At 40.9% G+C, this 1,070,306-nt stretch overlaps 6 protein-coding genes across 25 annotated transcripts; 2 read left to right on the top strand and 4 right to left on the bottom strand.

Annotated features, from left to right (window-relative positions):
- Positions 1–3,492: 3,492 nt before the first annotated feature.
- On the bottom strand, positions 3,493–11,462 carry LOC149315767 (GEL complex subunit OPTI-like). The gene is made up of 4 exons (XM_089514054.1): positions 11,215–11,462; positions 8,677–8,780; positions 5,530–5,659; positions 3,493–4,055 (listed from the first exon to the last, which is right to left on the bottom strand). The coding sequence occupies exons 1-4, from the start codon at positions 11,389–11,391 to the stop codon at positions 4,014–4,016; spliced, it is 453 nt and encodes a 150-aa protein (XP_089370180.1). The 5' UTR covers positions 11,392–11,462; the 3' UTR covers positions 3,493–4,013.
- A 247-nt stretch (positions 11,463–11,709) lies between these two features.
- On the top strand, positions 11,710–67,863 carry LOC149315766 (myosin regulatory light polypeptide 9). Of its 2 annotated transcripts, none has more exons than XM_089514052.1 (4): positions 11,710–11,793; positions 53,079–53,282; positions 60,908–61,069; positions 66,308–67,863. In XM_089514052.1, the coding sequence occupies exons 2-4, from the start codon at positions 53,099–53,101 to the stop codon at positions 66,484–66,486; spliced, it is 525 nt and encodes a 174-aa protein (XP_089370178.1). In that variant the 5' UTR covers positions 11,710–11,793; positions 53,079–53,098; the 3' UTR covers positions 66,487–67,863. The 2 variants fall into 2 exon arrangements, with proteins under 2 accessions (XP_089370178.1, XP_089370177.1); XM_089514051.1 differs by lacking the exon at positions 11,710–11,793 and adding an exon at positions 31,098–31,224.
- Positions 67,864–88,414: 20,551 nt separating this feature from the next.
- Positions 88,415–130,544, top strand: TGIF2 (TGFB induced factor homeobox 2). Of its 3 annotated transcripts, none has more exons than XM_089514050.1 (3): positions 88,415–88,434; positions 101,369–101,607; positions 126,707–130,544. In XM_089514050.1, the coding sequence occupies exons 2-3, from the start codon at positions 101,404–101,406 to the stop codon at positions 127,292–127,294; spliced, it is 792 nt and encodes a 263-aa protein (XP_089370176.1). In that variant the 5' UTR covers positions 88,415–88,434; positions 101,369–101,403; the 3' UTR covers positions 127,295–130,544. The 3 variants fall into 3 exon arrangements, with proteins under 3 accessions (XP_089370176.1, XP_089370174.1, XP_089370175.1); XM_089514048.1 differs by lacking the exon at positions 88,415–88,434 and adding an exon at positions 97,307–97,388; XM_089514049.1 differs by lacking the exon at positions 88,415–88,434 and adding an exon at positions 99,651–99,723.
- Positions 130,545–138,050: 7,506 nt separating this feature from the next.
- Positions 138,051–631,040, bottom strand: LOC149315764 (disks large-associated protein 4-like). Of its 8 annotated transcripts, none has more exons than XM_089514039.1 (15): positions 630,708–631,040; positions 519,271–519,456; positions 357,946–358,069; positions 340,311–340,420; positions 293,495–294,538; positions 258,389–258,606; positions 248,345–248,459; positions 241,634–241,684; positions 239,231–239,474; positions 150,254–150,615; positions 146,795–146,886; positions 145,894–146,303; positions 144,858–144,949; positions 142,069–142,221; positions 138,051–140,208 (listed from the first exon to the last, which is right to left on the bottom strand). In XM_089514039.1, exons 5-15 carry the CDS (start codon positions 294,446–294,448, stop codon positions 139,990–139,992), a joined length of 2,910 nt encoding a protein of 969 aa, XP_089370165.1. In that variant the 5' UTR covers positions 294,449–294,538; positions 340,311–340,420; positions 357,946–358,069; positions 519,271–519,456; positions 630,708–631,040; the 3' UTR covers positions 138,051–139,989. The 8 variants fall into 8 exon arrangements, with proteins under 8 accessions (XP_089370165.1, XP_089370166.1, XP_089370169.1 ...); XM_089514040.1 differs by having other exon boundaries at positions 340,327–340,420; XM_089514043.1 differs by lacking the exon at positions 241,634–241,684.
- A 152,365-nt stretch (positions 631,041–783,405) lies between these two features.
- Positions 783,406–801,032, bottom strand: LOC149315763 (protein AAR2 homolog). 3 transcript variants are annotated; one of them, XM_089514035.1, is made up of 4 exons: positions 800,975–801,032; positions 794,843–795,641; positions 791,856–792,085; positions 783,406–787,805 (listed from the first exon to the last, which is right to left on the bottom strand). In XM_089514035.1, the coding sequence occupies exons 2-4, from the start codon at positions 795,597–795,599 to the stop codon at positions 787,638–787,640; spliced, it is 1,155 nt and encodes a 384-aa protein (XP_089370161.1). In that variant the 5' UTR covers positions 795,600–795,641; positions 800,975–801,032; the 3' UTR covers positions 783,406–787,637. The 3 variants fall into 3 exon arrangements, with proteins under 3 accessions (XP_089370161.1, XP_089370163.1, XP_089370164.1); XM_089514037.1 differs by lacking the exon at positions 800,975–801,032 and adding an exon at positions 800,583–800,769; XM_089514038.1 differs by lacking the exon at positions 800,975–801,032 and adding an exon at positions 800,403–800,424.
- A 3,386-nt stretch (positions 801,033–804,418) lies between these two features.
- Positions 804,419–1,063,986, bottom strand: LOC149315762 (uncharacterized). Of its 8 annotated transcripts, XM_089514029.1 has the most exons (27): positions 1,063,254–1,063,985; positions 1,029,768–1,029,824; positions 915,247–915,346; positions 885,462–885,662; positions 874,347–874,511; positions 866,939–867,043; positions 866,797–866,839; positions 864,483–864,558; positions 861,026–861,244; positions 859,339–859,426; positions 855,937–856,089; positions 854,585–854,682; positions 844,619–844,794; positions 841,324–841,469; positions 838,108–838,143; positions 834,954–835,145; positions 828,983–829,081; positions 820,720–823,647; positions 820,011–820,118; positions 818,410–818,796; positions 817,352–817,438; positions 816,802–816,879; positions 813,870–813,923; positions 811,229–811,324; positions 810,531–810,611; positions 809,952–810,068; positions 804,419–807,671 (listed from the first exon to the last, which is right to left on the bottom strand). In XM_089514029.1, the coding sequence occupies exons 4-27, from the start codon at positions 885,645–885,647 to the stop codon at positions 807,663–807,665; spliced, it is 5,727 nt and encodes a 1,908-aa protein (XP_089370155.1). In that variant the 5' UTR covers positions 885,648–885,662; positions 915,247–915,346; positions 1,029,768–1,029,824; positions 1,063,254–1,063,985; the 3' UTR covers positions 804,419–807,662. The 8 variants fall into 8 exon arrangements, with proteins under 8 accessions (XP_089370155.1, XP_089370158.1, XP_089370153.1 ...); XM_089514032.1 differs by lacking the exon at positions 915,247–915,346 and having other exon boundaries at positions 834,954–835,112; positions 1,063,254–1,063,986; XM_089514027.1 differs by lacking the exon at positions 915,247–915,346.
- Positions 1,063,987–1,070,306: the final 6,320 nt, after the last annotated feature.

The raw sequence follows: 1,070,306 nt of genomic DNA, 5'->3' as shown, positions 1-1,070,306 counted from the left end.
CAATATTAACTTGCTAATCCTATGCTTTAATTTTAGCATGTAGCAGGCATTCTAGCAAATTAAGTAATGTGAGTAGAAAATTATCAGTATTTTAATGAGTTAATTAACTACTTATATCCAAATTCTGGCTTAAACTATCATGCCTCTGCTTAGTTTTTGTTTTGTTTTAAAATATAATTAAAGAAATATCATTAGTATTGATGATTTTTTAAAAGAAAAGATTCAAGTTTTGAAAAAAAACTAGTTTTTAAAAAAGCAGTTAGGTATTTTTATCCACTCTGCTTTAAAAGAATTTGGAGTGAACATACAGCAGCTCAAGGATTTGCACTTTATGCTGGATGGGAGAAACTTTTGAAACTCAAGTTAACAGGTTAGTTTTAGCTAACAAGATAGGCTTGAACTTCTGCAGTGTATAGCTGAAAAGAAATCTGTCATTATGTGCAAGGACTGATAATCAATCTAACTTATTTTTCCAGTGGTTTAGCAGTATGAGTGTTGGACTACAACTCTGGAGACCAGGATTTGATTCCCAGCTTTGCTAAAAAACCCTTAAGCAAGTCATACTCTTTTAGCATCAAGAAAAGGCAATGGCAAATCTCATTTGAAGTGTTATCACAATGGGCTCCAAAATTCAAACACTAAATACATAAAAGTTCTAAAGACATGGGTGGTTGTGAAGCCAGAATACCTGTACATGGAGCTTTGAGCAGAGGAAGTATACTTTTGATACAGAATGTTTATGCAGTAACAATATACTGCAGAAGCCAGGTATGAGGAAATGTTTTTGCAATGGCAATCACACCACACTACAGTGGGATCTTGGTATCTGCGGAAATTCGTTCTGGACCCCCTCCTCCCCGCATATACCAAAAGCCATGGATGGTGAAGTCCTGTAGTCCTTAATGGCGGTGCGGCCATGTGCATGCATTGCCTTTGGGGACAATACGGGCTTGTTATCCACGGATGCTCAAATCCACAGGTGGTAAGTCCACGGATACCAAGGTCCCACTGTATAAAAGACCACAAACTTACTGTACAATAGTGAATTAGCTCAAGCAACACATTTTTTTCTTGCTACAACTTTGTAGAAGACAACTGTCTTATAGAATAATTTCTGTGCTGGTAAAGATGAGACAGTTAGTAGGACAAAATGAATCATGCATCCAAAGACGATCTGTTTCAGCTCATTGTATGTGTGAACTCAGCACATATCAGGCACTGGTTTAACACAATACCAAAACAAAACAAAAAAAACCTCCTTGGCATTGGGAGAAGATAGTTCACTAAATATGGGCAAGATTCACGTACACTAATATTGCTGGGAAAGTTATAGTCAGACCTGCCACTTCTCAAGCTGAAGACTGCCAAGTTATCATGGTGATCATGACAGGTGTCACTTAGTGAAACAGCATTTATTTTATTCAGCATCACACTCATGAACAGGACACTAATATTCCAATATAGGAAGTGACATTGAGCAATATCTATGTTCCAATGTCCCTGAAAACCTCTGACCTGGAAACTGTGGCTACTAACCCAGTTGCAATACTAGTTGCAATAGCTCTTTGATGGAGGAGAGGGGTCCTTCACACACCTTTGTTCAATCCAAAACCAGGACTTGTCTCAATTAAGGCCATGTACTCGCCATGAGAAATAATTGCTTTGATATAATTACATGCATGTTGCAGGGGGGTGTTTCCACCAATGTATCTGCTCGCCAGCTGCAGCACTCTGCCTTTAACCCATATTAAACACTATTCCAGAAAGTCCCCCAGCACTCTAGAGTTGCCCTTGCAGCGACACAGGAAGAATGGACGTTCATTCAAGAGGGTTAGGATCCAAATAATTATCTCTAGAAGTATTGCCTCTGCAATTATAGAACACACCAAGGTTAGGGATTCTTGAAGCTGGAAAGTAACAAAGTCAATGCTAGCAAACTGATCTATGGTCAGATCTTGTACACAAGTATTAAGGGATGACAGCAACAGATCATTTAATGCCACTTTTTGAAGTAAGATAATACCACTACAAATTAATGAACACCTCATACCATCTTAACCATGTGACATTAGAGAGCTTTCATGTATAAAATATGTTGCATGTGGTGTGTGACTGAAGCCTTAAGTAAAGAAAATCAAATTTAAATTAAGCCCGGTAGAGATAAAACTTCTTATGGAAATAAAGGACAGTTCCCAAATGAAGAGGGCAATATAAAAGCTTAAGCTACATCCCAGAAGGTTTTTTTTAAAGGTAGACATTTTAGTCTCTTGCAACATAAAAAAATAGGTGGGGGGGGGGGAATGTGGCACTGCTTTAAAAACTAACTGGTTTTTATTTTAGCATGAGCTTTTGTGGATATAAACCCACTTCTTCAGATACAGTATAAAGTGATATTAAAGCTTCAGGTTATAAAGCATATACATACAAATATACAGTTGTGAGACAGAAGGCAAGAGGATCATGAAAGATGCAAATCATGTTGCTTGCCCTAAATTTTCAAAGCACTGGGCAAGGTGATACAGGTCTTCAGATCTTTACAGTGGTCAGTCTTGATGTATGAAAGCAATAAATCTGCATACCAAAAGTCAGTTTCCTTGGGTTCAAAACTGTCTAATAAGATTTCTTTTATTATATGTGCACCTGTTTCACTTCGCCTAGCCCTCTGATATATTCTATCCCATTCCCACAATTGTATAAATATGCTTTATACCTTGAAACTTTAATACCACCACAATAAGAGGAGAAAATGGTGTTCAAGAGATTATACAGAAAGCTATCTTGTGAATTCCAGTATTTTGTGTTAAGAGAAAAGCAAGAGAATTAAGAATTCATCTAGTGTGTTAATACTCAAGTCCAGTTCTCCCCATAAGGCAGTCTTAGCATAAAGCCCCTCTTTCTGCCTCTTTCATGTTACGATTAAAATTTAAAAAAACAGATCTATTTCAAGAAGAGGCCATTCCTAATTATATCCATGTAGACAGGAATGCATATATAAAATTTTATTTAGACATCATCTATATTTAAGATTCATCAGTATCCTAAACTAACATACAGTCCATGTCATTATTACCTTTGATATCTTTAATAATCACAAAAATCAAAACTGAAAGTGTAGGTCAGTTTACTCTCACTCTGAAAGAGCTGTAGAAGACAATAGCTGCCTTAATTACTCTATGCTGTGTTTCAACTTCAGAAACGTATTAAGATCCCCAAGTAACTGAGTTCTGAAATACATTTTGAATTATTTTGTGCATTTAAGCTACTGAACTCTGAGGTAGGCACTGAATTAGTTGGCTATTAAGGTGTTCCTAAATCACTATGACTTTTCTGCAAATTCAACAGTCAAGCCAGGTAAGCCTAGCATTTCTCAATAAGGAGTCAAAATCCCAAGAGTTTAGGAAACAATTTGATTATGCTTGTAATACTGTACACAACACAAATCTGAGAAATTCTCAAGGAACCCGTTAAAACATTAATACTTAGTACAATCAATTAAATCAGACCAAATCTTTAATTTTCTTAAAGCAAACTAAGACAACCATCAAACCTAAGCTATATAATCAATTTTGATTTTGTTTTATCCTCCCGCCAAAGGTCTCATCATGTTACAGTTTTAAAACTGCATGTCTAGCAAATGGAAGACAAGTCACAATTTAAATACAGCTCATTCAGAGAGGACAGTGTAATGGGCCCAAATTAATTAACATGGCCATCCTTTTAGGATATTAAGATTTGTTGTCACCATACTGGATGAAGTCAGAGAGAGGAGTGAATAGTTGAACAGTCTTGTACTGTCTGCAAGATATTGTGATGGCTTTTTCTGAGTTCTGGAAAATCAACAATTTTTGAAATAATCAAGACAGATTCAACTTCTCTTCTCAGAAGGCATGTGGCTTGTCCCATATCCTTGGACCCCGAGTACAGAAGCCAGCTTATTTTACCTCCCCCCACTCCAAAGGCTGCATCTTAAAGTGTTCTTCATTCTATTAAGACAATTGATTTGGCAGACTCTGTCAATCATAATGAATGGCAGTGTAAAAGATTATCCAGACAACCTGAAAGGAAACACAAAAGAAAAGACATCAGTAAGACACTTAATGCCTAGATACATCAGCTACCAAATCCTAACAGAATGATTTTGTTTTCCTTTTGTTGATGATACAGGTTTTCCTAGCTTGTGTTATTTGCTTTATTGATATATTTTGCCGTCATGACCACACTCTGATGTTACTTGGCCACATGGGTCTTGGTTTTCATCTATGAAATGTTGGAGGATATGGACCATAGAATCATACAGTTAGAACAGAGCACAAGGGCCATCAAGTCCAACCCCCTGCCATGTAGGAAAATAAAATCAAAGCACCCCCAATAGATGGCCATCCATCCTCTATTTAAAAACCTCCAAAGAAGGAGACTCCATCACATTCTGAGGGATTGTGCTCTTACTGTCAGGAATTTCCTCCTAAAGGTTAGGTGGAATCTCTGCAGTTTGCATCCCTTGTTTTGGGTCCTAGTCTCTGGAACAGCAGAAAACAAGCTTGCTCCCTCCTCAATATGACATCCCTTCAAATATTTAAACAGGGCTATCATATCACCTCTTAACCTTCTCTTCTCCAGGCTAAACATACCCAGCTCCCTAAGGTGTTCCTCATAGGGCATGGTTTCCAGACCCTTAACCATTTTAGTCACCCTCCTTTGGATACACTCCAGTTTTTCAACATCTTTTTTGAATTGTGGTGCCCAGAACTAGACACACTATTCCAGGTGGGGCCTGATCAGAGCAGAATAGAGTGGCACTATTACTTCCCTTGATCTAGACACTATACTTTTATTAATGCAGCCTAAAATTGCACTGGCCGTTTTAGCTGCTGCATCACACTGTTGACTCATGTTCAACTTATGGTCTACATGGACTCCTAGATCTCTTTCACATGTAGTTTCATTCAGCCAGGTGTCCCCCATCCTATATCTGTGCATTTAATTTTTCCACCCTAAGTGTGGAATCCACTTAGTTTCAGTTTCAATCATCTTATCATAGGATTGTTTGGGTTAGTTTGTATTTTGCATTCAAATCAGACAGTAAAACCTTCTTGCCCACATTTGAATTGCAGGTGAAGAGTGGCATTTTGAAATCAATTCTGTTACCAATAGAAACCAATAGAAACAAAATGTCAGGAAGAATAGGCTGACTTTTCTATGTTTGGGCAGGTTCTGGTTTTGGGGTGGTGACCGTGTAAGTAGAGGAACAGTCAGTATCAGGTGCTACATGAAATCTCTCTCTCTGTCACACACAATCCCATCAGCAAGACATTGTCCAGCGCATTAAATATTTTACTGTTCAATCAGGGAGAAAGAACCTCGGAGGTGGCAGCAGAAACTACAAGACTCACTTTGGGGCCATGTATTTACCACCCCTCCATGATTTTCCAGAATTTTTTTTAAAGTTTCTTGGAGTGATGATCTATCTCTTGTTTTACAGTGAGTCTATATGTATGTGGACAGCACTCTAAAAACAACTAGAATAATTACCAAAAACAGTGCAAAAGATGTCACGAATCCTTCCTTTGTTAGCTCCCATGTTCCACCATATTCTTCTTCATCTATCTGCTGAAAGCTACTAAAATAGAGATACAGTACTCCGGCATTTATAAGACAGAATCTGTGAGGGGTAAGGAAGAAATAGAATCAGAAATTATCATTTATTCATTTATCCTGACTTGTGAGGGTGGTGGGATGGAAAGAAAGCACTCCCCCAAACATCTTAAGACTCAGGCAGACTCACATGTCGGCCAAAAGCTCATCTGTCAGTCAAGAGCACCCATAGTTTTCTTATGGACCTTTCACTGAAATTAATGGGAGATACTGAACTACTCTTGTGCAACTCCCACTCACTGCAATGGGAAATCTTTAGGAGAGCTTACCAGTGGAGTGAGGCCTGTGCATCAGACTTGTTCTTCTTATTTTGCCAATCCAAACTTATTAAAGTGCACCCTTACTTTAGGCGGGGCTCCCGTTCTGGACTCCCCCGCGTAAAGCAAATTCCGTCTATGCTCGAGCCCCATTTAAATGAATGGGGCTCATGCACGCCATGGCCACGCACCCTACTGTTCCCTATGGGACGTGCCGCCTCTTATCCCCACGCGGCTTTCAGCATATGCTGAAAGCCCCATAAAGTGCGCCTGTGTATGACGTGGACGCACTGTAACAAGGCAACTGTTTTTACAATTCTTAGTGGCAGAGAGGCCTCTGAACACACCATACCTTTGGATAATTACTACTGAATAAGGCATGGAGATTTTTTAAAAAAAAATATGGATCTAAACACCAACAAATAAAATTACACCCTTTCTATTCCATCCTTCTTCATTTAAACCAAATGTAATCCCACAGAGTGGATTTTTGATGGTTGTTTTTTGTTCTTTTTGCCACATATAATCTGTGTATATGTGTGCACTTATGTCCACAGTACAAATGCAAAATTTACTACTAGCAGTCTTTCCCAAATAGAATAGAAGTAGTTACTATGCTTTTTTAAAACCTTCACAGAGTTTCTGAAACACGTGGCTTATTAAAAAATAATTGCATCTGGCTGTTCTGCTCTGGAGCTGCTAATGAAACAGATGAATTTTCCAGGAACTACTTAATGTTACCTTTACATGAGCTTCATGTTGATCCTGCTATCCATTCTGAGCAAGGAGTGGGAAACATGTGACTCTCCAGATGTTGTTGCACTGCAATTCCAATTACTCTTCACTATCTGTCAAGCTGTCTAAGGCTAATGGGATCTGCAGTCCAACAGCAGCTGAAGAATCACATATTCCTTGTCATTGCTTCACCTATTTCATCACATTGATTTCACAGTTAAGAATCTGGGCTGACTATGCACCTTGAGTGTAAGTATGGGCTGATGGGAAGCAGGTTCTTTCATCTTCACACTTTTTATTTAAAGACCAAAGCTTGAAAAAAAATCTTTCAAATGCTAAGCACATTAGCATTAGACTTCATTGGATATTCACTTATAGTGCAGTAAAACTACACCTTATTTTGACAAGTAAAACATTATTTTTTTTTTATTTTGAATCTTTAGCCAACAACAACAAAAAAAGCCAACTCTTCCCCACCCCATCCTAAAAAAAAATAACACTTGGGGAATATAAAACTAACATTACTCGCTTTTTCCCAAACTCCAACATGCTAGCACTGGAAGTGTTAAAACATAATGTAAAAAAAGTAATGTGTTCTTTCCTAGAAACTCACCATGGACTAGTACCAATTCACAAGCTACCACTGAGTAGCAATTCTCTAGGTAATGTCAGTATTTGTTAACACACTATTTTCACTTCTGCACAATGTCCTGATGTTAACTGTGTTAATGTCACAAACTGACAAGTGACTCTACTAACAGGGCTACAGCCAGCACCAACTGGAGATCTGTTTTCCTGCTCTTCACAAAAAACAAACAAACAAAGTCTTATGGTTAAATCATCTGGATGTTTGGGATGTACAAGCGCTTTTCATAGGCACTCTTCCAGTTGCCTTGGGGACATGGCGTACAGATGATGCATGCCGCCAAGACCCTCAAAGCCGGCTTCATGCCACCCAGCTGCCCACACATGAGCTGGCTTCTGGGTACTCCAGCAGCGCAGCATTTAAATACTGCAGGAAACAGCCACAGTAGTGTGGGGAAATCTGGCTTTTTGCCAGCTCAAAAAAGGAGCGGCAATTTGTCACTTCTTTTTGGGCCGGCAAAAAGGCAGATTGGGGCCTTGCTATGCTGTTGCCACGGCCCCAAGCCACTGGTCTTTTTTGCCCCATAGTCCTTTATTCAATAATAGTTCCATAATCTTATCAGGAATACCAAAAATAGCATCCATATTTAGATAACAGTATAAAACAAAATCCATAATTTTTCTTACCAGCCATCTGCAGAAGTGAAATATCTCAAGTTCCTAGGCAATGACTTTTATAGATCTGAATATCTAGTGATTTTTAATGCAGATTCACTTTGCATGATCTAATACATCCACTTTTTGTTTTAAACTGAAAAGCTTTATTCTGCTCTAAAAGTTTCAGAGTATTTGTAAGTGTATCTGTTTTAAAAACAGCTTTAAAAAAAGCTGTCAAGACGGATCTCTTCCGGCAGGCCTTTCCTGAATAAAGTGCCCGGCCACAGAATGACTGCCCCCACATCATGGATTAGCCCACCGCTCCGTCCTTGTTATATTTTTATTGTGTTTTTTAACTGTGTTTTTAATAGATATTTTAATTGTACATGTTTAATCCTGTTTTAAGGGGGGGGGGGAAATTTGGGACATAATTTTGTAAATGTGGATTTTAATATGTTGTGAGCCGCTTTGATTGTCTTGTAACAGAAAAGCGGGATATAAATAAATAAAATAAATAATAAATATCTGTCTGTGTCTGTCTTACTTCCAGCTCCCTTTTGTTCCCTCTATACAATAAGCAATAAATTATTATCTGTCTTTCCCACAAATTGTACTTCTGGAGCACTGTAAACTCACAATCTGGGAGCTGCTGATACACTTTATACTGCAAATCACATCAGAAATTAATTTCAAATTTGGGAGACACACCCAACTTATCTCAACTGTTTCAAATTCCACCTACACCAATTTTTCAGTGTTTAACAGAAAAGGAGAAGAAATAAAAACTTACATTGCTATGCCCACAAATCCCTTCAATGGGACAATGCCCCAGATCACTCCCAAAATAACAGCAATGATCTGCCGGAACCAGTAAATCACATCTAGAAATTCGTCCTGCAGAAAGGAGGCAAAACCAAAGTTAATTAATTACTTTGTAGTTTCCAAATGCATGTGTTTTAATATTTGTGTCCAAAGCACCTTCAAAAAAATCTTTACAGCCGATACTGAGACAGTCCACCTCAATCCGTCTCTCTGAAATTCACAGCCAAGGGAGCACTTCAATGTTGATATCTAGGCCTAAAACTAATCACGATATCACACTGGCTTTCATACTTAAACACCTGGGCTGATAAAGCAGGCTGATTTTTCCCAGCCTTGACTGCAACTGTCTGACAGATACTACTATAGAGTTTAATCTGGAACACATTAGGCTTGATAAACATAGGTTCTTAGGGGAACACCCTCCACAGTATTCTAGGTGTGTCTTAACTCTGATCACATAGGCAGCTGTGCAATGGGAAGAAAAACAAGCATTTGTATTGCAAACCACACACACAATACTTTCATATCTGTTTGAAAACAAATTGTACAACAAAACCCTCCTCCCATCAAGCGCACACACATTTACTTACAATTATAGACAGGGAACAAGGATCCATTTGCAATGAAAAGATGGAGGTAAGTTGCACCTTTTACCATAGGATAGTTAACTCAAGTTTTAAAGACAAATCCTTCAGACCCCAGACAAGCATCTAGCCCATGCTAATCAGTGGGGTTCGTTCCATATTCTGTGGGGAGGAGCAAAAGGCAAGCTCTATTCCCATGAACACAAATGGCATTACAAAACCAGAAAGTCTGTAGGATCAAAAGAGTGTCTTTATGTTACAATCTCTCATATACCCACTACTGTAACTCAATATAAACAAACCAAATCCCATTTCAGTCTAGTCTTCCACATTAAGGCAGTTCTGAAGCACTACTAAGAGCGCTGTTAAACTGTCAAGATGCCCAAATCAGCAAAGTACAAAGTACGTTAAATACAATGACATTGTAAAATTGTGTCCTCATATACAATAGCAAAATCAAGGTTTGTTTTTGGGATTTATATCTTCTTCTCAAAATATTTTCAAGTCATGGATGGCTGAGCCTGTGGATAAATTATGCTTGGCTTTGGGCTCTGGCGATTTTAAAACTCACATCTGGCCATAAGAACAGTATGAATGGCCAATGCTTAGCTAAGTTATGTGACCAAGTGTCCTCCTTTTTGGGGAGGGAGGGAGGAACATATTATATTCTGCTTGTTTATCAGTACCGCTGTAATATTTTAAAACCTCTCTGAATGTGGTTCATTCCCACTTGTCTTTTCTTAAAAGAAAGCCCTACTGTGTTCCTCCAATCTTGCTCTCAAATATTCCAGTAAAGCATTGAAGCGTTCATTGAAGACCCTTCAACAAGACCAAACTACCACCAGAACCAAGATCCAGTCTTCTCAGTTCCATAGATTTAAATCCCACTATTAGCAAAGGCAGAACTCCCCTCCCTCAGAAAGCACAGTCCTGAAGGACAGCAGTCAGTCTGCCTCATGCCCTGCCACACGGTTCATTTCACTCCAAGGGCCCTCTGAAACTAGGGCTTGATTTCCAAGGGCCACATCCCCTCCAGCTGCAAGGCAAGGCTACCTTATTAGTCCTGAGCAAGCAGACCAGGCCTACCAAAACTAATGCAACCGCTTCTTTGGCTCAGTTAGTATCAGGGGAGCTAAAAGATCCCTCTGCCTGCTCAGTTAGTCTGCATTATGAGGAAATCAAGACAGTAAAAGGGTTCCCATACTTTGGATCAAACCCTGACCTGGATGGAGGCTGCAGTCCAACAAAGGCAGACAAATGCATTATATGAGGACTTTGAGCTTCTATTTTCTGTCGGGAGGAATCCCCAAAGGCCCTCCATTTTGAGCCTGACTAAGAAGCAGGTTTTCATATTCCTAGCAGTGTTTTGGGCACGTCCTCCATTTCCCTGGAATGTCCTCCATTTAGAGCCTAAGTAAGAAAGAAGTGTTTGCGTTTCATGGGCCTCCATTTCAACCTCCAGTCCGGGAGGGATTCCCAGAGGGCCCTCCATTTTGAGCAGGGCTGAGGAGCATGCATTGTCATACTTCTAGGAGTGTGTTGCTTATTTCTGGCCATGCTGTTGCTGCGGCTGCTATCATCATCATCATCATCATCATCATCTAACTGTCCAGGCCATGAGCCCGCATCCCCCTTGAGAGGCACGGCCGGTTCCAAAGGACTAAATCCTTCCGAAGGCATGCCATCGAAACATAATAAAATGCCTAGAATAGTAAAAATTATCATTTTTTGGAATGATAATAATAATAATAATAATAATAGGAATAAAGCTGCAGATCAGCTGCAAAGGGATGAGGCCGGTGGAAGACAGCCCTATAAGCAACTCACACAGGTTTATAATATCACTTATAATAGACAATTAACATAAAGATATGAAACGCTCCCTTTCCCTGGAAGGCCCTCCATTTCCTCCTCTGGCTCACCTTCTCCTCCCAGGAGGCGTCGCTCCGCAGCGCTTTGCTCCACAGCGAGCCCCGCGAGGAGCCTCCCCCGCCGCCGCCGCCGCCGCCGCCTCCTCCGCCGTTGGCCACCAGGTGATGATGGTGATGATGGTGGTGCGAGTGCGGCGTCGGGTCCTCCTTCCGCCGGCCGCCGCTCATCGTCCCCAGAACCAGGCCCCGCAGCCAACAGCCCAGCGCGCCCCGCCGACGTCACTCACGATGACGTCACCCACCACGGACGCCTCCGCCAATCGCGTCCCGGCTCCGGTCACGTGCGCCATGGCCGCGCGACGACGACGCCGACGCCGACGACGACGAAAGGCAGGGTCGCTCACCAACGGCGTCGCCTTTTTTGGGTTTGTTTTGATTGTCCCCACAGCGGCCCCTGGAGGCCCCGAGGGCGCGCTGCAGCCGTTGAGAGCCATCCGTGAGACCATGTTGTTGTCAGCCGCCTTTTGAGTCGACCCTCCCTAGCAGAGGACATCGTTTCCCAGGACATTTCAGGAATTGCAGGATATCCTCCATTTTGGGCACAGAAAGGAGAACAAGGCGGCCCAAAATGTAGGACGTCAATAAAAACACCATTTTATATACACTATATATATATATATATATATACACACACACACATTATATGTATACATATAATATGCATTATGTATCATATATACTAATTATATATAATGATATCTATTATATCTAAATTATATATATATATATATATATATTATATAAACTTATAATAATATATATTATGTAAATGTATGGTTCTTACATAATTTATAATATCACATCTATATATATATATATATATATATATATGCATCCTATCTACTCACAGTTGATCTACTTTTTAATTGCTTTTAAAAATATTTTAACCTGAATGTTGTAAGTTATTTCAATCAGATTTTATTAGGTTAAAAAACAGTTACTTAAAACACGCAGAACGGCATACAAACACAGTAGCACTTAAACATCATAGAGGCATATGTAGCAAAATAACAGAATCATCAAAACAAAAAGAACAAGAAGACGCACAACCAAAGAACGACTCCAGAAGCACCGCTTCCTGAACTCCAACAAAGCCATAGTCTGTCGGAAAAGCCCACCGTTCCCACCTTACCTCAGGTTAAGGGAAATTTCTCTAGCATTAGTCACTAACCTCAAACATACCTTTAGACTAATATCGTTTTAAAACACTGGATACTTTCTCCATTCCTTAACCTCATGGTGCTAAATTATACATCTTATTTACCATCCTTAACCTTATATTGGGTAAAGTATTCATATAATGGTTTCCAGATCTCACCATATTTCTCCCATCTCGCCCTCCTAAAAGGTTAGTGAGCTTATCCATCTGCACCAGCTCTGTTCAGTTAGTTATCAATTGAAGGGCAGTCTGCTACTTCCCATTTGTTACCAAAAACAATCCTGGCGCTCGTAGTTACATAAAACAAAAGTTTTCCATGCTTATCTTCCACTTCTTCATTACACGCATGCTTAGTAAATAGAGTTTGGGATTCATCTGAATTCTAACTGGGATAATTTCAATGATGGCCCCATGGATGGCTTTCCAAAATGTCTTGGCCATGCACAGTTCCACCAAATATGGCAGAATGGACCCACTTCTTGGTTGCATTTCCAGCATTCGTTCAAAATGCCTTTATATATTCTTGCTAATTTAGCTGGAGTCAGGTACCGCCTGAGTTGCATCTTGAAGAAATTTCCCCTCAGTTCATTACATAATGTATATTTCAGCCTACATTTCCAGGACCTCTCCCATTGATCTAAAGAGATGTTTTCCTTTACGTCCTGGAACCATTTGACCATTTGCTCTTTAATCACCTCTTCTTCCATTTCAAGTCCTAATCAACATTTATAAAATAAGGCAATCTTATGGGATTATCTGAAACCAAAATCTCTTCAAATTTAGGATTCCCTGCTTTAATTCCTTTCAATTTATTATTTGCCAAGAATCTTTCTTTAAGCTGCTGATAAAGCAACCAACCACAGATAGCCCTCTTTTACCAGTGAATCCAATTGCTTAAATTCCAATTTCTTATTTATCATGTTCTTGTTAGATCAACATGTGTGACCCACCTTTCATGTGCTATCTTTTCCCCTCTATGAAAAGCCTTGTGAATCAAGGTCCACTCAGGGAACCCTGGACACAATCTTGGTTTATATTTTTGCCAAACAAACATCAGTGATTTTCTGACAAAATGATTTAGGAAGTCCTTATGCACTTTATCATAGAATCATAGAGATGGAAGAGACCGCAAGGGCCATCCAGTCCAACCCCCTGCCATGCAGGAAATCCAGATCAAGCATCCCCGACAGATGGCCATCCAGCCTCCGTTTGAAGACCTCCAAGGAGGGAGACTCCACTACACTCCGAGGAAGGAGTGTGTTCCACTGTCGAACAGCCCTTACTGTCAGGAGGTTCCTCCTAATGTTGAGGTGGAATTTTTTTCTTGGAGCTTGCATCCACTGCTCTGGGTCCTAGTCTCTGGAGCAGCAGAAAACAAGCTTGCTCCCTCCTCAATATGACATCCCTTCAAATATTTAAACAGGGCTATCATATCACCTCTTAACCTTCTTTTCTCCAGGCTAAACATCCCCAGCTCCATAAGTCGTTCCTCATAGGGCATGGTTTCCAGACCCTGCATCATTTTAGTCGCCCTCCTTTGGACATGCTCCAGTTTCTCAATGTCCTTTTTCAATTGTGGTGCCCAGAACTGGACACTATATTCAAGGTGGGGCCTGACTAGAGCAGAATAGAGTGGCACTATTGCTTGCCTTGATCTAGACACTATACCTCTATTGATGCAGCCTAAAATCACATTGGTCTTGTTAGTTGCCGCATCGCACTGTTGACTCATGTTCAACTTGTGGTCTACTTGGACTCCTAGATCCCTTTCACATGTTGTCTCATTCAGCCAGGTGTCCCCCATCCTATATCTGTGCATTTTATTTTTCTGCCCTAGGTGCAGTACCTTACATTTCTCCGTGTTGAAGTTCATTTTGTTAGCTGTGGCCCAGCTTTCTAGTCTATTCAGGTCATTTTGAATTTTGATCCTGTCCTCTGGAGTATTAGCTATTCCTCCTAATTTGGTGTCATCTGCAAATTTGATAAGTATTCCCCCAATTTTTTCCTCCAAGTCATTGATAAAGATGTTGAATAGCACTGGGCCCAGGACAGAGCCCTGTGGAACACCACTGGTTACTTCTCTCCAGGATGAAAAGGAGCCATTGCTGAGCACCCTTTGGGTTCAGCCAGTCAACCAATTACCAATCCACGTAACAGTTGCCTTGTCTAGCCCACATTTTATAAGCTTGTTTGCAAGAATGTCATGGGGAACTTTGTCAAAGGCCTTACTGAAATCAAGATATATTATATCCACAGCATTCCCTTCATCTACCAAGCTGGTAACTTTATCAAAGAATGAGATAAGATTTGTCTGGCATGACTTCTTTCTCTGAAACCCGTGTTGACTTTTTGTGATTATGGCATTGCTTTCTAGATGTTCACATACTCTCTTTTTAATGATCTGCTCCAGAATCTTTCCTGGTATTGATGTCAGACTAACTGGACGATAATTGTTTGGATCCTCTTTCTTCCCCTTTTTGAAGATGGGGACAACGTTTGCCCTCCTCCAGTCGGCTGGGACTTCTCCTGTTCTCCAGGAGTTTTCAAAGATTATTGCCAATGGCTCCGATATTACATTTGCCAATTCTTTTAATACCCTTGGATGTAGTTCATCTGGTCCTGGAGACTTAAATTCATTTAGGTTAAACAGGTATTCCTGTACTATCTCTTTACTTATTTTGTGTTGAAATTCCCCTATTCTGTCCTCTGCTCCTTTATCCTCAGGTTGAGCACCCTTTTCCTTTTCTGAGAAGACTGAGGCAAAGAAGGTGTTGAGTAATTCTGCCTTTTCTCTGTCTTCTGTTAGCATTTTGCCATCTTCTCCATGCAGTGGTCCTACCGTTTCCTTCTTCTTCCTTTTGCTGTGGACATATCCAAAAAAAACCTTTTTGTTGTTCTTAACCTCTCTAGCAAGCCTGAGTTCATTCTGTGCTTTAGCTTTTCTGACCTTATCTCTACACATGCTACCTATTTGTTTGAATTCCTCTTTGGTGATTTCCCCATTTTTCCATTTCTTATACATGTTCCGTTTAAAATTTAGCTCGGTTGAAAGTTCCTTAGTCATCCATCCTGGGTTCTTTCAACACCTCCCATTTTTCTTTCTCACTGGAACTGTTTTAATTTGTGCCTTCAGTATCTCCCATTTGAGAAACTCCCATCCATCCTGAACTCCCTTCTCTTTTAATATTCCTGACCATGGGATCACCATTTCTCTAAGGCGGGTTACAAACCGCCATATAGTACGTGACAAGCGCGTACTAGGGTTAAGAAGGGTCGGTGCTTCTGCACCCCCCTAACCCTAGTACACGCTCTGCGTGCACAAAATGGTAGCGGCTGTTCCACACGGCCGCCGCCATCTTGACGTAGCGGATGCACTGCGTCCGCACGTCGCACCCCAGAAATGACACCGCGAGCGCGCAACTAGCGCCTCATGGCGTCTCTTCTGGGGCCTGAGAAGGAGCGCGATTTCCACACTCCTTCTCTGCAGCGTCCTGGAGCCGCGTGGTTTAAAGGCTGCGGCTCCCAGACGCTGCAAGCGGAGGCGGAGCCTGACTGCCGCTTCTCGGCGGTCTGTAACCTGCCTAAGTTTACTGAAATCAGCTCTCCTAAAGTCTAGAATGTGTGTCTGACTATGCCTGGCTTTTCCTTTCCATTGTATAACAAACTCCAGGAGAACATGGTCACTTCCACCTAAGGATCCCACCACTTGCTCTTCATTAACCAAGTCATCCTTATTGGTTAGGATCAGATCTAAAATAGCTGACCCCCTTGTTGCCTCTTCCACCTTTTGGACAATGAAATTGTCTTCGAGGCAAGTGAGGAATTTACTAGACCTTGAGGATTTCGCTGAGTTTGACTTCCAACAAATATCAGGATAGTTGAAGTCACCCATCACTACTACATCTCTCCTTTCTGAGCGTGTGGTCATCTGTTCTAGAAAGGCATCATCCAATTCCTCCGTCTGACTTGGGGGTCTGTAGTAGACTCCCACAATAGCATCCTTGTTTCCCTGCCCTTTAATTTTTATCCAGATGCTCTCCACCTGGCTACCAGGATTGATGTCCTGGATCTCTTCACTGGTGTAAATGTCCCTGACATATAGGGCTATTCCTCCTCCTTTCCTGTTTGGCCTGTTTCTCTTAAAAAGGTTATATCCTTCTATTTCTACATTCCAATTATGAGACTCATCCCACCAGGTTTTAGTGAGGCCAATTATATCATATTTGCTTTGTTGTACTAGGATTTCGAGTTCATCTTGCTTATTTCCCATGCTCTGTGCATTAGTGTAGAGACATTTAACACCATGTGTTCCCTTTACTTGCTGCCTGTGCAAACATTTTTGCCTCCAACTGTTGGGTCCTTGCACTGTTTGCCTTGTTCCCTCTATGACAGTTTGACTATTTTTTCCAGCCTTTTTGTCTTCCAGAATACTGTGTCCCTCCCCTACATATCTCAGTTTAAAGCCCTCCTGATCAAATTTTTGAGACTATTGGCAAAGACGTTTTTGCCAACTGGTGTGAGATGCAACCCATCCCTTGCCAGAAGTCCCTCCTCATGGAACCGCAGCCCATGATCCAAGAATCCAAATCGTTCTTGGCGGCATCATCTGCGGAGCCAGTTGTTTACATCCGCTATTTTCTTCTCCCTTCCTGGACCATGCCCTTCAACTGAGAGAAGAGAGGAGATGACAACCTGTGCATCCACCTCTTTCAGCTTCCTACCCAAAGCCTCATAATCCCTTATGATATTCTGAAGGCTATGCCTTGCAGTATCATTGGTTCCCACATGAACCAAAAGAAAGGGGTACCGGTAATGGTCAGTAGGCTTGACAAGTCTTGCCAGCCTCTCTGTCACATCATGGATCTTTGCCCCAGGGAGACAGCACACCTCCAGAGACATCTTGTCAGGCCCACAAACCACTGGTTCAGTGCCTCTCAGCAAAGAGTCCCCAACGACCACCACTCGCCTCCTCCGAGGCTTAGCAGCGGCTGTTCCCTTTGGTGGAGCTCTCTGGGTCCCCTGCTCTGTCCCTGAGGTCTGTCCCTGCTGCTGTTCGTCTTCATCCTTGATAGTAGAGAGAGATTGAAATCGATTCTGTAGCTGTAAGCTTACAGAATGTTCCCTGGTTTCCCTACTTCTGTATGTGACATTCCTCCAACTATCTACTTCTGTTGTGTGTGAAGTGACCTCCTCCTCCTCAGCAACTTCCTCTGTGTTTCCTGTCCAGGACCATCTGGTCCGTTCTGGTCAGGAAAACCTCTTGCTCCCTATGATGCTGAAGTGTAGCGACCTGGGCCTCCAGCTGCTGTACTTTCTCTTCTAAGAGGGCTACCAGCTTGCACTTGGGGCAGGTAAAGTTCCCCATATCCCTAGGCAAGAAGACAAACATCCCACAAGTGTTGCAGGTGACTGCAGCAGGGCCTTCAGTGTCCATATTGAGAAGTCTTAAGGAGGCTCTGAAACAAAACTGTGGGTTTCCCCTGCTAAACACCAGTGTAAAGACCCCCTGATGGCTTGGCCTTTGTCCCCAAACTCTGTCCTCCTTTGGACACACTCCAATTTCTCTCATACAGGAGGTATTCATGCCAGCCAAAACATAAATCTACACTTTCCAGGTTGAATGATGCTTTTGGGGAAGCATTGGGTATTGTTTAATTTATGATTATTTTGTATTATGCATTTTATCTCTTTTATTGTAACCTGTCTCAATCCACAGGGAGAGGTGGGCTAAAAATTATTATTATTATTATTATTATTATTATTATTATTATCATTTTTATATACACACACATACATACACACTTTGTCCCTCCACATTTGCGGGTTTGACTTTTGCTGGTTTGATTATTCACGGATTTTATTAATATGTTCTCTCTAGGAATATCTAGGTCCTCCAGTGCAACTCTATGGTCAACTTTACTAAAAGTCGCACTGAAGGACCTAGAGATTCCTAGAGAGAACACTATACTAGGCATTTGTAGCTCCTCCAGTGCAGTTCTTGTTTGTCTTTCTGGCAGTCCATGCTATCATCAGCACTCTTCTCTAGCACCACATCTCAGATGAGCTGATTTTCTTCCTGTCTGCTTTCTTCTTTATCCAGCTCTCACATCCATACATGGTGATGGGCAACAGAATGCCTTGGATGATCTTCACTTTGGTGTTCAGAGTCATATCTTTACTTGTTAAGATCTTGTCTAATTATTTCATGGCTGCCCTTTCCATTCCCAGTCTTCTTATTTCTTGATTGTAGTGTCCGTTCTGATCAATATTTGATCCATGGTATGGGAACTATTTTACTATCTTGATTTCCTCATTGTCTGAGCTGAATTTATATATGGTAGGTCCTTGATGGTCATTATCTACAATCATACTTGTGGTCAATGGGTTTCTGTACAGTAGTGACATAGGCTGCTGCCGCACTGAAGAATTAATGCAGTTTGACCCTGTATTAACTGCCATGGCTCAATGCTATGGAATTCTGGGATTTGCTGTTTTATGAGATATTCAGCCTTCTCTGTCAGAGAGCTCTGATGCCCCAACAAACTACAGGATTCCATAGGATGAAGCCATGTTAAAGCAGTATGAAACTGAAATAGTTTCAATATGTGATAGCTGTAAGTATATTTTAAGAGAGTCAGTATTGCATTTTAATATGTAGGTCCCAGAAATTGGATTCTAATTTTCCCCATCTGCTAGGTCAATCACATTAATCTATAACTCCCTATTTGAAAGAGTGTTTTAATCCCAACTTTCACTTCCTTGAGCACAGAACAATATTCACAACCCACAACAAGCCTGCAAAGCCGGTTTAGTGTGATAAAGGGCCCATACAGACAGACCAAAATAAAGCTGCTTTGGGTCACTTTGGAGGTATGCTGTTTATATAATGCATGCATCCTAAGAGGCCAGAAGCTGCACCAAAGCTGCGCTCAAGTCCTTACTGGAGCCTCTTAGGATGCATGCATCATTTAAACATCATAACTCCAAAGTGACCCAAAGCAGCTTTATTTTGGCCTGTCTGTACGGGCTCATAGTGATTTTATTTGGATCATGCTTCAATTTTACAGGGCTTATGTTCAGATGCTTCCCACATTTAAGCCTGACTGATTGCTCCTCAGTGGACTATACTCTTTTGTGAAGGGGGGGGGGATAAACGTGGCCTTCCAGAGACTGCTGGACTGAAGCTCCCAGAATTGTACTGGCTACTAGGTTACAAAGAACTGCAGTCCAGCACATCTGGAGGCCATTATAACTCCCACTCCTGCCTTTGTCAAACATGGCTGGCACTGAGAGACCTGTAGGTAGAAAAGAGTGGAGAGGGGGAGAAAATGGAACAGAATTTGAATAATTTGAGAAATGCTAACTTATCAGTTCACTGTATGATTGTGGGAGCTGTACTCCAAAACATCTAGCGAGCCAAAATACCCAAACCTCTGGCCTAGTCGTATGCACACTTACCTAGAAGTAATCACCAATTAATACTGTAGGAGAGGAGTAGGAATTGTACATTTTGTATTGGACTTATTATTATTATTATTATTATTATTATTATTATTTCTAAAGCGCTGTAATTATACACAGCGCTGTACAAAGTCAGTAAAATTAAGGGATATATAAAAGCCTGCCCGAGGCGTACACTCTAAAAGTAATAACAATTAGATAGAGGAATAGATAAAATTACAGTGTAGGAAAGAAAAGACAAATTAAAAAAACATCAGATATAAAAGCAAATCACATCAAACATTATCAGACAGCCAGATGACAATCACTTATTTTACAAAGCCATCATATCCACATTTGCCTTTTTAAAAATATGTAACCATGTTTGGGATTAACAATTTAAGGGGTTTATATTATCTTAAATTATATTCTGTGGGTGATTTACCAAAAGAAAACATAATAAGCTAAGATCCATAATATTATTTTTAAAAAGCAGCACAAACTAGTCAGCAGGGTTAAAAACATTTTATCTTAAAAGCCAAAGAAAATAGGAATGTCTTCATTTGGCACTAAAACATGCATATCTGCAGTTCTGCATTTGCAATACTGCAAATTTCCAGTATTTTGTCCTTCAAAGAGAAAAGGCTTTGTATTCTGTCCAATATGCTGTCCTTCAAAGTAACAAAGGCCAATTACATACAAAAACATAAACGGTGAATCTGGCAGAAAGACATTTGGAAACACCTGTATTATACTGGTACATTGTTGCAGATCCTGTACAGTTTCCTACTAAATGAATATACACTCAACCTAGGTTTGTTAGTGATATAAAATGACCTTAAGACTATTGCTCCAATTTGGGCATATTTATGGTCCACTATAGATATACCTTGAGTAATGAAGGAGATGTGTTCCTCGGCATTAGTTGTTTAACAGAAAATTTGGTACCAAAGGCATAAATAACATGGAAAAATACAGATAAGTTTCTATATCACAAGAACAGTAGTTCAACATGTTCCAGCAAACTTTCCCCCCCAAAATATGCTCACGTGAAATGAAATAATCAGGTCATGTAAGGCTTGTATAAGTAAACAAAAAGAGTCTGAACCTTCTATAGATCATATGAAAGCTTTTTCCACACGGCATTTTCTTTCTCAAGTCTCTACTTTTCTTATGATTTCCATGTTAGTGGCCAAACTTACAAGGCTAGTGTGGCAGGCATATCTACTTGCTTCTTTTCTCTGTCTTCTTGTTCTGCCATACTCAATTTGGATTGTGGAGGGAGCTGCTGTTTACCTTGCAGGTTGTAGGGAGGAACACACAGCAACAGCAAAGGTTGGCTAGAGTACAATCCCATTCTTTCCCAACCCAAGCATTATTGCATTTTTTTTTATTACAGACATCCTGTTGTGTTTCTCTGACCATTCTTGACCATCCTTCCAATGCTGATGGTGCTAAAAAAAGGAGCTTCTTTGTCAGAAGCTTTGTTAACTGAGGTATGCCTGTAGTTACAGCAAGTACTGATATGTTTGGAAACAGGTATTAACATTGTATGGATCAAAAGCTGAAACTGGCCAATTCAATCTTCTCTGTCCAGGAAATTGGACATCAATGAAGGTTGAAAGATGCATTCTGCTGTATATGTATTTTACATTTATATTTGAAACCAGGGCCAGCTCTGCCATTATGCAGAAAGAGGTAACTACCTCAGGTGGCAGGTGCTTGGAGCAATATCATGCATCTAATAAAATGAGCTGAGATCCATGGAAACCTATGTGAAACAGGAACACTCAGTTTTCATGGCACCACAAGTTTCTTTTCTTTACCTCTCCAATTGCCCTTTCTGAACCCTGTGACCACTCTCCTCTCTTGGGACATTATCACATGGGAGGAATGTCTCTCAATTTCGAAAGAAAAGCAAGTGGGGCCAGTTCAGAAATGAATGCAATTACGTGAATGGTTATTACACCACAGAAGAACACAGCACCAATTCCAAAATGAAAGTGCGAATGCAAAATAAATTATCATATGAGTATGTACCCATCATAGTTTGGAATTCAAATTAATATCTCTGCCAAATGTGCAGTGAGGACAGAATCAGATCATGACCTTTTTACACTTCCAGCGGGGCTTGCTTCCGGTTTTGCCATGTTTCACATTATTTGTTCATTTGTTTGCCTTTATTTCACATTATTTAGGCAATGCACCAGTTCAAAACCAGTCCAAAATAACCGTCTACTTGGTTTCAGCATTGGACTATGAGTCTAGAAGGCAGGGATCGAATCCCACTGGATGACCTGGTGCAAATCACATTCTCTCAGCCTCCTCAGAAAATGGCAGTGGCAGACCCCATCTGAATAAACCTGCCAAGAAAACCCTGTGACAGGGTTGCCCTAGGGCCACCTTAAGTTGGAAACGACTTGAAGACAAATAACAAAATTGGACAAGTCACCCTCTCTCAGCCTCGGGGGTGGCCATGGCAAACCTCCCCTGACTAAATCTTCCCAGAGAACCAGGAGGGTTGGAGAGGGAAGAAGGGCTTGTCACCAGGAAGGGACCCCGTGAAACCCCGGGACCCAAATCCGGCCAGGCTCCTCCTCGCATCCCAAAGGCTCAGTATCCCAAAACCTGGGGGGTGAGATCCCAAGCTCTGCCCCGCTGGAGTTCCTGTGATGCAATTAGCCATATATGGTATGCCTAGCAATGACGTCAGAGGGAATCCCTTTCTCACTGTCCCCCCTCCCCCACCTTTCAAGTGCCTCTGGACAGAATGATGGAGGTAGTAGGAGGCATGTTCAGCATTTTGTGCTACCTCCAAAAAGAGCCCCCCCCCCCCCCCCGGGCAGCACAGGAGTACTTATCTCCTGTGTACTTCATTTTCCGGCCCCTTTGCTCCTAGAGGGAGCAGCCAGAGAGCACAGGAGAGAAAATTGCAGCCAGCAAAGGAGCTTGGGAATTGTAGTGTGATTTGAAAGCAATCCAAGAGCGACCGAGACATGTGTTCCATACCTGGCAAATTTGAATTGAACACAACTTTGGAGTGGAACAGGATTTGTAAATTCTATATTTCCCCGAATTTACTCATCTCTCGGATGCTCCAGGATTGGGTGTGAATTGACTAAGGATTGCCTTCGATTACGTGTGATAACCTCTGCAGCAAAAACGTGAAACCCCATGATTACACCCAGGATGACACTGCATTAACCTTCCAATTTCCCCCGTGTGATAACGTTCTTGGAGAACAAAGCTATGTATGCCATATAACCTCTTCCTATTGCACTAACAAAATTGTTGTACTTTGCTATATGACCAACACAGCTACCCTGGATATGTTTCCTTATCTTATTGGCATTGCTGAAGTAAAATTCAACAGCAAGTCCAGTCATATACCCTCCAGCTGTGCCAATTTAGCAGGAACAGTCCCAATTATTCCTCTGTTATCCCACTTTTTCAGATGCATTTGAAATGTCCCAGATTCTCCCACTTCCCCTCCTTGTCCTCAGTTTATTTCAGTTGCTGCCAACGGAGTGCATAAGTAGTTTGCATTCAACTAAATCAGTACAGGGGAAATGAGAGGAAGGGATGGTATCTTGCTCTTCTCAATAGGCTCAGGCAAAAAGCAAATTGCTGCAGCCTTGCCTGGCTTGTGTGTTTAAAAATTTTTGCCATCTTGTTCACACTCTGATGTTGCTTGGCCATACCTTGTCTCAGTTTTTACCTCTGAATTTCTGGAGGGTATGCAGTCAATTTCTGCACTTGGAATAGAGAGGGTGTCATCTTGTTTCAGGTAGCAAAATCTCTTGGCCCTCTTTGCAATTATTAAGTTTTGTTCTTTGTCATTCTTATATGGCTTCAAATCGTTTATGACTTATGGTGACCCTAGTCCTATCATGGGTTTTTTTCGGCAAGATTTCTTCAAAGGGAGTTTACCATTGCTTTTCTTTGAGTCTGAGAGAGTGTGACTTGCCCACGGTCACTCAGTGGTTTTCCATAGCTGAGCAGGGATTTAAATCCTGAGCACCAGAGTTGTAGTCCAACACTCTAGGGTGGGAATAATGTGAAAGTTGCAGCCTAGATGATGTTGGACTGGAGCTCCCAGTAGCCTTCAAAACTAACTGTGCTGACTAGCACTTCTGGGAGTTCCCAACTAATTACATCTCAAGAGCCACATGATTCCCACCTCTGCATTAATCCCTGAAATCTATTGGTCTTTTTAATGAATGTAACCGGATCTTCTTTTGATAAGAGTAAATAGAGCTTTTTTTAACAGAGCTCTTTCATTATGTTCCTTTGCCACAAGATGGCAGAAAGGTATCAGGACAAATGTCTTATGTTATTACTGTATATACTCATGTATAAGTCTAGAAATTTTTGTCAAAAATTGATCCCACAAACCTGGGTTGAGTTATCCATGAGTCAATGTACATACTGTACTTTAAATCTTATCAAAAAAGGAATCCCTTTCTCTGAGTTAAAACGGCACTGGGAAATTTACAATATTTACTTGACCCACTGCTCTCCCAGTGGAAATATCATTTCTAAAACCTGCACTGTGTTTCAGCCTCCCTCTGTGGTGAAACATAAAAATGATGAAACTCATAACCATATCTGCAAAGAGTCAAAGCCAAAACTTCCTGTGGGTTTAGTTAAACAAAAAGCAAAAATAAAAAAGATCTGGGGCATGGAATGGGTTCTCCACATGGTAAAAAACAAAACAAAACAATCCCAAAACATAAACCTGAAATACTTTGAAGAGGAAAAAAGTAATAAAGATTTCAAAAGGAAAAAGAGAGGAATTACCCTTAATGGCAATTTAGATAGGAGTCATACAAAACATCCCTATGGGAAAGAGATATTTTCTCATTGTATTTAAAAACTGATACCTGGTGAATTCTGTACTTAATAATGGAATTTATTACTAGTAAACCCCTAAGCATGGTTATTCAGAAATGATCAGGTCATGTAAATAGTTTAATGGAATTTACCCTCTTGTACAGCCTTCTCCAATCTGGTACCATCCAGATGTGGTAGAAGACCACTCCCAATATCCCTATCCAGCAAGCTAAGTACCAAGGTGGATGGGGATCATAGATTTTGTAATCTGGTCTGTTTGCAGGGCCCTGTGTGAGTGAAGGCTACCTTAGTTAGTGTGTTTAAGAGTATAGCCTGGCAGTGCAATGGGATTTAGGTCTATTCAGAAATAACCTCCCAGTGAGTTCAAAGGGGGTTGCATGTACTGTGTGCAGGCATAGGAAAAAAGCCTAACAGCAGAATTGGTTCATATATATCTACTCTGAATTATGTGCACCTAGGTTCAGTGGGGCTTATATCCAAGTAACAGATGTAGGATTACAGTCTAAGGCAGTGATTGCGAACCTTTTACAGTTCACGTGCCGGGGGTGGGGCTTTTACCCTCAGGATGGGGGCTGGGGGCAGAGCTTCCACCCAAGGGGGAGGGGCTTCTGCCCTCCAGGAGGTGGGGCTTCTGCCCCCTTTTCAGAGGGAGGGAGCCTCTGGCTCCTCCCCCCGGCATTTGCCGGCCCCGAGGGTCCCTTTTGGGCCTGTCAGAGGCCGGCAAACGGGCCGTGGAGGATGGCGCGCTGTCCTCCACAGTTTGCTGGCCCCTGAGGGTCCCTTTGGGGGCTGTCAGAGGACAGCAAATGGGTCTCCTCTGTGGCCCTTCCAACCCCAGATCTCTCTCTCTGGAGGGAGGTCTAGGGCTGGAAGGGCTGCAACGGAGCCCAGGACCTGGCATGCCACCGTCCTGGGCTCCTCCGCAGCCCTTCCATCCCTAGATCTCTCTCTCCAGAGGGAGGTCTGGGGATGGAAGGACCGTGACGGTCCTGGGCTCCTCCGCGGCCCTTCCAGCCCCAGATCTCTCTCTCCAGAGGGAGGTCTGGGGCTGGAAGGGCCGTGACGGAGCCCAGGACCCGACACACTGCTGTCCTGGGCTCCTCCACGGCCCTTCCAGCCCAAAATATCTCTCTCCGGAGGGAGGTCTGGGGCTGGAAGGGCCGTGACGGAGCCCAGGATGTGGCACACACCGCCATCCTGGACTCCTCCGCGGCCCTTCCTGCCCCAGATCTCTCTCTCCGGAGGGCGCTCTGACAGAGGAAGGGCCATGAGGGAGCCCAGGACCTGGCACGCCGCCATCCTGGGCTGTTCCATAGCCATTCCTTTCCCGGAGCTCTCTCTCCGGAGGGAGCTCTGATGGAGGAAGGGCCGTGAGGGAGCCCAGGACCTGGCACGCCGCCACTGCTCCTCCTCTGGGACCTTTCCCTGCCGCCAGCTGTCTTTCTGGAGACAGTTGGAGGCTGGAAAAGGTCTCTGGGGAGGAGCAACTGGCATGCTCCGGTTGCTCCCCCTCCCCCCGACCTTTTCCCAGCCTCCAGTTGTCTCCAATAGGCAACTGAAGGCTGGGAAAAGGCTGGCAGGAGCCAGACGCACACCCCTCTGGCTCCTTTTCTCCAGTGCCATTTTCTTGCTTCCTGCTGTCTCCGAGAGACAGCGGGAGGCCCAAAAATGGCAGGGAGGAGGAGGAATGGGCATGCATGTGCCTGTTTCTACTTCCCCAAGGGCCCGTGCCCGGCGAAATGGCCCGGAGTGCCATTTCCGGCATGTGTGGCATAGGTTCGCCATCACGGGCCTAAGGGGTCATTCCCACTTGGGGTATAAACCGCTTCTTGATCCAGCTCCACTCCACTTTGTAAGCGGTTCCCAAAAGGTCCCTCGTTCTCACTATGAAAAGGGACCTTTTGAGGAATCACTTTTTTTGCTGGCAATGTGTGTCATTCCCATTAGATGGAGCTGGGGGAAGGCGGCTCTCTTTCTTTCTTTCTTTCTTTCCTTCCCTCTCCTCCCTCTCTTCTCCCTCTCCTTCTTTTCCTTCCTTCCTTCCTGCTTACTTTCGCTCTTTCCTTCCTACTAGTGCTATTTTACCGGTGCGGCCGCAGTGCTGCATGCCCTGCCAGCTTTGGAGAAGCGGCAGCAGCAGCGCCACAAGTCCTGCCAGTTCCAGAGCAGCGGAGGTGGTGCAGCAGCAGTGCCAGAAGCCCGGCTAGAGCACCAGACATGCAGTGGTGGCATGACAGCAGCACTGCAAGCCCCACCAGCACCGAGCAAGCGGCGGTGGCTTTCAATGGGAGCTTGGCTTGGGCTGCATCCGCACTGCAGAAGAGGGAGCAAGGCAAGTCTGGGGGATCTGGGAGGAGGAGGAGGAGGAGGAGGGCGAGAGACATTATTTTTGAATAAAAGAATCAAAAATTGATCTATTGTTAAAGCAAGTAGTTGCTTTAGTAATATATTGATTTTTTGATTATTTCTATTGCCAAAGAAAGAAAGAAAGAAAAAAGAATAGATTCTGATCTGGTGTTCCCATTTATTGGGAACGCTTCAGAATTGATTCTTCCCAAAAAATCCCACTTCCAATGTAATGTCAAGAAACCCCGGGTTATTTGGGTTTGCCCCGTTTCTTTCCTCCTGGAATCAATCCAATGAGGATCGGTAGCAGTTTCAAATGAGAACGAAGGACGTTTGCCCCAAATCCCGCTTTGGAGCAAACTGCAGTGGGAATGTTCCCTAAATGTACTTGCTGGGATGGCACAGTGCTTTGCTTCAGAGTTAGAACAGTTGCCCCATTAAGATGGGCAGTACCATTTTCTTCAGTCCAAAGAAAGTAATCCAAATAATCCAAGAGACAAATATACTAATGGCAGAATCCTAGGCATGTTTATCCAGAAGCAACCCCATACAATATGGAGCTTTCTCCCACAAAATGTGCATAGGGCTATATGCTCAAAAAATAAGACCCACTGAGTTCAGTTGAACTTACACTGAGGTTAAGGTTGCCATAATTCTCTACTAAAAACCGGGACAAAATGTAGGACAAAATTTAGACCAAAATATAGGACAATTGTAGGATAAAATTTAGCCCAAAACGTAGGACATTTAAGGCCCTCCACTTTTCTTAAATGTCCTACATTTTGGGCTAAATTTTATCCTACAATTGTCCTATATTTTGGTCTAAATTTTGTCCCAGTTTTTAGTAGAGAATTATGGCAACCCTAACAGGTATGTACCTATTGGTCCAAAATACACTGCAGAAATAACTCCATTTGAGACCGCTTTAACTGCCCTGGTTCAATGCTAGGGAATCCTGTGAATTGTAGTTTATTGTGGCACCAGAGCTCTTTAACAGAGAAGGCTAAATGCCTCACAGAACTACACTTCCCAGAATTCCCTAGGATTGAGCCAGGGCAGTTAAAACGGTCTCTATCTGGATTATAAACAATGCACTCAAAATGAATTTTATATATTTTATTAATCCTCCCTCTTTATTGTTGTTGTGTGCCTTCAAGTAATTTGCAACTTTTAGTGACCCTAAAGTGAACCTATACTGGGGTTTTCTTGGCATGTTTCTTCAGAGAGATTTTGCCATTGCCATCCTCTGATGCTGACTTGCCCCAGATCCCCCCCCCCAATTGGGTTTACATAACAAGCTAGGATTTGAACCCTGGTCTCTAGTCATAGTCCAACCCTCAACTACTACACCACACTGCCTCCTGTCTCCAGGCTCAGTGCTGAATCCAGCTGTACTCGCAGACTGTAATCCTGTGTTTTCAGGGTCTCTTTGGATTCAGTACTGATCCCAGAGACCCAAGTCTTAGTAGTGATCAGGAAGTGTACCAACTGCACCTGTTCCTGGAAAAGTTGGGTCTGTTATGGGAACAGCACAGATATTAATTTATTAATTAATACTAAGTATAAAAGCAGCACAAAAATCTTCACGTATGAACTTATTTTTAGTTCTACAATGTCCATCAGACTAGCGGCCTGATTCCCATGTATTTTTACTCCATTGCTGAAATACGGAAACTATTGATATCAGCAATATTGGGAACTTCGAGAAATGAATGGGGAAAAGGAAGAAGCAAGACACACCTTTTCACTTTAACACAATGAGGGATCTGGAGCATTTGCTCTAGATGAATCTATCTGGCCCTGTGCTTGCATGAAGAAATGAATTTTTTTAAAAAAGAGCTCTTGCCAAACAGTATAAAATCTGTAGCCTGACATGATTTGTTTTGTGTCTGAGTTTCTGATTAAATGCTCTGTTTGCCCAGACTCGGGGGCTTAAAGAGAAGAAGTTTGCAATTCCACCCACCATTAGTATGCATCCTCCACCCACCCCACCTCTGTTAGCCAGGAAGGAATGCAGCCCTTCTGCTGAAAAATGATCCCACCTACTGCAAATGAACCCACCTACTGTCCAAGCTCTAATAAACTGTGAGAGGATGAGCCAATCCAGGCAAACACTGCAGAAAGCGAGAAAGCATATCCTCCAACATTTCACAGGTATAAAGGAACATCAGAGTATGGCCTTGGCCTATATGGCAAAAATTATTAACGAAGAATACACAAGTGAGGAGAGGCTTGCAGCAGTTTGCTTTGCCTGAGCCTATTGAGAAGGACAAGATTATGCCCCTTATCCCCCTCCCCAGTGGTGGTTTAAGTGTCTGGAGATCAGGGTTCGATTCCCACTCAGCCATGAAATCCACTGGGTCACCTATCCAATGGGTTTGATGGCTGACCTGGGAATTGAGCTCTGATCTCCAGAGCCATCATCCAACACTCAAACCACTATGTCACACTGACTCTCATATGATGTAGTATTCCAGTGTTATTAGCTATATACTTCAGCTGACAGACTGAGAGAAAATGGCTTGCTTTTGCTCAATATATTGAGATTTAAACAGTGTAGATGCCCCCAAATATTAATGGACATCACAGTCCACTACTCCCACAGTATCACTTTCTGCCAGGAGGAGGTACAGAGAAGAACACCCCTTGCTCCTGTTTAAAAAACAAAAACTTGGGCATGCCTATAGCTTTTATGAGAGCCAGTTTGGTGTAGTGGTTCAAACATTTACTATGAGTCTGGAGACCAGGATTCAAATTTTGATTCAGCCATGCATACCCACTAGGTGACCATGAGTGAAAGTCACACTCTCTCAGCCTCAGAGAAGGGCAAGGACAAACCCACTCTGAAGAAACTTGCAAAAAAATGTGGTAGGGTCACAACATAACCTTGCAGCAGGTTAGAATGAATGAACATTGCTTTGGCTCGGAGATCAGCTTGTCTGGGGAGAGCCAATGTTTCAGATGTCTGAAACTGATTATAATGAGGAAATCAGTAAGTAATGGCCATGGCACCCCCCCCCCCCCCGAAGAAACCTGCCAAGAAAACCCCACAATAGGGTTGCCTTAGGGTTGCTGTAAGTCTCAAACAACTTGTAGCACCTTTGAGACTCGCTGAAAGAGGTTGGCAGCATGAGCTTGTGTAGACTTCAGTCTACTTCCTCAGATGCCTTTGCTTCCACTCTACCAAATGCATCTGAGGAAGTAGACTGAAGTCTAGGAAAGGTCATGCTGCCAACTTCTTTCATTCAGCTAGTCTCAAAGGTGCTACAAGATCTCTCTACAAACAATAAGAGGTGTGAAGTTGAAGGCTTTCATGGCCAGCATCCATAGTTTTTTGTGGGGTTTTCAGGCTCTGTGGCCATGTTCTGGAAGAGTTTATTCCTGATGTTTTGCCAGAATCTTCTCTAGCTGGCATCTTCACAGTAGTGAGACATCAGGAATAAACACTTCCAGAACATGGCCACAGAGCCTGAAAACCCCACAAAAAACAAGAAGAGGTGTGAAGTTGAAGGCTTTCATGGCTGGCATCCATACTTTTTTGTGGGTTTTTCAGGCAATGAGGCCGTGACTCTTCTAGAACATGGCCTCATAGCCTGAAAAACTCACAAAAAGCTTTAATAAGAGGCGTTTTCATTCTGTGTTAGGGAAAAGAAGGGAAGTTTCAGATCCCCAAAGAAAGAAAAAGAACAAATGCCAACCATGCCAGTGCCCTCTCTGTCTTCCCTCCCACCCATCCCCAGCTGCTGCTTTTTCCCAATTTGTTGCCATGCCATTGTGCCAACTCCTGAGCCTCCTGTGGGCCCTCTGCCTGGCCTGTACCCTTATAAAGGAAGCTGCCTGCTCCATCCTTTCCAGGGCTTCCCCAGTGTTGGGCTCCCAGCCCTTCCCTGGACCCCATTGCGTCTATATAAGGCAGCATGCTTGCTTCCCCGCCTCTGGTGCTGATCCTGCTGCATCCCAACTCCAGCGTCGCACAGCTGGGCTGCTGCCACCCGCATTCTTTCGCCTTGTATGGCCAAAGCCTTTGGGGTGGGAGGGGAGGCTGGGGAGGGGAAAAACCTCTTCTCCATTGGCTGTCTTCCCAAAGTAAGAGGGATTAAACTACAGCTAAGGGTTTTTTTCCTTTTCTCTCTGCTGCGAGAATCCGAAATCTGCCTTTCCTCCTCTCCCAGGGCTTCTTTTGCCTTTTCTCTCTAAGACAGGTAAGAGAACTTGCTTGGCTTTCCCATCCACAAAACCCCAATGCCAGGGGGCACAGGGGGAGGATGGCTACATGGGGCATACGAAAACAAATGACAGCACTTGCCCATAGGGAAGCCATACTTACCCCCAGAGAATCACTGCAGAATACTTGTCCATAGGAAAACCTTGAATACTTGCCCTATGTTTCCCTATGGGCAAGCATTCTCCAATGATTCCCTATGGGCAAGTATTCTCCTATGTTTCCCTATGGGCCAGTATTCCCCAAGGATTCTCTAGGGGCAGGTATGGTTTCCCTATGGGCAAGTACTGTCATTTGTTTTAGTATGTCCTATTGTCAGGTGTTATTGTTGTTCAGGGCGATCAGAAGTTCTCCTTTTCCAGTACATGTCCTCCATTTGAGCCAACTGTCCAGGAGGAAATTCAAAATGTTTTCCATTTGGAGCAAGACTAAGAAACATTAATTAGTGTTTTCCACTTTTTTTTAATCCCTCTATATTTTCCCTGAATGTCCAACATTCTACTGTGCCTTGTCCTCTTTTGTGGTTATGACATCTGGTCAGCCTGTTGTTGTTTAGTGTCCTCGAGTCTACTCTTACTCATGGTGACTCTGTGCATGAGACATCTCCAAGACCCCCTATCCTTCATTGCTCTGCTCTCTTGTTGTTGGTTTGTGCCTCCAAGTCATTTCAGGTTTATGGTGACCCTAAGGGTGAACCTATCATGGGGGTTTCTTGACAGGTTTCTTCAGAGGGGAGTTGCCATTGCCATCCTCTGAGGATGAGAGAGTGTGCCTTGCCCAAACCAGTGTATTTCATAGCAGAGCCAGGCTTCGAACCCTGGTCTCCAGAGTCATAGTCCAATGCTCAAACCACTACGCCAAGCCGGCCCATGCTCTCCATGATTGAGTCTATCCCCCTGGTGTGTGGTCTTCTCTCTTTCTACTATCTACTACTTTCTAGTACTGTATTAATGTCTTTTCTAATGAATTGTGTCTTCTCATGATGTGGTCAAAGTACGACAACCTCGGTTTGACCAACTTGGCTTCCAGATCAGGTTTGATCTATTTGAGGGCCCGTTTGGTTGTCTTTTTGGTTGTCCATGGTATCCTCAGCCATCTTCTCCAGCACCACATCTCAAATGAATTTATTTTCTTCTTATTCTCTTTTTTTCACTGTACTGTCCAGCTCTCACATCCATACATGGCGATGGGGAACACCATGGCTTGGACAATTCTACCTTTAGTGCTCAGATGTATAGCTTTACACTTTAGAATCTTGTCTAGTTCTTTCATAGCTGCCCTTCCCATTCATACTCTTCTTCTGATTTCTTGACTTCCCTTTCTGATCAATGTTTGATCCAAGGTACAGGAACTCTTTAACTATTTTGTTAAATTCATCATCTACATTGAATTTATATAAACTGTCTACTTATGTAAACATGGGCATTATACCACACCTGATCACTTTAATGGGGTCACACTGCATTCCTTAAATCCCAGGTAACTACCCCACATTGATTTTGCTAGGACAAATTAACAGGGTTCCTACATTACATTATTTATCGGTTTCATTAGTCCTTAACATATATTTGGCACATAGAAAAAGTGTCTCATATGAAGTTATACCCTTTGTCCAACTAATTTAAAGGTTGTTTTACAGCTGGTTTTGTTAGACTGCACATCCCATCGCCCCATCCATTCACCATACAATGCTGTGTCTCATGGGAATTTTGGCCCCAAAAATTGGAAAGGCATACCCTGATGTACAGAATAGGCAATCTGTTACTCATCATCTGTTGGATTACAGTTCTTGTGATCACTGCAAGCCATGGGTTGTGTGGGCTGGGGCTTGATGGTCCAGTCCAAAAGATCTGGTGAATGTCAAGCTGCTTATCCATCTACTACTAATGCCTTGCTGGCTGAGGTGGTCTTTAAATCCAGAACTTCAATGGGAATCAGAAAGATGGGGGAAGGGTTCATATCTGCATTTGTGGCCTGACTGCAGTAGATTGTTTAAAGGACCTTTTGAAGAAACACTGCTAACAGTTTTAGTAATAGTACTGCATAGTTCCAGCCCTGGAAAATGATACTATAGCAGGATCTTTTCAAATGACATAGTTAGAGGTCTACAGTTCCACTTTAACTGCCATGGCTGTCTCTTATGGAATATTGGGGCTTGTAGTTTAGGGAGGCACTGGAGCTCTCTGGCCAGAATTCTAAATTTCAAAGCTGAAAATCCCAAGATTCTGTGGGTTGGAAGTAAGGTCTAATCTGCACCACAGAATTAATGCAGCTTAACACCATTTTAACTGCCATAGCTCAATGCATCTGGGAATTGTAGTTTGTTATGGCATGAGAGTCATAACAGACGAAGGCTAAATGTCTCACCAGACTACAAATGTAGAATCGGTGTATGAGATAAAGTGATATCAAACTGGAGTATTTCTGCTGCATGGGTGCAGCCGGTGTCAATTAGAGTGGAATTATTGTGCTATAACTGTAGTGTGAAAAGGCCCTCAGCTAAAACTTGTGCATAGCGTTGAGAGTGGAGGCTTTTCAAACTAACCATCCAATACACTAATGCAGGAAAGCCTGAGATAGAACAGATGACTGTCCAGCCTGTTCTTGAAGATGTCCAGTCAGGAAGCTGACTGCCCCTCGCCCCTAATATTAACTTTTGTCATCAAACTACTCCTACTATTAATTCCTGCAGTAAGGACAAAATGAAGTGTCATAAAGGAAGAGATCTTTTTATAACATAATTAATCCAGTCCAGACATCTGTGAATTTTAGTAAAGGAGTCTTGGGACTTCATGGTTACAGTCCCATGTATACATAGAATTTGAAGACTTACTTTTAAGAAGGATAAATATAAAGACATAATGTTATATGTTATATGTGTGATATTATTATTATCGAACTGCTTAACATTGGAAGTGAGTTCAGATGAGGTCAGTGAGATTTAATTCTTAGTAGTGATAAATAGGATTGCACTGGCAGTCCCTCTACATTCAGACATGCAAAATACTTCAGATTTCTTGATCCACATAGCTTTTAGGATAAGTGATAGGTTTCAAAGGCTGTATCCAGAAGCATCTGCTCTGTCTGATTAAATGCTAGCAGTTGTTGTTGTGTGCCTTCATATCGTTTCTGACTTATGGCAACCCTAAGGCAAACCTATCATGGATTTTCTGGGGCTGAGAGGGTGTGACTCACCCAAGGTCACCCACTGGGTTTTCATAGCCAAGTGGAGAATCGAACAATGGCCAAGCAGAGAATCAAACTGTAAGCATTTAATCTCCAGAGCCGAAGTCTAACACTCAAATCACTACACCACGTTGACTCTCAGTGTTAATGGTATGAAGAAAAATTATTGCAAAGAATTTGTGCTTCCTAGTATTGAAGGTGGGATTGTGATTTTCCTAAGATGGCTTCTTGAATCTGCCACTTGGGCTATCAGGCCCTTTTTTGCTTGCAGGCATCAGTCATACTGAACGCTGAACCCCATTAGTCTCAAACTGGTGTAAGAATTGTCAGTATCATTGAACTATATCTCCCAGAGTTCTTCACCACTGGCTGTGCTGACTGGGCACGTCTCACAATTCCCATTAATCCCAAGGGAAACTGGATCAACTGTACATTTCTTTATTTGTGAAAGGAATTCTCCACATGCTCAAAAATGCCATCTTTAGTAGTATTTGACATGTTCCAAAGTTGAGAAAGGCCCTGGGAAAAACTGAGCTGAGCTACTTCAGAGATACCTATTGGCTACTTTCTGCCATGAATTCAAAGCTTTGAAAAGGTACTTCCTGCACTACAGTTCCCCAAATAGTCCAGGCAACATGGTTAGTGTGAGCTGTAGTTCCCAAAAGTCATTTTTCCAAACTTTATTGGTATTGTACTGCATTGGTTTATTGATACCTCACCCTGATGCTCAAACTCAATACAGTTTTTTTAAAAAAACCCAAAAATAAACGAAAAATGCATATAGCATACAAAAACATGTTTACAATGCTATTAAAGTTTCTGTGGTTTTAAAAAACAATCTAAAATATATCCATGAGAAAGAAAAACATAAGAAAATAGTACAGCACATTAAGAAAAGCCCTTTTCTTGAAAAACAAGCAGGTCCCCTTCCCCAAAAGACCTCAGGTGGGACCTCCCAAAACTGCATGCCACAGCACTGTGGGGAGAAAAGCAACATGACAAATTAATTGTGACAGATCTTTGCCTTACTGGGAAATATTTATCTATCCTCAGTGATCAAAATGGGTGTGTATTTATGTATGAAGGGGAGTGGGAAGGAAGAAATAAATGGGATCTAGAAAATAGGCAACAGACTTGGAATATTTCCATTAGGAATCCATGATTTTTCACCAAGCATGGAACATGTTCCTTACATATTTATTGTTGTTCCATATATGACACTGTGAAAGAGTGTAAACCTGGTGCAGTGTGGTAGAGTTGGTGCAATCTGATGATCAGAATGTCTTTGGGACATCCCTCCCCCCCCCCCCCCCCCGTGCCAAGGTCTACAATTCTAAATGATGTGAGCCACAAATCATAGTTGTAATCCAAGAACTGAGGGGGTGGGGTCAGCTTGGAGAAAGGTGCTTTAGGACTGTACCACTCAAAGTGGAGGTTCCAGGACTAGTGCTGGTCAATGAATAATTGGCTGCTGGTCCACAGAAAGTTTCCAGGAAATAAAAAAAATAGTTGTAACCAATGGGCATAAATATGGCACCAGTCCATGTTTTGAGTGTCGGATTATGACTCTGGAGACAGGGTTCAATTTCCTGCTTGGCCGTGAAACCCACTAGGTGACCTTGGGTAAGACCTTGGGTAAGTCACATGCTCTTAGTCTCAGGAGAAAGCAATGGCAAACCTCTGAACAAATCTTGCCAAGAATACCTCATGATAGATTCACTTTAGGGCCACAATAAATTGGAAACAGGGGTGGGACTAGGATTGTCACATGTTAACAGCCTTCAAGTTGACTTTGACTCATGGCAACCCTATGAGTGAGATGACTCCAACCTACCTGTCTTCAACTGTTCTGCTCAGATCTTGTAGCTCCATGACCTGCTTGACTGAATCTATTGATTTAATCTTATAATAAGATTGAATCTTATTATTTATATTTTGAACATTGTGTAGCCAGAGTAGAGTGGGAACCTAACTCACACAAATCTCATTGAAATGAACTAGGCTTATTTAGCAGTATTTAATGGACTGCACTCTAATGTGTGCATACTTTGATGAACTATTGAAAACTGAACCAGCCTTGACTCATTAAACTATGGTCTAAAACACACTGCAGAAATAATCCAGTCTGAGACTGCTTTAACTGCCTTGGCTCAATGCTAGGGAATTCTGAGAACTGTTGTTTTATGAGACATTTAGCCTTCTCGGTCAGAGAGCTCTGGTGCCACAATAAACTACAGTTCCCAGGATTCCCTAGCACTGAGCTAGGGCAGTTAAAGTAGTCTCAAACTGGATTATTTCTGCAGTTTGTTTTGGACCAATGCTGAGCTGCTTTTCTCAAACAGTGCAGAGTGGAAGGAACAACAACCATTTAAGGAATTATAGGGAAAGCATGAACTGTCAGTTGAAAGCAAAGAAAAGGACTGGGACTGCCCTGACTGCCGGAATTCTAGTCCTTAACTCACCCATTTTAGACGGCAAGGAATACTTTCCACCACAAAAATTTATCAGCTTCCCTAAGTGAGATACCATATGCTATATCCTAGAGCTTTAACAAGGTATCTTTTGGAATACAGTTTCTAGAATCCCCACCCACAGTGGCTAGATTCCAGGAATTGTAATCCAAAAGTACCTTGGCCAAGCTGTGTGGTGTCCTCATTGCTGTCTCCTCATTTTTAATAATAATAATAATACTTTATTCTTATATACCGCTATTCCTTTTTCAAGATCATAGCGGTGTACACGTTAAAAAACAGTATAAAAACAGCAAAAACAGCATTAAAACATCAAATAGCAATCTAAAAACAGATAATAAAACATCAACTCATAGGGGGGAAAGCTTGACGGAAAAGGAAAGTTTTTAGCATCCTCTTAAATCCATCAAGGGATGAGGCTGTGCGGAGCTCGTCGGGCAGGGTATTCCATAATCTGGGGGCTGAGATTGAAAATGCCCTCTGTGTTGCACTATAATGAGCACTTGGAATAGACAAAAGATGTTTCCCACCCGATCTGAGAGTGTGGGGCGGATTGTACGGATAGAAGTCACATAAATTCTGCATGCATCCATCACATAGGCATGTACAGATTGCTCAAAAGGATTGGCTTTATTTGGAGCCATGGCCTTCACAAACTGGCCATAGTTTCATGTAAGTGAACAGTCTTGGCTGTTAGTAAGTAGGTCTAGTTCCCACAAAAGCACACAGTGCATCACTTGATTGCTTATCACACTAGCATTGAGAAGATGGCACATTGTGTATGAAAATGCAGAGGCACAAGATCATGCCCACTAGTCTTCACTCCCAGCCTCTCCCACTTAAAATCTCAACTTCTGAATGGATGCATACAGCTGCTGTATGCATGCACGTTCTCTCTGTGCCATTGGTACTCTGTCCTTTTGCAAGGCATTGATCTACATTCCTGCATCTCACATACATGGACGATCTGCCTGAAAGAGCCAGATCAGAGGATACAACTTCCCAGACAGGTACTCATGCACATAGAGAAGTGAGACCATGCTATTGCTCCCACCCGCCAGGGCCCTTGCCCAACCTCCAACTTCTCTGGATGCCCATACAGGGCTGTAACATTCAAATATGCCCTGTTGGCATAAACTCCAGTGTGTGTTGGCTAATTTCAAGCAACTGTTTTCCCAGATAAAATCCTATAATTTATTTTTGACCCATGTTCATTAGATTTAATGCATGAAGGTCATGTTGAAAACTACAGTATGTTGAAAGCTATGAAGGCAATGTTGGGGATCAGTTTTAGGGAAAGGTATCATCTTGAAAAGAAGCTTTTAAAAGTTGCTTTTTATTAGAGCACTTGCAATCTCTGGACAGCATCCAAAATCTACAAAACAGTTATACCTTTACTAGGCCAACCAAAACGCTCAACATACTCTACATGCAGCTGAGGAAGTAAGCTCGGGTCTACAAAAGCTCATGCTACCAACTTCTTTCTTTCAGTTTGTCTCAAAAGGTGCTACAAGATCCCTTTGCATACTGATTTCCAAGACTAATACAACTATGTCTTTTCATATACATGTTGAAAGCTTTCAAAGCTCCACAAGCAAAGATGCTGAAAATCATATAGGGGGGGAAATGATAATGTTAGTCGTAGTCATGCATTTTGTCAAGATGTTGTGGTTGTTGTCCTCAGTTCAGATGGTATAAGGACAACTTATTGTACTTTGTTATATGGCCACACGGCTACCCCAGGTATGTTTTTTAGACAGCATGTACATTGGCCTTGCTGCCTGGGGATTCTGGACGTTGTAGTCCAAAGTTCTGTAGTCTCTTCCTGTATCACATTTTGAATCAGTAAAAACAGATCCATTGCAGTGCTAGAGAGGGTGAGCAGACAGTATGGACATGCCCTGGTGACACCTGAGACGTCTTCCAACCCAAAGCATCTGGAACAAAATTAAAAATTAGTAGCTCAAAAAGGTAGGAGAGAGATGGAGTGAATGGTGTACAATGGTTAGTGAAGAGGAAACAGAGGGAAACTAAAGTTCCAGATCTTTTTCAGAGCATCTACCAGCTTGCCCACCAAATTGACAGGCTCTCCTTACCTTAGTGGTGAATGAAGTGATAACGAGACTTTCAAAGTTCATTGTTCTGCAAAGGCAGAAAATGAGAAAAACAAACACAAATTGCTCAGTATTTCTACCCTTTTCTGTAAATGAGTTCCTACATTATCTTAGCTTTTAAAATAACATTTCTTTGCAATCTTCGTTTACATTTCTAATGAAAAGACAAAGGTCGCCCTCTGGTTATGTGATGAACTTTCCTTAAAAATTGTGTCATACAGTTCTGAAGTAAATTGACCCCTGAGTTTAACAGTGCTTTCTCCCAGGTAACCATGCTTTGTATTTCAGTCGTGTTGCCAAATGTATTGCTGCACCACACAGCCATACATGGGCATAATGAGCATTTGCACATCAACAATTATATCACTATTCAGATCCTCTCATTCCAGTTAGCAAGAATAAATAGCTCGGCTTCACAAAATGATTCCCTCTGCCACCAACCTCTTTGAATCATCAAGATGGCTGGCTAGAACAAAAGAGTAGAACTGGTTCAAGGAGGGCAGACACAGCACCAATGAGTGACAGCAGCTGCCCCCTTTTGATTTTGCAAGTCTACCCTGTTTGTAAAGCCTTTGATCCCTTGTGTTGAATTAATCATTATGCTCTTGCCCTGCTGATACATACAAAACCATATTCTCAGTGTCTCTCTGTAGACTAACATCTTTGGCTAATGCAATTTACTGTATTTTTTTAAGCTGAACTACAAAAACAGATCCTATTCCTAACATCCCAGTCCTATGACTTCACTTTAGTGATGTCTGTACAAATCAACAGTAGCTTTCAACACCACTGCAAAATCAGCATCTAACCTGGCAAGAGGAGCTGAATTTAAGCTAAAGCCTGGACAATGAGTTCCTGCCTTCTCCCCATGCAAAGACTTTTCAGTGCCAACACAAGACACTTTTGCTGCTGAAACAGATCCTGGATGCCGATATTAATTTTTTTTAAAGCTTGCAGTTTTGTGTAGAGATTATAATTTACCTTCATCCATGCCACAACCCACATGAAGTCACCTGAAAGGTCCTTTATCCTGATATATACCCCAAAGGCATCAGATACCATCCAATCTTGAAAGCTAAGCAGAGTCAGCCCTGGTTATTACTTGAATGGGAGATCACCAACAAATACCAAGTGCTGTAGGCTGTATGTCAGAGGAGGGGACTGGCAACACCACTACTTGAGTTTGTCTTGCCTAAGAAAACTCCAAGAAATTAATGGGTTTACCATAAATCGACAGGTGACTTGAAGGCACACACATATGTACACACACACACTAGAGCCAGTCCTTGTACCTTTGGAGTGGGGACATGGGGTAATAATTGCTGTCTTGTGGAAAGGTATTGAAACTACTGATACATACACCATGGATGCTGCATGTGTGGTCTTCCAGAAGGTACTGAATGGAGATTGCATCATCTATCAATATTGGCTATGCAGGGTGGGGTGGACTGGAGTTATGGTCCAATTAGACCCTTGGAACATTTATTTTTTGCACTACATCTCCCAGAATCCTCCATCCATCATGACCACTGGCCATGTTGATATGGAGAATTTAGAAATTTTTATCCAAAAAAGTGACTTTTGCAAGTTTTGGGACCAACATAATCTGGAGGGGCATACATTCACCAGCCATATAGTGTATTAAATTCTGTCACATTAGGGCTCCAGCACCTGGTCATATGTATCACTTTTCTGGTGCATTAGCCCATAGGATTAGCATTTTATAGAATTTCATAAATGGGCCATTTTCCTAGTTAAGTGAGCAGCTTTGGAAGTTGGAACAGGATCATTTTACATGCATGCAAGTGCATCATGTGATTTTTAGTCACTCTAGCCTTGAAAAGATACCATGTTGTACAGAATCAGTGCATGTGAAAGTGCAGGAAAGCAAGATCATACTCATCTTCATTCCCAGTCTTCACCTCTTCTGATCTGAACGTCTGAAATGGAGTCAACATGGGGATACACTATAAGCATGCAAGCTTTATCCATGCCAGCTGTGCTCTTCTTTTCTGCAGGATACACATTTCATTTACAGTATATTACAGTTCTTGTTCAAATGTGCACATCAGAGATGCACATAAGCTCTAGTCAAAAGAGGCAGATCAGATGATACAGATTTCTTGTTTGGTCCTGATGCATGGAGAGATATGAGATCATGCCTGTTAGTCATGGAATCATAGAACAGGAAGGGCCATCATGGCCGTAAGTCCAACTCACTGCTCAATGCAGGATTTCCAGCCAAAACAATCTCAACAGGTAGCTATTCAGCTTACTTTTGAAGACTTCCGGGACACCCCACCACCTTTCTAGGCATTTGGTTCCATTGCCAAACAGTTCTTTCTGTCAAGAACTTCTTTCTAACGTTCAATCAAAATCTACAGTCGGTCCTTCTTATACACGGATTTTTTATATGCGGATTCAAGTATACACAGTTTGAAAATGTTCAAAAAAAGTATAAATTTCAAATATCAAATCTCGATTTTCCATTTTTTATAAGGGACACCATTTTTCTATGTCATTATATTTAATGGTACTTGAGCATACACAGATTTTGTTATACACAGGGGATCTTGTAACCAAACCCCAGCGTATAACAAGGGTCCACTGTACTGTCCAGTAACTGCATCTGTTATATCTTGTCCTACCCTTGGGTAGCAGATAACTGGCCTGCCCACTTCTCTTCATAACAGCTCTTGAGCTATTTGAAGAATGCAGTCATGTCACCCCTCAGTCCTCTCTTTTCACCAAGCTGAACATGCCCAGCTCCTTCAGCCTTTCCTCATGTTTTGTTGTCTCCATTCATCAGCATACTCGCCCTGCCTCCAGCTTCCCCCACATGCCCTCGCAAATTCAAATATCCTCTTTGAGTATAAGAAGAAGTATACAGTTTCAAGTGGTTGCTTCCCCAGTTAAAATCCTGTAATCTACTGTGTGATCTGTGACATGTACGATGGATTTCATACAGGAAGGCAAAGTATAAACATTGCAGAATGCTGGAAAAGAGACAACCACGTGCTAACTGTCCCAAATGCATTTGCATGGTTTTGGGGAGAGGTTGCATTTAGAAAGAGAGTTTGGGAAAATCCTCTTTTTGATTGAAAAACCCAGAATTTCTCCAGCTAGCAGGGCCTGTAACCATGCTGACTGAGGTATGCTGGGAGTTGTAATCCAAGAAGCTTTGTGCTGCAAGTAATTAGATGAAACAGGAGAAACCTGCCTGTTATAGTTCATCTCTGATGTTTTCTCACTCAAAAGATTTTCTGCTGTTTAGAATTTTAAACTTGTTGCTTGTTTCTAATATCTCTTAAATCATTAGTATTGTGTACGGCCTTGAGGGGCTATTGAGTAAAAAGTGACATAAAATATTTTAATAAATTAAATGAACATATAAAATGTGTGATGGTTGATTCACTGGTGCAAGTCATCAGATAATTCTGCAGTTGTTCATTTTTTAAGGGTGCCTGTGTGAGCCAGCCTACGGAAGTAAATTTCAGGACCAAAACACACTGCAGAAAAAATCTAATTTGAGACTGCTTTAACTACCCTTTCTCACTGCTAGCGAATTCTGTGAATTGTAGTTTTGTGAGACATTTAGCCTTCTCTGTCAGAGAGCTTTGATGCCACAATAAACCACACTGGCTATGCTAGCTGAGACTGCTATCTAGCAATATTCTGGAGAGTCAAAAGTTCCCCACTCCTGACCTAACTCACCATTTACATCAGCCTCTCCTGGGTTGCTGGGGGAGGTCTTTCCCAGGCCTAACTGTACATATGAGGAAATTAACCTGAGACCTTTGGCTTGCAAAGCATGTCTTCATCCACTGAGATGTGACCCTTCTCTTATGTTTTGCACAGTGAAGGGCCCATGGTGAATCATTGGCATATCCAGTTAAAAGGATTAGATAGCAGGTAATATGCAACATACATATATGGGAATTTGGTAATTGCTGTCACTAAAAAAGGACAGTAGAAGGCTAGAGAGGCACATAATCTGTTCTACTATAAACCAGCTTACTGTGTTCATGTCAGGGCTTTGAAAAGTTAATTTTTTGAATGACAGTTCCCTGAATCCCCTAGGCATCACAGCCAATACAGCCAATTTAAAACATCCCTTTAAAATTGTCTCTATTAAGATTTTCCACAGGCAATTACTGGTGCCCCCCCCCCCCCCAATTCTTAAAAAGCAGTGATAGAACAACTAGAATAATGGTAAGTAGAACTAGACACAGCTATAACTTGAAATTCATAGATACCAAACATAAAAGGTTGTTACTTCTGAGTTATGGCAACTCTAAGATGAACCTATTATGGAGGGTTTTTGGCAAAATTTTATCAAAGGGTCTTAGCCTTTGTGTTTCTCTGGGACTTAGAGAGCATGACTTGCCAAAGGTTACCCAATTGGTCTCCATGACCAAGAAGAGATTCAAATCCTGGTCTCCAGAGTTGTAGTCCAGTGCTCAAATCACTACACCTCACAGGCTTTCAAAATAATGTGCCATTAAAACCCCACTATGGTCATATAATGAGAACTTTCAAGCACTAAAAACAATTCAGAGTGGATCTTCCATTTCTTTCATCATAGCATGATGTAGTTTTTTTTAAAGGCAAATACCTGATAAATGTTTGTAGTCATTTTAAAGTTTTAAAAATTGTTTTTGCTTTTGCCTTTTTACTTCTGGGAACTATATACTGAACAGGGGTTTGTATTTCCCTAATAAAGTAAGGAATAAGTAAACCCAGTTTTAACGTGCTTATTAACTTAATTATTTTCACTAAATATGTATATACGTACATATACTTAGTGAGTTCACACACACAAGTATACATATTTGTGGACTACTACTTGACCTTGAAAAAGTAACTGGCCATGCTGGCTGGGGGATTTTGGGAACTATAGTCTAAAAAGTAACTTTTCCCCATACTCTGAACTCACAGGAATGTGAAGATAAATTGGCATTAGCCTCCCATCCATATACATCAGGTGGGGGCAATTGTGGGAGGCTAGTGGGCCACATTAGCTCACCAAGAGACCATGGAGGGCCATCTTGTACTCCCTAAAACTATCCCCCCCCCCAATGTAGAGGACATTTTCATCATGTTTTTAGATCTAGGGACATATTGGGTCCAGGAAGGTGGTTTTTTTTAAAAAAAAAAACAAAACAAAAAACAGGAAATGATTAGAAGTCAGATTCAATTTTTTTAATGGTCCAGTGGGGGGGGGGGGGGAGAGAAAATGTCCACTATTCCCTAGAGGACATTTTGCAGTGAGTTTTTTATTCAAGGGGAGCCTAGAGGGCTGTACATGGCTCACATCCCACACTGTCTGCCCCTATAAAACATCATTACCATGAAGAAAGATAAATAATGAATGTGCATCCTCATTATCACTTGGTACAACAGGAGGATATTAAAGTCCCACTTGCAGTTTGTTTGTTTTTGAATCTTTGAAGAAAGTCTGACTAAATGGGAAATATGCAGGAATACCACAGGTACCCTAAAGACACCAGACTCAGTCTCATCTTGGAAGCTAAGCAGGGTCAGCCCTGGTTAGTATTTGGATGAGAGACAATCAATTAATACCAGGAGCTTTAAGTGATACTTCCGAGGAAGAAACTGGCAAAACCATCTCTGAGTATCCCTTGCCTAAGAAAACCCTATGAAATTCATGGGCTTGCCATACGTCAACAAGTGACTTGAAGGTGCATGTACACAGATCATAGACACTGCACAGTAGATGGTTCCCTGGGGTGATGATGAAGTCAAGGTAGCAATGTAGGAAGGAATGCAGGAAGGAATGCAAAAATGAAGCACATCTTCAAACAGATGTGCTCATGCTCCCTCTGTTTGCACAGGAGAATGATGGCTGTGATAATATCTGCATATTTGCAGGTGTGCTCTGCGTACAGTTGATCTAAGTCTGTGTATACATAACAGCTTCCCCCAATGTATTGTCTTGCTGGACTACAATCCTCACCATCCTTGCATAAACTGGGGGTGATGAGATCTGTAGCCAAACAGAGCTTAAAAGTGATGCATTAGAAGCAATGACATTACACTTTCTGAGGAAATGAAGCAACGAGGGGTTTACAGTGTAGTGCAGAGATTTCCAAACTTTTGTTCTATTTGGACTTCAACTCCCAGAAGCCCCAGCCACCATGGCCAATGTCCAGGAATCTTGGGAGGTGGTCCAAAACACCTAGAGGATCAAGTTTGGGAACCACTGGTGTTGTGGTTTGAGTGTTGGATGAGGATAATCAGAGACCAGGGTTCAAAACTCCACTCTGCCATGGACATCCCCCAAATGATCCTGACTAAGTCTCTTAGCCTAAGATGAAGACAATGGCAAACCTCTCCTGAATAAATAATGTCAAGAAAACTGTATGTAAGTAGGAGGTGGAGGGATGCAGTGGCTTAGTGGTTAAGACGCCGACTCTGTTGATTGCAAGGTTGACAGATCAGCAGTTTGAGGCCCAAGTGCCATGTGACAGAGTGAGTTCCCATCAGTAGTCCCAGTTTCTGCCAACCTAGCAGCTCAAAAGCATGTGAATGCAAGTAGATAAACAGATACAACTTTGATGGAAAGGTAAAAGCATTCTGTGCAGTCATGCTAGCCACATGATCATGGCATCGTCAACACTAGCTCCATTGTCTTAGTAAAAGAGATGAGCACCATCCCTTATAGGTGGACGTGACTAGACAAACTTGTCAAGGGGGAAACCTTTACCTTTATCTTTTTAAGTAGGAGTTGACTTGAAAACACAACAACACGTTTCTTGTGCGCTGTACTGTCTATGAGTAACACATCACTTTTTAAAAAAGGATGCTAGTATTTGCTAGATTTTGCAAGAAGGTTTTTGAGATCTGACTCCACACAACTAGAGATCCCTCGACCCTCCCAAGAAAGCTGATATAATGATGAAACTCCTGCTTCAATGTGTGTTTCTGAAAGCTGAGCCTGTTCTTCAAAAGCTACTGCAAGGATGCAGAGCTCTGAAGCGCAGCATACAAGGAGTTGGAATTTGAGCATCATGTATTGGCTCTTGGCTTCAGCCAGTTGTAACTTTATTTGCGATAAGGCTAATGGAAAGGGGGGCAGTTGGTGACAAATATAATGTTGGGCAAAGTCCCACTGGAGGCAGGAGGACAAAGAAGCTTTTATCCTTTTTGTAGTGGGAGGTGTATTTCAGCCTTGAACTAACCATCCCCATCCCTGTCCCCCTCCCATATTCCTGGGGCTGGCAGAAGAGGCCTTCTTATCTAGCTTGCATTAACAAGCCAGCCTTTGAGCTCTCCAATTGTTGTCCAGTTACAGGTTTTTCCTCCCCCTCCTCTTGCTAAGCAGCAGTTCAGTCCTCCTCCAGCAGTGTAACTGCTGGGCATACTCTTATCAAAAAGCAAAGAGGACTGGTGACACCCAATAGAAGGGATATAGAGTGTTGCAAAAGACATTTTTACAAGGCCAACACATTTCAGCCTAGTAATATAGAATGGTCTTCTTCAGGGATGATAAAAAAAAAATGAAATAATAAGGACTATAGGTAAAGAACAACCATTATAACAGGAGACAAGTTACAATTTGCAAGATTAGTTTTGAGCTGCCCTGGGTCTCTTTCCGGTAGAAAGGCGGCATAGAAATGAAATAAATAAATAAAAATACAATACATATATTTTACATCAAGATGCATGTAAAATGTCTCAATTTTAAAAACACCTATTAACCCAAATAAACTTATACATGTACAAATATCAGTTTTGTGTACATATATCTTGGATCACGATGTCTCCGTTTTCAAAATGCCTATTAAATACCAAAAAATACTTACAGCACAACTTTAAAATCACCTGCAAGGAGCCCAAAAAAGTACTTCCAGATCTTATTATATTGGTATTATAAATTGTAACTTGTCTCCCATTATAATTGTTGTTTGTGCATAGTCCCCGTTTTTCCCTTTTATCTTCTATCAGCCCACAAAGAACACCATTATCTATTACCAGGCCAAAACACATTGGGTTAATTGCAAGAATAAAATCATCTGCTTCAACACCATGAGACTTTATCTCTTCTCTACATCACATACTCCTATCCGCTACATTGTGTATGTGTTAGAGAACAAGGAATCGGGCGATTATAGTTCTTATGCTGTCCAGTGAAATTTCCAGAAGGAAAATCTCTGGCAAAGAAAAAGACAGTGCACTGAAAGAAAACTAACAGCTGTCTTGAGAGTTAAAATGGGGATCATTGAAGCCTGAATGGGGATCATTGAAGCCTGAAAAGGAGAGAAAACACTTTTAAATTGTCATAAAATGGCACGTGAAAATTTTAAGGTAGAAGGGTGAGTATGTCACGTTCAAATAGAATCTACATTACTATTATATCAGTTCAACCCCACTTTAATTGGCTTTCTCCTGTGATTTAGCGAGGTAGTTAGAGTTCCCTGTGAGATAGCTGTAGCACAGTTGTTTGGGAGAGTGCAACTACAGTTCCCAGGATTCCATAGGATAGAACCCTGACATTTAAAGTGGTATCAAACTGCTGTAACTGTATAGTGTAGATACACTACAGTAACGTAACAAGGGGAGCAAAATTATTGTACTGGTATATTGAGTAATGTTGTTGTATGCCTACAAGTCATTTCTGACTTATGGTCGTAATCCAGTATGCAAACCACTACACCGCACTGGCTCTCAGTGAGTAATGGTTTCTTGCCATTGTTAAATTTTACTTTTAGAGGGCATTTAAGAGGTCTCGTGTAAAAAAAGTGCTACCGTTTTCATATCAGTCCTGTGGCTCTCCCACTGACAAAAATAATAACTAATCAACAAGCGATAAAGTCATGTAAGAACTTACCACATAAACACTAGAATGAGTAATAGTAAATTATTTTTAAAAAACAAACTAAAATAGTAAGAATAAATTACTTTTAAAAGTAAACTTTCTGGGTTCTGGAGGCTTCACAACCTGAAGGGTTTGGGTTCCCATTCTAATTTAAAATGGTTAAACACAAAGTAACAGGGGAAAAAATGGGAGGATGAATGGAAAGAAGCCTAAACAGGGGCAGAATGCTGGACCATTCAGGTATATATACTTAGGACAGGGGTCGGCAACCTCCAGCCCGCGGGCCGGATGCGGCCCGCAGAGGCCTTTTGGCCGGCCCCTGCTTGCCACCGCCACCGCCGCTGATTCCGGCTCCCGGGCGCTGCCATTTTTTTCAAAATGGCGGCGAAGTCTCACGCGACCTTCCCTGAGGTCGCGCGAGACTTCGCCGCCATTTTGGAAAAAATGGCAGCGTGAAGTCTTGCGCAACCACAAAAAAGGTAGCGCGAGACTTCGCTGAGGCCCGCTGCGGCCGCCGGAGCCCTCAAACAGGGCTCCGACGGCGGCAGCAGGCCTCCCAGAGGCCCGTTGCCGTCGCTGAGGCCCTCCAGGAAGGCTCTGGCGGCGGCAGTGGGCCTCCCAGAGGCCCGTTGCCTTCGCTGGGGTCCTCCTGGAGGGCTCCAGCGGCGGCAGCGGCCCTCTGGGAGGCCCATTGCCTTCGCTGGGGCCCTCCAGGAGGGCTCCAGCAGCGGTAGCAGGCCTCCCAGAGGCCTATTGCCTTTGCTGGGGTCCTCCTGGAGGGGCCCAGCGGCAGCAGTGGGCCTCTGGGAGGCATGTTGCCTTCGCTGGGGCCCTCCAGGAGGGCTCTTACGGTGGCAGCAGGCCTCCCAGAGGCCCATTGCCTTCACTGGGGTCCTCCAAGAGGGCTCCGGCGGCAACAGCGGGCCTCTGGAAGGCCCGTTGCCGTCGCCGGGGCCCTCTAAGAAGGCTCCGGCAGCGGCAGCGGCCCTCTGGGAAGCCCGTTGCCTTCTCTGGGGCCCTTGAGGAGGGCTCCTGCGGCGGCAGCGGGCCTCCCAGAGGCCTGTTGCCTTCACTGGGGCCCTCCAGGAGGGCCCCAGCGGTGGCAGCAGACCTCTGGGAGGCCTGTTGCCTTTGCTGGGGCCCTCCAGGAGGGCTCCTGCGGTGGCAGCGGGCCTCTGGCTTCAGGGGCCGGCAAAGAGGGGGAGGCCTCCAGCACTGGCGGCCCCCGCTGGTTCTTTCCTGGCCTCTGACAGGGCCTGGGGCCCCGTCAGGGGCCGGCAAAGAGGAGGAGGCCTGGCCCCCGGGGGGTGGAAGCTCCGCCCCTGGGTGTGGAAGCTCCGCCCCTGGGTGGAAGCTCCGCCCCGGCACGCGGCCCCGCTCCCGGAGGGTGGAAGCTCCACACACACCCGGCTTCGGGACCCCAGTTGTCTGAGGGACAGCAACCCGGCCCCCGGCTCAAAAAGGTTGCCTACTCCTGACTTAGGATGTGGCAAAAGACAAATATATGTATGCAAAAGATAAATGAAAAATGAAGACTGTTAATATACCCTGCACACCCTGTGTTGCATTTGGGGTCTTCATATTTTCATATCTGGAGACAGTATGTTTGTGAGAGGGCAGAATGACCTTTGGAACACCAAGTGGATTTCCCAAGAGTAAGGAGCCCAGACCCAGGCAATGCTGCAGTCAAAGCTAAATGGGTGTGCTGATCGCTCCTTTCTCCCCCAGCCCTCTGCATATCCTCTTACACTGAGAGACAAAGGAGGTCTCATTGGGCTGAACCAGTAACCCTAAAGTTAAAGACATCAACCAATCTGGAATCCCGTCGTCAAATCCCATCGTCAATTCCTGGGAAGGGGATCAGGTCTTTGTTACAGTGCAAGATAGCACACCCCTTGAGTTTAGGATCCCTGGTATAAATATCAGTTCCAAACCTAGCCCCCTGGTGTGCACAGAGAGATTTTTCCACTCCCTGCGTCTCCCTCAAACCTTAGTGAGCCGCTTTGGCTTTCCATGGTCTCTTCTTCTGGACAGGTAACTATCACCCCTCTGTACCCCTAAAACTCCACTATCCAATCTCCATACTTCCATTTTTGTTAGCTCTGAATTCTGTGTCTGTCTGAATTACTATTGTTTGTTTGGTTGCACTCTTGTGTACTTCTAAATAAAACCTTAATTTATTCACTCAAAACCTTGAGTTCTTTCACTTTAGCACCAAGAGACACAGGTGAAAATGTGCCTCAAGTTATCCAGCTTCTCAAACTTCCTTGAGCTAAACAAATCCTCCAACTTTTAAGAGAAGTTGACATAGTTGGTGGGGACCCTCCAGACCCCCCACCACCACCACCATTCTTTTGGTGAAAAGACACAAATATTTGCTCAGTCATCTTTCAGGCTGTAACTGAACTTTCAAAACAGCACTCTTAAGGGAAATACAAATGAGGGCCAGACAGTAATGGCTTTCTCTATCTGGCTTATAAAAATGATGAAACTGAGTCAGTTGTCTTCTGGGGCGGGTGGGGCTGGGATTGAGATTGAGAGGGGGACACTCCACCAACATTAGAATATGTTTTTTGGTCATGCTCTTAGGTATTCAATACACAAAAGTTCACTGCTTTCTGCCCACCTCCAAATAAGCAACCCTTACTTCAAGCCTGGCCCTACAATTAGGCTTCGGAGAAAATAATATGGTAAATATAATGAATATTAAATATAATTTATTGTTGAAATTAGCTCTTCCACACTATTATTAAAAATATAAAAACCTAGCTATCTGTTCCATGTGGCCACGTTACTCATCATAGCAGGAAGGACCATACCTTCCAACTGTTCCAATTTGGTAGAAACAAGTGTTGATTAATCTGTTGTCTCACTTTTTCAGCTGCTTTTAATATGTCCCAGTTTCTCATCCTCCCACTTTCCTCAGTTTGCTTAATTTGCTGCAAACTCAGTTCAAAGTGGGAATGTAGTTTGCATTCATTTAACTCACCAGAGGAGAGGAAGGGCCAGAATCTTGCCATTCCTAGTAGGCTCAGGCAAAACCAAACTGCTGCACCCTGCCCTAGCTTGTGTGTTCTTGCCCTTTTGAATAATCTTTGCTATTTTGACTATATTCTGATGCTGCTTCACCTCAGTTGTCCTGGTTTTCACCTGTAAAATGATGGCAGGTATGGCAGATTGTGAACTGTGTATCCACTTGTCAACCCTGCTGTGCAGGCCCTAAATGTGCCAATAGGCAACATTAAGGCCTTTCTTCTCACTCCTTATAATTCATTACTGTTGTATTAGATTTGGGCAGGATGACCCTTTAAATATCTCTGTTGAAAAGGGGATGTGGACACCTTGATAGACAGAATCTTGTACATCTTCCTCTTCCCTTGACGAGCTGGGAACCTCAAACTCATCCCCTTAACAATTCTTCTTAGAAAGTTGTAGTTCAAGGAAAGCACACAGATCTTGCCCAGATGGACAAAGAGCATGAGGGGGAGGAAGATGGAATGTTTGGAATCTGCTAGGAACAGATAACTAATTTCCTGCTTTTCCTCCAGTAGGCGCAGATCTTGTGGTCATTTGTGAGCCTTTCTTTGTGCAAATAAAATCAAAGAAAGTTGGTTAACTAACTGTGGGTTGTTCATTCATAGGGAAGGCTCTTGGAGTGGGAATAGTTAATAAGGTTGCCAACTCCTTTTTTTCTTCTACTAGTCTGTGCTTTTAACAGTTGCTTGGCAGATATCATTGAGCAGAAACGTTGTGTGTCTTTACCACCTCTTGCTATTCCACCTGTTGACTTTACTAGTTTACCTTCCTCCATATCAAGACTTATTTACGAAAAGATTAGTGATGGGGGAGGCAGGATACGACAAATTCTTGGAAGTCTCATATGGAAGATCCCCCCCCCCCCACCGCCAAAGCTTGGAAATATTACTTTTTTGGACAATAAATTCTAAATTCACCAAGTCCATCATGCATTTGGAGAGAGTACAGGGGTGAGGAAGACACTGCCATAGTAAATTCATTAGTCTTTAAGATGCCATAATGCTCTCCACAGAGGTGGGATTGTTAGAGAAATCTTTTTTATAGCTGATGTTTCAACATTCCATGGCTGCTGTAGGATATATAGGATGACCTCAGAATATAAAGCTTATTGACATAAATGGGAGAAAGAGAGAGCGACAGAGATCTAGTCCTAGAGCAAACCAAGCTTGAGCTCTCCCTAGAAGCCAAGAAGAGTAAATTGAGGCTGTTGTACTTTGGTTGTATCATGAGAAGACATGAGTCACTATATAAAAAAGGAATGCATGACAAGGTAGAGGGCAGTAGAAAGAGAAAGATTAATAATAGATTATTAGATTCAATTAAGGAAGCCACAGGCCTGAGTCTGCAAAACCTGAGCAGGGCTGTTGAAGATAGGATAACTTAGAATTCTCTCATTCAGAGGGTCACTATTGGTCGAGGTTGACTTGAAGGCAGTTAACAACCACACACACACACACCTTTAAAGCCCTCTTACCTTCCACATTCCCAAGCATGTCAAAACTTTTTCATCTTTTTCTCTGACTACTGCCTGCATTTTCACCCTTAATTTGTATCCGCTTGTGAGACTTGTTTTCCCTTTCTTGCAAGGAAATCCAACTATATGTCCCCTACTGACTAAAGTATTTTTAAAGTATTTTTAACGATTAATATTTTAAAAATATATACACACTTTTGTGTGCATTTTATTTTCTCTTAAATATAGCACAACCCTTGTAAATATACTGATTTCAAATGCAAAGTTTGCTTTGTCTTGCAAGCAGTCCGGGGAGTATGAAATTCATACTTCTCTAACAAAAAGCTCAAATTGAATTTTGTCTGTTTCTACCCCAGTCCAAAGAAAGCTTCAAAAATAATTTTTTGGACTAAAACTCCCACAATCCTCCAGCCAGCATGGCTAATGGAACCTATGGTCTGTTGTGCTGGCTGTATATTGAGTATATAATTGGGCCTGTTGTGTTGGGTATATTTTGGTAATCCAAAAATAAAAGTCACTTTCCCAAGCTCTGCTCCAAAAGAAATTGTAGATAGGATTACAACCTAGGTTGCACACACCTGGAAAGTAGAAATTCAGAACTCTGTAAAAGCATGAGGTGAGGGAATTGTTGGGAACAGGACTTCTAGTTGCCCCAAAAGTCTGATCTGCTTGGACTTTTGCTATAGCAATCCAACTGTTGTTTTTAACCCCCAGGTCAACCCAAATCTGCCAAGATGTCCAGCAAGCGAGCCAAGGCGAAGACCACCAAGAAGCGTCCTCAGCGTGCCACCTCCAATGTCTTTGCCATGTTTGACCAGTCACAGATCCAGGAATTCAAGGAGGCTTTCAATATGATAGACCAAAATCGTGATGGGTTCATTGACAAAGAAGATTTGCATGACATGCTGGCATCTCTTGGTAACAAAGCAACATTGCGTTACATGCCATTTCAGCCCAAGGTGGTATAGCATGGTGCCTAATAGCTATTGCTTGCCAGTGGGGTGTGCAGGAGAGTGGGGCAGAGACCCTAGCAACAAGATGCCCCCTTCCCTCATACTCCACCAGGGAGGCAAGAGCCATGTTGGGATGGGAAGAGTGTAGCAGAAACTTGTATTTTAGAAGGTTATGGAGGGCAGTTACCTTTATCCTGCTTGCCAGAGATTTACAATACCTTATTCTGCTCCACAATTAGGATGAAATTTACAAGGGCCCCATCCTAGATCCAACCTAGTAACCATACTGCTCTGATCTTTTATTATTATTATTATTATTATTATTAACCTTTATTTATGAAGCGCTGTAAATTTACACAGCGCTGTACATGCAATCTTTTTAGTTAGATGGTTCCCTGCCCTCGGGCTTACAATCTAAAAAGACATGACACAGAAGGAGAAGGGAGTGGTGGCGGGAAAGGGTAAGAGGTCCAGCAGTTCCTCTCTACCTCCAAGGCCTGGACCAAGGCAGATGGACTGGAGGGAGGGCTTGGCTTCAAAATGGAAGGTTAATCTTCATCCAGGGAAAATACATACTCTCAAGTAGGATAATACATATACAGTACATAGCAATACAGGAAATGGTTCGATAAACAGGCAACAAAAGAACATCAGATAGTAAGCGACAATTATGCAATGCCTGGGAAGGCTTCTCTGAACAGGATGGTTTTCAACTCCGTTTTGAAGCTAGTTAAAGAAGTGATGGCTCTTGCTTGTGGGGGAAGAAGGTTCCAGGAGTGAGGGGCAGCAAGTGAAAAGGGGCGAATCCAGGATGGGGCAGAGGAAATCCTGGGCTGAGACAGGAACCCTTGACTACCAGAACGGAGGGCCCGAGTGGGAAGGTGAGGAGAGAGAAGGTCTGATAAGTAAGGAGGGGCCAGTCCATGGAGGGCTTTGAATGTCGACAGCAGGAGCTTATACTGAATGCGGAAAGGGAGAGGGAGCCAGTGAAGGGATGCCAACACAGGAGAGATGTGGTCAGAGCGGTGGGTGGAAGTGATAATGCGTGCAGCTGAATGCTGGACAGAGATTAAAGGACGGAGGTGAGAAAGAGGAAGCCCAGCCAGGAGGACGTTACAGTAATCCAGTCGTGAGATCACTAGGGCATGGACCAGGATCTTGGCAGTAGAGGCGGAGAGATATGGTCGGATTTTGGCAATATTGTACAAAAAGAATCTACAAGCCTTGGCTGTGGTCTGGATCTGAGGGATACACGACAGAGAAGAGTCAAAGATAAAATCAAGACTGCGGGCTTGCTGGACTGGTTGAATAGAAATGTTGTCCACAGAGACAGAAAAGGAGTGTTGAAGGGTGGGCTTAGGAGGAAAGACAAGAAGCTCCGTCTTGGACATGTTGAGCTTCAAATGCCGATGGCGCATCCACTACGAGACAGCTGTAAGGCAAGACGAGACTTGCTGTTCAAGCCTTGGAGAAAGGTCAGGGGCAGAAAGATACAGCTGGGTGTCATCGGCATACAGATGGTAGGAAAAACCAAAAGAGCTGATGAGTTTTCCTAAGGACAGTGTGTAGAGAGAAAACAGAAGGGGACCCAGAACAGAGCCCTGGGGAACTCCAACAGATAAGGGAACAGGAGAAGAAGTCTGACCCCCTGCAACTACTGTAAAAGATCAGCCAGACAAGTAAGATCTAAACCAGTCGAGAACAGAGTCTGAGAACCCAAGGTCAGAGAGTATGTCAATTAGGAGACAGTGATCAACAGTGTCGAAGGCTGCAGACAAATCGAGAAGGATGAGAACAGAGTAAAGGCCATTAGCCTTGGCTTGTAAAAGGTCATTCAAGATCTTAGTGAGAGCTGTCTCTGTAGAATGCCTTGGGCGGAAACCAGACTGAAAGGGATCAAGGATGGAGTTGGTTTCAAGAAACTTAAGACAGTGCGAATAAACAACCCGTTCCAAAACCTTAGAAACAAAGGGGAGAAGAGAAATTGGACGATAGCTAGACAAAGAGGAGGGGTCAAGAGAAGGTTTTTTCAGAATTGGGGAAATGAGAGCATGTTTGAAGTCCGACGGGAAGGAGCCTGCAGAGAGAGAGATTGAGGATATGGAGAAGCGAGGGCAGAAAGGAGGGAGCTATAGAGATTAGAAGAGGAGTAGGAATTGGATCAAGAGGACAGGTTGCAGGTTTGGAAGAGTTCAGAAGTGTAGAGAGTTCATCCAAAGAGGCAGGAGGAAAGACAGAAAATTTGTTAGGCGAAGGCGATAGAAGATAAAGAGCAGAAGAAGAATCAGGAGGAACTATCTCAGAGCGAATAGTGGTAATCTTAGAGATGAAATAGTTAGCAAAGTCATTAGGAGAGAATGATGAAGAGACAGGAGGAGAGGGAGGTTTAAGCAACGAGTTGAAGATGGAGAACAAATGCTGTGGGCGCCTCTCATTGGCGGAGATCAATGATTTGTAATAATTCTGTTTTGCCATAGAGAGGGGGCGTGAGAAGGAAGAAAGAACAAATTTGAAATGGATAAAATCAGCCCACTCTTTGGACTTTCTCCAAAGACGTTTGGCCGCTCTAGAGCAGGACCGGGGGTAAGCCAGGGCTGAGGTCTAGTCTTAGAGGAAGAAGTGCGTACAGAGACAGGGGCAAAATAGTCGAGAGTTGAGGAAAGAGTGGAGTTAAATAAAGACATTGCTGAATCAGCAGAATCCCCAAGATTTAGGGAAGAGAGAGATGAATCCAGTGTCAGACCAAGATGGTTAGAGTCAACAGATTGAAGATCACGAAAATGGCGTTCAATAGTATGGCGAGGAGGAGGAGTATAAATGAGAGCAAAGGAGATTATATGATGATCAGATAGTGGAAAGTCAAGTGCCAGGTAGTCAGAAATGGCACAGTTTGCAGCAAGAACTAGGTCAAGACAGTGACCAAGAGAATGAGTTGAAGAGTTGGAGTGTGGTTGGAGGCCAAAAGAAGCTAGCAGAGAGTTAAAGCGAGATGTTGTAGGGTTATTGGAATCGTCAACATGGATATTAAAGTCACCTAGGATCAAGGTGGGGACTGAGTCTGAAAGAAAGAATCTCTCATGATACAAAGTAGGCTGTAACTATAAAAATGAATGAATTAGAATTATTCCCATTCCTGCAGAAAGGGATGGAGAACATGTGGCCTCACATATGTAGTGGGATTGTAACTCCCAATAGTGCCTAGCCAGCAAAGCTAGTGGTGAGGGGATACTGGCAGCTGGAGATTGACAGCATCAGCATCTGTTGTCTTGTGCGATTTCCAAAGTGTGACAGCCACAGTTTAGCCATCTTCACTTCTAGGGAGAATTCTGGCTTGATTTGCTCTAAGATCCATTCATTTTTTTTTTTTTTAGCAGCACATGGTAACTACAGAACTCTTCTCCAGCACATTTCAAATGAGTTAATTTTCCCTTTTCACCATCCAGCTTTCATACTAGTACACAGAAACTGGAAGTACTATGGTCTGGATGATTCTGACTTTGTTTTTTAATGATATGTCTGTACACCTGAGGACTTTATGGAGATCCTTCATGTACTTCCATTCTAATTGTGAGGATTTTACAAACAAAACTCCATCAGTGATATCTTTATTGGCCAACACAATATACTTGTTGCAAGCTTTTGAAGCTTCATGGACTTCTTCATCAGGCAAGATGTTACAAAGCAAACAGGAGGGGAAAAATCAATTGGAGATGTTGGTCAGATGGCTGTATGTTGTTTCAGTCCTTAGTAAAGATGTTATGATGGGGAGGATATTTTTTGCAGGCAGGCTGGGCATGCAGCAATAGGGAGATTTTTCAAAGTTCAGGAAATTTAAAGTCCACTTGCAACTCAACAAGGAGCCCTCTTTGAAAACCCTGTGATAAGTTTGCTTTAGGATCACAACAGCAGAAACAACAAAGGACAGTATAGTTGTGGGGTAAAACATAGCAAAGGATGTATTAAAAGAGCAGCATTTGTACAGATGACCACAAGAGGGCAATTTGTGGTTTTACACTTGTGGACAGGCATATGGAATCTGTTTTCTCCTGGTTTAAAGCTGAGCTACTTGAGACAAGTAATCCAATCAGAAATGGGGATCCTGCAGACAAACACACAGTCATGCTGAGCAGACTGGGATTTCCTCTGTTTATTTGCAAGTCATAGTTATTTGGCAATTTCTCCCCCTTGCTTCCCTTCCAGCCTGCCATTCCTGATTCACTACTTTGCAGATTTCTGACTAATCCTGTTGATTTCCTAAGCCATATCTCCAGGAATTAGTTTTATGGGCAATTTATGGGGAAGGCCTCTAGCAAGAGGAGCATTCACCTTTGTTTGAGAGAAGAAGCTACCATTTTATTGCCTTTGCTTAGCTGGACTATAGTATAATGGAGATTATCAAGGGGGGGGGGGAGTTGGAAGTAAAAGGCATAGTCCCAGCATAATTACACAGTTAAGTCCTGGGAATGGTTTGGTTGCAGGAGCATTCCTGGATCTTCATGGGAGAAGTCCTGGATGAACACGATGTGTCTGAAAATCTGGTGCAAATATGCTGGGAGTATGCCTTTTATTCCTGGCTTTTCTTCCCCGTCTGATAATCTCCCATGTTTATATCCAAGATTTCTGTTACTGTTCTCTTGTAGAAAGAAAGGAGCAAGCCTCACAATGCTTGTGTGTTTGTATCTGTGCACACGCTTACATGCCTTCAAAGTCACCTGTCAACTTGTGAATTTCACAGGGTTTTCTTAGACAAGAAATACTCAGAGGTGTTTTTGACAGTTCCTTCCTCTGAAATACAGCCCACAACACCTGATATTCTTTAGTGATCTCCCATCCAAGTTACTAGCCAGGGCTGAACCATCTTTGTTTCCATGATCAGATAGGATCTGGTGCCTTTAACATATGTAGGACCCCATTGCAAGGATACAGCCATGCTAACTGACCTGAGCTGCTGATAAAGCTTTTGGTCATTTCCCCCCGCCCTTTGGATTATTTCTGGTGACGAAATTTATCCAAATAAAGAAATAAATGTTATCCAATAGTTTTATCCTGTAACCAAAGGCTAACCTATACTGCATTCCAGTAGCCACTTTTTTATTTTATTTTTTATTTTAATTTGTATTCTGTTCTACAGCTGGAGAAGCTTTCACAGTGACTTACTTCAGGGTAACAAGTCATAATACACAAGGCATAATACAAATGAAAAATAGGATGGAGAGGCAAAAGGAAAAGAAGGAAACCTAGGAATTAGTTCTTAATATTTGGGTGCATCCACACTGCACCATTATAGCCATTTGATAGTACTTTTATCTGCCATGGCTCCATTTTACAGGACTATGGGATTTGAAGTATTGTGAGGTGTTCCAAATTCCCAACTAGCAAGCTGTAGTCCAGGCCTCTGAACAACAGGAGTAAAATTCAGGTCCTTCACCAATTATAAATCCCAGGATTCCATTGGATGGAGCCATAGCAGTTGAAGTGGTATTGAGGTGATATAACTGTGTAGTGTGAATAGACCCATCATGAAGTCTGGTGGGATGAATGTTGGATGACAAGGAGGGGAAAGGCAAAGCCCAGTAGAGGTAGCTTTTCAAGAGCATTTCTTTCATTCTCTTGTTCTATATTTTGGCAGAATGGCTTAGCTGCAAATTGTAAGCCACTTTGAGTACCAGTTTTAGGGGGAAAGAATAATATAATAAATAAAGGTGGTGGTGGTGGTGGTGATGATGATGATGATGATAAATATGGGAAGCAGCAGCATGTAAATCCCATCAAATAGAACGGGACTTACTTTTTCAGTATATGTATAGGGTTGTGCTGTTATGGCTTTGTGTAGGAAGGACAAATAATTAATAAAAACTTGATGTGAAGCCTCAGTCTCTGTTCCAGAGATACCATATGTTTGTAGCATCAGCTTGTGCTACACTCAGAGCATCAATGAATCTAAGCTGGAATTATGCATTATTGGAGAGGATACAAGGCAAATCTGGGGATATGCACATGATCTAAGGGATCAATTTTAATAGGATTTTTGGATTTTATATGTATTCTCAGTGTGAGCTGTCATATTCAGATAAAGATGCTGCCTGCAGTAAGGCACACAGTGTTGGTTATTACCTTTAAAGCCCTGCATGGTTTGGATCCAGGTTACTTACAGGATCACCTCCTCCCATATAATCTGCCTCATACACTCAGGTCCTCTGGTGCACATACATTCCAGTCAGCAAGGACTAGGTTAGCAACTCTCAACCAGAGGATGTTTTCTTCACCGCCCCTAGACTGTGGAATGACCTGCAGGAAGAGATCCTGTCCAAATTGAAAAGAGCATTAAAGACCAGTCTCTTCCAGCAGGCTTATCCAGATTATTTTTAAATTCTGAATTTTAAATTCTGAATTTCAAAAGTGCAGTTTTAATATGTGTACATCTTGTTCTTTTAAACTGATATGTGTTTTAAGTGATGGGTTTTTAACTGATGTTTTCAGTTAATTGTCAATCCATGGGGAGAAGTGGGTAAGGAATAAATATTATTAGCAGTACTACTACTAGTAGTGGTACATTTATACTCTCCAATACATATCTCTTGAGGAGAAAAATGAACTTTTCATATGGTTCAAGATATATGTATGAATATGTGGTTTATGTTTAAAAGATATGTTTAATGCTAGAAATAATCTCACTTCCAACTCTGTACATAATACAGATTAGTTAATGGTTGGAAACATCTGAGCATATGCTCCTGCTTCGTAAACTAAGAATATAGCAGTGGGTCAGTGGCAAATCTAATACGTTTTACTTGTTTTATTTTATATCCTACCTTTTTCTTAATATGGAACCCAACATGATTTATGACAAATAAAAACAAGGTACATTTAAAATTTTATTGTATCTGAGTTTTAAAAAACAAACACAAATTCTGTTAAAAGCACCAGGTTAACTGTTTAAAACCCATTTAAACATAATAAAGAGGATAAAAGCTCAGCACACCCCATTCAAAGAAGTGTCTGCTACATGGGTGAAGAACTAAAGCCTGCCAGTGGAAAGAGGGCACAGAGAGAGCCAACTTAAACTGTTGTGGGAGGAAGTTCCAAAGCCTGGGAGCAGCCACTGAGTTCAGAACACCTCGCCATACTACAAATCCTATGATTTTGTAAGATGGAGCCACTCTCATGTCCTCACCAAACATTCCTGTGATGTTTTGGGACCAAGAGAAAGCCCTCCCACAAAGATCTTAAAACTTAGTTTCATATAGGGAGATACTATCTTTCAGATAGCCTGGGCTCAAGCCATATAGGACTTTAAAGTTAAGAACCAGTACTTTGAATTCTGTCCAGAAACAGACTCATGGCCTGTTAAGCTTTTTCAACAAGGGTGTAACAGGTTATATATCTCCTGCTGCCAGCACGGGATTTTGAACCTGCTGAAGTTTTTGAGCACTTTCCAAAGGCAGTCTTGCATAGAGTGTATTAGAATTCCCTACTACCACCAAAATGATATAATGCACTAAAGCTCTAGCAGTGGTCTTAAGGTTGAGCCTTCAAGAACCAAGGGCATGGAAACCAAGTGCTAACCGCCCACCCATCTACATTTTTCAGGGAAGAATCCCACTGATGAGTACTTGGAAGGCATGATGAGTGAAGCTCCTGGACCCATCAATTTCACCATGTTCCTCACCATGTTTGGAGAGAAGCTGAATGGCACTGATCCAGAAGATGTCATCCGCAATGCTTTTGCCTGTTTTGATGAGGAGGCCACAGGTATGCAGATCATCTCTCCACTGCACACTTTGGGAAATGCTAACTTTTTGGACTGTAACAATAGCAATAGCAAGTACATTTCTATACCACTTATCAGTGCACTTAAGCACTCCCTAAGCGGTTTACAAAGTGTAAGCTAAGCTAATTGGCTGTACCTTCCAAAATCCCCCAACTGGCATGGCCAATGGAGGATACTGTTCAAAAAAGTAAAATTTCCTAATTTATGTTCCAATACAATACAAGGTTCTCAGTTAATATGTCTTTGAAGAATGCATCTGACTAGCACACTATCTTTGGAAAATGAGTTATTTATTCCTATTACAGGTATACCTCACTTAACATTTACAAAGTAGATATGTGTCTGGACATACTTCTTTAACAGAACATTTGGTACCAGAGGTAGAAAGGCATGGAAAGAATAGGTTCCTGCACCACACATAGAAACTACACTTCAACATGTTTCAGCAAACTTTTTATTCCAAACAATATCCATGTGTGAAATGAAACAACCAGGTCAAGTAAGCCTTGCATAAGTAAACAAAAACCTTTTGAACTCTCTAGAGACCACTTGAAAGCTTCTTCCAAAATGATACCTGGGATGTCTTTTTCTGTCACCAGTAACACTTTTATTCCATTTTGGTGGCTAAAAGTACAGATCTTTGCCTTTTTAACATGCTGGGGCTAGTGGTGAGCCACACTTATCTGCTCTTTTTCTGTTTTCCTGTTCACATATGCTCAGTAAGGGATCCTGAAGGCAACCATTTACCTTGCCTGTTGTAGTCAGCCATACAGAATTACAGTAGGATAGGGTGGATTTGAATCCTGCTTTTTCCAGGTCAAGCTTTATTGCATTGTTCACTGCACACATGCTGCAGCAGCCCAATACTAGAAAATCTTTTTCTCCAGCACTCCTTCACCATTTTCCCACTGCTGATACTACTAAAAGACTTCCAGTTAAACAGAGGACAAGGTGGAAAGGTAGAGGCATAAAAAGACTTTGTAAAAAGGAGCTTCTTTGTCAAAGGCTTCGTTAACTTAGGAATACCTGCATTTTTATTTGCCCCATTGACAGTTACCATTAAGCCAAAAGCACACTAAAAATAAAATAATAAGACAAATTGATGGATATTAATCAAAACATTGAAAGTCCAATATACCTTGTATTTACAATAACCGTAAAAATAAAGCATAACAGCCGAAGCAAACAATAACAAACAAGTGAAACATAAAAGCTAATTACATTACTTAATCAAGTGATAATGGATGACAAATAGGATGTAAGAGAAATCTAGCACCCAACCTAGGCCACCTAACCTCGATTTAGGCAGTCTAAATTCAAAGCTATAAGAGAAATGCAAATTTACCATTGAAGTGTAGAGATCTGAATTCTTGGATGGTTTCAATGAAAAGGTCACAAAAATATTTTTAAGCTTCTTTGTTTTTTAAATTTCCAAAAATGCTTAAAAATAATCCATAAAAGTTTAGAAAACCCAAGGTGATAAAATCAAGGCCTATCATGGGGAGTTGGGGCAGCAAAAATGAAGAGAAAAATTCAAGAGAAACTATTTCTCCCCTTAGAAGATGAGCTATCCAGGTGCGTTTTTAAAAAGGTTGCAGGCCAGCAGGTCAAGCAGCTAAAATTATCAGAGCAGAGCAGAAAGTGATAACCAGTGACCCGTTCTATCATCTTTTTTTCCCCAAGCAAAGATATATTAAACCCTTTGCATCTAGTAAGATGCCCAAAGCTTCTGTTTCTTCCAGTTGAGTGAATCATCTCTCCAATTAAAACTAGTTCTATATTGAGTAATTATTGGATCATAACTTTAGCAAACTTCTTGTTTGATCTCCCCCTTTTAATTGTAAAATACCTTCCAGATTTCCATTATCAAAACTTCAATGCCATCTCTTGGCACCCAGAGGTTTTCCCTGGTTCACCAAGTCAGAGACCATAAATCTGTCATCCAGCTTTTAATTGAAGCAGGGAACATGAGATGTTTTTATTCTTGGAAAAAAGACTAAAATAAATTTTGAATAAACATATTCCCCTCCCACAATGAAAGTTTAAATTTTAACATTGATGTGTGAAAAAAGCCATAAAGTAATAAAGGAAATGTGAAAAACATCTTTTCACACAAAACATTTTAAAAATAATTTGTTAATGGCTATGCTTCTGTATTATTTCATAGCTGGACAGCTGGGAGATAAACTCTCATTTTCAAAGATTATGTTACTGGGGGATGTTCTGGGTACTATGTTATTTTCAAACTTTTATTAATTCCAGCCCAAGGGAGTAAAACATTCTTATTCTATCTCTCATCTCAAGGATGCATCCTGGCTTCCAATTTTCAGTACAGCTGTAAAGTTATATCATGGCATTCATGAACCAAAAGTGTGTTGTTTTTTCTTCACAAGAGGTCCAGGCTTTGGCAGGCCTCTTCCTTGTTCACAGTACTCCAAAATATAAAATGGAGGGTGCTGTTCTACTTGTGTTCTTCTAGTGGCTTCCCCTAAGCAGCTATGGGATGAACATAATGTTGATCCATCATGGTCCTTCTTATGGTCTTTGAAAATGGGTCCAAGTAGCACTTGGGCAAAACTCTTTTAGCTTTAGCTCTGTCTGTTTGTGTCCTCTCTTGCAAGTTTCTCTCTTGAGAAACTAGTTAATGTTCAAGTAGCATAAAGCTCTGTCATGATACTTAGCCAGAGGTCCAATCATCTTGGCAAGGGTACTGTTGAGCTTACTTTTTGGTTATGGGAGTAGAGCTGTGCCTCAACTGTTTGGCAGCCATTCTACAGCCAAGAAGCAATCATTACATAAGGAGGTATTGGATTATCTCCTTCTCAAGTGTCCAAGCAACTGTGTAAATTACCAAGAGAATTCCTACTACAGAGCAGGGATCTTTTCTTTTGGGTTTTAGATTTCTTTATATGGAACTATGGATGTTATTGGTACTATGTTGCTGGGGGGGGGGGGGAAATCTGCTGGGACACAGTTGACCACCCCTGATATAAACAAAAGAACAATACAAAGTGAAGGTAGTCTTGTTGCTCCACCACCCCATAGCCTCAAGGATAAATAAATAAATATTTTTTTAAAATCCCAAAACCATACTGTAGTACAGTAATACCTTTCTCAGGCCAGCTCAAATATCACAAAATACTGAATGAGTCTTCAAGTTTTCCAGAACACTTGATCAGGCCAGGTGGGAAACACAGGAAAAATGGAGGAGTGGCTGATGTTCAAGGCTTCATTAATTACAGTCTTCAGACGGAACATGAGAAAATATTAGGCAGGCATTCAAGTTAGAATCTGCCAGATAGTGAGAAATTATCAGGTTGATCCTAGGATATTCCCAAAGTGAGGAGGGGGGAAAGAGGAGAAGGAGGAGGGAGGGGAAAAATTAATTGGTTGAATCCTCTCCCTTCTTCCCCCAGCAACATGAAATCTAGATGCTACTCACAGTAATGCATTCCTTTAAAAATAGAGAAGCAAGTTAATTGGAAGGGAGGAAGTGAATTATATGAGATCACTGGTTTTGCAAGTAGGTTAAATATAAAAAAGCAAACTAACTACATTTTAGGCAGCACATACATTAGTAAGAAGAAGCTTCAGTGCTGGGTCAATAAACAGAGCACAGTTCAAGTTGGAGTCAGTTCAGAGCAAGAGAGGGATCTACTTTTTGGGAGTACATCTCCAGAATCCATTTGGCTAGCTTGGCCATTGACTGTTCTGGTTGTGGGATTCTGAGAAGGTGTAAGTCAAAAAAGGAAGTTTTTTAGGTTCTGAACAAATTAATGCTCTTGATCCAAGAGCACAGATGAAGACCTAAGATAGAAGTAACAGCTCTCAAGTGAGAAGAAAGTCACTGACTACCCTGTAGCCTGGGGTAGAGTATCTTTGGACAGAATCATAGAATAATAGAGTTGGAAGAGACCACTAGGGCCATCCAGTCCAACCCCCTGCCATGCAGAAAATCCAAATCAAAGCATCCCCTACAGATGGCCATCTAGCCTCTGTTTAAAGACCTCCAAAGAGGGAGATTCCACCACACTCCGAGGGAGTGTGTTCCACTGTCGGACAGCCCTTACTGTCAGGAAGTTCTTCCTAATGTTGAGGTGGAATCTCAGTTCCAATTATTTCTGGTTATTGGCTATGCTGGCCGGGGTGCTAGAAGTTAGAGTCCCACAATATCATTAAGGCCAGTAGTTCCTCACATCTGTTCTAGATGGTAAAGAAACTACTTCATTCTAAAATCAGCTCATACTTACCACTCTTTTTAATGAGAAGATTATTTCAGAGCTAATATCCAACTGTCCTGTACAGACTTCTGATTGTTACCAAACATGTCTAAGAGACCAGGCATAAGAAAAGAGATTTACATATATTTCATTAAGGCACCTTGTAAATTAATGCATTTTTGGCAAGTCCTGACTAAAAATTTACTACTGAAATCTTAAGTGTATAAGCTTCCTTAGACATTTGTGTATTGTATTTGTTTGTTTTTTTGTATGCATACCTTGCACAGTATTTTTGCTCATTGCTGATAAACAAAGAATGCAAACAAAAGTTAGACTGTGAAGATTAGGTTTCTAGCTTTGTTACTAAAATATTTATTGGATCCAAATGATAAAGCTTTATGATTCCACACTTTTAATTCAGATAGTCTAGATATTATCCAGAGCACTTTGCCAGCCTATAGCATTTTCAGTTTCTTTTCACTTGGCCATCCAAACAAGACATCACCAAGGAGTGGAAGCTAACAGTTTCCCAGTAGCCTTTCTAGTAATTCTGATAAAGTTAAACTGATGTGTTTTTTTAAAAAAAATCCAGAGGTGATTGGAGTTCTTTTCCATACAGCTTTGGTCCTGTGTAGAAAATGTGTCTTCTAAACTGGACAAGGGGCAAAAGCCAGTTAGAAACAGACCTTGGGAAAAATTGTCTCTTTTTTGAATCCCATTTCTAGAACCCCCCCTCCCCTACCACCATCCATACTGGTTGGGAGATTCAGGGAGCTGTAGTCCAAAGATATCACTTTCCAAGTTCTGGCAAGAAATTCTCCGTAGCACCTAAAAAGTGCCCCACCTTAGGTTCCACCTGACTTTATGAAACCTCAGTTCACTTTATGTTACAATGCACTATCCCTGAAAATGAATGTTCACCAATCATAACTAAAGCATATTTTAGAGCTAGTTTCTCTTCTTCTTTTCCCTTTTCTCTGCCCCTTGTCTCTCATACAGGGTTCATTCATGAAGACCATCTGCGTGAACTCCTCACCACCATGGGTGACCGGTTCACAGATGAAGAAGTTGATGAGATGTACCGAGAAGCCCCCATTGATAAGAAAGGCAACTTCAACTATGTGGAATTCACCCGTATCTTGAAGCATGGCGCAAAGGACAAAGATGATGAAAACTAAGATTCCAACTTCTTGGTCACCCTTGTTTTAGGTCCTAGTCCCCTTGCACCTCTTTGAAGATACCCTACAGGTCATGTATCAGAAAACCATTGTCAAGTATCAGAATGGTCTAATCTGAAGGGATATGCTTTTAAACATTGCAGCCAAGCTAGCCCTGATCTAAATGAAGAATAAGCTTGTTGCACATTCACCCATGTTGCACATGGATCAGTGCTGATCTTTTATTAAGTTACTCCTCAGTTCTGTTGATACAGAGTAAGGTACAAGTAACTCACCTTTCCAAATAATATTTGCAAACATGATTGCAGTGGGAGGTAGAAACTATCTGTCACTGTCATCAGACCACCCAACACTACAACTGTTTCATACAACTACACAGAAATGGATCTAAGGGCTGGGGTTGCTATAGAGATAGCCATTTGAGACTTTACCTAGAAGACTGATGCCTCTATTGTTGCCAATATATATAACTTATACAGCACTTCTAAACTTGCAACGTGACGTATGATTGGTATTGTTTTTACTACCAGTACCACCACCATCATAAGCCTCTGAGGTAAGACACTGTTCTTCCCATTTTATGGATGGAATGCTGAGGGAGATTGAAAGCCTGGGGCCACATATTAATTCTACAGAAGTGAAAATTAGGACTACAAGATCCAATATCAAAATCTTAATATGCTCTGGGTGACACTGGCCTTCACCTTCTCTGCATATACTGAACCCACTCAAATATTGTGGGGCCATCAGTCCAACCTTGGTGCCTTGGTATTATCCAGCTTGGCTGAGATGGCCAGCTCTGTTTTGCACTTGCTTCTCTCTCTCTCTTACACTTACACACACACACACCACACATACACAAACACCACTGTACTGATAAAACAGATTCTCTTCATTTTCCCTATAATCTCCATCTCATCCTAAATTCATATTGCCCATATGTATTATATTTTGACTAGAGAGTTAGCCAGAAATTAGACCATGGGTCCATGATATTCAAAGTCCTCTCTCACCTTTCTACTTGGGCCCTAAACACAGTGACTTTATTTCTTTTTGGCTACCTGAAAAAAAAGGTTAAGCAACAAATACACCTATCTAATTTACATTGATTCTAAGAGGAAACAAATGGCTTATTGGGGGGAGTTTATTTCATTATTTTCCTTCGAGTTTTGTTGTTGTTGTTGTTAAAGTACAAATTTTGGAATATTCAGATATCCTTTTAGAACTTTTCCTACTGGTATCCCAACTTGTGAAATAAAATGTAGCCACAGCCTATGCAGTTCCTTGTTGACAATCAGATCAAAGATTGTGTGATGAAGAGGAAAAAGTTGAAGTTACACATAAAGAGTATAATAAAAAATATGTTCTTGTTCTGTATGTAGATTCCTTCATTACTATGTGGTACCTAACTATATATTTGGGTGGTGTGCAAATTGAAAATAAAATACGGAGCAACATGGAAGCATGAAAGCTAATGTAATGAAACATCTCCCTGTGGAATGGAATGAGATGTCCTTTGGCTCTTTCATGTTGTCGATGTTTAACATGCATGAAGTGAATGCTTTATACTAGCCTTCCTCAATCTCAGATGTGATGGACTACAAGCTGTAACCCAAATGTAGCAAACTGGTTTTGTGACTATTGCTGGACTGCAATTCCCATTAGTCCATATCAGTGGTTGGGGACTAAAACTACAGTACAATAACATGTAAAGTATTACAGTTGCCCACCTCTTTTATAATCCAGCATATCAGGAAGGTATCAGGTTAGGGAAGGCTGCTACTAAAAAATTAGAGGTTAAAGACATTATATGGCTGGGTGTCTGATCTTGGAAATTAAGCAGAGTCAGTCTTGGTTAGTACTTTGATGGGAGATGGCCAGTGAATACCAGGTGCTGTAGGCTATCTTTCAGAGGAAGGGAGTTCTTGTAACACTTTTGAGACTAACTGAAATAAATTGGCAGCATGAGTTTTCATAGACTACAAAAGCTCATGCTGCCAAGTCATTTATTTCAGTTAGTCTCAAAGGTGCTACAAGATCTCCACGTACTGATTCTACAGACTGACATGGCTACATCTTTGAATTCAGAGGAAGGAACTGGAAAAACCACCTCTAAATATTCTTTGCCTAAGAAATTCATGGGGTTTTCATTAAGTAAGCAGGCAACTTGAAGGTACATATGCATGCAGTCACATCTGCATGATCACTGAATGCTAGAAATATCACACATGCTGAAGACTTGCTGAAATGAGTAGGATTAAGAGGCCAATCCACTCATGTCAGAAATAAATGGGATTCGAATTAGGTAAAAATCACTCTGAGGTATGTAGACATAACACTGTCAATTAACTGTCACATACCCTTAGTTTGGTGGTTTATTTCTAGACACATCTTGTTTTTTCTTAACTCTGCAATGGTCAATAGAACTTGGAAAGGTTACTTTTTAATAATATAGTTTCCAGAATCCTCAAGCAAATAGCTGAGGGATTGTATATACTGTACTGTGGTTCAAACAACTTTCATATTTGAATGTTGTTCTCCAGGATCAGAATGTACATCTACTATGTTGTGTGAAACTGGAAAATTCTCTATCTGCCTCCAGTCAATAAGTAATTTTGAACAGGAAGTGTATTTTCCATTGAAAAAAGGTCAAAAGACCTGGGACAATACACTGTCTACCCACTTAAACTTCTCAGTAGAACCGAAACCTGTGCTAACATGCTTCATGTTTATTGTGATCCCTGTGTATGGAATTCATGGCAAGCGATTTCTATTGTATATCCTTTGCTCATTCCAATAGAATCATCAGCTAAAAAAAGGTAGAAACTTAAACTGGTTGACTTAATAAACCCACCTGGATTCAATGGGATTTACTCTCGGGAGGTATGCATAAAATCACAGCTTTACTGTGGAACTCTGTGAGTGTCTCCCAAGGCTCCATGGCCAATTGGGGAAGTGAACCCAGGTCTTCCTGACCATAAGCCCCCTGAAAGGTATACATATGAAGGCTTAATCTAGGGACAGGAATTGTACAACTCTCCCATTGATTACATCATGATGTAGTACTTTGTGTGTTAGACTATAACTCTGTAGACCAGAATTTGATACCCAACTGGGCCATGAAATCTACTGGGTGACCTCAGGCAGGTCAAACACTCACAGCCTCAGGGGAAGACAATGGCAAACGTCATCTGAACAAATCTTGCCAAGAAATCTACTATGTCAAGATGCATTGAAGTATGTCAGAATATGACATTATCCCTGCCAAGGCTAGCCCTCATCTAGCTATAATTGGCTAGACAAGGGCTGATTAAGGGAGGAAGTCAAATACAGTGGGCCCCTGGTATCTGCTGGGATTGGGTTCCAGGATCCCTGTGTGGATATCAGAATCATGGATGCTCAAGTTGTATTACATATAGTGCCTTAGTAAAATGGTGTCCTTATAAAAAATGACAAAATCAAAGTATGCTTTTTGGATTTTTTTTTGGGGGGGAGGGTATTTTCAGAATCTGGATGCAGAGGACTGCCTGTATAAAGTTGCCACATTTTCTCCATTTCTGGTCTTCTTCCTGTCCCTTTAAAAACAAGTTGATTATAGGAAATTAAATCAAATCTTCCCCTATCACTTTATCTTATCAGGAAAAGCTTAACCTGTTTAATACTGCCATCTCTTATGCTGATTTTCAAGACATAAGAACAAGGTAAAGGCTGGGAAGTAGCAATTCCAAAAACATATGGATGGATTACAGATTAGAGAAAAGGATTGGGTATGGCAGACCATCTGTGATTTAAGAAAAGCAAGAACTTATTGGAATTACTTTTTCATTGGAACTCCAGAATCCCCTACCCACATGGGCAGTGACCATGGGATCTGGAGGATTCTGAAAGTTACAGTCCAAAGAAAGTAGCATTGTCAAACACAGAGAAAGATTGGTGTTCATAAAATACATAAGGCATCTGAAGTAGTGACATACAAAGGAAGGTAATTGCAAGCAAGGGGAGCTTTATGTTAGATGGCATAAAGAGGGAAGAGGAAGAAGGTTGCTGTTCTCATGGTGAGAGCAGGCCTGTAGGTAGGCTGGGACAACTGGGGCACCACCCCGGGAGCCCCAGGCAAAGGGGGCTCCAAATGGCGCTGTGCCAAGATGGCGCCCACGGCACGCGGAAGGACTCGGAAGCGTGTGAACGCTCCGCCCTATCAAGCCCTACTTTCTGCCCCAGAGCCCCTAAAGGCCTAGCTATGGGCCAGGCTGAGAGCTAGTGTGGTGTGGTAGTGAGTGTTGGGCTGGGAGGTGGAGATCCAGGTTGTGGTCTCCACTGAGCCCTGAAACTCAATGGTTGAACTTTTGAGCTCATAATTCTTTCTTTCATTCTGTCCTGCCTCATAGAGGTTTTGTCAGAATGAAGTGAAGAGGAAAACCATTTTCGCTGCACAGAAAACCTTGTAGGAAAGTGACATACCAAATAAATTAATAAATAGTAATGATAGGGAAATAGTCCTGGTTTAATCACTGGGTAACAGGCAGAAAGTAAGTGTGTGTGTATGTGCCTGTTTATTTTTGTGCATATGCTTTCAAGTCAGTTTATGGCAACTCCATGAATTTCATAAGGTTTTCTTAGGCAAGGAATACTTAGAGGTAGTTTTGCCAGTTCCTTCCTCTGAAATGTAGCCTACAACACCTGGTATTTGTGGGTGGTATCCCATCCAAGTACTAACCAGAGCTGCCCCTGCATTGCTTCCAAGATCAGACAGGATCTGTATTTAGACCAGAAAATCAAGCACACTTTTTCCTTCCCCTTCATTCTGCAAGACTTCATGCTGTACTTGTTGAATTTAGGACTGTAATGCAGCTGCATTAAGACAGAATACCTTTATCAGGGAAACATAATCCCATCCCCACACCCTATCCTGCTGGGAATAGTTTTCTTGAGCAAATCCAATTTACAAGTTTGCTCAAGAGATCCTGAGGAATTATAGTGGGGAGAATATTGTCCTTCCAGTGGGTCTTACTTTTCTTATTCCAAATTAATTACAGACATAACAAAGACTCTAACTTTGGCGGGATACAGACCGCCCAAAAGGGCGGTCTCCCGCCGCCCTCATTTGTTGCATGAGGGAGCCGCCGCGGGCAAGCCGCGCGGCCCCCTCACGCAACAAAAAGAAGCCGCAAAAAGCGGCTTGCCCAATGGCGCACTTGTGGCGTCATGAAGGCTCTGAGATGTGCGGACACTAGGCATCCGTCACGTCAAAATGGTGGCGCCCATGTGTATAGAGTGCTGCCATTTTTGCTCCCTCGTTATGTGTGAGGGGCAAGGCGCGTCAGGAAGTGCTGCCCTTCACACATAATGACGGCGCCCGATAGGGCTCGTCTATACAGTGCCGTTGTTACCTTTATAAAAAGCTCATTTTTACAAAGTCGTTGTATGCCAACTCATCCTCCCCTTTCCCCTCTGTCCTCTGTCTAGCTGGATTTCTTTTTGGCAGCATTAGCACTGGGAGATTGGTGAGGGAGGGCTCGAGAAACATACACTTTAGTGCCAGGTTGCTGTAGTGTATCTGCAGTAAAATGTGAGCTGGGAAAGAATGAGATCCTGCTCTAGTCAATCCTACTGTAACTATGTGTGTCTGCCTACAACTGGCAAGATGAACAGCTGCTGCATTCAGAGTCCCATGCTGAGCAAGCACAAACAACAAAACAGAGAGAAAAGGGGAGACAAGAAGTCTTCCTCACTAGCTATCCACAATACTTTAAAAACAAAAACAAAGGTCTGTGACATAGGTCACCAAGATGGATAAGAAAAGTAGAGGCTGGTGAAACAAAAAGTCATCCCTGGATGCATCTTGGAAGAAGATTTAAGTGGTATCAAATCAAGAAGGTTCAAACTGTTTTTGTTTACTTTTACAATGCTTACATGAATTGGATGTTTAATTTCACACCTGCAGATTGTTTGCTTTGGTGGGAAAAGTGTCCTGAAACATGTCACAAGGCTATATTTTATTTTACTTTTATTTACGGTATTTATACCCCACCCTTCAGCCCTAAAGGCTCTCAGAATGGCTTACAATTATTATTATTTTTAACTAGATGGTACCCTGCCCCTCAGGCTTACATTCTAAAAGACACGCCACAAAAGGGTAAGGGAATGGTGGTGGGGAAGGGGATTAGGTCCAGCAGTTCTTCTCTCCCTCTGAGGCCTGGACCAAGGCAGATTGGAGGGAGGGCTCTGCTTCTTAATCTAGGCCAGGCCTGATGGAGATGGGCCTGCATCTTTCCCTCCATGGCCGGAGGGCACCAGATGGACCGGAGGGAGGGCTCTGCTTCTTAGAAAGCACTTAGAAAGCAGAGGTCCAAGTAGCAGTAGAACCAGCAGCTTCTTGTTCTTGCTGTTCTGTATTACTTCTCATCTGTGTGTAGCAAGACTACAGCTGGATGATGTAGTACCGCATTCTTGTGTTCTTATGTTGAAGCAAACATGATTCCGTGCAAATAGGAACATATCAAAGTGTGCAACTTGGAATCAACAGATGGGGAGCCCTAAACTGTCTGGATCACCACCACACTGCTCCTATTCCACTCCTGTCTAGCTATACAGCCACACATAATAATAATAACAACAATATTATTATTTATATTTTTCCGCCTCTCCCAGATGAATCGCGGCGGGATTACAACCCAACAATAACAATAAGATACAAGAATAAAACATATAATTTTCAAGCATTAAAGCAGTTAAAAACTGTACAGTCAAATAATTATAAGATACAATATTCTGATCCTGAATAGAAGAGTGAATGATGTCTTTACAGAAGATTGGGTGGATAGGCTTGCTGGAAGAGATCTGTCTTAACTGCCCTCTTGAAACCCTCCAAGTAGGTAATGACGGATCTCTTCCGGGAGGTTGAGCCATAGTTTAGGAGCCAGTGGATTCAGTACCCAAACACAAATCAGACTGTGGCCAGATGAACAAAGCAATGAGAGCGAGATCCAACAAATTTCAAACCAAGGCAAGTAAATGCAGACAGAACTCTGATTTTCTCCTTTTGGATTATGAACATTACAGTGCTGTGGGTAGCTTGGGAGCATAGAATTACATCTTTTAAGAATTTATGTTACTGTGAAGCAAAAATATCTACGGTAGTTTCGGCAACTAAAACATGTGTCCATGTATAAGAGACAGAAAAAGAGAGAGATCAAGGCAATAATAATAAAATGTGTGTAAGATTTTAAAATTAATTTTAACCCAGAATTTTATGTTTTTTAATGGTCTGCTAATGGATGCTTTTGGATTGTAGAAATTAAAAAAAGTGGTGTGAAACCAAAGAACTTGGTGAGCTGATATTAAATGCTAACACTAGCATTTTAAATTTCAAATGGAGTTTAACATTTCATTTTATTAATGCATCCGTCAATATTTGACTTTCTTTTAAAGCACTGCAGTTGTTAAAACTTTTCCATATTCCAAAATTTGACTCGCCAGTATCTCCACGAAACTCCACAGAGCAACCAGATCTTATCCTGGGTGCAGTAGGCATTCTGGATTCATTCTCCTTCCATAGGAAATTCCTTTGCAATTTAAGACTGCAAATAAACAATTAACATGCAGTAATCTTGGTCAAGTCATTTGTCCCTGATTTCAATCAGTCTGAAATCTGAGCAGTTGATTTGTTCGGAGAAGCTGTGGCTGAATCAAAATGTAAATGCCCTTCAGGGTTTCATGTGAAATTTAACAAAAGAAGCTATCAGCACACCATTTACTGTGGAGCATGTCATGTGATGTTCACAAAAGGAATGCAAAGCCTATGGTTCTTCAGAGAGATAAGTTTCAAGTGGGCGTATGCAGGGAAAAGACTGAAGCATTTTCAAGCGTTAATTGGAAGGAACTCATCCTGCTTCTTGCCAGAAACAATGGCCATCCTTGTTTTGGGATTTTGGGTGCTGTAGTCCAAAAGGTAACAGAGTTATCCTGGTGCTACAAGACTGAAATTTGCATCTGTGTTCTTAAACAGGTAAAATGGGAGAAAAAAGGGGGGGAACCATCACTTGGCTGTACATAGCTGTTGCTGCTGGGCAAAGTTACTTTGTCTTTTTAAACCTCTCATAGAATTATGATAGAGGCTGTACCTCTTGCTGCATCTCCTCATCATTGCTCCAAATGTTTATGCCTGTAGCATGGGAATAACTGTTTGAGTATGTATTTGATTAAATCTGCTCAAGTCCACACATGGCTTTCACTCTGTCACCAAGTGAACTTTTCTGCTTAGATAGGTGTCTAGGAATGGACTATGAGGGGCTTTTAATACTGTTTGGTGTATGGACTGTATTATAATCTTTTGTCTTTTTAATAGGTTTAATAATTTGTTTCAAAGGGGTTTTAATCCACAGATAGATTACTTGATTTTTAACAATAACTTCTTGTACAGTTTAACTTGTGTATGTTCTTTTTTAAAAATCGGTATTTTGATTTTTTTTAAGACACTTTCAGTCTGATTTGGGGGCAAAAGAGGGATTTAAGTAAAATAATAACCACCATCATGATGATGCCACATGATCCAATGATACCACACTGATTTTGTGAGAAATTTAGGCTTCTCTGTCAGGGGGAGCTCTGGGGCCACAAAAAAATTGTAAATCTTAGAATCCCACTGCATGGAGCCGTAGCAGTTAAAGTGGTGTGAAACTGGATTATTTCTGCAGTGTGGTTTCAGCCCCTGATGATGGTGGTAGACTGTGATTATGATGATTCAAAGATACCATTTCCAAACTTTGCTATAAATCTGAGGAAGTAGGCTCAAGTCTACAAAAGCTCATACTACCAACTTTTATCTTTCAGTTAGTCTCAAAGGTGCTACAAGATCCCTTTGCACACTGATTCTCCAGACTAGCAAGGCTATGTTTTTGAATTCTGCTATAAATCTGTTAGTCTTGTAATGTGCCACAAAACTCTCTTTGTTATTGTGGGGAAAATTTTATGGGGCTTAGCCTGAGCTGGAGTCATGTTCTTAAGAGGATTTAAAGTGTCTTAAGAAAGGTATTACTTCCCATTGTGAGGTACAGATTTTGTGATGTTCCTATCTCTGGTCAAACAAGTTCTGCACAGTAGTATGGTGGTGAGTTTTGAATTGGAGGCACTGATCAGTCCCTAGAGCCATGCCCCCAAGGAGAGCCCAAAAATTCAGGAAGATCTGTATCAACAAACCAGTTCTAGCAGTTTTTGTTTCCAAGAGATGTTTTGTAAAGCGAATGAATCCTAATAGCTTTTTCAAGCAATGTATCTGAGGAAGTAGACTGAAGTCTAGGAAAACTCTTGCTGCTAATTTCTTTCTTTCAGTTAGTCTCAAAGGTGCTACAAGATTTCTCTAGGTACTGATTCTCCAGGCTAACATGGCTATATCTTTGCTTCTTCAAGACTAAGTCAATCTCAAATGCTTGACATTGCAACACTATTTTTGGCAAAATCCAGCCCCTCCCAATGATTTTTACAGCTAACATCACAGGGTCTGTGGGGCACTGAGAAGGATGGAAGATGACTTCATTCTTCCTGCTGATCAGATCATTCCACCTTAGCCTCCCACCTTCCTCCTTTTTCTTCACCTTACTTCAGTTGTCAACTGAGTTCAAAGTGCACAAGTACTTTGCACTCAAGTGGCTCAGCAGGAGGGAGAGGAAAGGATGAGCAGAATCTTTCCCTTCCCAGTAGGCTCAGGCAAAGCCAAACTGCTGCAGCCTATGCTAGCTTATGTGCTCTTCCTCCTTATTAACTTTTGCAACCCTGACCTCACTGTGCTACGTCTTGGCCACATGTGGTCCACTTTTCAAATGTGAAATGATGAAGGCTTTCAGTATAAATGCTTGCTAACACTAATGCAAAGTTTCTACTCATGACATTCATTTCTATAGAGTATTTTTATTTTATTTCAAGGATTTATATCCTGCCTTTCTCCTACAATTAGATTCAAGGTGGGTAGCATAACTTTGTATGTTACCCGCTTTGAATCCCCTTGTGGGAGAAAAATGCGATAGAAATACTTGAAATAAAATAAAAATATTCTATAGAAATAAATACCTTGAGTAGAACTTCATGTGACATTAGTGTTAGCAAGCATTGATATTGACGGCTTCTGATTCTTAATGGCTGAAGGCAACTTGATGGTCTATAACAGGAACACATTTATGAAGTAATTTTACATCCACCAGGGCTCACAAAGGCATGCAAATAAAATGACAGAATAAAAAGAGGAAAAATACAAAACAAAAGCATGTTTGAAAGCCCAAAGCATGATGAACCATATATGATGCTTCAAGGTTTTTGGGGACAAGACTGACTCAAGATATTTTGCTTCCTGTGCTCAAGGACAAGATTGCATTGCTATGTAAGAAATGCTGTACCTCATATACAGAAGTAAAATAGACCAAAAGTTGGATTTAAGTTGAATACTGGTGATGGGGCAGTGTCTGTCACCACACCTGAGGGCAACAGCCTTGCTTAGGGGGCCCAGAGAAGGTTGTGTGGCATATACATCCCCATCTGCCTACAGGGGATGAACAGTCAGACAGTTGACCAACCAGGAAGCTGCCCTGTCTATTATCTGAAAATGCCTTTCCTTGTTTTTGTTGTTATGTGCCTTCACATTGAAGTTGGACCTGTATCAATCCTATATCAACCTAGAGTTTTATTTACACATTTTATTCAGAGGTTTGCCGTCACCTTTGTCTTAGGCTGAGAGAATGTTATTTGTCCAAAGTCATCTAGTAGGTTTCTTGGCCTGAGTGGGACTTCAGAACCCTAGTCTCCCAGAGCCCTAGTCCAATGTCACACTGATCTATTAAATAACAATGATGTTGCTTTTGTTCTTATTGTGTGCCTTCAAGTCATTTCCAACTTATGGCGACCTTAAGGCAAAACTATAATGGGGTTTCCTTGGCAAGATTTATTCAGAGAAGGTTTGGTATTGTCTTGCCCTGAGGCTGAGAGCATGCGACTTCCCCAAGGTCACCCAGTGAGTTTCATGGCTAAGCAGGAAATGCAACCCTGGTCTCCAGAGTTATACTCCTAACAATCAAACCATATGCCATGTTGGCTCCCATCTAATAAATAACAATACCAGCAATTAACATAATATATCATCTACATAATAGCTCTGTCTTAAGCATGGCTTATTCAGAAACATTCTGTTAGAACAGTTCCATTATATCATGACTAAAAACAACTTGTGGGCCTATTGTCCATGGAGCTGTCTAATCCTATTTTAAAGACATGTTAAACAGTGGGCATTAACACATCCTGGGGCACTGGATTTTGCATGTTTTCTGTAATGGCTTTCTCCCAAGCCCATCACTCTGGAAGGCACACTTACTAGCTTTTGGAGTAGCTGCTTCCAAACTGTGGAACTTCCTACCAAGGGAGACTTGGCTGGCCACTTTCCTGTAGTCATTCTACAGGTAAAAGACTTTTTTATTCAGGTGGCTTTTGGCACCTAACTGGCTGGTGAGAACAGGGGCTTTTAACAGGGGAGTGCTGTATATTTTTAATTGGTATACTTTTAAATTTGCTTTAATTCCACTTTTTGATATTTCAATTTGTTTAATTGTGCTTTAATATCATGGTTTTCTGTTTGTATCACTATCTTTTGAGTTAGTCTCATTGTGGCTTTCTCAAAGTATAGCTTTGGGACAAAGCTGGAGTATAAAATCAGTCAGTAACATTTGAAATTGTGTGTTTTTAAGGATGCGGTTTGCTCCTGGTTTAGATTAATATTTAGCAGGAATGACTCTTAAATACACTTTAAGACTGCCACAGGAACGTCATCTAAAACATACCCCCAACTGACCAGATTTAGTAATAGTCCGAATTAATTATCTGTTGTCCCACTTTTTCAGTGGGACAACAGTGCTTTTAAACAGTCCAAATTTCTCTTTCTTCTTAACTCTTTTCCCTTTTGTCTTCAATTGCTAAAAGCTAAGTTCAGCTCCAGTGGTTCCGTTCTTACCTCTCGGGCAGATTCCAGATGGTGCAGTTGGGGGACACTTGCTCCTCTAAGAGGGAACTGACATCTGGTGTCCCTCAGGGAGCTATTTTCCCCCCCACTTTGTTTAAAATTTACATGAAACCGCTGGGAGAGATCATCCGGCGACACGGGGCGCGGTGTTATCAATATGCTGATGACACCCAAATATGTTTCTATGTGTCCCCGACTGATGCAGTGACTAAGGATGGCATCTCTCCTCTGAATGCCTGCCTGGAGTCGGTAATGGGCTGGATGAGGGAAAACAAACTCAGTTTGAATCCAGAGAAAACGGAAGTATTGGTGATAGGTTCCCCAGGCCCGGGGAAGGAAATTTGTCTACCAGTCCTGTATGGGGTCACACTTCCCCTGAAGGATGAAGTTCACAGTTTAGGAGTACTTCTGGACTCGTCCCTGCAATTGACATCTCAGGTAGATGCGATGGTCAGAAGTGCTTCCTATCAACTTCGGTTGATACGCCAACTGCGACCCTACCTGAGCCAAAGGGACCTTGAAACGGTGGTACATGCTCTGGTAACCTCTCGCTTGGATTTCTGTAATGCGTTCTACATGGGGCAACCCTTGTACCAAGCCCTGAAGCTTCAGTTAGTACAAAATATAGCAGCCAGATTGGTCACCAGTGCATCCAGGTTTGACCATATAACACCTATTCTGAAAGATCTGCACTGGCTGCCTATTCGCTTCCGAATACAAGGTGTTGGTTATTACCTATAAAGCCCTACATGGCTTGGGCCCGAGTTACTTGAGGGACCACATCTCCCCATATAATCCGCCCCGCACACTCAGAACAACCTGGAAGAACTTGCTGGAAATTCCACCTTCTAAATATGTTATTACTTCCCAGATGGCCTTCTCAGTAGTGGCCCCACAAATCTGGAATAGTCTTCCCGACGAGCTCCGTCTTATCACCCCCCTGGAAACATTTAAAAAGAGGCTTAAAACCTTCCTCTTCTGTCAAGCCTTCCCCCCTGGAAAATGAAGTCATGTACTCTGATCCCATTGACTCTCTACCTCACCCTATTGATTGATTGAATGATTGTTTTTAGATTTGTATATTGTATTTAGTGCTCTTGGTTTTATCTATTTTATGATGTGTTTTGTAATTGGTTTTAAACTCTATGTAAACCACTTTGATCTTTTAGAAAAGCAGTATATAAATAAAATTTATTATTATTATTAAAAGTACTCAACTGAACAGGGAAGAACCTAGAAGGCGTAGAATGGTTCAGGCACAAGCATACTGCTGCAGCTTCTCCTAATTTTTGTACACTTCCTCATTAATAACTTTTGACTTCATGACCAAACTCTGATGTTGCTTGGCCACATGTGCCCAAGTCTTCATTGTGGAGAATATGCTAAAATAGTATCTCTGTGGCAAGTGATTCCTATCCGTATTGTAAAGTATACATCAACTTTTCCCAACCTGGTGCCATCTAGATTTGTTGCACCTTAGACATCATAGCAGTTCTGGCTGAAAGATGTGTTATATTCTAATGCATTGGGTGCCACCAGGCTGAGAAAGACAGGTGTATCACCTCCATCACATAATGAGCATGGCCTGCTGGCACAGGGAACATGGAATAGGCTTCCAGAAACCACTAGTATACCTAACATGGAATTAGGCTAGTGAGATTTCTGCAACAAATGTGACAGATACTCTGGACCTTCTTCTTGGGCCACTTTTTCACCTTTGGCTTCCAATATGCATGATACCATTTCCAAAACTGTCAGTTTGCTCCAAATCAGCTTTGGCCCCATGTCTATACACTATACTTGTATTTCCCTACCCCACCTCTTTAACTATTTCCCTTTAAAATCTCTGAATATGCCACATGTATGCTTCTGGTGTCTTCCAAATGGGTGGTTGAATTACACAATTCCCATCATCCTGGTTAGGGTCCTGGGATCTGAGGGGGTAATTGGAGTTGTACCCTGGCACATCTGGAGGTTGAATTGTAGCTTTTCTCCAAGGCCTGAACTAAATCATTCCCAACCCATTACCACTGTACTCTTGCCCTTCTCTCTGCAGAGTCACTCATTAACTGGCTAGCCTACTATCTTCCTCTCTTGCCCTCCCACATGCTCTCAGCCCCCACAGCTCAGAAAGCAAACAAATGTCAGGGGATGATTATTTACCAGTTTGATTGGAGACAAAGAAAAAGAAAAAGGCAAACATAAGATGGCAGTGCTGGAAATAGAGAATCCTGAGCCATACCCCCACATTGATCTGTGACGTGAAACACCAGGAAATCAGTGTTTTTGTCCCAAAAGATTTTCTCTAGCTTGCCAAAAAGAACCAGCTCTTTGATGAAAACAACTATATTTCCTGAACTTTGGGACTAGAACTCCCAGAAGCTGCTAGTCAGTGGCCATCCATTCTATCTAGTTACTGCTAATTAAAGATTCAAAATTAAAACATAGAGCTATTACAGTGTGGAATTAGCTGCAATGTAATTGTGGTGGAATGACTGTTAAGAACTAGATTAATGCAGTACTGTGGGCCCTTGGTATCTGCTGGGGTTCGATTCCACAACCCCCAGTGGATAACAAAATCCGTGGAGGCTCAAGGCCCCATTATATACAGTGGTGTAGTAATATAGTGTCCCTTACATAAAATGGCAAAATCAAGGTTTGACTTTTGCAAATATACATGTATGTATGCATTCAAGCAATAGATTGTTGATTCTCTGGATGCAGGCTGTGGATACAGAGGGCTGACTGTATTCAGTGTCAGAGTGGTATTCATCTGTCTCTGCATAAAAAGGTATAAAGGAATCCTTTATTATCTTGGAGACAGAAAAAGAAATTTCTAGCATAAGCTTTTATGGACACCAGTCCACTTCATCAGTTGCATGTGATGAAAGCTTATTCTCGACTTTTTTCTCATTTAATCTTAAAAGTGCCAGCATTCCTTTATATCTTTTTATAAGGAAACAGACTACAAGCATTAATAGCCCATTTCCTTGAAACACATATATATTGAGGATTGAAAATACCTTTTACAGTGTTTCCTCTAGTTTGTCGGTGAAGATTCTACAGGAGTTTGTAAACACTTCCTCCCATAGTTGTTTTGGAAATTTGTTTCACTGCTGATCCAAGATACAGTCTAGGAAATAATAATAATAGGAAATGGGTTGGAATTTCTTTTATAACTGTTTGTTTTGCTCCAAACAATCTAGCAGCCTAGCAAGGGTGTTACAAAAGGAATAATGTTTCCTTTTGTACCTTTTTTTTGTATTTTGTTTTATTAATGTGATATCTGATTAATATACAAACCTATAGAGCCTTAATGAAAAATAATAATAAGAAAATAAAGAAAATAAGCAGAAGACTAGGAATGGGAAGGGCAGCCATGAAGGAACTAGGCAGCATCGTAAAGTTTAAAAATATACAGCTGAGCAGTAAAGTTAGTGTCATCCAAATTATTTTATTCCCCATCACTATGTACAGATGTGAGAGCTGGACAGTAAAAAGAAACTTGACAGAAAGAAAATACATTTATTTGAGATGTGGTGCAGAAGAGTGCCATGGTATGGACCATCAAAAAGAGAAGATACAATGCAGAAGATACCATGGACCATCAAAAAGTCAAACAAATGGGGCCTAGAACACATAATTATACAGAAGCAAAGTGCTGTGCAGGATTCCCCCCCCCCCCCTTGTTTGGACAGATGAAAGGCCTTCCCTCTATTCCAACTGCCACTACCCTGGCCTTGAAGGGAGAGAAGAAGCAGCAGTATCTGCTGGACTTGATCCCCTTTCCCACTGCCATTGCCTTTTTCTTTTTTGTCACATCTTTTTTTAGATTGTAAGCCTGAGGCAGGGAACTGTCACATTAACAATTTGCAAGCCACCTTGAGAGTCTTTGTGGCAGAACAGCAGGGTATAAATATTCTAAACGAATGAATAAATGGATGAATCAAACATGAACTCTTCTTGGAAGGAAATATGACAAAATTGAGGCTTTCCTACTTTGGCCAGCACAAAAGATTAGAAAAGATTTTACTGCTAGGAAAGGTACAGGGAAGCAGAAAGAGAGGAAGACCACATGCCAAATGGATAGACTCAATCAGAGAGGCCATGGGAATGAATTTACAGGACCTAAGTAGAGTAGTTGAGGATAAAGAGGAATGGAGATGTCTCATTCACAGAGTTGCCATGATTTGAGGCCTACTCAAGGGCTGTTAACAAACAACAAAGGGTCTTAACTACCGGTATAGTATTGTCTAATGCAGTGTTGCCAATTTCCGGGAAATCCCCGGAATCTGGGGAATTCAGTTACTTTCTTTCCTGGGATTTTGCCTGAATAATAATAATAATAATAATAATAATAATAATAATAATAAATATTGGGGAATTCCGGGGATTTGGGATTTTGGTAAAACATTCCGGGGATATATTTTCGAGCCTTAAGTTGTTGGCAACACTGGTCTAATGTCAGGTTTGACTTATTGTGATCCTATGAATAAGAAACCTCCAAAGGACCCCATTATTAATAGGTCTGCTCAAGTCTTGCTGACTCAGGACTGTGGCTGAGTATGATGTCTGATCTAGCAAGGCCAGTTGTGTTGGTTGCAACTCTCCTTGGTCTTTGGTAGTTTATTTTTTTTCTTGTTATGCTTTTGTTGAAGATTAGACTTTGGATATAGTGCATCTGTACATCTGTATTATTTTAATTGTTGGAAGCCGCTTTGATTGTTTCTTACAAATAAGCGGGATATAAATAAAAGTTTTATTATTTATTTATTCAAAGCCATGGTTCTGATACTGAATGAGCTATGAGTTATTCTCAGAATAAATACTGGGACAAGATCAGAACAACTGTTTAATTCCAGACAAATATACCCTAGTTCTGTGGTGGTGAACCTATGCCATGTGTGCCCTCTCCACGCAAACCCATTTCTCAGGGCACGCAGAGTGATGGGAGGGCAGGGGAAGAGTATGCGCCTGATTCTCTTCTTCTGCCTGCCCTCCTAGGCCTTCAGCTGTGTCCGGGGAAGTTCTGCCCCCGGATGGCAGAAGTCCCACCCCCAGAAGTCCCGTTCTCCCTCCTTCCCCCTGGCACCTGGTAACACCCAGTATGGGAATGTCTTTGAGTTTGGGTACTTGGTCTCTAAAAGGTTCATCATCACTGCCTTAGTTCCACAAGGAACTAGTGGGGAAGTAGACTGAAGTCTACGAAACTCATGCTGCCAACTTATTTCTTTTAGTTAGTTTCAGAGGTGCTACAAGATCTCTCTACATACTGATTCTATAGACTAACACAGCTGTGTCTTTGAATTCTAGTTCCACAGGCATGTCTTTGCCATTATTAAGTCTAGGTTGGTAAGTAGGAGTAAGAAATCCTTGCTGATTTATTGCAGAGCACTAAGAGATATACCAATGGATGCAGATCTAGCTTCTGTCCACTCCTAGTCTAGCAAGCTGTTGTAAACCAGTTTGGGTGTGTGTGTCATGTGCTGCATGGATTTTAGTGACGAGGACTAAGTTTATTTTTATTGTTGTTGTATGCCTTCAAGTAGTTTCTAATTTATGGTACTTCCAAGGCAGTTTTCATGGAGTTTTCTTGGCAGAATTTGTTCAGATGAGGTTTGCTTTTGCCTTCCTCTGAAGCTGAGAGAATGTGACTTTCCCAAGGTCACCCAGTGGGTTTCCTTGGCTGAGCAGGGATTTGACCCATGGTATCTAGATTCACAATCCAACATTCAAACCACTACAGCATGCTGACTCCCTGGACCTTTGATATTATTTTTTCCATGTATACAGAAGCCTCTTTGGTTGTCTGATGAATGTGTTTGCAATAAACAAGCTGTTGGCTTTACCAAATACCATCAGTTGCTCCACTGCTTCATGTCTTGATCCTAGGCCAAATTCTTCTATAATGTTTGGTTCTGTTCTGTTTCCTACTTTTGCATTCCAGTCACCTATGATTACCAACATGCCCTGTTTTGGTATGTGATCATTTCCTAGCTGGTAAATCAGGTGCAGCTGGCACCATACATTCTGAGCCAGAGAGTGCACTTGTCCAGTGACAAAGATGGATCCAGATGTTGTCCCAAGCTATGCACCTGCTTTTTTGGAAGAGTGGAAACCCATCCAAGACAGGTTGTTCATCCAATTTCCAGACCTGAGAGTCACCAAGGCACAGAAACTCTATCCTAGCAGAATTCAAGTTCATTTTATTGGGTATAATCCAATGCATCACAGCACTGATCCAGCACTTGCACAACCCTTGCTGGCTCCAATGACAAGGAAAAATAGAGTTGAATGTCATCTGTGTACTGATGACACCCAACTCCAAAATGCCTAGTGACCTCACCCAATGGCTTCGTAAGCCCTCCACATTTGCAATTTTGACTTTTGTGGATCTGAGTAAAAGATTTGATTGATATGTTCTACTTAGGTCCTCCAGTATGATTCTGTCAGAAGCTGACCATAGAGTCATGCTGGAAGGCCTACAGATTCCTAGAGAAAACATTTCTCTCGGCATTTTAAGTCATCCAGTGCACTTCTGCGGTCAGCCTCCAGTGGGTGTTGACCATAGAGTTGTTCTGGAGGACCTAGAGATTTCTAGAGAGGTATTATCTCAGGTGTAAAAAAAACTATTTGCAGTATCCCCACTTTCAAAGAGGTCCAGAGCCCCTAACTCCAGTAAATATGGGGGGAGCCACTGTAGATATTGAAAAACATGGGGAGTGAGATAGCCATAGCTTAATAGCCATAAGACTGAACAGTGCTACTTGCTGGAACAAGCCCTGTGTCAAGACAGTGCCTCCTTACCATGATCAGTGCTAGGAAAAGCTGCTAAGAGACCCAGGAAAATCAATAGGATAGCACACTTCATGTATTTCTCCCACAGTAATTTTAAAGGGCATTATAACAGATACTTTTTAAGTTGAAGGTTTATTTGATGTTCTCCTATCAATCCTAAAGCCTCCCAATGGAAAAGTAACAAAACAAATTATTCAATAAAGTCCTTTGTTAATACTGCAACAAGTAATGGTAACAAACTGCATGAGTGATGGTAATCAATTACAATACTTCCAAGCTGAGGAGAAGGGTTGTCACGCTGACGTAGTTGTGTTTCAAGTTTAGCTGTTGGCTTACCTTCCTCCATCAATGGTGGACTGATCTGGTTAGTTCAGATCAATTTGTAACTTTCGGTATCCTTTTCTTAGAGCTGCCTCATTTTTTACTTTCTATTTATTTATGTATTATTTTTTTCCATTTGTTTGTATTTAAGGGAGGGGCCATAGTCTCCCTCCATCTTTCCCTGACTCAATAAGGACAAAACAGCTGTTTTTAAAATTAAAAACCAAACCAAAACCAATAGAGGTGGGCAATTCTCTGTGTGTCAATGCACCTAGAATAGTGGCCTATATCAGAATAGGCTCCTAGTGAACACTGCAAGGCACATTTACTTGCAAGCATGGACAAGGCTGCACAGTAGCAGTCCATTTCCCTAAAACCTTGGCTGAGGAGTGCTGCCACAGCTACATTTCTAATTAGTATCTTTTATTACTGCCGGAGGCTCTTGAATCTCTTTAGGTCACTTGTTGATGAAAAGGTTGAAGTGCCCATGCTTTGCTTCACCTTTGCTAGGCATTGTTCACACCATTCAGTTCTGTTCTCCCTACTAAAGCGATGGGAGGGGTGTGAGGAGGGTCTCTTTCTCTCTCTTCCTTCTCTAGATCTCCCAGCTTTCAAACCTTTGGTAGCTTCTAGCTAATTGTGCCCAGTCCTCCCACTAGTCTTAACCGGATTCATCAATCCGCACAATGGAGATAATTAAGTCACACACCCCAGGAAGCAAAATTCAGAATCTAATCCTGTTCCCATGACAGTCAGTGGCTTTTAACAGAAGGAGCTGCAAGTCAAGAGGAATGGTCAGGATTTGTGGATGATGTTTTAAAATGGTGTCCACCCCTGTCAAGGAAAAAAACTGTAAAAGGGGCTCAATTCTGCTTAGAAGCTCTCTCCAGAAAGATTTTTTGTTGTTATGTGCTTTCAAGTTGACTAATAGCAATCCTATGAAAGGGATTTCTTGGAAAGGTTTTTCAGAGGCTTGCTGTCATCTTCCTTTGAGGCTGAGTGTAACTTACTGAAGGTCACCCAGTGGGTTCCATTGCTGGGTGAGGCTTTGAACCCGGGTCTCCCAGGGCCCTAGTCCAAAGTTCAAGCCATTATACCATGCTGGTTCCCCTATAAAAATTCAGTAGCTCAATAAACAGACTGCTATCAATAGCAATATTATGAAGGACTTAGGGAGCTGGGTATATTTAGCCCATAGAAGAGAAGGTTGAGGTGATAAAATAGCCCTGTTTAAATTATTAGAAGAGGTGTTATATTGAGAATGGGATAAGCTAGAGAATAGGACCTGACACAGTGGAGTCAAACTACAGGAAAAGAGATTCCACTTCAACATCATTCATGTGGTGAGCCCCAATCATAAAATTATTTTTGTCTCGGTTCTTATGTGTTTACCAATGGTCTTAGGCTAGGATTGCCATAACTGTCTACCTCCAAACCGGGACAAATGTAGGACAAAATTTAGCCCCAAATGTAGGACATATTTTGTAAATGGAGGACATGAACAACTAAACAAAAAAATTTAATAAATTCAAAAAGCATTAATATAAACACATGCTTCTTAGGCATGCTCAAAAGGAGGACATTTTGACATTCTTCCTGGATAGAAGTTTGGGATGTAGCTTTGTGTGGTGGACTAGGACTCTGGAGACCAGGGTTTGATTCCCTGCCTATGGGTGACCTCAAGCAAGTCACACTCTCTCAGCCTCCTCAGCGGAAGGCCATGGCAAACCTCCTCTGAACAAATCTTGCCAAGCAAACCCCAGGATAGGTTTGCTTAAACGTCTCCACAAGGAAAACAACTTGAAGGTAAACAATAACAAAGAATAACTGAGTACTGAACCTTTAAGTGCAGTGGAGGGTTCAGCATGGTGTAGTGGCCTTGGACAATGGGAGACCAGGGTTAAAATCCCAGCTCTGCCATGGAAACCCACTGAGTGACTTTGGGCAGCAAGTCTCACTCTCTCAGCCTCTCAGGGTAAGGTAAAGGCAACCCCCCCTGAAGAAAGTTGCCAAGGAAACTCTATAGGGTTGCCATAACTTGGAAAGGAGCTGAAGGCACACAACAACAACAACAGCAGCAGAGGAGGAAGAAGGGGGGAGGAGAAAAAAGAAGAAGGAGAAAGAAGAAAAGGAAAAATAAGATAAAAGTAAGAGGAGGTGGAGGAAGAGGGGAAGAAGAAGAGGAGGAGGAGGAGAAAGAACAAGAGGAAGAAGGGAAGAAAAAGATGAAAAGGGGGAGAAGAAAAAGTAGAAGAGGAGAAAAAAGAAGAGGAGGAGGAGGAGGAGGAAGAAGAAGATGAGGAAGAGGGGAAGAAAAGGAGGAGGAGGAGAAAGAAGAAGAGTAAAAGAAAAAGAAGACTAGGGGAAATAAGAAGGGCCCAGATAGCCCCAACCTTCCCCTAGCCCAGACCCCCCCCCCCCCGAAGCAGCAGAGAGGTCTAAAAGGCCTCTCGCCTCTGCCGTGCCAAAATGTGGCAAGCGGCGGTGGAGGCCCCAATTCCCCCCCAAAAAACCAGAGAGGTCTAAAAGGCCTCTCTCTCCCCCCCACTGCTGTTCCAAAAGCGCAGCAAGTGGCGGAGGAGGCCTCTGAACCCCCCGACCCGAAGCAGTGGAGAAGCCTAGAAGGCCTTTTGCCGCTGCACCAAAAGTGCGGCAAATGGCGGTGGAGGTGGCCCCAACCTTCCCTGACGCCCCACAGCCCTGCGCAGCCCAGGCCTACCTGGAGCTCCTCCTCCTCTGGGACTGGGACACTGCCCCTTGTGGGCAGTTGGAGATGCTGCAGCTCCTCTTGTGGCCAAGCCTAGAGGAGGAGGAGGAGCTGTGGGCTTGCGGTGAGTGGCGGAGGCGCATGAGTGGCCGCCGGGGGCCCAGGGCCCGGGACAAAAAGCCAAAACTGGGCCGGGACAATCCCAGGGGCCCCAAACCCGGGACTGTCGTGGCTAAAACCGGGATATGGCAAGCATATCTTAGGCGACCCCTGTGAAAGGGTCATTTGACTCCCAAAGGGGTTGCAACCCACAGGTTGAGAACCGCTGTTTTAGGGGAACACACTCCATTGCATGCCCCCCTAAATAATCAAATGTTGCCCCCAAAATGTCTCAAGGGAATGGGGCATTTGTGCCACATATCTGGGAGTGCCTGGGCCGTTTTTAGTGACTTCCTGTTTTAGAGGAAGGCCTCTCCCGGACCTAAAATGCCTCAAAAGACCCCAAAACATAGTGAAAATGCTTCTCAGACTCTAAAGGCCATTACATAGCCATAACAATGTGTGCGAGTGTGCGAGTGGGCATCACATGCAGCACATATGGTGGACTTGCTCACTCTTGCATAAATGCATCTTTAAAGGAAAAAGTAATTCATTATGCATTCCATGTTACCTGTGAAAAATATTACTCTTTGGTAATGTGCAACTTCTTGCTTGTTTTCAAACATCACTTAAAATGCCCCCTCATAGTACTCAGAAGTAACGAGTTAATGTTACTCACTGAACCAAAGGTATAATTATGTTAGTAGTCCTTGCATTATTTTTCAAAGTAGGTTGTTTTTTTCTTGTTACTCCACCTTTTCCACAGAACACAATAAATGTTATGTGGTAGGGACTGATGTTAATTTCACATTTTCCCCTATTTTATTTAAAAATAAAGAACTATAAGAATGAAAACAAGATGAACCAGATTATATTACACTACAGCTGTTTCCATGCTACAGAAATAGTCCATTTTGACACCACTTTAACTGCCATGGCTCAGTGCTATGGAATTCTGGGAACTGTAGTTTTGGGAGACATTTAGCCTGCTCTGTCAGAGAGCTCTGGTGTCACAGCAAACTACAGTTCCCAGGACTACAGGTCTTTAAAATAGTCTAGTGATTCCCAGCCTTTGATCAACTCCCAAAAGCCCCAGCCAGATTGGCCAAGAGTCAGGAATGCTAGGAGCTGAAGTCCAAAAAGTTTCGGGGATCAAAGTTTGGTAACCCAAACCATATGTAAGGCCTTTATAGGTCACTGAATTCTACTCATTTTATCTCTTCTTAAACTGTAGTAATTATTTTTATATTTCCATTTTTACATATAATTTAGCACATGCAAATTTTATGTGAACCATTATCCTCTTTTGTGGATCATTTATTTCTCCTTTCCTTCCTTCCTTCCTTTGTGCCAACCACTTGTGGACACCCTACCTGGGCTTTTAAAAAGCCATTCTGTTGGCTCATCTATGCAAAGTTTTGTGCATGTGCACACTCACATTTCAACACTCTTGCTTGATATCTGGTGATGGGAACACCAGCTTATAGCTACATTCATGGACCTGTAGACCTCTAATGACTGGATATTGTGATTTCTGAATCTCTCACTACTGGTATTTTTGCTTTCAATTTCTACTTTAATTTTGACAAAGAGCTCTACACAGCACTCCTTATGAACAGTGTTCATGTCACGTGGTGAAGTAGCCTCCTCCCTTCCCATGCTCATCACATTAGTTAATCTTGAAGGTTCAGCAGGACCCTTTTGCTACAAGAAACTACAGTCAGCCCTCCATATCCATGGATTTCTTATCCATGGATTCAACCATTCACGGATTGAAAATATATACATTTCAAAAAGCAAACCTTGATTTTGCCATTTTATTTAAGGGCAACCATTTCCCTACATCATTAGATTTAATGGGACTTGAGTATCCATGGAGAAGGGGTCCTCAAATCAAACCCTGGCAGATACCAAGGGTCCACTGTACAAAGGCCTCCCTTTAAGTATTTTCAAAAGTTGGATCTTTTCTTCAATAGTACATTTATTGTAGGTATGTGAAGATAGAAGAGAAATAACAGCTTATTTGCAGTGCTGGCTGCGCTTTGTGTTGTGTCTTTTTAGATTGTAAGCCTGAGGGCAGGGAACCATCCAATTAAAAAGATTGTATGTACAGCGCTGCGTAAATTTACAGCGTTTTATAAATAAAGGTTAATAATAATAATAATAATAATAATAATAATTCTTATTATGTAGCTTTTAATGGTACAGGGCATCTCTCCATAATAAAAGTGCAGTTAGCCTTCATATTTTAAAAAGGGCTAAGTCTAGATCTGATTCAAAATACAATATGCTGTTTTTGACTTAGTTTCTCACAGAACCAGCCTTTGTTGCTTAAAATATGTTGCATCCTGCATTCAGGACCACTGAGAGCTGGCATCAGCACACAACAAGATGTATGGTTAGCCCCTACCCCCAACTGGTCAATGAATTTTTACTGCTTTATTAAAACACATTTTGAAGTTCAATTTAACATAGAATCGTAGAGTTGGAAGAGACCACAAGGGCTATCCAGTCTAACCCCCCCACCATGCAGGAACATACAATCAAAGCACCCTAACAGATGGCCATCCAGCCTCTGTTTAAAAACCTCCAAAGAAGGTTTTTAATAGAGTGATAAAGGCCCAGGACAGATGGCCCTGAACCAGTGTGCTGCCAGTGATACTACGATTAGGAACTATGCACCAACTGCACAGTCCCTAACCCTTGCATAGGATGGTGGCAGCATCGTAGTGGCGTCCCATCCACACAGGCACTGCCTTCTTGACATAAGGGTATATACGCTGTATGTTGCGTACATCACCAGCGTGCCAACTCATGACGTGTGCTGGGCACCGTAAAAAGAACCTGTTTTTTCCAGGTTCTTTTTATTCCGGAGGGATGCCACATGGCTTGGCAGCTGTGATGTCTCTCCGGAGGGAAACAGGCCGCATCCAGTCTGACCATTTTTAGGGGTATGTACTGGGCCAAACATTGAAAATAGATCAAAAAAGAATTTATGAGAAAATAAATGAGTAGCAATAGGCAGATTTAGCAACAGGCACTATAGTTGTTCTGTGGTAGGTCCGGTGATTTATTATGCAATGAATTGCTCCTTCCTTCACCCACTGTCCAAGTGCCCCAGAGACCTGTTGCCTCTAGAGTCCAGATCCCAAGGATGGTGCCCCCCTGCCTCCTTGTGCATGCCAGAAGTTTGCCTGACAGGTCACAATACTTCCAAGATTTGACTTGACAATGCCTGGGTTAGTGACTGCATTCAGACTGAGGGAATCACAAGTGGAGCTGATTTCACTGCAGCATAGCCTAACCTAATAATGCAAAGCCCACACAGATGATGATTATGTGTGTATATTGAGAAGGGAAGAGAAATAAATACTTTGTATTGAACTTTTAAGGAGAGTAGGATAAAGATGTTATTTTTTTTTTTAAAGGGACTTACTTCCAGGTTGCAAACAAATACATGTAACAAAACCCTAAAGTGTACAGTAAGTACTATTGCTAAAGGAAAAATAGATTTGAACAGAAGCGGAGTTTTAGGGCAGAAAAATCATGGGTGTGTTCGTTAATGCTTCTTTGCCCCAAATTTGTTCTAATAATTGTTTTCTTCTACAGTTTTCCAAATATGGTTTGGGAATACTAGGAATTGGGTAGAATGGTTTGGGGACAATTTGGAGTGAAGTGATGGACAGGGAAAATATAGCGTTTATCACACTGAGGTTGTTGGAGCTAAGATCAGGGGTGAGTGCGGGTCGAACGATGTGAATTGACATTATAACGTGACTGTTTTATCACACCTGGTTGCCCATCCGTTGCCCTTCCGAATCGAGGGGGAATCGAATCCAAGGAAGTCACATGATTCGGATTCAGGCAAAGCGGAGTGAGTGCAAATTGTATTTCCACACCGGTGCATACCATGGGGGATTCAGCGATTCGAATTGGGACCCTTGCGTATGCTCAGTGAGGCTCTGGACGCATCCTGAACCTTTGTACTTCTGGGGTGAAGAAGGGAGCCTGGCTCCACTTTCACGGGAATGACAGCTTCCCCTTTCTTTCTCCCTTCTAGTTTCCCATCCCTGGCAGCCAAATTCAAAGGGTCCTCCGTGTCAGAGCCCCCATCCATTTCATCTACATCTACATCTATCCTCTTGTCATTCTCCTCATCTATTCCATCTACATCTCTCCTTCCCTTTGTAGCAGTTGCCTTCTCTTAGGTTGCATCCACACTGGGGAGATAATCAGGTTTGACTTCACTTTAACTGTACTGGCTCAGTGCTATGGAATTCTGGGAACTGCAGTGTCCTGAGACATTGAGCCTTCTCTGCCAGAGAGCTCTGGAAACTAATAACTTAAATTATTATTAATTTTAATATTATTTTTTAAAATTATTATTATTATTTTAAAATAATAAATTATTATTATCATTATTATTATTACTGTGGGAGTTGGAATTTGTTGTGTGGTCCTTGGCTCAAGGCTATGGAATTCTGGGAGTGCCATCTCTGCCTCCAGCCTCCTTTTTCTTTCTCTTCAGATCTGTCATCTGGATCTCCATCCCTAGCCTCACGTGAAGGATAGGGAATGTAAATGCTCTCTGCTTCATCCAAGTGTATCACCCACCGGCAAAATATTGTTGTTGTTATTATTATTATTATTATGCAGTGAAATTTATTAACAACAACAACAACAATAATAAATTTCTTTCACTGCAAAAATAACCAGTGTAGAAACTGCAGTTCTACTTGGAAGAAAATCCTGCCTCCACCTTGGCCCCACTTTGGAGGACGTCCTGCCCCCACCCCCACCCCCAAAGAGTCCTTTAGAAACTTTACTAACCCCATTCTCTCTCTCTTTGGCCCCTCTTTTCCCTTTCTCTCTCCCCCTCCAATCTCTCCCCTCCTCGCCTGCATGTCTCCTGTCCACGTTAAAACGTGAAGGCATTCATTCAGGGGGGAGCACCGGAAACAAATGGGGCAAAACTGCAGCACGGCATCATGGGAAATTTGCAACCCAGGGGCTTTGTGGTGCTGTTCCAGAGCACAGGCAAACTGGCATTCCACACCAGACCAATCAGCAGTGAATTCGAACCGAGCCTCAATGCGAATCCCGTCAATACACTTATTTAGCGAACTCGCCAAAATGAGGAGCCAGTAAGGATTCAGTTTGGAAGCCCTGCAGAAGCACAACACAAACAGCTATTGAAAGGAACCAGGTGTGAAAATACACAGCGTTAAACGTCAATTTGCATCGTCCGACCCGCACTCACCCCTGATCTTAGCTCCAATAACCTCAGTGTGATAAACACCTATGTTTTCTTTACCTCAAAGGAAGGCAAAGGTTTGTGATAGGTTTGACTTAGGGTTGCTATAAGTGACTTTTGAAGGCACACACAACAACAAAACATTGTTAGGCTGATAAGGTTTTGACCAAGAGCAATAATGCAGATGATAGAGCAATAGGTGTAGACTAAGAATAAATTTGCAGGTCCTTTTCTTCTCTTCCTAGCTTTTTATTTTTACAGACATGTTGTGTGTGTGTGGTAATATGTACCTTATTACCTTCTCGAGGAATTGTAGCAAGTTCTTGCTGTCTGATTTCATACATAGACTCCATGGCCTTACATGGAATAAGATGTGCTCAGGCCTCATAAATTCCAATAGAGTTTAAGGCTTGGGCCCAAGTTTATTTAGTAAGGCAATCCCAGTGAAATTTGGAGGGCTTGCTTCTCAATAAACATGCTGGGGAGCACTATCACTTTATACTGGATTGCAGCTATGTTGGGACAAGGTTTGTAAGGTATCCACTCCTTTTAAAAACAACCTTTTTGTGAATCAACATTGCATAGTGTTTATGAAAATCATTTTTAAAAAAATCCCTCGTATCTTTTAAGAACATTCCAGAGGTGTTGCTTCTGTAGGATCACCACTCTCTTGACCAGACCATACTTTACCTCTGCTAAAATGTCTCAGTGAAAGGAAAATCTGGGTTTAACAGTATAAACCTATGCATATCTATTCAGAAGGGAGGATTGGGAGACCTAGCCTGGTTAGTCTGGAATATCAGTTTGTATATTGATACTCAGAAGTCTTATTTTTGGTGAGGTTTGTTTTTACTTATGGAGACGCTGTGACTAAGAGGCTTCCAAGGTTGCAACTACACTGCAGAAAGAATATACAACTTTGACTGTCATGGCTCCATCCTATGGAATCCTGGGAGTTGTAGCTTGTGGTGCCACCAGAGCTCTCTGACAGATAAGGCTAAGGCTGCATCTGCACTGCAGAAATATTCCAGTTTGACACCACTTTAACTGCCATGGCTTAATGCTATGGAATTCTGCTCTCCTTCCTGGAAGTTCAACACAAAGTATTTAGCCTTGTGATTTAGCCTTCTCTATCAGAGAGCTCTGTTGTCACAGCAAACTACAGTTCCCAGAATTCCATAGCACTGAACCATAGCAGTTAAAGAGATATCAAACTAGATTATTTCTGCAGATGCAACTCTTATTAGTCGCATGTATGCAATACATGGTTAAAATCTTCCTTTACTCAAGAAAGCATGCTCCCAGGTAAGCATGGAGAGGACTGTTGCCTGATAGAATAACACAACATCTTTGTTTACAAGATGAGGAAATAAGGGAGCACCAAGTTTTCAAAAGTACCGCTTGCAATAAAAAAAGAAAGCGCCAATCCATTGGTTGTGGTGATTTTTTTTCTTCTCCTGCAGTGTGATCAGATGTCCTAACTACAAGGCATCTCAAAATGTAGGACCCTCAAGAAAAATGGAGGCCATGGCCAAATAAAAGCTCAATACACTCAAATAAGATAGAAATCCATGCTTCTTCGTTGTGCTTAAAATGGAGGACATTTGGGAATTCCTCCTGGACAGAAGGTTGAAATGGGGGACATGTCCTGAAGGGTCACCCTTTTCTGACCCCCTGCTTTATCACAGTCTTGGAACAACAATAAACCTAACCACTCCTTCTGCGGGTGCATTTGCACGCCTTCAAGTCGTTTCTGACCTATGGTGATCCTAGGTTGAACCTAGGCAAGATGGGTTCAGAGCTTTGCTGTTGCTTTCCCTTGAGGCTGAGAGAATGTGACTAGTGGGGGATATCTATATATCTTTATGTATTTATCTAGTCATATTCAGCCTCAAGGGAAGTAGAGGGCAAACCTCTGAACCAATCTTGCCTAGGCTTCATTTAGAGTCGCCATAAGTCAAAAAAAGTATGTATATATTTTCCCCTGAAGGAAAAAAAATAATGGAAGTTTTCTCCACCTCCCAACTGGTACTTTTCCTGACAAACCTAGGCAAGACTGGTTCAGAGGAGGTTTGTCCTTGCCTTCTCTTGAGGCTGAGAGAATGTGACTTGCCCCACTGGGGCCTCAAGGAAAGGCAATAGAGTTTATCACACGGGAGGAATTTCTCTTAATTTTGAATAAAAAGAAAGTGGGGCCAGAACGCATTCATGTGAATTCACTAGTTCAGCGAATTTATGTGAATTCGAATTGCATTTGAACTGACTTCCTATTGCCCGAAAATAGCTTGCCATTGTCCAAAATTGTGTGTGAGCACCTCTCACACAATAATGTGCAATCCCATCATTGTGTTCGGACTGACTTCCCATTGCCTGAAATTGCGTGTGGTAGTCTATCACGCAATAACGTTAAACCCCATGATTGCGTTCGGATTGCCATTGGATTATACTTCCAATTTCCCTTGTCTGATAACGCCCAAGAAACAAACCTCCTCTAGAGCTGGGAGAGAAACAAAGCAAAATTCCTCACTCTTTTCCTGAAAAAGCATCAGTTGAGAGACAGATAAAACTTTCAATGAACTTTTTTTCTTCTTCAGATAGAATGTGTATAGATACCACCTGAAGAAAGAAAAGTTCATTGGACATTTTCATTATATATAAAAAAAGTTTATTAACTTTTAATGATTTTTTTTTCTTCAGAGAATACACACACACACCTGAAGAGAGAAAAGTTTCATTGGAAGTTAATCTGTCTATCTATCTATTGTTCCTACCTGAAGAAAAGGAACTTTCATTGTAATATATATATATATATATATATATATATATATATAATTCCCCCCCCCCCCAAAAAAAAAAAGAAAATTAAAAACCAACTTTCATTGGAAGTATATCTATATATATTCGCCCCTGAAGGAAAAAAAACTCATTTGAAAGATATATATATATGTGTGTGTGTGTGTGTGTACACACATACACACACACACATATATTTCCCCCTGAAAGGGAAGAAAAACCTTTCATGGGAAGTGTGTGTGTGTGTTTGTATACAGTGTGCAGTTAAAATATTAACTACTGTGTTTTTGCTGCACACTAAATGTTGGGGCATTTTTTGTCCTCTGTATTCTGTGTCTTTTGTTTTAAATGTTGTATGCTTTTTGAGCAGCTCCTTTTGCCCTGGCCTTTGGCTAGGACCAGAAACGTTAACTTGACTCTCTCTCTCTCTCTCTCTCTCTCTAAATATATCAATACACAATTCCTCCCTGAAGCAAAAAAAGCTCTTCTTGACATGTTTCAAGGGAGGCCCAAGACAAACTTTCAATGGAAGTTTTCTCCGCCTCCAACGGACGCATTTTCAGGGGAAGCCTAGCGAGGAGTTTTGTTTGGCTCCCTCCTTCCTCCTGGGACCCCATTCCTTTCTTCCTTCCGAGGGACCGGAGGGGGGTGGCGGCGGCGGTGGCGGCGGCGGAGCCCTCTCCCTCTCCCTCTCCCCTCGGGGGGCCTGCCCTGAGTGTCCGGGGGGGGCTCTGACGTCGAGGCCCCCTTTCTTCCCAGGCTGCAGCCGCGCGAGCTGTCAGGGCGCCCGGGGCAGGAGCGGGCTGCCAGGCAGACAGAGCCAGAGAGCCCTCCTTCCTCTCCAGACAAAGCCGGAGGGAGACCCTGGCCTCGCCCCCGGGGCCCGGCCGGCGCCCAGAGAGGGCTTGCCACCATGAAACCCACCAGGAAAAGTAAGCCTCGCCTCCAGAAGTTAGGCTGGGAAGCCAGAGAGGCTTTGCCTCTCCTCCTTGGTCACAGTTTGCTTGGAAGTTGGGCAAAGTTGGGGGGGGGGAGCCCCTCAAAGGCGGTGGAGTTTAGGAGACCCAAGGGCCCTCCTTTTCCCGGACCCGTCCTCCATTCCCCCCAACTTTGCTGCCCAGGAGGGGAGTCCCCTCAGACCTCCTCCATTTTGCGCAGGAGTCTTTGACGCGGCCAGAAGAGCCTCGGGAGGAACTTTTTCTGGGTTTCCCCTCCCGCCTTTTGGGCTGCCTCTCCTCGGAAGTGAGGACCCCTGGGCACTCACCCCTGGGCCCCTTTTTACGAGGTGGGGGTCGAGGATGGAAAACCTCGTGGCGGGGAAGGAGTTGCCAGGGAGGCCGGAGAAGCCTCGACTTTGCCCAAAATCTAAGGAAAAAAGCAAATGTCAGTCTTTTTTTGGAGGAAAAGCAGGGAATGCCTCCCCAGCCCTAACTTTGCCCAAAGTCTCCGGGGGAGAGGAGGGGGGACGAAGGCCAGGCTTTTCCTTCCCCCCAAAAGACTTAAAGTTGGGGTCAGGAGACTTTGGGCAAAGTTGAGGCGCCTTTTTGCCTCCTTCAGGCAACTCTGGAGGAGCCAAGGAGGAGGAGGAGGAGGCTCTTTTGTCTGGTGTCTTTTGTTTGGACCAAACTGGAGCCCAACTTTGTTCTCTCTTATGCTTGTCCTCTTCCTCCTTCCTCAGGTGGAGCCTATATATATATATATATATATATATATTTGCGCCCCTCTCTCTTTTCTCTCTTGCTCCCAAAATGGCACCTTGTCCCACTTTCCCCTCTTGGGCAAAACAAAGCCCCCCTCCTTCCCTTCCCTTGGGCACTCTTCTTCTTTCCTGCCCCCCCCCCAACAACTCCGCCTCACTCTGTTTTGGATGTGGGTTTTCCAACAAACCCTGTTGTAAAATGACAGTTTTTGGGGAGGAAGAGGAGGATGTGTTTGGAGTAAAACCAGGGAAACGCGTGCGATGGAAGGGAGGGAGGGAGGGAGGGAGGGAGGGAGGGGAGAAAGCAGGGCAAGTAGTTCCTGTTTCTTTTGGAACAAAGAGAACTCTGTCTCGGCATCTGTCACTCAGAGCGAAACTTTGTGTGTGTGTGTGTGTGTGTGTAAGTGTGTCTCTGTTTCACTTTTGGATTTCCTGGGAAAACCCCCTTTTTGGTTCGCCTTGGGGCCCTCAGATCCCTCTGCCCTGATCCCCCCAAAGGTTTTGGAGGGGGAGAATTTGGGGGTGAAAAGGACCTTGTAACAGGCAGACAACATGGAGTCTGGGTTTGTTTTGTGCGGAGAGGAGGGGGAGTTGAACTCAGGTTAGCTTCGACTTTGCTTTGGAACCCCCCCCACCCCCCCAAGAAATATCTGGGTGTAGGGGTCCCTTTTCCTTCTTCCCCACCGAGGAGGAAAACTCTGGGTGCCTTTTAATCTGGAGAAAACAACCCAGAGACCGCTCTGTTGCTTTTCTGAGCAAGTAGCAAACTTCTTGACATGTGGCTGGCTTTCCTCCCTGGGACTCAGAACCAGGGAAGGGAAACATGTAATCTTAGGAAGCAAAAATGTAACCTTTAAAAACCCAGCCCACTTCTTGCTCTCCCTCTCCCGGTCTTTCTTTTCCGCCTCAGCCGCTTTCTTTTTCCAGGCCATGCTCTCTTTGTGGAGGAATGGCCTCCGCGTTTTGCCGCTTGTTGCTGGGGTTTTTTAAAACTCCCTCTCGCTCCTTTCTGAGGCTTTTTATTCCTTTTTTGGGGTGCTGGTGGGCCTTGTTTTGTTTCCTTTCATCTACCCCCCCCTTTTTTTGGGGCGCAAGGGGGGAATGGGCAGTTTGGAGAAAACATTCACCCCTATAAACACAAAACCCAGCAGCAACGTGTACTTCTTCTAACTCTTCCTTTGCATTGTTTCCTCTCTCTCTCTCTCTCTTTCTGGAGTTGTTGGTGTTTTTGTGTCCCTGGGGCTGGATTGTGGTGTTCCCATCCTGTGCAGCTGGCGGTTTGGGTAAGCGGAGGAAGCGGCAACAACAACAACAACAGTAGCAGCAACAAAAAGGGATAAAGCAAGCAAGCCCCTCCTCCATCCCTCATGAGTTACAGACTTGAAACAGAAGAGAAAGAAGAGAATCCCTCCCTCCCTCCCTCCCTCTTGGAGCCTTGTGTTGCCTTGCAAGAGTAGGAAGAGTAGGAAGGGGGATCCATTTGCTTTCCTTGAAAATTAGGCACAAAGTCTTGCCATTTTCTCTGGGAAGGAGACGAGTTGGCATTTCCATGGACTTGAATTTGCCTGGTGCGTATGTGTGGCTCTGTGTGTGTTTGTTGGGGGAGGATGCAAGATAGACGTGTTGATCTTTGAATGCCTTCCTCCAAACAAACCGACCGCATGTCTGGGAAGGAGCAGCCAGCTAGCCTTAAGCGAACTGAAAGTCGCCTGTCCTATAAACCAGCCCCCTCCTTTCAAATAAATCTCTTTTTCCTCTGTCTCCCCTTCTGTCTCTTCCTTCCCAGCTCTCATTTATTTTTGAAGTTTTGTGTCGATGGGAGAAATGGCTGTAAATGGAGTTCGCTCCCTTTGCACCAAGGAGGGAAATGACCAAGCTGGCGTTTTGAAAAAGAATTTGAGCCCCAGGAAACTTGATCTCTGTTTTTTAAAAAACATTTGCTGTGTTTAAAAAGAATTCATAGAATGCCAGAAGTTTTTTTTTTTTGGGGGGGAGAGGTTGGTTTGGTTCCCCCCCCCCCAAAACATTTTATGTGTTTAAATGAATGGATTTTAATTGTATTTAAAATTGTATTAGTACGTTTTTTATTCATAATTGTCTGTGAGGCGCTGTAGGTTCCACTTTGGGAGAAAAGAGGCATGCAAAATAAATAATGTTTGGATTTATGTAATTCAGAATAATAACAATTAGCAGTTAATAACAGTTTTAGGAGCATGTCAGAAAAGGAGGAAAAAGTGCAAAGATAATTTCAGAATCTGGAGGAAGAAAAATCCATAAAAAGACAGTCTTCAGAATCTGATAAAATAGTTGGATGTGCCTGGAGTTTGGGCTAAAAAGAGGTGCCACATTTTTTGGTGGGAGTGGGAAGTTTCTAAAACATGCTTTCATAAATTTCTTTACAATGAAGGTAGCTGAAGTTCAGCTCTTGTGGTAAAACTTGGTAACTTGTTTTCTCTCATGCTAGCCTGTTAAATAGAACACATGTTGCTCTTTGTTTGGTCTTGCAGTGTAGAAAGTGAGCTGAAACATAGGGCTGAACTCTAGTATGTACCAGAGTAGACCCTTTGAATTAGCTGTTGAATGGTGAGTCCACACATTGATCCAATGCATGTACATAGGGCCCTCCACATTCACTGGGTTTAGGGGCACAGGACCCCAGTGAAGTGGAAAAAATAAATTTGAAAAACCTGTTTTTTTAAACCTGAGAAAAAACCTCTCTAGGAATCTCTAGGTCCTCCAGTACAACTCTGGAGGTTGACCATAAAATGTTGCTGGAGGACCTGCAAATGCCTAGAGAAGTGTTTAGGAATCTGTGGGTTCTCCAGCATGGTCAACTTCTGGCAGAGTTATGCTGGAGGACCTAGATTCCTAGAAAGAACATATTAATCAAATCTGAATAAAAGTTAGGGCTCACAACAGAATTCAGGCCATAGTTCCCTGAGAGTTTAGAACAGTTGTCTAGCTCTTGGATTGAGTCAGCCCATGGAAATTTTACATCACGTTTTATTGACATGCAGGGGTCGCCATAAGTCAGGAACGACTTGAAGGCACACAGGAACAACAAATAGTGTTCACAGAATAAGACTGAATTCTTATACTGTATTATCTTTTTTCCTTCTTGCTGTATATCCTTACAGAGGTTGGTTGCAGGTGATTTGTCTTGAAGTGCCCACAGTTCTACACCCACCGTATTCATTTTGTATTATCTTCCAGGCTTGAATCAGGAAAAGTCTGCCAACAGCTCCACCATGTCAGATAGTGACTTTGGAGAAGATGATGGGAACCTATGTCAGGATCCATTGCAGTCTGGGAAGAGGAAACGAAGGGGCAATCTTCCAAAGGAGTCAGTGAAGATTCTCCGGGAGTGGCTGTATGAGCACAGGTTCAATGCTTATCCCTCTGAGCAAGAGAAGCTAAGCCTTTCTGGACAAACAAGCCTCTCAGTTCTTCAAGTAAGAACCACTATATAGTTCTTTTCCTGCAAGATGGCCTGTGATGATGGATTGTTTACCAGATCTGCTGTTCAGTTTTAGAAGTCACTTGTTGTTGTGTATCTTCAAGTCATTTCCAACTTATGATGACTCTTAAGGCAAATCCATCACAGGGTTTTCCTGACAAGATTTAATCAGAGAGGATTTGCCTTTACCTTCCTCTGAGGTTGACAGACATAGAGAGAGAGAGAGAGTGATTTACTCAAGGTCACCCAATGGGTTTCCATGGCTGAGCATGGACTCAAACCTTGGTTTCCAGAGTCCCAGTCCAACACTCAAACCAGTACACCAGGCAGGCTCTCAGTACCCTTGCCCCAAAGAAGATAAAAGTAATGTAGACCATGTATGGAAGTTAGACATCCAGGGAACATCCTTGGATGTTCCCTGGATGTGAGTTCTGTGGCCTCCAGCTAGTAGTGGATATTGCCTCACATGACTTCTGTTAACTCTTTTACCTTTTGCTCAGTTAAAATTAATCCCCTGTTGCTCTCCTTCAGCGCCAGAATGTGTTCGCTCTCACCAACTGAGACACAGACTGCATGTCCTGTGACTCCTCACAATTGGCTATGTTGTTGAGAATTGCTGTCCAGCTATATCTTGAAGGCCACAGATTGCCCACCTTGGTGTAGGACTACCAGATTTTTCTCCTGCTTTATAAGGGATAAGCATGTTTTGTTTTATGCTGGAACTGAATGCAAATAACTACTTTTTTGGTATGTTCCAAGGGAGAAAGGTCATAGTATTTCTTATTCTGTTGCTCTTGAAACATTCTGAAATCTGTTTTGTACTCATCTGTAGTGACCTCAGAATAATCCCTCATATACACCATTTTAAGACCAGTAAAAACTGTAGACTTCACAGATATTTTTATGCATCTCCCCTTTGTGTTTTATTTCTGTTCCATCCTCTTTTTGTTTCTGACCCAAAGAAGAGACTTTAAGAAATTTGAAAAGCCTGCTTATCTTCTTAGGGCACTTTGTGCCTTCAAATTATCTGTTGACGTATGGCAACCTCATGAATTTTACAGCGTTTTCTTAGGCGACCACTCAGAATTGGTTTACTTGTTCCTAATAAAGATCACAGCTGTATGTGTAGCAGACACTCCTCATCACCTTTCACTTGCTAACATTGGAACTGGATGGCTCTATTTCATATAGAGTAAAGAGATTCTTAAGAAGTTTTTGCAGAAAAACAAATTAAGTATCCATTTGGTGTTGTGATGCAGCTTGGTGTCAAATATGCTTGTAGAGGCCAGCTGAAGTAAAAGAGTTTAATTAGAATTAGCATAGAGATCCCGTGAACTCGTTTAGAACCAGTGCTGGAGGGAATGTATGGCCCTATAAAACAAAGTGCAGTGAATATAATGAATAATTTATGTGTCAAGATCTAGTATAGAGCTGTACTTTTCCTATGGGTCTGATTTTTGTAGGGCATGTAATCTCAAGTACATGTAATATGCAAGAAATATCTGTTGGAATAAGCAAGGTTTAACTTGGAGGTGATGAATTTGGAAATGAGGCCAAAATGCCCAAGACTTGGTGCCGAAGCAGATGGCCCAGTAAGCTTCTAGCCGGCTTGGGGGCATGGCGTTTATGCCATGCCATGCCATCAAGTCTCCTGGACACTGCACTGGGCATGCCAGTTGGCTTCTGGGCGACTTGGGGGTATGGTGTTCAGATGCCACTTTCCCCAGAGCTGGCAATAGTACAATAACCAGTAACAGCATTAACAGAACAAGTCATGTATACAGTGGGCTGTTGCCGTTAGCATCTGGCAGTCCATGGATTTGACTGCTTGTGGTTCACCACATTCCATATTATTCACTGGCAGTGAATTCAACGTTGTCACAGTTGAATAATATGGAGCATGACTGTCTTGTGTTTTTTGCCATCTGCAGGGCCCTGGAGCTGAATCTTTACAGATAAGAAGGGTCAGCTATAATGTTATTCTTACAACATTGCTTTGAGCGTGATATTTTGCTGTTTTGTATTTTTACATTTTTTTAAAAAAACTTGAATTAGTAATGCTAGCAAGTTACACACCTTTTTTTTTGAGAGGAAAGTGATCTGGCCTCTTCCTTTCATGATTGTTGTGGGGATAAAATATAGAAAGGTTCCATATACATCATCTTTTTTACTTCACTGGAAGAAAGGCAGGATATAAAAGTAAAAAGTTAATTCAAATGATGGCACGGACTGTGAGTATTGAACAGTTGACGCATGTAATTCTTCATTATAGAGGATATTTCATGCATGCTCTAGGAAGTAGTGGGCATGATGGAGTCGAAGATCTCTAAATGCAAGCTGAGTGATTAGGTCCTCTTCTGGACTCACAGGGCAGAAGGTTCGTGGGGTTAAGATGTAGAAAATGATCTGGCTATATTTGGGGAATCAGCAACTTTAGATTGTGTTTGTCTTAGAAGTCATCAAAGCTTTTTAGGATGGTCTTGGTACAGTGGGTTAGGGAGAGTAATATCTGAACAGATGAAAGTTTGCGGTTGGCAGTATTTCTCAAGAAATATTGCTAAGATAAGGTATTTTAATCCTATTTTAGTAGATATCTATGCACAGTGTGCTGTACTGGGGTGGTTTAAATCCCATTACTTCCTGGGATGAAAATATGGTGCGTTACAGACCGCCATAAGGGACGTCCTCAGGACATCCTAAGTTTAAAAAGGGGCGTAACTTCTTGACGTCCCCAAGCCTAATACGTCCTGAGGATGTACAAGATGGCGGCGCCCCATCTACATGGGGGCTACCATGATGGCATCACGAATGCACTGAGGCGCCGCGCAAGAGCGCTTAGTGCGCCCTTTCGTAGGTGCAGGAAGGAGCTCCGAAACGGAGGCCAGATCAGGGCCTGAGTGGCCAGAGCAGCAGCCGCTGAGGCCCCGATCCGCCGCTTTCCAGGCCGCGGGGAAGCGGCAAAAGGCCACTTCCTCAAGGCCTGGAAAGGGGTGTCCTTGGGGCTTCAAACCCCAAGGACACCCCGCGGCAGCAGAGAGGAGGAGAAAGGGGCCGCTTGACCCCTTTCTCCTCTGCGTCGCTGGGCGCAGCCATCTAAAGGCTGCGCCAGCGACGCAACACCAGGAAGGAGCTCCATTTCAGAGCTCCTTCCTGTACCCTCGCGTGACGGCACTTAGAGCACCCTTTCGTGGGTGCAGGAAAGAGCTCCGAAACGGAGCTCCTTCCTGGTCTTGCATCGCTGGTGCAGCCTTTAGATCGCTGCGCCCAGCAACACAGAGGAGAAAGGGGCCAAGCGGCCCCTTTCTCCTCCTCCCTGCCACCGCGGGGTGTCCTTGGGGCTTGAAGCCCCAAGGACACCCCTTTCCAGGCCTCGGGGAAGTGGCCTTTTGCCGCTTCCCCGCGGCCTGGAAAGCGGCGGATCGGGGCTTCAGTGACTGCTGCTCAGACCACTGAGGCCCCGATCCGGCAGGGAAAGGGGCGGGTGCAGGCCGCCGCTTTTCGGCGGTCTGTAATGCACCTATATTAATAGAACAGTAAGGTTGCCACACTGAAAACCAGTGTGTTATGGTGGTTAAGAATCTCGAGGTCAGGGCTCAAATCCCCCCCCCCTTGAGCAGATTACACGCTCTTAGGGCACGAACAGACAGGCCCAAAAAAAAGCTGCTTCAGGTCATTTTGGAGGTATGCTGTTTAAATGACACACACATCTTAAGAGGCCAGAAGCTGCACCTAAGCTGTGCTCCAGTCCTTAGGATTGAAGCATGGCTTTGGCATGGCTTCCAGCCTCTTAGGACACATGCATTATTTAAACATCATACCTCCAAAGTGACTTGAAGCAGCTTTATTTTGGCCTATCTGTTCGGGCCTTAGTCTTGGCGGAAGGCAATGGTAAATTCCCTGTGAATACAACTTGTCAAGAAATGCCTGTGATACATTATTATTATTATTATTATTATTAACCTTTATTTATGAAATGCTGTAAATTTACACAGCGCTGTACATACAATCTTTTTAGTTAGACGATTCACCATGATACAGGCACACAACAGCAGGGGTGCCCAAATATATTTAAATTCCACTTTAAGATGGTCAGGGCTGGCCCTGCCATTAGGTGCAGCTGTATTTATTATTAGTTAAATCAATATCTTGCCTTTCATCTAAAAAGTTCAAGGCAGGGTGTGTAGCTCTCTTTTCCCAGTTAGTCCTCAAAACAGCCTTGTTAAGTAGGCCGATCCAGGGGATTATGAATACCATGAAAGTCACCCAGAGAGTTTTCATGGCTTGAAATTTGGATTTCCCATGTCTCAGTTCAGCACTATTAACTAAACGACAGTGCCTTGCTGAGATGCTGTGGTTTTGTTGACTGAGCAGTGGCAAGATGTTGGAGGCAAGAAGAATGGATGTGTGTGTGCCATACAGTGTGCCTTGCATCCCCTTAGCGAGCTTGCTGCCCAGAGAGACAGTGAAGTACAGTGGGGCCTCCACATACACGGACTTTTTTTAAGCGGCTTTGAGCGTACGCGCTCAAGCCGTGCGGGGCGGAAGGGGCGGCGCATCCCATTCAGTTGAATGGGTGTGCGTGCTTGTTGTGCCGCGCATGCGCCCATTGCGCCCTGCACACCTCCGCGCCGCCGTGCACAAGCCCCATTGTTTACAATGGGGCTCGAGCATAGGCGGAAATCGCCATACGCGGCGGGATCCGGAACGGATCCCCCGCGTATGGCGAAGTTCCACTGTATGCTGTCCTGTTGCAAATGTTAAAATAAAATAACTGCAGCCCATGTGGGTTTTATGTGTTTAGTGTATGTATGTGTTTATACACTCATTGTTGACATTCGTCTGAGGAAGCAAAATGTCTTGAGCTAACCTGGAGCCCATATGCTCTATAGAATGATAGTGCTGTTATTCCATTTTAAATGCTTTGGTGCCATCCTGTGAATCCTGGGAGTTGCAGTTTAGAGAGGGACATAAGAATTCCAGTGTGCTCCAGTCCAGTGTCCTCACCGAACAATAAGTCATTAAAGTGGAATGGCAGCACTATAGTTTGTTTAGGTTGATATTTGGCATGTCTCTTTAGAGTGATAGGATAAGGCCTCCCCAGACCTTAGTTTTAGAAATGAAGAAAAACAAAACAAACTCCCCCAGGCCATGCTCCCTATATTTCTTCATCCTAAATTTTTCTCTGTGAATTTGTGGTTGTACCAGGGGAGGGGGAAGGAAGGAAGGAAATTTAAAAATTAAGGGAGATAGATTGTCAGATCTAACCCAGATGTAAGTAATTGTAGCAGAAATGCAGTGACACCCACTCAACACCTGATCTGAATTTAGCCACTTCCATTTCCATAGCACATAGTACAGCTGTGTGTTTGTGTTTGCCCTGGCATTTTTTTAGCTGTTGTAGTTTTAACTTTGGGCAGCTGTTTGTTTGACTTCAGTGTGTACAAAACCTAGCCTCTCTAAAATTAAATTCCTTCTACAGTCGGCCCTTCTTATACACGGATTTTTTATACACGGATTCAAGCATACACGGTTTGAAAATGTTCCAAAAAAGTATAAATTTACCTTGATGTTCCATTTTTATTAGGGACACCATTTTGCTATGTCATTATATTTAATGGGACTTGAGCATACACGGATTTTGTTATACACTGGGGATCTTGGAACCAAACCCCAGCGTATAACAAGGGTCCACTGTAATGTTTTTCTAAGCACCTGAGCATTTGAAAGATGGACTAAAATCTTCAGAAATAACTAAATGTCATATTGTGATGGTTTTAGTCAAGTAAAATATGAGATGTGCTCAGAAACATTTAATTTCTTTAGGGACAACAGCTCCTTAGATTTCCCAGCCAGTGGCCAGGCTGGCTGTGGAATTTCTGAAGAGTCTTCCTTATTTGTGCTGTCTGCCTACTGTGTGTACATCTATAAATTCTCAGAACAAGGATTGGAGATTTTGAAAAATGCAGCATTTTGTCTGTCAGCATTAAATTATTTGCAAGTCACCAAGCACTAGAATATTTTTATTTGTTCTGGTATCTTTGGATTTAGGATCTCAGCACAACATGGGTGAAAACTGGCCCGTTCCAATACTTACTATATTTTACTTGGATTTGGAATCTAATACTGCTGTTTAATGTTTTCTTCCCAAATCACTCTTATACTCCAGAAAGGTAGTTGGGACGTGGAGTGGGAGGGTGAGGGTGAGCAGTCTTTAAGTATTGTGAGAGGCCATGCTACTTCAGCATTATAATTGGACAGCATGTTAAAAGGCATATGCCAAGGGGTAGGGACCAGGATTCCTGTGACTTCTGTGACAAAAAGTCTTGGTTGGATGGGTGATTCATCTTGCAAATGCCCTAAGAGGTCTCTGATCTTGAGTCATTTTTCCTTGCAAAGTTAAAATTGCTCAGGCTGGTCCTGGTAATTTGCCAATGTAAAAATTAGATTGTTGTTGTTCTTTGCAGCAAAAGCTGCATTTTCCCACCTGAGAAACCAATTAGTCATTTGGCACTTCCTATCTTAATACTGTTCTGTAAACCCATACCACATTCCAGTGGATTACAGAACTTGATCTGAGTTAAGTTAAATATCCAAATTATGATGGTGAAAAGCCGTCAAGTAAATGCAGGGCTGTACATCTACAAAATAAAACTGTAGACGTATGTCCATTTAGATCACATACCAAAAGCTTAATGACCAAATATATTTGGTTCCCCCCCCCCCCCCCCCAGAGATACATTGGCGAACAGCTTTGTAACATGTCTGAACTAAGTTGGACAACTTAAGTTCAGACTACTAGGAAATGGAGTAGTGTTTCTACTGCCTCTTGCAAAAATTTTCTTCATTGTACCTTGCTTTATCTTTTTATTTTATTGGCATTGGTTTATTAAGAGTTAGGTCATGGTCTTTTGAGTCTATCTTCCCTTCTGGATCTGTGTATCTTAAAACAACTCTCTGGGAGTGACCAGCTAGATTCTTTTCAAAAAACATAAGACTAGTGTTTGGAAAGTTGATCATGGTAGCTCAGAGTTGCAGTCCTTTGTTAACTGCCATAAAGTTGACTTTGACATGGTTACCCCATGAATGAGAGACATTCAAGGGTAATTTCCCCATGTCCTGCATAACATTTTGGCTGAATCATACCAAAGGTGCGCCTAGTCCAGTACCATCTTTTCCATGAGAGCCAGTGTGGTGTAGTGGCTCTGGACTATGACTCTGGAGACCAGGGTTCTAATCCCGGCTTGGCCGTGTACTGGGTGACTTTGGGCAAATTACACACTGAGCCTTACTGGATGGCAGTGGCAAAGGCAAATTTCCTCTGAAGAAACATGTGGAGAAAACCCCATGATAGGTTTACCTTAGGGTCCCCATAAGTTGGAAAAAACAACAGCAGCTTCTTTTCCACAGTGGCAAACCAGATGGTTCCAAGAAAACCCATGCAGAAATGTAAAATTTCCAGATATTTTGAAGCCTTGGTTGGGTGTGTGTGTAAAAAGAAGAATATACATTTTCTGAAAAATTGAAAGAAAAAAAAAGCAGTATTAGCACCCTTTACTGATTGAAAGTAATCTTGTTACTTTAGGAAAATGCATTATGTAATTTGGGTTGGCATTAAAAACACCATGTCTGATTTATTAAAGGTACAGTTTATTTGAGAAATAAATAGAAATTGAATTTTCTCTTCAAAATATTGTTATAAATTCAGTTTGCAAGGTTCTGAACTGTAAGGAATCTCTTTGCTTTTGCCAGTTTATGAGGAGTTAGGCAGAATACTCTTCATTAAAAATGGAATCCATTGCTGTTAGTAAAACAAAGAATTTTGTTTAATCTTCTCTAATTCTCTATAGTGTTAAACAGTAGACATAAAGTACTTCTTACTATAAAAAGAACTGGGAAAAGGAAACCAAGGGAGGAATTGGTCTTTACACAATTGTTAGTAAGAATGGGGGGGGGGGGGGAGAAGGAGAAATATATGAATACACTTTTAAAAAATATTTTATTCATCATTCTGAAAAAAAAGCAATTCATAATCAGTTTTTTCAGTTTTTCTGGTCAAAAAAAGGCTTTGGACAAAAAGGAGTAAGCGTTTGTTTTCCTCCCTGGGTCTTCTCATCTCCAAACCTTCCTTTCTGTACTCTGGCCTCTCTTTCAGAGCAAAAGTGAGCAGAACACATCCCTCTCTATTGTCAAACTGCAGATTCTGTCAGCCCTAGCAAGCAGAGACCTAGTGTTGAAATGAAGCGATATCTGAGTGTTCTTGCTTTTCCCACCCCATCTCAGAACATACAGGACTTATGCAGTCTCAGTGTCAGCTGTTATTATGTAGCTGGGCAATAGTAGTGCACAGAACCATATCATGAAAGCAGCCCTTAATCATGTTGATTGTCCTCATAACCCAGAGATGAGAAACCTGTGGCACTTCATGTATTCTTGTACTCCAGCTCTCATAAGCCCCAGACAGCATGGCCAGGGATTGGGTATTATGGAAGTTAAAGTCCAATAGTGTCTTGAGGTGAATGCAGGTTTCTTTTTCCTTGTGTAATTCTCATTATGCCCATGAAGCAGGCATTCATCTTGCTGTAAGCAGATGAAGGAAGTTTTACACCATGTCTTAGAGCTTTACTACTCAGTGTGATAGTTTGGACCCATTGCTGTCAATGACTTTCCAGGGCACAAATATAGTACCACTCCCTGGCAGAATAGGGGAAAAAATGCTCGCTGTGCCAGAGAAGCAGTGTTTTAGACCATGTTTTAGTCTTTTAGAGAGTGTTACTCATTTCAGTTAAGCGTTGCTGTATTCAACTAGCCTGCTAGGCAGCAGGCTTTCTGAAGTGCACAGTTTATTTAAAAGGGAAACAGACTTGATTCCAGAAACTGGAAATTTCCTTCTGATGAAAAATTCCTTGGCTGTTTAGGTTAATAAACAAATGCTTCACTAATTCACACGATCAATGTCTATTTGGAATATCTTAAGTTCACAGACCGATGACCATGATTAGTTCTGCTGGGAGTGGGGGCAGAGCCTAGAACAATTGCCTTTTAAGACTGTGCTTTTAAATTATGATTTTAAATTAGCCAAGATTCTTCAACAAAATTTTAACTGTTATAAATACCTTCTGTACAATGAGTTCTTTTCTGGAAGTGCCAGCTCTCTGTGATCTTTTGGCAGTGCAACATTTAAAGGTTTGAGGGCCTGTCAGATCTAACTTGGATGGAATCGATTGTAGCAGAAATTGATGCAGTGACACCCAGTTAGCACCTGATCTGAATTTAGTCATTTCCATAGAGCTACACAGTTGTAGCAGTTGAATACCCCTTTAAATGCTGTGGACTCATCTTACAGAATCTCTACTGCAGTGGTCTCAGACTTCATCCTTGGATGTTTTGGACTTCAGCTACAGTGGTCCATGACCAGTGGCCATTTTGGCTGTAGTTTCTGGAAAATAGAGTCCAAAATGTCTGGGGAGATAAAGATTGAGAACCACTGGTCTAATGCATAACCTGTACTAGAATTTTTTTGACTAAAGTTCTGAGTATCTCATGGAAATACAAATTTCAGTTTTCATTAAGACAGAACCATGACAATTAAAGGGGTATCAAAGTACTATAATTATGTTGTCTGGATACACTTCTGAGGCCTTTTTACACTACACAGTTCTAGAACCATTATGATTCAACTTCTGTGGAATGCTGAGCTTTTTGGCTAAAAATTCTGCAGATCCCAGGAATCCAGGATTCTGAAGATCCTAGGATTATTATCATGGGATGTTGCCATGGTAATAAAAGTGGAATCACAGCACTGTAATTATGTAGTGTGAAAGTTCAGGTATAATTTTCTTTGTCATCCTTTTAAAATCTTTGTGAGAAAGACACATGTGGCAGAGAAGACCATGATAAGAGTAAATTTAATGTGTTGGCTTGATCTCCATGGATCCCTCCCAGATAGTTTGGGATTAGGCAGAAGTTTGAGGTTGCAGGTTGCAATGCTCACCCCTGACATTGAAGAGACTGGGCTGAACACTTTTTAATTGAGACCATTTGTGTTCCTGAAACCTCAGGAAGAGTAGGCAGGTAACTTTGCTGAGGAGCTTTAAGTCTCAAATAAATAATAGAAGAATGGAAGAAGACTGTTAAGAGGATAAGGCTCAATGTGGTCAAACATCATGGCATTTACATACAGACTTTATTACTGGTGCGAAAGTGAATGAGGATTGAAAGGTACAAGTCAAAGGCTTACAAGGGACAAGGTGGGTTTCAAGTTGGAAGAGCCATAGGGAGCCATGTATATTAATACATGTGTTTCTGCATAGTATTTCCATTATCTCAGCTAGTATGAGGCTATGGCCTGTTACAAATGGGCACCCTAGGATGGACTCAGTCTGTGCTAGGGTTAGAAAGGGGCGTCTCTTCCAGACGCCCCTAACCCTAGCACGGACTGAGTCTGTTACAAATGGCGGCGGCCGTTCCACACAGCCGCCGCCATTTTGACGTAACGGACGCTCTGCGCCTGCATGTCGCGCGGCGGAAGTGACGCCGCGAGTGTGTGACTAGCACCTCGCGGCATCTCTTCCGGGCTGCAAGAAGGAGCGTGATTTTCGTGCTCCTTTTTTGCTGCGTCCAGGAACTGCGCTGTTTGGCTGCTGCGGTTCCCGGACGCAGCAACTGGCAGTGGCAGCAGACCGCCGCAATCCGGCGGTCTGTAACACGCCTATATATCTTTTGTCTATCTTATGTAGAGGCTCCAACAAATTTTGCCACTCCTTAAACCCTTTAAACTTTAATTCTCAAAATCTGAGCATTTGAGTGTTCATGTACAAGATGACTGAGCTATCCTAAGTGTTGTTGTCTCTTCCCCTGCCAGCCAGTTTTTTAAAAATGCTCGCGAGGCTGCTTGTAACTTGGTTGGCTTTGCAATTTCACTGATTTCAAAGAGGCTTCCAGGTAACCATGCTGAAGAGCTGATTGTTGAGATTGGAAGTGCATGTTGTGATCTGTGTCTGTTTAGATAAACAAACAACCTCTGTCCATACAGAGTGCTAGTTTGTCTTCAAATTCTTGATAAACCTTAACTGTTTGGTGTGTCCAATGTTGAATCAAAAACATTTGAGGAAGGACAGAAGAGGAGGGGGAAAAAATCTGAATAACGTTGTGATTGAGTGACTTGTAGTATTTAGATTGTTTGAATGCTGCTGCCTAGTTTTGTGAAAAGCACAGAGTGCTTTTTAAAAGCGACTGCTCATGATCATTTTTTTTTGTCTTCCTTCCCTCTCTCCTTCTCTATAATAGTTAACTCTTCCCATATAGGTGAGAGTCACTTGGGTGCCTGACTCAGTGAATAGCCAGTAGCTTTTCTTATGGAGCTCTGAGTTTCCTTTGATAATTCCCATCTCTGTACTGACTACGTCAGGCCTCTTAGCTGGGATCTGACTGTACAAGAATGCTTGGTCTGTTCTGCTTGGCTTGTTATGAGCACAAATACTCTGATAACAAGTTACAGCTCCTGCTTGTAGGCAGGGAAGGAGGTGGCCTGCTGGAGACCATCTTAGATAATCAAGGTCATTTCTTGGATTTCTAAAAAGCAACATAATACCACAGTTTTTGTCTGCAGCAGGCCTTTTGGGTGTAAATGGAGCTAAAGCTAACATTAGCTGTGAAAATTCAGGCCAACATTAACTGGTGCTGTAGGGTAGTTGTTTTATGTACTGCAGAAGAATTTGTATACCAGTTGGTATAATAACTTGTAGTGATTTATAACCTTGAGAAGGCAGTCTATTTAATGTCAGTACTAAGAATTAACTCTTTCCCACTTGTGAAAGGATATTTGCATTCCAGCCTGAAAGACTCCTTCACCGTTTGTCTTTTAGCATTGTGACTGTAGTAGAGTTGGGCTGCAGCAGATTACCTTAGCCATGGTGTTTTCTGTTTCAACAATGGCCTGAGTTTGTCACTTGGGCACTACCCACCAGCCCAAAATTAGATTTTGAGTGGTGAACACTGTCTTAGCATAGTACCTTCACTGGGGATTGGTGCTACTGGTACATTTTCCCATCATCTGTTTGTCAGGAGTGGTATGCCCCTTGTTGGTCACTGGACTATTCCTTGTTCAAGCATGATCAGTTTACCAGCAGGAATGGAGAAATGGGGTGGAAATTGTGCGGCTCTCCAGATCTTGTCATATTGCAGCTCCTGGCATTGAAAATGCTGGCTGGAATGAATGGCTGTTAAACATCTGGATGGTTGTGAAGTTCCTTCTCTAATTGGGCAGTTGAAATGAAGGAGGATGGGGTAACCACGGGAGTGTATTCTTATCTTTTATTGAGAAGATATCTCTAGGTGAAGGTTTGGACCACTCTGAGTAGAAATATTGCCTCCAACATTTTGTGTTTTTGCACCTGACTCTTGAGGTTCTAGTGAAAAATATTATTAATTAATTATTATTATTAACCTTTATTTATGAAGCGCTGAAAATTTACACAGCGCTGTACATGCAATCTTTTTAGTTAGACGGTTCCCTGCCCTCGGGCTTACAATCTAAAAAGACATGACACAGAAGGAGAAGGGAGTGGTGGAGGGAAAGGGTAAGAGGTCCAGCAGTTCCTCACTACTTCCAAGGCCTGGACCAAGGCAGATGGACTGGAGGGAGGGCTTGGCTTCATAATGGATGGTTAATCATTTCCCAGGGAAAATACATACTCTCAAGGGCTCACCCCATTCTTGATGGGCTAACTTTCATTCTTTTGATTAATTGTCTAAGGCTGTTGGAGAAATTCTTAAAAATAAAGTTTGGGTGAGACCTAGCATGGCATAGTGGTTTGAATGTTGGAATATGTCACTGGCTGCTTGGCCATAAAACCTCTGGGTGTCCTTGGGCAAGTCACATATTCTGAGCCTTTGGGGAAGACAATGGCAAACCTCCTGTGAACAAATCTTGCCAAGAAAATCCTATAATAGGTTTGCCTTAGGGCCTCCATAAGTCAGAAACGACTTGAAGGCACACAGCACACATACAACAAACATTATCTTGCAAGACTAATAATACACAGTCTTACAGTTTATCCCCAAACAGTCCCAATCTTAACTTACAAATCAAGGCTGAAGACAAACTCTAAAGAACAACCAATGTTCCCGAGTAGACCCATTGAAATTAGTGGGACATAAATTATTCATAGTAAAGGCTTACTGATTTAAGTGGGTCTACAATCTCATTAGGCCAATAACTGGATGCAGTCTTCTGTCTGGTAGAATAGATCTTATTTGTTCATTTTGCAAAATTTGAACTTAAATGTTTGTTATCTGTTCATGTGAAACACTTGTGCAGTAAACAGAAATTCAGACTGATACTTTCTTTATAGCAGTAGTAATAATAATAATAATAATAATAATAATATGTTTTATTTATATACCGCTCTTCTGAGACGATCAAAGCGGTTCACAAAATCATTTAAAAATTTCACATCATAAAAAGCAACCATCACAACATATCCATCAGTAAAAATCAATAAAAACCGAACATCAAGTAAAACAAACATGGAATCTATCAATTGCAATTAGTCATTTGAATCGGGGGGGGGGGCAGTCTCTATAAGGAGTCCGAAGGAAATGCTAATCGGTAGAGGTGGGTCTTTAAAGCCTTTTTGAAGGCATCCAATGTAGAGGTCATACGAAGCTCTTCTGGAAGTTTATTCCAGTACATTGGTGCAGCCGATGAAAATGCTCTCTGGTGAGTTGCTGCTAGTATCACCTTAGGGTGTACTAATAAATTTTTCCCTGATGTTCTGAGAGTGCGGGGTGGACTATATGGGGAGAGGCGTTCCCTGAAGTAACTTGGACCCAAGCCATACAGGGCTTTATAGGTGATAACCAACAATTTGTATTGAGCATCATAGACACCTGCATTTGCTGAATTCCTGTCTCATGCATAACGGTCAGACATAGGATTGCTTCCAGGGGGGAAAAACACTGTGCAGCTCTTGTTAAGTAAGGGTAGGCAAACCTTAAGAGTTGCATAGAGCCTTTCAGGGGAAGGAATTATCAGCATCCATATTTCATGAAGAGCTGACTTTAGGAGATTGTCTTGACGCTTTTTCAGTAGGTGTTAGTGAAGCAGGCACTTAACTTTTGGATCTAAAAAGGAGGGACACTTTGAGAGACATCAGTAATAAATATTGATGATATGAGCATTGGGAAATACCAGAGTTTAGTGTTAGAGGTACATACACGGGATTCCTTGTTTAAATCAAAAGCCCTTAATGAGTTTAGTACTCATTGTTGTAAGGATCTTTGTTTGTGAGGTGCTTCAAAAAACTTTCAGTGATGGGCTGGGGAATAAAAATAATAATCTTTAAGAATTTAAATATGAATAGTACACTTTGGTTATGCCTTTCCTCCCAGTTTTACCTAATACGCAGTTAACTTTTGGAATTCTGTGCCACAAGATATGGTAGTGGCTATCAATTATAATAGCTAAATTAAGTTTCTTTGTTCAGAAGCAACATGCTGTATATACTCATGTATAAGTCTATCCATTTTAGTTAAAAAATTGACCCAAAAAACCTGAGTCAACTTATCCACAGAGGACTTTAAAAAGGAACCATTCTCTGGTGAAAGGCAAGAGTGTCCTGGAAGCACTGACCTCCCCCTACTCTCTCATCCATCCAGCCTTTAGTGTGAGCAAAAACAGTTATGCCAGCTGGAATTTTGTAAGTTCTTTGGCATTGTTTTTCTTTGCTTCATCCATTAGATCTTTTATTACATGTCCCTAGGTTTTACCCTCAACTTATCCGCAGTTCATATCAAAATCCATAATTTTGACCCCAAACTTGCACTTGACATAATAATTGAGTATGTAAGGTAGCTCTGCAACTCACATGTTGGGGATAGTGATATGTTTGCACTTTAGCTTCCCAGACGCAAAAGTTTGGACTTTAAAAACAAAACAAAACACCCAATTATATTATTCTTCCTGTAATTTGGATTCATGTGTGTCTCTTTCTGGCTCTGGTTCTCTTGTCTTGCTTTGTCAAGATGAATGCTACTAATGAAGATGGGACTGAATATCATGCAGTTTATACCAGCTTTTGCCACCACTTCACCAACAAAACTTACTGGTCTTTTGAGGCTCTAAAAGATGCTGGAATTTTGAAGGTGGCTTGCTGAACGTAGTTAATTCAGTTATCCCTGTTAATCTTTCCCAGACCAGTATTCTCAGTTGCTCATAGTGGGGTGGGGATGATGTGAGTTGTCATTCTCCATAGTAGGACATTTCGCTTTATGGTGATTGAACTAGAGTATCATACATTTGTAAGTAAACATGGCTAGTGATATCAGCATCAAGAAGCACACTTTTGTCAAATAAAAACTAGGCAATTAGGTTACATATCCTGCTCAGAAAGTTTTTCATTCTTTAAAACATTATATTGGTAAGTAAACAAACAAGCTTGTATATTAATATCACTGAAATCTTATATGTCCAGTGCTGATGAATGTTAACAAGGATAGCATGGCACCTGGCTTGCATATTCTGCTAGTTATACAAGTTCTGATTGTGGTGGAAGAATGTGAGTACTGTTTGCCTTTAAGTTTTTAATGCTTTTTTGGTTTTTTAAATGGTTTTTAAGTTGTTGTAAGCCATCCTAAGCATGGGGTAGAAGGGCAAGGTAGATATATTTGCATGAATACATAGAAATAAATAAAATTAATAATAAGCCTCTGCCTATAGCAGTGATTCCCAAGCCCTGTCTTGGATTTCAGCTCCCAGAATCCTAGATTATTGGCCAAGATGGCTGTGTCTTGTGGGAGCTGAAGTCCAAAACAACTGGAGCACCAGAGTTTATGAATCACTAGCCTATAGCTAGTCTTGTTTGTGTATTGTATATATGTACTGCTAACTGTACTGTACATAATCTCTGTACAGTCACTCCTCCTTTCTTGCAGACTTGAGGTCCACAGTCTTGAATATTCATAGAGGGACCACGTCCATTATTTTCAGTGGGGTGTGCTCCTGCAGCATACATCTTGTGCACGCCCGCGGGCACATGCCTTATTCAAGCCTATAAGACTTGACTATAGGTGAGCCTCTATTTTTGCGATGGAGTCTGGAATGGATCTTCCATGAAAATGGAGGGCAGACTTTATATACCCTGTGGGATAATTACTGTGCTCATACCATACTGTAAAATAGTATACCCATATATATCAAGATGGGAATCATATAGGCCTTGATACATTGTTGGATTATAGGTCTTAGCAGGCACAGCTTGTATAACCAATGGGGAGGAATGCTTGGGAGTTCGAGTCTGTCAGCATCCGAGGGCCATATTTTCCATATCCTAGCCATATATAGTGCCAAGCAGAGATTGGATAGTTCCAGCCCCAGAGTTTTTCCCATCCATCCTGAAGGTACCTCTGCTTATTGCCTCCAGTCAATTAAAATTTAAACACCCTGTGTTTTGCAGGCAGGAAAACAATTGCATGGAACTGAGGTATGTTCTTGGTTGGGAAATGACAAAATTCATAACACACCTAGGCTCTGCCTATTTTGTCCTTGGTTCTCTTCAATGCTGTTTGCTACCCCCATGGCTGAAATGAACTTCTGGGATTCTTCCCAAATTGAACGCAGTCCCTGAGCTAGCATATGATGTGTATATATCATGTCTTGATGTGTGCAAACATCAGGATTTCCTGCATGGAAGGGCGTTGGGCTTGATGACCCTTGTGGTCTCTTCACATGATTCTATGAAACCTCTACCTTACTTGTTTTAAAAGATGCAGAGATGGGGATTGCATTTGGTTACTGGGTTAGAAGATAAGATAATCCATCAGCAAGGGTCAGCAGATTTCGATAGGCTTTGCTAACCCCCATAATTTGTCATTGCCATGATCCTGTTGTCGAACTACTCTCTTCAGAGGAGAGGAGGGCAGGGTCTTCTAATGTTGTACAGAACTTGAGCTATACAACAGCTTTCCAAGTGTCTCCAAGGCTCAGAAAAATGTAAGGGAGTGCACCTGCCATTCATTCATGATTCTCAAGGTAGCTTGGCATCATGGAGAATCTACATGCTTCAGATATGGAAGGAGAGTAGGTTCTTGCCTTGCTCCTGGGCATTCTCTCGAACAAAAGATAGAACTTTTCAGTGTTAATCTAGTTGATAGGATATGGGACATTTAGCAGATACTAGTTGGATATCCCTTATCCGAAATGCTTAGGTCTAGAAATGTTTTGGATTTTGAAATATTTGCATGCGTGTGCGCGTGTGTGTGCGTGCACACGCACACACACACACTGAGGTATCTTGGAGATGGGACCCAAGTCTAAACATGAAATTCATATGTTTCATAGACATCTTATACCTACAGCCTGAAGGTAATTTTATACACAACATTTTAAATTATTTGGCACATGAAACAAAGTTTGTGGGGACAATTTTGCTACCCATGTGGACAATTTTGGATTTCCAGATAAGGGATGCACAACATAGAATCATACAGTTGGATTCCAAGGGCCACCCAGTCCAATCTCCTGCCATGCAGGAAGACATAATGAAAGCACTCCCCAACAGATGGCCATTCAGCCCTTTTTAAAAACCTCCAAAGAAGGAAATTCCACCAGGCAGTGGGTTCCACTGTTGAACAGCTCTTATTGCGTTTTAGCTTTTGTGATTTTCTCCCTAGGTGAGGTGGCTATTTGTTTGAATTCTTTGGTGATTTCCCCGCTTTTTCCATTTCTTGTATCTGTCTCTTTGTACATCTATACATGTGGGAAACCTAGAAACAACCTTCTTAAATCTACACGTTAGCAGCTTATCTCAATTTATGTTTTTTTAAAAATGGAAACCCATCCATTAAAAATGCAGGATATAAATGAATATAATAATAATATAATAACCCTTAAATATATTTTAAGAAGAATTATACACTTGTGAAAGGTGATTTGCATTGTGGTTGTAAAAACATAGTTTGGGGGTGAGGAACTTACTGAATTTGTGGTAACATATCCTCAGGAGATATTTGAAAGAGATATCAATCAATGTGATATGTATTTCCATAATGATTTTATTTGAAGTGTGCATTCATTTCAGTATGTTGCTAGAAACCCTCTGATAAGTAATAAAACAAACTGTACAAATGGCAGCTGTGTTTCCATGCATCTTGTAATTAGATCCTTTTAGTGTTGCACTACAATTCCTGTGGACTTGTTTGGCAGTGGACCCGTATCTTTGGGGTTGTTCCCACTAGGTGAAACCCCGCGTTCTGAATCGAATCCAAGGAGTGGCGTTCCTATTAGGATCCGATTTAAACCTAGAACGGTTCTAGAGCAACCCGCAATCGTCCCCATTACAAATTGAATCGTAGAGCGGGATAGAAATTTAAATCGAGCTTTCCTCATTTAACGCGTGTTAAAAAAACACTAGGGTCCAACCTACGTTTTTCCATTGATTCGAGTTAGGAACCGGAGTATTTAAATAGGAACGACAGCCTTTGAATCGTGTTAGATGGATGGGAGGAGTGGGCTGCGATGGGGCTGGCCTTGGGGGAGTTGCCCTTTCTGTCCCCATCTGTCATGGCTGTCGCCATTTTTGCTTCCCTCACCCCTTTGTCCGCTGTGGTCTTTCAATAAGAGATAAGGATTATTTTTATTTTTTATTTTAATGGTTTACAGGCGCTTAATCTCTTCAGCGCTTTAAGCGCCTGAAGTCCCGGCTGTTCAAGCGCCTGCATCTGCCGGTGGATTGCAACCTCCCCTCTGTGTGGGGAGAGCCCATTTCTAACGGAGGAGAGGCAGGAAGGGAAGGCTCCTCTCCAAGAGGCATTCCCTGCCTCTGATCTCGCCCAGACAGGGAAGGGAAGGCTCCTCGCGAGGAGGCATCTGATCTCGCCCAGGCAAGGAAGGGCTCTGATCAATGGGGGCGGGGGGGATAGAGCCTTTCTCCCTCCCTTTCTCAAACGGAATCTGCCTTCTCCTCCAACCCTGGAAAGAGAATCTTTGGGAAGAGTGCTCCCTCCCTGCTTTTCCAGCAGCCTCCTTCATTGATCTCTGTGCTCTCTGAAGGGATTCTCCCTGGCTGTCTTTTGGGAGACATGAAGAGGGGATGCTGTCATGCAAAACCTATCCCATAGTTCCTCTGGAAAGAGCTTGGGTTTCTTAAATTCGCTTTGCCAGAAGCCTCCCCCATTGATCTCTGTGCTCTCTGAAGGGATTCTCCCTGGCTGTCTTTTGGGAGACATGAAGAGGGGACGCTGTCATGCAAAACCTATCCCATAGTTCCTCTGGAAAGAGCTTGGGTTTCTTAAATTCGCTTTGCCAGAAGCCTCCCCCATTGATCTCTGTGCTCTCTGAAGGGATTCTCCCTGGCTGTCTTTTGGGAGACATGAAGAGGGGATGCTGTCATGCAAAACCTATCCCATAGTTCCTCTGGAAAGAGCTTGGGTTTCCTAAATTCGCTTTCCTAAATTTGCTAAATTCACAAACAGTCAATGAAATGGAAACGATGCCAAAAGATAAATCGCTTCCAAATATTCTGGATTAACGTTACGTCATTCTGATGTACTATTGATTGACAGCTCCAAATAAGGTATGGAGGAGAAGAATCGCTTTATTTAAACACCGATTTCATGCCAAGTAGGAACGCTTGCAGGTAAAAACTTCGATTTAAATAACCAGATGGGAACGATGAACAAAGCGATTCGGATAGCGGGATAAGAACAGTGTTATTTTGAATCGATTTTATTAAAAACGTTGTTTTTTAAATCGTTTCAAATCTTAAGTGGGAACAACCCCTTTGTTAGCTGGCCATCTCTTTCAAGAAATGCAATTGTACACAATTGTCCTGTCCAGCCTTATAATTTTGTGCTCCTTATCATCCTCATTTAAACTCTAAACTGTTATTTGGAATGGTGCTGTTTAGGGTCATTTGTGCGACACTATTGTAAGGTAATAACACAGTTCATAAGATGATGGAGACAACTCTCTTGCCTTGGGAAACATCCTATATTCCAAGAGGGCTTGTTTCAGCTTTGAAGCATCTTTAGCGATAAGAGGAGCAGGTATGATGATTGCTAGCAGACTGAGGATGATAAGGATTGGGATAGCTTCTCCTAGCTTCCCCCAGCATCGAGCTCTAAAGATTTGTTTTTTGTACTTCGAATCACTTTGAAGGTATGCTGTTTAAATGATGCATGCATCCTAAGAGGCCGGAAGACGCGCCAAAGCCATGCTCCAGTCCTAAGGACTGGAGCGCAGCTTTGGCACGGCTTCTGGCCTCTAAAGATGTGTGTGTCATTTAAACAGCATACCTCCAAAGTGACCCGAAGCAGCTTTATTTTGGCCTGTCTGTTCAGGCTCTAACATACTCTGCTATACCCTGACAGGTCTGTATGCTTGGACCTGACTGGTTCAGGATTAGCATAAGCAAATATTGGTAACTGGAATCCTCTGTGGCAGTTACAAGTTACATTAAGTATTCACGGTCCCTGTGTAACTTCTACTTTTAGGGGTTACAGAAGGAAGCCCCTCAATCTCCACTCAGTAAGCAGCAGCAATTGAGGGGGGGTCTGTTCTCTTGACTCTGGAAGCAGCTGACTTAACATTCTGAGCCTTCCCTTGTCTGAGTGATCTCCAGCAGAAGGGGGAGTAGGGGACGGGGGCCTTGTTTCTGCCTGTGGCACCAGAGATCACCCGCAGATGTGAGTGGAATCACAGCAGCTGCTGCCTAGTATATGGGGCCTGGGAGGCCAGGCCAGGATTCATTGCAATTCTGTTGGTTATGCATAATGTATATACTTGACTATAAGTCGACCTCATGTATAAGTCAAGGGCAGGTTTTGGGGCCAAACTTAGGGATTTTTCTATGACCCGTAGTTAAGTAAGGGGTAAAATTTATCAGCATATAGCAAAGATCTAAAGGATGAGGCAAAGCAAAACAATGTCAAAGAACTTATAAAATTCCATCAGACATAACTCTTAAGACTGTATGGATGAGAAAGTAGAGGGGGTTAGTGTTTCACATATTATACCCTTGCTTTTCACCAGGAGATGGTTCCTTCTTTTAAATAAGAGTTAAGATTAACTATATAAAAAAAGAAGAAGCTGGTAGCATGTGCTTTCGTGGACTTGAGCCTACTTCCTCAGATGCATGTTTACATCTGTATTTATCTGAGAAAACAGACTCAAGTCTATGAAAACTCATGCTACCAGCTTCTTTTTGTTAGTATCAAGGGTGTTACAAGAGCACTTTGCATACTGTAGTGCATCCACGCCAAGCGTGCCATCTGTGGTTTGAACTTCTGCGGATGGCAAGCTCTGGCTTTCTGAATGGGTGCATGCAGCAATGCAAGCTGGAGCGCGCCCATTCAGAAGACTGGGACTTAAGGCCCCATGTTTTTTACTGTCTGCGGGGGGGGGGGTATTCCTCCGTGGATAGCAAGGGTGCACCGTATTTTCTTTTAAAGATGAGATGATTTGATTTTTTTATGTAGTAGTGAGTAAATTAAAATTAAAATGATTTAAAAATCTGAATTTGTTACTAATGTTGATTATTCAGTAAACACATTTATAGAATACTTTTTAAATCCCTTCTCCAAGCATAAGGGAGAAATAATTGAGGCTAAGGATCATACATCTGCAGTGTAATAGATTATGTGTCCTGGATACCCAGGAACTAGTGAATGAACTGGTAAATGAACTTTTTGAATTACTTTGTATCTCTTTAACAGCCAAACAAACAGAAATCTCTTTGTTACAGAGTTCTTCCTACATACTTAACCATATAGTCTGAAGGAAATGTAGACCTCCTAACCAAAAGGCTGGAAATATGCTGCAAAATCATGTAATTTAGAACAGCTAGTTAGTTTGTACATCTTGGGGGGAACATTTAGCTTATTTGAAAAGTAATTTTGAGTGCTGCTGTTGCAGGAGGAGTTGGGGATGATGTTACAGTATGAAATCAGAGAAAATATATATTTGTAAAAACATTGTAGGAAGGAAAGATTGTGGCATCGATCCAGCTGAATTATTAGTTGTGTTTAACAGTCCAATCCTGTATATGTCTGTTCAAATTTAGAAATATGTACTGTTGATTTCAGTGTGTCCTGCTCCTAGGTATATTGCTGTAGGATTCCTTCCTTCCATACATCCCTTATTTATATCTTTTCTCCTAGGCTGGGACTCATTGTGGCTTACACCCCCCAAAAAACAAACAAAAACCACCCAGGAATACTGCCAAAGTCTTGTTGAAAGTATTGGTGCTGATTTTAGTTGTATATTTCAATGGAGTTTTATTTAGCTGGATCATACTACTAGTCTAAACTAAAGTTTTTAAAGTCTGTGTGGCCTACTCCTCGTCGCACGTAGCTACATTTCCTGGAAACTTCATTTTCATCCTTGTGCAAGTATCTAATACATTACTTTGATTGTGTTTGCAGAAACCAGTTGCACAAACCGGAGCTTGGTTGCACAACTTGTTACAAGCTCGCTGGGTTAGGTGTTCCTTGTGCTATTTGTCCATTTGTTCCACTAGTTCTCACATAACTGCTGGTGGAACACTGCCACCTCTTGTACTTTTTCTGCTACTTTTTCTGGCTTAAAAGGTGTCTGTACACATTCATGTGCAGATTTTACAAGAGGTGTGTGTATGAACAGCCAAAGCAATTTTTTCCAACCATCCTTGGTGCAACATGCAAATCAGTTTTTCACCCAACATTACCTGATCTAATGAAGTCTTGGTGAGAAGTCTTGCAGCCCACGTTATTAAGACTATTACAAATTGCATACTTTGGAGGCTGTTATTATTATTATTATTATTGGTTTTTCCATTTCCTCTGTTCCCTTAGTAGCTTTTGGTTTTGTCGTTTCGTAACCCCCAGCTTTCTCATTACGTGTTCTGGGAAACTGGAAAATTTGTTTTACTACTCTGTGAGATTCTAGTTGGTCCTCATCAAAGGCATTGCTCTGCAAATATTTTTTGTCTTGAGCGAGTTGTCTCCTTGTTTTTCTGGATGAGAATGCTATGACAGAGGGAGTTAGGGAGAGAATGCTTTGCTACAGATAGAAGTTAATGAAACAGACTTTGGATAGACAGTGTATTTTTCAAAAAGCCTTTCTGGGTAGACAGGAAAAAAGTTGCCAGATTTTAAGACTGCAGTTTGGATGGAATTTAGAAGGGGTGTATACGTGTAAAAGATTGTGTTGGATTGTCTTTGCCTGTACAAAGGAAACATCATACATACCTTCTATTCACTCCTGGACAGATCTGGCAAGAGAAAAGGCATGCTAGGAATCTTGGAAAAAACCTTCCCTGTTTCACCCTGTGCTGGCTGGGCAGATCCCAGCTTGTCACACTTAGACATAGAAATTCAGGTGACAAGTGAATAACTGTATTTTCTTGGCCATTCAGACATTAAAGACAACAACAAACACCTTAAAACAAGTGGCAGGCATGCAAAATGGAGTGGAGAATGAAAGGCAGCTTTTCCCTTAAAAACCTTTTATGACAAAGGTACTACATACAAAATGTTTTATTCATATTTTGCAGTAGTTTTAGAATAAAACCAACAAAGAAATCAGTACTGTGAAAATCATTAGAACCATAATATGCAAACAGTTTAGAAAGCTATGGTAAAAACAAGTGTCTTATCGTCTCTTTTGAAAGTCATGCAAGTGGGGGCTGATCTTAACTCTGGAGCGAGTGCATTCCACAGTTTGGGAATGAGGCCAGAGAAAGCCCATTCCCACATGCCTGATAGATGGGCCTTTGGGCAGCAGGAAGACAAGTTCTCCTTCATGACAGGGCAGTCATGACAAGGTACACATTTGCTCTTTCAGGCAGTCATGTCCTGTTCCAGGAATGGGTGACTATTGGCCTCCTGATGCTTTTGTCCTGCAGTTGCCATCAGCTCTAGATGTGGGATGATGGGAGGTGCAGTCCACCAGTATCGAGAGGACTAGAGTTGTTCACCCTGTTCCTTGCCTGAAGCCTCTCTGGACACTTCTAAAGTAATTTTCTTTGTGTGTTTATCTTGCAAAGCTTCTCAAGCTGCTTTATCACACTGGGGGAAAACAGGATTTAAACAAGAGTTAAACGAGAGTTAAACAGAGAGTTAAATGCCTGATGTTTATCACACATTTCCTGTTTAACTATTGTTTAAATCCTGTTTGCCCCCAGTGTGATAAAGCAGTATAATGTAGTTGTTTTTGGTCCCATAATGGTAGCCACTGGCAGAGTTGAGAAAGCTTTGGACACATAGGCCTGTTACAGACTGCCAAAATAAAGCTGCTTCGGGTCTCTTTGGAGGTATGCTGTTTAAATGATGCATGCATCTGAAGAATCCGGAAGTTGCGCCAAAGCTGCACTCCAGTGCTTAGGAATGGAGTGTGGCTTTGGCGCAACCTTTGGACTCTTAGGACCCATGCATCATTTAAATAGCATACCTCCAAAGAGACCCGAAGCAGCTTTATTTTGGCAGTCTGTAACAGGCCATAGAGACATTATAGAGACCTTCCTGCTCTTGTTAATATTGAATCTGCTGTTGATAACTCCTGAGAATTAAGTTTTCATTGCAACTTTGTGAAACTGTTGCCCCCCCCTTTTTTTTTGGTGTTAAGTTTTTAGTGGCAGGAAAGTGGGAGGAAACAGAAGAGAATGGATAAGTGCAGAAGACCACTTACATTAAAAGTAAGAAACCACTTAGTAAATCTGTTTTTTTTTTTGGTATCATTCTGCCAAGGTTGATGGTAATGCTGTTTACACTTGGTCAGGAAATCCAAAAGTTCAGGAAATTAGTAATGGTAAGATTCCCCTCATCCTTCGTTAGGATGCTATAGACCAAGCAAGACCAATCAGCATGGTTAGTCCCATGCACGTTATGCTAAATTACCACGTCATCACTGTCAGTCCATGTTCACTCAGTGTTCATGGGTGAGGGGAAACATGAATAAACTCAACGTGAAATCTTAATATATATGGAGAAGTAAATGTATGTTTCTGTAGGGTGCAGATTTTGTAGGGTGTCCAACGTTTGGGCAGCTGCATGCCACAGGTTCTTCTTGCTTGTTCAGACGTGTCTTAACTAAGCCTCTTCAATTTTTTTTAATCCCTCAGATCTGTAATTGGTTCATTAATGCCAGGCGCAGGCTTCTACCTGACATGCTGCTAAAGGATGGCAAGGACCCAAACCAATTCACCATTTCTCGCCGAGGCACCAAAGCTGGTGACATAGCGCTGTCCCGCGGAGCTGCCACTGGGTCTGGACTCTTGATGGTGCCACCTCCTACCACTGCTGCTGCCTCCAAGGTGCTCTCCATGTCGGTCTGCCCCCCAATGATCTGCCATGCCAGGCAACCTGTGGCAGGTAACTTGAGCAGGATCACAAGTGAGAAGGAGCATCGGCCCACCTTCCAGCAGGTTGAGCTGGAATCTCACCCCAAACAACCACTGCTGAGCGCGACAGGGAGCACTCTGGCTCTTCTGGCCAGGGCAGATGCTGCCAGCCCCACAAGTGGACTTTTTAACACTCCACCTCCCACACCTCCTGAGCTCTTTGGAGAGGACTTCAGCAGTTTTCAGTTGCTCGTGGAAGTAGCCCTGCAAAGGGCTGCAGAGCTTGACTCGCAGAAGCTGAATGGGCAACTGCCTCCTTCACTGCAGAGAGAAGGTCCCACTCCAACTCTTTCCAGAAAAGCCAAGTAGCTTTGTTTTCCTCTTGGAGCCTTTGTTTCCTCTTGGAGACGCGCCTTTCTTTTCTTGCTTTCCAAGGTCTGTTTTCTGTTGGCCTCTGTGGATAATGGGGGTCTCTCCTGACCAACTGTTAACATTGCAATACGGTTTTTTTTTCACTGGGAACAGGACAAATTGATGCCTTTGTAGTTTTCATTTGGCTCTGTGCTGCTCATCTCTCAGAAATGAGCCACCGGACTTCCATTTAAAAAAAAGAAAATGCATCTCCCCATTGAAACCACATTGTCCTTTGGGTAAGCATCATCCTTTGATCTGGCCTCACAAAGGATGTTGTTTACCCTGAGGTGCCTGAATCGGTACATGAGAAGGCACTGCTCTTGACAGGCCCTAAAGGTCTAATGTGCTCTGAGAGAACATTGTTGCTGGTTGACGTCTTTATTACTGTAACTATATTTGTTGTGGCAGAATTGAGTTGAAGTTTTCTTCTCCTCCGCCCCTCCCTCCTACAATTTTCAAAGCCTGCTGACTGTAAATGGAAGAGAAACAGGAAAAGGGTCCAAAATATAATGGAAGAGGATGATCAAAGACAAGTACTGGCTTTTCTTCTCTTTTTGAGTAATCCAAGAAATAGAGGGGACATAATTTCACCCCTCTTAGAACTTTCTTATGTGTATCCTTTTGTGGAAGGGGAATTCATGGTTTGTGTGCCTGGGTGTGTGCGCGCCGCGTGTGTGTTAAGTTTTAGTTGTCCTTTTTCTCCCCCTCCCTTTTTTTTTTTTTTTTTACTATAGCCTTTCGTAACATACTTTTGGTCAAGTGTGAATCAGTGGCTGGTCCTTGGCTCACATCTACTGAAAATCCCCTGTATCAAACAGATTAACTGGAAATGTTATCGTTCTGGCATTCTTTTTTCCCTGGAGGAGGTGAGTGGGGCAGTTCACCACCACCATTCTGCAGATACTTGTGCCAGTAAAAAAACAAGACAAAGCATAAAAACCTATGGTGCTGTTGCGCAATTTATTACTGTTATTTTCTGTACTGGTGTAAATTTTTGCCTGGTTTTGGTGACTTTACCTATTCTTCCGCCTACCTTTCCTTGTATTTTTCCTTGAAATTCTGATCAGAAACCAGGGAGAGGACTTGGGCTGGTAGAATGCTAACCAAAATCAGCAAGGGGGCAGTTTGGAGGCGGTGGTGGGTATAAGAAACTAAACAAAGGAGTCTTGACTGTGAAGTTGCTTTAAACAACCATTTATTTTTTATTAGAATATTGTTGATTGTGAATGCTAAATCCCTGTGTCTCTGAAAATCTTGGAGTGGCTGTAAGGATGCGCTGACAAAACTACCTATACAAACAGGCATCTTGACTTTGTGTGTGTGTCCATGTGCATCCTTGCATTCATCATGCTGAATGTAGTTACTCCATTGCTGATGGAGCAAGGGTGCCCTCTCATGGCCAGAAAGGAAAGTCAAACAGAGCAGGGACTTCTGTGATGAACTGCAACCTCTCCTGTGAGCTACAGGCACATGAGATCTTGATATCCATGTGTCTGTAGCTTTAATTGAATTGTTTAGACTCAGCAGTATCCTGTCTTAGAATATGGGTATATGCCTTGGATTTAGGTGGAGAAAAGCTGGTTTTTTTTTGGGGGGGGGGGGAGGGGTTGCATCTTGATCAGTGAGGATGTGCATCTTTCATTGAGTCACTTCCACCTCCTTTTTACCCTCAGACCAGGAACTTGTGAAACATGGAGTAAGATGAACATCCATCTGTTTTTTTGTAATAGTGCTGTTTCACTGTAAATGTAAGTTAAATAGTGATATATTATATACACCTATATATCTATTTTGAGAAAACACTAATTTTAGAGGGTGTTAGCCTAATTATTATGTTGCATGAATAGTAAAGATAAAAGGCCAGCAGAATGCAACTTTTCAGACTTTTTTGGATCAGGAGTACAAACCTGATAGTGGAAGAGCCTTCATGAGGACAGCAAGCCGTATGTGCATATATGCATGTGTGTGTTGGAGAACTGGAACTGGAAGGATGGGACTGACTACTGGGATGGGAACCTCTAACCCTTCAGATATTTGTTCCCATCATGCTTCACCATTTGCCAAGGCAAATGGGAGTTAGGAGTTAAACAATACCTGGCGGGCCACAGGCTGCCTAACCCTGACCCACTACTTCTTCAACTATCTATTTTGAGTGCCTTCTCCCCCACCTCCCATAAATTTTGGACTTGGATTAAAGATTGGTGTAACCTGTAACTGCTGCCCAATGAATAGTCCATTCACCTCCCTATCTCCCCCCCCCCCAGTAGCCACTCCCATACTTCTAATTGGATGTAGTTTGCTGTACCTAGAGAACTGCCCCTTCACATTAAATCAAATGCCTTTTTAAGAAAAATCACCAAATGGTGCTTGTTTCTTCTTTAGAAATACTACCCTGCTGCCTTGGAAAGTATCCTTAGTTTATTATTAAAATGTGGGTAAATTTGATTTCCTTGTGTTTAAACACTGTGTCTCCAGTTGTTGTTCCCATCATTGGTTTATGGGAGGTGAAATCAAGTCTCCTTCTTGAACTTGTTTCAACTCTCTGCCTCCGATTTCTAGAATGTGTAGGCAAGGCATCAGCCTTACTCAGTCATTTTTTTTAAGTCGATACAATAAAATATGTGAGGGTGGAGCATAGTAACCCTGCCTTCCTCTGTCATAGTGTTGTGACTTTAGCAGACTCCAAATCAGATGGAGAGCCTTTGATAATAGAGGCCCTCTTTGAAAATTGCGATGGGTTAAGAAGATTAGTGTGCTCCTTGTCAGTTATTTACTGTACCTGCTTAGAGAAAGCCTGAATAGGACTTTAAGCCTGCTGGTTTCTGGTTATCTGGAATTTCCACTGAAATTGGTGGGACCTTCCTAAGCAGCAGCAAATGCCCATGTCTAGATATAGACTCAGTTTGCCTTTGTTTTTGACTACTTCCTCCTCACATTAAGCCCCTACTGAATACAGTGGGACACAAAGGGATAGCACCTCCACCGTCTGAAATTGTGCACAATAAAAGAAAGTTCCAGTTCCCACAATACCCTGCTCTTTCTGGTGTGTGCGGGGGGCAGACTGCTGTAACATGTTTGTCCTAATGATGGGGAATTCTTGTTTTAGATGGGAAATATAAAAAAAAATTGTTTTGCCTGAAGTTTATGAAGCAAAAACTACTGTAAATAACTTTTTGGAATTTTTTTAATCAATAAAGGTTTTTTTTAAAAATACATCATACCTAATGTAGTCACTGTGTGTTATTTTGCATATTGAGAGAAACCCCTGAATGAGTTGCAGTGAGATTCCTATCCCTGCCTCCTGAAATTTTCTGTGATCCTAGTAAGTTGAAACATCTTCATTGCAATGCATTAACGAGTACCTAGTAGCTTTATCAGCAGAAGAGGAATTCATTTTTGTCCAATAAACTACAGGTTGCACCCTTTTTAAAAAATAAAGAGGCACTACTCAGAGCCAGCATGGCATAGTGGTTTGAGCATTGGACTAGAGGCCAGCATTCAAATCCCATCTTGGCCAAGTCACACTCTCTCAGCCTCAGGGGATGGCAAACCCCTTTGAAGAAACTTAACAAGAAAATCCCACTATAGGGTCACTACAAGTCAGAATCAACTTGAAAGCACACAACAAAAACATGGGCAATTCTAGATCAACTTGAGGGCACACAATAACAACTGTTCACCAACATTTTAAAAAAGGGTTCTTTTGTTGGTTCTGTGCTAAACTGGTGGCCATGAAAATGCAAACCAAGCTTAGAGTGAAGCTTTTAATTTCTTCAGGCTAGTTGTTTGCTAAAGCTGTGGAGAATGTCATTGCTCCCATCCTAGTCCTCTGTGGGGGAGGCTTTGTCAGTGAATAAACAAATAATCCTGCAAGATAACAGTTAAAACTGCAATTGAATTCCACAAGTACTGGCTTCTAATTTATGGGGGATTATTCAAACTGTGGGAAGGATAGTCTTATTATTAATGACTACTAGTACTTGTTGCCTGTGTATTATCTCTGATACTGGGGAAAAGATGGCTCTCAAGATACAGTGTTTGCTGTTACAGTTCAAAGGTGTTTCTATGGACTTCCCATTGGTATCTGTAGATATACAGTGTTGGTTTATATGCACTCCTAGTGTACTCTTCATTTGCTGAGTTTCTGATGTTTCTCCCATTTTCTTCCAAGTAATGTCTACCTAGAACATGCAGTAAATTCTCAAATAGGTTTCCTGCACCTCCTCATTGCCTCTGCTGCTAGTGTTTCTACTAACATTCATTCTGATGCCCTCCGTGTCCACGGGGTAGCATTTACAACTGTGTTAGCTAAGGCTTTTCCTTACTGCCACCTCTGCTTCAAATGATTGGCAAAGCACAGTTCTCTCTAGTGACCCGTGGGCGGGGATATCATGACACAAATAGTGCCAAACTACTTGCTGCACCTCCAATTTTTAAAAGGGCACTTTGGTGTTGGGGGTGCCATAAGAAAGGGAGTAGGGCTTGCATAATAAAGCACCAGAGATACACTTTTGGAAGCGCTGCTCCATGCACCCTAGCCAAAATGCAGGCACTACTGTAGAAATAAGCAGTTGGCCATTTTGGGGCACTACATCACTTGAGATGAATGTGCTCAGATTATTAGATGCATTTAAAGTCTGTAATCCTGTTGGAGCATCAAACCAGCAAAACTGCAGGGATTACAATGTAATTTCCACTTGTTTGTACTATCTTTTGAAACTACCGTTAGCTCCCCCATTGCTCAAAACAGCATACAAACACAGCTCCCTCCCCATAAATGCTGGAAAGCCTCAGTTGCCCAAATATTCTGGGAGCAAGATCTTGGCTCATGTATTGATACGTGTTTTGGAAACTGCTGCCTTCAAACAAATTGGCTAGGAAACACTCTTTCTCATTGGCAGGAGGGAAATTACTGAAGGGCCCACTTCCACATACAGGGAAGAATATTGTCTGAAAGACTATTGTAGTTCAGTTGTGCCTTGAATGTTTCCATGCCCTTTGGTACAGCCCTTTCCTTGCAAGGTGTAGTCAACGCAAAGATTTCTGAGAGGGGCTTCTCTGTGGAGGCTACAATGGGCCCTAGTTCACATCTTTGAAAGGTAGCAGTGAGAACTGGATATGTTGGACACCCATAGTCCTTTTATAGCACAACCAATCGTCAATGAAGCCGAGTTGCAGTCCCAATAATATCCTGAGTCCTTAAACCAGAAGTGGGCAACTGTGGAAGGGTTACACTACTTCCTATGACACAATAAAAGGATGTACCAGCCAACCCTAAAAACAAACCCGCCATGGGTTTTGAGAGGCATTTTGGGCATATTGTTAACCCTTCCTGGCCCCGAAGAGGCCTGTTTTCAGCCCTAGAGAGCTTTTGGTGATTCTGAAAGGCCACAGATGTTAGGAAATGACATTTATGTGTCCACAAGATAGAGCTGTAGCGGAACCTATTACAGTTCCAGTGGCAGTTGACAGTTGACACTTGTATTATGGAATGTTGATGCTGTCAGTCCTGAGAGAGACCGTGTCAGTTATGACAGTTGGTGTTAAAGTAACTGCCTCTCTGTTTTGTTGTTATGGTTGTTTGGTTGGCAAAGTAATTTATTTATTAAAGTAACTTATTTATTAAAGCCCTTGTGTAGAGTGAAGGCTTGAAGTACTCTTGTCATTATTTCTCAAGCCGGGAGCCAAAGGCCGTTTGCAGTGGTGAAGGAATATTTTCCTTCTTGGCCTGAATACCTTTGCAGACATCTCTTCAGATTCCTTCTCCCTGGCATCCTGTCAACGTGGTTCACCTCTGTAGGTGGTCATGGTGGACACAGCGCGTCTTTCCACACACTAACAACAGAGGCCACAAAAACTGCCCTGAATGGATACAATTAGCCGTCAGTTTGTACTTTGCCTACTCTGCCTTAAACATTAGCATAAAATAAAGTTCTAGAATCTTTCAACTACCTTTGAACACCCCAAAATAAAATATCCATGGGGGGAGGGTTGCTAACACCAACTGTTAATTTCTTGCTTTTAATGACAGTGAGACATCCTAGAGTGGCCCTTTCACATTTGTCAGAGCAAACTGGTCCTGTGTGTTGGAGGTGTGTTTCACTGCAGTGCTAGAAAGAGAGCTTTTTTACATGACTGCTTGGACTGACATTCACTGAGGAAGCAAAGGAAAACACAGTATGCTGGTCTTGAAATGTTTGGAACAGAAACATTCATTTTTTGTTTTTAGGTTTCCCCCCTAATTTTTATGCCGGTTCCCACCTGTAGCAAAGTGCACTTTTATCCAGTGTATGAAGTGATGGCTATGAAGGATGCAAAGTTTTGCCCCTCTTCATTTGGCCATTAGGTGAGATGGGAGCCCTGTTGAGGAAGGGATAAATATTTCTTCACCCTCTAGCGCACTTCGAAACATCACTTTTCTGTTTGGCTGTGTTTTAGATGTAGAAAAGTGACAATGCATGGTCAACCTGGCACAGATACACATGTGCATACAGTCCACATAGCTGTATCAACTGTAGTCTCCTTCTTCACCAACCAAAATAACAAAGAATTAATTGTAGAGTCTATTTTAATCTAAGCATGCATCAAACTCCAATTTGACCAGTAGCTTGCAGCACTTATCGTGTACGAATAGATACATGCCTATATCCACAAGCACATTTTGCATATCTAGTACACCTACATACTCAAATGTACAGGCAGGGCAGCATTCTATGAGTACCCATAGCTATTAGTACTAATATCAGAAATGATATCTGAAATTCAATGAGAACTGTTTCTACAGTCCAACCGTAAAAACACACAGCATTAGAAAATTCTTCCTTATGAAAGGAAATTAAGGAAATGAGTTCAGGCCTTCCTAGGCATGGAGACCTGGAGTTCAGGTGTGCAGTTTCAAGGAAGGTCCTTCCCTACATCAATATCAAGAGTAATTCAACATGGCTTTCTGTATGGAATGAATGTAGGTTATGGAGGCAAGAGATCAAAAACAATGTCCTCCTTATGGTTGTTAATTCCCCCCCCCCCACAAGGATACTGACAAAAGAGCCTTTGAAAAATTAGCTTACTTGCTGTTCACCGCTATGATCTTTGGAATAGCGGTATATAAATAAAACAAATTATTATTATTATTCAGCCACCCCCTTTCTACACATTGCAACATACATCCTTTTTAGTAATTGTGTTACTGCAGCCTCATCTGCAGGAAAAGTGGTGAAACAGGTATTCTAGACTCTTAGGTCTCATCAGCCTCAACCAGCATGGCCAGTAGCCAAACAGGAGCTGTGGTCTAACAATGTTTGGAGAGGTGCAGGTTGTTCATTGCAGTGTATATGTTTTAACATTTGCGTTTTCCAATTTTCTCATCTCAACCATTTAAGCTTAGAAAAACAACTTCACTCCTGCCCTACACTAAAAAAATAAAAAATCAAAGCAAAATAGGTCTTCTGTTTGGAAATCAATTGCTTCTCTGTACACACAGCAGCCACATTATAAAAGCCTTATCAGAGCAGATAAACAAGCTGTCTCCATTCTATTCATTTCTGCAGCACACAATGAGAGAACCCAACTCTGCAATACTATAAAATTATGGAGCTTAGAAGGGAGTAGTTGCTGACCAAAACTATTCCCCTTCTCCAAACTATTAAGCAGAAATTGGTTAGAGAAATCAAACTACAAGTGTTTCACAGATTTCAAGAGGCAGGGGGAGAGATGCACCACACACAAGATCCAGAGAAAATCAGAACCACAAATTCAAGACTTACCTGAGGGAAAAAATGGAGTTGAGAGGTGTCAACAGCACACCCACAGACCCATTTCAAGATAATGTGCCATCCAGACAGTAGATTCAGACTAAACTGAAAGGAAGTATTCCCACCACAGTCTCTGCTGGATGCCTTTTCTTTGCATCCTGGCAGAGCATGAGTGGGAACATGTGATTCTCCTGGTGTTCTTGGACTGCAGGTCTCATAAGCCATAGCCAGCAAAGGCATTAACTGAAAAATGATGGAAGTTTCAGTGTAATACCTGAAGGGGTGTACTTTGCCAATCCCAATGCTAGAGTCAAAGACTTGTAAATTTTTTTGAGGGGGGCAGGTTAAAGAAACAAGAAACATACACTGCTGTGCAATTTCAGTGCATCAGTGCTATCTTATTAGACCACTCATTTCACCAAGATTATCATTGTTTTGAGTAAGAACAACAAGCCATACTTTACCATATCCAGAGAAAATGCCCCAAATATAGACAAATTTGCAACACATCTCCCTGGAATTAAAACAGTCATATCTTGAAATGATCTCAAAGCTAGAAAATGAAAAGGATTTGAACAAATAGTCATGTCCTAGAAGGCTGTATTTGTTAATCTTACTGTGTTGCAGTCAACGAAAAATTGCCAACCTTGTTAGATTGCCAAGCAGTCAATGAAGACAAGTTTATAAAATGCTCTGAACAAGTTGTTTGTTTTTTTTTTGTTTTTTTTTTATTAATGACCAAATCTGGTCATGCCCTCATGGGTGACAAAAACATTCCCTAAACTAAAACGCTTGGTTGGTTTAGAAACACAATCCCGCCCCACCCCGTTCACTTCATTTTTCTATATCTGGTTGCCTGCTTTAGAAACTGGAGTTCATAGAGTAAAGATCACAAACTGCAAGAGACAGAGGCATAAAGGTACCAAAAGGCACCATCTGTTTGCTTGTTTTACTGTAGTTTACAGTGGCAGCCAAGGTCACATTACAAAATGATGGGCCATGGGTCTAGGTCCAAGGCTTTCATTTTGTTTAAGAAACATTGTCACGAAGTTAACAATCATGGACTTAAACAGCTGTTTCTTATTGTTTCTTTCTGCCATAAAACTAAGAGAAATAGACTGAATCACTGTAGGGAAAATACCACCTTCTCCATGATTGGGGGGGAAAACAGGTTATCAAAGCACTATGTACATTTGTTTTTGAATCCACATAAGTATTAGATAAACAGAAATACAGAAGCATCTATGGAGCACAGTTTCACCAAACGGGATTTTCAGAGCCATTTCAGTGATGGCTCACTTTAGATTGTCAAGTAAAGAACACTGATGCCAGGAGAATAGTGTAACTTAAAAAGACAAAGAGAGGAACACAAGACACCATAGTTTTCCCTCAGAACTATTGCTAGAAGAGATGAAATCATTTAAATCACTGCAGTCTTCCTACTCCCATCACAGGGAACATCACACTGTTCTTGTGTGTTTTTTTGCCCTGAAATTCCCTGGAGGACACATGATCAATTTTAAGGATAGATGAAATAGATGATTTTAGGAAAAAAAGTTGATAAAAACAAGTCCCAAATGATTTAAGTATAGGCTGGAGATTATTTGAATCCCTATTACCCACCTGTAGAAGTCTTTAAACTCCACTTATTCCACACTTTAATATTCAGGGCCCAGAGGCACAATGGAAATGTAGCAGGTTTACAGCCCTTTGGATCTTTTTTTTTTTTTAATTTAAAGAAATATATTCTGTGCCTATTGGGCCACTCTGTTTGAGTCCCTAAGAGGCCAAAGAGATTCTGGTGTCTGGAAGGCAGTTGCTTTTATTCTTGTATAAAACATTTGTATTATGGTAACAATGGTGATTAACTATCATTCTGCAAGAAGAGGTAGGTCATTTGCTACCTTGTCTACCTGTTATATAAAACCAATTGGCACATGGATGCCATATTCTTAGACTCTGTGAAAAAACCTTTAATTAAGCTTTAATTGATCTGTATCACAGCCACTGAAATCTGCACACAGTTGTATCATTTCATACAAATGACATCCATGTAAAGAACTTTCAGTCCTTTCCTAAAACTCAGGAAGCAGTGACTTACCAACTATACAGTCAGCCCTCCTCATAGGCAGGCTTGCCTTTCGCAGCTTTGAGCTTACGTGGAAGGCAAGACCTATTAGAAGTAATGAGGCACGTACCCGTGCCGTGCGGCCCGCCATGTGCACATGCCTAATTATTTCCTCTCGGGCTTGAGCATATGCTATTTTCCCCATACACGGGGGGGTCTGGAACGGATCCCCTACATATGGGGAGGGTGGACTGTATTATATTTCAATGAAGAGAGGAAAATTAAGAAATTTTAAATAGTGGTCGTGTTTTATTGATGCTCAGTTGCTTTTAAAACTAGCCACCTGCTTTGGCTTTGCATGACAACCAATACTGATTTCCTAGCCATGGTGAGAGTGGCTGACCCTCTGAAATGTTTGCTCATGGTCCAACCCCCTTCACAATGCTCTTGTAGAACCTAATATCCTTACTATTCTTATTGTGACAGATTGACTGAAGACACTTTCTCCCCTACTTCACTCACTTTTTTCAGTGTATAAATAAAAAACTTTGTGAACACTCCTAACACATAAAGGGATGAATGTGATAAATATGTGTATCTTGTAGGTACACAATTGCAAGAGAGCTGCTCTTCTTTGTGTGTACAGATTGATGCTAACACTCCTTAGACACCATGCAACATGAAAAGCAGTTCTGAAGCAGGTGCAGTGAAAGATTATCTGGGCTGCAATCAGTAAACTAATTTAATTGGATTTACTTAGATTTTAGGATTTAATCTCATTGACAAAGTGAAAATATGCTGACAGTAAGCATCAACTGGGCCCATCAAGCAAGTATCCATCTAATTAACAGCACTGCTTTCCTTGGAAACGTGCGTAAAACAAGTCACATCAAAGTGTTTCAATTTTTTTAATACAAAGAACTGTGGAATTTAGCCATTTGTTTCAAAAGTCAATCAAGCACTTACTACCTTTAAAGACATTTGGGAAGGAAAGAAGGGGATGACAGGAATAAAATCAAGTTTTGATTTCAAGCCATATTATACGTGGCCAAGCTTTCACAGGTCACAAAGTTGCACATTATGTGGACAGGTGGAGAATCTAACACTCCCAGATTCACTGACATGATTTAGGTTGCAGCAATTCCTATTCTCTCCTTAAACTTCTAACATACCAGTATAATATTCCTTTGGGATTTTGTTCCCCTGAAGCCATCCACAGAACAGTTTCTGTCATCCTCCACAATAATAGAGCACAGCTCTGACAGAAATGCACATGGGGCAGCTTACAGTGTGGTGGATAGAGGAGATGGTTTAAACTGGTTATTTGACTCCTGGCTCCACAAAATGGGGGAAGTGAACTTTAATGATTGCTCCTCCAAATAATATGGGGCACAAGGGAGCACAGGGAGAAGAAAGGAATATGCAGGGTATACATTTTTGCACACACTTTTACACACATCTAGCTATAGTACATGTAAAAATATATGCTATACATACACCCACCCTCACTGAGGTGCTTTCGAAAAACACCACCTGAATGTGCATGAGTGAATAGGTATGTGTGTGTGTGTATGTGTTAAATATACAGATCCTACTAAGTGTATATGTGCATATGTACACATACATACAGGCAAGTAGGCAGGCAAACTGCCAGCCCTCCATCCAGCTATCCCCCCTTTTGTCAGTAGAAATGCCATTGCTTTTTACTGTAGAATGGACTATTATTACAAAACACTTTTGATACAGTTGTCTTTTTCCTTTTGTGTATAACACAGGACCTTGCACACAATAACCACACACATAAATCTGCTGCCAAGGGGTGGTAGTGGTGGTGGCAGAAAAAAAGAGAAAAGAAAAGGCTATGTGAGGCAACATAGGAATTTATCATGTAGTACCTCTGACTGGGCATCCTGTAAGGGAAATCCTTCTTTTGCAGCACCATTCACGGGTGTGTGCAGGCCACAACACTACCTTATTGCACATGTTTGCTTCCAGGCTCTGTTAACATACCACTCAGTTTACATCCCACAGATCTTGCCCTCCTTTTACATAATTAAACTACAAGCTATATAAACCCCAAAGCCCTGCTGCCTCCCGCAACCCACCCCAGGCCTCCCACTCCCAACCCATCTACAGGGAAAAATAATACATAATCAAACAAAAGGCTGCTCACTAGCAGAGTGCAACAACAGTACACGCTGAACAGGTGTTTTCTTCTGGAGCTCTGTGGAAGAGTTTACTTCTAACACAGTAAACAACGCCATGCAGAGAAAGATGACAAAGAAAGAAAGGTTAGGAACTATAGGACAGGAGAAAAACAAGGATTAGAAATACAAGAAGTCAAGGGAGAGGAAGAGACACAGAGAGAAAAAGACTGTGTTTGGAGAGGAGGACAGAAAGGATACAGTGAGGAGAAAAAAAGCGCAGCATGGCAAGTGCCCAAAGGCTCCCCCCCCATTCTTGTCCTTTTTATGTAAACAAGCTAATAATTCTCCTTAGATAGAATAAGTAAAAAGGTTGCAGTTCCAAGTCTAAAGGACTGTTTCCAAGAGTCTGTTCTGCCACACCACAGCCAGTGTGAAGGGTGGTGGTGGGATTAAAACCAAACCACGGAACCAGGAAGGGAATTTTCTTTCAAAATCTTCATTATTTAAAGCTGGAGAGAGAGGGGTAAAGAGAGAGAGAGAGACGGAGAGAAAGCCAAATTTTGAGCCCTTTGTAAGGTTGGCTCTGTGTGTCTTGACCAAATAAATCTCACTAAATTTAGTGAACCTTGTTTTCTTCCTTTTAATGATGTGAAAAAGAGTGAGTTTTCTTCCTCTTCCCCTTGCTCAAAGACGGGTCTGTGCCTCAGGAACGTAGATTTCAATGCTGTCCGCACTCTCAGTGGCAGAGTTCTGCCGGACTGAGGCTGCACGCTTGGCTGCCATGAGGCGCTTTCGGGCTTCCTGGCGCTGTTTATCCACCGAGTCAGAGCCCTTGTCCCGATTTAGCTGGGATTTAGGTTTGGCTGGCTTCTTTGGCACAGGAGGGGGTGGCTTCTTTTCTTCCTTTAGGGAACAACAAAGAAAATGTCAAGGAAGTGCATAAAGGTTCCCATTTTTCTTTCTAAACATTTACAACCACCTTTATATGTATCTGAGGAAGCAGACTGAAGTCTATGAAAGCTCATGCTGCCGATGTCTTTATTTCAGTTAGTCTCAAAAGTGCTACAAGATCTCTGTACATACCTTTGTTTACTATCAGAGATTTGTACCAAAAATTCATATGGCTATTCAGCATACCACCACTAGAGAGCTTTATTTATTTTTTTTAAAAAAATAAATGCTGCTGTAACAAATGAAATACTACAGCTGTTCGTTTTAAAGAAGCAGCTATTTAAACCGCTAAGACTCATAAATTTTGGTTCTCGCAATTTTGAGACATAGGAATTAGGCTGGGACTAATAAGCATCAATTTTCATAATTCATAAGAGTCAGCTTTGTATTTAACTCAGCATGACTGACAACTCTGGGAATATATCAAACTGCTTATTACTATAGTCTACTAACCTTGGCCCCATACAGACAGGCCAAAATAAAGCTGCTTCGCGTCACTTTGTTTAAATGATGCATGCTTCCTAAGAGTCAGGAAGCTGTGCCAAAGCTGTGCTCTGGTCTTTAGGACTGTATCGTGGCTTTTGTGTGGCTTCCGGACTCTTAGGATGCATGCATCATTTAAACAGCATATCTCCAAAGTGACTTGAAGCAACTTTATTTTGGCCTGTCTGTATGGGGCCCTTATTATCTTTTTTGTGCCAAATGAAGACATTATTTTCCTCAGGCTTTTAAATGTATAATGGTTTTAATACACTATATGTTACTACATTTGATTTTGAGTTTTGTTTTATTTTTAAAGCATGCTGGAAGCGCTGTAGCTAATACAGTAAAATTAATAAATAGAATACACACACACACACCATATAGATAGATAGATAGATAGATAGATAGATAGTATAATATATACAGTCGGCCCTTCTTATATACGGATTTCTTATACACGGATTCAAGCATACACGGTTTGAAAATGTTCAAAAAAAGTATAAATTTCAAATATCAAACCTTGATTTTCCATTTTTTATAAGGGACACCATTTTGCTATGTCATTATATTTAATGGGACTTGAGTATACATGGATTTTGTTATACACAGGGGATCTTGGAACCAAACCCCAGCGTATAACAAGGGTCCACTGTACTATAAATACTATAGTTAATATGTAAAATAAAAGTATGATTAAGTATACAGTCAGCCCTCCATTTTCGTGTGGGATCCATTCTGGACCCCCCCCCCCCACGAATACAGAAACTTGCACATATTCAAGCCCCATAGGCTTGAGTGGCTATGGGCATGTGCCTTGGGCGCATGCCCCATTTTAATCCCTTCTATTTGCTCCTTGAGAGAAAGCAAGGGTCGCAGATATGAAGTCGGTGCAAATGGAGGGGCAACTGTAGTTTCTTGGTATACAATTCTCACTGGGAAAAAGGGGACGTCATTGTGTGTGCCTTCAAGTCATTTCTGATTTATGCAACCTTAAAGCAAATCCCTCCTCATGTCGTTTTCTTTGCAGAATTTGTTCAGAGGGAGCTTACCCTTGCCTTCCTCTGAGGCTGAATGTCAAGCAGTGGGTTTCTATGGCTCAGTGAGGATTCAAATCCTGGTATCCCAGTGTCATAGTCTAACACTCAAACCACTACACCATGCCTTTTTACTTCCAAATAAAGACTTAGAACCAAAGCTGTGAGTTGCTTAACATGGACCAGACACATTGCATCTACATCCCTATTATGTTTAAAAATCAAAACAAAATATATATTCCTCCTGAACTTGTACCAAAGTAATCTGGTTGCTCAAAAAATGTTGCATACTCACTTTCTTTTCTGGTGTCTCTGTCAATTGCCAGCCATTAGCCTTTAAGTGGTACAATTCATCAAATTTCATGCTGATGTCTTCGATGGACAATTGTAAGAGATCCCAAAAACCAGCAAGGTCCTGTGCTGTGGGCCTGGGATTGGAATTAGGGTTCTGTAGAAAAGAGAACATGAATGAGAAAATCAACGTGTTGCCATTTCTACTAAATATAACTGCTGCAATTTAGAATTAACCTTAACAGATTTGTAGGTTACTTTTAGCCAGAAAATATATCTCTCATATCTTTTTACATGCATGTTCTGTGTATTCTGAATCCCTTTATGATTTTCATTTCATTCTCTTGGTTATTCTTTTTTAATATGCAAGACAGCAGATGGTCAAAGTGTGACTAAACTGAATGATACTGCATGGTCATATCTGGTTCTTAGAATAGTAATTCTGTGGTACCAACATGATGATACTATGACCGTCTACTTAAAGAAAATAGTGTATTTATTTACTATATGGGTCTCAACTTTTCCTCTTTGCAACATTATCTTTAGACAACGTACTTGCCCTGCCAAGTGACTAGGTAGCCCTGAGGAACATCCACTACTCTTCTCAAAATCTTCAGAAAAAGAACAGTTATGCATGAATAGCACTCTTTTTTGTTTACCTAGTTCCCCTCCCCCCACCCATAAGCACTCTTAAAACCAATAAAAAACCACAGGAAGTGGCCCACAGCCATCCCCAATATCACCTTTCTCCCTATGCAATGAAATGGAACAAAGACATGGCATTCAACAAAATCTACATAACAAAGATATGGTTGTGCATAGAGGATTCTCATACCAGATGTCATCAATCACCACATTTCTTCCACCTTTAATAAACTTATTGCATTGAAAAAAAACACCCATATTATCTGATTAGTTTGGGCACCCTTTTAGTCTATCAAAAGCACTTGCAATCTGAATTCCAAGTTGTTGTTTTTTTAAACTAAGAATCAGATTTGGAGATAGTCATAATCCTTGAAGGATCTTTAAGAGTATGGATGGGTTCAGATTACACAACAAACCAGAGAACTGCAGGAATTTACAATCAATGTACTAGTGTTTATTGCACTGTCCCAATACAGTCCCTCTTTTCACTGCTTTCTTTTCCAACTATGCAGTGAAACAAACCAGAAACACCCCCTAGATTCTTCTCTAGTTTGTTAGAAAACTGTGCTCACATTTTGATGACACAATATATCATGAAAGCTCTGTGGCTTATTTTGCTGCTGTGAACTGGAACAATTGGACAGTCTACACTAGCTTACCATTATAACCAATAAGCCAGACATCATCATGTAATGCAGTTCAATTAGGCAACAGGAGAGCAGAAGCATTACTGAAGAAGTTTATACACATACACACATATATCAATTTTAAGATTTCCCAGGCTAAATTCTGCCTTTCTATGTAGAATCAACATCTATCGACAATAGTGAAAATTCTGCCAACACATTCATAGAAGGGATGTGACACAACCATTAGCACATTAGGAAAGTCAAAAAGTCACATTTGATTTGTTGGCTTTATATCAGCAGTTCTTGACCTGTGATCCATGGACCCTCAGAAGCCTGCAATGTCTTCACAGGGGGTCCACAGCTGCCTTGACCAACTGGCTTTACAAGTGGAGGTGCAATCCCCACCTTCAGTGTTGCAACAGACAATAGCTATTCAGAGACAGGACTTCCACCTGGAATGGAGGAAGTGGAATTGGTAGGTTTTGCATGTGAGTGTGAGAGAGTGAGAAGAGAGGGAGGGAGCTGGGTGGGGAAGCTCCTGTGGTGTAGAGGGATGTGGCAGGGACCTGCTTGGTCCAGTATCCTCCCTGAGCAAAGGAGTGGAAAGCATGTCCCCCCCCCCCCCCCCAGATTCAGTGAAAGGGGCCAGCAGCCATTCACAAAGACATACACTGGGATGAGAAATGTGAAAAGGTGGTTGTTGTCAGGGGTTGGTGGTTGAGTAGATGATGGTGTGTGTGGCGAGGCAGTAGTTGTCTGAAGGCCATGAGACAGCAGTGGAGGGTCAGGTGGTGTGGAGGCCAGAATCCCCCTTCCTGCTCCCTTGCAAAGCCTTGCAGGCCACCACACCACCACTGCTGCTGCTTTCTCCTGGGGAAGAGAAAGAGTTTTGAGTGTGTGGAGGGTCCCCGCTGTGCTTGGAGAGGTACTATGGGTGGAGTGGAGAATGGCAGCAAGTGCTGGGGTTCTACTGGGGGAGGAAACAAAGTGAAAAAGTTTGTGGGGGTAGGGTGGGGGAGCTGGCTCACTAAGATTATGGGTGTGGGGGCTAGTGGAATAACACAGTGTATGGGGAGGGAGAACATAGATTTCTTGGAGAGAAGAGGACGGGTAGGGAATACTACTTCTGAAGGTGGAAGTTTTGGCCAGGGAGAGGTTGTTAATGTCTATGTGTGGCTGAAGGGCTGCTTTTCAAGGTTTCCTAAATGTCTCCATAAGGCAGAAGGTGGGCAATGCAGTATCTGATAGGTGGATTGTGGGGAAAGAGCCTTTAAAGGTGTGCTTGGAGAAAGTGGAAGACTCCTGCAAATCTGGGAGAAATGATGTTTCTTATACAGGCAGGGTTGTTAGTCTTGTGCACATGGAAGTCAATAACTCTGTTCCCCCAAAGTGGGGAATCATGAAAAACTGTCCCAAAAGAGACTTGTGCACATGGAAGCTGTATCTTGGGGACCAAGTGTAATTCTCTTGGTTTCTAACATAGCTGAAGGAAACAAATTATGGTGATTTCCACACTCACCAAGTTCTGGTCACAGAGGCCACGAAACTGCTGGAACTTCTGTGACATTAATAACTGTGCACTGCCCACTGCACTAAGGACTTTGCCTAAGACTGAAGAAGACAAAATATATATTTAAGATAGCAAGCAAGACAAGTATTTTTTTTTAAAAAAAAAGAATACAAGAAGATTGAAGGGGAAAGTCTCTCCTACTGTCCTTTTACATAGACTGATATTTTCTTTCTCCAGCCACAGCATTTTTTCATTTACAGCCATTAATAACAAGTCACTGAAAATCACCCATGGCTCTTTTGTCAGTGCATGTTTTGTTAGCTCTTGTTCTGCTGCCAAGAGCAATACCCTTTACAGCCGTCACCATCAGGAATGGCAGACAGCCACACCAGCAAAAGGTTTTTTGTTTGTTTGTTATAGAGTGCTAGTGAGGTCTACTGGGGATAAAGAGAAGGTTCATTTTCTATTATCCCAAAGTTTTTTCCACAATATTTGAAGCAATTATGCCAATATCAGGGAGTCCCACATTCTGAGCACAACTTTCCCTCACCAGCGGTTTTGCACCCAAGGACTTCCAACAAGCTGCCCTACACCTTTGCCTAAGATTGACTTAGTTCTCAGTTATATCAAATAGTGTGTGTTTTTTAAATGCCACACATATTCTAAAAATATATCCACATTTTTTAAAATAATGTGTCCCATAAAAGGAAACAGAAATCCCCCTGGAAGATCAAGGTACCAGAGCTTGTCCAGGATATTGCTGGAAACAATGGAGTAGCACATACATGTGAGGAAAGTCCAGCTTTATTACTGAATGAGTCTATGGTTGTCATTGATCCTAAAATCTCAACAAAAAGAAAGTGTGAACAGGCACATAAGCATTTCTAGTACTCCTTCTCTCAAAACCCCATAGAAAACAGAGATGGAAATGCTTGTCTCAATAATCAGCTTAATAACCCAGTGTTATACTCATACTGTGGACCAGGAAAAGGTCTGACTACTTCTGGCTTAAAATCTCCTTTTCATCAGTGCCATCAATACTAACCTTCTTCAGAGAGATTATTCTCTTTGGTCTCTTGGTCCATCTGATGACACCATCCTTCTAACCTTTCTGTCTCTGCCTGTAGCAGCTTCTGAAACCAGTACCCGTCCCTTCGGCATGCTCCGGGCTGTGTTGGTTCTGATGGAGTGTTAGTGGATGTTTCAAGCCAAGGGTCAGGAGGAGGAAGAGAGGAAGGCTCTAGAGCTGGGTCATTGCTATCTCCATAGGAGAGGTTTCTGTTGATCTGGGAGGGCATGGCTGTTTGCCTTGTACTGGCATCCAGGCTGTTGGAGTTGTTGCATGGGGGACAATCAGCAAGGCTTCTCTCAGATGATTTACAAGTAGAATTATTTGGTTCTTGAGAATCAGAATCTGTATCCTGTTTGGTGGACATGCTGCGAGAGTGGCTGTTGCTACAAAGCGAAAGAGGAGTAGGAGAGAATAATGAGAGGCAGCCCTTGCAGAGGGCTGGACTCCTTACATGTACACAAAGACAACATTATGCATTTGTTTATGACATCTGAAGATGAACCGCATTTTATTTCTGAACCCTCTCTGCACACAGATACACACATCACACATGCAGACAGACAAAATTATAAGGTTGCCTGCTTACTGCAATAGGCCATTCAAACAAAGGCTGGCACACATAGATAAATTACATTTCCAGTTCTATTTTTTTTTCATTTTTTCATTTCTTTTTAGGCCTCCAATAATTTGCTTACATTACTGAGTCAACTGTTTTTGGTAAGAGCACATGCTGTTGAGAAAGGGTCTACAACCCATGATTGCTCAGCAGCAATTTGAGACAGGAAAAAAAAAGAAAGAAAGAGGGAAACTAAACTACGAAATAGGAAATTGCTGCTGGATGGGGTTAAAAAAAAAGCCTGTGTCTTCCACTTACCGCCACTCGTCCTCTACCTGTACCCCGATGGACTGGAATTTGGTGGCTGATGGAGGGGGCTCCTCTTTTGCCACTGGCTGAAGGCAGTCAACCTTATTAACAAAAAGATACAAACAAAAAAAACAAAAACACAAAAACTTGCTGCTAGAATTCACATTAGAAGGGAAGAGGCAAGCATGCACACAAACGCACGCACACAAAGTAATCATGCAGACACCATACACCAAAAGGCAGCAAATTCTCTATCCTTTATACCGTAAAAACCCTGAAATTAGGCCAATAAATACAATAAGTCTGTGATGGCCACAAAACCTGAGGTGGGGGAAGAGAAAGAGGAGAAAAGAGCGGAAAAGATGGCACAGTAGCCAAGGTAGTGGATCGCTCCCATCCTTATCCCGTCCTTATTGTGCAATTGTGCAAAATAGTATCACACATGTCACACTTATTCCACCATTATCCTGTCAATGAGGTAGAATTGTCCTGTAACTTTTGAATAATGGAAACTTCCGTCAATGAAAAATGACAGGACAATTCTGCTTCACTGATGGGATAATGATGGGATAAGTATGACGTCTTTCACACGATTGCGGACAATTCCACTTCAGTCACAGGATAATGGCCAGATAAGCGCGACATCATCTCATAATTTTACAAAATACAGATGGGAAAAGGACCTCCCGTCCTTTTCCCCATGTGATAATCTTCTATGAGATGCACTTAACAATAGTCTCCCACCCGTCCACCACCCATTTTCTCTCAGCTGCAGCCTACAAAACATGGCTATTTCCTAGAAGAATTCTAGGAGAGCAGCAGACAATAATTCAGCTACCTTCCTATAGGTGGACATGTAGCAACAGGCCAGAGAACCTGGCCATTGCTTTGGAAATGGCTGGGTTCAGGGGCTGCAGTTGAGAAAAGATGGGTTTAGGGATTTTGATTTTGCACGTTTGCTGGGGAATGCCAACATTTGCAATGATGCAAAAAGTGAGGTATGATGGCAAAAGTAATATTTTTTATTGTCATCTTTCCTTCTGCCCAGGAATAGTGCACCCCACTCCTCTCCCAAATTAACAAGTTTTTTGCTTTGTTATTAGGAGGAAATTGTGTGGAGCCAGAACTAAAAACTGATTTAGACCTTTGTATCATAGTTTATAGCCCCACTTAAAATCTTTTGGTAAAGGGACAGAGAATGCACCCCAAGCTCCCAACAGGCAAAGCAATGTAAATAACTGTTGACAAGATGGGACAACTGACTCATAGGCAAACTGAGAAAGAGAGACAGAAAGAGTGCTTCCTCATTTAAAACAATCCACTGGCTTATTAGTCAATATGGAGGGAAAGCTTTTTTGGTGGAGACAGATTTAAACACATTAGACCTATTCTCTTTTAGCTATCTTCTTGTTCCAATTTACCACCTAGGAGCACAACACTGTATGCCCTTGTAACACATAAGGGACTAGACAGAGAGAGGAAGTTGAACAGATCTCAGAAGGAACACTAGTTGCAACTTAATTTTTCTCTTTTAAGGGAAAATGAGGACAAAGATAGTACATACTTTGAAGCTACCTGGTTTAATAGACAGACCAAGAAGCAGTGGGATGATTTAGAGGATTAAAAAGAAATGGTGGATCTGCTAGTTCCCTCCTTCCAAATTTAAGAGCTATTTAAGGGACCCTATATGTGGGATATAAGAAGATGGACAAGCTCACATTCAACAAATATTTTACAGATTTTAATCAACTCATAAAATGGAGAACAGGGGTATGCCCTATCATGTCAAAGATATTAAACAATAACTGCCCACGACAGTTAAAGAGTTGAGGGAAAATGCAGTTTCCCATATAACACAAAAGAAGTTGTGCTTCTGCAAATAAGCTTTCTAAGTTTCATCACTTGTTTTGCAATTTTGTGTTTTATTTTGTAATTATATTATTGTTCAGCAGTACTTTTTAAGGCTGAAGAATCAGGATGCATCTTACAAACTTATTTATGTTATAAACAAAACAAACTTGACAATTAAGGCACCTGGATATTTTATTTTTTTGCAACAAAAATATTGTGCACTTGATAACCTAGAAAGCAGCTTATACATCAGAAACTGAAGTTGGAAGGTTTGTGTTGCAAAGAAGAGAGATTTGTTGAAATTTTAGAATAGCTTGGCCCAAAGAGGTATCCTCTAGCTAGTCAGTCACTGGCTATGGTTAATGGGAGTTAGAGTGCAACACACATAGTAGATACCAGGATGGGCAATGGTATTCTAAAAGCTGAGGAAAAAAGCTGGGGCTTTTTGGCTTCACAAATAGGCAATTAAAAAGACTGTTCCTGCTCACTACTGAGGAGAAACCTATTTTTGCAAAGCAGGGAAAGTGACAGCAAAGTCTCCAGTAAAACTATAACTTCTTACAATTCTAGAAGTTTGATAGCAGAAAATGATTCAGAAGTCAGTCTTTTTTTCTGGACCAAGTACAGCAATCCATGAATTCTTGACAAGATGCCTGCTATTATCATTGGCTCACTTGTGAATCTACAGGGAACTCAGGGACTGAAGGATTATGATTTTGCTAGTCAAATCAAATACACAATTTTGAGAACTACAGTACATCACATAGTATTTGAATTGACATATTTAGGTGTTATTTGCATTTCTGCAGTTAGAGTATCTGCGAAAGCAATCTCTCAAAATAAATGGAATTTTACTGACTGAAAGGAAAAGGTTTTGCCATACCATACATGGTATATTAATTTATGGTCTATAATCTATGGCATGAGAAGCCACCTAACTCAGTATTTTTTTGCAAGACAAACTATTTTGTTTCTATACTAAGCTGGTCAGATTTCACAAAGGATATCTGATGATATGGTTGAATCCTATGCCTCTATTGAGTTTGAAAAATTATAATGGAAGTCTCATTCCACACCATTCCACATAACTGTTACACCAAGAAATAGAAATACAAAAGAAAGGATACTAGATTGATCACTGGAATAGCCACCCATAAACATTTCTCTCTTGTATGCTTTGAGAAGCTGACGTGTTTCCAAAGCTGCTGTTTGCTCTGGTGAAATGTGTGGTTCTCCAGATGTAGAATGCAACTCCCATCGTTTGGAAGCTGTAGTCCAAAAAATATTTGGAGGATCACATGTCCCCTACACATTTTAGAGGTACTTTCCTATGGAACAAATAAACAATTCTTCTACTTGTGAAATAAATTGGTGGTAATAAGTGGGTATGGAGGGTTCTACTAAAAAGATAAATGGGCTAAGTACAGCTCTATAAAATCTTTGTCGAATGGCCTGGTTCTTAAACTGTATCACATTTTTGCCTCAAGTGCTCCAAGTTTAATAGAATCAAACATCTTCAGTGGGCACAGATGCCAGAGAAGTTAAATAAGTAGCACATATAAACATGGTAATATTAAGAACATATTCTAGTGCTAATGAGAACAAACTATTCCATACTTGTATTCCTATAGATGACAGCTTCCTTTTAGGGATATTCTCCACCTTTGGCTCTTCGCTAGTCAGCGTCCCTTTGTCACTCTTCAATGCTGCATTTTTCAGAGGTAATTCAGGAGGCTCTCTGGGTGGAGTCACAACACTTCCTCTTGTCACGCTAGGTGGTCTAGTGCTGTCTAAGCTATCTGAAGAATTGCTCAGACCTGACTGGCTGTTGACATCACTTTTATGATCCTGGTTGTCCAAGTAGTTGTCCTGTGCCGATTCGGTGCTGCTCTGCACTGTGACAGAGATGAACGGCTTTGAGGTGGTCCGAGGTGGGACTGGTGGTGGTGTCTTTTTATAGCCCACTAGGCATGCCGAACCTGTGACAGTGGAGGCAAGGAAGGATGAAGGGAAAGAGGTGGAAGAGAAAAAGCAGCAAAGATCCAGTGAATAGAGAGAAAAAGCAAATCAATAACAATATTCAGAGTAGCTTAATGAACAGAGATGCTGGATGCACAAGTCTAGCCAGCAGTATGCACTGAGCAGCCCAAACCAAGCAAACTAATAGCCAGCACTATTCTGATGTGAAATTCAAGAGGAATGCCATAACACAGACTGGAAATGCATAGGAAAAAGTGAGGAAGATCCTGCCCCCTGAAAGCTATAGAGCAAGCTATGCTTGCTGCAAGACAAGAGAGACAGCGTGGAAGCCAGAAGTTTTGCTTTATATTTAAGGTCCCAACAAAGCCATCTCTTGGTGTTTGAATTCATCAGTTGACAAGTTTCAGTATCTTGATTAAGCTGGTACTTGAATCTAGAAAAGGGGAAAATGTCACAAAAGGATTCTGTCAGGCAACAGCAGTTTTCATTTTGTTGATAAACAATCTCTTTGTGAACTGAGGTTCCAGCTTTGTTAATGGCCACCCACATTTGGGAGCATGAGCATTCCACATCTTTCTTGATGTGGGACTCAGAGTAAACTCTATGAAGCATTACGGATGGATAGGCGTGTTAGTCAAGTTGAACATAAAGCATCTTGTGCTACCTTATTCAAGTGCAAGCTTTGGGGATCAGAGTCCACTTCATCAGATGCATCAGGCCGTATTTACCACTGAGGAAAGCTAGCATGTGATGAAGTGGTCCATGGAAGTTTGTAATAACACTCCTTCCCAAGGTGCTAAATAATGCACTTTTTCTTATAGTAGATAAGAAATGATCCCATAAACTAGACAGACTTACTGAGAATAATAACTACCACTGTTCACCAGGTTTCACAAGGATACTGAATCTAAGCAAACTCAAAAGTGAGACAAGAGCTCTACAATTAAATTTTTAAATAAAAACCTGTGTGTAATATAACAAGTGTTCACAAGGAAGGTACCAACAGTCTTTAAGGGAAACTGCAGAATAGTTGTATATACTCAATGTTGACATAGCATAGGCATAGGTAAAATGTGGCCCACGCCTCACATGTAGCTCCCACTACTGTTTTCATGCCCCCCGAGGTATTTTTTTCCACCAGTTTGGACCCAAAGTTTCTAACCTTCTCCATGCAGTTGTTAGGGAAGGAGACAGGAACATGCACAAGCACAAGATTTCCTTGGCTTGTTTCTGTATGAATATAACCTATAGATTAGTAATCTAGACTTAAAAGTCTAAGTAATTCATGTACAACTCTCGTATTCCAGCTTGAGAACATACCTAACAATGTTTATAAGACCTGACTGTGTGTGTACTCTGTTGTACACTCTATGCCTCAGTCCACACTATATTACTTGTTATGGTATGTACTGGAATCAAAAAGATTAGGAGAATTTTTCAGAAATGTGAAGGGGCTCTGTTCAATCACATTGGTTACATAAATTTAAAGTGCACATTATCCAGAATATTCATTTGCATTGCCAATTAGATAAGATAGAAGAGTAAGAAACTGCTGGAGAGATCTGAAGATTATCTAAGCCCTAGATGAGAGCTTAAAGGAAACCAATACTAGTTAGGAAGATAGCAGTTATTCTCTCTCAGATCTAGAGTGAGCACAGCCATCTACAGAATAATCTGTTTTAGGTACCAAGAGGAGAGGAGGTCACACATCGGCCACAAGACAAGCAGACCACATTCAGGAAGGTCTCCTTTCCTCTCTCTCTCTCTCTCTCTCATGCACACTCTAAAATGTATATGAAGTGAGGCCTCAAATGTAACCAATATTCCCATTCTATATGAGCAATAATGACAGCTAAATTAATATATTATTTTTTTCTTTAGCTTTCAAAATCTGTGGATGATCAACTCTCTCATTCTATATTTCTTCTGAACTTTAGACTTTTTCTTAAACTCAATTTGGACTACAAAAGACATCTAGGGGTAGCCATGTTGGCCATATAGAAAATCCAATAACATCCAAATGATACCTTTACTGAGCTAACCAAATTGCACAATTAAATGTTGCAGGTTTTCTAAGTCTCACTGGCGTCTTCATCAGGCAAACAGGAGAAAGATATTGAAGATGTTAGTCATAGACCTGCATTTTCTGTTTCTGGTCTTAGTTCAGATGGTAGGGAGGGCTATCTGCAGACTGGCACCTCCCCCTTTGGCCATGTGGTCACTGGTAGATTTTCAAATTCAAGGAAATTTAACGTCCATCTGAGGCTTCTGCCTCCAACAAAGGTAAAGCCATTTTTTCTAATATTGGCACTGATGGGCATACTTTACTGCTACACCAACTAAAGTTTTCCTGATGCAAAACATGAAGACATCTTGAGAAATTCAGTGTTCTCTACCTACATAGGAGCCTGTGGCTTCACAAAGGAAGGAGTTATGCTGGATTCTAAGGAAACATCTTTTTTTGAATTGCAAATGGACATTAAATTTACTTGAATTTGAAAATCAATTTTCTTACTTCTTCTTAGAACAAATACTGTGTAATTGATAAATGATTCTTTGTGGTAGGTCAAGCCTCCCAATGAACAGCTTGCAGTGTTACAAGAGAATACCAACCTCTAGCCCTAATGCGTAGTAAGGAAGTAGCCCATGCCACCCAGCCCGACCCCAAAATCTTCCAGTCCAGCTGGTTCCTGTGCTCTGACTTCAACTGTTTTGAGCCTGATGAAAGTATGAAAGAAGAGCTGCCTGTATTTGCTCAGGCTCCTGAATGTAATCAAGGATTGCAGTTGTTTGGAGCACAAGTAGTTTGCTTTAAGTAGGCGTCCTCCTAGGACTCCAGGAAACCAGGGTTTGAATCCTCACTTGGCCACAGAAACCCACTGGGTGACCTCGGACAAATTAGATTTTTTCAGCCTTTTTTCAGGGCAACCTCCTGCTGAACAACCATTGATAAGAAAACCCCATGATTAGTTTGCCTAAGAGTTACCATAAGTTGAAATGTTTGCCTTTGTGTTGCTATAAGTGGGAAACACAAAAACAACCTTGTAGCTGCTGCCCACACTGATTGTGTGGATGTCAGAGGTGAGGCAGCAGAGCCTCTCTCCTCTTAAGGATGTAATAAATGTGGGAAGGGCACATTTGAATATAATTTTAATTATTAACTCCATTATGAGTTTATTAAGTTGTATAAGAGTGTAATACGCAGTTTTAAACTGGAATTTGGGTGATGAAGCTTGTGAACATTTCAAATTGCATGCTACAAAAACAATCACTCCATCTAGCCCAGTACTGTCAACTCTGACTAGCAGTAACTCTCAGTTTCAAGCAATAATCATACCAAACTCTGTTACCAACATCCTTGACTTGGGAGAGGCTGGGATTAAATCTTAAAACGTTTTGCATGGAAAACAGCTATTCTTTTGCTTAAGATAAAATTGAAAAATACCTTCTAACTGTTAAGACTTAAGCAAACTATTACAGAACAGAGATACCACACTGGATCTTTAATACTCAGATCTCCTTCAATTGTACTTGGTATCATGCCAAGAGAAGCTATGTAACTCTCATTTCTTACTTTGTACCCTCTGAAAGTTTTGACAAATATAGTACTGGACAGATTTTAGAGAAATTCATTTTCTTTTAAGTCTACAGATGAAAGTTACTTCCTTTTGATGCTACTTGGATTTTTATCAGTTTTCCAGTATGCTATTTTTAGAAAACATAATTTCAGAAGTTAACTGTTTCTAGACACTCTTTGTTGCCTCCATTCTTGGCCTGTACCCAATAGCTTCCAGGCTGACTGTCAAGATGATTTGAATCTCTGCACCAATATGTTTAAAATGGTGCAAATTTTAAATGGCAGCAATTTCACATTAAAAATGCATCACAAGTACTAAGAACCAGCTTGCATGACTTCATACATTAAAAAAAAACCCTTTTTCCATATAACCCGGTGGGATTCCTATTTCATGAAGTATTTAAATCCCAGCAGAGGGGAAAAACCTAGCAGTTGTATTGTACTTTTTATCAGACAAATTTGTCTGCTGCAAAGCATAACAGTGGTTTTGAAGTAAGGGCTTTATTTCTAGTCAACATTTACCGATAAGCATTTATTTGTATAAAAATCTAACAACTCAGTTGGTCACAGTCTAAAAAGATAAATAAATCTACTTTTTATACTTAAGAATAAAAGAGTGTTATTGTTATTTTTAAAAAAGGACTACAACTATCTCAACCAAACCAACTCCTGACTGACCTGCATCACTCACTACTATAAAGTATCATGAAACTCCTTGAAACTGTATAATGGGAAATCCCCAAGTGAATTAAAAGTGAATACTTAAGACTTAAACCGGTGTAACCCCAAGGTGTAAGCACATGGGACTAAAATTATCATAAAACCAAATATTCCAGCTCCATTGGAGTGCAAATCATGATGCTAGTGAAGTTCACAACAATTAGTGTCTGCACTGTCAGCCTTTATACATTAAGGCCAGTATTCAAGAGTTTGATTCCATCAGCAGAAATGACACTGCCCTTACAGACACTTAGTATTAGACTATATGTATGGGGAGAGACTAGTTGTACAACACATTGCACAACCTTCCTGCACACAGTTTTCTTCTAAAACATTACTTTGTATTTAGGCCTTGACAAGAAGAATACAAAACAAATACAAGAAGATATACTTGTAAGGCAAGTTTCTCATGTTCTTTTTCTGGAGACAGAGGAATACCTTCCAAAGAAGCTTACAAGAAGATTGTATTGCTACTCTGCTATAAAGTGCAGAAAAGGAAGTATTTTCAATATTTCACATGCCTAGTATAGGTCACCAAAATGAGAAAAGATTCCAGATGGAACATATAGAAAGAACACTAACCAAAATAATGTGAAAAAAATTAAGAGCTAAGTCTATTTATAATAAAGAAGGTGGAGGCTTTACATTAGGGATGGGAATCATGTGGCCTTACAGATGTTGGACTGAAGTTCTCAGCAGTCTCTGCCAGCATAGCTAATGTGAGGAATACTAGAAACTGAAGTTTGACAACATCTGGAATGCCACAATTCCGAACCCAGCACTACACAAACAATAAATGGAGAAAACACAACTTATTTATTCTTTCTGTGTACCATGTGGAATGGTAATTTGAACATGGGCTGATTCCCTCATAATTGTTAACTGCAGCCAGTAACTTATCATTTTATCACATAACTGATTGAAAACTCCAACCATCCATTACACATTATAATACAAATACAAGCTGTTCTCTTTCCACATGTATAATGTACAAAGTCACCCTGATATGGTGTTCATACTGCTATATTTCATGAAGGGCCAATTAAAATAAAGAAAAGAAGGTAATCTGATTTAAAGGAGTCTGTAGGTTCAAGAACAAAATTGCTACAAGCAATTTTAGTTCAATTTAACACACATGAGGACATATATACGGTGATGTGAAATACGGGGAAAAGTTTCCCACAAACTATTTTGACACCAAAATAACTTTATTTGTTTCAAGTTGAAACTTGTAAGTTTTTAAAAAAGATGCTATGGAATTTCTTTCCAACTGAATTCTACAAAATAGTTCAATACAGGATTCATCACTGATATTTCCCAACTATAGCCCTTGCTTGTATTCTAGATTAATGTCAGACACATTAATTTAAAAGCACAACATGGAAAGTAATAAATTAACACCTCCCTATTTGCAATATTTGTATGTCTTACATATAATGTTCTCTTATTCCATCCTGAAAATTATATAGTGCGCCCACATCATATACAGCAAAGTGCCAGCAAAGCACCAGATGGCGTGATATACGCTGAAAGCTGCACTGGAAGGACTAATGGCACACACATCCTTTTTGCACGCCACTGCCATGCCACCGTGGGCACAAGCCCCATTAGTTTAAATGGGGTTTGAGCATACACGGTATTTCCCTTATGCGGGGGTGGGGGTGGGGGTCCGGAATGGATCCCCCATGTAAGGGAAGGGACGACTGTAGTGCTTGTTCCTCAAACATTAAACACAGGGACCCAGATTCTAAATTTTGCTCTACCACAAGGATGGAAAATATCCTCCCCATGTTATTAGATGGCAACTCTCAAACAGTGATAAACATCACTAGAAAAGCAATTAGCAGAATATTCACACAGTAATTCAAACAGTTGCTATGTCTCTTCTTGATGACTTAATTCATTTATTAAGGTTAAACTCCTTAAAAAAAACTTAATTGACAATAAACACCATCAAGATTTAGTTCTAACATTTTTGTTAAAATTTGTCCAGTAGCAGTGATAAATACTGGAGAAGAAATTTGATTCCTAATTATAAATTCTACTAGTGCATGCTAGGAAAATAACATCCAAGTACTTTTGAGAACTCAGGGGCTAAGCAGACCACCCCTTTGGAGCCGCGTCCCACTGCCCCTTTCCTTACTGGATCGGGGTGGTGGCAACCACATGCCGCAGCCCCCATCTGGTACTTTGCTGGTGCTAAAAAGAATGGCAAAGTGCAGCTCCTTTTAGTGCCGACAAAAAGGTGCCCTGGCCACCATGATAGTGGCTTTTCAGTGCTCCTTTGGTGTAGCGTGTCTAATGCTGCACCAAAGGAGTGCTGTGATGATGTTCAGCCCCATGAGGGTGACGAGATCCGATGCTGGCGTTTCTAGCCAGTCTGTTTTGCCCCAAAGTCATTTTAAAAGGTTCCAATATGGTTCATATGAATAATATGAATTGAATAATATGAATTGACCAGGGTTCAATTCCCAACTTGGCCATGGAAACCCACTGGGCAATCTTGAACAAGTCACATGCTCTCAGCCTCAGGGGAAGACAATGGCAAACCCCCTCTGAACAAATCTAGCCAAAAAAAATTCTCATTATAGCTTTGCCTTAGGGTTGCCACAAATTGGAAATGACTTGAAAGCACACAAAGAAAACAAGATGTTTTCATGGACTAGAGCCAATTTCATCAGATGAATGAAGCATTATCCTGCAAATTACAATATACAAGCAGACTTCTGTTTAAAAAAGTCTCTGACAAAGAAGATCCTTTTCATAAAGTACCCACCTAGCCCTCCTCTTTCCTCTTCATCGTTTTAGCAGCATCTACACTGAGAGGATGATGGAGGATAGATAAACACTTTCTGTGTCAGGTTTCAGCAGCATGACTGCAGTAAGTAATTTGAAAATGCTTGAGCTGGAAAACACAGCAGTTCTCCTCTAACTGATCCTATTGCTGGTGTGCCTGCTTACAATAGGCAATGTAAACAGTGGCTATGTCCAGAATCTCTATTGAGCATATCTGAACAGCAAAACAGAGGAAAATCAAATAACTTTAACTCGTCACCTATCTCCTGCAGATTAGAAAGCACAGATCTATAAATTTGGAAGTGGAAGTCATGAAAAAAGGAAGCTAATGAAAAGTCATCCCTAGGTGTATTTTGGAAGGAGAGTTCAAGTAGTCTCAAGAAAGTTCAAAATGTTTGTCTACTTATGCAAGGCTTACCTACCTGGTTGTTTCATTGCACATGTGCATATTGTTAATTGCTATCAAATTTTCTGTTAAAGATGAAATGGCCAGGAAAACATCTACTTCATTAATTGAGGAATACCTGTATTTTACTATACCTAATGGAGGGAAGGGGATCAATAATGATGCCAGAAGAAACTAAAATGCAGATAAACAGATCTATCTATATTAGGGAATTACACTCTTTTCACCAGAGATTTTTAGGAACTCTTTTGGAAGGGATGCACAAAACTGAGTTTAGATTTGATAGAAACATTTCTTCAGCAAAAGCTATTCAAGCAGAATAGAATTTTATTTATCTTTAAGAAGCACAGAAGCAACTGTAACATTCTAAATTTAGATGGAAGAGAGTTCATTGATTCTATTTCAGAGCAATCCCAACTTTTTATTGAAAGAAAGGCTCTCTCTGTTTACCCAACCTCAGAGCCTCTGAACATCCATAACCTTTACTAAGTCTGTCATAATCTTTAAAATATAGGATTGATTAAAAATCTCTCTAAAGATATTTCAACACCACTGATTATCTGCAATCTGCACCACATTTTAACACTTCTGAAGACAGCCACTGTTCTGAAGATTAGAGAAATGAAATGCAAAATTGGTGAAGTTTGCCTTTGTAAAGGCCAAAGCTGCAAATACTCCTTGTTTATAATGTTATAACATCAAAAGGAGGAAGATTAGTCAGTATGTGGTCAGTATATTTTCAGTTAAGGATGATAGCAGCACCAGAGGCTGAGATAATTAATAAGAGAAGGAAAGAAAATGGGACCCATATATAAGAAATACGGGGCAGCTCCGAAGATCTTGTGAACAGAGCTGTCCTCTGCTCCTTTCTGGAAAAGGCAGTTCTGGTGCCTGCTATCACATGGGAGGAGGAGATTCCTGTCAGTTCCCTCCTCTGAATCCTTCCACACTGCCCCACTGTCTACTGCAGATTTGGAGGCTGAAGTTGGAAAGTCAGTGAATATATGCTTTCACTGCCTTCAGCAAGGAAAGAGTCTTCCATGCACTGATGAATTTATTCAGCAAACAGAAAGACCCCAATGCCTCGTATTCAGTTTAATCCTGCCCTTCCTGCTGCAGCCTCCCCAGTTCATAATTCCCAATTTGAATGGGAGATTTAGAGAATTTCCAGCAGCAGCTGCTACTAGGAATACAAGACAACGTTTCTTGACATGATTTTATTCCATTGAATCATCAACATTAGCCCATTTTTGAAACAGGAGATCACTAAATATGGAAGTATCTAATCACAATCATTTTTAGATCAAATCTTATTAGTTTTTAGTACGAATAGCCTAGTTTATAATCAAAATAATATACAACCAAACATAAAGTAACAGAAGGAAGAAAAGGAGAAGAAGAAAAGAAAAACATACAACTAATACACAGTGAGGCTCTGAAACCCAATCCTGACTGTAATGAAAAGAAAAAAAGAGAAAAGTATATTATCCTACCACTACAGGACCAACTAAATAATCCTACTAAAATTACCAATAACTATAACGTCTGATTATTACATCATTAGACTTCTTAATGCTGAAAAAAATCCATAAATGGTTCTCAGTCTTTCAAAAAGTCTTCCACTGGCTTATTCTTTAAAACCCATGTTTAATTTGGCCATTTGGGCTAACCCAGAAAACGTAATGATCCATTCGTTGACTGTGATAATTTCTGAAGCTTCTTTCTTCCTCTGTCTCTGTCCTTACAGTCTACAGATTTTATCTTCCTCTGGAAGCTCCCGCAATAATTACATCAGCCTACAAAAAGGCACTGACCTACATTCTGTCTCCCTGTTGCTAGGGCCTGTATCAGGTTTCGGATAACTAACTTTTATTTCAGCTAGTACCTTGATTCCCTCACCCCCCCCCCCCCACATTCTTAAATGAAACAAAAACAAACACTAGTTTAAAAAATACATTTACAGTACTCTTTTTCTTCTTGCATAAAGTACAAGGTAGCCAGCATGGGTTTTCAGGTGGGTCCTATCCCACCTAGGATCTTATGCCTACTTAGTTTCAGCTCCAAAATTACATAATGTGCCCTTAAATTATGCCCTCCATTTCTATTTATTCAGTCATATCTCCCAAAACCTATACATACTTTGTAAGCCACCTTGATTCCCATTATTGTGAAAAAAATATGATATAAATGAGTAAAATTATCATCTAGCAGTTGCTTGATTCTGTCTATGGTGACTATGGGTGTGACATTGCTTGCATGAACACTTGTCCACATGAAATATTTCCAGCATCCAACTTGACAGAGGAAGCTGTTAAGCTAGGACTGTGGCACACCACAATTTCTTGTGAAATCTTGAATATTAAGTAGCTCATGGCTCAGAAATTTTGCTGAGCTAACCACAAACTCTAATAGTTCATTTCATTTAGCACAAGCAGTGACCTGGATGGATGGATGGATGGATGGATGGATATACACACACACACACACACACACACACACACACACACATATATACATACACACACACACACACACACACACACATATATATACACGACAACATTTTTTAAAAATGCATTGTTAGTGAATTAGTAGCTAAGATGCTAAAAATGCAGTGGGCCTTTCGTTATAGCTACAGAAAAATTTTGCTTCTGTTTTAGAAACTGTTTCTTTAATAACAAGTTCAAGTCACAACCACTACTAAGATCATACAAAGTAACTACCACTTCCCCCACTCTTTTAAAGGCTTGTATCACTGATTTTATTTCCCCTTTCCAACATCAGTTTTCAAACATACTGTTGCATACTAAGTTTATTCCAGAAAACAGCTTTCAGAACTCTAGCTCTCCAGAGAAATACCTGTCCAGAAACCAAGAAGCAGTTGTCAATTATATGTCTATGTAGACTGATTTTATCCTTTTCCTAAGTGCTAACTTAACAAAGATTCGGGCCCTACAGAGCTACACACAAATGTGTCCATCATGTAATATCTATTTTATCTTCTCTCCTTTCCTGTTCCCAAAAATAGTAAGGTGGAAGAAGGAAGAACAGAAACAGACAATGTTTTGAACTCTGGCAGCTACACAGCAAAAGCCAGTCACAGTGTTTACTACAATGTGTGTGTTCTCATAGACTGAATGCTAGTGAATGGATGCTTCTCGGTCTTCATCACTGCTTACACATCCCAATGTGATCCCTTTAATTCACAGCGCAATAAGCTGGCATTGTCCCAACCATGAGTCACCCTAGGCACAGAATGAAAGTAGCAGAAGCTTTGCTTGGATGACTGGACAGCAAAAACAAAGCTCCTGTAGGGACTGAGCTACTCAGCAGCTTTAATCACTCAATCAATGACCTCCTCTATTCAGCTCATTCAGGTGTCATCTAAGTTCAGCATTTCAAACAAGGCAGTGTGTATGCTCTGTATTCTCTCATAACATGTAATAAGACTAATCAGAAGTCAATACTTTGTACAGGACTGTGAAATCTGATTCAGATTTGCATATTTAACTAAGTTTGCTGGTTTTTCAGCCTTTGTTCTGACTTGTTTTACCAGTATCATAACTGTTTCCACCACTGCCATTTATGTAAAGCATTATAGGAATTTCTCTGCAGTGCCTGAAATAATTACAAAGGCATACTTTGCCTCGGCCAACAGAAGTTAAGAGCTATGCACAACACTTAAGATGCAATTTCCAGACTACTAACAAATACTGGTGAGTTCCCCAATCCCAATTCTTTGTATTTTAACCAAAAATTATCCAAGCAAATGTAATCTCAGAGCCATTGGCAATAATCTTTGAGGACTCCTGGAGAACAGGAGAAATCCCAGCAGACTGGAGGAGGGCAAATGTTGTCCCCATCTTCAAAAAGGGAAAAAAGAGGACCCTAACAATTATTGGCCAGTTAGTCTGACATCTATACCAGGAAAGATTCTAGAGCAGATCATTAAACAGAGAGTTTGTGAACATTTAGACGGGAGTTCCATAATCACAAAAAGTCAACATGGGTTTCACAAAAAGAAGTCATGCCAGACTAATCTGACCTCTTTTTTTCTTTTTTTGATAACATTGCCAGCTTAGTAGATGAAGAGAATGCCGTAGACATAGCATATCTTGATTTCAGCAAGACCTTTACATGTCCCCCATGGTATTCATGGTTTGCAAGAATATCATGGTGCCCCATGATATTAATGCAAACATGCTAGGAAAATGTGGGCTGGACAATACAACTGCTCGGTGGGTTTGTAATTGGTTGACTGGCTAACCAGCAACAGCTCCTCTACATCCTGGAGAGAAGTGACCAGTGGGGGGGGGGGGGCTACAGGGTTCTGTCCTTGGCCCTGTGCTATATTTAACATCTTTATCAATGACTGGGATGAAATAATAGGGTGCATGATTATCAAATTTGCAGATGACACAAAATTAGGAGCTAATACCCCAGAGGGCAGGATGAAAATTCAAAATGACCTAAATAGATTACAAAGCTGGGCCAAAGCTAACAAAATTAATTTCAGCACAGAGAAATGTAAGGTACGGAACTTAGGGGGGGAAATGAAGGGCACAGATATAGGATGGGGGACATGTAGCTTAACAAGACTACACGTGAAAAGGATCTAGGAGTCCTAGTTCAAGATATGAGGGAACAGAGGGCATGCTTATGAAATCTGCACATGACACCAAATTAGGAGGAGTGGCTAGGGTCAGGATCAAAATTCAAAAGGCACTACACATAGGCAGAAAAAAAAATGAAAGGCACATATATAGGATAAGCAATACATGGCTTGACAACAGTACAGGTGAAAAAGATCTAGGATTCCTACTAGACCACAAGTTGAACCTGAGTCAACAGTGTGATGCAGCGGCTAAAAAGCCAATGCAATTCTAGGTTGCATCAATAGACATATAGTGTCTAGATCGGGGAAGGCAACCTTTTTGAGCCAGGGGCCGGGTTGCTGTCCCTCAGACAACTGGGAGGCCGAAGCCAAAAAATAAATAATTAAATGATTTTAAAAAAAATTAAATATATAAATAAACCAGGACAAATGTAGGACAAAATTTTCAAATGGAGGACACTTTGCTTAAAAAATGGAGGACATGTGAAAAAATTTGCTGATTTTTTAAAAAATGTTAATATAAATACATGTTTCTGAGGCTTCTATAGACAATTGCCCCCCAAAGGCCCCGGCGGCAATTGGCGGCAGGACCGGGCTGGGGCCGGTCCCAAGGCCTCGCTGGGCCCTATCCGGCCCGCGGGCCGCAGGTTGCCTACCCCTGGTCTAGATGGAGGGAAGTAATAGTGCCACTCTATTCTGATTTAGTCAGACCTCTGCTTGGATACTGTGTCCAGTTCTGGGCACAACAATTCAAAAAGGATGTGAACAAGCTGGATCATGTTCAGAGAAGGGCAACTAAAAGTGTGAAAGGTTTGGAAACCATGCCCTGTGAGAAGAGACTTAGGGAGCTGGGTATGTTTAGGCTGGGGAAGAGACAGTTAAGAGGTGATATGATAGCCCTGTTTAAGTATTTGAAAGGATGTCATACTGAAGATGAAGCAAGGTTATTTTCTGCAGCTCCAGAGAATAGGAGCAATGGATTCAAACTACAGGAAAAGAGATTCCACCTCAACATTAGGAAGACTGTAAGAGCTGTTGAACAATCGAATATGCTGCCTTGGAGTATGGTGGAGTCTCCTTCTCTGTAGGTTTTTAAACAGAGGCTGGATGGCCATCTGTTTTGATTGTGTATTCCTGCATGGAAGGGGGCTGGACTGGATGGCCCTTGTGACATCTTCTAACTCTATTAGTCTATGATTATGTCTAAGCTCCAACATCCCAAAATCAAAGTGGGCAGCCACTCTTAAAATGCTGATCTTAAAAACCCAGTATCATGCCCCCCCCAATAGCCCACTTTCCTACAGATTCTTCATATAAAGATCTCGATCTTCACATAAATCCACATAAAGCTCCGGAGATGAAAAGTCAAATGAAAGGAATTAGCAGTCAACATTGTCTATTGGGTGTGAAAACAGACACACAGAGACTTTCTTGAACATCATCTAGGCTTATCATCCGTGTCATAATATATTCTTCACACCTGGCTTCCACATTTTAAAAACACATTTTTTTTGCAAGCATTAAAAGTAGTACTTTATACCTCAAAGAGAAAATAAATTCCACAATTCAGAAGAGCAAATACTACTTGCATAATAGACAATTTAAACTTTAGACCATAATGCAGAATTAATACTGGGGGAGAGGGGGAAAGCAGCATTATACATAAATAAACAAATAAATAAATATCCATTGTTATGCAAGCATCATATGGCACATGCAATGAGATGTTCCTTCTTCCAAAATCTGTCCAGGGCTATATCCACACTGCAGAAACAATCCAGTTTGACTCCACTTTAACTGCCATGGTTCAATGCTATGGAATTCTGGGAAATTTAGTCTTCTCTGTCAGACACCTTTGGTGCTACAACACAATATGAACCCCAGAATTCCATAGCACTGACCTTTGGCAGTTGAAGTGGTATCAAACTGGATTATTTCTGCAGTGTGGGTGCAGCCCTGGAGAGATGGTTACTTTTTGGAGCAGATTTGGGACACATACAGAGAAAAAGAGGAGCATGTTTAGCAGAGCTAATCTGTTGATGGAGGAACATTACTGCACACCGCCCATACTTTTAGAAAACTGTATCATTATATATTATGTTCCATAATTTAAAATGCCAAATTTCTAGGTTTTGCATCTAAGGATTTAGTGACATGGTCAGTGGACTCTGGAAATTTAAGCTGAGAAATGACAAATATAACTGAACAATAGTTCAAAGTTATGGGCATGTTAGTCTGTAGAATTAGTATGTACAGAGATCTTGTAGCACCTTTGAAACTAACTGAAAGAAAGAAGTTAACAGCATGAGCTTTCGCAGACTTCAGTCTACTACCTCAGATGCTTTTGGTGGAATGGAAGCCAGGGACAGACATATATATGCCATAGATATGTTAGAATGTAATAATTAATGAAAATAATTAAGCAAAGCACCAGACAAATGGCCAGATTTGACTCTTACACTTCTAGGTAAAAAATTGTTGTCATATGCCTTCAAGTCCACTCTGATTTGTGACTCCCTCCCAGGGTTTTCTTGGCAAGATTTATCCAGAGGTTTGCTATAGCCTTCTTCTAAGACTGAGAGAGGGCATCTTCTCCTTCAAGCTGGATGCCACGGGGAATGACCCCACCACAATAGGTTCATATACTTTGTGGAGGTTTTCTACCTGACCCTTTCACCACAGATGCAGTTTTATACCTTTATGCTAAAAATAATGAAAGGAGTGCTCACTGTGTGAATAAGTTTTATTCTAAGGCAAATGGAAGCATTAACATGTTTTTAACCAACAGATAACTAAGAGGTTGTCTTGTTCTGGAACTAGGTGTTGTTCCAGGCCACTCCAAGGGTTCTTTTGGTGCCCAGTACAAACATATGTTATGGCTAAAGCATATGCTTTATTTGAAAGTAAATTCAAATATGTAGCAGATGGTGCCCAGCAGAGAAGCATTCTAGCCCTTCCGCTGATAGCGTCCAGCATTCCTTCACAGTCAGTGGTAGAATTGGGCTCACAAACAAATTCTACCCAGACTTATCCTTTGGTCATATCACATCCCTATATACATACAGGGAGCCCTTGGGCTGGGGTGCACGTCCTTCAACAACGCCAAAGGAACATGGACTTGCAAGGCTTACGCAGAAACACACAGACACACTAATCAATAAGAAGATAGTCATCCCAACTATCTCTGAATGTGCAAGACACGTTATATCAACTCATGCAGTCCTTATCCTCAGTCTGAAGAGGTTTAGTCCTGTGCAACAGCTAATTGTACATTTTGTCCTTTTGCCACTTGCCCTACAGCTTTTCAAGCTCCAGCCCTGTAAGGGGAAAGTGGTAGTTTTGTAATAACCAAAACTAAATTACACAGAGGAAAGTGTAGTGCTTCCCAGACTCATTCTACACAGGTATGCAGAAATGCACTTCAGACTGAAATGCATATTTTCGACTCTAATATTAAAGGCTTTTGAAAAAGAAGGAAGCCATTAAAACTTTATATTGTGCTATATCCACAGTGATGCTTTGCCAAATTCTTCTACACAAGAGGAAGGGGTTCATGATTCTTAATTTCTCCTGTAGTTCCTCAAAATGCTGTTGTGGAGGATTGCACGACCTACCAGAGCCTTATCAGAGGCAGTGCTGAGAAAAGGGCAATTAACTTCTACTGGATTCCAGGGCTTTCCATGAAAGGAAGAATTTTTCTGTTCATAGTCAATGGATCCAATCCAAAGAACTGTCTAGAGTTGTGATGGAGAACCTATGGCACACATGCCAGAGATGGCATGTGATGTCATTTCCCCCAGCACACGGCAAGGAGGAGAATGAAGAGGTGTGCCTTTTCCTTCTCTTTCCCGACCCGCCCCGGCCTCCAGCTGCCTCCCAAATTCTCCCAAAGGTCTGAGGTAGATTTTCTTTATTTAATTATTTATTTGATGTCCTGCATTTCCCTCAAATTGGGACTCAAGGTGTCTTCCCACAAGAATATCAAATGTACAGACACAAACATGAAAAGTTATATTAAAATGCAAATGAATTAAAAGCAATTTAATAGCATGCCAGTAAAATGTACAGCAGTACTTATCCATTAAAAAGTCAACATTTAAAAGAATGAGCTACATGCATGGTGTTTTTTGTGCAATTCTGTTTATCCCAAAAATATTTTAACCACTTAAACTAAGAATGGTGCGGGGGGGGGGGGGGAGGGAGAGGCACATGTTCCCCTCCTCTTCCTTCTGTGCTTTCCCCAGCTTTCAGTTGCCTCCAGAGAAGCAGCTGAAGGCCTGGGAGCGTGGGGGGAAGATATCCTGTCCCAGAAGTCCCATCCCCAGAGGGCAGTTGTCCCACCCCCAGAGGGCAGAAGTCCCACCCAGTGCTAGAAGACCTTTTAGTTTGGGCACTCCACCCCTGAAAGTTTCACCATCACTGGTCTAGAGTAAACAAATAAAGATGATCCACTATAAATTGTAAGATTTCAGTAGAACTGTATCTTGAAATAGGAAACATGAGACTAGCTACACAATGAAAACACAAAAATTTCCTTTCACATCTAGCTTTTGAACACCTACTTGCTTTAGTCTAATGTCCACTGATACTATTTTTTGAAATGCAGAATATCTCATTTATGGCATTACTACAATTTTAACATAATGAGGAACACTTATAACTTTGCAAAGCCAAAGACCCATTCAAACAGGCACCAATCACCATTATGGTTCTTTCTGGGTCTTCATTTCTTATGGTTTGCTTAATCTCAAAAGAAAGCTACCACACATCACTGCTGTGAGTGTATACTTTTATGTTAACTACACTGCAAATTATAACAAAAGGCCATTATGTATAAATAAACCCTGTTAACAAAGACTGGGTATTTCTGGAAATATTTGTAAACAGAAATAAAACCTCTCAATATCATGTTGCGGTATCATCCTTACACCATCAGGTTTAATATATCTGCCCCTAGACTTTTGAAAAAGTGTTTCCCCTCTTCCCATGACACCTTGAATATGCCATTAATTTTTTTTCCTTGAAGGAATGTCAAAATTAATAAGACCTTTTATTTATAGAAGTTAGGCAACTAATCACACAGAACTCAATAGATCAAAGAAAACACATAAAACAGAAAATGCCGTAGAAGTAGTGCTAAAAGCAGATTTGTCCCCTGCAAGCTCCTCTGCAGACTGTGGTCCTGTTTTGGAGTCCAAATTCAAGTTGTTGTTCCTCTGAGCAGGAATATAAATAAAACTGCCATACTACCAGCAAGCAGCAGCCGGCCACCAGAGTCCCAAAGGATGTTCCAAGTAAGAGAGAAGCTGAATCAGCTTGTCTTTGTGTAACTGCAGTATTTCATGCATGCTAAGGTTTGAATGATGACCCATAAATATGTCCTGGGCAAAAGCGAAACAATGAAACTGTACTAGCTGTGGCTTAAACACATGAAAAAACAACAAAATTTCATGGAAGAGTGAAGAACGTTGTCTGGACGCAAAGACCTCCATTCTTTCATTTCTATCAGGGAGAAACAAGAGACTGATGAAACCAGCGAAAAGGGGAGTAGGTGAATCAGGGCTACACAGCAAGTGCCATGTTCAAATATGATTGTTCAGTTCAAAATTACTTTCTGACATTGATAGCCCCAATTAGGATCAAACCTACTGTACACAGGTGAGCTTAACTTTCCTGTTGCTGTTGTGAACTTTCAAGTCATTTTGGACTTATGGGGACCCTATTATGGGACTTTCCTGGCAAGTTTTTTTAGAGGAGGTTAGCTATTGCTATCCTCTTAGGGTGAGAGACTATGGCTTGCCCAAGGTCACCCAGTAGGTTTCCATGGCTGAGTGGGGATTTGAACTCTGGTTTCTAGAGTCTAAGCCCAATGCTCAAACCACTACACCATGCTGGTTCTCAAACATGCATATATTCACTTCAGAGCTTGGAAGTATTAGTTGCAAATAGCCAGCTAATTGCAATTATTTACTTTTGCTGTAACAAAGGCATAACTACACTACAATTGTAATATAGGAAGGTATATAAACAGTACGGCCATAGCTTCTAGCAATCCCATTTTAAAAAGTAAATAAAAGTAGCTTGTATTCACTTAAGAAATGGGAAAGGAGTTACTTTAGAAAATGAGGTACATTGAGAGGCCCTGTAACTTTAATATCTACCGTATTTACTTTTTGTCAAGTAATATTTCCTATTCTATTAATTTGTCTTGCTATAAATAAAATGCAGGTAGACATGAAAGGATCCTAAGTGAAGAATGTAAAGGAAACTAACATCCCCATTTGTCAGAGGAGACAGATTTTTAAGGTGCAAGACTGAGGGGAGAAATGGCTTTGTTAAAGACCAGTATTGCACCTGAAGTAAAATGTTCTTGCATGCTGCCCCCTCCTATTACTTTCACTGCTGCCATCTCCTAAAAAACAAGTCAGAGGGGGCAGAAGAAGCTATGTGTTAACCATAGGTCTATATTGTATATTATCCAGTAACCGATATTTGAGCCACATTTGCTCACATGATTAAGACTCTTGCACAAACCAAATAAAGCCTGACATTCCGCTTACCAGGAAAGTGATAAATTCTAACAGAGTATTTTTACCCCATCTCTCAAAATATGCATGACGATGTCTGTTGACAACAGTACTTCACAGCACAGAACAAACCAAAGCACAGAAGAGGTTGTTTGCCATACTGCCTACAGGGTTTAACCAAAAAAGAGAGCTGAGCTATGCCTATAGCATTATGTAAACAGCTATCTCTATCCTTACGTCTTCCAGTTTATCATAAACAAACCGTCCTTTATATCTACAGGAACACTAATACCTACATCAAGGTCAGAAAACAATACAAAGCCCCTTTCACAAGAATAAATGAGGGAAATTCTGTAGAACAAAACTTGGGTTCATTCAATAGTACAAAAACAAATGCCCCTGAGACATACGGAAATCAACCAAAACAATCATCTATTCCACTGAAAGCATGCTGTAAAGAACATAATGAACAGGATTCAGAGGACAATGTGGCAAGGACACAAAATTAATCTAGAAGACCCCAAGGGCCCCAAGTAATAGCTGTAGCAATACTCATTAAGGCTGGGAGATGCAACACAGACAACTCTACCAGGACTGCAATTATTTTCAAGAAAGGAACCACTTGTAAGTAAAATTTTATTTGGTCATTGACCAATGCAAAAATTGACAATATAACAATTACACAGTACAGTTATTAAAAATTGTCTATACAATTTCAGATACAATTTCAGATCAGCTGTAAACAATTCAGCTTTCGTCAGCAACCAGTTGGGGACATAATTTACATACCACTTCCTTCAATGCAGTCCAGGTTGTACAGGGTACAGGGCATCCCATACACCAAGGCTGGTAATGTGTGGCCCTCCAGATGTTGTTGCACAGCAACTTCCTTCATCTCTAGCCAACACAATCACTGATGAGTCATGATGGGCACTGCAGTCCAAGAACTTCTGGAGGGTCACAAGTGACCATATATTGCCAAGGAGGATATTAAACTAATGCATTCTATAACATAAGAAGCTGTTAAATTTAGTCTTTATTGGAAGATGCTGAAAACAACAATCTGACTGGGGAAAGCATTTACAGCCGCGGCCCCTAAACTATGGAACAACTTACCGGAAGAGATCCGTATTATTACCACCTTACAAGCCTTTAAGAAGGCACTTAAGATGGATCTCTTCTGGCGGGCCTATCCATCTGACCTTCTATAGCTGATCTCAAAGAACATTCCCACTTCTGACTTTGATAGCATGGAAAACAGTCAACGATTTGGTCATTTTAGTGATTGGTAGTAGTTTTGTTGTTTGTTCTATTGATTGTATTTTAGATAATACTGTATCTTGTATTTTATTGTTGATTTTATTTTCTGTTGTAATCCTGCCTCGAACTGCAGGGAGAGGTGGGAAATACAAACAAACAAACAAACAAACAAATAAATAAATAAATAAATAAAGTACAGAAGGCCAGAAAGGGAACTTTTTCTATTTCAAGAAATACAACTTTTCCTTGGGAGTTAGGCAGTTCAACCAAATTTAATTTCTGTTCAAGAGTGGAACATACATATACATTTAAATAAAAAGTAATTTATGATTAACATGTGAGCTTTCAATAGTTAAAGTACAAATGAAACACTGACCTACTACAGTTTGGCAACTGTAATACAGTCCTTCCAGGGAACAAATTTCTCTCTGCTTCAGACTTACAGACAATGAAGAAAAGAAAGAAACATTCTAGTACTATGGAATGTTTTGCAGCAATAGACTATCATTGTTTTGCAGGGAAATAGAGCATGTATTCAGCCATCTACTTCATCTCACCCACATAAATACATGGAAAGCATTGTATGAAGAGCAAGATCCAGTAAGAGGTTGATGAGGCACATGAGCCAGACAAACTGGAAGTGTTACATATAAAGCAGCAGACATCTGGATGGGAAATATGAGCATTAAAATTTGTCTACATTCACATCTTCCCACCACCTAGCATTTCATTCATTTAAAATCATTTACATCTGGTTGTCTATACCTAAGGAGGTTAAGATGACATCAGGCAAAGGTGTTTAAAAACATACATGAGAAAGGGGAAAAATAACAATGTTAGTCATAGGTGTCCATAGGCCCAATAAGGTATCACTGTTTTGTGGCTTTGGGATGTTATTGTACTTTGCTATATGACTAAAATAGCTACCCCTGGATATGTATTCTGGAAGACAGTACAGCAAATGGAAGAAGCTTCCCATCATTGTCATTGTTGCTGTGTGCCTTCAAGTCATTTCTTACTTATGGCAACCCTAAAGCAACTGTATCATGGGGTTTTCTTGGTAGAATTTGTTCAGAGGGGGTTTGCTCTTAACATCCTCTGAGGCTGAGAGATGATGGGACATGCCCAAGGTCACCCAGTTGGCTTCCATGGCCTAGTGGGGCTTAAACTTTGGTCTCCAGACTCCTAGTCCAAATCTGAGTAGATCCACTGAATCAAATATTTAAGTGTCGAATTACATTCAGCTTTACTCTTTACTCATTACAGATTTACTCTAGCTTTGACTTGGATTTAGATTATTGCAATGACAAGGTTAACATGCACATTCTTACGTAATATGAGAAAAACACTAGAAAAAGTTGTACCTTAACAATACCTAAAGGATTATAGCTATATCAATAGCCCAGAGGATAATAGACAAAACACATCTTTACAGCACAGTTTATGCCTTGCACTTGAGCGTGTACAAGATGTTAAGATAAGATTTTTAAAAATACACTTTAAGCCAAATCCTTTCTAGACATTCCAATGGGAAAGTTACTCAAACAATTTTAGTGTCACAACCCACAGCAGCGATTTCCACATCTGCACAGTGCCTAGCAGCTGTTTATCAAAATCTAACACTAAACAGGGAAAGACTGACAATTAAGGGAAGGCTAACAAATGTTTCTGCTGCCTGAGTCAATTAAGGGGATCTAGTTAAATAGGAAATTGGACTGAAAGGTCATTCCCTCATTTTAACATTATTAAGACATTTCTGTGCCTGCTTTATTCATGCCAAGGGTCTGTTGAGCCCTCCCCCTTCCTTTCTAGTAATGGCCTTTCATAATCATTACAAGTTTGGAGTCAACTCCTTGAGTTGCCAACCTATTAAATTTACTTTTTGTGAAACTACCTCTGAGCTGTTTTGCCACTGCTATCATTTAACCTTCAATATAAATTTTCATTTTTTCCCCAAAAAGAATTTCAAATGAAGTTAGCAGTGATATTATCTCGAACATTATCAGGCATTAAGAAAAACAAGAATTACTGAGTCACTTATGAAGATTTTATACAAGCCAGTACACAGCAAACACAAAAAGCTGAACAGTCTGAAGGTGTAAAAAAACTTGCAGCATACTATTTTTTTAATAGATGGCACACCTTATTCTTTCAGGTTCTTTGATTTTAGTCTTAAATAGGGAAACTCCCTCTGTTTTCATGCCATTAGGAAACTTCAGGTGAAATTTGTGACATTCAGGCATGGCTAAGTTCAACATCGTCTACCTTCATTAATAATTACAGAGTTCTAAAAAATCCCACAATGTAGTGACTGCTTTCATCAGTCTTCATCCCTTCTCCATTTTCTTTTTGTACTGTATAGACATCAGAGGATTTGCTCCAAATGAATTGCAGCTCCACACAAAGCTATGAGACTCCCTCTGTAGAAATATTCAAAACAAGCACAGAAGCTGTCACTAAATGAACCAACCTGCCAAACAGCAGGAAAAACAATAGAGGCAATAGACAGAAATAATAAGGAAAGGTCTGAGAGTTGACTTCCCACATGGAAAACAAGAAATTCAAAACATAGTACCACAAAAATCTTAGCTACTAAATTTAATCTCACCTAAACTGGGAATTTACTGGTCACACTCTGGATGAGAAACAATCAAGGAAAACATACAAAACATGTCCTGTGAACAGATACAGTCCCTATCTCCAAGGAGACCACCAGCAACATAATAATGAGACCCCTAGTGACCCACAACTGTGATGTGTCCTTTTTTCCTCCCTTCAAAAAAAATAGGTGGCTATTTGCCTCTTGCTCTTCCCTTATTCAAACTAGTTTTACCCCACTCTTCAACTGAAAAGACTCCTTTCATCCCACTCTTCTGCAAATGTCAGATATAAATATGAACTCTACACAAGACAACGTCTAAGAAATCTTTGCAGACTGGAGTAGAATTTCTAGCAGGGAAGTTCACATTGTCAAATGCAAATGGGAAGGATTCTCAGGAGGGAAAACACACACCAGAAACAGCTGCTGAACTGAATGTATACCTCATGTAGCATTTTTCAGAGGCAAGAAAAGTGCAGATTATCCAGTGCAACATGGATGTTTGTTTAGAGGTATCAAATTTAACTTGTCACAGGGAACAGTTTAACCAGTTTGTCTTTAGCCAGTGCACAGGTGGGAATTTACCTGTTACCCTTGAGGTGCCAATAATATTATGTATGACATGATATAATTACTAGTGGATGCTGTCACCAATTGCAATAGAAAAGTAAAATTTTGGGCATGGTTGTGATCTTATTTTAGCAGCATCTGTGAAATCCCATCCTGGCTAATTTTTTTTTGGTACAGTTCTTAGATCATGGTACTGGAGTTTGCTCATTTGATGTTTTTATTAACAGAATAATTTTAATAAATGATATACTTGTGAAGGCTAAACATTCTAAGGAAACAAATTTGACCTTTACAGTGTTCATACCCGTACAAAAACCTTCTACATTATACCAACTGCTTCCACTCAAGAATATATATATACATGTAGCATGGTGTAGTGCAGTGATGGCAAACGTTTTAGAGACTGAGTGCCCAAACTGCAACCCAAAACCCACTCAAATATTGCAACGTGCCATGTCTCTCTGACATAACAAACTGGTGAACTCTGTGCTGAGGTGATGCGTGTGTGCCCACAGAGAGGGCTCTGAGTGCCACTTCTGGCACTCGTGCCATAGGTTCGCCACCACTGGTATAGTGGTTTGAGCACTGGTCTACGATCTGGACATCAGGGTTTGATTCCTTACTCAGCCACGGAAAATTACTGGGTGACTTTGGGAAGTCACTCACTCTCAGCCTCACAGGAAGGCAAAGGTAAACTACCTCTCAATAAATTTTGCCAAGAAAATCCTGCGATAGGTTTACCTTAGGGTTGCCATAAGTCAGAAATGACTTGAAGGCACACAACAACAAATATAAAGAAAAATGCACACACACACACACACACACAAATCCAAATTAAAGAGAGACTACCACTGTCAATTTCTACAACATTAAAAGGCAGCTTATTAAATGTAAAAAAGAAATGCTTGTATGGAGACCAGAATGCTGTATACAAATATGTTAACATAAATATGTTAACAATCCATTTCCCCCCAAGAAACAAAACATTTTTTGGTATTTGTATATACTTAACACATGAAAAGAAGCAAGTGGGAAATGAATGAAGTCACATTTCTGTAACATTTGAATACCAGAAGAGAGTCTGAAACATGCATCTGAAAAAGTTTTCAGCAAATTGCCTCACTGAACATGTGCCTGCATGCTCACTGCATCATAAGCATGTACCTCTAGGAGTTTTCTTAGCAGACTCTCCCATATATTCACCTCAAGGCTGAAACATGATACTGTAACAAGACAATCTTGTCTGAAGTGCCTGAATGACAAAATGTTGACATAAACAGAAAATACATGTAACTGCCCCCCCCTTCCCAAAAGAGAGGAAATTATTAGTTTGGGGACTAGTGAAGGTTTAAATGGGTATTTGTTGTTATTGTGTGCCTTTAAGCCAATTCTAACCTATGGTGAACCTATCATGGGATTTTCGTGGCATGATTTTTCAGAGGGATTTTTGCCTTTCCTTCCTCTGTGGCTTAGAGAGAGGACTTGCTCTGTATCACACAGTGGGTTTCCGTGGCCATGGAGAGTTTGAACCCTGGATTAGTCATAGTCCAACACTCAAACTGCTACTTCATGCTAGCTCATTTAAATGGGTACTGTGTGTGTGTGTGTGTGTGTGTGTGTGTGTACACACAAAACCCCAAACATCCCCATTTCACTTGTGTCTCTCAAAGTGATATAAAAACAGTGACATCACGTGAACTGTCTTCTTTTCAATTCACAGCTACAACTACAGTTTATGCTAATCTTTTGGCCAGCCAAATGGCTGGTCCATTTCAAGAAATACAAACTGGGTTCCAGATGGCTGTTGCCTAGCAGCAGCCCACATACTTGGTTGCTTAGGGACCTGGTTCCTCACATTCTCATTTCGATAGCTGCCTCCTGGAACTACTGCTCCAGCCTACAAAGAAATCTCAGATTCTGATACAAACTCAGGCAACAATCTCTGTTAGAGCAATCCGCTGAGTAAAAATGGCAGCAAATTAAGGCTGAGAGGATTCCAGTTGTCCTTTGTGACCTGAAAATGAGTTGAAAGCTCTTGAAGGGTGTGTTCCATGTCATCGTATTAAAAAAAGAAAGAAAAGACAAAATAATAAAACAATGTTGTTCAATTATATTTACTCAAAGCAAGTTTTGAATGAACTGGACTTTTTATTTTTAACCAAAACAATGTGCTGCTTATCTGAAATAAGCTAAAACAGAAACATGTGTGTGGCTGAGCCTACGGATCACTTAGGACTACAACATGTTCAAGCTGTAGAAGTGTCAAGATTAGGAAACTCAGAAGAGTAATATCCCCAGGGTTGTTTGGCAGTAAGGTTTGTGAAGTTGCATCAGACTGATTTCCACTAACTCACATGACTAGACAACAGTGGAACTATTGATCCCAATGAAAGTACAACAGTGTTGGCAACAGTGCCTCCTATGCCTGGTGCTGGATAAAGCAGCAATAAATGCCATAATAACTTGCAGCCCTTTTTTCACACCCAAGCTCTTCTGCTTGAAGTATCCCTATCTCTTCTCTCCTACTGTTAACCATACTCCACAGTAGATTTCTGGAGAACAGTTAAACATGCAACAAACAAGCCTAGCCTTGATTCTCAGACAAAGAAGTGAACTTGTGAATGGAAAGAATATAGAATACACTTCCACCCACCAATTCCAGGGGGTGATGGTATAGTCAATCCTGCTTTTAACCTTCTATGTACCCTCTACATCAGTGGTCCCCAAACTCTTTAAGGGATTTTGGACGTCATCTCCCAGAATCCCAGACTATTGGCCAACATGGCTGAGGCTTCCGGGAGCTGATATCCAAAATCTCTTAAAGGACACAGTTCGGGGACCACTGCTCTACATATACAGTCGCCTCTCCAAGTCCGTGGACTTGAGATCTGCGGATTTGGAAATCTGCGGAGGGCAACCACTATTAACACCCCACATGCATGCACACCATTCAAGCCTAAACATCAATTTTCTGTGTCTATTCAAATATTTTGTCCTATTGTACTGCTCTAGAGTACCATAAAATTAGAATTCTGAAAGATCCTCAGGAAGAATAATAAAAGGAAACAATAATAACTTCATTTTAATAACATTATAATAACTTCACACAACTGTCATATTATTCATTTTAAAAGGCTTAAAATGCAATTATATATATAACCTGGAGATAGTCTCAATTCAAAGTAATTTGAGTAAATATGTATAGAATTGTGCTGTCAAATACTTCCGTTCTCCTCTAGATAATTAGCCTGCTTCCAGTCTCAGTTAGATGTAAAACTCACTTTCAGCGAAGTGTATAATAAGAGGTTTGGAAGAAAAGGTCTCTGTCTTGCAACAATTAGGAAAAGCAGACTAGGAAGTAATCTCATTGACATTGTTTGAATCACTGAAAGCTGTGATTCAACATATGCTCTCCTTCGATACATTATGAAAAAGTGGCAGTATGAAAGGAAACCTGAAAAAGGAAAATAGAAAAGGCCACCCTACTTCCTTCCTTCCTTATAGACATTTTAAAGAGCAGAAAAATAATAATTTCTAACCAACTAGAGAGATTCAAAGGAGGACTGTAAACACTGTAGACATTACACCTAGCCACTGTTAAATAGTTGACAGTCTACTTTTTAAACTGAGTTAGTTGGCTCTCTGCATCAACAGATTCTGCATCCACAAATTCAAGCATTCATAGTTTGTAAATATTCCTTCCCCAAATTTAAAAAAAAGCAAATCCCGATTTTGGCTTTTTAGATAAGGAACACCATTTAATTCTGCCATTGTATATAATGGGACATGAACACCCACACGTTTTGGTATCCATGAGGTGTGTGTGTCCTGGAACCAAACCAAAGCAGATACCAAGAGCTCACTGTATTCTTTTTGAATGGAACCAAATGACCATAATTTCATCAACTGCAGGACAAGTTTCCAATACCATAATAAATTCCCAAGGCTTGCATTTCTATTCCTATAAACAATTACAAAGGGCAAGCAGGAGCTGCTGTTGCCATGCATCCCTTACCTGATGTCAAGATTAAACCTGAAGTTCTTTGTAGCATGAGCTTTCATAGACTTGGTCTACTGCCTTAGTACCTGAAAACTGTATTTCCTATGTGAAGACTGAAGTGAAACATTCCATTTTATTGCCTCAGAATCTTTCCCTAGTCATTCTACTAGCTGTGCAGAAGAGACCCTGGTTACTGCAACCCAAGAAATCCATTTATGAGTGGATTACAACAAATATTGATGTTGCAAAATGTGAACCTGCTTTAAGTAGTTATGTTAAATAGAGACCGGGAATTGTGTTAAAGCAGAATGATCAAATTGAGTTGAAAACATTGCAGAACATAACTTTCTCCCCTACAGAAAAGGTGTGGGGACAGCTAGTCCTACTCTGCAGTTTACAAAGCTATCCCCCAAGAACAGGTGCCTATGACAATATTTGGTAGGCTGCCCAATCAGATCAGAACTTTGTCAGCTTCCACTCACTCTTCAGGTTTTATGTAATAATGAAAAACTGTACTTAACGTAAGATGAAACAAATAAGATCACTGTGGTGTTTGTAGGGTATTTGGGGGGTGGCAGGAGTATAAGGAGGTTTTTTGCTGTGGTTGTTGTTTTACTTTAGAAACAATTCCCTTTAATCCAAGATATTATTTCATTCTTAAATTCTAAATAATGAAAACAATATTTCAAATAGCTCTGCCAGAGAGACAGTATCCTAATAAGGTCCTTGAAAATGAAAACACATTAACAGCTAATCTTAGGTCACATTTGCTCTTTTTACAAACAGTGTGAAGTATACATAGAATGGATGAGTCCTGGATTACAGATAACTTCATATGTAGGAAGGCAGAGGTGGCCATGATTCATAAACAACCTTTTTTCCAGTTCCTTCCTCCCACTCTGGACAGAGAATTTTCACTTAAAAAAAATATCAAGTTCAGTATTAGGAATGTCTAGCTAAAGCAATATTTCACTCAGAATTCACCTCCTGTCTACCTTCTGTTCTCTTTCTATGCTGTCCCTGAGGCAGATTAAAGGCACACACAGCAATACTACACTGGTGAGGTATGTCAGGATCAAAATGCTGGACTTCCAGAAAAATCCAAGGGAGAAGACTTACAGAAGACTAGAATATCTCATGCATTAACAGCAAACATCAGTACTTGACAAGACAGTAAGAGGTTTGTGTCAAAATTTCCCTACTAAAAAAGAGACCCCCCTCCCCCCCAAAAAAAACCTAAGCATAATCACAGAAATGGGACCAGGTTCCCAAAATTAATTAATTAAGTTAGTCTTTATTTCTATACTGCCTTTCTCCCTAAAAGGGAACCAAGGTGGTTCACGAATAAAATTATTTAAAAACTTTAAAACAAAAATGTTTAAAAATTCAATTCAACTAGCTAAGATAAGTATAAATGTACATTAACATACAAAGTTTAAAAACATAACTAAAGTACACACTGCATATAAAAGTCTCCCTGACATTATTATATATTAAAAGGCTGCTCGAATAAAACTATCTTTGTTTCTTGGCAAAAGGAAAGCAGGGAGGGGGTTAGCCTAGCCTCCCATGGAAGGGCACTCCAGAGGGTGGGAGCAGCAACCAGGAAGGCTCTCTCTTGTGTCCTCACCAAGCAAGACTGTGATGGTGGGAGGACCAAAAGAAAGCATTTCTCCAAGGATCTTTGGATCCTTACAGGTTCATATAGGGGATATGGTCTTTCAGACATTTGATTAGTATCATAACATTAGTGAAAGCTTTTAAAACATCTCTTCCATGCCATTTTCCTTAAATAAAACAAGAAAAAGGCTAATGCAACCTTGAAAATTAGAACATTTTATTTATCATAAGCTTAATAAAAACCTTTAAATACTGATTATTACATTAACAGTTGTCATTAACAAACAGTAGTTGGCAGGTATACCTCCCATTTCATTTGTTAATGACCACTGTAAATATGCCCAAACCTCTCAATTAGTGAAGGTAATCCATGTTTGTACCTTTATATATCAATTCCCCTGCATCCCCCTCCCATCTAAGCAATACATATATCTGTTTGCTGGAGCAATACTCTGTGCTATGCATTTGATGAAGGAGGCTGGAATCCATGAAAACCTATGCCAAGATGTGAGAAGCGTTTTCATTATTTTTGCCATGGCAGATGAACATGGGTAGTCTGTACACATTATTCTTCCTATACAAGCAAAACAAAAGCAAAGTACCATACTTGCATGTTGGCCCCAGAAAGACCAACAGCAGGTAGGAGGCAGATAATTTAGATGAAGAAAATAGTACAAGGAAGCAGATTAAAACCATTCTTCACACTGTAGGCTCAATCTCTGCCCATGGCTGGTTTTGACTTAATATCACAGTAACACATAACCTGCTAGCTTGGGCTCTGTGCAGACGGGCCTTAAAGGCCAGTTTGGGGGCGGAGTCAGGGTGTTGCATATACATGACACATGCCATGGCTCCACCTCCAGAGTGACGTGAAGCCACATGCCACACCACGTGGCGTGCCATGTCACGCAGATAGCCACGGTGCACGGCTATCACACCCTTTCCAGGGCACAAAAAGGAGCCACTTTTTGCCACTCCTTTTCGTGCCCTGGAAAGGCCAGATTGGGATTGTGGCATGCAACTGCCATGGCCCTGATCTGGCTGTAAAAGGGGTGGTCTGCACAGCCCCTTGGTCTGTCAGATGAATGGACAAAACAAATACTGAGTACTTGTAGAAGTCCTGCCTTTGAACCCGAGAACCACATGAAGCAGCCCTTTCCACATTTGGCAAGATTACACAATCTGGAATGTAGTGTCTTGTGCACCAGACTAGAATAACAGGAAAGCAAAGTGATTCTCTCAAGTTACTGTCAAAGTAAATTGCTGTGAACCCATATGTTTAAGCCTATCACCTGCCTCAGTTACATTTGACTGTTACCAAGATATCTTCAAAATCAGCCAAGCCCATGTTTCTGTCCTCTCTACCTACAACATGCATACACTTGCTACTAATGAAGCAAGATGTGAAATTGCTGTGACATTTTGTTTCAGTGTAAAAGATTAGAAGCAAATGTATGGTCAGAGAGCACATCTCCCAGAACATCCTAGACAGATACTGAGAACTCAGTGGGATGGCTTATATGACCCATTACAGCTTTTTAAAAAATGCTATATGAATAATAGTAGGATTTAACAAGTTTTCCAGAAAAGTGAAACAAGTTCACTTTAATCACAGATAACCTCATGTTCTTTCTAGCACTGTGATAAATGGGCAGCAATAATCCATGGGGGGGGGGGGGGGAGTGATCCTCTTCTATAACTTACATTTCTTTCCTTGCTAGCTCATCTTTTACAATATGCAGCAAGTCAAGTCAGATTAATGTCAGTGACCTCACCACATTACATAGGTCTTGGCAGAGAGTCCTATTTATGTGAGTAAACATGACAGCTCTGAGATACTTCTACATAAGGACTACTGAAAGGAAGCAAATCGGAAGTGCTTTCACTGTCTCCTATGGCCTTTTATGAGTGAAAATGAAAACTTGGGAGAGCTCAGCAAGTCTCTGGTCTAACAGATACTGTGAGTTCATGAACCAATGTGTGTTAAAAGGGCTTCAATAAAATCAGCAAACACATTTAAAGGATTTTTGTGCTTCCTGCCACCATTAAACACACACACACACACACACACACACACACACATCCCACTTGAAAAACTGTATTTGTTTGTCCAGGCATGCAGTTCAGACATCTCCATCCCAGCCAAAACTGTAGAAGCCATAACTTCAGCAACAAACAGTACATCAGTCCAGCCTACTATATATAATTTTATTTAATTGTCCTTCAATTACTCAGGTCAAAAGTGAGCTGATGCCCAACTGCAGACTCAGATTCCTCCTGTACAGTTCTTTCAGTGACACCACAAGACTGTGACATCACAAATGGTTTCTGTGGCAACTGGCTGCTCCAGGCCTGAATCCATCAAACAGGAGGTGGCCAATTAGAGAGCAGCAGAACCAGCTCTATGGACACACACAGATCTTGCAACTGATGAGAATAGGAAAGCAAATTATAGAGGCTACAGATAGCCTAATGAGCTCAGCTTAATGGCTTTCAGCAATTTGTGCTATTTTTAGATTTGCCCAAGTGTGTCTTAGAGAAAAACCAAACAATATCCCATAAAGAAAATGGTCATGATTTTAAGTACTTGTGTGCCTATGGCGTATCCACATCCACACGTGTACACACAGGGAAAGTACATACTTGGCTGGGAGAGGAAAGGAAGGAAGACCTTTACTTTTCTATGCTGAATATAAACATTATGTATTTCAGATATTTTCTTTTTTTAAGAAAGAGATTTAAAAATCTTTTATTTACTTTGTACAGTGGGCCCTCCACATTTGATGGGGTTAACAGCACAGGGCCTCCGTGAAAGTGGAAAAACCACAAATAAGAAAAAACACTATTAAATGTATCCATAAGCCTAAAATATTCATTCAACATTTCTAATTGAGCTGGGTGGCAACACTTCTAGAAGTCCAAGCAGTGCTCCCTTGAACACAGAAAGCTGCCTGGGACTGGGCCCTCTTTCTAGCTCTATACAGAAACACAAGAAGCAGAGAAAAAGCCACAGCAGTAGAACAGCCTGTGAAGTACACAAAGCAAGATTTCTGTTCCAAAGGATATGGACTGGGCATTAGGTAGAAATAGCAAAATATTAAGACTGCCAAGTAAGGACAGGAATATGCTGTTGAGGAGAGATAAAGCTGACAAACCATTTGTGCGCCTGTAAACCAAGATTCTGAGACAGCCACATGGAAATATGGACAGTACACAAAGATCAGTTTTTGGGGCTATTCCTTTAACTCTTAATTTATTTTAATGCTGTTGTTCAAACTACCATGGGATCCATGGATCCATGGATATGTAGAGGCAGGTAGGCAATGTGATTGACAGGATGGTTCTTATTTTAATTTATTTGAGAAGGACAACTGTCATTGTTCAAAATCAACTGCAGAGTGACAGATTAAAAACAGTGACACAGCATCCATTAGTATCATCAACAAGCACTTCTGATACAATACTGAAAGCCTTTGTATCTCAGGGATATATTATAACCTACATTTTGAAATTTCTATGCACCCTAAGATACAGTTCACCCTTAAGAACCTGTAAAACACCTGCTCAAACAGAAAAAAAAACCTATGGAATTTGCTATTTCAAGAGGTAATGACTGCTGCCAAGTTATATACTGTAGTCTTAAAATGGGGGAAACAGGCAAATTACTGGTCATGATTACAATGATTCCTTGTCATGATGGATACATATTCCCTGCAGTACCAGAAGCAGTTCACTTCTGAATAACAGTTACTGGGAAGCATGAATGAGAGAACACTATTTCATAATGTCCTTCTTGTGGGCTTCCCATTGGTCATTGGTTGGCAGCTGTGAAAAACAGAATGGCACACTAAATAAAACTTGGTCTGATACACTGTAACTGTTCTTATTTTAAAGAAAAGGAAGAAAAAGGAAAATGCTCCTGCTGAGTTTCAGTAACTATCTGAAAACTATACCACACACAAGTAATTATTATGTCAAACCTAGAGGGGGTAGTAGTAACAACAAATCTACAGAATAGCCTTGAGCAGTGCTGGGGGAAAAAAAGACTTCACAGTGTGCTTGGGCTACAAAGGACATACAGTATACTGCTGCTAAAATTGTTCTCACAGATCAAATTTTAGAATAATTTGAAGCATAGGGGCTCTACAGACCACCCCTTCCTGGCTTGATCAGGGTCATGGAGTGGCTCCTTTTTGCGCCCTCCAAAGGGTGCCATAGCCATGGCAGCATGGCGCCTCTTCAGCACCGTGTCCTCTGGACACAGCGCCGGAGGTGCACCATGATTCCATGTGCTGTCTGGAGCAGCGTGCGGCATTATGGCAGCCTGGAGTTGAAGTCAGGATGTGCATCATCAGGAGGTTGTGCCCCGACTCCACCGACATAGGGTCATCATGTATGGACAATGCAGACCAATAGCCCCAGGTTGGGATTGACCAGTCCAGATGCTGATCTATCAGATACAGGCAAAATTCTGGCCCAAGGGAGCCTTAGTGTGGGGCAAAAAAAACAGCTGTTTGCCACAGAGTTTCTTGAAAATCCCATGTTGACAGCTGGCACACCAAATGGACCCACATGCCCCTTACCTGCTGCCACTGTTGTGTCTTCTCTTAAGGCCCCTGTTGCAGCCTGTGACATTGGATGGGGGAGCCTGGCCATGTGCAGGTAGCCAGGTGCTTGCTCTGTTTCCACCCTTACAGGTTGCAATAGGGGCCTCAGAGAAGACACTATAGTGACACCAGGTAAGGGATGCATGGCAACAACAGCTCCATGGTGTGGCAGAGAGTAAGCATGTAAACACTTGTCCATCACTGCACAAACCCAGGGACAAACTAGGTGAGAATCAAGGGCAAGATACCACTGGCCTTCCTATATTAGTCAAATAAGCGTTTTAGAGGTTAAACTGACATGCACTAGAGCATTCTGCTGTGTGACAGTGAGTAACTTTCTTAACTTATAAAACACAACAATTTAATTTCAATGACACCAAACTTAAATTAAAACCTTTTCAGGAAAGAAGTTATGGTTATAATAAATTCTTCAGTGATTAGTTATTCTACATACAAAACCTATTTGACAGTTACTGTACCCTATAACTTGAAGGTAACACCATAAGCCACAGAAAGTGATCAAGCTTAGAGGGGAGCAGTTAAGGGAGTGCATAAAAGTGACAGAGGAAAAGCTAAAAGAGAAATAATGCATCAGGCACAGTGTTAATTATCTTTTTAATGTTCCATCAAGTAATGGGGTGGAAGAAAGAACTGAAGAAATACAGAAACAGCCATCTTATTTTATGAGCTAGTCAGAGTCACTTAATCAAAGGCAGAGTAGACAGTAACAGAAAGAGCAGAAGAAAGCTGTCTCCATACCTGAGGTTTACAAAAATGAGTTAAAAGCTAACTGCTGATGTGAAGTGAGCTAGCCTAACAACACTAGCCCAGTTCTGTCTTTGGATTCAAGAATATCTCAAAGTTTGTGCTAATGAATTCTGAGAAACTGTTGAAGGCAGCAGCACCATCATTTCAGAAACAGGATTGTGAGAACTGCCAGGATAAAGCCTGTTCCAGACTGCCAAAATAAAGCTGCTTCGGGTCTCTTTGGAGATATGCTGTTTAAATGATGCATGCATCTTAAGAGTCCGGAAGTCGCGCAAAAGCTACACTCCATTCCTAAGCACTGGAGTGCAGCTTTGGCGCAGCTTCCGGATTCTTAGGATGCATGCATCATTTAAACAGCATATCTCCAAAGAGACCCGAAGCAGCTTTATTTTGGCAGTCTGTAACAGGCCATAGAAAAATACCATGAAATCTGGTATTTAAGAATTACATCAAAAGACAGCAGCATAGCCATAACATGTCCACAATGAATTAAAATAATTTTATAACACTTTATGTGATACAGGAATCATATTCACCCTATAGTTTTAACATGTGTGACTGAAATAGCTGCGGTAGAATTCAAAGACATAGTCATGTTAGTCTATATCAGTATGCAAAAGGGTATTGTAGCACCTTTGAGATTGAGAGTGGCATAAACCATCCTCTGTCTATCAGCCATGCCCTTCAGCACTCTACATTGGGCAAATAGACCAGTCTCTGCACCAGAGGATAAATGGATATAAATCAGGCATATGAATAAACAAAAACCAGTTACAGTACACTTCAATCTTCCTGGGTGTTCCATCTTGGACTTCAGAACAGCAGTCCTTGAATAATAATTAAAAACTACAAAGGAAGATTGGAAAGAGAAACAGCAGAATTGGAATATATCTAAAAACCCCACTCCACCAACAGTGGGTTGAACAGAGACAATGGTTTCCTGGCACACTACATGTACATAACACTAGTTAACTCTGCAAGCCTCGTGAGGACTTTGTTGGTCAGTTCATCTGCTTTCTGGTTCCCAGCCAGCATCACACTACATTCCAACAACAGCCACCCACAACATTCATATGGTTATCTAACCTCCTTACTCCTCTTGCCTTTGTCCCCCGAGACCACTGTTAGAACTGAACTTGTTACTGCATCACCATACCTACTAGTTTTGCATTTCTGTTGCTAGTCCCATAGTCTGCTTATAAAGGTTGTGCCTGGACACTTCAATCCATGCATCTGAGGAAGTAGACTGAAGTCTATGAAAGCTTATGCTACGAACTCTTTTGTTTCTCTCTGTTTCTCATCCATAGGGTCATCATGAAGTGAAAGTGACATGTTGGAAAATTATGAAGTGTTCTAGTAATACCAAATGCTGTTGTTGTAAGCACAATCTTTACTCACACTGCTGCAGAAGGAGGGAGTGTTTGTGGGGTGAGAAGAAAAAAGCTCACACAAAAATTATAGCTAAGTGGGGCATGACTCAGAAGCCTTAGAACATGGAAAACTACTTAAATATCAAGTAACCAGAACTGCTTAAAACAACAGTGTAAAGAAATGGTCATGGGATCAAAGAAAACACAGAGAACAGCCTCTTTTAATATTTGGGATTCTACATCTAGGCTGTATTCAATTCATAGTTGAGACAGGATTTATCATCACTATCTATCTTTATCACTAAGTAGTATTCGGGGTCCTTCTCAATTAGCTTAGGAGCTATTTGGTGGAGAGACAATCAACTTAGTTTATAATAATCAACAAACCAGAATGGCCAGTTCCAAAGCCACTAAGTCTCTGCCTCCCAGATCCAGAAAGCAGGTTCCTGAAATACACTTGTCCCTTCACATTTGCAACTTTGACTTTTGCAGGTTTGATTATTCACAGATTTTATTAATAGGTTTTCTCTAGGAATCTCTAGCTCCTCCAGCACAGCTCTGCAGTCAACTTTAACCAAAAGTTGCACTGAAGGAGCTAGCGATTCCTAGAGAGAACGCTCCACTAGGCCTTTGTCGCTCCTCCATCACAATTCTGTGGCCAATGTCTGGCAGATGTTGACCATAGAGTTGCACTGGAGGAGCTAGAGATTCCTAGAGAGGAGTTCTCGCAGGTAAAAACATAGTGTTTTTGTTATTTGAAGTTTTTCAACATTCACGGGGTCCTGTGCCCCTAAACCCAGCGAACATGGAGGGACAAGTGTGCAGCTGGATTAACTATAGAGCTGCAGATGGTCATAGGACATGGCAAGGAACGAAAACTAAAACCCTGTAGAAGAAATCGTCTAACAATTTGGCAACTGTATCTCAGTCTGATACAAATGGGAATGATGGTTTTTATAAAAAGAATACTTTGTAAATTGCTCAGATCCACAACAACAACAACAACAACAGTTCTTAAACCTAGTTCACTTCCTTGGGTCTTTCGGAGAACCTGCTGATCGCCACATGAAGACAAACAAGGGAAGAGCCTGGCTGCCCTTTTCACTTCCAGTTTCTGATAATGCTACAAGTGAAAAGATTCCTTTACTTCTTCTAAGGTAATGTGGCTTTGGATTGGAATACATAGTGCACCTCACTCCTTCTAAGGCAGCGGTCCCCAAACTGTGCCCTTTAAGGGATTTTGGACTTCAGCTCCCGAAATCCCAGACTGTTGGCCAACGTGGCTGAGGCTTATGGGAGCGGAAGTCCACAATCTCTTAAAGGGCACAGTTTGGGGACCGTCTTGAAACTCATAGTACACCTCACTGGTAAACTGTATTACAACCGAAGTCACAACGAATGAAGCCAACACAGCGGCCCCAAAGCAGCCAGAGCCTGAAAAAGGCAAAACAGGAGAGCATTTCAACAGTGGCTCAGGAAGAAGGCAGGCTTTTCTAAAGGCAAGGATGCTCATTCCCGCCTGTAAAGAACATCTCAGAGCCACCAGCGACCCAAAAACTTCATACCTACTCCCCCCCACAAAAAAGGCCTATTATTATTGTTGTTGTTGTTGTTGTTGTTGTTGTTTTAATTCTTTTAGCCAAGCCCCGTTTGGAAATCCACCAATGGCTCCAGCTGCGTTCACTGTCTGGCTGGGTTCCTGGGATGGAGACAGGGGCTACATCCGCACTGCAGAATTAAATCCGGGTTGACAGCGGTTCAACTGCCCTGGCTGCAGGCGATGGCATTCTGGGAATGGTCGTTGGTTGTGGCACACTGAACCGCTGTCAACCCGGTTAATTCTGCAGTGCGGATGCGGTGTAGGAAGCCACCATTGCAACACACCAGTGTTCCGCTCCACTCCCGCATCAGCCACCCTTTCCCTTCCTTTCCTTACCCGCCTGGGACTCAAGTCCATCCGAGCCTCTTCCCGGAGGAGGAGGAGGAGGCGGCGGCGGCGGCCTTCGCCGGGGCTGCTGGGGCGGGAGCAGGGCCAGGGCCAGGGCCAGGCAGGGCAGCGGCGGAGGGAAACTTTTCTGAGTCCTCTCGCAGCAGGAGCCCGACTGAGTCACCGCCGGCGCAGCAGCCGCCGCCTCCGCCCCGCAGGCAGCCCCGGGCCCTGGCTGGCAGGCAGGCAGGCTCCGCCACCTGCCCCCGGCGCCTCCCCTTCCCCTTCCCTTCCCCGGGGGAAGAAGAGGCCCACACTCCGCCCCGGCCCTGCCTCCCTCTCTCGCTCAGCAGCCCTTCAGCCGGGAGAGAGGAGGACGCCTCCGGAGGAAGCAAGAGACGCCCGCCTGCAGGCCTTCCTCTCCTCTCCTCTCCCTTCCCTTCCCTTCCTTCCTTTTTCTTTCTCTTCTTTCCTTTCTCGCTCTTTTCTTTTTCTTCCTTCTTCCCTCTTTCTTTCTTTCCCTCCCTCCCTTTTCCTCCTTTTTTCCTTCCTCCCTGTTTTTTCCTTCCTTCCTTCTCCCACTAGGCCTTTGTAGCTCCTTTTCCTTCCTTCCTCTTCCGTTTCTTTTCCTCCCTCCTTCTTTCCCTTCCCTTCTCTCCTTTTCCTTTCTCCCCCTTTTCTTCCCTTTTCCTTCCTTCCTTCCTTCTCCCTTTTCTTTTTCTTCCTTTCGTTTCTTTTCCTCCTCCTCTTCCTTCCCCAACAAAGGCCCTCAGGGCCACCGAGGAGCCGGAAGGCAGCCCCCTTTCCCCTCGCCCGGCGCCGGAGGGGGGGGCGCGTAAGGCTTGCCTCCTTGCTTTACGGCCTGCTGCAAATCCTTTCCAGGGAGCCCTTGGCATCTGCTGGGTCCCCCCCCCCGCTAACACACACACACTTAGAAAACAATCTGAAGGCTGCCCGAGTCCCATTCGATACAATGGCGCAGTCAAATGGTGTCCCTGATATCAAATGGCAAAATCAAGGTTTGCTTTCTGGAATTGATGATTATTTGGGTATATTTTCAAGTCATGGACAGTTGAGTCTGTGGAAAGGGAGGCCCAACTGTAACGTTTTCTTAACACGCCTTTCCCCTTCTGAGCTTGACAGAGAGGAAGGTCCAAAACACACTGCAGGGATAATCCAGTTTGAGAGCACTTTAACTGCCTGGCTCAGTGCTAGGGAATCCTGGGAACTGTAGTTTGTTGTGGCACCAGAGCGCTCTGACAGAGAAAGCTAAATGTCTCACAGAACTATGGCTCCCATAATTCCCTAACACTGAGCCAAGGCAGTTAAAGCAGACCCAAATGGGATTATTATGAGTTTTGGACTGAAGGCCTGTTCAGCAGGAAAGCCTCAAGTCTTCCACAGCCATGCTGTGTGTGACCCTTGGGCAAGACAGGCTCCCCAGTGTCCTCCCTCTATTTAGTCCAGTCGCCATTGGTACTCTCAGCTTGTGAAGACATATAGGGAGACCACATGGCTAGCTATGCCAACTTGCTTGGTGTATTCCTTAATTCAAGGACCTTACTGTGTTAGTCTGGAAAATCCGTCTGAAAAGGAATCTTGTGACACGTTTGCAACTAACTGAAAGAAAGAAGCTGGTAGACTTGGGCCTATTTCTTTAGACGCATGTTTTGGAATGGTCTGACCAATAGGGTTAGCATTAAAAAGTAGATAACTGAGTCAATCTATCCTGTGATATTGCAGGAAAAAATGCACATCTGATCACATGCAGGGAGACCAACCTTTCATTAACAGCAATAATTTGAGGTGCACCAATAGTTGAGTTCTTACATCCAAAAACCAATTGTTAGCCTGTTTCAGAACAACAAAACACACACACACACAAAGCACAAAGAGGGGGGAAGATCTTGTGACATTTAATATTAACCTATATATATATTGGGGGGATGACAATATTCCACTTCTTCAGATCTATGCAGTGCAACTTGGGTGCACAAACATTGATACAAGTGTGTGTGAAATGTAACAGATTCTACTCTGTGTGTGTGTATGTGTGTCCTATTTTATCCTGTGCAGATCCTGCTTTTCCTTTAAAATGTCCAGGATGCCTGTGTGGGCTTATCCTATTTCCATGCCATACTTTTGAGGAAGGTTAATGAGTGATTTGCTCAAGGTCGCCCACAGAGGACAATTTGACTAAAACTGAAGAAACACTTGGATTCCAGTTTCTTGAATCCAAGCCGACATTAACCTTACACCTTACCTAGTGAACTGAAGTTGGATGGGACAACCAGAACATGCTTAATGGTGTACAATACTGTTAAGAGTCCAAAGAAAGGTGAGATTTCAAAGCATTCAAGAAGACAAAACAGTGGTCACTTGCGGTTCTCAAGTAATCTTTGAGACCATTTTGGAAAGCAGTTTTACAGACAGCAGCACAGCAGCTACTTTCTTGTTTACAGCTCACACTAATGTATCATACAGAAGCCTAAAATCCAGGGAAATAGAAATGTCTGAAATGTTAAGCATGGTTTAGAAGCATGTATGTTTCTCACTGGGGAAATCTGATAATAGCTGCACTTTGTAAGGCACTTCTCTTTGGCGCTCTTCTATGTGATCACCAAGGCACCTTACTCTGTTGTGTTCTCTATGGGGCTGGGCCAAAGAGCTGTTTGGTACATGATTTTTGGATCGCTGACAGCTTTCAAAGGCTAAGGGAGGAATCCTATGAATACTGTCTTAAAGATGAAGACATCCTGAGTTCAAAGAGGCTTGCTTCTATCAAGTGTGTACTGTAAGAATGGGAATCCTGGGATTCCCTCAATGATGTTGGCTTACAACCCTTAGCAGCCCTAGGTTACACTGCCAGTATTGAGGAATGTTAGGAGTTGTAGCCCAGGAACATCTGGAGGGCCATATGATTCTCAGCCTTGGTGTACAGGATTGCAGCCAAAAGCCAAAGCTTAAGTAAATCCGAGGATTTATTTCCTACACTGGCTGCTTCCAAATGAGACTTTTATTGCACAATTGCCCTGAATTTTAGAGGGGAGCCAGACATTGTTGTCTTCCATTTCTAAATCTCCCATCACTTTTTATTTTTCCATCACTTCTTCCATCAGTTTTCTTTCCTCGGGAAAAACTCTTTAAGGGAGAGAAAGATAGAATACCTATCCTACTTTTTTAAAAACAACATTACAAGGAACATTGCAGCTGGAAGCATTCTAGGCCTCTCCAGGTCTGAAGTTGTTATGTAGGTTAAAAATGTGTTGTGCATTTTATTATAATCTATCATAGGTGTGAATCTGAAAGGCAGGGTGGAAATATTTATTGGCAAATGGGTCCAAAAGAATAGATAACGTATAATGTTTTGAAACAGACCACTGTTAATATGCAGTTTCCAAGCCTGGTGCTTTGGGCATGGTGGCCAGGGCTAATTGAAGTTATAATTAAAAATATCTGAATGGCATTACATTGAGATTAATGCACCTGTTTTACAAATCCAGTAAAAATTTCTAGGGTAAAGACAGAAATTATGTAGTCTTCCAGATGTTAATGGACTATAAATTCCAGCAGACCTTAACAGCATGGTAAGACATACTTGGAGCTGCAGTCCAACAGCATATGGCCATATAATTTCCACTTCATCAAAGGCTTAAATAAAGTTTACAGCCCCCAGTTTAACTTGAAGAGTTTAGCAATGAGTAAGCTTCCTGTGCAAGAATCTAAAAATAGGATGGAATGTGGCTTCTGTCATCCATCTGAGTTTGGTGGTATTCTTTGGAAAAGATATAGGAATTGCTTGAACTGCTTCACAAATTAGTTCTTGGTGCAACATGCAACTAGCTTATCTTCCAACCTGTAGGTTCTGCAGATGTCTACATAATATAAGAACATTTGTAGTACAGTAATATTTGGATGAGGGTTTGAGCACCAGACTATGACTCTAGGAGAACAGTGTTCAAATCCCTGCCCAGCCATGGAAATCCACTGGGTGAGCAAAGGCAGACCCATTCTGAACAAATCTTGCAAACAAAACCTGTAATGGGTTCATCTTAGGGTCACCATAAGTCAGGAATGACTTAAAGGCATGAGAACCAGTGTGGCGTAGTGGTTTGAGCACTGGATTATGACTCTGCAGACCAGGGTTCAAATCCCATCTTGGCCATGGTAACCCACTAGGTAACCCTGGGCAAGTCTACACTCTCTCAGCCTCAGAGGATGGCAGTGAGACCCCCTCCTGAAGAAATTTGCCAAGAAAACTTGACAGGGTTTGCCTTAAGTCAGAAAAGACTTGAAGGCACACCACCACAAGAAAGAGGTGAACTAAGAGGAAGTTTTTTGGTAAAGGTATTTAAAATTTATGCATGATCCTTAACAGTGTGTCTGCAATTAAAAATGTAAGGAACAACTGAAATAACCAGTTTGTGCACTTTCCTGCTTTCTAATTTTAATGATAAGAGATTTGCATTTGTCAAAATAATTACAATTCTCAAGTCTTGGATGGGAACACTTGGCTCTGAGATGCTGATGAACTATTATTTTAATCATTCCTGTTTGCTGGACTGGCTGGAAGGGAATGAGAACCACTGGAATCCACCAACATCTGGGAGGGCTGTAAGTTCTTTGGCTCTGCCTCAAGGCCTTTAAGAATATTTTGCCCATGAAGACTTGAGAACCTGGAGCTAGAAGTCTTAGCCATTAAGTTTTGTTTACCTGAAGAAATTAAATTCTGAGATATATTTTATAATAGTTTTAAAAGTTTAGGCTCAAATCTACTTAAAATAGTGGCTGTAAATTTACAGAGGTTTGCTGGATCTAGTATTTGAACATTATATATCATGATATTAACACACACAGAAAAGTACAATTTAATTGAGCTGTATAGGACAACGTGTTTCAACAGATTCTCAACACTTGAAAATGATTGATAAAAAGTATCTGAAAAGCAGCTTCTTTGCCAGCAAGGGTAATTTTGTATATTCTCCCTCTCTCTCAATAAAAAAAGATACACAGTTATTTTGGAATGCTTTGAGTGCATTTTCTCTGAATACATAGTGGGGAAGGACAGACATGTAGTAGCGGCCAAGCCTTATACTCTCACAGCAGAATAGTCACTCATATTCATGCAATAAAATATACACACGTAGGTTGCATCCACACTGAAGAAATAATCCAGTTTGGCACCGCTTTAACTGCCCTGGCTCAAGGCTATGGAATTCTGGGAGTTGGAGTTTGTTGTGGGCCCAGAGTGGAGCTGCTCTGGGTCCCACAACAAACTCCAACTCCCAGAATTCCATAGCCTTGAGCCAGGGCAGTTAAAGCGGTGCCAAACTGGGATATTTCTTCAGTGTGGATGCAGCCATGGTTTTTTCAACAAGATTAATCCCAATACTGGAAAAACTAACATGCTAACCTGTTCCAATGTAGTTGTCCTGATATCTTAGTTCACTTGTAACAGAAGGGCTTTAGTTAACAAAAGGCACATCTATTTCTCTTACAAATGTTTGCTGTATAATAACCATTTTAGCTCCATATTTCAACTATCTACAAGGACAGTGACAGGAATGTCAGCAAATAAAGTGCCTAGCTAACATGTTTTGGGAAAGAGGAAAGTCCAAAAGAAACACAAACAATGAAGCTGAGAATCAACAGTTCTGTACAAAAGATTATTATTTGCTATTTGATGTTTTTAATTAGTTGCCTGTTTTACTGAACCCTTTCCTGTATTGTTACGTATTATTTATATGTATTATGCTACTATTTCTTAGATTGTACACCATTGGCAGGCTTACTCATATCTATTTTATTGTTTGTATGTACAGTGTTGTGCAAATCTACAGCGCTATATAAATAAAGCATACTACTACTACTATTAATACTAATACAGTCACTGTTGTGAGATATGGGAGGTGGGAGCTAACTACAAAGCAAGCACAAAACAAATCATTCTGAAAACATGTGTATAGTGCAGGGGTAGGCAACCTTTTTGAGCCGGGGGCCGGGTTGCTGTCCCTCAGACAACTGGGGGGCCGAACTCAAAATGGCGCCTGGAATGGCGCGGAAGCTGCGGTGGGGGCGGCAATTGGCAGCAGGACCGGGCTGGGGCCGGTCCCAAGGCCTTGCCGGGCCGGATCCGGCCCATGGGCCGTAGGTTGCCGACCCCTGGTATAGTGCCTTTTTGAGTATGATACCTGTGAAGAAGTCAGTCTAGGAGCCACAGTCCTCTCTTACTTCAGCTAACAAATTGATACAAATTTGCTTTGTTGAAAGATCTTTACAGAAGTACATACTGAACCAATTCTAAAAGCATCCTATTTTCTATTGCTAAAAGCAATTCATTTCAGATATGGTTATTTTTTTCCCCAAGCATGTAAATTTAAGATCTCTATGTGCATATTAATTTGATGCATTTAAAATAAGAAACAGATAGTTGATCAGGAGAGAAAAGTAACATTCTCTAAAGCGACTCTTCCCCCCCCCCTCTCTCTCTCTCTGTGTCTATGTATTTATGTACTTCAAGTTGCCTGTCAACTTATGGCAACCTAGAAAGGTATAAAAACAGATGGTGTGCATGTGACAAAATTTCAAATATAACATTTTGCAAATGTGAACACATTTTTGGAGCCAGCCCTGGATAGAATGGGTGTCTACTCATTACTAACAAAAGTGAACCCTGTACCATTATCTCACAGAAACGTCCACTGTGATTGATGGCAAGCCAAGGGCCCAATAATTAATCTCATTCTGTTTGCTTCTAGACCTCACTGCTTTTGCCATTCACACACATTGTTAACACAGAATACAGGGAATTTATGCCACCACTGTTAATGTGTCACCTACCACAGAGCAAAATACTGAGCCAGGCTACAGAGAGTTGTTTTTAGAAAGCATACACTGTTTACAACCCTTTCATTGCCAATGGCCCTTAAGGGAGCCAGAGTGACCCCTGCTGTACAATGGTTATAAGCAAGAAGCTATTACAGAAGAATTAGTGAATCAGGAACATTTTCTAGCACTTGAATGTCTTGTAAGCATATTGACAAGAGTTTCAATAAATGCAATATAGTATATAATATCCACCACTAGCTGTGGTGCACCTCAATAATCTATGAAGGGATTTTATTATTTCTTTCAAACATTCATCTGATCTAGCTTTTGGGTGAAAGAAGAATCCACAACAGTAAAGGACTCTCTTTTACTTACTCTGCTGCACCTGCCTGTTTTTTTAAAAGCAGCAGTAGTTGTAGCACACAGTTCCTTTACAACAGAGGTGGGTAGAATTCATATTTGTGGGACGTGCATTGCTTTTTATTCCAGCATTTAAGTCCACCAACCAAAGCCAATGTTCAACCAAAGCCAAGTTCAACAAAATGGTACAGAAAAAGGCACAAGCAAAGCAATGGGTTTGGGGGGGGGGGGGGGGAGGTGAGGTCCCTTTATTTGTGACAGTCTTCCTCACCTGAACACTCTCTAACTCCCATTAACCCCCAGTCAGAATCCCATTGGCAATACACTGGAATATTCAAAATATGCTTCCACAAATACAAGTCTACATCTCAGTAGCTAAAAACCTAGAATTCTAGCACAAAACTTTAAAACTGGACAGCAGAACTGTATTTAGATCTGGTTAAATGCAGCCAGTTAATACTTATCTTTGCAAGATAAGAAAAATCGAAATTAAATGATAGATTTTTCTTAAAAGGTTTTTTTTCATGAAACTGCAAGCTTTGCCAGCACTCTCTTCTTTAGAGGTGGCCATCACTGTAAGTAAAATATGTTTGGCTATGGTTCTGGTAAGTAATAGGGATGTAGCCTTTTCAATGTATGATGTTTTGAAATCATTGGGATATAGGGATCTTGCTGCAAGCTCTCATAGATCTATTAGTATATCCCATTCTGCTTCATGCCTATCTCTGTTTAAATTCTAATGGCTTCAATGTAGATTGTTACCAGGTAATATAGGAGTTTAGTGTGCCATCTGGCAGGTGGTCTATACTATTTTGGCCTATAGGTTTTTGAAATCCTGATGAAGGGAGCCTAATTTTTTTTTAAGAACTGAAATTTGATTTGTTACCACATTTTGATTACAGGAAGCATCTCTCCTTTTAAAGAAATAACATGTTTAGCAACAGGCTCTAAATGCAAAAGCATACATTAACATTGTACACTGAAACCATTATATTTTACCACATAAGTTGCATTAAAGGCTTGCTTTTCTATATATAGAACAACTGTTGTTGTTGTTGTTGTATGCCTTCAAGTCATATTTGACTTATGGTGACCCTATCATGGAGTTCTCTTAGCAAAATTTGCTCAGAGGTTTGTCATTGCCTTCCCCTGAGGCTGAGAACATGTGACTTGCCTAAGGTCACCCAGTTGCTTTTATAGCCAAGCGGTGAATTGCACCTGGATTTCCAGAGCCACAGTCCAACACTCAAACCACTATACCCAGCTGGCTCTATAACACCCACAAATCCTGTCAAGAAAATGCAACATGGGACATGCAGTTATAGAAATAAAATATGTATGTGAGAGTCAGAATGACTAAGCATGAACAATTAAGAAATCACACAGGTGTAAAGGATGATATAATTTAGAAGTCTTGGGAACCAAGGACAAAATTAAGGAATGTACATTGGTAACACCTGAGACTTGTTACTTGTACAAGGTGATCAGATGATGTTCATGGGTTGGACTTGAGTATGGGATGAACAAAAGTCAACCAATCATTGTGAATGTACACACCCACTGGGTGGTAATTGTCTAGTGGGTGGTAACAAACATTTGCTATAATAATTGCCAGTTTTGCTAATGTAACTTGTGGGTAGTTGAGGAGTATTGGTAGAGTGTAGAGATATTGTGGATTGTTGGGCATATAGAGATAGTAACTGTATATAGTAGAATAAAGTAGATCTTTTATCTAAGACTACTGAGTTGTGTTGGTGTCTTGAGTGAAGATCCAAGAACCAGCAGAATCCTGATGGTGTTTGGAGACATCTGAAGAAGAAGAGTGAGAAGGCTTGGAGAAGATTGTCAGGGTCTTCAGCCTATTCTCAGAAAACTCTGCTGCTTTGGGAGAAAGCAATAACCACTGACCAAAGCTGGTCAGCTCAGCTTCATTAACAAGGTGGTGAGTTACAGCCTGAGGTGTAGAGCAACAACTCCCATCATCCCTGACAAATCCCACCCCCAGCCCCCAATTTAGTACATCTGTTTAATACCTTGTAAATACCTCAACCCTGGTATAAATTCATTTCACATATTTGGCATATGTATGACTCTGATTAAGAAGACGACTGTCAATTTTGATTTTTTGGAGAACAACATAGAATCATAGATTTGGAAGTGGCCTCATGGGCCACCAAGTCCAAGCAGGATTTCCTGCTAAAGCACCCCTACCATTGCACTACTCATATGACTTCAAAAGCTTTCTGGGTATTTAGGTTGGATTAAGTTTCCTTAGCACCATGGGAGCTGCAGTACTCCTACTCATAACAGCAGGTAATCCAGAAAGTCCTGGATCACATGGAGAAACCCCATGTTCAAATCCCTCTCACTGAAACAATTTTTAGTGAAAAACATTGATTGGTCAGAAAGTGTCATATGGGCCACTGGAATGCTGTCCAGGAACAGGGAAATGTTGTGTTAGTGTTCCTTTTTAGCTCCAGAGATCAGATGTGTAGAGAGAGCCAAATAGAAAAATAACATTTCACAGTCTTGAACACGTGTAGAGCAAAAGGGACCATACTGTATAAGAGATACTTACAAAGTCTCTATTAAGTTACAAACCAATCTCTCCTGCTTGTTACAAAAACCAGGGCATGCATGTTTACAGTATTTAAGATAGATATTCACTGCAATCTGTTGAACTTTCTAAGTTTGTCTTTTGTTTTTCAGTCCACTGCGTATATAGCAGAAAATGCTTGGTTTTATTTTCCCATATAGGCTAAGTAAATGTATTCTCTTGCTCTTCTCTTCATCATTATGAATAAATAAATTTTTAAAAAATCAACCCATCCTCCCTGACTTCTTTCAGTGTCTCTTCAGTGACATAAAGAGAACCGACAGGCTTAGCCTAGAGAGTGCCAGCAGGGTAATGAGTGTAACTGTGTTCTTGTCTCCTCTGCCTGCTACAAAGAAACAGCAGCAGGACAAACCAAGAGACTTTGACTGACATAGGTACAGCAATTCCTTCACAGCATGGACCACAGCGAGATGCCACAGATCAAAGCCCTTCACTGCTGCAATGCCTCAGAGGGAACACTTGAAAGCTAGCTTGAAGGAGGACAGAAGGGAATTTTCCTAAGGTCATTCCTCTTGATAATAGCCACTCAATTATTTAGAGATCATTACATAAAAATTAACAATCGCAGCAGTAGTATGAAATAGCAAGACAGTCTCTGCATCCTCGCCCCAAGACAACTTACTATGGCTGCTACAATATCTGCTCTGCCTAACTTGCTGAAAAGTTTTAAGTATATGAGTGGTTGCTTAACTCCAGTGGGTCACTGTGATAGGAGACACTGGCAGTTCTTTGTAGGTTGGTTGGGAATTTCCCTAGCATAGAGATGTGAAAGCCCAAGGATACAAGATGCACAGAAAAATGGTGTAGTGGGGAATATTATTGTATTCTTTTCCTTTTCTAAGACTTTTTCTTCTGAAATGAGGGGTAAAATTTGAATATGACGTATTTTATTTCATAATAATGGATAAACTGTTTATGATAAAGTGTTTATGTGTTGCTCCCTGGCTTTTAATATATATATATATATATATATATATATATATATATATATATATTGCTCCTTGGCTTTTACTCCTTAAAAATAATTTCTAAGCATACTTTGGACTAGTTCTTAGGAATGGAACTTTCATATACTGTATTAAAAAACACAAAGTATCTTTAGATTTTCATTCCAGGAAGGTAGTCTGGGATTCTGTTAACATATCCTTCCTGTAACACAGTGACAAAAGCTTTGGCATGACATAGCTGCTGACACTTCTAATTCTCCCATCTACTGTGGTATGTAAAAGAAACTGTTCTATATTGGGGAATACTCACACCAATATATGAGCCAACAGATGAAAGGGTTGAGAAGCTTGTCTCAGTCTAGGAAAACCATAAAGATGATAAAAACACAAGGTCAGAAACAGTGGTGTAAAGAAGTCAGGCCTTAAAGGATTGGGGCACCAGCATTTTTTGATTATCAGGGGCAAAGACTTCATCTGTCTTAGTTTTTGATGGACAATTAAGATCCACTAGCTTTACAAAAACAAATTAAAACTGGGTTGTTAATATGGATCTACAGAGCTGCCTGCATTTTTGGATGCTTTTTGGGTGTGGATTTTGGAAATCTCATTATGAATACTTGTATTTATCACTAGTCAATTTCCCCCCATTTCCTCCCAGCTTGTATTCTGAACATGAGGGCTTTCTGTATTTTTATGAAAATGTGGAAACTGAGTTCAGAATACATAATAACTCTCCAAGTTTTACTATAATGTTGGTTTCTTCTGTTTCCAATTTTGACCTTTGCCTTGTTTCTCATAAAATCTAAAAGGCGCTAGGTAGATTTAACTGGATTTCTTGGAGTCTATTACCATGCAGCAAAACTTATAATAAACATGAAAAGGTGAATTGAATTAGTAAAATTGAAATTACTGTCTCTATAAAATATTTTTTAAATATAATTTATTAGAATACAATAGATTTATGAGAAAATCTAATCATACAGAATACATTTTAGCTTTCTAAAATTAAAAAAGTGAATTTAAATTTGTAAATAAAGTAGTGCATATTTTCAATATTCTTCAAATTTCCTCCCAGCTCAAAAAAAAGAGAGACCTTTCTTCCATGCTTTAAAAAACTTGCAGAGATTTTTTGATTATCCAAAAATATTTCTTCAAGCTGGATAGCCTAGCTAGAAATATACATTGGAATTACTATATTTCTCCATTATAATTTAAAGAACATTTATGAAAGTTACTATAAACAACAACAACAACAACAACAACAACAATCTCAACCACTATGGCCCCATAGAGAAATGTACCAATCCTGATTTTTTCCCCCTTCCCATCCTAGGTTCCAGAGACAGGTAATTTGGAAGGCTCTTTTCCTTGAACAAAGAGAAGTTTGCCACCTCTATACCTAACAAACTAAGAAATGGTATGCTATAAATGGTTTTATTTCACACAAGGTTGAGACTAATGGGATTCTCAAAGAATGGTGTACATACCAGGAACTGGGTAAAACTACATTTTCTACTTTCACTGTAAACACTATGGTTATTTGCCGTGCATTTTACATTTTTCTTAAGAAATGTAAAAAGATTGTAATTTGGTAGTATTTTTGTATTTGTTATAACACAGACACAATTATACCAATTGTCATAGTATCAAATTTCATCACTATTGGTGTCCTTGTACAACATCAGCTTCACCTTTTGGAAATCTTCTTGGTTACAATTGCATAGACTTTGTAATTTCTGTATTAAAACACTGATTTTTTAAAATCAGCTTGATCAAAAGCAAATGATTTCATCAACTCAAATATTTTTCCTTCTATGTCATTTTAGTGTCTATAATATTATGTCCTTTCACCCCATGAGAGGCCACTGACAGATACCCAAAGCTGCAATTTAGAGGACTGTAGATTTATTTAATATGCTGCTCATCTGGGAGCAAGTACCCATCATTCATTAAAAATGCATGATTAATGGATCAGGCAAAATTCCCAGTCTCCTTGTTAACCAGCAAATTTACAAACACTGTTTAAGAACACATTTAAACAAAGTGAAATTAACCACACATAATGGTTCCCCCTTAAAATCTAATCACTGTCATATCAGTATCACCATTAGGCAGACAGCATTTGCAATACTCAAACAAAAATATGTTAGAATCAAAATTAGATCATCTGAATGTCATGCTTTGAAGAACCCTCTTTGATCAGTTTTCTTTCTGTACTGTAGAGGTGCAATCCTATTTTCACAGGAAAAAAATCCAGCAAGTGGGTGCATTTTTAAAGTCAAAAATTGCTCTGCTAGCAAGTTCATTGAATAGCTTCATGACCAAATGTAGATGCATATTACAGAAGGCCACCCACTGTCTTAATTTTTCATTCCTCCAGTGCACATACATAGCAATTTGCACTGCATTGAATCAAATTACACTGCTTCAGTCCATTTGGAGCTGGATTGGCGGGGGTGGGGATTTTAAGATACTATTAAGGATGCAAAAAACAGAAGGGGGAAATCAGTAGTAATATCTCTGTAGTTTGCTTCAAACATATGACCTCTGAGGACAGGAATGAGTGAACTGTTATTTCAAGACTTCTGTAGCACTGTTGTTATAGCCCCATAAATGCCTCCTTTTACAATATATAGTGGCCTGATGACCAGGAATCATCTGCACACACAGAATGTGAAAAAAAAAATAAGTGCATCTACAAATGCCTTTTAGTAGGTAATTCTTGGTATACAGGCTGTTGTATGACTACTGTATATGAAATGTGAACCATGAATATTACTTCACTTAGGGCTGGAATACATAGTGCCACACACTAAAGTAAGTCTGCAAAGATCTGATCTGGATGAAGACAATCACATGTGGGTGAGTTTTCCCATCTGATTGATATTTCAAAACAAATGGGTAGTTTAACAAGAGGGAAACACCCTTGGCACCAATTAGATTTTCTTTCATTATAGCTTCAATAGAGTGGAGAGGATTTTGAATTGAAAACTGGATGGGAGCATTTAAAGCTCCCACACCAGAGCATGATGGTTCTGACTTGGATCAGGGCCAGATGAGACGGGAGACAATGTATATGTATTCCTGAGGGCTCGAACAGACAGGCCAAAATAAAGCTGCTTTGGGTCACTATGGAGGTATGCTGTTTAAATGACACACACATCTTAAGAGGCCAGAAGCTGTGACAAAGCTGTGCTCTGGTCCTTAGGACTGGATCATGGCTTTGGCATGGGTTCTGGCTTCTTAGGAAACATGCATAATTTAAACAGCATCCCTCCAAAGTGATCTGAAGCAGCTTTATTTTGGCCTGTCTGTTGGGCCCAGAGTTAGCAAAGGCTCTGATAGTGAAGCTCTTTTTTACAAAGCCTTTCCCCACCCACCTAGTCCCTTAAAACTCCTCAGTCTATGTCCAGCTGGAGGTTTCTTTTAGCAGCAGCAGAATTGGGTGGATGGTAAAGAAGGGCTGGATAAACACACACTTCTGGTGTTGGGTTGCAGCAGCAAGTTTGCAGTAAACAATATGGTAAAGCTTGAGCTGGGAAAGAGCAAGATTCTACTCTAGCCAGTCCAATGGCTGGTGTGCGTACATGCCTTCATTAGGGAAGTTAAGCAGCAGTTACCTACAGAATCCCTAACTGAGCATGTACAAGACAGTGAAACAGAGAGAAAGGGGGAGAGTAGATAAACCTGCCTCATCACCTATCCCCAGCATGTTTAAAAAAAAAAGAGAGAGCATAGAATTTTATTTGGCTACTAAAATGGCAAGCATAAGAAAGTGGAGGCATTTGGACATGGGTGACTTTTTTTTTTTTTTTTGCAGAAGCCTTCTAGTGGTCTTTATAAGGTTCAAAATATTTTTGTTTATTTATGCAAGACTTATTGGTCCTGCTGGTTTCATTTCACAGGTGCAGATTGTGAGTTCTGAATAAAAGCCTTGCTAAAATATGTTGAACTGTCCTGCCCTTCTTTTATGTGCACTAGGAACCTATCCCTATTCTTTCCATCTTATTTCTGCATCTAGTACCAGATTTTCCATTAAAGTAGTAATGCCCAGAAATACATAAGACTTCATTAACTGAGGTACACCCATAATTCCCACAGCCTCCAGTTTAGTCCTCAGAGTGTCCAATGGAGTAGTCAAAGGAACCCTGGGCTATAATAATCAGAAGAAACTTCCCAAACTAGCAAAGCATACACCCAGTCAAATAGCTTGTATTTTTCAATTATACTCTTACACATGAAACAAAGAATGTTTGGGTGTGGGGAAAGGAAGAGACAGTAAAAGGAGATGAACAGATGCACTAGCAATCTGAGGACAGCTGCAAGTTCTTTCATGACTGAGTCAAGGAATTGCAATTTAGTCAGAGGCCTCTCCTAGTCATCTGCAACCCCAGGAGTTTCTTCAGGCTTAATTCTCACAGTCAACAAGGGTGGTGCAAACCCTGTGCCTAGTCTGTACCACATCAGACTCGAGGGTGGGGAACTCCTAATATTCAGTGTTCTGTTGGAGAAAGTAATCGAAAATGTTCAGGAGAAGGGAACTGATCTAACTCTGACATCATCTTTTCTATGCAAGGTTGGGTTGGGTGATTTTCTTTTTTGTTTTCTATGAAGAAGCATCAGTCATACAATGTCTCTCCAACACAGTCTGAAGTGATACTGCCCAACACAGGTGTAATACTTCTGTCAGCCTTGTAAAGTACAGACAGCATTGTAAAGTAGGGCCATCCTCTGAGGATGAGAGGAAGGGACAGTTGAACCAGGGATCATACAAACTATGTTCCTTGCTTGTCTCCCTACTTTGTCATCTGTAAGTATAAGATGAATCAAGTAAATAACAATGAGCTGGTCTTTTTTGACACCCCTCAATCTGCTGCCTTAGCATTTGATCCTGTTATAATCCATACAGTATTTAAAAACAAAAGTCTGTTTAGATAAATAGAGGAAACACTATCAATAGGCTTTCCCCTCAATCCTTGTCACTATAAACGTTTTGGACTTTAGTTCCCAGAATCACTGACCATTGCCCATGCTACCTGGGTTTGTGGGAGCTAAAGTCAAACCATTACCATTGCTACCACTGCTATAGACAAACATACTCCCAGTTACTTTCACTAGCAAAAAGGAAGAGTCCCTTACATCTTATGTGTCAGTCACCACAGTTATCTTTGGAGAAATAAGATTGTTAGTTCTGGTGTTGAAATAGGATTGGAAACACAACATCTAATACATATTTCCATTTCAACTGAACAACCAATATATTTTGCTTGAGAGGACAGGGTGGGTAAGATATCTTACCAAGAAGAAGACTCCATGGCTTCCTATTTTGGTATATGTTAGTGAGAAAGATTCTACAATGAAAACTAATACAGAATTACCAAGCTACAGTTGAAAGGCACAGCAAAGCAGGATGAAGCACTCTTTGAAATATAGTGTCTCTTTTGAGTGCCTCTAGTGTCAGCATGCAGGGTTCAATTCCCAGCTTGGCCATAAAGACCATGAAACCCATTGAGTGACCTTGGGCAAGTCACATGCTCTCAGCCTCAGGGGAAGGGAATGACAAACCTCCTCTGAACAGATCTTGCCATGAAAGCCCTATGAAAGGTCTGCCTTAGAGTTGCCACAAGTTGAACGCAGACAACAACAGAGTCCCTACCTTAGTCTCCACAAGATAGAACCTTCAAGATTGTTGGACTACAACTTCCACCCTCACAACCAGAATGGCCAGTGGCTGGGTATGAAAAGAGTTATAGTCTAACACATCTAGAGGATGCTGGGTTGAGGACGGTTGATGTAAATTAATAATATCTTGTGCAGATGATTGGTCTATTCAACACATGGAGTGAGCCTTTACCTTGAGAAATAGGTCTTATCAAGGTTTGGAAAAGTTATATGTTGACTAGGAACTTCTGGAAGTGATCTAAAAGAGCAACTTCTCCAAACACTGATTCTTCTCCCCTTCTAAGAGGCATGACACTATCTCACAATGCAATTTATGGTAGTATTATACTAGTGTCTTAAGAAGTTTATGTTACACCTTTTCCTGGATTTCTCAAACAACTGTCAGAGAAAAGCACCACTGGTTTTAGAGCTGTGAGACATGAAACATTAAAAGAAAAAATGGAACAACACACATCCAAATTAGAACTGCAAAGCATAAAAACAAGACTTATATCAGCTACCAGCATTATAAACTATCCCAAACTTCTGGATGCCACAAATCTGGTGTCCCAATTTAGTTTCAGAAATAGTAGAACACACCAATATACAGCCTTTTAAGTACTGGCCCTGTTCAAATACTAATTTAGCTTGACTCCACTTAGTTTACAAGGTTGGCAAAGCTTTCAGTTTAGCTCTAGAGCTCATTCTTTCTCTACTATCAGGTGCCTGAATCCCTTGCCAGGGGCTCCCCCCAGGTAGTTCACTCACTTTTAAAAAATCATTGTAGAGTTCTGAATGTTAAAAAAATTAAACACTGGCCTGTTACAGACTGCCAAAATAAAGCTGCTTGGGGTCTCTTTGGAGGTTTGCTGTTTAAATGATGCATGCACCCTAAGAATCCGGAAGCTGCACCAAAGCTGCCCTCCAGTGCTTAGGAATGGAGTGTGGCTTTGGCGCGACCTCCGGACTCTTAGGACCCATGCGTCATTTAAATAGCATACCTTCAAAGAGACCCCAAGCAGCTTTATTTTGGCAGTCTGTAACAGGCCACTATGTCAGTATAAGTAATACAACACAAACAGACCACATATTGGGACAATCAAGCTCTCAGCAGTCCAGATGTTATACTCCTATTTTATACACATTTCTTTTTCAATACCTGTAGCCCTGTGGGATACATTACCACCTACCCCAATTCTACAGGGAGAGGTTTCAACCTAGATCTCTGAATACATAAATCAGTTTGAGGACCAGGGGACAGAGTAAGATGCCCATCATTAAACACTCTCCCTCTGGTCAGTCTTTCAGAAATCTCCCATACAGCGTGCCATCAAAGAGCAAGTCCGCACATTTCAGAGCATCAAGGGTGCTTTCTAGAATTGTGGCCCTTGTTCTACCATCAAAAGCATCTGTTCATGAGAGCCCTCCCATCACAATGCTTAATAGCCAGTCCAGCCAGGCTCACCACCTGGCTTCTTCCTCTTTTCAGTGAGCTGTATCTTTGAAACCTTTGTCTATATTCATAGAACGCTCTGAAAGCGCAGCTGAATTCTGTAGCAGTTCTCCAATGAGTTTCTCATGAGACAAAGCTAGGCCAGGGATTACTAAGCAACAAAATATTCTAGCCAATTAAGGATTTGTATGTTTGAAGGAAGCAACACTCAAGGCATACTCTTCTCATAAACATGGGGGATCATTGCAACATCTTCAGTTATAGACGTCAGGAGGAACTACAGTGGGCCCTTGGTATCCACTGAGATTTGGGTCCAAGACCTCCTGTGGATACTAAAATCCGTGCATGGTCAAGTTCCATTAAATGCAATGGCATAGTAACATGTGTCCCTTATATAAAAAGGCAAAATCAAGGTTTGCCTTTTGGAATTTATATTTTTTGAAGTATTTTCAAACCATGGATGGTTGAATCTGTGGATAAAAAATGTGTGGATATGGAAGGGCGGCCATAGATCACATAAGCAAACCCTTAGGATGAGAAAAGCTGACTAGAAGGCAACAACAATAAGTGATTCTACTTTCCACCCAGAAGAATACAATACTAAATACACTTTATTCTTATACCCCACCTTTCTGCTGCAGCAATCAAGGCGGCTTACATGACAAGACTATATTGGAATAATACATACTCTCAATAAATAAATAAAGCATCTTTCCCCATACTAGTACTCTCTCAGTGTGTCAAAATACAACTTCCATTATTGCATAATGGCCAAGAATAAAAAGATAATGTTGTCCTCTAGAAGAGTACCAAGTTATGGAAGTATGGAATATATATTTTTAAAAGGGGTGTATTTTCTAGGAGGTTGGCTGTGTTACTCTGTCGCAGCAAAAACAGCAGAATCTTGGGGCACCCTAAAGACTAACTTTTGTTATGATATAAGCTTTCCTGGCACACAAGCCCCTTTATTTCCCTCACTGAGCAATCTGATGTTCCTTTATGCTACTACAAATATATGAAAGGAAAACAGTTTAATTTTAGAGTGATTTGTGCCCTCCAGAGAATTTTTTTCATGGAGAATATTGATCTGGCAGGGTGGAAAACATGTGCCTGTGACAGACAGAGGGAAGCAGAAAGCAGCCTTTCAAAACCAAATGCTAGGGTGTGCCAGGGCTGCAAATGTTTTGCTCCTATCCTACTCCAATTCTGCATGTGATCATAAATGTCACAGCACTTTAATTTTTTAATCTCCTTGACAGAGTTCTCAGCAACATGCTTCGAGGTGAAATCATATAAGTTTTTTGTGGGTTTTTTGGGGCTTTGTGGCCATGTTCTAGAAGAATTTATTCCTGACATTTTGCCTGCATCTGTGGCTGGCATCTCCAAAACATAGCCTGAAAAACCCACAAATAACTACAGGTGCCAGTCGTGAAAGCCATTGACTTCACACTGAAATCATATTCTTTTAAGGCAAAAGAAACTGTGGTCTGACAGGAAATGTTTCCAAGGTTTATATCTTTTCAGGCCACAATGTTATTTGTTCTGTTTGCTGAGGGTTCTTTAAGAAGAGGGGAACTCCCTAACAATTTCATTTCCAGTATTCAGTTCTACAAGGGGAAAAACAATCTACTTTGGTGTCACCTTTCCTACTATTTTGCTGCTTTAGATAAAGGTGTAAACTGAAATCACCCTTTAGAAAGCTTTAGATATTTGTTTAAACTGAAAAACAAACACCTAGCCATTAAAATCAACCTCTTTGCACCCTTGGAGGAGGCCTTTCCTCTTTCCATCAGCAGCTGTTTTCACCTTAATAGTTTCTGATCATCCCAACACAAGTTGTGGCAAGAAAATTTAAATGCCACTCGCCCACATAAGGAGGCACACCACTGACACTCCATAAAAACACTCAGAAGCAGTAAACTCGCACTTCAAGGAAGCCTAGTGGCCTAACCCCCAATCTGTGTCATTTCATTATCCAAGGGACACAAATATGTGTGACAGCACAACCAGAGGCAGACACCCATGCTTTGCGCTTGCAAGAGCAGAGCGTAAATATAGGCTACATGAGATCACATCCTGCCGGGATTGGGAATGCCAAGAGCAGCCTAAATATATCACCAGCCAAAGGGGCAACGGTTCTGGAGCCATGCATGGAAAGAGGGCAAGCCACTCCAGCTCAGGATTCAGCGCAAAGTGCCACTGGATCGGCCAGAAAAGGAAGAAAGAGAAACGGGTGGAAAACTAAGCCGCTTCCTCACTGCAGAAATAATCCAGTTTGATGCCATTTCAACTGCCATGGTTGCATGCTATGGATGTCTGGGAAGTGTAGTTTGATCCCAGGTTAGCTGCCATGGCTCCATTCTATGGAATTCTGGGAAATGTAGTTTGGGTGCCACAACAAACTACACTTCCCCAAAGCCCATAGCATGGAGCCATGGCAGCTAAACTGGGATCAAACCGGATAACTTCTGCAGTGTGGATGCAACCTAAGATTTTCCTCTGCCCACCCCAGCCACCCCCACCGACTCAGGGGCTATCCACACTGCAGAAATAATCCAGTTTGACACCGCTTTAACTGCCCTGGGCCCAGGCTAGGGGATTCTGGGAAGGGTAGTTTTTGTGAGCTTCTCTGTCAGAGAGCTCTGGAGCCTCCAGCATAAACCCGAAGCCTCAGCATTTACACACCATTGAGCCAGGGCAGTTCGAGCGGTGTCAACCCGGATTATTTCCGCCGTGCGGATCCAGCATCCGGAACGCAAGCCATAGCAAAAGGCTTTCTCTCTCTCTCTCTCTCTCTCTCTCCTCCCTCCCACCTCTTTCTTTGGCATTTTCAAGCAAAGCCAGCGATTTTTGGGGGGAGCCAGATGGGCAACAAGGGGAGCATTCAAAAGACGGCCCACAAACTCCAAAGGGAGAAAAGGGCTGGAAAGAGAAAGAGGGAAAGGAAACCAAACCAAACGGGGCTGGATATCTGAAGCAGCAGCAGCAGCAGCCCAGTCCCCCCCCCCCCGCTTCGATCCCGATCCAAACCCTGCATGCCAGAAGGAAAGCCAAGGCAAGGAAAACCCACCAAAATGACACTCACATTGCTGAAAGAGCTCCAGACACAAAGCCATGAGAGGCACCAAAAAGGGTGGAGGGGGAACCAAGAGAAAAGAGACAGAGAGAGGAAGAAGGGAAAGGGAGAGGGAAGGCAGCAGAGGAGAGGGAGAAGAAGGGCGAGAGACACCGGGGATCCACACCCTGAAGGTGCGGAGGAAACAACCAAGGGAGGGAGGAAGGAAGGAAGGAAGGGGAAAGAGAGGATGGTGGAGGAGGAGAAAGCAAGGAAGGAAAGAAGGAAGAAGAGAGGACGGTGGAGGAGAGAGAGGCCGGGCCGGGCCTGTGGCGATCCAGACCGTTAAAGGAAGCTTGGCTGCGGCCGAGGGACGATCTGGGGGAAAGAGACCGAGTGTGACCAAGCGCTGGGATCAAGGCGATCCTCTCCAGTTATGGACTTCCAAGGGGAGGAGCATCAGGGAGGAAAAAGCCTTAGGTTCGCCCCGCCCGCCTTCCTTGGATTGCATCCGCATTGGGGGAATATAATGCGGGTTGAGCCCGGTTCCGCTGCCATGGCATCCCTGCGATGGAATTCTGGGAATGGCCGCTTGTTGGGGGGCCAGAGGCCAGAATTCCATCGCAGGGATGCCATGGCAGCGGAACCGGGCTCAACCCGCATTAGTGCTCCAGTGCGGACGCAAGCCTGGAGCACCAAAGGAGGGAAGGGGAGCGCACCTCTTTTCCTCACCGTCGGCTCCGGAGGCTGGAAGGAGAAGAGGAGGATGAGGATGAAGATGATGATGGAGGAGGAGGAGGAGGAGGGCTTGTGGGGCGGCCAAACCAGTTCCAGCTAGTCTCCCGCACATGCTCACAAAGGCGCCGCCCGCCCAAAGCCTCCCTCGCTTGCAGCCGCCTAAGCTGGGCTTCTCCCTCTTGAGGGGCTCCCCTCCACCTTTTGAAGCCCCCGAAAGGGAGGAAAGGCTCTGGGGACGGCTTCTCAAGCTCTCACTTCCGAGGGAGGGAGGGAAGGAGCCCCCCCCCCCAAAAAGGGCTACTCAGTGTAAAAAATACAACAACAGAAACCCCTTCTCCATCTTGCCAGGCAGGAAGGCAGACGGTCCCCCAAACACACTGCAGAAATAATAATCCAGTTTGAGACCGCTTTAACTGCCCTGGCTCCAAAGCTAGGGAATCCTGGGAACTGTGGTTTTGTGAGGCGTTGAGCCTTCTCTGTCAGATAGAGCTTTGGTGCCACAACAAATTGCAGTTCCCAGAATTCCCTAGCAGTTAAAGTGGTCTCAAACTGGATTATTTCTGCGGTCTGTCTTGGTCCTGTGAGACATTGAGCCTTCTCTCTCTCAGAGAAAGCTCTAGGGCCATAGGAAGCTACTTCCCAGGAGTCCCTAGCTCTTGAGCCAGGACAGTTAAAGCGGTCTCAAACTGGTTTCTTTCTTTCTTTCTTTCTTTCTTTCTTTCTTTCTTTCTTTCCTTCTTTTTAATTCCTTAAACATAAATATAAATTTTATTAACGAAGTTAACCCACTCACCCCCCAACATATGACAACATCCCACTACAACAAATATCACAGACACTACCTAACATCAGCCTCACTAACAGAACCAAAAAACAAACACAAACCAACATAGGAGTTTATCTTTCTTTCTTTCAACACGTATAGGAGTTTATCACATGGGACAAATCCCATGCAGAAACTAAATTTAAACTGAAACTTAAATTTCAGACGATGTCTGGGGTTAACCTGAACAGAAAATTGAACCCCCCCCCCCTGCATTTGTGGGATGTTTTTCAGACATTGTTTGTGTGAAAGAGAAATAACGGGGAAATAACCCAAACGCAAAGTCTTCAAAACCAGCTCCTTTTTCCTTCCGCTAAATTCCAAAGGTACAAAGGAGTTTCCGATCAGATTGTTTTCAGGTTATTTCTCTTTCACGCCAACGCATCTGACAAACAACCCGGATATTAAAATCCCGTTTTATTTATTTATTTAATACCCCACCTTTCTCCCAAAGTGGACACAAGGCAGCTAACAACACATATAAAACACATTAAAATAACAATTAAAATGATAGAATTAAAATTTAAAAAAATATTTTAAAAATTAAAAATATAAAATTTAAAACATACTGCATTTCTGCACAGGATTTCACCAATTCACTTGCTGTGTGATAAACTCCATAAATACTTCCTAACCTCTTTGTACCTTCTGTTTTGTGTCACTCGCTTATTCATTCATTGGAATATACCATTATTATTTCCTCCTTTTTCTTAAATGGACTCTGTCATTTTTATGTGTGTATACCATCCTCAATTTATAGTTTCAATTTTCTTCAGTTCAGAGCTGCTGTGAAAGTTGGACCCTGCTCTTGATTCAAATGTTTTATAAGCGGGTCCCAGTCTTGACTAAATTTGTAATAAGTATTTTTTCCTCAAGGGTTGCATCAATTGATCAGATTGCACATAGGCATATCTTTCCCAAAGCCATTCCTGAATCGCTGGATTCTTCTTCCATTTTGCAGCATTCTTTTGTCGCATGCAGTTCTTTTTGGCTGTCCATGGTATCCTGAGCACTCTTCTCCAGCATTACATCTCAAAGGAATGGATTTTTCCTTGAAGGGACTACACTTTGCAGAGCCATGTCCTCCTTTGCGGGGAGGACAGCTGCTCATCCTCCCCCAAGGGCCATCCAGTCTGCTCCACTGGTCTCTTTAGAAGACACTCAAACCCAGAAAATTTGAAGAGATTATCACACGGGGGTTATCCTGTTCCTATCCTGTCCTTCCTAGTGAGTCTTGCCTTCTCATGATGAGGCCAAAGTACAACAGCCTCAATTTAATCATCTTGGCTTTCAGGGAGAGTTCAGGCTTCGTCTGTTCTAAGACCCATTTGTTTGTCTTTTGGGCTGTCCATGATATCCTCAGCACTCTTCTCTAGCATCACATGTCAAATTAACTGATTTTCTTCTTCTTGGCCTTCTTCATTTGTCTGCCTTCTCTCATCTGTACATGGTGATGGGCAATACAATGGCTTGAGTGATTCTAACTTTAGTGCTCAGTTGTACATCTTTACACAGTTTACTCACTTGCGTACCTTGTCTAGTTCTTTCATAGCTGCCCTTCCCATTTCTCGTCTTCTCATTTCTTGAGTGCAGTCGCCATTCTGATCAGTGTTTGATACTTGTGACTAACATTGTCATACGCCTCCCCCCGTATGATTTTTAACATCATGTGCCTGATGAAGAAGCCAGTGGCGCTTTAAAATGTATTTTGTGCCTTTTGCTTGACTTCATTGGGGATCCTTGTTTTGTGGAGTTTGAATATTATTGTACTTTGCTATATGGACAACGCTACCTCTGGATTTGCTTTCCAAGGCTGCTCTCACAAGGCTTCCAGATGTCATAACTGCAAAGGAGGACAAGGCCTCTCAAAAATGTAGGACATGCACGAAAAATGTAGGACATGACAAAATAAAAACTGCAAATACTTATGTAAATATAAATTCAGTTCATATAGTTTCACATGAAACATTTGTTTGTGGAGAAACTGGAGCATGTCCAAAGGAGAGCAACTAAAATGGAGAAGGGTCTGGAAACCATGCCCTATGAGGAACGACTTAGGGAGCTGGGGATGTTCAGCCTGGAGAAAAGAAGGTTAAGAGGTGATATGATAGCCCTGTTTAAATATTTGAAGGGATTTCATATTGAGGAGGGAGCTAGCTTGTTTTCTGCTGCTCCAGAGAACAGGATCCGGAGCAATGGATGCAAGCTACAGGATAAGAGATTCCACCTCAACATTAGGAAGAACTTCCTGACAGTAAGGGCTGTTCGACAGTGGAAGACTCTCCCTCGGAGTGTAGTGCAGTCTCCTTCCTTGGAGATCTTTAAACAGAGGCTGGATGGATATCTGTTGGGGATGCTTTGATTGAGATTTCCTACATGGCAGGGGGTTGGAATGGATGGCCCTTGCGGTCTCTTCCAACTCTATTATTCTATGATTCTATGATTATTTACAGCCACTGTATATACTCATGTATAAGTCTAGAAATTTTAGTAAAAAAATTGACTCCCAAACCCTGGATCAATGTAAGTACTGTACTTTAACTCGTCTACATATATAAAAAACAGTATTCCCTTCTCTGAATAGAGTGGTGAATGGCGAGAACTTAGTTCATCCCAAGAGCACCCAAAAGAAGCATCCTCTGTACTCTCATCTATCCTTCTAGCCTTTAGGGTAAGCAGAAACAGTTATGCCTGCCAGAATTTTATAAACATTTGGCATTGCTTTCCTTTGCTTTGTCCTTTACATCCCTTGTTACATGCATCTAGGTTTTATCCTCATCTACGGGTCATATCAAAACCCATAACTTTGGCCCCCAAACCTGCCCTCAACTTACATGAGGTCAACTTATAGTCGCATATGTACACTATATTCCATATAGTGTATTTTATTATGTACACAACCATAATTTTCAGAGGAACTTATTTTCATTAAAATGCATTGTTGGTTTGCAATATAGTTACAGAACTCTGAGTAAGATGAATGCTTAAAATTGTACTTTACCAGCAACAAACCCTTGACTGAATCTACATTTAAATTATATAGCAATAGCAATAGCAAGTGCATTTCTATACCGCTTATCAGTGTACTTAAGCACTCCCTAAGTGGTTTACAATGTGTAAGCTAATTGCCTCCAACAAGATGAGTACTCATTGTAGCAACTTTGGAAGGATGCAAGCCTGAGTCGGGCTTGAGTCCTTGGCTGGTCTAGAACTCACAAGCTTGTGGTTTGTGAGTGAGTGGCTGCAGTACAGACATTTAACCACTGCACCTTTCGTTTGTCCATTGTCCTGAAATTAAGGGGGAAGTAACCTCTTTCAGTATTTGCATTGTGCTTGTTGGGCTGTATCAGCACTGCAGAAATATTCTGAATTGGCATCCCTTTAACTGCCATGGCTCCAGATCCAATCCGAGAAGAAGACAAGGGAGACAGATGGTGGGGGAAAAAACGCCAGAAACCAACTCCTCAGGTTTCAGACATTTCCAAAAATCTATCATGATCCAGTAGACTTTTTTTTTTTTTTTCAGTGCCGAGGATAGCTTCATTGTGACTTTGAGGAGTGGGCTGCTAAAATTAGCACCCTTTTAACGGTACTCCTCCGGCCAGCCTCACCCTGTTGTCTGATGTCCTAATTTGTTTCACCTTGGAATGGGCTAAGGATGCATCTGTAGAAATAATGCAGTTCGAATGCTTTCACTGCCATGGCTCCAACCTACAGAATCCTAGGATTTGTAGTTCGGTAAATCACCAGCACTCTTTGACAGAAAAGGCTAAAGATCTTGTAAAACCACCAATCCCAGGATTCCCTAGGGTGGAGCTACAGAACTTAAAGTGGTGCTAAACTGTATTATTGCCACGGTGTAGATGCACCCTGAGGGAATGGTTTTACTATGACCATCTAAGGCACTGGGTTGGTCTCAAGACACACTCTTCTCCCCCACATATTTAGTGCTCTCTCTGGAAGTCCCACCATTTCCGCCCACGTTAGGTGGAGATAATATGAATCCTAGGCTGATACATCGACAGAGCTCCAGCTTAGGGCAGACTCTTCTCACAGTTCACCAGCTTAATGCGAAATCACATTTGTAGCCTATTTCTGGAACATATGTCTATATAACAGACAGGAAATAGCTGGATGCTTGCCAACTGTCTAAAATGTCTGAGCACTCAGTATGTAAAATGACAGGTAGTAGTAAGCATGTTAGAATAGACTAGGAAGATCTGGCTTCAAATTCCCACTCATTATCAAAGCTCAGCCAATTGCTCGCTGTCATCATTTACCTCCAGAATCAATCTAAGGATAAAATAGATGCAGAAACAATCATGTTGGACAATCGGAGCTCCTTGAAGAAAGAGATGGAAATGGAATGGATGAATAAAAGCTTTTAACCATGCTGAGGACTTGCTTTTACCCTCAGGACTGAAGGAATGGAGAAAGTAGTAATTCTAAAGCTGAATCATGGAATATTTGTCAACAGTAGGAAGTACTTTATCATACAACATATAGTTAACCTGTAGAATTCACTGCTGGAAAACTGCTGAGAACTGACATATTGGACAGCTTTAAAGGGGGACTGGACAAAATCATGGAGATTAGGGTCACTGACAGATAGTGTTGTAAGCAAATGCTGTTGCGCTCATATCCTTTCCATATGCAATTGATTTGCCACAGTGAACAAAAACAGAAATATAGGAGGAGAATGCAAGACTAGGCAGCACTTTGGTATTTTCAATGTGGCTCTTCTTAAATTCTTATATTTGGACATATCATGGAAAGGAATGATATGTCACATTGAAAAAGGTACATCAATGTACATTGTTTCCTTCCATGTAGGTTCCATTTAGACTATTCTTTTTGAATGAAAGTTTCTTAGCTTTTCACTGACACCTGCCCCCTTCTTCCAGTCTTGCTTCTGTAACTGTCACAGCAAGAAATTTAGAAAGAATAAAGGACACCTCCCCACAAGTTTATGTTTTGATTCATTTCCATGCTTGCATAATGCCTCACTTATGCATGGAATATACATAGATTCATACAATGGAACCAGTGGTTTCACCACCCAGAACAGATACAAGGAAAAATAAATGCTTCTAGATTCAATCTATCCTCAAATATGTCACACCAAAAATATGTGTAAGGTGTGTATGCATAAGACTCCATCCTTAATGTGAAAGCACAAACCTCATTATCTGGACAAAGCTAGGCGTTATTCTTCCTGTGCTTTTTACATCAAAAAGATCTTCAGAGGGAAAACCACATAAAAGAATAACATTAAATAATAATAGGGAAGTGAAAGAAACGTTTGTCATGATGGAAGAAGTTATATAGAAGGAGTATAATAAGTAGTAACCTTTCAGCTCTGAGCAGTGGGAGTGCAGGACAGGTTTCAAGTAAAGTACTTTACATGCAATTAAAATTGGGTGTAGTTTTTATATTATTTATTCATCATCTTCTATGCCATGTTTTAGGGTAAAGCCTTCCCAGAGTAACATACAAAAGCTAGTTGAAGATTAAAACAATGTTAAATTACAAATAAAAGAAATACAACCAGAAATACTAAAAAAAGCACGAATCTCAATGAAATACTGTCTGCTTTTTGAACAGGTGTATTTCTACTATATGTGCTCATAACCCAACACTTTCACTTTATCACAATATTCTTACTTCACCACTAGGTGAGGCCACACATGGTTATAAAGCAACTAAGGCGGGGTACACACCGCCAGAAAGAGATGCATCCCTGGAGCCTCTCTTTGCTCTGCAGGAGTGCTGCAGCAACCAAATTGCGTGGCTCTCCTGTGGAGCAACAAAGGAGCACCAGGAAGCAGCTCCTTTTTGTAGTGCACTTCCACCACCCCAAAGTGCCAGCTACGTCACGGGGACGTCACAGCTGCGTCGCCCTGTTTGGAGGCGGCGCAGCTGCAATGTCATCAGTATGTGCCGCGTCTGGTGGGCACGCTGCAGCTGCAGCTGCAGCGCCCTTGTCACATGTGAGGGCACCCGGGCGTGTGGGTGCTCTGCCCACCAGGCAGCCCTCACACGTGACGAGGGCACCGCAAAGGTCCGTCTGTTCTGGGCCTAAAATATCTAAAGGTTATAGTTACATTCATAAAGAAGTAACTTATTCATCAATAAGTTACACTTGTAATAGAATGCCACTTCTTTGTCAATACAGTACAGGTAGTCCCTTCTATGGTTTGGATTCCCTTTGTCAAGGTTGGGGATTGGCATTTGAAGAATTAAATTCTCAGAACATGTATATGCTATAAATTCAAGATGCTTTATTGCTGTCTGTGAACTGATGCCTGACATGTAGATTCAGTTATCAAGCAGGCTGACATGCAGAAGGCACTCAGGTAGCCAGGACCTAAATTGATCAGGTATCTTGAAGTTGGTCTCATAACATCCTATACAGCAGTACAGTTCTTTAAGTGAAGGTGAAATATGCTCACAGGAGATTGCTCCGGTCAGTAACCTAACCACATAGTTCTGTACTAGCTCCAGTTTCTGGTCTCAAGGGAAGTCCCACAGAGAATGCATGATTATAATTCAATATTGTGGTCACCAACATATGAAACACTGTGGTCAGGCTATCCTTACCAGGAATGTCTGTAGCTGTAATCCAACTAAACCTCCAGTGATAAAAATAGTTGAAGAACTACCTGCAGGATCTGAACTCAATTATTCTAGGGAATGTATCTCCACCTAGAATTATTAAACCACCTAATCCCTGTTCACAGGAACCATTCACCCATAAAGTTTCTGTCTTATCAGGATTCAACTGCCACTTATTGGTCTTTCAGTAGGCTTCTTGATACTGGTCTAGGACCTGCATGGTCTGCCTGATACAGATATGGAGGTTAATGTTATCAGCATACTGATGACATCTTGGCCCAAATCTTCTCTCTCAACAACTTTGTCTATTTGTTGAACATCACTGGTGTCATGATGATATGCTCTGGTGCTCATAATGGAAATGCCACTAGACTGATGTACAGCCACCCAATGTAACTCTCTGAAACCAGCCCTGCAAGGAGCAGAACCACTGCCATACAGTGCCTCCTACCCTACAGCACCTGTCCAGGAGAATACCATGTTCAATATTCTCAAAAGCCATTGAGAGATCAAGGTGAACCAACAGGATAGCACTTTCTTCATATCAATAAAACTCATCCACAGATAATTTGTTTCCCTCAAAAATGCCCAGAGCTAAAGCCTACACCACACTTCAAACAGTTGATCAAGAAATGAGGCTTGTGCTACTGGATGATAACTGTATCTCATTGAGTATATGATGGGCTTCTTTAGAGTTGATAAACTACTGGTTGTTTTTTTTAAAGATGATGGTCATCACTCCTCATAGAAAAAAGTATTTAACACACCTCAGACCTTATACAGTCAATATAACCACTACATTGGTTTTTTTAAACCAGCCAAGAGATTGAGAAGGCCATCAGAGCAGTTCTTGCCAAAGACAGGAGGAGGAGAGAAGGAGCTGGGCAGCCATTTTGAGTGGTGACTGTTTGAATTTTTTAAAAAACCTTGTTTCTGAGGGGGTGGAGCTTCTGTGAGTCACATCTGTGAGTCACTAGGGGGCGGAGCTAGCAGACTAGATCTATACAACTCCTCTCAGAGTTTTTTTTTCTTTTAACGAAAGAAATCTACAGAGGCTGCAGTTGAGAAGCAAACCTTGAGTCAGAACCTTACCCTTAAGTACAAGCTAGCAGTCAGGACATTCCTATAAAGTTATATCCCCAGTCGATTGAGCTCCCTGCCAGAGACTGGTGAAAAGGCCAGGTCATCAGGGGCCTCAATGTTGGTGGTTACCACAGTCCTGTTTCAGTGATTACTAAAGACTTAGCAGTATGGACACTGAGGGAACCACTGCAGTCACCTGCAACACTTGTGGAATGCTTGTCTTCTTGCCAACAGAAGTGGAGAACTTCACATGCACCAAGTGCAAGATGGTAGCACTTTTGGAGGAGAAAGTACAGCAGCTGGAGTCCAGAGTAGCTACACTTCAGCATATTAGGGAGCAGGAGGATTTCCTGGACACAATGGAACTAACGGTCTTGGATGAGTACCACGCAGAGGAAGTTGCTGGCGTGGAGGAGGTCACTTCACATACACAGGAGGCAGACAGCTGGAGGAATGTCACACAAAGAAGTAGGCCAAGAAGGGATTGTTCTGGGAGCTTGCAGCTAGAGAATCGATTCGAAGCTCTTTCCATTATCAAGGAGGACGAGGAAGAGCAGCATGGACAGACTTCAGGGACAGAGCAGGGGAGCCTGAGAGTCCCACTCGAGGGAACAGTTGCTGCTAAGCCTCGGAGGAGGTGTGTGGTCATAGTGGGGAACTCCTTGCTGAGGGGTACAGAAGCAGTGATTTGTAGGCCTGACAAGATGTCTCGAGAGGTGTGTTGTCTTCCAGGTGCAAAGATGCATGATGTGACAGAGAGGCTGACAAGACTGGTCAAGCCTACTGACCAATACCCCTTCCTTTTGGTCCAAGTGGGAACCAATGATACTGCAAACACAGCCTGCAGAACATCAAAAGGGATTACGAGGCGCTTGGTAGGAAGCTGAAAGGAATGGATGCACAGGTTGTCATCTTGTCTCTTCTGCCAGTTGAAGGGCACAGTCCAGGAAGGGAGAGGAAAATAGTGGATGTGAACAACTGGCTCCGCAGATGGTGCCGCCGAGAACGATTTGGATTCTTCGATCATGGGCTGCGGTTCCATGAGGAGGGACTTCTTGCAACAGACGGGTTGCATCTCACGCCAGTTGGAAGAAATGTTTTTGCCAACAGTCTCAAGAACTTGATCAGGAGAGCTTTAAACTGAGTTCCGAGGGGAAGGGAGACAATATTAAGGAAGGCGAAAGGGATGGCAAAAATAGTCAAACTGACACAGAGGAAACAAGGCAAACAGTGCAAGGACCCAACAGTGGGAGGCAAAAAAACTTGCACAGGCAGCAAGTAAAAGGGAACCATGGTCTGCGATGTCTCTACACTAATGCACAGAGCATGGGAAATAAGCAAGATGAACTCGAACTCCTAGTACAACAAAGCAAATATGATATAATAGGCATCACTGAAACCTGGTGGGATGAGTCTCATAATTGGAATGTAGAAATAGAGGGGTATAACCTTTTTAAGAGAAATAGGCCAAACAGGAAAGGAGGAGGAATAGCACTGTATGTCAGCGATATTTACACCAGTGAAGAGATCCAGGACATCAATCATGGAAGCCAGGTGGAGAGCATCTGGATAAAAATTAAAGGGGAGGAAAACAACAAGGATGTTATGGTGGGAGTCTACTACAGAGCCCCCAGTCAGACGGAGGAATTGGATGATGCCTTTCTAGAAGAGATGACCACACACTCAGAAAGGAGAGATGTAGTAGTGATGGGTGACTTCAACTATCTTGATATTTGCTGGAATTCAAACTCAGCCAAATCCTCAAGGTCTAGCAAATTCCTCACTTGCCTCGAGGACAATTTTATTCTCCAAAAGGTAGAAGAGCAACAAGGGGGTCAGCTATTTTAGATTTGATCCTAACCAACAAGGATGACTTGGTTAATGGGGTGCAAGTGATGGGATCATTAGGTGGAAGTGACCATGTTCTCCTGGAGTTTGTTATACAGTGGAAAGGAAAAGCCAGGCATAGTCAGACACACATTCTAGACTTTAGGAGAGCAGATTTCAGTAAACTTAGAGAAGTATTGAGGGTGATCCCGTGGTCAGAAATTCTAAAAGAGAAGGGAGTTCAGGATGGATGGGAGTTTCTCAAAAGGTAGATACTGAAGGCACGATTTCAAACAGTTCCAGTGAGAAAGAAAAATGGGAGGTGTCTCAAGAAACCAGGATGGATGACTAAGGAACTTTCAACTGAGCTAAGTTTGAAACAGAACATGTATAAGAAATGGAAAAGGAGAAATCACAAAAAAGGAATTCAAAGAAATAGCCAGCATGTGTAGGGGTAAAGTCAGAAAAGCTAAAGCGCAGAATGAACTCAGGCTTGCTAGAGAAGTTAAGAACAATAAAAAGGGCTTTTTTGGATATGTCTGCAGGAACAGGAAGAAGAAGGAAACGGTAGGGCCACTGCATGGAGAACATGGCACAATGCTAACAGGGGACAGAGAAAAGGCAGAATTACTCAACACCTTCTTTGCCTCAGTGTTCTCAGAAAAGGAAAACGGTGCTCAACCTGAGGAAAATGGAGCAGAGGACAGAATAGGGGAATTTCAGCACAGAATAAGTAAAGAAGTAGTACAGGAATACCTTGTTAATCTAAATGAATTTAAGTCTCCAGGACCAGAAGAACTACATCCAAGGGTATTAAAAGAACTGGCAAATGTAATATCAGAGCCATTGGCAATAATCTTTGAAAACTCCTGGAGAACAGGAGAAGTGCCAGCACACTGGAGGAGGGCAAATGTTGTCCCCATCTTCAAAAAGGGGAAAAATAATAATGGTTTATTTATATTTTCCTGCCTCTCCTGAATGGATTGAGGCGGGATTACAACCAGTTAAAAAATACATCAGAATAAAATACATTTAAAATACATTTAAATACATCGATAAAATAGTACAGTTAATATAGAACTAGGTCCATCGAGTGGTAATGCAACAATTTGTCCAGTGATATAATGATGATATTACAACAGGTCGGGTGAATAAGCTCACTGGAAGAGATCTGTCTTAAGTGCCCTCTTGTAAGAATCTAAAGAGGTAATAAGATGGATCTCTTCCGGGAGGTCATTCCATAGTTTTGGAGCGACTGCTGTAACAGCTCTTTGAGAAGTTGATATGAGCTTAGTTGGAACATGTTCTAATACGTTCTTCCCTGTTATTCTAAGAATGCGGGGCAGATTGTGTAGGGAGAGGCGTTCCTGCAAGTAACCCGGGCCCAAGCCATGTAGGGCTTTAAAGGTGATAATCAACACCTTGTATTGTGCCCAGAAGCTGATTGGGAGCCAGTGAAGAGATTTTAAAATAGGTGTTATGTGGTCAAACCTGGATGAACCAGTGACCAACCTGGCAGCCGCATTTTGGATCAACTGAAGCTTCCGAACTTGGTACAAGGGTAGCCTCATGTAGAGCGCATTACAGAAATCAAGACAAGAGATTACCAGTGCAAGTACTACTGCTTCCAGGTCCCTTTTGTCCAGGTAAGGGCGCAGTTGGTGTATCAACTGAAGTTGGTACCAAGCACTTCTGGCCGTCGCATCCACTTGAGATGTCAGCTGGAGAGACGGATCCAGAAGTACTCCCAAACTGTGAACTTCATCCTTTAGGGGGAGTGTGACCCCGTCCGGGATCGGTTGACAAATCTCTATCCCTGGGCTTGAGGAACCTATTGCAAGTACCTCCGTTTTCTCTGGATTCAACTTGAGTTTGTTTTCCTTCATCCAGCCCATTACTGACAAGGTAGGCATCCAGAGGAGAGATGCTGTTTTTAGTCACTGCAACAGTCGGAGACATAGAGAAATATATTTGGGTGTCATCAGCGTACTGATAACACCGCGCCCCATGTCTCTGGATGATCTCTCCCAGCAGCTTCATGTAAATGTTAAAAAGCATGGGGGACAGGATAGTGCCCTGAGGGATGCCAGATGTCAACTCTCTCTTACGAGAGCAGCTGTCCCCCAGCACCACTATCTGGAGTCTGCCCGAGAGGTAGGACCGGAGCCACTGGAGCGCAGTGTCCCCAATACCTAACTCTCTCAGGAGTTCCAGAAGGATACCATGGTCAATGGTATCGAAGGCCACTGAGATGTCCAAGAGCACCAACAGGGTCACACTTCCCTGTCGGTACCCAGATGGAGATCATCAACTAAAGCGACCATGGCTGTCTCAACTCCGTACCCCGCCCTGAAGCCAGTTTGAAATGTGTCTAGATAATCAGTTTCTTCCAAGACAACTTGGAGTTGAAGGTTAACCGCCCTCTCGATCACCTTGCCCAGGAATGGTAATAAAGAGACTGGTCTATAATTATTTCTTATCAGGGGATCTAGGGACGGTTTTTTCAAAAGCGGTTTGACTACCGCTTGTTTTAGTTGGTCTGGGAATTTACAATCCCTAAAGGATGCATTGATTATGGATAGTAATAGTACCTTTACAGCATCACCTCCCTGGACAGTCAGCCATGATGGGCAGGGATCGAGGGGGCATGTTGTCCTCCTTACAATTCCCAGTAGCTTGTCCACTTCATTAGTATTCACAAACTCAAAATGATCCAGTTTAACATGGTCCACAGGGTCACTGGACATCTCTCTTACTGTTTCTGTTTTAATGCTCGTGTCCAGATCAAACCTTATCTCAGAGATTTTATCTGCGAAAAAGTTGTTAAATGCATCACAGCAGGCTTTTGTTAGTTCCAAGAGTGGGTTCAGGGCGGGAGGCAATGCAGTTAGTTCTCTAACCACCCTGAACAGCTCAGACGCAATACGTACAGCATAGAAAGAATTCTTTGCTGTATCTATTGCCACGCCGTGGACTTCAGGTAGTTTCTATGGTGTGTCTTATCAGGTAAAAGTTGATGTCTCTGCCAGCGGCGCTCTAGCCGTTGTGCAGTCCGCTTCATTTTTCGAAGATCTTGTGTGTACCATGGTTTCTTATTTGAAGCGGGCTGGAAAGGGCGCTTAGGAGCAATAGTGTCAATAACCTTGGTAAGATCATCATTCCAGGTATCAACCAAGGCTTCGACAGAATCGCCGTCAGACCCAACCATAAGACCCTCTAGGGCTTCTTGGAATTTAACCGGTTCCATCAGCCTTTGAGGGCGGACCATTCTAATAGGTCCTCCACCCCCGAGGGGGAAATTAAGAGTTGCCTTCAGTCCCACTTTGACCAGGAAATGGTCCGACCATGACAGGGCATTAGTACAAATCACTTCTGCCCATGGGCATCCCTGATCCGTACTAAAGACCATATCGAGTGTATTACCGGCACAATGAGTTGGCCCCAAAACTAATTGGGACAGGCCCATGGCTATCATGGAAGCCATGAACTCCCAAGCCGTTCCTGTTAAATTTGATAAGCCAGCCTCAAAGGGGATGTTGAGGTTCCCCAGGACAAGTAACCTGGGAGACTCCAACACCAACTCCGAGACTAGCTGTGTCAGCTCGGTCAGGGAGTCACGGGGTGGACGATAGACCAACAGAATCCCTAAACTGTCTCTAGCCTTCAGGGTCAGGTAAATGCACTCGATGTGATCTGTTTTCCGGATGGGTTTCCTGGTCAGTGTGAGGATACTTTTATGGACAAAGGCAACTCCAAAAAAGAGGATCCCAACAATTATCGTCCAGTTAGTCTGACATCAGTACTAGGAAAGATTCTGGAACAGATAATTTTAAACAGAGAGTCTGTGAACATCTAGAAAGCAATGTCATAATCACAAAAAGTCAACATGGGTTTCAGAGAAAGAAGTCATGCCAGACAAATTTGATATCTTTCTTTGATAAAATTACCAGCTTGGTAGATGAAGGGAATGCTGTGGATATAGTATATCTTGATTTCAGTAAGGCCTTTGACAGGGTTTCCCATGACATTCTTGCAAACAAGCTTGTAAAATGTGGGTTAGACAAGGTAACTGTTACATGGATTTGTAATTGGTTGACTGGCCGAACCCAAAGGGTGCTCAACAATGGCTCCTTTTCATCCTGGAGAGAAGTGACCAGTGGGGTCCCACAGGGCTCTGTCCTGGGGCCAGTGTTATTCAACATCTTTATCAATGACTTGGATGAAAGAATTGGGGGCATACTCATCAAATTTGTACATGACACCAAATTAGGAGGAATAGCTAATACCCCAGAGGACAGGATCAACATTGAAAATGTCCTGAATAGACTAGAAAGCTGGGCCAAAGCTAACAAAATGAAATTCAACACGGAGAAATGTAAGGTACTGCACTTAGGTCCGGAAAATGAAATGCAGAGATATAGGATGGGGGACACCTGGCTGAACGAGACTACGTGTGAAAGGGATCTAGGAGTCCAAGTAGACCACAAATTGAACATGAGTCAACAGTGTGATGTGGCAGCTATAAAGGCCAATGCAATTTTAGGTTGCATCAATAAAAGGAAGTGTCTAGATCAAGAGAAATAATAGTGCCACCATATTGTGCTTTGGTCAGGCCCCACCTGGAATATTGTGTCCAGTTCTGGGCACCACAATTCAAAAAGGATGTTGAGAAACTGGAGCGTGTCCAAAGGAGGGTAACTAAAATGGTGAAGAGTCTGCAAACCATGCCCTATGATGAACGACTTAGGGAGCTGGGGATGTTTAGCCTGGAGAAAAGAAGGTTAAGAGGTGATATGATAGCCCTGTTTAAATATTTGAAGGGATGTCATATTGAGGAGGGAGCAAGCTTGTTTTCTGCTGCTCCAGAGAACAGGAACCGGAGCAAAGGATCCAAGCAGCAGGAAAAGAGATTCCACCTCAACATTAGGAGGAACTTCCTGACAGTAAGGGCTGTTCGACCGTGGAACAAACTCCCTCGGAGTGTAGTGGCGTCTGCTTCCTTGGAGGTCTTTAAACACAGGCTGGATGGCCATCTGTCGGGGATGCTTTGATTGAGAGTTCCTGCATGGCAGGGGGTTGGACTGGATGGCCCTAGTGGTCTCTTCCAACTCTACGATTCTATGATTCTATGATCTAAATTGCTACACATGATTGGCTGAGTTGCTACAAGCACCATGCCTACATGTCCTTGGGCCTCAAAAACTTAAACAGATGCCACAGATTTAAACCAGATGGTATATCAGTAATTTCAACAACATCTGCAACAAGCCTCAAGGTCATTACGAGATGAGTATATCTTCCTTCAACTTTTTGAACTCATTACAATGCAATTATTTGTGTTACAGCATCCCGTTGACAGTGGTAGATACTAATAAATTTAGAACCACATAAAATTGCTCATCAGGCTGACTACTTGAAGAGTGTAACTCAATTTGAAGCTCCCCACCTGCTTCTTGGTGCCTGAGGTTCACTGAGATGATTTTATAATATTGTTCTGACAATTAATATTCATGTACTTTTTGTGGCTTTAGAATAATAAAAGTAATGAATTGGCACAACCATCTTGCCAACCCTAGAAGCTAACTTTGTTCTATATGACTGCCGTGAAGCACCATCCTTTTGGCAGACATGCTGTGCACCCAATTGGCATGGCTCCTACTCACTGCTAATCACAGCCAAGTAAAATTCCTCATAATAAATGTTGTTATTGCTTGCTCTCAAATTGCCTTTGCCTTTTGGTGACTCTATGAAGTAGAGACCTTCATGAGCCATAGTCATCAACAGTCCTAATCACATCAGTATACAGAATATTATTCAGGAATAGGGGGACTGCCTGCTGTACTCTCAATTCCTACCAGTCAAACAATTTCCCTGTTACTCCTTACTTCCTATATGCTTGAAGAATTTGGGAGTAACCTACACTAACTTCCTATTGATTTAAAGCATCTGATTATAACTCAAACTAGATTCTTGTTAACTTAAAGCATTTGAGTATAACCTAGGTTAGCTAATTGCTCTAGACAGCATGGAAGGACTACAACCTCTGTGTGGTACAGGAATCTTGTCATGTTCAGTAAAGGAAAACAGAACAGTATTTGGTCTACCCAAATCTGTATTGGACAGTATAATATAGCAAGTACACCTACACAGAGATTCAGAGTTAATATGACAACCATGATTTAGAATGGGGATAAATAACCTGGTGCACTTCAGATGTTTTGGACTATGACTGCTACATTCCCCACCCTTTGGCTATGTTACTTGGAGTTAGGGACATGATAGTACAAAATATGTGGAAGGCACTGAGTTGCCTACCTATGAAATGATGTCTAGTGATTTTCAACAGGTGAATGGGGGTCTGCAAATGACAGGGTCTTAATTGCGAAACACAAGCAGTAGACTAATCAATGTCCTGCCTGTGGAGCAGAAATAAACTCTCAGAAACATGACAATGAGATGGTCTTTCCAGATGCTCGTGATAAAAATGAGGTGGACATGTGGCTTGGCAAGGCATCTTGTTCCTTGAGCTGGGTGAGGTAGGAAGCATAGAAGCACTGCTTGAACTACTTGCCCTTCAAAAGGGCTACTTTTAGAGTGGTGATTTATTTACGATCCATTGATTGGATGATTGCTCTGCAGAGATGTGCATAGCCTTGCTTCTAAGTGAAAGGAAATCTGAACAGGAAGAGAAACCACCTGGTACCTTCCGAGGCACTCCAATTTGTTCCTTGGACTCTCTCTAGATTCCATTTGCAAGACTGATATGCATTCATCAATCTCATCTGGTCTTAAAAAATTAAAATGCAAGATAATACAGCCTGGCAGGAATCTGCAAATCTCTTTTTAAGAGTAGAGTGAAGTTTAGCTAAAAAAACTAGGTGTACACTCTTCATGCATTTTATTTCAAGTTAAAAGGGGATTTTTTTTTTTGCTGTCATATGCAGTAAAAGAAAACAGAACAGTATTTGTAAGGTTGTACCAATGCTTCTTGGAGCTATTGGTTGTGCACAACTGGGAAATGTAAATAATTAAATAAAAGAACTATTGGTTCCTATATCCCCCAGTCAGCATGGCCAGGGACCAGGCTGGCTAAAGAATTGTAGGAGTAGTACCCTTAAAAACAATATTTCTCAAGTTCTATGGTTGGGTAAATACTCAGAACAGTTATGCTCTGCTTTGACAGATGGCAACAATTACTCTGAGTCACCATGTAATTCATACCAAGTGGGCAGTTTGCACCCTGTGAGCTGCATGCCACCATCCTGGCCTCTTTTTATAGATTTCACTGTGGCTTTAAACTTTTACATGGTATCTCACCCACACAGCTTCCTGGTACATTCCCCCGCATGTTCTTTGTATCAAGCTCTCTGTGCCACCTCTTTGAGGTAGTCAAGGTCACTGTCACTAGCTTTGCTGTTCTTGAGGCAGAATGTGTCTTATTTTGGTAGAAGTTTGGCAGCAAAGTTGGTTGGAGCCGTCTGAGATGCATGGTGGAACTACATGAAAGTAACATTTTGCAGCAGCAGCAAGAAAGATGTGCTGGAATGGGTATTGTCAGTGTGGACACATCAGAGCTGGGTCTTGAAGGAGGTACATTTTCCTGTGACTGACTGAGTCTATAATAATTTCCACATTAGAACAGGTTTAGAGCCAGGGGAATTTTAAAAAATCCAATCCTACTTTAAGTAGTGACCACAATATATAAAAAAAGGCTTTTCAACAGCTCCATTTCCTGCACAGGCATCCACATCAGAACTTTGAAAAATTACTTTTTTTGACTACAGTTCCCACAGTCCCCTAGTCAGTTTGAGTGCTAGCCATGGTGGCTAGATGGATTCTGAGATCTGTAGTCCAAGACAGTAAATTTTCCATGCTCTGATTTGTATTCAGTGGGCAAGCTGTGAAGCATGCTAGATTATTATAGGGCCCAGCACATTCAGTAGCAGTAGATGGAACTTCAGAATATGGCCAGGGCAATTAGTGAATCATGCCAGTTCTACCATATCAGCTCAAATGCAAGAGACTTCATCTGATTTTAGAAGATGGACGGATGGGACAATTTATGCAAGCTCTCAAGGGAATATACCTGAATCCCTGGAGAATGGCTACTGCCTATCAAAGCTGGCAGTAATGGCCTGGTGGACAAATGGTCTGACTCAGTAGAAGGCACCTTCCTGTATTTCTTAGAGGCACCAGGGAGGATCTTAGGAGCAGTGACAGCAACCTGATTATCCACCAATTGTTCTCTTGGCAGAAAATTAGCAGCAGTGGGTGGAGGTACTTTGAGGAGCCACAGGAAAGAGCTGTAAAAGTTGGTGCTTGGTGGGCTGTGGGTTCCATGCATTTCACCTATGACATACAGGTTGTATTTTCTTCTTCCACTCGTAGTATATGGGTGTTTATAATCACAGAAACAAAGTCTGAATATTTTTATGGAAACAGTAACAGATAATGGATGCTGCTTTTCCTAATGGATGTTACAGGAAATCTCATAATGGCTTTTGCCTTAAAAAGGTCCTGTTTCCTTTCATGCCAATGTGTAGCATAATGATTAGTTATATACATTTTTTAAAGAGCCAGCATGGCACAGTAATTTGAGTGCTGGACTGATTCTCAACTCGGACATGAAACCCACTGGGTGATTTTGGACAAGTCACACAGCCTCAGCCTCAGGGGAATGCAATGGCAATTTATTCTTGGAACAAATCTTGCCAAGAAAGCCCCATGGTAAGTTCACCTTATGGTCACCATATACTGCAAATAAGATAGAGGCGCACAGCAACAAGCAATGAACATCATTTAAGCTGTTTCTTGTGGTCTGTCTTGATGTCTGGTTCACATGTTTTGAACACAGCTAGCCAAAGATGATGGACATTTACATGTATTGAAGCTTCTTTTCTGAAAATAGACACTGGGGGTGTGATAGCATCCTGCACCACACTAGAAGCAACAAGCTATGTTGGGGGGGGGGGGGTAGAATAGATCCTGCAGGATGCACAGTTCTGTATCCCAACACAGGGGAAAAGCCAGGAAGATCAAGAGGAATGGTTAGTGGTAGCAGCTGCTGCTAGCCACTAGCATCTGTTATCAAAGGCAGTTTCCTCACTCTGTCTAATACAAGGCCCATGCCTGATTCTGAAACAGTAGTCATGAGATGCTCTTTCTATATCAGCTGTTTCTACTCCAGTGCAATATCCTAAAGTGTCTGAATGAGAATGTATATACATGCTGTGGATATAGGAACACTTCCTGAGAAACTGTGATGAATTATTGTACCCTTTCAGTGCCAAAATGTGGGAAAGCATCTAATGTACATTTAATAATGTAGGTGAGATGTGGATGAAATTCTTGTGAAAATTTTGGAAATGACTTGAAGGCACACAGCAGTAGCAGGAGCAACAACAATCAATCAACAAACTTACACAATACACAATACTTTGAATTCAAGTCTGTGTAGTAGTAGAAAGTCCTGAGACTCCATTTACTGGATTCGATTCTGTCCCCTTTACTTTTTTTTGTTGAGACTTAAATTGTACTGTATAGTTATTTGTACTGTTCCTATTGCTTTCTTCACTCTTTATCCTTTATTAAACAAATTCTTCTCAGTAAATATATTTGACTTTTGTCAGTATTTTTATTCCATTTCAAGATTTCATAAAAGTGTTCTTTGTGATTAGGTAAAATTAATTAAATACTATACACAGCTTATATAGTATTTGTAATGTTTATATAGAACTAGCAACTTTTCCGGACAGCACAATTATATGCAAGTCCCACTGAATTTTCTAGGACATAGAGTGTAGCGGCAGTATTTTTATGAATAATTTTTGTTTTAAAAATTCTATTTACACAAGACCTTTAAATTCCTTATTTCCATTTCTGTATTTTTTATCATGTGTGAATTCTAGGTTAGCCCTCTATACATGACATTAATGTATAGAGATCATAAATCTACGTATTTTATTTATTTTAAACAAGTTGGAAAGTACTACCATCTATGTACATATTTTGAATCTCACACGTGAAAAACTCAACCAGCGTACAGACTAACCATGTGTGCATACACATACACCGACTGCACCTGGAGTGAATATAAACTATGAATATCCTCATGTGTTGTAGACACAGACATCATGTTTTGCTGCTTCAGTAAAACACTGAATTGCTAAAAGGAACGCTTGCCTAACAGTATAGCAGGGGTTTTTAGAAAATCTATTTCGAAAGTTTGTTACTGTGTATATCCTCCCTCTTCCCATGTGCCCCTTTAAGCTGTTCTGGAAAATTGGGTACCCTCTGTAACATACTGGGGAGAAATGTTGCAGAGGGAGAAGGAGGAGGGGAAAATTCTGTTGTTTGAGCAAAAATCTATTTATCTGATGTAGTGCATACAGATGCATGAGCTATATTTCTGTGGTTTGAACTCTGAGGTGCTTACATTCATTTACTGGGAAAATGGAACCTTGTAAAGCACTGCTAAATAGATTTCAGCTACTTAAGTCTTCATATATAAGACTTGATGATATATAAAGAATCACAGGCCAGTGTATAAATTGCAGAGGACACAGAGACAAAATACAGAGAATATCATGAAAAAGACAATGAAACAGAGAGGTGAAAAATTGGGGGCAGGCAGTTAGATAAGTAAGAAATCAGTTATGGCTTCTGTCGTTAGATCTCCTTTGGTCCCAAAGCCATATTCAGCAGTGTAGAGCCAGCATGTTATCAGATATTGTTTTTAAAAATGGGCTTAAATCTCTGTGCAGAACATCTCCAAATTTGATAGATTTCTGCCATATCAGAAGCATGGGAGATATCGGCTTTTTAAAAAAGCAGATACAAATTATATGGGTAAGCCATGCGCCAGCATCACATGTTGGACGCAGTGTTTGAAATCCTGGAACCAATGACCTCCTTGTGCTCTGCAGGTTTAGTTCAGAGTGCATACCCTCCACCTCTCCTAATCTGGTAGACACAGTCCCAATTAATCTTTTCCCATCTTTTCAACTGCTTTTAAAAATGTTCCAGCTTCTCCTTCCACTTTCCCCTTCTGACCCTATCTTACTTCAATTGCTGCAAACTCAGAGCCCAAACAGACAGGACAAAATAAGGTTACTTCGGGTCACTTTGCAGGTTTAAATGAAGCATGTGTCCTAAGAGGCTGGAAGTTGCACCAAAGCCATGCTCCAGTCCTCAGGACTGGAATGCAGCTTTGGTGCAGCTTCTGGCCTCCTAAGATGTATGTGTCATTTAAACAGCATACCTCCAAACTGACCCAAAGCAGCTTTATTTTGGCCTGTCTGTTCAGGCCCTATGTTCAAAATGCAGAAGATATTTGCACTTTCTTAACTCAGTGGTGGGATAAAAGTGGAGTGGGTGGACTCTTGTCTTTCCCACTAGACTCAGGCAAACTCTGCAGTCTTTCCTAGATTGTATGCTCTTCACCATTAATAACTTCCACCATCTTGACACACTTTCATTTGTTCCTTGGCTACACGTGTCCCAGTTTTCATCTGTGAAATGTTAGAGGGTATAGTACATTTGATGTTGGCAATGAACGTTACTGAAAGATTAAACAACCTGAGTGCTTTTTTGGCAGAAAGGTGGGCTATAAATGTAATAAATAAATACATAATAAGAGGAACAACATCTAGTTTCCTTTGCAAGTACTTTCCAAGAGCTCTGAGATGATCTGAAGAAATGCCAAGCCAAGACATTTTCATTGCCCCAGACAGAACAACAAATGAGACTCCCCACCTTCAAGTAAGAGAGGCAGTGTGATGTAGTAGCATGAGTACTGGCCTAGAATTCTGGGAGACCAAGGTTCAAATCCTCACTCAGACAAGTGACATTCTCTGAGCCTTAGAATAATGCAATGGCAAACCTCTTCTCAATACATCTTGCCAAGAAAACTGTGATTGGGTTGCTATAAACTGGAGTAGACTTGAAGGCACACAACAACAACTTCCAAATAAAGTTGTTGTTGTGGACATAGTAACAAACCAAATTACTGTATTCTGGCATATAAGACTCTCCTCATCTCTGGAATGCAAAAATAACCAAGTACCTAACCGGATTTTGTTGTTCTTTTATGAACTGATACTTCAAATCTGCTATCTGAGGCTGTTACTTTCATCTGGCTAATCTAGGGTTGGACTACTAGGCTAGCAGAGGTCAATTCTCACCTCTGTACTCCCTCCCACCCTGTGGCAGCTGCACCATTACCCTGTGGCACATCAGAATTGATGTCATAACACTTTCAGTCATAATTTTTGAATGAAAACTATGCAGAGAGGGATTTGCTGGTGGTGGAGGAAAATCAAAAGATTTCTGCATGGTTTGAGTGGTTTTTTCAGATGGAAAATTACTCCCAAATCATGGTCAAAATTAAATATTTTTTGAGGGGGAAATGTTCAGGGGGCTCTCGAGGTCTGCAGGGGACCTATAGGGGCTGCAAAAGTGGAGTTTGGAAACCACAAGTGGTGTATGACGTTCACTTTCCAGGCCTAATGGTAGGTGTTAGTTCTGATATGAAATATGTATAATCAGAGGGTCCAAAAGTTACTTTTGCTGCTATAATTCGTAGAATTCCCCAAACAGCAAAGGTAGAGTACATGTTGGATGGGGGGAGGGTTCTGAAAGCTAGATTTTAAAAATCTAACAATTCCAAGTTCTGCTATACTGCCTGCCTGAAGAAGTAAAGCCCTCCCTTCAGCCACCATATTGGGGGAGAGAGGCAAGCTAGCTCCAACTGCCTACCTGAAAGAAGAAAAAGCCCTCCTTCCGACCAACATCTTGAGGGGGAGAGAGGCCTGGCCTGAAAGACTAAGAGCCCTCCTTCTGACCACCATCTTGAGGGGGAGAGAGTCCTGTTATGTTTTATTTTGACTATGTATTGTACTTCCTGTTGTACACCGCTTTGATCTAATTTGGAAAAGCGGTATATAAATAAACATTATTATTATTATTATTATTATTATTATGCTCTTTTACACACTGTGCTGGACACAGTATAATCTTCAGCCTTTCTTAGAAATTTCTCAAAATAAATGCTTTACATTTTACATACATTTTCTTCCCTTGAAGGCTGGGACTTTGGGCGGGGTCTGTCTATTTGTACACTTCCTCTTTTTAGCATGAACAGAATGACTTCCTGATTGATGTCAGTAGGATCCATCTATCCATTTTTATATTACATAGCAGCAGCATCACAAGGGTAATGTTGCAGACCATCTGAATAATATACAGTAAGCCAACTAGATGGCCAGAAGGCAGCAAAGGCAGATGACAGCGATCAGGAAGCACTGGAAATACTTTCATAGCAAAAACACAAAACCTGTGCCAAGGTGGCTGGTAAGAAATAGCTGATATATGAGCCAATATAAGGCAATATTTGTTGATATGAAAGGTCTGTGTAGCCCTCAAGGTTAGGGAGAACATTTTAAAACCATAACAAAACAAAAGCAAAATGGGCAAACACCTTTTGTGTAGGCTACATTCCTTTTGAGCTAATCTCAACATACTGAAGCCTTGCCACATGACTTTTGAATGTCAGAATAGACACATGCATGTAGTGCTGGCCAAATGCTAGCACTACATGCATATGTCTATTCTGGTATTCAAAAGTCATGTGCTATTGGATGTGTCATTACTCCTGCCTTCATCCAGTTCACTATTTATACAATTGCTATGCTGTGCATAGTGCAGCCTGCATGGTGTAGTGGTTTGAGTGTTGGACTAGAACACTGGAAGATCAGGGTTTGATTCTCAGTTCAGCCATGAAACATACTGGGTGACCGTGGGCAAGTCACAACCTCTCAGCCTCAGAGGAAGGCAAATCCTCTCTAAGCAAATTCAATGAAGAAAACCCTGTGATTGGTTTGCCATAAACCAGATGTGATTTGAAGGGACACAACAATAAATGCTGTGCACAAAATACTTTAGAATTTACATTCATTCATTGTTAAACAGCTTCATGAGCCAATCCATGACTCTTTCTATTTCAAAACATGGGAAAGCAGTCCTAAAAGTAGTTGCCAAGTTGATCTAGTAAATCCTCTATTGAACAGGGCAACAGCATGTACCTGATCTATGTGTGGTGGGAAGGATATATGCTAGTTTACTCTTTATAGCAGCTATAATCAGTTTACCAACATGAATGGCTACACTGTGTAAGAATCCTTTAATCTGGGGAAATGAGGTTGTGCATATGTCCACAGGAGCGACGCTTAAAGAGAATACAAGCATATACACTGGGCTCGCCAATGCCCAAAATCCAGACACCACACACACTGATCAGGGGCCATTTCACGTACAACCATATGTACACATCCCTAAGATAAACCTCTCGTCTTTGTATATACCAGTATAGACCATTTTAACCCATTCCCTTTTTCACTTGCTCCCATACAAGTGCCAGGGATAGAATTAAACAGCAACAAAAATTGCATTCATATACTCACAAATCACACATGCAAACTGTATAATCCACTGCCTACTTCAAGGGAAAGCTATTTCTGGGAAATGAAATCTAGGTCAAAAAGGAGGAGGAGAAGAAGAAACTCTTATAGGCAAAAATATTTTTTACTGCTGTGGAAAGTGATGTAGGGTCAGGACTGGTTGATACGATTAGTAACAGAGCCTCTCCATGGAGCAGTAGGTCATCACACGTAGTCACTGAACTGTGCTCTGACAGTGGCACATTACGTCTTGCTGACACAGTTAAATCATATAATCATAGAGATGGAAGAGACCACAAGGGCCATCCAGTCCAACCCCGTGCCATGCAGGAAATCCCATCATACCTGACAGATGGCCATCCAGCCTCTGCTTAAAGACCTCCAAAGGATCCCTTTCACATGTAGTCTCGTTCAGCCAGGTGTCCCCCATCATATATCGGTGCATTTCATTTTTCTGCCCTAAGTGCAGTACTTTACATTTCTCCGTGTTGAATTTCATTTTGTTAGTTTTGGCCCAGCTGATTGCAGCCTGAATAAGTGTCTTTGCAATGAATACACCACAAATTATATAGCCTACAGTTTGAATGCAGTAATTTAAAGCACGGTGGGCTCATAAAATGACAGCAGCAGTGCAGCATTACCTGTGTAGGAGGAAAATCATTCAGGTCGAACTATTTTTTTCTGGTCATGGGGGAACATCCAACTGTTGTGGGCATCATGCCATCTTGTCATGACATTCTCCATTTGAAGGACAAAAGTTGGCTTTTGAGTTTAGGCAGCCTTATTATTAGGCTGAGTGAATTGACTTCATTGGATGGCATATGCTCAGGGGCAGCCTCCTGGTTCTGCTTGAGCTCTCTAGCCATTCCCTTTTCTTGGAAGATAAGCTGTGTCTTCCACCCAGCCCATCTTACATCCCCTAAACCTGTTGGGCTTGGTGCGGGACCTATAACCAGTGTTTAAATGAGGTTCAGCTGCTGGTCCTGCAGGTACATATATATGGGATGCAGGTACCATATTGTCTTTTCCTCAGTAAAAAAAAATGCCTGGTCTGGCTCTGAATTTAGGACAACTAGACTGATATACGAATTAGATCTTTATCACACAGGGCTCCTGGGATGCAACAAGAATGGTCCCAAAGAAGCCAGGAAGGGAATGGAATGAGTGGGGGATGCATTTTACTGCACACAAGTCCCTCACTCATTCCGTTCCTTGCCCTTCTATTCCCAGTCTGTTCCAAAGAGGAGGAGATTTTTGAGAACTGTTTTGAACAGTTCTCAAAAAATCTCCTCCTCTGGAATGGATGGGGAATGGATGTGGAATGGAACGGAATGAGTGGGGGACTTGTGTGCGTGATAAAATACGTCCCCCACTCATCCCTCACTCATTCCTGGCCCCTTCCATTCCATTCTGGGAGCGGTCCATGCGATAATGTTCTTAGGCTGAAGGATCTTCAGATAGTGATCTGATTGACCCAAACAAGTACAAGTCCACGGGATTATCCTCAAAGTCTGAAGTAGGATGGGGCAAAGAGTGAACAGAAAATGTGCAATGAACAGCTTGAACCTTAAGCATATTTACTCAGAAGTCACTGGGGCCCACGGCCCTGTAAATAAATATGAAAGATTGATATTAGGTTAAACTTGTATGTTAACTTGAAAGTATGTCCCACTGAACACAATGGACATGATTCTGAAGTAAATATGATTAAAATTGGGTTGCAATTTGATAAATTGTTCAGAGTTGAGGTGGACAACTATACTGGGGGGCAGTTTGTGTCCCTGGAGGGTTATGCAGGGCCTGAACAGACAGGCCAAAATAAAGCTGCTTCAGTTCACTTTGCAGGTATGCTTTTTAAATGACATGTGCATCTTAAGAGGACAGAAGCTGCACCAAAGCTGCACTTCAGTCCTTAGGACTGGAGCATGGCTTCCAGCCTCTTAGGACACATGCATCATTTAAATGGCATACCTCCAAAGTGACCCGAAGCAGCTTTATTTTGGCCTGTCTGTTCAGGCCTGTAGTTAGATAATTTAAGATGCTCAGCTTCTCTCTGTTGAAGTTTTCTTTGGATCTAGGGTGAACAAAATGTATTTTGATTTTTGTCGGCCCCTAGACCGCCATAAAGATCACCTCCACTTCTGTCCTGTCCATGCATTTACTATGGCAGTAGCAAACATAGCATTTTTCCCTTTGTTTTTACTTTAAAACAAGCTGGGTATGCTGATAAGACATGCTGATAAGTTTATGAACAATTTATGAACAGTTTATGAATCCTATACACCTTGCTTCCAGTGAAAATAGCACTTCCACAACACTTTTGGAAATGTTACTGGCCTCAGAAACAGATGTGTCTTCAGCAGTTGCAGCCTTGGGGATTTGGCCCCAGAAGATTTGTGAGTGCATTTTACCCAATTCTAGACCCCCAAAGCTAGCCACCCTTCCTTTAGATAGTGACATTTATTCAAAATGTAATAAAGAGTCTTGTGGAACATTCAAGGCTAAAAAAAAAAGTCTCTTTCATGGATTGCATACCCACTTAACACCAGATGGGCAATGAATGTATTTAAAATGGAGTAAGTCATCTACTGCCCAGAGCTTGCAACCATTACAGTTTTGGACCATAAGTCCCATTGTCCATACTTGGGTGGGTGGAGTTTCTGGAACTTTAGCCCACACAGTTTTGCAAATTCCTCCCCAGCTAAATTTGGGGCTCTCGTTAGTCATTCTACTGAGTGGAACAATGGTCTCCCATCTCCTGAAGGCCTGCTCTGACAGAGCCAAAATTGACTTTAAAAACCGGACAGATTGAGGTTCCCCAAAACATCACAGCAGCACAGTCTTTTTCAACACATCACAGACAGGTTATTGAAAGAAATGCTTTAGTACTGATTTAAGATGGGCACTCCAAATTAAGTCATTGGAAAAACAGTCCTAATGATGCATAGGAATATGAAGTGAAGCCTGGATTGGACCCCTAGCTTGCTTTGGATGTGGGAAATGGGCCCCCCCTGTCTGTAAGGGGGGGACCCTATTCTTGTGAGTAAGAAGATTAAGGATGGAAAGAGAAATCTTGGCAGTGTATTAAACTTGGCCAGCTGTTTCTTGAATACTTAAAGACACAGGTCAGTGCTAGCTTAACTTCATGATAAAGTTTCATTATCATCCAAGAAATTGTGATAAAATCTTCTTAGAACTGTGCATTAGTAATTAGAATATTTCCCACATTGCTGTAAACCTTGTTATATCCAGGAAACCAATATTTGTAGAAAAGACAATGAAAGAAGACATTTAAATCACTAAACAGCAACAGTTACAATCCTGTTTAGGTTTCTTCTCCCTACAGCTACCAAAATTAAGCAGCATGGTGACAAGGGAAAGAGGGGGAGTGACAGGAGATGCAATAATGGACTTAGAGTCTACAAACAGCTTATGTTTTGCATACCCCTATATATCTGAAATATCATGATAAACAAGTTTAAAGCTGCAGTTGTAAAACCTAGCCCTAATGCATCTTTATTCAATACAGGGAGAGGCAGGATACAAATAATAATAATAATAATAATAATAATAATAATAATAATAATTATTTATTCTTAACTGAAAACTTTATCACATAAGGCAATAAAGCAAGACATTAGTGCATTTGGCCAGTACTTATCACAGGATGTTGTGTCTATTTAGTTGCTGCTGTGCATTTCTTTTGCTTTTGTAGCACACCTTTTCACAGATGGGGAAACCCATCAATAGGCCCCTCATACTGCTCCTATTCCATTAGTCCCTGAGTGTAATATATATCTTCTGCAGCAGTAACAATTTATAGCAGTCAAATGCTATTCCTAAGCAGGCCAAAGTTGTTTTTATCCTGTGCATTTTGTCTTTTTCATCATCATCATCATCATCATCATCATCATCATCATCATCATCATCATCATCTGCTGTGATTGTGCAATTACAGCAAAAATAAAAATAAAACTTCCAAAAGGAACAGAATAAAAACAATCTCGGCAAAAGGCATGCAAGCACTGAAAGGCATGGAAGGTGGGGTTATGGAATGAAAATTGCCAAAGCAGCACACTTGCGCAATTGCAGAAAAGTGTGATACTGAACATTTTCAAACTGGTATGTTCCCGTTTGCTTCACTAATACCAATGCTGGCATGATAAAGTCCTGAGTTTAGTGGAGATTACCCCCAGCAAGTGTGCACTGTGTTGCCATCTTAAAATACTTTGGTTGGATCATGATCTGCCACTTTCAACCTCTGTACTATAGATAAAAAGACAGAATACAGTATAATATAGATGAAGTATACTTCTAAACTGTGTATTTTAAAAGATGAATTTTAAATGTGGATTGTTTTAATATGCATACATCTTATTTGTCCTTTTAAATTGATGTGTGTGTTTAACTGGTGTCTCTTTAACTGATATTGTTTGTCTGTTAATTGTTGTTTTTCCCTGCCTCGATTCATAGGAGAAGCAAGTAAGAAATAAATATCATTAAATCAAATTATTATTCAATAGTTCTTAAGCAGGAGCACTGAAACCAGGTCCAATTGTGTCACTTCATATATAAAGAAAACATAGAGTACATCAAAAATACAGTGCCATTCAGTTATGGACAACCAGCACACCGTTCAGTTACAACATCTTTGAGGCAACACTGATCTAGAAATTTCAGTTGTGTTCAAAATTTAAAATGCTTAAATCTCTTTCCAAACAACGTTTACATAATTGCACATTCACATCTATGTACCATTTCCCACCCAGTCCCAAATGGTCTCACTTACTGTTGCTTGGAAGTGTTCGACTGCCACTGATGCTGTTGGCTGGAGGTGGTGAGAGGGACCGAACAGAGACAGTGTCCTCTTCTTGGGAGCAGCCTGCTTGGATGGCTCGGAGGTAGCTGTGGCTCCGGGAGCGAAAGTAGCTAGGAAGGGGCAGATCCAACACTTCCACAGCAGCTGATTCTGCTTCACTGTAGGTCGATTCACACATTCCCTCATATTGGTCATTTAGCTCTTCTTCTCTTGCCTGCAAGAACACAGCTCCTATTAAAAGGACATTCAGTTCCACATATCTCATAAAGGAGTTTGAATACACTGAATGTATTTTCCAACTTACTAATTTGGATGAAAAATGTAGCAGCCAAGCTGCCTTCCCCTACATCAGGCAGTTGTGCTCCTGCAAATGTTTATAGACTGCACTTGCCATCATCCATTGCAACTGGTACATTACTTTAGGCTGATGAGAGTTGTTGTTTTGTATAATGGCTAGAGAGCTAGATGTTCCCCATCCCTTTCTTGCAGAATCAGCTGGGTTTTTTTTTTTTGTTTTTTTTTTAATACTAGCCAGGGTTATCCTTGCTTCAAAACAGGGTCTATGCAATGTAAAGCCCAGAAAGTCACATAAACCATTAGCTTTGTACTGTCATACATGAGGTGCTTAACCATTAAAAAAAAATGACTTTTTGGACCACAGCTCTCAGACCACAAAAAGTGGTCATATTGGCTGGGGAATTCTGGGAGCTGCAGTCCAAAAAAAAAAAAAAAAAAAGAGAGAGAGAGAGAGAGAGAGAGAGAGAGAGAGAGAGAGAGAGAGGAAGTAATGTTTCCAAGCTTTAACAATATCCTTGGTTTTGAATTAGTTGGTTGACAGCAAATCCAGGAGGTTCATAAAGCTCCCAGTGTCTCACCATACCTTGCTGTTAGGCTATATTTAACTTAGTGGGTTATGTACTGGGCAGAGATGTCTGTGTGAAGGTGCCTTCAAATTGCCTGTTGACCTACGCTGACCTCATAAATTTCATAAGGTTTCCTTAGGCAAGGAATATTCAGAGGTGGTTTGGCCAGCTCCTTCCTCTGAAATATAGTCTAAAACACTTGGTATTCACTGGTGGTTTCCTATCCAAGTACTAACCAGTGCTGACCCCACTTAGCTTTCAAGATCAGAAGGGATCTTGTCCAACTTATGAATCAGTCTGTGATTATTACCAGAGCTCTTAATCTTCCATTGAAGATCCCTGATGATAAAATCTGATCAGTCCAATGTGGCTGATGTTTGTAACAGGGAATTACACATGTTATCTATTTCACTATTGGCACCTAACTCTAACCTTTCAAATTAAGCAGGGTGACATCTCAGGCACGTGCTAATGCTTTTCATCCTATTCCAGCTGGTCCTGCCTAATATTTTTTCTACAACCCTTCTGAATGTGGTCCTGTTTTATGTTAGTTAGAAAAAAGCTAATCAAGTCTGATGGTTTGTCACACAAATGTGTAATCATTATTCTCAAAAAGACGGCCTGTTATTAATTTTATAGCCTCATAAAATTGATTGCAGAGAATTAATTCATAGTATGTAATGGCAATTTAAACTAAAGCAATAAAGGGGCACTTGTTTTCTTAACCTTTCTTGAATTACTGCTAATCTTTCTTGGCTTTTTGACCTTCAAATGTGGTTCAGAGACCATTGACAATTCTCCCATTTGCACAGGTACCATTTAGATCACAGAAAGATCTAACCCTTGCTTGGGTTTTGATGCACCAACTGAAACACAGGAGGCAACGTCAGACATCATTAATCTCCCATGGTGTAATAACTGGAGCAACTTGGATATTTGCTAATTCACTCAGTTCACCCATTTTATCTCCTCTCTTTTCAATGAGTGACTAAGATATTTGAGGGTTGTAATTTTCAAAGAGCAATAGGCCTCACCTATGGTCAAGGTGATAGACATCTAGTACAGTCAGCCCTCCATATCCATGTATTCTTTGTCCATGGATTCAACCATCCACGATTTGAAATAAATATATATAGCAAACCTTGATTTTGTCATTTTATATAAGGGACACCATTTTATTATGCCACTGTATATAATGGGATTGAGTATCCATGGATATTGGTATCCATGGGGTGTTGGAAACAAACCCAGGCAGATACCGAGGACCCACTGTAAGTGCTTTAAAGTACTTGGGGGGAGCCAGAGCAGCTCAAAGGAACAGTACACATTTTATATGCAGAAGGTCCTAGGTACAATCAAGGCAAGACTGGGAAAGACTCTAGACTAAAATGATGGAAAGCTATTGCCAGCCAGTGCAGACAATGCTAAGAAACTGGCAGGTCTGATTCTGTATAAGGTAGATTTATATGTGTATATAAGGAGCAGTAGAAGATGGTCAGATGGACGGTACCTGCTCTCCTTGTGTAAATATCTGTGGAATAAATGAGGGTTGTCCAAATATCTGGAAGAAAGAGTTGTAGAAGATTAAAGCACCAGGGATGGGGATCTCATTACGTCAGCACAGAAGGACCCTCACACCCCCAAGCATCACAAAATGACAATGAGTATCATGTAAGAGATTGGGCTGATGGCATCCACAAGGAAGAGCCAAAAACCCCACAACTACTCATTGTATGGCTGACCAAACATGATGAGATCTAATTCCATAGGACCAAAACATCAAGCTTCTGAGGTAACATTTTAACAAAACTGAATCTAGCATGAGGCACTTAGGTAATTACAGGTTATAGCAAAAGCTTGCTCTCTAGCTGGTCCTCATGACAGTGAGTGATACAAAATTCAAGTGGAAACAGTATTCAGCAACAATTCAAGCAATGAAACAGAGTGGTATGTGACTCCACAGTACTAGTGATAACTCAGTCCTGAATGCTTACAAACATCTAGGAGGACCAAACAAGAATTCAGCATTAACACAATTTTTACACTGAGTATGGATGTGTTTGCATATCATATTGTTCTTTTTGCTATGTATATTCTAGTTGTCATCATGGCATCACTACATTTTTGTATGCTGGTTTTCATCTGCTAATACAGATGGAGTAGGTATTCAATCATATGGACAGTTTTGTTGGACTGTCACCATGCTTTCAAGTTTTAATCATGGCAACCACTCACCTGAGGCCAGTGCAAGCAAAACCCTCAATCAGGATAAATATATTAATTTTAAACATGTCTCCCCCAGCTTAGAGTTTTTTGTTTTAAGTAGCTTACTATTTAACAGACTTGTGGTTATCAACATATTTACCCTTTCCTTTCCTTTATTCAGAACTGCAGAGAATTAGCTTAATGCCTATTGAGAAGGATTATGCTAAGTGAAGCAGAATCTGTCTAGAAAAACATGTATTTCAGAATTCTCTATCAAATTTAAGTCTGACCCTATGGATATTTCTTCAGATGTAAGTGCCATCTGAGTTCAGTGGGACTTTTATTCTGCAGAAACTAGTCAATGTTTTATTATTGTGTTTTACACTTCAGTACACTGTATGCTACCCAGAGAGTTCTGGTTATTGTGCTGTTTAGCATATAAATAGATACATTTGTTGGATATCAGTTTGCAATAAAATTGCATCCTTATGTTACAGATCTGTACCAAAAAAAATGAGAACTTTCAAGACTGAGTACCAATAACACAGAAATGCAGCTCTCCACATGCTAATGACTTAGGAACCAAACAGACAGGCCAAAATAAAGCTGCTTTGGGTTACTTTAGAAGTATGCTGTTTAAATGACACACACATCTTAAGAGGCCAGAAGCTGTGCTCCAATCCTTAGGACTGGGGCGTGGCTTTGGCATGGTTTCCAGCCTCTTAGGATGCATGCATCATTAAAACAGCATATCTCCAAAGTGACCCGAAGCAGCTTTATTTTGGCCTGTCTGTTTGGGCCCTTAGATTCCAGATACGCTGATTCTTCTCTTCTTTTGATTTCCTTCAGAATAGGAGACCAATCTACGTATACATTTTAGACAGGCTAATTGCAATTTTAAAACCAACAACTGTGACCACCGGGTTCCACAAGATTCTTCTCTTGTCTTATCCTAAATAGTTTGAGGCTTTTCTTTCCTTGGAACCTTTTATCTAACCTGCAGTCCTCCCACTTTCTCCAGTTTCTCTATTATTAAGTGTTTTTAATATTATTGGTTTTTGATGTTGTTACTTATAAATCACTTCAAGCCCCTCCTTTGTGAACAAGAAGAAAATAACTTTTATTGACAGACAGAATTTATGATAGTATCTCTTTTGATAGTTGGTTCTCAAGGCTTGTTGTTACCACATGTACATCACTTCATTTGTTACAAATTGACTTTGTTCCAGTATGCTCAAGGACTTCAGTTACACTTCAAATAGTGTTTTAATTCTTTACACATGCCATCCACTAAGGCTCATTCATTAGGAGTATAAATCCTATGAAAATTTAGTTCTAGTCATATGTCACAATTCCACAAATTAAAGTGGATATGTGCTCCCCCCCTCAACTGGATCTCCACTTCTCAAAGAACGTAATACTTTAACTAATTTCACAGGAATTCTTTTCATCCTTATACAGGAGTCTGAAGCCCATTAAGGCTAATCTCTTATTTCCAACTGCACTCCTGGCAGTTTATGACACACTCTGCTCTCTTAATGGTTCCTCCTCCTTTTTATAGCTGATCATCAGGCAGGACCCCATCTTTTTGCCAGACTGTCTCCAATTGGCTGCTCTGAGCATTTCTTTGCCAGTGTCATTCCACATAAATCTACATATTCATTTTAGACAGGCTAATTGCCATTTTAAAATCAACAACTTTATAACATTTTAATTTAACTATTTTCATTTCTCAAACTGAGGCTGATACTAGATATCCGAGACAAAAATGATACTAAAGGGAGTGATACAAAATGCCCATGGATTCAGTGAGCACACAGAAGCTCTGTGAGGTAGATGGTCTCTTTCCCATCACCTGGAACTGTGCATCATCTTTTCTATTCCCCTGATAAACATAGATGCCTTAGGCTTGAATCCTACTGATCAGTCCCAACTAGAGTAGATTCACTGAATCAGTTATTGAATGAGTCAATTTAGGCTAAGTGATCCTAAAATGGGCTTTTGACTCCAGTGTTGTATCACATTTATAACAGAGGAATCATGTTATGGTCTAGGATAGTCCTCAATTAATACTGTTAAATAAATTGTAAACGTTATTATATGTGTAAATGCAGAGCTGGCTCAGGTTTTCAAGGGCCCCTTGGAAAAGTGCCTTTTAGTAGGATCTGCCTATTTTTACTGTCCATCTCTTACACTGGTGTGGCCCAGGAGGCTACAGTAGAAATGGCAGCAATTGGGTGTGATCATCAAATGTGAACTACCATTTAAATTTCCCACAACACTATGAACATCTGACATCACATTACTCTGAAATATTGTGGGAAATTTAAAAAAAGCAGCTGCTGTACCCACCTGCCAGATGTGTGCATGGGAGAGACAAGAGTCAATGTGGTGGGCATAGAGCATGTAAGGACCCTGATGTCCAGATAGCTACCAATAAATGATATTTTCTGGAATCTAGTAGAACACGCTAGACAGGAGGAAGGAGAATGCTTATGTTTAGGATCCAGTCCAAATGTCAATGAACAGTCTAAAAAGAATTGTAGACAGGAAACATTTGAGATCAGTGAAGAGAGACCAAACTAATGTCAAGTCTTTCCTCTGCCTTTGTACAAGAAAGACAGTCTATCAGTATTACTTTGAAATGGTGAATAAAAAGGAAGTTAAATTTTAAATAAGTTTAATGCACTTTGGAACATCCAGGACATAGATGATAGTTACTTGTCTTTGGACAAATATGAAACAAACTCAATCTGAAGGATCTCAAGGAGCCCCACAATGCAAATTTAATAAGGAAAAACTAAAATGAGGAACAGACAAATGAAAAAGCTAGAACCAGGGTGGGGAGCCATATATCATGGGACTGAATCTGGTCCTCCTGTGATCTCCATCTGATCCTCTAGGCTTTCCCAGACAGTTACCTCAGTTTTCTATGACACCATAATTTCCTCATTTCCCAGATTTTGTAAGATTTCTCCCTCATTCTAAAAGGGAGCAATGCCTTTCCTGGGACAGGAAGCTAGACTATGGTGGCATTTTTGGTCCCACTCTTTTGCCATTAGTGCTTCTCAGCAATGGAATGTGGTCCTTGAGAATTGTTCTGGAATTCATGGTTGAAATAGGTTCCCCATCCTTGATATAGGAAGAAAATAAAACCCTCTCAAATTCAAACATTGCTTCCATATTTGAATCTTGCCATGAAATTTTAGTTATTTTACTGTCAACCATAGCAGAGTAGAGACAATGTGGATCTTCCATTTCTATATATTTATTAATAACTTCTGGCCAATAATACATATTCTCATCATACAATGAAGGACAAGTTGATTTTTTTTTTAAAAAAAGGAGTTTGATTGCTGGAACATTTCTGAAACAACAGAGAGAGTCAATGACCACTATCTGGCTCAAGCCACTTTTAAAATATAGTTCTCTTTCATTTTGTTCAGGAGTCAGATTCTCATGTATTTGAGTACTGCAAGAACTATGCTGTTCTTGTTGTGTGCCTTCAAGGCATTTCCAACAAGAAAGTTGACAGCTCAGTATATCAGACCTTGGAAGTGGAGCTGTGATGTTTCTTATCTGAAATTCTTATTATGTGTCTTCAAGTTATTTCTGACTTAAAGACTTATGGGGACTGTAAGATGAACCTATCAAGGGGTTTTCTTGGTGAGATTTGTTCATGGAAGGTTTGCCTTTGTCTTTCTCTGAGGCTGAGAATGTGTGATTGCCTCAGGTCACCCAGTGGGTTTCCATGGGATTCGAATTTTGGTCTCCAGAGTCTAGTCCAACACTCAAGTAACTGCACCATGCTGACTCTCATTATGCTGTACTACCAGATCAGTGCCACTGATTATTTTGGAAGCACTAAAGGACAGTAGGAAAAAAAGACAGAGATTTTTGTGTGGGACCACAGAGCCCACGATGACCAGGAATAATGGGAGTGGTATCCAAACACAACTACCAGGAAATTCCATCAGTGGGTTACATTACATAAGTGTTGATTTATTATTCAGCAGTGGTTTGAGTGTTGGAATGCAGCTTTGGAGATGAGGGTTTGATTCTGTGCTTAGCCATGAAACCCAATGGGTGACCTTGGGGAGTCACATGCTCCCAGCCTCAGGGGAAGTCACATGTTCTCAGCCTTACAGGAAGGCAATGACAAACTTCCTCTGAACAAATCTTGCCCAAAACCCCCCATGATAGATTCACCTTAGGGTTGCCATAAGTCAGAAATGACTAGAAGGCACACAACAAGTTGATTTAATGGGTCTGTTCCAGCTGGGACTAGTAATCAAGGCTATATACTAACAGCAAATAGAGAAATAGGGTTGCCATGTCACCTGGCTGGTTTACCCAGATTATAGGCATGCCATTCAGTGCCTGTTCAAATCATCATCTAATCTAGATTTCAAGCCTTCACTTTAAAAAAGTAAGTCTCTAGTCCTTGTAACAGCTAAGATATGGAACAAAAAGTGTAGTCACTGTTCTGTCAAATCGTTCTACAAAAAAAAAAATTCTGCCTCTGACTTTTGGGTAAGACAGCAAGATGGTAGAGTGTAAGAAGCAAGGAAGGGGCACACTGTGAGGGTGTGAGTTGAGATGAAAGAAAGTAGGAGTGAAGAGTAAGCTGTGCTATGCAAGTGGGAGAATGCAAGAACCAAGGGAGTGGCACATTGCAATGGTATGAGTTGATGAATGGGAGGGAGGGGAAGGAGTGGCCAAGCAGATAGTTCTGGGAATTTTGCAAGCAGGATATGAGGTCAATACTTTTTATCACTGTTGGTCCCCAACAGCTGGTACTGAGAGGCCTCTGATCCTAGAGATTTTTTGTAACAGCAGAAGGACCTCCTTACCAATACTGTACAGATAACTCGCAATTCACTGTGCCCACCACATGGACAGGTGAGGGGACAAGCAGCCGGTACCCAGGTGGTTAGGATCTTGAATGAGCATTATTTGAGATATGTGAAAAAAGAAAAATACCTAGAATTGCCAGGTCACGACTATTCCAGACCCTGAGAGTTCAGGTCAAAAATCTGAGACCTAGGAATGATGTTTTGTGAGGTTACAGGAGGCTGACTCTGGTGATGTTACAAGGGGCAGCCCTGGTAAATGTCATTAAGCATGATACATTAAGCACCAACCACATTTGCACATAATATGACAGTGAAATAAAAAACACCAAGCCTAATTAATGAGAAATACACACATATAAACACACTATTTAACACAACACTTTGCCCTGAGATTCTTTCCCCTCACCAAGAGGATCAGAGAAAGACCCTGAGGACCAGAGTAAGCCCTGAGATTCTGGGCCAGGTCCTGGGATCTGGGAACATTATGCCCATCAAAATGTGTCCTAGAAAAACTAAACGTGAATGCACTCCTAGCTATATATCTCATTGTGATTGTCAGGGCTGTCCCAAGATATTATACTTCCTGAGGCCATGAACAAGATGGCATCCTTCCAGAACCAAACTAGACTAGAAGTTAACTTTTTTGTTGGACACTAATGATGGAAAAGTTTACTTCACCACTTCTGAAGGCAAGAGGCTAGTTTGAGGGGGTGCTGGACTGGACATGTGGCACACATAGCTTTGACTGCCAACAGACGGGATATGCTGGGGAGGGGGACCCAGTGTTGTCGCCAACACCTGCCATTTGAAGCAGTTGCTCACCTTGCCCTGAATAACCAAACTAATCCTGACAGTGATCTTTTGTAGCCATTTTCAAGGCTAGCCTGTTGAGTTCTGTGGAACTGCTCTGGCGTTTTTTGTGCTCAACTGTGACAGGAAGCAGAAGAAATTCAAATTACATGTTACTTCTATCCACTGGAGGTTTCACATTTGAATTCCAAATGCCTGAAAATGCAAAACCTTATTTGCATTTTCCTATGATCTTGTAAAAAACAGCCCCTTTCAGTTTGGGTGAGAATTGTCCCTCTTCCAGCCTCATCTCTCTCTCTCACCCTCCCTCCTTTAAGGGTGTAGCTGAGAAAGCTGCTGCCGCCTCTCACCTGATTGATGTCACTGGACTCATTAAGGTTATCTGGGATTTGGTTGTATTCTTCTTCCCAGCTTGGGAATTTTGGAGGCAAAACCATCTCAACAGAATCAAGGCGGTCCAGGCTTCTGTAGATCAAGAACAGAGAGTGATGATCATATACAAGAGGAGAGAGGTAATTAGTAATCATGAAACTTAGTGACACAATCATGAATTGGCACAGACCCATACTGCTGGTTCTAGGGTTGCTGGGTTTTTTGAGGGGAACGCTGGGTATGATAACTTCAGGGGGGTACACCTTTTCTTCACTTCTGCCCTGTTACTTATTTCCTTAGCTGTACAACTGCATAGCAGGCCTGTAACCAGGGTCCCATTCACACTACAGAATTATATAGTGCTTTCATTTCACTTTATCTGGCATGGTTCCATACTGTGGAATCCTGGGGTTTGTAGTTTGATGAGATGCTTAAGTACAGTTGGAGAATTCTACATGCCCTCTCTAAACTGCCAAGTTCAGGCCTCCATAGGATGCAACCATGGAAGTTAAAGAGGAATGACAGCGCTGTAATTCTGTAGTGTGAATACTGTATATACTCATGTATAAGTCTAGAAATTTAGGTTAAAAAATTGACCTAAAAAACCTGAGTCGACTTATCCATAGGTCAATGTAAGTACTGTACTTTAAGTCATATATACACATCAGCACAAATAATTATGCCTGCTGCTTTATCCTTTACATCCTTCATTACATGCCCCTAAGTTTTACCCTCGACTTATCCATGGGTCATATGAAAATCCAAAATTTTGGCCCCAAAACCTGCCCTCGACTTATACTTGAGGTCGACTTATAGTCGAGTATATACGGGCACCAGGGACTGGAGTTGGGAAGATGGACCATGGCCAACACAAATAATGAAAAGTAGGTGAGGTGCAGTACTTGTATGTATTAATAAGTTTCCACACCCTCCACCAGGAAATACATATGAATGAAGACAGAAGGCTGACTGGAAGCAAAGCCAGAATGGCATATGAGGCAAAGCTTAGAGAAATTTCCTTTTTGGAGTATAACTCCCAGAATCTGCTAGCTAACATGGCTAGTTGCCAGTGGGGATTTTGTAAGTATACTTTCTAGGCATTAAGTCCAATGGAATGCAATGAGAATTAATTCTGCATACAAATGAATTGAGCTACATGAAATGTCTGGATTTGTCTAAAACCACATGAAGTAGGTTTTTTTTAACTAAAAAGTCTTAACGTTTTGAAAAGAGATTATAAGCCTTAAAAAATACTTTGCCTGGACAAACCGCAACCCATGGCAGAGGTTCAGCATCTGGGGCTTTGCTGCATGACCATAGTTACTGCAATAACACATGTATGTTATCTTTCTCCTGGCTCAAGTACTAAAAGCATAATGTTATGTACCTGGGGAAAATATTTTACTTTCCAGGACAGTACATTGTATTGTTGTGTAGAATAATATTGTGCAAGCCTCACAGGCATCCAGTAGAGGTCATAGTTAGTAACAGGATGGTCATGTGTTCTCTTTTATAGAGAACAGTCATCTGCTTGGAGCCCTAGCCTAGCCTGTCCACATGCTTTTTAAAGCCAGAGAACCATAAATATGAAAAGAGGGACCTCGAAAGGCCTACCAACATTTATAATAGGACATCAGACTAAGCAGGTCAACTGGTCATAATCTTCTGAATCATGGAAAGATATATTATATTTAAATTAGATTAACTATTTCAAAATTTTCAGTTATACATGTAAGTTGGACCTTATCTCTTTCTGTTTTTTTGTATTGGAGATGAGAACTTAGCCGAATCAGCATGGTGTAGCAGTTTGAGAACTGGACTAGGACTTTAGAAGACCAGGATTTGAATCCCACTCAGCCGTGGGAACACACTCTGTCAGTCTCCCAAGAAGAAAATGACAAATCTCCTCAAAGTAAATCATGCTGAGAAAGCATTATGATAGGGTTTCCATAAGTCAGAGTCAACATGAAGGCACATAACAAGAAGTGAATAAGATGTGCTATAGTTTTCTACCTGCCACACATATATATATATTTAATATATATATATTTTAAGCCTTTTTAGATAAAAAAATTTAAGCCTTTTTAGATAATATCTATATATGCATTAAGAAATTTTGGGGTGGGCAATTTTCTGAGGTCTGTGGGCTGTGCATGTGCCACCACTTTCCTCTGACACCCATCCTTTTTTTAAACTAAGGAAGGGCCACTAACCTTCTAGAAAGCATAGGAAGGAGCTTTATTATGTTTTTGTTCATTGATCTATTTTTGGCCCAGGAAGGCTGTGTCAAAAATAGATCTGACCATTTTCAAGACTTCTACTTTGGAAAAAAAATCTCCATGGATGTAAAACAGGGCAGGGAGATTAAATGTGGCAAATTACTCACCATACCTCACAGAGTGTGCAAAGCATCCGGGGGGGGGGGGGGTGTCTGGGTGCCACATGTGGCCCACATAATACACCCCTGCACTATTTGTTGGAAATTAAGCACCAATTCTGTAGCAAGCAATTTGAAACATTTTGCAGGTGAAGAAGCGGAAAGGATAGGCAAATATCTTTCTCTTGGCATTTTCCACTCTTGCTTTGAATCAGTGGTTGAACAGTAAATCAACCCATATGTCAATCCCATTGATCCCATGGGTTTCTCTAGCTGGGATGACCAACAGGATTCAGGCTGGGGTATCCATAATCGCTGACTTAGTTGAAACCATTTTTGGAGCTACTTTATACTTAAGGAGATTATTGCACCCAGAAATCCCACCGGGATAGACGCTGGATTGAAAAGTCAAACATGGGTGTTACTGTACTCAGCTGAGTCCAGGTGAATGTAACCTGTATACAGCTAAGACCCCAGTGACCCTTATCAAATGGCTTTTCAAAAATGGCAGACTCTCATTTCTGAAAAGCTGCTGGATAAGTGCGGCCGAAGTCCGGGCTGCATATGGATTGCAATTGTATGGCTGTGTGCAATAACACTTGTGTTTGACTTTTCAATCCCATGTCTATCCAAGCAGGATTTTTGGGGTGTGATAATCTCCTAAATCTAGGGCTCCCACCCACCTATTCCATCTCAGAAAGGATTTCCTGAAACAATAAACATAGGTTTTTCACTTTTACTTTATCAAAAGCATCTAGAGTAGTTATTCCTGTATTATAGCTATAAATTTATAGCATTGGCCTATAAAAACCAAATATTCTTATACTATACTCTAGCATCTAGACAGATTTTAAGGAGACGAACAGCAGCAAGGCATCCTCTGAAGCAAGCATCTTCTGAAGCAAGGCTGTCCTTTCCCTTCTAATATACACAGGTAAAGTACTGTAGTATTCTCAATTAACCCCCCCCCCCCACCAAATTTGTGGGGATATACAACATAATGTAATTATACAATTATACATTATACAAATATACAACATAATGTAAATGTACAGCGCTTTATAAATAAAGGTTAATAATAATAATAATAATAATAATAATAATAATAATAATGGATAAAGTGATTTTATGGTGCCAGTGGAAGCCAAAGATAAATAGGAACTTCAAAGGAACAACAGTAAACCAGGACTGCAACAGAAGAGGAAACATCCCATTGTTTGAAATCTTGAAAATATTCATTTTTAAAGTATACAAGTTTCATGTCATTATGGCCCTCAGTTATCAGATGGAAACATATGTGCAAACCAGCTAGAAGAAGAAACTTGAAACAGCCACTGGTTGGCAGTAGAACTCCACATACAGCCATTGATCACTAACCAACAGCTTGCACTTGTCATGTTGAAGTATGAAGCTACAAGGAAGCTGTTGCTTTCTCAAGCTCATTGTGCTGAGTACATTTTGAAAAGACTCCCAACAGACTACATTTATAACAAATCTCACAGTCATGGCTGGAAAAAAGCTGATTGCTGAGCAAGTGTAGGCCTGCTTGAGTACATCACAGGAAGAGGCTACAGGTCAATGGCAGCTCAAATATTTTGCATACAGATGGCCCAAACTTCAGTTCCTAACACTTATAGAAACAGCTAAGAAAGACCATTGCTTGAAGCTTTGATGGGCTGCTGCCAGTCAGTGTAGCAGGCAGTTTGAAGCTATATGGACCAGAGTTGGTATAGGCAGTCAGAGCTTGGGAGTGTTACTTTTTTTTACAGTTACACTTCCAATTTCTAGCATGGTCATGATAACTAAGGAATTCTGAGGAATTCTAGTCATGTAAAATGTGGCCCAAACTCTGATGACAACTTCCTATGACTGTGGACCCAAATCCCTACACTAGTGCTAGGAAAATCAAGTCATTTCTCTCAGTCATGTTGCAGTTCAGCTTGATCTAGCTCAGAATTATGCCTCTCCTATTACCACCTGCTAGGGTCTGAATCTGACTAATTTGAGAAAGGCAAAATAGCTATTCTGGGCCTTACACAGAAGCCATTGCCTTTGCCCCATACCTTTGAAGCTAGTGCTAATGCAGGAGGGAAAAAAGGAGGTCTGTTGATGCATGATAAAAGGAATTCTAGATTCTGGGCACACAAGGAATGTGTCTCAGTTAATACTAACCACTTTTTTTTAAAAAAAATGTAAATATTTAAAATATATGTTACTGTTATGTGGATTTGTGATTGGTTGACTAGCCGAACCCAAAGGATGCTCACAAACAGCTCTGTTCATCATGGAGAGAAGTGATCAGTGGGGTGGCACAGGGTTTGTCCTGGGCCCAGTGCTATTCAACATTTTTATTAATGACTTGGATGATGGAATAGAGGTATGCTTATAAAAGTTGCTCATATCACAGAGGGCATGATCAGAATTCAAAATGACCTTAACAAATTAGAGAACTGGGCCAAAACTAACAAAATGAATTTCAGCAGGGAAAAAGGTAAGCTACTACACTTAGGCAGGTAAAAGAAGAAGAAAAGAAACACATAGATATAGGATAGGGTACACCTGAATTAACAACAGTACATGTGAAAAGGATTTAGGAGTAGACCTCAGGCTGAGCATGAGTCAACAATATGATGCAGCAGCTAAAAAAGCCAATGTGGTTCTAGGTTGTGTCAATAGCAGTATAGTGTCTAGACTGAGAGAGGTAATCTTCTTCTTGGCTTCACTTCACGAACAAAGATTCAGGAAGGACTCATCCGTGCTTTCTACAAGTGCATTGATGACGTTGGATGTATCCTTCAAGCCTGTGCAATGGATTTTTCTGGTGGAGCACAGTGTGCACAGAACTGGCCTCACTCTTTAAACCAGAGGTTCGACTGCTGAGGCCTTGACAAGCATGGACGGTGGCAGCGAGGTCCTCGGGTCATAGGTTTGATTAGAGTTTCCTTCTCTTAGATGGTTGACCTTACAGGGTTAGACAAGCACCATCTGCCCGGGTTTGGCATTAGAGTTTTTCTTCTCCTAGGATGGTTGCCATAAGGCTAGAGAGCCCATCCTGCCCTTTGGCACTCTTGGTCAGACCCTTCGGTTGTGACCTGTCTGGCATGGGAGGCTATTATACCACCGCCAGCATAGCTCACAACTTCATTAGGGCACGCAAGCCTCTCCCCCACACAGTCAGAGCATAGCTGGAGGGGAATAGGAGGCCAGAAGATGACAGTTAAGGAGGGAGGAGCCTCTTTCTTCAGGCTATCCCTGGTGGAGCTCGGCCTGCCTGATCACTCCCTCTCAGGCTGGAAGATGACAGTAATAATAGTAATAATAGAGAGGTAATAGTACCATTCTATTCTGCGTTAGTCAGACTTCACGTGGAATACTGTGTCCAGTTCCGGGTGTCACAATTCAAGGAGGATATTGACAAGATAGAATGGCTACGGAGGAGGATGACCAAAATGGTAAAAGTTCTGGAAACCTAGGGCCTGAACAGACAGGCCAAAATAAAACCACTTCAGGTCAATTTGGAAGTGTTCTGTTTAAATGATGCATGTGTCCTAAGAGTCTGGAAGCCGCGCCAAAGCCACGCTCCAGTCCTAAGGACTGAATGGCAGCTTTTGGCCTCTTAAGATGCGTGTGTCATTTAAACAGCATAGCTCCAAAGTGACCTGAAGCAGCTTTATTTTGGCCTGTCTGTTTGGGCCCCAAGTCTTATTATGAATGACTGAGGGAGCTGGATATATTTAGCTTGGAGAAGAAAAGGTTAAGAGGTGACATGAAAGGTGTGTTTAACTGTAAGAAAGCATGCCATATTGACACTGGAGCAAGCTTGTTTTGTTCTGCTCCAAAGACAAATTCATGGAACAGTGGATTTAAATTACAGGCAAAGAGATTTCACCTAAATATCATATACTTAAAGCATATGGAATTGTGATGGCTTATAGTTTTTAGCAATAATGTTCACTTCATCTAAACATTCGGAAGAATTTCTTGATAACAATAGCAGCTTCCTGATGGTAAGAGCCTTTCAACAGTGGGATACATTGCCTTGGAGAGTGGTGGAGTATCCCTCTTTGAAAGTTTTTAAACAGAGGCTGGATGGCCATCTGTTGCTTTGACTGTGTATTCCTGAATTGCAGAGGTTGGATTGGATTGCCCTCAGGGTATCTTTCAGCTCTATGATCTGATGATTCTATTTGTAAATTTTCTATGTAAATTATTTATATTATTTGAATATATGATGAAAACATTTTAGGTTTTAAATATAACTGTTGTTTCAACCCATGCCCCCACATGTTTGGTCCACTCTTGTTTTTAATGGAAGATAGCATATATTCTTTTTAATGGGAACTAGCCACTAGGAGAGGGTGAATTGTATCTGTTTATAGATGATCACAGGGAATAGGAGCATCAATGCCTTCTTGATGTGGAGATAGCAGGGTCTGAGACATTATTATCTTCCTTGAATCACAGATTCCAGTGCAGCTTCAATAGTACTCTGTTTCACAAGTTCTAATGCAGAGTTTTATCTGAAGTTAAACCTCAAAGACTACATAGTTTGAGACAAATGCTCACTGAAAATGAACACTCACTTAATACCTTCCCAGTCTAAAGTTTGTGATGGGTAAAGAAGTCTCAAGAAGCATGGTCTATAGCTCAGTTCAGTTGTTTTGCAGTGATTCAAGATGCCAACATGTCAATCACTAGCATCAGTCATAAGTGGGCATGTGCACATACAGATTTACATATGTAGGGAGCCTGCCTAGGAGATATGAACTATGTTTTACCATAATGGCTCATTGAAGGCTGACAATGAATGCACAGTACCCAAGAGATAAGGCCAATGGTATTGGTCAGTATCAAAGGCAGAAGACTACCCAGTACCATGCTGAAGAGAGACTATGCATTCAGTATTCAAGGACTTCGTATGATTGAACAGAGATTATAGTAATGAATTCGGTGTTTTCTGGAGCCTAAAGCAGATTAAACCAGAGGTTAGGTCCCACTGCTTACTAATAAGCATGTTTAAAATTGCAGCTTGATTTCACAATTTACATCAATGTGATCCTAACTCCCCGTACTGATTGCTACTGTGTTTTTTGTCTTTTCATGGATGTTTTAAAGGATTTTTAATTCTAGGTATTGTATGTTGTTATTATGTGCCTTCAAGTTGTTTCCAATTTATAGTTAACCTAAGGGTCAGGGTTTTCTTGACATGTTTCTTCAGAAGGGGTTTGCCATTGCTATCCTCTGAGGTTGAAAGAGTGTGACTTGCCCAAGTTCAACAAGTGAGCTTCATGGTATAGTTCATAATTTTACTAACTTTTTATATTTTTCTACATCTCTTTTTATAACTGTATACCGATTCATTTTGTAAGGTGCCTTGGTACTCAGGATTGGGGAAAAGATGGGAGATAAATGATATAAGAACAACAACAATATCAATAACAGTCTATAGTTTCACATGTATATGTTACAAACATAACTCCAGATTCCAAGACATCTGTAAACAAACATACATTAGGCGTTTCGCAGGAACAGAAAATCGGGCATCACTATGTGCACAGGGTGCTGTGTTAGTACTAGGATTATCCAGGCCTCAACACTGCTGTTCACATATTTTCTCACTGAATAATTTCTGGTCCTACTTTTACTCTGTTTGTGGCAGTTGCCTCAGGCAGCAGATACTGGGAGGTTTCTGCTGTCGCCCCCAGGCTCTGGAATGACCTGCCGGACGAGATCCGTCAATTAACATCTTTGGACAGCTTCAAAAAGGCTGTCAAGACAGATCTCTTCAGGCAGGCCTTCCCAGACTAAAATATCCCGGCCTCAGGATCTCAGGATCTCTCCCCTCCTCAGTAATGTCTTCAAAGCCCCCCCCCTTTTTTTCTTTAGAACTGTAGTTGCAGTGGTTTATCGGTTCATATTGTTTTGTTTAATTTATTGTTGTTTTAACTTGTTATTGTGGTTTTAATTTAGATATGCAGTTTAATAACTTTTTAAGGGGGGAGGGAATATATTGTTTTTATGCTGTATGTTATTTTAATGTTGTAAACCGCCCGGATTGGTTCACCACAGGGCGGTATATAAATAAAATTTATTATTATTATTATTATTATTATTATTAAAAGTGTTGGAGGCGATTGCTGTACACTTTATGGTTTGCCTTGTTCAAGGATGGTGAAGATGATCGAGACATAGTTTTACATTTGTAATCTTCCCTGTGTTTTCCATTTGTTTCTTCCATCTTTTGATCTTGCTAATGAAAATCCATCAATAGAGGGGAAGACATTGTTCTCTGCCATGTCTGTTTGGAAGCATCTTCACTTGGTATAGTGCTAAACAAATCCTACAATCATGCATGAATGAATGATCGTGGCATAGGCTTTTGACAAACCATCACCACCAGAACCCATTAATAGTAGTAGGTCTAAAATTCAGCTGACCATCATAGCCAGATTAAAATATTGCAGTGCCTAAAGTGAAGGATAACATAGCACCCTGCCTTCTTCCATATCAATCTTACATCAACATTGGAGATAGGACATGTTCTGCTGTGCCTCAGGGCAGAAGCCTAAGACAGCCTGCCTGGGACACACCCATCTCTTCTACCTAACATCTTGCTTCCCAGCATCTATGGTTTAAAATGGCTGCCTCATTCTGACTAATATTGGAGCCAGCTCAGCTGACCATGCCCTATTTTTAGGAACTCCCCCCAATCCATCAGTTTTGGGACCCTTTCACACTATACAATTATAACTCTATGATTCCACTTTAAGAGCCATTCCAACACCCTATGGAATCCCAGTATTTGCAGTCGAGAGAGGGTTATTTAAAATTCTCAGCTAGAGCGATCCACGGTCCCAGCAAACTACAAACTCCAGGATTTCATAGGTTGTAGCTATGGCAATTAAAGTGGGATCATAGTGTGATTATTGTGTGGTGCGAAAGGGCCCCTGGTGGGTATGAGCAGAATTACAAAGCAAAATGCACCATGCAATTTTGTACACATTGTTTATTTCTATGACTTGTTGGCTATAGATCTAAATGATTTAGTACTGGCATTCTGGAGGCCTGAACTGGGTTTCACACAATTACTATCTTCATAGGAAAGAAAAATACACCCTGGATGGCAAGCAGAGGGCGCTAGGTCTTGTTTTATGTTTAGTGTCTTTTTTACAAGTTGTAGGACAGGTGACTTTCTTTACTGACTATCACAGCCATCAATAACTCCCCTGAAGCCTTGGTTATTACATTTGTTCTGGACAATTCTTTTTTCGAAACCAAGGCTTCTCCCCCCCAAGAGCAGCAGAAGATTAGAGGAAAACAGGATAAAGGTTGGAAGCAATATGTAGGCGATGTTAGTGTTCTATTACTTTAATACGGAGAATAAAAGACTGAGTCATCTGCCAGTCCATTCCTTATAATGGAAAGCAAACAGTTAAGGACCAGTTTGGATGAAGGAAATATTTAAAATGGTGTTGATGAAATAAAATACTGGGAATATTAGGGAAAATATATTTTTTTTACAAGAAATATAATTTTTGCTCTAGTCTTCCTATAGACCACCATGGACCACCAGGAAAATGGCACTTATGGTGAAGATGTAGATATCTCTATAAGGCAAGGTGGAATTGAAGTTAGAAGCAAGTACCTGTGAGTGGTGCTCTGCTCACTCAGTGATTGTTGAGTGGCCTTGAGGTAACTCTGCCTCCGTGCTGCAGTTTTTGGAGATGGCTTCGGGCTGGTTTCAGAGTCTTCACTGTCATCATCCCCCATGGCTTTGATATAGCTCCCACTCCGCATACGCCGACATGGGATTTCATTGTCTTTCTCCCTTGTCAACGTATTATTCCAGTCTCCCTGAGGCACCTTCAAAAGTGAGAGAACATAGGAAGAAAATGCAGTTAAAAACAAAAATGGACATCAGAATGGAAAAAATTTAGAAACTGGAGGAATAACAGAAAAACAAGTTGCCTATGCAGAAGATGGAAAAGTTATTTTGGAAGACTATAAATAATAGAACCTGTAAGTGGCATGGCTACGGGCTACTTTCACCAACAGCCCAAAAGATATCTGAACAAAAAAGTATTTTTTTTCTGTGTTTAAATCACATAAAGACAAACATAAAAACAAAAAATGACAAAACTCCTAACATAAAATGGAAAAAACAAACAAAACAAAAATAGGAACTCCCTAACTCCTTACATGGAATGGAAGTGAAAAAAGAACAATAAAAGACAATCTATGTATAGAATTCAGAAAAATAAATCAAGATAATATCCATATGAAGTTACTACTGAAAGTTTTGTAACCTGTAAGGGTCTCAGTTCTCTGAACAATAGGAGGCAGGGACTTGTTTTTTGATACTGTATCAATAGTCTGGTACTTACAATAAGATATCTACCTATATAACAGATACATTATAGATGTCAATACAGTTAGCCCTCCGTATCCACAGATTTTTTTAATCTATGATTCAAGCACCCATGGTTTGAAAATATCCCAAAAACATAAATTTCCAAGAACAAAACTTTGATTTTTGCCATTTTATTTAAAGGACTCCATTTTACTAGGCCATTGTATCTAATGGGACTTGAGCATCCATGGATTTTGCTATCCACGGGGGATCCTGGAACCCAACCTCAGTAGATAACAAGGGCCCACTTTATAACAAATGAGTTTTCCTTTGTAACAATCACTATGCTGAATGAATGAAATGTATATAAATATACTGCAATCCTGAATTAAGTTGAAAAGTGTCTAAAATTTATTGTGTGAAAAGATAGATGTCTTACAGTATACTGGAAATCCTGAAATACCACCAAACATATGCAAATATAATACTTTCTTGAGATGTGCCAAGACCTTCAGGCAAATTATGGTGCCCCAACATTGTGAAAATTGATTTCCCACAGTGGTTTGAGTGTTGAACTATGACTCTGGAGACCAGTATTTGATTGCCAGCATGGCCATGAAACCCACTGGGTGTTCATGGGCAAGTCACATGCTCTCAGCTTCAGGGCAAGGCAATGGCAAACCTCATCTGAAACTTGCCAAGAAAACCCCAAACCACCACAAGTTGGAAATGAGTTGAAGGCACACAGCTCTCTTGCTCTCCCTCTGTAGCTAGCTAAAGCATAGAACAAATCAATCAACTAAGGCACGTTACAGACCGCCTGAAAGTGGTGGTCTGCTGCTGCTGCCATTAGCGGCGCCGAGGATCCCCAGCGGCCAAACCGCGAGTCTTCCCGGCGCCGCAAAAAAGAAGTCCCAAAACAGTGCTTCTTTTTGCGCCCCGGAAGTGGCGCTGCAAGTCTCTAGTCACGCACTAGCGGCGTCACTTCCGCCACATGACGTGCGGACACTCACAGTCTGCGATGTCAAGATGGCGGCGCCCATGTAGAATGGGTGCCGCCATTTTGTATGTCCTCAGGATGTACTTTACGCCCATTTGTAACGGGCCTAAGAGACAGGAGTGGAAGAACCACACTTGTTTCACTGACAGCAGAAGGGTAAGAAGGCCTCCTTTGGCAAAGAGTCCTAGATTTCAGAAGTGGCCTTCACCCACCATCTTGCATTTATCTCTGACAGTTGCAGGGCAGAGAGAAGCCCCAAGTAAGAAGAAAATAGTCCTTTACCAGAGGGGGGATGGGACATCCTTGTCCTGTCCTTTTCCTCTCCTTCCCTTAAGATCAGTACAAACCAGTGAAGCTGTTGTACTAAGGAAGTCATCATGAGGTCTTGGAACTGTCCTTGCTGAATGGTGTGGCCAGCAACACTCTGAGGACCAGTTGAAGTTTCTAAATATTTTTCAAAGGACACGTTACACCACTGGGATGAAACCAAGGCTAGATTTGGCACTTCCAGAAATGAGCACAGGAGTGAGGTTTTGTGCCTTAACTGTATACATGCACTCTTGATCACTACTGAAATCTGAGTAAGTTTTTTAAAGTTGAATCCATGAGTACGCTGAGACTGAATCTTGATTCCAAATTGATTGGTTGATTGATTTCATGTGCTTGGACTGTTGCCAGAGCTTATTTCCTATTTTACTTTCCTCCCACACTTATCTGTACCACTATGTTGTTCCTGAGTAAAATCAGCCTTCTTACATGAAATTTGGACAGTGCATAGAAAATAACCATAGGCTGCAAGACTACATTCATCTTCCTTGGTCCTAGTGGCAGTGCTAGCTGGGAGATTCTGAGAGTTGTAGCCATGTAACTCTTCTAAGATCCAGTCCTGCTGTGCCACAATCTAATTGTTTACCTATAGAATTTTGGAGATATAAGTGGGGAAGTACTTTGTTTCCTTCAGTTTTGACAAATTCACCCAGATTCATAATTTTTCACATTCAGGATTCAAAATATTAAAGAACTATCCACCCACCCAAACCAACCCCACTCCCAATCCAAATGTCACACAGATTTGTCTATCCCTCATGGAAAATGTGCATCATAGGATTGTGGATGTTGTACTATCTCCCAGCTGAGTTTGTGGACAGCAAAAAGGCTCTGGTGACAGATTACCCTAATAACATTCTTGTAACTTGTTCTCTTCAAATCACCACTGGGGTGATTGGTTCTGACCTTTTCCTAATGAAGGAGACACAAGCCTTCTGAAAGCACTTTCATGCAGGCTGCCCTGTAGTCACGTCTGACTGGAGATTAGTGCCCCCCTCCCTTTTTGTGCTTTTGGCTTGCCTTTGCTTCAACTTACTTCACATCAAGAAAAACAGCCTGCCTGGAGATGAAAGCAATTCTCAGTGTGGTAGTTTACACTGCTGCATGACCAGCCTCATGGGGGTAGGGGAAGAACTCAGCCAGCTATAGTCAGGAATTGGTGGAGCCCAAAAGTACTGTGAAGGAAATGGAGAAATTTCTTCTTTATTTCTTGCCTACTGTGATTATTAGACTAGGCTATGCTTCATCAGTTACATTTCTATTTTACATATATGCTTCATGTTTTGGAAATGTTCACCAAAATATGTACAGTGCCAGTGAAGCAAACTCCTTCTAGAAACACTTTATTTATTTATTTATTTATTTATTTATTTATTTATTTATTTAGTGACCCTAAGGCAGTGATGGTGAACCTTTACGAGGCCGAGTGACCAAACTGCAACCCAGACCCCACTTATTTATTGCAAAGTGCCATGTCCCTCTGGCTTTCTAGTAACGAACTCTGGCAAACTCTGTGCTGGGATGACGGCATGTGTGCTCACAGAGAGGGCTCTGAGTGCCAACTCTGGCACGCGTGCCATAGGTTCGCCATCACTGCCCTAGGGTGCATGATGCACACTCAAAGTGAATCACAAGTGGGCATTGGCAAGCTCCTTTTTGGAGGAAAGCCAGGGTACCAAGTATGCAAATTCATGAATATGGTAACAGAGGGCAAGAGGACACAGGCTCTTGCCCTCAAAGACCATACAATCTAAAATTCAACATTGGAAAAAGAACGAGGAAGGGAGAAGCCAGGATAACTAGAGTTGTGAAGTAGGCCATTATCACATGATGAAAACTTCCAGTCCAATCACTGCCAATCCAATGCCATCCCGAGCCCAATCATGCATATTCACGTTAATTTGCAAGAGATTATCACATGTAATTGCTGTCATTGCACAGTCATTCTGGAGTCAATCCTAAGTCAATCCAAAAATTGGTAAATTCGGTGAACTAGCAAATTCACAAAGCTTATTCCAAGGTGAATTCACAGCCAATCCGATGTGGTGTTGGTGTGTAATGCAAGTATGCATCGGGCCTAGTATCTCCACATATCCCATGGTGCACTGCATAGGCTGCGGCTCTCTCCCAAATGGGTGACAGCCAACCTTCACTTTGCTTGTCTTTCATTCAGTTTCTTCCTGAAGGGAAGATAAATGAAGGGAAGGTCAGCCATTTGGGAGAGAACTGTGGCCTATGGGGGGGGGGAGGTATGTGTGCATGCATATGTATGTATGCACAAAAGTGTGTGTGTGTGTGCGTGTGCTTCCATGTGCCTGTACATATATGCATGGAGAAGAAGAAACGCGAAGCAATCATTTACGTGAAGCTAGCATTCACAGGAAACAGGAAGTGGCCCCCTTCTTCACTCTGGAAGTGTACAGGTTCACGATGCGTTCAGAGCCCCACTGAGCATGTGCAAGGGTGCCAATTTGAATTGTCGAATCCGCATGGTATGTACTGGTGTGATAACTTATTTTGCGGCCACTCTATTTTGGCTTTGGAATGACCACAATTTCGCTCTTCATGTGTGATAATTAATCACATGAATTGGCTTACACTTTTGAATTGGGTCTACTTTCCCTTTTCTTTGGGATGGGGGTACTTTCCCCTCATGTGGTAATGGCCTACATCACATATGTTCGTTTGGGTGCTTCCAGAAGATTGGCTATTAGTACTATTAAGAGCTTGGAACATGACCTTTTGGGCATTACATCTCCCAGAATTCCCCAGTCACCATGGTTAGTGATCATGCTAGTTGCAGATTCTGCCAAGCTTGGGTGATTTCTATCAAAAGTCCCAGGATTGCAGGCTTCGTCATACTCAGTGTAAATATGCCTAGGATCTGGTTTTTATGCTCTCTTTTTTTGATTTACTCATTTAAGCTTTAATCCTATGTATTTTTTAACTAGGAGTAAGCCCCACTTCACACAGTATCACCTATTTCCAAGAAAACATGCATTGGATTGTGCTAGACAAAGCTTGAACAGGAATGTCCATCTTGTATTTCATGGCTGTTTTAAACACTGTTTTCTACCACTTCTGTGTAAGAAAATGCATTAATCCCAAGTAATAAATACACAGCTCACTACAGTCTGAAACAACAAAGGCATGTTAATCTGCACAGACCAAAATGTCATCTATATTGCTGTTCAAGGTATCAACCATCTGTACTATGTGATAAATTTGCCTTAATTCTAACCAAAACATCCTGCTGTTACTCTGGAAAAATTATTCAAATTACAATGTGCATATTTTTATTTGGCATATAACTATTTGGCATGAGTATTATGGTGGGAAACACAAGTTTATCATAAGGGGCACTTTTGACAGGAGGCTACAATTAGAGCCTGGCTCTCTGAAAAATCAAACAGTCTGAGAAACAGTATGCTACAGTGGTTAGAATGGTCCTATCCACCCTGCAGTACTCTAGATGTAATGGAGTACAACATCCGCCATCCACACAAATCATGGACAGGTTTGGGAAAGACGGATTTGTGCATTTGTCTAGGATAAGGGACTTTCGGTGAGCTGTGACACTTTCTCTCTCTCCTTAAAATCTCTTGGATGCTGAACCTTTTGCTTTGCTTCCCAGGGACAAAACATGGCAAGAATGGCCCCATCCTTGCTCTCTTTATGGAGGAAGGTAAAAACATTTTTGTGCTTTTTCAGACTGATGAAAGTTGGGCTTTTAAATGCTGTGCAATTCAGATTTTATGCTTTGTACATAGTTTTAAAATACATTTTAATACCTTTAAAGTTTAATGTTTTAAATATTATATATATATATATATATATATATATAATATTATAAATATATAATATAATATTTTTAAAATTACTTGTATTGTTTAAAAGTTGCATTGCTTTAAATTTATTAGTTACCTCAAGTCCCTAAATTGGGAGATAAGCAGAATAAAATAAAATAAAATAAAAAATTTTTTTGGGGGGGTTTGCTGCACCCCCCTCATTTTAAAGTATAGGTACTTAATAGAGTGCCCCTCAAGATAGCATTATTTAGCCAGATGTGGCTCCAGAAAGGCTGAAACATTTGGAGGGTGGTGATTTTTTTTCTTGGAGGGGGGCATCTGCCTTGGGTTCCTTTCTGGTGGCACAAAAATGAAAAAAAAATATTAGGAGCCCTGGTGGTGCAGTGCTTAAATGCTTGCACTGCAACTACTCACTCACAAACACAAGTTGCGAGTTCAATCTCAGCCAGCAGGCTCAAGCTCGACTCAGGCTTGCATCCTTCTGAAGTTGCTAAAATGAGTACCCAGATTGTTGGGGGCAATTAGCTTACACTTTGTAAACTGCTTAGAGAGTGCTTAAGTGCACTGATAAGCGGTGTAGAAATGTACTTAAACTGCTATTGACTGCAGTCGCGCAAAAGACTTTCACACGACGTTGCGCTGATCCTGTCATTGTCCCATCAGTGAATTGTCCTGTCCTTGCCTTTCATTTTGTATTAATGGAAGGACGAGCTCATGCAATTGCACTTTAATGACAGGATCAGCAGGAATGTATAAATGTCTTCCACACAATCTCTGTCATGGACGGAACAAGGATGGGTTTCGCTCCCATCCCTCATCTGATAATCTCCTATGTGTGTGTCCATGCACTGGTGTAGTCTCCAACTGTCTTCTGAGGCTAAAAGTTTCCTCCCCCCCCCCGGGTCATGGATTACTTGAGGAAAAATATTCAACAGACACTATTAATTTCTAAGTGTTCTGTCTGGTCTCAGATATTCCCCTAACTAACCACAGTTTCAGTGGGTAGGGTGAATGAGGAAGAGGAAGGAAAAAAAGAGCTGGAAAGAAGAAAGTGGAAGGAAAAGGCAGAGGTGTGATGCTGCCCTCGTCATATCAAGGCCAGACAAGTCTTTTAACAAAAATTGGATTAACTCTATGCAGGTGGAAAACTGCAAATGGTTCAGTTTGTTGAACCCTGCAGTAGAGCTGACAGAGAGTCAGGTGTAGAATTTCCCAAGAGATCCCCCCCCCCCAAAAAAAAAATAAATCTATTCTTGGTTTAGGCTAGTGAGGAAAATAACTCTTCTAAGCCTTCTGGCAGGTTTATATAGATGAGTTTTTAAACCATGAGTCCAACCAGGCTGCCAGAGGTCCTATTCTCTGTATACTGTACAAAATCCCAACAGCAATTGTGGGAAAGAAGGAGCTCTGTCTCTTTCTATACCAGCACACTCCCCTGCCACCTACCAATCCTAAATGCTCCCAAAGTGTATCATTCTGTAATGGGTGCAAACTCTAACTTTGTTGGAGGATATTTCATTATGATTTCCCCTTAAGCTCAAGGTGAACATAATCTAGTTTTATGAACATAACAGCAGATCATTTATGCTACTTAGACAGCCATCCTATTTCTTTTCCTATTCATCATGATCTTTTGTAAAGCTATAAAATACAATCCATTTTCAGCTTACAAGCAACATACTTAATCCTTTTGAAAAACATTCAGTTTGCAACTAATTTTCAGATTTCTATTCCTTGGCTGGGAGCAGATGGAGGGGAAAAGGTGGTTTAACTCCGGGGTTTCCCGATTCATAGGGAAAACCCACTTACCACTCCATTGCTTCCCACAACAGCCCGACAACTGATGCACAGTCTGCACTGCCCCCACCTACTGCAAGGCAAGACTCACCATAATGGAGCATTTGTGGCTACAGTCTGTTATTTCTCCCCACACTGTTGTAAACATATGTGCACATGAGCACAGAGATGCTCTGGCAACAGCTGCCAATTGCCTGCCATCCCACCCAGCCTAAGGACCATTGAATGCCACACACAACTGGCTACTCCATCACATGATCTATCAACTGCCTGTATGGTGCATTGGTGCACCTAGTGACACATTGGCACAGCATAATCATGGTGTCTCCCTGTACACACCCACTTTCTCCCTCATTACCCCATGGCCTCCTGTTGAACAGGCTAGTTTTATTTTTTAATGTATTCATTAAATCCATTGTATTGTTGGTAATCTGATGTGTTTGTTGTCATTTTGCTTCACAGGATGTGCAATGGTTAGGTGCTGTAGCTGACCACTCATACACTTATGAAATCGATTTACAGGCAGGTGACAAAAAAAAAAAAAAAATATGGCCAGTAATGGTGCCAGCAGCTTGCCCAGCCCCTCTCCTGTCTCCGCACCAGCAAGCAGTCTGCAATGCAACAGTTTGCTCTTTCCTGTCTTAACTGGAGCAACCAGGAATTTATTTTACTGTGGTGTCAGGCCTTGGAGTATGACTTGGGTCTGTTTTCCTCTCATTTCAGCCATGTGCATCATCTTAACAGGTGAGTTCTGAAACAGGGTGGGGCCATTTCTTTCTCCCTCTGCAGACAGCCCTTTTCATCTCTGGAGAAGTATATATATATGTGTGTGCGTGTGCGTGTGTGCGTGTGTATTGTTCTTTCCTTAATTGTTTCCCTAGGGTTTTGAATGATGTAGGGCAGTGGTTGTCTACCTGCAGTCCATCAGATGTTTTGGAGTTCAGCTCCCAGAATGCCTGACCATTGGCTAAGTTGGCTGGGTATTCTGGAAGTCCAAATCACCTGAATGGTTAAAGTGTTAGAATCACTGGTATAGTGTACTACTTAGCCATACTTTCAACCAAACAACATTTATACATGCATTATTTTACTTGGTTGATCTTTTATTTGTCAAAATTTGTTCATCCTGTTCTACACCACAAGATTGAGAGCTAGCATGATGAAATGGTTTGATGCGTTGGACTAGGATACTGGAGGACCAGGGTTTGAAACCCCACTTGGCCATGACCTTGGGCAAGTCACACTTTCTCAAACTCAGAGAGAGGTGAAAATAACCCCCTCTGACATACTCTTGCAAGAAAACCCCATGATAGGTTCGCCTTAGGGTTGCCAGAAATTGGAAACAACTTGAAGGCACACAAAAACAATAACAGTACAAGATTATGGGAAGATGTACTTAACAAGATCAGTTTAAAACAATTTAAAACCTTAAGAAATGCTAACAATTTATACTATATGAAAATAAAGCAATTTTAAACAGTTTTAAAACATATAACTATACTGTAATATCTTTAGAACTGTAAGATTTGACAAAAAGGCATGTTTTCACATGGTTTGAGATGTGAAGCTGCAGGGGGGGATTAGAAGCATTTCCCCCCAGAAAAGTTGAAAAATGGATTATGGGAAAGGTTTGTTTAAAATGATGAATAAAATATTTAAGAAAATTAGTTCTTACATATACTACCTCCACATTATTTCTAAAATCTATGTCGCACATAAATATTTGTGTAAGTGTATATACAATATCTCATATATTTTCAATTTCTTGTCTTGGTCTCCTTTTCTAATTTCTTTATGGGAATGAGTACTTTATGTCTGCTTGGCACTGTGGAAGAATAGAGGAAACAAAACTGTTTTCTTTCCTTCAGGGACGTAGCTAGGATTTTAGGAAGGGGGGGGGTCCAGACTAAGTGCCACCATTATAATGGGGCTTGAGTGCGGCGGCGCAGCAGCACACACCATTCATTTTTTTAATGGAAGGGGGGGGGTCCGGACCCCCAGAACCCCCTCTGGCTACGTCCCTGTTTCCTTGATTAATATTCATGTTTCTCCTATTTCTATTGTTTTTGTTTGCTCCTCACAAACTGGAAAAAGGTAGTTCTAACTGATGAGAAACTTGTAGATCTATTTCAACATGAAATAAAATTTCAAAAAGTAAATTCAATTTGTCATTATTTCTCTCAGTCTCAAAGAGCTACAAAATCCTTTTGTATGCCAAACCAAATTATATTGTGGCTAGAATCCTACTGGATAATCTTAACTAGAGTAGAACAAGTGAGTATTTGAATAGTGAGTCAACATGTAGATTCAAAGTGATTCAATAAGTCTACTAAATGATTCAATAGGTCTACTAAAGTCATGACTAAGTTAGGATTTAGAGCATTATGTGTTTTATTTTCCTAAAGTAACAAAAACCATATGGAACTTCCTGGGGTCACCATCAACAGGCAACTTGAAAGCACACTCACATGGATAAAGTAACCAAGTGACTTTCAATCTGTAATGGGTTTAAATATTGCATTTTAATTTTTTCAACAATTTAAATTCCCTCTCCCATTTAAAAAAAAATAACATTTTATCCCATGACTTTAAAATTTCCAGGATTTTTACATTTCTACAGTGGTACTAGGGTACCAGTTGGGCCTTTCCAGAACCACAGCGGATTATTGTTTTTCATGTGATTGACCACTCTTTACTGTCAGAGAAGATCTCACTGGGAAGATGAGTCTATGGGAATTTGGAATGCATTTCAACAAGAATGGATGCAAACTGTAGGAAAAGAGATTCCACTTCAACATTAGGAGGAACAGTAAGGGCTGTTTGACAGTGGAACAAACTCCCTCGGAGTGTACTGGATTCTCCTTCCTTAGAGGTCTTTAAGCAAAGGCTGGATGGCCATCTGTCGGGTATGCTTTGATTGGGATTTCCTGTATGGCACGGGGTTGGACTGGATGGCCCTTGTGGTCTCTTCCAACTCTACGATTCTATGATTCTATGATTTAACTGTGTCAGCAAGACATAATGTGCCACTGTCAGAGCACAGTTCAGTGGCTATGTGTGAAGACCTACTGCTCCATGGAGAGGCTCTGTTACTAATCGTATCAACCAGTTCTGACCCTACATCACTTTCCACAGCCGTAAAAATTATTTTTGCGATGCGAAATTTGAGGGGGTATCCTTCATGTACAAACAGAAAAGATACAAAATCAATTCAATAGAAAAGGCGAGAGACTTTTACAGAAGAGTTCTAGACAAAAGAAAGGCTGATCAGACAACATATAAAAGGAAAGACATGAATGGGAGAGTAGAGGAAAATAAGGAACTGGCGAGAATTACTCACGAAGAGAAAGCCCCTGCCGAAAAAGGGGGAGAGAATTTAGAAGAAGAAGAGATCGGTTAAAAAGGAGGAAAAAGAAAAGGAAGGAAGGAAAAATACATGAAGTTGAAGGTTGGATCGCTTAATGTCAGAGGGTTAAATAATGCTAATAAAAGGAAACAAATATTTCATTATTTGGAAAAAAGCAAGTGTGATGTTTTATGCGTACAAGAAACTAAAATTCAGGAAAAAGAAATAAAATATTTAAGAAATCCTAATTTAGGTTATATGTTTTGTTCCTCTGACAAAAGGAAAAGGAGAAGAGGGGCAGTTATTTATGTTAAAAAAAAATATGATGTTAAAGAATTATTTAAAGATAGCAAAGGCAGATATATAGCAATTCAAGTTACAGTATTAGACCAGAAAGTAGATATAGTTTGTGTGTATGCCCCGCTGGAAAAGAAGGATGTCTTCTTTAAAGCATTAAATCAGGATTTAAGAAAATATACAAGTGGTAAAGTACTACTCGCAGGGGACTTTAACGGCGTACTGAAGCCCATTAGGGACAGGAGCTCAAAAAAGAAAATTCTAAGAAACCAAGGGAAACTGCCAGGTAGCTATTTCGATTTAATGGAAGAACATGACCTAACAGATGTATGGTCACACTTATATGAAGGGAAAAACGGATTCACGTTTTTCTCAGAGGTACATCAGTCAACATCAAGAATTGATATGTTTATGAGCTCAAAAGAATTACTACCCAAAATAAGCTCAATGGAGGTAGCACCAAGGTATATCTCAGACCACAATATGATAGAAATTAATATAGAATTCAATAAGTGTCAAAGAAATCGAACTTGGAGACTAAACGAGGAGCTTATTAAAGATGAGGAATATGTAAAACAGCTGAAGAAAGAATTAAAGACTTTCTTAGAACTAAATGACACGCCAGAGGTTAAATATAAAACAATCTGGGACACCTGTAAAGCAGTCATGAGAGGACTATTGATAAAAAAGGCCGTTGAAATAAAAAGAACTAAAGAGAAAAAGGAAAAGGAGAACGAACAAGAATTAAAAAGATTAGAGCAGGAGATAAATTTACATCCAGAAAATAAAAAACTCAGAATTAAGTATGAAGCAGTAAAAATGAAAAAATATAAACAGGACATGGGGGAAGTTACTAAGAAAAGTATGTTTGCAAAACAAAACTACTTTGTACATGCAAATAAACCAAATCGCTGCCTTGCACGGAAATTAAAGGAAGAGAGAGAGAAGAAATACATTACTGAAATTGAATATAAAGGGAAAAAAATCACAAAACAAGGAGAAATTAAAAATGCGTTTAAAGATTATTATACAAACTTATTTAAAGAAAATGTAGATGTTCCATTTCCTATAGAAAAGAGCAAAAAATATTTAGAGAAGAACTGCACTAATAAAATTAACGAGAGACAAAAAGGAATATTAAGTAATCCTATTTCAGAAGAGGAAATTAAAGAAGCAATTCTACATCTAAAACCAGGGAAATCCCCGGGCCCGGATGGCTACACAGCCTTTTTCTATAAAACATTTAGCGCAGAACTAACTGAGATTCTGTGTAAGACATTTAATAGTATCATTATAGATGGGAAACCAATGTCTTGGAACACTGCGAATGTTGTACTGATCCCTAAAGAGGGGAAGGATAAGAAAAATATTGCCAATTATCGACCAATAGCATTGCTAAATCAAGATTATAAATTATATACCTCAATATTGGCAAATAGATTGAAAAAAATTTTAGCAGAAATAATCCACACTGATCAAAGTGGATTTCTTCCGAAAAGACAAATTAGATACAACGTGAGAACTGTCTTAAATGCTATCGAATATTACACACTTCATAATGAAAAAAAAGCAGCCTTTATATTCCTGGACGCCGAAAAGGCTTTTGACACTGTAAAGTGGGAATTTATGGTTGAAGTTTTGAAGAAGATGGAGGTTGGGAATTTTTTTTTGAATAATATAAAAGAAATATACTCTCAACAAAAAATACAAATAATTATAAATGATGAAAAAACTGAGGATATACAAATAAATAAAGGGACTAGACAAGGGTGCCCCTTATCCCCACTTCTCTTTATTACGGTTCTGGAAACATTAAATAATGCAATCAGAGCTAATAAGAAAATCAAGGGATTAAGAATCAAGGGACATGAACATAAACTTAGAGCCTATGCTGATGATATTTTCATCATTCTGGAAGAACCACTAAAATCTATAAACTGGGTATTGGAAGAATTAAATAAATTCGGGGAACTAGCGGGCTTTAAAATTAATAAAAATAAAACATATTTCTTAACAAAAAATCTAAAGGAGAAAGAAATAAATGAACTATCGTTAAGATCTGGCCTAAAACCGGAAAAGAAAATAAGATATTTGGGTATATGGTTGACTGATAGAAATATAAACCTATTTGAAAACAACTACAAACCTACATGGCAAAAAATTTCCAAAGATCTGCTAAAATGGAGAAATTTTGATTTGTCAATTACAGGAAGAATAGCTACCATAAAAATGATGGTATTGCCAAAGCTCATGTATTTGTTTTTAAACCTTCCTATAATTGTGAAGGAGAAGGTTTTCAAGGATTGGGAAAAGTCTCTTTTAAATTTCGTATGGAGAGGGAAAAGATCTAGAATTCACAAGAAGGTTCTAGTAAGACCAAAAACTTTAGGAGGCTGCGCACTGCCAGACCTCAAACTATATTATAGGGCCTGCTGTATGATGTGGATCCAAGATTGGATCAAGTTAGAAAAAAGGAATCTATTACATCTTGAAGCATGTAATTTGAGATTCGGGTGGCATGCCTATGTTTGGTATAATAAAGATAAAATAAATAAAGACTTTTATAATCATTCCATCAGAAAAGCTCTACATCAAACATGGATAAAGATTAAAGAGAAATTTTACTTAAAGATACCCAACTGGGTCTCTCCGCAAGAGGCTTTTTTGGGGAGATGGGAAGGAAACCCAAACTGGATAAGATACAAGGATTTAATTAAAACAGAGCACAATAATGGCACGAAGCTAAAATCAAGAGAGGACTTAAAAGAAGCTGGGAAAGATACCAGTTGGTTTGGGTATTTCCAGATCAGACAGAGATTTATGGAAGACTTACAAAAAGATGATTTTGAAAAGGAACAAAATGAGTTGGATAAAATCCTAGAAACACAAGACAAAGGCAAAATTGCTAAACTATACAATTTGTTTTTAAATAGAGAAATAGAACATGAGGTTATATCAACTCATATGATAGCATGGGCCACAGAAATAGGTCATGAAATACCCTTTGAGTATTGGGAAAATGTCTGGGAGAAAACCAATAAATTCACAGAGTCACAGGAACTTAAAGAAAATGTGCTGAAAGTTGCAAATAGGTGGTACTACACGCCAGCAAGGTTGGCAAAAATATATAGGCTGAAAAATGATAAATGCTGGAAATGCCAAAATGAGAAAGGGACCTATTTTCACATGTGGTGGGTTTGCCCAATAGTTAAAGGATATTGGTTAAAAATCCACAGAAATATTAAGAATATGCTGAATATGGACTTCCCCTTTGCTCCGGAACTGTACCTATTAAATATGACATCAATGCTAAATCCTGTAAACAAGAGTAAATATTGGAGGATATTCATAAACCTGGTTACTTGCGCAAGAATCATATTAGCTAAGAATTGGAAGTCATCTCATGCGCCCACTGTTGACGAATGGTATTTAAAGATTTTAGAAATTAAAGACCTGGATTGTGCTGCAGAATTATACAAAGAAAATCCTACAGGAATAAAGGATAGAGAAAGGGAATGGGACCCCATTCAGAGATATATACAAAACAAAAGGGATAAGGATCTATGAGGAACAGTATACATAGTAAGTAAAGGTAAAGAAAGGGAGGGAGATTATTTAAGATATAGGTTAGCTAAAAGGTTTATCATTAAGCAAAAGACTCCTTTATTTAAGATAAAATATGGATTAAGCATTGAAAAAAGAGAGGGATCTTTAACAGAAGGAAGGAAGAAATGAAGACTTTAGAAAAAACGACAGAAAATTTTCACAGAAGCTCCGATGAATGTATGAGGATGTGAATTTGATGTAACAACTGGAAAGCTGTTCTTTTTGATTTTTTTTCGTTTGTATGTTTATGAAAATAATAATAAAAAAAAAAAAATAAAAAAAAAAATTATTTTTGCTTATAAGAATTTCTCCTCCTCCTCCTTCTTTTTGACCTAGATTTCATTTCCCAGAAATAGCTTTCCCTTGGCTCTTGCGGTCTCTTCCAACTCTATGATTCTATGATTCTGTGATTCTAAGAACCATCTTAGTCCAGGAATGATTTTTGTTGTTATTGTTAACTTTAACTGCCCTTGAGTCAATCCTGACTCACAGCGACCCTGTTGATGAGACATTTTTAAGACTCCCTGTCCTCTTGAGTTGCTGGAAACTCATACCTGTGACCTCCTTAATAGAGTCCATCCATCTAGCATGCAGCTTTCCTCTCTTTCTACTTCCCTCCACCTTTCCTAGCATTATTGTTTTTTCCAGTGAGTCGTGCCTTCTCATGATGTGTCTGAAGTATGACAGCCTCAGTTTTGTCATCTTCTTTGTTGCTACTTAGCTGAGCATGGACCCTGCTAACCATCTCAGACTATTAGAAGCAGTCAGCAGTCTTAGGAAGAGGGAGGGAAGAACAAGACAAAAACAGAAATATGCATGCTGGGCAAAGCAACAAGAAGCAAAAGTAACTGGGTGCATTTTGCTACACTGTATGTCTACATCATAGGCCCCATTCCCACTGGCTTATAATGCAGATCAGGACGCAAACCATGGGTGCATCATTCCTATTTGAGCGCGCATTCGATCCGCATTGTTCCGATATCGTTCCCACTGGGATTCGAATCTGACTCCCATGTGATCGAATTATCCTGAAAAAACCTGAATGAGTGGTTGATAAAGCGGTTTAATTTAACAGTGCATTTTAGCGAGTTTTCCTGGGCCTCCCGAGTTTGATTCGGGGCAAATGAATGGGAACGAAAGGGTGTCCGATTCAGGAACTTGGGGATGGGAGGAGCAGTGCTCAAGGGGCTGGCCTGGGGGTGTCACCTGCTTGTTCTCTTTCCTGCATTACTGGCACCATTTTCTACCATTCGCATAGCCTTTCCCCCGGTGGATTGGGAAGCAGGGTAAGGCGATCATGCTACATTGAGCTCCAAACGCAGTAAACACATTACGCCCCCTGCAACCTTCGTCCTGCTCCACATTCATAGACCGACATGTGAGGAGACCCATTGAAGACCATTTTTAACTATTATTATTATTTTCTTTTTTTCCCTCTGCCTGAGCGCCTGAGCAGCAGATGGGCTTTGCATTACATGCCTGCTTGATTGCCCTCCAAACAGCCCAGGGAGCAATCGGGGAGGCAAAGGAATTTGGGGTGAATAGAGGCTCCTCTTCTCTCTTTCCCAGAGGGAGTCTGGAGAGACACAGAAGAGCCTGGACGCAAAGGGATTTGGGGCAAAGAGAGGCTCCTCTTCTCTCTTTCCCAGAGGGAGTCTGGGGAGACACAGAAGAGCCTGGATGCAAATGGATTTGGGGCAAAGAGAGGCTCCCTTCTCCCTTTCCCGGAGGGGAAAAGCGCCTAAGCGACTGATTGGCTGTGACGTCAAGCACTTAGGTGCTTGATTGACAGCTGCTATAAAAAAAAGAGGTTCCGGAAGGGCAATGGGAACGGGGAGCAAAATAACCCGCTTCAAATTACCACGGGGAATATACCAATGGGAACGAAAACAGGGGTAAAAAAACCCGGGTCTGTTTGCACCCGTTTTTAATGGGAACGATGGGTCAGATTTGATTACGACTCAGAAAAAAAACCCGTCAGAATCACAGCGAAATAAGCCGCTTTTTTTGTCCAGTGGGTATGGGGCCATAGTATCTTCAAAATAGCAAGAAACTGCATTCTTTTTATGGGTACTGCTGAAAACAATGCCTGGTCAAGCAATTATCTCAGTTGCTTGGGCACCAAGTCATCCTTGCCAGGATGGAAAACTGTAACAGAAACATCATAAGAATAATCAAAATTTTATTGCCTTTGTTTCCACTCAGCAGCAGGGTGGAGATGAGGGAGTCAGGTTTCATCTACACACACTTCCTAGACTTTAAAACTGCTTGGGATGCAATTGTTAAGAAAATCAGAAGAAGCAGAGAGAGAGGAGAAGTACTAGTAGAAGTAGTAGTTTAGGAATATGAACATCCCTGATAAAAGCAGGAATGATCTCAAATTATTTTGGCTTAGTGCAGGCAAGAGGTAGGAAACCTTTGGCCCTCAGGTTACACTGGATTACAACATCCTTTGTATTCACCTAGTATGGTCAACTGTAAATGATTTTGTGAGTTGCTCTTTACATCTGGAAGGCCAAAGGTCTCCCACCTCTGTGCAAAGGCTGGCTTGTGGTTCACCTCTAGTCTACACCTCATGGAATTGTAGTTCAAAGGTCTAAGGAAAATGCTTTCATGTTCCCTTCCCATCTCTGGAAGCCATTCAGGTCATCTATATGAAATGATAGGAACTTTAGCTATATGAGATGATATCTGATTCCACGTTAGTTTTGTGGGCATATCCTGTGAGGACAAGTATATTTGCTTACATGCTGGAAAATCTGAGCTTAAATACACCAAGCAAGTGTGTTTTTATGAACCACTATGTTATCTCCTGGAAATCTTTGTTCATGTTTTACAGATTTTATGCCTTAAAGTTCATGCCTGGCTGATAAACCACCTCTAACTGTTTTTAAACTTTTGAACAGATTTTTTTTTTAACTGTACCATGTTTTTTGAATCTTTGAAAACTGTTTCAAATCCTGCATAAGGAGAAAGGCGGGAAAATAAATAACTATATAAACCCATCTCATGATCTATAACAGCGGTCCCCAAACTGTGCCCTTTAAGAGATTTTGGACTTCAGCTCTCAGAAGCCTCAGCCATGTTGGCCAATAGTCTGGAATTCTGGGAGCTGAAGTCCAAAATCCCTTAAATAGTGCAGTTTGGGGACCACTGCACCATAGCTTCTTGGACCTTCTCTGTTAAAAATGTTTTTATTTTGCCACATGTACCAATATTTCTGTGTTATAAAGATACCTAATTTTGCTCCCACACAACTTTGCTTGCAAATTTCTTGATTCTGAAATCTACACTTCTCTCTTCAGTCATCAATGTATAGGTTTAGAAGAGAAAACCTGAAACCGTATCTTCTGACCTCTCCTTGACACAGGATCTACAATACAGGTTGAAAGTACAGCTTACCAGGCAAACAAGCCAGGTAGCCACAATGCAAATACCTCCACTAAAGAAGAGACCATTATCTCCTGAGATAATCTGTTCCACTTTCAAAAAGATATTAGAATGTTTCCCTGAAATCTGCTTCCCTTCAACTTCTCTGAATAAACCTTGCCAAGAAAACCCTTTAACAGTCAGTAAGTCAGAATCAACTTGAAGGCACACAATAACAGACGAAATAAACTCTACAGAAGAAGTACATTATTAAACAAGGACAGATTAAAGAATATGATGATCTCATGCTGACCAGTTCCTTGAAGGTCTCTCTTACAATATGTTATTTCACTCAATGAAGATCTATTACTCTTCCCTAATAAAAGTAAGCACAAGCAATTGAATGCTTTCTTAGGTCTTTTCGGTTTATTGCACTGTTCATCTCATTTTCTCACATTTACATACAAATATTCTGCAGGATAAAGAATGCTCCACTCACCATGGTAGTCATGCTATTGTTGGTTTATATTTACCCCAAGCTGGGGGAGATGGCTAATGCTGCCCTGCTTTATGATGAAGAAACAGGAGTACATCCTCAGCTGCAAGGAATTTTAAAGAAATGCAATGTTGGGAACTAGATGAACGTACTTTTCACATTGGGGGACCTTACATAATTAAACAACAGCAGCAGGGGCCCTAATTGAGTTGGGTCCCTGCTTCGTGGTGTACTTAACATAATGGTTAATGAAGCTCTGTTTTTAAGCAAGAAAATAGCTGTCTCACTGCAAAATATCCTGGTGAAAGTAAGGGAAGAATGGGGAATAAAAATAATCTGACAGATAGCTTTTTACATGGCCAGTTTTTCATGAAGACAGCATAGTTGAGTCTTATAATGGTGGTTCAACAATTAGAGGCAATAGCAAGAGGCAATCAAATTATGGGAAGACTTGGCGAATGGAAGTCACTTTTCTTATAAGGCAAGAGGGCTGCTGAGTAGCTAGCCATGGGACATCTTTGCCATTGATGCATCTCCTTCCAAACATCCTTGACATCACCTTTCAATGATTTTGCTGCTGGATCAAGTCCAGTATCCAGGAAAATCCTCTCCTCTCACTTTATCCCTGCATGAAACCAAACTATTCTATAATTGTATTACTTGTTTTTATCTATTTTTACGAGATGTTTTTAATAGTTTTATAGTCTGTAAACCGTTTTGATCTAGGGAAAAATGGTATACAAATAAAATCTATTATTATTATACATTATAAAAAACCCAACCACATTATAAATTGGTCAGTCATAGCAATAGAAGCAGATGCTGTCATAAAAAAAGCCTTGACTCTTTGGGCTGAATGCCTTTGGGTACACGAAAAGTCCTTTTCTTTTATGGAAGGACTATTTTACCAGACATGATAAGAAATCAGGCAATGGAGAGCTTACCTTCAGCATGCCTGAGATGAGCCATGAAGTAGCCACTTGCAAAAAGAAGACAGGTACAGGGTTTCTGTACCTTTAACAATTATGTTGAAAAAGAAATCCCAGCAGGTGCCTTTATTAGTCACACTGAAGAAAGATTCCAGGAGGTGATAAGCTAAATTGTACCTAGTAAAACTTCCTTTTCCTCTCCTTTTAGAGGAACCCTGTCTTCTTTTTCACAGGGCTACCCTAAAAGAAAGGCATTGAATTGAAAAGCTCACCATTTTCTTTAGGCTACAAAAATAATTTGTGGTATTGTTGGGAGACTAACTCATAGAGGCCTAATTTCTGCCAAAGCTGACTTCATTTTGGTGCCAAGTTAAAACATGGCTTTTTGTCAAAGCCTTGGAAGTTTCAGTTTTTATATTTACATGATGTTAATGCTTTTAATGTGTTATATAGATTAATGTTCTTAGAGTGTAAAATATCTTTTACTGCTTTTATATTCTAAATGGTTTAAATATATTTTATGGTACGCTTCCCTGGAATTTTTGGATATATGGTGGGATATCCTATAGCCAGGGTGGTCAATATGGAGGATTCAAAGAGACGTAGATCCAAAAAGTAGCTTTCCCAAGCTCTGCATATAGCTATTAAAAATGAGGATCTCCCCTCTGCACAGTAGCTACCCTAATTCAGCACTAGTATGGTTCAGTACACAAGGATTCCAACCTAGATTTTCACATTCTAAACACTCAGAGTCCTGGGCCCAGAAGAAACTTTCTTTCACACCTTAAATTTTTTTTTCAAGGTATCTTCACCCCAAATACAGACTCCTGCAAATGTTGGTAAACTCATACTTAAACTGAATGAAAGCAAAATCCTTGCTCATCCTTTTAACCTTGTAAGTTCTTCATGCAGACTGTCAGCAGCTGAATGTCTTTCTTCCCATAGAGGAATTAATCTTGGCCCAGACATTCCTATCAGAAGAAAAGGTCTATTTATTATAATCTCTCTATGTAAAGTTATTGATTCCAGCACCCTAATCAGATAACTGAACAACCAACCTAATTAATTATTAAAGCAAATAAAAACATTTGCTCGAGTTGTAATGAAAGCACACAGTTCTTTTGACAGGGGCTTTGCTGCTTTAGTTTATTGCAGCAAAACCACAGAGTATTAGAGTTCTTGAAGAGTTCTTTTGCATAATCTTTTATGGACTCCTGTTGATCAAGTGGAATGGAGTACATTAAAGTTTACACCAAATAAAATTAGTTTGTCTGTGAACACCACAAGACTCTTTATCATTTTTCAGAACAGTTGAACTCACATTATAGTTACAGGTTTTTTTAAATATGATTTTTTTTTTTTTCATTTCTAAGAAATAATAGTTATCTTTAGATACTTTTTAAAAATCTGAAGGTTGCAAGGTACTGGTTTGTGGTTCAAAACTGATGTCCTTCCATTCTATCATTTAGTGAGGCAATAAACATGTAATTATGTAGGTAATTAAAAAGTCAGGTATAGTGCAAAAGGTATAAAGTTGTTATTGATTAAGATACAGTCCAAGTGCAATGCTGCTTTATCTTTTCTGCTGAAAACAAGAAAGAAAATAGAAATTACTATGCAAATTGCTATTATTTGTAGCTACTTGTGTCCCCTCTCTCTGCCAGCACATTGTGGGATATATTGCTGCTGATTCAGTTACTTGGCAGAAGAGCCAGTATAGACACTTACTTCCTTCTGTCAACAGTTACCTGTGCAGTCAAAGGCACCCAAGGAGATAAAACAGTGTTTTTGATAATGTCTCACTTCAGCTTAATCTCAGCCTTGGAGTGCTCATAAATAAAACAAGTGCTGGTTGGGGAGTTCTCTTCAGCTCCCAGTGCTCACAGCTTTCTTTGGTCCCGTCAATGTGTATTTGTCCCCAAAGGTCAAGAAAAGGAAGGGGACTTCAAACCAGCACTTCTGCCTCACCCAAGCCCCACAGAGAAAACACTGCTGCCTGCTACTTGTATGAAATCTTCTGCACTTGTTTGACAGAGTAATAGCATCTGACACCTCTGGTTTGCACTAAAGCTTCCAAGCTTTTTTAAAAAAAGGTATTTGCTTCTCATATATCTCATTTAATGCTTGCATGTCAGGAGGGAGCTTGCTTCCCTTGAGCTGATGCAAAGAACTAGGAAGTGGATAAAGTCTGAGGTCCTTGTTGCTATATCTTGAGACAGTTCTCCTGCTGACAGATCCCCTGGGAAAAGGACACGCAGCCACAGCTCACTGATAAGATGCTTTGCATCCAGATAGTTCCAGGGTCAATCTTTGGCATCTCAAGTTAATGAATGGATGATCTGTCACAATCCAGATGTCATCCTTGACCCTGGCAACGTTGGGAAGTGTAATACCACAACATATAATGTTACATGTCTTACTTCTAATTGATGGCAGTGGAGGTAGCAATCCATACCCATGAAGTTTTTTTTTTTTTAAAAAAACTGCTTTTTTTAAAAGTCTGCATGCTTATCATTTCAGAAGGACTACATTTATCTTTAGTGGTAAAGCTATGGCTGGGCAAGAGCATCTCAGATTACAGAATTGATCTATTACCTCTGTGAGAGTCAGACTAGACATGACAGAACAACTATATGTTCCTAGTTTGGTTGCAAAACAAGGCGAAGTGTATATCAGATTCGTAAAACAGCAAGGGCAATGAGTCCATACTTATTCAGCAGTTTTAGAATACCAGCATTGGAAGGTGTTCCATTTGTATTTTATTTAACCTTCCTCTCTCTAAGCACTGCACAGGCCCCTTTCTGTGTTCTTCCAGATGTTGGGGAACTACAATTCTTTTCATCCTTGGCTAGGCTAGCTGGGGTTGAGAAGAACTGAAGTCTGACAATGGTTTGACAGTGATAGGTTATCAGCCATGCAGTGCGAACAACACCTTGTTAGGTAACAATGAAGGATTCTGGTTGGATTCATTCTAAATTGTTGTAAAAGTTTGAATAAATCCATACTTTTAAAAATTCTCTGCCTTTTTCTAGATCCTTGTAAAATTTTACAAAGAGGCAAGAAAGGATCCACTAAAAATCAAAATAGGTAGTGCCACAACTCACCCACTGGAGTTGGAGGAGTCAAACAGTGAGGAGGAGGCAGATTGCCAGGAATCTGAAGCTCCTGATAACAATTTTCACTTTGAAGAATGGGCGGGGGGGGGGGGGGAGAGGACTCCTCTCCATCCCTGAAGGGTGATGCTGACCCTGAAGATCAATTGCCATCATTCATCAAATGATAACAGAGCAAAGAAAGATTGTGAACCTCCTAAAGTTTAATAAGTAGGAAACGATGACCTAATTAGGCACCTGGAGTTTTGAAACAGCCGCCTATAATTCTCCCAGCTACTCTCTTGCAGCTTGTTGCTTTCAAACCTTCCTTGGCATTTGAGGTTTTTTTTTTTTTAAAACCTTGGACTGGTTATGATTTACTAACCTGCTTCATTTTTTGCCAGTTTTCTTTATCTGGATTACCAACTTGCTGAATGACCTCTTGACCAGCTGATGACCACTCTCTCACTTCTCCCTTTATCCTGCTGGATACTCTTCAACTGATCTGAGCTGAATTAACTGCTGAACAGTTCTTGTATTCTAACTATGTGATTCCTGGGTACTTGGATTACCATAGGACAGGTATTCCAACAGATCAGTGTGTGGCTATGATGTCTCTGAGTATATTCAGAGAGGGAGGGCATGCCCTTCAACATTTTACAGATGAACACTGGAACAAGTATGGCCAAGCAACATCAGAGGGTGATCACAATGGAAAAACTTATTAATAAGGAATAACATAAAGGCTAGGAGGTAGAATAGACAGGCAAAATAAAGCGATTTCCAAATGCTCTGAAGGCAGGGCATTTAGATGATGGATAGTAGTAGTAGTAGTAATAATAATAATAATAATAATTTATATTCCACTTAATCTCAAGGAATCCAAGCGGATTACAGCAGTAAAATAAGATACAATTAAAATAATGAAGCATAAAAAGATAATAAATGCTAAAAAGAGATTAAACCAAAAAAGAGGTTAAAAACAATGGTGTACAATAACAATTAAAATGAGATAAAATTTCAAGCAGAGACCGGGTAGAGTAAAAAGTAAAGATGGAGAATAAGGGGGGGGGGAGAGGGGAGGCAGGTCAACAAGGATGTTCTAATCCAGAAAGTCCTGCCAGAAGAGATCCGTCTTAATAGCCTTCTTAAAGGTTTCCAAGGTGGTAATCTGATGGATCTCTTTGCATGCCTCCAAAGAGGCTATAAACCAGATTCAACCTGTGCTCCAGGACTAAAAACTGGAAGAAAGAGAACAAAGGAGAGTTCTGTTTAGTGCTGAAGATATAGACCAACATGAGTGCGGGCTGCAGCAAAGCAAAAAATAAAAAAATAAAAATGAAAGTGTGCCAGATCCAATGGATTTAATTAAAACATACACAAACCAGACAGTCCAATGGGGGCATGGGATGAAGGGAAGTGAAGGGGGCATGTAAGGTGGCCTCTATGATTGTGCTTTGCCAATCATTTGCACAGAGATGTACTGTTGCTATGTACAGGTGGAGCATCACATGTGTGATTGTGTGGCCATTCAGTGTGACAGCCATCTAATGGGATGGCATCTGGGTGGACATGGGAGGCACTTCAGGGTTGTGAATAGTGTGTTTGTGTGACGGTGCTCATATATGGTGAGAAAGCAACAAAAAAGTACCCAGTAGTGCAGCTGGATGTCATGCCATGTGGTTGGAGCATGTACATTCAACCTGCCTTGGGAGTGGGCCATGTGGGCAGTGGGGTTTCAACTTGCTTTGGAAAAAAGCAAGATCAAGCTGCTTCTTCCTGCTTGTCTGTTCCAGGCCTAGGAGAGGTTGTAGCAATTTGCTTTTGTTTGAATCTACAGAGAAAGGCAAGATTCATAGAATCATAGCGTTAGAAGAGACCACAAGAGCCATCCAGTCCAACCTCCCTGCCATGCAGGAACTCTCAATCAAAGCATCCCCAACAGATGGCTCTCCGGCCTCTGTTTAAAGATCTCCAAAGAAGGAGACTCCACCACTCTCCAAGGGAGTGTGTTCCACTGTCAAACAGGTCTTACTGTCATGAAGTTCTTTCTAATGTTGAGGTGGAATCTCTTTTCTTCTAGTTTGAATCTGGGTCCTATTCTCTGGAGTAGCAGAAAACAAGCTTGGTCCTCCTCCCGACCACCATCTTGAGGGGAGAGAAGCAGGTAAGAAACAACAGGCCTCTGCCTGCCAAGAAGAAGAGCCCTCCTCCCGACCACCATTTTGAGGGGAGAGAAGCAGAGTCATGATGTGTTATGTATTGTTAATCTGATATTGGAAACCTCTTTGATCGTCCACGGAAAAGCGGTATACAAATAAAGCTTATTATTATTATCCTCCTCAATATGACATCCTTTCACATATTTAAACAGGGCTATCATATCACCTCTTAACCTTCTCTTCTCTAGGCTAAACATCCTGAGTTCCCTAAGTTGATCTTCATAAGGCATGGTTTCCAGACCCTTCACCAATTTGTTTGTTCTTCTCTGGACATGCTCCAGCTTGTCAATATCCTTTCTGAATTGTGGTGCCCAGAATTGAACACAGTATTCCAGGTGAGACCTGACCAAAGCAGATTCCCTCATTTCCTCGCTGCTGAGTTAATTAAGTGCAATTAAACTTAGGGCTAGTCTACACAATTATAATATTCCCCATTCCAGTCAAATAGAATGTGATCTGGCCACACATAATTTTCAGCAGTTCGGACTCTGTGTGTGTGTGTGTGTGTGTGTGTGTACTGAAAAACTCAAACTCCTCAGAAAAAGGCTTCATGGTTTTTCCTGTCCTGAAGTATCCACTGAAATCTGCAGAAATGTGCATTATCATATGTGTGGCCATCTGTCTACTTCATATGGATTTGAATTGTTGCGTGTTTTCAGCAGAGAGAAGGCGAATAGATGTGAATTTGTGCAGGAAAGTGAAGACAACTATTGATGCAAATGTGCGAAAATTGGCAATATTTTTTAGCCCTTAATTTGTAACAACTGAAGTAAGCCAAGGACAAAGGAGGAAAGTGGAAGAAGTAGAAAGAGACATTGTAAAAGTAGCTGAAAACAAGTGATGATAGAGGAGTAATCACATCTGTCCTTGCCAAACTGAGATAGTTAAAGGGTGTAGGAGTGTGGACATCTTTGTTAGGGCCCAGTGCCAACTGTAAGCAACCCCAGCTTCTTCCAAACTTAATACATTCTCCTAAACCTGAGAATAGCTGGATAATTTTTAAGTTCAGTTTCTTATGTCTACCATGAATTAAAGCAAATCATATATTTCTCAGTATATACTGTTTATGTGGTATTTTAGGATTATGATCCAGCTTCAAAAATAAATTGATAGTTTGCATATTTAAAATTGTTATTCTTTATGATGAAGGGAAGGTAGAAAAGGGTTATCAACCCAAAGAATATAGATATATTTCTGTAGAATTTTGAAAACCCTTATAGTAAAGTTCAAGTCCTGGCTCACAATTTTCAAACCTTTCAAGCCTGCAAACCTAAATGTCACTGACCTCTGGAATGGGGAGGCTGAGCACTGAGCCTTGAACTCTGAAATGCTTCTCATGTCCTTTCTAATTTTAATCAATAATCATGAAATGTATAACTGTGGCACTCCATTCCTCTTAGTGGTTTCAAGTTCAGGCCATGGAAGTCCCTTAGGATGCAAGGAGAAGTCATGGCAGGCACTGTGATACTTTCCCTGGTGCTCAGGTAGCATGTTTGTCTATACACATACCCACGTGCAAGGGGCACTAAGAACTAATCTAAAAACAGTGAAATGTAAGGAGAGATACAGAGACAAGGATACTATTCTGGATTTCTCTTTGTCATTGAAAGAGAAGACTAGGCATGTTAATGTATTGAAAGTGAAAATGTTCAGATATGGTAATGGTTGCAGAAGCCTAAATTGGCTACAGCTGGAGTTCAGAGCAGCAGCCGGATGCTCAAGGTCAACTGAGCTGGACTAAATGTAAATATGCTATGTCTTCAGTCTGAAGAGGGATTGGTGTCTATGGTGCATAGCAACTTGTATAGGAAGAGGCTGGGCTAAGTGGTCGCCTCATGGTAATTCTGTATATAAGCAAAACACTGTGCTGTAGGATTGTGGGAGTTTGAGATAGTGTCGGTTGGTAAGAGTTTTTGTATAGTGGTGATTAGCTCGTGTTATTTGAAACAAAGCAATAAAGCCCTCTTAGGAGTGAACTGCTGGAGAGTGATTCTTTGAGCCAGCAGCTGTTTCTCCAGGCATTGTTCCAAGCAAGCCGAAAGCTTGTGTTTGGAGCTTCACTCTGTTCCTGTGTTGGAGAGATAACCGATGTCTTCATCCATCAGCCACCAGACCAGAATCACTGGCAAGATTCATCACCCAAATATCAACAAGGCAATAGGGATGTGCTGCTATCCTCTGTGCATATTTTATCTTGGATCACAGCAGCACATCTTGGGAGGATTTCTGTTAATGGCAATATATTACTTTCAGATTCAGAGGCAGTGTGCTTCTAAAATATCAATTACTGGGGAATAACAGTGGGAAAGGGCTACTGTCCTTCTTTCTTGCTTATGGCTGCATTGGATTCTGTGCTAGGAGAATAGTGGTATTATAAACGAACAAACAAACAAACAAATGCCCACTGCATGAAATAGATACTGTACTAAACAGACCTTGAGTCTGATCCATCAAGGTTCTTTGAATGTTCTTAAATACATGCTCAACATTGTTGCCATAGGGCTTTAACAGCTGCTAAAGTTGCTAAATATGATCTCTATAAGAATTCCTAACAATAGGACTGTGAATAAAATTGAGGCCACAAAAACCACATTGTAATTTATAAAATACAGAATCCTAGGAGTGTGCCATTTCAGATTATAGTCAGAGGAATCATATTAAACCATTTTCTGTTTTTTTTAAATGCAAACCCTGTTCTTAATTACCTGTGCTGTTTTCTCCCTTTTATTATGAATACATATCTTTTCCAAACATAAATAAGCCCCATTGTTTCCAGGTCCCCACTTGGTGTAACTGGTAATTCTCCACAGCAAAACATTCCCCAACTGGGCTGAAAGCCATAGTATTTGCTCTGGCCATCTGCTGTGGTGCTCCTGCAAAGCACCAGAGAACAAGCTTGCATCAGTTTCTACTGCTTGCAAGCTGCCAGTGGTTCAGAACTGGATATGCAGATCTTATTGTGTTATTCAAACAAATATCACAGGTTAGTAAACAAGGACCCGTTGGTAAATGAGAAGCATATTTTACCTTTTAAGGGTCTTGCCAACTGATCTCTATAACAGGCCACTGTTAATGGAAGACTGAACATGTTGTTGTTTGCTCGTTAACTGCCCTCAAGTTGGCCCTGACTTATGGTGACCTGTGGATGAGACATCTCAAAACCTTCCTATCCTCCACTTCTCAGATTTAGTCTTGTAGATTCATGACTTCGACTTCCGTAATTGAGTCTAGCTATCTGGTATGTGGTCTTCTCCTCTTTCTACTCCCCCTCCCCTTTTAAAGCATCCTTGTCTTTTCAGTTGAGTCATGCCTTCTCATGATGTGGCCAAAGCACAACAGCCTCAGTTTGTTTAGACCATCTGTTTGTCTTTTTGGTTGTCTATGGTATCCTCAGCACTCTTTTCCAGGAACATACCTCAAATGAGTTGATTTTTTTTTCTTATGAATTACTGGATATGTAGTCAATGCTTCTGATGCAAATCATTTTAAAATTTGTTTCCTGTCTTTTCTTGTATTTTATATTCAATACCAGTAAACTAGATGCCAAGTACTGTATTTCTGTGGTGCGTTCTGGCCCAGCCCTATGGGGCGCTGTCATTACGTGTGAGGGGTGGCACTTCCTGACATGCCTTGCCCCTCGCACGTAACGAGAACGTCAAAATGGTGGCGCCGCATACAGATGGGCGCTGCCATTTTGACGTCGCCGGACGTGGCATGCGAGTGCGTTCCACGCGCCTTGCGGCGCCTCTTCCAGGGCGCAGGAAGAAGTGCCATTTGGAGCTGTTTGGCTGCTGCGGTTCCTGGACGCAGTAATTGGCAGTGGTGCGAGACCGCCCTGTGATGACTGGGTCCTTCAGTCATCTGGGAACTTCTTCTGAACCATAAGGGGTTAATCTGGGAGGGGGAACATGCTAATGAGAGATGACATCACATGCTAATGAGCTGTGGCATCATAGCTGATGTAAGGTCTAACTGACCAATCAGAGAGTAGGACCGTGAGATTCAAGAACTTTCTATGGGAAATCTTTAAAAGGCCCTTTGCGGCCATGCGCTCCTTTGTCTCTCCCTTGATCCTCTCCTGAGGGGGAACCAGATGATGTCTCTTGGAGTCTGGGGGACACAGACTCAGGAATGCAGGTAGAGTTGGCAAGGAGCCAGCTCCCTGATTCCAAGAACTCAAAAGGACTACAAATCCCATCTTCTGTGAGTAGTTAGGAACGTGTTAGCTAGTGCGTTTAGGCCTTTTGTTATTTTCAACAATGGCTTGTCTGGAATGAACTCTATAACTATGTCTTTGGACCTGCAAGGCAAGGAGGCTTTGCAGGAGTGATATAAATTCTTTCTATCCTATTCTATCCCTTTTAAAAATAAACTTCTTTCTTAAAAAGCATCTGCTGTCTCTCTGCTCCTATACACGTGCCTTGACTCGGCTATGATTGCTCTGGGTTAGCAAGAAAGGAAACTAGATCTCTCTCTCTATTCCTCACAAGTCCCAGTGTGTGTGGGGAAGGGGTAGCTGTGGAGCTACTATAAAAAAATAATTATAGTTCATTCACTGGGTGGTGGCAGCGAAAAGTTCTTTTTTTAAAAGGGATCCCCTGAGAGTAATAGTCACGCACAGGGCAGAAAATGGAAAATTAAACATTTAGAATGAACACTTTCTCCATCATTCATCATCACAAAAGCAAGGTACTGTATTAGTAATATATGCCAATGACAGGCTTTTACATTACACTGTTAATGTCATGTTTGCAGAGCTCATATAAACCACCCTGATTATTGTATCCTGAAGACAGACTCAGTATTTATATTTTTTTACAAGCGTATTGGTCTTTTCACGGAAGCTATAGCTTGTATACCTAACTAGAATTATTTCATACAATTATACAAGGGATGTATACACAGAATTATCAGTACAGTGTAATAGTGGTTTCTGTTGTCAAATGTTGCTGAAAGGAGTTTACCCATGCTATTTTAGTCTTCCTTAGCAACAAGAGTATTAAGCAGGATTGTAGCTCAATGGCAAAGCAGAATAGAGATAGAGTTGTCAGATTGTAAACTGGAGCAAGCTGTATAGAAGAGTGAGTCTCTGCAGATGTTGCTTGTCATGTAATCAAATAACAAGCAACACCATCTGAAACTAATCTTTTGTGCACCATCAAAGGTACAGGAGCCCTCTTCAGCTTTCAATCTAGTGGTAGATGAAAACTCAGTAAGTAAAGCTCTTGTTTTGTATGCATAAGGTACCAGGTTCAAGTGCTGTTGTTGTTTTTTCAGGTTAAAAATATATTATCCCTCACTAGGGGCTATGCTGGCTTGGGATGGAAACATCTTAAGGGTCTCAAGTGGCCACTCCTGCCTCAATATGCCTAATACAGGGCTGGCCTTGTCCACATGGAAAATTAGGAGTTGATCACATGGGAGGGATCCTGTGCAAAAATGAGAATTAAAGTGAAAAGAAGCAGATTTATTATCAGACAACATCTGGATTAACTCAACCTTGACAGAAAGTAGAAAAGACACGCAGAAGAACAATTGATTTTTAGACGACATCACTGTTAAGGTGCATTGACACAACAAAATCCTGAAAGTAAAAAGAATAATGTTTTGTCAACTTTCTAGCCGATTTAATGTTGAGTTAGCCCTGATGTGTCTGAAAATCAGTCACGCTTTTACATGTCTTCTTAGGTTTTTGGAAGTTTTAAATTCCATTTTAAATCCTATTTCTGCATGGGATGCCTCCCGTGTGATAAACTTCTTAGTTTAACTTTGCTAATTCCTAATTAAAACTTGTTGCTAACAATACTTTTTGTGGTAGTGAAATTTGAGCCAAAGTCATATTTCCAATTTCTATATATGATTGTGAAAGCTAGACAGTGAAGAAAACTCATAGGAAGAGAATGAACTCATGTAAAATGTCGTGCTTGAAGAGAGTTCTGTGAATACCATGGCCTGTCAAAATGACGAATAAATGGGACTGAGGGCAAATCAACCTTGAACTTCCCCTTGAAGCCAAGATAACTAAGCTGAGACTGTTGTACTACAGACATATCATGAAAAGACATGACTCTTTAGAAAGACAATGAGCGAAAAAAAAAAAAGCCTACCCATAGATGTTGTGATTTATTTTGTTTGGGGAAAAAAATATAGAGATGAAGTCTTATTTAACAGTTATCAAAACAATTTAATCATCGAAGGGAAAAAGTTAAATTTTTTCAAGAATATTCCAAAGAGAATTCTGAAGAAAAGGGAGGACTGCAAATTTATCACATCAGTACTAAGCAAAAATAAAATATTGTATAAATGGGAGAAATTAGAAGGCATATTAGTAAAATGGAACCAAAGATAGTATAAACTCAATACAATATTTAAAGCAAAAGACTTTTTGAAAAAAAATAAGAGATGACATTGAGAACCGGAAAAGGAAACATGAGAAAGAGAAGGACAAAAGCGATGATACACAGACAGGAAATGAAAGCCAAGAAGAATATTCAGAAGATCCTGAGAAACAGAATGAGTTAAACCTGGCGTAGAGGATGACTTACCAGAGGAACCACAGGATAATAAGAAAGAAGAAGAAGAAGAAATATTATCAGAAGAAGACCAACAAGTAAATTAATGTAAGGTAGAAAAAAAGACAAGAAAATGGGGGAAATGGGAGGGAAACAAGGAAATAAGATGAAACTGAAAAATACTATAAATTCAAGAGATAATTGGAATACTTACATTAATATGCTTTCATGGAATGTCAAGGGTTTGAACTCATCACCAAAAAGAAAAAAAAATCTTTCACTATTTAGCAAAATTTAAAAATGAAATAGTTTGACTTCAAGAAACACACATTAAACAGAAAGATATAAAATTACTTAAGAACAAAAAATTTGGCAAAGACTTCATTTCAGCACCGGTCCAAAAGAAAAAGGGAATAGTTATGTATATAAAAGAAGCACTACAACCAAAATAAATTTTCGATGACATAAGTTGACATTATTTGGGAGTTGAAGTGATGATTCAAAATAAAAAAACCTTTACTTTTGCGAATATATGCTCCACAAGAGAATAAAGGAGTCTTCTTCCAAAAAGTAGCAAATATAATCCAAGGCTTAGACTATCAGGCGATGATAGTGATGGGTGATTGGAATGGTGTAGTCTATCCAGATTTAGATAGGAAAACAACAGCCAATAAGAAAAAGAATAAAAATCAGGGCAAACTTTCCCAATCTTTTTTTTTTTTTAATTTATTGGAAAATTTTTCATTGATAGAAGTCTGGAGATTTCTGTATGGTAATGCAAGAGATTTAACTTTTTTTCCAGAAGTCCATAACTCATTCTCAAGGTTAGATTTTTTCTAGTTTCAAAATCAATTAGTACAGTAATTTAAAAAATTGACATTTTATCTGGATCTTTGTCTGACCATAATCGGGTAGTGTTACAGATTAAGGAAGAACATAGGAAAGACTGGAATTGGTGGCTAAATGAAAAACTACTGCAAAATCTTAAAATATTGGAAAAGGCAAAAAACCCTCTCTTTTTTTGTAAGAAAACAAACAAAGGTACGGATATTATCACAGTATGGGAAGCCTCCAAATCTGTGATGAGAGGATTTTTCATTCAACAAAATTGCCTGTTAAAAAGAAAGCAGAATGAAAGAACACAACAAATTATGAAGGACTTAAAGGAAAAAGAGGAAGATATACAGAAAAATCCTTTAAATAAGGAACTTTAGAAAGAAATCAAAATTTTGCAAACTCAATTATCTTCTTTATTAAAAGAGGAGTTAGAAATAAAATTGAAATATACTAAAGCATACTACTTTCAGCATGCGAATATGGTTGGCAAGTAAGCTGAGAGAAAATAAGCAGAAAAATTGGATAACCAAAATTCAAGAAGCTGGGAAAGCATACACCAAACAAAATAAGACTGTAAAAGCTTTCCAAAACTTTTATGAGAAACTATATAAAGAAACCTAACACTGATATGGAGAAGATGCAAGGATACTTAGGGAGAACTAATATGACAAAAATATGTAGAGAGCAGCAAGATTTGTTGAATGGCCCGATCTCTATTTCTGAAATTAGAGCAGCCATTCAGAAAAGCAAATTGGGAAAAACACCTGGACCGGATGGATTTACTACAATTTATTACAAAAAGTTGCAAGATGAACTATTGCAACCCTTGAAAGATGTCATGAATTCATTAAAACAAGAGAAATTTCCGAAAACCCAGAGTGATAATTACCTTAATTCCTAAAGAAGAAAAAAGACTTGAAGCAAGTTGAAAACTATAGGCCTTTAACTTTGCTTAATATGGATTACAAATTGTTTGCTAGTATTTTGGCCGAAAGTGTTATAAAAGTAATAACATACACAAAGATCATCAAGGTTTTGTTCCTAAAAAACAGCTAAAGGACAATATTAGACATATCTTAGATTTAACTGACTATCACGAACAACATAATGAAAAGAAACTAGCATTATTTTTCGTTGCTATTAGAGATTCTATGATTCTATGAAAAGCCTTTGATAATGTAGATTGGAATTTAATTTTTAAGATCTTAGAAAAAATGGAATTTGGTTCGAAATTTATAGACTGGGTTAAAACAATATATTCAAGTCAGAGCACCCAGATACTTATAAATGGTCAGAAAACAAAACAAAACATAACAAATATCTGCAGAGGGATCAGACAAGGGTGTCCTTTGTCTCCTATTCTCTTAATAATAGCATTTGAGACTCTACTACAAAATATAAGAGCAAACACAAAAATAACAGGAATAAAAAATTTAAAAACTGAGTACAAGATTAAAGCTTTCGCTGATGATTTGATGGTATCTTTATCTAATCTGATCCAAGATGGTTTAGAGTTGATGAACGAATTATAAAAATTTGGAAATCCATCTGGACTAAAAATAAACAAAGATAAAACATCAATTCTAACAAAAAATCTAAACTCAGTGGATGTACATTTATTGGAAGAAACAACCAGAATTAAAACAAAGAAAAAGATTAGGCATCTGGGGGTTATGATTTTGGATATGTTTATGTTATGTATGGTATTTGAATGTACATTTTTTACTGTGTATTTTAAATGCATTATAAAAATTAATTAAAAAAAAGAAGAAAAGACAATGATGCTTAGGAAGGCAGAAAGCAGTAGGAAAAGAGGAAAATCATCTTGCAAACTCATGGCCATGGTTTTCATCAAGGAAACCATGGTAGTGAGTTTTGCAAGAGCTGACCAAGGTGGCTTGGAGATCTCTCCTTCTTAGCGTTGCCATAAGCCAAAGTCAACTTGATGGCAGTTAAAACAACAGTCAGATGTAAGGGCATGTAGGGAAATCATCATGAATCATGATTTAATGATTCCCCACTCAGCTATGAAAACTCACTGGGTGACCTTGGGCAAGTCACATGCTCTCAGCCTCACAGGATGGCAATGGCAAACCTTCTCTGAACAAATCTTGCCAAGAAAACCCCACAATAGGTTCACCTTAAGGTCGCCACAAGTCGGAAATGATTTGAAAGCACACAACAACCATGAGCTCCATCCAGCAACTACTAGGCATAGTTATATTCCACTGAAACCAGTGGACCTCCAGTTAGTTGTGGCCTGTCTGACTCCACTGCTTTAAACAGGACATGCAGTTTGATTAGCTTGCAAATTCTTATTTTTATTTGCTGGGAATGCTCTCTATGTATTCAGCGCTATTGTCTTAATTCAGCAGTGGCTACCTGGACCATTGTATTCTTTTAAGAGCAAAGCACGGAAATGTAACTTTTGAACTATATCTCTTAGAACCTTCGGCTATCATCTTGGGACTTGTAGCCCCCAAAATAGTTTCCAAGCTCTCTTTAAGCAGTCAAAGTAGAAGATATCCCCATGGTAATCTTAATATGCAGGTCCCTGTTGTACAGTTTCCACCTAGTACTATACCACATTGGAGCGGGAGGGCTGGAATTAATGGATACACAAAATGAATTATTTATTTAGCTACAACCATGTTACTTTCTTGCAAAAAACAAAAAAGAAAAACATTCTCCTTGACCATATTTAATCAGAGTGCCCTTTATAAAACATTTATATACCTTAAAGCCCCAAGCATGGTACGCACCTGCAAGTACTGATAGGCTAAGTCTTGATGGCAGGACTTGGATTTCAGCAGCGCTCTGTCGATAGTAGCAGAAGCCTTTTGGCACATTTCCCGGGCATGGCTAAGTGTGAGTGTGGACCAGGAGCCTCTTTTGATGTAGTTGGACTCACTGCTGATGGGGATGTTGGTACAAGGAGTGACCTTCAGGTCATTATTGCTCTTGGAGGATTTCAGCATGTGTTCACTGATTGTGTTGTAAGCATGCATGAAGTACCTAGGCTGGCTGTGATCAGGCTGCCTGCCAAGGGTCATGAGGCCCATAGGGTTACGATAGTTGCAGGTGTCATTGTCCAGATTGTCATCTGAGCTCCACCAGCCCGATATGTTGGATCTGGTCCTGCGTTTAGTCTCAGTGGTTTTTGCCCGGTCCTTACTCTTGCTCCTGCGGTTCTGCTTGGAGTCCTCAGTGCCTTTCTTGCCATTCACACTACCTTTGGAGGCTCCCTCCAGGGACTGTGACTTAGCAAAAAGTTTTTGGACTGAGTGAACCAAGTGCCGGATCCTTCCGGGGCTCTCACTCCGCTGTTTGTTATCAGAGCTTCTCTGGAACTGAAGTGTGCTAAAGCCATCTCTATGGATGGGCAGTTGTTTCTCAAACTGGTCTAGCAAGTTGGCAGGGAGCCTGTTAATCTTGGTGGCTTGGGCATGGCTTGGGAAGGGATTCTCATCGGGTACCTCAAAGTGGGAGTTGTAATGGATCCGTGGAAATGTGCTGCTATTGGAAATCTGGTTGTTGAGTGGAAGGAGGCAGTCACTGTGGAGGGAATTTGGCGTGGGGAACCTAGGGTCCATTGTGTAGGAGTCAGTGGGACTGAGGAGATAAGGGTTCCTGTCTTGGGTGGCATAAAGAGAGTCTTGAGGTGAATCCAAGTTATCAGAGAGATGGCGGCTTCTGTTATCACCTAAGCCTTTCATAGCGTTATGGTTTTCTAGAGCATTGTTTCTGGAAGATGGCGCAGAGGATACATCAAGCTTTGGTCACTCTTCCTCCATTGGGAGATAATCCTGGAACCAAAAGACAGACAGTAATGGATAAATGCTTTCTCAGGATCTTTCCATGCAGCCATCCACAGAACACTACAAGTAAATAAAGTTGAGGCTATGCCATTTAGCTCCACAGTTGGCTAATACTATTAGTAATGACCCAAACCAAGTTAAGTATTACAGAAATTATGGGCTGGGCAAGAAACAAGAAAATCCAAAATAGATGTTATAGAAAGCTCCCATATATTTGTGACATTTGATTAGTTTCCATGGCTACAGCATTTGGCAATATTTTGGGAATTTGCTTTTCCCATGTCCTAATTTTTGTATAATTTCTTATGTAGAATTCTGGAGAATTCAAAGATTTGCATATTTTTGTGATGTTTTAATAGGTTCTAATAAAGGCATTATTTAACGTTGGGTTTTATCTTTGTTCATGTATGAGTATGGCTACCTTTGTTATTCAAAGACATATTATTTTGTATCATTTTAGAAAGGAATCTATAGCACTTTTAAGACCGAGAGAAAGATATTCGTAGCATAAGCTTTTGTAAAGCTGGTTGCATTTGATGATATACCATGAGTCTACAAAAGCGTATGCTACAAATTTCTTTCTCCCAGTTAGTCTCAAAGGTACTATCTGATACCTTTATTTTTTTAAATGGCATCCAAGTGTCTTACAAATGGGGATAGTAAATTCAAAATGCAACACAGGCTTAACCTGCTCTATTTTGGAAATCTGTTTCCTATCTGAATTGTAGTATATATCTACTTGACTTCACTGGCAAATCAGAAGGTCTTCCAGAATATTAAACTGACCTCCCTCCCTCCCTCCCTCCATGTTCCCAAAGGAATAAACCCCTAGTTGTTCTCATCTAACATTGACTCATCTTAATTATCTGGGAATCTGAAAATATTGTGCAGTTTCCTGGAGGGCAGATGAAGTCATGGTTTCAAATTAGTGGAAAAAAAAATCTATGAATTTTACATGGCTTTGGTTTACATACAGTACCTTTACAAGAGGAAGGGAGCTGTGGAGTTAGGCCAAATTATCATAAATTAATCTGTCCCATAGGAAAACTCAGTGGTCAGTATGAAGAGATAGTTTGGACTACAGGTGTAAGGAAAATGCAAGAAGGTCTTGAAAAGTCTGATTATTATGAATTATGTTGAAAGCATATAGATTTAAATCAAACTAAAATCAATCGAACTAAAGAAGCTAAAATCCAAGCGAGCTGTAAGGAAAACAGGTATGTATGGGTTGAGTATCTATTTGTTCTTGATACTGATAAGCAATATTGGCTATAGGTTTTCTAAGCCTGGATCTAGCCTTATATCATAATCTATTGAAGTATGAAAGGGCTGTGCCTTAATAACTGCTTGCAGGGGAAAAATAAATGAAAGGAAATGTTATTTTTTAAACTTGCATCCTTACAAAATCCAGCTTGCCAACTGCTTTGGCTTGGCTCCTTTTCCATTTCTCATCACGCTATTGTGCATCCGGCATTTCAGAGTTTAGAAGGAGGCAGCTGTAAGGTGCTCTCCAATTCATTGCGATTGCAGTGATAAGATGGTGAATGAGAACGTGCATAGAGATGAGGCAAGTGACTCCATGGAACAGGCAGTTGGGTCAGCATAGCAATGGGCCATGATTTCCCCCAGCAGCAAAGCTAATTGGACAGGCAGAAAGGTCAAGGACAAATCAGGAACATCAATCATGCTTTTGGGCTCTGGAACATCCATATGGATCTGCCCATAAATATGCATATAGGAGGGAAAGAACACAGAGTCCTCCACACACAATTCTACATTAGTAAGAGTGTTTGCAGCTATTCATGCTAAGATAATAGCCATCAAATCTTCCTTCCTGATTGCTGCAGGCAATTAGCTCCTACCCTAGAGCAAAGATATGCTTTCATCCTTGCAGAAATAACTGGGATAGCCAGGTGCATTACTGCATTTTCATGCCTGCTTTCTTTAGAAGTGTTATGTATTCAGCCACCATTATCAGAAGTAGGGGATGATCTTGATAGACCATCTGTCCACCTTGGCTAGCTTACAGGGTCACAGTTTTGGATGGCCTGATGTAGGACAAGACATATGTTTTCTGCACTTTTGTACACATCACCAGGGAAAGCCTATTCTTCACACAGTATTAGAAATAATTCCATCAGTCCCACTGCCTGATACAGGACCAGGATAGCCACATATACATTACCAAAGAGAAAAGGAGACATATTTTCATCATCTTTTCACATATAAACCAAATTTAAAAACTGAGTTCAAATGTAAAACTAATATATATCACAACAGTGTGAAAGACTATGGCCAGGTGACCCCTGAACTTACTTCCTGGGTTTGTTAGTCAGGCATTAAGTATTGATGGGTAACTATGGATGCTGGCCATGAAAGCCTTTGACTCCACATTGATGGATAACTTTTAGATTCTTCTTTATCTTTCTTGTGGTTCTTTATGTTTCAATTGGATTTAGACAGACAGCCATTTAAATAGAAGACACTTGCAAAGAGCAAACTCTCCTCTGATCAGACTTTGAATATAAAAATGTCTTATGTGAAATAGGAAACATGGCCACACTATGTAGGGTGCAACTAGGATGTTCTTTTCCTTCACAAGCTCCATTGAAATGAATGAGAGATGTGCAAAGGCACAGATTATCCAGAATGAATTCATTCTGACAAGGCTTGGAGACAAGAATAAATTGCACTCATATTCACTTCCTGTGATTTGTGGCATCATTTACAAAATATATCTTGTTCGACACTGGTCATGAAAAACTAAGCAAATCTGGTCCAAGCTACAATAAGCCAAGCTATTCCAAAGCTTGTGGCCAGATGGGCGTCTTACTCTTTCAGGAAGTATAACAGCCACATTTCTTTACAGCTTTTATTTGAAAGGCTGATCCTTTCAAACAGCCAGGGGGAATAGAGGCAGTACTCTTTTCTCCGGTTAGCTTCCCTCTGTGAGCTAGCATATCCTCCAGCTCCTCCTCCAATAATGATCATGGAGAATCTACACAAAGTCAACCTAGGCAATGAGGAAATCAAAATAGTAAAGCAGTTCTTATACCTTGGATCAAACATTGGTCAGAATGGGGACTGCAGTGAAAAATTCAGAAGAAAGACTGAGAATGGGGAGGGCAGCTATGAAAGAATTAAGATAAGATCCTAAAGAGCAAAGCTATACAACTGAGCATGAAAGTTAGAATTGTACTAGCCATGTTATTCCCCATCACTATGTAAGGATGTGAGAGCTAGACAGTGAAGAAAGTAGATAAGGAGACAATGGAGATTATTGCACCCTTAAAGTCCACTGGGAGAGGTGTGGGATCTAAAAGAAGAAAATATGTATTATCATACTTACCTGTCTTGGCTGTAAGCAGCCCATATCCACCTGAGGAAAATGGGGAAATCTCGTTCTTGAAAAAGCTGCTGCCCGGGAAGATATGAGCTGCCTATAGCCTGGACATGGGTAAGTATGATAATACCCATTTTCATCTTTTAGATCCTTGTCTTTCCTGGCAGGATTTAAGGGTGTAATAATCTTCATCATCTCATTTGAGATGTGGTGCTGGAGAAGAGTGCTAAGGATACCATGAACAGCCAAAAAGACAAGCTGGAAATCTCCCTGGAAGCCAAGATGACAAAACTAGGGCTGCTGTACTTTGGCCACAACATGAAAAAAGGATGTTGACAAACTGGAGTGTGTCCAGAGGAGGACAACCAAAATGGTGATTCTGGAAACAATACTCTATGAGGAGATACTTAGGGAGCTAGGTATGTTTAGCCTGGAGAAGAGACAGTTATGTATGAAATTGCTGAAGTAATTTGTTGATGTATTGTATTGCTTTGTACTGTGACATGTGTCACATAGCTTGCACAGTGTGAACCGTTTTGATTTGGAGGAAAAGCGGTATACAAATAAAAGTATTATTATTATTATTATTATTATTATTATTGTTAAGAGGTGATATGATAGCCCTGTTTAAATATTCGAAGGGGTGTCACATGAGGAGGGAGCAAGCTTGTTTTCTTCTGCTCCAGAGAACAGGACCCAGAACAATGGATGCAAGCTACAGGAAAAGAGATTCCACCTCAACATTAGGAGGAACTTCCTGACAGTAAGGGCTGTTCGACAGTGGAATGCACTCCCTCGGAGGGTGATAGAGTCTCCTTCCTTGGAGGTCTTTAAACAGAGGCTGTCAAAGATGCTTTGACTGTCAGTTCCTGAATGGCAAGGGGTTAGACTGGATGGCCCTTGGGGTCTCTTCCAATTCTATGAGAAGGCATGACTCACTTGAAAAGACAATAATGCTTGAAAAGGTGGAGGGCAGTAGAAATAGAGAAAGACCACACACCAGATGACTAGACTTGATGACAGAGGTCACAGACATGAATTTACAGGGCCTAAGCAGAGCAGTGGCAGATAGGGAGTCTTGGAGATGTCTCATCCATAGGGTTGCCAGAGTCGAGATTGACTCAAAGGTGGTTAAAAACAACAAAAAGTGTATGACTCTAATCTCCAGAGTCATAGTCAATGCTCAAACCAGTACACCATGCTGTCTCTCATTTGCTATATGCCAGGGCTGCACAAGATGTGGCCTGAGGGCTGGATGCGGCCCGCCAAAGGATTTCTGGAGACCCAGGGCCCCATTGTCAGGAAGAGGGGGATGTCCTGGCTCCCATAGTCCTCGCCCAATCGCACGGGGCTTTGGAACATGGGAGCAATGGACTCTTCCCTCAGAGTTTCCCTCTGCTTCCCATGGGAGCTTTTGCTGGGGGCAGGCTTACAGCTCCTCTCACCCCATTGGCCAGGAAGGCCCAGAGGGAAAAGCTTTCTGCAGGACAAGCAGCGGAGATAGCCGGGAGGGCAAAGAGAGAGAGTGAGAGAGCAGACAGCAAGAGAGCTAGAGATCATGAGAGAGCCTTGGCCCCTTCTTCTAGTGAGTGAGGGGGAGGACAGGAGAAAGAGAGGAGAACGCCTGACCACCGTGTTGTCCTTCTCCTCCTCTGCTGAGTCGTTCACTTTTGTGTGCCCTAGGGGTTTTGCCTTTGAGTGGCAAGGCTGCCCATCTGGCAAAACCCCAAGGCTGCTCAAAAGTGAACGACTCGGCAGAGGAGAAGGAGGACAACACGGTGGTCAAGCATCCTCCTCTCTTTCTCCCGTCCTCCCCCTCCTCCTCCTCACAAGGCTGCCCGCCCAGCAATGGGAGAACGAGACAAAACAGGATGGGGGAAAGAGACAAGGTCGCCTGCCTACCACGTTGTCCTCCTCCTCCTCTGCCAAGTCGTTCACCTTCAAGTGGCAAGGTTGCACACCTGGCAAAACCCCCAGGCCACTCAAAAGTGAATTACTCGGCAGAGGAGAAAGAGGACAACGTGGTGGGTGGGTGTCCTTGTCTCTTTCTTCCATCCTTCTCCTCCACTTCTAGAAGGAAAGAAAGGAGGAAGTAAAGAAGGGAGGAAAGAAAGAATCAAGAAAGCGAAGAAATGGAGAAGGAAAGAAAGTAGGGAGGGAGGGTAGGAGGAAGAAAAGAAAGAAAGAAGAAAGGGAGGGAGGGAAAGATGAAGAAAAGAAAGTAAAAGAAGGGAGGGAGGGATGAAGGAAGCAGGGAAAGGAAGAAAGGAGGAAGGGAGGAAAGAAAGAAAGAAGCAAGGGAATGAAGGAAGGAAGAAAAGGAGGGAGAGAGAGAGGAAAGAAGGAAGCAGGGAAAGAAAGAAAGAAAGAAAGAAAGAAAGAAAGAAAGGAGGGAGTCCCCCTGGTAGGGTGACTAGACTTTCCCTTCTTTTCCCAGACATGTTCCCCATCTTAGCCTTCCTGTCCAGGAGGAGGGATTTCACAATGTCCTCTATTTTTAGCAGGGCTAAGAAGTATGGATTTGCATTTTGCTTTCAGCTTTTATTTGGTTATGCCCCCCCCCCCCAATTTTTTTAATGTCCTACATTTCACCTAAATTTCTACATTTCACCTCAAATTGTTGGTGACCCGAACAACCTTAGCTAATCTTAATTTCGGCCCCTACCTCCTTCCAAGTTGGGCACCCCTGCTATATGCCATTATATAACTCTTCAGGTGATTGGTCACAGCACATCACATTTTGTTTGTTTCTGCTCTCTGTATGTGAAAACACGTAAATATAGATGTACAGCTCCATTCAAACAGTCAATAAATGTATGCATCTGGAAATTTGGTGTATAACTTGAGTACTGTACCTGCTTCTGAGCAGTGTAAAGACCTCTGCTGAGCTTATGCATGTAGAACTGTACACATGCGGACCAAATGCTGTGATCCTACATTCACTTCTATAAGATGTAGTGATGGCTGCTAACTTGGGCAGAATTAAAAGGTCTGAACATAATTCATGGAACATAAGGCTATCAATAGTTGCTAAAACTGCTGTTTATATATTACTTTCAGTATCAAGGCAGTGGATCTTATTATATCAGTTGTTCAGAAATCTAATAAAGTGGTGTTATTGCACTAAGGTCTTACTCATTAACTTCCCGGAGACATTCAGTTGGATACTGTGGAAACAGCATGGTAGACTGGATGGGCTTTTCATCTGATTCAGCAACAGTAGTGCTTTGCACTTTCTTAACTACCAAGAAAATCACCCCCCCCCTTTTTTTCCCCTTCAGCAGAGCAATGCTTCAAAATCTGAACAAGCACTTTCTGCACAGAGCAAACAAGAACATTGCAAGCTAAGCAAGCAGCCATGAAAGTGGGTCTAGTGAGGTAGCTGGCTAAGGGCCAACATGCTGCAAATTGGAGGATCTTTGGCATCTTATCCATTTTGGAGTCCGTGGCTCAGTAGGCAACGCTTGACCGACAGCTTAAACTCCTTGGGTGTCTGTCAAACTGAGCTGTGTTTCTGGGGGAAAGTGGGAGCCCCACTGAGAAGCAGCTGCCACTTCTGAACTGAGACTTCCCAAGGGCATACATTACATACAGTTGAGGAAAGGTTGAGAGAAGAAACCAAACCAAATCAAAATCCATAAAGAAAACATGCAGAAATTTGGATCACCATGGGGTGAAATCATCTTAAGCAGCAAACTGCACTGCTTAAGAGATGCTGTGTCAGGGAATTTAACAATATCATGATCTAATACACTAAAGGCTAAAGCTGTTGGCTATTCTCAGAGAGTCTCTTTCACAGAAAGTGTTTAAATGAAGAAGACTCATGGGAAATTCTAGGATCACATAAAGTATTCAGGAGCTTTTCTACAAGCAGGGACGGTGCCCATGCAGTGCCCATGCAGACTTATGATAAGTACAATAAGCATTTTTGGGGCTACAGATGGATTATGTAGCCATTGCTCATAGCATCTAAATAGTATAAGTGGCTTTTCTCCTCTTTTTTAAAAAATCAGTTCAGATCATATCATTGGAATGTGACTGACCAGTCACATTCCACTACCATTTTCTTCAAATTGAGTTTTTTTCTCTTTCTTTTTTTTTACAGGGGAAAGAGGAGAGAAGATGAGATATTGAGAGATGATTTTCAAAAAGAAATAATAGGCATAAATAATGTGGAATTTTTTGTGTGTTTTCATGTGCACACAGTCCGTATCTATATAGGAGTCAAGCAAAATAGCATTTTTGTACTACAGTTCCCAGAACCCCCCAGCAAATATGGCCGTTGAAAATTGTAATCCAAAAAGTAATATTGCCAATCCTGACCTCTTTCTGTGTTGCATTTTGTTGAATCTGGACCTGAAATAGTCAGACATCTTGTTTTAGTGACTACGTAGACAACAAATCTGTTGGTGAAAACACTTTTTTACAAAGCTATGATTGTTTGATGCTGTTCCCTAGCAGTGAAAGTTGAATACAGCTATTTCATAAAGTTTGCAGATCTCCTGGAGGTATCACCAAGCCAGTGCTGTTTGCTGGGTAGACAGAATGCTGAACTAGATAGACCATTAATATGATCAGCAGGAGCTTGCCTTATGTACAAGTATATTACAGAACTTAGGAGAACTTTACTGTATATCATTTCTCTCAGTTCAGTTGTTTCAGGAACAGCAAGTGTGGAACAAAAGTGCTTCTAGGACATGCCACTCTTAACTCTGCAGCGCTGGCAAAAAAGGGAAGAAACAAATGCAGGAAGGAAAGAACAGGGATTAAGCTTTTACTGCCATTTAGCAAGCTGAAGTGACTTGTTTTGTGTACTTCACACTGGTTTTTTCCATATATCCAAATTGGATCTTGTGCATCTCCTGCCTCCCCAGCAGTGCATGGCATGGTGGTGGGAGATATTTCAGATGTTACAGAGAACTACAGCAGCAGAAGAGCTGTTCTTACTTTTTCTCCATAACCTAAGAATCTGTATCTTCCTCTTCTTTTCCTGTTACATTTTCAAGGCTCCCATGCACAAGTACCCTGTTAGAAATCATGTCAGATCTCTTGAAGACAAGTAAAGATGCTGGGTGATCAGGATAAAATGTTTACCTATCTTAACATTCCTCTTTCATTTTGTGATGACAATGTGCACTGTCCCCTTTGAACAGGTGTGCCTGTGCACCAGGTATGATGTGATTACACAGAATACATATGCTATATCTGTGTGCCTTTGAAATGTTTGTATAGATAAGTCCTTTGTTCATATCCAGAGATCAGAATAAATACATTGATCTTAGTTATATTTTGTTGTTGTGTGCCTTCGAGTCATTTCCAACTTATGGTGACCTTAAAGTGACTCTATCACAAGGTTTGTGATAGATAGTAGTTCTGTTAAGGCTCAGACCATTTGGGATTGGATGGAAGCAAAGATTTAGCTTTCAGAAGAAAGAAATCTAACTAACTGTATAGATAATTCTATCTATCTATCTATCTATCTATCTGAATTGTTCTTGATGGGTATTGTTGGGATGGGTTAGGTTCAACAAAAAAGATTGGGGATAAAAATTAAAAACAAATACTTCTGTTTCCTATGCGAGTGATTTATTTTTAACCTGACTCATTCCCTTTCACTGGATGAGAAATTGAGTTATCAAAAATTCATATAGCTGTTTCCTTTTCTTCCAAGCTCTCTAGGATGCCACAGTACCTTTTGTGTTATCACTGCAATAGATGCATTATCATCTATTCATTCCCACCATCACAGATCCAAATGTAGTACCATTAGATGCATAACAAATTATTAAGATTAATATGCATTAGCCTTTCCATGATAGCATCTCTTCCAGATTTTAGAAGCTCAGAATGCTGCACATCCAACTCTTAGCCTTAATCACTAAAGTCAAAGCTGTGATGAGCCACTGCAAGCCTTTTTGGTTTTATTCAGAGGAACAAGCTCTAAAGCCTCCTCTCCTTTTCTGTATACGGGTAGTTGGGTCATCTTGGGTGGAGCATTGTGCCAGTGAATTCAAACAAATTGCTAGTCAAAGACATTTTGTTTCCTTACAAAATGGGAAAAAAGAAAGGGAAAAAAGGAGTAGGGTCAGGGAGGGGGAGAAAACTCTAACAGCACCTTGAAGGCTGGTTTATTTTAGCATGTGGTTCCCTGGATTTCAATCCATTTCTTTAGACACACTGATGGAACAGTACAATAACATCCAAAATCCACAAAACAGTGATACCTTTATCGTTATTGTACTTTTTTATGTTGCCAACATGGCTACCACAGAATATGTTGACTGATGGAATACATTATTAAGGAGCAGGTATTTAAGAAAAGATTACATAATTGTGGGGGCTGGGATCAGAATGTGATGGGACTGAAAGATGCAAATTGTGGTCCTGGTAATAAAACTTTAGAGAGCTGTGTAAGATGACACAAGTCTGTCAAGCAGCTTGATAGTGGGAAAGTCTTGAGTGTCTCAGGGTTGAATGGGAAAGCAATAAATTATGGCTTTTAGTCAGTCACTTATCTTGTGGTGGGGGATTTTGTGGGGAGAATTTGATAATCTATATGATGAAAGCACAGATAGTAATATATGTAGTGTGCAAAGAAACCATTGCCTCTATTCATACCCCTGCTAATGGGTTGGAATTCATTAATATATTCAAATTCAGCTGCTTCTCTTTCCAGTATTCCTTTCAAATTCTTTTTGTTCCAAAACACTGAAACAGAATTACCCACAGCTTCACTATATGGATGTAAAGTATTCACTGGTTTGCTCAGATATAATGAACAAATTCTACTCATTGTGCTTTGATCCTAAACTATGGCTTTTGTGCAATGCCCCTTCCTCTCTCTTTTACAAAATTTGTTGGAGAGCAAGAAATGTTTTACATAGGCTTTTCTGTCATTTGGAGGACCTGGGTGATAGGTGGACAGCTGTCAGATGTCTTCCCTTGCTGTTAGTGAGATTCAAGGGAGATGCTCACAAAGGGAGGGTGGCTATGTTGTGGTCCAAAAAATAATGTTTTCAACCTTTGTTATTGACACAGCAATGGGTGCAAAAGTGTGCAGTTACTAGGATTATATTGTGGGAACTGTCCACTCCTGGATAGTCTTGGTGTTGGGTAGTCAAGAACTTCCAGAGCTCCCCTCTTTCTTCAAGTTGTTTGCACATACACCAACTTGTCCTTTCTCTACCCTTTTGGCAGCCACCCCAGTAGGGCAAGAAGAGAAGCAGCCTTTCCACAAAACAGTCTTTCTCCCCGGAGACAGATTAAATTGTTTTCATTACATTTCAATTCCCTCTTGCAATCGTTGATGTATTCCAGAGCAGCACAAAGAGGAAAAGCCTTTTATTTCACTTTTTTTTTTAAAATTGGGAAGATGAAAAGCATAAAATTAATTTTCTTAAACCCATGATCCCTACAGCTTGCAAAATTCATCAAGGTCTGTAAGCAGTGGTTTAAGCCACATATTGGTTATTTCTGATAAAAAGTCTTTGTGTGTGTGCATACATATGTATCTTTTAAAATGTTCCATCTTATTGAATGCCAAATTCTCCCCTTGATGTCTGATGAAGAGAAATATGCTAGTTAAATCAGCCTACAGGACTAGGTTTCATCCTGCCTTCTAAATTTTGCCCCCTAGAGTGTGGTATCTGTCACTACCACATATTTAATTTGTGGTTCTTTAATCCCTTGCCCTGTGTTATAGTCTCATTTCCAGTCTTGTCCATCACTGCTAACACCCATTTCCATTTTTAAAAGGTTGTTGGAATTATGGGCTATAATACATTTTCTAAACACATTGTAATCATTTGTCAGCAAGCATACAAGAATAAAAGAAGGAGCAGGCAGAAAGAAAGAATTAAATGAAAGCTTTCATTGGAATTGAGCTTAGAATTAATTTAGGAACTGGTGTAACAGAAAGCTTCTTAACCAGAAACATCACCTCCCATGGCATCAACAAATACCAATGAAAAATTGCATCTGCCATGTTAATGCTTTTATTTTCTGAAATACTTTAAATACATTTTCTGACAAATATTGCTGATCTAGGAATGAGAGAGCAGGGTAGACACAGATGCAATATGAGGCATGGAGGTAGGTAAATATGGCAATGCAAACTATTATATTACATTTCACTACATTAATATGCTACTCTTCACACCAGCGGGGATCTCAAGGTAGTCCTTACAATTAATATTCACAATAGGATACAATATAAAAAGAAGTACATTGGTATTGGGAGGCAATCACATCTGGGGCCATGACAGTTCAGTAACAGCCCTGCTATTAGGCAGAATGAGGAAGCAATCTCAGGTTAATTCTTTTTTTTTTTTTTTTTTTTGGGGGGGAGGTCATTAAAAAGCATGAGACAAAATGGGATAGTGGTTTGAGTGTAGTCCTGGAACTTAAGGAGACCAGGGTTTGAAGCATTGCTTGGCTTTGGAAACCCTCTGGGTAACCCTGGGCAAGTCACAATCTAGGAATGAGAGGAAGGCAATGGCAAACCCCTTTGGAACAAAGAAAATTCCTATGATAGGTTCATCTTAGGGTCTCCATAAATTGGAAATGACTTTAATGGACACAACAAAAACAACATGAAAGGGCAGTAATGTTTTAGTGAATTAATTTATTATGATTACATTTTAACTGTTAGTGTAGAGCAGAGTGCACTCAAGGGGGAAGGTTTCCTGCCTCAGGTGCTTTTCCTATTGATTTGGATGGGTAAAAGACAGCTATGAAGGAACTGGATAAGATCCTCAACTGTAAAGACATATAATTAAATACCAAAGTGAGAGTCATTCATACCATTGTGTTTTCTATTTCTATGTATGGCACCAAAAGGTGGATAGTGAAGAAAACTGGTGGAAAGAAACTCAATGAAAATGTGGGGCTAGAGAAGAGTTGTACAGATATTGTGTATCTTGCTCCAGAACTAGGTCTAAGTCCCAGCCTCTACAAGGGTTCTTCCAGTGCCAGACACTTACAAATGTTACTGCTATAGATAAAATTTATTGGTAGTAAATGAAGCAGTTGATGCTACAAAGCAGATATGCATCCTAATCTTTTCACTGATGGTTTCCAGCACTCTTCAGAGGCCATGATAGAATTGGGCCCCTAAACAAATTCTACCCAGACCTAAACCTTTAGCTGACAATAAAACCATATCCTTAGTTTTTTTGTGGGTTTTAGGGGCTATGTAACTGTGTTCTGGAAGAATTCATTCCTGATGTTTCACCTGTATCTGTGGCTGGCATCTTCATAACATAGCCACATAGTCCAAAACCCCCACAAAAAACTATGGATTCCGACCATGAAAGCCTACATATAATGCATCTAGACTGGTGTGCACACCCCAAGATGAGTCAGATAGATCCTCAAAGGTTATTCAGAAGCAAATAAAGAAAATCTAAGAGTGCAAGTGTGACCCATCTCCCCACTATGAGAAGTGTACAATCAGGTTAGCAACTAAGAAAATTCTTCTCCCCCTTTTTTTCCTAGTCTTCAAATCTTTTCCTCAAACTGCAAAGCAAATGCAAAAGGTATCCAGCAAGATCACCAATAAAAGCCAACTCCACGCCACTGGGCAGTCATCAATGTTGCCATGATGCCAGCAAGAACTGCAAAATCCATATGCCTGGCAACAAGAACCCAACTCACTAGATACTTGACTTCCAAGAAGACAATAAATAGGTTCTAGACAAAACAAGCCTGAATTCCCACTAAAAACCAAAATGACTAAACTGAGGCTAACATACTGTGGATGTATCATACGACAGTATTACTTACTGGAAAGATAGGTCAGTAAAGTTGAAGGCTGCAGGAAAAGAGGTAGAACAAACCACAGATGAATTGATTCAAACATGGAAGCTATAACCTTGCGTTTGTAAGGCCTGAGCAGGGCTATAGATGACCAGAGCTCTTAGCGGTGTTTCTTTCATAGGGGCACCAGTGACTGAATACAACTCAATGGCATACAACAAAAATAAATATAGCCAGTGGTCTATGCTGTAAAAGTGCCAATGCCAGAGATAGCAGAGATGCATAATTATCTACTCTCATGTTTAGGATTGCAGATCCACAACTCCTGAACAAATTTTGAGTACGCTCTCCAGAACCTGCCAGTTTCTTAGAAAACACCTCATAAGGGAGATTACATATTGCTGAGTTGGAATTAATGTACAATTGTGAAAGGGGAATTTTATCTCAACAAACCCTGGGATATTACCTCTTTTTAGGTGTTCGTATACACTAATGGTGGCCTTATTCACCATCCTAGTTGGCCCTCCTTTTAATTTACCTGCCCTATTTGCCACTGGTGAAATGAGAGAGCCATCTGGCAATTCTGGGATATATGCAAAGGGCAGTCATTCTGGTAGAAGTGTTGGTATGATTCCTCTAGGTTGCACATAAAAACTGTGTGGGGCTCTGCAACTCACAGCATTTTTCACCACTGGCTGTGTTGACTTCGTCCGCTAGAGATTGCATATCAAAAACATCTGGTGGACTGCATGATTCCCACCTTTGCTCAGGATTTTTGGAGTCCAACGTTTTTATTTCTTACAAGTCCCTCAGAAATGATGCTATATACTAGCATAGTGTAATTGCAAGGGGACTTATGGGAAACAAAAAATGGTGGCTGGTAGCCTCCAGTGCAACACTGGTGTTGATGTAAACAAGTTTCAGGGAAAGAAGAACAATTTTTGAGTAACCTTAAGTATTACTCTCTATTCCTTTTTAAAGATACAGTTTTGGCTCTGATTTCTTGTTTTTAGAGCCACAACGACTTCATTTTTCTTACTCTCTGGGTACCAAACCATCCCATGCACTTGTCAATACACTCCAGCCTATGAAAGCTAATACCCCAGTATATTTGTTACTCTTTAAAGTGCTCCAAGATTGTTTGCTATTTTTGCTACAGTGAACCCTTTCCCGTCACCACTCCCTTCTCCTTCTGTGTCATGTCTTTTTAGATTGTAAGCCTGAGGGCAGGGAACCGTCTAACTAAAAAGATTGCATGTACAGCGCTGTGTAAATTTACAGCGCTTCATAAATAAAGGTTAATAATAATAACTAATAAGCTTCTTCATTTGTAATACAACATATTCTAAAATTCGCAAAAGAGCAATAACTTTATTGGCCAACCAACTGGTTGACCAAGAAAGGTATTGATCTTTTGAGGATTCTGGAATCTGATGTATTTTGCTGCATGGCCAGCACAACTTCCCTGAATATTTTTCACTGGAATTACTCATAGATCACATCCCTTCCCCCCCCCCCCCCCCCGCCAAGCTAAGCTGAGGTGATTTTTTTTGGACAGAGTTGTTGAAAACCACTGTGGGATCATTGCTAAAAGACACTGCCAAGGGCATGTTCAAAAGGATGAGGCACTGGCCAGAGGTTCAGTTTGTCTCTCAACACATCTCTGGTGTACTGCATAAAAGCAGCTCTTTAATTTGCAGTACAAGGAAAAAGCTTTAGAAGAGATGGTCCCTCTAGATGTGTAAAGTATAAGAGTGTGTTATGCAAAAAAGACTCTCAGGCTACTGTGCTTTATACACCTGGGAGCAAGTCTCATCTAACATCTTAGCACATCACCTATAGCAGGGAGTGGGCAATTTCATCCAGGGATCTCATTACCATTTTCACACTCCCAAACCCGCTGCTTAGGATCCCTCTATGAGGCTGGAAGTGATGAGAAGGAAACAAATAAAAATCCTTCTAGCTATTGGGGGAAAATACTCTGACTTTCTTGATCACACAAGGTGTGTACTGGGTTGTTTTAGAGGGGAACTTCACCCCTAAGGGATGCAATTATCTTCTTTCTTTGCAAATATTTTAGGGGGTGATGGAAGGCTCCAAGGGAGGCAAGATGGCATTGGCAGCCATACGTGCACTTGATGTCTAGAAAGTGACCATGTAGAAGAATATCTCATTCATGCCATCATACTCACTGTACTTCCTCCACTCCCTAGTGTAAAATCAATAAATGTCTCTAACGATCACTCTAACTGTGGCAAGCTGTGAGAAACAGAAGCAATGTGTATGTGTATTTGAGAATCTTGAAAGAAAAAGTGACACAACAGGATATATGGACAAATCCTAAAGCCAACAAAGCAAAGTGAATCAAGGTTGTATTCACAGATTGATGCACATGATTGGCATGATATTCCCTCACAACTCTCTCCAAATGAGCTGCTCTGATAATCTGAGAAATTAACTGTCTGATTCTAGGAGGCTATGCTGGGTTTTTGGGACTTGTAACTTTGGCAGCCTTTGCTCACTATGTCTCATTTTCCTTTCCTGGAACATAAACCAGCATTGGTATCTTTTTGCTCTTTGTTCCTCTTTTTCCACATCCAATTGTGGTTCACAATGTGAATGGTAGCAAGCATACAGCTCAATTTATTTTCCTAGTTTTCTACCCTTCCTGGGAATGAATGGGGGAAAAAGAGATGAGAAAATCAAGCCCTGGAGGCACAGTAGTTAAATGCCAGTACTGCTGGCACTCACTCACAAACCACAAGGTTGTGAGTTCAGTCCCAGCCAGGGGCTCAGCTTGTTGGGAGCAATTAGCTTACAGTTGTAAACTGCTTAGAGACTGCTTAGTGCAATATGAAGCCGTATATAAATGAAGCTGCTGCTGCTATTGCTATAACATGGATTACACCATGTGATATGTTGCTACATAAAAATTCTTGTTGCACATGGAGCTGGCTTTTCAATAATAGGTCTTAAAAGTGCTGAAAATGAAGAGGCAGTCATTATTTGCATCTCTCTTTCTCTCACTCTTGTACGGGAAAATGTGATGTGACAGAATAGCTCAGCCACTTTTATATAGCAGTCTAAGTTTGGACTAGGACTCCAGAAGACCAGGATTCAGATTCAAATCTTCCCTTAGCCATGAAAACCCACTGGTGACCTTAGGCAGGTCATACTCAGTCTTAAAGAAAGGCAATGGCAAACCCTCTCTGAAACAGCTTGAAAGCACACAAACACATACTGTACCTGAGTATCTGGCTCTTTAGATTGTTAGGTGTGGACAGCCTGGCATTTGCACATGGCTTCATTAGTCAGGGCAGGATACCCAAGTGATGTTTACGTTGGCCTTCCCTTTAATTTTTTTAAAGTTCCAGATTAGTAAATAGCCACTCACACTTTATAGTAGGAGGAAAAGGAAGAACTTTGTATAAAATGTCCATGTACAAATGTATATTTACAGATGCATACTTAGAAAGAATTACTACAACTTAACCAGAGATGCAATACATCTCACCATGGCAAAGAAAATGGTGATTAGGTCACCTTTATTGCAACCAGGTCACCCAGTTTGCAATCTAGGTACCATCTAACCCTGCTTTTGCTTCTGTTTTGGAACAGGCAGTCCTTCAAATATAGGATTTCAAATCTTTCAAATAGAGGATTAACTCTATAAAGTAGGACACATGGACAGTCAACATCCTAAACAATCTGGATGGAGATGTGGAATTTATATGACATGATAGATTCTGTGTTGGTTTGTAGTCTGAATAAGGGAACATCCACCTATTCTTAGTCTTGTTTGAGATTCTGCCCGGGGTGTGAACAATTAAAGGAGAGATCATTCTTTACCACATTCTTGTTTTACAAATACTTCTTACAGGAGGTTTCCTATCCCTTTAAGCCACACTCAAAAGAGTGAAAGTGGGAAGTTCAGAAATGGCCTAAAATATCTGTGCCATAAGAAAATTTCCCCAACCCCAAAGCTTTAATACATCTTGTCTTGCTTTAAGCAAAGCAGAGATCCATAGGTCATGCCATATACACCACTTGAGTTAAATCCTGCTTAGGGCAATCTGTCACATCTCATTCTGCATCTTCTCATATATCTACATGTTGCTACTTCATTTGAAAAAGGAACAATCACTCAGGCTATTTGCAAAGATCTGAGCTGCTAACTCAAGCAGAAATGTTTTCTGTGCAAAATAAGAAAAGAATCATTGGGCTGGTGTTATTCATGATCATCTTCTCTGACACCCCTAGTGGTATGGACAAAAGCATGTATGCATGCAGTGTAATGATAGGAAAGAACACGAGATGCAATATTTATAAAGGAGTGAAATGCATCAAACTTGGTAATTTTTAAAATTGTTGATATTATGTTTTAAAGCTGGTTTAACTAAACACATTAATAATATAATTAAATTTCATTATGATATTTAGAAATTAGTGGCTAAGGTCCTAGAACAGTGTTGCGTAGTATAAAATACTTCAAGTGGAGTTACATGTTAATTGTGCTAGACAACACTTTTGTTGAAAGGCAACATTGAGCACTGAACCAAGACACCAAATGTGAAATGAATTCACAACCAAATGTGCACACACAATGCACATCTGTATGTGCTATGGCACCATAGTGCCACTCCACTTTATTTGACTGCAGACATTCTGTTTTGGACAGAAATGTCTAACCATATTTTTAGGGAAACTTGTGTGTGCATTAAGACACCAACAGGATTCTTGTCCTTGCATTTCTGTCACTTTTCTTTAATTATGTTGGGAGCTAAGACAGTTAGGATTCAGTACAAATCAAATAACACACACACACACACACACACACACACACACACACACACACACACACACACAGAGTTTGATTGTGTTGTGCTTCCTGAAAGGAAGCAGGAGCTAGTTAAAACCCGCTTTTCTGGTCTAAGGAGTCTCTGAGCAGTACCGCAGTGGAGTAGGGGCTTCCAAAGAAAGATTCAGTTGAAAGATTTCATTTAATAGGAGTTATCGAAGGAGTCAAATCTATTTGGAGGATGGCACTAAGCACCTTGGATGGGTCTTTTAAAGTCTGGATTCAAACCCAGAGTGAATTAATTGCCCCACTGATGTGGAATCCACCAGCCACCTCTGTTCAGTTCAACAGGATTCACAGGGTTTTGCTGACAAAGAAGAGAATGAGGTGGTAGAACTCTGGATGGTACCAATTCAGATTCCAGAAATGGGTGGCTGTGGTATTTTGGAATGCTTCACTCCATTTTTAAAAAACGTGGATATGGTAAGCTGGCACATCAGAGAGAATTGTTCACGAATGCAATCTCCCTGATATGCTAATTTACTGCACACATTTAATTTAGGTTTGGGAGTATTCAAAAATTTCACACACTATCACCATCATCTTACTTTTAAGGCCCTTTCACATTGCACAATTATTGCACTTTTATTCCATTTCAGCTGTTATTGGTAACATCCTGTGGCATCTGAGGTTTGGAGTTTGATTAGGCACTAGAGCTCTCAGACTAAGAATACTTCCTTAAAATGCAAATCACAGGATTGTATAGCACAGAACTATAGGAGATAAAATGAAATTATAGCACTGTAGTTACATAGTGTGAAAGGGCCGAAAGGCCAAAGAGAAGAAGCAAAACACTACTTCCTTTGATCTTAGTCCTTGTTTAATTTGTTTTTTGGGTTTCTGTTAGTACCTGCATAAGTGCAAAACTGAGAGAATTTATATTTATATATATTTATAAATCTGTCTGTCTATCTATCTATTCTGCAGAGAGAGAGAGAGAGAGAGAGAGAGAGAGAGAGAGATTTATATATCTATATTTCTATAAATATGCAGTGGACATTTAACTTTAACTTTTGATAGATAATAATAATAATAATAATAATAATAATAATAATAATAATAATATGTTTATTTATTAACCGCTTTTCCCAAGATCAAAGCGGTGTACAAGTGTCAGTAAAGACAGTCAGTAAAAACAGTACCATAATTCACATATTAAAAATACACATTAAGATGAATTAAATCCAAAAGCATAGTTAAAAACATACAGTAATAATGTTAAAATCATGAATATCAATACATCAGAGTCAATAGGGGAAAGATAATCTTAGAAGGAATTGGGAGGGTAGGCTTGTAGGAAGAGGTGGGTTTTTAATGCCTTTTTAAAGGCTTCTACTGTTCCACTAAGGCGGATCCCTTCAGGTAAGGCATTCCACAGAGAAGGCGCTACTGCCGTAAAGGCCCTTTGTTGAGTAGTCACCAATCTCACCTTAGGGTGATTGAGTAACAGTTGTCCTGTAGTCCTGAGAGTGCGGGGAGGATTATGCAGGGAGAGGCGTTCCTTCAAGTAACCCAGGCCCAAGCCATTTAGGGCTTTAAAGGTGATAACCAACACTTTGTACTGGGACCGGAAACGAATTGGCAGCCAGTGTAAAGATTTTAAAACAGGTGTTATATGGTCGGACCTCGCTGTCCCTGTGATTAACCTGGCTGCTGCATTTTGAATCAATTGAAGTTTCCAAACCTGATACAAAGGTAGCCCCATGTAGAGGCATTGCAGAAATCCAAACGAGAGGTTACCAGTGCATGTACTACCTTTTCTAGGTCCCCTCGGTCCAGACAGGGACGTAGTTGGCGTATCAGCCGAAGCTGATACCAAGCACTCCTGGCCATCGCATCTACTTGAGATGATAAATGTAGGGATGGATCCAGGAGTACTCCCAAATTACGCACTTTGTCCTTTAGGGGAAGTTTAATCCCGTCAAGGACAGGATGGCAAATTTCCCTGCCCGGGCTAGGGGAACCTATCATGAGTACCTCTGTTTTCTCTGGATTCAATCTGAGTTTGTTTTTCCTCATCCAGCCCATTACTGCCCCCAGGCAGGCGTCGAGAGGAGAGATGCCATCCTTAGTCACTGTATCAGTCGGAGACATGGAGAGATAGATTTGGGTGTCATCAGCGTACTGATAACACCGTGCTCCATGGCTCCGGATGATCTCTCCCAGCGGCTTCATGTAAATGTTAAATAGCATGGGGCACAGAATGGCGCCCTGAGGGATGCCCGATGTAAGCTCTCTTTTACGAGAGCAGCTGTCCCCCAGCCTCACCATCTGGAACCTTCCTGAGAGATAGGACCGGAACCACTGGAGTGGAGTGCCCCCGATACCCAATTCTCTCAGGCGTTCCAGAAGGATACAGACATTGGAGTGAAACAGATGGGCAGAAGGGGTGCCTCTTCCAATGATGGATTGCAGCAAACACATGCTGTGGCCCCAATCTGCCTTGAAGCCAGCCAAAAAAGAAGTGGCAAAGATCCACTCCTTTGTCAGCTACCAAAAAACAATCTTTTCCTGTTCTGCCGCAGCCCCATGGCAGGTTCATAATGCTCCAGCAGCATGCAAATGTGTAAACACCGCACTGCTGGAGCGTCATGAAGACACCCACATCTGGGCAGCCAGGAGGCTACAAGACATCTTGGGGGCATGTGGCATCTAAGAACCATGCCCCCCAAGTTGCCGGGATGCCAGCTTTTAGACCCAGTCTGTTAGGGTCCTTTGTAATATATTAATAAAGAACCAAATAAAGAACACATTTTTGTTGACCACAAAAAGGGCAATCCTTCCTGTTTAAGAATTATTTTTAAGAAATTACAACTGAAGCACTTATGACGTACATCTGCCTACACATGTGATTTCAAATGCTCCTCAAATTATCCGAGAACACTTAATGTAGTGTTCAGCTGATGCTGTAGCTTGCTGCTAGGGTGTTGCATTAATGATGATTCAAAGAGTTCAGAATCTAATCACAGGGATAAAAATAGACAAATTCTACTTATAACAAAGCATCACACAATATGCCTTCCTCCAGTTTTTCTCTTACTCAGTATCTCCTTGTGTAGCTCCCTTAAACATCTGGGGTATTTTCCCTTGATTTCAACCTTGGAGACCTAGAAATTCTGAATAATTGGAGAAGGGCTCAGAGAAAGTCTTCTAGGTCTTCTTGAACCCTCTTTTATTCCAGGACTTGCCACTGATATTACTAGTGGATGATCTCCTTGGATTTCTTCTTTTTGGTGGCAAGCTCGGGTGCTGTGTGTGTATGGCTTGTTGATAAAACTGAAATAGTTAAAGATTTCCCATACCTTGGCTCAGTCATTGATCAGAACAAAGATGAAACCAGAAGAAGACTAGGCTTAGGAAGGGCAGCTATGAAAGAACTAGACAAGATCTTAAAGTGTAAAGATATAATACTGAACACTAAAGTTAGGATGGTCCAAGCCATCATATTTCCCATCATCATGTACAGATCTGACAGCTGGACAGCGGAGAAAGCTGATAGAAAGAAAATCAAGTAATTCGAGATGTGGTGCTGGAGAAGAGTGCTGAGGATACTGTGGATTGCCAACAAGGCAAACAAATGGGCCCTAGAAAAGACCAAATCTGTACTCTCCCTGGAAACCAAAATGACTAAAATGAGGCTGTCATAATTCAGACACATCATGAGAAAGCATGACTCTCTGTAAAAGATAATAGTCCTAGGAAAGGTGAAGGGTAGTAGAAAGAGAGAAAGACTACATACTAGATAGTTACATACTTTGTAGAGCCTGCAGTACCTGAGCAGAGAAGAACAGTTGAAGACAGGGGGCTTTGAGGTGTCTCATTCATGGGTTTGCCATGAGTCAACTCTAAGGCGATTATCAACAACAATGTGCTCTGTAGAGATTTGACCCCAATAGCTTGCTTGTTTGGGAATATGCCAGAGTCCAGGGAACTTGGAGGAGGCATGAAAATCTGGTCTTCATTACCAAAGAGAAAAACATTGGAAACAGAGTGAGGAGAAGTAGAAGGCCAAGGTGGTTGTAGGTACACTGGTACCCCGGGATACGAACGCGCCGCGATACGAAAATCCCGGGATACGAAAAAAAAAAAATTAATTAATTATTTCCGGGTTACGAAGGTTTCCCCGGCTTGCGAAAAAAAGCCGGCGCTGTTTTAAATGGAGCCGCGGCGGAGCCGCGGCTTTTCCCCATTAGCGCCTATGGGGATTCGGCTAACGAAAGTCCCCCGGGTTACGAAAATGGCGCCGGAACGAATTAATTTCGTAACCCGGGGGACGAGTGTATCACCACAAACCTCAGAGCTTCTAAGCCCCACTCTCAACATTTCTTGCATTGGGGCCAGAGCTCAGAATTAGGGATAATGAAATTAATATTAGCTTAAGCTGCTTCTCCTTATACAGTGAGTCCTTGGTATCCGCTGGGGTTAGGTTCCAGACCCCCCCCCCCCTAGTGTCGGGGACGTAGCCAGGATTTTGGGAAGGGGGGGTCAAGACTAAGTGCCACCATTTTGAGAGGCTAAGAGCCCCCCCAAGACACAAAAAGAGGGTCTAGCGTTTACCCTCGACACCTCGATGGCACCACTTTAACTTCCGTTATGGTTTCGTGCTATGGAATCTTGGGATCTGTAGTTTTGAGGACCTGTTGAGTCATCTGTCAGGTGCCACAACAAACTACAAATCCCAGCATTTCACAACATGGAGCCAAGGGCAGTTAAAGTGGCATCAAACTGGATTATTTTTTCAGTGCAGATGCAAACTGAGTCCTTCCTCTGAAGGTGTTTACATCAGATAAATTCAGCTCGATAAAGCAAAGTGCAGCTGCTCAAGTAATGAGCGGCAGCCACTCTGTTCATGCTCAGAGACACTCTGCTCATGCTTTGAGACACTGTATTCCAACTTCTGAGCTGAGCTAAGAACCCAGGCTGCATCCACACAACATTTCATTCCCACTTCCAAGAGGGATTTTTAATTTTAAGACACACACACACACTTTTTAATTCCAAGATCTATCTATCTATCTATCATAATTTTTAATTCTAAGCCATTATACATTCCTTTCTTTTTATAATAAACAACCCCCTTTAAGAGAATCCTATTTTGGGAGAAAGGCAGGGTATAAAATCAATCAATAAAAAATTATAGTGCAATAGTCCATCAGTGCATGGCTTGCATTATAAGACTTTATGCCTTTATACATTTAAAAACAATTAAAATCACAGTAGGCTCAGAGTGCTATAGAATAATGGAATCATAGAGTTGGAAGAGACCCCAAGGGCCATCCAGTCCAACCCCATTCTGCCATGCAGGAACTCCCAGTCAAAGCATCCTCAACAAATTATGTAATGGAGGTGTCCATCTACATTGTAGAAAGATATACTATAGATTAATGCTATGGAAAATCACCACCTTGAGTCCGTATATTGGGAGAAAGGCGGGATATAAGAAAATAACTACAACAACAACAATATCTGGATATTGTAGTTTTGTGAGACATTTAGTATTCTTTCTCAGAGAGTTCTGGTGGCACAACATACTACAAATCCCAGGATTTTCCATAGCATTAAAGTAGGGTTGGATTATTTCTGCAGTGTGCAGCCTTATTAGACTGCAGTTCCCAGCAGTCTGTGGTGCTGCTGGATGATGGGGCCTGCAGTCTAGCATTGCCTGGAGCAGGGCCATAGGACTCCACAGCCCCGATTCATCATCTTAGATTGATTCCATATATTAATTAATTAATCATAAAATCATAGAGTCGGAAGAGACCCCAAGAAGGGCCATCCAGTCCAACCCCATTCTGCCATGCAGGAACTCTCCATCAAAGCACCCCCATTGACATGCTGAAAAAGGGCCAGCTAACTGTATTTTATTCTATTTGTCTTTTAAAAAAGAGAAAAAACAAGGCTGGAAGGAAGCCTCTTGCTTTTTTGTATCACAGACCCTCCTCTTTTTTGTTGTTGCAAAAATCCAGAAATGACTGTTTTTGAAAACATGAGTCCATTCTCAGGAGAAATGTCCAGAATAGAGTCCGAGTCTCCTTTCTCTCGACTTCTGAAACCTAAATTATTCCAAAATCCAAAACTGACCCTGAGAGCATCTGGTCTGACCCCAACTCAAGGAAACTTGGGAATCCTGAAGGTTTAGATCAATTACTGAATTATTGAATTATACAAGGAATTGTGGTCTCAGGGTTTTGCTGAAGCTCAGTGTACAGAAGCACAACATTATTTTTAAAATATTGTGCATTAAATTACCTTCAGTCTATGTCTATGAGATGCATGTGAGACATACATGGATCCCATCTCCCAGTATATCCCATTAGACATACTGTATATAAATATACCAAACTCTGAAAAACTCCAAAATCCAAAATACATTTAGTCATCAGCATTTTGGGTAAGGGATATTATTATTATTATTATTATTATTATTATTATTATTTTACTATATTGTATATGGATATAACTGCTGAAAGGAAAGTTAGAAGTCACCTTTTTTTCTTTTATATTTCCTTTTAGAAGCTTCCTTCCTTCCTTCCTTCCTTCCTTCCTTCCTTCCTTCCTTTTTCTTTCTTTCTTCCTTTCTCCCCTTCCTCTTCCTCCCTTTCTTTTCCTTCTTTTCTTCAGTTCTCCCTCCCTCCCTCCCTCCTTCTTCCTTCCTTTTCCCCTTTCCTTCCCTTCTTCTTCCTACCAGTGTTGCCAAGAAGCCTCGAAGATAATTCCCCAAACGTTTGGCCAAAATTCACCAAATCCCCCCCCCCCCCCCCCCAATATCTCACCAAATACTTATTTCAACTCTGAAAATTACCATTAAAACCAATCACCAAAATCACACCAAAGGCTCTGAGAAGTACCCATTTTGGTGTGAAAGTCACAGGAAGAGACTTTTATTCTGGCAAAAGCACAAGGGAGGAGGGGGGAGGAGGAGGAGGAGTGGAAGCTGGACTCCGATGGAAACGAAAGGGAAAGAAATCACAGGGACCCACTCCCTCCCCCTCCCTCCCCCCCTCTCTCCCTCTCTCTCTGAGCCTGCAACTTTTGTTTTGTCTTTCCCCTTTTCCCTCTCTGAGTTCTCCATGGTTTTGATGGAGGGGAGGAGGGGGGAGCAAGAAGCTTGAACGCCCCCAGGGCCTGAAGGGCGGGTCCGGACCCCCAACCCCCCCCCCCTTGGCTACGTCCTTGCCGGTGTGGATAACAAAATCCGTGGATGCTCAAGTCCCATTAAATACAATGGCATAGTATAATAGTGTCTCTTATATAAAATGGAAAATCAAAGCTTGCTGTTTGGAATGTATACTTTTAAAAAAATATTTCCAAGCTATGGATGTTTAAATCCATGGATTAAAAAAAAATCAGTGGATAAAGAGGGCCGACTGTACTTATAATAATAATAATAAATAATAAAATTTATTTATATCCGGCCTCTCTACAAAAAGCAATCGGGGCGGCTTACAAAGTTAAAATGTACAGTCCAATATACACTTCTCATCAAAAAGCCAGGCTGGTGAAGTATTAGAAGACCTCTGCTGTTCTCCCTGCAGCCATCCACCACCTCCTCCTGCTAAATCATTGGAAAGTCTGTCAGGATTGTGCTTACAATCCACTAGCTGGCATGGCCCTTCCTCAGGGCTCAAACCTGGTGATGGTCTTGGCACTACAATGCACAATATATAAATTGAAATCAAGGAAGTTATCCAATCTGTGAAATAATTTACAGGTACTGGTTCTCTTTGCACTCCACCATCTCCTTTTCTCTCAGTTTTGTAGTCTGGTTTCCTCTCTGCCCTTCAGACAGACAGAAGGGCCCAGGAGAGCTCTTGCAGATGCTTAGATGCCATATTCTCAAATAAAAAACGAAATAATAAAAATGTCCTTTCATATCATCTGAAAGTAACACTTCTACTAAGAATGACATCATGCTAGGCTATAGTGTGTTTTACGGTCACACTCCATAGTTTAAGGGGAAAACGACAATTATTGCCATAAATAAGAATGGAAACAGCTCTCCTCTGGGCAAAGCATGCTGACCAAAGGTAGGTAGTGGTAGCATCTGGTCTTTTCCATTTCTCCATAAAAGATCCTGAGGAACAAGAAATGTATGGCAATGTGTATGACTGAGGTAAAAAGCAATTGATGTAAGTCTCGCCAAAGGTTTGTCTCCTTTGAGCTGTTTGCTTGTAGGAATAGAGATTGGGGAATTTACTTTTGGGGATTACTGCTCCAATCTATTAGCCATTCTGACTGGGGCTTTAGGCACCAGATCCCATCTGATCTTGGAAGATAAGCAGGATCAGGTTTGGTTAGTACTTGGATGGGAGAAAGCCAATGAATTCCAGTTGGTGTAGGCTATGTTTCAGAGAAAGAAACTGGAAAAAATGATATCTGAGTATTCTTTATCTAAGAAAATCCTATGAAAAATTAATGGGGTCACCATAAATCAACAGGTGACTTGAAGACACATACGCATACAGACCCCAACTAAATTTTACAACCTTTGTGTAGAAATTACCAGCTTCAATTTAAGGTTAGATACCACTATGGTATGAATTTCTTTGGGACTGTTTGATTGCTCAGCAGGTCTGAAGACCTACCATCAGATAGAATGAGGCAGCAGCAGGTTTGGGATGTAATAAAAGCCCTATATTTAATTTTCAGGGGGAATATGCCTTGTATAATATGCTGAACATTCTTTTTGTTGTTGTTTTAATTTAAAAAACTGGTTTCAGATTTTATGATGGTTTAGTTGCTTTTAAACTTTTGTATGTTGTTAATTTTTAACTATGCTTGTTTTAAATATTTTAAGTCTCCTTCAGTCCCAAAATGAGGAAAATGGCAGGATATAACTAACTAACTAAATAACTAAAACAATAGAAGGACAGGAAAGTGTTAGTAATTTAATTTATGACAGGATTTTTCAGCTATAGACAGTAAAAAGTAGTCGAGTGATACGAAGATGATTGAGAGTTACAGGGATCATACAGTTCTCCAACTCCAACAGCTCCATTGGCTGCAGTCTGTTTCCAGGTACAAGAGTTGGCTATCATTTTATAAAGCCCAATATGGCTTAGGTCCAGATTATCTGACAAAACATATCTCCCTCTATGAGGCTGTGTGGACACTGGGATCCTAAGGGGAGGACCTTCTTTTGGTCCAATCACCTTCGCAGGTTTGGCTGGTGGGGATATGAGTGAGGGCCTCCTTAAGTGCTGCCCCTATTGTCTGGAGCTTCATCCATTGGGATGTTAGAATGCCCCTCCTTGCTGTCTTTCCATTGGCAGGTGAACACATAGGAGATTATCGAATGCCCCCCCCCAAGGCAATTTACCTCTGCTGGGATACAGTTGCTTATGGGATGCAATCGGGAATTAAGGCATTAGCCATGCAATAATCTCCTTATTCAAAATATTCAGATAGGGTATTAGAACTGACTGTTTTCAAGGAAAGGGCTCTAGGAAGGTGCAAAAATGTTTACATTATACTGTTTTTATTTATATTACTGTAATACAGTACAGAGGGTATAGTCCTGGATTACCCATGGAAATGCAAAACCACAGATAATAGCAAACCTTATTGAAATGAGAACCTTCTGGCAGGAGCATATCATAGAATTGCACTGGAGGACCTAAAATGCCTAGAGGTAACATCTCTCTAGAAATTTCTAGGACCTCCAGTGCAATGTTATGGTCAGCTTCCAGTGGAAGCATATTACTGACTTGCACTGGAGGACCTACAAAATGCCTGGAGAGAACATAATTTTTCAGATGCTAGTAAGTGAAACCACAAATACCTGTTCTTTATATATGGGGTGGTAGTGGTGGTCATATTGGCCTGTTACAGACTGCCAAAATAAAGCTGCTTGGGGTCTCTTTGGAGGTATGCTATTTAAATGATGCATGGGTCCTGAGAGTCCGGAGGTCACTCCAAAGCCACACTCCATTCCTAAGCACTGGAGTGCAGCTTTGGTGCAGCTTCTGGATTCTTAGGATGCATGCATCATTTAAACAGCATCCCTCCAAAGAGACCCCAAGCAGCGTTATTTTGGCAGTCTGTAACAGGCCATTGTTTTGTCAATAATTTAACAATGACAGTTAAATTACATAATTTAATTTGGGATGTACTTTTTGTCTGTTTTAAACTTTTTAAAAATTATTTTAATTTGCATGCCACATTGAATTCCAGTGTGGGAAAAAGTTGGGGTGATAATGACGACGATTGCTGAGGAGGAGTCAAAGAAACCAGACCAGCAGGGACACTCAGTTTAAGCTTTCTGGCCTTATCTACATCTATATCTATATCTATATAGATATAAAGATTTATAGGCTCACAGAAATAGATTAAGTGCAGGAGTCTAGCTACACTTCTACTTCTTAAGGCAAGGTCAGTATAGCACACAACAGCCCTACAATCTCACTATGACAAGGCCTGTCACACAGCATGCTCTCCTCAATTGACTTTCCCAAAGAATGCCAATGTGTGTTTTTTCCATACAGGTGGGGACCAGAAAAGCCCCTGTTTCATGCCACCTGGCAGGGTGAAGTCCAGATGAGCAATCGTGGGTAGTGGGCTGTCTTCCTGAGTTCCAGACTTCTCTGGATAAGCTACAATTCCTGGAAGTTCTCTGGCTCATCATACTTGAAGCCCATGGACTGAGGGCTCTTGTCTTCTGCTATCTTCAGTGGTACTGGTGATGGAGGCTTCATGGTGTCCCCTGCAGGGCAGAGTTGAGGTTTCCTTCCTCTCTATTCCCAAATATACTTCTGGCAAGCAGAAAATGCCAGGGTCCCTGCCATTGCTCTCCTTAAATCTGGATGGAGTAGTTTAAACAATCTTCAGCCCAGTACAGCCCTCTTTCCCTCACTGCAGTGTTGTGGGCTCATGGACTCATGTTGTTGTTTTTTTTCCTGATATTTATGATGTTTTCCAAGAATTATTAATGATTATCCATGTTTTTAATAGTAAAATGCCAAAGGTAGTGTTTCTGGGTATATAACCAACATACAGATAAAAGAACATGTTTACTCAAAATCTTGGGTGGTAGTGAAGTATGCCAAAGTTGGCCTGCTGTGTAAACAGCCTGGAGCTGAAGGAGTTTTTATAGCCAAAGAAGTCTCTCAGAAAGTATATGCAGAAATCATGATTCGTTGGCAACAGAATTTATAGACATGGGGCAGCTATAAAAGCCATCTGAATTCCTCATCCTTGGCCAGATGTTCCTTGCACACTGTGACAAAGATATGCTGTTTTACCATGTTGGATAATAAGCCTCTATAATGGCATTAGCAATACTCTGAAATTTCTAATATGCTTGATAAATGCTGGCTAAGAACTAGAAGAGACAGAACATATTGCCTGTCATGTTGAAATGTATAATATGCTAAACCTAAGATAAAGCAATGTGTATCAAATGCTGAAGCTTACAATGAAATATACTTTACAATAATGAAAAATACCTTAGACCAGGTCTGAGCATATTCTAGAGCCCAGAAGGCCATAGGCCATCATGTTCATCTCCTCTAGACCTCCAGACCACCACATCACCTCTCTCAGCTGCTGTTTCGGTGGACTGGAAGTGAAATTTTCTTACTTTTGCTTGCTGTTTTGAGGCAAATTAAACCTGTTTTAGCTAAAGTTGTTCTTTTTTGGTGTATGAGGGGTGGAAATGATGGGCCAATGCTTAAAGAGATATTCTTAAGTTATGTGCTTAGTTAAGCTGTACTGCAGCCAGATAACTATGAAGGTAGAAGAAGAAGGAACTCTAAGTTGATACTGGTAAACTATTATAGGCAAGAAGCATCAATATTCTACAGAGAGGCTGACTATTTCAGCAGCAGCAGACTCCCCAGATTGCCAGGCAATACGAGTGATGTGTGACAATGTAATCAGTCACTGACTGTCCATGTTGGGCCACAGTGTTGGGACAAGAGTGGTTGTGTTGGGTTGTTTTCTGATGTTACTTGTGAAGCCACAAGAGAGATATTGTTGCCTCTGGTTGCATTATAACTGGTCTACCTTTAAGTGTCATGCATTCTTTTTTGGATGGGTGTGGAGTTCCATTTAGCAAGTCTTTTGTTGGTCTTCCAGTAACAACAAAAATCCACCAAACAGTGATGTCTTTATTGAGAAAACCAAAATGTACAACATACATGTTGCAAGCTTTCGAAGCTACACTGGCTTCTTCATCAGGCAAGGTGTTAAAAACCATACAGGGGGGGGGATTGAAGATGTTAGTCATAGGCCTACATTTTGCTGTCTTTGTTCTCAGTTCAGATGGTATGGAGGGGCATTTCTTGCAGGCTGGAACTGCCTCCTTCTGGCCATGATTTTCAAAGTCTGGAGAATTTAACATCCATGTGCCACACAAAAAAGATACTTCCTTTACAATCCAATACGTCTCCATCCTTTGTGAGGCCACAGGCTCCTTTGTCGGTGGAGGATAGTGAATCTCTCAAGAAGCCTTCAGGCTTTTGTATCAGGAAAACTGTAGGTGATGTTGCGGTAAACCGTATTGTCTGGTGGATTTTTGGTGTTACTGGATTTGTTACTGGATTTGCTAACATGGCTACCGCTGGATGTGTTTTGTTGGTCTTGTTACTCAGATCATCTTTGAACAAAAAGTCCCTGTAAATATTGAATACAATCAGGGGTAAACAGTGACAAACAGATAATGTAGTGTCAGGGTAAAGTTCAACATAACTGGACAGTTTTCATATCTCTATTGTGGATCATATAATCAATAAACAGGAACTATGTGGTATATAAATCATTATGAAAATTATAAATAAATTAAATAAACTGGTTGGGTGAGCTTTTCTCTCAGCTCAAAGCCCCATAGTTAAGTTTTTTTCTCTCTGGAGAGAGATTGTTCTCTCATCTCCAAGCAGCAGGAATATATAATCAGTCTGTCAACATAGCCTCCAACTCTGCAAGTAAAATTTTATGCAAATCTCTTATAGTGAAGTGGCTTATTAGCCTCTTCAAAAATAGGTCCAACCATGGAAATAATTTCATTTTTTGTTTTGCTATTTTTGCAGACTCATTAAACACAGGCACCTCAAATTATTGAACCACTGTACACTACTAGTACATGTAGATATAAGAGTCTACCCACTGCCATACAAATCTTTGTCCAAGATGTATTACTGGTGGTACAACTAATATAGTTTAATTTCACAGGGTTCAAATGGCACCTGTGCATTAACTGTATTCGACACAGATTTCTTGAGACCCTAAGTCCAATGTAATAGTCACACCAGATCACTTTCCAATGCCAGTCACATGCAATCTGCATTTCTATATAATAAAACTACCATTGTGCTATAAATCTTAGAAGTCAAATGCAGGATGGCATGCTCCAAATAGACTATGAGAGATTCAAGATCTGCTAAGTGATCCACCATATACAATACCATTTTGTAAAGTACATGAATTATTCAATGGATTTGTATGCAGCAGCTCTTAATGGGCTGTGGTGGGCTGTTCTAGATATTGAAGTTGAGCTTACCGTATATACTCGTGTACAAGTGGACCCCATGTATAAGCTGAGGGCAGGTTTTGGGGCCAAAATAATAGATTTTGATATGATACTGTGGATACGTTGAGGGTAAAACCTAGGGGCATGTAACAAAGGCTCTAATGGGGAAAACACCACTTCCCTCCCTCCTTCCCCTTCTCTGGACCTCTCCCAACCCTTTAATACCACTTTCCTAGTGTTGGAGGAGAGGGTTTTAACATCAGATTGAAAAGGGAAGGAAGTAGAGTTAAATGCGGTGTTTGGTGGGGAGAGAAGGTTTTAACAGATTGAGAAGGGAAAGAAGTGGAGTTAAATGGGGTGTTTGATAGGGGGAGAAGTTTCAGCATTAGATTGAGAAGGGAAGGAAGTGGAATTAAATAGGGTGTTTGGTGGGCAGGAGAGATCCACAGAAGGTGGAAGATGGGGAGAGAAGGTTTTAACATTGGATTGAGAAGGCTAACCACCTCTTTCAGACATCCTCCCTTCCTTGGCAGCTCTTTCAGAAATCAAGTGGGGCGTTGGGGCAGAGCTTCTTTTAGGACCTTTCTAAGCAGTATTACTGTACATTGACCCAGGATTTTAGGGTCAATTTTTTGGCATAAACTTTTCAACTGATAATTGAGTATATATGGCATATAAACACCTCTATGTCTGTACAGACACAAATCCTTACGAGTGTCCAATGAATGAATTGCATGAGACTGAGATTTGTTTCCACAGCAGTGATACACAATATTCAGCTTTGTGAATAAGAGTAGCAGTATTTGATGTTTAATAAACACATCTTGATGGAGACACAGTGCTGCTAACTGATTGACTTGATCTGTAGGATTCCTGTTATTCATAATCTTGGTTTGCAAAATTATGGGCCATAAGATTCTAGCTGTTCAACAGTTTTATCATGTTATATATTCTAAATAATCCTAGTTGTTTGCCAGGAAACTACAACAGTACTGTTAAGCAATAACAGCAATGTTGATGCCAACCAACAAAAGTTCTCAAATATCTTTAAAAAATGAACCACTAATTCCATCCATGCCAGAAGTCTTATATGATTTAATATACTGTTGTGTTTGATGTAGGTCTTTGGTTGTAATAGTGTGACCCAGAAAGCTTTTATTTTCTTCTGTAAATTTCTTCAAGATTTGTTTGTCTTAAATAGTCCAAGATATGATCCTTTACAGAGTGTTTATAAAAATGACTTTTTTCAAAAGTTTGTAAATGCCGTACTTATTGGTCCTGGACCAAAAACATTAGCTGTTTTTAACAATAGGAATTCTGTTGCTTGATTTCTCCTTCTTAATAACATTTACTAAAAGTTGTCAATTCTTGTTACAAAATTAACATGATTAGTTATGGTTTGGTCTTATTTATTTCCAAACACTTTAACTCACCATGTCTTGTTAGCAATTTTCTGCAATGTTTAATTAGCATGATTTTTTTTTAATGCAGTGATTCTCTCTCTATTCTCGGTGGAATACTTTACAACAAATGCTTGTTTCTTAGTGGATTGTGCTCTTTTAGTGCATGGTAGAAATCATGCAAACCTTCCAATTTTACTAGACCCCAACGTTTAGCATTTTTCACCAATAGTTATGCTGGCTAAATTGCTGAGATTTGCAGTCCAACAACTTCTGCAGGAGCATAGCTACCGGGGCGGGGGAGAGATGGGGGCAGTACCTCCCAAATAAGAATGAGACGCTGGAAATTGTTATTGAACTCACACTTGCTGTAGAGTTCAGAGACATGGTCAGGTTAGTCTGGGATATCAGTATGTGAAGGGATCTTGTAGCAATCTCAAAGGTGCTACAAAATACCTTTGCATACTCATACTTGTCGTGTATGCATTCCCTTGGTAACTTTGCCTGCCCATTTTCTTTGAACACTTACACTGTATGTCTAAATGCTCGACTTAAGTTTTAAATAACTGCAATGCTAGAAATTATAGATAATAATAATAAGATTTATTTATATACTGCCCAATCACTGGGAATCCGGGAGGTTTACAACAGAGGGGATAATAGACGGTTCCCTGCCCTCAGGCTTACAATCTAAAAGGCAGGACACAAAAGGAGAAGGGAATGATGGGGGGGAGGGGATCAGGTCCAGCATTCTTCTCTCCCTCTGAGGCCTGGACCAAGGCAGATGGACTGGGGGGAGGGCTCTTCTTCTTCCAGGCAGGCCTGGTGGAGCTAGCCTGCCTCTCTCTCCCTCAAGATGGTGGCTGAAGGGAGAGCTTGTCTTCTTCCAGGCAGGCCTGGTGGAGCTAGCCTGCCTCTCTCTCCCTCAAGATGGTGGCTGAAGGGAGAGCTTGTCTTCTTCCAGGCAGGCCTGGTGGAGCTGGCCTGCCTCTCTCTCCCAGAGAGAAACCGTATTACAGAAACATATAGAATGTGAGAAGGACGAATCAGGCAAAGCTAGATATAGTAAAACAAGAAATGCATAAACATCATAATACTAGAGGTGAGTGAGCTAAAGTGGACAGAAATTGAACACTTTGAGTCAGATAATTACACAGGGTTTTACTCAGAATATGAAAACATAAGTAGAAATGGGGGTGGCATTTATAGTGAAGAAGGAAGGCAAAAGCATTCAAAGGATATAATACAAATTATGTCAATAAGACTTCACATTAAATCCATCAGTATTAGCATAATCCAAGTTTATGCCTTAACCACAGGAGGAAAAGTAGAAGAAATAGAAAGATTCTATGCAGGAGCCCAAGTAGAAACTGATTACGTATCAAAACAGGACTTCTTGCTAACCATAGGAGAGTGGAGTGCAAAAAGAAAGAAAGAAAGAAAGAAAGAAAGAAAGAAAGAAGATTGGCAGGCTTTATTTGCCCAGGATCAAGAAACAAGGCCAGAAGCTAAAATGACTGAAATCTGTGAGGCCAACCATTTGTTTATTGCAAACACATTCTTCCAACAACCCAAGTAAAGATTGTATACATGGACCTCACCTAATGGCCTATGTAAAACTCTCCTGGGTCTCTCTTGCACTTGCTAGCAAATCTTCTGCATCTCCCCTGCACTTGCCAAGCAAAGAGATGAACTATCTTGAATTATTTCTTGACTCAAAATAACCCTATTAAGATGTTCAAATACTGCTTTAAAAAACTCTCTCTCTCTCTTTCTCTCTGTGTTTGTTGGGGAGAAAGAAAGAGAGAGAGGGAGAGAGAGTGTGTATGAAAGAGTGAAAGCACAAAAATATATGAAGCAGAGAGCCTTTCTAGTGGAAATTGTCAGCACAATGAAAATTCAGGTTCTATATTGCTGAAGGCAAACATATGGAGAATCTCTTCTGGTTATGGAGGTTCTCTGTGCAATGTAGATTTCTGATTTTCAAGGGTTGCACATCACATGGAGAGTCTGTACTAGTAGAAGAGTCTTTCCATCTCAAACATTTGTCCACAAGATGACAAAGCAATAAGCACAGGAACTCAAACAGCTCCAATTTAGCGTTCTTGTCCTCCTTGCTCATAAGCGGTTATAAAGTAGTATCTGAACTCCTGAATGTGACTAATGTCTTCAAAAGATTGTGTGTGTGTGTATGCATGCATATGTGTTGGAAAATCACATGTAACTTTATAAAGTCAGTTTTCCGTATCCACAGATTCAAGCATCCATGTCTTGAAAATATTCAAAAATATATAAATTCCAAAAAGCATTCCTTGATTTTGCCATTTTATATAAGGGTCATCATTTTACTATCCACTGTATTTAATGCAACTTGAATTCCCACAGATTTTGGTATTTGGTGTGTGTGTGTGTGTGTGTGTGTGTGTGCGTGCTGGAAGCGAACTGCAGAGGATATTAAGGGCCCACTGTGGTGACCTCATGAATTTCATATGAGTTTTTTTGGGCAAGGAATACTCAGAGGTGGGTTTTGCCAGTTTTTCCCTCTGAAATATAGCTTTCGCTAACTGGTCTTCATTGGCAGTCTATCCAAGTACTAACCAGGGCTGACTCTGCTTTGCTTCCAAGATCAGACAGGATTTGGTGCCTTTAGGGTATTTAGACTTCAAAAGATGGTGGAAATACAACTATTTTATTGGCATTATTGTCCAGCCATTTCTTCTCTTCCAGAAACATCAATGCATGAATCATATTTGAAAGAGTGGATTTATCATGTTCCTGGATAGATTTAAAAAGAGGAAACTTATGGAATCTCTTGAAAATAACTGTAACTAGCTATCATGATCTTGGATGCTGGCACTTTCTTGGTGTGTAGCACCTTTTCTCTTGCTACAGAAGGGATGGTGAAATCTACTGCTGCAATACTCATCTGGCTCTAAGGCCCAGCAGCTTTCCCCACCTATATGATAAATCCAAAGACTTTACTCCCCTGGGAGGGGAAAAAGGGGGAGCAGAATTCATGTGTCACTGAAAAGGACATCACTGTATTTTATTAGCTGGTTATTAGTTATATTTCACCACTCCTCCATTTAACTCAAGGTGGCTCTCCCCCTCCTAAAAATATCTCCACAACAACCCTCTATGGTAGGTTAACTGAAGAGTGAGTGATTGATCATGGGATCAATGAGTTATATGGATGAAGCAGTTGTGTCACTTGGGTTGGTGTCACCGCTTCCATTTCACACCATACAGAATCATTAGTAATACTTTTTTGCACTAATGTTACTCATAAATCGTACTTCCCATATACCACGGGATGTAATGTGCTGTACTGTGACATAAACAATTAGCAAAATTAAAATTATACTTCATATTACAATATCATAGGCACAATCTAAGTGTATTTACATATTCATAGTGAAAAATTTGGTTAAAATGTGATGCTCTTAAAGAAAATTTTGAAAGAATATTTTTTTCAAAAATTTCAATTTTTTTAAAACAAATTAATAATTAACAAATTTGAAATTTGAAATTAAGCCCAGAGGCATCAGTGGGTGGTGTGGGGGGTGCAGACCACATCAGGTGACACCCTAAGGGGGGGTTACACCACTGTTTCTCAAACATCTGCTTTCTTCACTGTTCAAGTTTCACAACCATACATAGAAACTGGAAACACTATGGCACAAACAATCCTGACTTTGGTAGTCAGTGATACAGGTTGAGTCTCCCTGGTTGCAAAAGAGGACCCTGGTTTTCTCTGTCCACTTTGCTTGGGTAAGAGCTTAAAATTTTAAAAAGTGTGAGCCATTTATTTTGGTCACTGGGAGGAGGAGGAGCTAGAAGACTCATTCTACAGCATTCATTTTTATTTTTATAATCAAAGAGGGTTTGGAGTACAGAGGAGAAGGTCACCTGGGCACGGTGTTGGAGGACATCTCTTTCAATTTTACACTTTACTTTTCACTACTCCCTTAAGAGGCTTGTGGAGACTTGCTCAGAGGAAGTGAGTCAGAGACTTGCCTCTGTAACTAGATAGTAGCCAGGAGCTCTGTACATAACTAGAGTCCCAGTTGGTTGAGCTTGCTAACAGAGTTTGGGGACAAAGGCCAGGCCCACAGGGGTTCTTTACACTAGTGTTTAACAGGGAAGCCCATAGTCTTATTCACTGCCTCCTTAAGACTTTTCAGTATGGACACTGAGGGACCTGATGCAGTCACCTGCAACACTTGTGGGATGTTTGTCTTCTTGCCCACAGATGCGGGGCACTTCACCTGCACTAAGTGCAAGTTGGTAGCCCTCTTAGAAGAGAAAGTACAGCAGCTGGAGGCCCAGGTAGCTACACTTCAGCATCATAGGAAGCAAGAGGTTTTCCTGACCAGAACGGACCAGATGGTCCTGAACAGGAAACACACAGAGGAAGTTGCTGGGGAGGAGGAGGTCACTTCACACACAACAGAAGTAGATAGTTGGAGGAATGTCACACACAGAAGTAGGGAAACCAGGGAACGTTCTGTGAGCTTGCAGCTGCAGAATCGACTTGAATCTCTCTATGTTATCAAGGATGATGAGGAATAGCAGCAGGGACAGACTTCGGGGACAGAGCAAGGGACCCAGAGAGCTCCCCAAAGGGAACAGCCACTGCAAAGCCTCAGAGGAGGCATGTGGTGGTTGTGGGGGACTCCTTGCGGAGAAGCACTGAACCAGTGGTTTGTGGGCCTGACAAGATGTCTCGGGAGGTGTGCTGTTTCCCTGGGGCAAAGATCCGTGATATGATAGAGAGGCTGACAAGACTTGTCAAGCCTACTGACAGTCACCCCTTTCTTTTGGTTCATGTAAGCCTTCAGAATATCATAAGGGATTATGAGGCTTTGGGTAGGAAGTTGAAAGAGATGGATGCACAGGTTGTCATCTCATCTCTTCTCCCAGTCGAAGGGCATGGTCCAGGAAGGGAGAGGAAAATAGCTGAGGTGAATAACTGGCTGCACAGGTGTGCTGCCAAGAACGATTTGGATTTTTGGATCATAGTCTGAGGTTCCATGAGGAGGGACTTCTGGCAAGGGCTGGGTTGCATCTCATGCCAGTTAATCAGGAGGGCTTTAAACTGAGTTATGTGGGGGAGGGAGACAGTACAGTGCACCTGCGTTACACACTCAAGCTGCGGGGAGCCCGTGGGGCACAAGGGGCGGTGTGTCCCATTCAAATGAATGGGGCGCGTGCCCGTGTTGCGTGTGTGCTGCTGCACCGCCGCGCCGCCATGTACACAAGCCCCATTCAAGTGAATGGGCTCCAGCATAGGCGGAATTCGCCTTAAACGGGGGGAGGGGGCGGAATGGACTGGATGGCCCTTGCAGTCTCTTCCAACTATATGATTCTATGATTATGTGGAAGTCCAAAATCCAAAATATTCCAAAACCCAAACCTTTGTCCATGGGTGGATGAGATAGTGATACCTTTGCTTTCTGATGGTTCACTGTATACAAACTTTATTTAATTCACAAAATTATTGAAAATATTGTATAAAATTACCTTCAGGCTATGTGTATAAGTTGTATATGAAACAAATGAATGTTGTGTTCAGATTTGGGTTCCTCTTCCAAGATATCTCATTTTGTACATATATGCAAATACAGGTATTTCAAAATCCACTCCCACCTCCCTTGAAATCCCAAACTCTCTTGGTCCCAAGCACTTTGTATAAAGGAGACTGAACATATGTATCATTATACTTCAGGATTTTATGTAGTTCCTTAATAGATCCCTATTGTTCACATGATTTCTTGACTACACTTTCCATTTGGATTTATAACAGAGCAAAAGTACAGAAATCATTGATTATTTTGATGTCTTTGTGATCTATTTAAGAAATCATATTGTTCATATAATTTCTTGACTACAGTTTCCATTTTGATTTATGACAAAGCATACCTAAAATCTTTAACTATTTTGATAACTTTGTCATCTACTTTAAAGTTATGTGAAATACAGTGGTCATAATTTTTGCTTCCTTATATTCAGCTGTAACTCTGCTTTTCGATTTTCTTCCTTGACTTTCAATAGCTGTTTGCTATTTTCTGATGGTAGTGCGCTGTCATCTTCATGTTCCTTCCTCCTGTTTTCATGTCTTTTGCCTTTGAGTTAATCCAGTTTTTCATATGGTAAATTAAACAGTTGGATTTATAAAAAGTATCCTCACATGGCCCCCAACCAATTGGAAACCATTCTATTTCTCCACAGTCTGTCCTTATGTCTGCCTCTTTCCAAAGTATAGATTACTCATCAGGATAATCAAATATTGTTGCAAACCCATTTCTTTTAAAGCCATCCATAATTTTCATGATTTACACAATCAAAGGGTTTGCTATAATCTATAAATCACAGACTGATTTTATTCTGAAACTGTTTGGTATGATCCATTATTCAACACACTGCAGTATTATCCCCAATGTCTCTTCCTTTTCTGAACTCAGCTTGGACATGTGGCATTTCTTGGTCCAAAATTTTGAGCATTACTTTGCTTGTATGGGACATTAATCCAATGATCTAATGATTACTTCTATCCTTGCTGTCCCTTTTCCTGAAGATCAGAATGTACACTGAGTGTTTCCAATTTGTGGGCCATTGTTCTTTTCCCCATATTTTTGGGGTAGATTTTAGCTAGAATTTTAATAGATTCCAAATACTATCCCTAAATGGCAAATCCTAGGATTCCATATGATAGAACCATGGCACTTAAAATGGATTCCTCCAATGAATTTCATGGCTGATTAGGGGCTTAAATCTGGATTTTCTAAGTCCTACTTCAATACTGACTACAACATTAGACTGAGCCATACCTATGTAAACAATACCAAAGGAAAGAATGAAGATAGGTGTCCTAAACATGTATGTAAGCATGGGAAACTACCAAGTGATTTTAAAAGAATGGTGCAAAAGTACAGTTGTTCTTATTCAGTTTTGCACCATTCTTTTTGAACCACCCTGTGCTTTATTAATTTTTTTTAACCATAAACCCTCCCAAAACAAAGTTACCTAGAGGGCACAGGAAATGTTTTAATAATAATAATAATAATAATAATAATAATAATAATAATAGGATAGCATTGGGGCCCACAAAATTGATCTTGGAACTGCATGTGGCCCACAGGGACATTCACTTTCCCTACCACTAATGCAGTAGACAAGTGCCTATGAGTTGCAGTAACCAGAACTCCTTGGTATGAATCACTAAAGGGGATCTTCACCTGCCCTTCACACTTTACATATTTACTGTAAGAAATGCTGATAAACATACCACTAGCACAACTGCTTTTTAAAGTGGGAAGCAGCTCTTAGTCAGGTCATATGCCGGTCATCTCAAGTAAGTGAAGCATAGCGAATGTTTTTGAATTCCGTTCCTCAATAAAATTTTCTCAGAGGGAGAGAAAAGAAAAGAAGGCCACTGTAATTTGTTTCTGTATCTGAATGTGATGCTTATCACCTGTGCCACATGCCATCAAACCCCTTTGTGCTACCACAGCTGGCTGCTGAAGGAAAATAAGTGCTTGCAACTATGTGACAAAGGCATTTGACTTCAGGTGTTGAGTAAGCTGCAGAAGTAGATGAACTCTTCAGGAAGAAAACCTATTTTAATGCAAATTTCGTTGGGAATAAAATAAAATCTGGTGGGAACAAAAACCATCAGAAGCTGCTCTATCTGTGTGATTGTCCCTAAATAGAACTATTCCCCTCCTCCCCTCACCAAAGTTATCCAAGAGATGTCATCTGTTCAGCAAAGAGAATGCTAACATGCTAAGTAGGTCAAATCAGAACACAGAGAGAAAACGAAACAGAGAAATGCTAAGCTAAAAGATGGCAAGATGGCAAACTATCAAGGAAGAACTATGTGAAACATTCATATTTTATATAGAAATCTGGGGAGGCTTTTATAAATAGGGGAACAGAGAGGATGCCTGAACAGTCCTACACATGACGTGCTCTTTTAAGGTGACATAGGTAATAAACTGACCCATGTTATTTATAAATCTGAGACTAGTCTATTCTTGTATGAGCAGCTAAAAAGGCCAATGCAATTTTAGACTGCATCAATAAAAGTATAGTGTCTAGATCAAGGGAAGTAATAGTCCCACTCTATTCTGCTCTGGTCAGGCCCCGCCTGGAATACTGTGTCCAGTTCTGGGGACCACAACTTAAAAAAGAAGAGGAAACAAGCTTGTTTTCTGCTGTTTCAGAGAACAGGACCCGGAACAATGGATGCAAGCTACAGGAAAAGAGATTCCACCTCAACATTAGGAGGAACTTCCAAACAGTAAGAGCTGTTCGACAAAGGAACACACTCCCTCAGAGTGTGGTGAAGTCTCCTTCTTTGGAGGTCTTTAAACAGAGGCTGGATGGTCATCTGTTGGGGATGCTTTGATTTAGATTTCCTGCATGGCAGGGGGTTGGACTGGATGGCCCTTATGGTTTTTTCCAACTCTATGATTCTATGGAGTTTATCACACAGGAGGAATTTCTCTTAATTTCGAATGAAAAGAAAGTGGGGCCAGAACACATTCACGTGAATTCGCTAGTTCAGCGAATTTACATGAATTTGAATTGCGTTCAAACTGACTTCCCATTGCCTGAAAATAGCTTGCCATTGCCCAAACTTGCATGTGATCACCTCTCATGCAATAATCTGAAACCCCGTGATTGCGTTTGGACTGACTTCCCATTGCCCGAAATTGTGTGTCTATCACACAATAACATTAAACCCCATGATTGCATTCGGATTGCTATTGGATTATACTTCCAATTTCTCTTGTCTGATAATGTCCTATATGATTCTATGAGCATAGACACAACTATGTGTGTGTGTAAGTGCCTTCCAGGTTGCCTGTTGACCTATGATGACCCTGTGAATTTCATAAGCCTTTCATAGGCAAAGAATACTCAGAGGTGGTTTTGCCAGTTCCTTCCTCTCAAATATAGTTTAGAGCACTGGGATTTGCTGGCAGCCTCTCATCCACTGCTTAGCTTTCAAGATCAGACAGGATCTGGTGCCTTAAGGTTGTTTAGCCCACTGTCCAGAATTAACTACCCACACAAAAGGAGAGACAGTCACAATGCAGCTAAGCTGGGAAACCTCTAGCCCAAGGATTTAAATGAAGTCTGCCCACTTAATTTTTCTGTTCCTTGGGTATTTCTAGGGAGTTTCTACCCCTTTGTAAACAAAACAGAAGTTTCAATTTTTTTTTTTAAAAAAAAAACACAACTCCCCAGAAACTCCCACCCAGTACTGAGGAGCTATAGTTCTAAAATATAACTTTCCCATGCCCTTGATATAAAGGCTGTCTGTAGAGGTGGTCAAGAGGAGTAACTGCACCCTCTGAGATCTCCCCCTCTGGGCTTGCTGATCAATTCATGCTGGTGAAGGCTCAGCATTTTCTTTGTAGGCAGACAGAACTAACAAACAGATTGTGAGATTAAAAACACTCTGTCTGCCTGCATTTGTCTCCGAAAGACAGTTCTTGTGCTAGCAAACTGTTCATAACAGCTGGTATGATTTTTCATCTTTTGCACTATCAGTATGTCCTTAGCAACATCATAAACCATTTTGTGGCAATTTGGTTTTCTTAGTTGGGATTGGCTTTATAAGTATCATCATGTTATAAGAGTCCAGGTTGCTTGATTACCTAGCACTGTGATATTTCTCCCATTTTTATGATGAAACTTTAAATCTAAAATAACAAAAGGGCTGGCTTGTGTGCATGTATTCATATTTGAGTGGTAATTTTTTTTTGTGGGTAGGGGTTACTATAAGTTGCTATGTTTTTTGGCAGATCTCCAAAAAGATCAGCTATCTGAAAGTTCCCAATTTCCACTGAGGGGAAGCCTAATTCTAGATATATCCCAAAGGGGTATATGCATTTTTATTCACTCATATTACTATGTACCCAAAGGAGTATACACATTTTTCTTCTCTCATACTACTGTAAACCTGTTAGCATCCTAGAAAAAATAAATGGTCACTACAAGCCTACAGCATTATTTATGTGGGTTTTTGGTTTAACATTCTTCCTTCTTTTGTCTCTTTCATCCTGTCATCCATAGACATATGGGTGCTGGAGAATGAACCAATGGTGCTGTTGGTTGAATGTGTCAGTGTGCTGTACAGCACATGTAAGGAACAGTTTGATCTCTGAATGTTGCTGAACTGCAACTCTCATTAGTTATAGCCAGCAGAGCCAGTAATGAATGATCATAGAAGTTGCTGTCTAGCAACATCTGGAGGACCACACATTCTCCAGCTCTCCTGGGAGCAGTGAGGAATATACAAATCAAATTACATACTTTATTGTTTTTTCTCTAGAAAGTCACTATGGGGTTCTTCAGCCCGCCTCGAAGGGGTGGGCTGGAGGTGTCCAGTTTTCCTCTGGAGGGACACCACAGCACTCAAACCACGTAGCTTCCCTCCAGACCAAAAAGAACCCGAAAAAACTGGTTCTTCTTGGCACGTGGGGACGTTGTCATCTGTGCACCATTGGCACACTGTGATGTGCCTATGACGCAAGCACAGTGCCCAGAGGTGCAGACGCAGCACCACGCTTGCCTCATGCACACACTCCCCATATGGAAGGCACTCCGTAAAGATGGCGTCATCTATACTTTCTAGGGTTCCCCAGATTTTTGTTGTCATGGAATATTTAGTGGCAATTCCCACCATCATCAGCAACATTTTACTCTCACCCCGAGATGCTTTGTTTTGTTTTTAAAAATCTGAATACATTGCATGAAAAAACCCAAAAATGCTTGTATGGGTTCCTTGGCTGTCCCTCCTCCCCATAGGATGACCTCCCTGACAGTACATTAAGATTTTTAGAACACTGTTCCTTTAAAAAAGAAGATAAGCCTAAATAAGTACAGATGAAACATGCAATCATAATAGCAACATAAAGCATAATAAAGCAAAACTCACAGCAGCCCAAGATTAAACCTACAGATTTTACAAGTGTGAGGTACAGGGATGGTGCTAGGTGGACCTCTTTGGGAAGGATGTTCCAGAACATGGATCTACCTACTGAAAAGACCTTGCCTGAGGTAGGGCCTGAACAGACAGGCCAAAATAAAGCTGTTTCAGATCACTTTGGAGGTATGTTGTTTAAATGACACACACATCTTAAGAAGCCAGAAGTTGCACCAAAGCTGCACTCCAATCCTTAGGACTGGAGTGTGGTTCTGGCGTGGCTTCCGGCCTCTTGGGATGCATACATCATTTAAACAGCATACCTTCAAAGTGACCTGCAGCAGCTTTACTTTGGCTCGTCTGTTTGGGCCTGTACTCACCTCCTTCTCTTCATATGGTGAAAGTACTTTGTGTGAGACCACTGAAGTTTCAGTGAATAATCTAGTGACCCTATTTTGGACCAACTGTGGTGCCTAAATCATTATTAAAGGCAGTCCCACGTATAATCCATTCCAATCATTTGAACATATGGTTAGCAGATAATGGGTAATTGTGGCCATTCAGGGAAGTTCACTTTCCCCCCCTGAGCTGCTCAGTAATGGATGGATTTGAACAGATGCAATATGTATATTATGTTTATATATGTTTTAAAATTGTTTTGCAAACTGATGCCCACTGAAAGTGGTGCTTGAAATCACAAACAAACAAACAAGTAGAGAAGGTGATGGAGCCAGTTAATTCAATTCAATTAAATGTAATACTACACTCCCTCCATCTGTTGACCATCCATCCGTAGAATAGCCATAAAATTCTTAAGTAATGATCAATTAAAACACAATAAATCAATTTCATTTTGATGAACACATAACACCCTTGCTGCAACAGCTTCACCAGCTGCCGGTCTGTTTCTGGGCACAATTCAAAATAGTGATTATGACCTATAAAGTCCTATACTGTTCACATTCAGGTTTGCTGAAAGAATTATTCTCCCATACAAACCTGCTCACATTTTGAGATCTTTTTGAGATTTAGAGCAGGATCCTTGGGGAAGCCCTTCTCTTTGTCCCACCCAGTTGAGATTGCTTCAACTACCCTGGCTCAGTGCTAGGGAATTTTGGGAATTGTAGTCTCTTTTGGCACCAGAGCTTTCTGACAGAGAAGGCTAAATGTCTCATAAAACTACAGTTCTCAGAATTTTGTAGTTTTGAGCCAGGGCAGTTAAAACGATCTCAAACTGGATTTTTTTTCTGCATTGTGTTTTGGATCATAGTTGTTATTCCTTCACTGGCAAGCCACGTAGAAAACTAATCATCTTAGTTTAAAATAAAGCTGCTCATTACTTTCCCAAAGATGCACGGTAGAGCCACTTGCTATGGAGATTAGTTCATCAGACCCCCTTGAAGGCCCTAATGAGGAGGAAGTCTTGGATGACAAAACCTGCAAGGATTCATCCCTCCCCCCCAGCTGATCAAACTAAACCAATGTAAATAAAGCAAAGATTTGCCTTGAGACATTTGTGTAAGTCTTCAGCCTGTCAGGCATTCAAATATTGTGTGATACATTCTTTGTCAAAAAGTAGGTCACTAATAGACAAGATGTTGCTATAGCAATTTTCATAATATTTTGTCATTATCTTCCCATTGCAATACATAAATTTTGGGCTACATGTGGGCTGTTATCCATCCTTTCAATATCAACTTCATCCTTGTTTTCTCATGGCCTCACTTTTAGTTGCTCTTTTATCGTGAATGCAAGAGCAAAATGTTGCAGTTTGCCTAGACTTCACCCCATTTCCCAGATGAACATTGGAAGTTGTCATGAGACCAGGACAAGTTACTGTCCCACAATACATCTGGAGATGTCAGTAGCTGGATCCAGGGATATGGGAAACAATACTGCCCAAAATAAGATTTCCAAGCTTTGCTTCTAGCACTAAACTACATTCTGTCTTTGCAATAGTTAGAAAGCAGTTTTAGATGGGATAACAGCAAATGCAGACCTGGGTCATACTATACCTCTCACGTCTCCCTGTTGTTTAGAGACAGGTCCAGCTGAGGGCAGTGCCCTCTTCTAGTTCCTCTCAGTTCCAGGCTTGGTCTTCATGAAGGTCTAGGATTTCAATGTGAACAAAAGAAAGTTTTAAAAGTTTATTCCTCTCTCCCTTTCATCATGAGAGTGAATTTATAATGTGTGTTTCATGTGCCGATTGAGCATTGTGATCAACTGGCATATCTCCAGAGAATTTAGGCTATCTCAGCTAATTTGTACATATTGCCGAAGGATTTCATTATATTTAATTATTTTTGAAATATTTATACCTCACATTTTTTCCCTAAAAGTTCAAGGTAGCCATCTGCAAAAACATTAAACAGAAAAATAAAACAAGTAGAAATGTTCTTTCAGTTGACAGTATATACTGTATGTTAACCATGGAAACACCAGTCGAAAATACCAATGCAACAGGAATCAAAATATCTGAACTATGCAAGAAAAAGAGACAAATTAAAATTATCAGGTTAAAATCAGATACTACATAACATTCTACAATGAAAGCTCTTTCCCAGCTTTCAAAAGCTTATCCATCAAGAAATGAGGCAAGTCTCTTTTGAAAGAGAGTTCTAGAGCCTTGAGTTAGGGCACCATTCCCTAGCAATGACCTTGTTGGGACTTGCAGTCCATTAGTATCTAGAAGGCCACATTATTCCCACTCCTGTTTTAGGACCAACCATCAAAGAGATCCTCTCCTTAGTCAAACTGAACACATCTGTTGGTTCAGACACACAAAAGAGCCTTGCTGCTGCTGCTGCTGCTGTGTGCCTTCAAGTCATTTCCAAGCAAGATTTGTTCAGAGAGGGGTTGCTTTTGCTTTCCTCTAAGGTTGAGTGTGTGTGACTGCCCCAAGGTTATCCAATGAGTTTGCATGGCTGAGCAGAGATTCAAACCACGGTTTCCAGAGTCATAGTCCAATGTTCAAACCACTTCCCCGTGTTGGTTCTCACAAGAGGACCTCCTAAAATGGATAGGATTGTAAGGAAGGAGTGAGCCATTTGTCCCTTGAGAGAATCTCCTCTCTGCTCTCTTTGTTCTTGTCTGGAGAACCATGCCCTCCCTTGCATGCTGAAGGAAACTTTCTTAAGAAGCATGTAGTTCTTTCTTAAGAACCACCTATATTCTGCTGTGTTTGCTTTGCTGGTGAGATTAAGCAATCTCTCCTATTTCCTGACTTTTCTAATGAATCTCAAGAAAGAAAATTCCAACAAGACCGGCATTCTGCAGGAACTTGCATATTTGAGGCTTTGGCTGGGTTGGGTAAAAACACACCTGGCCACAACCGAGGCCTGGGCATCTGAAATCAGAACTGGACCCTGAAGAAGCCTCAAAGTATGAGCCTCTGTATTCAGGGCAAATGTTACAATAGACAGGCCAAATAAAGCTGCTTTGGGTCATTTTAAAGGGCCACTGCGTGCAGAAGATGGCAAAATGCTAACAGGGGACAGAGAAAAGGCAGAATTACTCAACACCTTCTTTGCCTCAGTCTTCTCAGAAAAGGAAAAGGGTGCTCAATCTGAGGATAATGGAGCAGAGGACAGATTAGGGGAATTTCAGTACAGAATAAGTAAAGAGATAGTAGAGGAATACCTTGTTAATCTAAATGAATTTAAGTCTCCAGGACCAGATGAACTACATTCAAGGGTACTAAAAGAACTGGCAAATGTAATATTGGAGCCATTGGCAATCATATTTGAAAACTCCTGGAAAACAGGAGAAATCCCAGCAGACTGGAGGAGGGCAAATGTTGTTCCCATCTTCAAAAAGGGGAAAAAAGAGGATCCCAACCATTATTGTCCGGTTAGTCTGACATCTATACCAGGAAAGATTCTAGAGCAGATCATTAAAAAGAGAGTCTTTGAACATCTAGAAAGCAATGCCATAATCACAAAAAGTCAACATGGGTTTCAGAGAAACAAGTCATGCCAGACAAATCTAATCTCTTTCTTTGATAAAATTACCATCTTGGTAGATGAAGGGAATGCTGTGGATATAGTATATCTTGATTTCAGTAAGGCCTTTGACAAGGTTTCCCATGACATTCTTGCAAACAAGCTTGTAAAATGTGGGCTAGACAAAGTAACTGTTAAATGGATCTGTAATTGGTTGACTGGCCGAACCCAAAGGGTGCTCAACAATGGCTCTTTTTCAGCCTGGAGAGAAGTGACCAGTGGGGTCCCACAGGGCTCTGTCCTGGGGCCAGTGTTATTCAACATCTTTATCAATGACCTGGATGACAGAATTGGGAGCATACTTATCAAATTTGCAGATGACACCAAATTAGGAGGAATAGCTAATACCCCAGAAGACAGGATCAACATTTAAAATGACCTGAATAAACTAGAATGCTGGGCCAAAGCTAACAAAATGAAATTCAACATGGAGAAATGTAAGGTACTGTACTTAGGGAAGAAAAATAAAATGCACAGATATAGGATAGGGGACACCTGGTTGAATGAGACTCCATGTGAAAGGGATCTGGGAGTCCAAGTAGACCACAAGTTGAACATGAGTGAACAGTGTGATGTGGCAGCTAAAAAGGCCAATGCAATTTTAGGCTGCATCAATAAAAGTATAGTGTCTAGACCAAGAGAAGTAATAGTGCCACTCTATTCTGCTTTGGTCAGGCCCCACCTAGAATATTGTGTCCAGTTCTGGGCACCACAATTTTAAAAGGATGTGGAGAAACTGGAGCGTATCCAAGGGAGGGCGACTAAAATGGTGAAAGGTCTGGAAACCATGTCCTATGAGGAACGACTCAGGGAGCTGGGGAAGTTTAGCCTGGAGAAGAGAAGGTTAAGAGGTGATATGATAGCCCTGATTAGATATTTGAAAGGAAGTCATATTGAGGAGGGAGCAAGGTTGTTTTCTGCTGCTCCAGAGAACAGGACCCAGAACAATTGATGTAAGCTACAGGAAAAGAGATTCCACCTGAACATTAGGAAGAACTTCCTGACAGTAAGGGCTGTTCGACAGTGGAACACACTCCCTCAAAGTGTAGTGGAGTCTCCTTCCTTGGAGATCTTTAAGCAGAGGCTAGATGGCTATCTGTTGGGGATGCTTTGATTTGGATTTCCTGCATGGCAGGGGGTTGGACTGGATGGCCTGTGCGGTCTCTTCCAACTCTATGATTCTATGATCTTAAGAGGCCAGAAGCTGCGCCAAAGCCACGCTCCAAAGTGACTTGAAGCGGCTTTATTTTGGCCTTTCTGTACAGGACCAGTATTTATCAGAGGCTCTTTTGACAGGCTGGTGTTCTTTGTGTCTAGATGCACTGTCGACCTCTTTGGGAAAAAATTGCTGAAGAATTAATGACTGTATTGGACATCAAGTTGCAGGACATTTTTTTTTCTTTTGGCTTTTATGAAACTTTGTCTTCCATTTCTATGCACATTATTCCTTAAGGGAGAAAATGCCCTGCTGAGTTCAGCAGTATTTCTTCTGCTAAGTCACTGTACTTCTGCTTACATTAGAAAAAATCGATATTTTGCCATCTATTATAAGCTATCTTTAATTGCAGAAGTTAAAGGTTAAACACCTTCTCCAGTTATGTGATCCCACTTCAACTTCCCTGCCTCTACTAGCCATTTACTTTAGTAGAGTAAAATAGAGGAGGTCCAATCAGATTCTATTAAAACTGCTCAAGATTTCAATTGTTTCTTCCATTACAAATATAATATTTATTGGGTTTTATGAAAGATGCACAAAGAAAAATGGACATAACTGAATGAACCAAAACAAATACATCAACAAGATGCAAAAGTGATTCTGAACTTTATATGTACAGTAGACTATTTTCATGTCTTCTCAATATTCCACAAAACTGCCCAGAAATTCCCAGGAAAGCTGGAGATATTAGAACCAAAAGGGAGAACTGAAAAGGTTCTTGACATGACCTTCTGCCCTGTTTTTGAATGGTTCCTGATAGGAAGACTAGCTACATTCTAACAGAGCAGATTTGGAATAGTTGTCTGTTTCCCATACCATGATGGCTGATTCCTGAGATGCCAATGGGATCTCTTATTTTTATTTTTGCTAAACAGTAAGAGGTGATCCTTCCATTACAATCCATTTGGATGGAGATACTCTTTTGGACAAAAATAACAAAGTTTTATTGACATACATAAAAAGCAACACAAATGCTCTTAGTGCAGCAGGTACTATGATTCATGAGATTTCATGAGTGAATATGGAATATTCTTCCTTGTATAATTCAAGCAGAAGAAACTGTGCTGAATTTTGAATACGCCTTAAAACATATTTGTTTATGCAACCTTTCCTTGGAAAATTATAATTATCTCCCTGGTTCCATCTCGATATTAATTGCTGCTTTTAATTTCTTATTTTTAAAGAGTTTTAACATTATTTTCTACTGCCTTCTTATTCTGCATTATAGATGTTACATTTTATCATAAAAGATAATTTAATATTGCCTTTTATACTGTATTGTATATGATTTTATGGAACTAGCTTAGATATTTTATTGTTAAGTGATATAAAACATACTTATGTATATGCATATCCTTGTGTCAGGCTTCACCCTCTACTAATAATAAGTATATTTCTACATGGAAATTACTTCTATTTCATAATGTTGGCCTAAAGCTGTCTCTGTGTAGATGCACAACTAATGTAATGGCAATATCATTTGTTATTGAAATGTTATAATTCATCCTTGACATTGATCCTAGATACTTCTAGCAACCATTTGCAAGAGTGCCACTCTCTCTCTCTAAAGTGCCAAGCTTTTTTCAAAGAGCACGTCAGCATTCATTGCTAATGATGCCAAACCCCCCTAGCAACTGCATCATTATCTTTGGCCAATGCAATTGGCAACCTTTAATAACACTTTTGAAATTTGTCACTGCTGTCATTAGTTTCCATGGGTAACTGTACCATAGTACACTTTGCTTTTACTATTTACATCCATCAGCAGCATTTCTGGCACCCTTTAGTAATGTTATCACTCACCATCTATAAGCAACACAACCACTAGTTTTCATTAATGTTACCACTTTTGATTTTCAATATTAGTGACATTCATCATGCATGTTACCAATTTCCATTACTAAAGCTTTGCCCATACATCATTTCTGCTTCCAAACTTCCTTCAATACTTGGACTCACTAGCACCACATCTTTTTGAGGGTCAGCTAGACATATGACCAACATCCATCAAGACACCATTAACATCTATCTTGTGCTCCACCCACATCCATCACTGATACAGTGGGCATCCATCAATAGTACCACCACCATCTCTTACTAGCACAGTAAGAAGATCCTACCAGTGCCTCCAGCAAACTATCAGCATCAGTGGCATTCCATACGGACAAAGCTGGCAGGACTCAGCTACGCTTTTAGGAGTTTATCACAAGAAGGAAATTGTGAATATCCTGGGAAAATGCATAATTACGTGTAACAATTTCACATGATGTTGCACAAAACCTGCCATTAAAGTGGTCACAAAGAAGCATTCATGAACATCTTTTTTACTTTCAGGATTTTAGCAACAATGCATTTCTGATATCACTTTATTTGTGCAATTGCATGTGATCATCATGCACAATTACTCGCCATTTCCGCTTCATTTATGGGATGCTTTAAATGCTCTTTAATCTAATGCCAATATCAGCTCCAGTGTGATAAACTCCTTAGAGAGGAAGATCCTTAGGCTCTATGCTTCTACTCACCTTAATTTGAAATGTTCCACAGAGGAAGTGGAGGAAGAAGCCTATTGTTTGTGGCACTGCATTTGTCTTTGCATGCTTCAGTAGCTCAAATATAGCAGTGCTATAATTAACTTTAATTAATAATCATCAAGGCAGTGCTTACGAGCAATTGTGTCTGGGCTACGCTAACTGCCAAACAGCATCTTCACTTTCACTCCACTCCACAGTATCTCTCATTTCAGCACTGATTCATTCAATTTCTATTTGGATTCAGTTGGGATGAGAGGAAAATCAGGAACAGGAGTACAATATTGCAGATGTAAGACTAATCTTAGCTGAAAGAATTCACACCAATAAAATAAAATAGAATTCTGTGCACACCTTGGCTTCCTACATCTTGTTAGTGCTATGTGAATGCCTGATGAATATCACTGGTCCTGCCTAATGAAGAATTGTGTCGAGTAATCTATAATAACTCTTCATGCAGTGGATCAGGCTAACATAAAATCTTTTAAAAGAAAAATGTCTGACAAGTACAAGGCAGACACGGCTAAGGAAATCATTCCTTGATTGAAAGTAGTTATTTCCAGAAAAAACCAGCATCTTTAACATCCAGCAATGCTTGGTCCTCTCACTTTCAGCCCCTTTCCAGCACTTAAAACCTGCTCAGTTGGATTTTTCAGCCTCCCCAAATAGGTTTTGGGGTGCTTGGGAGCTGCACTGGGAAGGAGAGATTGCACCACTCTCATTTACACTGCTCTTTCATGACTGGAAATCCAGCAAGCATATAACCTTTATTAATCATTGCTTTCAAATATGAATTAAATGGTATTGATAAGGAAGAATCAAGTTGGAGGACAATCCACCTATAATGTGATTTTCTTTTTTCTACTGCCTTTCATTTTAACAGGCATATTGTTTTTTCCATTGAGTCATGTTGCCTCATGACATGTCTAGAGTATGATTACTTCAGATTAGTTGTTTTATGTGAACAATCACTTGTTTCTCAATCAGCCACAAGTGCCAGTAGTCAAGACAAAATAGACCCATAGCCACCCTTTAGGGAAACAGAATGTTCAAGTAGTTATACTAAATCAGCCTTTTCTCAACTAAGTAATGCAGAAAGTGATGGAATAAAGCTGAAGGTACTACAATACAGTTATATGGCAGCTAAAGAAAGTTAAATTCTTGATATCTCTCTCTTTAGGTATATGTCTTTCAGGTGTAGTTTTTTTTTAACTAATAGGAAAAGTATATGCTATTTTCTTGAAATTATTACAAATACTCCAGTAAAATAACTAGCATATAATGTTTGGACATATTTGATTTAAACCAAATGTCCTTAACTGGAATAGTTTTGGAATAACTGGCATAGTTTTTTTCTGGAACACGAATGTCACTGATAAAAATGTACTCATTTTTAATTATTTTTAATGAATTTTATATCCCACCTTTCTCCTATCCCAGGATTCAAGGTAGAATATAAATCAATAAACTACTGAAATCTGTGTCTGCTTACACATCTCTGGGTTGTGTGTGTGTGTGTTTTGAGGAAACAGTGCCCAGAACATTAAGATTACTGTGGGAAATGTCAACACAGTGGGCCATTCCCTTACGCAGGGGATCCATTTTGGAACACCCCCCGTACTTTCAGTGTAAGCTGAAAGCCGCATATGGCATGCTCACGTATGACATGGATGCACTGTATATAGAATCATGAAGAAACTGAAGAGGTGATCTTTTGAAAAACTGGGAAAAGTTATTTCTTGAACCACAAGAATCCCCCAGTTAGCATGCCTCCTGGCATGTTGGGAACTGATTTTCAGAAGAGTAACTTTTCTATGCTCTGTTGAAGATCTCTCAAAAGTGGTTCTCGTTACCCCTATGCTACCTTTTGTGGCATCCTAAATTCAACCTGTATGTTAGCAAGAACCTCAAATTGATTTTTTTGGACTTCTTTAAGTGACAGGTATTTGGAAATTAAATAGGCAAGTTATCGAGTGGGAGTGTCATGAAATTTTAATAGCCCAGGAGGAGATACATCTCAGTTGAGGAAGTAAAGTGGAAAACTAAAGTGTAGTTGAGGAATACTTTAGAGACTCCAGATTCTACTCTGCTTCAAAAGGTCATTTAAACCTTTCCCTTGTCTACATTGTCCTTAGAGGTGAAACAGAAGCAGGGCTCATTCTACAGAAACACTGCAAACAACTGACTTCCTCTTCTTCAATATTTCACAATTAGAAGCACTCTAAGTGGTGATGACAGAAAATAAACAGGAGAGGAAGGATCTAAACTATCCAGTCAAGACATTTTGGCCTTATACTCTAGTATGACTGAACGCCTAGTATTATTTTTTTAAAACTTAAAACTGAAGCACTGTGGGAAAGAAGCCAAAGAGTTACTCAACGGAAGTGCTGATACTAAATCCATACAAATGTACTGGGAACAGCAATAAAAGAATCCATGTACTCATGCTATGGCCTACTTTCCACTACAAACTGGAAAGCGGTTGCTTGGCTTTGCATTGTGTTGTTCATTGCCATCAAGTCAGTTTTGACTTAAGGCGTACCTATGAAGGAGAGCCGTCCAAGACATTCTGTCATCAGCAGCTTTAATCATATTCTGCAAACTGAGGGCTGTGACTTCCTTGATTGAATCTATCCACCTGTAATGTGGTCTTCCTCTTTTCCTGTTGCATTACAGTGGAGGATTTACAACCCTATATGTAAATTAAATGGCTTTAAAATGTTGCTTTTTTATTTTACTATAGTTCCCAGAGCCCCAAGCTAATATGGCACCTGTACTCCCAAAAATGCAATAGTTTGATGCTTTGGTTATTTATTTCTTATTGTCTTGACTATTTCTTTTTTTTAAATAATTTTTATTGAGGTTTCTTACATACATACAAATACAGTGTACAAATAAAGAAAAAGAATAAAAAAATAGTGTACAAATTGAGAAAAAAAACAAAGAAAAACTTTACATTATTTTGATCTTCCGTGGTATCTTTACGCTTACCACTGTTTTTTTAAACAATTTAAACAATTACTTATATCTTTCTGTACGCGGCACCAACCTTTGCCAAAAGTTCCTTATTTTGGTGTATCTAGCTTAGTTGCCATAATTTTGATACATTTTCCCATTTGTTTTCATGTTCTTGCACAGTTCTTTCTGCTGATAACATTGTCAGTCTGTCCATTACATAATAGTCATATACCCTTGTGATCCATTCATCCAAAGATGGTATTATCTTGGATCTCCAATTTTTGGCTAAATAGATGCGAGCAGCTGTTATCATATATAAGATTATACTTAACATACCTGGCGTCATTTTTATTTGTGTTGTGTCTAATATATTAAGCAGAAAAGTTTCAGGAAGGAGGGGGAATGTTATATTTAGCATCTCTTGCATCTTCTTATGTATCGCAATCCAGTATTTCTTTATTAGGTCACACTGCCACCATAAATGAAAATAGGTTCCAACTTTCTCCTTACACTTCCAGCATTTGTTATCATGGTGTGGTTTCATTTGAGATAATCTAGCTGGAGCTATGTACCACCTATGAAAAACCTTTAAATAATTTTCTTTTAAAGTGTTTCCCTTTGTAAATTTCTGATTAGTTTTCCAAAATTGCTCACACATTGTTAATAGTCTCTTGACTATTTCTTAGCCTAAATAAAATTGCTAGTCCCAAAAAGAGAAGACCATTAAATCAACACTTGTGTAGACTGAATCTACTCTAGTTGGGACTAACAATTAGATACAGAAAGCCTCAAAGGAAGTCAAAGTCAAAACCCCTTCTGAACAAATCTTGCTAAGAAAACCTCATGATAGGTATGACTTAGGGTTGGCATTTCCTTCCAGTAGTTTCTGACTTGATGGCATACAACAACAGTGTTGTTATTTTATGTATTTTATTTTTATATTACTCTGTTGATGATGAGTTGTTTTCATTTCATTTTAATTTACTGTTTATTCTTTCATGATTTCTCACATTTTTTTTAGTTTCTGCACTCCATCTATATATGGAAGTAATATTTTACAGAACTGCTATAAAGGATTATGATTGTGCAATAACATCTATCAACGTTTAAAGTTTAAAGACTTAAGCAATGTATATTTAAATACGAATAAGTCTATAAATGTTTAAATGCCTAAATGAGACCACATACCACCCCAAAAGGGTGGGCTGGAGGCATTCGTTTTAACTCTGGGGGGAGACACTGCAGCAGCCAAACCATGCGGTGTCCCTCCACAGTAAAAATAACCTGGAAAAACTGGGTCCTTTTTAAGGCACCTGGCACACGTCACGAGTGTACCATTGGTGCACTGGTGACGTAAGTGATGCACAGCGACTTCTGTATGCTGCAATTCACTTACTTCATCATGGTGGTGCCCATATGGATGGTACGCCACCATGATGCCATCGCCGTTACACGCTAGGGTTCAGGAGTGTGTGGTTACTGTGCGCTCCCAAACCTTAGTATCGGCAGCAGCACATCGCTTTTGGGCTGTGTTTTTGGCACTCATTCTTTGGCCTTAGGGCCAAAACAGACTGCCCTGAAGGGGTGGGTTCAAGCTGTCCCAGGAGAAAGCCAGACTGGGGCCGCAGCAATCACATGCCATGACCCTTTTTGCTGGCCCAGAAAGAAATAACAAATTGCTACTCCTTTTTGAGTGAGCAAAAAGCTGGATTTTTTGTTCTGGCTTTGCAGCACTCCTGCAGCATGCAGCGCATAAACACCATGTTGCTGGAGTGCCACAAAGCTGCCTGCCATGTGGTTGGGCTGGCAGCATGATGCCAGCTGGGGGCAGCATCAGAGCATGCAGCGCCTAAATGCCACATTCTGATGTGGCCCCCAAGCTGACGCAGAGAGGCCATCTATTTTGCCCCTGAATTTAACTATATAAATTACTTTAAGTACTTAAAATTCAATCTGTTCATAAATGTTATCATTATTGCATGGGGGCTTTTCTCTGTTCAAGAGCCAGAGAAGTATCCAGTGGAATGACACAGCTTGTCAGAGGCCTGCTACTAGTTTAGTTAGGACAGTTACAAAGGTCCAGTCCAGACTAAAGGTCCAGCCCATACCCAGGCAAGCTTTCCCCATCAGAGACGTCAAGGCTGATGGCCCTGTCAGAACTCTGTGACCATCATTTGCCTAGTCCTAGAGCAAGGATGTGGTATGGGTAGTTCTCCAGATGTTCTTGTACTACAAATCCCATCAACATCCTAGCATAACCAAATGGTGTGTGATGATGGGACTTAGTCCAGTGACATCTGGAGGGCCATACATTCTGGGGCTCTATCCCTGCAGATGGCTGGTGGATTTGGAAGACTATGACTAAAGGCAAGGTTGCTTTAAATAATGTAATTGTTTTGTTTGTGATGTGTTATGTTTGTCTCTATCAATAAAATTAAAATTAAAAAATAATAATAATGTAATCTTCCAGTGTGCAATTACTTAGAAGTATATGCCAGATCTGGTATCAGATTTAATATTTTGAATTCTTTTTGGAGTCTATGAACCCTGGTAGAGCTCAAAAATGAAGACCTATGGGGTGGCTGTCATTTATACAATTTTTCAGGTTTCTTGCGAGCCTGACTCAAAGTAAAAATCAGAGTCCCTGTTCACACAGTCAACCAACTATCCTAGAATGTATGGGATTGGAAGGGAAGAATTGCAGAGTGGCAGCAGGTGACACAGTGCCTTCTATGCATTCATCAGCTGCCCTCAAAGGGCCTGGGCGAAATCCTTGTGGACAATCACACTCTACCATCTTTACTGGGCCCCAGAATGAAATAAAGAGATTAGATGCATACATGGGTAGAATCAGGCCACTTTATTTAACGTCTTTAACTTGTAAACTGTTAAACTGTTTTGAACCCATGAAATGCAAAGGAGAAGCAACCTGGTGTGGGCTAGACTGAGGCAAGTGGTCCAGTGCTGATCTCCTCCCAACTGTCCTTGGTTCTGAGGTCCAGGAGCAATCCAATAAACTGGGTTGCCACCTGGCCAGCTTTGCTATGGAACACCAACCCAAGGAGTTCCCTCTCAAGCCCACAATTCATAGTGAGGTGTCAGCCTTAAGGGTTGTTTCCTTCCCACCCTATTCCTGTGACTTAATGGGGTGATTCCAAAAACCTTTCCTTTACCCAAACAGTGGTGTTCATCAAATACCTGTTCTTGCCCCACTACCTGCCAAATGATTTTTAACCAATATTTCTGAGTCACCCAGAAACAGAAAGGCAGGAAAAGAAACTGTGGAAAAGAGTAAAAAAATCCTTCCTGGCCCAAGTTAACAAGCAAAAGCCTACTCTACCCTGAAGGTGAGTCAAATGTCAATGATGAGAGGAAGATGTAGAGGACAGAAACACCTTAAATGCTCTCTGCCCCTGTCCCTATGTTGCAGCACAGAGCACCACAGTGACAGAGTCCAGATGTCTTCCCCCTGTGCCAGCAAAGATGACTCTTCTCTGGAGGTGTGTAAGCTGGGACCAAATTTTACCCATTCACTGTCTCTTTTTGATTATATGAACAGGACTTTAGTGACACGGAAGAATTCTGGTGTAAGGAGAAGTAACTCTGAAAAGACTGCCTTCCTGCCTTCCCCCTCAAAGGAATCACAATAGGAATGCAGCCCAAGCTGCAGAAAGGTCATTGTGGTGCCTGTCCTTGGCTCCCCCAGTGGGAGCCATTAGAGCAATAAAGTGTAGCACTATTTACTAAAGCTGCTATAAAGCAAATATTGTTCCCTCTTGAATGACTCCACTATTGATTATGAGACGGAAAAAGAATATAAAGCACAAACACAATTTCTCTGGTGTTCGGAGTTCTGAAAAAATTGGCCCTTGCTTCCTCTGGCATTTTGTGTCCCTGGGTTTGTATTGCACTGGAGACAGCTTTGTAGGTTCTGTATGGACAAAGCCAACAAAACTGAGATTCAGACCCATATTGGGCTATTTGATTCTGCCTGCAGCACATGGGAATACATACAGGAATTGCCTGTAAGAGAAATAAGTGGAGTCAAGTCCTGCTTAGCTAATCTGAAGCTATATTTATCATTTTCCCCGGGAAGAAGTTTTGCTTATCACTCAGTTAGAAAAGGACATCCCTCTAGTTCTTGGATCAGCAACCCCACCTTATAAGGGTTTCCGATAATAGGAAGGTTTGTTATCAAATTCAGCTAGACTCACTCACAATCCCTCTGAAGCCTTTCATACTCAACAAAGATTTACAGAGGAAACAGACTCAAATGGAATTATGTGTGGTGGAGGTGGAGAAAAGCTGTGTGTGTACTACTTCATACATTTAGCCTTTGTGTGTGCATGCTAAAAGCCTACATGAACCAGCTCTATCTGAAAGGAAAGGACAACATCCAGCTGGACCAAACCTTTATGTTCTTTGGTCTTCTTATCAACAGTTGCCCTTTCAAAAACCCCACCATATGAAAATCACTTGGTATCTGTTTTTCCAGCTATGAGCTTACTAAAGTGAAGCGACACTGTCCCCTAAACAATCAGCTTTTTTGGGCTATTAAGCAACAACCTATTGGGTATAGTCCTTGATTGTTATCCAAAACTGTGGAGCTTCCTCAAGTATCATTGCTTTGGGCTTGGCTCAGAGCCGCTATGCTCCTCCCAAATTGTGCAGATAAAGCAACAAAACTGCTTCTTCCATAGTCCAAAATAAAATATTGGTGAAACCTTTTGGGAATCTAGCTTGCCAAATGCTGAGAAAGAAAACCTGCTTTTGCTTCTAGTGGGGAGGAAACTGTCAATTTAAAATGCGCAGTATCCAAGCCAGTGCTTTCCAAAGAGCACAAAGGAGCTAGCTGCAGAACAAGCTGATCTGGGTATGGCAATGGACATGGATCCCTCACTGCATGAGGAAAACTAGAGCACACAGGGCAAATATCCGAGCACTGCAATTCCTTTCTTATGATTTTTTGCTTCTGAATTCTCAGGCATGTGCAGGCTGTCTTTGATTTCTGCAATGTACAGACAAGCACAGAGCTAAAGAGTGTTATATTTGTGGACTAGAGCCCCCAGAATCCCCAGCCATCATGGAGCCTGGCCATGCAGGCTGGGGGTGAGTGGGGTTTGTAATCCAGAAAAATAACTTTTCCAAGTTCTCTATAAATGCTTTTGCAAACAGGACCAAGATGACCAAAGTTCTACTTACATTTTAAATACAGCATATTGAAGCACTGATATTTGTATAACAAAATTTTAGCCCAAAATCCAATTGTTAGACCCAGCAGGAGTCAACATTCAAAGTTCCATCAATGCTACCAAATGCTTTTAAACAGTGATGATTAATGACTTCCATGCTGGTGGTATGGTGAATCCATTCTGGGTTTTCGTGTGACCTTCAAAGCAGTTATCCAATGTCCTGAATCTATTTTTGGGATAGAACCACAAGCTGCAACTGTTTTTAAATGAATACATAGAACATTTTAAAGTGTAAGCTTTTTTCTTTTTTGGGGGGCAGGGACAAATTGTCAAATGATCTTGGCCATGATGAAAGGCACTGCTGGACAACACATTACTATATCAAATTCAACATTTATTTGTGTGTGAGAGTGGCGTTAAGATTTCAGACACTCAATTTCAAAGACTCATAGCTTGGGTTGTAATGACTGATTGATAGTGTGCTAGATAGTTCCTTAACTCTTATAATTGTATGAGGTTGATTCTGTTATGGTGTTGTTTGGATGCTGTGTGATGTGTAGCAGTGATTTACATTGTATTGTAATTGTTTATATTGTGTTTGTATTGTATTTCTTTCCGTCCATCTAAACTGCTACAATTTTTCTCCAGTTGTCTGGGAAATCATCTCTCTTACAGCAATAGATGCTCTGCAGGTGTCTGTGTTTAACAAGATGAGTAATTCCCTTTCACTTCTTTAACCAGGCTCTTTTAATTAGTGTAACAATTGTCTTCTTTGAAGAGCTCATCTTTTACAGACAGATTTGCACTGTTTTTGCTAGGATGGAGGAAAGTGCCATGTGGATTTTGTTCTTTTCAGATATTTACTTTTTGAAGCATCAGGTAGCTAAATACCTGATTGAAACATATGGGACAGCCAATTTGACCTTCACTGGGGGGATTCAGTTTCTGAAATGTGAGAAGCAAAATTAACCTAAATCCTAGCTTTGCTGGCCATGTTTGGCTCTTCCAGAATCGTTTGTGCATTGGTTGCTGCATGTTTGAATATTTGTATAGTGTTAGAAGGTATCTGGTTCATTTTAGCCACAAGACTGATACAGTTATATGGCAACAATGGTCCCTCCAAGAAATTGACCTTTCAGGCTTGTTTCTAGAAATATTTGATAAACCCAATGCATTCTATGTTGCTTGCAGGGCCAGTCTACGTTATTTGGTTACTGGAAGGAAACTTGGCACAACCATCTCACCCACTGTCACACAAATATCATGTACAAAGATTGACCAAAGAGACAACTGAAAGCAACATCAAAAACTGGTAAAAAGTTAGGAGACTCTACAGACAGGTGGCATGTAGCCGCCCCTTTTAGCTCCAGATCATTGCCGTGGCAACTACACACTGTGGCAATGATCCACTCTCTGCAGGGAGCAAAAAAGCAGCTGTGAAAAGTGGCTTCTTCTTGCTCCCTGGAAGGGGTGTCATAGGTATGCTGGTGCGCCATGATGACACCCCTTCCATGCAGTGCCGTTTGGGCACTGAGCCCAAGGTACCTCATCATGGCACATGCTATGTGTACAGACGCATGCCAAGATGGTGCTTGTGCAGAGGAGTGAGGCTTCAAGTGTGCAAATGCTCAGCATTCACTGCGCATACAGGATGGCACAAAGTGCTGGTCTGTACTGGCCTTTAGTCTTCTTTATTGTACCTGGATGCAGCAAGGTATTTCAGAGGGCACAGGGTAGTCACTGTGGCACACACAGGTCTGTCCTTTAACACTTTGTACTACTTTGTATTTGCTGCCTGAGGCATACCTCAATGTGTTTCACTCTAGGGCCAGAGAAATTGATACTATAAATTGTCTATCAACTTGTTATGCTCTTCTGGTTACAGAGTCACTTCTTTGGTGTATCATCTAATTGGACCAAAATTAAAACTGAACAGTCCATGACTTCAGGAAACATACACACATGCACACTGGATTTCTGTATTTTTTGTTCTACAAGGCACACGTGGAACCAATTCTGATCAAAACTGATATTTATATTTAGGATAAAATGCCAACCATTTGCATGCAGTCTGGGAATTAATCGACAAATGTCACCTTCCCCACCAAAATCTCTGTGGTTTTGGCCCATTTTGCATGGAACTTGGCACAAAGCATATTTTATGGATTGGTCATGTTGTTAGTCAATCTTTTGCTTATTCAAATTAAAAGCAAAATAATCAGCAACAATTTGGGCAATGCCCGGTGGATTTTTTAAAATAGTAATGAGCATCTACATGGTGAGTTGCTTTGAGTGTTGGACTCTGGCACATTAAGGTTACAATCCCCGCTCAGCCATGGAAGTCTTTTGGGAGACCTTGGGCAAGATACACACTCTGTGCCTTAAAATAAGACAATGGCAAATCTGTTCTGAATAAATCTTGCCAAGGAAACCCTATGACAGGGTTGCCATAGGTGAGAGTAAGCTTGAAGGTACATAACAAGAACAAGGAATGAATATAAAAATAATCTTTCTGTATTTTCTTACTGATTATTTCAGCAAATAGGAAATTTGGCAGAGTGACTACTTAGACACATTTAACTCATATTCACAACAACACAGAATAACAGTATGTTTCAGTTTAAATTAGAATAGAGAACTTCTTGGTAGTAATGCTGGACATATATTTCTTGCTTGGATATTATCTAAATTGCAGGTGGAAGACTAATCCGCAGAAGCACCATTGTCAGATGAAAATGGATCTAGTCACAATAGATTCCCCTGCTGGCTGAAATTCAGTGGAGAGGTGCTAGCAATAGAAAGCACTCTTCTCAACTATAGACCGAAGACATCCTGCTGCTAATCTTTCTTGTGGTATTGCAAATGAAGGATAAAACTAGCAAATAGTGGGTACCCAGTCAGAACCAGAATTTCATGCTTTCTAAAAATCAGGCTACTGAATTATGCAAATTCCTACTCAATTCACCTACATGAAGAAACACAGTATCCTTCTAATTAAATTGTTTGTTTATCAGTATTTTACCTGTCAGTTCTATTTAATATCTTGATCTTGCTCAGGCAAAGGATGACCATGCTGTTCTTTATATTTTGGAACCAGTTTTCTCTTTAGATTGTTACTGAAACACAGAGAAATAGTGAGCTGTTCAAAGCCCAGCTACTCCTTTTTAATATTAGAATGGGGTCAACCAGTGAAACTGATGTTCAGTTCAGACCATGCTTCAGAAATAGTTTGGATACTTCAGCTGGTCCAGAATGTTGTGGACAGATGTTTGCTGTTGGTTATAGAGAGCATATGATACTCTTCTTATGGTACCTTTACTAGCTATTGGCCTATTTCCAGGCACTGTTCAGAGTGCAGTTTAAGTCTTATAGAACTTTGACATTATTATTTAAAAGATCACATTCTACTTTATGATTCTGCCTGGATTTTAAGATCATCTCAGGAGGCCCTCGCCTCAGTTCTGCACTGGGTAGGCAAGAAGAAGACATTTTCTTATTGGTTGCTGTCAGGCTCTAGAACTCCTGCTGAGGGAGACTAGTTGGGTAACCCTAGAATCCTCTCACAGGAATCAGTGGGACTTAGGTCATGGCAAATTAGTTCCATTAATTTTAATAGAGTCTAAGTCAACTTGCAGGGGGCAAACAACCAGGAAAATCTGGTTATTAATTTATTTCAAAGATTTATACCACGCCTTTCTCTGACAATGGAATTCAAGGCAAGTTGTTGTCAACATACCTTGCTTGTGGACCTCTCAAAAGCATTTGAGTAGCCATGGTGGAAAATGAGATATTAGGTTATAAACACTGATCTCAAACAGCCAGGCTCTTCCTTCCGATTTGGTGGTATCATATTATGGTACCTGAAATAACAGTGGGAGAAAAACAAAAAAACAACAACACTTAAAACAAATTTGAGATGGTTTGGACAATAGTTCTTTTTCAAGAGGACCATGTGACAAGGGTAGAGGAAGAGAAAGGAAGGGTTCTACCATCAGGATGTCTATTGTAGAAATCTTATTAAAGTCTTTTCCTACTTTTTTGTCATATTTCCCTTTGAAGAATGATTATATGTTTGGCTCAGAGTTTCAGAGAAGGTTTCTCCTCTGTTCTCCCCAATTTTGTTGCCAATGAGTCTGTTTGTTAGATATAACTGTAACTCCTTATGTCATGAATATAATTGTGTGGGTTCATGTAGGTTTGTATGAGGTTTCAATCCATAGGAACATAGGAAAATGGCCAATCTAGATCAGTAGACTTTACTACAGCTTCCCCCTGCATGATACCCATTAGATTCATTAGGAGCTACAACTCTCTTCATCCCAAGGCAGTATGGCCAACAGGATTACAAGCATTATAGTCCAACACAGCTGGAGAAGCTAGGTTATAGAAGTCAATGTCACCTGTGCTCTAATGTTTCAGAGAGAAGTCTTTCTCAGCCAGGAAATGCCAGGAATTGATTCCCTATCTGAAAATGTCAGCAATTGGACATGAGACCTTGAGAATGCAAAGCATACATGTGTTACTATCAGGCTTTGATCTTTCTCCATATATGGGGGCATCATGTACCATTTAAAAACCCTTGCATGGCTATACAGTTAAATAAAACATAGCTATATTATGCAAATGACCAAGAGTACTATAACCTTTTAAAATGTTATGTAGAGAGATCTTGTAACACCTTTGAGACTAACGGAAAGAAAGAAATTGGCAGCATGAGTTTTTGTAGACTTCAGCCTACTTCCTGAGATGTCTAAAAAAGCTCATGCTGCCAATTTCTTTTTTTCCAGTTTGTCTCAAAGGTGCTATAAGATTTCTCTATGTACTGATTCTACAGATTGACACAACTATATCTTTGAATTCTACCACTTTAAAATATTTGGATTTTACAAAATATTCTACTTTTGATATAAGATGTATTTTTTATTAGAGAACAGACGAGAGGATGGCTTCTGGGGGACTTGGCTGTAAAAAGGGTTAAAAAAAACACATCCAAATGGTGCTGTTTTCATCCTTTGCTCTGCATCCAGCCTGGAGGCAAACATCGGCAATGCTGCAATCTAAATCAGCTTGCAGAATTCAGGAGCAGATGGAGAGTGTAGCCCTCAGTGAGAGGCCAGACATGGTATAAATTCCCCCGGTCCTCTTCCAAGCAGCTGCTGATTCTAGCAGAGTCTCAGCGCCTATTCTTACATAATTTGTTTGTCTAGTTTTCCTCATGATGTGGATAACAGAGAAAATCATTGGTAAAGGGGCATGGCATGCCCAGAGTCTCACAACAGCTGGGTTGGGACCACCGCTTAGATCAATTACAGGCTCAGAAAAGAACTCCCAGGAAGAAAACCTAGTTTGAGTTAGCTCTAGATCAATCTAAAGACATTCAAGGCAAAAAACTGCTCTGAGAGCTACGAATCATTATATATTTGGTGCCAGATGGATGAAAAATACAGGGGTTCAGAGAAAATATATAGTAAGAATGGAATGAGAAAGAAAGCATGATTTTTCTTTTGCACATTGTAGGTAGGGTTGGCACATATTTATAATTCTGCTGTAGCTGGAACTTGGGAGATGTGGGTTCCAATCCACCCACTGAACTAGCTGCCATCATTCAGCCTAATCCATGTTACAGAGATGAAAAAAACAATTGTTTCAACTATGGGCCTGAACAGACAGGCCAAAATAAAGCTGCTTCAGGTCATTTTGGAGGTAGGCTGTTTAAATGACACATGTGTCCTAAGAGACCAGAAGCTGTGCCAAAGCCACGCTCCAGTCCTAAGATGTGTGTGTCATTTAAATAGCATACCTCCAAAGTGACCCGAAGCAGCTTTATTTTGGCCTGTCTGTTCAGGCTCTATATGTCCAGAGAAGAGGAGATACCATTTTTACATTTCATACAATAATAGTAAATTCTGTCATTTTCACATACTCCTTCATTAAAAAATAATAACCTTCACATTCTTTCCATCACAAATAGGAAGAAATGTACAGATTTTGGACAGTTCCTACAAGAAAAAAATGGAAGCAAAATTGTTCCCTATTTGCACTAAGTAAATTCAGCAAGTACAGACAGTTCCAGTATGGATTACACTGTTCCTGCCTGCTATGTAGCTGTTAGATAAGGAGAATCCAAGGGAGGAAAGTTTGAATACTAATTCAGCACTAATTTGGTTTAATATACAGAGATTCAGAAGCAATCTTTTAAGAGTTAGATACCCAAAGTCCTGGGCCTGAACAGATGAATCTGTCAGTTTTGGTTTCTCTCACATTCAGTTTTCAAAATGTCAAGTTTTTTTCCATCATGAATGTGAAGAAATTTACAAATTTGGTAAATTCATATTTTGAAAAACTGGAAATGAAATAATAATCCATCCCTTCTTCTGCATGAATACCTGTTTAGTTTTTACAAATGTAAGGGGAGAGGGAAACCATTCAAAATAACTCTGCTTCTCACATCAGCTAAAAGATTGAACATGGTTAGGCACTTCCCTAGGTTTTCTGGTTGCAAAAGTAAGCTTATGCACACACCAGTGAGAACTATGACAGCATCAGCTAAATACATGGAGGACAAAATCAAGGGCAAGAAATGCAATTCTAGGTCTTCCCCCAACACATTCACACAGATACATTTTTGACTTCCCCAGGAGACTGTGTATTCCACATGGGTTTCAAAAGAGAAAAAAGAAAGCATTTAAATCCAGTTCCTCTGTAAACTACAAAGAAAACACACAGTGTTTAGTACAGCCCTTAATGCACTCTTGGGCAAGATAAGACCTTGTATTAATAATAGATTGGTCCTTTGAAAAGTCATTTTATTTAGTGAGAACATTGTGATTAAATTCTTGTCACTCAATATGCAGTTATATTATCTAAATGTAACTTTAGATGAATCAGTCAGTGCTATAGTTTTAAACATCAGACAGATGATGTTTTTATGCACTCAATCAGAAATACATCTGTCTGGAAAATCCAAGTAAAAAGTTTGATCAATATCAAAGCACATGTGTTAAGAAATGGTTTCTATAAATCTATAGGAATCATGCCCTGTCTTGATGGCTTACCAGCTGAAAGAGAAATACCATTCCTGGTCTTGTCTTCACTTTTTTGGGCCTTTTTGAGGTATCGCAGAGCTCAAAACAGTGAAAAGAATTGTACCTTATGAAGGTCCCTCGAGACATTTAAAAAAAAGAATTTCAATAAAACAAATGGGGGAGGAGGGTATTAGTCAGTTCGGGGAGATTGAGCACTATACCTGCCAAATTGCTTATAGCTCACAGGCCACAGGATTCTTACTCTGCTCTAATGTGTATACATTTCTGATAGATAAATGATTTTAAATTCATTCCCCCCCCCCCCCCCAGATGTTAACAGGAAACATAAAATTGACCACAATAAACCCTTTTATTTGGTTACTATTACTCTTTTCAAGTCCAGGCAAGTTTTTATGGTTATTTGCTTTCAAACCATATCAAGAGCCATGATTGGTGGTCGAGATTAGTGGATCCTATTGGTACTGTGAATTTGCTTTTTTGGAGCTTCTGAGTTGGAAGAACCTTTGTGCTATGTTATTTTGCTCTATACATTCTAAGATTATATGCTGTCCTACTCCATATATTCCACACTGTATGCCATTCTGCGGAATATATTCTGTACCATGCAGAATGAGCATGCCATTTTATTCCAAGTGAAGCTATCTTTTGTCTAATACACATGCTTTTGTGAGTTAGAATTTCTCAGCAGCTTTGAAATCCTCAGCAAGAATTCAGATTTGAAAGTTACTTGCCATGGTGATGTTTCATTTTGTCAAACACAATTGTACATTTGGCTATTATGCTGCTTGTTGTTTTTAAATTCTCTCTTTAAGACTTTTGAATTCTGAAAGTAAGGCGGGTTACAGACCGCCATTAAAGTACGTGCGGAGTGCGTACTAGGGTTAGGAAGGGGTGGTGCTTCCGCACCCCCCTAACCCTTGTACGCGCTCTGTGCGCACAAAATGGCGGCGGCTGTTCCACACGGCCGCCGCCATGATGGCGTCACGAACGCGCCGCCATCGCTCCGTGCAAGGGCGCTTAACACGCCCTTTCTGCGGAGCAGGAAGGAGCTCCGACACGGAGCTCCTTCCTGATTTGCGTTGCTGGGCGCAGCTTTCAGATGGCTGCGCCCAGCTACGTAAGGGAGAAAGGGGCCAAGCGGCCCCTTTCTCCTTCTCCCTGCTGCCGCGGGGTGTCCTTGGGGCTTGAAGCCCCAAGGACACCCCTTTCCAGGCTGTGGGGAAGCGGCCTTTTGCCACTTCCCCGCGGCCCGGAAAGTGGCGGATTGAGGCCTCAGCGGCTGCTGTTCTGGCCACTGAGGCCCCGATACACTGGGGAAAGGCGCGCCGACAAGCCGTCCCAAAGGGGTGGTCTGTAATGCGCCTAAATTCCCAAGAGTCTGTATTGCTAAAATTTAGTCTCTGCTTCTTGGAATGTTTCAGTGGCCATTGACTGAAGCAGTAAAACTTACTCTACTGTGCTATGTGAACTAAATGAATTGGGTCATCGAAGTGTGGTACCAAGTACAGTAAGACTGGAATGGCCACACAACATTAATGGCTTCTTTCTCAAGTCTGTATTTAATAATCAAAATAATTCACTCCAATTACACTTTAATCTCTATAACCCCCTGGACATTCAGTTCATTTTGCCTCACTAGCCTGCTGTACATCCATAATTTGTCAAGTGAAAATGTAGCAACAGTAAGTAGCTAAGTAGTATTAACAATGAAATTAATAATAGTAATCTTGGCCCATGTGATTTCTTTGAAGTTCTTCCGTTGGTACAATTTCTCTTTGTAACTGAAAATGGAAACTGTAGTTTTTAGTTGAATTAGAATAATTTTTTCCAGAAAACTTTTCATTACTGAAGCTGCCTTCAGTACTAGGAAGAAGGAGGAAGAAGGAAAAGAGAAGGAGGGAGGGTGAAAAAGAAAAGGAGGAGACGGAGAGGGAAAAGAAGAGAGGAGGAGGAGGAGGAGGGGGGGGGGTTCAACCAAGATCTCTGGAACTCTTCACTGTGGTTTGCTCATCTTTGACTATTTCATGTCTATTTTCTTTGCTAGAATGCTGTAGTGAGCAACTACAGCAAATCTGAGAGCCTTTTTCTGTCTCTGGGTGCTTTTCCCTCTAGGTACTGCATGTATTGCCAAAAATACTCCCTGTGGTTGGAAGCAGACAAAAGTCCACTTCTGACACTAAAAAAACTGATATTTTTAAAGTGATAAACAGTGCCATTCTGACACCCATTTAAAAGGTAAATTGCTAATCCTGGAGGCTTTTGGAAGTGACAATTCACCTTCATTTTTGGCCAGAAAAAGAATGGTTCAGAGAATCCAAAGGAGTCAGGGGCCATGCAAGCAGCCTTGAGGCTGGGGCACATGTGGCTCCATGACAGCATTTTGCTTTCACTTGCTGTAGAATGTAGTTGGATAATAGATTGTAATTCAGTCTTGAAGTGAACACATAAATCACTGAGGGCATGAACAGACAGGCCAAAATAAAGCTGTTTCAGGTCACTTTGGAGGTATGCTGTTTAAATGCTGCATGCACGTTCTAAGAGGCCGGAAGCCGTGCTAAAGCCACACTCCAGTCCTAAGGACTAGAGCACAGCTTTCGCGCAGCTTCTGGTCTCTTAAGATGCGTGTGTCATTTAAACAGCATGCCTCCAAAGTGAGCCGAAGCAGCTTTATTTTGACCTGTCTGTTCAGGCCCTGAGTTACCACTATACCTTGTAATGCCTATATTGCTGCAACTGTTAGGGTGGCAAAATGAAGAGAATTTAAGAAATATTCATAACACTTCTCCAGTGAAGACTAATATGCTGATTTCATCTGAGTGAGAGGCTACTTCCTTTGTCAGAAATGGATGATAAATAGACAGATGAAGAGGAAGTCTTGTTCTACCTGCTGGAATCTGACAGCAATAGGGAAATGAGAAAAAGAAGAAGCCATGGTTGAGAGAAGGCTGATATGGGATAATAAGAAAGAATGAAGAAAAATTGGACTAAATACCCAGAAAGTAAGGCAAAGAAAATTACATAATCCTCTTTGACAGGAATGAATGATGAGGTCATTTCAAAACTAATTTATATCTAAACTAAGATGCAATTTGAGAACTGGGGTGGCATAGTGGAGAGAACTGGACACTAACTAAGGAGACTTGGGTATGGCCATGAAGTGTACTCAGTAACCTTGGGCCAGCCTTTCTTTCCCACAAGGTTATTATGAAGATAAATCAGTGTGATGTAGGGCCTGCCATCTCAAGATTGCAAGCCAGCTTCTTTGGAGGAAGATTAGGGGAAAAAGGAAGGCTTGATACTGCCAAAACTGAACATTTATGAGTATGTCCATACAGTTTCAGTAGGAGAAAATAAAATATAGGCCTAACTTTTGCAGTGAAATTAAGATAATTTGAGGCCCAAATCCAATGTGACACTCAAAGTAATATAAGCATTTCTGATCCACCTTTCTGCAACCATGTGTTGCATGGGGGCTGTAGGAGGTATATAGAAGGAGTGGTTGTTGTTGTTGTGTGACTTTAAGTCATTTCTGACTTAATGCAACCCTAAAGTGAACCTATCAAGGGGTTTTGTTTGCAAGTTTCTACAGAAGGTATTTGCCATTGCCATAGTCTGGTGCTAAGAGAATGTGACGTGCCCATGTTCACCCAGTGGGTTTACATGGCTGAGTAAGAATTCAAATCCTGTTCTTCAGAGTCATGGTCCAACACCTAAATTACTACACCATACTGGCTCTATAGAAGGGCTTGTGCCTTTCTCACTTGCAGTAATAGTCACTGCTTGTGTGGGCACAATGAGAGTGTTGGGTATAGCCTAAGTGTTTAATTTTGAATGTATCATGCCTGCCAAAATTAGAAAACAACAACAACAGATAATGAAGATGACAGTAGCATTTTCTAAAGCAGTGGACCATGGAGAGATGCTGGTTCATGAGCCACCTGGTTCCATTCTGCAGCAAGATTTGAAGAAGGAAAGTAAAGCTTCAGCCAGTGGGCACAAATAGCATATTGATCACTGGTACATTGGGAGGGGCGGAAAGCTTGCTGTCCTACCACATCAGATAGCTTATGAAATGCTGCCCCAAAGTAGCACATTTCCACTACTGTTCAGGGAGAAGCCTTTTGGCCACAGGGCTGGATTTCAGCCACAGGACAGTTGAATTACACTATTGTACAAGCTAATCCAAGTCTACCCAGAAATAAGTACTACTGAGTTGAATGGTGCTTCTTCCCAGGTAAGTAGGCACATAATTGCAGTCTTCCTATAATTCTTCTCCCAAATAAATCCTGCTGAGCTCAGTGCTCTTACTCCTAAACCAAGCTATGAAGCAAGAATGGGATAATTTTTGCCCCCTTTCCCTTTGGTGGCACAGTTCCAATGCATTCAGAGTGACATGGAAGTCATGTGATGTTTTAATTTCAGTTTAGCTTAAACTTTGTAGTTTTGTGAGATATTTAGCCTTCTCTGTCAGAGAGCTTTGGTGCCACAACAAACTACAAGTCCCAGAGTTTCATAGCACTGAGCCATAGTAGTTAAAGTAGAGTCAAATTGCATTACTTCTGCAGTTCAGATGAGGCCTAAGGCATGTTACTAGAAAGTAACTCACACAACAGTACATGCCAAAGCAGGAAGAGCAGAGTTAGGACGGGGGGGGGGGGGCATCCTTCACTATTTTATCCAGGCATTAGTTTTTTCCTTGTAGTATGAGAAAACAAATATCTCTATGCAGCTTTCCCCTATATTTTAGCATCCCAAAATGTGGAGGAACTATTCTGTGGACAAAAACACTGTTGTTTTTTTGAGGGGTGTGTGCAAATACAGTTTTCTAAATAGAAAACAGGAAATGTACTTTTTGCTTAGAAAACAGTCTATTTCTTGCAACTCTGCCTTCATGTTTAACTGTGCAGAATAATTCTTCTACAGCATTTGAATACCAGGAGAAAACTGCAAAAAAGTCTTGCATCCATCTTCCCAGACTATTATTGGTGGGATACAGACTGCCCCTTTGGGGCGGCCTGTACCCACCCCTTACCCCGATGGATCAGGGCCTCAGCGGCCACAGTGGCATCCCTGGAGGCCCCGATCTGCCGCTTTTCCAGGCCTCGGGGAAGCGGTGTTTTGCCGCTTCTCCGTGGCCTGGAAAGGAGTGTCCTTGGGGCTTCATGCCTCAAGGACACCCCAAAAGTGATGGGGAGAGAGCTCGGCCCCTTTCTCTTCCATATCGCTGGTGCAGCTGTGTAAAGGCTATGCCATTGTTACATGCAGCTAAAGGAGCACCGTTTCAGATAGGGTTGCCATTTGTCAGGACCTCCAAACTGGGACAAATGTAGGACAAAATTTTCAAATGTAGGACACTTTTTTTGTGTCCTACATTTGAATAGGAGCCATGCTGAGGGGAGGCTTTCCCTCCCAGCCTGGGCCCCTGCCCTTGGCGGGGGCGGAGCCCAAACGGGGAGGGAATCCTCCCCTCAGCCCGGGGGTGGGGGCAATCCCAGGGGTGGGGGAAAACTGGGGCGGGACCGTGCAGACCCGCCCCAAACCAGGAAAGTCCTGCCCCCAGGCGGGATATGGCAAGCCTAGTTTCGGAGCTCCTTTTGGCGCCACTGAAAGGGTGCCACAAGCACCCTGTAGCGGCGCCAGCACACTGTTTGGACATGGCACAGCCGTCACGTCAAAATGGCGATGCCCATCTGTACAGGGCACCGCCATTTTGACATACAGAGTATGTGCTACAGTTAGGGAGCGTCTGTAAAGAACGCTCTGAGGCAAACCTAGCACGTACTCAGTACGTGCTAAAAGGCCCAGCTGGACAGGGCCATTGTTACATAAAGGGTTTCTAATCTTTGAGAACTCCTGGAGAACTGGAAAAGTGCCAGCAGATTGGAGGTGAGCAAATGTTGTCCCCATCTTCAAAGAGGGAAAAAAAGAGGATCCCAACAATTATCGTCCAGTTAGTCTGACATCTATACCAGGAAATATTCTAGAGCAGATCATTAAACAGAGAGTCCATGAACATCTAGAAGGGAATTCCATAATCCCAAAAAGTCAACATGGGTTTCAGAGAAACAAGTCATGCCAGACAAATCTAATTTCTTTCTTTCTTTCTTTCTTTCTTTTTGTTGTTGATAAAATTACCAGCTTGTTAGATGAAGGGAATGCTGTGGATATAGTATATCTTGATTTCAGTAAGGCCTTTGACAGGGTTCCCCATGACATTCTTGCAAACAAGCTAGTGAAATGTGGGCTTGACAAAGTAATTGTTACATGGATTTGTAATTGGTTGACTCAGGGATGTAGCCAAGGGGGGGGGGGGGTTCTTGGGGTCTGGACCCCTCCCCCTTCCATTAGAAAAATGAATGGTGCGTGCTGCTGTGCTGCCGCAACCAAGCCCCAATATAATGGTGGTACTTAGTCTAGACCCCCCCCCCCTTCCTAAAATCCTGGCTACGTCCCTGGTTGACTGACCGGACCCAAAGGGTGCTCAACAATGGTTCCTTTTCATCCTGGAGAGAAGTGACCCAGTCTCACAGGGTTTTGTTTTGGGCCCAGTTCTATTCAACATCTTTATCATCCTGTTTGAATATTTGAAGGGATGTCATATTGAGGAGAGAGCAAGCTTGTTTTCTGCTGCTCTGGAGACTAGGACCCGGAACCATGGATGCAAGCTACAGGAAAAGAGATTAGGAGGGACTTCCTGACAGTAAGGGCTGTTTGACAGTGGAAGACACTCCCTTGGAGTGTAGTGGAATCTCCCTCCTTGGAGGTGACCTCCTGGATGGCCATCTGTCAGGGATGCTTTGACTGAGATTTCCTGCATGGCAGGGGGTTGGACTGGATGGCCCTTGTGGTCTCTTCCAGCTCTGTTATTCTATGATTCTAATTGTGAGGAAACCTGTTTTTGACCTAGGGAAAAATAATTACCAATATTCTTTCCATCTCTTAGTTCAGGGATACATGCAAACTTGTTTAAATAAAGTTCTTTGTTTTCTAAACTGTTGCTGAATTCTTAGTGTTGATGCTAATTGAATCATGGATTGGTTCCTGTACATAATTTGAGGAGAAGCACAGCACAGAGTTCTTGGCTGGTCATTTCTGCAGTTTAGTGCAATAATGAATGATCATTCCAGAGCCAGTTCTGAACTAGGAGGTCAATTTTCAATTTCCCAGGTGTGTTAAACCAGGCTCAAAGAAACCAGCTGTGAATAAATCTATGTCAACCTGATTACTCTTTAATTAATATTACAAGGAATGCTACATACATTCCTTCATCCCAATGGGCTAAAACTCAACTAGCATTGACTCCTTCCTTGGAACAGTGAGCAAAAGAAATATTAACCCATTCATAGCTAGATTATTTCTGGTCTTGCACTTTATAAGCAGAGGCTCAAATGTTGCTCAGAGACAATTTGAAGACATTTAAAGCAGCCTCTTTGAACCTAGTTAACTCATTACCTCTCCTTTTTTGCTCCAAAATGTAAATAGCTTGCTTTAAATCAGGAAGATGCTTTCAGAAAGTTTTGTATTAACCTACAGCTGGCAATATGGAAAGGCCCAAGCATTTAGATCCAATGTACCCTTACCTTAAACTGTTACTTTCAGACATCAGAATGTAGACATAAGGATGAAAACAAAACAAAATGCTCCCTTCCTGATACTATAGTGCTTATTCTTAGTGTATATTGTCACAGTACAGTATGAACATTAGTTAATGAGTTGCCTCTATACAGAATCAGTGGAAATTTATCCCATGGAACTCGTGGTCCTTATAAATAGGGAGACCGCACAGATGACAAGGAGCATTGTTTTTAGCCTCGCTTTGATTTTTACTATGCAAAATTTTCAAATACACTGAAATACTATAAAAACTACTCTGGAACAACATACAAATCAGGGATTTGTGCAGCAATATTTGTCCAAACATGTCTTCAGATTAACAGAAATGGATTAAGCATAAATTGTTATTGTAAAGAACTTTGTGGAAAATCTCCAGACTGCTAATAGATTTCAGTTACAACTTTACATGTGAAATAAAGGGAGAAAATTACTTTAAAGGAACACTGCTTTTGTTCATGAAAGCAGATTTACCCATTACAGTATATAGCTACTTTCCTTTTGGCTTGCTCACTGGCTGTTTTTTTTTAAATTGTTTATTACTGCTCTTGAATTCTATTCACATTTATAATAGTTCAACATTTTTTTAAAAAGTTCCCAACTCCCATGTACATATAATTAATCCAAGGGTGTAGGAAAGAAATACAGCTTCTTGGTACACCTCAGCCAACATTCATCTGTGCTTAACACATGGCGGAATGGTGCTTGCCACTGGTTCCCCTCCCTTTTTGAAATAACCCAATGGTTGTTTGCAGTGAGAGGCCTAGCATGAGCACACTTCCCCTCTAGACACATCACTCGTAGATGGACATGCAGTGAGAGCTTGTCTACCCCCTCCCCCCACTGCCCTAATGTATCCAATGTACTGAGATATTGCATATGCAGAACCTCCCTGTTCTCCCCACACCATTTCTCTCACTGGCTTACTTTTAATCTTTCCTGAGCTCTGATTCTGCCAGAGAGGAAATAGAAGCAAATATTACATTAGGAGCAAAGTTGGCGGGGGGGCAGTATGGAATAGGATCTGCCCTGTTGAGGCTGGAGTTCTGTCTCCAGCCTTGGAAGGGGAGATCCAATGTCATGACAGGAACCATAGGAATGCATTATAAATCGAGTAATGTACCCTCTGCAGTATAGTAGCTTAAATCCATTTGTTAGTTTTGGATAGAAGAGACCCACTGAATCAAAGAATCATCATCATCATCATCATCATCATCATCATCATCATCATCATCATCATCATCATCGGCTTCCCTAGGGTTTTTGTCACCCAGTGCAGTCACTCCTGGTGTCACCTTCCTGCCCCTTTATTGGCCTCCTCCCATCTCACACCATACAGAATCTTTAGTCATGTTTTTTGTACTAATGTTACTCATTCATTCTAATTCCTGCATATCACTGACTGCCATGGTAAGAGTTGTGATAACAACTAGCAAAATTAAAGTTACACCTTTTTTACACCTAAAATCACAATTTAGGTACAGCCTAAATGCATCTACATAGACACAGTTTTATGTGGTTGATGTGAAAATTTGGTAAAAGGAGGCGTTTTTAAAGAAAATGTAAAAAGAATATTTTTAATTTTTTTTTAAAAAAAATAAATTTAAATTTAATTTTTTAAAAAAAAAAACACCTAGGACCTCTCCTTTCTCCTTCCACTGAGCCTCACCCCACTCACCCCAACTCTTCAGTGTTTTAATGGGACACAGGCAAACACCACAACCTGTTTCTGCCAAAAGGCACTGCCACTAATCATCATCATCACTGTTGTCATCACTGTATTGATTTAGCACATCAGTGTTGACTTGCCAAAGTCCCATTGATTCTCAGGGTCAAACCCTTTATGATGGTCATAGACCACATCTGCATTTACAAATAAACAAGTGCAAACTGAAGATACAGAAACATGCCATGAAATATAAACACAGTAACAAAACATAACAGTTTTCAATGGAAACACCAGCTGCTGTCTAGTAGTACAGGTGTGATTATTAACAAGGTTTAAACAGCCAGTCTCCAGTAGACCATGCTAAAAGTCTAAAAATTCCCTGGCACCTTAAAAGCAATTTCATTAAAAGAGTCAGAAAGAGTAAAAGAATAAAAGTAAACAGATCTACCTGGAAAGTGTGTTAAAATTAGACTTATATGTAAAGCCAGGATGTCCTTGTAGTAAAATAACACACATTCAACAAGGGTAGACATATTGGAGATATGGGTCTACTCTAGTTGGGATTAACAATTGCATTTAGGCTGTTACATTTCTGGTCATTGCACTTTTGATTAAAAACTCAGGAAATTATGCCTTTTGCTACAGGATTTTAACAAAGGAGATGAAAATATTTCTCAGAAAATGTCTCCTATGGGGTGCGGGCAAGCCTTTCTGAACAGCATTTGCTAGAAGAATTAAACAGAGGCATGTCTGGAATGCACCATACTGAGCTGGAGAAATTAGCATCATACAGTTGCAATAAAGTAGATTACATTAATTGGATGAAGGTTATGATCCAGCTGAACTGGACACACACCACTCTTAATGAATGAAGTTAATTTTTTAAGAACACTCATCTTCACAGAAGCTTCCCAGACAGCATTTAAGTACATTCAAAAATGCTGTTAAATGTCTACCACACATTAAGGATATCAAGTGATACATCCTATCTAGAAGGGTCTACTGTAGGTATCATCTTTCTATGCAAAATATTTGTACATATGCAAATGACATTCTGCAGGGTCTGTTTAGGTATCTCCACTTCCTGAAAATTAATTGTCCCTCCAGATATTGTTGGTGTCTTAATTCACTTCTACTTCAAACACCCTATTCTGAGAAGATGAAACTGGCTATTCCTCGATACTAGGAAGACCATATCCCTTCATACTTTCCAAACTACTGTTTGAACCTAGAATGGGCAGGCTTCATCTCTAGACACAACACTCTGGATTGACATACACTGGACCCGGACAGTATTCAGCAGAGACGAAGGATTTATCACCCCAGCAATTGTTTCCTTGTATTTTGTTACACACCAAGATAACCCTTAATATAGAACGGATTATGGTTTTAACACAAAGGCTAGAGGTGAGCAAGAAAGAGATTTTGTACTTGCTGGTTTATCCTATGGCAAAGCATACAGTGGGCCCCTGCTATTTGCTGGGTTTTGGTTCCAGGACCTCCTGTGGATACCAAAATCGATGGATGCTTAAGTCCCATTAAATACAATAGAGAGTAAAATAATGTTTCTTATATAAAATGGCAAAATGAAGATTTGCTTTTGCAACTGATATTTTTTAAAAATATTTTCAAGCTGTGGATGGTTGAATTCATGGATAAAGAATCCATGGATATGTAGGGCCAATTGTACTTTTCCCAACCTGTATGAACAAGGAAAACAAAATCATTCCAATGTATAAACACCTAGGGCAGACCAATTAGTACTGGTTTGTCTACATATAAATTTGGAGGGGGGACTGCTACGTTCCAGTTGTTTTGATTACAACTCCCATTTTATTTATTTATTTATTTATTTATTTATTCATTCATTCATTCATTCATTCATGGTATTTATACCCCGCCCTTCAGCCCTAAAGGCTATCAGAGCGGCTTAAAATTATTATTTTTTAATTAGATGGTTCCCTGCGCTCAGGCTTACAATCTAAAAGACATGACACAAAAGGAGAAGGGAATGGTGGTGGGGAAGGGGATGAGGTCCAGTGGTTATTCTCTCCCTCTGAGGCCTGGACCAAGGCAGATGGACTGGAGGGAGGGCTCTTCTTCTTCAGGCTAGCCCTGATGGAGCAGGGCCTGCCTATTCACTCCCTCACAGGCTGAAGGAAGTCAGTTATCATCAGTGTTACTGGTTAGGACTGATGGGAGCTGCAGTCTAAAACCCTTAAGAGACATAGTTGCTCACTTCTGAAATAAAAAAAAAAACCCTCACCATAATTTATTATGAAGCAAGTGCTTTTGTTAGATATCTGCTCTGGGCAGAATGCTGGCAGTCTCCACTTCTTTCATCCACATGAATAATCTGGCAGGACCTAAGACACCACAACAATCTTTGTTGTGCAAAAAGAAAGAAGGAGTGGGATGGCCAATGGGTGTTTACTGACCTTGCCAGCCAAGCAGTAAATGGAGAGAAATGTTCAAGTGGCTGACAATGACCTTGGCTGACAAGATGTTTCATTCAATATTCCTACTGAGGACAGTTACACTGCACAAAAGCTGAAGAGCCATCAATGGTAATGAGTGTGATCAAAAATATGCTGTAGACTGGATATTATAATAGGAAGCCCAAAGACTTAATGGGGAGAAGGACATGGATACCTGCCCCAAAACATGTATAACAAGAGTGCATAACTTGTGGTTCTCTAGACTTTGGACTCCAATTCTCACCAGACCTAGGCAGCACAGGCAGTGGTGATGAAAAGTGCAGTGCATCCAGTTCAATATGCACAATTCACCTTCTTCAAACACAGGGGGAAGAACAGACCAATGATAAATTCCCTTACACAAAACAACCATGTTACATTATAGTACATTGGCGATATAAAGTGGGGTGCAACTGTGCCCAGTAAATCCCTCATTTTAACGTCTACATTCATACTAAATAAGTAACAAATCTCAAAATAATGCAAAGAAGTACTCATATTCTATGACAGGAAAGGCTCAGCTATTACCCCCTATTGAGAAAATGTTCTAGCCACCAGGACTGTCAAAGATGTAGCCATGTTATTCTTGGGAGGGAGTGACGGAGGGGCCTTTTCTAAAGGAAATATGGCAGCACCTTTAAGACTAACTGGGTTTTTTTTGGGGGGGGGGTTGCATGAGTTTTGTGGATATACACCCATTTCTTTGGATACAGCACCAAATGAGTGAGACAGAATATAATAGGGTCCAGAAAGATGCAAATCATGACCTCTTGTCCTATATTTTCAAAGGGCTGCATACGGTGATACAATACAGTTGAGAAGTAAGCTTCCGCATTAGGAGGCCAGATACCAAACTTGTTGAAGGACAAAAAAAGAGGTTTATTATACACAGATGTCCTCTGTTTGAAGGGCTATCCAGCTGAAGTCCGTTTTAAACACAAAGAGCCATAAGAAGGTGAAGCACACATTTAAATGTGCACACACCCATATCCATCTCAGAATAAACTTTTTTTCGTGTATATAGGAGAAATGGCAAAATCTATTCTACTATAGCACTTTCCACCCACAGTTTTTATAAGTGTGAAAATAACTTTTTATGAAAGAAAGGAAAGCATGCCACTTGATTAGTTGGAGACACTTTTAAAGGCAATCAATTTAAATTGATGTATCTAACAGATTTATCAAGGTCATACCGTTACCTTTTATTTCCTTGAAATCCCTACTACAAATCTTTCTTTCCCATCATGCCCATGGTACAATTCCTTAGCTCCAGTGCACTTCCAACATGCTCTACTGTAACTAAGCCTGTATCTAAGCTGTAATAGGTGGCAGCTCTATTTTCCTTGGAAGGAATGTAGCAGGTGTCCTTCTTATTTTATGGAAAGAGAGGTACATAGTTGGAGAAGGAGGTTTGTCCTTTCAAGCCTTCTGGTTGTGGTTCTGGAAACCTGTGCTGTCCTTGTCAGCCCAGTTCTGGTGATCCAAGGGTAATACAAGCTGGGGATGGAAAGGCCTCCTGTTCCTCTGGCATCAATCTGGAATGGATTGGGGAAGAGTATGCTAGCCTTGGAGTCTTGTCTTTTTTTCCTTCCAGATATTCCATCAGCAACTTCCACCTTGGTATTGAAAGCCCAGTAGGACATGGAATATGGCAGTTCCTCCATTGCTTTCTTCTTACCATTACTTAGGTAGCTTAATTGTAAGGACCATAGCCAATATGTGTAACTGAAACAACAGATACTCCTTTACTTTAGCAAAAGCTAGCAAGAAGGACATTTCTATACTGCTTATCAGTGCACTTAAGCACTCCTTATGTGGTTTATAATATGTAAGATAATTGCCCCCAACAAGCTGGCTACTCATTTTAGCAACCTGAAGAAGGATGCAAGTCTGAGCCAACCCTGGAGCGCCTGGCTGGGATTGAACTCACTAGGGCTCATTTATTAATTTAGTTAATGTGTGCCATACCCTTCTACTTGAAGCTGCCTAAGGCAGTTGAATCTTTCCTGGTTAGGTTGACAGAGTTTCTTCTTCCTCCTCTTCAGGATTATCTCTACTACTAGGGGGAATGAGATAGTTATTTTATGTGGAAGATGCCAGGTGGTGTGAAGGGGACAGAGGCAATAGGCCTCTTGCTATTCTCTAAGAAGGGTGTTGTTTATAAAGACCAGGTCTTTCCATATGATCCTGCCCCTAACCTAAGTTATTCAGTACAGGCCCTAGTATGGCTAGTAGCTAGTATGAGGTGATGGGAATCAAACTGGATCAATATTTGGAGTGGCTAAAAAGGATTTCTGGAAAATCTGAAGTGGCTTCCGTTTTGCTCATCCTGTGAGCCTGAGCTTCTTTTCAGGTCCAAGTACAAAGGCACTGCGAATTAATCCAGCAGCATTATTAGCAGCCTGTCCCCACTGCCTTTTTAATAACAAACATTCTAATTATAAAGCAATAATCATAACTGTAATTACATCTCATTATTACTGCAGTTTATTCTGGCACTATCACAATTGCAGTGTCACTGACAAGATTCATACTGCAATAAAACAATGTGGGCTCTTGAGCCTTGAAAAGTGGGATACTCCCCCTTCAACAATGGGGTGGATGTACAAGAGCAGATCAATGGTCCATTTCGTCTCAGTATCCTGTTCTCTAGCCCTGACCGTGACCAATTCCATATGCTTCTAAGGAAGACATAAAGCTCCTGCAATCACCTAACTGCAGAGCCCCCAAGCTGTGTGCATGGAACAGATTTATTCTTGGCACAGCTGGTTATCATCTTATGACTTGAAGCATGAGGATTAATAAGCCTTTTAATTTTCACTCTAGTAGCAAGTGTAGCTGAAGCTTCTGCTGATAGCTGTGGAAATATCTAATCATCATTGAAGCCCAATTTTGTACCCAGCACTCTCAATAGCAGCTATAGCAATAGCAGCTTCATTTATTTACTGCTTCATACCACACTAAGCAGTCTCTAAGCAGTTTACAATTGTAAGCTAATTGCTCCCAACAAGCTGGGTACACATTTTAGCAACCTCAGAAGGATGCAAGGCTGAGTGGAACCTGAGCCCCTGGCTGGGAGTGAACTCACAACCTTGTGGTTTGTGAGTGAGTGGCTGCAGTACTGGCATTTAACCACTGTGCCACCAAGGCTAATGCTTTGTTGTCCATGTAGGTCCAAAACACACTGTGGAAATAATTCAGTTTCAGACCACTTTAACTGCCCTGGCTCAAAACTACAAAATTCTGGGAACTGTAGTTTTGTGAGTCATTTAGCTTTCTCTGTCAGAGAGCTCTGGTGCCACAATATATTACAACTGCCAGGATTCCCTAGCACTGATCCCAGGGCAGTTAAAGAGGTCTCACACTGGATTATTTCTGCAGTGTGTTTTTGGACTCATGTTGTTGCACTTGGGGGTGGATATTATGGAGGACCATTTCAGGCATTTAGATATATTCAAGACTATATTGCCAAAGATGGATGTAACTTTAATTAGGCTGTTTATAGCCTTGAATGGCATTTTCTTAGTAGAACTGTGGAACTAACGTCATAAAACAAAACAGAATGAAGTATTTCAAGCACATGTTTCTTGTTTACTTTTTATGCATCATAATAAACAGTGAGAAGGGGGGACAGATTTATTTATTTGAAAATCTTTATACCCCACCTTTTGGCCTGACAACAAAGGAAATACAGTATTTCTGTGCTGAACTGTTTGTTGTTTCCTGTGCAAAAGGCATTGTTCCTTGCACAGTAATTGAAAAATTATTCTGTGTGAACCTTGCATTTTTTTAAAAGCAGTAAACAAGATTTTCTGCACAGAAAGTAGTGTTTGTGTACAGAAATATCACTTTCTCCACAGAATGTGGTGTTTGTGTGCAGAAATCTCTATAGAAAAACTGCTTCAAATTTTGTGCTCAAATAAAGATTCTCACCAGTCCAGGATTGTCCTTATTACATTACTTCCTTTTTCTGCCCATAAAACGTGTGACCTGCAGATCATACTTGGGCAACACCTATGCATATTTTTTAGTGGTTTATCCCTTGAAAATACATACAGTTTAAAGAGACAAGTGTGGCACATGTGTTTGGAACTTAGATTCCATATGAAAAGTAAAAATAATATATAATGGCTGCCAGTACAGGGGAACCTTTCAAATCGAATGAATTAGCAAGTGACCTTCATATTTATATGAAATGGATGATCTGCATTATCTAATAATGGTATCATTGTTAAGACTGACTTTTCCTAGACTGACTTTTTAAACTAATGGGGCGACCACAATCCAAGTGGTACACATACTAGAATAGTAAATATACCTACAGCACAAATCCATTAGAAGTAAATCAAATTCTGCTCACTGGGGTTTATCCACAGGTAGGTGAAACAAGATGATTTGAGAATCATAATGGTTATGATTTGAGAATCATAAAAGACTTTAGGCATTGACCAGTTTGGGCATACTACCAGATGTGTCACTGGATTTAGCACGTCTCAAAAGGGATCTTCTGGAGAGAGGATAAGTGCTTAGTAAGGCTTTTGCTACTCCTGCTAGTAAAACAAAATAAAAGTTGGTTCCTTTTTCTGAAAACTTTGAATTTCCCCTACTCTAAGAAGTCAGCCAAATATTATTTACTAGAGACTCAGTTTTCACAACTTCTCCACTATAGAAGAGATTGTGCAGAGGGATTTCTCTACATAATACTAGAGTTGGGTAAAGTTTGTTTGTTTGTTTGGTTTTGGCATACAACATTGAGAACTCACCCTTGCATTTCCTCCTGAGTAAGGAAAAATGTAGCAGGTAGCTGATAATAGTGATGTGTAGTTTTACCCTCAGTTCCTCTATTTTCTCTTCCTAATATTCTCTTTTGAACTGCCTCTCTTTCTCTGGGTCACTTCAGAATCTCCTTCATTTCCCTTTCAGTCTCCTTAGCCAGCAATCTTACAGCATCTCCCAAGGGACAAGAAAGCTCTGTGTTCCAGGAATCTTCCAGGTCCACAGAGTTACAATGCTTTATTATATTTATCAAAATGTTTATATCACATCATTTTGAGCTATGGTTTCACTATTGCAAAGAAGTAAAACTACAACACAAAATAATGAGCAACACCAGGCAATCTGTAATCTCTCTTGTTCCCTCCTGGCCCATAATGAGTCCAAGGTCAAATGCCCCTAACTGTTGATTCACAAAGTTGCAGTGAGATGTAAGCATAGTTTGGATATTTAAACAAATCATGCTAAATTAAAATAAGAGAAACAAAATTAATAACCAGTAAAAGTTTGCAACCTCCACAACTCACACCTGAACAAATTTGCCATATTTGCATTTTAGCTTCCTTTTAATACAAATACATCTGGTGGGATTAAATATACCAACGGTGAGCTGCCAACCATGTGATTTGGCCACTGCCACCACAGATTGCTGACATTTATGTGATGAGGCTCAAACTGGGAAAAGGTAGCTCAGTTTCCATCCATGAAGATTGATCTTAACAGAACTAAAGTAAGTTGTAACTGCCCTCCATTTGAAATTTGAGCAGGAGTTATGCAGGTTGATAGCTAGCATGTCACCCTAATTACATTTCTGTTGCAATCATATGCCAATGTACTCAGAAGAAAGTCCCTTAAATATCAATGTGATATATTCCCAACTAAGTGAGAATGTATAAGATTAATCAATAGGGGTGCCGCCTTCATCAGTGAAACCCAAGTCCCAGAGAAGCTAACACTGAAATTAAAACTGATGCATTATCATATTCTATACTATAGCCTTATTCAGTCATTTAAAAAGTGTATGTACATAGAGAAGAGGAGTGACCCACCTTAGTCTAAGTGATGAACCTGTAGTAGGTTCTGGCATATCCATTTAAGAGCACTGATTTACTGTAGATCAAGTATAGATACAAATGCTTAACATAAAGGTAAGAAAGATATTACAACAGAAATACACTGTATTCCTTAAATCCAAATTATATCTATTTTCATGAAATATACAGCTGCTAATTGTTGAAATTCTCTACTTTCAATCTGATATTTCTTAAAAAAAAAAAAGGATTAATTTAACTCAGTGATTTCTATTACTCTGTTATCCAACTCTTGAGCCACCTACTGCTGTGATGCAGAAACATTACTGACAATTCAATAGACTACAACTGCAACTTTATTAATAATTGTGGTAGGATTATCCAGGGAATTTTTATAGGATATATTGATAAGAAAGCTGACTGTGGACAAACAATAGTTTGGAAGTTGTTCTGCTGTTGTGAACAACTTCCAAACTACTGTTTGACCTCAGTCAGCTTTCTTATCAATATAGCCGATAAAAATTCCCTGGATAATCCTACCACGATTATTAACAGATTTGTAGTTGTAGTCTATTGAATTATCAAAAAATATTGCATACATGGTGTTTATCCAAAAATATTTGACTTGGAGGAACGTTCACCAGACTTACTTGAAATCAAAGTCATTCATATCTCCAGGTTTTTAACAATCACAATATGGGTAAGAACACCAGCCAAGTGACATTTGTATGTCATTGCACAATTGAGCACTAACAAGTTTGGAGGGTAAAGGAAGAGAAATTCTTGTAAACAATTTTGGCCATGGTAAAAGCATCTCCCCCCCTTCATAAATGTTAGCAATTGCACTGACTCAGCATTTGTCTATGCTGAGTCAGGAGAACCAGCGATTCAATTATCTGGGCTCATGAGTGTGAGCAGTTCAGTAATAACTGGCCTCCTGTTCAACTGTATTTCTGTAACCATCACAGATACAAATCTGGTTGGGTATGTAAAACTGATCTTGTAGAATTTACCGTGTGGTCCTTGGTTGACTGAAATCACACTAACCTGTTCACCCCATGCCAAAAAATGACACTGAGGCAAAGGATCAAGAAGAGAAATAAAACCAATACACAGGCTCAAGAAGTAGAGAACATACCCACTAAGGGATTAAGGAAAACTATTCTGAGTGCCCCACTACAGTTTTGCCTCTAATATTGAAACAGCAAATAATCAATACATGTTTAACTCTGACTTTTTCATGTTTCATGTCAGGTTGTTATAACAAGTTGCATCAGTAGAATTCAGCTTGCCTCCTGAGCAGTGTCTTCCCTGCACCCACACTGAGATCCAGTGAGGGCTGTGATGCTGTCTTGCTTTGTCATTACACTGATTCAAACACTTCATCATCACTGCAGTTTTTAGTTTAGGCCGTGCTTTGGTGAAACCATTCTTTGTAGGAAACCTTTTTTTTGTGTGTGTGTCCCCATCCTTTACCCTTATTTCTTTGTTACCAAATACGTTTGCAGTGGACACTTTTTAAAATGTCACCCATAGTTTGGTTTTTGTGGCCACATCTCTGGGAGAAGAAACAACTCAGTTTCCCCTTCTTGTTGTAGAATGCTGCAGAAACTCTGCATTTTCCTTTCATTCTGCAGCACAGAAAACCCTTAGAACTCTGCTTAAGAGTCATCACTCTGGTTCTTGAAGTCTTTAGCTGTTTCAAGTTCCAGAGTGGGTTGTTTCAAATGTTGAGCACTTCCCACTTTAATTCATCCCTATCTGTGCAAGAATATTAGTTGGCCAGCAAATATCCTGTGCGTTGGAGAATATTCTACTGAGCACATCCTTAGCCAGTTCTTGAGCTCTGTATCACAAGAGAGAAACAGAAAGCAAGTTCTAGAAGTGGGTTAACTCTCAGGGAACTCACACTTGTGCCATGTCAGATATGCATTCCTTTATAATCAAGGGAAAGGGCTTATTTACACTGCACATTAATATTTTTTCTGCAATAAATATTGTTTATTATTAATTTAACCAAGCACAGCATAAGGATAAAAACGTATGCAGCTATAGCAGCAAGTCAGACATACCTTAGGATCCATACTGATGCATCCAGTGAAAGCCTCCTACTCTTTCTCTTCCTCAGCTGCAGCCCTCTCCCCCTTCTCAATTCCCCCTCCCTTGCTTCTTTCCTCTGTTGCTAGGAAAGGGCCGTTGCCAGGTGATGAGATGCTGGATCCAACATGTACAACTAGAGAACCCAGAGTGATCTGAAATAGGAAAGGGAACTCCCTTTAGCTCTTACCCCATGTTCCCAAAGCATTTCAAGTTCCTGAGAAGGGAGGCCCAGGGTTGCCTGACTGACTAGCTGTCATTGCTGCAGACCCAGACAAAGCAAAACCATCTCACTCCAGGGCTGCAGGAGGCCACTGCCCAGGCATAATATGTTCACAAACTGCAGTCTGATAGTGCCTCCCATTGAGAAATGAAAAAGATGTACACCCAGCAGGTGATGGGTAGTTAATGTGATGTACTTCAAAATGACTCAGCAATGCAAAGTCATCAAACATTTGCCCTGACATTGTAAGCTGAGTTTATGAATAAGGGTCACACATGTCAGTATTAATGTGAATGGAAGTGTCTGTCAATTGATGGGTTTATCTGTGAACCTATTCTTATCTCTATTCATGTGTCAGGTACCTGTGTGGTTTTCAAGAATTCCAAAATTGCCCACATGGGACTAATGCAGTTTTTGAGAGCTCCTTCATATGTCCAATATTCAGGGATACTAATACATGAACAGGGCTATTATCATAAGATGCAAATTGTTGTTCTGTGTCTTCATTTCTGACTTATGGCAACCCTAAGAGAACACTATCATGGGGGTTTCTTTGCAAGATTTGTTCAGAGGGGAAAGAAAGCAAAGATTTGCCCTTTCTTCCCTCTGAGGCTGAGTGTGCATGATTTGCCAAAGATCACCCAACATATTTCCATGACTGAGTGTGGATGCAAAACTTGGTCTCCAGAATCCTAGCCCAACACCCAAACAACCACACCATGCTGGCTCTCTAAGATTAAAATACACAGCTATATTTCTATACTATAACATTAAAATATCCATATAAAGATCTGTGAGATGTTTCTGTATAGGAAGAATCACTTTAGAAATTCATCTCTTTAGCCTCTCAGCTTTTGTGCAGAGATCCTTCTGCAAATCTAGAAGTCACAAAGGAAATTTGTGATGCGAACCTAGTGCTGTAAACTCTATTATCAGCTTCTCCCCCCGCCCCCCAGTTAGTCTTAAAGATGCAATAAGATCCCTTTGTATACTGATTTTCCAGACTTACATTTCAGCATATGTGAGATTGGTGTTGAGCAGTGTGCAACAACTTTTGCACAAGTGACGAGAGGGCAGTAGAGGTAGAGAAAGGTATTTAGGGTTCAACGGTATGTATCCTCACTGGGGCTGAACAGATGGGGCAGTATAGCTTATGCTATCCTGGCCTGGATCCTAACATGGGTTAGTCCCTGGGCTGAGCCAGGGATAGGGAGGTGTTTATATGCCCATTTGCCGCCATGCCACGAAGCCTCTACTGTTGCACACCCTTACCTTCCTTCATCATCACCACTACTGAGAAGATCCCCTTCATCACATCTGATGTGGAAACAGGGCATCTGGCTTCACCCACATGGCCAGGCACCCTATTCCCATGTCAGACGTGGTGATGGCGAAGTAATGTAAGGAGTGACTAGATACAGTTTCCCAATAAATGTACATGTTGACATCTACATAATGGTGACATTTAATTCTTTAATTTATAGAGACTGAATCCAGGGCATCAGCATTTGTCCATTATGCCAAGACACAAAAGATTTATTAGAATGTCAGTAACCTAACCTTTAGTCTTGGTGCTCATAGCTGTAGCCTATTAGTTGTATGCCTTTCCTCCCAAATATTCATATATTCTAGTGAAGCAACATGGGTTGCATGCCTCCAAACCACAACTTATATTGATCTCATTAACACATGTCCAAAAACATGGCAATTTCTCAACATGGTGGCTTTAATTTAAATATCAACCAAACAAGACCAAACTTACTATATAGGAGATATAGGCTGTGAGGAAGCTATGATATATAACCATAGGAGGCAACTAACAGTGTTATGAGCATAAGCTTTAGGATCCTATGTGGTTCCAAATAGCAGAGCTAGGTGTTATATGAACTCATATACCACATTTTAGAATTTTAAAAGTTGCTTTCATAAATGGTTCCTCCACTTAGGACACCACCACTCAGCAGATGGGGTCATGGCCTCTTATTGAATGAAACTCTAATATTAACTTAAAGAGAACTACAACAGATGAGAAAATTAAGGTATATACATCTTTGTGATACCTGGAAATTAAAAACTACACATATTCCTAGGAGAATTATATTTCAAGATGATTACACTGATAATTAGTAATGGTCCAAGAGCTCTCCCCATCCAATGTGTAGACTACATACGTGGATTCGACTGAGAACACCAGTCCCTTCAGACAAAGGTTTGCCTTCTGTGGCAAAATATAAGCAACTCTTTATTTCTTATTCCATCTTACTGGAAAACTAGGCAAAGAACACTTGGCTATGTGTGGTCTTCTTATTTTTCTGATGACCCTCTGACTTGAATTAATTTAACCCATTCACCATTTACCAAACCCATTTTCAGGAATCATTTGGCTTCTGTATTCAAACTCCGTTCTGAAAGTAAAGATATATTAGGTTCTTAGTATCTGGGGTTTGGTTCCAGGGCCCATGTGGATACCAAAATCTCTGGATGGCCAATTCCCATTAGTAAAATGGCACAGTAAAATGATGTCCCTTATATAAAATGGCAAAATCAAGCTTTGCTGTTTGGAAAATATATATATATATATATATATATATATATATATATATAGAATATTTTCAAGCTGTGGGTGTTTGAATCCATGGATAAAGAATCCATGGATATGGAAGTTTGACTGCACTGTAATAACTGCTGGGTTTCTAATCATAAATTGGTACAGTTACTCAGAAAAGTAGGCAAACTACAAATGGCCAAGATAGCTACACTGGCATAACTTCATGGGACTATGAGAGACTGAGGTGTTCAGACTGGTGAGGGAGGATTAAGTTATTCCTCTGTGGTGGTAGTTGTAAAGGTAGTAGGATGATGATGATGATGATGATGATGATGATGATGATGATTCATTATTTATATTTCACCTTTTCCCCAAGACTGGTGGTAGGAGTGTTGTGGACTGCTGTGAAATTTAGGGAAATGCTTGCATAAGGAGATCTTGGAGATCTCTTTACATAAGCCAGTAGAAAGTGCAACCACTTGCAGTGGTTGGTTATTCAAGCCTGAACCTGCAGTAGGATTCCAGCAGACTCTTGAAGACATTGTAGAAGATATTATTCCCTCAGAGAAGAGCTGATTATTATTATTATTATTATTATTATTATTATTATTATTAAACTTTATTTCTAAAGCACTGTAATTATTCAGAGCTGATGGTATCCTTTTCTTTTGCGTGGGGTTACATAAGCTTCTTAAGTGGTGGCATGTCCATTCATCATTTGTCAAGTTTAGCAAGAAAATATACATGCAATAGCTTTCAGACTTTATCCATTTGGGAGCTTTTTTTGTGTGTGTGACTGTCAAGATATGATATAGAAGTAGCCTCTTCCTATACCCTTTAGACACCTCAAGGAAACCTAGACAATTTTCTAGCATGTGAGTTTTGGGAGAGAAATGTCATCATGCATATCTCTTTACTATACCTAAGGCCTCACAGCCCAGCACTAAAAGGGTGAAGTGCTGTGACCCATACCTAACATGCCTTTGAGACATACTTGCCAGAGCTTCTGGTTCCTCTTTCAATACTTAAAATTTTAAGAATGTGGGACAGCAATGCCCCCCAAATGATGAATGATTCAATGTGAAGATACAGATCTTCTAAATGAAAGTCAAAGATTCCAATCTGCAACATTCAGTTTTGCCACTGGATTAGGAAGAAGAAATATAAATGAAAAAGAGATGACATGGCAGGGTAGAAATGGGCCCATAATGTGATTTAAAACAGAGATGGAGAACATGCAGCCCTCTGGAAGCTGTTGGACTGGAATTCTTATCACACCCCCCCCCCCCGCAATGAGCTATGTTGGCTAAGATGATGGAAGCTGAAGATCAAGAGCACCTGGAGGGCCACATGTTCCCCACTCCTGGTTTAAAAAGCTAAATGGCCTTGGGAAAGATTATTCTTTGGCCCTTTTTTTATTCTCAGCATGCTGAAAAAAAATCACACTTTTTTTTTACTATGGAGATCATTTCATAAGAAAAAAGTATATAGTATAGTGTACAGCTATGTACATTAGTAAATCTGAAAGAAGAGCTTATGTTTGTTTTGCTGTGATTAAATCTTTGGAAGCTGCTCACTTTCAAAACATATGTAATCCTAACAATGAGATAAGTTGCTCAGAATAAGGAACAAACCCTGAGGTCAGGCTTTATAGGACCTGGTGGGCAGCTGAGTGAATGCTTAACTAAAGTGATAGAGTAGCTTAGACCAGAGGCATGAAACATGTTGTATTTCAGCAGTGATCACCCTTAGCTAGAACAGCCAAGGAAGAACAATGAGTGTTGCAGTCCAACAATTTCTGGAAGGGTACAAGTACTCCATTGCAAACACAAATGTACTTTCAAATCACATAGCTAAATTTACCATGTTTGATGTGGACACTGAATGTTAATGGTAGAGTACAAGAAGTAAGGCACCCAGAAATCAACTTTTAAGATACAGTGCTTCACACTGGCATAGCATTCTCTCAGGCTGGCCTACCTCGCAAAGTGGTTGTGAGGACAAAATGAGATAAAGCATTTGTTGTGCATATTTGGGGAAAGAGTGTGATACAAAAGTGACTAGTTATAAAAAGAGAGATGATATTTCACGATCTGAAAAGAAAAAGCTTGTTGCTCTCAAAATGATTGCAAGGGCAAGAGTGCTGCTTTTGGCCTCAGTGTGTTCTGCTTCAGCCTGAGGGCTAAGTAGCTGGATGAGGGAATCACCCAGCCAAATTTGTATTAGTTCATAGCCACAAAGCCAAACAATCACATACAGCAAAGAAAATACAGAAATAAAAAAGGGATTATAACAAGCAAGACTACGTTTTAAGAGAACAAGGGACATTAGAATCTGTTGAAGTAAACATTAGATTCTGTTAAAACAAACCTGAGGCTGTAAACTCCAAGATTACACTGTAAGAAGATTATAGAAATACAATGTATCCATCCTTTTCCTTTCAGACTTCGTAAACCAATTTATCACTTTTCCTTTCAAATAGCACTCCTGTGACAGAGATGTAGCATTTTCTTAACAGTGCAATACACTCTTCCTAGAAAAATGTGTTCTATGCTCCTGGTAGCACATCCTTAACTTCATATATTCTCTGTGGGTTGAGGGTGAACCAGTATCACAAACACCTGTTGGACAGGATCACCAGGAGTATAGATTTCCACAGTCCTACTACTACATTCTTAGTTATTACATCTTACTGGCTCTCCTCAACTTTATTAGAGCAGTAAATCATACAGAGAGCAGCAGTCAGCATCTTCTGCGGAGATTGAATTAACTCTGTTAATTTACTTATTCATTTGTAGCCTAAAAATGAGTAGAACTAGGTGTTTTTTTTAATCACAGGACCTGCTGGAGTTCTAATGGATCCCCTCAGTTCTGCTTGGGTTCCTGCAATACACTCTCCCTTTGGTCACTCTGTGTTTGGGGATGAAAGGCTGAAATATTCTCCCGACCCTTTGCTTTCATGCCCAAGTTCCCATGTTCATTCCATGCTAGTTTAGCATATTTGTATTTTGACAGAGTTTTAACTGGGTCAGACAGCCTGATTTTTTTCAATAGTTACAAACAATCTCAATGGTGCCACTGCTGTGATTGGCTCTGGGCTGCATTATTGACTATATATCAACCCAGTTCTCTTAATTACCCAGAGTTTACTGCATCACTAAAAATAGGTGAAACCTCTAACCTGTGGTCAGTGTGTCACTAGGCTGATGTCCTTTAGGCAGCTCTTCAATTAGAAATTGCATTTCTTCCCTTAAAAACAAAAAGAACCAGTTTCCTCTGAACTCAACAAGAATGCTCAAGTGAATGACATTTGGTTAAGTCAGGATGTTACACAGGATGCTATTTACTATGGCGGGATACAAACGGGCAGGGGAAGACGTCTTGGAGGTGTATTCTGCTGAATACGGAGCCTCCAGACCGCCCACCCCGGGGGCGTGGCTCAGGAGATGGGGCTTCCACATGGGGGGCAGTGAAGACGCCTCACCTGGGGCCGTTTCTTACCCGCAGTTTCCAAACCGCCACCTTGGAGGACGCTGCAAAGAGAGAGGCAGCTTACTCACGGGCGGCCAAAAACGGGGCGTTTTTTTTTCCTTTGCCGGCTGGCGGATGCGCAGCTGCGGCATAAAGCCTATGGGCACATTTAAAGTGCCCAAGCCCCTTTAAAACTTTTTTCCCCGCTCTGCCCAAGAACAATGGTGGTCTCCTGCCAGCTGGTGATCAGCTGGTGTTGGCATCCTTGCCCGCTTGCACTTTGCCAGTGTCACCAGCATCATGGATGCCTCCTCTCCTTTGGTCCCCACGCTCTTGCTGAATCTGCAATGCACAGCCACAGCTGTCGCCGCTGCCACCACTGTCCCCCTGCCATCCCCCATCACCTCCCTTGTACATATGTAAATATTTACAGTTTTAGGGGTTTTTATTGTTAAGTGAAAATGGCACAGGAATGTGTGTAGGGGCTCACTTTAAAGTCTAAACTTTCCAAGCAGCGCATGCGTACATGTTGCTCTAGGGTTAGGGTTAGGGTTAGGGTTACGAGTCTTAAAATGCGCTGCAGCTGTGCTGCAGCTTCCACACCTGCATGGCAGCTGACGCTGCAATTAAAGCCTGACTGCAAACTGCGCATGTTCCAGGACCCCGACTCATTATGCGACGCAGCAGACACGGAGCTTTTAAATGGGCAACTTAAATTAGCGGCGTAGCAATTCTGGCGTACCGGTGCAGCAGCTTACAGATGGAGCTGCGCAGCTGCGCATCAAACGGAAAAGAAGCGGAGAAAAGCAGCACCTTTTTAATGCCGCCTCTTCCCGCTTGGGGCGTGCGGGGGGCGTGTTCATGGCGGCATTCAGGTAAGGCCCGTCTGAAGGCTCTACCTTCATGACGTCATGAATACACCCCTTTTTGCCCGTCTGTATCCCGCCTATGTAACTATAGTGCTTGATTCACATTTATTATTGTGAGGAGGGGAATAAAAATGAATGAGGATGGGGTTTTCTCCCATGTGGGCACCATTTGCTCTCTCTTCTCTCTGTGAAAATGGCCCTTTCTGCTTTGAGCACAAACTGGACAGTGGAGGGAAGGCAACAGGAATGTTGACTCTGCTGATTTTTCAGAAAACATCTGTTCCACCACAATTCAGATTTTACATGGACAAAAACCTAATTTTAATTAAGTAGAACAAAGACTGTTCAAACCATGAGAGTTTTCCAACCACCGCCGCTACTAGTAAAAGATGCAGCAAAGGGAGTGAGCTTGCACAGGTAGTGGGAGACACCACCACACAAAGTGATCAATGAGGCTATGCATTGGTTTTAAGGGACCCTGAAAAGAAGTTTCATGAAACCCTCATCCCCAGTGTGTTCCTATAGGCTGCTGAGTGCTTTATTTCTTGAATGCCAGTACTTTGACTGAGGGCCCCTCTGTGATCCCTTTCCCCCTCATGACACCCTGCTGCCCCCCCCTTCCCTCAGTGCACCCTGGGATCTTTCCATTGGTCCCAGAGGAGCATACCATCCATTTTGAGAACCCCTTGTTTAGATTCCCTGGTTTAGAGGAAATCATTTCTGTAATATCTGGTTTATTTGCAAATATGTAACAATAGGAGAAGCCCCCTAGCTCTGGTACTATTCTCATTGCAAACAATGGTGGGTTACAGACAGCCGAAAAGCGGTGCTCTGCTGCCGCCGCAGGTTGCTGCATTCAGGAACCGCAGCAGCCAAACCGCGCGGTTCCCGGATGCAGAGAAGAAGAAGCGCCAAAATGGTGCTTCTTCTTGCGCCCCGGATGGGACACTGCAAGGCGCTACTTTCACACTCGTGGCGTCAAATCTGGGGTGCGACGTACGGACGCTATATGTCCGATACATCAAAATGGCGGTGCCCATGTGTATAGGACGCCGCCATTATTACGCCCGTCACATGCTAGGGGTGAGGCCAGTATGGACGCTAGGTCCTCGGCCAACCCCTAGCACGTGACGGGGGTGCCGAAAAGGCCCATTTGTAACGGGCCAATGTTACTGACATTGGCACCTAGGTTATGAAATTAGATTTACTTCTTGGACTCTCTTGCATGTAATCCAATGTACATGTGTAATTTCACAGAAAGTGTAGGGTTTTGATTCCCTCCTTTTTTCCATGGGACAAAGGTAGGTAGAGGTAGATTGTTTTGTTCATCTCAACTCCCATTTTGGCTCCCTCCTACAAAAGAGATCAGGACTACATGGCCCAATCTGTCAATCTTGCTCTATATTGCTCTTAAAAGGTAAAGGTAGTCCCTTGACAGGAATGTCTAGTTGTAATTGACTGTAGGTGGGGCAGTACTTATCTCCATTATTAAGGCGAAGAGCAAGTGTTGTCTGAGGACTGCTCTGATGGTCATGTGGCCAGGATGATGGCACCAAACATTGTTATCTTCCCACCTAAATGGTACCTATCTATCTACTTGCTCTTGCATGCTTTTGAGCTGCTAGGTTGGCAGAAGGTGGGACTAGTGACAAGAGCTTACCCCTTCATGCAGCACTCGGACCTCGAACTGCCAACCTTCCATTCTTCAGATAATCAGAACTGGCATCTTAACCACCGAGCCACCACATTTTACACAACTCTTACTAATCCTCAAAGAACTGCTACAACCTACTCACTCTTCCAAATGATTTCTTGCTTCATTGCAAGTTCCATGAATAATAACATGCAGTTTCATGGCCTGGCAGCCTTTCCATTTCCATCTGTACTATTATATTACATCTATATTGCCCAGAAGAGGGCGATGAAAATGGGGGAAAGTCTAGAAAGAAACCATGCCCTGTGAGAAGAGGCTTAAGGAGCTGGGTATGTTTAGTATACAGAAGACAAGGTTAAAAGGTTATTTGATAGCTCTGTTTAATTATTTGGAAGGGTGTCATATTGAGGATGGAGCAAGGTTGTTTTCTGGTGCTCTAGAGAATAAGACCTGGAGCAATGGATTCAAACTACAAGAAAAGAGATTCCACCTAATTATTAAGAAGAACCTCTTGACAGTAAGAGCTATTCAACAGTGAAATATGCTGCCTTGAAGTGTGGTGGAGTCCTCCTCTTTGGAGATTTTAAACAGAGGCTGGATGGCCATCTGTCGGCAGGGGGCTTGAGGTCTCTTCCAATTCTATGATTCTATGATTCTTGCTATCATCAACCAGCACAATAATTGGGGAAGATTGGAATAGAGAATAAGTAGAAGCAAACAACATGCACAAAGGTGGCAGATAGTAGATATGTTGCCCGCATCAGATCCTAGGTGGGAAGAGGAAAGATTTGTATCAACAAGGTGCATCCAGCTTACTTGAACTGGGGGGAGTTATCTCACTTTCCAAGTTCCAATGCCTTATCAAGTTCAAAAAACCCAAGAACAATCTTCAGGTTTTTCCTAATCAATGGCTTTTACTGAGAAAATATGTACAAATAATTTTGGGATGTTATGAAGCATTTTCCTGGAAGATTGACCAGTCACTGTCATGGTATATTCTCAAATGACAATTAAAAATACAGACTGTTTTTTACATTAGATGAGAGATCAGCTCCTGGACAGGTCAGGCTGGACAAGGAATGTGCACTAACCACAAGCTTCAGTTCAGACACTGCTTGAGGGATTCAGAAAGCAAACCAATCCAGTTTAGATGGCTTTTGACACCACTAACACTGAGGACCATGAAAGAATTTTGTCCAGGGTATACCCAACCACACCACTGGAAAACCATTCAACTATTTCAACTTGAGTGTGAATTTCTTCAGAACATCTGGAGATTTGTGTGCCTTGCCATTCACTAGGGAAATGAACACATGGGAAATTCTTGGGAAATCTATGAGTTTTCTAAATCTATAACAGTTATTAAAACAGTTTTGTTATTTAATTATTAAGTGCCCTGCCTATTTATTGAACCTTCATATATCTAGACTGAGCTGTCAGGCTCCTCCACACAGGTACTGCACAAATAAAATGAGTATATCAAGCAACAGAAATTCTGGCAGTAGAATTTTCTACCTAAGGAAATATTTCAAAGACCAGTCTAGAACTGGCAGGAACATTCTTGTTCCAACGAAGGATGTTTGTAACATCCTCACCAATCTGCCAAGGTGAAACTACTACAGGCCCATTTATCTCCACAGACAAATGAATATTGCAATAAAGCTCGCTAGTAAAAGTTGCAGCCAAGATATAACTCTGGCAGCATGGCCTAGAAAACATTGCCAGGGAAGTAGATTTTGGCATCTGATGTCGTACATCAATGGGCTTAACATGGCAGTAATCATCAATCTTTCTTCTGGGCTATGTGTGCGTGTATTTTTGAAAGTGCACAATATTAGTGCAGCTTGTGTTGGTGACAGTTCATCTCAGAACATTTTTAAAGAGCCAAGAGGTTCTTGGGCTATCATATTATTAGAAAGCCAACATCTGGATGTAATACCTGAAGACCGATTGAAGTTCTGACACATGGCCTGTGCCTGCTTGATCCACCCTTTCAAATCATGGTGTAAGTGCCTCCCCAGGCCAGCCCCTAGGCATTTTGCTCCCTGAGAAAAAGGAAAAGATGGTGCCTCTCTTGTCATTTCAAATGCAGAAGTTTATTCTTCCCTCAATACTAGCAGTGAAAGGATTCTTCAATATGCTGAAAGCACCAGACTCCATTGGCGAGTGGAGAGGGGGAAGGACAAGTTGTGTAGCAGAAGACAACAGCTGCAGAGTCCAGGAGGATCAGGAAGAAGGCTAATCCAGTTTCTGTGACCAGCACATGCCACTTAAGTGACCACCTCACTGTGCCTAAAGGTAGGGTTAGCCCTGTGTCTCCCCAGTCCTTCAAAACAACATTAAATTAGTATGACCGCAGATGTGTAAACCTACAAGCAAAAAAGAGAAACTAACAGCTGATGTTCAACAGAACAAGAGTAAGTAATCTCTCACAGGCCAAATTCAGCATCCCTCAGCATCTCACCTGACTTACAACTTTTTGTGTGTGTCTGTGCATGTGTGTTTGGGGGGAAATGTCTGCTTCACTGATTCTTTAATATTTCTTTTTGGACATAGTAAAAAACTGTCCAGATGGCCCCCGGTTAGCATTGCTGTAATTGCATCTTACACTGCAGATCCTGTACTGAGCAGCGGGTTGGACTAAATCAGTGCTTCTAAGATAATGTGAGACTGGCAATCCCTCCCTCTCCCCCACGTGCTAAAGACCAGTACCATATTATTACTATATTTGCATAGTCTCCTGGAAACTGTTTGCAGGCTTGCAGTTGATGGATTGAGACTAGGTGACTTCTAGCACTATGCTTCTCTAAATCCAGTGTACAGGCCCATAGTTGAGCAACCATGAAATGAACAGCATTTTTACAACATAAGAATCAATTCTGCTTAGCATGGTGAAGAGGGAGGAGAACTTCTTTTCTCGTACTCGGGCAGTATGCTAATTTGTTTAATCAGCTCTGCTGTGTTTGGAGTCTGGACAAAGAACAATTAATTGCTTAGCACCAAGAAAGTTGTCCTTTTCCATGGATTCCCTTTTTGTTTTGGCTTGGAGGTTAAATCTGTAAATTTTCTCTTTTTTTCTGTACAGCAAGTCTTGCCCAATCTGTTACACTCCAGCATTTTAGAAACAAACCTTGAGTTTTGGTATTCCCACATCTCAATCACTCCCTGAAACCTTTCTAACATCGAACATGATTTCATTCATTTTTTTAAAAAAAGTTTCACTAGTCAAGAAAACAGATTATGGATGGTGAAAATAGCCTTTACTTAAGATGAGCTATGCCAGTGTTATAGACCTGCTTCAGAACTGACAGCAGAGGCTGTTCAATAGCTGATTAGAGAGACCAACAAGGTGGAAGGGGCTCAGCTTGGAATGTGTTTCTGCAGCTGTTATTGGCAGTTTTTCTGGGCATCTGTGCTTCTGATTCTTCCTCTGCTAGCTGCTTAGACTTTACAAATGAAGTCCACTGTGCAGACAGATGTTTGCTCAAAGGGTATAGCAAAGGAGGAAAATAAAGGACAAGTCAAATTACTTCAAAGAAAGCAACATTTAGGAAAGGTGAATCAGGATTGACAATGGCCAGTGAGTGTCACTTTTCACATGATGTCATGAGTAGACAGATATATAAAGGAATTCTCATTCTTTGTTAAAGTGAGTTGACCTAAGTCAAGGAAGTGGGAGAAAACCCTGTTTGAGCCTTTCAAGATTTGTAAAGATAGGCAGCTTCGGCATGTCCTTTGCTCCGTTCTTAAGATTTTTAGACAGATGGTTTACAGGAAATGGAAAGTGAGACAGGGCTACTACAGCTTGGACATTACTACTTAGATAGGCATTATTACCTGTGAGGAATTATTTTGGTTGGCTAGTAGTTTAGGGAAACATAATTGTTTCTGTGGAAAATGCAATAATGGTGTTTTTGCTCCCAGTAATACTTTTTTATACTTTACTCATTCCAGGGCATAGGTTAGATTGGCCTTCTATTTTCAGATATTTGAACAAGAGTCCCCTGGTATAAAGCAATAAGACACTCTGCTTGTTCCTCCATAAGGCAAATACTGTTGCATCCTCTGACTACTTCCTGTACTTGACTTCATTGATTCACATGTTGTTTTTTTAATTGGAATGATGTGAATATCCTCACTCTTGCATTCCGGTTGTTATTCACACTTTGAAATGGCATCCATCCACATCTCTTTAAGATATTAGTTGGAGCCAGCAGCTGAGGAAGGGGGGGTTCCCCATTGCCGGTCCTGGACTCATCCTCCATGGTATGGGGAGAGAACATGCTGCTTTCTTCCTGGGAAGGCCCCAGAAGCCCCCAGTAGCAATGGCTGTGCAGGGAAAGAGGGAGAGGAGGAGCATCTCCTCATGAAGTCAGCCAGGTGGAGCCTCACCCTGCCAGTTAATTGATGATGCAAAGCTATTCAAAACCCGTTCAATATATTCTTAGTTTAATTCACTGTTCTCACCATTATTCACACTTCTGACAATGCAAATCTTTTTTAAAAACTCAGGAAAAGACCTGATTTCAAATACCCCAGTGGGTTTTTGGTAGCCCCTCCAAAGCTGAATTGGGTGTATTTGAGAACAACAGGGATTCAACCTGAATTCTATCTGGATTATTTTCATTGTGTGAATAGGGCCTAAGTAGAAGGAAACCATCGGCAACTCCATGGAAAAGGTGTTTTCCAGTCTGGATGCCACAACGAAAAAAGGATCTGTCCCTTCATATATCACACAGTATACTAATGGAACTTGGAGAAGACCATTCTTCTCATTATGCTTGGAACCATTTTACTGGCACTGGAAGAGCAGGTCAGAAGGCTGAGTAGGATACAAGATGGAGAAGCCTGACAAGAGAAAAGGTAAAACTTCCTTTGTGCTTTGTAGTCTGTCTTTCTCAGGCAACAATCCTATTATGTGCTTAAAGTTGCCTTTCTCTAACCTGGAAGGAAGAAAAAAAATCCAGGTGGGAGAAAAATTTTTCCAGGTTGAGAAAGGCAAATTTAAATGGGGAAAAAGAGACACTTTTAAGGAGCCAGTATCAAAATGTGCTGCTATAAGGCTATCAATGAAAACCTCCACACCACTGTCTGTAAATCTCATGGCCTGGCCCAAAATTAATATTTTAAGCAACAAGTTATCCAGCAATATCTTACTGAATTAAAAGATTTGAATTATTAGTCTTTGCACTAAGGGATTATTTTTTCAATTTCTAGTGGTTAACATTATCAATTTGTTTTTCAGACTCAAAAGTTCCAAGCTCTGGCACTACTCTCACTGCAAACAACATTACTGACAATGGCACTTAGGGCCTGAACAGACAGGCCAAAATAAAGCTGCTTTGGGTCTCTTTGGAGGTATGCTGTTTAAATGATGCATGTGTCCTAAGAGGCTAGAAGCTGTGTCAAAGCCACGCTCTGGAGCGCAGCTTTGACACAGCTTCTGGCCTCTTAAGATGTGTGTGTCATATAAACAGCATACCTTCAAAGAGACCCAAAGCAGCTTTATTTTGGCCTGTCTGTTTGGGCCCTTAGACTATCAAATAAAATTTACTTCTTGGTCTCTCTTGCATGTGGTCCAATGTGCAAGTGCAATTTCATAGCAAGTGTAGAGATTTGATTCTCCCTGCTTCCATGGGACAAAGGTAGTTAGGTTGTTTTGTTAATCTCAACTCTCATTTTGGCTCCTCTCTATAAAGGAGATCAGGACCACATGTCCCAATCTGCCAATCCTGCTCTATATTGCTCTTATTAATCCTCAAGGAACTGCTACGACCTACTCACTCTTCCAAATGATTTCTTGCTGCAGCTTCACTGAAAATTCCATGAAACATGTAGTTTCGTGACCTGGGGGGTTTTACATTTACATCTGTACTATTAGATTGCATCTATGGAATGACAAATTCTAATTTATTACATCTAGACATGTTCTTTTCCCACCAGCTTTGAAACAGTAAGTGTTCATTTTGTGTACTTTAATGTGTAGAGGTATGCAAAGGGATCTTGTAGCACCTTTGGAGCTTACTGAGTGAAAGAAGCTGTAGCATAAGCTTTCATAGAATTGGTCTATCTGACCTGAGGAAGTAGATTCAAGTCTATGAAAGCTTATGCTACAACTTCTTTCAGTCATTTAGTCTCAAAGGTGTTACAAGATCCCTTTGCATACTGATATTCCAGATTTGTCTCTTAATGTGTAGATGTTCATCTCCTATTCAGCATATTCAAAAAGACAAGAATGAAAACAGTGTACCCATCTCCATTTACTGGATGCTGGATCTCTGAGTGTTGGTTATTCTTCTCCATCCACCTGTTTGGTTGAGTGCCCAAATTTACATACCCACACCATCTGAGTCCCACATCCAGGACATAGAAAAAGGAAAGCTGATATGAATAAGAAGAAAGGAGCACATACACTGTGAATTTTGATACTATCTTGTTAAACATTTGTCCTTATATATGCGTGTGCCTTTCAGTCACCTCTTGACTTATTGTGACCTCCATGAATTTCATGGGATTTTCTTAGGCAAGGAATAATCAGAGCTGGTTTACCATGTGCTTACGTTGAACCCAAAAATAAATAATAATAAAAGAAAAAGAAAAAGAAAAGGCAAAAGAAAATAATGTGCTAATGTTGTGAGTGTGCAAGTACTGGAAGTAGAACTGCAAGAAAAAATTGAATATACTTGTAATGGAAAATGAGACATATTTTCTTCTAATAAGCATGCATTTAGACTCTCTGGTAATTTTTCTACAAAGCACAAAACACAAGACACCTTTTCCCCCTGCCCTCCCCTGCTCTTCCCTCAGACTTAAGTGTATCTCTATAACAAAATGTCTGTTTGTGTATCTTTTCCCCCCAGTGAATTTTGTTTATTTCAGTTCCACAAAGAACATTAAATCACCAACAACAGCACAATGTTCAAATAGACTTAGGATATAAGTTAACAGAAAAACACATGTAAGGGATGCTTAACAGGCAATTCCATTAGAGTGGTTTTTCAGATGGCATTGTACAATTAGGATAGACACAAAAATTCACTGAATCTTCATCAGTACTGCGGAAATAATCCAGGTTGACACCACTGTTACTGCCATGGCTGAATGCTATGGAATCCTAGGAATTGCAATTTTGTAAAACATTTAGCCTTTTCCTGTCAGAGAGCTCTGGTGCCACAATAAACCACAGTCCCCAGAATTCCACAGAATTGAGCCATGGTAGTTAAACTGGTGTCAACCTGGATTATTTCTGAAGTGCAGATGCAGCCTGAGGGAGCCTTTACAATGGGGTTGGCTTCAAGCAGAAACTGTTCCTCCATAAATCTTGTGCTACAGAGTACGTATTTGCATATTTTTATAAACATCAGAGCATGAAAGCAGTAGAAATGAATAAGACTGGGGAAAGGCTATACCTTTTTTCAGTTACCCACTCACCATTTGATTAGAACTGGGTGAGAGGGAGAGAAAGACCCTTATCACAAGCTTCTCCTACTCTATCATGTTCCCATCATTCATCTACCTCTTTAGTTTAGAAGGGTAACTTCTATAGCTGGGGCTCTGTTTCAGTTGTGTCACTGGGGAGTGTGGCCCACATCAGGTGACATCCCAGAAGAGGGGTGACACTCATTCGAGCCCTCCCTCCCATGCTGTTGTGTCATTCTCCTCATGAGAACATTGGGGTGGCACCGAGAGAGGCTGAGCACACTCTCCCCAGTGCCATCCTGTCCTTCTCATTATGATGAAAATGATGGGGTGGCCCCAAGGGAGGCTGAATGTGCTTCCACCCGGTACTGTCCTGTCCTGCTTCTCTTGAGGAGAATGACAGGGTAGCCCCAGGGAGGATGAGTGCACTTTCCCCCATGCTGTCTTGGCCTTCTCCTCATGAGGAAAATGACGGGGTGGTCCTGAGGAAGGCTGAGCATGCCACCCCTGGAAGCCCCACCTCCCAGAGCCCTGCACTGGGTGACACTAGGGGCAGGGATGCAACTGCTCTGCTCTACTTGTATCACCTTCCTATGTGATTTAGACCTGTGTGTAGGGTTTTCAATCTTGTGAGCAGGCTTCCCATTACAGATACTATACTTCCAACATAGGGAGGTTGATGAAGCCAAAGGCCAAGAATTGGGGTGACGGACAATATGCACAGCACCACTCTCCTCCACAAAATTCTTACATATGTGGGTAATGAACACCAAAATGAGGTAAGGAGGCAGTTAGGAGCAGGAGAGGATATAAGAAGGAATGCAGTTCTGGCCATCAGAAATTGATTGATTCAGAGTATCATGAATCAATCAGCAGATTTCGGTGATTGATAGTTAATTTGTCATTGGGTTAATCAAGAAAGAGAAAATGACTTTGGAAGTATCAAGAGTTATAAGTTCTTTTTGTTTTGATTTGACCTACATACCCCCAGGTTTGCATCCAATTTCTTCCCTGAAATACCCTGGGTTTCCCTCACTTCCCCCTCCCTTGTGCTCTTTCTGCTTCCTCTTGGTAATGCTGGGAATTCCCAGGAAACATGTTGGGATGAAGAAAACATCATGTGGATCACCAAAACAAAGTTGGCTTGTTCAGGAACAAAATCTGGGACTTTCAAAGTCTTTTGTTTTCTTGTCTGGAGAGACTCATTACATTTTTACTGTTAGAGATGGGAAGATGTGCTTGTGACATTTGCAGTCCCCTGGGCCACAGTAACCTAGCCTGCTTTGGGTATTGGGGTGGCATGGGGATGCTGTTATTACTTGGCTTCACATAGGACAGTGTCTTGGACAAGCTTTGAAAGCAGAGCTAATGGAAGTTATACAGTACATCTTTTTATCCCTCTTCCCTTTGTCAGTGACTAGAGACAGATTGATATCCTACTCTATGCATTTTCCTGTTTCCAGTATGCCAGAGCCTCAATCCTGAAGTGGTGCGAGACTGGGGAAATTCAGAGCACAATGATGTCATATGTTGAATTTTGTGCAACTGAATATTGTGCAGGAGACAGGAGGAGGATCTACAATTGGACACAGGTTTTGTAGGCAGCCACTGAATGTCCTCTGGTGCTGAACCATACTTCCCAAGAAGAACACAGTCTGACCTTGGAAAAATCACATCTGTATCTCTCCTGTGGGGGACAAGTCGTGTGTGTGTGTGTGTGTGTGTGTGCACACACATGTGCGTATGTATAGGAAATCTTTCAGATAACTTCTATCCACAGATGAGCCAGCCTAATAGACATTACAACTGGGGATGGATGGAGGGAGGGAGGGATAGGAAGACAGCAGGAAATCTAGGAAGCATTTCATTTTCTTACAAGTCCGTTTCCCCCTTCAGCTGCAAAGACTCCTGCAGCACCTTAGAGAGTGATAAATTTATTATAGCATAATAAGCTTTTGTGGACCAGAGCTTATGCTATAATAAATTTGCAACTCTTTAAGGCATCACAAGACCCTTTGCTGAATTTTGCAACAACTAGAATGGCTACTGCTCTGAAAATTTCCCACTAATTTAGTCTTTTGAATATAAGTGAAGCAGAAATTGCTTTAGCATTATGGAACCTCTCTACTTCCTGATCTGCAAGAAAGCTGGGTAGTCTCAGTAGTCTGCTGACAAACCCAGCTGTGATAATATTATTGTCTACCTGTCTTTTCATTAGTGCTCCAGTACAGATGTTGCTGTTATAGCTCTGATGTAACAATGTTCATTTATCTTCATTGAGAAAATAAGCAAGCTACCAACAAACCTGAGCTGGCATCTGGTACTTTCTGTCTCTGCAAAGCAACACCAACAACCGACATTTAAAGTTTTTCCTTTTAGCTAGAGGACAAAGGAAGAATAGGGTGAAGTGTACCCTGCACTCCCAATACCCTTTTGTGTATTGGACAAGAAAAAAAAATGCAGGTCCAAACAAGGGATAGATTGCAAACTTCAATTCTGGAGAAAGGTCAAGCCTATTAGCACTAACCAGAGTTGGAAGAATGACTCTGAGCTTCATTGTTTACTTAAATTGTTGTGGTTATTCTTACATTCTCAGACTCAGCCTAGCCAAACATTCATACCCCCATGCCTGCCAATTCTGCAAGCACATTTGAGAATGAAATGGTACACATGACATGTCCTCAGAGTGACACAACATGAGTAAGGGTCCCATTATGCTCACATTTCCAAATTAATTTTGCTTGTCAGTCAAGTCTGATGGACCTTTGAAAATTTACCTGTTGCACAATAAGGCACAGTTGGAACACTTCTTCAGATATTATAATAGCTGCCCTAAGCTACAAATCCAGAAGAGCTTTGCTGTTTCATATGCCACATTCATGTTATGCATTCATATGCATTCATATTATGTGTATCAAATCCTAGAAAGATAATTCATCTGAGAAAAGCCCAGTTTCATTCCTTGATGCAGATGCATCACAAATTAAGAGACATTGGGAGCCTTCAAATTGTTCCACACTAGTTTATCTTTAGTTCAAGAACACAAAGTAAATAAAAGTTATAGTTACACCTCAAAAGAGTGACGTTAGAGCTGTTTAAGGCGGGTTCCACGCTGCCAAAAAGTATGTGCTCGGCACGTACTAGGGTTAGGAAGGGGTGTCCTTTCCGGACACCCTAACCATAGTACGTGCCGAGCATGTACAAAACGGCTGTGCCCATTCTACATGGGCGCCACCATTTTGACGTAGCGGACGCTTAGCATGTGCATGTTGCGGCGCGGAAATGAAACCGCAAGTGTGCCATTGCCGCCTTGCAGTGTCATTTCCATACTGCAAAAAGAACCCGCTTTTTGCGGGTTCTTTTTGCTGTGCCAGGGAATCGTGCAGTTTGTCCGCTGTGGTTCCCTGGCGCAGCAAACACGGGCACTGGCAGAGCGCCTTTTTTGGGCACTCTGTAAAGTGCCTAAGTTACAATCATAATGTTATGTACACTCATTAGACAAAGTTATTAATCTGAAAAAAACAAATTTGAGCATATTGGTAGATGTGAATTTTCCTGCCAAATGTAACATGCTATATAAGGAAATATATGCGGGAAAGAATGAAGCATAGAGAGCTTATCTTAGCTTCCAGTGCAAAGGATGAAATGTAGCATGTGTAATATATATGGAGACAGTCATCACATGTCCCAATACTACCACCCTATTTAATTACTATAAGAAGTGATGATGGCCCACATGATTTTCATGAAACACTTTGGAAGAAAAATATATATTACCTGGGATGCTTGAGAATTCTGCTCAATATACACATTAAGGAAACTGACCTGACTGATATTTCTTGGGGTAATAGACAGTCGTGTCACGAGGTTTGGTGTCAACTGGTGTGGTAACACATGGTATCACCCCCCATTGACCAGTTCTCATACTACACCACACAGAATCCTTAGTAATATTTTTTTTGTACTCATGTGACACTTTAATTGTAATGGGGCTCAAGCACACACTCTATTTCTTTTACACGGGAGGGGTCTAAAATGGATCCTCCACGTAAAAAAAGGGCGCACTGTATACCTTTAAATTACAATATCATACACACAGCCTAAATGTGTTTACATAGACATATACAAAGTTTCATGTGGTTGAAGTGAAAATTTGGTAAAATGTGATGTTTTTAAATATTTTTTTTTAAATTAAAAACTGGTGCCTCTTCTTTTTCCTCCCACTATGCCTCACCCCATTCACACCATGTCTTCAGCATTATAAAGGGGCACAGGTGAATACTACAGCCCATTTCTGCCCAAAGGCACATGTTTGAAGAACAGTGGTGTCACCCCCATAGGTGTCACCTGGTGTGGACCATACACCCCGTACCCCTCTAGTGTCACCACTTGTAATAGATAGGGCACAGCTGTCCCCTAGTTTTAATTTTCATGCAAGTGTTTCATGCAAGTCAGACTGAGGAATTGGATGATGCCTTTGTAGAACAGATGACCACATACTCAGAAAGGAGAGATGTAGTAGTGATGGGTGACTTCAACTACCCTGATATTTGTTGGAAGTCAAACTCAGCCAAATACTCAAGGTCTAGTAAATTCCTCACTTGCCTCGAAGACAATTTCATTGTCCAAAAGGTGGAAGAGGCAACAAGGGGGTCAGCTATTTTAGATCTGATCCTAACCAACAAGGATGATTTGGTTAATGGGGTGCAAGTGGTGGGACCCTTAGGTGGAAGTGACCATGTTCTCCTGCAGTTTGTTATACAGTGGAAAGGAGAAGCCAGGCATAGTCAGACACACATTCTAGACTTTAGGAGAGCAGATTTCAGTAAACTTAGAGAAATACTGGAGGTGATCCCATGGTCAGGAATACTAAAAGAGAAGGGAGATCAAGATGGATGGGAGTTTCTCAAAAGGGAGATACTGAAGGCACAAATTAAAACAGTTCCAGTGAGAAAGAAAAATGGGAGGTGTCGCAAGAACCCAGGAACTTTCAGCTCAGCTAAATTTTAAAAGGAACATGTATAAGAAATGGAAAAATGGGGAAATCACCAAAGAGGAATTCAAACAAATAGCTAGCAAGTGTAGAGGTAAGGTCAGAAAAGCTAAAGCTCAGAATGAACTCAGGCTTGCTAGAGAGGTTAAGAACAACAAAAAGGGTTTTTTTGGATATGTCCGCAGCAAAAGGAAGAAGGAAACGGTAGGACCACTGAGTGGAGAAGATGGTAAAATGCTAACAGAGGACAGCGAAAAGGCAGAATTACTCAACACTTTCTTTGCCTCAGTCTTCTCAGAAAAGGCAAAGGGTGCTCAACCTGAGGATAAAGGAGCAGAGGACAGAACAGGGGAATTTAAGCACAAAATAAGTAAAGAGATAGTACAGGAATACCTGTTTAGCCTAAATGAATTTAAGTCGCCAGGACCAGATGAACTACTTCCAAGGGTATTAAAAGAACTGGCAAATGTAATATCGGAGCCATTGGCAATAATCTTTGAAAACTCCTGGAGAACAGGAGAAGTCCCAGCAGACTGGAGGAGGGCAAACGTTGTCCCCATCTTCAAAAAGGGGAAGAAAGAGGATCCAAACAATTATCGTCCAGTTAGTCTGACATCAATCTCAGGAAAGATTCTAGAGCAGATCATTAAACAGAGAGTCTATGAACATCTAGAAAGCAATTCCATAATCACAAAAAGTCAACATGGGTTTCAGAGAAACAAGTCATGCCAGACAAATCTGATCTTTTTCTTTGATAAAATTACTAGCTTGGTAGATGAAGGGAATGCTGTGTATATAGTATATCTTGATTTCAGTAAGGCCTTGACAGGATTCCCCATGACATTCTTGCAAACAAGCTTGTAAAATGTGGGCTAGACAAGGCAACTGTTACGTGAATTTGTAATTGGTTGACCGGATGAACCCAAAAGGTGCTCAACAATGGCATCTTTTCATCCTGGAGAGAAGTGACCAGTGGGGTACCACAGGGGTCCGTCCAGAGCCCAGTACTGTTCAACATCTTTATCAGTGACTTGGAGGAAAAAATTGGGGGAATACTTATCAAATTTGCAGATGACACCAAATTAGGAGGAATAGCTAATACTCCAGAGGACAGGATCAAAATTCAAAACGACCTGAATAGACTAGAAAGCTGGGCCACAGCTAACAAAATGAACTTCAACACGGAGAAATGTAAGGTACTGCACCTAGGGCAGAAAAATAAAATGCACAGATATAGGATGGGGGACACCTGGCTTAAGGAGACAACATGTTAAAGGGATCTAGGAGTCCAAGTAGACCACAAGTTGAACATGAGTCAACAGTGCGATGCGGCAGCTAACAAGGCCAATGCGATTTTAGGCTGCATCAATAGAAGTATAGTGTCTAGATCAAGGGAAGTAATAGTGCCACCTGGAATATTGTGTCCAGTTCTGGGCGCCACAATTCAAAAAGGACATTGAGAAACTGGAGCGTGTCCAAAGGAGGGCGACAAAAATGGTGAAAGGTCTGGAAACCATGCCCTATGAGGAATGTCTCAGGGAGCTGGGGATGTTTAGCCTGGAGAAAAGAAGGTTAAAGGGTGATATGATAGCTCTGTTTAAATATTTGAAGGTATGTCATATTGAGGAGGGAGCAAGCTTGTTTTCTGCTGCTCCAGAGACTAGGACCCGGAGCAATGTATGCAAGCTGCAGGAAAAGAGATTCCACCTCAACATTAGGAGGAACTTCCTGACAGTAAGGGCTGTTCGACAGTGGAACACACTCCCTTGGAGTGTTGTGGAGTCTCCCTCCTTGGAGGTCTTCAAACGGAGGCTGGATGGCCATGTCGGGGATGCTTTGATTTGGATTTCCTGCATGGCAGGGGGTTGGACTGGATGACACTTGTGGTCTCTTCCAACTCTATGATTCTATGATTCTATGTTCACTGCTCAAAAAATGTTCCAAATATTTACTGAAATGCAGGTTTTACTTTCAAACACATATAAAGATGGACATCCTGGGTTAAAATGTACACTAAATCATATATTGTTAAGTTAAAATGCATACAAATGTGCATTTTCTGGATGGGGGCAAACAGCACCTGCAAACGTAATGCAACTTTCTTGGGGCCCAAAACTGCTTTGGATCACTTTGGAGGTATGCTGTTTAAATGATGCATGCATCGTAAGAGGCCAGAAGGCACGCCAAAGCTGCAGTTCAGTCCTTAGGACTGGAGCATGGCTTTGGTGTGGTTGTATGTATTTTAACTAAAAAATATATGATTTAGTGTACACGACTGGGAGGGACAGACAGACTAGCAAGAAAGGACACACCCATGTACTTTTGAAAAGAAGCAGCAGCTGAGTCTGGAACTAGATGTTTCAGCAGATACTGAGCTCTTGCTTTACCCAAACCAGCAACTCCGTGTCTTCTCCTCCTCTCTTATAAAATGTTTGAAATGTCTGGATGTGGGATGTCTTATCAGCATGGTTTGAGTATCTACAGCCCATTAACTGCTACATATAGAGTTAGGGAAATTTGGCAAGATGAAATTATTGTCATGCACTTAGTCCTTCAAGCTGTTCTTGGACAGAGAAGCAGAAAAAAGGCAACTGCTTTAGGTGAAAACTCAGCATCTAGTTCTAGCTTGGGGTGGATTCAGGAAAGAAAGAATAAAATACATATTCTAAGTGTACATTGAATCAAGCTGCACATCATCCTTAGGGAAAGAAAAGCTTAAAGAAAGGGTTTCTTAGGAGAACATTTAGTCCGTAAACAGTTCATTGTGTATGCATGGTGGCATCAGTAATCCTAATGAAGTCATTTTGCCTTAATGGCACATTGGTTATAGCTTCTGTATTAGAACTGAACAGCACCGTGCCCTAGACATATAGACCTTGAAATTAACAAAGAAAGGCAGCTGGGGCTGAATGTAGGTCATATTCTGCCCAGTGGTGTTAGTTATAGGCATTTCTATCAACATAATTTGTATTACTCTATTACAATGTTAAAATCCTAGGCCCTCAAACTTTGGATGTCTAGACAACTTTTGAAAATTTCTAATCAAGACATTTCCTTATTGGTATGAGGACTTCATTCTATGTTTAAAAATGCACTGGAGTGGAAAATGCATATTAATATGATATTTACATATAAGCAATCTTTCAAATCAGGCTCCAGTTTCTGAAGATTAACTGGAACATGGAAGGGAGTAGAAGAAATCCTGTAACTCAGATCACTGATTGGAAAGACGCTGATAAACTAGATGGGGTTTTGCTGCAGGATGCTTCTGACCCACAGGCTTAAGATTCCTGGTCTAAACAAATAATGAGAGTAGGAAAGGAACATAACATAATGGTTTTAGTATTGGACTACAACTCTGGGGACCAGGACTTGATTCCCTGCTTAGCTATGAAACCCACTGGGTGATCTTGGGCAAGTCACATGCTCTCAGCCTCAGGGGAAGGAAACAGCAAACCTCCTCAAATCTGACAAATCTTGCCAAGAAAACCCCATGATTGTCTTAGGGTGGCCATAGATCAGAAAAGACTTGAAGGCAGAGAACAACAACAACAATGATAGGAGTTGTCATTGTGGCTTTGACAGGGTTAGAAGTATACTTCCAGAATTCTTGCCACATGCAGAATGGTGTACACAGACTGGTGTGCACAAAAATACTTGTCCCCTCATTGAGGATAAAATTGAAAAAGGCGGGATGGCATTTCCAAATTTGAAATGGTATTTTGAAGCATACGTTTTTGATTGGCTAACTGATTGGTTTAAATTAGAAGATAAAAGATTATTAGTATTGGAAAGTTATGAGCTAAGATATGGGATACATGCATACCTCTTCTATGGAAAAGTAAAAATGGATAGAAATTTCAACAATAACATAATACGTAAATCATTACTTTTAATATGGAATAAAAATAAATGGAAATGGTGCAGTAAAATACCACTGTGGGTTTCCCCAGCAGAAGCTTTGATTAGAAGAGAAGAATATAGGAGTAATAACTGGATTAGATACTCAGTTATTTTAAAGAAAAAACAAATACACAATGATGACACAAGAAGAATTAAGAGGAAAAGGAATAAATTGTAATTGGTTTTCATATAGACAATTGGTAGAAAGATTTAAAATGGACAATGGTACATTCGGAATAGGGCCTGGAAACCAGGAGTTTGAAAATATAATTATAAAGGGAGACGATAAAAGAATTTCGAAATTTTATAATTTGATTCTTAATTGGGAAATGGAAGAAGAAACAGTAAAAGATTATAAGATTAAGTGGGCTAAAGATTTGAACCAAACAATTGAAATGAGACAATGGGAAAAAACCTGGAAAATTAGAATTAAATACACAAGTAGTATAGAAATGAGAGAGAACTTATACAAATCTATATATAGGTGGTACCTTACACCATATAGAATCTCTAAAATGTATAAAAATGTGAATGGAAATTGTTGGAAGTGTGGGGAGAAATTGGGAACATATTTGCATGTTTGGTGGAATTGTGAGGTGGTAAACAAATTCTGGAAATCTATACACAAAGAAATGAAAAAGATGTTTAACATAAAAGAGTGTGTGAGCCCTAAAATGTATTTATTAAATATTGTTGAAGATGAGGATTTAGAGAAAAAAGGAGGTAAAGTGATATTCTTTGCAATAATAGCCGCCAGAATGGTCTATGCGAAAAACTGGAAAAAGAAAGAGGCCCCACTAATAGAAGATTGGAAACTTAAATTGTACGATATATTTGTTATGGAAAAACTATCATGTATTATGAAAAATCAATCTTTACAAAGGTTTTATAAAGAATGGGATCCATGGCTTGAATATGTAAAATCAGAAGGAATTAAGTCGCTGGATAGCTTTAACAAATTAGATAACTGAGAGGATAATAGAAAATAAGAAGTTAAGATAAGAAAGAATAGGTGAAATATTAAGATAGTAACTCTGCTGGAAGAGTCAAGGTTTATATTGAAGTAATTTTTGGTGAATAAGATATATAATGTTCTTCAGGTTATTTGATTTCTTCTAGGAAGAATTATAGATAATATAAGAAAGAAATTATTGGATGAGACACAGACATAATGATGTAAACTTGACACATGAAGGGAAGGGTTAAAAGATGACACTCTCTAGATAATAGTGAAAGATATTTAAAAGAGATAGTAATTAAGGTAAAATGCATTAACGCGTTCATAGCTACAGCTAGGAAGTAAGCTTTGTTTTTGTTTGTTTGTTTGTTTGTTTAGTTTTATTTTGTTTTGGCTTTTTTTGGTTTGTTATATGTTTGTATATGTCAACTGTAAATGTCTTTTGGTTTATCTATGTTTTTAATTTTGAATTTTATACAATAAAATTTATATATATATATATATATATATATATATATATATATATATAAAAGAAATACTTGTCCCCTTTATGAAGCGAGTGAGTCATTGGCACTGGCTGTGCAATCTGTACAGCTGGTTTTATTGCCTGTTAAAAGTGAGAATGCAATTCTCCTCTACCAAATGATATTTCATGATCTTTTTCTATGCCTAGTGCTAACCTGTCCATACAAATTAAACTTGTCCATGCAGATATATTTATAATTCCTAAAATTTCAAACCCAAGGTGAGAAAAGAAACTACTATAACTCTAGGAATGTAGCAGCTGCTGTCTCTAAGATGAATAACAATTAACAGAGCCTTCCTACAACCTCCCTCTCATTCTTCTAGTCTCAACAGAGAGATGATCTAAATGGTTGAGAGTAGGAGTGTGGAAGTAAGGCTGAAGACATGAACTGGAGACATTTTGGTCGTGGTCCAACACTTCCAGCATTTCTCTATTAAGACCTTCATGTGATCCCCTCCCCTCTTCTGTACCCTTCAAGTGGATCCTAACTGATTTTATTGCTGCCCTCCACAAATTGATTTCATCTGATGCATTTTAAAAATTATATGTTATTTGTTTAATTGCCTTGTTGTTAGTATTTTTATTAAAAGGCACTTGCCCAGAAAGATGGAATAGAATAAAATCATCTTCATTCTTTTTTGTATTATGGGTTAAGTGTATGGGATGGAATTCTATTAGAGATGGGTGTGAAATGGAGGTGGGGAGTGCTCTGCTTAAGACTATCCAATGACCTATTCCACAAATACATGGAGGAGCACACATGATTTTCACACTGTCAGCTACAATCATGTTGTAAATGACCTATATGTTACACTGTTGATGCCAAAGCATAAAGGCAGATGCTCATGTAGAAACCTTCCATGTGTTTTGTAAAAGGTCAGCTATGGACTTTCCTGTAGGGGTATCACCTGAGTATTTCACTGGTTATGAGCCTCAGAGGGCATAGGGACTTCCTGACTTTTATCCTAAAAACTCAAAGCCAGGTACCAGTAATTGTTTGTGGCTCAGATCATTATGGCATGAATTCCATAGGTAGTTCTGAATGAAGTAGACTCAGGCGAAGCAGACCACCCCAAAGGAGCAGCTCTGCACAGCCCCTTTCAATGTGGGACTGGAATCACGGCAACTGCATGCCACAACCCCGATCCAGTGCTTTATGCCAACTCTAAAAGAAATGGCAAAATGGCACTCCTTAAAGCCAGCAAAAAGGCACCCTTGCTGCTGCCGTGACATTTTTGGGTGCTCTTTTCGGTGTGTGTTGTATAAATGCTGCAACAAAGGAGCGCCTTGATGCCACCCTCCATGCGGTCAGGAAGCAGAGTGATGCCCCCATGCTGGCACTTCAAGCTGGTCTGTGCAGCCCCTCACTGAATCAACTGCATTTTCAATACATGTTCACTCATCATTCAAAAACTAATTAAACTCTGGTTGGCATTATCAATAGGACTCAGGCAAATATTCACTTTCCTAATAAAAATCAACCAAATTAGTACAATTCCTTTAATGAAAGAGCTAGCTTCAACAATGCTCAATGGGGAAACTATCTGATTGTGCCTTGCCAAACTTTTAGTCTACTCTGTCAGACAAGTAATTGTGGTTCTTTAGCTCTTCCTTCTTACACTGCCACATGCTTTATATAGGTAAGAGGCCTGCTTGCTCACAAAGATGCAGTTAAAAATGCTGGGGAAATCCATTGTCTGCCTTAAACATGATGCCATGCACAACATAAGGAGTATGTGGCTGTGATGCTAATTTTGGCATTTGCTCCCAGTAACATCTGTCTCCACACAAGCATTATCCATGAGAATGGTTGAATGAACTGAATTAATGAGTAGAACTTGTGATGGGTTAATAAAACAAGGCAATCTTACAAGAATATTTCAGTACAGCTTCCAAAATGTTCAGCACATTCCGTAATATTTATCTGTACACTGAAGAAAATACAGAATTCCTTGAGATATTTCTCGTATTCCTCAAGAAAGGTTTGCTCATTACAACAACATGTCTCCTTGTAATTACAACAAAATATATTCAACATATTCATGTATCTTATGAAATCCCTATTGGTGTAAACCAGTGTCTCATGTATCACACAGCCTGCATATTCAGACACAAGATCTGCCACTGACCTAGTCTGTTACAAATTTGACAAATCAATATGACAAACCTGACTTCATGTACTAAGCAATGATTTAATTACACACCACATATACTAATGATTTAGTACAGCCAAGACTGTATGTGGTCCACAGAGCCACATTTTGAGACTTCCGAAATCCACCGAAGCTCCTGATGCCCCAAAATTTTACAAAATGCTTAAGGTCCCTCCCAATCATCTGAAAACTATCCCTGCATAGGCCCTGGAAGTGACATGATGTCACTTTTGGATATATTGGGAGCACCAGTGTGGCCTCCACTGGAGGTATGGGGTGTGGTCCTCATGGGTGATACAGGGAGAAAAATGCCTCCTTTCCATTTTACGGTTGTCCATCCTTGACCTAATTCTTTCAGCCACCAATATAACATGTTGATTACATTCATCAGATTTCTAAACCTGTTTTTTATGTTTGGATCCCAGATTGCTTTTCTCCTACTTTTGCAGACATATTGTGACTGACTTGGTTTCTCCAATATCTGATCCTGTGAACTACAGAAACACTCACTTGAGCACTTGCAATCCTTAAACAGGACACACAGCCAGGGGGAAAGAGGCAACAAGCAGACTGGCACTGTTTTAAGGTACTGGCTTTGATCCTTTTCACATGTTGTGCAACTGTTTTTGAAAAACATTTAAGAATGATTGCAACATATTCACCATCTGTGACCCGGTCGTCCACAATACAAAAGCAAATGGCATGCAAAATACGCCAAATTCTCAAAGGGAAATCATCCATATTTCCCTGTCTCAGGGAATCAATTGCTCAGTCTTGCTGGTCACAGCATGATATTCTTTACTGTTTCGACTTGATATTTTACATGCTGATTCAATGTTCAACAGACGTTTGCACTAATTTGCACCTCTGAGAGATTAGCCTATTATCAGAATATACGGTATGTTTAACATTTTTATTCCATCCTAGACAGTGAAAATTTCATTTTCTGTGTCAGTGATTCATGCAAAGTAACAAACTCTGTCCAAATTATAGCATAAACTGAATACGGAAGACATCTCTCTAAATGGTGGATAGTTAAATTTGGAATTGGTAGTGTCCCCAAAACAAATTGGAACATGTCCACAGAGGAGCGACCAAGATGATCAAAGGTCTGGAAACCAAGCCTTATAAGGTATGATTTAGGGATATGTTTAGCTTGGAGAAAAGAAGACTAAGATGTGACATGATAGCCTTCTTTAGATGTCTGAGGCGATGTCATGTAGAAAATGGAGCCATCTTTTGTTCTGCTGCTCCAGAGACTAGACCACGAACCAACCGATTCAAATTACAAGAAAAAAGATTCCACCTAAACATTAGAAAGCATTTTTTTTAAAAAACTGTTAGAGCTGTTTGACAGAGGAATATATACTACCTCAGAGGGTTGTGGATTCTTCATCTTTGAAGGTCTTTAAATGGAAGTTGTATGGACATTTTTCAGGAATGCTATAGTTGTGTATTCCTGCATTGCAGTGGGTCAGATCAGATGGCCCTTGGGGTCACTTCCAGCTGTAAAATTCTATGATCCTTATGGAGATGTTCTGGAATTATTCTGGGTTACTGCAGTACTGTACCATCCCAGCACATCTTTTCTCTCATTTCTACTCCTTTAATTCAGGCATCTTTTTAAGAGTCCTCCTAAGGGTGATTGAAATTAAAGATTGTTGTTCAACCCTCAACCCAAAATAATCATATGTGGGTTTATATTCATTGTTGTATTTTTGTCTTTTGCATCTGGATAAGTTCTTTAATGACAAGAACTTCTCAAAGTAAACAAACAAGCACCCATCAATGCCAAGACAGAAGCTCTGTGGGATGTCTACATGTATTCTTACATTCATTTCAGTGCAGCTAGGAACTTCATCAGATTCTCAAAAAGTGAAGACAGAAGGCAAAATATGCTTCGATGGTCTGATGGATTTAGATTGTTGTTGTTTTCTGGCAAGCAGGGAAACAGAAATATTTTATATTTCTGTCCCAGCTGTGTTTTGCTGAAAATAAAAAGCATGCCAGACTTCACTGAAAGTGATTTTGGTGGGATAACATTTGTTTAACAAACCCATAGGGATCCCAAACAATAGAACAGACCATTGTAGGGCCCCATTCTAGAGTTGTGCAATGATGTCTAGCTATTTCTGGCTGGCTAGGAATTCTGGGAGTTGTAATCCTACAAGTATTTTTTTCTGCGTTCTGCTTCCATTTGGGCATTTGTTGGAGAAACAAGCTGATCATTCACACTATGAAATAACCTGACGTTCACATTTTCTCTGACTGCACTTGGTGCAGTTTCTGGGGGGTAGGATGCCAAAAAAACCCACTTGACTCGGTGCATTTTGCACCAGGTCACCTACCATGTCTTTTTTGCAGTGCCTCAACGATCCTGATCTTTGAAAGTGAGAACTCATTACCGGATCAATCCGGATCATTTTGAAAATGGAGATGCTTCCATTTTCAAAATGATCTGGTGTGTCTGACACCTCTTCCTTCTCCCTCCTCTCTCCCTCCCCTGCTGCCACTGCCACTGCATCGTCCTATGTCCTCCCTTCTCTTCCTCCTTTTTTTCTCCCCCCTCCTGCCACGATCGAATCTCTCATGGCATTTTATCCTTATTGTTGTTCCCCTCTCTGAGTGTGAATGGCAATAGGGATAAAATGCCATGGAGAGATTTGATCGTGGCAAACATAGTGGGCACTTCAATTCAGAATGGCATTGACGAGGAGACCTGCTCGATCTGCTTAATAAGAGAAGGTAAGTGTGAATGACCCTCTAGGAAGCTCTGGATCCTCAGCTTCCCTGATACACCCATGGCATGCCTGGTTTTTTAGTTTCAGTGCTACTCCAAGAAAACAACCTTCTGCTCCTTAGAAGGCTGGCCAAGAAGCTGCCATAGCAGCCAAGCTTTCTATTGCCATCCAGGGAGGACCACCCTTATAAAGAGCAAAGGAAATTTCTCTTGGAAATGAATTGTTCTGTTTATTTTAATTCTCTGCCTACCATTACTGTTATAACAGTAGTTACCTTTTATAACACCAGTGTTAAATTGTTCCTTTTCATTTGATCTTCTATTTCTTTTGCCAAACATCTCTATTCTTACTTTCCAGTTTTTGTGTCTTAAGCTCCAGTACTATTTCTCCCTTAGGTACAGGGAAGACCCTTAAGGAACTTGCTAAATTATTCTGTCTTCTTAAATAAATGTTAGTTTCTTATGATTCAAAAGGTCTTTAAATATTGTTCAGTCATTTTCGACATTGGGGGATTCTAATCCTAACTGATCCCTAAATAGGCTATTTATGTTTCCATGGGACAATAACGGGGCACTGGGATGGAAAAAATGGGATGGAATCATGTAATATTCTGTATTCATGAGAAAGTATGATGATAACAAAAGTTTTATTACATTAACATATTGGGCTAATAATTATTCTTCAGTGACAGAATTCATACGAAAATTTAGGTAGATGTAGAGGAGGACTGTATTTCATCAAGACTGTACCATGAATATTTCTCCAATGAAGTAATCTTACATAGCAAGTTTTGGTCTTTCAACAAAATAGGGCATTTTTCTTGAAAACAGGGCAAATTTGATGTTTATAGTGGGATACAGACCGCCCCTTTGGGCAGCCTGCACCCGCCCCTTTCCCTGATGGATCGGAGCCTCAGTGGCCACAGCGGCAGCCCTGGAGGCCTCGATCCGCTGCTTTTCCAGGCCTTGAGGTGCGGCCTGGAAAGGGGTGTCCTTGGGGCTTCATGCCCCAAGGACACCCCGACAGTGGTGGGGAGAGAGAGAAAGGAGCCACTTGGCCCCTTTCTCTTCTGTATTGCTGATGCAGCCTTGTAAAGGCTGCACCAGTGATACCTGTGCGAAAGGAGCTCCGTTTCGGAGCTCCTTCCGGTGCTGCTGAAAGGGTGCCACAAGCACCCTGCAGCGGCATGCGCACGTCACAGCCGTGCCGCACCGTTTGGCCCTGAAGACTTCCCCTTTTTTAAATTCTTGACTAGCAAAATTTGAACAAAATTTGGCTACCAGTCCTGAGGAATAGCAAAATAAGGACTCAGCAAATGCAAATGGAAAACCATTTGGAGTCAGGGGCTTTGCCAGCAGATAATGATTACCAATTAGCAGACATTAATCCTCTTTTCATTAGCCTCCCAGCCTGAGGCCTGCCATCAGCACAGAACAATACACATGCAAATCACTCCTGCATTCCCAGGCTCACACAGTATGTGTATACACACACACACACACACACACACACACACACACACTTTTTCCAGGCAAGCATTCTCTGAAGATGCCAGCCACAGATGCTGGCGAAACGTCAGGAAGAAAATTTTCTAGAACATGGCCACATAGCCCCAAAAAACCCACAAAAAACAATTAGTTTTCAATTCATATATCTTAGAAAGTACCCTAAAGATTTTATAAATATAAAAAGATTTCAAAAGAATCATATAAATATTATTATATGACATTTGCTTTGTATATCTGTGTTCTGTAGATACCATATGCATTGTAGTTGCCTTCGCAAACATGTCACCATGCATATGTTTTGGATTACAACTCCCATCAGCCTCAGATAATATGGCATGTGGTCAAAAGGATGGGAACAGCAGGTCAAAATATATAAAGGGCACCACATCAATGACTGCATTAATATAAACAACAGCAATAGTTATTATGATTATGAGAATAGTTTTGATACCTAGGCTGCATCTGCAATGCAGAAATGGCAAACTACAATTCTCAGAATTCCATAGCATTAAACCATGGCAGTTAAAACAGTGTCAAACTGGATTATTTCTGCACTGTGGATGTATCCCTAATCTGCCCTTTTCTAGTTCGTTGTCAGTGCAGTACAGCTGGTCTAATATCAGTGTGGAGGGATTGGAGAACACATGGCATTCTGCAAAAGCAGAGGTTCCTTCTTCTTGTTCCATGCTCCACAGCTATAATGGGAATATGTGCATAGACTGCATGAAAATACCTTGTTGAAAATGGAGACCCCTAAAACTTCCAATTATGGCCTGTCCCTTTAACAAGATGCAAATAGCATAACAACATGATAACAATTTACCATTTTATCACCAGTGGAGGTGTTAAGGTTAATATGAGATATTCTGTATTTACCACAGCTGCATATAGGGGCAGCAAGATGTTTCACAATATTGTTCAATATGAGAATAAATGATGTGTGTCATTGCTGCATGTTTCCAAATAATATTGTATTATACAGCTAATAATTCCCTTCTCAGTGATTCAGAATATGTCCCTCTTGCCTTTGCTTCTATCAGCAGGCACTGTTTTGCCAGTTCTTTTTTTGTACAGTGCTGATTAGGCTCCCTTCATTATCCTTGTGAAAAGGAGAAGCAGCAGAAATACCATGTTTTTTCCCCAGGTTGCTGGTGGAAATATTACAACTGCAAGCAGGAAGCAAAATTCCATAAAATATGTCCTTGACATTGTCATCTGATATATCTTGACAGGGTGACTGTCATTCTACACTACAGTGATAAACATTAGTGAAGCAGTGAAAACTGGGGAAAACAGTCTGGGTGAATAGTTGTTTTGAAGTCTGTTTTAATTTTATAACCTTAAACTATATTGCAGTTTTCTACAGCTTATTTATTCTACTGGTGAGAATGTGCGTGTTTGTGTGTGTGCATGCTTGCATACACACATGCACACACAGAAAGATGAACAGCAAAATAAGATTTTTAAACAATCAATTCATGAGATTAATACCATGTAACATTCAAATATTTCAATTAAATATGGGTTCTGTAGTTTCATACATTAAAACATGGGTTTTGTGAACTCAGTATCATACTTGGTGTCTGAAATTCATGTCCCTCTTTTGTTATGATTTCATTTACTGCAATAAAACTTTCAGTCTCAGGAAGTTAGTTCTAATTACAGTGGGCCCTTGTTATCCGCTGGGGTTTGGTTCCAGGAACGCCCATGGATACCAAAATCAGTGGGTGCTCAAGTCCCATTAAATACAATGGCATAGTCAACTAATGTCTCTTATATAAAATGGCAAGATCAAGGTTTACATATTGGAATTTTTATATATATGGGAATATTTTCAAGCCGTGGATGCTTGAATCTGTGAATTAAAAATCCATAGATATGGAGGGCCAACTGTAAGTTCCACTGAAACAGAACAGACTAAAGTTAGTCATGATTAATTTGTTCCTTTGAACAGAATTGTTTAATCATGTTAAACTTAGTGTTTAAAGGTTTAACATGATGAAACAACCTTGTTCAGGTTACAGACTTACTGATGGAGTTGAATATCTGTATTTCAGGACTTTGGACAAATTTTAGAGCAGTGTGACTAAAACTACCATTCTGTGTAAAATGTGGATATAGCCATTTCACATTTACACAATTGTAGTGCTATATTTCAGTTTAATGGCCATGGCAGCACCCCATGGAACAGGGAGCAGTATTTAGTATTCTCAGCCAGATAGCTTTACTGTCCCCTCCGTCTACAAACGCCAGGATTCCACAGGATGCAGCCATGGCAGTTAAAGTAATATAGGCAGGGTACACACTGCCAGAAAGAGGTGCCAGAAAAGCACTTCTCTTTGCTGTGCAGGAGCGCCGCAGCATACAAATTGTGCGGCACTGCTGCACAGCAGAAAAGGAGCTCCAAAAAGCGGCTTCTTTTTGTAGCACCACAAAGCGCCAGAGACAGTGCGGTCATGTCGCAGCTGCGCAGCGCCATTTGGAGGTGGCGCAGCTGCGACATCATCATTACACACTCTGTCTGTAAGGCGCTGCATAACGGCGGCATGTACACTATGTGCTAGGGTTGTGGGGTGTGTGCATGCACTGCTCTGAGGCAACCCTAGCACGTTGTGGACACGTTGCGAAGGGCCCATCTGTTCAGGGCCATATAGCACTATAATTGTGTAGTGTGAAAGAGCCCAAAGTCTTCATCATGCATGCAGATAATTTTCAACTCAGGATTTATTAGCAGAGGACTTCCAGATGACAACAAAGAGATATGTCACAATGGGAAGGTCCAGATTTCATCACTTCCCCCACACATTATGTCCTTCACACATTGCCCCACACATTACAATTGTAGCTGTGACTAAGAGCTCCATATGAAATATACTGAGTTGCAGTAACATCCTCTGTGCTTATTATTTGCCACTAAGAACACCAGTTTCCAATGTCAGGATTTACTGAAGAATTTAAATCAACAGAATCATTTCGAGGTAAATGGAGAGTAATTACCTGATCCTTAGAACACATTATTCTAACAGAAAAATAAAATATGGGCTGAAACAGATGGCCCTTTAGAGCTGCTGTCTAAGTGGCTTGGGAGCATGGCATTTATATGCTGCATGCTCCCATGCTGTCCTGAAGCTGCCCAGAAGTCAGGTGGCTGCCCAGATGTGGGTGGCTTCAAGGCACTCTGGTGGTGTGGCGTTTATACACAGCATGCAGCCAGAGAGGCTTAAAGGTGTCATGGGGCTGTGATGGGGAGGGAAAGCCACCTTTTCCCCATCCAAAAAAGGCGTGGATCTTTGCAACTCCTTTTTTGACTGGCTTCAAGGTGGACTGGAGCCATAACGTGTGTTCATCATGGCCCCAATCCATTTTAGGAAGGGTCGGCTTCAAGATGCCCCTTCTGCCTGTCTATTTCACCCCTTAATTTCATTATATCTACTGATAAGTATGGGGAGGTTTCATCAGCTGTTCTGTCGTATTTCCTCCTTCCTCCAATAAGACACAGTGGTAACAGAGTTTAACGTGTATACATTATTTTGTGGGTTTTTCAGGCTATGAATTTTTCTGACATTTCACCTGTGACTGGCATCTTCAGAGAATGCTGGCATGGAAGCGAGTGGGGTATATAAACTGTTGGTTGAGAGGAAGCAATTTGCATACTAATCTGTGTATTGTTATTCAGGATGGAAGAATTCAGGCCTGCCTAAAGGAGATGCTGGTGAGGCTGAAAAAGCTCTCCCTTTACTCCAACATACATGATAATTACCAGCTAGCATACAATACTCTGTTCTTGGGCAAGTTACTTGAGTGTGTGGTGGCATCACAACACAAGGGGTTCCTAGGTGAGAAAGATTACCAAAGTCCATTAGAATTAGAACTGATTATGTGATGCAAGTGGCTTTGTTGACTTTGGAAGGAGCCACACAATTAGATTACCTCCTTGTTTCTCCTGCTGGTCTTCTTAGTGGCCTTTGATCTCATCAACCATGGCATCTTTCTGGTTTGTCATTTGGATTCACTGTTTTATGATGACTGTCAGAAGCTAGTATTGGGGGATTTCCTTTTGACACCCTTAGCACTGACTGGCAGCTCTCTCAAAATTCAGTTCTATACCCATGCTATTTAACATGTACATGCATATACTGGAAGAGGTTTCCAGAGTTTGAGGGTTTGGTTCCACCAGTGTGCTGATGACACTCATTTCTATATCTCCATTCCATCTCAGTCCAAGGAAGGCATTTAAGTACTAAATTAATATCTGTTATAACTAACAAATTCTTTGAGGATGAAGAAATTGAAGCTTAATCCAGACAAGACAGAGGTGTTCCCAGTAAGTAAAAAGACAAATCAGAGAATAAAGGTTCAGTTTACACTGGGTTACAGTACTGCCACTCCAGAAATTCATGTTTGCATCCTTCATGTACTCCTTGGCTCAGTCCTGAGCATGGATGCCCAGATGTCAGAGGTGACCAGGATGAAGAATGTATTTACACAGGTAAAACTAGTGTGCCAGCATTCTCTGTTCTTGGAGTTGTCTGATCTGGCCTTACTGACACATGTCTTGATTACATCTTGTTAGAATTACTATTATAGACTCTACATGGGGAAAGTGTTCAGAAATTTCAGTGGGTCCAAAATGCTGCAGCCAGACTGCTGACCACTGGATACAGAACATACATTCCCAGTTAGGATGACTCCAGTGGCTGTTAGTCTGTTTACAGGCATACTTCAAAATGCCAATGATAATCTATGGAGGTTTCCAGACTGCCAAAAAGTACGTGCTCGACACATACTAGGATTAGAAAGGGGTATCCTTTCCGGACGCCCCTAACCCTAGTACGCGCCGAGCACGTACAAAATGGCAGCGTCCATTCTATATGGGCGCAGCCATTTTGATGTAGTGAATGCTTAGAGTCCGCACATCTCAGTGTCATTATGACGCCGCAAGTGCGACAATGGTGCCTTGCGGCATCATAATGGCGCCGCAAAAAGAAGCCTCTTTTTGCTGCACGGAGGAGTCGCGCAGTTTGGCCCCCGGAGGCTCCTTTGTACAGCAAATGAGGGTGCCGGCAGACCACCCTTTTGGGCGGTCTGGAAATTGCCTATAAAACCCTATATGACCTGGGCCCAAACTACCTGAATGACCATATCTCCTCATATGAGCCTGATCATGACTGAAGTAAGGTTTTCCTTAGTTCTACTACCTACATAGGAACATGTGGTTAAAACACATGTTGCAAGGCTGCAGAACACTAAGGCTGCAGAACACTCTTGCATGGAAGGCCAAACTGCTTTCTCTCTGGTCTTTTACTGCCATCAAACAAATAATCTTTTTTATTTATACAGGCATTTTATCATTAATTGTCTGTTACTGACGTGTCTTTAATAATGGTTGCTGTGTCCCTTCTTTGTTACATTTTTAAAAACTCTGAACTGTTTAAAGTTATTGTTTCATTATAGTATGATTGTATTTTTAGCTTTAAAAATATTTTAAGGGCTTGGTTTCAAGTGTATTCTGTTTTATGTTGTAAACATCCTTGGATCTTGCACCAGGTGCTATAGAAAATAAATAGAGGTTGGGGGGGGGGGGAAGAGAGAGGTCTTTTTTTCTCTTCAATGGAACAAAGCCATTTCTTTCTATAATCAGCAACATATAAAAATATTTAAGTTTCTTATATATGTATTTGCAAACACCATGGCCTAGAATGTGCTTCAGAGCTCCAAATGCTCAGCAACAGGCACAATGACTAGGTTTTAAATAGGCAGTGCATTGGTGTTTATTTCTGAAAATAAGTATGCTATGAATGGCAATTTGACATTTTTTTTAAAAAAAACAACTGTAGAACTGTGCTGTGATTTCCTAGGTCTAATTGGCTTTCAGGCAGATGCACACAGGTACTGAAAGACATAATTATGCCACTGATGTCTGTGGAGTCTGGTGGAGCCAATGTCAGTGTGTGCTGATTCTGTTCTAGAATTCAGTCTGAACTGTAAAGGAATTATTGGGGGATAATGTTATGAATGGATTCAGTGCCCATTGATATTGGAACCACCAGCCTGTACTCATCCACTCTTTGGGGCTTTTCTTCAGATGATGCAATAAAGTATTCTACAAAAACTGTGGAGCTTTCTTTAATTCTTCCCATGCAGGCCAGCCTGATGCTTCTTAATGTGTCTGTATGTTAACAGAAGGCAAAACATATTTATTAAAAAGAGATTGTCCATGCAGTGCATTTGTCGTCTTGCCCAAGGTATGGATCTGGAATACTTTCAGTTCTCTTAAGATGATTTCAAGACTACAAGGCTGAACCCTAAAGATTCTGTCATCCCTCTGGACAATGAATTGAACTGAGCTGTACGTGTTCAGAAATGGAAAAAACATCCTCAGCAGTGGGAACTTAAAAGTATCTAATGACTATGCATTGAGGATGCTATATTCCCATGAATTATTATTATGATGCTTTCACAGCTTATTATAATGATTCACAAGGCCTTACATATATATATTTCCTGACTATGATGACCCAGCAAACAATGTTCACTTTGATAGCAGACAAGCTTAATTTCCCCCATGTTCCTTAAGCTGCTATTTATTGTCTCACTCCGTAGCAGCAATCTAGCAGCTTCATGCATCACCACATTGTTTGCACATGCACTTCTGTTCAAACATTATGGCTCTAACAGATGAGATACAAAGGACTGTAAATATTTGAAGCAACATAATAGTCTAAGAATACCTGGAAGTGCTGGAATATATCTGGGAAGAAAAACTGCCTAACAATGGAGCTTATCACATGAACTTTAAAACCGACTCAAGTGTCCTCGGCTGCAGTGAGGATGTGGGATGGAGGCAGGGATTATTGCATGCTAAATCACCGCCTGCCATCAGCCCGGGTCCAAGCCAGGTCCTAGCCATGCTCCGCCAGCACTTTTTGAAGTTGGAAGCTTTCCAGCTTCTAAAAAATGCTGGTGGAGTGGGGTTGGGACCCGGGCTGATGGTGGCCAGTGATTAGGTGGTGATTTAGCATGCGATATTCCCCGCCTCCATCCTGCATCCTCACTGCAGCCCGGGACACTTGAGTGGGTTTTAAAGTTCATGCGATAAGCTTCTATTACAGCCCCTCATAGCAATTAAATCCTAATATCAGTTCTGAAAATCAGATGCAATCTCACAGGTTGTATTTTCTGGTAATGAGAGCCAATGTGGTGTTGTGGTTTAAGTGTTAGATTACTACTATGAAAACCAGGGTTTGAATCCCCGATCAGCTGTAGGAACCCGATCAGCTGTAGGAATTGCATTTGGACTGACCTCCCATTGCCTGAAATTGTGTGTGGTAGTCTATCACACAATAACGTTCAACCCCATGATTGCATTTGGATTGCCATTGGATTATACTTCCAATTTCCCTTGTCTGATAAACTCCTAAGAAGGCTGATTATTCAGTGCAAACAGCTGGGGCCACACCAATGGAACCGCAGGTGTGCTGAGCCTCTTTTCAAACTCTCCAGTCCTGCTAGTATCTCCAAGGGAGAACTGATACTATTGAATGTTGTACAGTTAAATGCACAACCCAAAGATTGTGCCAAGGTAAGGTGTCACTTTTCATTATTTTCATGGAAGTAACTTCAAATATACACATTTTCAACAAAATGAGAGTTTACCTCCTTCAAAAGCAATGACTAGGAATATACCTGTTATACGTGTTAATAGAAAGCAACATTTCAAATGGCTCAGTAGTGGCTTCCTGCATTACAGCAATGACTGAAGGTATGAATGCAATTTGATTGCACAAATGGACTCAGATCAGGTCTAGACCTCATCTACTTAATACTCTCAATAAGAGTACTGAGCCTCCTTCTACTTCCAAATGACTCCACAGGGAAATGAAGAAGCATATCTTCTCTAAGGTGAACTCTTATCCATCTACAATCAGAAAACAAACGTGAGCTGCAACAAAATGCTGCAGTGTGGAATGCTCCTGTTCAGTGTTTCAGATGGTCTACTGTGCCTTCCTCCAATGCATATCCTCTCAAGTTCCAAATGACTCCACAGCGAAATGAAGAATCATATCTTCTCTGAGGTGAACTCTTACCTTGCTGCAATCAGAAGGCAATAGTTTGAGGCATGGAAAGAAAACAAATGGAAGCTGCAACACAATGTTGCAGTGTGGAATGCTCCTGTTCAGTATTTCAGATGATCTACTGTACCTTCTTCCAGTGCATATCCTCTCCCCATGAGGCTAGTTTACAATGCATTTTCCCATGAGGCTAGTTTACTATCCTCTCCCAACAACTAGTTTACAATGACTTTGTTCACAAACAACCATAGTTAAAACTGGGCTTGCCTCTTCATTTCCATACACCAAGGATTTTTAATTTAAATTGACATTCTTACTCACCTGGGGCATATATAAGTCTGTCCTTGGCTTATCACTCCACCAAATGCATCTGAAGAAGTAGATTTAAGTCTATGAAATCTCATGCTGCCAACTTCTTTCTTTAGCTAGTCTCAAAGGTCCTACAAGATATCTCACCCCATGAATGTACTTCAGTTTCCATAAGGCCATTTTGGGCCTCCTTTCCCTAGGTTTCCACCCCATATATTTACTTTGCATCTCTGTGTGAGTTTTCCCAAACCAAAGATAGTGGGAAATCTGCCAATTTCACTTTCTCCTACTAGTAACCTTTAAAAAAAGCTTAAATTCTTTCAATCCTGAATACACACACAATCTTAATTTTGATAAATACTTCCAAAACAACCTGACACTAAAGCCAAAATCAATAGATTCAGCTCTTCCCAGCATAGAAAGGATCACTCTGTACTTGTCTGTCATAAAAGTGTAAAAGTACTCAGAAACAAAAGAGAGGGTAACACTAATTCAGATTGAACATGGTTGAATACAAAAGGATTTGAACCCAGATTTTTATGAGTTCAGCTCTCAAAGCCCTGTCAATTTTAGTTACTCCTACTTTTATTTTGAAAGTCACATTCTTTCCATCCCAGATGACAAGATTAGTGAATGCTTTTGAATTCCTACCAACAAACCAGCTGAAAAGAAATACCCACTCTTACCCATTAATACAGCTGATACTACTGATATCTATACCATCTTGCATGCAGATGGTATTGTTTTGGCAACTTAAAGGATAACACATTGATAAACACTGAAAATAGAGGGAACAATTGGACATTTTCTTCATGCTAAAGCCTCTCATTTTGGCCTTTTCTTTCCCTCCTATCTTAGCTGGATACCCTGAGGACAAGAGCAAAGTGCTTCTCAAATAACCACTGCATCTTTGCATGCACTCTCACTACCTAGGCCATTTATAACATTCTTTCAGCACAAAGTAATTCCATGCTGCTGAAGAAAATGTGTTTATCTTTGAGGTTATTATTCCTTGAGGCAATCATGCTGCAAGGAAAACCTTGCATTTATTTTAATCATTTGAGAGCTGTAAGACTTTGCTCAGATTACAATTTAACCTTTAAGTTTTGCAGACCACTGAAGAAAGCTTTTTCACAAGCTTCTCAGCAAGGGTGATGCCACTCTCCTTAGATTTCTCAGCAACACTGTGACTCCATTTTTCTTACACACTGTGCTGCCAGCTCTCTTGTCTTGCTAGACCTTTATTATTACAAAGGTATTCTTTTATTTCTATGTGAATGGGAATGCTTGGATCCCATGATGACTTGAATTCTTAGAATCAAGAGCCTTTGAGCACATGTCCTGTAATCAAGTCTTAACTTCTTAACCTTCTTTTGATAAGCTAAACTGATTGATTTAAGTCTCCCACTGCAAGGCCTGCTCACTAGCATTCAAGTCATTCTTGTGGCTCTTCTCTTGCTTAATTGAGTTAATACCCAACAGTAGGTTATTTCAGTTTCTAAGGAACTCTTATTAAAAATTTAAAAGCCTTCAAAAAGAAGGGCTAGGGAATCCCATCCCTGATTACATGTTGAAAACAAGGGGATATGGTTGTAACATTAAAGTTATATAGGTTCTGTAAAAAACATTTACTTGATAGTTAACAATCAAGTTGGGAAAGTGTTCTGAACAAACTAAATATTCCTTTACATATTCTACAGAGCTTGTTTTCCTATGGGTAGGGAATGGGCCCATAACTCTGTGGTGGAAAACATGCTTTCCATGTAGAACTGGGAGAGGGGGATAAATTGCCAATCCATGGACCTAATTTGACATGCTAGAGGCTCTGAGTTGCCTTCTCTGCTAAGTGCTTTCTCTGTAGGGAAAACTGAATCCTGTCCCTCCCAATCAGGACATGAAGCTGGAAACTCTCAGTGGTGTTTGTAAGCAGTACTTGGATCTTGATTCTGATTGAGCTGGAGCTTGCAGGGCAAGAGCACTGAAAAGACATGCAGAAAGTTGAGGCAAAGCTGGTATTTGCAAAGTTGACTTTAGAATACTCCAGATTCCTGCACTCATCATGTAATGTTGTCTGAAAACGACAGATGACACCTGGGGGCAGGGGATCCAGCTATCTGCCACAAAACGTTACCTGCTGCTGATGGAGGAAATCTAAATGTAATATGTGGCACTCCAGTTAAAAATAAATCTTGGATAGCAGGGACTGGAGAGCATTGAAGGATGACAGCCATAGTATGCTCTAGGGTAGATGGACCTCAGGATAAGACAGTTTCATGTAATATTATATTTTAGTTCTAGATTAAACATTTGTTTCTACGCTAATATTTTAAGCAGTACAGCGAGATCAGATTTCTAAAGTACTACCTCAGTTTAGTATAAAGAGAGAATGTGATTTTTCTGAGAAAACATTTTAAGTTAGGTGCTAGAAAAATATAATATTGACCATATAAGAATAGATGATATAAGCCTATATAAGAATAGTCAAATTCTTGTGTGTACCAATCAAGAAGGATGAAGCTGGAATGTACAGGCTGTTTCATTTCCTAGTGCGTAGTTAAATACATTTAATTTTCCAGCTGAGAAAGAGCTTTGAAAGTAATTATAATGCTAAGAAACAATAAATGCAGCAATGATAAAATGAGCTTTCTTCCGGAGAAATGAAGAACCTACAGTAAGGATTGCCAGGTCTGTTTGTGTTGGAAACAGCTTAACTGCAAATGAATATATAGATTCTGGTGTGCACATGCGCGCACGCGCATGTGCAGCGCTCACACACACACACACACACACACAATCAAAGCAATAGATAGCAGTCATATTCAGCCATAATATCAAAAATATAGAGAATCTATAAGTTTATGTAATCACACACCCCAAAATTACTATAGGAATGGTTTTAATTTTTTTATGCTGTCTGACAGTAGCATTGGAACAGTTGGGGTTTTATGCTGCTCTAATCTTTTTGAAAATATAAAGAAACAAATCATGCATTTTCACAGCATATGGTTCTCTGCTTACGATAACAGATACCAGAACTTTCAATTAACTTTTTGGATACAGAGAAGATGCATATGACTCATTTCAAAAATGCATTGATGAAAGAAATAATGTCTTATGTGCCAAATTTTCACACTGAGAGACAAACTAAATTTGGCATCTTTTTCTCTTTTTACATTGATGAAAACAGCATTCCTCTCAATCTCATCCTTGCCTAGAACTTCTCTAGTTAAATAGTGTACTATTTTATAGCGATTCTGCCAACACTGAGTCGGCTAATTTCATATAATGTGCCAACCCCCAAAGTATCAATCTACCCAAGCATTTTGGAAATGCATTTATCTCAGCTTGAGGACAATGTCCATTTCAATTATTATATTATTTTCCATAATGAATTTAATGTAAATCTTTTGACAAAATGAATGTGTACGTACAAAAAACAAACCAAAATATCATGTAAACATTTTAGTAAGTTAACACCTGTCCAATTGTTTCTTAATATTTATTCACACAGTGTGTTATGTTCTTTGCAACTTTTTCCAGGTGCATGCAATGTCAGAAGTGCAGTGATCTTATACCATACTGTACATTCTCTCCATCTTCATCTTTGCTTTGATTGGATCAGTTACTAGGTGAACATCTTTTCTTTCAGCTTGCTCCAGTTCTGGCCTGCTATGTGTAAGTGATATCAGGACATCCAAATAACACCCCTTTCCCTTTTTGTTTCCTTATTCTTAAGTGTTTAGTCTTGCTTTAAATCAAGGGTGCCCAACTTGAAAGGAGTCATAGAGTCATAGAATCATAGGCCTGGTACAGACCGCCCAAAAAGAATGGTCTGCCGGTGCCCTGGTTTGCTCCGCGAGGAAGCCACAGCGGACAAACCGCGCGGCTTCCTCACGGAGCAAAAAGAACCTGCAAAAAGCGGGTTCTTTTTGCGGCACCAAAATGATGCTACAGTGCACCAATGGTGCACTCACAACATCATTATGGTGCTGCGACGTGTGGACACTAGCTGTCCATCACGTCAAAATGGCGGTACCCATCTGTACAGGGCACTGCCATTTTGATGTACAGAAGATGTGCTAGGGTTGTGGGGTGTCTGTAAGCGATGCCCTGAGGCAACCCTAGCACGTCATTAAGTCGTGCCACGAATCCCGTCTGTACTGGGCCATAGAGTTGGAAGAGACCGCAAGGGCCATCCAGTCCAACCCCCTGCCATACAGGATATCTAAATCAAAGCATCCCCGACAGATGGCCATCCATCCTCTGTTAAAAAACCTCTAAGGAAGGAGATTCCACTACACTCCGAAGGAGTTTGTTCCACTATCGAACAGCCCTTACTGTCAGGAAGTTCCTCCTAATGTTGAGGTGGAATCTCTTTTCCTGTAGCTTGCATTCATTGCTCCAGGACTTAGTCTCTGGAGCAGCAGAAAAAAAGCTAGCTTCCTCTTCAATATGACATCTCGTCAAGTATTTAAACAGGGCTATCATATCACTTCTTAACCTTCTCTTCTCCAGGCTAAACATCCCCAGCTCGCTAAGTTGTTCCTCATAGGACATGGTTTCCAGACCCTTCACCATTTTGATCACCCTCCATTGGACACACTCCAGTTTCTCAACAGAGGTAGGGGCCAAAATTAAGATCGGCTAAGGTTGTTCGGGCCGCCAACAGTTTTAGGTGAAATGCAGGACATAAAAATGGGGGGGGGGGGGGGATGACCAAATAAAAGCTGGAAGCAAAATGCAAATCCATACTTCTTAGCCATACTCAAAATAGAGGACATTGTGGAATCCCTCTTCCTGAACAGGAAGGCTAAGATGGGGGACATGTCTGGGAAAAGGAGGGAAAGTCTAATCACCCTACCAGGGGGCAAGGCATCCCCTCCCTCATTTCTTTCTTTCCCTTTTCCCTCTCCCTCCCTTTCTTTCTTTACTTCCTCCCTCCCTCCTTTCCTTCCTTTATTATTTCCTTTTCTTTCTTTCTTTCTTTCTTTCTTTCTTTCTTTCTTTCTTTCTTTCTTTCTTCCCTCCCTCCCTTTCTTTCCTTTCTTTCTTTCTTTCTTTCCTCCCTTCCTCTGCTTTTTTCATCCCTCCCTCCCTCTCTTCTTTTTCTTTCTTTTCTTCCTTCTTCCCTCCCTCTCTTCTTTCTTTTTTCTTTCTTTTCTTCCTCCTACCCTTTCTCCTTTCTTTCCTTCTCCACTTCTTCGCTTCATTGATTCTTTCTTTCTTTCCTCCCTCCCTCCCTTCCTTCCTTCCAGAGGAACAGTAGGAAGAGGAGGATGGGGGAAAGAGGCGCCCACCCACCACGTTGTCTTCCTCCTCCTCTGTGGAGTCGTTCACCTTTGAGTGGCCTAGGGTTTTTGATAGGCAGGCAGCCTTGCCGCTTGAAGGTGAACGACTCAGCAGAGGAGGAGGAAGACAACGTGATGGACGGGCGCCCTTGTCTCTTCCCCCCATCCTCTTTTTTCTCTTTCTCCCATTGCTTGGTGGGCAGCTTTGTGAGGAGGACGAGGAGGAGGAGGGGAAGGATGGGAGAAAGAGAGGAGGATGCCCGACCACTGCATTGTCCTCCTCCTTCTCTGCTTAGTCGTTCGCTTTTGAGCATCCTTGGGGTTTTGCCAGGTGGGCAGCCTTGCCACTCAAAGGCAAAACCCCTAGGGTGCTCAAAAGCAAATGACTCAGCAGAGGAGGAGGAGGAGGAGGACAATGTGGTGGTCAGGCATCCTCCTCTCTTTCTCCCATCCTCCCCCTCACTCACCAGAAGAAGAGTCCAAGGCTCTCTCGGGATCTCTAGCTCTCTTGTTGTCTGCTCTCTCGATCTCTCCCTTCCCTCCTGGCTGTCTCCGCTGCTTGTCCTGCAAAAAGCTCCTCCCTCTGGGCCTGCCTGGCCAATGGGGTGAGAGAAGCTGTAAGCCTGTCCCCAGCAAAAGCTCCCCTGGGAAGCAGAGGCAAACTCTGGGGGAAGAGTCCATTGCTCCCAAGCCCCGTGCGATCGGGCGAAGACTCTAGGAGCCAGGGCATCCGCCTCCTCCTGACAATGGGGCCCCGGGCCTCCAGAAATCATTTGGCGGGCCTCATCCAGCCCTGGAGCCGCATCTTGTGCAGCCCTGCTTTAAATTGTTGATGAGCTAAGCATAGTTCCACAGGCTCCCAGTTTCTTCCCCCAGAGTTTGCCTCTGCTTCCCAGTTTCAGGCAGAACAAGGCAGAACTACTGCCACGAAGACTGGTTCAGGGTTGACCCTTCATTATTCAGGGAGCACTATTTGCCCCAGTAGCAGATGCTGTAGGGCAGCAGTGGCATTCCCATAGTTATTCTGCCTAAGCATGCCAGCTACTCCCTTGTCTGGGAAGAAAAAGCTATGACAACCAGTCTAGCACTCAATAAAGTAATCTGCTGACTTTATGATTAGTAGAAGACCCTACTCCACTGTGAACAAAGTTCAGCAGCTTGTACAAAGGAGTACCACTTTGTCCTTTGTTTCAAAGAACAAAATGCCTTGGTCTACCCTTGGACAGCTTCATATACAACTGTGCATTACATGGTTATACTGTCACGTGATTATTAAACACACAATGCCTCTCAAACAAACATGTGAACCATCTCCATTCAGAGCATAATTTCATTTGACATTAGGTAAAATCCTGGTTTTTAGTTATTTATTTGTGATGGTTGTGTTACATATGAATCCTCTTGTATGTGAAACTGACTTCAGAGATGTGGCTGGCAGAACAAAGCAAGGAAATGTTAGTTATTACACACTGCTAATATTAATATGACAGCCAGTATGGCATGGTGGTTTGAGCATTTGACTAAAACACTGGGAGACCAGGGTTCAAATCCCTGCTCAGCCATGGAAATCTACTGGTTGACCTTGGACAAGTCACTCTTGCTCAGCCTCAGAGGAAGGGAAAAGCACACCCCCTCTGAACAAATATTTCCAAGAAACCCGTATGATAGGGTTGCTGGAGGATTGCCATAAATTGTAAGCAACCTGAAGGCACACAACAAATATTAATATAGCACCCTTTTTGCTAAAGCATCAATAAGGCAATGCACTAAATTTGCATAGAACAGTTAAAAACTTACCACAGTACAATGATTTTAATATTTTAAAAAGCAATTGAATTCTATTTACTTTTATTTCAAAATAATTTTGAATTGCTGTGTTTGCTGATACTTGTTGGAAATATATTGTAATTATAACTGTTCTTATGCTTTTCATATGCTTTTTCTGAGAGTATGACTTGCCCAATGTCACCGAGTAGTTCTCTGTTGCCGAACAAGGATTTGAACTCTGGTCTGTAGAGTTCTAGTCCAGCACCTAAACCATTACATCACTTACCAAAAGCAGTTTACAAAATATGAAAAGCATAGAAACAGTTATAATTGCAATGTATTTCCAACAAGTATATTTCCCACAAGCCTCAGAGGAAGACAATGTCAAACCCACTCTGAACAAATCATGTCAAGAAAAGCCTGTTATAAGTTTGCCTTAAGGTTTGCCATGACATGAAGGCATACAAGCTGCTTTTAATTACTCCTTTTTTTGCCAGGAAAAAGTGAGCTATACATTCAAAAAATGAAAGGTTAAATAATAGATAAACAGATGAATAAACAATGAGCAATTTGTTCCTTAATTTATAATCACTATGCCATATGTCAAAGTCCTGCCTCTCCTTTGGCCACTGGAGCCAACAAGATTAGGAAAGCCATAAGTTGCACATTCACACTGTTGAAAAACGATAACTTCTAAAATGCAGGAAACCACTCAATCCTCTAGTTACTCTTTTCTGGGCACATTTTTTTCTCACTGTCTAGAGTGCTTCTGTGTATTTTTCAGTCAAAAACTTTCATGTCAGTTAACCTAGATTGGTCTTTCTCTGTGCATTCTCCAAAACACACTGAAGTCTTGCCAATGTATGGATCTTAGAACTAAGATGTTTAAAAAACCACTGTCAGAAATTTAAACCAAACAAACTACTTTTCTATCTTGATTTCACAGAAATTCCTTATGAATAGCTAGACATTTAAAATGATCACTTTGACTCTGACACCTGATCCATCTTATTTCAATTTTTGTATTGGACTTGAGGACATGATTCAGCATCTTCCATAGTGCTTAGAATCACCCTCTCAAAAGTAGATATCATTAGTGCCCATTTAACAGCCTCTTACACCACTAGTCTTTCCATTCATGTTTATGAGATGATTCAGAATCTGTAGTACATTCAGCAGATGTCAGTATAATGAAAACTAGTCATTGGCCATCCACCAAAAATTCCATGACTCTTCAAGTCTGTAAAACATTAAAACGAACAAGAAGGGGAAAAAAGTTTGAGTTCTCGGGCAACTGTAAAATGTTTAAAGATAAGCAACCAAAATGTGTGGAATTGAGAGTTTGTTGTGAAATATTCTGGAATCAAGTTTGGTATATGTCAAGGACTTTAAAATTAAGAAGCAGGTGGTCCTATGATTACTCATGCTTAATCTACCCTCCCCTTAAACCATTTTCCTTGACAAGCTGATAGTGGCAAGTGATGCTTTGAAGAGTTTAGAGGTCATTATCTATATCGGCATGTGTGTGTGTGTGGGGGGGGGGGGAGTGGTAAAGCTGCAGTGCCCATCAATATAGAATGGGGTGGGTGGGTAGGATGGACATAATGCAGCCTTCCAGATGTTGTTTTACTGGACTAAACAATGTTGAAGGATTATGAGAATTGCAGATGTACAGTCAAATAATATCTGGAGGGTCACATGTTTTGTAACTGTGGGCTTTAACACTTAAAAATAGGCATATCTGTTATGTCTTTGCCTCATGTGGGCTTCATGTTGCTATGCATTTAAGGGACCTGACTTCAGAGTAATTTATTGTAGATAGAAATCTGTTTCTTTTATTCCATTGTGTCATATTTTCTTTTTGTATCACAGAAAATTAAAAAGATTGTTTAGTGTAAATTTACTTCTAAAGGTTGAGTGCATACGAAGCAAAATGACCAGGAACGCTTGTGGTAGGCCAGAGAGCCCAAAGCAGTGCAGTAACGACACAACGGAGTAATGACTTCTCCCACTTTCTGAACTCTGTTTTCTTTCGATTCCCCTTTCATCAAGAACTGTTACTATCTATAAACTGAACATGAAACATGACAATGGTTCACATATAAGCCTCAAATAAAGCTTCTACATTGTAAGAATCCTTTCAGTAACTGGAGTGGGAGCAGCATGTAACAAGAAAGAGTTGGGGTGAACTGCAGCAAGTTGTGTGTTCTGCTGATGGTCCTATGGAGTGACTAAACAAAACAAGTGGGATATATTGGCAGAGAGCTAGAAAGTGGCTTTCTATCAGTGGTTGTAGATGTTGACAAAACTAACAGATACAGCTGTCACCTCAAGATTTTGAACCACACAGAAGCACTGTTTAGGACTCACATGTGAACTGTCTTTAGTAACTTGAAACCTTCCCCCATCAACTCTAGTTTTCATATATGGAACTTCTAATCTAATCAATACTACTTGATGTCTCTCTCCTCTGCCCTTTCTCTTATGCAGATATCCACATGAGATTTGGAAAGCAACCTTGGTTTGTATTTGAGCAGAGCAGAAATAGTCAAGTAAGCACATTCAGCATGACAAGGCATCAGTGGTTACAAATACATTCACAAAATGACCAGGAAAAACAGGCACTGTTTTAATCTGTGTAGACACAAAACTCTAAAAATGAATGACCATGACCTTCTCATCTCCACTTCTCCCCCCTCGAGCATGTCGGCATCCAATGACACTCTTCCTCTGTCCACAGAAACAATTTTGACAAATTGCCCAGGAAGACACACAGAAGAGAGAAAGTAACTGGTCTTGTGTTCTTTTTTCTTTCTTTTTAACCTGGGCTAATATATTATGAGCATGTCCAGAGGAGGGTGACCAAAATGGTGAAAAGTCCTATGCTCTCTGAGGAGTGGCTTAGGGAGTTGGGTATGTATAACTTGTGGAAGAAAAGGTAAAGAGGTCACATGATAGCTATGTTTAAATATTTGAAGGGATGTCATATTGAGGATGGAACAAGCTTGTGTTCTGCTGCTCCAAAGACTAAGGAGATTATCACATGGCGACAGGATAAGGATAGGATCGCTCCCCTGTCCTTATCCCATATTTAACAGCAAACTCATGTAAGGCTTTCAGATCGCAGTACTATTGTCCTGACATTGAAGTGGCATTGCATTAACACAAACTCCCATTAATGCAAAATGCCAGGCGATGCGACTTCAATGACGGGACGACAGGATCTGCGTGATGTCGTTTGAAAGTCTTTTGCATGATTATGTTCAATCACACTTTCTGGATTGGATAATGTCCAGATAAGTGTGATGTCGTATGAAAATTGTGATCACTCTATGAGAATGTAAAAAGGACGGGACAAGGGCATTTAATCCCCTGTCTGATAATCTACTAAAACATGGAGCAATTGATTCAGACTACAGGAAAAAAGATTCCACTAAAGCATTAGGAAGAAATTCCTGACAGTAAGAGCTGTTTGACAGTAGAACACGCTCCCTCAGAGAGTGGTAGTCTCCTTCTTTTGAGATTTTTAAAGAGTGGCAGGATGGTCATCTGTTGGGAGTGCTTTGATTGTGTATTCCTGTGTAGCAGAAGGTTAGACTGGATGGCCCTTGTAGTCTCTTCTAACTCTATGGTTCTGTGATTCTATGAAAAGGGAATTTGACCTATGCTTTCATGTAAATGAAAGAATTCTTTAATTATTCCAAACCAACTGTTCTGGCTGAGAAATAAAATATTTATAAGACCTGTGATTTTTACAAAGGACATTAAAGATGAATTAAACTGTGAGATGACTGTAAAATTTAATTGGATTCAGCATCTAATTTGCAGCTCTGAAGAAAAAATAAAAATTTTGCTAGCCAATGCAATCAGTGGTTTTAAATGGCCTTTCTACTACAAGCCCTCCTGTGGCTCACTATGACAGCATATACTGTATACCCCTAACTCAAAAGATAGCATAGAAGTCTTTTTAAAGATGTTTTCTTCTCCTCTACCTTTACTTTCAGAAAATTCTTCCATAATAAGCTATTACATTTAACTAGCATATAATAATTTGCATGAAGAACAGAATGGGTTGTTAAGAGAGGGGCAAAAAACACAGATCATTAAGCTCAGCCCTCCAGATATTTTGGATTGCAACTCCCATAATCCATGACCACTGACTATACTGGATCGAACTGGTGGGAGTTGTGGGGGCTATTCAGACTACCTTTTGTACTAAATTGTAACCCGGATTAAAAGTGAGACGTTCCCATTGGCACCGGTTTTAACACATCAGGATCAGGGTCTTGCACACCAGATCAAGGGAAAATTCCCCCTTAGAGCGGATTTTCTGAAAGTAAATTATTTCCTGTTTCTTTTTGGAAAACCCATTTCTTCCCTGCTGCCGGCAAATGTGAACTTGGCCCTGGTCATGAACAGGTCAAGTTCAAGGGAGGGATTTAGGCCAGAGGGTGGGCAGTGGATGGAACATGCCTCCTCTCTCACAAGCAGCTTTTTTCTCTCTTCTTTATTTTTGACAGATTATGCAAATGCTTGTGCTACAAGTTGATACAAGTTGATAGAATGTGTATGCTTGTGCTACATTTCCCTTTCGTTTGCTTGCTGCTGGCACGGCATGGCACATCACTTTGCATGTGGCATTTTAAAAAAATTATTCTTTTGTGTGTGTGACAGAATATGCAAATGCTTGTGCTACATATGTGTGGGAAGTGGAGGAAAAGCAGAGGATGCAAAGGAAAAGAGAAGTAGAGATTGCATTCTGGGATGGCAAACGGAGGAAAGCAAGAGGTTGCAAAGGAGGAGAGAAGGAGAGATTGCATTCTGGGATGGCAAATGGAGGGAAAGCAAGAGGTTGCAAAGGAGGAGAGAAGGAGAGATTGCATTCTGGGATGGCAAATGGAAGGAAATCAGAGGATGCCAAGGGGAGGGAATCGGAAACGACCTGAAGGCACACAACACATGCACATACACACATAAGTTGACAGAATATGCAAACACTGCCACCATTTTTTTTAAAAAAGGAGGGGGAAAGCACCCATTCCATTGCCCAATGGTTGTAAGATACATCACCTTTGATGAAAGCGGAAGTGAATTTGATTGACAACAAAGGATGCTCCGTTTTAAAGCGATACTGCAAATGTGAACTTCAGAGGGACAAATTGCATCAATCAAGGTAAAGGGTAGTGGGAACCGGATCTACCCAGGGCAAATGAGCTAGTAGGAGTGGGGCTGTAGTGTAAAACACTGAGAGGTCCCCACATTAGAGAAAAGTGATTAATCCAATAGTTATTCAGGCAACGAATTCTATATTCATCTTGACGTCATATGTGTCTGGAGAGCTTGACTCTTACACTTCAGATTCAGGTAGAGGGTCACAGAGATCAATACTTCTACATTTTTAAAACATCACAGATTGCCAAAATGATCATGTCATCAGGTAGACTATTCCTGAATCCTTCTTGCATACATCTTCTTTTCAATGTGGAATGTGGAAGGATTATTCCACATAACCATGCCTCATGAAGAAAGACTTAGGGGGCAGGGTATGTTTAGCTTGAAAAAGAAATGGTTTAGAGGTGATATGATAGCCCTGTTTAAATATTTGAAGGGGTTTCACATTGAGGATGAAGCAAACTTGTTTTCTGCTGCTCCAGAGTCTAGAACACGGAACAGTGGATGCAAGCGACAGGAAAAGAAATTCCACCTTAATATTAGAAGGAACGTCCTAACAGTAAAAGCTGTTCAATAGTGGAACACACTCCCTTGGAGTGTGGTGGAGTCTCCTTCTTTGGAGGTCTTTAAACAGAGGCTGGATGGTCATCTGTCGGGGATGCTTTGATTTGGATTTCCTGCATGGATGGGGTTGGACTGGATGGCCCTTGTGGTCTCTTCCAACCCTATGATTCTACTATTCTATTGTTTTGATAAATGGGCGAGAGATAGGGTTTAGGCTTTTTGCTAATTCTTTTTTTATAAAAATAAAACATAAAATCTGCAATTTGATAAATTTAAATTTGAAAGAGCTGCAGTCTGAGCTCCAAAATTGTATCTTGCTTAGTTTGTGTATAAATCTTGCATCAGTGGAAGTGCATTTAGATTCTACCAACAGCTTGAAGTAGTACAGCCTAGGGCCTAGGCACAGGTTTATCACCTGACTCTCTGCATTTATTCTTTTGTCATCACTTTTTCATACTGAAAGCTTAGAATGGTCAGCAAACCTCCATGTGGTCATCAGAAAATGTTAGCCAGGTGTAGTCCTCTAACACTGAGACAGCAGCCTTCATCCTGCATTTAATTTTCAACATCAGATATATCTGAGAGCTCCAAAACTATGATGTGAATGAGAAAATCCTTCACTCCAACTTCGGCTTTAACCCTGGGTGAGAACATAGAAGCTCACAGCCCCCTTCCAACACAGGATATGACAAAGATGACAGTCATTCCCAGTTTTCTGAGACCATTCACAGTGTATTCTTCAAATACAGAAATACCATTTAACCATAAGGACTAACCACCATCTGACGTAATATCTACTAATACCATATTCATTCTCTTAGCACCATTCTACTAATAGAACATTCTTTCTCTCAGTGCAGATCCTCATGTAGCCAAAATGGTGCTACCCATGTACGTAATTACCAGGCTCAGGGAATCCTTTAAATCTCAAGTACAAAAGGAAGTACTTCTGGAGGTACATCCCTAAATACCTCCTGGATTGCAGCAGGTCTCCCATGTCTAATCCTTTTTAAACTCATTTAAGATGATGGTCATTGTCATCTCTCTTGGTAGTGAGCTATGCAAGTTCTGTGAGCTATGTTTATACATTATGTGAAGAAGTATTTCCTTTTGTCAGTCTGAAATGTACTGCTATCCAGCTTCACTGGGTGGCCCTGAGCTTAAGGCAATGATCCATGAGGTAAACTCTTATCAGTCATTTTATTTTTGAAAGAAAATAAAATCAACTCTTCAATCAGAAACAGAGAGCTCCAAAGGTGATGCTGATGTGATTTCAGAGTAAAGGTGAGACCAAGAGTATGGCCTGTTACAGACAGGCCAAAATAAATCTGCTTCGAGTCACTTTGGAGGTATGGTATTTCAATGATGCATGCCTCCTAAGAGTCCAAAAGCCGCACCAAAGCCACTCTCCAGTTCCATGCATCATTGAAATACCATACCTCCAAAGTGACTCAAAGCAGCTTTATATTGGCCTGTCTGTAACAGGCCTAAGTAACTATTATGAACCAGGTGCTATGATGGATTGGATATGGGTTAACCAGCTGTGACTCAGCCCAGAGAAAAGAGACACAGCTGACCAACAGACAGGCTAACAAAGATCTGGGAGTACAGCAGCTTCTGGACTGATCTGAACTTTCCCTGAAAGCATGAAATCAATGGCGGGTTACATACCGCTGAGAAGCAGCGCTGTCCCGCCACCGCCGCTTGCGGCGTCCGGGAACCGCAGCTGTCACATCGCGGGGCTCCCGGACGCTCAGAGGAAGGAGCGTGGAAATCGCACTCCTTCAGGGGCCAGCAAAAAGGCGCACTATGTGCCGCGGTGTGGCCTCAATACATCACAACCGCGCCGCCTCATGGGGAGGCCGTGTGGTTGTGACGTAATCATGGCAGCGGCCATGTGGAATGGCCGCCGCCATTTTGTGCGCGCAGAGTGCGCACTAGGGTTAGGTGGTGCAGAAGCACCGCCCCTTCCTAACCCTAGTACGTGCTCTGCGCGTACTTTCTGGTGGTTTATAACCCGCCAATAATTGGAGAATGCTTCTGGCTATTGCTCCTGGATGTCCAGAAAGCAACTATGAACAGCAGTGCTTTTGACCAACTTCACTTGATATGACAACTGTTTGTGTCCCTTCCCAGGGAGGGCAGATCTGAACACAATGGCCCTGCTTCAATCACCTGAAGACTAGATTACCAGTATGTGCTCTGCAAGGGATTGCCTTTGAAGAATGCTTGGAAATGGCATCTGACGAAAATATGAAAGACTTCATTATTTCAGATCATATTGGACTGGTTTTGTTGCAATTGCATTGGCTTCCAATTTGTTTTAGGATCTAACTCAAGTTGTTAGTACTTACCTATAAAGCTCAAAATGGCTAAGATTGAGAATATCAATAATAGTAGGTCTTCTTGATTTATATTTCACATTTCTTACTACTTTATCACAGGTATTACCCATAACAGTCAACCTTGCAGTTCTTCAGTAATGCTCATTATCTTCTTCACCCAAAATACACTTAATACTTCACTAGGCCCAGTACAAATAGAAAGCGGGCAATTTCAACTAATCAAAGTCTTTATTATCTGCCTAATTTAAACCAATTCTTACATGTTTTTGCATGTTACATTTCAAAGAAAATCCAAGTGAGGAGTTGAGAATGAATAATTCAAAGAGACTTTTTAAGGGTTTATATGAGACAATGGGACTAAAACCCTTTGCTATGGACTCAGATGATGGATTTGTGCAAATGCATGTGAAAATACACAGCACGATGATGTTTCTGTTAAATGCTGGGTACAAAATATAACCAAACCAGTATATGCATAATTCAGAGAATGTCAGGGCATTATTCTTCTGAGATTCCACTGACTATTGGATTTTTGTAAAGTCCTCAGTCCCGACAGAACTGATTATAGGAAAACCATTTTATGACACAACAAATATTCAGTAAGTGTTATTTGTTATCAGCATTAACAGTGTTGTCATTATTGTTGTTGTTGTGTCATCAGCAATGACAACACTGTGAAATTCTGATTTATTGCAGTCCTAAGGCAAACCTATCAGGTGGAGGGTTGGGTTTTTGTTTGTTTGTTTGTTTGTTTTTGGCCAAGACTTACTCTTGGTTCACCATTCCTGGAGAGGGGATGACTCACCCAAGGTCATCCAGTGAGTGGTTGAGCGGGGATTGGAACCTTGGTCTCCAGGAGTCCTAGTCCAGTATTCAAACCAGTATATCATGCTGGCTTCATTTATTAACAGTGCTGCTATGGATTCCTAAAGCAAACAGTCTGAAATAATTTTGCAGTTTTGAAAACCATTTGCACAGTAGTTTTGTGCATGTCTACACAGAACAGAATTTAACATTCTATTAGGTCTAAAAGGATTTGTTCTCAGAAAATATGCATTAGATTACCATTTCAATAAAGTAGACCTCCATTATGAACATACAAGCATTTTGGGGGGTGGAAGGATCAACAAGCACATTCTGTAGAATTAGATGGTTTTGTAATATTGTGTCCTCATCTACGTCTTTGATCAGAACAGCACACACAAAAAATCCCATCTCTGTTTTTACAGATGTATAAGTGTATGAGTGATATACGGGAGATGCAGAGAATGCTGCATTTCCAAATGGTAAGCAACAGACAACCAAAGACTGTGAAATCATTGACCTTTCAATGTGAAGTCGAAGGCTTTCATGGCCGGCATCCATAGTTTTTTTGTGGGTTTTTCGGGCTATGTGGCCATGTTCTAGAAGAGTTTCTTCCTGACATTTCACCAGCATCTGTAGTTGGCATCTTCAGAGAATTCTCTGAAGATGCCAGCCACAGATGCTGGTGAAACGTCGGGAAGAAACTCTTCTAGAACATGGCCACATAGCCCGAAAAACCCACAAAAAACCATTGACCTTTCCTTTAAATATGGGGCATGCTGTTTTACTGTATTACTTAGTCCCTAAATGGACTAAGCACTTTGTTACAACAGATTTAGGACTCTAATTCATCCTAATGTGGCCTGTACAGGTTGGCCACTTATGTGCTGTTAGAGAAAGAACATCACTGAGAGAGAGAGAATAAATGAAAAGAGATCTGAATAGAGTAGCTGGACAGTGTAATGTAGTTGTCTGAGTGTTGGACTAGGACACTGGGAGACCAAGGACTGAATCCCCACTTGGTCATGGAAACCCAATGGGTGATGCTGGCCAAGTCACACTCTCTCACCCTCAGAAAAAGGCAAGGACAAACCCCTTCTGAACAAATTCCCCTGTGATAGGTTCACCTTGGGGTCATCCTAAGTCAGAAATGTCTTGAAGGTATAGAACAACACATGATCACACTGGCATATGATAAATAGATGATACAGATGAAATAGATGAGATAGACAGAAATATACATAAATGATTAGACAGACTGACAGATAGACAGATAGACAGACAGACAAACGTGTGTTTGAGAAAGAGAGATACAAGACTGACTAGTTGATCTGGATGAAAAGTAGCAAGTCTCCTGTCCTACTTTTTTCTGGTCCTTTAAAATAGATGTGGCTTTAAAAAGGAGGAATATCCTCTGCAGAGTAGGAAACAAGGCCACACAACAATGCACAAGGCTTCAAACAAAGACATAGGACTTTATCACACATGGGAAAAATTAAGGAAAATCGGTCATTTTCCCAGGAAAGTTGTGCGATTGTGGTGAAGATTTTCACACATATTGTGATTAGAGAGGACATCTCAAGAATAACAAGGGAATAACCAGCAACAAATCATTCACGGGATTTCCCATGGTTATTCCCGGGACAGGTCTTGACTTTTTAAACCTCTAATTTTCCCCTTGTGAAAATACTGTAAAAATGGGTGGAATGAATTTTTTCTTTTTGATTTTCTGCCCTAGTCTTGTTTATCTGACTTTGCCAAACAGCATTCTTCCCCTTGCTGTGCCCAACCTTGCCATGGATGAAGGAGATATACTGAAACCAAAGGTGTAGATATGTGGTTCAAAGGGTATGTCTGTGTCATATGACCAATATCTGAAGAATATCAAACTATAGAAATTAAACTCTCAATAATCCTACTATGTGGAAAATCACTTCTTTTCCTCTTTCTATTCTGAGACACTCATTCTCCTCTTCTCAGTGAAATCCCTGAGGTTTGAGAAAACTGGAAGAAATGGCTAATGGTGCTGTTCTAACCACCACAAAGAAATAATTGTACTTCAGTTCTTTGGGCAGAATGCTTGCTGAGCCTGAATTTGTCATAAAGCCCATAGGAAAAAGTATGGAGCTTCACATTATTGTAAGTTTTCTTGTGCAGCATGTGAAGAAGGGTTGAGCTTTTTTGCCCTTCAACCCAGCTGATCTTGGAAAAGTGCATTTCCTAGTTATGTCTGTAAGCCTTTTAGGAGTCTAAAATATCTTCTGGTTTTATCTTTTGAAAAGGAGCAGAGAGACTGTCAAGTAAACACCTATGGATGTGCTATTACATTTTCTATCATGATATTCCAAAGCCTGTGGAATTGTTTGCCCTCTCCCTCAGCAGCTAAGTTTAAAAAATTCCTTTTTCATCCAATCATGTCAATAAAAAAAGCCCAATTTTGCTTCAGGATGTATCTCTTTTTCTTTCATTCTCCCTTGGACCTTTCAGTAGACATCAAAGAAGCTACTCTTTGTTTTCCAGCATTCCAAAACCTCTCAAAGTAATTGAATAACAAAGGACATCAGAAGAGTATGTCAAATTAAATCTGACCAAATAAGTAGATGTTGAGAGGAGGAGGGAAACAGGAAAGCAAAGAAGCTGAAATTTTTATTTCTCTTGAAACTGAAGCTGCCAACTCTTCAGCACTAAATTTCCTGGTCTTGAATTTCAAGCACAAAGGTGAAATTAAAAATAGAATGAATGCACATCTGAATTATAAGCAGCTGCATATGTTCAATCCTAGAAAATCAGAGGACCCCATATATCTGTTTAACCATGCCTTGATTAGAACAGAGTGCTGGATCAATCCTATGACTATTCATATTTTAGGGTTAGTTTTTGGCATGGGTAAACATTCAAAATATGAACCAATGGATGCATGTTCTATGCCTATTGAGTATTTCTCCCATGCAAACAATATCAAAATAGAAAAACCAAACTGAAAGCTGGTGTTTGAGAGCTGGGCACCAGACAGGGGTATCACTAGGGGGTACAAGGGGTTCAGACCACGTCATCAGGTGACACGCTAAGTGACACTACTGCTCTCCAGCCATCTGCCTTTTGGCAGAAATAGGCTGTGGTATTCACCAGTGTTCCTTTAAAACACTGAAGAGATTGTGTGAGTGGGGTGAGAAAGGAAGGAGGAAGAGGAGGAGAAAGGAAAGGCTCTAGGTTTTTTAAAAAATGAATTTTAAACATTTAAACATTAAAGAAAAAGAGAGGTGTGGCTACTTTCTCATATTCCACAATACAATTGCTTACAAAATTAAGAATAAATGATTTTTAAAGGTACAGAGGGACCTTCTTGTACGCTAGGGTTTGGTTCCAAAGTCCCCCATGGATAACAAAATCCATGGATGCTCAAGTCCCAATAAATGTAATGGCATAGCAAAATGGTGTCCCTTATAAAAAATGAAAAATCAAGGTTTGATATTTGAATTTTATACTTAAAAAAAAAACATTTTCAAACCATGGATGCTTGAATCCATGTATAAAAAATCTATGTATAAAAAGGGCCAACTGTACAAACTGGCTCAGAACAACTTATTTCTTCTTCTGTCTATTTTGAAATCTTTTCTACTATGAGCTATTCCCTGTTAAATTAGGTGGTGTACTCTATTCTCAGTATGTATACTAATATGCCAGCAACCATTTAATGGTGAGAACATTATCTTACTGCAGGGTCACATCAGATGTTCTTTAATATTCCCAAAATATATTATTATATTTCCTTGAATTCAGTCATTCTTATCTATTTGATGGAACATGACATTATGAAGAAGTCTGGTAATTTGGAAAACAATTATAGGACAGTTGCCAAAAATGGTATCTCTATATCTAATGCTCCCCAACTCCTACATAGTCAAGTGACACTAACCACATAGCTGAAGGTTTTTCCATCCCCATTTCACAATACTGGTTCAACGTGCTGCGGATGATTATGAATGCCACACCACATTCTATGACTCACTAGGCAATATACCAGGGACTGACAACCCATAGCCCTCCAATGTGATATTGGAATTTTCACCTTATTATTGATCAATAGCTGATGAAAGTTTGCAGTCCAGAAACACCCCCAAATTGTCCACTCTCATAATAGAGTAAATCAGGACATCCCCAGAAACAGAACTAGACTTTTTTGGATGTTTGTCCCATATTATATATAATGTCTATTCCTATGCTTATTTTCAGGACAGAATACTTAATATCATGTACAGGGTCTAACTGGTGCTGCTTCTATTCTTCTCAAATTATCTTTGGATATTTATCTTGATTTTTTGAAAAAAATATTTTAAATATATTTATTTTGATATTGTAAGAATTTTAAGAATATTTTAAAAACTCCCCCCAAAAGACCAAACATTTTTCAACCCTGGGTGATACTAAGGGCCCAATGTATAAGTCTAATACAAACCGAGTCTGATCTATTTGTGGCTTCAGAAGCCACACAAATTTAGGAAAACAACTGTCTTGTTGAAAGGAATATTACAAATACAATGTATTATTAACTTGTCTTGTACAACCTTTTGTCATGCTTGGCGAGATGCCTTTTGATATCAGGCTTCATGAAATGAAAGGTATGCAGGTGCCAGTCGTGAAAGGAGAGAGCAATTTAACAGTCTCTCAATGTGTGACAGTATAGAAACACAATGTAAGCAAATGAAAAAGAACTCTAGGAAATGAAGGTGAAGGAACTATTTTGTTATTTTTATGATGAATAGCTATCAGGGCTTGTTCTTCCTTTGAAGATAAACTACAAACTCATCCATTTACCAACCTCTATTTGCACACATATTGCAGTAATCAAATTATTAAATGTAACCCTGGCCTTACAAATCCCCCTCACTTCACAAAATGGATTGCAATTCAGAGAGTTGAAGGAAGAGCCATTAACAAGATCTATTGCACCCATAAATCTCACAAGCAGATCATCTTTCTCCTGGAATTAAAAATACAATAATACAATCAGAATAATTTGCCACCATTTCATGACACCCAATATTTGCTGCCTGAGACAGGGGCAAAATTCACTGTAAAAAGTTGGGGGAGTTGAGATTGCTGACTGAAGAAAATGCTATTGGCCATCTCCCAGTGGGGGAAAAATGCAGACACAGTTTTGGGGAAAGATATGGGAAATGCAGCATATTAATAGGATAGCTCTCTGAGATTTTGCAATCTGGGGAGTATAGGTAGATAATGCTAAACCATAACTGTTGACCATGACTACAGTAATGCAAAAATGGTTTTGGGGACTGTAGATTCCCCATTCCCAATCTGCAGTGTGTTAGAGGCCACTACAGACTGAGGAGTTTATCACACAGCCATTTTTGTCTGATCCAGGCACTGGATGGGGTCAGGACTGAATGAGGAAAAATGGGTGTTATTGCACACAAAAACACAGACTTTATTGCAGGGCGACCCCAGACGCACTTATTCCACTGATTATGGTAGTATGGAAGATTTCTGTCCGAAAAGATGTGCCGGCTAAGCATGGCTGGGGGATGGCTTATGGTCGTCCTGTGAGAAAGTCTGCATTTTTATGTATGATAAAACCTGTTTTTCCCTGTTCAGTCCCAATCCTGTCCTGTTCTCAGATCGGGCAAAAATGGCTGTGTGACAAACTCCTGAAACAGAATGACAAAGAATAAATGTCTGAAATGTTTGACAAAAATTATTTATAATAATTTGTTATAATCAATCAAAATGGGAGGGGGAGTTTACAAGACATTTTTTTCTTCTATGTGTTCTCACAGACCCCATTTTTACTGTTTTGCCCTTTAAGAGAATGTGACTTCACTCCTACCATTCTTTCCTGGCTTTTTTTTTTCTGTCCTTGCGTTTATATCTCTCCCTGTCAATTGTGCATTTCTCTCTGGATGAACTGGCATGCAGATGTGAGTAAAAGAATGTTTAAAGAAAAATCTTATTCCAGTCCAATGTTAAGATATCAAATTCATCATTACATAAGAAAATGGACTGCAGAAACCATTCTGTATCAAAGAGATGAACATATCCTATTTCTTTTGTAACAGCTGCTATGAATTGCAAATACCAAAGCTTAGCTATGCCCTCAGACACATACTGAGTAGAAAATACATCAGTGTAGCCATGGGCAACACGTTTGTTTTAGTGCTATCTACCCCCTGCTTCCCCAACCTGTAAAACCACAGAGAGAGATCCTATTAATATGAACTTTAAGTTGACTTTATTTTGGCAATAAAACAAAAACAAAAACCAATCAGAACATAAGCCAGAGTTTAATTTTATGAGGCCAAAAACAAATAAACCAAAATTTAATCAGTCAGTGTATCAACTTTTTTCTCCATGGGAGGCTTTTTATTGTAGTAACTAAAAATGCATACCACAGTGACAGAGATTTTCTTATATTCTGTAACAGAGGACTAGTGACATTAATTTCAGTCCAAATACATTGATTGTCCCCCAGTTATTAAAAGAAAAACTGAGCGGCTGCATCACAATTAGTGTGGAATCTTATAGTTGACAGGTAACACATTATTGTGCATTATCAGTGACAACTAGTGAATAGTGGTGGGTGGTGGTAGTAGCTATGACTCAGATTGATTCAGAACACTGGGCACCTGTTCCAGTAATGGCTACTCAGACTGGAATTTACTCTGCAAAATCTATGGCAGGAGAATTTTCAGGGATTAAATCTGGAACATTCCATATGCCAAGCATGTATTTAACCACTGCCATACAGTTCTCCCTCAATCAAAGAAGACAAAAGAGATCTTCATTGCAGTAATGGCAACAGCTGACCAGAGCCATTTCATGGAGTAGCCCAGTAAGGATTATAACACCTTGCGATAATGCCTTCACTAGATGCCAGTTACTAATCTCATAAATTATCCTCCATCCTAGCTTTCACTGGTGCCAAGTAATGCCTACCTGTAAGAAATCCTCTCAGTTTCTGTCTTCCAAGCTACAATTGCACTGCACCTTTCCCCAGCTTAATACCTCTCAAATCTTTTGGGCTACAACTCTCATGTCCCCTATTGTATGTATGTATGTATGTATGTATGTATGTATTTAGTATCTTGCCTTCCCCCTCCCCCCGCCCCCCCAGTATGGAACAACTGGCTATGCTGAGTTTAGCTGATGGGGTTTGTAGTCCAAACTGTTTGGCACTTACCAGGATAGTGAAGGCTGCCCAAAGTCTAATCAACTGTAGCATTAGACTTTGGGCAGCCTTCACTATCCTGGTAAGTGACAAAATTCTCTGTTCACCAATTTGTTTCAACCCTTTTCTTACTTTACCAGAAACTTCCCAAGAGGACAAATCCTGAGAGTGCTCTTTGTTTCAGATTAATTGTTCTTCTAACCAAGGATGGTTCATCCATATTCTTGGACAGAGGTCATTCCAACCACTTTCTTCTAGATCCTTTTAACTACAGATGCCAGGGGGACTGCATGTGCTCCACCATCAAGCTACAGTCCTTCTTGCAATCCTATTCTTGACCTATTTAGAAGCTAAATCAATTTGCTATATTCTTCCACACCATTGTGTATGCTCACATGCTCATATGGGGAATGATTAGCATAAAGCAGGCTGTACAACACACAGTGAGCAGCCTGGAAACCATTTCCATAATTGTGACTGCTGGATAAAAAAGGATGCATCTGCAATCCTGAAAATGGCTTGAGGCTCACAGCCTGGGCAAGAGCCTCACTGAAATTAAAGTTACTCCATGAGGTCATGTACCCAGTAGGAAACATAAGGAGAAAATCTGGCAGTGCAAGCCAGCCCTCAGTATCCACTGCGCTTGGATGCTGATCTTTTTTAGCCCAGAGCATGAATCCCTGCTAGTGCCTCATGTTGATTGGACATGGTGGTCACTCAATTCTCAGAACTGCCACATGATTCATTAAAACAATTTGCCTGCAAAGGTCATAGCATACTTGGTACTACAACATATTTTGTTAGTGGATATTTCTGTCTCAGAATGGTTATGGAATATGACAAGTTGATGAAAAAAGGGGTTAACCCAGCCCCCAGCATTAGCTAGCTAAGTTTTGGGGAAGGGAAAATATAGTCACAGAACAAATGCTCACATGTTCAAAAGGTTTCTGTTTGGATCTTTGGAGAAAAATTGGATTAGTACGAGATTAGCACATCAAGAATGGCAGAAAAAGGAAACCTGTTCAGATTTTGAAAACTGTAAAGGACACTGATGGAATCAACTGCCTTGCTTCATATATGGCAAGTGTTAGCTTTCCCAGTTTGGCATCCTCCATATGCAGACTACAATTCCTATTATACACAGTTTGTCTAGACCAGCAACTTAGACGCTGACTAGAGGGGAAAGAGCCAGTGGAGGGTAGTAGCAGACTACTCACCACTGAGCCCAGCAGCCATAACCTCCTGAACTTGAGATTCCTCAACCAGAATTGCCAGTTACTGCAGCCAAAAACCCACCAAGAATCCAGCATCCTAGGGCATCATGTTCCATTGAGTCCATCTTTGCCCAGATGACATAAACAGAGAGGTTCCCCCTTCTAAGATTTCAATTCTCCAGCAAGGAGGTAAAGGACCATTTAAGAGTTTAGTCAGCATCTAGTCCCATGTTAGAAATCTGCTTTTTTGGGGACTTATCCAGGGGGACTGAAAGATCTGTCTTCTTCCATGACTCTACTTCTTGACCAGTTATGTTGCACACAGTTTCTGTAGAGTGATCGCTTGCTCTTCCTTTATGCTCTGGACCACTATCAGGCTTGCTTCCATAAGGTTCTAGTATATGATTAACCTTGCCAGAAAGAGAAAAAAAATGTAGGAATATTTTGTATCTATATGAAACAGAGTGCAGCAAAGCCAGTGCAGTATGAACTTGTGGCAGAAACAAAAGAAGGTACTCAGCATGTTCTTGTATGGTAAAAAAAACAAACCCAAAACAATCATTTCAGGAAATCAATCTTGGGATAGGAAAGGAGATAGGCAAAAGAAGATGACCTAAACTTCAGTAGAAGAGCCCCTAAAGCTGGCTATCACATGTGGAAGCTGGCTAGCATTCATCATGAGGTGGGAACCTCATAGACATTCCCTTCCTAGACAAATGGAGACAAAAGACAATGGGCTGGAACAGACCGGCAAGAAGGGGTGGCTTGAAGCTGCCTTCACTGAAGATGGATCGGGGCTGGGCAAAGACATGCTGTGACACTAATCTGCCTGGAATCTGGCCCAAACAGGAGCAGAAAAGATCCATTCCTATTTGGGTTGGGAAAGAGCAGGCTTTCCCAGCCCTGCCTCAGCCCTAGGGTGACACCAAGATGCTCCAGCAGCGTGCAGCATGTAAACGCTGCAACACCAGAATGTCTTGAAGATGTCCATGTCTGGGTGGTTGGTTGCCCGGCACCTGGGTGTCATTGGAGCATGCAACATGTAAATGCTGCACTCCAATGATGCCCAGAAGCAGTTTTTTTTAGGCCATCTGTTTCAGCTCCAAGTAACCTTTTGGTAGAAGAGGGAAGTGACCTCTGCAGGCTGGCAGGAAACAAAAAGGCTTTACGAAGATTAAAGAAAGAAAGGAGGTGAAACAAAAGGCAGGCATGCTCTCTAGAGTTCCCTCTTGTTAAATACTCTGTACAAGAGTTGATGCCTCTGCTTTCAGCAACAGCAACAACAAAACTACCAATGCTTTGAGTGCTGAACTGGAGGTTCAGAACTCTTATGGTATAATCATGACAGCAAAAACACCATGCAACATGTTGTTGTTGTTGTTGTTGTTAGAATCATAGAATAATAGAGTTGGAAGAGACCACAAGGGCCATCCAGTCCAACCACCTGCCATGCAGGAAATCTCAATCAAAACATCCCTGACAGATGGCCATCAAGCCTCTGTTTAAAGACCTCAAAGGAAGGAGACTCCACTACACTCCAAGGGAGTGTGTTCCACTGTCGAACAGCCTTACTGTCAGGAAGGTCCTCCTAATGACTGTGTTTCCGAAACAGGGTTGTGTTAACCTTTTCCTTTCAATTTTATATTTTATTAATAAATAGGTCAGCAGTTGAATGGAAAGTAAGAGACTTCTGTTGTATTTAAAGCAAAACCAGGGAATGTACCATATAAAACTGATGCTATATATATGATTTATCATGATTTTATGATTTATGATAATGATTTTATTATTTGACTAGACAGAATGGAAAGCGATATTATAGCAAATCATAAATGTGGATATTTTCATTTTTGAGATTAGAGTAAATTAAGGGCTAATAATAGCGAAAGTGATAAAGTGAAATTAATATAGCAAAAATTTTGGTTATGGGACAATGAGACTTTATAAGAAATGAGTTCTTCAATAATCCAAGAATGGAAGGAAGACAATTTTTGTGTGGGTCTAAGAAGATAAGAAAATAAAGCATTGCAAGATATAAGTGTTAATCTTTATTTTATTTGTACACATAGTTGCAATATGATTCGTATTTTTCTTGGGATATTGTAACTTCTTTTTATGATAAAAATTATAAAGATTATTTTAAAAAAAGAAGGTCCTCCTAATGTTTAGGCGGAATCTCTTTTCCTGTAGCTTGCATCTATTGTTCTGGGATCTGTTCTGTGGAGGAGCAGAAATAAGCTTGCTCCCTCCTCAATATGACATCCCTTCAAATATGTAAACATGACTATCATATCACCTCTTAACCTTCTTTTCTCCAGGCTAAACATCCCCAGCTCCCTAAGTCGGTCCTCATAGGGCAAGGTTTCCTTCACCATTTTAGTCACCATTCTTTGGACACACTCCAGTTGCTCAACATCCTTTTTGAATTGTGGTGCCCAGAACTGGACACAGTATTCCAGGTGGGGCCTGACCAAAACAGAATAGAGTAGCACTATTACTTCCCTTGATCTAGACACTATACTTTTATTGATGCAGCCTTTTTAGCTGCCACACTGCACTGTTCACTCATGTTCAACTTGTGGTCTACATGGACTCCTAGATCCATTTTACATGTAGTTTCCTTCAGATGAGTGTCCCCCATCCTATATCTGTGCATTTCATTTTTCCACCCTAAGTGCAGTACCTTACATTTCTCCATGTTGAATTTCATTTTGTTAGCTTTGGCCCAGCTTCCTAGTCTATTCAGATCATTTTGAATTTCGATCATGTCCTCTGGGGTATTTGCTATTCCTCCTAATTTGGTGTCATCTGCAAATTTGATAAGCATGCCCCCAATTCTGTCATCCAAGTCATTGATAAAGATGTTGAATAGCACCAGACCCCACTGGTCACTTCTCTCCAGGATGAAAAGGAGCCATTGTTGAGCACCCTTTAGGTTCAGCCGGTCAACCAGTTACAAATCCATGTAACAGTTACCTTGTCTAGCCCACATTTTACAAGCTTGTTTGCAAGAATGTCATGGAAAACCTTGTCAAAGGCCTTACTGAAATCAAGATGTACTATATCCACAGCATTCTCTTCATCTACCAAGATGGTAATTTTATATATAAAAAAAGAGATTAGATTTGTCTGGCATGACTTGTTTCTCTGAAACCTGTGTTGACTTTTTGTGATTATGGAATTGCCTTCTAGAAGTTCACAGACTCTCTGTTTAATGATCTGCTCCAAAATCTTTCCTGGTATTGATGTCAGACTAACTGGACGATGATTGTTGGGATCCTCTTTTTTCCCCTTTTTGAAGATGCGGACAACGTTTGCCCTCCTCCAGTCTGCTGGGACTTTTCCTGTTCTCCAGGAGGTCTCAAATATGATTGCCAATGGCTCTGATATTACATTTGCCATTTCTTTTAATACTCTTGGATGTAGTTCATCTGGTCCTGGAGACCTGTATTCTTCAAGATTAACCAGGCATTCTTATACTATCTCTTTATTTATTCTGTACTGAATTTCCCTATTCTGTCCTCTGCTCCATTTTTCTCAGGTTGAGCACTCTTTGCCTTTTCTGAGAAGACTGAAGCAAAGAAGGTGTTGAGTAATTCTGCCTTTTCTCTGTTCTCTATTAACATTCATTTCTGTGATTATGGAATTGCCTTCTAGATGTTCACAGACTCTCTGTTTAATGATCTGCTCCAGAATTTTTCCTGGTATTTGCCATCTTCTCCATGCAGTGGCCCTACCGTTTCCTTCTTCATCCTTTGCTGCGGACACACACACACACACACACGCCCTTTTTATTGTTCTTGACCTCTCTAGCAAGCCTGACTTCATTCTGAGCTTTAGTTTTTCTGACTTAACCCCTAAACAAGCTCGCTATTTGTTTGAATTCCTCTTTGGTGATTTCCCCATTTTTCCATTTCTTATACCTGTTCCGTGTAAAATTTAGCTCAGTTGAAAGTTCCTTGGCCATTCATCCTGGTTTCTTGAGACACCTCCCATTTTTCTTCCCTGTTGGAACCGTTTTAAATTGTGTCTTCAGTATCTCCCTTTTGAGAAATTCCCATCTATTCTGAACTCCCTTCTTTTTTAGTATTCCTGACCCTGGGATCACCCTCAATACCTCTCTCAGTTTAGTGAAATCAGCTCTCTTAAAGTTTATAATGCATGTCTGACTATGCCTGGCTTCTCCTTTCCACTGTATAACAAACTCCAGGAGAACATGGTCACTCTCACCTAAGGATCCCACCACTTGCACTCCATTAAACAAGTCATCCCTGTTGGTTAGAATCAGATCTAAAATTGTTGTTGTCATTGTTGTTGTTGTGTGCCTTCAAGTCATTTCCAACTTAAAGCAATGCTAAGGCAACCCTATCATGGTGCTTGCTTGGAAAGATTTGTTCAGAGAATTTTGCCATTGCCTTCTCCTGAGGCTGAGAGCATGTGACTTGCCCAAGGGTCACCGGGGGTTTTATGGCCAAGCAAGCTGAATCTTGGTTTTCAGAGTTGTAGTCCAACACTCAAACCACTACACTATGCTGGCTCTACAACATATTATGAGTTCTTTAATCTTATTTCTGACCATTTTCTGTTGTAACTATTTTTAAATGTTCTATACCTGGCAATGCTAATTTGCCCTGTACAGTATCCAGTAAGTTCATTATAACAGTTTACTGAAAAACATACATCAATAGCACAACCACAGAAAATGAGTTATCATTTGAACTCCTGAACACCCATCGAAAAAGAATGCCCCTGTAAGAAGGTTTTATCGGACTCTGATGTGTGGTGCAACTTGGAAGCTTTCTGAATAAATGGTGATTCTTGCATTTTCTTTGGCGCTTAAAAATGGAACTCATCTAGATCAGAACATATTTCTTTCTTCCTGTAATTACCCTACTTATAAGTGCTAGATTAATGCAAGAGCACTGACACTTCATTGAAGTGGGTTGCCCTTTAATTTCTTCCTAGCCAGCTGTAGGGGTTGTCATGGAGACATTATATCTGTCACCCATTTGGTGCAAGCCTTTTACAATTAACCAAGGCTGGAGAAGCTTTTCTCCCCCTAGTGTGTGTGTGTGTGTGTCAGCCCCAGATTCAGCCTTTCCGCTCCCTCTTTTAGGCCCATTCTCTCTCTGTGTGTGTTCATGTGCCTTCAAGTCATTTGCTGAATTATGGCAACCCCCAGAATTTCACAGGGTTTTCTTAGGCAAGGAATACTGAAAGGTGGTTTTGCCAGTTTCTTCCTCTAAAATATAGCCCACAGCAGCTGATATTAATTGGCAGCCTTGTATCCAAGTACTAACCAGAGCTGACCCCTCCTGGCTTCCAAGATCAAATGGGCCTTTAGGGTTTTTAGGCCAGTGTAGCCTAATGCCTCCCCAATTTCAATGTCTGGACCAAACGTAATGAAGGAATGCTCGATCTCATCCCCAAGCTGGAGTGGTCCCCCTCCCTGCCCCCACAAGCTGGAGAGAGAGTATTAAGTTCTCTGGCTCAGTAGAAATTCAAGGGTTCCCCACCCTAATTCCTACTGAGCCAGGGATGTTAACAATCTTTATGATTAACCTCTCCAGTTTGTGAAAAAAAGAAAGAAAGAAAAGCAAGTACTCATTTATTAAGTTTGACCCACTCCTTGAACCTTTGCTTGAACATCTACTGGATACTGTAACAAAAAATCCATCCTTTCATAGCACTACAGTCTTGTCTGGCCTGATGAGGACTTGGATAATCTAAGAAAGTTTTTATTAAGAAAAACCAACAAAAACCCAGAAAATCAATTTGTTCTTAAACCTCTTAGGGGAAGACTTTTCCCCAAGTATGCTCACTCTGCCCTCATTTGCAGACAAGTCTATTAAAAAGACTTGGACATCATATTAAGAGTAGCTGAGCACAAACTGCACACAAGTTTTTAGTCTTTAATAACCCCAAAGACTTGTTGATCAAGGATTATTCCTTTCTCAGTCAAAGAATTTATATCCCCCTGCTGCTGCCACTCTCTCTCAAACATAGATTCATATTGTTGAAGTATCTGAAGGTTTCCCAAAAGATACAGAATTACTAATTTCAAGGGATTTGCATTGTTCCTGGTGTACATTTGGTGTGAAAGCCTACATTTCAAGAAAAGGAAAATAAATGCTGTACCCTTAAAACAATACAACAAACAATCCCATAGCATTAAAGCACTCAAACCTCTAGCTGTTGAAACTAGGGATGACTAGAGCCATGAAAATTATATGCTATTCCACATATTCACCTCAACACACTTGGCACATTTTCTCTCAAGTTTCCTTAACTCTTCCGAACAAATCTCTGATGTCTGGTCATTGGATTATAGTGGTGTATCCATGGACCTTATCGCACACACAATTTTCAACGTTCTTGTGTGTGCGATAAGGTCCCATGTTTCATCAAGAATGATTGAGTCATTAAAAAAAAATGACTAGATCTCTCTAAGTGCTTCAAAATCAAGTTCAAGGTACCCTCTCAAACATTTTGGTACCTGCTTGGCTGACAGCTTCTGCATAGCCTATTGCTCATGAATTATAAACCCAATGTGTTCCTGGGATATCTGTAGAGTTTCAGCAATTGTTTTAGCTCAAATTTGCCAACCTGCCAAAATCAGGTCATGAACATGCTCAACAATTTCAACAGTTGATGCTGTTGAAAGCCTCCCAGACCTTGCTGCATTTTCCATCTCAAAATCTTCATGCTGAAAGTTGGCATGCCACTTCTTCACTGTTGATTATGATGGGCACTTGTCACTCTGTGTTTGCATCATACACTCATGGATTTCCTAAGGAGTTTTCTTCTGCAGGAACAGAAACATCATGACAGCCCAGAGTTCAGCACTTGGGAATTTCACACTTTTCATTGACATGGTTCTATCAACGATCTGTAAAAATTCACAATTTAGAGCTACGACCCTGAAAATTGGCAATTTACAATACAAAAGAGAACTCTTTCAAGCTACAGTGACAAAATTATGCTCAGATTTCAGGAAGTAGGTCAGGCCACAACTTTTCAGTACCTGCTCATAGTAATTCTAGAGGTTGCTCGCAAGGAGAAAAGATCCAAGTATAGAGTCAACTGTTGAAGAAACTAAAGTAATGCAGCTATTCCATATGCCTTGCAAAAATGATTTCCCTAGATTCTGTTGTCCTTACAGGGAAGTCCAATTAAATAAACAAAATAAATATGATATGTGTTAAATTTTCACAATGCACATCATACATCTAACCTTCCAATAAAATTGTGCTGCTTATTTAAAAATGGGGAAGAATGGGAAGGTTCTGAGAAGATCATAAAATAACCACTTCTAAAATGGAGTTGTGAAGTTCCTTATTTGTGTATTGTGTATTGTTACTACTACTACTACTATATTTATTTATATAATATATACTGCACTTCCCTCTGAGAAAGAAAAGAGTATCCAGGCCTTCACTGTGCTTTGGATCCAGCAGCTGGTAAGAGACCCTCACTCCATTCCAACTGCCATTGTTCTGGCCCCTGAGGGTAACAAAAGCCGCCAGGAGCAGCTCCATCATGCCTTGGCTCACCACCCAGTGAGAGGCTGTTCCTCTATTTCAATTGCAGTTCCTCTAGCCTCTGAGGGAGAGAAGAGCAGCCAGCCTCTGCTGGGCTTCATTCCTTTCCCCAGTGCCATTTTCCATTCCTTATGTGTCCTATTTTATTTAGATTGCAAGTCTGAGGCCTGGAAATTGTCAAATTAGTGATTTGTAAGCTACCATAGGAGAATTTTTTGGCTGAAGGGTGAAGAATAAATACCCTAGAGAAATAAGTAAACAAAATCCCACCTTTCCCCCAGTTTAGAGCTTGAAGAAGCTTTCTATTCAGTCCTTCAGAAAAGGAGGACTGAAATAATGGCCAGGGAAAAGTTCAGGATTGTGTCTGCATCACTCTCACAGGAAAGATGTAGGATGCAAGAAGCTGATAAACTGCTCCCTGACCTCCGAATTTCATTATGCAGTGGTTCTAAAAATGTGGTCTACAGCCAACCAGTGGCCTGCAAGCTTCATTCAACCATTGAAAGGTTGCAGAATGGTGAATAATATTTGTACCTGGTCCTGCTGTTGGCTTCTCCCCTTCACCTGATGTCAAGAGTTTCCAGACAAATATTGCACCTGACCTGAGCCTGAACCTGTCATAGAACTTCACTCACAAAACCAGGCACATCCATTGCAAGAGAAGATGACAGTTAATAAATAAGTTAGAAACATGGTTTAATGTATAAGACCAAAATGAGTTTATTAAGCAGTCAACCTATATCCACAACAGTTTTCAAATAGTCTGAGTGTGTGTTAATATTTGAGAATTACTGGCCTAATGAATATAAAAGGTCTCATAAAGGTAAAAGTGTAATATAATGATTGTACCAAGTATCACTCACAATATGGTATTGAACAAGGGTCAATTCCATTTCCCTTGTCAGTTTATCAAATGAAAAGCAAAATTACATTAGGGGTGAAGAACATTTGGTTTTCCAGTCATTTATGAAGGACTGCTCTGATGATGCCTTCCCATGGCCAGGCTTTCTAGATTTGAAGGAAATTGGACTCTGACACCACCTGGACGGCCAAATGATCCCAAGCGATATATTGAATATCAGGAATAGTAGAGCAGGGGAAGGGAAAGCTCAGTGCCCTAAGCCATTTCTGTGGACCCCATGACCCCTCAATAGCCCTTGCTCTGAGAAGTAGTGTAGAGGGCACTCTTAACATATATCCAGCATGTTCCACATACACCCAACCCTAGGAGCTAGGAGAGGCCTTTTTTTCCAGTGGAAGTGACTCACAAGGGTTAAACATGGTCACACTTACGGACAAAAAATCCATTTTTCCCAAGGAGAGATGCAGTGGAGAGTTGTTGGTTTTCAAAGTTCTCTGGGTAGCCAACAGTTGTTCTTTGGTTTAAAGAATACATATTGTGGGTGTAACACGTAACAGAACACATACATGCAACATATTTAAATATGACAAAATCTCTATATAAACAAAGCATAATCATCATCATCATCATCATCATCATCATCATCATCATCATCATCATCTCTCCCTGAACAAGCCAGACCTATTCTGTTTCCTGAAAGGATCTATATGTCAAACATGTGGTAAACAAGAGTTGAAAAACATTCCATGAATCCAAATCATCCATTCTTCCTTGAATATAAACTCTGAGGACCATTATGATAAACAACTGAGAATAATAGAATGATGCCACTCTATGGGTACTGTGGGTTCACAGCCCTTCTATTCCTTACATGCAAGAGCCTTCAATTCACTTTCAACGAATGGCAACCCCCTTGTATTTCATACAGTTTTGTTAGGCAAGGAATACTCAGAGATGTTTTTTTTTAGTTCCTTCCTCTGAAATATGATGTACAGCACCTGGTATTTATTGGCAGTTTCCCATCCAAGTACAGTACTAACTAGGGCTGATCCTGCTTTGCTTCCAAGGTAAGATGGGATCTGGTGCCTTTATGATATGTTCCATACTCTCCAACATTTCACAGGTGAAAAGTAGGATGAATGTGGCCAAGCAACATCCATTTTGTCAAGATGGGAAAACATATTAATGATGAATATCACACAATCTAGCAAGTTTATTGCTTGGGCAAATAAGATGGCTTACCTCTTCCAGATTCAATTCTGGATCCAGGATGCCCCCGAATGTTATCATACTCAATCGCCAACACCTGGATGCATCCTAAGTTGAAGCCTCACTCAGTCAGCAAGTTTTTGAAGTCGGGGAACTACCAACTTCAAAAATTGGCCAGCTGAGTGAGGCTTTGACTCAGGATGAATCTGGGCAGTGGCGTCCTGCCTAGATGGATTCAGTTATGATAACATCTGGGGACATCCCGGATCCAGAATGGAAGCTGTAAGAGGTAAAACAGCTTATTTGCCCAAGCAATAAGCTCATAGGAGAGGCTGCACCAGTTTTCTTTTGCCTGAGTCTCCTCCCTACCTCCTGCTGCATTAATAGAATACAGATTACTTTTTCACTTCAAACCCAGTCTGCAGCAATTGAAGTAAGCAGGAGAGAAAAAGGGAACATGGGAGGAAGAGAGAGAAACCTTGGGATGCAGTTAAGAAGCTAAAAAGTGGGATGACCAAGGATTAACTTGGACCCTCCCTGCCAAATCAGAACAGTTGGAAGATATACTATTCTGCCTAACACCCTGCAATAGTGATTGCTGCAGAGGTAGCATCTCAACCTGGCCATCACCACTAAAGTGTATGAGCAATTAATCTGAACAATAGCTTTAGGCATCCAACTGGAAAACAATGGAGACTAAAGCAAAATAGTGTTATATGTTCCCCATTGCACACATTCTTTAACTGCAAAGCAATTATAAGCTGTTAGCACCAGTAAAAGTTTCCAAATGACTGAAGTAATGTGACAGTGAAAATAATAATAGATGAAGGAGAGCTTAACACCCATGAGATTTTTTAGAACCTTATATAGGAAGGCACATTAACATGTGTCAGATGTTACTAAGTGAAGTAACATGGCCAAAGAGAGGAGTGGCCTGCATTATTACTACTCAAGACCCTTTTAACTGACAATAGAAGTAACATCTGAAGACAAAATGTAGTCCTGTGACTCCAGTGCTGCTATTTTTTCTTCTTCTATTTGATTTTTAACACCTTTGCCTGATGAAGAAGCCAGTGGAGCTTTGAAAGCTTGAATGAGGTAATTTGTCATTTTAGTTGGCCCAATAGAGGTATCACTGTTTGATGGATTTTGGATTTGGTTGTATTTTGTTGTATGGTCAACATAGCTACCCCTGAATATGTCACTAAGCAAAGTGGCAGTAATCCGGTATTGATGGTTTATAATTCAACTAAAAAGATGCAGGATGGAGATATGTTGAAAGCTAAAGCTAAATAAAAAGGGAAAGAAAGGAAGTCTAGGGATTGTTAGCAAAAAACAACAACAAAAAACCAAAAAACAAAAACAAAAACCTGAATAAAAAAATTGCAAGTTTTTTTTTAGCAGATGTTTGGCAGTAACCATTAAGGTCTTGTCATACAAAGATTCCAGGAGAGAAAGAAACTATTAAACCTGATGAGCACATATTTAGTGCTGATCCTTGGCAGACAAGACAACAAAATGGTTTTTGGTCCACCAAATCAGATAGTCAGAGAAGCACCTCTCTAGAATACACATTAAACCACTTTCAGTGCAAAGGCCTAGAAAGGCTGTTATCCTTCATCTGTTCTGTTTTCTTAAAAGTAAATCCTTTGCTTTACTATGCTTTCAGTCTCTGCTTCACTGGCTGCCTCATACAGAAACAGGAAAAGTCACAGTATGATGATATCATGTCAAGTGTTGAGTATCTCCAGAGAGAGATGGAGAAAAGGAGTGGCTGAAGTTTTTGGGAGCAATCACCAGTCTCCCCTAGCACCTGCTTTCAGCCTCAGGCACTACTGACTTTGATATCCATGGAAATATCACCCTTTTTGACTTCGCCCTTGCAAAACGGGGATGATAACATTAGAAACTGACACCAAAGGCTTATGAAGCTTAATGTGTTCATATCTGTTAAACCTTCTGAAGTGTCTGGGTGAGGGGGAGTATTTAAATGGAAAAATATTCATTTATCTCTAGAACTGCTACAGTTTTGACAGCTACCGTTCAAGAACAGAAGCAAAAACAGATCTTGCCTGTTGAGCAAAAACTGACAGCTTATAGCCCTGTGTTCAAAGGAATGGCAGCATCAACAAAAGGATAGTAAGGAGGTCTCTCACTTTAGTTCATCTCAGAGACTAACCAAGTGGTGACTTAAAAAAGCATTACAGACATACTCCCCTGGACAATACCCAAAGATTTTATGCTTTGGAAACTAGCAATGCTTTTCAGTGCATGTTCATATTTCGCATATGTTAAAACAGTAAGAGGAGCAGAGGAGGAATGTGCCGCCTCTTTACAATTCTGCTTTCCCTAACTATGGAGACTTTGACCCCTGCTGATGCAGTTTCCTCCTTTCCTCACCCACCTCATTTAGTTTAGACAGCATCCCAAACACATGCTGTGTCATTTAAATCCACAATTAAATAGGAAACAAAGCAGTCACAGATCTCCCCTTCTACTCTACTCCATTCCCACTCTCATTGTTTTAGGGTCTTCTTGTTTACCCTCGCAGCAGCTATTACACAATATTTATAAGTCCTTCTCTCTCCAACAGGCCACAGGGAGGAGGTGATAGCTAGTAAGTACCAAGGAGGAATGGCCATGAGAGATTTGGGCAATCTTCTGGTTTATTGGGGACTGTAAAAACACAGCATGAGTGCCTAAGGCTGTGCAGATGGAGGGGGAAAAACGGCTTACCTCCAGAGTTTCCCAATTCACAGGGAAAACACATGGACCATGCCACCAGTTCCCACTTTAGGCTGAACACCCATGGGCAGTCTGCATCGCTCCCCTTCATCTGAAAGGTTGAAACAACATTTGCAGGTACAAGCTGCACCATGCCATATTTTGTTTTCTGTTGCAGCACAAATGCAGCAGCCACCAATTGCCACCCTTCTCTTGCCCACCTGCTGGTTCATTCGATGCCCTGCACAAATGGCCATATTCACACAAGTGATCAACTGCCCATATGGCACACTGGTGTGCTCAGTGACACATCGGCATGGCACGATCATAGAGGCCCCCATATTTGCCCCTTTCCACCTTCCCCCATGCCTTCCTGTTGGGCTGGCCAGTTTGTTAATGTATTACACTTATTGTAATAATAATAATAATAATAATAATAATAATAAAATAGCTTTATTTTTAGCCCGCCTTTCCTGGGATCAAGGCGAGTCACAACAGCCAAAAACACGATACAATCAATATACAAAAAATTAAAATACAAAAAATACAAAATCTCACAATATCTTACAACAGTTAAAATCCAGTTAAATTTTTTTTTCCACCTAGCACAAGATTACAAGAACAATGAGGAGAGAGAAGGGGGCAACATGGAATGTTAGGGGTAAGCCTGCTGGAACAAAAAAGTTTTAAGCCCCTTTTTGAAGTGTTCCAGGGAGGTGGCTGAGTGGAGCTCGTTCGGAAGCGAATTCCAGAGGATGGGGCCCGAGATAGAAAAGGCCCTCTGAGTGGTGGTAGAATATCTTGCCTCTGGGACACGTAACAATTGCTTCCCAGCAGATCTGAGTGTGCGGGGCAGAATGTATGGGGAGAGGCGGTCCTCCAAGTACCCTGGGCCCAAGCCATATTGTTGGCAATACCTCATGTTGGTCATCATTTCACTTCATGGGATATGTGATGGCTCGATGGCGTGATGTTTCAATGGTGCAGCTAACAACTCATGCACTTTTCTGAGGTAACCCAAACTACTTATTTTAGTTACTATTGAATAATGTATTTATTATTTATTAAAATATTTCTACCCTACCTTGTATCATAAGAACTCAGGGTGGCTTACAAGTTAAATCAGTATAAACAGGTTTAAACAACTCAAAACAATAAAAATAATTTAAATAGCCTAAAAACATATTAAACATGTTAAGTTGAAACAGGTTTAAAAAGTTAAAGCAGTTTAAAACATGCATAAGCATTTTAAAAGAAATCACTTAGCCCTAAGGCTTTAGTGAACAGCCACATTTTTACTTGGTGCTTAAATGAAGCCAGCATTGACATCAATTGGATGTCCAAGGTGGAGGCATTCCATGGTACATAATGAGGAAGGAAGTGTTTACTTTTTAAAATCATAATGGTAGTAATGATACCACTATAATGATAATTAACTGTTTGGGGCGATTTGTACCTGTAACAGTAGCTTTTCAGACTTTGGACATGCCCCTCTAGAAATGGAGGGTTCTAGAGGTGGAAGAACAGAAGGATGTTATGGCAGTTTTTGCCAGTTCTCCCTTCCCTTTGTAGTCCCCAGTGTTAGAGCTCTCTTTCAAGGGGCACAGGGTGATGAACTATATCTTTCCTTATACTAGCTGCCCTCCATATCCATGGATTCTTTATCCATGGATTCAACCATCAGTGCCTTTAACTTATTTAAATATATATATAAATTCCAAAAAGCAAACCTTGATTTTGATATTTTATATAAGCAACATAATTGTGTATAATGGGAATTGAGCATCCACAGAGAGTCCTGGAACCCAAACCCAGTGGATACCAACAGCCCACTGTATATGAGTAAATTCCACTAAACACAATGTCTCCGTTTACTAGATGTCAAATGCATAACATTTCTATTTTATTTTTGAACAGTAGGCTTGCCAGATCAGTAAAGTGGGGTTTTCTCCTTCCAAGTTTCACTAGATTAAATCAACATCACTTATAGCTCATTAGTTTTTGAGAAATTTTCCCACATTCTGGGAATAGTTGTGTAGCTTTAGTCTTGGAGGCAGATCAAAGAGTGGCCCTGCCAAAGTTCCCTTGCCAAAACCCTAATACAGGTCTAGTCTGTCCTTGAAGATGAATTGCACCTACGATTGCAGTTATCAAACAGTCTTCTAAAGCTATCTCTTTAAAATTAGATTCTCAAAACAAGCAGCATAATGAAAAATTTCAATAGACATAGTAAAATGAAATGTCAAAAATGAAAGTATGGTTAATTAATTTCTTTCCCATCTAGAATCGTGGTTAGTGGTTACAAATTATTCTGTTATATACTGTTGTCCAAGAAATTATGTATAAGTAAACAGGACTGATAAATACTAATGGTTATATTGCTTTGTAGCACGCTATGTGTACTGATTGTACTATATAAATAATGCAAAATAATAACACTCTTAAGTACTTGTCAATGTATTGTTTTTCTAAGCACTCCCTTAGCAGGTTTTATTATTATGGCATAGTGTCTACTGCAGTTCCATGTTGCATTATTAGAAAAGAGATTGCTGAAAAGGCTGTCATATAGAGTCATCTTTTTCTTGTGGGTAGGGATGTTGGGAAATGAACGTCTTTGGCACTGGAATTTCAATAATGCAAGCAAAGCAAAATCAAGCCACATAAACAGAATAACTGGAAATTACCATATTGCTTTTTGTAACAGTAACGGGACCTTATCCTGTTGCAATCTGCAAGTCCAAGTGGTATACCATAGAGATGTAACAGGGACAATTTCATACAAATAATTTTTACAGATTTCTCTCTGTTGCGGGGAAAGTAAATATTACTGCATAGTTTTTGTGCTCAACTTGCATATCTTGAAGTGTTTTGGAAAGTTATTTTGCACAGAAGTGCATGTGTATTTGTGTAAGCCATTTTTGTAATCTCTCCAAAAGACAAAGAAACCAACAACAACCAAACCTATTCCTGTTCCGTAATGCAACATTTGTGGGATAGTAGGGTTTTTTGGTGTGTTTTGTGTGTGTGTGTGTGTGTGCGTGCACATGCGCATTAAAATTGTGTAACAAACATACTTTTCACGTAAAAAATACTGTTTCCAGAAACTCACATTTTTGGGTGAAAAATAGGAGGTTTTTGCTCAAAACATCAGTTTTGCATAAAAGAACAGGTGTTTTTCTAGAAGCCACTGCGTTTGGTGATCCCTATGTAGACTTGTCTGCAGCTGCATGGTATGCGGTAAACTCCTACGGCTGTGAGAGGGTCTCTCTGGTCCTTGGCAGTGTGCAAACAAGAATCAAGGAACTCGAGAGACACTGCAGATTGGGCCATCCAGAAAAATCAGCAGTAGCAGAACATTCCACAAACCGTTCTGGGCATAACATACTGTTTGAAAACACTGGAATTCTGGACCATGCCAACCACTACCATTTCACGATGCACAGGGAAGCCACTAAAATCTACAAACATCTGGATAATTTCTACCGGAAAGAAGAAACCCTTAAAGTGAACAAAATTTGGCTACCAGTCCTGAGGAATTGCAAAATTAGGACTCAGCAAATGCAAATGGGAAACCATTCAGAGTCAGGGGCTTTCCCAGCAAATAATGATCACCACTTAGCAGACACTAATCCTCTTTTGCATTAGCCTCCCAGCCTGAGGTCTGCCATCAGCACAGAACAATACACATGCAAATCACTCCTGCACTCCCAGGCTCACACAGTATACATAGACCCACTTTTTCCAGGAAAGCATTCTCTGAAGGTGCCAGCCACAGATGTTGGCGAAACGCCAGGAAGAAAATCTTCTAGAACATGGCCACATAGACCAAAAACCCCACAAAAAATCATTTAAATTCTTTAGAAAAATTAGGAAGCCAATACTCTGATATGAAAATTACAAATCATTATCTATATTTCTCCCCAGAGATAGATTCATCCCAACTAAATGCCAGTGTAACATAAAATATAGCCCGTGGGGGGGGGGGACTTCCAAGAAGAATTTTCATGTAAAGCAAGAAATGGCATTAGCCTCTTCTTTTGATTTCCTATGCATTGATTTGGGAGAAAACACCACCACAAAACATCTACAACTTGAAATAATTCCTTCTTTCAATGTCTTATTGGCCAACAGGGTGCAATTTACACATTACTCATGAATGCATATAGCAACTCCCCTTTAAATTACAAAAAACCATGTCAATGAAAAATCTGAGCACTGATTTATAGGACTGTATTCCCCATTTATTTAGATGTTGTTGAAAAAGAAATTATGAATGTGGGAATCTTCCTGGACTTAGGAACAACAACTTGTTTTTTTAAATACATGACCCACAATTGTAGACGATATTGTTAGCTATTATATATGAAAGTCAGATGATTGTTTGGATAAATTGTTACAGTGTGATGCCTTGGGCTAAGGATTAGACAGGATGACCTCTGGGCCTTTCCGATGATGATGATGATGATGATGATGATGATGATGATGATGATGATGATGGCAACTTAATAATATATGGTCCAAAACACATTGCAGAAATAATCCAGTTTGAGATCACTTTATCTGTCCTGGCTCAGTGCTAGGCTATCCTGGGAACTTTATTGTGGTATCAGGGCTCTCAAACAGAGAAGACTAAATGTCTCACAAAACTACAGTTCCCAGAATACCCCAGGGCATTTAAAGTGATCTCAAACTGGATTATTTCTGTAGCGTGTTTTGTGCCTATGTCAAGTTTTTATTGATTTAGCTACTGGCCATAACAACATATCCCACAGCAATACTAGTTATAATAACAACACATGTCCAAAAGCATGAAACTCAAGATATGAATACATACAAGATTTATTAATTCAGAAGGGCATCCAAGACATCAATAGAAGTAGCATTCAACAGGGAAGCTTCTTTGGTTCTTCAAATATAAATAAATTATTTCCCCAGACTACATTCCTTTGATCTTTTAGCTCCCAGCTAAATTCCTTCCCCACTTCCCATGAATGAAGGTAGAACTAGTATACAGGTTATCTTCTGTTAGTTTATAAACTGCTAATTGAATGTGTAATGCTGCATCTTTTCTAGGGAAGGCAGAAATGGGATGTTGCTGACTTTTCTAGGAACAAACTAAGTGTGGTTCTACATCTTTTCAAACTACTATTCTTGTCTCTAATGATACCTTAGAGCGAGTAGCTAACTAGGAATCAATGAAGTGATTTTAATTTCTTCATTAGTCCTTTTCTCTGGTGTATTGAAGCCAAGAAAAACATTTCTCATTTAACTGGATGTATAACTTAATATAGACAAAATCTAAGAGGCTAAATTGCCATACAGTGATGTTTTAGAGTTTTGCAATGTTATTTTATTTTTATTTCTTATCTGCTAGACTATTTCAGGGCAGTGCAGTATTAACATTGATTTAAACAATTTAAAATAGTAAAGGATAATTAAAAAATTAAAAGCATATTAAACAATTTTGTAAATTTAAAATACTTTACAACCACATATGTGTACATTTTGGAAGAACTCAGCTAGGCTCCAAAGACTTTAATAAAAAGTCACATTTTAATTTGGTGCTGAAATAACCAAGTGTCAGTGCCAATTGTGCCTCTGAGAGTATGGTGCACTGATGTTGAGAAAACTCATGAAAATCCCTCCTAATAATTGAAGAAGAAAGAAGCTGTCAAAATTAAAGTGACACACACACAGTTTTCTAATGGCAAGTATTTGCCCACCTCAATTTGAGTAGCCCCAAGTGTCTCCCCATCTGATGCTAAAATTGGTATGGCAACAAAAATGAATTCTTTTTGCTTCATTTTACTATCAAAAAAATCGTGCAAAATATGTGTACTTTCTCTGATCAGCTATAAGCATTCCCAGAAGACTTCTTTTTAAAGGTGTATGCATACCACTCACCTTATTTCTAGCAAAAATAGTGTTTCCTAGAAACATCTCGAGGAGTACTATTAGCCATTCACTGAAGGTGTCCATAATACATAGTAATTATTTTACATGAAGAAAAGAAAATTTCATTTTTGCTAATGGAATGATTTCAGCAGTGGATCTGAATGCGTTCTGGGGTAGCAGGGTGGGATGTGGCCTCTGAATTGAAGAAGCTGTCAACTCTTGAAGTACAGCAAGATCAGGAAAAAGCTCAAGAATTCTGTTACACAAATGTGAACCAGTGGCATCACTAGAGTTGCTGTTATCCAGCGAAGTAACTCATGGTATCATCTACCATAGATCTCCTCCCATACCACACCATACAGAATCCTTAGTAATGTTTTTGTACTAATGTAATTCCCACAGATCACTGAATGTAATGGCCATTGTTGTGATATAAGCAACTAGCAAAATTAAAATTATACCTTTAAATTAAAATATCATATGTACAGCCTAAATGTATTTACACATACATAGTGAAAGTGAACATTTAAAAATAATTTTTTATTTTTTATTAAAATTTTAAAATTTAAAAAATATTGTTTTTTTAAAACCTGGATCCTCTCCTTTCTCCTCCCACTGAGCCTTTCCTCACTCACACCATTTCATCTACTGAGCTCCAGTGTTTTAAAGTGACAAAGGCGAATACCAACAGCCTGTTTCTACCAAAAGGTAGATGTTTGGGGAGCAATGGTGTCACCCCCTCTTAGAATGTTACCTGCTGTGGTCCTCACCCCCTGCACCCCCACAGTGATGCTCCTGAGGTGATCCAATACAAGAAATTATATATTAATTTAAAATAACATCTTGTGACTAGCAGCAATGATGTTGGAACTTAAGAATTATTCAGTGCCTGGATAGAAATGCAAGCTGTAGTACAGCAAATGAGCAGCACCATATGCAGAAGGTAAAGCAAAGTTATACACAGCTATTTTGTCAGAACACAGAGATGTAGGCAAAATCAGATCTTACATCAGCCTGTGCCTTTCTAGTGAAGTACCTCCATGTGATCTTTTCTCTATGCTTTTTTTTTTTTTTTGCCTAGATGAGAGGACAAAATGCAGCCCTCAATATATGGGCCTCCTTGCAGTACCCACCATCCATAGCAAGCACTGCCAATTGTAAGTGGTGATGGAAAGCTGCAAATGCCCAAGCCCTGGCCCAGGAGAACACAACTGTGAATAGGATACATATAGAGCCGTTTCCACCAGTTCTTGAGTATTTGTTTATACAATCATCACAAACCTGATTCACAATAACAGAACAATAAATACGGGTGTTGTGCAGTGAAATAGCTGAGAGGCTAACAAACCTCTGTTTGCACATCTAAGTAGATCAGAGTAAACCTTCTGAATAGCAAAGTTAAAGCAGCATTTCCCCCTGGAGACAGTGGGCCTTGTCAGGATTGCAGCACGATTCTGTTCAACATAATTCTCAATAATCCTTAAAACTAACCCCAACAACAAGGTTTGTTGCACAGCTCACTGAATTTAATCCACCACCTTGGGTTCTCTAATGAAGCTAATTGCACAGACAGCACGGGAACACATGTATAGCTAGAAGGCAGAGATAAAGTGCTAATCCTACCATATGCTTTCAAACAACTTCTTTTTGTTTTACTATCAATTCAGTGTCTCCTAAGACTAAAGGATATGGAGGACATGACAGTTCAAGAGAAGAGCCCTGGTGGCACCATGGTTAAATGCCAATAGTACAGCCACTCATCCACAGACTACAAGGTTGTGAGTTCAGTCCCAGGCAGGGGCTCAGGTTTGACTCAACTTTGCATCCTTCCAAGGTCACTAAAATGAGTACCCAGCTTGTTGGGGGCAATTAGCTTACAATTGTAAACTGCTTAGAATCTGCTTAGTGTGGTATGAAGCAGTACATAAATGAAGCTGCTATTGCTATAAAAAGTCTGATTCATTCTATGTTTGAAGGATGTGTAACTTACTTTGTCCACATATCAACTTACTTTGTTCACTTAAGCAATGTCAGTGTTACAACTACAACTTAAACTACAACTTGGAGCAAGTGTGGTGTAGTGGTTTGAACACTGGACTATGCTGCTGGAGACCAGGGTTTGAATCCCTGTTCAGCCTGGACAACTGACATACTCTATAAACACAACAACAACAACAACAACAACAACAACAACAACTTCAAACCACATAGATCTCCAATTGCATGGAGGGCAACCCTGCAGCCTATCAATACAGAGATTGTATCTTACAGGATGTTACATTTTATGTTCCCAGTAGGAAAGGAGAGAGGCAACAAGGTGGTACAAATCACCATCTGCCCAATACTGTGGACAATAGCTGAGATTTCAGTGCAAATCACATGGGAAAGCATATTTGCATCACCATGGAGAGATGGTGAGTGTGGATCATTTCAGAAGACCGTTTCTCCTCTGGATGCAGATCCCCATCACACTTGTGTACATTAGGAGTGTGAAGAATGCTCACTGATATTTGTATGCTTGACAAAATAGGGTATCCTGTACTCAAGACACCATGCTGAAGAAAAAGAGAATGACTGAGATTCTTCAGACATTGGGAAATCATTTGGGAAATTTTACCCCATAATCTTGTGCACAGAAAAAAAAAACCCAGCTTTGCAGTGCTGAAAACTTGTTATATCTGCAAAAAGAAATATTTTAGTCTGGAAACAGACTGATTTCTGTGCAAAAAAAATTGCTCCCCTTTTACAGGAGTCCCTATAATTAATCAAACTCCGTAAATGGTGCTATTATCCCATTTTCTGCACAGAAAACAGTATTCTGCCCCCCCCCCCCCCCCAGGATCAATGTATTTTACACAAAATATCACATGTATTTTTACATGAATTAACTTTCTTTAGCAAACTCCCAAGGTATGAGAAGTGTTCGAAAATTGTGCAGAAACCTTTGTATTCTTTAGAGTGGAGGGAAATTGCTTAAATAATTCATTCTTGCCTATGGGAAGGAAAGAAGCAAAGATTTGCATTCCTAGTGCACACAGATCCAGATTCAGCAAGAGAATCTCTGAGCCGATCTCCCTGGCTGTTATAGAGTATACCCCTTACTCTAGGTGGTAAAGAGAGAATGAGTAGGAATTAATAAGGCATTGTTCAAAGCAGCTTTTCCTTGCCTTGGAAGGGAGCTGCTGCTTGAATAAGCACAACACACAGCAATTGGAAGGAAAAAGGCCACAATTATATTCATAAACAACCATAATATAGGGTTGGCTACAAAGCATGAGGTCTAGCTCTGTCATCCATCAATTCCTGATTGATTGATGAACCCAGTCGCCTGGTCATGGCCAAGCTTTGGGATGATATAAGGGTTTACCAGTTAAGCCCACCTGAATTCCGATAATTGATCATGCAATTGTTCGCATCTCTGGTCATTCTGTGTATGGAATGGGATCGGGCGTGGGGGTTACGTTTAGGGTTAGTACTGACTAACCATCCACATTTCAAAATTTGTATATCAGTTTTGTCAAATTGGTATTTGTACTGTCTGAGCATGGGAACTTGGTGAAAAATGGTGTTTGCTATGTATACATAGATTTCAGTTGTTTGCTATAAAAATAAAACCAACAAAGGTTGCTTTAATTGGATGACAGCCAGAGGCTGCCTGATTCCCTGTGTAACTTAAGAACTATCTATGGATGATGTACCTTTAATCATATAAAAACAAAATATGCTCTTGCCTTGTCAACATTTTTAGACCGTACCAATGTATGCAAATTTAACTAATTAATTTATTACTCAATTAAAATTCATAAGATAAATCAACTTGGATTTCATTAACAGGATGCCAGCCCTAGGCAATCTCTCTTCCCCATATTACTCAAAAAGGATCTATGCCTTTTAATCAAAACTATTCATTACACATAGAGATGGAAGGAAAACTGAATCCGCCTAGACAAATGGCATCATCTTTCATTCTATCATTACAGTCCCTGCTTAAATATCCAATGAAAAGTAAAAAAACAAACAAACAAAAAAACACATGAGATGTTGTGTGCCTTCAAGTAATTTCCGGCTTATGATGACATACAGAAGAACCTATCACAATGAAAACCACCCAGAATTGGGATTCTCCCAGCAGACAGTGGATCACTAATTAAATAGACACCTTAAGGCCTTGACATTCAACAGCAGACAAACACAGAGATTAACATGTAAATCATTTCCTCTCAACTAAGGGCCACACAGTACACACACACACACACACACACACACACACACACACACACACCCCACTCACTCCCATGCCAGCATTTTCTGAAGATGCCAGCCACAGATGCTGATGAAACATTAGGATTAGACTCTTCTGAAGCATGGCCACATAGCCCAACCCCCCCAAACAACAACAACAACAACCTATCATTATACTGTGTTTACAACACAGACTATAGCAAAGTCTGGATATGACTACAGTTTGTGAATCTCCTTTCCTATCTTGTATTTTCCCATTCTCACAGAACTGGTACTCAAGGCAGATTACAATGAGATGAAAAACTGATACAAATGAAAACAGATAGAGGTGAGTACAGATAAAAGAAACAAAACAATTACAATGCTAAAATGAGGTTAAACAAATTATAATATCAAAACATGATCATGTTAAAAAGCAATTTAAAATGCAATTTAAAACTATAGTGACATTCACTGTTGATTGTCAAATGTCTGCCTGAATAAAGTTTTTTTTTTTTTTCCTGCTGGCAGAAAGAAAACAGGCAGAGAGTTTCAGAACCTGAGAACATCCAGCAAGAAGGACCTCTTGCACATCCCCACTAAAAGTGCCCATAAAGGTAAAAACACAAAGAGGGAAGCCTCCCCTGAAGATCTCAGAGTTTAGATAGGGCCATATGGGTTCTTCAGTAACTTGAACCCATTATATAGGGTTTCAAAGGTCATGATCAGCATTTGATATATGCTCAGAAGTCAGTGAAATTGTTGCAAGGTAGTCGTGTCCTGCCTAAAACCAGCCCTGATCAACAGGCTGGCTGCTGTCCTTCCTGCCTACTGATATTTTCTGAACATTTTTTTTTTAAAGGAGCCTTGTGTAAAGCATTTCACATTAATCTAAATGTGTTATAATTAAGATATCAATAAATGTGACTGAATCAGACATCCTCAGGAAAGGGCATAGCTGGAGCATTATATTAAACAGTGTAAATACTCTCTCATCTACCATGGAAACCTGAGCAGCTAAGCTCAGTGCTGAATACATAGGTATATTCAAACTGTGAATCTGCAACTTCTTCAGCTCTCTTACTAGTACCTTGTCCTAATGATAAATTCCCACATAGATTCTGAGGATTTCACCCTCCCTTGAAAGTAAGGCAAGTCTTTGGTCAGGGCCAGTCCTACAGTTACTTCAAGTAGCAGATTTTGGCTATTTTGAAAGTGCTGCTACATGCTTAGCTGTTTAATCCATTCTTGCATTTTTATTGCCAGATAAGGATTCTGCCTCAGATGACAAAATAACTTGGTTGACTTTTAACCAATCAATAAACAATACTATTTTTAGTTGAACTTCATGTTGTTTTTGATGTTGTTGTTGTTGTTGCTGTTGTTGTGTGCCTTCAAGTTGTTTCTGACTTATGGTGACCCTAAGGCAAAGCTATCATGGGGCTTGCTTTGTGAGATTTCTTCACAGGGGGTTTGCCATTGCCATCCTCTGAGGCTGAGAAAATGTGACTTGCCCAAGGTCACCCAGAGGGTTTCCATGGCTGGTCAGGGATTTGAACCCTGGTGTCCAGAGTCATAGCCCAACATTCAAACCACTATATCACACTGGCTCCCATCAGGCTTCATGATGGAAGATATATTTAAGTAAGGTCTAATCTGGTTATGTAAGACAGTGTGGTGTAGTGGTTTGAGTGTTGGATTAAAGACTCTGGAGACCAGAGTTCGAATCCCCGCTCAGCCATGAAAACGCATTGGAAATCACACACCCAGAAAACCCTGTGATAGGGTTGCCATAATTGGAAAATGACTTCTGACTATATTTTGGATAACTACATGAGAATTCTAACACAGGATAATAAATATGACCCAGATCATTCCTACCCATCAAACATCTTATGTCACCATATACTCAGGGCTTAGAAACATATTAGCATCAAATTCTAGTGCATGTGTGGGCAACCTAGCACCCTGAAGTTCCACCAGCTTCAGATAAATAGCATTACCATTGGGAAGAGATGATAGGAATTGAATGTATCTGAATAGTACTGGAATGCTTTCCACTGCCCTGGTGTAATACCAAGAAATCAAATGAAGATAGGGCTATGCAAATCAAAGGATGGGGCTCTACAGAAACGGGGGCTCAACTCTCCGTGCTTCTCTATAGTAAATATATTTATTGGATTTCACTATTACTTGGCGGAAAAAACACAGAGCTACAGAATTACCCATGTATCCAGACACTGGATGATCCAGGACACCCTAACAGGGCTTCCAAGGGGGAGGAATTCAATATATGTCTGTCTGCAAAGCAGATGCATAGGCATGTACAAATACACACACATATTAGGGATCCTACAAAATATACAGGTTCGCCACCCACATATACAGCCGGCGAATCACAATAATACCCACTATGTCAGTATAATATTCCAGAATCGTAGTTGTAGTAGTATGAAAGTGCTGTTATTATCACATCACCACTAAAACACCACTATGATACTGTTTGAAGACACTGCAATAGAGTTTGTAAAATTACTTTGTTGAACTACATTTTCCAGAATCCTCCAGCTCACAAGGCTAATAGTTGTGCTGGCTGCAGGATTCTGGGACCTATGCTGCTGCTGCTGCTGCTGCTGCTGTTCTTAACTGCTCTTGAGCTGGCCTTGACTCATGGCAACCCTATGAATGAGCCATCTCCAAGACCCTCTGTCCTCCACTGCTTTGCTCAGTTTCTGAGGGCTCATGCCCTCAACCTTTCTGATTGAATCCAACCATCTGGCATGTGGTCTTTCTCTCTTTCTACTGCCCTTTACCTTTCCTAGCCTCATTGTCTTTTCTAATTATCCATGCCTTCTCATGATGTGGCCAAAGTATGACAACCACAGTTTAATCATCCTGGTTTCCAGTGATAGTTTGGGCTTGATCTGTTCTACAGTCCATTTGTTTGTCTTCTTGGCCATCCATGGTATTCTTATCACTCTTCTCCAGCACCACAGCTCAAATGAGTTGATTTGTTTTTACTATTAAATTCCTTCACTGCCCAGCAATCACGTCTGTACATGGTGAAGAGGAATACAATGGCTTGAACAATCCTCATTTTGATGTACAGAATTGCATCTTTACACCTTAGGGCCCTGTCCAGTTCCTCCATAGCTGTTTTTCCTATTCCCATTCTTCTACTTTCTTGACCGGTTTGTTTTCCATATTTGTTGGTAAATTTTGCCTAGAACTGAACTTAATTCTGTCTCTATGGTCTGTAGCAGTTCAATTGGTATGTCATCTGTTCCTGATGTTTTATTCTTCCAGTTGGGTTTGAGTTCTGCTCTCATCTCACTTTCCAAAATTTGGGGGTCATATTCATACGTTGTGGGAGCCAAAGTCCAGAAAATTAAATTTCCCAAGGGATCCAATGATTTCCCAACCTCTGCATCACTAAATAGGGAAAATTATTATTTTTTACTTATGGATAATATTCTTACTTTTGCTTTTTACAGAAATACAGAATCTCTTCATTGACACCTATAGATCTGTGGGGTTTAAAAATACAGACATCCCTTGAAATACACCTTTACCTTGGTCACAGAGAGACTAGTGGAACGGAGGGGGGCTGTTTGATGGGAACCAAACTCAAAAGGATAGTTTGAGGCAGCTGTTTCCACTGCTAAAATCTAGCATGTCAAACCAGTTACAGGAAGACAAAGTTTTGCAACGGGGACAAATCCCTTTTGGTTGTCATGGTTACTGTCACATTACTGAGGGATGACCATTCTATCCTTCAGCTATAAACCTGCCGTGAAACAGTAGAGTTGATAGAGTTAGAGAAGGCTCCTGGACAGGCTCAGGATGCAGTTTTAAAGCACACTGTCTTTAGAAAGAGGATTCCCCTCTAATCATTTTATACTTCTCAACTTGTGCTACTATTTTACTTGTACACGGCTCCAGACAGGACAGGTTATGTCTGGCCAGGACAGGTTATGCAGTTATAGACAAATGAAATTCATCCAGTTGACATATGCCCAACTGCCAAAGAGAACTGACATTAAACTGGGCACAGTGCAATTAAACATTTTTAGAAAGGGTTCAGAAAAGATGTCAAGTGGCACAGCTGTGCTTTGGTTCCGTTTAAGAATGTTAAGCTGGCTTCTTCCCCTTCTTAGCAATAAATCTCTTTGATCTGATAGCACTATTTTGAGATGAAATGCATAAACAGAAAGAAAGAAATGGAACACAGAATTCTATGCAGCTGGAGGGAATGCTGTGGTGGAAAAACCTAGGCTTGGGTTCCAGGTTTTTAACACAATATTGCTATTCCTTCCTCCTGGAGTTTTTATTACGTGAAATGGAAACTCTCTGAGTAAGCTACCCAAAGCTCAGGCTGATGCTGATTCACTATAACCAAACTGTACAGAAGTCATTTTTTCTCCACAGGGTTGGAAAACTATTTTACAATAAATAGAAAAGCTGCAGACCAACAGCGGGAAATAGGTAATGGTTATTGTGATCAAGAATCTCTACCTCCACAGGCCAGAATCATAGAACTGTAGGCTTGAGAGAGACTCCCATGGGTCACATAGGCCAAGTCTATGGGGGAGGGGATTTCCCATTTCTGTGCTGATCAGGACACATGGTGCATGGCATTTCCCCTGGATCTGGCACGATCAGGAGACATGACGCAGGGCCAAAACAGCAGCAAAATTGGAGTAAAACTTCTTCTTTTTTTTCTTTTTTTTTAAATAATTTTATTAATAGACTACAAATATACAAATACAGGTTCACATACATTATCACATATCGAGCATCTATGCCTTAACTACCTTACTGCAATACGAACATACCCATTATAACATGCTCAACAAACTCTAAGCTTTCTTAAAAAAACTTCCCCCCCCCAAACTTCGATCTTCTATTCTTCCTACTTTCCCCCTTTCACACTTCTACATTCACTCTGACATTCGTACAACTTCCTTTCCTTTTCCCACTGTTTATAACATGTATAACCATTAGTGACTTTCTATTCACCAATATATCATTTGTAACTTCACCCATTTATATAAGACTAAAATACATAAATAAAAAGAATTGTTGAGATTATCTTGACTTAGTCCGCTAATACAAAGTAATCAGTACAATTTCAAGTCTCAGCAGTCATATCTATTTCAAATTATTCCATCATGTCATAACAGTCCTTTGCCTGCTATGTTTAAGTAACAGTTCTTGTACATTCTGAGTAGTACCTAGTTACAGCCCCGCGTCGCATCTTCTTCTCTTTAAGCTATCCAGATCTTTTGTAAGTACTCCGTTACAGGTTTCCAATATTCATCTATCATCTCTGCTGATTTTCCTCTCAAAATGTGTGTTAACTTGTCCATCTCTATTACTTCATAGATATATATAAAATTAAAAAAAAAAGGGGGGGGGGGAAGAGCCAATCTCACCTTCCCAGTGATACTATGACAAATCTCTGAACAATTATACACATACACATATAATGCCAGTGGATTAAAACATACAAACAACACCCACTAGGATTCCCTCCCCACAACAGCAAAAACAGAACCTTCATAGTTAAGTAGTAATATTCCATTTCCCTGCAGTGTAAGGAGGTAATCCTTCATGCTGGGACTACATAAGCAGTTACCATATCACCTGGATGGGCAACAACCTACTACTTAGACACAACCTGTTGCAGAACACGTTTACCAAAGGAGGTGCATGCTGAAGCACATTTGTCAATCCTGTAGTCTCTGACAAAAGAAAACAAGTGTGTAGAGAGATCTTGCAGCACCATTGAGACTGAGAGTCAGTCTCAAAGGTGCTACAAGATTTCTCAACATACTCATAGAATCATAGAATCGTAGAGTTGGAAGAGACCACAAGGGCCATCCAGTCCAACCCCCTGCCATACAGGAAAACTCAATCAAAGCATCCCCAACAGATTGCCATCCAGCCTGTTTGAAGACCTTTAAGGAAGGAGACTCCACTACACTCCAAGGGAGTTTGTTCCACTATCGAACAGCCCTTACTGTCAGGAAGTTCCTCCTAATGTTGAGGTGGAATCTCTTTTCCTGTAGCTTGCATCCATTGTTCCGTGTTCTAGTCTCTGGAGCAGCAGAAAACAAGCTTGCTCCCTCCTCAACATGACATCCCTTCAAATATTTAAATAGGGCTATCATATCACCTCTTAACCTTCTCTTCTCCAGGCTAAACATCCCCAACTCCCTAAATCGTTCCTCATAGGGTATGGTTTCCAGACCTTTCACCATTTTAGTCGCCCTCCTTTGGACACGCTCCAATTTCTCAATGTCCTTTTTGAATTGTGGTGCCCAGAACTGGACACAGTATTCCAGGTGGGGCCTGACCAAAGCAGAACAGAATGGCACTATTACTTCCCTTGATCTAGACATTATACTTCTATTGATGCAGCCTAAAATCGCATTGGCCTTGTTAGCTGCAACATTGCACTGTTGACTCATATTCAACTTATGGTCTACTTGGACTCCTAGATCCCTTTCATGTGTAGTTTCATTCAGCCAGGTGTCCCCCATCCTATATCGGTGCATTTCATTTTTCTGCCCTAAGTACAGTACCTTACATTTCTCTGTGTTGAATTTCATTTTGTTAGCTGTGGCCCAGTTTTTTAGTCTGTTCAGGTCATTTTAAATCTTGATCCTGTCCTCTGTGGTATTAGCTACCCCTCCTAATTTGGTGTCATCTGCAAATTTGATAAGTATGCCCCCAATTTTGTCCATTCTACAGACTAACGTGGCTATATCTTTGGGGGGGAAAAAGTAGTTGAAGTGGCTACCTTGGAAATCCCAATGAGAGATGCTATCATGGTTTATGCCACAGAAGCGGCAGTACTACAAGTGGAGTGTACCTGAATCTCTTCTGGAACTGGCTCGGAACTGTACACACAACCAATGAGACAAGGTGAGACAAAGGCGCTGTTACACACCGCCATAAGTGATGTCCTTAGGACGTCCCATTTTGAAAAGGGGGCGTCTCTTCCAGACGCCCCTTACCCTATCACGGACAGAGTCCGTAACAAATGGCGGCGACCGTTCCACACGGCCGTCGCCATTTTGATGTAGCGGATGCTCTGCGTCCGCACATCGCGGCCCGGAAGTGATGCCACGAGTGCGCGCTTTGGCACTTGCAGCGTCTCTTCCGAGTTGCTGGAAGGAGCGCAATTTTCGCGCTCCTTCTTTGCAGCGCGGAGGAGTCACATGGTTTGGCTGCTGCGACTCCTCCGCGCTGCAACCAGCAGCAGCCCGAGACCGCCCCTTTTGGCATTTCCCCTGGATCTGGCACGATCAGGAGACATGACGCAGGGCCAAAACTGCAGCAAAATTGGAGTAAAACTTCTTAATGTGGAATTTTAAAACTCACAATTTGTTGCACAGTCTCCAGGAAATTCTGGCATTTCCTACATGTGTCCCATTGATTCTGTTAGATTCATGGGAGGGGGAAGAGGTACGGAGAATAGATCACCTGGCAGACACCACCATTTTCAGTCAGCTCCTGCATTTCCCATAGACAGATCTCTGCCAACCACCATTTACCTTCCCCATCCACAATAACATTAAAATAAAGATTTTCCTGCCTGTGAGGTGCACAGGGCCTCATTGTGACCCCAAAGTGTGCTACCAGGACTGTTTTCCCCTCCACTGCACTGCTCCCATTGGTGTGGAAAAATAAATGTAGAGATTAAAAGAGTAATATTTTTTTCTTGATTTGTATTAATGGCACATTAGACTGTGGAACTAATAATTACGACTGGATTTAATGCAACTTTTATTCTTAACAGGAGCTCTTGCCAGAAATCTAATGCACTGAGAAAGAACCCAGCTCAACACAGAGAGCTGAACAGAGTCAAGCAAGAGGTAGGGACAGTTATCTTGGAAAGAAGACAGTCATGCTAGAGTTGGTGAGGTGAAATTGGGCCAGAGAAAGCAACGCAAGGTAAGGCAGTCAGCCAAGACACAAGGTCTGCCAAATTTGGTCAGCTCCCAGGCAGACAACATGTTCCAACAACCTCCAGTGCAAACTGTTTCCTGTATATTGGTGTGAACTCTGAAAGTAGTTTCAAGACTTGCCTGTTCAGTCATAAAGAGATCTTTCAGACAAACCACATATTGAGCCCAATGCTCACTTAGTATTCTTCATTCTCTTGGCAGACTTTTTGTCATATCAGATGGCAATGGATACATCAAGAGTGGGATTCATACAGCCTTACAGATGTTGTTGGACTGTATGTTCCAGCAGCCCTAGCTAGAATAGCCAAATTGAAATCTTAACAACATCTGGAGAGCTGCATGATTCCAACTCTTGGGATAGATCAGCAGAGAGTCTTGGACAATGGATACTGTGGCTTTTTGGACACAGGAGTCAGGGATAGGTGAGAATTTCATCTAGTTTCTTAAAAATATGATCTTTCAAAATTTGCAAACTTCTTAATAAATATGAATAAAAGGGCTTCATATCTTTAAAAAAATAAATATAAGAGAAAGTGAAGATCCATCTAAACCTGCCATTACTTAGCTCATAAATGTTGTGATTTCAATCCTTGCATTTTTAGTCAGATTTCTGGTGTTGAACTAGTGTTGCTAACTCTTTCCCCCCCTCTGACAGAATCCTGATATTTAGTGGCTACATGGCAAACATGTAAAAAGGCAACAATTTGGCCAGTGTAGATGGATGAGAATTTTGTCCAATTCATTTTTCATAAAGAATTACCAAAATCTCCAAAATTCTTCAACTTGACAAAAAAAACCAACTAGATTTAAAATAAGAATCTGGGAGAAAGTAAAACTAATATATGTCAAGGATGATGGGAGTTGTAGCTCTTCACCTCTGGCTCGAATTCACCACCTTGTTACGCACCGGCGCTGACCAGTTTTGGCCAGTGGTTAAAGCTTTGCTCTAAAGCAGCAGAGTTACAGAGAATAGGCTGAAGACCCTGACAAACTCTCCAAGCCTTCTCACTCTTGCTTCCACAGAAGTCTTCCCACTTCTTCAGGATCCAGCTGGCTCTTGTATCTTCACCCAAGACACCAGACAACTCAGTAGTCTTATATAAAAGATCTACTTTATTCTACTATATACAGCTCCAAAACTATCCAACACAACTCCAATACTCCACAACTATCCACTACTACCCACAAAATACACTGGAATTCATAGCACTTATTATAGTCATTGGAAAACACCACCCACTCTTGTCAGTTTCCACCCAGTGGGCGTGTACATCCATTTTCATTGGTTCTCTTGGTTCATCCCATAATTAATGATTTCATCATTTCACCTTGACCACTTTAACAACTCTCAGGTGTGTTCAATTATCCACTTTGCATTTCTGTCCTTGGCATTTAGGACTTGCTAATTGCATTACCTTTTACACCTGTGTGGCTCCTAATTGCTTTTGCTGAGTCATCCTGACTCTCACATACATGTTTTATTTCTTTGACTGTATATCCCATGTTGCTTTTTCCTTAACAACCCCCTCCGAAATAAAATATTGTATGTGTCTTACAATGTCATTCCAACCATTTGTGTCAACCTTTCATGTGTTTCCACTGTTAAAGCTTTAGTAAACAGATCTGCTATGTTATTTTGTGTTTCTATGTATCTCAATTCTATTTCTCCTTTTTGAACCATGTCTCTTACATTTTGGTATCTTACACCCACATATTTGGTTCTGTTCTTTAAACTTTCTGTTTAAGCCATCGCTATGCATGATTGTGAATCTTCCTGAATTTCCACAGGTACTTTGAAATTTTCGTTTAAGTCATTTAACAATTGTTCAAGCCACTGTACCTCATTCACTATTTCGTTCAAAGCTGCAAATTCTGCTTCAGATGTGCTTAATGCTACATTTGTCTGTTTTCTGCTTCTCCATACTATTGGACTTTCACTATATTTGATGATCATTCCTGTAACTGATTTCTTGTCTCCTAATTCTGATGCAAATGAACTGTCTACATAGCAATCTAAATCTGCATTACTGCTTCTGATGATTAACTTTTTGTCTAGGGTCCCTTTCAAATATCTTAATAAATGTTTTACAGCTGTCCAATCCTCAACTTTAGGATCACAAAGTCTTCTGGATAAAACATTTATGGCATACGAAATGTCTGGTCTAGTGTGGCAAGAAATGAATTGTAGAGATCCTATTATGCTCCTGAAAAAAGTCTTGTCCTCAAAATCTCTAGTTGTTGGTTCAGATACGAAACCAGTTGTCATTGGAGCTGTAACTATCTTAGCATTCTGTAAACCACACTTTTCTATCAAATTTTCAATCTTTTTTCTCTGACTTAGTAAACAATGACCTTCTTGTGTCCATTCAACATTAATGCCTAAATAAGACTTCAACAAACCTAGATCTTTTAAAACAAATTTTTCTGACAGTTCTCTTTTCACCGACTCAATTTCTTGTTTTGATTTTGCTGCTACGCATAAGTCATCTACATAAATCACCAACACTGTATCTCCTTTTGTATAAACACAAGCATCTGCAACGCTTCTCTTGTATCCTAACTTAACTAACTCGTCATTAATGCACAAATTCCAAGCTCTGGCACTCTGTTTTAAACCATACAATGCCTTCTTTAATCTATAAACTTTCTGACTTCCATTCTCCTCAAAACCTTGTGGCTGTTCCATAAAAATTTCTTCATTCAAATTTGCATTTAAATAAGCTGTTTCAAAATCAAAATGTTCAACAACTAGATTCCTTCTTGCTGCTACAGCTAACACCATTCTCAAACTTTCTGGCTTTGCTGTTGGAGAATAAGTCTTATCAAAGTTCTCATACTGCTGTTGTGCAAATCCCTTAGCTACTAACCTAGCTTTGTACTTAATGCTTCCATCAGGCATTTCCTTTCTTTTATACACCCATTTACAACCAATTACTTTCTTATCTTTGGGTCTATCTACAACTTCAAAAACATCTTTGTTCATCAAACAACTAAACTCACTATCCATTGCATCACACCATCTTTCCTGTTCTTCCCTAGAAAAAGTTTCCAACTCTTCAAAACTCTCAGGCTCTTCTACTACTGTACAAGCTCTTGCCTGCGTCACAACAAACCTATCTGGTGACTTTCTAACTCTGTGACTACGCCTGGGTATGAATTCTGTTGATCTGCCTCTCTCTTCATCACTGTCTGCACTAGAAGTTGTTGTCTTTCGGCTAAATCTTTTGTCTTCTGTCATTCTAGTGGTTACTGGTCTAGATTGTGTCTCCCCATCTGAGGTACTACCACTACTGCTAGTAGAGGCTTCTGGCTTGACTGAAACCCCTCCGTTTCCTGAAGTTGGTTCAGTCTGTGCTTCCTGCTCACTTGAGCTACCTAACCTCAAGAACACTTCCTTGTTGGCATGCAGCTTGTCCCAGCCAGCATGTCTTTCAAAATTTGCAGACCTGGAGTACTGTACTTCTCTTCCTCCCAAATGAAATTTATAGCTGTTTCCTGAGTATCCTAAAAACATAAGTCTTTTGCTCTTGGGTTCTCCTTTCCTTCTAAAACAAGCAGGTATGTATACATGTGCATATTGTCCAAAACCTCTTAAATATTTAAAATTTGGCACTCTCCCATTCAAGACCCTGTAGGGAATGTCTTCAATTTCAGAATGAAACAACCTGTTACTTATGTGTATGGCAGTCAAAGTTGCTTCACCCCAAAAGCTGTCTTTTACTCCAGCATCTGCCATCAAGCAAGCAGATATCCTTTTAATGTCCTGGATTTTTCTTTCAGCTAAACCATCTTCACTTGGACAAGCAGGGTTAGTGGTTTCATGTCTTATTCCCACCTTCTGAAACCAATTATACAGCTGGTTGTTTAAAAATTCTCCCCCTCTATCTGTAACAATTGTTCCTACTCTGCTATCAAATTGCCTTTCCACCATTCTTACCCATGCTTTTAAACTTTGCCCAGCATCAGACTTGTTTTTCAATATTCTTACAAAAGCATACCTTGAATATCTATCCACAATTACTAGGAAATATTTGCTTCCTCCTAAAGACAAACAATTTGCTTGGGCTACATCTGCATGGACAAATTGAAATGATCTTTGAGCAATTCTTTTGGATCTCTTAGCAACTGGAAAAGCTCTGACCTTCACTTGATTACAAACAGTACAATCTAAATGATTTTTGCATTCTGCTACTTTTAGATCTGGACACATGCTTATTAAATTCTTTAAACACTTGAAACTAGCATGGCCAAATTTTCTATGGAGCTCATGTATGCAGTCTTTGTGCATTGGAACATTATCAATATTGTTAGCATTCTCAACCTTGTAATTATCAACATTTTCCTCCAGGAAATAAAGCTTATCCTTTTTCAAACCTATGCCACGCAATTCCCTATTCAATGTTATTTTACACAAGTTCTTTTCAAAAGTGACTATGTAGTCTCTGTCTGTTAATCTGCTCACTGATAACAAATTGTTTTCTAATTCCTTTACATGCAAAACATCAGTAAAGTTTTCTTTCAGCCCTGGAATGTAAACTGTCCCCATTTGATTTACAGCACTGAGCTCATTCCCATCAGCCAAAACTACTGCATTTACATTAGCTGGCTTTCTTTCACTTATTAAGTTAATATTATTACACATGGAGGATGAAGCTCCTGAATCTACAAGCCATTTAGAATTTGCATTTTGTTTTTCTTTTATCATGGTTGCAAACCCCTTATTATCACTTCTATTGTCCTTCAAAAATGGCGGCATGGACTGCTTCTGCCTCTGATAGTGCCGTGGCTTCCATCTGCTCTCTTGCTTGCTTCTATCAGCAGCCAACTGCTTGCAATGCCTCTGCAGATGTCCAATCTTTTTGCAGTAGAAACATTTTCGTTGCTCCCTCGAAGAAGCTGCCTTCTCCAGCCCACGCACATCAGGCTTTGTTTGTTCACTTGGCACACTCTTAGAAGTTGCTGCGTCACTCCTCTCAGACAGTCTCCTCTGGTTTTCTTCCAGAATCCTGGCCACAATTAAGTCTCTAGTCAACTCTGCTTCCGGTAAGTTTTGCAAACTGTTGGTAATGTTTCCCCAAGAAGGGTCTAATGATTCAATCAATATATAGCATTGCTGCTCTCTACTTATTTCCACTCCTCTTAGCTCAGCCTGCACAAACAAGTCTTGCATTGTTTTTAAATGTTCTATCACACACTGCCCTTTTGCCATCTTCTGCCTATAAATTCTCTTAGACCATAGCATTTTTGCAAAGGCAGTAGAAGCAGTGTGTAGTCTTTGCAGAGTGTCCCACACATCTTTGGCGGTTTCCTTATCTCTGACATCTTTAATCAAGTCTTCTTCCAGCATGAGAAAAAGACAAGCTTTGGCTTTGTTATCTTTCTCTTTCGTGGCTGCATTTGCAGCGGCTGGCAGCCCGGCTTCAACTGTGGCCCACAAACTTTCTTTTACAAGTAGTGACTGGGCAAAAATCTTCCAGGTGGAGTAGTTGCTTCTATTCAATTTACTAAACTTCAAAGTCTCCATTTCAATTTGTGCAGTGACTCAATTGACACAGTCCTTCTGAGTATGCACAGCTGACCCCTTTCGGGCTTAAACAAAACACAGGAGGAGTTACTCACGGAGCTTATCAGTGCAGCGCAAACAGCTTGCTCTGATCTGTCTTCCACTCTCTGGAACTTTCAGCTTCTGTGGATGCTGGGTGCTGCAGTATCTGGGCCCATAACCCTTGTCAGGGATGATGGGAATTGTAGCTCTTCACCTCTGGCTCGAACTCACCACCTTGTTACGCACCGGCGCTGACCAGTTTTGGCCAGTGGTTAAAGCTTTGCTCTAAAGCAGCAGAGTTACAGAGAATAGGCTGAAGACCCTGACAAACTCTCCAAGCCTTCTCACTCTTGCTTCCACAGAAGTCTTCCCACTTCTTCAGGATCCAGCTGGCTCTTGTATCTTCACCCAAGACACCAGACAACTCAGTAGTCTTATATAAAAGATCTACTTTATTCTACTATATACAGCTCCAAAACTATCCAACACAACTCCAATACTCCACAACTATCCACTACTACCCACAAAATACACTGGAATTCATAGCACTTATTATAGTCATTGGAAAACACCACCCACTCTTGTCAGTTTCCACCCAGTGGGCGTGTACATCCATTTTCATTGGTTCTCTTGGTTCATCCCATAATTAATGATTTCATCATTTCACCTTGTCCACTTTAACAACTCTCAGGTGTGTTCAATTATCCACTTTGCATTTCTGTCCTTGGCATTTAGGACTTGCTAATTCCATTACCTTTTACACCTGTGTGGCTCCTAATTGCTTTTGCTGAGTCATCCTGACTCTCACATACATGTTTTATTTCTTTGACTGTATATCCCATGTTGCTTTTTCCTTAACAATATATTCATCAATATGTACCTCAAGCTAGCCATTTGGGTGGTCTGGCTGGACCAGGCCTTCTAGGATCTTCAAGAGAATAGTTATTTTCTTCTGTTCATCCTCAGATGGTGCTTCCAATCTTCTGATAGTCAATTACCTCTATGACCTCAAGTCAGAAATGTTACAACTATTGCCACTGCATCCAGTGATATACAGCAATTACAATTTATGAGTAACATTAATAAAAAATACTCTAAGGATTTTGTATGCTGTTGTATGGGAGGAGGTCAATTTGGAAGGTGGAGGTGACACCACGAGTTCCATGCATGCCTGTCCCTCCTCTTTCCCCATCCCCCCAGGTCTTCAGCTGTCTCTGAAGAGGCAGCTGAAGTTTTAGGAGGGTGAAGGGAAGCCGTTCCGCACCTGAAAGGTGAAAGTCCCACCTCAGAGGGCAGAAGTCCCACCACCCCCAGCACTGGGCAACATCCATTACCAGAATGCCTTTCAGTTTGGGTACTGGTGTAGAGTATTGCTTGGAGCTTTCTTTGCAAACATCTGTAAACCTTAACATGACCACAATGAATTTAATTTTATAAAACTGATCATAGTAGTCCAGTGCTTAAAAATCTTTAGAGGTAGGTAGAGCAACTCCTTTGAACCTATTTGCTGTCTCTCTTTCAATTGGACCATAATGACTCACATTTTGATCTCTGAGGAGAAGGTAGGGTTGCTAGGTTGAATGTTGGACAGAATTCTAATTCTGGATAGTTTATGGAATAGGATAAAGTATATAAAGCTCCACCAAGCAGGACTGAGGCGCTCATCCTCTCTTACTTTTCAAACTCCAACTTTCAGCCACACCAACACAGCTACTGCTTTCCCAGTAGAGAGCAGGGGGGGGGGCAGGGTACAGAAGCACAGATGACAAGACCAGTGCTGGGTACTCCTCCATGTCTGTCCTCCTACTCTCCAGGAAATATCCATGTTGGGAGAGGATGGCTGCAGCTGAAAGTTGGGATCTGGAAATTGTGGGTGGAGATGTACCTTTGTTCTGCTTTGGAAGATGGAAGTAAAGAAAGAAGATGATTTGTAGAGTTTATGGTTCCTCTTCTTGTTCTGAGATCTGTTCAGGAGTAAAGTTATAGGAGCTACATCCCAAGTCCAACCTGAGAACCCTAGAAGAAGGAAAAGATGGTGTTTTCCCATTCCTTGTACAGAAGCCAACTGGCTTTATTATTATTATTTTTTCAAAGAACTGGCTTCTCAAAATGGCAGGGGTTCTTATGCTGTATGTAAGCCACATACAGTAAGAGTTTTCTTCTGTTGAGATGTCTGTGATTTCTGTCTATTTCTGACATGCCTAATATATGGATCATGCTGGTTTTGACACTGAATAATCTGATAGGGTCAGAATGGGTGATAAAATTTCAGCAACTGGAGCACTAAAACTAGTTCAAGTTGATACAGGTACCTTCCCAGTTTTTCATATTCAGGTTCTGGAGAATGTGCCATTTGAAAATGTGTTAGGGCTATGGCTTTCAGTCTGACTGCTCAAATCTTATTGATTTCAGTAACTAAGCACAGAATTATAGCTTATATGATCAAGAACCCAAAGACAACTATGTGTGGACTGATGGTGAAATAAATGCTGTATATCCAAGTTTTTTTTATTACCTTTTGAAGGCCTGACTTATAGAAATTATTTCTAGGCCACAACCAATGGCATACAATCATTTTCATGTCTTTGTCCATTATGTGTATGTTATCATCAGATGTATATATGTAATGGGGGGGGGGGGGGGTGAATGACACAATGTGGTGCATACAAACAGACAAGGGCATGTGAACAATGGTATTGATTATAGATTTATTTCTTCAGCCAATCATTCATGTCCCACTTGTCAGTCTGAAAAGCATCCACAGCAGCTTACAGATCAATAAAAACAAGACAGTCCCTTTCCTCAGACAAAAACAACATGATACAAAAGGGGGGGATGTACTGAGAGTGAAAATGAAAACAAGATAACTCAAGCACCCATTCTTAATGTTATAATGATTACCTGTAATGCTCCAACAGCAGCCAGATGTATGTCACAAATATTATGGTCAAGATCTTGGAAAACAGCAAAAATGTATGTTTTTATTTATAAAACCATTTTATGAGTCTGTGCAATAGATTTATTGTCTGTTATTGATTTTTCATCTTCCTGACTGAGAATGAAATAAACCATGTCCATGATTAATGAGACAAACAACCATGCCTTCTTACTATGTAGAAATGATCTCACTTGAGCTTATGCATAATCCAAACAGTTAAACTGTTCTGCTAAAAACAACATAGCATTGGAAACAAAGTGTGCTCCTTTTCTGTCTTTTCTTTCAGAATGAACACATAATTAACCTGTGGAAATTGTGGCCTCGAGATATCATTGAGACCAAGAGCTTAATAGGATTTCATAGACAGTAGAAGTGGCAGGAGATGTGACAAGTTATCCCTGGTGGAAAGTCTAATTGAGAAATGATACAGCTTTGATCTCAGTTGGTGCTCCTCAGTGCTGCTGTATAATATTAATAATAACTGTGACTTCAGTGCTGTCAAAAGTGTTACGGCTGATTTACATTCAAGCAAGAAAGGATTTAGGCCAGAGTCTTTTAAAAGGACAATCCAAAATAAACAGAAACATACTACTTACATGTTCCTGTCCTATTCAGCACCATTTTGGGTCCATTGACATCAGTCACCCATTTCCCCACTCTGCCATGGAAATCGACTGGGTGACTTTGGGCAAGTCACACTCTCTCAGCCTCACAGCAAGGGAAAGGCAAACTCTTCTGAATAAATCTTGCCTAGAAAATGCTTAGGGTTGCCAATAAGAACAATCAACAACAACAAAATGAAGGTGGTAATGACTTCTGTTTTAACAAAACTGGCAACAAAGCAACTCAGCTGCCCCTTATCTGAAATGCTACTACTAAAATAAATGAAGGTTGAAGTAAGTAGGAAGAGATTTTTGTGTAGAAGCACTGTGAGTTACATAAAGTTTTTGTAGTCACAAATCCTGGGCTCAGACATTTAAGATCTTATGTATATACCAAGCTCTGGTTGATGAATCTCTGGGTTCTAGTAAATCTGTAGATATAGTTATCACAAGCCTGAAATCTGTCCACCCCTACAATGAGGCCTCCAACAGTTATGACAACACTAGAACCTGACCTGACACAGATATCCAAAATATTTAATGGATACTGGCAAAGATTCTGGAGGTCTGGCAGGATCCTGAATGGGAGAAGCCAAGTCTGGCAAAGTCCATCTACAGCAGGGTGTTAAGGTTCTGCTCATCTCTAGGCAGGCTTCCAGGAAGATTATGGCATGCACTGTAGATGTGTGACAGTCCCTCCTGTAACAGAATGCATAGGCTTTAGGCTTCACATCAAGGGTACGCCGTATACAGGGTGGTCTCAGATAAGCTACTATTTCCAAGTGGCTGGGCAAAGCTTCAAGCTTCCAGCTATGAAAAAGGAAATATGAATTACTTAAAGGTAAAGGTAAAGGATTCTCACAAGATTGCTGTGAGAATGAATGCAATGAACAGTTGAAAGAATGCAGCATGCTAGAATTATGTACCGACATATTCAATAACAATATTTGCTAAACACTTAAAGGAGGCCAGCTCTGGACCATGCCATATGACTGGGAGGATGAAAACACAGTTAAGAATAATTTATTCAGAGTTCAGGGTTAAGGTTCAAATAACAAAAATCTATTTTAGTTCTGTCGTTCTCAAGGCTTGGAAATATACAGCATAAAAGATAACCAGTTACCATTATGGTTACAAGGCCACTATAGTTGGTCACTGTGTTAGGAAGGATCTAATTAGGGGAATTTCTGAATTTAGCTAAATTGCTGAGAGGTAGGATCCTAACAACACTCTTCTGAGACTGGGTCCCAAGATGTCTACGAGAGGTCCACGTGAATCCCTTGAGAGATGACAGTGAGACAGACTGCTCCAATTAAGTCCAAATATTTATTAAAAAGGGAAAAACAAACACACAGCAAAAGGGGGCACTCACACTTATGCACACACACAATTCTTAATGAAAGTAAAGAAGAGAAATCGGGAGAGAGTTGAGAGATGCAAATCTATGGGAGATACTCACTTCTGAAGGCTTCTGCAGGAACCAGATGTGGATATAGATGATGAGATGACAAGGCTGCCGAAATGTGGGTGGGGGGAAATGGCTGAGGGAGCTAAAATCAGAGTTCAGTCTGACATGAAGGCTGTATTCTGAATGTAGCACACTGGTGTATGCTTAGACTGAGGCTTATATAAACAATTTGTAACTCCTTGGCTATGAGCTTGATGGCTTAACTTCAGCCAAGACAAAGGGTATGAAGACCTGGGCTTTTGTTAAACCAAGGTGAAGAATAGACTGAGCCAACGCATTTAGATCTGAACACAATCAAAGAAGGCAAACAGATGAATAGATGGCCAGTGACTTAATCACTGAGCCATCAAGTGTGAGGCCTAAAACAAAGATTTTCCTTTTGGAGGTGATGGTTTTTCTTGTCTAGCAACTACCTTCTCCTTAGCAAGCTGCCTAAATGACATCTCTGCTGTGGAGAAATGGTGATGCCCCTAGGAGGTCAGCTTGGGGTCAAAGTGAATTCCACATACACTCCAAAATCCAAAGAAATTATATATTTTTATTTCTTGAAATTATCTAAAATAGTAACTTTTCATTTCTTTTCAAAATCTGAATGCAGCCATGCAAAGCACAATATGATCCAATGCTCCATCTTCCATCATTTGGGGAGGCCACAGCCCTATAAGATATAAATGTAAGGGAGGTGCTTGTTTAGACAATTCATTCTTACAGGGGAGAATGAGTAACTCAGTCATTTTTCTCCCTGCTTTCAAAGACATCTTGAGGCAGAGAAGAATGTCTCCCCCTCTTTCTTTCCTCCATGTCATGGCTGTTGGCAAGGAAGCAGAGAACAGATCACTGTTGCCAGATATCATCATCGGTAGTGGGTAATCCTCTGTGTTCAGCTCCCCTGGCCCTTTCTTGCCTACATGTCTGGTTGGAGGGAGCAGGGTGGGCTACAAGCAAAGAGGCTCATAGCTGGTGCCATGCAAGCCTCAGTCAGCTACTCTCCCTGCCTCCTCCTACCCGCACTGCAACACAGGAAAGAAGACAGCTTCATGTTCCATATAAAATACGTGTGGATTGCTAGCTATTATAACTGGCTTGTGCAATGCTAGCTATTATAACTGGTGACAGGTAATCCTCCCAACCCAGCTCGCCCAGCCTTCACACCTGCACAACCTTGTGGCAGTCTGAAAGGAGGAGATGGGCAGCTGAGGAAGGAGGCTTGTTTCAATAGCCAGCCACTGATGGATAAGACTCAGCAATGCTCCCCTTCCACCTGCATGGCCATGTAGTGGCTGGCAGGGGGCTAGTGGAGGCAGCAAAGAAATGGGGGAGGTCCACTATAATAAGTAGTGATGGTTGGCTTCTCTTGCCCACTTCTGCACACATGGTCACTTGCCCATGGGATGGGCAGTTGAGCAAAAAAGCTCATCCATCCTCAGCTAGCCAGTGATAGAGGAGACTTAGTTGGCTACTTCACCCTCAACTCCTCCAACCCATGCAGCCATATAATGGCCATCCATCTGGGGGAAGGACAGGGGGCAGTTGAACAAGGAGGATTTCCTGAAGGACATGGGGCAGTTGAGCGAGGAGGATTTCCTTTTGTAGCCAATGCATCCTAAGGCAGACATCCTTCAGAACCTCCTAAAGGGTCTCTGGAGGTCCTGCAGGATAATGCCATCATAGTGCATGGGACAGACTGGTGGCACTCTTCCTTGTTCACCTTCCTCCGCCCCAACGCCAGCCACTACATGGCTGGGGGAGGCAAGGCAGGAAGGAAAATGGTAGGTGTGGGCTGGTGTGGGTGGAAATGTAACTCTAGAGTCTATTTGGGGACCGGATAAAATGATAAAGGAGTTTGAGGGACATTGTCTTCATAGAGGTTTCTAGACAATGGATATCCCTCCTATCATTTTTTCCCAATCTTTTAATAATCTCACTATTCCTAGTAGAAGTAACTAAAAAGTTACAGCTCACTGCAAAATGGATTCTTTTAGTGCCTTGTAGAAGTAGGATTAAATCCCTTTGACTTTTCCACATTTTGTTTGAAATTGATTTAATTCATTCTCACTACTTGATGTGCCCAAGATACTCAGTATTGTGCAAAGTTTTTTTTTTTTAGTTAGTTACAGAAGTATTCACACATAAAACGCACACACTGAATCAAAGGTTGACACACCCATGGTGCAATTACAGCTGCAGATCCTCTTGAATAAGTCTCTACCAGCTTGTGGAACAGTGTACCTTAACAAACAGCAATGGAAAAGAAAAACCCTAATAAATTCCCACAAAGCATTTACCGTCTTGGCCCCTAAATTGTGGAATAGCTTATGGGAAGAGCTCCAACTTATCAATACCTTAGATGCCTCTAAGAAGGCACTCAAGATGGATCTCTTCCGGCGGGCCTATCCCCGTGATCTTCTGTAGACGACCATAAAGGGACACCCCACTCTGAACATGTCTGTTAGTCTAGATGTTGATATAATGATTTTTACTGATGTTAATGCAGTGCTGTGATTTTATGGACTGTATTTTATATGGAACTGTAATTCTATTTTTATTGATATAATCCTGCCTCGATCTGCAGGGAGAGGTGGGAAATATAAATAAAAACCATTATTAGTATTAGTATTAGTATTAGTATTAGTATTAGTATTATTAGTATTAGTATTATTAGTAGGGTAACATGGTTTTATCCCTTTTTTCTTTGTCCTTCTCTCTGTCTCTGTGAATGAGTGTGTTAATAACTCTTAATGTACGAGCAGCACACATACATTGCAGCTACTACTATTGTGCAGAAAAATATTAACTTTAAGCATATTGAAGCAAACATTAAAGGGAGCTAGCACAAAACCATCTGGACCTCCCTGTCCACAGTTCCTGATACAGAGAGGAGGAGGAGAGAGGTAGCTGGGCAGCCATTTTGAGTGGTGACTGTTTAAATTTTTTAAAAACTCTAGGGAGAGTGTGCTTGTTGCAGAGGGGGTGGAGCTTCAGTGAGTAACATCTGTGAGTCTAGCTCTATATCACTCCTCCTAGAGCCTCTCCAGAGCAGTTCCTGCTACAGAGAGGAGGAGAGAGGTAGCTGGGCAGCTATTTTGAATGGTGACTGTTTAGATTTTTTTAAAAAATAATTTTTTTCATCCAAGGAGATCTACAGCAGAGGCAGAGTTGATTGAGCTCACTGCCACAAATTGTTGAAACATCAGGAGCTTTAACATTGGTGTTTTCTGGAGGATTTTTTTTTTTTAGGAGGAAGCCCACAGTCCTGTTCCAGTAATTTCCTAAGACTTTTCAGTATAGACACTAACGGAACCACGGCAGTCACCTGCAACACTTGTGGGATGTTTGTCTTCTTTCCTACAGAAGTGGAGAACTTCACATGCCCCAAGTGCAGGTTGGTAGCCCTCTTGGAGGAGAAAGTGCAGCAGTTGGAGTCCAGAGTAGCTACACTTCAGCATATTAGGGAGCAGGAGGATTTCCTGGACACAACAGAACTAACAATCCTGGACGAATACCATGCAGAGGAAGATGCTGGAGCCGAGGAGGTCGCTTCACATACACAGGAGGCAGACAGCTGGAGGAATGTCACACAGAGAAGTAGGCCAAGAAGGGATTGTTCAGGGAGCTTGCAGCTAGTGAATCTATTCGAAGCTCTTTCCCTTATCAAGGAGGATGAAGAAGAGCAGCATGGACAGACTTCAGGGACAGAGCAGGCAAGCCTGAGAGTCCCACCCAAGGGAACAGTTGCTGCTAAGCCTCGGAGGAGGTGTGTGGTCGTAGTGGGGGACTCCTTGCTGAGGGGTACAGAAGCAGTGATTTGTAGGCCTGACAAGATGTCTCGAGAGGTGTGTTGTCTCCCAGGGGCAAAGATCCGTGATGTGACAGAGAGGCTGACAAGACTGGTCAAGCCTACTAACCAATATCCCTTCCTTTTGGTCCACGTGGGAACCAATGATACTGCAAGACACAGCCTGCAGAACATCAAAAAGGATTACGAGGTGCTTGGTAGGAAGCTGAAAGGAATGGATATACAGGTTGTCATCTCGTCTCTTCTGCCAGTTAAAGGGCACAGTCCAGGAAGGGAGAGGAAAACAGTGGATGTGAACAACTGGCTTCGCAGATGGTGCCACTGAGAACTATTTGGATTCTTCGATCATGGGCTGCGGTTCCATGAGGAGGGACTTCTTGCAACAGATGGGTTGCATCTCATGCCAGTTGGAAGAAATGTTTTTGCCAACAGTCTCAAGAACTTGATCAGGAGGGCTTTAAACTGAGTTCCGTGGGGAAGGGAGCCAATATTAAGGAAAGCGAAAGAGCTGGAGAAGATAGTCAAACTGACATAGAGGAAACAAGAAAAAAAGTGCAAGGACCCAACAGTGGGAGGCAAAAACAAACAAACAAACAAACAAACAAACTTGCACAGGCAGCAAGTAAATGGGACCCATGGTCTGCGATGTCTCTACACTAATGCACAGAGCATGGGAAATAAGCAAGATGAACTCGAACTTCTAGTACAGCAAAGCAAATACGATATAATAGGCATCACTGAAACCTGGTGGGATGAGTCTCATAATTGGAATGTGGAAATAGAGGGGTATAACCTTTTTAAGAGAAATAGGCCAAACAGGAAAGGAGGAGGAATAGCACTATATGTCAGTGATATTTACACCAGTGAAGAGATCCAGGACATCAATCATGGAAGCCAGGTGGAGAGCATCTGGATAAAAATTAAAGGGGAGGGAAACAACAAGGGTGTTATGGTGGGAGTCTACTACAGACCCCCAAGTCAGACTGAGGAATTGGATGACGTCTTTCTAGAACAGATGACCACACAGTCAGAAAAGAGAGATGTAGTAGTGATGGGCAACTTCAACTATCCTGATATTTGCTGGAAGTCAAACTCAGCAAAATCCTCAAGGTCTAGCAAATTCCTCACTTGCCTGGAAGACATGGTCCAAAATGTGGAAGAGGCAACAAGGGGATCAGCTATTTTGGATCTGATCCTAACCAACAAGGATGACTTGGTTAATGGGATGCAAGTGGTGGGATCCTTAGGTGGAAGTGACCATGTTCTCCTGGAGTTTGTTATACAATGGAAAGGAGAAGCCAGGCATAGTCAGACATGCATTCTAGACTTTAGGAGAGCGGATTTCAGTAAACTTAGAGAAGTATTGAGGGCGATCCCGTGGTCAGAAATACTAAAAGATAAGGGAGTTCAGGACGGATGGGAGTTTCTCAAAAGAGAGATACTGAAGGCACATTTTCAAACAGTTCCAGTGAGAAAGAAAAATCGGAGGTGTCTCAAGAAACCAGGATGGATGACTAAGGAACTTTCAACTGAGCTAAGTTTTAAATGGAACATGTATAAGAAATGGAAAAGGGGGGAAATCATGAAAAAGGAATTCAAAGAAATAGCAGGCATGTGTAGGGGTAAAGTCAGAAAAGCTAAAGCACAGAATGAACTCAGGCCTGCTAGAGAGGTTAAGAACAACAAAAAGGGCTTTTTGGGATACGTCTGCAGGAACAGGAAGAAGAAGGAAATGGTAGGGCCACTGCGTGCTGAAGATGGCAAAATGCTAACAAGGGACAGAGAAAAGGCAGAATTACTCAACACCTTCTTTGCCTCAGTCTTCTCAGAAATCTAAATGAATTTAAGTCTCCAGGACCAGATGAACTACATCCAAGGGTACTAAAAGAACTGGCAAATGTAATGTCGGAGCCATTGGCAATCATATTTGAAAACTCCTGGAAAACAGGAGAAATCCCAGCCGACTGGAGGAGGGCAAACGTTGTCCCCATCATCAAAAAGGGGAAAAAAGAGGATCCCAACAATTATTGTCCAGTTAGTCTGACATCTATACCAGGAAAGATTCTGGAGCAGATCATTAAACAGAGAGTCTGTGAACATCTAGAAGGCAATGCCATAATCACAAAAAGTCAACATGGGTTTCAGAGAAACAAGTCATGCCAGACAAATCTTATCTCTTTCTTTGATAAAATTACCAGCTTTGTACATGAAGGGAATGCTGTGGATATAGTATATCTTGATTTCAGTAAGGCCTTTGACAAGGTTTCCCATGACATTCTTGCAAACAAGCTTGTAAAATGTGGGCTAGACAAGGTAACTGTTACATGGATTTGTAACTGGTTGACTGGCCTAACCCAAAGGGTGCTCAACAATAGCACCTTTTCATCCTGGAGAGAAGTGACCAGTGCGGTCCCACAGGGCTCTGTCCTGGGCCCAGTGTTATTCAACATCTTTATCAATGACCTGGATGACAGAATTGGGAGCATACTTATCAAATTTGCAGATGACACCAAATTAGGAGGAATAGCTAATACCCCAGAGGACAGGATCAACATTTAAAATGACCTGAATAAACTAGAATGCTGGACCAAAGCTAACAAAATGAAATTCAACATGGAGAAATGTAAGGTACTGTACTTAGGGAAGAAAAATAAAATGCACAGATATAGGATGGGGGACACCTGGCTGAATGAGACTACATGTGAAAGGGATCTGGGAGTCCAAGTAGACCACAAGTTGAACATGAGTCAACAGTGTGATGCGGCAGTTAAAAAGGCCAATGCAATTTTAGGCTGCATCAATAAAAGTATAGTGTCTAGATTAAGAGAAGTAATAGTGCCACTCTATTCTGCTTTGGTCAGGCCCAACCTGGAATATTGTGTCCAGTTCTGGGCACCACAATTTAAAAAGGATGTGGAGAAACTGGAGCGTGTCCAAAGGGGGGCGACCAAAATGGTGAAAGGTCTGGAAACCATGTCCTATGAGGAACAACTCAGGGAGCTGGGGATGTTTAGCCTGGAGAAGAGAAGGTTAACAGGTGATATGATAGCCCTGTTTAAATATTTGAAAGGATGTCATATTGAGAAGGGAGCAAGCTTGTTTTCTGCTGCTCCAGAGAACAGGACCCGGAACAATGAATGCAAGCTGCAGGAAAAGAGATTCCACCTCAACATTAGGAAGAACGTCTTGACAGTAAGGGCTGTTCGACAGTGGAATACACTCCCTCAGAGTGTAGTGGAGTCTCCTTCCTTGGAGGTCTTTAAGCAGAGGCTAGATGGCCATCTGTCAGGGATGCTTTGATTTGGATTTCCTGCATGGCAGGGGGTTGGACAGGGTGGCCCGTGCGGTCTCTTCCAACTCTGATTCTATGATTCTATGACTTTCTTAAAATTAATCTCATCTGAAGGGACTACACTGTTTTCAAAATTCAAAATGTTGTGGAAAAACAAAAATTATGGCCATTTTGATGCAAACTGTTAAGGATTCAGGTATATACACACACCCTAGACTATTCACCTGCAATTTTGTGTGTACAATCCCCCTATAGTAGCTAAAGCACCTTCAGATTTCACACACATATGTCAAACAACAACAACAATGTTATGGCCATTTTTATTTATGGCATCAGAAAGTTCCAAATTTTAATTCAGTTCTGAATCAGGTTGCATCAAGTGTGAATTGGATCATACTAAATAAGTGCCAAATCTAAATTGTGAAACAGGGCCACAAACCTGCAGGGGAGACTTTCACACCCTTGTAATTGTCCTATTAATAATAAAAAAGGACCATACAAGTAGACAGAACAACCTCTGAAACTCTGTTTGTGCTTATGATTATTCACCTTGAAATGTTAGGCAATTTGTAACAGGCTAGCCCACCATTACAAAGCTGCTATCTAAGCACACTGAAGGCTGAGTACATCTTCAGATGCAAGGGGTTTTCCTTCTTCTTCTATGGTTATCTGTATACCAGCCCTTTTCTATGTAATGACCAATTTTAGATCTTTTTTTGTTTTTACAGAGAATAAAAATGATTTTGCATTCAAATATTGAATGATTGCATTCAAATATTGGTCTATGTTGTTCTCCAGGTTCCAGCAGTTCTTTTAGACCTGATTTTTAGCATTTTAAAGGGCTAGAAAAAAGATCATTTCAGAACCAGCTTGGCTAGTGTGGACTGGCAAGGGAAAATGCAGTTGTTAAAAGCTACTACTCCCAATTAAAGCTTCCTATTTGTATTCTCTGCTCATTCTACTGTTTTCTGATTAGCATGGATGGTTAATAGTGATAAATTGCTGAGTCTTATTCTGATTAGGGCAAAACTGGATTCATCCCATAAAATACAGGCAAGGAAGAGTTGATGAGGTAACTCATAACAGGACAGAAGCAAAATTAGTAACAATGATTAAGAACACATTGTTGTTATTGTTGTTGCTGTTGTGTGTTTTGAAGACATTTCTGACCTATGGTGACACTAACTACAGCATGTAAGACTGGCATAAAAAGAGTGACTTAAATGATATTAGGAACAGGGAATTGATAAACTAAGGTCCAAATTCAGGCCAAATTCAGAAACATTCAGGAGCATTTTCATATATAGAATGTATTTGTGTGTGTGTGAGAGAGAGAGAGATAGGCAAGCTTAAGCACTTACGTTCTGGATTCCACCACTGTTGTTGCTACAGTTACTGAGATACCTGCTTAACAGGGAGTGTTGTTTATATTATATTAAATCTGTTCACCATTTGTCACAGTTTGCAATGACTAAGGATATTGTGCCTTGCAATTCTCCTCTTATACTGGATGCATTCAGTCCAATATGTACCAGTATATCAATCAGGTGCAGGAAAACTGTGTTGGGTTCTTTATTAACAAGAATGCCTGAAATTGTCACAGAACAAATGCTATTGAACAGTCTTTCCCAAAAGCAACAGCTTTAGCACACGGATCTATTCTTGCCTCACAATGGGAACTGTTAGATGGAGTCACTGCTGAATGCAAAGCCTCAGTATTGGGTGGTCTGTCTTTTTTTCTTTATTGTATTTGTTATCATTTGAAAATCTAGCCATTTAAGTTCATGTTTTAAAACAAACACACTGCCTTGAAGAAATGAAGAGAACCTCATTAATGTTTTTGTTTAAGTTTTCAATTGTTTATCTTATTTTTGGATATTTAAAATTATCAATCACTTCATTGACAAAAGCTTTCATGGTCAGCTGTTCATCCTTCCAAGGCAGCTTTCCCAATCTGCTTGAAGGAAAAAAAAGTGATGTCATTTGTGCCTCCTGTTTGTTTCCATCCCTATTTCATTTCTGATGAGCCTCATTCTTATTTACCTCCAGATCCAAACTAATAAAGGTGAGCAGCTTATGCAGTTATCAAGCTTAGACCGCAGCTGTCCCCAAGCACTGAATATGCTGTGGAAGCAGGGTCTGCAGCAAAAGTGATTAGATGGACAGAGATTTCTATTACTGTGTGTTTGCCAGCCACCCTCATCCATTCAATTAATTCCAGTTATGGCTTTTTTTTCACAGAGACAGAATTATGAAAACACAGAAACAATTTCCTCTATTTGGATCTTCCTCTTGTTTACAGTTCTTTGACAAGAAGCAAAAGTCTCTCTCACACACATACCCTGCCCACAAAAAAGGGTGGGAAGAAAATAACGGAATGGTGCAAAGCTGGATTCATCGCTATGCTCAGTGTACTGAAGAGAAAGGGCTTCAACCAGAATGAACAAAACAAGAATGCTTCTGTGTAGAGAGTGTGCATGTTGGTTCCCGTATATGTTAAAAAACTGATTAGACTTCAGAATATGTTCCCCTTAAAAATCCATAGCACCCTTCACAGAACTATAGTTCCCAGGTTTTTCAGGAAAAAAGGAATGGCCAGTTTAAGTCAGAAGTGCAATTATCCGTTTTGGCTCTGTTCAGACAATTGTTTTTGAATGATTTGCAGGTAGCACTTCACATTACTCAGAGTCACTGATTTATATCCCCCCCCACCCCAATGTACTTGCCATGGTCTCAGGTTCAGCCAGGCATGTGGGCTTTCATAATACTTTCCTAAAGTATGACCAATGCTTTTGTAGTAAATATAATGCCAATACATTTTGAGATGAGACACCTGCCATGTAATGGCCATAAAAGGTGATACCAGCTACATCTATTCGTACTCATGTTTGGAACAATTTCAAAGACATGATGGACTTTTCTGGTTATTAAATTGCAAATTGTCATCATGTCTCTCACTGTCTCCCACTTTATCCACATAGTAACACTATATGGTACTCACACTGAGGCTTTGATAATATGCAGGTATATTTAAATTGAACTGCTAGACTGATATCTACATAAATCATTCAATTTCTGGAAGTACTGGAGAGATGGCTAGGGAGTCTCCTCCTCCCTCCCAGTCTCTGAGAGGGATGTATTCCTTCCAGAGACATCTATCAGGTGTTGCATGGCTGATTAGTATGATACTGGAGTGAAACGTTGTTAGGCATCATCCAACACCTCTCCCCCTTTTGCCTACACTTACACACAGACAGATTTTGTACTATAGATCCCAGTAGCCCCAGCCATCTGGCCAACCATCAGAAATGGGAGTTGTACTCCAAAAACCTGCTCCAACATCACCAGCAACAAATGCTACCTTTGTGCATTTAAAAGGTATACTTCAGCTTCCCACTTACCATACTAACAATTGCTTCAGGAATGGAATTCATACCAATATTTACTTAGCGACCTAGACTTTGTACATGTACTTTCTCAACCATGATAAATTATCTTGAGATGAAGGACACACAAAGTCAGACATCCTCATCTCCATCCATATGGACTGTCCGATAGTGTTTTGGGTCACAGGTTCTATTTTCTGGCATCCTCAACCTCCTCTAGACATGAAGATACAGAAAATAAGACTAAAAAAAGATTAATTTCAGCACAGAGGTAAATTCCAGCATTGTGAATCTTGACTTTGCAGAAGGAGTGCTACATGAAGAATGAAGCTGTGTGCGGGGAGAGAAAGGCATCATGGCAGGGAGAGTCACCCCAAATCTCTACTAAATGCAAATGACTCCCAGGGTTTTGGAACATAATTCACTTCCAAACTGATTTAAATGTTTGCCTGGGGCACCTAATCCTTTCCATTTATTCTTGCTGAATAATCAGGTTAAAAAGCTGCTGCAAGCATTTGCTTTGATTCTGTTTCAGATCAAGGAAGAATGTTTGTGAGCACTGAAAGAGAAGGAAATGGGAGTATTTATGGGAACCAGGAAGGGGGACTTGCAAAGAAGTGGCCAAAATGGTTTATCATTGGTGTTAGGTCACATATGCTTTCACCAAAACCCTATCAGGAATTTCTTGGAAATCTTCAGATACCAACATTCTATAGAATGGCCTGATAATAAAAGCCAGTCTAGTAAACTAGACCTAATCTCCTTCATTTTGGTCCCATTAAATAACCACCACATTTGGTGATCATGTACAAAAACATCTAAACTCCACAAAATTGTACTACTTTATTGGGCCAATCAAAATGCACAAATACAAAGCTCCACTGGCTTCTTCATCAGGCAAAGGTGTTAAAAATCATACAGAAGAAAGAAAAGAATAGCAATGCTGGAGTTTTTTGTGGGTTTTTTGGGCTATGTGGCCATGTTCTAGAAGATTTTCTTCCTGACATTTCGCCAGCATCTGTGGCTGGCATCTTCAGTGAATGCATTCTCTGAAGATGCCAGCCACAGATGCTGGCGAAACATCAGGAAGAAAATCTTCTAGAACATGGCCACATAGCCCGAAAAACCACACACACACACACACACACACACACACATACAAAACTGGCCATGAAAGCCTTCAACTTCCCATGGGTCTATAGAGTTGTTCCCAGTTACGATGCTATGGAGGTATATCCATGTAGGCAGCGGTCATTCTTCCCTTTTGGCCATGAGTGCTCTGGGAGACAAAGAGTCATAAATTGTCTTTCTCCTGTATGGTTTTAACACCTTTTTATCAGCATTTCAAGAACAATAGGAGGATTATTTCATGTGAAAATCTCTCCCCTGATAGCATAAGAATGACGGTAGAAATACACTTCCTTAACACTTTTTACCCCACGTGATAATCTTCATTATTAAGATTTTGGATCCAGCCCTCAACTACTTTGAATGCCTGTGTTCAAGCATGTTCATTGGGATCACGTAACAAACACTTGATCTTTTCTGTGTTAGGTCAGGTTTGGTCAGTAACAGATTTTGGATCTTTCCCAGTTCTCATCTTTTTACTTCCATCTTCTTGGTCACTTAAAAATGCCAATGGCCATTCTCACTATATTTTCAGTGCTGGAGCTGGAGTCATGAGCTAAATAGCTCCAGAGATGAACTCAAGCCCTCATAGTCACACCTGACTGCATGATCCTCCTCCTCTAGCTCCACAGAGTTAAGCAAATGGGGATCATTCCCTATGAAGCTGGTCACCTACTGAACACCATGGTGGATCGCTATGCCTAACAAATAAGTTCTCAATTTTCTTGACACCCTCTGCAGTAGCTGGGTCAAAGATTTGTCACCTTTTCTTACTTCCCTGGAATAATTTAGCTTTCATATATTTAACAACTACCTGGTTTCTTTCTTCTTCAAATAATCAAATAATTCCCTCTGCTTGCTAAACAGCAAATCCTTGTGAATTTGAGCTGTCTTACTCAATTTTACCATCTTTTGGGATACCAAGAATATTTTACAGATTTCTTTCTTCTGCATAATTTTACATCATTTCCCTAGGATTTGCTTATTGCAGCTTTAACTTCATGATTCTCTGCCCCTTCTCTCTTAAGGCTACTAAAATAAAGGGAGCCCCACAGAAGGCTTTGCCTGCCTTCTAAAGACTGGTATTACACATAATGATAGATCTGAAGGTGGGCAATGCTTGAATGCTTACAAAATATGGCCAGATCAATGTACGTATAAATGACAATGATGTGGCGAACTGGTCAGATTCAATCCAGCCACCCACTTTCTTGAAGTTAAGTAGAAGACTGGCCAGGAGAGGGTTAAAATGCAGATAAAATGTTGCCCTGATCCTTGAGGGAATATAAAAAGTTCCTTTTTTAACGAAGTTGGGATACTGGGGCAGGGTTTTACCTGCATCCATTCCTCCCAGCAATCTGTGAACAAGTGAATAGCATATCCATTTTCTCTCTCAGAATTCTTTTTCTTGTCCCTTGGATATACAGATGGAATTTAATGAAATAGAACATAACCAAAACAGTACATACACAGCTCTTAGGTAGATGCTCTGCAGATACATCCCAGTGTCTGTTCCACAGCACTGAAATGGTGATGTATGAAATAAAACTGTTAGCTTTAAAGGGACCACTAGACAAGACTCTTCTCTTTATTTTTTGACCACTTTTCTTGTATACCAAAGACTAACACATCTTCATCCTTGAAAGTTAGTTGTTGTTGTTGTTGTTGCTGCTGCTATGTACTTTCAAGTCATTTCTGATTTATGGTGATCCTAAGGTGAATCTATCATGGGGTTTTCTTGGCAATATTTGTTCTGATGGGGTTTGCCCTTGCCTTCCTCTGAGGCTGAGAAAGTGTGATGCCCAAGGCCACCCAGCAGGTTTTCGTGGCCAAACAGAGATTCAGACCCTGGTCTCCAGAGTCATAGTCCAACATTCAAACCATTATACCATGCTGATACAAAAGCAGATAGCCCTAAGTCAGTTTTCTCAAACACATTGCAAAGCAGGGAAATCCTATTGTTCCTGGGTGGAGCATTATTCCTCCAGGCAATGCAAGTGACAGGTTAAGAAAGCATCTGAACTGCAACTGCAATACTTAACAGGCAGAAAGAGATAAAACAAGATGCTTGGCTTTGCTTTGGATAAAGGCAATGATGACATTTATGATTTATCCCCTTTATGAAGTGAAAGGAGGGCAGAAAAGTAGTCATTCTATGAACAGACATTGGGTGGCTGTCAGTCTGCTCATACAGTATACACATACAAAATCCTTTATGTTTACAAAAAAGTGTTCTACTGCTCAATCCTTTCCTGACCCATTAGTAAATTCTATATGAACCAGTGTGTTGTAGTAGTTTGAGTGTTGGATTAGGATGCCTGTACACAAGGGTTTAAATCTCTGCTCAACAATGGAAATATACTGGATAACCTTGGGCAAATCACACTCCTTCAGCCTTAGAGGAAGGCAATGGCAAACCTCTGAATAAAGCTTTCCTAACAACAACAGCAACAACAACAGCCTACCATAGGGTTGCCAAAAATTGGGAGGGGACATAACAACAAAGTAAATCATATTCCACTCCTAGTCTGGGCCACAGCAGCCACAAGTTGCTCACAGGCAGCACTTTGCACATCCCGTTTTGCACATCCCATTCTAAGAGAACATAATTTCTCCTTATTTATAATGGGCCAAATTTGGTCCCTGATACCTTTCTCCTTCACATCTTTATATAAGTGCTACTAAGCTTTTAAATGTTCTTTATTTCATCTCAGGTTGTGAGTTTCTAATTTAAATTTCACACTGAAGGAAAGGTGTTCTCTATAGAAATTATGCAAGAATGTGTAAACTATGTCTGGCATCAAGATGTGGCACCTTTGGGCAGTTCGCAGGGTTCCAGCCAGGACTGGCTCTAGGATGAAAAGTGCTCTGGATGTGGCATACATTTGCTGCTCCCCCCTGCCCCAGTTAATTTAACACATTTGTCAGTTGTACAAAACTGCAAATCTTAGCAAGGCAAAACTATATTCCTCTGGTTTTTGTTTTTATTCAGAAAAAAAGATATCAAAGTGGAAATTGAAAAAAAGACATATTTTAAAGCTAATTATCTGAGGTTCATGCCCCAACCCCTTCCAGGCCTAACTCATTGCAGACAGCACACTCAAGAAAGAACCATTATACATTGCTAGGGGTCCTCTTGAGCTGAACACTGCAGGATGAATAACCAACTCCCCATCGCTTATGGCTGACTCTAGTTCCAGTAACCCTAACATGGATCACTGCTGAGGGCTGCCCTAACAAGCAGCACTGGGTGTTCAGCTATCATTTCAATGTCCCACAGTACCAGAAAGCCATTATCACACCAAAGATATTAGTGAACATGCAAATTGCAGCTAGTTACCTAACAATGCTCAAAGTGCTGTTGGAGCTGTGTCTGTGAAACTTTTAATTGGAATATCTTGCTGGGAACATATCTTACCAGTATAAATATGTTGTTGAACTGCAACTCCTAACAGTCCTTGCCAGCATAGTTAATGTTGAGAAAAATTCTGGGAGTTGTAGTCTAACAACATCTGGAGGGCTGCAGAATTCCCACCCTTGCTCAATATGCCATTGAGCTTTCTGAAGGAATACCTATCAGAATATCACCCTGCTCAGATGTTAAAGTTATCGTTTTCTTCAGGTTTTCCAAAGGTTGGAAGTCACATAGATGGTGACTAAAAGAGGGGGCTGGGCTGCACTGGAGTGCCATGCTTGTGATTTCCCTCCTTGCAGAGATTCTGCAGAAGCCCATTTTGTTATCCCTTAAGTGTTAGGAAGGCACCTGACCTTTTGGGGATTATAGACCTAATCGTTTTATGTAAATTTTATTATTTGCACAGTCTAGAATAGAAGAGCAATTCCTTCATTCCACAGAAGGTGTAACTTGTGGTCAGGCAGCATTGAAAAGATGCAAAATAGTGACTCCAGAGAAATGCCAGTCCAGGCCTGGGTTTGCTTAATTCCTCATTTTCTCTTGCTTATTTGCCTCATTTCCAACTCTCCCACTCTTCAGTTGCCAGTTGAGTCACACAAGGCAACAGAACATAAGGTGACAAAGCAGCGTGTGAACTGTTCACCCTGCTTCTTGTGGGCTACCTGCTGTCATTCAGGCATGTGGTACAGCTGTCATGCCTTGCACAAGATGGAGGTAGAAAAGAATGGATTTTGCTAGCTCCATCCACAGGAAACAGCAGTCTGCTGCAAGCCCTGTGCCAGAGCATTTGGCATCTTCTTTGCCATCTCCATGTGACTTTCTGTTCTCAAGTTGGTAGCATGTACACTTGGCTCAAACCAGTGATATAATTTACCTTCCAATTTTCAAGGAGCTTCCATTTGCCAAATAAACAAATCCTAACAACACCCTGCCACCTTTTCCCTGTTTGGTGCCAGGGCATCCAAGCAATCAAACAACAACAGAGGCTGCAGCTGAGGAGGTGCAGGCTGACTGATCTCTCACACCCATACCACTTGTTTCAATTTTTTTTAAAATGAGAAAATATAGGAAAATATGGCAAACCAACAGCCCCAGTTTGTGTGTTAATGAATAAATGAAATGCATCCCAAGAGGATACAGTAATTAAGTGCTTACAACCAAGCATGTGTCACCTAAATAACAACAATAATAAAAAAACCCATAAGAGCAATAGAGAATGTATGGAGAAACAAATCAAATGATGGTAATTAAGGGGAAGATATACACATATCATTACCAAAGACACCCAAGATTACTAGCAATGAGGAAGCTTTCAAGAAACAAGCTTCTTTTTTGCTAGGTAACTCCAAAACAAATCAAGGAATCATCACACTGATAACTACAATCAAGAGCTATGAAAACAACATATCAGAATCCCCAAATTCAAGATAAGGAGCAATTCTACACATTGCATTAAATATGATGGTTATGTGGCATGTTTAGTACAAGCATGAGCAAAACATAAATTAAGATCTCCTGGCAGAGCTCTTGATGATATGTCGTAAATTGGTTAGTATCTCCAATTCCCAGAAGTTTAACAAGAGTGATTAAAATGGCAAGGAATACACTTTTTCTGCTAGTCACTTCTCTCTCAGTCCCAGTGTTTCTCCTCTATAAAATAGGAAGATTTTTACCTTTGGGCAGATCTGTGGGCAGCTCTGAAATCCAGTTCAAGAATTTCCTGTTAGAATTTCTGACCTGCAGAAACTCTAGGGCAGGAGTGGGCAAGTGCGGGGGGGGGGGGGGGGGAGGGCATTCCTCCCTTTTCACATACCCACTGCATGGGCCCCACAGCTACTCTCAATGAGACCGATATGGTCAATTTGCACAGGATAGCAGTAGGCAAGGAGAGTCAAGCCACCACAATGGATATAATGGGGCTCGAGCATATGCACGTTTTACTTTATGCGGGGTTGGGGGGGGTGAGGGTAGGGTCCAGAACAGATCCCCCGCATAAGGAAAAGGCCCACTGTATATTCTGCATCAAATTATGCAACAAAAACTCCTATCATATATGGAGTGAGAAATCCCAGAAGTGCAAGCTGGATTCAGGAAATAGGGATCACATTGCACACATACACTCTATAGTGCAGTACATCAGGGAACTCAAAGAAAACCAGTATGTGCTACATAGACTACAACAAGGCTTTTGACTGCATAGATCATGAAAAATTATGGGCTGCTCTTAAAGAAATGGGTGTGTGAATACAATTGATTGTCCTGATGCATAACCAGTACTCAGGAGAAGAGGCTACAATTAGAACAAAAACCAGAATCAGAAAGGGGGTCAGAAAAGGAAGCTTATCGCGTGGACAAATAAGCTGGCTTACCTCTTCAATTCTGGATCCAGGATTCCCTTGGATGTTATCATACATAAATCGCCACTGATCTAGGTGAGATGCTGCCACCCAGATGCATCCCAGGTTGAAGCCTTGCTCAGCCAGCCAATTTATGAAGCCAGGAACTCTCTGACCAGGGGTGTATCTGGGTTGTGGCATCCTGCCTAGATTGATGGCGATTTAGGTATGATAATATCCAGGGGCATCTTGGATCCAGAAGTGAAGCTGAAAGAGGTAAGCCAGCTTATTTGCTCAAGCAATAGCTCTAAGGTTGCATTTTATCACCCTATTAGTTCAATTTGTATGCAGAAAACATAATATGCAGAGTAGGTTTAGCCTTGGAGGAAGAAGGAGTGAAGATTGGAGGAGGGAATATCAACAATCTCAAATATGCAGATAACACCATAATACTAGCAGAAAACAACAAAGACTTGGAATGCCAGCTGGGGAAAATCAAAGAAGAAAGTAAAAGGCAGGCTTACTGTTGAATATTAAGAAAACAAAAATAATGATCGTGGAGGATATACATAAATTCGACCTAGATGACGAAGAAATTAAAATACTTATAGATTTCCCATATGTTGGATCAATCACTGATCAGAATGGAGATTGCAGTCAAGAAATTAGAAGAAAGCTTGGCCTGGGGAGGACAGCTATGAAAGAATTAGACAAGATTCTTAAGTGAAAAAATATAAAACTGAAGATTGAAGTCAGAACCGTCCAAGTCCATTTCCCACCACCATATGTAGATAGATGCTAGAGCTAGACAGCAAAAAAAAGCTACTAGAAAGAAAATAAACTCATTTTACATGTGGTGCTGGAGAAGAGTGCTGAGGATGCTGTGCATAGCCAAAAAGAAATAGGTCTTTGAACAGATCGAGCTTGAGCCCTCCCTGGAAGCCAATATGACTAAATTGAGGTTGCCATGTCCTAGCCACATAATAAGAAGGCATGCCTCTTTAGACTGCATACCAGATGGATCGAATTGATCAGGGAGGACACGGTCCTCAGCCTGCAAGACCTGAGCAGATTGCTTGAGGATAGTGGAGGATAATGGGTCTTGGAGACATCTCATTCACAGGGTCACCATGAGTCAAAGCTGACATGAAGGCAGTTAACAACAATAACATGTTTTAACTGGTGTTATGTTTTTAAACTGATGTTATGCATCTAATCTGTTGCATTTTAATCTATTTCTGCCTTGGTCCATAAGGAAAATTAAGTAAGAAATAACTGTTGTTGTTGTTGTTGTTGTTGTTGTTGATAGTGGTGGTAGTAGTAGTAGTGGTAGTAGTTCTGATGTAGATGTAGATCAGAACATGTCTACATAGTGCATTGCAAATGTATGTATTGCTTATGGAGTGCAGAACCATCAATTTGCATCTGGCTGGGGTTTGTGATTTTGCAGTATTCTCACCTCAAAGGAAAAAAAAAAAAAAAAAAACCAAAGTAGAATTTACAAGCCTGAAGCCTTCCTATATGTCATTTGATTTTCATTCAGCTATTTTAGTTTTCTTTGAAGTGAAACATACACCCAAGCACTAAATAAATGCATGGTTATTCAAAGAAAATAAATATATTTTATATTTTATTTTATGTTTTTGGAATCATAATTAATTTACATGCAGAGTTATTTTGAGAAGGTCTTATGTAATCTGCAAAATTAAACAGTTGCTACTTTGGAAGAGTTATATTTATAGTTTTCGACAGAGCTATATACAGTTCATCCTGTTTGGGCATCAGTTATAAAATATGGGCAAGCACACATATACATGTGTGCATATAATAACACTTATTTACAAGATCTTTACAATGTTAATATAAACATTGCTAAACATTCATGCCAATTCAGTACACTGGGCAATTATATTTCCCATATACTGAAGAGGCTTTTTTTAAAATAAAAAAAAATATCAGAGAATATCCCCATTCAACCATGCAGATCATAATGTCATCTTTTTGGGTCTGGTTTGTAATTTAAAAGTTCTCATTTAAATAGGTAGATGTGGAAGAGAGTTCTAAGGATACCATGGACTACCAAAAGACAAATAAATTAGTCTGAGAGTGAGTGGTAACAATTCGCTATCATTACAAGACACTCTGTATCTGCTGCCTTAGGTGGCTGCCTCACCTTGTCTCATAGCAAGGCTGGCCTTGAGTAACCATTTCTAAACAATATGTTAGTTTGAACTGTTAGTTCCAATCTCTTTGACAGTCTTCTTCATGCTGACAATCTGAACATGACTCAACACAGGCTGGATATTTGGATAATGAAAGAAACAGAACAGTTTTTTGAACTCTCACAATCAAGCCATATGCAAAAAAAAAAAAAAAAGGGGGGGGGGAGAATGAATCTGTGACATTTACCAAGTAACCTCCCATGCACATGTAACTTGTGCATGTAACTTGACTGAACAGATATTTATCCAAACCAAAGCTGCCACATATGCACTGGGCTATGAGAACAGACTTCATTTGTGTCTGTTGTTGTGTGCCTTTAAGTTGTTTCTGATTTATGGTGACCTGGCACACATTTTTCATGGCAAGATTTGGTTAGAGAGGGTTTGCCTTTGCCTTCCTCTGAAGGGGACAGAGTGTGACTTGCCCAAGATCACCCAGTGGGATTCCACAGCTGTTGGGAGATTTTCTTTCGGATGCAGTCCCCACTTTGATCCTAGGTGACTTTAATATCCACTTTGACGATTCCAATAATCCTATAACATCTTGGTTTAGCTCTCTCTTGGCTTCTTTTGGCCTTCAACCTTATTCCAACTCTTTAACTCATTCTCTCAGTCACTGTCTTGATCTAGTTCTTGCTGCAAAGTGTGTCATTTCTGACTACCTGACATTTGACTTTCCATTATCTGATCATCATTTAATCTCTTTTGCTCTTACTTATACTCCACCTCCTCGCCATACTGTTCAACGCTATTTTTGCGATCTTCAATCTGTTAACTCTAACCATCTCAGTCAGACCTTGGATTCATCTCTCTCGTCTCTGAGTTGAAGACTATATTGTTCAGGAAAGCATTCCCAAGCATTGTGTGATTGTTTATCTGATTGTTATCTGAGATCTGATATTTTATTTGATATTTGATATTTGATCTTTTTAATTTGTTGTCTGTTTTTTATCCAATTCTATGTTATATTATTATCTATTGTTTTATATGTATTTTGTAGAATGTGTGCCACTGGCAGGTTTCAATTTATCGATTTTATTGTCTGTATGTACAGTGCTGTGTAAATATACAGTGCTATATAAATAAAGTATAATAATAATAATAATAATAATAATAATAATAATAATAATAATACCCTACTCCAATGCTCAAACCATTATACCACAACAAAACATATATCAGTTCCAAACTTAATTCTTACAAATATTAATTGCAAAGCCCTCTATTGTTGTTGTTGTTGTTGTTGTTGTTGTTGTTGTTGTTGTTGTTATTGTTAGCTGCCCTCAAGTTGGTTCCAACTCATGGTGACCCTGTGGATGAGACATCTCCAAGAATCCCTATTCTCCTCTGCCCTGCCCAGATCCTGCAAGCCCCTGTCAATAAACCACCTGATTGAGTCTATACATCTGGTTTGTGGTCTGACTTCCTTTCTTCTCCCCTCTACTTTTCCTAGCATTATTGTTTTTTCTAATGATCCATGCCTTCTCATTGGGTGACCAAAGTGCGATAGTCTCAACTTGATAATCTTTGCTTCCAAGGATAGCCCTGGTCTGATCTGTTCTAGAACCCATTTGTTTATCTTCTTGGCTGTCTATGGTATCCTAAGTACTTTTTTCCAGCACCACATATCAAATGAGTTGATTTTCTTTCTGTCTGCTACCTTCACTATCCAGCTCTCACATCCATATATGGAAATTGGGAATACAATGGCCTGAACGATTCTGACTTTAGTGCTTAGTTGTATTTCTTTGCTCTTTAGTAGCTTTTCCAGTTCTTTCACAGCTATCCTTCCCATTCCTAGTCTTCTTCTGATTTCCTGACTGCAGTCTTCATTTTGATCAATGTTTGATCCTATATATGGGAATTCTTTAACTATTTCAATTTCCTCGTCTAGATTGAATTTGTGTATTTCTTCTGTGGTTGTTGTTATTATTATTATTATTATTATTATTATTATTATTATTATTATTATTTATGTTCAGCATCAGACCTGCCTTTGCACTTTCATCTTTGACCTTCTTTATTAAATGTTCCAATTCCTGAATGTTTTCTGCTAGTATTATGGTGTCATCCTGACATATTTCATGTTGGAGTTGTTAGTACTAAGAAAGTTCTGTTTATACTCCATTTCATATGACATACTCAGAAATGGAGCATAGAACCTGGCCCTGTCTGCATCGGCCAGAATACTCCTGAGGCAGCCTGGACTATTCTGGCCTTGGAACTGCCCTGACATACCCCCATTACTTGCATTCTCATTGCAATGCTGATTGGATGTTCACATGCACATCCCACTGTGCCTCCCAGCACAGCCACTGCCACAGCAAGTCACTTGCTCTGAGTTCAGAATGAAGCACCCAGCATCAATCACATGGCTGGGCACCTTTCTTTAATGTCAGTAGCAGCCATACCAGGCAGGAAAACAGGATGCATTGTAAACAGCCACCCAGTTATCATAGTGAAGGTCTCCAGACCTTCCAGGAAGATCTGGAGCAAAAGGTACGTTATTTTACTCTGTTATGGGGGGTGGCATACACCCTGGGCTTGGTGCTGAACTGGCTGGATGTCATCTGGTTTGTTTGCACCAGAACCAGAGGTTGGGCTGTGTGGAATCCCTGCTGAGAGGATAGGAGAGAACATTTTATTTGGTCCATTCAAGACAGGGCCCCCCTTGAGTTAGAAACTGGAACGGCATCTGTAGTGGGGTGAACCCAGTGAACCCAGGAATAGAGAGGACGGGGAGGACGGAAGTGGGTCAGGTGGAGGAGGAGGAAAGGAGAAAGCCAGTGATGGAGAGGGAGGCGGGGTTGAGTAGGGAGGTGGGGCAAGAGAAGGAGGAGGAGACCAGGGCTGAGAGGGGGATAAAAGAGGAGGGAGAGAGCTGCGCGGGGAGGAGAGGACGTCGCGGAAGAGGAGGACGGGGAGTGGCGGTCACGTCAGGGATAGGACAGGTAAAACGGAGCCCCGGTAGGGAAGGGGTGCCGGTCACTCTCCAGGCCCGCCCTGCCTTTAGGAAACGAGGCCCATACCAGGGAGTGGAGTTGAGGGACCCTCGCACGGAGGGAGTATATAACTACTCCGACGAAGAGCTGTGGGAGTCAGCTCTGGCAAGGGACCTGGAGGACGAGTGGTGGGACCCAAAGGGGGACAAGTGGGAGTGTGGCCCAGTTCCTCAGGGCAAAGAGAAGGCTGAGTGTGAGCCCTTGGAGAAGCATCCGGAGGGTCGGAAGAGACCAGACGCCGAAGGCTCCAATCCGGCGCCGAGCCTTACCTGTGAAGACTCGCCCAAGAACCCTTAAGAGAGTGACTTTTGTTGGCCCGTTGGCTTGTTGTTATATCACTGGGACTCTGTTGGTTTGTTGGTAAAATAAACACTGTTGCAGCAGAACACGTGCGGAGTAAGTTTGTTGCTCACGTGGCTCCCTCTGGCCTAGTTCCCAAGGCCCCATGCAGCCAGGCACGCCAGCCCCGCCCACAGCATCTCGAAGGTATCATCCATTTTTCTGGTAAGTCCATTTGAAGACAGCATGACAGAAGTTTATTAAATCATCAATTTCTATGCATCTACCCTTCACTAAATCCTGTTGTACTGTCTCACTATGGCATGGAGGTGACTCTGAATTCTTGAAAGCTAAGCCTGCTAAAAGCACTGGACAGTTCTACCAGGCTAGTAGGGTGTACCCCAAGTGGCAGACAATGTTTAAGTATAGCTGAATTTGCAGATTATGTGTCTTTCAGGGACAAACCTAGCTATACAGAGAAAGTTTTGTCACCAGAAAGATAGTCATGAGGTGATGAAATGGCTATAGCAACTAAGCATAGAATAGTTACTGTCTGCCTCAGTGGAGAGATTGATGCAGTGCTAAATGTTTTTGGCAATGAACTTCAAGGCATTCACATAGACACAGGTGCGTTACAGACCGCTGAGAAGCAACGGTCTGGCTCTGCCTCCGCTTGCAGTGTCCGGGAACCGCAGCCTTTAAATGGCGCGGCTCCCAGACACTGCAGAGAAGGAGTGTGGAAATCGCGCTCCTTCTCAGGCCCCGGAAGAGGCGCCGCTAGTGCCAAAGGGCGCACTTGCGGCATCACTTCCGGTGCACCACGTGCGGACGCAGAGCGTCCGCTACATCAAAATGGCAGTGCCCGTATGAACAGGGTGCCGCTATTTTGTACGGACTGAGTCCGTGATAGGGTAAGGGGCGTCTAGAAGAGATGCCCCTTTTTCAAACTGGGACGTCCTCAGGACATCCCTAATGGCGGTTTGTAACCCGCCACAATTTCACAAGAATGGGTTAAATAAGTGTAGGATAATATATGTTTCCTAAAGCTTCAGCCTCTGTAAAGGAAAAACAAATATTTAAATACAGTGCTCTTGTGCCATATGAGGGTGCACTATTAGCAGCTTCCAGCTTAGTCGGAAGCTGCACAACAATTAAAGAAATGGTGCACCCACCCATGGGCATGTGCGCTGCCCCAAGCTATGAGCATGCCCCCCATTGTTTGCAATGGGGCATGAGTATAAGCAGATTTCCCCTTATGCGGGGGGATCCGGTACGAATCCCTCATGTAAGGAAAGGGCCTGCTATATCAAAAATTTCAAAGCCAAACCGGTTAAAGTCTAGCTTTAAATCAGCAGAGTACCAGAAATATGATTTTGTCTGCTTCCCTAAGAACTGAGAAAGTCTCAAAAAACAACACAAGTAGCTTGTAATTCAAACAAAAAATTATTAATGGTTTGAATCATTATATAAATCAAAACTATTTCCTAATCTAGCAAGTGAATAGTTCAAGTAAAAAGAAATCTTTATCTCAGCATTTTTCCAAGAAAGATGAGAGAGGAGGAAGATGGAAAATCAACAGTTCATGAGAAAATCTTTGAGAGAGTGTATTAATACATCCTTAAAGAGGGAGTGACCTAAATCACATAGTTAGTTTGAATGAGAGAGAGAGAGAGAGAGAATGCAGGAAATTCCTATCTATTTAAAGAGGGAAAAGAGAATACAAAATTCTTCCAACAATAAGAATTTTGTTAGAGTACAGAGAATTTATTACCACAAGATATGTGATAGTATTTCCTTTAGATGATTCTTCAGGGGTATCTTCATCTTTGATCAATACACTGCCAACCTCCAAAACAGAATGCACAACTCTTTCTATAGCTTAGGAGAGACTGACTGTGACTCTGAGCTGTTGTGACAGACCCATATTTCATCTATGAATCAGGACTAAAAGAGGATGTGTCATACAACATCTACAGATTTTCTTCCCATCCATAATGGCATCCAGAAGCAGCAAAGGAATGAGTTGCTACATATTACTTAGAATAATCTAGACAGAAGAACAAGTATCTTATTCTTTTGTTTGGTTTCCATTACAGCTTTCTATTTCACTCCTTGCTCTTCCTACTTCTACCTTTGATTCTCTGTGATAAATAGGTTTTTTCATTCAGGATTGTTCCAGACTCTAAGGTTTTCACCCAAAACTTGAGATCTAGGAATGATCACTTGTGATATCATTAAGCATTATGAATTAACTACAGTTCCTCACAACTTATCATTCAAACACCTACAGAGCGGGGAGGGCGGGAGGGGGGGTGAGAGAGAGAGAAGACATTTTTCTGTTTGGAAATTAAGAGAGACAGCTTAGCTAAAAGCACTGTTTCTAGATCAAGGTGAAATGATTATTTCTTCACACTTAGGGAGAAGGAACATTTAACGTAGTGCACTTGTTTCTAGTCAGAATGTGAATGCAGAGTAGAGGGTGAGCCCTGGGAGGGAAGAAGGAAGCTTACTAAGTAAATGTATAGACTCACTGGATAGTCTTTACAACAAGAGAACAATTAAGCCTTCCAAACTGTAGAAACTGCTGCTCTAATATCTGACCCTTTCCTCTTGTCTGAAGCTGAATCTACCCAAACTGAAGACTTGTCTCCTACCTGGAAATAACACACAAAAACTAGAGATTCATGATATGAAGCCTTATGAACAGCCTTCTTCAAAGCAACATATCCAACTTCCTTCCCAAAATTTCTTTCATTCATGTTGTGTTTTTAGCACAGCTGTTATTAAGTACTTATTTATAGTCACTTTGTAGCAAACAGCACTCATTACAATGTACAATCTATATCAACGTACATCAGTTCAGATGCAGTGAATAAAACAATTAAATACATCAAAAGCTAAAGTAACAGGCATCACAACAAGAATAAAAGATTGGAAAGATAAAGCTCATTAAAACACAGCAAAGCAACAGAAATCTCTCTCTCTCTCTCTCTCTCTCTGGCTTTTCTTCGCGGGATTAAAAAGAGTGAAAGAATTTAGAAAGTTGCACTGCTTGCTGCCAACCAGATAAAGTAGGAGCCAGGTGGTCCTCGCTGAAGAAGGTATTCCATAACTGGGGGATTAATAATAAATAGGCCTTATTCTAATTAGCTACCTTCAGCATGAACATGTGGGACCACTTGGAGCAGAGTTTCTGCTATGATCTTGGCAGTCAGATAGGAAGATACAGGAAAAAGCACTCCTTTGGGGAGTGTGGATGTAACCTGCCAAACAGGTTAACGCCAGCTCAGTGAACTAGGACAAAACAGAGCCAATGTGGATGATCAAGTACTAGTATAATAGGATTGTAATGCCCACATGGAGTCAGTACCCCAGAGGCAGAAATCATGTGGCCCTTCAGATGTCATTGGCATGCAAACCCCAACAGCCCTAGCTAGCATCTCAAATGGTGAAGAATGCTGGGAATCATAGTCCAACACAGCTGGAGGGATGAATGATCCCTAGCCCTACAGCATCCATTCAGTACAGATTCAGTAAAGGATCCAATATACACAGAATCCAGTGTAAGGTGCTTCGAAAAATTACTTTTTGAATAATTTGCAACATCCCTCATCCAGCATGTCAAACGGAGATGCTATGAGCTGCAGTCCAAAAAAAAAAAAAAGTACAGTTTCCAAGCCTTGCCAATCAGTACAATTAGTAGTGCTGTGAAATTTTGTATAAGGTTCACATAAATCAAGAGATGAACTGAGAGAATCCTTTCCTTTGCTTACTTGCAAGTTTCTTGACCTTCTTATAGTTAATAATAACAACACATGAGAAAAAAATATTCAAGTTCCAAGATGCAATCTAATATTTCAGATTCAGAAGATAATGACAGAGATGCAATTGCTCTTCTTCCTTGATTTAAATCAGCTCATTTTTTTAGTAGCATGGATTTTCTACTCCTTGCTCAACATAACTGGAGTACTTGAATAACACTCCTTCAGTCATCACTAAATAAATACATTTCATAAGGATAGATGTGTTACCATCTTGGAGCAATATTCCGGCACTTTAAAAATTGGATAGACATATTGACTGGAAGACAAACTTTTGCTTTATACATGCCAAAAGATGTCTAGTATACTCAGCAGGACATTTTTAAACAAACAAACAAACATTCCATTTGAAGTTTAAGTTGTGGTCTTTCGTTTGCAGACCTTGCATCACAAACAAGAACTGCCCTCCTCCCATTGCTTGGCCCAATTAGGTATAAAGTGGAGGTGGGGGGAAATCATTTTAATTACTTTTAAGAAAGTAGGGTAGGGGAAGTTTGTGTGTGTGTGTTTGAGAGAGAGATTCACTGGAGTTCTTTAAAGCTCTGCCAGTCTAGTCACTGCCATTTTTTATTTCCCATAATTCTTTGCAGAAGGAAGTTGTGTAACAACATTTTATAGTGACATTTTAAGCAACAGGGAATTTAAAAAGCATCTGGTAGCCTGGGAAGGGCCTTCAAATCACTTCACCTTGAAAACCATGTAATCAGCTTTTGAAGATACCATTCAAGGAAAACTGAATGCAAGCTCTCATGGGTATTCAGAACTAGCTGCACATGTCCTTGGATCTTTGCTGGCTGGTTGGGTGACTCTTGGAGTTGCAGTGCAAAAAAAGAACTTTTCCAAGCACTGATCTGACACACACTATTATGAGTTAGTGCACACAGCTTTATGTGCATATATACACGCACTCTCCATCTTTAGTGTCTGCTTGGCACATCTGCCAGAGTATTCCTACATCAAGGAAAATTATGTTGATCTTTGACATAATATGAGATTCTTCTGATTTACCAACTACATAGATACAGTTGTAATAGAACACATAGTTTTGGTCGCCACTCTTTATTTAATAGACAACAGGTGATGATGTAAAGGCAATGTTAAAAGAGTTGAATTAGATAACATACAGTGCAAGACTGAAGAAATAAGACATATGAGTAAACACATGCCAGCATCTTTATATTTCTTCTCCCCCAAAATTATAGTTTCATCGTGCATAGTACATAGAAAAAATTCCCTGCATGCTGTGCTTATTAACTTGTGATTGCTTTGGTTGAGCAACTCTAATACAGGATTCAAGGACAGAAGGAGGGAAAGACGTTCTGCCACACCAGTAATATACTTTCTAAAGTTATACAGGCACCTTTAGGCAATACATTTTACCTGTAACATAAAATTTTGTAGGCAATGGAGGTGATAAAAATAATGCCTCCAACAAAGAAGAGCTATGTGGGTGCTCTCCAAACCATCACTGCAGTAATAGTTTTTGGGGAAAATGTTACAGAAAGATGTTAATGGCTTTGGGAAAAGACTGTGTGCTGGAAGGTATAGCATTTTTTAAAAGTCTCACCAAAGAGCAATTGAGCATATCACTATAATAGACAGAAGAATTCTGAATTCTATCCTGCTCCCACACTTTAGAACATAGTAAGAGTTGTTTGGCTTGATCCTTTAATCTCCCCCACTTTTCTCCTCCCTTTTATCATCTTTTAAGGAGCATGCTGGAGCCATGCTTGCCTACTGGTGTCTTATCTTAAGGGTCTATTGATCCATAAAATGACACAAGTCCTCTATATGGATCTCAGAGGCTTTGAGACATTATATTTTGTTATTAAGATTTCATGTGTAGTTCTTGAAACTTTGTTCTACATTGAACAAATTACTCTATTGATCTGAAGGTAATGGAAGAACAGCTTTCAGATATGCTGGCATTTCTATAACTTGAAAGTACTTAACCCCCTGGCCTTATTACAGATAGGGATGGATAGACAGGTCTATTTCTGATCTGTGTCAGTTTCACATCTTCATTTATAAGTCTTTTCTGTCTCATTACCACAGTCATATATTTATTAATATTGTTATCAGTATTTTATTTATAGCTCACCCTTTCCCCAGAACTGGAATTTAAGATGTCAAAAATATGGGCTCTAACTAAATCCTGGAGGGTCCATAATTACAGAGGTACAACCAAAGCAGGGTTCATACTTTGTCTTTAATATCATAGCTACTGGTCTGCTTTTTTTTTTTTTTTTTGGTACTCTTTATATCAATGCCCTTTTCATTTGATATTTCAACATACAGAGAACCCACTTATTAGGAGCACTGAAAAGACAACATGACTATATTGCTTAACATTTATTTTGAGTAATAAGCTTGCAGTTTCTCAAGTTCCAACAGAAGGCAACATTACAATCCCCTCATCTCTGAGTCACAGCACCACCAGGGACGTAGCCAGGATTTTAGGAAGGGGGGGTCCAGACTAAGTGACACCATTATAATGGGGCTTGGGCACGGCGGTGCAGCAGCACGCACCATTCATTTTTCTAATGGAAGGGGGGGTCCGGACCCCAAGATCCCCCCTTGGCTACATCCCTGGCACCAGCATCAGACTCATTAGCCCTACTAATCTGGCCAAAAAAGAGGGACTGAATGCACAGAGCAGGAAAAGGGGTTCATTGTAGCTCGCATGGGCCATAAACCAACACAAGGGCAACTTGGACATGTTTAGATGCTCTCTGTGCAATTGGCAGTTCTACTTTTTGTGCAGGTACAGATCATCCATTCAGAATCTAGAGCGAGAATGGGAAATGTTTGGGTTTACAGACACTGGGCCTCCTGGAAACCACTCCATCCCTGCAAACGTACCAACAAAAATTTAGATACATCCCCATCTACATCTGCTGTTGCAGATTGCTGGTGTGGAGTTAAGCCTTTAACATTTAGCATCCCTTCCCTCCAAACTTTACCAGTCCAGTGACAACAAGATGTTCTACACATGCAAGCCCTGTGGAGAAGAGCCAATGGACATGTGGACAACCCTTCCATACATGCTGTTGTGATAACGAGTCTTTCTGAAATGGCCAGCTACCTATGTGCACACCACACAGCAATATGTCATGGATGCCTGTCATAAAAATTACATCAGAAGTAGGTGTCATGTGAAAACCTTAATTCCATGCACAGTAATAATAACATATACCTGGCTGGCTACAGAGAGGCAACACACATACATCAAATTATATCAGTTGCCACAAGCTTGAGCAATGTGTGGATAGGCCCACATCAAGAGATTGTTTCAGTGATTTCATAAATGTTGCAGAGATATTTATAAATCAAGATTGGATGCACTTTCAGTATTCACAGAAAAACACAATTTCAACTCAAGACCAAGTTTTTCAATTATTGGAAGGAGAAAACAGCAGAAGACAGTCCAAACTGGAAAGTAAAAAAACAAACAGCTTCATTTATATACCGCTTCATACTGAACTAACAGTGTCTAAGTGGTTTACAACTGTAAGCTAATTGCCCCCAACAATCTCAGTACTCATTTTAGTGATCTCGGAAGGATGCAAGCCTAAGTGAAGCTTGAGCCCTTTCACTGGTATTGAACTCGCAACCTTATGGTTTTGAATGAGTGGCTGAAGTACAGGCATTTAACCACTGCGCAAAAAGGGCTCCTGCTCGTAAACATAGATCCAGTAAACAGAGATCCATAAAATCTAGTAAACATAGATCCAGGTGATCTATCCTAAACTGAGCAGCTTACATATGTGTTAACAAATCAGGAAACTTAACTGGATCTCCACTATATATAAAGTACAGTGCACTTTCATAAGATATGTACAATGTACGCATTCACTCATTATGTTCAGAGGTTTCCACTGTGCTGTGTTATTACCATCTGGATCAGCAGAAGGTAATGTGAGACAGGGAAAAAAGGCAGGCATTTTGTCACTTCTTTGTAGAAAACATTGTTTCACATTGCTCTCAGTGGAAATGTCTTCCACAGAATATGGTAAAAACAAATGTCTCTCTCTCTCTCTCTCTCTCTCTCTCTTTTTGGTGCATTTCAAATTCCTTCTTAGAATCATAGACCATTGAAGCAACCAGAGTAACTTCTCAAATCAGGCTACCAAATGCTGATCCAATTTCATCTTTCTCCTGATCCATCTGTTTATTTTTTTCTGTGTTAATCATAACTGGGAAATAATGCATTACAAGTAAAAATATTACTGTAACATGTTAATTTGGGGAGAAGGAATGAAAGGAAACAATGATGCGGGACAGACCATCCTAAAAGGACAGTCTCCTGGAGCCTAATTTTGGTCTGCAGGGAAGCCACAGCCTCCAAACTGCAGGACTTCCCCATGGACCAAAAAGAACCCGCAAAAAGCGGGTTCTTCTTGTGATGCCATTATGATGTCGCAGTGCGCTAATGGCGCACTCGCAATGTCATAATGGCGCTGGGACATGCGGATGCTATGCATCTGACACATAACAATGGCAGCGCCCATCTGTACAGGGCACCGCCATTTTGACACCCTCGTCACATGCGAGGGGCATCTAGAAGCGCCGCCCCTTGCACGTGACGAGGGCATCCTATCCCGTCCATCTGGACCAGGCCAATATTAATTTAAAAAGTAACGATGTTACTTCTTTTGTGTAATAATTGACTTCTGAGACCATACCTTGGGAGATAATTTGAGTTTTTCCCATTTTTTGTTGATTTCTTACTGGTTTAGTGAGGTATTTTTTTAAAAAGAACTAAACAGTAGCAAGTAACTAATGAACAACAAGCTACTTTTTAAAATACTCATTTAAACAAGTAACTTTCAAGCTCTGGGTATACCACTTAACATAAATTTTCACCTAATACAAATGCATTCAAAACATCTCAGCATATGAGTGTTCCATAATTCAAGACCATAACAATTGTTCAGTACATAATAGGATACCTTTCTACAAAAACATTGGGCAGTGTTGTACACTATACAAAGAAACCATAGTATGACACTCACCCTAAGTATAGTCACGAATGGGTTCAATTTCTCTTCAGAAACAATCCTGTTTTTAAGAAGAACCTTGTTGTTTCTGCACAATTGCCATAAACAGCTGTTTGCCACATGAAGACCTAGGTGTGTCACAGGAGCTGAAGGCAGCTTCTCAGCAATGTACAGAAAAGCAGGAAGAATAGACTCTTCAATCTAGGAGAGAGTGAAAAACAGGAGTTAAAAAAACTCAGAGACCAAGGGGTTGTTGTTAATTGTGCATAGCATTTTAGAGAATACAAAAGGATAGGTCTCCACCCCTAGGGAAACTAAGGCTGCATTCACACTGCAGAAATATCCAAGTTGACACCACTTTGACTGCCATGCTCACTGCTATGGGATCCTGGGATTTGTAGTTTGTTGTGACATCAGCATGCTCTGACAGAGAAGGCTAAATATTTCACACAACTACAAATCCCAGAATGCCATAGCATTGAGGCATTATTTTTGCCCTAGAAGAGAGGAGAAAATTAAACAGTGCTAGGTTGGGGGGACTGCTGTTATGTGTCTTCAAGTTGTTTCTAACTTATGATGACTTTAAGCCTAGGTGACCCTATCATAGGGGTTTTCTTAGCAAGATTTGCTCAGAGAGGGGTTTGCCATGGTCCTCTGACAATAAGAGAGTGTGATTTTGCCAACATCACCCATTGGGTTTCCATGGCTAGGCAGGGATTTGAACCTTGGTCTCCAGAGTCATAGTTCAATGCTCAAACCAATATGTCATGCTGATTCACTGGTTTAGGGAATATATGCCTATTTAATGGACATGGATCTAGGCTTACAGATGGAGTTGAAAATAGCTGAACTACATAGGAAACATACTGGGGGATCCCATTTGGTGTATAGCAACAGCCCAGAGCAGTATGAGAGCACAGCACATTGGGGTGGCTGTAGGGTTGAAGTTCAGTTGTTTTATATAGATGTAGTGGGAGAAACTAGGACAAACTCTGTTTATCTAAGCTGTAAAATCTAAAAGGGAGGGGGGAGAGTACAGTGCATCTTTCATATCCATGGAGGTTCAGTTCCAGCCTCCCCCCCCCCCTCCATGGATGGGGGAAAAACATGGGAACTCATGTCCATATTAGTCAGTGGGTGATGATGTGCACTTGTCTGTGTTGGCATGGCTGCATGCACATACCACCATTGAGTAATATGGGGTGTGGGAACTCCAATCCATGGGTGGCTAGCCCACTGATACAGCAGGCCCACTAAATGTTTCAGTAGTGGTGGAACCTTTCTCTCCTATATATTTCTGGCTAAGTCAGCTGGCTAGCTGCACTACATGCACAATATAAAAATTTGGAAAAATTTCTATTTTGGTTGCACCCCCCCCCCCCTCCCTGAATTCTCCAGACTCCATAGTCAAAAGTGAAAATGTCATCAGGTGAAGTTCATTCTGAGATGGAATTACTCAAACTTCACAAGACAGTCTAACCAACATTTGTTCCAACTACCATATGAAAAATGACTGGAAGAAACGGAATAAGCTGCTTTTGGAGACTGAAGAGCAAGAATGAAAACAACATTAATCTGGGCTGACCAGATTTCCACACGATCATTTTGAATAGTTTACAGACCTGGCATTCACAGAATGAAATTTGCGTTTGGCTTGCAATATCAAGAAAATGAGTTCCTTTTGACAAAGTGCACAGTGTACCCTATTATTGTGAGACTTCAGTGATGTATTTGAACAAGTGGGGGAGATGGTGCAACAGAATATCAGAAATGGATATTAAGGAGGAAAGCCCCCCTCCCAAGATATTTCACTACTATTTCAGTGGCTGATCTGGCAAGCTAATCCTAAACAAGTTCCTAACAAAGTAAGTCCTAAACAAAGGGCCTCAGCAGACAGGTAGGGAAAAACTGCTTGATCCTGCTTTTCGCCAAAGTAAGTTGAAACCTTGCTGCCTGCACAGCCCACTCCAAAGGTGGGCCAAATGCACATAGTCTGACCGCATGGTGTTGCTTCACACTGCATCACTTATTATTATTTTTTTTTGTTACCTCCCCACCATACATGCACACCATTACACAAATACACTGCTGGCAACCCCCAAGTACCTCCCACATCTGCCTGTTCAGGGCATTGGTGCATCAGTGTGCGAGTGATACATTGGCAGAGCACAATCATGGAGGCACCCCATACATGCCCTCTTCACCCAATGCCCCCCTGTTGGGCTATCTGGTTTGTGTATATTATTATTACATCCACTAGAGTTGTTGCACATTCATTTCTTTGTTTTACCATAGCCCCACACTCTCATCAGTGAAGATGTGCATCTTCCGCAGTAAGCTGAACTATCCTGGGTTCTGTTTGCTCTGGTTTTTAGCTCCAGAGTGCAGATTTGGTCCAGTTTCCTCCTCCTATGGATGTGTGCATAATCTAAATGTCCTACATTCAAACCACTTGATTTGGCCTGTCTGTTCAACTGCAAAGTCAGCTATCTCTATCTAGAGAAGTTTGGCTATCATTCTGCAAGATAATTCTGAATGAAACCCTTACATTTATGACAACAACAAAATGGGTTTAGGCAAAGCCTAGAGACACCTAAAAGCTACAGAGTTAGTTCTGTAGGATTTCTAATGGATAAGGGACACATCATAGTAAGTGAAACACAGGAAGCTGTCTCATACCATCAGATAATTGGTCCATCTAGCTCTGTATTTCAGCTGTCAAGTGCTCTCCAAGGATTCAGAAAGAGAATTTCCCCAGCCCTGGATGGAAATGTTATAGAATGGGCTGGATGTGAGACCCAATTTTGGATGAAAGGCAGGGTGTAAATAAAGGAACAGAACAGAATAGAATCTTTTGCAGGCAAACCATGTATTCAACCACTGAGTTGCAAACCTTCTTCCCCAATGACCTACAAAATCTCTTCCTCCTTCCCACAGTGGAAGCAGAATAAAGAATATATAGATTTGCCTAATTTAGACAATCTACACAGACTGCAGAATTCTGCTTTTTTGGTGCAGAGTTTTGATTTATCTCTCTTCAATTAGGATTCACCAACACCCATCAGTCTTCACTGTATTTGTTACTTCTGAGAAGTTAAAAACATTTGGGAACCATAACCCTTCTAATGACTGGGCAGAGTGAGACAAATGATGCTCATGGTATATGCCAGAGGATAGGGAATGACTGTACTGGGATCTGTTCATGTAATGAGAGGTTCTATTTACAATTATGTCCTTCACTTCCGGCTGCAATATTTCTTGGGGCAGCATTTCTGAAAACCACCAACAGCTCAAACCTACACAAGTTTCATTAAGTAAGTGAAACTTACTCTCAAGTGTATAAATGTAATCCTAGTTTGTGACAATCTTCTCCCTTCCAGCACAGAAAAGAACTATGGTACATGATGGCTGTTGAGATGTGGCATTAAAGACTGGCAAGACTGACCCCACATTGAAGTAAATTGGGGGGTGGCAGACATTGCCTGACAAGAACAAACACTATTTTGGTTTACAGATTGTAAATCACTTAGAGAGTTCACTATGAAGTGTTATAGAAATGTAAATGTTATTGCTGTTGCTATTTTGGCTCTTCCTCTAGCTAGTTATTCAACACTATTCATAGGGCCAGTATTCAGCTAGCCAAGCAATCAGGTATGTGAAACAGGAAGGAGGGGGACACCACCTCACACTTCACTTCAGGCAGCAGCATGGACTCCAGCCTTTCGCAGATGAAAACCAAGACACAAGTGGTCAAGCAACATCAGAGTGTAGTCAGGATGTCAAAAGTTATTAATGAGGAAGAACAGACAAGCTAAGAATTTGTTTTCACCTCAGCCTATTGGTGAAGGCAAGATTCTGCATTCTCCTCTCTTCTTTCCCCTAACTAACTGTGTACAAACTACTTTTGGATTTTGAACTCCATCTACAGCAATTAAAATGAGCTGAAGGCAAAGAGGGAAAGTAGGAAGAGGAAAGAGAAACTGGGACATTTTAAAACCATCTGAAAAAGTAGGACAACCTGATTAATTAAGACTGCCCCTGCCAAACTTGAACAGTTGGAAGGTATGCACCAGAATCTCCTAGACTGGTCCAGAAGGCCAGATGCAGATTACAGCAAAGGTTCATCACAGTTCCTATGGAAAACAGTTCGTTGCACAGAGAAGGAAGGAAAGACAGGGAGAGCCTCCTGGCTGTTCTTGTGCAGCATCCTTTTCATCACCACGTGCTTGGGTGACCAGCTCCAGCCTCTCTATCATTCTCTGACAATGAGCAGGATAAAGGCTGTGCAGTTTATCTAAGTAATTTGTAAAACAAGAGACAGCTGGATTAGAAAGGTGAAGCCCAACAAGCAAATGGAAAGAGAATTGTTCATGATGGAAAGGAAAGCACAAATGCATTTTTTTTCTTCTTTGAACTTCTAGGGAGGAGGGAGAAGAGCTCTCCCATAGAAAGAGAATTAAGGATGGCTGACAGCAAACGCAAAGGAAGAGAAAGGCAGCTAAAGGAAAAAAGCTAAGCATGGTTTGAAAACACAGAATGTCAAGGGCACATTTTGGAGCAAATTACTAAAGGCAAGCAAGAGGAAGAGAAGTTGATTAGCTATGTCTAAATAGTTCCCATGTCCAACCACACATTTTCAAAAGGGACTGGCAAGGATCAGTCTTGTATAAAGCCATGCCTTCTTATCTGGACCAAAAAGTCATGCAGAAAGTATTTTCACAAAGTGCCTTTTCAGTACAAAAATCAAACAGGGATGATCTTTTATTGGCAAAAATACAAGCATGAAAGTGATTAACAATTTTCATCTGTTGTGTTAGCCCTACACTTACCTATCTCTGTACTTACAGAGATCGTCCTAGTTGATTCCACAAGCATATATAGCAGGGGTGAGAATCATGTTGCTCTCCAAATGCTGTTGAACTACAAATCTCAGCAGTTCAACAACATGCTGACTGGGTATGCTGGGACTTGGAGACCATTAATATTTGCAGGGATGGATGATTCCCAGCCCTGATGTATTTCTTTTATTATGGCGCTCAGGGTGCTTTACATAAGGCTTACAGGGAATCCCTCATCTAGGCACCAGATCAGCTTAGCTTCAGCAAGGCTGATACATCACTGTCTTCAGATCACATCACAAATAATATCCTGACACAATACAATACCATGTGCTTTTGTCCAAGCAATGTCTCTGTGTACCATTAAGATCTTTTTTTAAAAAAAATGGAAAATTTTGATTTAAATTTATGTAACACACACACACACACACACACACACACAAGTTCCAACAAACACATCAACTAACATCTGGCTATAGATCTTCCAATTACATTTTTAGTGACATGATGTATATATTGTATCATAATGTATATTATCAGTGTATAAAATCATATAATGTTTCCAAATAAGCATTCCTTCATTCATTCATTCCACAATATTTAAATGACTTCCTAATTCCACCTGAGTTGTTTATAATACTTTTTGTATTGTCTGTATTCCTAGACTGCATGCAAGTTACTGACACTGAAACATATAAAACATATAAAAATAAAGGAGATTTACAGTCATGCCATTTTTCTTAATATTTTGAATATATTTTGTTCTTTCCAATATACTTTCTGCTTATGATTTGTGCAATCTGCTTTGAACATCTTGCTTTTTAGGTTTCTATTTCCCAATTATCCTCATAGTATTTTGTCAATTTGTTGCTAAGTTCATCCATGTACATGAATTTAAAATCCATTCCTCAATATTTGGTATTTCTTGATCTTTTCATCTTTTTGCATATATAATTCTAGTTGCCGTAACCATGTATTGTATAATTCTCCCAAATTTATTTTCTGTTTGGTTATCTAGTCCAATTAACATATTTAATAGATAAATATCTGGTAATAATGAAAAGTTAATCTTTAATGTTTCTGTTATTTTCTTATGTATGGCTTTCCAAAATTTTGTTCCATTAAGATCTTGATGTATGTGACTTGAAAGTTCTGCAAAATGTAAGTTAAGCTCTACTTCACTATAACCAGATGCAAATAACTACTATATATACTTATTTATAAGTCTATGCCCAAAAATCGACCCCCAAATCCCAGGTTGACTTATTTATGGGTCACTATGGAAACATGATAACAGCTCTTTCAGATTTTCCCATGTGGTGTGGAGAGGAGTTTAGCAAGAAAGAGCCAAGCAGAAAGAGTCCTGTTCGATTGATTGATATTGCTGTTTGTTTAAGAGTCTGTTTTCTGCCGGAGCATCTTGCTGAAATGAAAACTGAAATGATGAAGAAAAGCCTCAACGAGAGTCTTTCTTTCCATATGCACACAAGCACACACTGAAGTTTTACCCTCAATCTATCCATGGGTCATGGCAAAATCCATAATTTTGGCCTCAAAACCTGAAAGCAACTTATACATGAGGTCGACTTATAGTTAAGTATATAAGGTAATTGCTTGTAATTAACTAAAGCATAAGTATATCATATTATGGCTTTAACTTAACAAGTGATAACTTCACTCTTTTGGGCACATAATTAACTTTTCTTGTTACTTTTTTTTAAGTACAGGGGCGTATTCCCAATATACAATAGAGCATCAATGTTACATGGCTGAGGTGCTGGCATGTGTTGAGACTTGTACTTTAATTTAAAAAAGCATTTTAAAAACTAAGTAAAGGAACTAAAATGTAATTGAAATAGTAACTATATTTTAGAGGGAATCTCAGAATTATGAGTACAAATAATTCCTTTTTTGAAAGTAACCTTCTCAGCATAAGATTTCGTGGACAGTATGTTTGCTTTACCTCCCATTTTAATTTTGACCATAATGTGACTTTGCTTGATTTGCTGCAGCAGGGGCGGTAATCATGTGTACCTCCAAATGTTGTTACCCTGCTGTAGCCACCATAACCAGATGGTAGAACTGAAGGATCCTAGAAACTGCAGTCCAAAAACATTTGGAAGGCTGCATGACTCCTAAGCCCCATGCTAAATCATCGGAAGGTATTTTTTACTCTGCACCTTCCTGTGGCACACTGATCTGCTCTGCATCAGTTTGATAGCTGTATAGATTCTCCTGCTCTGGGGCAGGCAGCCTGACTTGATGGCCCTTGGTCTTCTTATTAAACTATGGCGGGATACAAACCGCCATAAAGTACGCGCTCCGCGCGTACTAGGGTTAGGAAGGGCCGTATTAGGGTTAGGAAGGTTCTTACCTTCCTGACAGCCCTTCCTCCCAGTACGCGCGGAGCGCGTACTTTTTTGCGGTGCCCATCCACATGGGCGCCGCCATGTTGACGTACTGGACGCTGTGCGTCCAGACGTGTCGCGGCGGAAGTGACGTCGCGAGGACGCACTCCACCCCTCGCAGCGCCACTTCCGCGTTCCAAAAAGGAGCGGCATTTCGCCGCTCCTTTTTTGCTGCGCAGGGAAGCCTCGCGGTCTGGCAGCTGGGGCTTCCCTACGCAGCGAATGGCGGCGGCGGGAAAACGGCCCCTTGAGGGCCGTTTGTATCCCGCCTATCATTTACTAAGTCTTGGACTAATTTGTAATGGTGGATCACAATGTCAACATTCATCAAAAGTATTGACACTTCCACCTGTACTGCAACAATTGCAAAATTTATTCCTGTATGTAGAGAGATCTTGTAGCACCTTTCAGACTAACTGAAAGAAAGAAGTCTACATCCTGAGATGCATTTGGTGGAGTAGAAACCAGGGACAAAGATATATATGCCATTGCTATGTGAAAATGTCAATTCAAATTCAAAGTCCTTTGTGTATGAAAATGAAGTAGCAAGTCTAGTTTTAACTATGGTAGTTAGTGAACAAAGGCATTGGGAACTATCCTTTGTGTATAGAAATAAAGTGGCAAGACCAGTTTGGTTTTGGAAACTAGCTTGTACATGGGAACTCAACATTGGGCAAACAGGCCAGTTCTTGCGCCAGAAGATAAATTGACATAAATCAGACATTTGGAATGGGAATACACAAAAAACGATGGCAGAACATTTTCAATCTCCCTGGGCATTCCATCTCAGACCTTAGAACAACAGTTCTTGAACAAAGAACTACAAAGGTAGATTGGAAAGAGAAACAGCAGAATTGGAATACATCCGTAAACTACAGTCCTTCAGGAATGGATTGAACAAAGATAATGGTTTCCTGGTTCAGCACTATCTTATTGTCAGGGGGGCATCCTGCACCTATTCTTCCCACCTATTCTCCCCCTTTTTTCACCCCAGGAAACTTAGCAGCACTTCTTATCCATCTCTCATTTCCCCACTTTTCTTCCTACCTCATAAAATTTAGAAGCAGTGTCTCAGAAAGCCATCTCCTGTTTTCCAGAGGAATTGAACCTGTTTCTACCTGAATCTGTACCTGATACCTCTAAAGGGGACCACTGGAGTTCCTATTTTCCCATGCCTGGTGCTCAGAAGCAAAAAGGGTAGAAGGAGTATGAAGTATTGTATAAGCAATAAACTGACAGAGATTTAATGAAAAGGTAGTATAGGATGTGGTGGCTTAGTGGTTAAGATGCCAAGATGGAAGATCAGAAGGTTGGCAGTTTGAGGCATGAGTGCTGCATGACGGGGTGAACTCCTGTCATTACTCCCAGCTTTTGTCAACCTAGCAGTTTGAAAGCATGCAACTGCAAGTAGATAAATAGGTACAACTTAAGTGGGACGATAACAGCGTTTGGTGCAGTCATGCTGGCCACATGACCACCAGAGCAGTCCTCGGACAACGCTGGATCTTTGGCTTAGAAATGGAGATGAGCACTGCCCATTTGGTTATGACTAGACATTCATATCAAAGGACTACCTTTATCTTTTTTTAACTTTTAGATAGTGAATAAGGCCTGAGGAAAGAGACAGGGAATAAGGTGCTGAATGGGCTATTGAAGAGAAGACTCATGAAGAATCTTTTCAAGGAAAAGCAGTGACTAGGGGAAATATATGGCATGGGGATTCTGGAAAAAGGACCTTCCCGCAGCTCCGCAGCAATTCCTAAATTGAGAAACAGTTGACATCTGCCTCAACTCTCCTACACTGGCAGTTTTTAAACAGGTTGGGTAGCCATTTGTTCGTGGAATGCTTTAGCTGTGGATCTCTGCATGGCGAGGGATGAACACATTATCCTTAGAGTTCCTTCCAACTGTATAATTCTACACTTCTGTGTCTGCCCATGACTCTTCCTCCTAATGATTGTTGTATTTTCCCATGATGCAGGGCATTTCTGAGGGCACCTCAATCAGGAAAGGAGTAAGGCAAGGTTGCGTGCTACCACCCTATTTAACCTGTATGCAGAAACTATTGTTCACAAAGCAGACTTAGGGCTCTTCCGTACGGGCAGAAAGTATGTGCACAGCACGTACTAGGGTTAGAAAGGGGCGTCCTTTCCAGACGCCCCTAACCCTAGTACGTGCCGAGCATGTACAAAATGGCGGCGCCCATTCTACATGGGTGCCACCATTTTGACGTAGTGGACGCTTAGCTTCCGCACGTCTTGGCACCATTATGATGCCACAAGAGCACCATTGGTGCCTTGCGGCATCATAAGGGTGCCGCAAGAAGAAGCTGCATTTTGCGGCTTCCTTTTTGTTGCGCGGAGGAGTCATGCGGCTTGGCTGCTGGGGCTCCTCCGCGCAGCAAATTATGGCGCCGGCAGACCACCCTTTTTGGGTGGTCTGTAAATTGCCCTAGACTCAGAGGCAGGAGGAGTAAAGATCAGGGGAAGGAACAGTAACAACCTAAGATATGCAGACAACACAGTACTCCTAGCAGAAATCATAAAGGACCTGAAACAATTACTGAAGATGGTTAAAGAGGAACCTTCTGTAGAAGGTTAAGGAAGAAAGTGCCAAGGTGGGCCTAATGCTTAACATTAATAAAGAAAAATAATGAACACATAAGAACTACAAGAATTCATCTTAGACAATGAAAAAATCAAAATAGTCAAAGAGTTCCCATACCTTGAATCAAATATAGTCAAGAAATCAGAAAAAGACTAAGAATTGGAAGCTATCAAAGAACTGGACCAGATCTTAAAGTACAAATATATAACTCTGAATCCTACAGTGAAGATAGCCCAAACCTTTGTGTTCCCTGTCACCATGTATCAATGTGAAATTTGGACAGTGAAAAAATCTGATTAATAAGAAAATCAACCCATCTGAGATGTGGTGCTGGAAAAGAGTGCTGAGGATACCGTGGACAGCCAAAAAGAGAAACAAATGGGTTCTTGATCATGTCAAGCCTTAACTCTCCTTAGAAGCCAAGGTGACAAAACTGAAGCTGTTGTACATTGGCCACATCATGAGAAGGCATGACTCACTAGAAAAGACAGTAATGCTGGGGAACATAGAAGGCAGCAGAAATATAGGAAGACTGCACGCCAGATGGTTAGACTCAATCATGGAAGCCACAGGCCTGAACCTGAGAAGAGCAGTTGAGGACAGGGAATCTTGGAAACATCTCATCCATAGGGTTGCCATGAGTTAAAGTCGACCCGAGAGCAATTAACAACAAGAACAACTCGTGCTGTAAAGATTGATCTTTTGAAGTGCCAAACTCATTCTTATTTTGTTAATTTTAATAGGAGATGGAGTTCAGCATGTTGCATACCAAGGGCCAAGTAAATCCATTATTCTTGCCAAGGCACCACTGTAATTTTCACATCCCAATTATTGTGAGCTCAAGGTCTCAGACCAAGTGCAGGGCTTCTTGTAAAATAAATCCAACATAAATTGCATTTGCATGTGCTTGGATCTTTACCTTTTAAGAACAAAGAAAGAAGCCAGCAGTTAATGACCCTTCATTTAAAGAGGTGAAAAGTATATTTATCTTAATGACATATGTTTCCAACATATTCCAAAAATTAATTTCAGATACAAAAGATAGAAAAGATAATACTTTTCAGTTCCATTACTCTTGCCAATCAAATGAGGACAAAATATGTTCAATTAATTGTTTAGTATGTTCATATTTTAATTTTAATTTTTTTTTAAACCATAACATTTGGGGTTATTTTTGTTTTGTTTTGTTTTTTTCCTTTGGGCAATGGAAGAGCATTGTCATCTGGAACCATCTGTACAATGGTCAGTTAGTGTTGGTGTGTGAAAGTAATAATTCTGCTTACTAAAAGTCAGTTCCTTGGGTGAGGAGATTCCTTCTTCCTGACCATTGTAAAGATCTCAAAAACTCGTATTCGTATGCAGCCCTTTGAACATATAGGGTAAGGGTAATGACCATTTATTATCACTCTATAAGCATCTGAAGTGGGTTTATGTCCATGAAAGGGCAAGCAAAAATATAATTCAGTTAGTCTTAAAGGTGCTGCTACATTCCTCCCCATTCCTTTTCAGGGTAAAAGACATCCAAAAGTAGTTTACCATGTTTCCTTCTGCACAGTACTAAGAGTGTTAGCTGTGTTGCGATGGCTGTTGCCTCTGAGGGATCTTCTGCCAATGTCATCCTTCACTACTGCTGCTTCCCAGTAGTTGTTTGGCACATCTAGTTTGGCTCCACAGCAGAAGCCTGTCTGACATGGAAGATCCTACCAACAGCACTTCTGCTGTCAGCATAGCCTCGTGCCTCACAGAAACATGAAATCCCATCCTCACAGACAGGTAGCACCATTGGTGAGCCAGTTATAACTAGTTACTTTTAAATTATATATGGTTGTTGAGACCTTCCACAGTCTCCTTGGCATCTATTGGAAAGGAAAGATGGTCTATCAGCATATTAATGAGATCCCGCCTCAAAACTCCAGGTGACTGCTCCCAGCAGCCTCATGTACATAGTAAAAAGTACTGCTGACAAAACAAGAGTCTCAAGGAACTCCACAGATTGAAAGCCAAGATCTTGTCTTCTAAGCATTGCCATGTGGGGACACTCAGCCAAATAGAACCATAGTTCTGCTGGATAGTCTCTCCAAATGCATTATCACCCCCCAAATCCCAAGAGGATACCATGGCTGATAGCACCAAAAGTTTCCAAAAGGCCCCAGAGAAACAATAGAAAGAGACAAAGTCATCCTCTTTCCTGTTCCCAGTTTGTAGAAATTAATAAGTAATTAACTGCTTCTCTTCAGGAACTGGACATGAACCCAATCTGGGCAGGATCCAGATAATCAGCCCCATTTAAGAAAATCTTGTCAAGAGAAAAAAGTGGGATCCTCACATGAGAAAAAGATGAGTCTGAGCTTTCTGTAGGACAGAGTACGCTATCTACTTTAAGAAAATGGAGGGAATTTTTCAATAAGGTGATATGGCCAATAAAGTGATATGGCCATCTGACTGGGGCAGGTACAGCTGTCTTTATAAAGGTCCTTGTTACTTCTAGAATAGGTCTAGTGGCAGATGTGACTGCCATCTTGTCACTGAAAAATAAAATGTCTCATAAAAGGTGTAGAGCTGCAACTAATTGAATTAATAAAACAGCCTAGGCACTCCAGCAATTGGTGACCTAGATTTTCCGTACAAGACTGGCAGGTAATGTCAACAGGGTCCATCAGCAAATCTGAATGCCGCACCTTGTGTCTGCAGTGCAAATTGCTTTTCTAATAGAGCATGGCACTGCCTGTGACAATTGCTAATCATCCAGATGGAGCTGGGCCATTTGCATGCTCAAAATGCTGAGGTTAGACAGGCAGCTCAGGGAAGGAGGAAGAGCTGGACTAGGAATCAGAAGCCAGCAAGCAGCTGTTCCGGGTGCTGGCTGTGGGTGCCTGCCATTATCTGGATGCTTTACCAGGCTGTTCGCTCCATCTGGTAAACCTGGCAAGTTTATCTTTGTACTTTCAAGTTTGTTCACATCAACTCTTCCATTTAAAACTAATGGGAGCACTGGGCTGAAACAAACACAATCTGTCCAACAAAAGAACTGGGAATGATGAATGAGTTCAGGGTGTTTGGAGGGGGGATATTTTTGCCCCAAGGCAACATGCGGATGGTTGCTATTTCCAGATGAAGCCCCCAAAAGGGATCATTACAATAATAAAAGCAAACTGTGAAAGCACAATTCTGCCTTGTGCTAATGGAAGGCTGTGGAACGTGAGGTCCTTCTGAACTTGTTGAACTGCAGCTCTCATCAGCCCTAGTCAGAATTGTTAGTCATGAGGAATTATAGGAGTTGTAGTCTAACAAAATCTATTTGGTACCCATTACATCCTTAATGAGAAAAACAAGATGTCACACCACTTGGGAAATCCCACTAAGGAAAAAAAAAGAGAATAAGGCCACAGTTTATTTATTTGCACTTTGGGAGATATTTCAAGACAAGTCATTGACACAAAAATGCACATGCCAAAAAAAAAAAAAAAAAAAAAAAAAAAAAATTGACAAAATGCACAATCATGATTGTGACAATCATTTTATGGTTGAGCAAACGACTAGTCATGGAAGATGTCCTAAAATTGTAACAGTGGTTTAAAAAACACAGAGAATCCCTTGGATTCTTGTAGTGTTGGTAGAAAACTGTAGAAATTCCTTGTTCTTGAATGCAGAGATGAAATGAGGAAAGCATTACACTCCTATGATGAAAAGGAAAAAAAGAGGTAACAAGGGAGAGAGATGCAATCATTTAACACACTTACATTCCTAGTGAAAGCCCCAAAAGGAATTTGTTACTGTTATAGATCTCCCAGTGATAAGTTACTTTTAGTAGTAGTTGTTCTAAAAATATATTTTTGAACAGAGTAGCACTATTTTCCACTTAAGGCAACACATGAACCATGTTTTGGTCCTCCTCCACTATTTAGAGAGGACATATCCACATAACTACAGTAACCTTTAAAAAATCACTCCACAAAGAATGAACCTAGTCCTCCTTAAATTACATTGCATAAAGAAAAATAGCTTCACTCTTTACAGTTGCATTAAGCTCCTTTGTTACTGGAAAAATGAAACTGATTACAAGACACTGTTTGTAACAAGATACTTCCAAGAGGGTGAGGAGAGGGACTGACTTTAAGAAACAGGTTAAACCCATACTTTAATCTTCTTTGTAACTTCTTCAAAGCAATACCATAGCATGAAAATTCTTTCCTGAAGACGCAGGATATTATATGCATTGGGAAAGATAACTACGCAAAAATTTTATGGTGAGTCAGTGCTGGCAACACAGTCAGCATCTGACTTAATTAGCTTCAGCATTCATGAGAAACACCTAGATGAAGTGCAGATTTTTCTTATGTCGAGCACAAAAATAGCAGCTGAAGTATTTTTTCACATAAGAACCTATACTGGCAAATACTGCAACAAATCCCAGTGTTCTTTCCTGCTTTATTTTGGTGATTCATATACATTTTGTGTATTTCAGAATATTTCGCTTAATTGTCAGTACAATCAGAGACTGTTTATACCAGCTCCCCAGTTCATTAATTTTAACCCAGTATAAAATCAGAACGAACACTTTTCAGTCAGACTGTATGCTTCCAAAGTATGGGGTAGCTGTACAAAGTCATGTATCTTTGCTTGATCCAGACATCTCAAGTGGATATAAGTCTGAAAAACCAAGGCAAAGTGTGGGGTGTACATCAAAGGGAAAAGTTGTAAGCATGCACAATTTGTGACACTGTACATCATATTGATCAGTAAGCACATCCATTAAGGTATCATCTTCTAATTTTGTGAGCCCACATGAGACAGTCTTAACCTATCTTAAACCAGAAGATTTTGTATGTATGGATAGACTGTATTAAGAAAGCTGTTCAAGACTTATTACAGTGGGCCCTTGGTTTCCGCTGGGCTTTGGTTCCAGAATCCTCCATGGATAACAAAATCTGTGGATACTCATGTCCCATTATATACAATGGCACAGTAAAATGGTGCCTTTTATATAAAATGGCAAAGTCCAGGTTTGCTTATTGGAATTTATATATTTTGGGGACTATTTTCAAGCCATGGATGCTTGAATCCATAAATTAAAAGATCTGTTGATAAGGAGGGCCAACTGTACATTGTTTTGTATCTACACTTCATTAAGAATAGTTCTCTCAATATATAAAATTTATAATTCCAATTGTAACTTATATCTCCGGGTCAGAAGGGCACTATGTATGCCAACATGCCAGCACCCCCCCCCCCCCCGGTGTTCTTCAGATATAAAACACATGGCTGGGCACAACAGGCATTGCAATCTAAGGATGCATCTACACTGTAGAAATAATGCAGTTTGACACAACTTCAATTGCCATGGCTCCAGCCTATAGATTTCTGGGTTTTGTAGTTCTATGAGGCATGAGCACTCTTTGGCAGAGAAGGCTAAAGAACTTGTAAAGCTACAAACCCCAGAACTCCAAAGGATGGAGCTACATCACTTAAGACGGTATCAAACTGCATTATTTCAACAGTATGGATGCACCTTTAGACTTTCAGAAAATACCAGATTGAGAACAATTGTCTTAGGGCCTCAACAGGCCATCTGGAAAATTCAGCTTCTGGGCAGCTTAGGGGTGTGGTGTTTTGATGATGCATGCTCCCAAGATGCCTGGAAGCCACTCTGGGGTGAAACAGCCAATCAGATGGCAGCAGCTTCAAGACACTCTGGGGGTGTTGGATTTTGACAACACATGCCCCCAGAGCACCCAGAAGCCACCCAAAAATGGCCCCAAAAGGAGCGGATCTTTTCCATTCCTATTTGGGCCAATGGTGGAGGGTGCCTTCAGGCCTTGAGGCATCTTCAGCAGAGGTGGCTTCAAGCTGCCCCTCTGTAGCCATTTGTTTCAGCCCATAGTCTTTTGGAAAAAAGTGCACTTTCTCTTCTTTTTGCTATCATATTAAAGTTTAGCATATTTTACCCATAAAAGATAGTAGGAAGCATACTCATCACTGATTTTCATTCCCAAGTGGCTAAACCTGAGCAGAAATCAGGACCAGATTGATTTATAGACAAATCATTACCTTAATTTCTTCCTTGTGTAATAGAAATACTTTCCACATATTCTGGGCCCATTCACTTTAAACTATTACATCAATATATTACAATTTAACTGCCAAGACAACACCCCATGGAATTCTGGGACTGGCAGTTTAGTGAGGGGCACATTTGACTCTTAGCAAGAGAGTCATACCCTCCAACATTTCATGGATGAAATGCAGGACATTCATGGTTAAACAACATCAGAGTGTGGTCAAGATTGCAAACAATATTAATGAGGAAGAACAGATGAGCTAGGAGAGGCTGCAATAGTTTGGTTTTGCCCAAGCCTACAGGGAAGGGCAAGATTCTCCCTCATCCTTCCTCTTGAGTTAATTGGAACCAAACCAGTGGCGTCATGGGTTGGTGTTTCCAGGAAAGTGGCCATCAGCAGATAGGAACAGCCTTAGTTACCAGATAGTGAGTTGCAACCAATACACAGTTTGAGACAAGCAAAATCCAAAGAGTAAAAAGCAAGATCCTTAGAGCATACCAAAGAGTTCAGAAGTCCAAAAAGCTGGGAGCATCAGTCAGTAGAGTGGTCAGGGTTCCAGAGAGCAGTAAAACACCAAAGATCCAATCTGAAGAATCAGGCAAACAAGGAGTTCACAACAAGAGTGATTTCCAGGAATGCCAATTAATCTCTGACAAAGTCTTGGCATTCCTCTCAGGTTTTTATTCCCAATACTTCCTAGTGCAGCTGCTCCTTAATTGCTTGATGTTTTGTATAAAGCCTCTGAAATTGATGCAACCCCACCCTTTCTGCCCTATGCTAGCTGTAAGAAGGCAGGGGTAAGTTGGCCTCATCCTCCTCTTCAGTGCCCAAGTTGGCAGGAGACTCTCTTGCCTGGATGCCAGGCTCCTGACTGGCCTATGTGACACCAGCCTCTGCAGAATTGGGGCCAGGCTGAGGGTCAAGTTCCTCCACCTCTCTCTCCTCTTCTGAGTCCTCAGCCAGACATGCTTCCAAGCTGGGCATGACATAGTATCACACACTGTGATAACTCATGGTATCACCCATCATTGACCTAGACCCATACCACACCATGCAGAATCCTTAGTTAGGTCCAAAACACACTGCAGAAATAATCCAGTTTGAGACCGCTTTAAATGCCCTGCTTAGTGCTAGGGAATCCTGGGAATTGTAGCTTATTGTGGCAGCATAGCTCTCTGACAGAGAAGGCTCAATGGCTCACAAAACTAAAGTTCCCAGAATTCCCTTGCATTGGAAAAAGACAGTTAAAGCAGTCTCAAACTGGATTATTTCTGCCATGTGTTTTGGACCTATGTTTTTTTGGTACTATTTTACTTGTAAATCTTAGGCCCGTTACACACGGGCACCCTAGGACGGACTCAGTCCATGCTAGGGTTAGAAAGGGGCGTCTCTTCCAGACGCCCCTAATCCTACCACGGACTGAGTCCGTAACAAATGGCGGCGGCCGTTCCACACGGCCGCCGCCATCTTGACGTAGCATCGGCACGTCGCACCCCGGAAGTGACGCCGCGAGTGAGTGACTAGCGCCTCACAGCATCTCTTCCAGGGCCCAGGAAGGAGCACGATTTTTGCGCTCCTTCTCTGCAGCGTCCGGGAACTGCGCCGTTTGGCTGCTATGGTTCCCGGACGCTGCAACCGGCAGCAGTGGCGGTCTGTAACGGGCCATAATTAATTTTTTTTAAAAAACCAAGGACTCGCCTTTCTCTGGCCACTGAGATTTCCTCCACTCATGCCTTCTCTTCTGCTGAGCTCTGGGGTTTTTAAAGGGACACAGCAAACTCCACAGCCCGTTTCTGTCACAAGACAGACATTTGGGGAGAAGTGGGGTCATACACCCTTAGAGTGTCAGTCTGTGTAGCCTGCATCCCTGCACCCCATTATTGATGCTCCTAGACCAGACTACTTTTACACTTTGAACTTAGTTTGCAGCAATTGAAATTAAAATTTCAAAGGGAATATAGTATTGAATTTGTGTACTATAGTGTGAATGGGCCCCTGCTATGTACTCTATGTATATTACAGTGCGCCCGCGCCATATGCGGGCGCGCCATACGCAGACTTGAGCGTATGCGCTCAAGCGGCGGCGTGCGCGCGGGGTGGAAGGGGCGGTGCGTCCCATTCAATTGAATGGGCGCGCGTGCCCGTTGCACTCCGCGCGCGCCCGCGCTGCCGCGCCGCCGCACACAAGCCCCATTGTTTCCAATGGGGCTCGAGCATAGGCGGAATTCACCACGTAAGGCGAGGACGCACTGTATCCTTCTTCAGTAATGGAATGATCTCATTTGTTTTGTCTCTCATTTGTTTATTTATCTATATAAATAAAAATGTAAATGTTCGTTTGTTCAAAATCTTAAATCTCCGAACGTTCTTCACCAATTGCTTTGAAATTTTGATACAATGTTCCATTCAAATACATATATGTTTTTATATACCTACAGCATACACTGGAAGCCTGTGCCGGAAGAAGCCTCGGCACACTTGGAAGAAATAATGGGGCATGAGCCCCATTACTTTTAATGGGACTCCAGCATATGCGTTTTTCCCTTATGCAGGAGCAGGTCCGAAACGGACCCCCCACGTATGGGAAGGGCGCACTGTACTGTGTTTTTATATACCTACTATTATATAGATGTCACACCTGTGACAAGTAAAATGTTTTTTTTTAAAAAACAGCGCCATCTGTTGGACGTAACAACAATACACACTATACTAAATATTCCATTTCAATGTTTCCAATTTACGATCCATTTAGGATTTCCAAATTTCCAATTTTACAATTTCATTTCAGTGTTTGCGATTGCATTGTTAAATTGGATATTCAAAGATTTTGATTTCTTTTCATTTTGATTGAATTATTTTGTGTGACATTGCGTTACAATTGAGCTGTGTCATTTACCATAGTGTTCATTTCGTGAGTATACTTTATTAAAATATTGTATACCCACAAGCACTGTGAAATAAAATATTTCAGAAAGGTGTGCTTTCTCTTAACTTTCTTTTCCATTTTACCAGACAGAGACACAGCAATGCATGGCCGGGTACAGCTAATTTACTATATTTATATTAAAGCGCTATAACAAACTCTGTGGGAAATGTAAAAGATACCTTTAAGATACAAAATCATAGAATCACAGAATCACACCCAATCCAACCCACTGCCATGCAGGAAATCTTAACCAAAGCATCCCCGACAGATGGCCATCCAGCCTCTGTTTAAAGGTTTCCCAAGGAGGGAGACTCCATTACACTCTGAGGGTGTGTGTTCCATTGTTGAACAGCCCTTACTTTCAGGAAGATCCTCCTAATGTTGAGGTGGAGTTTCCTGTAGCTTGCATCCATTGCTCCAGGTCCTAGTCTCTGGAGCAGCAGAAAACAATATATAACATCCCTTCAAATATTTAAACAGGGCTATGATATCACCTCTTAAACTTCTCTTCTCCAAGCTGAACATCCCCAGCTCGCTAAATCATTCCTCATATGGCATGGTTTCCAGGCCCTTCACCATTTTAGTCTCCCACCTTTGGACACGCTCCAGTTTCTCAATGTCCTTTTTAAATTGTAGTGCCCATAACTGGACACAATATTCCAGGTGTGGACTGACCAAAGCAGAACAGAGTGGCCTTTTTAGCTGCCGCATTGCACTGTTTACTCATGTTCAGCTTATGGTCTTCTAGGACTCCTAGATCCCTTTCACACGTATAAGTCCCTCGTTCAGCCAGGTGTCCCCATAATCCTATATCTGTGCATTCCATTTTTCTGCCCTAAGGGCAGTACCTTACATTTCTCTGTGTTGAAATTCATTTTGTTAGCTTTGGCCCAGCTTTCAAGTCTATTCAGGTCATTTTGAATGTTGATCCTGTTCTCTGGGGTATTAGCTATTCCTCCTAGTTTGGAGTCATCTGCAAATTTCATCCAAGTCACTGATAAAGATGTTGAATAGCACTGGGCCCAGGACAGAGCCCTGTGGGACCCCACTGGTCACTTCTCTCCAGGATGAAAAGGAGCCATTGTTGAGCATCCTTTGGGTTCGGCCAGTCAACCAATTACAAATCCATGTAACAGTTACTTTGTCTAGGCCACATTCCACTAGTTTGTTTGCAAGAATGTCATGGGAAACCTTGTTAAAGGCCTTACTGAAATCAATATATATTATATCCACAGCATTCCCTTCATCTACCAAGCTGGTAATTTTATCAAAGAAAGAGATCAGATTTGTCTGGCATGACCTGTTTCTCTGAAACCCATATTGACTTTTTGTGATTATGGCATTGCCTTCTAGATGTTCACAGACTCTCTGTTTAATGATCTGCTCTAGAATCTTTCCTGGTATTGATGTCAGACTAACTGGACAATAATGATTGTTATCCAATTTTTTCCACTTTTTGAAGATGGGGACATTTTCCCTCCTCCAGTCTGCTGGGACTTTTCCTGTTCTCCAGGAGGTCTCAAAGATTATTGCCAATGGCTCTGATATTACATTTGCCAGTTCTTTTAATACTCTTGGATGTAGTTCATCTGGTCCTGGAGACCTGTATTCATTTAGATTAACCAGGTATTCCTGTACTATCTCTTTATTGTTCTGTGCTGAATTTCCCATCCATCTTGAACTCCCTTCTCTTTTAGTATTCCTGACCATGGGATAACCCCCAGTATTTTTCTAAGTTTACTAAAATCAGCTTTCCTAAAGTCTAGAATGTGTGTCTGACTATGCCTGGCTTCTCCTTTCCATTGTATAACAAACTCCAGTAGTACATGATCACTCTCATCTAAGGATCCCACCACTTGCACTCCATTAACTAGGTCCATTAACTTTTGGTTAGGATCAGATCCTAAATAGCTGATCCCCTTGTTGCCTCTTACACCTTTTGGACAATGAAATTGTCTCTGAGGCAAGTGAGGAATTTGCTATCCTAAAAGATATTAATGTGAAAACAGAATAAAAACACAGATTTTAGGCTAAGAAGCCCAGGCCGTGCAATATTTAGAAAGGTTCATTGCATTTTTTTAAAAAAAGTTTTCACCTGGTGCCAAAGACACCATGAAGACCTTTCTAAGAAAGCTGTTGCCACTACTGAAAAGGGCATCTCCCAAGATGTCACATGTCTTATTTCATTTGGCAGTCTAGCTCAAAGCAGAGCTTCTGAAGTTCTTACAGTTTGGGTGGTAGGTAAATTTGTGAAAAGGTAGTCTTTCAGATAATTGGTCCCAAAGTGGGTAGGGCTTTAAACATTAACTTAGCACATTAAATGGGGCCCAGGAACTCACACTTACACTGTCCAGACATTTTCATTTCCTTCTTCAAAAGCTTCTTCAGAGTAGTGATTATTGCTGAAATAAATCTTTTCCAGACCTTTTTCTATTAGCTACCTTGTAATTACTATACCAGGTCTTCTTCTATTGCACTCCCCCCCCCCCAAACTGAGACACAAAGCAGCTTAAAAATTAAAAAGACTGAAGAGGAGGTGGTGCTCTATTTGAATGTTCATCCATACACCAAAACATAACAAATCTTTACCTACACATAGAAGACGACGTGTAGCGAGAAGAGTAGGCTGTAACCCTTCTCTACGGGGCTATACAGAATGCCCCTCAGGGGCGGCCTGCAGCTGCCTTCAGATGCACTAGATTGGGGTCGTGGGAATTGCATGCCATGATCCCAATCCAGCCTTTCCAGGTTGCAAAAAGGAGCTGCAAAAAGTGGCTCCTTTCTGCACCCTGGAAAGGGCGTGATAGCCGTGGCGCCACAGCTTGAAGGCTCTCCTTTGGCACCGCATCGTGTGGACACAGCACCAGAAGAGTGCCGTGATGCCATGCATCATGTGGAGAAGCATGTGGTGTGGACATGATGCCCCAACTCTGTCCCCAGGTCAACCTTAATGGACAGTCTGCACAGGGCCTATCACAACCTATTTGCTTATGTGGAAGATAAATAAAATAAAGGATTATCGATCTTGTGAGTCTAAGGTAGTACAGTCCAGACATAGGTGCAAGATGAGAATGAGGCTTTTCTCCTCTTACCATTCCCCTTTGATGTTAAGTGACCACTTTAGAGTTTGATTTCCTGAGGTCTTGAGCACTGAACCCATACCCTCCCAACATTTTATAAATGAAAATCAGAACATACAGTACAAGCTAGGATAAGCTTTAGCATATTGCTTTTGCCTGAGTCTATAGGGAAGGACAATATTCAGCCTTCTCCTCTTCTCTTCTTCCTAATGAGTTAACTGAGTGCAAACTACTTTTGCATTCTGAACACATTTTGGTAGCAAGTAAAATAAACTGAAGACAAAAGGGGAAAGTCAAGGGAGAATAAAACACTGGGATATTTTAAAAGCAGCTGAATAAGTGGAAGGGCAGAGGACTCATTGGAACACTTGGAGGGTAAGATGAACAGGAAGGCTACTGAAATGCACTTCAAATGTATTTGTTTGTTTAGTGTTTAATGGATGAATTAGCTCAGTCTCTCTCTATTAGCATCAGCCAGCCACCATTTGGGATATAGAGTACTAGTAGTGAGAAGACATACATGCAATTGGGCAGTTACATTATAAAATCACACACAAAAAGGGTTTTGGCTATTACTGCTACTCAAAGTAGTGCTACATATTTATGTGATACAGGTAGCTCTACAGCAGGAGCTGAGGAACTGGATACGTTTATAGGAATTGTTTTGTTATGTGCCTTATCACATTATCAAACAAACTCGGCAGGCAAACTAAAACATGTATTTTTTTTCTCCCTCCACATGACTGTCATTGTTTTCAGGTTGTAGAAACATAGGAAAGCATTGTAAAACATCACTTTTGCCAAACAGATTATTTCAGCTTGGCAAATGGGCACTTTTATGACACTTTTATTACCCTCTCCCATGGTTTTACAGCTGGAAGCGAACAAAAGAGAACAACATTATGCAGAGGGAGGGGAAAATGCATCTTTTCATTTGCCTGCTGAATTTGTTTAATAAAGCCATAAGGCTCCAAGTCATTTCTGACTTATGGTGACCCTAAGGTGAACATATCATGGGATTTTCTTGGCAATATTTGTTCAGATGAGGTTTGCCATTGCCTTCCCCTGAGGCTGAGAGCATGTAAGTAAATACGTTTATTTGTATAGCATACGCCATTACAAAAAGTAATCCATATAAAGCAGAAAATATAAATATAAAATACATTGTAAAAATAATACATTGCATTACAGAGTTAAAATTGTTTTTAAAAACAAACAACAACAAAAAACATGAGGGCTCAGATGAATCTAAATAGGCGTAAGGGGCCAGATATACTAAAACTATATAACATTGGTTTGCAAAGCAGAGGATATTCAAGAATAGTTGGAGTTCAAATGTATCCTGTAACCCAACCATCATCTTTACAGAGCTTCCTCCTTATAATTGATGCTTTAAAAGCAAATCAGGCTACCTTTTCAGAAATGCTTGTTTCAGTGTCCCCTAGTAAAAAAAAGTGATCAGATGTGAGTCAGAATTGTTTGATACCAACCCTAAGTCTTCGTATAAGGCATTTCTTGTATCTTTATAAATTGGGCACTCCAATAGGTAATGACTTAGATCTTTAACTGAGTTGGAGCCACATGGGCAAACTCTTTCTTCCCAGATGGTCCTTTGATAACGCCCTTGCACCACAGCCATGGTCACTGACTGACAACATATGGCTGTGAAGACACATCTCTGTTTGAAGTTAAGTTATATTATTTAGATATTGTAGGTAACTTGTTTGGAAAGGGAGCTTGGCATACCAAGGGACACATTTTGATAGGCCAACAGAGGTACAATCTAATTGAAAGTCATTTTTCAGAATGTGGGACTTCATATATTTTACAGCTCTATCATAATTTAAAGAACACAACGAGTCCTTTGAGAGGCCATACGAATCAATAAGTCATAATTTTTTTTGATTCCAAGATAGAAGTGTTTTCAAATTTCAACATTTCTTTGAAAGCAATCAATACAAGTACTGTTCTTATCCCTTTAGTAAGTTTCAGCCAGTATTTAATGGCTTGAACCTGAATTATAGCCTTTACAGTATGGAGTCCACCTTCCAACTAAAGGATAGAGGTCTCAGTTCCTTTGGGCAGACCTAAAATTGCTTGTAGGTAATTATTTTGGACTGTTTCCAAGTTAGATTTTATCTTAGGCCCCTGAAAGCATGTGATTTGCCCAAGGTCCCTCAGTGGGTTTCCATGGCCGAGCTGGGAATCAAACCCTTGTCTCCCGAGTCACAGTCCAACACTCAAACCACTATGCCACGCTGGCTCATACAATACCCATAATACCTCCTTGTTGGTCTCACTGATGGGAATTAGAACATGGTAACATTTGGAGGGCTCATAAGTTCCTTATCCCTGTTCTACAGTGTGCATGCTGGTAATGTATGAGCAAGACTCAACCTGCTACATTATCAAAAGAGTTTTATTGCTTCATGTGGCTTCACTGAATGAGAATAGCTAAGGTACAGCATAGGCTTGCAGGGACAGAAAAAGCAGAAGTCAAAGCTGGATGAGTTGCCACTATCTCATTCAGTGGTGGCCCCTCTTTGCTTAACTGCCACCAAACAGATTTCTAAAACATCAGAGTTGGTAGAAGAAGCAAATTCTGCTTGAATTCATGAAAAGAACGTAAAGGAGAAAAGAAAATATATCACAGAAAGAAAAGGATAAAAAGGATCAGGTCAGCTCAAATGGAAAACAGACTGTACTCAGGCCTGCACTGCATCTGTCAGCCCATAATCCATCTGGACACCTGAAAACATTTTGGTTTTTTTGATTTTGGGGGAAAGGGTTGGTTACACCTTCCCATTTCCTTCCTTTAGGTCTCTTTTTTTAATCTTTCTTCCATTTCGTGATTATAAGCCTGTGACTGGAGACTTTATATCTATTGGTTCTGGCAAGCTGTTCTTGAGGCTTTTGGGGGGTTGAAAAGAATAGTAATTTTTAAAAAAATATATGACTCAATGAGAAAGTTTTATTGCACCAAATAATTCTCATGCATCTGTTTTAAATAAAAAGATATTTGGGTTTATCATGAATCAGAGGGAGGGGGGATGATAGATAAGAAGACAGTTGTGCTCAAACTGCTAGTTCATCCTGCAACCACTGCAGTTTCAATACAATTGCTTCAGAGTCTCGTACAGAAAGATTAAGATAATTTTGATGGTTTCATCTTTATTTTTTTTTCAGGCAAAACCTCTTCATCCATGGGCAGATTTGGCTTGAGGCTTAAAAGGTTCACCAGTTCAGGATCTCTGCTGGTTTGGAAGCTATAGTTATCCTATTGGTGACTGTTGAAGAGTTGTCCCAGTCGTAGTAGCCATAACAGTGATCACTGGGGGTTGGTTCCTGAGATTGCTGGATAGCAGCCACTCAACTGAATGTCTATTCTTGGCAAATGGCCCATTTGGTTTTCAGTCACAAGAAGGAATTGCTTATGAGATGAATGCCCTTGCTTTAGAGCAACTGGCATAGCAGGGGAATTGGTAACAGTAGAGGTAAACATTTCTGCAACTCCAGAACCCCAAAGAGCAAATTATGGTTTAAAAAAGGGAATACAAAAGGGATTATACAGTCTGTCAGTATTCTCAGCCACTTCAACTATATTTTAGATGCAAGGAAGTGAAAAAATGCATGTACACACTACAAACTTAATGCACCTTTAGATCTGTACAATTATGATAGCTGCCAGTAATTGTAGCTTGGCAGTTATATTTCTATGAAAGGCAAGGAACGCCTTAACAAAATATTCTTACCACTCTTAAGAGAATATACTTGTCATGTGTGGAGTGGGATTATTATGATTAAACTGGTTTCAAACTAATTTGTCATGAAGGTTTTCCCTAAAAGCCAGGATAAGCACTCCCTGAGACAGAGGCAAGCAGAATGCTGGTTAGGACCAACTGATAGAATTCTGAATGTTTTGCTGTAGATTGGCAGCAATGTCGATCTCCAAGTGGTATACTAATCACAAGTAAAATTGCAGGAATAAAATAAAAGTATTCTCTGCCATGTCTAGGCATGTGGTGATTTCATACTTCTGACTCAGTGTTCCTTGCCTATAAAGCTGCAATACTGATTTTGTCTAGAACTTCAAGCAGCTGTGCTCAATAGTTTTACAGTTTTATGTGAGAATTCAGTCTATAGTAACTCAGGTGTTGATTCAGATCTTGGAAAGTTATCTTTAAGGAGAACAAATATCATGGTATATTGAATCAGTCTATGTATAACTGAGCAGTGGTATGATGATGTCATTCAGTGTTGTATGTCTAAAGATGTAACTGGATTACTGCCTCCTATGTTTGCATTGTCAATGCCTTTACTATTCATATATTTGTTTTTGAGTTTTCAGTGTAGTTTATTACTTCAGAAACACAGGTTCCCTGCTGTTTTCTTCACATATGAATATGCCAAGGACATTTGTTGTTGTTAACTACTGTCAAATTGACTTTGACCCATGGCGACCCCATGAATGAGAGAGCTCCAAGTCACCCTATCATCAGCAACCCTACTCAGGTCTTACAGACTCAGGGTCATGGCTTTGTTGATTAAGGCTGAATCCACACCAGCAAAGTAATCCAAATCCAGCACACAGTGTTTTGTTCATATTTCATCCTACTTACACCACACTGACTCATTAAAAAATCTGGACTCAAGTTGTATTAATAGCCACACATTTCCCCTGCCAAATTAAAATTGGGATAAAAGGGTGTTTCTTCCCATGTGATCTCTCTCCCCTCCCCCCCCATTGATATACCTATCAATAGACATCCTTGTTTGTCCTTCAGTTTTACCATGAACCTTCCAGTCCTTTTGGGGTGGCTCCCCCATCCATCCCTTTCCTTCCACTCTGTGCCCCAGTGAATAAGGAGCTTTAAATGTTTCCCTACACAGGCAGCTCTGAAGAGAAAAACCGTTTCTTCTTCTCACTTCCCTTTCTATTTCCAATCCTTAATTAAATTAAGATTGGTGTCTACAAAACAAGCTCCTTCTTTTTGGTGTGATATTTGGCTGGTGATGCTTCTTCCCTCCCTCTCCACCTCCCCTTTTCAAATGCTTCAAATGAAGCAGGGCAAGAAACCCCTGGGTTTTGATGTGAGATGAAAACAAACATTCAATTTGACTTGTGAGTAAAGTTCCTCTTTTTTGCATTCTGTTGGCTTGATTTATTAATGTTCTTACACAAATGCATGCAAATCCACTACAAAAGAGAAAAAAAAATCTGAAATGCTCACCAGATGGAGGATGTCAGCCACAAATCTGCCCCGTCCCGCCAGCTACCCCTTGCCACACCAATCCAGCAGGACACACATTGGAAAACAAAAAACAAAAAACATGAAAAACCTTTTTTCCTGGAAACTGGCAACTGCACGCTGCGGCTCCAATCCAGCATCCCCCCCCCCCAAAAAAAAAGTGGCAAAAGTGCTGCTCCTTTTTGTGCCTGAAAAAACACTGCCCTTTCCATTGCTGCCATGGCTTTTCGGTGCTCCTGTGGTGTGCAGCATCTAAACATAGCACTGCCAAGGCACCGAAAAGCTGCCCCCCCACATATGGGCAGCAGGGCAGCATGATGCTGATTTCTGACTTGTAGGCATTGGGGCAAGTGGCATCCCTACGGCATGCCCCCACTCTGCTGGGAAGCCAGCATATTGTGCTGGTCTGTACCAGCCCTCAGTCATCTCTGGTCAGTATGTTTAACTGTAAAGCTGCCTTTGCACTTTCTTTCTTGACTTTCTTCAATAATCATCCCAGGTATTTGCTATTTTTTGCTAGTAGAATGATATCATCTGCATAACTTAAACTGTTGATGTTTCTTCCTCCAGTTTTCATGCCTCCTTCCTTCGAGTCTAATCTTGCTTTCAGTCTAATCTACATCTGAGGAAGTAGACTGAAGTCTACAAAAGGTCATTCTGTCAACTTTTTTCTTTCAGTTAGTCTCAAAGGTGCTACAAGATCTCTCTACATTCTGATGGGAAATGAATGAATGGTCCTGTAGTTATTACCACCCCTGGTGTCACTTTATGTGGGGATTTCTCGTATATTGAGCATTTCCAATCTGTGGGCCATTATTTTACTTTTCTATATTTGTTGACACATTTTAATTAGAACTACATTAGATTATTTCTCTGCAGCTTGAAGCACCTCTACTGGTATGTCATCAGTTCCTCATGATTTATTTCTTCCAAGTGCTCTGAGTGCAGCTTCCACTCCACTTTCTTAGGCTGGAGATTTATCTTCACATGGTGCTTCCTTGAATGAATCTGGCACCCTTTCCTCTTCTTTATTTAGTTGTTCCTTGCATTGTTTCTAAGGACAATTACCTGTAAAGAATAACTAGACTCAAACACTTAAGAATGCACCAGTTCTGATTTGCTGCATATAACCATCACACAACAGCAATCTGTACATCAAGTTGAGAGACCAAGAATTCTTCTTTAAGAATCTATCTTTCTATGGATTGCAACAAGAAGATTCAGTCCAAGGACATGCTTTATAGTCAACTAATGTTCTGTCTTCATACCTTTTCACTTCTTTAAAGTTGCAGGAGTAATATTTAATTTATGATAGCTCATGAAATCTGCAAGCACTTTAAAGCAATCAGGCATGATAGATGGAAAAGCAAAGGAGTTTGTTCACAAGATAATTTGAATAAAGTGCCTGTTCTAGATGGTGTTACACACCATGCTTTAAATATCACGTTTGCAGCTTGGGACATATCTTGGACCTGGCATTGCTTCTGGTATTGCTTCAGAGCCAACATGTTTTAGTAGTTTGAGCAATTGGAAGACAAGGATCTGAATTCCTGCTGGGCCATGAAAACCCACTGGGTGACCTTGGGTAGATCATATTTTCTCAGACTCAGAGAAAGGCAAAGGCAAATCCTCTCTGAATAAATCTTGCCAAGAAAACCCCATGACAGGATCACCTTAGGATCATCATAAATTGGAAATGGCTTGAAGACACCCAACAACAGCAACAATTTATGTTTGTTTATTTAAATAATATTGCACCTTTCTCCCAGTATGAGACCCAAGGTAGCTTGCAACAAATTAAAACAATGTACAGTGAAAACTATTTGATGCAAATGTTTTTTTAAAAAAATAAATAAACAATTCTCTGAAATACAACAAGTTAAAAGAGTTTTAAAACACACCAAAACAGTAAAATCGATAAAAGCATAACACACCATTTAAGAGACCTTACAGTATGGCATAGTGGTTTGAGTGTTGGACAATGACCCTGGAGGCCAGGGCTTGATTTCTAACTCAGCCATGAAACTCACTGGGTGACCTTGGGCAAGTCACACTCTATCAGCTTCAGAGGATGACAATGGCAACCTCCCTCTGAAAAAACTGCAAAGAAAACTCCATGATAGGTTTGCCTTAGGGTTACCATAAGCCAGAAATGACTTGTAGGCACACAACACACACAGAGTAAGATAAGAGCCAAACCTTTGCCTAAATAATGAAGGTATTTGCCTATTAGGAGAAAAGAAGCAGACAGGGAGCCAACTACATCTGCCATGGAAGGGAATTCCACAACTCAGAACAGCCACCAAGAAGTTTATTTCCTTTGTCCTTATCAAAGGCACCTGCGATGATGGCAGAACAGAGGAAGAAACCTCCCCTGAAAATCTTTAAAGGCAGGTGAACAGGCTCACATTAATAGTGGTGGGCATGTTAAAGCTGTCAGGCATGTTTATGTTGAGAGCCATGGGAAAATGAATGCATTTTCCTCACCTTTAAACAATATACAAACTGAATCTTGTGGACTTGGCTTCTATCTTACATGTCCTGGAAACCTTCACTTGGGTACGGTACAGACTGCCCAAATGTGGCATACTGCCACCGATACTAGACTTAGGGAGTGCGCACCAATTGCATGCTCCCTAACCCTAGTTTGTGTGCAGGGTGCCATCATTACGTGGCACCATCCAAACGGTGTGCATAATGATGATACATGTGCTGGGTCCAAATGGCGTGGTGCACATGTGATGTCTTCACGCCACCCCTGTCCGCTTATGGCGGCCTGGTGGAGACGTGGGGAGGAACTCAGAAATGGAGCTCCTTTTGGGCCCACACATTGTTGGCGCGCGATGCAGAGGAGAAAGGGGCCGCAGTGTCCACCCCTTTCTCCTCTTTAGTGCCAGGGAATTTGCGCCGGGCATTTTGCCACTTCTCTTTGGCCTGGAAAAACAGTAGATTGGGGCCACAGGGCTGCCAGTGAGGCTGCCCTGGCCCCAATCCACTGTGAAAAGGGGCGGGTGCAGGCCACGCCTTGGTTACCTTAATGGGCAGTGGTAGTATCCAACAGAGCAGGAGTATGGGGCAGACCTATTTTCTGGTCTCTCAGTGGACAGAACCAGGTCTAATGGTTTGAAGTTACAGGACAGTAGATTTCAATTGAACATTAGAAGGAACATGTAGACAGTAAAACCAGTTTGGCAATGAAACCAATTGCCTAGTGAGATGGTGGGATCTCCTTCTTTGGATATCTTCAAAAAGACATTAGACTGCTACCTGCTGGAGAAGCTTCAGCTGGTGGTCCTGCATTGAGTAGGCGTTTGGATTCAATGGCCCATGAGGCCCCCTCCAGCTCTATAATTCTAGGCTCTGTGCCAAAGGAAGCCCATTGACACACCCTGGCAGATTCACCTTGCAATAGGCATCACTATTTCAAACACTGCTGGACAGCTGGGTCTTACAAACATATCAGCTTCTCACAGTTGCCCTGAAGCAAAGCTAGATACAGAACATGGTAAAATTAAAATGGCAGATGATTCCAGCAACTCTGGATAGTTTGGAGTGCCAATGTTTTTCTCCCAAGAGAAATCCACATTCACCAGTGGACACTTCTGGAACCCCAGCAATTACACATGGATGCCAGATGCTGATTCTAACCTTGGGACTCCCCTTGAAAATACTTTAGAAACTTCAACTGATCTAGCATGAGTCAGCACTGTTTGGAGCTCCTTCAAGGTTTTCTAAACCTCTAAATTCAGGGTACTTGTTTCTTAAGCAGATGTGGGGATCCTGTAGCCCTCCAGATGTTGTTGACTGACAGTTTCCACCATCATTCCTCACCATTGGCCATGCTGGAAGGCCACACATTCTGCAGTTTGGCTTTCCAGCTCTAGTAGCTAGAATCAAGGATACTTAATGAAAGGCTTGTCTTGCATATTCTACTCCGTCTCTCATGAATGTAGCTAAACAGGAACATACTGGCTTCATAGGCCACTAGTATCAATAATGAGATTCCCCTGTTCCACCAGCTCCACCAGCTGGTAGTCTATTTCCAAGCACAATTTAAAGTGTTGTTATGTCCTATAAACCTCTATATGGCTTAGGTCTAGGTTATCTAACAGATTATCCCTCTCCCTGTGAGCCTGTCCAGAACCTGAGATCTTCAGAAGAGGTCATTCTTTCAATCCTGATATCTTTGTAGATACAGTTGGTGGGTACATGAGATAGGGTCTTCTCAGTGGCTGCCCCTAGACTTTGGAACTCCCTGCCTAGAAAGGTTAGAATGGACCCTCCCTGCTGTCTTTCCATGAACGGGTTTTTCTTTTACCCAGACAGGCTTTTAAAACTAAAGACTTTTAAGGAAAGGTCTGTAAGAGGCTGCTACATTATTTTAAATTGTACTACTTTAGCCTTTTATAAAATCTTTTTAAAGGGTATGATTCAACTTCTTTAAACATGGTTAACAGTTTAATTATATTTTAATGCTGACTTTTTGTATGTTTTTAATCTTATTGTAATCATTTTAATTTGTGAGCCACCTTGAAACTTGGGAGAAAGGTAAAATATTTAAAAAGTATTAACAATAACAACAACAATTCTATCAGAAACAGGGTTCCCCTTCCCAGTGACAACATCATATTTGGAAATTCCACTGTTCCCCCAGATATATTTGTCAGTCCATTAAAATTTTGAGAAGGTTGGTGAAAATTTTCCTATCATTTCCTGCTTCTGTTTTTTTTTACTAGTGCTAATTTAATCCATTTCTAGCATGAAAATAATAATTTGAAAAGTGGTTTAAAATGTATTTCTTGAATATCAGAAAACCCTGCTGAAAAAAATCCTGTATTGATTAGAATCTTTGTAGATAAGGACTGTATGCAGAAATGCTGCCTCTTGAACAGAACTGCCATTTTCTGTGTAAAACAAACATATGGATTTTTGCATTGAAAATCAGCACAGCTACAAATATTTTCAAAGAGCTTCTCGCAGCAGGGAAGAAAATTCCTAAATTTCCTATTGCTTTCTTCAATAGGAAAAATTACATTCCTAACTGTTTTATGACTTTAATAACTTGTTTTTTCCTAAACATATGCAAACACACAAAACATTTCCTCATCATACATGGTAGAATTCAAAGACAAAGCCATGTTAGCCCCCACCCCAAAGCAAGCACTGTTAAAACTGAACTTGTCACCTCATCCCCATACCCACAAAATTTTAGATTTCTGTTGACACTGTCACACCCAGCCTTCTTATATAGGTCCTAGAACTTCCACTCCACTCCATGCATATGAGGAAGTAGAATCTAGTCTACAAAAGATAGCAATAGCAACAGTTAAATACCGCTTAATAATGAACTCAGCACTCTCTAAGCAGTTCACAATCTGTAAGCCAATTGCTCTCAACAAGCTGAATACTCATTTTACTGATCTACGAAAGGATGGAAGGCTGAGTCAACCTTGGAGCCCTGGGATCAAACTCACAATATTGTAGCTGCAGTACCAGCATCTAACCACTGTGCCATCAGGGCTATCAGCTTCTTTCTTTCAGTTAGTCTCAAAGTTAGTGCTTTCTTTTAGAGAACTAATAGGAATGTGGTAAATTCAATATTAGTGTTTTAACAATTATATTTGTATTATTGTATTATTTCATTGATGTAATCCTGCCTCAATACTTGGGAGAGGTGGGAAATATAAATAAACATGATAATTATAATTATAATTATTATTTTCTGTCTGTAGGCTAATTAAGCAGACTTGTGCTGCTATTAAGATTTTTTCACTTAATACCTCCTACAAAATATATAGGCTTTGCCCAGCCTGAGTCCTTAAGAGAAACCTAATAAAACACAAGAGTATGCATAAGTGCGGTATGTCAAATCACTTGCTTTATATGTGATACAACATGTTTCCAAAAAATATGTTCATTTTATTGAATTTCACCAAATGTGCATAAAATGTGCCATACGTTTACCAGACATTAAATCTATATTGCTGACTTTAGGTTACATTTTTAAGCAACGTACAAGCAATAAATACCTTGAAATAAAGTTCTCTCACATTTATAGATGAGGCTAAAGCATTTGTAGAAAATGTAATATTTCCTTATTAATTTCAATGTCTGCTTAAGTTTGAAATCATTTCCCTTACTGATTCAATGTATATTCAGTGTACTTGGGATAATAACAGGTGCAGTTGTTCTTGTTGTTGTGTGCCTTCAAGTCATTTCCAACTTATGGCGAACCTAAGGCAAACCTATCAGCGGGTTTTCATGGCAAGATTTGTGCAGAGGAGGTTTGCGATTGCCCTCCCATGAGGGTGAGAGTATGGGACTTGCCCAAGGTCACCCAGTTGGTTTTATGGCTGAGCTGTGAATCAAACCCTGATCTTCAGAGTCATAGTCCAACATTCAAACTACTATGCCATGCAAGTGTTAGTTCACATTTAATACTTCTTTTCAGGTCCTTCACACAAAAAGTTCATCTACAGGAAATACTGGAATTCTGGAAACCACTTTTATTGCTGCTTAATTCTTGTTTGACTATTTCTTCCAATCTATTTTAATGTAAGCGGTTTTGACAGTCATTTCTTGGTAGAAAATGGGTCTATACTTTAAACAAGTAAATAAATTTTCACCCAAATTCCTTCTAGCTATGGCCAAAAAAGACCATCTGTATTAAATTCTGAGGTGTTTTTTTTTAAAAGCCTGAACTCCAGCAGATGCAGACTAAATATAGTTGTCTCAAAATACAGATGCTATGGAATTTTGTTCTTTACTGAGCTGATGAATCCAAAATAGGTTATCTTAAATCAAAAGCGTTCTGAAGCAATGATTAATTCCTATAATATATATATATATATAAAACTCCAACTGTCCCTATAACATGGGCAGTTCCTATTTTCTGCTCTTTGGTAAATAGCTTTTCACATTTCTGTATTTTGGGAGATGTGAGTAAAATATTCTGCCATGACATGTGCTACTGCTGGGTAATTTGTTCAAGAGGAGGCATTGCCCCTTCCCTCAGCTGTGTCCCCTTGTGCCCTTATCAAGCCACAGATGAAAAGAAAAACAGGCAGAAGCACTTTCAAGATAACATACACAGCACTTCTGCAGGAATACTGAGAGGAAAGACTGAACTCTGGCCTACTAACTGGAATGCTGATAAAGTATCTAACAGCAATTTGAGAATGTGGAAAAGAGAAGGCCTGTTAAGCATACCCCACTCCTCTCTGTACAGTTTACTGCTAATAAACCATGAAGTAGATTTATTAATGGGATTTACCTAACATTTTGGATGCCATACATGGTCAGAATCAAACCTTTACCCTATGGCTTTTTCCTCTTTCTGGTGGTGTGGATAGGAAATGAGCATGGAAGCATCTGCCCACAAGCAATTTCATCCATTAAAATTTTGAGAGGGCTCTGTCTGGGCAACAGCAGATGCCACAGACATTTTCTGGAACCGAATATTAAAATTTGGAGCAGACTTCCTGATCACTCAGCATGAGCAGCAACAATGTGATCTTAATCCAGAATAAGGGAGGAGTTTTATTTTGGCCACTCATGGGAAAGAGTAGCTTTTAGAATTCTTTGGCTTTTAGAATTATATCCACATGCCCTCCAGCTGTCCAGATTTGGCAGGTACAGTCCCAATTAATCCTCTATTGTCCCAATTTTTCAGCTGCTTTTAAAAATGTTCCAGTTTCTTTCACCTCTTCCTACCTTTCTCCTTTCTCCTCAGCTTACTTCAGTTGCAAACTCAATTCAAAATTCAGAAGTAGTTTTCACTTAATTAATTCAACAAAGGAGAGAGAAGAGGAGAATAATCTTGTTATTCTGTGTAGACAAGCTGCTGCAGCATTTCCTAGCTTGTGTGTTCTTCCTCATCCATAGGTTTTGCTCTCTTGATCACACTCTGATGTTGCTTGGCTGCATGTGTCCCAGTTTTCATCTGTAAAATGCTGGAGGGTATGCATGTGGAATATATGGCCTCAGAGGGAGAGAAAGGCCAGCCAGCTCCATCAGGCCTGGCCTAAAGTAAGAAGAAGAGCCCTCCCTCCAGTCCATCTGCCATGGTCCAGTCCTCGGAGGAAGAGAAGAACCACTGGTTCCCTGCCCACTGCCATTCCCTTCTCCTTTTTGTGTCATGTCTTTTTTAGATTGTAAGCCTGAGGGCAGGGAAATGTCTAATTAACTATCTGTAAGATGCTCTGAGAGCCTTTCTGGCTGAAGAGGGGGGTATAAATACAGTACATAAATAAAAAATGAATAAATAAACGTGGAAGAGGCCGGATGAGGTAGTGACAGGGTTAATCAGCAGCAGCCAAAAACAACCAGTTACCACAGCATATGAGAGCTGATTCCATCTCTTGATTCATACAGATAAGATGAAAAGGTAAGCGAATTAATATTTTTTTAAAAGGACAGTGACAGCAACCATAAATGATACATTCCACAAAGTTTATAAGAATCTATGCAAATAATCATGCTCATTACATTAAATAAAAATTGCCAGTCACAGTTCATTTCTTGGTGAATTTTGACATGTGTGGTTCAAAGCCACATAATTCCAAACATTTGCATGATGTAGTAAGCTTCCTCCGATCATGTCTGGGTGGTCTTCCAGCCCTTCGGTAATAATTTTGTAGATTAAATTTGTGTACTGCATTTATTTATTTATTTTAAATCTGTATTTGACCTATGGGACATATATTAAGTTAGGAGCAAGCCAAATTGATGTAGTAGTTGGAGTAATGGATTAGGATTCTGAGAGGCCAGTTTGAATCGCCACTCAGTCCACTGAGTAACCTTGGTCAAGTCACACTTTATCAGCATTAGAGGAAGGCATCAGCAAACCTCTTCTGAATAAATCTTCCAAGAAAATTCTAGTATAAGATTACCATAAGTCAAAGATGACTGAAAGGCAAATAATAACAACATTAATGGGCTCTGTCAAGCTTTGATGGAGTGCTGTCTGAGACCTCACTCTAGCTGTCAACTCTCTAACCATCAGCAGCCCTGCCACTGTGTCTAAATTCAGCTGTCCACTGAAATGAACTTTGTAATCAAACTTAAAGTTGCTTTTCCGCCTTCCCTTCCGTCAACCTACTTTTGAGAATTAATTAATTAATTAGCATCATGTAAGTTGGAAGTCAGAAACTGCCTCATTTCTATTATTATTTGAGCTTCTTTGTTGTTCTTGTTAGCTGCCCTCTAGTCGATTCCAACTCATAGTGGAATAAATACATGATAAGGTACCATACATATCCTGCCATTTGACTTAACTGTATCTGCTTGGGTATACTGATCAATATTAATAGAGGACACTTTTTTTCTTTCTTTCACCAGCCCCAAAGTGTTCAGGAATGGATATTGCACATCTCAGAACAGGAGTATTTCATGCCCTGACATTTCAGGTCCCAAACCTGCAACTGTGTTGTGGGCTCTCGGGAAGTGATATGAAGCAGGGCCTTCTGTACAGACAGATAGACAATGTAGATTTTTTTTGTGCTATATCATAAACAAATATACACCACATAGAGATTACTAGAGGGCCAAACTTTACTTAGGGCAACATTACCAATACCCCATACATGTACAATCATTTTAGTGGGCCCAAAGAAATGTGTCAAACATTGCTTACGTATTATAACCTGAAAATAGTTAAGTACAACTGTAAAAACTGCCCAGTTTAATTGGAATTATATCTTTGTTAAGAGATCATGGGTGTCTTGGCTTTATACAATAAAACCAAATCTTCTGCTCCTCCAGTGTAAGTCACCCTACAATTTGGTTCCCTCTTTGGACACCTGGAAAAGCACAGCAATTTTCTGTGGCAGATGACCTGAAATCTGACAACCTAAGACATCACCCATGGACAGAAGACTGAGTAGGCATACAGGTCACCTGGTCTCAGTCTTCATCACTTGTATTTATGTTTTCTGTAAAAGCGTGGCTATACAGTATAAATATGCCAGGGGTGGGGAACTGCCAGGGATTTGGGGTCTGTAATGGCCTCCCAGGATGCCTTGAGGGGTCATACCCCACCCTCTACTTGATTTTTTTAAAAAAAGGTTTGATCCCAAATAATTACAAACAGGATAATAGAAATCTGTGGTGTGTTTGCACAAAACAAGAGCTGGCCTATTTTGTACCTTGGCACATTGTATCAGCCATGAAATTGTTGAAAATCTCTGAATATGGAAATCCGTGCCCTCCTTTCCCCTCGTTTTTGGGGGCAATGTAAAAGGTTATCCTCATTACGGTGGTCATAGCAATGTATTTTTAGTCTTTGTGCTATCAAATACATTGTCACAGTTCTCAAGGGAGCTACAAATTACAACCCAAGTGACAGAAGCCCTGTAAATTTTTGTGTCATGCTCTGTGCACAAATATTAGGAGATAGAGAGACTGGGAGGGAAGTTGGATGTTGGGGAATTTCTACCTTGTTATGTGATAAAGGTCTGATATAGCTCAGCCTCCTACAGGATTGCCATAGAAACAACACATGAAAGTATTTTGTTCTTCTCAGAAAAACATCTCCAGGTCCTGAAAGGCAATTTATAGTTGCTGATCTTGTCCCCAACTCATTTCATTTTGATTTAGTCATGCTGCTAAATCAATGGGAATTTTTTCACACTAGTAGTTTTGCTTTCTGAACATGCTGTGCTACAAAACGTTGCACCCTAATCTCCATCTAATTATTAAGAACAGACGTAGCTGAAGTCTGCCATAGACACTATGATGGAAATAGAGTGGTGGGGTACCTAATGAGAGAGGCATAGAATATTTCTAGGATCTGTGTTCTCATTTTTGCTAGCTAGTACATCCTGAAGATTGCATCATATAAGGATGGCAGGATCAGCCAATGAAGTTCTTAATTAAAGTCTAAGTAGACATACACTAACTATTGGGCATCACACTAGTTCTGCTGAGTTCAGTCTTGTGTGGCATCTAAACTTTTAACCACGAGGTTTTGGAAAAATGTATTTGATAGTGTCCAGGGAAGTGGATGCATTTAGTTCAGTTAAGGTATTTACACGGAACACCTAACATTTATTAAAATGGATTACAAACAAGATAGATTAATATTGTTTGGACTATGGATTTTTCTAAATCCAAAGGATAAACACATGTGATAAAAAAAATTAAAATAGCCAACTGATCCATACATAGAAATAAAATTCAGGGTTCTGTATATTTTATTAGGATAACTAAATGGCCACAAAAATAGTGAATATATAATAAGGACAAGCCACAATTTGAGGTAGATATGCCAAAGTTTTCTGATTTATTTTATTTTATTTATTTATTTGCTGGATCTCATGTGTTGCTGAAATTCTGCATCCACTAGTGAATGTCATAATGTTTTCCTGGTTCTCCATGCTTGACAGTTCTTTTACACTTGCTACAATGCCTAGCTTTCATTGCCATCTGTTAAAGCCTAGCCAGTCTGATGGGGCTAGGCCTGCTCCACACTTCATGCATTTCAAGCATGTTGTTGGGAGGTAACTTCTGATTCCTAACTGTTGGCTATGCTGGCATGAACCTGAGAGGAGCTGCAATCCAGTATCATCCAGAGGGCCACAGGTTGCCTGCCCCTCACTTAAATTTAAATGTAGAGGCAGTTACTTAACAATTTACCTTACTATTTACCTTACCTTGGAGTGCACAAAAATGGCTCATATTGTGTATACATGTTCACTGTGACATTTAAAAGTGGAATCATATGCTGATGTTCTCCATATAGCTTTTGCGCTTTCAAAAAATTCAAAATGTGTGACATAATGGGAAGTAAAATTTATCTGTATACTCAAAATTACATTTTTTTTCCAATTCCAAGGCCAGGAATGAGCAAGTGCCAGGTGTTGGGACACCACATACAACCCTCATGAGATGTTGAAGGACTACACCTCATATGGTCACCCCCCACCCCCACCCCCCATACATCCCTTCTAAATTTGGTGGAAATTTTTTTAAAAGGCCTAACTAAGCCTTCACAACTATACTTGCTGCAAAAAGGTTGCCATTAAACCCCAAGAGCTTATAATATACCCTTCCCCAGCCTCATCCTTTCCAAATATGTTATACAGTTGGCCCTTGGTATCTGTGAGGAGATCTGTTCTGGACCCCCTGTAGACACCAAAATCCGTGGATGTTCAAGTTCCATTGTCCCATTGTGGTGTGTGCATGCACCTGTGCTGCCATAGGGAACAGAACTTAATGGTGATGTGACTGCATGCATGTGCCGCCATGGAACAATGGGGGCCATCCTTAATAGCAGCACGGCTGCATGCACACACCACCACTGGGGACAATTCAGGCTTGCCATCTATGGATGGTTGAATCTTCAGATGGCAAGACCCTGGATACTGAGGGCCAGCTGTACTACGACTTCTGTCATTCCCAGACAGCAAAGCCAAGCTGCCAGCTATCCTAATCTCTTGTAAAACTGCATAGAATTTGATGCCCATAGATGACTTTCAGAGTTCCTTCCAAGTTACTGTTATTGTTCACTTAAGCAGCAACTTGCTGCAGGTAGCCTTGTCTTATTAAAGCTGGAAACTAGAAGTCTTCTTTGAACACTGGAATGTTTTGTGTGCTTTCTGCATTAATTTCTCACACAGACACAGAGAACAACTTTGTTCTTTCAAGGCATTACAATTCTGAGATAATCCCAGAGTCAACAGTAAAGACAAGTCTCTACTGCATGGATTTTTGTATTATGTGTTTTTGCTAGCTGGTTGTTTGCCTTGGTTAATTGAGAAAAGTGACTCTGATGTACTTGTTGGCATTTTATGTGCAGCTGTGCACAAAAAAGTGAAATCCACTGGAAGCAAAGGAGAGGACTGAGCTGATATCTGCAGCTGCTGGCACAGTATTTTTTTTCTTCTTCCCTGCTCAGCGGAGCATAATTTTGGAATATTCCAAAATTATCACAGGTGAATATCAGTGGTGACTAAGAGCCTATTAAAAACAACAAGCTTCTATGACTAAATTACAGCTTTGAGCACATAGTGCCCTCAATACCAACAGGACAGGTGGATAGTTGCCCTTCTCCCCTTCTGTGCTCTTTAGTAATAGATTCCTGTAACGACCCTGCCAAGGCCTCTGGGACCAGGTTCTAGGGAAGAATAACTCAAGGGAGATGAGTCAGGCTCATGGTCTGGGTTAGACAATGGAAAGTGAGAAGGTGGAGCGACCCAATTGACTCTGACATAGAAGATTTTCACACGACATCGTTATATCATTCCTTTATCGTCCCAAAGTGTAGTGGAATCCTCATTAACAGATAGACGATACCAAAAGATTTTCACATGAGGCTGTTAGTGTTCTTAAAACATTGATATATCAGAATTAAGCAATAAATGATTACAAAACGATTCCAAAACAGTTGAATTGCTGAATTCTGATATATCAACATTTTAAGAACACTAACAGCCTCATGTGAAAATCTTTTGGAATCGTCTGTCTGTTATGACGATTTCACTACACTTTGGGATGATAAAGGAACGATATAACGATGTCGTGTGAAAATCTTCACAGACAGGGTTCTGTTAGCTAGCCAATGGGAGTTGAGAAGGTAAAAAGACTTGACACCCACTTGGGTTCTATTAGCCAATGGGAGGGGAGAAAGCGAAAAGAGGACAGGCTCCTGGGGGTTTAAAAGGAAAGAGAAGACAGTAGGGTAAACAGCTATTAATTGTTCAGGTCTGAGTGAGGGAAGGAATCCTGAGTAAATACTGTAGGAAACCAGGGAGAGTCTAGTTAGATGGGGGTTTCCCCCAATTCATTTGCAAAGGCATTGGAAGATGGGGATGACAACAGGTGGAGTTGAAGAGCATTGTTAAGAAAGAAAGAAAGAGAGAGGGGGCAGTATAGTGTAGTGGTTTGAGCATTGAACTCTGGGAGACCAGAATTCAAATCCCAGCTTGGCCATGAAACCAGCTGGGTGATCTTGGGCAAGTAACACTCTCTCAAACTCAGAAGATGGCCATAGCAAACCCCTTCTGAAGAAACTGGCCAAGAAAACCCTATGATGGGTTTGCCTTAAGGTCACCATTAGTCGGAAATGACTTGAAGGCACACAGCAACAAATACACACACACACACACACACACACACACGCACGTAAAGCCTTATATGTTTGTTTTCTTTTTGGCAACTGAGTATTTAGAAAACATGTGTGCTTTAAACCAGCTGAGTTTTCTTGTTATAATTTCAGTTACCTCTTAGTATGTAATTTTCTTTTTAGTTTGTTTGTTATTAAACTCCCATGAAACAATCTAAACAAGTTACAAACTGCATAATAACTTTTCCCATGAGTTGATTCCAGTGACCAACTCCTCCCTATCATATTGCCCTTCACTGGAATCAAAATAGTCAATACTATGGGGGGGGGGTGACCATATAATGCTAGAAGTCTCAATTATGGGACAGGATAAAGAAGAGAATAGTCACACACAAACCTTGGCGTTCAGAAAGCTGATTTTAACACATTCAGGGAATTATTGGGAAGCATCCTATGTCTAGACATGCTTAAGGAATAAGACAGAAAAGGTGGGAGCTCTTGATCAAGGAATTGCAAAAAGCATAACCACAAACATCCCATGGAAGAAAAAAATTGGAAAAGATCTTCTTCTTCTTCTTCTTCTTCTTCTTCTTCTTCTTCTTCTTCTTCTTCTTCTTCTTCTTCTTCTGTGTAATCAATTCAGCTTTTACCTGTGGTAACCCTATGAGAGACCACCAAGAGATCAGCTCTGCTTAAGAGTAGTAATGCAGTCTTCATCTTTTCCTGCTGCCTTCGACTTTATTGAGAATGATCATCTCTAATGTCTCATATCATCTCAGTACCCTCAACAAAAATAGTGATTAGGCTTATTGGTTTTGCTGCTGTTTTGCTTATGATAATACTGTTTTGACTGCCTTGCTAATCTTTGTTCTAACCTTTGCTTTAATGCTTTAGGTCTCCATTGTCTCTCAGCTTGGAGCCAAAATGTTGAAGCCTCCACTGCTACTTCACTGTCCTGCTTGCCCTCTCTGTCAAATGGAAATGAAGCTGTCATTCTCTCCAGTGGTCCCACCTCTTGAATCACATTTTGCTTGACTCTATATGTCAAATTCTGGAGGAAGGGCAATATCATGAATAATGGAAGGCAGGATAATGGGGATAAGGGAATAGTCTTGTACCACTGCAGCCATCCGCAGAATAGATTCTTAACTCCCAAACTGCAAAAGCATCTTGGTTGAGGTGGTTTAAGTTCCACCATGCAGAAGATAAATCATCACTAAATGACCTTCTGGTGGGCAAACATTCTTGTGGAGAGTCCTGGGGGGCAGGAGAGAAGCCTTCCTTTCTAGGGACTGCTGGGCAAGCAAATCCCTGATGCCTCCCCTCCCAGACTCAAGAATCCTCAGAATTGTTCAATGACAATGCTGGACTATGTTCTACTGATACATCTTACACTGATATCATTCACAGACAGGCAAAGATTCTCAAACATTGGCACAGACAAATCCATCAGCGAGCAGAAAAATGGAGAGTTGACAAAGCAACCATGCAGGCAAGAGTGAAAATTGGTGGGAAAGGTCACTCTTCTTCTCAGGATGAAGCAACTCAGTTGATTGGCATTTGGCCTTTCCTTGTGGAGCAAGAGGAGTAGGTACCCCACCCTTGACTATCATTCACTCAACTGCCTTGCTAACCTTACACACACATATGCAGAGAGAGGGGAGAGAGAGAGAGAGAGAGAGAGAGACTATGGATCTTGAAGTGAATTGTTTTAATTGTGGAGTGTTTTGATTTTAGTGCAAAACAATGTCTGGAGTCATCCTGTGGCTGAAAACAATCTATAAAACTAGTTTAAAAAATCTGTTATTTGATACCTGAAGCTGAAGTGCAAATTACTAGCAAGATCTGTTCAGAGAATCTTATTTTCTTCAGCTTAAAAAAAGGAAGGGTGAAATTCCTCTCCCTTGTTTGCATGTATTTGTGTCAATTCAGTTTTCTGAGGCTCAGAGAGGGAGGTCCCTGTTTCTTACTTTCCTTTGAAATCCAAAACATGGTGGCAGAGCCAGCTCTAGATATTTTGCCAGGTTTTTTTCCTTACAAAATATATTTTGCAGCACTGTGATTTGAATTTAACTCCGGTGGTGCCATCCTATGGAATCTTGGAATTTGTAGTTCACTGTCGAGAACTCCAATTCACCCCACCGAACTACAGCACTAGTGGGTCTTTCTAGCAAGGAATTCTAAATCTCTCACCACACTACACAACACAGGATTCTTCAGGATGGAGCCATGATAGTGAAAGTACAGTGCACTCTTCCCGTCTGCATGGGGTTCAGTTCTGCACCCATCCAAAAAACACACATGCTCAGCCTGCATTATAGTCAACAGGCAGAGACAAAGAATCATAGAATCACAGAACTGGAAGAGCTCTCAAGGGTCATCCAGTCTAAACTCCTGCCATGCAGGAACCCACAATCAAAGAATCCCTGACAGATGGCCATTGAGCCTCTGTTTAAAGACCTCCAAAGAAGGACACTCCATCACTCTCCAAAGGAGTGTGTTCCACTGTCAAATGGTTCTTACTGTCAGGAAGTTCCTTCTAATGTTGAGGTGGAATCTCTTTTCCTGCAGTTTTTTGTGGGTTTTTCGGGCTTGCATGCCCACAATTACATTGGCATGGTCACATGCATCATTGACAATAATGAGGTTAGGTGATCTGCAGATGCTCGGGTTTATGGATGGCTAGCCCACTGATACAGTTGGCCGACCGTAGTATCAAACTGCTCTAATTGTGCAGTTTGATAAGTATGTAATCCTAAAATCAACATGCATATAATCTCTGAGGGTTCGAAAATATTAAGACCTCAAAGTACTTCGAAATACTGCACTAGGAAATGGAATATAATGGCTAGCTTTTTAAAATTTGTTTGTCTATAAGTCTAAACACTCTTACTAGGAAATAAATCTTGCTGAATATAGCAGCACATACTTCAATGTATAGTTGTTTTCTTTGAAACTGAGGCATTTGGAATCTTTGTCCAGCTATGCCATGTAAATGCAAGTGTAACCCATGCAGATTCCTCCAAGACTTATCTACTTGGGTGTTCAGTTAATGTTGCTGCACATTTTCAAAACAGAGATCCTGCTTAAGCTTTTACTCTGTATCTGACAACAAAATACACAGTAGCAGTGCTTCACATATAAGTCTAAGCCAGTGTACTACACATGGTTGCACTCTACTCTGCTTTGCCTTACATTTAAAAATAAAACATTTCCCTGGAGCTCTCTGTCCCAATTCAGATGGTCTCTTCTTTAGTCTCATTATCAGTGAATGAGAATCCTATATGCCCTGGGCTGCCTTTTGCAGTGTATTCTCTGGAGAAATAACAAGAGATACTTTTTTCTGAAAAGAATACAGATATGGAGGTCATAATAGAAATGGCACTTATAGCAATCACAAAATACAAAAGAAAGGACATGTGAGAATAAAGCAGCTTGATTTTTGTAAATTAGCCATGAAAACAAAATGTTACAAAAGGGTGAAATAACTGTAAAAATCAATACAATTGGCACTTATGGTGTCTATGAGATACTTTGTCTAGTTTCTGGCCTCCTGTACCTCAAGGGCATGGTAGCTGGAATCTAAGAAAAAGTTGGCCCAGCCCCATACGGTAACTTCCCACTGCAGACCACAGGATCTCCTCCCCAGTCATGCATTGTTTCCCCATTGAAGTAGTTACTAAATTCTTATATAAATGTACCCTGGGAATATGTCCATGCTTCCCACTCAAGGGTACAAAGGGACATCATAATTCAACCTAGAGACAGAAAGCATATTCAATGTTATTGGTTTCCTGGAGTAACAATGGGTTTCCCAGCACTAAAGAAACTAAGGGCCTCTCTGTACTTTACCTTTATGTCAGGTTAATCTGCTCCAGACATTCAAGGTATGGATACAAATTGTACTGCACCTTGATGCATTTCTGTGTTAATCTCATGATTAACACTAAATGGCTTGGGTCCAGGGTACCTAGAGGACCGCCTCTCTCCATACAATCCGCCCCGCACACTCAGAACATCTGGGCAGCAATTGTTAAGGGTTCCAGTGGTCAGATTAGTTTCCACCTCTAGGAGGGCCTTTACCACCTCGGCCCCCAACCTCTGGAACTCTCTGCCCGCTGAGCTCCCCTCGGCCACCTCCCTGGCCCAGTTTAAAAAGGGGTTGAAGACCTTTTTATTCAAACAGGCATACCCCTGATGTGCGCCCCGAACACCTCCCTCCTCTTCTTCTCGTCAGCAATGGCAAGCTGGCTGGAGTTGTTTTACTGTTATTTTAATTGAATGTATTTTTATGTTATTGTTTGTATTATTGTATTGTATTGTGAAATGTTGTACACCGCCCTGATTTTTTAGAAGGGCGGTATATAAATAAAGCTTTTATTTTATTTTATTTTATTTTATTTAACATACTCCACACACAGATTTCTCCTCTGCAGTACAGGTACAGTACATGTGTCACAGCCTCCACCCCACCCTGCACCTTAGCTTCATGAATGGTTTCTTTCTTTCTTTCTTTCTTTGGCAGGTTACAAACCGCCGGGTTGCAGCGCTCTCCCTAAGCCGCCGCTTGCAGCATCGGGGAGCCGCAGCCTTTAAACGGCGCGGCTCCCGGACGCTGCAGAGAAGGAGCGCGGAAATCGCGCTCCTTCTCAGGCCCTGGAAGAGGTGCCGCGAGTGCCAAAGGGCGCACTCGCAGCTTCACTTCTGGGGCGCCACGTACGGACACAGAGCATCCGTTACGTCAAAATGGCGGCGCCCATATGAACAGGGCGCCGCCATTTTGTACGGACTGAGTCCGTGATAGGGCAAGGGGCGTCTAGAAGAGACGCACGTTTTCCAAACTGGGACATCCTCAGGACGTCCCTAATGGCGGTTTGTAACCCGCCCTACTTACTTACTTACTTTCTTTCTTTCTTTCTTTCTTTCTTTCTTTCTTTCTGCCATGGTTTCATGAAGAAAGATGTCATAATAACGCCTAGTGCAGCATGAGATGTTTCATCATGATAGGGTGACCAGGAACAGAAGGTAGCTACACTGCCCCGCCATTTCTTTATTTCATGTGTGAATGAAACAAATACTTCTGACCATTTTTATTTGGGCGCCTTTGTAAACTGCACCTCTTCCAACCCCCCCTCCCCATGTTGTAGTGCATACTTCGACATGTCAGGGATGGCTTTGCCATCATGATATTACAGTGTTTTAGCATCGTAATGTCATTCTGTCCACTAAAACAAAGCAGCACAATATGACTCAAACCTTACAAATCCCATTGGATGCTACGATGTACCTCTCTTTCCCCATTACATTGTTAAATGTATGCTATAAATGTTAGTGTGGCCGAACAGGAGGGGTTTTTAAACATGCTGACTTGATCTTCCTGAAACAAACACTGGAAGTAGTCTGTGGATCACCTGCTCAAATTTCCTGGGAAATTCCAAGGAAGGAATTATTTAGCCCCATCCACAACCTGCCCACATCCCACCAAGTCATGGAATTCTCATGGAAGAAAGCAGAATCAGAGTTCTGCACCAAAACAACTACTATAGTTTTTTGTGGGTTTTTTGAGCTATGTGGCCATGTTCTAGCAGAGTTTTTCTGATGTTTCGCCAGCATCTGTGGCTGGCATCTTCAGAGAATGCTTTGCCTGGAAAAATTGGGTGTATATATACTGTGTGAGCCTGGGAATACAGGCGTGATTTGCATGTGTATTGTTCTGTGCTAATGGCTGGCCTCAGGCTGGGAGGCTAATGCAAACGAGGATTAATGTCTGCTAATTGGTGATCATTATCTGCTGGGAAAGCCCCTGACTCTGAATAACCATTTGCAAATGCACATATGCACCCAATTTTCCAGCAAAGCATTCTCTGAAGATGCCAGCCACAGATGCTGGTGAAACGTCAGAAAGAAACTCTGCTAGAACATGGCCACATACATAGACCGAAAACCCACAAAAAACTATGGATGCCGGCCATGAAAGCCTTCGACTTTACAAAACAACTACTGTTTGGAAGCATGAGAGGTAGTCATTAACGGATTATTTTCAAAGGGCAAAAATGCAGATTTGCAACAGTGGTATGATGGTATGACACCAGGACATATCGTGTCATGCAGTATGGTGGGTTTGCTACTGTTGGTTTTGTGTTCATATGCCGTTACACTGTCATAATGCAATAAGGCTCCCAGCTGGCAAAATAATACAGTAGCAAGAATTTTGCAGTTTTCCTGTTATTTGCACATTTTGAAATGTTTCAGGAATTTATTCTGCAAAGCAACACTCATGAAATTTTCTGTGAGACATTTTGTAGAGGCTTTGTGTCAAAACACAGTATTTTAGATAGCTTTCGCCCTGTACAGACAGGCCAAAGTAAAGCTGCTTTGGGTCACTTTGGAGGTATGCTGTTTAAATGATGCATGCGTCCTAAGTGTCCGGAAGTGCGCCAAAGTCACACACCAGTTCTAAGGACTGGAGCATGGCTTTGGCGTGGCTTCCAGACTTTCAGGATGCATGCATAATTTAAACAGCGTACCTCCAAAGTGACCCAAAGCAGCTTTATTTTGGCCTGTCTGTATGGGCACTATGTGAAGTATTTTTGTGCAAGAATGAGAACAAAAACTTTGTACAACAAAAACCTTGCACAGCAAAAATCTTGTGGAAAACCTAAGAATCTGGTGCACACAAAAAATAGCCACAGGGTTTTGTTGTGAAAATTTGCTATTTTATATGGAAAATGTTTGTTGTGTGAGAATTTTAAGCAGGGTTTTTTTGTGTGCAAGATTTCTTTCTTTCTTTCTTTCTTTCTTTCTTTTTTTGCAAGAAATATTTATTTATTTATTTATTTAGGTATTTATATCCCGCCCTTCAGCCCTAATGGCTCTCAGGGCGGCTTACAATATTATTTTTAATCAGACAGTTCCCTGCCCTCAGGCTTACAATCTAAAAGACACGAAACAAAAGGAGAAGGGAATGATGGAGGGAAAGGGGATAAGGTCCAGTGGTTCTTCTCTCCCTCTAAGGCCTGGACCAAGGCAGATGGATTGGAGGGAGGGCTCTTCCTTCTTCCAGACTAGTCCTGATGGAGCTGGACTTGCCTGGCGAACTCCCTCTCAGGCCGGCAGATGGCAGTTGTGGAGGGCGAAGTCAATACTAATGTTCTCCACTCTAGGGAGAAAACTGTGGGAATTACGTATTTATCCTCACTTGCCAGGACAAAATAGTTGATTATTAACATGTCTGATACACTTGATTTACACCTTCCCATCCAACTCTCAAATACAGTGAGCCCATGCCATATGTGGGCTTGCTATAGGTGACTTTCAGCTTACGCTAAAGTCGCTTGCCAAAAAGGAGTATGGCGCACGCACCCGTGGCATGCATGCACAGCCCCAGTGTGAGCACGAGCCCCATTATATATAATGGGGCTTGAGCATATGCATTTTTTTCCTTATATGCGGGGCTGGGTGGGTCCAGAACGGATCCCCCACTTCAGGCAAGGGCCCACTGTAACAAAGTTCAGCCTTGACCTATTCTAGGATCCATTTGTTTGTCATCCTTGGCATCCTCAGCACTCTTCTCCAGCACCACATCTCAAATGAGCTGATTTTCTTCCTATCCACTTTCTTCACTGTCCAGCCCACACACCTGTACATAGTAATGGGGGATACAATGGCTTGAACTATTCTAACTTTGATGTTCAGTTGTATAGCTCTACATTTTAGGATCTTGTCTAGTTCCTTCATGGTTGCCCTTTCCAATCCTAGTCTTCTTCTTATTTCTTGACTGCAGTCTCCATTCTGTTCAGTGTTTGATCCAAGGTACATGAAGTCTTTAACTATTTTGATTTCCTCATTATCTAGGTTGAATTTATGTAGCTTCTTTGTGGTCATTATTTTTGTTTTCTTTATGTTCATCAGCAAGTCTGCCTTTGTACTGTCTTCTTTGATCTTCCTTAATAATTGTTCCAAGCCTATAATCTTTTAAACTAGAAGTATGATGTCATCTGCATATCTTAGATTGTTGATGTTCCTGCTTCTTATCTTCACTCCTCCTTTTGAGTCTAAACCTGCCCTTCATAAATCTAAGGAATTCCAGAAGAAAATCAGCATGTCCTTTATAGAAAGGACCCTTGGTTGCATGGATCATGAAAAGCTATGAAACACTCTTTAAAACTTTGGAGTACCATTATATTTGATAGTCCTGATGAGAAACCTTACTTAGGATAAGAGTTTGCTTTTAGAAAAGAATATGGAGAAACAGAGGACTTTATCACATGGGGAAAAATGAGGGAAATTGAGGGTTTAAACAGTGATTATCTTGTGCAAAATGCAATATTGTACTTAAGATTTTCACACACAAAGCTATTAAATAGTCAATGAACAGCAACAAATCATTTTCGGGATTTCCCCATGAATGATTTGTTGCTGTTTATTGTCTGTTTAATAGCAATGTCATGTGAAAATCTTAAGTGCGATATTGCGTTTTGCACAGGATAATAGCTGTTTAAACCCCCAATTTTGTCCAATTTCCCCCATGTGATAAAGTCCAGAATGGTTCCTAGTTGGTAAAGGAGTCGGGCAAGGATGCAGTCTATCACACAACAGTTCTATCATCAAAAAATGTGAACACACTTGATTGTTAAGTATCAGGTAGTGTCTGATAGTGTTTTTAAATAGATAGATAGATAGATAGATAGATAGATAGATAGATAGATAGAGATATGTTACCTCTATGGGAACATAATACATAATAAAGCATCGTTTTTACTGGGTTGGTGGGTGGGGGGTCTGCAGAAGAGTAAATGCCAGCACAAACAGCTTCAGGTTTTGGACTTTGGAATGAACTCATTATACTAAAGATCTTAATTCCTACCTTGAGGTTAGATGTCCTTCACACTCATTTTCACAGAGCATCTCCATTTTAATATTACCTGATCCCTGTTTTTTTCATTATTTTAAAGCATTACAACTTTTTTTTTCTTTCCCCCCTTAAAAAAAGATGGCCATCATATTAGCTTGAAATTTTCTGTGCTTTAACTGTAAAGCAGTAAATACTTAGACTGCAGTAACAGCTTCATTCAGCACTGGTCAGTTTACTTTTAGGTTTCTCCATTATGCATCAATTACACAGCAACTGAGATAATGAGCTCATTTCTATACAAAAGAGAGCTGACTTTAATCCATTTCTGCTCTCTTCACTATGCATAATTTGCTTCTTTTCATGTTTTTTTGCTGAAGAAATTGTTCTTTTGGATATATACAAAATGCCACAGCGAAGAAATTATCTTAGTGTGGTTACATACCGGATATCTGGCACTTTGTACCCCATTCTCTTTGAAAGGCAAAGAAAATATGAGCACACCGCATATACATAAACTCAAGAGCACACAATTTTGAAAGAAAAAAAAAGCTAAACATTGCTGTACACAATTATTCAGGCTTTAATCATGATATTGACATTTTTGAAAGACACAGATTATCCCATCATTTATTGTCTTTTCTATTTTTGTTGTTTTTTTTTTTTTGTTTAGTTTTTAATCTATGGATTATTAGCTATTGGCTGACCCATATTTCCCCTGTCATTTTGATATAAGATAAGATAAATATGATTTAGGTATCAGAGACTGGATGGCCATCAGTAAAGCTTTAGCTGAAGATTCCTTCTCTTGAAGAAGGTTAGATTTGATTACCCTTGTGAAACCTTAAAAATCTACAAATCAGTTGCTCAAGTATATGAAGCTAAAGAACCCCCAAATCTGACCTGTTTCTTTCCTTTTCCATTCTTTCTTTTTAAACTGAAATTTTCTTCCTTTTTTCTTCTCTTTTTCATCTGAAGTCCAAATACAGTATAGCTGTAGATATATAACTCATGGCTGCTCCTTGGAATCAACACTTCCAGGTTTTGAGGAGACTTCCCAGATCATTTGTAACCTTTTGGAGATGCTGTGAATGTACTAGGCATCATGGATCTGGGTTGGAAAGGAATGTAGAAACTGATGTTATTATTATTATTATTAACCTTTATTTATGAAGCGCTGTAAATTTACACTGTTAAAACTGAGAGATGGGCTGTAAGCACACTCATGTTTCAGAGTGGTCAGCTCTTGAGGAGGGTTTTGTTGTTTCTCTGATGTTGAGAACATGCAAGACTAGGGAGGCCACTAATGTTGACAAATTAGTAATATATGACAAGCTACTTTTGTAAATGTAGTAATGATAACAATAATGGCTTTCTCATATTTTTAAGCAATTGGAACAAATTCCTTTTCAAATGTAATGTTTCAAGCTTCCGTTTATGGCTCCCCTCTTATGCCCTGGCAGTTTCCTGATGCTGCATACATTTGGCTCATATTTATTGTACGTTAGAGGAATTTGAACACCTACCACAGAGACACAAGAAAAAGTGTAATGGTGGATAGAATGTTGTCAGAAAGAGACAGGAATATAGCAGTAGCACTATATAAAATGCTTCATTTTGTGTGTCCTTTGTGTGCCCTATGATTCACTCCATCAGGACCAGTGCCCATGAGGGCAACTGCGGCTTCGGTGTTTGTACAACCAAATCCAGACCAATTTACAGCACTAGACACTGAAATCTTCCTATTCCAAAGGATTACAAATTACTGTCTGATCCACTAATTAGGAGCAGGAGACTAGAGCATCCTTTGACAGCAGCGGTTAACAGCCATCCCGAAATGAATCAAAAGCGATTTTGGTGTTGTTAGCATATAATTCTATGGCTCTGCAATATGGTTCATGTGATGAGATGACCCATGAAACCGCATGGTACCTGTTTGCACCATTACCACAGCATTACATTTTCGTCCTGAGCTAATTCAGATTTATCATTTATTTGGAGTTGGGGAAAGGATTTGCTGAGAAGTTAACCATGCCTAAAAAGCTGGGATTTTGCTTTTAAATGCCTAGAGGCATCTTGGCTCTATTTCTGTTACTGGTACATTACAAATATTTAACAAAATTAAAAACTGCTTAGCTGGACAGTCTCAGGCAGAGGAGGCAAACTAAATCTTCATGCTGCTTCCAAAGTGAGGGAATATGGTGCTGAGGCAGATACAATGTTTGCCTGTAACCAGTGACATGATCCTTCCACAAGGGGAGTTGGAAAGGTGCCATCCACTGCTTTACAGTATCTGTTTAATTGTACAATGACAGATTCTTCTTAACACCTTTCACAGTGATCAGATGAAACACTTTGTTAGTGTAATTAGAGTCTGGAACTCATCTCCACAGGATGTAGCTGAAACAGAGAATGAAGGAATGGCACACTTTTCTTGCCAACAGGACAATTTAAAAACCGTGGTGTTCCCTGATACTGGAAGAATTACAAAATCCTTTGTTCCTGGTTAATCCGTCTGGATTTGTTACATATTTGTTATTCACCTCTTATTTTCATGGGGGTGAATGATGCTACAGCTACATTAACCACCAGTGACATTTGTGAAAGGTATCTGGTATACATGTGTTGTAATTCTTTTCACAAAGGCAGAATTCAAATACAAATTAACATTGGTAATAATTTCCTATCTATCAGAGCTATCATTTTTGTGCAACAACCTTGTTTGGCTACTGCAAGATAGAGGTGAACAGAAGTACTTATTCTAAAAGACTTGATTATATAATATTTTAGCCCCTCTCTCTTAAGAGGAGAGGATAGGGGGCTGGCTAGAATCAAACAGTAATAAATACTAAAGATGGGGGAAAAATTCAGTGTAGAGTCCTCATTCCAATTTATGAAGGATCTCAAAGCCAGTGTTCACATAGTGAGTGGGGCTAAGGGCAAGGGCAGGGCCAAATCAAAGGTGTCAAGATGTAATTCTTACTAGGGACCCTTTCACACTACACAGTTAAAGCATTCTTACTCATCTCTATCTGTCATGGTTCTGCAGTTTAGGGGAGAGTATTTAGAATGCTCTGCCAAAGAGCTCCATTGCCCCTCCAAACTACAGCCTCCTGGATTTCATACGATGTAGCCATGGGAATTAAAGTGGAACATAGTAGTATACCTGAGCCTCAATTTGGACCTTTTTTCACCTAGCATGCAGAGTACAATTCAAAGACATAGCTGTGTTGGTCTATTTCACCATAAAAAAGATATAAAGAAATCATGCAGAACCTTTGAGACTAAATGAGAACAAGAAATTTCTAGCATAAGACTCCATGTACTCCAGTTCACTTCATTAGCTCAGTTCTGTATGGTTAGTGTCCCCCCCCCCTCAAGTGTAAAAGCTCTCCATAAAACTCCATCTTGTGAACATTTTCATCAAAAGAAGGAACTCTGGTAGTGGCTGGAGCTAGCTCACCTGGCTTCCCTATGTTCTCTCAAAATGTGGATTAGAATCCTGTTAGTAAATCAAGACTAGAGTAGACCCTTTGGCTTAATTGTTGGATGATAAGTATGTAAATTCATGTATGTATATGTAAATTCAATTGTGTTACTGTAGTTCAGACTAACAATCAGATGTAGACTGTGGTCATAAATATCACACACACCACCACCACCTTCATCCCTAAATGTTATAGCTTCATAAAAATACTAGTTGTAGATAAAAGGATTGAGAACTTTTTCTAAGAAATGTAAGAGGATAATTTTGTTGCTTAAAATGAGGAAACACACTGACTGTTCAGAGGCTATTAGACAGGAATAGCAACATTGGATAATGTCTGCAGGGAACAACAAACTGTGCGGTGGCAGCCTTTGTTCCATTAGTCTTCTTCCTACTTGCTCTTTGCCAATTTGTAGGAAGAAATTGACTCCTTTTTCTAGTGTTTGGTCTGAAGCATAGGACAACCTGGCTTAGTTTTCATTTCTATTATCATTTGTCCATTCTAGGGGTATGCCATTGTATTACCCTTCTGTGGGTCACACACACAGTTCCCTGATACAGTATTCAGTATTCAAAGAAATGTATATTTGCTTAAAGTTATGAAAAACTGTATATATGATTAATACAAAATGTGTTAAGTGCATCAATAAATATACATTTGTTTGCTCAATAGCCCTGTCCATCCAGAAATGTGAATGGGTGACTTGAATGTATTTGGCTTAAAAATAATTGGAAAAGGACTTGTGTTTGCTTTTAAAATTTTGATTTTTAAAGAGCATTACAGGAATGTTCTGCTTGTCTTCACCCAACACTACACATGTGCATTAATAAGGCTGAGTGGGTCCATTAAGGACTAGATTTCTAAAATGCCTGAGCAGCCAGCATGATGACACCAGCAAGGCATTCAGCACACTGGGCAGCAAGATTGCTGACAACTCAACCTGAAGTTGCCAGATCTTCCCTCACACCCACCCAAACACCATATTTCTCCAATTTGCACAATACAGCTGAGCAAACACTAGAAAGCCTGCAAGCCATTCTTTGTCAGCAATCATTTTGAACCACACAGTAAGAGTGATGGAAACTTTCCATTTTTTGTTGTGCTCACAACTTGGCACTGGTGGGAGGAAGTAGACAGAAAGACTAGGTTTGCAAGCAGAAAATGAACTGACAATTTCCTATATTCATAATATTGTGAATTTGCCAAAAGTCACAAATGGGAATGGCATCCAGCCTTTGTTACCCTAATATACTGGATTTCTTTTTGAAAAGACTGCTTGCTTCTTCTATATGGACATCCTCTTCCTCCTCCTCTAGAGAGGATGTGGTGACCAGGAAAAGTGCCTTGAATGTGGTGGCACAGTGAAAGCAGAATGCTCTCTTGTAGTCTTAGCATGATGAGCGTTTCAATATTTCAAAATTCACTCAGGTATTTTAGTTGCTGTTGCTGAACTGCAACTTCCAGCAACCCCTAAGCAGCACAGCCACTCGTGAGGAATCCGAGGAGCTCCACTTCAACAACATTTAGGCAATCCCTGTTTTTCACAGGGTGCAGCTATACTGCAAAATGAAAGCACTTTGACACCACTTTAACTGCCATGACTCTAAGCTAGGATTTGTAGCTTGGTGAGTCACTAGAGCTCCCTGACAAACCAAGATGAACCTCTCACCAAAGGATGTTCAACAATCGCTCCTCTTCATACAGAGAAAAGTGACAAATGGGGTGTCACAGGGTTCTGTCCTGGGTCCAACGCTATTTGACATCTTCATCAGTCACATGGATGATGGAATAGGGTGTGTGCCTATCAAATTTGCAGATGAAACCAAATGAGGAGGGAAACTATGAAAGAACTAGATAAGATCCTGAAATGTAAACATAATTGAACGCCAAGGTTAGAATCATGCAAACCAGGGAGAACACTGGCCTTAATTTGCAGGACCTAAGCAGAGCAGTGGAAGATATGGGGTCTTGGAGATGTCTCATACACAGGGTCAGTAGCATCATGGGGAGGTGCAGTCTGCACCAGGTGACACTTCAGAAGGGGATGACACCCAGGCAGCCCCCCATCACCACCCTCCTTTCTGCTTTGGTCAGATCTCACCTGGAATACTGGTTCTGGCCACCACAATTCTAGCAATAGCAACAGCAAATACATTTCTATACTGTTTATCAGTGAACTACCACTCCCTAAGTGGTTTACAATGTATCAAGAAGGATGTTGACAAACTGGAGCATGTCCATTGAGGGGTGACCAAAATGGTGGAAGGTCTAGAAACCATGCCTTATAAGGAGCAGTTCAGGGAGCTAGGTAGTTTTTATCTGGGGAAGAGAAGGCTAAGAGGGGAAATGATAGCCATGGTTAAATATCTGAAGGGGTGTCATAATGAGGGTGGAAAAGCTTGTTTTCTGCTGCTTCAGAGACTAGGTCTGTACCCACACTGTAGAAATAATCCAGTTTGACACCACTTTGACTGCCCTGGCTGAATGTTATGGAATTCTGGGAATTTTCATTTTGTGAGACACTTAGCATTTTCTGTTAGAGAGCTCTGGGGCCACAACAAACTACAATTCCCAGAATTAAAAACTGGAGAGGGCTCCTGTCCCTTTAATGTTTGGGTATAAAAATGAATTTCAGCAGGTGTTGCTTTTTATGTAGTTGTGTGATAAACAACACTGTTGAAATTCATTTTTCTGCTCGAACGTTAAAGGGACAGGAGCCCCCTCCAGCTTTTAATTTGGCAAACCCATTTAGAAATGGCCTATAAACTATTTATTAGACTTGTATCAAAATACTTAAGGACTCTTAAAGTAATTTTCTAAGCCACATCTTTGTAAGCAACATCTGGTACCCAAAACATCTAGTACCTTTCTGACTACTTCCTCTTTCAAAATCTAAGATCCAGGTGTCCTCATTTGCTTTCTGCTAAAGCAAAATGCTTTATCTGCAGCATTTCTACTGGCCAATTTTTTTCACTAAACATAAACTCCTTAAGATCTTCAATATGTTAAATTATGCACACAGCCACTTCAGATTTTTTAGCCTTTGGTAAACAGTGTATCTTATTATCTAATTTATAGGAGAAAGGATTGAAGCTATTTTCTGTTGAGACACATTACTTCTTTTCTGTTTCCTTATTTTGTAATAATCAATCACAACCAGAGTTTTAATCCTACAACTAGAGCAAACATCTACTTGTCTTTAAGTCAATATTGCTCAGTTTATTTGACTCCAAGCCTACAGGAGGTGTTCTGCCCTCTGAAATAACAACAACAGTGTGCTTGCCTCCATGCATCTGAGGTTTATATCTACCATTTTGTAAATGATGATGGATGTTTGCTTTCAGAGTATTATGACTAAATGTGTGGTTGTGGTCTATTGGTCATGCTGCCCTGGAGACAGGCAGGGAGTCCCACTAATTCCGAGGCCCTTGTTTGCTTGGCATTGGCATCACTTTTAAATAGAAAAATTGTGTGCACTTGCAGTCTGGTTTAACAAAGCTCCTGTAGCTGCTACTTGAATGCACTTACAGGTTTTCTTTGCTCTCACCCTGATGAACAACATGATTGAAAGCAGTAAGAAATTCTGCCTGAATTCTTGACAAGAGTCTCACACTCCAATTACTGCTTAAACAATGAGGCTGACTGGCTATTCCAAGGCCCTGCCCCCTTCCTTGCATTGCACGCCCTTTCCTGATGATCCATTTATGGTACTACAAATGCAATGTCTATTAACAACTTATTGTGTACAATCAAAATAAAAATCTAAGAAGAACTGTGTTGGCTCAGACCAAAGGCCTGCCTAGTCCAACATTATGTTTAACTTATCTAAAAGTGTGAGGCACTTATTTAAAAGGGAGGCCTTCCAGCATGACATGAGCACAATTTCATCCTGCATTTCTCAAATACTACCCCTTCCAGCAACTGATACACAGAGGCACCTTATTTTTCATACTCAAAGTGATTTGTGGCTATTTTGACTGGCAGCCATTGATAATTCCATCCTCCATGACATAGCCTCTGCCACTGTTCGGCAGGTACAGTCCTGATTAATTTTCTATCATCCCATTTTTCAGCTGATTTTAACATGTCCTAGTTTCTTGCTCCCAGTCCATGTTCCCATTTTGTCCTCAACTTAGAATCCTAGAATTATAGAGTTGGAAGAGATCACAAGGACCATCCAGTCCAACCCCCTGCCATGCAGGAATGCACAATCAAAGCATCCCCGACAGATGGCCATCAAGCCTCTGTTTAAAGACCTCCAAGGAAGGAGACTCCACTACACTCCGAGGGAGTTTGTTCCACTGTCAAACAGCCCTTACTGTCAGAAAGTTCTTCCTAATGTTGAGGTGGAATCACTTTTCCTGCAGATGCATCCATTCTTCTGGGTCCTGTTCTCTGGAGCAGCAAAAAACAAGCTTGCTCCCTCCCCAATATGACATCCCTTCAAATATTTAAACAAAGCTATCATATCACCTCTTAACCATCTCTTCTCCAGACTAAATATACTTCACTCCTAAGTCTATCCTCATAGGGCATGGTTTCCAGACCCTTTGCCATTTTGTTTGCCCTTCCCTGGACATGCTCCAGCTTTTCAACATCCTTTTGGAACTGTGGCGCCCAGAACTGGGCAAAGTATTCCAGGTGAAGCCTGACCAAAGCAGAATAGAGTGGCATACTTCCCTCAATCTAGACACTATACTTTTATTAATGCAGCCTAGAATTGCATTGACCTTTTTAGCTGCCGCATCACACTGTTGACTCATGTTCAATTTGTGGTCTACTAGGACTCTTAAATCCCTTTCACACATAGTCTTGTTAATCTAGGTGTCACCCATCCTATATCTATGCATTTCATTTTTTGTCCCAAGTGTAGTACCTTATATTTATCTGTGTTGAAATTCATTTTGTTAGCTTTGGCCCAGATTTCTAATCTATCAAGATCATTTTGAATATTGATCCTGTCCTCTGGGGTATCCTCATTTGATGCCATGTGAAAATTTGATAACTATGTCTCCTATTCTTTCATCTCAGTCATTGATAAAGTCATTGATAAAGATGTTGAATAGCAGTGGCCAAAAAGAAGGAGAAAAACAATGGATAACAGAAGAAACACTTTAAGCAATAAAGGAAAGAAGAGAAGCAAAAGAAAAAGGAAGATATGAACAAAACCTGAACCTTGAATGCAACTGTCCAATGACTAATGCACAATGATAAATAAAATTGCTATAATAACCAATGCAGATAAATCAAATACAACAACAAAAAAGGAAGAACAGGAGACCTCTTCTTCAAGATTTGGAAACTCAAAGGAAACCAAGGATGGGGATGCTCTATGATCAGAAGACAAACATTCTACAAAATCAAAAAGACATAAAAAGATGATGGAAATAATACACAGAAGAGCTAGTGTATATAAAAGGGAAGGGAAGAAAATGAAAAACACATAGAATGAAGAACCATATAAAGATGAACTCTAAATCATAGAGAGCAAGGTGGAAGCTGCAGTAAGAGATATTGGGAAGAATAAGGACTAGGAACAGATGGAAATTCTAATAGAATTTCTACAGTCCACATAGAATATACTAGTGATAACTAAAATATGCCAACAAATATGGAAAACAAAATGATGTCCAACAGACTGGAAATGATCAATATGATCAATATCCACAAAATGACCAATCCTCAAAAAAGAGACACAAAATACTGCAGCAACTCTAGGACCATAGCATAAATTTTCCACAGAAGTAAATTATGCTGAAAATTTTGCAGCACAGACTCCAGTCATATATGGAGAGAGAAATCCCAGAGGTGCAAGTGGGGCTCAAAAAGGGAAAAGGCACTGGGGGTCACATTACAAACATGTGATGATTAATGGAGTGCACCAAGTAATATCAGAAGAAAACCAGTATGTGCTTTATAGACTATAGCAAAGCCTTTGACCACATAGATCAAGAAAAGCTATAGAATACTTTTAAAGACATGGGAGTGCCACTTCATTTAATAGTACTGATGAGAAATCTGTACTTAGGACATAAGGCTACTGAATATGGAGAAACAGAATGGTTACAAATCAGCAAAGTGTTCGTGCAAGTATGCATTCTATTACCCTACCTGTTCAACCTGTATGTAGAAAATACCATACAAAGAGCAGGTTTACACTCAGAAGAAGGAGGAGTGAAGTTAGGAGGAAACATCAACAATCTAACAATCTAAGTTATGCAGTTGACACCTTGCTACTAGTGGAAAATATTGTAGACTTGAAACAATTGCTAAGGATGGTTAAGCAATAAAGTATATAGGCAGGGTTAATGTTGAACATAAGGAAAACAAAAATAATGACAATGGCGCAGTGGTTAAATGCCTGTACTGCAGCCATTCACTCGAAACCACAAGGTTGAGAGTTCAAGACCAGCAAAAGGGCCCAAGCTTGACTCAGGCTTGCATCCTTCTGAGGTCGCTAAAATGAGTACCCAGATTGTTGGGGGCAAATTGGCTTACTTGCTAATTAGCTTACTTGCTGTTCACCGCTATGATCTTTGGAATAGCGGTATATAAATAAAACAAATTATTATTATTATTATTATTATTATTATTATATAAATTCATCCGGGATAATGAGGAAATCGAAAAAGCTAAAGAGTTCTTGTACCTTGGATCAAACATTGATCAGAATGGAGACTGCAGTCAAGAAATAAGAAGATTAGGAATGGGAAGGGCAGCAATGAAAGAACTAGACAAGATCCTAAAACGTAAAGATATACAACTGAACACCTAAGCCAGAATCATCCAAGTCATGGTATTCCCCATCACCATTTATCAGTGTGAGAGCTGGACAGTGAAGAAAGCTAATAGAAAGAAAAATCAACCCATTTGAGATGTGTTGCTGGAGAAGAGTGCTGAGGATATTGTGGACAGCCAGAGAGAGAAACAAATGGGTTCTTGATCAGATCAAGCCTGAACTCACCCCAGAAGCCAAGATGACAAAACTGAGGCTGTTGTACTTTGGCTACATCATGAAAATGCATGGCTCACTAAAAAAAGAGAATAATGCTAGTGAACGTAGAAGGCACAGAAAGAGAGGAAGATTGCATGCCACATGGACAGACTCAATCAGGTAGGTCATCGGACTGAACTTGCAGAACCTAAGCAGAGTAATAGAAGAAAGAGGTCTTGGAGATGTCTCATCCACAGGGTCACCATGAACTGGGACTGATTCAAGGGCAGCTGACAACAACAACACTTGTAAAAGATATTTAGTGGCCTGGAACTCCCCTGGATGCTCATTTAAATAATGGTGTCACATTGGCCACTTTCCAATCTTCATATACAGAAGCTGATCTTAGGGATATATTACATTCTGTAGTTTAAAAAATCAGAAATTTCCTTTTTGAGGTCTTTAAGAATATTTCTGTGGATACCATTGCTTTGTTTGGCATTTGTCAATGAAGTCTTGAACTTACTCTATTGTCACTCGTATTTGGTGCAGCTTCTTCTTCCTCCTCTCTCCTGGGAAGAATAGATCAAGGATGAGTATGTGGAGGCAGATTAAAAAATCCATGCCTTTCCTTGAGATGTATTCATTTGTTTTATTTTAATTTCTTAACCTCACTTCCCAGTTGGGAACAAAAGTTCATAAAATTCTGGCTGTCAATTTATTGTGGAGATATCAGATTTCCCCACTGTAAGCTGTATAGCATTTTGTACCTAGAGAAATGTGATTCTCTTCCCAGGGAAACATCCATTGTTACTGACATCTTCACACAAAATGTCCTTCCTTGTACAAGAGTTACAGGCTCCCAGTGAATCTCTGTAACATTAGCAATGATTGTGGATTGGCATATCTGCCAAATGTGATCTTGACATGACTTTCCAATTTTCACTTCAATATTCATTCTGAACTGGTCCATACTGCACTTCACAGAAATGTGTATGTATTTCCATGTGCCCTTTCCAAATATACACATTTTGTGCTCATATTTTTGATGCAGAGATTGGGTTCCTCCAGATGGGGAAAATGTGTTGGTAGGTTGGTGATTGTGAGTTTTTGTTTATTTTAAAAAAAATCAACCACATTTCTTTTGTACTGGACTATTTTGTGACTATTCTTGGCATCACTTGCAGCATTTTATTCCCACTCTCTTTTTATTTCTTTTTAATTTAATTTTTTTTAAAGTCCCCTTCTCTTCTCTTTTCCTCCCCCTTTAATGCATATAGTGCTGTAGTGCATCAATGAAATGGCACTTTAACACTAGAATACTATAACTCTAAAAGGAACTCATGGTCTGGGTGGCAATATATAAATGCCTTAAATTTTTGAAAAAAAGTAAAAAGATTTTTTTTAAAAAGGAGGACAAATCTTGCCCTTCAAACCATAGGACCACCTCAGCAAAAACAAAACAAAAACAAAAAACAAAAACCATCAAAAATGCTAGTGCAGATTCAGTAAATCACTTCATTCAGCCCCCTAAAGGAATGGAATGAGTGGAGGTGCCAACAACCAATGAAATCTAGCAAAAATCAAGCAGCTATGCTGTGTGAACTTGCATTTATTTATACCAGAGTCCATTGCTTGTAAGGATTCTTGTGTCTGGAAATTGCCACCACTGCCATCCAGCGCCCAGTTATCTCACTCTGCCTTCCAGGAAGGCTAGCCCCGAAGAAAGCAAGGAAAAAGCAAAGGCTGCATCCACATGGCAGAAATAATCCAGGCTGACACCAATTTAAAGGTCATGGCTCACAGCTATGGAATTCTGGAAATTGTAGTTTGTTGTGGCACCAGAGCTCTCTGAAAGAGAAGGCTAAATAGCTCACAAAACTGCAAATCCCAGAATTCCATAGCATTGAGCCATAGCCATTAAAGTCGTGTCAACATGGATTATTTCTGCAGTGTGGATGCAGCCTAAGGGACAGTTGATGCCGATCTGTTTCAACTGTGGGATTCTTTGGTGAAGCAAGTGGGCTAATTTCTTAATTCTGAGGAAACTATATCCAGAACGCTAGGGGTCTACATGACCAGCAAAGAAAATGTCATTGAGAACAGGAATGCCTGGATGTTGCTAAAGCAGAGAAGGGAATGAGGGCATGAAACAGATATCAAAAGAAGAGTTATGCTGCTAAATAAATGGCTTGTTAGATCTCACTCAGGGCAGGGCACCTTGCAGAATACATTCCTGGCCCTGAAGGAACCAGTGTAAATGATTCTAAACAGAACTTGCTTGGAGCAAACCTAAGGATTAACAGCACAGACATTTATCTTCAGAAAAAGAATCAGAGGGGCATGTTCTGAGAGGGAAGAAAGTTCCTACTTTTTAAAGTTATACTACCACATCCTCTGGTAAGATCCACTTTCTCCAGCAAAGCCTTTCTAGACATCTTGAGCAAATACTTGCTGGTACAAATCTGTCACTTTTGTATTGTACCATGCCTTTCCTTCCAAGGCCATTTTTATTCTTATAACTACATTGTGGAGAAGTGACAAGAGAACTTAACTCCTATCCATCTAACAGTGTGATCTCAACACTCTCAAATTTTAACTCTCTCCATTTAGTTTTTATGTTGTTATTTGCTTGTTATTTGTTTTGTTTATGTGTTTTTGTAATGTAATTTTTTGTCAATTTTTTAAAATTCTCTCCATTATATCCAACTACTTCTAATGTGTGAAACAGGCAAAAGTGGACATGGCAACTGGAAAATAGTGAACTTATAATCATGGGAAGGGTTGCCAACCTTTTGGACCATCTGATTGATGTTACACATTAGCTCTCTCCAGAAACAGTGGGGACACTAATGTGAAATAAAGAAAAACATAAGGTCTAGAATCCTGTGATTTACATAGGGATGAGCCCAATGTACACCTGTATAAGTAATTCTTTTGGTTACTGCAGAGGTCAGAATTGTCTACCAGCCTCTCACAATGCCCTGCCAACTGCATTTATTGGCTGCATCCCCCCTCCAACATGCCCAGATTCTGACTGGTGTAGAGTGGAGTGGTGGAGGGTAATGGCAGAGAAGTGTCCAGCTTTGTTCCTGGTCCTGGATGCACAGCAGTGATGCCATCATCTAGGACAGGGGTAGGCAACCTTTTTGAGCCGGGGGCCGGGTTGCTGTCCCTCAGACAACTTGGGGGGCCGAAGCCGGGGGGTGGAGCTTCCACCCTCCGGGGGCAGGGCCGCATGCCGGGGGCGGAGCTTCCACCCTCCGGGGCGGAGCCACACGCCAGGGGCGGAACTTCCACCGAAGCCCTGCGGGGAGGAGGAGGCGTGTGCACGCCCTCTCCTCCTCAGTCCCTTTCTGGCCAAACATCCCCAACCTGCATTCCAAAACACACACAACAGCACATTTGTGCATTTCACATGGTTTTACTTAACGTGGCCTCTTGCATATTTCAGAGGCTTATTCCATAACCAAACCCCTTGGGTTTAACACTTAGCATGGTTTAACATGGCTATGCATATTGAACATGTCAAGGTGGTTTCACCGTTCTTGCACCAAGTGTACTTCTCAGAAGTGTGTACTTGGTCAAGGGACTTTGGTTTTTCTTCACTGCGCATGAGTTTGTAAAAATCACGGCAATTTGCATTGGCCATGCCTCAGAGGCTTTCTGATATCAATATCACCATTAAAAAACCAAAAACACACAGAAAAGGCACTTTGGAAAGTCACACTCTCTTGGCTTCAGAAACAGTGCTTGCATGCCTCTGAAGCTGAGTCATATCATCATCACACTATCATTGTCAAAGCAAGGGAGACTTGTTAGCATTAAAAGCACCCAAAACACACTTTGGAAGGTGACACTCTCTCGGCTTCAGAAACAGTGCCTGCATGCCTCTCAAGCTGACTCATATCATCATCATCATCATCATCACCACCACCACCACCACCACCACCACCACCACCACCACCACACGATCATTGTCAAAGCAAGGGAGACTTGTTAGCATTAAAAGCACCCAAAACACACTTTGGAAGGTGACACTCTCTCGGCTTCTGAAACAGTGCTTGCATGCCTCTGAAGCTGAGTCATATCATCATCATCATCATCACCACACTATCACTGTCAAAGCAAGGGAGACTTGTTAGCATTAAAAGCACCCAAAACACACTTTGGAAGGTGACACTCTCTCGGCTTCAGAAACAGTGCCTGCATGCCTCTCAAGCTGACTCATATCATCATCATCATCATCATCATCATCATCATCATCATCACACTATCATTGTCAAAGCAAGGGAGACTTGTTAGCATTAAAAGCACACAAAATAAAATTTAAAAAACCTTGAGGCCTCTGGCCACTCACCACCTCCTCCTCCTGCTCCTCCTGCTGCCCCCTCCTCCTCTTCCTCCCTCCTCTTCCTCCTCCTGCTGCCTCCACCTCCTTTTCTTCCTCTTCCTCCTTCTGCTGCCCCCACCTCCTCTTCCTCCTTCTGCTGCCCTCTCCTCCTCTTCCTCCCTCTTCTTCCTCCTTCTGCTGCCCCCTCCTCCTCTTCCTCCCTCCTCTTCCTCCTCCTGCTGCCTCCACCTCCTTTTCTTCCTCTTCCTCCTTCTGCTGCCCCCACCTCCTCTTCCTCCTTCTGCTGCCCCCTCCTCCTCTTCCTTCTCTTCCTCCTTCTCCTCCCTCCTCCTCCTCTTCCTACTCCTCTTCCTCCTCTTCCTGCTCCTCCTCCCCCCTCCTCCATGCGCCGCGCGGCCTGGGGGCGGGTCGGAGGAGGCGGGCGCGTGGGGAGGGCAGTGCGGGGCCCCGCGGGGAGGCAGGGAGGGCGGCGCGGGGCTTCCCCCTTTGCCTCCTCTGCCCCAGGCCACGTGGCCCTCCTCTTCCTCCCCTGCGTGGTGGAGGAGGAGGAGGGCTGCACGGCCTGGGGAGGAGGAGGTGGAAGAGGCGGCAGCGGCAGCAGGACCGGGCTGGGGCCGGTCCTGCCGCCTCCGCGGGCCGTATGAGGCCTGCGGGCCGGGGGTTGCTGACCCCTGATCTAGGACCTCCAGAGAACCCTCACAAGATGCAGCCATATATGATTGCTTCACCACCATGGCCACACTCTCCACCAGTTAGTAAATGGTCATGTTGGGAGGGGGGAGCGGGAGGGCTTGCACTTAGTGAAAGGTGGGTTGTAGTGGAGGAGAAGAGCTGTCACTTTTTTCCCAGCTGGTGGAACCTTACACTATGGCTGCATCTACACTACGGAATTAATGCAGTTTGACCCAGCTTTAGCTGCCATGGTTCCATGATATGGAATTTTGGGATGTGTAATTTTTGTGGACTACTTAGCCTTCTCTGTCAGGCAGCTTTGGTGTGACAACAACTACAGATCCCAGGATTTCATAGGATGGAGCCATGAAAGTCAAAGTGGTGTCAAAATGCATTAATTTTGCAGTGTGGCAGCAGCCTACATTTTCTTTTCTAGGATTTTGGACACTGTTTTAAACAGGATTATTTATTTATTTATTTATTTATTTATTTATTTATTTATTTGAGAGGAAGGCAAGATGAATTAGAAAATGCTGAATTGCAGATTTTCCCTTTCTCTCAATCTTCTTTTCTGAGGTAAATTAATTGAGGCCTAATTGAAAAATGCTCTTCCTAAATTAGGAATTTCTGTAATTTCTATGAACTAAAGGAAGAGAAGTTCAGTGTAAAAATACTAGCATTTTGGGGCGCACACAAAGATTTTGGGAAGAAATCAATAGGTTGTCACTTAGCACCTAGATTTATGAATGGAATACTATGTGGCTATTAATCAATCCACACATTAGCAATCAGTAATAATACTGTCTGTTTTGTTCTAACTAGCCTAGCACAGATACAGAAAAAGCTAGGCCAGAAGCCTGTCAAACATTTTCTTTGCTCTGTGCAAGGTTGTCCTTATAAGCATCAGTGCCTTTTACAAGAGTGAATTAAAGAATATCAAGGGCAAAACTATGATAAATTAATGTTTTATGGTGACATGGCTTTGAAGATCTGTGACAGCTGGTTATGTAGGACAGTTGAATCATAACACTGTAGCATTGCAGAAAACTCCAGTAGGTCATTTTGCTTCCACAACTACAGAAGACACAACACATTCAAAGCATCTCAGCCTGAAAAGCAAGTCAAATTACAGTGGAAAAGTCACATGCAAACAGTAGGGGAATTAAATTGCATCACATTTACAAATGGCTGTGGAACACATAATTCAATGTTGCTGTTTGCATTAAGGGTTTGATTGTGCCAATGAATGGTTCCCTCTCAATGCAAAGAGAAGCCGGGGGACTTTTTGTTGGAACCATGGCAAGGAAGAAGGATAAAATCCCCTCATTCTGTCCCTATGCACTGGCAATGTCTCTCTTCGGCTTTCTGTCCCACTCAGAGAAAAACCACATTTACCCAATGTAGTGTGAGAGAAGCTCCAAGGCATTTCTGAGCATTGTTTGTGAAAATGTCATTTGCTGATAGTGTTAACCTTAAAACATCCACACACAGTGTGTAAAGTTATGCTCATGGTGCCAGGGTGGTGAGACCATGCCAATTAATTCTACACCAACCCATGCATATTTAGCTGACTCTGCTAAGCAGGGTTATTTTTCCCAGAGTTCTTCAAAGTATGTGCTTAGCATATATGTACATGGTTTGTTGAATAGATAACAGTTGTTTCACCTCAAGCAGGCAACTCCCATCATCCCTCACCACTGCCTATTCTAGCTAGGAATGATGGGTGCTGCAATCCAAAAACACCTAAAAAGAGCTACCAAGTTGCCTGTCCTGCTTTACACAGTCTACTGAATGCAGATAAGTGTGAAATAGGAAAAGCTTATCACTTTCACTTTCTCTTGCATTCACTTTTCCACCTTGGTGTCCACCTTCCCAGATATGAAGATATTTGCGGATTTTGGTAAATTCTTCCAAAATGAGAAACAATCCTCACCCAAAATCTGCAGTGATCAAATAAAATAGGTAACATTATTCTCAAGATAGAAACAGCCATGTTGTAAATGCAGATGTAGCAGATGAAGACCCTTTTCTGGTGGTGGTGGTGGCAATCCTAGTTCAGCAGCACAAACATACTTAATACACAGGAATCCAAAGCTAGATTTTTAAGAGCAAAGGACTTAAAACCCTAGACCTGGAGGGATGAGTGTTTCAGGTTTGGTTTCTCCCACATTCAGGGTTTTTAAACAAACAAACAAACAATCTCGGGTTCTTTCTATTCCAAACATGAAGAGATTTTTACATTTTGGTAAAGTCTTTTCAAAATCAATCTAAAATAAAATCTTCTCCATCCCTAGGGAATTGGACTGCCACTGTGTTGTTGTTGTTGTTGTTGTTGTTGTTGTTGTTATAATTTATTTATATAGCTCTGTGGCCCTGCTCTTTCTTATGTATGTTCACAGTGTCCCCTGATTGTCTGAACTGGGCTTTTGTCCCCCATCCCCATACAAAAGCTGGTTGCAGCAGACATTTTCTGTTCCCAGACAATATCCACATATTGTTTTCAAGATCTGATTGATTTTTTTATTTTACTGTGGTGCTGCAATCATACTCATGGCATTGCCCTGTGTCTCTGCAAGGCTTGATTGTCAACACATGAAGAATGGCATTCAAAACACAAAGATTTGTAGCCAGAAGGAAGAGAGTGGCAGTTTGCTGGAGAAGTGGGGGAAGCATCCAGCTGAAATAGGATCATCCTAGTCCCTTTGGGGCTTCACTCTCATTGGTGCAAAGGGCATGCTTAGCAAGTTGTACAGAACAGAGCGTATTGTCTAATTATATCATCACCCTGACTTACTGTGGGGAGAACTTGTCATGGGGATGTCCTATATTAAAGATTTCTTATCATTTCTATTCTTTGGCACAGATGCTAGGTGAAGCTTATTTGTAAGAAGGGCAGTATTATGACAGAAATCAAAGTTAAAATCTTGATGTGCTCTCATTACCTCCAAAACCGAGGGTTTTGCACACAGCCAGGTGGAAGAGTGGCCAGACAAGTGGCACTCGACTTCAGAACTTGAATAAAAACCATTATTCATCCTGCAACAGCTGCACCCATCATGCAATTCATTTTACAGAATAAGGTACTTGTTACACCATCTGCCCATTAAAGATATGACCAGTAACACACTCTACGTCTGTCTGAGGGACAGCAAAGGATTATACCTTCTGTAATCTGACAGAGGTTTTTTCAAGTGCTTCAAGCTTTACTTTTAAAAAGTCATTAGTTACTGTACTGAAGGCCCCAAAGTAGTTATTATTTAGAGAGGATGAGAGAGAGATTTAAAAAGAGTCTTTACTTTCCCATAACTGAAAAGTGATTAACACCATTGAGTTTAAGTTATTTTGTAAAACACATAAGTATGCTATAAGCTACTGGCCTGTGGTACAAAACATACTCTAATCTAAACATCTACAACAGAGCAAAAGGCACAGCATGAGCTAGCACTTGCATCTTTCTCTTTCTTTCTCCTCCCACCACCAACTTCTCCAAGGCTCGTGGCTTGCAAAATGGGGAGACAAACTTCAACCAGAGCATCCCTGACAGATGGCCATCCAGCCTCTGTTTAAAGACTTCTAAGAAAGGAGACTCCATTACACTCCGAGGGAGTGCATTCCACTGTCGAACAGCCCTTACTGTCACAAAGTTCCTCCTAATGTTGAGGTGGAGTCTCTTTTCCTGTAGCTTGCATCCATTGCTCCAGGTCCTAGTCTCTGGAGCTGCAGAAAACAAGCTAGCTCCCTCCTCAATATGACATCCCTTCAAGTATTTAAACAGGGCTATCATATCACCTCTTAACCTTCTCTTCTGCAGGCTAAACATCCCCAGCTCCCTAAGTTGTTCCTCATAGGGCATGGTTTAAAGACCCTTCACCATTTTAGTCGCCCTCCTTTGGACACACTCCAGTTTCTCAACACCCTTTTTAAATGTGGTGCCCAGAACTGGGCACAATATTCCAGGTGGGGCCTGACCAGAGCAGAATAGAGTGAGTTTTTGTGATTATGGCATTGGTTTCTAGATGTTCACAGACTCTCTGTTTAATAATCTGCTCTAAAATCTTTCCTGGTATTGATGTCAGACTAACTGGATGATAATTGCTGGGATACTCTTTTTTCCCTTTTTGAAGATGGGGACAATGTTTACCCTCCTCCAGTCTGCTGGGACTTCTGTTCCCCAGGAGTTCTCAAAGATTATTGTCAATGTCTCCGATATTACATTTGCCAGAATAGAGTGGCACTATTACTTCCCTTGACTTAGACACTATACTTCTATTGATGCAGCCTAAAATTGCATTGGCCTTGTTAGCTGCCACATCACACTGTTGACTCACATTCAATTTGTGGTCTACTTGGACTCCCAGATCCTTTTCAAACATAGTCTCGTTCAGCCAGGTGTCACCCATCCTATATCTGTACATTTCATTTTATGCCCTAAGTGCAGTACCTTACATGTCTCCGTTTTCAAATTCATTTTGTTAGCTTTGGCCCAGCTTTCTAGTCTATTCAGGTCATTCTGAATTTTGATCCTGTCCTCTGGGGTATTAGCTTCTCCTCCTAATTTGGTGTCATCTGCAAATATAAGTATACCCCCAATTCTGTCAAGATGTAAGAATGTGAAAGAATGCTTTTTTCATACTTACTCATAAGAACAAGAAACCTCAATTTTTTTCCTCCTCATTTGAAAGATGGTGACAGTTTTGTGTGTATTCTCTGCAGGAGTGTTCACACTTGTGGTAAGCAACATTTGTTTCCACAAACTGCACAGGTTTTGTGCAGTTTTCAAATAGCCATATTAGTTTATTGTACCATAAAAAGGAGGAAAGGAGAGGAAGAAAAAAAGGATTCTGGCAGCACCTTTAAGACTTACTGGTTTTTATTTTAATAATATTAATAATATTTAATAATAATAATAATAATAATAATAATAATAATAATATTTATATTCCGCTTAATCACTTGGATTCCAAGCGGATTACAATAAAACAAGATACAGTTAAAATTCTAAAAAACCCTATCCCCCCATAATAAAAATAATATTTTTATATTCCTGTTATCTAACACTAATTTACTCATTAAAATCTTCTTTTTAAAAATAAGCATTCTGCTCTAAATAAATAAATAAATAAAAATATTGATTTTTTTAATCCACCCAGCCCTTGAAGTATATGCAACACCTCCAGCATGCCATCCCACTTGAAATTTTAATAGCCCTTAGCCCCATTATTTTTTTTTTTAATTTCCCTCTATATATAGCACGTTAAAAGCTGAATTACGTGAAAATTCCACCACAGGGATGCTGATCTTCATGACTAGTTTCCCTCTCCCAGACTGTATCATGCAGCAGAACTCAGCACATAGGTTTGGCTCACCATGCATTCAGATCTCCTGCCTTTTAATTTTTGTTAATTTTAGCATTAACTGGTGGTGCATTGGTTAAATGCCTGTACTGGAGCCACTCACTTACAAACCATGAGTTTGCTAGTTCAATACAAGCAAAAGGGCTCAAGCTCAACTCAGGCTTGCATCCTTCTGAGGTCGCTAAAATGAGTACCCAGATTGTTGGGGGCAATTAGCTTACACTTTGATGTTTATCACACTATACTCTTAACGAGCTATGATTCCAGTGTGACTCCTCTAGCTGCCTCCTGCTGCATTCTGGGATTGGCAGTTTTAAGGAGGGGTATTTAGAATTCTCAGGCACAGAATCTGTGCCTGAGAATTCTAAATACCCCTCCTTAAAACTGCCAATCCCAGAATGCAGCAGGAGGCAGCTAGAGGAGTCACACTGGAATCATGGCTCATTAAGAGTATAGTGTGATAAACCTCTTTGTAAACCACTTAGGGAGTGCTTAAGTGCACTGATAAGCGGTATAGAAATGTACTTGCTATTGCTATTGGATGAGCTTTCATGGATGTGAGCCCACTTCTTCACATGCAGTTCAGAGTGATACTAAAGGCTCAGGTTATAAAGCATGTTTATACAGTTGTGGGAGGGGAAAGAATGTAATAGGATACAGAAAGATACAGTTTTTGTGCAGATGATATTTACAGTCCTGCATGGTTCAGCTTAGCGTAGTATTTACATAACCACACTACACTGAACCATTCACCAGGACTACCATATTGCCTCTTAAATCCACTACCCCATAGCCATTGATGCCTGGAGGGGAGGGGAGTTGCAGAAGCTCCTGGCTATGTTCCTGTAACCAGATGCAAAGCAATTACTTAAGCAGCTGGGGTCTGACAGGGTTCTCCAGGACCAGACAAACTACATCCACCTGGAATATTGTGTCCAGTTCTGGGTACCACAATTTAAAAAGGATGTTGAGAAACTGGAGTGTGTCCAAAGAAGGGCGACCAAAATGGTGAAGGGTCTGGAAACCATGTCCTATGAGGAACGACTTAGAGAGATGGGGATGTTTAGCCTGGAGAAGAAAAGGCTAAGAGGTGATATGATAGCCCTGTTTAAATACTTGAAGGGATGTCATATTGAGGAGGGAGCAAGCTTGTTTTCTCCTGCTCCAGAGACTAGGACTACAGGAAAAGAGACTCCACCTCAACATTAGGAGGAACTTTGTGACAGTAAGGGCTGTTCGACAATGGAACACACTCCCTCAGAGTGTAGTGGAGTCTCCTTTCTTAGAAGTCTTTAAACAGAGGCTGGATGGCCATCTGTCAGGGATGCTTTGATTTGGATTTCCTGCATGGCAGGGAGTTGGACTGGATGGCCCTTGTGGTCTCTTCCAACTCTATGATTGTATGATTCTATGATCCTATGTACACACTTATCTTGGAGTAATCCAATTAAACTCAATGAAATTTATTACACAGTATCACACAGTTTAGGCTTAGGATGACTATGTTTTAAATAGTTAAAGTTGTAAAATAGCTTAATTGCATTTTGAAAATAATTCTGGTATGTTTTTTCTCCTGTCTATATTTCTACAAGTATTTATTTTCATTTTATAATATGCTTCTGGGGAAAAGCAATAGCAATAGCAAATACGTTTCTATACCACTTATCGGTGCACTTAAGCACTCCCTAAGCAGTTTAAAAAGTGTAAGCTAATTTCCCCTCAAAAGCTGGGTACTCATTTTAGCAACTTCAGAAGGATGCAAGCCTGAGTCAAGCTTGAGCCCCCTGGCTGGGATTGAACTCACAACCTTATTGTTTGTGAGTGAGTGGCTGCAGCAAGGCATTTAACCACTGCACCACCAGGGCTCCTAATGGAGAATTGCCCTTGAGGGTCAGGCTGTTATGTTGTTATGTTTTTAATGTACAGTTGCCCCACAGAAGAACCATGGCTTTCGCTCTGGATTATTTTTAAAAAACACAAATAGCAAGTACATTGCAAGTACATTTCTATACTGCTTATCAGTGCACATAAGCACCCCCTAAGTGGTTTACAATGTGTAAGCTAGTTGCCCCTAACAAGCTGGACATTCATTTTAGTGATATAGGACGGATGCCAGGCTGATTCAGTGCTGAGTCCCTGGCTGGTATTGAACTCACAGCCTTGTGGTTTGTGAGTGAGTGGCTGCAGTACGGGATTTAACCACTGTGCCATCAGGCCTCTGCTTTTAAAAGTTTAAAAGCTTCACACCTGCAAAGATAAATTACCTGCTTTTAATAAATACCACTGTGTAACAAGTGGTAGAATAAAGGGGAGCAAAACCCATTCATATCCATAACTCCTTTTTAAAATCCACTTTCCATTCAGAAACTCTTTAGGGAAAAAATGAAACGAGTCTGAGATTTATAAAAAGAGCTTAACAACCTTATTAAGATAAATATCAGGCAGAAGCTGAAAATTTTACTCTTTTTAAAAAAAAAACCCAAGTGCTGGATGGATGGATGGATGGATGGATGGATGGATGGATGGATGTCTCCCTGACTGCCACCCATCCATCCATCATTCCTGGTTTCAACTGCTGATCTGAAGCATATCCTCAGAGATAACAATTCCAGAGAGGAATGGGGGTGTTGATGCAAGTGGTAAATGCTTGTGATAAAGGAAATGATCAAAAGTTATTACTTTCAAACAAGTTTAAATGCAATACATTTGCCCCTCAAAGACCAGCCCTGGGAACTGAAGGGAGGTTATCAGTCACTAATCAGTGTGACCATCTTTTATGAAGATGCATATCACAAAATTTGTATACTGTCGGTTAATTAAAGGTCCTCTAGGCAACACACAGTAACAACAAACAATCTGAAACATGTAATCCAAAGGATTAAAGTAGCATCAGACCAAAAACCTGCAATAGAAACTATCAAAAATAAAAGATTTTGAAAGAAAGAAAAATAGAAAGGTCTTCACTCACTGCCGACTAGCCAAGCCTCTCTTAAAGGGGTATTATTATTATTATTATTAACCTTTATTTATAAAGCACTGTAAATACACAGCGCTGTACATACAATATTTTAATTAGATGGTTGACTTACAATCTAAAAAGACACAACACTAAAGGAGAAGGGAGTGGTGGCGGGGAAGGGGATGAGGTCCAGCAGTTCTTCTCTACCTCCGAGGCCTGGACAAAGGCAGATTGACTGGAGGGAGGGCTATCAGATCTTACATCAGTTGGCCAGGTAAGAGTTTATGAAGAAGATCTAAGGTCCACATATATGAGGAGATACTTTACATATCCTAGCATCTAGGTTTGATATTTGAAAGATTGATACCAATACACTGAATTGTTCTCAACAGAATGGAGGACAGAGTATATGACCAAACACTGTTAAAATTGGTTACATTGACCATTTTGGCTGCCCTTCTTTGGTCCAGCTGAAATTTCTGGACCATCTCTTTCAAAAGCAGCTCCATACATAAGCAATGTACAAATCCAACAAGGAGGTTGTCAGAGTGTGGTTAACTTCTGTATGGCTTTTCCTTGTTCAGATCAGATTTTATTTGTTCAGATTGGTATATCTTCCTAACTTGGCAAGAGGCACTCTGTGCCACTGAGACCTCCTGCTTTTCCACATTGACAGATAAGCAGTAATTCTGGACTGTTCCATTAAGCAGGCAGATGGGGATTGATATGTTTGAATGCTTCACCAAGTGAAAAATTACATGCTTTAAACAAAGCAATAAATGAGGAAGAGTGTTCACAAAACCATTGTTAAACTATCTTTTATGGTGGTTTCCCGCTAATATGCCACGGACCAGTACCATATTTGTGCCATAGTATCATATTCACATAGTTTTCTGGAAATTATGTTTTAATACTGAATGCATCTGCTATATGGATTGAATGTTTTTTCATGGAGGAAATTTCACAAATGGAACACCGCCTCCTGTAATCTGAAGTGAGATGATTCTGAATTCTACCATGTGTAGGTTGGCTCTGATATGACAACACAAAACCTGTGAGTGGGGCTGAAAAGGGTATCTTGTTAGTCAGTTATATCTTTTCTTTGGGGTTACATACAAAGCAAGCTGTTGTGTGACTGTGTACTGGATAAGCAGCTGAGCATGCAGATCTGCAGAGGACATCTCCATGACACTGACTTCCTATTAAGATGCTGTTTGCACTATAAATATATTTGGGAGTCTTTGCAGCTGAAGGCTCCAGACCATCTGGTCCAGTCCCAACTTTCACCATTGGTTCTACAACCACCGTCTGTTATCACTTGGAACCATCTGGGTTTCATTTTCCGCTCCTAGCAGTGCCTAATATGCCAGCACTTATTTTCTGAAATGTATGCGCTGCTGGATGTAAGAAGACAGACTGAGCTATGTAGGAAGTACATTTTACTTTTCAATCTCTGCTCAGAGCCACTTGCAATCATATTCAGGAGAGCTCTGTTGGATCAAACCAAGATCTGGCTAATCCAAAACCAAGCTCTCCATTACAGTCATAAAATCTGTTTCCTGCATAGCCATACTCAATTCAGATTCTATCATGATATATCTGATGTTGAGTTAATTTGGTTCACTATACTCCCTTTCTACTTACTTACACTGAAGCTTATTTGCCAATCTGTTGCCTATTATTTGGCTGAAAGAGGTCCTTTTAGAATGTTTCACAAACCTTATCTGCACTAGGGAAGATACGTTGGGGGCAGCCTGGAGTATCCTGACCTTGGAGCTGCCCTGACCTTGCCCTGTTACCTTGGGCCTTCTGTTTCCATGCCAGGACAGCTGTCTCCACAGGTGTCCTGCTGAGCTACCCAGTGTGTTTGCCACCACTGCAGCTCACTTATTTCTCAGGTCAGAAAGAGGTTATAATCACATGGCTGGGCATCTCATTCGGATCTCAGAGTGAGCAACTGGTGAGAATGATAACCTCAGAATGAATGACTGTGCAGACAGCCACCTCACTTCAGAAACAGAGGCTTCGTATCTTCCCAGGAAATCTAGAATAAAAGGTGTTTTTAAAATTTGAGAACCGCTGCCAGACTATCCCGGCGAGCGGCGTTGCCAGTGGGAGGCAGCAGCAGCCAGGAGGCAGCGCGCCTGGCCCCTTTGGGGCCAGGCGCGCCCCAGCATGCTTTGCTGGGGCGGGGGTGAGCTCCAGCATGCATTTCTGGGTCTCTGGTGGCCTCTGATTGGCCAATTTGCGGGGGCCGGGGCGGGATTTCCGGCGAGCGGCCGCTCTAGGGAGCTGGAGGACCTCTCGCTGGTGCTGGCTTCCGGCCCTCCAAGACACCCTATTGGCTGGGTGCCCTGGAGGGGCGGAGCCTTTGCACACGGCCCCACTATAGGCCAGGCCTATTTAAGGCCACATGGCCCAGTGTTCGGGGCCATTTTAACTTGGTTCCGACGTATGAAGGAGCCGAGTATCGGGGGTCTTGCCGCCGCAGTTTTTACCACTGCGGCTGAAGTTTGCCCCGCGGGGGCAAGGTGAGTGGGGCCTCCCCCGTGCCCTGTCCCTTGGGGGCTGCTTTGGTGCCGCTGTTGGCACTCGCGCCCAGCTGAGCCTGCTGAGCGCTGCTGTGGCCGCCATTTTGTGGGGGGGCTTTTTCCCCTCCCCCCACTAGCTCTCCTGCACACAGGGGTGGGCCTGCCTTGACCCTCCCCCTTATAGCCTTGTTTGGGGCACTTTCTTTCCCCCCTGATTCCCTGGGGGCTGGGGGTGCCGGCTGCGCTCACGCTACGGCCTGCTAAGCACAGCGGCCAATTTTGTAGGGCCTTCTCCTCCCTTGGAGAAGTCACCCTGTGTTGCTGGCTGCTTTGGGCCTTGCTTGTGTTTTGCTCTTGGGTTTTGCAAAATACCTTTTTTGAGTCATGCCTCCAAAACCTAGCCAGCCACATGCTGGGGCTTGTAAGCAAACCACTCCGAGGCATGCACAGTCACAGTCAGAAACAGAGCGGCCGGCTACCAGGGGACTATCTGGCCATGTCAGGAGGTCTTGGTCTGATTTAGCACCAGGTTCCAGGTCTCAGCAGCGAAGTGAAGCGTCACTGGCTACTCCATCTCAACCTTCCCCGGTGCTGTCTCCGGCAGCAGTCGCAGACCTTTCATGTTCTATAGCTGAGCTGATTGCTAAAGCCACCACTCCGAGACAACCTGATGATGTGCCTCGTGGGTCTGCTTCACCTGTTCCTGTTTCAGGGTTACCGCTGCCCTCCAGTTCATCCTCCTCCAGCTCAAGTTCATCGTCATCGTCCTCCAGCTCTGACGAAGATGAGCCTGGTACCAGTGCAACATCGTCCTCAAAGTGTAAGAGCCACAAGAAGAAGAAGAAGAAGAAGAAGAAGAAGAAGAAGAAGGCTAAGAGGAAGCACCATTTGGCTCGTGTGGCACAGTCTTCACAGCAGGCGGTGGCTGGTGGTACGGTGGCTGTCCTCCCAGCTGGGAGGAACGGTTATTGGGTCAACCATGCGCTTGTTCCCGGCCTGCCCCGCTGGGTCATCAAGAGGCGCACCTGGCGCCCTGGCATCCAGGGGGTGTGGGTTGATGCTCAAGCAGCCACCATCCCTGTGTGTGCCCCGGGTGAGCGCCCTCCGGGGTCTCACCTGTCCAAAAGTTTATCCTTAGGGGTTGTTATGTGGATGTTTTTTCCTTGATCCAGCCTAAAGGTCAAGAATCTGTTGCTGTTACTTCTACCAAAAAGTCTTCAAAAGAACAAAAAGCCCCTCCTGTTGAACAAACCTTTTCTAATTGGTTAGAAGGGTTTACTATTTTCCGTGCCATTGTCACCATGGCTTTCCCTGAAAGGGGTTGGCATTTGGATAGCCATTTACTGAATGTGTTAAGAGCTAAGGCTTTCGCAGGTGATGCTGCAGCAATTGCCTATGATGCGGCCTTTCGTCAACATGCCTCTCAGAACTCCCGGGAGTGGTGGGATCTCTTGCATAATGAAATTTGGTTACTGGAGGTTGGCACCCATTCCAGGCCTAGAAGTTCCTCAAAAGGGGCTTTTAAACGTGATCCCCGCAGGCTGGTTTGTTGGGAGTTTAATGCTGGGAAATGTTCTAGGTCTCAATATAAATATGAGCACTGTTGTGAATTCTGTAAAGGTCTTCATTCTCGGGTTTCATGCAGACATTCCCCGCCTTCCTCTCAGCCCTTTCGCCATGGGTGTCCTGCCAGTGCAGCCACCGGCAGAAGGGAGGGTCCCTCTGTTTCCGATGCTGGGGGTTCAGGGGGCCCTAAATAAGACGAAGGTTAAATTTCCTCAGTTCCTTCAATGGTGTGTCTATCTGGCAGCAGCCTAGCAGTTTAGGTGAAGGACTCCAGGTTCACTCCGATGCAGCTGGCAGCCTGGGTTTCGGGATCTACTTTCAGGGACATTGGTGTGCCCAGTGCTGGCCGATTTCCTGGTCCACTGGTAACATACGGCGGGTTCTCACCCTTTTAGAACTATTCCCAATTGTGGTTGCTGTCCACCTATGGAGTGCTGTGATATCAAACAAGCGTGTTTGTTTATGGTGTGATAACCAAGCTATGGTTAGTGTTATCAACCATCAGTCCTCTAACTCTGCGAGAATTATGGCTTTGGTGCGGCAATTTGTGGTGTATTGTTTAGCTAACAACATTTCCTTTACAGCCTGTTTTGTTCCTGGTGCCCAAAATAATATTGCTGATGCACTTTCTCGATTCTAGGTAGCCAGATTTCGTCAGTTAGCACTGAATGCTACCTGGAGCCTACTCAGTTCCCAGAGGCTCTTTGGGAGATTGGATGTCAGAAGTGATTCAAGGTGTTATGACATCAGTGGCCCCTTCTACACTTAAATCTTACAAGGGAGCCATTAAAAAATTGTTCCAATTCTTTATTACATCTGAAAAACCTCAGCAGTGGCCTGTTCATCCAGATTTAGTACTGCAGTTCATGGTCTGGCTAAAATGCGCTGGTTTTGTGCCCAGAACTATCGCCATTCATTTGGCAGGTATTTCTTTCTTTTCAAAAGCTGGGGGGTTCGCTGACCCATGTGTGACCTTCCTTGTTAAAAAATCTCTCGAAGGTTGGAAGAGATCGGCTGGGGCCCGCGAGGACAATCGTAGGCCTATCAGTTTTCAGTTGTTATCTACTATTGTTGAACAACTGCCGGTTGTTTGCACTGATGATTTTGAATGTTGTTTGTTTCATACTGCTTTTGTTACACCATTTTTTGGGGCCTTCCGAGTCAGCGAACTGGTTGCTTCCTCCAAGAGGGATAACCAACTTTATTACGGCCAATTGCCCAGCACGATTACAAAATTCCAGTTTAAAACACAACATAGGTTCATGTACAGATTGGAGAGTATAAAAAATTGACGGTCTATAAAAAGTAAGGATAAAAAGCAAGGATAGGACTGCATGATCAGGCAAACACACAACAATAAGTAGGCTGCCATCACCTCGCAAACAACTCTATCATATTGTGTAATAGAGCACCACATTCGAGACATATAAATTCAAAATCACAATCATATCCCCTGTCCAAGCAAGAGTTAAACTACAAAATGCCATTAATCAGATGCAACTGATTGGGGTAGCTTCATTAGACTTTAGTCCCCAACTAGATTAGTTTGACAGTATGGTAAAATATGGCCATGCCTCCTCATTTACAAATTTTACCGTTAAATTAAGCCATCTATACAGATTTTGAGATGTTTCTCACCGGGCCCTGTTGTGGCAGGACCTGGCTTTCATCAAGCATGCTGTTACACTTTTGGTTCGCAGGTCCAAGTGCGATCAGCAGGGGAAAGGCGCAACTATTGCCTTGAGGCGGCTCAAAGGCTCCCATTTGTGCCCAGTTAAAACTCTGTGACGTTATGTAGCATTACGCCCTCCGGGCAATGAATTATTGTTCATTCACGCAGGTGGATCGCCTCTTTCAAGATATCAATTTGTGGCTGTGCTGCGTTTGTCCATCAGGCGCGTGGGCCTTTCCTCTGAGGACTATGGCGGACACTCCTTTCGCATTGGGGCAGCTACCTCTGCATCCCAGGCGGGAATGACTGTGGATTCCATCAAGCAGCTGGGCAGATGGAAATCTAGACCTTATGCCAGTTATGTGAGGCCGCACTTGGACCAAACAGGAGGTTGCAGTTAGGTGTGGGTTGGCGGAAGAGTTCCTGCATGGAACTGCTTTTGTGGCAGCAGCATAGGCCATTGATCTGCTGGAAGTAGTTCCAGGGCTAAGGAGCACTGGAGAGGGAGTCCTTTGGACCCAGGTGCATCAAGGGCATACGTGGTGGCCATTGCGGGGGCCATTATGTTATGGCGTTACTCGGTGACTAGGGGCTTAAGGGAAATGAGGCAATCTAAACTTCACAGAGAGGCGAGATTGTGTTCCCTAGCCCCTAGGTCATCCCTATTTGCAGACATTGATCAACCGGGGTGTTGTTAGATTTTTGCAGATCATGACCTCATGCTTTGGGCCAACCCTACACTGTTAACATGTTTATTCAATAAAGTTGTGGCCTTACCGCCAATACTGTGGTCTGTTATCCTTGTGGCGTCGCTCCTCCTAGGCAATTTTAAGGCTATATCCCAGTTCTGAATGTGCAAGATGTCATCTGGGCTGTTCACACCAGAACCAGTGGCATCACTAGGCAAGTGTAGGAGGTACAGGTGACATCCTAAGGGGGATGACATCACTGCTTCCCAAATATCTGCCTTTGGCAGAAACAGGCTGTGGCATTTGCCTGTGTCCCTTTAAAATGCTGAAGAAATGGAGTGAGTGGGGTTAGTCTTATTGGGAGAAGAAAGGAGAGACTTCAGTTTCTACCTCACAACCTTGTGGTTTGTGAGTGAGTAGCTGAAGTACAGGCATTTAACCACTGCACCATCAGATAGCCCACCTTGTGGGCTATCTACTTGTAGGAATCTATCTAGGAACGATATGGATCAGGATGTGGTATTAAATGGGCCAGGTGTTGTAGGCTGTCTAGCAAAACAGATACGTTGGCTTGAGGGTGGTGAGGGGGCATGGAGTTTAGATGACTCATGCCTCGGCACCATCCCCAAGCTGGCATCATGCTGCCTGGCCACCCAGACAGCAGGCAGCATTGCGGCACTCCAGCAGTGCTCCAGCAGCATAGTGTTTATATGCTGTATGCTGCAGAAGTGCCAAAAGCTAGTGCCATGGCGGAAAAGCTGCCCTTTTTCTTCTCCCAAAAGGAGTGGCATTTTGCTGCTTCTTTTTAGTGTGGAAAAATGCTAGATAAGGGCCATGGCATGTGGTTGCCACAGAACAAATCCAGTATCAAAGGGGCAGCACCTGTTCCAGCCCTGTGTTTCAGAGAAATGAACTGGTAAAACTGCCTCTGAGTGGTATTTGTTACTGTAATTCTTGCGTGTGTGTGTTTAAAAATGCTAGAAAGGTTAAGAAAAATAAAAAGGGCCTTTTAAGTATGTTTGCAGCAAAAGGTAGGGCCACTGTGTGGAGAAGATGGCAAAATGCTAACAGGGAACAGAAAAAAGGAACAGTTACTCAATACCTTCTTTGCTTCAGTCTTCTCAGAAAAGGCAAAGGGTACTCAGTCTGAGGATAATGGAGCAGAGGACACAGTAGGGGAATTTCAGCACAGAATAAGTAACGAGATAGTATGGGAATACCTTGTCAATCTAAATGAATATAAGTCTCCAGGACAAGATGAACTAAATTTAAGAGTATTAAAAGAATTGCCAAATGTAATATCGGAGCCATTGGCAATAATCTTTGAGAATTTCTGGAGACCAGGAGAGGTCCCAGCAGACTGGAGGAGGGCAAATGTCCCAATCTTCAAAAACAGAAAAAAGAAGCTCCCAACAATTATTGTCCAGTTAGTCCGACATCAATACCAAGAAAAATTCTGGAGTAAATAATTAAACAGAGAGTCTGTGAACATCTAGAATGCAATTCCATAACCGAAAAAAGACAACATGAGTTTCAGAGAAACAAGTCATGCCAGACAAATCTGAGCTCTATTTTATTTTTTATAAAATTACCAACTTGGTAGATGAAGGGAATGTCATAGATATAGTATATCTTGATTTCAGTAAGGCCTTTGACAAGGTTCCCCCTGACATTCTTGCAAACTGTGGGCTAGACAAAGTCACTGTTACTTGGATTAGAAATTGGTTGATTGGCCGAACCCAAAGGGTGCTCAACAATGGTTCCTTTTCATCCTGGAGAGAAATGACCAGTGGGTCCCACAGGGCTCTGTCCTGGGCCCAGTTTTATTCAACATCTTTATCAATGACTTGGATGACAGAATTGGGGGCATACTTATCAAATTTGCAGATGATACCAAACTAGGAGGAGTAGCTAATGCTCCAGAGGACAGGATCGAAATACAAAATGACCGTAATAGACTAGAACGCTGAGCCAAAGCTAACAAAATTAATTTTAACACAGAGAAATGTAAGGTACTGCCCTTAGGGTGAAAAAAAATGAAATGCAGAGATATAGGATGGGGGACACCTGGCTGAACAAGACTACGTGTGAAATAAATCTGGGAGTCCAAGTAGACCACAAGTTGAATATGAGTCAACAGTGCAATGCGGTAGCTAAAAAGGCCAATGTGATTTTAGGCTGCATCAATAGAAGTAATAGTGCCACTCTATTCTGCTTTGGTCAGGCCCCACCTGGAATATTGAGTCCACTTCTTGGCACCACAATTCAAAAAGGATGCTGAGAAACTATTTAGCCTGGAGAAGAGATAGTTAAGAAGTGATATGATAGCCCTATTTAAATATTTAAAGGGATGTCATATTGAGGAGGGAGCAAGCTTGTTTTTTTGCTGCTCCAGAGAATAGAACCCTTTGCATGTTTTGATTGAGAGTTCCTGCATGGCAGGGGGTTGGAAAGGATTGCCCTTGTAGTCTGTTCCAACTCTATGATTCTATATTTCTGTTGTCCTGACTACTTTCTGACAATTCCCCAGCCTCAGCTATTTTATTCCTGCCATCAGATGGATTTCTTTCTCATTCTAAGACACATCAGATATATACTGTATATAAAAGTCTTCTTTTACTTTCTCTCTATTTTTTGTTGTTTTGAGTTATGGTGCTGTTGTGCATCAGTGTGTCAGCAAAATGACACTTGTGCAGTGTAGTTCTATGACTCTAATGGGAAAATAAAAATTTGTCCTTTAAATTACAACAAGCCATGCCCTGTTTAATCACTGCACATGGCTCTTCCCCAAAGAATGAATGTGCAGACATGGAGATGACAAGTGGGAAAATGCAGCAAAACCCAAGAAACTGTATTGCAAAAAGTCACACTTCTTTAGACCAATCTGGAAAAAATGCCTAACCTCCCTTTTATTTACCCCCTTTTTCTTTTAGGTACTTTTTAAAAAGTTAAATGCACCCAATGTGGACTTTGTAATGTAGACTGTGTAGGCAAAATTTTATTTACCAGTTTGGTGAAGCTGAAATGTATGGCCAGTATCTGAAAAGAGTTTGAAAACTCCTGCATTTCAAATATTTCAGAAGATCATTCAGAATCATTGTTGTTGTTGTTAACTGCCCTCCAGGTGACTTTGACTCATGGTGACTCCGTGGATGAGATATCTCAAAGACTCCCTTCCTCCACTGCTCTGCTTAGGTCCTGCAGGCTCAGGCTTGTGGCCTTTCTGATTGAGTCCAACCATCTACTATGTGGTCTTCCTCTCTTTCTACTGCCCTCTACCTCTCCTAGCATTATTATCTATTCTAAAGATTCATGCCTTCTCGTGATGTGGCCAAAGTACATCAGCCTCAATTTATGCCCAATACAAACGGCCAAAAAGCGCCATCTGGGGCCAATTTTAGGGCCTGGGAGAGCAGAGCATCTGCACACTCACGAGCCCAACTACACAACAGGTGTCCACATGGGGGCCACCATGATGACGTACGCGTGGCACCACCTTCAAATGGTGCAGCGCCGTAAGGACGTCATCATTGCGCACAATGGCAGCAATGATGCCCTCCGTGCTCCCTAAAAAGAAGCCGCCAGGAGAGGGTTCTTTTTAGGGCTCCTGAAGGCTGTGCAGTTTGGTTGCTACAGCCTCCATATGGGGCAGAAAGGGGTGGTGTCTCGGCCCTCCTTTCTACCCATCCGTCAAGCCTCTTAGACATCCTGGCTTCCAGGGAGAGTTTCACATGCTCTGTTCAAGAACTCATTTGTTTGTTTTCTTTGATGTCTGTGGTATTCTCACCACTATTCTCTAGCATCACATCTCAAATGAGCTTATTTTCTTTCTGTTGGCTTTCTTCACTGTCCAGTTTTCATATATGTACTTGGGGATGGGGAAGATAATGGCTTGGATGAGCCTCCCTTTAGTGTTCAGAATTATATCTTTCCTCTTTAGTATCTTGTCCAGTTCTTTCATAGATGCGCTTCTCAATCCTAGCCTTCTTCTAATTTATTGACTGCAAATTTCTGTTCTGGTCCATGTTTCATCCGAGGTATGGGAACTCTGACTGTTTTTTCTCGTCATCTAGGATGAATTCTTGTAGATCTTTGTTTTCTTAATGTTCAACATCAAGCCTACCTTAGCATTTTTCTCCGTGATTATCTTCAGCAATTGCTTCAGATATTGTTTGGTTTCTGCTAATAGTAGTTTAGTTTAGTGTAGTCTAATTTCCATATCTTAGGTTATTAGTTTTTCTTCCTCCTATCTTCAGTTGTCCTGTCCCTGGGTCTAAGCCTGTTCTCCATATGATATTTTCCGGATATAGGTTGAATAGATATTGTGATAGTATGCAGCCTTGCCTGACCCCTTCGCCAACTGGGAACCATTCTGTTTTTCCGTACTCAGTTCTGTTGGCAGCCTCTTGCCTTGGATATAGGGTACACATCATGACAATCAAATGTAGTGGTATTCCCATTGTTTGAGCACATTCCATAGCTTTTCCATAGCTGATCTATGCAGTCAAATACTTTCCTGTAATCAATAAAACACATGCAGATTTTCTTCTAAAATTCCCTGGTGCACTCCATTATATATCGTATGTTTGCAATATGATCCCTAGTGCCTTTTCCTTTCCTGAAACCAGCTTGTATCTCTGGGATTTCCTGCCCCATAGGAGTCTTTGCTGCAGAATTTTGAGCATGACTTTGCTTGCATGGGAAATTAGTGCAATGACCGTGTAGTTATTGAAATCTTTTGTGTCTCCTTTTTGTGAACAGGAATGTATATTGATCATTTCCAGCCTGTGGCCCATTGCTTTGTTTTCCTTCCTCAATTATCTTCCTTTCAGTGGTGAAGGGTAATGTAAGCATCTGGAGAACCACATATTATCCATCCCTTAAGATTAGGATGCAAAGAGATAGTATGAAGGCACTTCAGGTCAGGAGGAACTGGAAATATTAATCTATTCACTCAAGAAGGTTGACTTATCACCATAACAAGAAAAAATATCCAAGATGGTTGATATACTAAAGCTCAGCTTTCTCACTGGTGGACATCTCTTAGCAATAGGGGAAAGGGAAAAAAAGGAATCATCTGTCATACATAACAGGTTCAGGTCACCACCAAACACTACCACAGGGGTGGGGGATGACAAATGGAAAAGAATTACTATGCCATATGATGCAGTCTGTTCTTCCACACTTGATGGTATGCACTGACCTCCATGTTGCATAAAGATGAGATAGGGCACAAAACAAAATACCTTTCTAGCTCAGGATGCTCTCATATGGGAAGTTTGAGTTACAACTACCTACATTCAATTACTCTTCCACATTCCAGGTCACATTAGTAGTATTCACACATCTCCTGAATAGTGCAAGAGAGGCTTAATCACACAACTCTTTTAAATGGCATATAAGAAAACATCCAGTGCTACCCACAAAAGACCCAGAGACCTTTTGGTTTTTGTGGTTTGACTAGACTGTGAAATTAATTGTGCTGACTGAGGTCTGAAACAGAAGTAATACAAGACTCTTGTTGCTGAGAGGTATACACTAACTAGGAAGTTATTAAATATTATTTTCCCTCTCTGAGAAATTCTCATGGGAGAGAATTACATATTCTACAACTCCCTTATGTCTTGAATCCTAGCTGCCACTTCTCTGTGAAACAGCATTGGGGAACAATTTGCAGGAAAACAGAAACAACAAGGATCCTAGGCCTGTTTTTCCATGCAAACAGAGATATGTAGCCTTGGCTTAAATAATAAACACTAAGTATTCTTAGCCTCTTCTCCCTACAGATTGCTTCTTCCCACTTTTGAGAATACAGGAGGAAATGGGATTCAACACACAAAGTGGCAGTTTGTTTTTGTTGCTATTTGTTATTCAAGATGGCTTCTACTTATAGTAATCATATGGATGAGAGACTTCTAAGAGCTTCAGCCATCTATTGTCTTGCCTGAGTCTTGCAAATTCAGGGCTGTGGCTTCCTTGATTGAATCAATCCATCTGTAATGTGATCTTCCTCTTTTCTTACTTTTTCCACTTCCCCTAGCATTATTGTCTGTTCTGGTGAGTCATGCCATCCCATGATATCTCCAAAGTACAATAGCCTCTGCTTAATCGTTTTAGTTTCTAGTGAGCATTCAGGCGTGATTTGTTCTGGGACCCTTTCAGTTGTTGTTGTTGTTGTTGTTGTTGTTGTTGTTGTTGTTGTTGTTTCAGCAATCCATCCTGTTTGTAAAACTCTTCTCCAGCATAGGTCAAATGACTTTGGACTCTTCTGCACAAGCCTTTCTTGCAGCTGTCTCACTAGCTTTTTTTAAAAAAAGGTAACATACCACTTTCAAGACAGCTATCACTACATCCCACTGTTGCCTTCATCGTGATCTCTTCTTGATCTCTCTCTTAACCCCCCTTATGCCCTACCTAGCAGTTGCTCTGAGCCTTCCCTTCAGGGGAGGGGGACTGGGGGGGAGGGAAGACACTGACACCACATAACTAGCAATCACACAACTGCCCAGAAGGTGACATTTTGTACTTGGGGACTTGTGCAATTGCCTGGTTATTCATGGGTTTCCCCTGTTAATGAAAAGGGATGTTCAGAGACATCGCAGCTATGGGTTGGAGGTGTTGTCGTGCAATGGGTATCACCAAAGCTGCTTCTTTCCTGGCATAATTGCAGTTTAAAAGCTGCATTTAGCAATGTCCAATTCTCTTCTTGTCAGGTTTCTTCAATGTCCAGCTTACACAACCACACATAGAAAATGGAAATACTACAGCCAGATAATTTTGATTATTTAATTATGTATTTTTGCTTTTATGGATCATTATGTCACTCTGTTTGTTCAATTTGTACGCAGAAAATATCACTGTAAAAACAGGTATAGACTCAGGAGGAGGAGGAGTGAAGATAGCCCAAAAGAACATCAACAATCTAAGATATACAGGTGATACCATATTCTCTGTTAAAGAGTTCTAGCTCACTTTCATTCTCCAGACACCTCAGTGTAATTCTTAATCCCTCTCTTCCCAGAGCACCTTGGGAATCGTAGTTCAGGATTAGCGCTCTCTAGTAAATTCTATATGCCAGATGAAACTACAAACCCCAGGATTCCATAGCATGCAGGCACGACAGTAAATGTATTGTCAAACTGTGGTCATTGTGTATTGTGGAGGAACCCTAAGCCAAAACATTTATCCCAGTGACTCAGATATCTTATTGCAGAAGTTTTAAGTAAAGATAACATTCCAGTGTGAGACTGGAATATTCTGGGATTGCTGTTTGACTGTTATGAATGAGCCACAGTTTTTCCTGAAATTACTCTGTCAGAGAACCAGAGATTTGATGGGTAGTGTGCATTGATTACACCTTAATGATCTTTTAATAGCTGTTGCTGTTTCACTGAATGCTCTGTTTATCTGCAAGGGGAGGGTCTGAGCCAAGTGCATAGAGACCTGTGCAGAAAAGCCTGATTATCCATTTTCTTGAAATGCCTCCTGAGACTGGAAATAAGAAGCTGAAGTAACATTTACTTATAATGAGTTATTATTGGGGGGAGGGGACAAAGAGGGTTTAATGGTGCTTTATTAGAAGAAAATCAATTTAGCAGTAGCATTTTTGTGTCTGGTTCATGGAATCCCTGAATTCTATCTATGAACCCTTAGATATCCACAGACCACAGGTTAAGAACCCCTGATGTAAACAGATCCAGTTTTTAAGCTCAGTAGCCATTAGTGAAAGCTTTTAAACCTTTTTAGTAATGTCCCAATCTCTAAATTTCTCACTATATTAGCAATACCTGCATAACTCCAAGAGATGCAGCTCTGCCTACAAAGGTATCACTCACACTTTGAAAGAAATATATGGTGTTTTTTTCCTGACATTTCTCTCAAGGATATCAAAAGGATGCACACATGAATGTTTAAATGACTCTGGACTAGGTAATCCTCAGATCTTGATCAAAAATATTTTCCCCCAAATCTCCCCATAAGTCAGAGCTAGCACTAAGCAGAGCTGTTTCAAGGTGAAGATGAAAGGGATAAGCTTATATCAGCAAACAATGGCCAGGATGTCTGAAAATGATGGGAGTCGCAGTTCAACTCATCTGAAAGGAGGCAATTTTGGAAGCACAGTTTTGGCCACTGAACCACACCAGTTGAATAGCATTTGAATTCCTGCTCTGTGATTCATAAACATCACATGCTACTGAGAGTGCATTCTGTATGCACTCTTAGTGGCAATGCATGTGTTTTGTCAAGGCTTGTAATATAAGGAAAATGGAGTAGGCAAAGCTCAAAAGGATATGAAAATGCTCAAATTGTTTGAAATGATTCCTTATTTCCAGGCATTGTATTACTGGCACCTAGCAAAATTTCAACTCTGAGCTGTCCTAGTTCCAGATTATGGAGAAAGAGAGATATTCTTTTATGGCTGTCAGGCAGAGCAGGGCTGGCCCTGCCATTAGGAAAAGTTGACTGGTCACCTCAGGTGGAAGTGGCTGAGCAATGTGTAGAGAAGAAGGCAGCAGGTTATGCCTCTGAAATGTTTCAAGGTACTCAAAATGATTCTACATTTTTTTACTGTGATTTCTTCTTACGCACACAGAGACACACTGTAAGGCATGGATTTAATTCCAATGTATCCTTCAGATTCCCTCCAGAGAACCAATTTTTCTGTAGGAACCTTCTTTAATGCCTGCTTGTCTCAGTCTACCATTCATAAAATATCCACCTAATCCATTTTATATAATTGCATTTGCTAACCTGTTTTGTAACTCCAGCTCTTCTCTTTATTGAATCATATTCTGTAAGTTATTCCGAGTGGTTCTGTAATATGCTAAGCACATCCATAACATTACATAAATCATAAGTAGTTGGAAGAAATGGCCTACACCATTTTGGGTATGTTGTCTAGTTGACATGTATGGTCATCAGAACAGGCTAACCGGTCCACTTTTCTCTGGCTTAAAATAAAATTAAAAAAAAACCCTCTATGCATTCACCAACTAAGGATGTGAAAATCTCTTGGTCTCAGTTTTGTTTCTTTTCTTTGAATCCCAACTGGATATTCTTCCTGTCCGTGTTTTGTATCAGGTTGTGAGACATTTTTTTTTTACCCTTCTACATGGAAATTTGTGCTCAATTTGATTTCCTAATGTATGCATTTCTATGCATTTTTCAATTGACTTAAACTGAGGTGGGAATCATGTTGCTCAGGGGTTACATGCAACCCTGGTGGAAAGCCGCAGGGCAGCCCTTGAAACCCAGCTGAGCCCCTCATAAGCCTACAGCACCCCCATCTTTTGGTCAAATTAGTCTAATAATGCAATTTTGAGAAAGATACCCTCAAACAGCCCCAGAAATGTCCAAAATGCCCCTGGAAAGTGACCAGGAGTCACTCAACATTAAGTCTAGTCACCCGAAATGGAAGCAATAACAATTTGTTATTGTCTTTTAGAGATCTAGAGAGGTCGCGCAGCCCTCTGAGTACTGGAGCATGCCTATTCCTGGGCTAAAACATGTTGCTTGTGTTTTCCAAACACATTTTTTATAATTCATTTGACTTTAATTTCACAAAGAAGACTCTGATGCTTGCAGTTTCCTGCCAGGGATGGGAAAATGAAAAATATTAATATGCTTTCAGACCACAAGCTGGAGAAGTTGATTAAAAAATAAGGGAAGCCAAAATCTTTTCGGTCTCTGTTTCCAGCCCTGTATTTGCATGCTGACACACAAAAGGAGAGGTGGAACTTTGCAATAATTGTACCACTATTTTTTATTCTTTGTGAATCCATCTAGTCTGGCAATCACATCTTGGGACATTGCCTGGGGGCAGAAACAGTTGGAAAGAGGAATTCCAAAAGATAATTGGTAGGTGGCGGAAAATTAATCACATTTACATACACATACATATATGTGCATGTGCATACTTGTGCATGCACATGCCACTTGTTGCAAATACAAGGTCAGGAAACCCATTGTCAAGCCAAATAAATAGTTCCAGCCTAAATCTTTCTGGTGCCAGCTTGGTAGAAAGATTAATTGGCTTAAATAACTCATTAGTAAGGAAGTGTCACTTCTAATTCTTATGGTAAAAAAAAAGCACCAACAACCACTTCTTTTAAAAAGAAAAGAAAAAGAAATCTCCTCTCCTGTGATATATACTCATAGCTATTTCAGTAATAGCTTGGCAGTGCATTATGGAAACTAAATATCTCCCAGGGTGCTGCTTTGTTAAGAAATGTTAAAGAAGCCATTCCTGCTCATGTCCAGTAACAAAGATGCACGTGTCTGCTCCAATACAGTAGGAAGCACAGCATGAGATTTCTATCAATAAAGAAAAACAAGGAATGAAACCTATGGAATTTGGATGGTCAGCCACACTGTGGGGTCTTCATGAGATCACCCGAAGATCTGAAATATCTTTAGTCTAACAAATACTTCATGCATTTGCTTTGTACAGGACAGAGGCATCCATGGAAGTACTCTTCAGTCAACAAGTCACAACTCTTCAGTTTTGCTTAAGTTAAAACAGGAACACCAACAACTATCCAGAAGTATACAATATTTGCAGTAACAGTTTGATAATGGTATATTTCTAGAAGAACATGACAAAGATCTCTACCATGGCATGACTTGCTCTCTGTGACAATTTATTGTATAAACCTGTTCACACACAACCACAAGATTCCACACTGATCACTTTTGTTTGGCCAGGAGGCTACAGCTGAGGTAGTTACTATTTGCTATTTGCATCGAATTCTTCCTTTGTGAATTTCTAGCTAAAATTTCTGCATTTTCCATATTCCTTTGTTCTTTCCTTGCAAGGAAATGGAAGACAATCATTTTTTAAATGTGGAAGGGAGAAAGCAGGGGAACAGATATGAAGTATGACAGCCTGGGGAAAAGAGGATAGGAGACTAAGATATCACAACCAACCAGTCCTGCATCAGCTCGGTAGATCCTTCTCAATGCAATGGATATATACTATCAACTACATATAGATTCAGGATAGATGACACTTGGCTTGATGGAAGTACAATGCATGCAAAGGGGATCTAGGAGTCTTAGTGGACCACAGGATGAACATGAGTCAGAAAGACAATGCAATTCTAGGCTGCACCAATAGGAGCATAGTGTCTAGATTGTGAGAAGTAATAGTGCCACTCTATTCTGCTTAGGTCAGACCTCACCTGGAACATTGTGTCCAGTTCTGGTCACCACTATTCAATAAGGATGTTGATAAGATGGAGCGTGTCCTAAGGAGGGCAGCCAAAATGTTCTATGAAACCATGCCCTATGAGCTGGGTATGTTTAGCCTGGGGAAGAGAAGGCTAAAGGATTACATGCATGCTATGTTTAAATATTTGAAGAGATATCATGTTTTCTGTGCCCAGATAGGGCACAGAGCAATGGATTTAAGCTACAGGAAAAGAGATTCCAGCTAAAACTTAGGGTGAACTTCCTGCTACAAAGAGTTCTTCTACAGTGGAACATGGTGACTCAGAGAGTGGTGGAGTCTCCTTCTCTGGAAGTTTTTACACAGAGGCTGGACCTGTTGGGAATGCTTTAATTGTTTATTCCTGCTTCACAGGGGCTTGGATTAGATGGTCTTTGTGGTCTCTTCCAGTTCTATGGAGTTTATCACACAGGCCCCTGGAACGGGCCTGGCGTGTGACAAAAGGGTGTGTGATGGGAACAGAAGGTGGCATAGAATGCAGTTAACCACACAGGAAAATGCCACCACCACTACCAGAAGTTTCCATCATGTTCTGGATGTGTCCCAGAGGCGGCGATTTTCAGGAATGCTTCTAAAGAGATCCCGGATGCAATAAGAAAGAAAGAAAGAAAGAAAGAAAGAAAGAAAGAAAGAAAGAAAGAAATTGCCCCTTCAGCTGTTGCCTTTCCCCTTTTCCAAAAGAATTACTCATTCTACATGAGCAGGAAGGTATTTTTGAGTTAGCATTTCAAGCTGCTTCCACACTGCAGAATAAATGCAGTTTGGCATTGCTTTAATTGTCATAGCTTCATCCTATCAAACCTTAGGATTTGTAGTTTGTTGTGCCACCAGAGTTCTCTGACAGAGAAGGCTAATTATTTCACAGAACTGCAAATCCCAGAATTCCATAGCATTGGGCCATGGCAGATAAAGCAGTGTAAAACTGCATTAATGTTCCAGTGCAGATGTAGCCTCAAAATCCTTTTTTTCCCATGTTCTTTTTTCCACAACACACCCCACTTATGTGGTTTATGGGAGCAAGGAGGTATCAATGAGCTTTGTAAAAGGACCTAGAAAGTAGTAATGATAATAATAGTAGAAGCAGCAGTAATAAAAATGACTACTACTTCCCATTTCCCTTCTTCTTATTTCCTTAGATTCACAGAAAAAGTATGTATGATATTACTGATTGGAATTTTGGACCATCAGTTATTTGAATTCTGTTCAGGACCACAGGAACAGTGAGGTGTTATTGGGTATATGTGGCAGATGGTGGTGATGGCGGTGATGGTTAGGACTGTGGCAACATTGATGATGATTGTTATTATTTTGATTTCAAAGGACTCGAATAGATTTCATAATGAATAGAAGAACAAAATAAACAACAAAACACAATGAGCAGCAATATATATCTTTAAAAAAGCACAAATGCAGCAAATAAACCCGTAAGCAGAAGTGACATGACATCTCATTCTTACAACAGTAAAATCACAATAAATCATTGTTGTTGTTGTTGTTTTAAGCTATTTTAAGGACCTACATTTTCATTGCTTGGTGGAAGGCAGCCAGAGGAACAAAGTCATACCTTCCAACATTTCAAAGATAGAAACTGGGACATGTGCAGCCAAGGAACAGCAGAGTGTGGATAAGATGGCAAAATTTATTAATGACCTAGAACACACAAGCTAGGATCTTTGATAATTTATTGTAAGTGACCTTGAATGCCATTTTGAGAGAAAGGCAGGATATAAATCCAACAAACAAACAAACCACTCCACGTTGGACTGTTACAGTCCCCCTCACAGAGGGTCCTTGGTATACACTGGGGTTTGGTTCCAGGTTCTCCTGTGGCTAACAAAATCTGTGGATATTCAAGTCCCGTTAAATTCAATGACATAGCAAAATGATGTCCCTGATATAAAATGGCAAAATCATGGTTTGCTAGTGGGAATTTATACTTTTAAAAAATATTTTCAAGCTGTGGATGCTTGAATCCATGAATAAAAAATCTGTGGATAAGGAGGGCCAACTGTACAATGAAAATTTAAAAAATACATCACACATAAACTACAGCTCCATAATTAAAATTCAGAATCCCACCTAAATAAAACATTTTCATCTGCAAGTGAAAAGAGAGTAGGGAGGGGACAACCAGGCCACCCGTGAAAGGCCATTCCACAGCCTGGGAGCAGCCATGGAGAAGTGTCTCTCTCGAGTCCTCAGCAACCGCATCTGCAAAGATGGTGAGACTGAGAGAAAGTGCTCCTCTGCAGATCTTAAAGCACAGGCTGGCTTATATAGGAAGATACAATATTTCAGATAGTCTGGAAATACTGTATTTCAGATAATCAAAACTATTGCTTTGTATTCTGTTCAGAAATGGACCAGTAGCCAATTTAAATGGGGTCAGGAGGGTCACATTATCCCTGTACCCAGCCCTTGCCAACAGTTTGATCACAGCATCTTTGAACCTGCTGAAGTTTCCAAACCATTTGTCAAAGCTGCCCCACATAGAGTGCAGTTTGTTGTTGTCATTTCCAACTAATGGCGACCTTAAGATGATCATATCATGGGGTTTTATTGGCAAAAATTTTTCACAGGGTAGTACAAAAAGAGGAAGACTGCACCCCAGATGAAGGGACTCAATCAGGGATGTCATGGGAGAAAAGAAAGATACTCTAGATGAGGCTATGTAATTTTTTTTGGAAAACATTAGTTTTCCAACATATCACTGAAACCTTAATATGTATATGGAAATGAAGTTCCATCTAAATGCTATCCAGTACTTGCAACAGGTTGATAGCAGAGATTACTTTAGCACTTCTGTAACAGCTAGTGATTAAACCCTTGGAAATTAAATGAGATTCTCCTAGACCTGTTTTATTTTTTACTAGCAAGGGAAGTTTTAGCCTGGCAGGTCCCAGATGTCAGAGTGTCCAGGAAAACACCAAAGAGTTCTGTGCATGACAATCTAAGCTTTCTAAAAGAAGAACAGTTTTTGGTGGTAGCTACATATCCTCTATCTTGTTCCAATCCAACAGCTAATTTTGGGTAGTGGATAGACTCTTGAATATAAAGAGGTGAGATTTAGATACTGGAAACAGCTGCTTACTCAGCTATAAAGTTCATTTTGTGACACTAGACCAGTGGTTTCTAATATTTGGTTCTCAGGGATTTTAGTTCCCGGAATTTGTGACTGTTGGTCAAACTGGATAGGGCTTCTGGGAGCTGAAGTCCAAAATATTAGAGGATCAAAGGTTGGGAAACACTGCCCTAGACCAATTTCAAATAACTTTATCTTCATCACAGAGTTGCTACGATGGCTCCCACATAAACAACCCAGAACGCTAAGAGGAGAAATACAAAACAATTTGAGTCATTTCACCAAAGTCAATAAGCTACAAAACATAAGGCTAAATTCAAAATTAGTCCTACCTAAAGCAGACATACTGAAATGAATGGGGCTTATTGGTTAGAACTAATTTAACTCCCATTGATGTTAATGGATCTACTTTAAATGGAGCCACCTTTGGATTGAGCCATTTAAAAGCCTTACATCAGAGGTGGGAACTGTCTGGCCCTCCAGATATTGTTGGAATGCAATTCCCAGCAGCCCTGGCCAATAATGTGGAATGCTGGCCATTGTAGTTCAACAACATCCAGGGAGCTGTAGGATTCCCATCATTGTCCTATATATTCTACTTTAGCCAAGTGTCTAGGAGCTTCTCTAAATTAAAAAAAAAAGTCAGAAATATAACATTTACCTTTCTGGGAGCACCTCCACTATAAAGTCGGAGACTTCTGTCCTCTAATTGTTTACAGTCGGCCCTTATACACGGATTTTTTATACATGGATTCAAGCATACACAGTTTGAAAATGTTCCCAAAAAGTATACATTTAAAATATCAAACTTTGATTTTCCATTTTTTATAAGGGACACCATTTTGATATGTCATTATATTTAATGGGACTTGAGCATACACGGATTTTGTTATACATGGGGGATCTTGGAACTAAACGCTAGCATATAACAAGGGTCCACTGTACTTTGATATACGATGCAAAGCCAGACATGACATTCAGGAGACTTTATTGATATCCTTTTTGTTCCAGCAAGAAGAGATGGTATCCTTCGAGGCATCCAGCTGAATTTAAAAATAAAAGTCCCCTAAAAGCTTTTACAAAGCATGAAATGCAAATAACACGCTGCAAAATAACATTGTTGGTTAGCAGGAAAGACTGAATTCCCAGAAACAACCAGCCAAATGTAAGTGTTTTATTAGCAAGGCATTTGGAGAAGATACATCAGCAAAGAATTGCTCCTATATGGTCGTACTGAATAATTAGCATTGTGAGACATCAATCAGTATTAGATTTTCGCTCAGAGGCCTAGCTAGCCATTGGATGGGTCTGGAATTCTCTACAATGCTCACATATTTTATAACTGGGAAGCCCTAATGCTACAATTGAAATACTGCACAGCTTATATTCCACAAAACTGCATAGGGGTTTGCAAATTTACACTCAAGGGCAATATCCAGGTTCTTGAATGGTGATATAGCAGAGGATAAGATGGACTTCCATTTAAAAGTATTTGACAGATTAATTAAGTTACAGTCTTGGAAATATATCGTGGGAGGCTATTTGGTAGCAGACAAATGTGTAGCTCAAAAGACATCTTTGAGGCAAGGGGGACCAATCCATCTTATTTTGTTGCATGTCCCTTGTGACTAAATAACCATCTCTTACTGTTCTTTCCATAGAACCAAAACTGTGTTTTCTGAAAGCCCTTAAAGTTATATCTGTTATGTTTCATTTTATGGCATTTCAATGGTCTGAAATGAAGATTAGAAATATATTAAAATGAGATATATCCTTCAACAGTAAGGAAGAAAGGCCAGGGATCATGTTGAGGAACATCCCTGTTTGAAACACTGAAGAGCCACTGCCAGTCAGTGTAAAAAATATTTATCCAGAAGATGGCGAGCTGGTGCCAGTTTTGGACTACAACTCCTATCAGCATCACTCCAGGTGTGTAATGGTCAGAAATTAGGGGAGCCACATTCTAAAATATTTGGGAGCATAGCTTGCCTGTTACTAAAAGGACCAGTTCTCTGACTCAGTGTAACATAGCCCCAAATTGTTTGGCAGATTTAGCAATGACAGTCCCAATTAACTGTCATCCCACTTTTTCAGCTGCTTTTAAAATGTCACAGTCTCTCATTGCCCTTCTCACTTTCCCATTTTGTCCTCAGCTTACTTCAGTTGCTGAAACTGAGTTCTAAGGGGCTGTAAGGCCTATAAGGCTGGCCTGGGGGTAGAGTTGACACTTGGCATCCATACAACATATATACCCCGATTCCATCCCTAGGCTGGTGTGATGCCATGCACTGCATCACATGACACATGGCATCATGGCGCTCATCTGGTGCTGTGTCTACATGATGTAGTGCCAAAGGAGCATGGAAAAGCCACACACTGGTGGCTATAGCACCCTTTCTGGGGCACAAAAAGGTGAGATCAGGGCGACAGTGTGCGGTTACTACAGCCCTAATACGGTGCAGATAGAGGTGGCTGCAGGCTGCCCCTTAGGGGCAGTCTGTACAGCTTCTAAGTGCAGAAGTAATTTCCATCAATTCACTCAGGTGGATGGGGGCACAATCTTGGCCTTCTCAGAAATAGCAAGGTGCTGGAGCCTCTCCTAGCTTGTTTGTCCTTCCTCATTAATAAATTTTGTCATTTTGACCACACTCTGATGTTGCTTGGTAACACATTCCCAGTGAAATCTAGAAGGGTATGGTACAAGCATGAGCTAGTGTGGGATAGTACTTTGAGTGTTGGACTACAACTTCAGAGACCAGGGTTTGATTCCCAGCTTGGTCATAAAAGTCACTGGACCTCCTCTGAACAAATCTTGCCAGGAAAACCCCAGAATAAGTTTGCCTTAGGGTCTCCATAAGTAAAAAAAATGATCTGTAGGCACACAATAACAACAACAAAAGGTAAGTTTCCTTTTTTTCTTAAGTTGGCTCTTTAAAAATAACATCATCACACATTGCACAAAGACAAGAGACTGGACACCATGATTATGGGTTGAATAGGTTGACCACAACTTTAACATAAAACACAATCATGAATTATAAACATAAACAATATTTTCAGTGTGTATACAATGCATATTCAAATTTATATTGAGGGGACACATGGCCCGGTGGTTTTTTGGACCAGAAAATGGTTAAGCAGGACCACAAGCCACATTTGAATGGCATACATCTGAACAAGGGTTTTCAAATCAGCCAATCTGTATGACGCATCCAAATGTAGGATGGAGGTAAGATCACCTGCATTGGCCCTGACTGCAGGCTCTCCTCCCACATCATTTCCCCCTAACCATTCCAGGGCTTTCCTCCTCACCCTCCTTTTAACTCATGCCCGATGTCCCCTCTTCCCTTCCATGTCCACTAGTTGGGACAAAGTAGCAAAAGTGATCCAAATGCTAGTTACAAAGGAGCAAAGTTACAAAGATAAAGTGGAGTAGCAAAGGAGAAGACTGATCCCACAAGCAGTGGGTAGAAATATCCAGGGAAGGAGAAAATAACCTATATTCCTTACAATAACATGGAGGAAAATCCCTTCCCAGCTCCTGAAGGCAACCAGCTAGAGCTTGGTGATTCACTGAAGATCAAGTTGTGGGTGATTGGGTGGGTGGATCACATAAAGGTTTGGCTGACATGTGAGCAGACCCTTCTAAAGATTATTGCACCAGGGTTAAAACGTTCCCCAGTGCGTTGTAACATGCACGTGCAGGGGCACACACGGAGCGTGATGGGAACCCGATGGGGCCCAAAACACTATTTTACCACACAGCAGAAGGCCGCCATCACTGGCAAGCATTCCCATTCCGTTCCCATTGAGTTCCAGGGGATGCCATTTCTGGGAACTGTTTCAAAGCGTCCCCAGAAATGGCATCCCTTGGAACTCAATGGGAACGCGATGGGAACGTCCAGCGGTGATGGCAGCATTCCGCTGTGCGGTAAAATAGTGTTCTGGGCCCCATCATGTTCCCATCACGCTCTGTGCACACCCCCGCACGTGCATGTTACAACGCACCGGGGAACGTTTTAACCCCAGTGAGATAATCTTCTTTATCACATGGGGAAAATCAGGGAATTTAAACAGTGAAAATTGCAATTAACATTTTCACACACACCCCGATTAAAGAGCCATTATCCTGGGAATAAACAGGCAATAAACAGCAACAAATTATTAATGGGATTGCCCATGAATGATTCATTGCTGTTTATTGCTTGTTTATTCACAGGATAATGGCACTTTAATTGTGATGTCGTGTGAAAATGTTAATCGTGATTCCGTGAGTTTCATGTGATTTTTGCTGTTTAAACCATCAATTTTCCCCTTGTGATAAAGTCATATGTCTCATGGGACTTCCCTTTGAGTTTGCTCTGAGCAGTCACTTGACATGGCCTGGAGCATCAATGGCCAGCCAAGGAGGTTTGGCGCAACATGAACTCTTCCAGATGCATCAAGGGAAGCTCTTCTTTAGCAACCAAGACAGTTTGTTCTCGAAAGCCAGATTCCTCATTTTGACTTTCAGTAAAAAAAAAAAAAAGTTCCTTCATGGACAAATCTCACAGAGACCCAGAACTAATGAGCAAAATTTTGCACCTTGATATTTTTATGTAGGAAAAATGAATAGAATGGTCTTTCCAGGCTGCAACTACAATGAAAATGCTTCAGTGATAGAAGAAAAATGGGATGACGTGTGTTCCTAAAAGCCACCTAGAACAGAAACCATCCAAGGTTTATAGATGAAAGGCTGCACTTTGAATTGGATCCAAGAATTATATGTGACCACAATGATAAGAGAGCTATATTATCTGCAATGAAAACCTCCAAGCTAAGGAAGCCTTAGTTTGCATTGACGTGTCATTGGGATGGGCTGGTGCTCTAGCATCTCTCTAACATTATTAGTTCTTTTATGCTGAGATAGCAGGACAACACACACACACACACACACACACACTCCAAACTTTGGCTATTTGTTCCTGAGAAAAACAAGTGAAAAATCAGCACTCAGTAGATGCCTGATTGCAGGCAATTTAAAGAGTACATCGAGTGCTTACTTCCAATCCTGCTGCACAATTGTCTGACTTGAAAATAAAGCAATTTTGTTGTTCTTGGTGTTGCAAGGCATAAGCAAAGCTGCATCCAGAATTAATGTTTGGAAACAGATACCAAACTGATCAGATCAAGATTTGTTTTTCTTTGTTTAACGGTTTGACCTATTGCTGCTGTGTATTAGACTAAACATTGGTCACACAAAGAGGCAACTCTGATTGTATAAATTATTGCACTGGGTGATCATAAGTATTTAGGATGTGGTATCAAACTGCATTAATTCTGCAGTAACATACCCTCCAACATTTGATAGATTAAAATTGGAACACATATGTCTAAATAGTATCAGGGTGGGGTCAAAAAGGCAAACATTTTGTATGAAGAAGAACAGACCATCTAGGAGAGCCTACAGAAGTTTGCTTTTGCCTAAGCCTAATGGGAAAGGTAAGATTCTGCCCTCTTCCTCTCATTTCCCCCTGGTTTAGGGGGAGCTACCTTTGCACTTTGAGCTCAGTACAGCAAATAAAGTAAGCAGAAGAAAGTGGGATGAGGAAAGACAAGCTGGGATCTCTAAAAGCAGCTTAAAAATGGGATAATCGAGGAATAACTGGGACTGTGCCAGGTAACTAGAGTTGGAGGGTATGAGGTAAAGAAAATTGCACAATTCTCTGCATCTTCATCTTTAATGATCCTGAAATATGACAAGAATGGAAAGAAAGATTTCCCTGCCTTCATTTGCCTGGTAGTAGTCACTTACGGATCCTGTCAGTGGGTTGGTGAATCTGTTCTGGGATTTTGGCTGGATTTTAAAGGAGATACTGGCCCATTACAAAAGGGCGTAAAGTACGGGCCAAGCGCGTACTAGGGTTAGGAAAGGGCATCCCTTATGGACGCCCCTAACCCTAATACGTGCTAGGCGCGTACAAAATGGCAGCGCCCGTTCTACATGGGCTCTGCCATCTTGATGTAGCGAGTGCGCCATTGGTGCCTTGTGGCGTCATTAGCGCACCGCAAGAAGAAGCACCATTTTGGGGCTTCTTTTTTGTGGTGCCGAGGAGCCTCGCAGTTTGGCCGCTGGGGCTCCTCGCCACCGCAAATGACGGCGCCAGCAGACTACCCATTTTGGGCAGTCTGTAAAGTGCCACAGTATACAAAATGCTGAACTTATTTTGGAAATGGACATCAGGTCTTTGCATAGCTCCTTTAAAATCTGAAATAGAACTTAGGCAGCATCTACACTGCAGAATTAATGCAGTTTGACCCATCTTTAACTGCCATGGCTCAATGCGATGGAATCCTGGGATTTGTAGTTTTGTGAGTTATTTAGCCTTCTTTGCCACAACAAATTACAAATCCCAGGATTACATAGGATGGAGCTATGACAGTTAAAGCAGTGTCAAACTGTATTAATTTTGCAGTTTGGCAGCAGCTTAATTTTTATTTCACATTTTAAAACAGCAATCCAAAGATCTCATGTCAGTCTCCAAAATAAGTTCAACACTTTGTATATTTCCTTTAATGTCCAGCTTAAACCCCAGAACAGATTTACCACACCACTGCAAGGATCTATAAGTGACTACTAGCTTGTGTAGCTTTGTGGCCGGGCAAGTCAAGCAAGGCAAAACTTCCTTTCCATTCTGGCCTTATTTCATGATTGTTAAAATCAAAGATGCAGAGAATTGTGAACTATTCTTTCACTACACATCTGATTAGGAAGTCAGTAGCTGCCACTGGAAAAAAAGAAGGTATCATGCAGATGAGTGCCCTACTTTGGGCAATGTATACCATCCCTTCACTTCTGCTAAACAGGGCCATAAAACACAGATTATGAGACATGTTTGGCAAAAATTGATGCCTGTTTCAGTCCCAGTTTATGAGGGCCTGCTTCTAACAAAGAGCTCAACAGCATGGAGAAAGTGTTGAGTCATTTGTTAAAGCTATGTATGAACAGGGTGACTAGTGTGAGACTGCTGACAAAAGGAGAACATCTTAAAGACAGGCTGGTGCTTATAAATCTAGACAAAAGGCCTCCTGAAAGAATGCAGCTAATAGAGAACTTAGCCCTTCACAGACCCATAGAAATAGTAAGGAAATGTGATCAGAATGCAGTGATGGGAGCAAAGCCAATTTACTCAGAGAATACTGTACAGAATTTGGAAATATTTTCTTTTCAGGGCTACAACTCCCAAAGTCCAGGGGAACATACCCTCCACCCATCCCAATTTTCCAGGGACAGTCCTGATTAAGTAACAGTACCACTATATTCTGCTTTGGTCAGCTCTTACCAGGAATATGATGTCCAGTTCTAGGCACCACACCACAGAACAGGACCAGAGGAAGTTGACCAGATGATAAACATTCTGGAAACCAAACTGTTTGAGAAATGGCTTAGGGAGCTGGATATGTTAACTTTGAGAAGACTGAGAAATGGAATGACAGCTATCTTTAAGTATTTGAAGGGATGTCATGCAGAATATGGAGCAAGCTTATTTTCTGCAGCCCCAAAGAGTAGAACACTATCCAGTGGATCTGAAGAAAATAAATTGTACCTAAATATTAAGAAGAACATCAACACAAAGAAGACTGGAAAGCAGAAGTTTAAAGATTGATAAAGAGAGAGAGGAAAGATTTTAAAAATTGGAGAAATAAAAGAAGGAGATGGAAGGAGAAGTAGGTAGAATGTTAAAGGATGGATGAGAAAAAAGGATAAGAAAGGTAAGAGAAGGATAAAAGACAGGATAAGGAAAAGGAAGATAAGAAAGAGAACAAAAGGATACAATAAGAGGACAGAATAGGGGAATTTCAGCACAGAATAAGAGACCGTACAGAAATACCTGGTTAATCTAAATGAATATAAGTCTCCAGGACCTGATGAACTACATCCAAGAGTATTAAAAGACCTGGCAAATGTAATATCGGAGCCATTGGCAATAATTTTTGAAAACTCCTGGTGAACAGGAGAAGTCCCAGCAGATTGGAGGAGGGCAAACATTGTCCCCATCTTCAAAAGGGGAAGAAAGAGGATCCCAACAATTATCGTCCAGTTAGTCTGACATCAATACCAGGAAAGATCCTGAATCAGATCATTAAATAAAGAGTCTGTGAACATCTAGAAGGCAATTCCATAATCACAAAAAGTCAACATGGGTTTCAGAGAAAGAAGTCATGCCAGACAAATCTCATCTCTCTCTTTTTTTTATAAAATTGCTAGCTTGATAGATGAAGGGAATGCTGTGGATATAGTATATCTTGATTTCAGTAAGGCCTTTGACAGGGTTCCCCATGACATTCTTGCAAACAAGCTTGTAAAATGTGGGCTAGACAAGGTAACTGTTACATGGATTTGTAACTGGTTGACTGGCCAAACCCAAAGGGTGCTCAACAATGGCTCCTTTTCATCCTGGAGAGAAGTGACCAGTGGGGTCTGGTGCTATTCAACATCTTTATCAATGACTTGGATGACAGAAGTGGGGGCATACTTATCAAATTTGCAGATGACACCAAACTAGGAGGATCAGGATCAGGTCAGAATCAAAATTCAAAATGACCTGAATAGACTAGAAAGCTGGGTCAAAGCTAACAAAATGAATTTTAACACAGAGAAATGTAAGGCACTGCACTTAGGGCTAAAAAAATGAAATGCAGAGATATAGGATGGGGGACACCTGGCTGAATAAGACTACATGTGAAAGGGATCTGGGAGTCCAAGTAGACCACAAATTGAACATGAGTCAACAGTGCCATGCAGCAGCTAAAAAGGCCAATGCGATTTTAGGCTGCATCAATAGAAGTATAGTGTCTAGATCAAGGGAAGTGATAGTGCCACTCTATTCTGCTTTGGTCAGGCCCCACCTGGACTATTGTGTCCAGTTCTGGGCACCACAATTTAAAAAGGATGTTGAGAAACTGGAGCGTGTCCAAAGGAGGGTGACTAAAATGGTGAAGAGTCTGAAAAGCATGCCCTATGAGCAATGACTTAGGGAGCTGGGGATGTTTAGCCTGGAGAAGAGAAGGTTAAGAGGTGATATGATAGCCCTGTTTAAATACTTGAAGGGATGTCATATTGGAGCAATGGATGCTAACTACAGGAAAATAGATTCCACCTCAACATTAGGAGGAACTTCCTGACAGTAAGGGCTGTTCGACAGTGGAACACACTCCCTTGGAGTGTAGGTGACTTTCCTTTCCTGGAGGTCTTTAAACAGAGGCTTCATGGCCATCTGTCAGGGATGCTTTGATTGAGATCTCCTGCATGGCGGGAGGTTGGACTTGCAATCTCTTCTAACTCTCTGATTCTATGAATAAGGAATGTAAGATAAAAGAACCAAAGGGAAATATTATAGGTATTGGAAATATATATTAGAAAACAGATACTATATATTACTTATTAAAAATATATTATATGCAACAAACAATTTGTAACAAAATGATTAGTATATCTTATTTGTGAAAAATGAAGTTTAATGTTATGGTAAAGTATAATAGGTGGCAATGTTAAGTTTGCTGTAACTGTTGGAATACACATGTGATTAATATGTGGAGATATTTAATAAAAATGCAGAAGAACATAAACATCATGATGGTAAGAGTTGTTTGGATGGACTGCTTTGGAGACTGAAGGACTCTCGTTGGAAGTCTTTAAATAGAGGTTGGATAGCCACCTTTCAGGAAAGCTTTAGTTGTGTATTCCTGCATGGCTAGTCTAGATGCTCTTGCCTCTTTTCCACCTCTGTGATGGCATACCCTCCAGACTGTCCTAATTTGAAAGAGACAGTTCCTATTAATCCTTTATAAAAATGTCTCAGTTTCTGTCTCCTCTTCCTATTTTCCCCCTTTGCAGTCAGCTTACTTCAATTACTGCAAACTGAGTTTAGAGTGCAAAAGTAGTTTGCACTCAATTAATTCAGCAAGGGGAGAAGAGAAGAAGGGGCAGAGTATTCCTAATCCTTCCCTGGAGGCTTTGGCAAAAGCAAATCTATGCAATCTCTTTTGGATTGTATGTTTTTCCTCATTAATACTTTCTGCCATCTTAACCATACTCTGATATGGCTTGCTCAAACATGTCCTAGTTTTCATCTCTAAATTGTTGGAGGGTGTGTGATTTTATGATTCCCTCTGAAAGCAGACTCTGGCAAGGGATTTTAGACCATGGGTGTGAAGCCCATAGGTTACTCACGACCACTTTCAGGGCCATTTTGCAGTCTAAACCCATGTCCCTAATTCCTGAGGAAAAGCAGAAGTGGAGTGGAATATACTTCTGCCTTTCCTCACAAACTAGAGACATGGGTTTAGACTGCAAAATGGAATGGAAGATAATTCTGGTTTGAATGGCAGGGGGATTTTGGGCCAAACTGCATCTTGTAGGGACCTAAAACTGAAGGCAAATGAGAAGTGTATAGGAGGCCAGCACCATGAATTGCTGTTAGGAAGTGAAAATAAAGTTCAATATTTGGTGCAGGTCCCCCTTATTCATTTAATGTTGAGTGAGCCAAGGCTTTGGTCTTCAGACATCATTGTCTTAGCTCCCTTGAACTGAAATCTTTGTTGCATTTCTTACTCCATGAAACTGGAGCTTTGCCTACAGGTCATCCTAAAAGCTTTTTAGACATGACATTAGATGTGATTCCATGGAAAGATAATGAGAGGTTTCTGTTCAGTTGCAATAGACACATCACATAACAGCAGAATGTCAGTTACCTCAAAGGAAATATTGCTTTGATGAGGCATCTGCTTCTGCTGAGTGTGCTATCAGAGATTAGTATATGTATAAGATTGGGGCTCGATCAATTAGCAAAATATCATAGCATGTAGGTCTCTCCATTCCTTTGGGGAAAACAAACACAGTTTGCTCTATTCCATATCAGGCCTCCAGCCCATCTAGTTCAGCAGAGGGCAGGGAGGTACAAGTGAGACCTGTAGGCTGCATTTGGCAATCAAAGCACCCCAGAAGCCACCCAGTCCATTTGAGGGGCCATTTGTCAGCCAAACATTGCTGCAAATGACACAAAACTGCCCCAAATACTATGTCGTTTTTACTATGTCATGCCTGCAAACGACTCCTCATGGCCAAAACAGGCTGAAACTGGAAGTGATATTAACTTCCGAGTAATAATTTAAAAAAAACCACTTTTGTGGCCTACTTAGGGCAAGGATAGTGTGCAGAGTATAAAACTGTCCCCAGCACTGCTGCCCACTCCATGTATACACTGACAGGCAGTGAGTGGCTCCTCGGGATGCCAGACTTGGTGTGTGTGAGAAAGGGTCTTCTTTCCTAGCCCTACTTAGAAATACAAGGATTGACCCCCTGTGTGCAAAACCAATATTCCACACTGACATACAGTCCTTGTTCTTTCTTTCTTAATTTGGATGTCAGAGTGTTGTTGTTTTTTTTAAGTTACATGTTTTATTTCAGGCTGGTACAATTCCATAAAACCAAACATAATTGCACAGCACAGTTGCAGTGTGTCCTGAGTCTTTGAAACGTTGTGCTCCCACTCTAAACAGACACATGAGGCACATGCATACAAGGCATTCTGCTAGTCCTCTGCTCAGGAAGAGAATTTCTCTTACAGTTCCTCTGCCAATTTGTTCATTTTTAAAAGGCTCTATTTCAGACACATGAAGGGCTGCATATGTTCTGCACAAAATGTACCCGCAGCTTTAGAGGACAAATGATGTATCCTTTGTACACCTGCATAATTCCTCTGAAGTTAGTGGAATGTTGCTAATTTACACCAGCTGGTTCCAGATGTGGAAAAGATCTCATGCTGCACACAGTCCAGCTCATTATTTCAAAGACCAACACAGGAGGCATTGTGCTTTCAAACTGCCAGCCATAATAATCTGGAGCATCCTCTCTCGCTTTCTCCCTCCTTCCTTCCCTCCCCCCTTCCTTTCTCTCCCTTGCTCTCTCCCTGTCTCACGCTAGGTGGTATCTAGTTGATTTCCCCCCCAGAGTCTATCACCCTGGAACTCATTTTGATTAAGGGTGATACATAAATTCTCTAAAGAAACAAAGTGAATGAGTGAACAAATACTTTCTGAGGACTGCTTTTTCAAAAGCCTCCTGGTTGTGCTGTACAACACCTGCCGTGTGTGCATGTGCATGTGCACACACACATATGCATATACATGTGCCTGCCTACCTTCAAGCCACCTGTCGAGTTATGGCAAGCCCATTAATTTCATACAGTTTTCTTAGACAAGGAATACTCAGAGGTGATTTTGCCAGTTCCATTCCTCTGAAACACAACCTACAGCACCAGGTATTCAATGGTGGTCTCCCATCCAATAACTAACAAAGGCTGACACCAATTAGCTTCCAAGATCTGATGGGATCTGGTGCCTGCTTTATAGCTGATAATAAATATATATTTCGAAGTAAAGGTCAATATAATACAAATCAAACCTATGACTTTTACTTGTATATGCATTTCAAAATTATTTATTAATTTTGCTATGAGATGTAATGCCAATTCATTTTCACTACCTGGCCAAGGTTGAAGGAATATTATTTTGAGCTAAACATTACTTAGCATCTACTAGTGCTGCACAATGTTAGTGTACTGGGATTAAACACTGCAAACCAAGCAGCTTCACAGTGTGAGTGCATGTGCATGTGTGTATTTTCAAGGGAGTGCTCTTGCTCTAAAATTCCTTTTTTTTTTTTGCCTTGAGGCCCAAAGAAAATTGGCCAGGGTATAAAATCTGGGAGTAGCATTGTCAGCTCTCAAGCATGGACCTTCTCCTTCCATCCTGAGGGCAAAGGAGAGACATCTCACTACAAGAGCAGTAGCTTAAAAAGTGTGTGTATCTATTTTCCTCCTCTGTTAGAATTGGTGTTTTTTAAATTTCAGCAGCATTCTCTGTACCACAATTGTTGCTCATTATATCCTGTATAAAGACATCATAAGGGGCTTCCCTTTGTAACATTACCAGGGCTTTGTTCCTGTTACATGACAAGAGTTTGGCCCTAGGTCTCAAGGTTTGACCCTTGGCTCAGGACCCGGGATTGCCTTGAGTTGGCAACCCTATTGCAGACCCCGATGGTCAATGTAGAAAAATCACTCAACCTAACGTATTTCACAGGGCCATTGTGGTGCACTTTTGCTCCCATTTTTGGTGTATGGAAGAAGTATGGATATAATTGTAATAAAACACTTATGCCATTGCTGAGACCTCTCCTGCACAGAGTACCTTTTACAATGTCATAATGACATTGCTAGGTAAGCATGCAGTTTTGCTATTGCTCCATTACTTCACAGCTACAACACTGTATGTAGCCTGTACCATTACGTGGGATGAGGCAGCTGCCTCAGGCAGCAACTAATGACATCATGAAAGGGCAGCAAATTATTAGTCATTTAATATGTTATTATTACAGTTTTACTGCCAGGGAAATGAGATGAGCTTGTGGGATTCTCACTCATTTGCTAAAAATAACCTGGCTGGCTTTTAGCTACTATGTGCTTTAATGGGGGTGGGGGTGGGAGGTTGGCATGTACTGTTCTGCCTCAGGCAACAAACTGTTTTAAGCTGACCTTGTTTGCAGCACTTTTAGCAGTTCTGAAGTGATGCAGTGAATACAAACTCGTTCACCATGTGACATAGTGAATCCACATGGATTCAAATTACATACTTACTATAGTCATGTGAACTGTCTCAGAGAAGAAACCAGCACCATGCCCATACATTTATCTTCTGGAGATGACAGACAAGAGCTGCAACCACAGTGGAGAAATAATGTGGTTTGACACCACTTTAATTACCATGGTTCAATGCTATGGAATTTTGGTAATCGTAGTTTGTTGTGGCACCAGAGCAAACTGGATTATTTCTCCAATGTGCATGTAGCCAAGTTGTACCTTCCTCCCATTCCATGTACAACTGGTAGTGGGATACTGTCCTCCACCATACCTGTGTAAACTAAGTGAGGAGATGTTGGTCACTAAGTACACAGCACTCGTTCCTCCATCTTGTTGCCATCTCCAAACATGCTGCTTGCGTTTACTGTCTCTCTCTTTCCGCCTAATGATGGAGCTGTCCCCAAGGTAACTTTAGATACATGGCTTCTTTGTTTCTCGTGTTCTCTGTTTATTTTGCTTCTAGGTAGGATCTACATATTAGCCTTCTCAGCTTGCAATATTTTGAACAACTCTATCACAAAGTGATATATGTATCATTTTAGATACAAATTTCCTACAAACCCTGCACTTTTTCTGTATCAACTGAATTTTGCTCTTTTACAAGCCAGAAGAGAGGTTTATCACTGGCTGATGCTTCTACAAAAATGTGCACAGGAACAATGCATCCATGTGAACCAAGATGCTGAGAAATGATCCAATATTGAATTATATTCAATATCCTCACCAGCAAGGGACGACATATGCCTCAGTCATCAAAACTCTTCCCATCACTTTTTGATGTGAACAACACTTTACCACACAGCACCCCCTGCTGATTTCCTTCTGGCACAACACATGTACTCTGTTGCTGCAGATTTTGAAAGAAAATGCAGTACAATCCATGACCAGGATCATAGCAAAAATGGGAAACAGCAGAGCGGTCTTATATTGAACTTGTTCATTGCTTCAGCATGCTTGTAACAAGTATGGAAATAATAGCTTATAACAGAGAGTTTCCGATTTATATTGAAGTTGGTAGGCAACATGAGACTCCAAAGTACAGGGGAGAAATGGAGAGACCCAAGAAAAAGGAATATCTGCTAAGTAATCGTATGTCTTATTGATTCTCAGATTCTTTCAGCCACTCTTTCTGTTGACCTTTAAAAATAACTAATTTCTCTAGCTCAGTGGTGCTCTCCACATGTTTTGGATTGCAACTCCATCAGCCCCCATTAGAGTGGTCAATGCTCAGGAATTATGGGAGTTGTTGTTCAGATCATCCACAGGCCACCAGGTTGCCGGCCCTGCCTTAGCTACTTCAAACTTCTTCCCCCTGCTATCTCCATCTTTCCAACTTCACACTTCCCTTCCAATTTGTTCCATGTTCAGGAAGACCCTAAAGGCTGAATGATTTGCCATCTTTCCAGGTCACTATAATTTCAACAATCGTTCCTAGAACGGAAGCATGTGACTACTTCCACTCCCTCCTGTTCATCCCAATTGATTACCATTGTGTACCTTTTTATAATACTGGCAGAACACCTGAAATGGGTTGAGCTTTCCTGACCCCACCCCCTTATTTTGGGAAAATATTTTCACCTTCTCACATGTGTGCTGGTTGAAGAAAAACATCTTAATGAACCAAATCCATAGCGCTGTTTTACCTTCCCACTCTACTGCTACAAGGCAGAGTATTGCCACAGGCTGAAAAAGGTTTTTTTCTCTCCAGGTGACAAGCACATACATGGCCATTCTCCCATTGAAACAGGACTGCTTTCAATGGTCCCCTGAGTCACACTCACATGTGTGCATGCACACACACACACACTGAACACTGTTGCTCATCACATTTCTACACACGAGTGAACCGCCCCATACTCAGTTAATCATCACACCCCCACCCATCCCCAGCAGAGAAATATTAATGTCACAAATGCCAATTCTCCCATTATCACAGTTTTATGCACACATGCTCCATTATGTGTGTGTGTGCATACAGGCATACAGTTCTAGACATAAATATACTGATACATATATGCTGATCACATAATCAGTGGTTAGCTGTGTGAGTGCTAAGTTTTCCTGAAGTGAGGTGCAGGAAGACTGCAGAATATGAGGAAATGGGTATGAAGCTTTGAATATGAGTCTCTGCCATGTGAGTTGGCAAATCTCCTAAGTTGTCTCCAGTGGTGTGGCACATGCCCCCCTCTCGAACAAATGCTTCTGTAGGCAGATGGGTTACCTACAAATATGTCTTTAACGTCTCCCCGATATTAGTGTTAAGTGATTGTATGCTCCGCCTTTGTTTGTCATGATTTTCTTGGTTTTTACATTGAGCATGGTCCTAGAAAGGCAAGATATGTATCTCTTCAATAAATGACTACTTTTATTAGCTCTGCTTTAAGAGCAATCTCACTACATCATACCTTAGGATATCAAAATAAAGCTCTTCCACTTCCCAACAATAGACTGGAGTGGCTTGCCCATGATCATGTTTACCAGTCTTTTGGGGTGTTATTTGGGGCTAACTTAGTGGGCCTGAATATGAACCACCCACCCATCTTACTGCTGCCCATCACCATGGTATCTGACTCTGTGACGCATAAAATCAATAGCAACACAGAACATTCAAATCCTGCTGCCAAGTACAATAACATTAAATGGCTTCCTTCTCCTCAACACTATTTTTTCAACCCCCAGGTTGATGAGGACCATCATTCCTTCTTTTCCTTTCTTCTAACACAAGCTAATAAGAGACTGGTGCTAGCAGTTAAAGCAGGTACATTTCAAGGTCTTAAGAACTGAAGAGGCACAGAGACAATGATCAAGATGGGCCAAGGTAGAAGACTGACAGGAATAAAACAATGCACTAAGTTGCCCGCATGAATCAACAGCATCTAGGGCTGTTGCATGGAAAGAGATAAGAGGACAGAACAGTCCTCCACAAAAGCACAACAGATATCTCACCCACCCCACCCACCTTCTCCACCTCACCTGAAAACAGACAGCATGACAGTAATAATAACATTGGGATCTCTAAATTTCATACTTCATTATGGAAAAGAAAACCATGTCAAAAGACAACAATGCCATTTATGAAGGCCCCTAGACAGCATCTTCTTCTCTCTTTTTTTTCTTCCAGTCATTTTGGCAGAAGAAGAATGAAGATGGGGCTGAACTCACCTGGATGTCAGAGGAAGGGACAGCAGACAATCTACCAGCAGGTGCTATCCCTCGCCATGCTATACTTGTCCAAAGAAAGCTTTGTGGAAAAGCCCATCTTAATTATTGTGTCAGTTCTTTCTTCTTTTCCTTATCTGCTCCCCTCCCCTCTTTTTTCCTTCTTCAAAGAAAAAAAAATCCTCCTCTCTATGCAGCAGCCACCGTTTTCCCCATAATGATCACTGATGCGATGCCCATTCATTCAGCTTTTCTCTCCCTTCCACCTCTCTTTCCCAGCCTCCTGGATTGAGGTTGTTAGTGATGCTGCAGCAGTGCTGAGATCCCCCCTGAGAGTACAGCGCAGAGAGGTTGGGAGGGGGAAATAGAGTTGGGGGGGGGGGGAGAGAAGGCAGAGATGAGAAAGAGAGAAAGAAAAAGAGAGAGAGAGAGAGAGAGGAAGGCAGGCAGGCAGGCAGGCCTCAAAACCAGATCTGGATTCATAGAGGAGTCTGGAATACTACAAAACATGCATATAAAGGAAACTAGGACAGAGGAAGAGCTGGGCCAAAGCTTTTACTGAAGCACTCTATTATTGTGCCTCTGGTATATGGTCAACACACCAGAAAATCTGAGGCATTCAATAAGTTATAGGCAAGAAGAGGCAGTCAATCCAAAGAGGCAGGCAACAGACAGACCCTGCTTGATTTGAAACTTTGTCAGTGCTTTTACCGCATGCGTTGATTTTTCAAGGTGGGTAAAATCTCACAGACTGGAATCAACTGCTGCAACTCAGCAGGTGGAATCCAGCATGAGATAAAGCCACAGATTGTGGACAGTTCCTTTTGTTTTTAAGGCATGGTAAAAACAAGCAAGAAGGGTGCTTGTTCACTGTTGTTATAAGTGTTTTCACAGAGTGGAGAATGACAGCCTGGCAAATTAACAATAATGACCATAACAATACGTCTGTGCATTTCCCAGCTTGTCAGTTTGTAAACTGCACAGAAGAAAAGAGCAATTGTAGACTGCAGTCCCTAAGTCTCTTTGTTTTGGAGTAGTCTCTCTCTGAAGACTATGGAATTTTACAGTAGCTACTGTGGTTGAAGCATGTAATGACAGTCTGCATATGGAAAATGTCATGTAAAATTCAGTTGGCAGAAGGGAGGTGTATTGAGGGGAGGATAGGAATGGATGTACTTATTTTGCTGAACTGCTAATTTTCTGTATATCCCAGCCAAAGCAACGATGCTATAGTCCACTATGGGCATTGTTTCCACTCTGTTGTGTCCCGAGAGTTATACGTAATTGTTATGTCATGATTGTATAATCTAGCAGACAAAGAATATATGAGTACTATACAATGAATGTGATCTTAAGATGAGTGCATGCACACACCACACACCCATGCAGAGTTAGGGTTGGCTAGTCAATAATGTTTTGTTGTCTTAGTCAGTGGCAGTTTTAGCTCCACCTTTTAGGTTACTCACTAATTTATTGTAATTTTGTTTTTGCTATCTTTTTTAACAGAACCACACACACACACCCGAAATAACAGTACAACATTTTCAAATACCACAACAAGTTGCAGCATAAGCAGCTAACTTGTCCATGTACATCACATGACACATCAGAGGGATACTATGTGCTGTTGTTGAGATGGCATATCAAGGCACAGAGAGAACTAAATTTTTCATTAGCCAGTTGGAATAAAAGTTATAAATACATTGTTGAGAGCTTCTATCTCAAAGCTAAAAGTAAATTGTTTCTCCCACAAAGGACAATTCCTCCCACCTTAACCTATGGCTAGAAAGAGATGGTCGTCATCAATCCCACCCATTTCTGTTTGACCAGGAAGTTATGACACAGACCTCTGATCAGCTAAAAAAGTGCCACCTTCTTATATAACATGATATGAGCCTATTGAAACTGGGGAAACTTATGAAACTGTGTTCAAAAATGAAGCTATGAAACTATCTCCTCCTCCTGGGGACAGAACAGATGAGAGTTACATAAATTTCATGCGAATTGGGAGAACATACAAACTTTGTAACCTTAACATTTTGTCCAATCTTTATTTGCAATAATTACAACAACATGTTGTTGTTTTTGTGACTATTCACTGAATTTACCACTGAATTTTTTTGTTATTCACTGAATATCTACTGAATTTATATCCCACCTTTCTCCCAAGGTGGAATTCTAAATGCACACTTTTTGTATACAAGTCAACACATCATCTTGACCAACCAAGAAAGCTATAAACCTATAAAATATATTTTTCTCAACCAATACTTCTTCTAGATCACTAGTTTTCAACTTTTGTTCCCCCAGAAATTTGGACTTCAGCTCACAGAAGCCCCAGCCAGTGTGGCCAATGATAAAGGATTCTGGGACTCCAACAAATAATGGATTCATGTTGGATAAACATTTACCAAAAGAGAAAATAGAACAGGCTTGTTTGCTGGTTGTCATGATTCTATTTTCCTGTTTCTCTGTGATGTTACGGTTTATGTTTATATTTTTAATACAGTTGCTGGATTTCACTACAAATCTGTTGAAGTAGTATTATAAACCAGATGTAATAGGTATGAGGGGCTTAGTGGTGAAGTATGATGGGATTTGTGGTGTTTGTACAAGGGAAAATGATTGCTTGGCTGGTTAATGAACAAATATGTGAGGAAGGGTCTTGGTACTGGTTTCAAGGTCTTAAGAACTGAAGAGGCACAGAGAAAACTATCAAGATGGTCCAAGGCAGAATACTGACAGGAACAGCCTGAAAGGGAGATGTGTCCAGAGAGGTAGGAGGTGAGCAAGAATGAATGTGGAATGTTTTGGTTGATGAGCAAATGAGAGGAAAGCCTACAAACCTATTGGGGATGCTCATTGCTTACTATATGCTTATAACTGGGGATTATGGTAGTTCTGTCTATAGAAGTCAAGCTGTTAACTTCTTTGGTTACTGATAAAAAGTGCTGCTGTTAACATACAGATGACTGGTTTATTGTACCAAAGGGAGTGGGCAAAGCCTGACACTGCTGCTCCATAGGGTAGGACATGAATTTACAAATTTAATTTTTTGACTAAATATCCATAAAAGTTTCCTGAAGTTAAGAGCTGTTTGACAGAGGAATAGACAGCCATGGAGGATGGTGTTCTCTTCTTCATAAGACATTTCTAAACAGAGGCAGTTGGCCATCTGTTTGCAGTTCTTTAACTATGGATTTCCTGCATTCATAGTGAGTTGGACTAGCTGTCCCATAGGATAATCTCTGCAGCGATTTTACTCCTGTGATTCTATTATTCTGGCTTACTTTTTCTGAATGATAAATTGCTCAAAAGAAAGCAAAAACAATTGCAATGTTTGGCTGTTGACGATCTTTAGAGTTCATTTCACATATACCACTGAATATGTGCAAGCACAGCCAAGTGTAGTTGCAAGGAGGGCCAAATGTCAGGGACTAACACTGGTAGACCACTGCCAATGACCAGGTCTTCCTGATTTCTCCAGTATTTGCTGTCATTACTTGTTTGCTCACCCTATGCAAAAGAACAACATGGCCCCTCCTCCTCCATTCAGAAGCTGACTGAATTGGCAGGTGAAAGAATTGAATGTTGCTACGACTGGCTATGAGCTGGCACAAGAGGTGTAGAACAGGCTGCGAAGCACACACAGTGCTGTCCTCCACAAGAGGCAAATAAGCAGGGGTCTCAGGAGAAGTGACTGGGGGCTTACCAATGCACTCTCTGCTTCTGCTACCTGAAGAATTGCCTTATGTTGCTTAGTGGCAGAACTGGCCCTGGCATGTCCACTCTAAGCACCTGAAGTATAACTGGGAGTGGCAGGTGATGGTGGTTGTGGTGGACCTGCAATGGAGATAGGAAATAACATCTGAATTACCAACCTCAAGGTAATCGTACGAAAAATGACATGCTTTCCCCCCCTTTTCTTTTCTTTCTTAATGGAATCAGTGGGATAGGGGAAGTGAATGGGCAGCAGCAGGTAAGAACTGATGTTAACCCAAGAGCATGCCCAGTCCTCCCCTCCCCTAATACCAATTCTGGTTTCAAGACTGGACACAAATAGGAAGGGAGTGTCCTGGAATATAACACCTCATTCTTATAAATGCATATGTCCAGGAAGCAAAATAAACTTTTGAAGACATTATGTTGCAGGATCAGGATACACGTGCAGCTTGGATGCACATGTGCACTCATATCACAAATGTGCATCACATTGTGCAGCATCCAGTGCAATCTCTGTGACCTGCAATGGAGATAGGAAAGAACATCTGAATCTATGATTACCAACCTCTAGGTACCTTACAATGCATTTCTACCTCTGCATGAAGGTCAGTACAATGGTTCAGATTCTACATCACATCAGTGTAGCATAAATATCCATTGGCAGAATAATGTCACACAATCCCTAAACTAAATATCAGTGTAGCACAGCATATATGGATCAATGGCCAATGCACATAGCTGACAACCCATTATGCAAGCCACAGTGTATAGGAACAACGTGCATTCACATGCTATTTTGTACAATTTAATTTGTAGAGGGTAGATTTGAATTGAAATTTCACTTGTTCAGAAGCTGAAAATTATAGTGCTGAAATGTATTGAGAGCAAAGGTTGCTATAACAGTTCATGTCAAATACTTGGCTTTGTAATGCAATGGCCCTGAACTGGTTCCTGCTTTAAGCTATTATTCAAAACAAAAGGATGTAATACAGGACAGTTGGACACAGTAAAAGAGAAACATATAGAGAATATGTTTGATTGATGGGTACCCCACAATGGATAGAGACGTATGTTAGGTGTAATACTAGAGTATCCAATAAATATACAGGAGTGTAAATGCTTAATTCAAAGGTAACCAATGAAATGTAATTTGTAGTTTTCTTTGTTCAAAGTACTATAAAAGCTTGGTTCACTTTGGAATCGGGGTCCCAGTAATTTGGATGTATTTCTTCTGTGAACACTGCAGCAAATAAACTATATTTTCCTTTCCAATCAGGTCTGGATCCCCCTGCTAATTCTGATAAAAATTCTGGTTTGAAATTACTCTGCAACAAATGTGCTGTCACATGTACAACAGTCCCATACAGTGATATTCAGAGATAATAATAATAATAATAATAATAATAATGTTTATTACTTATACCCCGCTCTTCAGCCAAAAGGCTATCAGAGTGGCTTACAAATTGTTAATTGGACATTTATAGCTGTGTTAGTCTATTTCACTACAAAGGGAACTTGCAGCACCTTTGAGATTAATGGTGCCACATGTGCAACTCTGCTTATGCTGCTGGATACGCTTATTGAACACTGTCCAAAAAAAGTCACTCCACATGTGTAGTGCAACCTATGCCTCCATATGCCACTAACAGGATGCTGTTCTATCCATGCAGTACAACCTTTCAGAGACTGCTGCAATTAAGATGCAATTAATAGGCACAATTTTATCTGTGATTAAAGAATTAATAAAGTAATGACACCAATTAAATGGGTTAACATTCAGAAGACAACCAAGTAAACTTGCCAGCTATTCTAAGCACTCCCATTGGTATTCATTCATATGCACATTGCTGCAATGATTTTGGAGAAACTCCAGTTTCAGAGGAAAATGGAAACAGAGTTCTGTTTGCCTGCCTATTGCAAATACAATTTGGAGTGTGCAAAAGCACAGCTGCCTTTACAGAATTAATATCAAAATAAGGACAGCAAAGGTGGAGAGACTTCTCTTCTAGCCCCAGTAATAACTACAAATGTATATGCACAGTTGTTGTCACTGTTGTTTTTAACCACCATCTAGTTGATCCCAGCTCAAGCTTACCCGGAGGAAGAGACACCTCCAACAGTCACTATGTTCCCTTGCTCTGCTTGTGTGTGGTTTGTGCCGTCAAATTGTTTCCAACTTATGGTGACCCTAAGGTGGACCTGTCATGGGGTTTTCTTAGCAAGATTTGTTTAGGGTAGGTTTGCCATTGCCTTCTTCTGAGAGCATGTGATTTTCCCAAGGTCACCCAGGACATTTAATGGCTGAGCTGGGAATCAAACACTGGTCTCCAGCCGTCAAATCACTACAACACACTGGTTCTCAGGGATTGCTCTGCTTAGGCCTGCAAATTCATACCCACGACTTCCTTAATAAACTCCAACCATCTAGCATGCAGTCTTCCCATCTTACTACATCCACCCACCTCTCCTATCATTATTTTCTTTTCTAGTGGGTCATGCCTTCTCATGATGTGCCCAAAGGATGACAGCCTCAGTTTTGTCATTTTGGCTTCCAGAGAGATTTCAGGCTTAATCTGTTCTAGGACCCATTTGTTCGTTTTTTTAGCTGTCCACGATATCCTCGGCACTGTTCTGTCTTCCAGCTCTATGATTCTACGATTCTAGAACCATATCTCAGATGAGTTTATTTTTTTCTTATCATCTTTCTTCATGTGCAGCTCTCCCAACCATACATGGTGACAGGGAATAGAATGGCTTGTACAATTCTAACTTTAGCATTTCAATGTATATCTTTACTCTTTAGAATCTTTTCTAGTTCTTTCATAGTTGTGCTCCTCATTCCTAATCTTCCTCAGGTATCTTGACTACAGTCCCTGTTCTGATCAATATTTGATCCAAGGTACGAGAACTCTTACTATTTCAATTTCCTAATTGTCTAGGTTGAATCTGTGCAGATCCATCATGGTCATTATTTTTGTTGCCCTTATGTTCAGCAGCAATCCTGCCTTTACACTTTCTTCCTTGATCTTCCTTAGTAGTTATTCCAGGTCTGTGATGTTTTCTCCTAGTCATATGGTGTTGTCTGCATATCTTAGATTGTTTATGCTTCTTCCTCCTATCTTCACTCCTCCTGCTTCTGTGTCCAAGCCTGCTCTTTGTTTGATATTGGCCTGGGCCAGACCACCAAGAAATGGCGGCCTTCCTGCGCCTGTTTTTGCTCTGCAGGGACACCGCAACCCCCAAACGGCATGCCATCACTGCAGAGCAAAAAGAACCCATTTTTCTGGGTTCTTTTTGTGGCACTGCAGCAATGTCACAAGTGCGCCATTGGTGCACTCATGACGTAAGTGATACATGGCACCATGTGGACGCTGTATGGCGCTTATGTCACAATGCTGGCATCCGTGTACACGGGATGCCGCCATTGTAACACCGGCAGTACGTACTAGGGTTAGGGACTGTGCGGTTGCCACTCGGTCCCTAACCCTAGTATCGGCCCTGGTACGCTGCTTATGGGTGGTATGTACCGGGCCATTTTCTGCATACATGTTCAACAAATAGGATGAAAAAATGCAGCCTTGCCTAACCCCTTTGCCAATTGGGAACTATTCTGTTTCTCCATATTCTGTTCTATCAGTAGCCTGTCATCCTAAGTACTACCAGATGTGTTGGCACTCCCATGTCTTTAAGTGGATTCCATAGCCTTTCCTGATCTATGCAGTTAATGGCTTTGCTATAGTCTATATAATATATGTTTATTTTTGTTTGGAATTCCTTGGTGTGCCCCATTAGCCATTGTATGTTTGCAATGTGGTTCATATTGCCTCTTCCTTTCCTAAAACCCACTTGCACCACTGAGATTTCTCTCTCCATGTATTGTTGGAATCTATATTGCAGAATTTTGAGCATTATCTTGCTTGCATGGGAAATTAATGCTATGGTCCTATAGTTGCTGCAGTGTTTTGTGTCTCCTTTTTTTGTGAACGGGGATGTATATTGATTGTTTCCAATCTGTTCTTATTATATTTTATTATAATTATTATAATAAAGATAATTAATATTTATAATAAAGATTCTTATTATAAAGAATCCTATCAAAGGGAAATGTGGAAAGCTGCTTAATTGGTTGCAGTTATAGTACCAAGATTATGAAGTAGTGTTACAGTTGAATATTTTAAAAAGTTATTTCTCAAAAATAACTAGTTGTTTTGCAATCTTGTAGAAAATCCTTCTATTTAAAAAAAAACCCACCAGAATGCGATAAAACATTGTAGCACTGTCCAACCCTCTACCCACTTTGCTTCTGTTCATTTTGGCTGCACCCACATTGCAGCAATAATCCAGTTTGATACCACTTTAACTGCCATGGGTCAATGCTATGGAATTCTGGGAATTGTATAGTTTTGTGATTCATTTAGTGTTCTCTGTCACAGAGCTCGGGTGCCATAACAAACTACAATTCCCAGAATTCCATAGCATTCAGCTATGTTGTCAAACTGGATTATTTCTGCAGTATGGATGCAGTCCTAATAATTGCCTCAACACTCACAGGAGAGCATGAGGCAGACACAAGCTTAAATTAGTGGTACTCTCCTGCGATCATACCCATGTCTATGAAACTAACTTTAAACATTATAATTAGACCCAAAAAAGGAATGAACTTATCCCTCATTATTTTACAATGTTATGCAATTATGGGGCTTGACATACCACCCCGAAAGGGCAGGCTGGAGGGGCCTGTTTTTGCTGCTGAGGGATGCCGCAGCAACCAAACCATGTGGTGTCCCTCCGCACCAAAAAGAACCTACTAAAAGTGGTTTCTTTTTGGTTCCTGCGGCAGATACCATGAATGCGCCATTGGCACACTGTTGCACATCAATGATGCAAGCGCAGTGCAACAATGTGCTGATTCTGCGCTGCACTTGTATCATCATGGTGGCCCTCACATGGCCAGGAGGCCACCATGATGGTGCTGCCTCTGTGCTAGGGCTCAGGAGTGTGCAGATATTTGGCGCTCTCAAGCCCTGAATTTGGCCCCAGGCCACCACAAACCAGCAGTCTGTATCGGGCCAATATCTTGTTTCCTAGAAAGGGAATTAATTAGAAATACCTTGTTATTTGTAACTAGATACTTTCAAGCTCTGGGAGCCTCAGGTTTATATAGGGTTGCAATTTTATAACCTGGAAAATTATGTTCTTTTGAGTAACATAAGTCTGTCAAAGTCAGGTAAAACGAATGAAGTAATACGGGCACATTAATTTAGTTCTTGGTTATGAACTTTGAAATCTGGAAATAGTAACTAACTCTATGGTTAACTAACACTACCACTATGTTCCCAAGGTATTTTAATGCCTCTGCAAAAGGCAAGTGGATTTCTAACATTCAGACTTGACAGTGCACTACCCATTTATAGTTTTTGCAGAGCTGGGCCTTCTATTCCCAGACCTCTCTTGGCTTTCTTCAATTAGATGTGTGATTCCCAAATAGGTGTGGGAATGTGATGATAACAGCCCTCACTGTTATCAGCAAGGATGATGTTGAATTTTCACCAGTAGAAAAACCTGCTGAGATCCTCACACCTGCCCCTGGCATACCTAGGCATAAGAAGCCCAGTGGTGTTGCTTAGCATCATATTCCTCATGTCAGAAATCCAAGTTGGTTTCAAATGACTGTTAAATAGAAACACAGCAGGAAAAGCAAAGCAAAAGGCCAGGCAGAAAAGGAACAGAGAAATGCCACAAACTTGTGAAAAAGGATTTTGTTCTAAGGTGACAATTCAGCTTCTATTTCTTTATTATAAAATCAGAGAGCAAGAAGGTCATCATTATCTAGGTTCAGTTGTCAGACTTTTCACACAAGTCATTTCTGACAGCTCTAAAGACATTTCTTTCACTTAGCAGAATTCCTGCCTGCTAGGCTCTGATGAGCCCTGGGTTGGAAAAAAAAACCTAAGGTCCCTTACTAAGAGGGTAACTAGGAAATGCAATGCTCTGAGAAGATGATGGACACAGCCATTAGCTGCTGACTGGCTGACTGGCTGATGAGACTTGTGGTCAAAGTAATGAGGGGAGTTGGTTGAGTCAGTCGTATAGTGAGTTCAAGACAAGAATTGATAAGAATTTAATTTGGCTCTTTTTTTCTAAGATGAATGTACCCAGAGCAATCAACTTTTTTATAAATAAGATGTAAAAAGATGCATATCTAAAACATTTGAAAGCTGGACAAGAAATATCATCAGAATTGTCCATTGTGACTGAGGTCTTTGAGCAGTAACTTAAGAAGTCACTTAAGATTGATCTCTTCCAGTGGGCTTTCCCATTGGATTTGATATAGAGACGATGATTAAGACCCCACTCTAATCATGATGGTATATGATTTGATGTTTGGAGATTTTAACTAACTAATAGGGATGTATAATTCATTATTAGTATTTTATTGATTACTTAAACTGTATTGTATTATTTTAATATTGTAATCCCGCTTCGATCCTTGGAAGAGGTGGGACACATAAATAAAAATTATTAGTAGTATTATTGAAAAGGTTTGTCTTTAGTACAGCTCCCAGAATTCTCCAGCCATGACTACATGGCAGGCGGGTACAGCAAGGTCTTTTCTGCATTGGAAAAAGCTGTTTCTACTCCCATGGCAGTGGATGAGAATTTTGTTTGACTTTTTTTCATAAAAGCTTGCCAAAAACAACAAATTTCTTCAAAACCAGTATGGGAAGAGATTAAGGTTTTTAAAAGTGTGAGAAAGTAAAATGAGCAAATTTACCAGTCTTTAACTGGACTCATGAAAGGCAGGAGCCAGGATTATACACAGCTATTCTTTGCTTATTTTATATTGAGTATAGGACATCTTGTGGAAATCAGCTGAGAAGTGAAGACTTGGGGAAGTACTGAAGGCATTCCTTTTGGGACATCACAAAAGTCAAAAGTGGGGCTGAGGACCAGATTTCGTATACCTGGAGGGAAAGTTTGGAAATTAAAGTAAAATATCCCAATAGCAATATGAATTAGAGACTGAAATTCTATACAAAGTTATATACCCTAAATCTCCACATGTGGAATTATGTTTGATAGTGCAACATGACCCTTGTGTTATATGACCACATTGCATCAGTAAAGTATCTCTCACTGATTTGTCAGTGATGAAACCTATTAAACATTCCATACAATGTGAGAGTTACAACATTAGGATCTATTCAGTGCTTCTTGACATTGTGAATGTGGATGGCCCATCCTACATGCTTTAAGCAGCAAAAATAGTCCACGTTCACTCCCCGGGTCCCTCATTCCATGTAATTTCACAAATTCATCTTGTCCTATTTTCAACTCTTTAATACAGTAGGGCAGTGTATAATATAAGGGATCCATTCTGGACCTTTCGTGTATAATGATTTTTGTGTATAATGTGGAAACCTAATTTTCTTATCTACAATGAATAATGAAGGTATCACAACTGCCAAAACCACTTAGAATTGACCTTCTGATGTATAAGTATCATTGGAAAAAGAAGCTTCATCAGAAGGAAGGTCATTAGAAGATGGTCCTGGACAATTTTGATGGTTCAGTATCAATGTTGGAAGCAGAGGTTGTCGACGGTAGGATATTGATATCAGAAGTAGATAATGTCAATGATTACAGATCCTCAACTGCTGAAACCTGTTGAAGGAACATCATAATGGCAAGTTGTTGTTTCTTTTTTAAAAAACTCATCAAAGTGTTGCTTCAGAGATTGTAATTCTAAAATGATCATATTATCCAAGGATTTAATGTCTGCAATTTGAAATAGTTTGGCAAACCTTTATGTCCACATGACTGGTTCTGCTTCCATTTCTTCTTCTTCCTCTTAATAAGTTCCTTAATAAATTCCTCCAATTCCTCACTGTTTGACACTTCCATCTTGGCCATCAATATATCCCTCCACTTCCTCATCAGCAGGTCAGAAAAATCCTTCTCGACCACATTGTCTTCCTGCTGCATCAGTCTCCTAAATTCTTCATTGATCTCCAGGGTGGCATGAAAATCTGCCATGACATCATTCCATAAGTTCTTCCAGTAGGTAGCTACAGTTTCTAGTTTTAATTCATACATTGCAACTTTGGTGAATGTTATGGCATCAACAATAGTGGACGATTTCCAGCACTACATGATGTCCACATTAGGGTGTGCATCAATTGCAGCTACAATGTTATAAAATACTAGGTAGGTATACATAACCTTGACAAAACAAATGATGCCCTGGTCAAGGAGCTGAATCAATGAGGTTGTACTGAAAGGCAAGAAAACAACATTGACATTTTCATAGCAAACAGATTCAGGATGGCCAGGTGATTTGTTCACTATTAATAGGACTTTAAATGGCAAACATTTCTTTTGCAAATATTTTTTCACTTCTGGGATGAAGTATTGTGGAAACCATTTGGTTAACATGATGGCAGTAACCCATTCTTTCTTATTATACTACCAGAAAACAGGCAGAGAAAGCTTGATTTTATTTCTAAGAGCACATGGGGTCTTCAATTGGCACACTATGCCTAGCTTTATTATATGCCCTGCAGAGTTGTCATATAGGACCAGAATTAACCTGTCTTCCATGCTTTATGCCCTGGTATCATCTTTGCTTTTTTGTTTTGTTTTGTTTTGTTTTTTAATGTAAGTTCTACTGGGCACCCACCCAACCACCCACCCAAAGAACCTGGTTTCACTAGAATTGAACACCTGTTTTGGATGGTATCCTGTCTCCTGAATCAACTTCTTAAACTCTTCTGAAAATGTAGCAGTAGCTTCTTTATTGACAGGCCAAAAAAAAAAAAAACAACCTCTCCAGTCAGTTTTATAATTTTTTTACTTCATATCTATCCCTAAATATGTGAAACCATCCCTTACTAGCACTAAATGGTTTGGTGGCACTCTTTTAAGGGGATGCTCTGCTGAAGTCTTCATATAGGCTCAATGTTTTCTGGCACAACACTTTGCCATCCATAGGAACACATTTTCTGTTCCTGTCTTCCACCCACAAATTTAAGGCCTTTTCCATTTTTACAAGACACTGATGCAATCTGGATGTAACGCTGGTGGTTGAAGGTGCCACAGCAAAACTACCATGAATTTCTTTTTCTCTCTTCACAGTTCCGTGGACTTATTGTTACCATAGGTTTTAGCAACTTCAAAACAGTTTTTTTTCTTCCCTTATCAAGTTGAGAACTTTCACCATCTCACTTAAAGAAAGCACTTTATGGATTTTTTTTATTTTTTTTTTTTTTGGCTTATCTTCATTGCCAGCATCACCACTCTTGCACTTTGGGGTCATTATTACACAACACAACCTCTTCACCAGTATGAGTGACTAATGAGTGGTGTTCTAATGACTAGTGTTCAGCAAATCAACGCTGAACACAAGGTAGCATGAGCAGCACCAAATAGTGCGAGCAACATAAGCAGCATGAGATAGCACAATGCAGCATCAAGCAGCACAAGGGTGTCTTCACATGTAACTGAAACTGCAATATGAACTTGTGTAATACGTGGGCCTACTATATTGGCAAACCTATCCATAGCAATCATTATTGAGACAATCTGATGCCTTACATTCACTAGAATCAGAGTTATGTCTGAACCATGGGGCTTTCACAGTCCTTTGAGCAAATGCAAAACTGCAACCTTCTAGACCATGTCACTACAGCAAAAATGAAGTTCACAAGATAGCGGAGAACAGCAGGTAGACTCAGTGAGCTTGCTGGAAAGTGCAGATAAGGACAATTCAAGAACTCCGGTGTCTCTTGCCGAGCATTACATACCTGTAGGGTATTTATATAGCATAGATTACAAATTAGACGGACATGAGAAAGCTGGCGCTTTAATCACAAGGGCATTTTAATTACCTAGATATTGACTGGGCGGTCTGCCAAGAGAAGATGCATCCACTGATAACGCTGGTTATGTTATACTGAAGCTATGAAACAGTCTGCCCAGCATGGAACCACGGCACAGCCCTACTTAAGCCTGCAGTGCTGCAGTCTTAGAGAGACATGGAGAAGTGAGCAGCAAGATGGATAGAAAGGACAATCCTTTCTGGTTTCAGATATACCTTAGTACTAGAAGTGTACAATCCAGGAAGAAAGCACATTAGGTGCATTAAACCTGAGACATTATTGAAAATGTTTGGGAGTTTGGTGGTGACCCTGCATGCTTGGTTTTCTCTTTAGAAGCCATATGAGAAGAATTTAACACAGAGAGACTGTGTGATCAGCTTGTGGCACCTACTTTGTTTTTTGTTTTGTTTTACCGATAACAAACATTCTATACACTGCAACCAGATACAGTTATGTGACTAACAAAATTTAAAATGTCCAAGTTAAACCAAAGCATAAAAATGCAAATCTTAAAAACAAACAAAACAAACAAACAAACAAAACCCAGTCATCTCAGTTTTGTGTCATCTGAAAACTCAATAAGGATTCCCTGCACCTTGTCATCTAATTAGATTATGACATTCTAATTTTATAGTGCTGCTATTCCACTTTTACTGCTCTGGTTGCCTCCTGTTGCATTCTGGATTTGGAATTTAAGGAGGGGCATTTAGAATTCTCAGCCAGAGAACATCTTCTATGGGGCAATATGACTACAGTTAAGTATCACTGTCCTGGCAAGCACACTATAGGAAATGAGCAGCAACACCAATTATTAGGCTGAGGTAAAGATATTAAAATATTAGAGTTATACCAAATAGAAAAATTAATGAAAGTGATGCCTAAAAGAAATTTGTAAAAATGGAATCAGAAATTTGTTTTAAAATGAATCTGTTTATTAGATTTTGGAACAGTATTTCCATAAATGTGGCTGGCTGTCTCGTTTGCCAGTTATTTAATTAATTAATTAACCTATTAATTAATCCATACTGTGCAGGAGAAGGGGTTTTTGCTTAGGGAGACATTGAAATTAATGCTTTCAGTTAAACTGATCTGAAATATTTAGCTTAAAAGATGACAGGGAGGCAGGGAGGCAGGGATCACTGTTGTAGACAGAATTCAGCTTTTCAACTGTTGGGGAGCATCAGGAAGGGATCTCCCTAAGCAAAAGCCCTTCTCTTGCACGGTATGGATCAATCTATTGATTCCCTTTGAAGGGAAGTGGAGTTCCCAAATGTATTCTCATTCAGCCATGCAAGTCCAATAGTGCAATCAGTAAAGGTGAGCAGATTGCCAGATGATGCACAGCTGTTGTTATATCTCTATTTTTCTTTGCCGGCAATCTGAAGTTATATCAAAACCAATTTTAGTCACTACGTTTTTGTTACAAAACTTTTGGCCCAGCTGTAATTTCAAGAGCTTTGAAAGTGATGCAGACATGGCTTTCAACAAATTCAAGATTCTTGGAACCCTTGCATGAATATGTGGCAGAGCAGCATTGAATGGCACCTTTTCAAGATGTTTCCTTTATATATAACACACTGTTTTATCTGCAAAGTGTTCCCATCTATTCTTTCATGAAAAGGAGAGGTCTACCAGTTTGGATGATGAGCTGTGATCAGTTTTGGTCATGTGTGTTTTTCCAGACATGAGCACAGAGCCTTAAAAAAACGGTATTGAATGACTACTTCATTCTCCTCCTGCTGTACAGACAAAAACTGGACAAAATGTGCATGCTGTACTTAACAAATGTGCTTGATTTGCATAAATACAAATAGGGTTGTATAAATCTGAGCACCTATTTGCAACTGATACACATACAACCAGGTTCCCAAAGACTCAACACAGAACCTGAGGCAAACTACAATTACACCCAGAGGTTAATTTTTCTTGGATGCACTGGTTTTATAAAGTCATCAGGCCTTGGAATGGATCCAAGTGAAAATACCAGTGATTAAGAGAATGGGATAAAATAAATGAGTGGAATAAATAAATGGAGTGGCATGGTGAGACTCCAATTTGCATTGTGCTGAAGCAGCTCAGCCTCTGACAAAACAAGGTGGGGTCACAATAGCAAGACATAGCTATTTGAAAGGGTCATGGGGCATTGGAATGAGAGAGAGAGATTAATGGAATAATGCCAAAGCAAATACGTTAATAAAAATCACAAAAAATATTATTAGACATTGAGAATGAGGATGAAATTGACACATAACTGCCAAGGCAAAGACACAGAGCATATCTCAGAAGATGCCCCACAGCTGCTGGTGAAACATCAGGCACAAACTCTTCTAGAACATGGCCACATAGCCCAAAAAACCCCACAAAAAACACAGAACTAGCTTTCCCTGCTTTGAACCTTGCAGTCACTGGATGGAATTTCAGAGGTCAGTCTTACTTTTATGGACAACCTGCAAACCATTACCCACAAACCAGTATCTCTTTGGTAATGCTAGGCTAGGCAATTCTGTGAATTTTATTTCAAAAAGAATGACTTTTTTCAGGTTCATATCTAAAACAGCAGCAGTGGGAGCAAGAGCAGCATTGTTTCCCATAATGCTTTCATCAGGCATCACATCACTACCTTCTGCCATAAATCCATGGCTTGTAGGGTTTTGCTTTTCTTATATTGTCTCCAGGCTTTGATTTATTTATATATATTTAAATAAATAAGTACAATCACCTCTTTCTTCTATGCCTGCCTGGTGGGCAGGGAGACAGTAGACTGGTTGTAAATTCTGAAGTGCAAGCACTTATCACAACAGCATCAGGAGCATGGGTTGACAAAAATGTGACCTGTAGTCCACATGTCGCCCCAGAGTCATTTTGTGTTCTCCATGACACCCCTGAAGTAAAATAAAAAAATTAAAAATGCCCCCAAAAGCCTTATAGGAAGTATGTGGCCACTTCGATCATATTTTGGGGGATCACCTGGTCCATTTTAGATCCAAGACAGGCATTTTTTTAAAACAAAAGGAAATAAACAGAAAATGACTTCTGGTCATGTACAGTTGTTTAAAGAAGGCCTCTCCTGGGCCAAAAGTCTTTAAAATGCAAAAATGTCTTGTCTACAGTCCCTAGAAGAGTTTTAAAGACATGTAAGGGAAATTTCTTTTGCCGGGGGGGGGGGGGCGGCTTTGGGGAAATGTGAACCTTCAAGGTCTCCTGGGGGGCTAATGTGGCCTTCTAGCCTTATACCACTGCCCACTTCTGCCATAGAGCTAAGCCCTCAAGGAGAATCCAGAAATACAGGCAGCTGTGTTGTTCCATCTCAACAAACCAATTCTAGCAGTTAATATCTCCACCAGGAGAAGGGTAGTTTGGGTTTTGTTTTGTTTTGTTTTTGCAAAGCTAATGTATACTAGCTTTATAATGACCAAACTGCGCCCCAAGTATTTTACCTTCAAACAGAGACAGCGTGTGTGGTTATTGCCGTGGAAATCCACTGTCTATAACTATTTTAATAATTTCATTTAAATTGAGAGGGAACATAGGGAGAGTAGCAGAAGACATGATCATACCTCCCAATCAGTGGTATAACTGGGGTTGGTGTCACCCAGTGTGGTAATCCATGGTTTCACACCCCATGGACCTCCTGGCAGGAGGGTCTCACCCGACAGAACCCAGCTTTCTACTGCCGCCATCCCTTATAACTGAGACGCCTAAAACAGGACACACCTCTGGAGCAATTTTTAATTACAAAGGATCTCCAGTTTCAAAGATAGAGGAAATCACAAGAAACAGCTCTCACACCATTCCAGAGATCGATGTCAGAAAGAAGCCAAAGAAATCAGGAAGGGGAGGCTGCTCGGCGGGAGCAAAGAGGAGGATCTGGAGCTTCAGCCCCATCCTCACCTCCAAAAGGAGGGTGGAATATCAGGAAAAGTCCCTCCCTTCCTTCTGGGGCAGGGGGGTCTTGGGATGCCTCACTTTTGCTTGGTGTCACCTCTACTAATGGTGTCACCCAGTGCAGTATGAAGCTACCTCCCTCGATGATGCCACTTCTTCCAGTCAAGAAGTGCTGGTGCTTTGACCCTCAGAGTCCTGGTTCCACTACAGTACTGGGATGAACAGGCATGTAAGTCATGTTATTCATTTGTAAAATACCTTAGACAATCTAGTTTCTATGTTAGGAACAGCACAGTTAAGACGACAGAATATCCCTCTACATTAATACCACTGTGTGGAGATAAGACATGCAATCATGTGATAGATAAAGTGTAGAAAGCAAATATGATTGATGTCAAGTGTACTAGAACTGGCAATTTCTATAGCACAATCTAGGGGCATCATTTGAACACACACACACAAGAGAACAGCTTTACTGTATAGCCATTACAACTACTGCCATTAGGCTGATCTGGGAAGATATTTTCTAAGATGTGAAAATGACCAGAGAGACCAGGGTTTTTCAACAAATCTGCCACAATTCATCTTAAATTGAATTTGAAGAGCACTTCACAGTCCATTCACTGAAAAAAAAGCCTCTTGACACTTTCATGGGTTAGGCTCTGAGTGAAATACAAAAGGGAAGACCTAGGACTTTGATTATTTTCCCCAATGTTAAATATTTCAGGAAGTTTTTTTTTTTTTAAAGTCCTTTCAGGATCAAGGGTTTGGGGTCTGAAAGTCATAAAGTAGAATAAACTTTTCTGGCTTCCCACTGAATTTTAATGGAATGTGGATACTTCTATTTTTTGGGATCCTTTGAAATGCCAGGCTGAGCAAATAAGCAAAAAGAAAATGTGTAGTAGTATCGAGGAAAGAAGACAACCATGGAGGAAAGCATATACAGTGTGCCCGCATCATGTGTGGGCATGCCATACATGGCTTTCAACATATGCTGAAAGCTGCGTGTCAGAAGAGGCAATGGTGTGCATGCCTGTGGTGCGTGCATTGTGCCACAGACATGAGCCCCGTTATTTTCAATGGGGCTCCACCATACATGATATTTCCCATGTGTGTGTCCGGAACGGATCCCCCGTATAAGGGAAGGGCTCACTGTACTGAAAAGAGTTTCAACAAATTATTTTCTAATTAATATGTATGTGTGGGATCAACCAACAGGTATGAGCCACAATAGCTAAATTAAACTTTTACATTCTGTGGAAGGATGTCACTGAGAGTAGCTTAGAAAAGAACCTTTTTGTGAATTACGGTACCCAAGGTAGCATGTCTAGTAACACTTCTGACTTGTGAATTGTGGAAGGCGTAGTCCAAAGTGGTCCCAAATTCCACTACAGAATACCAAGTGCTGAGGGGCAACAATGGGAAAAAAATTCCCATTGTCTTCAGACTGTCATGAGGTGTTCTGAAAGTATTTGATTGTCTACTATCTGGATACTAGACCAAACAGACCTTTAGTCTAATCCAGTGAAGATTGTATTCAAGAAGATGTTCTTGGGAGTATATTCCCAAAAACTTGCATTCTGAAGCAGAAGGTTCTAATAGAGGCTGTAAACTTAAAAAGAAAATAAGGAAATGGGGGAAATGAGGTGGGGAAAAAAGCATAGGCTCATGAAAAAATGTATGGTAGAACTTGCTACCAGTTATTCCATTAATGAACTAGATCCCAGCAATGAAATTACATTTCCCCATCAAACTGGACCTTACTAAAGTTACTGAAGGAACATTAACACAACACTAGAAAACAATTTTGAAAGCATAACCACCTTAAAGAAAGCAATAGCAGCTTCATTTATATACCACTTCATACCACTCTAAGCAGTCTCTAACTGTAAGCTAATTGCCCCCATCAAGCTGGGTACTCGTTTTAGTGACCTTGGAAGGATGCAAGCCTGAGTCAAGCCTGAGCCCTGGTTGGTATTGAACTGTCAACCTTGTGGTTTGTGAGTGAGCAGCTACAGTACTGGCATTTAACCACTGTGCCACCAGGGCTACTGAAAAAATACAGCTATACTTAAATTTGCCTTGCACAATCTAGGCTCCTTCAGATGTTTTGAAACTGAAAGTCCCATCAATTTCAGCCAGTATGGCCAATGGTCAAGGATGATGTTTATTTGTTTCCATACATTTATATCCCACCTTTTGTTCACAGAGCACAAGGTGGCCCTTATCTTTATTCTCACAACACTTCTACAAGATATGCTAGGCTGAGAGATAGTGACATGCCCAAGAACATCCAGTAAACTTTATGATCAGGTTCAACTTAGAACCCAGGTCTCCCCAGTCCTAGGCCTATACTTAAAGCATGACATCATAGGTCTCTACAAGCCAATTACCGTTACATAGCTATGGCTGAAACTTTTGGCTTCTACCTTAAACAGAACAGACTTGTAGTCTTGGTGTATATAGTTCAACTTTCTGTATCTGTCACTTGTAGTAATAATTTTTCAGAACAGATTTGTTTTCATTAATTAATCACAGTAAATTATTGTCTTGCTTTATCCTCACTTTTGGTCTTGCTAATAAAAAAGTTACAGTAGCGATAAAGCTGGAGCACCTTTTTTCTTAAACAGAAATCTAGCTGGACCGATAAGAATAAAAATGAAACTCAGCAAGTACAAATGTAATTTGATACATGCTGGAAAGAACAGATTGTGTTGGCTGAGGTTGTATTAACAGGATCGTTTTATCGAAAACGAGGGCCATGACAGAATAGTACAATTCCCTTAAGTCTTGATGACTCTTCCTCTGGAATACAGATTTCATTTCTGAACAGTAATGTTCAAGAAAGATATTGACAAATCAGAAAGGATTCAGACAAAATATATGATGATTATAAGAGGCCTGCAAGGCAAACTATAAAGAAAAGCTGAAGGAACTGTAGATTGTTACAGTAACTGTCTGACTAGTAATTTCTCTTCTCAAAATGGCCAGCTCATGAAAATTTATTTACATATTAGCTGAAGATCTCAATTTAACATGGCTGAAAAATAACTGAGTTTCTACTATGGTGTTCACTTCCTCCCAGACACCAAAGTACTCTCTCTCTCTCTCTCTCTCTCTCTCTCTCTCCCTCCCTCCCTCCCTCCCCCCCTGCTCCACCAGGGAGCAGCTCTTAGTCTTAGTCTTAGTCTTCCCTCACGCACCAAGATACTCATTTACTTTTTCTTTGCCTGCCCTCTCCAAGCTTTGTGAACATGCTCTGTGTATCCTACTGTACATCTGACCCATATGGAGCCATGTAACGCCCCTTTGAATAAGTAAATATCTCAGTCCTAACTGCAGCTTCCTATCTGATAGTTTAGGAGAGTCTGCCATCTATTCACTGAAGGTGGTATTGCATGCTACTAACAAATTTAAATTAACTAAAATGAATTAATCCATTTCAAAACCCAAGTAATTCTAGAAATGCAAATTCCTAGGCTTCCCATTATGCATGCCAGGTCTCCAGGTTTCACCATCTTGGAGCCCTGGCAGACAATCACAAAGATAAATACAAACTTTTCTTTGTTACTTTAGACTGCTCTTTAAGAATGTCTGGTAATCACTTCTCTGGGTAGCATACAATTAATTAAAATGTACATGCAAACAAAGTCTAGAATGGTACACAATAAAGTCAGGAAGAAAACCAACAATGAACCAAAATAATTACAGAATATTAAACCAAAGTAATAACAGCAGAAACGTAAGAGTGCTAAATAGCAATAACAGTTGTTAAGGTGCTTCAGATGATGAAAAGTTCTTCTTTTGGCATAGAAAAAATGATGATGTAGGCACCAGGAGAGTCTTTCTGGAGAGCTCCTTCCACCGTCAGGGTGCTACCACTAAATATTAGGAAATGGCCTTTTTAAGAAAAAGACTTCCTGGCAGGCTGGGAATCTGTGTTTGAAGGAGATGGTCTTTGCTGATAATGACCCCCATAGAGGCTGGTGGTTCAAATGTTATTGTCAGTGAACACATTCATATGGCAGGTGCTGACTCCATCTCCAAAATGGGTCCAGCATGTTCATGAAAACTCATGGACATTTTTTGTGGGTTTTTCAGGCTATGTGGGCTAGAAAAAGTTCAGACTACAGCATACCTTACTGACATAGGAGCCACCAGCTTTCACTGGATGACAAACTTCCATTTGAGAATGGTGGGGATAAATGTGTGTAAAAACTGGGGTCTGTCCATTTGGGAAAGAGAAGCAGAAAGGCAAGGGGGGACAAGAGGCATAAACTGATGAAAGTAGGGTGTGTAAGCTCTTTCTCCGGAGTAGCAGATCTACTATTCTGCTGAAGTGCTTCATTTCTCTCTTTATGTCCTGCTTGCAGATTGGTAAAGCATGCAAACATTTACCTATTTGTGGAATAAGGTATGTTTCACCTGAAAAAGAGATGAAAAAAGAGTTGTTAAGATTGCCATCTTTAAATATTTTAAGGGCTATCACATAGATGGCAGCACAAATTTCTTTTCTGTTGCTTCAGAGAGTAACAGAAATAATGAGTGGATTGCAGTGATAATCTTCTTTACAGTCAGATAAATGCAGATCTAGAAGTATTACTTTCAAAAGACTTCTAATTGCTTTTTGTGCTTTTAAAAAAGCAGTAACTGGCTCTAAATGCCTGCCCCCAAATGACTCTCCAAGAGCAACATTTTAGGAATAGAAAGTAAATGTTACTTGTGACATTAAAAAAATGTTATCGCTTGTCAAGTTGCTTTTTAACAGCAATAACACCATTACTTGGAACTTATTACCTGAAAGCTCTGTAACCTTAGTCCCTCTGGTTCAGTGTAGCCCACACTACCTACCAAGTTTCAGGTAGGATTCATTCCTTACTCTATCCAGACAATGTCATGGACCTTCAAAATATTTGCTTTACCACTGAGCTGAGGCACCTCCCATGAATAGGCTGGCTGCTGGAAAAATATGATCGACTAGAATAAACCTGTATTGGGGTTTACATATTCCTTCAGAGTTATAGTACAAACTTTTCACATTCTCCTTGTTCCTTTGTTTTTAAGGTATCATATCTTTCTGTTTCACAACACAACAATCTGCGGAACCATGGACACTTATATTCTGCATTATTAGTTGGTTACGTATGCATAACAAAGGACTTGTCTGCAAGGCAGAAAAGAAATGTTCCTGCCCTGTTCCCACACTAACCTATTTAGGCCTCATTCCCCCTAGTGGCATGACCCACATTTGATCCTGGGTCTGCCAAAGGGAAAACCATGATTCCAAAAGGCCCCCCATTCACACTATGAAAAGAGGGCTTGTTTGGAATCAGGGTTTTTCCTTGGCACGTTTGTCGTTCCCAATGGGGAAAATAAGCAGCCATCCTTTCCTACCTTGGGGCATGGAGAAGAGACCCAGCAGCAGCCCTGTCCTTCTCCTCCTTCCCTATTATATTATATCATACTTATTATATTTATGCCCCGCCCTTCAGCCCTAAAGGCTAATATGCTTTATTTATATAGCGCTGTAGATTTACACAGTGCTGTACATACAAAAAAAATAGATAAGAGTAACCCTGCACATGGCATACAGTCTAAGAAATAATAGCATAATACATATAAATAATACATAACAATATAGGAAAGGGTTCAATAAAGCAGGCAACAAATTAAAGACGTCAAATAGCAAATAATAGTCACGCAACGCCTGGGAACGCTTCTCTGAACAGGATGGTCTTCAACTCAGTTTTGAAACTAGTTAAAGAAGTGATGAGCCGTGTTCGTGGGGGAAGGAGGTTCCAGGAGTGAGGGGCAGCATGTGAAAAGGGACGAATCTGGGACAGAGCAGAGAAAATCCTGGGCTGAGACAGCAGACCTTGACTACCAGAATGGAGGGCCTGAGGAGGAAGGTGAGGAGAAAGAAGGTCTGATAAATAAGGAGGGGGCAGCCCATGGAGTGCTTTAAATGTCAGCAACAGGAGCTTATACTGAATACGGAAGGGGAAGGGGAGCCAGTGAAGGGATGATAATAAAGGAGAGATATGGTCAGAGTGGTGGACAGATATAGTAATGCGTGCAACTGAATGCTGGACAGAAATTAAAGGACGGAGGTGAGAGAGAGGAAACCCTGCCAGAAGAAGGTTACAATAGTCTAGTCGTGAGATGACCAGAGCATGGACCAGAGTCTTGGTAGTAGAGGCCAAAAGAAATGGACGGATTTTAGCAATATTGAAGAGAAAGAATTTACAGGCCATGGCTGTGGCCTGGATCTCCACCAGCCAGCCTCCCTGTCTACGTGGTTGCTGGTGCGTGGCTCGGCAGCAGCGGCGGTGGCAGGCTGGCCCTCTCCTCCTCCTCCTCCTCCTCCTCCTCCTCCTCCATCCAGGCCTGCAGATCTAGGCCTTCTTCTCTTTCTCTTCCCTGGTAGGCCTACCTTAGAAGAAGGCTGGGGCGGAAGGAGAGAAGCAGTAGGCCCAGAGGATGGAGGATGGAGGATGGCTGGTGACAGGGAGATGGTTGGGGCCACTGCAGCTTCCCCTGCCATTTCCCTGTCACCGGCAGTGGATGCGAATCCGCCTGTGGTTTCCACTGGGATGAATCGATTTATTTTACAATAAAACGATTCATCCCAAAAAACACCGCTTTGGAAGTAGCGTCAGTAAACCTCTGGGTTTTGGGGTTTGCCCTGCATTTTTTCCTTTGAAATAGATCTGATAAGGATCAGGATCAATTTCAAATGGGAACTAGGGTCATATACCTCGAATCCTGCTGCAATTTATATCATACTGGGAATGAGGTCTTAGATGGTAGACAGAGCCAAAACAGGCAAAACACGGGCCCAATCCATGCTCCAAGGTGATTCTCTGAAGTAAAAAGAGTCCTCACTTGCTCCATATCAGGGGGGAACTCTGAGCTTGCTGACTGCATGCTGGTGCAGTGACAGGGAGAGAAGTATCAGTAGGTCAGTAGAAGAGGTCACAAGGGGGTGCCCTGGACCAGGCGAGCCACAATGACATCTTCCTGCCAAGAAATTCCAAATCCTGTCACAACATTCTCATTTTCAAATTCATGCAGTTCATCTAGTGCCATTCCTTTTGTTGATGTGCTAATTGATTGCACAAATGCACATTAGCCCAAAAATACCAGCAGTACTTTTCACAAGTGCTCAGTAGTGGGGGTCTCCTGAGGAGTGTGTGGACAGTGCTGGACAGGAGCCCTGGTGGCGCAGTGGTTAAGTGCTGGTAGTGCAGCCATTCACAGCCACAGCTTTTTTGGGTCAATCTTTTGACTAAAAGTTCTAGATTTATATATGTGTATATACAGTAATTTAAGTAGGAGGTCTGATAAGCCAATGAGGCAGGACATCATGCCTCTCAAATCATAGTACCCATAAACCACCATCCATGGAGACTCATTGTTTTATTGGTGACTTACTAAACTGCAGCAACACAGAAAACAGGTACTAATAATAAGATTGCCAATAGCTTTCCAACTGTCTTTTGTGTATATTTATGATGTTCCATTTTTCACATTGTTCTTTCAGTTTTCCCCCACCAACTTTGTTTCCATGATGCTGGAAAAAGTAAAGCTTCAGAGGCTAGAAATTAGTTCAAATCCTGTTTCAATGACAGCTGATCTCCAAAAGAACCATATTATAATAAATAGTAAAATACTTCTGACTGCCTTTAAATTCAGCAATAAAATAGGATGGAGAACACTATCTAATGGCCACAAATGATGTCACTTTCTAGAAATACCAAGCTTTGACAGTCAATAAGGGACTTAGATACATCAATTTGTAATTTTAAAAGCCTTTTTATTTTGAATTAGAATTTTCTGATGCTTCAGGGAAAGTGTGGTTTCCCAGCATCTGTTCTTTTCAGAATGTGTTTTATAAAATGGTTTCTGGTTAAGAATAAAATGTGAAGTACTGGTTAAGAAGCTGATTATGCAGAAGGATTGTAAAATGTTAGTATAGCAGGTGCTACAAAATAAAAGAAAATCCCATCAAAGCAAGGATCATAGGACATTTCCAGTAAGGATGTATGAAAAAACAAATAGAAGTATACATGGAAGAAATGGTTACACATAAGTAACTCTTATCCTACAATGCCACAACCACCAGACTAATAATAACAAAGTGAAATAAGATTAGATTTAAACATTATCTACTAATGTTGCATAGTGGTCTAGGATTCCAGTATGGGAGATGGTATTGGAAACCAGAATTGGCTTCCCAGAATTGGACCATTCCTGTTGGCTGGAAAAATTGCCCTGAAACTCTGGTGCTTGCCCATCTCCCCCAATGTGGTAGAAGGTGCTTCCAGATGAACATCTGCCAGCCTTACCAAACAAAAGGCACTGACCAGCTATTCTGTTTTTCCTTTCTTCACTGAGAATTCTTTGAGATAATGAACAAAGAAGAATCAATGTGAACGCATGTGAGAGTTACAAAAGGAATATGACACTGGATAGTTCCTCCAGGAAATTCCAGGAATAAGGCAGGATAATTGCATGATGAAAGCTTTCCCTGGAAGCTTTCCCAGAATTTGTTTGTTTGGTTCATAAATACTTGACACCAAAGAGCTTTGGTCTTTATCAGTTCATGTATTTAGGATATCAGCCCTTGTGCTACTTTTTCAGATAGTGCAGCAGAATAATCTGGTTTTCCATTATACAGGACTACAAACTTCTGTGATAGTGTCAATCGAAGTACCTACAAGTACTTTAGTACTTAGGTACCTAGAAGTACAGTGGGCCCTTGCTATTCACTAAGGTTTCATTCCAGGACCTCCTATGGATATCAAAATACAGGGGTGTTCAAGTTCCATTATATACAATGGCATAGTAAAATGGTGTCTGTTATGTTAAATGGCAAGATCAAGGTTTGTAGGGGGATAGTTTTTGCAGGGGGATATTTTTAAGCCATTGATGGTTGAATACATGAATACAGAATCCATGGATGATGATATTATTATTACTGTATATAAGTCTAGAAATTTTAATCAAAAAATTGACCCCCAAACCCCTGAGTTGACATCTATATGTCAATGTAAGTACTGTGTTTTAATTCTTATTTTTAAAAGGGAAACTATCCCCTGATGAAAGGCAAGAGTATAATCTGTCCTAAAAGTACTGAGCCCCTCTACTTTTTCATCCATCCAGCCTTTAGTGTGAGCACAAACAGTTACTGTATGCCTGCTCGAATTTGCTATCATTTTCCTAGGCTTCCTTTTTTTCATGCCCCCAAATTTATCCTTGACCTAAACAAGGGCCATATCAAAGTCAATAATTTTGGCCCCAAAACCTGTCCTCGATTTATAAATGAGGTCGACTTATAGTTGAGTATATAAGGTATTTGATTATTATCATTATTACCATTATTATTATTCCTGCCCTTTCCCCAAAACTTGGACTTAGATACAGGGATGCAGAGGCTGACTGTACTTACAAAAGCAGAAGATCACAATGCAAGTAGATTGATTTAGTAAAAGAAGACAGAGCTCAGAGGCTGCATTTGCACTGCAGAACTAATGCAGCTTGATACAGCTTTCATGTCACTGTCATGTCTCAATGCTATGATTTGTAGTTTTGTGAGCTATTCAGCCTTTTCTGACAGAGTGCCCTGGTGCCACAACAAACTAAAAATTCCAGGATGCCATAGCCGTGGCAGTTAAAGTGATAACTAACGGCATTAGTTCTGCAGTACAGATGCAGCCTAAGTGTGCAAGACCTGAGGAAGGTTATTAATAATAGGATTTTTGGAGGTCTCTCAATCTTAGGGTTATCCAAAGTTAGAACTGACTTGTCAACACAGAACAACAACAAAGAAGAACCTAATGGTGGTAGTGGTGATATTATTATTATTATTATTATTATTATTAAATGACCTATGAAGAAAGTTTGGTTCTGTATGGTAACATTAACCTACAAGGGCAGCTTTTGAACTGTAGAGTGTCAGCCAAAGTGAGAAGGCTGATGCAGTTCTTGCACACACCGTTCCAGTTTTGCTCATTAAAAAAAAATCATAGGAGAAAGTAACCTGCACTTGGCATTACACATTTGACCTTATTTATTGTTTTCTTGTTTAATTATGAATCATGACAGCCTTGAAAACAGACTGGAGACTTTTAAGGTATTATAATTCCTTATTTTTTCTCTCAGACCTCTACCATTTGCTATCCTCAGATGGGTATCATATTAGCCATACTGGCATACCTTATCTACTTGAATATTTGACCTCTTGCAGGCATGAGATGCATGAGCACTTTCATTGGAAGGCTGAAGATGTTGGAAGTAGCAGTCCTGCTCTTCCTCCCAAGTGTTAGTATTCAGAGCTGAAGTAGACCAAACTACACTTAATGGTGTATGTGTTTTTAATTTTTATTGTGATCACAGTAAATGTGGAGCAGGGGTCTACCGCCTTTGATGTGTCTTGACAAAATTAAGTCCTCTGAGGCTTCTCTCTGGATTGGAGAGAAATGTATTCTTCCCAAAGCAACAAACAGCTTCCAAAAAGCATCCATAACCACAGTTACCAGTCACTACATCAACAACTGTGATATAAAAATATCACACTTTATTTATTTAAGGCATTTATAGTGGGCCCTTAGTATCCGTTGGATCTTAGTACCAGGACCACCCATGGATACCAAAATCCATGGATGCTCATGTTCCAGTGAATACATTGGCATAGTAAAATGGTGTCCCTTATATAAAATGGCAAATTAAGGTTTGCCTTTTGGAATTTATATATTTTTCAAATATTTTCAATCAGTGGATGTTTGAATCCATGAATAAAAAATCTGTGGATATGGAAGGCTGACTGTATTTATTGTCCCGCAGCTCATGACAGTCCCCAAACCATTGAAGCACACAGACATGAGTTTCATCTTGTTTTTACTCCATAAAAACTCTGCTGTTTTTACCTAACCTTTTCAAGTTTGCAGTTTAAGAACAGTACTATGGAACTCTCTGCCTCAATGTTTGACGCCCCCCCCCCCCCGCTCTCTTTTTACTGGCTGGGAAATATTTTTTTTAAAAAAAAGGGGGGGGGCTACATCTTTTCACTAGTGGTGGCAAAATAGTACTTTTATTTAAAAAAAATAATTAAAAGTTAAAGCATTACATTGAAAGAAATAACAATAAACTCCTCCTCTACTGCCCCTCCTTCCTCTCAGCAGTTAACACACACACACACACACACAGAGAGAGAATAGTGTAAAACTGGTTTTTGTTCAAACCTCCCACTTTCATATTAATTATAACTACATAATAATAGAGTCAATTTTAAAAGACAACACAGAATATCCAAGGTAATTCTCTCCCTTCAAATTGCACTTAGTTTAACCATTTCCTTCTATACTGAAAACTTTAAACAAACATATTTGATGCTGACATCCTCACAGAAGAATCTTTTAATGGGATGTTCAGTATTTTTAATCTTTATGGTACTCTGAGTGCATCTTTAACATTTTAAATGTTCAAATAGGACTCTTTGTTTTGTGTTTCTTTAACTTCTGTATTATATTGATTCAGCTACATTTTCTTTTTAACATGTATAATAATAACATATACAACTTTTAACTTAGATATAAACCACCTTGCATCCAATATTATGAGAAAAATAAGATATCAAACATATGAACAAATATCTTGCAAGTTTTAAGACTACCACCCCCTTGGCTACAGATTCAGCAGCATTATCAAACCTGAACCAATAGTCAAAAAAGGGCACAAAGTGTTGGGATATAGCAACTTCGCATGCTAAGCCTTTCTAGTACTATATCTCTATGATACTTTTAGGCCAAGACCTTTTCTAGGAATGCATGTCAATGGTAGTTTTATTGCTTACTAACAACCCCTCCTCACTTCCACTATCATTTCCTGTTTACCATGAGGACACTTTATTACCTTTGTTCTTGGGGTGAAGAAGCAGCAGAGATGAGACTCCATTACTAAACTTGCTTACTAACTAATCAGCATGCCTATGCCTGGAGCTGAGAAGATGCTGGGATAGCATACTTCTTAAGATTCATGGAGACTACCTTTTCTACCTCATTTTTCTTGCAACATGAAGCTAGACCTGTGTATCTCTTCATACACATGATTTTGTAAGTAAACTTATTTTCTTTTTCACTTTTAACCAAGTGAGTGTGTGTTTTTATTGGGGACACGTGGCTGGGAGAGGAGTGAGTTAGATAAAGTTTTATTCCTGCTTGCACCATCATCATCATCATTTTTCTGCTGAGTAAGCTTTGCTAGTGAGATTAAACAATCTTGCTTACTTTCTGAGTTTCTAACGATCCTCAAGGAAGAACTACATTTCCCAACACAAAGTTTTTTAGCACTATAAAGATTCATCATAAGGCAGACATTTATTATCTTCCTCTCTATGGGTTAAATGCTTAAGAAAAATATAAGATAAATGACGCAAATTTTATTTTTACAAAATTGTAAATTAAGTGGGATTCCTCTGTATGGGAAAGCAGTAAACACAACAGCGCCTGGAAGCACTGAGCCATCACAGAGCAATTAGCTTAACATCAGTGTGGAGGAAACTCAGGAAACATTAGGAGCTATTTTGGTAAATGGTCTCAGAGAAGTGTGCCTTGAGAGCCATAAATTAATTAGAGTCTCCTGCCAGGATGGATTCTGGAGAACATGGCATGCAGCAAAAGGACAACATCAATGTCAGATTGAACTAGGTCTGAATTTTTTTACTTTTTGAAAGGGCATTTGAAATTTCCACTGTGATCTACCACTCTCTTCTGGTAAGAAAAAAGATTATAGGAACGACCAGGGATACCTGTATGGCCAGGCAATCAAAATGTATTGAATATCTTATGTGTTGAATTAAAAATAGAAATAAAAGGGGAAAAGGCATGGGGAATAAAAGAGGGGAGAGGTAAGACCAAAAAGAGGGAAAAGGCAAGATTTAAAAACAGATAGTTCAGACTAGGTGCCATTTCCCTTTTTCTCTCTGATTTAATTGAATACAGAATATTCTTACATACCACAATGGCAAAATATTATTGTATTTAAAATACAGATCCTATTTGACCTTAGCATCAATATATATACAGCGTGCCCACGTTATACGCGGGCATGCTTTACGCGGTCTTGAGCATAGGCGCTCAAGCTGTGGGGCACGGCGGGGCGCAAGGGCCGGCGCATCCCATTCATATGAATGGGCACGCGCCTGTGGCGCCCTGTGCGCCACTGCGCATGAGCCCCATTGTTTCTAATGGGGCTCGAGCATAGGCGGAATTCGCCTTATGCAGCGGGGTCCGGAACAAATCCCCCGTGTAAGGCGAGGGCCGACTGTATAGTGTTGAAATGCACTCAAATTACACTTCAGACAAACTACTCAAACAACCGAGTTGCCACAGTGGTCAGTTTAAACATGACCCATTCCAATAATACTACATAGAATACAAGCCTAAAGCAAAAAGCATCAAAGGAACACACCCAATTAGCACACAGAGACACATGCGGCATTCAAATGGCAAAATCTGAAAAAGGATGGAGGCAGTAAATTGGTGCCTCTTCTGCACTTCATCAACAATCTGCCCCCCAAAACAAACAATTCATGTTGGCAGAAAGCATTGCTCCATGGACAGACAGCTTGTTTTCTGCTGTTCTATAGACTAGAAGATGAAGCAGTGGATTCTAATGTTAAAAAAAAAAGATATTCTACCCAAATATTAGGAAGAATTCTTGAATGTAAGAGTTGTTGTTTGATAGTGGAAAATACTGCTCTTTCTTTGAAGGTCTTTAAAAGGAGATGGATGAGTATCTTTCAGGAGTGCTGTACTTGTGTATTATTGAATGGCAGGGGGCTGGGCAAAATGATCTTTGCAATCCCTACCAATGCTATGATTTTATATCAGGAGTTGCATATGCTTTTGTCCGGCTGTAATAGTTGGGTTGTGTAGTGGTGGGATATATGGTAGTAGTAGCATGGTTTGGAAGGGTTTTGCTCAGACTAGGTGCCGAGACAATACAGGAAAGGAAACAAACTTGCTCAGGTTCACTTGTATGAAAGTGTCTTTATTCCAACAACAAAAGAAAAGAGGTGGTGTGTGAAAGAAAGGAAAATGTGTTTATTTATTGCAGTGAATAAAAAATAAGCCCACCTGAGGTTTGAAACTGTGCGTAGTTTGATTAGACAATTTTAATATTTGTTAGTCAGTTCTGGTGAAACAATGAAAGTCACCAGACTGGATCTAACATTTCTTAATAAAGATTTCTGAGTTTTTACTACTGAGCCTGAGTTTCTGAACTTTGGTTTCCTGCTGGACTTGACAGAAAGTCAGGAGTTGTATGTGCTTTTGTCCTGCCATTTTATGAAAGAGGCAGACAGGTAGGGATTCCATTGAGGCAGTGAAGTATCTGAAGGTGAAGAGAGTGATATTATCAAGAAGGAGGCACTGGCTGATGTAAAAGGTAGTTCCAAGCTGATTGTATTTGCACACTGCTTTCATTTGATTAGAGTTAAAACTCTTCTTTTTACAGCATGTATACTCAAGAATGTCCTTGTAGGTGTTTCTTTTTCCTTTTAGGTGAATGGAAGTTGTTAGCGTGCAGATTCATCAAAAGTGCAGTTTTGTGTGTGATTCTATGTGTGTGTGTGTGTGTGTGTGTGTGTGTGCACTTAACATAGCAGAACACATAGCAAAATTATGTTACTCTTACTCCATGATTTGACTCAGACCACGAATGGAAGACAGCATGAAACCTGACCAATTTATTGAATTAAATGGGTTTAATACTAATTGGCTAATCCTTTATGTGGATGATGTCTCACACTGATGGCAAGAGTGTTACACTGGTGGCAAGTTATTAAAGGCAGTTAATAGGCGTAGGCTGGCATCCAGTTAGTGACTTGCACAATCTTAAATCCACCTTTTGCATGCATATGGGTTTGGTTTTTGTTGTTGTTTGTTTGGTCTTTATAGAGGCTAATATTCTCTTCCTCCATCTGCAGCTGAAGAAGTGAGTCTATATCCACAAAGTTTCATGTTAAAATAAAAACCAGATAGTCTTTCTTCTTTTTCCCCTTCCTCTTCTTATATCTCACAGCGCAACAATGAGTCCTGGAGGTGGTGCAGAGAAGCCATTGTGGCCAATGCTGACTATGTAGGATCTCAGCCATAGTATGCTTCTTGACTGCTTAATTTAATATTAACAACAAAACTGGGAGAATCAAATTGAACTGAAGAAATGCTACACCAAAATCCTGGTTCAATAAGCTGATATAACTATTTACTAGTACAGAATTGGCCCAGCTCCAATATACAGTCTTCCCATGCAATATGTGGGCTTGCCATCCATGGACTCGAGCTCACGCAGACAGCAAACCCCAGTGGACATAATGGTGCGAGCACCGCAGGCAGGAGCACACTGCCATATGAATCCATAGGATTCCAGCAAAGACTTTTTTTCCATATGCAGGAGGGTCTGGAACAGATCCCCTGTGTATAGTCATAAACATCTTCTTTTTATGTTATCCTCAAAGGTCACCCTCAACAGAACTTAAAAATATATTGTTGTCATTGTATGTCTTAAAGTCATTTCTGATGTATCCCCCCTCCCCCCATTATGGCTTTTTCTTGGCTAGCTTTTTCAGAGAGGGTTTACCATGGCCATCGTCTGAGGCTGAGAGAATGTTACTTGTCCAAAGTCACCCAATGGGCTTACATGGCTGAGCCCAGATTCAAACCCTGGTCTCCAGAGAAACTGAACTGTGTAGTAGGTGGCAGTTTAGTACACTATGCTATCAGCATTCTTAGTGGATGGTAGTATTATCCTTTAAGCTGAGGCCATGTGGTGTTAAGAGTTTTTAGTCTATACATCCAAAAAGTCTCCTTTTTGTCTATAATGTCTAAAGGAGATGGCATCTCCATGCCAAACAAGGACTAATCAGAGAGACTGTGATGTTCCAAGTTGAAATTCCTGGCCAGTGGTTGCTTTAACTATTTCATTAGAATAGCAAAGTTATGGTTCCTGAAATATGTATATAGGTAGTTTTGCCCAGGTTGTAGAGACACCTGCATTCAATCAGGTAAATAAGATTGCAGGACTGGCAGATGATGTGCTTTTTAATGTGTGTGCTCCTAAAAACAACTATCTGCTCAAGGTATTTACAGGTGCTGTAATACTTTGAACCACAAGCATGCAATCTTGGATTGCTGACTGGTACTTTCAGGACAGGTTATATCAGCAATCTCCTTAGATTTTTTTTTTATTATAATTTTTATTATAAAACATAAAAATACAGAATATATACGACACAAAAATCCTTTCGATACAGTCATCTTTCCTACTTCCTCAGCTACTCATCTGTTCAACATAATCATCCTTATCGTTACAAACTCTTAATATCTGTTTAATATTAACCATGAATACTAATTCCCCTATGGCTCAACCCAGCTGTGTACCCCACTTGGGATCTAATTACAATAATACACTACTATTACCGCTTAAGTCTTTTTAAATTATAACCAACATATCTAACATAACTTATCGCCCCACATATTCTTACTAAACACAACTTCTCTTTCTCCACCCTCTAACTACAAAACTCCAACTTTCAAACCCCCTGACTATATTATAGCCTGATTTTTCAACGCATATATAATTTTTATATCATCAACTATTCTGCCTCTGATTTACATATTCTTTTATAGAACTTAAATTACCACGTACGTATACCAATCCTTGCTACTAGTCCATCAAAACAGTATATCTTTTTCCCTCATTTTCTTTTTGCGTATATATAATCCAGCTATTCCATATTGAGTAGAACTCATCTAGTGCGTCATTATTACAAAGGTATGCTAATTTCTCCATCTCATATATTTCCATTAATTTAATTTTCCAGTCATTTAACGTTGGGATTTCTTCATTTCGCCAGACTCTTGCATAGACCATTCTTGCTGCTGTAACCATCAAAAACAACATTTTACCATTCTCACGTTCCAGTTCCTGATTTTCTATTATGTTAAGTAGATACATCACTGGGTCAAAAGGTATATTAAAGTTCCCTATTTTTTTAATTTCCTCATGAATCATAATCCAAAATTTTGTTGCTTTCTTGCATGACCACCAACTATGAAAATAAGTTCCTACTTCGTTTTGACATTTCCAACACTGGTCCTTCATACCACTATACATTTTAGATAATCTATTTGGGGACAAATACCACCTAAATAGTGATTTATAACAGTTTTCTCTAATCTCTATATTGGTTGTATATTTAATTCTTTTCCTCCATGTTCTTTCCCACTGATCCAGAGGGATATTATGTTTTATGTCTTTTGCCCAACTAATCATGTATTCTTTAATAGTCTCATTTTCCAATTCAAACTTTAAGATTAAATTATAGATTTTCGAGATCCTTTTTAATTTACCAATCTCCTTAGATTTGGTGGCTGTCAGAAAGCTATAACTGGAGGGTTGCTGATGGCTATAGCTAGATGTCTCAACTTTGTTAGCAATTGATAGCTTTCTCTAAATGTAATATGGCAGTTAGGAGATACTGGTTGGAAATGTAACACAAATGGCATGCATTGTTGGTTGTTATTTGACACATGTCTTTTGTGGAGAAGATTTATCTCAAAACAATGGTTGCTCTCCTGATGTTGTCATCAGTTATATGAGGTAGTTGTTGCTGTTGTGTGCCTTCAAATTGTTTGCAACTTAGAGTAACCCCTAGACAAAAATGTATCATGGGATTCTTGGCAAGATTTATGGGCTGGGGGGTTGCCTTTGCCTCTTCCTGAGGCTGACAGAGTGAGACTTGCCTAAGATCACCCAGTGGGTTCCCATGGCAGAGCAGAGATTCAAATCCTGGCCTCCAGAGTCTTAGTCCAACACTCAGACCTCTACGCCATGTTGGATTTCTAATTATGTGAGGAGGCTATCCCTGTTCTTCAGTAAACATATTCAGGAGTCGATGTGTTGACCATGCAGCAAATTACAACAAACCCCAAATCCACAAAAGAGTGTAACTTTATTGTCCAACCAATGAAGCTTTGAAAGCTGGCATGATGTATTGTTGAAGTATGTTGTGCATTTTAATAATAATAAAAAGAGGATTTATTTATATGCCACCCAATCACTGGGAATCCGGGCGGCTTACAACAGAGGGGATAATAGATTGTACCCTGCCCTCAGGCTTACAATCTAAAAAGACACGACACAAAAGGAGAAAGGAATGGTGGTGGGGGGGGGGGGGATCAGGTCCAGCATTCTTCTCTCCCTCTGAGGCCTGGACCAAGGCAGATGGACTGGAGGGAGGGCTCTTCTTCTTCAGGCTAGCCCTGGTGGAGGTGGGCCTGCCTGGTCAATTCCCTCGTAGGCCGGAAGATGACAGTTATAGAGGGAGTTTGGTTAGCCAATAGGTATCACTCTTGTGGATTTTGCATTTTGTTCTATTCTTCAGTGATTAACATCATGCATATATATATATATATATATATATATATATATATATATTCGCATGCATAGAGGTTTTGTTTTTTTTTAAAAAAAACTCTCCTTTGACTGCGGTTTATGATTATGTGAGTAAATATATTGCTGGACGTAGCCTAGAGACAAATGATTACATACAGAAGGAAGTTATGAGAACCATTTTTTATAAATGCATCCCACTCAGCTCATACTTGTTCTGTTTCATCAAAGATTCCACCATCCCATCAAAGGGACAGCTCAATTCAGCAAATACAGTATGGTATAAGGAGGATGACTGATGCAGATCTTATTCAAAGCAGGTTCAGGACCCTGGACCAGCACCACTGATACTTCCTCCTTCCCCAGGTCTGACTTGAATTCAGAACCATGGCTAGCAATCTTCCAGTTAAGGAAATGCAACATTGCCACCCAGCTCTTTTCAGGAAAACTGACAAGAGTCTTGCCAGTAGAGATTTTCTGGAAATTCAATCCCTCAAATGACAGACCTTAATTGTACAGGATTAGCATGCTTATATGGTCTCAGTGTTTTCTTAAAGGTAGGTGGCTGAAGAGTGACAATCTGGTTGGGAGAATACTTCTGGTATCTTCCTACTTGCTGAAGGCATATGAGATCTATTCCCCAGATCTGAGGGCAGAGGTACTTCACAGGATTTAGAACAGGTGCAGTATCTGAGATGGAAAGCCCTACCCAAGAGCTGGAACTGAAGAAGCTGGTGCTGCTAGAGAATTCAATCTCTAAAGGTCCTCAGTTCTGGGGTATGACCCCATTATGGGATGAGTAAGTCTAAAGCTAAAGGAAATGTTTCCATAAACTTCTGCAGTGCTACATTTATATTCTATTTCATTTTTTTTTCAGCTAAGAGCAAGGAGATGGAAGTGAAAGAGATTCTGCCCACAAATATTCCTCTTCCTTGTGGTGTGTAAGCAATGGAAACTACCTTTTTCAGGGAGCAATGAAATGTTTCTATTCACTAAACTCGATGGATGAGATTTTGTTCTATTTAGAGACCAACTGATTGTCATGTTTGTGCTGTGAGGGAGATTGGCTAGATTAGTCTGAAGGATATTTGCAATTTTCGGGCAATTGTTGCCCCCCCCACCCCACCCATGAAAGTAGGCAAATCTCCAGCCCCATATCCCAGAACTCAATACTAGCTTCAAATATCTCCCCTTTTCTTTGTAGCCCCTGTCAAAATGGCAGTGGGAAGTGATGAAATGTCATTTCCTGCTGTTGTTTTGAGTGGAACTGCAGATGAACACAGTCATAATTGGGCCTGCTTTAAGGAAGGGGAATTGACACTGTACCCAAATAGTTGCCCACTACTGTTCAAGTATATTTTCACTATTTCTATTCTTTAACATTTTGATAGGTTTTTAAAAACAAGAAAGAGAGTGCACACATTTACACACATATCTGTAATAGTTTTGCACAGTCAATATCTAAAGATACTGTGCTTGACAACTATGGACATATGGGGTGCTGGATTGGCAGCACACCATTTTTGGCACAGAGGTTTGTTCAGTGTGCCTGTAATTTAATTGCTCCATTCATTTATTGTGCAGTTCTGATGTATTTCTGGATATCAGCACTTCCTAGTTCCAGGCTCAAACCAAAAGCATTTGGCACAATCACCTGCAAACAATAGAAGGGGGATGGATTGCTATCCAGCTATGCAGTAAGATGAATGTGTTATGCCTCTCAGCCAGCCACTATCTGCTTAGCATATATATGAAAACGCCAGCTGAAGAGGAAATGGCACACTTGCCTCTAGCCCCCACCCGTTGTTGCACAGTGAGACACTCTTGAATGTGCAGAATGTGACTCTCTATGGAGAGTCAAAAGTATAACCCTCTGGTGAAACCTTCATTGAGCTGTTAGGGCATTAGTCAGTTAGGAAAGGAATTGAACATGTAGAAACATTGTTTTTAGGGAAGTGGGGGTACCTGCAACAAAGAGGAGAAAACTTAATCAAGTTCTTTATAATGCTTTCAGAGATTAAGACCTAATTAATACTAGACAACTCATATATTTCTTTCCTATTTCCATCAGCCATTTTTGAACCACCACCACCACCCCCCAAAAAAAACCCAGCCAAATACAAATCATCTGTTCCACAAGGGAATATTTTTCTTTTTGAAAGCAGTCATATACATGCATCCTGCTTTGCTATGCACAAGGATCTGTAAACTGAAGGAGTCACAATAGAAAAGGAATGAAGTAAGGCCTATTTCTAGACCCATGCATGAGGAAACATCAGAGCAGAAAAGGAGCGTATGCAATACTAAAGTCTTTTATCCCCAAATCACATGGGGATGAAGTGGTGGTATGTGGGCCCAAGGCACTGAGCCAGAAGTTTTATAGGGAGCTGTAAAACTGATGTGCTTTGGGACTTTCCTGGCATGACAAGTTGAACTGAGTATTGGAAGCCATGAACTCTTTTGAGGAAACAATTCACTGCTGAAGGCTAGATGTCACCTGGAAATGAGACAAAAAGCCTACAAGAAAGTATACAGTGCTTGTAGCTCATAGTGGAGTATGCACATTTCTACCTAGTTTGTCTAATTGCAAAAACAATGACATGCCCAAATCCCTGCCAGTCTTCAGTTGTCCAGGACAAAACTTCAGGGAACACCTCCTTGGAGAGAGGACTTCAGCACCTGTTATTAAGACCTCCTATTATTCACATATTCAAATATTTCACAGATGAAAACTGGAAGATGTATGGCCAAGCAATTTCAGAGGGTGGTCAAGATGGCAAAAGTTATTAATGAGGAAGCACATACATTTAATGAGAGGCTGCAGCAGTTTGCTTTTGCTAGAATAATCAGTGAAGGGGAAGATTCTGTCCTTTTTATCCTGGCAACAATCTTGTGAAGTATTTTAGATTGAAAAACAGTGATGAGCTCAAGATCACTGAGAGAGTTTCATAGGGAGTGAAGATCTGAAACCACAATTTTGTCTGCACTGCAGAAATAAATACAGAAATAAAACAGTTTGATACCACTATAATTGCCAAGGCTCAAAGCTATGGAATTCTGGGATTTGTAGTTTTGTGAGATATTTAGCCTTCTCTTGTTAAGGAAAATGCAACATGGGCTATACAGTGATAGAAATAAAACATGTATGTGAGAGTCACTATGACTAAGCAAAAGCAATTAAGAAGCCACACAGGTGTAAAAGCTAATGTAATTTAGCAGTCCTAAATGCCAAGGACAGAAATGTAGAGTGTATAATTGAAAGCACCTGAGAATCATTAAGTGTACAAGATGAGATGATGAAATCATTAATTATGGGTTGAACTATGAGAACCAATCAAAATGGATGTACACGCCCACTGGGTGGAAACTGACTAAGTGGGTGGTGTTTTACAATGGCTATAATAATTGCTATGATTCCCAATGTATTTTGTGGGTAGTTGTTGGATAGTTGTGGAGTTTTGTGAGTCATTTGGAGAGTGTAGAGATTGTGATTTGTGAGGGCATTAGTATTTGTATATAGTAGAATAAAGTAGATCTTTTATATAAGACTACTGAGTTGTCTGGTGTCTTGAGTGAAGATATAAGAGCCAGCAGGATCCTGGAGAAGTGTGAAGACTTCTGTGGAAGAAGAGTGAGAAGGCTTGGAGAGTTTGTCAGGGTCTTCAGCCTATTCTCTGAAACTCTGCTGCTTTAGAGCAAAGCTTTAACCACTGGCCAAAACTGGTCAGCTCCGGTGCATAACAAGGTGGTGAGTTAGAGCCAGAGGTGAAGAGCTACAACTCCCATCATCCCTGACATCTCTGTCAGAGAGTTCTGATGCCTCACAAAACCCAGCATTCCATAGCACTGAGCCATGGCATTTCAAGTGGCATCAAACTGCATGATTTCTGCAATGCAGATGCACCCCATGTCTCCCTGGTACAGACTCTAGGCCTTCCATTACCCAGTCATGTTAATACCAACTCTAAACATATTCCACCCTCTTCATGATAATGAATAAATCCAGTCTGTTCAGATCAGAGTGTTCATTCCATAACTTATTTATTTTCAAGATGTTAAACATCTAAGGAAATTACAGAGACTCTCTACTTTGTTAATCTCTTGATATAAGAATCAAAAGATTTCTCTCACATCCTTGGATTAGTATAAACAGTCATTTGAAATGAAGGTGCTGTAGAAGCAATTGTCAACCAAGGTAAATATGCTCCTCACTTCACCTCATAGCTCCTGATTTTAAAGACAAGTCTCCTCAATTATTCGCAAATTCTTATTATCATATTTGACACAGAGAAACTTCTAGTGAAACTCCCTGGCTGGTTTGCATTTCTGCAGCTCAGACTTCATTGCCTCTGGATGAGAGCATTGTTTCCACTATATAGAGATTAGAAAGGTATTATCAAAATGCTTACTTGGAATAAAACCTATGAATATTCTAGCCAGAATTATACAAAAAGATTTTTGGGATGCATTCCCCACATTTAGAAAGTATAGGAGTATATGAAGGGATCTGAGGCCCATTAAACCTAAACAATTATAGGAATATGATTCTTTTTTAAATACCATGCTTCAGTCATATGGAATCCTGGGATTTGCATTTTGTTATTGCTGTGTGCTTTCAAGCCACTTCCAACTTATAAAGACCCTAAGGCAAATCTATCTGGGGTTTCCTTGGCAAGATTAGTTCAGAGGGGGGTTGCTTTTGCCTTCCTCTTAGGCTGAAAGATTGTGACCTGCCCAAGATCACTCAGTAGGTTTCCATGGTTGAGCAGGGACTTGAACTCTGGGCTCCAGAGTCATTCTCCAACTCTGAAACCACTCTGCCATGCTGGCTCAGTTGCAGTTTAGTGACAAGTATTCAGAATTCTGATCCAGATAAGTAAGAATTCTGACTTCTACTGCTTCACCAAACTTCAAATTTCAGGCTACCAAAGAATGCAAACTTGACAGTTAAAACAGAATATAGATTCCACTAATGTTGTATAGTGTGAATGGGCCCTTGGTATCATTTTTCATTTAGGGAGCCTACATATATCCCAAATTTAGAGACTAAGCATGGTGGCTCTTCCAGGGATAAAGACAATCAATAGAGATAAAATTCACTGAACCATGCAAAAGTGAATTAAATCAATACACAAGGCACATACATGCTCATCCTATACATGTTCATTGTTATGATGCATGGAAAGTCAGATGAAACTCTACTCTTTGGCACACTGACTTTCCATGCATAGATGAATGTGTGGAAGGTATACAGACATGTCAGGACCCTAGAATATCTTAGCTCTCTGGCTCATGTGAAGGAGATGCTCTTCTATTCAGAACTTCTTCAGAACACCCTATCAAGCCAACAGAGAAGGCACTATTCTTTGGGTGTTGATTTAACTCACCTTTGCACTCCTCAGTAGGGCTAGATAGGTAACTCTGCAAAAAGGCACATTGGTTGATCCATTTTGTTATTGTTGTGTCATGTGATTTCAAGCTGTTGCCAAATTATGGTGACCCTAAGGCAAAGCTATCACAGGGTTGTCTGGGACTGAGAGTGTGTGATTTGCCCATCATCTAGTTGGTTTCCATGGCTGAGTGGGTAACTGAACCCTGATGTCCAGTCATAGTCCAACACTGAAACTACTACACCATTCTGATTCTTACTTATCCATTTTACTGTACCCATAACATAGATGTTTACAAAGAGAGCTTTTGCAGACCAGGTCAGAGCATGGAAATGTTATTTTTGAACTACATCTTGATTCCCCAGCCTGGATGATTATAATGGGGTGGATGAGAAAATGACCTTCTCTTCCCAACTGTGTCCTTTTCTCTTTGAAGAAAGATGTGGACTCAGCATTTGGATCTATAGCGTGTTCCCTCTCCCCTCACTCATTCAGCCACACCAAGAAATGAAATGGGAATGGAAGCCTGGTAACAAATGGCACAGACAGATTAAGACTACTGAGGTTCAGCAAAAGTTCAAGGAATGCACGAAAACACTTGTAACTATTCACCTTTTGGCAAATCACCCTTTTTGGCAAATGTCATGAAAACAGCTGGAACCTCGTACACAGAAAAGGTCTTCAGAACAATAAAAAATGTATACCTTCTCATAATAACACTTTTCCTCAGTCCTGTGGAACTCAAGTTCTATCCCTGGGCCTGTGATACTCTCACCATTTATAATGGCAAAGATCAAGAGAAAAAAACTGACAGCTTTATTAAATCAAAGATTGCACTCTGAGTGCACTCTTCCAAAAATCCATCATCTTCCTTTTATGGCCAACAAAGGGGCAGTAGGGAGACTTCTTTCCTTGTTGGTGAAATCTGCATTTGCTTTAGCTGCAGATGAGATGAAAAGATTCTCAGTACATCCCCCCCACCTGCCTATGGGCAATTGTACCAGTCAGTTCCCCCACTAGCCGAGCTTGTAGCTGTCTATCAGGTGCCTGTCTGTACTGGCACCATCTCTGCTTAAGACTTTCTGTCAATTCACACAGACATTTGTGTTATTGCCACTTGCCCATCAGCTAACATGTGGTTTCTCTGATGTATGTAGGAGACTGAGTGGGAGAGAAACTGTACTAAGGGCTAAAAACACTCTGTTCCATTATTCATCACTTCCTTGGCTAGCTATCAAGCTTATGTAGAAATGGATGCTATGTAGAAACATCTAGCAGTTAAGCGCTGGGAACAGTTGGGAAGCAATTCTGTGCTCTCTCTAAATTTGTTGGTTCCCATAATGCTTTGCCTAATTTGGAGCCATTCGGTAGTATTTTGTCCAAACAGCTGCCTTACAACTGAGGTCTGTGTTTCTTGGATTCAAAACTCAAGGAGTCCAGAAGGGATGCAATCAAACAGCACAGGAAATTGGAAGGCAGGCTTCAAATGCACATTCAAAGCACACAAATACTAGGATGAATGTGATTGGGGGGAAAGGTCATTTTAACAGGGTGTTGTTTGTTGTTGTTAACTGCCCTCCAGTAGACCACAACTTATGATGACCCTGTGTATGAGGCATCTCCCCATGTCCCCCACTGCTCTGCTCAGGCCCTGTAAATTCAGCCCCATGAGCTCCCTTACTGAGTCTATCCATTTGGTGTGTGGTCTTCCTCTCTTTCTGTTGCCTTCTACCTTCCCTAGCATTATTGCCTTTTCATGATGTGGCCAAAGCAATCCAGGCTCAATTTTGTCATCTAAGGCGGGATACAGACCGCTCCTTTGGGGTGGCCTGCACCCACCCCTTTCTCCGACGGATCGGGGCCTCAGCTGCCACAGCAGCAGCCCCAGAGGCCGCAATCTGCCGCTTTTCCTGGCCTCAGGGAAGCAGCAAAACGCCGCTTCCCTGCGGCCTGGAAAGGGGTGTCCTTGGGGCTTCGTGCCCCAAGGACACCCCAACAGCAGTGGAGAAAGGGGCCACTCGGCTCCTTTCCCTTTGTATCGCTGGCATGGCCGTTTAAAAGCCACGCCAGTGATACATGCAGCAGAAGGAGCTCCAAAATGGAGCCCCTTCTGGCACCGCTGAAAGGGAGCAACAAGCGCCCTGCAGCAGCACCAGGACGTCAAATCCCCGCCGCACTATTTGGTTGTGGCACAGCCATGACGTCATAATGGCGGCGCCCATGTAGAAAGGGCGCTGCCATTACCATGCTGTGGCTATGTACTAGGGTTGCGCAGCATCTGGAAAGGACGCCCCGAGGCAACCCTAGTACGTTTCCAGGCCGGTGCTTTGCACCGGTCTGGATACCACCTTAGTTTCCAGGGAGAGAGCAGGCTTGATCTGTTCTAGGACCCTTTGCTTTTCTTTTTGACTGTTCACAGTATCCTCAGCATTCTTTCCTAGCACCACACCTCAATCAACTGATTTTCTTTCCAGCTCTTGCATCTGTACATGTTAATGGAGAATATAATGCCTTGGACGTGGCTTTAGTGCTCTGTTGTATATCTTTACACTTTAGAATCTTGTCTAATTCTTTCATGGCTGCCCTTCCTATTCTTAGTCTTCTTGTTATTTCTTGACTGCAATCTCCATTCTTATCAATCTTTGATCCAAGGTACAGGAACTCTTTATCTATTTCAATTTCCTCATTATCTAGGTTGAACTTATGTAAAACCTCTGTGGTCATTTCCCCCCTTTATCTCCAGCAGTTGGCCTGCCTTTGCACTTTCTTCTTTTACCTTCCTTAGTAATTGTTCCAAGTCCTTGATGTTTTCTGATAATAGCTTGGTGTCATTTGTATATCTTAGATTGTTGATGCTCCTTCTTCCTAGCTTCAATCCTCTTTCTTCTGATTCTAAGTCAGCTCTTTGCATGATATTTTCTATGTACAAGTTAAATAGGTAAGGTGACATAATGCATCCCTGCCTGACTCCCTGCCAATTGGGAACCATTGTATTTCTCTAAATTGTGTTCTAACAGTAGCCTCTTGTCCTAAATACAAATTTCTCATCAGGACTATCAAATGTAGTGGCAGTCCATGTCTTTGACAGCATTCCATAGTTTTTTGTGATTTATGCAGTCAAAAGCTTTGCTATAGTCTATCAATCACATGCTGTTTTCTTCTGGAATTGTGCTACATTAACCATTGTATGTTTGTGATGAGATCCCTAGTACCTCTTCCTTTTATGAACCCTGCTTTCACCTCTGGAATTTCTCTCTATATATTTGATTGATGTCTATACTGGAGAATTTTGAGCATAATTTTGCTTGCATGGGATATTGGGGGGAAATTAAGTAAGGGGTGAAACAAACAGCCTCAAAGTGGTGGCGTGACACCACCCCTGAGAAAGCCGGATTGGGGCTGCAGCAACTGCCTGCCACAGTCCTGATCCAGCTATTTGCTGGTACAAAAATGCAACTTCACCTGGGGTGATCTCCACAAGCAGCAAAATGTCTTGGGGCAGCTCTGATATTTTTAATATTCTTCCTCCTTGCCATTTCCCCCTCCCCCCATGGATTTACTCTTTTATAAGGAGAATCCACAAGTTCAAGAGCATCACATATGGTTGCATATGGTTACTGGGGAGTTCCCCTGTATTTCCTATTGTTTCATATTGACATAAAACATAAATACTGACTTGGACAGATCTCTCTCTTCCCCATTCAGACTCAGCACATGGTTGTAATGAATTATAAACATTTTCTTTTGTTTTTAGTGAAAGCAGAGATTATCTCATCCTTAAAAATATTTAAAATAAAGGCATTAAATATCCTTAAAAGCAGTTTATCACATCACAAAACTATACAATTAAGTTACAATAGACTGGCCTTTAGTGTCTTATCAAAAAGGGACAAAATCTAACAGTATATTAAGGCTTAGGATGGTAAGCAAATGAAAAAAATCTCTCTATTTCTCGGTCTCTCTCCCACATCCACACATGCAGACACATACACAGAAGTGAGAGGGAATCACAGGAGGACTTTATGAACTGCTATTGATTTTTTAAAAAATTGCTATCACAGAGGTGTAGAAAGGCATTATAGTATAAAAAAATAAAAATGCATAATCAGATTAGATGTCAAACTGGTCACAAAAAGTCTGATTGCTAAAAAAAAAGAAAAGAAAAAAGAAAAATGGACAGACTGATGAATGACAGACTTTTTCTGTATCCAGATCAGGCTAGATTTAAGACATTATCTTATACTATTTATATAATTCATCAGGGATAACGTTCTTTTTTGGAATCTTCTAGGTCAGTCATGGGTTATTAAGATCTCAATGATTGTTAGCCCATTTAAACAAATTTCAAAGACATAGATATGTTAGTCTGAAAAATCAGTAAGCAAATGGATCTTGCAACACCTTTGAGACTAACTGAAAAAGAGAAATTGATAGATTGAGCTTTCATAGACTTGAGCCTACTTCCTCAAATGCATCTGAGGAAGAAGACTCAAGTCTGCAAAAGCTTATGCTACCAACTTCTCTCTTTCATTTCATTTCAAAAGTGCTGCAAGATCCCTTTGCATATTAAATGAATTTGTTACACTTGGTTTTATCATATGCTAACAGTAAGAAAAGTTACAGACTACTTTTTAAAAAACCCTAAGCAGCTTTGACTGTCAAAGGATTTTCTGAATTTAAATCATTAGAGTAATTTTACATTTTTATGTGCTGATGATGGTATTATTGAAAAGCTACATGACAATCTCCTTCTGGATTAATGGTCTTGTTTATATATTTTTGTGATTCACCTATTACCATGAAGAATTAAAATTTTATTTTAATAGTAATTTAATGCTATTGAATGTTCCATTTTGTCTACTAGATTTTGATCTACTGGAAAAGTGGAGCATTTTACAAATATTTATTTAGCTGGCAGTGCCAGAATCCCAAAATGATGTAAACTGAGGATTTTATCACACAGAGCTGTTCTCCCACTAAAATGGCATGGTTTTCACAAATGCTATGCAAGCAGAAGTGCTCTCTTCCAAATTGCACCTTCAGAACCCCAGCACTAACAGCTTATCACAGACAGCATTTGGGACTGTCCACCCACCATCTCCTCCAAGAGTCTCTTTTCTAAGGCTGCAGTCACACAGCCACACACACACAGTTCACCCTGTGTGGAAACCGGGTTATTTCCATATATTTGTCACGATCAAATCTCTCTGTGGCATTTTTTCCCCGATTTCCGTTCACACTTGGGAAACTGCAATAGGAATAAAATGCCATTGAGAGATTATTGTGGCAAGAGGAGAGGGGAGAAAGATGACACAATGGCCGAGGGGAGGGAAAGGAGATAATGAAGAGGAGGAAGAGGAAGGTAAAGAACCCCATGACAGTTGTGCCCTAGTCAGAAATGACTTGAAGGCACACAATAGCAGAGGAGGTTTGCCACTCTTTCTTAAAAGACTCCCTCTGTATTCTACCCATCAGTTTGTTGCCTCCTCCTCGCCCCCTCCTCACCCTCCCTCAGCTCGGGTGTGGGCCAAAAGGAAGGAAGGAAGGAAGGAAGTCACACTTTCTCATCCTCAGAAGAAGACAAAGGCAATCCCCCACCAGACAAACCTTGCCATGAAAACCCCATGACACGTGTGCCCTAAGTAGGAAATGAACTGAAGGCACACAACAACAACAACAACAACAACAACAACAACAAAGATGGGGCAGAGGTGCAGTGGGAAGACTTCTGGCCTGGTGCTCAGTACTCAGTGGCTCCTTCTTGTGTGCTCCTCAACTCACAAAGGCAGGACATGGAGATCACATTGAGAAAGGAGGAGGAAGGAAGGAAGGAAGGAAGGAAGGAAGGAAGGAAGGAAGGAAGGAAGGAAGGAATGGTGGGGGGAGGAGGAGGAGGAGGGACTATGTTTGGGAATCCCACATCATCCAAATCTATCCGATAGCTTATTCTCACTACTGGAGATTTGGATTGTTGCGGTTCTTTAAAAAAGACTTTAAAACACTAAGGGATCCAGTGCCAAATGCACCGATTTAAGTGGGCTTTTTGGTGTCCCCCCAACTGCATCAATTGTGGTCGGGGCGAGTGAGAACTTCATGGAAATAAACTGGTTCCACACCAGTTTATTTCTACAGTGTGAGTGAGCCCCTAGTTTGGCACGTGCATACATACACATACAGAGAGAGAGAGAGAGAGAGAGATCTCCCTCCATATAAATATACAATGAAATGAAAATAGTCTTATATTTTAAAAAAAGCTTTTTTTTTCTTGAGGGGCAGGGCATGTTCCTGATTCGGGATAGACTTGATTGATTGCTGGCAGATGAAAGCCAGGAGTTAAAGTAGTGATTAAGCTGCCTGTGATTAATCAAGTCTGAGGCTTAGCAATAAGAACAGCAGAACAGGAATGATGAAATAAATGCTTTTAAAACTCTCTACTTACATTTCTGGGTGTGTGTGTATGAGTGTGTGTGTGTGTGTGAGAGAGAGAGAGAGACTCCAGAAATCAGCTACCTGCCTGCAAAAGATGGGGTGGAGGGATAGTGAGCAAAGTTTCCCCTCCTCAGCTTCTCTGAAAAGCCCCAGTTTGGGGAGGGGTGGTCATTTGCCAATGAGCAGAAAAAAAGACTTAATCGTTTCTCAGTTATTTTGCAAACTGAAAGGAGAAGAAATGGAAATGTCTACCCCTTCTCCTTCTTTCCTGATCACTGGTAAGCACCTAAGCCTCACTCATAGCCAAAATGGGGAGAGATGCCTCACTGCCTTGTAAGTGTAGTGATACTTGGATTTGACACTGCAAAGACACTAGGCTCTTTTTGTAGATGATCCAGCTCATCCACTCACCTCATACAGTCGGCCCTTCTTATACATGGATTTTTTATACACGGATTCAAGCATCCACGGTTTGAAAATGTTCCAAAAAAGTATACATTGCAAGTATCAACCTTGATTTTCCATTTTTATAAAGGACACAATTTTGCTATGTCATTATATTTAAATAGGACTTGAGCATCCACAGATTTTGTTATACACGGGGGATCTTGGAACCAAATCCCAGCTTATAACAAGGGTCCACTGTATTGTGTGTTTTGTGATTTGCCATAGCCATTACAGAATAGCTGGTTGGGTATCTGCATTTGTATGTAATCACTTCCACCATTCCTGTTCACATTCAATGCAAAGTACAATCACTTCCATTTCTGTCTCCTATTGCAGATTGGGATGTGCTTGATACTGGTGGAGACATTTTCAGGGTAGGATTTGATTTCTTGATAGGCTTACTTTATGCAGTAATGGAGTGGTTTCGTTCTTTTTTTCTTTTTCTTTCTTTCTTTCTTTTTTTATTTTTATTTTTATTTTTATTTTTTTTTGCTTTAGCCATCCTATTGTGCAGTTTCCTGCCACTATTTTCATCATGACACTTGACTCTGAGTAGAACTGTGTAAGAGTGTACTGTTATATTCTAAATACATTTGTAAAATGCTCTTTTGGTATAAGATTGCTACTGCTTGGGCTGATCTTACTTTTCCATATTGCAGAAAAATGACAGAGAAAATGAATGAATGTGTGAACTCACCCTCAGTATTCCTTTTTGCTGTATCTGATCTGAGCAAAATGAGATTTTGTAACATTTTGGTTCCACTGTTTTATTGCATGGTGACCAAATCAACATGACACATCTATGATAACATTCTTAATTTTATATTGTAATGTGCTAGTATCCGGTATTTCACATCACAAGGATCTGCTTCTATTTGGGTTTTTAGCGCATTTACCTTGTACATTGATGTAATGCTCATAGTTCATAGTGTACACTGCAATTTGTGTTAAATGTGTGGTTTCATTTTGTGCTTTATCTCTCAGTGTAATCTCATTTTATGCCATAGCTGCTTTAATACCTCTGTGTTTCATTTCACGCATCTTGGATTTACCATTGCTCAAGTCAATAAAGCTTTGGGAACTCTCTTAAATCTCATTGTCTCAATCAGCCTCTGCCCTGCTTAAAATTAAATAACTATAGCATGGTCTTGGAACCAAGATAATCACATTTATAATTTCTGCTCAAACACCACTTTGCACAACACCCATTAGAATAAAAACCATTTCACACATTGCAAATAATCAGACTTCAATTTACACCAAATTATATCCTTGTTGTGTACCTTCAAGTTGTTTCTGACTTATGATGGCCTTAAGGTAAGCCTTTCACAGGGGTTTCTTGGCAAGTTTCTTCAGAGGGTTTTTTCCATTGCCATTCTCTGAGGCTGAGAGATTGTGACTTGCCTAAGGCCACCCAGTGGGATTCGAACCAGGCTTTCCAAAGTCATAGTCCAACAATCAAATCACTACACCTCACTGGCTCCAGGTATACCCAACCAGGGAGAAAACAGTAAATACTATTATTTATATCCTGCTTTTCAGCATGCAAATCCATCCAGGGATAAAATGTAATGCCAGGGTGGATTACGTTAAAATTAATTAATGTTACATTAAAGTAACATTAAAACACATTTAAAAAATCACCATAAAATGTTTAAACATAACAAGTTGTCAGGTAGCTTTCTATAATAAGGATGGGAAGAATATTTTTAAAGCCATTCAAATAATGGTTGAAAACCAGGTTTCGTCAGAGAAAAAGAAACTGTGATGAGAAGATTCTTGGCCTGATGGGAATATCTGTAGTCCAGGACTTATCCTATGCAAAATTTTCACTTGGTTCTGTGCAGAAAACAGCAGTTCCTGAGCAGGAAACAGCATTTCTGCATGCACAAAAACGTGCGCACGCGTGCACACACACAAAAAAAAACACATGTGAATTTTGTACAAAATAAGTCCAATAGTGTGAATAATGTTTATAAACTGTATAACTTTCAAAGTCTCTCTCAGTGTGAGAAGAAAAATACTAAAATTACTTGTTGCTTCCTTTCAGAAAAAAATTAGTGAAGAATTTAGACATTGGTGGTGGATGCCATGGGAGACAGGACAGTGAAACATGTATATTGGTGTTTTTGTATAATGGTTACTAGAGACAGTGGCATATAGGGTGCTGTTGTACTTGTGTCTTACATTTGAACTTCCCATTAGAAACTAATTGACCACTCTGTAAACAGAATTCTGGACTAGAACAGAATGCTTTAGTCTAATTTTTCTGAGGTAGGCTCTTGAGTCTTGATATCACCTCTCATATATCTAGGGAGCTGAGCAGACAGGCCAGGATAGCATGGGCTGAGCCCTGGGTGCTTACCCAGGATGGTTCTTGGGTTGGTGAGGGGATGGCCAGGGACCCACAATGGGTGCACACTCCTTACCCTGCAGTACCATCATTCCTACTGAGAAGCCCTCCATAACCACATCTGATGTTGAAATGGGTCACCTGGCATCACCCACATGGCCAGGTGTCCCGTTTCCGTGTCAGATGCAGTGATGGGAGCTCCTCAGTAGGAGTGACAGCATGACAAGGTAAAGAGCACAGGGGCGTTTAAACAGGGTTTGCCATGGAGTTTTTGGGAAACTCTGCACTAACCAGTGGGAATGGGCTGAATCCACCTAGGGGTCTGCCAGGATCCAGCTCAATCCTGGCCCGGGGTTTTGGCCTGTATCATCTAAACAAGATGACATAAGGTCTGGGCCACCACAGGCCTTTTGGCCTATGAGGACAACCTGAAGGTTGAAATTCTCCCTGAGACATGACAGGAAATTCATGGGGCTTTTTTCTACTTCACAGTGTATGGTGCTTTTTGTATGTTATTCTTGGGTCTAAAACTGTGCAAAGGTCCTAGGAGAGTGAAGCCAATGCACTAGGCATAATAGAACAGAGTATAGCTCTTCTCTTGGGAATAATGGCAACCATAAATAAGCTTTGCTATTAGTTCACTGGAATAAAAGTGACATGCCAGGAACAGAACCAGATATTTAGTGTGCTAATTTTACAGACAATTCTCTGATTGGAGACCTTTTCTAAAAATGTTACACCTATTCCCAGATAAGAGTATCATTAAATGAATAATTTAAACAGTTCCCATACCTTGGAAACAAAAGCTCCATGCAATTTGAGGATCACTTTGTGGCATGGCAGCAAGTGGGGGGAACAGAAGCTGACAGTGGATGGAGTGAGACTCCAAGTCAAATGTAAGGATAGTTAGGACTGCAGCCTTAGAGAAAGAGACCATTTACAGCAATCCTATATTGCCTACTAGGTTGTATGGCATTCAATGAGACATATATAAACTACTGGATTAGGAAGGTAGGGAGGTAAAATGGAGATCTTACTGTCTTTGGACTTGGATGAGACAGCTTGTGTTTCCATTCAGTTGATGCATCAGTTGGGAATGGGTTTCAGAGAAATTTATAGTGCCTTCTCAGTGGGTGCCCCTTGGGGTTTGGAACTGCCTTCCCAGGGAGCTCAGAATAGTCACCTCCTTGCTGTCCTTCTGTCAGCAGGCAAATACTTTTTAAAAAATCCAACAGGCTTTTAGAACTCAAATTTGTTAAAGAAAAGTCTTTAGAGAGTTCTGTATCATTTTTGTGGCTTGTGCCATTGTTCTTGATACCACTGACATTTTCCTTTCAATTTAAAATAAATTCAATATATGCAATACAATACTATCAATTATCCCTGTTCTCAATTTAAAAAAAACAGTTATGATTAGACAACAATTCATATATACTTTGATATTACATTTTTGCTATTCAATTCCTTATATGTTCTCGTCCTCAAATTAATTTGATTAATTAGACCAGTATTAGACCACAATTATCACTATTAACAATTTCTCTTGTTCAATATACAATGTTCAAAATCTTTAGTATTCATACACACACACACAGTCACCCTTCCTAACTCGTGGATCTGGGATCTGCGTCCTCAATTACTCATGGAGGGGTGAACTCTGCTGTCTCCAATGGTGCACGCACCCGGCGCGCCCCCCCAAGCTGCATGCACAGAGGCATGCCCATTCAAGCCTATGAGGCTTGAATTTGCGCTAGCCTCCATTTGTGCGGGGAGTAGTGGTGGTGGTCCAGAACGGATCCTCGTGAAAACAGAGGGCTAACTGTACATGCTTCATCAACAGCAGAACAAATGGGAAAAAAATTCAGTTTTAAATATTCAATTTGTTTGATTAATTAGTTTTTCTACCTTTGGTTTTTCAATAATTCAATTATCAGTAATCAATTTCTATAGTTACTTCAAATATCTTCAATTAATTTCCCCTGATTTTTTTAAAAATATAAATCTTTAAAAATAATTAAAGTCCCAAATCACACTCTTTAAGAATTCATCTATATCAAAGTCTTATCAAGTCCTTAAATACAATATTTTCTAATTAATTCACTTATCCCATATATCTAACAAATTTCCTTTTATCCCTTAGAAATTCAGTATCAGGGTCAACCAATTGATCACTTCTGTTTAATTTCAATTTAAAATATGTGCATAAACCATTATTTAATTTTTAATATTATAATTTTCTATAAATATCCTTTTTGTTGCTCTTCTACCTTTCTCTTTCGTTCCTTCTTCCTCCCTGCTTTTTTATCTCACCTTTCTTCTTCGTTTTCTCTCCCTTTGTTTCTCTGCCTTCTCTGTTTACTGTCCTCCTTGTTGCAATTTTTGTATTCTAAGTTAGTATTTTATGACCAAGCTTTAATCCAATTAAGTCCAACTGTATGAAGATAAATCTCTATTTAAAGTCCATCTTTATGTTGTAATCCTTGTTTAGATAGCCTTATCGTCACAAATCACAAAATAGACAAAATCCTCTATACAGTCCTGGAAATGTCGGGGGCCAAAAAAAAAAAAGACAACGGGAAAAAAATCCCCTTTGACTTTCAAACTTTAAGACAGGCTGAACTCCATCACAGGCACTTTCTCTTTCTCTGATCCACTTTGTCTCCTTGTTGTTTTTACATATCCACCATTAGCCTTTTTCTCTCCTTCCTTCTCGTCCTGTCTCCTTCCTCTGTTTTAATCTCAGTCCATCTTCATTTCCATCTAGGCCAATTTTATCTTTTATATCCCAGTCTGTTTTATCTGTCAACTTTCTTAACTTATTTTATTTTTTCTCAGTCCAATTTATTTTATCTCAGTCAAATTTCCAAAATCTTTAACTTTATCCAATTTTAATATAAATTCAGTCTCAAAACAGTTAATCAGCTGTTATATATATTTCTCACCCTCCAGTGCTATCACAGAAGAAGATGATCTCTTTTAATCCACTCCATTTTTAACTTTAGCTTCTGCTCCCTTCCCGATGTTTTAAATGGCAGCAATGAAATTGCACTGAGCAATTCAGCTCTGAGACACAACTGCGACTCACCTGCAGTCTCCCGGCGGCTTCTACGATGTTCCCTTCTGATCTTCTAAGATCTCCTCCAAGAAACAGCAGTAGTCTCTGGATCAAGACCCCTTGGGCCCATCTGAGTCCCCTTTATTGGGGGGACTATTTCCCAACATTTCACCAGCAGCTGTGGCTGGCATCTTCAGAGAATGTTGACATGAAAGAGAGTGGGATATATATACAGTTGGTTGAGATGAAGCAATTTACATGTTGATCTGTGTATTGTTCTGTTGTTGAATGGCAAGGCCTCAGTGTGTCTATTTAATTAATGATCCATTGTCTGCTGAGAAACACCCTCACCCTGGCTGATTTTCATTTGCATTTGCTGGGTCTTGATTTTGGTGTCATTAATTAATTAATTAATTAAACACTAATTAACTAGACACCCTGAGACTTTGCCATTCAACTGCAGAACAATACACAGATTAACATGTAAATCACTTCCTATCAACCCAACAGTACATAAATCCCACTTTCTTCCATGCCAGCATTCTCTGAAGACACCAGCCACAGCTGCTGGCGAAATATCAGGAATAAACTCTTCTAGAACATGGCCTCATAGCTTGAAAAACCCACAAAAAACTATGGATGCTGGCCATGAAAACCTTTGACTTCACAGACAATTAAGTATTACTAATATTGGCTAGTGTTCTACATCAGCTGCTTAGTTAAGAATACTTAACCAAGTAACCCACCTGGCTCAGTTCCCCAACGCCTGATGAAAATGTCATTCAGCTGTCCTCCAGTTGCCAGCAGAATGGATTGCTTTCTCCCCATTTAGCTGATGCCTGGTAAAGCAGTTTGGGGGAAAGTTATGATCCTAGCAATAGTGTCACAGTCATGATTAAGAACTGATCATGAATACAGAACAGATACAGATGAGTAAATCTAGGGAACTGTTCCATAGACATAATCACTACTTAGTCACAGTAATGGTTTTCCACAATAGTGGTTTTCCATACTACAACCCCTTCCTGCCCACTGTTTACTAGGTATCAGCTGTGGACAGAGAAGGAGATCAGTTCTGCCAATGATAAGAACATAGGTGACTGATGTTGCTTTCAGGTTTGGGAAGAGGGGTTTGAGTCTGGAGAGGTTATTCAGTTAAAGATACATAATTAAGTAACAGATGTAGAATACTGGCTATTATTTATTTAAATATTTGTAACTTGCCTTTTTTTCTCATGGTAACTTAAAAGTATAATTGTAAAACAACATTATACAGTTTGTATGTCACAAGACACAGTGGGTGAGGCATGGACCAGGAGAGAGATTCAATATAAACATTTCAGGGGCATCCTTCAGTCATTCTCCCGACCACCGCCAATAACCTGGTGATATAACAGCTTAATAGCTCTTGTTTCCTACCTTCCTGCAGAGCTTATATGACAAGAGGTCACACAAATGGAATGACTTTGAGGAAATGAAGCAGTTCCATATAGTAAATGTTTGCCTGTATCAAAAGATCTGTTTCACAACATGCAATGAAAATAATTGCTCAGGGAAACCTATACACTCGAAATGAAAATTGGAAAAGAGGGAGGGAAGTATGGGTCAGGTAGGAGATGCACTGGCTGCCACATTTTCCTGTTTACATAAATGGAAAATATTGAGTAGGCTGCCTAGACACAGTAGGAGCTAGTAACACTGTTTATTTAACAGTTTCTGCAGCCTCTGTTAGCACATTTTGTATCTGTTTATAAACCTATGTTGCTTGACACAAGTGTTTCAAGCAATTAAAGGAATATTGCTTATTTTGGTGGAGTGTCCCAAGGCAGACTTGAGTAGCAAGGACTCGAATGATTTAAGACAAGGTTGATAGTTTATTAGAAGATAATTGAAAAGTCTGAGAAAGGAAATTGCAATGTTGGCTGCAAACCGTGGATGAGAATGTATACAGTTAGTTCCTAGGTCATTTTGGCAGCATTTATTCTTGCTGCACATGAAGAATTTTAAAGCTCTGTTAACTGCAGAAAGTTGTCACTTTAATAATATTATATGAAAAGGAATCATTCTTGTTTGTACAATGTAGTAGTTGTCAAATGACTTTACATAGGGATTTCCTCATACTGAAAGAGCAATCCTTACTAAAAACTATTACAAATTTGTTGAATATTCCCTATTTTTTTTAATTGAATAGACATCTTTTATGAACAACTTAGCTTCACTTCTCATGGGGATGATCATTTACATTCATGTGGAAAATAGGGCTACAATATGTGCATAATGTTTTGTAGCAATACTTATTTATTTAATTAATTCAATGTATTTCTACATTTCTCCCAAACTGGGATTCAAGGTGGCAATCATTAGCTGTATTCAGTCATCATGTTTCCAATCCACTCCTTTAGGTTATATTTTTTTTAATTATTTTTATTAGATCAAGATATAACATAAATGTCATGTACAGAAAAAAAATAATGACAAAAGCGAATAAACTTTACACTTTATAAATTCTTGATCGAATTTTTCTATTTTCTCACCCAACACCGTATCCCCCGTCCCACCCTCTCTGCTATAAGATTCATCACATATAGCGGCATTATTATTGTCAAGCAATAGTAAATGATTCTCTGCTTTGAATATTAACAATTAAAATTAAATTTGGATATTTACATAATTAGAGTATGAACTTTAACAGGTATTTTTCTTTCTCCATTCATCGACACATATAACAGTAATCATCACTCATTATTCATTACAGGCTGTAAATAGCTTTCTTAATTTAGCAATTACCAAAACATGCCTGTCTTTTTCTTTAATGTGTGTCTCTTGAATGCAAATAATATCTGCTTTTTATTTCGCGAGATAATGAAAAATTCTTCTCCTTTTGAATTTGGAATTTACCCCATTGATATTCCATGACAATAAATTGTTTACCATTATTTCTTTTATTTAACACAACTTTATTTAATGCCTTGTTCTTCTATTTTTCCTTAATTTCCTTTTCCCCTTCCTATTTTCTGTCTGCTCCCCTTTTTTCTCACTATTTCCCTTTTGGCTTCTCATTTTCTGCTTCTGAGCTTTAGGTTGCACCAATTCTAAATCTATTTCAAGTTCACTTTCTCTTCCTTCTGAGGAGGATCTGTCAGTTTCCTCTGAGCTATCTTTTTCTTCCTCTGAAGTCTTCGTTTCCTGGTCCTTTCCATTCCCCTCCTTCACCTCTATATTCCCTAGCTTATTCCTCCTTTTTTTCCTTTCCTTCTTCCTTTCCTCTGTTTCCCCAGTTTTCTGTTCCTTTTTATTGTTGATTAAAAAATCTTTCATTTTTTCTTCTGAATTAATCACAAATCTTTCTCTTTCAAAGGTGAAGGAGACACCTTCTGTTTTTTCCCATTTGTACCTGATATTATTGTGTCTTAGATATTCTGTTAAAATTGTGTAGTCCCTCCTTTTCCTCAATATTTGTGCTGGGATTGCCCTAAATATCTTAATCTCATTACCTTCCAATTCAAATTTCTTATTTTGGCTTATTTCTAATATTAAATCTCTCCTTTAGCTTATATCCAGGTCCTCTGCTCGCATATTTTTTCGTCCCTTCTACTTCTTTGCTCAGTGTAGAATATCCCTGTGCAACCAAACTGTGGCTTCCCACAATATTCAAACCAGCAAACTAGGGTGGATGATCATTAAAACTATCTGCAAGCAGCCTATTAGAATTCATCAAGAGTTCATAAAACTTTCCCACACCAGGTTCTAGAACTGCAAAACATTGCAATGCTGATGAATTTACTCAGCCTAGAATATTTATTTATCAAGTAGAAGAAGCTGAATATATTATCTGTATTAAAATTAATGACCTGCCTGATAACAGACAGACAGACAGATAGACTTTTAGACAGATTTCTCTTGTGTATATATTGATATTTTCAGAATCCAAAACATTTTCTAGATAATAGACCTATTACAATAACTTGCTCTTAAAATGATAATGAATTGTGTTTTTTTTTGTTGTTTTTTTTTTTTTTTTTTTTTTTTTTTTTTGTAAGAATATTCTAAACTACACAAATATCTCAGTAAAGGCAATGGAAAGAACTTGACATTTTTTTAAAAAATGTAACATGAAAGAAAACATTTTCTCATCCAGGAAGAGGGTTTGACAGCTTAGTTTTTAAGTGTCTGAATCTTCGTGTATTCAGTGAAGTTTATGGTACTGAATTAAGATCACTACTTCTGCATGTTTTACAGTTGCATGGCAGGCAGGTACAACATTAGCTTTTCTGTACTCAGAAGTGTTGTACCTATTGAAATTGGGTGGGACAGATACATAAGGGTTTCTTTCCATTTGTTTTAATAAAGAATTTTCCTAAATCATATATTGATAAATCTGGGGGAAAACCATAAGACTTTCCAAAATGACTATGGGATAAATCAAAACTGAGAGATTTATCTGTTCCCACTGGTTGCTGAAAATATCATAAATATAAAAGTATGTTTTCAGAAAATATACAAAGAACAGCTTTAGAAGGTAGAAGGAGGAGAGAACATCAACAATCTAAGATATGCAGGTGACACCTTAGTGCTAGTGAAAAGCATCATAGTGGAGTCTCCTTCCTTAGAGGTCTTTAAGCAAAGGCTGGATGGCCATCTGTCGGGGATGCTTTGACTGCAATTTCTTGCATGGCAGTGGTTGGACTGGATAACCCTTGTGATCTCTGCCAACTCTACGATTCTATGATTCTATGACTTGGAACAATTAGTGAAGAAAGACAAAGAAGAAAGTGCAAAGGCAGGCTTACTGCTGAACATAAAGAAAACAAAAATAATGACCACAGATGATTTACATAAATTCAACATTGAGAACAATGAAATAAAAATAAAAATTTCCCATACCTTGGATCAAACATTGATCAGGACTGCAGAAGACTGTAGTTACGAAATTAGAAGAAGATTAGCAATGGGAGTAACTATGAAAGAACTAGGCAAAATTCTAAAGTGTAAATATTATTTATTTAATCTGTATGCCGCCTTTCTCCCAGGAGGGACCTAAGGCAACTCATAAATATACAAATAAATATTAGAGTCGTAATCATCCAAGTCATTGTATTGCCAATTACCATGTATGGATGTGGGAGCTGGACAGTGAAGAAAGCAGCTAGATAGAAAATAAACTCATTTGAGATGTGTTGCTGGAGAAGAGTGCTGAGGATACAATACAATATATTCAGACCAATCCAGCAGCTGTTGATAAAGTGCTTATACTTGCTGGATGGTGAGGTCAAAAAAAGATGAGTATTCAATGTATAACCCTCCCTTAAAGATAAACACTTACAATCTACCTTAATAAGTCAGATGCATTACCGCTAATGTGTACAGGTACCTTAGAATTTCTAAAACCATTACATTATTCATCTGAGGGACATCGTGGAAAAAGATAAGGGTATAAAATCTTTTAAGAAACAAGGAAGACTGCATTACAGGTGGATGGACACAAGGAAGACGCTGCTCTAAATCTGCAAAACCTGAGTAGGACTATTAATAACAGGCTCCTTTGGAGGTCCCTCACTCTTGCCATAAGTTAGAGCTGACTTGACAGCACATAACAACAATAAACAAGGACCTCTTATTCTAATGACAACCAGATAATATTGACTGGGATTCACTGTAGCAGTTATGGATGTGTATCTGGAGTTACACATTTATATAAGATTCATATTCATTGGCCCTACATAATCATGATTGTGGCACTATTGTCACAAGCATAAAAATCTCCCCATCCTGCTTTCATACTGATATCAGAAACGAAAAGCTATAAAATCAATATGAAAAGAAGAAGACTGCATTGGAACGCATTGGAACGATGTCCTGAATGGGGTTAATCTTCCCCTAAAGGACTCAGTTCGTAGTTTGGGAGTACTCCTGGATCCATCCTTTCAGTTATCATCTCAAGTAGATGCGATGGCCAGGAGTGCTTGGTACCAGCTTCGGATGATACGCCAACTATGTCCCTGCCTGGACCGAAAGGACCTTGAAAATGTAGTACATGCACTGGTAACCTCTCGTTTGGATTTTTGCAATGCGCTATACATGGGGCTACCTTTGTATCAGGTTTGGAAACTTCAATTGATTCAAAATGCAGCAACCAGGCTAATTACAGGGACAGCAAGGTCCGACCATATAACACCTGTTTTAAAATCTCTTCACTGGCTGCCAATTCATTTCCAGTCCCAGTACAAAGTGGCTTGGGCCCGGGTTACTTGAGGGAATGCCTCTCCCTGCATAATCCACCCCGCACTCTCAGGATAACAGGAAAATTGCTACTCAATCACCCTAAGGTGAGATTGGCGACTACCCAACAAAGGGCTTTTATGGCAGTAGCGCCTTCTCTTTGGAATGCCTTACCTGAAGAGATCCGCCTTAGTGGAATGGTGGAAGCCTTTAAAAAGGCATTAAAAACTCACCTCTTCCTACAAGCCTTCCCTCCCAATTCCTTATAATGATGTTTTATCCCCTGTTGACTCTGATGTATTGATATTTAGGATTTTAATAATGTTCAATTGTATGTTTTTTAGCTAAGGTTTTTAGATTTAATCTGTATTAATATGCATTTTTAATATGTTACATGTGTTACTGTTTTTACTGGAATGTTGTACACCGCTTTGATCCTGGGAAAAGCGGTTAATAAATAAACAATTTATTATTATTATTTAACGAAGCCACAGGCCTGAGTTTGCAAGACCTGAGCAGGGCTGTGTTGGAGGTCTCTCATTCATAGGGTAAGTCAAAGCTGACTTGGTTGCAATTAACATCAAGAATAATGAAATATTTGCTGCTCTTTAGGATCCCTTCTGTTAAGAACTTCAACAGTCAATTTAATCCTGATGTCATTCGCTAGAATCCTACCAAAATTTCCCAACCTCAGTGACACAACAATGGAACCGACAAAATCAATCTTAGATCCCTTGTGGGAATATATGGCTCCCATTATCTAACATAAGCCTATTCAGAGCTGAGATCCCAGCCAATACACAGCTGCTTCTTGCCTGCATATTAAGCAGGCCCTGTGCAAACCCAACAGCTCTATACAAAACTGTAGATCCACAATCATTTTTGCATAGGTGTTTATCAAACAGGTTTTTTCCAGCTCAGATCCAGGGCGAGTGCGAATCGAGCGATCCGAATTTATGTCATAACGTTAAAGTATTTTCACACCTGCTTCCTTTCAATGGGAGCTCTTTGCGTGGGGCTTCCAAACTGAACCCTTACTGGCTCCTCATTTTGGGGAGTCCGCTAAAAAGTGAGTTGACGGGATTCACATTGAGGCTCAGTTCGAATTCACTGCTGATTGGGCTGGTGTGGAATTCCAATTTGCTTGTGCTCTGGAACACCACCGCAAAAACCCAGGTTGCAAATTTCCCATGATGCCGTGCTGCAATTTTGCCCCATTTGCTTCCGGTGCTCCCCCCTGAATGAATGCCTTCATGTTTTAATGTGGACGGGAGACATGCAGGCGAGGAGGGGGAAGATTGGAGGGGAGAAAGAAAGGGAAAAGAGGGGGCAAAGAGAGAGAGTGGGGTTAGTGAAGTTTCTAAAGGACTCTTTGGGGATGGGGGCAGGACATCCTCCAAAGTGGGGCCAAGGTGGAGGCAGGATTTACTTCCAAGTAGAACTGCAGTTTCTACACTGATTATTTTGCAGTGAAAGAAATTTATTATTATTATTATTATTAATAAAATTCTTTCACTGCAAAATAATAATAACAATAACAATAATTTTGACAGTGGGTGATACATTTGGATGAAGTAGAGGGCATTTAGAGATAGGTGACATTCCCTATCATTCATGTGAGGCTAGGAATGAAGAGTAGATCCAGATGGCAGATCTGAAGGGAAAGAAACAGGAGGCTGGAGGGAGAGATGGAACTCCCAGAATTCCATAGCCTTGAGCCAAGGACCCCACAACAAACTCCAACTCTAATAATAATAATAATAATTTATTTTAATAATAATAATAATAATAATAATAATTTATTTTAATAATAATAATAAAATTTAAAAATAATATTAGTAATAACAATAATAAGTTATTAGCTTGCTGAGGCACCAGAACTCTCTGGCAGAGAAGGCTCAATGTCTCAGGACACTACAGTTCCCAGAATTCCATAGCACTGTGCCAGAACAGCTAAAGTGAAGTCAAGCCAAATAAATTATTATTATTATTTTAAAATAAATTATTATTATTATGGGAGTTGGAGTTTGTTGTGGGGTCCTTGGCTTGAGGTGATGGAATTCTGGGAGTACCATCTCTCCCTCCAGCCTCCTGTTTCTTTCCCTTCAGATCTGTCATCTGGATTGAAATCTACCTTCCATCCCTTTCCAGTTTCATGTGAATGCTAGCACCCCACAACTTTTCCTGTGATCCCTAAGTTGGTCTTTAGCCTTTGAATGTCCTGGAAGACACTATCTTATAATAGGTATTGAAGAAAGATTTCACTGGAAATCTAGACAGTGGTATGCATGTGATGTTACATATGTTGTTGTTGTTGTTGTTGTTGTTGTTGTTGTTGTTGTGTGCCTTCAAGTCATTTCTGACTTACTGCAAAGCTAAGGCAAAGGGTTTTTCTTGGCAAGCTTCTTCAGAAAGGGTTTGTCATTGCTTTCTTCTAAGGCTGAGAGAATGTGACTTGCTGAAGGTCACCCAGTGGGTTTACATGGCTAAACTGGGAATCAAACCCCGGTTTTCAGAGTCATAGTCTGGTGCTCAAACCACTATGCCACACTAGCTCTATTCTGGGGGGTTGCAACAACAAGCATTCCATAGCATGGAGCTATGGTGAATGAAGTGGTGTCAAACTGCATTAATTCTGCTGTGTAGATACAGACACTGATCAGCTTAGCACTCAACTTGCTCAAGCATACAAAGGACAACACATGGCCCAAGGAAATCACAGAGAGAGAATGAAACAGAGGCGGGGGGGGGGGGGGAGAGAAAGTGAGAGAGCACTTAAGGAGTATGTGTTTATTTTTCAGACTTTTTATCTTGTTACTTGAACAGTAGCCAGTCCCATTCAGGGATTCTTAAAGATGCACAGGGAACACCTAGCCTCTTCTTGGCAGCTTGGCAGTTCAAAGCACAGCTCATGCAGGAGTAATGCAATGTGAGAGGTCCCATAAAAAGCAACACATTGCTAATAGCTCAGCAGTAGCAATAGATCTAATGGGAAAAACAGAGAGCATTTAGTCTTGAACAAGTGATGAAAAGTCATGCATGAAAACTTGGGCGGGATACAGACGGGCAAAAAGGGGTGTATTCATGACGTCATGAAGGTAGAGCCTTCAGACGGGCCTTACCTGAATGCCGCCATGAACACGCCCCCCGCACGCCCCAAGCGGGAAGAAGCGGCATTAAAAAGGTGCTGCTTTTCTCCGTTTCTTTTCCGTTTGATGCGCAGCTGCGCAGCTCCGTCTGTAAGCTGCTGCACCGGTACGCCAGAATTGCTACGCCGCTAATTTAAGTTGCCCATTTAAAAGCTCCGTCTCTGCTGCGTCGCATAATGAGTCGGGGTCCTGGAACATGCGCAGTTTGCAGTCAGGCTTTAATTGCAGCGTCAGCTGCCATGCAGGTGTGGAAGCTGCAGCACAGCTGCAGCGCATTTTAAGACTCGTAACCCTAACCCTAACCCTAACCCTAACCCTAACCCTAGAGCAACATGTACACATGCGCTGCTTGGAAAGTTTGGACTTTAAAGTGAGCCCCTACACACATTCCTGTGCCATTTTCACCTAACAATAAAAACCGCTAAAACTGTAAATATTTACATATGTACAAGGGAGGTGATGGGGGATGGCAGGGGGACAGCGGTGGCAGCGGAGACAGCTGTGGCTGTGCATTGCAGATTCAGCAAGAGCGTGGGGACCAAAGGAGAGGAGGCATCCATGATGCTGGTGACACTACCAACGTGCAAGCGGACAAGGATGCCAACACCAGCTGATCACCAGCTGGCAGGAGACCACCATTGTTCTTGGGCAGGGCGAGGAAAAAAGTTTAAAGGGGCCTGGGTGCTTTAAATGTGCACATAGGCTTTCTGCCGCCGGTGCTGAGCGCCGCAGCTGCGCATCCGCCAGCCGGCAAAAGAAAAAAAAAGCCCCGTTTTTGGCCGCCCGTGCAGAAGCTGCCTCTCTCTTTGCAGCGTCCTCCGAGGCGGCGGTTTGGAAACTGCGGGTCAAAAACGGCCCCAGGTGAGGCGTCTTCACTGCCCCCCATGTGGAAGCCCCATCTCCTGAGCCACGCCCCCGAGGTGGGCGGTCTGGAGGCTCCGTATTCAGCAGAATATACCTCCAAGACGTCTTCCCCTGCCCGTTTGTATCCCGCCCTGGTGATTTCTTGAAGCTGCTTCCAGCACTTTTTTAAGGGGCTGTTAGTGAATTTATTTTTGGATATATATAAATCACAAAGTTCAAAAAGAGGTGAACCATCCACTTCAGCATCATAAGTTAAACAGAATTGTTCCAAAGATCCTGTTGCCATTTTTAAAGCTCTGTTCTTAAAGCATGTCTTTTACTACATAGAGTAAATTGGGAAAGAAGATCAAAATAATACTAAGGAATCCCTTCCTTTTTCTCATTCCCAAAGCTTACCATCATATCACACAAAAGGTACTGTATTTGTTCTTTTTCCTTTGCTCTTTCAAAAACAAAATCCTCAGATGGTGGATAATGGATGTATTCATTCAGAAGTAAGCCCCACAGAGTTTAAATGGACATTTTTAGAAAGTGTGTAGTGTTACTCAAATATCAGTTTGGACAGCTATCATGCCTCATAAGCTTTTTGGCTGCCCCCCCAGACCATGGTTAGAATCTATGGTCCAAAACATACTGCATAAATAATCCAGTTTGAGACTGCTTTAACTGCCCTGGCTCAATGCTAGGGAATTCTGAGAACTGTAGTTCTGTGAGACATTTAGGCAAAGGGTATTTGGACTCCAACTCTACCAGCATGGTGGGTCAGCAAATGGGACAATGCAATGATCCTATTTGGAAACAGAATGAATGTATGGTGGACCAGTTTATCTATGAAGGATAAAATGCCAGATAGGGTATATCCAAAAACTTGGGTGATGATGATGGGTCTTTGAGATCACATGAAACCCCTCTTGCATTCAAACGCATAATCACTGTTTTTGCTGCTGCTAGTGGTTTAATTATAACAGTGCCTCTGCCAGTCTTCAGCGCAAACTTAATTATAGCTTAATTATCAAATGGTGCTTCTGCTTATTGTGTTTCCTCTCGCATAAGCAGTGCCTAGCTTCTCTTTTGGATAAGAGAAAATGCTTATTTTCATTTTAAAAACCACAGATAGTTTAGAGGTAGCATTACAAATGACGTACGAGCAAAGAGTGAAAAGAATGTTTACCTTCAAGAAAATAAGATTAAAGAAAGACATGATAGAGTGCTCTACAGTCTTTGTATGTCTTAAACAAAAATCAGAAGTAACATAATATTTGTTTACTGGGACTAATGAGTGTAGAAGTAGAAATAGCAGGTTTGTACTGTGCCACAGGAAAGCAGATCTATAGTAAACATCCTGAAATGCTGAGATGTTTTGTAAAAAAACAGATTGTATCATTACTGGCATACTTTTCTTAGCCCTAATCTAGCACAAATAATGCAAGTATCTTGACTATATAATGGATGAGGCAGTCCTTACTCCCTGGGATGACAGCCCTATTATGTGTCGTTTCCAAATTTGGGAGATGATCATTAAAATATTACAGTACAATCCTTACTCAACATGTGCCAGTTTTAGGAATTATGATTAGGCTCAGGCTTCTTCCACTGACAGGAATCCTCTTTTTCTAGCTGAAGTGTCCTGTCAGCTGAACGCTCTTCTGCCAGTTGATCTCAGGAATTCCTTAACAGAACAATCTACAACAGAGCTGCTCGGCTGGCAGAAATGCCAAAAATAGAGGTGGAGATGGTGAGGCAAGAGATGAACTATCCCAGATTCCATGGCACCTAATGGTTCCAGTGTCAGACTGGTTTGAGAATCCATTCAGGATTTTTGTCTACATTTTGAAAGCTGTACAAGATGCTGAATGTCAAATGAAGTAGTGTAGGACACAGGTAAGTAGGCTAAGTCTTCCAGTGAGGAAACAGATTTAAATCCATCAAAATGTGCACATTCGTCTATTTTTTTTTCTTATAAATGTACATGATAATTCTGGGATACATACACAAACATACATACTACCCTTGAGCCAACTATACACTCAAAAGTAAAGCAAATTTAAAATGTATTAAACTGATAGACAAGATAGTGCAAAGCAATACATAACTACAAAACAGTGAGTAGTATAAAATATGAAGTAAAAATGATAAAGAAAGTTACAGCATAACAACTTACCATGGCTAACAAACAAGAAAATCAAGCAATAGCTAAGGCACAACTACTAAAACTATGACTACCCAGATAATAAAGAAATTACAATTGAACAAATGCAAAATATCTATAAGAATGTTACACCCTCCAGCCCTTCTCCTTCAAGAATCCAAGCTAAAATATAAAGGCTATTAAATAATTAAAGATTAAATGCAATGTGTCCAGGCACAATCTTAATCAAATGTCTAATATATGAGACTAAGTAAACCACACAAAAAGGAACAATTTCTAGAAATATGCAGAATCAATTGACAAAGCAACCCTTTCAGAAATTGCCTAGTCTGATTGGATCCCAAATATCCCAGATATTTTTGGGTCAATTCTGCATAGGCTTAGTCAACAGCAAGCAGATATGGTTTGAAAACCTAAAAGTAACTTAAATAAAAATGCAACGTGTCTTGAAGTGTAGTTTCTCTTGATGAAATTCAGCTACAAAGATGGAAGAATTTGAAAAGAAGAATTCACACAAAAATATGAGGAAAGATATGAATTGCAAGTTCTTGTCTCATAAGTATGTGAAAATGCTTTTCTATTTTAAGGAGAAATTTCAGAAATTAGCTTCAGCCCAAAACTCAACCAAAGGTAGGGCCCGAACAGGCAGGCCAAAATAAAGCTGCTTCAGGTCACTTTGGAGATATGGTGTTTAAATGATGCATGGCTCCTACAAGACTGGAAGCCGCACCAAAGCCAAGCTCCAATCCTAAGGACTAGAGCGCAGTTTTGGCACAGCTTCTGGCCTCTTAAGATGCATTTAAACAGTGTACCTCCAAAGTGATGTGAAGCAGCTTTAATTTGGCCTGTCTGTTTGGGCCTGTAGTTTCCTTCTCTCATCTTAAGAGAAGTCTCTAAATCTCAAATCTCACTGGAAATAGAAGAGACAAGGAAGAAGAGAAGAAAGGGATTAAGGTACAGTGAGAAGGGAGTCTCCCCTCCAGAAATTCTCCAACTTTTATAGCCTCAACTTCTCATTAACTTTCCCCCTGCAAACACATTGGTTCTTTCCCCAACTATCTTATTAAAACTTTATGTCATTAAAAAAGTGTTCTGCCTAAATTTATTGTTGGATCAAGCAGCCAATTAGTTTTCTATCCCCCCAGAATATATCTTTTAAATCTTCCCTTGAGATATTCAAAAGGCCATAGACATCTATACCTCAAGTTCATCCTTGGTGCTATGCAGACAAGCATCTGATCTGCAATCATAAATTTGTCCTCATTTGAGATTGTGCTTATCAAAAGGGTTTGAGAACAGCTGCTATCAGTACTAACTAGAAGCACAGCCAAAATATTTGACACTGACTAACCACCACACTTACTATTTCAGCGCCACTAAATATCGAACTATTTTGTTACAAAGGAATAGAATTTCTATAGTTTTACCATAAAAGCATAAAAGAGGAAATGTATCCTCATTGCAAATACCAGCACATAAACAAATAATTTAAGAGTAAAGAAATAAATATTCGTAAAAAGTTAAAACAAAACTATTCTAAACTTAATTTACTTTCTTTTAAAAGAGTATGAACTCTACACCTATTAAGAAAACCAACTTATAGGGTAATAGCAACAAAACATTTAAATCATTATTGGGCTTTTGAGTTTATGATCTGCATTATAGACAGCCCTCCTTATCCATGGATTTTTTGTCCATGGATTCAAGCATCCATGGACTGAAAAATATTTTTAAAATATATAAATTCCCAAAGCAAACCTTGATTTTGCCATGTTATATAAGGGAAATCATTGTACTATGCCATTGTATTCAATGGGATGTGAGCATCCACTGATTTTGGTATTCATGGGAGTCCTGGAACCAAATCCCAGCAGATACCAAGGGCCCACTGTATTTTACAGCCAGCATGACAGTTTAAGAATGTTTATTTTTGTTTTGTAATACCAGTCTTCAAAGCTGCAGGATACAGGTGCCTTATCTTCAAAGGTTCTTCTTTAGACCATCTGCAAATGGGCAACCTGCTCTTCAGTGGCTGCCTTCCAATCTTATATCTCATATTTCATCTTTAAGGACACACTGGCCTTTCTACTGTGCGTTCACACAGATGCATAATTCCATTTTAGGGTTCATGAACTAAAGTCTTCCTGAATCAGAGTCTTTGGACATTATCACACCAAGTTGTTGTTGTTTTTTCTCACATAAACTACATTAGTCACATAAACTACATTAGCACCTCATGGCTAAGAATGGATGGATCCAAGCAATCCAGAGTGATTTGGTACTGCATTCGCACTACTGAAGATGCAAATCACTCCAGATCCACCCCACCCCCCAAAAAAACCACTCAGTTTTTTACCCAGTGCTTAGTGCACCGGGTAAAGTTGCTTTTTCACCATCACCATCATCCCGCACACCATACTGTGTGCATTTGGGCCACAGTGTGAAAATCCTGAAATAACCTGGTTTCCACACTGGGTTATTTCATAGTGTGAATGACCCCTATGGTTACTTCCACACTGGCTCTTCAACTCCATCTTCCATGCCTTTCAGTGCAGGCATGCTTTTGCTGAGGTTCTTTTTACTCCATGCCTTTCAGGTTTTTGTTTTTATTTTTGCTGTAATTACACAATCACCACAAAAATAAAAATGAAAACTGAAAGGCATGAAAATAAACAAGCATGCCATAGTTTTTTGTGGGCTTTTCGGGCTATGTGGCCATGTTCTAGAAGAGTTTCTTCCTGATGTTTCACCAGCATCTGTGGCTGGCATCTTCAAAGAATGCTTGCCTGGAAAGGACTTGGGTATATATATTCTGTGACCTGGAAAGGCAGGAGTGATTTGCATGTGTATTGTTTTATTGCTAATAGCAGGCCTCAGGGTGGGAAGGTCTGCAAAAGAGGGTTAGTGCCTGCTTGATACTGCTCATTGTCTGCTGGGAGATTTCTCATTTGCATTTGTTGAGTCTTTATCTTGCTATTTTTCAGGCCTCATAGTCAAACGTTGTTTACTTTAAAGGTTTCCTCTTTTCTGTTGAAATTGAAACCATGGCATACTTGGGAATAGTGGGGGGGAGGAGAGAGAGGGGGAGAATCATGCTCCATCATGCCATGTGACTGGCGTCTGTTGTTACTGCCACAGAAGTGACTTATTGCACTAAGGGACTAATTGAATAGGAGCAATATTAGGAGCCTATTGATGCAAATGCAAAGCAGCAACTGAATAGACAAGATGTCATGTGATATGTATTGGCAAAATATGTTAATATCTTGATTTAGTTCCAATTTTCTGCCTTATGTGATATAAAGTCCTTGGTTCACCAGAAATCTCAGCCTTGCCTTGGATAGCTTTTCTTTGCTTCTGGCCCTCCAAGACATGTAATGAGTATAAGTTAGGCAACTAACAGACCACAGTACAAACAGATCATTGGACTAAAGAGGCTTTTAGTCAGGTCCAGCATTTCTCTGTATGTTGTTGTTGTTATTTGTTGTTCCTCATTTACAGTGCACACCATTTGTTTTTGTGGGGAAGGTTGTTGTTGTGGGGCTATAACCTTTTGGCCTATAGCACATCAGCCCTGGCCAGAGTAGCTAATGGATGATGGCGATTGCTATCCAAAAACATATTGAAAGCCACAGTTGCATAGCCCTAGGGAAAGAAAACCCATGTGTTCAGAGGTAATTTGCCATAAGGAGAAATCTTTCCCATTATCTCTAACTAGCCCTGATAGAAATGACAAACATGTGGTTGTGCCCAGATATTGTTGTTATTGTGTACATTCAAGTTGTTTCCAACTTATGGCGACCCTTAGGCATGGAGTTTTCCCCATGGAGTTTTCTAAGCAACATTTGTTCAGAGGGGGTTTTCCACGCCATCCTCTGAGACTGAAAGAGTGTGACATGCCCAAAGCCACCCAGTCCAACACTCAAACCACTATGCCATACCCAGAACATTTACTTTTTTGATTGCAAGTTTTGGAGTGCAAAAATATGTAGGTTCCTCAATAATCTAAATGTAAAAGATAAAGGTAGTCCCTTGACATGAATGTCTAGTCATTACCAACTGTAGGGGGTGGTGATCATTTCCGTTACTAAGACAAAGAGCCAGTGTTGTCTGAGGACTGTTCTGGTGGTCCTGTGTCCAGCATGACTGCACCAAACACTGTTACCTTCCCACTGAGAAGTGGTACCTATCTATCTATGTGCATTTTGCATGCATTTGAACTGCTAGGTTGGCAGAAGCTGGAACTAGTGACAGGAGCTCACCCCATCATGCAGCACTCAGGCCTCGAACTGCCAACCTTCTGATCTTCTGATCATCAGAACTGGCATCTTAACCACTAAGCCACTGCTTTCATAATGTATACCCCTCCAAATTTAGGGGAGTTTTTTATTGTAACTTCCAAAATCCCACAGACAGCATGCACAGTATGTATATAGACAGTACAATGAAATAACTTTCCCAAGCTTTGGAGGTGGGACCATGTGGGGGAAGTTACATCTTATGCATGATTTCATGTAACAAAGTACTGCTCCTTTCTTTCCTTGTTTTATAAAAAGATAAATGAGAACCTTCAAATGAGGATATGCCAACAGAGTGGTGCTTAATTCTTTCTTTGCTTGGCATGTTTCTGCTTCAGATCTCAATTTTTCTCACTCACTCAGACAGCATAAACACACAAGCTATCTTCCCCTCTTAGATTTCTAGAAATGTTTGCAAGGACTTTGGTGGGGAAAGCTGCCAAGCTGCTTATGATTTAGGGGACATATACACCTCCTACCAGGAAAAACAAAACAAAAAAAGCATTCCTTTCTTCACTGTTCCCAAAATAATTTTGGGAAAATATTTTACTTCACATGCATCAAATACACCATGTTTTGAACCTGGAAAAAACATTGCACTAATTATATAATTTGAGCTTGTGCCTGTGCCATTTCTTTCAGAGGTGTGAGTTTTATTTTTTGAAAAATGGTTCCTGGTGGTTTTGTTGCCAGGATGCTTCTCAAGTGATGAAAAACTTATCTTACTACCATTCCAAAAGCAGCAGTCTAACCTATGTCCTGTTACTCCCTCACTGTTGCAGAACCTTTAGATTTTATAATAACCTTGTTGGCTGTGAAATTTTTCCTCTGCAAAGCTGACATTCACCCAATTCTATTTACCAAAGAAAAACATGAACAAACACCACAGCTGTGTTCCCTCCAATAACGCTCACCCTCTCCATTATGTGGAATGGAATAGGCTACATCAGGCTAGTAAAGGTATGGCGCCAAGGAATAAATTTGTGGGGTTTATCATTTTGAAAGCTCTCAGCCAGCTACTACAATCAATCATCTTAACATTTCAATGAACCAGAGGATGATCAGGTTTTGTTATGTATATGTTTGCCTCACAGCTCCAGTTTTTAAACTTTAAGGACTTTATTAAGGGATGAGGAACCTGTGGCCTCCACTGTTGAACTCCACCCCACATGAGCCCTAGTTAGTATGGCTACTTATCAGGAGAATGGTGACTGTAGTCTAATGATATCTGGAAGGCCACGGGCTGGATGGATGATGGAGGGATGGATGGCCACAGATTCCCCATCCTGATAGTAACAAAATTCAGATTTCAAATGTTTATAATTGTATCCTATATAACTAGAAATAGCTACAACAATGGAGCTCTGTAGTTGTAGCTATGTTGCATTATTCAACCCTTTCCAACCCACTTTAGACCAGGCAACCACACCAATGAAAGGAGTTTTGAGATGCTGCAGAATGGGGTGTTGAATGATGACATGTCCTAGTTCTTCCATTCATGAAGGATGATGTGAAATGAAGCAGTGCAGATTCTTCTGCTGTCTAGTACTTTGGAATTCCTTTGGTTGATGTGGATGCCTAGTTTCTAAGGTAAATTGTGGGGAGCATTTGTGGTCATTGCAATGGTGACTGAAAATGTGAATTGCAATGTTTAAAATGTCATAAATCAATATGACAGACCGTAAGAATATCAGGTATCCATTTCAAAAAATTGTTGAAATAAAGATATGCTAAATCCACATCTTTCCCTGATCTACCAATCTTGTAACTCTATTTCACAAAGACGTAAGATGCGTATGTCATGACCTGTTTTTGAGAAACCCAGGATGGCTCTAAGTGATGACACCATTCCTTTCTACATGCGCACAAACTGATATTTTAGTTATTCTTCTAGAACCTTTGCTGGTATTGATATCAAGGTGGTTGGTTTGGATCCTCTTTTTTTCCCTTTTTGAAGATGCGGATAGCATTAGCTCGCCTCCAGTCTGCTAGGACTTTTATTCTCCAAAAATTCTCAAAGATCATCTACAATGGCTTTGAGATTACATCACCAGCTTCCTTTAGTACCATCAGGTGCAGTTCACCAGGCCCTGGAGACTTAAGTTCATTCGGAGTAGCTAGATATCTCTGTAGTACCTCTTTATTCTGGGCTGAAGTCCCCTTATTGCATAATTGGTTCTATTTTCACCAGTTAGAACACTCTCTTCCTTCCTACAGTCACCATTCTCCTGATAAGTAACCACACTAAAAGACTGAGAGAAACAAGGTATTGAGTAGTTCTGACTTCTCTCTGTCCCCCATTATTATTATTATTATTATTATTATTTACTTCTTTCCCACTTCTCTTCAAAGTTCAAGGTAAAATACAATGATAAATACTAAAATACAGTACTAAAATGTTAGCATTTTACCACTCCAGGGAGGGTCGCTGTTGTTTGCTTATACTTTCTATTGTACACCACATAGCTCAGCACCACGCCTTTATTATCAAGAAAAGTAATAGTGCCACTGTATTCTGCTTTGGTCAGGCCCCACCTGGAATATTGTGTCCAGTTCTGGGTACCACAATTTAAAAAGGATGTTGAGAAACTGGAGCGTGTCCAAAGGAGGGCGACTAAAATGGTGAAAGGTCTGGAAACCATGTCCTATGAGGAATGACTTAGGGAGCTGGGGATGTTTAGCCTGGAGAAGAGAAGGTTAAGAGGCGATATGATAGCCCTGTTTAAATATTTGAAAGGATGTCATATTGAGGAGGGAGCAAGCTTGTTTTCTGCTGCTCCAGAGAACACGAACAATGGATGCAAGCTACAGGAAAAGAGATTCCACCTCAACATTAGGAAGAACTTCCTGACAGTAAGGGCTTTTCGACAGTGGAACACACTCCCTCGGGGTGTAGTGGAGTCTCCTTCCTTAGAGGTCTTTAAACAGAGACTGGATGGCCATCTGTCAGGAATGCTTTGATTTGGATTTTCTGCATGGCAGGGGGTTGACTGGATGGCCCCTGCGGTCATTTCCAACTCTATCATTCTATGATTCTATGATTATTTTTAACCCCTAGCAACCCTGAGCTGATTCTGAACTTTAGTTTTTCTTACTTCCCCCCTACAAGTGCTGGCTATTTCTGTGTATTCCTCTTTAGTGATTTCCCTCTTCTACCATTTCTTACACACCTTTAGATCCCAGTTCATCTGAAACGTCTTGATACATCCAACTAGGTATCTTTAGACAACTTTCATTTTTCTTTCATTGGAATTTTTTGGCAATTGTGCATTTAATATCCCTCCATCAATAACATTTGAACATTTCTGACCAAGAGATCGCATCCATTATTTCCCTGAGCTTACTGAAATTAGCTTTCTTGAGATCCAGAATGCATGACTGGCTATGTTTGGCTTTTCATTCCTCTGTATAAGAAATTCAGTGTGGTTACTCTCCTTGGCTCTATCCACACTGCATAAATAATCCAGTTTCACACCACTTTAACTGCCATGGCTCAATGCTATGAAGTTCTGGGACTTGTAGTTTGTTATGGCACCAGAGCAATCCTCCATTATTTCCCTGAATTTCATAGCATTGAGCCATAGCAGTTAAAGTGGTGTCAAACTGGATTATTTATGCAGTGTGGATGCAGCCCTTCTTTAGAGCAGTGCTCTGGTTTTACTGGTTTGTGGGGAGGGGAGCTCCCCTAGGCACTAACTCCCTGTATTATCTTATAGGCTGAAGGCTTTAATAATGAATTAGGTAGGACAAATTGATTTTGCAGCAAAAGCAAGTATTTATTTAAAATGACAGAAAAAGATTGCAGTAGTAACCAACAGAGCAATATATATTCAATACAAGTTGTTTCTCAAAGTAAAAAAAAAAAGGGGGGGGCATGAAAACTAAAATCCTAACTCCTGATCAGTCTATGGGGGTTAGCAGGATGTAGCTAAGCTTAAGAGACTACAGACTAAAACCCACAAGGATTTTCTCACCCTCCAACATGAAGATGACGACTGGTGATTGGAGCAACAGAAACAAGTCTCCGAAAAGCTGGAGTGCACCCAGAGGTGACAGCTCTGGAAGACATCCTATGTAGAACAGTTGAAAGAGCTGAATAGATTTAGCCCAGAAAAGAGAAAATATAGTTGAGTTATCGTAGTTTTCAAATATCTGAAAGAAGATGGAACAAACCTGTTCTTTGCTGAATCAGAGGGGTAGGGATAGAATCAATGAGTGGAATCTACAGAGAAGCCTATTTTGGCTAAATATTAAGGTAAGATTCCTAATAACAGAGCTGTTCAGGAGTGGAGGAGACTGCCTTGAAAGGTGGTGGATATTTCAATAGAATATATAACTGCCTCTGGCATTGCAGATTCTGCATTGTGCGGGGTGTTGGACTCTATGAGTATTTCCATTCTAGACAGTTATAACAGTTTCTTACCACTTTAGCTGTCATGTCTGCAGAATTCTGGAATTTATAGTTTGGTGAGATATTTAGGATTCTCTAGTAGAGATGACTAGTGTCATAGTTCAGGGGAATGTAATAGAGCTGTCCATCAGAGAATTCTAAGTGCTTCACAAAAATACAAATCCCAAAATTCTGTAGGATGGAATCATGGCAGTAAAAGAAGTATTGAATTTTTATAACTTAAAAATTCTATTATGACCTTCCAACATGTTCTCAGCATGAAGCCAAGTGGACTGGTAAGGGAAACACTCTATCTTCTGTCACTTCAGTGACTTGCCTCAATGAATTTCCATGTAGTTATCTGTATTGCTGATAGAAAGTTTATGAAAATAAAACATACTTCACACACACAATGAATATTCTTCCATACATGAAATTTGCCTCATATGGAGTGAAGTGGATTTTAGGGAACACTCAACCCAGTACTTTTTCTGTAGTTCACTACTGATATTCAGGTAAGAAAGTGCTCTCACCAAAGTTTTTGACAGATTGCCATGTATGCTTTACTTCATTTTTCATGCCAAGGTTATGATCCATTCATAAAACAGTTAATGATTTGATGTCTGTCAGGGAAAGAGACACAATAACCTTTTGCCAATGATATTCTCTAAGTCAGAGCCCAGGTAGGTAACTTGAAATTAAATTCTCCTTGGGCCTAGCTAGCCCAGTGCTTGCGAAAGTTACATTGTAGAAAAACAATGCCCAAAATCTCCTATTAGTATGGCCCATGGCTATGCTGGCTGAAAAATCCTGGGAACTACAAGAGAGCAATTCCCCTGATCTGCACAGCTAATGATGAGGGATAAGAGTAACTCCAGTCAAGCAACATCTGGAAAGCGAGTTGCCCCATCCCTGTTCCTTTGAGATTTAGGAGCTTATCACATTTCTAATAAGCCCAGTTTACCTCTTCTGAGCTACATTCGAATTTGGGATGCAGCTGGGTATTATCGCATGGATTTTGCCACCGTTGCCACCTCCTGACTGCATCCAGGTAAAAATCTGGCTAAAATCAGCCCTTAACCAGTTGCTTTTCATTTTTGGTAGATTCCTGGCTTTGCAAATTGGCCAGCTGAGGGCAGATTTTAGCTGGATTTTTGCCTAGATGAAGTTGGGAGGCAGCAACAGTGGCAAAACATACTCGGCTGCATCCCCAATTCGAATGCAACTCAGAAGAGGTAAATCGGGTTTATTAGTAATGCAATAAGGTCCACAGCCTCAAATATTTTCACTTGTGAGTGGAAAAGCATTTGAGCATTTATAAAAGAAAATCAAGAGACATATCATTTAATTAATATGGACAGGGGTCTCATGATTCCTGGTAGTTGGCTTGCTCTTTTTCTTTCATTATCATAACTTTTTAAATGGTAAGTTGTGCCCTTCACCAAGGCATTTTCTTAATTAAATCTGCTGATTTAATGTGGCTGTCTCACGATCCCAGAGCCTGGCTATTTCACAAACCTTTCACAAGTGTCCCTTCCTGATGTTCCCTCTCCTCACTTTTTGGCCAACTGCATCAAATTAGCTTGGTTGTATAACAGAATGCAGGTGAAGTTGTATGAAATTAGTAGTATCTATTAAAATCAAAAATTAAAACTTGGTCCAAAATTATTGGAAAGAGAATTCTTAAATGGAGGAAGCATGCAATTATGCATTCAGAGGCAACGGGAGGGGAACAAAGGAAATGCCAACAGAAATATAGATCTGGGGCAAAACTGCAGTTTCATTATCTGTTGTTGCTGCTGCTGTTCTAGTAGTTTTTAAAGGACTTGCATAACTATAAAAACAATCTGGAAAATAGTAGTCCTGCATTATCTGGCCCCTTGCCCTGTCTGGATTTACACCATTCTTCCAATACTGAAATTGTATATTACAGCATACCTCCTCAAATATCTCATGAGAACCACATCTCACAAGATGAAATGTTCAATATGACAGTCCATTCCTGTGCAGAAAAGCTTTGAATACCAGGCCTTGTTTATGATTAATGTATCTGCTGTTTCCCTGAGTGTGCAAATAGTGAGAGGTTACAGCAAAGAAGACATAGAAAAGTAAATGTATATATATTATGAACCATGCTTGAGAAGTTGCTATTAAGCAACTTCATACCCAGGACAAACTTGTTTGTCTGGATCTCTTCTTGTGCAAATCCTAGCTAATAGGCAATATTTACATGTGTTGTTGTTATTGTGCACCTTCAAGACATTTCCATCTTATGGTAACCCTAAGATGAACCTATCCCAGGGTTTTCTTGGTATGATTTGCTCAGCGTGGGTTTGCCTTTGCCTTTTTCTGTGTGTGACCTGCTCAAGGTGAATCAGTCGGTTTCCATGGCCAAGAAGGGATTTGAACCCTGCTCTTCAGAGTCATAGTCTGAGCATGAACCACTACACCATGTTGGCTCTCCTATTTGCATTTACTACCTGATAGAAATGATACAAAAGGTCCTTGAACTTGTAGCGTCATCCTCAGCAGCCAGGTGTTACATACACAAACTAGAAAGAAAGCCTAAGCTTCAGCATAGTAGCCACAAAAACACACTGGCCGCTGGTAACTCCCATGTCAGTGAGGTGGTATATTCATGCCATGAATGCAGCATGAATACAGTGAGAGCCATGAATATAGCATGAATATAGTGAATGCCAGTGTGGTGTAGTGGTCTGAGTATTTGACTAGGACTCAAGAGATCAGGGTTAATAAATAATGATAAAATAAAACTTTTATTTATATCCCGCTTTTTGTTACCACAATCAAAGCAGCATACAATCTTTTACAAAACAATATTTATAATCTCCCCCCCCCCCTTAAAAAAGGATTAAACAATTCTATCCATTAAAATTACAGACAATAAAATCTAAAAACAATGATGCAATGATAGAATAATGAAGGCAGAATCTTCACTTATATATGTCTCTGGGGGGAGGGGGATCTTTACGTGGCCGGGTTCTATTCTGGGAAAGCCTGACAGTTAAAATCCCAGCTCAGCCATGGAAACCCACTGGGTGTCCTTGAGCACATCACACTCTCTCAGCCTCAGAGGTTAGCAATGGCACACCTCTTGTGAACAAATCTTGCCAAGAAAACCCCATGATAGGTTCATTTTAGGGTTGCCATAAGTCAGAAACAACTTGAAGGCACACAACAACAGCAACAAATTAATGTCATGCTCCAGCCTGAACTGTAAAGGAGCCATCCAAGGGCTGAACCTAATCATAGATAGGTCCTTTAAAGTGGACCTATCAAAAAGTCATAGTGTCCCCAATCTCATGGGAGCTGTCATACACCACTACAAAAACGCTAAAACAGAATGCATTGCTCAGAGAAGTCAGTTTCTGGACTTTATCACACGAGCCTGCTGTTCTGCCACAATTGTGCTCTTTTAAGAATGGAAGCATACTGGTTTGGCACAATTTCTTATCACACTTTCCCCCACAATAATGTTTTGGTGATCCATGGTCACGTGGTTTGTTTTCCACATTGCCAAATGCCACTTTCAGGAGGAAGCACGGGAGTGAGCAATCATGGCTGCCAATGGCCTCCTGAAGCCAGCTGCTGTGTGAATGTGCAAACAATAGCCAGCTTTGGGAAGATGTTGGCAGCCACAATCACTGCAAATGGGGAGAGGAGCAGAATCATATCTACTCACACCACATGACTGCTTGAGAAGTGGACCTGCAAAAGTAGGGAGCTATTGCATGAATGGAATAACAGCAGTAACGGAATAGCATTGAGACTGAGATTCTGTTCATGAGTTTTGCTCATCAATGAAAAGATACACTACACTAACAAATGGAATGCAAGGCAGCCACAGGATGGACATGACATCATGTAAAAAGTACCAGCCAAAGACACTTATATCTTGTTAAAATTCCACTTTTTAGCCTCATGTGGTGAAGTCCTACAAGTCCTAGAAACCCAGTGAACATTCTCACTGGGAGCTGTACTGTACAACAACAACAACAACAATAATAATACTTTATTTATATCCCACTTTTCTTACTTACGTATACTTATTTTTTATTTATACCCCGCTCTTCAGCCAAGGCTATCAAAGCGGCTTACAAATTGTTAATTAGACATTTCCCTGCTCTCAAGCTTAAAAACTAAAAAAGACAAACACAAAAGGAGAAGGGAATGGCAGTGGGGAAGGGGAAAAGTCCAGCAGATCTGCTCTCCTTCAGAGGCCTGTTGGAGCTGGCTTGCCTTTCTCTCCTTCAAGATGGTGGCTAGAAGGAGGGCTCTAAAAATAATGAAACACAAACACTAATAAAACCTTTTCAAGCTCTGATCCTTTTTCTTTCTTTTTTCCCCCTTTGAATTTAAACAGATGGGGAAAGTCCTCAAGGATCAGAAGTTCCTATTTGGGCTACAGCTCCCAGAATCCTCCAGTCATGATGCTCGCCAGCTGCAAAAAAGCATAGCTTCACTGAGCTCTAGAAATGATACACAGTAAATCTGGGACAAGTGTAGGAACCAGCTTTTCACATTCACTTCATTCTTATTCTTCCTCCACTATTTTAAACTCATTTCCCTGTATGCAAAGTGTCATCTCCTGCCACATGCTTTTAAATTATTGAGCTTGACACTGAGGCTGTAATTGCCATGTGGAGCTTGGTGAGCTATTCTTGTCAGTCGAACTCCTTCATTAGGAAACCCTTCTGTGAAGTGTTACTGAAGAAGAGAGATCTCAGGGTGGGATCAGGGGAAAAAGGTGTGCAGAGTTAAGGGCTACAGAAGCTGGGCCATTTCTGTTTAGCATCATGCAAGTCAAAAAGTCATAATAACAATAAGATTATCATAATCAGCAGTACTTGGCCAAACTGATGTTCTTAAAGAGAAGCCATGTTCAACCCATCTCCAAAGATCTTTTGTCCAAAATGTGGTATTTATAATGCTTGTCTCTGACCTCATTTGATTCTAAAAAGGTGATTTGCATTTCCTTAACATGGGAAATTGAGGGGCCAGTGGCAGCTATAGACAAGAATTGGCAGGAACAAGCCCAGCTGTAATCAGGCAGACCAGGGAACCGTCTGAGGGGACCAAGGTCCAAATATGCATTTATTGTAAGAGAAATACAGCTAATCATTCTGCACTGCAGGATAAGCTAGTAGAGACTGAGTTGAACAGACTAGTGTAGGTGGGGAGTCCTTGTTTAAGCATACTAATGAGCCTTGAACAATGTAGAGAAAGAGAACTTGCTCTTCTTCCCATAATACTATTACTGAAGGTCACTGTACAAACTTAATCAGCAGTGAGTTTAAGTCCTGGCAAAAAGAACTCACAGAACTTTTAAAAAAAGGTTTATTTGCTTTTATTTCTATGAAATTATTTTGCAGTGTTTTCAAAGGTTTACATTTAAACATACCACTTCATGACAATCCTTATTATTCATTACAGTCAGCCCTCTGTATCCCTGAATTCTGCATCCACAGATTTGCCCATCCATGTTTTGAAAATATTTTTTAAAAAATAAATTCAAAAATGGAAAACTTGATTTTGCCATTTTATGTAAAGGACACCATTTTACTATGCCATTGTATATAATGGGACTTGAGCACTCTCAGATTTTGATATCCACAGGGATCCTAGAACCAAACTACAATGGATACCAAGGACCCACTGAATTGATTTTATAATATATTGTGCCAAAATATAGTTCTCCTCTTGCAAAACAATTGTTGTTAATTTTTCAGTGAAGGCAGTCCACCAGGCTTTATCCAAACCACCAGACCTTATCCAGATACTGTTGAAAATACATTCCTTCTGCACTTTTCTAGGATCTTACTTTTTCATAGTTTTTTGTGGGTTTTTCAGGCTATGTGGCCATGTTCCAGAAAAGTTTCTTCCTGACATTTCGCCAGCATCTGTGGCTGGCATTCTCTGAAGAAACTTTTCAGGAACATGGCCACATAGCCCGAAAAAGCCACAAAAAAATATGGATGCTGGCCATGAAAGCCTTCGACTTTACTTTTTCAGCTCTAGCAAATCCAGTAAAAATTGAAACTAGTTCTGGATGTGGCAGTTGTTCATTTTCCCCATCAAGAACTCAGAAAATAATTAATATAAGCAGAAGCAACTCACAAAGTGTGCCTTTGTTGTTGTTTTTGCATACCTTCAGATCATTTTCGACTCATGGAGACCCTAAGGCAAGCCTATCATGGGGTTTTCTTGGCAAGTTTTTTCAGAGATGGTTTGCCTTTGCCATCCCTGAGGCTTAGAGAGCGTGGCTTGCCCAAGGTCATCCAGTGGGTTTACATGGCTGAGCTAGGATTCGAACCCTGATCTCCAGAGTCATAGTTCAGTGCTCAAACCACTACACCATGCTGGCTCCATTGCTTAATGGAATTTACCAACACATGTTATGGTGATAATCACATGACTATATGACTTTTTTTAAAGGGTCTAGACAAATTAATGTAGGGAAGGCCTGTCAAATTATTAGCAATAAGAACAAGTGGAATCATCATGTATAGAGGCAGGTCACCTCTGCAACCATCAACAATCATGGGGAAAGACAGCAGGGGAGAAAAATCAACTTCATGTCTTCCTGGAGCATAACCAGACGTATTTGGCTGAATGCCATAAGAAACAGAAAACTGTATTAGATTACCCTTGGTGTCAAGTCCAGCAGGACACCAAGTTCAGAAAATCAAGCTTCAGTAGTTAAAACTCAGAAAACCTTTATTGAAGAAACTATAGATCCAGTCCAGTGACATTCATACTTAGAACTAACTAGCAAACATTACAAATACCAAACTAAACTGCACAGAATTTCAAATTTCAGGCAGGCTTGATTCTTATTGGTAACAATGAATAAAAACACTCCCTCCCCCCTCACATTACCCCTTTCTTTGTTGTTGAGCTCAGATTCTTTCACAGAAATGGCCTTGGCTCATGCTATCCTCCGACATTATCTCATCACCTGTATCTGGGATCACCATGATTTAGCAATGCCATTTCTATTGCATAACCTATCAGACCTAATTCCAACATTTTATGGCAGGCAAGTTACCTATGCAACTCCTGACACTTGGTTAGATACAACAACACAGTTCTTACAAGTCTAGATGAATCTGTTATATCACAGTAAAGATGTGTGCCATGTACAGAAAATTATTTCTCTATTCCTCCGGGGATGATCCAATAGGGAATGCATGGAAACAGTAAAGGGGCTACTTGCTCATAGTGGGTTGTGCTGAAACCCAGTGATAGACAGAGCTTGAACCAATAGTAGGTAAGCTCACCCATTTTTTTCTCTGTTCCTATCCCTCTCTTTTTATTCACCTCTGCATATCTTAACTTCTTCATGCCTTCTCTCTCCTTTTTCCTTCTTCCACCCCACCTAGCAAGCTGCTGGGGAAAGAACAATTCTTCAGGCAAAAGGCCACATGAAATCAAGCTGGGAACTGCATGCAGGCCCAGAACTATAGGTTGTTCACTCTTGCTCTATGTAGCCAATTATCTTATTTTCCACCATGGCCAACTCTGAGCAGACCACCTGGGATCCTTGTGGTAGTGGGCCCTGAGGTGCATTCTACTTACCCATACTTTAATTCAACCTTGGCTGTATGTATCAAGTCTCGGACTGCTTGAGGGACCAAGGAGGGCATCTCCCCCCTGAATGACTGCCTGAAGTCGGTAATGGATTGGATGAGGGAAAATAGACTTAAGCTGAATCCAAATAAAATGGAGGTACTTGTGATAGGTAACCCCAATCCGGGTATGGAGATAAATTTACCAGTTCTAGATGGGGTCACACTTCCCCTGAAAGACTGCGTCCGCAGCTTGGGCATGCTCCTGGATTCATCGCTTCAACTGTCTTCTCAGATTGATGCGACAGCCAGGAATGCCTGTTATCAGCTTCAGCCGATATGCCACTTGCGCCCCTACCTGGAGCAGCGGGACTTAGAAACGGTTGTACGTGCTCTAGTAATCTCTCGTCTTGATTTCTGCAATGCGCTCTACATGGGGCAACCTTTGTGCCACGTCCAGAAGCTCCAATTGATACAAAACATGGCAGCCAGACTGGTCGCCGGAAAATCTAAGTTCAACCATATTACACCTATTTTAAAATCACTACATTGGCTGCCTATTAGCTTCCGGGCACAGTACAAGGTGCTGTTATCACCTATAAAGCCCTACATGGCTGTAACGTTCCCCCAACACCTCACAATTCCTTCCTTCTTTGTGACCCAACTTTTTAAAGGTCAGTAGCATGGATGGATGTTAAATCACAGACCAAGTGAATAGTTAAACAAGAATAAAAGTTTATTTAACACAGAATAGGCAAAGGTAACTTTGACATGAAGTTGTTACTAAGGCGGGTTACAGACCGCCATGAAAGTACGTGATGAGCGCGTACTCGGGTTAGGAAGGGGCGGTGCTTCCGAACCCCCATAACCCTAGCACGTGCTCCGCGCGCACAAAATGGATGCGGCTGTTCCACACGACCACCGCCATGATGGCGTCACGAACGCACCGCCTCCAAATGAGGCGGTGCGGACGTGATGCCATCACTCCGCGCGAGGGCGCTTAACATGCCCTTTCCGTGGAGCAGGAAGGAGCTCCGAAATGGAGCTCCTTCCTGGTTTGCGTTGCTGGGCGCAGCCTTCAGACGGCTGTGCCCAGCAACGCAAAGGAGAAAGGGGCCAAGCGGCACCCCTTTCCAGGCTGTGGGGAAGCGGCCTTTTGCCGCTTCCCCGCGGCCCGAAAAGCAGCTGATCGGGGTCTCGGAGGCTGCCGGTCTGGCAGCTGAGGCCCTGATACACCGAGGAAAGGCGCACCTACAGGCCGCCCCAAAGGGGCGGTCTGTAATGCACCAAAGTCTTCTTTTGTTGCATATATACAACTTTGGTTTTAACTTTCCAATAATAACTCAGCCGCACAGGCTATACTATCACTCAAGAAATTATGTAACCCAAACCCCTCTTTCTGAGTCTGGCTACACTGAGTCTCCCCTCTCTAGACTCTCCAGAACGAATACTGTCCCTCTCTGGACCTAACAGACCCTTCCTTGATCTATTATCAAATTACTGTTCCCTCAGTCTCTAATCCTAACTGTCTCCCCCACTGAACTCCAGCTTCATCCCTCAGGATTCCAAACCCTAACTGACCCAACCCAACTGCCAAGCGGAATGTTCAAACTCCTCAGCCAGCACCTGATTGGCTAGTGGATCTCTGGCTTCTGATTGGCTGGTTTGTAAGTCAGCTCGTCACAATGGCCTGGGTCCAGTCTACTTGAAGAAACGCCTCCTCCCATACAATCCTTTCCGTACACTACAATCCTCCAGGAAAAACTCTTACAATCTAGAAAGACCAGACTGGCAGTGACTTCCTGGAGATCCTTTTCTGTCACTGCTCCAAAAACTTGGAATGACCTGCCGGAAGAGATTCACCAATTATCTTCACTCAAGGCTTTTAAAAAGGCGGCAAAAACCATTCTCTTCCGGCAGGCCTTCCCCGATTGATAATGTCCAGAGCCACTTGAATCCCCCTCTTTTTATTATTTTTCTTATTTGCAGTTTGTTTTTTTAATTTTGATGTATTGTTATGTACTTTTTAACCACGTTTTACTGTTTAATTTTATAGTTGGGAGGGAGGGTTGGGCCGGGGTCTTGCTGGGCTTGTTGTTTTTATTGTTGTATACTGTATTAACTCTGCTGTTACCCGCCTCAATCCTCAAAGTGGAAGAGGCAGGATATAAATATTATTATTATTATTATTATTATTATTATTATTATTACCAGTGAATCCATTGTACCTGAACAGAAAGAATGTAGAGTTTCTCCAGAAAAAACCAATGAGTTGTAGATGTTTGAATGTTGAAGTAGGTCTCTGGGAGATCGGGATTCAAATCCTCCTTTAGTCATGAAAACCCACTGGGTGACCTTGGGCAAGTCACATTCTTTCAACCTCAGAGGAAGGCATTATTAAACCCTCGCTGTACATCTTACCAAGAAAACCCTGTGATCAGTTTGCTTTAGGGTTGCCATGAATCAGAAATTACTGGAAGGTGCACAATAACAACATGGGTTTCTCTAGGGAAAATCAAGGACTTAACAAAGTTGGCTGGGGCCCAGAAGGCCCATGCTTTGGAAAGGATCAGGAACAATCCATCACATTCTAGAAGACCTCTATAGCTGGTAGTCCTAAACAGAATTAAAATGAATGAGCTAGAAAACCACTGTCTTGAACCCAAGAAAAATTGGTACCCAAACTCTACAGTATTCCTAACATACTGACACAAATCCAAACAAAGCTTCAAGTTTAGGGGAAATGCAATGCTTCACTTGTTTCATGTCCTATCAGCATGGATATTTGGGACCAATGTATTTCAATGTGATTTTCCGAGTGGATGGTTTGACTCTCATTAAAGATGGTAAAGCAATAGGACAATGTATTCAAATTCAAGCATTTCTGCAAACTGGTGGATTGCTCAAAATTTAAGCCATGTTTTAAAGTACTTCATTCTCATTACCATTATCTTAATATAGGGAAAGGGTCTTGTTTGCAAGAAAAGACATTTAAACCCAAAAGTCGCTGTGCCACATTTGCTGAATATTGACTGTTTTTACACCTTTGCAAAAGCAAACCAGGGTGATTTCATATGCATGTGATTAGCTAAGTTTGCAAAATGCATTATTAAACTCTGCTGGAATTCTTCTTCTAATCTCTACAAAAGGCTGTCAAGGTCAAACATTTTCCTTTTCTGATTTGTTTGCAACATAGCAGACATCATAGCATCAGCAGCAGAACAAAAATTGGGCATGGGGAAGGTTAGGTGTATATAGCTATGACAGATTTGCTACATACACCTTGATGAATATTGCTTCCTCTCTCCATATACTAATATATCAGAGCAACACAAGCAGGTCAAATCCCAATTGCATCTATTTACTCTCAATTTAAATAAACTATTCAGCAGGAGAGGCCAGAAATAAAGTACAGAACTTCTTGTGTCATGTTTTCTTTGCCAGCAGTTTGTTTGCAGACTTTCCAAAGAATAATATTGCTTCAAATTAACTGAATTTCTTTAACACATACAAAGCAAGTCTCCATTAGTTTTAATTATCTACACCATGAAGCCAGAATTGAACATCAGGTACTCTAATTTAAATCATTAATGTTCACTCATCTATACAGGGCACTATGTAACTGCAAATCATAGTTACAAAACTGATGGATAAATAAACCTCGCTTCTACATATTAGTTTATCAGATGAACAAACATCAAATGTTGAATTATCAGATAATTCGTTCAATTTGCATTTACTCATTAACAAAAACAATCACATTGCTAACATAATCTCCCAAACTTGCCAGTGAAATGTAGATTCTCAACCTGGATTAGCAAATATAAATTAAAAATGCAATAAATATTTGACTAGCCTTGAATATTCATTGTAGTATTCAACTGGTATTTGTACAAGTTTATGCCAAACATTGGTGTATAAAATCCTAGGAGATGAATTTTAAAAATACTGTGATTGCTATACTGAAGATTAATCATCCTTTTCCATAACTGCCAGTTTCTCCAAATTTGTTGCTCACCAGATATGGTTGTAATCTCTATAATTATATGGAGAAAGAGGGTTGCAGTCTAATATGTTTTGAGGTTGTTAGGCTGGCAAAAGCTGTTTTGTGCCATCTGTATATTTTTCCAACTAAATCATGAGTTCAATTTTTAAACAATTTGTACGAGATAGAAAAAAATAATAATTACAGTTATCCACTGAGGTTTAGTTCCAGGGCGACCACCACCCTCTGAATACCAAAATCTGTGAATGCTTAAGTCCTATTATATACAATGGGATAATAAAGTGGTGTCCCTTATATAAAATGGCAAATTCAAGCTTTGCTTTTGGGATTTTTTTTTTTTAGGGGAAGAGGAAATATTTTCAAGCCATGGCTGGTTAAATGCATGGATACAGAATCTGTTAATATGGAGGGCTGACTGTACTAAAGTATTTTTAAAAGGCAATTCAGGCAGATCAGTTTCTGTATAAGATTTTTTTTCTGTAGCATTTTTAAAAGAATGAATCAGTTAATTGCACATTTGGAAGGAACCAGACATCCATCTAGGCAACTTTGTTATTCAGATGTATTCTGAGTCTACAAACTTACTGCTAATCAAAACCCCAAACAAAGCATGTTATATAAGAAAAAAGTTGCACCACAAAAATCTGATGCAAAGTAAATGGATGTAAATTGCATAAATGGGCAAAGGAGTCCATACGTTACCAAAAAGAGGGGGGGGGGGAGGAATTCACCAGTCATTTAAGTGATTCAAAAATGAAGTCTTTCTAAGCCAAAATATAGTGAACAGTCAGATCTCAAGGGTGAGAGGCTCTGAAGAACTCGCCTCCATGTTATCTTGAACACACCCAATCTTGTTTGATGTTGGACGTTGAGCAAAGTTGGGCCTGATTAATATTTAGATAGAAGACTACTAAGGAATACATGGGATCTCCAGGAATAGAAAAGAATACTGCCTGCAACCATGGAAATCCACTGCCAGTCAGAGTTTAGCTAGATGAACCAATGGCTTGACTCAGTATAAGTCAGATCCCTATGTTGCTATGAAGGTCTAGTTATTGAGTTGTCTTTCTACGGACATATGAGAAACATTGCCCTTTGCCCACTGCCTATTCTTTGGCAAGGGCAAATGGATTAAAGGCATGATGTCAATAATATCTTATGCTGCAGTGAAAAGTAGCCCTTTTATTTCTTCCCTCACCCCAGAACTGTGATAGTTTGCCTCCAGGAAGCTGCCTTATGTTGAAACACTGCATTATTCCCTGCAGTTCATGATTATCTGTGCTGACTGGTGTTTCTTCAAGACTCATTTAGATCTTTCCCAGTCTTAGCTAGAGAAACTGGTGGTTGAACAAGAATATAAAAAAGGCCAGGCTGGCTGGTGGATTTTGGGAAATGTAGCCCCCAAAATAAATTTTCCATATTTTGTATTGGATCTGGGATTTTCTGAATGGAAGAAACCTTATGCTTGTAGAATGTGGCTACAACATTGTCAGGGCAGAGGTTCCAGCTGAGGAATGTGCTTTGTATAATAATAATTAATAATAATTTGTTTTATTTATATACCGCTATTCCAAAGATCATAGCGGTGAACAGCAAGTAAGCTAATTAGCAAGTAAGCTAATTTGCCCCCAACAGTCTGGGTACTCATTTTAGCGACCTCGGAAGGATGCAAGCCTGAGTCGAGCTTGGGCCCTTTTGCTGGTCTTGAACTCGCAACCTTGTGGTTTCGAGTGAATGGCTGCAGTACAGGCATTTAACCACTGCGCCACCAGGCATTTAACCACTGCGCCACACACACACACACACACACACACACACACACACACACAAACATATATTTGCATACAAAAAGCTGGAACCTCTGCCCTGACAATGTTGTAGCCACATTCTACAAGCATAAGGTTTCTTACATTCAACCATTTTAACAAACATTGCAGGAAAACTCTGGTTGTCTTTTGCAGAGAATTGTCCTTCACCACAAACATGTGGACCACAAACACCACAGATATGTGGAATAGAGCATTACATGATGATGCCATCCAGAATTCAAATCAAATCGACTGGCGAAGACATCAGGACTTAGCCGACAAGGCACTCCTGGACTCTCTTTTGAAGGCCTACAGAGTGGCGATAAGTACAGCAAAGAATTCGTTCTATGCTGCACGTATCGTGTCCGCGGAGTCGCATCCGGCAGAGCTGTTCAGGGTAGTGAGGGAGCTTACTCAGCTGCTCTCCTCCCTGAACTCTATTTTGGAACCATCCAAGGCCTGCTGCGACGAATTTAACAACTTCTTCGCGGATAAAACCTCTCGGATAAGGGCTGATCTTGACGCCAGTATTTCTTCAGGATCCAGAATAGAGGTCTCCAGAGCTTCCGTGGACTCAATTGTACTGGATCATTTTGAGTCTGTGAGTACTGAGGAAGTGGACAAGATCCTTAGAAGTGTTAGGAAGATGACATGCTCTCTCGATCCCTGTCCCTCTTGGCTAGCGGCTCAGGGGGGCACAGCTGTAACTAATATGTTACATTGCATAATTAATTCATCTTTCAGGGAAGGGCGCTTTCCATCCAGCTTGAAATTGGCCATTGTAAAACCGCTGCTAAAAAAGCCCTCCCTAGACCCCCTGATTCACAATAATTATTGGCCTGTTTCGCTGCTGCCTTTTTTGGGGAAGGTGACCATAGAATCATAGAATCATAGAATCGTAGAGTTGGAAGAGACCACAAGGGCCATCCAGTCCAACCCCCTGCCATGCAGGAAATCCAAATCAAAGCATCCCTGACAGATGGCCATCCAGCCTCTGTTTAAAGACCTCCAAGGAAGGAGACTCTATCACCTTCCGAGGAAGTGCATTCCACTGTCGAACAGCCCTTACTGTCAGGAAGTTCCTCCTAATGTTCAGGTGGAATCTCTTTTCCTGTAGCTTGCATACATTGTTCCGGGTCCTGTTCTCTGGAGCAGCAGAAAACAAGCTTGCTCCCTCCTCAATATGACATCCTTTCAAATATTTAAACAGGGCTATCATATCACCTCTTAACCTTCTTTTCTCCAGGCTAAACATCCCCAGCTCCCTAAGTTGTTCCTCATAGGGCATGGTTTCCAGACCCTTCACCATTTTTGTCGCCCTCCTTTGGACACGCTCCAGTTTCTCAATGTCCTTTCTGAATTGTGGCGCCCAGAACTGGACACAATATTCTAGGTGGGGCCTGACCAAAGCAGAATACAGTGGCACTATTACTTCTCTTGATCTAGACACTATACTTCTATTGATGCAGCCTAAAATAGCATTGGCCTTTTTAGCTGCCGCATCACACTGTTCACTCATGTTCAACTTGTGGTCTACTTGGACTCCTAGATCCCTTTCACACGTAGTTTCATTCAGCCAGGTGTCACCCATCCTATATCTGTGCATTTTATTTTTCCGCCCTAGGTGCAATACCTTACATTTCTCTGTGTTGAATTTCATTTTGTTAGCTTTGGCCCAGTTTTCTAGTCTATTCAGGTCCGAGAGGGTGGTTGCCATTCAGCTTCAATCGATCTTGGATGATACTGATTTTCTAGACCCATTTCAAACTGGCTTCCGGGCGGGCTATGGAGTTGAGACTGCCATGGTCGCCTTAGTCAATGGTCTCCGTCTGGGCATGGACAGGGGTAGCGTGTCCCTGTTAGTGCTCTTGGACATCTCAGCGGCTTTTGATACCATTGACCATGGTATCCTTCTGGAACGCCTGGGGGAGTTGGGAATTGGAGGCACTGCGCTCCAGTGGTTCCATTCCTACCTCTCGGGTAGATTCCAGATGGTGCAGCTGGGGGACAGGTGCTCCAATAAGAGGGCGCTTACATCTGGCGTCCCTCAAGGAGCCATTCTGTCCCCCATGCTATTTAACATTTACATGAAACCGCTGGGAGAGATCATCTGGAGACATGGGGCGCAGTGTTATCAGTATGCTGATGACACCCAAATATGTTTCTCTGTGTCTCCGACTGATGCAGTGACCAGGGATGGCATCTCTCCTCTAGATGCCTGTCTGGAGTCAGTAATGGGCTGGATGAGGGAAAACAGACTCAGTTTGAATCCAGAGAAAACAGAAGTACTCGTGATAGGTTCCCCAGTCCCGGGGATGGAAATATGTCCACCTGTCCTGAACGGCATCACACTTCCCCTGAAGGACTCTGTTCGCAGCCTGGGGGTGCTCCTGGACTCGTCGCTCCACCTTACATCTCAGGTGGATGCGACTGTCAGGAGCACTTGTTATCAGCTTCGGCTGATACGCCAGCTGCGACCCCACCTGGGCCGGGGGGACCTTGAAACGGTGGTGCATGCTCTGGTAACCTCTCGGTTGGATTTCTGTAACACGCTCTACATGGGGCAACCCTTGTACCAAACCTGGAAGCTTCAACTGGTGCAGAACATAGCAGCCAGGCTGGTCACTGGATGCCCCAGGACCAGCCATATAACACCTGTTTTACAAGATCTACATTGGCTGCCTATTCGCTTCCGGGCTCAATACAAGGTGTTGGTTATCACCTATAAAGCCCTAAATGGCTTGGGCCCAGGGTACTTGGAGGACCACCTCTCCCCATATAATCCACCCTGCACTCTCAGGTTGGCTGGGAAGCAACTGTTAAGAGTTCTAAAGATGAAACATTCTGTGTCTGCACAAAGGGCATTTTCCAGCTCAGCCCCGCAGCTCTGGAACTCTCTTCCCGATGAGCTCCGCTCGGCTACCTCCTCGACATATTCAGGAAGAGGTTAAAAACCTTCCTCTTCAAACAGGCTTTCCCCCAGACAATGTAACATCTGCTCTCCCCCCGATGTATCGATGTATTGATGCACCTGCACTCTTGCTAGTTAGTGTTATGGTTTTAATCAGTAGTTTTTTAGCTGTTTTTAATTTGTTTGATTGTACCGCTCGTGTCTTTTACATGTGTATGCTGTTTGGGATGTTTTGTGCACTGCCGTGCTGCTATAACCCGCTTTGATCTGGAAAGGAAAAGCGGGATACAAATAAACAGTATTATTATTATTATTATTATTATTATTATTAAATAAAGAAGTGGGTTCAATTTTGCCTCCAAAGAAAACTGATCCAGTGTGGCACAGCAGTCAGAGTACTGAAGGGAAACTTGAAATACCCAGTGCAAGTTCATCACTGAGCCATGAAAGTCATTGGGTGCCTTTGGGTCAATATTTTTATGTCAATCTGATCTATCTCGCAGGATTGCTGTGAGGAGGAGAGTCAGGTACAGCTCCTAGAATGTACTGGAAGGTGGGGTTTAAATATTTAGCTAATTGATAAATAGAGCAAAGCTGAATAAGGGTAAATTCCTGCTTTTTTCTGCTTCCCTCATGACTTAGAAATCTACTTTTGATTCATCACACATAAACATGCACATTGCTGTTGAGGATTTCAACTTGGATAGCTGCTTATTTTAAAGAAAAAATGGATCCAATGAATGAATGAGACATCTAATGAATATTCAGAAATGGCAAAGCAGATTGTTTTCAAACAAATATGATTACAATGATGGTTAAATTAAGCTTCAGGTTTCATGCATAAAGAAACAATGAATAAGGAACACACAGTTCAGAAAGACAGATTGGTTTAGCCAAACCTGACAATGTACACAAGACAGAAATAAAGTTCCTTCTGTAAAAGGAATGATGAGAAGAACTGAATCTTAGATCTCAGTAAGGTTTCTATGGAAACACTATCATTTAATTTTTTTAAAAAAGAGAGATTGTAAATGCCTTGGAGATAACAGATATATTGAAGATCTAGGACTAGAGGAAACACTCTGAAAAAGGTTATAATGAACAAGACAAATATGCTTTTGTGTTGAGGCAAGGACAAAGTTATCCAAGCAAAAACTTCCATGTGATGTATGAGAGCCCAGGTCTCTGAGACACAACTGCAACTAAAGTTTTTGACTTTATACATATTGAGAAAAGACATAATAGTTGACATGTGTTCAATGCAGGAGCAAGTCTAGGATCAGATGGGTGGCACTGAGCCACTGATCTATCCCTACTGAGGAGTGCTAGAACCCATAATGGTCAGCTCCACTGGCCATGATGGCTAGGAGGTTTTCAGAGCTATAATCCAAAAACTATGTTAGTTTTCTAACATCACATTCAATTGTATTACTTATTTTAACCTCAGCCTCCATCCTTTAGCCCCTCCCCAGTGCTGCCATTTATAAAATTAGAATTTGAAATCAACCTTGTATTTATTATGTTCATTGTTTTGTCCCATCTCTTCCCTTCTGTATGTACATTGTTATTTATGAACTAGTGATGGATGAACTTGACAGAGCTTTAAGCATCCCATTTCCCCCCCAAACTTAACAGACTTTCCTGTTTCTGCATTGGTGTGTGTGACTTTTATTAGAAGTCCACTCAAAATTACCTATGTATTTTCATGTATATTTTTCCTAATACAGATGGCTATCATATCACTACTCAGTTTTCTCCACTTTGCATACAATTTTACTTGATATAGATATTTTTAAAATCACTTTTCTGATATAATTCACTTTTGTATGTTACTTAAATGAATATAGGCATTTGGGGATGAAATTTCCCCTACTAAGTGCAAATTTGTCCATGTTTTATTAGATTATCATAAATTTCAGAACAGTGCAAATACCAAAGTCTAACTGCATTTCAGCTTATTTGTGAAACAAGTATCAATTAGACAAGTTTTCATTAAAATGTGAACAAAATTAGACTTTCACTCAAGCTTTGTAGGAACTCAGTTGGGTGGTGAATTCGGAATTTCACGTTTTGAAAGATATTACTTTAAAGTGATTTCACTGCACCTGTTACAGGGAATCCACTACCCAGTGGCCACCACTAGCCCCCCCCCCCCCTTTGAAGGTTTTCCAGCCCTGTTGAAACCCCTTTCCTCAAGCATGAGACTGAAACACCCCTTTTGGTTGTGTTTTTTGCAATTCGTGCAAATATAATTTGTGTAAACCACCCATCTTTGTGCAAAACTAGCATACAATGGATCCTTGTTATACACTGGGGTTTGGTTCCATGTTCCCCCATGGATAACAAAATCCATGGATGCTCAAGTCCCAATAAATATAATGACATAGCAAAATTGTATCCCTTATAAAAAATGGAAAATCAAGGTTTGATATTTAAAATTTATACTTTTTTTGAACATTTTCAAACCATGGATGCTTGAATTCGTGTATAAAAAATCCGTGTATAAGAAGGGCCGACTGTATTATGCCTTTGTGAAGCTAAGCGCAAAAACAAGCACAACAGGGCTTGTTGATGATCACAAAGACAAAACAACCTATACAATGCTATTGGTTTTTCTACTTCAGGCAACAAAGCAGACTTATTACATTTTCCAGTACTGTGCATTTTATAGATTTCTGCCAAAACGTACACATTTTCAGTGAGACTAACCCCTACAAAAGCCTGCTAAAGCATTTAAAAGTTTTCCCATTCACCCCATGAGAACGAATCAACTCAGGATTTACACCAACATGGCTAAGAGAGATTACTCTTGAGGTTGGAGCATACTGACATTTCCAGAGCTCTGCTGGAACTTTGCCAGCAGAACTGAAAGAGGGGGAGCAATGTTCACTGATCCTTTTTTCATTTTTTTTCCTAAAAAAATCTATCCTGTTGCATGCAAGAGAAGGAGGAATTTTTCTACCAATTCTTGGGCTGGTCTAAATCTTCCCCTGTTTCAGAGATAAGGCAGTAGATTGGAAGGGTTTGGGATACTGGTATCTTGAATTCCTCTCACTCAGTTAGTGCCATATCCCCAGTTCATCCATTCCTTTCTCCCCCAACACTGGAGACAGAAGAGCCATGGGGAAATCCATGGGGCAGGGAGGAAGGATGCAAAACTAAATCACCAACTCTGATGTTAAACACCTATTACGTCAGAAGCCTTAGGGAAGCTGTATCAAAGGTCTCCTCAGATTTAATGCCACAAACTAATAGGACCATACTTGTCATGAACAGGAGTTAGCAAGTGCCTGAAGAAGCAGGTAGTTGGTGTCTGAGAGCTGTCAGGTAATCAGTCCAGTCCAGGTTAGTCATGGATTATCTGAGCAAGATGAAGGGATGAGCAGAAGGGTGGCCATCAGCTGGTCCAGATGTCATTGCAGTAGATCAGAAGTCCAGATATATGAGCCAGTATGGAGTAAACAGTAGTAGCCCAAAATGTAGCTAGTCCAAGGCCATGAAAACATGAACATGAGGGAGTACTGCCAGTCAACCAGATAAGACAGTTGTTAGCATTAAGGTTGAGAGAAAGTGCCAAGATATTTATGGGCATCTCCTTCCAGACCACAGGTGCCTAATTGGACCAATGTCTTTTACTTAACAGGCACTGAGATCAAAGTATATCACTCCATCACTCAACAAAAGATAGAAGTGTGTCATCTGCAGCCTCTGCCAGCCCCTGCTGGGGAGTACAGTCCCCTAGTGCCCCAACCCACTAACTCAGAAAGAGCTCCATGGTCAGAAACTGTAGCTTCCTGGCAATCTGCTACCTCCTTTTTCTTGTCTGAATCATCCAGTGTGTGTGTGTGTTATGACAGTACTGTCCAAAGTGTCTCTCATAGAAGCAGTGAAGTGATGCTTCTGAGGTGCAACTGCTTCTCTTAAATGGTACTCCAATTCTTGCTGTCTATGCACTATTGAAAGGAGAAGCAGGAAAATATGCTCAAGGGAAGAAGGTAAACATCATTTCTCCTTCAGTTTTCTTGTATTATCCTTAAAGCAGTGGTGTCTGGTGGCTTCTATGTCAGTAGGGTGGTGAGTCTGCTCCAGGTTTTAGTTGGAGCTAACTAATAGTGCTAACTCTATCCATAGAGTCGGATCCACATTTTTATTGCACTTTTAAAATGTGAACTGAAGCCCAGAGTAATATTGGCGGGTTACAGATCGCCATTTCGGACATCCTCAGGACGTCCCAGTTTGAAAAAAGGGTGTCTCTTCTAGACACCCCTTACCCTGTTACAGACAGAGTCCATAACAAATGGCGGTGGCCGTTCCACACAGCCGCCGCCATTTTGACATAATGGACGCTCTGCATCCGCACGTTGCGCAGCGGAAGTGACGCCGCAAGTGTGCGCTTTGGCACTTGCGGCGTCTCTTCCGGGTTGCTGGAAGGAGCATGATTTTCACACTCCTTTGCAGCGTGGAGGAGTCGTGCAGTTTGGCTGCTGCAATTCTTCCGCGCTGCAACTGGCAGCGGCCCGAGACCGCCCCTTTTGGGCGGTCTGTAACAGGCCATTACCTCCTCTGTGAAATGGAAGCCATTAGAGGGCACTGTGGAGGAATGGAAACCTAAATGGATGCCAAACATGGAAACCAAAATTTTCATCATTTCTATTTCTCATATGCTGTTATTCATCTCTTATCCTCCCGGATGGCTGACAGATTTTGGTATAACTACAGCTTACTTGATAGACAGATCCCTAGTTTTCTCCTCTGGCAGTCTTTCAGCTGTTGAAAGAATCAGCATGGTTCTCAAAGGCAGCAGGTGACTAAGAAGCCTGGCCTTCTATTCCTCAATGTACACCTACTGTGCAAAAATGGTTGCAAAACATGAATGCATGAGTGTGTCATACTTTCATCCCGATGCTTCATGCCTGTATAATTGATGACCCACCAAGCCAAACACATTATACTGCAGCTTGCCAGCTACTTAACAAAGCCTGTTTTTCAACTTCAGATAGGGTTGCCATAATTTGCCACCATCAAATCGGGACAAAATGTAGGAAAAATGTAAGACAAAATGTAGGGTAAAATGTAGGACAAAATTTGCCTGAAAATGTAGGACATTCAAGAAAAATGAAGGACACAACCAACTACAAACCAAAAACATTAATTATTTTTAAAAAAAGCTTACAACAGTAGAATTCAAAGATATCGAGATCGTACCTGTGAGACTGATGCATCTGAGGAAGTGGACTTTAGTCAGGAAAACGCATGCTGCCAACTAGTTGCTGCAACCTGTGGTGGCCCCGCTCCCGCCGGAGGAGGCCTTGCCATGGCAGCCTCCTTTTCTGGGGCATTTCAGCTAGGCCCTGCACGGCTCTCCCGCCGCCGGAGAAGGCCGTTGCCACACCAGCTGGCCAGGCCCCTCACAGCTCTCGAGCAACCAAAGAAGGCCTTTGCCGTAGCAGTGGCCTTCGCCAGGGACCTAGCCAGCCAGCCAGGCCCCTCAGCTCCATCTCCGGCGGTGTGGAGCCAAAGAAGGAAGCCTCACCGCGGCAAGGCTTCCTTCTCTGGGCACTCCATCACAACTCGCGGGTGGTGGAACGGCATAAGGGGGCCTCGGGTTTTGGCTGACGCCGATGCTGCTGCAGTGGTGGCGGCAGCCAAAACCCGGGAAACCTGGAAAGTCCAGACGGGATCTTCCTAAGGGCCTAAAATCTGGGAAAGTCCCACCCAAAAGTGGGAAATGGCAACCCTAACTTCAGAATGATGGTAAAACCAGGAGTATTTTTGAGCTCCTGCCACCTGCCTATAAAGGATTGGTAGGCAGTGAATTTCCCTTCATCATTTTATCTTGCCATCACTCTAAAGAAGAAACTGCCTCGGTATTTTTTGTACATGCAATTCTACCCTCAAGCAGAGCCTGTAAACATTATTTTTGGGAGAGAATATCTATCCCAGAGCTAGCATGAGCACTGGCAATGTTGGCTAGGGAAAGTTGGGTGGGTCTCTAAATTCCCACCTATTTGTTGATACATGGGGGACCTTCTCTAAGCAGTATGACAAAATGCAAGAGAGGATGTGTTTCCTTTACCTTTAATAGTTGTGTAGAAGGGGGGATTTAATGTTATATTAGACTACAGCTAATGGGAGAGCCAGCATGGTGTAGTGGTTTAATCATTGGACTACAACTCTGGACACATTTTTGAATCATTACTCGGTCATGGAAATCCATTCAGTAACCTTAAGAAAGTCACATTCTTTCAGCCTTAAAGGAAGGCATGAAATTGAGTTAAACTCCCTCTAAACAAATTCTTGCTTAGTTCACCTTAGGGTCTCAATAAGTCAAAAATGACCTGAAGGAACACAACAACAGCTAATGGAATTCCTTTCTCACTGGTATAGCTGAATATGTTCAGCTGGTCAATGTGTAAAACTAGTTTGTCAAACATTTTTCTCAGCTTATGTTTTGTGGCTGTTTCTGGCATGAAGATGAAGCGATGGGGAGGAGGAGAATTACCTGTTCAATTTCTATGTCTCAGGCAGCTGTTTAAAAGTATGGAATCCCACAAGCAATGAAGTTGACAAGCTTGTTACAAATTATTTTTGTCACTTACCTGCACTTTATTAATTGTGACTCTAAAACAAGAGACCTGCCAGCACTGCAAAAGGACATTTTGAACAATGAACACCCATATTAAACAATGATGGAATGGTGCTGTGGAACCCAGAGCAAATCCCACTACCATTCAGTTAGAATGTATTACTGGATAATTGGTTATTGTATTCATTCTTCTTAAAGGTAACTAGTTTGCTTTAAAGTAATTAGGTTAAGGAGCATATTATTATCAGAATTCATGGAGGGAATTCATCATAGTTGAAACAGATTCAAATCTGCACTGGACCAGTTCACATTTGCAGTGGGATGTGGTCTATTACTCTTCTTCATGGTTAAAAGGAGAGCTTGTGGTGTGTATATATGTGCATATTTCTGTTTATTGAATCAACTGTATTTAGAATTGGCTAATCGTGAGCCTATGGCTTATCTTCTAAAATCATTACCTCTGTTAGCATTTTGGATGATGAATGTTGTTAAGGGAATGTTTTAAAAGTCTTAGAACCACAGCCGATGTGAACTGTACTGTGTAATTAGCACTAAACAGACACTACAGAAATCAACAGCAGGAGTGGGTGGATTTACATTTTTAGAGCCAGAAGGCAACATTTGGCTGATAATATAGGTTATGAAGCCATGCCTAGGAAACTACTCACATATCTGCAACTCAAGCAAACCTTCAAAGGATGCTGATTTTCAGTTACTAACTTTATACTTATATTTGAAACCTGTGTGTCAAAAAAGGGAATACACACATGTGCACACATGCACACTCACAAACATATGGGCAAATAACTGTGCGGGGCCCAGGGACCAGTTTTTCCTCAATCCCCATGTGAATTGTATCTCCTCACAGCAAGCCCAAATACCTCCTATTTTCTTCCTCAGACCTTCTCAAAATGGTGATGGGAAGTGATGAGACATGATTTTTGTAGAAGAAAAGGGAGGTATTCAGGAGTCGTATGGATGTCTGGGACTTCAAATGTCACCTCCCCCCCCCCCCCCATTCCCTTCTCCTTTTGTGTCGTGTCTTCTTAGATTGTAAGCCTGAGGGCAGGGAACCACCTAATTAAAAGATCGTATGTACAGTGCTGTGTAAATTTACAGCGCTTTATAAATAAAGCTTAATAATAATAATAATAATTCAGAATGGAACAGCAGTCAAGAGATAAGTAGAAGACTAGGAATAGGAAGGGCTGCTATGAAAGAGCTAGAGTAGATCCTAAAGAGTAAAGATACACAACTGAGCACTCAAGTTAGAATTCGAAGCCATAATATTTCCAATCACTTTGTATGGATGTAAGAACTGAACAATGAAGAAAACAGATAAAAAGAAAATCAACTCATTTGAGATGTGTTGCTGAAGAAGACTGCTGATGATACCATGGACAGCCAATAAATAAATAAATAAACAAATAAACAAATGAGTCCCAGAGCAGATCAAGCTTGAAATATCCCAGAAGCAAAGATGACTAAATCAAAGTTATCATACTTTGGCCACATCCTGACAAGGCATGAATCATTATAATAGACAATAATCCTGGGAATGTTTAAAAGCAGAAGAAAGAGCACATACCAGATAGCTGGACTCAATTCAGGAGGTCACAGTCATGAGTCTGCAGCACCTGAGCAGAGCAGCAGGGGATGAGGAGTCTTGGAGATGTCTCTTCCAAGGGCTGCCATGAGTTGAGGCTGACTTGAGGGCCAGTAACAACAATAACACCAACAAATTGACATCTGGGTGCCTATAGGTGCATTTTTGCATGTTTGCATGCTTTGGGGGCATAAATTGTGTGACAATCAGATTGTAAAAATTTTTTTAATGGGGGGAGGTTGGGAAGATTTGGAGGACTTGTGAAGGACTTCAGGGGCCACAGAAATGGGGTTCAGTGGCTGCATGCTGATGACTTACAGTACATTACTGAAAGTCTCTGGCATAAACCCTGTTTCAACCAATCCATAATGATGGCAGGGGATGACAGTGAAAGCCATCTCCATCAGGTGGTGAAGCTGTTCTGTAGGCTTCCAAACACCTACAGAGCTGGTAGGGCAGATTCATCTCCTAACATGGAGGATTTTGACAAAAAATCACAGTGCCTGCAGCCTTTTGTCCTCATCTACTGTTCCAATGCTTCTTCTTTGGCCATTGTAGTTATAAGAGGCAATAGAATCTTTGCCAATATTTCCTGAAATACATTTTCTACTTTATGTATTTCATCAACACATCTACACTGTTTATCACTTTTTGCATCTATTCTGAATAATTTATTCACACATGAGATAACACCAGGAGCAAATTCTTAGATAAAGTATGAAAAGACTAAAATTATCCGCATACAGCCCAAGAGGAGAAACCCCAACATCTGCATTGGAAATATGAAAATGCCAAGGGAGTGTGTAACCTTCAAAGCAGAACAAATAGAATACAACTGCCAACATGTTTTATTAGGTAATGCTTCTGTTCCTTGGACAGTAGCATGTTTGGCAAAGATTAGCAAGATGCGCAAGTGGAATTTCCACATCATGAAAAACTTCAAAATTATTTCTGCAGATCAAAATGCACTCAAAAGATATCAGAAACATGGTCCATAAAAAGCATGGCAACACTGCATAGTAAACCAGAAATAATGGGGTTGAGGATGGCAAGTTTTGCTATGTATATATATATCATGACAAGAAATTAGGATTACAATGGGCCATTTCAGGGCAATGGACATTACAACAGAAAATGTGGTGGTCTCTGGACTTTTGCTCGAGAAAAATATAACTATGGTCTACTCTACACTGCAGAAATAATGCAGTTTGGCACTGCTTTAATTGTCATGGCTCAATGCTATGGAATTCTGGGATTTGTAGTTTTATGAGATATTTAGCCTTTCCTGTCAGAGAGCTCTGGTGCCCCACCAAACTACAAATCCCACAATTCCATAGCACTGGCAGTCAAAGCAGTGTCAAATTACATTATTTCTGCAGTGCAGATTACACCTAAGTGTAAAGTGATAGTATACCAGGTAGATTATCGCACTGTTTTTCCTCCCAGACTCGGCTCGTGCTGAAACTTTTAAAAACGGGCTTGTACACCTCCATGCCCAGTCCATTCTTTGAAAAAGTGCCAAGAAGTTCAGATTCAGTATGGGATGCCATGATCAGTATGGGATGCTTCCGGACTGGGCACGGAGGTGCGTGATAACACCAGTTTTTAATATGTTTTGCAAAGTTTCAGCCCACATCAAGACTGGGAGGAAAGGCAGTGTGACATTCTGCAGGGGCAAAAAATCCTAACTCTACACACACACACACACACACACACACAGATTTGAGCTGGTGTATGTTGATTGACCAGGAAAAAGATCTTAGATTTGTAGCAGATAGGTCAATGAAAATGTTATACAGCTGCTGTTAAAACAACAACAACAACAACAATAACATTATGGGATCACTAGGAAATGAACAGAAAAATAAATTGTCAATGTCATAATCAATGGTGAGACCATATGTAAAATGCCCTGGACATTTCTAGTCACTCAAACAGGATAACTGTAGAATTAGAAAAGGTGCAAAAGGAGACAACCAAAATGACTAAAGATTGGAAAAACATCCTCAGTGAGATGGTTTACAGGTCTGGGAGATGTTAAGCTTAGAAAACAGATAATTAAAAAGTGGGTGATATGATAGAAATACAGTTATTCATGTAATGGAGCAAGTGGACTGAGAGACATTTTTCTCCCATGTCTTCACTCAAAATATTATAATAAAGCTAACTAAAAGTAAATGGCAGATTCAAAACAAGTGCAAGTTGGTAGCCCTCTTAGAAGAGAAAGTCCACGAAATCTTAGCCCACTACTTTTCAAAAATGGGAAGCTCCCAACTTTTAAAATCGGCCAGCTGAGTGCAGCTGGGAGACAGGATTTAGGTGGGATGCAGTTGGGTGGTGGCATCGGTGGCATTTTCCATGTGATAATTCCTGGCTGCATCCCATAAGTGACAGTAAAATGCATCCCACACGCCCTGCACCCTCATAGTGTTGCCCCTGGCCTGTACAGAAGAAAATAAATGTATATTTATTGCTGACACTAGAAATAGAAATAAACAAAAACCAATGTTAGAACACTTCAGTCTTCCAGGATAGCCTATCAAAGCACTCTGTCATTGATCTGGAAAAGAATTTCAAGGGAAGACTGCAAAGAGAAACAGCTGCATTGGAACACATTCTGCTAGTAGACGGTTGAAGGAAGATGATGGCTGCTTAGCTCACTACATATGCTATTATGATGGTTTTCATAACAATTGCAGGTGCAGAGAACTTAATCAAGAATAGTCTCTGCCTTGAACAGATCCAACTTCCTGATAGCAGTAAATATCACTTTCACACTTCAAAGACAATTAAGAGCGAGACTCATGCATTAGCTTACAGAGGCCAGAAACTTATGCCAAACTAGCCCTGTCAAGTTTTATAACAGGTTTATAATGGCCTTTTTCTGTTTTCTGCTACCACCCCAGTGATATGCTTTTGGCACCGTTTGTACCATTTTTCTAGTTGTAGTTTCTGAATCCATCTCCAGCTGAGTATATCAATAGGTTAACACTGTTCTTTCACTGAAAGTATGTAGACAAAGATTTTTCTCCACGATCATGGTGTTTATCCTCTTATTTATGTTAGGATGTCCTTCTTATTCTATTCATCTATGTCATTTTAAGAACTCTATGGCGAGTTACAGACCGCCCAAAACAGGCGGTCTGCCGCCGCCACTGGTTGCTACATCCGGGAACCGCAGCAGCCAAACCACGCGGTTCCCAGGCGCAGCCAGAAAAAAGCGCTGAAATGGTGCTTCTTTCTGGGCCCTGGAAGTGGTGCCATGAGGCACTAGTCACGCACTCACGGCGTCACTTCCGCTGTGCGACATCCGGATGCTATGCGTCCGTGACGTCAAAATGGCGGCCCCCGTGTGGACGCTTGCCACCATTTTGTACAGACTCGGTCCGTGTTAGGGTTGAGGGGCGTCACGAAGTGATGCCCCTTCTCAACCCTAACACGCCCCTTTTGAACCCTAGCACGCCCCTTCGGCACGTCTGTAACGTGCCTTAGTGATCATTATTAAGATCTGCACTTTTCATTCTATCTCTACCAGATCTTCCACACTTCAGAATAAAGCAGTCTGACTCACTTTAACTGTCATGGCTCCATCCTGTGGAATCCTGGGATTTGTAGTTTGTTGAGGTATTCAGCCTGGTCTGTCAGAGAGCTCTGGTGTCTCACAAAATTACAAATCCCAGGATTCTTTTTAGGATAGAATCTTGCCAGTTACAGTGGTGTCAAACGGCTTTATTTCTCTCTCACACACACATGCATGTGTACAAATGTGTGTCTATTCAGGCTGCACTCTATGCATTTGAAGAAGTGGGCTGTAGCCCACAAAAGCTTAGTTTGAAATAACTTGGTTAAAGCTACCACGTGACACTTTTTCCCCTTTCTTCCTTCTTTTTATCCTTCTTATACATGGTTCTTTGAAAACTGCTGTATCTTTATCTATAGAGGAACAACTTCACTAGCTCTTTTCTCATTAGTTTTATGTTAACAATATTCAGATCCACCTAATGCAACCAATCATCTGCAGCACACTGGACAGAAACCTCATTTTCATCATCTATTGAACTTGAGAATAGGAGCTGAAACCCACAGCTAATGCAATTCCCCCTTCTCCTCCCCCCATTTCATATTTCTGATATTAACCCACTGCAGCACCAAACCTTTCTATTTTTGTCTCTCTGTATTTCCTCAGGAGATCGAACAGTATCTCTGAAATGTCACAACACCTAATATTTTTGTCAGCCTATTCTTTCTCTTAAGTGAAAGTAGGGGGTGGGATGAAATATGCTAATTATTTTTTTTCCAGGAGCTCATTACCATCAGGGGAAGCAAAAGAAGACCAAGAAAATTTAGCAGGAGTATCGCCTGCTAGTTCCTCTATTTTAAGAAATCCTTTCTGGCACATTTCCATTTATCTTCACATAGCAATTCCTGGTTCAATCAACACCTTTGTAGGCTGGAGAAACACTCAAGAGTAACACCTCTCTTTTTAGTAGAGTTATTTTCTTTTTATTGTATGTCTGTGCACTGCTAACCACAGAATGATTTTCACTCAAAGGTAATGTTCAGGAAGACTTTCTTAAAATATCATACCATACTAGGAACCAATTTTTCAATATGTATATTATTGCTCTTTGTACTTTGAAAAACATCTGTCTGGAGTCAGTTTGAAAAATTGTAAATGAAGTAAAGGTTAAGCAGTTTTCTTTCTTTACTATTTCTCCTTTGCCTGTTTGCAGCCTAGCTACCAAGTCTTCTTTCAACAATGATAAGGAGAAAAATTGGGGAAACCAATATGCAAATAATTTCCTTTCTAGGCCCTTGTACTAGAAACTTAGGTGGGTTACAGACCGCCCATTTGGGGCGGGCTGTACCCGCCCCTTTCCCCAGTGTATCGGGGCCTCAGTGGCTAGAACGGCAGCCGCTGAGGCCCCAATCTGCTGCTTTTCAGGCTGCGGGGAAGCGGCAAAACGCCGCTTCCCCGCAGCCTGAAAAGGAGTGTCCCTGGGGCTTCAAGCCCCAAGGACACCCTGCGGCAGTGGGGAGGAGGAGAAAGGGGCCGCTTGGCCCCTTTCTCCTTTGGTCTGTTGGGCGCAGCCGTGTGAAGGCTGCGCCCAGCAGACCAAACCAGGAAGGAGCTCCGAAATGGAGCTCCTTCTTGCTCCGCACAGAGTGAGGACGTCACTTCCGCGCCGCCCCGTATAGAGGCGGCGCGGTCGTGACGTCCTCATGGCGGTGGTCGTGTGGAACGGCTGCCGCCATTTTGTGAGTGCTCTGCGCGTCCTAGGGTTGGGGGCACCCGGAAAGGACGCCCCTTTTTAACCCTAGCACACGCGGAGCGCGTACTAAAGTGCCCGTCTGTAACGGGCCATAGAGTAACAAATTTCCTCTACAGACAGCACTAGCATCTGGCTCAAAATATAAACTACACCTATATCAGAGCATGTAACAAACATATGTATATGCACCAAAGCAGATGTATTCATGTAGCTGGCATAGCAAAAGAGCTCCTTCAAGTTAAACAGACAGAATCTGTCCATTTTCTAACAAATTCTGTCAACTAATACAGCAAAACAATGCCCACAAACTGAAAACTCATTATACATTTCAATCCACAAAAAAGGAGACACAAGAGGTTGCAGTAACCATTGGACTATTTTGTCAATCTCCCATGAAAACACGGTGCTCAAGACTTGAGAATAAAGACTTACCATATATGGAACAAGAAATACCAGGTGTCCAACTTGGGTTCAAAAAGGGACCCAGATATCATACTTCAAACATTCATTCACACCAAAGAAATGCATTCACATCAAATAACTTCAGAGAGAAGAGATCCCATGCTTCAGATATTATAGTAAAGCCTTTGACTGTGTAGACCAAAACTATGGATTGCTCTAATAGAAATGGGTTTGCCACATCTGAATGTCCTGATGTATAGCCTATACTCAAGATGAATCCACTGTCAAGCCAGAATATGGATAAATAGAATGGTTTCCACTTGGCAAAAGGGTCAGAGAAGATGGCATTTGATTACTTTATGTGTTTAACTTATACACAGCACATATCATATGGAAAGCAGGATTGGACTTGGAGGAGAGACATACAAAATGTGGGAGAAGGAACATCACAATTTTCAGATCTGCAAATGATACCATATTACTGGCAGAAAATAACAAAAGTATTGATTAAAGTCAAGGATGAAAGTTCAAACACAGGGTTATTAACCACGTTGTTGTTGTTATTGTTGTTGTTGTGTGCTTTCAAGTTATTTCTGATGTATGGCATCCCTAAGGCAAACCTATCATGGGGTTTTCTTGCCAAGATTTGTTCAGAAGAGGTTTGACATAGCCTTCCCCTGAGGTTGAGAGCACTAAGGTCACCCAGCAGGTTTCATGGCCGAACTGGGAACTGAACCCTGGTCTCCAGAACACAAAAATAATGGCCTTGATTTCCATAACTTTAAATGAAGGTAATGAAGACCTACATAGGTAAAGATTTTCCATACCTGGCTCAGTCATTAATCAAAATTTAGACTACAGTTAAGACATCAGAAGAAGACTATGACTTATAGGGGCAGGTATGAAGAAACTATGTAAGATCCTGATGTGTTAAGATATAAAATTAAATACCCTAGTCAGGATTATCCATGCCATTGTATTTCCGGTTCCTATAGATGGTTGTGAAACTGGACAGTGAAGAAAGTCACAGGAAGAGGAAAAAAATCATTAAAAGTGTGAGAACTCTATGGATACTAAGGACTGCTAAAAAAAGGGGGGGGGGCAAATTAATGAGTCCTGGATCAAATCATGCCTGAACTCTTCCTAGAAGCTAAACTGACCAAACAGAGGATGCCATACTTTGAACATATGATGAGACAGTATGACTCATTAGAAAAGACAATAATGCTTGGGGAGATAGTACGGAAAGAGGAAGGCTGCACTACAAATGGATAGGCTCAGTCAAGGAAGCCAAAGCCCTGAGTTCGCAGAATCTGAGGAGGGCTATTAATAACAGGAGAGTCTCGGAGGTCTCTCATTTATAGGGTTGCCATAGCTTGAAATCAGTTTGATGGCAGTTAACAATAACATGTGCAATTGTCACACATGACAATCCATGCATGCTGTATGGATTTGACAACTATTCCTATCAGTGGGTTACAATTAAGAAAAGTGTTTTTTGCTGCAACTTTGTCACTTGTCAGAATGCGAGAATCATCATTTATCAGAACATTGAATTAGGCTGACAGTCTGGTCCTTCTTGAAAAAATGGAATATTTCCAAACCCATTTGGGTGCCCTTGGCTTTGCCTGCTAGGAAAACCATTGTCAACAACTGTTTGATGAATTAAGGGTTTGTAATTGGTTGATACTTAATGGATAGCTTTAGCAGCAACAGAATTAATGGTGATTTGAACTGCTGAAGCAAAAACTATTTCCAGTGCCTAGGGAAAGGGTCAAAACAGTTATTCCTCCCTGTTTTCTTGCAAAGCAAACCATAGATTTGGAAACGTAAGCAATAAGAAAATAAAAGTTCCTATACAAACACATCTGAGTGAAGGGTTTATATTTTGTACTGTCCAGAGGATGTTTTGTTACTTTATTATATTTACACTACACCTTTCTTCCTGAAGATCAAATAATCAATCAAAAGCAAACTTGCTTTACTTCTTTTGCAAACAGTTTCATTATAAGTCTTCATGCTATGTCCTGGTTCCATGGTGCATAAAAAGAATGTTCAATAACTACACACATGCACACACATGCATATACGACATTGTGTTGCTGCATAGTGCCTAAACATCACTAAACAGAGAAGTGATGGGTACTTATGTTTTGTTATTATTTATTACTTATTACATTTTTTATTATCTGATCTGTTCCATATGGTAGTATAGACATTCAAATGCCCAAGCCTGTGATCTTCTCTAAAAGTAGACAAGATGTCATTTCTGTGCCATAAAATATTTGTTGTGGCCACATATTCATTTATCTCAGTTTTATCTACTTCATTTAATAGTCCCTTATTCCTCCTCCTTATGAACAATCCATATGATTAAATATAGGCCCTCTGGCATGCCATAAACCCAGTGCACATTAAGAATGTCTATATGTCATGAAGATCAGTGCTTCACCAGGTACTTAGATGGACCATTATTCATTACAGAGAATGAATGAAAACCGCTGCCTAAAATAAGGTATAACATTAAACCGAACATTGTTTTGTTTAGTGTGGGGGTATAAATCATCATCATCAGCAGCAGCAGCAGCAGCAGCACCACCACCACCACCACCACTATAGTTTTTTTGTGGATTTTTCTGGCTATGTGGCCATGTTCTGGAAGAGTTTATTCCTGCCATTTCACCAGCATCTGTGGCTAGCATCTTTAGAGAATGCTGACATGGAAGTCAGTGTGGTATATATTCTGTCTGTGACTCCTTTGATGTATGGAAGATGAATTGAAGGACCTAGACTGGGCTCTACAGGCTAACCATTACTCCAGCTCAGACATCAGAAGGGCTGCCAGACCCAGAAAAACCCATAGGAGTGAAGACAAACAACCATCCAAAGAGAAGGTATTTTTACCATACATCAAAAGAGTCACAGACAGAATAGGGAAACTGGTGAGGAAACACAACTTCCAAATGGTTTACAAACCGACCAAGGAAATCCCGCAAATGTTATGCTCAGCGAAAGACAGGAGAGACCCTCTCACCACCATAATAGTTTGCTACATACAGTGCAGCTGCGGACAAGTCTTCATAGGGACCACCAAACATAGTGTTCAAACATGAATCAAGGAACATGAGAGACACTGCAGACTGGGTGAGCCGGAAAAATCAGCAGTAGCAGAACATGTTATAAACCATCCTGGGCATAAAATGCTATTTGAAAACACTGAAATTCTGGATCATGCCAACAACTATCAGGTCAAAATCCACAGGAAAGCCATTGAAATCCATAAACACCTATGTAACTTCAACGGGAAAGAAGAAACCCTTAAATTAAACAAAGTATGGCTACAAGAACTGAGAAATACCAGTAAGTACAAATGAAAACCACCCATGGTCAGGGGGATTTTCCAGCAGACAGTGGATCACTAATTAAATAGACACCCTGAGGCCTTGCCATTCAACAACAGACCATCACAGAGATTAACATGTAAATCACGTCCTCTCAACCACAGTATATCTACCCCACACAGTATATATACCCCACTCACTTCCATACCAGCATTCTCTGAAGTTGCCAGCCACAGATGCAGGTGAAACATCATGAATAAACTCTTCCAGAACTTGACCACATAGCCCGCAAACCCACAAAAAACTATAAACTTTTTCCTGTAGTTAGACTTGGGTTTAAACTATTAAATTAAGTGTTACATTCTCATTACACAAATTTTTTGAAAAATGTTTGTCATTAATAGGAACTGATGTTTACTGGTGCTATGGGGCAAAATGTTGCTCCTAGAAAATAGCTGACACTCTGGATATCCCTGCTGGAAACCACAAACAGAACATGCTACAAAATAATATAACAATGTCATTCTATCCAAAACCATTTCCCGTTCCTTCATGAGTGGAATACACACCTTGCCTGAGATTAACCCAAAGAACAAGGGGACTAGGTGATGCCTAAAGGATCGGGATTAATGAGGTTCACCTCTACGTGTTGTCAAGGGAATGAATAGATCCATTAATCACAGGCCTACAATTGAGCAGACTTATCTCTCTAGAGGGAGAAGTGGCTGGTTTCCTGTCAGTCTGGGATAATTACAAAAAACACAAAAAGTGCAACACATGGAGCTATAAATCTCACAACTTGAATCATTGCCCCTGAAAGAATAGAAAACTGTTGAGCAACTCCTGAAAAAAAGGCTTAGTGTATCATAATGTCCTTATAAAAATAAATGGGATGGTCAGAAAGAAGCTGGTCTCTCTCAAATTTCTTTTCCCTCATTATATTTGCAATGACTTTCATGAGAGTGAATTCTGTTAATGGAAACTCTTTTCCATTTCATACAGTATGCCATAATGTTGGATAATCTTTTGAAAAATCTGTAGTTGTTCCTTGCCCTTGCAGGGTTCAAACACAGCTGGCAATAAGCTGTGGTTGGTATATAGCTGGTACAGGCTGAGTTTCCCTTATCCAAAATACTTGGGACCACAAGTGTTTTGGATTTTGGATTTTTTCAGATTTTAGAATAGTTGCATATACATAATGATATATGCTGGGGATGGGAGTCAAGTCTAAATATGAAATTAATTTATGTTTTATATATACTTAATGCATGTGGCCTAAAGATAATTTTGTAAACAATTTTTTTTAAAAAAAAGCATGAAACAAAGTTTGTGTTGTGAAGAATCGGAAAGTAAAGGTATAAGTATCTCAGCCACCCATGTGGGCAATTTTGGATTTTGAAGTATTTCGGATTTCAGAATTCCCAATAAGGGATACTCGACCCATATTCCTTTCAAGTGAGACTAGTCCAGCAGGACAAACCATGATCTGGAAAAAAATAACATAACTGGGAAGCTGTACTGAAGGTCTTATGGATAGTTAGGAATTGTGCATGCAACAGAAGGCTCTTGTAATTTAAATAGTGTGACATTGCCTTTTGCATTCCATACACTCAGTTCAATTAAGTAGATTTAGGGAGCAATTCTAAGTATGAGGAGCCCAACATATGAAGCACTTTCATCTTGGAAGTTTTGTTTCATCAAAAGACTTGGGCTCTTGACAGCAAAGCAAAGATATTACTGAAGCTAGTTTTGGGGGTCTTTTCTTCCATAGGACTTACATTACACTCTTTAAAAAGCCTTCTCACTACAAGAAATTGGGGGGGGTGTTTCCATCTAAATTTCCCCTCATCTTGGGGGCATGGTTATGGCTGGGACTGATAATATTTTGTGTAGTGGGTCATTGTCTTCTCCCTCCCCCATTCATTGCCACACATTCATTACACTCCTTATTACCCTTCTCTCTGATCAGAGTTTGGACTTATAGGTGTAGTGACAGCATGGAATGGGGCCAGCATTTGAGAATGGAGCTTCATTCCCTATTTGAGAATGGAGCTTCACTGAAGAACTAATGGGGAAGATCTGCATTTTCTTATGGCCTTTGAGATATGTTTCTATGACTATAAGATTGCATCCCGAAGGAAGGAAATACTACTCTGGCGGGTTATAGACCGCAGCTTTGAGGCGGTCTGCCGCCGCCGCCGCTTGCTCCATAAGGGAGCTGTCGCAGCCACACCGCGCAGCTCCCTTGCGGAGCAAAAAAGAAGCTCCAAAATGGAGCTTCTTTCTGCGGCGCCCTAATGACGTCGCGAGGCACCGCTGGCGCACTCACGACGTCATTAGCACCGTGACACGTTCGGACGCACAGCGTCCAATATGTAAAGATGGCACCGGCCGTGTGGAACGGCCGGCGCCATATTGTATGGACAGAGTCCGTATTAGAGCCAGGGGTGTCTAGAAGAGACGCCCCTTTTTTAAAATGGGACGTCCTGCGGACGTCCCAAGTGCCGGTCTGTAACCGGCCTCTATTAAGATTCAGAGATCTTTAAAATGCAGCAAATTCAATTTAAACCAGAATTATTCTTACTAAGTATTTTGGAAAGTAAAGAAGAAAGGAAACATTTGAAGATCCTATTGTATCTGATAGCTGCAGCAAGAATTGTATACGCAAAAATGTGGAAAAATAAAGAAACACCCTTAATAGACGATTGGTTGAAAAAAGCTACAGAAATGATGGAATTGGATAGATTAACAAATATTATAAGAGGAAACGGAGTTGAAAAAATAAACAATGATTGGAATAATTTTAAAAGTTTCTGTGAAAAATATTGGTCATAAGTGCAGACATCTTAATGAAGTAAAGAGCTATAAAATATACAGAAATTAAGAACTGAAAATGAGAACACAAAAGGTATAGTAATTCTTATAAATTAGAAAGGATGGGGAAAATATATATAAAATATATACATATATACACTATTATTTTGTAGTAGTCTCAATACTTTTTCAAGGAATATCCTTTCTCTGAGGGACCTACTGATTTACAGCCGGTACATCAGATATTATACCTATTATTTTACATCTCAACTAAGATAAGTTCACATATTGATTAAATCAGATCAACTAAAATGTACAATAGAAGTAATTAAGCATTGGCCCATAGGGAATAATTATACACATATGTATATACAGAGATAATTTATATTTAAACTGAAACACAGGACAGGTAATGCGAAGAAGCAGATGATAGAGATTGCTATAAGTAAAGAAATTCTCTGGAGAAAAAGCTCAAACAACTGTCAAGCGAAAATAATATAGATGGGATAGGGGGAAGGAGGGGTTTTTCTCTTTTATTAAATATTACACTTTTGTTGTCGGGGATTATTACACTCTTCTTGTTTATATCTTTCGTTATTTGCTCTTCTGTATATAATATGATATATAAGATTGGTGAGGATATATAATGACGAATAACTTGATTGTAATTTTCAATGTATGTTCAATAAAAATAATTTTAAAAAATAAATAAATAAAATGCAGCCTTGATGTCAAACAGCTGGCTTACCGAGGTGTGAAAAAAGTAGTCTATAACAACACAAAGTAGTCCATATTATTTATGTCATGACTGGGGCTGTAAGCAGCTGTCAGAGATGAGGCAGAAACCAACCTAAAAGACAAAGTAATAAGTTATAGCAAAAATGGCATAGAAATGTACTAGAACCCTAGAACCAGGGAAATCTTTTGCTCTGGTAAGGTACCATCCCAAACAAGAAGCCTTCCTCTCCAGGAGAACTCAATAGTCAGTCTAGAGCTCAGAAATATTTCATTGTCAGGAAACTGCTTCAGGGTTGAATGAATGAATGTTCAAGATTCTCTTCTGATAGATTGCTTCACAGGCAGTTGAAGGGGGAAATGAAGGGTAGTTTCAGACCCTTCATTCCCCCCTTCACCTTAGCCTAGAGTTGCTATTTCCCTTATTAAAAGAGAAAGGTGCCAAATATCTACATATCTCATTCATTTCATTCATAATCGGCCTTTCCTACCTTGAACTTAAGGAAAGACATAAACTGAATTCCTAGGGAACCACCCATCCGTACATTTATTAGAGTGACACCTGCTTAATTTCAGTAGACTATTATATTAGAAGTCATCAGACCATGTGCTGAAACAAGCTCTTTCTCACTGGGTGTCACACATGAAGAGCCAAGCAGTGTCTTGTAGCAATACGACAAATACTTTCAACCATAGCAAACTAAAATGATATTGGCGCTGTACATACCGGCGTATGCGGCGCCCCCATCATGTTCTAGGGTTTGGCCAAGGACGCAGCGTCCATAATGGCCTCACCCCTAACACATGACGGGGGCGTCAAAATGGCAGTGCCCTGTACACACGGGTGCTGCCATTTTGACATAACGGCCGCGTCGCGTCCAAATGGTGCACCGCAGCCGTTACGTCCTGGTGCCGCTGAAGGGTGCTTGTGGTGCCCTTTCAGCAGCGCCGAAAGGAGCTCCAAAATGGAGCTCGTTTCACGCCGTGTATTGCTGGTACAGCCTTTATGCAGCCGCACCAGCAATACTGAAGAGAAAGGGGCCGCCAAGGACACCCCTTTTCAGGCTGCAAGGAAGCGGCCTTTTGCCGCTTCCCCGAGGTCTGGAAAAGTGGTGGATCAGGGCCTCCGGGGCTGCCACCATGGCAGCTGAGGCCCCAATCCATTGGGGAAAGGGGCAGGTGCAGGCTGCCCCAAAGGGTAGGTCTGTATCCTGCCTACGTCAACAACATCATTTTAGTTTGTTATGCTTGGATGCAATGGTCATATTGCTGCAAGACACTGCGTTGGCGCTTCATGTGTGGCACCCAGTGGAAAAGAGCTTGCTGATTACTTCTCGACAGGGGCAACCATAAGTTGGGAATGGAGGTCTGCTCTGGCTTCTATGCATATGAAGTACAGATGGAAACACAAAGGAGAGCAGCCTTTCGAAAATGTAGCATTTACCATAGTTGTTTGTTACTTAAACCAGGTGAATTTGCAGATGAAACATTTGCCTTAAGAATATAGGCAAATTCCCCTCGGGATAAGAGTTTGTATGCTTGCCTCCTATCTTATGCTCTCTTTGGGGAACATGTTGGGTTTTATCCTCATCTTCCCAAAATACACATAGGCTTCTTGGCCACAGTTACTTACTAAATATCATTTATTGGCACCTGATTGTGTGCTGGAAGCCTATTAGACAATATTCTCTGAAATGAGCTTGACAATTAGCCAGCATGTGCAGTTCTTCGAATCCTCAGGATGAGAAAGTCATCACTGGTAGAAAAAGCTCTTTTCAACTTATGCCACTGCAACATCTACCACTGTGTGGCTTTTCAAAGAAGGCTTTGTGATTCATCTGCTTGCCTTAATCCTCCTGTGGTACAAAGTTAAAAGAAACAATAGATCTTTCAGTTAACATTCTGGCAAACGAAATAAAAGATTTGGTTTTCATGGTGACCAAAATGCTTCCATCTAGGAGGAAAAGGTTCAAATGTATGTTTTGTTGTATCTGGAGGGGTGTAGCTAAAGGAAGAGGGCAAAATGAGAGTGCTTTCTCCAAAATAAAAGTGTTGGCACTATCACCCCAATCAAATTTTCCTTCAGCCCCAATTATATAGTATTGCAGTAACTTAAAACTTCAGTTGAGCATTTGAATCTTCAGACTGGGCATCCAAAGCTAATAGTCAGGTAAAGTTACCAAGAGAATATGAATACAGCAAATATAAGAATCCTGGATGAAGATAAATTTCAGGGTTTCACTTTCTGCAGTAGTAGAAATTTGAGGACTGACAGAAAATTTCATTTGGGGTGGGCATAATTTATTTTTGGGAGGCAATGCTCTCATCTACCCCCCCCCCCCCCCAATAACTGCACTTCTGTGTATCTGGGATACATTATTGTTTTGTTTTTAAATCTGCATTTGTAATTTCAGTTTTCAGAAGCACAAGTACACCTTTCAACCATTTTATTAAAAAAAACACAGTGGGAGTCAACAGAGGGTGGGTTGTGCCCCATAGCCTACATACATTTGGCAAAACCATCAGAAGAGTTTTTATTTGTACAAGATGTACATCAGAGGTCCCAGTATATGGCCTATGGGCTTCATGAAGTCCTCTGATTTACATGCTTCACCTGAAGCCTCTGGAATTGGCGAGTTTCCCCCAAAGCAAGGCATAGAATCAGAGAGCTGGAAGAGATCACAAAGGCCATCCAGTCGAACCCCTCACAATGCAAGAACACACAATCAAAGCACTCCCAACAGATAGCCATCCATCCTCTGTTTAAAAATCTACAAAGCACGAGCCTCCACCACCCTCCAAGGGAGTGTGCTCCAGTTTCAAATAATTCTTTACTGTCAGGACGTTCTTCCTAATATTTAGGTGGAATCTCTGTTCCTGTGGTTTTCATCCACTGCCCTGTGTCCTCATCTCTGGAGCAGCAGAAAACAAGCTTGCTCCATCCTCTATATGACATCCCTTCAAATGTTTCAGCATAGCAATCATGTCACCTCATAACCTTCTCTTCCCCGGGCTAAACATCCACAGTAGCATTGTCTAGCCCACATTTTACTCACCTTTTTTTGTAAGGATATCATGGAAAGCCATGTCAAAGGCCTTAGTGAAATCAAGATACACTACAACCACAGCACCCCTTTCATCAACCAAGCTTGTAATTCTATCAAAGGGGGGGGGGAATAAGATTAGTCTGGGATAATTTGCTTTTGGCACTCATGTTTTATCAAAAATGAGCTTCTAATCATTTTTGGTTTTGAAAAAATGGCAGGGGGAGTTGTGCCTTTGCATTGTGGTGGAATTAGCCACTGCACCTACCAAGTGTCCTAACTATGGTGTAAACTGGTATGCTCTGCATGTGCTGTCGGTGTCCCTCAATGTGTGTAGAGCCTATGCATGTACACTTTTCACAGTATATTGCACAGCAAGTTGTTAGTTTTTTGCTTTTTAATTGTATTTGTACTATTTGGGATAGGGATACTTGCAGCCTCAGGTGCCAGTATAACTTGAGTGATTTGAGGTACCTTGAATAGAGTGGGGATGAGCAGGCATCATTTATTGTTCTGTCTCAGAAAGCTAACATTCTTGGATCCAGCAGATATCATGCTGCTTTCTAATGTGCCTTCAACATAATATGTTATGCTTGCAGTCCTATACCCAGGAGCAGTATCACTGAATTTAGTAGCATTTCCTTCAGGGGCTGCATCTGCACTGCAGTAATAATACAGTTTGATATTGCTTTAACTGCTATGGTTATGTACTTTGGAATCCTGGGATTTGTAGTTTGTTGTGGCACTGTAATGCTCTGACAAAGGAGGCTACATATCTCACAAAACTACAATTCCTAGAATTCTATAGCAATGATCCATGGTAGTTAAAGCGGGGTCAAACTACATTATTACTACAGTGCAGATGCAGCCTGAGTAAACATGACTAGGGTTGTACCATTAAAGAGTCCTAATACTTTTGAAGCAGAAAGTTGCAACAAATATATGTTATAAAATAATTAGAAAAGCCTTGTATCTGGGAACACTGACTGTTCTTTGCCAAATATTTCTCTTTCAACGTTGTCCCATTTGCCTTTTTAAAAAAATTCTCCCTCTTTAAATGCATTTGAGTGAAAATAGTAGATTTTGTTTTAATCAGTTCTACAAAACAAACATTTTTACTGTAGCTACAAAATAATTTTTCCAGGCAATGGCTTCTCACTGATTGCATATTTCATTTTAGTCAGTTATTTGAATTTTGTGAAATGTTTCCCAACAATGAAGACTATCAGGCTAACAGAATCCAAAATCACTCCTATAAAATTTGTTCGTATATGAGTTTCACTAATTCAGTTAAATCTACAATTTGTTAAGTGGTTATGGAACTGTAGTTTCACAGTGCATTATTTAAGTTATTCCCATTCAGGTTGCATAGGACTGCAGCAGAAGTCATCCTGATCTATCTGCAGCCATAGACATATGGGAGCCAATTTCTTTATGAGTATCCCAAGCTGGAACTGCAATCATAACTCCCCTTGGACTACAGCTGAATGTATACTGCCATAATTGGCAGTGGTATCTAGTAATTACTGGGGACGGAATTAGTCCCAGTCAACAAATAGCCAATGGGAATGATCATAGTTAGCCTGAAAAAGGTAGTCATGAACATAGCTGTTTTGAAGCTCTTTTGGAAAAGCTAGGACTTTCCAAACTCTACCCCTCCCAACATCAGATAGATTAGTTGGCATGCTGTTAGTAACTTAACAACCAAGTCCCTTTCTGAACAGGGTGCAAAATGGAGTGCAGGGCTCTTGCCCTTGCATGCCATTCAAAAATCCCCCGTGTCCAGCAGCTGTCATGCACCAAGAGAGACTGCTGCTGCTCCTTCTTACCAGGGGAAAAGAGAGGTAGGAAATGAAGGAGATGATTCAAACCTTGAAGATCCTGGGGGAAGTTCTTGGGGGAAGAAAATTGCAAGTGCATTCTATTTGAGCACATCATCAGTTCTTCCCTTCCACAATTGAGCTGAGACCACCCACCTCCCTGAAGTCTGAATCACCTCTCCCCTCCCTGTCTTTCTAACTGGTAGGTAACAGCAGCAGGGACTCTTCTCAAGGACTGATAGATGCAGGGTGGTGCAAAAATATGGAACAATACATGGGGAGCTATGTACACATGTAGGATCTCAACCACTATCTGAACAAAGCATGCTGGAAAAATGTTGACATGTTACTTTGCCTTCCCCATAATGTGTAGCAAACCAGCATGGTAAAGTGGTTTGAGTATTGGACTACAACCTTGGAGATCAAGGTTTAGTTCCCCATTTGAGCATAAAAACCCACTGGATGACCTTGGGCAGGTCATTCTCTCAGCCTCAGAGGATGGCAATGGCAAACCTTCTCTGAAGAAATTTAGCAAGAAAACCCTACTATGGGTTCACCTTAGGTTCATCTTAGGGTCCCCAGAAGTAAAAAAAAATGATTTGGAGGCACTTAACAATGAAGAAGAAGAAGAAGAAGAAGAAGAAGAAGAAGAAGAAGAAGAAGAAGAAGAAGAAGAAGAAGAAGAAGAAATTTAAAAAGAGCAAGAGAAGCAAAGAAGAAGAAAAAAGAGGTGGGGGAAGAGACGACCTAACTTTTAGAAGTATCCCGCAAGGAGAAAAATTTTGAAATCCAAGTTGTCAAAACTGAATTCTGCCATTTTGTCTCCATGTCACTTGCGTGGGGAACAGTTGTGACTAGGCAATGGGGGGATTACACTCTGCAGATTTGTAAAGAAATATTTTTCTCTATATTTGCTTAGAGCTATATTTCAGGGCTGATCCCAGATGGACAAGTGCTGGGGCCATATCCTGCTAACTGTTGACCTACATTTTGGCAATTGCCAAGGCTGATTTGTCACACTGGTTACTCAAACAGCAAAGAAGGAGTTCTGTCCAGGGAAGTGTGCTTCTGATTATCCCATCCCCAAAAGTAAGTTCCTTAAGGACACCTAGTTTGCTTCATGACTAGTAATTCATTTGAACCTGGGTCTCTAGGACTTGGGCCCAACATGGTAGCCATTACACCAGACTGCCTGCTGACACCCAGGTATGATTATTGAAATGCCATCATCATGGTTATTTTTTCCTGTTTTAAGATTACATTAAAGCTTGAACTTTTCCCCAGGACATTTTTATTATTATTATTCCATTCTATTCTGGAACAGAAATTTGAAGCTCTGACAACTCACCAAACAATAGAGCTACAAAAACTGAAAAAAACATCATTTTAATAGCTATGAAACTTGGCAGCAGATGTCAGAGGTGATGCAGAGAAAGGCTCGGGTGAGTCTTTGTTTTTTATGTCCTTAAAAATAACTTCATTTAATTGGATGGCAGATATTTTTTCCTTGGGAAAAGTGTGACATTTTTCAGTCTGACATTTGTGTGTAACATTCCTAGATGCCTGGAAACAGCTATTCAAGTACAGAGGTGTGACTGGATCAGTCGATATAAGGATGTTATTTTCTCTCACACACACACAATAAGACAGACCAAAGGATATAACTCCCATCGGCAGTACAAGGAATATGTTCCCATGACTCAGTGCAAAACTGAGTTTACAAGGATCTGTTTATGAGCTTATTTATTGAGTCACAGCAGCAGTGTAAAACTGCCTTTTAAACCCTCCGTTAGGTCATGATGGACTACACAAATGGACAGTCTGCTCCTTTTTAAAAAAAATCATGTTAAGACATCCTCTATTCAACAGCAGTTCAAGAAACAGGCACTGGACCTCTGTATCAAGCTTCTCATCTACCCTCACGTCACTGTAAGATATGATCAGGTAAACATATGATGTTCTAGAATCAGTTTTCGATGCCATGTAATGGATTGTGGGAGGTGGGAATCCAGGGGTGTACTTTGTTAAATTATTTGTTGTTCCAAGGAGGAACAAATAGAATCAAAATATCATGGAGGTGGAAGAGACCACAAGGGCCATCCTGTCCAACCCCATGTCATGAAGGAAGACACAATCAAAGCACTCTTCTTCTCTAGGCTAAACATACCCAGCTCCCTAAGCCCCTCCTCATGAGCCATGGTTTCCAGACCTTTCACCATTTTGTTTGTCTACCTTTGGACATGCTCCAGCTTGTCAATATCCTTCTTGCACTGTGGGCCTGTACAGACCGGCCTGAAAGGCTGGCCCGTGGGCGGAATCAGGACGCAGCGTCCTGATGACAATTGCTCTAACTCTGCCCCTAGGGTGTCATGATGGCATGCACTGCTCCAGACAGCATGCACCATCATAATGTACCTCCGGCAATGCATCCAAATGATGCAGCACCAAAAGGCACCCTAGAGCCATGCCACCACTTTTTGCGGCTCCTTTTTGCACCCTCCAAAGGCCAAATCGGGGCTGCAGCATGAGGTTGCCACAGCCCCGACCTGTCCATTTGAGGTGGTCTGTATAGCCCCTGTGGTGATCAGAACTGGGCACATTGTTCCAGGTGAGGTCTGACCAGAGCAGAATAGAGTTGTAGTACAGTGTGCCCTCCCCTTACACAGGGATCTGTTCCGCGTGTTCTGGACTTATGGAACTGTAGAAGGTTACAGTTGGAAGGGGCCAAAGGGCCTGTCTAACCCAAACCCTTTCTTCCATGCAGGAATCCACAAGTAAAATGAAAGCTGGGATGGAAGAGCCCGCCACATGCCACAGAAGAAATAAGGGGGCTCGCACCCACAGCACACAATACCACGACAGCGTGCGGCGCACCACAGGTGCACACCCAATTACTTCTTCCAGGGTACGCAATGGGCTCTTCTGGAGCAACTTTCAGTGTACACTGAAAGCCACTTATGGCACACCCGCATGAAACACACTGTATTACTTCCTTTGATCTAGACATTATACTCGTATTGATGCAACCTAGAATTATATTGGCTTTTTTTAGATGCCACATCACAGTGTTGATTCATGTTCAACTTGTGGTTTACTTCCCTCCTAGATCCCTTTCACGTGTACTGTTATCAAGCCAGGTGTCAGCCATCCTATACATGTGCCTTTCATTTTTACTACCCAAGTTTAAATTTCTCCCTGTTGAAATTCATTTTTGTTATGGTCTTATCAAGAAGAACAAGAAAATAAAGTGAAAATGGAGCCAGATAGACACTTTTCTCTGTGCCTTACTAAATGATGTCATAGCACTTTAGTTCTCTTCCCATGAGAGATGGCTCTTAGTTTTGGCCCAGCTATCTAATCCATTACAGTCATTTTGAATTCCTATCTTGTCCTCTAGGGTATTAGCTACTCCTCCTAATTTCAACCAATTACAAATCCACCTAAACACAGCCTTGTCTAAGCTTGATGTTTTGGATCACAGTTCTCAGAATATATAAACATTGGTTTTTCTGGCTATGGCTGATGGGAATTGTATCCCATGCAGTTAGGGGGCATCCAGCTGCCTATATTCATACTACAGTTTTGTGCTATAGGATCTCCCCCACCCTTCATCTTCATCTCTAGTTTAGTCTTGCTGCCATTGTTTGTAATATCTGAAGGGTCTTCTGCAGCTCTTCCTTGGCTTTTCATAGTACAGTGGGCCCTTGGTATCCACTGTGGGTTTTCTTCCAAGATTTCCCATGGATACAAACATCCAGGGATGCTCAAGTACTATTAGATACAACTGGCATAGTAAAATGGAGTCCCTTATATAAAATGGCAAAATCGAAGTTTGCTCTTTTGAATTCATATATTTTTTAAAATACTTTCAAGCCATGGATGCTGGAATACCTGGATTGAAAAATCCATGGATATGGAGGGCTGATTGTATTCATACACATAAGCTGAAATTTAGTTGGTGCCCTACACATGTGTTTGTTACTTTGCAGACTGGAAGTTACATTTTTGTGCAATGCACAATGTCCTCATTCAGTTCATCACAGAAACAGAGCTTCCCATGTAGTGTTATTGTACATGGTAATGTGATTCTTGACTCATGCCTGTCTGTCTGGCCCTGATGAAATTTGTGGCAGTACTCATTTGATTGTCCATTTGGTTGCACATTCAGCTGCACATGTAGTTGACAATGAATGCCTAATTCTGCATACAGAGATTTAGGCAACTCCATTATCTCCATTATCTCTTACTAATTGCCCTATACTGGTACAAACAGCAACATAGTGGGCCCTTGGTATCTGCTGGGATTTGGTTCCAAGACACACATACACATACCCCGTGGATACCAAAATCCGTGGATACTCAAGCCTCATTACAATGGCACAGTGAAGTGGTATCCCTTATATAAAATGGCAAAATCAACATTTGATTTTTGGAATGAATATATATATATATATATATATATATATATATATATATATATATATATAAAATATTTGCAAGCCATGGATGCTTGAATCTGTGAATAAAAAAATCCATGGATTTGGACAGCTGACTGTATTTGTTCAGCTGGTTGAGTGGTTTGAATAAATCTCATTCAGCGGGCTAGATCAGAGTTTCTGTATCAGCATACCTCCTGACTAAAGAATGAAGTTGCTGGTCACCAATGAATTACCAACTGAAAAAAAATCAGCAATTACGAGAAGTCCAATTAACATCCACAAAAGTCCTTCTGAGATTTAAATTCAATCAGGAGATTTGGTGAAAGAAACAAATACTGAAGCTTTATTTGTAAACGCAATAAACATCAGCAATAGCTCCATTGCCCACACCTTGTTTAGTCAAAACTCTTAATTTCTTTCTCATATGCCTATCTATAAGCACTACACCCTTACATATAATATATGACTCTCTGGATGGAATAGATGTCCTGTAGAAATTGAAATATATATGTTGCTATGTTGCTTTTCAGTCCTTAACTTGGTAAAGGGCAAGCAAGGAGAATGAAATATAGAGGAACACAAGAAGGTATCCTGTCCAAAGGCCACTCAGCTGAATGAACATACATTGATTGCTTCATCCATTCATGCATTCATACATGAAGTCTGTATTTGCAGCAAGCAACTTGCTCATTGGTTTGTTAGAAAGGTCAGGCCAGAAATTTTGCCATCTGATGAGAGAGATGGAATATTGGAAAATGTTTATTTTAAATTATGCCTTTTTCTGAAATGAATTAGACTATTGATTTGCACCAATTCTGATATTTTCATTCACAGAAAAGTCAAAGCCTTCATGATATGTAAAAATGAGAAGTCAAATGGCACACTGCTGAGGGCAAGTACACGAAACTGCTATAACTGAATTGTGTCCTTCATGTAACTAAGGCGGGTTACAGACCGCCCGTTTGGGGCGGCCTGCACCCGCCCCTTTCCCCGGTGTATCGGGGCCTCAGCTGCCAGAACGGCAGCCTCAGAGGCCCCAATCCGCCGCTTTTCAGGCCGCTGGGAAGCGGCAAAAGGCCACTTCCCTGCGGCCTGGAAAGGGGTGTCCTTGGGGCTTCGAGCCCCAAGGACACCCGGCGATGGTGGGGAGGAGGAAAAAGGGGCCGCTTGGCCCCTTTCTATTCTGTGTTGCTGGCGCAGCCATGTAAAGGCTGCGCCCAGTGATGCAAAGCTGGAAGGAGCTCCGAAACGGAGCTCCTTCCGGGGCTGCGGAAAGGGCACACTAGGTGCCCTCATGCGGCCCCACCACGTCACAACCATGCAGCCTCGTTTGGAGGTGGCGCGGTCGTGACGTAGTCATGGCGGCAGCCATGTGGAACGGCCGCCGCCATTTTATATGTGCTGAGCACGTACTAGGGTTGGGGGTGTGCGGAAGCACCGCCGCTTCCTAACCCTAGTACGTGCTCAGCACGTACTTAGAGGCCCGTCTGTAACAGGCCTAAATAATCCAGCATACTTGATAATGCAGTGAGTCTTGCAGATCATGGGACCACCTATGAGTTGCATACATGGAAAACTCATGCAAATGATACTCTATTCTGTTCTTTTATTTTATTGCACAGCAATCATTTGGGAAGCATAAGGAATGGACTTTCATAGTCCCCTCCCAATAACTTCCATCAGACCTACCCCGCATAGCCAATAGTAAAATACTGTGAGAGTTATAGTCCCAAACCAATTGCCCACACCACATTTTCCTGAGGTTAAGAGCAACACTGGACACCACTGGAACCCACTGAAGCTGCACTACAAAGTTTCCTGCCATTACAAAAATTCAGTGGCAGGCATGTTTCCCATCACTGTTCCAGGTGACACCAGCATTTTTCAGAAACCACAGTAGCATTCTATGGTGCAAAAGAGTGCCAGAGCATTCCAACACATCAGAGAAACTAGCCAGCCTGTAGAGCAGAGCATTGCTTCCTTCCTGGGAGAAAAGGAAAGATGAATTCCCCCTCCCCCGAACACATCTTTCATTCCTTTTTGGATATTAGAAAGAAGTTCTTGATGGTAAGTACTGTTTGATAATGGAAAGACTCCTTTGAAGGTTTGTACATTCTTCTTCTTTGATTGTCTTTATACAAAGACTGGATGGTTAGTGGTGGGCTGGACTGGTTGGTCCTTGCTGTCTGGGGACTTCCTCTATACTGCAATCTCATCCACCCTTCCTCATTCCATTGCAGTTAATGTTTAGTTATTCTTGGTGCCGATTGATTTTCTTCTACACCTGGGTGCTATGGAAGGGGTATGAAGGAAAGCAGAGAATAAAGGAGTGAAGAGAGAAAAACCAGCACAGAAAGGGAGGGAGGGAGGGAGCAGAAATAGTGGATGGCTGGGGAGTGGGGAAGAAGGGGCGAAATGGTGTCTGTTTGTGGGGTAGCTCTAACACATCTATTGTAAAATTCAGCCTGGAAGCAATAGCAGCAACTAGATTTGGTGTCACCCAGTGCTGGTAATTCATAGTGTCACTCCACTCACCCCCACTGACCTCCTGCTATACCACACCATCCTTAGGAATGTTTTTTGTATTAAGGTTACTCATGAATTGTAATTCCTGGAAATATATATCCTTATATTGTATTTCAAAGAGTATATCTAAGATAAGAAGAAAAGCTGCAGCATCATTAATAAGGAATCTTTTAGTAACATCACTGCACGGTAGAGTAGCAAACTGAAGGATCTCCTTGAGCCATTCCCTACAATCTTAATGAAATAATCTGTGTGGAAAGCCATGCACATGGAGGGAGGATATCCCCAACAGCAATACATTTGCTAGAGGGATGCTAGGAGCACAGGATACATATAGTTAGAAGCATATCAGCTGGTTCTAGAAGTCCACATCTTCCAAAATTTCACTGATGAAAAACAGGAGGCATCTGACCATGCAACATCAGATGGCAAAACGTACCAATGAGAACAAACACACAAGCTAGGAAAGGCTACTGCAGCAATTTGCTTTTGCCTGAGCATATTGGGAGGACAAGATTCTGCTTCCTCTTCTCTACACCTTGCTGATTTAATTAAGTGCAAGCTATTTCTGCTTAATCATTCATTTTTATTTATGGTCTTTGGCCAAAGTATCTCAAAAATATATTAAAATTAACCAGTAAAAGCAAACATACAAATATACCAATACATCTCTTTGAGCTTAGTTTGCAGCAATTGGAATAAGCTGAGGACAAAGGAGGAAAGTTGAAGGAGAGAAACTGGGACATTTGAAAGGCAGCTGAAAGGTAGGCTATCAGAGGATTAATCCCTGTCAAATCAGTACAGTTGTAGTTCATAGGTGTCAATAGTGACATTGTTTGGCCTGGACAATAGACTTACCAAGTGTATGGGGGCAGAGCTGTGGAATGATTGCCAACAGGACAAACCAAAGTGAGGTAGAAGGCCACTAATATTCAGGCAGCTACTAAACCTGACCAGGAAGGCTTTTACAGCTCTTACTGTCCAGATAGGCCCAGAGGATATGCAAAGTGAGGGGGAAAATACCCAGAGCCTGAGAACATTTTACTACCATTGTTTTCAATGATTATCATATAGCTCCACAGGACCTGCCCTACCATTTGGCAGAGTCAATGAGCCACTTCAGGTTGCAGATGAAGGATGAGAGAGGTAAGACTAATTCATTTATCTTCAGCCATGCAGCTATTTTCCTCTCTTGGATGATGGAATTCTGTGTGCTGCAAGGCTTGCCATGAATAGGGGTGTCATTCTTTGTTCCAAGGAAGCACTGAGTGATTTTAGCCATTTTCTTCCCATTGTGAAAAAATCTTCAAAAGCTGCAGTTTTTTAAGACTTCAAACTTCAGGACTTCTTCTGTGCAAAATTCACAAGTGTGTGTGTGTGTGTGTGCAGGAAATACTGGCATCCAATTCACTATACTAGCATTCTGTTCAGTATTTACTAGATTAGTAATGTGCTGTACATAATCAGTGGCATCACTAGGGTTGGTGTCACCCAGTGTGGTAATTCATGGTGTCACCCTCCCCACTGGCCTCTTCCCATTTAACTCCATACAAGATCCTTAGTAATGCTTTTTGCACTAATGTTATTCGTAAATCATAATTCCCATATGCCATTGAATGTAATGCTAATAGTTGTGACATAAAAACCAGCAAAATTAAAATTATACCTTCACATCACATTATATGTACAACCTAAATGCAGTTACATATACATAAGAGAAGATCTGGTTAAAATGTGATTTTTTTAAAGAAAATTTTAAAAGAATAAAAATTTAAAATCTCCTCCCACTGAGCTTCACTCCATGCCCACCATCTCTTAAAATATTTTAAATGTTATGGAGTTGACTTAAATAGCTATGAACATTTAAAATATTCTTAGTTTCAATCCCCAGTAGATCCTGGGGGGGGAGGGGGGGGACCTATGATCTCATTGCTGAAGTTTCAGCCACCCAACATTTCCTGAATGTTCATATCGGATGAATTTGTAGCAATAAACAGGATATTAGTGTATAAATCATAAAGATTTCTACTTGATTTTTGACTTTGGATGAACAAAAGGCTTCCAGGAAGCTGATAAAGTGGCTTTGTTTCTAAATATTTGCATGGGGTTAACCTGAGTAAACCATGAATATTAATGCTCTGTGAATTATGGAGTCTGCCTTCTCCAGCACTCCATGCATGTGTGCACCACAAAGCAATGCTCGGCATCGTTACGCTCATCAGTCTTCTCCCTCTCTCACACAATCAATGGCCATATGTCTAAATGTTCCATCTTGTTAAGAAAACAAACCAAGAGCAAAAATACAAACATCATCTTGTGGGTGGGAGAGTGGGTTTCTTCTATGAATTTGAATGAAGCCAAAACTGTGGAGTGGGAACATAATGAAGGAGTTAGACATTCGTGTTCCCAGCTAGCAAAATCAGCATCAGGGAGTTCAAGAGGCAGCCACCAAAGTGGGTTGTATGGCTCATGGATCACAACTCAGGCACCCACTCAGTTCTATGATGTTACTGTGGAATCATGAAGAATAAGGCCAGCAATGGCTTGCTGTCATGGTTGGATTTATATCTAACTTGTCTTCTAAAGTGGCTTACAAATCATCATAGAGCTGGAAAGAACCACAAGAACAATCTAATCCAATACCTTGCACACAGGAGTACACAACTAAAGCATTTCTGAGTGATGCCTATATAACCTCTGTTTTAAAAAAACTTTGAAATAAATTGAGTCTGCAATCCTCTGAAGCAGACTCATTCTATTGTCAAACAGCTCTTGATGTCAGGAAATTCTTACTAATGTTTGAGGTGAGACTTTTGTAATTCAAATACATTGGCTCATGTTCTAATCTCTGGAGAAGCAGAAAACAAGCTCACTCCATCTTCTACATGGCATCCCTTCAGGTATTTAAAGATGGCTATCATATCAAGGCTCAGTCTTTTCTTCTCTTTTAAAATAAATTTTATTTAAAGTTTTCCATACTCATAAAAATAGACTAATAACCATGTCTAATCCACAAAGAGAAAAGAGAAAATCCACAATAAATGACAAAAGCAAATACAAATATAGGAAAAGAAAAGAAAATAAGAAACTAGGAAAGATAAAAATGACTTCCAAATTAAACTGTATCAAAGTATAAGATCTAGCAATACCTCTCATGTGAAAAAAACCTCATTTCTATATATTACAAATATTAATCTTTCCAAAATAAAACTTTTACAAAGATATAATTCCTAGCAGAAAGTCAAACAAATCTGAATATATATTTATTACTAAGTATTAGTAATAATAATTATAAGTACTAGTAATCTTTGTCATCTATTGCTATTATTCTTCCTCTCAACTAAATCAAATACTTTTACCTCCCAAATGCAAATATTTCTATTAAGCTCCTCTTAATTTTCCTTTCACCACCTGTCTGACATAGTCTATGGAGATTATCACACCAAATACCTTTCTCACCTCTTTCCTGCTACAGTCATGTAATCAAAAATAAAATGGGAACATTCAGATTTTACAGCAGCCACCTTTACACATCTTTCATTCACGTGTCTGGGGTTGCTGCCCCATCATGCTCCCTTCCTGCCCAGTCCCTTAACCCCCCCCCCCCTCTTTCCCTTAAGACTTTAGTAATTTTAATAATTTATGCAGCATGCCTTTAGTAATTTTTTTATGGTCCCCCCCCCCCTTGTTTTTTGAGCAGTTTACAGAGCTCTGCAACCCTGATTTAGCTTTTTCACAATTTGAGGTTTCAGAGCTCCAGAACTGCATGCAAAAAAAAAAAAGGGGGGGGGGAATAATACTGAGGTGGAGGAGGGAAAGAGGGAGCAGGGGACAGTGACACCACATGTTTGCCAATTGCACAAATGCCCCAAAAATGGCTTTTAGCACTTGCGGCATTGTGCAATTGGTAGTTCATTCATGGGTTTCCCCTGTGAATGAAAAGGAATGGGTCAGGAGCAGGGCAGCTATGGGAGGGAGGTAGTAAGTATCATGCGATCAGCATCGCTGATGCCACTTCCCTCCCAATGAAATCACGGTTTAAAATTTTGTCTTGTGGTCCACACACTTCAGTTGCAGACAACTGCCAGAATTCCCATGAGCTTGTTGGGGTGATCACCTTGTTCCTCTCTCTTTGTCCAAGGAGGTAAATCACCAGTTGAAGCCTGACCCCAGACTGATGATAGTGATAGTGCCGCTACCACACTCCATGAAAAAGTTGTCAGTACCCAAAGTCCACCAAGTCTCACCCTTTTCTAAGCTAAACATAACCAGCTCTCGAAACCATTCCTCATAGGTATTGGCTTCTAAACCCTTTACCATCTTGGTCACCCTCCTCTGAAGACATTCCAGTTTCTTCATATCTTTCTGTGATGCTCAGAACTGAACATGATATTCCAAGTGAACCATCAAAAGCCCTTGCATCAGTCATAAAACCACTTTTTAATGCATAATACAAAAAATTGAAAAAAAAGGGGGGGGGCATAGGGTGCCAGAGTAATACTGAGGCAGCCTAGTTTCTCTTTTAGTAGATGTGAAAGAATAAGATAAGTGAAAAGACCTTTAAAAGAATCAGTTGAGTTTAGGTTACATAGATGTGGACGAGGAGACTCTGAGTCACTTAAAACTACTTAATCCTATTGTTGCTGCTTAATCAAGATATATTTTCCATTTTAAGTGCTGAACATTGTTACATTTCCAGCAATTATTTAATATCTGAACTTTAGGGGAGAACATCTGTTTTTGTTTTTGTTCTCTAGCAGGGTTGCACAAATGTGTCCTTTCTACAACTTGCTGCAGCTCCCCTAATCACTTACAAGTTCTGACTAGTGCTAATAGGAGGAGATGTAAGTCAAAAACTTCTGGAAGGCCACAACTCTATAACGTCTCTTGGGCTTGCTGTGAATTGGGAAATGTGGCCTAGTATATTCCAGCTGCTTCTGCTTCAGTGCTTCCATTCAAAAACAAACTCCACTAGTTCTAGCAGAAATTATCTCCATACTATTGTCTCCATCTTGTCTTTGTTGGTTATTTTTCTGAATAAATACACTTTAATTGAATCAAGTCTCATATGTCATTAGATCCTCAGAAAATGGCCAGATTATTCAGAAAACTGACCCAGGGTACTGCAAGAATTCAATATGCTGGGCCAGAATGTCAATTTTTATATCCCCATACTATTATTCTATTGCACAACATGTGGTGGGTCAGCTCAATCTGGTAGAGCCCCATTAATCAGAAGAAAGAAATACCAGCCTTTTCCTGGTCAATGATTTCCCCAATACTAATCTCTCAAATGGTAAAACTGGAGCCATATTATTACCTTGTTCACTTCCCACAGAAAGAAGAGTTTCTCTGGGTTCATCTACACTACAGATGCATAACTACACTATAGTTTTGCAAGGCACTAGATTTTCTTTGGCAGAGAAGGCTAAAGACCTTGTAAAACTACAAATCCCAGGACTCCATAAGCTGGAACAACAGTATTTAAAGTGGTGTCAAATTGCATTATTTCCACAGTGTACATTCACCATAAATTAATTTGCTGTTCCAGCAGATGATGAAATTACTACTACCACTGCCACCATCATCACCACCATCACTACAGAGAAAACAGCTCTAAATTGTTTATTATGTTCAACACATTCTGAAAGTACAATTCTTTCAGCAGGCCTTTTATCTCCCCATAAATCTGCACCAATATACTCTTGCATATTTCTTCTGCCCAAACATGTAGGTGGTACTTTAAGTTTCTTTCTAACTACACCTCTGATGGGGCTTAATTGTGTGGAGGGAGGACTAAGGCATAGTCTTCCTTTCAGTAAGTATATAGAAAAGAAAGCTTTCAAGATGGAGTAAAATGAAGGCTTTTCTCATCTTTTTTAAAGGTTGTCACATGGACAAGGAATGTGTCCAGAGGAGGGAGTCTAAAATGGTGAAGAGTCTGGAAACCATGCCCTGTGAAGAGAGACCTAGGGAGTTGGATATGTTTACCCTGGAGAAGAGACAGTTAAGAGGTGATATGACAGCCCTGTATAAGTATTTGAAGGATTGAGGATGAATATTGAGGATGGAGCAAACTTGTTTTCTGCTGCTTCAGAGACTTGGACCCAGAACAATGGCTACAAGCCACAGGAAAAGAGATTCCACTTCAACATTAGGATGAACTTCCTGACAGTAAGAGCTGTTTGACAGTGGAACACACTCCCTTGGAGAGTGGTGGAGTCTCCTTCTTTTGAGGTTTTAAAACAGAGGCTGGATGGCCATCTGTCAAAGAGCCCGTACAGACAGGCCAAAATAAAGCTGCTTCAGGTCACTTTGGAGGTATGCTGTTTAAATGACACACACATCTTAAGAGGCCACAAGCTGCACCAAAGCTGCACTCCAGTCCTTCTGGCCTCTTAGGATGCATGCATCATTTAAACAGCATACTTCCAAAGTGACCTGAAGCAGCTTTATTTTGGCCTGTCTGTACAGGCTCAAAGATGCTTTGATTGTGAGTTCCTGCGTGGCAGGGGGTTGAACTGGCTGGTCCTTGTGGTCTGTTCCAATTCTATGATTCTATGTATGGAGAGACTTCACAGATAAAGGAGGGTCTTCTTTTTATAATGTAAAGAAGAAAACAGTATAAGCAATTGAATGGGGAGCTGAAGTTAATGAAGGTTGAAGCTAATGGATTCCCCTTCCCTGTATATGTCTTTTCTCTCTGTGTCTCTCTCCCCGCCTCTCTCAGAAAGAAAATGCTTGAATTAGGCGAGAGAGGCAGCAAGGTGATACAGAAGAGAGCTCTTGTCCTTGGAGATCTTTTGTTTTGTTTTATTAAAACAACATTAAAAAACAGCATAACAAAAAACCTGAATTACATCAAGCTACTTACAGAAATATTTTAAGTACAGGCATTTTTCCCTTTTGTACATGAAGATAAACTGTGGAGGCTACCAGTAAATAAAAAATTGGATTTTTCCAGAACTCTGAACACTCTGATGAAGGTCCATGTGGAGATCATTCTTTTTCAGCAAACATACTAAAAGGGTAGCCTGTTATCAGTAAATGTGATGTATTTTCACATGTGCATGTCAGTCGGTATATCAGTTTGTCCATCAACGCTAGTGTCCAAGTCCTGTTCTTGAAATTAAATCTGCATCTCTACAGGGCTTGGAAATATCCAATCCAGCTGCTGTAATTAAAATGAAATCAGATCCTTAGTGTGGAGAGAGGCATTGGGACCCTTATATATACTTGGAAAGAGAGAGATTTGGATTTGGGGATCATGGTCTGAGCTTCCATGAGGCGGGACTACTGGCAAGGGATGGGTTGCATCTCATGCCAGTTGGCAAAAACGTTTTTGCCAACAGTCTCAAAAATTTGATCAGAACGGCTTTAAACTGAGTTATGTGGGGGAGGGAAACAGTACAGTCCACCCGTGCTTTATGTGGGAGATCCATTCCGGACTCCCCTGCATAAAGCAAATACTGTGCATGCTGAAGCCCCATTTAACTGAATGAGGCTCGGGCACGTGTCAGCACGGCAGCGCGTGCCCCATTAGTCACAATGAGATATGCCGTCCCTTGCGCCCTGTGCGATCCCACGCGGCTTACAACATATGCTGAAAGCCACGTACAGCACACCTGCATATGATGCGGGCACACTGTATTCTGGAAGGCAAAAGGCCTGGAGAAAATAGTCAAACTGTCATAGAAGGAACAAGGCAAACAGTGCAAGGACCCAAAAGTGGGAGGCAAACAAACTTGCACAGGCAGCAAATCAAGGGGACACATGGTCTTCGATGTCTCTACACTAATGCACAGAGCATGGGAAATAAGCAAGATGAACTTGAACTCTTAGCACAGCAAAACAAATACGATATAATAGACATCACTGAAACCTGGTGGGATGAATCTCATGATTGGAATGTAGAAATAGAGGGGTATAACCTTTTTTAAGAGAAACAGGCCAAACAGGAAAGGAGGAGGAAAAGCATTATATGTCAGGAACATTTACACCAGCGAAGAGATCCAGGACATCAATCATGGAAGCCAGGTGAAGAGTATCAGGATAAAAATTAAAGGGGAGGGAAACAACAGGGATGTTATTGTGGGAGTGTACTGCAGACCCGCAAGTAAGACTGGGGGATTGGATGATGTCTTTTTACAACAGATGACCACACACTCAGAAAGGATAGATGTAGTAGTGATGGGTGATTTCAACTATCCTGATTTTTGCTGGAAGTCAAACTCGGCCAAATCTTCAAGGGCTAGCAAATTCCTCACTTGCCTTGGGGACAATTTCATTGCCCAAAAGGTGGAAGAAGCAACAAGGGGATCAACTATTTTGGATCTGATCCTAACCAACAGGGATGACCTAATTAATGGAGTGCAAGTGGTAGGATCCTTAGGTGGGAGTGATCGTGTACTCCTGGACTTTGTTATACAATGGAAAGGAGAAGCCAGGCATGGTCAGACACACATTCTAGACTTTAGGAAAGCTGATTTTAGTAAACTTAGGTGCTTTACAGACCGCCCAAAAGAGCGGTCTGCTGGCGCCCATGTTTGCTGTGTGAGGGAACCACAGCGGACAAACTGCACAGTTCCCTCATGCAGCAAGAAGAACCTGCAAAAAGCGGGTTCTTGTGGCACCATTGTGACATCACAAGGTGCCAATGGCACCCTTGCAGCATCACAAGGGCGCCGAGACATGCAGACGCTAGGCATCCGTCACGTCAAAATGGCAGCGACCTCCTGTATAGGGTGCCACCATTTTGATGCCTTCGTTACATGAGAGGGCAAGGCCCGTCAGGAAGCACCACCCCTCACATGTAACGACGGCACCCAATAGGACCCATCGGGAACACGCCTTAGAAAAATACTGGGGGGTGATCCCATGGTCAGGAATATTAAAAGAGAAGGGAATTCAGGATGGATGGGAGTTTCTCAAAAAGGGAGATCCTGAAGGCACAATTTCAAACAGTTCCAGAGAGGAAGAAAAATGGGAGGTGTCTCAAGAAACCAGGATGGATGACTAAGGAACTTTCAACTGAGCTAAGTTTTAACGGAACATGTATAAGAAATGGAAAAGGGGAAATCACAAAAAAGGAATTCAAAGAAATAGCAGACATGTGTAGGGGTAAAGTCAGAAAAGTTAAAGCACAGAATGAACTCAGGCTTGCTAGAGAGGTTAAGAACAATAAAAAGGGCTTTTTTGGATATGTCTGCAGGAAAAGGAAGAAGAAGGAAACGGTAGGGCCACTGCGTGGAGAAGATGGCACAATGCTAACAGGGGACAGAGAAAAGGCAGAATTACTCAACACCTTATTTGCCTCCGTCTTCTCAGAAAAGGAAAAGGGTGGTCAACCTGAGGATAATGGAGCAGAGGACAGAATAGGGGAATTTCAGCACAGAATAAGTAAAGAGCTAGTACAGGAATAGCTGGTTAATCTAAACGAATATAAATCTCCAGGACCAGACAAACTACATCCAACAATTATTGTCCAAATAATTGGCAAATGTAATATTGGAGCCATTGGCAATAATCTTTGAGAGCTCCTGGAGAACAGGAGAAGTGTCAGCAGACTGGAGGAGGGCAAATGTTGTCCCCATCTTCAAAAAGGGGAAAAAAGAGGATCCCAACAATTATTGTCCAGTTAGTCTGACATCAATACCAGGAAAGATTCTAGAGCAGATCATTAAACAGAGTCTGTGAACATCTAGAAGGCAATTCCATAATCACAAAAAGTCAACATGCGTTTCAGAGAAAGAGGTCATGCCAGACAAATCTAATCTCTTTTTTTAATAAAAGTACCAGCTTGTTAGATGAAGGGAATGCTGTGGATATAGTATATCTTGATTTCAGTAAGGCTTTTGACAGGGTTCCCTATGACATTCTTGCAAACAAGCTAATGAAATGTGGGCTAGACAAGGCAACTGTTACATGGATTTGTAACTGGTTGACTGACCGAAGCCAAAGTGCACTTCTCTTTCATGGATAATAATAATAATAATAATAATAATAATAATAATAATAACAATCTGAGAACTAAAAGGTTGCAGGAATACATACTATCCAAGCTTTATTTCAGATCAATTCCCTAATTAATATACATTTATCCTTGAGGAACCTGTTGGAGGAATCTCCTCACTGTTCTTCATTTTCAAACCTTTGAAGTATGGAATCCTCTCATATGCCATCCCTTTTCTAGTATACGCCAGAGGACAGGAATTGTCTTAGTACTACTATTTCTAAGTTTTGGCAGCTTTTTGGCTGAAAAGCTGGGTAAAAATACTCTAAATAAGTAAGTAACCAATGCAATCTCAGATTATTATCTTTTTCAATTCATCCCTCCAAGAATAAACAATTAAAATGTTCTTTTAAAAATTGTCAATGGGCCAAAATCTGCTCATCATATACCAGATGCTTCTCCTTCTGCCATAGTTGTGCATGCGTATGCAAGAGTAGAATTTAGTCTGATACAGAGATCCAGTTTTAGTCACATATTAAGTAATAGAATGAATCTGCCAATGGAAGGACTGAAGTGCCAGAACTGTGGTGTAGAAACTATAGCAATAGCATGTAACACACACAGAGAGGGGGGGGGGGGATATGAAAGTAATGATGAAGAATTCCAGTACAGTGTTGTTAAAGAGTCAAGAGACTTGAAGTGGGGATGTGGGAGCACACTGATGATGACAGCTACTGTCACATACCAAAGCCTTCTTTCAGCATTTCTGAACAAGAATGTATCATTCCATATCCGACTGTTCATTTAGTTTAGCCAAAAGTGAATGGGAAGAATTTGCATCCAGCCATTTGTACAGATGGTTCTTTCACATGGTCACTAGAAGAAAAAGAGAATGACTATGCTGGGAGGAATGCTATTTATGGAAGTAGCATAGGTGGGACAATATAGGGTTTTTTGCCCAATGGGAGATTCTGTTCTTTACAAAAAGTATATTTAAAGTGTTGGGATTAATGTCCATGTACTCCCACATTTCTACATCCCCAAACATTGTCTCAGATATGGGGGAAACTCTGCCCACTGAACATATCTGCTGTCAGCAATACAAGGTCAAATCAAATGTACACAGCTGATAAGGTCTAGCCACAAGGGAACTCCACACTTGTACTTTCCAGGCAGCAGTCTGATGTGCATGGTGTCCCCATCTTGTGCATTTATGTTCAAAGCAGAGCTTGGAGCATTATTTTTTTAAAAAAAAAATGTAATTCATACTGCTACTTGTTACTGAGCCCCCCAAAAGTAATTCATTGTTGGTCATGTTACAACATAGCATAAGAAAAAAATGTAACTTGTTATGTTATTTATAGCTTTTGATAGGGGGATTGAAAAATAGCTGATAATGGCCAACTCCTACCCATCCAGCAATCTGTTTTGAAATGATTAGTAAATATTAGTAGCATTGGAGCACTTTGGCATTATCATTATAATGCAAGAGGGGGGCAGAAATAACAGCATTGCTTCCCATCACCCCAAAAGGTAAGACATTGTGAGTAAATACAGTGCTTTCAACAAGTTACTTCCAAACTCTGGTTGAATGCATTTTCTTCCCAATAGCATGCTTTGCTTTAAACATAAAGTATATCATTTAATAAGTATTTCAACTCCACAATTGCAATTTTCACAGAAAACACTCCCATTTGCCTCAATGGAGTCTCAGTTGTAGACCCAAGGGACCCCCGTTTAGACTAGGACCACAAAGGGAAAGATTAAAAGCCCCTATCCCTCCCGGCTAATACTAGACACATCATCTGCATTAGTCCCCCCCCCCCCCTTTTAGTTTTGAAGAAAGAAGAATAACGTTAGAGTTGTGTGCTATGTCTTAGTTTTGCTCTAACTGTGGGGTGAAAATCAACAGCTAACAGTCTTAACAGTATGCTTGTAGCTTCTCATCTACAATAAATAAGGCCTAACCAGATGTGTGAGTAGCAGCATCTGTATGTCTAAATGCAGGTTGTGTCAAAGGAGTATCAAAAGCTTGGCTTGGGGGCTTAATTTAAAATGGAGAAACAGCAGGTGGGAAAGGAGACTGAATCCTTCCTCCACTGCCTGTTAACTCCCCGACTTGCCTGAAATCAGCTTGGCCTAGCCACTTTACTCTCTGTCAAGTTTATTTCGTATGGCCAGGGGAAAAAAGAAGCAGCTGGTGAGATGCTGTTTTGAAGCTGGAGCAAATGAAGAAAGATTCAACTTCCCCTCCTATCCATACTTTATTGATTAAAAGCAATTGCGCTCTCTCTCTCTCTCTCTCTCTCTCTCTCTCTCTCACACACACACACACACACACACACACACACACACACACACACAGGGAACAATATTTTTTTTCATCTACATATCATTAAAACATAGGTCTACAACATGTAATTAGACCCACAGTTACACCTCAAGCCTTATTCACACATGCATTTGTTTGTGGGATTTGTTTGTTTGTTTGTTTGTTTGTTTTGGAAGGCTTTTCTGTTTTGCTTTTCATTTTAAAAATTCCTGAGGGGCTTACTATATTCCAGTGTTAAAACCACAAAACACAAAAAAGCCAAGTAAGAGAACAAATGAGCAGCAATAAAACAATAAAATATTTAAAATAAACCACTGATTTTCTACTAAATCCACAAATGAGCAATGCCTCTGTTGGCCAACCATGATGCAGAAAATACTTTTCGACATTTTAGTTGTCCAATAAAGTATGACGACTTTGTGGATTTTGTAATATTTTGCTACATGGCCAACACTATTATCCCTGAATATACAGTCGCCCCTCCATTTCTGCGGGAGATCCATTCCGTACACACACACACACACACACACGGAAATTCACATATATTCAAACCCCATTGGCTTGAATGGGAGCGCATATGATTAAGTGCACTGATTAGCAGTATAGAAATGTAATTGCTATTGCTATTGCTAATATGGAAGACTAATTCACACCCAGATCTCCATTACTTGGCTTCAGTTATGATGGCTTGCATGTATCAGGCAATATAAACCATGGTCGAGACGCCCATGTTTCCTTGGATCTCTTTAATACAATGTTTTTTTCACTGAAGTCACTTCACATTTTCATTTGTCAGACAATAAAGGCACCTTCTGCACTGACCAGTCTAGTTTCTGTACTCTGACTTAAGTCTGGCATAGAGGAAGGTGTCCTCTGTCCTGGCTTGCATCACATGAAAATATTTCTCTTTTCACATAAGGTGATGTTTCTTCCACTAATTGAAAACTGATTTATTTGCCCACGTGATTGCTGCCTTAGTCAGCTATGTAGTAGAAGAAAGAAATACAGTCACCCTTCCATTTTTGTGGACTTGAGATCCGCGTCCCTCACATACACACAAGCGGGAAATGGAGGGAGAAACAATGGGGTGCATACATTTTTTAGTGCAATGGGATTAGAACTTAATCCTTTTTAATATTCATCTCCTACCAATCTGTTAAGATCTTGGTAGATCTCAGTGTACTCTTCCTCAAAGAATTTCTTTTCTCCTCTTGCTAATCTTAATTATGAAGTCAGAGGAACAAGAAAATGTTGCACATGCTCCCCCCCCCCCCCGAGTATAACCTTCCTAAATTAACTTGCAGTGCACATTTTAAGAATAAGGAGCCAGTAGGCGGCTTAGACGCAATTACTACCAGGAAAAAAAAGCAGTGAGCAACAGAAGAAATCATTTTTGAAATAGAAGTCCTCCTCCTAACACATACTACAACAGCAGCATATGAATCAGGGCTAAATAAAGTGTAGAAGTCAACGCCTTCAAGAACAGGCCTAGCCTCACTTTCAAATGATGTTCTCTCCCAAATGATGACAGCATCCTGGATTTGAAACCAATTATGTTACTAACAAAGGAAGAGGCTGAAGTATCTAACTAAATAATTTTAATATCAGCTCTGTTATATCAGCCATTTAGCTGCATACACATTACTCTGACTAATCACCTCCTGCTATCATACAGAGACACTAGAACCATGGCCTGCAGATGGACCCCATTTTCCTCCTCTTCCTTTCCCCTCTTCCTAAAGTTAAAGAGTTCTCTTCGTATGTTGAACATGTAACAAGAGAGGAATTTCCCTCACTAATATCACTCTCATTCCTAACGTATATTTGGAGTAACTTGTGAAAGAGCTGGAACACACATAAACATTATGTTTAGAGACTATGGCTTTGCATGAAACATCATCCATGTAAAAGTGAAGATTCTCCATTCACGTGTATGCAAGGTGGGTCTTGTATGCGTCAGGAGAAACTGTACATTAAATGTGATAACAACATCTACAACATAGATGGATGTCAAAATTGGGCAGAAGAGACAAGGGGTGAGGAAGACCGCTCTGAAGGAGTAGCTTCTGGATGCCCCTTTGAGCACTGGATAGGGGCTGCAGCAACTGCACAGAGTGGCCCCAATCTGGCATTTTTCCAGCCCTCCAAAAAGTGCCAAAATGTTGCTCCTTTTTGGGATGAAAAAAAAGCCGACCCTTTCACTGCACTAGTGGCTCTTCCACATTTCTATGGCGTGCGGCATCTAATCAAATATTAATGAAGGATGATGTTCCGTGAAGGACTACATGAAAGTAAACTAATTTCCTGAAGAGTAGTAAGGAAATCAGAATGGAAAAGCAGATAACACAATTTCTCTTCCCATTCCTCTGCTGCTGCTTCCCAACAAATTCCCCAGCATTGTAACATGCAGAAAGAACTAATGTTCAAAAATAATAGAAATACTTTTCTAAGAGATTGCACTATGCTGCTCAAAAGCAAGTTTATCAAAACTCGAGTTTGCAATGATGATGATGGATAATCTAAAACCTGCATTTAACTCTCTAAAATTGCACCTTTTTTTTCTTCCCTGGAAGGAAATTTTGTTGACTTCTGTTAATAATCTGTAGTCACGATTTCAGACTCTTCTGGGTTAATCACAGCCTAATCATCCAGGATTTTAAGCAGCTGGCAAAGCAAGCAGAATTCTGGAAGGAAAGATACTAGTGCCCCCGTGGTTTCGTGCAAGTCAGGAACTATAGGATTAAACTCTATGTCTGAATCCAGCATTATCTTTCCCAGAGGCCCAGGATTCTAAAGACAATACCTTCCCAATAAATATGCAGAAGTTCATACTGAATAACAGATTTCTCAGGTACTAATGTTTCTCTTTCCAAATGTACTGCTTCCTGATTGACTACTGGGTTGTCATTATTTAGCTAGGTTTCCATTATTTAGCTAACACCTGGAAGATTTTGGGAGTCATAGGCGGGATACAGACGGGCAAAAAGGGGTGTGTTCATGACGTCATGAAGGTATAGCCTTCAGACGGCCCTTACCTGAATGCCGCCATGAACACGCCGCCCGCACGCCCCAAGCGGGAAGAAGCGGCATTAAAAAGGTGCTGCTTTTCCCTGCTTCTTTTCTATATACTGCACAGCTGCGCATCTCCGTCTATAAGCTGCTGCACCAGTACGCCAGAATTGTTACACCGCTAATTTAAGTTGCCCATTTAAAAGCTCCGTGTCTGCACCGTCGCATAATGAGTCGGGGTCCTGGAACATGCGCAGTTTGCACCGAGGCTCTAATTAGAGCGTCAGATGCCATGCAGATGTGGAAGCTGCAGCACAGCTGCACTCTATTTTAATGCTCGTAACCCTAACCCTAACCCTAACCCTAACCCTAACCCTAGAGCAACATGTACGCATGTGCTGCTAGAATTGGGGAAAGTTTGGAATTTAAAGTGAACCCCTACACACATTCCTGTGCCATTTTCACCTAACAATAAAAAACCCCTAAAACTTTAAATATTTACATATGTACAAGGGAGGTGATGGGGGATGGCAGGGGGACAGCAGTGGCAGCGGCGACAGCTGTGGCTGTGCATTGCAGATTCAGCAAGAGCGTGGGGACCAAAGGAGAGGAGGCATCCATGATGCTGGTGACACTACCAACGTGCAAGCGGACAAGGATGCCAACACCAGCTGATCACCAGCTGGCAGGAGACCACCATTGTTCTTGGGCAGGGCGAGGAAAAAAGTTTAAAGGGGCCTGGGCGCTTTAAATGTGCACATAGGCTTTCTGCCGCCGGTGCTGAGCGCCGCAGCTGCGCATCCGGCAGCCGGCCAAGGAAAAAAAAAGCCCCGTTTTTGGCCGCCCGTGCAGAAGCTGCCTCTCTCTTTGCAGCGTCCTCCGAGGTGGCGGTATGGAAACTGCGGGTCAGAAACGGCCCCAGGTGAGGCGTCTTCACTGCCCCCCATGTGGAAGCCCCATACACCTGAGCCACGCCCCCGGGGCTGGCGGTCTAGAGGCTCCGTATTCAGCAGAATACACCTCCAAGACGTCTTCCCTTGCCCGTCTGTACCCCGCCATAGTTTTAAAAAGGTAATAGCAATAGCAAGTACATTTCTATACCACTTATCAGTGCACTTAAGCACTCCCTAAGCGGTTTACCATGTGTAAACTAATTGCCCCCAACAAGCTGGATACTCAGCGATTTTGGAAGGATGCAAGCCTGAGTTGACCCTGAGTTCTTGGCTGCTATTGAACTCACAACCTTGTGGTTTATGAATGAGTGGCTGCAATATAGGCATTTAACCACTACATCACCAGGGCTCTTGTGACTTTCCTGAGTTCTGATTTAAAGTTCTGAGTTTAGAGTTTAAAGTTTAGAGTTCTGGCCACTAGGCTCCATGAGTATATTCTTCGAGTAGAGAAGTGTCTGGCCTCCCCAGCAGCAAGACAGAACTGTTTTCCCAGAGTGTGAGCACATGTCAACCAAACATCCACAGAGCTAAATGGCTTAAGAAAAATATACATATTTTTTCATTATTTCCAAGCTGTTTCTTTCATCTGGTTGCCTCACATTTAGCAGTGAGACTTCAGATCTTCAGAGAGAAGGCTGAACCAAGACATTCTGCTGTCTGAGGCAAAGAATAAAATGGTACCCTCTCATATCCCATGGACAAAAACAGACATGACTAGCAGTTGAATCATTTTTCAGCACAGATGATGGGATTTCACTATGCATGAAGGCAATAGGCTAACATAGGAGATGTATGTGGTATGTATCATCCAGCAGTCTTCTCCAACACCTTGCTGTGCCATCATCCAGTATCTGCCATGTGAAATGACTGTCTAACTCTGCCTAATGTGAAGGCTGGCCCTCCTCAGAGGAGTATGCAACACAACGGAACATGGAAATGTTAGAATTCTCCAGCCACATGATCTGTCACCATGATGACCGAAAGATTCTGGGAGTTGTAGTCCACAAAAATACTGCTTCCAAGCTGTGCAAGGTTGCACTGAGGTCTTATCGTCTGTGGTACTTTGCTGTTCCTGTTAAACTCTATCAGTAGTACATGGACTGCTTTCTTATTATTTAGTCCCATGTTGCTTTCTCCCAAAGAAGCTAGATCATTACATTGCAATAGAGGGCTGACATGCTGAAGACTTGTCAAATGTCAGAGACATGACCTAAACCTGAGGTCCATCTCCTCTGGAAGCATCATCCATCATTTGCTGAACCATGTGCAAAAACTAACCACTTGCTCCCCAAGGTGGACTGTGGCTTCTCCAGACAACTGTATTTAAAGTTTGCTTTGACATCGCCAGTGGATGGGGAGCAACAGAAGGACAAACATTCAGAGTCAGAAATGACAGCCAGAATCCTATTTTTCTTTCACTTGGCACCACCTGCCCAAGGGCTATTTCTGCCTTTAAAAATCTATCTCCAATTTTAAATGAATGTATAAAATGATGGTAGCAGTTATTTTTATAGAGAAAAAGGTAAGAGCAATTGTACAACAAGCTGTAGAAAATCTGTAATGTATTATTTTCAGGAACACTTGACTCATTTATGAAACTGCCACAGCCTGGACCACTGTAGCCAAGCTATCTTTGCTCCCATTCACTATGCAGGTACCACTAAGTACCAGAAGAACTAGAATAACCTAGTAAAAAGCACTCCAAATCTGAGCCACTAAATTGACCTTGATCTCCAATGACCAAGATGGACCCAGGAGTATGTCTAAGGGGCTCGATAGACTTCCCCAAAGGGGCGGAGGGATGCCTCACCTTTCCTAGCCAGATCAGGGCTGCAGCAACCTCTTGCTATGGACCCAATCTGGCCTTTCGAGGGCGCAAAAATGAGCCGCAAAAGGACTCCACAACACCAGAGGAGCATCATGGCACCCTGGGGATGGAATCAGGGCATGTGTCATCTAGATGCCTCCAAGACATGGAAAAGACTCACCCACAAGGCCTCCATTTTTCTAGGCCTTAATTTATTGACTTTCATGAGATAGTGGGACCCACAAATCTATCCAGGTAATCATTGTCTCCTATGGTAAAAGTAACAAGTAATCTCCAGCCCTTCTGTCTATTGTTACTAGAATATGCAGTTACTATGCCCTGTACCAGCATATCCTCTCACTTAGCACTGCTACACCTGAGAACTCAAGTTAATGCATTAGGACTTGTTTCATTTCTCAGGAAATCCCCCAGATAAAGGGAGAGAGAACAAGATCAAGACAGAAAAAAGCTAGAGTTCATGGCTATAAATATAGTTTCGCCAGAGTCTGGCATATGTTTCTTCCTTCAGTATCACAACAGCAAGGGTATTACCCAATCACTTTCAATGTTCCATCCTTGATATTTATTCGTTATTCAGAGTTATTTCCTTCCCAAGTAAATTTACAATCCATTTCAGCAGGATGCCACTGGATCCAAGCTGGGACATGCAGGCATGAAAATGGAAGTTGACAGGAGTAAAATCACTTCCAGCAAACCCATTTTGTATTTGTTTCTCACATCTGAATTGCTGATAAACAGTTACCCTTCCACACTCTCAACCCAGGAAAGGAGTTTTAGCAAGGACCTGCTATTAATTACATGAAATAATGATGGGTGTTGTGTATGTGGAAGGCAAGACTCACCCCCATCCTCAGTGTGATAACAACACTGCAGAGAACTGAAGTGATGGGTTTTCAGGAAAGTATATGTTAAACACCAGCCCACAAGCATCTAAGAAGGCACTAGACAAAGAAGTCAAACAGCAGAAGTAGAAGGATATGCTGCCACCTGCCTACTTTCTTTGTCAATACACTAGGAGAACAAGCTAGAAGTCAAAAAGCCCCCAGGTGTTCTTTAAATGTCAGAGATCAGGGCTGTCCTTGTGGGGAGCATTATTGGTAGTCAGCATTTATTGATAGCTGGTTCCTTCCAAGTCAGGAGAACAGCTACTGCATTGCCATGATAAATCGAAGGCACCCCAGGCTGTCATCCTTCTGTTCTCTGATTCATTTACAATCTCATTCATTAAAGGACTGAATTGATATAGGGCTGGGGGATAGAGAGAAAGGTGCAACACAACAACAAAGATCTCCCTTCTTTCATCCAGATTGGATCAATAAATCAGAATGATTCAGACCAAAGAAATGGAATCAGCAAAAGACTTTTTAATTCTGTGAGGAAAATGTGGCCTTGTAACATTCAATGAAGGGCTGGGAATGGAAGGCAATGCAATATACCTTTTTGGAGAGAGCTAGAAAGATTTAGGTTATTTTGGAGAACCTCACAAAATTGGGACATGGTGGTACTGGAGCACATTGATTTAGGAGCTTTGCCACAGAGACTGTGCTCTCCCCAATTTCTGGTGTGTTCCCTTCGTATTCCTTGCACTTCTGAATGTAGCAGTTTTGACCAAGATACCAAGTGATTACCTTAGGACCTTTTTATACTGTACAAGTATGGCATTACACTTCCACTTTAACTGCTGTAGCTGCATCCTATGGAATCTGGGATTTGTAGTTTTGTGAGGATCTTTCTAGCTAAAAATTCTAAATAACTCTCCCTAAACTACAACTCGCAGAAATCCAGTCTCAGTGTAAATGGTGACCATGACAGGCCTCCCTTCTCCAGAATGGTTGCAGTATTTGCGCCAAGCGGAACTAGACAAAACACTCTTGGACACAGTTGCCTCTTAGGATTTTTTGAGCAAAATCGAGTCCAGAAATACTTCTAACTGTGAACCTCATTCTTCAACGAAAGTGAAGCCTGGTTCAGGACATGGGATGCAGGAAATTGTTAGTTTCACTTTCTTTCACATTCCAATTTTTAAAAATGTCAGGCTGTTTCCATTCCAAATGTAAAGACATTTTTGAACACTGGTGAATTCTTCTTAAATGAGTTGAAACAAAATTCTGTCCTAGATATATTGAGTCAAATTCAAAAGACACAGCTACTCCATGTAAAGACTTTGTGCACCTGCCTTCTGTGTAACTGTCAAAGACAAAATGCATCTGAGGAAGCAGACCAATTTCTTTCTTTCAGTTAGTCTCAAAGGTGCTACAAGATCTTGCTACACACTGATTCTACAGATAGAGGGCTTGTTCCCACTATGATTTAATGCAAATTGCTGATTGGTTCATATGACCCTTGTTCCCATTTGAAACCATTTCTGATCCTGACACTAGTTCTTTGGCGGCTCTTCGATTCCAAAGCGTATTCAACAAGTGGGGATGAAGGATCTGAATTGCATCATTTTGAAGGGGAGGGACTAATAGCAGAGAGGTGTTTACCATTCCTCCTCAGTTTTTGGTAGATCCACCATCCTCCCCCCATGCTGCCTTTTTGTTTGTGGTGTGACCTATGGGTGCATTTTTTTAAAAAATAAAATTCATAGAAGATTTGATTCATTGATTGTGCAACTACTTGAAAGGCAAGTAGTTGCAAAACCAATGAATTAAATCTTCAATCAATTGAAGTCATGCCCCCCAGGGAAGTGGAAGTCATGCAGACCGGAGGAGATGGGAGGGATGGCAGCCTCCCAAAAGCAGCCCAAAGGCAGCCCCTCGAAGGAGGGCTGGGCTTTTCTTAAGCGAAGGGGGAGGGTCCTGTGGTCCAGCCCTTCCCCTCCTGGGACCCCTTGCTCTCTGGCTCTCTCTCAGAGGGATATGGTGCCCCCTCCCATTCTTCTGCCTGATGAGAAGAGGAGGAGAGATGAACTAGGACCCATTAAAAACAGCTGGGAAAGTGGCATAGCCAGATCAGGATGCCTGGGGAGGATGTGCCCCGAGGGCTGCCCCACATATGGCTTTCCTGCTGCAGGGAGAATGATGCCATGGAGCCCTTTGAGGGGAAAGCACCTCTTGAGTGATGCCCAGCAAAGAGGCCCAGTGCCTGTCAGCGCCCTCTCCCCACCCAGAGCCCGGGCTGCCGCTTTCATCACTGATGACATACAGGAGTTTATCACACTGGCCCGTTGTGTGCTAAAAAGGGGGTATTCTGGGTACGGAATGGGCCCCAGAACACATCTTACCGCACGGAAGAACGCCGCAGCTGCCGCCATTCCATCCCCAGAACACCCCCCTTTTAGCACGCAACGGGCCTGTTCCTGGGCCAGTGTGATAAACTCCACAGATGATTGACATTCATTTTGAAGCGGCATAAACTAGCGGGGATAGCAATCGTGCCAAAAAGGAGGTGATTACAAGAAGGTCCAGTTTCATAGTGGGAATGATGGACCTTTTGGAATCGGTTTACCAACATGGCGCGAAGGCGAATCCCAAACTGGTTTAAATGTAATTGGGAATGAGCCCTAAGAGAGCTATATCTTTATATTTTGTCAAAAACAGACTCACAGAAAAAGAAAGCAAAACAAACTCTAATTCAGCTCTACTAACATTGGTGGCATCCTTATGAACAGGGGAAGTGGATGTTTTAATAATAATAATAATAATAATAATAATAATAATAATAAATAATAATAATAATAATTTATTTCAGCCAAGGCTATCAGAGCGGCTTACAATTTGTAAATCAGACATTTCCCTGCCCTCAGGCTTACAATCTAAAAAAGACAGACACAAAAGGAGAAGGGAATGGCAGTGGGGAAGGGGAAAAATCCAGTGGATCTACACTTGGAGGCCTTTTGGAGCTGGCTTGCCTCTCTCTCCCCAAGATGGTGGCTGAAGGGAGCGCCGTCTTCTTTGCAGGCAAGGCCTGTTGGAGCTGGCTTGCCTCTCTCTTCCTAAGTTTTCAGCTCACATGTTAAAACAGGAATGATTATAGTGTGCCTATGGGCTTCATGTGCCCCATAGGGCCATTCTTGTGGTCACCAGAATCTAATCTAATTGGGTGTAACAAACAGAATGCCAGCCTGTGTCTGTTGGTATCTCTAACCTACCTTCTTTGAATGCCTCATATTTTTTTCACAGAGAGCTTGAAAGACATAGGGCAAAATCTCAAGTATTAGGTGTCACTGAGCGACTCCTCATTGACATTGAACTTCTTTTGGAGAGGCATGTGGATATGGAAAGAATCAGTAAAGCATATTACTTTACCAAAAACTGCAGCACGATTTTCTGAAGAACTGGTGTAAGAAGATAAGACATCCCAGATGTTATCAGATTATATTTTCCATTACCCCAGCCAGCATAGGTAAGGATGAAGGATGGTGGAAGCTGCAGTCAAACAAGTGGAGTGTCACATATTCCCCAATGTCCTGTATAGCATTGCTAGATTCTTCTCATGAGTTGGGATAAAACTCATCACCTTGATATCAACCTTTACCTTCAAAATGTCCTGAAGCAAAATTAATAGCTTACTTCTCCTTTCTTCATCCCTATTTAATCAAATTTCTTCCTGTCTATCTATCTCAAGCTTTGGGTTTTAAAGAGGGGGAAAGTAGGCTCTGCTGTCATCTGCCTCTTTAATGTATGTTGTAAACAGATACCAGGAAATACAGCATTTCAAGTCAACCATTCCTTGTTCAAGCACAAGACGGAAAGGGGGGGAGTATTACTTTAGCTATTAGTATATCTGTTCCTACTATGGCCATGGTTTCTCTTCTGTCCATTGGTGGCTGTTGCCATGGTAACCAGCAATTTTCTGTTGCTGAGTTTTCCTTAAGGAAATGTTTTAGCATCACAAACTAGACAATTGCTGAAAGTATCCTCTTGCTGCAATTAATAGTATGATAAGAAGGGAAAGGACTAGAACACTTATTGATCCTCCACTAGGTATATCATTAGAGAGTAAGGTGCCTCATGTAGCAAATGCCCTGGGGCAAACCTCTGTATGCCACATTACCTTTCCTGTACCCTAAAAAAGCTACCCCAGTTCCTTCAAGTGCAAGCTGACCTGTTTCCAGGATCAAACTAACATTCAACCATCATATGCAAAGAGATCTTGCAGCACCCTGGTGGCGCAGTGGTTAAATGCCTGTACTGCAGCCATTCACTCAAAACCACAAGGTTGCGAGTTCAAGACCAGCAAAAGGGCCCAAGCTCGACTCAGGCTTGCATCCTTCCGAGGTCGCTAAAATGAGTACCCAGACTTTTGGGGGCAAATTAGCTTACTTGCTAATTAGCTTACTTACTGTTCACCGCTATGATCTTTGGAATAGCAGTATATAAATAAAACAAATTATTATTATTATTATTATTATTATTATTATTATTAACTGGAAGGAAGAAGTTGGTAGCATGAATCTTCACAGACTTGAGCCTACTTCCTCAAATGCATTTGGTGGAGTGGAAACCTGTAAAGCAGTCTGTGTGTGAGAATGTCTATAGGAATGCAAATCTTTGTGGGTGTGAAGATGAGGTGACATCCAAATACCTTATTTTTGGAATGGAGGAAGACACCATCTTGTCTTTCCCCTCAGACAGCAAAACATATTGGATAGCCCAGCTGACACTGAAAGACTAACAGTTCCATGACTATAGTGCACACACACTAAATCTTCATCAGCCCCCATGATCTACAAATCAAAGTAAATGATTATCATTGAACCACAACTTGGTGTTGTTTAACTCCATATGCTCTAGGTATAAATAGAAAGAACAAAGGTGTGAAGATAATAAAGTGTGGTATGATGCACACATGCCAGCAGTGAGGGTCAAATTAAATGCAAAGAAAACATTTCAGAAACAAGATCTTTTGTAGATTTTTTAAAAAATGATCAGAGTACCCATGGAGGGCCAAGCCAAATTGGTGCTGTAGGCCAAAATAAAGCATCTTAACATTTTTCTTTATTTCATTTTGACTATCTAAATAAACTATCCATTTTTATGTGTGTACACATAGCACCCTATGCCTGTGATTTCAATTAGCTAAATGGTACAGGGCAAATGCTCCCCGCTCCTTTAGCACCACAATCCTCATTGGGTTCAAATCCCCCAGAGCTGTTTTGATTTTGTTTTTAAAGAAAAATAATCTTCAAACTTTCTCTGTTGCAGGGAATCAGCCATGTTATGCCCACTTTGGTTATGACAGCAGCTAATACAGAAGGGTAAAGACTTTGCCCTTCTGGATTAGCTTTTCATAGATCACATCAAGTGTTGAAAGATGTGCTTTCTCCCCTGCATGATTCAAGGGAGAGATTATTCATCTGAAGGTTGCAAAAGCAGATCAAACAAAGTTATCCCCCTTTCCCTTAAATAGTAAAAGATGTCCGATTGTATAGCACATAATTATCCTCATGCACATATTTTACAGTTATCATGTTTTGCTTTGTGATTAGTCATTGGAGGTAAATGTAGGATTCATTTGCAAATCTGGTTGATAAAGCACATATTTCTGAGTAAACTCCTTTGTGGAAGTGGAAACACTTTATTTGTAGGGTACATATATGTTGCTTAATGTCCAGTATAACCTCGAGTCTAACTGCATTCAGGTTTACACCCATAAACTTCTTTCTGTGCAATTAGGATGTCTTCTCACCATCAACTAATCATACATAGGTTAGTGGTGGATGCTACTGCTATATCTGCTTCGTCTTCCTACTACCTGAAGTTCACTCAGTATTGCATATCAGTATTTCTACTCCATTGTATATTCAGAGATTGCTAGGTGGAATAAAACCAATAAAAACATCTAACTGTTCAATACAATCAACACAGTTAACATAAAAACAGAAAATAAACAGAATGAGGCAAAACAAATTTAAAAACCACGCTTCAATAGAACAAAATCAAGTGATGATACTTAGATCCTCAAAGCTTGTGGGAACAGACACTTTTAAACTAGATGTCAAAATGAAACCATTCCCTTGATATAATGAAGTTAATCCACCTTTGCTTAATGTTTTCAGCCAAATTTTGGGCAAGAGTCACAAATGGAGCTGATCCTAAGGAGCAAGACTAGATTGCACCCTAAATATTTGCCCAATATTGTCAGAATAGAGGTGTCATTTGGGAGGAAATTTTCACATTTCCCTCCCAGACTTCAAATGGGGGACATACCTGTGCCTCTAACAGTTTGCCTTTATATTTTGTAAGAACAAGCAATATTCACTTTTAGGGGAATCCAGACATACTATGTCAGGGGCACTGTGTAAAATTTAAAATGGCAACTCACAGACCTAATTGTCCAGACCAGATTACATGAAGGATAAGGATGGAAGCAAAGCGGTTTGTTTCCGTCCTTATCCCATCCTATTTGCACAATCGGGGGAAAGATTATCACACACCACATGCTTATTCCGTTCTTCTCCCATCTGTGAAGTGTAATGGACCTGTCATTTGGTTTTAGCGGAACTGTTAATGTTTGTGGATTCTACTGGGGTACTATATTTAGAAGCCAGGTGTGAAGCTGTGTTTATGTAAATGGACATTTTGAGCTTTATTAATGTGAATGTAAAATTCTGAACTTTATTAAAACAAATATAAAATTCCTAGGCATATGTGAGGGGAATCATCATCATCATCATCATCATCATCATCATTTTTACCTGCTTTTCCCCATGGAACAAGGTGAGGAACAAATACAGATTAATATATACTATACAACATCCGTTAAAAACACACAGTATCAATTTTTAAAAAACCAAATAAAACAAATACATCTTACAATAATCAATCCATATTTTTAAAAAATCATAATTTAAGTTTAGGTTTCCTGCTGGAGATCCATATTCCAGGAATGACTGCTCAAGAGATGTTTAAAATAATGGTTAGGAAATTGTGTTTGTTCAATTTGTGTGTGTGTGTGGTTAAAATGGCCTATTGAAACAGCTGTCACATTTGGACAAAAGTTTTGCGCTGCTTATAAATTAACCCTCTGTTCAAGCCACTTTCATCTCCTTTTTGCCTAGAGAAATTTCAGAGATGTCACTTGCCAACGCAACCTGCAAGGATTCTGTGACACATGTGAGCGCAGCCCCTTTGTTCCCCACCCCCAGGGGAGAACAAAGACCTTCAAGCTGAAGTTGATGAATGCCACTGGAAACTGGAGATAAGCTCCATTGGGAAGCCAGTGTGCTTAGTCCTGGCATATAGCAATGCCTCTGTGGGGCGACCTATTTCTGCAAACTCCTGAGCCCTGGTGTCAGTCTTTGCAGCTTATGTTTATGCAAAACCGTCCATGCACATTAATCATACAGGGTCCTACAGGGACACGAAGATGAGTAAATAACAGAGAAGGCCATGTAACTCACATGGGAATTTTAACATTTACCATTTTACTGTACTGACCTCTTCATCTTATTTAGGGTAATCCATGCAACTCATTTACCAATACGTAATGGGGACCTATAGATGCAGACTCTTAGATAGCTCAAGTGCTGTTTTTGTCAGTGTATGATCCTGCCTGAAGTCCCTGCAGGTATGGTATTTTAACTAAATAAAAACAGATATGCAGCAAAGAGCAAATGCTAAATTTAATTGTTGTAAAGTCTAAAAGGGCAAGTGGCAATTAGCAAATAAAACAGAAATGAGTAAGGATCAACAAGAACTCGGGTAAGAGGCTTACACATTGCATTAAAATTAATCAATGATAAAAAATCCTATGTTTTAATGCAGTGTGCCACCTTGAATGAGCTTTACAAGCTATAGGGATGTAATATATATATATATATATATATATATATATATATATATATATATATAATCTCCACATAAAGACAAAAATACAGTGGGAAAAGACCTTTATGCAGACAAGCTTTTGATAATTGACTGGGTGCAGAGAAAGAGCCTTTTAACAGATTGGTGATGTACTTTTTATTGATGTGTTTTTAACTCTCATGTATGAGGAAGGGATGTTTTAATCCCTCGGAGTCACATTTTCTCTCAGAAGTCACACAGAAATAGATCAATAACACCAGCATTTTATAACATTGTCACTTGCAGCACTGTAAATAGATCCAATTGTTGGTCCCAACTAGAGTAGCTGCACTCAATCAATTTAACTTACATATCGCATATGCTTGACTACAAGTTGATCTCACATATAGGTTGAGAGCAGGTTTGGGGGCCAAAATTATGGATTTTGATATGACACATGGATAAGTGAAGAATTAAACTTAGGGCCATGTAACAAAGGATGAAGAAATGGGAAATGGAATTATTTTTTTACAAAATTCCAGCAGGCATAACTGTTTGTGCTCACCTTAAATGCTGGATGGACGAGGAGAAAACTAGTATAAATTGGAGTTGTGCAATGTGTGAGGGTGGCAATCAATCACAGGCCAGGCTAAGGAAGTGCACACATGTCAAAAAAGATGAAAAGGTAAAGCAAATAGCGATTACTTTAGCAATGATTATAGCCTTTAACTTGAATGTGATAATGTTGCTTGATTTTAACCTAGAAAAGCTGATAAACACACAAAGTCATATTCAGATGCTTTAAAGCCCGATTCCTCTTAGTGGGGCTTTGACGGGAAGCACTAAAGAGCTGCCAACCCCTCCATTTTTCTGCCCAGGAATTCAAAAAGGTCAGAAGCGGCACTGTGGCAGAGAGTGGTGTATGTGTGTGTGTGCTGATGTTTCTGCTCCCTGGACAGACTAAGCCCTCACCTTTGCCCACTCTATCCAGAGAAAGGAATGGCTCCTTGTTTGGTCAGAATTAAAGTACAGTACTTACACTGGCTCATGGATAAGTCAGTCCAGGTATTTTAGGTCAAATTTTTGATGAAAAGTTCATCTGATAGATTATAATACAGTGTGTAGAGAGATCTTGTAGCACCTTTGAGACTAAGAAGTTGGCAGCATGAGCTTTCATAGACATAGCTCTGCTTCCTCTGATGCATTTGAGAAAGTAGACTTAGGTCTATGAAAGCTCATGCTGCCAAATTCCTTCTTTCAGTTAGTCCCAAAGATGCTAGATCTTTCTACATACTGATTGCACAGAACTCTTACATTATAATACGGTAAGTGTTGAGTTACCAAGTTTCTATTGGTTCCAACTAGATGTACTACCCAGAGTCCCCATGCCTACCCAAATGAGAACCAGTGTGGTGTAGTGTTTTGAGTGTTTCCTGGAGTATTGAGCTACAACTTGCAAGACACCAGGGTATGAAACTTACTGGGTGACCTTGGCCAAGTCACACTATCTTAGCCTTAAAGGAAGGCAATGGCAAACTTCTGAATAACTCTTGCCAAGAAAACAGCAACAACTCCTCCAAGCTTGAAGGTACAGAGCCTCCAGTTTTCATCACTTTCAATGTAGTATGTTTTAAAACATTTAAAAAAAAAAAACCTGATGGGACAAAAAAAGTCACTCGAAAAATCTAATGCTTTTTGTTGTTGGAGTACCTTTTTTTAAAAAAAAAAATCAAGGAAACAGCCCTTGCTGTGTCAGAAGAGCTAAACCCCTATCATCAGCTATGGTTGGGTCTCAGCTAGAGTATTACATTTAGTTTGGGGTGCCTAATTTTAAGGATACAGACAAGTTGGAGCAAGTTCAGAGGTGGGAAACAAGGATCAGAGATATGGAGAAAACCAATAAGGAAAGGTTTAAGTAGCTGGCCATGTGCAGCTTGGTGAAGACTGAGGGGTAGCATGACTGCGCTCTAAATATCTCAAGGGCTGTCACAGAGAAGAGAGTACAGGCCTGTTTTCTCCAACCCCAAAGGGTGGGACCAGGTTTGAGTTACAGGTGGGTAGATTTATAGCGAATATTACAGTACCTTTCTTTCCACATGCAGATGAAAACATTTTTATTCAGGCAGGCCTCTGAATTGTAATTATGGAGTGGTAGTGTGTGTGTGTGTAAAGTGGTATGCTGTATTTTTAATTTTTTATACTGGAAATTATGTTTTTAAGAATGTTTGTGTTTTAAAACACATTTTTAAAATAAAGTAATATTGTTTAAGTTTTCTAAACTAATATTTTGCCTTTTTTTAAAAATTATTATTGTGAGTTAACTCCCAACTTGGGAGAAAGGTGGGGTATACGTTCAATAAATAAATAAGCATAAGAAGGAATTTCTTGACAGTAAAGGTGGTTTGGCAATGGAACTTATTGCCTAGAGAGGTGGTGGGGTCTCCTTCTTTGGACATGTTCAAAAATAGTTTGGAGATGCTTTAGCTAGGGATTCTACACTGAGCAGGTGGTTGGACTTGATGACCCATAGGACCCTTTACAACTCTATGATTCTATTCAACTGACCTACCAACAGTTGCTAATTGCAGACTTTTAAATCAACAGGAGGTATGTGATCACAGGTCTTTCACTGTCTGATATGTTTAGGACCCAAGCAAATGAATATAGCATAACATATGAAAAATAATCATAGCATACAAAGATATAGCACTGTTAAGTCTGTAGAATCAGTATGAAGAGATCTTGCAGTACTTTTGAGACTAACTGAAAGAAAGAAGTTGGCAGCATGACTCAAGGCTATGAAAGCTCATGCTGCCAACGTTTTTCTTTCAGTCGCAAAGGTGCTACACAATCTCTCTACATACTGATTCATAGCACAGCCTCATAACATTTCTGTACAATAAACTAAGAATTCATCCACCTTTATGAAGTTTTCCTGGGCATACTTAAATGATAGCATAAATAAAGTGGCATTCTACCAAACACCAAAAAGGGAATCAACTTGAAAAATACCTATGAAGAAATGGGACTTTGGCTACTGGTCAAACCAAAGATGTAAAACATCACAAAAATTTGATGGAAGACACAGAGCAAAATTAGCAGTTGAAGTTTCTGCCCAGTTACACTTGTCTGTAGATGATTTGAAAACTGACAAGCAAAAGATTAATTTCCTCCTTTTGTCTTCTTTGTGAGGTACCACATCCTTGAGAGTAATGTATGTATTGCAAGGAATGCTATATCTTCTGCCCCAATCTTTAAATTGGTAAGATCAGAGGAAAGATTCCAAAGTATCTTTAACGGGCCTCATGCTCTGTCTTCATCTGTAATGAAATATAGATTTTTTCAGGTCTTTTGGTATTTAACAAGGCATTTCAAAAGGCTAGAATGAAAACAAGAGAACAGTTCCAAAAATGTTGGAATCCACCAAGCTTATACAATTGCTTGGTCGCTTTACCCAAAGGCTATTAATGAATGAAAGAATAAATTGAGCAGTCCAATATATCTAGAGAACCCTGAGCTATTAAATATTACGTTTCTCACACTAGCTATCCAGATGGTTCTAAGAGTCTAACATAAGAATGGAATCCCTTTCCTTCTTATCCAGGCAACTACTACTTTGTGGTATAATCCTCCAATCTGAAGTTTGGTTATCGTGACTAACAGAGTTATGCACAAATTGGTCTAACAAACAATGAGCTTTCTGAAATAGTGTTTCTTCCCATTCTGAATCTTGTTGGTATTACATGCTTTGACTTCAACTTATGGTGGACCTAAGAATGATGGGTTTCTTTTATTGAGTCAATCCATCTGTTATGCAATCTTTCTATTTTCCTCTGTCTTTAGCTTTCAATAAGTGAGCCTTGTAAGAAATTTTATGAATCCCTCCCAATGTTGCAAGGATGTTGCTTCATCTCTTTTGTTCAGGTAACCATGCTTGGCACCTTTTCCAACTCTATAATATCTGTGGCAGGGAAATGAGTTGTTGATAATGTTCTAAATATAGCTCTCAGAGAGGTCTATAAAACGCATTACAATTCCTGATCAGGGTGCTAATTTCTCTTTGAGTCAGTCTGGTTTACCACATAAAGCAAAGCATGCTTACTCAAATATAACAATGCTTAATGGGACTTAGTCCAATGTATGTATGCCAAGGATTGCATAAAAATGCAGATTTTAGACAATCCATTTTAGAAGTACAGCAACCCCTCCCAACTCATGGGGAATCTGTTCCGGACCTGCCCACCCTGCAAAAATGGCAACTCACAAATATTTGAGTCCCGCTGAAATTAATGGTGAGTGTGCTTTGGTGCATGCTGCCATTTTGTCCCACCCTGTTTGTCCTTCCCACGAACAGCGAGACCACAGACTCCAAGTCCACGAAAAAGGAGGGACAACTGTACAATCTCACATACTGGCTGCATTACAAACATAGTGAGCATGGTTTAAATAATTTCTGAGTAGAACTCATGCTCATATTTTGCCCTTCCTTTTGCCTCCAATATAGACATGAGATTAGAAGCATCCACTTTCATTTTCAACTAGCCAGTTTGTTGTTGTATGCAAAGTAACACAATCTGCAATTAGTTTTTTTTTCTAAACAAACCATCATAAAACTGAAATTTACAACCCTGGTCTGTTTGCACAAGCCATAATAAAATCAAGCTAGTTTATACACAGTGGCAAAGTACAGGTAGTATGGAAACAGAAGGTAATCCTTCAACCTCCTCTTTGCAGCCAGAAAGAAAGAGGGCAGCAGGCTTGCATGCATCATGTTAAACAATGGTGGAGCTCTAAATCTGAGCAGGCCACTGTATACATACAGTGGGAGCAAGCTTGTTTTCTGCTGTTCCAGAGAACAGGACCCGGAACAATGGATGCAAGCTACAGGAAAAGAGATTCCACCTCAACATTAGGAAGAACTTCCTGACAGTAAGGGCTGTTTGCCAGTGGAACACACTCCCTCGGAGTGTAGTGGAGTCTCCTTTGTTGGAAGTCTTTAAGGAGAGGCTAGATGGCCGTCTGCTGGGGATGCTTTGATTTGGATTTCCTGCATGGCAGGGGGTTGGACTGGATGGCCCGTGCAGTCTCTTCCAACTCTATGATTCTATGAAAAACAGGTCATCCCAACCTACATTAGGCCCAACTTCTGATTTTTATGATGGGTTTTGTAAATATAAAAGGACAGAACTTCATCAGCTCTGCAGATGATTAGTAGCAAATTGCATAACTATAGTATTTGAGTACCAGCTAACACTGACTATGAGTCAGATGCTTTACTTTAAAGGTGAGAGGCATGAAACAGCATTTCATCCTCATTGCAACAGTGTTACCAAAAATCAAGCACACATTTTTAATCACTTATAAAAGACTTTAGGGATATTTTGTAGGAAAATGTAATACAGGAAGATTTCTTGTGTGCTGAACACTGACACACAGGTTATCTTGTTAGATACACATACCAACATTTGAAGGAGCCTAACAGCCTAAAAAGGAATAAAAAAGAGTAACAACTAAATCCATACACAGTAGGGATTCTTGTTTGAAAAATTCAGCAGCATCCTGCACCCCAGAGAAAGCATTAGAAGATAACAGGTAGCATGCTTGCTACAGGCTGTTTTATAGCATTTTCATTTTCATTCCTCTGGAGTTACAACAGAAAGTCACTGTCTGCCCTAAAAGTATAAATAAATGAAAATGTTCCATATAGCTTTTTAGTAACAACCTATGGGCATGGATACTGCCACAGAATAAATATGGTTTCCCCACTTTATTTATCTGTGTCCCACGGAGATTTCAGCTACTCTGGAAAAAGGCAAGGTTAAGCTATATGGTAGGAGTATAAAAGTGATGAAGAATTCCAGTGCACTTAGTCTGACAGGCATTTCTACCAGGCAAATTCTGGTAAAAGAAAATACTTTGAATAAAAGCAAAACTTAGAGATTTATAATAAATGACAATGCTGAGTTGTGTGTGTGGAGTATTCAATATTAATGAAATCCCTCTATTCAGCATTGTTGAACTCTGGCATCTTCCAGATGGTGTACAGCCTTCTGAATACAAGACCATTCAAACATTTTCCCATTTATATAACATGACACAGAATAACCAAATCAAGATTTTTTTAAAAAAGCATTGTCTCAAGTCAAACTCTTCAACAAACGGAAGGGTATCCCTCCATATTATTAGAAGGTACATGATACAATCCTATATATTTATAAAGTAGTATCCTTATGCTGCTCACTGGGACTTCTTCCCAGGTAGGTTTATATGGGAATGTGCTTACAGAAGTACTCAGACAGAAAAAAAAAGCTTTTGGATAACATGACACAATTGGGTTGATGATCTAGATGTAATCTAGTCTTTGTTTCCTAGAATATCTATTTCCAGCATGAAAGACATTTGCTGTCTTACTGGATTTTTTTTTTTTATTTCTAGTTCCAGGCAAGACTGATGAATTGGATGTCATAAATTGGCACATTTTCACTAAAAGACGTAAAAGAATATAAAAGACAGTTTTAAAATCATCAGACAGTTATTCTCATTTAATCCACAAGAGTCCCTTCTGGTAGCTCTACTACTACAGGGGCACAGTCCTCTGGCTCAGCCTCAAAGTCCCACTTGAATTTCTTGGTTAGATGAGCTTTAAAGCGCTCTGCCTTCTTTCTCAGACTCCTGTCAACAGCAGGGCTACATGTATAGGAAAAGAACACCTAGAAGAGCATAAAACAAGTGTTTAATAAAACAATTTATACAACAACAAAATAAAATAGTGTCTCCTGTAGATGTCTCATACAGACATATACTGTATTTTTGTAAAGATCAAGTTAACGGAGGTGACCTTATCAACTGATTTTTATTCTGTGAACAGAACTGGTTGTTAATAGAACTGATTAATTATTTAAATCTGATACTCAACCCTTATTTTGAATTGGGCATTTCATTCTGTCACACACAAACCTGTTAACTTTTCAGACAAGCATTTTCTTCTGATTCTTTTGACCCATCACATATCTGTTAAAATCAAGCAAAACTCCCAAGTTCATCAATTTTGCTACTGTGCTAAATTTGTTACGCATAATTCATTTCCAAAGCAACAGACTGATGGCCAAAAGAAAATTCATTTCTATTGCAAGATGAAATAAAGGATAAAATGTGCAAGGGAAGAATATATGGACAGAAACAGATGGATTTAAAATCTATAATGAATACACAGAAAATTAAACATGTGGTTCATTGTTTTGTGCATGAGAGTCACTTCTCTTTGTTCATCATATCATGAAATGCCTGTCTCTATTAAAAAGCCTTACTTTATGAAATAATTCTAGTATTAGAAAATGGAAAGCTGTAATTTTATTTCACCTTCTTCATTAGCACAGTAAAGTACATAGGAAACTGCCATTTGCAAAAGTAGTTTTTCTTTTCTTTCTTGCTACTGGGTGGGGTTGAAAATTTCTGCATGTGAAAAAACTGGCTTTCTGGGCACTAACACACACACACACACACACACACACACACACACTGATGAGCGTGTAATGATTTCAAAATATGTTTTTACACTTCCTAGATGAGAATGTGTGCTAAAAAGACATACAGTATCTATAAGATGTTTCAGACTTCAAGTTGTGTCCTTTTTTGATGCACTCTTCTCCTACAGCCCAATTGTGCACTTGTTTATTCCTGCTATCCTAACAATCTGCAATGCTTTACATGAAATATGAACCTTTATTTTCTGTAACTTTAATCTGTCATGCAATGTACTACTTCTTTTTCTTTCTTTTTTTAAAAAAAGATCATGCATTTATAACATGGTAAAAATTTTGCATTATTTAGTCTCCCATAACTTCATACATAAGGTCAGACATTCTAATTCCTTGGCACAAAATGCTTCCAGACTAAATTGAAGCACCATTATCAATAAAAATGTTCAACCTTAAAAGTTTTTCTGTATGTTTTGTGCTTCGGCCAAGAGTACAAGGTTATATATCTGGCACTCATGGTGGGAGGTGGACTCTAAAGGGCAAACAACAATAAAACAGTTTTGGTTAGTGAGGTGAGAGGATACATTCTGTAGTGCAGCCATTTTTGCTCTTTCATTTTACCAAATTCATTTTACCAGTGTCCTCTGACAGTGCAAGGTAAACCTTAAAGCAGTAGGAGTACATGAATGATAACTGGATTGAAGAGTTTTGCCATTTTTAACAGTAATTCTGCTTTGAAAAATTTTTATCTTAATATTTATAGCATCTCCCACTATTCAGCAAATATTAAAAATCTAGGAAAAAGGTATATTCCTTCTTTAGATGCCTGACAAGTCCCATGTCATCATCATCACACCTCAGTGGCATTCATAAACTGAAGGAAGTAAATTAAAGCCTCAGTCACTGTGTGGAGACAATGTGTATCTACATCTTGCTTGGGAATACATAAATCCTTCCCATGTTGCAGGAATCAAAGTACTTTACACAGGATTTATTCTATTTTATTTGCACAAAAACTCTGCAAGCTAGGTTAAGATGAAAAATGATGAATAGTTGGAGTGAGCAGGGATCCAAAACTAGATTATAGTGGCACTCTTCTTACTTCTGGAAACATCCGTGTTTTGTTAGGAGCATTTGCCTGGGTTAAAATGGTCAAGATAGCCAAATGGATTATCTGCAGATGTAGTTTCTTTCAGGAGCTTTAATCAAGCCTCCAAAGAGATACAAAAGCAGGCTAACATTTTCTTAGGTCTTTCAGATAATCAGATACAATTCTAGCTGTAAAATGGCTGTAGTATTTTCAACTGCCACCTGCTGTCAACAACTCTTGTTTATATTTGTCGTAAAGAAGCTAGGAGATACCTCCTCCAGCTGTCTGGTAAAAGAATTACACTGCCTCTGCCTCATTACAGCATTACTGAAGATGAATGAGCCATAATTATTACATAGCCTGATTGGATTTCAATTTGTTTACAAGACTGTTGTAACAGTTTCCAGAATGACAAACAGGAAACAGCTAAATTGTGTGGCTAGAATTCAAAAGTTCACACTCAATCTTCTTTGCATAAATGGGGGTATTTGGCTCCATTTCTCAGCACAACCCCTATTCTCCTCAAAGGCTGGTCTTAAATGTCTGTAGACTCCCTGGAACAGCACTGATTGGGACACGAAGGCATGCTGATTGGAAAAATTGGTCACTGGTATGATGCACATGAAAAGGCCTCTAGATCCTGGCCTTTGTATACTTTCCAACATTATTTCAAGTTTCCCCCTTCAGAATACAGGCAGCACATGTCTACTATGCAGCAACATATGGTTCGTTTTATTTTTGCGATGATCAGCTGTCCAATACCTATGACTAAAAGGAGTATGTCAGGACTAAGACAGAATAGCAAAGGCTGAAATTAAGCTACTCAGGGAGGCTGTGGAAATCACTGAAGGTGTTTAAGTAAAGGCAAGACAGGCATTTGAAAGAAATGCCTTAGACTTGGGATTTTATTCACTTATTGAGATTAGATCCATCCTAACCATTAGCATAATCAGGAAGGCAAGAAAAAAAATCTCAAAAGGGAAGCAAATCACTATTCAAACGTAGTACATTTTTAAAACCATCCATATACAGAGTAATTGGACATGTAACACTGATGAGTTGATTATGGCCCATCCCTCCACTGCTGTAGTTTATTTTATATAATAATTATGAACTATATCTCACTTTGTACTAGGAGAGAAAATGGTGAAGCGTGGGTATTCACATTACACAGTGAATCCTTCCAGTTCTACAAGTCAGTTCTAATAAAAACCAAGAATGTGTATGTCCTGTTTGTCTTTCATTCTGATATTTTACTGCGTCTGTGAAATAGAACTTGCTTTCATCAATACTTCAACATTAAATATAATTAATTATACAAGTTTGAAAACCAAACCTGTTTTGACAGTACGGAAATACTGTGTACTGTGGCCCCTAGACTCACTTTACTGGTATCTAAATATACTCCTGTTGTATGATTTAGCAGAGAAACTCTATAAAACCCAGAGATTCTGTTCTTTTTCAAGATGCTCTGGCTTGTAACTATTCATGCTCCCACATTCATAAAAATAATACATGACATAACTAAGATATCCTATAGCCATAGAGAAGCGCATCAGAGCATTTTACCAGGTGATCAAGGCGTTGAATAGCCCCCACAGTTTTTCTGAATGTGCTGCTACTTCAAACAAAGACCTCCAGTGTTCTTTAATAAGAAGTTTGCCATATCAAAGAATAAGGCTCAATCTGGCAGATGTTCTCTATCCTGCTGATCCAAAGGAACAACCCTTTGAACTTTGACTCAACACTCAGTGCTACTTTAAACTGCATGCCCAGCCTATCATGCATATTTAAGGAAATATAAAAAGCAAAGCCAGCACATAAAGGGTTTCCCAGACCTATGACATCCAACAATTTGGAATAAGGGTATAAAAATGCACAGGATAATACCACATGATACATTTCATGAAAACCAATTATGAAAAAGCAGTGGGAAGAAGAGAAACATGGCTGATCTTATTGGGCATAACTTATGATGGCCTTCACATCTAGTTATATCAAGAGAAAAACACCATTTTGTTTTAATGGAGCATTTCTGTCTGGGGTTTACTTTTAAAATTTGTTTCTAACATTTCTGGGATCCAATTATTTTTATGCTGCCAACATCTCAATTTAATCGGTTGTAGAATTCTTAGGAAAATTATCCACTTTACTGCTCCTCTACTTATATAACACTGAAACATTTCCCTTACCTGTAAGGTGTTAGTTAAAAAGTTATCTTGGGAGACTATATCCACAAAGAAGTCAGCTGGTATTTCACTGAGTTGGTGGTACAGGACAGAAATGAGATTGGCGAACATGGCTTGATGCTTCACAATGGCATCTTCAGACCTGCATAAGAGATTCAGGAGTTTTTTCCAGTGCTCAAATGCATCGTATACATTCCCAATCAGGAAACAGATAAAGGCAAACTGGAGCTCTCCTAGAAACATAGAAACAAGAGAATATTTGGAGGATGGGAAATGAATAACAAATTAGCTTCTGTTCTGGTGCCACAACTAAAGGGCACATGCTTTTCTTATTTGCTGCATTTTATACTACTCTTCCATCCCATTTCTATGATAATTTACAAAGAGATTAAAACAAAACATAAACAAAAATTATTATAAACTAAAACCCACAGCTTTATGGAAGCAGTATAGAACAACCAACAGGATGAAAACTGTACCCTAATCTGAGGAAAATCTAAGAAAGATTTTTGTCAGGCACTAAAGGACAATAAAGTAAATATCAGGAAAACCTCTCTGGGCATTCTGCAGTTAAGATATTACCACCACACAGTCCCTTGTTCTGGCTCTCCTCTTTCTCATCACAAATGATGAGGGTACTGTGATGATCCAACTATGGTGACCACATTTCTAACCAGCAACTGTGGTGATCTTACTTCAAAATTTCCATCCTCTTCCCATGAGAACGCTGCCATGAGGATTCTGCAGTGGAACCACTTCCTCCAAGTCTGTTCCTTTTATAGTGGCTGTAACTTTTAGAATCCAACTCTTTTGTAACATAAATTATTATCTAACATATATTTAATAATAATTTTGTTTTTAATTGCCATCAAGTCAATTTATGGTGACTTTATGAACGATAGACCAATTAATCTTAAAACAATACACAGTCTTTGGTACCCAAACCTTCCACCTCCCTCCCTGACTTTTTCCTAACCCAGTATCTGACTCTCACACTCCTCACTTTCATCATCTCATCCTTATGCTAGTTTACCCAATATTCTACTGTTGTCACTCAGTCTTCATAAACACTCCTACTCCTACATACCTTCCAACATAATATACTACAATATCAGAACATAAATCACAATATAATCAAAGTAATGTCCCAGACACCAGCAAAAAAATTGGTTGAAGATCTTTTACCATGGTTCCTAAACCTTCAAAGGCTTCAAATGTTAAAACCATCATTCTTCATTGGATCCAAACTAGACTGGAAGCTAGGGTGGTTGGCACATGTAACAGCTGATACACCCAGTTCTCATTAATACTGTACCGGCTGCATTTTTCACTAACCAGAGTTTTCAAATTGTGTTCCAAGGCATCCACATGCAGAACACATTAAAGAAGATTACTAAACCATGGTTAACTGAGGTCAAGCTCCCTTTTTCCAAGTAGGGTAGCAGTTCATGTACCACCCACCACACCACAAGCTGCAAATTTGCTCCTTTAGATGGAGTATTTCTTCTGGCATAGGATGACCACCACAGTTAGCCCTCCATATTGTTGGATTCTACATCCATGGATTCAACCATCCAGAGCTTGAAAATATTCAACAATAAAAACTTCCAAAAAGCAAATCTTGTTTTGCCATTTTATGTAAGGGACACCATTTTATTATGCCACTGCATATAACAGAACTGAGCATCCACAGATTTTGGTATTCACAGGTCCTGAAACCAAACCCCAGAGGATACAAGGGCCCATGTACAGTATGCCTCTGAGCAAAGAAACTTCATGTCCTCTATCTTGTCCACCTTTAGACTGAGTTTACTCACCCTCAATCAGTAAATTATTACTCTCTTAAGAATAGTTTTATCTGCTCTAGGGTCGAGTCCACCCTTCCCTTATGCAGGAGATCCATTCTGGGACCCCTCCCCATGTAAGGGGAATTCCGCATATGCTTGAGCCCCATCTAAATGAATGGGGCTTGTGCATGCAGTGGCGCGGCGGCGCCATTACCCCTTATGGGGCACGCTGCCCATTTTCCCAGCACAGTGCACACTGCACCTTGGCCTATGAAGATACCACTAGCCCCAGCCTCTTCCCAGGGTATATGCTCTTTCAGAGTACAAAGAGTAATCCTGGGTAGTTCCCATGTGGATTCCCAGTGCTTTGTCTTTCTGGGGGGAAAGAGCAAGGGAGCAAAGGTGGCTCCCAGTGGCTTGAGGAAAATTTGCATTACTGGTGAATGGTTCACTTAAGATTTCTCTCTTGATCTATTCCTAAGGCTCAGAATGGGTCAGGCTCAGAAAACATAACATTATCAACAGGGGAACTAGTGATGAACCTTAATTTGTGCTCAACCTCTACACACCCTCTGACAGTGATTTCTGAGGTATGGAGAAGATAGGAAACTGTACAGGTAAATTCAGAGCATGTGTGCTGCTGAGCATCTTTCTGGGCGGGTACACTTTGCCTTGGCAGCAAGATTTATGGAGGCCAAAATATAATGCAACTCAATCAGCACAGAGAACTCAGCACATGTAAAAATCTTAATTACTTAAGAAAACTGATTAAGAGGATTTTACTGAACATATGTTTAGAGCAAAATGTTTTACTTTTGTGTAAATTAAGAGAAAGAAAAGGATTTTATAGCCAATACTAATCTTCCTGGCTTTAATCTCAAAGAGACTACTGTCATTCCAGCTGGCTTTCAAAATTCTCATCAAATGATATTTACAGGATGTTACATAAGTACATTCCTTAGACCAGGGATATACCTATAATTTTTACTGATTTCAAAGGGTGACAGCAGATAACTGCAAATACCAGTAGTTCTCAAATGGTGGGCAGGACCCCTGTGTGTGTGTGTGTGTGTGTGCGCGCGCGCGCGCAAGAGTTGCTCAAGGGGAGTGTGAGGCATTTCAATTCAAAACTAACATACACATTGCAGAGTTATTTGGAAAGCATCATAAAAATCAACTGGTGTGAAGGTTGGTTTAACTCACCAAGCAAATCCTGGGAATTGCTGGCATATTGTTTATTGATCACAGTCTCTAAGGCATAGCTTAAGTCCATGCTATGCCTGGTAACTTCCTCAGGTGTAGCCCCTTCAGGGTACATTTGCTTGGGTATTTCTGTGAATCTGATCTCAGTACCAGCTTTCAGTTGCATTTGAGGCAGCCGCGCCAGACCTTCTGCATAACTCTTGCACTCTGTGTCATACCGGGGCAGGTTCTGTTCAACCCGATCTTTAGTATATTTCCCAGCCAGAACAGGCAGAACCTCTGAAAAAGCACATATTTGTCCACTTTCTGGCTGTAGCTTTTGCATCACATCTTCATTAATGTAATTTGTGAGGGAGATCCACTTCTTAAGGGTGCTATAAGGGTAAGGACCTAGAAATTTGTCCATCTCCTGGAGATTGGCTTTCATTGCTTCAGTTTCACTTTCAGGTGCTGGGGTGAGATCCACCTCTTCTTTCACTCGGTCCCAATGTAACACTCTTAGATCACGCTGTTGCAGGTTCAAAAAGAAGCCAGTGCGAGGACCACTTTCTTTCCTATTGTTCTGATCAACAGAGCTGTAGTGAATGAAATGAATACCTGGAGGTATCATCTTCACCCCACGGAACTTGGGGCCCACTTGCCAACTGTTGTAGTCAATGCCAAACTCTGTTCCTTCAGGCACATTTAAAATTACAACAGTGGCACCCTCAAAAAAGAGCCGCTTGGCCAGGTCTTGATCCATCTGCATTTCTGCCATCTCTTCTGTTCCCTTCTTTCACTACAGCTTCTTACAAGAAGGCTAGCAAGAGGAAACAAAATATATTTGAATTTGAACAATCAGCATGAGACCTTTATTACTTGTTGTTGTTGTTAACATTTATTTCTAGAGCACTGTAAAGTTTGAATAGCGCTTTACAGGATAGAGATCAAGCTAGAATAAAATAGTAATAAAACCTGCCATATGGCATACTATCGAAAACATCAGCATTACAAAATACAAACACCTCTAAAATAGTACAGCAAAAGTAAAGTGGGCATATAGGCATCATAACGTATTAGCAACTGGTGATATGGAATGCTTCCCTGGCATGAGCATGGTTAAAACATTAAAGAAAGCTAACTGCCACAAGAACAAAATTCTCAAATTTACCAAATTGTGAGGCATATACTTTAAACTGTAGGACCCATCCAAACCAATTTGCTGCCTGAGGCAAGGGACAAGATATAGCCTCTTCTCTTACCACATGGAAGCTGAAAGGACTGACAAATAAAACTCACTTCAGTGCTGGGGATGACAGAAGTTTGATGTCTTGCTGGGGAGGGGGAAAGTATTTTTTACTCTGTTTGCAAGGGTAACGGTCCAGAATACGTAAGGGAATGCCTTCTTCTGTACTATCCGTCCTGCACTCTAAGGTCCTTGGGGAAGAATCTACTTCAGCCAAAAAAATCTACCCAGAGGGCCTTCTCCATTGCTGCTCCGAAGCTATGAAATGACCTGCCGAAGGAGATCTGGCACATTTCTACTCTTACAGCCTTTCAGAAGGCTCTTAAGACAGATCTCTTCCGGCAGGCCTTCCCTATCTAGTTCCTCTTCCTGTTTACTGTGACTCACATCACTCTGTCCACCAATTCTTCTCTTAAATTTAATGAGAAGAATTAAATTAAAATTAATTAAAATTAAATTCTTGCCTCAAGAAGAGGAACCCTCCCTCCGTGTCATCATCAGATCTGGGCGGGAGTGAAAAGGACAGGCCCAATTCCATCAGGTCTAGCTGTGAATTCTGTGACTCTCTTTTATATTATTGTATTGTACTGTATTGTATTCTCTGTATTTTTATTGCTGTAACCCACCTAGAATCATAGAATCGTAGAGTTGGAAGAGACTACTAGGGCCATCCAGTCCAACCCCCTGCCATGCAGGAAATCCAAATCAAAGCATCCCTGACAGATGGCCATCCAGCCTCTGTTTAAAGACCTCCAAGGAAGGAGACTCCACTACACTCCGAGGAAGTGCATTCCACTGTCGAACAGCCCTTACTGTCAGGAAGTTCCTCCTAATGTTGAGGTGGAATCTCTTTTCCTGTAGCTTGCATCCATTGTTCTGGGTCCTGTTCTCTGGAGCAGCAGAAAACAAGCTTGCTCCCTCTTCAACATGACATCCTTTCAAATATTTAAACAGGGCTATCATATCACCTCTTAACCTTCTTTTCTCCAGGCTAAACATTCCCAGCTCCCTAAGTCATTCCTCATAGGGCATGGTTTCCAGACCCTTCACCATTTTTGTCGCCCTCCTTTGGACACGCTCCAGTTTCTCAATGTCCTTTCTGAATTGTGGCGCCCAGAACTGGACACAATATTCTGGGTGGGGCCTGACCGAAGCAGAATACAGTGGCACTATTACTTCTCTTGATCTAGACACTATACTTTTAGATTCCTGGATTCCTTGTGATTGGGCGGGCTGTAAATAAATTATTACCATCATTATTATAGGATTTTTTACTCTGTTTGCTAGGATAATGTTCCAGTTTTTCCATGTGGGGGGGGAAGCACTGGGGAACATTGTGCTTGTACAAAATTAAGAGTTTTCATAAGTACATCCAATAAATGCAATCCTACATGTTAAATAAGTTATGAATCTAATGTTGCTAAAACAATCAAATATATTTTAATCCCCATTCCTACTTCCTGTTTCCAGGAACAAAATGAAAAGAGAACTTTAGTGGATTCAAAATTTCCATATTTCCCCCCTTTTAGTGAGAGAGCAGCTTAAACCCGTGCTAATGAAGGCAGAAATAAGGCAATTTGACACTGCTTTAACTGTCATGGCACCATCCTAGGGAACCCTGGGATTTATAGTTGTTGTGACACCAGATCTTTCCGACAGATAAAGCTACCTATCCCACAAAAGTAGAAATCCCAGAATTACATAGCATTGAGCTATGGCAGTTAAAACATCATGCCCACTTACATTACTTCTGTAGTGCAGATGCAGTCTTACACTGCTCAAGATGCAACTAGAAAAACCTAAGTTAGGCGGGTTATAGACCGCCCATTTGGGGCGGGCTGCACCCGCCCCTTTCCCCAGTGTATTGGGGCCTCAGCTGCCAGAACGGCAGCCGCTGAGGCCCCGATCCGCCGCTTTTCAGGCTGCGGGGAAGCAGCAAAACGCCGCTTCCCCGCAGCCTGAAAAGGGGTGTCCCTGGGGCTTCAAGCCCCAAGGACACCCCGCGGCGGCGGGGAGAAGGAGAAAGGGGCCGCTTGGCCCTTTTCTCTTTTAGTCCGCTGGGCGCAGCCGTCTGAAGGCTGCGCCCAGCGGACTAAACCAGGAGCTCCGAAACGGAGCTCCTTCCTGCTCCGTGTTCAGGGCACACTAAGTGCCCTGGCGCGGAGCAAGGACGTCACGTCCGCGCCGCCCCGTCTAGAGGCGGCGCGGCCGTGACGTCCTAACGGCGGCGGCCGTATGGAAGGGCCGCCGCCCTTTAGTGCGTGACGAGCCCGCACTAGGGTTAGGCGGTGCAGAAGCACCGCCCTTTTGTAATCCTAGTGCGTGCTCGTCACACACTAAAGTGCCGGTCTGTAACCGGCCTTTGATTCAGAATAAAGCAGCTTCACCAAAACCTCTCTTGTTGCCTTTCATTTCACTGTGAATGTGACAAAAGTCCCAGCATGAACTTTGTTCATGACCTGAATTCAGTAGTTCTTAACAACAGCTAAGCTATACCAATATACAGCTAAACTGAATTACTGCAGACCCAAAACCAACAGAACTCTCCCATGTACAAAAGGATTTTGTGGTACCTTTGAGACTAACTGTGCAAAAGTAGTGGTAATGTAAGCTTTCGTAGATTTACTCTATGAAAAGACAATGATGCTATGAAAGGTGGAAGAGAGTAGAAAGAGAGGAAAACTACATGCTAGATCAGTGGTTCCCAACCTTCCTAATACCGTGACCCTTTAATACAGTTCCTCATGTTGTGGTGACCCAAACCTATGAAATTATTTTCATTGCTACTTCATAACTGTAATTAAATAGGTGTTTTCCAATGGTCTTAGGCGACTCCCATGAAAGGTTAATAATAATAATAATAAAGGGTCATTCGACCCCCAAAGGGGTCCCGACCCACTGTGCTAGATGGTTGGACTCAATCAGGGAGGACCCAGGCCTGGGCCTGCAGGTCCTGAGTGAGACTGAGGGCAGGAGGTCTTGGAAATGTCTTATCAACAGGGGCGCCATAAGTCAATGTCACCTCCAGGTCAGTTAGCAACAACAAAGTCAAAATGTACAGCAGTGTTGGTCCCTGAGAGAGAGAATACCATGGACAGACAAGTAGACAAGCAAATGGCTTCTAGAAGAGATCAAGCCTGAACTGTCTCTGGAAGCTAAGATGACTAAATTGAGGCTGTAGTACTTAGGTCTCATCATGAGGAAAAATGTCAATAATGCTAGGAAAGAAGGAAGGCAGTAGAAAGAGAGAAAGATCACATGCTAGATTGTTAGATTCAATCAGGGAGGATATGGGACTGAACCGCAGGACCTGAACTGAGAGGCTGGGGGGGGGGGGCAATTTTCTGATGTCTCATTCACAGGCTTGCTATGAGTCAAGGTCAGCAAGATCTCTTCTGTTAACAAGAACAAGACTTGGTCTGCTTCCTCAGATGCATGGCCTTGATGAGAGAAGAAAAAAATCTAGGAAAACAGAATAGAAGGAGGCAAGGGGAAAGGCTGTTATCAGAAGGGCTTCTGTCTCCCCAAGGAGAACTTGTCCCGTTGACAGCTGCCCAAAAAGTGCAGAAGTTCACCTGCAGAAATCAAAAACACAGCTGTGGTAGTCTGGAAAATCAGTATGCATGCATTTGAGGAAATAGGCTCAAGTGTATGAACACTCATACTACCAACAGGTGCAGTGTCTCAACGCTGAGGAGGGTGGACCTGCTGAATGGTTTTCTCACTGCTATTAAAACATTTATTTATTTACTTATTTATTTATTTACTTATTCAGCCCTAACGGCTATCAGAGAGGCTTACAATTATTGTTTTTAATCAGACAGTTCCCTGCCCTCAGGCTTACAATCTAAAAGACACGAAACAAAAGGAGAAGGGAATGGTGGAGGGAAAGGGGAAGAGGTCCAGTGGTTCTTCTCTCCCTCTGAGGCCTGGACCAAGGCAGATGGACTGGAGGCAGGGCTCTCTTTCTTCAGGCATACACCCCAAGTCTTGACGAAAAGAGAAGAGCAGCCACAAGGGAGGCAAACTGAAGGGATTTAGTGGGATCAAACATTGATTAGAATGGGGGCTATAGTTAAGAAATCAGAAGAAGACTAAGAATGGGGAGGGTAGCTATGAAAGAACTAGAGAAGATCCTAAAGAGTAAAGATATACAACAGAGCATTAAAGTTAGCATTGTCCAAGCCTCTGTATGTCCCATTACTATGTTCAGGCATGAGAGTAGTCTGCTAAGAAATTGGCTAGGAAGAAAATACACTCATTTGAGATGCGATGCTGGAAAAGAGTGCTAAGAATAGCATGGGCAGCCAAAAGACAAACAAATGGATCCCTGACCTGTCCCTGGAAACCTAGGTCATCAAATTGAGGCTGTTGCACTTTGGCCATATCATGAGAAGACAGGGCTCACTAGAAAGGAAGATCCTACTAGGCAAGGAGGAAGGCAGTAGCAAGAGAGGAAGACTCACACTCGGCCAGGCGGGATAAGCCTGCTTCGCGAAAGCTCATGCTGCCAACCTCTTTCTTTCACTTAGGTCCGACACACGCCGCAGAAATAAGCCACTCTGAGACGGGGCTTTAACCGCCCTGGGAACCCTGGGAATTGTAGTTTATTGCGGCACCAGGGCTCTCAGATTAGGCGACATATGTCAGAAAACGACAGTTCCCAGAATCCCCTAGCACTGCGCCAGGGCAGGGAGTAAAGCCGTCTGGAACGGGATTGTTTCTGCAGTGTGTGTTGGACCTTGGTCTCAAAGGGGATCAAGATCCCCTCCGAAAGGCCTCAGCAGCTGCGGGAGGCGGAAAGGGAAGGGCAGCCCCAAGGGGAGCAGGCGGAGGGGGTTCAGCCCTCTGCCCAGCCGGCTCGCAGCCACGGAGGAAGCCCCTCGGGCGGAAAACCAGCCACGTACCTCGCTCTGAGCGCTCCCAGCTTGGAGAACAACTTAGGAGCAACTTCCGGTCAGAGTCGGACGGCAATAAAAGGGACGCAAGGAACAACTTCCGGTCTGGTTAGAGAAAGTGGCCGGTCGGATCCCATGACCCAGTAACTTCCGGTCCTGGGTTGAAAGCGGCCGGGGTGAATAACCATCATAATAGCGTAATGTTATGTAACAGATGCCAGGGATGTTGGTAGTAGGGCTGCCCTCATCAGCCCCGCCCCCTCAGGCAGTGGCCGGGCGTCCTCCTTTTCCAGGACGTTTCATGATTGCATCCACAGTGCAGCAGTTGGTTTGGCACCAGTTCAACTGCCCTGGCTCAGTGCTATGGAATTCTGGGAATTGCAGTTTGTTGTGGCACCCCTGGTTCCCAGAATTCCCTAGCACTGAGCCAGGGCAGTTAAAGCCGTCTCCAAGTAGATTATTTCTCTGAGACTAAGTAATAATGATGATAATAATAAATTAAACTTTTATTTGTATCCCGCTTTTCTGTGACGAGACATCAAAGGCCCAAAACACACTGCAGAAACAGTCTAGTTCGAGATGACTTTAACTGCCCTGGCTCAATGCTAGGGAATTCTGGGAAGTGTAGTTTAGTGACACACCTCTGGGGCCACAACAAACTGAAATTCCCCGGATTCCATAGCACTGAGCCATGGCAATTGATCTGGCGTCAAACCGGATTAGTGCTGCACTGTGGATGCTGCCCAGGAGGGATTTCAAAACTTCCTCCATTTTGAGCATGACTCAGAAGCATGGGCTTCCATTTCTTATTAGTGTTTTTTAGTTTTTATTTGGCCATGTCCTTTATTTTATGGTGCCTTGCCCTCCTTTGGGAATGTGACACTTGGCCTTACTGTCCCCCTACTTCTTTTCTCCATTTCAGGACTCAAAACATGTAGGGAAGAATCTTATCTGCAGTTGTGCCAAGGCCTTCCCATTGAGAAACAGCAGGACAGACCATGAGGAAAGGGACTGGTTTCTGAGGGGGATAAAGCAAGCAGGCTTTAGGGTAGACCCAGCTGCTGTTCACTGGAAAAATCACGACATTGCATATGCACATGGGGTTTTGAATAGTTGGGTTTCAAGGGGACAACCTACCTACATTGTTGTTGTGTGCCTTCAAGTCATTTCCAACTTAGGGTGAACCTAAGGCTTTTCTTGGCATGATTCTTCGGAAGGGGTTTGCTGAAGCTGAGAGGGTGTGACTTGCCCAAGATCACCCAGTGGGTTTCCATGGCCAAGCTGGGGTTTGAACCCTGGTCTCCAGAGTCATAGTCCAATACTCAAACCACTGCACCACACTAATTCTTATGAGAATGAAAATTTAGGATTGCAATCCTATACACATTTGTATAAGAAATAAGTTCTTCAGGGTTTTTAGTTTCTTCAGAGGGGGTTTGCCATTGCCATCCTTTTGAGGCTCAGAGAGTGCAAGTTGCACAAGGTCACCCAGTGGGTTTCATGGTTGAGACGGGAAGTATCCTGGTCTCCAGACTCCAGCTCTAAGTTGAAGCAACAGGAACATTTGAAGGTCTTAAAATACCATGAAATAGTTACACTAGGACCCTTTCACACTACACAACAGTTGTACTATGATTTTACTTCACCCGCCATGGCCAGTCTGTGGAATTCTGGAGTTTTGTAGTTCAGTGGAGCAGTGGAACTTTCTAGGTGCATTATAGGTGTACACCTTCAAGTTGCCTCTTGACCTATGGCGATCCCATTAATTTCTAAATATCCCACCCTAAACTGCAAGCTCCAGGATTTCATAGGATGTTGCTAAGACACTTAAGTGGAGGCATAGTGCTATAGTTGCATGCAAAGAATTTTTTCCCCTTGGAAAAATAATAATAAAAAATCAGCTTCTCAATAATAATAACCATCATATTGGATCAGTCCAAATTTTTGCTTAGAATTGCAGCTCCAGGGGAAACAACCAACTGCCTCTAGCAAAGCCCAGCAGCAGTAAATAGGCCTTCCCCAGCCCTGCAGTCTGCAAAGAGTCAAGACTGACTTCTGAGAATTTGTTACATTCGGAGCATGTAAGGTGGCCACAAAAGGGAGTGATGCATCTGTAGTATTTGTGCAGAAGAGGAATTTTCAACAGCAGACTACAGCTTTTCTCTTTCCCCATACCTATCAAAGGTACATGACTAAGCCTACCTCTTTTTTCATAAGGTCTTTCTATCTACCAGTGATCCTTTCCTTAGTCTTCTCTCTGGGAAGGATATCTGTCTGCTCAAGTATGTAGTGCAGAAAAATGGACCAGGGTGGGACCCTTATTTAGCCAGCCTCTGATGGGAGTTGGGTCAAGGTTTGGGAGAATGGAGCAGAGAATCACAGAATTGTAGAGTTGGAAGAGACCGCAAGGGCCATCCAGTCCAACCCCATTCTGCCATGCAGGAAATCTCAATCAAAGCAATCCCGACAGATGGCCATCCAGCCTCTGCTTAAAGACCTCCACCACATTCCGAGTATGAGTAAACCATGTGATGTTTCAGGCTGCCTTGGCTTCAATGAGGTCCCCCCGCCCCGTTAGGGTCAAGAGGCACCTGCTTCTGTTGGTTTTTGGAGAAACACTGGGGAGGAAAAAGTTGAAGTCAGGCAAATAATATCCTGGATTCCGCCCTGCTATAGCTTTTTTCATGCATGGGCCTTCTGGTCCATCCCAAATACGTGCACCACTTCTTTGGCAGAAGAGAAAGAGATCATCCTCCAGAGGCATGGTGCAGAGGTCAACCTGGTAAGGAAATCAGCAATTGTTGTTAAGTACATATGTTTTTTGAAGACCAAAAACAGAGGGAAGTTAGTATCCCTCTACAAGATCAACCCTTCTCCATTGGTTCCTGTTTTTATGTGTGTCTGTATTTGCCCTAGATTTTTCTTTTTCAGTTGTAGGCCTGGTAAAACAGTTCCTACTTTTAAAAAAAACCTGCAGTATAACTTTCCCACCTATATACAGAACTCTGACAAGGAAGAAATTGGAGTGGCAGGACTGTGTTGATGTATCTATACTGGCATCTAGAAATAGGACAGACAAATAGGAATGACAGCAGCAGGACTGATCAAGAGCAACTGAGGACAAAAGATAACGATGGAGAAAAAGTGAGTTCTGAAATGGGCGCTGGAAAGCCATGGATGTACATGAACACAGACATATAGGGCAAAACAAAGCTATAGTGACTGAGAATCTGAATGTCTGTCATTATCATCCTTCTAGCTCTTCACAGGCCTACATCCATTCACATTAACTGACCTTCAGTTTGGATGATAATGACAGGCATTTAGATTCTAACTAGGTATGTCTAGAGCTCATCTCTCCATGTAGGGTACTGAATTTCAGAGTCAGATCCTTAGTCTCTATTGCCCTCCTTCCTATGAGAAAAGTCAGTGAAAGCCACAAAGTGGTTAAGCATCAAACACATTTATTTCACTTTCATTGAATACAAGAACAGTGAGCACACACGCATACACCACCAAGCACTGAAAGAGGGATATGACTGAAAGGGGTGGGTGGGGGACAAAAATAGGGACAAGGAGCAGGAGAGAACAGAGGAATTAGTGAAGGAATGACAGAGCATTGCAGCTGGTTGGTAAGGTGCTTCTCAAATAATAAGAAAAGAAATATGAATTTTATTAATTCATGCAGTTGCAGGCCAGTTTTTGGAATCAACTTGCAGGATTTGTTGGAAACAAGCAGTGGCATCTCCCACCCCCTTCAATGAAGAGATTCCCCGCAAAAGGAAGAGAGAAAGAGTAACCAACTATATCAGATGGCAGCAACAGTGATGATCAAAAAGAAGAAACCATGACTTTAAAATTACACATGGCTTCAACACTACCACAAATCATAAATATATATTTTTATATATTTATATAGGTATTTATAGATAAACCACATCTTGCTAGGTGAACAAAAAACTAGTTCTTGTTAATGGCTACCCATCAGACAAGCTGCAAAACGAATAAAAAATCATCATAATAAAGCAAGTCTATCTTAGCTTTCCTTTGCTTGCCCATAGTTGAATTCTGATCTTGCGCATGTTGGCTCTGAAATAGTTCACCTCCACAGATTTGTGTCAAACTCACGCAAATGTATGCCAGCAATAAGTGGTTATCATACTTTCCATTTAGCTGCTCAGGAAGGGCTTCTTATCTGGTTTTATTTGAAATCCAAACTCAAAATTGAACACTTGGGAAGGGATATAATGCAGATAGCCACAATACCTCTCATTATGATGCCATCCAGGTTTCTCTAGATTTGTTTTTTAACTGAAATCACAAAGGTTTCTTTTTTCACCTTCAAGAATGATTTAGAGTTCATGTGTTTGTGTGTGTGTTTGTGTGTATATGCTGTATCTTTACTTTTTGGTTCTGGGGCATTACATGCTTCTGAAGAGCAGCAGGAAGTGGGAAAAATTAATAATGAACCTCAGATAAAATTTAGGAAGAGAAACACAGATGTGAATATATGAGAACTGGAAATTACTCCTATAGCATAAAGCTTGTTTTATGCTTTCAGTGCTTACTGAGGACATGCCTGCATGCCAGAAGCAGATCCAGTTTTAGGAAGCAATACTAGCAGACAACGGGAAAGATGAATTATTGAGTCCTTCCCACACTGGCAAACTGCTTATTATGTGGGGTATATTTATCATAATGACTTTATTCAAGTAGGCCTTTTATTCATCAGATATCTAGATTCCAGTGATAGGCACTAGTTACGGGTCTTTCTCTGAGTACTGTGTTGAAGAGGGGTGACAAAAGGCAAGTGTGGCATAGTGTTTGTTGGCCCTTATCTAGCATCTAGAGCCATTGGCTGTCCCTCTTGAGAACAGGCTTATTTGGGTATGTCTTCACATTCTGCTACTGCTGTAACATCCCTTGCATGATGGCAATTGATGAGAAGCAGAAAAGGAAAACTTTAAACTTCCAGGTTCCATCTGTAGAACAGTCAGACTTAATGCCTTTCTTATTCATGAGAAGTGTCTGCCTCCTAGTGTTCACTGGTTGGTCCTTTCAAGCTTCACACCTTGCTGAAATCTGGATGGATGCACTTTCAAGAACCCATATGTAACTTGTCCATGAAATCTACACAAGTGTATAGAAAAGTCATACTTTGACAGAAACAGTGTTGTTGTTTTTTGTACTGATTGCCTACTTCTCTAGAATCTAACATCAACCTGGCAAAATGCAGTCAATCTAACATGCAGGTAGCAGGACAGGGCCACCTTACTGTACACTTCCCTTAGAGAACAATCATTTTTGATATAGTGCTAAAATGGATTGTTGTAGTCAGTAGTTTCTGGGAAGACCATTCAGTTTGGGAGTTAATTCTGATATTCTGAAGAACTGACACATGGGACATAATAACTTCACTACAGCTGAACCCTTAGGTCTGAGAGATCAAAGACTTCTAGATACTGAAAGGCTGTGAATGATGAAGCAACCTGAGCTGATGTCCCCAAGGTGACCAAAGTTTCTTGGGCCTAGAGGATGAAGAAAAAGTGGCACATTAGTGACTCTGTGGGCTGCAGTAACACTGATCCACTCTGTCCTCCTTAACATTCTCTATGTGTTGTCAAATGCTGTCTTATCATCTACCAACCAGTTACGAACACTATTCTGTCACTATGCCAATCCCTTTTCTAAGACATTGGGTCGAGTGACAAATACCACCCCTAGTGAAAATTAGTGATTTTTTCCTTATTTCGTTTTCATGAGATATTGACACGATCTAAGAGTCTCTTAATACATCAACCACAGTCAAATAATTATAATGTAAAAATGTCATTGTCATACTTATCAGCACTGTTTAATTTGTTTTAATATCACTCCCCACCCGCCCCAGTTATATATAATATACATAACTTAAAAGCACATCCATATGAAACCTCTACAGGCTGCATTTTGATCAATGAGAAATCACAGACATCATTTTGCTTTAAGTGAAATTCAGTCATCATTATCTTCAGCAAAAAAGGGGGCTGGATGAAGTGGGGATGGGGGAGAGAAGGTTAAAAAAAGAAAGACCAATTAAGACAATAACAGAACCAAAAATATGAAGAAACAGAAATAGTGTTGGGTGCAGAGAAAGGATGATCATCACACATCCCTAACCAGAACATAATTAAGCAAGAATTATACAGGTGAATGGTTTTTGATTCTTTCTTACGCAGGGAATTATTGTCATATTTCTGCTCATTTTCTGCTTGTTGATTTCTTGCTTTGTTGCAAAGCATTTTTTGCTTTTCCATTCAGTGTGCAACAAATGAGTTATGTTTCCTTTAAATGTAACATGCAGAACGGTGGTTTTTTGTTTTGTTAATAATATTATTATCACCATGACTTTTTTTCTTTTAGATCAGTCCAGTCAATTCTTCACTTTATTTGAAGAGGTGGTTGGTTTTGTTTGTTGCTAATGTTGCTGTTTATAATTCATCTCCAGCATATAGCAGCAGTGCAAGGATGCATTTTGTTTCCTGTATATATAATATATAATATATTTGCTATTCCTTTTTTATTTTATTTTATTTTTTGTCTCTCAACATTATTCTGGCAGCCGGGACGTTCTATGTCTCACTGAGGAATCCAGCATAAAGGCCCCTTCTTTACTCCAAAGTTAAAATAGAGATGCCAACATCTAGAAGCATGAAGGTCAAGATTCCTGTACAATTAAACATAAGTAAATAATCAATTAATGAATTAAGTATAATATCTTCTTTTAATCTAATACAATTAAAAAAATTGTCTCTGGCATGTTCATTTTCTGGGGCAGCTTTAATGCAATAATGCAAGCACATATGATAAAATGGCATTGCTAGTACACCAAGGCTGTATCTGCACTGCAGAAATAATGCAGTTTGTCACTGCTTTAACTGCCATGGTCCAATGCTATGCAATTTTGGGTATTGTAGTTCGTTGTGGCAACAGAGCGCTCTGACAGAGAAAGCTAAATGTCTCATAAAACTACAGTTTCCAGAATTCCATGGTAGTTAAAATGGTGTCAAACTGGACCTTTTCTGCAGTGTGGATGCAGCCCAAGTGAGACAGAGGTACTGCCATTTTTAAACCGTTTGCAGACAACTTTGGTTTAGGCCTTAGGACACCAAGGAGATTACCTCACTACACTCTTATATGGCTGCTATTCTACTTTAACTGCTCTGGCTGCCTCCTCTCACATTCTGAGATCTGCAGTTTAGGGAGAAGCATTTAGAATTCTCAGCCAGAGAACTCTTAGGCCTCACTGAACTACAAATCCCAGAATGCAAAAGGGGGCAGCCAGAGCAGTAAAACTGAAATAGCACTATAAGAGTGTAGTGCCGTAATCTACTAAGTTTTCAGGTTTATTATCTGTAAAAATCCTTTACATTTGAAGTATAGGAAATTCTTGCACATCAGTTTTGGAACTGCTACGTATTATAGAGATTCTGAGATATGTTCTAGGATGCACCCTCCATTACTGCAGAGCATCATCCAGGCCCATTTGTTGTGGCTGTTGCTCTTTGTGGTGCACAGTAACAAGTGCACATTACCTGTTCAGTACTTATGTGAAAAGCATCTGGGCTGTTAGGTCTCTAGTAGCACTTTTTCTAAGTAGAAATTTCTGAAAAACTCAACTATTCCTATATAATGTTTAAAAACAACTTCTCATTTGCTGCAGTCTTATGTTTCATCTTTTTGAGATAAAATCCAAATATCAAACATAGTCATATGCCACTATTACTGCACATTTGCATTGTTGTTGTTTGCTTTCAAGTTGTTTTTTGACTCCTGGTGATTCTAAGGTGACTCTATCACAGGGTTTTCTTGGCAAGATTTGTTGAGAGGCAGTGTCCCATTGCTTTTCCCTGAGGCTGAGAGCATGTGACTTACCCAAGCTGGCTCAAGCTTCTTGGAGCTGAAGTCCAAAACACCTTGATGACTGAAGTTTGGGAACCAATAGTATAGCTTAATGGTTCCCAAACTTTGGTCCTCCAAGTGTTTTGGACTTCAGCTCCCAGAATTCCTCGCTGGGCAAACTTGCTAAGGCTTCTGGAAATTAAAATCCATAATACTTGGAGGACCAAGGTTTGGGAAACACTGCTTTAAGGCAAGCTGCGTCATTTATATAGTGGTGTGGCCAGAGTCTGGGGCCTGCTCTTTTGTGATGAATTGTGACAGGAATTCTATCCATTAAAATGACACATTTATATCTTATACTCAGATAGGAAAGTTAGCAGAAAAAGTTAAATGTATTTAGTTAATTGTTAACAAGCTAAAAACATCTAGTTCAATTAAATTTCTGTTGGAAAGGGAGAAATGTTAAATTGCCATTTAAAATTAAGTTAATTGTTTCCACTGCAACCCTTATCGAATGAAGCTGGAAAATGCCATCTCTCCTCTGCCCCAGACCCTGGGAGAGAAGGAAACAGCTACATGAATTTCTGCATATTCCACTTCTCATGTGGTCAACTAAAAAAAAAAAACTTCTCTTGCTCTCTCTAGGTTAAGGGATTCAAAATCCAGTTTCCTTGATTTTGATGAGGAACTTCTGTAGGAGGACTATGTGGAGACAAAGAAGATCCTACTGCTCCTCCCCAGCTATCCTTACTACTTATTGGTTTAAATTATATTAAACCTTGGTAAAGGTACCAGACCCCATCTGATCTTGGAAGCTAAGCAGGGCCATCCCAAATTAGAACTTGGATGGGAGGCTGCTAATGAATATCAGGTGTTATATGTCATATTTCAAAAGAAGGAACAGGCAAAACCACCTCTGAATATTCCTTGGCAAAGAAAACCCTATTAAATAAATTTAATTAATTTACCCGTTTTCACTGGGAAGTTTTTAACTTGATACTTCATTTACTTTAATTAGTTAGTTACTACTACTAATAAAATTCAATTCAATTATGTTTTTTTAGCCTGCGTATTTAAAAATATATCTTCATTCATCTATATATACCTGAGGCTTCTTGTCCCTTTCTTCTGGAGATGGATCTGTTTCTCTATATACTACAGCTTTGGTTACCAGCATGTCAGGGTGCTGCAGTTTTGCCTCCTTGATTGCCAGAGCCAAAGCCTATGGAAAGAAAACAGGGAGGATTCACTCCAGCACATAATGCAAGAGCATGTGGAAACATTACAAAGAGATGTCATTGAGAGCCCACAAAATGCATGGTCAGAGAAAACCCACACTTTTGCAAAATATATATTTTTTCAAATGTATAAATGATCTGTCAAAACTGGTTGGTATATCCCCATGTGCAGATACACAGCAGCAGATAATACCCATGTTATCAATGTGAAGTCCAATGTTACACACCTCTTTTTTCCTCTCATGTTATTTTGATGGTATACTGACATATCACATAGGTACTAGGGGTCTGGTGTATAAAAATGGAAATAGTGGTACCTTTTATCTCTACCACAATCTGCGTTTGTATCCAGATGATCTTTCTAACTTTCAATAACTACAGGGACTGAAAGCATCTTAAGAATTTCCTAAACGTTCTGACAGCCTCATATGAACTAAATATTACACCTGGTCTTGATCCACATCTTCATCTCCAGTTATGATGATTCGCTTTTCTATTCTGGTTTCAGAAAAGCCTCCTTTCACAGTCTGGAATAAAGAAGGTAATACGTTTTCAGTATATAGGACTTCCCAATGTGTAAGTTATCTTTTGAACCACTCAGCCACAGAAACTCCATGAAGTCTATCACACTGATGTTTTAAAAATAAACACACACACACACAAACACAAACACATAGAGGCTTGGGGATCTAAAACCATCCAATTCAACTGTACAAACCATGCATAATTAAAAGGAAAATTTATTACTTGGGTAGCTTGGTCATGGTCTTTTCCTTGTGTGAAATCATCATTATCATTATTTATTAAATAGCACCACCAATGTCTATGGTGCTTTGCCAAAAAGAAAGAAAGAAACAAAAAAGAAAAAGAAAAGTTCCTTGTCCTCAGTCTTACAAACGAAAGTCACAACACACAAGGAAAAAGGGATGGCAGTTCAGATGGACAGGGCCTTTCATCTGCTTCTGGGCTTAGACATGGTGAAACTGTGCCTACCTCTTCTACTCTTCCTCTAAGACCAGGGCAGTAGCAGCTGGAATGGAAGGAGTGCCTTTCATCTCCTTTAAAGCCACCTTGCATCATCATTCACATTAAGTGGCCTTCATTCACACACTCCCTAAATTCTGTAAGTCTCTCCTGATCTTACCTTGGTAACATGGGTAGTTGTGGAAGTGGAGAGGGTTTCTGCGGTGGCACCAAAAAGGCTGGTGAAGGCTTCTTTCCCAACAGCACTGCTGGTGATCTACAAAAACATTAGAACACTATCCAGGTCAAGAGACCACTGGTTTCTCTAAAACATGATTCCTGAGAAATGGCTTATCAAATCAAAGTTCTTTTGACCCTGATACTCAGTCCTATTTATGAGTTTGTTGGGAAGTTATTTACTGCTTACTAAAGAAGGTCATAGTTCAGTAAGAGTAGATGCTTTGCGCTTTTAGATGGTTCTAGGTCCAGCCCCTTATTTGGCTGATTTCCCAGGTAGCGGGTACTGATATCCCAGGTACTGAAATCTTAACAAGTCACTATTAGTTGAAACCTAACGGTGCTAGTCACTAAACCTGGCTGACTTAAGACACTTTGCTATCTGAGTCAAAGGATAGGAAGATGCCCTTCCATTCCAATCATATCAGATGTTGACTCTTACTCCAGCAGTGGGGATGAGACAGCATCATCCACCTCACCTAAAATGGATTAGCAGGGAAGGACAAGGCAAACTGAGCCTGACACGAGCTCTGTTCTCTGGTACCTCTGCATTATTCTTCACCTCCCAGCTGTGTCCTGTTTTGGGTAGGATGAGATCTGGCTACAGTTGTCCATACGTTAAAAACCTCCCATTAGACTATTGTAATGAACTGGTACATGGGGCCTCCTTTGGAAGCTACAGCCAGTGCAAAAAGTGGTAGCCAGACTGCTTTCAGGTGTGCACTCTGAACACCATATATTAGTGCACTGGCTTCCAGTTTGCATCCAAACTCCATACAAGGTTGCAGTTTTGACAAGCTGCCAGGAGCTTGGGGCCATGATACCTAAAAGAATGCCTGCTCCCCCATAAGCTAGCCATGAATTTTTCGAGGGCTGACCTGGTGCTAAATAACTCATAAGTCTGACTTTGTAGAAATCATCATGTTTGGTGATTCCAGGAATTGTAGGCCAATATTTCTGGAGGACACCAGATTGGGGAAGGCTGTTCTCACACTATTATTTCTTTTATTATTGTTTGCTTACCTATTTGCATTACATTAATTTTAACTTCCAAAGCTGTCAAACTACAAGGACATTTTTTAATGAGCATTATTAAAACAAAAAAGATATTCAGAATGCAACCGTGGAGCTTATCGCATGAACTTTAAAAGCGTTTCAAGCTTCCCAGGCTGGAGCTGGGACGCGGGATGGAGGAAGGGATTATCACATGCTAAATCGCCACTTAATCGCTGCCCACCATCAGCCCAGGTCTCAGCTGTGCTCTGCCAGTCCTTTTTTGAAGCCAGAAAACTTCCAACTTAGAAAAAGTGCTGGCGGAGCATGGTTGGGCCCTGCTTGGACCCAGGCTGAAGGCGGGTGGTGATTTAGAATGCCACAATCCCCGCCTCCATCCCATGTCTCAGCTCCAATTTGAGAGGCTTGGAATGGTTTTAAAGTTCAAGCGATAAGCTCCTGTATCAAGTAGAATTAACTATGTTTTCCGAGAGTGACTCACTGGGTCTGTTTGAAGAGGAAACAATGCTCCACAATTTAACCAGAAAGGCAAATTTGCAGGTAAAGCACATCAAAACAAGGGGGGTTATGTTCTTCCTGGTGCTAGCCAGTGCTTCTTTGATGTAGCCTATGTGGGCTTCAAAGAAGGGTGCAAAACAGTAGTAAATGGGAATGAAGAACACTGGCTGCTGGGCAGGACAGGAGGAGCCTAGGTAAATGGTTCACTTTTTTAGGTGAGGAGAGATAAAACTTCTCTCCTGGGGTTTCATCTGCAGTTGTCTTGAAACTTCCTTCCTTCGATTTGGATTGATCAAGTGGGATGTGTAGCAGTATTATGTCAAAACTTTGGTGGTGATTTGCAGTAAGAGTCCAGAGGGGAAGTAGGTGGGGACTGCACACTCAAGGAAAAGGGGTTCCCATTATGGGACTAAGCAGTAAGAGTCATGTCCAGCTTGAGCACCAGTGGCCTTGCCCTGTTCCCAAGTGGCAGGGGATTTAAACAGTGGGATTTGCCTATGTGACTTCCAAATTGATTATCCCAGATATTGGTCCAGCAAGTGGGCAGGTTATTTTATTCAATGGCCAGCAGGTGGCTCAGTTGATGCTCGGATCTGGATCCATGCAAGTGATCCAAACATATTAGCAGCTGAAAGCCATGAAGTTGTGGCCTGCTTTTGTTCCAAATTTTTGGTTGTGTGTGGTTATTTCAGAGCAGAGCCTGATTTGCCACTGAGTCTGTCAAGCCTCACTAGCTTTTTGACAGGCCTGCTGGGACATTTTCTAGGTAAAATGTTCCACAAAGTTGGGGTCATAATAGAGAAATTTCTGCATCATTATGTCTCAAAACATGAAATGAGAGCAAGAACATAGTGGAGATTAAGAATGAGAAGATGCTTACTTTTTACATTAGCTTCCCGTTTGTTGTTGTTTTCTGCAAAAGGCAGTTACTTGCAGAAGAAACTATGCTGGTCAGTCCAAGCTCTAACATGCCAAACTGAAATTGGACGTTTACTTACAAACAGTCAGGAAGGTCAGATAAATTATATCATCATATGAGTATCTGATAGGCCCAGGCATATAAATCTACTTACAGGAGAGACGGAACGAAGTTCTGTTGTTCCCTTCCCAGGCTTGGTGCTGTGATCCTGCAAAGAACAATGTTTGCTTGAGTATATGGGGACAACACAATAGGACTGAAATTTTAACAAGTCCCATCTTCTATTTCTGTCATATATATTCAATACTTTCTCCTAAATCATTTACTCCAACTTAGAGCTCAAGAAGGATGGAAGTTTCTCAGTGGAGGCTGGTAGCTCCACTGGTAGTGAAATTGTGAATCTACTCTGGGTTTTATCCCACACTTTAAAGGAACTATCCAAGATGCTGAACTCTACCCCAACACAGGTTCAGCATCTTGGATAACTCTTTAAAATTTGTACTGGAACCTAGAATAAATCCACTGCTCCACTGACAGTGGAGCCAGCATCCTCCACTGAAGGTTGGTGGCATTTAGGGGCAGCTGAACCACCTTCACCTGATTATTTCGCACTGCATATGACATTTCAGTGTCGCTTACATTAGAAGCAATCTGAGTACCTTCATTTATTTTTACTTATTTTACTAAAATATGTATGCTCGTCCTTGTAGATTTTAAAAAGAAAATGAATGAACAAAAATCGCATCCATAAAATTAATTTTAAAGAATAACATTGTTATAAACAGTAGAAGATGCTAAAAACTAGAATAAAGGAGACAATAAGAAATAAATCCATTGCTCATTTCACAAGCAAATGAAACAGTCTCTATCTGGCATTTGAAAGATAACAGAGAAAGTGTGTATGGGGTAGCTATTCCAAAGACATATTCCATAGACATTCTACTGATGAGAGCACGTATAGTGTAGTTGTTTGAGCATTGGACTGGGACCCTGGAGCCCAGGGTTTGAATCCCCACTCGGCCATGGAAACCCAGTCTTGGAGGAGGGCAAAGGTAAAACTCCATTGAACAAATTTTGCTACCCCCCCACCCCCTGTGACAGGGCACCATTAGTCAGAAATGGTTTGAAGGTACACAGTAACAGCAAAGCAATTCTACTAATGAAAACCCCTGTCTCTTCACAATTTTCCTCTCCTTTTATGGTGGGTGCTCTAAAGCAGGAACTCTCAAAATGTTGTCAGCAGAGTGGGAGTTTCATATTCATGCCTCATACACTAGTAGATTACCTCTTACATAAATTAAAAATATTTCTCCAGTTTTTGCTGAAATAGTTTGTCCCCTCCCACTGATATCCATAAAACTTTTTCATAAAAAGAAGCAGCACAAGGCAAAAATCGATAGTACGGGAATAAGACACCCCTAAAATGTCACTTTAGCTGCTCCCTAAAATCATACAGACAAAAGTGGAAGGTTAAATTAGTTACGTTCTAGCAGGTATCACATGTTTTACGCTCAACAGCATTTATATATGATCTTGATTCCCATATATAGTGCATTTCTTGCATGAACAATTTGTGAACACCTTCTTCATTTGTATATGAAATCTACCAGAAGAACATGAATTTAATTGTGTTCTCTGTGTTCTGAAGTGCTGTGAACAAGACCTAAGAAGGCCTAGAGCATGACCAACAGCAGAAAACAGAGACTCTGATTTAGGAAAACATTTGTTCATTGTTGCCATGATGGCTCTTTAGTTGTACTGAGCGTAATTAGAGGCCAGGTTCTGCCTTTGAGAATGAGATACAGAATTGAAGATTAGAAGAAAGCAATAGAAGGATGGCTCTCCTATAGCTGGATATTTGAAGAACATTTGAAGATAACACCTGTACTAATTTCCACACCAATTTAAATGAAATATATTCTTTGCCTGAGAAAATCATATGAAATTCATGGGCTTCCCATAAGTCAACTTGAAGCTGTGCAAGCGCGTGCATGCGCACATGCACACACACACACGCGCGCGCGCGCACACACACACACACACACACACACACATTTTCAGTAGCCAGAAAAAATAATAGAACTTTACTTTTTCTTCCCTTGGGCTTCTGATACACTTCTATATAGCTACATCTTTAGACACCTTTGTTATTTCTCAGTTTTAGTATTATTTTGAGATTCACAATGAATTCCATTGTGGGAGGAAGGTAGATAAATAAATTTGATAAAAAGATGTTTCACTGGTGTTTTGGGTTCATTTTTTAATCTTTGTGGCTGCAGTGCATCAGGTGACTGTCCAAACTTCATGTTCATTTATAATCTTGTGCTTGCTTGCATCTGGATAGGCTTGTACAGGACTGAACAAACATTTAACAGTTTTTTGGAACTAGATTGGACAAATTTATGGAAGCATTTCCTTGTGACTGTTTCTTTCATTCTTTAGAGTATTTTTGTTATGGTTTTTTATTTCTCTGTATATACATTAAACATCTCATATTTTGCTTAAGCATTCTATATCTAGCAGTTCAATAAAATGTATTCAGGAAATTTTGCTCCTAATTTGGCTTCAGGGTTTCTCAGGAGATTTTATAATTCTTTTTGCATTCACTCAATTATGCATTACATTTTCCTTATTACGCAATATAATTATTATTTTATTACATATATGCTAGCCACATTTTAATTACTTACATTATTATGATGTAAAGATTATTACCACTATTTTAATACCATATACAGTGTGCCATTGCCTTACGTGGGAGATCTGTTCTGGACCCCCCCACACACACACACACAGAAGGCAAATAGCACGTATGCTCGAGCCCCATTGGATATAATGGGGCTCGTGCATAATGCGTGGTGTGCACACCATTCTCCTGTTGCGCAACTTTCAGCATCACTGTATTCTGAATAATTCACTTTTTAAATCATCATTAGTTTTTACCATCTTATCTGTCTTTTCAATAAATTTTAAATTTGATTTATTTTGAGTTCAGTTACCACCCAGTGATGATGCTCTATGAAGCTTAACGGAGCAAAATACAGTTGTTGTTTTTTAAAAGAACCTGCTTTTCAGTGGATACTTACTGAGGTTGTTGATATGGTTTCTGTGCTGAAGTGGGAAGTGGTTATTGTCTCTTTTCCGTTTGTAGTGGTACCATCAACCTGTAGAAGAAAAGGCAAAAATGAAGGTACAGGTTAAACACAGTCTCGAATATTTGAAAGCCACTATATGTTCTGTTTAATTTTTTGTGATACTTAGAGCTCTGTTCTTCACCAAAATTGACGTTAAATGTATACATTTAAGTCAGTTTATATACTTGAGCTTGTAACTTGGCTATAGATTGGGTTGTTTAGTGCCTTGACATTATAAGAATGAAGTGCCCTCTTTTAAACACACACAGTCATGCAACAGGCTTATCATTTCTTGTCAGGACAGTAAAATGGAGGAGGTATCAACCCACCGGCACACCACCTCTTTCACTTCAGCAAAAGCTAGAGCCACCCTCCAGGGCAGATGTGATTTGAATGTTTTTCCAATGGGGTTACCTATAACAGGCCCTTGTTTTATATTATTTTATTACAGTGCAAGATAAGCTGAAGAGTGCAACGAAGTAAATCAACATTCCAAAGTTACCTGTGTAATTTCTGTTGCAGTGATTCTGTGCTGCAAAGAGGTGTCACCTTCGTCTTTTTTCACACTTTCTGTTTTCACAGTTGAAGGCTACCAAAGGAACAAAAGAATTTATCAATCCAATTTCCATTTAACAGCATAAAATTCCCATTGTAGGATCTTGGAAATGAAGCTATTTTTAGCTACATAGTCCTTGCTTAATTTGAGCTCTGAAATTCTTATATTGCAAAGGAGAGATGTATTTTTAAAAACTAGAAATAACTGACTGAAAACAGAAGCCATGACAATGAAGTAAGGAAGTAAACCAGTAAAGATAATAATCTTTGAGAAGAGCATCAATATGCAAACATGTAAGATAGAAACTCTAGTGTCTTACAGCAAGGGGCATTTGGGATAAGCATCCAGTATTTTGTATTTTATTGCAAACCCCTGTAAATCACAATTCTACTAAAAGTATTACTGAAATCACGAAATGTTTGAAGCCTGTTCTTGAAAATTTACAACATTTGATTTAATTTTCCCCAGCATTTTCACTTCTTTACTACTGTTTTTCAGTCAGTCTATGGACTTTTAAGTTAACTACTCCTTCTATAACAATTTCTTTTTATGGCGTAAGATAACTAGAATAGTCTGTTGTTTGACTTAGCTAGCTTCATAGAGGGTGCTCATTTCATGAAATTCAGCTTCTTCAAGACACATGTTATTTTGAATTCATGCAACACAGAGGGATAGACTTACATCATGGAATTTATAGTGAAATAGCCAGGCAAATACAGTTGGTTAAAGTATGATGGTAATTTCATGGTTAAGAGATACATAAGGACACTTAAAAGACAACCATGCATTTTGATGTCAAAAACAACCATGCAGACAAGATGACAACATTTATGAACGTACATATAACACTTTAGAAGGTAGGGCTTTTATTTTAGTTTGGAAATAGATGTGCTCATCCAAACATATGAGTTGGGCAGTCCATAAAGCAATGCAAATGCCAAAACAGACAACACTGCAAATGAGGACACTTAAACACATCTGTGTATCATGACTCCCTTTTGTACCTCTTCTGGGATTACTGGGGGAAATTTATCCCCATCCTTGGCATCATCTTCCTGCCTGAAAGTTGGTTTGTCAGATTCCTGAGAAGAAATCTGACTTTCTGCTTCTTCTTCACACTTTTCCTTGTCAAGCTCAGGCAAACTCCGGGAAAAGTCTTCAAAGGCTGCGCTGTGATAGTCACCAATGACGGTGAAGTCCACCTCAGCTTCGAGGCTGGAAGTTGAGCTGACGGTGATACTTGAGCATTTGCGCTCGATGGCCAAATGGTTGTCCTTCAGGAAGACTGAGTCTCTTTCCTGGTCTTGTTCCTCATCCCCAGTGTCACTTTCAGGAGCCCTGTGCCGAGGCGGCTTAGCTGTCTCCTCTGTGCCCTCCCTCAATCCCGCTCTCTGAATGAGACAAAAGGAAGGAAAGAAGCTGATGATATGTCAGAACCACCTGGACCCAATGAGAGTGGGAAGAAGAAGCATCATAAAATAAGGGCAATCAAATACATCCCAAACATGAAAACCAAAAATTTTCTCACAGCAAAGTTTCTGCAGGGAGGCAAGAAGGGAAGGCTTTTTAATTTTATTTGCAAAACTGCAAAGAGAAAATAAAATCACAATCGTGAAAATATCAGAGTAAAAGAGATGACTGGATAGACAGGTGCTTGTACCAAAAGTATATGTGTACAAAAAGAGCAAAGGTTGTAAGACATTAAAAAGTGAGCTCAGATTCTGAGTATCAGAAGGGGGAAAGAAATACAGAAAGGGGAAAGGAATGGGAGGTAGAGGGTAGGAAAAAATGAACCTGGGGAGAAGATAAAGACTAAGTCCAAACAGCTGCACATATTGCAGGAGAAGCAAGAATGTTTGTCAATTTCACTGAGATAAAGTCATTAGGTATATCTCTATATGTTGCTCTTATCTCACTTCAGTTTTTAAAGCTGATTTTTTAAAAAAATGTATAAAGAACAGTCAATGCTATCCTGAGGGAACATAGCATTTATATGAACGTGCTTGTGTTGTGAGCGCTCACATCTCTCAAGTCAGTATTCCTTCAGAGAAAACTCCTTAAGTATTAACTTTCTCCTGCTATCTTTTTAATCAGTGTAATTGACAAGAAAAATCAGAACAAAGGGACATTTTTCTCCTAGCTTGTCTTGGAAAGCTACACATACCTCTCAACCGTATCAGAATGGAAATTTCACCCTCATTAACTTGTAGACTTGGTTTTTCAAAACATCTCAAATTACTCATGCAGTGAAAGTTTACATTGTTAGGGCCTGAACTAAAAGTTGCCCAAGTCAATGGACAATCTCCTTATGATACCAGTGAGGTGTGGACAGGAAACATTGTTTTGCTAAATTACCAGCTTTAATGTCTCACCTCCTTATGCCTGGCTTTTCTCAGAATTCCAGTATGTTGAGAGGTATGAGAAACGATAGTAAAACAGAAAAGGAGCGTATATGTATATGTATCTATATATTTATATATAGATATAGATATATATATTTCAGTTTGGTAAGCAGGGGAAAGAGGTGGTGGCGGCACACAGCTCTCTATTTTAGGGTGAACTTTTACACCACAAAACCAAGCAGTTAGTAAAACAGCATTGAGACCTGAAGGGCCACTGGAGCAGCAGCCTTTAAACTCTCTTCTTTCGGAAAGGCTTTTACTGTTGGGCCTGACAAATCCTTTTCTTCCCAAGGTGGTTCTTGAAATTTGCTCTAGATTAGAGAAAAGGGGTTAGTCTTAAGGAGTAGAAAGGAACTTCACTAGTGCCTTATTGGAGCAGTGGAAAGCTATCTTGTCAGCCAGCCACTAGCTTGTCAAAGGCAGGGGAGAGAGGGAGGGCTCACAAGCTAAGCAGGAAAGGGTATCAAAATTAAGAGATGCAAGAAGAAAGAAGCTGGAAGCATAAGAATGTGGCTGCTTGGGGTGTGTATGTGTGTGGAGGTATGGGCAAGGTACAAAGCTCTCAGCATGTCTTCCTTCCCACCCTGCCATTCTGCATCTTCACTCATAATATTTCTTTGCCTGGTATTAAGTTAGCAGCTGGCATTCTCCAATTAGCCAAACCTTTAGGTATTTTCACACGCACACGCGCACACAGAATATAACAATCCAAAAGCTGATGAGTTGCCTGGGCCAGCAGGTTTGCATTCAGCAACTGAGCCAGGTCACACACACATACAGAAAAGACAGGGGATGCAAGCAGTGGCTGTCAGTCAACGGCCATGTTTGAAGCCATGGCGTATGATGCATAAAGACGAGTCACACAACATGCTTTATGAACTTTCCACTGGGACAGTTCATCGGGGGAGTTACCACAGCTTCTGCCAAAGTGATTTCACATCCAGAATCAGGAGAAGCCAGTTCGGCATCTCCATCTCCATCTCCTTCCCCTTGTTCTGAACCAACAGAAATATCTTCTTTCCAAGATGAAGATTGAGATGGTTCCCCATCACTTGGTCCTTGTGCAACGGCTAGGTAAACCACTTCTGATGCTATACTAGGATCCTTTGCTTTGCTGTCTAAGAGGCCCAAAAGCATTTCATCTTTTGCACCATTGCTTTCAGAAAGTATATCATGTTTTGAGAATGTTGCAGCTAGTTCTATGTGCATCTTTGGTGGACTCTTTTGTGCCTCACTGCCAGGGCAACTCTCATGGAATCTCTTTGGGGCTGCATGTTGCTTATCAGAAAATAGGCTGTATGTTTCACTTTGTTCAAACATCCTGATTTTAGAAGCTACAGAGGTTTCTTTGTTTGTTTCACTTCTAAGCTCCAAGGAGTCCCCATGGATCTCTGTTGGTTGATCTATATCCTCATTTTTTTCATGTGGAACAGTAATATTTAAGTCATATGCAATGAGCTTCACTGGCTCTAGATCTAGTTTCTGTTTTGCACTGGAAGTTTGCAGTTCTTCCTTGCCCTGTGGTGTGGAATGAGCCTGCTGTGAACATTCTCTTTCCCCTTCTGTCAACCCAGTCTTATAAGAGACAGCATATGCAGGCTCATTTTCTTCTTTCAAGAGAGATTTACCTTGAGAAATCACTCCCAATTCTGGATGTTCAGAATCAAAGGAGTGAACTTGAGATAAAATGTAATCCCCAGATGGCTGTTTCAAGTCAGAGGACTTGTCCTGGGCTTGTTCTTTTGAGCAAACAGTCTCTTCTGGCTTTTGAAAAATAGCTTTGGACAGCCCTTCTATTTCACAGTATTTATCCTTTGGTGGGACTTCAGATTCTAGGACTTCATCCTTAGCTGGCCTTTCTGTTTTTGTGTGCTTATCCAGTTCTTTGAGTTCATCTTTAGCCAATCTGTCCAATCTATGAGTTTCCTCTCTGTCTGAAACTTCATCCTCAGGAAATTCATCCTTGGATGTCTTTTTCAATTCTGACAGATTACTAAAAAGTGATGATTTCTCTTTAGTTGATTCTTCTGACAGAGCTGACTTTTCTTTTTCCATCTGTCCAACTTCAACATGGTTGGCATTGGCTACATCTTCCAATTTCTGGAGTATCTCTTTGGCTACTTCTAATTCAGGACTGTCATCTTTAGCTGCCTGTTTTAAAACAAATTGTTGATTACTGGTGGGTTCTTCTGATCTGGGGCATTTATTTTTGACTGTCTCTTGAACTTCAGAAAATTTATCAAGAACAGACTGGGTTGACGCAAGGGTTTCACTGTGGACTAATTCTCTTGCATTTGCATCTTGTGGTTTATATTGCTCTCCATTTGAAATTGCTATTGTACAGGAAAGCTGCTGTATTGAGGAATCCAGAGTAGATTTTGTAGTCTCTATATCTTCCATCTGAAGAAGTATTTGTGAAGTTTCCATTTCATCTAAATTATTTCCTTGTGTTTGATTTTCTGAAGTTCTGAATACCATGCCTGACACTTCTGTGGCAATATAAGTGACCTTCTCATCAGATTCTTCTCTGCCTTCTTGAAGAGTGCTATGAGTTTCATCAGCTCTCTGTTCTGGCTGAGAAGAGAGCTGAGTCACTGTTTCTTTTGTAAGGGATCCAGATTTTAGTTGTGCCACTGGTACATGGCAAATGCTTTGACTGGAATTCTCTGCAGAAGTGTATGGGCTTGATTCACAGTAATCTTTGGTTCTGTTATCACCTGGCTCCACAGAAGCTCTTTCCTCTGAAGTTGATGAATGCTCCTCTTTTTTAATAGTACACTCCTCTATATGGTATACCTTTTTACCATCCTCTGTATCTTTGTCAGGTTGGTCTAATTCTAGAACTGTCTTGCTGATCTCTGATATTTCTTCATCAGGTGTTGGTGAGCTGGGCTGGAAAACAAAATCTCTCCTAGTCTCTCCTTCATCTGCAGTTGGTACTAACTTAGTGCTCTTCTCTTTTTCTTGGAATAGGGCTGTTTGGTTTTCCTGCTTCTCTTCTGATGCGGAATGCTTTCTTTTGTCAAGTATTTCCTTGATCTCATCACTTTTTTCATCTGTTTCTTCAGAACCCAAATATATTATCCTTTCTGCAGCAGAAGATACTGCCTTATCACTCAGTTTTTTAGCTTTAACAGACTCAGAGTCGGAGGTAGTTTTTAACATTTCCTTGTCTGAGACTGTCAAAATAGTCCTCTGTTCTTGTATTATAATTTTGCTTTCTTCTTTTGGAGACTCTGCCCAAGAAGAAGAACATTTTTGTTCTTCTTCAGCTTTGACACCTTCAGGGCCAGCATTCTTGTCTCTTGGACCTTTGAAAGTGTCAGTTGGTTGTTCAGTTTTGGTGGATACTACCACCACTGCCTCCAATTTGTCTTTCTGCACTTCCTTTTCCTCAAGTTCACTAGAGACAACCACTGCCTCTGTTTTGTCTTTCTGTTCTTCCCTTTTCTCTAGTTCAGTAGGAGCAACCAGCACTGCCTCTATTTTATCTTTCTTTTCTCTGTCCACTGTTGTCTGTTTGTCTGTCTCAGAAGAGTGTTTTCTGTGCTCTCTCTCATACACATCATCCTCCCATAATGACTCAAAATCCTCTGGACTGGCAATCATTTTGGCTCTTTTGCGCATCTGTATTTTGCCTTCCTCACTTACTTTCTCCTCCTGCTTTGCTACTGCTTTGATTCCTCCTGCTGCAATGGTAACTTTTGATAAGTCCAGATTTGCTTGCGTCTTTGAAGGACCTGCACATGCTTCCTCTTTCTGGGTCTTAATAATTTGATTTAGTGCTAGCTCTTCCAGCCCAGAGGTTTCTCTTTCTATAAATACCCAGTGCTCTGAACCCTGCATTGATATTGGAGCAAGAAGATTTAGCATTAAACATAAATTAAACATGTAATGCATCTTGATATAGTGCTTGTACTAACCAAACTATATTATCACTGCCAAGAAATAACCTGAGGTAGAAGACTATAAGAAGATATTTGATTCTACATAAATGGATGCTGAAATTTCAAAACTCAATTCTATGACTGTGATGGAGAACTGAATATTAACAGGTAAGATTTTGTCCTTTCTAGCTGTAAATATGCCAAATGTTGTCATCAAAACATAAGCAACATTGTTATAAAGTTGCAATCCCCCTTACTGGTTAAAGATTTGGAAATTTTAAGATCTCATGATCAAAAATCAGAATTCTAATTTATGTTTTAAAACATTTTGATTAATTGTTCAGTTATTTTATTCACAGTTAAATGATTAAAAATAGCTTGATTTGATTTCTATGCATGGATGTACAAAAGGAAATAAATTAGCTTTTGAATATTTATGACATTCACATTTAATTTTGTTATTATTATCCCATCCACATCCTGTTAAAGTGCTATACATTTTGGATAGAAGACACAGGAATTTTCAACATTTTAAAAATAAAAATGTTGTATTAGTTTTATATAAATGAAATCCCTTCAACTCTACTGAGTTGAGCAAGTTTCCAAAACCCCATAGTGTCCTGCTACTATCATCCAAGATTTTCTACACTGATTGAATAAGGACAATGTAAGTGAGACAATTTTGTGTGATATCCCTTTTCTCTGGAGAAACTTAAGCAAAGCCACAATTTCTGTCCAAATTGTCAATAAATATGAATCTCAGCCAACTTTTGTTCAGAAAACAAAGATCAGAGGATTAGGATTAGGAAAGCAAGCCTAAGAATGTCAGTAACAGAAACTGCTACACAAACTGCTGTAAAGGCAGTAGTTCAGCAAAGTGTAGGAGGCAGCAAAATAGAAAGTCTGCTGTTTAGTGCCCCATGTAGCACAGCAGTATCAAACTGCTTAAACACTGAAAATGCTGGGCACTAATATGCAATGATTCGTATTTTATGCTGTGTGTGCTATCCAAGCCTATCACCCATTGTACAAGCTCAGCAGTCTAAAGTTCAGTCATCCCCATGGAAAAATGCACAAAAAACACATATTGATAGAACTGTGGCACAACAATGATGAAGAATTAGATTAGGCACCGGCTATTATGCTCTGTGTTTTAAAATGTTAATACAGGTCATGGCTGGCTACTTAAATCTCTTATTTGTGCTTGGTGACATTACTGCTGAGTACCTAATGGAAAGAAAGAGTGAACTGCTATAGAAAGATCTGCAAGTAGCCTTGCCACTTTGCTCCAATGTAACATACTATATTGGGTCAGTGGGTCAGCTTGGAATATTAATTACACCATGGTACACTTCAGTACTGACATGCAGCTGTGGGGTAGTAATAGTGGGGCTCAAAGTGTTTGCAGAGAATGAATTATCAACTGTATGCCAAAACATTAATACAGCAAACTTGGATTATGTCTATTAATTTCCAGCACCAAAACATTCATATGAAGCTCTGTTTTTCCCATTGCCATTAAGCATGTAGCAAGAAAAACTCAGATGGACCCACAAATCATATCCATTTCTATCAACCATTCATTTATTTTATTTTGGGAGTCAACACAAACCAACTAGTGCTTTTAGGGAGGTCAGAAATATTTTCTGAAAGATTTCCTCAATGTACAAATGTTCACCTTTTCTCAAACCTGTTTACTGTCCTTGATTGCCTATCACTTGCTACTTTATGGCCACATCTCTGAAGTTAGAGCTTCTTTCTCCTCAGATTGTTCCAGCTAATTAGGGATCACACAATAAATACAACGACATCATAACACTATGCCACCTTATAGGTTTGCCTATGTGGGTATGCCATTAAGAGGAAACAAGGCACATTTACGGTCACACAGCACAGTTTTAGCACTGTGATTTCACTTGAATTGCCATGGTTCTGGCTCATGGGATCCTGGAATTCAGCCCTGGCAGTTAAAGTGGAATATATAGTGCTAGAATTGTGTAGCAGGCAAGTCCCCTAAGAGTAAAAGCAATGCTTTTTTTCCTGGTTGCATGGGCGCCCTGGCCAATTAGGAATAATTTGTTGACTCTGAAACAAAAAAGAGAGGTGCAAACATAAAATTATCATATACTGACTCCGATTTTCAGCTGCAAAAGATAGACATGAAATGTCAGCTAAAACCTGAAATTAAACCTTCTTAGTTCAGAATAGGGATGGACAAGCTATCTCATTTACCCATTGTTACATTTAATTCTAAATTTTAAAAAATCTCTTAAAATATGTATTTAAATGTGTATTCATCTCAAAATTCTTCCTTAAATTCATATTTTGTAACAAACTACTGAGAACAGCATTAAAACATCAGCACCTACAAAATCTGCTGGATGGGTAAGTTCTGATCCACACATTATTCTAAGAGGTGCTGTCAGGATATTTTCCATGGGACTCAGCAAATATCAGACTCCTCAGTAATTTCTACAGATCAGCCACTTCATCCAACAATCGGGATGAATAACTGCCCCATTAAACACATTTCTCTTTCTCCATGTGTCTGGTGTATGTTCCCTCAAATTGCTTGTCCTCTCATTTAATCTCTAAACACAACATGTGCCCATCTCCTCACATTCATACTATTCTACCCTTTCAAGGGTCAACAGCACCCCTTGTTGTCTATAGACCTTAAGTAGCAGGTCTATTTTGCATGTACAATCCACCCTCCACATTTGTGGGGGTTAGGGGCACAGAGTCCCTGTGCAACCACAAATATCTTAAGCCCCCCCCCCCCCATGCATACTATGGAGTCTTTCCCACAAACAGCTCTGGCACATACCTCACTTTCTTGCCTCAGCATCATGGCACCCAGCCAGATTTTCAAAGCCCCTCCGCCCCTCTAAGCCACCAAAACTGATTTAAGCAGCCAGCAGTCAATGCATCTTCTTGCGCCACTCGCCCTTCACCTCTTTGTCTCCTGTCTGCCCAACAGCCCATCACTCCCTCTCCCACTTTGGCACTGTTATGCTTCAGCCAGATTTTCAAGGCTCCTCTGCCTCCCTAGGACACTGAAACTGATTTTAGCAGCAGCAGTAGCAGCAGCATTCAACTCTCTGTCATCTGGCAGAGGAGGTGAAGACTTGGAGACTGGATTGGCTGCCGACTGCTTGAATCAGTTTCAGTATCCTAGGAAGGCAGAGGAGCCTTGAAAATCTGGCTAAGGAATCCTGGTGCCAAGGTAGGAAACAGGGTGACAGGCTGGCCTGTTGGCAGGACAGAAGGATGGGGGCAGAGGTTGAGCTAGTTAAGCAGCAGCTACAAAAACATGAATGATCAAATCCGCAAAAGAGAAATCCACAAACGTGGAGGGCGGACAGTACTATGTTTCACTGTCCACTAGAAGGCAATATACTTCTATGTAATGTGACCTTGGTCCATAACAATTCATTAAAGAACTGTACTTTAAAAAAGAAAAAAGACTTAGGCTGTATGGTCATCTGTTGGGGTTGCTTTGATTGTGAGTTTCTGCATAGCAGGGGGTTATAGTGGATGGCCCTTGTAGTCTCTTCCAACTCTAAAATTCTATGCCAGGAACCACATTTAGAACTGGCAAGAATTGTATACTTGTTCTCCATTCTGGGGTAGGATATTCAGTTCAGGGGGAACTAGCTCACAGTGATAACTGGTTTGACAGTTATATTGTATGGGAAAGCAACTTGAGGTGAAACCCCAAAATGTAATTTCAATGTCTGAATTACAAGTCATATATTGGTTTATCTACAGTTGAAATACGCTACTGTAATTTTGATATCTTAGACAACAGGGCATTATAGCCACTCTCTATATTTACAATTTTCCTTGGGTCTCAGCATGAAGAGTTTAGTTTTATTAAGCCTCTAATTAATTCTAATTTACACAGGCTACATTAAATAATATCAGATTGAGAGTGATAAGAAATACATAGTTCTTTTCTGGCAGCTGGAACATTAGACAAGAATTATGCTATACTGTGAAAATGCTGCTCATCACCTCTGCCATCAGAAATCTCAAGTTGTATTATTTTTTCTGTACAGTCATGCCTTCTTATCCACATGGGATCTGTTCTGCCCCCCTCCCATGGATAACAAAAAAAGTGGGACCTCAAGTCCCGTTCTTTCCTATGGCTGCATGATGTATGTGCAGCCACTAGTGCGGCCATGTGCATGTGAGTAGCTTTAAAACAACAGGGCTTGCAGCCCACAGAAGCTCAAATCCGCGGATGGCAAGCCCATGGATAAGAAGAGCCCACTATATTTCTAGATACACTGAGTCTGAGCATGTGAAAAGTGAACTGGCCAAAGTGGATGGCTCTTTGAAATAAAGGCTGTCATTGTGCTTACTATTGAAATATCTCTGCCTCTGCATTTTGGTAAAATGCATGGGCAAACACAAACTGATTCCTTGCAAAAAAAATCCACTAGTTCAGTGCTCTGGTGAAAAATTAACTGTTTGATTTGGCCTCATGCACATCCACTAAAGTTGGCTATTTTAAATGGAATGCACTACGGGAGCTCCAGATTATTTTTATATTCATACTATCATAGGAAGCTATTTCTACTGAATTCATTGAGGTCTATACTATCTGACAGATTTACACACTCTCAGGTGCAGATAGGAGTCATTTCTAGCCCTACCCAGAGAAGCCAAGGGTTGAACCCAAAAAATTTGCTTGCAAAACAAGTTCTATACTCCAGACCGTCAGCTCTCCTGTCAGATAATCAGAGCACTAGGATAATTTTTAAGACTAAGCAGCCAACAGGGGCATCCAGTTTACAGAAGTCATCTTGGATGCATGGATATCCATTAGCTAGAAAACTGAACACAATAGTAATACAACCTTGAGATGCAACTGATTTTCAGTCTGTTGCTCTATTCAAGCTCTGGTACTAGGTTCAGACTAACTCCCCTAAAGCATTATCTTCAAAATCCCTTGTAAGATGTAAACATACCATAGACAGGGTAATAGTCTGTAATAATCCATATCTGATTTTAATATTCCCCCATCATGAATTACTGGTGCAGATGGAACAAACTTTTGTTTGAGATGAATTCCAAACGAATCCCTAATGTAATGGCCATGGGCAGCTAAATCAGGCCATCATATGCATAACTACTCAGTAGTAAATCCCATTGTGTTCATCAGGGATTATTCCCAAGAATGTGTATAGGATTGCAGCCCAAATCATCCTAACAACTACAGAAAGAAACAAAAGGGGAAGCAGATACAGGAAAGTGGGAGAAAATGGAAGAGTGGTGATAACCTCAGGAGAAGAAACAAGGCTTTTCTGTGTAAAAGACTCCATGATTAAGGCAGCTCCATGTTCAGATGATAGATCCTCTGGAGAATCTTCTTCTGACATCTGTTTCAGCAGGGCAAACCCAAGACCCCAAGACAAAGAGACAGAAAGAGAGAGACAGAGAGAGAGAGACAGAGAAAGACAGACAGTAAATAAAGCATGGAGAATATACCCCACTTCTGGAGTTTTCATTCTGCTCTTAAACCTTCATCTGACTTTTTCTGAGAAGACATCCTTCAGTTTCCATGCTCTCTATGTCAGTGACAGTAACAGCAAATGACCAGCAGGACCAACAGTATGTTATTTTTCTCTGGTGGAACACTTAAGCACAAAGCAATGAAGCCAGCTTCCATGAGATCTCAATCTCATACAGATCCTACACTTCTCAGTTCTTTAATCCAAGAATACTATTCATCCTAAGGGTGACAATAGAGGCAATAAGAAAAAATAGGGCTGTTGACTTAGTATGTCTGCCATGTTCATTTATATAGCCGGCCCTTCCCTTATGTGGGGATCTGTTCTGGACCCTGGACCCCCACATAAAGGAAATACTGCATATGCTCGAGCCCCATTGAAAACAATGGGGCTCATGCATGCAGCGTGGAGTGGCACGCACACCATTGCTACTTCTGTCATGCAGCTTCAGTGTAAGCTGAAAGTTGTGTATGGCATGCCCACGTATGGTATGGGCGCAGTGTATAGCAGGGGTAGCAGCATCTAATTGCAACATCAAAAAAGTACACAAATAAGAAGAGCACAACTCTGTCACTTAATCTGTTTATGCACCTTCCGGTATCTCTCATCCAGCCTTGGTCACGTCTTTCATTGGAGCTGAGCTGCAAGAAACATATCCTGGATAATGGAAGGTTGTCAGGGAAGGAGGACAGGGTTCACCTGTCTACCAATTAATTAATTAATTAAATCTCTATACACAACATGTGCCCATTTCGTCACATTCACACTATTCTACTCATTCTTTTCTCCTTAGAGTCCTTAAACTTGAGGTTTTGCTTTTTGACTATTAATTATAACAACAATTTATAACTTGGCAGTTTTCTGAAACTTGGGACTACATGTTAAGCAACTGTCGGGGAGATACTTCAGTATATGTCAACAGAAGGAGAGGAGAATGGAACCAAAGTATTTTCTACCTCAACTTCCTCCATTCCATCTGAACAGCTATAAGAATGACAACGCCAAATCAGCGTAGCTTTTGTGCACCACATACAGAAGAAAACAAATCCAGAATAAAACTCTTGTGACAAAAAACCACACATCTCATTTCAATCACCAAAATCATAAGTCTCATGCTAAAGGCTTATGTGTCAGACATTAATATGTTCATTCCTTTAAACTGTATACCTCACATTCCATATAGCAAAAGTTCTATCCTTTGTTTGAATTCAATCCAAGCCTTACTGTCAGAAGCATCTTGGCACATATCCAATATTACAGTATTTTTACCATAGAATTTCCTTTTCTTGAGACAACTTTACTATTTCGACCTCACACAAATCTAGAAATAGTTCCTTCTGGTCAACTTTCAAAAGAATTCTTCTTTTGATAAGAGATGAGTCTGATATAACTTAAGGTGCCCATTGACTGCTTATGAAACAACCTTTTGCTAAGTTGTAGTTTTGCAGAGAGAGACAGGAAATAAGGAGACAGACACAAAGGTTTAGATGAACTAGGGCCACAGTTTATTAAATCCAATAAGTACCATCAGCAGAGGGTAACTAATGTGTGGTGGTGACCCACTCCATGTTACAGACAGAATGCCTTTGCAGCTGCAAAGTAAAATTATATCCAGGAAAAAAAGGCTTCCATCCACTGTTATGGGTAGTGGGAAGGAGGAAGGAGGGAAACTTCCTGGTTTGCCAGATACAAGGCTCACTCCCAGCTTGAATCAAGCATGAAGCCAAGCGTCTCTCACTGTGTCTTCTGTCTTATTTATTATAATTACTATTTAAGCTATAACAAGAGTTAAAGGCGGGATACAGACGGGCAGGGGAAGACGTCTTGGAGGTGTATTCTGCTGAATATGGAGCCTCCAGACCACCCGCCCTGGGGGCGTGGCTCAGGAGATGGGGCTTCCACATGGGGGGCAGTGAAGACGCCTCACCTGGGGCCGTTTCAGACCCGGAGTTTCCAAACCGCCGCCTCGGAGGACGCTGCAAAGAGAGAGGCAGCTTCCTCACGGGCGGCCAAAACCGGGGCTTTTTTTTTCCTTTGCCGGCTGGCGGATGCGCAACTGCGCAGCTGCAGCGCTAAGCAGCGGCGGCAGAAAGCCTATGGGCACATTTAAAGTGCCCAAGCCCCTTTAAAACTTCCCCCCCCCCCGCTCTGCCCAAGAACAATGGTGGTCTCCTGCCAGCTGGTGATCAGCTGGTGTTGGCATCCTTGTCCGCTTGCACTTTGCCAGTGTCACCAGCATCATAGATGCCTCCTCTCCTTTGGTCCCCGCGCTCCTGCTGAATCTGCAATGCACAGCTACAGCTGTCTCCACTGCCACCGCTGTCCCCCTGCCATCCCCCATCACCTCCCTTGTATATATGTAAATATTTACAGTTTTAGCATTTTTTATTGCTAGGTGAAAATGGCACAGGAATGTGTGTAGGGGTTCACTTTAAAGTCCAAACTTTCCAAGCAGCGCATGCGTACATGTTGCTCTAGGGTTAGGGTTAGGGTTACGAGTCTTAAAATGCGCTGCAGCTGTGCTGCAGCTTCCACACCTGCATGGCAGCTGACGCTGCAATTAAAGCCTGACTGCAAACTGCGCATGTTCCAGGACCCCGACTCATTATGCGACGCAGCAGACACGGAGCTTTTAAATGGGCAACTTAAATTAGCGGTGTAGCAATTCTGGCATACCGGTGCAGCAGCTTACAGACAGAGCTGCGCAGCTGCGCATCAAACGGAAAAGAAGCGGAGAAAAGCAGCACCTTTTTAATGCCGCTTCTTCCCGCTTGGGGCGTGCGGGGGGCGTGTACATGGCGGCATTCAGGTAAGGGCCGTCTGAAGGCTCTACCTTCATGACGTCATGAATACACCCCTTTTTGCCCGTCTGTATCCCGCCAAAGATAACCCTGTCCCATAAACCTTGTAGCTTTCCAAGGTAAACGGTAAAGGTAAAGGCAGACTCCTTGACATGAATGTTTAGTCATAACCAACTGTAGAGGGTGGTGTTCCTCTCCATTACTAAGCCAAAGAGCTAGTGTTTTCCGAGGACTACTCTGGTGGTCATGTGGCCTGCATGACTTCACCAAATGCTGTTGCCCACCAAAGTGGTACCTATCTAGCTACTTGAATTTGCATGCTTTTGAACTGCTAGGTTGGCAGAAGCTGGGACTAGTAACAGGAGCCCACCCCATCATGCTGCACTCAGGCCTCAAACTGCCAACCTTCCTATCTTCTGATCATCAGAACTGGCATCTTAAACACTAAGCCACTGCATCCCTTTCCAAGCCACCACCCAAAAGGGCTTAAAGAGTGCTCCCTGAAGTAATGTTGAAGGCTTTCGCAGCCAGCAGCCATAGTTTTTTGTGGGTTTTTCGGGCTACATGGCCATGTCCTGAAAAAGTTTATTCCTGACGTTTCACCAGCATCTGTGGCTTGGAAGATACCAGCCACAGATGCTGGCAAAACGTCAAGAATAACGTCTTCCAGAACACAGCCACATAGCTTGAAAAACACACAAAAATCTATGCTCCCTGATTATTCTTCATTCTAAGATACTGCAGAAAAAGATCTGAAAAGGAAGAGGACTAGGCTTAAATAGACTTGGCTCCCCTTTGCATGGGGTGTGTGCCAGCATATGAAGTTTGTTTGTATCCCTTTCCTTTCCTACACTCTCTGCAAATGATGTTTCCAAACCAGAGTGCAGCACTGGCCAGGTAACATAATTCTGTGAGAAAGCTGAACAGAACAGTCACTACACTGAAACTGCTACATTCTCTAACCAACCTGGGAAAGTTTTCATGCAGAAATAGTATGAGAAACTAGCAGTGGATTATTCCTGTCTCAAAATATGATTTACATGGCAAATGGCTTTCTAAACTTAAGTCACCTGCATAAGTTGCCACCATGGGGAAACATTTCAAGTAGCTTCCACACAGCAACTTTAACATTTCAACCATCCCTAAATTAAGTCTATGTAATTACAGATATCTTACAAGTTCAGTATGACACCCTCACCTGTAGTATTCAACATCTATGCGGAAGACACAGTATTAGATATAATGCTATTTCCTATTTATTTTGATATGACTCGTATATTTGTCCCCCTGATCTCTCTCTCTGTAGTTTAATCTAGTATTTCTTAGCTCATTCATGGGTTTCTTCATTTAATATAAACCACTTGTATTTAACCTTTCCAGAACAATGTAGAACAACCATAAAATACAGTGAGCCCTTGGTATCCACTGGGATTTGCTTCCAGGATCCTCCATGAATGACAAATACTGTGGATACTTAAGTCCCATTAAATACAGTGGCATTGTAAAATCGTGTACCTTATATAAAATGGCAAAATCAATGTTTGCATTTGAGAATTTATATATTTTAAAAATATTTTCAAACTGTGAATGCTTGAATCCATGGATAAAAAATCCATGGATACAGGGGGCTGACTGTATATAATATACAACCATACATAATGTCACTGCATTATCCATGGTGGGCTGAATGACACTGGCAAAAATTCTTAATTATAATAATAGAGTATGTCTAATTTCAGAGGAAAAGTATTCTCTGTAGTGAGTTCTTCAATTATCTTACCAAATCACCAGTTTCCTGACTCCTCGTCTGCTGTGATGGACTATAATAAAGATAAGGAAAGGGAGTAGTTTGAAGCCATTTGTTGTGGCAAGAAAGATATGAAATTCCTCTCTCCCTGGATTTATTTATGTTTTTAAAAAAAATAGATAAAGGTCAGTTAGCAGGTACTCCAAATTAAGTGTCAAGAATGATATGTGGTTGGTCTAGTCTTGCGTGTATTAAGAAATAACTCCAGAGAACAGAATGCAGTAGTTTTTTGTGGGTTTTTCAGGCTATGTGGCCATGTCCTGGAAGAGTTTATTCCTGATGTTTTACCAGCATCTGTGGCTGGCATCTTCAGAGTGGAGTAGGTTTGATAGTGGTAAGCAGTTTGTGAGTGTGAAAGCAGAGCAATTCACAGTCTGTGATACCAACGATTCTGAAAAGCTTTCAACTGGCTAAGCCACTACCATCACTTCCTTATAACTTGTTCAACATGAATAGCCAACACCAAGGACCAGCACTTCTAGAAGCCATCATGACCTCCATATAACAAGATTATTAAAATATTATGTTTTCAGCCATTGCTTAGTTTTTTTTAATGCATATAAGGAATTAATTTGGATAGTTCTTCACAAACAAAAGATTTGCCAGCTGTTGTAGAATACAAAAAAATGTGCAGCTGTTTTACATGAGGTAAGATACTGGCCCATCTAGCCCAGTTTTATCTCTAACTGGCAGGAATGCCATGTAGTTTCAGACAGAGATCTTCCCATAATCTGCTACCTGATCTTTTTAATGGGGAATGTCAGGAACTATGAGACCTTCTTCTGCACACTGAATTTATGTCTATCCCCATAAAGCAGCTTCTCGCAATAAGAGCAGAAAAAGAAACTGTACTGTTAAGATGCTACTTATATCTTTGCCTAGAATTGAAAAAAATAATCATTTTAAAGAGAATACACAGTGCTCACTATATAAACAATCAAGAATGAAATTATTCTAACAGAACAGAATGGGGATAATTCAAACACAGTAAAGAAGATGCCACATGTCTCCTGTGCTGCAGGGTGGATAAGAATCAAGTGCAAATTTGTAAAGACACAAAGACCACAACTGTGTAGTCTCTTGACACCCACCAGACAAATCTTTGTATCATTAAGATAACAGCAAAACAAACCTCATAAGCCTTCTCTGGAGTTCCCTTTGGTGTCTCATCCTCATGTTTGGGAGAGGAAGAGGCAGGTGAGGAAGGCAGTCTCCTATCCCGGTCCCTGTGGACGAGTTTGCTGTTGGGTTCCTTCAGGGTCCTCTTCAACTCATTGATGCTGGCCTGGTGCTTTAGCAAAACATCTTCCGGTTTGTCTAAAAACTTTTGAAGGGAAAGGGGAAGGTAACTACTGAGGAGAGGATTAGTGGAGGAAACATGAGTGGGACAAATGAGCAATGTGTTGTGAAGTAGAAGCTTCACTGAATTTAGAATCTGGGAAACCATTATTTTCTGGAAGTAAAATCTCCCATTTTTAATTTAATTGTGCCACAGAGTAGGCTGACCAGTAGTGCTAAAAGCCAGGTCCTGCCAGGAAAGGAATGCAAGTGCTATCCTTGAAGTAAAGCCAAGCTTGAGGCCAGAGTCTTTTTTGGACCACAATTCCCAGAAGCTCATTGCTCATACTAGCTGAGGCATTCTGAAAGGTTTTTTTTTTTTTTTTGGGGGGGGGGGGTCTTCTCCGAGCTCTAAAAAACTATCCAGGGTTTTTTATTTTAAAAAATGCCTTTGAGAATTGTAATGAAAAACTCTATTTATATTTTATTAAAGTGCAGTAGAATCTTAGCTTTTAATGGTCCATTTTATTGGAAAAGTACTAACCCCAGAGCCAGCAACTCAAGGAATGGTGGGAAAGCCAGATCTGTTCCTACCCTATGTCTATGGTCTCTTATTTCCACTAGATGTCCTCAGGACATCATGTCTGTGACCAGAAAATGGCATCAAAATCAAAATGTGAATCAGGAACCAAAAACAGAGTGTTCCAAATAGTAGAAAAACAAGCAGGACCTGTTTAGACGCAATGATTAAGGCAGCAGGTATGGCTCACAATAAAATACTTAAGACAAAGTCATCACTTTTTTAAAAACTTTTTTTTTTGTATGTGGTCAAGTGAAGCTCTACTCTGTTGGACTTTGCAAACTGGTTCAAAGAGAAGAAGACCTTACATTAGTAAACTGAATTCATCTATGGATTTAGGTTTTAGTAGTGCGCCCTCTGCATTTCAGCCATCTCTATTACCCTCACACTAGGGCAGCATTTCCCAAATGCGTAATAGCTAAAATAAACTTCTTCTTCTTGTTTGGAATTAAATTTGAAGGCATACCAAAGGTTTTCTTTTAGTATTACTTGCCTCCAATGAGTGCATTCCTTCAGTCTCTGCTTGAGTCACTGTTCTGGCTGTGACTTCCAAATGGAAGGACATAAACCCAGAACTCCAATTCATGTAGAAACAGCAGTTCATGAGATAGAGAGTCATTTGGGAGGATGGGTAATTCTATTGCCTCTGCATAAAAAGATGATGAATTATCCAAGTGCATCCAAAGTTGAAATGCAGAAAAAAGAATTGCCTAGAGTGGAGGACTTGAAAAAGACAAGGGCAGAGCAGTGAATCATGCAAAGTTGCAAAGAGAAGTCTCTTATTTTGATGAGTACTTAAAACAGCTTTTACAGTGTGGCACAAAACTTAAAAATAAGTCCCACTGTATTTAGTGGGGCTTACTCAAAATAACTATATACAGCCCTTACATAGCTCTTATGGTGAGTTAGCAGTTTGCTTGCAGCATGCAACAAAATACATTTTGGGAAATGTGGCCCCTACAGTGGCAATAGTAGTAGCAATAATAATAATAATAATAATAATAATAATAATAATAATAGATTATGATGATATGTGCATCTCTGAAGCAGTTTGCTCCTTGCCCCATTCATGTACTGGTGAGTTTGTAAATAAGGACCATAAAGGGTTGCTTTACAAAACATGCAGAAGTAACAGACGATGAAAGAACAACATGGAGGGAAAACAACCGGCACTGAAGATAAATGGCATGGAGAATATGTATGTGTGTGGCATGTGATGTTCACATGAGAAAGAAAGTCTGAGAAAGAAACTGGTGAAAATGGCCAGGCTTTAATAAGTGGGGAAATAATTTAGCGTGACAAAGGAGATTATCGCACTGCATTTCCTCCCAGCCTCAGCATGGGCTGAAACTTTTGAAACTTTTTCAAAAATGGGTGTTATTGCACACCTCCATAGACAGTCCGAAGGCATCGCGTACCTGATCTTGGCATCCCATACCCAATCCGTACTTCTCCTGAACTTTGCCAAGAACAGGAAACTAGGAAGAAAGGCAGTGTGATAATCTCCAGATTTAGGATGCAGGTAAAACATTTCTTTCTGCCTATGATCTCCCCCCTTCCCCGCTTTGTTTCTACAGTCTGAATCAAACCTACCAAAAGTGAGAAAAGTTCTTCAATGTGATTCAGGTAAATTTAAATAATTATTCTGCAGTTCTGCCTCGCAAAAATTAAAATTAAAATTAAAAAAAGCTGTATAACAGCTCTTCCTAAAAGGATTCATTAGCAGTTAATAATCTTTATGAAGAACTGTCTAAATTTATTATTCACAACCATATACAAGATATTCTAAGGGGCCTAGAAAGCTCTAGTTGTTGTTGTTGTTTTGTCAATCATTCAAGCAAAATTGCAAGCAACTTTGTGTTTTGCTTTCTACTTCCTCGCAGCTTAGCCACTGGATAGGTGGAAAGGCCAATTTCATTTTGGGCTAAAATTGGGCAAACATATGAACAATGATTCAGATGTTCTGACCTGCAATTTAAGGATACAGCTTTTTGTCATACCTATTTCTGTATCCTTAATATGTATCTCCTACCCAAAGTCATCAGGGCCGGAAAGTGAAAGAAACAGAAACAATGCAATGCAATGCCAGGAAAACACAAGAGAGTCAGTTGGGTAATACATAGGTATGATTTCCAAGGAAGCAAGTAGCTGAGGTGACTGGGCTACCGCTTGCTAGGCAGGTATATGAAGGAAGAGTGATTTACTTAGTGAGATAAAAGATGCTGTTTGTTTTGAAGAACTCATCTTGTAGTTAAAGATCAAGTTTGTCAGAAATGCAATGGGAGGGGAATGTTTTGCATTCCCAATCTGAGTTGCATCTTGTATTCCACTAAATAGGGTTACATACAATGCTTTTTGCATTTTTAAAGAGGAGGATGAAAACTAAGATGCACTGATGTGGAATTAAGACATTCCAGAGAGATTATACCTCCTGTTTGTGCCTTGGGGTGGTTTCTTGTTCCGGCTGGTAGCAAAAAAGAGGTGGGAGGAAGGGAAAGTAACTGGCAAGGTCAGTCAGGGGAACTCACATAATATACATTAGACAATTTTAAGTCAGGAGCCAAGAAAAAAAAACATGATCAGCAGCTAGGAATGAGAAACATTTCTTAAATTCATTTAATGATGGGGGGGGGGGGTGTCACTGCAGTTAAGATTCCTGCTAAAATTATCCATTTTGCATTTCGGAAGAGTTATCACTTACCTTGGAAATGTGCATATTTGTGAAGTTTGCAGTTTGTTTCAGAGAAATAAAACAGGCACAGCCTTTTTTTTAAAAAATGAATGCAAAGGCTGTCTATAGCTGAAAAATATGCACAAACATATTTCAGTCATTGCAAAAAATGTGTACAGAAATATCTCCATCAGGAAAAAAATTCTTATCAATAAATCCGTTAGGAAAAATGCATACAAAATTATATATCCATGTCTTTGGGCAGGGGGAAGCCAACTATCGCAACCTGAGATGAACAAAAGATGAGGTAAGAAGGAAGGTGGAATTTGAAAAAAATCTGCAAAATTCAAAACAGGCATTCTTCACATGCCTAGTCTCATTTTCATTGTGTTTCTCAGACTCTCATTAGAATCCTGATTCTATATGAGGTTGCAAAGACTTTCCCCCTTCATTCATAAAAATTCTTGGATATTTTTGTATGTTTCTTTTCAAATATACACATTTTAAAAACATTTTTCTACTGATCTGAAGTAGGTGTGTGTGTCTGTGTGCATTTTTAAAATGTTTTCCTGTGTGCTTTCCCCTCCAAAACATAATGCAAATATTGGAAAGGCAAAGATCTCTAAAGCAAGATGTGTTCTGCTTCACTGTCAGTCTCAGGAGTTGAGAAACTATCATAAAACCAAATAAATTATCTTCCGTTCCTAGGTGTGTCAAGAGAAGATTTTTCATGCTGAAAAGAGCTCCCTATGGTTTAGGTGTTCTCCCACTAGTGAGGAAATCAGTTGCATTCTGTTCCATTAATCTCCTGATGGTGGTGAATTTGGAAATGGGATGGCGATTGTAATGTGATTTGAGATGCTTTATCTTTGGAACAGAATGTTGGAGTATTGTTCATTCATTCAGTTTGATGTTATATAAGGCAAGGAGTCAGCATGGTATAATGGTTTGATTGTTCAACTAGGACACTGGGAGACTAGGGTTCAAATCCCTACTGAGCCATGGAAATCCACTGGGTGATCTTGGGCAAGTCATACTCCCTCAGAAAGTAGAAAAGGCAAACCCCCTCTGAATAAGTCTTGTTCAGAAAACTGATATGGTTGCCTTAGGTTTGCCATAACTCAAAAACTTCTACATAGCAGCAATTATGGGTCAAGCCCAGATCCATCAGAATTCAGCCCCTATTAATAACATATTAGCTTCTGCCCAGCCAATCCATCCTGCCAGCCCTAATTCCAACGTACATACCATCCCAGAGAGGCCTATCCTTACCAAGGAGGTCCTGGTGACAGGATGGGTTCACCAAAAATATTAAACCAATTTGGACAGCCTGGGACAATGCAGTTTGCAGAACCTGATTCTGAATCAAACCAAGAGAACACTGACCACCACTGCATAAAAGTCCATCCCTTCATTCAAATTTAATGATGAAAATTAAAGAAAAAGAGTTGGAATTTGAGATACACAAGCTCCAGTGTAAATCTGTATCTAGAATTTACAGAATTCAAAGACATGGCAAGGTGCCAAGTGTTGGTTATTACCTTTAAAGCCCTGCATGGCTTGGGTCCAGGTTACCTACAGGATCAGCTCCTCCCATATAACCGCCCCATACACTCAGGTCCTCTGGCAGACATTTATTGCAGTCAGGACTAGGTTGGTTTACTCCAGTCAGCCAGAGGACTTTTTCTTCAGTTGCCCCTAGATTGTGAAATGACCTGCCAGAAGAGATTTGACAGCTGAATATGCTGCCCAAATTTAAAAGAGTACTAAAGGCCAGTCCTTTCTGCCATGCTTGTCCAGATGATTTTTAAATTGTGAATTTTAAATGATGAGTTTTAAATGCGGATTGTTTTAACGTATGTACATCTTATTTGTCCTTTTAAAGTGATTTGTTTTAACTGATATCTTTTAAATTGATGTTGTCTGTTAATTGCTGTTGAAGTCTGGAATATCAGTATGCAAAGGGATCTTGCAGCATCTTTCAGACTATGTGAAACGAGTTGTAGCATGAACTTTTGTAGATTTGGTCTACTTCCTCAAATGCAGTCTACAAAGGTTCATGCTACAAAGAGGAAGTCTACAAAAGTTCATGCTACTACTTCTTTCACACAGTTAGTTTCAAAGGTGCTGCAAGATCCCTTTGGACTGAAGAATTTATAGTAATTGAACACCTATATGTCTGTAGACATGTTTCTGTAGACATGTTTGCAAAGTTTTGAGCTCAAAAGTAGTACTTCCAAAAAGATGGGGATTAATGTCCAGATTGGAACTTGTAAAAAGTTCTTTTTTGTGTAGAGTATAGCTCCCACAATCCCACAACCAGCATGGTAAGTATCTATATTAGCTGATGAATTATTAGAGCCGTAGTCCAAAAAAAAGTTTCCAAGCTGTGGGCCAGCTGTATACACAGAGGCTTGATATTAGGCGCAACAATATACAAAGCTGCATTTTTGAATAGATTCTTCTCTCATTGAGATCTGTTTTGTCACAGGAAGTTTTTTGATATCAGAACAACCTATATGACTGCTAACTATCTCATAATTCTGTCATGGTCACACAGTGGCAAACACAAAAACATTCCTCCTGTAACAACAAGATATCATGACATACACCCCAGAATGGTGATATGCCTAGGAGGACAACTATGAGTGATTGTGCTGACAGGCTCCTCAGAAAACATTCAAACGCCGAAATCATGATTACGCTTACTGGAATGCCAAGGACAGTCCTGCTTATCTTGAGCCAAACTGTATGCCTATATTACCATGATCACTGCTGAGGGGATAATTTATATCATAAGACTGGGAAATACTGGGTGATTGTAGGAAGCTATTGATGACATAACCATTGCTTTCAACAATATTTATTACACACCTCTTATGAGGATGCTATGATTTGGGATACCATGTTCAGATATGGAAAAAGTCTCCATTCAAGTGCAGCTTCCTAAGACATGTCATATAGATGTTATACCTTTAGCTCCTTGATTTTTGTTGGGGTGGTCACTTCTTCATCCTCAGTCTCTGACCGCGTCCTTCCATATTTGCTGTCTTCATCTCTCTTGTCTGACTCCACTCCTCCATCATGATTTTCACTGACTGAAGCTGGGCGGGAGAATTCTGCACATGACAGAGATAAACAGGGAGGCCTTATTTTTTCCATTTCATCCAGGCAAAAGTCTCTTTGTTGCCTTGAGGTTACTGTACATGCTTCTTTGAATAAATCCAATGTAGTCTCAACAGTTCAGAATCCCCCTGTCCCTTGGGAAAAGCTCAAAATATCATGGTGAACACGGCCATAAAATCAACCCTGAGATCCATATTCTATTTTGATCTGTGTTTCCCATCCTGTAAACCAAGGGTTAGAATACTTCAGTTCCTTGTATGTTGATGGACTACTTTTCTCACCATCCTTTACCACTGCCCAGGCTAGGTTAAATGGGAATTAGAGACTGACAACACTATATAGGGCCACAGATTCTACAGCCTTGTGTTAAACCCTTTGGTTCTAAATCCTTGGCAAGGTTTCATAAATTGGTGTCTAAAATAGAATACTTGGCTACATTGGACCTGACTAGGTCCAGTTTAGAACATTGTTTTGTGATTGGTTTATATACACCTTCACCAATTTATGAAACCTTGCTCCATCAAAAAAGATAAAAGAAAAAAAAAGGAATAATCCAATTCAGTGTATAATATACAAAAAGTTAAAGGTGAGGAAATTTCCCCCTGTATTTCAGATAACATATAGCTCTCAAGAGCACCTATATCTCTACTCAGCTAATTGATTTTACAGAATGACTTGTTACAATAAACAGTGATTTTATATATTGATTGTAAACAAATACCTTTCTTAAAAGTAAAATGATAACTGATCAATCCATGTTGAGAACATAAGCAGTATAGAGTATACTCCTATAATATGCAACTTTTCTTCTTCTTTTTTCATTCAGATATTGAATACATCTAATTTTTAGGCCTTTAAATTTTCCTAAGCATGTTTTTCCACCACAGTGCCATGAAAATCTTAACTGAGCTCCTGCATCAAACTTTCAAATCGTTTCTTAGGTTACACAAATGTAAGTGGACAATTCAACATACAGGCCATTAAATTATTGAATGGAGGCTATTCAATTATTCTAGGCCAGGGGTCGGCAACCTGCGGCCCGCGGGCCGGATCCGGCCTGCCAAGGCCTTCCTGCCGGCCCCTGCGCAGTCCTGCCGCCTATTGCCGCCGATTTCCCCCGTTTTCGCACCGCTCCGGCCGCCATTTTGTTTTTCAAAATGGCGGCCGAAGTCTCACGTGACCTCAGGATGGCAAAGGTCACGCGAGACTTCAGCCGCCATTTTGAAAAACAAAATGGCGGCGCCCATCTAGGAGGCCCGGTGCAGCCCCTGGAGCACTCCAACAGGGCTCCGGGGCTGTAGTGGGCCTGCAGCAGGCTCCACCTCGCCCTCCGCCCTCCTCCTCCTCCTCCTTAAGAGCAGGGAAAGGAGGAGGAGGCAGAAGGAAGGAGTACAGAGCGAGGGAGAAAAGGAGCCAGAGCAGCAGCTGCAGCCACAGCAAGGCCAGAGGTTGGTTCATTGGGGGAGGGGGTTAGCTGGGTGTTCTTTCTGCAAAATGCTCTCTCACCAACTTGTGGCTTTTCTGGGTTGAAACTGTGTGCATGCTTGCTGCAGTTTATTTTCAATTGCATTTTAGTAATTTCCTTGCTTGTAACTTTATTAGTATTATTATTATTACTACTTGCCCTGGGTGTTCTTTCTGCAAAATGCCCTCTCAATGAGAAAGAGGAGGAGGAGGAGGAGGATGAGAAAGAGGGGGAGGAGGTGGAAAGGTGAGTCATTTCAGGTCTGCCTTGGGTTTTTTCCATTAATTTTTAAAAATATATAACGCTTATTTTTCTTTTTTTATTTCATTATTTTTATTATTGCTTTTTATTGTATTTCATTATTTTTATTATTGCTTTTTATTTCATTTCATTATTTTTATTATTTATGAAGGTGAGACAGTGTGACTTTCCAAAGTGCTGTAACAAAGGTCTGCTGTAACAATGATAGTGGTGGTGGTGGTGATGAGGATGATGCTTCGGTGGAAGCTCCACCCCCAGTGTGTGGCTCCGCCCCTGGAGGGTGGAAGCTCCACCCTGGCATGTGGCTCCACCCCTGGAAGGTAGAAGCTCCACCCCCAGCATGTGGCTCCGCCCCTGGAGGGTGGAAGCTTCACCCCCGGCTTCGGCCCCCCAGTTGTCTGAGGGACAGCAACCTGGCCCCTGACTCAAAAAGGTTGCCTACCCCTGTTCTAGGCCTTCTCCTGCTCCCCATTCTCTTCACCACAATCACCTGTTCCTCAGTTCTTGTCCTCTGCTATCCATTTGACTCCAAAAAGAAGAATGAGGACTGCTTTAGGGCACACAATTTTCTTAACTATGGAGGAAAAGAAACCTCTCTTACTCACAGAAAATGAACCTCTCTTGTCCAAGAGTTGCATTCACACTTTGCTGAAACTGAAGTCCATTAAAAATGCTAATGGAATCATGTTAGACTGGAGAAGAGAAAAATCATTCTGGAGCGTCTTTATCTGCACTATATTTGGACTCAGCATTAACCAAGCACTAAAGAGCAGTGCCTGTGAGTCATGTCATGGGGAACTTCTCAAGTAATTCATCTAATTCTTACAGAAACTTGGGTCTCCCTCAAGTCTTTATGTTCTTTAACCAACAGTCAAATAACAAGAATCTCAAAGAAACACTAATGGGACCTAGGAAGAAATGGTTAATGTTAGTTGCCTTTAAGAACACATGTTAGACTAGGAAGACAGGTCTGAGTCAGGTAGGAACACAGTTATGAGCAGCAAAAACAAAGTTCAAGCATCACTGCCATGTTTTACACTATATGTAAGATCACTACATATATATTTGCATAATTTGCTCTATTTGAAGAAAAATTTGCACAGTTTGCTCTACTTTCAGTGTTTGTCATTGTTTGGGAATTGTTGGTCAGCATTGTCTTCTGACCAGAAATTAAAGTCCTTGATATCTTTTGCATTGTATGGTCTCATTATGGGCCAGTTGGCACACCACCCAATTCCAAAAGTCAACTTAAGGACCCCTCACCCGCTCTGAAGAAAAACTATGCTAAAATAATATTCTTGCTGTGCTAGCTCCTAACTACCCATCACTTCTGTACACACCCCATCCTTTCAACAAAAGCCTCCTTATGCCCACCAGTGAACCAATCTCCCACCCCCTCCCCAATTTGGGGCATACCTCCATCGAGGCTGCGAGACATGGTGTACCGTTTGCTGGAGGAGCGCTCGAAGTATGGGGCAGGACGATCAATCAGGGCACTGGCCTGCCGAGTTTGAGCCTGTGTTCGCCCACTGTAGCGGAACTTGGAGCCCATGACTAGAAAGCCCTTTGGAGGAGGCTCCGGAGACACTAGCCTGCAGCAAGAAGAAGGAGAAAAGTGTACCAGATCAGTGTGTCAGCCAGCACAGCAGTCTTCAATGTGTGAGCATTGATATAAAGGGAGAGTGGGTAGGAATTCATGATAAAAGTAAAATTCAGTCAACGGTTCTTTTGCTTGTGACAATTTGCATTCAGTCCCTGCCCCAAGTTTTGTGCCACAGGTTAATTTTGCCAATGCACACTTTCAAATAGTGCTCCAATGAGTCCTTTTGAAGGAATTTACTTATCATTGGATGAAACTGATTCAAACATTTCTCGAGCATGTTGATCTGAAAGTTTGATCCATCTGTGTTCCATTCTGCCCTGCTATAGATCTTAGAGCCGTTGTTAAATGGTTGAGGTAATGGCATTCTGAATGACATCCATATGCAGGAGTCTGACATTTTTGAACATTCACTTATGCAACTGACTCCCTACTAACTATAAACCAACATATTGAGGAAAAGGCTTCAGTGCAAGTTATGAATCTCTACCCTTCACAGTCTGAAGTGATCCAGTCTAGAATGCTACCCCTTTAGCCAGCCATCTCTTCCTGTAAAACGTATAACATTGTTTACATGGCTGAAGACAATTTAACTATTGTTCTGATAATGAATTAATTTTCTAAGTTCTGGAGTGCAGTGAAGGAGGAGGCAGCCAACAAAGGCCTGTTTCCAAGTTGGTTCATGAACATTATGATGGATTTCCTGAGTTTGGCTGAGATGGAAGATGCATCTTTGAGGATGTACCAAACTATGGAAACACCAGAGACAGATACTCCTTTTAATATGGATGGAAAGAATAATCACAGATATTTGAAAAACAGGTCTCCCAGGTATCAATAAGCTTTGATAAAGGAAATCCTAGATCAGTGAGAATCTAAACAGTATAAGACTTATTCTGTGTGAAAAGTGTATGAGGGTTTCTCTGTTTTGTTTGCACAGAAAATGACATTTGCAACACAGAAGGCAAGTTCTGCACAGAGAACTTTTTTTGCACAGAAAATGGCATTTTCTGCACATTTCAGAAAACATTTTCTGTGCTGCAGACATTTCTGAGTAGAAAACACCTTTGTCACATAGAAAACAGCATTTTTTGTGAAGAAAATAAAATTTTTGCACAGGAAACTTTTTTTAGCAGAAATCTGTCTTCTATGCAAAAATGTTTTCTGTGGAAAAACCATACCCCACTGCATTTTGTTTTTGCACAGAGTAAGGAGCTTATCCCATGGGCAAATAAGCCGGCTTACCTCTTCTGGCTTCAATTCTAGATCCGGGATGCCCCCAGATGATATCATACCTAAATCGCTGCCTATGTAGCCGTGATGCCACCACCCGGATGCATCCTGGGTCAAAGCCTCGATCAGCCAGCACTTTTTCAAAGTTGGGGAGCTTCTGTCTTCAAAAAATGGCCGGCTGAGGGAGGCTTCAGCCCGGGATGCATCTGGTGGTGGCATCCCATCTAGATAGGCTACGATTTAGGTATAACATCCGGGGGGATCCCAGATCTAAGCTGCCTTATTTGCTCATGGGATAAGCTTCTCAGTCCTGAACTGCAAATAGTCTTTCAAAATGTTGCCATTATTAATGACTTTCAATTAAGAGGGAAATTGTACAATTATTAGTTCTTGCCAGTAAAAACCAAATTTACCAAAATTTACATACCTTACTTTCAGTTGGGCTAAAGAAGGATGTCATCACAGATAACACATTATCCTGAGAGCAGCCCACTCTCTCCCATTAAAATAAACTTTGAAAATGAGCTATTATCTTGCATTGTCCTTTTCAGGTTATGGAATAATAAAGATCAACTAGGATGGCATAAAAAATGGGTTAGAATATCTATCACTTTTCAGCTTTCTGTTTCCTTTTATAGTTTTATGGCTCTTTTTGCAGAAGTTAAAAATTTAAATTCTACCAAACGGGAGAATGTGTTCTTTTGAATCTCTTTTATTCCTTTTATTTTAAAATGTTGTTAATCAGCATTAGCCTTAACATTTTTCATCTGATAAGCTGTTATACTTAAAATAATTTCTAAAGCAAAGGATTTCTAGAAGCTACTGTTACTGATAAAAGGTTGAGAAACAGATTGATAGTAAGTAATGTAGTCTCTTTCTTCACTGGGTTCCAAGGAAAACCTTGATTACAGACTCTTGAGTTTTGATAAGAAGTTTGGATGAATGGTACAATTCAGTATGAAAGAACAAAGTAGATGCCAAGGTTTGGACCAGTACTTAATCAATGTAGCTCCAGTTTCATTTGAGGTGAAACGTTTATATTTGAATAGTAAGAAGCAAACCAGTCAGAACGTAGGGAACTTTGCGGGTGTCACAGAATCAAGGTTTTTGTTTTGCTTTGTTTTCTTTTAGTATATCTTTTCTGCATGTTGGTAATCACTCTTTGCTTTGTTCTTATGCTTTTACATGTTGTGTGGGTATGTGTCTTCTTGCCTCTTGACATATGTTGGCCCCATGAATTTGATAGGATTTTCTTAGGCAAGGAACATGCAGAGGGTTTTTTTCCCCAGTTTCTTTTTCTGAAATATAGCTGGCAGCACCTGGTATTCATTGGTGGGTTCCTATTTAAGTACTAACCAGGGATGACTTTGCTTAGCATCCAAGATCAGATGGGAACTCCATTTTCATGCAGACACTACACCCCCCTCCCCTTGATGGAGTTTATACATAAAAGTATTTTGTTTGTGTAGTCTGTATATTTTATTTTGCTTCACAGATAGTATGGTCTCTTCCAACTCTATGATTCGATGATTCTATCCTATAAATAGCACCTCTCTCACACACACAAGCCTCCACCTTAACACTGAGCTCTTGTGCTCTCTGCCTCTTCTCTTTACTTTGCTCCCCCCACACCCAAGAAACTGTTTCATGGTCACTAAGGGGCATATGCCTGGTGTGCCATGGGTAAAACATATGGAGAAGCTGAGCAGGAATTGCATAGAAAAGGGAAGCCAATGTTTCCTATGTTTGAGATTGGAGAAAGACATAATCAGGGACTGGGTAGAGGGCCTCTTCAGTAGCTTCGTCTTCCTCCTTCCTTCTCCTCCAAGCTGGGCAGGCTAACTTCTGAGCACATAAGGGGCATGTGCTTTTGCACCAATGACAGAACCTTTGGAGAAGCTGAGCAGGAAATGAATAAAAAAGGAAAGCTGAGTTTTGCTATGTCTGAGGTTGGAAGAAGGCATAATGGTGGGAAGATGCTTAGCATCACTTTTGCAGGGACCAGTCATTCCTCAACAGTGCACATACACACACACCACTTTTGCAGAGATCAGTCAGTCCTCAACAGTACACACACACACACTACCCTTCTTTTTCACATTTGTGCTACTTGTAAGCTGATTTTTCTTGTGCCTTCCTTGAGCAACTATCGTGCCACCCCAGGGATCCTATTCCCCAATTTGAGAGCCACTGCTTTAGGCATGGTGGGTGTGTGCCTTCAGGTCATCTGTGGACCTATTACAACCACATTAATTTCATAGGGTTTTCTTAGGCTAGGAATACTCAGAGGTTGCTGAATGAATAAATGAAATAATTTATTTCATGAATGAAATAAACAGCACCTGGTATTCATTGGTAATTTCCCATCCAAGTACTAACCAGAACTGATCCTGCTTGACTTCCAAGATCAGATGGGATCTGGTGCCTTCAGAGTATTTAGGCATTACCCCTTCTCTCAAAAAGGGGAAATAGCCAATTTCACTCTAAATATTCCTACTTTTTGTCACTATCATTCCTCCTCTCCTCCTCCTCCTCCTTCCTGTCTGTCTCTCTTCCCTACAGCTTTCTTTTATGAAGCTCTGACTTCTCCTCTTAGAAGAGAAACTATTTCTCTTTTGAATTTCCCTCTTCATCTTTGCTGCTAAAACTTTCGATAGTCCTTTATAGTTTTATTTCCTTGATTTCTCTCAATCTTTGTGTTTTATTTTTGAACATTTTTGAACTTTTGCCTGGAGAATCTTTTTAAAATCCTTTTATTAAAAAAAGATTTTAGTGAGCTTTGCATCAAAAGCGTCTACAAAGCCAATGAAGTGATGGGGGTATACTTCTTTTATAGCTGGGAATTTAAAAACCTTTGGTTAGTTGCACTGACAAGAATGCTAGACCATGTTGGGGTTTAATATTAACACATTTTCTCCTGTGTTCCACTTATATTGTCTCAAAATACTTTATATATCTCTTGGCATTTTATTAACACATTTCCATGGCTTTTGCTCTTAAAGGTATGCTGGATCAATCTTTCCCTTCATGTAATCATGCCTTATAGATTTTAAAAATATATTCATGTGACATTTTCTGGTGTGATGAATATATGCTGGAATAGTTACTATGGATCCTGTGTAACTGTTTGTGCAATGGACACCAAGGCCTTGATCTCACCCAGTGGGCAGAAACCACCTCACCCATCAAGTCAACTATGTGAGAGTGGGCTGTGTATGTGCAATTGATCATACTAGAGCAGACCTGCACAACATATGGCCTGGGGGGGGGGCAGGGCAAATGCGGCCCACCAAAGGATTTTGGGAGGCCCATGAAGATGTGGAACAACTTCAAGGCTCCTCTGATGCTCAGTCTTCTCCTGAAGAGAGGGCCATGTGGAGGAGGAGGAAGAAAATGATTGCTCTACAAAGCTCCTCTGCTGTTCAGCTTTCTCCTGAGAAGGCCAGGTGAAGGAGGACAGGCAAACATTTGCGCCTTAAGGCTCCTCCACTGCCCATCTTTCTCCCAAGGAGAAGGGCAGGCAGAGGAGGAGGAGGACAGACAAACACTTGCCCTGGTTGCCATAATTGTCCACTAAAACCTGGGACAAAATGTAGGACAAAATCTAGACCAAACTGTAGGACAATTGCAGGACAAAACTCAGCCCAAAATGTAGGACATTTAAGAAAAATGAAGGACCTTAAATGTCCTACATTTGGGGCTGAGTTTTGTCCTGCAGTTGTCCTACAGTTTGGTCTAGATTTTGTCCTACATTTTGTCCCAGATTTTAGTGGACAATTATGGCAACCCTAGGGTGGCTGCAAGCCTCCTCCGCCATCTGGCTTTCTCCTGAGGAAAAGGCCTGGTGGTGGTGGAGGAGGAGGAAGAGGAAGACAGGTGAACACTCACCCTGCAAGGCTTCTCTGCTGTTCGGCTTCCTCCCGACATGAAGGTTGGGTGGAAGAGGAGGAAAGGCAAACACTCATCCTGCAAGGTGCCTCTTCCACCTAACTTTCTCCTGAGGGGAGTGGAGGATGAAGAGGGGCAAAGGCTTGCCCCACATGGCTCCTCTGATGCTTGGCCTTCTCCCAAGGAGAAGTCTGGATGGAGGAGAAAGACGGGTTCCTGCACTGCTTGGCTTTCTCCCCAGAAGAGGGCCGGGCAGAGGAGGAGAAGAAAGAATTAATATTAATACTATTAATTAATTAATTTTAAATTAAAACTTATCTGCGGCCCAAAGAAATATAGCCTATTTTAATTATGGCCCCTTCCTACTGCCAAGTTGTGTAGGTCTATACTAGAGACTCCATTTATGCAACCCCAGTGAGAACACAACCATCTGGGAAACAATTTTTATGCTATCATTGTATACCATAAAAATCTGGCCATAGATTTGGCTGGTATGGCAGTAACATTTTAACTGTTTCAATTGTTATGCTTTAATCATTTAATTATTTTAATGCAATGTATTTTTTTGTTTTACATTACATCTACATTTTTTATTAATATCTGTATCATTTCATCATTTTGTATGCTATTTCAATAAAATTTAAATTGATTTTATGTCGGTGTGGTTTTAGCTTAGTGGTCATGCTCTATATGCTTAATGAAGTAAATTAAAATAGAAAGAATGAAGAATCCATCTTTCAGCAGCAACTGTAACTCAGCTTCAATTTCCTGGACCTCTGCTACTCATTCAAAACCTCCTCATCTCACTCATCTCCCTCTCCACAGAAGCTATCTGCAACATCTGCAGTCATATGCATAATTATATATAACAGAGTAATTCTGATTTTCAGTCTTTCTGAGCAACTGAAATACAAAAGGAGGCAACTTTGGGTATCTCTACCAATTTGCAGTGGGTTCATCCCTGATCTACATGTAAATATGTGTCGGGGATGCTTTGATTTAGATTTCCTGCATGACAGGGGGTTGGACTGGATGGCCCTTGTGGTCTCTCCCAACTCTATGATTCTACACTGTAATAAATCACAAAGGTACCTTGTGTATCTCTATGTATATCTGGCAGATATAGAGTCTATATTTTTGAATACTCACTGGCATCTGCCTGTGTTTGCAGCACAAGAGCAAACATTTATGTCTTTATATGTTGTTTTCTTTATTAACTGAATTTGAAACTCAACTCTTCCTACAAGGAATTTATTATACAAAAGAATATTTCATTTCATCTTTTGAACAACTGTAGGAGATTGGTTTGGCTAAGGGATGGCTGTCTTTCTCTTGATTGAACACAAGGACCCAATTTTGTTGGCTCTAGCACTTGTTCCCGGGCCTATGTCATATTGTCAACCCAAATTCAGCACTTGTTCCCCTATATCATATTGTCTTTTCTCTGAGGTACTTGCATACCTATTATATCCTTTCCGACTAACTGAAATGCACTGTTCTAATCCTCAGGTGAATCAGAATATGTTGGGACAGATATGTTGGCTTTTCTAATTTCAACTAAAATCTTAAAAAGAACCAGGCTCACCTATGTTGCTTAAGATGCTCTTAACTATTTAATTAACCTAATGCAATTTGTAGAAAGTTTGCTCATGACAAACCAGAGCTATCTCTCCTACACATTCCTCAGAGATTTATGAGGTGTTAATAACTGGTTAGTGTGGGGAGGGTCATAACTAAACAGGAGCAAGATGAAGGCCAGGAATACACACAGGTCTTGTGCCAGCATAGCATGTTGGTTTAATAAGCAGACATCTGCTGACACAGCTCATTGGGACAGAAGCATGTTCACTGCCACAAATATATCCGCTCTTAGCAGGCTCTGTTATTATGACAACATCTGCTTCCAAACATCTGTAATTCCATCAGTGTAAATATAGGGTTGGTATAAAGCTCTTGAGGATTTGTGAAAAGATTAGTCTTTTTTTTTCTGATTCTTTTCACCCAACTGCTGGGTCTCGCATCATTATATGGACTGGAATAATAGCTCATTCCAGCTACAGACAGAGGTGCTGCACTTGCAGGTTTGTTAAATCCTAATGCAAAATGAATTATGATACATGTTGTTTATTATGAAAAATAAAGTGTTGTTTATTATAAAAAAAACTCAGACATGCATTTGCCCACATTAATAAATGCAGAGATTATGAACTGGATAAATTCACTAAAACCCAGTTAATGAAAATTTCTATTCATGCTCAACTGGGAGAAGCACTATAGGAAAAAGAAAGATTTCCCTGCACTGTGTGGAGGCTTAGCCAAGATTGAAACCCACAACCAGTCACACTTGATGTTTATTATCATCTAAACGAAGCTCCAAAATGGATCCATAGATGTTCTGTCAGATGCTTTTGTGTTAAATGGCAATGGATGTCACAGAAAATCTACAGGGTGACAGATATGGGAATATGTCTTGATGTCTGTTGTGACAGGAAATGTTTCAGATGAAGACAGAAGTAGAAAATCTGAAATTATGGGGCCAGAAAGACAAAGAAAAATGATGTCTCAAAACCTTTGCTCCTTTAATACTGCTCAGACACATTTGTTGTTCTTTTATTTATATCCTCCCTGGCAAATATCCATCAAGGATGGACCAAAGATACGTAAGCAGACAATAGTAGATAACACAGTCACAGTCTTAGAAACAGGAGCTAATACAGCCACCCCCATCTTTGACTATAATGTGTATAAAGCTCAATTTTGCTCATCTAAACCAGTCAGGCAGATTTGTGTGCAATTGTTTTTGTTTGTCATAGGAAAGGGCATTCCTGTCTCTTGGAAGTTCTGCCATGGTCACTTCTGGCTTTTTGTCTGGTACTGCTCATGTTTCCAGCTCATCTTCATAGTTGTGGACCAAAAAATTGGAAGATTTTCTCATTTTAAAATGAATGTTAAAATATTGATTCAAGCAGCAGACACCACATTCTCCTCCCACATCAATTGATGGTGTAATGTACAGAACTTTGCCATAAGATGTAGCTTATGAGAAGTCATTTACAAGTTGCTTAATACTTTGGGAAAGGGGACAGAACAGGCAGATCTAGACCTACGAGTGTCTGGAAAACCTCACAAGAATGGCCAGCAGTACCGTATATACTCATGTATAAGTCGACCTCATGTATAAGTTGAGGGCAGTTTTTGAGGCCAAAATCATGGATTTTGATATGACCCGTGGATAAGTCGAGGGCATGTTACAAAAGGGGGGAAACAAAGCACCACTTCCCTCTCTACATCTCCCTCTTTGAACCTCTCTCAAGGGTCACAGTATCATCATGGGGAAACAAGTCTGGGTGCATACACACAAACCTCTTTGCATCAGCATTTCCAGGCTCATGGCTTGCAAAAAAAAGGACACCAGTCTTGCTTTCTCTCTGCCTTTAAGCCCAGCATTTCCAGACTCATGGCTTGCAAAAAAAAAAGGGGGGGGGGGCACCAGCCTTGCTTTCTCCCTGCCTTTAAGCCCAGTATTTCCAGACTCATGGGTTGCAAAAAAAAAAAAGGACACCAGCCTTGCTTTCTCCCTGCCTTTAAGCCCAGCATTTCCAGACTCGTGGCTTGCAAAAAAAAAGGACACCAGCCTTGCTTTCTCTCTGCCTTTAAGCTCAGCATTTCCAGATTCATGGCTTGCAAAATAAAAAAGAGGACACCAACCAGCCTTGCTTTTAACCCCAGCATTTCCAGACCTTGGCTAGCAAAATAAAAAAGGAGGACACCAACCAGCCTAGCATTTCCAGACCTTGGCTAGCAAAATAAAAAAGGAGGACATCAACCAGCCTTGCTTTTAACCCCAGCATTTCCAGACCTTGGCTAGCAAAATAAAAAAAGGACACCAACCAGCCTTGCTTTCTCCCTACTTTTAAGCCTAGCATTTCCAGACCCATGGCTTGCAAAACGGGGTCCAAGCCTGGGCATGCTCCCTCTCTCTGCATCCCTCTCCCTTCCCTCAGTAGCTCCTTTTAGCTCCAGCTGCGAGGGAAGGCTGAAGGATCTCTCTCTCTCACACATACACACATTCTCTCTCTCTCGCAGAGAGAGGAGAGGCTGCCGGTGCCGAGAGTCAAACGGGGAGCTGTTTACTTGGCCACAGTTAGGTGGGCACTTTTTTTATTAACCTTATCAGCAGTAGTAACCTATTGACCCTTTCATAAGTCGATCCTTGATTTTGAAGTCCATTTTGGGGCATAAATTTCTCGACTTATAGTCAAGTATATACGATAAATGTAAATGCTGTGCCTTCTTTTTGATAATAACAAAGCAGGCAGAGGCATGTTCTCAGCTGCAGAGTGAGGATGATAATTAAAAGGAAATTGAATCAGGAGCCAGGATGGGATCATACATTATGCCTCAAATTCTTCAGGTAGTCATTCTGTTTAGATGTTTGGAGTGACCCTATTTTCCAAGGTGCTTAGTTTGGTGATTTTCTAAGTGAGCTAAAATGTTTGTTTTATATTTTACATAATAATCCTGTAAACCAGGACAGACTGAGAGACTGTGAGTTGTGCAATGTCACTTAGTTGCTAAATGTCTATAATCAAGGCCTTCCACTCTTATCTGCAGCAGCTCTCCATATAAGATAAAATGTTGGTATTTTCCCACTGTCTCACCTGAAGAATGTGTGGTGCTCAATGCAAACCTTCCAGAGTCTCTTGGCTGAACGATGATTGGGCAACTTGAAGCCAATTGTACTCTCAAACTGCTCATACTGAAAATGGAAGAAGCAAAAGACTAGGCATTAGTCAAGAACTGTCAGCCCCTACTAAGCTGTGCCATGGGCAGCAAAACAAGGCTCTCAGAAAAGTTAACTTTACTATACACTGGACCTTTTCAGTTTCAGCAATCTATAAAGTAAGTGGCCAATGGCAACTGCCCTTGTTGTTCTGGTTGCCCCTTTTGTGATCACCCTGAACAAAGATTCTACTCCTCCAACCTCTTGATTTCCAGAACCAATATATCCATTTATCCATCTTGTAGAAGGACAGAGTTGTTTACAGCACCCTTTACCAAAGACCAAAATACAAATGTTAATCCCACCTTGAATTAATAGGAGTTTGGTAAATTAACATTCATGTAAATTCCATTGTTTCATAGGGTCTACTTTGGATGGAGCTAGCAACTGGATTTAACCACAGGTCTTCAGGCCTACACACAGAAACCCTGAGAATTCAGGAAAAGGGTACTTTGATAATGCTGCTTTTATTGTACAGTAACTCTGCTTCATTCACTGAATTTTATCAAGGATTCACATTGTCATCTTCCACATATAGCCATCCACAGTCTTTCCCTTGCTCTTTCCCTCTTTTTTCATATTCCCTTATCATAGAAAGCCTGGTAAAGAGGGAAAGTTGAAATAGTGGTGCAATGTGGATTTTGACTAGTATCACTAAAAGCTTATTTGAATTACTGAAGAAAGAGGTTGCAGTGAAAGGGATTGCTATAGCATCTTTCTTTTTCCAAAGTACAATAAACACTAAGATGAAAGACCCTTCCATCACATCCTCTCTGTGTATAGAGAACTCAGGGGAAAGTCAGTCTTGTTTTGTTTTCTACTGGGCCTCAGAGAAAACAGAAGCGGTGAAAGTCCCTGTGCTTGCTTCTATTTTCTGAAACTTAATGCAAAATAAAAGACCAGCCCCATCCATCTTCTATCTGATCTCAAAGCACTCAAGGGAAGGGAGGAACCAGTGACAACTACAAATAATGGTTGGCTGTTAAGCCAAGTCAAAATCTGTGGAAGCATCTAACATTCATTAACCAGATGAGAAAATTGATTTTTCTAACACTGAGATTCTCCCCAAGAATGAATTCATGCCCATTGATCCAATAAATTATTTGCTGAAGAGTGAACTCTTTCTTTCTTTCTTTCTTTCTTTCTTTCTTTCACCCACTTTGTTGCATTTAAAAACTCTCTCTCTCTCTCTCTCTCTCTCTGTGTGTGTGTTGAACAGGAGATGCTTACTTCACCAGGTCGAATTTTGATGTAAAAGTTACTCCTCTTGTAGGAAATCTTCAGAATCTTGGGCCAAGCAAAACGATTTATTCTCAGCCTGTCCCTATAAATGAGGAGGCCATTGGCACAAACGCCCAGCATGATGTCAATGCCTTCTGAATCCTGAACAGAAGCCAGGGCAGGAAATAAAAGAGATAGTTGAATTAGTGGATTTTAAAAAACAAACCTACTACCAGTGGAAAGTAAGGAGAATATTCAGAGCAAATCCTTAGATTCTGTTGGTTGATGCCAAGTCAATACCAAGGATAAGAAGCAGAAGAGGAGCAGGTCAATACATTTTCTTCCTAAATTCCAAGCAGGAGCATATCCTATTTAACTGCCAACTATATTCCTTCGTAAGGGGCCAGTACCTAGACATTACTTGCTAGAACTACATACTGGGACAAATATACATGTAGTCATTATAACTACTAATACTACTTATAACTCCTCTGGGCCTCCCTCCTCTTTCCGTGGCCAAGAGGTTGGGCTATGGGGTTTTTTTTTTTTTGCTTGTTGTTTGATTTTAATTGTGTAATTGTGTATTTTTGTGTATATTTTTAAATTGTTGTAAGCCGCCCTGATCGTAGGAAGGGCGGCATATAAATAAAAATTTTATTATTATTTATTTATTAAATTTATATATAGGGCTGCCCAAATTGGAGCTGCATGGAAAGGTAATGAATTAATGAATTAATTTAAAGAGATACTGTTTTTGTATTTTAACATCTTTTAGTTTATTACAAGATGATAAAGGCCCGTTACAGATGGGCATAAAAGTACGGACTGGGTCCGTACTAGGGTTAGAAAGGGGCGTCACTTCTTGATGCCCCTAACCCTAGTACGGACCCAGTCCGTACAAAATGGCGGCGCCCATTGCACACGGGGGCCGCCATTATGACATCACCACCGCACCACCTCCAAATGGGGCGGTGCGGTTGTGATGTAGTGGGGCCATGCGAGGGCACCTAGGGCACCCTTTCTGTGGCCCCGGAAGGAGCTCCGTTTCGGAGCTCCTTTCAGCTTTGCGTCGCTGGGCGCAGCCTTTACATGGCTGCGCCAGCGACGCAGAGGAGAAAGGGGCCAAGTGGCCCCTTTCTCCTCCTCCCTGCCGCTGCCGGGTGTCCTCGGGGCTTGAAGCCCCAAGGACACCCCTTTCCAGGCCGTGGGGAAGCAGCCTTTTGCAGTTTCCCCGTGGCCTGGAAAGCGGCGGATCGGGGCCTCGGAGGCTGCCGTTGTGGCAGCTGAGGCCCCAATCCAGCGGGGAAAGGGCCGTTTACAGGCCGCTCCAAACGGGCGGTCTGTAATGCGCCAATGTATTACTGTTAATATAGATTTATTTAACTAACTGAAAAGATTGACTCTGGACATAGCAAAAAGAGCACTGGATTCTACTGGTGAGCCAAGTTTCCTGTTCCAACTGCAGCAAAAGGAGGTCTGAATCTTCCTAGCGCTGGCTTGGAAAAAGGGAGAAGAAGAGATAAATGATGAGAAGCACATGAAACCTAAATGCTTCCCCGAAAGGGATTGATTTATGTATAGAACATCTTGCCTTAGGGCAGTGGTGTGTATGAGTGTAATTTCTTGACATGTGGTTTCCCTTCTGTGACTCTAAATGCTTGCTGAAATAGGTTGCAGATGTATGTCAATACTTTCTCCAAGCCACTGCAACAACCAACATATGTTTGCTAAACCATTTAGGACATAGTAACCATGCTCTAGTAGTGGGCTGCAGGAGGTGCTTCACTAGTGAAGGAAAAGACTACAGTGACTAAGGCTGCATAAAGTACCACAACAGGTTTTTTTTTCAAGGAGAGGGTGGCTAGGTATGTGTTTTGGACTGCAGTTCCCATAATCCCTTTATACTGATTAGTACTGATGAGAGGTCCATTAACATCTAGGAGGTCAACAGTTGCTGCCCCATGATCTAATGGTATATTCATGCTAAGGGACTCACATGGAAAAGATACTCATTTTCTAGAACCAAACTTTATGCTAATCGCATAAAGAATGTCATACTCTTGGGAAAACTTCAGGCCAATAGTACAAACCTACCAAGAGTTGCTGCTCTGCAACATATAATACAGTAGGAATTCTCAAAGTAGGGAATGAAGTCATTCTCTCATGTGTCCTAACCCTACAGAGCCCATTCAACAAATTCTGCATTAGGGGACAGCAGAGTGTTCTCAAACTTTCCATCAGGAAAGTGGTAGGAATCAAGAATTGCAGGTCATAGGGTGAAGTGCTGTTATATTTTCAAAATTCAAATATGGGTGCTGAAACTAAATGTTCTTCATCTTTTAACAGCTTCTCGGTCTCTGCTAACATGCCATGGACTCTGGTGATATTTTGCATTCTACAAACTGCTAGTTCCTAAGAGATTAACCACATCCTCCTCCACGTGTGGTACCTCCTGTAAAGTGCAAAACTGCTAAAATGTTTTAAGCTGGAGATAACCAAAATGACTGTTCCCGCTGCCAGATGACACATGCATAAGAAAGGGGGAACATTGTGAATGTAGGAAAGAAAGAAAAACAAACATAGGAGAAAAGAGAAATACTAGAAAAAAAATCAAATGAGTAGGAAACAAAAGGACAGATGCTCACTGCAAGGATCTTACTGAGAAACTTATAACAATAAATTTTTGATACTGGAAAAGCTTCAGTTCACACTTCTTATACAACATGCTGTATAGTGCTATAAACTTCAAAAGACTCATATCCTAAATAGCTGCAAAAAGTGTACCAACATGAAGTCAATTTTTTCATAATGAAATGATTCTAGTAATGTTTATATTATTCTCAGAGTAACCTCAAATAATGTTCACACAGGCTGGCTGGTATGTTTTCTGCACTTGCCCAGAGTTTGGCTTTGAGGTGAAGTGATTTCATAACCATTTCTGTACAAACTGATCTTGCAGCACAACCAGTTTGAAGGAACCTTCATACAGTACACTCCTTTCCTACACACTTGAGACTGTTAAATGCAATGTTACAGTGCAATGTTATACATGTTAACTCAGAAGTATAAGCCAACAGGATTTATGCCTAAAGTATATATAGGATTGCAGCCTTACAAAATGTCAGGTTTGCTATTTTGTGATCACAGATTTACAGAATTGCAAATATGAATTTATCAGACTAAAAGAATATGGCTCAACACTTTTAAAAAGTTATTTTAAGGCAAGTTTGAAATCTGGTTTGTGTTTCAAAGCATTCTTATGTGTACTGAAAGAGAGGAGCACAACAGAGGTACAAACAAAGTACATAAATTAGACGTGTTTCAAAAGATGTGAAAAGGAAACTTGGAGAAAACTGTAGGAGTAAATCTGTGATCCTAGCTGCATGCTTTCAGCTATCATGGTCAGAGTACCTTGGCATGATGCAGGTCAACTCCATACATAGAAAGCTTCTTGGCATTCTCCAGAAAATGAATTTCGGCCTCACCAGGTGTCATACCCCTTTGGGGGGGGGGGGAAAGACAACAATGGTAATAATCAATCAACTGTTTAAAAGCCCTAAAACAGGGATTTTATAGAAAGAGTGGGTAATATCAGGCACTAAGACTGGATGTCTCTCCTGGGATCCCAGGCTAACTAACTCTATGGGTTTTCCTAGATGGCCACAACTTCTTTCCCATGACACCATCATTTGGGTTTTTTCCAACTGCTGTAGATATTTTTCTTTCTTTCTAAGGAGCTATACAGATGGGCGTGCCGTCGTTACGTGCAAGGGATGGCGCTTCCAGATGCCCCTCGCACATGACGAGGGCGTCAAAATGGCAGCACCCTGTACAGATGGGCGCCGCCATTTTGATGCAACAGACACTTAGTGTCCGCACGTCGTGACAGCCATTGGCACACTGCGGCATCACAATGACACTGCAAAAAGAACCCGTTTTTTGCAGGTTCTTTTTGCTGTGTGAGGAAGCCACCTGGTTTGTCTGCTGCAGCTTCCTCGCGCAGCAAAACAAAGCGCAGGCAGACTGCCCTTTTTGGGCAGTCTGTACCCTGCCTAAAATTGTTTAAATGAGGCTCAGTTACCAGCACTAAAAGTATTAAGCTAAAATACATTGGTATTTCAGAGGTCAGCTTCTTGCCTTTGGTTCCACCCACCATCACTAGAATATGGCCCTTGAAAATTTATATGAAGATGACTTTGGTCCTTAGGCAGAGTGCTGTAGCATATCCTTGTTATATAACAGTGAAAGGAACTGTTCCACCCTCCAGATTTTCTTGAACTGCAGTTTCAAACAGCTATAGCTGCCATAGCCAATAGTGAGGTATTCTAGAAATTGCAGTTCAATAACATCTGGAAGGCTGCATAATTCCCAAACTATTTTATAGGGTGAGGAAACAAACCTATAAACTAAATAACACTATCTGACACTAAACAGTGTGAAATGCTAAGCTACCCTCCTCTTACTTGTTCTCAGCATTGTCAGGGATTTGAAGGGTTAAAACACAGCACACAGGGAAATGCTTGATGTGTGTGTGTTTGGCCATGAGCATTCAGCAGAAGGACAAGGTTGATTAGCACAGCTGATGCTCATTGGCTCAAGGACACTTTAGTGTCTAGGTGCACGTAGCCATGGATGATGAAACCACCTGGCTGGATTGCACAGGGGACACTTGTCATGGTTACACACTGGAACTCACTGGGTTTGGGAGACCACATGGTCTGGAGTCTATATAAACCCAGGGGTTGCAAGGGATAGCTTGTGGATTTGTAGCAGGAGTTGGTTTGGTATGGTTTGGAGTTTTAGAGATCTGTATTTGTATTATAGCACTGTGAATAAAGAGCACTTCGGGAGACTTTGCTTCTCTGGTGGTTTATCAGTAGAAGTCTTGCATCGCTTTGCTGAGTGTCCCCGGAGGTTCCTGTATTGCTTCAGTTCCTGGAAGACATCCAGTTGCTGTTATTTCAACTGCTTTTGGAGCCACGTTTCAGCTTCTAAAATTGCTAGCTCTGCTACAAAGGTCTGATTTAACCCCAGGACTCATTTGAGTTGCTGACAGTGGTTGTTGGACCCCAGCAGTTGCACTGAAAATCTTACTCACCGGTAAGTCTTGTGCAGCTCCATAATACGCTCTTCCAACTCCTTGGTCTGGTTTGGAGCAAAACGAAGCTCACCAACATAATTGCCCACATGCTCTTCACAATCATAATCTCCCAGTTCAGCCTGCACAGCATAGGAGCCTAGTAGTGCATGTGTAACAAAGGAGCATGGCAGGCGCCCACTGATGATGTCTGCTCGGAGTTGCAAGCATAGGTAGTATCTATGGAGGACAAAGTATCAAAATGTTAGAATGTCCATACTGAAAGTGACCAAGACTTGCAGCCATTTACTGAGAATAGTATTTTCTTGCATCCATTTACTGAGGAAACGCTCACACTGTCCTTTCAAGAAGGCAATGCTATACAACTTACATCCATCAAACCAAATACTTCCCAGAGTCTAAACACATTTAGATGTGAAAGATGTCTGACCAAACCAAAAACATGTCAGTAAACATCTATCTTTTGTATTTTCTTGAGACTGAAAGAGAGACAAGTAAAGCACCCATCATGCTTTGGCGAAGATAAAGATGATGCTAAATTTGAAGCTAGCTAGCTTTTCCATTTTCAAAATCGAAGATCAAACTTTTCTGCCTGTCTAATTCTCAGCATTCCAAGGGGCTGTTTCAGGTGAACCTCAGATCTATCACATCATCTAATGAGCCTTATCTGAATGTCTACCAAAGCGACAACATTCCATCATTCCACCTAACAATATCATGTAGCCACAATATTAATATCAAGTCAGTTTGTCTTTCCTCTGCATTCCCACACAGCCAATCTACTTTTTGTAACATCTTTCCTTTTGAAGGTCTTGGCTCGTAAAGGGGATCTCAAATGTGAAGGTGAAGGCTTTCATGGACAGCATCCATAGGTTTTTTTGTGGGGGGTTTTGGGCTATGTGGCCCTGGTTTGGAAGAGTTTATTCCTGATGTTTTGCCAGCATCTATGGTTAGAATGAAAGTGAATGGTGTGTGTGTGTGTGTGTGTACACACACACAGTGTGACCCTTGGTTGAGAGGAGGTGATTTGCATGTTAATCTGTGTGTTGGTCTGTTGTTGAATGGCAAGGCCTCAGGGTGTCTATTTAATTAGTGATCCACTATCTGCTGGGAGACCCCCCCTGACCCTGGGTGGTTTTCATTTGCACTAGGGATCTCAAATCTTTGCACACTTTTTTGGACTAAAGAAGTAGAGTCATACTTCAGTTAACAAAGCCTCTGACAAAGAAGCTCCTTTTTACAAAGTCTCTTTATACCCGCCTAGCCTGTTTTCTACCTTGTTCTATAACTTGTGGGAAGCTGAGGTTGTTTTTTTATTTTATTTTTTAGTATCATTGGCATTGGGAGGATAGTGAAGAAGGGCTGGAGAAACACAGATTTTCAGTGTCAGGTTGGAGCAATGTGTATAGAGAAAACCATATGTGACAGATCCCCTCTGGAGTCTGACCCGGCAGTTCCAAACTTTTGGGCTCCTGTCACTCAATTTGCCCCTTTCTCCCTCAAGACCCCTCTCTGGATCAGGTACACGTGCTTTAAAGTGATCCCCATATGGACAAATGACTGTGTTCTTCAGTAGGTTCACTGTAGTGTGACCAGACTCTCAATAAAAACTTAACAGGAAAAGCCAGACACAGCTGTAAAAAGGATTACTGGTAGAATCATAGAATCATAGAGTTGGAAGAGACCGCAAGGGCCATCCAGTCCAACACCCTGCCATGCAGGAAATCCAGATCAAAGCATCCCCGACAGATGGCCATCCAGCCTCCGTTTGAAGACCTCCAAGGAGGGTAAACAAATATAAGTTTATTAATACATGTTTAGAATACATTAACTCCTGAACTATTTAATCATTTGCAGCTCCTCAAAACCCTGTTCAGTCTTCCTGACTGTCCTATCTCTATTACAGCTTATCCCTATCTCCATGTCATTTATCCTTATCCTTATTTCCCTGCAGTCTTATCCCTATCACTAAGCCATCTAAGCCTTCTGTCTGACACAAGTTTTGTATCCTTCCCCCACACCTTGATCTGTAATTTGGTGGCACCAACCAAGCCTGCCCAGCTCTACAAAATGTAATAAAGCATATGTTGGAGAAGGATAGGATAGGATTCTACTCTAGCCAATCCTACTGTAGCCACTGTGTGCTTGCGTACAACAGGCAAGATAAACAGCTGCTGCCTCCAAAATATCTTACTGAGCACATGAAAACAGCAAAAGAGAGAGAAGATGGGGAGACTAGATGAGCTTGCTTCACCAACTATCTCCAGCATGTTGAAAAAGCATCACTGTAGAAGTTTGGCCACCAAAAGGGAAATAATAAGAAAAGTCCAGCCTGGTGACACAAAAAGTCATCCCTGACTTTTAGAAGAAGCTTTCAAGTTGTCTCTAGAAGGCTCAAAATGTTTTTGTTCACTTATGCAAGGCTTACCTGATCTGGTTATTTCACTTCACATGTGCAGATTGTTAGTGTTAAATAAAAAGTTTATTGAATATCTTTTTTGTGGTGTAAGATCCAATCCCTATTCCATATTATTTCTAAGTCTAGTACCAAATTTTCTGTTAAAGAAGTAATGCTCAGTTAGATATCTACTTTGTTAACTGAGATACATTTGTATTACATTGGTTTGGGCTAATGAATGTATTACTGTATAGTTGGCCTTCCATATCCATGGATTCTGGATTCACAGATTTAACCATCCACAGCATGAAAGTATTCCAAAAAAATAATTCTGAAGAGCAAACTCTGATTTCCAGTTTATATAAGGGACACCATTTTACTGTGCCACTGTATATAATGAGAATTGAGAATACACAGATTTTGGTATCCACAAGGGGTCCTGGAACCAAACCTCAGCAAATACCAAGGGCCTATTGTAAACTAACACAGTCATCTTTAATAGGTGGCATTTTTATTATTAAAGACAGAGCAGCCACAATATTTGCAGCTACGCCACTGGGAGACTGTAGGAGCTGTAGTAAAAAAGAACAACAAATAATAAAAAAACAAATAACCAAGTTCTGAGATTATATGAAATTAATTCCCCACTGCCACCTCACTCAGTGATTGTTCTGGTTAATTTCTTCTCTCAGCCAAGACAAGTGGCAATAGCAATGAATCATATCTAACGCTGCACCCCTCATCCAATCTCATGGGTGCAAATGGGCCAATTTGTTGCTTCTGGAAGATAATATTATACTGCATTCTCCCAGTAACCAATAGAAGTAGTGGAGGCAATAGCTGGGGACTAGTTGTGCTTTTCTCTTACTCTTGAAATAGGAAGCAAATTCTAGGACCAATACCCAGCTGCTACAACTCTCTTGGCCAATGATGGAAAGAAGGCAGTCTGTCTTCATAGCAAACTGTAGCTATGGGTGACTGCAGGGTTTGACTCAATGTGTTCTCTTCTTAAGAGGATATGGTGAGAATCAGCCCTGAGAGGAATCTTTCTCTACTCACCTTGTTATATCTTCTGTCAGCTGGGCAGGGTCTGGTGGGTAAAATTTGACAGTGAAGGCAAAGTTCCAGGGGCCACCTGGAGAAAAGAGAAGGACAGAGTGAGGGGGGGAAAAGAACATTTAGCAGAAGACTCTTTTGCTTTCATCTTTCAACCAAATAGCCATCATCTCTATCTGTTGTTTAACCGATTTGGGCTGCCTCACAACCCAACCCCTCTGAAGTCTCTAAGGGAACTATCAATGTCTATAAAGACAAATTCCTCAAAATCAGCAGGGATATTTGCTTGACTGGATGTTCACAGCTGAGGCAAACGGCAGGGTGTGTCTGCCTGCTAAGGCCTATGACATGGCAAAGCAGCCTTCGCCGCAGCTACAAAACTGAGAGACCAGGACTTGCTGTTGCCATGGAAACATGCTGATGTCTCCCAGAGGGTCTGCTGTTGGGGAAAGACCTCCCATGGCATCTGTGCAAACCACTACAAAGCAAACCCACCCAGATGCTGCCATTCTATAAGACAGTTTCCAGAGGCATTTCTCTTGGAACTAAAAGGGTGAAGAGGCCGAACAGTCCAATGCCTATCCCCTCTCTTTCCTCCCTGCTTACATCACAGCAGTGGGCACCTCTTGCTTTGCATGACCTCAGTCACAAACGTGACACACGTATACAGACATATGCACCTGTCTCGGTGGATTAAATAGTCAGAAGCCGTTTGCAGTGCATCAGCCATCTGTTTGTGGCACATTCAGGACATTATTATGGAGGTGGATCTGTGGGAATAGTAGAAGGATAGTCTTGCCCATAAGTTAGACTGCATGATCTTTGGGTATTTTGCAATGCTATGCATCTGGGAAGGGGACTTCATGTGCTCATTTGGGATGAGACACACACCTTCCAATTCTGACAGCCTTACAAAAGAGAATAAACCTGTATTTTATTAAGCAAGATTTCTCTTCGGCTCCTCTGAAGAGCAGAACTGTACTCCAAAGTCTCAGAAGCACCAGGATAGGACAAGTAAGAGTGAAAAACATAGTTGGGGTCTTTCTCCAGATATGTGTTAATTGGAAGCTCAAGGAGCAGTAAATATAAGCCTGTCAGTTACTATAAGAAAAATCGCTTCATCCAAAACTGGTAAAGAGAAACCCAACTGCTGCAGGTACAATGGCACCAGAATATAATTGTATTCTTCTGAACATAAAACAATATTTCCAAATGGTATATGATCTTTGTGGACTTATTTAATCAAAAACACACTTCCATTTTGCTATTCATTTACATGAGAAGTCTGTTGTATAAAGTGCGGTTCTTGACCACAATCCAGGGGTAGGCAACCTTTTTGAGCCGGGGGCCGGGTTGCTGTCCCTCAGACAACTGGGGGGCCGAAGCCAAAAAATAAATAATTAAATAATTTTTTAAAAATTGAATATATAAATAAACCAGGACAAATGTAGGACAAAATTTTCAAATGGAAGACACTTTTTTTTAAAAAAATGGAGGACACGCAAAAAAATTTGCTGATTTTTTAAAAAATGTTAATATAAATGCATGTTTCTGTGGCTTCTATAGACAATTGCCCCCCAAAGGCCCCGGTGGCAATCGGTGGCAGGACTAGGCTGGGGCCGGTCCCAAGACCTTGCCGGGCCGCATCCGGCCCGCGGGCCGCAGGTTGCCTACCCCTGCCACAATCCTTTGGATGGTTGTTTGCAATTGCCATTATTCCTGTTTGACAGGCAGTAATGGAAGAGAGTGCCATGGTTAAGGAAAATACCCTGTGTATAAACAAACAGACTTCCAATACACTAGAAAACCTCAGAAGGTACCACTGGGGAAGCCTCAGATGTTAGACCTCTATGGGTCTAATTCTCCAAATAGTTCTGATTCTCCTGTATCCACTTACTTTATGGGTATTTCTCCATGGATAGCTCCTACCACTACCAGTCAAAACACACTATGGAGCTAGTTTGTCTTCTCCTCCTTTACAGTTTGTTGTTTTTGTGGGGTTTTTTTTGCTGAGAGAAAGAGACAAATACTGAACCAACAGTAGAAAATATGGGAGATTTGCAAGTGGAATATGATGCTGACACCTGGAAAATCCCATTAAAAAGCAGAACAGCAGCACAATAACACCTTCATCAGGAAGCACACTGGTCTCCTAGGGAAATGGATTTTTTTTTTTTTTTAACAAATGGCTTCTTATGAAAAAGAGGAATATTCTGCCTTCCCCAATCCTCCTCCACATAGGTAAGGAGTTTACTGAAGACGCTGTAAGAAAAAAAAAACATCAAAGCCTCCAGAACCCATGTTTTCAATTACTCACTGCGAATCTGCTTCTTTATTTCTTTAGAGGGATCCAACCAATTCTGAAATGGTAAGAAAAAAAATATGAGGGGAAGTCCTGTTTAAGCACAACAATTTGATTAGGCACAGCACAAAGTTTCATCTCAGTCACCTAAACATACCTTTTGACTGTCTGAGTCACAAAATGTGAGTCCAAAATAATCCTTCTCTAGGAGGTTGAGATGCTCACAGACCATGTCAAAGAGAACCTGACCCCGGGCATGCTTCTGCAAAAGACACAGACATATAGTAAGAACCAAAGGCTTATCTGGAATATATTACCTTCTTCTTCCTTGAGTTTTCTGTGTAAGACAGAGGCAAAAGTGAGGACACTTTTCTTGATCAGATAGTTAAACACAAAACATTCCTTATTCTCTTATAGCATGTCTAATATTCACAGAATCACAGACTACCTAGTTTATCCCTCAGCTCAATATAAGCTAAGTGCTGCCTACAGCACAAGCAAGGTGAATAAAAGCAGATGGTGGAAACTGTAAAAATCCTAGTTTGTTTGTTTTTAAAAAACTGATTTCTGCACATATATACAAAAACATTTATAGTAATAACAATCATTAAAACACAGCAGCAGCCGAACTGCACTCTTTTTACGTAGAAACTGGTTCCCAGAAGAATACTCTTAAATTGAAGTAGATGTAATATAACTGAATAGGGATGTGGTCATTCCCCTGTCCTTATCCCATTCATGACCTAATTGATAGTGACTGTGCAAATCACTTTCACATGAAAGCAGGCTGAAAAGTGCTATCATGCATCAACTGAAAGTGCTTTCAGCCACCATTGTAATAATGGGTTCTTATGGTATTACAAAAGACTGGAAATGATGGCTGAAAGCGCTTTCAGCTGATGCCTGATAGCGCTTTTTAGACCACTTTCATGTGAAAGTGATTTGCACAATCACTTTCACTCATACTTCCCGAGTGGCTGAATAATGGGTTCAGTGCTCTTGCTAGTAAAAGTGACTCATATGATCACTTTCACTCACACTTCCCTGCTGGGTCAAGTGTGGATCATGTGTGAAAGTCCTTCCTGCAATTGGGCAGGAAGGATGGGACAGGGATGAGACATTGATGCCCTGTCCCTAATGTGATAATCTCCATTCTCTCAGCCTCAGAGGATGGCAATGGCAAAGGCAAAGCCCCTCTGGAGAATATTGCCAATGATAGATTTGCCTTAGGGCCGCCATAAATCAGAAAGGACTTGAAGGCACATTAGAACAAATACAGCTATAAAGACTCTGAGAGAGTTTAGATATCATATCACAACGACCCTAAAAAAAAAAAAAACTCCAACCCCTAAACAATATAGATCTTGTCCTCAGGCTCATAATTCATAAAGGCATAATGCAAATGGGAAGTGTGGGAGCAGGACTATGCTGCCTGGGGATACCAGGAGTTTCAGTGCAAACGTATGGAAAAGACCACGTTGGGATGGCTGCCTGAATTTCTTTGTGGGCAGTCATAAAAGTTATCTACAGAAGGTGGGAAGCATCCCATACACAGCAACAAAGATTTTAATTTTTCATGCTCTTAAAATTTATAATAATAGGAGGCCTGCATTCCTCCAAAAGATATTTAAATGGAAATACTCCAACAACAGAGACAACAGAATCACAGCTTAAGAGCCTGAGCTGAAATGTGTGTGTGTGTGTGTATGTCTGTGTGTGTGTTGTAAATTGCTACTACCCGCAAGAAGCAATATATAACAGTAGTAACCTATTAAACTAAAGCAATTAACATTTTTCTCCACAAAAGTACTTCACTGTACGCAAACTCATTATCTCACACAGTAAAAAAGCACTGAATCAATTTAGGCATTTAACATGGGTCTCTTTCATTTTTCATTCAAAAGCAGGTTCAGGAGATCAACTTTTGTGAGTGACAACTTGCACTGAGAAACTAAGTATTCATGAATGAGACAAGTACCAATAACATATCTGGTAGCTGATAATAAAATACTGCTTTCTACGGATACTTACTGAAAAGTGCTAGATACATCACACCTATTTAGTCAGATTGGAAAACCTTGCCTAAATTTTCTTTTTACTATGATCATACCATCCTTTTTCTTCTGTTGCTGTACTCACTTTCCACTGCTCCATGGATCACTCACGATTCTAGTCCTTACTTGTAAGTTTTGCACTTGTCAACCCCACACATTCCCAGTCAAAATTTCTTCTTGGTACTGTATTTTCTTCTTCCTTTCTGTTCCTGGAATAGTTGCCTGTCTGTTCTCTCCAATTTTTCTGGTTTAGCAGGACAGCACTGGTGTCTCTGCTGTCCCGCTTTCGCAGCTACTTTTAAAATGTTCCAATTTCTCCCTCCTCATCTTCCTTCTCTTCCCACTCCCTCTTTGTCCATGCCTTTCTTCAGTTGCTGCAAACTGAGCTCAGCATTCACAAGTAGCTCATACTCAGCTCAGCAGAAGGAAGAGACCAGATTTTTGCCTATAAGCTCAGGAAAGAGCAACTGCTGCAGCATCTCCTAGCTGTGGAACAGAACCCTGGCTGCATCCACACTGCAGAAATAATCCAGTTTGACACCACTTTAGCAGCCATGGTTCAAGGTTATAGAATTTTGGGAATGTGCCAGATCTACACAGTGCCACAGAAAAGAAACAGTAAGTTGTAGATATTGAACATTGGAAGAAATTTTATTGTTTACTTACTTTGTGAGAGATTTATTTAGTTTTTCCTGCAGAACAATGTTTCACTAATATCAACAGGTTACTCCTACATAAATATGTACACAATTATAACCTGAGACATTCCAAAAGACCAAATGGACTGTATGTATTTCTTTATGACAATCATGTTTTCCCCCCAACTATACTGTTCTTAACTAAGTATATCCCATTTACCTCCTGGAGCTGAAAGAACTGCAGATGAACATATGTCCATCTTCATTTTTGACAGTTGCATCTACTGCTTGACTCATTCTCCATCAAGGCTTTATATATAGCCTCCTATTTAAACTTACTCCACTTTCTACTATCTTGTAAAACTCACCTGCCCATATGGCAGCTACGCCCTTCTCTCCTTAACCCCCCCCCCTGCCAAAATTACACTTGCCTAATGTAGAGAGGAAACACTTTCATCCTTATTTCAGTGCTCCACATCTAAACAGTTAGTAAGCTAAGAGCAGTAGAGTGACACAGATCTCTCTGTGCATTGCCAATGGCAAAATATCAGACACAGTTTTCAGAGTAGGACAACTAATTCCATGAGCCCTTTTAGGTTGATGAAAAGCTCTCCTCTCTAGCTTTGAAAATTCCTTTAATAATCTGTTCTATTCCACCACCATCACCCCCTTTTGCTTAAAGATAACTTTCATCTCGGTAACAATCAGACCCTCTGCAGTCACAGTAAAGCTCCCTCTCAGAATCTTACTGTTAAGGGATGTCAGCTAAAGAGTGACTGCTGGAGAGCTAAGATGAAAGCAGTAGACAGGCTCTGATCCTTTTCACCTTCTCTTGGTCCTTTTCCCCCCACTGTATTTATTTTACTATTCTTTCATATTCTCCAAAGCAGCTTTCAGTGTGAAGGGCCTGAATCCAGTTGCTAGTCCCAACTGTAGTATACCCACTGAATCCACGGGATTTACAGTCAGTCCTCTATACCCATGGATTTTTTTATCCACAAATTTAAGCATCCATGGCTTGAAAATATTTTTTTAAATATGAATTCCAAAAAGCAAACCTTGATTTTTTTCCATTTTATATAAGGGACACAATGTTACTATGCCACTGTATTTAATGGGACTTAAGCATCCACCAATTTTGGTATCCACAGGGGTTCCCAGAACCACACTGCAATGGATACCAAGCGGATACCATGTATAAGTGCTTATCAGTAATTGATTCAATGTGTTTATTCTATTTAGGACTAGCAATTGGTTTAGGCCTACAAAAGCAAATATAAACAAAATCAATCAAAAAAACATGCCACACAAGAAACAGTAAAATTAATTTCATGAAGCCATTAGGAATCTGTTTAAACAGAAAAATCAAACCAAGTTACAGTGGGCTTTGTTGAGCTTCTTTGATGAAAATGTTTCTCAATGTAGGGGACACTTCTAAAAAAGCCCTGCTTCTTGTCAATGCCAGCAGTACCTAGCAGTACAAAGAACCTTTTCTTCTTAGCCCTGAAACAGATGGGCCAAAATGATCATGCCAGGACCTTGCCAGCCCTGATAACACTGGGACTGTGGTGCTGCATGAGACTGCTTCCAAGGCAGGCTGCTGGCAGGAGTGGATATAGTTCACTTCTTTTTGTCAGTCTTTCCAGGTTGGAGTGGGCTCAGATCTGTTTCCGGCCACTCTCAGGGCATGCGTCGTACAAATGCCATGCCTCCAACATGGCCTGAAGCTGGCGTCGTTTGCCTGTCTATTTCAGACCTTATATGTATTTGAATTGCCACAGGCTCTCTGACACTGACAGACTCTGTCTATTATAGGTTACATTTTCACTGCAGAAATAATCCCGTTTTTAACTGCCATGGCTCAGTGCCACGGAATTCTGGCAATTGCAGTTTGTTGTGGCACCAGAGCTCTCTGGCAGAGAAGGCTAAATATCTCACGAAACTACAATTCCCAGAATTCCACAACAATGGCCATGGCAGTTAAAGTGGTGTCAGCCTGAATTATTTCTGCAGTGTGGATGGAGCCTCAGAGATCATAAACCTTGAGTGGATCATTATGAAAAGGACCCAAATCTAAACATACCAGGAATTCAGGAAATGCTATCACAAATTGAGAATTAATGCAGAACACTAAAGAGACTAGCCCTCTAAGAGAGATCACCTTTTCCATGATTGTTTAAGGAAACAATGGTATCCTCTGCAGCCAAATGTGGTTCCATGCATCATATGAGAAAAGGACTGCTCTCCTATTGCATTTATGCTAGAGCAAATAAGTCTCAAAACAAAAATCTTCATGTAGCCCTACCCTTTAACCTAGAAAATCTCTGCTCTTTTACTAAATTGGGTTACAGGTCTTTGTTTGTTTATGTCATCTTGCTCACATTACAACTGTGATATGGAAGCTTCTTTAAATAGTTTTTTTAAGTAGCTACCACCATGGAGTAGCCTATTGGCATTCAAAAATACATCATCCAGATCAAGAAGTCACTCCACTACCACAGACACCCTTGAACTAGTGTGCAGTAAATCCACTAACTTGCATGCTCGGGCATGGCATGCATGCAGTTGCTTCACAAGGGGTAGGTTCTCCTCCTGCCTCTCTTTTTCAGGCAGAGCGAATTTGGAGAAGAAGGGCTTCCCCATCCTCCATAAACATTTTCTTGAAGGGATGTGATGATCAGCTTTCTGCTTTGCATCTGCTGTACTTTTAATTCCCCTACCCTTTAATGGGTCCAGCAAAAGATGCTGTCTTGACCAACAGAGGCTACCACTGCTCTCAGTGGAAAGCAATGCTTGGAATATCTTAAAATTAATTATACTGGAGCTAGCTGAGAGAAGGGAGGGGGCATTCTACATCTCTGGCAACAACACAAAGCAGTTGAGAGAGAGGATATCAGACAAGACAGAATCAGCCCATCAGCAGAAATCAAGAAGTTGGGGCCCCCTGAGAGGAAGACATTTCGAGCCAAGCCTTTCCAATAGTGATATTTTGCTTATAGAGGATACTACTCCTTCCCCTTCTCTGATTAGCCATTCCCATTTCATTCTGCTTCTCTCGAAAGCTGTGAGGAGAATGTGAAGGAGTTTCTTTTTGAAACATCAGTCCCCCACCTACCATGACCTTAGCTAGCATGGCTACTGGTTATGCTGGATGGGAAATTCTTGGAATTGTAATCCATGTTTTCCAAGCTCTGTTTGCTAGCACCTCAAGTCCCTTATGAAACTGAGCTTGCACCTTTGAAGTGGAAATATACTACTGTACTTCATATTATTTTCACTAGGAGCATCCACCTGTGTATTTCTGAACAAGAATATTCTTTTCTGTGGTTTTTGGAATACAAGACTATCTTAAAGGCTACTATGTCAACACTTTATATCTAAACACATACAGAATCACTTATAAATGATACGGAGGAAAAAGACACACTTTCCTATGTCTGTCTATTTTGCTATAACCACCCCCCCCCCCCCCCCCGGATAATATCAACATGCATCCAAGACTCAAGCAACTATTCTTGTATCTGTTACCACAGAACAAGATACTAATTGCTGCAGTCATTGCCTTTTTTTACATAGTTGCAAATGCCATAATCATTCTATTTTCTGTAACACTCAGTTTTGAAACCATACCATAAATACCTAGTTGGCTTCTACATCACTTACATTGTTCCTTCTCCAAATTACACTCATCTCTCATACAACCATTAAGACTGTGAAATTGTTTGTAATACATCTGGCTCATTCCCCCTCCTCCCACATCACTTTAAGATGCACTGGTCAGAAGGCCTCCAAATTTGTTTAGAAAATCCAAATTTGATAATATAGACAGCTCTTATCATAACATACATCCAAAGGTATCCTCACATATAATAGCGCTCCCTTCCCCAGTGTGATCCCCACAAGGTGTGTTGAGAGGGCTTCAACTGGTTATCATTTACAGTTGTCCAGAATCTCTGTTGGCCACTTGTGGGGTCACATTTTGTGCAGATGTGCTAGATGACAGAAAAGCAACCATGCAGGAACTTACTGTTGCTATTACTTTACTGGACTGCAAATTCCAGCATCCCCCAGTCAGCAGGGTCAGTGGCCATACTGGCTGGAAAATTCTAGATGTTGTGATCAAAAAATGTAATCATTCCCAACTCTGCTCTGTCTCATCAAGGCTTCTTTGACTGCATCCTATTTAGTTTTGTAAGGCATAAGAGGAGGGAAACAAGACTTTCCATGTCAATCCCACTTTCACACATACTCTGCATAAGAGGGCAAACTGTGTCTTCTCAAAATTTTCAAGAGTATACCCACTATTTTTCCACCATGAAAGTAAAGAATGGATTGCTTTCCATTCACTTGATAGTTCCAGGTTCAATGGTTCCAGGCTCTACGGAGATCTGAGCCATGGTTTGGATAGCTTTCCTTCTTGCAGGAAAGCAGATGTGTACAACAAAACATGAAAGAACTGGTAATTGTATAAATGAAGTTTTGGAAGCTTTTATCATAGCTCAATGTATTGCCTGTATGCTATTAATAACATTTTCTTCCTTGAGGGATCCCAGTCAAAGTTACATAAATTCTCACTCTTGCTTTCTCTCCCTTCCTCTTACACACATACACTGCCTACGCTTCATTTTTCACCATAATACACAAATAGCAAGCAGCCCACACTTAGAAACATGTGAGTCACTCACACCTGCTTTTCATGTGCATCCCTACGGGGACCATTAATTGATTTAACCCACTGATCATTGATCTTTTAAAAGCAAGGGTTTTAGGGTATGTTGTTCCCAGAAATCGAGGCCTACGGTAGTGTGCAGCATACATTCTGCATAAGCAAATTAGTGGATTTTAAATGCCAAGCATTACACCCATGGCTTACCTCCACTTCACACTCATATTCTGAGGCATCAAGCAGGGTCACTCTGCAGATAGCACTTTTGAGCTTCTTGGTGACCTTCTGAGGTGATTTCTGGGTCTTGCTAGGAGTAGTTTTTTCAGATATCCCATCTGCTTCACTGTAGTCCTTTTCATCCATGTCCACAGCCTGGAATGGGGAAAAAGAAATGGGATGGGGAAAATACATTGTTACTCTCCATTACTGAAAATGTGCTCTATGTTAGGAACTAGGCATAAAATTCTGCTGGAAGTTGGCTCGAAACATTTGGGTTATTTTTCCTAGTATTTGGCATTGTGTGTCTTCAAGCTGCCTGTCGACTTATGAATTTCATAAGGTTTTCTTGGGCAAGAAATACTCAGAGGTAGTTTTATCAGTTCCTTCCTCTGAAATACAGCTTGAAATATGTTTTATAAATAGATCTTTTTGTAAACACCCTTTTGGAAGGAAATACACAGTAGCCACTCCTAATTTGTGGGGGATCTGTTCCAGATGCCCCCCCCCCTGTGAAAATGGTGGCTCGCAAATATACAAGTCCCTTTGAACATAATGGAGCATGCACCCCATTTTATCCCCCTCCATTTGCTGCCCACAAATGGAAGAGGAATGCAGACTCTAAGTCCGCAAAAACGGAGGGGCGAGTGTATATGCAATTTTTCCAGTGCTCAAAACTATGGGATTCCAGTACCTATAGCACAGCTAGCTATAGAAAATAACTCACCCCTCCCAAATATACTCAAGATACATCAATTAGCATTCTTTAGCATAGCATGTGGATTCCTTCACCCACCTCATGCTTATTCTCAGATGTAGAGTATACACAACTATAATCTTTCTTGTGGCTGTAGCATACTCTTCAACTGTCCTGATTTGGCAGAGGCAGTCTCAAGTAACCCTCTGTCATCCCATTTTTCTGCTGCTTTTAAAATGTACCAATTTCTTTCTCCCCCTCCCAATTTTCCTCTTTGTCCTCAGCTTACTTCAGTTGCTGCAAATTTAATGCAAAGTGAAAAAGTATTTTGTACCCTGTTCTGTGAGGGGAGAGTAGAAGAGGCAAAAACATGCCCTTCCCTGTGGAGTCTAACAAAATGAAACTGCTGCAGCCCTTCTCACTTATGTGTTCTTCCTCCTTTTGCTATCTTGACCACACTCTGATGTTGTTTGGCCACATGCATCCCAGCTTTCATCTGTTGGAGGATATGCTATATTTGGGGAAATTATCTTTTGGGTTACAACTCCCACGCTGCCTTTGCCAGCATTGTAAACTTTTCCAACCACTGATATTATGTCCCTGCCTAACAGTATTTTAGTTGAATGCTTCAACTGAATAAATTTAGGGCAGGGTGAGAAGGCAACAGATGAAATCCCAAGTAGGCACAATGATCTCCTAAGGGCAAATAAGATGCACTATCAGAACTCTATAAAATGCTAACAGCTTGAAACTCTCCCAAAGTGACTGATATGCTCTATGCAAAGCTCTGTTAGAGACAATGTGCCATTAGCTAGAATGGCAAGGCTCTTCCCATTAGTGATATTCTGGATATTAACCCACTATTCAGCAATATGGTCAGAATGGATTCTTGTTGTAATTCTAATCCCACACAGTAATAAAGACATGTCTGATGCAGAAAACCCCAAGGGGGAAAGAAGGTTGGCGAGGTTTGGTTTTAGCATTGCAAGACTACCCTTTGACAGAATTACCTGGAGATAGAAATTTTGCCAAAGGGCTCCTTCCCATTGGAGGAATGATTCGATTTCTGATCCAGCTTGGCTGCGTGTCAGAAATCGATCCCAAAAGGTCCCTCATTCCCACTACACACAAGATTTACCTTACTCCAGAGTAAGTGCGTTTTTTGGCATGATTCTTGTTCCCATTTGTACTCCGGGTATCAATCATTTGACGGCAGTAGGAAGAAGGAAGGGAGAGAGGGAGAGAGAAGCCCCCAAGTTGGGGATGGAGGAGGGGGAAGAAGGCTTGGGAAGAAGGGAGAAATTGGGGACTTCTGGAAGCAGGGAGGGAGAGAAATGGAGGACTCTGGCAAAAGCAAGGCAAACGGGACTTCTGGGAGCACTGGGAGGGAGAGAAACACAGAACTGCTGGGGCATCCTGGGAAGGGAGAAATGGAGGACAATTTTTTTTTTAATTAAACTGAGCGCATATGCGATTGACTGCTTTAGCAACTACATGCCTTTGCAAGTAGTTGCAAAAGTGATCAATCAAATATACACTCAGTTTAATTAAAAAAAAAAACAAGTACAAAGGCAGCACTGACAGGGGAGAGAAATGGTGGATCTGTCATAAACTGAGGAGGGATGGTAAACACCCCTCTGACATTTGTCCCTCCCCTCCTGAATGCTGAGATTCCAATCTGTCGTTCCCACCTATTTGACTCACTTCAGGATCGATTCCTGTGAAAAGAACTGGAAAAAAAAAAAAAACCACACAAAACACCAAAACAACAGTATCAAGTAACCCCAGTTTATTTGTGCTTGCCCCACTTCTTTCCTCCTGGAATCGATCCAATGAGGATCAGAAGCGAGTTCAAATGGGAACGAGAGTTGTTTGCCTCTAATCCTGCTTCGGAGCAAACTGCAATGGGAATGAGCCCTAAAATAGAAACTTACTGCTGATAGCTCCTTGCTGGGCATGGCTCACTGCTCTCCACAACACAATACAGTGTTCACTCACCTAAAGCCTTATTCAGGGCTCCTGGCAAAATAGCCTTTCTCAATCAATGGGCAGATGGACCATGAAACATTTTTTCGTAAAGGCATAGTGTAAGCATTTCCCAGATACAAAATTATTGACAATCTTCTAATACATGAAGACTTAGTGAACCCAGGCAGATCTTCATAGTGACCAATACAGATCTGTAAGGAATCTACTATGGTGACTTTTTGTGGAGTGTTCCCCTGCTCAGAGTAGACAGGGCCTTGGGTTCCAAAATCTGCACATTATCAGATGGCTGCAGATATGTGCAATCAAATGGTCTTAGAAAAATGAGCACATTTGAAATGTGCAGAGACATACAAGCATGCTGGAGTGCACTTCATGAATAGAAGAAATGTGAACAGAAAAAAAGTTTGCATTTTCAAAAAAAGATTATGCAAAAAAGATGATGGGTTCATCTCATATAAAAAACAAACAAGCCCAAAACCCAAACACAGACAGAAGCAGGCATGGTCCAGAGACAGAAGTGGCAAAAGAGGGAAGATCTGAGTTGATATGGTGGCTTGCTGCCACACCCCTTAGCAGCTGCACTGAGGGACCTGCACTATACATGCCAATTGCCAGTTTAGGGCAATTCCAACTCACTTGAATTGACTCCTTGGCACAGAAGGCTTGGGGTAGCGTTTCGTTGTGTCTGCTGCCCATCCCTAGCACCCAGGTGACACCTGCCATTGTCACTTAAAGGAGAATTTTCAACAATTTTTTTCTTTATTAAAATTTTAATTCATTTTATTGGTATTTAACAACAGTACAGTCCTGGTATTACAATAATTCACCCCTTGTAACAAAGAGCTCAATCCCTTCCCATCTCTCCCCTAATTTTACAAAAAGATGTACAGTACTGATGGTATCTGACACCAGAGAGACCTTTGATGTAACAAGGGTGTATTAACATATGATGGAAATGTAATCAAAAAGAAGGAATGTGGTGGACTTGTGATAAAGAAAGAAAATATTATACTCAGATACATTCTATTATAGAAGGTATTCTGAAATTTAAAATCCAATTGAAGCCAGAACTTTTGTTTTTATTGACGTTGATGGATGAACAGATGGAGAAGAAATGTCCAGTATATGGTTACAGTTGCAAGAATTACTCTATGCACAGAAATGCAAAAAGAATGGTTGCTGAATTGGATAAATTGATAAATTTGATTACAAAAATAAATTTAAAAACAAAGGGAATTGATAACTGAATTTATGATAAAATGTTGAAGGAAAATGGCACTTGCAGGGTTCGAAGAATAGTAGAACTGAATAATATGTAGAAGCATATGAGAGAAGAGGGGGATAGAATTATTTGATAACTACAGACATCATCTAGTAAGTTGAAATACATATGTATCCCTCCCCTTTTTATTATAACTGTTATTTTTTGTAGAGTCTGATATCACTAGTTAGTTATGCAGATGTAGTTTTCCTTATAAGTTGTTTAATATTACTAAAAGTTGTGTGTTAATAAAAAATATTGAGGTGGAAAAAAGGAAGTGAGATTTCATCCCAAATACTGCTGTAATGAAAAACTGCACTGTGGGTTGACCTACAATTTTACAAAGAAAGGCCTATGCTAGGTTGACAGTGATGTGTGTCTCTTCTATGGGCAGTCTTTTAATCGTGTTAGAACTCAGTGGTGTTGCTACTTAGGTTAAAAGAAGGAGTGTGAAACAGAAACATGCACTATCTTCAGCTCAGCAAACTCCCTCTTGCTCATTCTGCAGTCCTTTGTGGCATGTTGTTATTGTCAACTGGGCAAGGGACCTGAAAAGTAAAAACCAGCACTCTAGTCTCCTGGCTCCACTTCTTATCTTGCATACATGCTTCCACTTTGTGAGTAGTGGTCTTCCTCTGGTTCACTATCCTTGGCAGCTTGCTTAGGGGAAAACATGTCTCCCTCCAGGTCCAAGAACTTGCTTTGACTAGTAAGTGAACTTTTGTGCACTTTTTTCAGTACCTTCTTGGTCATATTGCTTTTGCCATTCATCAGACAGGATCCACATGCTGATCATGTTTCATGGATGTTATTCTTCCTATTTCTTATCAGTAGTTCTATCTTGGCTCTGTTCTGATAGTCTCTGCCTCTGACCTTGTGCCTGGCTCATGGACAATGATCCTATTTAACAGTCTAGTTTGGTTCTTGGCCCTTGAAATCCTGCCTATGAGTCAGCCATGGGCTGATATTGCTTCCTCTCCTCTAGACGTGCACAATCGCAAAGACTCAGAGTCCCAAAGTAACAGCTATTCATATTCTGTGCTGATTCTCTTTGACCTGACTGCCCATCACTTAAAATGAATGGAGAAATGAAATCTCACCACTTGTTTTATAAATGCAAGTGTGATCTAAATGTTAGTTTTGTTAATATTTATTATTTGTTTACTGAAATTGTATACTGTCCCATAGGTATATAATCATAGAATTCAACATAGTGGGCCCTTGATATCCACTGAGGTTTGGTTCCAAGACACCCCATAAATACCAAAATACATGGATGTTCAAGCCCCATTATATACAATGACATAGTGAAATGGTGTCCCTTATATAAAATGGCAAAGGGGTAGAATTCAGAGACATAGCCATGTTAGTCTGGAACCAGTATGCAAAGGGATCTTGTAACACCTTTGAGACTAACTGAGTGAAGGATCTAGGGTTGACCATATAGCAAATCCAATAATATCCAAGCAATGATACCTTTATTGAGACAATCAAAATGCACAATTACATGTTGCAAGCTATCTGCAGATAGCCCTCCCTACTATCTGAACTAAGACCAGAAACAGAAAATGCAGGCCTATGACTAACAAATTCAATTTCTTTCTCCTGTTTGCCTGATGAAGAAGCCAGGAATTGTGGAACTGTGCATTTTGGTTGTCCCAATAAAGGTATCATTGTTTGGATGAGTGAAGGATGCATGCCATGCATATGGGGAAGTAGACCAGGTCTATGAAAGTTTATCCTATAATTTTTTTCACTCACTCTCAAAGGAACTACAAGATTGCTTTGTAAAAAATTTAAAATTCAGGGTTTGCTTTTTGGATTTTTTTCTTTTTAACATTTTTAAAGCATGGATTTGTGGAATCCGTGGATATGGAGGGCTAATTGTCACCAAAGTAACAAAAACAGTGCTGCCCATAAACCTCACCTAATGAACCTGTGGCTTTCCAGATGTTGATGGATTCCATCACCCATCAACTCCAGCTACCATAGCCAATGGACAGTCTAAAAGGAATCTAGCAACATCTCAAGAGTCATGGGTTCCTTATTCCTGCTCTAAAGGAAACAACTGCTTTCAACAAGCCTTCATATTATAAAAATTCAAGAAAGTTGACTTTCTGAATTTAATTAATATTATGAAGTTAGCCCTTCTTATACACATTTTTTAATACACAGATTCAAGCATCCACGGATTCAAGCATCCACGGTTTGAAAATGTTCAAAAAAGTATAAATTTCAAATATCAAACCTTGATTTTCCATTTTTTATAAGGGACACCATTTTGCTATGTCATTATATTTAATGGGACTTGGGTAGCCACAGATTTTGTTATCCACAGGGGATCTTGGAACCAAACCACAGCGTATAACAAGGATCCACTTTATATGAATAACAAAGAACAACAGGATAGCCCCCCTCCCCCAACAAATATCTACAGAAAATAATGACTTCCCTGTAAGTAGCTTTGAATGAACAAGATATGAAACATCTAAAATCTGGATCCACTGGCTAATTAATGATCCTTTGCCACAATGGCCATGACACAGTGGATATATCATAAATAGAGGTAAAAAACCCAAAATGACAGTTCTTGGATACATCGGGTCATGAAAGGTTTTTAGAAACATCTTAGTTCATTGCTCGAATACACTCCAGAACATGGAGAGCCTGATACAGCATTAGTGGCATCCCAAGATAAGATTTCTAATGTTTGAAGAAGACTGAAGGAAGATGCTGACAACACAGTGAGAAATAAAACCTCAAGCCTTTTATCTCCCAATTCTAAACGTTTACTCAGAAGTACATTTTCCTGATTCCAATGACATTATAATGAAAGCACACTTAGAAAAGTAGCTTAAGGTGACTCAGGCAGATGTATCTCTTGACCAACAGCAGCTGTTCAGTTACCTCTGGGCAACTATAAGTAGCTTTCGGCTGATTTTCCCAGCCAATCAAGTAGTTGCTCTATATTTGATCAAATGGGAAGTGCTCTCAAATGGCCCAGAATCAGTCCAGATAATTTTCATGCTTATCAGATGGAAATGACTTCTGGCAGATGTCATGGCATCTGAAAGTAACAAAGATTGTTTATTTCTTTCCTGCCTCAATCCACACAGCTTTTTAGGCATTATCTTTTCTGTATGGAGATTGCAGGGGGATATAGCATAATGGGTTTGTTTTCATTTTGTCCTTTGGCTTCCTAGTCAGTTTTTCCCATGCCAAGGGCCTGGTCTGCCATTTTTCTTCTTCCCTGTAGAAAAATACCCATTATCTACTTGCTACTCTATTTATATGACTATTGTGACTATGAATTCATTAGCTCCACATGCAATTGAACGAGATGCAAGAGTTCCCTCTCCATGTACTAATGAAACTTTCTTAAAGAGGAAAGGAAAGAGAATGGCTTTCAGGGGTGGAACAATTTCTGAATGTTATACTATCCAATAACACTGGGTACTTCATTATATTATAGATGATAAACAAAGATTCTATATAGATGTGAAGCTTAAGGGAGAATTAAATGTCTTTGCGGCAGATGGGCAAGGTCAAAATATAACCTTGGCAAAACAAGCTCCATATTGATTCTCCGTCACTATGGGACTTCAATACAGCCTCATGCATTTTTCTAAGCAGGAACAAGACAGCACCGCAGGCTGCTCAACCATGTGAGATGGAAAACAAACTACAGCCCTCCCACTGCACGTGTTCCTCCTGATGCTGATAATTGTGGTTTGAGGATTTCTTTGAGATCTCGCCTTCTCTTCTCTAGGAGGTCTGGTCTTAATAGAGGATAGAGGCTACAGAATTTTACTACAGGCCAAGTCTCCCTTATCCAAAATGTTTGGGATTAGAAGTGTTTTGGATTTTGGATGTTTTGGGACTTTGTATTTGTATATACATACATAATCAGATATCCTGGAGCTGGGATCCAGGTCTAAACACAAAATTGTATACAATTTTATTCCAATATTTATACAATATTTTAAATAATTTTGTGCATGAAACAAAGTTTGTGTACACCGCAGAAAGCAAAGGGGTCACTTTATCAGTCACCCTTGAGAAATGTTTTGGTTTTTTGAATATTTCCAATTTTTGGAATTCTGGACAAGGATTACTCAACCTGTATACTCAGTTAGGCATTCCAATATGTGCCAGAATTGCAAGTAAACCTTTCGCTCTTTCATGACTTACTGCAATTCAAAGTACAGTGTGCCCGCGTCATACGCTGAAAGCAGTGAAAGAAGAAGTGGCGCCGCACGCCGGAAGAAGCAATGGTGTGCGTGCCCATGGCGCACGCTCGCTGCCACGCCACCACAAGCATGAGCCCCATTACTTCTAATGGGGCTGAAGCATAGGTGGAATTTCTTTTACGCGGGTGTGTGTGTGTTCCAGAACAGATCCCCCATGTAAAATAAAGGACCACTGTACTAGCAACTGATCATCCAGCTCATGTAGCTTTTGGGTAGAGTTGCAGTTAGTTTTTGAGGTGTAGTTCACAGAATCTGCCCCATCCATGCAGCAGTTTGCCACATTGGGTTTTCTACTGGGAATTATAGCCCCAGTCTCCCCCCCCCCAGCTTTATTTTTAGCTTCCAAGATGGGACAGGACCACTTTCTGTCTTGCACTTTTGTGCAGCAGATCTTGGAGCAGTTACACCTGGACTTGTCAGTTTGGGCTCCAAGGCTGACAAAATATGGAGCAGGACTGCAGATTTCATTTTATTTTTTTAATTCATTAGCCAAATTGAGCATCTTACTGCAAAGGTACATTCCAAATACCATTAAAAACAAATAAAATAACAAAGGTAGGAATTTAAGTTTGCTGTTCTCCGCAGCATGGGAATTCTTTCTACAAATGCCAGAAGTGTGCAGAGTTGTTGCTGATCTTGGTTTTTTTTATTTACAGCCTGCCTTTCCCTCTAAACTGGCACTCAAAGAAATGTAGATTTTTTTTAAAAAAAAGATGGCAGTTAAAATACCTAAGATCAATGTTAAAATAAAATAATTAAGACAAAAACCCATCCAAAATACACAATAAAAGCAAGTAGAAAGCAGTGTCAATCAGTAAAATTAAAACACTACAGCCCTTCCTTTTAAAACCTTCATTTTTCGCATGCCTGTTGGAACATATAAATCTTTACTTGTCAACAAAAACACAGAAAGGCAGGGACCCATTGTAGCCTTATTGGGAAGTGAATTCCAAAGCCTAAGGGCAGATGCTGAGAAGGACCTGACACACACACACACACACACACACACACACACACACACAGTGCCTGTAAAGGCAATAAGGCTGAAAGAAGGGCTTCTCTCGGGGATTTCAGGATATCCTCTGTAATATGGACCTTTAGTAATGAAAAAAGTCAGGGCTCTTTCAACAATTTAAGGCTTTTCTTTGGGGCCATTCAGACTACGAAAAAAACCAGTTTTCAAAGCGATTCTTGCACGTGAAGTTCATACTCACCCCAAATCTCACACAAGCGAATCCGAGGCTTGCACACCCGTTCCGTGGTAAATGGCCCCTAGCGCGGTGTTTTTGAAATCGGCGCAAATACCATTTCTTTTGAAAAACCCCAGGTTCTGGGAATGAGAACTTGGCCTCGATCATGATCGAGGCAAATTGAGGGAGGGATTTAGGTCAGAGGGTGGGCAAAGGGCAAGGCATTTCCTCCCCTCATTGGAGGGGAGGGGGAGGAGGAAAGAGCCCTGGGAAGAAGGGAGCAAGGGAAGGCATTCTTTAGGAGCCTCTTTTCCCTGTATCCCCTGCCCACAGCCCTCTGTTGCTGGGCATTCCTTCCCTTGCAGGAGGAAAAAGTTCAGGTCACGAACGGAGCTCACATCAGGCAACCCCCCCCCTTTCAAATTTAAACAATTTTTTTGAGCAAATATGCACATTGTTTGTATTCCAGAGGCAGATAGAGCCAGGTTTGCAGTTTATATCCTTGGATCTCCTTGCTTACTGCAGAGGGGGAAGCTACAAATGTTGCAAACAATCAATGTTACATTTTTAACAATTTTTTTGAGCAAATATGCGCATAATTTGTCTTCTTGAGCAAATACAGCAAGGGAAGCAAAGGGAAAGCTAATGTTGCTTTTTAAAAGCATAAAAAAAATGCATGACAATTCCATCCTTTGCCTGGAACAGGGGCAGATCTGACCCAAATGCCCACAGGTTTATAAAAAAATTGACCCTGTGCCTGGCTCTTTAAAAAAAGGGAGGAGGGGGAGGACACTTTCCGATGCCCTTCAAAACGTCACCATGACGATCGCTTGATTGACAGCAGCCACCTCGCCAGCAGACACAGGATGCATTCGATTTAACATTTGTAGTGGGCACTTGCTAACGGAGCGATTTGGGGGAGGGGCATCCGAATCAGCCCAGTTCCTTCCAGGTCTTTTATGCCTGTATGAATGAGGCCCTAGTCTCATTGCGCTTGCTTCCATTTGTGTTGCCATGTACCTACCATATATACTCGACTATAAGTCGACCTCATGTATAAGTTGAGGACAAGTTTTGGGGCTAAAATTATGGATTTTGATATGACTCATGGATAAATCGAGAATAAAACTTAGGAGCGTATAATAAAGGATGTAAAGGATGAAGTTTACTGTCTTCATACAGAAATGTCTTATTTCTTCTAAATGCAATTCCTCTTGGGACTCCTTTGAGGGGAAGCACCAAAGATGTGCCACCACTGCCATTTTTCCAGTCAAGCATTCAAATAGGCCAGAAGCAACATCATGGTGGAAAGAGTGGAGGGGGCTGGTGTTTCTCTTGGGTGCTCCCAGGATGAACTAAGCTCTTACATTTTGCTACTCTATTCAGAGAAGGAGACGAGTTAAAATGCTCTACTTACATTGACCCATGGATAAGTCAACCTATTTTTTGGAGATCAATTTTTTGATGAAAATTTCTAGACTTATACATGAATATATACAGTATCTGCCTCTCTCTAAGGTACATCCAGATCCCTGCTTTTGGATGCAACAACTGGAATATACATGATCACATTGAAACTTAATTTACTACGGACTCAGACCCCGCTCAGAAGCACTCTTCTGTATTACTTGACATATGCTGTGTCTGAGCCCTGGCACTGAAAAAACCTTGTCAGGCTCAACTGTAGTGATAGCATTCTTGGCAGCCAACTCAACTTACCCGTTCTGCATGTTTAGAGTCACTTTGGGCTCCTGGTTTCTCATTAGCCTCAGCTTCTTGGCTGTTTGCTGTGGGCGTGGAGCTGGTCACTGTGTTTGGACCACTTGCTGCTGCCTCTAGTTGCTGCTGGGAAGTTTCCTCTTGGGCATTCTTCACCTCTGAATCTGGCCCTGTTTCTGTTGTCATGGTTACTAAATTATTCTGTATTTGCAAAAAGGAAAAGGAAAAAAAGATAAGAGGAATGAAGAAAGGATTAAATGTGCGATCCTCGCTACTGGAACTGTTTCTTTCTGAATCTGCAGGGACCCATGTGCCTCCTGGTGACTTTGCTCACACAGGCAACTGCACACAAGAAGGTCACTGCCAAGGGGCTTTCATATCAATCTATACAATCATTGAATCTGCCAGCTTGGACACTGTAGGCCAATCCCAAATGCCCCACCCTGCTGAGATGCTGCATAGGGATGGAAATCTTTGCTATAAACATCTCTGATGGATTAGCTTGATATCCACACTTTTGCTCCTTTTGAAGTTCAAAAAAGTATGATGAATTCCCTGTGGACATTCGTTTTCTATTAAGAGATCTCTATGCCACAAAACCCAGAGAATACCCTGCACAGTGTCCCAGCCTTGTGACATTTCACAGCTCCCAGATGTCTCCTATTTTTTGAAAATCTGATCCAGCAATCCTAAACGAAGGCAACCCATCCTGGGTACAACCTCAGCATACTGTACCTTGCAGAATCATAAAATTTTAGAATCATACGGGTTGCAAGATATTACAAGGGCCATTCAGTTCAACCCCCATTTGAACCTCCCATTTGAACCCCCCAAAAATCTGCCATATACCACAGCTTTCAGACCACTATGACAAAACCTCTGCAGTGCCTCTAAGTTTATTTACACAGCACTCCAGCACACACACACACACATCTAGAAAATTGAAATGGCACTCCTGGCTGATTGCTACTACCATCTGTAGTTGCATTTATCTGGTGCTGCTAAAGTAATGCTTTGCCACAGATTTTTATGATGCCCCGTGCTTCTTCTATCTGTCATTTCTTAACCCAATGTTCTTCAGATGTTTTAGAGTTGAATACCCACAAGCCCTCACCACTAGTTGTATTAATTGAGGCTGATGGGAGTTGAATCCCAAAATATCTATAAAACACAAGGTTAGACAAGGCTTTTATAGAGGTTTAAGCTGTTTAGGAAGAGTATCAGAAAAATCTCAGCAAAATTGAGGGCCCTAGGGAATTACACTTTCCTACTGAGGTTCTGCATTAGGGATGAGGAATAAGTGGTTTCCAAATGGGGATGGCCTACACTTCAATCACCTTTACCATTGGCTGTTCTGGCTAGGACTGATGGGACCTGCGATCTATAGCATCTGGAGAGACATGTGTTCCCCATTCCTGCCCTATATGTAGTCTGCTTCAAAGCTGTATCAAGTCATTGTCAAAAATACTGTATAACCTGACTGTAATTAAACCCAATCTTTCCATTCCCCTATTCCCAATAAAAACAGTCCGCATGGATATCAAAACTCAATACAAATGCTCCCTGATCACTGAGCCTTGAATTACTGCCATTAGGCTGACTATTTTGTGTGTATTGTTGCCTGGGCTTGGCATGAGTTTCATAGCAGATCCTTGGCAGACAAATACAGAGGCAATGCTGAAGTTCAGGTTTCCTTGGTTCACAATGTAAACCCTGGTGATTTGCATATGTTCACTTTTAACACTAGATAAACATTATGACTCTGTAAGGTCCTCTCTGGATCTGATTTTAATCTGAGTCAAAGCACATCCCAGCTCATTTCCTTTCCCCTCTCTGGTCTCTGAAACCTGATTTTCTCCACTCCATAGAACTGGCTTCTGCTCTGGTGGTCCGAAGGTAGACAGACGGGGGGGGGGGGGGGGGGGGGAGGAAGGTTTCGAAGCCCTGGGAAGATCATAGTTCCTGTAGCTGCTAGTTTCTGCTTGCTGTCAGATCAACCATAGCGACAGAGAAGGAAAGAGAGAAATCCTATCACTTATCGTAACTGATCTATGAATTATGTAGCCCAGGGCTAGTTAATATAAAAATAACAAAAATGATGAGAATTGCCTAGTACTTTCTCTATTTTTAAATATCAAACACACACACACACACACACACACAGAGTCTGTGTTTCCCTACAGGAAACAAAGCCAATATATTTTTTTGGGGGGGAGGGGGGTGTTTTTGTAGAACTCAGGAGAAATGGGAAATTGCCCTGCATGCCAAATCTATGTGGAACTAGCCAGGAGTCAAAATGTCAAGATCCCTGGAGTTCTGGCCATTCCAAACTATTTTTCAATACTACATTTTCAATACTAAATTGGAACAAAACTGTCAACATGAACAATAGAGTTTTGAACCTGAAATGCTGAAACGAATAAACTGATGTAAGAGAGGGAATGGTATGTTTGCACATGTCAAAATAACATTTTCCCCCATTTCAAAATGCCACTTCGGAGTGACATGTTTTAACTTTCCCTACTGACAACTTATTAAAAATGAAAGTCAGGACAACTTTTCCTTAAGAACACCTTTGACTGACAAATCCCATTTTCTGATTAAAAAATTAATGCTGTTGCTACAAAGATACTGAGATTCTGTATGCAGCACTGAATGAAACTATGTGTGAAAGGGATCTAGGAGTCCAAGTAGACCACAAGTTGAACATGAGTCAACAGTGTGATGCGGCAGCTAACAAGGCCAATGCAATTTTAGGCTGCGTCAATAGAAGTATAGTGTCTATATCAATGGAAGTAATAGTGACATTCTATTCTGCTTTGGTCAGGCCTCACCTGGACTACTGTGTCCACAATTCAAAAAGGATGTGGAGAAACTGGAGCGTGTCCAAAGGACATCAACTAAAATGGTGAAGGGTCTGGAAACCATGCCCTATGAGGAACGCCTTATGGAGCTGAGTATGTTTAGCTTGGAAAAGAGAAAGTTAAGAGGTGATATGATAGCCTTGTTTAAGTATTTGAAGGGATGTCATATTGAAGAGGGAGGAAGCTTGTTTTCTGCTGCTCCAGAAACTAGAACGCGGAACAATGGATGCAAACTGCAGGAAAAGAGATTCCACCTCAACATTAGGAGGAACGTCCTGACAGTAAGGGCTGTTCGACAGTGGAACAAACTCCCTCGGAGTGTGGTGGAGTCTCCTTCCTTAGAGGTCTTCAAACAGAGGCTGGATGGCCATCTGTTGGGGATGCTCTGATTTAGATTTCCTGCATGGCATGGGGTTGGACTGGATGGCCCTTGTGGTTTCTTCCAACTCTATGATTCTATAATTCCATTCCTTGTCAATGCCTGTTTGTCACTCTCTTTGAATTACTGTCCCCTACCCTGAATTGCCACATATTGTGTACCAGTTCTCAAGTTTCAATAAACCAGCAACACCTAGAAACCCTGGATTACTGTGGATAAACATTGGGGCTTGTGTACAATTGTCAGTTATTTTTGCTTGCAGTGGGAACAGCTAAGATAATGACAAAACTTTAGTTCAGGGGTAGGCAACCTACGGCCCGCGGGCCAAATCCGGCCTGTCGAGGCCTTGGGACTGGCCCCAGCCCAGTCCTGCCACTGATTGCCGCCGGGGCCTTTGCAAGGGGGCAAGGGGGGGCAATTGTCTATAGAAGCCTCAGAAACATGCATTTATATTAACATTTTTTTAAAAATCAACAAATTTTTTCATGTGTCCTCCAATTTTTTTTTAAAAGTGTCCTCCATTTGAAAATTTTGTCCTACATTTGTCCCGGTTTGTTTATTTATTTAATTTTTTTAAAAAATTATTTAATTATTTATTTTTTGCCTCCGGCCCCCCAGTTGTCTAAGGGCAGCAACCCGGCCCCTGGCTCAAAAAGGTTGCCTACCCCTGCTTTAGTTTGTGGTTTGCTCATCATGACATATGAATCCAGATTAGGCACTCTTGCCTACTTCCCTTCAAGCACACCAAAGAGTTAAATAATGAATTATTTCTCTGACTTGCTCAGGAAGAAATAAGACATAGACATATCTCCTCCTGCATTCACAAATCACAATAATTGACAGAAGGCCCATGGCTGATTTAACTATTTCATCTACAGGTGGGATTTGGGGAATATTAGCCAGTATGGATTAACATATAGGCGCATGTTCAGCTAGCCAGAATTCTTGAGGGCAGTCTGTATGCATACTATATAACTATTAGAAAGGATGACATGCAAAAGCTAAATAAAGCCAACCCAGCCATTTTATAAACTGCCCTTGTTAAACGTGATGGAAATGTCTGATGCCATCCACACTGAACAACTGCAATGTATCAGCCATTCAGATATTTATGGCTTGCAGATCATTAGGGTGCCAATTGTTGAAATAAAAAATCCAAATGCCTAGATGTGGCCTGTAAGTAAAGGCTGAAGTTAGCTCAGAAATGGAGCTGGGGGTAAAAGACATATTTATGTTGGTCTTGATTGTTTGACAAATCTTGGGGATGGATCCTAACAGCAGACATCTCTGTTTACTCAAGGACTACAGCCTTTTTTTTAACATTACAATTCTTGCTCCCTGATAACATGTACAAAAGAAAAAGAAAACAAGAAATGTAGGCCAACTGCCTTCTTCTACACTTCACCCCTGGCTAGGCTGGCAATCCCAACATATATTGTAAGGCAAAGATAAAAGACTCACACAGAGAGTGAGTAGAAAGTCAGTTTCTGGAAAACTCTGGACTTCCTGTTTGGGTTGGTTACCCACAAGGAAGTGCCTTCGTTTATCCCCAAATATTTTGGTTATTGGCGACATTTGTAGTGAGATTTACAAACCAAACTGCCATGATGTGTCCTTTTACCACAGCAGATTCTACAGGCTGTGTAAACTATGCTCACCTAGAAGCAGCTATTTGATTTTTGCACACAGTATTTTAGCTTTGTGCTTCAAAAAACTGCAATGTGAACGGTTCTGTTCTGTGACTAAATAAGCCTGTCTACCTGCTAGGCTTGCCATATTGAAATCCGAGGAGTCCCTCTGTCCCTTCACATCTACTGTTGAACTGGGTACTAGTTCAAACTCTCCTGACTGTTTCTTTCCTAACCTTTTGGCTCCCTAGAGGAAAGAGATAAAATCCTTACATATTAAGTCATAATGCATGTGGGAAAGAAGCAGTAACTGCCATCATGTTGCTGTTGTTGTTGTGATGCTAGGGCAAATCTATCATCGGGTTTTCTGAGGCTGAGAGTGTGTGACTCACACAAGTCACCCAGCGTGTTTCCTTGGCCAAGCTGGGAACTGAACATTGATTTCCAGAGTGGTAGTCCAACACTCAAACCACTACACCATGCTGGCTATCCATACTGGGAATTTTAGTTTTACCAAATAGTATAGGGCAAAAAAGGCAGAGCTGGTCCATCTGGAACAAATACTTATGTCACTGTAAACTCTAATGGCAGATCAATCCTTCTAGCATTATTTTGACATTGTTCTTCCAGAACAAAATTTGAACTTCTTCCCCCCTTCCTCTTTCTTGAATCACTATGGATGGGGACCTTTATTCCTGCTTTCATTCAGCTCTGATCATGTGGAGCAGAAAGACTTTACAAAGTGCCTATTCTCAGCATGACGGCTGGCACCCTTTGTTTGTTTCTTTGTTTAAATCTAAAAACAGGCATATAATGGTGATTTTGACAAGACTGAAGTATCTTTTTAAAAACTCCTTTAGCAAAGAAAGGAACTAAAGCTCAATGACTGAGCACATATTTTATATACTGAAAGCCTGAAATTCAACACTTGGCATCTACAATTAAAAGCACCCCTCTCTGACATCTTAGAGAGCTGCTGTCAGTCAAAAGGATGTAACATTGAGCTAGATGGACAAGTGGTTTGCCTTTATATAAGGCAATATCCTATGTTGTTAGAGTGACAATAAATCTTCAACAATTTCATCCATGCATGTGAGGATAAATAATAATTTTTCACAACCCCCCCCATGTGTTTCTAGAAAAAGTAGGTTTTTACATGCAAAAACAAGGAGTTTCTTTCCACAAAGAAATGCATTTTTAACATTGAAATCCATGTGGTTTTCTGCACCAAATACTTTTCTGAAAATTTTTTAGATATGCAAATATCGGCTGAAAACAGTACAAAGTTCTGACCTCTCTGTTATTCTTCTCAACCAGTATTCCAAACGGTCAGCAAACCCATTTTTTTCAGTTGGGAAATGAATAATGGTGAATATTGTTTCCATACCCACTCTAGAGCAGCAGTGGGAATTGTGAAGACTTCCAGATGTTGAATTGTAAGTACCAACAGCCCTACACAACATGAGTCATAAAGAGGAATGCCAAAAATGTAATTCAATTATGTCTGGAAAGCCACACAGACCTTCTCTGGAGGGAAGTATCCAATAATAATAATAATAATAATAATAATAATAATAATAATAATAATAATAATAATTTATATACCACCTTTCCAAAGGAGCAAGGTGGTTTACAAAAATGCATAAACAGTTACATAACACACACACAACTAAAAACTCAGCCTCTTACCTTAACTAAAATATGAACATCAAAATACAGTTAAATTAATTGCATTAAAATATATTAAAATATACCCTCCCCTACCAGCCAAATGGACTGGCCCTGACCCTTGCTCCCCTGGCACCCAGCCTTTATCTCTTTCCCAAGGGGAACAGGTGTTCCTGGCTGGGTACCTGGGGCTTGGTCCTGGCAGGAAGCTGTCTGAGGCCAGCAGTCCACCAGGTGAGATGGAGTATGAAGATAACATGCAGCACGTCCACACAGCAGCAAGAGGTAGTACACATCTCTTTCCTGGGGTGGTGGGGTGGCCTCTTTCCTCACTTTGTGCTGGCTCCCCACAGGGGCTGGGCAGAAAGGCCATTAAAACCAGCCTGGGGTGGAGTCAGGCGTGGCGTCCATACAATGCACACCCTGACTCCACTCCCATGGCAGCATGACACAGCATGCCACTCCACACGGTGCATGGCACCACAGCACTCCTCTGACGTGTTTATAAAATGCAATGCCAAAGGAGCACCTTAAAGCTGCGGTGCCATGGTTATTTCAGGCTTTCCAGGGTGCAAAAGAGAGCCACTTTTTGCGGCTCCTTTTTGCACCCTGGAAAGGCCATGGTGTGCAGTTGTCATAGCCTCGATCCAGTGCAGCTGGAGACTGCCCTTAGGGGCGGCATGCATAGCCTCATAGATACCATTTTGTGGCTGGCTCTAGAGGGAAGCATATTTACCATAAGAGTAAAACTCTCTATGCCCCACCACAATAACTTGCTGGGATATCCATTCTGTTATTCATTTATGCTATTTGATCTAACCCTTCTGAATCTACTAGTGCAGATGTGCAGTGTACTATTAATCTCAAGTTCTCCCAGAAGGAACAGGGAAAGGGTTTCTCTGGAAGGGATTTCCCCACCTAGTCTTTGCCCCATGTTTCCAGTCTCCCTCTGTTGACGTAATATGCTTGGGTGTGCACAGAATACAATGGTGTTGACAAACTGTACCCATACCATCTGCCTATGCCCTGGAGCATGAAATATGATTAACCTAATCTTTATTTTTGCTATTGGGTCTGCAGAATGGGTCTGATTATACAGCCACCGCCACCTCCCTTTAACAATCCACACTCATCTTTTCTCCTCAAGAAGCTCTTGCAGTATAAAATTCTTTTGGTAAGTTACACCTTGACTGGACCAGTTTACTTGAGAAAGCATTTCTCATGTATATTGGCCATAGTGGCTGAGGGATTCTGCGAGCTGTACTGAAAAGTAACTTTCCCAAGTTCTAAGGAAGGGGAAGGAGAAAATCAATTAGATAAAACTTTTCTATCAATGCAGTTGTGGGATAGCAATATGCTGTGCTTGGTAAAATTCTCAGTTTGATACAATTATTACATATCTGGTCCATTCTGAATGGGTCATTTTTAAAAAAAGGTAAGCATTTTTTTTAAAAGAAGAAAAGCATTTCTCATTCACCATGTTCAATGCTATATTTAAATAAGTTAAATTAATAATGACTTCATTAATGTCACACCAAAAAACTGGGGATGGGGTGGGGAAAGATAGAGGGAGTGATGAGCAGGCTAGAGTACATATAGTCTGATGGAATGTGGAGCAGTTCAATAGATCACTACATGTTGAAATATTTTTATGCTTCAGCAATGTTTATATTTATATTCATTACTACTCTGTCATGATATATACACCCATATAAGAGGACACAATTCTAATACATTCACAAAGCACAAGCACATATTTTGGGTGATTATAAAGCAGGATAACTTATGGTTGGCAAGTATATAACCCTGCAGTGCATGAAGAAAATGCATAAGTAGATCTGCTGATCATTGAAAGATTACAGGTTACAAGAAGTAGGCAAATCTAGATCCCCCTACCTGGGGATGTTGTTCTGTGGCTTGTTGTTGTTGCTATTGTGTTGTACTTTCCAATTTTTTTTTACTTATGGTGACCCTAAGGCAAGCCTATCCCGGAGTTTTCTTGGCATGATTTGTTCAGAGGTTTGTTTTTTTCCCCTTCACCAAGATCACCCAGTGGAGTTCCATGACTGAGCAGGAATTCAAACCCTGGTCTCCAGAGTCATAGTCCAACAATCAAACCATTACAATACTGTGGCTCTCCAGGAATGTCTCACTAACTTCTATGGACTTACTTCTGAGTAATTGGGCATGCACTCAGACATGAAGTAGAACATGGGTAGGAAGTGTATAGCCCTGCAGATGTTGGGCCCGTACAGACAGGTCAAAATAAAGCTGCTTCGGGTCACTTTGGAGGTATGCTGTTTAAATGATACACGCATTTTAAGAGACCAGAAGCTGCGCCAAAGCTGCACTCCACTCCTTAGGACTGCAGAGTGGCTTTGGCACAGGTTCCAGCCTCTTAGGACGTGTGCATCATTTAAATAGCATACCTCCAAAGTGACCCAGAGCAGCTTTATTTTGGCCTGTCTGTACAGGTCCGTTGTTGTGAACTGCAAGTCCCAGCACTGGCTATACTGGTTATGACTGCTGAGAGTCGCAGTTCAACATCGGGAATGCTGTATAATTCCCAGCTGCTTGTTCCCCAACCCCAGTTTTACAAGCTGGTTGAAGAGGTTTTGATCTGCTGCCAGACTAATAATGTTCTTTGAGGTTCAGACAAGAAACAGCAGGGTACCTCTTTTCATAAATGAATTACTTGTTTCCATTTTTTCCCTACCCCGGGCATCCCTAAAGAACTTTGGGACCCCTTGCTGACTTTTATGGAGTCTACGGTTCCTGTGCCTACCAATAGTACACCTCCCCCATTTTCATTTTAAAACAAGGCACAGAAGCATGATTTCATAAATTAAGAGGTGCTCTTCTGCCTACTTTCTTTTGAAACAGAAGTGGTTTTGGTTGTTCTTTCAGTAGCAAGACAGGTGTGTGTATATGGGCCCTGGTGGATTCAGGATAAGGTAAAATTGGCCCGTATACCCACCTTGGAGCTTCCACTGTTTTGTGTTTCTTTGCCCCTTCTGTCTAAACAAAGCATATGTTGTAATGCCACTACACTGTGTGTTGCCCCACCCTTGCAACTGCCAATTTTGAAGGTGGCAAGTGTGCAACACACAGCATGATGTGACATCAAATCACACAAGTGAAATCACATCAAATAACTCTATGTCACGGAGAAAGAGAAAGGGTGGGGGGGACCACAGAGCTGCAGTAGCATTTTTGTGACTCCCATAATATTTTCTTAAACTGCATTCTGTTACTGTTTGAAAATGAACATATTTTCTCACTGCAGAAAATTTATGGAAATGAGCCACATTGGGTCTGGAAGTCAGTTTTCTTCCCCTGGGTTGCAAGGCTGCTCAAAATGCCAAAAATCAAAGGAAACAAGAGAGCAACAACTTGAATGTGGCTGAAAATGCATTTCTGTCCTTAAAAAATTAAAAAAAATTACATAGTATGCTTGTTGGGAATATGGCGCCTATTTAAAACATAAAATGGCTGCTCCTGCAGGCTGACAAGGAAGACAATTCACCCTTGAGAGGCAGTAAGGGGTGATCTGGTAAGCCCAGATAAGTTGAAGGCTGCAAAATAACCTTGGGGTATACTTTATGCGCCTCAGCCTGAATTAAAAGAAAATATGTCTGTAGTCCTATGCATGTTGATTCAGAGGGAAACCCTAGAAAATTCAATAGGATTTAACTTCCCGGCAATTGGGTTTGGGAATATAGCTATAACCTGTAATCCTTTTGGGAAACAGATTGTAACCCTGAAAGTGTGCATAAGCTTTTTGAGGTCAACAGATAGCATGGGCTCACATCTACCAGATTAGTTACCTTAACTATTATTATTATTATTATTATTATTATTATTATTATTATTTATATAGCACTGTAGATTTGCACAGCGCTGTACATAAAAACAATAAATATAAAAGAGTAAACCTGCCTATGGCGTACAATCTAAGAAATAATAGGATAATACATATAAAATACATAGCAATACAGGAAATGATTCAATAAAACAGGCAACAAAAGAATATCAAATAGCAAGTGACAATCATGCAATGTCTGGGAATGCTTCTCTGAACAGGATGGTCTTCAAATCTGTTTTGAAGCTGGTTAGAGAAGTGATGGTCCTTGTGTCTTGCGGGGGAAGAAGGTTCCAGGAATGAGGGGCAGCAAGTGAAAAGGGGCAAATTTGAGATGGGGCAGAGGAAATCCTGGGCTGAGACAGCCGACCTTGACTACCAGAATGGAGGGCCCGAGTGGGAAGGTGAGGAGAAAGAAGGTCTGATAAATAAGGAGGGGGCAGCCCATGGAGGGCTTTAAACGTCGACAGCAGGAGCTTATACTGAATACGGAAAGGGAGGGGGAGCCAATGAAGGGATGCCAACAAAGGAGAGATATGGTTAGAGCGGTGGGCGGATGTGATAATGCGTGCAGCTGAATGCTGGACAGAAATTAAAGGACGAAGGTGAGAAAGAGGAAGCCCAGCCAGGAGGATGTTAAAGTAATCAAGTTGTGATACCACTAGGGCATGGACCAGAATCTTGGTAGTGGAGGCAGAGAGATATGGCCGGATTTTGGCAATATTGTATAAAAAGAATCTATAAGCTTTGGCTGTGGTCTGGATCTGAGGGATACATGACACAGAAGAATCAAAGATGAAATCAAGACTGTGAGCTTGCCGGACTGGTTGAATAGAAATGTTGTCCACAAAGTCAGAAAAGGAGTGTTGAAGAGTGGACTTAGGAGAAAAAACAAGAAGCTCCGTCTTGGACATGTTGAGCTTCAAATGCCGATGGCGCATCCACTGTGAGACAGTTGTGAGACAAGATGAAACTTGCTGTTCAAGCCTTGGAGAAAGGTCGGGAGTGGAAAGATACAACTGGGTGTCATCGGCATACAGATGGTAGGAAAAACCAAAAGAGCTAATGAGTTTACCTAAGGACAGTGTTTAGAGAGAAAACAGAAGGGGACCCAGAACAGACCCCTGGGGCACTCCAACAGATAAGGGAACAGAGGACTAAGTCTGACCACCTGTGACCACTGCAAAAGATCTGTCTGACAAATAAGATCTAAACCACTTGAGAACAGAGTCTGAGAACCCAACGTCACAAAAGTATATCAAGTAGAAGACAGTGATCAACGGTGTCAAAGGCTGCAGACAAATCAAGAAGGATGAGAACAGAGTAAAGGCCATTAGCCTTGGCCTGTAAAAGGTCATTTGAGATCTTAGTGAGAGCTGTCTCTGTAGAATGCCGTGGGCGGAAACCAGACTGAAAGGGATCAAGAATGGAGTTGGCTTCAAGAAACACAAGACAGCGAGAATAAACAACCCGTTCCAAAACCTTAGAAAGAAAGGGAAGAAGAGAAATCGGATGATAGCTAGACAAAGAGGAGGGGTCAAGAAAAGGTTTTTTCAGAATTGGGGAAATGAGAGCATGTTTGAAGTCCGAAGGGAAGGAGCCTGTAGAGAGAGAGAGATTGAAGATATGGAGAAGCGAGGGCAGAAACGAGGGAGCTATAGAAATTAGAAGACGAGTAGTAATTGGGTCAAGAGAACAGGTTGCAGGTTTGGAAGAGTTCAGAAGTGTAGAGAGTTCATCCAAAGAAGCAGGAGGAAACACAGAAATTTTTTAGGTGAGGGCGATAGAAGATTATGCGCAGAAGAAGAATTGGGAGGGACTATCTCAGAGCGAACAGTGGTAATCTTTGAGATGAAATAATTAGCAAAGTTGTTAGGAGAGAATGATGAAGAGACAGGAGGAGAGGGAAGTTTAAGCAAAGTGTTGAAGGTGGAGAACAAACGCTGTGGGCACCTCTCATTGGCGGAGATCAATGATTTTTAATAATTCTGTTTTTCCATAGACAGGGCACATGAGAAGGAAGAAAGAACAAATTTGTAATGGATAAAATCAGCCCACTGTTTGGACTTTCTCCAAAGACGTTTGGCCGCTCTAGAGCAGGACTGGAGAAGCTTAATGATGGTGGTAAACCAGGGCTGAGGCCTAGTCATAGAGGAAGAAGTGTGTACAGAGACAGGGGCAAAGCTGTCAAGAGTCGAGGAAAGAGTGGAGTTAAATAAAGACATTGTTGAATCAGCAGAATCCCCAAGATTTAGGGAAGAGAGAGATGAATCCAGGGTCTGACCAAGATGGTTAGAGTAAACAGATTGAAGATCACGAAAATAGTGTTGAACAATGTGACGAGGAGGTGGAGTATAAGTAAGAGCAAAGGAGATTATATGATGATCAGATAGTGGAAAGTCAAGTGCCAGGTAGTCAGAAATGACACAGTTTGCAGCAAGAACTAGGTCAAGACAGTGACTGGGAGAATGAGTTGAAGAGTTGGAATGTGGTTGAAGGCCAAAAGAAGCTAGGAGAGAGTTAAAGGGAGATGTTGTAAGGTTATTGGAATCATCAACATGGCTTTTAAAGTCACCTAGGATCAGAGTGGGGACTGAATCTGAAAGAAAAAAATGTCAGCCATGATTCAAAGTCTGAGAGGAACTGGGTAATAGAACCAGGAGGGCGATAGATAACTGCAACCCGGAGCTGTAGAGGAAAAAAGAGTCTAATAGGATGAAACTCAAAAGAAGAGAAATGATAGCTGGGGGGGGGGGGGGGGACAGAACTTGAAACTGGCAGGAGTTAGATAGCAAGATACCAACCCCACACCTCTTAGTTTAAAGCTAAGAATCCTCTCCCAATGAGAGCTGAACCAGCTAAAGGAGATTTAACAAATCAGTTTTCCCTTCTTAATACAGGTAAGCCACTTCAATTACATACTTAAGATTATGTGTGCAAAATGTCCAAAAACTTGGAAGTCTAATATCTTATGAAGGAAAACATTTCGTGCATGTGGTAACTTAAGGGTTGACTTGCAGGTTGAGAACAGAAGTCCACATAGCTCAGATTGTTTCCCACTGTGGTCAACCAGATGCTTCTGGGAAGTCCACAGAAAGGAAATGCAGAAAATCATTCCCAGTGGTTTTTCTCTGAGCATCTGATTTTCAGAGATATCTTCTCTGAACATGGCAGTGACAATTAGTTGCAATGTCTAATAGCTATTAACAGACCTAGCCTTCATTAATTTTTTAACCCTCTCTAAAAAGCCATCTGTGCTGGTGACCATCTCCCTCAATATCCTGTAACATTTTTTCCCATTAATTATGCATTGCTTAAAGTGGCACATGTCTTGGTCCTGAAACTATTGCCCATATGTAGCAGTGAGGAATTTTTTTTCAGCTGAAGGTCTACCTCGGGACCAAGGAAGGATACTGGAAGCATGGGACAGCTGATGCAATGACCAAAGCACAAAGTACATGAGACCACCCCCATTACACTCTCTCTCTTTTTACACACACACATATACACACATATCAGCATTATGTATACATAATATAATGCCTTTCACACATATATGTGCACACATATCGTCAGAGCATTTGTTTTTTAGTAGTGTTCAGGGGTGCTTCAGGGAGGGAACTCAGCAACGACCTAGGAGGTAATAATTTCTCTAATTTGACTTCCTCTCCCTTGTGTTTCTAAATTTATAAAACATCTTGTTGTTAACTGCCTTCATGTTAACCTCAACTCATGGCGACCTTGTGTATGAGACCTCTCCTAGACCCACTATCCTCCACTGCTCTGCTTAGTTCTTGTAGGTTCATGCCCAAGACCTTCCTAATTGGGTCCAGCCATCTAGCATGCGTTCTTACTCATTCATTCTCTCTCTCTCTCTAGTATTCTTTTCTAATGATGCCTTCTCATGATGTGGCCAAAGTACAACAGCCTCAATTTGATCACCTTGGTTTCCAGGGAGGTTCAGGCTTGATCTGTTCAAGGACCCATTTGTTTGTCATTTTGGCTGTCCACAGTATTCTCAGCATTCTTCTTCAGCACCACATCTCAAATGAGTTGGTTTTCTTCCTATCTGCTTTCTTCACTGTTCAGCGCTCACAACCATACAGTATATGGGGATGGGGAATACCATCACTGTCTTGGACAATTCTAATTTTAGTCTTCAGTTGTATATCATTACTCTTTAGGATCCTTTCTAGTTCTTTCATTGTTAGTCTTCCTAATCTTCATGTTTCTTTACTGTCATCTCCTTCCTGATCAATGTTTCATCCAAGGTATGGGAAATCTTTATCTATTTCGATTTCTTTATTGTCTGTGTTGAATTTATCTAGATCATCCGTGATCATAATTTTTGTTTTCTTTATGTTCAGTAACAAGCCTGCCTTTGCATTTTCTTCCTTGACCTTCCTTAGTAATTGTTCCATGTCCATGACGTTTCCATTCTCTTCTTAGGATTCCTTCAAACTTTAAGCAGCAGATTTGTTTGCAAAGCACAAACCACAGATCTAAGCAGTGAATATTGCAACAGCTGTAGGGGAGGTTAGAATCTTCAAATATGCAATGGACACATGCCAGGGATCTAAGTAAAAACTGTGCATCCATGGTTTGCATCTCCTGTGTGTTTCCTTCAAACAGATATGGTTAAATGCCTGTACTGCAGCCACTCACACAAAACGATAAGGATGCAAGTTCAATACCAGCGAAAGGGCTCAAGCTTGACTCAGGCTTGCATCCTTCCGAGGTCACTAAAATGAGTGCCCAGATTGTTGGAGGCAATTAGCTTACAGTTATAAGCCACTTAGACACTATTAGTTCAGTATAAACGGTATATAAATGAAGCTGTTTGTTTTGTTCGTTTGGTATGGAGTGTTCACAGCAAGTCACATGGGGAACATATTGGAAACACATCTGCAACATTCTTCATGAGAAAAATACTCCTTCTCCCCAAACAGTTTGAGTTGCTTTTTCCTGTCTCTGCGTCAGCCCTACAATATTGTTTAGGAAATTATCAGAATAGTGCGTACTTTTCTTTATATTATTGGACTCTAGATTTATGTACAGTATGCTATTATTTCATTGCCAGTCCCTCTCCCCATAATCCCTCATTAAATTTGCTGCTGCTGCTTTTTACCTACCACTGCAATGAGCTGGCTTTGTCAGTGAGATGTTGAGATCTTTCTTAGCCACTTTTAGGCCTCAACAATAATTTGTGAAATTAGAAGGCATTGCCCTAATAGGCATCACTTTGATTACAATGAATCTCATCTTTCATTCTGTTGCCCAGTCACCCAGCAAGCAGAAATGCGTCACCAAGGCTACTTAATCCTTGTCCTCCAAGGTGCCTGCACATCTTCTGCCTAAAGCACATCTCTGCTTTGCACCCTTAACCTCCTGGCTGATTGCTCCCTTTGAGCTTACTTTGTGTCAACCTGTGGTTCACACAGATCTGGCAAGCAATGAACTTGAAAGGAATAATTGCACAGACAGCCCTTGAAGGGCTATTCCCCAAAGGAAAGAAAGCAAAACCTGGTCATAATTTTAAATTATAATAAAGCTACATACACTCTTATTGCTTTGCCCCCTACTTCAGAAAGAGCCTTGGGCTGATTACTGTGTTCAATAAAATAAAATAAAAATAAAAAAGCATTAGTTGCCCCTAAAATGCATTTTGGTTTAGTAGGTTACATGGGCTATATCAATACTGCAGAAATAATCCAGTTTCATACCACTTTAACTGACATGGTTCAATGCTATGGAATACTGGGAATTGTACTTTTGTGAGACAGTTAGCCATCTCTGTCAAAGAGCTTTGGTGCTACAACAAACTACTTGTTCCCAGAATTCCAAAGCACTGAGCCATGGCAGTTAAAGTGGTATCAAACTGGATTATTTCTGGTGATGGGGTGGGCCAGGAAGTATAAAAGAATGGGGGAGTTCTCTTTAAACCATGAGCTGCATTTTAGAGCAGATCCAAACATAAGAAGAGCTGTGCTGAATCAGATCAAAATCTATTGAAGTCTAGTGCTCTGTTCATACATAGGGTTGCCATTCATCAGGACCTCCAAACCGGGACAAATGTAGGACAAAATGTTCAAATGTAGGACACATTTTTTTGTGTCCTACATTTGAATAGGAGCCTCCGAGGCTTTCCCTCTGGGCCTGGGCCCCGCCCTTGGTGGGGGCGGAGCCCAGGCGGGGAGGGCCTCCTCCCTTTCATGGAGGCTTTCCATCTGGGCCTGGGCCCCGCCCTTGGCGGGGGCAGAGCCCAGGCAGAGAGGGACTCATCCCCTTCAGGGAGGCTTTCGCTGCAAGCCTGGGCCCAAGCGGCAAGGGAAAGCCTCCCTCAGCTTGCTATATCTCGACCGGGAGCAGGGGCAATCCCGGGGGCGGGGCCAAACCGAGCCGTGACTGTGTGGCCCCGCCCCAAACCGGGAAAGTCCCGCCCCCGGCGGGATATGGCAAGCCTATTCATACAGAGTTCAAACCACTACACCATGCTGGTTCTCACTTGCTCCATAGCATGGATAATTTTATGAAACTCTATCATTAGTACACTGTTAACAACATTTTACTCAAAGAAAGGGTCTAAGGCAGTCAAAAGATTTGGTAATGTTAGTTTGTTTCAGCATACAATCATACAGGGCATCCTGTAGCAATTTTGAGGCTAACTGAGAAAAAATAATTTTAATGTAAGTTTTTATAGATTCCAATTCACTTCATCAGGTTGCATCTGATGAATCTGATGCTAGAAATATTTTTCTTGCTAGTCTCAAAGGTGCTATGGGATTTTTAGCCTCAAACATTATAATCTTTCCTTATAGCAGTGTTTCCCCTTGATTGTTTTGGTTGCCCTTGCTTGTAGAGGTGCTTGCTATCCAAATATGAATAGGATATTCTGAAACAAAAGAGACTAAGCTCAGCTCAAAAGAGCAACTTCTGAAAATATTTAATGGGACAGACATTTATGGATGCTTAAGAAACTGGGCTAGTTGGCACTTCATTTGGGTTTCAGTGCTTTCACTTTGTGGAGCTTATACCTATGCAGAACTGGAGGTTCTTTTGTGCTGTAAGAAAGTGGCTTCTATGAATGACTGTCATGAAATCTAAAGGATGACTTTAGAGAAGTAATTTATAGTGCAAAGTAATCTTTGTTTAGTTCAAGGAAGTTCCTTCTTGTTTCACGTTTCTCTTGCAACTTTTGGTTCTAATGGCTTTGGGGAACTATTAGTTGCCCCATAGTTCTCTTGCCACTGAGCTGAGCTTTCTAACTTCAAAGGTATGGAAAATATCTTGTAGCTCAATGGCAGAGCATGTGTTTTCTATACATCATAGTCTAGGCTTAGTCCCTGGCATGTCACAGATCTCAGGGAGCACAACAGCAAAAGACATATGCCTACCATAAGAAGTTACATAAATAACAAGAACAGTTATGTTAGATCAGGCACAAGCCAATCTAGTCTAGAATCCATTTCCCCACACTGTCCAGTTGCCTATGAGAATCCCAGTAGGAACACATAAGTGCAGCTGCACCCTTTCTTGTGCTCCACAACAACTAATATACAGAGACACACTACCTCTGATACTAGAAATATAGCCATCCTGACTGGTCTTGAACCCCAGTGAAAGAGAGACACTACCACTCTGTATAGCCTGTGCTATATTTGACAAATAAAGCAATGTTCTGACAATATAAGGAAGCTTCAGATAGTTATACAAACACACAAGGGATATTTATATGTATTCATTTAAAGTTTCTAAACTGCCTTTCAGGGCACAGTGGCCTCCCAAAGCAGTGTACAAAGATCAACAACAAAGTATCATACTGTATCAACCAACCACATAAAAATCATTTTACATTCCCTTGTAAACTAGCAGCAAGAATAGCAATTAATGAAAAGTGCATTCATTAATGTTTGGTGTAATGTTTGAGCATTGGACAACAGCTCTGGAGATCAAGGTTCGATTCCTCACTCAGCCATGGAAAAGCACTGGGCGACCATTCAGCAAATCACATTCTGTCAGCCCCAGAAACTCATGTGATAGGTTTGCCATAGGGTTGTCATAAGTCAGAAATAATTTGAAGGCACACAACAACAATCATTAATATAATGCAATTAGAAATAAAAGTGTCTTAAGTGTTCTCTGAAAAGCCAACAATTATGGGACAATATCACTGGAGAGAAAATTCCACAAATACTGTTACTAGTCAGTCTATTGTCTTTTACCAACTTGCCAGAAAGCAGGGCCCCAGAAGTCGATATCAATGTTCAGGCACATTCATACTGTATATACTAGTCTTCCCCAAGCTGATGTCTTCTAGATGTGCTGGACTATAACTCCCATCATTTATATCCATGGTTGATAATGATGTAAGTTGTAATATAGCACATCTGAAAGGCACTGTATTAACAAAATGCTGGTACCTGCAAGTATTCCCTCTATCACCCAACACTTTTGGCAGGAAGTCTTACAGTTTTCCTAGTTTCATTCTGATAGTCTGTTTCTTTTTGACCTTCATGTGGGTAAAGAAGAATTTATCATCTAACTCAACGCTGATTGTTGTTGTGTTATTTTGTTTATCCTAACTTTCCTCCAGAACTAGGACTCAAGGCAGCTCACAGAAATTAAAACAGATTCAAATAAAAACACATTTAAGGGTGTGTGTGTGCGTGCACACAAACACACCCACACACATTATAGTTGAAATGTAATGAAACTATCTATACAATTAAATACAATTTAAAACATTCTATTTAAAAAGATATAAAAATTGGAACATCTCACTGTTAAAAAAAGTCAGTTTCCCAAAGCCATTTGGAATGAAAAATTCTTCATCAGCTGGTGGAAGAGCAAGGAGGCAAACAGGTGAGCCTCGACTAGAAATGAGTTCCAGATCCTAGAAACAGCCAGTAGCTCTCTCCTGCATTCACAGCAAATGTACTTGTGCCTCAGAGTTTAAGATGTGAGAGGAGAAGATGCAAAAAGAAAGCCAGTGTGGAACAACAGTTTAAATTCTGAACTAGAATGTGGGAGATTAATGTTCTCCGCTAAGCCATGAAACTTACTGATTGACTTTGTAAGTTACTGTTAAATACAACAAAATCCAAAATCCACAAAGCAATGATACCTTTGCTGGGCCTACCCAAAATCATAACTTTCATTACGCAACCTTTCAAAGCTTCACTGGCTTCTTCATCAACCATAGATGCTAAAAAAAAATCATACATGAGGAAAAAAAGGTGATGACGTTAGAGTCATGAACACAAATTTTGTCTGATAAGTATATCTGCTGTTAAAAGAATACTGAAGGATTCCAATGCAGACAGAGGCCACTGTTGCTTTTCTGAAGCATGGACATCACCTTGAGCTCACCAGAGGAAAGGTAGGACATCAATATAATAGAAATAAATAAATGAAAAATTGGGATCATCCCATATTCATTTATCTACCATAAGAAGCAAGGGAGGATTGGTATGAACACCCAATTCCAATGTATTGTTTTTCACATGTATTCTTCCAGAAAAGATATTCCAAAATCACTCCCATGGAAGGGAAAAATTGCTCTGGAGGTATCCTCTTGTGAACTTCCAACTTCTGGCCAAGGAAAACTGACAAGTCACATACCTCCTACTTAATGTTACTACCAGAGTGGTCAAGGTAACCCTGCCAAGAAAACATGATTAGCTTGAGACATGGTACTCTCACTCTCAATAGTTCATTCTGGAGAGGCAAACTCACATCTATTCCCTTCAAGCTCTTGATGAGGTAACACAGCAGTCAGAAGCTCTCAGACTAACAGCCAGTACAAGAAAAACACCATCCAAAAACAACAGTGACCTTGTTTGAACCAGCCTGGTTCAAATGAATAGTACATTGGACTCTGACCAAAAGGAGATGGGTTCCAAATCTGCCATGGACTTACTATGAGCCTTGGGATACCCTTTTATGTTGAGACTGGAGAGGAATCAGGGCTACTAGGAATCCATTGAAACATTTGCATAAGCATCAGGGGGCTCCAGGTCTACAACAGGAGGAGGGACAGTATGTTGACAAAGAACATTTGTAAGATCCAGGCTTTCATTTTCATTTTCATTTTTAAAATGCACTTTCTGGTGCAGCTAAGGCTGAGCCACAAGTAAAGTCCAGGAGCCTCCAGACCATGAGGAGCCCAGAAAGTGCTATGTAACGGGGGCAATGGCAAATAGGTCTGGCAGAAGGATTGCATTGAGCATGCTGGAGCTGGCACTGATTCCTGCAGTATCACGTATTTCTTATTATTATTTCTTTTTAAAAATGTATAATCAGCTGTTAGCTGGATGGGCACATATATTGTAACAGATGTGCTTTCTACTTTAAAAATATTTTCCCTTTCCTATAATGAAATGGTGTTTATTCCCAAGTAAATGTGTTTAACAGCAGAAGCAAATTCCATTTTTTTTAATTCCTGTAGTCATGATGGCACTATGATTTAAATTAGTTTAAAATATGAAACAGCATATGCTCTACATGTGTGTCATCTATTTCAATCAGAGGTGGAAAATAGTGTTTTGCTTGTTTGCTCTAACACAGGAATACAGAAGCAGTTGTAAAGCATGGAATGGAGGTAGCAGAGATAGAGCTGTGTGTTTCTCAACTAAAAGTAAAAGGCATAGGCGTTTTAAGTCCCTCATCTTGCAAGTTAATTGTTGTTCTTAAGTGCCTTCAATAATGGTGACCCTCTACTTGGGTTTTCTTAGCAAGATTTGTTCAGAGAGGTTTGCCTTTGCTCTCCTCTGGGTTAAGTACGTGTCACTTCCCCAGACTCATCCAGTTGGTTTCCAGGACTGAGTGAGGATTTTAATCTTGGTCTCCAGTGCTCCAACCATTCCACCACATGGCTCTCTGTAAGTTCATTAAGGCTGCCGAATACTGTGATCTATTAGCACCAAGAGCACAGTCATAGTATACATTTATAGCACTAGCATACTGCTTTAACTGTCACAGCAACATCCTTGGATTTTGCAGTTTAGGGAGGAGCATTTAGAAGTCTATGGCCTCACCAAACTATAAATGCGAGGTTTCCATAGCATGGAACCCTGGCAGTTCAAGTGGAATAACAGCACTATAGCTGTGTAATGTGAATAGGCCCCAAATAAATGTATGCTGCCCAGAGAATCTGGTTAGCAGCTGGTTCAAAATGGAAAATTTTTTTTTAAAAAAAATTAAGTATTTATTTATGAAATTAATAGATGAGGCTCCCTGACATCTTAGTGGCAGCAAATTTCCACAGTGCCCACCCTTGTTTTAAACTCTGCCACTGGGATATCAGGGAGTCTTATCTATTGTCAATCTCCTGAACACACGCACACACACTCAGATTACCATCTAAAAGTGGCTAGAAATCCATCTCTCTCTCTCTCTTTTAAGTTAAACAGCACAGGGTGGATAGGCTTGCCATATCCCGCCTGGGGGCGGGACTTCCAGGTTTGGGGCGGGGCCGCACGGTCACGGCCCGGTTTGGCCCCGCCCCCGGGATTGCCCCTGCTCCCTGGCGAGATATAGCAAGCTGAGGGAGGCTTTCCTTTGCCGCTTGGGCCCAGGCCTGCAGGGAAAGCCTCCCTGAAGAGGAGGAGTCCCTCTTCGCCTGGGCTCCGCCCCCGCCAAGAGCGGGGCCCAGGCCCAGAGGGAAAGCCTTCCTGAAAGGGAGGAGTCCCTCTCCGCTTGGGCTCTGCCCCCGCCCCCGCTGAGGGCGGGGCCCAGGCCCAGAGGGAAAGTCACCCTGAAGGGGAGGAGTCCCTCTCCGCTTGGGCTCCGCCCCCTCCGAGGGCGGGGCCCAGGCCTGCAGGGAAAGCCTCCCTGAAGGGGAGGAGTCCCTCTCTGCTTGGGCTCCGCCCCCACCGAGGGCAGGGCCCAGGCCCAGAGAGAAAGCCTCCCTGAAGGGGAGGAGTCCCTCTCTGCTTGGGCTCCGCCCCCACCGAGGGCGGGGCCCAGGCCCAGAGAGAAAGCCTCCCTGAAGGGCAGGAGTCCCTCTCTGCCTGGGCTCCGCCGCCACCGAGGGCGGGGCCCAGGCCCAGAGGGCAAGCCTTGGAGGCTCCTATTCAAATGTAGGACACACAAAAAAGTGTCCTACATTTGAACATTTTGTCCTACATTTGTCCCGGTTTGGAGGTCCTGATGAATGGCAACCCTAAGGGTGGGGCAACACACTCAACTACCAAAAGAAGAGTATTGGTTATTTATTTAACTTGGGCGCGTAACAGACCACCAAAAACGGGCTTTATGCCCGTGCGGAATGGGCCTTAAATACCAATTAAATTAAATTAATTGCCAAACAGCTACTAGGCACCAGCAGTAGTGAAGAGTGACACTGCCAAAAGGACTCAGAGACAACGGCAGTGTCACCATAGCTAATGAGTTACAATAAACCTCCTTTTGAAGATCTTTTATCACAAAAACCCTATTGATAAGACAATCCAAAATGAAACAAGAGATAGTGGCAGAAGCTGAGGTTCCAAGGTCAGATTGCACTCAGTGAGTTATTGACGTAGAGGATACCTATAAGTAGCACTGTGGCTAATGATATAACTAGACTCAAGCCAAAAGGACGTTCAGGTATTGACGTGCTCAGAGGTGAAATGAAAGTCCAAAGCTGCACATCATATATTATAGGAACACTGAATGTGAGAAGCATGAACCAGGAGAAGCTAGATATTGTCAAGCATTAATCAAAATGGAGACTGCAGTCAAGAAATCAGAAGAATACTAGGACTTGGAAGGGCAACTATGAAAAAACTAGATAAGATCTTGAAGTGTCAAGAAATATAATTGAATACTAAAGTTAGGATTGCCCATGCCATCATATTTCCCATTTCTATAGTTGGGAAAGCTGGGCATTTCAAATCATTTGAAATGTGGTGCTCGAGAAGAGTTCTACAGATATTGCGGATTGCTAAAAAAGGCAAATAAATGTGTCCTAGAGCAAATCAAATCTGAACTCTACCTGGAAGACAAGATGACTAAACTGAGACTGTAATACTGAGATTGTGATACTTGTGATAATGAGCCCTGGTGGTGCAGTGGTTAAATGCCTGTACTGCAGGCACTCACTTACAAACCATAAGGTTTTGAGTTCAATACCAGTCCAGGGGTTCAAGCTCGACTCAGGCTCGTATCCTTCCAAAGTCACTAAAATGAGTACCCAGCTTGTTGAGGGCAATTAGCTTACACTTTGTAAACCATTTAGGGATTGCTTAATTGCACTGACATTACATTAATTGCTGTTGCTATTGATATACTTTGGCAATATCATGAGAGGACATGACTCACTAGAAAATACAATAATGCTTAGTAAGGCAGAAGACAGTAGGAAAAGAGGAAGACCACATTCCTGATGGATAAAGTAAGGGGCTATACAGACCGCCCCTAAGGGGCGGTGGGATGTAGCCCCTTTCCTGGCCAGATTGGGGCTGAGGCAACCTCATGCTGTGGCTCCAATCTGGCCCTTGGAAGGCACCATAGCCATGGCGGCACAGCTCTTTGGTGCCTCTTCAGTGCTGCATCATCTGAATGCAGCGCTGGAGGTGCAGCATGATGCCGCGCACCATCTGGAGGGCCTGCAGCATAATGACACCCTGGAGATAGAGTCAGGATGTGCGTCATCAGGACGCTGCACCCTGACTCCACCCACAGGTCTGTATAGGGTTACATGTATAAAAGAAGTCACGTATAAAAGAATCCATGGCTCTGAGTTTGAAAGACATGGACAGTGCTACTGATGATAGGGTTACATAGAGGTCTCTCATTCATGGGGTTGCTATAAATCAAAATCAACTTGGTGGCAGTTAACAACAACAACCATCTTTCACCCAGAATGGGACCCAAGAGAGCTCATATAATAGATTTAAACAAGATATGGTTAAAGACTTATCATAGTAAAAAATAACAAATTAAAACAATTAAATTATCCTACTGAAACAGAACTAATTTATAATAGTTTGAAAATATTGAAAACATAAAAAGGATGTAAGTACATCATTAAAATATCCTTCTGCAGAAACCAGTGAATAGCCAAAAGTTTGACTCAATAGTAAAAGGACTAATAGAAAAGAAGCAAAGAGAAACCCACTCTAGCCTCCTATGTCTCACAGCAGCCATTGTGGGTTGTGGATCAGTTTTGTTACCCTGAAGATTTGCCTTAGGCATCACTTTCCATAAACGCTGTGGGGATAATTCATTTCCAAAGACACCCTTTCATTAATACAAGGGCAGGCTGTGTCTTACTTTAGAGAAGCATTCCTTCTCCTGGAAGTGTCCATCCAGGAGTGCAACTTCCCGTGATTTGAACACCTCACGCGCACATATTTTCCCACAGTAGAAGCAGCTGAATGTTACAGAATCCTACATCTTCAAGAATGGAGAAGGGGATTTAGTCACATATTGTACACTTCTATAATTAAGGTTTCTGTCTGGTCTTAAGCCTTTCTGGAGCAAGTTGTTCTCTAACATGTCTACTAGGTACTGGTAACACTTGGATTACCTTGAACCAGGAGTCCTTTCACACAACTTAGTGATAACAGTTTCCACTTTAAGTGCCATGATGCATCCTAGTGTTATAATAATGTGGTGTAAAAGTGGCTCAGAAGACAGGCCCATAGCTAGGCATTTAGGGGCCCTGGGGCAGAAAGTACATTTGGGGCCCCTATGTTTTTTAATGTCCCGAGTCCTCCCACGCACTGCGGGCGCCATCTTGGCACACCACTGTTTACATGTGGTGCGTGTCGATGGCGTGGCTCGTGCGGCTCCTTTGGGGTAGGGTTGCCATAATTCTCTACCACCAAACCAGGGGAAATGTAGGAAAAATATAATAATAATAATAATAATAATAATCCCGCCTCTCTCTTATGGATCGAGGTGGGTTCCATAAAATAATCCATAACAGTTACATCAAACAAAAATCATAAAATCACAATGACCAACCCAAAATTTGTAGGACAAAATTTAGACTGAAATGTAGGTCAAATGTTGGACAAAATTTACCCCAAAAAGTGGGGCATTTGATAAAAATGGAGGACATAACCAACTAAAAGCTAAAAACATTAACATTTTTTAAAAAAAAAAACATTAATATAAATCCTTATGTTATAGAGATCTTGTTGCACCTCTGAGACTAAATGCAACTGAGGAAGTAGGCTTTAGGAAAGCTCATGCTGCCAACTTCTTTCTTTCAGATAATAATAATAATAATAATAATAATAATAGAATTCAAAGACATAGAGATTTTGGATCACCTTTGAGACTAAATTCATCTGAGGAAAGAGGCTTTAGAAAAGCTCATGCTGCCAACTTCTTTCTTTCAGATAATAATAATAAATAATAAATGCATCTCAGGAAGTGCAGCAGGAGGCAGCGGTGGGGAGGCCCAGGGTTCAATCCCTTGCTTGGGCATTAAAACACCCCACTGGGCTAGTCACACTCTCTCAGCCTCAGGTGAAGACAAACCCCTTCTGAACAAATCTTCTAAGAAAACCTTTGGGAAAGTCACACACTCTCAGCCTCAGAATAAGGTACAGGTAAACCCTCTCTAAACAAACCTCCCAAGAAAACCCCTTGAAGGCACACACACACATACACACGCACACACTCAAGTCACACTGTCTCAGCCTCAGAGGAAGGCAATGGCAACCCCCTTCTGAAGAAAGTTTGCCACTAAAACCACCTGATGATGAAACGACTTGTAGCCCACGACACAGGAGGTGCCCGACCCTTGGGAAGAGCCTCCCCAGGGGTCTTGTTGGAGGGAGCCACCTTGGGGCAAAGTGGGGGGGGGGGAGAGGGACCCCTTTAGTCCCTGGGGGATGATGGAGAGATTTGGGGGTAACAGACAGGAGGGCTCTGGGCCTCCTCTAGCCAGGGCCCGATGGCACCCACCCAAGGCCAGCCCCAGAAAGCCCTCCACGCTCCAGCACACACACACACACCTCTCAGGAGGGGAGGGAGGAGGAAGGAGAAGAGAAGGAGAAAAAGGAGAAAAGGGAGAAGGAGGAGAAAGAAGGAGAACAGCAGCAGGAGGAAGGCAAAGGAGAGAGGAGGAGAAAAAGAAAAAGAAAGCAGGAGAAGGAGGAAAGGAGGAGGAGAGGAGGATCAAGAAAGCCCCAGGATAGGGTTGCCAAAACAACTTGAAGGCACACAACAACAACAACGGCAGGAATTGCTGGAGCTTGGCTTCACCTCCCTCCTCAAGGGGCTCTCCTCCTCTTCCTTTTCTACTCCTTCAAGGGCGTCTCCACCTCGGGCTGCAGCGAGCCAGAAGGGTGGCAACACTATGGGCCTCCTCCAGCGCCTCAGCCACCTTTCTCTCCCAGCCCAGGCCAGCCATGTGCAGCAGCCAGCAGCATCTCGCCCCCGCTTCCTCCTGGTGGCTGCGAGGGCGCCGGCCCTGCTGCTGCCCAAAATGAACCCCCTGTGGCCCTGATGTCTTCTACTAAAATAGCGGAAAGTAAGTTTGGTAAAAAAAAAATTTTTAGGTAACCCTATCTTGGGGGCCCCTTTGGCTGGGGGCCCTGGGGCAGTGCCCCACTTGCCCTCCCTTAGCTACGGGCCTGTCAGAAGAACACAATGGTCACAATCATGGGTTACTCATATTCTGACACCAGCTGTGTCTTTAAGTTATATATGAGAGAAGACCTAGGGCAACAGTTACATTTCTTCCATTTGTCCTTATCTAAAAGTGGTATCAAAAGTACAATTTAGAGGGAAAATCTAAAAAAACAAAAAACCAAGCAGTCAAAAAAAAAAAAAGCAGACAGGCAAAAGAAAAGGACAACTGGGTCACTAACTCTTGAGCCAACCTACCTGCTGCACTAAACCAGGCACTAGCTTCAATCAGCTCTCTATCTCCTCTCTTTTTTCTTTTGTTCTCTCTCTGTCCTGTGATTGTATGCGAATGTTGGAAGACTTCCAGCTACACAAATTATGTTTTATATGATACCGTATTTTCCGGCATATAAGACGACTGGGCATATAAGATGACCCCCAACTTTTCCAGTTAAAATATAGAGCTTGGGATATACTTGCCATATAAGACTACCCCTCTTCCAACATACACCAAATAATTTAAAAAAAAAAAAAATCAGATTTGATTTCAATATGGTAATTTTAATTCAAATGTTTATGACATGCAGGTACTTAGCAGGAAAACTTGTTGTATACAAAGCCTGCTTGGATTGGTCAGTTCTCCCTACCTGCCCAGCCCTCCCTGTCTCCAAGACTATCAGAGAAGTAGCACAAACACAGCTCTGTTTTCCATACCCCGGGCGTCTCGGACACCTGCAACTTGCTCTGCCCTTCACTTACATCTTCCTGGTGAGGTACCCCCTCACTTCATCATCGGGATCTCGTTAAGTCACTTCTTTCCACGAATCCTGATGAGTGGATTTTCTTCTACTGTACTTGTACAGCACCACCCTTGCTGCTTTCATACGGTCGCCGCATATGGCGAGGATGTGGCCGCGGCCGTTTTTTAGCTCCCCCACCATATGCAGTGACTGCAGATTCTCCAGTTCAGCTCAGAGGTTTCAGCACCTGCCCTGTAAGACGACACCCAGCGTATAAGACGACCTGACTTTTGAAAAGATTTTCCTGGGTTAAAAAGTAGTCTTATATGCCAGAAAATACAGTACTTTTCACAGCTCCCTACACTCTTCAATCTGTCATTGTCTTTTATTCCTCTCAGTCAGCTTCTCTTCCCTCTTGAATTCCTTTGCCCTGTTCTTCCAAACCTGTTCCTCCATCCTCTTTCCCCCGTACCCCCCACTGCACATGTTTCTCACTTTTCCCCTCCCCACAAATAAAAGAAAATTCATTTAATACAGTTGTCCCAGCTGATATTCTGTGATGTAGATCCTGCTGTCTGGCAGCAGGAAAGACAGACCATTTTCTTACTGGAGCACACATCTTGGCACTTCTGTAGCTTAGTTTCAACCATCACAATGACACTAAACCATTTGTCTATCACACACACTCGAGCACTCTGGTATAGAAAAGAGAGAAGCTTTTTCTCAACTTTTTTAAAACATATTTCCTTATATGACACAATATTATTCAAAATCTAGTAGTCCACACTGTGCATTTAGTTCATCCAGCTACTTCTGGTTTTATGTTTAACTCTCAAAAGCTAGTTGTCAAGAGTGAAATCAATTTGCATTAATGTAGCATGCATAGTTTTTATAATAAATAAATAAATAGATGCACACAACTGTAGGATCTGATCAATTTCCCAGGTCACAGCTTGCAAGCAGTTTGCAACCACAATTTAGACAAAAGTATGTCATCATAAATGATGCATACACTGTGATGCACTTGGGACTTAGTTCTCAAGTGCAGTATGTTAATATATGCAGCACACCAAAGACCTGTGTTTTTTATTCTACTTTGCTATACATCTTGAATCAAGCACTGATTCGTGTGTGTGTGTGCGCGCGCACGTGTGTTTCTGTCTGTCTGGGAGAAGGAAAACATAAAGAAATTGCTGTTTTGGAAAACCTGAGTGTAAGAGTGCCCAGCCTCTTATCTCATGTGGGCACCTAGGATTTTCAGTACATTTGCTGATTTAAAGGGCCAGGGAGATCATGAAAATCTTGCCCCATTACTCATAAACTCCATTTATCCACAGTGATTGACTGATGGAATAAAGAGACTAATTTTCAATATTCTAAAATCAACTTCATATCAAACTTGGAATTACTGACTTGTTTGATACTATATTCTCTCCCCCATTTACCTAACTGAAAGCTACAGAGCATTTATTGCCAAACTACTGCCATATTCCTTGGTTGCAGGAAACAAAGCAAACATGTAATGCATAATATCGGATCTAAGGAGTTACACACACACACACACGTGATGCATAGGACCCCTTGTCCTGTGCCAGGTGTTCCTCATGTGTATCCGCCCCCCCCCCCCCCCCCCCCGTCATGGCAGGTGAAGCTATGGAGCACAATGAGAGAAAATCCACATAATGAGACTTGTAAGAAAAGGCAAAGTTGTCTTGGGGCCAAGCCAAACATTAAGTAACCATCGGTTACTACTCATGCGGTCTACAGCCATCAGCAGCACACTTTTATTAGCACTTTAAAGGCAATTTAATTTTTGTTCCAACTGCAGTCATTTCTTTGGGGACATATGTTTTGGCATTTTGCTCCTTTTGTTCCCCTACCTCGTTGGCGACATTCTGCCTCATTAGTAAAAGTCCAACCTCACTATTATTCTGCTGCTCATATTGTCAGCCAGAAGAGGCCAGATTTTCTGGCAGGGGTGTGTTTGTAGATCCCTCCACTCCATAGAAACTATCAGGGAGAAGCAGCACAATAAACCAAAAGAAATTAGGTTCCTTGAAATCAGTGGAGCTTACTTTTGAGTAGATACTATTGGTAGGGTTGCCAGTTCAGGGTCATCCCAGCTCTGGTATCATTATCAAGATGATGGATTCTTAAATGAGTTCTGTCTGATGCCTGCAACAGGAGATGTACGTTTAGAAGTACTCCAAGAACCAGAGCCCTTTCACACTACACATTTATACAGCTATGATTCCATTTTAATTGCCATGGCAACTTCCTATGGAATCCCAGAATTTGTGGCTTAGGAAGTAGAGTTGCCAGTTCAGGATCATCATTTTATTCTTTTAACATGCAATTTGTTTTAATATTGTAGTAATTTAATTCTATTTCAATGTACTATTTTTGTATTCTTTTAATTATACTTTTTTAAAAAAATTGTAAACCACCCTGAGTCCCAGTTTTGGGGAAAGGGCAGGATATAAATAAATATGATAATAATAATAATAATAACAACTTGAAATTTAGGGATGATCCCAATGATGTAATTAAGCACTATGCATTTAGCATCAACCAGTTCCTCACAACTTGTAATTCAAACATGTGAACACACACACACACACACACACTCTTACTTTCCTGTCTGTTAATCGAGGCAGAAATCTCAGCTAAGGGGGCTTTTCTCACATCAAAATGAACTAAAGGAATTATTCTCTCTCAATTACATTAATCTACCCACTTACTCCTAGCCAGAAGGTGGATACACAGCCAAGAGGAGGTTGAGCCCTGTTGCTACAATGACTGGGAAGGAAGGAGAAAGCTAGGGGTTGACTTCAGATATTTTGTTATCTCAGGATAAGATGACACCCCTTATCAGAAGCTGACAGGCCCTGTAAATGACTCTTACTCAACCACTTGTGACGCAATGGGGTCCTCAGTCATACCTGAGGCAACAAGATCATTTAGAGGATCCAGGTCAGCTTTAGTAAGGTGGGAGGAAGGATAGCCAGGTGGATGCAAGCACTGCCTCACAGCATTAACTGTCTGATGTTATTGTGTCACCTCATTATGTCTAATAGTAGGCCCAGTCCTGGTTGTATTCCACACCTGCTTTAGATGCAATTGGTGGAGGAACTGTTTGAAGATACAGGTCTTCTGACATGACTTGCCATTTGAGCCCCAGAGGCAACTGAGGAAGGAGTGTAATAAAGATTTAATCATAAAGTGATACTGAGATTAGACACACTTATACCTCAACATTAAAAGTTGCTGTGTGATCTCCAGAGGAAATGATCCAAACAATAAAGTCAAAAGCAAATAATGAGAAAGCCAGAAAAAACTGTAGACTCTAGCTGGCTTTTATGTTTTTGTGGATCACATCCCTGGAGAACAGGAAACTACAAATTCAATAAATAAATAAATGTAATTTTTTATTTTTGTGCCACTGTTGTCATTGCAGGTAATTTCTTACTCATTTTGAAAACTTATTTGGTGCCTGTTACAGTTGTCTTCTTGGTTTGATGGGATCCTGCTGGCTGCCTCCTCCAATGACCTTCAAATATTTTCATTAAGGATCTACATCTAGATGAATGATGAATTATATATGATAGCTGCTTTGCTTGCTCAATTGATAGTCTTGTTCCACTGTGTCTACTGCAGCATCAGAATAGAGTTCCAATAATATGGAGTCAGCTGAATCCATGTAAAATGAAATAACCAGGTCAGATAAGCATTGCATAAGTAAAGAAAAACATTTTGAACTCTTGGGAGACTGTTTGAAAGCTTCTTCCAAAATGCATCCAGCAATCATTCCCCGCCCCTCCACACACACACACACACACACACACACACCTTCCATTAGCTTCAACTTATGAATTCCATTTGGTGGCTAACATGAAGGGGGTAACTTGTGAGGAAAGCTTATCTGCTTTCCCCATTTCTCTGTTTTCATATCCACACAGGGTCCAGAAGACAGCTGCTGTTTACCTTGCTTGAAGGCAGGCACACACAACTACAGTCCAATGGCTAGAATAGAATCTCAATTTTACAATCTCTAAATTTTATTTCACTGTCTACTGCAGACAAGCTGCTGCAACCTTACCATCCTTCCAATGTTCATGCTACAAAAACCTCCAGTGAGACAGAAGACAAAGTGAATGGGAATTAAAAAGGCATTGTAAAAAGGAGCTTTTTATTCCTGAGGTATAGCTGTATTGTTAGCTGTGCATAAAAAGTTTTGTGAAACATGCTTTTCTTTTTGGGGATATACTGTAGGAAGCTGTCATTATTCTTTCCATATTGGTACTGCCATAGTACCAATTTTTCTATTAATGAAGTAATGGTCAGGAACACATCTACTCCACTAACCAAGGTGCACCCATATAGCTTATCAAGAGTCTCTAAATCACTGTAATTTGGGATGCCTGTGACAAAACCAGGATGATATCGTAGCTGGAATGTTGAACTTAGGAGTTTATCACATGGCTTAAAAATCCAACTTACCCCTGCCATGTTGAAGTTTCTTTCAGGCTAAAGTTGGGTATTATCACATGCAAAATGCCACTCATGCAGTGGCTGGCTAGAAGCTCCCGGCTCTGCAAACTGGCCAGCTGAGCACAGCTTTTAACCAGAAGTTAGCTGGGATTCAGCCGGGTGGCGGCATCGGTAGCATTTTGTGTGTGGCAATACTTGACTTTATCTCGAAAGACTTCAACACAGCGGGGGTAGATGGGTTTTTAAGCCTGCGATAAAGTCCTTAGACTCTGGGAAACCAGAGTTCGAATCCCACTTGGTGGCCTTGAATAACTCACACTCTCTCTGCCTCAGAGGAAGGCAACAGCTAGTATCCTCTGAACATTCTTTCCAAGAAAGCCCTGTTATAGGTTCACCTAGGGTAATCATAGGTCAGAAATGATTTGAAGGCACAGAAGAAGGAGGAGGAGGAGGAGGGGGGAGGAGAAACCACAATGCAATACTGAATCTCTGTCAAAATGTTACAAACTGAATTTTTTAAAATACTGTATTCAGAAAGATTTTTAAAACATAGGGGTTTTTTATATAAAAATAGTTTTGATATATGTGGTGGGAATTTTAAGCAAACATAGAGATTTGGGTCACCTGGCTTGTCATGTTTTAATTGGGGCTTAGTTTAGAGGTAAGTAAGGACAGAAATAAGGCTCTGTGGATAACAGTCAACCTGACACAGAAGAGCTTTCAAGTATTTAATTCTGCAAACTAAATCATTCTTTTGATGCCTGTGCTGTTCAGCAGGTCCACTGCAGATACTCTTCTCTGTGCGCCCAACTCCTTCAGAACAAGGCTAGGCCACTGATTCAGTGTGAAGGAGGGCACAGAGGTGCAGTAACACCTGTGAAGGAAGGAGTGACAGATTCTACTATAGAAGTACACTTCACAGCAGTCCTGTACCTTTTCCAACAGACACTTCTAGAGAGAGCACCAATCTTCTTCTAAATTTAAACACAGCCTGCTCACTGTTTATATTGTAAATTCCAGTGCTGATGCCAAGCAGAGTTTTTGATTTGATTTTGTTTTGTTAAGATTAGAAAGCATAGAATTCAGTTCTCTCTCTCTTTCTCTGTCATACACACACAGAGAGACACACACATTCACACACAAACACTGTCCAATCCCTCTTGCTTTACAGGAAAGAAAGAATATTTGCATATTTTCAGTGACAAGAAAAAAAAATCCTTTTCTTCTTTTGATCCACTCCCAAAGGGAATCTTTGTGCTTCTCATAAACACCAACCATAAAAAGCCCTGATAACAGAATTATTCATTCCAAAGAAGAATAACTCGTCAAAGAATACAGAAATGGCAAGCCTCAGAATTATTTCAGTGCAATAAATCCAAAAGATAGTTTTCTTTCAATGTCTTTCACTACTCAGATATCCAAATTTAACTGCTTTCTTGCTTCTTCCTGCCCAACCAATCTTCAAAAGAAGACACATGAACAACAATAACAACAACAACACTTATTTGTAATGCCTTTTCCACCAAAGGGTGGAACATCAAATATACAATCAAAAATAAGAATAATAAATTATAATGCTATAAATATACATGAAACCTCCAACATTCCATCCTACCCATCTCAGCAACCCCAGGCACAATTTAGAAGCTCAGTGTGGCAAATCAAAGGGGAAGGCTGTCAACCCCATAGGAAAACAGCTGAGATCCTGGTATATACCATGTTAGCCAAGCTGCCAAGGTGCTGAGAGAGATTAGAGAACAGAGCTCCAAACACAAGCTCCAAAAATTTAAAACGGGCCCTGGCCTAAGCTACATTTTGTATCAGACTTTTTTCTGTTGTGGTTCAGTTGTTCTGGGGGAACCTTAATGCAGGCAGAGGACATTCCCCTTCTTGGCCTTGTGGGGACTAAGACAATGGACAGTAAAATTTAAACCCCATTATGAGCAATACAGTAACTTCTCTCAGGATCCAGGTTGTCTCTGTTCTCTGTGAAGCCACACACTTCACATTCTACCCCTCATGGTTTCAAGGCAGGTCAAAAGTTGCCAACTGTCAAGTCATGATGTTGCAGCAGGCAATTTCCACTATCACATAAAGCTAAAAACCATTCCCCACATTTCCAATGTTTCACTTATTTCGATGTTTCCCACAACAGAAGAACTGCTTCTGCTTTGGGAGATTTTTCCCAAATTACATTTCTCCTAATAAACTTATACAAATTAAGCAAGTTCACAACAATTTCCATCAAGTGCTTTATTCTTATTTCCTTGGTACACAGATTTTGGGCACAGATCTTTTAAGTGGCATTTGGGGAGATGCCAGAGCTACACTTTCTGGACTCAGTGAGTTACTTTCCCTGTGTCTCATGGTCAACACAAATGTCCTTGAATTTATAAAACAGGGGTGAATTTCCCTTAGCCAAGCCTCCTGCCCAAGACGCCAAGCAGAAATCTCACTGCTTCTGAATGAGAAAGAACAACTAACCTCTCTCCCCTTTCCCCACATCTGTGTATGTAAGCTATGAAGGCTTCCTTAAAGCAATATCCACCTTTGTCCCAAAAGGCCTTGCCCTGTGGGGCTTAGACTCTCTCCTACTCTCACACTCCCACCAGCCACTGCCATGATCAACATCTTTCATTAATAATGAGTGTCTGGTTTTTATCAGCTCCAGTCGCCCTAGATTTAGCCCATTATACACTAAAAAGAGCCAGCCACTGGCAGCTGGCAGGTCTTGGAGAGATGAGGCGCTGCAAAACTCTGACAAACAACCCTCCTCACAGCTCTCTGCATACACTGAATATGGTGCAGCCTCAGCTAAGCAAAAGTCAGTTCTTTGCATCTTAATTATTTATTTTCACCATAATGACACCATTTGCTTAAATGGGGATGAAGCTGCCCTGCGCTAAACAAACACAGCAATTCAAACAAAAAGAAGAAGGCTTGTAGCACCAGTGAATGTTCATGCCACAATAAATGCACTCGCCTTTAACAAGAAATGGATTGTGGCAGGAACTGTCATAGTCTCTTAGCTTTTGTTAGTTTTAGAAAGAGCCACCAAGTCTCTGGTTCTCTGCAAAAGGCTAACATGCCTACACTTTTAGAGGAAAAGACAGTCTGTACATCTGAAGAATGTACAACCCATCATTTAAGTTATATATTTTCATTCTTCACCGATTCAGGAATGTGTGGATAAGATTGTCACTATGTGGCACTGGTCTCAGTTATATCCAAATTAGTTTTCCTCTGCTATTCTGTTTTTGTGTAAAGGGGGCAATAAACGTCTTACCTGGCTTCCTTACCAACCCCTGGCCCTCCAAAAATTTTAGACTTCAGTTCCCAGAATCCCAATCTATTGGCCATGCTGCCAAGGCTTCTGGGAGTTGAAGCTCAAAACATCTGGAGGACCAAAGGTTGATAACTTCTACTGAAAGATAGGGGCTAAATCTCCACTGACAGGAAAACCCGGGTTATCATTGGGGCTTCTAGATCCAAGGGAAGGGCAAGCTGTCTGCACAATCAACACCCACAATGGGCCTATATGAGCAGCACTGTCCAGACCCCCCCCCCAGGAGACCCTTCTCCTTCTTTTCCCATGGCTGGGGGGGGGGGGCAATGGCCATCCAGTTGAGCATCAGTGTGCCATAATGATAGTATTGTTGGACTAATGTGTGCTTGATGAGCTATGTGCATGTCTTGAAAAGGAATGGTTGTGCTAATGTGCGTTTGAGTGATCAATCTGCACATCTGCAAAATGAATGCTGGCAGAGGAACCACAGAAACTGGAAAGTGAAAGTGCTGTGGTGGGGAGTTGGGAGGCTCCAGGTGGGAAGAAGTCAGTGGCTTCCCTACCTGCTGACACTATTCCTCTCCCCACACTGGTACACAGTCTGCACACCCAGGGATTCCACCCTGATCCAGAGCAAAGGAGAATTCTTTTACTCCCAAGAATCATACTGGAACACGTAATAGGCCCATGTTTCCCCTGTTTGGATCCCATGCATCATCGGAACAACTCCAAGGGGGAGCACAACCAAAGGTGACTGTGAAGTCTGAGGACTTCCAGTTATTTTGGCCTAAAGTGCCATCAGGCTAGCTAATGGTGAGGGATAATGAACGTTGCAGTTCAGCCCCTTCTGAAAAGTCATATTGTCTCTGCTCTAAGCTTTCCATGATTATGAGGAAATCCCACGATACTCATTTTCCATTTTCTTCTAAGTACTGTACATATTATAAGAGCAGAGGATAGAACTGCATAGTTAGTTATATTTTATGGTGAAACATACTGTGCATGTTCCACCATTTCGGGTCCCACAGGGGTCTGTACTGGGCCCAGTGCTATTCAACATCTTTATCAATGACCTGGATGACAGAATTGGGGGCATACTTATCAAATTTGCAGATGACACAAAATTAGGAGGAGTAGCTAATACCCCAGAGGACAGGATCAAGATTCAAAATGACCTGATCAGACCAGAAAACTGGGCTAAAGCTAAAAAAATGAAATTCAGCACGGAGAAATGTAAGGTACTGCACATAGGGCGGAAAAATGAAATGCACAGATATAGGATGGGGGACACCTGGCTGAATGAAACTATGTGAGAAAGGGATCTAGGAGTCCAAGTAGACCACAAGTTGAACATGAGTCAACAGTGCGATGCGGCAGCTAACAAGGCCAATGCGATTTTAGGCTGCATCAATAGAAGTATAGTGTCTAGATCAAGGGAAGTAATAGTGCCATTCTATTCGGCTTTGGTCAGGCCTAACCTGGAATACTGTGTCCAGTTCTGGGCACCACAATTCAAAAAGGACACTGAGAAACTGGAGCGTGTCCAAAGGAGAGCGACTAAAATGGTGAAGGGTCTGGAAACCATGTCCTATGAGGAACAACTTATGGAGCTGGGGATGTTTAGCCTGGAGAAGAGAAGGTCAAGAGGTGATATGATAGCCCTGTTTAAATATTTGAAGGGATGTCATGTTGAGGAGGGAGCAAGCTTATTTTCTGCTGCTCAAGAGATTAGAACGTGAAACAATGGATGCAAACTGCAGGAAAAGAGATTCCACCTCAACATTAGGAGGAACTTCCTGACAGTAAGGGCTGTTCAATAGTGGAAGAAACTCCCTTGGAGTGTAGTGGAGTCTCCTTCCTTAGAGGTCTTCAAACAGAGGCTGGATGGCTATCTGTTGGGGATGCCTTGATTTAGATTTCCTGCATGGCAGGGGGTTGGACTGGATGGCCCTTGCGGTCTCTTCCAACTGTACAATTTTATGACTAGACTGATAAATGATTGGAAAAGCGTCTCCGGATCTTATTTTTAGTAATGTTTCAGATGTATCATAGCTCAAAACTGAAGCAAAAAAAAAGTGTTTGGGGAATGTAAATGGTGAGTTTTTAATAGCTATTTAATAATGTAGTCCATGCCACCAAACAGGAGTTTTTTACTCAGAAAATAAGTCCAAACACTTGCAGCTATGGAGAAGTATTTTCTTTGCATAATGACTGGCACTGATAATACATTTGACTGTCAATCACCATATCTTCCCACCCTGGTCTTATGGAGGTCTTAGAGGTGTCAGCTATGGATTTAAACTGACTCAGAACTTTGGAAACCATTAGCATCATGTTTTCAAGCTCCTGGCTACAGCCATAAGGGCTAAATAATAGTAATAGTAGTAGTAATCTCAATTTTGTAAATATGTCTTGTCAGCTGATTTGATGAAATTATCTAATTGTAACTGACAAAAGATTCCAATCATCTGTAGGTCTATTGACTCAGTGTTCTTCACAAGAATTATCTTACTTATATTCTGAATATTTCAGTATCAGAATTTTCAACCCAGTTTTCTTCATTATGAAAACACAGAGTGCTTTTCCACTGCCTTCTTTGGAGTTACTACCATTATATTCCACTGCAGGTGAGGGAAACAGGAACCTCTCAAGCTTCTACAACCCCTATGTCATTCACTAGGCTGTTGAACATACTATGCTCTGAAAGCAAATACAGTAATAGTACACAGATGCAGAATCTGCTGTAGATATTGTGCTACAGGTTGAGTCTCCTGGAATTCTAAAATCCAAAATATTCCAAAACCAAAACTTACTTCTTGGGTGCTCTTGGGTGCCTGAGCTAGCGATACCTTTGCTTTCTGATGGCTCAGTGTTTACAAACTTTATTTCATGCATAAAACTATTAAAAATATTGTATAAAATTACCTTCAGGCTATGTGTATAATAAGGTGCATATGAAACATTAGCTGAATTTTGTGAATTGACTTATATCCTATCTCCAAGATATCTCATTATTAATGTATATGCAAATACAGGTATTCCAAAATAAAATAAAAAATCTGAAATCCAAAATACTTCTGGTCCCAAGCATTTTTGGATAAGTGAGACTTAACCTGTATCAGCATATACATACATTGTTTTAAACAGACAAGAAATAGAAAACTGGGCAGATTGCCCTATTTGGATGGGCACCCAAACTGGGCTGTAAACTTTGTTGAAATAAATCAGACTTGCTACATTTATATATCCTTCTGTCGTTTATATTTACAAGATAAATGTGGGAGGGAGATGTCAGAAATCTCCAGAAGTGTAATCTATTACTGCTGACTCAAAAATCCTTTCCAAATGCACATCTTTTTGCTTGTCCCTTTAGTGATTATCACAGAACTGCTAGTTTTCTAGAGTTTAACTGGTTCTTCAACTAATCAAACTGCATCATTTTGCACATGTACAAAAAGCCTGTAATGGCAAACACCATGTTCTTTGTTTTTATATTTAGTGTATGCTGCAATTAGTATACCCATATCTTAGAAGAGGTGAATCTCTCTGTATATGAGAGGGGGGAACCCTCTTCTAAGATGGCACCCTTCTACCTGAAGTCTCTATAAATATTGGTACTAAGCAATCTATACTTTTAAAAAAAAAACATAGTCAAGAGAATTCATGAGGAAAATTAGCTAATTCATTTGAGGTTGGAGACACTTTGGTTCTAGACATTGTTTCAGGCTTCAGCTCACAGAAAGCCAGGCAGTATGGCCACAGATAAGGGCTCGTGGGAAATGTAATCTAAAGTATCCGGAGTGCCAAGGTTTCTGTACTTCTGTTTTAAATCAAACTGATTAAATTTAGCCAGGCTAAATGAGGACAGGGAGTCTCTGAGACGTTTCATCCTCAGGGTTGCCATGGGTCAAGATCCACTTGAAGGTGATTAACAACAAAAATGATATCCACTTTACCAAACATTATCATCTTTTCCATGAAGTCACATGATCTCATGATGTGTTCAATGTATGACACCCTGAGTTTAGCCATCTTCACTTTTGGGAGAGTTCAAGCCTGATTTACTAGAGGATGCAGTTATTTGACTGTTTCGCAGTCCATTGTATTTGCAGAACTTTTCTCCATTACCACATTTCATATTAATTGATTTTCTTCTAACTTCCATGAATTTGTCTCATCCTTTTTAAAGAAGTCATCCAAGTTGGCAGCCATCACATATTGGAGCAGTACAAACCATGGATTGTATGGAGAAGTATGTTCTGAATCTCCCACTTTTTTAGCTTCTATAGATAACAATGGGTTCTAGTATCATGAGAGGGGAACGAAAACTTCTCTTTATCTATTTTCTCCATGCTATCTCCACTGTTTTCATTTCTCTCATATCTTCACTTGCTCACCCTAAGCAGCCCAAGCATTCCAACTTTTCCTCACAGAGGAATTGCTCAGTCCCTTGATCATTCTGGTTGCCTTTTTCTGCATTTCTTCCAGCTCTATAATGTCAGTTCATCAACAGTAAATGTATAGCTCCAAGTTTTCCAAAGAAGATTGGTCCTAAGGGGACCAGACGTCTTGTTCACAAAATGTTTCATCTGGACTTCCAGTTTATCTCTTCCCTGCTTGCTTCTCTTCTCAATCCAGTGTCACGCTGGGAGGATTATGATCCAAGGTGCCCCCCTCAATTAACGCAAAAGCCATGGGATCAGGACAGGCTGCCAACTCACCAACAGTAACTATGTCACTAGGGGATTCTTTTATGGCAGTTTGTCCTAATCTATGGCTCACCGAGACATCAGAAAGCCCCAGGGCATATCCAACCAATTGTCTTACCTGTCTTAGTATGATTTTTTTTTTTTGGGGGGGGGGGAACAGCATTAGGATTACAAGAACGAGGGAGAAAGGAAATACTAGAGATGAGAAGGCCAGGGGGGGGTGTGTGGAGAAAAAAGCTCTTTCCTAAATAGAAAGGAAGGAAGGAAGGAAGGAAGGAAGAAAGAAAACAAGGAAAAAAGTGAGAAAATGATTATGGAATATTTTCTTTTAGACTGATGAACAAAACATTTGTCAAGAAGTCGATAATTTCCAGCCCCAAAATCATTTCTAAAAATAACAGAAGAGGAAATAATAGAATAGGACTGGAAGAATGGTTTCAAACAAGAGGGGAAAAAAGATTCCAGCTCAACATTAAGAAGAACGTCTTGACAGAACGTCTTGACACACTCCTTCGGAGGATGGTGGAGTCTCCTTCTTTGGAAGTTTGTAAACAGGCTGGATGGCCATCTGTCAGAAGTACTTTGATTATGAGTTCCTGCATGGCAGGGGTTTGGACTGGATGTCCTTTGGGGGTCTCTTCCAACTCTATGATTCTATGATAAGAATATGTGCAGATTATAAGACCGTTTTAGTTTTCTTTTCTCAATCATTTTATGGAAATAAGTGCATTAGGCTCGCTTGACATTATGAAGTAGTGGAAACACAATAATTTTCTCTGTTTTGCTAATGTTGTTGTTTTGTTCTGTTTTTATTTGGGATTTTATTTTATTTTATTTCCTTGACCTAGCAAAACCGAAGAGGTTCTTTCAATTTAGGACCACTGATCCTTACAATTATGGGCCTTGCAGCTCCAGATATAGCAATACACACACATACACACACACACAAAGTAAATTCAAATTGTAATTACCTTCTCAATAAACTGTACTTTTAATATATCAAAAATGACAATTTTACACCAAAGTTATATATATTGGATTTTGCTCCTAAAGTAACAAAATGTCTTTGAACCTGTCAAAGTGGGTTAATATTTCATTTTTCAGTTTTTCCAAAAATGTATTTTCCCCCTAAATAAACAAGATAAAACAATGTTATCTTTGTTCTCCATAGCTTAAAATTTCTAGAACTTTTACATCTTTAGTAGATACTGGGAAACTTGTTATAAATAGTGTATTACTTGGAATAAGTTATTTTCTTTAATCACAAGGATATGGTTCCAAAGGTAAGTCTCTGTTTCTCTTCCTCTGAGCAAGTCCCCAGAAGCCCCTTAAGGAAGCAGTGAACATAAAGTGTAAAATTGAAGATGTCCTCCAGCACTCTGCCAAGGTGACCTTTTCCTGTGTACTCCAAACCCTACTAAACTATAAAAATAAAAATGAGTGTGAAAAGAAAAATCCGCGTGCCTAATGCCGCGCGCCTCCACCAGCAGTTTTGTAGAACTTCCATCTCCTCCTCTTCCCAATGACCAAAGGATATGGCCCCACTTTAAAATTGTAAGCTCTTACCAAAGCAGAGTGGACAAAGAAAGCAAGGCTTCCCTTTGCAAGGATGTCCCCAGAATTCCTCCACCAGCAGTTTCTGCTGTTTCAGCAGGATCTGGGAGTCCAAGTAGACCACAAGCTGAACATGGGTGAACAGTGTGATGCGGCAGCTAAAAAAGCCAATGCAAATTTTAGGCTGCATCAGTAAGAGTATCGTATCTAGATCAAGGGAAGTAATAGTGCCACTCTATTCTGCTTTGGTCAGGCCCCACCTGGAATAGTGTGTCCAGTTCTGGGCACCACAATTCAAAAAGGATGTTGAAAAACTGGAACGTGTCCAAAGGAGGGAAAGTAAAATGGTGAAAGGTCTAGAAACCATGTCCTATGAGGAACGACTTAAGGAGCTGGGGATGTTTAGCCTGGAGAAGAGAAGGTTAAGAGGTGATATGATAGCCCTGTTTAAATACTTGAAGGGATGCCATACTGAGGAGGGAGCTGACTTGTTTTCACTTGCTCCAGAGACTAGGACCCGGAGCAATGGATGCAAGCTACAAGAAAAGAGATTCCACCTGAACATTAGGAGGAACTTCCTGACAGTAAGGGCTGTCCGACAGTGGAACACACTCCCTCAGAGTGTAGTGGAGTCTCCTTCCTTGGAGGTCTTTAAAAAGAGGCTAGATGGCCATCTGTCGGAGATGATTTGATTTGGATTCCTGCATGGCAGGGGGTTGGACTGGATGGCCCTCGCGGTCTCTTCCAACTCTATTATTCTATGATTCTATGATTCCATGGTGTGGTGTAGTAGTTTGAGTGTTGGACGAAAGCTCTGGAGACCAGGATTCATATTTCCACTCAGCGATGGAAACACATCGGGTGACCTTGGGCAAGTCACACTCCCTCCGCCCCAGAGGAAGGCAATAGCAAACCCCCTCTGAAAAAAATTGACCAAGAAAACCCTGTGGATCACATGCTCTCAGCCTCAGGGGAAAGCAATGGCAAACCTCCTTTGAATGAATCTTGCCAGGAAAATGCCATGATGAGTTCGTCTTGGGGTTGCCAAAAGTCAGAAATGACTTGAAGGCACACAACAACAACAGTGACAACAACAACACAACAAAGTTTCACTTTAGGGTCACTATAAATCAGAAACAACTTGAGGGTGCACAACAACAATTACAATTGCATAATTTCACTCCTTCTGCAGTATAATTATAATTTGTTTCCACTTATAAACATGGGGACTGTGGCCTCAATAAATGGCAGAGAAAGGATACTGGTTCATGTTATTTTTATTTATTTTATTTATTTACAGTATTTATACCCTGCCCTTCAGCCTTAAAGGCTCTCAGAGCGGCTTACAAAGTCACCTCTGAAAACTGGAAAAAGTAAAGACTTATGTGACAGAATCATAACTATAAAGGTAACTAACTACTTTGGATGCCTCAAGCAATAATTCTAACTCATTCCTTTGTATGCTTTGGATACTCTGTACTAGGCCAAACTATAAGCCATCCAGGCTAACAAAACACCAAAGCCCAAATGCTGCCTGCTGCATCCAGATGAACCCAACAGATGCACACATTATTATTATTATTATTATTATTATTATAGTTTATTTCTATAGTGCTGTAAATGTACACAGCGCTTTACATAGAAATAATCAAATCAATAAAAATATAAAACCTGCCAATGGCGTACAATCTACAAAATACATATAAACAATAAGTAGTAATATAAAATGGAATTGGTTAAAAAAGCAGGCAACAATTAAAATATCAACATCCACTGTCTAATCAAATATCAGATAAATATTCACACAGTGTCTGGGAACACTTCCCTGAACAGGGTGGTGTTCAACTCAGATGTAAAAGTCATCAATGAAGTGATGACCCGTGTTTGTGGGGGAAGAAGGTTCCAGGAGTGAGGGGCAGCAAGTGAAAAGAGACGAATCCAGGACGGGAAAGTGGAGATCCTAGGCTCAGAGAGGAAACCTTGACCACTAGAAAGGAGGGTACGAGTGGGAATGTAAGGAGAAAGAAGATCAGATAAATAAAGAGGGGCCAGCCCATGCAGAGCTTTAAAAGTTAACCAGGCTTAGTCAGTCTTCCCAAAAAGCAGCAAGCAGTGGCAAGCACCAAGGAGGACTCGCACTGGCAGAGGCATATTCCAAGGCCCAGTGACAAAAGCTGAATTCAGGCTTACCTCACTGCTGCCAAATTAAAGAAGCCAGAAAACCTGCTGGAAGGCAATCAAAGAGGTACTGTCCCTTCCTTCTTCTCCTGCAGTATCCACAGTGAATATGTATTTGAGAAGACTATCAAGCAAAGCTTTAAGGGCAAAAAACCTATTGAAAATGATCACTGAAAGGGCCGATGGACTCCAGCTTTAATAATAATAATAATAATAATAATAATAAATTTTATTTATACCCCGCCCTTCCATGGAAATGATCAGGGCGGCTTACAAAATTTATAAAAACATTACAGTACAGGATTAAAAATTCAATATAACAATTAAAACCATTACTACAAAGAACAAAAAACCGGAACAGGAACAGTAAAATAAAAAATACATATATCAGGGGCAAGAGAAAAATGCAAAAAAGGTCCATCGGTCCAGGGTCAAAGGGAAAAAAAAAATTGAGGAATAGGCTATACTCCAATTGGTAAGCTGTCCATCAAACATACAGCTGTCTGTGGAAAAGAAGAAGATGGCATTCCTTGTCCATTCCAGATGCAGAAGTCAATCAGTTCAAGGGGGGAATATTATTTTAGCACTGGAAATGAAATATATTTCTCCAACATATGTAGGAGAGCAGGCTAGATTCAGGAGTGCAAGAAAATGCAGGAAAGGAAAAGAGAAATAGCACTCAGAGGAAATGGCTGGAAGGGTACTATTGCTTCCCCTTCATAGAGTTTTGACATCACATGTGATTGCTTCCTTCCCTAAAGATTAAGGGCAGCCCTGAAATGTGTTACACTCACATCCACTTTGCTGTCTTGAATGGATTTACACTACCATGATAGTTTGGTAAAAATTACTTTTTAAATATTCAGATTGGCAAAATAAGACTCAGTCTTCCTTCCTTTCTAATGTTATGACAGAGAAAACAAAGAGGAGGTAGGCAGAGGATGGCAGGGGCATCCCATATCTCCCCACTGTCCTGCTCTGGCAGCAACAGACCCTGTCAATCCTCTTGTCATCTCACTTTCTCAGTGGCTTTTAAAATGTCCCAGTTTCTTTCTCCTGCTCACACTTCCCCACTTCGTACTCAGTTTATGACAATTGCTGCAAACAGAACTCAAAGTGCAAAAGCAATTTACATTCAATTAACTCAACAGGGGGTGGGAAGAAGCACAGGGAAAAGCCTCTCCTAGCTTGCGTGTTCTTCCTCATAAAGAACTTGTGCCACCTTGAGTATAATCTGATGTTGCTTGCCAGATATGTCCTGGTTTTCAAAGTGGATGGAAGCAAAATGTTTGAGGGTATGGTAGCCCAGAATGTCAGTAATTCAGTGTATGGAAGTGGGGGTTAATCCCTACACTACAGTACAATTGAGAGGTTTCAGGTCAGAACTAATCAGTAGCAAGCGAGAATCCTGCACCTGAGTACTGGCACTAGAGTACTTGAGATTGGTGGGAAAGATCACAGAGTTACTCCTTGAGGTGGCATAATGTTCTTATGGCTATTTCTTTGGTCCCCATGCTCCCATGGAGCCCCCTTCCCTGTGCCAAAATAAAGTTGGCAAAAAGCTATGTTTTTAAAAACGTATTGAGGCCTTCAAGAGCAACAAGGTTGTTTTTTTTGCTTATGAGAGGTTTCAGAACTCCCCCCCCCCAAAAAAAAAAAAAACCCTCAGCAAACTGAGGAACAACCTTTTTAAGCTTTGGTTACTGATTGCGAATTAAGCAATGTATCAGAGAAGAGCTTTTCCTAGCTTTTCAGTGTCGCAGGAAACTGGCCTTGTTTGGTCAATCCCACAGACTCACTCTTCTTTCTGTCAGAGAATCTGTTAAGTGTTTCCAACATTCTGTTCTGACAAGAGGTTTTTGCACATGTGCAAATCTGGAAAGTCCATATGGAGCACTAATTTTTGCTATTACAGTGAACAATATGAACAAAAGAAGCTTGCAACAAATTATTACAATGGGTTGTGTCCCCATTCAAGGTCCCAGCTAGCCAACCATACCCTCATTTAGAATACCTGTGGCCTTCCAGATATTGTTGGGCTACAACTGCCATTGGTCACAGCCTGGTCTGGCCAGTAGTGAGGAATCATGGGATGTGTACCCCAGCAACATTACACATTCACCCTTCCTGCTGGAGGGACTACTGTGGTCCTCTGCTTAACTCAAGGGCAGGAACTTATTTCTGGCCTTCACAATGCTGTCCCCACCTGGCCCAGATGACAAAGATTCGGTGGCAAGAATCTCTCCTCCACTGGTAATAGACACTTACCTCTTTTTCTTTCTACAAAAAAGAAGAGGAGCTTCAGACTAACAGCTTTATTGTTGTTGTTAACCTCAAGTTGATCTTGACCCATAGTGACCCTGTAGATGAGACATCTCCAAGATTCCTTGTCTGCCACTGCCCTGCTTTGTTCATGCAGATTCATATCTGTGACTTCTTTAATAGAGTCCATCTATCTAGCATGTAGTCATCCTCTCTGCATCCCCCTACCTTTCTTAGCCTTATTGTTTATTCTCACAATGCATTATTGTTTTTTGTCACAATGTGACCTAAGTATGACAACCTCAATTTAGTCATCTTGGCTTCCAGAGAGATTTCTGGCTTGATCCGTTCTAGAACCTATTTGTTTCTCTTTTTGGCTGTCCATGGAATCCTTGCACTGTTCTGCAACAACACATCTCAAATGAATTCATTTTCTTCCTATCTGCTTTCTTAACTTTCCAGCTCTGGCATCCATACACAGTAATAGAGAATAAAATGGCTTTGAACTTTCATGCTCAGTTGTATATCTTTACATATTTGGTTAAAACAGAGGTAAGAATTATGTGGTCCTCCACCTGTTGTTTGACTGCAGTTCCTCTACTTCCTTACCACTGACTGTACTGACTTACAGTCCAACAACGGCTGGAAAGCTCAGTGATTTCCATCCTGTTAAAGTGTGAGGAACATTAAGGGTGACATAGCAAAATTATATAAGTAGAATGTGCTGCAAATTATTGGATGACTGGCTGTACATCAAAGATTGGATGGAACTGATATAAAGATTGAATTGGAAATACCTGACAGTTGGTGGAAATTACATAGGTATCCCCATATAAACATCCCTGCTTTGTGTGAATATCTTGATCAATTTATGTGCAACACCCTCCTCCTAGGTTCTAGCTTCTTTCTCTCAATATGCATTTTCTGAACATGGTTCTGCCTCATATAATAAGGGAATATTGGCTGTCTTCCAAGACAGCAGTGCCTCCAGAACTTGACCATACAGCCTGAATTACTTTTAACACTTAGGATGTGATTTATAGTCAGATCTGTAGTCAGTATGTTTTACTCTACAAGAAAAATGATGGGTTGGAGCAGGAAATTCAGTGGGGAAAACAGTGGGGTATAGTTTTAACTCCTCCTTGAGTCCTGTTAAAATGACAGTGCTGTTGAGAGCCAGTGTGGTATAGTGATTTCAGCATTGGACTATGACTTTGGAGACCAGGATTTGAATCCCGGCTTGGCCATGTAAACCCACTGGGAGACTCTGGATAAGTCACACTCTCCCATCCTCAAAAGATGGCAACAGCAAACCCTCTCTGAAGAAATATGCCTAGAAAACCCCACGATAGGGTTTCCTTAGGATCGCTATCAGTTGGGGACAACTAGAAGGCACAAAACAACAAGATACAACAACAATCCAGTGCTATTAGTACAATGACTACTTGCAAAAAGTTATTTTTGAATGAGAACGCCCAGCCAACATAACTCATAGTCATACTGAATACAAGAACTGTAGTCAAAAAAGGAATGTTTTCAAAGTCTGGACTTTGTATTTATCTGCATTATCTCCCTCCCCCTTGTTGCATGTAATTTTAAACATGTTTTTTTTAAAAAAATAGTCATTGAACCACAATTTCATTTACAACATATCTACATGAACAACAAATCTGCAGCTCAAATTCAAGCCAGAGAGAGAGAGAGAGAGAGAGAGAACAAACATTTTCCAACATTCAACAAGGGAAGCATGAGAGATTTCTAAAAGGGGGAGTTCCAGTTTCCATTTAGCAAATGTGCTAATTTTGCAGGTTCAGAAAACATGGGGGGGGGGGGGGGGGAAGGGATAAAGAAACACAAATACAGCATGAACTGGGTTATGTGACCTATTGTAAAATTAGCTGCTGCCGCGTAAACATTTAAATTACGAGAACCATGCCATGTGTTTGGCTGCCAGTACAATAGGGCTATCCATCTGTGAAATAATTGATGGCACTATCAGCTAAGCAAATTTGAACTTTGTACAATACAAAGCAAACATACTGTACTCTCTGCTACAAAAACATACATTTGAAAATGCAGAGATGCTTGTTTTTGTAGGCCTGACCTCCACATGACAAAACTTTTGAACAGCTCTACTTGATCAGACAAAAGTCCTATGTAGTCTGGAATTATGTTCTTCACCTCCACAATGCTGTGGAGTTGTGGAGCCAATACTGAAAGATAATAAAGAGGTAATATATAACTATGATGACTATTCACTACTGATATGAATTTGTCCAGTCCTTTCAAAATTATCCAGGCTGGCAGCTGTTGCTATTTCTTGTGGCAACAAAATGACAAACCCTCAGCCAATGTTACAGTTGTCTCAACATAACTGTAATTCTTTGGGTGCGGGATTGCCAACTTTTTATTTTTAAATCGCTCCTGTCCAAATGGCTTTGACCCTAGCCTGAAAAACAGTAATAAAGCAGGAAACGCTTTAATTGACACACCAGTTTTAAATGGTACATAACAAAGTCCAGTATCAGCAAGACTGTTTGGGCCAGATCTTCTGCCATAGGTGGCTCTGATGTTACAAATGCAGAGAAATCCACTTTGTTTTTTAGTCCAAAATTTAAATCAGTGGTCCCCAAACTGTGCCCTTTAAGAGCTTTCAGACTTCAGCTCCCCAAAGTCTCAGCCATGTTGGTCAATAGCTCTGGCATCCATATAGCCTAGGATTCTGGGAGCTGAAGTCCAAAATCCCTTAAAGAGCAAAGTTTGGGGACCACTTATTTAAATGAAAGAAACATGCTGAACTCTCTCGCCCCCCATCCCCACCCCCACCCCCCACCCCCCGAGCACGAACTTGGGTAGCTCATTTATAGTTTGGACTAAAATCTGGGATAGATTCCCCATCCCACTGACATCAAAGTCACTGGGTGCCACTATCCTCTGCAGAAAAACTTGACTTTGTTCCCCCAAATAGAAATTTTATATCCATGAAGAAGCTAGATATGGCTTATTGGCTTCTTTCTTCTTCATCATCTGAATTTTTACTTGCTCTAGGTGCTCTTTCAGAAAACCATCTTCAATATAAATTAATTTTCCCTTCTTCCACCCACTCTCTTTCTTGTTGCACAGAGAGAAGTTGTGAACAGAATTTATATTCATCTTTCAACTTGGGTGCCAAAACTAATACTTCCCATAGCCTTAATTGGTATGAAAAATATAGCTTACACTGTAAATTCCCTTGAAGCAGCAATACTCCATTCTTGGGAGAGAACAGTCTCAGAATACAGGAATTCATGCAAACTCTCCTTAGAAGAAATCCACTATCTGTCACCATTGCCTGAAGTTTTGAGGGTGCCTGCTTTCACTAATCCCCATTCTCACTTGCAGTAGGATAACCCAGAACATGAGAGCAAGCATGGTGTAGTGGTTGGAACACTGGACTATGACTCTGGAGATCAAGGTTCAAATCCCTGCTTAGCAAAGGAAACCCGCTGAGTGATCTAGGGCAAGTTGCATACTCTCAGCCTCAGAGGAAGTCAAAGGCAAACCCTGTGAGGTTTGTCTTAGGGTTGCCATAAGTTGAAACTGACCTGAAAGTACTGAACAACAATAACAGCAACAACTCAGAACCCCTGTTTGTTCTAGCAGGTAAGAGAAGAAGGTGGGTGAAGAGACTGAGGGAGAAATGGGCTGGAAGAGTCATTTCTCCATTTTCCTTCATAGCTGAGGGGTTGTTAAAAGGAACAAATGAAATCTCTGGGTTGCAGTCAGGCAACCACAACACAGCCTAGTACCAAACTAAATTATCACACTATTTTGACAATGGCAAGGCTTCAGAGAGAACAAAATGCCTATGACTTTAAAAGCTGAAAAACTGACATGCAAGAGAATTAGACCAAATTGCCAAAAATTGTTTTGGAGATTCAGGTCCAAAACACACTGCAGAAATTATCCAGTTTGAGACTGCTTTAACTGCCCTGGCTCAAGGCTAGGGAATCTTGAGAATTATAGTTTAATGTGGTACCAGACCTCCCTCTGACAGAGAAGGCTAAATGTCTCACAAAACTACAGTTCCCGGGATTCCCTAGCATTGAATGGGGCAATTAAAGCCGTCTCAGACTGGATTATTTCTGCAGTGTGTTTTGGACCTCAGAATATTAATTAGAGACTGTTGATGGTAATCCTAAAATTCTTTTCATTATTGATGTTTCTCATGTCATTTTTCATGCTTACTGGCAAGCACAAAACACTCTGAGTGTTTTGAATGCTAAAGAAATAGCTACTGATTTCTCCCTCTTCTACATATTGAGTAAAATGATACAGGAACCAAAGGTTGGAAAAGTTACTTTTCCAAGCTCTGATTAGAATCCAGTCCTGACTTTCCTCTGGCCTATATGCTTCTCCTTTTTCCAAGAGAAAATAATACAGACACAAAGGCAGGACAGAGATCTTACTTTTTAAAATTGTGCCTGGTCATTCTACTCCTGTTGCAAAAGCCAACAGCTCTTCACTGAGCACTGGGCGGGGGGGGGGGGTACAATTTTCTTAAACAGCTGCATGGAAAAGAAGTTTTGCAGGTGTGCGACCTCTCTTGCAGTAATGCTGCACAGATGATACAAACCATAGATGATACAAAGGCAATAATCACATCTTCCCACTATACAGCTATTAAAAGCAGCAGAACATCTTTATAAGCAATGCATTGGCAATTCTCCCTAACAGAATTCTAAAGTGTAACAAAGATAAGGGGGGGAAACCACCCATATTCTGAGCTGGTGGTGATAGCAAATGAGAGCAGTTTTAGGAAGACTGGACAAGGCCCATCTTCCCCAACATGGTACTCTTCAGATGTGTTGGACCCTGGTATGCTCTCTGGGGATTATGGGGCTTGTAGTGCTACACTTCTGAACAGTAGTAGTTGAGGAAGGCTGGGCTAAGCCCTGTCCTCACTGTTACACTTTCTACACATCCTCTCTTCCACAGTGTACATAGCATGATAAAGTAGTTAATTCAGCCTCATTGTGAGAGCCAGGGTAGTATAGTCATTTGAGAGGTGGGCCAGGATTACTGGGAAACTAGCATTCAGACCCCTGCTCACCTATAAAAATCCACTGGGTGGTCTTTGGCAAGTCACACACTCCCTGCCTAAAAGGAGAAGGATGGCAAACCTCCTCTGAATAAATTTTGCTGAGAAAACCCTAGGATGCTATAAATCAGAGTTGATTTGAAGACATATAATAACAAACAACAAATTATATATGAATACTCCTGCTGAATATCCTACCTAGGCCTTTTACAAGAAAATTTCTTAACTGGGAGATGGAGGGTTAAATCACAGGGGAAAACGTAGGGGTTCTATCTAGCCGCCTTGAATCCCATTTTGGGAGAAAGATGGGATATAAATCCCATAAACAAACAAATAAATAAATAGGAATCCTAAACCCAATGACCTGATTCTTCCTAATTTTAATCAAATCATCTCTTCCCCTACAGCCATCTAAAAACCCAGCCATTATGGGGTGAGAGGGGGACAAATGTGAACCCAATTGTTGCCATCACTGCAATATGAGTCTCTTTCAGTGTGGTTCCTATGCAATCATATCTAGAATACAGCACACAAAGTTACTTGTGCAACATGACCAAAGGAAAGCGGAGGCAGGCTGCCTCATTTCCTTCTGAGAGGCCTATACACATGAATCAGAAAAGTATTTCTTCTTATTTCTGTTCCTTTTTGCAGAACAGGCTTGAAAAGCTACATTGCACTAGATCAAGGTTATAACAGTGCAGGTATTTGCTCAAGAATGACAAGCCCAGAAATGTAGGCATCTCAACAAAGAACCTATTTCCAAATCCTGACATTGAACAAGAAGGCTGAAGAAAACTCTGGAGAAACAGCTGTATTATAGCAACAGCATCATCACTCCAGAACAGTCCCCTTCCCTCCACCAGCCGAGCCAGTCCTACCTTTGCAAATGCTCCCCATCTCTGTAGTCTCGCTTCTCTCAGCTGGGCTGTTGGTGCTCTGTGTACAACACGCTCCTTTCTGCAGTGCAACCTCTTCTCTAACTTTAACACCCCCCACGCATTGATTGATGCATACTGCAGTCTCTGCAAACCTCACAGCCTACAGCTGCTGCTGTTGTTATTGCTGCTGTTGCTGCTGCTTGGAAGGGGGCATCTGGGATCCCCTCCCACACACATAGGCTGGAGCCTCAGTGACAGCTCTGCCTCTCTCCATCCCTCTTGTCTCCCTCACCCCTGGGGGATTTCCCTCTGTAATACAAATCCAGCAGATGGTCATAGACTTAATAGCAAGAATCCATGTTAGGCACCCAGAGGTTTTTATTGAACCTCCTACCCCCTCCCCACCTCCTCCTCTTCAGTCTCCCTGAGCTACAAACATCTGGCTCATTTCAGGGAGGTCTCCAGGGAAGGCAGCTATTTGCTGCCTTCCTGATACCACACCAGACTGCAGCAAGAACAATACATGAATGGAGAGGGCCACTAATAGGAACAGATTTCTAGGCCTCTAATAGGAGAAACCATAAGGCGAACCTATCACGGGGTTTTCTTGGCAAGTTTCTTCAGAAGGGGTTTGCCATTGCCATCCTAAGTCAGAATCAACAACAGCAAAATAAAAGCAGATATTTCTATGAATACTTGGTTTCTCTCCTCACCCACATAATCAGGTCTGTTCATTCCCAAGGCCAAGATTATTGTCCCCAGGGCTATCAGCATCACATGCCACTAATGTTTCCACTACTTTTTGCATCAATGTATACTGAAAGAAGCCTCTGCAAAAAAAGCAGTTCAAATGCTACCAATTGTAGAGTGGCAGCAAGGTAGGCAAGAACAGTTTGGTCATCCAAATAGCCTGGAAGTTTATTAGGTAGAAAAGGGACAGCATTGTTTGTAGATCAGCAGCCAGTAGCCCAGTGTGCAGTGAGCTTCTGAGTCACACCAGCTGGCAAACGTGAAAGGCACATGACCATGACAACAGGACTTGTGTGTGACAAAAGGAATGTGAACAACTGCCCTCTATTTATAATCGTCCCTATGCACTGTCTGCTTCAGAAACTGGAGAATGAGCAGCAAGAAAGAAATATTGGTCATTTTCAACCACTTTTTAGAGTGGTGGTAGTTTGAAGGTATCCACCCTTGAGAAGATTTGGGGAGAGTCTTGGGGTGGACTGGGATCCTTCAGTTTGCCCAATCTTGGCCTTGTCCAACATCCATTAAGCAAATTAATGAATGTGGTCGGGATGAGAGATAGGCATTCATATACTGTACCACAATTTACAGTAAATGCTCATTTCCACACTCAGTTCAAGGTGCTGGAGCTGACCTAATCAGCTTCAAACACAAATATCTGTAGGAGTGCCTCTCTTTATATCAGCCTATCCATGGGTACGTTTTGTGTTACTGAGGCAGATAGTCTTCTCACTTGTGATGTCTCAGCTATGGAATACCTTCCCCACAGAGTTGTGACTGGTGCCAACAACACCACTGTTATGATACCAGCTCACAAACATTCTTTACACTAGGGAATTTCAACTGGCAGATGTTTGCTTTATTGTATCTGATTCCTTCCTTAGCATCAGCTAACGTTGGTGTGTCTTTTATGTTTTTATTTTGATTATATTTCCACATCCTCATAATTTGTAAGCCTGAAAGGCAGTTAAAAGTACTTTAATAGAGAGAATAAATTAATAATAAAGTTCCAGATTTAAAAGCTGATTCATCTGGAATAGACACAATCACAAACAAAGACAAAGCACTTATCCATGAACGATAAAGCACTTATCCAGTGACACCCCACCACATTTAAATGCATGTTTACTGCATGCAGTTGGCACATATATATCTGGTAGGGCTGTCTTAGGCAAAGAAACACTGCTGGCATGGCAATGCTACACATGAATAGGTTGATCCAAATAAACAGGAACACTTATATGGGTAAGGGGCTGACTGCTTTGTCCATTATTTAACACTATCAAAGGACAACTTACAATAGCAATGGTACATGCAATATTTGGAATGGTTTCTGGTACTTTTCTCTAAACAAAAACTTTGCCTTTAAAATATAAATGACCCATTCAGTTGCATTATTCCAAGACACAAGATAAAGTTTTTAACTGTTGGAAACAGAAACAGAAAAATAAAAATACAAGAATGATCAACAGTGTCACTGGCTGCAAGGTTTGGTCAACATCATTAGCTTCTCTATAGAAGCTTAGCAAAGAATCTCAAAACATTCACTAAACAATCATAGCATATGGTTGAACAGCAGAGTAGTGAATTCTTACAGACCTGGAACCAGTAAAAATTTAATGCAAGGAACAGGTATAGGATCCCACAGAAAGCTGTAGTACACTGGAAGTTAAGCATTTCAGTTTGCCTGGTTGCTCACATACATAACCTGGAGCCCTGGATTAGCCCTTCTACCATACTCTGCAAATCCAGACTCCATTTCTTCAGATACACACATGGAAGCCACATGAGGGAGGGTAGGTCAACAGTTTAGTCATAATCCTCCAGTACCATAGCTTATAGGATCAAGATCCACTGAGAAAGTGACAAAACAAATTTGTGTGCTCACACATTCAGGCTCAAAAAATGGGGGAAAATTTTGGCTTTATTAGAAATTCATTCAACTATAGTCTGCACAAAGTGACAAAACCATCACTTGACAATTAAAAGTTTTCAAGGTGAATTAATTTCACCAGGCAGGTCCAGCTCCATCAGGACTAGCCTGGAAGAAGGAAGAACCCTCCCTCCAATCCATCTGCCTTGGTCCAGGCCTCAGAGGGAGAGAAGAACCACTGGACCTCATCCCCTTTCCCTCCACCATTCCCTTCTCCTTTTGTGTCATGTCTTTTAGATTGTAAGCCTGAGGGCAGGGAACTGTCTGATTAAAAACATTATTGTAAGCCACCCTGAGAGCCATTAGGGCTGAAGGGCGGGATATAAATACCTAAATAAAAAATAATAATAATTAGCATGTCCATCTCAGTAACAACAAAAGGTCAAATCTCTATGTGGATTTTGTCAGGGAAATTTAAAATTACATTCAGAACAGGGTGATATGGGTTTAGGGTTGCCATAAGTCAGGACCTCCAAACCAGGACAAATGTAGGACAATATTTTCAAATGCAGGACACGTTTTTAAAAATGGAGGACACACAAAAAAATTGATGCTCTTTTTTAAATGTTAATATAAATGCATGTTTCTTAGGCGTGATCAAAATGGAGGACATTTTGGCATTATTCCTAAACAGATGACAGAAATGTAATTTCCTTTCTGGCCACCCCCCATTCCAAAACACACACAAAGCACATTTGGGCTTTTGCAAACTGACTCAAACAGCTAGCTCTTTGCATGCTAATAATAATCATAATAATATTGATAATCATGGAAGGTCCCTTTGCAAACTGACTCACACAGCTGGGTCTTTGCATAATAATAACAACAACAACAATAATGATGATAATAATAATAATAATCATGGAAGGTCCCTTTGCAAACTGACTCACACAGCTAGGTCTTTGCATAATAATAACAACAACTGAGGGAACTGACTCACACTGAGGGAAGCCGAAAACGTTCCCCCCTCCCCCGGCCCCTTTGGTCCTCTCCTCTGCTGCCTCGATCTGCCGCCGCTGCTGCCGGTCGCCTCACTCCTTTGCCGGCCCACGTGGCCCCAGGAAGTAAACAGAGGAGAGCTCCTCCTCTTTCAGCTGGGTGGCCAATGGGGTCAGAGAGCTGGAACAGCCCCACCCCTCCCAGCAGTCACAGACTCCTGAAGCAGGGGAAGGACTGTTCCGCTATTGGCCAGCCTTCCAGCCAATAGGAGGAGCTCCAGCCTCCGACAGAGCCCTAGGCAGCCAAGGCACGGTAACAAAGCCCAGGAGCGGGGGAAGACCCGGGAGAAACACCAAACCGTGGCGTGACCGTGCAGAACGGTCCAAACACGGGAAATTCACGCCCTCCACCGGGTTATGGCAACCCTATATGGGTTGGGCTTTGGTGGGAAGTGGGAGAAAAATATCCCCCTCCCCCTGTGATTACTTTGAAAACTGTGTTTAAGGGCATTTTTTCTGGAGATGAATTTCATAGTTTTTTATCAGATTCTCAAAGCAGTCCATGACTCAAAAACAAAAACAAAAACCTAAACAAACCCCAAAATGTTGAATTAGAAAATTTAATATAGCCCTGATATATAGAGAGATTTCTGAATAAGTTACCCGGTAAGGTAGGCCATTATTATTAAACCATATTGCAAGATATGTCTTGCAAATCCACTGGTGATAGCAAACCATGTTTTATTAACTACCAATAGTTGCAAACTACAATCTGAACCTATGATTTATGGCTGGCTTATTTAAACCATGGTTTATTATGAGATTTTGAACTGCAACCATATCTATTTGAGAAGAAAAACAGAAGCTGGCAAAAGGTACAGAAGAGATACAAACTAGAAATGGGAAGGTGAGATACTGTATATTATGGTTAATACAAACCATGGTTTATCATCACACATAAATATTTGTGATGGCTGAAATTTAATTCTGGGACTTCCATACTCAGATATCAGCTCTGTTGAACATGAAGTATTCCAGGCTTACAAATACATTTAAACATATATATTGCTTTCACTGCAGAAATGTATTATCTACTGGTCACCTAGCTGGCGGTCCTTCTTAGGCAAGGTTAGGGATAGTAAATTCAATTAAATTCAGCATTTTCTAACACATTTTATTGTTTTCTGATAAAATAATGACTGTATATACTCATGTATAATTCTAGAAATTTAGGTCAAAAATTGACCAAAAAACCCTGAGTTGACTTATTCATGGGTCAATGTAAGTACTGTATCTTAACTCTTATTTTAAAAAAGGAACCGTCTCCTGGTGAAAAGCAAGAGTATAATCTGTCCCGGAAGCACCAATCCTCTGTACTCTTTCATCCATTCAGTCTTAAGAGTAAGCACACAGAGTTGCTGGAATTTTGTAAGTTCTTTGTCATTGTTTTGCTTTGCTTCATCCTTTAGATCCTTTGCTATATGCTCCTAAATTTTACCCTCAACTTATCCACAGGTCATATCAAATTCCATAATATTGGCCCCAAAACTTGCCCTCAACTTATACATGAGGTCAATTTATAGTTGAGTATGTATGGTGTGTATATACTCGACTATAAATCGAGTTCATGTTTAAGTCGAGGGCAAGTTTTGGGGCCAATATTATGGATTTTGATATGACCTGTGGATAAGTCGACGGTAGAGACCTTAGAGGCTCTTTGTTAGGTCCAGGGAGGCTTGGGCCACCGCAAAGGGAGGACAGGGAAACCAGCCTCTGCAGCAGACAAACGTAGACATTCACAGGCATAGGATTAATTTGCACCTGCATATGCAACTAACAGGATACCAGGCGCTAAGTAGGGAAAATATAGAGGTCAGATTATAAAGTGCAGTGAAGAGAGGGAAAGAAAGGGAGAATAGGAAATGGTATTTCAAAAATAAAGGTAGCTGGTTCCTCTTCCCTATATTTCAAAATAGGAATAGACATGGTGCGATAAATCATGGACAATAGCTTTCACTTTCATTATGGCAAGGCTTTTAGTGCAGCTATCTAACTTCAACTTAAAACAAAAATTTAGAATCAGCTTAATAGTAAAATGTTTCCTTCTGCTAACTGAAATGTATTTGCATTGAATTTTTGCTTTTAAATGGTTAAAACACATTAGCCAAAATCCTACTGAGTAGTTCCAACTAGGAAAGACCCATTGAATCAACTGCTGGTTAGTGAGTCAACACATAGATAATCCCTATAAACTCAATGAGTCTACTCCAGTTCACACTAACAGGATCTAGGCAATCGGTTCCTTCCCACCATCTTTCCTTTCCCTAATTAGGACAGTTATAAAGCAGCAGAGCAGCCAAGTAGCCATTACACAGTCCCCTCACGTACATCACATGTGATTTTGCTGCAAATACAGTCCTTGTAAGTAACTTCATAAATGTGACAATGAGGCTATTTCTCAGTCACTGAATAATTGCCAAATAAATAACGGTCCCTGTAATAGGGTAGCATCAGAATGCACTGACAATTTGATGTATCAGAGAGCATTTCAGAGTGCCAGATACAGGCTGAATCAGAGCTGGCCCTACCATTAGGCAAAACGAAGCAGCCACTTCAGGCAGCAAGTGCTTGGAGGGAGTGGTGGAAGCTGCCAGTCTGTTCCACCTGAGCTCCCCAGGTGTTTTGACTCTGTTGAAGGACTGAGCCCTGTATGCTGTAAAGCCTGTCCTGAGCCTCATACTATCAGGAAGAACTTCTTGATAATAAGACCTGTATGACAGTGGAGTACTCTGCCTCAGTGGAGTCTTTCTTTTGAAATTTATAAATAGAGGCTGGATGGCCAGCGGTCAAGAATGCTTTGACCGTGTATTCATGCATGGTAAGGGGTTGGACTGGATTACCTTTGTGGTCTCTTCCAAATCTATGATTCAATGTTCCTATGAAATTAGGCTACCATTTCAGTTCTGGTGGAGGAAGCAATCTCATCAACTGGTCCAATCAGTGTCTGGAGAATGAGGCATCATTTTGGCCTATGATTTGGGCTGATCCTAGTAGTGTTTGTTCATTCTAGTTCAGAAAGGAATTTGAATTTCTTCACTGTAAATGTCCTAAGATTTAGATTCATGAACTCCCCACTCCCTTCAAACTATGGATCAAAGAAACAGCAATCTGTTCCTTCCTTTGCTCCTTATGTAATTTACTTCGTTAACGAAATGGAGGCTCAAAAGATTGAATCCCTGCTGAATCTGTTTGAAACTACATCATGAAAAGAAATGGCTATATTAAATGCACATTTTTAATTCACTTCAATTTTCAGGTCAGATAAGACAACTAATCTGTCAGAGTTTAAGAACTTATGGGTGTGTATTGCAGCATCTGGATGATTATGCACAATATTTGGCACCCATGCAAAGACCTACTAACTAAACCTACAACTGTTCTTGCATGGAATAATTACATTAGCTAAACATAAGCTAAGCCTGCCCACTCCATCCCTATGCCCAATCACTGTACATTTCTAGACCAAATGCCATCACTCACTGACAAATTCAGTGCACATCAATGCTTTTTAATTTCTATACAGGCTTTGGCCTAAACAGGAGGAAATGGTATTGTGCCTTCTTGCCACTAGCCCCAATGGAGTCATCCACTGATATAGAATTGCCGGGGGGGAGCACCCAACAGCCTCAGTTTCAATCATATAATGTGATTGCCAGAGATATTGCAGGTATTGGACATGCTCTGTGTAGGCAGTGATGTGTGTGAATGGGAGATGGTCTATACTCTATTGAGCTGGCATCTTGACAAAGTTCAGAAATATTCAACCACAATAGAACATTAATCTCTTACAAAAGAGGGTGAAGTTCTTATACATTCACAAACTTTGTAGATGAGGTCATGTTCCCATCCCACCAGTGACAAACTGCATTCACTGGGTATCAAAATGTCAGAAAATGAAATTATCGTCATCATCATCATCATCTTCATTTATACTTGACCTTTTTTTCAAAATCAAAAATTAAAGTTGGCTTACAATTTTTAAAAAATACAATATAGCTAAAACATATAAAAATCGACAGTAAAATAGATTTAATTATAAAACAATCTAAAATGTACAGCTAAAAATTTAAAATGCTGCTTAAAAAAAAGTGTTCAATAAAAACAATGCTAACAATTCTGAAAGCCTGCCAATGGAAGGACAGCAAGGAGAGACTATTCTGGGAAAGAAGTTCGGGAGCCTAGGAGAAGCCACTGAAAGGGTTCTCACATTCCTACCAGCTATGGTGGTGAGACTGAGAAAAGGTCCTCTCATAACTTGCTGCATACCTTCCAATTGTCCTGATTTGGCAGGGGCAGTCCTGTTTAATCCTCTGCCATCCCAGATTTTCAGCTGCCTTAAAATATCTCACTTTCTCTCCTCTTCCCACCTTCCCTCTTGATCCTCAGCTTACCTCAACTGCTGTAAAATGAGTTTCAGCTGCAAAAGTAGTCTCAATTCACTTCAGAGTGGGGAGAGGAGGGGTGGAATCTTGCCCTTGCCACCAGTAGGCTCAGGCAAAAGCAAATGGCTGCAGCCTTTCCTAGCCTAAGTATCCAAACATCCCCTGATACATTCATCAAATCAAACATGCAATATTAAAGCAGTAGCATGAGCAGATGTGGTTTGCAATGGCATCCATAGCACTGGGATAAGTAGTATGGAAGCATCCCAAAGATGAAAGATGGGAGAAAAAGGAACTTACTGTAGAGAATCATTGACACAACCCTCTTCATTTCAAACCAACACTACCAAACCAAAGGTTGAGTTTTGCCAGATCAAACACCCCCTTTCTGTCACCTGTATCTGCGGACTCTCTAGATCTTGTATCTCGGTTGTAAAACCAATGAAGCATCGTTGATCACAAACATTCCCTCTCATCTCCCAGATATCAAAAAAAGCCTTTTACTTTGGAAACCTTTCCATCAGTTGATAATCAGATTTTTGGTTTCCCATGGAACCTCAGTAACTTAGATTGGCTTAAGGGTATAAACATGGCCCCAAAACGGAAACCTTTTTGCAGCAGTCACCACAACCATCATGTGCTACAGTCTCAGCAGTTGGCTTGCCCACATGCACTGTGACTGTTGTCAGACCCCTGTCTGAATTCTTTGTTTCCATCCTTTCCCGAAACTTGCAATCCCAGCTTGTGTCTTTTTACTTCCGGGTTTCTGTGGACCTTTGTCTTCAGGAACAGATACTTATTGCCTCATCTGATCCTCAGTTTCCACTATCCCCTTTCAGGTTTCTGTATTTGGTTAGCTCTGTATGTTGCATATCTGAACGAGTTATCTTTGTGGGTGTGCTACTTTCTATTTTTCTTAAAAAGAGGATACATAGCTCTCCAAGCCCCATACAAAAAGGGTAACACTAGCTTGTCTGTTCTTTCTCATTATTAACTTTCACCATCTTGACCATGCTGTATGGTGCCATCTGTCAAATGTTGGTGGGAATGTGTCTGAGGATTTAGGGAACTGTAGCCCAATAGCTCTGGGAAGCAAAAGTTTGGGAGAGGCTGGTAGAAGGAGCAGTGACCAGTGCTCACACTATACTGTGAATTTCCTCTGAATGCTCTCCTACTCCTCTTTTTCTTGAGGAGTAGGAGAGCATTCAGAGGAAATTCACAGTATAGTGTGAGCACTGGTCACTGCTCCTTCTACCAGCCTTTGAAAACATTGGCCTGTTACAGACTGCCAAAATAAAGCTGCTTCGGGTCTCTTTGGAGGTATGCTGTTTAAATGATGCATGCATCCTAAGAATCCGAAAGCTGCACCAAAGCAGCACTCCAGTGCTTAGGAATGGAGTGTAGCTTTGGTGCGACCTCCGGACTCTTAGGACCCATGCATCATTTAAATAGCATACCTCCAAAGAGACCCGAAGCAGCTTTATTTTGGCAGTCTGTAACAGGCCACAGAAAAGAAAGTATAGCATATGGGTTTCAAACTACTGCTTCAATAAGCCTCCATCCAAACCATATTTATTTTTCTGGATACCTAGGAGGCATTTTGTGACAGTGTATCTCTAAAAAGAAGGATATAAATAGATTTAGTGGTTTAATAAATAAAATAACTGGCTGTTTGTATATATTAATGCTGGCTGGGTTATATAATGAAATGGCTAAATAACAAGAATTTTTGATCATCTGTCATAATGTATCACACTGCAACCTTTTAAAAGCAATTTCTTTCTGCAAGTAACTACAGTGCACATATACTGCAGAATGAATGCAGTTTGACGCTGCTTTAACTGCCATGTGTCAATGGTATGGGAATCTGTGATTTGTAGTTTTGTGAGCTATTTAGCCTTCTCTGTTAGAGGGCTTTGGTGCCACAACAAACTACAAATTCCAGGATTCCACTGAATGGAGCCATGACAGTTAAAGCCATGTCAGACTGCATAAACTCTGCAGTGTGGCAGCAGCCCCAGTTTATGCAATTGGTAAAGTAACTATATAGTCCTTTGACCAACTGGAGATTTTTTTTAAATACTTAAGTCAGTAAACTCCCCACACAATGAATTTTATGGGCAACAATGACCCACAGAAAGTGCCAAGTATCAGCGTTTTAATTTTGTCCAATCAGCAGAATATCTGTTTTGTGAAGGACTTAGGAACACAGCTGTGACACAGGAAGAAAAAAACATGATGGTGCAAAAATGATGCTAAAAGCTTTTATCTGAAGAGTACTGTGGGAAGGCCATCACCTTTACCATTTTTTCAAAGCTAGGAAACCACAGATGGTCAAAATATAAAAATAAAAAATGTGATGTGTTTCATAAAAAATGTTGCATCAACCATAGAACTGCTACAAGCTTGCTTTTTTTAAAATGGCATATTGGTATTAGTTTATGGATGTTTACCTGGAGAGTCATCTCACCTAGTATTACTAGCTGGTTAGTGTTGTTTTTTTAAAGTAAAATGTCTCACAAAGGCAGATGATGAGAGGCCATCCCGCCATCACAACTGTTACTGCTGTGGCTGAAGCTGAGAAACTGTGACTTCTCCAAAGTCAGCCAGTGGATTTCCATGGCTGAGCAGGGGTTTGAACCCTGGTCTCCAGAGTCACAGTCCAACACTCAAACCATTACACCACTGGATCTCTCTTCTGCCACTGCTGTCCTCTTTTCCTAGTGTTTCATGTCTTTTTAGATCGTAAGCATGAAAGCAGAGAACTGTCAAATTAATAATTTGTAAGGCACTCTGGGCTTTTGGCTAAGGGGCAGGGTATAAATGCTCCAAATAGATAAATAAGCAGCCCTGTGAAGCTGAATGCATGCACTTCCTTAAGTGGCATATAGTATATGAACCTGTGAAAATATAGCATCCACTTATTTAGAAAGCCCTCAGTGCATAAAGGCAGGCATGATAGAAATATATGAAACTATACATGGGGCTCTGCTCTAACAAAGTGTGAGTTCTTATCATCTAGTTCCTTGAGTTTTGTCAGGTTACTTCCATTGTTGTTACTTCCATTGTGCCTACTCATTTCATTCTCTTGGGGTGCTTATTGTAGTGATTTCATGGATCTGCACTTGTGTTCTTCTAAAGGTTTAAAAAAAGAAACTCTGGTCTGGTTTGCTGCACTGGTTCTATGGTTTAAAGCAGACCTGTCGGGACCCCTTTGGAGGTCGAAAAATCCTTTCACAGGGGTCACCTAAGATCATCGTAAAACACATATTTGCATGTAGCAATGAAAATAATTGTATGGTTGCAGGTCACCACAACATGAGGTGTATTAAAGGGTCACAGCATTAGGAAGGTTGAGAACCATTGGTTTAAAGAGTAAGTGCTCTCTTCCTGGACTATCTATCTGTATGCCTGCTTGGCAGTCAAGCCATCCATTCATCTCTCTCTTTCTCTCTCTCTCTCTCTCATGTTATAATACAAAACTGCCATTTCACTGATGCATTATAGCACTATAATTCTTTGCAAACAATTTTTAAATAAAAACAAAAGAAAAGAAGAAAATGAAAATTTTACATGCACATGAATACACAGAGAGGAATTAAAAAGGATTATGCTTGAGGGTGGGAACCAAATGTTACAGTTTTTTCCAGGAATTGCCAGAAAATAGTTTGGGACAACTGAAACATCTTTTGGATATTGCAATAAAAACCTAAACACTACAATCCCCAGCAACCTACTGCCACATTAGTCCCATCTAGAAGAGAAAGCAGATAGAAGAGAATTCAATATTTTTTTTATATGTGTGGTGGCTTTACAGATTGGGCACCCATCTCCATCCATTTCCTATGGAATCCAGGGCTCTCTGGCTCAATCCAAAGCTGTTTCCAGTGTATTGCACTTGCACAATATCACACCAAATAGCACACTAAAAAGCCAGGAGTGACAGGAGTGGATTAGGGAAGGTGACCATGAGTGCAGGCACTTAGGACCCCCATGCCATTTACTAAGGCAAGGAACAGAGTTATAGTGAAGGAGCTCATCCGCAATCCGTGTACAAGCCGTGATAGCAGTGTTGAAAGGCCTGAAGGGAAAATTCCTCCCTGAAGGCTAGTCATGAGCCTTCCACATGACCCAACAGAATCATAGGGCCTTAAAAACCTCTCAGTGTTATGTGTCCTTTAGTAAAATTATGTGGTACTAGAGCCCTTTGGAAATGGCAGCAAATACTGGAGTTATTGGGCACATTTTGTCACATGCTTGGCTGTCAAAAAATTCCTCTCCTTAATTCCTCTCCTATTTGGAGATTAAAATCTGAATGTGCCTAAAGGAGAATTACCTTACTTGGCTCTTAGATTATACCTGCAGATGATTATAATATATATTTACACACAAACACACACACACACAAATGAATAGTGTAATCAAAAGAGCTATAGATCACTGACCCAACTTTTGCATGCATCCACAACATGAGGACAACATGGATATGTCAACAGCATGAGGTTTTTTAAAAGTCTTGGATGGGGACAATTCATCAGGCAAATTTCAGATGATTTCTTCTCCTCTTGCCAACAGAGGAAGGAAGAGGGAAAATATAAATTTCTCTTCTGAAATCTGCTACATGAACTTCGAAACACATAGATATCCCTGATAAATTAAGTTCTACAGCCTCTCCCTTCAATGCATATTATAAAAACCCACAGTCCATATGGAATGTATATTGAATCTGATCCACCCCTTCTATTTCAACCTGAAACTAGAAATTTATTTCTAAAAGCAAATTCTCTTTTTCCTCAGTGAATTCTGCATGCGTTCATTATGAGCAGTGGGCAAAATGGCCACATAGTTTGCACTGATTTTCCTACAGAGGGTTTCTATAATTGCCACTCACTAATTTAATGCAGTGCTAAACCAACTAAATAGGGCAGAAACAATCCCTTCATGAGGCTTGCTTTGTGGTAAGAAATGACTGTGTTCTCCAAGCACAAAAACAGCCATTCAACATGTTGCCAGTAAAGACCTGGTGTTCATTATCGCCTTTTGGCCAGCATTGTGCTGAGACACTGTTCCATTTATGGTTGCATACAGAATGCTGACAGTGGACAAAATTCATTCTTGCAGATGAGATGCCACACGTTGCAAATTGGAATGGAGCCAGAAGATTATGACTAACTGCTTTACATTTAAAGCAAAACATTAATCCCAAGAGGTCTACAGCTTCATATACACAGAATAAATAACATTCCCTAGTCCTGAAAAGAAGCCATCTCTGCAATTACACAAACAGCAAAAGCAAAGAACATTCTGTTGAAATTAACTAAGACACAACATGGTCGGAATGATATCTTTTATTGATACAGCCACCAGAGAATGGTACAGACCACAGCAAAGAATTCAATTTTCATGGAAATTTTCAGCAGCAGAACCAAAGACACATGAAACACAGATGTTTGCCTGGTTCTACCCCAACCTAAGCTGCCACAACAAATGATAACATTAAACTTAAGAGTGGTATAGTGGGGACCCTCTGGATATAGCTGGACTCAAACTACCATCTGGCTCAGTCAACATCGCCTGTGATCACTGTTTTTAACAATCTCTGTAGGGTTACATGTTACTTACCCTTGACTTAACTAAAGGATCATGATTCAACCTACTATATTAACTGTTTTGAATGAGAAGGTAAAACAAGTATTAAATCTCTATCACTGAAATCAGTGGGACTAAAGTCTTTCATTCCAGCTGGATCTCAAACACTGTGTTTTTGATTCTTTATGATCAGTGACTGTCAAGTTGAAATTTCACAGCAAGAAATCCTTTCCATTTTTTAATCTTCTGACTGGAGGAAAGATCAGGAACCTTGTTTAGAGGAAATCAACTCTGGCATAATTTAACTAGGCTGTTAGTTTTATCAAGATTACACACAGCTTTTAAACCACAATTACACCTAGAAAAAAAACAGCTTTGGTGATACTTAATCCATCCTGCCGCCTCTGATCCATAGTTGCTACATCCCCTAACCATGTCCCTTTTCACTGACAGGGGAAACGCATCAATGAGCTGTCAATACCGCAAATGCCCAGGTATGAAACATCACTGCTGTTGCAATACTAGCAGTCATGTGATCTCAGTGTCCCTTCCTCTCCCCCAGTCCTCCCTCCCCCTTGCTATTCCAAGCAGCCCAGTTACTTTTTCCCTATTTCTTTTCTTTCTTTTAAAAACTTATTTTATTGACTGCTGTAACAGACATCTGGAACTGCGTGAGTTAAAATGAAAACAAAAATTATAAATACTGAAAAGAGACATGAGGCAGGAAGGTGGGGTTAAAGGGGACTCACAAGGAGAGTGCGATAGCAGCAGCAAAAGCTCTAGTTGCGCAGTTTCAAAGACATGCAATTTTGGGGCTCTGAATGCAGTATGTTTGCTTTTTTCCCCCCAACCCAACTGCTACAAGAACAGGGCTCATGTGGTAAAGCCCATTGTTTGATATAAATATTGGCTACACTAATGCAAAATTATGCACACACAAAGTGCAGTTGAATTCACTGGAGCTTTAAGTGTGCCTGATTCAACTGGCACATGGACATCATGTGTCAGTCACTCTGGGCTGTCATATCTCAACGTTGCATTAAGTATTGGACAGTTCAGTGAAGGATGGAACTGCCCCAGAACAAGTCAGGAAGTGCTACGTTGCTAAGAGAGCAAGACAGATTAATCATTCCCAGGATGTGCTTTTTTTTTTAACCTTGTCCTTTCCTTCAATCAAAGCAAATCTCCTTCTTTGCCTTGCTTGTACAGTTCTACCATCACTCCAAGAACACTGCAGGAATTATTCATCTGAATGCTGGCAGGTGCTGCTTCATTCACAGGATAAGTAATCAAGAAACTGCCAATCAAAATCTCGAAAAGGATGTACATGGAAAGAAATTCCCAGATTTGGTTCTCAGGCTGCCACCAACTTGCTGTGAGGTATTAAAAATGTTTTGATGTTTGGATTTTACTTTTGCAAGAATATGAAATAAATATAAAATGACATCACAACAGAATTAATGCACAATGAAGAAATTAAGGGACCTCAATGAATCAAACTATGTTAGAGGGTAAGGGAGATCCATATCTCCAAAACAAGGTTAATGTATGTTGAGCTCTGTGATGACATGTGAAATTAAAGAGTATTATGTATTTAAAAAAATAACTCCAGCTTTGTTAAACCTCTGTTTTTCCATTGCCTTACCACATCAAATTGACTGGCTGCTAGTGTATTCTTGAGAATCCTAAACTAGGGGAAGACGTATGGATAGTGCACTGGTCTGCAGGGTTTATTAACCCTGCAACCCAGTATCTGAAATGAACATAGTGAAACAGTTCCAAGGCTCCTGCCCACATAAGAACATCTCTGCCACGTATAAAATTATGGGCTTTTCTCTTGGAAACTTGGAAACGTTACTTTTTTGCAACACAACTCATAGAATTCCTCAGCTACTGGCTGGGAGATTCTGGGAGCTGTAGCCCCCAAACTGGCTTTTCTAAGCTCTGCTTCCATTACTAAATAAATAAATATTAATTATTGTGATGCACTGCTGCTCTCTGAACTCAGCTACGATTCTCCTGTAGCCTAAACTTGCCCCTATGGTTCTCCTGCAATTTAAGGGGCCATAGGTGCAAGGCTATTTAGATCCTAACAATTCTGTTCATTAGGCAAAGATATAAAAGGTAGTCCCAATACTAGAAAAACTGTCTCATATCCACCATCTGTCCTGATTCGGGAAGGGCAGTCCTAATTAATGCTCTATTATCCCACTTTTTCAGCTGCTTTAAAAATGTCCTAGTTTTTCTTTCCTCCAACTTTCCCTCACTGTCCTCTAGCTTACTTAAATTTCTGCAAACTGATTTTAAAGTGCAAACATAGTTTGCACTTAGTGCTCTCAGCAGGGAGAAATGAGGGGAGGGGGCAGAATCTTGCTCTTCCCAATAGACTGAGACAAAAGTAAACTGTTGCAGCCTCTCCTAACTGGTGTGTTAATAACTTTTACTATCTTGATTTCACTCTGATGTTGCTTGGCCACATGTATCTCAAGTTTTCATTTGTTAAATGTTGAGATGTATGGTGTGTATTTCCGTCTTCCTCCTCCTGACTGTAGAATTATGGGACCTGTAGACCAATGTAGCTCTAGAGGACACCAGATAAAGGCAAACATTTGCCCACAGCTTGGTGTCTTCCAAATATGTTAGTCATGTTAAGGAAAATGCAACATGGGATATACAGTGAAAGAAATAAAACATGTATGTGAGAGTCAGGATGACTCAGCAAAAGCAATTAGGAGCCACACAGGTGTAAAAGGTAATGCAATTAGCAAGTCCTAAATGCCAAGGACAGAAATGCAAAGTGGATAATTGAACACACCTGAGGATTGTTAAGTGGACAAGGTGAAATGATGAAATCATTAATTATGGGATGAACCAAGAGAACCAATGAAAGTGGTTGTACACGCCCACTGGGTGGAAACTGACAAGAGTGGGTGGTGTTTTCCAAGGACTATAATAATTGCTATGAATCCCAATGTATTTTGTGGGTAGTAGTGGATAGTAGTGAGGAGTATCGGAGGAATATTGGAGTTGTGTTGGATAGTTTTGGAGCTGTATATTGTAGAATAAAGTAGATCTTTTATATAAGACTACTGAGTTGTCTGGTGTCTTGGGTGAAGATACAAGAGCCAGCTGGATCCTGAAGAAGTGTGAAGACTTCTGTGGAAGCAAGAGTGAGAAGGCTTGGAGAGTTTGTCAGGGTCTTCAGCCTATTCTCTGTAACTCTGCTGCTTTAGAGCAAAGCTTTAACCACTGGCCAAAACTGGTCAGCGCCGGTGCGTAACAAGGTGGTGAGTTCGAGCCAGAGGTGAAGAGCTACAACTCCCATCATCCCTGACAAGTCAATAGTCCAATATAATTCTACACCCAGATTGAGAAGACCTGAAAGCTTGTTGTAAGATGTTTTGTAGGTTGTAACAGGGGAATCACATTTTAATATGATTTAATATATTCTAATAGTGAAACCTATTACCTCAGGGCAGCACATCCTTCTATAGGTGCTCTTAGTTAAATGGGAGTTAAATTGTCCTAGTGCTGCACTCTGTTCCATTAGAGGCTTCACCAGTAAAGCTTCCATTCAATTTGTAGCAGTTGTAGAAGGAATGGCAGTAAAATTGAGTGTTAATGTAACCCCCTCTAGACAGACCAGCACAACTTGCCATGCCAGTAGAAGCCCTCTATGAATTCTTTTTCCAGGTTTTGAAAAACCCCACCCTCCAGATTTGACAGTCCCATGCAAGCTATGAAACCAGGGGGTCATCTTAAGGCTAGTATTATATACAGCTAACTGTTTGCATTTGGCTTGATGAGTTACAAACAGCACAACTGCACTTGTAAGCACAAAGAATTTCCCTCCCTGCATCACAGGCCTTTTTATTGAGCTGTCAAAATCATAAAGGAGTTTTCCAAAGCTAACTGCATGTCAATTTATTGTCAAAATAAATATTACACTGACTGGTTACATGTGAGGTTTTGATGATTATACTGATTGTATATTATATTGATAATATTTTCCCTCAAGTGAACACAAAAGGGGGAGGAATCAATGCTTAGGAATTTTCTTTAAAGTATCGCCTGACACCCAGAGGCGTACATATTATTTACAGCATTACCATCTGTCACAGGGGGGTGACTTCAATTAAAATCTTATTCAAAATTTGCATTCTAAATACTGTCTTCATATGAAGGGAGAGAGAGAGGGAGAGAGAGCTTGGTAGTTCCACCAGGAAATAGCAAGTTGGTGCTCCTAGACCTCTCAGCGGCTTTCGACACAATAGATCACGGTTTCCTCCTGGACCGCCTGAGAGGGTTAGGTATCAGAGGTACTGCATTGCAGTGGTCCCGGTCCTTCCCCTCGGGCAGGTCCTCGGGGACAGCTGCTCCAGTAAAAGAGAACTCACCTGTGGGGTTCCACAGGGTGCTATACTGTCCCTGATGTTATTTAACATCTATATGAAGCCGCTGGGTGAGATTATTCGGAGTTATGGAGCTGGGTGTTATTAGTACGCTGATGACACCCAGATCTATTTCTCCGTGTCTCGTTCGTCGGCCTCAAATTCTAATGGCATCTCCTCTCTCAATGACTGTCTCCGGGCAGTAAAGGGCTGGATGAGGAAAAACAGATTGAAACTGAATCCGGACAAGACGGAGGCGCTCACGGTAGCAGCCCCAAAACCAAGAATTGGGTTGCAACCTCCAGTCCTGGATGGGGTCACACTCTCCTCTAGTGACTGTTTTCGCAGTCTGGGGGTGCTCCTTGACTCGTGGCTCCTGATGACAAATCAGGTAAATGCGACAGTCAAGAGCGCCTGTTATCAGCTTCGGCTGATACGCCAACTGCGCCCTTTTCTGGAATTAAGGGATCTCGAGACTGTTGTACACGCGTTGGTAACCTCACGTCTAGATTTATGTAATGCGCTCTACATGGGGCTACCCTCGTGCTTGATTCGGAAACTGCAATTAGTGCAGAACATGGCGGCCAGAGTAGTGTCAGGAACATCAAGGAGGGACTATATTACTCGGGTATTAAAGTCCCTCCACTGGCTGCCTATTAGTTTCCGGGCCCAGTACAAGGTGTTGGTTATCACCTTTAAAGCCCTAAATGGCTTGGGTCCAAATTATCTCAGGGACCGCCTCCTCCCATATAATCCTCCCGCACACTCCGGTCCTCTGGGAGGAATTTGCTGCAGCCTCAAAGATCTAGGCTTTCAGCTACCTCCCAGAGGGCTTTTTCTGTTGTCGCCCCCAGATTATGGAACGACCTGCCAGACGAGATCCGTCAATTGACATCTTTAGACAGCTTTAAAAAGGCTGTCAAGATGGATCTCTTCCGGCAGGCCTTTCTTGGATAGATAATCCCAGCCTCAGGAACCCTCTTCTCATGAGAGTCCCCAAGGTCCTTCCTGGAAATTTAAGTAGAATGCTACTGTGGTTTACTGTTTTGTTTTGTAATAATGTGTATGTGTTGATGTTGCTTTAATTTGTTGGTTTTAATTATAATTGATTTAATAACTTTTTTTGGGGGGGGGAGGGAAATAGATTTTGATGTATATTGTATTGTATTTTATTACTGTTAGCCACCCCGATTGACCTCAAAGGAGCGGGATATAAATAAATTATTATTATTATTATTATTATTATTATTAATACTGTTACTTTCTTGTTCTTAGACAAGATCAAAGACTGTCTTTCCTCAACCTGGTGCCCTCCTGATATATTTGGAATATAACTCCCACCATACCCACCTTGCATGAGCATATTAATATTAAATTATTAAAAGAAATATCTTGAGTACTGTAGAAGTCACAAAAAGGGATATTTGCCATTATGCGATGGAAAGTATTAATCAAATTCATAGCAGAGGTTTGACTAAACCATGATAAATGTGCAAACACACACACACACACACATATATATGAAGTGTAATGGGTTATAAGGAACAGATAACATGACATAATACAATCTTGAAATAGATTAAAAATAGGCCATGCTGTCCAGGGAGCATGGCAGTAGCCATCAAACGCAGGTTGACAAAGACTGACAAAGGCAACAAGGCTGAGATACCATTGAATTACTAAGCCATTTCAACTTCCAGTAATTTTATAAGATTTCTTAAATTGCATGGAAGAGCATTCAGATTTTTGAGATTTGCCCCTTCAGGAAAAGGCCAAAACATTTTGCAAGGTGAAGCAGTACCCAAATACGTCATTTGCTCCTGAAAATATTTTTAAAAGCCTTGCTCATGCCTTTATCTATAGGCCTTACCAAATGTTATTGATGTGGGGCTGCCTAAAGCAGGTCACTTGTCATGATGCTTGGCTATGGGTTTCTGTAAAAATTAAAACCAGAAGCAGACTAATAGAAGAACAGACTTTCTTGGGGACAATCTATACACATTTATATGTTGCAAACAATATTTTGTACACTTATCGTTGACTGGCACATGATAGGAGTCATGAAACATGTGCATGCGTGCACACACAAAATTGAAAAACACAATCAAGTGAAAACCTTTCCCTAGAAAAGATAAAAAAATCCATGGTCATCTTGAAATGTACCTGTATGTGCATTTAATTAAAATATCACATGTAAATATGGCAGGGGCCAACAGAGAAGCTGAATTTAAAATAATAAAAATGAAACATATCACCTCCACCCAAGTTGCTTTGGTTGGTTTTAAAACTAGCTGGGTTGCAAGAATTTTTAAAAATAATAATAAATAAAAGCACACACACAGCCAGCGTTAGCTTTCAAGAACATTTCTCAGGAGCAAAGCAGACAACCCATGCATTTTAGTATGCCTTAAGGGTGAAGGAAATCATTCTCCTCTCTGCAATTTCAGACTGGCAGAAGCATGTGAAAGAAGGGCATGCGGGCCAAGCAAGACGGGGGATGAAATAAATAATCTGAAAGGGGGCAACCCCAAAAGATATGGAAGAGAATCCTCACTGGCCAAACGAGGCACGGGCACTGGCACAAGAAAACTGACTGGGGCAATTTAAATCACAGTAATATCTGCAGGAGAAGCAAAGAGGAAATGATTTGCTCTGCGAATGTGGGAAAAATGGGAGATGGAGAACAGAGATATCAAGGTCATTCCGAAGTACAGTAGGAGTGGGGGGGTAGGAAGACTGGGCATGTTTTCCAACAGCTCTAATTACAAAACCAGCATCCAAGGAGGGTAAAAGCAGCAGTAGCTGAGTCAGGCTGCTCCCAATGACTCTGCAATCTGCTAGACCCATCACAAACAAGCTGTCTGGGAAGGGATAAGTTTTGACAGATGCAATTTTTTTCTCAGGCCATTGCTGTCTGACCTCTTGACTGCTGTCTACAGTCAGAAGGCTCAGGGGAGAATGGATATTTTCCATACATAAAAAGGGAAAATGTTGTCTGTCATTTGGGGCATTATCTTCTGTCAGACTAAGGAACAATCATTACAGAAGCATTTATGGTCAGTCAAACTTTATGGCATAAAATGTGTACAGATGAAATAAGCCAACAGACCAGTTCTTCACTTAGCTGGTTGTCTACAGTAGCGGTTAACTACTACAAGTCCCCAGTTTTTGGTGGACTATAAATCTCAGAATCCTTGACATGATGCTTAGGAATTTAGGAATTATGCTGTAACAAAAGCAGGGGACCCAAGATTGGGAATCACTGGTGTTTTTAAAGCCATCAGATGGCAAGAACAAGCAATATTTTTCCCCAGTGTGCTAGAGACTTGCACTGTATCTCTCCTTATGGGCTACAGTTGTTTCTTTCCTTCCTAGACACTCTCCAGGGACTGGAAATCAATGGATTGGGGACCAACAGTCTCTGATTTGGTTGTTGGGTATCTTGCTACATGGACCAACACTTTGAGTAGCAAGATACCAAACAACCAAATCAGAGACTGATTCAGTGCTGGAAAATGTGTGGCTGTCTACATGCTGTTGTACTGGTCCTTCCTAGCCAATGTAGCAGATGATTAAGAATACTGAAATTGTAACTGGAAGACTGGATGTGTCTCCATCCCTGCTATGAATTGGTGGGAATGAAGGGAATGAAGAAATTAAATGCCTTTGGTGGAAAAAGAAGATAGGAAAATGGAAGCCAGCACAGTTTAGTCAATAGGAACTGGACTTCAATCTAAATTCTGGCTTTTTTAAAAAAACTTTCAATCAGAATTAAGCCTCCAGGCTAGCTTTTTCTTTTTGCTTTCATATCTCAGCCACATCTGGTGTTTGCAGCCTGATTGGCTGTTGAGATTATTCAGCTGGACTCCTGCGAAACCCAGAGAAACTTCATAAAGGATGTCCCAGCCTCTCAAGTCACATGCCTGTTGGTTTAACACCTTAAGATTGTTCTTACTCATCTGCTTCTTGATTTCCTCTTAATTTCCCAAACCTTGTATGTTTTGCTTGACCTATTTCTGTAATGGACAGCCTATTTTGAAGAAGTGGTACTGGGTCCATCTGATCGTTGCTTGGATTTTTCGTACAAGACCATCCAGGGATCAGTTCTAACTGATAGATGAGGCCAGTCCCTTACAGAGTGGAGTATGCTGGAGACCAGTAGTAGCAAACTCCCATCTGTCCTTCTTCAACTCTTAATATCTTACATTGCTTTGGAAAAAGGTGTGCATACCACACAAGCTACTGATGGACCCCCTAAACTAGCCTTTTGCCTGAAGTGTGGTAGAGGACATTATCCCATCACTGGTGTTGCAGGAAGATTCAACTGCAAATCTAGATAGCTTTTGCAAGTAGATTGGGGAAGAAGTTCATCAACTCAGGCAGCAGAACATATTAAGTCAGCCCTGGTTCAAGATTTGCTATGGGCCCAATTCCTAACAAAACAGCTAGCCCATGAGTGAGAAACATAAGGCCTCCATGATGTTTTCTGACTACAAGCCCCAGTTGGGCTAAATAGCACAGCTAATGGTGAGGAATGCTGGGAACTATGGTCCAATAAAACAGTAAGGCTGAATAAATCTCACCTTGGTCTAGACTCTGGTTCTGGGGAAGAATCCTATCAGCATTATGTTCTTGATTTTAGCCTTTACCAGATCACTGTCTTTATGGCTTCCCATCTGTGAAAAGGAGATAGTGGAGGCCTATCTCCCAGAGCCATTGGCAGGATCAACACAATATAGACGGCAAAGAATTTTGCAAATTCAAATTAAAAATGCTAGCTAAAAGGAGAGAGAATGGAAGCACTGATTATCATGCTAACCACGCACATCATCTGCCTTCCAAAAGGCCTGCAGATTTGCTGTGTACAAAGGCAATCTGTTGCCTTAGAAAGCTCTCCTGGTACGCAATCTATGTTCTGCCACCCAAAAGCAGGTTGGCAAAATCCTGTGCTACATTTGGCTGTCAGCAGATGAAGTATGTTGTTCAGATGCCATGAAAGGAATGCAGCCATGGCATGCTACTTGTGGCCCATCAGGACCTATTAGCCATTGCATATCTGAACATTTACCAGAAAACAGTTCTGATAGTGGCCAGCAGAAGCAAAACTCTCTCCTATTCCGTGCAGCATTTCACACATAATTGGACTAAATCCATAGGAATTCTAGGATCTCTGTGCAAGAATTTCTGGATTCCCTCTCCTTAACTGCAGTGTCAAATTGATGTGCTGAAAAAAGCTTGCAATGATGAGAGCTGGTCCCTAGTATTAAGCAGCATGAGGCAACTGCCCCAGGCAGCTAATTTGGAGTATCATAAAAGAGCATAGAACTATTGGTTATTTTTATTTCTCAATATTGTATATATACTGCCAGAGATGGGAAGGGGTACTTTGGGCGGTTTTATACTGTAGTTACCCAAATAACTTGGCTGGTTTTGGGTGCTATGTTCCTTGATTTTGATATATGAGGAGTGACGTTTGCTCTTTTGCCTCAAGCAGTCAAAATGGTAGCTTGGGAAGGTTACCTTTCTGGATTATATCTCCCAGAATCCAATAACCAGCATGGTTTATGACCATGCCAAGGGATAGGGTTTTAATAGAGTTTTCTGGTCAAGTATCTTCAGAGAGGGTTTTCCACTGCCATCCTCTGAAGTTGAGATACTGTGACTTCACAAAGATCACCCAGTGGGTTTACATGGCTCAGTGGGGATTTGAAGTTTGCTCTCCAGAGTCATAGTCCAACACACAAACCACAACACCATGCTGGCTCTCATATGCACTTAGTAAGAAAACCCAGGATGGAATACATTGGGTGGATGAAGGGATCAAATTAAAAACTAGTGTTTAAAAAAGTAAAACAGTTCAACAGGAGGCAAGAGTTCTTTTCACATTGTGGGAAACGAGCAAGCAAATTTCCTTATTTGCTCTCTGGGTCTGTCAATAATGGCTGAGCACAGAAATACATTTCCATGTGTCCTTGCAATCATAACCTATGCTGGATCTCATCATTTGTATTCTGTGTGGCAACAGCAGTATTTTTGATGACTCAGAAACTTCATACCAAAGGTGATAGCAGCAGCTTCCTCTCAGCTGGCAAGGAACACATCTCAATATCAAAATTCTTTGAAGGGGTCTTTGCTAAAATTGAATGTCAGTTTACATTTTAAATCCTGTACTGAGAGATCCCTAGACCTCAGTAGGAGCAGGCTTCAATCAGCCGGCTGCAGTCTCCTTGGCCTGTTACAGACAGCCAAAATAAAGCTGCTTCGAGTCACAGTGGAGGTATAGTGTTTCAATGATGCATGCGTCCTAAGAGTCTAGAAGCCACACCAAAGCCACGCTCCAGTCCTTAGGGCTGGAGCGTGGCTTTGGTGCAACTTCTGGACTCTTAGGACGCATGCATCATTGAAACACCATACCTCCACTGTGACTCGAAGCAGCTTTATTTTGGCTGTCTGTAACAGGCCCTAGTATATTTCTGTCAGGTAAATTGAAGGTCTCTGCTACTCTTCAAGGAGAGGTATGTGGCAAGTGAAACTTCCTGAACAGCCTCACTATCTCTTTCTCTTGCTCATTTGCCCATACAAGATAGAGGCAAATAATACCAATTCGTCAACACAGAGTTTTCAAAACATTTGATACCACTGCCATAGAGCTGGTGTGGGAATGATGTGGCCCTTCAGATGTTGTTGAACTGCAACTTCCAGTATTCCTCACCATTATCTATGCTAACTAGGGCTGCTGAGAGCTGTAATCCAACAACATCTGCAGTATCACATAAGTCCCATCCATGGCATATTTCCCACCCAGTCAGGGCAACTTACCAAAGTTACTATTTAGACTGTCATTTTCAGGAAGATTCTGGAAGTTCTAACCAAAGCTCTGCAAAGATCTCCAGTTGTTGCGTCATTAAGGGCAGTGTAGACCTCTTGCTGCTTCAAAATGTTGAGTTCCCTTCATATGATTTATTACGTGAAGGAAGTTTCTGCCACAAGCACAGCAGCTACTGCATGTGGCTTGTAATCACTTTATCAGACTACCTGAGGTGTTTGCACAAGACCAGACTGCAAAACTTGTGTCTCCCCTGCCAATTGCAGCCCACTAGCCATTCATGGAAGTTTTCAACCGGTTAGATCACTCTATCACCGTTCGGGACTGCAAAACAGTGGTTGCGGATGGCTCCTGAATGGTACAGGCCAAGTGAAGACTAACCCTGCTTTTTCTGCAGAATACAACATGTGTAGAACACTGCACCATGGTCATGTTCCTTTGCCAAAATGTGACTACACTGAGATGTGACTCTAAACTGGTATAAGAAAACATCAGCTTTGGGAGGAGGGAGGGAGAAAGAGTATCTCTACTACTTTAATTCTAGTTTTGCTAGTAATCTTTATGGGATTGAATGGAAGATGAAATGCATAAGTAAAGGAGGGAACCAAGAACCCTACACTGAAATCTGTTGCTTTGAAGTTTGGCATGAAGCCAACCTGAACATGTAACCACATTAGTTATTATTCAATTGCTTTTCCCAGAATTCTCTTATTTGGGCTGCCTGGAGCAAAATGATTGAAAACGCTTGAGCAAACAGCAAACCAGCAAGACAGAAAATAAACACACAAAGCTCATCAACATTTTTTATTTATTTTTTTCTCCAAAGACAGCCCAGGAAGCATACAAAGCCCTAATATTGTTTTCTGTTCCTGTGTCCTTTATTCAATAGTCTCTTGATACCTCAATGAAAGAAACAGGTGCCTACAGTTCACATGTACCCTCAGCTTCTCTTGACCATCTCTCTCTCACACACCAGATTTGGTGTTTCTAGAAGCACAGATGGCCCAAAATTTTTTTGTGGGTGTGGATCTCATTATTCAAGCTTGTCAGGCACCCTAGTTCTATTCACATCAACAGTGTACCAATCTTAACGACTGCCATTGGTGCTGTTTTCCCAGTAGCACATCACCATGGATTGAAAGAACAGTAGTACCAAAGGACAAGAAAGAAGACCCAAGAGTCTGTACAGTAAGAGCTGGGAGGGCCCAATACTTAAGATGAGAGGCCCAACTAAATTCTGGGCAAATTTCCCTCTCAATTGTCAGTCTTTTTTTCTTCACCACATTTTGCAACTGTAAAGAGCATACCTAATTCCCTGGCTTGCTGTACAGCAGGTGTATGTGTGCCTTCAAGATGCCTGCCCACATATGGCAACCATGAATTTCATAGGGCTTTCTTGGGCAAGGAATACTCAGAGGTGGTTTTGCCAGTTCCTTCCTCTGAAATATAGCCTATGGCACCTGGTATTCATTGGTGGTCTCCCATTCACATACTAGCCAGAACTAACCTTGCTTAGCTTCCAAGATCAGATGCCTACATCTGTGGTTTGAGTCTCCCTCTTTCCACAATGTCTAGAATTCCATTTGAGAACAACAACTAGTTAATTTAACTGATTTTAATGTCATTGATAGTTTAATTATACAGGTATACCTTGCTTTCCTGGACACTACTACATTAACAGAACGTTTGGTACCAGAGGTAGAAATAACATGGAAAGAGTAGGGATAGATTCCTACACCGCAAAAAAAAAGAGAGCAGTTCAACACATATCAGCAAACTTTGACCTGAAACAACCAGGTCATGTAGGTATTAAGTAAACAAAATCATGTTGAACCTTCTAAATTGCATACAGGGACGAAGATTTTCTTATAATTTTCATTTTGGTGACCATAAGTAAAAGATCTAAGTTTTAACAGGAGGAGGTATCGGGTGAGGCAAGATAATTTGCTTTCCCCGTTTCCTCTGTTTTGATTTTCATGCATGGTCAGTAAGGGATTTCAGAGACAGTTATTATTTACCTTGTATATTGTAGGCATGCACATGCAGCTAGAGTAGGATCAGTTTAAGAGAATCCCATTCTTTCCAAGTTCAAGCTTTTTTGCAATGTTTACTGCAGGCATGTTGTTGCAACCCAGGAACTAATGTGATCTTTTTACTGATATGACCTTTTGAATCTGGTTCAGGTTTTGTAAGCTGAATTGAGTCTTAGAGCTGGAGAAAAGGTGTCATACAAGGCTGCCATAGGCTGCCATACCATCCAGTTGGGTAGGTTTTGCCCTGTCTCTAGGCTACACAGTGCCCATTTGGACCACCATATGCCCCAAATCCCAAGGTTATATTTTTTTAAAAGCCTTTGTAAGAGTGGGTTTTTTGGGGGGAAACATTTTTCTTTCCAAATATTCTGTGAAAAACAAGCCTGTGAGAAACAAGCCTTTGAGAGTGCTGAGCCAATGACTGATGTTTCACACCTATGATCAACATTTGTGACCCATCTTGTTTCAATTCTCTGGATCATTAATACAAATCTGGAGGAAAGTCTAGCTTTTAGGGGATAGTCTGGCTGGTCTGTTTTATACAGATCCTTGCAAAGAGTACACAGAAAGCAAAGGAGCTTTTTGAAGGGTGAGGGGTGTAAGAAAGGAGAATAAAACATGCAATACAACAATAATTATTTAAGCTCCATGGAGTCCATTGTTTTTCATGACTAGTTTGATGTAGCTTTATTATGCATTCTAGTCAAGATGTAAAAAAAACAACAACCAACATCAATCAAGTATTTATTTACTAATCAGAATAATCCTATCCTGCTCTACAGCAAAAGATTGCATGGTAGCATACAGGTAAAATCAATGTGAATAGGCCAAAACAATTTAAAACAATAAAAATGATTTATATAGACCATATCATATGAAACACATTAAAGCACATTAAAAGATTAAAGCAGTTCAAAAATCCTGTGCATAGCATTTGAAGTAAATCGCTGAGGCCCAAAAGCTTTAATAAATAGCCATGTTTTACTTGACACCTACATGAAACCAGTATTTATGCCAATCCAGGAAAGGCTACACCTGGTGGTTGAGTGACAAGGATGGATTCAGGAAGATTCCCAAGCTATGCACCTGTTCTTTCAGGGGGAGTGCAACTCCATCCAGGATAGGCTATTTATCTAGTTCCCAGACTTGAGACCCACCAATTTACACAGCACCAATCCTATCAGGATTCAGCTTCAGTTTACTGGCCCTCATGCAACCTTCTATGGCATCCAGGCATTGATCCATCACCTGTGCAGCTGCTGCAGAACACTTGAAGTTGTCCACCCACCACATGCTCAAGTACTTTGCACCCAGAAAGGAGATATTTGCAATACGGTGGTAGTTCTCATATACCTCTGGGTCAAGGGAGGTCCTGTTCAGAAGAGGGTACATCACAGTCTCTTTCAAAGCAATAGGCACTTTAGGCTGACAAAGTGAAGCATTTATCACCCTCTCGATCCATCCACCCTACTAGATTTCAATAGCCAAGATGGTCAAGGGTCAAACTTACATGTGATTGATCAGGTGACATATCACTGGGCTGTAATAAATGAAACTGATCCCAGAAAATCTGACCAGATGGTTAAGAGGACACCTCTTTAGATTCTGTGGTACGTATAGTGTCAAGTTAATGCAACTAATTTTCTCCTTGGCGTACCAGGCAAATTTTTCACAGGAGGTAGCTGAGGGTTCCAGTCTGGATCTCTCTGGACCTAGTTCCAAAAGGCTTCTCACCACCAAGAATACTCTTCCTGAGTAGGAAGTTGAGGATGCAATCCTAGAAGCATAATAAAATTTACTGGGCTAAATTCACTGTTGCATAATAGGCATTACAAGGAATTTTTGCTAATTTTCTATTGCATTTCCTCTGAGACCTATGCCATCTGCATTTTAAACATTGTCCTACCTGTATCATTATCCATAGCTTTTCTGTTAAAAAAATGGTGAATTATGGGCTCCACTGCACCAAAAGAAGCAATTGAATCAGTGGCCCATTCAATAGTAAGACCTATATTTTTATTGAATGATGAGCCCTGCCAGCTGGAAAATTCCCAGACCATTTAGCAATTCCAATTCTTCAAATCTCTAGGGGAAGATCATCTTAATAGATCCCTTATCCCTGCAGGGAATATTTGCTACCAGCAAGCCAAATGTGATGAGGAAATTATCTTACTATGACAATAGAGTTGCCGAAATACACCCTAAAGCCAGAGTATCCACCATCCACCCAATAGTGAACACCAGATCCAGGATATGTCCCACCTCATGCACTGGACCAATTATATATTGAGATAGTCCCATGATCAACATAGTAGAAATGAAGTCCAGAGCCAGCTTCATCAAGACAAATTCTGCATGGATTTTGAAGATATCAAGCTATCACCAGCATCCACCCACTGTTAAATCATCAGGGCTTTCAGCAGGTCTCAGGTTTTGGCCACTTCAAGGCCTGGGATGTTCCTGACCTGGCAACCATAGCCATGTGGGCTAAAGGATTCTGGGAACTGTAGCTCAAAAAGTAACTCTTCGGTGCTCTCTTAATTAGTAGGAATAGGTCTGGGGTCCTGACTTTAAAGTTCAGCAGGATTTCTCTAAGGATCACTAAAGTCACTAAGATGTACTGTACAAGAATCTGAGAAACACAGGAAAAGTGAGTTAGGCTTTGCCCTGAATAACCAAAGCATGAGGTCTCATCAACACAACACATGAATCTCTAGCCAGTGGCATCACTAGGGTTGGTGCTCTAGTGTTACCCCTCCCACATTAACCTCTTCCCATACTACAAGATACAGAACCCTTAGTAATGTTATTGGTACTAATGTTATCCATAAATCATAATCCCCATATATTACTAAATGTAATGGCAATAGTTGTGACATAAACAACCAGTAAAATTAAAATTATACCTCTAAATAACAATATAATATGCACATAGGGTTGCCATAAGTGAAGACCTCCAAACCGGGACAAATGTAGGACAAAATATCAAAATGTAGGACTTTCTTTTCTTTTTTTTTTTTAAAGTCCTACATTTTGATATGTAGGCCCCACCGGGGCCTGGGAGGGAGCGTCTCCGCGGCCGGAGCTCCGACCGCGGAGAGCCCTCCCAGGCCTCAGCGAGGCCTGGGAGGACCCTGCGGCCGGAGCTCTGGCCATGGAGCCGCCTTCAAGGCCTCGTCAGGGCCTGGGAGGGAGCGTCTCCTCGGCCGGAGCTCCAACGGCGGAGAGCCCTCCCAGGCCTCAGTGAGGCCTTGGAGGACCCCGCAGCCGCCTCCAAGGCCACGCCGGGGCCCAGGAGGGCTCTCCGCGGTCCGAGCTCCGGCCTTGGAGGACCCCGTGGCCAGAGCTCAGACCACGGAGAGCCCTCCCAGGCCTCAGTGACGCCTTGGAGGACCCCGCAGCCACAAAGAAGGCACACGCGGAAGTGGCCGCGGGCGGAGCAGTTCCAGTTTTGGCGCGAAACCGGACCGGGACTGGGATTGCCCCGCCTACAGGCAGGATATGGCATCCCTATATGCAAAGCCTAAATGTATTTCCATATACATAATTTCATGTGGTTAAAGAGAAAATTTGGTAAAATGTGACTTTTTAAAAAAAATAAAAAAATTAAACTTTAATTTTTTAAAAAAATTGGGGGCCTGGGGCCTCTCCTTTCTCCTCCCACTGAGCCTCACCCCACTTACACCATCTCTTACAGCATTTTAAAGCAAATATCACAGCCAGTTCTGCCAAAATGCAGATGTTTGAGGCATAATAGTGTCACCTGGTGCGATGTGTACCCTCTGCACTCCTCCCCACCACCACCACTGACACCACCGTCTACAGCCCATAATGGGTATCTTTAGTATTCAAGGCAGCGAAGTTGCAGTATACTTTCTATGGCAATCCAGAGAATGCAAAAGGGTGTGCACGCTTCTCAGTACCTCTCTGCTTGTCTCAGACAGCTTGCTGGCTCCAGCCGTGGATCACTGAGAGGTTATACTCATGAAGCAAAACGTGAATGTTAGCTCTACATATCTAACTCTCTGGATTCTGACACTGTGATAATGGACATGAAAAAACCTAGGAAAATGTTAAATCCCTGCCCCAATTCTAGAATGTGTGTTCTTGTTCTCATTGGTCATAAAAGAGAGCTCCCTACTTCACCAACCCTAAAATATTTTCTGGCCTTTTATTAATATATAGACTAGATAGTACTTCTTCTTTTTTGTATCCTTCAGAGGCTAAGAATTCCTTGTGGTGTTGCAGGAGTACAGGAACACTCAATAAAAATACTAAAAATTATGAAAACCAGCAGGTTTTGGACAATGAATACGCACTGGATGCTCTGCAAAGAGTGACTCAACAAAAGCAATTTGGGAGTGAGTGGTGATTTGCATGTAAGCAACCAATTTCTGCTGATTAGATTACAGCACCACCTTGTCTGGTGTGAACAGGCAAAACACTACTGAGACTTTTATGGGCTCCTGTGCTTCTGAACACTTCCTGTTTGCAGGCTCAGCCCATTTTATTGCTCTGTGATAAACACAGCTGGGGACTTAGCGAGAAATAGCCTTTTAATTGCTCTTGAATCGTCTCACTTGTTTATCCCCATGACCATTTCCATGCTAGTGGACTGGGAGGCTTGTGTTACTCATTGTCTTGCCTTCTTTTTTCCTTTTAATTTTTAGAAGAAAAATACCTCTATTTTATTATAAAAAGGCTGGGGAAAGATGGACAATTCAGAGATGTTGGCATTTTTTTAAAAAAAAAAACCCTGAGGGAACAGAAACTGATAGCTCAATTATTATTCAAATCATGGCTGGTCACAATTCAGCCCTCCATAAATTGGATTGCAACTCCCAGCAGCCATAGCCAATATAATCAATGGTGAGGAATGCTAGGAGCTTCAATCTAACATCATCTCCAGGGCCACATGACTCCCACTCCTGCTTACATGGTCTAATCCAAGGGTGTATAAACTATAGCAGTGATAGCGAACCTATGGCATGCGTACCAGAGGTGGCACTCAGAGCCCTCTCTGTGGGCACATGTGTCATCGGCCCAGCACAGAGTTCGCCAGAGTTTCTTACTAGAAAGCCAGAAGGACATGGCAATTTGCAATAAATAGGTGGGGTCTGGGTTGCAGTTTGGGCACTCGGCCTCTAAAAGGTTCACCATCACTGAACTATAGCCTGCAGCCCACATGTTTCCCTTCAAGCAGACAGCAAAATATTCACCTCCAGCCCAGAATTTTGCAATCATATCTGGCTAATGATATAACACCATCTAAAATCCCTAGGCAGCATCTTGCAATGGCCGCCCCCCCTGCCATCAAGCAGTTATGCCCAATGGGCTTTTTTTTTTCACAAACAGACAAGAAGGGGTCAATGGGATGGGCCTGCTTCCTTTATGAGGTGTTTGCTTAAGATAATGTTTATGTATGCCCTCCAACTGCCTCGATTTGGCAGAGACCATCCAGGATTATCTCCTGTTATCTCCCTTTTTCTGTTGCTTTTACATTTCATTCTTTTCACTTTCCTCCTTTGTCCTAAACTTCCTTTAGTTCAGTGCTTCTCAATTATTTTCTGTCATGCCCCCCCTAGGAAGAAGAAAACATTCCGCGCCCCCGCGCGACTGTAAATAGTATTTGCCAAGGTCAAACGAGCCCTCCTTTACGGAGCCTTGTGCCCCCCCTGGGGGGGGGGCGCCCCACTATTTGAGAAGTACTGCTTTAGTTGCTGCAGACTGAATATAAAGTGAAAAAGTTTGTACTCAGTTAACTCAGTTGGAGCAGAACACTGCCCTTCCCTATAGACTCAGAGGAAACCAAACTAATGCATCCTCTCCTAGTTTGTGTATTCTATTCCATTAATACATTTTGTCATTTTGACCACATTCTAATGTTGCTTGGCCCCATGTATCCCAGTTTTCATCAGCAGAATGTTGTAGGATATGGTTTTAAATGGTCTTGAGGGAGGGTTGATGCAGGCAGAGACTCCCACCCCTTTGTATCTATGTGAGAGTTGAGGACAAAGGCATTGAAAGCCAGGTAATAACAGCATTTCTGTCTTTCAGAAAACCCTATGAAATTCATGGGGCTACCATAAGTCCATGGGCAACTGAAGGCACATACACACATTTCTTGTGGGAAAGTGACATACAAATAAACAGTAGGTGGCAAATCCCTGTTTTAACTCCACTTGCAACTAACTGCTGGGGAAAAAAGCTTCATCAACACCAAAAAGCTCTACTCCAGAACAAACACTGGAGGAATAAGGAACTAAGGGTAAAATGCAATGTAAGTAGGGCTCCTTTCTTATATACTTTGGACAGCTCATTTCTGTGAAATGGAGAACCTAGTTATTTTCAATTGTGTAACCCAGCATTCCTTGGCTTACTATAATTTCTCATTTCCCTTCCTCCTTTGCACAGTTAATTGGCTTCTAGCTGGATGTTTCCTGGACTTCAAGATACAATGGGAGTTCGGTATCTGCTGGGGTTTGATTTCAGGTCTCCCTGTGGATACCAAAATTCATGGATGCTCAAGTCCCATGCTATACACTGGTCTAGTAAAATGGTGTCCCTTAAATAAAATGGCAAACTCTAGGTTTGTTTTCTGGAATTTATATTTTTTTGGAATATCTTCACACTGTGGATGCTTGAATCCATGGATAAGGAATCCGTGAATATAGAAGGCCAACTGTAGGAAATTTAGTCCTAGCAGAGGAATCTTTAACAAGAAGGAGCTATTGGCCTGGAACTTAATTCTTTGAGGTTTCTACCTCTAATCAACCTACACAGCACCTAAAGATTTTTCTAGATGTAACAGAACAGGGATTTTTTAAGAAATTCAATGTTCCCTGCCTAAGAAAAGGGCAGTTAGCTTTGCACAGGACCAAGATAGCCCAGCTCTCAATAGAAGTTACTCTGCTGCTGCTAATGGATTTGCAATTTTATTGCCTGGTTTTTTTTATTGCCCTTTGTCCCCAGTCCTCACATGGTCAAGCAGGGGAGTGACCTCTGGCTGCACTGATATCCCTCTAGACCATCTTAACTGACAACAGAAGTAATATATGAGACAAAATTTAGGTATGTGATTCTAACATCATCACTTTTCTTTTCCTGTATGATCTTTAATATATCTGCCTAATGAAGAAGCCAATGAAGCTTCAAAAGCTTGCATGATGCATTTTGTGCTTTCTAGTTGGCCCCATAAAGGTGTCACTGTTTTGTGAATTTTGGATGCTGCTGGATTTTGTCTTCTAGCTGTTTCCCACCACATGCATGTGCCCATGCCCATGTCCAAGCGCATGGATATGAGACCACGTGTTTTTGTGGTGTTAGTGCTCATTTGCTGCTTGAATGAGGAACAGCACCAATAGGAGGGTAAAATGAAGGTAGGCTCAGGCCTACCAGTCTTGTAACTGGGCTACTGCTATGCCTATGTTCTGTTCCATCTACAATGTGAAACTTCTCTTGCTATTGAGCTTTACTTAAGTCTGAATTGGCTTCTTTTTCTCCCTCTTTCTTTCTACAAAGCCAAAATTAGTATGCAAGCCAGGAGCAGAGAAACTAGGAACCAGGGCAAAATACTATCACTGCAAGCCTGCCCGTGATGGAAACCAAAAAAGACATTGCCTAGTATTTTCAGAACATTTAGTCAAGTCAGCTCTGTTTCCACTATTCTTTACATGCTTAACCCCTCTAATAATAGCTGTGTAATGTACAGTCTACTGAGATAAACATGCATTTTACACCAAGAATACTGAGCCTGAGGAAAAGAAGTTTTGTTTTCTGACCTTTCTTTCTTTTCTTTTTAAACCAAGTCTCTATGTATTACATTAAGTTTCACCAGGCTAATCATAAAATGTGAGTGATATCTCTAGGCCTTCTGCTAGTGGAATGAGTACAACTATGCTCTTGAGAAAAAGTCTCATTATTAAAATAGCTGTGCAGTACATTCATTTATATTTTAAAATCCAGTGAAATAAATGAAGGTGGATCAGTATTACTGATGACAGTAATACTTTCAGGAAAAAAGTCATTGCTTCAGTGTCCAAATGGAAACTAAAATCTGCTTTGCACCTAACTAAATAAAAAAGTAGACGTTTCATAATTTTTTCATGCAAAGAATTGCTGCTAGAAGGGAATAGGATAGCCAGAAGCAGAAAGGAGGTAGTTTAATTCTTTGTTCTCTGCACAACACTCAAAGTAAAACTAGCATTTCCAAAGGGGTGTGTGTGTGTGTGTGTATGTATGTATGTATATGGAGAAACTGGGTAATCAACTCCTTCCCTTCTGTTTGCAGTTGCAATAGTTCACCCTTCCCAGACTTGTCCTCTAAACAATACTTTACATCAGAGAAATGGCAGCTAGGTGGTTGTTGGCAATGTGCAGTCTCAGCCTAATTCCATTGGGATTCCAACCCTTTTTGCAGCAAAAAGGTTGTTTCCTTCTACTTTGCTCTGTCCTCTACTTGCCTTTTAAGAAAAAAATGCACACCCTGTGCTGTTATCTGCCTTTTTTCTTGAGTTTTCTGTGAGGGCAAACTAAACATTCAAAGCAAAAGGGAGAAAAAGAATTAATGAGGGGCTGTGACAGAGCAACCAAATGCAAAATTAGGGCCAAAAAAATAAAAATACATTAAAAAAACCAAAAAAAGCCCTCTTGTTCCCTCACTTATTGCAAGTCTTCATCAGAACTGCAGTGCTACCAAATTGGTGCAGAGACCATTAAACCAAGGCTATGTGGCTGAATTATGGTTGCTGTGGGAAGTGCTATGACTTGGAGAGGTCAGGGTTTCAATTACTTTAGTTGTTCAGCATTGTGCGTAATTATCCACTAGTCACAGTCAAAAAAGATTCCCACAAGAGTAAGCTAGGCAGTGATTTCTGAGGTGTGGAGTGCATAAGCTACTAAATTGACTGTTTGGAGTTTGGGGGGTGAATTGCAAGATGCTACCTATTCAGACATAAGGAAAGGACCAAGTCCAACACAACTGCTGTGAAGGTAGTATTCTTTGAATTAACATAGTACTGTACTTTTTTTTTTTACTTAGGTATTTATATCTCGCCCTTCAGCCCTAATGGCTCTCAGGGCAGCTTACAATTATTATTTTTAATCAGACAGTTCCCTGCCCTCAGGCTTACAATCTAAAAGACATGAAACAAAAGGAGAAGGGAATGGTGGAGGGAAAGGGGATGAGGTCCAGTGGTTCTTCTCTCCCTCTGAGGCCTGGACCAAGGCAGATGGATTGGAGGGAGGGCTCTTCCTTCTTCCAGGCTAGTCCTGATGGAGCTGGACCTGCCTGGCCAACTCCCTCTCAGGCCGGCGGATGGCAGTTACGGAGGGCGGAGTCTCCTTCCTTCAGGCTAGTCCTGATGGAGCTGGACCTGCCTGGTGAACTCCCTCTCAGGCCGGCGGATGGCAGTTACGGAGGGCAGAGTCTCCTTCCTTCAGGCTAGTCCTGATTGAGCTGGACCTGCCTGGTGAACTCCCTCTCAGGCCGGCAGATGGCAGTTATGGAGGGCGGAGTCTCCTTCCTTCATTCTAGTCCTGATGGAGCTGGACCTGCCTGGCGAACTCCCTCTCAGGCCGGCGGATGGCAGATATGGAGGGCAGAGTCTCCTTCCTCTCAGGCCGGCGGACGGCAGTACATGATACTGAAGAAGCTGACATTGCAGAGGGACACGAAAGTGACTAATGGAAGAGGTCCCAAAAGTGGGTACTTCCTTTCCTAATTTCTGTGGGAATCAGAGTGATGGGAGAAAAAAATTCATTGCAGAGTTTACAGAGCAAAATTGGTAGAATGGGTGCCAATTTCCAAGCCAAACTCACAGCATAACTCTACGGAGGGAGCATTTATGCACATACAGGTATATGTTCAGATACCTGGCTGCTGCAATGCTGTATTATTTCAAGAAAAGAAAAGAAAAACCAGCAGCAACAGCATGAACTTTTAAAAAAAGAAACTGCTTCTGTGGTGAGAGCATGAGGGCTGGAAAGGAGATAGTGTCACCATATGCAGAGCTTGAAATACTGTACATTTTTTTAAACAGCTCCCTGAATCCCACTGCCAGCAGGGGCACGATACTGGCAGTTATCATCCAAAAAGTAACTCTTCCAAGCCCAGGATATGTCACTTGTCTACATAAACAAGTGGAGAACTGTATAGCTGAGCTTATAGGGAGCGATCAGGCAGACCCAGCAACATCAGGGACAGCCTGAAGGAAGAGGCCCTCCCTCCTTAACTGTCATCTCGGCCTCAGAGGGAGCAATCAGGCAGACCCAGCAACATCAGGGACTGCCTGAAGGAAGAGGCCCCTCCCTCCTTAACTGTCATCTCGGCCTCAGAGGGAGCGATCAGGCAGACCCAGCAACATCAGGGACTGCCTGAAGGAAGAGGCCCCTCCCTCCTCAACTGTCATCTCGGCCTCAGAGGGAGCGATCAGGCAGACCCAGCAACATCAGGGACTGCCTGAAGGAAGAGGCCCCTCCCTCCTTAACTGTCATCTTGGCCTCAGAGGGAGCGATCAGGCAGACCCAGCAACATCAGGGACAGCCTGAAGGACGAAGCCCCTCCCTCCTTTAACTGTCACTGTGTATTTTGTATTGTATTGTATTGCAATTTTTACTGTACACCGCTATGATCATTGCGGAATAGCGGTCTATAAATAAAACATTATTATTATTATTATTATTATTACATTAACCACCCTTTACAATCCAAAGAAACAGAAGATAATATTTATAGCATGAGCAATATCTGTGACATTCAATCCAATAAAGTGAGCACACAGGCCCAAGGACTACAAGATAAATGTAAACAGAGACTAATAATGGGACAATGAAAAAAGTGAAGAAGTAAACAAAGCTGATGCAGGTGTCACCATACTATTGGCCCAGCATGCCTCTGATTCCTAATATATACACTATTGTCAGAGGCATTCTGGAGTAAAGATGGCAGTGGCTTCAGGCAAAAGTGTCATTAGAGGGTGTGGACCACATCAGATGACACTCCAGAGGGGGGGGGTCATTTGATGGGGGAGGACATCTGAAGGAACTGAATGAGAATGGATGTTGACTCCCTTTCCTGCTTGCCAAGCAGCCACACTGGACCATAAACTGAGGTGGATGCCTTTATGGTCTGGCATGGATGCTGGGAGAGCAGCTACACTGGACTCTAATGCCTTTGGGGGGGGCGGTGCTATAGCATATGGTGTGGTTGTCCTCCCATTAGCTGCACTGGACTCTGAAGGCTTTCAAAGTCCAGGGTGACTGCTGGGAGAGAAGCCATGCCAAACTCTGAAGGCCTTGGGTCTGACATGGCTGCCTTCCCAGAAGCTGTGTCAGATTCTGAAGTCCTGTCCATGAGGCAGTGTCTTAGGGGTCTGGTGTACAACAATGCCAGACTCTGAAGACCGTTCTGGGAGGTGATGTCTTCAAGACCTGGCATGGCTGCTGGGAGGGAAAAGACAGTTCACACACACACACACACACACACACACACACAGCCGAGGTGACACCAATCTCAGCAACGCCACTGGCTGCAGCTACTTCATTCAATTTTGCTGCTGAGTGTCAAGCTGAGTGCTTGTATCATCACTCCCCACCTAAACTGGCACATTTAAGGAGTAAGTGGCTACCCCACCCTTCCCATCCAGCATAATCTATTTCATTGATAAAAATGTTGAAAAGTAATCTAGTAGGCTAGAACCTTGAAGCACACCACTTGAGACCTCCTTCCTGTCTGAAGCACAGCCATTGGTGATGACCCTTTGAGCATGGTTTCCCAACCAGTTATGGAGCCATCTGATAATGTTCCTATCTATTCCTAAATATTATGGGAGACCTTATCAAATGTTTTGCTGAAATTCACAGAAATGACATCCATAGCATTCTCACCATCTACTAAACCAGTGACCTAATCACAAAGAGATAAAAACCTAATTTGATAGTTTTTGTCAAACCCATCCTGGCTCCTATGAATCACTGCATTGTCATCAATATACAGTCGTCCCTCCTTTTTCGCGGCCTTGGGATCCATGACCTTGCTCATCACAAATGGCAAGCAAGGAGGGAACAAAATGGCGCAGGAGCGCACAGCCATTGAAATACATGAGACCCCAACATCGGTGAGTTTTCAGATTCGCGGAAGGGACCGGAATGGATCCTCTGTGAATCGGGACAACTATACTTGCAGACAGACTCTTGAATAATTTGTTCTATTCCTCCCCAACCCCCTGGTACTGAGGTAAGGCTGATTGATGTGTAACTTTCTGGATTTTCTTTTTTGCCTTTGCCTTCTTCAGTCCTTTGGCATTTCACCTGTTCTCCAAGATTTCTCAGAAATGATGGCAGGTGGTTCAGAGATTACATCAGCAGTTTCCTTCAATACTTAGGATGCAGTTTGTCTGGCCATAAAGATTTGAATTCATTTAGGTTAGCTACGTGATTCCTCACTAACCCCTATCAATCATGATTAGCAATTCAGATGCTTTTCCAAGGTCTCTGCTACTGCATGGAAGAATCTTCTTTTGCAGGGGAAACTGAAGCACAACTGAAGCAAAATACCTATTGAGAGTAGTTCTGTCTTTGCGTTGTGATCTGTTAATATTTTGCCATCCTTACTGAACAGCAGCCCCATATCTCCTTGGTCTTTATCTGACCTGGAATGTATCTAGAAAAAAAACTTTTTGGGGGGGAGGGTGTGTGTGCTCCTTTCTTGCCTAACCAGTCTCAGCTCATTTTGAGTATTAGCTTTCCTTACACTATTCCTGCAAGTTTGGGCAACACATCCATATTCTTCCTTTATTATTTAGTTTTCCTTCCATTCTATATACATAGTCGTTTTTGTTTTCACTTCCTCCTTGAGTTTGTTACGAAGCCACACTGGTTTTTACAATCAATTAATCATTCACTAATCCAATTAAAAATCAGAGAGCATTACACCTGCACTAGCAGAGTGGTAGCACTAGGGGCCACAATTATACAACCCTGATAATGCACAACCACTTGTACAACCATTTTTATAGGACCCCAACAGGATTCCAGACTAATTTGGAAGCTACATTGAATCAATCAAAATTGAATAAAATGATCTCATACCCATATGCTTCTTCTTCCTCCCACAGAAATCCTGTGTTTGCCTGAAAATGCACCTTATGGCAGAAAACACACTTATAATGCACAATTAGGCCTCGGGTTTCAATAGTTGTCTATTCCCACCTGCCAACCAATCTCCTGAATAAAAATATAGAATTGTATCTACTACTATTCTAGTAGAAAGCATTGGTGTTTTGCAGCATATGTGCTCTCCTTTCCTAGGCTAAACACATTTAGCAACAGAGTTTTATGTTTGATTTTGAAGAATTCCAGCAGATGGAAGAAATACTACAATGGTCAAAGGGGACCTGAAACAAAGTGCTGGAGTACTGAATGTTCCTGCTCAGGATTCCAGCTAGCCAACCTCTCTAGTTTTCTACCTCCCACTCTAAACAGTCAGCCAGCCCAACAGTCATGCCCACTGAGCATACATGCTGTACCTTGGGAAGGGGTAAGTATTCTTTGGCCATGGGATATTTCTAGGATTTCTGTCATGTAGAGTCCCCCCTCCCCCCCCCCCCCCGTGAAAAGGAGGGTGCTGTTTTGGATACAGAGAGAATGTCACTAAAAACTGAACTCACTATTTACTTATAAGCTTTGGAACGGTCCCGCCACTAGTCTTGTAGAGCCAACAAACCTGATTCCTGCCACTATGAAAATGCCAGCACACTGTATTACCATGTATAGTTGGTGAACCAAAGATAAAAGAAACAAGTACATTTGAATCCTACAGGAATCCTTCACTTGCTTGAATGGATTTGGCAAAACTGTTCAAGACAAATAGGCTAGCAATTATTTGACACATGTTGCATGTATTTTTAGGTGATTGTGTATTTGTCAGCAGTTGCTTGGAGCCTGGATATCTGCTTTCTATCATGTACAAAGGAAGCAGATAGCAAACATATGACCCTGCAGTATGAAGCCATGTACCTGCAACACTTGACTGAAACAAAAGCTCATTCTATTCACCTATAAAGAGATACACAGCAGAGACCAAATCTACTTTCTTACCTCAGAGGAAGCCCACTGAATTCAACAACTGAACTGAGCAGAGGGTTATAATGTCAGAGCTGTAAGCAACATTTTTGAGAATAAAGAATTCCCCCCCCCCCCAAAAAAAAAAAATTACACCATGCAGAGACCCCTGAACAGTTTTTAAAGTGGGGTAGTGTTCAACATTGGGAGGCAGGTCATTATTAATTTTGGCTACTTGCTGGTATGTATTTACAACACCATGAAATACAGAACACATTGTATTAAAACAATAGATCTTCATCCAGCTGAAGCTGATAACAAGTTGAGTACCATGAAAGCAAAATAATGATTGTTGAGTACAGTTCTGATTGATAATTCCTCAACTTCATTAGAGGCTTGGAGTTCTCGTGTTGCCTGTAATTTCATGGATTATCAGCCCCCACAACCTAGTCTATGGGAGGGCCTTGATTCCCCCCCCCCCCCCCACCATCACATCTTCCTTGTTTCATGGTCCATGACATAGCACAAAATATCAGAATGAACATTAGGATGTGTACAGAAAACCAACTGAATACAATACTTGTCTTCACCAAAAGATAGGGGTGGGCAGCACATGGCCCACATGTTCCTTTAAATTATTTTTGTGGGTCCCTCCATGTACTCTGCCCACTACCACCAAAATTTAGAGATGACAGAGAAAAAAAGCTGGCAATTCCCTTTAAATCAAGGGGCACAGGAAGACGAAGACATGATTCTTTTGCATCCAGGAAAGAGCATGTTTTCTTAGATGAAATGACAACTAAAGAACAAGGCTTTCATGTCCAAGGGGAAATGTCTTACTCACCACTGGCAAAGAAATGACTTGAGGTTTTGAGGAACAATCCATGCAAAAATGAAGGGGGGGATGGAATAGCCATAGTACAATGCAATTCCAGAAGAAATGATGACAGGAATCAATATTGTGCCTCCTCGGATCCTTGTTTTTGAACTACATGTGCATGTAAAATGGGGCAGACAACGTCCCAGGGGGGGCTTGTTACTGCCACCAAAAACTGGCAACCATTAAGCTTCTCAGAGTTCACACAGACACTGCCAAGATCTGACAGAAATTTTGGCAACTCTAGGTGGTAAAGGGGGGGGGGGTGCAGAATGCCCTATAGAGAGCATCTTATGAAATTTGGGGAAGGTAAAAGAAGGCTTTGGGGATTATTTATTGATCTATTTATTTTGCAGTGGTAAGAACAGAGGATATGGGTGCAGCAAGGACCACATAAGGCTTGCCAGCCATAGGTCATGTCTTTTCCCGAATCTAGAATAATATTTTTTATTTGCAAAATCAATAGGATCAACACTTCTCCTTTCGTTCAGGTTTCTACATCTTTGTTCATCATGTCTCCCCAAAGCCAACTACTGGGAAATTCAACTCTTTTAATTCGTCAAGCAGCTATCTTTAACAGTGCAATGCCTTTACAATAAGAAGCAGACTTAAATGAGAGGTAGCTTTAACATAAAGACCATTAAATGTTCCCAAGGGTTCTTGACCCATAGGTCCCACATCTCCGGACAATATAGTATAGTAATTATACCCTCAAGCATCATCACTACCCATTAGGTCACATAACAACGAACTGGGAAAAATGTTGCTATAGGATCTAAAAATATACAAGTGTTTATAGATCAGCTTGTAGCCTATTTAATAATACCACAACACAACTGAGACAACTCTGGTGCCCAGATCTTTCTCAGTACCCTGATACAAAGCCACGAACTCAGTACTGATGACAGCTCTCAAGGTGTCATCAAAATTCTGCCGTTCTACTACTTCACTCTACTTTTCTGCCAATCCATTCTTAATAACAAGAAACAGATCAGAAGCTGTGCATTTCTAGAAGAACTGCATGCTTTAGAGCCCTCCACAACTTGTAAAAGCTTCATCAGGGTTTATTTTATGCGCCTTATTTTGGGGGCCCTCCCCCTAAAAAATTGTTACGAAGACATTTTGCTTTTTCAGAGGGAACATACGTTTCTTGGTTAAACTCCAAACCAATCCTGACACATGATGCAGAAAAAAAAAACATTTTTCTCGTTCTTAGAAGTGTTTAAAAATTAAACAACTAATAATTCTGTTTTGTGTGGAGAAGAGAGATTTATTTATTTATTTATTTATTTATTTATTTATTTTGCTTGGCACTAATCTCTGCTAATTTCTCTGTACGGGAAGCCCTTTGTACATTCTTCATGTTCATAGTATGTCCAGATTTTTTCATTCTGACCAAGCTTCTCGGCCAATACTGGTGTTCAAGCAGCTTTGCATGCAAGTGATGAGTGACAAGCATTTCAAAATGACAAGAACTCAGAATAGACTTGGTATTTATGACTAGGTGAGAAATACAGTTGTCTATGTTTAACTCCCCTCATCAGGTAACTATGATTTTCACATTCACCATGCCAACAAAGAAAAGCCACACCCAGCTTAGCTCTAGGAAATATATCAACTGAATTAAGGTCATTTACTAACCAGGCAGCCATAATACTCTTGATATCTGAACAGCAGATGAGAGGCTACTGCCTCCAACAACAAGCAATCTCTACCTTTGCTAGTTGCCTAGCAACCATCCTTCCCCCAGGATATTTACCTCAACCCTTGTACCTTCCCCAGCTTTCATTCCCTTGACATGAGCAGCATCTTCGCTCACTGGAACACTGCCCAGCTCCTCTCCCTCGGATGCCTTAAACACAGACCTTTTCTGGTTTCTCACAGCCAAGAGGAGCAAAATACACTTTCTGTCCTTCCTGTAGGGCTTTCCCACCTTTACTTCCTGCATCCATTCTCTTTGTGAAAAGGAGGATGCTGTTTTGGATACAGAGAATGTCACTAGAAAACTGAACTCACTATTTACGGATAAGCTTTGGAATGGGAGTATGTCCCGCCACTAGTCTTGTAGAGCCAACAAACCTGATTCCTGCCACTGTAAAAATGCCAGCACACTGTATTATTACTGTATTTATTTATTAGTTTGTTTGTTATTTAAAAATCAGTCTTTGCATTTGAACACAGCTTTACACCCTTCTCTTCCCTTTGAGTACAACAGCTCCACTCTAGAAGCTCTAGCCTTCCCTGTCACATACTGAACATGCACCTGACATCCTTCCAGTGGACTTGGGTTAGCATTTGTTGATATAACATTAAACATGGGACTGTATCACATGGGGGGGCTTACCGTGAATAAATTGGCATGCAAACATCATAAATGGTTTTAAAAAGCACAACTGGAGTTCACACGCTTGCGCACATCTTCCATCGGTGAATTGTCACGGATACATCCCCACTCACTTCTTCCTTGACCAAAGCGTCCTTGGAGGCACCCTTTGGTAATAACGGGATCTTCCATTATGCACCACATGATGCTTTGGTCACGGAAGAAGAGAGCAGACACATCCGTGACAATTCACTGATGGCAGAAGTGCGTAGGCATGTGAACCCTGATAGCGCTTTTTTAACAATTTTTGACATTTGCATGGTGATTTATTCAGGGTAAGCCCCCAGTGTGACAAAGTCTATAGTTCAGGAAGGATCATTTTTTTCAGCCCCCTTCTCCCAATGTGCTTTTCTTTTTCCTTTAAGTTTGTGGCCAGTGCTCCCATTTAAGCTCTATTTAAGAGCTGTTCAATAGTGGAACACACTGGACTTTATCACACGGAGGAGGCAAGCATCATTAAATCATCATTAAATCATGCTAATAGCATGATCGGAGGGAAGATTATCACACCTCCACATACTGATCCCGTTTGTGTCCCATTTGTAAACAGTAATAGACACATCATTGGGTAATAACAGGCATTTCCATTATTACCCAATGACATGTCCATTACTGTTTACAGATGGGACACAAATGGGATAAGCACATGGGGATGTGATAATGTTCCCCCCGATTGCACTATTAGCATGATTTAATGACGGGAGGAGGATGTTTCTCTCCCATGTGATAAGGTCCAGAGACGGGTGGAGTCTGGAGGCTTTTAAACAGTGGCTAGATGAAACAGAGGCAGATGAAAGGCTCTCCCTACATCTTAACAGCTACCACTATGGCCTCAGAGAGAGAGAAGAGGCAGGCACATCATGCCTAGGCCCAGAAGCAGATAAAAGTTTTTTTCCATCTTAACTGCCATCATCCTGGCCTTGGAGGGAGAAAAGGACCAGTGGTATCTGCTGGACTTGACCGCCTTCCCCAGTGCCATTCCCTTCTCCTTTTGTGTCATGCCTTTTTAGATTGTAAGCCTGAGGGCAGGGAACTGTTAAATCAACAATCTGTAAACTGCTCTGAGAACCTCTGTGCCGAAGAGCGGGATATAAATATTCTAAATCAATATATATAAATAAATAAATTGTACTCTGACTTTTGGTGACACAAAAGCAAACCCATCACAAGTTTTTCTTGTAAGATTTGTTCAGAAGGGACTTGCCATTGCTTTCCTTTGAGGTGACTCATAGAATCATATAAGTTTATCACTCTAGCAAGATCCCACAGGAAAACAAGATTTAAACAAAAGAGCTAAATTAAATTCAAATTTAAACAGAACCCACAAATTTGGGAAGTTTATCACACTGAATTGCTCCTAAAGTGAAATGACGCAAAGTTAAACCAAAGTTAAAGTGGAGAAAAACGCAACCTTTTTACTTTTGGAATTTCCCGAAGGTAAAAAGCTGCCGTTTTTCTCCAGTTTAACTTCACATTATTTCATGTTAACAACGACATCGTGTAATAAATTTCGGGCATTTCTGGGTTTTCTGTAATTTAACTCTCGTTTAAATCCCATTTTCCTATGGGCTCTCTCTAGTGTGAGGATTCAGATTCTGATCTCCCAAGAGTCATAATACAACACTCAAACTGCTAGTCAGCACTGGGATAGCATCACAGCCAGTTTATCAATCAGAGGTCCAAAGCTCAAATTTTACCCCTTCCTTGACAGACATATCCGTCTGTAGGGAAAGAAGTGCAATCCTCTTATTTTCCTACTGCCTTCCACTTTTACCAGCATTATCATATTTTCTAAGAAGTCATATCATTTCATGATATATTCAAAGTACAATAGCCTCTGTTTAGACAGCTTGACCTCCAGGGAGAGTTCAGGCTTGATTTGATCTTGGACCCATTGATTTGTCTGTTTACCAGTCTATGGGCTCATTCCCACTTACATTTAAACCGGTTTGTGATTCGCCTTTGCTCTGTGCTGGTAAATCGATCCCAAAACGTCCATTGTTTCCACTATGAAAGTGGATCCTTTCATTATCCCCTTGTAATCACTTCCTTCTTAGCACGACTGTCATTCTCACTAGTTTGTGCCGCTTCAAAATGCATGTCATTCATTTGTGCGTCATAATGAAGTAAGCTGCAGCCTGGGCAGCCTGGCTTGGGAAATATATTATATATTGATAGAAGATTCAATTAATTGGTTTTGCAACTATGTGCCTTACTAAGAGCTGCCATGGGATTACCTGGGTAATTGCAAGTATTTGCAAAACCAATGAATCAAATCTTCTATCAATTTTATTTTATTTTTTAAAAAATCATGTGCTCATAGGTCACACCACAAGCCCAAAGGCAGTGGGGGAGGGGGGATGGTAGATCTACCAAAAACTGAGGAAGGATGGTAAACACCCCTCTGCCATTAGTCCCTCCCCTCCAGCATGATGTGATTCAGATCTGTCGTTCCCACTTGAACACGCTTTGGAATTTATTCTTTTCAAACGATCTGCCAAAAAACTAGTGTCAGGAAAGAGTGAGTTGTTTGTGTTTGCCTTGTTTCATGATTGAAACTGATCACAGTAGGATTGGAACCGGTTTCAAATGGCAACAACGGTCATATAACCCGATCAAGAATCCGCTTTAAATCATAGTGGGAATGCAGCCTATGGTATCTATAGAATTCTCATCCAGCACCACATTTTAAATATGTTAGCTCTCCTGCCAGTTTCTTCACTGTCCAGCTTTCACAACCATATATAGAAATCAGAAATATTATAACATTGATCATTCTTATTTTGGTATTCAAATATACTTGGTTTTGTGTTTTATTCCTTAATTTTTCTTAATAGTTATTCAATTTTTTCAATATATTTTCTGCTATTTTCTGCTAGTAAGATGAGGGCATTTGCATATCTTAAATAGTTGATATTCGTCCTAATTTTCATGCCTGCTTTCTCTGAGTGTAACGCTGCCTTCCATATGATATGTTATTTACATAAATTAAGCAGAAGGTGATAAAATGCAGTCTTGTCTGAAGCCACTGTCCACTGGAAACTATTTTGTTTCTCCATATTCTGTCCTAACAGTGGCCTCTTATCTTGAGTATAGGCTATGCCTCAAGACAATCAAATGTTCTAGTGCACTCATTTTTTTTTTTTTAGCATGAATCAGTTTTTCATTATCTGTACAATCAAAAGCTTTGCTATAATCTATAAAGCACAGGCAGTTTTTCTTCTGAAATTCTTTGGTGTGCTCCATTAGCTGATTTTCAGTTTAATCCCTAGAGCTTCTGCCTTTTATGATCACTAGAAAAAACAATAATGCTAGGAAAGGTAGATGGTAGAAGAAAAAGAGGAAGACCACAAACCAGATGGATAGACTCATCAGGGGGGTTGTGGGCAAGGGCTTGCAGGATCTGGGCAAGGCAGTGGAGGATAGGGATTCTTGGAGATCTCTACATGAGTTGGAACCGACTCGAGGATAGCTAACAACAACGTTTTAAAATGATGTTATGTTGTTTAATGCAGGTTTCAAAAATGTTGACATTTTAATTGCATTTTAATTTTATTGCTATAATTTTAGCTAATTTTGTTTTGTTGTTTATACGCCACCTTGGATTACACACTGGGAGAAAGGCAACTTATAAAAGTAATAAATAAATAAATAAAGCAAAATAAATCTGTAACCATTGTTATGCTTTCCATACCTGTTAGAGATTTCATTTCTGTTAGAATTTTGATGGATTCTGTTCTATTGGTATACCATCTGTCCTGTTTATTTTACCCAAGTGCTTTGAAAGCAACTTCCACTTCACTTTCTGAATTATAGGTTCTTGGTCTAAAGCTTCTCCCTTGAAAGAATCTGTCATCCTCTCATCCCTTTTATGTAGTTTTTAAGTGTATTGCTTCATGTCTGTAATTTTTCTCTTTCTATTATATAGTGTGTTCCCCTGTTGGTCATATAGCACACCTTGTTCTTGGTTTAAATTTTCCACTGATTTCCGAGATCGTGTGGAAGAGATAGCTTGTTCTACATTTTGGTTCTCTTCTGTTTCTTTGCATTGATTATTATACTAGTTCTCTTTGACCCCAGTGCACACATTGCTAAATACAGTAGTTGTGTTCAGGATTATGACCCAATATCTGTCTCAAGCAAACATAAATAGCCATCAAATTTGGAGACGTTTGCTTACTCCATCTGACTAAAGCCATGGACACTGAGATCTCCACACACCACCATTGACACACCGCATTCCTAGTCCCTTGAGAGAAGAGTCTGCTCACTCCATGACCATGCATTGGGTTGCCCCATAGTAGGAAAATGGGGAAACAACTGCATTATTCTGTCTCAAACTAGTCCATTATAGTTTCAACCTGTACTAAATGCATACCTAATCTTTAGCTAGGGAAGTCTTCCACCTAATGAACAGATAATATACTGCAGTGTTCAACCAAAGAGACACATTTACATTAAATTAAAAGTAATTAATGCTGTTTAAAAAAGAAATATCCCCATATGTATGCCACCTGAGCCACATCAGTATGCAGGCGAAGTGTCAGGTGTCTAGATTTCATGGCTCTATAGCTCTGACAGTCACATAGAGAGACAAATCTTTTGTTATTATAAATTTACAGGAAGAGAGACAGGTGAAGTCACTGGAAGAGATTATCTGGTACTTTGGAGTTGGGTCTGATCCATACACTGATAGCTTTTAGCTGTACATTTTATTATTTAATGCAGCTGGGTACCACAATCCTGCCAGGATAATGTCTTAACATATAGTAGCCAAATGCCTACAGGTCAGCAAACTGACCTTGGAAATGCGTTAGAGGGGCGACCAGGGACAATCTGGAATCCCTTGTTGTGTGCTTTCAAGTCATTTCCAACTAATGACAACCTAAGGCAAACCTATCATGGGGTTTTCATGGCAAGTTTCTTCAGAGGGGAGTTGCCATTGCTATTCAAACTCTGGTATCCAGTGACATAGTCCAACACTCAAACAACTACACCATGCTCACTCCGTAATCTGCCAACCTGTAATTTAAGATGTGGCCCTTGCCCCAGTCACACAAGCAAGTAGTCTAGGAATCTCCTTGATGTAGGAGAAGGACTTCAGATTGCTTCTTTTCTAGTTTATTATAGAGAAGTACAGTGTGCCTGTGACATATGTGGGCTTGCCGTATGCATCTTTGAGCTTATGCGTATAGAAAGCTGCAGAAGACAAAATGGCATGGGCACTAGAGGGAGCGTGCCGCCATAGCAAACGAAGGGATTTAATCTTATGCAGGAGTTCCAGAATGGATCCCCCGCACATATGAAGGGCCCACTGTATAACTCTCAGTGAGAGACAGTGTGGCATAGTGGTTTGAATGTTGGACTGCGACTCTGGAGACCAAGGCTCAATTCCCAACTCAACCATGAAATTCACTGGGTGGCCTTGAGCAAGTCATGTACTCTCAGCCTCAGGGGCAGGCAGTGACAAACCCCCTTTGAATAAATCTAGCAAAGAAAACTCCACAATAGGTTTGCCTTCAGCTTGCCATAAGTCGAAAATGACTTGAAGGCACACAACAACAACAACAACAATAACATAACTCCCAGTACAATAAAGTAGGAACCTAATCACAAATATGGAAAAAAATGAACTAACAGCTTCCAGGTCAGGGATGAGGAACCTTTTTATTTTATTTTATTTCTTTTCTCATGCCTAGGAGCTAAATTGCAATTTGGGAAGGGTCTCAGGGACTGCACTGTAGTAATGGATGTGGCTCAGGAAACAGGTCAGGATGAAAGTAAAGTGGATGAAGGCAGATGAAGTTGTTACTAATATGAACATTTCACTACAAGCTGTGCAAAGCACAGCTCAGTTCAATGCATCTGTACTCAGGCGTATGACCCCAGTGTAATATGTTCCTGGGCTGCAAAAGAGAAGATGATTTGTCAAAACTCAGCTCCCAGACTTTAATGGCTTTTTATCTCTGATCACTGATTGGAAATAATAGCAAAAGTGTTCTCCATCCCTCTTTCAAACCCAATTCCAGGGACAGGCTTCTACGTTTAAAGCCATTTGTGTTTGTTTCTTCAGAAACTGTCTCCTTCTCTCTCTGCATCCACCAGCCTCAAACTCCTGAGATCTTCTGTTAAATTCTATTTTTAATCCTTACCACAAGTGACAGTCATAGTAAGTAAAAGGGACATCATTTTCTTTTGGCCCAAAGTCATGCTGGAATGATCTTCCAGCAGATGTATGCTTCCTTCTTTGCTTTTTCAAACATATAAAGCCTGTTTGTTCTTCAAGGATTTCAGTTAATGACTGAGGGAGTGTGATTACAGCAGCTAATTATGACTGCTACTGTTAGCATTTCTTGGGCTGCTGATTGTTTTAAATTTATATTTATCACTAGAGAGTTATTTTTATTTTGCTGTAGACTAACCTTGACTACATGGAAATTTGAAAAAAATCAATGCAAGTATACAGATGCAAAGTAACACTGCACTGATTCCCCTTACTCCTTCCCACAACTGTCTCGTCTGATGGCAAATGTGACTCAGTGTGCAAGCCCACCATATCTGTTCTAGAATAAATATAAATCCTATTGTAAGATTAAGAAAGATTAAGTAAGGTTAAGAAAATATTAAAATAATTTTAGTTTTGTTTTAAAAATGGAAAATTAGCACAGTCAGCTTACTGACATACCCCATTTCAGAAACCCAGAAAGGATAGGGAATATTATTATTATTATTATTATTATTATTATTAACCTTTATTTATAAAGCGTTGTAAATTTACACAGCGCTGTACATACAGTCTTTTTAATTAGACGGTTGCCTGCCCTCAGGCTTACAATCTAAAAAGGCACCACACAAAAGGAGAAGGGAGTGGTGGTGGGGAAGGGGATGAGGGCCAGCAGTTCCTCTCTACCTCCAAGGCCTGGACCAAGACAGGTGGACTGGAGGGAGGACTTGGCTTCATAATGGATGGTTAATCTTCATCAATCCAGGGAGGCAAGCGACAATTAATCAAGGCCTGGGAACGCTTCTCTGAACAGGATGGTCTTCAGCTCCGTTTTGAAGCTGGTTAAAGAAGTGATGGCTCTTGCTCGTGGGGGAAGAAGGTTCCAGGAGTGAGGGGCAGTGAGTGAAAAGGGGCGAATCCGAGATGGGGCAGAGGAAATCCTGGGCTGGGACAGCAGACCTTGACTACCAGAACGGAGGGCCCTAGTGGGAAGGTGAGGGGAAATAAGGTCTGATAAGTAAGGAGGGGCCAGCCCATGGAGGGGAAACAGAAAATATGGGAGACAAGTTTTCAAATGAATATAGAGTGTGACAGTGGTATTTATTTTTGGTGTGAGAATAAGAATTACAAACACACTGCTATACAGTAATTATTTTCATCAATGTAAAGTTGTAAAATTCATCTTCTTGTACAAATGACATCCTCACATACATATATGCACAGGCATACATACAAACGTGTGTGTGTGTATGTATGTCATTTGTACAAGATGAATATACAGTGGTACCCCGGGATACGAATGCGCCGCCTTACGAAATTCCCGGGTTACGAAAAAAAATTATTTAAAAAAACTGTTCCGCGTTACGAAAGTTTTTTCGGGTTACGAAAAAACTTTTGGTGCTTTTCGGCGCTATTTCGCACCAAATCGCGGCTTTTCCCCATTAGCGCCTATGGCAATTCGGCTTGCGAAAGCCTTCCGGGTTACGAAAAGGGCAGCGGAACGAATTAATTTCGTAACCCGGGGGACCACTGTATATACAGATATATATAGATATAGATATACACATACATATAGTTGTTGTGTGCCTTCAAGTTGACACTGACTCATTGTGGCTCTTATCCTAATATTTTATTGGTAAGATTTATTCAGTGGGGTTTGTCATTGCTTTCCTCTCAGAATGTGTGACTTGCCTAAGGCCAATCAGTGGATTTCCATGGCTGAGCAGGGATCTGAGTCCTAATCCAACACCCAACTACTATACCACAGTGGCTCATTCACTCTTTCACTAAGTGTATATCAATACAGACTCATATATATAAGACAGCCAGATAGATATATAGATATGAGAAAAACCCACACCAACCTGACACATTTGCCAAAGGTTATGTGAAGAAAAATTAAAATGTACTGTATATACTGTGGTGATGGTGGTAGAGTCCATTAACACATTAAAAAACATTACAGTATCAAACCAAAGACCTATTTAAAACTTACATTCTGTATCCCATGATATCTCTGGGAAACCCTGTCTTGTTCTCACACTGCATCATCAGGCAAGGTGCCAGGAGTTCAGAAGCCAAAGGAGCAACCAGAATTCAGTCAAACAGTTTGGGGTCAGGAGTTGTAAATCCTAAGCACAGTCCACCGTCGCAGATAACAAGGTCAAGAAACAATCCAGGGTCAAAAACTTTCTGAGTCATTTAAACACATGCTTTAGAAAGGAATCCAGTTTGTTTTCAGCAATCGAAAGGGTAAAAGCCCTTGCCTTATAAATCATAGTGACTCAGAACCACCGAACTGTATTTCAGGAGGGCATTTCCCTGGTGCATGCTGAATACCTCACCAAACTACAATTCCCAGGATAGCATTATGGCAGTTAAAGTGGTGCCAAACTGCTTTAATTCCGCAGTGTGGCTGCACCCTAAGAAAGGATGGTAAATATTTCTCCAGACTCTTTGTTCCATAAAATCATACAATATTAGAGACAGAAAAGGCCACAAGGGCCATTTAGTTCACACCACACATAGTGTTCCATGCAGCTATTAAACTTTGCCTCCTCATTTTACTAAACTACAGTAGACCTAAGTGTTGCAACTGTCCCCCAGATGAAAACTCTCCAGTTCCACAATTCTTTTGGATGCCCCTTTCTTGCAGATTTTCCAGCACTACAACATAACAGTACAACACTGGACTCAACTGTGTTAAAAAGCAATTTAGGAAAACATATTTTTTCCTGTTTGTAGAAGGTAGGTATGATTTGTAATACATTTCAGCTCATTTCAAAAATAAGGTTAATTAGCTGGTTGGAAAGAATGAAAACACTGTTAATCATAGCAAATTAAAAGCTGAAAAATAACATCTACTGCACCTGTTTTGGAGACAAAGAAATAGGGCAGACCTACCATTTGAATAGAGTGCTCTTTAGAATCAGAAATATACCCCTCTTAGTGCTTTATTGGCAAATAAAAACAATTGCCTTTCCTTTAATTGGCACACTCACAATTATTTTACGCCAAGGGCCTTGTAAAAAAAATCAATAACTTCAGGAAATGTGAACAAATTACAGAATTTTAAGTTAACAACATTACACCTTGATATTAAATTTAGGACTAAGAAAATAAGATGCTATTGACAGCAATAGAACTTACTCTTGACTATCCCTAATATTCTCATTTCTCATTCTACTTTACATTTTCAAATGCTATGGAATTTTCAGAAGTTAATGCATTTTAATAAGCAGATAAGTACCACTTCTAATATAGGAAAGCAACAATGAACTATTAAGTATTATTAAAAAATAGGGAAGATTATATTTCTCTGCATATTTTGAGAACTAGCCAGAAAACGTCTGACAAACTTTGTTTGTTTAAAAGTACAACTCAACTATTACTGACTGTTCTCTAATATTATAAAGAACTTGAGTATCATAGGATGTATAGTGGGAAAATAAATATACTGATGTGTGGTTTTTTTAGATGCAGACAAGGCTAAAGACAGACTAGAATGGACATATCCTAAAAACTTTTGGCCATCTTTAGGATTTCTGGGAAGAAGAAGTCTGGCATGCTATATGTACCATGTGTATCACCTTGCTGCTCAGGTAGAAATAGGGGATCTCAGCTAAATCTAGGTACCCATAATACTTAAGTCTGAATGCTTCCTGTTCAAAGAAAGAATTTGCTGATTTGGAAAGAGTTTCCAAATTCTGCAACAAGATTTTCAATCAAAGACCATAACAGGACAGAAAAATGAACACACGATACTTAAGCAACACAGTTTATATGCCTTCAAACGTTTGAAAAATGTTAACTGCACATGCAGCCTACAAATACAGAAAGCACATATCTTCCCAAATAAGCAAATATTTTAAACCGTGGGACACAAATCCTACATACTGAGTATGAAGTAAACTATTTCTAGCCATGTTTATGGCAGATGCTGTCTTTCATCAGTCTATAGGAACTGTAGCATTGGCAGCATTGCTGGAAACATACCTGAGTATGTCTTAAGATAAATACAGTATACTTGCAGACATTTAACAGAGCAAAGGGTTATGGCACAGATTTTTTTTTTTTTGGGGGGGGGGAGGAGCCCATATTATCATTGGGGCAAAACTGGAAAACATGAAAATAAAATTAGTATAGACCAGAGGTGGGCTATGCTATACTAAACAGGAAGCAAGGGGCAGTTTTCATTCTTGCAATCTCCCACAGGCCACATAAGTGCATCCCAGTACACCCAAAGGGACAACACTTTTGATCACTCTTTTTAGCCAGTTTTCAACTGGAATATGATAGTAAAGAATGATGAGTTCTGTGGGGAATGGAAAGTTGAAAACACAGAAGAAAATCACACGGGAGGCTTACTGTGAATAAATTGCCATGAAATCATGCAAAATTGCAAAGAGCTTCTTCCATCAGTAAATTGTCATGGAGGTGTCAGTGTTCCCTTGTCCCATGAGTTAAGTGTCCCTAGAGCTGCTATTGGCAATAATGGGATCTTCAGTTATTGCCAAATGGTAGCCCCAAGGACACCTGAACCCCGAACATGCTTTCTTCACAATTTCACACGATTTCATGGCAATTCACTCGTGGTAAACCTCCTGTGTGATATTCTCAACAGTGTTTGTGAAGTGTTTTCTTTGGCTTGGAGCCTTTTTCAGGTGACAAACTATCTACAGAATGGATGGGGGGAGAGTTTGTGTCAGATTAGTGGGATTCAGTTATCATAGAATTGGGGTTCAGGTATCACACGTGGTCCACATGCCACACTTTCGCCATGCTTGATGTACCAAATCAAAAATATTTCAGCTTAACATGCACACATAGTGATAGCTTTTATCTGCTATATTTTATATAACAGTCCTGTGAGGTAAGCTGCCCTTGAGTGGCACTATCCTACAAAAATGAATACATCAACTGAGCAGGCCATTGCAACTGGGATTGACATGTTCTCCAAACCCAAAATCTATCCAGCCAATTCCACCATCTGTTGTGATATGGATTACATACCATGATCTTGAGTGCCCAGATCAGAGTTCAAAATGATGAGGGCTTCATATTTGGTTCACTCTAAAAATCAGACCATGTTAACAAGCAAACAGAGACATCCTGACAATGCAGTGAATGAGAGACTCTCATCTGGAGAGCACCTGACCTGTGATCATATCATTTCCCCTGAATATATATTGGAGCCATTGGACTAGGGCCTTTTACTGGGAGTTGGTTTAAATCATTTATTTTAATTAGAAAATGTAAGAATTCCTTTTATTAGGTGAATTCTGTCCTCTAATAAAGGCACCAAAATACTATCAGTAATGAAATAGGTGTCTCCTCCACCACTTCCTTTTATTTTGCCAGTATTCGTTTCAGGGTCTCTGCAGCCTCCCTCTCGTAATAAGCCACTGGTTTATTATATACTTCATTCATTTGTTTTATATGAGCTGGACCAAATACAGGACTTTTCAAAATTGCAAATAAATGTTGGTGGATTGATTTCTTTTAACAAACAATGAAATCCATAACCCTTGAGGCTGTTCACACAAAGCTTAACTTTGTTTTATTAGACTGGTTTTCAGCAAAAGCCAGACTTTGCAATATGAATGTGTACTGCAAAGATGTAAGACAGGTAGGCTGGCAGACGAGATAACTAGACCACCTTTCCATTAACCCCTACAATAACAGACATTATTTTATAGGGAAATAAAAAAACAGGGGATGGAAGAAAGGGGAAGGAGATTGAGGAAAAAAATAGTATGATGAAAGAAAATCTTTATAAAAGTCCATCATGGTACAACACCAATACAAATATTGGCTTTCTAGCATGGGTAGAATCCTATGAGCTGTAGTTTGCCAAAGGGACAGAGATTTTTTTTAGATTTTGGAATGTTTGCATATAAATAATTGTTGGAAGATTTTTGCATTCTTTTTCACCCTCCTTACATAGAGATTTTTCTACATATAAACTCTCTCTCTCTCTCTCTCTCTTATTTACACTAACCATGAAACTTGGATCACTCTCCCTTTAGGACTAACAGACATTCTCTCTCAAGATTTTCTCCTGACCAGTTGAGTGCTCCATCTTCTTCCTCTATCAACTTTCTTTGGAAAGATAAAGATTACTTTTCTACCTGAATTATTCACTAGCTAGATTAGGATATAGCTTTTATGTGTATATAGATTAAAACCATTAATAAACTTTTGTTTTACCTACAGTACAAGCTACTTGTGTTGTTTTTGGAGTCAGTCCCAGTTCTTAGGGAAGCATAGTTAGACAAGAGCACACTTTTGCTACTCTGCTAATTTAAACAGGCTTGACTTTGACATATATATTTTTTTGGTATTTAAATATTTCTTTGGTATTTAAATATGCCTTAGGAAACTTAAATTACTCTACAATAATGAGATATCTTGGTGATGGGATCCAAGTCTTAATATTAATTTTTTTTATATTTGATGTATAACTTATATACCATAGCTTGAAGATAATTGTATACATAATATGTTTTAACAATTTTGTGCATGAAACAACGATTGTGTACACTGAACTATTACAAAGCAAAGGTATCACTATCTCAGCATCCCATGCGGAGAATTTTAGATTTTGGAATATTTTAATAAATAAATAATATAATAAAATTTATTTCTATACCGCTTTTCCATACTGATCAAAGCGGTGAACAACAAAGAATACAAAATACAATAATCCAAGAGACATCACAATATATACATAACAATAAAACTGAGCAATAAAAATTCAATCACAGTTAAAAACCATAGACTTTGGAGATTCAATCTGTATATCTTTAAGGTGCTGCAAGACTTTTTGTTGGTTTTACTCTAACATGACAACTCCTTTCCAAAATTATAATTATTTTATATGTGTATGCACATGTGTTAATGATCCAATACATCACTCTAATGTTTTAAAAATTGTGCAGCCAACAAAACCCCAGAATATCATTCTGGTACATGTTAGGTACTTTACATTGTGAAGCAGTGTTGATTCCAATTACATTTTAAAACTTTATAGCTTTAGTGGGAAATGGACATTTCTCAATAAAGGCAAGATGCCTGATCTCTTTTTGCTGGCACCTGATAACATTCTTATTTAGACATGCTTTTGTTTTTTGTTTTCATACTTTTGATTTTTATTAATTTACATTTTTACAGCACCATCCCTACCCATACACACACATTAGTTCCTTCAAAGTAATGATACAGTTGTCTTACACAGCTATTATACAAAACTAGAAGATTAAACAAAAATATATATAATACTTTCCTTTGTAATTTAAATGGTAAGCTATCTACATATCTGCTCATGTACACTTATCATTTCTATTATTGTTGTTATTAATAATTTAGTAAAAATGAAAAATAAAATTCTATGGTATCTAACATTCTTATTAGCCATTCACCTGTTGTGGGAACCCTGTTCGTCTTCCATAACTGGGCTAATAATATTTATCATATTCAATAAGTATTTATTTATCATATTCAATAAGTAAATTTCTGGAATGAGCTGATACTTAATGTTTAATATTATACCTACTGCCCAATGAATTTTTTAGACACGCTTTTTGTCTGTGAGTTTCACTTATGCAGTGTCTGTGTGTATGTGTATTTGGTGTACTGTTTTTAATGCTTTACTTTTTCAAAAAAAATTCCAAATGCTTATAACTATGCTGTGTTTTTAACTGTTATGTTGTAATAACAATATTATTTACTCTTTTTAACTTGTGTAATCAATGCTTTAGTTGTATCCTTTTAAAATTACTGTAAGCCACCTTGAATCCCATTTTGGGAGAAAGATGAGATATAAATCTAATACATAAATAAATATTTTTCTTCCAATAAATGACACTCTTAAATAACTTCCTCCCGTAATTTTGTGGCCTTCCTGAGCTATATCTGATCCCAAAACTAGACCTATACAGTCATATTGTCTACTTAGGGAGGGCTGAGCACTTAAGTAGATAAAACAAGCACCTTACACTAATTTATGTTAATGTCAGTACCAAATCCCACATTTGATTCATCTCAGATTTCATAAGTGTGTGCACATGCTTGCATATGTGTGTGTGTGTGTTTATATTATTCTAGTGTGAGGAGAAAACAGGGCTAATGTAGGACAAGCTGCTATGTCGCAGGCATAGGTATGAATGTCCATCTCCCTGACCAGACTCTACATGATCATAAACATGAATATCAAACAATTATGAATGTGTAAGTCCAGCTACGATACCAGACATCGTTTTTACAAAGAATTGCCATGATCCTTTTGGTTGGGTTAACTACAATGTAAGTAGTGATGGCAGTGTATGCAGTGGCACAGTAGCAGGGGTAGGTAACCATGGGCACTGTAGGGCTGGAAGCAATAGTGAAAATCATTTATGCCTCAGGAGAAAGCTTTACTGCTACCTCCCAAGCTACCCAGGAGCACCTTTGTCTGGTGTAAGATTTGGCTTTTTCTGGATAATATGCACATATTACTAAAGGAAATATTTAGACACCGTCAATACAGAAATAACTAACCAATCTCCTTTTCAGCATCACTTGCAAACAAATTGCTATAATAAATCCATGCTGAGGAATAATGTCTAGGTTCTTATTAAGTTTAGGAAAAAGGTCAATAGTGCTATTCTATCTGAGAACACAAGGTGGGATGGGAAGACATGTAGCACATAATTTCTAGTCAGGATATAATTTATGGTGTGGTTTATGTGCTAGCAACATGAACAGTGTTTGCAATTTTCCCTGCTCTGTCTAGAATGTGAATGTGTAGTTTTCCAGCCTTCAAGAAGCAATTCAAAACATACAACATAGCACTGAGAAGGATCCATACAAGATTTTACCCTGGATTCCTTCCAGCACTCCACCGCATTCACAGCTGGGAGGAGAACTTAATGTAAATGTTGTGTCATGATTCATGGCTCCTAGTTATGTAGAAACCAAGAATGTTAGCATAAAACAAACTCTATATAATAAGCCAACTTTAAACCAAAGATTGTTTAGCTGGCTTGTTTAACAAATATAGTTAGTTTTAAAACACAATTCCCAATTTATACATACAGCTAGGAATCATAGAATCTTCAGGTAATGCATGTTAAATCTCCTTGTTGGCCATACAGGAGACCACGATCAAAGGTGGAATGCACAAGCACATGTCTTCTTCAATCTATCTCACAGAGGCTCGCTGCTGGAGCACTAAATCGTGGCTTATCATTACATGTAAAAGTAGCCTCTTTGTCTAGGATAGCTTGTCAGTATTCATTGTGGAGAGTGAAAAAACTTCTGCAAGGAACTGGAGCATGCCAAAAATAGGAAGGTGATCTGGACAGTTCAGTACCTAACTACCAGATACTCTCTCTCTTTCTCTCTCTCTGTATACACACACACACACACACACACACTCTCTTTAGCATTTTAAATACGTATTTGAATATACCCAGAGAATCACATCCAACACACATCTCCAGGCTGAAATTACAAAAACATAAGAAAGCATCTCAGTGCAAGTGCTATGAGTCATCACCAATTCCACCTCCATCACACACCTCCTCTTTCCATTCCTGAGTCATTTAGTGGCTGCCACGCTGTACCTAACAAATGTCAGGTGCTGCAAACACATTGCACCTTTGTGACAACCTAAATCAACATCTAGCATCAGCCTGATTCACTAATAGCACAAAGCTATTAGTGACAGTCCTTATGCCCAAATCTGCATATTCATTTTCCAATCAAGCAGGTCATTCTACTACTGCCAAATATTGATGTAACATCAGCAGCAGAATAGCCAGTTAGCCTATACATAGATGCTCTTGTTCAGTAAAAACTAATTCTGAGGTCTGAAATGTCACTGAGGTCATCAGCGTTCAAATTCTAACAGTGTTCCTGTGTTCTTTCTATGCCCTTGACTTATCAGTTCTACCCTTCATCTGTCAAACTTTCCTTTGACCCCACCATCAAAGCAATATTATCTGATTATAAAACTACAAGTCACATAAGAATACAGAAGTCACAAATCAGATCAAAGGCCTAAATCAGGGGTGGGCAACTACGGAAGACTAGGGTTCGCATTAGCCTTCAGGAAGACCTTGGAGAACCGCACGTGTTCACGCAACCCCCTATCCACACGTTTTGGCTCAAATATTCTCTACAGGACATAGAGGCATGTTTGAGGGGCCTTTCTTGGCTCCTAGAGGACTTTTTGGCACATTCTGAGACAGAAAAAAGAAGCGCTTAGGGACTTTTATTTTTTGCAAAATTTTATTCTGACTTCTGGGAGGTCCAAATATATTTATTATTTATTATTATTATTATTTCTATCCCGCCTCTCCAATAGGATTGAGGTGGCTTACATCAATACATCCTACCTTGGAGGGTAGGATACCGGACTTGTGATGTCCTGCCAGGACTGATTGAATCTCCCGCTGCATTTTCTTTCACATTGGTTCAGGCCATAGTATGTTTAGTGTAGGAAAAGTTCTTTGTATTAGTTGTGGGAGGAGCTGTAGGATCCCCTGCATTATTTCCAGGTTTGGTTTGCCCTTTCCCAGCATGCTCTGTTGTAGCTGGAAGTTTTTACTTTGGAGCAGTCTTTGCTGTGAGCAAGCAGAGAGCTGTCTTTTGGTGGCAAACAGGCCCAGAAAGCCAGAAAGGGCATTTCTTACACCTTAGCCATTTTAGTTACCAATTTAGCCAAATCAGTTACCAGGCTTTAACCAATTTAGTTACCATCAGCAAGCGAATAAAGGAATTCAGGAGCTGACAGACCCTGCACCAGCTCCATTGAGAGAGGAGAGCAAACCAACATCAGACCCAGAAAGATGACATCCAGAAGATTGCTGAAACTGTAAAGTATCTTTTATTTAGAGCTGGGGAGGAGAAAACTCTTTATTTTTGTCCTTTAAATTAAATTTCCCCCCTTTTGAACTTTACATTCAGCTTCAGAGTCTTTTTGGGTAAAGAGTTTGATCTCACCAGGGTACCGGCGTTGCAAACCCAAACCTGCCACCACCTTTAGTTGGGTGTGTCTTCACAGGACTATTTCCAAACCCTTTCACTGCTGGTGTCAAGGAAGGCCTTTTTGTTTGCAAGACTGAATGTACACCCCTCAAATGTGACCAGGGGCAGATATCTGCAGACCCCATTTTTAAATCATGGATGTCACTGTGATTAAGCTCTAGATGTTCCCCATCATATTGTATTGCTTTGTCCATTGTATATAATTCCGAGGAAAAGAAGGTTATTGGAAATGAATATCTCTTTGAATGAGTTATCAGTGGAATACCTATTGGAAGATTGGAACCCACATATTACCAGGTTAATGGCCAATTTTCTGGTGGAGGCAACAAGAATATGGTTTAAATTTAAATAACGATTCTGTAGTTTTATTGTAAATGCATGTTGTTTTTTCTATGCCTAATAAAGGTTGACTGACTAACTGACTGACATCAATAAAACGATATACACAATAAATCAATCCCACAACCCCCTCTTCCTTAATATAAACCACAAATTACAATACACCAAACTGTAATAAATACAATTAAATCATTAAATCAATAAGACAGTCATTACAAGCGCCAGAGATCATGTGGAAATGCCCTCTACATCCCCTAGAGATACGGGCATTTGGAAAACAAAAATCTATCTATCTATCTATCTATCTATCTATCTAATCTATAAAATCCCCTGTGGGCATGCAGCCTGCAAGTCACACTTTGTCCATCCCTGGTGTAATTAGTCCACTGTTTGGTTCACATGGTGGCTAAACAGTTGCCTATGGGAAGTTCACAAACATGGTTGAATGCACCTGATGGTTAGATCATCTAAATGCCTAAAAGACTTGATTCTATTACCTCAATCAGGAGATAAAAACAGATGCAAAGACAGGAGGATGCGCACATCAGTACAAGTAAAGAATGTTTGGTGCAGTTACAGTTAAGACTGAGACTAGGGGAAATGTTCCAATGCTTCCTTCAAGGCCCTCAAATTCACAGAAAACAGAATGATGACAAAGCAGGGCAATCAGCCATCTCTCATAAACAAGCAATTGTTGATGGGCACAAAAGGATACCACGTTTGCAAAATAAACTTTCAGAATGCATTAGAAAGGCTGTCACTTTAAAAAAAGGTGCAAAGATTTTGCTGACGTCCTCGCTATTCAAACGAAGAGTTGTACTGGGGAAAAGAACTTCATAATTCAGAAATGAGTTCTACGAGTTCTACATCAAACCCAGATTTTGTTCAAATGTTCTTTATTAGTTTTACATAAATCATATATAACATTACATATCCATATTTAACATATACATCTATTTTTAATTCTTCTCCATATTTCTCCATATTTCTTTACTTCCTTAGCTCTAAAGGTTTTATTGGATTATTTTTATATTTTCTTCGTATCTTGTTTCAAAATATCTGTACAACAAGGAAAAATAAAACTCTTAATCATATTCTCTTCCTTTTCTTCTTCTTCTTTGTGGTACTACCATATGTATTCTCCAAATAACTATTCCAATAACCTCAATCTTACAACTATATATTTCATGTTTCCGGTTTGCAAATCTTCCATCCCATAAATTAATCATTCTCAGCAAACCAGCCCTTATCTAAACACCATCTTTTTTCCAGGAACTTTGTTATTTGAGCCCAATCTTTCTCAATCCTATTTTTCTTTTTGTCATCTACTTTACATGAGAGCACATCTAATTTTCTTATATCATTTAGCTTCCATAACCAATCCTCTATCTGTAATTTCTCCTTCGATTTCCAATTTTTTGCTATTATTAACCTTGCAAGCGTAATCATGGTCTGTTACAGACTGCCAAAATAAAGCTGCTTCAGGTCATATATAACATAATTCTCCACAGTCTGCTCTCATCTTCCTTTTTCAAAAAATATGTCATATTTAGTAAATATATTTCCGGCTTTTTTTTATAACTTATTCCAAATATTTGCTGTATAATTTGATGTATTTCATCCCAAAATTCTTTTACTCTTTCACATTTCCACCACATATGAATTGTTGTACCCCTTTCTTTCTGACAATTCCAACAAATATCCGACTCTAGTTTCCAAATCTTTTTTAACCTAGCTGGGGTATAACACCATCTGTTACATATTTTAAGAAATTTTTTTTTAAGATCTTGACTTTTAGTGAAAGCGTTTGTTCTAGACCATGCTTTTTCCCATGCTTCTAATGGTATTTCATGACCTATATCTTTTGCCCAATCCACCATATATTATTTGATTGGTTCTTTCTCCAATTCCCTTTCTCTGAACAATTTATGCAGTTTTGATATTTTCTTTTCCTCCTCCTTTAATACTTTCTCATCCAATTCCATTTTGCCTAATTCTATTCCTCTCGCAAACCCAGATTTTAAGGGATACATTCTGTCATTGGTGGCGTATGCACCTGTGGCACATCTACTTTACTATACATCATTTATCCCTCTTCAGCCAGTAAAAACACTGGATAGCCTTCAGTGTTAACAAACTTTATCATAGGGTTACTACAAGTATGAACAAGATAGGAACTACAAAGCATTTTGCATAAGAAGTGTGCTAGAGAAATAGCAAACTGAAATTCATGTTTTGCTCAACATACTACAAAGGCTGTGAGTGATCTGAACACAGTTGATGCAGTAAATATACAGAAGGCCCTTGTTCCAGGACCCTTGTGGATAACAAAATCTGTGAATGCTCAGTTCCCATTAAATACAATGACATAGTAAAATGATGTCCCTTATATAAAATGACAAAATGAAGGTTTGTTTTTTAGAATTTATACATATTTTTCAAATCACAGAATCATAGAGTTAGAAAAGACCACAGTGGCCATCCAGTCCAACCCCCAATATGTTTCCATGGCTGAGCGAGGATTTAGATTCTGATCTCCCAAGAGTCTGAATGCAACATGCAAACCGCTAGTCATAGCACTGCAGCCAGTTTATTAATCTGAGGTCCAAAACTCAACTTTTACCTCTTCCTTGATAAACACACCTGCCTGTAGGGAAATAAGTGCAGTCCTCTTATTTCCCTACTGCCTTCCACTTTTCCCAGTGTTATCATATGGATATGAAATCTGTAGATACAGAGGGTTGACTGTACTAACAGTTGCAGACTGTATGATAAATTAAAGACATAGGACTCCAGGTGCTTTGCAAAACTGCAAAACTTTTACATCTCATAACAGCTGAACACACAAAATCACTGAAAGTTGCCAAAGCCAATGACTCCAGCACCAGTATTTTGCAGAATACACTGTAATAGACTAGAATCTATTTCTGTTAATGTTTAGGCCACAATAAGTTTGCGATTTGTAGATCTTGACTTGTGTGTTAGGACTATTAGCATTCTAATTTTCCAATCTTGCATTAAAGGTAAGGTCCAGAACCTCTTTTGTCCTGCTTTTCAAGTTGATCAAGTTTAAGATTGGGGATATAAATCTATGCTTACATCATTTTCACATGGAAGAAGAAATTTCAAAAGTTCCCACTTACCAGGGGGAAATTACAGGCCTTCTGATTATAGAAACTAAGCAGGAACAGTTTTAGTTAGTACTTGGATCGGAGACCGCCAATGAATACCAGATGCTGTAAGTTGTATTTCAGAGGAAGGAACTGGCAAAACCACCTGTGTGTATTCCTTGCCTAAGAAAACCTTACGAAAATCATGAGGTCACCACAAACTGAAAGACCACTTGAATACACACATGGGGCAATCACAACCTATTTTTGGCACATTTTTGAGGGGAAGTTGTATTCCAAAAGGAGGTTATATTTCAAGACTTTTGCGAGCAAAATTTCATTAAAGGTTTTTGGCAAAAAAACCAACCCTTTTGTATAAAAAAATGACTTTTGTGGAAAACAGATTTATTTACACACATGAAACAATCTGCATAAGTAAAGCGTTTGGTGAAATTTTACATTATTTTTATGCTGGGGGAAAAAATAATTGTATGGGGTAACTCGATGTATCAAGATATCCTTTTTCAAAAAGAAAATTTTGGAAATATACCATACCTTTTTACATCCTACTGCTGCCCAGTCTGTCTGGGGCGCTCTTCTGAATTTCCTAATTTCACTGTCTGCAGCTTAGCCTTTACAATTTTAGCTGCTTTGGAGTATCAGTCAGTTCAGGCTGGGGCAGAATGTTGAAAGACTGCCTTTAGGGAAAAGTGGGTTGGTTGGTTGCAAATCTACAGCCACTTCACTTCACTAGGGAAGGAGTAGTTAGAGTGTAGCCACAATATATTCCCCCCAAGTCTATTTTGCAGGGCTTCAGGTAACCCTGTGACCTGTACATACCTCCAGTTTTACTAAAAATAGCCAACACTAGCCTAAAGCCAAATGTGATTGGCCTTTTCACATTTTCAGGACTGCCACTAGCCTGTTTTAGGACTCTACAAATCTACATTGGTTAAGGAGACCCATAAATGGTACAAAAGGGGTGGTAGTGATATTGTGGTGTGTGCGCTATTTTGTTGTTGACAATGTCTTTTCCATAAAAAAATTGGGGGGTTGGGTGAGGAGAATGAACATGAGGAGTTGTCTGCCCCTGAATCAGAGGAATCAAAGTCTCCAAGAATCAGCTTTTTGCCTTTGAAGAGTAGATAGAACCAAGCACAACAATTTATGCATTCAATTGATGGGTTCCTGCTATAATAAATTTGTTAAGCTTTAGGACGTCACAAGACTGTATGGTTTTGGCTCCAACAGACTAATAAGACTAATTTTCTGGAAACAGAGAGCTACAGAAATGTGTCTTTCATCAACCAAAGCTAATTTTTTTAGAATTGAGACCATTAAGGCCAACATTTTACTTGTCTGTAAATTACCTTATCATCTGTCTAAACTAGCTTTGCATTTGAACTTGGTGTTGAACATTAATGGGGGACTCAGCACAAAATTAATGTCCTGAAAAGTCAAGACTGCTTTTTAAAAAAGAATATACAAAAAGGTATGCTAGACCTATCTTGTGAACACCAGCCAGCCTGCCTCCTGAGAGGAACCTCTGCTGAATGCTGACCTTCCCTCCATCTTCCCACTGTTCTGGGACTCCTTGGAAGTAGCAGCAGCATCTCCAGCTCAGCAGGGAGAGAGGTGGGGCCTGCCTTTCCCCTTAAAAGGGCACTGTCTCAGCCTTCTCCTCCCTTGTGAACACCAGCCAGCCTGCCTCCTGAGAGGAACCTCTGCTGAATGCTGCTGACCTTCCCTCCCTTTTCCCACTGTTCTGGGACTCCTTGGAAGTAGCAGCAACAGCCCCAGCTCAGCAGAGAGAGAGGCGGGGCAGTAACCCCTCAGACATCCGGAAGCTCCCATAGCTACCCTTCTCCTCCGTCAACTCCCTCATGTCTTGGGATCGTCACCCCATCCCTTCCAGCACTGTTGGATTGTATCTTTATTTTTCTGCTTTTCTCTTTTCTACATTTTCTCCTGCCATCTGTTTGTCACCCAAACCTCTCTTCTCCATGGCTCCTCGCACCTCTCCTTCTCCTTATCTCATCCCTATCCGCCCCCTCCCTATCTCCCAACTCCCATTCTCTTGTGCTCTCTGGAATTGCCGCTCCGCTGCCCCAAAAGCAGCGGCAATCCATGATCTTTTTCTATCTCAATCATTTAATCTTCTTGCCCTCACTGAAACCTGGCTTCCGGCCCACGATACTGCTACCTCTGCTGCCCTTTCTCTTGGCGGTCTCTCTTTTACCCACACTGGCCGCCCTGAGGGTCGCGGAGGAGGGGTCGGCATCTTATTATCAAAGTCCTGCCAGTTTCAGGTTCTCTCTCCTCCCCCCAGCTATTCCTTCTCCTCATTTGAATTACACTCCATTAGACTCTATTTTCCTCTGCAACTTCGGGTTGCCATCATCTATCGTCCTCCTGGTTCAGCGTCTCAGTTTTTCACAGATTTTGAATCTTGGTTGACATTTTTTCTTTCGGATACTGTCCCCTCCCTGATTTTAGGTGATTTTAACATCCACCTCGACGATCCCCAGAATTCCTCAACCTCTCGCTTCAGCTCTCTCTTAGCTTCCTTCGGTCTCCAACTCCATTCCAACTCTCCAACCCATTCCCTTGGTCACTGTCTCGACTTAGTTCTCCCCTCCAAGTGTGTCGTGTCTGACTACTTGGCTTCTGATTTCCCACTATCTGACTATCACCTACTTTCCTTTACTCTTACCTACATTCCTCCTCCCCGTCATACCGTCCTCCGCCAGTTCCGTGATCTTCATTCTCTTAACCTTAACCATTTCACTCAGTCCTTGGATTCATCCTTCGCTTCTCTCAATCTTGGGGACTCTGCTGATTCAGCTATGTCTTTACTGAATTCTACTCTCTCCTCAACTCTTGACAGCTTTGCCCCAGTATCTACGCGCGTGTCCTCCTCTTCCTCTACGACTAGGCCTCAGCCCTGGATCACTCCCACTGTTAGATTTCTCCGGTCCTGTTCCCGAGCAGCCGAACGTCTCTGGAGAAAGGCCAGGGAGTGGGCTGACTTTATCCATTTTAAGTTCGTTCTTTTATCCTTTTCACGTGCCCTGTCGATGGCAAAACAAGACTACTTCAAATCATTGATCTGCGCCAACGAGAGGCGCCCGCAGTGCTTGTTCTCCTGTTTCAACACACTGTTAAAACCCTCTCCTCCCTCCGTCTCTCCACTATTTTCTCCCTCCGACTTCGCCAACTACTTCATTACAAAGATCACTACCATTCGTTCTGAGTTAACTCTTCTTGATTTGGCTCCCACCACTAATCTCCTTGCCCCTCCTACTAATAAACTCTCTGTGTTTCCTCCTGTTTCTTTGGAAGAACTCTCTTCGCTGCTGAACTCATCCAAACCTACCACCTGTTCTCTTGACCCACTTCCTTCTCGTCTTCTACTCTCTATAGCCCCCTCTTTGTTACCCTCCCTCCTCTATATCTTTAATCTCTCTCTCTCTTCGGGTTCCTTCCCCTCAGTCTTCAAACATGCCTTAGTTTCCCCTACCCTGAAAAAACCCTCTCTCGACCCCTCTTCCTTCGCTAGCTATCGTCCAATCTCTCTTCTTCCTTTTCTCTCCAAGGTGTTGGAACGAGTCGTCTATTCACGCTGTCTTGAGTTTCCTGAAACCAACTCCATTCTGGATCCCTTCCAGTCTGGTTTTCGCCCACGGCACTCCACAGAGACGGCCCTTACTAAGATCTCAAATGATCTTTTGCGGTCCAAGGCGAATGGCCTTTATTGTATCCTTGTCCTACTCGATCTGTCTGTGGCCTTCGACACCGTGGACCACTGTCTCCTAATAGATGTACTCTCTGACCTTGGTTTCTCGGGCCTTGTTCTCGATTGGTTCACATCTTACTTGTCAGATCGATCTTTTTCAGTGGTCTCGGGTGGTCAGACCTCGTCTTCTGTCCCCTTATCTGTTGGAGTTCCTCAGGGCTCTGTTTTGGGTCCCCTTCTGTTCTCTTTATACACACTCTCCCTTGGCAAACTTATCAGTTCTTTTGGTTTCTCCTACCATCTTTACGCCGATGATACCCAGCTGTACCTTTCCACCCCTAATCTTTCACCAGAGCTAGAGCAGCAAGTGTCATCCTGTTTAACAGCTGTCTCCCACTGGATGCACCATCGGCGTCTGAAGCTCAATATGTCCAAGACCGAGCTTCTTGTTTTCCCTCCTAAGCCCACCCTTCACTATTCCTTTTCTATTTCCGTCAATAACATCTCGATCCAGCCGGTCCAGGAAGCCCGCAGTCTCGGTTTCATCTTTGACTCCTCTTTGTCATTTATCCCACAGATCCATACTACAGCCAAAGTCTGTAGATTTTTTCTCTATAATATCGCCAAAATCCGTCCCTATCTCTCAGCTTCTACCGCAAAGACACTGGTCCATGCCCTAGTGGTCTCACGACTAGACTACTGTAACCTCCTCCTGGCAGGGCTTCCTCTCTCTCACCTCCACCCATTAATTTCTGTTCAGCATTCAGCTGCACACATTATTTCACTCGCTCGCCGTTATGATCATGTCTCCCCTCTGTTGTCTTCCCTTCACTGGCTCCCTCTTCCTTTCCGCATCAGGTACAAACTTTTGCTACTCACCTTTAAAGCCCTGCATGGGCTGGCCCCTCTTTATTTAACTGATCTTCTCTCTCCCTACATCCCTACTCGCACTCTCCGCTCTGGTAGCCAAAATCTCCTCTCTCAACCCAGGATCTCCTCTGCCCCGTCCCGGATCCGTCCCTTCTCTCTAGCTGCCCCTCATTCCTGGAACCTTCTTCCTCTGCATGCACGGCTCATCACTTCCCTAACCAGCTTTAAAGCTGAGCTGAAAACCATATTGTTTAGGGAAGCGTTCTCAGGGAATTTGTGATTGTTATCTGGCTGTCTGACAATATTTGATGTGATGTGATTTGTTTGATATTTGATGTTTTTAACCTGTTTTTTTTCCTTTCTATATGGTAATTTTATCTATTCCTCTTTTAATTGTTATTATCTTAGAATGTACGCCTTGGGCAGGCTTTTATTTACTCCTAATTTTACCGACTTTGTACAGCGCTGTGTATAATTACAGCGCTATAGAAATAAAGTTTAATAATAATAATAATAATCTTACAATACTACATGAATGAGTTCTTTAAAGGTTCACAGCTGAGAGATGCTTTGCATGTGCAAAGGGTGAACACGTCGTTACACAAGTAGCACTGTTCACTGGTGACAATAGCTGCGATCATTCCATTACTTAACACCACAGCATGGGCAAAAGCAGAGCAGAGGGAGTTTAATTCATATCGGGAGAGTTTAATTCTTTCTTTTTAAAAGGAAGGAAGATAAACCATAAAGCCAATAGTGATTCCTAATATACCCAAAGCCTTGGTTACCTTGGAAACTCTGACAACAGTGCCTTATTAGCAGCAGCAAAGTGATCTTGTGCAGAATAAACTACACTGAATCCATAATAGGATTATGCCAGCCCCTTCCTTTCCCTCCCTCTCTCCCTCTTGTTCTTTTCATCAGAAATGCACAATTAATATATAATCCTCTACTGAGGAAAAAAAACTTTTCACATCTCAAATTGTAGAGTGAGTTGCAAATTATGTTGTGTTTCCCTGGAACCAGATTTAACACTTCTAAATGGTATGATAATCTTGCCCAATGGAAACTATGGCGGGATACAGACCGCCCAAAAAGGGCAGTCTGCTGGTGCCTCCTTTTCCGCCAGTGGGAAGCCACAGCAGATAAACCACGCGGTTTCCCGCCGGCAAAAAAGAACCAGAAAAAAGCGGGTTCTTTTCCTGGCACACTCAGGACGTCACACATGCGCCGCAACATGTGGACACTAAGCGTCCATCTTGTCAAAATGGTAGCGCCTGTGTGTACAGGGTGCTGCCATTTTGACGCCCTCGTCATGTACTAGGGGTCAGGCACGTATGGGCGGTGTGCCCTTGGCCAACCTCTAGCACGTGACAAGGGCGCACTTTAGGCCCGTCTGGATCAGGCCTATGCCAAGTATTTATGGAAGCACTGGAGGATCTGATGAAAATTCCCTGGTAGTTTTCATTGCTAGATCTGAAAGATGTACTTCACCATGTGCTCCCACTTGTCTTGGGAACAGCTGAACTGTTTGAGAACACTGGATATAGTATATAAATCATGCATTCAGCAAACAATGGTATGGAAAGAATGGTATCAGGTTTATTGATAGGGCCCTACTTCATTGTCCTAAATCAAGAGTGAAGAAAGTCTTTCACCTTTAGGACTAAATTTCAGGTACGTTCTTAAGGCTACAGTCCAGTGGTGGATGGAGCATAAAAGGAAAATGGTGTGCCAAGAATTACCAATAAATTTTAGCCTAACATTCTTATTGCCATTAAGTAAGGCTCAGGAGAGGCCTTGCTGTTGCATACTAAGCCTTACGTGAAGCACTTTTCTTGTTCTTTCATAATGAGATAAGATAATGAATAAAAACTGGGAAACTACCAAAGGATGCTGTCATAGGCATGAGCTGTGGCCATATACGGAAGACCAGGTGGCACCCTGGGACCACAAAAGGGGCAGATTCATCCCCAAAGCTGAGGTTCCTCATCCTTGCCTTAAACTCTGACTCCATAGACACTAGTTTCATTTCCAGCCACAAAAACACCTGTAAATTAAACTATTTTAGTTTACCTGCTTCTGAGATGAACAGCATTTTTTACATGAACAGTATCTTCACTAATTGGAAATAGCAATTGCTTTTGTAATACAATAAAATAAAATGACTTCACATCCCAAAACCAATTAAATACAATTATAAGAATGGGGAATGAGTAGATTTAGAAAACTAAATCGTCTGCAGCTTTGTAAAGGTGAGAAAGGAGATAATTAACAAAGGGCTTTATCACCAGTGATAACCCAATGAATTGATACAAGAAGGTGGGGGGAAAAGGCAAATACATGTGGTGTCTAACTGTAGGCCTCCTAATCTCAGGGGTTTTCAGTACAATTTGCCCATCCCATAATAGGATTCAATGGCTACTCACTCTGATTATGCTTCTTAATCTACTGTTTCCTTTCTGGGTCTATTTCTCTACACCAGTGGTCTCAAAACATTTTTCAGGCTGCTGCCTCCTTTCCTCTTAGGCAGCAATCCTAATGCCACACAGGCCTTCTTTTTGATATCAAGTCTTCAAAACAACCAATCTAGCACTATAAAATTAAAATGTATGCATTTCACATGTCTTGAAAACCTCACTGCTGCTAGAGAGCCAATGGGGTGTGTGTTGGGGGGAAGGAAAGTGACGCTGACTCTCTGCCCTTTCTCTGTTGATTCTCCTTTTTGCCTCACCACCTCCTGGATCTTTCTACTGTCCCTATAGGGGCAGTACCACCCACTTTGGGAACCACTGCTCTATAACCTGAAAGCAGAGATGACCCTCTGAAGCCAAACGGGGTTGCAGGAAGAAATTTCACATTCAATATTAGCATATGCAACATTGGTTTATGCCAGAGCTCAAAGGTAGCTTTTTAAAAATTAATTAGTTTCAGTTCCAGGCTTAGTTTTGCCTTAGTTATTGAATTAGTCACAAGTAATTCATTATTTGTAACCAGTTATTTGCAACCACGTTTCTGAATATCACCATCTAATGCCACCTTGAATCCAATCTTGGGATTGAATATATCCCAGTATAAATTCAATAAATAAATAAATAAATAAATAATTGTAGTAGAGTGATCATCAGTTTTGAAGAAAAACTTGGGAATCCTTAAAGTAAGATGGTGATTTCCATATAGTAAGGAGAGGCTCCTTGGGTAAGTCAGTATGTAAACTTGTAAATAAATACACATATTCCAAAACATAGCCCCCAAATATCTGTGTTCATTTGAGCCCAAGATTGTTGTTGAGGGGAGTTGACATATGATACTAAAAGCTCCATGGCATGGAGGAGGGAAAGCCCCTTAGTCTATACTATCATGGTGGCAGTGAGTTACAGAAAAGGTCTTCCCACACTAAAGAGGGTATTTCCCTGAAACTCTTCCATTTGTTCCTGCAGCTTGCACTATAGAAGTATACTCATCCCTCCACATTTGCAGCTTTGACTTTAGCAGATTTGATTATTCACAGATTTTATTAATATGTTCTCTCTAGGTATATCTAGGTCCTCCAGCAGAACTCTATGGCCAACTTTAATCTAATGTCTCACTGAAGGATTTAGAGATCCCTGGAGAGAACACTCCACTAGGTATTTGTGGGTACTCCAGCACAATTCTATGGCCAATGCCTGGCAGATATTGATCACAGAGTTGAATTGGTGGACCTAAAGATTCCTAGAAAGGTGTTCTCTGAGATAAAAACATAGTGTTTTTGTTATTTGCAGTTTTCCACATACATGAGGATCCTCTGGCATTTCTCAACACTGGCTGTTCTATCTCTTTTATAAAGGTGCTTAGTTCAATTAACATTCATTGAAGATTACAAAGCATGTTTTTTTCTATACCATTCGGACTGGATAAAAATAGCCAGTCAAGCCATGCTGCTTTCCCTAATATCTGCATCCCAAGCGTTCTTTTCTCTAGACAAAATTTCAATTTCTGTACACCAACCAAAACAATGACAATATTTCCCACCTCAATTGATTCAAAAAGGTGCAAAGAAATCACCTTGTTCCAGTACAATATAAAAAGTTAAAATTTATTGCACACTGTCAAATAGTGGGAGAAAGGAATGGTTTACAAGATTTGTGTAAGAAGTTGCATATTAACTTTGACTGTCTTCTAGACAACACAGGGCATGTATAACTCCTATCCCAATTTTATCCTAACCATCAGGATAGCAATTAAGTTTTATTTTATTTTAATTATTTTATTTATGTCCTGCCTTTCCCCCAATATAGGACCCAAGGTGGCTTCCAATCCAACAGTCTTCCATTCAGGTCGGTGTCCCTGTGAATATTCATATGAATATCATTCTCAGTTCATGTCCAACACCGTATATACTAGGTTGGGGATCAGCAACTTGATACTTTCCACGTGTTTTGGACTACAGCTTCTATAAGCACCATCCAACATGGATGATGGTGAGAGATGATGGTGGGCTCCATGTTGCCCACCACTATACTACACCACACCATTTCAGTTAATTGTGTCAAAACCAGGCTGTATTGCCACCTGTATTGCCACATATTATTATTTTTTAAATAATATATTTTATTGCATACAAAAGGTAAAACACAATTACATCATCATTCTACTTTAAAAACACAAGCTAAAATACAGATTTACAAAACTGAGATCTCATTCAAAACTCCAAACCCAAAGCTCTTGTGGTGCTGTGGTGGAACATAAGCATGAGAATTGGAGTTTATATATTCTATAAGAGGTAACCACTTTTCCTTGAACTTCTTACAGTTCCTTGCCCCAGAGGTTTTCCTGATATCGTCTGTAAGCTTCTCTATTAACCATACTTCCCAGAACTTCATCCACCATTGATCCATCGACAGATGACCTGTTTTCCAGTTTCTGGCAATGATTAATCTAGCTATAGCAACTGAAAAGGATATAATTTCTTTATGATGATAATGATGATAATAATAATAATAATAATAATAATAATAATAATAATTTATTTCTATTTCCTGCCTCTCCCTGCGAATCAAGGCAGCATTACAACAAAATCTCATACATCATACAGATCAAACGTTAAAATTTCCATAAAAATAGCCCTCCTATGACACAATAATATAGCGTGATGCAATACAATTTAAAGCAATACATTTGCCAAACCAAGTAGGATTCAGATTCATCTCTTACACAATCAGGAATAGAGAAAATATTGTTCAAGTCAGCTCTGGTGGGAACGCCCGCAGGAAGAGATCCGTCTTAATGCCTTTTTAAAACGCATCTAAGGTGGTAATAAGACGGATCTCCTCCGGCAAGTCATTCCAAAGTTTAGGAGCAATTGAGGTGAAAGATCTTTGGGAAGTAGATGTTAGTCTAGTTTTTGTGTCTGTAATAGAAACTTCCCCAACATTCTGAGAGTGCGGGGTAGACTATATGGGGAGAGGCGTTCCTGCAGGTAACCTGGGCCAAGCCATGTAGGGCTTTAAAGGTAATAACCAACACCTTGTACTGATGGACAAATTTATTATCAAATTGAAATATTGACAAGAGAAGCAATTCTGGGGTGGGTTGAACCTTCTGCTTAGTAATGTCTAATGTCAATTGAACAATCTGTATCCAGAACTGTTGAACATTTGAGCACTCCAACCACATGTGTAGATAAGTACCTCTTGCCCCACAACCCCTCCAGCACAAAGGAGATGTCTTCCTTGTCATTGGTGCTAGCTGGACAGGGGTCAGGTATCATCTGTATACCACTTTCAATGTGTTTTCCTGTAGAGCAGGTAACTTAGACTTATAAGGAGGTCATGGCCACATATGATGCCATTCTGCATCTGAAATAATTGACTGTATATCCAACTGTATATCCAATCCAAAAGTACCCCTCCCATAGGAGTTTTCAACCATCCAGTTATGCAATGCAGCTGAACCTCCCTTCACTGGTGGACCTGGAACTGTACACATTTGTTCAAGTATGGTAAATGATCTAGGAGTTTCTCCTGACCATACTAGCTGGGACACAAATGAGGTAATTTGTTGAATTTGGAGTCAAGAGAATCTAAGGGGAGACAACACATTTAAAATGCTTTCTGTAGTTTTAGGTCTAGAATTATGAAATAAGTCCTGTATGGTATAGATGCCCTTATCTTCCCATTCTTTAAATCGTGTGAACTTATCTGGGCTAAGAAAATAAGGGTGTAGTAGGAATGGTCTAATGGGAGAAGGGCTGGAAGCCATAAGATGGCACCATTTCCTCCAAACAGAAAGTGATGTTCAAAGAAAAGGGTTTTCTATGCCGTCCAGAGTTCTAGCTGCCGCCTGATAAATTCAACTGACTGGTTCTGACACAATTTATTATGACCAGAAGACATTAAAAATGATTATGTTTTATTCACTGGACATTTTTGTTATGAAACTGGCCATTTTCAGCATAGAAGAACATTCTTCTACTTGTGTGCATTTTTGCACTAATTTTATTTCTGTCCATAATTCAAAGAGGCACATGTATAAAGTGAGCTAACAGCTCAACTCTTAAGCAGTACACCAGTGAAAAAAAGCATACCTGTTTTGCACATTTTTCTTCCAGTGCTTCAGGTAAGATTCAAAAAGTTCAACATGCATTTGCTACAGCACTTTGTGTCCTACCCTTCTGATAATACATATATGATGTAATGCTTATTTACAGTGGTGAGAAACATCTGGCCCTCAGTGTTCCAATATTTTCAGAAATTTGCCAGCTGAAACATCTCCACCTACTCTTGTCATATACACAGCAGGGCAGATAATAAACCAAAAACATGTAACACTAGAATCAAAGGACATTTTCAGTTTTAGCTAACCTCAGTCCGTCAACTTCCATAATCATCAGCCCTGCATGTCCAGACGGCAAGTGAGATTAAATGGCCCAATGGAGTATAGGTTAGAAGGACAAGTATATAGCCCTTTGTCTCTGAAGATGTGTATACTCATAGCTGGCTGCAGTTTATTAGCATCTTACCCTACTCTGTATTATACGTGCCTTTGCATCTCAGATCCTCATCACACAGTTGGCTGCTTCTTATTTGAGAGGCCGAACACAGCAGGTTGCAGTTAAAGAGAAGCTGGAGCTATATGGCCACAGCACAGAATAAAAGCAGCACAAAGGCCTCAAAGAGATGCAGAGGCAGGGCTGACTGAAGCAGGCTTGAAGACAGACATGGTATCAGTCCAGAGTAGTTAGAAGACAGGAGAAAAGAAGTGTTCCTGAGAGCTAAAACCCTACTGTTTGGGAACAACCTCTGCAGCACTATTCTCTATGATCCTCTACTGTCCTGAATGGTTAATTAATCTCTCCTTCAGTCAGTCCAAGTGCACTCTCACACCTATTATTCCAATATGCAAAGAAACTCAAGGAACAGCTGCATAATAAAGTGTGGTTCCAAGTCAAGGAGAGATATGATGCAGGGAACAGATCCAATGCAGTAAAGCACTTAGGATCACTCACTGTCTTTTGGCTTGCCCTACTTCATAGAGTTGTTGTGAAGGTGAAATTGGCAGGAGCAGGAGGAGGAGGAGGAGGAGGAAAGCCATGTATACCACCTCAAGATCACATGAGGAAATGGGATCGAATTCTAACTGGAAGATAATCAATAAATGTAGAATGGCAGCACCATACAAGATGTAAATCATTGTTCAAGTGAGTGTTTTTGGTGTAAAGATATGAAAAACTCTCATCTCAGTTTTGCTGCATGTCTCTAGACCTCTCCATTCTTGTTCCATCCTTTGTTCATCTTAGGTTGATAGATTGTTTTTAATTCCTACATGGAAAAACCTTTTCATAGTATTTTTCAGATATATTTATAATACATGTTTGTATTTTTGTACATTTCCCACAATCATTAAAACTTGTTTGTGCACATTTTTGAGTTGTATGCATTTTGAATTATTCACAGATTTTCTATGCATGCACAATTTTGCACAAAGGATTTCTGCACAATGCATCATAAGCATGCAATGCACAGTATATGGCCACAGCAGTTTTCAAAAGCAAGACATGCTTTGTCATAAGGTGTGAAACAGATGCTTTTATGGAGAATCATGACTCCAACAAAATTGTTTTCCATTCCTATTTTGGATGAAATTTGAATTGCTCAGCCTGGAACAGCAGCATGGTTCAGTCACGGAAACTGACTTACCAAACTACAAAAGCCAGAGAATAGGCTTTCCATAGAAAGCTGTATTGTAAACAGTTTTAAAACACATATTATAAACAGTTTAGAAAGCTTATTCAATAAAGCAAGGCTCCACAAATGTAGTAAATTCTTATTTCAAGGGCCAGTTAACATATGACTGTGCTAACCTATGGAGCATACAAATTTCTACCAACTTTAGCAAAGCAAACAAAGAGAAACTGAACCGTATTTTATATATCAAAACAATAAAAACTGATTACTGTTATCATTTCAGTTGTTTTCAAGGTTGTTTTTGTTTGTTTTTGCACTTTTTACATTTGAAGTGTGCTTGTTTTACCTGACTCCGAGCCACTTTGAAGTCTTTGGAGTAAAAGCAGGATAAAAATGATTTAAAATAATAAAATAAACATGAAAATTAGCAAAAATAAGTTGAAACTGCAGCTTAATTGCCTGATAAAATATTTACATAACCACTGAAACAGGGGCTGAAATCTGAACTGTACCACCCAATGGCTTGATTCCAACTGGACCTCCACTCCAATTTAGAAGTGAACTTCTTAAAGAAACAAGACAGACCAACTCCTGCTCTGATATCTGGTTTGGCACTAATTACTAAATAGAAATTAGCAAGAAACTGAAATATTATTTTCTGTGCAGAGAATGTTGTTTTCTGTGGGGAAGTGGGGACACCAGAAGGTCATTCTTTTCCCTATCTATCTGGAGCGAGTGGGAGCAGTGTAACTCAAACTAAAGGATGCTCCTCCCTTATCTGCAAATTTTGCACAAATAAATCCTAAACTGCAAAGATTCTCACCAGTCCAGGGCATCAGGGCTCCTGATACTGAAGAAGCATGTTTCCAGTATTTTCAAATATTTTTTCCATTGCTAAAGCATGACTATTCAACCAGTTGAGCTGAAATCTTATTCTCTTCTCTCACCCATCATTTTTACTTTTGTGCTGTTGTTGGTGTTTTAGATTGCAAGGAATCTGTAGGCTGGAATCTCCTTTTTTCATAAATAAGCCAGAGTCCTTCTGTGTAAGTGGGATAAAAATGAGGTCTTGATATAAATTAATATTTGATTCTACATCTCTTCCATTTTTATGGGGCAGTCACTATCTCATAGACTGATCTACCTCACAGGCTTAATATGTCCCAACCAGCTTCACAGATACATCTAGTGCAAACAAAGGAGAGAGATTTCTTGGTGGTGCTCCCAGGATCTGGGACTCTATTCTTAGGCGCGTTACAGACGGCCCAGAAGGGGCCGTCTTGCGCCGCCACTGGTTGCAGCGTCCGGGAACCGCAGCAGCCAAACGGCGCGGTTCCCAGACGCTGCCAAGAAGAAGCACGAAAATCACACTCCTTCTTGCTCCCCGGAAGAGATGCCGCGAGGCGCTAGTCGCGCACTCCCGTCGTCATTTCCGGGGCGCGACGTGCGGACGCAGAGCGTCTGTTACGTCAAGATAGCGGCGGCCGTGTGGAATGGCCACCGCCATTTGTTACGGACAGAGTCCGTAACAGGAGTAGGGGCTTCTAGAAGAGATGCCCCTTTTTTGAACTGGGACGTCCTGAGGACATCCCAAATGGCGGTATGTAACCCGCCATAGAGAAGTTACTGGTGTCGTCCTTCCTATCTTTCCTTAGGCAGGTAAAAACGTTTTGTGTATATGTGTCATAAGGGCTTTCAGGACTGATTGCTCAGGGGAAAAGGGCTTTTAGAATATGATGTACTATTTATTTGTTTGATTTCTTAATCATCATGCTTTTACCATGCTTTTGAAAAATTCTATTCCTGGTTTGCTTATATGCAATTTAAGGACAGATTGATCAGGGACGTAGCCAGGATTTTAGGAAGGGGGGGGGGTTCCAGACTAAGTGCCACCATTATAATGGGGCTTGGGTGTGGCGGCGCAGCAGCACACACCATTCATTTTCCTAATGGAAGGGGAGTCTGGACCCCAAGAACCCCCCCCCCCCTTGGCTATGTCCCTGGATTGATCAAGACATGAGAAATGCAGCCATAGAGAAAATGAATTTCAGAGCCAGTGTGGCCTAGTGGTTTGAGCATTGGACTATGACTGGGGACCAGAATTCGAATCCCTGCTCAGCCATGGAACCCCACTGGGTGACTTTGGGCATATCACACTCTCTCATCCTCAGGAGATGGCAATGACAAACTCCCTCTCAAGAAATCTGCCTTCCCCCCCCCCCAAAAAAAAAAATACCTAGAATAGGGTCACTTTAGGGTTGCCATAAGTCAGAAATGACTTGAGGCACACAATAGCAACACAACAAAATTGATGACCATATAATTTAAAAAGTGTATAAAAGACTACTGAAACTAGAGATGAAAAGATAGCATTGTAAAAGAGTACATGATAATGTGGGCCCAAAATTGTTGGTATAATGTGCATATGGCAGTATTTATGGGTAAAATGTATGGGGGAAAATGTGGTCCAAAGGTGTCAATTTACTTTGTGCAGCAATTTAAAATGAAATCTATATAAGATTATATGTAAATGGCATCTAACCCCACATAAGCTGTCAAAAATGGCTCAGAATGTTTCAAACCAATGTTGGAGATGTCAGGATAAGGAGGGCTCCACTTTTCATATTTGATGTACTTATAAGAAGGTAAAAGGTTACTGGTCTAAGATTTATATGGTAATCCCCCCCCCAAAAAAAAGGTAAAGCTACATTTTTAATGTTAGCAAAATGTTTTAGTTGGATAAAGAAATGGATAGCAAACAGGCATCAAGAATATTGTTTGCTTACACATGTCCTACATTTCAACCTTCTGTCCCAGGAGGAATTTCAAAATATTCTCCATTTTGAGCATGGAAATGGAATGACACAATGACAATGGAAGAAAATATTGTTAAGGTTGGTGAGTTAGTCAAAATGGCCAAATTAATGTGGGATCTAAAGGGTAAACCAATTGAAGGCTTTTTGAAATACTGGAAACAGTTAAGGGACTTAACTGTTTCCTTGGTTTCTCGGGCCTTGTCCTTGACTGGTTCACATCTTACCTGTCAGATAGATCTTTTACAGTGGTGTCGGGTGGTCAGACCTCGTCCTCTGTCCCCTTATCTGTTGGAGTTCGTCAGGGCTCTGTTTTGGGTCCCCTTCTGTTCTCTTTATACACACTCTCCCTTGGCAAACTTATCAGTTCTTTTGGTTTCTCCTACCATCTTTACACCGATGATACCCAGCTGTACCTTTCCACCCCTAATCTTTCACCAGAGCTAGAGCAGCAAGTGTCATCCTGTTTAACAGCTGTCTCCCACTGGATGCACCATCGGCGTCTGAAGCTCAATATGTCCAAGACCGAGCTTCTTGTTTTCCCTCCTAAGCCCACCCTTCACTATTCCTTTTCTATTTCCGTCAATAACATCTCGATCCAGCCGGTCCAGGAAGCCCGCAGTCTCGGTTTCATCTTTGACTCCTCTTTGTCATTTATCCCACAGATCCAGACTACAGCCAAAGTCTGTAGATTTTTTCTCTATAATATCGCCAAAATCCGTCCCTATCTCTCAGCTTCTACCGCAAAGACACTGGTCCATGCCCTAGTGGTCTCACGACTAGACTACTGTAACCTCCTCCTGGCAGGGCTTCCTCTCTCTCACCTCCACCCATTAATTTCTGTTCAGCATTCAGCTGCACGCATTATTTCACTCGCTCGCCGTTATGATCATGTCTCCCCTCTGTTGTCTTCCCTTCACTGGCTCCCTCTTCCTTTCCGCATCAGGTACAAACTTTTGCTACTCACCTTTAAAGCCCTGCATGGGCTGGCCCCTCTTTATTTAACTGATCTTCTCTCTCCCTACATCCCTACTCGCACTCTCCGCTCTGGTAGCCAAAATCTCCTCTCTCAACCCAGGATCTCCTCTGCCCCGTCCCGGATCCGTCCCTTCTCTCTAGCTGCCCCTCATTCCTGGAACCTTCTTCCTCTGCATGCACGGCTCATCACTTCCCTAACCAGCTTTAAAGCTGAGCTGAAAACCATATTGTTTAGGGAAGCGTTCTCAGGGAATCTGTGATTGTCATCTGGCTGTCTGATAATGTTTGATGTGATTTGCTTTTATATCTGATGTTTTTTAATTTGTTTTTTCTCTCCTATATTGTAATTTTATCTATTCCTCTATCTAATTGTTATTACTTTTAGAGTGTACGCCTCGGGCAAGCTTTTATATATTCCTTAATTTTACTGACTCTGTACAGCGCTGTGTATAATTACAGCACTTTAGAAATAAAGTTTAATAATAATAATAATAATAATAGGGACTTCTTGACCAATAAGAAATCTACAGTGTAATAATCTGTGGCAATGGTTATTAGTAATTTTTGTAGAATTGTTCAGTTGGATCTGTAATGGTAGAATATTTTTTCCCATTATAGTCATGATTGCGGGATCACAGCCCTACTCTGTATTATTTTTATGTTTTATTTCTCTCTTTTTTTCACCTCTACCTTATCTGTATTTTTTCCTTTGCTTTCTTTCTTATTTTTACCTCTCCCTTTTCCTTATGTTTGATTGTATATTATTTTGATTGTAAATTAGAATTTGTTAAAAATGGAAAATCATCTCAGAAATATTCTATTCTTTACTTAACTATTTTTTAACCTCTGTGTAATGTGAATGTTTATCTGTACCTGTTTTAATCTTTGTAATCTGCCTTGAGTTCCATGCTATGAAAAAGGAGGACTATAAATAAACATTAAAGCAACAACAACAACAAATACTACTAATATTTCTAAAATGAGAGGATGCTGTATAAAATGTGCAGAAGCCTTGAGCTTCCAAAGACAGGGGCACTGATGATCAGAAGTTTCATAAAAACTACAACAACAAAACAATATTGAGCATACAGTGGAAGAACAAAGAAAAGGGAGTAGCAGAAGCTATCAAAGATATAAAAATGTGGAAGCAAAGAAATATGCTCTGGTGTGAATGACCTGGAGAGCGAAGTTTAATCTTTCTGTGGACACTGCACTAAAAGAAAAAGCTGTAAAAATGAAATTGGTTTGGTACTTGATTAGAGGCAGATGAAAAAAGATAACATAGAGCATTTGTAAATATCAGCATCAGTGGGTAGACTGTGCATTCTCTAAATGCATTGCATTCTCTAAATGCAATGTAACTTGGCTGCAATAAATGGGACTTTTCTGATGTGCTCTGCAATCTCGAGTTTTCACCCAAGATCAAGCAACAGGACAAAGTATTGATTGAAAACTGCATCAATTTAAAGATGCTGTTACTAGTCAGAAGCAATTTTGGAGACATTAAAAGATTGACTGGTAAGAGTCTAAGCAGTATAAGTAATTCTAAGCACTTGAAGACTAAAAGTGGAAAATATATGTAACTTTGTAGGGAAGCTAGGAGATATGCAGCCGAATTGTCTCAAAACAGGATTTGGGCCCTGGAGAAAGTGAGGTCACTGTGTACAATGCACAAGAAAAGCACCAGTAAAAAACGCAAAATAAAGAACAGGAGTGGGCAATGTTGGCAAGTCTGGAGATGAATTCCTCTCCAGATCCACTGACAGAAGAGTACACAGGACATTACTTCCATACAAGACCATAAGAATCCACCTTTTTACCTAATGCACGGCTGCAGTGGCTGAGATGTGGTGCTGGAAGAGTGCTCTGGACAACCAAAAAGACAACAAATGAGTTGAACAGATCATGCCTGAAATTTCCCTGGAAGTCAAGATAATCAAATTGAGGCTGCCTTAGGTCCACAACACATACTGCAGGATTAATCCAGTTTGAGAATGCTTTAACTGTCCTGACTCAGTGCTAGGGAATCCTGGGAGTTGTAGTTTATTGTGGCACCAGAGCTCTCTAACAGAGAAGGCTAATTGCCTCACAAAACTACAGTTCTCAGAATTCTCTAGCATTGAGCCAGGGCAGTTAAAGTGGTTTCAGACTGGATTATTTCTGCACTGTGTTTTGGACCTTACTTTCGCCACATCATGAGAAGGCATGACTCATTAAAAAAGACAAGAATGCTAGGAAAAATAGATGGTATTAGAAAGAAAGGAAGACCACATGCCCTATGAGGAACGACTTAGGGAGCTGGGGATGTTTAGCCTGGAGAAGAGAAGGTTAAGAGGTTATATGATAGCCCTGTTTAAATATTTGAAGGGGTGTCATATTGAGGAGGGAGTAAGCTTGTTTTCTGCTGCTCCAGAGACTAGGACCCGGAGCAATGGATGCAAGCTGCAGGAAAAGAGATTCCACCTCAACATTAGGAGGAATTTCCTGACAGTAAGGGCTGTTCGACAGTGGAACACACTTCCTAGGAGTGTAGTGGAGTCTCCCTCCTTGGAGGTCTTCAAACGGAGGCTGGATGGCCATCTGTCGGGGATGCTTTGATCTGGATTTCCTGCATGGCGGGGGGTTGGACTGGATGGTCCTTGCGGTCTCTTCCAACTCTATGATTCTATGATTCTAAAGTAGGGATAGGAAACATTATTGCAACATAAGATACAGATAAATAACTCTTTCATAGAATCATAGAATCATAGAGTTGGAAGAGACTGCAAGGGCCATCCAGTCCAACCCCCTGCCATGCAGGAAATGCAAATCAAAGCATCCCCGACAAATGGCCATCCAGCCTCTGTTTAAAGACCTCCAAGGAGGGAGATTCCACTACACTCCAAGGTAGTGTGTTCCACTGTCAGACAGCCCTTACTGTCAGGAAGTTCTTCCTAATGTTGAGGTGGAATCTCTTTTCCTGGAACTTGCATCCATTGTTCCGGGTCCTAGTCTCTGGAGCAGCAGAAAACAAGCTTGCTCCCTCAATATGACATCCCTTCAAATATTTAAACAAGGCTATCATATCACTTCTTAACCTTCTCTTCTCCAGGCTAAACATCCCCAGCTCCCTAAGTCGTTCCTCATGAGGCATGGCTTCCAGACCCTTCACCATTTTAGTAGCTCTCCTTTGGACACGCTCCAGCTTCTCCACTTCCTTTTTAAATCGTGGTGCCCAGAACTGGACACAATATTCCAGGTGGGGCCTAAGCAGAGCAGAATAGAGTGGCACTATTACTTCCCTTGATCTAGACACTATACTTCTATTGATGCAGCCTAAAATCGCATTGGCCTTGTTAGCTGCCGCATCGCACTGTTGACTCATGTTCAACTTGTGGTCTACTTGGACTCCTGGATCCCTTTCACATGTAGTTTCATTCAGCCAGGTGTCCCCCATCCTATATCTGTGCATTTCATTTTTCCCCCCTAAGTGCAGTAACTTACATTTCTCTCTGTTGAAGTTCATTTTGTTAGCTTTGGCCCAGCTTTCTAGTGTATTCAGATCATCTTGAGTTATGATCCTGTCCTCTAGGGTATTAACTACTGTCCCTAGTTTGGTGTCATCTGCAAATTTGATATGTATTCCCCCGATTTTGTCCTCCAAGTCATTGATAAAGATGTTGAATAGCTCTGGGCCCAGGACAGAGCCCTGTGGGACCCCACTGGTCATTTCTCTCCAGGATGAAAAGGAGCCATTGTTGAGCACCATTTGGCTTCAGTCAGTCAACCAATTACAAATCCATGTAACAGTTGCCTTGTCTAGCCCACATTTTACAAGTTTGTTTGCAAGAATGTCATGGGGAACTTTGTCAAAGGCCTTACTGAAATCTAGATATACTATATCCACAGCATTCCCTTCATCTAACAAGCTGGTCATTTTATCAAAAAAAGAGATCAGGTTGGTCTGGAATGACTTCTTTTTCTGAAACCCATGTTGACTTTTTGTGATTATGGCATTGCCTTCTAGATGTTCACAGACTCTCTGTTTAATGATCTGCTCTAGAATCTTTCCTGGTATTGATGTGAGACTAACTGAATGATAATTGTTGGGATCCTCTTTTTTTCCCCTTTTTGAAGATGGGGACAACATGTGCCCTCCTCCAGTCTGCTCGGATTTCTCCTGTTTTCCAGGAGTTTTCAAAGATTATTGCCAATGGCTCTGATATTACATTTGCCAGTTCTTTTAATACCCTTGGATATAGCTCATCTAGTCCGGGAGACTTAAATTCATTTAGACTTAAATTCATTTCAAAGAGCAGTCTTTTTACTATGTGCTGGAGATGGTTATGTGCCATACAAAAAGTGGACGGGAAAATCCACTTGGTATAAACCATCTAGCCCAGAATTGTCAATCCAGATGATAGTGGTTTTTGTTGGTTCCAGGCAGAAATTTTCCAGCCCTACCTGGAGATGCCCAAGATTTAACCAGAACTTTCTGCACACAAAGGCATTCTAGGTCTGAGCTACTGGCCCTGTCCAGTCCACAGATACACATTTTTATACACAGATACACATACAGTGGACCCTTGATATAAGATGGGGTTTGGTTCCAAGATCCCCCATTTATAACAAAATCCGTGTATGCTCAAGTCCCATTAAATATAATGACATAGCAAAATGGTGTCCCTTATAAAAAATGGAAAATCAAGGTTTGATATTTGAAATTTATACTTTTTTTGAACATTTTCAAACCATGTATGCTTGAATCCATGTATAAAAAATCCGTGTATAAGAAGGGCCGACTGTACACTCTTACACACAAGGCACATACACATGCATTCCCCAACTCTCTTGTACTGAAATTGTATGAGAGAGACAAAGTACACATTTGGAAGGGGAGTAGCTGTTCCCTTACCATTAGCACTCCTCCCAAATATCCCACAAGGCAACTGTTATCAATGGTAGCTTTAAATAATAATAATATTTGCCAAAGATTTCTGACCCTTGATACTGCCCCACTTTCATCCATGTTCCAGGGCAGAGATATGTGTGACTGAACATGCAAACAGCAATGTTATCCCCTTGTTTTAATTCTATCCACCTTCTGCTCCAAGGCAATATGACACCAATCATTATCTATAATGGGGGAAGCTGCAGTAAAGGGGGAGATAAGTATGTGTGTGTAACTTAGATATGCCCACCAGTCCCAGCAATAATACAGGATAAATCCCTTGGAAATACTGGGTAGAAATGGCTCATAAAAATTTACAAACCAACCTGCTTAGAGAGAAAAATTGATGGCCCCTGAGGCACATGCATGAATTTTATCTTCATCCATCCCAGTGACCCATTTATAGCTTTCCTCAAAGACATGGATTCCCCCTATGTCACTGAGATTATATTTATTTGCCCTGATGAGATTGCAGTTATTGCATCACACACAGAGAATAGGGACTTCCTCCTGTTCTAGTGACACAAACAGAAGACTACACTGCCTCGACAGATTGGAGAAAGATCTGCTAATCACCTCAGATGTATAAAGTTTTTAGTCCACTTCCAGCTAGAGAAGGCCCAATGGATCATAACGAGATTTACATAGGTGTTGTGCTATTCAGCAATTGATTCCATGGGTCTACTCTAGCTAGAAGCAGCAACTAAGATTTTTGCCACATGTAAAAATTAGTTTGCGGGGAAAGTTCCACACTTTATCCTGCAATCACATGTGCTGCTATCCAAGGCTTGGAAAATGCGGGGGTTTTTTACTACACCCCCCAGAGGTCCCAAACCAAAATGGTCATTTCCAAGCTCTCACAGGAACAACAGCATTTTACCACAGCAAGCACATTAGGTAGAGACACTCGTCCTGCAATACCAATTTAGTGGCTGCTGGTGGCTATAATATCATTGGATAGCATATAATTGGGTAGCATATTGGTTTTAGTTGGAACTAAGCTGTCCAAGATGCTGAACCTCTTTTGGTAACAGGTTTGCTTTAAACTAAAACCTGAATTACACTCACCACCCCACTGAAATGAAAGCCACAAGGCACAACTGACTCAGTGTGCATACACTAGATATCCCAGAAAAATGGGCATGATCTTTTAAAGGAGTGCATCTGACATTTACATGTTCTACAGTTAGCTATATTTGCATGTTAGAGATACAGAGAGGTGTATCTACATGTTATACAATTGTTATTATGCAAACCACATGTCTGTCATAAAGGGTGAAGTTGCCCCTATCGTAGGATCTCACTCTGTGCAGCAAAACAAATTCACATTCAGTCTATAACCGAATTCCACTGGTATTCTCCAGAAGAAGTATGTAAACCGCAGATTACATACACAAATCTCATTACCTTGTAGGCCCCTCAGCCTGGTAAAGTATTTATTTGACTTGGACTATTTAGTTTATTCTTAAATTTTGTTCTCTGTGAATTGCTTTCATCCCATTATGTACATCATTAAATAGGATGCCCTCACCTGAACTACGACAGTGGGCCCTTGGTATCTGCTGGGTTTTGGTTCCAGGACCCCCTGCGGATACCAAAATCCAAGGATGCTCATGCCCCATTATATACAAAGGCTTAGTAAAACTGTATCCCTTATATAAAATGGCAAAATCAAGGTTTGTTTTTTGGAGTGTGTGTGTGTGAATGAGAAGGATAAATCCAAGGATGCAAAATTCAGGGATACAGAGGGCCAACTATAGCACACATTCATTCTGTTCTGTATAACCCTCTTGTACCTTTGCTTTGAACCACTACTACCACAAGGATAAAGAAGAGGCACTGTCTTAGAACCATGCATGGTTCTGTTATGATGTTATGATGACAGGAAGATATGATGGCATGCTGATCTAATGATGTAATACTGTGATAACCTAGTGAATTATTGGGAAGGTGGATATGGGGAATATCGTAGTGTATTGTGTATTAATCACGTGGGCACTCTGAGCATGGGAACAAATGGAGGGGCAAATGGTAACAGGATGAAGGTTTATAGTTTTTTGACACTGCCTTTCCTGCAAGGGGATTTGGCTTGTAAAAGAGGAATACTTCCTTTCTGTCCTTAAGGGTGATTGAATGATTAACGGGAGGGACAAAAGGGGACATGAAAGGCTGCTTTGATTGGGATCAAAGGGAATCCAAGGAAGGGGGGGTTGGATGAGTTGAATTATTATGCTATGGTCCGGGGAAAGGATCTCAGTTCCAACACAGACCCCGGATAGGTGACTTCTGTCTCAATATCTGGAATAAAAGTCTTTTTGTTTTCTATCACGAGATGTTTTCTTGCTTACTGGGAACTGGGTTGGCTGATCTTGACACACTGGCAGACAGATGTACATGCAAAACCAAAAACCGAATTACATAGTAGGATGCCTAACACTTCTCTAGCTGCTAAACTCTATGGAGAGATCTCTGAGTCTGCACGAGAGCCAGACTGCCTACCTATCTGGGCCCCTTTCCCTTTCTCCTTGGGGCAGCGACACCAGAATGAAATAAAATGTACAGGGAAACATTAAGGACCACACTGAGAAAGGCCAAAGGCTGTATGAAGCAGAGAGGTTGCCCTCCCTGGTTTACATCCCAGCTGCTACGTAAGATAGTTTGAGCCACTTTTAAGACATGTACTATTGCCCCAAGGGTGAAGCTGGGCCAAGGGTGGTTAGTATGGGATTCCCAAATCCCAACTGTGAAAGGATTCTTGCTCAAATCAATAAACTGCATAAGGCTAGCTAGGAAGCTATCCACAAAGCTCCTCTCTGGCTTTGCTTCGCGAACGAAGATTCAGGAAGGACTCATCCCGCGCTTTGTACAAGCGTGTTGGTGACTAAAATTCCCGTTGGCCGCAGCTAGCCAACCGGGTTGTTGGGGATGAGCTTTCTTTAGGCCACCTTTTCTAGGCCCCTCTCCATATGGAGCAAGCAGTGCTCTCCTTAAAAAAGGCTGCTTGGTCATTCAGGATGCTGCCGAACAAGACTATCATCCCCGGTCAGTCTCGAGCGACCAAAGTCCTGAACCGCCTGCATGCAGGGTTGGGTCTGCGGCTTCCAGTGCATCTTTACATCTGCCGTTTCATCCCTCGCCTATCGCTACAGGGCTTTTCCGGAGATTGGATGTGTCCTTCGAGCCTGTGCAATGGATTTTTCTGGTGGAGCGCAGCGTGCACAGAACTGGCCTCACCCTTTAAACCAGAGGTTCGACTGCTGAGGCCTTGACAAGCATGGACAGTGGCAGCGAGGTCCTCGGGTTGTAGGTTTGATTAGAGTTTACTTCTCTGAGATGGTTGACCTTGAAGGGTTAGACGAGTACCATCTGCCCGGGTTTGGGATTAGAGTTTTCCTTCTCCTAGGATGGTTGCCATAAGGCTAGAGAGCCCATCCTGCCCTTTGGCGCTCTTGGTCAGACCCTTCGGTTGTGACCTGTCTGGCATGGGAGGCCCTGCCGGTGGCTATTATACCACCGCCAGCATAGCTCACAACATCATTAGGGTGCACAAGCCTCTCCCCCACGACAAGGGGGTGTCAATGGAGAGGACAAAGCTCCAGGCTCACAGTAATACATATAATAAATTAGGAGAAGCTAGGCTGGGATGGGCTGGATAGGCCATTTTTATGAGCAAGAGGTCATACATCTAGCCCTCCCTGGTTTACTTCCCTGCAACTCCTTCCTCACAAGCACTTTTTTCTTCATAGCAATTGATTAAAGACATTCAGGTAACAAACTTCTAGAAGGAAAGTTTTTGGCGGCGGGGGGGGGGGAATGGTTCAGTTCAAATCACTCATGTGCTCGTTTAGCTTTCCTCTTAAAAATGGATCCCCAGTATCTTCATTGTAAATTTGAGTTGGCTCAGGTTTTAAATCAATAGATCTGTAATCCCTACGCGGAAAATGAGTCTCCTGCCACACACACAGGATAATAAAATCACCCACATTTTAAACATCACCACCCTTGGAAGCACAAGTGTGCAATAGAAGAGCCTTAGGACAAAAAACAATTAAGTTAAAAGCTGAAAGATTGTAAATCTAGAGCTATATACAATCTGGAAGCAGCTCTGTCCAAACTGAAACAAATGAATCTCTAGCTCAGTATTTTCTAAAAGCACATACTTTTTCTATATGGTCATTTTTGAGCTGAATGCTAGACTTTGTCAGGTAACATGGTATATTAAAAATGTGACTTTTTTGTACTCTAGGTTAAGTGCACATCAACCTGATTCAGATTGGGAGTAGTTGGAGAGCTTTAAAGCTGCCCCATTTAATTTTTTTTATTTACTCCCCATGTGTACATCAAACAGGAAATTAAAAGAAGAAGAAAAGACTCAATTGGCACCAAAAAAGAGATGGTGCAGTTTAAGCCTTTTCCACCCACACTGATCCCTGTCCAGATCAGGATCAAGAAGTATTGGGGGGGGGGGGGGGTGCGCGCATGCGCATGCGCGTGCGCACACACACACACACACACACACAGAAAATAAGGCACATACAGCTGCACCCTACATGTTTAATATACCATAAAGTATGACCTTAAGTCTACAGCTCTGGTTGCAAACTACAGTTGAAACTTACTTGAATGTGACATCTTTCCGTATTTATCTGTCTTTTAGGATATGATCACACAGAGGAGGCAAGCATCCTCCTCTGGTCATGAAATTGTCTCATTCGAGCAATCCGGGGGAAGATTATCACATCCCTGCATGCTTATCCTGCTCTTCTCCCATCAGTAAACAGTAATGGATGTGTCATTGGGTATTAAAAAATAATAAAACCTATTATTATTATTATTATTATTGGAAACTCCCATTAATAACTAATGATGCGTCCATTACTGTTTACTGACAGGAGAAGAACAGGATACATGCGCAGGGGTGTGATAATCTTCCTGATTACATGAATGAGACAATTTAATGATAGGGAAAGGATGCTTGTCTACTGTGTCATGACCTCCTTAGTTAGACAGGCAGTGATGTTGCAACCCCTGGTGTCACCTGGTGTGGGGGTGGGGCTGCTCGGGGGCCAGGCCAAAAGGCCACACCCACCTCCTCTTTTGCGCAGTGGCAACAGTCTCCTCACAAGGAGATCACCACTGCCATGAGGAAGCAGGGCTGGGTGGCCTTGGCCTTCTCCATGGTGGTGGTGGTTCCTCTTGAGGAACTGCTGCCTTTGTAGGGGTACAGGGCTGGGGACATTCACCCCTCACCCTCATACAAAGATGGCCTGATCAGATGTCACCTCTCTTCTGGGATGTCACACAGTGTGGGCAGCACCACTGCCCCCCGATGCTACTGAACACCAATAGAGTAGAGTAAATCTAATGAATCATTGGGATTTACCTATGTGTTGACCCAACACTGAACAACTGGTTGGATGGGTCTACTCTAGTTGGGACTAATCAACAAGATGTCAGATACATGTCTGTTACAAGCCACTCTGATCTGATCTCCAGCAAAAATTTAAGCTGCTTGCAGATAAGGCAACCAAAGTAGATCTTTTGTGATTTCTAAGACTAACAATTTCCAGTAATTCAGATTATGTTTACCAGGAAAACAAATGAACTATGAAGCAATAGCTAACTTTAAAAAAAAATGGTAAGGCTACTATTCAACCTTTTTCATTGCTAATCTATCATTCAAAGAAATGACAGTGAGATGTTTGATAAACAGTCAATTAAACGCTTAGAAAAAACTCACTGAGTCTCCAGTTGCTGGCCTGGGCTCTTTTGTCTCTGTTCAAGGACTTCTCCAAACCTAAGAGAAAGAAAACAAGAGATTGGAAGACTGTAAAGTTTTTCTTGAAAAGTTCAGAGCATGGTCTCCTACTGGAGATGTCACTAGATGTCACTAGTAAGATTGGGAATTTTCTCTATTAATCTGTAACATTGTAAATAACTCCACACTTTATGAACCAGCCACCATGTGGGTACCTCTACATTTCCTGCAGCAAACATGGAAAGCATGAGTGGTAGACATGCATCCTTAAAAATACCCATGTGTTTGCATTGGGAAGGCATGGTTCAATTTCATCTCCTATGCACATGTGATGTACCATAAACATTTAAGGAGGCTCAGCTATGGAAACACTAATGAAACGCCAGCAAAAAAAAATAAAATAGTTTTGTACAGAGCCACCCTACAGTTACTGCAGCTTAACAAATTCACTAGCACCATGTCCATATGTGATCTTTAAATAAGAATTGCCATTGACCAAAGGGGAATCAAAAGGAGCAATGCCTTTAGTAAGCTGATCCACTGTGTGTGTTTGCCAGCAGATTTGCTTATGAACAAGAAGGTATTTACTACAACCAGTTCTGGGAAAACAATCATCTCGCAGCAAATGAAATGGATACTATTCTGGCCTGCACAGCAAATTGTTAATCACATTCTAATGCTAGGGCCATCTGTCCTGTGTTCCATTATCTTCTCATTATATCCTTTACTTTCCCCCACGGCTGCTCCAGTGGAGACAATGTGATCATCCAAGTGTTCTGGAAGGCAGCATTTGACCTGCGGGGACACAACAAATCCTGACGCAAGACCTATGAAGAATCTAGTTTTGCTGTAGAACATCACAGAATAGTTTACAAATTCAATCCTTCTTTATGCAACCGGGATAACATGAATAGGCAAAATATGACCCAAGGCCTTCTAAGATGTTTTGCAGCAGCCCTTAACCCTTCCAGACTTCCTGGTGTACACTTCTCCTGCCTCCTCCAAAGGTGAACTGGCACTCCAACTTCTAAATATGTTACACACACAACACTATTTAATATTAAAAACATTGGTTTTCAAAACATGAACCTGATTGATTTTTGAGAGGCCCTCAGGACAGAAAATTGACTCATAGACTACTGCAATTGTCCACCCCTGTTTTACATATTTAACATCAGTCCTACCAGGCCAACTACTAGGGGTTGCGTGTAACTTAATGGGTTTAAGATCAACCTAGGAACAATGTCTAGGATACATACTGGCAGATAAAGAATGGAATCACATTTGGTCAGCCAAAATTATAAGATGGCATTCAGCCACAGAAGGGAAAGTTATTTAAAAGTAATTCACCATTGGTATCTGATACATACGAAATTGACTAAAATAATAATAAAAAAATCTCCATTTTGGTGCAGAGACTGTGGTCTCTTGGGTACTTATGTTAATGGTTGGAAGTCTTGGCCAGTATTACAAGAAATTTGGCTAGATGCACCAACTGATATTGGGAGAAGTTCAAATAGAACACTCACATTTGTCCACGATCTAGATCTAGGGTTGCCATAAGTGAGGACCTCCAAACCAGGACAAATGTAGGACAAATGCAGGACAACATTTTCAAATGTAGGACACATTTTTAAAAAAATGGAGGACACGCAAAAAAATTGAGGCTTTTTTAGAAATGTTAATATAAATCCATGTTTCTTAGGCATGATCAAAATGGAGGACATTTTGACATTATTCGTAGACAGATCACGGAAATGTACTTCCTTTTCTGGCCACCCCCCTCTCCCCATTCCAAACAGCACATTTGAGCATTGAACATGGCTTTATTTTAACATTGCCTCTTGCATATTTCAGGGGCTTATTCCACAACCAAACCCTTTGGTCAAGGGACTTTGGTTTTTCTTCATTTTGACTTGTTTTGTCTGTATTCCTCCCCACTAAATAAAGGAGACATGAAATGAAGTTAATGGGTACAAGTTGTTAAACAAAAAAGTCTTGTGAGACTCTGTAGGCAAGAAGTGCACCATGTTAAGAACTGCATTAAGCATACTTAGGCTGCTGCCACACTGCTTTCACTCGCATCACTCCATCCTATGGAATCCTGGGATTTGTAGTTTGTTGTGGTGCCAAGGCTGGGCTTTGAAATCTCAGGCATAAGAGAGGCAAAAGGCTTGGGCTGCATCTACACTGGAGAAATAATCTGGTTTGAGACCACTTTAACTGTCTTGCCTGAATGCTATGGAATTCTGGGAATGGTGGTTTGTTCCAGCACCACAGCAGAATGGCAGTTAACCCCTGGAAAGCTCTCTGACCAAGGTGACCAATGCCCTCACCCCAAAATGTAGGGCACCCAAGCAAAAAAAATGTAGGACATGGCCAAAAATAAAAGCTAAAAACACCCATGTACTTATAAATCCATGCTTCTTAGCCATGATCCAAATGGAGGACCTTTTGAAATTTGACAGAAGAGGACATGTCCTGGAAAAGGAGGAGGATGTCTGGTCACCTTGTCTCTGGTCCAAAACACACTGCAGAAATAAAACAATGCTGGACTGAAATGCCCAGAGTTCCTCACCAAAGCTGCATCCACACTGAGGAAATAATCCAGTTTGAGAGTGACTTAACTGTCCTGGGTTAGTGCTGGGGAATGCTGGGAATTGTAGTACACTGTGGCCCCAGAGCTATCTCTGACAGGGAGTCCCATAACCCTCCAAACGTAGTTGAACTGCAGTGTGCATCCACACTGAGGAAATGGTCCAGTTTGAGACTGCTCAGTGCTGGGGAATCCTGGGAATTGTAGTCTATTGTGGCCTCAGAGCCATGACTGACAGAGAAGTCTCAATGTCTCCCAAACACTAGCATTCCCAGGATTCCCTAGCACTGAGTTAAAGCAGTCTCAAAGTGGGTTATTATTCCTGCAGTGTGTGAGAAAGATATAAAAGCTAGGGACTGGATTCATTTGGAGGATCTCTGTGTCCAAAACACACTGCTTGGACTGCCAGGGCTCAGTGCTATGGAATCCTGGGAATTGTAGTTTATTGTGGCACCAGAGCTCTCTGACAGAGAAGGCCAAATGCCTCACAGACCCCAGAATTCCAGAGCATTGAGCTTTGGCAGTTAAAGGGGTCTCAAAGTGCAGGGGGGGGGGGGAGAGAGAAAAGCCAGGGAGTGTGAATGAGCTCTGAGAGGAGGAGGAGGAGGAGGAGGAGGAGGAGGAGGGAGGGAGCCAAGGGAAGTGGCCAGGACCACCAGAGGAGCCCCTGCTTTTCCTCATCATTGCAGCCTTCTCACTGCTGGCAAGAGGCTCTGCCCCCAGCCAGGCAACGCCTCCATTCAGTCTCCTTTTGTCAAAAGAGCTCTGGTGCCACAAGAAACTACAATTCCCAGAATCCCATAGCACTGAGCCATGGATGTTTAAGGGGGGGGTCAAACTATTTCTGCAGCCTTTTGCAACCCCAAAGCCTTCTATTATTTACCAGCAACTTGCAAGGCAAAATCTCTTCCTTCCAAGCCCTTGAAAACCAACCCAAGTGGAGGGGGGCTGATTGCTTCTTTCCCATTGGTCAGCTTTGGGAGAAATTTGCATATTACAAGGAAAGGTGTTTAGGGCCTCAAAAACGACCCTGTGATAAAGAATTACAACAATACTGAGTGCTATACATTTAAAAGATGAGGCATTTAGACTTCCAGGGAAACAGGAACGATTGATGGCCTTTTTTCTTTGCTCACTGTAACCTGAAAGTAATGCCTCTTGCAGGGTATATATACCAAGTGGGCTGGCAATAGCTCTGAGTGGCAGATGTCTTTAAGACCTGCTCTCTAGGCTTAAGTCAGGCAGGGAGGCGGGGAGGGTGGCACACAGCCATGGGGAGGGCTGGAGCTGCCTCCAGGGCCTTGCTGGGGGGGAGGTCCCGGGGGAGGGGCTAAACTGGGGTGGGACCATGTGGCCCCGCCCCAAACCGGGAAAGTCCCGCCCCCAGGCGGGATATGGCAAGCCTACCTAGATCTGTTAAATATTTTTAGTGGTCCAGATGAACTAATAACCAAGGACTTGATATTTTTCCTTTTGGTGACAGCCAGACCAGTGGTTGCTTGCAAGCAGAAGAAAGTTAAGAACCTAAACCCAAGTTTATGATATTGTAAAATCTCGAATTTAGTCTTACTACAAAATTTAACATGTCAGATTAACTACACAAATGACAACAAGACAATGATACTCTGAAAATAATTGATTCACTTTCATTAATTTTATGGATCATAAGGAGAACAGTAGAGTTGTTCCACCAACATCTCACAATGAGTTGAAGGCTTTCATGGCTGGCAACCATAGTTTTTTGTGGGTTTTTCAGGCTATGTGGCCATGTTCTAGAAGAGTTTTTTCCTGATGTTTTTGTTTCTTAACTGTTTAATTAGTTCAATTAAAATTATTAAAAATTAGTGGTGGGAGGAGATCCAGTCAAAGGCTAACGCAGCTGAAGAATTCCGGGATCTACAGTCCAAAACAAAACACACACCCAACTCTTTTTGGACTACATCTCGGAGAATCCCACACCCAAAATGGCAACTGGGTGTTGTAGTTTATAACAAGAACTCCTTCAAGCTCTGCATCAATGTGAATGAAATAATACAACCAGTAACCCCACAATGGCCTGCTTTTCACTTTTGCTTGTGTCCCATGGAAAGAAAAAGAACTTTTAACAAAAGGCTGAGGGTAATCATGTTCTGTTATTTTGGCAGGGATATCACTATAGGGTGCAAACCACATTAGATGAAAGCCCAGAGTGGGGTGAACACATGTTGGGCTGGTCGCTTATCATCTGTCTTTTTTTAAAAAAAATCCTGCCACCAGCCAGGGCAGCTCTGCAAAAGTAGAGTGGATACCCTGTTGCAGAGCATTGCATGGAAAAGGCCACCAAGGCAATCCGATGGCTTGGCCACCTGCCTGTCCATCTATCTGGGTTTTTCTGGGTCTGGTTAGCTAGGCAGGCAAGGCAGAAGGAAGGAAGAGAGGTAGGGTTGTCTGCTGTCTCACCTGGCCATCCATCCATCAAGAAGGGGGTGGGGCTGTCCACTGCCTTGCCTGTCCATCCAACTGCCCAAGGCCTTCTACAGGCAGGAGGGCAAAGCAGAAGGAGGGAAGAGTCCTGGAACCAAAACCCAACAGATACCAAGGGCCCACTGTACATAGTTGTTAGAAACAAATGTATGAGAGTAAATACATGAATGCTTTGTCTTAAAATATTTTATTTAGCACTCTAAAAGGAAACAGTTCATAAGCTATTCTTTGCTTTCCTCCCATTATTTGGGGGGAGGGGATTCAAAACAACAACAACAAAGAAGCTTGATTTCCCCTTAATTTTTCTGTTTTATTTTTTTCTGGTCCTTTAGAAGCAGCAAAATGTCCCCCTTCCCAGCAAAATCATGACATATTAACAAATTAGGACCACCACATTGTTCTGTTGTCTGGCATAGAAAATCTCACAAGCACCTCTTTTCCTGCTTTGGCTATCTTTTCATAATACCTCAGATCTGCTACCTGAGGTGGCTGTCCCACTCTAATGGTGGAGCATGTGTGTATGTGCCTTCAAGTTGCCTATCAGCATAGGGAAACCCCATTAATTTCATCAGGTGTTCTTAGGCAAGGAATACTTTAGAAGTGGTTTTGCCAGTATCTTCCTCTGAAATATAGCCTACAACACCTGCAATTCCTTGGCAGTCTTCCATCTAAGTACAATCCAGGTGCAAACCAGTGCTGAGACTGCATAGCTTCCAAAATCAGAAAAGAACTGGAGCCATTTGGGTATTTAGGCATGAAAGTTACACAACAGCTTAAAAACATTTACAGAACTTAATTAACCCATTAATGTTGATTTATTGTGGTGTACATCACAAAATGAGTGTGCTGCTAGTAACTACAGCAAGTTAGATTTTTAAAAACCTTACTAAAATGGCCTCCAGAAGTAATCAAAAGTAATGTGAAATGCTTAATCATTATTCAAAATATTACTGTCATTGATACTAAAATAATTAAAATAGCAGGCTGTTTTTTAAAACCATTTACAACAAATTATGGATATTTTTAATAAATTCCAAACAGCTATTGATGTTCCTCCTTTCTCAGCCATTTTTCATGTTGTTGTTGTCCACCTTCAAGTCAATTCTGACTTTTGGCAACCCTAGGCAACCCTATCACAGGGTTTTCTTGGCAAGATTTGTTCAGAGGGGGATTATCTTTGGCCCCTTACAGACAGGCCAAAATAAAGCTGCTTCGGGTCACTTTGGAGATATGCTGTTTAAATGATGCATGTGTCCTACGAGTCCAGAAGCCGCGCCAAAGCCATGTTCCAATCCTAAGGAATAGAGCTCAGCTTTGGCGCAGCTTCCGGACTCTTAGGACTCATGCATCATTGAAATAGCATACCTCCAAAGTGACCCGAAGCAGCTTTATTTTGGCCTGTCTGTATGGAGCCTTTGCCTTCCTCTGAGGCTGAGTGAGCCTGACTTCCCCAAGGCTATCCAATGGGTTTCCATGGCAGAGTGGGGATTCAAACCCTGGTCCCCCAGAGTCCTAGTGCAACACCAAAACCACTAGACCACACTGGCTCTCTTTTTCCTTCCCTCCTCTTTATTACTCTGACCTCTGTTTCCTGATCTCCAGTATTCAAGTTCTGCAAAACTAGATCAAGCAGGGTAACCTATGAAAAGCAAATGGATGCCTACTTGGATTTGTGTGTTTTTGTTGCAAAGCCTGACTTTTCCCAGTTGTGAAACCTAAAGTTTTTGAGCTGAATTCTGGAGCCTATCCAAATGAAAGATAGGGAGGTTTGCCATGAATCTAAACTAGTATGAGTTATAGCTAATATAACTTTTGACTATTTACAGAAAGCCCTACTAGTTGAAACTGCAGCTGTTACATGGCACCTCCTAGGTGTTACATGCCCTCTGCTACCAGAGAAAATAATCCCCACTATAGCCACGGTGTGTGTATTCAAGAGGATGGCTGCATGAGTAACCTAGTAAGCATTGTGCAGTACCCAGCTTACAATATTCAAACTGTGCAGTTAAATCTTTCAAGTCAGTTAGAACCACTGTCATTTATTACAAAAGTAACTATCAACCTTCTGTGAGTTTAATAAAAGAATTAAAATACAGGATGACTACAACACAAAGTCAACAAGCTGTTATTCTATAACAGTGCCACTTCTGCAAATTTAGAATACTTAAGTAGAGCTGTTTATTTTGCGCAATTTAGTCTACTTTGCCTAGCCATGGGCGTAGCCAAGAATGTGCCTAACAATGAAGCCCCACCCTTGACCACTGGGTATTCAGCCTTATCTTATCCTTGTACAGTTTCACTAGACTTGCCATACACACAAACACAGGATCTTGAATCTTGTACTCAACATCAAAATTAAATCCTGATACAGTTTTCATAAACTTCACTCTGCCTATAAATATTAGTATCTTAAATCAGAGAGGGAGGGAGGGGATGTGTGTGTGTGTGTGTGTGTGTATGTGTATGTGAGAGAGAGAGAGAGAGAGAGACCAACATAATCTAGAATTGACAAAAGCAAAGGGGCAGGTGCACTGCAAGTTATTATCTGATCGGCAAGCCCAACAGTTCCTGCTATTCCTGTTCTCTTGGGCCTCTACCAGGAAAACTTGCCAACTGCACTCTAAAAACATAGCAACATACATTGCAAAGACAAGTAAATACATTATAATGACATTTCTACAATAGAACATTGATAATGCAATCCATCAACAAGAGCAGTACATTAGTGTAATCTTCAAAGAATGGCAAGGAGGTTTGACAGATAGAAAGTGTGCATGTCTCAACAAAAATGCCTTTATTTTTGCAAGAACTCATTTTGATGTTTTGCTATGGACTGCTGTTCTCATATCATTTTGTTACCTTTAACTGGATCCTGATATTTTGTTGTGTGCCATGAAGGGCAACTTTGTTAAAACATACCAGTCAAATAAATAGTTTCAGACTGTAAATTCACAACAAAGCTCACTTCAACTGTAATTGCGGCTGCTCTTCACACTTTCAGTACAAATAGGTAAGTCAGCACCAAGAGGTTACCTGTCAGCTGGCTGATTTCAGCTTCTTGCTCCTCAGTTTCAGTAAGTCTCTTATTTATTTATTTTTTAAAAAGACACAACAAAATTATTCTGCTAATTAAGACCATGAACAATGCTTCCACGACATAGCATTTTCAGTGTACAGTTAAATTTCCTTCTCCATTAGCAGCACTCAAGTAACCAACTCCCTTTGAGATCTCGGCATCTCTCTGTAATGTTGAGTCCAAAACCCACTTCGCTTTGAGGTGCTTCTGCACTGTGAGGTCTGGAGACAAATTTAGCCATTGTAACAAATAAAGCATGCCAATTAAACCCAAATTAAAACTGAATTACCTGATACTGATGAAAAAAACATCAATTTTTTTTTAAAACCACAAAAACTATATAGATAACTTTGCTGGACATACAGCAAAACCCAAAATATAAATCATGTTGGTACTTTTATCAAGCCAACCAGAAGGCTTCTTCGTCAGGCAAAGAAGATAAAAATCATGCAGGGGGAGAAAAGTGAGGCAATCTAGTTAGATAAGCTGGTACATTTCAATTGGACCATACTCTGTTACAAATCACTTACATGCCGAATAGCATGCTTTCACACATGCCTACTCAGAATTAAAATCTATCAAGTTCCATGAGGCTTATTATCAAGTATAGACTTGCAGTCCAAACCATAAATCTTCATGTTAATACTACTCTGCCTTAAAGAAACTTTATCCTCTTGGTTTGTCATCACCTGAAATTTGGCAGGTGGTCACATCAGTTAGGTGGCCTTCTCAGCCACAGCATAATTGTTCTGGATCTCAGTGGTCCTCTCCAGAGATGTTTGTCTCATCCCTACCACTGTTAATGGTTCATCATCTGGCAAAACTAACACATTGCCATATGGGGAGGCTTTTGGTAGTAGACAGTAGATGGCGGAGTAAGAGTTGCTCATCTTGTGTTGTGACTGACATGGATGTAGTAAACTTCTGCTTATGTTTTTGGATGGTTTTAAATTTGGAGTTTTCTAACCAGAACATTAGAAGTATGAATATTTTTTCCCCATTAAGCAAAGGTGAAATTAAAATAAATAGTAAAACATGAAATAATAAAACTGAGTATATAACATCAGTACTTTGTTTTTCAGCACCTGTTATTTGAAAGATAAATCACCATAGGACTCTGAATCAATAAATTATTATTATTATTAACCTTTATTTATAAAGCGCTGTAAATTTACACAGCGCTGTACATAATTTTTTTAGTCAGACGGTTCCCTGCCCTCAGGCTTACAATCTAAAAAGACACGACACAAAAGGAGAAGGGAGTGGTGGTGGGGAATAAGATCAGGTCCAGCAGATCTTCTCCACCTCCGAGGCCTTGACCAAGGCAGATGGACTGGAGGAAGGGCTTGGCTTCTTGATGGATGGTTAAAAGAAATTTATTTATTTATAATTTTATTGAAATAAAATTCAAACTATTTAAAAAGAATTTTTTCACTAAAGAGTGAGAATTTCCAGGGAACAAAAGTGGTTTAACAGTGAAAAAGACTGAGAAGGTTTTAGGCTCTTTTCTTGCTGGAGGTCCTTAAACAGAGGTTTGATAGTCATCTGTCAAGCACAATATAGCTGGGCAATTTGTACACATGAAGGAAGTTTGATTATATATGATCCTTGGGGGCTTTTCCAGCAGTTCTATCATTCAGCTACCATCACTTGCAACTGTATCAGTGATATTTTCAGAACAGCAAGAAACAAGGGGAAGAGTTGATCAGCAGTAATAGCTAAGTAATTTTAGAACAGGGCAAGTAACTGTCTGCACCAAGACTGTGGGCCACTTTCTCTAGTTCAGCTCCTGAGCAGGTCATTCCAGTGCATTCCAGATGACCAAGACACTGCTTCCAATTTTGATTTACCTTCATTTTTTCCAGTTTTCATGCTTTTTCTCCAGTTTGGGGCAAACTAGAACCCCAAACCAAAGTCAAGACACCTGGAAGACCAAAGTTTGGGGACTGCTGGACCTATATATATATATATATGAACCTGGGAGGTTTAACTATTTTTTTCCTGGATTCATTCTTGAAGAAAGTGGTAGTAAAGAGCCACCATGATATAGTGGTGGCAGTGCTTGACTACAACCCTGGAGATCAGGGTTCGAACCTCCGCTCAATCATGGAAACCCACTGGGTGACTCAGCAAGTCACATTTTCTCATTCTTGGAGAAAGGCAAAGGCAACCCCACTTTAAACAGATCTTGCTAAGAAAACCCTGTGATAGGATCAGTTTAAAGCCACCATAAATTGGAAATGACGTGAAGGCATACAACAATAATAATGAAAGTGGTGAGCCAAGTTCATCATCCAGAATTCTCCATTTCCACAGGAAATTTGTTATCTCTAGATATTCAAATCTTACTTTATCTTAATTTGGGAAGGCTCAGAAGAGTAAAGCATACTTGGAAGAACTCTGAAATTCCACTTTCAAATACTGACTTGATTATAAATTCAATGGAGCCACTTTGGTTCTCATGGCTGTAGATGTCCTGTAAAAATGGGCTCAAAGACTTGGACTATTGTACTGATTTTTTTTAAAAAAAAATACACAGTGAAGCCTAAGAGAATTTGTGTCAAAGAGTGTATTACTCTATGTGTTAAGTATAGTAGTTGCTGCTACTCAAAGTTAGAAGACAACAGTGTCTTGACCTAGCATAAGCTTTCTGAGATACATTCTCAGGGAGAGAGCAATAGCAATGGCCAGTACATTTCTATACCGCTTATCAGTGCACTTAAACACTGCTTAAGCAGTTTACAAAGTGTGAGCTAACTGCCCTCAACAAACTGGGTACTCATTTCAGTGACCTCAGAAGGATGCTAGGCTGAGTCGACCCTGAGCCCCTGCCTGGGATTGAACTCACAATCTTGTGGTTTGTGAGTGAGTGGCTGCAGTACAGGCATTTAACCACCAGGGCAGAGAGGAAGACAGGTCTTCAGCTTACTCTATTAATTTTAAAATTAAGAAAAGGTAATAATAATACTATAATTATTAATTAATAAATAATAATACTATAATACTATATTATTATCCAATACATAGTATGTATAATGTGCATTCATCTATTTTCCCCATGAATATTAATAACAAAAGTAAGACTCTATTATTACTCAGAATTTAAATGCAAGAATCAACATAACATTAACTACAGTATGGATATCCACCATAAATAGATATTATTATCATACATAATACATTATATTATTATTGTACATAACCGAACTCCAGCAAGAATATTGCCATGCAACTATTGCCTTACATCTCCCCATGGCAGAGATACAACCAAACTACTGTTATATTATCGCAGATCTCATGAGAGACCAGCAACCCGCCATCATAAGGTACTCCATTACTAGCTTCAGGCCCATTAAATGAGGTTGCATCACTCATGGCTTTTTCCAATGCCTCTGGTTGTAATTTTAGTGAGACTAAATTATACATCACCATACCTTCTTTTTTAAAAGGCATTTGGTAAATGGGTTATTTCCTATCATACCTATGCCCAGCATAACTGGTTTGTCATGCTACTGGTATTTTTTAAATTCTCTTGGATCTCAGAACCCCATACCAGGATGGTTGATTCCCAATTAATATAATCTGGACCTACGGTGCTATCCTTAATCTACCCCAACCTCAAATCGTCTTTATAGTGCCGTGAGGGTATACAGCTGTTTAGGTGTGAGCTCCTAGAAATAACCTGTTTGAAAATTGTGGTGAACTGCTGAGAAAGCCAGTTATTCCTGCCTTTCAACTCAAGGAACCACATGCCTATCAGTAGTAGGACAAAGTACAGAGTCCATTGGAGGAATCTCCATTAGAGCAGGCTTGCTTTAGACTTGGGCTATTTTGAAAATATCCTGTAATGTTTTTCTAAAAGGGAAGGACACTAGGTCACATTTGTTTCTCAGTGGAATTTCCCCACAAGGTGGAAACAGACTTGGAGATTATCTTGGTCTAAAAGTCAGTGATGATTGGTGGCCCCCATGTCACTGGGGCAATCAATCTACTCGGGGTTTTCGTTTGAAAACTTATCCAAGATGCAGAACCTGTTTTGAGGTAAAAGTTCAGCAATTTGTATAGTTCTTTTAAAGTTAAAAAAAACAACCCTCAGAGCTGTCTGCAAAGCTGTCCACTATATGGGATGGGGGGCAGCCTTTACTCTGAGTGAGGGGAGATGGCAGATCATAGAAAGAATAGTTACTGCAAGCTAGACAAATATATTCTGATCTATGGATGTGGCCCTCCTCGGTCTCTCACCTGGGGAAGGACACAGGACATAGCCTTCTCTACTGTGGCACCCCATTTGTAGAGTTCTCTGCCCTTGGAAGCTTGACTGGCATTGCCAAGCTAAACCACGACTTTTTATTAAAAGCTAATTGATCCCGCCCCCCACCAAATATACATGTACATGGATTTAAGCTGCTTTAGTATGTGAAATTGTAGAATTACTGTTCATCTATTTAATATTTATAGTTTACAATTTTATATTGTTTCCAAGTGATTTGATGTGTACACTGCCTGGAGGTAAAGGGTGGGACATAAATATTTTAATTTTTTAAAAAATCTGATGGATGGAAGAAATGTATATGAATGTACAGTTAGCAAGAGGACGGTTTTATTTAGTTCCTCCCTAGACCTAAAAGTACAAGTCAGAGAAATCACCAAGCAATCCAATGGCAATCCAATTCCCTTCCAAAGGGACGAATGGGATCTGAAATTAGTTTGGAGACTATTGCAACCCTCTGCCAACCAGACACATGAATCAATTTTTACACATGCACTTAATTCCTTTTTCTCTTAATGTTCTTAATTTCCTAATTTTTTTTTTAAAAAAGTTCTTTCCATAAAATTTATGAAAATTTTGCAAATTTTGGAAAGTTCATATTTAAAAAGTGAACCATAAGCCTCAATTATGTAGTCACATTCAACAGGTAGAGCTACTTCCAGCATGGAGATGATCATTGTTGTGCCTAGTTGCCATCTAACAGTTACAAAAGAAGAGCCTCTGAGATGGGAAAAAAGAGACAGAGCGCGCCATCCAAATTCACATCACACATATGGCTGAAAACACAGGGACCACAACTCAGATTTTTCTACAGTGGATATTGAAACACTTCTGCTTGCATGGACGAAACTTGTCAGTTTCATTTTCTCTCACATTATTTTTTTAAAAAAACTTCAAATGTATCCTGTTCAGTGTATAGAGAAATTTACCAGTTTTGAAACAAAACCCGGCAAACTTATGAAGTTCTCAACCATGCCAAAAAGCCACCATTATCAGCATAATATTTAATGTGCCCTAGTCATCTCCTAGCTCCAGGCCTCCATAAGCATGTACATTTTCTCATATGTACTGACAGGTAGTTCTTAGCATCCCCGCCTCCTTTCCTGTACAAACATAATAATTTGTTGTTCCCTGCCTGGACCCTCAGGGAGAGGTGGATAAGAAATAAATATTTATTATTGTTGTTGAAGGGAAAACCATATTCATAAGAACCAAAACACTAAAACTTACTCCCTACCCTCCCAAAACTGCATGCCGGCTGGCGGGGGGGAGGGGGGAGTATGTCTCATTTGATACAAGAATCTCTTCCCTCATCTCCATGTAAGTTTAATATTATCAGGCAAAGCGACTTCGAGTGGAGATTGGGGTCTCCATCTTCCTTTGGCTGTATTTTCAGCAATATGACAACAGTTTTAACAGTTTGTGGGAGTTTGTGAAAGAGATTAAAGGCTCTTTCTATCACCCTTCTCCAGCTCATCAGACCAGGAGAAAGAGCAACTCTTTCATCATATGCACCTGCAATTAAAACTACAGCAGATTATCTTCAAATGCTACTGTGCTTAGTAGACATCTCCCTTCAGCCACTATTCCCCTTGACAGAAACTTTGGCGGGATATAAACCGCCATATAGTACGTATAGGATACGTACTAGGGTTAGGAAGGGGCGGTGCTTCCGCACCCCCCTAACCCTAGTACGTATCCTATACGTACAAGATGGCGGCGCCCCTTCCACATGGGCGCCGCCATCTTTACGTATCGGACGCTGAGCGTCCGGACGTGTCTCAGCCTTTATGACGTAGTGAGTGCGCCCCTGGCGCCTCGCTACGTCACAAACGCGACTGAAAAAGAAGCTCCATTTTGGAGCTTCTTTTTCGGTCCGCGCGGGAGCCGCGCCGTCTGAAGGCTCCGGCTCCCCCATGGACCTACCGGCGGCGGCGGCAGACCTCCGCAAAGCGGCGGTTTGTACCCCGCCTTATTCTATCTGTCAGAAGTGCAAACTGACTAATTGTCTCACTTGAGTCTCCCAAATAGGCCAAGCAATCAGTGGACTACAAAAAAATACAACTGAAAATAAAAACAAAAGACAAAGAAAACTTTTTATTGCATTTGTGCTCTAGAGCATTTGATTACATAGCAACCTCTCTCCTCATGCTACTAAAGCATGAGGGAACAGCAGCACAGAGATTGAAAGCAGAAGGACATGGCCCTAAAGGCACCAGATCCTGTCTGAGTTTGGAAGCTAAGCAGGATCAGCCCTGGCTAGTACTTAGTTGGGAGACCACCAATGAATACCAAATACTGGAGAAGAAAGAAATGGCAAAACTGCCTCTGAGTATTCCTTGCCCAAGAAAACCCAGTGAAATTCATGGGGTCACCATAAGTTGACAAGCGACATGAAGACACAGACAGATAGAAAGGTCATTACATCAGTACATGCTCCATTCATCGTCAAAAGCACAGCTTTTGGATTATTCCAACTGACCAAAATGTAAAGCAGCATTTTAGAATATCCAGCTGTGCTTCTTCTCCCCAAAACAGCCCTTCAAGACCTGCAACCCATAATGGTGAGTGCAGGCAACTAGCTATGGATTATGGCAAACCACAGGCTTGACCTGGGTTTGCTACTTGCCTAGGACGGAAATCACAGTGGTGGGTGTAGGAGGGGAGGCAGTATTACACCTCTAGTGTCTGACTCAAAAGTTGAGTGATAGGATTATCTATCCTAAAGAACGATTGTTGTTGCTATTATTTGCTATCAAGTCCTATGAGTAAGAGACCTCCAATATCTCTAGTCATCAGCTACCCATGCTGAGTTTCACTCAGGTCCATGGCTTCTTTGACTAACTCAGTCCATCTGTAGTGTGGTCTTCCTATTTTCGTACAGCAACAATTTAAGTATTTGATCTCCTGTTTTGGTAATATCAATAATACTGTTGAAGGATCTGTAGTATCCAAGTGCTATCAAAATGCACTACCAATGTTGGATGTATGCTTCCATGCCCTGTTAGAAAGCACTGATTTGCAATGCAGAGAACACAGCAGTGTGATTATTCCATGAAGTACTCGTTTTACTCCAGTTTGCAAACTGGCATTTCAAGGCCTGGCAAGAGATGGATACATCAGCATATGGCACTAGCATAAGGAAGAAATGAAAGGGAGCAAGATATCAAATGAAACTTACATCACCCAATGCAATTTTAAAGTTTATTCTTTCAATTTTTTATCACTGGTCATAACCTCCTTGGGGCTCCCTGCTTGGCCACTATGATAACAGAATATAGACCAGTTGGGTCTTTGCTTGATCCATCCAGTCCACTCCAAATCACTTGCACCTAGACCTTTAATTTAGGCAACTCACTGCAAAACTCAGGTGACATAGTACTGTCCTCCCTCCAGAATATGGAGAATATGGAAAAACCATGAATAACTCCTCCCACCACTCAGAAGCCATTTAAAGAGAGGGGTGGGTGGGGGAAGAGAAGCAGGGGCTCTCGCTTCTTTTTTCCCAACCTCCCATCTCTTTAACTGGCTTCCTGCTGCTTTCCCTGCTGGATCACTCCCTGAGCTGCTCAGGAAGCCATCAGGAAGGGAAAGGGAGCAGGTGGCTTCACCCCCAAAAGACCCTTTGCCTCCCCAATCACTCCCTGAGCAGCCCAGAGAGAGATCAGGGAGGAAAAGGGAGGAGGTGGCTTCACCTCCAAAAGACCTTTTGCCTCCCTGATCTCTCCCTGAGCAGCCCAGAGAGAGATCGGGGAGGGAAAGAGAGGAGTAATTATCACATTAGCCGCCTTTTCCTTGCGGATAATCAAAACTGTGAGTCTTGAGGCCATGGATATGGAGGGCCGACTCTAATACCAAACAGTGGCTTGTGGAAATCCTCACTTGCACAAAGAAAAGCCATCAACAGCATATGACAAAGCTGCTACAGCACTAGTACCCATCCAATTTTCTGTATGTTTTTCATGTGCATGTGTTTGCATGTGCATGTGCGTGTGTCCAAGTAAGAGAGAATGAGGAGAGGACACAGACTGAACTTTCTGGCCCCTGTACATTTTGCACTACTTGGGTAATAAGTTTAGCATATTCTAATATTTGCATCGCCATAAATGATATTGTAAAAAGCCCTAAAAGAGTACACTTTCTTCTAAATTCAATTAATTGAAGGAAAAGGGAAATATAACTACCAGTGCCCTGACTGTTGTTGTCATGATCTGATTCACATTTTACTTTTAACATAGGAGGGTGAGTGGAAGTCATGACAAAGTAACTTCATCTTAGCCTGAAATCAATTTCAATTTAATTGCATATACCCCGGTATTTTAAAGATGTTATTTTTTATTGGAATGGCATGTGGTTTGTTTATATTTTATCGTGGTTTATTTTGCTCTTGTACACTGTCTTGTACAAGAGAGCCAGTGTGAAATCATGGTTTACATTTTGGACCAGGACTCCGGGAGACCAGGGTTCAAATCTCTGTTCAGCTGGGTGGCCTTGCACAAGCTACATTATTTTAGTCTAAGAAGAAGGCTACTGCCTCTAACTCCATCTTGCCAATAAAACAGTATGAGAGGGCACTATAAGTCAGAGTCAACTTGAAAGGAACATAACATTATTGTAGTGTCATAAAATGAAGGCAGTTGAAATACTTTTAATAAATTATGTGCATGTATACATATGGTATGATAAAGTTTTCAGTCTAAACCCACATCTTCTGAAAGTATTTCATGGTAGTAATGGCAGATCCAAAACCACTTCAGCTGACAGGATAGAAAACCAAAGCATTTTAACCACAACTATGATACAGTTCTATACAGTCTGCGGGTTTTTTGGTTTGAACAATTTTAGAAGCGTGTGTTTGGGTATGTTTCACTAGCTCATTGAGCCCTCAGTTAAAGTTCTCCAACATACTGTAGTGGAAAACCTGACAAGAAGAAAAGCTTTTAATATTTTCAGATGAAATTGCTCCTCTTATGGGGATAGCAACCCCAAACTAATCTCCTCACCAGTCTTGGTAAAAAATGAGCTCATTTGTAATGTTTGCAGATGTCCTGCAAATATGTAGGCCAAGACACCCAACTTATATCTTGCTATAACTGGAGCATAGCTAGCAGGCATATACACAGTATGCACACACTATAAATGGTTTGCTCAGCTGCATCCATGCCATCCTAATCTATCTGGGTTAATTGATTTAAATGGTTTGCTCCTGTCTTGTTCAGAACTAAAGCAAGATAAAAGTCAGCTTTGACAAAACAGCCAGACACACCAGTGGTCTGACTTAATGTAAAGACAGCTTTCCAAGTTTCACAAGAGATCTGTCTGAATCTCATCTGCATACAAGCAGTGGAGAAACACACAGCCTGTGGGCCACATGTAATCTGCACACATTTGTTATGGTGCCCTCCAAAGCAACTCTACAGTCACAGAATCCACAGCGGCTATTCACACTTTTCAAATCTCAGCGCTGAAAAACAGTAGGATCTTGGTATCTGTGGAGGATCCTTTCTTAACACCCCCCCCCCACTCCACAGATACCAAAATCTGCAGATGCTCAAGTCCCGTTGTCCCCAATGGTGGCACGTGCATGCAGCCGCACCACCATTAGGGACAATGGGGCTTCATGAAGTAGGTGCCAGGAGACTTGACAGGAGATGAGGAGCCAAAGTCATCCTCCTCCTAGGTGTCGCCCTCTTCTTCCCCCAACAGCCTGGGCAGCTGCAGGTATCCCAGTTCCATTGCCATCCCCTCGGTCAGCTAAGGGGGCTCCTGCCAGGCTGGGATACAAATGATTGAGAACATGAGTCCCTCTCCTAGAAGGCCAAGTTTTCCCTGGTGCTGTTGCCACTGCCGCTGTCACCACCTTCCTTCTCCTCACAGTCCTCATTGTCATCCTCTTGTTCTTCCTCCTCCATCTTGCAATTTCTCCTTCTACCCAAGAAGATCAGATTCTGCCAGCGGCAGGACGGCTCCTCACAGACCTACAGGCAGCCACCTCAATCAGGCAGAAGCTGCTCTTCTTGGGTGGAGGGAACAACTGCGAGGAGTATTGCTATGAAGAGGAGGAGGAGGGGGACAATGAGGTCTTGCCATCCATGGATGCTAAAATCTGTGGATGGCAAGCCCATGGATGATGAGGCCCCACTGTATATTTCCTTCTCTTCCTATCACTTGTACAGAAGGGAAATAAAGCTCTGTGCAACAACAGGGCAGAGTGTCTATGGTGCAGGAGGATAAGTTTACTACTGCTTTGTCCTATTGTGAGTTGCTACCAAATGTTATCAACAGCAGCTGCCTAAAGGGGGTCAAAATGCAGTTCCCTGACCCCAAAAGCTGTCCACCCTCCATCTGACACTCCAGATGTTGATGAAATGCTCCATCATAGGCAGTCTGAGAGAGGCTGATCACAACTGGAGTCTAAAAACATCTGGAAAATAACAGGCTCTCCAGTGTTGCTATATACTTTCAAAGATACTCTCTGCAAAGGCTGTTTCCTGCTTTGCATCAAGTAAAAGAGTGAAAGAACCTTATCTTATTACAGCCTTCCCATGGTGGCAAGTTCATATAGGAAGAGGTAGTCTCTAAAGCAAGGGTGTAAATCTGGAGCTGTTGAAATGCATGCCTTGTGACAGGTGTAAATAGCTTCAAGAGCCACTTGCTCATACACCTTACCAATTGGATCTAGTCAGGGGTAGAAAGTGATTAGCCTTCCAGAAATTGTTAGATTACAGTTCCCACCATTCTTCACCACTGGTTGTGCTAGGGCCCACTGGAAGTGTGTAAGACCACTTTTCTTAGGATTTCCGTTTTGGTGACCAAACTTATTGATCTGAGCTTTTTTAAAAGGTGCTGGGGGAGGCTGGAAAGGTAGGCTTCACTGCTTTCATATTTTTACTTTGATCTGCTGTTCATGCATATTCAGCAAGGGCTCTGGAGGCAGCTTTTATTTACTTTGCCTTTTATATGCATGCAGACACAGCTAAAGTATGATTCACTACAGAAGAATCCCACTTTTTCTAAACCCAGGTTTTATTATATTGTTTACTGTAAACATGCTGCTGCAACCTTGTACTGAAAATCTGTTTCCCCAGCTCTTTTTCACCATTTTACCAATTCCAATGTTTCTAAAAAGAAAGGAGAAGTGCATTCATAAAAAATACTTTGTAAAATGGTGCTTCTTTTTCAGAGACTTTGTTGACTGCCCCTCACTCCTGGAACCTTCTTCCCCCACAAGCAAGAGCCATCACTTTTTTAACCAGCTTCAAAACGGAGTTGAAAACCATCCTGTTAAGAGAAGCCTTCCCAGGCACTGCATAATTGTCGCTTACTATTTGATGTTCTTTTGGTGCCTGTTTATCAAACCATTTCCTGTATTGCTATGTACTGTATATGTATTATCCTACTTGAGAGTATGTATTTTCCCTGGAAGAAGATTAACCATCCATTATGAAGCCAAGCCCTCCCTCCAGTCCATCTGCCTTGGTCCAGGCCTTGGAGGTAGAGAGGAACTGCTGGACCTCTTACCCTTTCCTTCCACCACTCCCTTCTCCTTCTGTGTCATGTCTTTTTAGATTGTAAGCCCGAGGGCAGGGAACCGTCTAACTAAAAAGATTGTATGTACAGCGCTGTGTAAATTTACAGCGCTTCATAAATAAAGGTTAATAATAATTGACTGAGATATGGCTATAATGGGAAGTGATTTCTTTTTTGAAAGGAGCTTTCCAAGCTCTGGTTCTGTCATAGCTGGTTTCATAGCCTCAGCCGGTTATCCATCATTGCCTTTTCTACTGAATTCAAAAAGATGTACACCTATGTGAGCACACATACACCCTCATTAAATGTGCTTTGCACTGCAACCTTATTGACATTGGGAAAACGAAAAACGTATTAGACACTGCCTTGTGTACAGAATGTATATACAGAGACCTAAATCCAACTGTTGATCCCCAGATAGAGTAGATCCAATGAATCAATGGGAGCTTGATGAGTCAACACTTACATAAATTCCATTGATTTAAGCAATGGTCTGTTCTAGTTGGGACTAACAACTGGATTAAAATGAGCATAATACACCTGTGCTGATCTCTAATATTTCAATATAGCATTATCAGTCACTTTAAAGAGAGATTTCAAGGCCTGAGCTCTTTTAAAAAAATTTATGGTTCCCCAGGCCTGGTTGTGGAGAAAAGGAAGAAAGAACAGCAGAAGTCCAGACTACCCAGCTGTATGCCAGGCTACCCATATTGACTGAAAATCTTGCCAACAGAAACAGTGCTAGATCAATAGTGCAACTAATTAGAGCACTTTAATTGCTTCCATTGTTCATTCAGATCCACCATCTCACAACTCTAGCATCAAAAATAACCAATAACCTTCCAGCATCCTCACTTCTGCCTCCTCACATTTACATCAACATAATAAGTAAGCTTCTCAATTCCAAACCTACAATAATGGGGGTGGGGGGTCCTGCCTTCAAAGCTTTCATCTTTTCAACTTCTTTGCAAGCAGCAGGCCTTATCCAGCTCATACCTGGCTGCCTGTGTCTGAGCCAATCATGTTTTTCATTGGCACTAATGACAACAAACAAGATTAGGCACTTACAAAGAGACGTGTCATTAAAATGCACAATGGGGTTCTTCCTGGCCTCCCCACTACCATCATCACCTCCACTTGTACCACTTGTATTGAGACGATTCCTGAAATGGCTGTCTGTTTGCCCAGACACAGTTCCCTTCAAGATCCTGCAGAAGGGAAGAAATCAAAGCTAAAAATATCGCCTGAAAGGTGTCATGTCAGAGACAGGCAGAGTGTGAGGAAGGACAGGAGGGTCATGAATTCATTATGAGCCCCTAACGAAGCTTCAGAACAGCCTTTGATCTCTTCCCCATTTATTCAATTTTTTAAAAGGGAAAATAGCATGGGGGAGAGCAAGACAGAGAAGAGAGAAAGAAATAACATTTCCTTTGTGTAGCTGGGGACTGCTCCACCCTATGTATTTGCATTCCCATCTGATCCAAAGCAGTTGCTGCTGGGGAATACTGATCCCAGGTATTTCTCTGCAGGAACCAAAGAGGGAAGGAAAAAGAGTATACAAGTGGAGGTGGAGTAATAAAGAGATAAAATTAAATAACAATAATCCATTGAAACTTCCAGTTTGTTTTGGTTTTATGTGTTTTTAAATGATGGTTCTTGTTTTTCACATCATATAGTTTGAAAAAAGGTCATGCCAGTGACTTTCTGAATAAGTGAAAAAGCATTACAGGTGTAAATATCATGAGCTGATCACTTCAGCTATGCACATACACCCCAAGTGTTGTGTTATTATCATGACTGGCAAATGCTTATTAGGGTGCTTCCGCTTTCTGTCAGAGATGTTTAAGTATTCAGACTATTGTTCCTCCATGGAAAAGCAAAACACACACATACAAAAAAAAAAAAAAAAAAAAAAGAGGAGGCGGAGAAGGCCGCCAAAGAACAAACAAAAAAGAAATGGTCTACTCTATACAAAGCTTTACAGGTAGATTACTTGCTAAAAAGGAAATCATGCATTTTGTCCCAGGTATGGATCTAATCTTTCCAGCAAACATCCTTTCTAGCAACAAAAACTCCAGACAGACCATTTGGGACCAGTGCTAAACATGTGCTATAAAGGGTGAAGCTGAGCATATCTTTCCTTCTGCCATTAACATGAGAATATTGTTAACTATTGTCTCTGTATATCAGAGTGGTCTGAGCATCCTGATACAACTGCAACTGCAAATCCAACAGCCAGGTCTTGCAAGCAAGCTTTCAGTCAGATTGCTGTCCCTAATCTTTCAACATTTGGGGTGGGGATTCTCTTTATTCTGCAAATACAGTGGAAACATATTAATTGAGAAACATCTGGCTGATCCATCAAGAACAAAGGCTACTCAGCCAGATCTCTCAAATACATGCATGCACTTTTCCACTTTTTTTTTTAACAAAACAGCAAATTCACACAATAGTGAAAATGCCCACATTTTCAGCAGTACAGTTCTAGGGGAAATGCTCTATCCCTTGTCACACTTCCAAACACTAACACCAGAACAGAGACCTCTGTACACATGGGGGTTCCAACACAAAGTAAGAGTTCCAATCAATTTGTTTTAACAGTGGTGAAAGAAAAAAAAAGTGGCCTCTTTCACTAAAGTGAATGGACATGCAGATAAAACTATTTCCACCAGAGACCTCTGTGCAGAAGCACATAAAGAGCTTTGCATTGGAGGGCAATGCTGTTAAAGCAGGATGGAATTTGCACCTTGAAGAAGGGAGAGAGTGTAGCACTCATCAGATCTTTAGGTTTGGGTTAACTTAAATATGTGGAGAAAGGGAGAAGTCTAGCCCAACCTTCACTCATCTTGCGAGCAAGAGCCATCACTTCTTTAACCAGCTTCAAAATGGAGTTGAAGACCATCCTGTTCAGAGAAGTGTTCCCAGGCTTTGCATAATTGTCACTTGCTATTTGATGTTCTTTTGTTGCCTGTTTTATTGAATCATTTCCTGTATTCCTATGTATTTTATATGTATTATCCTACTAGAGAGGCAGGCTAGCTCCAACAGGCCTCCCTGGTAGAAGATTAACCATCCATTAAGAAGCCAAGCCCTCCCTCCAGTCCATCTCCCTTGGTCCAGACCTCGGAGGTAGAGAAGAACTGCTGGACCTCATCCCCTTCCCCGCCACCACTCCCTTCTCCTTTTGTGTCGTGTCTTTTTAGATTGTAAGCCTGAGGGCAGGGAACCGTCTAATTAAAAAGATTGTATGTACAGCACTGTGTAAATTTACAGCGCTTTATAAATGAACGTTAATAATAATAATAATAATAATAATTTGTTAGAAAAAGTCTGCTGGCATAAATTTTTTTTGTAGCTGCCACCAAAAAGGAGAGCAGGGATGGGGCCATCTTGGGGAGGGAATTCCAAAGTTCTAAAGTCCGGGAGCCACCACCAAGAAGGCCCTCTCCTTTGTTTCTATCAAATTAGCCTGACTGGGTGGTGAGACAGAGAGAATGGCTTTCTGGATTATCTTGGAACTCTAATGAGCTCATAAAAGGAAAGACGGTCCTTCAAATAACCACAGAGGGCTTTACAGGTCAAAACCAGCACTTTGAAATGTACCCAGAAACAGTCAATGGAGCTGCTGCAACAAGGGAACTGCATGCTCTCTGTAACCAGCTCCAGTTAACATCTGGCTGTAAGATCTTTGGTCCAACTGAGGTTTCTGAGCAATTTTCAAGGGCAGCTCCACATAGAACACATTACAGTAATCCAAACAGAAGGTAACCAAGGCTTTTCCAGGAACAGGCAGTTGGCACACTAGAATTAATTGTTCAAAAGCATTCCTGATCGCTGCTGAATAACAGGCCTCCAGGCTCAGAGATGAATCCAGGAGTACTCCCAAACTAAAACTTGCATCTTCATAGGGAGTGTAACCCTAAAACAGGCTAAATCTCTATTTCCTGATCTGTCTTTAGACCAGCCAAGAGCACCTCTGTCTTGTCTGGATTAAGTTTCAGCTTGTTTGCCCTTAACCAGTCCATTATAGTAGCCAGGCATGAGTTTAGAACAGGAACTTCCTTGGAATTAGGTGGAAAGGAGTGACCACTGACATCCAACTCTAAAAGTGTGAATAAACTCTCCCAGTGGTTTCAGGTACATATTAAAAAACACAGGAGACAAGACTCAACCCCGAGGGTCCCCACAAGCCAATGGCCAAGGAGTTGAATAGGAATGCCCCAGCACTACTCTCTGAGAGCAACCCTCCAAGAAATAGTAGAGCCACTGTATAACAGTACCTCTAAGCCCCACACCTGAGAGGTTACTCAGAAGGAAACTGTGGTATCAAAAGCCACTGAGAAATCCAGCAGAACCAATAAGAACACACTCCCCCTGTCCAGTTTATTCTGTAGGTCATCCACCAAGGCAACAAAATTCCATAACCAGCTCTGAAACAAGAATGAAATGGAGCTAGATAATCCATCACATCTGTGAATCTATCCCTCTAGTTGAGAAGCCACCACACACTGTAATACCTTGCCCAAAAATGGAAGGTTGGAGACTGGCCTATAGTTATCCAGTATAGTAGGATCTACAGAAGACGTCTTACCACACACTCCTTCAGGCATATTGGGACCCTTCTTTGTTGTAAAGAAGCATTAATCACTTCCCTTTCCTACTAAGTAAGTCCTCTCCTGGCCTGCATAACTAGCCAGGAAGGGGCTGATACACATGGGGTGGTTCTCACCTCTCCAAGGATCCTGTCCACATCCTTAGGCTGCACAAACTGAAAAATATCCATCAACACTGGACAATCAAGGAGCAAGGTTACATCCACCAGAAAGCAAATCTGAGTGATTTTATCTGCAAAATGGTGGGCAAATTAATCACAATGAGCTGTTGAGTGACTTATGTTCTCGTCCGGAACAGATCACAAAATATCTGTGATCACTCAGAACAGCTCTGCATGTTTCAAAAACATGTTTTTCAAGTGTTGAGAAACTGTGACAAAATGAATCCTGGACTCATGAGAATCTTCACAGTTCAAGACTTATTCTGCACAAAATTCACACAGAAAACAGCATTTTCAGCACAGTAGAGAGCATTTTCTTCACAGAAAATAATATTTCAGTGTAGAAATATTAATTCCTTCACAGAAAATGCTCCAAGTGGGGATTTGTTCTGAGTAAAATTTGCACATGATTGATTTACATAGAAAACGGTGTTATCTGCATAGAAAACAGCACTTTCTGTGAAGGAATTAATATTTTCCATGCAGAAAATGTTGTTTTCTCTGCAAAACAACCACAGGCAGTACAGAATAAGTCTTCAATTGTGAATAGTTGTGCAGTTTTCAAAGACTTTTTCCCAGCAGGAAGAAAATTGCTGAAACTGCACATTGCTTCCTTTCAAAAAGAAACTTGTGGAGAATTACATCCCTACTTCAGATTGCTATTTTCTTCATGTAGCAAGACAGTAGGGACAGAGTGAAACTGTCCTCTCTCACACTATGTTCAGTTTAACCTGATCCTGAACACCTCAGTTGGGACTGTTATAAAATCTATCGAGTATAAAACTGTAATACCAACCTCACCAGTAAACAATGATAGCACACCAACATATATATTAGATATATTTCAAATGTGTGTGTGTAGGCCTTCAAGTCACCCGTTGACTTAGGTGACCCCCAGAATTTCGCTGGGTTTTCTACAAGGCAAAAAATACTCAGAGGTCATTTCTTCCTCTGAAATATAACCTACCTGGTATTCAAAATGCATACCGTTAATGAGGTAAGGGTCTTACCAAACAATAGCATTATTCTACAAGTAAAAAAGTTTCAACATTTCCATTTTACATAGAGGAAAAATGAAGTGAAAAAGCAAAAGCAGGCAGCATTTACAAGACACTCCAAGAAAGCAACTGATTTCTTTGAGCCTAAAGATTTAGAACCAGACGTTGCAACACTCTAAAAACTGTACATCACAAGAACTTTTCCCAAGTCAGGCAATGGAAATTAAAGACTACAACTGACCTTTGTAGCTTAGAAGAACAAGAAAATAACAAAATGCCTATTTTGACAGTAGGTCAGTCAAACTGTTTTATGAGAGTGAATAGTACAAAATTCACTTTTTTCATTAGGTAAAGCCACTGAAATGCAATTCCTCTCCCTGGAGAACATAGAAATCCATAAAAGGGAACACATAAACATCACTGATCTCAGTGGAAAATAAGGCATTGGTTCTCATCTTTCAGAACCAAAAGTGATTCAGTCACTGATTTTGGACAATACAGAAGGCAGCTTAAAGAGCCTCGTAATATCAACCTACACCTTCCTCAAGATGTATGTGCTCCCACTGTAGCATTAACAATCACAAATGTTCCATCCCTATTTATAGAAAAAGTCTGATTTAATGCCCCCATTACTACCCGAAGTTGCTGTTAAAGCAATAACTGCAACACAGAGATAGCAAACAGAACAGAGAAATATTTCACTGCCATCCATGGTTCCAGTGATGGAAGAAGCATAAGGGAGTTTCATTCTAGGTACAAGATAAGTGGCCATGATAAAGGAAGCATTGGAAAGGTTTACTGAAATAAGTTGCATTTCTAATTCTTTCTAGAGAGCCCCGAAAGGATATTGGGTACAAAGCTGTGTCCCTGCCATTATGATGGGTAGTGTAAGGAACAGAGGGGTGAATACATTGCCAAGTTCCTTGGGATGTACTGTATACCCTCCTTTTACTTTGTCCATGTGAAAGACAGATGGACAGTTTTATAAAGTATTGCTATCAGGAAAGGGGGAAGACCATTGTATAGTGGGGACACAAGACTTGCTTTAAGTGTATCAGCAGCCCTTAATGCATTCCAGGGTCATGTTAAGTCCCATTTCTGAACATTCTACGCACTTAGAAACCCTCAAATTTTGGCACACTGAAGCCTAAATCCTATTAATCCTGACTAGAGTAAATCACTGGATCAATTAGATTTGCCTACATGTTGACTCACCATTCAATAACTGAGTGAATAGGCTGACTCTAGTTAGGGCTGCAACAGAATACCAACCTGTGCATCAAGGCTTGTAGGGGACTCTACATTTGACAAAAAAATGCAATATAATATCCATGATCAGGAATTCTGATAAAGCCAGGTTCCTACATACGAAAGCTGTGATTACTTTGGACTTACTGTGGTTAAACAGCCCTACACAGTCTTTTGCATTGAATGGTTGGGGGCAGGACTAATATGCACATCCATATCTCTGCACCACATGCTATTAAACACACAATGCTCCAACAATAGGTATCTGCAAGACAGATGCAAATGTCAACTGAACTAATTCAGGATGCAATCTATGCACACTTGCACTGCACACGATGAGACCTCTTAGTAAACATATATATATACTAGGATTGCAGGTTATGTAACATGGATTACAGAATGTATATAATACAGCACAATTGGGAATCATGCAGTCCTCCAGATATTCCTGGATTGCAATCTCCAACAGTCTTCAATTGTCTATATAGGTTAGGCTGCTGACAACTGTAATCCAATAACATCTGGAGAGGAAAATGATTCCCACCTCTCCTTTAGAGTTTCCAAGAAGGGTTACTTTTGCAAATGCTTTTTTCTTTGTAAGTCTACTTCATTGCTGGTCTGAATACCCTAAAGGCATTAGATGCTGTCTGATCTTGGAAACTAAGTAGGGTCATTTCTGTTTAGTACTTGGACAGGAGACTATGGCGCATTACAGACCGCCTAAAAGCGGCGGTCTGCCGCCGCCACCGGTTGCTGGGTCTGGGAACCACGCGACTCCGGACGCTATGCGTCTGCGACGTCAAAATGGCGGCCCCCTTGTGGACGGGCGCCACCATTTTGTACAGACTCAGTCCGTACTAGGGTTGAGGGGCATCAGGAAGTGACGCCCCTTCATAACCCTAATACGCCCCTTCATAACCCTAATATGCACTTTAGGTGCATGTGTAACACGCCTATATTTCAGAAGAAAGCACTGGCAAAATCACCTCTGAATATTCTTTGCCTAAGAAAACTCTATGGCATTCATGAGGTCACCATACATTGAGAAGCAACCTGAAGGTCTGGGGAAATCAGCTTCTCCAAGTGCATGGTATTCACAGACATCATGGGTTGAGTTCCCACATAAAGTCCATGAATGTCACAGTAATTCTCTCCTCTCCTCATGCTACTCTGTACAAAATGGAGATAAAAAAACCTATTTGCCAGAATTTGTTCTCATAGTGGTCTTATGTAACTGAATACTGAAAAATTTCCCTGTCTACTACAAAACTGCAATGTTTTTAAACATCATATCCTTACAGCAAAATATAAAAGACATCTGGATTCAAAATCCATTCTTGAAAACAGGATTGAGACTTGATACTACACACAAAGAAGTTGTGGACGCCACAGTAGAAGGGAGCTGGAAACAAAAGGAATGCAGCTAATAAAAATAACTACCACATTTGGCTAACATAATACACCACATTCATTTCCTATCTTTTGTGCATGCTGCATATAACATGATATGGTACACTTTAAACTTCTATTTGTTTAGGAAATCAAACAATATCTTATGAAAAGGGGGGGATAACTGACATGCTAGCCTTAAGTAATATCAAAATAAAAACCATAATATAGAAAATTAACTACAGAAGAAATATTTTGAAGAATCTTAGCCTCAACTACCCGTGTTAATCAAACACAACATTGCTGCATTAAGAAACTCAAGAAAGAGAAATTGTCACGAACCTAATCGTAGCTCCCTGTATATTCATGGTTCATGGAAATACTATGACTGTATATCAATTTCATCAAGGGAGAGAATAACTTCAATTCCATCTTAATACAAAGGGTGGATTCCCCACCCCATCCCTTCATTTGGCTTGCACATCTTCCAGTTTGCCTGCAGTATGAGATGCAAAATTCACAGGCATTTTCTATTCAACCACTTGGCATTATGTGGCATGGCAACCAAAGCCAAACACTTGAGTGATATATCACTTTAATTCATTCTCAGGAATTCTTCAGCATCAAATACTGCATCAGTAAGATAGCTCCTTAAGGAACACCAGAACATCATGACACAGAAAAAAAAATTATCTGTGGGTTAATACACATTTACACCTATCTGTGAGGATACTGTATGCAGAACAGTGATCCAATTTCTGTCCCTAGGGCTTCCAGCCTTGAAATAAATACAGATCCCCTAGAAGTCCGTGGCAAAAATGTGCAATGAGCTCAGAGACACAAGATGGAGCCCCCGGTGTTTCAAATGACAAAATGCAACAGGGGGGGGGGGGGAGAGAGACAGCACCTACACACACATGAATTTCAATTTTGCTAAAACATTTGTCATGGAACATTCTTCATGACAAGTTCTTACAGCTCAGCCCTCAGTGCTCTATCAGTTTGTTCACATGTTAAGAGATTTACTAGCAAAGAACTATGTGCATATATTGTAGCACAAGTATCAAAAAGTGTTTTGATACATTACAGAATGAGACATTTATTATGACACAAGCGTGCATGTCCATGTAATCAATGAATGCCATAATAAATGCACTGGGCTTTGTGGTTCCACCTGATCCTGTGTTATGTATGTCAAATGTTGATATTCCTGATTATACAACACCGGTTATATAATTATTGGTATATTATTGGTTCACCAACTAACATATACAGTACAGTATTGTGTTGCTATATGGAGCAGGACCTCAAAGCACAGGAGTCAGCAGTTTTTTCCTTTCAATGAACAGTGGATGAAATGCCACTTTTCTGGCTCTCCAAAGAGGAGCTTCACTCAATAACTCTACAGAAGCAATAACCTCTCAGGATAACGGTTATTGGATCTACCTCTAGCACAGCATGTGAGCAAGACTCTCTCTCTCTCTCTCTCTATATATATATATATACACACACACACACACACACACACATATTCATCCACCTGTAAAACCCACTGAATTTAACAGCCTGTAGAGATATACATAAGATTACACTCTATGGGGCTAAGTGTATTACAGTCCCACTGTGCGAAATGGGAAACTACTCATGAGTAAACCACTTTAAACCACAACAATCCCACTTTTCCATATCAGTGGTTTCTCTCTTGAAGATTTCCTGTCACAAGCAGAGGCTGCAGGAGTTTCAACCCTATATTGCTACAGGTGTCACCCAATAAATTTAAATTGCTGTTGCTCCTCTTCATTTGGAATAAGCACTCAGAGGCTGCACTGTATTTCGCATGAGTTGATCATGACTGCCTTTTAAAAAAAATCTAAAACTTTATCCTATGTTGGATATAAATAAAAAAGGGGTGTTATATAAATAGGGTGGGATATAAATAAACAAATAAATACAGTCAGCTCTCTGTATCCACAGACTCTTTATCCACAGATTCAACCATGCACAGCTTGAAAATATTCTCTCTTTCTTTCTCTCATTCTCTCTATATATATTCTAAGAAACAAACCTTGATTTTGCCAATTTAGATAAGAGATGCCTTACATAACCTTAGGGGAAACCATAAAACATGAGAGAACACTGTATTTACACAAGGCGATGATGAATGCTCTAGATCAGTGGTCCCCAAACTGTGCTCTTTATATGGGATTTTGGACTGCAGCTCCCAGAATCCCAGACTATTGGCCAACATGGCTGAGGCTTCTGGGAGCTGAAGTCCAAAACCTCTTAAAGGGCACAGTTTGGGGACCACTGTTCTAGACTATGCTTGAACACTCCTCACACACAAGGCTTCTGACCAAAAAAACCATGACAAAGGCTGGGATCAGGGCGTGGCAGCCGAGCTCATCTTTCCCTTATCTCTCAGCCAGGAAAAAGAAGCATGAACTCCCCATGCCATCTGACCTTGCCAGGGATGCCTTCGCTGAGAACACACCTGCCCAGGTATACAAAAACAAGGAAGGGAAAGCAACCTTCGAAGCAAGCCTTGGCTGTCTTCTAGCGGAAACTACCCATAAATCCTCTTTTTATTTTCCCCCTCCTTCCACTTAAAGGGAACCAGACAGAGGCTACATTCGCACAGTGCAGCAATAAACCAGTTTGACACCACTTTGACTTCTGTGGCTCAGTGCTATGAAATTCTGGCAGTTTGTTAGTCAGGCAAACAGCACCTTTAAAATGTTTATCTTGTCTATTCCCACCTGTACCACAGAGAGAAATTTCTTCATTTTTGGAGCCAGAAGCTTTTCTATATGTTTCGATAGCACTGAGCCATGGCAGTTAAAGTGGACTATTCCTGCACTGTGCAGATGCAGTCTAAGAGCCTGAAGTAGATCTTAGCTCAGGAAAACTCTCAATTGAGAGATGACATGTTTTTAAATATATCTACCCACGTTGCTTTGTTTACGGATCAGTGGCACTCTTTTCCACAAGACACAGCAGGGATTTTATTTTATTTTTCAAGCCTATGCACAACTCCGCTCTCCTTTTAGTGTGATACAAACTGACAAGATTTGCCCTTTGATCGGCTGTCAGAGCAACCGTGGCCAAGTCCAGAAAGCCACTGTGGTTTTCTCTTTCCAAGTAAAATACAAAGAGCCCACCCACCTATCCATCCCCTTCTTAAACCAAGAGAAGGTCCAGTGTGTGTGTGTGTGTGTCTGCGTGTAGTTGAGAAGTGAGGTCCTGGCACCAATCCCCCCAGAGAAAGCAATGTTAGAAGGAGATAATGATTTGGGGCTTTGCTTTTTTTCTCTTTGGAAAGGGCGAAAAGACCACCCAGGTGGACCAGGAGCACACCTGAACATACCTGTCTGGGATCCTGTTCTCTGCACACACTATGGATACAGAAAGAATCCACTGTGAGACCACTTCCTTGGCTCAATGCCAGGAAATCCTGGGGGCTGTGGTTTTGTGAGACATTTAGACTTCTCTGTCAGAGAGAGCTCTGGTGCCACAACAAATTGTGGTTCAAAACACATGGCAGAAATAATCCAGTTTGAGCCCATTTGAACTGCCCTCTGCCTCAGTGCTAGGGGAAGACTGGGGATGGTAGTTTATTGTGGCACCAGAGGGGATGTACTAAAACAAATGACAGTACCTGCCCATAGGAAAAACCATAGTTGCCCACAGAGAATAACTGGAGAATACTTGCCCATAGAGAAACATAGGAAACATCTCCAATGTTCCTTTTCTCTATGAGCAAGTATTCCCCTATGCTTCCCTATGGGTGAGTATTCTCCAGTGATTCTCTATGGGCAAGTATGGTTTCCCTATGGGCAAGTACTGTCCTGCACCAGACCTTTCTCTGACAGAGAAGGCTAAATTGCCACAGTTTCCTAGAATGGCAGTTCAAGCAGTCTCAGACTGGATTACTTCTGCAGTGTGTTTTAGACCTACAATGCCCAGGATCCCCCAGCACTGAGCCAAGGCAGTTCAAGTGGTGCCCAACCGGATTATTTCTGCAGTGTGTGGATACATACATACACACACACCCCAAAGCAAATGGAAGGCTGGGTTTTAGGGGGGCAGGCGCTGATTGGTCGGGAGGAGGAAAGAAAGGGACACACCCCTCTCTGGGAAGGGAAGACTCTGGGGCTGAGAAGGAGGGACTTTGTTGGGGGGGGGGGTTAAAGGCCTCACAAGGGGGAGGAGTGTGATGCTGGAGAGCAATGCAAATGCAAGAGTGGGAGCTCTCCCCCTCCAAAAACAAAACACAAAAAAGAGTATTCATTCCACTCAGTAGCTGCATCCACACTGGAGAAATAGCCCGGTTTGGCACCGCTTTAACTGCCCTGGCTCAAGGCTATGGAATTCTGGGAGTTGGAGTTTGTTGTGCGGGCCCAGAGCGCTGCAAAAAATGTAGGAAAAATGGAGGACACCCGCAGCCCCTAGAACTAGAAAGGCATGCTTCTCCCGTTATGCTGGGAATGGAGGACATTTTGGCATTCCTCCTGGACGGCAGCAGAAGGGAGACACGGAGGACAGGTCCAAAGACAAGATTAATCACCCTCAGCTAAAGGTAAAGCCATGCGGCTTAGTCCTGCTCAGCATGGAGGACAAAAGGGGGACATGGTCTTGGAAAAGGAGGAGGACCTCTGGTTACTCTGCTCTAATTCCACCGAGATCCCCTCAATTCTATCGCGATCCCTCCAATCCCATCACGACACCCCGAGTTCTGTCGCAACCCCCCAAAGTCCATCGAGACCTAATTCCATTGAGACCTCCCCAAAATTCTATCGCGACCCCCAAATGCCAAGAAGACTTTTCCAATTCCAAGAAGGCCTCCAAATACCTTTGAGCCTCCCCCAAATTCTGTGGCCACCCCACATTCCATCCTGACATCTGCAGCTGAGGACCCCCTCCCCAGCTCTACGGAGAGCCCCAAACCCCCTGGAGACCTCTCCAGTGCCACCCAGAGCCCCACCTGGCAGCCCAGGGCCCCCTGCCTGCTCCCTCTGCCCTGGGTCCGGCTCTCCTGGGGGCCGAGAAGCCGCAAAGGCAAGCAAAGGCAAGGGGGGGGGGTCGCAGGGGGAAAGATGGTGGTGGAAACCCGTCGCCATGGCTCACCTTCTCCTTCTCTTGCTTCCCAGTCCCTCTTTCCTCAGGAGCTCCAGCAATCCAGGGAGGAGAGGGGCATGAGGGCTGCACCAAGGCTCCCAGCCCCTTTGCCAAGAGGGCTTTGCCAAGGATTTGGGGGAAGAGGGGTTGTCTCTCTTTTCCTTTTCAAAATGGGTAGAAAATAAAGAGGAGGAGAAGGAGGAGCAGCCGCCTCGGCCGCCGCTGCTTTCCCCCCCAATGCTCCCTTTCCTTCCTTCTCAGGCAGCAAAGAGGGAAGAGAAAGGCTGAGGAAACAGAGGGAGGGAAGGAGGAGGGAGGGAAAGCCAGAGCAGAGGCTGAGGGGGTTAGGATAATAATAATAATAATAATAGGAATAGGAATAATAGTAATGTGGGGAGCGAGGGGGCTCAGGGCGTCATGTGTTGAAGCAGCAGCATCCGAAGGAAGGAGGGAAGGAGAGAAAGAGGGAGGAGGAGGAGGAGAGAAGGAGCCCCTGCTGAAGGGGACGAGAGCTCAGGTGGACTGGCTTCCCACCTGTGAAAAAGAGGGACTAAAATGGCCCCCTGCTCAGGTCCTCTCCTCCCTCCCTTTTCTTTTCCTTCCTTCTTTTCTTCCTTCTCCCTCAGGTGCAAAGGAAGCAAGTGGCGGTCAAGGGAGCCTCCTTCCTTCCTTCCTTCCTTCCTTCCTTCTTGCCAGCCTCCTGGCTCCCTTCTGCCAGTCAGGGAAGGCAAGGCAAGAGGGCCAACCCCACCCTCCCCGGCTCCCCTGGCATTGTTCAGCCAGGCAAGGTGAAGAAGAGGCGGCCACGCCCAGAAAACACACACAAACACAACACACACACAAACACACACTGACAACACACGCAAGCAAGGCTCAGGGAGACTATATGAAAGCCCCACAGGCACCTTGGGTGGGGCGCCTCATCGTTTTCTTGGGTGCTGGGCTCTGGTATTTGTTGTTGATGATTTATTATTATTATTATTATTATTTATTATTAAGAGAGTGGGGTGCATATACTGTTGGCTGAGAGGAGGCGCTTTACATGGTAATCTGTGCAGTGTTCTGTTGTTGAATGGCAAGGCCAAAAGTAATAATAAAAATAATAATAACAACAATATTTATTTCTATCCCGCATCCCCCCCCCCATAATTGGTACTCAAAGCCACCGACAGTTTAAAAGAACACAGTCCAATTAAAAAACCTACATAAGTGACAATCTGCGTTTTCTACTTGCAGGATACAAATTATTATTATTACTTTCATCATCATCATCATCACCACATTTGTGTGTTTTTAATTGAACTGTGCTTTTAAATGGTAAGCTGCTTTGAGTCCCAATTTTGGGGGGAAGTGGGATACAAATAAATATCATTTTTATTATATTTATTTATACTGTAACCTGTTTTCCTCCCCAAAATTTGAAAATTTGGAAAGTGACCACTATGGAATTAAACTATTAAAATAGTAAATGATCACTTCTTGTTTTTTTTTTAAAAAGAATTCAATTTGAAAAGATACAAACATTTAAAAATCACACACATTAAAATAGTACAGCCCCCCCCCCCCCAATGCTCTTTAAAAACTTTTGTTTTCAAAGCATGTAGGAATAGAAGGGTTTTGCCTGCTGATGGAAGGACAGCAAGAAAGGGTCTATTCTGGCCTTCCTTGGAAGGGAGTTCCTGAGTCAATGGACTCTTTTACATGGCAAAAAATGATGAGACTTTCCCGTGAATGAAAGGCATCACTAAAATTACTCTTTAGTCAGGGGATAATGCCCCAGTTATGGCACTGTCACATGACATTGTGCGCTAATCTTCAAGCTATTGTGCAATGGTGACGGGAGCATCCCTCTATGCTCCGATCACTTTTCATTGAGTGAAAGAGTCCTAGGAGAAAGTCCTCCCTTGCATCCCCACCAACTGTGCTTGCAATGGTTGTGGGATGGACAGAAATACCTTTCTGAAGATCTCAGAGCCTGGGCTGGTTCATACAGGGAGATAGCAAAATATCCTGGACCTGAGCCATATCTATACAGTTTCCAATGCACATATTCTACAGAGGAGGGAAACACACACAGAATGCATTTCTGGCCAGAAGTGCAAAAATGGTTAAAAGTACAGATAAAGTCAGTGTGTCCATGGAGTCATGACTAAAGCCCCAATCAAGACCTATGGTGGTGACAGAGAGGAAGGCAAATTACATTGGACTTGCCCCAGCAGTAGCTCTTGGATCCATTGTCTCCAGTGTCATTGTGGAAAGCTGTATCTGCTCTTGAATTTTATTGTGAATTTAAATACTGCATTGGATTCACTATCTCTTTGCTATTGAAGTCACTAGCTGCCACTTCTAAGCATCAAATATATAAGAAATACAGAGAGCCAGCAGATGCACAGAATGTCATCGGTTCTTACCCTAGATTTAGAACATTTCACCTACCACCCATGTTCCAGTAGCAGGAAACTAAAACAAAATCACCACAATATACAAGAAATCCATGGTACAGTCTGCAAAACAGGCAGAAGCGTACTTTGCTTGGTCACTAGCTTAAATCCAGCTAAGTGTTCTTCCCTCTTCCTGATAGCCATACATTGTTGCAATGCAGAAATTAGGTACAGTTGCAAAGACACACAAATAAAAGTCTGATTGGAAAATCCCAGATATCACTTGGAGTGATGGGTACAAGGAACAGACAGGTCTCAAAATATCTTGGCACCCAGTTGTGAGGCTAAAGTGAAGCTTACTTGTATGTGGGGATGATCCTGTTTGAGAACCTCTGCTCTCTGTTAGGGAGGAAACTTAAGAAATGCAAGTCAGATAGGAGATTGGAGAGGGACATGGGAGAGGCTAGTAAAAGTTGTAGTGTGTAACAAAACTTTGCCTGTGCTTTGCTTGTGCAGTTTGCTCTGCCCTGGCAGCCCGTTACTGAAGTGGTATTGAGTTTTATAGATTGTCTCTGCAATCCCCAAATGGAGTACCTATTGGGATCTAAGAGAAGTAGTGTTAGCTCCTTTCCTGTCATATCTGTTGTTGTTGTGTGCCTTCAAGTCACCCTTGACGTTTGGGGGTCCTATCCTAGGGTTTGCAGGGGAGATTTGCCCTTGCCTTCCTCTTAAGGCTAAGAGAGGGTGATTTGCCAAAGGTCACTCATAAGTTTCTATGGCCAAGTAGGGATTTGTTTCCCAGTGCCTTAGTTTAACATTCAAACCTCTACACCATGTTGGCTTTTGTCCCAGAGATACTATGTCCAATTTTAGCCCATTCATATTGTTGGCAATCTCTGAATGGCTGCACCAATTATGTTGTTCCATAACTGGCAGTGGAGTGACTGGTATTCTGTTGGTACAGCAGATATTTTACCAAATTCAATAACTTCTCACCCAGCTGTTCTTAGGATTTTGCCTGAAAGAGATATAAAAAAATATAGTTCCAAGTTCTGCATCAGAATGACAGCTCTGCTGACAGATCTGCAAAGTTGACCTCTTCATATTTGCACCCATGTGCTAGCCAGAGTATTGAAACGTGGTGCATTTGGGGGTATTTAATCAAAGAAGGGTTTCTATACACAAATCGCCTTGTCTGGACTTCTACCAATCATTTGATTACACTTTCACATCTTGTTGGCATGTTTTGGTATTGAAAAGAAAAATACTTTCAGTGTGAATATTCCTGGGAGGGGGGTGTAATGTGTTACAAGCCAGTGCTAGTCTAGAATTTCATTTTTTATATACCTATTAAACATTTTCAGAATTTAAATATCATATATCTAAACTGGGCATGGGCAAATGTTTTAGGATCTTCAGTTCCCAGTGATAAAGAGATTCAGTACTCAATCTGGAAAGAAGCTCACTATGCAAATGCAACATCAATAGGATGTAATATATTTGTCAATTGATATGCAAATTAGATGTCTCTATTTTGCCTTTGGCCTCAGGCTCCTGACTGGCTGCCAGTATGGTAACAGGTGTTGATAAGTCCATGCCACCTCCCCAACAGTACAGAATACAGTTAGCATTAGCAGGAAAGCACAAACGTATTTATAACCTACCTTCATTACAAAGGACCAAAAAACCCATACAGTTTCTAGCCCCATGTCTAGAATTTTGCCCCTTCTCTTATCATTTCAGCATTGTGTCCTTGCAACCCCGATAATAAAGGCCAAAATTTAAATGGAGATAATGCAAGTGGATTTTATCTATTGATCTGAACTTAAATGAAAAATATTTGCCACAGGCTTCATTTTACCTTAAGATTTGTTCAGTACACTCTGCACTGAAGCTGTGAAATGAGTTGCACCACTCTCAGCTTGTTTGTTTTCAGCACCAGATTGCACTGACTATAAACCAGGGTTCCAAGCCATAGTCTGGTTTTTATTATCTTGATTTGAACTTATCTTGAACCAGCATTACAATCAGAGCTTGAACAAAAATGTAAATAACTAATCCCACCCATCCCCCATACACATAGAGTGCTTGGAATCCTCCTTACAATATAGATGAGTTGTAGTTAGCTAATGTTTATGTTTATTTTCTTTGAGGCAACTATTTCTGAAGTTCTCTCTGCTTGGCTCTTCAATAAATATTTGGAATTGAGCTTAGAATTGATTTAGTCATAGATTTAGTCTGTGAACTGGTTTCATCTATGTACTGGACTGCTTGACAAACATACTACCTTGCATTTTAAGGAGTTTAGGAGACAATCTGCACAAGGAACCTCTCTCTCCCCCATTTAATAAAAAGCACAAACATCTGGATTCACATGTAGCCAGCTTATGAGTTATTAAATATTAATATGAAACAAGAGTTCTTAAATACATAGGTGATGGCAAACATTCCATCTCAGAGGAATACAGGCAACCTGTGTGATCTTGCAGCCTATGCAATCTCACAGAGCTGGAAGGACAGGTGTACCAGTTTGTTACATAGTTTCCTGCTGCTTTGTATGTAAAATTAAATTCTGGTTTGACAAGCCTCAGGAGATTTGCATTAAGGTGAATGAGAGAAAGTTGAAGGGAGCACCTGGGCCCCATGCTCATTCTCTGTGCAAAATGCACCATGGGTTATTAGACTGAGATGATTACAGTTGAACCAGTGCAATGTGTAGATGTAATTATTACATTTTGCAACAACATGGAAAATACAGTTATGTGTGTCAGTGGGCCAGAATGGGATCAATGACAAGCTCAGGCTAGCTTTCATGCATAGTGTGTAAAATGAACCTAAACATTCCTTCTGCTGTTTGGCATAGTAAATATATTATTTATCTCTGAGCATATTTAATGAAAATTTGTAAACAGACACAGTTTCTGATGGCTGAAGGGCAGAAAATCTTATTTGAAAGGGCATCATCTCATCTCACTTATGACAACACTGGCCTGAAACAAATGGAACAAAAAGTCCATCACTGGGCTGTGTTGGGGGCACATGCCCCAAATGTGGCCGGAAAGCACAGTTGGGCCCAATTGGGCCAAAATGTTCAAACAAATGTTGATGGTTTTGAGTTTCTTGCTGAAATTACCCAATTTTCTACTTTCCAAGATTCATTGCAAGACAAAGCACACTCTGCCTTAGAAAGTGGCACAAAATCATGCATTTTTAAAAAAGCGAATAACTGCAAATGTGTACCAACACATGTTAGTCAATATGGGAAATGTGTGCATAATATGCACATTAGGAAAAGAGCGTACATTATAGAAAACACATATGAATTTTGATACAGGAATTAAAACAAAGTCTTACAACCAATATGAATCATATTCAAAGATATTGCTATGTTAGTCTGAATCAGTATACAAAGAGATTTTGTAGCATCCTTGAGACTACCTGAGAGAAAGAAGTTTGCAGCATTATGAAGTCAAAGGCTTTCACAGCTGGCATCCATAGTTTTTTGTGAACAAATGTCTACACAAGAACTCCAACCATCACCTAGCACAAAAAGAAGCACAATAAAAACACTGGTAGATGGCGCAAAAAGGAACTGCAAACTCCACTTCCTGGAAGATGAACTGAAGCACCTAAACTGGGCTCTATAGACTAATGGTTACTCCAGCTCAAACATCAGAAGAGCTGCCAGACCCAGAAAAAACCACAGGAGTGAACAAACAACCACCCAAAGGGAAGGCATCTTTACCATACATCAAAGGAGTCACAGACCGAATAGAGAAACTGATGAGGAAACACAACCTCCAAATGAGTTACAGACCAACCAGGAAAATCCAGCAAATGCTGCACTTAGCAAAGGATAGCAGAGACCCTCTCACAGCTTCAGGAGTTTGCCACATACTATGCAGCTGTGAACATATCTACATAGGGACCACCAAACACAGTGTTCAAATGCAAATCAAGGAACATGGGAGACACTGCAGACTGGGCCAGCCAGAAAAATTAGCAGTAGCAGAGCATGTTATAAACCAACCTGGTCATAAAATGCTATTTGAAAACACTGAAATTCTGGACCATGCCAACAACTATCAGGTCAGAATGCACAGGGAAGCCACTGAAATCCACAAACACCTGGACATCTTCAACAGGAAAGAAGAAACCGTTAAAATAAACAAAGTTCAGCTACCAGTCCTGAAAAACACCAATATCAAGACTCAGCACATGCAAATGAACATCACCCAGGGTCAGGAGGTTTCCCAGTAGACAATGGATCACTAATTAAATAGACACAATCCTCCTCACATATGCTCCCACCCTCAGGCCTTGCCATTCACCAACAGACCAACACACAGATTAACATGCAAATCACTTCCTCTCAACCAAGGGTCATACACACACACACACACACCCATATGCCACACACCTCCATGCCACCATTCTCTGAAGATGCCAACTACAGAAGCAGGCGAAACCTCAGGAATCAATTCTTCCAGAACATGACCACATAGACTGAAAAACCCACACAAAACTTTGTAGCAATAGTTTTGTAGACTCAGGGGTTGTCTGCATTGGCCAGAAGTCCTGTGTTCTCCCCAGTGGTCGCATTGTTCAGTCCAGACAATGCAAGCCAAACCCCTGGGAGCAGGAGCAGGCCAGATCCTGCAAGGTTGGGCACAGATTCAGT

This window comes from Sceloporus occidentalis, unplaced genomic scaffold, assembly GCF_023333645.1.
Source record: "Sceloporus occidentalis isolate IW3139 unplaced genomic scaffold, rSceOcc1.0.p SCAF_3, whole genome shotgun sequence".
Classification (NCBI taxonomy): Eukaryota; Metazoa; Chordata; class Lepidosauria; order Squamata; family Phrynosomatidae; genus Sceloporus; species Sceloporus occidentalis.
Note: the sequence above shows the minus strand (reverse complement) of the source record. Positions and strands in the feature narration are given on the sequence as shown.

Coding starts and splice junctions, on each gene's coding strand:
- LOC149315767 (XM_089514054.1), bottom strand. CDS start 11,391: ATGAGCGGCGGCCGGCGGAAGGAGGACCCGACGCCGCACTCGCACCAC. Junction 8,781..11,214: donor ACGCCTCCTGGGAGGAGAAG/GTGAGCCAGAGG, acceptor TCCTTTCTGCAG/GACGAATTTCTAGATGTGAT. Junction 4,056..5,529: donor CATCTTTTGCACTGTTTTTG/GTAATTATTCTA, acceptor GTTTCCTTTCAG/GTTGTCTGGATAATCTTTTA.
- LOC149315766 (XM_089514052.1), top strand. CDS start 53,099: ATGTCCAGCAAGCGAGCCAAGGCGAAGACCACCAAGAAGCGTCCTCAG. Junction 53,283..60,907: donor TGACATGCTGGCATCTCTTG/GTAACAAAGCAA, acceptor TACATTTTTCAG/GGAAGAATCCCACTGATGAG. Junction 61,070..66,307: donor TTTTGATGAGGAGGCCACAG/GTATGCAGATCA, acceptor TCTCTCATACAG/GGTTCATTCATGAAGACCAT.
- TGIF2 (XM_089514048.1), top strand. Junction 101,608..126,706: donor CAAGCCTCTCAGTTCTTCAA/GTAAGAACCACT, acceptor TTAATCCCTCAG/ATCTGTAATTGGTTCATTAA.
- LOC149315764 (XM_089514039.1), bottom strand. CDS start 294,448: ATGAAAGGCTTAGGTGATAACAGAAGCCGCCATCTCTCTGATAACTTG. Junction 239,475..241,633: donor TATTTACACAAGGAGAGCAG/GTACCGTCCATC, acceptor GTGTTCTTGCAG/GCAAGAGAAGAAGAGCTAAA. Junction 146,887..150,253: donor TGTCATCTATAGGAATACAA/GTATGGAATAGT, acceptor TTTGTTAATAAG/GTTGACTGCCTTCAGCCAGT.
- LOC149315763 (XM_089514035.1), bottom strand. CDS start 795,599: ATGGCAGAAATGCAGATGGATCAAGACCTGGCCAAGCGGCTCTTTTTT. Junction 792,086..794,842: donor CAATTCCCAGGATTTGCTTG/GTGAGTTAAACC, acceptor CTATGTTTCTAG/GAGAGCTCCAGTTTGCCTTT. Junction 787,806..791,855: donor TTTTAACTAACACCTTACAG/GTAAGGGAAATG, acceptor ATGCTCTTCTAG/GTGTTCTTTTCCTATACATG.
- LOC149315762 (XM_089514029.1), bottom strand. CDS start 885,647: ATGACAACAGAAACAGGGCCAGATTCAGAGGTGAAGAATGCCCAAGAG. Junction 856,090..859,338: donor TTGACCTGCATCATGCCAAG/GTACTCTGACCA, acceptor GCTTCTGTTCAG/GATTCAGAAGGCATTGACAT. Junction 854,683..855,936: donor TCAAAATTCGACCTGGTGAA/GTAAGCATCTCC, acceptor TTCCATTTTCAG/TATGAGCAGTTTGAGAGTAC.